The sequence below is a fragment of the Pleurodeles waltl genome, chromosome 4_1 (genome assembly GCF_031143425.1).
Source record: "Pleurodeles waltl isolate 20211129_DDA chromosome 4_1, aPleWal1.hap1.20221129, whole genome shotgun sequence".
NCBI lineage: Eukaryota > Metazoa > Chordata > Amphibia > Caudata > Salamandridae > Pleurodeles > Pleurodeles waltl.
This window is the reverse complement of record NC_090442.1, coordinates 709,165,854-710,319,286: the sequence shown is the minus strand read 5'-3', so window position 1 is coordinate 710,319,286 and position 1,153,433 is coordinate 709,165,854. Positions and strand designations below refer to the sequence as shown.

At 46.2% G+C, this 1,153,433-nt stretch overlaps 1 protein-coding gene across 2 annotated transcripts; it reads left to right on the top strand.

The window, feature by feature from the left end:
- Positions 1–201,590: 201,590 nt before the first annotated feature.
- On the top strand, positions 201,591–1,126,701 carry FBH1 (F-box DNA helicase 1). Of its 2 annotated transcripts, XM_069229275.1 has the most exons (22): positions 201,591–201,681; positions 209,498–209,656; positions 210,734–211,560; positions 231,359–231,489; positions 293,989–294,124; positions 331,614–331,804; positions 386,556–386,663; positions 415,965–416,059; positions 424,863–425,031; positions 449,598–449,820; positions 566,141–566,228; positions 646,519–646,605; positions 683,215–683,351; positions 773,762–773,861; positions 773,951–774,072; positions 815,161–815,236; positions 857,249–857,449; positions 932,189–932,311; positions 937,062–937,168; positions 1,044,866–1,044,997; positions 1,112,836–1,113,032; positions 1,124,884–1,126,701. In XM_069229275.1, exons 1-21 carry the CDS (start codon positions 201,651–201,653, stop codon positions 1,112,998–1,113,000), a joined length of 3,408 nt encoding a protein of 1,135 aa, XP_069085376.1. In that variant the 5' UTR covers positions 201,591–201,650; the 3' UTR covers positions 1,113,001–1,113,032; positions 1,124,884–1,126,701. The 2 variants fall into 2 exon arrangements, with proteins under 2 accessions (XP_069085376.1, XP_069085377.1); XM_069229276.1 differs by lacking the exon at positions 209,498–209,656.
- The last annotated feature ends 26,732 nt before the right edge of the window (positions 1,126,702–1,153,433 follow it).

The window sequence follows — 1,153,433 nt, the reverse complement described above, 5'->3', positions numbered from 1 at the left end:
ATAGGCCATAGTGTCTCCACTGAGCTAAGTCTGCCCTGGTCTGTCACAGTGGGCCCGGTAGTTAATGTCCACCATGTCTTGAGTATTGGGCTATCTACCTCTCCAGGTACAGTATGGAAGAGATAGACCAAGCCAGAGAGTAGAGGGAGGAGAATTCCTCCCTGGTGCTTGGTATTAATGTGAGTTCAAGGCCTTATGACTTCTGGAGGTTGATGCAGAATCCTGAAGCCTTCTCAAAGTGTTTTAGTTCCTCCAGGAAGGCAGGAAGTGAGCTCAAGGGGTCCTCCAGCGCCACCAGGCATAGAGACTTAGGGTGTGCAGTTCTCCCCTTGAACGCCAGTAATACTTGGGTTATCACAAACCCTTTACTTCCTGGGCTCAATAGCGACGGCAGACAGTCCTTCTGCGTCTGCCTGCCGATCGCAAAGCGGACTGAGGGTGTGCCATTTATTCTCACAGCTGCTCCAGGGACATTGTAGCTGCTCGATACCCATTTGCGGAATCAATGTGTCCGAAGGCGAAAGGACTCTGGGTTGCATCAAGGTATGGCCAATGAACCCTATCAAATGCTTTTCCAGCAACAATAGCCAGCAGCTAAACCTTGACAACCATATCTGGGTGATGTAATAGGCTATCTTGCAGCCTCCACGCTCCCTTCTTCACCTGGGAGGGATCAGTTTGTATCATGAGCCTGATGGGGGTATGGTGTGATAGCCCCATTAGCTCAATAGTTATTGTTGGTATTCTAGAGCACTAGGGCTGTAATCCAGAACTAAGAAGTAATCCAGATGGGCATAGGTGTTGTGGGTGTTGGGAGTAGTAGGTATAGTCTGTGTTGTGCGGATGTGCCAACCGACATAGGCCTCCAAAATCATCCTCTCTCAGCCAACCTACACCCCCCTCTGTCAGAGCCCCGGCTTGTCTGTACCTCTGTCTCAATCTATCCCAATTGTTGCACATGATCAGGCTGAGGTCTCCTGCTATTAATAAAACCTGTTTAGGGGGGGGGGGTAGGAAAGTGCCACTGTTGGCATGGTTACCCCCCACTTTTTGCCTGATATTGATTCCAACTTTGATTGAAAGTGTGCTAACCAGGCCCCAGCACCAGCTTTCTTTCCTAAAATCTGTACCTTTGTGTTCACAGTTGGCATACAGTTAAGTCCCTTGTAAAAGGTACCCCTGGTACAAAGGGCCCTGTGGACAGGGAAGGTCCCCAAGGGCAGCAGCTTGTATTATGCCACCCTGGGGGACCCCTCACCAAGCACATGCACAGTGCCTTTGCAGCTTGTGTGTGCTGGTAAGGAGAAAAAGGCAAACTCAAAATAGCACCCTCCTCAGGGTGCCATGCCCACAAACCACTGCCTGTGGCATGGGTAAGACACCCTTCTAGCAGGCCTTACAGCCCTAAGGCAGGGTGCACTATACCACAGGTGAGGGCATAGCTGCATGAGCGATATGCCCCTACAGTGTCTAAGTCCATTCTTTGACATTGTAAGTGCAGTGTAGCCTTATTGAGTATATGATCTGGGAGTTTGTCATTATGAACTCCACAGCACCATAATGGCTTCACTGAATATTGGGAAGTTTTGGTACCAAACTTCTCATCTCAGCATAATAAACTCACACTGATGCCAGTGTGGGATTTATTGAAAAATGCTCTGTATGTTAGCCGAACTGCTGGTGCAAGACTGACCGGTCTCTGCCAACCTGCCACTTTCAGACGAGTTTCTGACCACATGGGGTGAGAGCCTTTGTGCTCTCTGTGGTCAGAAACAAAGCCTGTCCTGGGTGGAGGTGCTTCACACATCCCCCCTGCAGGAACTGTAACACCTGGCGGTGAGCCTCAAAGGCTCAAGCCTCGCGTTACAGTGCCCCAGGGCACTCTAGCTAGTGGAGTTGCCTGCCCCCCTGACAAAGCCCCACTTTTGGTGGCAAATCTGGCGGGAAAATTAGGGAAAACAGGGTGTCCAGAGCTGAGGTGACCCCCTCCCTGCAGGATCCTCCATCTTGGTTTGGAGGACAGGGACCAATAGAGTTAGGTTTGGGTCCCTCTCCCTAGAGGGAGTGGACACAAGAAGGGTGTGGCAACCCTTGGACAGTAGCCATTGGCTACTACCCTCTGACCCTCCTGAAACTCCCCTAAATCTTGTATTTAAGGGCCTCCCTGAACCCAGCTCACCATATTCCTGGCGACCTGACAAGAAAGAAGGACTGCTAAGCTGAACTCCCAGCAGAGAAGGAAGACGACACCTGACTTGGCCCCAGGCCTACCGGCCTGTCTCCTGCCTCAAAGAACCAGCACAAAAACAGTGACACATCCAGAGGGACCAGCGACCTCTGCCAAGCTCCAGAGGACTGTCTTGCACCCAAAAGGAACAAGAACTCCAGTGAACAGCGGCCCTGTCCAAAAAGAAACAACCAAGGACTCCAGCCTCACTCCGAATGTGTTAGTCCTGACTATTCTTCCGACGCCCACGGCCAGTGTCCAGGTTGCCCAACAAACCAGAGAGGATCCCCAGGCGATTCTGAGCAAGTGCCCATCCTGGGTTGACCTCTCCACCCATCCACGACAACGCCTGCAGACGAAATCCTGAGGACCCCCTCTGACCGAGAAAGCTCTGGACGAAGATATCCGACGCCTAAAGACACACTGAACCCACAACCCCCAGGCCTTGGAGCCAGGTGCAGCTACGTTAAGCAGACGGCCCTGCTCCCTGTCCAGCCTGTGGTTTGCCCAAGTTGATCCCCTGGACTTCGCCTGCAGCATCTGAGTGACCCCGGGGTCCCCTTATAAAGAATCATTGGAAACCCGATGCCTTGTTTGCACCCGGCACCTTCCCGCCCCAGTGCCACTGAGGGTGTATGTTTGGTGCCTACATGTGGCCCCCTCTCCAGTGCTCCTCTAAACCTCCCAGGTCTTCCCTCCGAAGTCACAGGTACTTACCTACAGGCAGGCCTGATTCCGAGTGCCAGTACTATTGATACATGTGTGAAATAAAAATCAATTGAAGTGCTTACCTGCAACTTGAATCTTGTAGTTCTAAAAATAAAGGCGAGATATTTTTGCTATATAATAACAATTGGTCTAGAGTTAAGTCATTGAGTGTGTGCTTCTATGGTTTGTGTGTGAACAACAAATGCTTTGCACTACCCTCTGATAAGTGTAACTGCTTGACCACACTACCGCAAAAGAGAGCATTAGTATTATCTACTTTAGCCTCTGTTAAGCCTCTGGGGAACCTCTGGACTCTGTGCACACAATGGCCCTCGTTATGACTTTGGCAGTCAGCTGACCGCCATGCCAGCGATGGCAGTAGTACAGCTGCCAGGCTGACAGTGAAGACCGCCATATTATGACCACAGTGGTGATCCCTCCCATATACAGCCAATGCACCGCTTGAATCGCCAGTGCGGTCCGGCCACGGTCCACGACGGTTGCCATCTGCAGCCCGGTGGAACACCATTCACCGCCCTCCATATTACGACATAGCAGGCCACCAGGCTTTCCGGGGTGAGACCACCGCCACGAAAAGCCTGGTGGAAACTACCCATATAAAAGGAGACACTCAACTCCAGGAACACAGAGGAGTCCGCGGCCACCATGGAAACATGTACTATGTGATAGGAGTCCAGGAGCAGTGATGTCGATGAAGACGACAACCGTGAGTACAGCTGTCTGGCACACAAGGGAGGGAGGGCAGAGTGACACACACACACAACACACACTATACATACCGCACACATGGAGAACAAACCTCTGAAAAATACAACAATTACAGAAGCCAGAAGAAAAGAAAGCCAAGACAAATACCTGTGATTCAACCACTGTATTTACAACACAACAGGAACTATATACAAAAGGCCATTGGCCAGTCCAATTGTCCATGGCAACCCACAGGGCAACAAAATAGGCCCAACTTGACTCCTGACAGCCGAAGTGACTCCACTGGGCAGGGACATTAATGTGGAAGGCAGGCACCTGCGGGGGTGGGGGGGTTTCTTCTTGGAAGGGGGTTCTTTGGACTTTGGTTTGGGAGGGGGTGGGCTCCTGCTCCTCTGTTTAGGGGGAAGGAAGTGGGTCTGGAGCAGGGGGTGGAAGTGGCTGCCTTGTGCCCCGGAGTGCAAGCCTTCTTAGCGGGGAGAGGGACATTGGCCTTCTTAGCAGGGGGAGGGACATTGGAAACACTAGGGGGGCCATAGGAGGACTGGGAGCTGGAGGGACTGGGCTAGGGGAGTGGGACCTTATGTTTAGGGATAACTTGGGGTGGGTCAGGAGTAGGGAAGAGGTCAAGGCGGGTAAGGAAAAGTTTCCTAGGTACAGTGGGGCAGACTGTGGAAGCAGGTTTGGGAGTGGAGGTAGAGGGAGTGGTTGTAGGACATGTAGGTGTGCTGGACTGGGTTGTAGGTGCATGCAGTGTGTGCATGTGTGATATGGATGACTGTTGGGTGTTTGAGTGGGATTGATATGTGTTTTTGGGAGGGGGAGAGAGGAAGGGAGGGGACAAACAGGTCATGTGCATGTATGTTGGGATGGTGTCTGCAAGTGAGGTGGGTGTGCTGCTTGTGGGCATGATGACTGCTGCGCATGTGGTGAATGGGATGCTAGTCTGAGTGTCTGCTGTTGTGGTGACTATGGGTAGGGCTGAACAGGTGACAGGATCTGGAATATAGAATGCAGTGCTAGCAGGTGTGAGTGTTGATGTGACTGTGAGGGTGGAGGGGGAGACAGTAAAGGCCGTGGCTGTTGTGTGTGCTTCTGTGTGTTGGCTGTTTGTGTATGCTTGTGGTGTGATCTGTGGTGCTTGTGCTTGTCTTTGCGAGTCCTGTTTCTTGTCTTGGGTGCATGCTCGTCTGATTGTGTGCTTGGGATGGGTGGGGGGGAGAGGGCTCTGGGACTGGGTACAGGTAATTGGAGGGGGAACGGAATAACTAGGGACACTGGCTGCCGTCAAAGAGGAGGCTAGAGCCTGAAAATATCTCTGTAGGCCAGCTAAGCAAATGTGAATGCCCACCAGGTAGGCACTGCATTGCTGCATTCATAATGGTTGACTGCCCTACAGAGATGGATCTCAGGAGGTAAATAGGCTCCTCAGTGAGAGCAGCAGGGCTGACTGGGGCAGGGGCTAAGGTACCTGCAGCGAAGGAGACACCCACCCTCCTGGGTGAGCGGGCACAGGCAACTGGAGGGGGGGGGGGTACTGGGACGGCAGTGCTGGAACATGGGGTGATGGAAGATGATGCTGCTGGGGTGGTCCCAGAGGGGTCCGCTACCACCAGGGAGCTCCCATTAGAGGAGGAATCAGTCAGTAGTATCAGCTCCTGTCCCCCCACCCCCATGATGCTCTCCTCACCCTCCGACCCACTGGTTCCCTCGGCATCAGTGGACACTGCCTCCTGGGGCCTGTGGGCTGCAGCTCCCCCACTCGCCGGTGCCCCTGCTCCTTCGCCAGATGATTCTAATGCACACAAGGACAGGAGAAAAAAAGGAAGGAGGGTGGGTGAGAAAGAAAGGGAGCACAGGCTCAATATCATCAATAACGGCACATATGGCATACACATCAAAAAGACTCACTGGTAATGTACTCTATGCAGTGACAGCCACAATACCAACAAATTAACTCTGAATTAACTACCATCTGAGACTCTCTAATCCATGTCTGCCTGTTGATAAAGGCAAAGCTACACTTACTCTGTTACAGTGACTGTACAACATACAATTGCCAGGTCACACCACCTAGGAAGTGGACATCAGAGCATCACTCCAACACTGGTGAGTCAGGATGTAGGCCCTTACTGAAGCAGAAATACCAGCAAATGACTAATATCAATTGTACATACCACTCACCATAGCAATGCAGAACTATACAACATTACCTACAAGAGCATACTGAGGTATACACTGTCTAATACCTTGGCATCCAAAGACCATGCCAGGCATTAGGAAACAAATGTACACAGTGAGTACTCACCCTCTTGTGGCTGCTGTGCTGCCATCAAGGGCCATCCAACTCTGGGGGTCTGGGCCCGACGTCACCCCTCCCTCGTTGGGAGGACAACCCCAGCTGGGTCTCTGCAGTCTACCGGGCCCAGCGTCTCAGGTCCTCCCACCTCTTTCTGCAGAGGGTGCTCCTCCGGCTATGTACTCCCAGGGTCCGCACGTCCTTGGCAATGGCACTCCATAACCCTTTCTTCTGATGGGCGCTGTCCTGCAGAGGAAACACAGACAGAAGGACACCATTAACTACACGCTACAGTCAGTTACAGCAATGGACTACATATTACATAGATCCCACAATCATCTTACACATCACTCGCACATATGTGTACATATTACATGCAGCAAACAACACTCCCTGAAGGGCAAACTGCATGCGCACACACATATCAACATACAGCCATGTTGTATCCAAAATACTGAAAAGGTGCTCACCTATTGATCTGGAGGCCCATACAACTGTCCATACAAGGGTAGGACGCCATCCACAAGCTTCTCCAGTTCTTTGGATGTGAAGCTGAGGCCCTATCCCCTGTAGCATGGGCCATTCTGCGTTCCAGACACAGGACACAGCAGCTCACGCAGTGGAGTTCTTGACATGTGAAAGTCAGGGGTCAAGTGAAAATGGCAGACACATTTGCGCTGGTAATCACCGTCACTGCCAGCGGTGATCATCATTGGCACCTGTGCTTCATAGACTTCAATGTTAACCAATGAAGAGTTGCAAGGCGGTTCAGACTGCACTCCGCCATGACGTTAAACACCGGCGGAGTGAGGTCACTTCCACCTGTCCTCTGCATGCAGGACAGGGGGGTGCCATTTTCTGATGATTGTTATCATGGAAGTCAATTAAATGTGCGTAATAGGTACTTATGGTACACACCGAGGCAATTGCTACATGTCTACATTATACATTTGGAGGGAGAATCTGGCTCTTCAATGAGGGCTCATACCAGCGCACGGCTTGCAGAAGAGTATTTGACAATTTTTTTTAAATGTGATGTACAAATCACGTCTCACAACTTAGACTACATCTGTGAAGCAGTATGACAAATTAATGAAAATGTATGGTATCGGAAGTCTGTTTGCATTTACAGTTCACCAGAACAGATTCCAATCATTGGTTGGCTGAAATGTATGAGACAGCTCTATTTACTGTGATGTTGTGTTTTTCTATCCTTCCTGCTATCACACACTTGTGATGTTTTGTCTGTTCAGATACTGCGGGTAGGAGAAATGAACCTGTGTACAGACCCCTAGTTCACTTGGTTACACTAGAGGAATGTCAATATTATACTCACCTATTGTCTGGACAGGGCCACAATCACTGAACTGGTTGAACAATTGGAGGCAGAGCTCATTCCTGCTCTTCGTAGTCCTACTGCAATACCTTCCACAGTACTGGTGCTGTCAGTGCTCCACTTCCTGGCCAGTGGATCATTTCAGGTGACAGTGGGCTTGGCCGCAGGTATGTTACAGCCAATGTTTGCTAAAGTGCTGAGTAGAGTTTTGACGGCCTTGCTGAAACACATGAGCAGCTATATCGCATTCCACCAAAGTGATGATTTGCTCACTGTTAAGGCCGATTTCTGTACAGTGGGACACATGCCACATGTGATTGGGGCAATTGACGGGACCCATATTGCTTTGGTCCCTCCCAGGATAAATAAGCAGGTGTTCTAAAATAGGAAAAATTACCATTCTATAAATGTGCAGATGGTGTGCCTTGCTGATCAGTATATTTCCCACATTACTGCCAAGTTTCCAGGATCTGTACATGATGCCTACGTCATGAGGGGCAGCAGTGTCCCACAGATGATGGCACTACTACAGAGAGAAAGAGAGAGAGAGTCTGGCTCATAGGTGAGCATGATGTTTCACAAAATGTATGTCACAGTATGTTACCTGGAGTTTTCCTCTGTGCTGTTGTACACATGTAATGTGAGTTTCTCACTATTTCCAGGTGACCCCAACTACCCAAACCTATCCTGGCTGCTGACACCAGTGAGGAATCCGAGGACAGGGGCAGAGAATCAGTACACTGAGGCACATGGACGGACCAGAAGAGTCATCAAAAGAACATTTGGGCTACTGAAAGCCAGGTTCAGGTGCTTACATATTACTGGTGGATCCCTACTCCCTGTAAAGGACTGCCAGATAATAGTGGCCTGCTGCATGCTTCACAATTTGGCTCTCAGAAGGCATGTGCCATTCTGGCAGGAGGAGGGGGAAGACAATGCACCTGTGGCAGCAGAGGAAACTGAAGACAGTGATGAAGATGGGGAGGAGGATGTGGACAACAGAACACATCTGATACACCACTACTTTCAATGGCAGTCAGGTAAGACTGTAGTTCTGTTCATACCACCAGTTCAATGAAGAGCTGTGTGGCAGCAATGATGTACCAAGCTCTAATGTGTGCATGATGAAACCTGGCACTGTTCCATCTGTGGTTAGTGTTGCCAGTGGTATGATGATTGGTTAGAAAGCTAATTCTGCTTATGCAATCTATCAGCTGTTTTGCAGTTTCACATACGTGCCCACGTCCAACTGTGTCCTCAGTCCATACAGTACTTGGCATTTGTTGCCGGAAATGTAGTGTGAGTTTGAATGTGCTTACACAACCTCTCTGTCATTTCATTGTCCCTGACAGTTTGGCCTGGACTAGGTGCTATAGAGGAGGGACTGGCTTACTGAGGACATGGTATAGCTGAAAATGTGTTATATTGTCTGAGGCCCTTACTAAAGTTGTGTATTGCTCACTTGTAGTATTTGGATTTCATTGCAGTGCAAAATATTGAGTTGACGTGACCTTTACTGCTAATTTGAAGGTCACTAAAGGTTTCCCTTTTTCAGATGTTGGTGTGGTCATTACTGTGTACTCATGAAATGCCTACAGACTGCTATCACACAGGTGACTTGTGGCAAGCACTTACACTGGGAATGTGTACCCCAAGGTGTCTGTACATTGGATGACACTTCACATGATATTTGCACATGGAATAAAGGTTAAGACATTGGATATACTTGTAAGAAATGTACAAATCCTTCTGTTGTGTTTATGTATGTTTATTACAGTTAGAAAAAGGAAGGTATACTGCAATTGAGTGGGGTGATGGTGGATGAAATCTTCAGTGTAGTGGCCCAGTCATTTTGTACCACAGGTCCAGTATCCAGGGGACCATAGGACAAAGGAGCAGTGGCAGTCCAAAGTGTACAAGGTGTCTCATTGGCACACAAGGGAGACATGTTGGTGAGGCTCACTTCCTGGCAGTGGTTTTGGTCTTGGCTACAGTGTCTGGAGGATGTCTGGCTCGCAGGGATCATTTGTGAGGTGGTTCCTCTGCTAGAGAGGGAGAGGTGCTGGTGGTCTGTGAGTCCTGTGGCAAATCCACCAATCCACTAGCTGCAGCAGATGTGGAAGGCTGGTCAGTACACTGGCTAGTGGAAGGGGCCCGCTGGTGTGTTGTGGACTCACGCATGATGTTGGCAATTCCACTGAGCATCCCTGCAGTGGAGGCCATGTTGGCATTGTTGGTCTGCAACTGCTGCATGACCTCCTGGTGGTGTTCCCTCTGCAGCCTCTGATTCTCCTCCAAGATAGTAAGTACATGGCCCATCCTGACCTGGGATTTCTGATATGCTCCCAGGACATGTGACAGTGCCTCCCGGTCAGTCGGTTCCCTGGGTTGGCCCACCCCTTAGCACACAGATATCTTCCCACTAGCCCTGGCCCCCTATGCCAATGTCCCCTGAACTGTGTGCCCCCTCTCACTGACACCAGGACCTTCTTTGTCTTGCCTGTGAGGTTTTGACTCTGGTCCCTGTACAGGTGGGCACATTGTTGATTGACGTGTCCTGTTAACAGAGGTTTGGGGACGTTGGGTGGCTGTTGTTGTCGTGGAGACCAATGTGGGGTGCTCTGGGGTGGACTGGGTGTTTCTTGTGGTGTCGGACTGACCAGTGGTACCAGATGGGCCAGGGAGATCTTTCTGATCCAGACATCCAGAGTAGCTGTTGTCACTGGGGCCTTCTTCTGGTGGAGGACTGGGTTGACGTGGCATATGCTGCCGGCTTTCATTGGCTGGGGTACCTGAGGACATGTATGATAGTTGTTAATGTCATTCTCAGGTACATGTTCAGCATTTATGAGTTTCCCTATGGGATAGGTGTTGTTTTTCCACCTTTGGTTTGCGTATGGTGATGCATTGTGGGATTAGTAGTGCTTCATGCTGACCATTCATTACTTATGTGTGTGAATGATGACCTTGGAGAGGTGTACTTTACGTGGGTTGGGCATGCAGGGTCAATTGTTGAGGGTGGTTATGGGGGTGGTTCTAAGTTTGGGATGGAGTGGGTTGAAGGGAGATAGGGTGACATGCCATGCAGGTGTATGTGGTGGTAGAGAAGTAATGGTGACTTACCAGTGTCCAGCCCTCCAGTGATTCCCGCGAGCCCCCCGGAATGCAGGATAGCCAAGACCTTCTCCTCATGTTGTCAACTGTAGGGGAGGAGGTGGGGGTCCACCTGCAGTCTTCAGGATGGCAATATGGTGTCTGGATGCCATTGAACTGTCTCTCGTGGGTTGTTCCACCTCTTCCATATGTCGTCCCTTGTGCGTGGATAGGTTCCCACAGAGTTCACCTTGGCCATGATTCTCCACCAGAGCTCCATTTTCCTGGCAATGGATATCTGCTGGACCTCTGCACAGAACAGCTGTGGCTCTACCCCAACGATTTAGTCTACTGTGACGCACAACTCCTCATCAGTAAAACGGGGGTTCTTTTGTAGGGACATGCCGATTGAGTAGTGTGTGTGTTGTGCATAGGGTGGAATGTTTGGTGGGGGTGCAGGTTCTGTGAGTAGGTGGGATGCTGTGAAGTAGTGATTGAGTGAAGTGTTGTGTGTGTTTGGTGTAGAGGTATGGTTTGTGGTGTGTTATACGTGAAGGGTGTAGAGGTGACTGTGGTTTGTGCATGCAGTTCTGGAGATATGTGGGCTGGCAACGTGGAGCAGATTTTTTGATTTTGCGAAGAATTGTGGGTTGTGTTTTATAGTGCTGTTGGTGGGTGTGTGTATGTGTATCAGGTGTGGGTAATTCACGCTGGCCAATGTTGGCTTCTGTTGTTGTGGAGTGGCAAAAGCGACTGCGGTGGTCCATAGCACAAATGGGTTACTGTCGTTGATGGACCGCTGTGGTGATTCGTGGGATCATATTTTGGAGGGCGGTTTGTTGTTGGCGTGGCGGTGAGGGTGGTGGGACCGAGTCTCTCCCGCCTTCATTGGCTCTGGTGGTGTTGCAATTATGGCTGCTTTCGGGCGGGTTTTTTTGTGACTCGTGATACGGCGGGTGGATTGCCGCATCCATGGTGGTCTTTTAGTGGCCGTCACCATGACGCCCTTCAGTATAGACTGCCAAAGTCATTATGAGGGCCTAAATCTCATTTTGATATAGTATATACGGAACCAGCTTCCTACAGGGTGTCAATGGTGTCCCGCAGTACTTTCAGGAGAAATGGTTCCTGTGGTAAAGGAAAGCCCTTTGTTTGGACATGGAGAGCTAGGAGCCTCCCCTGACTCTCTTCCCGTCTACTCCCTATCGGTCCGGTGAAGGAGCTTGCGAATAATCTTGTCTCCTACTTTAGTGTGGTTACAGGAAAAGTGTTGGTGCAGGTAGTGACAAGGCTTGAATCTTTGCCAGTCTCGTGGCAGTAGATGAGTTTGAATGAGGATGCAAGTGTCTGCGTTGCTGTGCTCCAGTAAGGATAGTACTACCTTCCACTTAACCAGGCTATTAAGACCCCAGACATTGAGGGTGATATCCTTTAGTTCAGGAGGGTTAGGCATATGTGTATTTGCGTGTCAATGCTTGCCCATCCGACTGGGGACCGATGCTGCGGTCAGGGGCAGGGTCAGCTGTGGGTCCAGGAACATAGTGGAGCCAGGCCCAGGGAGGCCAATGCACAGAAGTGAGTGTAATTCCCATGAACAACCCCAACAACATGAACAGGTAAATAACCAAATTATCCAGTATGAATCTGTGATATCCAACGCTGTCCTATGGCTCTCTCCAGGACGAAGGGCAGGCTCATCCTTGTCTATCCATGCTTCCTGCCCGCTCCAACTTCTCTGCCGCTCCCATGGCAAGTCCAAGGAGTGGACCTCCCAGGATATGCGGCCTCCCCTGAGGGACACCAGGCACCAGTTCTGAGTCTGCTTGCCCTTTGCCTCGCTAGGCCCCCTGAAAGGCTGTCCAAGACTTCTTGCCTCACCAGGGCGATAGTCTAAGGGTCTGGGCGAAGACCACTAGCTGACTTCCTGGCTCATTGCCACTGAGGCTGATGGCACACACCAGGCATGGGTGATCTACATGGGGGCTGCGTTTCTGTTTTTCCAGGAGGTTCAGCAGATGCCATACTTCCTCCACCTTTTTCACTTGATGTTGGGTCTTATCCAAGAGGAAGATTAAGTGGAATGGATGGCCACAGTCATATGAAATGCCTTTATTCCTCAGAAACTCTGTGATAAGGAGGATGTTTCTGTGCTTCTGGTGGGTCAGGGAGGAAAAGTCCTGGTAGAGCCCAAGCCTATGAGTGCCGAAGTTGACTGGCTGGGCATCTCTCGGTTTGCAAAGGATAAAAAAGTAAATTTTAGTTACAGCCTGAAGATTTCAACCTAAATCTAATTACCTATTCGTTGCATAGGTTGCGGAACATAGTTGTAAATGTTATAGGCCATAGACTATGTAATATCTTTTGAATAAAATTAACCTTTTACATTTGTTTTTAAAAGATGCGAATGCTGTAATAATCGCTTATTCAAGCAAATTTCCAAACAAGTTAAATTGTATTGGATACATATTGCTATAGACAATGTGGAGACAGTGTTATTATAAAATAAAAAGTATCCCTATACATGAGGGCTTTCAGAATATGATCCTCTGCTCTTAACCATACATAATTATGAAATTATGAAGCACCTCCACCCAGTGCAAGCTTTGTTCCTGGCCACAGAGTGACAAAGGCACTTGCCCCATGTGGCCAGCAACTCATCTGGTGTGTGGCAGGCTGGCAGAAACTGGTCAGCCCCACACTAGAAGTCGGATTGGTATTCAGGGGGCATCGCTAAGATACCCTCTGGGTGCATGTTACAATACATTGCACACTGGCATCAGTGTGCATTTATTGTGCTGAGAAGTTTGATACCAATCTTCCCAGATTTCGGTGTAGCCATTATGGAACTGTGGAGTTCGTGCATGACAGACTCCAAGACCATATACTCTTATGGCTACCCTGCACTTACAATGTCTAAGGTTTTGCTTAGACACTGTAGGGGCATAGTGCTCATGCACATATGCCCTCACCTATGGTATAGTGCACCCTGCCTTAGGGCTGTAAGGCCTGCTAGAGGGATGACTTACCCATGCCACAGGCAGTGTGAGGTTGGCATGGCACTCTGAGGGGAGTGCCAAGTCGACTTAGTCATTTTCTCCCCACCAGCACACACAAGCTGTGAGGCAGTGTGCATGTCCTGAGTGAGGGGTCCCCAGGGTGGCAGAAGACATGCTGCAGCCCTTAGAGACCTTCCCTGGCATCAGGGCCCTTGGTACCAGGGGTACCAATTACAAGGGACTTATCTGAGTGCCAGGGCTGTGCCAATTGTGGAAGCAAAGGTACAGTTTAGGGAAAGAACACTGGTGCTGGGGCCTGGTTAGCAGGGTCCCAGTACACTTTCAATCAAAACTTAGCATCAGTAAAGGCAAAAAATCAGGGGGTAACCATGCCAAGGAGGCATTTCCTTACATGACTAATGACTAATCTAAACATTGAAAGAATACACCTTTCAAGGGGAATATGACGAGGGGTTGAGGATCTTAAACATGTTTTCAATGTATATACCTGTTTTAGTAGGAAACACTACTGAATTCAGTATTTTGGGAGTGAGATAAGTATTCACTACTTTAATGGTAGAGCCTATCAAAAGTCACCCCTAAATATTGAAAAACGCTTAACTGCATTACCAACACCTATACACCTCGTGCCTAAATTGCTAACATGTTGATTCCAGCTTCATTTTTTGTAGAGTTGTACCTCACAAATAAGAGTAATTAGAAACATGCTCAATAGGTGAAGAATCAAGAACCATTTAAATGCCAGTTTTGAAAACCCACAAAACGTATTTGACATTTTTTATAAACTAATTTTAAAACTAATACTCTTACATTCCTACAACAATTTAACTCTTTTTGCAAACCTACTGAAGTCATTGAAATGAGCATTCTTAATTACATCAGTGACACCCTGGGCACTCAGCTTTCAGACGGACTCTTCTACAAAGATGCTTACAGCCATTTTGAAGACAGGGCGTTGGATAGCCACAATCAGGGTTTTGTAAAAAAGAGCAAGCTTCGCCACAGGCAGTAGACAGTTTGATCTCCGAGGCCGTTAACATTCGGACCTTTTCTACCAAGATAACCTACTCATCAATTGCATCTATCTTAAGATCAAACTAAACCTCTACAAGAATTTGTTCTGCCTCATCAGTGGGGATGCAAAACAGTATAAACTTGTGTTCGTAAAGAGAGTGAAAGTGTCACCAAGTGTCAGACTGGCTCACGCCAGCTTTCGAACTCCCAGTACGCCATGGAAAGAGTTGCTCTGAAGACATTCAGCATTTCAACCGGTACCAGATTAACCCAGCAGCAAAATGTATTTCTGGGACAGGTACAGAACCTTATCATCATAGGGTTTATGGACAGCTTTTAGCGGCCTGTATACCTCAAACCCTTTCAATTTCAAACACTACAACATCAACTACGTGGCGTTGGTACACTTGGGGACGGTGATTCCTGCAAAGCCGTACACATCGAGTTTTGGAACAGCTAATTTTATCAGGGAATATCTTGGACTGGTGTCTAACAGGAAAACATCTGAGGGACTCGAGAGTCTTGTATCAAGAGAAGGATATGGGGCAGGCTACACAGTGTTGGCTTTCGATCTGACACTTGACATGGAAGGTGGTGATCACTACAACTTTATATAAAATGGAAATCTAAAAGCTGAAATACGTTTTAGTTAACCCCTGGCTAACAATGTTAACATGATTGTATTCTCCGTGTTTGACAGCGTCATACAGGTCAACCACGCCTGCCAGATTATGTTTGGCTATCTATTAAATATTGTAAAATGGACACTGTACAGATACACGAGTTCTTAAGCTGCCATAAATATGCTAAGAAACACTTTTTAGATGTTTTCCCAAGCGACGGGCTACCAATGGAAATAGGTGTAGAAAGACCACGCTTGCTAGTCTTTACCACAGATCTGCATTACAAGGGTGGAACACACTGTGTGGGAATGTTTTTGGATATCGACAAGGTTACAATGTTGGTCAGTTCAGCGGCGTCCCCTGAGCATAGCATCTATACAAAACCTGTACTCAAGTACATGAAAAAGCCGCTGCTAGGGTAGATGATAACACAATCTGGGTGCAGGATTCTCTAGCCATCATATGTGGAAGCACTGTAAATATGTTATTGGTAAAATATCTGAGGGTATGATGTTCAGTAATTTTCTAAATCTATATTAGTAAAAAGACTGTATTGCTGTGAAATATGTAAAAGAAAAGGCCAGGTCTAAGATGAACTCTGTTAAAACAGAATACAAAGTTTCTCAAAAGTGTAAAGCCATGTAATGCATATATGTGTGTGTAACGATAAATGTCTACAATAAAATAATTTAAACTTGAAATCAGGCTATAGATAGTCATTCTGCGGCCAGGACACACATTTAAAAAAAAAAAGCTTTAAATGATAACAGAAGCATGTTGAAACTATTAAAATGTGTTTATTACAAATAGTTTTAGTACAAGTATTAATCAGCCACACATACTAAAGAAAGTAAATGATTAAACGAATCAATCAATACATTGACTGCTGTAAAACCATACACCCAAACAATGTAAAAAGAAAGTCAGAAGTATCACACATTTACCGACCTGTTCCTTTTGGATGCTATCTTTTAAGGTTCCAAAGTCTGAGTTGATGTGCACCAAGGGCAGGGTTGCAGGGAGAGAAGGGGGCTAAACAGGGTTGCGGGCATTCCAGGGGCAGGTTTTAAAACTACAGCTGATGGAGTACTTGGCAGGCTATAAGCCAGATCTTTCATATTTTCAAGCAGCAGCCTGTGTTCAGCATTACCGACAACCGTAGAAGGAACATTGAGTTCTGCAGCATCCTGTAGAAACTGGTCACAACTTCTAGGTACTTTCTAGAGCGATAGTGTTTTGGGGTATGTGAGACCTGTGACAAGGTCGTACATATGAGACCCAACAAACAGCTGCCCTTTGTAGAGAATTCACCCCATTCGTTCCACAAGGTTAGATAGTTTTGAAGCTGCCATTTTAGTGAGTAACATTTGTGCCACCCCCCGTAAAAAGTTCAACAAAGACATCTGAGGACGGTGGTGTAGGTGTCAATTGTTGTGGGGTCTGTTGATCTGGAGGAGCTGTGTGGGCTGGTGGTGATGGTTCAGAGTCAGGGGTATAAAGAGTCAGCTTGCTTTTTTCCAGATTACCACTGCTTGTAATATTGCAAAAAGTTTTTAAGAGCTCTGGAGTAAAGACCTGCTTTGTTGTGAGGTTTTAAATCTGTACAGTTACAAATATCTTTAATCTTGGCATCTAGTTTCATTTTTCTGTATATTCCAGGCATCCCCCGTAGATGGGCCCAACTGTTCCAGCTGCTGACGCAGCACCAGGTACATCTTTTGGGCATAATCCATCACTTCCCGGTTAGGAGGTTTGTAATTAAAGGTATCGCTATGCCCAGTAGCGAACCTATAAAACAACCCAAATGTTCTACAAGTTTCTCCTTTGAACTGAATGAAGCCCTTTTATTACCAAGCTTTTTGATAAGATGGTGCTTCTTCTTCAACACGCGGAACTGGCTCTCTGATATAGAAACGTTGCCTTCTAGGGTGTTTAGAGCGATTTCTAAAAAGGTTGCCACTAAGTCGTCCAAAGCTGAGCACAGGATGGCCTTTCTTTATTGGTGGGTAGCTGTGACCAGCATTTTTAGGAGGGCTAAATTACAACGTAGACTTGCAGACATGGTCAGCACCTAATATTATAAGGCTTAGGGTGTAAATGTTACAAAAGTCTTTTAACAATTTTTTTTCTACGTTCTGGGTCTGGATTTAGGTATGTAAGCGACACAGAGGTCGGGATGGAAAATATTGGCATGTAGTCTGTAGTCTTCTAGAATATTGGATTTCAAGTCTAGCCGTGAGGTTTAGTGGTAACGTCGTTAAAGGCTTCTAAGGGTTACAAGGGTTTTTAAATAAGATAGGGCATGAGGCATTTAGAGCTATTGAACGGCTGCTCTTACCCATGTAAAAGCAGTTCTGCACGATGAAGTGTATGTTTAGATTGTGATGGTTTGAATATTGTGAAAAAGCTTTTTCTAATTCAGGATGATCCCGCCCTCGCGCATAAGATCGTCTACATCACTATGTTACAAGGTGTATAGGTAACAAGGTTTCATCGTTCAGATTACTAGGTATGCCTTCTATAAATTTGATGTAGGGGGACCTTAGGAATAGTTCCATATAAAGGTCTTGTCAGCATGGAGAAAGCCATACGATGTTGTTTGGGATCTGGGATAAAACCCCTGGAGCATTTTCTAACAGCTTCTTTATATAATAGTGTTTACCGCAATTTGAGGGGCCTGCTAAAACGTAGAACAGATGTTGCAATCTTGTGTCCATAGTCGTGGTGATTTGTGACTCTAATGCACCTTTAATAACCGTATGGTAGGGTTTTGTAGTCCTCCGTAAGGACCCTTTTTATCAAACACTACACGTAATGTTTTATGCAGCCGTTGGGTTGTAATTTTTCACCATTTTGTGGACTGCACTATGCTAGGCTGCCGTACAACAATTGTGTTATTTTTGCAACCTTTTGATATAGCATAGTCATTCACCAGATCTTTTAGACTGTCAAAATTGATTTTGACGGTGTTGTTAATATTTAAGGTGATGCCTTTGAATTTCATACACACAGTATTGTTTGATGTTTTGTATGAATAGGCTTTGGGGCCTGATGAAGTGAACTCCACTATGTACTCGTCCTTTTCTAATTCGCTGGCCAAATCTCCTAGATAATCACCTAGTGGAGGGTCTTCATCCCCTTCCTTACTCACAGAAATAACAGAGTCTGTATCACAATACAAACACCTGTCCTGAAGTTTATCCAGTACCCTGTAAAGGTCTAAACGTGCGCGAGCCATTGTGAAACAGGCTATGAAGATTTGTATATTGTTACACATTGTGGAGTACTCTTTTGTGTATTTCCAACACAGAGCCGCGGTCTCATCGATAAACTTGCAACAGGACACATCATAACAAGGGGAGAAAAGGTACTTGAACAACTCATAAGGATCTGTTATTATGATCATGTTTGACAAGTTTGTACGCTGTGCTAATTTTCTCCATAAGGAGTTTAGGCAGAGCTTGGCTAACTGCCGCCTTGCGGGGTTGACCTCTATGAACTTGGGTCTCAATCTTATGCTCTCATGAGTGTAGTAATTGTCGATGTATTTCTGCTTAGAGGCTTTATTAACACACCATTCAGGAAACCTTGAAGCCCCCTGTTCGTCTCTCAGAAATAAGTTGATATAGTCAGAAAAGAGTTGGGTTGTCATCTTTTCAAAGTGCCATATTTCTACTATTTTACCAAGTATGTATCCTTTCTCTAGGGCCGTTTACTGGTCAGCATACTCTGCTCGACACGCTAGTTTCTTTACTTTCAGCGTATGTTCGACATAGTGGGTACATTAGCGTACCATCAACTCTGTACGGTAGGACCTGGAAGTAAAGCTGCTGGGGCGGGTATATTTGGCATTTAATAGCCCAAAGTATTCAACTTTGGGCTTAAAGTCCCTATAAATGATGGTGGGGTGGCCTACGGGGTATAACTTCTGTTTGTTCACAAACAGAATCAGACTTGTGAAGTCATAATAGTGTATTTTCTCACCCACAGCCCTGTACAACTGTATAGCAAATAAGGCATTGCAGGGTTCCATAGGTTCGAGTATCTGCTGACTTAATAAAAGACACGAGTTCCGCATCAGATGTTTGCATATCTAACCACTTATGGTTCCAAAGGGATCTCATTACAAAGCTTCGGTTTTCAACATATTTAGCCTTCACCAGAACACGGTGGTGTAAGTGTTCAACCTTGGCACTCAGCAATCTGTTAAACTCATTGTAACAGCGAGGACACCCATGGTAAAAACAACGGTTGTACTCGAAAGCCATTGTCACCTTGTTAATTACAGTGTAGTGGTCTAGATAATAAGGCCTGAATTGGTGTTCACCACCCTGTAAGGCGTGTTGAAAGAAGAATTTTGCTTTGTCAGAAATGTACATGAGCCATTGGATAGAGGAGGTTGAATAACGCTTCCGTTTGCCGTCATAGAGATCGGGCAGTTCTAGCCCTATGCTTTTGGGCTTTAAAAACATGTTTGTAGATAGACATATAGATGGAAGCAAGAATAATATTTTGGAAAGGGTCTATGTATTCTACAGTCTGTGTCTTCTGGGACGTGTTGGGTTTCAAAACCTTCACCCTTTTGGTCATCTCCACCACTACGTCTCAGCCTGACAGTACGCTTTCATTTCAGTTTGAAAATGAAAGCTACTTTCATGGTTTTCACCATACCATTGTAGAAAGCTATCTTTTTCAGCTGGCATCATATACTCAACACTGTAGCTTGCGGATGGAGGCATGGGGCCCTCATAATTCTGATTCACCCATGTGTTGAAAAAATGGAGGAAATAACCTCTACACCCTGGAAAGCCAAAGGCTTTTGGCAGTTTGCTCAATCTCATGGTCAGAAAACTCAGGGTGTCGATGAATCTTATTTGTAAAGGCATCTCCGTTAACAGCATCAGTTTGAAGCCCTGTGTGATAAGTTCTACAGGCATCTTTTCACGAATCATGCTTTGTAACATAAAGAACGAGTCATACTCTTTTAAGTTATGAGCCATCATAGTATAACCTTTGAATTTTAGCTGAATGAAAGTGCTGAGGAAATTGTTTACGCACAAGCGACCTTCAAATTCCCAGTTGTTATTGGAAGTTAGATGACAAGCATAAAGATAATTAGGTTGGTGTACACCTGTCTCTTGTGTGCACTCTATATCAAACACTGTGTAGTCTTCTGTTTTGGTTTGGGGCCGCCCTTTAACCATGTAACACTTGTGTTCTGTCCCCACCTGAAAAGACACCTTACACCTGTGATATTTCATGCCTTTGAACATATGCTCATAGGCTACATAACACCCACAGCCCCTACAGTCTGTATTAAGGTGGCAGCGCACAAACCTGTTGTTTATGCTCAAGCAGTTTTGAGAGCGACAAAACAGATTACATGTGCGACACCACATCTTCTGCTCAGCTACTACAACGCAACTGTCCCTCTGACATTTTCTACAGTGCATTTCACATTGGTGCATTGCCTGTATGTTGTAGATATGGTCGCAATGAGAGCACACATACTTGGCTCCTAGAAAATCCTTCAGGTTCAAAATGCCATAGAAGTGATTTTCATGATGGGAAAACATAAACGGTCTTGTTTTTGGATGCTCCCTGGATGTGAAGTACTTTAAGGAACCATTGTGGTAAAGAACTTTTACTGTAACTACAAAATAGTTCTCAAAAAGCCCTAGGTCCCAAAAACCGACCATTCTGTTGTGTTGTATTTCAAGCGCCCTATGGGCTTCAGCCGCTCTATACATAATATGAGCATCATGGTGGTGCGATCCATCAGTAACCCCACTATGCTACTTGTTAAAGTTGAGCATCCAGTGCCTTTTCTCACCAATGGTTTTACTTTACAAAATACTCTGTAAAGGTCTGGAAACATTACCCTCACGACTGCAAACAATGAGGGCAATGACTCTGAAGGTCCTATATGCTACTATTTCTGTCTTACTCTAAGGTTAGAGAGGCTTTCTAGAAATTCCACAGTGTCAAACATGGCGCGGGGTGTTTGTCGGGTGAACATGGGACTGTCAGTGCTCTGCCCGTGGAGGCGCAGTTGGAAGAAATCTTTAGGAACCACATTAGGTAACAACCTTTCTATGAGCATTTGTACGGCTTGGTGAATAGCTAAAACAATGTGATCAGAGGAATGTATATTGTCTAGGTTAACAACCTGACTTCCTCGTAGTGCTCTGTAGTGCTAAACCATTCTACAGTACGACTATCTTCTAACACTCTAAAAAAACAGGTTCTGAATCCTCAGCTTGAGGATCGCTGAAGGATGGTGTGCTCCCAAGGGTATCATTTTGGGGCAGCTGACTAAGGTTCTGCGTCGGTGTATTTAAGCCTCCTTTTAAAACATAGCCTGGCTTTATTAATTTCCTTATTAAATGCTTACGCTGCCTAACGCTATTTGCTCACTTCTGTTTCTTACAAACCCACCTGTGTTTAGGCAACTGTCTGCAGCCTATTTGAACAATCGCTGTTGTATTTGGGAGCTGTGTCCACGCAGCTTCACCTACTACAGCCATGGCAGAGGGCCCGTCAGGGTGTTCGGGGCATTCCAATCTCTGAACTCTACCCCTTGAGGTCCTAAAACACCCAATGTTTGTGATGTTCTCTCCTAACTTTGTGTTTTGAGGCCTGGCAGGGGTCGTTTTATATGTCACTTTAGCGTTTTTTGGGGATTTTAAGCAGTTGTTGGGGGTTCCAGCTGCTTTTTGTTTTTGAGCATGCGTAAGAATCGTAGAGCTTTAGTGATTATATCACAGGTTTTCTTTTTATATTTAGACCTCTGGACACCCTTATTAAAAAATGTGGATCCTGCACACCTTAGGGTGTGCCGCAGGCCTAGCCATGCCAGTATAATGCCTATGTCTGTAGTGGTTGATTCACAAGATTGTACCACCTCCCTTGTGCACCTTTCCAACCTCTGAATGATCTCCCTCTGGGCGCCCCTGAAGGACACAGTTTTGCTCCCAGCCTTCCCCAGTTTTAAGGTTGTGGAGTTCAATTTGGATTTTAGCTTTATAACGGCCTGCTGTATTTCTTTCATATATGCCTCTAGTACTGTGTTGTGGTCCAAAACATCATATATTGGTGCATTACTTGAGGGAACAGGTGAGGGGTGGATATTATCACTAGTTGTCCCTACTTCAGTTCCCTGGTTAACATCAATAACCCCTTTCTGAAGGATAGGACCAGGATAGGTCAAACAAACAGGGTCCCGCTGTGAAAACCCCTTTGCTTCAGAGGACTTTTCCTCGCTAGACTGCAACCCAAAACTCTGATTTTGCATCCCACTACCTGCTAAACTACAGTCAGGGTATGTTGGGGATGGCAGGTATACACTTGATGGGGGGCTGTTGGGATAGTACGCTCCCGGTGGCGTTATCTGTGACATTGGATATGGGGAACTTAAATGGTGGTTGTAAAAGCTTAGGGCCGCAGAGGTGGGAACAGGTGAGTCTTGAACAGGGGATTGCTGTGCCTCTGCGTCTACACTAGAAGACCTGTTGTGCTCAGTAGCTGCTGTTGTTTCAGAACTCTCCACCACAGCCGCCAGTGCCCTGAGAAGCCCAATACATCCAGAATAAGGGTCCTCTATGGGGTGATCATTTTCAAACAGAGTTGAAAAGATGACGCAGAATAGTTATAGGCAGTTTTGGGACAGATCCTATGGGAAGCATATCTACATTAGGCACCTCAGATGTTAAACATTGAGGCCTTTGCAGATTATGGGGTCCTGCCTGAGGCATAAATGTGTTTTTAACTGATAGACTGCTTGCTTCTTCTGGTTCTTTAAGGAAAGACAATGTGGTTTTACATGCTCCCTGCTGATGTGTCTGCGGTTGTATGTGCTCCACCACCTGTATGTCCCAGCCCATGCACAAATGGAGCTCCTGTAGAAGTGTTCAGTGTACTGTTCATAGGGTTTATTTGTAAAGTGATGCAGGGGTTAAGGTCAGTACCTGGTCTATGACGGCTATCTGTAGAGCCAGCGTGTGGTTTGTCCTGACGCCCTGCCTTGATCTCACCAGATGTTGACGACTTTGTGTTTTGAAGGGTCCCTGTGATGTCCTTGAATGGCAGCGATGACCGCTTAGCCTTACGGCGGACTCTTGAGATCTTTTGTGACTGATCTGCTATGTAAAGATAAAAAAAATACATTAAGTATTCCTGTAACTGCTATATCCTCGAGGAAAAAGCTGCTTGAGACAGAAAGAGGTTAGGATTCTTTTGGCTCTACATTTTGTTTAACACACCTGATGTGTTCCTTTGTGAGGTTCTTTTCTTTATAGGGGTCCTTCTTTAGGTGCTGTAGACCTCCTTCGTTGGACGGCCTTTTTAACACACCTTTCTACCTTTTGCAACGTCGACATGCAGACCATGTGTGTCCCAGGGGTTCCGTAAGGAAAATAAATACATGTCACATTTACAATATAATACACTGACTGTGAACACTCTCTGATGCTCCCCATCTATAGGGCGTTAATAGGGAGTTGGAATGTTAAGGTTGATGCTTACAGTGAGTTGGCTAATTTTATTTCCTTTTAAGAGTTGTATCCTGTTGCATTGTGGACTTTGCGTCTTGAGCCTCTAGGATTTGCTGTAGGGCATTGACAGCCATCTGTACTTTGGCATCATATCCTGTAAAAAGTAAGTATACAAACATCAGGAAACTTTATTATTATTAGAAATAGGCAAAATAACAAATAAGACAATGTTGTTGAGGCTGGAGGTTGACAAGGTTTCTGAACTATTAAAACAAAACTCTACATAGCTGTACCTTGCTGAAGGCATCCATTTACTCAGGTGTCAGCGTTAGCTCTTGGACATTCTGCATAAAGAAGAGACATAATTGACTTTAGACCATAACTCATTTTGTGCCACATTTTTATAAACATGCTCTTACCACTCACTTTTAAATTAGGTACTAGTCTTTCATAAAACACTGTTAAAATCAGAACACCGGAAACTGAAAAGCAGCGGTTTCAGGAGATATTGCTGCAAAGTAAAACAGATGAAATATAAACCTAAAGATCTCTAGTTACCAGGGTGTATTTTACACTGATTGTTGAATTTTGCACCAGTGTTAGTGTACAGACACCAATCCCCTCTTGAAGTCTCTTCCAGTGGCTGTTTTACATTTATATAATGTATAGTACGGCGCCATACTTTTTCTGTTTAACAGATTCACTGTGTGTGTTACAGATATATTACCAAATATAGCAGATATACAGCATAATACAACTTTAGGTTATGCTCCCTCCCAACCGCAACGCCTGAGATTATTATACATAAACAAACCTCCAACAGTGCACCAAACAAAAACACCCTTCTCATGTTTCTCTAACCAGGCTGCATTTTTCATGCATTTGTTTATTAAAAAGCCACAGGGTGGCGCTGTTGGACAACACAAGGTATGGGACTCCCAATATAGTGCAATATTTATATGGATCCAGCGTCCTGATGGCACGATTTCACCTTGCGAAAAAAAAGTGTCACTCATAATTGCTGCATTGTCACCATAATACAGCATAACACTTTCCAAGCCTTGCAAAGAGGGGGGGGCAAAGCTTTCAGAGTGCTGGACACCCCATGCCCCACCTGTGAAGTAGCAGACTGCTGAGATGGGAGTGTGTGGCTCTGTGCTCCCACCCCACCCATGATCAGGGGCCCTTGGGGTGGTGGGTGCAAGGGGTGTGTGTTGAGCACACTGGACAACACCTACCCCCTTTTATCAAAATACATTTTTTTCACAGAGGTGCATGGCACACATTACACTCTGGGTACATAGGGGAAGGGGCTGGAGACAGCGGCAGGTTGAAATTACATTAGAACATGTACAAACAGGCTATAGTTACTTACCTTAAATAGAAGCTGGATTGCATTACCAGTTTGTGCTCTTCTATTCATATTTTTCCCCTTGATGGTCTGGGGTAGCCCTGCTCGCTGCAAACTTCAATATGCAGCTCACAAAAAGAGCCTTGTAAATGTGGTTGTGTGTGTGATCCCCTTTAGGGACTTATACTTGCTACGACATGCTATTGATGCACTGGCTTTGTGGAGGGGGTGGGATCAAAAATATATTAGCCTTTATGGTTACATTTTCATAACGTAGGAATGCTTCAACCATTCACTGTCACCTGGGGGCTATCACTTTCTACTTTGACATCTGCTAATCAGGTATGGGGTCCTCTGACTTGCAAAACAGAGGTTGAAAGTTCATTGTTTGACGTAAGCAGTAACAAAAGGTCCAGATAAGATAATAGGGGCTGTGGGTTGCAGCTCCTCTAGAAAATACGTATCAGCATGAAGACCCCCTTCATGACCGGTCAGGCCTCACTTATCTGTCCCTTACGCACAGTTTCCCTCCTTAAGACCACTTTGACTTGTGTTTTTTTAAAGGTTATGCTCTACGGCAGCATACACCCTCATTAACCCTTTCTGTATATGTTGGGCTTGAAGATTTTTTTTCTTTTATTTTTTTAATAAAGGTCACCATCGTACAATCCCTCTAGGTTAGGCAACACTCGGGTAGGGTGGGGGCTGTGTAGTTCCTCTGCACTGCTCTTCTCTCAGAGTAGGCACACTACAGCCGCATGGCCTTGAAGTGCTGAACATGCCCAGACTTGTTCTCTTAGGTGCAGAAACATGGTGCTTACCTGCAGAGCCACCATTTTGCACAACACATAGACCTAGACACTATGGCAAGGACCCTGGCATGTGTCTAACACGTGATCACATAGTGTCACAACCCAGGTGACTCACCTACACCTACATCAGTTCCAGGGCGGGCTCTCAGGGGGACCGGAAGTCCCAATAAGGGATGTGATGTCACATTTGTGGTGGGACAACTGTCACTTTTGAGTTTGATGAGTAAAGGTCTCCCCATATTCTACTCAAAAGCTTGAACAGAACCAAGTGAAGGCCTGTGCTGCTGGCCCTTTTCAGGACTGTACTGCAGATACGGGGGCATACCGTACTAGGCATTAGAAGTAAGTGCACGCCCTCCTGTCTAGCACTTGGTTCCTAACAGCTGACAGGAGGCCTCATTAGACCTACTGACCTTCTAGTTTAATTACATGATCTTATCGCTGTGGGAAGACAGTCCATAGACCCGATAGTGGTGCCCTTACAGTAACACTACATTGTTCGTGCAAGCAACCCCCTTGAGATGAAGGGCTGCTTATGTTAGTCCCAATCTACCTGGCGGTCCTCCAGGATCCCTAGCGATAAAAAATAGGACACTTCCTGTAGACCCTGGCCTCCTATTCTATCCTGGGGCCTGGATAGTAGCACTCCCCAACTTGTAAAGACTTTGGGGGTGATTTTAACCTTGGCGGACGGCGGAGGCCGTCCGCCAAGGTACCGCCGTGAAATGACCGCGGCGGCCATTTAAACATTTCCGCTGGGCCGGCGGGCGCTCTCCCAAAGAGCGCCCGCCGGCCCAGCAGAAATGCCCCTGCAACGAGGACGCCGGCTCAGAATTGAGCCGGCGTAGTTGCAGGGGTGCGACGGGTGCAGTTGCACCCGTCGCGTATTTCAGTGTCTGCAAAGCAGACACTGAAATACTTTGCGGGGCCCTCTTACGGGGGCCCCTGCAGTGCCCATGCCATTGGCATGGGCACTGCAGGGGCCCCCAGGGGCCCCGCGGCACCCCCTACCGCCATCCTGTTCATGGTGGGTTTCCCGCCATGAACAGGATGGCGGTAGGGGGTGTCTGAATCCCCACCGCCGCCATGGAGGATTCAGTGGGGTAGCGGTAAACCGGCGGGAGACCGCCGGTTTACCCTTTCTGACCGCGGCTGAACCGCCGCAGTCAGAATGCCCTCGGGAGCACCGCCAGCCTGTTGGCGGTGCTCCCGTGGTCGGTGACCCTGGCGGTCACCAGCCGCCAGGGTCAGAATGACCCCCTTTGTTGACTGCTCGTGCTGCCCAAAGGTGGCCCTGAAGCCGGCAGTGCAACATGACAATGGGACATCTTGTTCCTCATCACAAGGTTACTAATCATTGCCCAAGATAGGAGGAGCGGAAGACAGGTGCCAGGGCACAACACGTGTGTAACCGGGCGTTCCCCGACACCGGTTCCAGAATGGTTACAATGGACGTGGTAACATACCCCCGGGGCACCCGAGAGCCTCGGGGGTATGACGTCAGACACAGAAGGCGTCGCGAGGACAAAAGAAAGAGAAGACGGAACAACAAGAGAGCGAGGAGTGAGACGGAAGAAGAGGCTCGAGGAACGCGACCACAGAGAGAGGAACCAGGAGAACCGAAGACCGCCGGAGCGGAAACTGACGCCAGAGAGGAAACACGAGGAAAGGAGGAAAACCCAAGGGCGCCTCCCGCCCCTTTCAAAGAGAAGCCGGGAGACCACGAAGCAGCCGGCCGCGTCCCCAGAGGGGCGTGGCCCCCTCAGGGGAACCTGGGCTGCTGTCATAAGGGGAAGACCGGACCACTTCCAAAGTTGGACCAGACCACACCGGAACCGCAACAAGAGCCCTGAAAGAGAAAAAAGGGGTTTTGAGGGACTGTAACAGGACAATCCTTGTGAAAATCAAACAAGAGATAAAGAAGTCCACCTTAACGGAACTCAAATAAATCAGTTATCCCCTTCAAATCTTGCGCCTGTCGCGTTATTCCAATATCTCTTTCACTTGGGGATAAAGAACCCATTATAGTGGTGTCAGAAGTGGGATATTGGAACAGGCGACAGGATAGCTTGAGACCATGGAGGGTACTCCCACAATAGCGGACATGATGCAGCAGTTAGCTGAGGGACAGAGACACCTGCAAATTGTGTGGGAGGAGCAGCAGAAAGAAGCCAAAGTGGAAAGGGAGGCTCTACAAAGCGCTCTTAAAAGCCAGGCCACTATCATGGCCAGCAACCAGTTGGTGCATGAGAACGCGATAAAAACCTTGACTGATACCATTGCAGCCACCCGAGTACATCCTAACGTACCCAGCTCAGTATTACAAAGGTATCACGAAGGCGATGATCCGGACGCCTTTTTTACCAACTTTGAGCGCATTGCCACTTCAGCCACCTGGCCGCAAGATAGATGGGGCCAGTATATCGCTCCTTTGTTAACAGGGACCCTCCAAGCAGCGTATCAAGCGGTCAACCCGGGAGGGAGCGGGTGGGCTTCGACACAGAACATTACCGGGTCAGGTTCAGGAAAGCCAAGTGGGGGCCCTCCGAGAATCCTCGGGCATTATACTTTCGGATCAAAGACTTGGGTCTCAAGTGGCTAGGACCCATAGGGACGAATAGGGAAGATATTATTGAGGTTGTCCTCTTGGAACAATATCTAGACGCCCTACCTACCAATACCCGCAACTGGATCAAACAGCACCCGAGCCCGGATACGAATACTACCATTGAGTTAGCCTGCGCCTTCCATCGCTCCCTTGAGTTTAAGACACCCCTCCTCCGCACATTGCCTAACCCCCTCAAACAGAACCTCGGACAATCCTCGTCCCTGGGAAGATGACCGGTAGAAGAACCAGGGAAACCACGAGGGACGGAGAGATCCTATGTACAGCAACCCCAATGTTTTAGTTGTGGGGAATGGGGTCACATTGCCCGGTTTTGTCCCCTGAAATCTGAAAAACCTGAACCTATGGAAATAGGGGTTACTAGGGGCAGGGTATTCTTCACAGGGGGAAAAGAAACCCAATACAAAAAGGAACTTTTCATCAATGGGAGACTAACGGTGGCACTCATCGACTCAGGGTGCAGTCAATCCGTAATTAGGGCAGATTTAATAGACGGCCATACCTTCACTCCGGGACTCACGGTATCCATTTGTTGTATACATGGGGACACCAGAGAATATCCCCTAATATGGGCTACCCTTTCATGGGAAGGGAAAGAGACCCCATAAGGATGGGTGTGGTTGAACGATTGGTTGAAGAAGCCATAATAGGAACGGATTTTAAAGACTTTCCGATACTGTTAGATAGTACACGGAACAAAGAGGACATGAATGGCTGGTGGGGAAGTGCCCCCTTTTCTAAGCTACCAATACAACCCCCTGTTGTTCGATATAAGCCTACAAAAAGAGAAAAACGAGAAGCAAGAAAATCCTACGTGAAAGGAAACGCAAGCAACTATAGGGTAAATACACAGGTCCATACCCTCATTGGTCTTCCCCCCTTCCGAATTAGTCAAAGAGAAGATCCGAGCTTGATCAATGCCTGGAAAACTGCCCAACCCCGAAACCTAGATGATAAGGGCCCCTCCTTTACGATAATTAAAAATCTGTTATACCGAATCACTGGTAGTGGCAGGCAAGAGAAGAAACAGCTAATGGTTCCTGAACCCTATAGGCAGCAGGTACTGCACCTGGCCCACAGTCAACCGGGGGGTGGTCATTATGGGAGGGAGAAGACGAAAGAGTACATATTAAGGAGATTCTACTGGCCTGGGGTCTTTTCACAGATCAGAAAATTCTGCCAGCAATGCCCTAAATGTCAGTTGATCGATCCGGGAACAAAGAAAAGGGCCCCACTACAGCCTCTTCCCATTATTGACGTACCTTTCTCAAGGATAGGAATGGACATTGTAGGTCCTCTTCTACCGTCTTCTAAAGGTTACCGTTATATACTAGTATTGGTAGACTACGCCACCAGATACCCTGAGGCCATACCCATCACCAGTATTAACACCAAGAGTGTTGCCAATGCCATGATAGAGTTCTTTTCCCGGATAGGCTTTTCCCGAGAAATATTAACGGACCAAGGTACCCAGTTCATGTCCAATTTGATGGCTCAGATTTGTCAACTGCTGGGGATCAAACAGTTGAGGACGGCGGTTTATCATCCCCAAACGGATGGGTTGGTGGAGAGATACAACCGTACCCTGAAAACACTCTTAAGGAAATCGATTTCCGAGTCAGGCAAGGACTGGGATAGAAAGCTACCATTAGTATTATATGCCATCAGGACACATGAACAAGCTTCTACGGGACATAGGGGGTCATTCCGACCCTGGCAGTCATGGACCGCCAGGGCCGGGGACGGAGGAAGCACCGCCAACAGGCTGGCGGTGCTTCAGGGGCAATTCTGACCGCGGCGGTAAAGCCGCGGTCAGAAAAGGGAAACCGGCGGTTTCCCGCCGGTTTTCCCCTGCCCCAGGGAATCCTCCACGGCCATGGGGATTCCGACCCCCTTCCCGCCAGCCTGTTCCTGGCGGTTTACACCGCCAGGAAGAGGCTGGCGGGAACGGGTGTCGTGGGGCCCCTGGGGGCCCCTGCAGTGCCCATGCCACTGGCATGGGCATTGCAGGGGCCCCCTAACAAGGCCCCATTAAGATTTTCAGTGTCTGCAAAGCAGACACTGAAAATCGCGACGGGTGCCACTGCACCCGTCGCACACCAGCAACTCCACCGGCTCCATTCAGAGCCGGCTTCATCGTTGCTGGGGCTTTCCCGCTGGGCGGGCGGGGGTCCTTTTGGCGGTCGCCCACCTGCCCAGCGGGAAAGTCAAAATGACCGCTGCGGTCATTTGACCGCGGTACGGTCTTATGGCGGGCGCCGCCCGCCGGGGTCTGAATGACCCCATAGTCCATTTGAGTTGCTGTTCGGACGGCAGCCTAGGACATTACTAGACATGGCAGCAGAATTATGGGAGGAGGAAGAGGATGGAGAAAAATCTCTTTTGGAATACACCAGCGATTTAAAATCCCGGTTACAAACTGTGTGGGAAGATGTAAGGGGACATATGGAAAAAGCTCAGGAGAAGCAAAAGCGATATTACGATAGGAACACTCAATTACGAACCTTTGTAGAGGGAGACAGGGTGTTAGTGCTTCTACCCAGTTCCGACAACAAACTTTTGGCTAAGTGGCAGGGGCCGTATAAGGTGATAGGAGTGGTAACCCCTGTTACATATAACTTACAACTCGCGGTTAATCCCAAAAGATCTCAGATCTTTCACGTTAATCTGCTAAAAAGATGGGAAGAACCGATGGTAGACCAGACCACTGGGTGTTTAGTTAATACGGTTAAAGAACTGGGAATAGGAGGTTGTCCAACAGATCCCCCCTCCAAAGACGAGGTACCCCATCGAAATACAGAAATCACGATTCAGCAGAACAGACAGTTAACCCAATTACTCAACGTTCATAACCATGTGTTTTCCCCGTTACCGGGTAAAACCAAATTAGTACAACATCAAATTATAACTCAACCTGGAAAAATAGTCAGGCTACGGCCCTATCGTATCCCCGAAGCTAGGAAGGTTCTGGTAGAAAATGAAATAGAAAAGATGTTAGACCTGGGTATTATAGAGCCTTCCCAACGCCCCTGGTGTTCCCCGGTGGTGTTAGTGCCAAAACCGGACGGGTCTATACGCTTTTGTATTGATTTCAGACAAGTCAATGCTGTATCTCAATTCGATACATATCCCCTTCCACGGGTAGACGAACTCCTAGAAAAATTAGGCAAAGCTAAATACATGTCTACCCTAGACTTAACAAAAGGGTACTGGCAGATTCCTTTAGCCAAAGAAGATAAAGAAAAAACTGCGTTCTCCACCTCCTCCGGCCTATATCATTTTAATGTTCTCCCTTTTGGATTACATGGGGCACCCGCCACTTTCCAACGTCTCATCGACACAATCCTACGACCTCATACCAGATACGCAGCCGCCTATCTGGATGACATCGTTATCTATAGCGAAACTTGGGAGGACCATTTGACGCATTAAGCAAGATCCTTACAGCACTACGAATGGCTGGGCTCACAGCCAACCCCTCCAAAAGCCGACTAGCATTTAATGAAATCTCCTATCTGGGATATCACATAGGAAGAGGTATAATTAAACCACAAATGAATAAAGTAGAGGCCATCCTACGCATAAAAACACCCACTACGAAAAAAGAGATCCGTTCATTTTTAGGCCTGGTGGGGTATTATCGGATATTTATACCACATTATTCCACCTTGGCCGCTCCTCTGACAGACCTCTTGAAGAAAGGCCAGCCCAAAAGTATTACGAGTCTAAACCCGGCACAGTCCCACAGTTACCATACCTTACAAAGGTGTCTTACTACCCAACCGGTTTTAAAATGCCCTGAGTTTGATCTTCCGTTTCACCTTCAAACAGATGCCTCAGACGTGGGTCTGGGGGCCGTGCTTTTTCAGAAGGATAGAAACAATGTAAGCCATCCGGTGGTCTTTATTAGTCGCAAGCTTTTTCCCAGGGAACAGAAATATCCCATAATAGAACGTGAGTGTCTCGCCATTAAGTGGGCGATTGAAAGCCTTCAATATTACCTCCTAGGAAGGTCCTTCCTGTTGTACATGGATCACGCTCCTCTTACCTGGCTCTCGAGATATAAAGATACCAACGTTCGCATTTCTGAGATGGTTTATGGAGCTTCAACCTTTCTCCTTCCAGGTTTGTCATCTCCCTGGTGATCTTATGGGTTAGGCTGACTATTTGTCCCGGTTCCCGGGCCCTCTGGGTCTCGAACAGCCCCATTCAAGGGAGGGGATGTGTAACCGGGCGTTCCCCGACACCGGTTCCAGAATGGTTACAATGGCCGTGGTAACATACCCCCGTGGCACCTGAAAGAGCCTCGGGGGTATGACGTCAGACGCAGAAGGCGTCGCGAGGACAAAAGAAAGAGAAGACGGAACAACAAGAGAGCGAGGAGTGAGACGGAAGAAGAGGCTCGAGGAACGCGACCACAGAGAGAGGAACCAGGAGAACCGAAGACCGCCGGAGCGGAAACCGACGCCAGAGAGGAAACACGAGGAAAGGAGGAAAACCCAAGGGCGCCTCCCGCCCCTTTCAAATAGAAGCCGGGAGACCACGAAGCAGCCGGCCGCGTCCCCTCAGGGGAACCTGGGCTGCTGTCATAAGGGGAAGACCGGACCACTTCCAAAGTTGGACCAGACCACACCGGAACCGCAACAAGAGCCCTGAAAGAGAAAAAAGGGGGTTTGAGGGACTGTAACAGGACAATCCTTGTGAAAATCAAACAAGAGATAAAGAAGTCCGCCTTAACGGAACTCAAATAAATCAGTTATCCCCCTCAAATCTTGCGCCTGTCGCGTTATTCCAATATCTCTTTCACTTGGGGATAAAGAACCCATTACAACGTGGAAACAGCCACACAAGATTCTCACTGACTAAGGCCAGTCACCTCTTATGGATGGAAAATTGGACAGGGTAAGTCGCAGTTTGGAAGGGATGTTGTGTAGCTACAGCTTACGAAACACATAAATCAAAAGTTCTTTCTCACCACTCGGATGGTGGGCTACACCTGTCACCTGGACGTCTGTGACAATCACAAGGATAAAGCACATACTGCATTCCTTACAAACCTCATACTCCCTGGTGACATCTGCTTCACATGCTGTTCTCTGGAGGCCTGGGACCCAGCATGGTGGGGCCGGGGGTGGGTGAGGAGCGTGGGCAGGGGCACTGAAGCCCCTGGCAGCAATGGCCACAATGTTGTTGTTAATGAATGCATCAACCAGTGAATGAGCTTATAGAATGCACAACTATTCAGCGAGTGACCCGGTGCTAAACAGCAAGTAAACATCACCCGTTACATCTTCAATGTAGTCTAAACAAACATTTTTCGAAAGCACAATACGTTCTGCATATACCTGAACTTAAATGGTAAACCATTGCATGGCTGCACTGCCAAAATCGTAAAAGACATCACACCCCTCATCACCCACTTAAAGCGTGCGACCACCATCAACTGGGCATCAGTAGAATGAAGTTCTCTTGTCGGACAATATTGTTGTAACCTGGCAGAAAGATACTGCAGGCTTGTTCCATAAAATGCCTGATGGGCTACTACCAAAGTCCTGAACAAAATTCTCACTGGCAACCTGTGTAATTCTGCTATATAAAAGGAGATGGCGGCCCATCATGATAGTTTAATTGAAAGGCAAGCATCCATGTTCTACACAACTTGCAAGAGCTTGAGAAGACAGGAAGGCCAAGATTAATGCACATTGGTATAGTCCAGTTAGAAGTAACCAAGGCCTGAACTAGAGATCTGTGAGCCTACCATGAAAACAGAGGCAAGACATTTTTTAAAGCTTGCATAATCCCAAAACATGATCTTGCTACTGAAGAGACCTGAGCCTTAAAAGAGAGCTGACATTCAAATTGAACCCCAAGGTTCCTGGCCGGAGCTGCAGAATGAGGAGATGATAGTGTATCCCTTGGCCTGCTCCCCTCCTAGCCTGGAACCTGGTGTAGATCAAATAACAAAACGAAACTTCTGTTTTGTCTGGTTTGCACTGGATATAATTAATTCTCATACAGTTCCTTTACACCCCCATGCAGACCAATAAGACTTCCTTTGCCGTTGCAGAGCGGAGTATTGTCTGCATATGATTTGATCTTAATACCAAATGATTCCACTAAAACGGCAAAAGGAGACAAATAAATTTTTAAAAAGGTTGGACTCCGGACCCTTGTGGTACTACTTCTTGAAGCATCTTTGTATCAGAGATTCAAGTGTTCATCCACACTGCCTGCTCTCTTCAGCCCAAAAACCAGCTGATCCAATTTCAGGCCAGCCCTCCTACCCAAAAGCCGACAGGCATTGCAGGAGGATTGCATGGGATACTGTGTCAAATACCGTAGAGAGATCGAATAATACCAAAGCAACATTATGGTCATTATCCAAAATCAATATGATAGAGTCTGCTATTTTCAACAGTGTGGTTTCGGTACTTTGTTGCAGGCGGAATCCAGATTGTGAGGGATGTAGCTGTTTATATGGTCTCCAAATACTCCGATAGCGGAGCATTGTAATTTTTTCCCCAAAATTTATGGCGCCACAGGTAGAACTAAAATAGGTTGTTTTTTTTTGTTTTGTTTTTTGTTTAAAAGGGACCACTTCAGCCTGTTTCCATATCTTAGGGACTTTGCCCTTTTGCAGCAAGGTGTTAAGTTTGGCGTATACTGGATTAATGATATCAGCTTACTGCCACAAGATGAAAGGCGGACATGGTTACAGAGGTGAGCCAGATGCATAGCTCAGGATACCTGCTTTTCACAATTCCTTGTCCATCAGCTAAAATTGCAAGAATTCACAGGCAGATGCTGGCTGTTCAAGGCTGCTCCTTTGATGGCGTCAGCACAGCTATAGACAGTAGTGAATTTGTAAATAAAACGTGCCAGTGCCCAATGCCCTCCTCTGAAACATGTGGCTGCTGCAGTTAAATGCTTGAGCACAGAATACTGAGGCAACATAACCCTGAAGCCATCTCAGGCCTCTATCATCTATTTACAGCCACTTCCTGCCCCTTCAGTTCATTCTTGCAGCTTTCTCCCTTTAATCACACTTTACAGTCTTCCTCTTCCGCCATTTTTCCCAAATGTGTCCTTTGCTCACAGTAAATGCCTGATGCAAAAAAGATAAGTGCTGGCCCCCAAAAATAAGTGCTGGTGCTTCCCACTAGCAACCACCTACTCAAGTTAACCACTGGCTGTAGACATTCATTGAGAAAAAAGGTTTCAACTCAATTGTTCAATGTTCTTCTCAAAAGAAAATCTCCCACCTTAATACATTAGTCTAAGTTGGCTTTAATAGGTGGAGCAGACCCTTTAGGGTGCAAAAAATTGGAGACAATCTAAACTATCTTCCTTGACTTATTATTGTCTCCATTCACCTTCATAGTATAATAGTTACTCTGGTCATGTTTTAAGTTCATATGATGTTTTTTTAATGCCTTCTCATAAATCACCTTATCTGCTGCAGAGTAATGTCTCCTCCACATCCTTTCCAACTTTAGTGTTCTCTCCTCTGCAAGTGTGACTGAGAACTATGGGACCAAAGGTGCTCGTCTTTGTGTGGTACTGGTTTTTTCCATAGCCTGCTGATTGGTGGCCGCCAGGAGCCATTGATTAACTACTGTTGCATTATTATTATTTTCTACTGACAGAGTTGGCAAAGTAGGGCCTAAAACTTCCAACAGTTCTGTGATGACTTTATTTCAGACTCTAAGCACTGACACCTCAAGCTTTGTTAGGTGAAGAAAAATGGATCAGACAATGTTATGACCATAAAACCTCAAGCGAACTTTCAATTAACTATAGTGTTGGAAAAAAATCGGATCAGTGCTATGCCCCACAGCACGAGTGGGACCTGTGGCCCTGAAAGACAGATTAAAGGAGACTAGAATTTCGACCAATGATCCTGCTAAGGAGTCACCTGTGTCATCTACGTGCAAATTAATATCTCTCAATACTGTAAGGTTGGCATATTGTATCTTATAGGCCAGTGCCTCATCAAAAGAGCTGATAAACTCGCCTCCATATCTGGGTGGCTAATAGGTTAAGGAATTCGATGAGGAGGACTTGAAAGAAAGAGATACAAAATCCCAGTTCTTCCGCTGCCTTACGATCGTCCAGCTGGAAGGTGGAACATTTAAAGTTCTCTTAAGGCAATAGCCAAGACCCCATCCCGTTTACCTTCCCTGTCCAGATGTATGGAAGCATAATTTTTCTGAAAGGCCAGCTGTGTGTCTGTGGCTGAATCCTCCCCTATCTGCTTTCTATCATATATGAAACATCAAACTAATGATCCTCTAAAAGATTATAAATGTGTGAGGCATGCTTGTGAACTGAGCGAATATTTATTGAAGCTGCATTAAAGTGTTTTTTTTCGACCTACCCCATCAAGGCAGCTATCAACCTCGCTGCTTCTTCTCCATTGCTATATCCTTAAATGGGAGAACTGTACAACACCCACAAGCTACTGATCCCATAAAGGTTTGCAAAGTGGTCACACTCACCACCCATGTACTCCTTGATTCTAAAAATTCAGTGGTAGATTAGGTAAGGTGAGCCTCCCTCTACCCCCCCCACCACACCCCTGCCAATCACAAGAAACCAACAGCACCACTGGTTGCGGAGGGCAAAGATGGGTTTGCCTCTGGTGTGCCAGCGGTGCGCCTTTTGTGTGTGTTTGCACCCCACACCGATTTTTAGGTCGAGCACAAGCGCTTTGACCTGCTTATAAGTATTGTGGGCTTTTAACCACACCCACCTCACGCCCATCACTTTAACTCGTTCATGGGCTTGCCTTTCAAAAATCACTTGATGTCATTGGTATTTGCTTTACGTTTGTCCCTCCGAGACTGTTTTTGTCATGCCTTGATCCAAGCGGTCCTGAATGAGAGGTCGGTATAGGCGCACAGAGAGCGCCCACCTTTGATGCAAGTCTTACTATAAGGGGACGCTCCCTCTCCAGGATACCAGAGGCCAGTAGCCTCAAGTGTGAGGGTCCTCCCCAGATATTTTCTTGGTTAAGGTAGGCCCTCCTTTCCATATGTGATTATTTTCGCAGTGTTTAAGTAGGAATCACTACAGGGATCCAATGCCCTGATGAATGCCCAGAGACTCTCCATAGCTCCACCATAAGGGCAGAAACATGTCGGCTACCCCATTTTAGACAGGTGACCTTGTGAGTCATTGCTCTCACACTGGTTCCCCATCCTTTTTAACCACACCACACAGGACCCCCATTAAAGTTACCCGGGTACCTGAGTAGGTGTTTTTATTTCCCTAGTATAGCTGGATCCCTATTTCCAGGAATAAGATTAATTTACGCACTCCCTCCTTTTCTTTTAACAGTGAGGTTGAGTCCGCCCAGGTGGCACTGTCCTACCTGGGTGGGGCTAGGTGGTCATATGATGAAGCATGACACTATATAGTGTGTGAGACCACCTAGTCCGTAAAGGAAACTTTCCTTTCCTTGTTTATTTCCCCAACTCCTCACCTTCCCCCCTGACCGAACATCACTACACAGCCCACCCAATTTTCACCTCTAGTTGAGGACTACGAGTGGTCTAGCGTCACAATTAGTACACTACTGACCCCCCCACTTCATATACAACCCCGTACTCCCCTTTTTTGTGATTATGCCTTGTATACTGCCCATCTTACATAGATTATTGCACGATTGCTGATATACTTCAGCATGAGAGAGCCATTTCTTTTGTCTATCCCCTTCATGCTACATGGCAGCCATGGCACTCAAACGTGAACAGGCACAACAGCGTAAACTCGTTCGGAGGTATTAGAGCACTGGTCATATTGTTCATAGTTACCTTATCAGAATAATTTCTTGTGGCTCACCCCTTAAAACACTTGAAATTGATGAATCGTTTACTAAAACAGAAATCCTCAAAGTGAAAGCGGCTTTTCCGGCACAGCGAGAGAGCCAATACTACAATATTCATTGGACTCATCCCATAATGCTTTGCAAGCATTCCTTTTCAAAACATTTTTGCTCATGACTCAACCTGTGGTGGTCATGGATGATGGGACAAACCACCAAAACGTTCACAGCAACATGCTCTGTCTACATCATCTTTAGGTCCCTACACAAGGTAGGTGGGGACCCCAAAATAAAAAACCCTCCCACCACTCAGTATCTGTTTAACCTTTTCCATGGCTGTATCATTTGTTTTATAGCTGAGAGTAGGTTATGTTTTAAGGTCTTCTTTGTAATTTCATTGTTATAGGCCTGTTAGCCCTGAATATGTGTAATGTACTATGCCCTACAGGGGTTAAATATATGGTTGCACTGTATTACTTTTTTGTGTAGTTATGCTCTCTAGGTGCTAACTATACAATTATATGCCATGTTTCTTACAAATGCAGTTTTCGTTTGGGGGTCTTCTGGGGAATGTTCTAAGCATTACAGTCATATCAACATATTAAAATATTTATGGCAGGAAACGTGTCCCGTAATGCTTTGCAGGGCATTAGTTTTACAAACCATTGTTGCTCATAACTCATCCTGTGATGGTCCGAGGACAATGGGACCACCTTCAAAACATGACCACAATGTGCTCTGTGTACACTTTATTTGGGTCCCCGTACTATGTTACTAGGGACTTCAAAATAATAACCCCTACCATCATTCATTATCTTTTTTATTTTTCTCATGGCTGGAACTTTGGTTTTACAGCTGAGAGAAGTTGTTTTATGGGCCTTGTTTGAAATATTATTGTAATAGTTCTGCTACCCTTGAAAATGTATAATGCACTATGCCTTCTAGGGACTAAACATATAGTCATATTGCATTATTTTCTCCCACATTGTTGCATGACCATGTTTCTTCCAAATGCCATTTTTATTGTGGTGTTCTCTAGGGGCTGTTCTGAGCATTTCAGTCCGCACACTATAACATTTGTGACACGAAAACTCTGCCCATAATGATTTACAGGGCATTACTTTTACAAAACATTTTTGTTCATAATGTAGCCTGTGGTGGTCCTAGGAAAATGGGACCACCTTCAAAACGCTCTGTGTACATCATCTCTGGGTCCCCACACTAGCTCAGTGGGGGGCCCAAAATAATAACCCCTCCCACCATTCACTGTCTTTTAAGCTTCCTCATGGCTACAACTGTTTTACAGCTGGGAGAAGTTTTGTTTTAAAGGCCTTGTTTGTAATATCATTGCAGTAGGCCTGCTAGCCCTAAAATACCCTCTAGGGGCTAACTATATAGTTACACTGCATTATCTTCTCCTGTATTTTTTCATGGGGTTATCCCCTCCTGGGGCTAACAATATGGTTACATGACCATGTTTCTTACAAATTATATTTTTGCTACGGTGCCATCTAGGGGCTGTTTTGAGCATTACAGTCTAATACCAAAAGTTTATTTCTCATAAAGGTTTATATGCTAATTGTATGTGTTTTAATCATCTCTCTTTATTACAATTATGACCATAATTCGGGGCAACTTAACATCTGTATTACGCTATGACTGTTTGAACACTCTTGATAAGTTTGGGTGACCCTTCTATTTTATTTCTCCAGTTACTCCTCCATGACTGTCTTGTATCTTTTTTGGGGAAATTGTGTTAGCCAGCCAGCAACTCTGATGGTGGGGTGGTGAAAGTGGTATTCTATTGGAATTAGCATGGCAGATTTAAGTTAGGATGCTAAATGGCAACATTTTCACTGAGGTAGGAAACTGTTAGCATACATACTACTCATCATGGTGAAGTTGGGTATAGGTAACTAAGGTATAGTTTCGTTTTAGCTAATTGGTTATAGTGAATTGCACATGTGTAACAACATTGTCAATAACTCATATTATTATAGATAATTTTTACTACAGTAACTAAGGACATTGATGTACCATGAGTCTGGCAAAATGAAAAAATGACTAATTAAACAAAGAGGAAATGAGGAAAGCAAAGACCAGAAAAAGAGGAAAGAGGTTGGTTTGGAGAGAACCTGAATGGAGAGATGGTTGATAGTCCTGGACCTCGAGCCGCAAAGGTATATAAGTGAATTAACTAGGGATTAATATGGTGCTCTGTTCAAGTTATGTAAGCACTATTATCTTTGGGATAATTAAGGAGGTTTTTTAAAAAATAAACAAACATCGAGAGCACTACACAATTTCCCGGAAGGGGAGTGTGATTCCTGGAAATGGGTGTTGTCCGCTCTTGTAACGAAGCAAAACCAAGCCCACCAAGTATGGCAGGAAATATCCAGAGAGCTCTTCCACTCTGAGAGGGCCAATTTAATTGCTATAGCCAACCCTCACCAACTAGTCATGCTATTGGAATGCTTCATCATTGTGTTCCCACCTAGCATACCTTACGTTTCTGGGTGGGTTATATGTTTAAGTAATCGTGGAGCTCTTAGTGTTATCAAGGGACATAATACTGAAAACCATCTGTAGATATCCCTTCTCCTTTGAAGTTTATTAGGGGGAATTCTTGGCAAGATTAAAAACATGAATGTAAATGTAACTGGAGTTATTATGAATTCCTACATCAAAAGGATCTACATGTTTCAACTATATGTGTTGCCTCGTCAGGCCGATGACTTTCTTCAGGACCAGAAGGTTATGAAGATCCCTTATGTAGCTGTGTCCAAATATAAACACTAATTGTGCAGTTGCAACGTGTCAATATGCATAAATTGTGCTATTGTGTGCATGCATTAGGATTACAAACCCATCAGAAGGAACATTCTCATTGGTGTATATATACAAATATCAAAATCAAGACTTCACCAAAATGTATGCTTCTAGTCACTCGTGGTAAGCAATGCACAGCAATCTATATACATGAAATAGTCTTTATCATACACAGTCTTATTTACTCAGGCTGGATCAAGGAGGCATTTGATATATTGGCTCCAGCTAGACCTGTTAAACATCCTATAAGTCGGCCTACAGCACCCTCGTTTTCTTCCAAACTCAGAGCAATGAAACAGCAGTGGGGACGACAGGAAACATTTTGGAGGAGTAATTATTGTTCAGAGAGGAGTAATTATTGTTCAGAGGAAGGAGCTAGGTACAAACTAGTCTTATGGGATTATAAAACTATGATTCTAGGAGACAAAACTAAATATTTCACAAAAAAATTAACTTGGCGAAAAATCCTCTACAAAGCTTTTCAAAATGGTTCAGGTGTTCTCCTGTCCAACTTCTGCTAACATCATGATTCCTAGCCACCTGCTTTGCAACAAGCTACCAGAATTTTCTTTAGACTAGAGACCGTTTATGGGGTTTTTGATGCAAGTCGGACCTCCAGACCTCAACATCAGGGCACAATACCTCTGGACAATGTAACTCAGAGCTCCGTAAGTGTCCATCCTTAAATATCGATTGAGTGATTGAATTTATAGTCTGACAAAATCAGGAGCCCCTTCCAACCCTTGCCCACTAAAAGTTCTCCAAGAGGTAGCAGGAATAGCAGCCATCCCACTCATTACTCTACTGAATTACATCATTGGTGAGGGGATTTTTCTGACAAAATAGAAAAAAAAGCCTCCATTCTGCCCTTGCATATAAAAGCCTCACTCAGTCCAAGTAAAACTACTGTTCCATCTTGCGTCTCTCTCTCTCTCCGAGTATGTACATCATAATGGGATTCTGGATGGAGTTCAGTTTCACTTTAGAAAGGGCCCTAGTACTGAGTCTGTATTGGTCGTGGCCACTGAAGAAATTAGCCACATCATGGACAAAGGAGGGAAGGCTGCATTCATCCTTCGACCTACCTGTAGCCTTTGACACTGAGTCATGCGGTCCTGAAGGAACGCCTTGTTGAGAATGGGACTGGCAATTCTGCCTACGCCCTCCTTTGTTCATTCCTCACAGACAGGGAACTATTGGTCACTTTTGGGGAGTTCATTTCTTGTTCCTTTGCCTTGCCCTGTGGTGTCCTTCAAGGGTCATCGTTGAGCCCTATGCTTTTCAATATTTCAGTGGCTCCCTTAGCCGATCCGGTCTTTCGAGTTTTAACCATCTCTGATGCAGATGACAGAGATGATTGTGTCAATCACAATTAATGTGGAACACGTGTCATCATTTTAAGAACTGCATGAGATCAATGGTGAGTTGGATAAGCACTCACTGCCTGAAGCTGATTTTCTGAGGAAATGGAGGCGCTCCTTTTTGGGAAGGAAACCTCCTTCTGGAACACGCTCCCAATTCCTATTCCCAAGGTAAGGACTCTTGGGGTAATCTTTGATACAGAACTGTCTTTTACAGATCTGATTAACAAACTTACCTCTTCCTGCGTCTTCCTGCTAAGATGCCTGAAGAAAATGTTACCTTTCATACCATTTGTGCTACAGAAGATAGTCATAATCTCTCTAGTTTTGTCAAGACTCGACTATTGTAATGCCATTTTTTGGGGCATTCAACAAGGCCGCTTAAATAAACTGCAGAGGCTAAACAATGCAGCTGCAGGGCTTCTCTAGGAAGTTCTGAAATTCTACTCAGTCTCCAATGCATTGGAGGAGACTCATTGGCTCTCTATAAAAAGGGAGCGGCTTTTAAATCACTATGTACAGTGCATAAAACTCTTCATGATACTGGCCCAGAGTACTTAAAGGTAAAATGTTTATGGTATACCCCAAGCAGAAGTCTGCGTTCCGAAACATCAAAAAAGGTTATTGTCCCCAAAACCAAAAAAAGTTTCTTGGGGTGGGAGGAGTTTTGTCTACTTCTCCTGCCTACTTTGGAATCGGCTGCCTAGGCATCTTAGAGGTCAGACAACTTTGAGATGCTTGCATGCAAATATCTGTACAACCGTACTTCCTTATCGAGACTCGTTTGCTTCAGAGTCTTAGAGGTGTGCGAACCCTATTGTCAGACTCTTAAGAGGAAGAAATGCAAAGAGTCACAGTTACATGGTTGAAAGAGTTCTGTGTCAAAATGGCACGCGCGTGTCCCCATTCCCCTTGCCACTTACTTCGTCAAGGTATCTCACCCTCCAAAGACCTTGGTGTGTCCTCCAAGCTCTGCATCTTCATTGTGTGTTTGAGGGCGCCGCTAATTGAGTGGCTTCTGGGTCACGTGTTGCGGGCGTGCAGTGTGCGAACATCATTGCGAAATCGAAAGTACCTGAGGTTTGATGTGCCTGGAGGTATCCACATTGTTGAGTGACAATGAGGCTAAATGTTTCAGCCACTTATTTTTAAAGAACGACAACTTACAGTGTAGTCAATGTGCAGCACCGTCATCGCGTAATTGTCAGTTCCTAAGGTCTGACATACCTGAAGTCATCCACATCATAGTGTACAAATCGGGCAGACACTTCATTTGAAGGCTCATAACTTATAATGATGTTAATGTGCCCCATATTAACCTTATCAGTGGATCAGGAGCATGTGACAAAATATTTTTGCACCATTTGGTTAAGGATAAAAACATTATGAAAACTACTATATTGTTTAAACATATAAAAACAAATTCACATTGGAAATCGTTTCTGGGTTTTTTAATGTATTCATAGTGTTTGGTTTTATTATGAAGACCCTGCCAGAGGGCCTTAGCCTATAGTACTAAACAAATGGGCTATATAACATAAGATGTGTTATGTGTATCACATTTGTGTCACTGCCAAGGTGTATCTCTTTGTGGTACAACGCACTGCCGGAACGGTCCGAAAAACATTATGGCATGTTACATCGTATGATTAAAAGGGGCTCATCTGTACATCAGCAGCTATTAAGAATGCTCCCTGAATGGAATATCATTTAAGCTTTCCTTATGAGTTGATAACCTGTGAATCCAGTGCTGTCCCTTTTCAAATAGTACTCTCTCAAGAGTATTTGTGTTACTGTCCAGTCGTTCAGTTACTGCTCATTTCAACTGGTTTGTGCCATTTGCGACAAAACGGTCTGCCATTTTTGTGTTTTTTTTTGCATCGTATATTACTATGATGTTCACATATTCAGGTCTCCACCTTCCTTTCCATTATTACGATGTATCGCAAACCAGAAGGGCATGCAATCTTATAAATCACTCACTTGGAGTTACATTTTGTACGCTTGCTAATGGTCCGCCTGGTGGCAGACCTAGGTCCAAAGTCCTTGTAGTGGTTGTCAGATGGCAGGTATCTCAATTAATGTCCTATTCAGTGCTTAATTTGTGCTTGTTGTTTCCGGTGCGGAGCACCGGCACTTATTTTTGAGGGCCGGTGCTTATTTTTATGCCTCAAGCATTTTCTGCGAGCAAAAGACACATGGGAAAGACGGAGGATGAGAAAAGACAAAAAGCGTCACAAAGGGAGAAAGCAGAAAGTTGCCAGAGTGACCTGAAGGGGCAGAAAGTGGCTGTAAATTGATTAAGAACGGCCCGATGTGCTTCAGGTTTACGCTGCCGCAGTATTCCATGTTCGCACATTTAATTGCAGCAGTAGCGTTTTTAAGAAGAGAGCTTTGGGCACTGGCACCTTTTTATTTACAAATTAAGCACTGGTCCTATTACACTTGGCAGGCAACATTTAGAACGGTGTCTCAGTGATATTTCTTCTCGGTCTTGTGTGGACGGATGCATCCTTCAAACACACAGCTTAAAAAAAAAACTGTTCTTGTCCCATTTACGGGATCTTGGGGGTTATTACAACTTTGGAGGAGGTGTTAATCCGTCCCAAAAGTGACGGTAAAGTGACGGATATACCACCAGCCGTATTACGAGTCCATTATATCCATTGGAACTCGTAATACGGCTGGTGGTATAACCGTCACTTTACCGTCACTTTTGGGACGGATTAACACCTCCTCCAAAGTTGTAATAACCCCCCTTGTGTTTAAAATAAACCTGTTCCTGCTAGTGATTTTTTAGACTGCTGGACGCTATTTTAAAGGGTTTGGGACTGCTGGACGCTATTTTATAGGTTTTGGAACACAAATCAACTGATCATCATTGTTATTTTTAAGGGTTGTCTCCAAAAATGCTTCCCTGTTTTGATTTCTTGCTCTTCTTTGTTTTTTTTGTACGGCCCGTTATAGATAATCTCGAGCCCTGAGTTATTTTCTACAGCAGTGGTTCCCAACCTGTGGGCCGGGGACCCCTGGGGGTCCGCGAAGCCTCCTCAGGGGGTCCGCGACTGCTTAGAAAATTTAATAATATTGGGTTCCAACTATCAGTAATGACTCAGTGGGGGTCCCCGATTTGCAATAATGAGTCAGTGGGGGTCCCCGAGCTCCAGTATTGATAAAATGGGGGTTCACAGAAGTCAAAAGGTTGGGAACCACTGTTCTACAGGGATTCCATTTGAAGTCTGAAATCTTACTGCAATCTCACTAAGCAAACATGTCTGTAAGGTAGGTTTTATTTTAACACTTTCGGATGGAAAGTTGAACTAATTTGGCCAATGCACAGCTCATGTGGCAGTCAGCGCATCACTTCCGTTGGAGCCACAACGTTGGACGTTGGAGCGTCACTGTGCTCGTTCCCGTGACACTGGTGAACATGAATTGTATTAAAAAAAACAACTGAGTCCAGTCTGGAGCCCGGGAATCAGGTGCAAGTAAGTAATCTGCAAAGTAATGATATATATGCGAAAGAATATTGATGAATGCTGCATGGCTAGAGAAGGTAGCAAAAAAAAAAAAAAAAAGAGCTTGCCTAAGACAAACCTGCTTTGTTTTGATGTTTACGAATGGCACTCAAAATATTGCCTTTTCTGCTTTTTCACTGTCTTGTTTGCTTGGTACAAGCAAATACTCTTTCACATTAGATGTAATAATTTGAATTGGCAAAATGTCTGGTTTACAAGAACCCTTGCTCACCTTTCAGTCTCCACATTCCAAACATTGCATGATGGAGTGGCACGTACCTTTTGTAAAACCAACATACAGTAATAGATTTTATGCAAGCAGGCTCAATGTCCTGACACTTTCATCCAGACCTGTTGTTTTAGCTTGGAATGATGGCGTGTTTGTGTCCATATTTACAGAGCCCATAAGCAAAACTGGATGATCTTCAAATATGAGAACTCATTGCATTCTCAAATAGTCTGTTATTATAAAAAAAATATTGAGTTGCTAGTAGCCCTGTAATCTAGAAAGTATCTGAAGAGAGTGTCATTTAGCATGTGAGAGAGTGAGAGGTAATGAGCTATATTGGGAGCAAAAGCGTTTGTGAGATAAATCTGCATAGAACAGACAGGCGAGCTTAAATAGCACACAAGAAGGTCAGCCCCACACACTGCCAGTCGGTAGAGCACCATATGGCCTTCAATATTCCTCTATAAGATGATTTCTGCATATTGTACATGCATTGCAATTAAAGAAGCATGCTTTGTAAAAATTGGAAAAACACGGTTTCCGTTTATGGTTTTGGGGTTGGCTGTCTAAACACTGGAAAAACGCCACCAGAAGCAACACAAATATACAATGAATACAATGTATCCTAGCAGACAATTATTCTCCAGTAATGGATCTTTCTTAGATTCCCCTGCTTGAATAATCCCTCTTGAGAGTCCCACAGTCCCACAGAAAGCAGTAGAGAAAAACCTACATAGAAGTCAATGTTAAAGACATTCATGTTAACAGCTTATTATCATAATTTTAAAAGAACCAAACTCCAGCCAATCAGGTGACAGCACCGTTAAGACCCCCCCCCACCACAGGGGCTCCAGTCCCTCAGATTTTCTACTGCACGTTGTGTGATGGGAGACTCCCTGAGCTCTGCTCAGTTTTTTCACAATTTATTCAGCTCTGAGAAAACTTCCCTTCAGGTCAGCATTAATTTCTACTTTTCTAGACTCTACCTACTCTACAGTGACAGAACCAACCAAAAAGCAACAGTTCAGGCTTTGCGGAACCTATGGCAAAAAGAGATTGCACTTGGATGACCCTCAGAAAGAGGGTATCTGTTGTCTTCACTCTGAACATAAACCTATGACTGCAAAGTATGTCACACCTTTTTGTAGAAAACTCTTAAGGACAGAGGAAGATTAGTGATTTGGTTACGGAGAATAAAAGCAAACGAAAAACCCCTGTCTGAGGAAGACAGCAATGACTCTTCCAGGACACAAAAATCCTGCAAAAGGGATAGATATTCTGAGAGCATATATTTAGAGTGATGTAAGAAAGTACCTAAAAAGTCCCATCATGGGTCTTCTGGACATTGCAAGAAAACTGAGGAGCGTAGACATACCTCACAAAAGGAGAAATTCTCCTTAGAAAAGGTCCATACAGAATCTGAAACTCCTTCACTAAAGGAAGACACAACTAAAAGATCATCAAAATCCCTACCGTTGACAAGAAGGCTGTCAAAAACTACATCTCAAGCACTTATTTCTCGTCAGTGACACCCTGGTCGACAGCGTTGGTGGCCACTACCACCACAGCCCAATCCTCGTCTACGGTGTCACCCATGTTAATGTCGTCGCCGCCTCTAGCATCAACCACATTCATTAAAGTTGAAATCCTCTCGACAATAGCTCAATCAGAAAATCTTGATGAAATTTGCCAAGACTTTATTGATGACAATGACACCATTGATGGCAGCACCATCGACAAGAGTGTCAACGACAGCAAAGCCACAGAAGAGTGTCAACACCAGCACAGTCAACATCCCAACAAGAGCACCGTCGACGAGAGAACCGTCAACGTCATCTTTTTTTCAGATCTCAACCACAGAAATGTCCACAACGGCATCATCTGCAACAAAGCCATTGATTTCTACATCTAACATCTCTGGTAAATCAAGATCTCCTACAGAGACAATACTACCATAGCCTAGCTCACCTAGCAAGGTTTTGCCTTTCCCTCCCTCACATTTGTTGGATGATGATGAGCCAGAGGATTAAGGATTTTTCGGGGTAGCACATAGCCCCTCTGAACTTCATGTAAAATGTCAGGAGGAGGATGACGATGACCAACTCTATTTAGACCCATTTTATGCTGATGACCAAGAACGTTATGATGAGGTCTGGTCTACATATGACCCACAAGAACACGGATATTCTGTCCAGATGCCCTTGGAGTTGGTCAGCAGTCTCCAACATATGCTTCAGGACTACTATGAGAGGTTTCCTGATTTGGCATCCACTGCACCTCCACCACCACCACCCCCTCCACCCATCCCGTCTCCACAAATTCGTACGCCCATTGCTAGACCACATACTTTGACATTGTCAGGGACTCCTCAACCCATGCTAGCAAGTACTATAGCGGAGCATCCAGAGAACGACCGCCTTCCTCAGATGAGGACAGAGAAAAGGGAGAAATAAGAGACTCTGCTTCAATACCTAATGAGTGGGAAGATTTAGTTCTGTCACCATCCCCTTCTTTGCCTCCACCAGTAGACTCACCACCTGACAACATTGGTGGTTTCCAGACCACAATGGAGAGAGGAGCAAAAAGATTCCACCTTCCCCTGACCATGAAGCAGTCAGATTGCTTCCTATACATTTTCAAGGAGCCAACTAAGAAATCCATAGGAGCCATTCCCATTGTGGGTTTTATTTGGGAAGAAACATTAAAGGCAATGCAAAATCTAGCTATGGTGTCAGCATTATTGCCGAGACTGGACAAAAAGCATAAATCACCTTAGGACTCCCCAGCATGTTTAGTCTGCCACCCCAAGCTAGATTCGGTCATAATGCAAGCAGTTCATTGGCATTCAAGAAATTCATCAACCCCTATCACCGCACCATTTGATACAGAGGGATGCCGACTGGATAACAGAGGCAAAAGTTGTTCCACCATGGCAGCCACCACTGTCAGATCTCCCAGTTCCCTGGCACTATTACAGTGCTACTGCAGGCAAATGTGGTCTGCTATCGCTCAGTACCTAGACCTACTGCCAGAGGTTACGAAGCTTGAGGCTAAGAATATTCTCCAGGAGGGAGCAAGAACACCATTGGAGATTACTGATTGTGCCATCAATGTCTCCTCACTAGATTTAGGCAACTGGCAGTAGCCACAGTGCTTCGCAGGCAGGGTTGGCTGAAAGTGTCATCTTTCAGGCCTGAGATCCAGAGCAAGATTCTGGATATGCTGGATAATGGCAAACGCCTCTTCAGCAAGCATGTCAATGATGAGCTCCAAATGATTAAGTTAGACACAGACACAGTCAAGTCCTTTGGCACCCTACAGATGCAGAAAGCCCTCTTCGGGGAGGAAAGGGTTCCTACTAGTTTCAAGGAGGAAATCAACCTTATAGACAGCAGCAATCTTTTCTAAGTCAAAATCGCTCACAATACCAACAGCAATATCTGCAGCCGTCTTCAGTGGCATACAAGGAACCAGTAAGAGGAAAATCTTCAACAGGCAGGGGTTTCACCAGAAAACAGTGACTCTTCCACGGTGCCAGTTACTTTCCCTAACTTCAGCACACAATGTGGAGGTCCTATATCAGTTTCTTCAACATTGTCCCACATAACTTCGGACAGATGGGTCCTGGATGTCGTGGCTCAAGGACATACCCTTGAACTTATCACAAAACGCTCCCCTCAAAAGGGGCACCACCTCCTCATCTCAACCAGCTGCTAATTGAGATCTCAATCATGCTGGTGAAGAGTGCAATAGAAGAGGTCTTGAAGACTTCAAGAGCAATAGGTTTTATTCTCCTGTTTGTTCCTGGGTCAGAAAAAGTCAGAAGACTGGTGCCATATCTTAGATCTTTTGAAACTCAAGAAATACCTGAAAAAAGTCATTTTGCATGGACACCCTGCAAAATATATTACATCTTCTGAGTCAAGAATATCATATGCCGTCCTTAGACTTCCCGGACGCATACTTCCATATCCCAATCCACTCAAAACATCAAAAATACACCTACTACCAATTCAGAGTTCTTCTGTTCGTTCTAAAATCTGCTCCCTGCATTTTCACGAAGTGTTTGGCTCCAGTGGCAGCTCATTTGAGGCAGGATGGAGTTCAGGTATTTTCCTACCCTACCCAGAAGACTGGTTAATAAAAGTTGCCTTGTCTCAACAAGCCACAGTAAATACTTCCCTCTTCCTTTCAATCTTCAAAATTCTGGGTTTCACGGTCAACATGAAAAATCTCACTTCAGCAACATTAACCTTCCTGGGAGCTTTTTATTGGACACCATACTGGACAAGACTTTCTCATCACAGGAACGTCAAAACAAACTACAGCAATTAGCTCAATGACTAAGCAAAAGAAAGTCTGTTTCAGTTTGACTCTATAAGTCTTTCCTAGGTATGCGGTTCTCTTGCATTCCTTTGATCCCCAATTGCTAGCTGCAGGAGGAGCTAGATGAGAAGTAGGAGAAAGTACAGGAGCCATTAGACGGCACCGTCCAGATCACCCCCACCATGGTAGCCTCCATAAAATAGTGGGCTCAGAGTGCCAACATCTCCAAGGGTCTCACATTCCTATCCAAAGTCTCAGAGTTTGTTATAACAAGGGACGCATCCTTAGAGGGTTGGGACGCTCACCTTCAGGACCTGACAGTCAGGAGGAGATGGAAAAATGCAGAAAACGAAATGCACATCAACTTGATGGAGCTCAGGGCAATAGCACTGGCCCTACTATATTTCCTCCCCAGGGTAGCACGATTATCAGTGCTCATCCGCATGCATTACATAAACAAGCAGGGAGGAACAAGGTCAACAGCTCTATCAAAGCCAGCACAGCAAATTTGGAAGTGGGCCCTGCACAACCAAATAACATTGAAGGCAGAGCACATGCTGGAGTAACCAATGTATTGGCTTACATACTGAGCAGGACGGCTACCAGCTGCCATGAGTGGGAACTCGATCGGCAAACTTTAGAAAACATCTTTGAACTCTGACCGAACCTGGGTCTGTTTGTGACCACGTTCAGTTGTAAATGCCAATACTACGTATGCTGGAATCACCAAGAAGAGTCATGGGGGAATGCGTTTTCGATTGGATGATCAAAATCTTTGAATATGTTCCCCCTCCCTAATTCCGTTAATCCCCAGGCTACTCAAGAAGCTGAATTAGAACCATGGTGAATGATCCTCATTCTTTCCAGGTGGCCCAGACAGTTCTTGTTCACGGAACTCCTCCTTCTCTCTGAACAGGACCACATACAGCTAACACTTATATCAACCTTTACTTACGATGAATAACGGCCAGGTACGTCATCCCAATTCAACATCTCTGTATTTGTTGGCCTGGCTCCTGAGTTCCATGAATTTGCTCAGTCAGATATACCGGAGGACTGTAGAGAGATCCTCTCTAAGACCGGAGCTGATACCACTAATAAAACATATAAGCTCAAGTGGAAGTGTTTCTGTCTCTGGTGTCAGGAGAAGGGTGTTTATCCCATTTCCTCAGCCCCGGAACAGATATTACCGTATTTCCTTTAACTAAATTGCATTTAGCAGCAATATCGCAATTCCATAGGTCAAGTAGGCTATTACCCTATATATGGACAGCTATGGTAATAAAACAATACCTCAAAGGACTTTTCAGGGTGATTCCTCCTATAAGGAACCACCCCCGCCCCCAACTTGGCACCTCAGTATCCTGCTAAGCCAGTTAATGAAGTCTCTGTTGAGCCAATCCATAGGGCAGATTTGAAGTACCTTATATGGAAGACAGGAATATTACTGGCACTAACTTTAGTGAGACGTGTTAGTGTCGTGCAAGCGTCCACAATCATAGAACCATTCTTGCAATTTACCCAAAGCAGCGTCATTCTACAAACTAATCCAGAAGTCATACCGAAAGTCCTCTCAGACTTCCACCTGAACAAACATATCGTGTTGGTGACATTCTTCCCCGATCAGCAAACTACAGCAGAAAGATCATTACATACGCTAGATGTAAATAGGTGTATTAAATTCTACTTGCATAGAACTAAACAACTTCGTAAGATGAACCAGCTGTTTGTGGCTTATGGAGCACTACGGAAAGGATTCCCAGTGTCAAAACAAACCATAGCCACATAGATCACAACTATCCAATTCTGTCACAGACTAGCAGGAAAGCCTTTGTGACACAAGGTTAAAGCACATTCTACTAGAACTGTTTCCACAGCTATGGCACTCTTCGCCGGTGTGCCTATTCAACAGATTTGCCGGGCGTCAACATGGTCCAGCAGGCACAACTTTACACAACATTACTGCCTGGAATCCTTTGACAAGAGCGATGCGGCTGTGGGACAAGCAGTGTTGCGCAATTTATTTCAATAAGGTGAGCCATTTCTAACTAATTGTTTCCCACCATAACATTGTAATGTTCATATTTGCAGATCTTAACTATTTTGATTCAAGTATGTGAATCTATGAAAGATCCAATACTGGAGAGGAAAATAAGTTACTTACCTGGGACTGCAGTTCTCCCGCATTGGTATCTTTCATAGATTCACATGCAACCCACCCTCCTCCTCAGAGAGACTCCCCTTATTTCTAATCATCTCACTTGTGCTGGAAAATTTGAGGGACTGGAACCTCTGTGTTGAGGGTTCTAAAGGGTGCTGTCACCTGATTGGCTGGACTTTGGTTCTTTTTTAATGATGTTAATAAGCTGTTAAAGTGAATGTTTTTAACATTCAATGCTATGTAGGTTTATCTCTACTGCTTTCTATGATACCAGGGGCCACCCACTTCAAAGACAGAGAATGATTCAAGCATATGAATCTATGAAAGATACCAATACTGGAGAACTACAATTACAGGCGAGTAACTTATTTTCTTATTTATCTGTAGATATGGGAAAGATTTGCCATAGGAAAAAAATGTAGTTGTGTAAATAGTGATTAGTCACTTGCTAAACAATAAACACAAGGAACAGGCATATATTAACAGCAGGTTTTGGAGAGGAGCTATACTAGGAGTACTGGGATAGGGCAACACTGCAAGTAGCCAAAGTTTCTAAGAACTCTTGATTTAGGTTGACCCAGTTCAGTTACTTAAATTACTTTTACATTACCCCATTGAATTTGAAGAGGATACTTTGTGCTAACGTGGGAAGTGCACTTCCTTCATATGGTTTGATAATCCACATTACTGTCTGAATACTGGAGGAAAGTGGTGACAGAAGTAAAAGCAACCACGGCCTCCCTGTGTGATAAATGAACAAAGGACACACTTGCCAACAACCTACAACTACAACCACAAACACAGCACATCTTAGCACCATAAATAAAACAAACTTGACCCACAAAAATCAGGTAAAGTAATCATGGCTTTAGATGTTCGTATATCATTTTATTCTGAACTGACCTGTCTCTGGCAGCGCACAACATTAGCCATATCAAAATGTTTCCTTGCACTAACATTATCCTTGCTGCTACACTCTTATTCACCATGAGTAAGAGCAGTCCTACAAGAAGCACAGTTTGATACACTGGAGCCATCACCTCTTAAAACAGTGTGGGCAACAGATATTGCTTTGTCTACTAATATTTCACCTAGGCTTTCATCTCATAAAAACCTGACAAACCAAGCACAGCAGAACTCTCATCTGAACAAGCATTTCTGGCAGTTCTAAGGCTGTGGGGCCGGTCAGCTTTAAGTAACAACTCCCATCACTCATATGGGCTCTGGGAAACTCTTATTAAAAATATTACTTCATAAAGAAATTCTCCTTTGAACATTTCCACTTTTTAAAAATCCCAATCACCATTTTAACTCCATTTTCCTAGCACACAACTTTAATATAGTACTTTTCATGTATGCCTACTTCAATGCCAACATTTCTTTCACCTGTTCATCACCCACAGGATTTATGTCAACACGAATCACCCTAAAAAGCAAATTGAGCACAAGTCCCACCTTCTCATCTATTCATCTCAATAACCTAATTGGATATGAGGGGTACAGTGGCAGCTCCATATCTTCTCTATACAGAAAACTCACTTTTCTTGCCACACACCAGTGCTGTTTGAACTACCTGCCTTAGACACAGAGTTTTGTTGCCATACTCAACCATACTAGTGGACCTGGGACTGTGTAGAGAGACAGTACAGTGCGTTACACCATAATGCTACCAAAATCTCTGTCAAATCAGAAATCATCTGTATCCCATTACCAGTTACAGACTCACAAGGCAACCTTTGAAAGACAATTATCTCTAACACAGTGATAGCCTCAGAAGTGGCAGCCCTTTAAACACATAATATATTCAATAACTATGAGTAAAAACAGCAAATGTTGTAGTAAAGCAACAATGGGTTCTGAAAAATCAAGTGAAAGGTGCCTTCTTCAAAACTGAAATTAGGTGCAACTTGTGCAAAACTATGGGGGTCATTCCGAGTTTGACGGGCGGCGGTTGCCGCCCGCCAAGCGGGAACCGCCAATTAGCCGCTCCGCGGTCAGAAGACCGCAGGGGCCATTCTGACTTTCCCGCTGGGCCGGCGGGCGCCCGCCAAGGGAGCACCCGCCGGCCCAGCGGGAAAGGGCCTGCAACACTGAAGCCGGCTCCGAATGGAGCCGGCGGTGTTGCAGGTGTGCGACGGGTGCAGTTGCACCCGTCGCGCTTTTCACTGTCTGCTAAGCAGACAGTGAAAAGCATACTGAGGCCCTGTTAGGGGGCCCCTGCACTGCCCATGCCAGTGGCATGGGCAGTGCAGGGGCCCCCAGGGGCCCCAGGACACCCGTTCCCGCCATCCTGTTTCTGGCGGTGAAAACCGCCAGAAACAGGCTGGCGGGAAGGGGGTCGGAAACCCCATGGCGGCGGAGCGCGTTCCGCCGCCATGGAGGATTCAGACGGGCAGCGGAAAGTCGGCAGTAGCCCGCCGGCTTTCCGCTTCTGGCCGCGGCTGTACTGCCGCGGTCAGAATGCCCGGCGGAGCACCGCCAGCCTGTTGGCGGTGCTACCGCCGACCTCCGCCCTGGCGGTAATTACCGCCAGGGTGAGAATGAGGCCCTTTGTGTTTCACCACTGTGCATATCAGTTGTTCAATGTTCCCCAGTTGCAGATTACATTTTGTATTCAGTTTAGCTGCCTATTGGCTTTATCATAGCGTTAGACATTGCAGTTGAGACATTGCAGATGAGCTGTGTTTTTCCACATGGTAAACTAAGCTTACGTTTTTCGTATTTCTCTCATCGAACACAAACAGTTCATAATAAGAGAGCACATATTTTTTTTTTCTCCAGTGCAGGGAACAGGTTGGCCTTGGAAGGGGAGCCTTGAAAGGTTGGCCAATTTTCAACGTTTTTCTTCCAACTCTGACCTACAGTAGCCAGCATGTTTGAATATTTCCATCTGAGAGGGGAGGGCCTTTCAGAACTCTTTTTCCATGATTATATACTATAAAAGAGGTGGCTCTGCTCAGTAGCGAGGGAATTTCCGAGACCTCGGTCAGGAAAGGATGTCAAACGCCTGACACAGACACTTGTCCCGTGAGGGTGGATATCTCTTTCTCGCAGTTGAACAGGGGTCGTCTTCTTGCTGGCATGAGAAAGATGAAGAGCTTGGCAGGCCCTATGGTGATGAATGTGTACTTTATCCTTTACTTTGCAATTCTGCTATAATACAATCACATATATTTGCTGTGTACATTGCATTTGAGAATCACTTTGATATATTTTCCTTTCATTGCTGTGACTATTTTTAAATGTGTGCCTTCGACCTACTAATCTTCTTCATTTTTTTAGGAACCTCGTGGTGAAATAATATTAAATGTCTCCTTTAAACTAAGAAGTGCATTACAGAGATTTTTGTCAGGTTGGTCATTAGTGAAAGCAAAACACTGGGGTTTCTGAGGTATCGGGAACTCCAATCTGCTAATGTATTGAGCTGACCTTGGAGGTATTCCGCTGTCACTGAGATCTGATTCTTAAGGCAGAAGTGCCAAAAAGGCTTTGCTATCTCCGCTAGAATACAATATCTCGTTCCGGCCAAATTGTTGACGTACTAGACTGCTGAAACGCTGTCCAAGCTTAAGGGTACGCAACAGTTGGAATGAGGAGCCAGAGTTTTTAATGGCAAAGGAGCCTGCTAACACGTCTAAGCAGTTTATGTGAAGGTGACACTCTTCACGTGACCAGCGGCCTCCGGTGGAGATGGAGTTGCACCTGGCTCCCCAACCCCATTTGCTAGCATCTTATTCCAGAATGATATCTGGTCAAGAGCCGAAAAATGGCCTTTATGGAAAACGCTAGTAAACCTATTATCCTGGCTAGAACTCTGAGGAATATTTTGTCTTTGCAGAGGGTGGACCTGATCTCCTTCTGGATTGAGTGTAATTTCTTGGCTGGAATGGACAGAAGGGACAAAGAAGAGTCAATCTGGAATCCCAGAAATTCCACTTGCCAAGCTGGCCTAAGAGCAGATTTCATTGCATTGATTAGAAATCCCAGATCCTGTAGCAACTGAATGGTCCATTCTAAATGATGCAAGAGAAGAGGAGTGTCCTGGGCCATAAGTAAAATGTCGTCTAAGTAGACGATCATTCAAACTTCCCTGGCACAGAGATTCTCCACCACTGGTCGCATAACTTTGGTGAAGCACCAAGATGCGGAGAAAAGGCAAAATGGGAGGACTTTGAAGTGGAACCATTGATCTTGCCACCTAAATTGTACATATTTCCTGTGGTGGGGGAAGGGAAATCGGAATTGTGAGTTAGGCATCCTTCAGGTCCAATCGTACCACCCAGTTGTCTTCTATGAGAATGTCCCTGAGAAGATGGATACCTTCCATCTTGCAGTGGCGATATCGTACCCCCGTGTTGAATTCTCTCAGGTTGATTACAAGACTTGGTCCCCCTCCTTTCTTGTCTACTGTAAACCCTGAGGGGTCTGGAGGACACATGGAAATTGCTTCTTTGACCGGCAGTTGCTAATTTTCTTGCTGAATAAAAGCTAGATCTAGTTGGGAAGAATGGATAGGTTGAGTTAAGGATGTCTGGTGAGGACTCCCCAAAAACTCTAGATGGAAACCTGCTACTGTCTGTAGTACCCATGATTTGTCAGTGCTGACCAATTGTGTAGAAAGAATCTGCTTCTGCAGCCTGGTGTCACTAGTGAGGGAGAAATCAAGCTTACTTGAGGGTTGGAACCGGAGTTGTAATTGCTTTGGAAAACGCCTCAGTTAAAACAGGCGCGATCTGCTCGTGCCCTGGCTGGGTAGAATGTGTCTCTGGGTTGAGACGAATACCCTCTGCCTGCAGAGGTGTAGCCTTGACGAGGGCTATGTGTGATGGAGAGACTGGACCGACGCCCTCTGGTTCTGCCAGTCCTGGCAAAAATCCAATTTTGTAAGACTTTATTCAGGGATGATTGGGCTTTATCGAGTGCTGTAAATGTATGGACAAATTTGCCCAAATCCTTAACAAATTTACTGTCAGTTTACAAAAGTCCGTCACCTACGGGGCCCGCTCTTCATTAGTGAGATCTGCCAGTTTGGGGTCTATACGAACAGGATAGATCTTCTCCTTTCCATGGAGATGGTGCAATTTGCATTACCTAGTATGCATAATGCTCACTGAGCCCAACCAGCCAAGGTGTCAGGGTCTATCTTAGAACCAGCTTCCTTTGCCCCAACTGCTAGATCTAAAATTTTGCATAAGGGACCAGTAAGGTTAAAACTTTGTCCTGGCAGGACTTCCAAGATCTGTTGATGCCTTTCTTGGGATCTTTAGTAGAGCGTTTTAGGAAGGGCGCTAGGTTTGAGTCTGATTCAGGGATTAGAGCTACCTTGTTAGTAATGTTGGGCGTGGGCACTCGGATCTGAGACGATTCCATGTGTCTTTGTCTAAGGTTTTCCTTAGCCATGTGTGGGTGTATTTTTTCACTGAGGGGAGAGGAGTCCAGTCGGAAGACCTGGGGTGCACAATCTCGTCTGGGTCAAAAAGTGAGGGAGGAAGTGGGATGTATGCCTTGTGAGGAGGGAGGGGGGGCGTGAAATTCATAAGAGCATCTTTGACATTTTTGGGTAAGAGAATCATCATCTGACTCCGACTGAGGGGAGTGAGATGCATCAGAGGCATTATCTGGAGTGGAATTGGGCAGAGCTTGGGCGCTGGTAGAGGGTTGCGCTGAGTATTGGTGATCAGATGATGCTTGGGACAGGCGGGCCATGGGGGCTGCATGAGGCCATTCTGAGCCTGTGGGCGGTTGGTCGTGACTGGTGGAAGGAAGGGGCACTGGATTGGGATGTCCATAGGGGGTACTGTTAAGGCCTAACATTTCAATTGTCTAGCGATAGGCTGTAGGGTGACCGCTAGGACCCTATTAACTGATTGCGCCACCGATGCGTCTAGGACATGGACTATGTCCTCAGCGAGGAGCAAATCTTCCTGTTCATTAATGTAGGCTCATCGTGAGCAGTATGATTTGAATAACGACAATAATAATATTGGAATGTTCACTGTGAGAAATATATATATATCTCTGGGGGTCCCCAAAAATTATGGGCGTGTAGGGGGTAGAAGTTCTGACTAGAAGCTACTGCTTCAAAGTCCTTATTATTCAATATCATCCCCTCAGGATAACCTGTGATGGTTTGATTATAGCCCTGACACATGGGTGTGAGGGGAACGCTCTGCTCGACCGTCTGCAAATCACGGGAGCCGACTCCAATTTTATGACAAGACCGGAGGCTCCTATTATGCTTTATTTTCCTGCTTTATTTTCAATAGCAGCCAAGAGGAAAACACCAACCCCAGAGGTTTGCGCAACAAGCAACCAATGGGAGATAAGACTATTAACATTAACCAATCAGTATACTGTATCACGTAACATATACCAATGCTGACTGCAGGCAGCCCTCTTTCTTCTTGCTGCTCGCAGTCAAGATAAGTATATCTTTCGTTGCTCCATACATTATTCTAATTTCAATGTATTTTACTATTCTATGTTTACATATTAATAACGTTTTGTGTTTAACTGGTGTTTAACTATATGCGTGTGCCTTTGCTGCCCTAACCGCTCTTTTAACTCTCTTTCCCTTGCGCGTGAAGGGAATTTCCTCCCTCTTCTTTCGAGTCGCATCGCCGCGAACGTTCTATTCTGAATGCCGGCTGACGCGACCTTCAATCGCCCAGTCTTCGCATTACGACTGCATTCCTGGGCGCATTCCGGTCTAGCGCTCGTATTCGAAAAGCTTTTTTCAGCTTTTACTGCATTTTAAACAGCTTCTCCTCTCCAGTAAACCGGCGCTCAGCTTTTAAGACAGCTAGCGAGCCGCTCTTCGACTTACAGACGTTTCTCTTCTCATTTGTCTGGTGAGTCACACGCCTATCAAAATGTAAAGCCTGTCCTCCCTAGTTAACCCCTTTTTTACCAGTTTTTCCTCTTCTTCTCCATTGCAAATGGATTTCTCAGAGTATTTCAAAACGAATGATGATTCTGAAGACGATTTTTCCTATAATTTAAATAATTTCATTCAATCTTCAGTTAAAAAAGCAGTTTCTGCTTCTATGGGGAAAATTTCTAAACAAATTCATTCCACTGTATCGTCCTGTTTATCCCAATCACAAGTGGCCCATTCTGCAGTGGAAAGCCTCGTCTGCGCTTTTGGATGGTGAGTCAAACTCACTCAGGATAGAGGACAAAGCTCCTCAAAGGCCTCCTACTACGGAGGGGAATAAAATTTTGGGTACTAAAAGTAAAAACAAAACAAAAAATGTGTCTAAGACCCAAAAAATTGTGATTGCGGATATTAAAGACACTGATGATGATGGTGATACCAATTTTTCCTCCTCTGACAATGAGGACGATAGCTCCTCTAATTTTTGGATTGGTCCTCCCCCTAAAAAATCTAAACCAACATCAACTAACCAAACCCACGCCCCCCTTTTAGATTCTGATGGCAATCCCATGTTTGACCCTGGCTTAATCCACCATCCCAATTCTACTGAATGGTTACCTTCTGACCATGTTGCAAACTATATTCTAGCAAAATTACGCCTTCCTCTAGATAAACAGGTACGAACAAAACTACGTTCTGAATGTCCCAGACCCTCACTCCCATTACACATTACCGCTACCCCTTCTATAGATCCGTCCCTCCTAACCTTCTTCTCCAAATTTGGTAAAGATCCCCGTAAAGGGGTGGACAGAGCCTGGGCTCTGTGCCAAGATAAAGTCCTTGATTTGGTCGGTCCCTTATCCCGCATTTTTGACCTCGCAGAATCCGCTAGAACCAATGACGAGTCAATTGATCCTGAAAAACTGTCACTCTGGATTCAGAGAGCATTCTGTTTACTGGGTAATGCGAACTCAGCCATGACTCACAAACGTCGTAAAGGACTTCTGCTCAAGCTAGATCCTAAGCTTGCAAATCTGGCAGCCAAGGATCCAGGAGCTAAAGCTGATGGCTTACTCTTTGGAGATAACTTCATTAAAGAACTAAGCAAATACGTCACCACCTTTGCTTCTATTGACAAAGCCCAGCAGTCACTTAAAAAAGTCTTTAACTCACGGGTTTTTGCCAGGGCCGGTAGAGGAAGAAGCCGCTCCACCGGCCGGTCCTTCAGAAACCAAGGCTTCAGAGGCTCCTATAGTTACCAACAGCAACAAGACTTTCGCCCACAATTCTACCCCCAGCGTTCCAGAGGATTCAGAGGGAGGAATCAGCGCAGGTCCTATAACAACTCAGGTAAGCCAACCTTCTGGGCATTTTTCTATAGGGGGTCGTCTAAAAAATTTTCTCCACAAGTGGATGGAGATTACTTCAGACCCCTGGGTTCTCAACACAGTCAAAGACTATTTAATAGAATTTTACAAAACTCCCTTTCAACCCTCCCCCCTTCTTCCCCTCAAATTTTCAGAAGAAATGTCAAATCTCATTTCTACAGAAATACAAGATCTTCTTCAAAAAGATGCTATTCAATCAGCGCGTCCCCTTCCCTCAGGATTCATAAGCCCACTGTTTTTAGTGATAAGAAAAAACAAGAAAATCAGACCAGTCATCAACCTCAGACAATTCAATCAATTCTCCATCTAAGAGATTCGCTCCTTCTCAACGACTGGATGGTCTGTCTAGATCTTTAAGACGCGTACCTAACTGTCCCCATCCATCACTCTCACAGAAAGTTTCTCCAATTTCAATGGAATCACCACACCTATCAGTTTACCTGCCTACCTTCGGTCTTTCATCAGCCCCCTGGTGCTTCACCAAGCTAATGAAACCTATCGTAGCCCTTCTTCGATCTCAAGGCTTCAGAATGATAATCTATCTAGACGATATTCTTCTAATGCATCAAGACATTTCTACCCTTCGGTCCCAACTCTCTTACGCAATCTCTCTTCTTTCGGACCTAGGCTTTCTAGTCAACAAAGAGAAATCGATGTTTTCCCCGTCGCAGACAATGGAATTCCTAGGATTCCCAATCAATTCCTCTCAAGGTCTCCTTCAACTCCCGACCTCAAATCAGAGATAACCCTATCTTTACAGCAGACTTCTCTCTCCCTCAGGTCTCTTGCAAGGATTGTAGGGCTTCTTTCTTCATCGATTCAGGCAATTTTCCCAGGCCCTCTTCACTATCAGGCTCTTCAGAGATTGAAAATTCGTCATCTACGCAAAGGTCTTGCTTATTCAGATTTCATCCCCCTCGACCTCGAATCCCGTACAGAACTCCAATGGTGGCTCGACCATCTCGAAGCCTGGAATGGCAGGACCATCTTTGCCTCAGTCCCAGATCTTGTCTTAGAATCCGACGCAAGCCTAACAGGCTGGGGTGCAAGGTGTGGGCAGATATCGACTGGAGGCACATGGTCTCAACAGGAGTCTTCATCGCACATCAACTATTTAGAGATGCTTGCAGGCTCCTTTGCAATAAAAACTTTCACCAAGAACAAAGTCTCTTGTTCCGTACTTCTTCGTATGGACAACCTCACAGCGGTAAAATACATCAATCACCTTGGCGGTACCAAATCCAAACCGCTAGCAGAACTAGCAAAGAGCTTTTGGGAATTCTGCCTTCACCGAAAAATTTAATTTCAAGCAGAATACTTGCCAGGTTCTCTCAACTCAGTTGCAGACTGGTTTTCTCGTCATCTTTCCGATTACAGCGACTGGAAGCTTCACTCTTCAGTCTTCAATTCTATTCATCGCAAATGGGGTCCTTTCCATACAGACCTATTCGCATCCCGTCTGAACACACAGCTTCCTCGTTTCTTCAGCTGGAGACCAGACCCTCACGCTTTAGCGACCAATGCGTTTCTTCAACAGTGGCATCACGCAATACATTATGCATTCCCTCCTTTCATCATGATAAACAGAGTCCTCACCCATCTCCGCCGTCAAGAAGCCACAGTTGTTTTAGTAGTCCCGTTGTGGCAAGCTCAAGTGTGGTATCCCACTCTCCTGGAATTAGCTGTCGACTTCCCTGTCCTTCTGCCCTCCTTTCCCTCCCTCCTTCTCAGTCCCCAAGGTCTTCCCCACGACCTCATTCTCAACAAAACCCTTCTCCTATCTGCCTGGAAAGTCTCAGGTCTTCCTCATCTTATCCAGGAATTTCACTCGAGGCTTCAACCTACATCAACAATTCCTGGGCTCCAGGCAGTTCCAAGGCTTACAAATCAGCTTGGTCCATCTGGTCTAGCTGGTGTTTGGGAAAAGCATGTGATCCCTTTTCAGCAGATCTAACTTTGATAGCTAATTTTCTTGCCTCTCAAGCTAGCGCCGGCAAATCTTACAGAACCATCAATCTACATAGATCAGCGATATCTCTACATCACCCATTTAGTAACGGGAAACCCGTAGGAGAACATCCTATCATTTGTCGTCTTTTAAAAGGAGTAAAATTCTCCAATCCCCCAATTCCCAAATACTCCACGTTATGGGATGTGAACCTAATCCTACAAATGTTTGTCTCTTGGCAGGATAATGACTCTTTATCTTTGAAAATGCTTTCGGCCAAACTAACAATGTTACTTTGTCTTGTCTCTATCAAACGTCTGTCAGATGTCAAAGCCCTAGATATCTCGGCTCGTCACTTCACTCCTACTGGTGTTCTATTCAATGTGTCTCGTCGTACCAAAACCAACATTACTTCTGTGTTCTTTCCCTTTTTTCCAAACCATCCAAAACTTTGTGTGGGAAACTGTTTAAAGGTTTATGAACAGAAAACGGCCGATCTTAGAACATCTTCTGCTTCCCAACTCTTAATTCCTTTAGGAAACCCTATAAACCTGTATCTTCCCCTACCTTGGATCGTTGGGTCAAATGGGTGATGTCCCTAGGGGGCATTGATACTTCAAAGTTTGGCAAAGTTTGGCGCCCATTCTGCTAGAGGTGCCATGGCGTCAAAAGCCTTTTGAGCCGGTTCACGATTGGAAGATATTTTAAGATCGGCAGATTGGTCAAATGATTCTACTTTTCGCACATTTTATTGTAAACCCGTTCGTTCAGCAACTTCTATTGTAGTTAATATGCTTTAAACAAGCATAATAGGAGCCTCCGGTCTTGTCATAAAATGTAGATTTTCCAAGTATTTTATGATGGAAAGTCTTAATTTTATTAAAGACACGGAGGCGAGTATTATCCCACCGCTTCTTGTACTAACGTTGTTCTCTCCCACCCTCTCTAGTTAATACCAACACTCCAGCAACCTCTTCAACCTAATTCATTGGATGCCGATTCTCGAAGGACTCAGTCACCGCAACCTCCATTGAACTCGGATCCCTGCCTCCATCATCCTGTCAAGCCATCCTATTCACCTAACTTGGACAGAATTCAAGACTTTTTTGCTCTAATCCTGGCAATATGTTTAATTTGTTGTATAGTGCCTTTATTCAAATCTGTTTCTTGACTGTCTCGCAATTGAAAAGAGGGCTGTCTGCAGTCAGGATTGGTATATGTTACGTGATACAGTATACTGATTGGTTAATGTTAATAGTCTTATCTCCCATTGGTTGCTTGTTGCGCAAACCTCTGGGATTGGTGTTTTCCTCTTGGCTGCTATTGAAAATAAAGCAGGAAAAGAAAGCATAATACTCGCCTCCGTGTCTTTAATAAAATTAAGACTTTCCATCATAAAATACTTGGAAAATCTACATTTACTGAGTCTGGTGGCGTGAGCTCGCTGTCCAGATTTGAATCTGGAACTAACCCATGGCGTGAAGAGCGCGTGCGCGGGCAGCAAGCTAAAAAGAGGACTATTGTCCTTGCGTCAGCGTTTTGTTCCTCTTCGCCTCCAAGCACCCCCGCCAGGCGTGGTAACTTGTATACGGCCCCCAGCTTGTTGTCGGAGAGGGACTGAGCAGCACAACACGGCTCGCTTTAGTGTTCCGGACAGCGGCAGTACAACATACGTTTAAACAATACATGTGCAAAACTATGTGAGAAACATTTATAGTACTTATCTCGTTGTCGAAGCAGCAAAGAAAGAGGAACTGTTACGGCTGTTTGCAGTTATATATGTCAGTATGTACTATGATTGGTATTGATGCTATTACGCAATACTTATGGGTATTGTAGTTTTCAAAAAAGTTAATTTTATTGGCTGCTGTGTTTGTGAAGTTATAAACAGCAAAGAAGGAGAAGCATAATCTGAAGCCTCCGGTCCCGACATAGAATACCTTTGTGACTAGAAGTGCATTTTGGAACAGAAAGAGGAGACAGTAATTCTATGGACAACAGTTACCTCTAGCGATATGAAAAGAATGGTAAATAAATATGATTATTACATCACAAACCAATTATAATTTTAGAAATAGTAATCTACTATTCATATATTTTTTTCAGATTAAAAAAAAAACTTATGAGGAGACTCAATATTCAGTATACAGCATCTCATCAAATAAAAGTAAATAATAAGAAAAGAAAAGAAATCCAGTTTCCATATAAACCAGCAAATGGAGGATAAGTTTAATAGTAGTGATGAGTGACTGGGGCCAAATGACTGCTACAAGTCCACTGTTAACTTCCCTCAGTGCAGGTGACCAATATAGAAGATGAATAATCTTAGTCTTTTGGGTACTTACCTCATGGCAGGTTATGTACAGTGACTGGTGGCCAAAAATTAATACTCCCACTCCACCAGGCACTTATCGCACATTAGGTGTTCCACAGTGACTGGGGGTATAATTACAGTTCTCTTTCTGCTGCACATTTATCTCGAAGGTAGGTGCTAGACAGTAACTGATGGTGTAATTTACTAGTCTAACTCTGTCAGATTCTTACCTCAGAGCTAGTGCTGGGGGTGAAACTTTACTATACTCACACCACTGGGTAGTTATCTCAGGTCATGTGCCGGATAGTGACACCCAGGTAAAATTAGTAATCAATCAATCAATCACAGACATTTATAGAGTGCGCTACTTACCCGTTAGGGTTCCAAGGTGCTGTGGGGGGGGGGACTGCTACTGCTCAAAGAGCCAGGTCTTGAGGAGTCTTCTAAAGGCGAGTAGGTCTTAAGTCTGTCGGAGGTAGGTAGGGAGCGTGTTCCAGGTCTTGGCGGCGAGGTAGGTGAAGGCTCTGCCGCCGGAGGAGGCTTGTTGGATGTGGGGAACGGTGGCGAGGGCGAGGCTCGCGGATCGTAGTTGGCGTGTCGGGGTGTAGAAGTTGAGTCTGTCGTTGAGGTAGGAGGGGCCGGCGTTGTGGAGTGCTTTGTGTGCGTGGGTGTGGAGCTTGAAGGTGACCCTTTTGTTGATGGGGAGCCAGTGGAGTCCTTTGAGGTGAGGGGTGATGTGGCTGTGGCGGGGTGCGTTGGTGATGAGTCGGGCTGAGGCGTTTTGGATGCGTTGGAGTCGCTGGAGGTGTTTTGCTGGGATTCCTGCATAGAGTGTGTTGCCGTAGTCCAGTCTGCTGCTGATGAGGGCGTGGGTCACTGTCTTCCTGGTGTCGGTCGGGATCCACTTGTAGATCCTGCGGAGGGTGTGGAGGGTGTTGTAGCAGGAGGAGGTGACGGCGCTGACTTGTCTGTCCATGGAGAGTGCGGAGTCGAGGATGAATCCCAAGTTGCGGGTGTGGTCGGTGGGCGTCGAGGCAGTTCCGAGGGTGGTGGGCCACCACGAGTCGTCCCAGGCGGAGGGAGATGTCCCAAGGATGAGGATTTCTGTCTTGTTGGTGTTGAGTTTCAGTCGGCTATTTCTCATCCAGTCAGCAACTGCTTTCATTCCCTCGTGGAGGTTGGCTTTGGCGGTGGCAGGGTCGTTGGTGAGGGAGAGGATGAGCTGGGTGTCGTCGGCGTAGGTGATGATGTTGAGGTCGAAACGGCGGGCCACTTGTGCGAGGGGGGCCATGTAAATGTTGAACAGCGTTGGGCCCAGGGAGGAGCCCTGGGGGACGCCGCAGATGATGTTGTTGGCTTTTGAGCAGAAGGGTGGGAGGTGGACGGTCTGTGTTCTGCCGGAGAGGAAGGATGAGGTCCAGGCTAGGGCTTTTTCCTGGATGCCGGCTTCTTGGAGGCGTGACAGTAGGGTGCGGTGGCAGACTGTGTCGAAGGTCGCGCAGAGGTCTAGGAGAATGGGAGCCGGAGGTCTCGCCGCGGTCGAGTTGGTGTCTGATGTCATCTGTTGCGGCGATGAGGGCGGTCTCAGTGCTGTGGTTGCGTCTAAATCCGGTTTGTGAGGGGTCGAGGACGTTGTTGTCTTCGATGTGACGTGTCAGTTGAAGGTTGACGATCTTTTCTGCGACTTTAGCTGGGTAGGGGAGGAGGGAGATGGGGCGGAAGTTCTTGAGGTCCTTGGGGTCGGCTTTTGGTTTCTTGAGGAGGGCGTTGATGTCTGCGTGCTTCCAGCTTTCTGGAAAGGTGCCTGTTTCGAAGGAGGCGTTGATGATCTTGCAGAGTTGGGGCGCGATGATAGTCGGCTTTGTTGAAGATGTGGTGGGGGCAGGGGTCAGTCGGTGATCCGGAGTGGATGGAGTTCATGATTTTGCGTTTTGCGTCGACGTTGGACCAGGCGGTGATGGGGTAGGTGAAGTGGACGCAGTGGTGGTCGGTCCAGTAGGGTTTGGTGGTGTTGTTGAAGGTAACGTGGTTCCTGGTGGAGAAGATGGCGTCCAGTGTGTGTCCGGCGGCGTGGGTTGGTGACGTGACGAGTTGTCTGAGGCCGAGGTTCGTGAGGTAGCTGATCAGTGTGGTGGAGTTGTGGTCGTTTTTGTTCTCGAGGTGAAAATTGAGGTCCCCGAGGAGGATGTAGTCAGTGGAGGCGAGTGTGTGGGTGCCTGTGAGGTCAGCGATGGTGTCGCAGAACTGGGCTCGTGGTTCGGGGGGTCTGTAGATGAGCGTTCCTCTGAGGGTGGTGTTGGGGTCGGTGTTGATCCGGAAGTGTAGAAGCTCTGCGGTGTTGAAGTGGTCGTCGGTGTGGGTGGTGATCTTGAGGGAGGATTTGTGGACGATGGCGAGTCCTCCTCCGTGGCCGTTGATGCTGTCCCTGCGGGAGATCTTATATCCGTCTGGGATGGCGCTGATGAGTCGTTCCACCATGTCTCGGTCAGGAAGGCTATGTCCGGGGCGGTGCTGTCGAGCAGGTCCCAGAGTTCTACGGCGTGTTTGCGTGCGGAGCGGGTGTTGAGGAGTATGCAGCGGAGGTGGTTCGGACTGGTGGTCGTTGGCTTGGAGGTTCGGTCGCATGAGAAGTGGCAGTTGCGGCAGGCGAAAGGTCCGTGGGTGTGCTTCGGGCGGCTTGGTAGCAGCGTTGGTTTTGGTCTTGGCCGTAGTTGAGTGCGTGGAGGCAGGCGGCGTCGTAACTGAGCCTGGGCGGTGTGCAGTGCGAGGTCCAGGGGTCCTGGCGCTGGGCGCGGGCCAGGTGCAGACGGGCGCAGACGGGCTTGCCGTAATCTCTCTCTGCTGCACACCTATCTATGAGGTAGGTGCTGGATAGTGACTGAGGTGCTAAATTACTATTCTCACTCCGCCAGGTATTTATTTAAGGGCAGGTGCTGGACAGTGACTGGGGGTAAATTTATTATGCTCACACTACCGTGCAGTTACCTCAGGTCAGATGCTGGTCAGTAACTGGGGGGCAAAATCACTATTCTCAGTCTACTACGTACTTATCTCAGGTTAGGTGTTGGACAGTGAGTGGGGGCAAAATTACTACTCACTCCACAGCTCATCTATCTCTGAGGCAGGTGCTGGATAGTGACTGAGGGGCTACATTACTATTCTTATTGCTTCAGGTACTTACCTTGGGGCTGGTGCTAGACACTGACAGGGTGGCAAAATTACTATCCTCACATTACTGAGTATTTACCTCATGTCAGGTGCAGCACAGTGACCGAGGGACAAAATTACTATTCTCACTCCACTGGGTAATTACCTTAGTGCAGGTGCTGGACAGTGCCTGGGGAGGAGGTAAAAATAGTCATCTTTCTCTGTCGCAAACCTATCTCTGAGGTAGGCGCAGGGTGGTGACTGAGGGGCTAAATTACAATTCTCACTTTGTCAGGAACTTACCTCAGAGCTGATTCTCGACAGTGACTGGAGTGAAAATTTACCATCCTCACACCACTGGGAAGTTATCTCAGGTCAGGTGTTGGACAGTGGCTGGGGGTAAAAATTACTATTCTCATTCCAACGGGTACTTACCTTAGGACAGGTGCTGAACAGTGGCTAGGGGGCAAAATGACTATTGTCACTCCACTGGGTACCTATATGTAACACAGGTTCTGGACAGTGACTGAAGAGTTAGATTACTAATCTCACTCCAGCAGGTACTTACCTCATGGCAGGTGCTGGACAGTGACTGGGGATACATTTAGTATGCTCATACTACTAGGTAGTTACCTCAGGTCAGGTGGTGGACAGTGGCTGTGGTCCAAAATTACTATTCTCAGTCCACTAGGTTCTTACCTCAGGTTAGGTGCTGGACAGTGAGTAGGGGCAAAATTACTATTGTCACTCTACAGCTCATCCATCTTTGATGCAGGTGCTGGATAGTGACTGAGGGGCTAAATTACTGTTCTTACACCGTCAGCTATTTACCTTGGCGATGGTGCTGCACAGTGACAGGGAGGCAAAATTGCTATCCTCACATTACTGGGTAGTTGTCTCATGTCAGGTGCTGGACAGTGACTGGGGGACAATATTACTATTCTCACTCCACTGGGTAATTACCTCAGAGCTGGTGCTGGACAGTGACTCTTGCGCAAATGTATTATCTTCACACCACCAGGTAGTTATCTCAGGTCAGATGTTACTGGTAGTAAAAAATTACTATTCTCACTCAGGTACTTACCTCAGGACAAGGGATGGACAGTGACTGGGGGGCAAACTTACCATTCTAACTCCACCGCTCATCTATCTCTGAGGCAGGTGCTGGATAGTGACTGAGGGGCTAAATTATGATTCTTACTCCACCAGGTACTTATCTCATGGCTGGTGCTAGACTTTGACTGCTGGCAAAATTACTATTCTCACTCCATCAGGTACTTATCTCAGATTAGGTACTGGATAGTAAGTAGGGGAAAAATCACTATTGGAACTCTGCCAGATACCTATATGTAACACAGGTTGTGGACAGAGATTGAGGAGTTAAATTACTAACCTCACTCTGCCAGGTATTTACCTCAGGGCAGTTTCTGGACAGGGACTGGGGGGCAAAATTACTATTCTAACTCCACCATGTACTTACCTCAAGGCAGGTGCTGGACATTTATTGGTATGAAAAATTGGTAATTCTGCTCCACCAGGTACTTACCTCAGGGCAGATTGTGAACTGTGCTTGTGGGACAAAATATATATTCGTAGTCTGCCAAGTAAATAAATCAAAGCCGGTGCTCTAGAGTGACTGATTCTCCAAGTAACAAAGGACGTAGTGAAACAGTACTAATTCTTATTATTTTGAATTAACCATTACAGATCTTTCTATGCCCTATAAAAAAATGACTCCAAAGATGTAATCAAACCTCAGAAGAAAGCTTCTATACTATAGAACAAGCGTATAGAAATAAAAGAATGATTTTGGAAAGAAAATGATCAAAAAACAACTCTGAATCTTGTGCGTTAAAATAGAATTTCTCTCTTTTCAATTAGAAATCTAATATATCCAGCAGTGTGCATTCAGTCATCTTACGAGTTCCAACAACAATAAAGTATTACCGTATACATTAAAGAAACCACAAAGCACATCAATCTCAGGTAGGTGAAACAAAAATTTAAATTTGAGTCATCAAAGCACAGTGAAATCACAAACAAAATTATTATTGTCACTCCACTGGGTAATTACCTCAGGGCAGGTGCTGGACAGTGACTGGGGTGCCAAATTACTATTTTCACTATAATGGGTACTTACCTCAGTGTAGGTGCTTGAAAGTGACCGGGTGACAACGTTACTATTCTTACTTCATTAGTTACTTATCTCAGGGCAGGTGCTGGACAAAAACTGTGGGGGGGGGATTATTATCCTTATATAACCAAGTACTTATCTCAGGGCAAGTGCTGGACAGTGGCTGGGGGTAAAAATTACTATTCTGAGTCTACCGAGTACTTCCGTATGGGCAGTTGCTGGAGATTCACCCGGGGGCAAAATTATTATTGTCATTTCAATGGCTATTTATCTCAAGGCAGGTGCTGAACAAGAACTGTTTGGCAAAATTAATAGCCTAATGCCCTCGAGTACTTACCTCAGGGCAGGTGTTGTACATTGACGGGTGCAAAATTACTATTCTCAATCTACCGGGTACTTACCTCAATGCATGTGCTGGATAGTGACCAGGTGGCTAATTTACTATTCGTATTTCACTTGGTACTTACATGAGGTCAGGTGCTGGACAGTGAATGGGGGGCAAAATGACTATCCTTATGCCACTGCATACTTATATCAGGACAGGTGCTGTAAAGTGACCGTGGGGCAATATTACTATCGTCACGCCACCGGATACTTACCTCATGACAGGTGCTGGACAGTAACTGGGGGCCAGAGTTACTATTCTCAATTCACTGGTTATTTATTTCAGGACAAGTGCAGGACAGTGTCCAGGGACCATAATTACTATTCCTACGCCGGTGTGTACTTACTGAAGGGCAGGTTGTTGACGGTGAATCAATACCAAATTTTCTACCCTTACTCCATTGGGAACTTACGTTAGGGCAGGTGATGGACAGTGACTGGGTGGCGAAATTACTATGTTCACTCCATCGGGTTCTCAACTCTTGACAGGTGCTGGACAGTGACAGGGGGACAAAATTACTACTGTTAAACCGTTGAGTACTTATTTCAGATGCAGGTGCCGGACAGTGAGTGAGAGGCTAGATTACTATTGTCATTCCGCCAGGTATTTACCCAAGGCAGGTGCTGGACAATGAATTTAGTGCAAAATTTCTACTCATACTTTAACACGTAATTACCTCAGGCCAGGTGCTGGACCAAAAATACTATTCTCACTTCACTGTGTACTTACCTCAGCTCATGTGCTGAGAGGGACTGGGGATCAAAATTACCATTCCTACTCTGGCACGCACTTACCTCATGTCAGGTTATGTACAGTGACTCAAGAGGAAAATTACTACTCTAACTCCACTGGGTACATTTTTCAGGGCAGATACTGGACATTGACTGGTTAGCAAAATTTGTATTCTAACTCTACCAGGTACTTACCTGGGAGCAGTTTAGTATAGTGAGTGGGGGAACAAAATTCGTATTGTGACTCCACTGGTTACTTACCTCAGGGCAAGTGTTGGACATTCGCTGATATGCAAAATTACTATTTCTACTCCGCCAGGTACTCACCTCAGGGCAGATTATGAACAGTGATTGTTGGCAAAATAACAATTTGTAGTTTGCCAGGTAAGCACCTCACAGCAGGTGCTGCACAATGGCTAATGCTTTAAGTGACAAAGAATGTACTGAAACCGTACTAATTATTATTATTTTGATTTGACCCTTACAGATTTTTCTATGCCCAAAAAATAAAAATAAATGGAATCTAAACATTTAATGAAATCTCACAACAAATCTTTTATACTATAGAGTAAGTTTATAGAAATAAAATAATGATTTCCGATACAAAATGATCAAGCAACAACTCTGAATCTTGTGCAGCAACATTGCATTGTTCTGTTGCCATTTAGAAGTTTAAGATATCCTGCAGCTTGGGCTCATTCATCTTAGAAGTTCTAACAACAATAAACATCTACCCCATACATCAAGGAAACCACATAGGACATCAATCTCAGGTGACTGAAACAAAAAACATTTTCGATTCCTCAAACCACAGAGCAAAAACACAAACACATAAAATAACATAATTTCAAATTCATCTTTGCAACAGGTTTTTTCCATTGTTCCCTTTCTCCACAGGCTAGAAAATATATAAAAAGTAAATCAGTTTTCTCCACAGGCAACAAAACGCACATGACCACTAGAAAAATTGTATTATGACAAATAAGTAAACATTTCTTTTTTCTCTTTTCATTAACAGAACAACCAAAAATGGAGTCACAACAAGAAGCATCTTATGTAAAACCCTGAACAGGAAACAAGCATTTTAAATATGGTGGCTATGTCTATTGTAAAGAAAGATTGTGTGAACCCTGGAGGAATTGGAGGTGTGTGCAATATTATTCTTCCCATTGCACAGGCAGAGCGGTTACTCTGAAAGATAACAGTGTTAGGGCAACAGAGCATACCCACTCTGCCTCAAACCTCATTCCTGCACATGTTGGTAGTAGCATGCTCTCCATACCCAATCTTCGAGGAATGATCCAAAGAGAAAAACTGGCAAGTAATCCCCAACGAGTAAAACCCCAGACCTATGCAAATATTAACATTCCTCCTCAAATAACTATACCTTTCTCTAATGAACCTTTCCTCTTGTATGATAATGAAAACCCTCAAAAAAGAATATAAATTTTTAGTACTAACCATAACCTAGTTATCCTAGAGAATAGTCAAGTTTGGATGATGGATGGCACTTTTAAATCATTCCCCCACCCATTCACCAAACTTTATACTATTCATACCAACAAACGTAATACAACTGTCCCACTAGTGTATGCCTTACTCCCTGACAAACATTCCTCAACTTACACAGACTTTTTAACCATAATCAAAGAAAAAACAATGAATAAAAGTCAGAGAAAAGTAATACTTGATTTTGAATTGACAATGATTAACACCATAACCAAATTATACCGACACCCAAATAGAAGGATGCTTTTTTCACTTTTCTCAGGCATTTTGGCACAAAATACAGAAGTCATCCTTGGTTGAGGAATATTTGTCAAGCAGTAAACTTTAATATGAATTAAGAAAATTAACTGTGTTATGTTTTGTACCAAGTAGATGAATACAACACTACAATTACAGAATCAGATTTATTTTTTTATCCAACATAAAGATAAATTGGCACAACTAATAAATTACTTTGAAGGCACATAGGTTAGACGCCTAAGCAGGTCGGGACGCAGGAGGAACCAAAGATTTCACATTGAGTCGTGGAATTGCTACACAACATGTTTAGAAGGTGGTGCAAAAACTAACAATGCCATTGAGGGATGGCACAATTCCTTCAACAAATCTATTGGGAAACATCATCCTTACATGTATCATTCCATGGACATTTTGAAAAAGCAACAAAGTTTCCAAGAAATTAGGCTTGTGCAATCTCTCTCAGGAAGTCTAAACAAAAAAGTAACAAAAAATCAAAGATATGTCAGAGAGACTAATGGGAAAAATGCAACAATTTTTGTTAATGTTACCCTTAGACTACTTTGACAGTCTTGCTTACATACTACATTTCTAACACTTTCTAAACAATACCTAAATTACTTGCCAGTTTTAAAATATCATATTAATTTGATTAATATTTTTGCAATTGTTTCTAAAAAAAATGTTTTCTACATTCCTTCCTAGAGCTGTCTTCTTTTCCTTTAAATCAACATATCACCATAAATCTTCATCAGTCCCAAATATCCATTCCTGAAATGGAAATAGAAAGTTGTAACAATGATGTCAGTCAAAAAACCCATAAAACTCCAGGACACATTTTCCAGTAAGCCCATTAAAAGGTTTAGAGGTTACAAAAAAGAAATAAAAATGCAAGTATGATAGCAATATTTTTTTTAAACAAACTTACCTTCAAGCCTCCACTATTTCTTCATTGCATGGAAAAAATACATTTTTCACAAATTTTAGGAAAGTATCCTATCTGGATGAAAAATAGTTATTACGTGTAATTCCGATATAAAACTCCCCTAAAGAAACAGAGTAAACAACAACTCAAACCATATAACAAAAGATATTACTCGTCCAAAAAAGAAGCTATCAAAAAACAATTGGCTGTAATACATTTCCACATTAATATCGATATAGCCATTATAAATAAAAAATATATGGAACGTCATCCAAACAGTAAAAATTTATATCTTTAAATATAAATATAAATTCATACCCACGAAAGACCCCTGTGGTCTCTTTTTAGCATGTAAACAAAAAAAAAGAAAAATGCCACCATCATACAAAGCCCTACGAAAACGTTTCCAAAAAGAGCTTTTTCCAAAAACCACCATTTTAAACTATTCCCCCCCATAACAAGTCCCGTTGTAGGCATGTGAAAACAACATGTAGAGGAACGTAAACATGCTTATAAATCAACAATATATTAATATAAACAAAACTTACCTTAGAACTACATACCACATCTTCTTTTACAATAGAGATAAGCAACTATTTACTGTAAATGTAAAAATAGATCGTGCTTACCTTGAACAAGGTCTCCGATGCTTCCAATCCTCACTGCGACTCTCCACCAACTGTGAAAAGAAACATGCAACCATGTACGTAATAGGAACCTGTAGAAAGAGAAGAAGGACTTTTTTTTACATTCAAACTAATTGAAAACTGTGGGCATTTATACTGTATTTTAAAAAATGTTTCTGAATTTTTATATTTGTTATAATAAATTAGTAAATTTAAAAATGTTTTTTTTTAATAGTTTTGAATATAAATACAATATCTATCTATTTTAAAAATGTTGTTATATTATAATAAAATGTACAAAACATTACAATTGTTACATACATATTAATTTAAATACAAAAGTATTTAAGCATTCCCTCATCAGAACCCTTTATAAACTGTCGTCCCATCTCCAATTAAACATTATACAAATGCAAGAAAATATTTTTATTTAATGAATAAATACAATTTTAAATACATTTTTTAAAAATAATACAAAGATATGACATGTAATACCCATATATTAACATTCTCACACACCCCTAACCCCTTTATCCCTAACATCCCGTCCCTAAAAAAGATATTACAGATTTTTTTTAAAAAATTGACTCAAAGTTTTTTTGAAAAAAAGTGAATATTTTTCTGCTTTTTAAAAATTAATATTGAAGTATGTAAATTATTACCTGCGTATTAAAAAACTTTCCCACCCATAATCTCTTTATCCCTAGCATCTCGTCCCTACAGGTGGTGTTACATGATTTTTTTTAAAGTATAAAAGAAAGTTTTTAATAATAAAAAATAAATACTTTTCTACCTTTCAATAAATAATACTAAGGTATATGAAACAATCCCCACCCATAGCCCCTATATCCCTAGAATCCTGTCTCTAAATGAGTGTTTTACAGATTTTCCTAAATAGTAAATCAAGAAATTTCTAATAGCAAAATATAAATAATTTTCAGAATTTTAACAATTACTACTCAAGGCTTACAAAATATTTAGTCAGTATTAGACTCCACCAACCATAGGTGCTCTATCCATTGCATCACATCCCCAAATGATGGCATTACAGGTTTTATTTTATTTGTTAAATTAAATCAGTAAACTGTAATAATAAAATGCAAATATTTCCATATTATTTAAAAATTACAATCAATGTATTTAAATTGTTTCCTGAGTATTAAGTAAGTCCCCCATTCACAACCCCTGTATCTTTTGTTTCCCATCTTTAAAGGAGGGTGTCACATAATTATTTTTTTTAAACAAATCAGTAAAAACTTTAAAAAATGTTTTTTAATTATTATTCCATCATTTATAAATTACCAATCAATTATTAACATTATCAACTGAATATTAAAACACTTCCCCGCTCATAACTTCTGTATTCCTAACATCCTATCCCTAAATGAGGGTGTTAAAGTTATTTTTTTTCATTAATTATGAATAAGTAAATAAAATAAATATAAATACTTTTTTTACCTTGTAGAAATTCCTACTCAAATATTACAACCAATACTATATAAATATATATATATATACACACATATATATATATATATATATATATATATATATAAATATGCATAAATACACATAAACAGATACATATAACATACAAATACATATTTATATATACATATATCAATATCATACATATAATATCATACATTTATTTATATCTATGCATATATATATGTATATATATTTATATATATCTCTAAAACGATATATGAACCATTTCTCAAACATCGAAACTCATCAAATTAACAAACAAAGGCTCTCATTACAACATTGGCGGTAAAACCCGCTTACCGCCGTGCAGAAGACCGCCAACACACCACCGCGGCCGCGGAAATCCGCCACAGCTATTATGACCCACAGCTCGGAATCCGCCAAAATTCAGACACTGACACAAGTCCGCCACACCAAACGTCAGTGATAAACTGGCGAAAACAAAACCTCCACCGTCACGGCAACAGAAATACGCCCACACTATCACGACACACAAATCCATGTGGCGGTCTTTCAACTGCGGTATTCCATTGGCGGTACACACCGCCGCGCTCAGAATACACACACATTTCCAAAACACAGCCACATTGGACAATTCGAAACACACACACACCTGATACACATAAACACACCACTCCCACACACCCATTACAATATAAAACACACACCCACATCACCCACAAACCCCTACGACCACAATTACCGAGAGAAGGCCAGAGAGAGACACCACAAACAACTACCAAGCATCCACAGGCACACAATGCCATCACCCACAGAGCTTCCACGCACCTCACACAACACACCACCAAATGTCACCCCACTTATTACTACACACCCCACCCCACACATCACCCACACCACCCCATGGCACAGCAAAGACACCCCAGGTTCTCTGAGGAGGAGCTCAGGGTTATGGTGGAGGAAATCGTCTCGGGTAGAGCCACAGCAATTCGGATCACAGGTGCAGCACACCTCCATAGCTAGGAAGATGGAGCTATGGTGCAGAATAGTGGACAGGGTCAATGAAGTGGGACAGCACCCAAGAAATCGGGATGACATCAGGAAGAGGTGGAACGACCTACGGGGGAAGGTGCGTTCCGTGGTCTCAAGACACCACCTTGCGGTTTTGACGACTGGCGGCGGACCCCCACCTCCTCCCCCACAACTAACAACATGGGAGGAGCAGGTCTTGGCGATTCTGCATCCTGAGGGCCTCGCAGGAGTAGATGGTGGAATGGACTCTGGTAAGTCAAATCTTAACTATTACATCCCCCACCCTACCTGCATGCCATCACATACCGCCACCCTCACCCCCATCGCCCCAACTCCTCACAACTGTCCCAACATCACAAACCACCCATCCCAACACCAAGCCCTGCATGCAACAACAAAGCATGGACACCCATCACCAAAGGATGGCCACTGCACATACCCATACACCCCCCTAAACCACCATCACACAAGATCCCACACAGGAATGCAAGCACCCACCTATTGCACACCATGGCACACACAGATGTAATAAACATCCTTTTATACCCTGCAGGACCCTTACCCAACGTCACCGCACAAGAGTGTCCACACATGTCCACACCACCAACAGAAAAGGCCCACAGTGATGACAGCAGCTCTGTCCAACTGGATCTAGATGACCAGCCCGGCCCATCGGGGACCTCAGGACAGTCGGTTCCCCTCACACAGTCACAGGCCACTACAGAGCTTCCCCCCTGTGGAAACACCAGCACAGCACCCACCCAGCGGGCCCATACCTCTATCCCCAGGGCATGTCAATCAGCGGTGTGTCCACCACTACAGGGAACCCAGGCTAACCCACCAACCCCAACAACAACAGGGACCTGGGGGCAGTGGTAGTGGGCACACGGTCCAGGGGACGGAGGCCCAGGAACACAGGGGAACTGGGAGGGCTGCTGTGCGACAGGGGGAGGACAGGCCCAGGGAACCCACTCTCCACGAGGCCCTCTCCAACATGATGGGACCCTACCACCACTCGCAGGAATCGATGGCAACGGTACTGGCCAAGTTTCAGGAGACCCAGCGCCTGCAGGAGGAACAGTATTTGTGCTTCAGGGAGGAACTCAGAGCCATCAATTCCACCATGGGCACCATCGTAGGGGTGCTGAAGGAAGTACTCAACACCAGGAGGGACACTGTGGCACAACAAGGGGCCCCTGACACTAGCCTGGACGATGAACTGCCCACCACCTCAGCCGGTGCTAGTGGACAGGAGGCACCGCCACAGGACCACCACACCAGCACCCCACCCCCTGCAGAGGGAGAACCACCCCACAAGCGGTCCCTGAGATCCAGGACAAAGACAGGGAACGATGCCAAGACCCCCGCCAACTAATGAGACCACCCTGAATGTCATCTGTCCCACTTTGTCACCCTGTCCATCCTAAAACTGCCCCAGCTCCACTTCCTATGCCCATTTGGTCAATGCACCTGTGAGACTAATAGACTGGACTCTGCCATGGACATTCCTCCACCATCACCCCTCACCATTTTGCAACCCCCTCCAATATTGAGCACTTAAATAAACACCCTTGAAGCACAAAACAATCTGGAGTCAGTCGATGATTTCGAAATAGTGTATTAGCAATTACAGTGTTAAAATGCTCTTTCATATGTAATGTCAACATACCTATGTAACACACAGCTCTAGTCCATGAGGAAACAAAGCAGATGTCACACAGTGGGACCCACATCTGTGAAATCGTAAGGGAGAGTGACAACTCAGTGACCATACACTGGGTGAAAACGACAGACAGTAGAGAGGTAGTAGTGTTAAAGTACATGTAGTAGGCAGGTTTGTATTCTTACCGGTGTCTCACTGGAATTATTGCATGATCACTGAGTTCCTGTTGTCTATGTCCTCTTCTTCTGCTTCCTCGTCTTCACTGTCCACAGGCTCCACAGCTGCAACAACACCACCATCTGGACCATCCTCCTGCAGAAAAGGCACCCGTCGTCGCAAAGCTAAGTTGTGAAGCATACAGCAGGCCACAATGATCTGGCACACCTTCTTTGATGAGTAGAATAGGGATCCACCTGTCATATGGAGGCATCTGAACCTGGCCTTCAGGAGACCGAAGGTCCGCTCTATTATCCGCCAAGTTCGCCCATGGGCCTCATTGTAGGGTTCCTCTGCCCTTGTCTTGGGATTCCTCACTGGGGTCAGTAGCCATGACAGGTTGGGGTAACCAGAGTCACCTGCAAATGGCGAGGGACAACTGCTTGACATGCACTAACCTGTAGGGATATCCCCAGACCCAGACAGCCATTCCCATAGACTTGCTTCCAGGTGCTCACCTAATAGCCACACACGGTGCCTCTGGAGTTGACCCATCACATAAGGGATGCTGCTATTCCGCAGGATGTAAACGTCGTGCACTGAGCCAGGGAACTTGGCATTAACATGGGAGATGTACTGGTCTGCCAAACACACCATCTGCACATTCATGGAATGATAACTCTTCTGGTTTCTCTACACCTGTTCAGTCCTGCAGGGGGGTACCAAAGCCATATGGGTCCCATCAGTGGCACCTATGATGTTGGGGATATGTCCCAGGGCATAGAAGTCTCCTTTCACTTTAGGCAAATCCTCCACCTGAGGGAAAACGATGTACCTCCGCATGTGTTTCAGCAGGGCTGACAACACTCTGGACAACACGTTGGAAAGCATAGGCTGGGACATCCTTGGTGCTATGGCCACTGTTGTTTGAAATTACCCACTTGCAAGGAAATGGAGTACTGACAGCACCTGCACTTGAGGGGGGGATTCCTGTGGGATGGCGGATAGCTGACATCAGGTCTGGCTCCAGCTGGGCACACAGTTCGTGGATTGTGGCACGGTCAAGCCTGTAGGTGATGATCACAAGTCTTTCCTTCATTGTCGACAGGTCTGTACACCGGAGGATGCCGCCATCTCCTCACATGTCCCAGCAAACGGTGCCTTTGAAGGACAACAGCGAGCACAGAGTCAACCAACTCAGAGGTACATACCCACAGCTTATACAGAACACAAACCATAATCTGATATTTGGCCTGTATGAGTGTTCAGGCAAGGCCTAAGTATGTGTGATGCAGTTAGAAATTAAGCCATGTGGGCCCCTGAAATGGCAGCTGCCTGACCTGTAAAGTGGGACAATGGGAGGTGAGGTAACTGCGCTGGCGTTGAACACCGTCGCGGTAGGCGGTCGAAGACCGCTGCGCAATGCTGTATGAGTTAACATTAGACCCTATGGGTCCCAGGAGCCAATGACGATGTACGCCGGTGGTGACGGTACGCACCGCTGCGGACGTGACCGCCATTTTTTGTCTGTTCAATCACTCAATACCTGATCTTCAACAGGAGAGGACCTACACTGCAAGTGCTGCTGTGACCTTGGTCTGGAAGAGATAATGGCTCCTGCGTCTGGGGAAAGGGCCCCTGCCTTCACATCGGAGGAGTTGGAGAAACGCGTGGATGGGGTCCTCCCCAGTACACGCTACTCTACGGTCCTCCAGACAAACAGGTAAATACACTGGGAGCATGCTGTATGGGCTATGCCTGTGTGGAGTTGGGTGGATGAAAGATGGGGGGGGGGATTGAGGTGTGCATGAAACAACGGTGAGTGCATGTGCATCATGGCAAGGGTAGGGATGGAGGCCAATGACTGTGAAGGTGTATTTGGTAATAACTTTTCTTTTCCCCCTGTACAATTCATGTAGGTCAGCGCCCACCAGAAAAAAGATATTTGGCGTGTGGGGGTCTACCACAGGCAGAGCACCCACTGCCGTAAGAGATGGGAGGACATTCGCTGCTGGAGCAAGAAGACGGCAGGGGCCCAGCTGGGGATGGCCTCCCAACGTGGGAGGGTTGCCCGTCGCACCATGCCCCCCTGATGTTCAGGCTCCTGGCGGTGGCGTACCCAGAGTTGGATGGGCGCTTGAGGGCATCACAGCAGCCACAAGGGGGTGAGTACACTCTCATTCAGCTGATTTTGCACGCAGTGGAGGTGTCTGGGTGGGGGAGGTGGGCTTTGGGTTTCCCTAGGCCAGGGCGAGTGTGCTAGTTAGGTCCCCTTGTTCTGGCAGACCCTGTGGCACCCCAAACCCACCTGTGTACAGTGCCAAGTACACCTAGTCAGGCTCCTGTGTCATCCATGGGTGCAGATGTCTTCCGTAGCCTTGTAGGCCATGTCCCAGGGATTGAACAGTGGAGGCCAAGTCCACGGCATAGTGCAGGGGGCTTCTGTGTCTGTCATGTCCGCCAATGGTAGCGGTAATGCATCCACTCAACATGTGTTTCTTCTGACGTACCCCCCTTTTTGTGGTCTCCCTGTTCTTGTGTGCATTAGCATCATCAGGCGGAGGAGCAGTGGCACCGGAGCAGCAGGGAACTGCATCCCACATCCCACATGGCCCTGGAGGGAGACACTACGGACTCGGAGTTCACCAGTGGGAGGGAGCTCCACGGCGGGGACAGGAGCTGACACCAGTGACACGGCCTTGTCCTCTGATGGGAGCTCCCTTCTGGTGACGGCAACATCTGTGCCCCCAGCAACCACAGGTACAGCCGCCACCCCCCCTACAAGCACCGCCCTCCCAGCAGCCCCTCAGCCTTTGCCCCATGCCCGCTCACCCAGGAGGGTGGGCATCAGCTTCGCCCCAGGCACCTCAGGCCCTGCCCTAGTCACCCCTGCTGCCCTCAGTGAGGAGGCCATTGACCTCCTCAGGTCCCTCACTGTTGGGCAGTCTACCATTTTGAATGCCATCCAGGGTGTAGAAAGACAGTTGCAATAAACAAATGCATTCCTGGAGGGCATTCATTCTGGTCAGACGGCCCTTCAGCGAGCTTTTCAGAATCTGGCCTCAGCACTGATGGCAGCCATTGTCCCTGTCTCTAGCCTCCCCCCTCCAACTTCCTCCACCCAGACCCAATCCCCTCTACCTCAGCCTATCCCAAGCACACCTTCAGACCAGCATGCAAACAAGTCAACACACAAGGGAAGCTCTGGCAAATATAAGCACCACATATCCCACAGGCACTCACGCAAGCATCACACACACATGCAGACACACCAACATCCACTGCCTCCACTGTGTCCCCCTCCTCTTCGTCTCCCTCATCCCTCCCTGTCTCGTCTACACTCACACCTACATGCACTACATCTACAGCCACTACTTCCATCACCAGCACACCCACCACCACACCCCGCTCATGTGCAGTCACCACCCCCACTGCCATTCACACGTCCCCTGTGTCTTCTCCCAGTGTGTCTGTGACGCCTCCTCCCAAGATGCACAAACGCAGGCACACACCCGCCCAACAGCCATCCACCTCACGACAGCCTCCAGTGCATGCACCTTCACCCAAAGTCACCAAACGAACACCTCCTACAACCACAACCTCTTCCTCCACTCCCAAACCCCCTCCAGCTACCCGTCCCAGTGTTCCCCAAAACCTTTTCCTGTCCAACCTTGACCTCTTTCCTACACCTCCCCCACCCCGTCCGTATCCTAGGGCCCGACTCTCCAGGTCCCAACCTAGCACCTCAGCCACAACATCTCCAGGACCAGTGGTGCCTGTAGTCACCGGAATCTGGAGTGCAACGGCCACCAGGGCAGCCAGTGCGGCACGGAGCCACAGCACGGACAGTCCCCCACCTGTCCAGCATCAAAAGTTGGCCAGTGCCCGGCGGGACAGGGGGAAGACTCCAGCCACCAAAGCCACTCCCAGGGGTACAAATGGGAGTGTTGATTCAGCTGCGACGCCTTCCAAGGTGGGGAAGGGCCACAAGAAAGTCAGCAAGGCTGGGAAGAGCAGCACGGCGGAGAAGACCTCCATCATCCCCGCTGCCCAGGAGGCCAGCACCAGCCCTGCTGCCCAGGAGGCCACCGCCACCAGCCCTGCTGTCCAGGAGGCCACCGCCAGCACCAGTCCTGCTGCCCAGGAGGCCACCGCCACCAGCCCTGCTGCCCAGGAGGCGACCGCCAGTACCAGCCCTGCAGCCCAGGAGGCGACCGCCACCAGCCCAGCTGCCCAGGAGGCGACCGCCACCAGCCCTGCTGCCCAGGAGGCGACCGCCACCAGCCTTGCTGCCCGGGAGTCCACCGCCAGCACCAGCCCTGCTGCCCAGGAGGCGACCGCCACCAGCCCTGCAGCCCAGGAGGCCAGCACCAGCCCTGCAGCCCAGGAGGCCACCGCCACCAGCCCTGCAGCCCAGGAGGCGACCGCCACCAGCCCTGCTGCCCGGGAGGCCACCGCCAGCACCAGCCCGGCTGCCCTGGAGGCGACCGCCACCAGCCCTGCTACCCAGGAGGCCAACGCCACCGGCACAGCTGCCTAGGAGGCCCTCGCCAGCACCAACCCCGCTGGGTCAGACATGACCGCCAGCACCAGCCCCGCTGGGCCAGACAGGACCGCCAGCAGCTGAGTCACTGCAAAGGACCCCGCTGCAACAAGCACCGCTGAACAGGGCACCGCCGCCACTAGCACAGCTGAACAGGGCACCGCCGCCACAAGCACCGCTGAACAGGGCACCGCCGGCCACAAGCACCGCTGAACAGGGCACCGCCGCCACAAGCACCGCTGAACAGGGCACCGCCGCAACAAGCACTGCTGAACAGGGCACGGGCACCGCCGCCACTAGCACCGCTGAACAGGGCAACGCCGCCACAAGCACCGCGGAACAGGTCACCGCCGCCACAAGCACCGCTGAACAGGGCACCGCTGCCACAAGCACCGCTGAACAGGGCCCCGCCGCTACAAGCACTGCTGGCCCATGAGCGCCAAGGGCACTGACGCTACTGAGTCCGTCACGAGCAGGATGAAGCAGTCTGGGAACCAAGCCCCCTCCAGAACCAGTGGATATTGCCATCCACTACCTCTGTCCTTGGCAGAATGAAGCCCTCTGGGCACAAAGCCCCCTCCAGAACCAGTGGAGAAAGGCATCCACTACCTCTGTCCTTGGCAGGATGAAGCACTCTGGGCACAAAGCCCCCTCCAGAACCAGTGGAGTATCACATCCACTACCTCTGTCCTTGGCAGGATGAAGCACTCTGGGCACAAAGCCCCCTCCAGAACCAGTGGAGAAAGGCATCCACTTGAGAGACTGTGGCTTTGCACTCCCCAGGATGGAACAGTGTGCAACCCACCCACTGTAGAGACTTGAGAGACTGTGGCTTTGCACTCCCCAAGATAAAGCAGTGGGCAAACCACCCACTTGTGAGACTTGAGAGAATGTGGCTTTGCACTCCCCAGGATAAAGCAGTGGGCAACCCACCCACTGTAGAGACTTGAGAGACTGTGTCTTTGCAATCCCCAGGATGGAACATTGGGCAACCCACCCACTGTAGAGACTGTGGCTTTGCACTCCCCAGGATGGTACAGTGGGCAAACCACCCACTGTAGAGACTTGAGAGACTGTGGCTTTGCACTCCCCAGGATAAAGCAGTGGGCAAACCACACACTTGTGAGACTTGAGAGACTGTGGCTTTGCACTCCCCAGGATAATGCAGTGGGCAACCCACCCACTTAGAGACTTGAGAGACTGTGGCTTTGCACTCCCCATGATGGAACAGTGGGCATGTGGCCCCCTCGTGGATTTGGCCTCATGCACTCAACCGGCTGAAGTGCCCCCCCTTTCCATTCCCCCTGAGGTGCCTGTTTTATTGCTATCTGATGCCCCTGCAGTGTTCTCTTCGTCAAGTTCGGGGATTGCGTATGGGCCTCGCCCATACCCTGTGGGCCCAGTGTTCCACGGACTTCAATGGAGCACTACCTGGACTACTATTCTTGGGTGGTCATTACAACCTCAGCGGTCTTTTTACAAGACTGCCGAGGGACCGCCGTGCGGAAGACCGCCAGTAGTGGCGGTTTGTCGTTCGGCGTATTATGACTGTTGGCTGCTCCCCGTCCTTTTTCTGAAGGAGAGCCACCAACAGCCATACTGGCGGGCAGCGGGGAAGTGGAGGTTGCTCCACCTCCACCGCCACGCCAACAGAACACCGCCCACCGAATCACATCCTAGGTAAGTCGATCGTCCGTTAGGGGAGGGGGGTGGGGGGGTGTTGTGTGGGTGCATGGGGGTGTGCGTCTGTGTATGTAGAGGGGGTGTGTGAGTGCGTGCATGCATGCGGGGTGTTGCGTGTTAGGGAATGAGTGCATGTATGCCTATGGGTATGTCTGTATGGATGTGTGCCTGTATGTTTGTATGTGGGTGTGTGTGTCTGACTTTGTGTGTGGATGTTGGCATGTATGTCGGTGTGTGTGCGTGTGTGTGTTGGTGGTGCCTGCGTGCGTGTTGTGTGTGTGTGAGTTATATGATGTTTGGGGTCGGGGTGGGGAGGGGGGCCCTGCCACCTTTGGGGGGTGGCAGGGGTGGTGGTGGGTGTAGGGGAGGGAGTCGGGGTGGGGGTGGGGGGTGGGAGAGACCCCTATCAGTGCCAGGGAAGGAATTCCCTGGCACTGATAATGCTTACCGCCATGGATTTCATGGCGGTTTCAAACTGCATGAAATCCATGGTGGTCAGCCGGGTCAAAATACCGCCGGCGGTATAGTGACGGCCGCCGGGCTGGAGACCCAGGTCTCCAGCCCGGCGGTCGTCTCCGCCCTGGCAGGCGGAATGGAGAACCGGCAGATGACCATGGCGGTAACTGCCATGGTCATAGTACCAAAAAAAAGACCGCCAGCCTGTTGGCGGTCTTACCGCCGCTTCTCCGCCTTCCGCCAGGGTCATAATGATCCCCTTGGTGTATATTTTGTTTATAGTGTAAATATATATATTTTTGCTTACTGGATTTTAATATATTACAATGGTTACACCCATTTCCTTTTTTCTCTGCATTTTTCCGGGGGGGATAGGGGGTGTAACTGTAATGTATCAATATGTATTAGTGTGTGTGTTGTCGTGGGTGAGGGTGGGGGTGGGGGTGCTGCGTGTGTGTGTCCCTGTTTTTTCCCTCCCTCCTCCCCTGTGTCGTAGGTGCAGTACTCACTGTGGTATTCGCCGCCGGCGTTCGTGCTCCTGGTAGAGGAGCAAGAAGATAAGGGCTGGCAGGATCTGGAGCTCAGGTTCCATGGCATCCTGAATCCTCGTGGGATGTGCAGAGGTGAGCGTTTTCACTTCGAAGTCCTGTTTCCGGCGTGTTTTTGTTTGCGGGGAATCCGCCCCGGAAAAGATGGCGGATTGGTAGGTTGTGAAACTATGGGCGGTACATTGTCCTCCGCCTGTCTGTTGGAGGTGACTGCCGCGCTGTTTGTTTGTACCGCCATGGCAGTCGGAGTGTTAAAGTGGCTGTCTTTGTTGGCGGTTTCCGCCACGGTTGCGATTCCATTTTCTTTTCCACCCGCCTGTTTGCGGTCTTACTGCCGCTTTAACATCGACCGCCAGGGTTGTAATGACCACCAAAGTGTGGTGTTGTGTTGTACAGGTAATTACGTTATAAAAGCCTGTGTTATGAAAACATGCGTTGTTCAGACTTACCCATTGCTGAGTCTGCTTTGTTCGGGTCTTGCATTTTTGAGTGTGCGTAGAAAATGCTTTTTTCCCATAATATTACATATGAGGTGATGGGATCTGTGTTCTGATTGCAGTACCTCCTCCCCACTTTTTGCCTGGTTTTGGATGCAACTTTGACTGAGGTGCACTAGGTTCCTGCTAACCAGGTCTCCAGTGCCAGTGTTCCTTCCCTAAAAGAAAGACACCTGGTCACTTAATCCCCAAGTGACCCGCCCCTTCAGGCCCCTTCTAAATGCTACCCCCGGTACCCAGGGCATAGGCACTGGAGAGGGCCCCTCAGAGATGCAGCAAAACTTGTGCCACTCTGAGGGACTCAGCACCAATCTTATGCAGACTGCCATTGCAGGCTACGTGACAAGGTGCTCCTAAATTGAAAACACAACTGTGCCATCTTCCCTAAAGTCTGCATGCAATATATGTAAGTCACCCCTCTCGCATGCCTTACAGCCCTAAGGCAGGATGCATTATATTGCATGTGAGGGCATATCTGCTATGTTTCTGTCGATTCTCAGACATAGGCCCTCATTACAACTTCGGTGGACTAGGGGCAAGACCACCATGCAAAATGGCGCCACCATACCGCCAGTGGTGGCGGTATAGCGACCGCCAGAATACGAGTCACAAAACACAAACCGCCCAAAAACAGACACAAAACCAACACCACCAGGCCATCCCATGGCAAATGAGTGCAACCGACGGCCCGCCACACTGACACCATTCCGACCGTCATATTTAGAAGCATCAACCAGCACAGCGGTACATGTACGGCGGTGAACCATTGGCAATTCGCACTGCGGCGGTACAAAAAGGCACTGCCGAAAGTAGCTAAGACCACATTGGCAAGCTCAAATATCCCACTTCTGAATCTCATACACACACCACACACACCTGCACACACCACCTTATAACACCCCCACACACACACCCACAATCCCTAACGACAACTACGAGCAGCCACAGACACACTCGACACGAAGCAAATCCCAAACACAACAAAAACAATCACACAGCACACATTGTACAACATTACCACCACAGCCCACCAGCACCCACAGCCAAACACCACCACATCACCACACACCCCGCCCTGCACCCAACACGCACACCACATACCCAACCTACAACATGTCACGCCAGAAGCACCTACGGTTCATCAACAATGAGTTGCAGGTCCTGGTGGGCGAGATCATCAGAGTAGAGCCACAGCTCATGGGAGTCCAGGTACAGCAAATATTGATAGCCAGGTAAATGGAGTTATGGCAGAGGATCATCGACAGGGTCAACACAGTCGCACTCATGAAGAAATGTGGAATAACCTCAGGGGAAGGTCCATTCCATGGTGTCCAGGCACCAGATAGCCATCAACAGGACTGGTGGTGGGCCCCCACCTCCTCCCCTTGAGTTGATGTCCTGGGAGGAGAAGGTCCTGGACATCATGCAACCTGAGGACCTGACTGGCATCAGCGGAGGGCTCAACTCTGGAAAGTCATCAATACCCCCCAAGCATCAACCAACCCTGCCCAGCACGCCCCACCACCACCCACCACTCTCCAACCTACTACAACCCACCCCACTCCACTGCACCCATCCCAAACACCACACACCCCTCCTCTGCATGCCACACCACCCCACTCCCACCATCTCTACTCACTTCCTCCTTATGCAAGGATGACAACCACAATGTGAGAACCACAGATCCCATGATCCAGCACAACCTGCCACAACCCACACAGCAACACACCACAGACCCACTGAACAGTGGAACATCTGCATGGACAACCATACCACATCCCACACCTACTGGCTGCCACGACTTCATCCCAACACATGGCAATGACAGCACTGGCAATCACCATCCACAACGCCCCATGCCACATGGAATCCATGCCAAAAAACCCTACACCACATCAATGTCTACAGTTGAGCCACTGCATGAATTACAAATGGGACATAAGAACCACAGTCACACAACTAATATCTACCATACCCTGCAGAGGATGCCAGGCTCAGACAGCCCTCCCTAGGATGAAGGACCCACTGGATGTCTGTATCAGGACCACTTGCCTGGGCAATCTGGGACCACCAGACAGTCCACCAATAGCAGACCCACCCTGGACACACCAGACACCCCCGCCCATGTGGCAATAACACCACAGCCAGACCCTGGACCCCAAACCTGTGCCCCAGGGACCTCACAATCAGAGGTGTGCCCCATAGTACAGGGGCCAGAGTCAAGGGCACACACACCAGACAATAAAGGCCCTGCTGCTACTGAGAGTGGGCACACTGTGACAGGGGTAGTGGGAGGGGAACCGTGGTCCAAGGCTTGGAGGTCGATTGTGGAGGAGCCAGTGGTAGGAGATATATGTGAAGGGAGGCAACAGGTCAGGCAGGGACCAGTGTACACCACTATAATGTCCTGAAAGTAGAGCAAGACAGGGACAACAATCACTGTAGGAGTCACAGATGCCAACTCAACACAAATGCACTGTAGGAACAGGTATCCAAGGCATATATGTCAGTCAAGTCTACAACCATATGGCCAGTACCAACACACAAAAACAACACATACTAACCCAATGGTCCCACCCTCACAGCACCCAGTGCCAGACCTGAACCCATACACACTGCCACCATCAACAATGTTGCACTGCCAACCAATGTCGATAGATGCTGCACAGATGCAACAACCCTGTGTGACACACACATAGCAATTAAACTGGCAGCTCAGGGAATATTATACATACACGTTGATGTCACTAGTGCATTAGCACAACAGCTGCCTGACTATAGGCCTGACTTGTACACTGTGACTACCTAAGCCATGGGTACATGTGACACCTCCCCAACCCACCCAGAGTCAGAGCTGTAACTAATACCATCCGTGGTCACAGACAACAGGTGGTAGCAGGGACAAGGCAGACAGTTGTAGAGGACACATACCAGATAGTTGACACATACCTGCATCTCAGTCGAAGTACTGTTGAATCAGCTCTGTTCTGGAGTCAGCTGCATCCTCATCATCCTCCTCTTCATCACTCCCCATGTCCCCTTCATAAGCCACTGGTTCAGCTACCCCCTCCTCTGCATCCAGCAATTGGATGTGACGCCTCTGGCCAGATTGTGCAGTATGCAGCAGGCCACACCGATCTGACACACCTTCTGTGGGTTGTAGAGCAGGGCACCCCCAGAGATATGCAGACACCGGAATCTGGCCTTCAGCAGGCCGAGGCACCTCTCAATGACTCGTCTGATATGACCTGGGCCCCATTGGATGCCCGACGGGTGCCAGGAGCCAGGTCAGGCTGGGATAGCCAACATCACCTGTGTGCACAGAGGTAGGAGGCATGTCAAGACCGGGAGGGCGATAAGGCAGGGACACAAGAGTGCAGAGAGCTGAGGGGCACACATATGCAGGGGTACATACCGATGAGCCAAGCCTGGTCCCTCGTAAGTGGTGCCATCATGTGTGGGACGCTGCTGTTCTGCAGGATAAAGGAAACATGCACAAAGCCTGGGTACCTAGCCGTCACCTGGGAGATGTATTGGTCCGCGAGACACACCACCTGCACATTAACCGAATGAAAGTGTTTGCAGTTCCTATAGACTTGTTCACTTCTCCTGGGTGGCACCAGGGCAAGATGGGTGCCATCAGTGGCCCCCTTTGACATGAGGGACGTGTGCCACTCTGTAGAGCGCAGCCTTGACAGTGGGCAAATTTGCACACTGGGGCAACCGGATGTAGCTGCCCAGATGTTTGAGCAGGGCACATAGTACATCCCTCAGGACATTGCTGAACATAGACTGTGACATCCCTGCTGCCAGGCCCACTGTGATCTAGAAGGAGCCTGAGGCAAGGTAGTGGACGACTGACAACACCTGCACTATGGGAGGGATGGCATTGGGATGGCGAATGGCAGGCAACAAATCCTGCTCCAAATGGGCCACCAGTTCCATGATGGTCTCACGGTTCAGGCAATAGGTCTGGATGATGTGACACTCCTCCAGGATGGCAAGGTCGACTAGGGGCCTGGACACCGGTGCATTCCTCATCCTCAACCTTCCATCGTTCCTGGGAACAGGAGAGAGTTGGTATTATGTTGTGCACCATAAACTGTGCCTACGGTGTTGATGTTGCCATAGGTCACCAAATGTCACCCATGACACACTAACATTTCACCCACAATACACTTTGGACATGTAAAATGGCAGCCGCCTGTCCTGCATGCATAGGACAGGTGGAAGTGAGGTCATCCCACTGGCGTAACACGTCATGGCGGTAGGCGGTCACAACCACCGTGCAACTCACCATTGGTTGACACTATTGCCTATGGGAGGTAGGAGCCAATGGTGATCGCCGCCAGCGGTGACGGTGATGTCCGCGGCGGCGGTGACTGCCTTTTCATGTGCTCCTGCTCACTTGACTCCTGAACCTCGTGCACTGAGGACCTCCACTGCATGTGCTGCTGTGTTCTGACTCTGGTAGCCAAATTGCCACTTTTTCAGGAGACAGGGCCCCAGCCTTCACCCAGGAAGAGTTGGAGCGGCTCGTGGACGGGGTCATGTCGCTGTATGGATGGTTGTAAGGGGCACCAGAGCAGCAGGTGAGCTCAATGTCATTGTCCTGTATCTGAGCGGTGCGCAGGGGGACGGGGGCCTTGGTAGGTGGCAGTGTGTCTGGAGCAGGGACATGAGTGAGGGGCCTAATGCTATGTTGGGTGACTACGTGTGAGTGTGGAAGTGTGATATGTGCTGTCCACTGCTGTCCCAGGGATGCCAATCTACATGACTGTGTCCTTCTGTCTGTGTCACCCATGCAGGTCAGCGCCCATCAGAAGAAGGGGAGCAAGTGCGGACTCTGGGGGGTCCATGCTGATGGAGCACCCACTGCAGAAAGCAGTGGGGGGACCTGAGATGCTGGGCCTGGAAGACCGCGGAGGCCCAGCCTAAGACGTCCTTCCAACGAGGGAGGGGGTGCCCGTCGGGCCCTGACCCCCCTAATGGCCTGTATATTGGCGGTAGCCTTCCCTGATTTGGATGGGCGCTTGAGGGCAGGACAGCAACCACATGGGAATAAGTACACACTCTCACCTGCTATATGTGTGGCCATAGTGGCTCTGGGTGGGCACCATTGGATAGCTGTGGAGTGGGTGCTTGGTACAATGGTGTCCACTATGGGTAGTGTCTATCTTGGCAGGATTGGCATCACAGGTGTGGGTAATGCCATGCAGTCTGTGGTGGGGGGCAGCTTCCTCCAATGTTGTAACTGTGTGGCCACCTACTAGCTATATGTGGTTGCCAGCTCATGGTAACCGGATGATTGGACCTGGGGTGTCAGGCCATTGTGGTTACTCCTTGCCAACCACTGCGCCAGGGGTAGATCCCGGGACCTCAATCAGCTGGCAGACACTGCATGTGTAGTCGGGTAGGGTGCGCCAAGTGGTCACAGTGCTAACTGACAATAGCCAAGTAGGCCTGCCAACTAGCCATGCAGGATTCTGTTGGGTGTGCAGTCCATTACATGCCTGTCTCAACGGCCATGGGTAGTGGGCAGGTACTGGACAGGTGTGGCGGGTATGCCACTCCTCATGTACATGTTTGCATCAGTCAGACCATCAGCAGTGGACATGTGCATTGCTGTGTTTTCCCCCATGGTGTTCCCTAGTTATAGGATGTGCAGGGATGGGCATAGCGTATCATGGCATGGCATCAAATGTTGATGTTCTACCCTGTGTTACTGTTGTGCTGGCATTTACCGATTGCACCCTGTCTCTCTCTCCCTCCCTGTCCTCCTCTGTCTTTGTGTGCATCAGCATCATATGGTGAAGGGGAACGGTAAGTAGGAAGCTGCAGCCCATGGGACCCAGGAGTCTGACACCAGCTGAGCCGAGGGGACCAGTGGGACGGAGGGCAAGGGGAGTGCCACGTGGAGACCGGGTCAGCCACTACATCTTCAGATTCCTCCTCTGATGGCAGCTCCCTGGTGGTGACGGACCCACCTGGGACCATCCTAGCACCATCCTTGTCCACCACCCCCCTTACGAGCACTGCCCTCTTTGTAGCTCCCCAACCTGTTGCCCGTGCCCGCTTACCCAGGAGGGTGGGTGTCTCCATCGTTGCAGGGGCCTCTGCCCCAGTCAGCCCTGCAGCCCTAAATGAGGAGACTATAGACCTCCTGAGGTCCATCTCTTCAGGGCAGACAACTATTGTGAATGCCATCCAGTGACTGGCATCCCAGATGAAACAGACCAATGCGTTTCTGGAAGGCATTCACTGTGCTTTGTCTGGCCTACAGAGATAGTTTCAGGCTCTGGTCTCCTCCTTGATGGCAGCCAGTGTCCCTTCTTCTACCGCCCCCCTCCAACTACCTGTTTTCATACCCACATCCCTCTCCCCTCACCCGTCGAAGGCACACCTACTCACCCACATGCATCCACATCAACAGGCACAGTATTTAAGGACAGGCATAAGCACCACAAACTCTACTACCATCCACACACACACAACAGACACATACAGACATGTCAACATCCACACCCTGCACTGACTCCCCCACCACCTCCCCCTCACAGTCAGTCCACCGCTCACACCTGCAGTCAGCACTACATCAGTCACTGATCCTGCCACATGTGCCCTCACTGTCACCGTCACCACATTATTTGACCCTCATTCATGCACCCCATACACCACTGGTGGAGACACCACAACTGTCAACACACCCACATGCAGCTCATCCACCCTATCTGCAGACACCACCCCAACATACACTCACACGTCACCCCTGCCATCTCCCTGCATCTGCTCCCCACCTCCTCCCAGTACATCTAAACGCCTGCTTTCACCCACCCATCAGTTCCCCAGCACACACATTTCATCCACCCACACACCTGCACCCAAGGCACCTCCACATACACACCTCACAACCATACCTTCTCCCTCAACTCCCAAATGTCCTTACCTTGACCTCCCTTGTATCCCCAAAAAACATTTCCTCCAAGAGTTTTTTTTGTTCCCCAACACTGATCTAGCCCCTGTTCCCCCAAGTGCCCTGATACCCTACCAATGCCCATGCCTTCCGCCTCCCAGTCCACCATTGCCCCTCGCCATGTCCCCCCACCACCTGCCTCTACCGCCCCTGTCACGTCCACTGCTCCTCCTGCCAAACCCAAGCCCATGGCGGCTCCCTCCACTTCCAATGCCAAGCCCACTCCCTCCACTTCTAAAGCCAAGAACACTCCCTCCACTTCCACGGCCAAGCCCACTTCCTCCACTTCCAAGGCCAAGCCCACTCCCTCCACTTCCAAGGCCGAGCCCAAACACTCCCCCAGCTAAACCGACCCTCCAAGGGCAAGCCCAAAGCCACCCTCACCTCTCCCCCCCCACCCCTGAGGTGCCTGCATACCCCCTTGATGCCCCTGCCCTGTGGAGGCCTGCACATTGCAGTCAGGAGTCAGTTTGGGGTGTCACCTTGTGACTAGTGTGCTTGGGGCACTGTGGTACTTTTGGACTGGCCTTTGAGTCTGTGTGTACATAGATTTATTCCTGATTTTACAATCTTATATTTTATCTGCGCCACAACACTGTTGTTGTTGATGGTACCTACCTTGTCCCAGCTTTCCTTCCACATGCATGTGTGGTGGTTGTGTGTATTTTCATGTATGCATGTGTGTATGTGTGTGTGTGTTGGTATGGCTGTTTGTGTGTGTAGGCATGGCTTCCCGTGTCGTAAGTGTGTTATGTGTCTGTACTAATGTCGTTCCCTCCAGTGTGTGCTAGGCTGGTGTGCCTACGGTTGGTGTCTTGGTTGCCATCGCTGGTCCGGGAATTGCATGGCCAGGTAGAATATTGGGAGGAGTTGCAATTAGCGAGCCATGGGGCCTAGGGACGTGCCTGTGTTCTTGAAGGTAGGTGTTCCCTTTTATATTGTTGATTTCCGCCAGGCTCTTGGTGGCGGTGGATCCTCCCCGGAAATCCTGGCGGTGTGCTCCCTCGTAATATGGTCGTGGGATACTGCCTGACTGCCAACCTGGAGATGGCTGCCCCCAGCCACACCGGCCCCTCCGCAGTGGCGGTCCGAATGGTAACTTGGCTGTGTTCTGCAGGTGCCTTCCCAGTATTTGTGATATGGCAGTCTTCACCACCTGGCCCACGGCAGTGTGACCGTCAACTCCACCGTGGCAGTCCGCTGACCGCCATTCTCGTAATAAGGACCATGGTGTTACAGGGAAGCCATTTTAAATGCATGTGCTGTACACTGATCATTACGAGTTCCCCAGCTACATGATGGCTTCTCTGAATCCTGGAATGTTTGGTATCAAACATGTCAGAGTAATGAACCCTCGGTGACTAAAACAATGCACACATAGGGCACCTTAGAGGTGCCCCTTGAAATCTACCAGCTACTAGTGTGTTGACTGACTGGTCCTGACCAGTTCAGCCTCCACAGACACGTTTCTGGACCCCACAGTGAGAGCCAGTTTTTCTCGAGGCCCAGTGACAAAAGCCTGCACTGGGCAGAGGTGTTAGCTCCTCAGCCAAGCAAGATGGACATTCCAAGGCGGGGAGCTTCAAAGGCCTTGCTGCCTTTATAATGCGACCCAGGTCTTTCCGGTTGGTGGAGATGACCAAACCTCCCCCTCCTCAAACACCCTCCCTGTCCTGATCCCATTTTTGGAGGCAGCACAGGTGGAATAAATAGTTAAAGTAGGAGAAGTATCCACTTCATGCCAGTCCCACCCCTAAGATGGATGAGCTGAAGTGAACAATGCTTTTTAAATTCCTCTATCTTGTGTAGCAGGAACTAGGCCAATAGGGTTAGGCCTTTACCCACCTCCCAAAGAAAGTGGTTATAGGCAGAGTGTAGTTACCCTAAAGGTGAGTAGCCCATTGACTACCAGCTGGCACTCTCTATAACGCACCTAAATAATGTATTTACACCCTGCATCCTAGAATCAGATTCCTGTTGACCTAAGAAGAGCCGTACAAAACAGATGTCCCCCAGCAGAGAAGACTGAAGACACCAACTGAATTGGCCCCAGCCCTACCGGCCTGTCTGTGGCCTGCAAAGAAACCTGCGCCCAGAAGATGACTGTCCTGCAGCTCAGCGACCTCCAAAATCTTTGGAGGACTGCCTAGCTTCAATAAAGAACAAGAAGTCCCATTGACAGCAGACCTGTCCAAAATAAAATCTCCAAATAAGAAAGAAACCTGCCTAAGGAACCCGCAATACCGCCACCTGGAACCAACTCTGCACCCGATTCCCAAGGCCCGAGTCCAAGTGGCCCACCAGTCCAGTGAAGGTTTCCCAGCGCTTCTGACCCAGAGTACATCGTGGGCTGACCCCTGCCGGACCCCCAGCAAGGCCTACAGCCTAAATCTGCGGGCTCCCCCTGACCGCGATCTGCCCAGTAAGCTTTTCCAATGCCAAAAGACACCCCTGCACCCAGAGCCCATGAGCCTTGGAGAGCTAGACCGTTGATGTCCTTACGACCCTTAGCATCTTAACTTACCTGTGCAGCTGTGAGTTGACCTCTCCTGGCCCCCTGGCCAGAGTCTGCACCCCGTTTCTGAAAGTGATCTCATGCATTGGCTAACATTGGGAACCCGATGCTGTGTTCACACTCTGCACCCATCTGCACTTGTACCACTGAGGGTGTACGTTTGGTGCTGTCTTGTGGCCTCTCCTTGTCCTTGCTTCAACCCCAGGAGATCCTCTCCTGACCCTGCTCTACTCACCGCAGCCCTACAGTGGATACCTCCTGTCTCTATTGGTTAGCTTTGGGTGCCCGATGCAGCGTTGGCAGTCTGCACCTAGCCACCATTGTGCCGTTGAGGGTGTAAGTTTGGTGCTGTCTTGTGTCCACCCTTCCTCCCCCTGCCCCCGCCGGTGTTCACCTCAACCCCTGAAGACCAACCTCTGCTGGAGCTGGAACTTACCTGGGAGCAGCATGTCTGTCATTCCCACCCCAGTCTCCAGTGACTAACATTGGGCGCTGACTTCCATTTTGAACTCTCCACCCAGCCGCCCCATGCCACTGTGAGTGCACTCTTGGAACCAACCTGAGCCTTGCCTGGTGCCAACCTAAAGCCCTGAAGACTGGGACCGTAAGTTGTGCACTTACCTGTGAAACTGCATCATTGTTTTCCCCCATAGGTTAACAGTGAAGACTGAAAATTACACTGTGTCGATTTTTGAAACAGCAAAATATTTTTTATTTAAAAACTGCTCACCTTATAACAAAGCTCTTTGGTACAAAGCATATATAAAAGCAACTGTTATTTTTCTAAATTGGTCTCAGATTTATTCTTTGCGTATGTGTCTCATTTATTGCCTCTGTGAGTACAACACATGCCTCCTTGATGAGCCTAACTGCTTGCCCACACTACTACAGAGCACTAGACCTATCTATTGCTGCCTCTGCAAACCTTTGGAAATCCACTGGACTCTCTGCACAGTGTACTTCACTTTAGTGCACTATATAGAGAGCCAGCTTCTTACATGAGGGCATTTCTGCAAAAGCAGATATGCCCCTGCTATGTCATCACAGATTCGTAGATATAGTGAGTGAACAAGGAAGCCATTTTGTGTACATGTGCTGGACACTGGTCAATACGAATTCCCCAGCTACATGATCAGTTCACTGAAAATAGGGATGTTTGGTATCAAACATCTCGTATTAATAAACCCTAACTGATGCCAGTGATGGATTTAATTACAACATGTACCCAAAGAGCACCTTAGAGGTGGCCCCTGAAAAAATACCATCTACCAGTGTGCAGACTGACTAGTTTTAGCCAGCCTGCCACGACCAGACATGCTTCTGACCCCCAAGGATGAGGGTATTTGCTCTCGGGCGGTCAGAAACAAAGCCTGCTCTGGGAGAGGTGTTTACCACACCACTCAACTGGGTGACGAGCGACTCTGCATTCCAAGGCAGGGGCCTTCAAAGAAGACCACTGCCCTTGGTTTGCAGATGTGGCTTCACTCAAAGGAGAGATGCCAAACCCCCCCCCTGCCCCAGGGCCCATTTGGCACCCAGACGGATGAGAAATGTAGTATTCAAGAGGGTATGTCCACCCCTCAGGTCAGTCCCACCCATAAGGTGAGCTACCTGATGTGTACACACAATTTTGAAATCTACCATCTTGGTGTTGGCAGAATTAGGAACTCTGGGACAGGGTATACCCACTTCCCACAGGAAGTGGTCATATAGGCGTGTAGTGACCCCCAGGGTAAGTAGCCCATGGGCTACTACCCTACAGTCCCCTAGACAGCCCTAAATTCAGTATATAGGGGAGCCCCTGGAACCAGGAAATCAGATTCCCACTGACCTTTGAATAAGTAGTACACTAAAGAACCACAAAAGCAAAGACTGACGAAGAAGCACCTAACTTGGCCCCAGCTCTGGCGGCCTGTCTTTTGTTCCCACGATTTGCACCAAAGTCGACTCATCCTACAAGTTGCTGTGCCTCCAAAAGCCTGGAAGGACTGTCTGCTTTCAAAAATTACTCAGGAATCCCTGTGGAGCACCAGAGCTCCTTCCTTGCATTTTTCAGTCACCCCAAGAGACCTGAAAGGACTCGGGACTGCAAAAACCTGACACCAGAAAGCACCACTGCACCCATGCTGCTTAGCCCAAGTTGGAGTGGGCCAGTGGGACCAATGTAGTCCCCCAGCCCTCCAGAGACAAAGCCCACCTTGAACCTGCCCACTGTGGACTCCCAGACGCCTCCTGCAGCCTTAGCCCTCAGGCCCCCTCAACCGTGAGTGCTCCTGGTGGAGAAAACCTGATATCTCAGGACACCTCTACACTCTTTGCCCCTGAACAAGCATCTCAAGTCTTTAACCCACCTGATGGTTCTCTTCAAAGGAACTCCCTGTCCAAACCTGCAGCCTCTTTTCAACTGGACTGATCCCAATTGAAAAACATCGGGCACCCGACGCATACTACACCTCTGCACCCGGCAGCCCCACTGACTCTCGGTGTGACCTGTTGGTGTGGTCCTTTCCCTTGCCCAGTATTACCTTAAGTCCAGATTCGTCCTATAAGTCACAATACTATACCTGTTTGCCTTATTTGTTTTTCCTCCATAGTATAATATTGAAGCTTCGAAAAATTGCACTTTTCAAAATTGTGAAGATTTTTCATGCAAAACATACATACATAGGGGTGTGGCATTCCTATAGGCCAATGGGGTCAAGAACAAGTTTTCAGGTTTATATTGTTCTTGTACTATAGGCTCAACCCCCTGCAGCAGGAACCCTTTGGCTACCGATTTACAGTATAATATTATGGAGCAAAGAAAGGAAGTGCCTACAGTTGAGGTGATACTTGTGTTCAAATATAAATGCTGTTCATACTTGTATTTATGCTTAATTATTTCAAAGCCTTTATTATTAGAGTGCACACAAGAAATAGTTGGTGTAAGCTCAGACTGCACTACTTACAGTGGTTCCAGTACAAAAATATGTGTGCACACATTTACGGAGGCTACATATAATGCTCCCAGAATGCTCTTTGATTAGATGCAAATATTTGCAGAAGCTTGAAAGAAAGATTGATAATACTATGCTTTCAAAATAAAATGTTCATAAAAAAATGCAACTAGGAAAAAACGACAAAAAAAACGTTTTGCTTAACTACTGTGAAATTTTAGGTACCATTTCTTTGAAGGATCATTTAGTAAAATGTGTTGATGTATGCTACTATTTCCAAAATGTTTATAATGGGAAATTGATGTAACTAGTTTCAACAAGATTATTAGAAACATGAACATAGACAAGCATTAGCAAACCAATAGTTCAACATCGGTGGTCAGTCTTTTGGTTTTTCCAATTTTGACAGGGCCTTTGTAACACTTTATTGTTGTGGGAGCTTCTGGGCCCTCATCAGTATAACAAACATTGCTAAAAGCTAAAATATTTTTTGGTCTCAAAAAGCTCACATTGCCATAGTTGTTGCAGGTAATGAACACAACTACTATGCATGCTGATATGGCACTTGTGAAAGAGCAGATTGCAATCACTAACAGTGGAAACAGCTGATAGATGGCTAGAGAGGGATAAGAATCTTAATAAAAACAAAATATCTTAGTTAACGCCAGAATTGATTAGGGACCCAATTCTTAGAGAAAGTCACAAAAGGTGCCCATTCTATGTATCTTTACATTAGTGCAGACTGAGTGCAGAAAATATTTGTGAACTGTATTTTAGCACAAGGAAATATGCAAGTGTAGATTTGCTCATGGGAAAATCTGTTGCCTATGAACAAGTTCACTTTCTTTCCAAGCACTTTTTTCCCCAACCCTGGAAGACATTTTACTTCTGATCCTTGACAGAAATATATTTACAACCTTCTCCGTACTGGAAAAGATTAGAGAAGGGCTGGAGCAAACCCTTAAAACATGCACATTAGTTGGTTTGCACAGGCTCAACAGGGCATTCCAACTGTTCCTTACTGCCACCTCCAGCCCCAGTATGTAGATCTGCAGAAGGGTGGCAAAATAAGGAAATTGCTAGTATTCAAGCCCTACTATATCATTAGCTCTTGCATAATCAGTGAGGCAATTATCAGAGCTGTTATATAATGAGACTGTCGCCATAAGGGGGCAGAGCTTGCCGCCAGTGAAGATGGCCGCGAGTTAGATGAGCTTCCGAGCCGCTGGGGCGAATACCCCCCAAAAAATCCAGTAAAATCCTGTCAACGACAGGGCTTGAAGTGAGCCCTTTGCCCTTGGTCCTGGAGGATTAAGAAAAAGCCACCGGGGCTGATGCCAGTGCACCGGGGGCAAAAAAAACAGTGCCTTCCACCTAGCACGGCCTCAAGGCAAAATAGAGGACAGAGGGAAGAGCCGAGATTGCAGTGGAGGAGGCCTGGGGTAGAGTGGCAACGGGGCACCGGAGTCACAGAGGGGGTCCTCCTATGCTCCCCTTCCCGGCAGCTCTGAGGCCAGGAGAGCAGAGCTATCCACGGCACATGGAAAGCGGACACAGCAGGGCGCAGCTGGGCGAGGAAGCGCAAGAGATACGAGGCAGCCCGGCCAAAGCACAGTGGCGAGGAGGTGAGCAGTCCCCGCTGCCTCGGGATACATCGGTCCCTGGAGAAAGGAGGCCCGTGAGACACAGCTGGCCTGGGGCAGTTGGAGGGCACATCGGGTGACCGGGTGACCTCCCCCCCCCACAGAATGGGGCAAAGGCCCACGAGGCCCAGCCCTGCCAAAGCTGGGGGCAGGCAGGAGGTAAAAGGGGAGTCCCCCCATAGAACGGACCCAGGGACAGCAAGGCCCGGCCTAACCAAAGCACAGTGGCGGCAGTGAAGAGGGGAGCGGTTCCCCTGGGCCCCAGGAAACATCGGTCGCGCAGGCCCCTGGAGAAGGATGGAAGGAGGCCTGTGAGGCACATTCGGCCTGGGGCAGGCAGGAGGTAAAGGGGGAGTCCACCCACAGAATGAGATCAAGGACAGCAAGGCCCTGCCCAGCCAAAGCATAACGACCGCAGCGAGGAGGTGAGCGGTGCCCCAGTCCCCGGGAAACATTGGTTGCGCAGGCTCCCAGAGAAGGGAGGAAGGGGGCCTGGGAGACACAGCAGCCTGGGGCAGTCGGGAGATACATCTGGAGCCCTTCCACAGAGCGGGCCAAGGAGAGCCAGGCCCGGCCGAGCCAAAGCGCAGAAGCGGCAGCGTGGATGTGAGCGGTTCCCCGGGTCTCTGGGATACATTGGTCTTGCGGGTCCCAGGAGAAGGGAGGAAGGGGGCCTGTGAGACATAGTTGGCCTGAGGCAGTCAGGAGGTAAAACGGGAGCCCTCCCAGACAGCGGGACCAAGGACATTAGGGCCCAGCCAGGCCAAAGCACAGCGGCGGCAGCGAAGAGGTTACTGGTGCTCCCAGGCCCCGGAGTATATCAGTTCTGTGGGCCCCTGGAGAAGTGCGGGAAGAGGCTAGCGGGATCCACTGGGAGATGGCCCCTGGAGGGCCTGGTAGAACAACAAGTGCACAGATAGCAGGGGGGGGAATTTGGTGGCCCTGGTGAGAACTGGACGGCTGATCGACAGACAGCAGCGCAGCCATTACAAAAGACAGACGACAGTGTGAAGTAGGTGGATGGGACAATAGTGAAAGGCCACACTCCTAAAAACACACAAGTGAACAGTTTTGACAGATACACAGTGTGCATGGAGGCCACAGGGGGCCGGGGTCAGAAGGAGGAGTGGGCTTAGGACCGAGGGACGGAACCCAAGGGGGATCCTCATTAAGTTCCATAATGGCTGCCAGAGAGGACATCTGGGGCTCCCTCTCCCCTCTGGAACTGAAATTAGATGCAGTTCAAATCGATGTCAATCTCCTAAGGGCAGACATGAACAAGATCTCGGAGAAGGTGGCCAGAGCAGAAACACACATAGATGGCCTGATGGCAACCACAAAACGTCTGGAAGAACAGGTCAGATCACTCACCAAGAGGAGTTCAGTAATGGAAGCCAAGTTGAAGGACCAAGAAGGGAGGTCCAGGAGAAACAACGTGAGATTGGTGGGAGTACCGGAGGGCATGGAAGGCCAGAGCATGGACTTATTCGTTGAGGACCTGGTCCTGAATAAACCTAAGACAAAACAACTGTTTCAGTGGATAGGGCACACAGGGTACTGAAACCGGAGGCCCTCACCATGTGGTACAGTAGCCAGGATCCTAAACTACAGGGACTGAGTTGCCATCCTGCAGGCAGCCTGATCATTTGGGAATCTAAAACAGGACAATGCTGTCATCGGCTTCTTCCCGGACTTTACCCTTAACGTGCAGCACTAAAGGAAGAACTTTGAGGAAGTCAAAAAAGCAGACTCTGGACAGTGACCAGGGGCATGACAACCAACAGATGTCTGGGGGGAATCATGTGTCAAATGCCTAGGTGAAATCCGCTCAGAGACACTATTCAGCCGGCGACGCATATCCCCAGCGAGACATGTTACCGTTCGGGTGACAGACGCTCTGCAAGTTGGGGTGGTGGACAACACTGGACTCACAGAGCAGAGTTGCTGTGGTGGGGGGTTGGGGAAACAAAGTTTACTGTTTGCACCTTTAAGTGTAGATATGTTTTTGGAGTCAAGTGGGTGGGCATTTTGGGTTGATAGGAGGATTCAAAGCACTAGACGCATGTCGGGCCCCAACATCAACAGAACACTGACAAATGGGTAGTCCTTCGTGAAATCTGACTGTATGATCATGGAATGTCAATAGTCTGGGTAGCAGGATCAAACACAAACTGGTCATGCAGCATATAAAGTGTCACACGCCAGACATAGTTCTGCTCCAGGAGACACATCACTGGGGGAATCACTTAAAGGCACTTGATAAATTTGGATACATGCTCAGGGCTCACTCCGGGTACACCACTGACTCCAGGGGGGTGGGAATACTAGTTAATAAATCAGTAGCTCTCACTATACACCAGGTGAGGCATGATAGCAATGGCAATGTCGGGAACTAGGGAGGGAACCACATTCAACGTCTCTTCTGTGTATCTTCCCCCACACCTGCAGGAGGTGGCGCTCCTGGTGATAGGGGACCTACTCCTTGAGCTGCTCTTTGGGACCCTGATATTGGGAGGTGACCTAAAATTGACCATGGACGCAGGGATAGATAGGTCAGGGCATCTGGAGTCTGGAAGAGGCAAGGGATTACTTTCTCAGTTTGCCAGGGAAATGGGTCTGGCTGATCTGTGGAGGGAGAGGTGCCCACACACAAGACAATGCACATACTTCTCCGCGACTCGTGGGAGCTTCTCCCGACTAGATTACATCTTCACACTGAGCGCTCAGGCCCACCGGTTCCGGGATGCGGTCATTTATGCAAGGGGGATCTCCGATCACTCACTGGTGGAGGTCACATTGATGGGTCCAGTGCAAGACTTCACGCTACCGGGTCGCCTGGACACCTGGGGGTTGCAGAAGCAGGAGACCAGGGACAAACTGCAAGAAGGGGCAGTTCTCTGTTTTAAAGAAAATCAGGGCTCAGAACCCTCAGGAAGTATGCTGCGGGAAGCCTTTAAGGCGTTCCTCCGAGGACAGGCGCAGGTATTAACTTGGGTGGAAAGGAAAGAAATGCGGCTGCAGCGCGCAGCTATGGAGAGAGAGGTGGTGGAGATGGAGGGACTAGCCCTGGCCTCTGGGGATCCAGAGGACCAGGACAAACTGAAACTGAGGCAGCAGGAGCTGCAGGCCCTGGCAGAAAATTACACCAGGAAATACGCAACTGGAGTCCACCGTCGACTGTACAAGGTCAGGTACAAAGCAGGCAAATTGCTAGCGTGCCTGGAAAGAAGGGATAGAGAGCGAGCGTGGGTGTTAAAGTTGGAAAATGCAGGGGATGTCCTGCAGATATTGGGTGCAGAGATAGCAGAGACCTTTGCAGACTACTATGAGCATTTTAATAACCCACAGATCCACAATGTCCACGGAGGATTGTACTGATCTCCTCCGGGATATACAACTGCAGGTGTTATAGATGGAGACGCTTTGGAGGGAGATATGATGAAGAGGAGGTGGCCTGCGCCTTATGGGACCTTCAGTCAGGAAAGGCCCCAGGCCTGAATGAGATCCCAGTTAAACTGTATAAAGGGATGCCTAATATAATTGCCGGCCCACTGTTAGAGATGTTCAGGGTTGCCAGAGACAGAGGCTGCCTTCCAGCATACCAGAGAGCAGAGACAATCGTAGAAATTCACAAGGAGGGTAAACCCCTGAAAGCATGCAACTCCTATAGGCCCATCTCCTTATTAAATATGGAAGCAAAAGTACTGGCAAAAGTCTTGGCAAACAGACTACACTTGATGCGCATACACATGTGGCTTAACCTCCGGTGTCTGTATGGGTACTACATCTGACAGCCAATGCCCGGTCGGAACAGGCGGCCTTAATGTCGTTGGACTCCAAGATGGTGTTCGATTCATTAGAATGGAACTATAGGTTTGCCTTCCTGGTGCAACTGGGCTTCGGACCACAGTTTTGTGCATGGGCCAAATTACTGTATACTTCTCCCATGGCACATGTGAGGGTCAATGAAGTGGTGTCTAGGGAGTTTAAGCTGGGGAGGGGCACCCGTCAGGGGTGTCCCCGATCTCCTCTACTCTTTGCTCTGGCCCTGGAACCGCTGGCAGCCTGGATCCACCAGGATCCACTGATCAGGGGGATACAGGTCCCAGATGGCTGGGAGGTGCGCATATCCCTTTATGCCAATGACATACACCTATAGGTCTTAAGGCCCTTCCTTACGATTCATCAGCTGATGCAAATCTGTAAGATCTCCGGAGTACATTCTGGCTACACTATAAACTGGTCAAAATAGGTGGTGGTACCCCTCTCTGGGGAGAGTCCCAGCCTCCCGTGGGACTGCGAAGTCACGGCAGTGAGGGAAGGCTTCCGTTATTTAGGCATATATGTGACCAGAGATCCCCTGGACTTCCTGAAAAGAAATTTAGCTCCCCAATTAAAAAGATGCAAAGAAGAGTAAGACATTGGCATGGCCTCTCCTTGACCCTGATGGGCAGGGAGGCCGTCTATAAAATGGTGAGTCTGCCGTAACTGCTATACGTGATGCAGAATACTCCTTATTATATTCTGTGACTAATTTTGAGCACAATAGACTCGGAGGTGCGTAGGCTGCTGTGGGGTAGGGGTGCATCCTGGCCAAATTCCAAAGGGGGGTGTACGATGGGGGACTAGCAATACCAGACATCTGGAAATATTACTGGGCATCCCACCATATCCTGTCTAACGAGTGGGTATTTGCAGACCAACAGGACCCGACGTTCAGGATAGACAGGTGCATGATGGAGAGGGGAGGAATCTGAAGTTCTACTGCATGACACTAGATGAGAAAAAAATCTTCTGCACCATACTAGGGTTGTGATCCGGGCATGGAAAGAAGCAACTAACTATTTGGGGTGGGCTGGGAAGCTCACGGACCTTGCTCCGCTCTGGCTTTCAGAAATTGAAGATGATAGGCATAGAGCGCTTAGGCAATGTGTGGAGGGGACAGGCTTACATCAGCTTTGATACAATCCGAGAGGAATACGCGATGGCAAAAACTGAATATTACCAGTACGTGCAGTTGGGGCATGCCCTGATGAGACATTTCAGGGAACGGGACCAAATACCAGACACCTCACCACTGGAAGATAGGGTCCTAGTGGAACCACTTCTGTCAGAGTCACCAGACCCTCGGGGTCTGTGCACGTTCCCAACACGTCCACCACTGAACAGCTCCAAGACTCTGATAGATAAATCACAGAGACTGAGAGAGTCCAAGAGGGGAAGAGGGGATTAGGAAGGGAACAGCTGGGAAGGAGACCTGTAGTAAGAAAAAGGTTAGAACATACAATATGAAAATTATATCTCCTGAAATCAATACTAGACTATGATTCTAAGCCTAGTCAATCTGAAAACATGAACAATCTAAGAGTTAAGTTTAAAATGACTAAGTTTCAAGATGGCCGGATACCTGTAGGGGAATTAAGATGAATTAAATGAAAACTTTCTTATTCAAGTACTTTCCTTTACATGAGAATCAGAAAAACATTCTGACTAAATTTTAAACCAGTCATATAAACTCTGGCCTTCTGTGTACTCTTAAAATGTTTCAAAACAAATTGCACATATTGCAGATATATATATATATATATAGTAAACACCATAAAAGGATTGTGCACCATGAATAACACAATATGGATTCAGGAAACAAATCACATAACTTGTCAACTCGAATATTACATAATAAATATCTTAGAATAGTGGCATTCAATAAACAACATGAAATAAACTCGAGGATAGAATCGTGCGTCTTGCCGATTCGAGTGTCACCATGTAAAATACCAAGAAATGGTAGCACGCAATGAATATCAAAGTCAAATCATCCTTAATCGAATCGCGCGTCTTGCCAATTCGTAAAACACGATGTAAATGTCAAGAAATACCAGCTCACAATAAATAACAAGATCAAAGTACAATGAAACGAATCATGCTTCTTTTGCCGATTCTTAAGCCACCATGTAAATGTCAAGAAATAGTAGCGCGTAATGAACAACAAAGTTAAATCCCCATGAAACGAGTTGCGCATCTTGCCGATTCTTAAGCCACCATACCAATGTCAAGAAATGGTAGCACGCAATGAATAACAAAGTCAAACCTTCATGAAACAAATTGCGCGTCTTGCCTATTTGTAAACTACAATATAAATGTCAAGAAATGGTAGCGCGCAAGTAATCTGTTACTTATTTAAGAATTAAACCAAGAATATAAAAAATCTCAATAACGGTGTCCGGACAGTCTAACCACCGTCTTACAGCCTGGAACAATGATCACCAATGAAGGATGAAGGGCAGAAGACTGGAAAATCCAAATAGGCTGCCGGGACAGGAGCTCAGGAAGAAGTTGCTGCTCTGCACCGGGACTTCTGAATAGTCAGTACTGGGAGTTGGGCTGGCTCTCTTTTATAGAGTCTTGGTTCAGCCCAGAACCACGCCCAGGCATGTTGCAGGGAAAGTCTCTGGAAGGCCCTGGAAAGGGGCCACACCCTAACAAACTCTGAAAACCTGCAGCAATACATTGCAAAGGAACAGTATTTGTAAGCATTTTAAAAATAAGTTTTCAGGGTTAAACCACAACATATCAGCACAATGCATAAAGTACGTTGTTTTGAGAGTGCTGGGTTTTTGCATTTTTGTCGCCAATAGAGCGCGTACTGCTCTGGTGTTGACAACTTCCCAGAAAAGGAATCTCACTGATTTACAGAAAACATCAACAATTCCCCAGACCGATTGAGCTCGTTGAGGGAGGCATGGGAGACAGACCTGGGGCACCTAGATGAAGATGAGTGGGGGAGGACCTTGGCAGCTCCAGGGACATAGCTGTTAGGGCCGGATTACGTCTTGTCCAGCTGAAAATTCTGCATAGAGCATACTACTCCCGCACATTGCTACACAAAATTGGTAGGGCTGAGAACTCGCAGTGTCTGAGGGGCTGCAATGAAGAAGGCACATTCATACATACACTCTGGGGCTGCCCCCGAGTGCGGGACTACTGGACTAGTATAATCAGTGAAATGTCCCGAACCATAGCGCTGATTGTATCTTTGGACTCTAGGTGGCTAATCCTTGGAATATCAGGAGATCACTCCTCAGATACACATTTGGTTAAGACTGGCTTCTGGGGTAGCTAAATGCAATATCGCAAGAGCGTGGGGGGGCACAGCCATCCCACTAGTATCAGAATGGCACCATGACCTGGACTGGTGGCAGAGGACTGAGGAGGTGATTTACAAAGGCAGGGGCTATCCTAGGAAATGGAGACTTGGGGAGCCTGGGCAATGGTGTGAGGGGGCGGACTTGGGGAGGAACTACAGGAGATCACGGAAGGAGGGGACTGAGGGTGGAGAACAGCTTGACAGGAGAGGCCGTAAAAGCGCTATGTTGGTCCAGAGGACATGTACAGTGGTAATGTGCAATAAGTGATAAACTCCTACGAACAAACCCACAATGCATTTGTGTACCCAACATTGCGAACCCTGTATTGTTTGTTTTTTCTTGTTTGAATCAAAAACAATAAAAATAATTTTAACAAAAGGGATTGCTAACATAATTTGTTGCCGGACTACATGGCACTAAAGACACAAGAAGGTATTTTTTACAGGACAAGTAGATTTATGAAGCAACCAGTCCCATAGGCAAGTAGATAGTTTATTACATTCCACACCCCTGAAAGATACTTGTTATTTTTGTAAATTGTTGTGGACCACCTTCTTGAGTTGTATGTCTCATTTACTGAGTGTGTTTGTATTTGTGGACTTCTAACACTCCTCACTGATAAGCCTAAGAATGCTCCACCACACTACTGCCTAAAAGAGCACCTTGATATTGCTAGAGCAATCCCCTGTCCACTGGTAAGGGAACGCCTGGACTCTTTGCACAGTGTATCTCATTTTGATATATCATATAAAGAGCCAGCTTCCTACAAGCAGCACCTTCCACTATAAACTCTGTGGAGTCGGAATCAGTGGACCGTTTAAGTAGTAGTAGTACTTTGAACAGATGTCCCAGTTCAGGTACTTCCGATCCCATCTGCTGTTCGGTAGTTAGTCTCCCCGCCACCCAATGCATCAGCAATTGATGCTGCACAGCCAGATAAGATCCAGAATCTGGGACAGCTAAGTTTTTGTCCATTACCGGTCTCTGTAGTGTAGTCCATGCCATCCGTCTTTGGTCCGACTCCCACAGAAATGCAATCACTAGCAACTCAGTTTCCTAAACATGGCCCGCGAGATTCATACTGGCAAGACTCCAAAGTAATATAACTGTTAGGGCAATTCCACCATTTTCTCTAATAGATCAATAGGGTCATGAAATACCCATACTCCCAAGTATTGTAGGCATTTGGATTCCCACTGTAATGATGCAGGGCCTTGTGGTGGTTCAGTATTGGACCTCGCTGGTAATAGACTCAAATTTTGCCAGTTAACTCTTAGACCACAAAGCATTCCGAACTGATCCAGGAGCTCTTGGCACCTATTGAGGCCTCAACTCTTTTATGGAGAAACAGCAGGATATCGTTGACGTATAAGGCTATATTGTTGGCCCAACTCTCTATCTCTACACCCCGGCAGCTATTTCCCATCCTTGTGTGGCAGGCCAAGTGCTCCATTGCTAAAGTAAAGAGTAGGGGCGATAAAGGGCACCCCTGGCATGTTCCTTGTCCCACATCATACCTCTCTGAGAGAATCTTACTAGTTCTCACTTTGGCAATATGAGTCGGATATAGCAACTTGGTCCAGTTGAGAAACCCTTGTCCAATTACAGGCTGTCCAAAAGCCTTTTCAATGTCCATGACAAAAATCGTTGCTTCTGACTGATTGTTAGTGTCAGCTTCTGGTATCGTATAAAGTCGGTAAATATTAAGTGTCGTTTTGCTGTCAGGGATGAACACTTTGGTCTGAATAAATAAGCTTGGGCATGTGGAGAAGAAGCCTGATGGCTAGAAGTCTACTAAGGATTTTGTAATCAACATTCAAAATCGACAGAGGACTATATGCTCTTTTTATCATGAGGAGGCTTCCTTGGTTTCAAATGTGGTACTACTAATGCTTCTCGAGTAGAGTCTGAAAGTGTTCCTGCGTCCCTGGCTGCCTTATATAGATCCAGCAGCTTGGGGGCTAAGTCTGCAGCATATGTAGCATAGAGTTCCACCAGGAGTCCATCTGTACCCATTTTCTTTCCCCTTGCCATATTTTTAATAACTGCACGTATTTCTGGCAGCGTAATCTTCCCACTGAAAAAAAAATCTTGGATACTTACATCGCACTCTGTGGTCGCACTCCTATAGAGGCTCGAATAATAAGTGTAAAATGTATGATTGATGTCTGTTGATTAACGAGTTTTGCCCTCGGCTTGTCTGTCTCAGCCCATCTATCACAGACCCCCGTTTGGCAGGGTTCCCCAGCCAGGCCAAGACTTAGCCCTTGTGATCACTTCAGGCAGTAAAGTATGTCTCACACTCACTGACTCAGCTATGCACCTCTCCCAGAGCACCACTTTAAATGCATCCCATTCAACTCAGGGGTTTGGGGAGAACCATACCTGAGTTATCCTTAAAGTATTGGGTATTGGTTGCCAGAATATGGAGTCCTCTAGGGATTCCAGTTTCAATCTCCACATGGTTATACAGGATAGGGACCCTCCCTATCCCAGGTGCAACAATATCGGGTTGTGATCAGATGTGGTCCTAGCAAGGTATTCTATATTACACACTATGAACCTCCCACCCTTGCTGGTGGTGTAGGCGGCAGGAGTCTGCTCAACCCTACTCCGTCTGGCAATTGGAAAAACGTCAGGATGTTCAGATAACCGGAGCATCTCCCAATGGTGGGTAGGATCTGTCCAGTGTTGAGTTAGCTACACAACTGTAGTCCCCTCCCCTAATAACAGAGCCCACTAAGTAGGGGGATAGTTTCCTTGACAGTTCAGCTAGGAACCCTCCCTGATCTGTGTTCAGGGCGTATGTGCTAATTATGATAATATCTCTACCATTGAGGTGACCCGTGACCACTATATATCGACACTCCAGATCAATGAGATCCAGAGCGTGCTGAAAGGGGATCCTCGGGCACACCCATATCAGTGTTCCCCTTGCAAATGCTGAATAAGAAGTACATTAAGCCTTGCTCTCCATCTACGGCGTAGTGCCGCTCCTTCTTTAGCAATGAGATGTGTCTCCTGGTGGAGAGCTCTCTGAGAAGATATGAAAAGGCCTTGTATTGTTTGCCCATTTTGTGCATTCCCCTCACATTCCAGGATAGTATTTTATATGTCCTGGGGGCAGTCATCACAAGAAACAATGGCGAACCCTATTCCCGGATGGGACCTAAACGCATTAGAATTACGCAGAATCCATCTACATTTTAGAACCCACATTGGGTGAACCCATGTAGAAACAAATAGAGGGGCATGAGTCCCCGGGAGCGGCCAGCTTGGGTCTCCTCTTTTATAATCAGTCAAAGCATTAGGTGTGCAAATTCTTCAGGAATAAAGGGGGTTAACGTGCCATGTGTATACTCAGTGAGTAGGTTCCTTACAAATAGTTGAGGTATTTCCATGATTTGTTGTTGCCATACTTTTTCTACTTTGGAGTTTCCTGTATAGCAGGTGTCTCCAACCAGTCAATTGTGAGATACCTGTAACTTCCAGGCCTCTTCAGAGTAGCTCGCAGGCTTGATTTCATTTTTAAACAAGCACAGGATCACACTACCTATGTCCAACTACATAATGGTAACTGCGTGCATAGTCATGTTTGGTATGAAATATGTTGGAATCATACCTCAAAGCGTTTGCAAGCATTGGTTGTATGATTCCATGCACCATGGGGGCTCCTTAGAGGACACCCCAGTATTGCCATTTCAGCCTTCTGAGGTTTTCCAGGCAACCCCCAGCTGCTGCCACCTGACAGACAGGTTTCTGCTCTTCTGTTGCTTGAAAAGCTCGAGCCCAGGAAGGCAGAACAAAGGATTTCCTTTGGGAGAGGGGTTTTAAACCCTCTCCCTTTGGAAATAGGTGTTACAGGCTCAGGAGGGGTGGCCTCCCCAAGCCACTGGAAATGCTTTGAAGGACACATTAGGTGCATCCTTGCATAAACCAGTCTACACCAGTTCAGGGACCCCCAGTCCCTGCTCCGGCTCGAAACTGGACTAAGGAAAAGGGAATGACAACTCTCCTGCCCATCACCACCCCAGGGGTGGTGCTCAGAGCTCCTCCAGAGGGTCCCTGGGTTTCGCCATCTTGGATTCAAGCTTGGCAGGGAACTCTGGGAGCATCTGAGTGGTCAGTGCCAGCAGGTGATGCCAGAGCCCTCCCCTGATAGGTGCTTACCTGGTTAGGTGACCAATCCCCCTTTCAGGGCTATTTAGTGACTCGTTTGGGTGGTTCCTCAGATTCGGATTGCAGGACTCCAGCAGGAATCTTCTGCATCCTCCACTTTGACTTCTTACTGAGGAAACTGCATCTTGACCCTCCAGGAACTCTACAAACTGCAACAACGAAGCAAGACGCTTCTGCAACATTGTATCTCCAGCCCGTGCCAGCAACTGCAACTGTTTCCTGGTCATGCATCCTCTGAAGACAGCTCATCTTCAGCCTGCATTAGAAGTGCTAAGGAATCTCTCTTGGGGTGAAGGAGTCACTCCCCTGCTTCTGCAGGCACCAACTACAATGACGACCGGCTGCGTGGATCCCCGCTCCTGCTGAGTTGCGTGGATACTGCATCACGGGTGGTGGACTGAAGTGGTCCCAACGGTCCTCTCTTCCAACTGTCCAACTTTGGTGGAGGTAAGAGCTTGCCCCTGTGCACCGTGTGTTTTGCAGCTGCCAAGGCTTGTTGGGATCCTTTCTCCAAGTCCTTGGTGCATCTTGTTGCTCCGGCCCCCAGCTCTCTATCCTGAGACGCACAGCTTCCTGAGTGATTCTCCAGCAGCGTGGGAGCCTTTGTCGTAGTGCTGTGTCGGCCTCTTCTGCAACGTTCTTATTCCCCATGATGTGGGACTCCTGGGTGCGCTGCCTGGTCTTCTGAGGGCTATCTGAGTTGCTGACGGCCCCCTGTGACTCCCCTTCCTGGGTAGAGTCCACCTGGTCCTGGGCAGCACAATTTATCGCTAAATGCAAGATTTGCATCTGCAAAGGCTTGTTGGGGGACTCCGATGATGAAAACCCAACTGTAATCCTCTATCCGGCGTGGGACATCACTTGCACCCTCCAGGAACCCACATCCATCTTCTTAGGTGCAGTACTGACTGTTGTTCTTCACCGGTGGTTCTCCTTTTGCAACATCATCCAGGTTAGCAGGGGCTCCTGCTCTTCCTGGACTCTTCTGTGCCTCTTGGACTTGGTCCCCTTCTTCCACAGGTCTTCTTGTCCAGGAATCCACTCTTGGTGTCTTGCAGTTTCTTCTGGGTTTTGCATAATTCTTCTCGTTTCTGTGTGTGTTCTAGGAAAGTTACTGAGATTTACTCCAGCTTTCCTGGTCAATGCGGTTGGTTCTGGTACATACCTTTGGGGTTTACTAGTACTCCCAGCTCCCCTCTACACACTACACCTGCCTAGGTGCGGGACCGACTTTTGCATTCCACTTTCTTAGTATATGGTTTGTGCTCCGCCAGGCCCATTTCTAACTATTGTGATTTTCACTAATCACACTTTTTCTAACTGTTTTAATGCCTATTTCTGCATACTAGTGTATATAATTTGTGTATTACTTACCTCCTAAGGGAGTATAGTCTGTATGGTATTTTTTGGCATTTGTGTCTCCAAAATAAAGTGCCTTTATTTTTGTAACACTGAGTATTTTGTTTCATGTATGTGAGTACTGTGTGACTACAATGGTATTGCATGAGCTTTGCATGTCTCCTAGATAAGCCTTGGCTGCTCATCCACAGCTACCTCTAGAGAGCCTGGCTTCTTGACACCGCCTACACAACACGAATAGGGGATAACTGGACCTGGTATAAGGTGTAAGTACCATACATACCCACTACACACCAGGCCAGCCTCCTACTCTTTTCATTTTTTTTTCTAAGTGTTGCATTTACAAACAGCAGGTCTCTTGTAGAACACTGTGCCATATTTATAACTGAAAAATAAAGTTATTTTTTAAATGAGAGAAATTTAAAGTGCAGAAAAATGCTCCACATTCTGAACATTTTTGCACATGTAACGGTGCCGCATATGGCGAAAGGTATGTCCTGTGTCACAAGGACATACTACACAGGCTCTCAGTTACCCATAAACATATATCCCATTCATATGCACATATGTTCATACATCCCTAAAGACCACGCTCTCACTGACACATATGGCAGCCCTGTCATAGTGCCCTTAGTCAAAGTATTTTCTTCAAATCATAGTATCTTGCTCTGTGGACATTATGCTAAAAGAGAGGAAGGAAGCTGGGTGTAGGGGTTTCGGGTAATAATGAGCAAGTTGTTTAGCCTTTGGTAGCTCACTATGATTTTCACTGATCAAAAGTAGCTCTGGCTACAGAGTAGGTTGGAGACCCCTGCTATACAGAATTTCTTCATGCTTGGTCACATGTCCCTACCCCCGATTAAGTAATTACAGGTATGATCAGTTCTCAAGATAGCATCACAATACACTGTATGGTAGTGAAGAGAATTTCTTAGAAATTATTCTCTTAACTAATGTATCCAAATAGCACAGCAGAGGTAGATGGCATACAGCAGTCGAGTTTGTTCCACAGGTGTATCACAACTGTATAACATGTCTGGTTTTCTGATCCCACATTCCAAGGCTGTGCAATCCCGAAATCACCACTTTACATACAAAGACTTATACTCAAGATACATCTGCCCCTTTCAAAAAAGTACAGCTATTCTTGTTCTTTACACATGATACCATCATCTCCCCAATAAAATATATATAAATTCACACTATGTTCACACACAAAAATAGATCTACAAAAGAATTAGAATACTATACAATTGTCAAACCATCTGGACAAACGCCTCTAGTCAGTCCATCATAATAATCTGATAGAGACTTCTAGCTGCAGATTCCTTACCTTAGAATTATCCCCAGGTGTCGGACTGGATCCATAGGTTTTTCGTAAGCAGAACCCCTGCACACCAATAACTGTTAATTTTTTAACTGACCCTTTTTTCAAATGTTTTTGAGAATCTTCTACTGGTGTGGTAGGATATCCACTAGGAAGGCTAGCTTCAAACCTTGTGGCTCCTGTCATCGACACATGTCAGTGACAGACTTGCTTCTTGCTTTCCTCTGATGCCTGGAGCGCGACCACAATGCAAAGACCTCCACCGACTGCCACGCCATTCACCCCAAGGCCTTGAGGGAGCAGTCCACCAAGTTCCTTGCCACTCAACTATTGATGCCACAACGGTCTCAATACCGGGTCAGAGGAAGGTCCTAGGTTTGGCCGTGGAGCCCAAGATCTTCATCGCACACCAAGTCACCCAGACTTTCAGTAAGTCCTTTAGGAAAAAGAAGAACAAGAAGTTAAAGAGGTCTTTGACTTTGCCCCATCTGTCATTGGAGACTTTTCTCCACAGTTGAGCATGTGTCTAGATCCGGGACCCGGAGGGACCACCTCCCAACTCTGTGAGCTCTATGAAGCCAAGCACCTCATAGTTGGGTGACCCATCCCTGCCGGTGCACCTTCGGGCCCGAGGGGTTTGGGATGAGCCCCTACTGGTTTACCTCTGGCTGGTTTGCTGTCAGCGCCAGTCAGGCCCCATTGATTAGGACCGGCGCAGGTCATACCACTTCGACCTTACCCGGTTCCTGGTGCCACCGTCACTGACTCGGAGCCGGAGGGCAGTAATTTGATGCTGAATCTGGCACCGCCTGGAGCCGTACTCTCCATGTCAGAGCCTGAGCCCTATTTCTATGGGCTAGGACTCAGGGAGGATTGGGAAGGGTCGCTGGACCCTGAAGAGTACCAGCCCCTAGATCCAAATGCAGACTAGTATGAGGACTTCGGGGAGGCCAGTGGACTAGACACGTCCCCCGATACTGGCATGCTTTATCCCCCTACCGTGGCGGCAGAGGAGGGTACATCATTTTTCTATGGAGTTGAGAAGGGTGGCTGTGGTCCTGGACCTTCATTTTCCCTCTGTAGCAGTCTAGATCACCGTCTTGACAGAGGTGCTTCAACTGGTAGCAAACCCCTCTGAACTGCTTCTCCCTTTTCATGAAGCCCTAACAGTTGTGCTGCTTGGGACCTGGTCCAAGCCCAGCTCCTGTGAACAGGAAAATTGCCCACTGCCATCACCCCACTGCAAGGGACCCCCAGTTCCTTACACAACACCACACCCCAAAAAGCTTGTTGGTCCCAGCCTCCTCCTCCCATGTAAATCCTGGCGCTTTCCCTACCGTACCACGTGATAGAGAATCCAAGAGGCCGGCCACATGAGGAATGAAAAAGTTTTCTTCCACCAGCCTGGCACTGCGGTCTGTGAACACTGCGTGCCTTTTGGGCTGTTACTCCCATGTTCTATGGAATTTGGTTGCACAGGTGCTGCCCGTGGTTCCGGAGGAGGCCCAGACCATACTTTCTCAAATGGTTGCTGACTACAGATAAGTTCACGATCAGATGTAGACTGGATACCAGTGACTCGCTGGGGAGAGCGGTTTCATCATTGGTGGCCTTATGGTGCCACACCTAGCTGAGAACAACTGGCCTTTCAGGAGATATCCATGCCTCGCTTACAGACATGCCCTTTGAAGTATTCTGTCTCTTCGTCAAAAAGGCAGACTCGGCGCTGGAACAGTTTGAGGGCATCAGAGCTGCAACCAGGTTCTTGGGCCTTTCTATGGCCTCTCGCCAACCCCAGTCAGCCTTTTACTCCTTTCGTGGCCACAGAGGGTATTTTTAACAGCGTCTTTACCTGCCTAGCCACCAAGTCGCAAAAGCTTCCCAGTCCCTGAGTGGTCACAGATGTGGTACCAACATATCCTGTGGGTCGGGCAGCCAGAAGTTGGGCCAGTCTCCATCCCTCGCCCCAGCAACACAGCCTCCAAACTCCTTTAGCTTGCCTTCATACCATCATGGGCACCCTGTAGGAGGCAGGATACACCATCACCTGTCCTACTGAAGGTCTGTAACATAAGATCAATGGGTTCTCTAGATTGTTTGAAGGGGCTAATCCCTCCCATTTGTGATTACCCCTCCACCCATGCTGCCCACTTGCAACAGGATGATGACAGACCATCTTACATTGCTCCACCAAAAAGCGATGGCTGTCTTGATCAAGGGAGCCATAGAAAGGGTGCCAGCGCCAGACGTAGTTTGTAGTTGCTATTCCTGCTACTTTCTGATGCCCAAGAAATACAGAGGCCTTGTTACTTTCCTAGATCTGCGCCCTATCAATTTCTTCCTCAAGAAGAAGTTCAAAATGCTTAAGTAATGTGTGCTCTGGACCCGGGAGACTAGATGATAATGTTGGACTTGGAGGACGCATACATTCCCGCCCTGACTGTCCACAGGCATTACCTGCCGTTCACAATGAGCCACAAGCACTTTCAGTTCACCGTTCTCCCCTTTGGCCTTACCAGGGTTCTATGACGAAACCACACATGCCATTACCACCCATGCCTTCACAACCCGGTTATTACCAGGCATTGGTCTTTACCACGCATGCCTTTACCATGCAACTTTTTAAAACAAATATGCCTTTACCATTCATGTCTTTACAAGTGCAAACCATGTGTGTGTGTGTGTGTGTGTGTGTGTGTATATATATATATATATATATATAGTTGTCCAAACCCTATATATATATATATATATATATATATATATATATATACACATATATACACATATATATGTATATACACACAACAACACCTATAATCTCCAATTTACATCCACAGACCAGGCGCCGACCATCTTGATGTTTAACAGGATTTATTTCTGCTACAAATCTGCCATTACGCATTTTGGCTGAGACAATGTCCTTTCTCACACATGCGTGGTGTCATTGTTAGTGCTTTTTATACCCTCCGCGTGACCATCCCTGTAAACAAAAGACTAAATCCAATGTGAACCCCCAAAAATCATACATTTTTTACACATTTTTTATAATTTCAAGCTAAATGTGTTTTTTAAAATTTTGAATTACCCATTCAAGATTCATCAATAACAGTGATTGAACTTAACAGGCTTCATATAATTAAATAGTTTGTATTGCCACCACAATTAATTTATGCCAATATTGTCTGCTTGTCAACATTAGTCAACTTTTTTACTTTTTTTAAATGACCAGTTTGTAACCACAATTGCGCTCAAATGAGCACTGTGTCTAAACGGGTCATTCACACATTGTGTCAGTGCATTACAATTTTAGTCATGAACTTGGTTTCATTTGTCTACATCAATCAAGCCCCTGTAAGCAATTTCCTTTGGTGCAATCAATGGCCTTTTAACATTATGCTAGACAATATGTTATGTTCGCAACTCATCACACGTTGTGAAGGGCGAAATAATTACTACAAATGTACGCTGTTGGCATGCAGAATGGAATTACAAGCAGTTGTCTTTCTGAAGGGTATAGACTCTAACTTCCCATTCTACACATACTCTCGAAAGTCTAAGATTTTAACCTGCCTGTCACTAATGTAATCCGTGAAATGCAGATTAAGGTAATTGCAATTGTTTGCCTCCACAAATCTTTCGGCTGCCTGTCTTGTTCCTTCCCACATAACAAATAAATCATCAATGAATCTTAGCCCAAAAATTACTTGTTTACCAAATATCAACACATGGTTATTGATGATTGATCTTCCCATCAGCCCATATTCAAACAAGCATGACAGGGGGAGAAACAAGTGCCCATCGCCATCCCACCTAGTTGCTTATACATTTCCTTGCTAAACAGAAAATAATTGTTTTCACAACACCACCTGATCATTGTGAGCAACATTACTGTGTGCTTGTACAAATTCAGTGGCCTACTCTTAACAAAATGTTCAACTGCCCTAAGGCCATCATCGTGATGTAAACTGGTATACTGTCATTATTAAGGTATAATTATCCCTCCACGGTATGTCATAGACCCTCTTCAGAAAATCGTCAGTATCTTTTATAAATTGTGTACATACACCTGAAATAAATAGTCCACATAGCTCGATGTGTTCTCTTAGAGACTATCCTTCACCAAGATGAAAGGCCTGTCTGGAGGTTGCATCTGATTTTTGTGGATTTTCAGTATTAGGTACAGGATCAGTGTTTTCGGGTAATTGTTTCTTAAAAAGAAATATTCGTTCTGACTCAATAATCCAGTGTTCCTCCAATCACATAGGGTCAGATGTACCATACAACCGATTTGCGATTCTCAAATAGCGATTTTTAAGAAATCGCTATTTCAGAAATGCAAAAAGGTATGTATGATTTTTGTGATTCGGTAATAGCGATATCTTAAAAATCGCAAATGCTATTACTGAATCGCAAATAGAGAATCTGTCCCCATTCGCACCTATGGGCCTATTGGCCCATATCTGAAAAATTTTTGCATTTCCAAAATTGCGATTTCTTAACCAGAAATCGCAATTTTGGAAATGCAAAACCCCAGGGTGCTGGGGGCCTAAGGCCCCCTCTGCTGCACCCCAAAAAAAATGTTGGGGACATGTAAGGTGCACACATGCCAAAAGGACATGTGTGCTTTACATGTACATTTTAAAAATGCATTTAAAATGCATTTTTAAATTTTGCACATGGTTACCACCAGGTTCAACCTGGTGGTAAATAGCGATTCCTAAATGCCCAAATCGCATTTAGGAATGACTTCATACATGTGCTAAGAAATCGCAAATAAGGAGTCCTTATTTGCGATTTCTTATTTAGAGAGTCGCAATTTGCGACTCTCTAAACAGGGTCGCAATTTTAAGGAATCGCTATTTTTGCGATTCCTTAAAATTGCGTTCAGAATGTCTTTGATACATTCTGAACTGGCTTTTTGCATTCGCAAACGAGCATTCACACCGTTTGCGAATGCAAAAAACCTTGATACATCTGGCCCTTAATTCCTTATTATAATGAATTTTCACTTTGCACAAGGTTTCTCTGTCACTTCTGGCGTACAATGGCGGCCGGCAGATTTAGGAGGGAGGGGGGCGGGCAAGAAGCACACACACACACACTCATTCTTTCACACACAGACACGCACGCACATCAATTAACAACACTCATAACATTCAAACATGCAAGCACGCACTAAACATCCATTTTAAAAGTTCACACACACTCATTCTTTCACACACACATGCACGCACGCACATCCATTAACAACACTCATACCATTCAAACATGCATGCACACATCAAACATTCATTTTAAAACATCACACACACACACACCCTTAGCCTCGAGGTCCCAGGAGGGTTGGGACTGCTGCCTTCCCTCATTGGCTGACCTTACGGCAGCAGTCCCAGTCTCAGCCTCGTCAAAGAGTGTGATGGGGTCAGTGAGACTGCTGACCCCAACCCACTCTGTGACGAAGTGTCACTGATTGACACTCGCCCTGGGCGCTTCAGGGCTTAAACCTGAAGCGCCCAGGGCGAGTGTCAATGGGTGATGCTTTCCTCGTCACCCAGGGAGGGCCTCGAGGCAACTTTGCTGCGCCGAGGAGGTCACGCCCATAGGAGCTGTGACCTCCTCAGCCCAGCAAAGTTCAGCTCAGGCAGCCAGGAGTCTGCACAAATCGTGCATGTCTCACTCCTGGCTGTCTGAGCTGAAAATGAAGAGTGTCTGTCAGGCTGACCTTTGTTCAGCCTGACAGGCACTCTTCATGAGGGGAAAAAGGTGGGGGGTGTGGCCCCTCTGCCCGAAAGGACGGGCCGTGCCTGCTGGCGTAGCAGCTTCCATTACTCAACTGGGGATAGTCCTCTGTGGTATGCATCTTTAGGGGCCATAATTCTATGTTGCCGCCCTTCTCAGAATTGCAGATCACCACATCCTTTTCAGATCGCATTTTCTTGATTAACCCCTTCTGTGCCTTGGACGAGATGATCTCGTCCAAGGCTACAGTTCCCCTGTGCCTTGGACGAGATCATCTCGTCCTAGGCACAGGGGAACTTGGGGGCGCGCTAGCGCGCCCCCGTGCTCCCCCCTCCCCCCCCAAGTCGGGGATGGAAGGGGAAGACCTTCCCCTTACACCCCCGACACCCCCCCACCACCCCCCTGTGACGTCAGCGCGCGCGCGCGCTGATGTGTCACAGGGGCCTCGATTGAAAAAGAAATGCAAAAGCATTTCTTTTTCAATCACTGGGAGGCCCGGAGGGGCTTCAAAGGGAAGGAAAAGTATTTCCTTCCCTTTGAAACCCCACTAGACACCAGGGATTTTTTTTTTTTTTATTGAAAGTGACAAAAGGGAGCGACCCCTTGGGCAAGGGTCGCTCCCAGGGGGGGCATTTTTTTGAGAAGGCCTTTTCTGCCCCCCCCTGGGGGCAGAAACCTCTAGGCACCAGGGACCATTTTTTTTTTTTTTTTTCATATTTTTTTTTTTTGGTGGGGAGCGACCCCTTAGGCAAGGGTCGCTCCCCTTGGGGGAAAATTATATTTTGGCCATTTCTGCCCCCCTTGGGGGCAGATTGGCCTATTTTGATGAGGCCAATCTGCCCCAAGGGGGGTAGAAACCACTAGACACCAGGGAGTTTTTTCTTTGCGTGAATTTCACGCAAAGGGAGCGACCCCTTAGGCAACGGTCGCTCCCTGGGGGGGAGGGCAATTTATTTTAGGCCATTTCTGCCCCCCCTGGGGGCAGATCGGCCTATTATTAGGCCGATCTGGCCCCAGGGGGGGAAGAAACCTCTAGGCGCCAATTTTTTTTTTTTTTTTGTGTTTTTTTTTTTTGTTGTTTCTTTTTTTAGAGATGGGGAGCGACCCATCAGCCAAGGGTCGCTTCCCTGGGGGGCAAATTGTATTTAGAACATTTCTGCCCCCCTGGGAGCAGATTGGCCAATTTTAGGTCAATCTGCCCCCAAGGGGGCAGAAACCACTAGGCACCGGGGATTTGTTTTTTGGCGCCAATGTCACGCAGGGGGAGCAACCCCGTAGGCAAGGGTCGCTCCCGGGGGGGTTGGGGGGGCAAATTTATTTCAGGCCATTTCTGCCCCCCCCGGGGGACAGATCGGCCTATTATTAGGCCGAACTGCCCCCAGGGGGGGGCAGAACCCTCTAGGCGCCAGGGCAAGTTTTTTTTTTGTGTTTTTTTTTTTGTTGTTTCTTTTTTTAGAGATGGGGAGCGACCCATCAGGCAAGGGTCGCACCCCTGGGGGGGCAAATTGTATTTAGACCATTTCTGCCCCCATGGGGGCAGATTGGCCAATTTTAGGTCACTCTGCCCCCAAGGGGGCAGAAACCACTAGGCACCGGGGATTTGTTTTTTGGCGCCAATGTCACGCAGGGGGAGCGACCCCGTAGGCAAGGGTCGCTCCGGGGGGGGGGTGGGGGTTGGGGGGGCAAATTTATTTTAGGCCATTTCTGCCCCCCCCGGGGGACAGATCGGCCTATTATTAGGCCGAACTGCCCCCGGGGGGGGCAGAACCCTCTAGGCGCCAGGGCAATTTTTTTTTTTGTGTTTTTTTTTTGTGTTGTTTCTTTTTTTAGAGATGGAGAGCGACCCATCAGGCAAGGGTCGCTCCCCTGGGGGGGCAAATTGTATTTAGACCATTTCTGCCCCCCTGGGGGCAGATTGGCCAATTTTAGATCAATCTGCCCCCAAGGGGGCAAAAAACCACTAGGCACCGGGGATTTGTTTTTTGGCGCCAATGTCACGCAGGGGGAGCGACCCCGTAGGCAAGGGTCGCTCCCGGGGGGGGGTGGGGGTTGGGGGGGCAAATTTATTTTAGGCCATTTCTGCCCCCCCCGGGGGACAGATCGGCCTATCATTAGGCCGAACTGCCCCCAGGGGGGGACAGAACCCTCTAGGCGCCAGGGCAATTTTTTTTTTTGTGTTTTTTTTTTGTGTTGTTTCTTTTTTTAGAGATGGGGAGCGACCCATCAGGCAAGGGTCGCTCCCCTGGGGGGGCAAATTGTATTTAGACCATTTCTGCCCCCCTGGGGGCAGATTGGCCAATTTTAGGTCAATCTGCCCCCAAGGGGGCAGAAACCACTAGGCACCGGGGATTTGTTTTTTGGCGCCAATGTCACGCAGGGGGAGCGACCCCGTAGGCAAGGGTCGCTCCCGGGGGGGGGGGGTGTTGGGGGGGGAAATTTATTTTAGGGCATTTCTGCCCCCCCCCTGGGGCCGGCTGAGCTACAGGCCAAACACCACAGGTAGGCACCTTGCAAAAAACACCTCTGTTTTCTGTGAAAAAATATGTTGTATGCACGTTGTGTTTTGGGCCATTTCCTTTTGTGGGCGCTAGGCCTACCCACAGAAGTGAGGTACCATTTTTATCGAGAGACTTAGGGGAACGCTGGGTGGAAGGAAATTTGTGGCTCCTCTCAGATTCCACAACTTTCTGTCACCGAAATGAGAGGAAAAAGTGTTTTTTGGGCCAAATTTTGATGTTTGCAAAGGATTCTGGGTAACATAACCTGGTCAGAGCCCCGCAAGTCACCCCATCTTGGATTCCCCTGGGTTTCTAGTTTTCAAAAATGCACTGGTTTGCTAAGTTTCCTCAGGTGTCGGCTGAGCTACAGGCCAAAATCCACAGGTAGGCACTGCTTTTTATAAAAAAATGTGATGTGTCCACGTTGTGTTTTGGGCCCTTTCCTTTCGTGGGCGCTAGTCCTACCCACACAAGTGAGGTATCATTTTTATCGGGAGACTTGGGGGAACGCTGGGTAGAAGGAAATTTGTGGCTCCTCTCAGATTCCAGAACTTTCTGCCACAGAAATGTGAGTAACATGTGTATTTTTAGCCAAATTTTGAGGTTTGCAAAGGATTCTGGGTAACAGAACCTGGTCCGAGCCCCGCAAGTCACCCCTCCTTGGATTCCCCTAGGTCTCTAGTTTTCAGAAATGCACAGGTTTGGTAGGTTTCCCTAGGTGCCGGCTGAGCTAGAGGCCAAAATCTACAGGTAGGCACTTCGCAAAAAACACCTCTGTTTTTTTCCAAAATTTAGGATGTGTCCACGTTGCGCTTTGGGGTGTTTTCTGTCGCCGGCGCTAGGCCTACCCACGCAAGTGAGGTATCATTTTTATCGGGAGACTTGGGGGAACGCTGGGTGGAAGGAAATTTGTAGCTCCTCTCAGATTCCAGAACTTTCTGCCACAGAAATGTGAGGGACATGTGTTTTTTTAGCCAAATTTTGAGGTTTGCAAAGGATTCTGGGTAACAGAACCTGGTCCGAGCCCCGCAAGTCACCCCTCCTTGGATTCCCCTAGGTCTCTAGTTTTCAGAAATGCACAGGTTTGGTAGGTTTCCCTAGGTGCCGGCTGAGCTACAGGCCAAAATCTACAGGTAGGCACTTCGCAAAAAACACCTCTGTTTTTTTCCAAAATTTAGGATGTGTCCACGTTGCGCTTTGGGGTGTTTCCTGTCGCCGGCGCTAGGCCTACCCACGCAAGTGAGGTATCATTTTTATCGGGAGACTTGGGGGAACGCTGGGTGGAAGGAAATTTGTAGCTCCTCTCAGATTCCAGAACTTTCTGCCACAGAAATGTGAGGGACATGTGTTTTTTTAGCCAAATTTTGAGGTTTGCAAAGGATTCTGGGTAACAGAACCTGGTCCGAGCCCCGCAAGTCACCCCTCCTTGGATTCCCCTAGGTCTCTAGTTTTCAGAAATGCACAGGTTTGGTAGGTTTCCCTAGGTGCCGGCTGAGCTACAGGCCAAAATCTACAGGTAGGCACTTCGCAAAAAACACCTCTGTTTTTTTCCAAAATTTAGGATGTGTCCACGTTGCGCTTTGGGGTGTTTCCTGTCGCCGGCGCTAGGCCTACCCACACAAGTGAGGTATCATTTTTATCGGGAGACTTGGGGGAACGCTGGGTGGAAGGAAATTTGTAGCTCCTCTCAGATTCCAGAACTTTCTGCCACAGAAATGTGAGGGACATGTGTTTTTTTAGCCAAATTTTGAGGTTTGCAAAGGATTCTGGGTAACAGAACCTGGTCCGAGCCCCGCAAGTCACCCCTCCTTGGATTCCCCTAGGTCTCTAGTTTTCAGAAATGCACAGGTTTGGTAGGTTTCCTTAGGTGCCGGCTGAGCTACAGGCCAAAATCTACAGGTGGGCACTTCGCAAAAAACACCTCTGTTTTTTTCCAAAATTTAGGATGTGTCCACGTTGCGCTTTGGGGTGTTTCCTGTCGCCGGCGCTAGGCCTACCCACGCAAGTGAGGTATCATTTTTATCGGGAGACTTGGGGGAACGCTGGGTGGAAGGAAATTTGTAGCTCCTCTCAGATTCCAGAACTTTCTGCCACAGAAATGTGAGGGACATGTGTTTTTTTAGCCAAATTTTGAGGTTTGCAAAGGATTCTGGGTAACAGAACCTGGTCAGAGCCCCGCAAGTCACCCCTCCTTGGATTCCCCTAGGTCTCTAGTTTTCAGAAATGCACAGGTTTGGTAGGTTTCCCTAGGTGCCGGCTGAGCTACAGGCCAAAATCTACAGGTAGGCACTTCGCAAAAAACACCTCTGTTTTTTTCCAAAATTTAGGATGTGTCCACGTTGCGCTTTGGGGTGTTTCCTGTCGCCGGCGCTAGGCCTACCCACGCAAGTGAGGTATCATTTTTATCGGGAGACTTGGGGGAACGCTGGGTGGAAGGAAATTTGTAGCTCCTCTCAGATTCCAGAACTTTCTGCCACAGAAATGTGAGGGACATGTGTTTTTTTAGCTAAATTTTGAGGTTTGCAAAGGATTCTGGGTAACAGAACCTGGTCCGAGCCCCGCAAGTCACCCCTTCTTGGATTCCCCTAGGTCTCTAGTTTTCAGAAATGCACAGGTTTGGTAGGTTTCCCTAGGTGCCGGCTGAGCTACAGGCCAAAATCTACAGGTAGGCACTTCGCAAAAAACACCTCTGTTTTTTTCCAAAATTTAGGATGTGTCCACGTTGCGCTTTGGGGTGTTTCCTGTCGCCGGCGCTAGGCCTACCCACGCAAGTGAGGTATCATTTTTATCGGGAGACTTGGGGGAACGCTGGGTGGAAGGAAATTTGTAGCTCCTCTCAGATTCCAGAACTTTCTGCCACAGAAATGTGAGGGACATGTGTTTTTTTAGCCAAGTTTTGAGGTTTGCAAAGGATTCTGGGTAACAGAACCTGGTCCGAGCCCCGCAAGTCACCCCTCCTTTGATTCCCCTAGGTCTCTAGTTTTCAGAAATGCACAGGTTTGGTAGGTTTCCCTAGGTGCCGGCTGAGCTAGAGGCCAAAATCTACAGGTAGGCACTTCGCAAAAAACACCTCTGTTTTTTTCCAAAATTTAGGATGTGTCCACGTTGCGCTTTGGGGTGTTTCCTGTCGCCGGCGCTAGGCCTACCCACGCAAGTGAGGTATCATTTTTATCGGGAGACTTGGGGGAACGCTGGGTGGAAGGAAATTTGTAGCTCCTCTCAGATTCCAGAACTTTCTGCCACAGAAATGTGAGGGACATGTGTTTTTTTAGCCAAGTTTTGAGGTTTGCAAAGGATTCTGGGTAACAGAACCTGGTCCGAGCCCCGCAAGTCACCCCTCCTTTGATTCCCCTAGGTCTCTAGTTTTCAGAAATGCACAGGTTTGGTAGGTTTCCCTAGGTGCCGGCTGAGCTAGAGGCCAAAATCTACAGGTAGGCACTTCGCAAAAAACACCTCTGTTTTTTTCCAAAATTTAGGATGTGTCCACGTTGCGCTTTGGGGTGTTTCCTGTCGCCGGCGCTAGGCCTACCCACGCAAGTGAGGTATCATTTTTATCGGGAGACTTGGGGGAACGCTGGGTGGAAGGAAATTTGTAGCTCCTCTCAGATTCCAGAACTTTCTGCCACAGAAATGTGAGGGACATGTGTTTTTTTAGCCAAGTTTTGAGGTTTGCAAAGGATTCTGGGTAACAGAACCTGGTCCGAGCCCCGCAAGTCACCCCTCCTTGGATTCCCCTAGGTCTCTAGTTTTCAGAAATGCACAGGTTTGGTAGGTTTCCCTAGGTGCCGGCTGAGCTAGAGGCCAAAATCTACAGGTAGGCACTTCGCAAAAAACACCTCTGTTTTTTTCCAAAATTTAGGATGTGTCCACGTTGCGCTTTGGGGTGTTTCCTGTCGCCGGCGCTAGGCCTACCCACGCAAGTGAGGTATCATTTTTATCGGGAGACTTGGGGGAACGCTGGGTGGAAGGAAATTTGTAGCTCCTCTCAGATTCCAGAACTTTCTGCCACAGAAATGTGAGGGACATGTGTTTTTTTAGCTAAATTTTGAGGTTTGCAAAGGATTCTGGGTAACAGAACCTGGTCCGAGCCCCGCAAGTCACCCCTTCTTGGATTCCCCTAGATCTCTAGTTTTCAGAAATGCACAGGTTTGGTAGGTTTCCCTAGGTGCCGGCTGAGCTACAGGCCAAAATCTACAGGTAGGCACTTCGCAAAAAACACCTCTGTTTTTTTCCAAAATTTAGGATGTGTCCACGTTGCGCTTTGGGGTGTTTCCTGTCGCCGGCGCTAGGCCTACCCACGCAAGTGAGGTATCATTTTTATCGGGAGACTTGGGGGAACGCTGGGTGGAAGGAAATTTGTAGCTCCTCTCAGATTCCAGAACTTTCTGCCACAGAAATGTGAGGGACATGTGTTTTTTTAGCCAAGTTTTGAGGTTTGCAAAGGATTCTGGGTAACAGAACCTGGTCCGAGCCCCGCAAGTCACCCCTCCTTTGATTCCCCTAGGTCTCTAGTTTTCAGAAATGCACAGGTTGGTAGGTTTCCCTAGGTGCCGGCTGAGCTAGAGGCCAAAATCTACAGGTAGGCACTTCGCAAAAAACACCTCTGTTTTTTTCCAAAATTTAGGATGTGTCCACGTTGCGCTTTGGGGTGTTTCCTGTCGCCGGCGCTAGGCCTACCCACGCAAGTGAGGTATCATTTTTATCGGGAGACTTGGGGGAACGCTGGGTGGAAGGAAATTTGTAGCTCCTCTCAGATTCCAGAACTTTCTGCCACAGAAATGTGAGGGACATGTGTTTTTTTAGCCAAATTTTGAGGTTTGCAAAGGATTCTGGGTAACAGAACCTGGTCAGAGCCCCGCAAGTCACCCCTCCTTGGATTCCCCTAGGTCTCTAGTTTTCAGAAATGCACAGGTTTGGTAGGTTTCCCTAGGTGCCGGCTGAGCTAGAGGCCAAAATCTACAGGTAGGCACTTCGCAAAAAACACCTCTGTTTTTTTCCAAAATTTAGGATGTGTCCACGTTGCGCTTTGGGGTGTTTCCTGTCGCCGGCGCTAGGCCTACCCACGCAAGTGAGGTATCATTTTTATCGGGAGACTTGGGGGAACGCTGGGTGGAAGGAAATTTGTAGCTCCTCTCAGATTCCAGAACTTTCTGCCACAGAAATGTGAGGGACATGTGTTTTTTTAGCCAAGTTTTGAGGTTTGCAAAGGATTCTGGGTAACAGAACCTGGTCCGAGCCCCGCAAGTCACCCCTCCTTTGATTCCCCTAGGTCTCTAGTTTTCAGAAATGCACAGGTTTGGTAGGTTTCCCTAGGTGCCGGCTGAGCTAGAGGCCAAAATCTACAGGTAGGCACTTCGCAAAAAACACCTCTGTTTTTTTCCAAAATTTAGGATGTGTCCACGTTGCGCTTTGGGGTGTTTCCTGTCGCCGGCGCTAGGCCTACCCACGCAAGTGAGGTATCATTTTTATCGGGAGACTTGGGGGAACGCTGGGTGGAAGGAAATTTGTAGCTCCTCTCAGATTCCAGAACTTTCTGCCACAGAAATGTGAGGGACATGTGTTTTTTTAGCCAAATTTTGAGGTTTGCAAAGGATTCTGGGTAACAGAACCTGGTCCGAGCCCCGCAAGTCACCCCTTCTTGGATTCCCCTAGGTCTCTAGTTTTCAGAAATGCACAGGTTTGGTAGGTTTCCCTAGGTGCCGGCTGAGCTACAGGCCAAAATCTACAGGTAGGCACTTCGCAAAAAACACCTCTGTTTTTTTCCAAAATTTAGGATGTGTCCACGTTGCGCTTTGGGGTGTTTCCTGTCGCCGGCGCTAGGCCTACCCACGCAAGTGAGGTATCATTTTTATCGGGAGACTTGGGGGAACGCTGGGTGGAAGGAAATTTGTAGCTCCTCTCAGATTCCAGAACTTTCTGCCACAGAAATGTGAGGGACATGTGTTTTTTTAGCCAAGTTTTGAGGTTTGCAAAGGATTCTGGGTAACAGAACCTGGTCCGAGCCCCGCAAGTCACCCCTCCTTTGATTCCCCTAGGTCTCTAGTTTTCAGAAATGCACAGGTTTGGTAGGTTTCCCTAGGTGCCGGCTGAGCTAGAGGCCAAAATCTACAGGTAGGCACTTCGCAAAAAACACCTCTGTTTTTTTCCAAAATTTAGGATGTGTCCACGTTGCGCTTTGGGGTGTTTCCTGTCGCCGGCGCTAGGCCTACCCACGCAAGTGAGGTATCATTTTTATCGGGAGACTTGGGGGAACGCTGGGTGGAAGGAAATTTGTAGCTCCTCTCAGATTCCAGAACTTTCTGCCACAGAAATGTGAGGGACATGTGTTTTTTTAGCCAAATTTTGAGGTTTGCAAAGGATTCTGGGTAACAGAACCTGGTCCGAGCCCCGCAAGTCACCCCTCCTTGGATTCCCCTAGGTCTCTAGTTTTCAGAAATGCACAGGTTTGGTAGGTTTCCCTAGGTGCCGGCTGAGCTACAGGCCAAAATCTACAGGTAGGCACTTCGCAAAAAACACCTCTGTTTTTTTCCAAAATTTAGGATGTGTCCACGTTGCGCTTTGGGGTGTTTCCTGTCGCCGGCGCTAGGCCTACCCACGCAAGTGAGGTATCATTTTTATCGGGAGACTTGGGGGAACGCTGGGTGGAAGGAAATTTGTAGCTCCTCTCAGATTCCAGAACTTTCTGCCACAGAAATGTGAGGGACATGTGTTTTTTTAGCCAAATTTTGAGGTTTGCAAAGGATTCTGGGTAACAGAACCTGGTCCGAGCCCCGCAAGTCACCCCTCCTTAGATTCCCCTAGGTCTCTAGTTTTCAGAAATGCACAGGTTTGGTAGGTTTCCCTAGGTGCCGACTGAGCTAGAGGCCAAAATCTACAGGTAGGCACTTCGCAAAAAACACCTCTGTTTTTTTCCAAAATTTAGGATGTGTCCACGTTGCGCTTTGGGGTGTTTCCTGTCGCCGGCGCTAGGCCTACCCACGCAAGTGAGGTATCATTTTTATCGGGAGACTTGGGGGAACACTGGGTGGAAGGAAATTTGTAGCTCCTCTCAGATTCCAGAACTTTCTGCCACAGAAATGTGAGGGACATGTGTTTTTTTAGCCAAATTTTGAGGTTTGCAAAGGATTCTGGGTAACAGAACCTGGTCCGAGCCCCGCAAGTCACCCCTCCTTGGATTCCCCTAGGTCTCTAGTTTTCAGAAATGCACAGGTTTGGTAGGTTTCCCTAGGTGCCGGCTGAGCTACAGGCCAAATTCTACAGGTAGGCACTTCGCAAAAAACACCTCTGTTTTTTTCCAAAATTTAGGATGTGTCCACGTTGCGCTTTGGGGTGTTTCCTGTCGCCGGCGCTAGGCCTACCCACGCAAGTGAGGTATCATTTTTATCGGGAGACTTGGGGGAACGCTGGGTGGAAGGAAATTTGTAGCTCCTCTCAGATTCCAGAACTTTCTGCCACAGAAATGTGAGGGACATGTGTTTTTTTAGCCAAATTTTGAGGTTTGCAAAGGATTCTGGGTAACAGAACCTGGTCCGAGCCCCGCAAGTCACCCCTTCTTGGATTCCCCTAGGTCTCTAGTTTTCAGAAATGCACAGGTTTGGTAGGTTTCCCTAGGTGCCGGCTGAGCTAGAGGCCAAAATCTACAGGTAGGCACTTCGCAAAAAACACCTCTGTTTTCTCCCAAAATTTTGGATGTGTCCACGTTGTGCTTTGGGGCGTTTCCTGTCGCGGGCGCTAGGCCTACCCACGCAAGTGAGGTATCATTTTTATCGGGAGACTTGGGGGAACATAGATTAGCAAAACAAGTGCTATTGCCCCTTGTCTTTCTCTACATTTTTTCCTTCCAAATATAGGAGAGTGTGTAAAAAAGACATCTATTTGAGAAATTCCCTATAATTCACATGCTTGTATGGTCACCCCGGAATTCAGAGATGTGCAAATAACCACTGCTCCTCAGCACCTTATCTTGTGCCCTTTTTGGAAATGCAAAGGTTTTCTTGATAGCAATTTTTTACTCTTTATATTTCAGCAAATGAATTGCTGTATACCCGGTATAGAATGAAAACGCACTGCAGGGTGCAGCTCATTTATTGGCTCTGGGTTCCTCGGGTTCTTGATGAACCTACAAGCCCTATATATCCCCGCAACCAGAGGAGTCCAGCAGACGTAACGGTATATTGCTTTCCATAATCTGACATTGCAGGGAAAAGTTACAGAGTAAAACGTAGAGAAAAATTGATGTTTTTTTCTCCTCAATTTCAATATTTTTCTTTTTCAGCTGTTATTTTCTGTAGGAAACCCTTGTAGGATCTACACAAATGACCCCTTGCTGAATTCAGAATTTTGTCTACTTTTCAGAAATGGTTAGGTTTCTGGGATGCAGCATTGGTTTCATGCCCATTCCTGTCACTGACTGGAAGGAGGCTGAAAGCACAAAAAATTGCAAAAATGGGGTATGCCCCAGTAAAATGCCAAAATTGTGTTGAAAAATTGGGTTTTCTGATTCAAGTCTGCCTGTTCCTGAAAGCAAGGAAGCTGCTGAGTTTAGCACTACAAACCCTTTGTTGATGCCATTTTCAGGGGGAAATCCACAAGCCTTCTTCTGCAGCCACTTTTTCCATTTTTTTTTAAAAAAACGAAATTTTCACTGTATTTTGGCCAATTTCTTGGCCTCCTTCAAGGGAACCCACAAAGTCTGGGTACCTCTAGAATCCCTAGGATGTTGGAAAAAAAGGACGCAAATTTGGCTTGGTTAGCTTATGTGGACAAAAAGTTATGAGGGCCTAAGCGCGAACTGCCCCAAATAGGCAAAAAAAGGCCTGGCACAGGAGGGGGAAAAGGCCTGGCAGCGAAGGGGTTAAGTCATAATAACTTCTTTGTTGGTAATTGTGTTTTTTCCTCATGCCCCTTGCCCAAATTATTGCACATTCTCTTGACATCTTCAATTGCACATTAGTTGAATGTGTCTATGGAGTCTTTGGGGGTAATTGGTGTGAAAGTTGAGGCCGGCGTGAATGGCTTATTAGACTCCCTATACACATCCAAATTCACTGTTTCAGTGACTTTCAGCTTTGTCACCAGTTATGATATGCCCATTGTTCAATTGTCCAACTCCTAGAGCTCTCTCATTAGTTGTAAATCTGACACTTCTAAGCCTCTCTAATCTGTTTTTGCCTCCCTACCATGGCGGGTTGGCCATTTTACTTTTTACAGACGGTATTTTACCAGTTTCAATTTCCTAATGTATTTATACATGTCTGTTGTTGTCTGACAATAGTCCATCAAGCTTTCCAGGCAGTATGTCAGACTCAGCGATGGAACTTGTTCTTCAGCTTTGTTTAGTACCATGTCTAAAAGACTGACCTCTTTCATGGATGCTTTACTCTTTACTTTCTCTTGCATTTTTGTTGTTTTTGCATTTTTTAATTTCCTGTGGTGCTACCTTTGCTCTATCCTTCTTTGGTTCCTCCTTTGTCTGGCCTGAATTTCTGACCGTGTGGTCCAAGCATCTGGCGCCTGTCCAATGTTAATAAAATAGAGCTCATGTACGAGCGATGGTTTGTTTGATACCCCAGGGCCACTGAACCCTGTTTTTTTCTTCTTCAGAGTCAGTTTCAATCTCTAAACTCAGCTCGGAACCTGTTTAACTCACCCTGTTGCCTTGCAAACCAATGTTACTCTCAGTTAATCTCTGCCTTTTAGTGTATCAAATTGCTTGGCAAATGTAAATATTGGCCCCTGCTCATCATCCACTTAATCCCCATGGAATCTTTGCTTCTTCCCTGCTTTGATTACATCCTCCTGGGAGAAGTAGGCCACGTAGGAGCTCCCATCATGTTCCGCGGCTGAGTCATTGGACACGCAGAGAGGGAAGCGCGATTCAGGGGAGCAGACGCGCTGTGCGAGCTGAGTGGGGATCGGTGAGGAGGCTGCCTTCAACCCGTCACGGACCTATGGAAAGCCCACGGAAAGGGCCGCGAACGGCCCGAGCACATAGCACGCATACCACTAGACGCAACAGACGAAGGTACCAGGGAGAGGCGGGGGAAGTTGGAGCGGGACACAGCTGAAGTCGAGGAGCAGATCCCTCCCGGCTAGGACGCTAGCACGGTGAGGGCAAGGGCGCGGCAAAACTACACCTCCCCCACCCTCCACTAAATACAAAAAACAAAAAAGGAGAGCTCAGTATAATAATTTAAACAGGCTTGGAATGAGAAGAGAGGACGCTGCATGCCACAGGGGAAGCAGGCTAAACCAGGGGCTAAGCAAGGAGAGAGGTAGAGGCGGGCTTCAGCAGCGGTAGTCTCCCTGGGGGCTACATGAGATAATTGGGAACACCCCCACCTCCAAACAACAAACAATTAATATAATAAAGAGCAGTGAGCACAGCATCCACAGCAAATCGTGTCCCTGAAAACCTCTCCTAGCAGGAATGGCAAATAATGAGCTAAATACAAATATAACTGGGCCTCAATAGATGGCAGACAAGGACTTTGGATCCAGCATGACCCTGGCCCCAAGCTCAATTGGCTCAGCTCAGCCAAACTTCTCCGACAATGCTGCATCTGAAAGGGGGTCTATCGGGAAAGCGGATGAAGAACAACGAATGCAAGGGACACAAGACAATCTAGACAGCCTTGATTTAGGCAATCAGCTAAAATCAGGTGCAAGCCTAGTATTAGACAGTGGTATTCTCCAGGAGGGTGGCGGCAGTGGTCATAAGCAGCTATACCTGCTATTTGGCGGGGCTGGCAGGGGACCAAAGGAGATCTGTATGGGACCCCAGCCCTCCTGCCATACTACACTCCTTGTGGAAGATAACCTCTTTCCCTTTGATTTACACAGCTCGGACATAAGCTCCGTTAGGGAGGCAAGCATCACTAGCACCCCCCCATGAACTTTGAGAACCACGTGGGAACCAGGATCTGCCAGCAGGGTCAGCAGCAGGAAAGACGGCAGGAGAGACAGCAGGCAGGCCCACAGTCGCAGGAGTCCTTGCTTCTCCAAATTTTAAACAAGCTTAAATCTTAAAAAATTTCACAAATGGAAGTGAATCACAAAACAGAGGCACATCTAAACCTGATAAATACTAACATCCAGCAACTTAACCCTCGTATACTGGAGGTAGAACAGCGAGTCTCAGATCTGGAGGACGGCCAAGCACACATTGCGCCTGCAATCTCCAAATGCCAGACGGATCTGCTGGAACTGCAGATCCGGTTGGACAATGCGGAGAACCGCTCACGTAGATCAAATTTAAGATTCACAGGGGTGCCGGGAGGGCACGAGAACAGGCAGACTGCCACAGATCTTATTAAACAATATGTACTCCCGAGTTTAGCGGTCAGTCACTAGGATTTCTCCATTATGCGAGCTCATCGCGTTCCGGCTGTCCAGTTACCTCATGCTAAATACCCTCGAACAATACTGGTGAACTTTGGCGATTATCGTAATAAAGAACATATTTTATCTCAGGCAATTAAGAGCAGAGTACATCAGATCCCTGGTGACTATTCCTTCAAAAAGAATTCTGACATGTCAGCGGCTGCTGTACGAAGGAGAAGGGAACTGAGAGAAATGATTCCGGCATTCCCAAAAAGCAGGCGCTCTGGTTGGGCTTTTTCAGCAATCAAAGCTAAAAGTGTTTTTTGAAGGGCAGTCAAATATAATTCATACACTGGATGTAGCTAAAACTCTGTTGCGCCCTATATGTAATGATGAGGGGGTTGGTTGAGGTCGATAGTATTCAGGGGGATGTGTTCCATTGAAAATTGTTGGTAATTATTGGAATATCGCACTGAGCACAGCGCACTTAGGCCCTGGCGGTAAGTACAGTCTACCGCTGTGCTGACGGCTGCCAACATACCGTGACCGTGGCAGAAATCCGCAACGGATATTATGACCCACACATGAAAAATCCACCACTATACAGACACCCACAGAAGTCCGCCACACCATAGGTTAGTGATAAACTGGCAGTACCAAAACCCACACCGTTACACCAACAGGAACATGTTCACAGTATCACGACCAACGAATCACTGCGGCGGTCTTTCAAACGCGGTAAACCATTGGCGGTACACACTGCAGCGCTCAAAATACACACACATTTACAATACACCACAACATTGGACAATTCCAAATACACACACCTGACACATACATACACCCCACACCCACAGACTCACACCACTATAAAACACACACCCACATTACCCACAACCCTTTCCGACCCCAAGGATTTGACAACTGAGAGAGAGAGACAAGGCAGGAGCACCCACTCAATCAGAGGCACAGAACACCATCACCCATACACCATCCACGCACCTCACACCACACACCACAACACATCACCCCACTCATCACCCCACACATCCTCACACCTACCACTCACACCACATCCATGGTACCCCAAAGACACCCCAGGTTTTCAGAGGAGGAGCTAAGGGTTATGGTGGAGGAAATCATCCGGGTAGAGCCACAGCTATTTGGATCACAGGTGCAGCAAACGTCCATTGCAAGGAAGATGGAGCTATGGTGGAGAATCGTAGACAGGGTCAACACCGTCGGACAGCACCCAAGAACAAGGGATGACATCAGGAAGAGGTGGAACGACATACGGGGGAAGGTGCGTTCCATGGTTGCACGACACGAGGTAGCAGTACCAAGGATTGGCGGTGGACCCCCACCTCCTTCCTTACAACTAACAACATAGGAGGAGCAAGTCTTGGCTATAATGCATCCTGAGGGCCTCGCAGGAGTAGCAGGAGGACTGGACTCTGGTAAGTCAAATCTTTACTACTAAGGCCCTCATTACAACCCTGGCGGACAGGGGAGAAGTGGCGGTAATACCGCCAACAGGCCGGCGGAAAAAAAATGGAATTATGACCATGGCGGTTACTGCCATGGTCATCCGCCACTTCTCCACTCCAACCGCCAGGGCGGTGCCAACCACTGGGCTGAAGACTTCGGTCTCCAGTCCGGTGGCCTTCACCAGACCGCCAGCGGTATCACGACCCTGCATACTGCCATGGATTTCGGGTGATTTGGAACTGCCACGAAATCCATGGCGGTAGGCACTATCAGCGCCAGGGAATTCCTTCCCTGACACTAATAGGGGTCTCCCCCGCCCCCCTCCCCCACCCCTGAGTACTCCCCCTACACCCCCACCTCCCTGACACCCCCCAAAGGTGGCAGGACCCCCCTCCCCACCCCTACCCCCAACATGCACAGATACCCACCCTCCCCACCCCCACCACCAACATGTACAGACAAACACCCCCTTCCCACCCCCAACATGCACAGACACACACCCCCTCCCCACCCCTACCCCCAACTTCACAGACACACACCCCTACATGCACACATACACTGCAACAGCACATAACCGCACACATACAAACAAACATGCACACAGACCGACCCGCATACATTTCCCATACACACAACACCCCCCGCATGCATACACGCACTCACACACCCCTCTACATACTCACACCCCCATGCACGCACACAACACACAACACCCCCCCTCTCCTAACAGATGATCAACTTACCTTGTCCGTTGATCCTCCGGGAGGGGATGGGATCCATGGGGGCGGCTCCACCGCCAGCTCCCCGTCACCAGAACACCGCCACACCGAATCATGGGACGTGATTTGGTTGGCGGTGTTCTGATGACGGGGCGGTGGAGGTGGAGCAACCTCCACTTCCCCGCCGACCGCCAGTATGGCTGCTGGCGGCTCTCCGTCCGAAAAAGGACGGAGGGCTGCCAGCAGTCATAATATGCCGTGCGGAAAACCGCCTGCACTGGCGGTCTTCAGCACGGCGGTTCCTCAGCGGTCTTTGAAAAAGACTGCCGAGGTCGAAATGAGGGCCTAAATCCCCCACCCTACCTGCATGCCATCACAAACTCCTAACCCCAACCCTCACCCCCATCAGTCCACCACCTCACATACACCCCACCATCACAACCCACCCATCCCAATACCAAGCCCTGCATGCAACACCATCACAGACCTACATGGACACCTATCACCACAGCATGCCCAGTAGAGAGACTCACACAGCCCACAAAACCACCACAAACACAAGGTCAAGCTGACAGGGAAATCACAATCATACAGGGAAACACACCCATGCACAAGATGGCACACGCAGATACATTAACACTGCGTTTGCATTCCCACAGGACCCCTACTCAATGTCACCGGAGAGGAGGTGCCAGCTACAACCAGTCCACCCCCGAAAAGGCCCACAGTGATAACAGCAGCTCTGCATGCCTGGGTCAAGATGACCAACTTGGCCCATCAGGGACACCTGGACAGTTGGTTCCCCTGCCACAGTACCAACCCACCACAGAGCCTCCCCCCTCAGAAAACACCAGCACAGCACCCACCCAGCAGGCCCATGCCACTGTCCCCAGGAAACGTCAATCAGCAGTGGGTCCACCACTACAGGGACCCCAGGCAACCCCACAAACACAGGACGATCAGGGACCTGGGGTCAGTGGCAGTGGGCACACGGTTCAGGGGACAGAGGCACAGGACAACAGGGAAGTTGGGTGGACTGCTGTGCGACAGGGGGAGGACAGGCCCAGGGAACCCACTCTCCACGAGGCTCTATCCAACAACCTCGGAGCATACCACCATTCCCAGAAGACCATGGGTCAGATACTGGCCAAGCTGCAGGAGACCCAGCGGCTGTATGAGGGACAGTACCTAGGGATCAGGGATGACCTAACAAACATCTACACCATCCTGGTCACCATTGCAGGGGTGCTGGAGGACATGGTGCTGGAGGACATGGCCAAGACCATGAGGGAGGCAGTGGCACAACAACGGGCCACTGACACTAGCCATGCAGATGAACAGCCCTCCACCTCCGCCTGCGCTAGTGGACAGGAGGCACCACCATAGGACCAACAGGCCACCAGCATCCCACCCCCTGCAGAAGGAGAACCACCCCACAAACGGTCCCAGCGATCAAAGGCAGAACCCAGAGAACATTGCCAAGACCCCTGCCAGGAAATAAGACTCTCCTGATTGTCACCCTTCTGTCCCACTATGTCACCCTGTCCACCTTGAACTGCCATTACTCCTCTTCCTATGCCCCCTTGGACAATGCACCTGTGATACCAAGAGACTGGACTCTAACTGGACCTTCCTCCACCATCACCCCTGCCCATTGCACATCCCCCTGATGATGAGCACTGAAATAAACACCCTTGGACCAAATACAAGTACGGAGTCTGTCAATTGATTGCAAAATGTATTAGGTGAACAAGCTGTAAACATTTCAATCCATATGTCCAGTTATATATACATTGGTATGACCTGTAGTGGGCAGCAGTACACATAGCAGGAACCAGAGTGGGGCACAAGGATCTGAAAATAGATATGGCAAAGGGTAAAGTCAGTGGCCAGAGACATAGGGTAAGAGGCTGTCTCATACAATGTCCAACAGTTAACTGAAATGTAATATGAACGTACAATGTCTTACCTGTGTGTCACTGGAAGTATTGCAGAATAATGTTGCTCCTTTTGTCAACATCTTATTCCTCTGCCTCCTCTTCCTCACTGTCCACAGGCTCCACCGCTGCCACAACACCATCCCCAGGCTCATCCTCCTGCAGAAAAGGCACCTGGCGTTTCAAGGCCAGGTTGTGCAACATGCAACAGGCAACGATGATCTGGCACACCTTCTTGGGTGAGTAGTACAGGGATCCACCAGTCAGATGGAGGCACCGGAATCTGGCCTTCAGGAGGCCGAAGGTCCGTTCTATAATCCTCCTTGTAGGTCCATGTGCTTCATTGTAACGTTCCTCTGTCCTTGTCCTGGCATTCCTCACTGGGGTCAGTAGCCATGAGAGGTTGGGGTAACCAGAGTAACCTGCAAATATCAAAGGATACCTATTAGACACACACTAACCCTTAGGGAGAACCTCATACCCAGACACCTACTCATACTTGCTGGGGACCTTGGGCTCACCTAATAGCCACACCCGGTGCCTCTGGAGTTGGCCCATCACATATGGGATGCTGCTATTCCTCAAGATAAAGGCGTCATGCACAGAGCCAGGATATTTGGCATTCACATGGGCGATGTACTGGTCCGCCAAACACACCATCTGCACATTCGTAGAGTGATAGCTTTTTCCATTCCTGAAAACTTGCTCGTTTCTCAGGGGGGGCAAATTCCACATGTGTACCATCAATGGCACCTATGATGTTGGGGATATGTCCCAGGGCATAAAAGTCAGCTTTCACTCTGGCCAAATCCTCTACCTGGGGAAACACGATGTAGCTGCACATGTGTTTCAGCAGAGATGACAACACTCTGCTCAACATGTTAGAGAACATTGGCTGAGACTTCCCTGATGCCATGGCCACTGTTGTTTGGAAGGTACCACTTGCCAGGAAATGGAGCACTGATAGGACTTGCACTAGAGGGGGATAAAAGTGGGCTGCCAGATAGCTGACACCAGGTCTGGCTCCAATTGGACACACAGTTCCTGGATTGTGGCATGATCAAGTCTGTAGGTAATGATAATGTGTCTGTCCTCCATTGTTGCAAGGTCCAACAGGTCTGTACACCGGTGGATGCTGCCATCTCATATGCAGCCTCAGCGGTTGGAGCCTATGGAAGAGAACGGTGAGCAGAGGGTCACATTCCCACATCTATTGCACTAATGCTGTTTTTTTAACTTTACAGAAACAAAATGTGAATCCTAAAATCATTTGCTGTGCCAATGTCTGCTGTGACAGTTATGTGCCATGCCCTGTGGCCCCCTGAAATGGCGGATACCTGACCTCTGAGGAGGGACAAGTGGAAATGAGGTAATTGAGCCGCACAATTTTGCATTGGTTATCACTGGACCCTATTGGTTCCAGGAGCCAATGGCGATGTACGCGGCGGTGACGGTACACACCACTGCGGATGTCACCGCCATTTTCTATCTATCCACTCACTTGCTACCTGACCTTCAACAGGAGAGGACCTACACTGCAAGTGCTGCTGTGCCCTGTGTCTGGAAGAGACAATGGCTCATGTGTCTGGGGAAAGGCCCCTGTCTTCTCTGCGGAGGAGTTGGGGAAACTGGTGGATGGGGTCCTACCCTAGTACACATTACTCTATGGTCCTCCAGACAAACAGGTGAGTACACTATGACCATGATGCGTGGGCCATGAATGTCTGGAGTGCTGTTTGTGTAAGCCACATGTTGGGGGGGCTGAGGGGTCCTGGTTAGAGTGCAGCATGTAAGGTGGTCAATGTATGTACGTCAGGGGATGGGTGGGCTCTTGTGGGCAATGAGTGTGACGGTCCGGACGGGTGAATAATTCCCTTTTCTGCTGTCTTTTCCCTGCAGGTCAGCACCCACCAGAAAAAGAGTATTTGGCGTGCCATCGACAAGGAGGTGCGGACCCTGGGGGTCTTTGATAGGGGGAGCACCCACTGCCATAAGAGGTGATAGGCAAAGAAGATGGCAGAGGCCCAGCTGGGGCTGGCCTCCCAATGAGGAAGGGGTGCCCATCACACCATGACCCCCCTGATGTTCCGCATCCTGGTGGTGGCCTATCCGGAGTTGGATGGGCGCTTGAAGGCATCACAGCAGCCACAAGGGGGTGAGTACTGAATCTGACTCCTGCTGTGCGCACGTTAAGAGTTACCTGGTTGGGGGGTGGGCGCTATGGGTGCATCTATGCCAGGGGAAGATGGCAGGGTAGGTCCCTTGTTGGGCAGGCACACCTACACCAATAGTGTTAGTGGGCATCTACTACTGGGCAGGGTCCTTTGGGATTCTGGGGTGCAGCTGATGGCGTTAGGCATTGTACCCCATGGTGGCTATCTCAGGAACTGGTTGGGCATGGCCTAGTGCATAGGACTGCTCCCTGTGTGTTGTGTCCGCCAACGGTAGTGGTGTTGCTGGCATTGACCAAGTGTATCCTCTGTCTCTCCTCCCCCTTTTTGTTTTGTCACCCTGTCCTTATGTGCATTAGCATAATCTGGCGGAGGAGCAAAGGCACCAGCGACGGAGGGAGCTGCATCCCACATGCGCCTGGAGGCCGAATCCACAGAGGGTGAGGGCACCAGTGGGACAGAGGGCGAGAGGAGCTCCACGACGGGGACGGGAGGGGACACCACAGACAGCGACTCCTCCTCCGATGGAAGCTCCCTGGCTGTGGCAGACACCTCTCTGCCTACCCCAACAACAGGTAAAGCCGCCACCCTCCCTACTAGCACCGCCCTCCCAGCAGCCCCTCAGCGTGTTTCCCGTGCCCGCTCACCCAGGAGGGTGGGCATCTCCTTCGCCCCAGGCACCTCAGGCCCTGCCCCAGTCAGCCCTGCTGCCCTCAGTGAGGAAGCTATTGACCTCCTGAGATCCCTCGCTGTTGGGCAGTCAACCATTCTGAATGCCATCCAGGGCAACAAACAAATGCATACCTGGAGGGCATTCACTCTGGCGTGGCAGCCCAAAAGAGACATTTCAGGCTCTGGCCTCAGCACTGATGGGAGCCATTGTCCCTGTGTCTAGCCTACCCCCTCCAACTTCCTCTACCCAGTCCCAATCCCCTCAACCCCAGCCTATCCGAAGCACATATCCAGATCAGCATGCACACAAGACAACACACAAAAGTGGCACAGGCAAATACAAACACCACACATCATCCCACAGGCACTCACACAAACACCATCCCAATGCAGACACACCAACATCCACTGCCTCCACTGTGTCCCCCTCCTGCTCATCGTCCAACTCCCTCCCAGTATCGTCTCCACTCACACCTGCATGCTCTATATCCTCATCCACTACCTCCATCACCAGCACGCCCATCACAACACACCACTCACGAGCAGTCACCACCCCCACAACCATACACACGTCCCCTGTGTCCTCTCCCACTGTGTCTGTAACCCTTCCTCCCAAAGTACACAAACGCAAGCACACACCCACCCAACCACCATCCACCTCTCAACAGCATCTAGCACCCAAACTCAGCAGACAGACACCTCCTACGACCACTTCCTCCACTCCCAAACCCTCTCCCTCGTCCCACCCCAGTGTGTCTAAAAAACTTTTCCTAGCTAACATTGACCTATTCCCTACCCCTCCCCCCGTCAGTCCCCTCGGGCCAGTGTGTCCAGAACCCAGCCCAGCACCTCAGCCACCATGTCCCTGTCCAATGTGGACCCTGCAGCTCCCAGAGGCTCAAAGGGGGCACCCGTCAGGAAAGCCAGTGTACCACCAACCACTGCAAGGGACCAAACCATACCGCCACCTGCCAAGGTGAGGAAGGGGCCAGCATGCAGCAGGGACATGGATGACGTCCCACCCAGCAAGGCCACCTCCAAACCTCCAGCTGACAGAGCCAAGGGCAAAACAGCATCAGCCAAGGTGAGGAAGGGACAGAAAACCGAAGGCAAGGCACTTCAGCCAACAGAGGATGCAGGTGATGCCCTGGTACCCACCAGCAGAACCGCCAGCCCCGCCACCTTCATTGCGTGCAGCACCACCAGCAGCCCTGCCGCAAACACCACCACCTGCACCGCCGCTGCCACCACTACTGTCAGCAGCAGCATCCCCAGTGGGCAGCCGTCCAAGGCTGAAGGAGAAGGGCTAGAGCCTCCCTCCATCACTGGCAGCACCAGCACCTGCACCACGGCCACCACCGCCAGCAGCCCCGCCGCAAGCACCGCCACCTGCACCGCTGACCTGCACCGCTGACAGTAGCACCACTACTGGCAGCAGCAGCCCCAGTGGGCGGCCGACCGAGGCTGCAGGGGATGGGCTGGAGCCTCCCACCACCACTGCCAGCACCGACACCAGCACCGCCACTGCCACCACTGAGCAGCCGTCACCATCGGCAGACAGTGTGTAGTCCTGCCTCCATGGCCTGTTGTGCGTCCTGGGCCATGCAAAGCATGTGGCTGTGACACCCAGGTGAGAAACTGTGACCTTGCACTCACCAAGATCTGCATCACAGGGCACAATGCCCCCTCCAGGACCAGTGGAAGAAGCCATCCACTCACCCTATCCTTGGCGGGATGAAGCAGACTGGGCACAAAACCCCTCCAGAACTAGTGGAGAAATGCATCTACTCAGCCCCTCCTTTCCAGGATGAAGCAGACTGGGCACAAAGCCCCCTCCAGAACCAGTGGAGAAATGCATCCACTCACCCTATCCTTGACAGGATGATGCAGACTGGGCACAAAGCCCGCTCCAGAACCAGTGGTGAAATGCATCCACTCACCCTATCCTTAGCAGGATGAAGCGGACTGGCTACAAAGCCGAACCAGTGGAGAAATGCATCCACTCACCCTATCCTTGACAGGATGAAGCACACTGGACACCAAGCCCCCTCCAGAACCAGTGGAGAGATGAATCCACTCACCCTATCCCTGGCAGGATGAAGCACACTGGGCACAAGGCCCCCTCCAGAACCAGTGGAAGAAGGCATCCACTTGAGATACTTGAGAGACTGTGGCTTTGCACTCCCCAGGACCAAGCAGTGGGCAAACCACCCACTAGAGAGACTGTGGCTTTGCACTCCCCAGGACATCGCTGTGGGCATGGAGCCCCCTCGAGGAGCAGTGGCGTAGTACCATCTTCCGGCTGAGGTGCCCCCCTTCCTCGTCCCACTGAGGTGCCTGTGTGTTTTCGAACTGATGTCCCTGCAGTGTTCTCTCCGTATTGAGACAGGAGTCAAGTGTGGGCTTGGCCCATGATTTTTGGCCCACTGGGCCACGGACAATTGCAAAGGACAGTGTACGGCCTTCTGTACATATTGTAAATATTTGTATATGATGTTTTTCTATTCATTACGTACACACCGACCGCCAGCGCGAAACCAACAGGCACCACAGTGGTAACCGCCAACAGTCAGGCGGAAGACAATGTTCCGCGACCATATTAAGACCCTGCAAACCAACACCTTTTCCGGGGTGGTACCAATGACATCAAAAGCCTGGCGGAAACAGAACACAGAAGGGAAACAACTCACCTCTGGAGACTCAGGGAAGAACCATGCCACCATGGAGCCCCAGCTGCATTTGTTCCCCATGCTCTTCTACCTTCTGCTCCATTACGAACACCAACGACAACCACGGTGAGTACTTCCGCCTAGCACACAGGGGAGGGGGGAGAAAAAAGAGAGCGACACACGCAACACACACACACCCACCCACCCCCATACACACAAGCAGATGCAGCAACATAACATACATACCCCGTATCCCTCAGGAATAATGCAAGGACAACACCAATAGATTCAAGTGAGTGTAATAAGATAAAAGAGTAGAAATACGTGCATCAAAATCAAAAAGTATATACATATTTACAAATGTAGGGACACTGCCCAGTCCTCAATGTCCGTCGGTCAAAGGGCCACAACACATAGTCCAAGGCCCTAATTACTCCTGCAACAATACAGAGAGAACACTGCAGGGGCATCAGGTCAAATATAGACAGGCACCTTAGGGGGACGGGGCATGGGGGCACCTCAGCCGGAAGATGGTATAGCGCCACTGGTCCTGGAGGGGGCAACATGCCCTGTGCTTGATCCTGGGGAGTGCAAGGCCACAGTCTCTCAAATGGGTGATTTGCCCACTGCTTGGTCCTGGGGAGTGCAAGGCCACAGTCTCTCAGGTGGGTGATTTGCCCACTGTTTGGTCCTCGGGAGTGCAAGGCCACAGTCTCTTTAGTGGGTGATTTGCCCACGGCTTGGTCCTGGGGAGTGCAAGGCCACAGTCTCTCAAGCAGGTGATTTGCCCACTGGTTCTGGAGGGGGCATTGTGCCCAGTGAGCTTCATCCTGGGAAGGATGGGGTGAGTGGATGGCTTCTCCACTGGTTCTGGAGGGGGCTTTGTGCCCTGTGATGCAGCTCTTGGGAAGTGCAAGGTCACAGTCTCTCACCTGGGTATCAGAACCACAGGATTTCCTGGTGCCTGGCTTCACAACAGCCCATGGACGCAGAACTACACACTGTCCGCCGGCAGTGACGGCTGCTCAGTGGTGGCAGTGGTGGTGCTGCTGGTGGAGCTGGCAGTAGTGGGAGGAGGCTCCAGCCCATCCACTGCAGCCTCGGACAGCTGCCCACTAGGGCTGCTGCTGCTGGCAGTGGTGCTGGTGGCGGTGATGGTGGTTGTGCTAGCAGTGGTGGGGGGAAGCTCCAGCCCATCCCCTGCAGCCTCGGACGGCTGCCCACTGGGGCTGCTGCTGCTGGCAGTGCTGCTGTTGGCGGTGCTGGCAGTGGTGGGGGGAGGCTCCATCCCATCCCCTGCAGCCTCGGACGGCTGCCCACTGGGGTGCTGCTGCCGCTGGCAGAGGTACTGGTGGCGGTGCTGGCAGTGGTGGGGGGAGGCTCCAGCCCATCCCCTGCAGCCGTTCACGGCTGCCCACTGGGGCTGCTGCTGCCGGCAGTGGTGCCGGTGCTGACAGTGGTGGGGGAAGGCTCCAGCCTATCCCCTGCAAGCCTCGGACGGCTGCCCACTGGGGCTGCTGCTGCTGGCAGTGGTACTGGTGGCGGTACTGGCAGTGGTGGGGGGAGGCTCCAGCCCATCCCCTGCAGCCTTGGACGGATGCCCACTGGGGCTGCTGCTGCCGGCAGTGGTGCTGGTGGCGGTGCTGACAGTGGTGGGGGGAGGCTCCAGCCCATCCCCTGCAAGCCTCGGACGGCTGCTGCTGCTGGTGGCTGTGCTGGTGGCAGCGCTGGTGACTGTGCTGGTGGCGGAGTTGGTGGTGGTGCTAGCAGTGGTGGGGGGAGGCTCCAGCCCCTCCCCTGCAGCCTCAGACAGCTGAATCACCATGGTTGGTGGTGGGGCCTCTGACTGAGTCCCAGCACCAGGCCTCTTGTCCTTTTTGCCTGCTGGTGTGGGCCCCTTGCCCTTCCTGCCAGCAGCTGGGGATCGCTCCTTGCTCCTTTTGGCAGCAACTGGGGACTGCTCCTTGCCCTTCCTCTCAGCAGCCAGGGATTGCTCCTTGCCCTTCCATTTAGCAGCTGGGGTGCCTCTTTGCCCTTCCTTTTAGGAGCTGGGGTGCCTCCTTACCCTTCCCTGCAGCAGCTGGGGGTTCCTCCTTGCCCTTCCTTGCAGCACTTGGTGCAGGCACCCTTACAGTGTGGCTGCCTGGTGCCCGGGATCCTCCCCCCCGGTGTAGCTGTGGACACTACTGTGCCTGTGGCCTGGGTGGCTGAGGTGCTTGCCTGGGTTTTGACCACCCTAGCCTGACGTGAAGGACAGGGGTGGTGGGAGGGCTAGGGAAAAGGTCAATGTTGGTGAGGAAAAGCTTCTTAGGGACATTGGGGTGGGAGGAGGGAGATGGTTTGGGAATGGAGGGAGAGGGAGTAGTTGTAGGAGGTGTCAGTCTACTGTGTTTGGGTGCAGGTGCATGGGCTGGATACTGTTGTGAGGTGGATGGCTGTTGGGTGTCTGAGTGCTTGCGTTTGTGAGGAGGGGGCACAGACACAGTGGGAGAGGACACAGGGGACGTGTGCATGGAAGTGGGGGTGGTGACTGCCGGTGAGGGGCGTGTGCTGTTAGGTGTGCTGGTGATGAGGGTAGTAGATGAGTATGTAGTGCATGCAGGTGTGAGTGTAGATGCAACTGGGAGGGAGGTGGAGTAGGAGGAGGAGGGGGACACAGTGGAGGCAGTGGATGTTGCTATGTCTGCATCTGGATGGTGTTTGTGTGAGTGCCTGTGGGATGAAGTGTGGTGCTTGTGTTTGCCATGTCCACTCTTGTGTGTTGTACTGGGTGCATGCTCATCTGCCTGTGTGCTTGAGATAGGTTGGAGTTGAGGGGAATGGGATTGGGTAGAGGAAGCTGGAGGGGGGAGGCTAGAAACAGAGACAATGGCTGCCATCAGAGAGGAGGCCAGAGCCTGGATTTATCTATGTTGGGCCGCCATGCCAGTGTGAATGCCCTCCAGGAATGCATTTTTCTGTTGCATTTGGGCTGCCAGTCCCTGGATGGCATTCACAATGGTTGACTGCCCAACAGAGATGGATCGAAGGAGGTCCATAGCCTCCTCATTCAGGGCAGCAGGGCTAACTGGGGCAGGCCTGAGGTGCTGGGGCAAAGGAGATGCCCACCTTCCTGGGTGAGTGGGCACGGGAAACTCGCTGAGGGGCTGCTGCAAGGGCGGTGCTGGTATGGGGGTGGCGGATGTACCTTGAGCTGGGTGGGCACAGAGTTGTCCGCCACCACCAGGGAGCTTCCATCGGAGGAGGTATCACTGTCAGAACTGTCCACTCCAGTCTCCGCCATGGTGCACCCTTCGCCCTCCGTCCCACTGGTGCCCTCACTGTCTGTGGATTCGGCATCCTGGGTCCTGTGGGATGCAGCTCCATCCGTCACTGGTGCCTCTGCTCCTCCGCCAGATGATGCTAATGCACAGAAGGACAGGGTGACAAAACAAAAATGGTGGGGAGAGACAAAGAATACACTTGGTCAATGGCAGCACCAAGTGGCGTACACCACACACACACACACACACACACACACACAGGGAACAGCCCTACGTACTAAGCAATGCACTACCAGTCACAATGCTAGTCACCAGGCCATAGATAGGGACACCTAACGCCAATTGCAGCATACCTGAGACCCACAGACCCCTGCCCAGTAGTGGATGCCTACTAGCTTGGCTGGAGGAATTTTACATCAGAACCCTGCCCAACTTGGAACCTACTCTGCAATGTCAGGCCTGGCCTAGGGGCACCCAAAGGCCCACATCCCCCACCCGGATACCACCCTACCAGGTGCAAGTTGTATATTGGGGCACTGTACTCCCCCCCTTGTGGCTGCTATGATGCCCCCAAGTGCCAATTCAGCTCCTGATAGGCCACTGCCAGTATGCAGGCCATCAGGGGAGTCAGGGTTTGACGGGCACTCCTTCCTCATTGGGAGGCCACCCCGAGCTGAGCCTCTGCCGTCTTCTGTGCCCAGCGTGTCAGGTCCTCCCACAGTTTGCGACAGTGTGTGCTCCGCCTGCCGTAGACCCCCAAGGTCCGCACGTCCTTGGCGATGGTACGCCATATACTCTTTTTATGATGGGCACTGACCTGCAGGGAAATGGACACAGGGAAAGGTATTAGTCCGACCGCCCTGCCTGTTACACTTTTGGCCCACCATGCCCCTTCCCATCCCCATTAGCACAGACATGGCCCACCATACATGATGCACGCTGCCCAGGGCCCATCCACTACACACCCCCTACATGAGGCCTCCACATACAGCACTCCATGCATTCTCATGGTGTACTCACCTGTTAGACTGGAGGCACATACAACATTCGGTACTGGGGTAGGACTCCATTCACCAGTCTCTCCAACTCCACCGAGGTGAAGGCAGGGGCCCTTTCCCCAGTGACACGAGCCATGGTCAGTTCCATACACAGGTCACAGCAGCACATGCAGTGTAGGTCCTCTCCTGTTGAAGGCCAGGTAGCAAGTGAGTGAACAGATAGAAAATGGCGGTGACATCCACGGAGGTGCATACCGTCACCGCCGGCGTACATCACCATTGGCCACTTAACCCCATAGGGGCCAATGTTAATCAATGAGGAGTTGCACAGCGGTTTTCGACCGCCTCCCGCAATGGCGCACAACGTCAGCGGAATTACCTCATTTCCACCTGTCCCTCCAAACAGGACAGGTGGATGCCATTTCAGGGGGGGTGCAGGCCATGGCTCCTAACTACGTCACAGTACACATATGCATCATTGGACCTCTCCAACAAAATACTGTTACAATCACAACATGCATTGAAGTGTAGTGGTTGGAAATAAGAGATACTTACCAGCTGCTCACTCTTTTGCCCCATAGATTGCAACCGCTGTGGATGAATAGGAGATGGAGACACCCTCCGTGTACAGACCCCTGGTGGACTTGGCAACAATGGAGGACAGGCACATTATCCTCACCTATAGACTGGACAGGGCCACAGTCACAGAGCTGTGTGCCCAATTGGAGCCTGACCTAATCTCTGCTATCCATCACCCCACCGGGATTCCCCTCTCTTGTGCAAGTGCGATTAGTGCTCCATTTCCTGGCAACTGGCTTCTTCCAAGTGACAGTGGGCTTGGTAGCAGGAATGTCTTAGCCAATGTTCTCAATAGTGCAGACGAGAGTGTTGTCTGCCCTGATTAAACACATGCGCAGCTACATTGATTTCCCGCCATACCCGTGAGGCACCGGACGTGAAGCGCTTCCTGACCCGGAAGTCCTCGGGACAGGAACCAATCCTGAGGAACTTCCGGGTGAAGACTGGCAGAAAAGGGCTCTGCGCTCAGGCCCGGGGAAACAGGAGGAGGAGCCAGAGATGAACAGAAAACCATCGGGAACGAAGGAAAAGACGAGGACTGACCCGCGGATGGCGCACGAGCACGAAGACATCGGGGCCACCAGTCGCCATATGAAGGAAGGGAGAACCAGGAGGCAATACTCCAAAACCCCGCCCATGCTCTGGGAAAAGCGGGGCCTCCACAGGTGTGTGGGCAGGGTTAAACAAGATCAAAGGAGAGGGGAGCGGGAAGCAAGGAGAGAAGGAAAAACGCGGAGAGGGATAACTGGGTTTTGTTTGTTTGGTTATCCTTTTTTTGTTTGGTTGCGCGTTCCTTTTGGCTACTATTTTTTTTATTCTTTTTTCATTTGTTGTTTGCTTTATTTTTGTGGTAGTGCTTACACTGTGGGGCCTGGGGTGGGGCTACCAGGCAAGAGAGGGGAAAAGACAAAAACCCTCAGGAGTAGCTTAGAGTACCTATCCCCACTGCAGCTTAAAAACAATACAGGAAGGTCAGGTATAGCCTCGGCCAAGGGGAAAAAGCAGGAAGACAGAAAAGGGACAGAAGAAGAAGAAGACAAGAGAAGTGAGGGACAAAGAACCTCCAGTAGAAGAAAAGAAAGGAAAGAAGAGAGAGAGAGACAGACAGAAGAAAAGTCAGAGCAAATAATAGGAAGAAGGGGGAAAGGAAACAGGGAGAGAGAGAGCAATAGAAAGAAAAACAGAAATGAAGAAAACAAAAGGGAAAACACATTTAGGCCACTTACCGTTTCTTTTCTTTTCACATGTGCCTCCTGGGAGTCGCCCTGGAAAAGAAGAAGACCAGAAATTAACGCTAGAGAAAGAGCGACCAATGAACGCATCCTCAAGAAAAGAAAACAAAACAGAGAACAAACAGTGTCCTGTACTCTGACAATAAAAGACTATACGTATACTATATACCCACGACTTTGTGTCGTCCTTGCGACCCCATTACAGGGACATATCCCCAACAATATTGGGGCAACTGATGGTACACATATTGCATTTGTCCCCCTCCTGGCGAAATGAACAGGTGTTCAGAAATCAAAAGAGCTTTAACTCCATGAATGTACAGATTGGTGTGCCTGGAGGACTAGTACATCTCCCACGTCAATGCAAAATATCCTGGGTCTGTGCATGATGCCTTTATCCTGAGGAATAGCAGCATCCGTATGTGATGGCTCAACTCCAGAGGCACAGGGTGTAGCTAATAGGTGAGCCCTGGTTCCCACCCAGTATATGTTGGTGTATGGGTATGGTGTAGGCCCTAAGGGTTGGTGTGTGGCTAACAGTTGTCCCTCGATATTTGCAGGTGACTCTGGTTACCCCAACCTCTCATGGCTACTGACCCCTGTAAGGAATCCCAGGACAAGGGCAGAGGAATGTTATAATGAGGCACATGGGTGAACAAGAAGAGTTATACAGAGGACCTTTGGCCTCCTGAAGGCCAGGTTTTGTTGCCTCCATCTAACAGGTGGATCCCTGTACTACTCACCCAAGAAGGTCTGCCAGATCATCGTGGCATGCTGTATGCTGCACAGCCTTGCCTTACGTCGCCAGGTGCCTTTTGTGCAGGAGGGTGAGGCTGGAGATGGCCGCGTGGCAGCAGTGGACCCTGTGGACAGTGAAGATGAGGAGGCAGAGGATGAGGACAACAGAAGTGCAATAATCCGACAATACTTCCAATGACACACAGGTAAGACAGTGTAATTCGCATTTACTTGACAGTTTTGTGTTTGACATTGTCACTGGCAGGCTGATTTTCCCACTTCTATGGCCACTCAATGTACCCTTTGGCATCTCTATTTGCAGATATTTCTGCCCCACTATTGATCCTGGCGTGTTGACTGCAGCCAACTACAGGTCATTGCTATGTATACATTACTGTATGTAAACGAATACATACTTAAATCATTTAACATACTGCATACTTGTATTTTTTCAAAGGGTGTTTATTTAAGTGCTAAGAATTAGAGGGGGGTAGGCAATGGGCTGGGGAGATGGTGGAGGAAAGTCCAGGTTAGAGTCCAGTCTATTTGTATCAGTGGTGCATTGTCCAATGGGGCATAGGAAGGGGAACAATGGCAGTTCAAGGTGGATAGGGTGACAGAGTGGGACACAAGGGTGACAATCAGGAGAGTCGTATTTCCTGGCGGGGGTCTTGACAATAGTCTCTGGCTTCTGCCTGGATCGCAGGGAACGTTTGCGGGGTGGTTCTCCTTCTGCAGGGGGAGGGGTGCTGGTGGCCTGTTGGTCCTGTGGTGGGGCCTCCTGTCCACTAGCGGCAGCGTAGGTGGAGGGCTGTTCATCGGTTTGGCTAGTGGCAGGGGCCCTGTGGGGTGCCACCACCTTCCTGATAGTGTTGGCCATGTCTTCCAGCACTCATGCAATGGTGACCAGGATGGCGTTGATGTCCTGCAAGTCCTCCCTGATCCCCAGGTAGTGTCCCTCCTACAGCCGCATGTTCTCCTGCAACTTCCAGTATCTAGGCCAGCGTATCCTGGGAATGTTGGTATGCTCCCAGGATCTCGGCGAGTGCCTCCTGGAGAGTTGGTTCCCTGGGCCTGTCTTCTGTCGCACAGCTTCCCTGTTGTCCTGTGCTTCTGTCCCCTGAACCATGTGTCCACTGACACCAGGTCCCTGACTGTCCTGTGTTTGTGATGTGGTCCGGGGTCCCTGTAGTGGTGGACACACTGCTGATTGACATGTCCTGGGGACAGCGGTATGGGCCCGCTGGGTGGGTGCTGTGGTGCAGTTCCCTGAGGGGGGAGGCTCTCTGGTGGTGTGAGAGTGTGCCTGGGTAACCGACTGTCCGGAGATCCCTGATGGGCCAGGTTGGACATCCAGATCCAGACGAGCAGAGCTGCTACCATCACTGTGGGCCTCTTCTGGGGGTACTGGATGTTGCTGGCACCTCTTCTCCGGTGACATTGGCTGGGGGACCTGTGGGGATGTAAATGCAGTGTTATTGTTTCTGCATGTGACATCATGTGCATGGGTGTGTTGTCCTCTATGGTTGTTGTTACCCTGGCAGATTTGCCTTTGTGTGAGTTGCTATTTGGTGGTCTAGGTGATTCTCTCCAGTGTGCATGCAGTGCTGATAGGTGTCCATGCAGGTCTGTGAGGGGTGTGCAGGGCTTGGTATTGGGATGAGTGGGTTGTGATGGTGGGGTACGTGGGAGGAGGTGATGTGATGGGAGTGAGGGTAAGGGTGTGGGTTTGTGATGGCATGCACTTAGGGGGGTGATAGAAATGGGGGTTTGGCTTACCAGAGTCCAGTCCTCCTGCTACTCCTGCCAGGCCCTCAGGATGCATGATTGCCAAGACGTGCTCCTCCCATGTAGTTGGTTGTGGGGGAGGAAGTGGGGGTCCACCGCTAGTCCTCTGTACAGCCAGTTGGTGTCTTGCTGCTGTAGAATGCACTTTCCCCCGTAGGCTGTTCCACCTCTTCCTGATGTCATCCCTTGTTCTGCGGTGCTGTCCTATGGCGTTGACCCTGTCCACGATTCTCCGCCATAGCTCCATCTTCCTAGCAATGGATGTCTGCTGCACCTGTGATCCAAATAGCTGTGGCTCTACCCGGATGATTTCCTCCACCATGAGCCTTAGTTCCTCATCAGAGACTCTGGGGTGTTGTTGTGGTGCCATGGGTGTAGTGTGAGTGGTGTGGGTGAGGGTGTGTGATGTAAAGTGCCTGGATGGTGTATGGGTGATGGTGGTATGTGGCTCTGGTTGTGTGGGTGCTCCTGCTGTATCTCTCTCTGGTGGCAATTCTTTCTAGTCGTAAAGGGATGTGGGTATTGTGGGTGTGTATTTTATAGTGGCGTGGAGGTGGTGTGTGTATGTGTATCAGGTGTGTGTAGTTTGAATTGACCAATGTAGTGTTGTTTTGTTTGTGTGTGTATTTTGAGCACGGTGGTATGTACCACCAATGGTTTACCGCCATTGAATGCCCGCTGCAGTGATTCGTGGGTCATAATGTTGTGGGCGTAGTTCTGTTGGCGTAACAGTGTGGGTTTCGATACCTCTAGTTTATCACTGACCTTTGGGCTGGCGGGGTTGTGTGTGTGGCTGTATAGTGACGGATTGGTATGTGTGTGTCATAATATGCTTGGTGGTTATCCACGGCGGTATGTTGGCAGCAGTCGGCATGGCGGTAGAGGCAGAACTTACCACCAATGTCATAACGAGGGCCTATATGTTATTAACAACCTGTGTTGGTTTCGGTGACCCAGTGCCATGTCAAGGCACCCAAGTGGTAGAATAAGGGGTAAGATGCAGAGTGGTCCCGGATTGCCCAGATGGGAGGGCCCAGGTGTTGGCCACGTAGGGGGAAGTGGGTAGAATGGGGGATTGAGGGTAAGGATGGGATGGTGGGGGAAGTAAAGGGAACAAGATCCTTTTATACCGCACAAGAATTTAGTAATGTACAACCAGGAGGGGCAAAGTCTATAATGCAGACGATAGTACCCAACCCAGGCTAAGGTCAAACCTCTCTGGCATGTCTAGTTCATCTAATTTTCAGGCAATTTATAAAAAGAATCCAATGGAAGAGCCAAAACATTTACTAAGAATTGTCTCTTGGAATGTCAATGGGTTAAATAATAGGAGGAAGGAGGTTGCAATTGAAGAACCGATAAATGCATTAAACCCCTCTGTAATTCTATTGCAAGAAACCCATATCCTGGCTGAAAAAATCAAGGGCTTTATTATGATAAAAAATTATGTAGAACTGAAGGTGGCTACCGCCGCCCCAACCACTCATAGAGGTGCTGCAGTTTTTTTTGCCAGAGACCTGGGGGCTCGGGTTCTGGATTTACTTAGTGATCCAGATGGATGGTGGTTCTGGGCTCACTGTCAAGTTTTTAAGGAAAGATTTACCTTTGTGAGCTTTTACACCCCTCTGACAGATGATCCCAGTCTGTATGTGGCACTTTTTCAATCTTTTACAGCTCCCAGGCAAACTCATCATGGGTGGGGATTTTAACTTTCTTCAGGATCCATATATGGATACATCAGTAAAGGGTAAAAAACAACATAAACCTAAGGTTGCCAAAATCTTTAAAGATTACGGCAGAGTCTTGCTGCTATGCGACCCCTGGAGAGTTAATGTGCCAAATAAGAGAAAGTATACGTGAGCCAATTTAAAAGCGCCTCCCGAATTAATTTCATTAATTTAATTAATGCAAAGCATTTCTCTTCCGATCATGTGATGAGGCCCTGAGAGTCTTCAAAGGGAAGGAAAGGAATTTCCTTCCCTTTGAAGTCTCTCAGAGCATTTCAAAAGCCGGATCGTAAAGCGATCTGGATTTTGGAATGCTCTCTAGACACCAGGGATTTATTTTTGAATGGAAACTGACATGAGGGGAGCGACCCCTTGGGCAAGGGTCACTCCCCAGGGGAGCAATATTTTTCAAGGCCTTTTCTGCCCCCCATCCACTAGGCGTCAGGGATAATATATATATATTTTTGTGTGTGTTTTGTTAGGCAAGGGTCGCTCCTTGGGGGCAGAGCGGCCTATTTTTATGAGGCCAGTCTGCCCCTAAGGGGAGCTGAAATGCCTAGACACCAGGGAGTTGTTTTTTTTTACGCCAAATTCACAGAAGGGGAGCGACCCCTTAGGCAAGAGTCTCTCCCCGGGGGCAAATCTATTTTAGGCCACTTCTGCCCCTCTGGGGGCAGATCAGCCTATTGGTATTAGGCCGATCTGCCCCCCGGGGGTGGCAGAAACCTCTAGGCGACAGGGCAATATTTTTACATTTGTTTGTGTGTTTTTTTAGAGATGGGGAGCGACCCCTTAGGCAAGGATCACTCCCCTGGGGGGGCACATTGTATTTAGACCATTTCTGCCCCCTTGGGGTCAGATCGGCCAATTTGTGTTAGGCCAATCTCGCCCCAAGGGGGACAGAAACAAATAGGCACCAGGGATCTTTATTTTTTGCACTAAATTTCACGTAAGGGGAGCGACCCCTTAGGCAAGGGTCGCTCCCGGGGGGAGTGGACCAGTTAATTTTAGACCATTTCTGCTATTGTTATCAGGCCGATCTGCCCCCAGGGGTGGCAGAAACCTCTAGGCGCCAGGGATAAAAAAAAAATAATGTTTGTTTTTTAGAGGTGGGGGCAACCCCTTAGGCAAGGGTTGCTCCCCTGGGAGGGGCAAATTGTATTTAGACCATTTTTGCCCCGGCCGATTTTTGTTAGGCCAAACTGTCCCCAAGGGTGTCAGAAACCACTTAGGGCACCAGGGATTGGTGTGTGTGTATGCGTGTGCTTTCTTTAGGGGGCAGCCCCATGGGTAAGGGTCGCTCCCCCTGGGGGCACATTACTGTTGGCCATATCCACCCCCCCTTGGGAGCAGATGGGCCTATTTTTGGAAGGCCCATCTATCCCCTAGGGGGGGCAGAAAGCCCACCAGAGACCAGGAAAGTTTTTTTTTTTCTCCAAAATAAGAGGGTGGGGTATGGCCATACCCCCACCCCAAATAAATGGGGCCAAAGTTGTTCTGCCCACCAGTGAGAAGATGGGGCAATTACCCGTGATCCACTAGATGCCAGGGAATAAAAAAAAAATAAAAAAAATATTGGGTTGGTGGCTACCAACCAGTATGGGCCTGGTTATGCCCCCACCCCAACTGAAGGGGGTAGCAGTCTTTCAGTCTTTCCCCCGCACTCTAAAACATCTTATCCGACAGCAAGCAAGACATTTGATTATTTTGGGTTTTGGTTTTACATTTGGGCTATGAGAGCTTGGCTAACTCTCAAAATCGTCCCACTTGGAATGGTGAGGGCTGCACTTTATGGACTTTGGGACGCTGCCATGTAGAAAAATCCACAAGACCTAGACACATCTGAAAATAAACATCTGGGTGATTCCAGGGTGGTGTTTCACATATACCCCGCACCATTTTTGTGCCCACAATGCCCTGCAAACCTCCAACTCTGCTGGAAATCACACATTTTACCCACGTTTTTGTGATGGAACCTTCTGGACTCTGCAGGAATCCACAAAAATCCTACCATCCAGCATTGTCTCATCTATACCGATAAAAATTCTGCTGCACTTGTCAGCCTAAAAATGTTTTTTTGCAAACTGCCCTTTTGGCCCCCCTTTGGTTCCCCCTTAATATCAACCTGTTTTTGGCTCTTCCCTTTCACAAGCACTTGGCCCACCTACACAAATGAGGTATCATTTTTACCGGGAGACTGAGGGGAACATTGGGTGGTATGAAATTTGGCCCAGTGCGGTGATCCCACACAGAAATGTGGGAAAAATTTGATTTTTTTAAGCTAAATATGAGGTTTGCTGAGGATTCTGGGTAAGAAAACATTGGGGGATCCACGCAAGTCACACCTCACTGGACTCCCTCGGGTGTCTAGTTTTCAGAAATGTTTGGTAGGTTTCCCTAGAAGGCTGGTGAGCCCAGGACCAAAAACGCAGGAGCCCCTGCAAAAACAGGTAGTTTTGATGTGTCCAGATAGTGTTTTGGGGCATTTCCTGTCACGAGCACTAGGCCTACCCCCACAAGTGAGGTACCATTTTTATTGGGAGACTTGTGGGAATGCTGGGTGGAAGGACATTTGTGGTTCTTCTCTGATTCCAGAACTTTCTGTCACCGAAATGAGAGGAAAAAGTGTTTATTTGGCCAAATTTTGAGGTTTGCAAAGGATTCTGGGAAACAGAACCTGGGCGGAGCCCCACAAGTCACCCCATCTTGGATTCCCCTAGGTGTCTAGTTTTCAAAACTGTGCAGGTTTGCTAGGTTTCCCTAGGTGCCGACTGAGCTAGAGGCCATAATCCACAGCTAGCCACTGTGCAAAAAAACAGCTCTGTTTTCTTTGTGAAAATGTGATGTGTCCACGTTTTGTTTTGGGGCAGTTCCTGTCGCAGGCGCTAGGCCTACCCACGCAAGTGAGGTACCAGTTTTATCGGGAGACATAGGGGAACACAGAATAGCAAAACAAGTGTTATTGCCCCTTGTCTTTCTCTACATTTTTTCCTTCCAAATGTAAGACAGTGTGTAAAAAAAGACGTCTATTTGAGAAATGCCCTGTAATTCACATGCTAGCTGGGTACCCCGGAATTCAGAGATGTGCAAATAACCACTGCTTCTCAACACCTTATCTTCAGCTGTAATTTTCTGTAGGAAACACTTGTAGGACCTACACATTACCCCTTGCTGAATTCAGAATTTTGTCTACTATTCAGAAATGTTTAACTTTCTGTGTTCCAGCATTGGTTTCTCACCCATTTCTGTCACTAACTGGCAGGAGGCTGAAAGCACAAAAAATAGTAAAAATGGGGTATGTCCCAGTAAAATGTCAAAATTGTGTTGAAAAATTGGGTTTTCTAATTCAAGTCTGCCTGTTCCTGAAAGCTGGGAAGATGGTGATTTTACCACCGCAAATCCTTTGTTGATGCCATTTTCAGGGAAAAAAACACGAGTCTTTTGCAGCCCTTTTTTCACATTTAAAAAAAAAACTAATTTTTTGATGTATTTTGGCTAATTTCTTGGTCTCCTTCAGGGGAAACTACAAAGTCTGGGTACCTCTAGAATCCCTAGGATGTTGGGAAAAAAGGACGCAAATTTGGCGAGGGTAGCTTATGTGGACAAAAAGTTATGAGGGCCTAAGCGCAAACTGCCCCAAATAGCCAAAAAAAAGGCTCAGCACAGGAGGGGAAAAGGCCTGGCAGCGAAGGGGTTAAGAGCAAATCTGTATTGCATTCAGGACTCTCGGACCACGCTACTCTTCTTTTGGAGTATTTCACCTGAGGGCTACACATTTCAACCTAGCAGGTGGGTCTTCGATCAGCAATTTCTCCAAGAGGACGGTGGGTGCAGGCCTCTAGAGTTGAAATTAAAGAATTCTTTAAAAGTAACTGGGGTTCTTCAAATCTATCTATGGTTTGGGACATGTTTAAGGCCTTTTTTAGGGGTATTGTAATCGCTAAAGGGGTGGCGGACAAACTCTATACAAAACAACAAACACGGGCACTGGAAGAAGCAGTTTAGAGGAGTCTTAACTTTTATCTGCGATCTCCTACGGATAATAATAGAAAATTCTTGGAGCTTGCCAAGCAGGCACTGTCCGATAGTTTTGTGAAGAAGGTCGATATAGGATCCCAGACCCATAGACAGAAGGTATATAAGGAAAGCAATTTCACAGGCAGATTCCTGGCCTGGCAAATCCGGGACCAAGTTGCTAGTAACATGATACATGCACTAAGATGCCTTGTCACGGGGCAAAGATATACAGAGTCTAGCGCAGTGGGTGAAGTCATGCTAGAACAGTACAGGCAAATTTATAGCCAAATGCAGGTTATTGATCTCAAGACTATTAGGGATTTTTTTGGGGAAGTTAGATATCCCCACTCTGTCAAAAGAAGACAGTCTTGCTCTTTCACAGCCATTTATGAAGTCAGAACTTCTCGAGGTGGTAATAAATCTCCCTATTGGGAAAGCTTGCGGCCCTGATGGCTCTCGGCCGAATTTTGCAAAACCTTTATTGATGCATTTGTAGACAATATTTTGTCTCTAATTAATGGTTTGGTAAAGGGTGGGCAGATTCCTAACTCTTGGCATATGGGGAATGTTGTCAGCTTTCCAAAACAAAATAAGGATAATATCGCCCAATTTCACTTCTAAATACGGATTATAAAATCATTATGAAACTCCTGGCCAATCAGCTTCATGGAGTTGTCACTGATTTGGTACATCCCGATCAAAATGGGTTCATTGCTGGCCGACAGCTCACAACTAACACACATTTTCTAGCTGAAGCTTTGGACTATTTTGCTTCTAATAAAATCCCAGCCATCATTCTTTTATTTGATGTAGAAAAAGAGTTTGATCTAGTAGTTTGGGATACACAGTTTGAAATACTATCTAGATTCAGGGTGCCCCCCCAGGTTTCTGCTTTAATTCAAAGGTTGTATCAAAACTCCGGAACCAATATTATAAATAATTCTGTCAGTGTCGGTCAGCTCTATATTCGGCTTGGGACTCATCAAGGGTGCCCCCTCTCCCCAATCTTTCTTGCTCTCATTATTGAACCGTTAGCTATTACAAATAGACAGGACAACTGGATTCATCCCCCCTTGAAGCCAAAGGGGAAGATTAAACTCTGTGCAGATGTGTAGGAAGTTGGCTCTGTATGCACTATTTCAAAGTAAGGAATAGTATGCACAGAGTCCAAGGGTTCCCCTTAGAGGTAAGATAGTGGCAAAAAGAGATAATACTAATGCTCTATTTTGTGGTAGTGTGGTCGAGCAGTAGGCTTATCAAAGGAGTAGTGTTAAGCATTTGTTGTACATACACATAGACAATAAATGAGGTACACACACTCAGAGACAAATCCAGCCAATAGGTTTTGTATAGAAAAATATCTTTTCTTAGTTTATTTTAAGAACCACAGGTTCAAATTTAACATGTAATATCTTGTTTGAAAGGTATTGCAGGTAAGTACATTAGGAACTTTGAATCATTTCAATTGCATGTATACTTTTCAAGTTATTCACAAATAGCTATTTTAAAAGTGGACACAGTGCAATTTTCACAGTTCCTGGGGGAGGTAAGTTTTTGTTAGTTTTACCAGGTAAGTAAGACACTTACAGGGTTCAGTTCTTGGTCCAAGGTAGCCCACCGTTGGGGGTTCAGAGCAACCCCAAAGTTACCACACCAGCAGCTCAGGGCCGGTCAGGTGCAGAGTTCAAAGTGGTGCCCAAAACGCATAGGCTTCAATGGAGAGAAGGGGGTGCCCCGGTTCCAGTCTGCCAGCAGGTAAGTACCCGCGTCTTCGGAGGGCAGACCAGGGGGGTTTTGTAGGGCACCGGGGGGGACACAAGCCCACACAGAAATTTCACCCTCAGCGGCGCGGGGGCGGCCGGGTGCAGTGTTAGAACAAGCGTCGGGTTCGCAATGGAAGTCAATGAGAGATCAAGGGATCTCTTCAGCGCTGCAGGCAGGCAAGGGGGGGCTTCCTCGGGGAAACCTCCACTTGGGCAAGGGAGAGGGACTCCTGGGGGTCACTTCTGCAGTGAAAGTCCGGTCCTTCAGGTCCTGGGGGCTGCGGGTGCAGGGTCTTTTCCAGGCGTCGGGACTTAGGTTTCAGAGAGTCGCGGTCAGGGGAAGCCTCGGGATTCCCTCTGCAGGCGGCGCTGTGGGGGCTCAGGGGGGACAGGTTCTGGTACTCACAGTCGTAGAGTAGTCCGGGGGTCCTCCCTGAGGTGTTGGTTCTCCACCAGCCGAGTCGGGGTCGCCGGGTGCAGTGTTGCAAGTCTCACGCTTCTTGCGGGGAGATTGCAGGGTTCTTTAAAGCTGCTCCTTTGGATAAAGTTGCAGTCTTTTTGGAGCAGGTCCGCTGTCCTCGGGAGTTTCTTGTCGTCGTCGAAGCAGGGCAGTCCTCAGAGGATTCAGAGGTCGCTGGTCCCTTTGGAAGGCGTCGCTGGAGCAGAGTCCTTTGGAAGGCAGGAGACAGGCCGGTGAGTTTCTGGAGCCAAGGCAGTTGTTGTCTTCTGGTCTTCCTCTGCAGGGGTTTTCAGCTAGGCAGTCCTTCTTCTTGTTGTTGCAGGAATCTAATTTCTAGGTTCAGGGAGAGCCCTTAAATACTAAATTTAAGGGCGTGTTTAGGTCTGGGGGGTTAGTAGCCAATGGCTACTAGCCCTGAGGGTGAGTACACCCTCTTTGTGCCTCCTCCCAAGGGGAGGGGGTCACATCCCTAATCCTATTGGGGGAATCCTCCATCTGCAAGATGGAGGATTTCTAAAAGTTAGAGTCACCTCAGCTCAGGACACCTTAGGGGCTGTCCTGACTGGCCAGTGACTCCTCCTTGTTATTCTCATTATTTTCTCCGGCCTTGCCGCCAAAAGTGGGGGCCGGGGCCGGAGGGGGCGGGCAACTCCACTAGCTGGAGTGTCCTGCGGTGCTGTGACAAAGGGGTGAGCCTTTGAGGCTCACCGCCAGGTGTTACAGCTCCTGCCTGGGGGAGGTGTTAGCATCTCCACCCAGTGCAGGCTTTGTTACTGGCCTCAGAGTGACAAAGGCACTCTCCCCATGGGGCCAGCAACATGTCTCTAGTGTGGCAGGCTGCTGGAACCAGTCAGCCTACACAGATAGTCGGTTAAGTTTCAGGGGGCACCTCTAAGGTGCCCTCTGTGGTGTATTTTACAATAAAATGTACACTGGCATCAGTGTGCATTTATTGTGCTGAGAAGTTTGATACCAAACTTCCCAGTTTTCAGTGTAGCCATTATGGTGCTGTGGAGTTCGTGTAAAACAGACTCCCAGACCATATACTCTTATGGCTACCCTGCACTTACAATGTCTAAGGTTTTGCTTAGACACTGTAGGGGCACAGTGCTCATGCACTGGTACCCTCACCTATGGTATAGTGCACCCTGCCTTAGGGCTGTAAGGCCTGCTAGAGCGGTGTCTTACCTATACTGCATAGGCAGTGAGAGGCTGGCATGGCACCCTGAGGGGAGTGCCATGTCGACTTACTCATTTTGTTCTCACTAGCACACACAAGCTGGTAAGCAGTGTGTCTGTGCTGGGTGAGGGGGTCTCTAGGGTGGCATAATACATGCTTCAGCCCTTAGAGACCTTCCCTGGCATCAGGGCCCTTGGTACCAGGGGTACCAGTTACAAGGGACTTATCTGGATGCCAGGGTGTGCCAATTGTGGAATCAAAAGTACAGGTTAGGGAAAGAACACTGGTGCTGGGGCCTGGTTAGCAGACCTCAGCACACTTTCAATTCAAAACATAGCATCAGAAAAGGCAAAAAGTCAGGGGGTAACCATGCCAAGGAGGCATTTCCTTACACAACCCCCCCCCCAAACGAAAGAGGATGAGACTAACCTTTCCCAAGAGAGTCTTCATTTTCTAAGTGGAAGAACCTGGAAAGGCCATCTGCATTGGCATGGGCAGTCCCAGGTCTGTGTTCCACTATAAAGTCCATTCCCTGTAGGGAGATGGACCACCTCAACAGTTTTGGATTTTCACCTTTCATTTGCATCAGCCATCTGAGAGGTCTGTGGTCAGTCTGAACTAGGAAGTGAGTACCAAAGAGGTATGGTCTCAGCTTCTTCAGGGACCAAACCACAGCAAAGGCCTCCCTCTCAATGGCACTCCAACGCTGCTCCCTGGGGAGTAACCTCCTGCTAATGAAAGCAACAGGCTGGTCAAGGCCATCATCATTTGTTTGGGACAAAACTGCCCCTATCCCATGTTCAGAGGCATCTGTTTGCACAATGAACTGCTTGGAGTAATCTGGAGCTTTTAGAACTGGTGCTGTGCACATAGCTTGTTTCAGGGTGTCAAAGGCCTGTTGGCATTCTACAGTCCAGTTTACTTTCTTGGGCATTTTCTTGGAGGTGAGTTCTGTGAGGGCTGTCACAATGGATCCATATCCCTTCACAAACCTCCTGTAGTACCCAGTCAAGCCAAGGAATGCCCTTACTTGAGTCTGGGTTGTTGGAGCTGCCCAGTCCAGAATAGTCTGGATCTTAGGCTGGAGTGGCTGAACTTGGCCTCCACCTACAAGGTGTCCCAAGTAAACCACAGTTCCCTGCCCTATCTGGCATTTGGATGCCTTGATAGAGAGGCCTGCAGATTGCAGAGCCTTCAAAACCTTCTTCAGGTGGACCAGGTGATCCTGCCAGGTGGAGCTGAAGACAGCAATATCATCAAGATAAGCTGCACTACAGGATTCCAGCCCAGCAAGGACTTGATTCACCAACCTTTGGAAGGTGGCAGGGGCATTCTTTAAACCAAAGGGCATAACAGTGAACTGATAATGCCCATCAGGTGTGGAGAATGCTGTCTTTTCTTTTGCTCCAGGGGCCATTTTGATTTGCCAGTACCCTGCTGTTAAGTCAAAGGTACTTAAGAATTTGGCAGCCCCTAATTTGTCTATTAGCTCATCAGCTCTAGGAATGGGATGAGCATCTGTCTTTGTGACAGAGTTGAGACCTCTGTAGTCCACACAAAACCTCATCTCTCTCTTTCCTTCTTTGGTGTGAGGTTTGGGGACTAAGACCACTGGGCTAGCCCAGGGGCTGTCAGAGTACTCAATTACTCCCAATTCCAGCATCTTGTGGACTTCCACCTTGATGCTTTCCTTAACTTGGTCAGACTGTCTAAATATTTTGTTTTTGACAGGCATGCTGTCTCCTGTGTCCACATCATGGGTACACAGGTGTGTCTGACCAGGGGTTAGGGAAAAGAGTTCAGCAAACTGCTGCAGCACCTTCCTGCAGTCAGACTGCTGTTGGCTAGAGAGGGTGTCTGAGTAGATCACTCCATCTACTGAGCCATCTTTAGGGTCTGATGAGAGGAGATCAGGGAGAGGTTCACTCTCAGCTTCCTGGTCCTCATCTGTTACCATCAACAGATTTACATCAGCCCTGTCATGGAAGAGCTTAAGGCGGTTCACATGGATCACCCTCTTGGGGCTCCTGCTTGTGCCCAGGTCCACCAGGTAGGTGACCTGACTCTTCCTTTCTAGTACTGGGTAAGGGCCACTCCATTTGTCCTGGAGTGCCCTGGGAGCCACAGGCTCCAGAACCCAGACTTTCTGCCCTGGTTGAAATTCAACCAGTGCAGCCTTTTGGTCATACCACAACTTCTGGAGTTGTTGGCTGGCCTCAAGGTTTTTGCTTGCCTTTTCCATGTACTCTGCCATCCTTGAGCGAAGGCCAAGTACATAGTCCACTATGTCTTGTTTAGGCTCATGAAGAGGTCTCTCCCAGCCTTCTTTAACAAGAGCAAGTGGTCCCCTTACAGGGTGGCCAAACAGAAGTTCAAAGGGTGAGAATCCTACTCCCTTCTGAGGCACCTCTCTGTAAGCGAAAAGCAGACATGGCAGGAGGACATCCCATCTCCTTTTGAGTTTTTCTGGGAGCCCCATGATCATGCCCTTTAATGTCTTGTTGAATCTCTCAACAAGGCCATTAGTTTGTGGATGATATGGTGTAGTGAATTTATAAGTCACTCCACATTCATTCCACATGTGTTTTAGGTAAGCTGACATGAAGTTGGTACCTCTGTCAGAAACCACCTCCTTAGGGAAACCCACTCTGGTAAAGATACCAATGAGGGCCTTGGCTACTGCAGGGGCAGTAGTCGACCTAAGGGGAATAGCTTCAGGATACCTAGTAGCATGATCCACTACTACTAGGATGTACATATTTCCTGAGGCTGTGGGAGGTTCTAGTGGACCAACTATGTCCACACCCACTCTTTCAAAGGGGACCCCCACCACTTGAAGTGGAATGAGGGGGGCCTTTGGATGCCCACCTGTCTTACCACTGGCTTGACAGGTGGGGCAGGAGAGGCAAAACTCCTTAACCTTCTGGGACATATTGGGCCAGTAGAAGTGGTTGACTAACCTCTCCCACGTCTTGGTTTGTCCCAAATGCCCAGCAAGGGGAATATCATGGGCTAAGGTCAGAATAAACTCTCTGAAACCCTGAGGCACTACCACTCTCCTAGTGGCACCAGGTTTGGGATCTCTTGCCTCAGTGTACAGGAGCCCATCTTCCCAATAGACCCTATGTGTTCCATTTTTCTTGCCTTTGGACTCTTCAGCAGCTTGCTGCCTAAGGCCTTCAAGAGAGGGACAGGTTTCTTGTCCCTTACACAACTCTTCCCTTGAGGGTCCCACTGGGCCCAAGAGCTCAACCTGATAAGGTTCCAGCTCCATAGGCTCAGTTCCCTCAGAGGGCAGAACTTCTTCCTGAGAAGAGAGGTTCTCTTTTTGGTGTTGTGTTGCAGCTGGTTTCCCAGCTGACTTTCCTTTTCTCTTGGTAGGCTGGGCCATTTTTCCAGACTCCAGCTCTACTTTTTTACCCTGTGCCTTGCACTGTGCCCTAGTCTTGACACACACCAGTTCAGGGATACCCAGCATGGCTGCATGGGTTTTCAGTTCTACCTCAGCCCATGCTGAGGACTCCAGGTCATTTCCAAGCAAACAGTCTACTGGGATATTTGAGGAGACCACCACCTGTTTCAGGCCATTGACCCCTCCCCACTCTAAAGTTACCATAGCCATGGGATGTACTTTAGTCTGATTGTCAGCGTTGGTGACTGGATAAGTTTGTACAGCCAGGTATTGGCCAGGGGAAACCAGTTTCTCTGTCACCATAGTGACACTGGCACCTGTATCCCTCAGGCCCTCTACACTTGTCCCATTAATTAAGAGCTGCTGCCTGTATTTTTGCATGTTAGGGGGCCAGGCAGCCAGTGTGGCTAAATCCACCCCACCCTCAGAGACTAATGTAGCTTCAGTGTGACACCTGATTTGCTCTGGGCACACTGTTGATCCCACTTGGAGACTGGCCATTCCAGTTTTAGCTGGATGGGAGTTAGAAGTGGTATCTTTCTTGGGACAGGCCTTGTCTCCAGTTTGGTGTCCAGACTGACTACAGTTTCGACACCAGGCCTTTTTGGGATCAAAGTTTTTACCCTTGTACCCAGGATTGTTTTGTGAAGAGGCTCTGGGCCCACCCTCCTGTGCAGGTTTTTGGGGGCCTGTAGAAGACTCGTTACTATTTTTATTTTTGGCTGTCTCACCACCTTTCCCCTGGGGAGGTTTTGTGACCCCTTTCTTTTGGTCACCCCCTGTGGAAGTTTTGGACACCCTAGTCTTGACCCAATGGTCCGCCTTCTTTCCCAATTCTTGGGGAGAAATTGGTCCTAGGTCCACCAGATGCTGATGCAGTTTATCATCGAAACAATTACTTAATAGGTGTTCTTTCACAAATAAATTGTACAGCCCATCATAATCATTTACACCATTTCCTTGAATCCAACCATCTAGTGTTTTTACTGAGTAGTCTACAAAGTCAACCCAGGTCTGGCTCGAGGATTTTTGAGCCCCCCTGAATCTAATCCTATACTCCTCAGTGGAGAATCCAAAGCCCTCAATCAGGGTACCCTTCATGAGGTCATAAGATTCTGCATCTTTTTTAGAGAGTGTGAGGAGTCTATCCCTACACTTTCCTGTGAACATTTCCCAAAGGAGAGCACCCCAGTGAGATTTGTTCAATTTTCTGGTTTCACAAGCCCTCTCAAAAGCTGTGAACCATTTGGTGATGTCATCACCATCTTCATATTTAGTTACAATCCCTTTGGGGATTTTCAACATGTCAGGAGAATCTCTGACCCTAGTTATGTTGCTGCCACCATTGATGGGTCCTAGGCCCATCTCTTGTCTTTACCTTTCTATGGCTAGGATCTGTCTTTCCAAAGCCAATCTTTTGGCCATCCTGGCTAACTGGATGTCCTCTTCACTGGAGTTATCCTCAGTGATTTCAGAGTTGTTGGTCCATCCTGTGAGGGAACCAGCATCTCTGACTATTATTTGTGGAGTCAGGGCTTGAGAAGCCCTGTTCTCCCTAGATAGGACTGGTGGGGGGGAATCACCCTCCAAGTCACTATCTTCATCCTCTGTGTTGCCATCCTCAGAGGGGTTGGCCTTTTCAAACTCTGCCAACAGCTCCTGGAGCTGTAGTTTGGAAGGTCTGGGGCCCATGGATATTTTCTTTATTTTACAGAGTGACCTTAGCTCCCTCATCTTAAGATGGAGGTAAGGTGTGGTGTCGAGTTCCAACACATTCACATCTGTACTACTGTAGACATTGTGCTTCTAAAAGTTGGAATACTTTTTAAGAAACTAAAACTGGTTCTAGAATCTAATTCAAATTTTTAAACTCTAAAAGCAATGCTAACAGGGACTAACACAAGGCCCTAGCAGGACTTTAAAGAATTTAGAAAACTTTTCAAATTGCAAAAATCAATTTCTAATGACAATTTTGGAATTTGTCGTGTGATCAGGTATTGGCTGAGTAGTCCAGCAAATGCAAAGTCTTGTACCCCACCGCTGATCCACCAATGTAGGAAGTTGGCTCTGTATGCACTATTTCAAAGTAAGGAATAGTATGCACAGAGTCCAAGGGTTCCCCTTAGAGGTAAGATAGTGGCAAAAAGAGATAATACTAATGCTCTATTTTGTGGTAGTGTGGTCGAGCAGTAGGCTTATCAAAGGAGTAGTGTTAAGCATTTGTTGTACATACACATAGACAATAAATGAGGTACACACACTCAGAGACAAATCCAGCCAATAGGTTTTGTATAGAAAAATATCTTTTCTTAGTTTATTTTAAGAACCACAGGTTCAAATTTAACATGTAATATCTTGTTTGAAAGGTATTGCAGGTAAGTACATTAGGAACTTTGAATCATTTCAATTGCATGTATACTTTTCAAGTTATTCACAAATAGCTATTTTAAAAGTGGACACAGTGCAATTTTCACAGTTCCTGGGGGAGGTAAGTTTTTGTTAGTTTTACCAGGTAAGTAAGACACTTACAGGGTTCAGTTCTTGGTCCAAGTTAGCCCACCGTTGGGGGTTCAGAGCAACCCCAAAGTTACCACACCAGCAGCTCAGGGCCGGTCAGGTGCAGAGTTCAAAGTGGTGCCCAAAACGCATAGGCTTCAATGGAGAGAAGGGGGTGCCCCGGTTCCAGTCTGCCAGCAGGTAAGTACCCGCGTCTTCGGAGGGCAGACCAGGGGGGTTTTGTAGGGCACCGGGGGGGACACAAGCCCACACAGAAATTTCACCCTCAGCGGCGCAGGGGCGGCCGGGTGCAGTGTTAGAACAAGCGTTGGGTTCGCAATGGAAGTCAATGAGAGATCAAGGGATCTCTTCAGCGCTGCAGGCAGGCAAGGGGGGGCTTCCTCGGGGAAACCTCCACTTGGGCAAGGGAGAGGGACTCCTGGGGGTCACTTCTGCAGTGAAAGTCCGGTCCTTCAGGTCCTGGGGGCTGCGGGTGCAGGGTCTTTTCCAGGCGTCGGGACTTAGGTTTCAGAGAGTCGCGGTCAGGGGAAGCCTCAGGATTCCCTCTGCAGGCGGCGCTGTGGGGGCTCAGGGGGGACAGGTTCTGGTACTCACAGTCGTAGAGTAGTCCGGGGGTCCTCCCTGAGGTGTTGGTTCTCCCCCAGCCGAGTCGGGTCGCCGGGTGCAGTGTTGCAAGTCTCACGCTTCTTGCGGGGAGATTGCAGGGTTCTTTAAAGCTGCTCCTTTGGATAAAGTTGCAGTCTTTTTGGAGCAGGTCCGCTGTCCTCGGGAGTTTATTGTCATCGTCGAAGCAGGGCAGTCCTCAGAGGATTCAGAGGTCGCTGGTCCCTTTGGAAGGCGTCGCTGGAGCAGAGTCCTTTGGAAGGCAGGAGACAGGCCGGTGAGTTTCTGGAGCCAAGGCAGTTGTTGTCTTCTGGTATTCCTCTGCAGGGGTTTTCAGCTAGGCAGTCCTTCTTCTTGTTGTTGCAGGAATCTAATTTCTAGGTTCAGGGAGAGCCCTTTAAGGGCGTGTTTATGTCTGGGGGGTTAGTAGCCAATGGCTACTAGCCCTGAGGGTGAGTACACCCTCTTTGTGCCTCCTCCCAAGGGGAGGGGGTCACATCCCTAATCCTATTGGGGGAATCCTCCATCTGCAAGATGGAGGATTTCTAAAAGTTAGAGTCACCTCAGCTCAGGACACCTTAGGGGCTGTCCTGACTGGCCAGTGACTCCTCCTTGTTATTCTCATTATTTTCTCCGGCCTTGCCGCCAAAAGTGGGGGCCGGGGCCGGAGGGGGCGGGCAACTCCACTAGCTGGAGTGTCCTGCGGTGCTGTGACAAAGGGGTGAGCCTTTGAGGCTCACCGCCAGGTGTTACAGCTCCTGCCTGGGGGAGGTGTTAGCATCTCCACCCAGTGCAGGCTTTGTTACTGGCCTCAGAGTGACAAAGGCACTCTCCCCATGGGGCCAGCAACATGTCTCTAGTGTGGCAGGCTGCTGGAACCAGTCAGCCTACACAGATAGTCGGTTAAGTTTCAGGGGGCACCTCTAAGGTGCCCTCTGTGGTGTATTTTACAATAAAATGTACACTGGCATCAGTGTGCATTTATTGTGCTGAGAAGTTTGATACCAAACTTCCCAGTTTTCAGTGTAGCCATTATGGTGCTGTGGAGTTCGTGTAAAACAGACTCCCAGACCATATACTCTTATGGCTACCCTGCACTTACAATGTCTAAGGTTTTGCTTAGACACTGTAGGGGCACAGTGCTCATGCACTGGTACCCTCACCTATGGTATAGTGCACCCTGCCTTAGGGCTGTAAGGCCTGCTAGAGGGGTGTTTTACCTATACTGCATAGGCAGTGAGAGGCTGGCATGGCACCCTGAGGGGAGTGCCATGTCGACTTACTCATTTTGTTCTCACTAGCACACACAAGCTGGTAAGCAGTGTGTCTGTGCTGGGTGAGGGGTCTCTAGGGTGGCATAATACATGCTGCAGCCCTTAGAGACCTTCCCTGGCATCAGGGCCCTTGGTACCAGAGGTACCAGTTACAAGGGACTTATCTGGATGCCAGGGTGTGCCAATTGTGGAATCAAAAGTACAGGTTAGGGAAAGAACACTGGTGCTGGGGCCTGGTTAGCAGGCCTCAGCACACTTTCAATTCAAAACATAGCATCAGCAAAGGCAAAAAGTCAGGGGGTAACCATGCCAAGGAGGCATTTCCTTACAAGATGATATTATCATGTTTCTGGATGAGGAGCGGGGGTCCCAGGAGGAGGTCTTTAAGGTTATTTCCGAATTCGAGCAAATCGGTGGCTATAAGGTTAACCAGAGTAAAACTGATATTATTCTCTGTGGCACTACTCCCAATAGATTACTTCCTGAATTCCTAATTCTGTTTGAATACTAGGGCTAAGAGATACCTTGGGATTAATTTTTCATCCAAAATAGGTGATCTGTATGGTCTCAACTACGCTCCCTTGTTTTTGAAAACCCTGGCGCTGCTTGCACATTGGGGATCATTTCCCCTCTCTATTCTTGGTAGAATCCCGTTGATCAAAATGTCTATATTACCACTATTTAATTTTCTGATTTCTGCCACCCCTTGTGTACTAACGTAAAAAAAAAAGTGTCATCATCTAGTCACATTTTTGCACCATAACCTGCTGCTCATGCGCACTGATTTTTGTATTCAGTTGGTCAATCTTTGTCTCTAAATCATTGTGGTCAATTTCAGCATAGTTCATAATTATTTGCATTAAGTACCTTGAGCCTTCAATGTTGCTTTCAGCCTACTCTTTCATCATTAGTGGGTTTGGATTCACATAGCTTGGGGTGTTAGCATTCTCAAGCCACAAGGTATGCGTCCCACTTTCAAATATTTTAGTAACAACCACCTTTCCCACCATTTCACCTGCTCACTCCTCATCAGTTCTTTTAACTGCCTCAGTTTGATTTTTAATGTAATCTGCATTGGGGCGTAATTTTGTTGTGCCCAGCTGGTTACTGTTGCCACTCCCTGATACACTGTTGAATAACTGATCAGCTGCTGCTTCACATACCTGCAGCACCTCAACGGACATAGGGGGTCATTCTGACCCTGGCGGCCGGTGACCGCCAGGGTCACCGACCACGGGAGCACCGCCAACAGGCTGGCGGTGCTCCCAAGGGCATTCTGACCGCGGCGGTTCAGCCGCGGTCAGAAAGGGTAAACCGGTGGTCTCCCGCCGGTTTACCGCTGCCCCATTGAATCCTCCATGGCGGCGGAGCGCGCTCAGCCACCATGGGGATTCAGACACCCCCTACCGCCATCCTGTTCATGGCGGAAAACCCGCCATGAACAGGATGGCGGTAGGGGGTGCCGCGGTGCCCCTGGGGGCCCCTGCAGTGCCCATGCCAATGGCATGGGCACTGCAGGGGCCCCCGTAAGAGGGCCCCACAAAGTATTTCAGTGTCTGCTTTGCAGACACTGAAATACGCGACGGGTGCAACCGCACCCGTCGCACCCCTGCAACTACGCCGGCTCAATTCTGAGCCGGCATCCTCGTTGCAGGGGCATTTCCGCTGGGCCGGCGGGTGCTCTTTTGGAGAGCACCCGCCGGCCCAGCGGAAATGTTTGAATGGCCGCCGCGGTCTTTTGACCGCGGTGCGGTCATTTGTCGGCGGTACCTTGGCGGACGGCCTCCGCCGTCCGCCAAGGTCTGAATGACCCCCATAGTTGCTAACTTGATGTACGATTTGCACCTTCCTCTATACTACGGCACTGGATACTTTCCATCCCACTCAGCCCTCACTCACCGCAGCTTCGGATCAAAGGACCTGATCTTCGTCTGTAGTGAAAATAAGTATGTTTGACCACTGACATGTCATTTTCACACTGATTCTTGGTTCACTGCCAATGGAATTGCTGTTTTTCTTTCCACATGGCTTGGACTTAACTGGTTCATTCGTTCAAAGGCGGTAAGGAGCAAAGAGTTGTGGCAGGAAATTTGAGAAATGTTAAAACAGAATAAAGTCATAGACGCTGATTGTCCCATTGACTCATTAGAACGCTGGTTCAATTCCCTCGCAGATATTAAAGACAAAAGTGCAGAGGCAGAAGTGTCAACCCAGAATTCTGACTTGGTGGGGATGGCTAAATTGGCGCACCAGAAATGTGGACACCTGGGAGGAAAAGCCACCAGAGATTAGAGAGATGACCAGATTTGATCAAAACTGTGATTTTGGAATGTCCTATTTGTCAGCACACACAACAGAGATCTGTCCCACAAACAGTCAAAGATCAGTTGGGGAGACGAAAGTTACCTGGACAGATATGGCAAATTGATTACATTGGACCCCTACTGATTAGCAGCGGGTGTCAATACGTCTGCACCGTAGAGGACACCTATTCTGAATACTTGATTGCTGTCACTTGCAAACGTGCTACTCAGCACAATACTCTCAGAACTCTGGACTTGTTAATGTTATACTATGGAGTACCACTCCAGATCCAGAGTACCAATGGGTCACACTTCAAAGGCAATTTGGTACAGGACTACTGTTCTCATGTTAACTCCAGCTTTCAAATACAACCCACATGTGGCCACCAATACCATCACATACTGGGAAATAAAACCTGGAGCGTTAGCTCCTTACAGAGCCACACCTGAATCTGCAGGTCTTGACTTACATGCTTCACAAGTTTACAGCCTAAAACCCCTAAACATAGCGTTGTGAGAAACAGGTGTTGAAATACAGATTTCCCCAGAGCATTTTGGATGGATTGCTTCCAGATCTGTGTTGGCCCTTAAAGGTATTCAGGTTTTAGGGGGAGTGATTGATGCAGATTACCAAGGAGAAATCAAAGTTATTCTGATAAATAGTGGAGAAGTAGATTTATTCATACAGATTAGAGACAGAATTGCCCAACTTGTCATAAGTGCAGTGAATGGAGGTTTGGTAAGGAAGGAGTCTGCCCCAGCCTTTTTGACAGTGCAAGGAAAGGGAAGCTATGGTGCAGCAGATAAACACCTCAGTGCTAAGGTGTGGGTTGAATCCCTAAATGGCCCTCCAGAACCTGCAGAAATTATAGTAAAGGGCCCCAATAACTTCCTGCTGATTATAAAACAAGGAAAGGAAAAAGGAGGGCACATTTCAGATGACAAATGTTATTTGCAAGAAAAGTCATGCTTGTTTCTTTTGCAGATCCTACTATGACTTACCACTTACCATGAGTGTGCTGTGTGGTCTCCCTTCCTGGGTTTGCGTCGGGGGATCGACCGCACCCCCAACCTGAACCTGATGGCTAACCTTTGTGCAACGCTCCTGCTGCTTTTAAAGTACAAAAACCTATGTATTCATTTTGGGCAACTTGCGCCTCCGATTCAAGTTCTACATGAGATCAATATAGTGTACCATGGATGTTCTGTCAACTTGTTTGATTACATTCTTCCACTGGAACTAACCCATGGCTTGTTCTCATTAAGCACCATTGCCAGTTAGCTGTCTGTTTTTCATGTGGAAACCTGACTTTCACTTACATTCCAGCAAACCTTTCAGGTGGACCGTGTACCTTTTTCATGATTAGAACTCATGATGTTTTCATCTAATTCTAAACCAACTTGCTATTTTAGAGACACTAGTCAATTAGTTATTATCCCAATCAGAATATATAAGCTTCAGTCTTTTCATTGTAGGTGCGTCTGATTTGAAAGTTTATAAGATCAATACGTTAATTCACTTCCATTGCTTTATAGTGATTGCTTTTATCATTACATTATGTTGCTGTATACAATGCAAACCTAATTTGCTTATAATGTTTTTTTTTTCTTTGACATAAGAGAAAAGTAAACAAAAGTCATTGGTCAGAGGGTGGAGATGTAGTGAAAATAAGTATGTTTGACCACTGACTTTGTGTTTCACCACTGTGCATATTAGTTGTTCAATGTTCACCAGTTGCAGATTACATTTTGTATTCAATTTAGCTGCCTATTGGCTTTATCGTGGCGTTAGACATTGCATTTTGTATTCAGTCTAGATTCCATTTTGCAGTCAGCTTAACTTTGCGTCCACGTTAAAGTATTTTTCAGTGCAAGCATGATATGCAATGTGTTTTTTCTACTTCTACATGTTTTTCTTCTCACCGAAGAGCCAGGGCTAGTACACGGCATGTAGGAGGTGAGCAGTTAGTATGACAAGGCTGTAACAAGCTAGTGTTTATCATAGGCAAGAGAACGGTTTGACCTTGAAAGGCGAGTCTCGGAACGATGGCCAGCTTTCAACACATTCCTGTCAAGGTTTACCTAAACAAGCCAGCATGTTTTAATAATTCCCATCTGAGAGGGAAGGGCCTTTCAAAAGGCTTTTTTTCCATGATTATTCAAGATATAAAAGGTGTCCCAGGGCAGCAGCGAGGGGAATTTCCGAGACTTCGGTCAGGATTGGACATTAAATCCCTGACACAGACACTTGTCCCGTGAGGGTGGATATCTCTTTCTCGCAGTTGAACAGGGGTCATCAACTTGCTGGCATGAGAAAGATGAAGAGCATTGGCAGGCCCTACAGTGATGAATGTTGACTTTATTCTTTGCTTTGCAATTATGCTATAATATAATCACATATATTTGCTGTGCACTTTGCAGTTGAGAATCACTTTGATATATTTTCCTTCCATTGCTGTGACTATTTCTAAATGTGTGCCTCTGACCTACTAATCTTCTTTCTCAGGAACCTCGTGGTGAAGTAATAATAAATGTCTTCCTTAAACTAAGAAGTGCATTCCAGAGATTTTTGTCAGCTCAGTCATTAGTGAAAGCAAAACATTGTCACACTGCAAACTCCATCATGGGCAGAGGACACATACTTCTGAATGTTATTTACAGTCATAATATCAACCTAAACCTTCAAATATGCAGTTCATAAGTAGACAAACAATTCCTCGTCCATATTCAGCCAATGCGGTGTCTTTGTACGTAGCTGAATTATGTATTTGCTTTCATGTTTCCATAATTCGAGGGTCCTGTCCCCTCTTCGTTCATTCTTTTTAATTTGTGCTGGACCAAAAAATTGAATCCTTTGTATGGTGTTTCATATAATGCCTAGCAACAACAGACTTTGATCTTGATTTTGTACGGCTCTAGTATGCTCAAATATCCATTTCTTTAAAGGACAAATGGTGCTACTGGTATACCGGAAGCCACATCTACATTCAAGCAGGTACACAACATATTGGCTGTTGCACGTAATTCTCTGTGTTATTTGTACCTCTCACCCTTTAAGGTCTTTGAAGATCTTTACATTTTTTGCTATTTGACACATTTTGCACGTATTGTATTTGTGAAAGCCTATGGCTTCCTTATTCAACCAATTATTCACTACTGGTCCTGACTAATGGCTCTTCACAAGCATGTCCTTTAATGAGCGTGATCTCCTATAGGTCACTTGAGGTCGAGTGCCCACCATGTGTGCAATATCTTGATCACTTCTCAATATTTTCCAATGTTTTTTTAATATATTTTCAATTTATTGACTTTCTTTACCATAGGTAAGGATTAGGCGTGGGTAATTGTTTTTTTCTTCCATAATATTCAGTGTCTTATCTACTAGAGGTTGTTGTCCAGTTCTCGATCTTGCTCTTTTGGCACCCAATTTTATATTTGCTTGTGGATAGCCTCCGCGACTTAATCATTTTTTACATCTACAAACTGAACTTCCATATCCTTATCATTTGAACAGTTATGTCTAGTTCATAAAGATTCACCAAACGGAATGCTCCTGAGTTGGGGTTTGGGATGAAAGCTTGTCCCATACAAGATGCTGTTTGTAGCAGTTGCTTTCCTAAACATGGTTGTGTGTAGTTGATTTTCCTCTACATAGACCTGGATAACCAGAAAGTCGATTTGTTTCACGCATGAAACATAATCCACATTCATTCTGATTCAGTATCTAAAAATATGTAGCAAATTCATCCTTTGTACCATCCCAGATAAAAAATAGATCTTCTACATAGCGCAGCCACAAGACAACTTTCTTGAGGTGTTCCTGATGGTTTTCATGCCATGCAACTTCACTCTCCCACTAGCCCATGGTAAGGCTTGCAAAGCTGGGGGAGAGAGAAATTTCCTTGGCAGTTCTGCACACTTGTTTATAGATTTGATGGTTAAATATGAAGATGTTATTATCAAGACACATTTCCACCATTTCTAAGAGCATTTCAGAATGTCTCACTTCTTTGATGTTTCTTTGTCTCAAAAATATCTCATTGCTTCCAGGCCCACCTCATGTTTAATTGACGTATATAATGACACCACATCAACGGTCACTAAAGTGTAACTTGATTGCCATATTATATATTTTCAATGATTCTCAAAACGTCACCTGTATCTTACATGTACAAACTTAACGATGTCACCATTGGGGCAATGTAAAAGTCCACATATTTAGAAATGTTTTCAAATAGTGATCCACACCCTGAGACAATTGGCCTCACAGGAGGGTTTTAGGAATCTTGGGGAGGAAATATATAGTTGGCATTATCGGATGACTTGGTCTGAGATACTTGAGTTCATCTTCATTAATTAATAACTCCTGATGCCCTCTTTGTAATTTGCTATTCACTAAGTGTAGTATTTCATCTGTAGGGTTATTGATCAACTTTTGATAACTTTCCAAGTCATTTAATTGTCTCATCGCTTCTTTTATATAGTCTTTACGAGTCAGAATCACAACATTTCTCCTCTGTTATCTGCTGGCTTGATGATTATCACATCTCTTTTCACAAGTTGTTTTAAAGCCTTCTTCTCCATCAAGGTTACATTTTCTTGTTTCGGAAATTATTTCTTATATTTTAAAGTCTCCAAATCAGCTGTGACCATATCATAAAACAGGTCAATCTTGTTTCCTGGTGTTAAAATAGGAAAACATTTAGATTTAGGTTTAAAATGAGTATACGAATGTGCCGCCAAAAGTGCAACGGTCCACACTCCAGGATCAAGCTATCTTGGCAAGATTTATTTACAACTGGCTCACGCGTATCGACCAAATTGTCTTCCTCAGAGCCCGGCACACTGTGAAAACAAGCCCTACGTGCTTTAAAAAATACAACAAACATGTGTAAAAAACATATACAAAATACTTTAAAAAAAAGACATGCCCCAGTTGCCTAAGTGTTAAAAAACTCATTCACTATTATATCACAAACCAATTCAAGATCTAACATATTTACATATTAAAAGTGAAGCCTTTTCAAATAAATATATGTAAACATACCTGACTTATAATTAGTAATAAGATTTCAGAACTTATTATGATGTCAACTTAAGCATTGATCAATTGATTATAGCTTTATATCTAGCCACTGGGCATAAGGTATCTTCTTGATGACTAATTATAAGTCAGACACTCACTGAGACACTCATGCACCCACTTACAGATCCACTCAGAGACCCAAGCACCCACTCACAGACTCAATCAGAGACTCATGCACTCACTCATAGACCCACTCAGACACTCACGCTGCATCTCACAGACCCACTCAGACTCACACACTCACTCACAGACCCACTTAGACACTCATACACCCTCTCAGAGACCCACTTAAACCTTCAAGCAGCTACTCATAGACCCACACAGACTCCCACACATACACTCACAGACCCACACACTCACACACCCACTCACAGAGACTCTCACACCTACTGTCACACCCAGAGATACCCTCTTACACGTACTCTCACACCCAGACAGATACTCTCACATCTACATAGACCCTCTCACACCCAGATTTGCACCAACAGAGACACTCTCACACCCATAGACAACCTCTCACACCTATTCTCACACTTAGAGAAACAGGCCCTGTGGCCAACTCCCGCAGCACACGGCTTAAGACCGTGCACAGTGCGGGGCAGGGTGGTTGGCCACAGAGACTGGCTTTCGGCCGTACGCAGCAGTGGTTGGATTAACCTATAGTAATGAAAATTACTTTATGTTAAAAAAACATAAAAATTCACTAAAAAAAGTTTACAGAGATGTTATATTTAGGAAATAGAATTTAAAAAAACATAGAAATTCACTGAAAAAACTGAAGGTTCCAGGGGTGTTATAGTTAGGTTCTGAATTTACTTGCACAAAACCTGAGAAATTCAGCAGTTAGAGTTATTTCAAGTAATTATAACTTGCGCCATAAGGGAACTATAACTCGTGCCCGCTCCATGTACTTCTAATTACCCCAGATATTATAGGACTCATGACAAATTTATAAAGTCAAGAAAAATAGCAATGAAACATTAGAAGTCAAATTATTGAAGAAAAAAATGTGCATAGCAGGGGTGCGAGTTACAGTTATCCTAGGCCACAAGTTATAGTTCCTTGAAATAACTCTAACTATAACTGCTGAATTTCTCTGGTTTTGTGCGAGTAAATTCAGAACCTTTTTAAGTTTATATATATATATATATATATATATATATATATATATAAATAATAAACTCACCTGCAAAATACTTACATTTTCGTTGCAAATACCTTTTGTGAAAGCATATTCATTGTAAAAGCTTGCATGATAAAGATATGAGTGGTAAAGATGCATACGTTGTAATTGATGTGTTGTAATGGTATTGTGTGGTTGCAGCTGTGTTATATATGCTGTTTCCGCCTTACTAGCGCCCCCTCGGGTGTTCACCAAGGTGATGGCGATGGTTGCAGCTCTTCTGCAGAGATCAGGGCCAGTCTTCCCCTATCTTGACAACTGGCTTTTGAAGACGGGCATGCCCGAAGCTGTCGTCTCGCACCTCCAGACTACGATAGCCCTCCTGCATCTGTTGGGGTTCACTAGCAACGTGCCGAAGTCACAGCTGACTCCCTCTCAGAGGCTTTCTTTCATCTGACCTGTTCCTCACATGAGCCCGTCTTCCTTAATGACGAGTCCAAGATATTTAGGCTATGATACCGATGTTACAGCCACTATCCTGGATTTCAGTGATACTGACTCTGAGGTTGCTGGGTCTCATGGCCTGCTTCATCCTGATTGTGAGACATGCCTGATAACATATGCAGGCTCTGCAGTAGGACCTGATATTCCAGTGGGTGCAGCATCAGGGGAATCTCTCCAACATGGTCCAGATCTCGGAGGGAGGTGCAAAAGATCTGCAGTGGTGGCTTATGAACAGTGATTGGGTCAGCGGCAGAACCCTTTCCCTTCCTCAACCAGAAGTGACAGTGGTGACATATGCGTCACTCTAGGGACGGGGCAGCCATCTGGGAGACCTGGAGAACAAAAGGCTCTGGTCTCTGTCAACATTTTATCTCCACATCAACCTACTGGTGCTTCGGGTGATTCGGTGGACATTGACAGCCTTTCTCCCATCCATTAAGGAAAAGCTAGTGCAAATGTCCCCGGACAACACCACTGTCATGTAGTACTGCAATAAACAGGGTGGGGTAGGTTTGTGGACTTTCTGTCAAGAGGCTCTGCATCTCTGGACATGGCTGGAACATCAGCGCATTTCCCTGCTGGTTCAACACCTTGCGGGCTATCTGAATGCCATTGCAGACAAACTCAGCCCCACATGCCTAGCGGATCACGAATGGCATTTCCATCAGGAGGTGGGCAAGGTCTCTTTCAGCAGTGGAGAGAGCCTTGGTTAGCCAACCAATGAGAATGCGCAATGTCAGCAGTTCTCCTCACTGGAGTTTCCCAGGCGGCTCTCACTCAGAGACGCTTTTTGTCTCAAGTGGAGTTCAGGCCTCCAGTACTCCTTTCCTCCCATACCATTCCTGCCCAGAGTTTTCAAAAAGATCAGGAATGACTGGGCCTAAGTCATCTTTGTAGCCCCAGGCTGGGCTCTGAGAGTTGGATATCCTGAGCTGTTGAACATGGCCATCAGTCCTCTGATCAGGCTGCATCTTCAGGAGGATCTTCTGTCAAAGCAGCAGGAGAGGTTCTCCAACTGAACCTGTCAACACTCTGCCTTCATGTGTGGATATTAAGCAGCTACAGTTGACAGCTTTCAAACTTCCAGGCAGCCAGGCATCCCTCACCAAGACTGTGTATACATGCCATTGGAGCAAGTTTGTGGCATTGTATGCATAGAAACAGGTTGACCCTCCTTCTGATCCCCTTTCTCAGGTTCTTCACTTTCTACTTTATCTCGCCCAGCATGGCTCTGCTCTGGGCACCCTAAAGGGCTTTCTTTGTGCTATCTCAGCCTTTTTGTGGTTGCCACATTGTTCAACCCTTTTCAAATCCCCTGTTGTAAATAGGTTCTAGAGAGGTTTTCAACACGTTTCCACCTTCGCCTTTTATCATGCCTCAGTGGGACCTTATTCTGATCTTAACTTTTCTGATGTGCGCTCCCTTTGAGCCACAGCACGTTGTCCTCTCAGGCTCCTTACCATCAAGATGACATTCATGGTGGCAATAAGATCCGCCGGAGGGTCACTGAGTTTTAGGCTTTGTGGTCTAAGCTCCTGTACCTGAACATCTACCCAGACAAGCTGGTTCTTCGCAAAGAGCTTCCTTTTAGCCAAACGTTGTCACTCCCTCTCATGTTAACCAGTCCATCATCCTACTACTTTTTACACTCCGCCACATCCCTCCCAGGAAGAGAAGCGACTTCACCGTCTGGACACAAAAAAGAGCGATGTTGTTCTACCTTGATTGCACAAAAGAGTTCCATGTAGATGATAAACTCTCTGTGGGGTATTTCGGAGCGAAGAAGGGAAAGGCCTTGTAGAAGCCGACCATCTTTGGATGGATCATGCTCCGCATTAAAATCTTGTATGACTTGGCCAAGAAGCAACCCCCAGAGAGCTTGCGTGCTCATTTCCTCAAGGCTGTGACCACTGCCTGCATATATGCCAGGCTGCAACGTGGGCGTCTCTGCACACGCTTACCAAACAATACTGTCTGGACAGTCATGTCTATAAGCTTTGGCATTTTGCCTATTCAGTCCTGCAGGACTTTTTAGAGTGATATTATTTCTAAGACTTACTTTTGGGGAGGTATTGCTTGGGTATTCATGCTAAGATAATGAATCTGTGGCTAGAAATCTTCCTCATATGAACCAGTTACTTACCTTTGGTAACGCCTTATCTGGTGGAGACTCTATTTAGCCGCAGATCGTTACCGACCCACCCATCCTTCCCGCTCTACATCAGATTTTTAGGGATAGTGGTTTTTCCCCTTTCAGGGCCCCAGTTGTCCACACCAGTGGTCAGTGTTCTACGTGGCTCTGCACCTCCTGGTGTGGAAAGTCATGAAAAGACACTTGTGTGTGCTTGTGGGTGCTGTTCTGCGTGTGTGTATGCATGTGTATGCATGTGTGTATGGGTGTGTGTATGCATGGTTGAATGCGTGTGTGAATGTTGAAGTGAGTGTGTGTATGAATGATGAAGTGAGTGCGTGTATGGATGCTTGTGAGTGAATGCGTGTATGTCAGTGTTGGTGAATGAGTGTATGCTGGGTGCGTGAATTAGTGTATGTGGTGTGCGTGTGGGTGTGTGCATGTATGAGGGGGTAGGGGGTACTTTACTAGAGGGGGGTGGGAAGCGGTGTTCTGGTAGGGGGGGTGGGAAGTTCTGGTATGAAGAGGGGGTGGGGGGAATTTACTTGCAGGAGGTGGGGGGATGTGGAGTCGTCTGCCGGTGACAGGAAAGAAATTTCCTGTTACTGGTAGCCTTTCGGCCAGGGTTTTTGTGGCAGGAAACCTAGCCTTTCCGCCGTGGAAAACCTGGTGGGAAGCCGACTCCTAATACCGCCGGCAGTCTTAATTTGACTGATAATGTGGCAGTCTTCACCGCCTGCGGTCATAATGAGGGCCATAGACTGTACCAGAAAAGTTGCTACCTAAGGTAAGTACCTTGTACTTTTCCCTAAATGGGCCATTACAACACATCACCATAAACTAGTGGTGTAGACGAAGGTCCCGGTATCTTTTGAAGCACTGAGATGGGAGGGAAGGGGCAGCTTTATCTTCAAACTATGCACCACAGCTGTGTGCAGTATAGTTGGGAACTACATTTCCCCTCTTTCCGCCTTGCGTACGCTACCCCCACCGTGGGGTGACATCATGCAGTAGCTTGATTTCAAGCGGAAAGGGACCATTTACACTGTGGATAAAAGATGGGGATTTCTGTGGAGATAAGCGAGCAGCTAGGGCAGGATAACAGTTTTACTGTAGGTGTCTACAAGTGACATGGCACCCTTGAGGATATGCATAAGGAATTTTGAGAGAACGCTAAGTGTCTGACCCTACCTGAAAGTAAGTGAAATTTAAATGTTTGTCTTTTTTTCTCCATACTTATACATGACAAATATTGGTATCTACATCATAAAGTGTATGACTGGGATATGGTTGAGCCCATTCTGTTTATTAGGGACCAGCATGCGATCCGATGATGAAGCATGTCAATACTAGAGTGGGTGGGGGTCACTGATAAAAATAACTAGGATTTTTGGGTTATTGTCACAAGGAAGACGTACCATGCATAATCTCCAACACCACCTTCTGGGTCAGAGAATAGTAAGGATACATACAATGTGAATGACTTCGCTAGAGGAGCCTTGTCATACAAGCAGGAAACATTTTTTCTCTTTTTCTTCTCAATCTGAACGATCTGTTTCCTTGGGGCATTTGTTTAAAGTAGGGATTTGGAGGCCTTAAGAATGTAACTGACATTCTCATATATGTCATACCATTCTAGTATAATCTTCACAGCCCTCCTGTGCAAACCCTACTGGGAACTGGCCTTCCATGCAAGGGAATGTGAGTTCATGAAAGACAGCCACCAATTTTTAGGTATTTTTTCAAACAAAATAGTGAGTGTGGATTTCAGAACCGCTAAACGACATGCAAGATTCAGGGCCAATGTGAGAAATTGGAATATTGGTTGAGGGAGGAAGAAACTCAAACAACTGCCACAATCCTTTTCAGGTTGAACCACAAAAGTCACTAAAGTAACCTTTGCTTAACCCTCTGGCAGCACAAAAGCAGTCAGGGTTAGTCAGGGTTAACTAAGAGACAATGTGGAATTATTTAGGGAGCAAACAAACGGTAATAAAGTGAGAAGACAACACAATAAAAATCACACACCAATTTGTAAAAATAGAAGAAATTGTAATAAATTGAAACCAAAACTGCAAAAATCCAATCAGAAGAATATGATATATGCAGTTTTAATAATTTCAGGTAAGCACAGTTCCTAACAGCACAAAGCACCACTCACGAGTTGTGCAAGACCAGGTGAAAGTAACAAGTTCAGATCGACCGCGATGGAGTGTGGACCAAATACAGAGACCATGTTAGTTGTGCTGGAAAAGTTACCTTCTAAATCCAGCGCAAAGAGTTCCATTCGCAGAGGAGGAGGACACAAATAAAAGGGAGGGTGTCACAAGTGCTTAACGCTGTAGTGCGAAGAGCCAGGTGGGTGTCACGAATGTCATTGTTGTAGCAGGAAGATCTTGTTGGGAGTTGTGGAATGCTGGAGACACGCATTGACAGTCGGTACATGTGGCAAGATGGCATGAACGTACCCGTTTGCAGTTGCGAAGAGCCAAAAACTTCACGATTTTTCACTTTTTTTGAGTCAGAGGAGTGCGTTCTGATGCCAGCCAAGGGACTAGGACCTGGGGAAGCACCTTTACAGGATCAGGGCTCAAGCAGTTCTAGTTGCAGCTCCAGGCAGCAAGTCAGCTGGGCAGATGCAGGAAGGCCTCTGGAGCTTGCTTTGTCCATTTAGCTCAGACAGGTCAGTCTGCTGACTCTTGAAGTCACTCAGCTGGGATAAAGGAAGCAGGTTCCGTCTGCTTTCTCAGCAAGCAGGGCAGGCCGCCAGCAACAGTGCGGCAGGGTGTCCTTCTTCGCTAGTATCCACAGGCCGAGGAATGCACTAAAGAGTGGGTCTGAGGGTTCCATTTTTAGGTCACCTCCTACTAGACAGCGCAGCTGTCTGGTTTGCTAAAGTCATTTTGGGGACATTCAGAAAGGTGACCTAAGAATGCATTCTACTCATTGCTTGCCATTGGCTTTGTGGTTTGCAACTCACATTTTCTTGCTTGTCATTTGCTGGCTTATTTGTTTTAGGCAATCCAGCTTGAGTTTGTACCTTCCGCTGCCAAAACCTTAATTACAGTATCCTTCCAAGTCTTCTCTACCTGTAAACAGGCGTGTAAATATTTTTCTTATCTCTTCCCATTTGCTGTGAATTCAAAGAATGAGGATAAATGTTAGATGCTGTTTTCCGAAGGCGTCTGTTTACTTTTCTTTCTCTGACTTCAAATTGAGAAAGTGCCAATCTTGATGGAAGGGGATGGGAAATCATTTTTTTTACCACACACAACGCATATTTTTTAAACATGTCTTTATTGAGTATGGCATAACACAATCTGGACCGGACATCACATCTGTTACATCTGCAAAGGCAATTTAACATGACATAGCATATCATATACCGGCTGATTAGTGGGTAATGTAAATGATGGTGTGGAACTCCATCACTTGTTCGTAACCGAGTGGCACGGTAAGTCCTCCATGATTGACCGAAATTTGCACTCGCCCTATCTCGCTCCTGTGCACACGACAACATTTAAATGAACTGTGTATGTATTTCAGAATATATTCTAATTTTAATTGTATGTATATAGCGCTTACAACCCCTGACGAGGCGTCAAAGTGCTTTTCAGCGAGTAGAATGCTACTCCGGAACCCAAGAGGAATTAGTGGTGGATTAGTATAGGGAAATATGAGTACAGTATTAGTATTATTATGACTTACCTTAAGCGGAGGATATGTGAATTTGTTTGTAGGATTGACTCGAGTAACGGAGGAATAGAGGAGGGAAGAATCCAGAAGTGTTAATTGGGAGTTTATTGTAATAGGATGAGGCTTGGGATGAGTAAAGGAGAGATGGTGGAGGGAAGAGTCTGTGGAAAGGGGTTAAGGAGGTCATAGTACCAGGAGGGGTTTTGGATGAGTCAAAGGTGAGATAAATGGGGGAGAATTCAGTAGGGTTGTTTGGGAGATCATGGTGGTAAACTGAGGTTTGGGGTGAGCAAGATGCAGTAGAGGAAGTAAAGAGAGCCTAGGCAGGGTTATTTTGGAGATGAAAGTAGTAGAATTGGCTTGGGATGAGTCAGAGTGGGGCAGATGATAGATTGATAGAGACATAGGGTGATAGGGAGACAGAGTATAGCTTATGAGAGAGTAAAATGTATATTATTTTATATTTATTCATCATTTTATTTATATATATTTATTTTTTTATTTTTTTATATTTTTCTTAATAGATTTAGGTGGTCATTACAACCCTGGCGGTCGGTGTTAAAGCGGCGGTAAGAGCACCAAAAGGCCGGCAGTAAACAATTTGCAATTACGACCGTGGCGGAAACCGCCAACAAAGACAGCCACTTTAACACTCAGGCCGCCACAGCGGTACAAACAAACAGCGCGGCGGTCACTGCCAACAGACAGGCGGGAGACAATGTACCGCCCACACTATTATGACAGGCCAATCCGCCACCTTTTCCGGGGTGGATTCACCGCGGATAAAAACACAGCGGAAACAGGAATCCCGAAGGGAAAACACTCACCGCTACACACCCCACGAGGAACGAGGACGCCATGGACCCGGAAATCCAAATTCTACCTGCAATAGTCTTCCTGCTCCTCTACCAGCAGCACGAACACCGGTGGCGAAGACCACGGTGAGTACTGCACCTACAACACAGGGGAGGGGGGGAGGCAAAAAAAAGGGACACACACATGCAACACCCCCACCCTCACCCACTACAACACACCCACTAATGCATATCAATACATCACAGTTACACCCCCAAACCTCCTGGAAGAATGCAAAGACAATAGAAAATGAGTGTAACCACTGTAATATATTAAAAGCAAGTAGGCAGAAATATATATATACACCATGTACATAATATATACCAAGCATAGTAGTCCAGGTAGTGCTCTAAGAAAGTCTGTGGAACACTGGGACCACACGGTATGGGGAGGCCCACACAAGATCCCCGACTATGACGGAGAGAACACTGCAGGGGCATCAGACAGCAACTAAACAGGCACCTCAGGGGAGGTAAGGGGGGGCACCTCAGCCCGATGAGTGCACGACCCCAAATCCACGAGGGGGCCACAGGCCCACTGTTCCATCCTTGGGAGTGCAAAGCCACAGTCTCTCAAGTCTCACAAGTGGGTGGTTTGCCCACTGTTCAATCCTGGGGAGTGCAAAGCCACAGTCTCTCAAGTCTATACAGTGGGTGGGTTGCCCACTGCTTCATCCTGGGGAGTGCAAAGCCACAGTTTCTCAAGTCTATACACTGGGTGGGTTGCCCACTGCTTCATCCTGGGGAGTGCAAAGCCACAGTCTCTCAAGTCTCTACAGTGTGTGGGTTGCCCACTGCCATATCCTGGGGAGTGCAAAGCCACAGTCTCACAAGTGGATAACAGTCTCCACTGGTTCTGGAGGGGGCATGGTGCCCAGAGTGCTTCATCCTGCTAAGGACAGAGGTAGTGGATGCTATTCTCCAGTGGTTCTGGAGGGGGCATGGTGCCCAGAGAGCTTCATCCTGCTAAGGACAGAGGTAGTGGATGCTTTTCTCCACTGGTTCTGGAGGGGGCATGGTGCCCAGAGTGCTTTATCCTGCTAAAGAACAGAGGTAGTGGATGCTTTTCTCCACTGGTTCTGGAGGGGGCATGGTGCCCAGAGTGCATCATTCACCCCGTGACGGACTCAGTTGCGTCAGTGCCCTTGCCGCTCATGGGCCAGCGGTGCTTGAGTTGGCGGTGCCCTGTTCAGCGGTGATTGAGATGGTGGTGCCCTGTTCAGCGGTGCTTGAGATGGCGGTGCCCTGTGCAGCGGTGCTTGAGACGGCGGTGCCCTGTTCAGCGGTGCTTCAGTTGGCGGTGCCCTGTGCAGCGGTGCTTGAGAGGGCGGTGCCCTGTTCAGTGGTGCTTGAGTTGGCGGTGCCCTGTGCAGCGGTGCTTGAGTTAGCGGTGCCCTGTGCAGCGGTGCTTGAGACGGCAGTGCCCTGTGCAGCGGTGCTTGAGTTGGCGGTGCCCTGTGCAGCGGTGCTTGAGAGGGCAGTCTCCATTGCAGGGTCTCAGCTGCTGGCGGTCCTTCATGGCAAAGCGGGGCTTGTGCTGGCGGCCCTTCATGGCCTAGCGGGGCTTTTGCTGGCGGATCTTCATGGCCCAGCGGGGCTTGTGCTGGCGGTCATTCATGGCCCAGCAGGGCTTTTGCTGGCGGTCATTCGTGGCCCAGCTGGGCTGGTGCTGGCGGTGGCCTCCTGGGCAGGTGGGCTGGTGCTGGCGGTGGCCTCCTGGGCAGCTGGGCTGGTGCTGGCGGCGGCCTCCTGGGCAGCTGGGCTGGTGTTGGCGGTGGCCTCCTGGGCAGGTGCTGCAGGTGGCCTCCTGGGCAGCTGGGCTGGTGCTGGCGGTGGCCTCCTGGGCAGCTGGGCTGGTGGTGGCGGTGGCCTCCTGGGCAGCTGGGCTGGTGCTGGTGGGCCCCTCCTGGGCAGGTGGGCTAGTGCTGGCGGTCCTGTCCTGGGCAGCTGGGCTTGTGCTGGAGGTGGGCTCTTGGGCATCGGGGATGATGGCGGTCTTCTCCGCCGTGCTGCTCTTCCCAGACTTGCCGGGTTTCTTGTGGCCCTTCCCCACCTTGGAAGGTGTCACAACTGACTCCACACTCCGACCTGTACCCCTGGGAGCGGCTTTGGTGGCTGGAGTCTTCCCCCTCTCCCGCCGGGCACTGGCCAACTTCTGATGCTTCATAGGTGGGGGACTGTCTGTGCTGTGGCTCTGTTCCACACTGGCTGCCCTGGTGGCCGGTGCACTCCAGATTCCGGTGACTACAGGCACCCCTGGTCCCGGAGATGCTGTGGGTGAGGTACTAGTTCGGGACCTAGGAGACAGACGGGGTGGGGGAGGTGTGGGAAAGAGGTCAAGGGTGGACAGGAAAAGTTTTTGGGACACACTGGGACGGGCAGGTGGAGGGGGTTTGGGAGTGGAGGAAGAGGTGGTGGTTGTAGGAGGTGTACGTTTTGTGACTTTGGGTGAATGTGCATGCGCTGGAGGTTGTTGTGAGGTGGATGGCTGTTGGGTGGGTGTGTGCCTGCATTTGTGTATCTTGGGAGGGGGCGTCACAGACACACTGGGAGAGGACACAGGGGACGTGTGAATGGTAGTGGGGGTGGTGACTGCACATGAGCGGGGTGTGGTGGTGGGTGTGCTGGAGAGGGACGTAGTGGCTGTAGAGGTAGTACATGCAGGTGTGAGTGTAGACGAGACTGGGAGGGAGGAGGGAGACGAGGAGGAGGGGGACACAGTGGAGCCAGTGGATGTTGGTGTGTTTGCATGTGTGTGATGCTTGCCTGAGTGCCTGTGGGATGTGTGGTGCTTATGTTTGCCAGAGCTTCCCTTGTGTGTGGAGGTGTGTGCATGCTGGTCTGTAGGTGTGCTTGGGATAGGCTGAGGTAGAGGGGATTGGGTCTGGGTGGAGGAAGTTGGAGGGGGGAGGCTAGAGACGGGGACAATGGCTGCCATCAGTGCTGAGGTCAAAGTCTGAAAAGCTTGCTGAAGGGCCGCCTGACCAGAATGAATGCCCTCCAGGAATGCATTGGTCTGTTGCAACTGCCTCTCTACACCCTGGATGGCATTCAAAATGGTAAACTGCCCAACAGTGAGGAACCTGAGGAGGTCAATGGCCTCCTCACTGAGGGCAGAAGGGGTGACTGGGGCAGGGCCTGAGGTGCCTGGGGCGAAGGTGATGCCCACCCTACTGGGTGAGTGGGCACGGGGCATACGCTGAGGGGCTGCTGGGAGGGCGGTGCTGGTAGGGGGGGTGGCGGCTGTACCTGTAGATGCGGGGGGCACAGATGTTGCCACCACCACAAGGGAGCTCCCATCAGAGGACGAGTCCGTGTCTCTGGTGTCAGCTCCTGTCCCAGCCGTGGAGCTCCCCTCGCCCTCCGTCCCACTGGTGAACTCTGAGTCCGTAGTCTCGCCCTCCAGGGCCATGTGGGATGCAGCTCCCTCGTGCTCCGGTGACACTGCTCCTCCGCCTGATGATGCTAATGCACACAAGAACAGGGAGACCACAAAAAGGGGGGGGGGACGACAGAAGAAAGACATGTTGAGTGCATGCATTACCGCTACCGTTGGCGGACACGACAGACACAGAAGCCCCCTGCACTATGCCGCTCTCTTGGGCTCCACTGTTCAATTCATGGGAAATGTCCTACAAGGCTATGGACGACATCTGCACACATAGATGACACAGGGGCATGAATAGGTGTACTTGGCACTCTACAGAGGTGGGGTGGGGTGCCACATGGCCTGCCTTACGGAGGGGCCTTGCCTACGGAACTTGCCCTAGCCTAGGGAAACCCATAGCCAACCTCCCCCACCCAGACACCTCCACTGCGCGCAAAGTCAGCAGAATGAGAGTGTACTCACCCCCTTGTGTCTGCTGTGATGCCCTCAAGCGCCCATCCAACTCCGGGTAGGACACCGCCAGGATCCTGAACATCAGGGGGGTCAAGGTGCGACGGGCACCCCTCCCACGTTGGGAGGCCATCCCCAGCTGAGCCTCCGCCGTCTTCTTGCTCCAGCGGCGAATGTCCTCCCATCTTTTCCGGCAGTGGGTGTTCCGTCTGTGGTAGACCCCCCAGGGTCCGGACGTCCTTGCCGATGGCACTCCAAATATCTTTTTTCTGGTGGGCGCTGACCTACATGAAATGTACAGGGGAAAAAGAGAAGTTATTACCAACTGCACCGTCAAAGTGATTGGCCCCCATCCCTACCCTTGCCATGTGGCACATGCATTCACCGTCTTTCATGCAAGCAGCACTCTTCCCCCCTTCCTTCTTACATCCAGCCCTCTCCACACAGGCATAGCCTATACAACATGCTCCCTGTGTACTTACCTGTTTGTCTGGAGGACGGTAGAGTAGCGTGTACTGGGGAGGACCCCATCCACGAGCTTCTCCAATTCCTCCGATGTGAAGGCAGGGGCCCTTTCCCCAGACACTCGAGCCATTGTCTCTTCCAGACCGAGGTCACAGCAGCACTTGCAGTGTAGGTCCTCTCCTGTTGAAGATCAGGTATTGAGTGATTGAACAGATAGAAAATGGCGGTCACGTCCGCGGCGGTGCGTACTGTCACCACTGGCGTACATCGTCATTGGCTCCTGGGACCCATAGGGTCCAATGTTAACCAATGCAGCATTGCGCCGCGGTCTTCGACCGCCTACCACGACGGTGTACAACGCCAGCGCAGTTACCTCACATACCATTGTCCCACTTTAGATGTCAGGCAGCTGCCATTTCAAGGGCCCACATGGCTTAATTTTTAACTGCGTCACACATACCTAGGCCTAGCCTCAACACACATACAGGCCAATTTTCAGATTATGATTTGTGTACTGCGTAAGCTGTGTGTACATACCTCTAAGTTGTTTGACTCTGTGCTCGCTGTTGTCCTTCATAGGCACTGTCCGCTGGGACATGTGAGGAGATGGCGGCATCCTCCGGTGTACCGACCATTGGTGGACCTGTCGACAATGAAGGAGCGACATGTGATTATCACATACAGGCTTGACCGTGTAACAATCCAGGAACTGTGTACCCAGTTGGAGCCAGACCTGATGTCAGCAATCCGCCATCCCACAGGAATCCCCCCTCAAGTGCAGGTGCTGTCAGTGCTCCATTTCCTTGCAAGTGGGTCTTTTCAAACTACAGTGGCCATAGCATCAGGGATGTCCCAGCCTATGTTGCCAACGTATTGTCCAGAGTGTTGTCTGCCCTTCTGAAACACATGTGGAGCTACATCGTTTTTCCTCAGGTGGAGGATTTGCCTACAGTGAAAGGTGATTTCTATGCCCTGGGACACATCCCCAACATCATAGGTGCCATTGATGGGATACATGTGGCCTTGGTCCCCCCACGCAGGAGTGAACAGGTGTACAGGAACCGGAAGAGTTATCATTCGATGAATGTACAGATGGTATGTTTGGCAGACCAGTACATCTCCCATGTGAATGCCATGTTCCCTGGCTCAGTGCATGACGCCTACATCCTGCGGAATAGCAGCATCCCTTATGTGATGGGTCAACTCCAGAGGCACCGTGTGTGGCTATTAGGTGAGCACCTGGAAGCAAGACAGTGGGAATGGTTGTCTGGGTCTGGGGATATCCCTCCAGGTTAGTGCGTGTCTAACAGTTGTCCCTCGCCATTTGCAGGTGACTCTGGTTACCCCAACCTGTCATGGCTACTGACCCCAGTGAGGAATCCCAGGACAAGGGCAGAGGAACGCTACAATGAGGCCCATGGGCGAACTAGGAGGGTGATCGAGCGGACCTTCGGCCTCCTGAAGGCCAGGTCCCGGTGCCTCCATATGACAGGTGGATCCCTATTCTACTCACCAAAGAAGGTGTGCCAGATCATCGTGGCCTGCTGTATGCTTCACAACTTGGCTTTGCGAAAACAGGTGCTTTTTCTGCACGAGGATGGTCCAGATGGCGGTGTTGTGGCAGCTGTGGAGCCTGTGGACAGTGAAGAGGAGGAAGCAGAGGAAGAAGACATGAACAACAGGGACTCAGTGATCCAGCAATATTACCAGTGAGACACACGTAAGAGTACAGACCTGCCTACTACATGTACTTTAACACTACTACCTCTTTGTCTATCGTTTTCACACAGTGTATGGTCACTGAGTTGTCACTTTCCCTTACGATTTCACAGCTGTGGGTCCCACTGTGTGACATCTGCTTAGATTCCTCATGGACTAGAGCTGTGTGACATAGGTAGGTTGACATTACAATTGAAAGAGCATTTTGTCACTGTAATTGCTAATACACTATTTCGAAATCACAGACAGACTCCGTATAGTTTTGTGCTTTAAGTGTGTTTATTTAAGTGCTCAATATTGGAGGGGGTAGTGAAATGGTGAGGGGTGATGGCGGAGGAATGTCCATGGCAGAGTCCAGTCTATTAGTCTCACAGGTGCATTGCCCATATTGGCATAGGAAGTGGAGCTGGGGCAGTTTAAGTATGGACATGGTGACAAAGTGGGACAGTAGGATGACAATCAGGGTGGTCTCATTTCTTGGCAGGGGTCTTGGCATCGTGCTCTGTCTTTGTCCTGGATCTCAGGGACCGTTTGCGGGGTGGTTCTCCCTCTGCAGGGGGTGGGGTGCTGGTGTGGTGGACCTGTGGCGGGGCGTCCTGTCCACTAGCGCCGGCGGAGGTGGTGGGCAGTTCATCGTCCATGCTAGTGTCAGGGGCCCCTTGTAGGGCCACAGTGTCCCTCCTGGTGTTGAGTACTTCCTTCAGCACCCCTACGATGGTGCCCAGGGTGGAGCTGATGGTTCTGAGTTCCTCCTTGAAGCCCATATACTGTTCCTCCTGCAGGCGCTGGGTGTCCTGAAACTTGGCCAGTACCGTTGCCATCGTCTCCTGGGAGTGGTGGTAGGCTCCCATGATGGAGGAGAGTGCCTCGTAGAGAGTGGGTTCCCTTGGCCTGTCCGCCCCCTGTCGCACAGCAGCCCTCCCAGTTCCCCTGTGTTCCTGGGCCTCCGTCCCCTGGACCGTGTGCCCACTGCCACTGCCCCCAGGTCCCTGTTGTTGTTGGGTTGGTGGGTTATCCTGGGTTCCCTGTAGTGGTGGACACACAGCTGATTGACGTATCCTGGGGACCGAGGTATGGGCCCGCTGGGTGGGTGCTGTGCTGGTGTTTCCAGAGGGGAAAGGTCTGTGGTGGCCTGTGACTGGGTGAGGGGAACCGACTGTCCCGAGGTCCCCGATGGGCTGGGCTGGTCATCTAGATCCAGTTGGACAGAGGTGCTGTCATCACTGTGGGCCTCTTCTGTTGGTGGTGTGGACATGTGTGGACCCGCCTGTCCGGTGACGTTGGGTAGGGGTCCTGCAGGGGTATAAAGGGATGGTAATTACATCTGTGTGTGCCATGGTGTGCAATGGGTGGGTGACCGTGTACCCTAGTGCTTGCATTCCTGTGTGGGACCTTGTGTGATGATGGTTTAGGGGGTTGTATGGGTATGTGCAATGGGCATGCTTTAGTGATGGGTGTCCATGCTTTGTTGTTGCATGCAGGGCTTGGTGTTGGGATGGGTGGTTTGTGATGTTGGGACATATGTGAGAAGTTGGGGTGCTGGGGGTGAGGGTGGGGGTATGTGCTGGCATGCACGTAGGGTGGGGGACGTAATAATTAAGATTTGTCTTACCAGAGTCCATCCTCCACCTACTCCTGCGAGGCCCTCAGGAAGCAGTATTGCCAATACCTGCTCCTCCCATGTTGTTAGTTGTGGGGGAGGAGGTTGGGGTCCGCCGCCAGTCCGCTGAACCGCCTGGTGGTGTCTTGAGACCACGGAACGCACCTTCCCCCGTAGGTCGTTCCACCTCTTCCTGATGTTCTCCCGATTTCTTGGGTGCTGACCCACTGTGTTGACCCTGTCCACTATTCTTCGCCATAGCTCCATCTTCCTTGCAATGGAGGTGTGCTGCACCTGTTCTCCGAATAGCTGTGGCTCTACCCGGACGATTTCCTCCACCATGACCCTGAGATCCTCCTCCGAGAACCTGGGGTGTCTTTGCCGTGCCATGGGGTGGTGTAGGTGATGTGTGGGGTGGAGTGTGTGTTGATAAGTGTGCTGATATGTAGTGGTGTGTTGTGTGAGGTGCGTGGAAGTTCTGTGGGTGATGGTGTTGTGTGCCTGTGGATGCTGTTGTTCTTGCTGGTGCTGTCTCTCTCTGCCCTTCTTTCTGAATTTTTTGTCGTAGGGGTTTGTGGATGATGTGGGTGTGTGTTTTATATTGTATTGGGTGTATGGGAGTGGTGTGTGTATGTGTATCAGGTGTGTGTTCTTGGAATTGTCCAATGTGGCTGTGTTTTGTAAGAGTGTGTGTATTTTAAGCGCGGCGGTGTGTACCGCCAATGGAATACCGCGGTTGGAAGACCGCCGCGTGGATTCGTGTGTCGTGATAGTGTGGGCGTTTTTCTGTTGGTGTGACGGTGGAGGTTTTGTTTTCGCCATTTTATCACTGACCTTTGGTGTGGCGGACTTGTGTGGGTGTCTGAATTTTGGCGGATTCCGAAATGTGGGTCATAATAGCTGTGGCGGAATTCCGCGGCCGCGGCGGTGTGTTGGCGGTCTTCTGCACGGCGGTAAACGGCTTTTACCGCCAATGTTGTAATGACCGCCTTAATCTTATTTATTTTTATTTATTTGTTCTCTACTATAGTATGACTAGAGTAATAAATAAATAGACATGTAAATACATAGTAAGGGAATATATGTGCAAGGATTCTAATAATTGGAATAATATGAAACGAAAAGTTGTATTGTATAAACACAGACTTTCAAGATTTGCAATATTTGAAGTTAATTAATAAGTGTACTTTTCAAACATTCATTTATCATTCCTCAATTTTTCAATAAATTATACACATACTCTTTAAGCCTGTTTAACATAGTTAAATATATATGTGTGTGTGTACATGTGTGTGTAGATATATATATATATATATATATATATATATATATTTATGTGTGTGTGTGTATATACATATATATGTGTATATTATTCTATGCTTAACATGTTCATAGGTCATTGCATAGCTCTTAGATAAATTGTTATATTAGATAGTTATGAATCCATGCTTTCTTTTTTATAGCACAATGAGCAAGTGTTATCTTAACTATTTGATAGCAAGGATTATGATAAATATTTATCAACACAGGCATATGCAGTCCAATACTGTTTGAATATGATGGTTATCAAGGAAAGAGTCAGCTCTTGAGTAGTCTTCTGAATGCAAGATATTTATCAGTGGATCTTATATTTGGAGGTAATGAATTCCATAGTTTGGCAGCTTGAATAAAGGAGAAGGGTGTATCACATATTGTCTTTTTTTTGTATGGTGGTGTTTTAAGGGGTTGTATGGGTATGCCAATAGTGAGCAGAGGTTTCTTAGTTGAATGTGTTTGGTTATTTTGTTTCTGATGAAAGGTAGTCCTGTTCCATGTATAGCTTTGTGGGTGATACAAAGCAGCTTGAAGGTGGATCTTCTGGCAATGGGTCACCAGTGCAGTGCTCTCAAAGCAGGGGAGATGTAGGCTTGTGGCTTTACATGTAACAGTAGCCTGGCAGCTGAGTTCTGAATATGTTGTATTTTTTCCATAATAGATAGAGAAGATACATGGTAGAGGCCATTGGCATAATCCAGTTTGGAGAGTACAAGAGAGATAGTAGTCTGCACCTCGTGTGGAAATCCGAGGTGGGGGAAGATGCGTTGCAGAGTCCTCAAGGTGATGAAGCTTGATCGTGTTAATTTGTCCACTTGGGCATTCATTTTTAACTTGGAGTCCATGGTAACTCCAAGGTTTTTAACTTTCTTGGATACTAAAGGAAGTGGTCTGAGATCGTCAGGCTAGGCGCACAGTGGCTTATAATTTTTCCAGGCACCCCATGTGAGTATTTCTGTTTTGGAAGCATTCAATTTGAGATGGCTCCAAGTCATCCACTGATCAACGGCTCTGAGGCAACTGAAGACTTGTGAGTTTTTAATGCCTTTGGGGCATTCCGATTTAAGTAGTAGTTGTGAGTCATTTGCCTAGTTGTAGCATGTGAGTTGAAATTAATTGATCAGTTCTGGTAACGTCATCATGTAGATTTTTAAAAGCATAGGTGAGATGATTGTTCCATGGGGTACCCCAATTTCCGGCGGTAGGGTTTGGACAAGAAGGGGGGAGAGTAGATAATATTAGTTCTGTTTTAAAGGTAGGATGCAATCCAGTTGAGAGCAGACCCTTCTATGCCAGCTTCGAGGTGTCTTTGAATTAGGGTGTCATGGTCAACAGTATCAAAGGCAGCTGAGAGGTCCAAGAGAAGTAGATCAGCAACTCCATTGCAGTCAACTGTGTTTTTAAGATCATCCCAGATTACTATGAGTGCTGATTCCGTGCCTCTTCCTGGACGAAATCCAGTTTGGTAGTCTGAAAGTATGGAATTGTCTTCAATTAATTGTGACATCTGGGCAAATGCTGCTCTTTCTATCAGTGTGTCCAGGAAAGGTCCATTTGTGATTGATCTGTAGTTGTTCGGGTCCTGTGGGTCTAGGTTTGTTTTCTTTAATAATGGGCGTATGTATTCCTTTTTCAGGTCTTCAGGAAAAGTCCCTGTAGATAAAGAGTTATTGATGATTGTTCTTACAGTTGTGGCAGAAGAAGTAGATAAAAGAATGTTCTTGAAGATGTGTGGTGGACAAGGGTCAGAAGGGCAACTGGAGGGCCTGCTTGTTTTGACCAAATCCACAAATTCACCTTATGATATTTGTTTGAAGGTGTGCATAGGCGGGGTTGTATTACTCTTGGAGGGGATTTTAGGAAACGGGTTGGTGCTGATGGTTTTCTTTTGTTTTATATAGGAGTCCAATGTGTCTGCCTTGGTTGTATAATGAGTTGACAGTTTGTTTGTGAAATCTTGAGTAGTGGGATGAATTCCTTCCAGGCCTTTAGGTTTTTGAAATTCTTTGAGAATTTTATAACATTCTTTAGTTATAGATTTAGTATTTAGAATTCTGTCTGAGTAGTATCTTTTTTTAGCTTTTTTGATTGATGATTTGTATATTCTGTTACATTTGTGTAGCTGAAGTTTGTCTTGAATGTTTTTTGTTTTGTGCCAGGTCCGTCACAACATTCTGATTTGTTGCTTTATCTGTTTAAGTTCTGAGTTTCTCCAAGGTGTTGGTTTTCTTTTGTCCTTTTTAGTTTTTCTGAGTGAATTAGGATATCAAAAGCTTCCTGTAGCCACTCATAAAGTTTTGGAACAGAATTAATTGTGCCTAGATCTGTGTTGACTGTTAGCTGTGTTTCTAAGTCTTCAAAATTGAGTTTGCTCCATGGTCGATAGATGCATGTATATACGTTGCTATGGGGTGTGTTGATTTATTCTGTTTTATGTCAGAAAGTTATCTAATCGTGGTCTGACCATGTAATTGGCATGATGCCTTGAATGGTAACTAGTTCAGGCTTTGCAAAAATGACATCTAGGATGTGTCCAGCGATGTGTGTGAGTTTGTGTACAATCTGAGTGGGAGTGGGTGTGACGGAAAGTATTATGAAAGTTTGTGTTATTTTGATGTGCTGATGTGTGTAGTTTGTTGGGATTTTATGGAATAGTGAGAGGAGAGATTGATGTATTGGTTTTCTGTGACAAATATGTATGTGAGTTAGTGCTGGTGAGTGGTATTAGATTACAGGGGGTGTGATGTGTTTTGGAGAAGAGTGTCTGAGGTCTGTAAGAGGGGATGGATGTAGGTTAGGGGTGTTTGGGTTGGTTTTGATCACTGGAAGAGGTAATATGTGTGGTGGTGTGGAGTGTAAGGGTTGTATGGTTGTGTGTAATTGGTGACGAGAGGAGAAGCATGTTTGTAGATGGTGTGTTGGAAGGCTGGGTTTAGGTATTGTCAAGATAAAAGGAAGCATGGCAGGAGCAAATAGAGGATAGTGCTGTTGGTTTGTATGAACAGGAAGTGTGTATCTGGATGGCTGAAAGTAATGTATAATGTGGTTTTGTGTTGTGTGGGTGATGGCAGGTTATGTTAGTGGGACTAGACAGAGTAGTGTTTGGTATGAGAATAAAGGTGTCTTACTTTTGTAGGTGTGGTGGATATGTGTATAGGTGTGGTGTGTGGTTTTTGTGTTGGTTGATGAGACATTGCAATCTGTGTGAAGTCGGTTTGTGGTGCAAGAGCTGTCAGTCTTTGCTGATATTGTGTTTGCATTTGTACAGAGTAAGGTCCTTTCTGGTAAATGGTAAATTGGGCAGCATTTCTGGCCCTAGGCCTGACCAGTCCCGAACAGGCTCAAACAGGCAACTGCCATTGTCCTTTCCACCCTTAGCTTCGACGCCTGGGCTGAGACGCCCTGAGCCATAGGCTTAAATAGAATATATCAGATTTAGAAACACAAGGGCAGTACATTTTTTGCTATTTCTGAAGTGTGTTGGAAACAAATACTTTAACATGATCAAACAAATCTTTACACTAGGTGATGCGATTTCCACACATGTTCATCTGTCCACTGTATAGTTGTAATAGTAAAACTGTATGTCTGTCCAAATGTAATGGTTATTTCAATTGAAAATGTGTTGTCTTCAGTGGAAGTGTGCTGCCAGACCATGATACCCCACTCTACACCACTCTACTCTGCACCACTCCACCCCACTGCACTCTACTCTGCACAACTCCACTTTACACCACTCCATGCCACTGCACTCTGTGCTACCTCATGCTGCTCATCTCTATTCTACCCTGTACCACTCTTCTCTATACCGGTGCACTCATCACAGACCACTGCGCTCTTAGCCACTGCACTCTACACCACTCCAGTATAGGCCACACCAATGCACAACTACACTCTATGCCACTGTCCTCTGTGCTGTTATGATATTCCTACTTTGGTAATAGGACTGCGTGTTTAGGATGGCGGAATGATAAAGTGTAGGAGACTGAGTCCATCTACACAGCTAGTGGCTTCCAGCCTAACTCCTGGCTACCTCACAGTGCCTTACCCAAATCACCAAACCCACTGGGGTAAAAGGTGATTACGGCAACCTGAACATGACACTGACTCCCCAGGGAAGCTGTGGAAACAGATCCTACCTCTTTCGCTCAGTTACCCATGCATGCTGAAGCGAGACAAAGAAACTCTGCAACACTGCACTCTGTGCCACCGCACTCTATACCAATACACTCTACGTCAATGCACTTTACTCTGTAACGATCAATTCTATGCCCCTGTACTCTACGCCAATCCACTGTACGCCACTCTAATCTACTCTGCTCCACTGCACTCTACACCACTTTACCCTATGTCATTACACACTATGCAACTGCACTATACCCTGCACCACTGCACTCTATGCCGCTTTACTATACTCTGAAACAGACTACTCTATGTCTATGTCATTCTACTCCACTCCACTCTGCTCCAATCCACTCTTTGTCTCTCTACTCCACACCACTCTACTCTTAACCACTGCACTCTACTCTGCATCACTGTACTCTATGCCACTGTTCAGTATGCCACTCTACTCCACTCTACACCACTGCACTCTGACACTCTACTCTGCAACACTGCACTCTCCGCCATTTACCTCTACACTACTCTACTCTGCACTACTCCACTTTATACTGCTCCACTCTACATAAGTGCACTCTACAGCACTATACTCTACTTTGCACCACTCTGTGTCACTGCAGTCTGCATTCTGCACTCTACTATGCACTTCTTTAATCTATGCTGCTGCATTGTACACTGCTGAATTCAATGCCACTGCACTCTATGCCTCTGTACTCTGCAACACTCTACACAAATGTACTATGCACCAGTCAATTCTACTCTCTGCCACTGCAGTGTGTGTATGCCACTCAATGGGACTCCACACTATATGCTATTCCAGTACACAGCACTCTCTGCCACGCCACTCTACAACACTCAACTCCACTCTTCACCATTCCACTGCACGGTACTCAAACCCACTCTTGTCTACGCCACTAACTTTTAGCAATGCTGAACAGCTGCCACGTGGATGTGTAAACCTGGCTAAAACACATTGGCAAAGCCAATAGCTCTTGCATAGGTGAGACCTGTTGGCTTTGCCAATGCTTGTTGTATCTGGTGCTCACTTTGAAGTGGAAGAAGCTTCTGTAGTTTGCACCTACAGAGGGGTCTAGACTGTCCAGCCTCCCTGCCACGGTTCCAGTCTGTCAAGGGTCACAATAGGCTAGTGTGAAGTTCTTTGTGTGTGAGCTGAGCCAGTGCCTTTGAAGTGTAAGTGTGGTAGGTGACATATCTGCCCCCTGTTGACCCATCCTGCAAAACCCTCTGTTGTGATGCTATCTGGGAGGAATACACAAAGGTGAACTGCCAGCTACACCTAGTCATGTGACCCAGGAACACTCTGTAGGCACCAAATGGTTAGGACTAGAAAAGGCCAACTTTCTAAATATGGCATTTTCAGAATTTTGACTCACCATTAAAGAATGTTTTCAATTACAATTCCTCAGACACCAGACATGAAATTGCTACCTGCTCCAACACAAAGGTTTTCAGTTATTAAATGCAGTAAGGTAACCCAATGTTACTCTATGGGAGAAGTAGGCCTCACAGTAGTGAAAAATGAATTTAGGGATGTTTCACTATCAGGACACGTAAAACTTAAATGTACGTATACAACTTTTTAGATACAGTGCATCCTGCCCTGTGGGCTGTTTAGGACCTATCTTAGGGGTGGCTTATGTGCAATAAAAAGAAACTTTTAGGCCTGGTAAAAGGTTTATTTTGCCAGGTCAAAATGGCAGTTTAAAACTGCACACAAAGGCAGCAATGGCAGGCTTGGAACATATTTTGAAAGGCTAGTTGAGAGGGTGGCACAATAAGTGCTGCAGGCCCACAAGTGCAAAAAAAAACACATAATGGATGGAATGCTGAACAATGTCAAACCTTCACCCCCAGCCACAGATATAGGCCTAAATAAATTGTTTTTTTTGCTTGCCACGCCATTCTAGTTTGGTCCCAGCCATAGGCAAATCATGGGAACAGTCCAACCCAAACTGCCAGGCCAGGTCCTCCCTGGACCGTAAACAAGCGTCATGGGACAGGTTTTGGGGTACCACCCCTCATCAGCCAGGCTATATTGAATCTGGTGACATAGGCCGCATGGGATCCACGACCGGGCATACCCTTCTCATATGGGGGGACAAATGCAAAAAAGAACAGATGATAATGACTCCTAGAGGGCACAGGGCTGTGTTTAAAATTAACTATTGATTTAAAAGTACATGAACTTCCTTGTATGTTCAGCAGTTTTCAGGCAGCAATAAAAATGTCAAGATAAGTCCAGTGATTATTGTTCCTACTGGTGAGAGATGAATTTTGTCTAGTGGCAGTTTTGACTCATCATAAAGTAGCATGGAGGGCTAATGTGCCTGTTGCAAAGAAGGTGCACCACGCAGATCACAGAACTGAGTGTGAGTGAACTTTTGGGAAAATCCATTTGCCCCATTCATTTTTTTTTTCAAAGTCTTGTAAAATGTTGGCATGTATGCGTACTGCACCATTTGACCCTTAACACATGCATTACACGTATGCAGACACAGAGCAGTTGTTTCCTGCAAAGAGGATTGAATGGACGGGAACCAGTCCAGGGCGCACAGCCCCCATTTCCAAGACAATCGATTACTGCCAAGTTTCTCGGCTGGAGCTCCAGTCCCCGCGTTTTTTCCCCATTGAATTCTGGGACTAGTAGTCCTGTTTTATAATAGCCAGTACCCATGTGTAGTTCATGTTTTCTACCCCGAAACCGTATATCAAAAATACTTTCTGGTGCTATTTACGAAAGAGACAGTCCCCCATAGAAAAGATGAAGAACAAGATATGAGTCTTTGAACGAGCCCACGGATGACAGAAATTGGCTTAAAGAGGTTCAACCCTGTCTGCAGGCTATACCTGAAACTTAACTAAATCACAAGTGTTCCCAATAAAATGTCTGTTTAAATATTTTTGTTAAATCGGAATGACAACAAAATTCCAACCCTCCTAGTTTGTAAATAATTGTCTACCACTTAACATTGACAAAAAAGTTCATTTGAATTGACTGCATTGACTTGATACCTCCATCTCGATTGCTAGGTGTACAGCAGTTACTTGGAAATACCGCGTACCAAGATGGCTGCTCCGTTTACACGAGACTTAATGGCGATATAGCTCGCCAAAGTAGTCCTCTTTTTGTGGCCATGGTTTGGAGAGTATGTACAGACAGAGTGAAACTGAAAGTTGTATGGAGGCGTAGACAGTAGCAGCTGATGGAGAGATCTGAGTGGGCACCGGAGCGTGGTAAGAAACGAGAAATAAAACAGTCGAGGTAGAGGTAAACATACAGAAATATCATGGAGGATGTGTTGAGCAACAGTTAGTTAAGGGTTGAGTATACTGAGTTAAAGCACAAGGAAACTGTGTTATAGCTATCAGCCACATGAAAGCCACAGGAAACGAGCTTCGTCTTTATACCTAGGTGGTAGAGGGGTTGTTCGGTAGCAGGCTTTTGCTACAACAGATTCTGGTGGTTTCTCTTTGTTAATTGAAAGGTGATCATGTGATCCATAACCGGAATTGCCCATTAGTATTCTCTGAAGAAGCAGGAACATAGCATATTTCCACTTTATACCTCCATGTATCTAAAATTTAAGATCTCGTTGGTCAAATACAGTGCCAACAGGCCACTTTGATCCATTCAACGAAATTCTCAAAATGGTAAACTTTATATAGTTTGCAGAAACATAAGAATATAAAGAAAATAGTGAAAGGGGCAATTTAGATCAGCGTTACATTTCTGGGTGTCTTTTCACAGTTTCAACTATGCAGTCTGATCGCTGGTTTGGTCATTCGACTAACACACTGATGTATGTATAGTTTACCATCATATAACACCTCATACGTGCTTACCGCTTCAGGCTTTTACATTTACCTTCCTTCTTCTAAGTGATATTTAAGCCCTTCTTGATCCGGTTTCCGACCACACTGCCCTTGTCTTTATCTGTATAGCTAGCTATCTCCTGGGATGTTTAGTTTGTATCTTCTTATGAAGCATTTCACTTTTATGTGATGCTCTCCTTTCCTGCCCCTTACTTTGGATGACCATAGGACTCCTAATGGGGCACACGTTGTTAACGATAGCGGGGATATAAATAATATGCAATTATTGTCTGTAAACACTAAATGGTGAATGTTTCAGGCAATAAACAAGTCCTGCTTTGTAAGCATAATATTTGATATTTGAATGTTTAAACAGTTGACAATTTGCACATTAGTAGATACTGAAAAAATATTTTTAACGTGTAAAAATATAAAATAAATGAATAAATACTTTGAGTAGGAAGTTACTGCTCCTAATACGGTCTTTGATATTTTGAACTACTGAAGCAGGTGTTAATCATAACATCTAGTGTAAGAGGCAGTTATTTGCGCTACATTCAAATATGCGATATAGGACACGCGGTCTTTGATAATGTCTGTTTTATTAGTGCTCAAGGGTTCTCGCGACTGAAAACGCTCCTTATAAAACATCATATTAATATAGTTGCACAGATAAATGAAAATAACATATTAGATTTCAGTTTACTTTTTATAAATCACACATTTATCTTCTGCCTACCAGTTTATTTGTGCTTACAAATGCTTGCAAATTACATTTTAAACCTAAGGTTTGAACTTGTAAATTACGTTTTTTTCACACTGCTTATATAAAATAAATTAAATGTTCCTTTTTTTTAATTGACCCCTTACTTTTGGAGCATTTCTTTCTTGCTGGTGTTATTTAACAGTCTTAAAAGCAAAATCGCTTCTCGTCCCCACCTTATTAAGCTAGGAAAGGGTTTGGTGTGAGCAGGATGAGATCTAAAGATAACCCTATCTTGTGCCGCTTCTACAAATAAAGAGGAGGCGGCTAGGGTGAAGAAGGGTCGAAAACACCCTGAGGCTACATTGCAAGTCTACGTGGTCATGAGCTTGCTCGAGTAGAAACAGCGGTGGAGCACAACAACATATCAGCCCCCTGCATACTATGGCTGAGGGAAGTTTGAGTCCTTTTTCTTAAAATAAAAAAAAGTGGCCTGGATAGTGTGGAGGGGCATTCATTCACTGATTCCATAGGACCACTGCCTGCTCTGATTTTTTTTTTTTTGCATTCACTAAGGGGAAGGGGTCCCATGGGGACCCCTTCCCTTTTGCGAATGAGTTACCATCCACTTCAAGTGGATGTTAACTGCAAGTTGGTTTGCGACCGCTTTCGCGGTCACAAAGCAACTCTACATCGCGATGCGGTCGCAAATAGGAAGGGAACACCCCTTCCTATTTGCGAGTCGGAATCACATTTTGCGAGTCGGTACCGATTCGCAAAATGTGCTTCTGCATCGCGGAAGGCCTTTTGCACCTCGCAAATAGCGTTTTCCGCCGTTTGCGAGTCGCATAAGGCTTACTACATCTGGCCCTTAGTGTTTTATGATAGTGTGGATAGCCGACCTTTTCAAAGGGAGCCCTAAAGTGTGCACCTCTTCCTTTTAATGGAACATCACTTTGCACTTTAACATGCGGATTCCTTCTTTTTAGCACCAATAAGCTGCATGGATTTGACCACTGCTTTTAACTCTACCTCCCCAAAGGCACAATAATTCACCCCCCACCTTTATCCTCTCTGCAAGTTTGGCAGATGGAAAGTGTGAAGGGTGGGTCTGTAGTTTATGTTGCTCAGATTAGGAAGTTTCTTTTCAGGGCTTTACCTGTTATGGATCTCATACTTCATTGTGGCTGTGTTGTAGATGCCTCAGACTAGAGACCCGCCCTTCTAAGTAATACTTAGACACCAATTCACTATAACAGGCTTTTTTTTCTCCTTTATCCAACCCTGATCGTCAGAGGGAAAGGAGAGAAGCATTTCAAGCACAACAATTTAAAATGCAGCATTCCTGTTTTGTGGTTTCCTTTCATTAGTTTTATGGTAAAAATTAACCCATATTTTTTTTAATGAGTTTACTCGATGCACTGTGATGATTTGTGTGAACAATGGGTTCTCATGGCGTTCAGTGTTAATGTAACACATGCCAATAATTTTTCCTTCTACAGTTTTTGTATGTTATCCTAAAAACCCTGCATGAAAAAACAGCCTTGACTTAAAACGTCTGTCGACGCTCCTTTTTCTTTCAAGTTACTCTCTCCTTCCTTTCAGTTCTTTTCATGCCTCCGCTCTGAGTACAGCCTGTTCTGTTGCATGCATGTTTGCCTTAACCCCTATTATTGTATCTCTGCAAATTGCCCACACCTTATTGCAACGATCACAACCTCTCCTGTAAAAGCTATAGCCCCTGCAATCTAACAAAACCTAATCTCGGGTAGCTTGTCTGTTAATACCGACAACCAGTGTATGAAATTCCCATTCACCTATTTCCAACTAAAGGTCACACCTAATTTCCTACTAATGTAAACTTCCACATGAGCACTGGAGTAAAGGCATGGAATGGTTCCTGTAGACTACAAACCGAATCCCAATAGCCATCAATAACAACAAAAACACACTAACCCTGGGACCTGGAGCAGCTTAAAGCACACGGCCTCACCAGGGATGTGTTTTGTTTATTCTTGAATGTGTTACACCGTTACCATGACGGTATGGAACACTGGGGGGAGAGATAACCGGGAACCGCACTAGAGAAGATATGTATGGGTTGGCTCCAGACAAAGCAGTGTATGTCACAATTGTGTGTGTATCATTAACACAACAGGGTGGTAAGTGTTATATAATGCAATCACAGAAAAATATATAATTCATGCTAAAAGTAATGTTGTAACACTCAGAAGTCAGGCAGTCTATTGTAGTTCGTACAGGCTGCCAAATAATTCCCTTTACTTCTTGACACTTTTATACTCCCATAATAAAAAACTGCTAAGGGTCATAGTCCACCGCTGTAAACCATCAATTACCAGCTGATCAGGTGTGAAATAACTGAAGAGATCTGCCACTGGGCAATTGAGGACTCTAATTTAGTCCACCACACCAGGCCCCAAGTACTTCGGACATTTTTGGCATCTCACAATGACAGGCAGATTTGGGTTGATATTAACAAAGTCCATGGCAGCAGATTCCTCCACCATTTGTCGCTTTTAACCTATGCCTGCTCAGGACTGTACACTTTAAACAAAATATGTCAACATGGACAATCAAGTCCAGTAACCAGCTAAGTGGACTATGAACATATGAACTTAAAAAATAACACAGAGGCCTGTAGAGCTGCTGAAAGCTGCCAGCTTACTGAAAACCATAAACTGTCGCCAGCCTCTCACACTTCATCATCATTTTGCTAAGCGCTGGGCCCCATAACACCATAACCGCATCTCCGTAATCCTCACGCACAGCATGGAAACACTCCTACACAGGATCAAGACAAAGGCAGCACACTTCAAACAAACACCATACACGGTGTAGTGTGCTACTAGTGTTGGCAAGCACTTCATTGCTCCACATAGGAGATGTAGGCACTATATAAATGTTGCATTAAAATACAACTGGTTTGAGGCTTTGTGTGGATCATGCCCCATATTTCAGGACTATCCTTTTAAAGACCATTGCTGAGTGTGCATTCAAATGGTTCAACTATTTGCTTTGTGAGCGTGACAGCTAACTCCTATTACCTAGGTCCTCTTTAGACAAAATTGTAACCATATTGCTTTATTTCCTAATGTCTCATTTTTCTTTACCAAAGCAGATAGCACTGAGCACCATTAAGCTCAGACGTTTAGCACTGTATAAAACAAGCACTGGCAAAGCTGTGCAGTGTTTACATTTGTTTTATTTTTTATTTCAACCTTGTGCTACAAAATTAACAAGAAAAAATATGCTGCTCCCTGAAGTTGGCAGGTATGAGCTTGCAATAAAAAATGTAAAATTAAAAGATAAGTTAAGTATTAACCTGTTGGGTTGCAGCATGTGTAATGCTCTTCCAGCTTCCTGTGTGCAAGATCCCCATCACCATGTCTTTCAGCAAATATTGATATTGCATCTTTTCTTATTCATTGAACTTCATTTTTGGAAATCGATGCCCTGACATAACCTGGGCTGTAGACTGTGCTATAAAACTGATAATCCTAATGTGGTAGTTAATTGCTCTCTGAAGTGTATACTCGCTGCTAATCATCCCGGTATGGGCAAATATAAATGTATTGCTGTCTGAGATGTACTGCTGAAGTCCCCTTGCATTTGTAAAAGACACTTGTTCCAGACTTCAGCCTGACTGACAGATCCTTGACGTATATGCTCACACATTTGTGTAGTAATCAAACTAAACTGGAGTTGGAGCCTTGAAATTTACAGCGTACAGCCGACGCCGTTTCTGAATTGTTGAAACCGTCAGCTACAGAGCTAGCATTTGCATATATTTTTTCTGATAAATCTTTTTGTGCACAATGGGTTTTACACCCGTGTGGTCCTTCTTTTAGATAAAGCTGAGATGTGAGAGCACTCCTATGTAGGTTTGATCTAGGCACAGCTTCATCGGTCTTGCCAGCTTCATGTTTTCCAAAAAAAATCATAATAAAAATACATACATACAGGGCTTTTGATCAACCTTCTTCTTCTGTTGGTCTGTTCAAGTGTCTTTCACACGTTTCCCCCCTCCCCCCGCCGCCCCCACCAACCTGCATCATAGGACAGTGGGCCAGCCACTTGATCTAGTGGCTGTCTTCAACTGTGATTGACAGCATTATTCCTGTTCACGTGTGCGCAATGCACAACCACCTGGAAAGGAGTGCACCTAAGGTAAAGGGCTGGTGTGCCTGAGTTGCAGGACTAAATAAAAAAAAAAAAAAAAAAACATTTTTACGCTTTCCATTATTGCATATTACTTCTGTTAGCTATATATATATATATATATATATATATATATATATATATATATATATATATATATACACATACATTTTTTATATATATATATATTACCTACTGGCAATCGCCAGTAGGTAGTTGTAGTTAAGAACTTTTAGGCAGAGTGATTTTTTTTTTTTTTTCTTTTTTTTTTTTTTTAAATAAAACTTTGCCGTTTGACGAATCATCATGAAAGTTGAAAAAAACGTACACTTCAGTCAGTTCAACTGCTGTGGTGAAAGTTTCGGAGTCATCAGTCAGGCGTGGGCTGAGGGAAATGGGGGTCTTTAAAACACTTTTTTTTCCCATTCTACGTCAATGGGATTTTTCAAATACTTGACCACAACTACAGTCCGAACCGCTGAACAGAATTACACAAAATTTGTCAGAAAGCTAGCTCCTGGTCCAGAGAGAGTGTTTTATGTGATATTTGTCGAGATATTAAAGGTAAAAAAATATAGGCATCTAGGAATGTGGCTCCTCCTTGGTCCCTGTGCTGATATCTGATTGGTTGCCAACACTTCAATAAGGAAGTGTTGGCAGCCACCCAGGGCCCTAAGGTAACTATAACCTCGCAGTGCACTGCTAATTACCCCATATATTACAGCACTCATGACAACTATTATAACGTCAATAAATATATCAATGAAATGTTACCAGTCAAATTATTGAAGAAAAAGCTGTGCGTGGCGGGGGCACGAGTTATAGTTACCTTTGGGCGCAAGTTATTGTTACTTGAAATGACCCTAAGTATAACTGCTGAATTTTGAAGGTTTTGTGTGAGTAAATTCAGAACCTAACTATAACGTCCCTGTAACCTTTGTTTTTTAAGTGAATATATATATAATTTAAATTAAGCGCATGCCAAGACCTAGACATAGTGGCTATGCCAGTGCTTGATTGTTAATTGTTTTGAATCTTTTCTAGTACCCCCTTACAGCACATGGTAGCAATCTCTTACCATCGTGTTGCATATTGCCATTGTAATATATAATCACATTCCTTGCTTTTCCAAATACATTTTATAATCACATTTTATAATTTATAACCTGGTATGTTTTTTTTTCTTCTTTTTTTTTTTACTTGTAACCAGCTATACTTTTGGTTCTTCCATACCAGAATGAAGTGTTTAATTCATTTGCAAACTACAAATAATAAAAATAGTTCTAAAAATGGGACAGTCTTACAAGGAACATGGGTCTGCTTTAAAATTGTACACAACACAAAATCTTTAGTTTCCTGATAAATAACAGATTAATTACAGACTTCCACATCAGTGATGTGGAAAAATCTAGCCTTTGTCAGCTAAAAAACCTAAAATAAGTAAAGAGATTTATAACAACTGAGGATGTCCGAGTCGTGGTTCGAGCCTGGTTATCTTTTGGTGGTTATGAGAAGTCTCTTAGACATCTTTTGGAATATCAGCCCAGCAAAATAAAAGTAAAGACATAAATAAAAAAGTAGTGTATCAGTGACTTTTGTTTTGTCTTTGCTAGGACATTTTTGATAACTTCAAATTAATTTCTTAAACCAAACATTTCCCCAGCTCACTTGGGTTTTCTTCATTTGCGATATTGGGCTCATGCTGATATGTGATCTTTGGAAGTGGCTTCAGTGGTTACATACATTTGTGGGTTGTACAATCCTGCTGTTTTTCCTCCTGCGAATGGCGCATGGTTACTAATTTGTTCTCACTATGTCAGCCTTTGAAGTATTTCTGTTAATTAAATGCCTTATTATCTTTTGATCTTTAAAAAAAACTTGGTTTTAAGAGAGAATACAATTCTATATTTACATCCAGTTATGTTAATATGTTTTAACAACATGTCAGGTCTGCTACCTATTGTGGAAAGTTTTGACACATATTGTGAAACTAATAAACCTGATTACTTTGGTTCCAGTCCTCTTTGATCATTCCTCTAATTTGATTATTTATTTCCACTATTCATCTCCACTATTAAAATATAGTCATCTAGCACATATTTATGTTTTGCGGATGTTCCTTAAAATTTTTGTTATTGTCCTAATGTCCATCCTACTAACCTTTTGAAAGACAGCACCTTTAGTTATAAAGGGAAAAAGCCACACAGCAGTGGCATAAAAATAAAATATTTACCTTTAGTTATCTTTGGACCTACTTTCTGCTTCGTTGTCCCTCTAACTATGTTGTCTATGTATATTAAAAAATACTTCAAAGTAAATGATCAGCAAAGTGATCCTTTGTTTTTCCTTTAACAGTGATAAAGCCAATACGGAAACACCTTGTGCTTAGTGACTGCAGAGCATTAGCTGAAAGTCGGGAAGGCTCATACTCTTTAACCCAGCCATTCAGTCAAAGACGAACAAGTTGTGACTTAAACAGAGGTCTCTACCCCTCTCTTAGGTTACAGCAAAGAGGTACAGTGTTGTTATTGTGGAATTAACTCAGTTTTTTAAATTGCTGCAGTATAGCTTTGGAGCATCAAAATGAGAGTAATATGGTTTTACATAGTTTCCAGCTTTTTATTGCTGCAAAAATCTAAGGCACTGTTTACTTCTTTGTCTTAATTACTACAGTGGGTGCTAAAAAGGGGTTGAAACCATAATGCTAGATCGAGGCACGGTGACAGGACAACTGTCTGCTTTCTTTTATTTAGATGCCAACGCTACAAGAGCTTCCTCAGGTTATTTGATGCAGTCCAACTTTAATGAATTTTTTATCTGTGTAAAATAAGTTTATAGCAGGGTGAAAGTCCGAAACTGGCCTGTGAACTGTGGCTTTATCTGGAAGAGCCGTCCTCTGGTAGCATTTATATCCAGGGTACTGCGGTTGTACCACTGATTACATGAGGGACCCACCATTGTAAAACTATTTACCTTAAAGGAAGCAAGTATTAAGTATTTTTTAACCTCCACTAGTAATTTTTCATATTGTGATTTTTGTTTTATATTTTTAATTAAAAAAAAATGTTATTTTTATTTCGTTTTTTATACTTGCTTAAAGAATTATGAATACATTTTGGATACTACTAAATGTCACTTTAATGGCATTTGTATTAAAAATGCGTTTCAAGCTTGTTCTATTGGAGAAGAATACAAATCATTCACTCTCCACCTTTCACTTGTAGCATATAAATACCAAAGCTACTTAAATATAAGGTTCCAATATAAAACAGTGTGCGAAACAACCCATTTTGAGGCATTGAATATTGTTTATTATTTTCTAGGTGGACCGAATGTTTTAATTTCAGTTGAATTGTTTCCCAATTCCTATATTTTCCCCGTTACAAGAAAATGGTTTTCACATACAAAGAGTCCTCTACTTAACAACCTAATCTATGTCCACAAGAAGTGAATATTTATCCATGTCGAACCTTCATTTTTTTGTGGCTACAGCTTTATAAATGGAAAAGTATTGTAGTTGTTGCACACCAGTTTACTTAATGTATGCAAATGTTTAACCTTTATGTTTATTTCCTCCCATAAATTGTATAGATAACGCCTGCCAGAAGAGAATCTCAGATTACTTCAGTATCAAAGCCCACCATTCGCATTGTACTGAAAATGGAGCAGAACTCAAAGCACTAACGACAGAAGCTATGGACTCTTTTGTTGCTAAAGATGAACCGTTTTGCATGGCTTTGAAGGAGTGCTCTGGATCTGTTGGCCAATCTGATCCTGTCTTATCACAAAATAGGCCATTTATTTCAAGTGCGGTTGGCACCCAGAGCATTAGCCTCTCCAAATGGGGTAAAAATTCCAAAAGAAACATGGTATCCAGTAGCCCTTGTCTGCCCTCTGTATGGGGTAAAATAGAAGACGAGCTACATGCCGATCAGGAGAAAGCAAGCACTAGTACTAATGACTCCACTAGTGATTTTGAACTCTCATTTGCAGATGATATGAGATTCTACAGGGCAGGGGATGACAGACCTACTAGTCCTAGTGATGGGGCTTACATGGACAGCTCTAAGCATGGAAAGCGATCATTTTGCTCAAGAGGAAATACCAGTCACATAAGAGGGCAATGTAAGCGTGGCAGAGGTGTGAGACATCAGATGGTTGCTATGGTCCCACACCCTTCATCTGAAAATGAGGAAATTACAGAGCAGCCAGATGATGACATGGCTTTTGAATCTGTTCCTGATGCCTATTTTGGACTTCTAGGGGCATCATTTTCTGAAAGGGAATCTCAAGGACATTGGGCCCAGCTGCCTGATGAAGTCCTGATGATTATCTTTGGATTTTTATCAGTTCCCGATCTCTATGAGAACATTTCTTTGGTTTGTCAAAGATGGAGGAACTTAGTCAATGAGCCATCAGTAAGTACATGGAGAAATAAAATAAGTAAAATGTGTAATTAAGTTTTACTATATGATTTTAGGCACAGTTGCCACAGTTTTCTCATTTCTTTCCCGCACTGAAATTGCTTCTGTGACTGTTCTGTTGCTCAGTTGAAAGACCAGAAAGATTTGGGTGATACATGACTTGAAATTAGAGCTTAGCAAGGAAACCAATAATAGAGGCAGAAAAGTGGTAGAAGAGCGCACTGGTAAAGAATATGAAGAACTACATAGGAAATACTGAGCAAAAACTGGGACTTCAAATCTTCGACTGGAGAAAACAAAATGTGTGTGGTGGGATATCATGGGAGGTAAAGGACTTAGGAGGTTCTTGGGTAAATAGGCTTTCACATTTGCTTTCCTGTCTAGATTGTTAGTCATTGTGCTGCAATATTGTGGGCCTTCTGGCCCTTAGACAATTGTTCATTTACTTTGTATGCGCCTGGACATCGACATATGCAGTTCCCTTAAGGTTCTGGTACCTTGGGGCATAGGTGTCTGCTTAGTCAAGTTCTGCCACCAACCTGTTATGCCATTCTGGCAGGTGGGCTAATTCTCATAATAATGGATTGCATTGGCCACCTCATCACACCATAGTACCTCTTGCAGCTTCTGGATCAGCTAGTTAGACAGAACCAAGAGGAGGCAGTTGCAGTAATCTAGTTCTGAGATGACCAGGGCGTGAACAGCCGACTTGATTGTTGAAAAAAGTAGAAATTCATCAGACTTAAATTTCACATACTAAGTACTTGATACAGCTGGAACCTAATTCATCAAAGTAGCAGAGTACTTTATAGAGAATACCTTTCTGTCAGCAGTAGCATCCCAGCACCAGATGCCGGCTGTCAGGCAAAGTTAAAAAAAAAAAAAAAAAAAAAAAAAAAAAAAGGAAAACAAAATCTAGCATATTGAAATGACCTTAATGGATGGGGTAGCAACAGAGGAGCATGTGGTGGCTGGAGAAGCAATAGGGAGCTTTTAAAAAGACAGATCTGCCCAGCAGTCTTAAGTGTTTATTTTTCGGAAGGATGGGTTTCTTTCTTTTGTTTCAGTGCTGTTATCGCCAAGATGCCTCTTGAGCTAGTTGTTGCACTTTACAAATGTCAACTTCGTTCATTCATTTTGTTCCACCATCTGAGTGTCTCATAGATAGTCACTTTGCTGTCCTCCAGTTATTCTTTGCCATGTGGTATGTTGCAGTAGGGTTTCAGGTTGTGGTCATTCCTGTTCAGGCCAGCGATTAGGCTGTCACGGTTGGTTGAGCCTGAAGTCTATTGCTGCTCACTTGCAGAAAGGTTTGCCCATAGCGGCAGCAGCACACTAGAGACAGCTTGCAAATCAAAACATGTGCCTCATCGAATGCTCACTGTCTAGGCCCGTCCCCTCCTGCCCTTCCTGCCCAGGAGGAGCCATCAGAATGCAGATAGGTGCTCGGGCACATCTACCCTGTCTGTGTTTGTGACTGTCTAGTAGGAATGCACAAAGGGTAGCTCCCCCTCCCCCCCCCAACCCACCCCCATCACATACTGGAGATAGACTGCCGGCACACAGCTGTAAGAGGAGAGAGATATCCACTTTCGAAAAGTGATATTTCTAAAACAGTAATGTTAACTCAGACTTTGCCAGTAAAGAGAATTTATGATTACCACTCCAAAGATATGAAACATGATACAGCACTCCTTTCTGATCAGGAATTACAGCTTAAAAGCGTGTAAAGGAATTCCCAATGCTAACCTATGAGAGAAGTAAACCTCACAATACTGAAAAACAAATTTGGCTGTTTTTCACTACCATGACATGTAAAACTTCAAAGTACATGCCTTACCTTTTGCTTACACAGCAGCTTGTCCTTGGGGCTACCCATGGCCTACCTTAGGGGCGATTTATGTGTAATAAAAGGGGAGTTAAAGGCTTGGCAAACTGTTTTAAATGCCAAGTCGAAGTCGCAGTGAACTGCACACAGACCCTGCAGTGGCAGGCCTGAGACAAGTTTGAAAGTCTACTTGTGTGGGTGGCACAATCAGTGCTGCAGGACCACTAGTAGCATTTAATTTACAGGCCCTAAACACATGTAGTGCACTGTACAAGGGACTTAAAGGTAAATTAAATATGCTAACTTTGGATAAATCAATGTTATGGTGAGAGCGCAAGCACTTTAGCACTGTTTAGCAGTGGTAAAGTACACAGAGTCCGAAAGCAAGCAAAAACAAGGTCAAAATAAGAGGAAGGCAAAACGTTTGGGGTGACCCTTCAGAGAGGGACATTTTCCAGCGCCTGTCCCTAATCCTTTAAAAAATATATTCTGTACTATGGAATGCCTATCAGGAATACTGGCCATACTTGGCTGAGAGACCCATCGATGGGGACACTGATCAGCACAACCTTCCTACATGTGGAAGATGGGGTAATGGCTTCCATTGCTTTGGAGGTGAGCAACTTAGCTTCATATTAGTCAGAGACTTCAGCGTTTGGGCTGATGTCAGGGAGGCACCTAAGTTCTCATGTGAAAAATGTAACTTTGTCACAACTTACATTTAGTAAGATATGCTTAGTTTTATGTAATGTATGTGCTCAGTCTGCAGAGTTTTTTTCAGTAGTTGAAAATGGTATTGAATGATTTCTGTAGATATATACGCAAGTTGCATAAAGAGTTTATATTGTCTTCTATTGTTTCAGCCACTAAAAAAAAACCACAAACTCTTTAGGGTTGTAAACTCTTTTGTCTCCCAATGCTTCACAAAATAACTTGATTCCCATTGGCCAATATGTGTAAGGAGCTTTCTGACTTCTTCTTTTTTTAATAAAAATACAAGTGATATTTGATAAGTTTCCCTCACAAGAGTCATCTATCCTTAACTTGGATGTGAGCCCTTTCCCAGGTCCGTTGTTGACCAATTTAGAGCCTGTCTCTCTAGAGGACTCTTTTATTTTACTGATCATCTGTAAGTCTAGGTTGCCTCTTGACCCGTGTGCTCCAGACATTCTTAAACTTGCCACTCTGCTGGTTGATCCTATCCTTAATAAATCAACTTAGAGGCATCTTTGGAGGCATCTCGTGCTGCAGAGCTGGAAACTGGCCCTACTATTACTATTACTGAAGAAAGCTAATGCGGACCCCAAGGTCCTTAGTAACTTCAGACAAATTTCTCTTTTGTCTGCTGCAGTTAAAATGTTGGATAAGTTTGTCAATTGACAACTCTCCCATTTTTTGGAGTAGAACCACCTGCTACAAGACGTGCAGGCTACAGCACCGAATCAGCCGTCTTGTAGGCTGAATTCATTAAGGACAATCTTGATCAAGAGCCGGCAGCTATGGTTGTCCTTCTTGATCTGTCAGTGGCCTTCGACCTGGTCCCCCAGTGGCAAATTTTGTTGAAGCTTGGGGTGTGAGGGTATTCTCGTATGCTGACGGCACCCAGCTGATGCCTTCCTTCCAGGAGAAGGATGTAGGTGTTTTGAATGCCTTTAAGGTCTGCCTTTGGTGAATGGATGAACGTTAATTGTCTTAAATTGAATTCTGACAAAACAGAAATACTCTTCTTTGGCATTACTGATTATCCAGATGCCTATAACTGGTGACCACCTGAGCTAGGGTACCTATTGTCAGTAGTAAGAAATCTGGGCTTCATATTTGACTCTAACATGTCTTTTGAACCTCAGAATAGAGCTGTCTCAGCAAGCTGTTTCCTTATGCTGAAGTCTCTCAGGAAGATGCTGCATCTGATTCCTGAGGAGAATCATAAGACCATCAGCCATGCCTTGGCTTTCAAGTGAGATTACGCTAATTGCCTGTATCTGGGTCTACCATCTTATTTTTTTCTTTTTCTTTTTTTTTAATACCACCAGCAGATCATTCAAAATGCTGAGCACACTCAATTTTGAAGATCTCGGCCTGTTTCTTCCTCCTTACACACTGTACACTGGCTGCCTGTTGCCAGCTGCGGTAAATTCAAAGCACTAATCTTCGCCTATAGAGCCTGCAAGTGAAGAGACCCTTTATATTTAAGAAGAAAATTGTCTACCTACCAACAGGGTAGATCATTGTTCTCCAGTGTGCCAAAATGTCTATGTTCCCAAGATCCACGAGGCAGGAAGAGGAGGCCGCTCCTTTTTCCTTTTGACCACCAAACTCTGGAATTTCCTGCTGAAAACCCTACCTTTCACTCCTTCCGAACCAGTTTTTTGTAAATTTCTGAAGACTTTTCTTTTAGATGCGTAGACTTTCTGCTCTGGGGTTTGACTAGTCTTTGTCTGTTCCTCAATTAGGCAATTAGCACTGGGTCGTGTCTTCAGAAGCAGCTGTGTGCTTTACATATTCATTTGTATTGTATTATAATGATCAAGAAGATATAGAGTGGAATGTAGGTGAAGGGAGGATATGGTGAGACGTCTCCAACTCTTTACCCCCCTACCCCCGCCCCCACTGCTCCTCTTCTCTTTGCTCTATACATTTCTCTCTTGTTTGTTTCCTGTATTTGTTTATCCTCTCAATCAAGGTAGACTGTTCGTGACACTGGATGGAAAATGGTCTTAAATCACCTGGAATAGGTTTGAATGTTAAAGGACACCTTTCCGCATTTGCAGTTGTGTCTCGTAACCTCAGCTTGCTTGTCTCAGATTACCGTAGGCTTGAAAACCTTCTGTAAAATGAAGTTTCTTCTGGCAAAGGCATGGGTGCAAACGGCACGTTTAAGATCAGCAGCCAGAACTGCAGAATCAGGACATACCAAAAGCACCAAGTGTAAAGAGTCTTGGGGGTCCTGTACCTAAACTCACTGGTTTCATTGTGTTAGACTTGTTATAGTTTGAATGTGGCACAGAACATCATCTGACCAGAAATAGCTACTACTCCTCCTCCGCATCATACAGGACACCTAAGGCTATCTTCCCTATCTTTTATTATTTCATTGACTATTCGTGGCAAGTGACCATTCCATCTAGCTGTGCCAACTAGTCAGAAAAATATGAGACTGTGAACTCGGCCATAATATGTACTTGGGTGCTGCTCATGTAGTGGGGTTTCTCATAGAATAGAAATCTGCTTGTCCCCCAAGAGTATTATCTTGCTGCTGAGAACAAAGAAAACCATGAACATGAGACCAAAGTGGATAGATCTGAATTCATTCAAGAGCGTGCTTGTGGTTGTGGCAGTGAGCATTAAGAAGGTAGTTGCTTCTAGTCCTCTTTTAAGGGAAGTCACAGAAAAAGATTATGTATATAGTTCAGGAGTGTTTATGTGTGTGTGTGTATGTGTGTATATATATATATATATATATATATATATATATGAGAAAACAAACTGGTCCTGCTTCTGGCGCACTCTTTCATGTTGGTGCAGGTGTGAGGAATGGACCATTTCCTCTCATAAATCCCAAAACAAACAGTTGCAAGCAACTTCACCACCGCACTCCAGGAGGAAGTTATTTCTTTTTATTGCAGTCAAGATTAAATCACCATCCTTCACCACTCAGTTAGTTATTTCAAGTAACTATAACTTGCGCCCTAAGGTAACTATAACTCATGCCTTTGCCATGTACAATTTCTTTTTCAGTAATAATTTGAATGCTAATGTTTCACTGATATTTTTATTCACCTTATATAAGTTGCCATGAGTGCTGAAATATCTGGGGTAATTAACAGTTCATGGCGAGGGCGCAAGTTATAGTTACCTTTAGGCTGCAATTTGTAGTTATTTGAAATAACTCTTGTCGTTGGACTCTGGTTGTTAGAATGAGACTGCTGGATTAGGGGCGGCAGCACCACTGCTTGTGGATGACTGAACAAATCCCACACCGTCTTGGCAGCTGTTGTCCCAACCCTTTCGGCTACCTAACAGCAACTCACCCAAACCTGAAAGTGAAGGTGATTTGTGGCAGCTTGAAACATGATGCACTAGACCTTTCAAGAGGAGTCATTGTCAACAAGTGTCACCCCTTTCTCTCATTAGTAAAAGTTCTCATACAAACACACACACAGGCAAAGAATGAGATGTAGGATGGTTTTCAATACGTTAATTGAAAAGACTGCAATCTACGATTAAGATATATGAGCTGCAATTATTAGGGCAATGAGGCAAAACAGTATTAGAATGTGGGGTAGAAAAATATATGAAGGAGGGACCGGGAGATTAGTGGTCCAGTGTACAACCTCCCATTAGAACCAATCAAACAAAACAGTACACTGTTCCAAATGAATAGAAGAATATCAGGAGCGACCCAAATTCTTCAGGAGCGAGAACCCTCCTGCATCACACTGGATGACTAGCTTCATCATTGGGAAAGCTCCTCGTCAGGCTGGTGCTGCAATGCCTTACGGGCTCCCCAAAGGGGTGCTCTTAACCAAAAATGCTCAGATAGTAGCATGTAAAAATAAATGATTTTTAAACAGGTGCCCAATCCTTAGTACCCAAGCAATAATGGAGAGAATAGAACGTTAAAATTGGTTCATCATCAACAAGTATAAATCATAATTTTTAATCAGCAATTAGTATGATGGGGACCAAGATTAAAAACAAGAAAAGAGGAGTAACGGGTGAAAGATAATGTTCACCTACTCTCACTGAAAAAGGAGGATAAAACCAACTATGGTACCTCACTATGACAGGTCTACATGTTTCGCGTCTGAGTGGTCCAGCCGGATCCAATGACGCTTCATCAGGACAAAAAAACTTCTCCAAAAACTGAACTCAAGTAGTCAATAATGATTGAAAATAACTTACTTAGTTCAACTCGTTAAATAAGGTCGCCCATCCCAAATATCAGGATAGGGCTCAAATAGGATCGCTTGTCAGAACAAGGAACTAAAATTTTTAGATTCCTTCGGTTGGACGGGTAGGTTAAACCGCCTACAGGAAGGAATCTAAAAGCAGGCACCAGCCTGACGAGGAGCTTTCCCAATGATGAAACTAGTCATCCAGTGTGATGCATGAGGGTTCTCGCTCCTGAAGAATTTGGGTCGCTCCTGATATTCTTCTATTCATTTGGAACAGTGTACTGTTTTATTTGATTAGAATGGTGGTGACCAGCGAGAAGAAAATAAACAGCCCAATCAAATTGGAATGACATGCATGAATGAATTCTATCAGACCCTTAGCTCCTAAGTGAGAGCATAGTGGTGATAGCCCAATATGTCCGCACTTAGTCCATGAGATGAGCATCCACCCCCATTACCTGAAGGATAGGGATGTGCCCGCCATCTCCGGGGGTTGGATGTAGAGACAGGGCTGAGGTCAGCAATGAAATGGCAAGCAGCAAAGACAGAATTCTGGCTGGCATTACCTCCCTGTTGTCCCAGGGCCTATTCAGTGTTTTTATAGTAAAACATTTTTGTATAGTAAAAAGGCCTGATGTGGGCAAGTGCCTAAGTGTCGGACTGTTTACAAACTCTTGTGAATACAATTGGTATCAGGATTACCTTGTACTCGGACTTGTCAACCTTGGGAAGGGGTACATGATAAAATGTCGTGCACAGAATAATGAAAGCTTTCGCGGAATCACAAAGTTACAGCTGAGTAAGAAATAAAACATCCCAGTGGAAAGCAGGTTAACTGAAAGTAAAATAAAATGGAATAACTGAAATCAGCGCACATATGTAGGTAAAAGGGCACAGGTCGCAGGCCTAAGCTAAAATATGTGTGCCCAAGCAGAGCATATAATAACCCCACGACACTCTAGCTATAACTGCTGATATTCTCTGGTTTTGTGCAGGTAAAGTCAGAACTATAGATTCCCTGTAATCTTTGTTTTTTTTTTAGATGAATGTCTATATCTTTTTTAACGTAAAGTAATTTTTATTACTACACTTTATTCCAACCCTCACCGCTCACAGCCTTTGGTCGTATACGGTGGGGGTTGGCTAAAGGGCCTAGTGCTCAGGCAGCTATGCCCTCACCTGTGATATCCTGCACCCTGCTGTAGGGCCTGCTAGAGGGGTGACTTAACTATGCCACAGGCAGTGTTTTGTGGGCACGGCACCCTGAGGGGGATGCCAGGTCGTCTTTGCCTTTTTCTCCCCACCAACACACACAATCTGCAGTGGCAGTGTGCTTGTGTTTGGTGAGGGTCCCTTAGGGTGGCACAGCACATGCTGCAGCTCTTAGAGACCTTCCCTGGCCACAGGGCCCTTGGTACCACTGGTACCTTTTACAGGGGACTTATCTGTGTGCCAGAGGTGTGCCAATTGTGGAAACAATGGTACATTTTTAGAAAAAGGACATTGGTGCTGGGGCCTGGTTAGCCGGATCCCAGCACACACTCAGTCAAGTCAGGATCAATATCAGGCCTAGGGTGGTTGTCTCCGGGGTCAGGGGTCCGCAATCTTATTTTATTTCAGCCCTGGGAAGGTGGCAGTCTCCGGGCCTGCATGGGGGGAGCTGCACCCGTCCCCCCGCCTTATTTTGAAACGTTTGCCCCAGGAAGGTGGTGACCCCAAGGCTATGGGGGTGAGGAGCATATAATACAACCTTAGCCCCGGGAGGTGATAGTCCCCGGGTTCCAGGGAGGTGGGGTCTGCAGAACCTCCTTTCCCTATAATTAAAGATTTTGCCCCGGGGAGGTGGTGGTCACCGGTGCACGGGGGAGCCACACAGCCCCCCCGCATACTGTTTGATTTATGCCCCGGGATGTGGGGTCCCCTGGTAATAAGTAAGCCCGGGGGGGGCCGTTTGCCCCCTCCTTTTTTGGGCATGCCCCCTGGTGCTGGCCTGCTCAGGGTCTTTAGTAAAACAAGTGTGAGACCCCAAACTTGATTATTTTTTTTTTTTTTTTTATGTAGCCAGATTTGCAGTATAGCCTTTTTTTAAAATGTTTTTTTAAAACAAATGCCTTTTTGCCCTGGCAGGTGTCAGGGTGTCCCTACCCTAGACCCTTTTCTTTTTTGTTAATCTTTTTTTCTAGGACTTGGCTGAAGCCAAGTCATAAGATGGCTGCCAGCACTTCCCTGTTGAAGTGTTGGCAGACAGTCAGATCTCCGCACAAGATCAGGAATATTTGTGAAGCCTTCATGCCTCTAGATATCTAAATTTCTTTCTTTTAATAGCTCAAAAACTACTGAATGGATTTGCACTAAATAACAAAAGACACTTTTTCCGGACCAAGAGCTACCTTCCTGCCAAATTTGGTGTAATTCTGTCCAGCAGATCAGACTGTAGTCATGTCTAAAACCCCTATAGGAATTAAAATGGGAAATGCACTTTTTATTTTTACTCTTCCCCCCTCCCCTTTTTCTCAGTCCCTGCTTGACAGATCACCCCAAAACATCCAGGGCGCACCAAGAATTACCTGCATACTTTTTTGGGAAAATTTTGTGAAGATCCGTGAGACGGCACCAAAGATATAGGCAAGTCTAAAAACACCTTTTCAATGGAAACATGGTCCTAACTATAACTATTTACTGGGGACCGCCAGTAGATTTAAAAAAAAAATATATCCTAGCGCCTCTAGGTAGTTATAGATAGGACCTAGCTTCCATGTACGGAGCTTTCTTTTGTTTCGCTTATAACTTTGGTGCCGCTTGACGAATCTTCATGCAATTTTCAAAACTTATACTTTGGTCAGTGCAGCTGCTGTCTTGAAAAATTAGGGGTGATCTGTCAAGCGGGGCCGAGAAAAAAGTGGGGTCCCAAAGGACGTTTTTCTAATGAATTTTTCCATAGGACTTTTAGACACGCCCACAGCCCAAACCGCTGAGTGGAATTACACTTAAATTGGCGCGAAGCTAGGTCCTGCTTCACAGATCACGTTTTTTGTGGTTTGGTGCAAATCCGTTCACTAGTTTTGTAGTAATTGAAGGGAAAATTGTAGATATATAGGGTCACAGATCCAGACCCGCAAATCCGGGGGAAAAGCAAGGCCCTGATTGGCTGGCCGCAACCTGACAGAAAAGTTGCGGCTTCCATTTTCTTTTGTCGCATTGGCTCAGAGGGTGGAAAACAAACTAACAGTGAAAAAACATAGGGGTCAGGATAAAGGTATCCTGACCGCAAAGGATGCATAGAGGGATCCGAATGGGAACCCTCATGGGCAAAAAATGCCCCCCCCCCCCCTTTTTTTTTTTTTGCTCGATCTGTGGATTCATGGATGCGCAGATCCAGAAAACAAAATGGAAAAAAAAAAAAACACCAAGTGCATCCAAGCTCATGCTGCGCACGGCTGAAGGCAGTGTGCTGCTTGGTTTGGGAAAATTACATTAATTTACGTTTAAAAAGCATAGAAATTCACTGAAAAAAAACTAAAGGTTACAGGGACGTTATAGTTAGGCTCAGTTTTTAAACGTTCAAAACCATTGAAATTCACCTGTTATAGTTATTTCAAGTAACTATAACTCGTGCCCTAAGGTAAGTATAACTCGCACCCTCGCCGTGCACTCCTAATTGCCCCACATATTACAGCCCTGATGACATTTTTGATAGCATAATTGATAATGTCACTGTAACATCTGCAATAAAAAATTTGTTCCCATAACGGTGCTTGATGGGGGCCCACTTCATGCTAGTCCCACTCCTAAAATGCACGAGCTGAAGTGGACACTACTTTTTACATTCCTCCATCTTTGTTTGGAAGGAATTATGCCAGTAGGATTAGGGTGAGGCCCACTTCCCAGGATAAGTGGTCATAGAAAGGATGTAGTCACCCCAATAGTGGTCAGCTCATTGGCTATCAACTGGCACTCCCTGTAACGCCCCTAAATTCAGTACTTAGGTGTCACCCCTGAATCCTAGAACTCAGATCCTGAAAGCCTTAGAAGAAAAGGACAAAGATGAGACAAACCAGATTTAGAGGAGAAGGAGCAGCTGACCTGGTACCAACCCCGCTGACCTGTCTGCCCTCCTAGAACAGACCAAGCACCAAAAGACGCCGTGTCCTGCAGCTCAACCTCCAGAAACCTGGGAGGACTGCCTGCCTTCGAAAAAGACTCAAGTCTCCCATGCGCAGCGGACCTGCTGTCCAACCAGCTGCAAAAAAAGAACTCTGCAACCAAAGGTAAGTACAGCATGTATCCCTAGCAACCGGGTGGAGAGTGGTTACCTACCCTGTCGCCCCATAGACTAACACAGGGAAGTCGCCGTTGTAGTTAGTGAGTTTCAGTACTCTTCCCAGTGGACACAGAGGAAACCCAAAGACAGGAGGAAGGTTGGATAGTGTGGTCGAGCAGTTAGGCTTATCAGAAAGTAGTGCAAATCATTGTTGTACACACACACAGTCAAGAAATGAGGCACAGACTCAATGACTAACTCCCGGCCAATGTTTATATGTAAAAAAAATATATTTAAGGACCCACTACTTCAGGGCACAGACCTGGGGGGCTTAGATGAGCATCGGGGGCCACAGGTCATCACCAAACATACACCCTCAGCGGCACAGCAGCAGCCAGGTGCTGGGTGCAAACACAGCATCCGGCGTCCAGTGCTTTTTACTGGGGGAACACCGGGTGTCACAAAGATGCTGTAGGCTGGTTCCAAGGGGTCGGTTGCAGAAAAACAAAGGCTGGACAAGTAGAAGAGGTGCCCGCTAGCCATTGCTGGACTGTCAGTCAGATTCCCCAGGGCCAGCGGACTGCGGGTGCAGGGGTACCTTTGGGCATCGAGAATCTTCTTTGGATCCGGTGGGTGGGTCCTCCAGATTTAGGCCGGAGGCATAGTTGTGTTGGCCAGGAGGGGGTCAACCCAGGGTGGACTCGAGGTTGGAATCTCCAGGGAACCTTCTCTGAACATGTGGGCCACCTGGACTCGGGCCGTGGGTGTCGGTTGCAGAGTGGGAAGGGCTCACTGCTCCAGGGCGGTTCTGGAGTCCCTTCTTGGATGTTTATTGTCTACAGGGCCACTGTCCTCAGGAGTTCTTGGTCCTCTTGTGGGGAGGCAGTCCTCTGGGGGTTTGTAGAGGTCCATGGTCCTTCAGGATGCATCGCCTTTTTTATAGCAGGAGTCATAAAGCTCCATACAGGCCGGCAGGGCTGTGACCAAGTAGTTTGTCTTCTGGAGTCTTCATGTCTGGGGTTTGTTCTTCAGCCTTCTTCTTGAGGTTGCCAGGAATCTGAGGAGCAAGGTTTAGGGGTGCCCCTAAATACTAAATTTAGCGGTGTTACAGGGGTCAGAGGACAGTAGCCGATGGCTACTGTCCCTGAGGGAGACTACACCCTTCCTGTGTTTCCTCCCTTTGGGCAGGGCCGCACATTCCTATCCTTATTGGCTACTTTTCTCCAAAGCAAGATGGAGGATTCTGCAAGGAGTGGGTCACTTCAGCTCTGTACACCTTAGGGGTAGTCCCAGCAGCATTGGTCATTCCTCCTAGTTTTTCCTAATTTGCCTGCCGGACCTGCTGCCAAAAGTGGGGCCTGGTGCGAGGCACAGGCATCTCCACTAGATGGAGCGCTGTAGGGCACTGTAACAGGAGACCTGGCTTTGAGGCTCACAGCCGAGTGTTGCAGTTCCTCCAGGGGGAGGTGTGAAGCACCTCCACTCAGAGTAGGCTTTGTTCCTGGCCCCAGAGAGCACAATGGCTGTCACCCTATGGGGGTCAGAAACTTGTCAGTTAGTGGCAGGCTGGCACAGACAGGTCAGCCTTACAATAAAGGGATCTCGAAGATGCCCTCTGTGTACATTTTACAATAAATCCAACACTGGCATCAGTGTGGGTTTACTGTGCTGAGAAGTTTGATACCAAACTTCCCATTCTTCAGTGAAGCCACCAAGGAGTTGTGGAGTTCATAATGACAAACTCCCAGCCCATGTACTCCGTATTGCCACACAGCACTTATGATATCTAAGATTAGACTTAGACAGTTTAGGGGCATATTGCTCATGTAGCTGTGCCCTCACCTGTGGTATAGTGCACCCTGCCTTAGGGCTGTAAGGCCTGATAGAGGGGTGACTTACCTCTGCCACAGGCAATGGTTGGTTGGCATGGCACCCAGAGTGGGATGCCATGTCGAGTTGACCTTTTTCTCCCTACCAGCACACAGAAGCTGCAGTGGCAGTGTGCATGTGTTTGGTGAGTGGTCTCTTAGGGTGGCATAATGCATGTTGCAGCCCTTAAGGACCCTCCCTGGCAACAGAGCCCTTGGTACCACTGGTACCTTTTACAAGTGACTCAGCTGTGTCCCTAAACTGTACCATGGTTTCCACAATTGGCAAAGGACACTGGTGTTGGGCCCTGGTTAGCAGTATCCCAGCACACACTCAACGTTAGCATCAACATCAGGCAAACCATGGGGGGGCGGGGGAACCGTGCCAAAAAGGGGCACTTTCCTACAACCAGTGTCCACTACATACCTGAAGGCTGCTTCCTTGCATGTACGCAGGCCAGGAATTGGAGTCTGAGATTCGTAGGGTACCTCTGCTCATGCAGTGGTACCCTCACACTCAGAAACATGCACCCTGCCCTTGGGAAGGGCCTACCAGAGGGGTGACTTACAGTGTCAAAGTGCAATGACTGCGATATAAGGCAAGCCTTCTATCTTAAGTGAAATGTGCATGCTCTATTTCACGCAGACTGCAATGGCAGGCCTGCAGACACAGTTTGCATGGGCTCCCAGGGGTGGCATAATACATGCTTCAGCACATGGGAGACCCCTGGTGTGCCAATTCCCTGGGTACCCAAGTACCATATACTAGTGACTTACATGGGTGCACCAGTATGCCAATTGTGGGGTGCTAGAGATTACCAGCAACCACATTTAGAGGAGAGAGCAGAGACACTGAGGTCCTGGTTAGCAGGATTTCAGTGTACTACAGGCTTAGCACACTGCCACCAGGCAAAAAGTGGGCTAAGTATGTTGGAAAGATGCTACTTTCCTACACCCACCGTCCCTCAGCCAGTACACAGCATGCTGGAGTTGGGAGGCCAAATAATACATTTCCTGGTTAGGGACTGCTATCTTCCCTCCAGCATGGGCATAAATACAAAGTCATGTGCAAACCTACTTTAACCGCCTGCCTACATCAGAATAGTAAGAAGAGAATGTAATCTTCGAAAGACCGCCCAGGGAAGGGTGTCAAACGAATGTTGCATAGTCTAACGGCATTGTGGCAAAAACACCATCTTGCCCACGGCCACTTGACCCATCAGAGACAGATGGGAGGGTATTCCAAAATTGGACCAATGCACATAGTCCCTCGGTATTTCCATCAATATTATACTGCCTAGGGTTTCATGGGATGTGCATCACCATAATTCCCCAAATAACACAACCAGTCAGTTTTGCAACGCAAGGGCAGGCTAAGAGGTCGGTTCCTGAGCAACCAAAGCACCCAACGGGAACACCAACGATTTCCCATGATTAATCTTCAGTCCTGTTAGGTCCGTAAAAGCACCCGAATATTGCAGAAGAGGTGGAATGGACTCCTGGGGGGTGGCAAGATAAAAGAGGGTGTTGTTAGTGTAGGCGGGGGACAGCAGATGATTAACATTCCCCTTTATAATCCCCCAGTCCTGCATGGTCTGTTGAATTTGTATTGCTAGGGGCTCCAGCATTATGGTGAAGAGAAGAGGAAATAAAGGGCAGCCCTGATGCGTACACCTACCTACCACACTCACGTATCTGAACACAAGCAACCAACTTTCACCCTGGCCGTTGGTGCAGTGTATAACACACACACTCATCCCCTAAGATGCACACTAAACCCCATTTCCTCAAACACTCTTGTAAGGTAGTGCCGGTCCACCTTATCAAATGCTTTGGCAATATTGATGGATACCACCAACAATTCCTCTTCCCTACCCTCCACTTCGTGCAAGACCTGCCTCAGCTGTCTCAGATACATGGTAGAATTACGTGCTGAGGTAAAGCCTCACTGATCATCATGGACCAATTGGGAAATCACTGGGTGCAGCCTAAGGGCCAGAGCCTTATAAAGGATCTTTATGTCTGTGTTTATCATTGTGAGCGGACGACAGGCAGACTGGTCTGAGGTGACAGCATCAGGCTTCATTACCATAGAAATACAACCCTTTCGCATAGACTGGGGAAGCATGCCAGTGTCATGGGCCTCTTGGTACACCTTAAGCAACGGCTGCATGAGGACTGGGGTAAAAAGTCTGATCAAATTTGGCAGGGAGGCAATCGCTTCCTGGCTCCACCTTCCCTGGCAGACAAGCAAGGGCCTTTCTGACCTCCTCTGGGGTGAGCTCTGCTTCTAGTTCTTGATACGTGATATCCCAAACCTTGAGCTATTTGACCCTCCCTGAGTTTTGCTTACTACTTTCTAGGTCACATACACATATCCCTTATTGCTGCTCTTTCTTCCCTCCCCCGCCCTCTGCTGTCCCTGTGCACGGTTCTGCCCCTACCATATTGATGTCCTTGGTCTGTTATGCTGTCACATCCCCCCCCCCCCCCCCCCCCACACACACACACCTGTACTATTTGGTCAGCTTGCCCCTTCACCCTGCCCTCTGTTGTCCATGTGTGTACTCCTGCCCACTCCCACTTGCCGTCCATGGTCTTTATGCTGCCACTGTCCTGCCTGCTATATGGGTCTATTGTGCTGCCACTTACCCTGGCATCTGCCCGGTTTGATCAGTTTGCTGCCCCTGCCACCTCCATCCTTCCCATCGTTGGTCAGCATCATCCTACCCTCTGTGGTCTGTTAAGCAGCCAGAGCCTCTTGTCTCTTCTGCATGTTTGGTTTGCTGCACCTGCCCCACTACCCTCCATGATCTGTTGTGCTACTGCCCCTCCTGCCTGCTTTGTGTGGCTGGTTGTGCTACCACTGCCCCTCCCTCCTGCCTGCCTGACATGGTCAGTTTGTTTCCTCTGGCCCTGCTCCCTCCCCTCTGCCTTCAATTGTCAGAGTCCATGCTCCTGTCCACTGCTTCACCACAGTGTTCTAATGACCAATCAGAATGCCAACATTCTATATTTATTAAACTTTAGAAACTTTATTCGGTATGAAATAAATCAACCCTTAGATCACATAGATAACAATAAATAAGCCATAATAACAATAACATAGTAAAATACCAATAATCATGATAGTAAAAACAAATAAAACCTTGTTACCAAAGATAACAGTCTAAAAGTTCCTTAAAAAAACTCTACTTTGCTGCGCCAAGTAATGGCTCCCCTCAGGAACAGTCCCACCCCGCTCCATACCAATGCATCTGAAGCCATTTGCAGCCACAAAAAAGCAGGACGGTATTGCACGAAACCCTTTGGCCTCAGCAGGGGTAATAAATTACGACTTCTAAAAGGTGCATAAAAGACACAAAATAATGTAAAATGGGGCAAGGTCTGCAGGGACACCCCATCACAAGGACAAGGCCTAATAGATTTTTCGCCATTGTGACCTAACGGGAAACAAAGATTACTTCTAATGATCCCCAAGCGAAATCGAGTAATGAGAGTCCTTTCTCTCAAATCATTTATTGCTAAAAGGTAGGGCTCAGAACCCGCCCCCATCTTTAACATAACAAAGTCCCTGACCGATTGTTTCTCTAGTTCCTTCCCCTCTCTTTTAGCCCCCCGGATTCTTAAGAAATTCTCCTTGACCCAATTTTTATCCCGGCTAGTCAGACCCTCAGGAATGTCAAACAGGTCCGGCCGCCCCAATTCCTGTGCTACCTTTCTTATATACGTCAGCCAGGGAATATATTTTACGTTATTGCCGGCCAAACAGTCCCTTAAGATCTCTCTATTAAAAGAGGCATATTCATTACTTCAAATCGAGATCCATAACAAGAGGGGAGCCAGCTGAATAGTGTCTTGCACACACTCAAGATCTAGTTCTAGATGTAGGCAAAAAACAGTTTTTTTTTTTTTACCAACACCCAATAGTCTTCTACAGAAACGATTTTCTTCAACAATGGGGGCTCGGGTGTCCCTATACCCCCAGAGTGCTGTACCATACAATAGGACAGGGAGACATTTTTGCTTGTAGATTTCAAGCAGAGGCTTAATTGGTTTACTTCCCACTCTAATAGCAAAATCAAAAGTGGCACCAACTGAGGCATGGAAGAGCATACTCCTCCTGGCAATACAGGGTTTCCATGAACCTTTATCATCAAAGATCACCCCTAAATATGGGAATTCATGTACCCTGCTAATAATTTGATCATCAACCTTTAACTCCCCCACCCTACTCAAAGGTCTACCACATACCATAAAATGTGATTTCTTATAGTTAATCTCTAGACCCAAGCCTGACATGTAAGAGGCATAAGCACTAACTACTTTATGGAGGCCATTCAGAGTGCGGGCCATAAGGACCGCATCATCCACGTACGTCAGTGCAGGGACATTAGAGCCATTCACCTTCGGGACATCCCTACAGTGTTCCACCAAAAAATCCAACAGTCCATTTGTATATAAAAGGAACAGAGTGGGGTCCAACACACACCCCTGTCGAACGCCCTTAGTAAGCTTAAAGACATCTGAACATTCCCCGTTTATCCCCACCCTCACATTTGCAACCGATCCTGAGTGGAGGTACCGGAGCAGCTCTACAATATTAGTATCTATCCCTAACTGACTTATCCTTTCCCACAGTATGGACCAATTTACCTTGTCAAAAGCACAACTGAGGTCCATAAAGGGTGCCCTTCCTGGCTTGCGTATATTTCCCAATCATTATCAAAAGATTAAGGCACTGTTCACGCGTGCCAAGACCATCCCTAAACCCGTACTGGTCCCGGCTCAAAATTTCCTTTTCTGCCATCCAACCTCAATACGCCTTAAACTAATCCGTCCCAAAATCTTCACAGATGAGTCAAGTAAGGAAATGGGGTGATAAAACTTAGGGTCATTCCGATCCCCCTTTTTATAAACTGGGATAATACAAGCCCTTCTCCAAGAAGCAGGAATTCCCACGGTAACTGCCGCATTAAGAATATTTAGGAGAACAGGTGCCCATAGCTGAGGACAAGATTTGTACAAATCCTGATGGAATCCGGGCCCGGGGCTTTATTATTAGCACAGCCCTGGAGTGCATCAATAACTTCCTGAAGCGAAAACCTGATCGCTAGATTGGGAACCACAGCACACTCTTTATCCCAATTATTTCTTAGGGGGATTCTCTCAAAGATTCTACAGAAATGATTTACCCAGGCCTCCAGGGCAATATTACAGCCCAAACCCTCAGATGTCTCTGTTGCAAAAGAACCTCTATTCACCACCTTCCAGAACAAACCAGGATCCTTCATGGCTGTAGCATGCTCCAACTCTTCCCAGGCTTTTTCTTTAAATTTTTCCTTACTCTCCCTCAAAGCCCTTTAATACTTAATCCTTGCTGCTTTCACCGCGGCCCTGTCTCTGGGGTATTCCTTGAAAGCCATTTTCATATTTGCCCTAGCATCGTAACAGGCCTTATCAAACCACCCACCTCTGTGCTTATATTTATTACAAAACTGTAGCACACCTGAAGGCATCTTGATGGAAGTAGAACAAAACCTAAACCATTTAATTTAGAACAAGCATTTGCAATGCAACGGATCTCGTGTTTGTTCGCGTTAGAGTTATTAGCGTTGCAAACTCGTAACAGGACTTTTCTTGAGACATAAACTAAAAATGAAAAGTAAAATAGTTTCACATATGCGAGCCTTTGGTCACCATGAGCGAAAAGGAGACACAGAAAAGGAAACAGAAGTATGTTTGCAGTGAAACTTATCATCAAAAGTGCAAATATCCATGTTACCGGCAAAAGTGCAAATATCCATGTTACCGGGAAATGTATATGTTACACAGTTGATGGTATATATACAAGACTCAGATGTCGTTTGACAAGTCCTTATGAAGCTTTCCAAAAAAAGCTTTACCCACCTCTGCTCTCTTTCCTGAAATGTTTTGCAAAACAACCTCAATCCCACAATGCAATTTCCACAGGGAAACTTGAACAGAGATACAGAGAAAATGCCTTAACAGAATGACACCATTTTTTTCAGAAAGCTATATGCTTATCCAGAGAGCATTCTTTTTGTGATGTTTCTAAGCTGTCCAGCCTCTTTAAAGAAATTAAAAAATACCAATATCTGTTGCTGTGGGACTCCTGCAGGAGAAAAAAGCATTATGATTGGCTGGTCCCGCAGGAACAAGCAATGTGATTGGCTGGTTGCAACATGAACCAAAATGTTGAATCTGGCATTGCAGGACTCGAGCACTTGTATTCTGAAAAATAAACTTAAAAATAAAATAAGGGGACAGGGTGGGGATACTTTGACCCCCTAGCCATTGTGAGCACAAAATTTAAAATAAATGGTATCATCGTGATCCTGTGGGAGCCACAGTGGCAGCTCAGCCTTCCTCCTTACTTCTGTGTGGTCCCCTGGGAGTCTCAAGGGAACAGAAAAAAAACACGTTTTAAAAAGGTAGCGGGTGGGTATGTGGCAGATCTGTTTTCTTTGACAAATGCTTGTTATAAGCAGCATTCATTACTTCTTCATAGATGTTAAGTTTGTTTTCCCCTTGATGAATATAAAGTTAGGGCAGGTTAGTCAGAATGTGCTCTTGTACAATTTCATTTTCAATGATGATCTTAAGATATCAAACACCTTTTAGTCTTTATAGTATTTTGTCTGCCACTAAATGTGTCATTTAGGTGTACTGCAATAGTTTCTAAGTCTGAGTAAATAATGTTCAAGTTGTGTCTACTTTTAAATTAGAAAACATACTTTGTGATATGGTTTACACAGTACTAATTTACTCCTTTATTATTTATTCAGTATTTTTATCTTTAAAAATATATTGGCATAATTGATACCACACTAGATCATTTGCAAAACATAGGCTGTGCAAAAATACCCCTTCTAGGTGCCACATATGATGCACTTAATATGCTTGCTCTTTCTAGTTTATTCCTTGGAAAAAGCTGTACCACAAGTACCGCAGACAGGAGGAAAAGACTGTAGAGAAGGTGGATGGCATGCTCTTAAATTTCAAAATATGCAAACAGGAAGAACTATGTGTCCTGAACTTTATAAGGTAAGAATAACAATTTGTTTGTATTTGGGACATTGACTACTCAAGTAAAGGTAATTTTGCATGTTTCTGCCCCCGCCCCACCTAAATTAATGCTGATGTTTTCCGTTCAACAACACAGAAAACCTTGAAGTTGAATGTTCGAGTATTCCTTGTTCACTCATGCCTTTCAGGGTTTAATCTATATACATCCACCAGACTAGTGTTAACTGTTGCTGTCTTGAACTGCAGTACTTTATGTGTAAGTATAGTTTGACTACATATGACAGTCTGATTAATTAGAAACTAAGGTTCACGTTTTAATCAAACACACCTGGTCTATTTTAACCTAAAAACATTAATATTCAGTTGTCCTCCCATTTCATTAGCCGCCTTCTTGCATTCAGCTGAAGATAATACGTTTAGAGTTTGTTGCTGAAATGAATACAGGTGCAATATGGTGTATTATGCTTGGGGGTATGGAAGTCTTTAAACTGAGGGTGATAGGGTTCTTCATCAGCCCTAGTCTTTGTACCCTAATTCTGCCTTTTGCCATTTCTGATCATCTAGCATATGACTTCCTCCTGTAAACGTTTAGTATCTATTCAAGAAGAAAGCGCACTTATTATTTGCTTCAGGCACTGACCATTGTGAGTAGGCAAATATTAACACCATGAGGACGTAAACAAACTATCCCCCATACAACTGAAATATTTGGTAAGTTTCTGCAAGTAAAATCGTATTCTGATCTTTGAATATGTATGTATTGTTGTTTTCTTGTGTCATGAGAAACGTATGGTGATTCCATCCTTTTTAGTGATTGACATGGAGCTCTTCGATCCTTGAGTTCATAATGAGGGTTAGTGATTTTTAGCAACTCACAGAACAAAGCGAAAGGTAGCCACATGAGTTTTTCCTCAAAACGTTTTATTACGCTTTCTAATAAGCCATGGGTTTATTGATTGCGTTTACGTTTGTGTAGTAGTTAACACAACACATTTTTTAGGTTGACACACATTCCATAAGCGATCTCTCAGACTGAATTGAGGGAAGGGATATAATAAGCAAAATAATGAAGATAAGAACTCTTCCTCCATCTCAGCAACCTTATTACTAAAGAACAATGAGAATAGAAAAGGAAGTTGGAAGAGTGGAGTGCAGAATTACTTGTCCACAGGATCAGGTGATCAAATCAGTCTCTTATGTGGCAGTAAAGTCCCATAGCAGAGAGCATTTTTAGCGTAGGAACACAATGATCCCATTGTCGCCAGGTCTCCATGTGAAAGTGTGTATATTGTCCCATAATCCATAATGTGGCTTTGTGGAGAGTGGAGTGGGTTTAAGGTTGGTGTTAAAGCTGCATATAATACAAAAAATTGTAACGCTCAATCACTGGGATGCAACACACTAGTGTTCAAATTGGAACATTTACTTGATGAGAGGTTGCCATTTGCTCAGAAACTTCTTTTCATAGTGGGTAAGTTTGTATGTGATTTATTTTAATGGACGTATCTGCCACAACCTGTTGAACCAGAGTGTGCTAGGGTGGGAGTGATATTTTTTTCTTCCAGAAAAAGACAATGAGTTGCTTAGCAAGTCCTGCCATGTGGCGGATGGGTGTTCAATCACTCTATCATACTGTCTGTATTGGATAGTCTCATTCCCAGAATCATTATGCCTGGATTTTCTGCAATTGAATATATTCTATTGTTCCTTTAACGTGGCCAAGATTTTCTCTTCTAAATGTTTAAATAAGAACACAGGACCACCATATATGCATGAATGTGCCTGTTTTAATATTAACTTCTCCAGCAGAATGCAAAGACAGGGGAATATGCAATGTAGTCTCATTGGGGTTAGATACAATTCATACATATTTTGCATACTGATTCTTGTTGAGGGATGTTTCTGAGAATTTAGGGTACGTCCCTCCGTAGCTGCTCTCAGCGCTTAACTGTGAGAACTTCCCATAAGCTCTTCTCACTGAGCTTGGTAAGGGTGCTAGTAGACTGAGAGTCTTTGAGGACTCGGCGGGTTCTAGACACTAGACCTTTTGTGCCTTTGGAACTACAAACCAATTTTTCAAAGTGTGTGCATGATCTTGTGGACCTGTTTTGTTCAGTGGGTGTAGGGCCCGGTGGCTAAATTGACATAATTGAAGCCAAGATGTCTACTTAATGCAGAAGTGATGTTTGCATTGTTCGAAGGATTTAATGGTGTCCCCATAAAAGAGGTCTCTTAAAGTCCGGCATTCATCCTCTGCCCTATCAAGAATGTCACGGGGTTCATACAAAGGCTTGAATTCTGTATTTCATGCTATCGCCATATTCGGTGAGGGGAAAGTTGTAAGGCATTTTCTAGTGGACACTTGGTCCTGTTTCCAGGACCGTTTTGGTTGGCATGCATTTTCAGGCGAGCGTATCATGGAAGCCAGAGTGGGCGGTCCACGTGCAAGCACTACCTATTCCAACATAAATTGGAGGTGTGTCACCAAATAATATAGAGAACCCCTGTCTTGGAGTAGCAAAAGAAAGTTGCTAAATGTATGTGATTTTTTTTTTTTTTTTTTTTTTACCATCACACATGAAGGAGCGTAGTTTAGATTGCAGTTGGGTGATGTCTTGTGTGGAAATGGAGTTAGATATGACCTGAAAGAGATATAAGAGCTTGGGAAGAAATGTTGATTTAATAACATTATTATGGTCTAAGATAAGTAAAGTGGAGACCATTTTCTAAGGTTCTTTAAGATATTTCTACGCTGTTCTTCCCGGCTGGCCCTAATCCGACCCTCCAGACGATTCATATCGTTAAGCCCCAGGTCCCAAATTGTGATGACGGCCTGTTGAAAGCAAACTATAGTTGGGAGACTGGGGATCTCAGCTGGGGGTAGAGTTCGATTTAGAACCTATGAATTTTCTTTAAAATGGATAAAGTTCAACTTTATCAAGGAGGGTAACAATTCCAGTGACTTCATTAGGGAGAGTTATTAATTTTATGTAGATGGTGTCTAAATGGTTGTGTTTGCCTACTCTTTATTTCTAGAAGCCCAACCACCATGGGCAAAGAAGTGGGGAAAGGGGACAGCCTTGTCTTGTTCCTCTGGCTAATGTATTTGTATCCATACTTTGCTGTTAACCTAGACAGTTGCCATTGGGGGTGGGTGGGGGTGTCGGCCTCCATAATTCTACCTGTCATAAAGGAGTCTAATTGAATCTTATTCCCTCTCTCTCTGAAAAACACCCAGCTCAAGCTGTCATATGCTCTCCACCATCTAAAAGACAGCAGTAAAGCTGGAATGTTACACCAACATGCCTTTTCCACCAGATGAGTGACACATCTGATGTTGTTTGCTCCCCTGTTGGTTATGGGTGGTTTGGGAATGAAGGTTGTCTCCGCTTCATACATTGTAGATGTGACACTTGTTATTTGTGAGAAGGAGTGGAACAGGGGTGTTATGTGATCCTGTAAAGGGGTCAGGAATGTTTTCATAAAATTCTAGCGTAAGGCCGGTAGGCCCGTGGGATTTCCCCGCTGACATTGATTTGGGTGCTTGTCTGAGTTCCGCTTGGCCTATTAGAGCTTCGAGTAGGTCTCTGTGCTAGCGAGTAATAGGTGGTGAATTACATTCACTGAGGTATACTTGTTGTTCCACTGGGTTAATTGTAAATAGATTGATAGAAATTAGGAAAGGTGTCTTGATGTTTGAGGGCATGTGTGGCTACGGATACACATGCTCTGCATACTCCTGCCATCTAGTGTTGGTTCTGGAGTGGTGCAAGTTGTTTGTCTTTGAAGAAGTGTTTTGAGTCATGGGATCGAGTGACTCCTCCTCTCGGTGCTTAGAATGTACTGAACACTTACTTCTTACTCTATTTTTTGTTTAAATTTGCTTTTTGTGAAAGTTTTATTTTTTGCAATACTACATGCATACATGTACACAGCATTAAGCACATGCCTTAGCAACCTTACACAATGCTTTACTTTGAGGACATGGGAGTAAATCAGTTGTGTGATCTTCAGTGACTTATATAAGCATGACATTTCATACATATAATCTGTACAGTTCCCATTCAAACAATAAACTATGAAATAGTTTGCTAGTGGTATAAGATCAGAGAGATTTGAGTCCTTGTTGCAGCAGGCATTGAGTGATGACATCTGTCATGTACTGATGCCAACAGTGCGCAATAGTCAGTGTGTGGAACCGGTGGGTCCTTCATGGGCCAACTAGAACTGGGAGGGGAGGTTCTACAACTGTCATGCTAAGTTCAGCGTTGCTTCGTGTTGCTCATTGCTGTCTAGGTGTGGAATGTTCGTGTCAGCACACCACCCCGCAACAAATACTGAGTTAGTTTATAGGGAAATGGTTTTCATTGTGAGCAGGGCATGGTAGACCCAGACAGAGGGGCACACCGTTTAAATTTGCTCTTCAGTATTGTCAGTACAAGGTAGTTGGGAGTCTCTCAGCAGGGTTGTATCAGCTATGTCTGTGTGAAGGTCTGCCTTTACTGTATCCCAACTACTGGCAATTGGATGCCTGAATAATCTCATAGCGTCCTCTCTGTGTAATGCCACGCTCTCAGCCTGCACCAGTTTGTGAATGATTGCCGCAGGGTCTCTAGTAGGACAAACCATTCCTTTACGGAGCAGAGACGATTTATATTTGTTGTATTGGTCATGTAGAGTTGTGAGCGCTGGAGCTGTATGCGTTTGCAGAGATCCAGCGCACCAGGTGATGTCCTCAGCCCATGATGTGGAGGTACTGCACAGTCAAACGCATTGGAGGTTCATTTGTAATGTCTCCCCACTTTTGTCCGAGTGCCCCCACGAGTGATGTGCGCAGTAGGAAATGACCTGGGGGAAGACCAGCCTCCTCCACTAGTGTTTTGTATGGTATGAGTGTTCTGTCTCTATAGAGACCGCCCATCGATTGGACCCCTGCTGTAGCCCATGAGGATAATTCCGAGGCATTGGTGAAGTGGTTTCCTTATGGTGTTCCCAGAAGTGCCAAGGCTGGGACATAGGGTGTAATCGATTTCGTGAGGAAAAGGCTTCGTCTAAAGTATCGATGAGCCACTAGCAGCAGGACTGGTTGGGGTTGTAAGGGTCCAGCACAGGGGGTGGAATAGCCCAAGGACTTAATCCAGGCCAGGTCGGTAAGTGCGTAGCAGTGTCATTGAGTTGCAGGGCTGCGAGCCATTTCGTTACCCACTTAAGTTGTGATGCTAAATAATAGTGTTCAAAGTTTGGGATCTCTAGACCTCCCCCAATCCATAGGTTGGTATAATTTACTAAATACTACGCGGCACCTGGATGAATTCCATATAAAGTTCCTGATGATTCTCTCGAAATAGGTGAAACAATGATGTATGGATATATAGCGGCAGGTTAGCAAAATAATACAGTAACCTGGGGAACGCCACCTATTTTAGTAATGCCACTCTGCCTGCCACAGATAAAGGCAAGCTCTGCCAGAAGGATATCTGGATGCTTAGAGCTGTGACAGCGCATGTCAAGTGGCCCTCTAGGAGTTCAGGAATTATATATTTGGAGTCCCAGGGATCTGAACGTATGAGGTTGCCAGGTTAATAGGGAGTGTAACTAAAGTCGCCCTAGGGTTCAGGTGTGTGGGGGTGGGGGGGAGAGTGGGAAGCGGCAGGATTCGGCCCAGTTGACTTTAAGAGCCGATAGGGAGGCAAATTGTTGGAGAGCGCAAGTGCCCAATAGAGAGGCAAATTGATGGCGAGCACAAGTGATCGATTCAGGGATGTGCGTTATGTCTCTCAGATAGATGAGAAGGTCATCAGCGTAGAGAGAGACCGAGTGTGCGCCGTCCCCAAGAGGTATGCCCCACTCCCGACCCAGTCCATGGAGATGTACTGCCAGAGGCCCCACCCCCAGTAAGAACAGCAGTGGGGATAACAGGCATCCCTGGAGCGTGCCCCTACTTGTAGGGAAGGGATTGGTAATAAGGGATCCTGTCTTCACTCTGGCCGACGGGCGAGTGTATAGCGGGTGAATACTTTTCAAAAACCTGTCACCGAACCCGTAATGAGATAGCACTGAGAACGCTCTCTCTAAATCAAGAACTAGGCAGTCATGGTTTTAGGCCATGCAGCCGGGACGCATTCCAGTATTTGGAAAACAAATGCGCAAATTAAGTGAGGTATTGCTAGCTGGTATAAATCTGATTTGGTCCGTGTGTATTAAGTTTGATACCAATTGTGGCAGATGGTCTGCTAGTATTTTGGCCAAAATGTTATAGTCTGTGTTCAAGCGTGCCAGTGTGCGGTATGAGTTCAGAGCTGTGGGATATTTGTTGGGTTTTTCCAATGATATAAGGATCTCTTCACAAAGGGAGTCGGGACTTCGCCAGCGCCTCCGCTTAAAGGGATTGTTGGTGGGACATGATGAGCATGGCATACGCCTTAACGCATTCTTGCGATAGGCCATCAGGGCCCGGGGTGTTGCTGGCCACCAATGCTCTTTTTGCCGCACAAATTTCAAGGGATATGATAGGGTCCTCTAATTCCATCTTTTGTTTGTGTGTGAGGGAGGGAAAGGGGTTGTAACTAGAAAGAAGTCAGTGACTTCCATTGTGTTTTGGAGGTCGACTGATCTAGTGACATATAATGGTTTGTCAGTTCTTGGTGTATTTCATGTTGATTGTACAGTATGCGTCCTGTGACAGAGCGTAGAGCAGCAATTGGATGGCTTGAGCTGTCCTGCCATATCAGCCATGCTAAAAGCAAGCCGGCTTTGTCCGCCGAGGCATGTGTTTTGGATGAATGGGTAGCGTAGTTGTAGCAGCCGCCCGATGGGTTAGCCATTGACTCAGTCTCTAAGTGGAGCAGTTTCTTCTCTATGCGTAATATGTCAGTGTCTAATTGCTTTAATGTGTTCCAACACCCCCCAAACAGTGTCCTCTCAATGTCGCCTTGAATGCATCACACTCAGTGGACCTTGCCATGCTAGTGTCAGTGTTCTGCTCAAAGAACCCTGCAGTCGCTGTGGTGACTGACTCGAGGATCGCAGTATCTTCCAGAGAGGCTGGTAGGAGGCGCTGTGTTGGTATTGGGGGTGTGCTTGTTTCCCAGGTGAATTGCAGGTATTGGAGATTGTGATCAGAGTGGGTGCATCCTATGTAATCTACATGTGTCATACATGGGAGAATGCTCAATGTGCCAGTACTTGTCAATTCCAAAATGCTGAGAGTGGGGCACCAAATAGAAGGAGTAGACTCTAGTAGACTCATTACGATGAATTCAGATGTCAATTAAGCCCCAATTTTGCAGCCAATTGCTCAGTGCCTGGGTGTTGGAAGTAGCAACAGTGCGAGGTAAAGGGGGGAACGAATGATCTAGTGTTGTCAATTACACTATTGAAGTCGCCCCTGGAAGCCATGGCATTCCACACCAGCGTGACAGGACCTGTGAAATGGAATGCAGGAATCACTCTTGGTTCACATTGGGGGCATATATATACACTACCCAACAGGATGTGTCGGTCATCTAGCCTACCCTTTACCATTGCATACCTACCCTTCGGATTAGTGCCCACCTCGTCTGGCATGAACGGAGTGCCTGGTCTAATCCAGAGCAATTCCCCATGAGAGCATGAGGAGAAATCAGTAGTATAGATTTGTCTGCGCCACCGTCTTTGTAATCTAGCGACTTCTTGGCTAGTCAAGTGGGATTCCTGTAAGTAGGCAATGTTTATGCCATGCCTTCGAAGGTATGAGTATGTGTATATGGCTTATCTGCTATTGGAGGTGTGTATTCCACGGACATCCATGTCATTACCTTAATGGATGTCATAGTGGCAATAGTATGTGTGATAGTACTGACCTATAATTGGAAGGGGTGGCCCTATGTGTTTGCACACGAGGAAGAGTGGTGGTGGTGATGATGATGATGAGGACTGTAGCGAACAGGTTACATAGCATGTGTAACATAACTTGGTAAATCATAACAGAGAAAACAGAAACAATGTAGATTTCATGTGTGGCTGCAGATACACATGCTCTGCATTATTCTGGCATGTAATGTTGGGCTTGGAGTGTTGCAACTTGTCTTTCTTTGAGAGGTGTTTTCGAGTCACAGAATGGAGTGGCTTCTCCTTCTCTGTGATACTGCGCCTGGGCATTGAATACTTGTTTTTTTCTCCGCCGTCTGGTTCGGATGTTGTAGGAAAGTGCCACTGATGGCACCCCTCTAGTAGGCCTTATAGCCCTAAGGCAGAGTGCACTATAGCACAGGTGAGGGCATATCTGCATGACCAATATGCCCCTACAGTGTCTAAGTCCATTCTTAGACATTGTAAGTGCAGTGTAGCCATATTGAGTATATGGTCTGGTAGTTTGTCATTACGAACGCCACAGTACCATAATGGCTTCAGTGAATACTGGGAAGTTTGGTATCAAACTTCACAGCACAATAAGCCCTCACTAATGCCAGTGTGGGATTTATTGAAAATTGCACACAGAGTGAATCTTAGAGATGCCCCTTATATGTTAGCCCAACTGATAGTGTAAGACTGACCTGTCTGTGCCAGCCTGCCACTTTCAGATGAGTTTCTGACCACATGGGATGAGTGCCTTTGTGCACTCTGTGGACAGAAACAAACCTTTCCTGGGTGGAGGTGCTTCACACCTCCCCCTGCAGGAACTGTAACATCTGGCAGTGAGCCTCAAAGGCTCAAGCCTCTGATTACAGTGCCCCCAGGGCACTCCAGCTAGTGGAGATGCCCGCCCCCTGGACACAGCCCCACTTTTGGCGGCAAGTCCGGCTGGGAAAATCGGGAGGAGTGACCACCCCACCCAGAACCAGCCCTAAGGTGTCCAGAGCTGAGGTGACCCCTTCCCTGCAGAGTCCTCCATCTTGGTTTGGAGAACAGGGACCAATAGGGATAGGAATGCGCCCCCCTCCCTGAAGGGAATGGGCACCAGGAAGGTGTAGACACCCTCAGGTTCAGTAGCCATTGGCTACTGCCCCCCAACCCTAATTCTCCCCTAAATTTAGGATTTAAAGGCCTCCCTGAACCCAGCTCCCCAGATTCCTAGCAACCTACAAAGAAGAAGGACTGCTAAGCTGAAACCCCAGCAGAGAAGAAGGAAGACGACAACTTCTTTGGCCCCAGCCCTACCGGCCTGTCTCCTGCTTCAAAGAACCTGCAAAAAGAACAGCAACGCACCCAGCGGGCCCAGCGACCTCTGCCATCTCCAGAGGACTGCCCTGCACCCAAAAGGACTAAGAAGTCCTGAGAACAGCGGCTCTGTCACAGAGAAACTTTCTACCAAGGACTCTCACCTCAATCCAGATGCGTGAGTCCTGACCCCTGTGCACCCAACACCCACTACCCGTGTCCAGGTGGTCCACCCAGCAAGAAAGCGTCCCCAGGCGATTGGGAACAAGAGCCCACCCTGGGTTGACCCCTCCAAACTCCCACGACGACGCCTGCAGAGAGAATCCAGAGGACCCCCCCTTACCGCAACCTACGGACAAAGATATCCGACACCTGAAGGACACACTGCACCTGCAGCCCCAAGGCCTTGGAGAACCTGACCCCCCCCCCCCCGGTGCAGCATCGACCAGCAGGCAACCCTATTCCGCCACCCTGGACCTCGCCTGCAGCATCTGAGAGAACCCCTGGGTCTCCCATTTATCCACATGGAAAACCTGATGTCCTGTCTGCACCCTGCACCCGGCCGCCCCTGTGCTGCTGAGGGTGTGTGTTTGGTGCCTACTTGGAGCTCCTCCAGTGCTCCTTCAATCCCCCTTGGTCTGCCCTCTGAGTCGTGGGTACTTACCTGCTGGATGACCAAGATCTGAGTACCCCCCCTGTCTCCATAGGAGCCAATGTTAACTTGGTGCTTCTTTGACCTCTGCACCTGACTGGCCCCTTGTTGCTGGTGGTGGGTGTTTGGGGTTAACTTGAACCCCCAACGATGAACTACCTAAAACCCAGAGATAGGATCTGTAAGTCGTGTACTTACCTGTTACACTGTTCAATTTTTTCTTCTCCCGGGAACTGTTGAAAATTGCACTGTCTACTTTTAAAATAGCTTTTTGCCATTTTAATGAAAACTGTATACATTGTTGATTCCATTCAAAGTTCTAAGTATTACTATGCAAAGTACCTTATATTTTATGTGCTTATCTGCAAACTTAATCTTGTGGTTCTAGAAATAAATTAACAAAAGATATATTTTTCTATATAAAAACCTATTGGTCTGGAGTTAAGTCATTGAGTGTGTTTCTTCTATTGCTTGTGTGTGTACAACAAATGCTTAACACTACCCTCTGATAAGCCTAACTGCTCAACCATACTACCACAAATAAAGTATTAGTACTATCTATTATTGCCTCTGTCAAACCTCTGGGGAACACCTGGTGTCTGTGCACACTATATCTCATTTTGATATAGTATATACAGAGCCAGCGTCCTACAGATGTGTTCCTGCTCACCCAGTATTCACTCGCTTGGGTTCTAGAATCTCTTTCCGTTTGTTCACCATATCAACGTTATTGTACTTCGATCACATTTCTTTCACCATAATCTCAATCAACTTGGGTCAAACTTCAACCGCATACCCTTCAGGATGGGCCTTGCCCAGCCTCTGGCCTACCTACATGTGGCAATGAAGAACATGATACTCTGATGGAACAGACGCCATTCAGATTCTGTCCTCTGTGCCAGGCCTAATTTCCACACATGGATCACCATCAAGTGTGTAATCTCGGCCTTTTCCTGGAGCCAGCTGCGACGCATGCTGATTGTTCAGCTCAAGAAAACACTGCGGGACCGACAGCCTTGCAGGCTGAAAATGACACACTCAACCTAAGAACACATCGGACATTTTCAGGGACAAACCTGCCCAGGAGGAGCCGGAGCAAGAGGAGCATTTTTCGATTCAAGACTCTTACGCAGACCTGCAATCTAATATCAAGGGCCAGGACATCACTTTGGCACAACCTGTGAGTAATATTGCCACTCCTCCTTCCACAGAGACTTCCAAAAAACCCATAAAAGAGGTCGCCGGACCACCACTGCCCTCGGGCCATGGACGGTTTCGGAAACTTGATTCGGCTGCCCCGCTCTCAGGCCCGCTCCACCACCCCTGTAGGAAGCTGGCTCTGTACACACAATACCTCTTTTTGATATAATTTATACAGAGTCTAGAGGCTTAACGGAGGCTAAAGTAGATAATACTAATGCTCTTTTTTGTGGTAGTGTGGCCGAGCAGTTAGGCGTATTAGTGGGTAGTGCAAATAATTTGTTGTACACACAGTCAAGAAATGAGGCACACTCTCAATGACTAACTCCAGGCCAATGTTTTTATATAGCAAAAATATATTTTGTTATTGTATTACTAGAACCGAAAGGTCTTTGTTGCAGGTAAGTACAGTTGCAAGCAAGTATCAGACATGTGTATCAGAAGTACTTTTGGGGGTTTTGCAGATAAAGCAGTTTACAAGTAACACTTCTCAATGTTAAATGTTGACATGATGCAGTTTTTCATAGGAATCAATAGAGTCCTTGGGGAGGACCCCTGGGAGAGGTGCCTGTCAACTTTACCCTTTTCTCCCCACCAACTCATACAATCAGCAATGGCAGTGTTTCATGTGTTTGGTTAGGGGGTCCCTTAGGGTGGCATATTACATGCTGCCTGCAGCCCTTAGGGACCCTCCTTACCACTTTGGTACCACTGGTACCTTTTTACAAGGGAATTAGCTGTGTGCCAGGGGGGTGTGTGTGTGTGTGTGGGAGGGGGAGGGGTTACCCATGCCAAAAGGGGCACTTTCCTACACCTACCTACTCCATCTCCTCCCTCCCTGCTCCCATTTCAGCTATTTTTCACACTGAAGGTGAACTGCACTCCACAGTGTTCACCTATTTATGGTGGGGGAGACTGATGGGATACTCCAAGGCCCAGACCCCTGGGATTCATATGATCCAGATCCTATTATATATACGGACCCAGATATCTACCCTGGGTGCCCCACCCCTCCAGAGGACACCACAGGCTATCAGCAGGTTATAGCCAGACCTGCTGCCTATCATAATGTACAATTACACAAAGATCCCATAGAATTAGATTTTCTAATGGCCACTGTCACCTCAACACACAGGGACATCCATTGCCTCCCTATGTTGCCAGGAATGCTTCGTCATGTCGAAGAAATTTTCAAAGAACCTGTGCGGTCACATATATTTACTCCAACAGTAGATAATAAATTTAAAGCAGCATCCTCTGACCCACTTTGTCTGTTCGCAAGTCACACCAGATTCCATTGTGGCCACCCCTGCCAGAAAAAGGGCAAATAATTTTGCTACAGGAGATTCACCTCCTCCAGACAAAAAGTTAAAAACTTGATTATAGCAGTGAAAAGGGTAGCTGCAGAAGCGGCGAACCATGGGTGTATTGCCAACTCGCAGGCATTGCTTTCGAGATATGATGGGGCACACTGAGATGAAAGGGAAGACCATATTCAACACCTCCCAGAGGAATACAGTATACGTGCACAGCAATTTGTTTCTGAAGGTCATACAATTGCAAACAACTCAATCAGATGTGTATTAGATGCAAAAGACACAGCCACACGAGGGGTGAACACTAGTGTCCTGCTCAAAAGGCATGCTTGGCTAAAGTGTTTCCGCTTCAACCCAGAGGTGCAGCAAGCTGTACTTAATATGATAAGGAGCACCTATTTGGTCCCAAGTTGACTCCACTCTGGCTAAACTAAAAAACATATGCAGACACTGCTAAAGCGATGGGTGCCCTTCAAGCCCAAGCCAGCAGTTTTTTTTTTTGTTTGCGCCGTCATATATACAGGGGTGGCTACAAGTCAGCCACATCCTCTGACCATTGCACCTCACAACAAAGCCAGGCTTCTTCCTCATACTCCAGAGGTGTTTTTTTCAGAGGAACATATAGAGGAACAATTCCAAAGGGAGAGGAAACACCACCACCACTTGCGGCTCACCCTCCTCAGCCAAACATTGACTACCTTCAAATTCCCCTCCCCATTCCACTCCAGTAGGGGGCTGCCTTCAACCTTACCACAATCAGTGGACTCGCATAACATCGGACCTTTGGGTCCTATCCATTATCCAACATGGTTATTGTCTGGAAATAACATCAACACCTCCAAACATTCCACCTGGAAGTCACAAAATGTAAACAGAACACCTCACTTTTTTAAAAGAAGTTATATCTAGCTATTGAGCTTGTTCCCATATAGTACCAAAGAACAGGAGTATACTCCCTCTACTTTCTCATTCCCCAAAAAGGCAGCACTTGCTGACCTATTTTGGATCTCAGACCGCTAAATAACGATATTCTCTCAGAACATTTTCACATGGCCACCCTTCAAGAAGTAATTCAATTGCTACAAAAAGGTGACTTCATGACTGCTCTAGACCTGAAGGACACCTAATTTCACATTCCTGTTCACCCTGCAGACCGCAAATATCTAAGTTTTGTAGTAGTGGGGCAACACTATCAGTTCAAAGTTCTGCCTTTCGGGGTCACAACTGCTCTTGGTGTATTCACCAAATGCCTAGCCATGGTCGCAGCACATCTCAGAAGACAACAGATACATTTACTCCCTTATTTGGACAACGGGCTGATCAAAGCCAGCACTTTACACTGATGCAAATCTCACATCCATATCACAGTAAACCATCTCCACAAGCTTGGCTTTACAATCAACACCCTCACATCACACCTAGAACCGCTTCAAATTCAGCCATATCTAAGGGCTATTCTGAACACACAATTGGGGTTGGCTTACACGTGTTCACAGCTTTCAGCAAGCAGTCTCTCACTTTCAGAACAATCACACCTATTAATCAGGACATTAATGTGCCTCCTAGGAATGATGGCATCCTGCATTGCTATCGTCCCTCATGCCAGACTTCATATGCTTCCCCTACAGCAATGTCTCTCTTGTCAATGGTTTCAAGCTCAGGGTCATCTTCAAGATCTAATGTTGTTTGACTGTCCAGCTTACCCCTCTCTACTATTGTGTAACTCCACCAGCCTACTGAAAGGGCAACCTTTTCAAGACCCTGTCCCTTAAATAGTCCTGACCTCGGATGTTTCTCTCACAGGATGGGGCACTCACCTGAACAACCTCACAGTGCAAGGATTATGGGATCTCCATTACAAGTCCATGCACATCAATCTTCTGGAACTTCAGGCAGTGTTTTTAGCTCTAAAAGCTTTCCTACCGCACTTAATGCACAAGACTGTCTCTCTCCATAGAGACAAAATAACAGCAATGTATTACCTACAAAAGCAGGGTATGTGGGGAGACATGATCTCTCCAGTTGTCTCAACTTGCACAAGCAATTTGGACGTGCGCTCTTCATCACCACATTCACCTCCTGGAACAGACAATGGCTTTGCAGACCTGCTCAACTGGACGCATCAACAAGTCCATGAATGGGAACGCCATCCAACAGTCCTTCAAAATTATTTTCAAAAGTGGGGAGCTCCTCACATTGACCTGTTCGCCACAGCAGAAAACTAAAAATGTCCAAACTTTGCATCCAGGTACCCACACCATCAATCCAAAGGCAAAGCTTTATGGATCAACTGGTCAGGGATATTTGCTTATGCGTTTCTGCCTCTCCCCCTCATTCCATTTCTAGTGTGCAAACTCAAACAAACTTCTCTCAAAGCTCATCCTTGTAGCCCCGACCTGGGCTCGCCAACCTAGGTTTACAACACTATTAAATCTATCCCTAGTACCTCAAGAGAGACTCCCACACAAGCCAGATCTTCTCACACAGAATCTCGAACAGATCAGACATCCAGATCAAAAATCACTCAACCTTGCGATATGGCTCCTTAGAGCATAGAGTTTGGTTACTCTAAGAATGTATGGACATTTTGAAACTGGCACAATGACCAACAACAAGACCCTGCTATGCGGCAAAGTGGAAATGTTTTGTCTGCTATTCTCAGTCCAAACACATTGATCCGTTAAAACCAATAATACAAGACATTATTTGTTATTTGCTTCACCTGCAAAAAACAAACCTCGCTTACACATCCATTAGACTACACCTAGCTGCCTTTGCAGCATACTTGGAAAACAGACAACATATTTCATTAGCCAAAATACTAGTTACTAAAGCTTTTTCATGGAAGGTATTAAAAGAGTGATCCCTCCCAGACTGCCCCTAGTACCATCCTGGAATCGTAATATTATGCTCACTTAGCACATGGGCCATTCTTTAGAGCCTCTTCACTCTTTTCCCGTACAATTCCTTTCTTACAAAGTGACTTTTTAGGTGCTATTACATCACTTAGAAGTGTTAGTGAGCTATAGACCTTAATACTAGAATAAACTTTCTTTCAGATACATGAGGACAAATTAGTCCTTCATACAAACCCAAACTTCCTACCAAAGGTTATCTCAGAAGTCCACATTAATCAAACCATTGAGTTACTGGTTTCCTTTCCACAACCTGACTCTGTGGCAGAAAGAGCACTCCACACCTTAGATGTTAAAAGGGTGCTCATGTATTACAGGAACAGTGTAGTAAGCTGGTTTCTGGTTGTAGTACCCCCTCTCTTTTTTTTGCATTGTGTTAGTATATTTTGGACTGTAGTGCAGTGGGATCCTGCTAAACAGGACCCCAGTGCCAGTGCGTTCTCCCCTAAATTTGTTTGCTTGGAACCTTTATACCCCCACATTTGTTATAATGGTGCCCCTATGTAAGTCCTTGGTATATAAGTACCCAGGGCATTGCTACATCACAGATCCCCCATGGGCTACAGCACATATTGTGCCACACATGGAAGCCCATGTAAACTGTATCTGCAGGCTTGCCATTGCAGCTTGCGTGAAATGGTGCATACACCCTTTCACCACCAAACCTGGTCATTGCACTTAAACATTAAGTCACCCTTCTAATAGGCCCTTAACCCCAAGAGCAGGGTGCATGTCTCTAAGTGTGAGGGTACCCCTACATGAGTAGGGTGCTCCTACAGGACACAGGCAAATTCCCAGACTCTCTAAGTGCGGGGAAACCATTTTAAGGTATGTAGTGGACACTGGTCAACACGAGTGGGCCAACTACATAACCGCTTCTCCAAACCTGGGCATGTTACAGGGGTATAGCTGCTAGCCTACACTGCTGCTGACCCAGACACTGTTCTGCCCTCCTGCTGGTTTTCCAGGCTCGGGCCAGAGAGGCAGAACAAAGGATTTCCTGCAAGGTAGAGGTGTGACCACATCCCCCTGTGTATTAGGTGTCCAGGGGCTGGGGTAGGGTGGCCTCTGAGCGCCACTAGACTGCTTTGAAGGACTCATTTGGTGCCCTCCTTGCATAGTCAGGTTTGCACCAGTTTAGGAACCCCCGGTTCCCGCTCTGGCACAAAACTGCACCACCCCCCTGTCCATCTCCTTCCCTAGGGAGGTGCACAGAGCTCTCTCAGGTAGCCAGTTGATTCTGCCATCTTGGAAAAAAGATGTACAGAGGCACCTGGGAGCATCTGACTGGTTAGGTGAGGTAGATGATGTCCCTGACCCCCTCTGATAGGTGGGTCACTTCAGAGAGTGGCCAACTCCCTTTTAGGGTTATTGAGGGTTCCCTTACGTGTGGTTCCTTAGATTTGTCAAGCAAGACATCTTCTGCTCCTGGCCACTAGAACTGCTGCTGGTTGGGTTTGGAACCAAAACACCTCTTTTCCTGGTGGGAAGACTCCCATTTCAACATTGTTTCTCCAGATGCTTAAGGAATTTTGCAACATTCAGGGCTGTGCATCCTCCAGGGTCACAAGGACTCTGTTTGCACCTGGAAGCACGAAGGAATCTCCCTTGGAGTGAAGGAGTCACTCCCCTGCATCTGCAGGCACCTCAAGACAACGTTGAGCGGCTGTTGGGGTCTGCTGTCCCGTGGACATCTGAAGATCCTGCTTCAGGGTGGTGAATCTGTGGCCTCCTCTGGGTCCTGCTTGTCTTCTATCCAACTTGGGAGAGTGTGAGCCCCTGCTCCTGCAACTGGACTGGAACCCCTGTGTACCCCGACTGTGGCACTTGCCAAGGCTTGTTGACTCTTACTCCAGGAGATCTTCAGGTACCAAGAAGACCCGGTGTCCAGCAATCTGCAACTCCAAGATCAGCCCTTGTCCTCCAACTCCTGCGACGTGGGTCTTCTTTTTTTTGTCATACTGGTAAGGCCTCCTGGTGACTCCCTCTGTCCTTCGCCTGTGGAGCCCCCACAAGTGATCCATCGATTTCCGCTGGATTTCCTGCGTGCTGAGAGCCAGCCCTGACTCCTCCCTCAAGGGTAGAGCCACTTGGACCTTGCTGGTCTCCAAAACTATGCAAATCCTATTGCAACTCCTGCTTGCAATTGGCAGGGCTTGTTGGTGATCTGGATGGTCACTGACCCTCCTGCAATCTGGCGACCATTGAGGGACAGCTCGTAGGTGACTCCTAGGATCTTCTGGAGCTCCTGGACTCCACAGCTGGACTTCCTCTTCCACCGACTTGCAGGAACTTCACCTTCAGGAGGGTGGGCATCGCCACCTGCACCACCTGGGCACCTCCAAGTGTGCTGGACTCTGTCCCCTTCCTTTGCAGGTCCTCCATGTCCGGAATCGGTCCCCGGGTTCCACTAGCCTGGTCCATGGGTCGTGGCAGCAGCTAGACAATCTGAGGCATCCACTGACTTCAGAGAGAGTCACTTCTCCCCTCAGCATCCAGATTCCTGGTGTAGGTGTACCTGTCTTCTGGGTATCCTGGGGTAGGGGCACTTTCCATCCATCCTCTTGTCTGCTGGTCTGCTTGGGTCCACTGGGAATGGTCCTGAATCCCACAAACCCAAACTACTACTCTTTGTGTTGGCTTTTTGGACAACTGGGTGGTTAACTATCTTGCATCTGGTTGCTGGGGACACTTATTGTACTTACCTCTGGTGTTTCTATCTGCCTCTAGCTAAATACCACACTCACCTTGGTTGGGTTCACTATTTCACATTCCACTTTTTTAGTGTATGGTTTAGCCCTCCCATAGAGCCCTGTGTATTTCTATGCTATTTCAGATGGTTATTTTGTATATATTTTGTGTATATATATCTCCAAAGGGGGCTATACCAATTCTAGTTTAGTAGTAGTGCTGTAATAAAGTATACTTTATTTTTGAAGCACTTGTGTGGTTCTTACTTGTGAGTGAGGTACTGTCTGACTACTGTGGTATTGCAAGTGCTTTACATTCCTCCTTGATCAGCTGCAACTGCTCTCCTCAGCTACCACTAGAGAGCTTTTGCTATCTGGACACCTATTCAGTAACACCAAGGGTATCCTGGACTCAGTATAGGGTGCCACACCATAGGTGTACAACATAAACTGAGCCAACCCCCTACAAGGGAATCCAAAAGGTTGGATTCATTTGGGAAGAAAATGTTTTCTTCCACCAGCCATGCATTGCGGTCACTGAACATTGCATGTCCTTTGGGCTGTTATTCCCACACTCTGTGGGATACAGTTATGTAAGTGCTGCTACAGGAACCTGTACTCTTACAGGCTGTTGCCGATGGGAGGGATGCAGCAAAGTTCACAATTGCGGACTTGACCCGACTGTCTTGCTAGGTGGAGCTCTTTCCATGACAGTGACCCTGAGGCACAATGCCTGGCTGAGGACTTCTGGCTTTTCGGGGGATTTCCAGGCTTATTTGATGGACATGCCATTTGATGGCATTTGTCTCTTCAGAGACAGGGCAGACTCGGTGCTTGAGCGCTTCAAGGTTTTTCGGGCTATGGCCAGGTCCTTGGACCTCGCGCTGACTCCTCATCACCCCAGTCTGCCTTTCTCCCGTTTCTTGGCTATGGAAGGGGTCTCACACCATGCCAATTCTCGGCCAGCTACAGTGCTGCACATGCTGCCCAGCCTCTGCATGGCAGAGAGTGTGAGACCCACTGACCTTGTGAGTCAGGTGGCAAGCGGTCTGGTCAGTCCGCTGTCTCCCCCCACCAGCCGCCCTCTGGAGCAGCCTCTGAATCCTTTGTAGGAAAGCACCCTTTTTGGCATGGTTAGGCCCCACTTTTTGCCTAGTTTCTGATGTGGCTTTGACTGTTAGTGCACTGGGTCCCTGCTAACCACACCCACAGTACCGGAACCCTTTCCCCTAAACTGCTCAATTGACAAACTCTTTAGCTACCACTGTAAGTCCCTAGTAAATGGTACCCCTGGTACCCAGGGCCTGTGATACTAGGGAGGGTCTGTGAGTGACGCAGCACCAATTGTGCCACCTCAGGGACCCCTCACCAAAGCCCACCAGTGCTGCCATTGTAGACTGCATGTGTTGGTGCAGGGTAAATCGAAAACACGACCTGTCACACCCCCTGTGTGCCAGGTTCTCTATCAATGCATGTGCCAGGTGTAAGTCACCCCTAAGGTAAGGTGCATCCAGGCACATGTGAGGGCATATATGCATGAGCAGATACACCCCAGCTATGTCTCTGTCGATTCTGAGACATGGTAAGTGCACAGGGAAGCCATTTTAAAATGCATGTGCTGACCAAAGGTGCACCTATGTCCTGAGCACCCGAAGTCTACTTCTTACCTGCTTGTTGTCCCTGACTGGCTTCCTAGCCAGAGCCTGCAGCCTGCTTGTCACTGGGTCCAATTCCCATAGAGAACCATAGGGCACTCAACACCTTGCTACACCTCTGCACCTGGCCACCTCAGTGCGGTCCGGTGTGACCTATTGGTGTGATTGTGATCAGTGCCTAGTACTTACCTTTGCTCCCTGAGATTGGCTTTGTACGTCATTGTTAACCCTGTGTTTGCTGAACATTGTTTTCCTCCATGCGATAACATTAAGAACTTTGAAAATTGCACTGTGGATTTCTGAAATCTACGAAGTATTTACGCTTAAGTCTTCTTACCTGATTACGAAGTTCTTGGGTTTGAAACCTATATAAAAAGTGTTGTTATTTTTCTAAATTGGTGTCTGATTGTTTCTTGTGTGTCTCATTTAGTGCCTCTGTGAGTACAACAAATGCTTAGCACTACCCTCTGATAAGCCTAACTGCTCGCCCTCACTACCCAAAATAGAGCATTAGTCCTATCTACTTTTGCCTTTGCAGTTCCAATTGGGGTTCCACAGGACTCTCTGTACAGTGTACTTCATTGTAGTGCACTATATGGCAAGCCAGCTACCTACACCCTCCTAGTCTTCCTCCTCTCATCAAGGGCCAGTTGGCAGCAGGATTCACCATCACCTGCCCCACTGATAATCCATCACTTCAGACAGGTGGGTCTTGCAGATAGTCCAAAGGGGCTACTCCCTCCCCTTCAAGACTAGCCCTCCATCCATGCCACCATCTTATGATTAGATGGAGAATCATTTGTCCCTTCTCTGCAAGGAAGTTAGGGCTTTTTTAGCTAGGGGAGCCATAGAGACGGTTCCAGTGCCAGAAGTAGGCTGTGGTTCCTATTTCTGCTAATTTCTGATCCTTAAAATGGAAAAGCACCTGCTCCCTATCCTAGACCTTCGATCCTTCAATCTCTTCCTCAATAAGGAGAAGTTCAAGATGCTCACGTTGGCTCAGGTTTTGTCTGGCCTGGATCCAGAAGGTTGGATGGTAGTGTTGTACTTGCAGGATCCTTACTTTCCTATCCCTGTCCTGCCTGCCCACAGATGTTACTTGCGTTCGAGATAGGCCACGAGTACTCGCTGTTCACCGTGCTCCCCTTTGGCCTTACCAGCACCCCTCGGGTGTTTACCAAGGCGACGTTGGTGGTTGTAGGCCATCAGCGGAGATCAAGGGTTTCAGTCTTCCCCTATCTCGATGTCTGTTTGTTGAAGGCGATCTCGCCCCAAGCCTCCCACTTCCAGATCATGGCGGACCTCCTACACTCGCTGGGGTTCACTATTAACAGGCTAAAGTCACATCTGACTCCTTCTCAGACACTCCTTTCATTGGGTCTGTTTAGGACGTAGTGCAGTTTTGGGATTATCCTCCCAAGCAGCGAGTCCAGGATATTCATGCTATGATACCAATGTTTGTCTCCTGGATTTTGGTGAGAGGGACTCAGTGGTTGCTGGACTTCATGGCCTCCTGCGTCCTGCTTGTTGACACATGCCAGAGGGCATATGCAGGCTCTGCAGTGAGACCTGAAGTTCCAGTGGGTGCAGCATCAGGGTAATCTGCCCAACATGGGGCAGATCTTGGAGGAAAGGGCAAAAGATCTGCAGTGGTGGTTAACTAATTGTGATTGGGCCAGAGGCAGATCCCCCTCACTTCCCCAACCTGATCTGACCATAATGACAGATGCATCACTCCTGGGATGGGATATCCATCTGGGAGAGGTGGAGATCAGAGGCATCTGGTCTCTGGCGGAAACAGGACTCCACATCAACATAATGGATCTCTGTGTGATCCGGCTGGCATTGAAGGCCTTTCTTCCCTCCGTCAAGGGAAAGATGGTACAGGTATTCGTGGATAACACCTCCGCCATGTGGTACTGCAACAAACAAGACACTGTGGGGTTGTGTACCTTTTGTCAGGAGGCTCCTTGCCTCTTGACATGGCTGAAACAGCAGGGCATATCCCTGGTGGTTGAACATCTGGTGAGTTCTCTGAACGCCATAATGGACGAACTCAGATGGAAATGCCTAGTGGATCACAAATGGCATCTCCATTTGGAGGTGGTGCAAGGTCTCTTTCACCAGTGGGTAGAGCCTTGGTTAGATCTGTTAGCCTCTGTTGAGAATGAGTCATGTCAGCAATTTTACACATTGGAGTTTCCAAGGCGGCAATTTGCTCGGAGACACTTTCATCTCGAGTGGAGTTCAGGGCTCCTGTATGCCTTTCTGCTCATACCACTCCTACCCAGAGTTATCAAGAACGAGCCGGGGCCAAATAATCCTTGTCGCTCTGGACTGGCCACGGAGAGTCTGGTATCTGAAGTTTCTGAATTTGAGCATTGATCCTCTGATCAGGCTGCCTCTTCGGGGGGGATTTTCTGTTGCAGCAGTAGGGGAGGTTTCTCCACCCGAACCTGTCAACTCTATGCCTTCCTGTGTGGAGATTGAGTGGTAACAGTTGACAGCTTTCGACCTTCCTCCTGAAGTCTGTAATGTATTTTTCGCAGCCAGGTGTTCCCCACAAAAATAGTATATGCCTGCCTTTGGCAAAGATTTGTACAAAGAAGTCTTTATATTTTCTTTCTACTTCTTTCTCTAGTATTATTCATTTCATTCTGTCTCTTGACCAGCAGGCCTCTGCTCTGGGCACTCTTTAGGGCTTTCTGTCTGCTCTATCTGCTTTTCTGTGCTGCCTGACCAACCTTCTTTATTTAAGTCCCATATTGTAATTGGATTTCTAAAAGGACTGGTACGTATGTTTCCTCCTATGCCCTTTATCATGCCTCAGTGGGATCTTAATCTAGGTCTTAAATATCTCACCTGTGCTCCTTTCGAGCCACTGCACAATTGTCCCCTCAGGCTTCTCATCATAAAAACAGCCTTTCTCGTGGCCATAACTTCAGCCCGGGGGGGTGAGTGAAATACAGGCTTTGTCATTCAGGCCTCCATATCTGACAGTATTTCCTGATAAGGTAGTGCTTTACACCCATGCCTCTTTGCTTCCAAAGGTGGTGACCCCATTTAATTTGGGACAGACTGTCACCCTGCCTACCTTCTGAGCTCCTTAGCATCCCTCTAAGGAAGAGGTGCGACTTCACCGATTGGACCCAAAAAGAGCGTTGTCGTTCTACCTTGACTTCACAAAAGAGTTCCAGGTGGACGACCAACTGTTTGTGGGGTATGTGGGAGCAAAGAAAGGTTGGGCAGTAAAGAAATGGACCATTTTGCGCTGGATTGTTATCTGTATAAAGATCTGCTATGCCCTGGCTAAGAAGCAGCCTCCTGAGGGCTTAGGAGCCCATTCTGCCAGGGGAAAAGCTGTGACCACATCGTTAGCTCGTAGAGTCCCAGTCATAAACAATTGTCAGGCAGCAACGTGGATGTCCTTGCACATTTTTGCCAAACACTACTGGCTAGGCATTCAGGTCCGCAGGGACGGGTATTTCGCTTGTTTGGTCCTGCAGGGCTTTCTAGTTTGATTGAATATGTCCGCAGCCCACCACCAGGAGGATATGGCTTGGGCATCTATTCAGAGGTAAGGAATCTGTAGCTAGAAGTCTCTATCAGGTGAACAAGTGACTTACCTTCAGTAATGCATAATCTGGTAGAGACTCTATCTAGGTGCAGATTCCTTACACCCACCCATGCTTCCCCGCTCTGTGGACTTATTTGCTAAGGTCAGGGTGATTGCTTTCAAGGCCCTAGTTTGGACACACATGTGTGAGTTCTTGTCATGGCTCTGTGCTGCTGGAATGGAAAGTTTTGATCAAAGTAACTGACACCCTCGTGCCTGGATGGCGCCTATATAGTTGACTACGAGGTCACTTCCTGCACCGCCGATGCCACTTGGAGCCATATAGAGCCACCTGACGGTGCACGCAGGGGTATTGCTCAAGGAAAAGTTTCCAGATCCAGTGTGATGTCTGAGGAAATTCAAAGTTAAGGAATTTGCAGCTAGATAGTCTCTACCAGATAATACATTACTGAAAATAAGTAACTTGTTCATTCTGGCCACCATGGGCCTTGGCAGACTGCTAGGTGAGGTCCTCCTGGATGGCACACTGTGGGCCCACTCCATGACAAAGTGTGGGTAAATCACATCTCCCATCACAGTACATGTAGAGAGCCAGATAGTGTGATTATTACTCTCCGCCCCCTCCTGAAAAACCAATGATACAAATATTATTGTGGCCCAGAATGACCTTTCCTCTCATTCAGCTTCCTTTCCATGTACTGTAGTTGTAATGTTCTCAGCCTGGTTGCTGAGAGCTTTGGTCTGGATTTGTAACTTATGGAGAGTAGACTTGGAATGTTTTAACCCTCTGGGAGGTTGCGTTGATCTTCCCTTAGGAGCCCCATCTCAAGTGACACAGTGACAACTCTGCCCCAAGGTCCAACCTGGTTTCTGAGATAGTTTGTCGGATTGTGTCTAACTTGGTGGCTATGGGTTCAGCCCCAGGAGAAGGTGAGACCCTGATCAGCAGGGGGTTAGCAGAGGTGGACGCTATCTCGCTGCGTGACCCCTCCGAGCCCATCGCTGACATCCCACCTCTTTGTTGCACCATTATCATCGCCATGTAGCCGGCCATTAGCAGTACAGAGGGAAGACAATGGATGTTCTTCCGTCACTGAGACCTGCCGTCCCCAGCTTCCTCCTCAGACCCGTGGGAGTTGTGGAGGCATGAGCAGTCTCGTGATGGGGATCAGGCATGTGCTCCTGTTAAAAGGGGTCTCTGCCTCCACTCCTTATGCCACAACTCTTCTCTTGTGGTGGCAGCAGTGATGGCAGATCGTCCAGATGAGTGATCTAGTGGATGGTGTGGTCTGCTGTCCCTCAGTGACGTCTAGTGCATCCCAGCATTCTGGGGAGACAGCAGCCTCTTTCAGGATCACAGGATGTGCCCCTCAAGATGTCTGTTACAGATTGGACCAAAAAGGAGAAAGGAGTGGGGCCCACAGAGGAGAGCTTACAGTGGCCGAGCAGTCAGGAACCCAAATCAGTCACTGCAAAAGCATTCATTCTCCGGGTGTACCCCAATTCTCCTGCACACATTGCACTCTGCCCCCCACATAGGGGAGAAACGGATGTAAAATTGATTAAAGACGTGAGGGAATTCCCCCACCCTGGAGCAGCAGCCTGGCTGCCCTGTCCTCCCTCCTCCCCCCCCATAGGGTCTCTGGGTCTGGTCTGTTCGTGGCAGTAAGCACCGCCGTCTAGCAGGCAGCCTACGTGGTGCCACTGCACCCGACAGAGGCCAGGAAAGTCTTGGCCCAATGTCAATGCTCAAGCTGCAGTTAAACTCCTCCCTCTCACCCTTTCAGTTGTTGCCTTTATCTTTGTGGGAACAGAAGAATATACACCCTTTAGAACTCTATGGCTGCTGAAATTTATTGCCCAAAAGTTCTGGTAGTAGAGTAGAGAGTAAATTGGGGCACTTTCTGCGTCTTCAGTGACTCTGGGATTCCATACAACCAGATGTTGTCTCGGCGACTACAATTTTCAAGATCTACCACTTTTTTTTTCTTTTTTGCAGGTTCCAAATCTCTCAGCTCAAGTTTGGAGTTTCCACTAGTTTTAATTTCAATGGTTCCACTCTTGCGTGCATGGATTTCAGTTCTTTGTTCGTGTCAGCTTTTGAGGATTGTCTTTGTGACACACATTTACATGTCTTTTAGCTCATGCTTTAGAGTTTCAAGCATTATTTCGGTCATGGTGGCTTGTGTTGGTGTCTCAGTGCTCTTTCTTTTTTCCACTTATTAGGGCCTTAGATAATAACTTGCAAGAGGTTTTAGGCTTAGACATGAATTCAGTGAGGTAGTGTCCTGAATCAGGGCGAGGTTAAGAAACCAAAATGGTAGGGGGTAGGCTTCAGAATGAGGTTTGGAAAAGAGGTTCTAATAAAGCCAGAGCTAATTTCCTTGCAATGAGCAATAGTGCCTGCTGGGCACAGGTAGTGACAGAGGAGGCGTAGCTATTTGGGGTGTGTGGGGGAGGGGACCAGCACAACTAACCAGCAGGCACCAATTTGAAACTGCAAAAACAGTAGTGCATACTATTCAGGTTTGTACTTGCCACAGCTTCAAGAAATGTTCTTGGCAGAGGAGATGTAACGTCCTGCTCAGTGGAGCCCATTCTGAGATAGCCTCTAGTAGGAAGATTGGAGTGTTTCCGTTAAACAAGTCAGGTACTCCCTAAGCGTTGCAGGTACTTCCCTTGCATGTGCGTACGGTTGAATACCTTTGTCAGCTTTGCAGATGTTGTTAGTAGTAAGGTACAAGGAGTCAGGAATGGCAGCCCTGTCCAGGCTGGAGTCGATGATGCACCACAGTGCTGTTTTCCTGTTATGCCCTCCAGGGCTCGCAAATTGCAGTCAGGCTCCCGGGCAGACTCGGTCAAATTGAGATCAGTGGCAGGGGTGACCAAGGCCCTGTGAACTGGGTCGGTGGCACAGCGGCGACTTGCCAGTGAGCAGTCTGCAGCACAACCACCTACGCAATGAGTGCTGTTTGCCCGGAGCACCAAACGTGGTTCACAGATAGTAGGCAGGCAGTGTGGTAGAGCCAGTCTTTTCAAGGCCTTTGATGCTGATGAGTCGAGGCGTGGAGCAGGGATGGCTTGCCAGAGAACAGTCAGCTACACCAGCACCCCCACAATGGTCTGCGATTCAGCCAATGTGTGGCTTGTATGTAGATTCCAGCGTACAAACCATGGATGCTCTCCTGGTGTTCTGTGGTGCCAGAGTAGCTGCTGGGTCAGTGGAGTAGAGAGACTGCACCCTTGCACCCATCAGAATGGTGGGTAGGTGGATTCCTCACTCATAGTTATGTTAGCAGCAGCTTTAAGGATCAACAAGGACTGTAATACAGCAGCATAGTTTTCCCAAAATGAGTGATTGGTGTCTGAGTTACTTAGAAGTCGGACATCATTCTCAAGTCCGGGGTTGGGGTGCTATTTCGATTTAAATAGCCGAGTCCGAGAGAAGCTTGAAGTGGTTGCTCTCTCTCCTAAACTCTGCCTGGCCACACCCCTGCCACACACATTTTTGTAGTAAATGTGATTCCTTTATGTTTGAGAATTGTTAACTGCAGCCCATTTGCATCTAATTTCTTCCCCAGCTACATGTTATGTCCCAGCACAGTAACTAGGAGAAGCAAGGGGGTTGAGGGAAGGACTTGTAGAAATAAATACATTGAGAAGTAAGGGGCAAAGATGGACAAACATGCAGGAAGTAGAACATAAAAAATGAGTAAAGAATGGTGCTGTTGTATATAAATTGTGAAGCAAACAAAGTTTAGCACGATAGAATTTAAGTCCTGCTGAGAGAATAAAAAAGGTCCAGAATCCTAGATAAACTGACAGATCCAACATCATCTGTCACATTCATGTGAACATTCAAGCTAGATATGCCATGGTATTTTTTTGCCAATGTGCATTACAGAATGGAAACTCCAGCCATATCCGATTTTCGAGCTGGACTCAGAGGTACTAATATAGTGTGTCATACAACCCTGTTTCTAAGAACTGATTTTCCAAATATAGATGGTGTGGCAGAGCACAAAAGTGATGAGAACCCAGGTTGATTCAATGTAGGCAATTTACATGATGGCAGAGCTGGAAATAACAAATGGAGAAACGGCAGTAAGTAAATTGTCGTCTTGTCTGTGGAAAATGATTGGTGCTACTGCTAAGCCAAGCTGGGAGAACAGACTCCCCCAGTGATTTTACATTATTAATGGAAATATACTGTCCTTCTATTAATTTTCCATAAAAATACATAAACACAGATTTCCAAACGTTTGGAAGACACAGGAAAACACCATCAAAAATAACAAACTTAATCAGTGAAAATAAGAATTCACAAGTATAGTCTTGTGTAGTGTTTCCATCACACTTATCCTTCCGACAGAGGGATGAATTGAACTGGTATTTTTGAAGAGTACTTTAATTTATTTGTAATTTGTGTTTATTAGTTTTATTTGTGCAGCAACATATTTGACATGTTGACCATCTGAACATCATTATAGCTATTTTGCTGCCAAACACTTTGACACAGCTGTTGCATTTTGTAATAATAGCAATTGCTTGGACTACGTTGTACATTTTTTAAAGTATCCGGTTGGCTTAAAGTTGTAGCTAATCTAAAACCTATCTGTTTTTCAAATCTGTGTACTGGATGATTGACAGCTGAGGCCATTCATATTATTCGCAAGAAGTTGATTACAACCATGTTTGTGTCTTCATCTATTTGAAAAGCAGCTGACCTATAAATGTTTGATTTCTCTTACAGTCATTTATTCTATAAAGAGCTGCTGCCTGGGTATTTTAACCTGTTCATGTCAGGTTGTTAAAAAATATTTTCAAGGATATTTATAAATACTTTTTACTAATGTCCCCTTGACCTGATGATGCACTGATTGGCCGTTGGTATTCTTTGTCCTTCCTAGCTTGACTTTGAGTGGATTTGGATTACAGCCACCTCTTTACATGACTGTTGTAGCTGATGATTTAAAAGGTTTGACTGATGAAACTTATCCTAACTGCGGTGCATATTCATAACTGAATTTATCCCTTGGTATTATTCACTATATACTTTGTAAGCTCCAGCAGCTCTCCTAGTGTCTCCTTGTTCAGCTACCATTATTTACTTTTTTTCATTGTCCTGTCTGTAAAGCATGTACATGGAATAACCCACATACATTCACAAAATACTATTGTGTTAATGTCTTAGCTAACCAAAAAGCTAGAGTGGGGTTTAGCCTTCTTATGAACACTTTTTCAAACATCTACTAAGTCATCTACTAGCTAAGCACTGCTTTTGGAGAGCACTATTTTACTTTTGATGCTAAGCATAGGTACCTTCGGCCAACACATGCTATGAAAGGGATATGTTACTTACCCTGTAAGCATCTATTTATAGAGTGTAGTGCCATAGATTCAAATGCACCTATCCTCCTCCCCGAAAGCTACTGGCTGACGTAGACACATCCAAAAACTACAACTGCAACTCGTTCCATCCAGAAGTATATCTTTGGTGCAGGGACAGCAGAACAAATTTTGGCATTGCTTGTCTATTTGTATTCTTAGTCATGTGTTTCCATTTTTCAACTGTAAAATAAAAGTATTAATTGTAATGACTCTTTTTTTCCTTTCCTTTTTTTTAAGCTCTCATGTACAACTTGTTTGTGGAATTTCTGGAAACCAAAATCATTGATCTACAGAAATCACCATGTGTTGCACATGTACGTCAGTGTAGCCAGTGCAGCTTCTTTAGAAAGTTGATTTGTGTCCTTTGGTCACAAAATCCATACAAATAGGCCAGTATTGTAGTAGTATCTCCCACCTCATCAGAACAGAATGAAGATGACCAACTATCAGAACATAAGCTACCAAAATGTCACTCATTGGAAATGGTTTTTGATCGCTGTGGATTTTTGGCTAACTTGAACCGGTTGTGTACAGTGAAACACTTTCAAATCCAGTTAGAAGCCTCTCTATCCCACCTAGTGTGTACTTCTTAAACACACTAGTGTTATTTTCTATGCTGTTGACTGTAGGAAGCTGGCCCGGTGTGTGTTACAACTTACACTGGGTCCAAGCAAACCCCTGTTAGTGAGTGCTACAGTGTCTAGAGCCAGGGCTCTCTTTGATAGCTGTGGTGAGCAGCCAAGACTTATCTAGAAGGCATGTGAAGCACTTAAAGTACCAAAGTAGTCACACAGTCACTTACCACATTTGAAAGGAACCAAACAGTGTTGCAAAAATGAAGGTACTTTATTATAGACACACCACACAACACTTCCATAAGTATACTTCCCTTTGGAAATATGAACACAACAAATGTACACAGGTAAGTAATTAGGATAAGCACAAATTAGCAAGGGCCTTATAGGGGGGCCAAAGCATACACAAAAAAAATGGGATGTGAACGGATGTCCCCTGATGGAGTGTATGTTGTAGTTAGAAAATCACTGGGAGAGAATGGAACCCCAAAGGGAGGTATCTAGAAGATTCCCAGCGCCCAGGTGCAGAGAGGAAAGTTACCCGGTTTTCCTATAGGCTAACATGGGGATGTCACGGTCAGACATTGCAGAAGCAAGACTGGACCAGTGGAACCCAAGGGTGGATTCCAGGTGAGAAGACCTGCAAAAGAAGGGGACAGAGTCCAGTCCACGCAGGAGTATCCAAGTGAGGCAGGAGCCAATGCCCACCCTTCTGTAGCTGAAGATCCGGGTCGATGGTGATGGATGAAGTCCAGCTGGAGGCCAGGAGCTGCAGAGGAGTCCCTGAAGTCACCTACAAGCTGCCCCTTGACAGTCGCTGGATTGCAAATGGGTCAGTGGTCAGGATGGCCACCAACAAGCAAATGCAAGAGGAGCCATCAGACGTTTTGCAGAGCTCTGGAGGACCAGCAAGGTCCTGGGTGCTCGACCCTTGGAGGGGAGTCCGGGCTGACGCTAAGAAGACAGGAGAGCCAGCAGAAGCAGACGAGGCCCCACAAGCAACCCACTGGCAGCAGGCATAGTAAGTTGCAGTGAGGCCTAGTCAGCACACCTGAAAAGGGGTCCCACGTCAATGGAGCAGCAGAGAGGAGACTGTCTTTGTAGAGCTAGAGTGCTGGGGGCCGGGGCTACTTGGAGCCTGAAGATCCCTCGGAGCAGGAGTCCACAAGCCTTGGTTGCTGCAACAGTCGCGGTGCACAGGGATTCTGACCTGTTGTAAGAGTCAAGGGCTCACTGTCTTCCACATTGGACAGAAGGCAGCGAGGACCCTGGGGTCCCTCAGAACCACCACCTGTGTTAGAGAATCTTCGCAGATCTAGAGGACAGAAGATCCCACCAGCCTGACGTTGCCTTAGGTGCCTGTGGATGCAGGGGAGTGACTCCTTCACTTCAAGGTACAGGGAGTGCAGAATTATTAGGCAAATGAGTATTTTGACCACATCATCCTCTTTATGCATGTTGTCTTACTCCAAGCTGTATAGGCTCGAAAGCCTACTACCAATTAAGCATATTAGGTGATGTGCATCTCTGTAATGAGAAGGGGTGTGGTCTAATGACATCAACACCCTATATCAGGTGTGCATAATTATTAGGCAACTTCCTTTCCTTTGGCAAAATGGGTCAAAAGAAGGACTTGACAGGCTCAGAAAAGTCAAAAATAGTGAGATATCTTGCAGAGGGATGCAGCACTCTTAAAATTGCAAAGCTTCTGAAGCGTGATCATCGAACAATCAAGCGTTTCATTCAAAATAGTCAACAGGGTCGCAAGAAGCGTGTGGAAAAACCAAGGCGCAAAATAACTGCCCATGAACTGAGAAAAGTCAAGCGTGCAGCTGCCACGATGCCACTTGCCACCAGTTTGGCCATATTTCAGAGCTGCAACATCACTGGATTGCCCAAAAGCACAAGGTGTGCAATACTCAGAGACATGGCCAAGGTAAGAAAGGCTGAAAGACGACCACCACTGAACAAGACACACAAGCTGAAACGTCAAGACTGGGCCAATAAATATCTCAAGACTGATTTTTCTAAGGTTTTATGGACTGATGAAATGAGAGTGAGTCTTGATGGGCCAGATGGATGGGCCCGTGGCTGGATTGGTAAAGGGCAGAGAGCTCCAGTCCGACTCAGACGCCAGCAAGGTGGAGGTGGAGTACTGGTTTGGGCTGGTATCATCAAAGATGAGCTTGTGGGGCCTTTTCGGGTTGGGGATGGAGTCAAGCTCAACTCCCAGTCCTACTGCCAGTTCCTGGAAGACACCTTCTTCAAGCAGTGGTACAGGAAGAAGTCTGCATCCTTCAAGAAAAACATGATTTTCATGCAGGACAATGCTCCATCACACGTGTCCAAGTACTCCACAGCGTGGCTGGCAAGAAAGGGTATAAAAGAAGGAAATCTAATGACATGGCCTCCTTGTTCACCTGATCTGAACCCCATTGAGAACCTGTGGTCCATCATCAAATGTGAGATTTACAAGGAGGGAAAACAGTACACCTCTCTGAACAGTGTCTGGGAGGCTGTGGTTGCTGCTGCACGCAATGTTGATGGTGAACAGATCAAAACACTGACAGAATCCATGGATGGCAGGCTTTTGAGTGTCCTTGCAAAGAAAGGTGGCTATATTGGTCACTGATTTGTTTTTGTTTTGTTTTTGAATGTCAGAAATGTATATTTGTGAATGTTGAGATGTTATATTGGTTTCACTGGTAATAATAAATAATTGAAATGGGTATATATTTTTTTTTTTGTTAAGTTGCCTAATAATTATGCACAGTAATAGTCACCTGCACGCACAGATATCCCACTAACATAGCTAAAACTAAAAACAAACTACAAACTAAAAACTACTTCCAAAAATATTCAGCTTTGATATTAATGAGTTTTTTGGGTTCATTGAGAACATGGTTGTTGTTCAATAATAAAATTAATCCTCAAAAATACAACTTGCCTAATAATTCTGCACTCCCTGTATGTTCTTTCTTGCTTCTTGGTGCAACTGAAGTCTTTCCGACCCCAGAGGATGCACAGCCGTGGGAATTCTGCAGATTGCTGAATTAAGCCACGGAAACAATGTTGCAAGGAGAAGTCTTCTCAGGCGTTGCAGTCTTGTTCGGTTCTTGTGTTGCCCATCAGCGGTTCTGGAAGCCAAGAGCACAATAAATCTTTGCAGAGGAGTCCTGATGGAATTTTTCACAATGAATCTGGGGCCCCACCCTCGGGGCACCACCCCCAGGGTGGTGCTAGATGGGGCAGTGGACACCCCCCTTTCCTTTGTGTGTTTCATGCCACAGCAGGGGTCAGTGGTCCCTGGACTGGTGCAACCCGATTATGCAAGGAGGGGACCAAATGTGCCCTTCAAAGCAATCTGATGGCTACCCCTCCCCAGCCCAATAAGACCTATTTCCAAAGGAGAGGAGGTTGCACCCCTCTCCTACAGGAACTCCTTCGTTCTGCTGTCCTCTGCTTGAGCTGGTCAAGCAGCAGGATGGCAGAATAATGTCTGTGGGGCTGCAGCAGCGTGGGCTGCCCATAGACCCTGGAAGACTGGCAGGAGCAGAAATGGGGGATCCTCTAAGGAAACCCCAGAGTGCATGGAATCATGCCAGCAATACTGGGATCAGGATACGAAGACTTAGTTCCCCTTTCTTATTGCCTTTGTCACCCTTTCTTTTTGCCTTTGTCACCCTTTCTTTTTGCCTTTGTCCCCCTTTCTTTTTGCCTTTGTCTCCTGTAGGTAGTAAGAGTGCTCTCCGCACATGCAGGGTGTGCAGTGTCCTTTCAGCCTGTGACTTTGGTTCTTGGAAGAAGGCTATTAGTTGGATGCTGTGGCTGACCCACAGTTGTGATATTGCCTTTGGTAGGAACTGCGGGGTTTGTTCTTAGTACAGCCTTGTCCTTGTGAATCTGAAGATATGGTTCTAAGATGGTGAGTGCTTGTACCTTGCTCACCCTGTGAAGTGATCGCTATTAAGAAGGCAGTTTTGTGGTTAAAAATCTCAGTTCTGTCTTACACATGGGCTCAAGTGGTTTGGCAATCAGCTATGTGAGTACTATATTCAAGTTACACATTGGTGTTGGTGTTAATCTTGGTGGTGCCACCTTTTTTGACCCCTTCAGGAATCTTTTCACCATCAGTAGTGAGAAGAAGCTGTTGCTCTAGTGACTATGACTGTGACTGCCAAGTGGACCTTTAGTGACACGTAGGTCAGAGCATTGTCAAGTAGGTGGGTGAGGTATGTTCCTTGCTTCTCGAAGTCCATGCACCAGTGGCTGCATCTTACACCCGTGACAGTTTAGCACTTCTGTGTGTTACGTTTTCTAGCCTCATTAAATATTTCCATTGTCTTGGGGGGAAGCCAAATCCGCAGAATTCTAGGTATTTAGGAGCCATGCTACTGGGTTGAGAGTGGCTGATTCCGGATGGCATACTCTCCTGACTTGCATTGTTAGCTGGCCCTGTGTTGCCCTCATGAATATGAGCAGTCGTTTAGATATCTCTAGCAGGTCTGAGTACCCTGTCTATCTGGCCCACTGAGGGGCGATGAGTACGGTTGACATCCTTGACTGCCTTGTCCAGAATCCTTGCGATGAGGGGAATTAGCGGAATCTCCCTCAGTCTGTTGAACAACAATCCCCTTTGACTGTTGGTGTGGAAATCCGGATGCAAAGTCTTGGGATTTTGCATTTTCTGGACTTGCAAACAGGTCTAGGTTGCCTCAGTTTCTAAACACTGCATCCAGCACCTCTTGTTTTATCTCCCACTCTTGGGTTGTTAGGGGGTGCTTGATTGTCTCCTCAGTCTGCCTACTTCCGTTTTCTGTTCTCCTGGGAGGTATATTGCTACTAGGTTCTTGGTATATTGGATCCCCACTTCCATATTTCTTGTGCTAGTTTTCCCGGTGGGAATGATTTCGTTCTTCCCTCTTTGTTAAGCTAGAACATTGTTGTTGTGCTGTCCATCTGGATCAGAAATGTCTGTCCCCTTACATGTGCCTGAAGGGCTTTCAGTCCTAGCAAGACTGTTTTGAGTTCCAGACCGTTTGTGCTTGACAGTGTCCTGTGGGCTCCAAATTCCTCTGACCTTCAGGTTGTCCATATGCACTCCCCAGCCTTTGAGGATGCATATGTTGTTATGGTCGCTGTGGGAGCTGGAAAGTTTAAGGGTCTCTCTATACCCACATTCACTGTGTTCTTTCATTCTGTCCCCTTTTGAACCTGTCTAGTGACAACCACTAGATCCTTCCAGCACCCAGTTTCTTGTAACTATTTGTTGTAGAGCCATTCCTGAATTAGTTGCATGTTCCTTCTTGCCTTCGAAATGAAGAGGCAGCACAATACCATCATGCATCATAATAATGACTGATGCTTCTGGTAGAGGAGAGCTTGCTCTGTTATTGCTTTCTTTCCTTTTTGGGACTGGGCATGTGTGTGCTGTCCTTGAACTCAATGTCACCCCCAGGAATTCTTTTACTTGCTCCAAATGTGGGATCATTTCTTGTGGTTTATGGTGAAACTGAGCTGTTGTAGTGTGGCAATGACCATTTGTATGTTTTGTTTTTCACCTTTGCCTTGAGCTTGTCTTCAACTGCCAGTTGTTGCAGTACGGATAGACGTCTGTACTCTGTCTTATCAGGTGTGCAGCTACTGTTGCTGGCCATTTTGTAACACCCTTAGTGTTGATTTTATGCCGAAAGGTAGCACTCTCAACTGGTAAAGTACATGAATCGATGGCACCGTTTGTGACTTTGGTTTATTGATATGTGTACGCAGATGTCCTTTAGGTCTATTGTGGCTGTGTAATCTCCCTTACTTAGGAGTGGGATTACTTCTTGTACAGTTGTCTTTTTGAAGTATTGTGTTTGTATGACTTTATTCAGATATCTGAGATCTAGTATTGTTCTCACTGTTGTGGTACTAGAATGTACACCGAGTAGATAGTTCTTCCTGTTTCCCTTTTTTTGGGGGGAGGGAAGAGGGGAATGCCCTCTGTGGCTCATTTTTGATAAGTCATCTGACCTCCTTCTGCAATTGTATAAGTTCTTGTTTCCTTAATGGTCTTTTCTTGACAGGCAACAGTGTCTCAATAAGTTCTGTGCAGTAACTGTGTCTTATTATGTCTAATAACCAGTTGTCTGATGTGATTGACCTCCATTCCTGGAGGAATCCTCCTATTCTTCCCCCGCCACTTGTGTTGTGGTGGGGTAGTGGGCACAGGGTCACTTCTTTGCTTGCCTCCATGTGGGCTGGCCTCTACCTCTGGGTTTCCTAAGAAAAAGCTGTCTTATTGGGTGTTGCCAATGTTGTTGGGAGGTCTGGTGGATGGCTTATTGGCTGATGCTTTGCTATTGTGGGGCCAGTGAGAATTCTCCCCTGCCTGCTGACCTCTTGTTGGTCATTCCTCTTCTCCTGAAAGATCCCCATATTGAAAAGCTCCTATGACATGACCTTGGCAGTCTCATGGCCCTTTATTTGCTACAGCACCTCATCTACAGCAGTTACCAATGCCTGCACCTCTGCCTTGAACCCAGAGACTCTTATGCATGCATGCCTTCTGAAAGTGGCACCTGTGCACATCTATCTGCTGGCAGTGTCTGCAGCATCCAGCACTGACTTGAGGCAGGAGTTGGCAATGTTCTTGCCCTCCAAGATCACTGGCTTCTCCCTCTTTTTGAATTCCTCCAGAAGGTGATGTATGAGGCCTTCCATTTCCTCCCATAGTTAGTGGCCATAGTGGTTGAGGTGTGTGTTTGAATTTGGTTATTGTAGGAGGCTGGACTGGCTTGTAGTGAGTACCAGGGGGTACTTGCACCTTGCACCAGGCCCAGTTATCCCTTATTAGTGTATAGGGTGTCTAGCAGCTTAGGCTGATAGATAATGGTAGCTTAGCAGAGCAGCTTAGGCTGAACTAGGAGACGTGTGAAGCTACTACAGTACCACTTAGTGTCATATGCACAATATCATAAGAAAACACAATACACAGTTATACTAAAAATAAAGGTACTTTATTTTTATGACAATATGCCAAAGTATCTTAGAGTGTACCCTCAGTGAGAGGATAGGAAATATACACAAGATATATATACACAATAGCAAAAATATGCAGTATAGTCTTAGAAAACAGTGCAAACAAGGTATAGTTACAATAGGATGCAATGGGGACACATAGGGATAGGGGCAACACAAACCATATACTCCAAAAGTGGAATGCGAACCACGAATGGACCCCAAACCTATGTGACCCTGTAGAGGGTCGCTGGGACTATTAGAAAATAGTGAGAGTTAGAAAAATAACCCTCCCCAAGACCCTGAAAAGTGAGTGCAAAGTGCACTAAAGTTCCCCTAAGGATACAGAAGTCGTGTTAGAGGAATAATGCAGGAAAGACACAAACCAACAATGCAACAACGCTGGATTTCCAATCTGGGGTACCTGTGGAACAAGGGGACCAAGTCCAAAAGTCACAAGCAAGTCGGAGATGGGCAGATGCCCAGGAAATGCCAGCTGCGGGTGCAAAGAAGCTTCTACTGGACAGAAGAAGCTGCGGTTTCTGCAGGAACGCAAAGGGCTAGAGACTTCCCCTTTGGAGGACGGATCCCTCTCGCCTTGTAGAGTCGTGCAGAAGTGTTTTCCCGCCGAAAGAACGCCAACAAACCTTTCTAGCTGCAAATCGTGCGGTTAGCGTTTTTGGATGCTGCTGTGGCCCAGGAGGGACCAGGAGGTCGCAAATTGGACCAGGAGGTAGAGGGGACGTCGAGCAAGACAAGGAGCCCTCTTAGCAGCGGGTAGCACCCGGAGAAGTGCCAGAAACAGGCACTACGAGGATGCGTGAAACGGTGCTCACCCGAAGTCGCACAAAGAAGTCCCACGTCGCCGGAGAACAACTTAGGAGGTCGTGCAATGCAGGTTAGAGTGCCGTGGACCCAGGCTGGACTGTGCACAAAGGATTTCCGCCAGAAGTGCACAGAGGCCGGAGTAGCTGCAAAAGTCGCGGTTCCCAGCAATGCAGTCTAGCGAGGTGAGGCAAGGACTTACCTCCACCAAACTTGGACTGAAGAGTCACTGGACTGTGGGGGCCACTTGGACAGAGTTGCTGGATTCGAGGGACCTCGCTCGTCGTGCTGAGAGGAGACCCAAGGAACCGGTAATGCAGCTTTTTGGTGCCTGCGGTTGCAGGGGGAAGATTCCGTCGACCCACTGGAGATTTCTTCGGAGCTTCTAGTGCAGAGAGGAGGCAGACTACCCCCACAGCATGCACCACCAGGAAAACAGTCGAGAAGGCGGCAGGATCAGCGTTACAGAGTTGCAGTAGTCGTCTTAGCTACTATGTTGCAGGTTTGCAGGCTTCCAGCGCTGTCAGCAGTCGATTCCTTGGCAGAAGGTGAAGAGAGAGATGCAGAGGAACTCGGATGAGCTCTTGCATTCGTTATCTAAGGAATCCCAAGAGACAGAGACCCTAAATAGCCAGAAAAGAGGGTTTGGCTACCTAGGAGAGAGGATAGGCTAGCAACACCTGAAGGAGCCTATCACAAGGAGTCTCTGACGTCACCTGGTGGCACTGGCCACTCAGAGCAGTCCAGTGTGCCAGCAGCACCTCTGTTTCCAAGATGGCAGAGGTCTGGAGCACACTGGAGGAGCTCTGGACACCTCCCAGGGGAGGTGCAGGTCAGGGGAGTGGTCACTCCCCTTTCCTTTGTCCAGTTTCGCGCCAGAGCAGGGCTAAGGGGTCCCCTGAACCGGTGTAGACTGGCTTATGCAGAATTGGGCACATCTGTGCCCAAGAAAGCATTTCCAGAGGCTGGGGGAGGCTACTCCTCCCCTGCCTTCACACCATTTTCCAAAGGGAGAGGGTGTAACACCCTCTCTCAGAGGAAGTTCTTTGTTCTGCCATCCTGGGCCAGGCCTGGCTGGACCCCAGGAGGGCAGATGCCTGTCTGAGGGGTTGGCAGCAGCAGCAGCTGCAGTGAAACCCCAGGAAAGGTAGTTTGGCAGTACCAGGGTCTGTGCTACAGACCACTGGGATCATGGGATTGTGCCAACTATGCCAGGATGGCATAGAGGGGGCAATTCCATGATCATAGACATGTTACATGGCCATATTCGGAGTTACCATTGTGAAGCTACATATAGGTAGTGACCTATATGTAGTGCACGCGTGTAATGGTGTCCCCGCACTCACAAAGTCCGGGTAATTGGCCCTGAACAATGTGGGGGCACCTTGGCTAGTGCCAGGGTGCCCTCACACTAAGTAACTTTGCACCTAACCTTTACCAGGTAAAGGTTAGACATATAGGTGACTTATAAGTTACTTAAGTGCAGTGTAAAATGGCTGTGAAATAACGTGGACGTTATTTCACTCAGGCTGCAGTGGCAGGCCTGTGTAAGAATTGTCAGAGCTCCCTATGGGTGGCAAAAGAAATGCTGCAGCCCATAGGGATCTCCTGGAACCCCAATACCCTGGGTACCTCAGTACCATATACTAGGGAATTATAAGGGTGTTCCAGTAAGCCAATGTAAATTGGTAAAATTGGTCACTAGCCTGTTAGTGACAATTTGTAAAGAGAGAGCATAACCACTGAGGTTCTGGTTAGCAGAGCCTCAGTGAGACAGTTAGGCATCACACAGGGAACACATACCTATAGGTCACAAACTTATGAGCACTGGGGTCCTGACTAGCAGGGTCCCAGTGACACATAACAAACATACTGAAAACATAGGGTTTTCACTATGAGCACTGGGCCCTGGCAAGCAGGATACCAGTGAGACAGTGAAAACACCCTGACATACAATCACAAACAGGCCAAAAGTGGGGGTGACAAGGCTAGAAAGAGGATACTTTTCACAGTTATCCATTGCGTAGACGCTTCCCTTTCCATCTTCCTTCCCATCAAATCCATTCTCTTGCTCTCCTTTTTAGGTGGTGTTCCAGTTCATGTGAACACATGTTTCCTCTTCCTGACTGTCACCAATCTGCTGTGAGATTTCCCTAAATGTGATCTTGTGTGGGTTGTCTGTATTTTGCTGCACTCTAGGAATAAGAGCCCTCACGGAGGCTGGTTACCTGAATGTTTCCTTACCTTGGTCCAGGATGCTGGGAAATATAGGCAGAAAGAGCTTTTCCTTCTGGAATGGCATCCGCATTTCGAGGAGGAAGTACGGTTCCTCCTTCTCTATCTCATATGCGTCTGCCGCCCTCTTTTATTTATTTATTGAATAACTTGGCATTGATACAAAGTATCAATAAAGGGCAGGACAATTGAATTCTATGGTTGGACTTTCCCTTTGCATTCTGTCCCAACAAGTAACATACTCCTGTCATGAGGACACACATTAAATATGAAATAGACAGTGTAATCGCTAATATTATCAGTTTCTATTTTAGGATCCGGCGATCGTCCAAATCCGCGGCTTGCAGTGTCTCCTTTCTTTGGGATTGTTGCCCATTGGTATGCAATCCATTGCCATTATTGAGTCTCAGATTGCTGATCCTCCAAGACATCATGCGCCATGTTTGATTCCCTTGGTCCCTTTGATACAACATGTTGTATAATATCTGATTTCCGAAGTGCAGGATTCCCCTCATCCCCTTGTACCACCCCACCACTACATGCAGGATGCTTCCCATTCACCCCAAATTTTCTCAAATTTCTGCATGCATTTCCTACTATTGTATATCTTTTTTCCCAACAGCTTGCAGTGCTCCATGCCAGTTTCCCTGTTCCTATATTGGAAAGGGGACCCATTCCACCCCTCTTTCACCCCCCCAATTGTGTGCAATGTCCCGCTTGGTGACCGTGCATCCCATGTTAACCGGTGTTTTCTGACTTCTCATGAAGTCTAAGGGAACCCATATACTTAACAGAGCAAGTCGGAGCTGCAATTTCAGGGGGATCCCGACTGCATACTCCAGTGACTTGCACACCTATTCCAAAAAGGGGCTCAGTTTAGGACAGGTCCACAAGGTATGCAATAGAGTGCCTTCCAATCCACAGCATGTCAAGCACTGCTCATGCTCCGCTCTATCTTGTGGAGTAAAACCCTTATGTAATATGTCCTGTGTACAATTTTAAGTTGCATTGGATGGTAACTTGTCTTTATCGCAGCTGCCGCAGGGAACCTAAATACAGTCAGCCAGTCCTCTTTGTCCATTTCCCCCACATCCTGCTCTGTATTTCTGCATATGGTGGCCCTGTGTGTTTCTCATAAGGGTTCAGTACGTGAGAGAGACTAGTTTTTTCACTATGCTGCCATCTAGCAACCGTCACTCAAGGAGGGACTCTTCCTGCGTTTGCTCTCCTTTGGGAATGCGTTCCTGAAGGGCATGTCTATGCTGCCTATATATCAACCACTGTGTACCTGGCATCTGATCTTCTTTCTGTAGATATTCAAATGGTACTATGCCGTTCGCGTCCCAGACATCCACCAGCATGGAAAGCCCGATAGCATCCCAATCCCGAAACCACCCCCTTATAAACACTGTTGATAACCTAGTGCCTTCATTAGAACATATCCTTAATACATTATGCTGTCCATGGACACGTGGTTATTATTACAATGCTTAAAGGCTGCTCAGTAACAGACATCACAAAACCCCTTTCCATTTGCCCCACACTTTGTTATACTTGTTCGGGCATCCTCGTGTCTCATATACTAGCTTTTCCTGCTCAGCACACCAATCCACTCTCCGCCTCCACCGGGCAAGTGATGGCACTGCCTGCGAGTTCCACTTGACAGCTATGTCACGCTTGGCCACCAGGCATGCTATCCCCAGGGAGGTACGGTCTGGACTGCTGTGCCACCCCACCCAGCCTCACCCTCCTCCCGAGGATTGGTAATGGGGCCATCTCTACCTCCACCGCCAGTACTCTGGAGAGTTCAGCGGTCACCACTCGCCAGTAGGCTGCTATGCCCAGACAAGCCCACACCATGTTGTAAAAGTCTGCATTGGGTCCTGAGCAACGGGGACAATCAGCATTCGGTCAGAGACCCACTTTTTACATTCTGTCAGGGGCAAGGTATGCGGTGTGTAGATGATATGTTTGTACCAGTTGGAGGCGGGTAGTTATGGCCAGGCTCCTTGGGGCCATTAAGGTGTCTCGCCAATCCTTTTCCTCCAGCGGACCCAGCCTGCCTCTCTGACACTCGTGAGCGGCTTCGCTGTGTTGGTAATCAAAGTACGGTATATCGGGGACACCCCACCCTTGCCCAAGCCACCCATTAGGACTTTCACCTCTACTGGACTAAACTCAGGGAGGACCATACCAGTTCAGATGTGGGCACCCAGCACATGCCGAAGCTGCAATTATTTATGAAACTGGGTCTTGGAGAGTGAATACTGCTGCTGGAGTTCCTGGAAGGACAGCATATGGGAACCCATCCAGACGTCCCCTATAAGTGAAATGCCTATGTTATTCCACTTATAGAACCCCTCTAATGTGGAGACCTCATGCAGCTAAGTTCCCCGCCACAGTGGGGTTTGTTGGGTGAGGCTTGCCTACCACCCTGTCTCTCGTTGTGCTGCCCTCCACCCTATAGGTACCATTCTTGTATTTTCAGGAAACTCCTGCGGGAGGGGGGCTCCATACAACAACTCAAGTTGATGGGGAAGCCCATTGTCAAGAGTTCAAGCTGATTCGCTGGGTCCAACCACCCACCTACCAGCCAATCGTTAAGTATCTGCAGTTGTATAGCCAGATAATAGAGATATAAATAGGACATTGCAAGCCCCTCCACACACGTCTCGTTGGCAAGTGCCACTGCATCCATTTCTTTGAACCATCGTTTTAGGGAGCTGGTAGGGAATGTTGTGGAGAAAATAAAGGAAACTGGGTAGGATTATCATTGTATACAGCGCGAATCTTCACAGGGCATTAATATGGTAAGGTCTGCCACCTCTTGAGGTCGTCCCTAATCTTCTGTGTGAGTGGTGCAATGTTAAGTGCCGTGCTAACTCAGGCAAAAGGGCCACAGTGGTACCCAGGTGTCGGAAGCTGTTGCGTTGGATGGGGATGCTATCTATCCAATCATAGCAGTCCGTTGTGGAATGTAATGGAACTAGCACGGACTTGCTTGGGTTAAGCGTCCGGCCCGAGGCTTCAGTGAAAAGCTCCAGCAATTGCAGACACCGGGGCCCACTACTGACTGGGTTGGATAGATAAAGCAGTTACATCATCATTGGCGTACAAGGCGATGCTGTTTTCCCATCCAGTGGGCCAAGCCCATCCACTGATTAACGGGTCCTTCCTTATGATTTTCACCAGAGGTTCAATCGCTAGGGCAAAAAGAAGCTGGGATAGTGGGCATCCCTGACCAGTCTTGCGGCAGATGTGGAAGGGGGTGGAGACTACCCCGCTTACCTGCACACGGGCAGTCGGGTTGGAGTAAAGGAGCTGCACCAGCCTCCGAAACCTAGGGCCAATCCCTGCTTGTATGACCACTTGATACAACCAGTCTACTGTATCAAACTCTTTTTTTAAAGTCTGAGGAGTAGCACCAGGTGTGAGGGTAAAGACTGGCGGTGCTGTATGAAGCTGCCTAGGCAGTGCAAGGTGCTTCTTCCCAGCATGAATCCACATTGGTCTGGGTGGATTAGGGAGGGTAGCACCTTTTTCAACCTAGTAGCTAGTATTGTGGAGAGAAGTTTTATTTCGTTATTGAGCGTGATAGGGTGGTAGGCCGCGCAGAATGTTGAGGGCGGATGGGACTTCCGTATCTTTACAGTGGTGGCCTGATCGAGGTCTGAGGGGAAGTTTCCTATCTGCTCAGCTTCCGCATATAGGTTCAGCAAGTGGGGAGCTAAAAGGTCACTGTTCCTGCAATAAAGCTCTGCCGGAAACCCGTCCGGGCCCGGGGTCTTGCCAGGGCTGAGATAGCCTCTTTAATTTCCTCCACCGATATGGGTTCATCTAGGGCCTCTCTCCCTGCGACCGAGATGCTGGCGAGGGACACATCGCACAACAGACGGGGCGCTCGCTCCGATTGGGGTCGTGGACGTTCTGCATAAAGTCTTGCGTAGTAAGCGGCAAAGCCCTGAGCAATAGACTGGGGCATCATGCAAGAGCTGCCTAAGTCGTCAATGATTTCGGGGACAATTCTACCAATTAGGGGTCCGGATGCCAACCAGTGAAGTAGCTTACCATTTTTGTCACCCCATCCACATACACAAGCTGCAGAGGCACAAAACATGTGCTTTGCAGATTCAAGTGTAAGGTGATGGATTTCCTCTCTAATCCGTCTCAAGTGCCTGGTGGTGATCGTGTGATTGGCAGAGAGAGTTGCACTTCGAGACATAGTGCTTGGGTCTCGAGGTTTGTTATTTGCTGGTTCTTCACACGTTCTTGCACCCGGAGTAGATGCCTGGCATGCGCTCAGAGGGTGGCCTTGCAGGTGGCCCACAGTATACCCGATGATTTACAGAGCCAGTATTGTGCATGAAGTAGTGGGCAAGCTCCTCTCTTAGTGCTCGGACATAGGTGTCATCCTGGAGGTACCAGGCGTTCAGCCGCCACATGGGGCGCGGAGCGTTGCTGGGGTTGTTTATCTGCACAAGATGTGGTATGTGATCTGAGATCCCGTGCAGGAGTATCTCTGCACTTGTGGCCCGAAGGACATCTGGAGCTGACATGAAAAGGAGATCTATTCTCACATGCGTGTGATGAGCCAAAAACCGTGGAGCACTTTATCTTGCCTAGGAGTCCATTGACATTCCAAGAAAGGACCTTTTTAAGGAGCCCCAGAGTGTGCGGGGGAACAGTATGTGATTGCATTTAGGACTTTGTGTGTGTCAGTTTTCCCGATAGGAGGGGTCTGTGGATGGGAAGTCCCCCCAGGAGGGTCATGCACGTGGTTTAGATCTAGGGGTGTGATGAGATCACCTGAAAGAAAAGTGTCAACACATATGAAACACAACCATAACAGGACTTTAAAACATACTCCCTCAAACCCCCCCCCCCCCCAAAACTGCCTCTCACCCCATACTTCCATCCCCGAAACATCTGCTCCCTAACACATCACCCTCTTGTGTTGATTACTTCGCTGGGGATCACCAGGGTCCCAGAACCCCTCCCAGTACTCTGATTTGTTTGTCGGGCAAATAGGCCCACACGGGGCAGGGCATGATCCGCAGATTCATTTCTTGCCGCACCTCACTCTTTGCACATGCCATGACCTCAGCAGGGTGGATTGGCCATGTTGTTTTGCTGGGGTGGTCTCCTCTTGTGCCATCTCTACGGCACGAGTCCCTGGGCCCCAGCTATGCCCAGCAACCTAATTTCAGCCCTCGCACCGCACCCAGTCCTTAGTCCTACCACTCGCCAGGCCCAGCAGGGGAGACCCGGTGGATCCCACTCCTATCAATGTTTCTGCAGCACCAAATTTGCAGTCAGCGTAAGTACCCACCCGGCTCCATCTCCGGCCTCCTTACTCGGATGGGCTTTCTCTCTGGCTGGCACCTCTCCCCTCCGGTCCTGTCCGTTGCTTGGCGTGGCTCCCACCAAGCCTCCTTCCTTGGCTCCAGAGGGGCCCGGTTATCTCCAAGCCCCAGGGGCCCCCGCAGTCACTCCCTCACCCCAGTCCCTGGAGTTCGCCGCAGCCTGGGCCTATTTCACTGTTCTGCCCGGGCCCCAGTCGTGCCTCTGCCCACCTCGCATCAGGCGGAGTTCAGGCTTCTATCCTCCAATCAGGGGGGCCCAGTGATCTCCCAGCCCCAGGATCCCCGGTAGTCGCCTCCTCAAGTCAGACGCCAGCCTCCAGGATCCGCAGCGGTTCAGGCCAGTCTCTCTGTTCCGCTTGGGTCCTAGCTGCGTCCCCGCTCACTGCATGTGTTACACAGAGCACACGGCTTGGGCATCTGTTGTACCAGTCTCCCCACTACGGGAGTCCTCCTCTGTTGGACCACCCCTCTGGTCTGCCGCCTCCTCCAGGCCTGCTTTGCTCCCCATGGTAACTGCTCACAGCTGGGGTTACACATGTAAGGCGCTCTGTGTCTCACACGGGCCCCGCCCAGTCACCCTGGGCCAGCATGATCCCTCAGATGAGCGCCTCTGCGGACCTCCGGGCTCCGCAGACGCCTTGGGCATCGCAACGCCTCCACCATGTCACAGGGGGACTCCGATTGCCTCGGATGTAATTTTGGTCGTGGGATATTGGGGCTTCTGCATGCGGATGACGGAGGGGTCCGGAGCACTCTCGGAGTGCGACCCCCATTTTGACGCCCGAAGCCACGCCCTAGGGATTCCATTTTCACCTCGTTCCGGGCAACTTATTGGTATTCCTCTCTAGTCAGATATAAATCCTTTGTCACCTGGGACATGGGGTTGGTCGCATAGTCCCTTTCAAAATGCATTAGCTGTCCTTCCAGGCCTATCATTCTACTGCAGCGTTTCCTTTTATCTCTGACTTCTTCCGCTGTAATAACTCCCCTTTTCCCGGTTTGTATGCCTCCCACAACATCATATGACTTTGTACAGTCCCTTTGTTTTCTTTATAGTAAAACTTGGTAGCCTTGTCTAATCTCTGGAATTCCTGTTTGTTGGCAAGGTGGCATGTCGCCATCCTCCATTCCCTAGTGCTGTTCAGACCGTCACTGGAGTAGATGACCCTTAGTTGGGAGTGATCGTGTAACCCCGTGCTAAGTATTGTGCCTCAGAGAAGTTATATAATGTGTCTCCTGTGGAAAAGAAATAGATTGCATATCATGTCCAGGTGAATGAAACAAGTATGATTTCTCAATGGCCCCAGAGTTCCCTCCAGAATCACTTAATCCCATTGCCTGTGCAAAGCCCTTTAGCTTTCTTTGTCACCTCTCTCTCATTCCTAGAGCCCATCCTGTCCAGTTGTGTATGAAAAGCAAGATTTAAATCCCCTCCCAAAAAACTTAAGAGCCTGTAGTGTGGTTGTGAGAAGTTGTCCTATCTTGTCCAACATTTCCGTTTGTAGTCCTGGTGGGGCATGCAAATTCAACAGCCCTCCAATGCTCTGTCTCTCAGTGTCGACGAATCCAGTTACAGCCAACACCTATGAGTCCAGCAGATCTAAGTGCATCTTTTGGCTATTTCCGAATTGTCCTTTGGGGTGCCCGGCAACAGGTAGCAGCAAAACGTCTGCAGTGGCTACCAGATATGTGACTTTGGCTCTTTCAGCTTTAATGTCCTCAGTGCTGTTCTGAGAAGTCAGTCAACTGACCCCTAGAGTCTCTGCTTCAGATTGGGACGGGGAATCAGCTTTTCCCCAAGTCAGAAACATAGAACAGGGTCCAAACTCTGCCAGCCCAAAGTGCAGCAGATCCGGCATCGTAGCCTATCTTTGTGCACTTCCAATGGGTCCAAAGTACTGTCTCGTCCTCCTTCCAAGTCCAGCAAGTACTGGGAGTCAACTTGCCAGTAGTGCCATATTTATCTAAGGAAAGTGCTCCTAGGGGACCAAGAAGTCCCTAGCCAATGAGCTACTGGGTTACCTCGTACCTAGTGGCAAGGTTCTGTCATTTGTGGCATCTGGCTGTCCCAGAATGCCACATTCTGGCCCCTTTCAAGATGACACAACCCTTCCTCGGTCGTCAAGAGTCAGGTAGCCCACTCCATAGTTGAGGATGCCTTAGAGCAACAAACCAGTGGTAAAACCAGTTGACGGACAAATTTCCCCTCTCTAACCTTGTCTCCATGCTGTCTACAGGAACAAAAGGCATCCTGCTCAGGGGTGTTGGGCCAGGCGACCCATCAAAGGTGACCTCCCCTTTGAAGGACGCCTCTGGGCTAACTCCCCCAATGGCCATCCTGGCAGATGAGGTGACACCTCGCTGCTGCAGCACTGCCTTTGTTTCTTAGCCTGGGAGTCGTTCTTGTGTCTCCCCAGGTGGTCAAAAAACTGCCTGAGTGTGTATGCCTATGTGAGGTTGCTGGTCGAGCAGAGTACAGAATGGCAACTTCCTAAAAGTTGCCTACCTTTAATAGTGACATTCATTTTGACATGGACATCAGGCCGCATGTAATGCCATGATTAATTTGATACCTCACATGACCCAGTTTGGTAGTCCCAGTCACAAGTTAGCTGGGTTGTGATGCCACCCAATAACTCTGTATGAGCCAATGGGGTTACCACCTTTACCCATAGCAAACAACAATTTGAAAGTGTTGTTGCTAAGACATGGTCTAAAACATGTCTTACTTAACAAAATAACGTTCCCTGCTTTAGGACTTTATCGGCCTTCCTTATAGGCCACATGCATATAAAGTTGAGGAATAGGGTGGCTTTGCCATCGTTTTAAATGACAGAGTCGAACTGGCAGTGTAAACACCACCCTTCCAGGCTGCAGTGGCAGGCTGGGAGCCATGTTTTACCATGTCATATGAAAGGTAGCACAAACAGGGATGCAGCCCTGAGTGTACACCCTCTTACATTCCCTAGGTACCATTGACTAAGGACTTATAAGAAAGCCAGGGTTTGCCAGTTGGGTGTGTTCAATTTGTATAGGGCTAAAACACTGGCACTGACGTCTGGTTAGTAGGCCTCAGTGCACTCTCAGAGCCGAAAAGCCAGCAGCACCAGTCCAAAGATGTGGGGTTGAACATGCAAGGATAAAGACCCTAACTTTCTCACAACATATACATAATATAACAAACAATGTTCTGCAATCAGTCCACATATTTAAAATCATTACTTCTTCCCACACATATTCTTATGCAGAAATATTCAACTAATGGCCAATTGTAAGTCGTTCAGTTGATTTGGTCAGTTAACAAGTTAGTCCATATTGAAGAACTTCTCACCAATTGCCACTCTTTTCTCATATACACTGTAGAATATAGCTGATGTTCCTCTGCTTATTGTTATACCTTGACTTTTTAAATTGAGGTCTCCTTGTATAGAAAATATGTTGATGTGTTTCAGCCTAAGTAGTTGAAGGCGTTCTCAGGACAATATGAGGAGGGTGTATTCCTTTTATTAGAAACAAAACAGCTATATATACAACCAGGTCTACACATGAATCTACAGACCACACTTAAACATATCCGTCTTGTGTGCCAAAGCCACACTGAAATACCTTAGTGGCCAAAAACATAGCAACCAAAGTGAAAACCCTGAATATGAACATGCATTCAAGGAGTGAGAACATCAATGTTTATTATCTATAACCTTAATATTAATGCACAAGGGAAATTAGTCCCTGAGTACTAGTCCAGACCATGATGTGCCTCAGTGTAGAAAGGACGACCCCCATCAGGGGAAGCCTCAAGGGAAACTGGGAGAAAACCAACTGAAAGGTCCTACCTTTAAACTTCAGTCTTCAAAGCACAGAGACAGTCCGTGCCTAGATTCAGGGGTGTGGAATTTATTAAAATATCTACTTGTCCAGTGGACAGGTTGCTTCTCAAATCTACTTGTCCTGTAAAAAGATCTACTTGTCCCTTTGGTGCCATGTAGTGTGGCGACAAATTATGGCAGCAATCTCATTATGTAAGTGGTCTGATAATAGCCTCTCTGATTATGCCAGGGCTACTACCATAGTAGGGCTTAAATACGTGCAGTTTCAATCCCTACTGTAACAATTTCCTTATTTTGCCACCTTTCTGCAGATCTGCATACTGGGGCTGGAGGAAGCAGTAAGCAATAGTTCTAGGGCTGGAATGCCTTTGAGTCTGCAAACCTACTAACCTGCATGTTTTAAAGATTTTTACCAGCTTCTCTCTAATATTTTCCCATAATAAGAAAGGTTGGACATTTACTCCTGACAATGGCAGAATTAGAACTTCTTCCAGTGTTGGGAAGAAAGTGGCTGGAGGGAAAATGAACTTGCAAATGCTCAATAGATTTTTACATGAGCAAATCTACACATCGTATTTACCCATGCTAAAATACAGTTCACAAATATTTTATAGGGTACAACATATACCATGGGTGCACTTTTGTGACTTTCTTTAAGAATTTGGGGCCAGATGTAGGTAGGTTCAGATTTGCGACCTGCAAATTGCGAGTCGCAAATCCGAATGTAGGATGGTGTCCCTGACACCATCTGTGATTCGCAAGGGCTTCGCAAATGCCCACCTCATGAATAATCATGAGGTGGGTCGCAATTTGCGACCCCCTCGTGAATGGCGGCCCTCACAGGGATGGTGGCCTGCTGGAGACAGCAGACCACCATGTCTGTGACTGCTTTTCAATAAAGCAGTTTTTTTTTTTGTAATGCAGCCCAGGACCACTGCCTGCTCTGAAAAAATGTTTACAGTGACATTCACAATGGGGAAGGGGTCCCATGTGGATCCCTTCCCTTTTGCGAAAGTGTTAGCACCCATTTGAAATGGGTGCAAACTGCGATTGGTTTGCACCCGCGTTCGTGGTCACAAAACAATCCTACATTGCACTGCGAGTCGCAATTAGGAAGGGAACACCCCTTACTAATTGCGAGTCGCAAACCCGTTTTGCGATTCGGTAACCAGGTTACCGAATCGCAAAACTGGGTTTGTGCATCGCAGTGTGCTTTTTGCATGTCGCAAACAGCGAAAGTCGCTGTTTGCGACATGCAAAAAGCTACCTACATGTGGGTCTTGGTCCCTAATTAGGTCTGGTGTTAACAAAGACATTTTGTTTTTATTAAACTTCTATTTCTCTCTCTTTCGGCCGGCTTTACTGTGAGTGATCGCATTCTGCTCTTCCACAAGGAGCATATTGCCACACAAAGTAGTTTTGTTCAGTGTCAGGAACTACAGTGGCAATCAGTGACGTAACTAAACTGGAGGGTGCCCCTTTGTAAAGAACATGGAGGAGCCCCCTCTCCAGACTCACTCAGGGCAGGTGCTGTGCTGAAGGGGCCCCCTGGAGGGCGGCTGCGGGGCCTTTGTTATGCCGCTGGTGTGCTTTTAGAGAGTTCAAAAACTTTTTTGGGGGTGTTTGCCAGTGTTTGTTACAATGTTGAGGGCCTGGTAGCTCCCACAACAATAAAGTGTTACAAAAGCCATGTCAAAACAAGACACGCATTGATGAAACTAAAAGACTTATAAAAATATGTCAGATCAGTTGGCTTTGTCAGTGTTTGTTTATTTTCATGCTTCCCATAATCGTGTTGAAAATGGTTACACTGATTTTCCATTAGAAATATTTTTGGGAAATACTAGCATGCATCAACACATTTTACTAAATGACACTTCATTTGCATATAATCAGAGAGCATTCTGGGAGCATTAAACTTAGCCTCATAGCCTAATCTTTTCAAACATGTGTATACACGTTTTTTTTTTTTTGTACTGGAACCAACGTCAGTAGTGAAGTGTGACCTTAAAACATTTATTTACAGCACTCACCCTAATAATGAAGACTTTCAAATAATGAACCATAAATACAAGTTCGAACAGCATTATCTTTTGGAAACACATTAACTCAACTGCAGAGAGTTCCACTCTCTGTAATCAGGCAGCTAAAGGGTTTGTGCTGCAGGGGGTTGGGCCTACTTGTCCCAAGGACAAAGTAAACATAAAAACTTGTAGCCCTTGACCTCAAACAAGATGGCCCCGGCGGCGGGCGATAGGAATTCCACATCCCTGCTAGATAGTTAAAACCTATAATGATCTGGTCCCATTCATTGGTACTTGATGAAAAAAGTATGGTAAGCACCCTGCAAAAAAAAAAAGTATGGTAAGCACCCTGCAAAAACACATTAAAATTGCAAAACTTAGAGATCCAAACTCTAGAGACAAGGTGGAAAGGGAACATTCGTAACAGCCAGTTTGCCCCAAAACTCTTACTTGTGGCATAGCTCAGTCTGCAAGGGAAAAATCTCCGGCAGTAAGATTCAGGTCTCTCCAAGCGTGCTGGTGTCTCCACTTGTAGCCCCTCTGGCAGGCAATGGCCCAGTATACCTACAAAGAAAGTTCAATCTCTACTGCCCTAGCAGAAATCTCAGATCTAAGGACAAAGCTTTGTTAAGTTCCCATTGCATCCGATATGTGGCGGCTGGCCTTTTTTCTACCTTGCCCCTCATCACTGGAATAAAGTTCCTTTTCACATTCGGTCCTGCACTGACTCAGATTTTCAAAAAAACTTGGGAAGACTTGGGTGTGGAAGATTACAGACCAAACACGCCTTTGTATTTTGTACAACTTGCAGTTGGGAATGAAGAGCTTCAATGGCTGGTACCAGCAAGGCATTCCCACAGTCAAGACGACTCATGATCAGGGTTTGAATTAGTGTTCTCCTGGACCTCAATGGAAGCCACTGGAACACTTTTTTAAAGCAGGCGCATGGCAGTGAAACCTGTGCCACAAACAGACAAAACATGTTTTTTGTTAGAGAGTTCTCATCAGCTGTCTGCTGCCCAGAGGACTTATGCCTTCCCAAACAGCAGAATCTCTGTCTTGCCTTCATTGAGCTGTAGACAGTTGAGCATCATCTAAGCCGATATCTTCTTCATAAGTCTGTAAATCTAATTTTAACATTATGCCGATCTTGCCCAAATGAAATTATTAATTGGGTGTCATCTGCATTGGGTGTAATATCAAAGCCACATGATTTGACAATCCGAACAAGGGGTGGCACATAGATGTTAAACAATTTAGGGCTCAGTGAAGAGCCTTGAGGGGCCTGCTGGTTCATGGACATGGCTCGGGATTTAGAGGAGTCAAATGAAATTGTCTGGGTCCTATTTTCCTAGAAATGTATGAATCCGTGCAGGGCCTTTCCATAGATACCTGACTCATAAAGCCTGCGGACCAGAATAGAATGGAAGACCATACCAGATGCAGCTGACAGATTGAGTAATACCAGCATTTCTTGAGTGCCAGCATCCAATGAAAATCTAATAGAGTCAACTACTGCCACTGCCAGTGTGGTTTCCATAATATGCAAAGCTCTGAAGCCAGAATGAGAAGGGTCCAGCAAGCCATGATCCACCAAATAAAAATAATTGTTTCAGAAGGGGAAGGAGCGAAATGACCCTATATTTGTCCTGCTCACCAGGTTGAGTGTTTTTTCTACATCTAAGTATGAAATTGGTAATGGTTTCTTCCTGTTCTTTGATAGGTTTGTTGTTTCCCTTATATTTTGTATATTGGATGCAAGAATTCTTCCAAAAAACATCTGCTTTGGATTTATTGTATGTAATAGAAAACTACAGCCAGCCTTAGTGAGAGGATTTTGCATAGGGTTTTTAGACTTTCAGGTCCTTATGAACCCCCACACCCAGCCTTTTCCCCTTTCACTGTGTTATGAGCAATAATCATATTCCCTGCCTGGTATGTAGCTGGAGGTTCATGACCAAAGAGAGTGGGAGCTGTGGCTCCGGGACCACCATAAACAGCTTATAGATTTTGCTGGCAAAATCATTACGTCCAAGTGTTGTAGCGGATGATGGCGATTCAGTAGCTTGCTCCACTTCCCGAATTTCCACCAGTTTGCAAAGGTTTGGATGATGTTTTTCCCAAATCGAATTTAACTGCACTGTTCATTAAAAAAAACCACACAGATCTGAACCTCTGCAGAACTTAGCGATTCTTTGCATAATTCCTGGTAAGATTTAACAAATATCGCTGGTATTTTTGCTCAGTAATTTACTACCAAACCTAACTCTGGGTCTTTAAAATTATTGGTATCATTTTGCTTCTTCGTGGCATTTATGTTAGATGCAAAGAGCTTGCCTGCCTTATTATCTTTTATATTAGGTGATTCCTAATAACAGATTTTTATATCCGACTTGTTCCAGGGATGGGGCTAGCTAATTTCCTAAAAGGCAGACACTTGGCTCGATGTTGACAGTCACACCTGCAGTGACAAAGCTTAGTGCAAGGAGGAGGCTTTGGTGATAATTATTGAAGAGCTGAGGGCTGAGCGGACTGCTCTGAAATCACAGGTAGCAATTTTGAATGATAGGATCGGAATTTCTACAAACACTTGCCCATCACTAAAAAAAGGACTACTCATTCTTTGGAAATGGGGGTAACCACCAATAAGGTGTCCTTCAAGGAGGAGGTGGTTCCACCTGTGTTGCCTCAACAAGGAATGGGGGTGAACATGGCTAATGGCAATGATCAGTCTCCTGTAGATTGCAATACTAATCCCTCGCAAATGAGTCTAAAACACATTTCAACAGGTAGAAAGTAATCTGACATCCCCTCCCTTTGCCACTCTTGTACTAGTTACAGAAATACGTCTAGTCCCACCTGTCTCGTACACCTTTTTGTCCTAATAACTCCCCTCATTTGAGGTTACTGTCATTGAATATTGTTGGCTTTTTCTCCAAATTACATGACCCCAACTGGGGGGAATGTATTGATATTTGCCTCAGCTGTATCTTTTAAGAGATTTGGGCGGTGGGTCTGGTTTTCAGTTCAGGAATTTTGAATTTTAGCATAGAGGCCCAACCCTCCTAGTGAGGAAGAGCATCTGGTGGTCTTTTATGGATCAAGTTGTTCCTAAAATGCCAGATCAAAAAAAATGATAGCCTTACTTCCGATTTATTGGAGCTTTTATTTTTATTTCAAAAGTGGGCTTTTTGTTTAAATTGATAGCTATCTATAACCATAGTCTGACCTCAAATAAAGAGTCCCTCATTTTGAACTTTGTTGACAACTACTTGGATTATGATATATTTAGTTTTTACTAAAACTGTGCATGCGGGTGACTGTAATATCACCTGCGAATGATTATTATGTGTTAACTCTCTCTGTGAATATGAGGACGAGGCATGAGGTATACTGTCTTTAGATCAATCCGGAGCCTTAAGCCCCTGAATGTCGGCATTTTATATAGATCTGACCCAGTGATAGGGCACCTTACATTAATTTACTTTCTAATGCTATATTGTTAGGAGCTGACATCCCTGAGACTTGGAGGGGTGCAGAAAGTATAGCTATATAGAAGAAGGGTAGGAAAGACAGCACAGGCAATTTATGGCCAAACTGCTTGCTGGATAATCTCCACAAAGTCTTTTGCAAACCGGTGCTAGACAAGATTCGGGATTGGGTTACAGAAAAACTGATTTCAGACATTCAGGGAGGATTTAGAGTACGGGTGAGCACAATAGATCTGGTGTTTTGCTTTTCCATGATACACTGGAAATGTTTTTCAGGCTGTAACATCTTTGCCTCATTGATCGTGTGATGACTTTCGACCTCATCCACGTAGTAAAATCTGGGAAGTGCTGCATTCACTAGGTCTTGATGAAGTGTACTTATTTCTCTTTACTGTAATAATTTTGTGCAAGTATGAGGGAGAAAGAAAAAAGAGCTGACTGACCGCATTAGTGCTGAGAGAAGCCTCAGGCAGTGTTGTGCACTTGCACAGACTTTGTTTACCCTTGTTATTAACGATGTTTTTAAATGTCAATATAACTCCCCTAAATTGGCAAGAGGTGATACTCCTGTGTTAGTGTATGCTGATGACACTCAGCTAATTTCCAGAACCCCAGCGGGCCTTAAAACAATGTTTAATAAATTTGCTATTTTTTTGTAATGAGCATGGTCTTGAAATAAATGATCGTAAAATTAAGTGTATGACTTTTAGCCACAATAGATCTTTTAGAGGTGAATTCTTATTAAATGGAATTGTTTTAGATAACGTGAAAAACTTAGATTATCTAGTGCTGAGGATATCCGATTCCGTCTGCCGGGCCCTGTAGGCTAGCAAATGTCACAAGTCCCTGACATATAGGGGGTCATTATGACCCTGGCGGCCGGCGGTATGTTGGCAGTAACACCGCCAACAGGCTGGCGGTGTTCCGCCAGCAATTATGACCGTGGCGGAATTGCCACGGCCATACTGCCGGCCCCTCCATTTTCCCGCCAGGATTCCGCCTGGCTGTCATAATCCCCCGGGCATCGATGCAAACACCGCTGCCCTGGGGATTATGAGTCCCCGACCGCCGGCCTGTCCATGGCGGTACAGGGACTTGGGGTACCCCTGGTGGCCCCTGCACTGCCCATGCACTTGGCATGGGCAGTGCAGGGGCTCCCAGGCATAGCCCCGTCGCGCATTTTACTGCCCGAATTTCAGGCAGTGAAATGTGCGATGGGTGCTACTGCACCCGCTGCACATCAGCATTGCCGCTGGCTCTATTACGAGCCGGCTGCAATGTTGATGTGACATTTCCGCTGGGCCAGCGGACGGTAACACTGTTACCGTCCGCTGGCCCATCGGAAATGTCATAATAGGGAGACAGAAATACCACCGGCAATGGCGGTATTCTGCCTCCCGTGGCCTCGGTGGTCTTTTGAAAAGACCACCGAGGTTGTAATGACCGCCATAGAGTTTCAGCATTACTCAAGGTGTTTATATCAACTATATCTAGATCTGTTTCACCCATATTACAAATCTGTCTTGCTCTCAGTGCCTACGAGTGGCACTTTACGATGCTGATATTTGTGGATGTGGCAACATGTTAATGCTACATGTCGCTGAAAACAAGGTATTTAGATCAGCTTTTAGCCTTCCCTCTAGTGTCCTTAGGTTACCACCTTTTTAGATGTATGCATAAACCAGGTAAATAATCCAATTGTGTTGAGACCAATCATGTAGTGGGTACACAAATGAGTAACAGATGAGCTTGAATCATGTTGCAGTGCTCAAGGGAAGTTTTGGACTTGAACAGAGCCTGTACTACTTATTAGCACCTTTTTGTGAAATGTTGGCTCAGTTAACTGAACTTGGATGAAATGTGGGTTTGTCCTGAAACCATTACCAAGAGTTCATCAGAATTACGTGGAAGTAAATTTTTGATTTTTGGGAGGACCAGTTGTTTTACACATTCCAGGCCGAGTGGTTTAATTGATCAGTTTCTTGATGATAAACATCTATCCATCTAGGTTATTCATCTATCCCCTTTCTTAGCAGATAACATGGATAAAGTGACACCCTCAAGCACCATAAATCTTTATATTAAGTATAGACTTGGTATCCTTCCCCTGCTCTTACTTGTAGATGGACTTCTGTAACGCTTACAGACTGATTTGCATATGGCTGGGTCCAAACTTGGATGGCGTGGTGGGCAACAAAACAATGGATTAAACCCAGATCCTTGTGACTGAGGGTGAATGTTTGCATTGTTCAACATTCTAACCATCATCTGTTCTGTTTGCTTTTGTCACCCTAAGTCGGAAGGGTATGCCCAGACATGGGTCCCGTGCTCAATGTGCCACTGGATTCAAGTTAGCCTGGCTGATGAAGAGTATTACCCTGAAACCGTTCCCAGGAAGCTTGCTTCCAGTCCAGGGAGGGCCTGGCTTGGCAGTTTTGGGCTCAACTGTTCCCCTGGGGGAACAGGGTCAAGAATGATTTGCATATGGCTGGGTCCAAACTGGGGTGGCGTGGTGGGCAAAAAAATGATGGATTAAACCTAGATCTTGTGATTGTTCAGTATTCTGTCCATCATCTGTTCTTTTTGCATTTCTGGGCTAGGCACACTCCTAGGGTGGCCAGCCCGAAGTGGACAACACTTAGGAAATTCTGCCACCTTTGTGTGTGATTGAATTTATGACCTTTGGACAGGGTGATGCCAACTTCCCACCAGAAGCGGTCATCTAGGTGTTGTAGTGACCCCAAGGGTAGTTAGCCCATTGGCTACTACTCTTCACTCCCTTTAGTGCCACCTAAATTGAGTAGCTAGAAACCCCCCTGATACCAGATCCTTAGTTCTTTGCTGGACACAAAAGGAGTGGCCAAGAAGCCTTCTGAACCTGAGAACTGAGGAGCACAACTGACTTGGCACCAACCATGCCGGCCTGCCTATTGCACCCGACCCTCAGGAGCAGTTGACCTGTCCTTCTGCTGTGTCGCTGCAGCCTCCAAGAAACTGGGAGAGCTGCCAGTGGTTCGCAAATCGCTAAAAAGAAGGAGTATAGGAGCTGCTCCCCTGCATCCGCAGGCACCCAAGAAAAAACTGTGAGGGCCAAGACCACCAAAAACCCGATGTCGGACGTCGCCACTGCACCCAAACCGCCTAACCTGTGCTGAAGTGGGCTAATGGATCAGCATGGTCCCTAGGGCTTCCAGAGACTTAGCCCACCCCAAAGGTCGCCCACTGTGGACTTTGAGACGGTGTCTGCAGCCTGTTTGCAGGCAACCCAATGCCTCAGGGCACCCAGGCATCCATTCACCCGAGGCCAAGGAGAAGAGAACCAAGGGTGTCCTGGCATCTCCCAGCCTCGTGAGATCTGAGCCCACTTGTTGGCTTGGTCGACTGGACCCCAAGTCCACGCCTGCAGACTGTTACTGCAGGCCCTCCTGCAACCACGAGGAACTTCAGCACCGGGCTCAACACCAAAAGAAACCACTTCACCCGAGCATCAAAGCCTGCGGGGAAGTGGACCAACAGTGTCCCCATGTGCCCAAGGACCTCAAAGGTCGAGCCCCCCAGTGGCTTCCCCCAGACTGGCCTTCCAGTCCCAACTTGCTGCAACTTTCCAACTGGACCGTGTCCGATTAAAATGAATAGGACACCTAATGCTGTAACACACCTCTGCACCTGGACGCACCAGAGCCTTCTGAGGTGACCTGTTGGTGCTGCATTGGACCCTGCTCCATACTCACCTTAAGTTCTGGAGAACAGTCCCATAAGACTCTATGAAGTACCTGAATGCAGTACGTGTTTTTTCCCCGTTGGATAACATTATTACCACCCCAAAAAGTGGACAAAGTGTCAACTTAAAAACTGTAAAAAATCCTGTCTTGAAAAGTACTCACCTGACTGGTGATCTTGATGTCTACATTTATATAAAAGTATGTGCTATTTTTCATAAATTGATGTTGGATTTCTTAATTGAGTGTATGTCTCATTTACAGTATGAATGTGTGTCTTACATGCTTAGCACTACCCCCTGATATGCCTATCTGACCACACTACCCAGAAAGAGAGCATTTGGGATGTCACTTGTGCCTCTGTGATACCTCTGGGAATTGCTTGGACTCTTTGCACAGTGCAACTCATTTTAGCCCACTATATAAAGAGCCAGCTTCCTGCACCCACATTACTGTCAGAACTGACTCATCACTCACGGGTTGGGGCGCACATTTGAAGGATCTCACAATGCAGGGTCTCTGCGACACAAAGCACTGGGGTCTCCACATCAACTATCTAGAGCTTCAAGCTGTACAACTAGCGTTAAAAGCAGTCCTACCTCACCTTACCTAATCTGACCAGACAGTGAACCTGATTAGAAACTTGGCGAATGGTTTACTCCTTCACAACAGCGACTGATATCCTGTCCGTCAAAATCTAAATCCCATTATATTCTGTGGGATTTAGATTTTGGTGGAGGGGATATCTGTAACCGTTGTGACTGAGTAACGCATCTGCCGAGTTCTACATCTGATCGAATATGACTGCCATATACTATTTACAAAAGTAGGGGGTGGGACACTGTCTCCACAATTATCTCGTTTATCACAGTCCATATGGAGATGGACTCTACATCACAATAATCATGTGTTAGAGGAATACCTCATTGGCACAGACAATGATTTTGCAGACTTCCTCAACAGGATGCAGCAAAAAAGTCCATGAGGGGGAACTTCACCCACAATTCCTCCTCCCATACTTCCATAGATGGGGGAAGGGGTCCCTCAAATAGACCTTTTCGCAAAATGCTCAAACTTCTCCTCCAGGTTTCCACACCCACTATCCAAGGGCAAAGCACTATGGATGAGTTGGTCAGGGATATTTGCCTACGCTTTTCCTTCTCTCCATTGCCTTCCGTTTCTGGTTGGGAAGCTCAGACACACATCTCTCTCAATGATACTAGCGGCTCCCACTTTGGCCTATCACCGCTAGTTCACAACCTTACTGGACCTCTCTCTGTTTCCCCACAAGAAGCTCCCCACCAGGCTGTCCCCACTCAGAACCATGGAGAAATCAGACACCCAGATCTCAGTTTTCTAAACATGGCAACCTGGCTCATGAGGTTCTAGAGTTTGGTTACCTCAGACTACCACCTGAGTTTATGACCATTCTTAAAGAAGCCTACCATCCGAGCATGCTCGTGGCAAAAGGGGAAAGGTTTGTCTATTATTGTCATTCAAAACATATTGATCCTTTCAAAGCCATAGTAGAAAGAAGACATTGTCTGCTACTTGCTTTATTTACAAAAAAGTGCCTGGCATTCACATCCATAAGATTACATTTTGCTGCAATGACTGCCTAATTATAATATAGACAACACGTCTCTTTATTCAAAATACCAGTCATTAAAGCCTTCATGGAGGAGCTCAAAAGATTTATTCCACCAGAGATTCTACCTGCACCCTCATGGAACTTTAACATTGTTCTTACACGAATTATGGGCCCTCAATTTGAGCCCCTGCATATGTGCTCGCTTCAGTACCTCTTTTGGAAGGTGTCATTTTTTATTGCTGTTGCCTCACTTAAACATGTTAGTGAGCTCCAGGCTTTAACCTTGGAAGAACCTTTCTTCCAACTTTATAGAGACAGTATGGTTCTCTGCACCAATTCCAAATTTCTTCCTGAAATTGTCTCTCATGTTCACCTCAACCAATCAAGTTTTTTTCCCCCAAAACCAGATTCTATTTCGGAGAAGGCTCTCCAAACATTAGGTGTTCTAAAGGGCCCTTATGTTCTCCCCACCCCATAAAGGAAAGCCTATACCCAAATCGGGTATAGCCAGATGAATAGTTAAGTGTATTCAAACATGTTTTGCTGATGCTAAAGGAACTCTATCTACACCTCCTGGAGCACACTCTACTAGGAAGAAAGTAGCGTCCATGGCTTACCTAGGAAACATTCCAATAGCTGACATATATGCACAGTAACTACAAGGCCTATATCACACATCATTCACTAAACATTATTGTGTAGATCTTCTTATGCCAACAAACCGATGTTGGTCAGGCGGTGCTACGTACACTTTTTCAGACAACTTCAACACCCACAGGTTAGCCACCGCTTCTGAGGAGGACTGCTGTGCAGTCTGTGTAAAGCATGTGTATCTACAGCCACACTTACCTCGAATAGAATATGTTACCTACCCTGTAAACATCTGTTCGCAGCACATAAAGAGCTGTAAGTTCAAATTCCCCGGAGACTTGTGCTTGTTGTAGTTTTTCACTTTATATTCCCTGGGCATCTCATTACTTACACTTACTCTAAACTCCATTCTCACCCGCTTGCAGCAAAGCAGTATAACAATGGAGTTGATGCCCATGCGCACTATCACCAAGAGAAGGAGTCACTCTACCTCATTGTAGGAAGCTGGCTCTTTATATAGAGGACCAAAAAGAGGTATGCTGTGCAAACCCCAGAGGAATTACAGAGGCACAAATTACACCTCAATTGCTCTTTTGTGGTAGAGTGGGCGAGGAGGTAGGCACACCAGAGGGTAGTGCTAAGCATGTAATGCACACACATAGGCAATATGTGAGACACACGCTTAATAAAGAAATCCAACACCAATTTTAAAAATAACACATACTTATAAATAAATTTAAATACCAACATCACCGGGATCAGGTGAGTACTTTTTGAGATAATAATTTTTAAAGTTCGCAAACGGAGACAGTTAATTTTTCTGTAGCTGCAGCATTACTTTATGGGAGAGCAACCATACATGGCAACCAGATACGTCAGAGCAACTTACAGGACCAATCTTCTGTACTTAAGGTGAGTACACGGCTGGGCCCTGAGCCACACCAACATGTCACTTCTGGCGGCTCTGGTACAATGGTGCAGTTCAGTGTTGGAGGCCCCATGTAAGTCAACGGGGATCAGTCCAGTCACAAAGATGCTGCAGAGGGGGACTGAGAGTCGGGTCTGGGTGAACCATCAAAGGGACTCAAGTTTAGATGCTCGGGATGTAGGGACACCAGTGATCCTGTTCTCCTCGCTCTGGGGTGTCTGGATGCAGAGGTGCCTTGGACCGTCTGGTTTCCATCACTGGTGGTGGTTGCAGTGGAGGGGGCCTGCAGAGAGAGGCTGCAAGCATGGGCTTGGGAGTCCAGTCTGACTGAACCAACATGTGGACTCAGATCTCACAAGTCTTAGGGATCTTGGGACACCAGTGGTCCTCTTCTCCTCGGTTTGGGATGTCTGGGTCCAGAGTGGACCGTCGGGTTTCTTTCTCTGGAGGTTGTCGCGGTAGAGGGGGAGTCTGCAGAGGGAGGCTGCGGATGGCGTCAGGAAGTCCACAGTGGGCAACCTCAAGGTGTGCTTTGTCTCTGGAGGGCCTGGAAACCCCACTGACACCGTTGGCTCACTTCAGCTCGGGCTAGGATACTTGGGTGCAGTGGCGCTGTACGGCCTTGGGTTTGGCAGTCCTGGGCGGGCCATGACAGTTATTCTTTGTTTGCCTGCAGATGCAGTGAAGCAGCTCTTCTGATCCAAGGGAGTTCTTCTTGGTGATTTGGTGAAGCAATGGCAACTCACCGCTTTGGAAGCTGTACAGTGACAGAACAGGCCACTTGCTCCTCAAGTGTTGGGTGCAGCAGACAGGCTGGCAGAGTTGGCGCCAAGTCTGTTTTGCTCCTCTGTTCTCGGGTAAGTAGGCTTCTTTGTCCACTCTTTCTTTTGTGTCCATCGAAGATCTGATTTCCTGGTAATACTCAATTTGGGGGGCATCAAGGGGAGTGAGGGGTAGTAGCCGATGGGCTACTTACCTCTGGGGTCACTGTGCCCCCTAGATGACTACTTCCTTTAGGGAGTGGGCACCACACTGTCCTAGAATTCCTAATTGCACCACACACACAGGATGGTGTAGTTTCTGAGGCTGTGTTAACTTCTGGCTGGTCAACCCTAGAGGTGTGTCCAGCCTGTGAGTGCAACATGCCTCCTACATAGCTCATTTTCCTGTCTGTCCAGTTGCCAAAGGGCCCTTGGGCAGGAAGTCAGCATCTCTGAGAGAAGCCAGATCTGCATTCCAAAAGCGGTGGGCTCCTTTGAAGCCCACTGCCTTGGAATGCAGATTTACATGCCATCCTGTTGGGATGGGTGTGTAACACCCCTCCCAGAGCATGCTTTGCTCCTGACCGCCCGAGAGCAAAGGCTCTCACCCTTGGGGGTTCAGGAACCTGTCTGTTTGTGGCAGTCTGGCTAGAACTAGTCAGTCATCACACCAACAGTTGGTAAGTTTTCAGGGGGCACCTCTGAGCTGGCTTCTGGGTACATGTATTAATAAATGCATCACTGGAATCAGGGTAGCAGGAACCCAGTCCACTTACGTCAGAGTTGCATCAAAAACCAGCAAAAAGTGGTGGGGGTGGCTACTGCAACCAGAACCCAGCTTCCTACACCCATGACTCAAAAGACTTCTTTAAAGAATCACAACTTGCACACATCCAAACCCAACACTAGATGGCAGGAGTAACTACAGTACTACAAGGCACGACCAAATGCTTACATGGTAAGTAACATATTCCTTAACAGCTCTGCTGTCAACACCCAGACTTAAAATCTGAAAGAAGCTGTAACATATGTTTCTTTGTGTCTTCTATAGATGTATTTCCAGCATTAAGTGCCTCAGAAGAATGAATCCTGAAGCAGTTCTGACCTGTTTGAAGAATCATCATCTGTATTTCAAGGCAGAAGCTTGCATGTCTAAGATGCTTCCTGACATGATCACTCCGTTAGGGGTACGTGAAGTAATAGCACACATTTTCAACTGAAAGTATCTTTGTTGCATCTCAGTTGGCGTTCTGGAAAGCTGGGGTTGAAAGTTAGTCTAGTTTTGTTTTGCTGATAGATCAAGTAACTTAATGTCACTTTCTGTTACATTGGGAGATTGGCTTTAGTCTACATAGATTAGAATATTTTCAAGAGGATTTTTCTGTGTAGTGCTGTGGTCAAGGATTCTCCTTAAAGGCATATGCAGAAAATTAACTTAGTAATTCAGTTTTGTTTCAAGCACAAATTCCTAGCTTTAAATGGAATAATACTTATTTCATTGCTACCCAGAAATCGTACTTATAGATCTGTATACGTGTGTGTTATCTACCTATATGTATTTCACATAAATGTGTTGTATGTGGAATAGCCTGATAATATTGGCTCCTTTTTTTCTTTGTTGGGTCATACTCCAATTACATATTTGACCTGATCAGGTCAGGTCCCATTACATTCATCTGCTATGCAAGGCTCTGAACTTGAATAAACTTGCTTTTCTGGGCGTATCTAATGTTGGTATAATGATGGTTGTTCTGCTGCGACTGATTAGAAGTATGATATGTTGTGGACATGGTTTAATTGATTGCATTCAATCAGTCATAAACCTGACTTGCTCTGAACCACCCTGATCACAAATGTGTGTGTGTATGTATGTGTGTGTGTATATATATATATATATATATATATATATATATATATGTTCGGTGGCATGTGTAGCTGCAGATACACATGCTGTGCATTATCCTGCCATCTAGTGTTGGGCTCAAAGTGTTACAAGTTGTTTTTCTTCGAAGAAGTCTTTTCCAGTCACGGGACCGAGTGACTCCTCCCTTTCGGCTCCATTGCGCATGGGCGTCGACACCATCTTAGATTGTTTTCTTTCCGCCATCAAGTTCGGACGTGTTCCTCTTCGCTCCGTATTTCGAATCGGGAAAGTTAGGTAAAGTATCGAAAATTCGACGGTATTGTTATCGCTTGGTACCGGGTTAGTTTTAGTGTATCAGCACCGACATTAAGACCGCTTCGGCGGCCCTTCGGGGCTTCCACTCTTCACCGAGGCCTGGTCGGCCAGACCACCTCCGTCGTCCCAGACTAATGGACCGGACCCCCTTCCGTTTCTGTCCTAAGTGTCACGCAAAGTATCCTTATACAGACCAGCACCGGGTCTGTAATCTGTGTTTGTCACCCGAACACAGAGAGGATACTTGTGAAGCTTCCCGAGCATTTTGATAGAAAAAGACCTTAAAAGATCGACGCGCAAGAAGACTGCAAATGGCGTCGAAACCGAAAGAACAGCTCGCAGTCGAAGAGGAGGAAAGTATCTCCATCCAAGAGACGGTCTCGGATGAATCTGAAAGTGAACGACCCTCGACGGTGCAACAAATCGTGAGTAAACCTGGCCCGACCCAAACTCGGGGTGATACAAAAACACTTAAGGCCATGGGAATGCCACCGCCAGCAGGCCGTGGCTCAACCCACCGAAAGGAAGGTGACCAAACATCGGCACCGAAAAAGGCCAAGGAGTTGCCGAAGACTTCCAACTCCGGTCGAGAATCCGGCACCGAACGATTTCGACACCGAGTGATCGAATCGACAAAACCCCAAAAATTTAATCGGAACCGAAAAAGACTATAACAGCAGAAACTTCGGTACCGAAAAAAGCGGCCTCGGAGCCGAAAAGAAGCTCTTATACAGAAGAGCAAGGACTTTCCATGCAACTCAAGGAAAGACATCGATTTGAGCAAGAGTTAGGTATGGAAGAACCTGACCATACACAAGAGAGGTTACATATCCAAAAAGAGACTGGCAAGAATCAGATTTTACCTCCACTCAAATCGAAAAGGAAGCTTGCATTTCAGGAAACAGAAATGCAACCAAAGGCCAAAGTGGTCAGAGACAAATCACCACCACCAATGGTCTCACCACAGCCATCCCCACTGCACTCACCACAGTTGTCACCAGTGGGAACACCTATAATGCAGTCACCCACACATACTGGGATGACCCAGGATGATGCTGATGCAAGGGATTTATATGATCCACCAGTATCGGATAACAGCCCAGAATGTTACCCAACCAAGCCGTCACCACCAGAAGACAGTACTGCATACACGCAGGTACTATCCAGGGCAGCTACGTTCCACAACGTAGCAATGCACACTGAGCCAGTGGAGGATGACCTCCTTTTTTAACACTCTGGCATCAACCCACGCATCCTATCAAAATTTGCCAATGCTCCCGGGCATGCTCAAGCATGCTCAACAGGTCTTCCAGGAGCCTGTAAAGGGAAGAGCTATAACGCCTAGAGTTGAAAAAAAGTACAAACCACCCCCAACAGATCCAGTGTTCATAACACAGCAGCTCACACCGGACTCAGTGGTTGTAGGGGCAGCAAGGAAAAGAGCAAACTCTCAATCACCAGGAGATGCTCCACCACCTGACAAAGAAAGTCGGAAATTCGACGCTGCAGGCAAGCGAGTGGCATCACAAGCAGCCAATCAATGGCGAATTGCGAATTCACAAGCCCTACTTGCACGCTACGATAGGGCACACTGGGACGAGATGCAAGACATCATACAGCACTTGGCCAAGGAACACCAAAAACGTGCCCAGCAAGTAGTGGAAGAAAGACAGGCCATATCTAACAACCAGATAAGGTCCGCACTAGACTCGGCAGACACGGCAGCACGGACTGTCAACACTGCTGTAACCATTCGCAGACATGCATGGCTGCGAAGTTCTGGATTCAAACCAGAGATTCAACAAGCGGTGTTAAATATGCCGTTTAATCAACAACAGTTGTTTGGGCAGAAAGTCGATACAGCCATTGAAAAAATTAAAAAAGACACGGACACGGCCAAAGCCATGGGTGCGCTCTATTACCCACAAGTCAGAGGCACATTTAGGAAACCACAATTCAGAGGGGGTTTTGGCAACAAACATCTGAACCTTCCACCTCTCAAACCAGACCCACCTATCAATCACAATACCAAAGGGGAGGGTTTTGTGGTTCGTATAGAGGACAATTCCCAAAAGGAAGGGGAAAATTCCAACCACCCAAACCAAGTCAGACCAAGCAGTGACTTCAATGTCACAACACCCCAACACTTGTCACCAGTAGGGGGAAGGCTAACCACATACTACCAAAACTGGACACATTACCACAGACACATGGGTCCTATCAATTATCCAACATGGTTAGTGCATAGAATTCACAACATTCCCTCCAGATGTGGCACCCAAAACGCACAGACTGTCTCAGCAACACTTAGACCTATTACAAATAGAGGTCCAAGCATTGCTACAAAAATAGGCAATAGAGCTTGTACCCAATCACCAAAAAGGAACAGGTGTCTACTCACTATATTTCCTAATTCCAAAAAAGGACTAAATGTTAAGACCTATCTTAAATCTCTTCATCAAATCAGATCATTTCCACATGGTAACACTTCAAGACGTAGATCCCTTACTAAAAAAGGAGGAATACATGACAACATTGGATCTCAAGGATGCGTATTTCCACATACCCATCCATCCTTCTCACAGAAAATACCTAAGGTTTGTAATGCAAGGCAAACACTATCAATTCAAAGTGCTACCGTTCGGAATAACAACAGCCCCCAGAGTATTCACGAAATACCTAGCAGTAGTAGCCGCTCACATAAGAAGACAGCACATGCACGTATTCCCATATTTGGACGACTGGCTAATAAAAGCAAACGCTTAACAACATTGTCAATTTCATACACAATACGTCATAGAAACAAAGGACATTGTAACCTATTTATTACACTTACAAAAGTCTAATCTAGCATTCTCCTCCATTAAAATCCATCTCACTGCAATATCTGGCTCTCTGCAAATTACACATACAACATCACTTTTTAGAATCCCAGTCATTAAAGCATGTATGGAGGGACTAAAAAGAATCATACCCCCAAGGACACCACCAGTACCTTCGTGGAAACTTAATATTGTATTAACACGACTCATGGGCCCACCATTCAAACCCATGCGTTCTTGTCAAATCCAATATCTGACTTGGAAAGTAGCCTTTCTAATAGCTATCACATCACTTAGAAGAATGAGTGAAATACAAGCATTTACTATTCAAGAACCCTTTATACAAATACATAAACATAAAGTGGTTCTCCGTACAAATCCAAAATGTTTACCAAAGGTCATAGCACCATTCCATCTAAACCAAACTGTGAAACTCCCAGTCTTCTTTCCACAACCAGACTCAGTAGCTGAAAGGGCCTTGCATACATTAGACATAAAAAGAGTACTAATGTATTACATTGAGAGAACGAAACAATTTCGTAAAACAAAACAATTGTAGCTTTCCGAAAACCTCATGCAGGTAACCCTATATCCAAACAAGGCATTGCCAGATGGATAGTTAAATGCATTCACACTTGCTACAATAAAGCAAAAAGAGAATTACCTATTACACCAAGAGCACATTCCACTAGAAAGAAAGGTGCCACAATGGCTTTTCTTGGGAATATACCAATGACAGAAATTTGTGAGGCAGCCACTTGGTCTTCGCCTCATACATTTACTAAGCATTACTGTGTAGACGTGTTAGCAACACAACAAGCCACAGTAGGACAGGCTGTATTAAGAACATTATTTCAGACAACTTCAACTCCTAGAGGCTAAACCACCACTTTTTGGGGAGATTACTGCTTTGTAGTCTATGCACAGCACGTGTATCTGCAGCTACACATGCCACCGAACGGAAAATGTCACTTACCCAGTGTACATCTGTTCGTGGCATGTAGTGCTGCAGATTCACATGCTTCCTACCTCCTCCCTGGAAGCCTGTAGTCGTTGCAGTTCTTATTTGTACATATGTATATATATTTATATTTCCATCAACATCTTATTTACTTATTACATATAGTTGTACATTTACATTCTTTCACTCTATCACTCCTTCCTATACCCTTCTGCGGAAAACAAGCTAACAATTGAGTTGATGCCCATGTGCACTATCACCGAAAGGAGGAGTCACTCGATCCTATGACTCGAAAAAAAGACGTCTTCAAAGAAAAACAACCTGTAACATTCCGAGCTTAACACTAGATGGCGATCTATGTACAGCATGTGAAACTGCAGCACTACATGCCACGAACAGATGTACACTTGGTAAGTGACATTTTCCATATATATATATATATATATATATATATATATATATATATATATATATATTTATATATTCGATGGCATGTGTAGCTGCAGATACACATGCTGTGCATTATCCTGCCATCTAGTGTTGGGCTCGGAGTGTTACAAGTTGTTTTTCTTCGAAGAAGTCTTTTCGAGTCACGAGATCGAGGGACTCCTCCCCTTTCGGCTCCATTGCACATGGGCGTCGACTCCATCTTAGATTGTTTTCTTTCCATTGTTTTCTTTCCGCCATCGGGTTCGGACGTGTTCCTCTTCGCTCCATGTTTCGGTTCGGAAAGTTAGTTAAATCTTGGAAAATTTGACGGTATTGTTAGCGTTCGGTATCGGGTTAGTAATAGCAGATCGACACCGAAGAAAAGAAGAGCTCCGGTAGCCCTTCGGGGCTTCCATTCCCCGGCGGGGCCTGGTCGGCCCGACCGCGTGTATCTTCAGGGCTCATGGAACGGACCCCATTCCGCTTCTGCCCCGAATGCCACAATAAGTATCCTTATACAGACCAGCATTTGGTCTGTAATTTGTGTTTGTCCCCCGAACACAAAGAGGATACCTGCGAGGCCTGTCAGGCATTTCGGTCGAAGAAGACGCTACGGGACCGGAGAACTCGAAGGCTTCAAATGGCGTCGACGCCGGCAAGACACCACAACGTCGAAGAAGAGGGGACTTTCTCCATTCCTGATTCGGACTCGGACGAGGCCGAAAGTGAGCAGCCGGCGAGGCAACAAACCGTGAGTAAAACTGCCCCGGCCAAAACTCGCACCAAAATAACAAAAGCCCAAGGGACGCCACCGCCGGCAGGCCATGGCTTAACCCGTAAGCACGGTGACCAACCATTGGCACCGAAAAAGGGCACACACGTGTCGAAGACATCCGACTCCGGTCGAGATACCGGCACAGAGTATACTCGGCACCGAGATACTGGCTCCGACCAAACTCGACACCGAGATATCGGCACCCCAAAACCGAAAAAGGTGGCTTCGGAGCCGAAAAAGACTGCTGAAAAGGTTTTGGTGCTGAAACACCCAGCCTCGGAGCCGAAACAGAGCTCCTATTCCGAAGAACAAGGCCTTGCATCACAGCTACAAGGCCATAAATTTGGACAAGAAGTAGAGATGGGAGAGCCAGACTATACACAAAGAAGGCTCCATATTCAGAAGGACACAGGGAAAATAAGAACTCTTCCCCCAATTAAAATGAAACGGAAACTCGCTTTCCAAGAAACAGAAAAACAGCCAAAAGCAAAAAGTGGCTAAAGAAAAAACTCCACCACGTTTTTCGCCACAGCCATCGCCACAGCACTCACCGCAACTGTCACCAATTGCAACACCCCCAATGATGCAATCACCAATGCACACAGGGATGAGCCAGGATGACCCAGATGCATGGGATCTATATGATCCACCAGTATCTGACAATAGTCCGGATTGCTACCCGGCAAGACCATCACCACCAGAAGACAGTACTGCTTACATGCAGGTGGTGTCCAGAGCAGCTACTTTTCACAATGTAGCACTGCATGCAGAACCTATAGAGAATGACTTTTTATTCAATACCCTGTCATCAACACATAGCCAATACCAGAGTCTTCTGATGTTACCAGGCATGTTAAAACACGCGAAACAGGTGTTTCAAGACCCCGTCAAAGGCAGAGCCATTACACGTAGGGTGGAGAAGAAGTACAAACCTCCCCCTACGGACCCTGTGTACATCACGCAACAACTAACACCTGACTCGCTGGTAGTAGGGGCAGCCAGGAAAAGGGCAAACTCACAGACTTCTGGAGATGCACCACCACCCGACAAAGAAAGTCTAAAGTCTGATGCAGCAGGGAAAAGGGTTGCAGCACAGGCAGCCAATCAATGGCGCATTGCCAATTCACAGGCTGTATTGGCAAGATATGACAGGGCTCGTTGGGACGAAATGCAGCATTTCATTGAACATCTTCCCAAAGAGTTTCAAAAGCGTGCACAACAAGTGGTGGAGGAGGGCCAAAGTATCTCCCAACAACCAGTTACGATCGGCTATGGACGCAGCGGACACAGCCGCCAGAACAATAAACACTGCGGTCACTATTCGGAGACACGCATGGCTACGCACCTCCGGATTTAAGCCAGAGATCCAGCCGGCTGTGCATAATATGCCTTTTAATGGACAACAGTTGTTTGGGCCGGAGGTGGATACAGCTATAGAAAAGCTAAAGAAAGACACGGACACGGCCAAAGCCATGGGCGCGCTCTACTCCCCACAGAGCAGAGGCACCTTTAGGAAGCCACACTTTAGAGGGGGGTTTCGAGCCCAAAGCATAGAGCATTCAACCTCACAGGCCAGACCCATATACCAGGGTCAATACCAAAGAGGAGGCTTTCGGGGACAATATAGAGGTGGACAGTTCCCTAAAACAAGAGGGAAATTCCAAAACCCAAAAACCCCACAAACTAAACAGTGATTTCAATGTCACAAATCCCCAACACATAACACCAGTGGGGGGGAGACTCCCAGATTATTACAAAAATTGGGAAGACATAACTACGGACTCGTGGGTCCTAGCCATTATCCAACATGGTTATTGCATAGAATTCCTACAATTACCACCAAATGTGCCTCCAATAGCACACAACATGTCCAAACAGCACTTGGATCTATTACAACTAGAAGCCCAAGCGTTATTACAGAAAGAGGCAATAGAACTAGTACCCAACCATCAGAAAGGAACAGGTGTTTATTCCCTGTATTTTCTAATACCAAAAAAGGACAAAACACTGAGACCCATCTTACATCTCAGAACACTAAATCTTTACATCAAATCAGATCACTTTCACATGGTGACACTTCAAGACGTGATTCCCCTGCTCAAACAACAAGACTACATGTCAACATTAAACCTCAAGGATGCTTACTTCCATATACCCATACATCCTTCACACAGGAAATACTTAAGGTTTGTAATCCAAGGAGTACATTACCAATTCAAAGTGTTACCATTCGGGATAACAACAGCACCAAGGGTATTTACAAAATGACTTACAGTAGTAGCCTCACATATCAGAAGACAGCACATACACGTATTCCCATATCTAGACGATTGGTTAATAAAAACCAGCACTCAGAAACAGTGTCTTCAACACACAAAATACGTCATAGAAACCCTTCACAAGCTAGGGTTCTCAATAAACTACCTAAAATCACACTTACAACCGTGTCAAATACAACAATACTTAGGAGCAACAATCAACACAGAAAAAGGGATTGCCACTCCAAATCCACAAAGGGTACAAGCATTCCAAAACGTAATACAAAGCATGCACCCAAACCAAGAGTATCAAGTAAAGTTAGTGATGAAACTTTTAGGCATGATGTCTTCATGCATCGCCATTGTCCCAAACGCAAGATTACACAAGCGACCCTTACAACAGTGCCTAGCAACACCATGGACACAAGCACAGGGTCAACTTCAAGATCTAGTGTTGATAGACCGCCAAACACACTCCTCGCTTCAATGGTGGAATCCTATAAATTTAAACCAAGGGCGGCCTTTCCAGGACCCTGTGCCTCAATACGTGATCACAACAGATGCTTCCATGGTAAGGTGGGGAGCACACCTCAACCAACACAGCATCCAGGGACAATGGGACTCTCAACAAAAACAACTTCATATAAATCAACTAGAACTACTAGCAGTGTTTTTCTAGCATTGAAAGCATTTCAACCGATAATCGCCTACAAACACATTCTTGTCAAAACAGACAACATGACAACAATGTATTACCTAAACAAACAGGGAGGGACACACTCATCACAGCTGTGTCTCTTAGCACAGAAGATTTGACATTGGGCGTTTCACAATCACATTCACCTAATAGCACAGTACATCCCAGGAATTCAAAACCAGTTGGCCGACAATCTCAGTCAAGATCCCCAACAGACCCACAAATGGGAAATTCATCCCCAGATACTGCAAACTTACTTCCAAAACTGGGGAACACCACAAATAGACCTATTCGCAACAAAAGCAAACTCAAAATGCCAAAACTTCACATCCAGGTACCCACACCCTCAATCCAAGAGCAATGCGTTATGGATGAATTGGTCAGGGATATTTGCTTACGCTTTTCCCCCTCTCCCACTCCTTCAGTATCTAGTAAACAAATTGAGTCAAAACAAACTCAAACTAATACTAGTAGCACCGACTTGGGCTCGCCAACCATGGTACACAACACTACTAGACCTGTCAGTAGTACCTCATGTCAAACTACCAAACAGACCAGACCTGTTAACTCAACACAAACAACAGATCAGACACCTGAATCCAGCATCGCTCAATCTAGCAATCTGGCTCCTGAAGTCTTAGAATTTGGACATCTAGACCTTACACAAGAATGTATGGAGGTCATTAAACAAGCTAGGAAACCTACTACAAGACATTGCTACGCAAATAAATGGAAAAGATTTGTTTATTACTGTCATAATAATCAAATTCAACCACTACATGCGTCAACAAAAAACATTGTAAGCTGCTTATTACACTTTACAAAATCTAAGCTAGCTTTTTCATCCATTAAAATACATCTCGCAGCAATTTCTTCCTACCTGCAAATCACACATTCAACATCACTCTATAGAATCCCAGTCATAAAAGCATTTATGGAGGGGCTAAAAAGAATCATTCCCCCAAGGACACCACGAGTACCTTCATGGAATCTCAATATTGTATTAACACGACTCATGTGTCCACCATTTGAACCCATGCACTCTTGTGGGATGCAATACTTAACATGGAAAGTAGCCTTCCTAATAGCTATAACATCTCTTAGAAGAGTAAGTGAAATACAAGCATTTACCAAACAGGAACCATTTATACAAATACACAAACATAAAGTGGTTCTACGCACAAATCCCAAATTTTTACCAAAAGTTATATCACCGTTCCACTTAAATCAAACTGTGGAACTCCCAGTATTTTTTTCCACAACCAGACTCTGTAGCTGAAAGAGCATTACATACATTAGACATCAAAATAGCAAAAAGACCAAGGCACACAGAGATAAGAGAGTCCAATGATGTGAAAGGAGAAGAAAATCTCCGGTAGTACGAATCCAGAAGCAAAAAGAAAGACGTTGATTCCCAGTTGGTGTTGGATAGTGTCTTTATTCCTAGACCAGTTTTGTCGTAGGTAAGTATCGTCTTGCAGAAAACAGCCAACACGTGTTTCGTCACACAAGTGACTTTATCAAGGCTGGGCCTGTAAGGCCTGGGAAGAGGTAGCAGCAAAATGATGTAAAGGAAGGTAGGTAGTAGGCACTGCGTCTAGTTCCTTCAATTGCTTGGTAGTCCAGTGATAGGAAATAAAGAAATAAGGGTAAAGGCCCTGATAAGCCTTCAAAGGTGACCCTGTAGGTAAGGTGGGGAGCGCCTCGTCCGTCCGGTGCAACGCGTCTCACACATTCAACATCACTCTATAGAATCCCAGTCATAAAAGCATTTATGGAGGGGCTAAAAAGAATCATTCCCCCAAGGACACCACGAGTACCTTCATGGAATCTCAATATTGTATTAACACGACTCATGTGTCCACCATTTGAACCCATGCACTCTTGTGGGATGCAATACTTAACATGGAAAGTAGCCTTCCTAATAGCTATAACATCTCTTAGAAGAGTAAGTGAAATACAAGCATTTACCATACAGGAACCATTTATACAAATACACAAACATAAAGTGGTTCTACGCACAAATCCCAAATTTTTACCAAAAGTTATATCACCGTTCCACTTAAATCAACTGTGGAACTCCCAGTATTTTTTTCCACAACCAGACTCTGTAGCTGAAAGAGCATTACATACATTAGACATCAAAAGGGCACTAATGTATTACATTGATAGAACCAAACAATTTCGCAAAACAAAACAATTGTTTGTAGCTTTTCAAAAACCTCATGCAGGAAATCCAATATCCAAACAAGGCATTGCCAGATGGATAGTTAAGTGTATTCAAACCTGCTATGTTAAAGCAAAGAGAGAACTGCCTATTACACCAAAGGCACACTCCACTAGAAAGAAAGGCACCACCATGGCCTTTCTAGGAAATATACCAATGACAGAAATCTGTAAGGCAGCCACATGGTCTACGCCTCATACATTCAAAAAACATTACTGTGTGGATGTGTTAACAACACAACAAGCCACAGTAGGACAGGCAGTATTACGAACATTATTTCAAACAACTTCAACTCCTACAGGCTAAACCACCGCTTTTTGGGGAGATAACTGCTTACTAGTGAATGCACAGCATGTGTATCTGCAGCTACACATGCCATCGAACGGAAAATGTCACTTACCCAGTGTACATCTGTTCGTGGCATGAGACGCTGCAGATTCACATGCGCCCTCCCACCTCCCCGGGAGCCATTAGCCGTTATAAGTTGATAAAAATAAACTTGTACATTTGTAAATTTGTAAAAATATATCACTTTTAGACACATTATGTGCATACATACTTGCTCCATTGCATGGGCACTATTACTATATACACAACTCCTACCTCGCCATCTGCGGGGAAAACAATCTAAGATGGAGTCGACGGCCATGCGTAATGGAGCCGAAAGGGTAGGAGTCCCTCGATCTTGTGACTCGAAAAGACTTCTTCGAAGAAAAACAACTTGTAACACTCCGAGCCCAACACTAGATGGCAGGATAATGCACAGCATGTGAATCTGCAGCGTCTCATGCCACGAACAGATGTACACTGGGTAAGGGACATTTTCTATATATATATGTGTGTGTGTGTGTGTGTGTGTATGTGAGAAACTCTAAGGACTCCTGCCCAAATACACAACCTTCACCTCCAGGTGAATCCAGAAAAACGTCACAATCCGGTACACAAACTTGCTCTTAAAAGGATTTTCTTTATTCCATAATTATAACGTGTGGGGTGCCACATAAAGAGACCTGGCCTGCGCTTTTCGGCAAAAGCCTTCAACTGGGCCATTAACATATATATTAATATTACTTACTGTCGGTCGCCAGGAGGTATAGTTAGGGCCATGTTTCCATATGAAAAGCATTTTTTGACTTGCCTATATCTTTGGCGTTGTTTGACAAATCTTCACAATTTTTTTTTTTTAAAGTGTGCGTGTGATTCTTGTCGTGCATGGGAAACTTCAGGATGATCGGTCAAGCCGGGGCCAAGAAGAAGGGGGGTAAAAATAGTGCGTTTCACAGGTTAATTCGCATAGGAGTTTTGAACACACCTACAGCCCGAACCGCTGGACGGAATTACACCAAATTTGGCAGAATTGTAGCTTCCGGTGCACAGATTACGCCTTTTGTTATTTGATGTAAATCCATTCAGTAGTTTAGGGGAAATTAAAGGAAATCCAAATGCTGGCAGCCGTCTCGGGACAATAAGCTATTGTAAATTGGGAGCTCTGCGGTAAGCAATGACTGGCGGTTTTGGATTTTTTTTTTGCAATTTTTCACCAGTGGATAGTAAGGGAAACATTGTTTGCATTATATTTCTACATTACATATTCATTCACTTAAAAACCAAAGGTTACATGGACGTTATAGTTAGGCTCACGTTTTAAATGTACGAAACCATAGAATTTCACCAGTTATAGTTAGTTGACTCAAGTAACTATAACTTGTGCCCTAAGGTAACTATAATTATAACTTGTGGCCTCGCCATGCACTGATGTTACAGCCCTCACAACATTGTTAGAACTCCATTGATAATGTTACTGTAACATTTTCAGTAAAATTATTGATGAGATAACTGTGCATGGTGGGGCGTGAGTTATAGTTCCTTTAGGGACGAGTTATAGTTACTTGAAATAACTCTTGCTATAAAAGCTGAATTCCTATGGTTTTGTACATTTAAAATGTGAGACTAACCATGTCATCCCTGTTTTTTTAATATATAGATATATTTATCCAGTATTGGATTTTTCATAGATTCACATGCTTGAATCATTCCTCGTCGTCGAAGTGGAAGTCCTGTGTTACCATGGTAAGGCAGTATGTTAATGGCACTAGGCCTTCATTTTAATAACCTATCTATGTCATTTTTTTTTCAGTCACCCTCTAGAGCACTCCCATGAGAGGGCAGAATCCCTCAGATTTTTACTGCACGTTGTGTATGAAGGGAGTCTCTCCGAGCTCTGCTCAGTTTTTCTTCAAGAAGATATTGCATGCTTATTTTTTCTGCACTGTCCGATTCTAAAGGCCTTTTCTGTCCCTGCAAGACCTTTAGTAAGACAACGGTGCATGTGGGTGACCCACATGAAATTGCATTTACTGCCCTTACCCAGAGCACAAGGCAAAAGAGTGGGAAATATGCTGCACTTTCTCCACAATAACCTTGAAAGACAGAGCGGGAGGCTGCTTTTCTGGCTTCAAACAGCTAAAGCCCAGAGAACATCTTCGGAAGAGGACATTGATACCCCACTCTAGATCTCACAAGAGGGACAGGTCTCAGGATGGAACTTCTAGGGAGAGCGGAAAATCCCTTAAAACTTATCACCAGGCGAAGGACTCAAGAAAAAGGAAAAACAAAAACAATTGTCCTCAGAGACACCCGTATCTACACCCCCTACTCCTTCCAACAGCAATAAAAATCTCCTTCATGCACCCTCCTCGGACATGTTCACAGCAAGGCATAAATCTACCTTTAAGGCTCCTTTGACGACACCATCATTGTCGACTGCAAGATCGTCAATGTCTGTCACAGCTATCTTGTCATCAAGACCGTCGAATGCAAAAACAATGACGACAGCTTCCAGTAATGCCCCATCTCATCAATAAAGTTAGTGGAGGCGACGAAGAGTACGCCAAAGCTCCTATTAATGACGACCCCACCTCCTCCATCGATGAAGGCATCAACCCCATTGACGACATCCCTGTCCACCGTGGTTCCGTCGATTCTGTCGCCCGACAACCCTGTTGATGATGTTGACTATGATCCAGACAACGAGGAACTCAACATCAAGTCAGCATACTTATAAAACTCTGATGGCGACATTGTCAATCTCACTGACGACAAAGATCTGGATAACATAGATCACCAAGACATTATTACAACCAGGAACTCTTTCGTCCACCCACATATCACCTCTAATTCCATGTCACTTGTTGGATATTGAAGATTTTGAGGACAACGGCACTTTCGGACCAGCTTACAGCCCCTCTGAGCTTCACATCGAATGCCAGTACGAAGAGGATGACTATTATGAGGAAGGGAAGGATTGTTATCCTCCTCCTTCTGCTAAAAGACATTCTGAACATTGCAGATATTATCCTAACCCTCCACATATGCAGGATGACTTCTTTATGCCTCACTCCTTAGTCTAGGCTCTTCCGGCTATGCTTTCTGACTATAGGATGCATTTTCCACAACCGCCAGAAGAAAGACCAGTGCACCACCACAACCTGATTCTCCCAACTCCAACAGTCATCCCTACACTCCCAGGATGACATCTCCATCCCATATAGCACCACCACCAGGGGACGACCCATCGTCATATGATGACGACAGAGAGGAAGGTGAGATTCCTTAGCCTCAACCCCTACTTGATGATTGGGTTGATTATATCATACCCACACCATCTCTACCTCCACAGCAACCTGTTGATTTGCCTCCTGAGGACATCGGAGGATTTCCCAATTTAATGGAAAGAGCGGCATCCAGGTTCCACCTCCCAGTATCAGTTAAGCAGTCCGACTGGTTTCTTTATGATTTCAAAGACCAAACAAGAAAGTCAGTCCAGTCTATACCCATCATCGATTACATCTGGCAGGAGAGTATGAAGATTATAAAGAAACCTGTTACAATGGTGTGTCTCCTACCTTGTATTAATACAAAATATAGAGCCCTATAGGATTCTCCTGCATGTCTGATAGGACTCTCCAAACCAGATTCCGTTTCTCAAGGGGATTAATGAAGATCAAAAAACCCATCCACGTCGATATCTATACCACCAGAGAGAGACGGGCGCCGCTTAGACAATATTAGTAAAAGGTTCTCTACCATGTCTACCATCACTGATAGGGTGGCCAACTCATTGTCTTTTCTAGGCCGCTATGGCTGACAAATATGGTCAGATATCAGTTGCATTATTGACCTTCATCCTAGAAGACAAAAGACCTGAAGCCAGAAAGAACTTGGAGGAAGGCGAGTGCACCACCTCGGAAATTGACTGCGCTATGGACACTGCCGCCGCAGGATTCCTGCAACTTGCAGGCGCAGCTGTCTTAAGACCCCAGGGATGACTTAAGACAACTTCATTCAGACCTGAAGTGCAATCTAAAATAGTGGCTATGGCTTATGATGGAGACACACTGTTTGGCAAGCACATTGATGAAGCTCTCCTTGCCAGTAAGATGGACACTGACGTTGACACTGCCAAATCCTTTGGAACCCTGCAGAACAGGAAGTTGCCACCTACAGAGGCGGATTCCAGTGATCCCAGCAGTATCAGTCCTATCAGCCCCTGTACAGGTAGACGTACCAACAGCTAATATACCGCCAACCATCTACAGCAGGTTTCTCTAAACAAGGACCACGCCAAAAAACCGTCACATCAGAGCTGAGAGACAGGGAGCAAGCAATGATCTTATCCAGGTACCAGCTGCGCCACTTTATCCTCAACCGTTGATGCAAACATCTCCAATCACCTCCATCATTGGGAGAGCATCACATCAGACAAATGGGAATTGGACTTTGTCAACTATGGCCATACCTTGGAATTTATGGAGAGCCCACTGAACAATCCACCACGGGGATCGCACCCCCCCACGTCTTTTCTTATTAGGAAAAGAAGCCCTAATAATGCATGCCAAGGGAGCAATAGAGAGAGCTCCACTACCTCCGAAGGGAAAAATATTCTATTCTCCTTTTTCCTTATACGCAGGAAATCAGGGGAATGGAGACCTATTCTAAATCTCAGGAAGTTAAACAAGTTCCTCCGCAAGCAGACCTTTTGGATGATTACTATCGCTGGCATCTTTCACCTATTGAACAGCAGGGACTAAAGGACATCTCCACACCTAGAACATGCATATTTCCATATCCCCATCCATCCCAAGCATGCAAATGCCTCTGTTTCACCATACTGGTACCCATTACCAATTCACAGTCCTTCCATGTGGCCTTGAATCATCCCCTACATATATACCAAGTGCTCGACTCCGATGACAGCCGCTTGTAGAAAACAAGGTCATCAGTTATTCTCTTACCTAGATGACTGGCTGCTAAAACTTTCAACTCCAAAGCAAGCTGTCAAAGTTACGAAAGCCTGCCTATCGGTATTTCTCAAACTGGGTCTCACCGTGAACCAGCGAAAGTCCTCAACCACTCCCAATCAAAAGATGGGCTTTCTTGGAGCCTCTCTAGGTACAATTCAGTACAAAGCTTACCTCTCCCAGGAAAGTCAAATAAGGCTAGCAGACTTGGCTCGCAAAATATCAAGAAAAAGTGTGTTTCAGTGAGACTGATCAAGTAGCTCCTGGGGATGATCTTTCACAATCCACCTAGTCCCATTCACACACCTCAAAATGAGACAATTACAAGAAGAACCACAGCTCTAAAGGATCCAATTGCGAGGCTTCTTTGAGGAATGTATATCCATAAGCCCAAAGATGTCAGACATGCTAATGTGGTAGTCTCACAGGCCTCATTTATTACAAGGCCTCATGTTTCTGCCATTGGTTCCCGACTTTATCACAACAGATGCTTCAATGGATGGCAGGGGAGGCCACTTATAGGACCTACAGATGCAAGGAAAGTGGTCAACATATCAAGAGAATATGCACATAAAGAGCCTGGAACAGAAAGCTATTTTTGTCACCCTGCAAGATTTTCTCCTAAGAATATGAGGATCTTCAGTACTGGTCCATACGGACAACACATCAAGCAAGGAGGAACCAAATCTATAACACTCTTTCACGAAGCCCAAGAGCTGTGCCGTTCGCTCACGGCCCACAAGATATTCCTGAAGGTGTGGCGGACTTGTGTGGGTGTCTGACTTTTGGCGGATTCCGAGATGTGGGTCATAATAGCTGTGGCGGAATTCCGTGGCCGTGGCGGTGTGTTGGCGGTCTTCTGCACGGCGGTAAGCTCCTTTTACCGCCAATGTTGTAATGACCACCTAAATTTGTCATCCTCACCCCAGGGGAAAAAACCGCGATGAGAAATATACTTGGGTTTATGTCTTAATGGAAGATTACATAACCCTCAAACTATCTACCTCGTCCAAATCCCATGGCTTTCATTTAGGTGAGAACCTGTATCTGAAAGATTAAATAGAAATAATTGCCAGTTAGGCTAGATTTCAAATACTAGAGGTCAAGATCCTAAAACATATCTTGAATGAGCAATGCCCTAAAAAAGCCGTTGAGATGCTTCTCTGCACTTGTCAAGACTGTGGTTCATCTCTTTTGCAGTGTGAATCTTTTTTGGATTGACATGCTGTGCATTATTCTGCCATATAGTGTCTGGGTCTGGAATTCTCCAACTTTTTAGTCCTTTTTCAGTCCTTCCTTTGTTTTTTGTTGCTGTTGTTCTGTGTTGACGGATCATTTAGTGCTTCCTCTGACGTCATAGCCCCTCCTCTGAATTTTCAGATTCTTTTTTTCTGCTGTTGGGTCTGGATGCTTGGCTGAAGGCTCTCCAACACGGGGAGGGAAAACTTCCAAGGAGTTTGTCAAAGTTTGCCAAAATATCTACAGAATCTGAAGAACACTGGAGGAGAAATACCGTAGGGATCGAGAAAAAAGTGGAATTGTCTGGAAGGAATGTTTTTGAGGAAAAACAACTGGGGAGGGAGGGGCGGATTGCCTCGATGGAGAAGACCCCCATTGCAGTGCTGCCCAAATTGTCATCACAAAATTGCGTAGAAAGATCAACACCTGATATGCAACCTTTGCCTACCCATCAAACATAGGAGCAAGTATTGCAGAGCCTATGCAGTATTTACATCAAAGAGGCTGAGGGTGAGGGAAAGGCAAAGACGAGTGCACTATACAATGCATAGGCAAGGTACTCTCCATTCATGAGAGGCCTGGGATTGTGAAGTGACTAGGAGGAAAATGTCACTGAAGGGGCCAGGGAGAAATATCTGATTCCAAACGCCAGGCAAGCAAGAAAAAAGCAGGAGGTCAGAGACTATTAAAAAAAAAAAAAAAAAAAAAAAAAGGGGACTGAGTCATGAAACCTGAGGGCCGTTTTGCTTGTGGTGTACTGTGGGCCAACCTACTGTGGGGTACTGAGTAACTGGGTAAAATACTACCCTTTCAGCACTTGACTCTCAGTGGTAACATGGGTTAAGCAGTCCAAGGACTTTCAAGTGGGAAGTAGGTGTGAGGCATACACGTAGGTACAAGACTCAAAGTGCAAATAGTAACTGGTGATTGTCCAGCCAAATACTTGTTTTTATGAAAAATGCAATACTTTATTGGAACGCACAAAGCTTAGAGGCAACGCTCCAAATAATAACCTCAGTCTTTTAATGTTGCCGTGCTAGTGTTGTTCTGGCTGGTATCCCAACAGCCCTGTTGTATGGGTGTAGCTGACTGGCACTGCACAAGAGCAATGGCACTTTCTTCATGATGGCCCCCACCTGTCATATAGAGGTCCCCAACTGGTTCTGCACATGGAGAACAGCCCTTGCTCCACAGTGACCCTCACCTGGCCTACCCGGGTGGCGACTGGTTCTACAGGAAGTTTAGCAGCTCTAACCTCACAATGTCCTCCACCTGGCATATAGGGGTTGACGACTGGTTCTGCCCAGTGGCACTTACTTCATGGTGGCCCAGGGGTTGTCAACTTCGTCCATGTAGACGTCCTGACCAGATTGGGCATCTGTAGGAAAGTAGCCTCTTTCTAGCTTGGTTACCCCCACTTTTGGCTTGTTTGTCAGTGTGTTTGACTGTGTTCACTGGGATCCTGCTAACCAGGACCCCTGTGACTGTGCTCTGTCCTCTAAATTTGGGTGTGGTAACGTTTTATCCCCACACTTGGCATAGTGGTTCCCCATGTAAGTCCCTAGTATATGGTACTTAGTTACCAAGGGTATTGGGGCTCCAGGGATCCCTCTGGGCTGCAGCAGTTATTCTGTCACCCATAGGGAGCCCATGGAAAGGGTTCTGCAGGCCTACCATTGTACGCACCCGGTTTCACTACAGTTCACTGTAAGTCACCTCTATGGTAGGCCCTCTCAGCCCAGAGGGCAGAGTGCAGGTACCTGTGTGTGAGGGCACCTCTGCACTAGCAGAGGTGCCCCACGAACTCCAGCCCCGTTTTACTGGACTTCGTGAGTGCGGGGATGCCATTTTATATGTGTACTGAACATAGGTCACTACCTATGTCCAGCTACATAATGGTAACTCCGAATCTGGACATGTTTGGTATCAAAAATGTTCGAATCGTACCCCAATACTGGTGCAAGTATTGGAAGTATGCTCCCATGCACTCTGGGGGCTCCTTAGAGGACCCCCAGCATTGCTACCCCCAGTCTTACAGGGTTTGCCGGGCAGCCCAAGCTGCTGCCACCCCTCAGACAGGTTTCTGCCCTCCTACTGCTTGATCCAATCAAGCCCAAGAAGGCAGAACAAAGGATTTCCTTTGGGAGAGGAGGTAACACCCTCTCCCTTTGAAAATAGGTGTGACTGGCTTGGGAGTGGTAGCCTCCCCAAGCCACTGGTTTTGCTTTGAAGGGCACATTTGGTGCCATCCATGCATAAACCAGTCCACACCGGTTCAGGGACCCCCACTCCTTACTCTGGTGTGAAACTGGACAATGGAAAGGGGAGTGACCACTTCCCTGTCTGTCACCACCCCAGGGATGGTGCCTAGAGCTCCTCCAGAGGGTCCCTGGGTTCTTCTATCTTGATTCCAAGGTTAGCAGAGAACTCTGGGAGCATCTGAGTGGCCGGGTCAGGCAAGTGATGTCAGAGGCACCCTCTGCATAGCTAGTTACTTGTTTAGGTGACCAAGCCCCCCCTTTGGGCTATATAGGGTCTTTTTCTGGGGTGGGTCCTCAGATTCGGCTTGCAAGACTCCAGCAGGACTCCTCTGCAGCCTATGCTTGGACTTCTGGCCTCAGGAACTGCGACTGGACCCTCTGGGAACCTACAAGCTGCAGATCCACGAGGAAGACTCATCTGCAACATTGTTTCCGGAACTCCTGACAGCTTTGCAACATTTCCCCGGCTGTGCATCCTAGGAACACTGCAACTCTTAAGCCTGCACAAGAAGAATAAGGAATCTCCCTTGGGGTGTAGGCATCACTCCCCTGTAACTACAGGTACCTTGCTGCATTGACGACCGGCTACTTGGATCCCCCCCCCCTCATCCTGAGTGGCGTGGTCCTGCATCACGGGTGGTGGTTCAGAGAGTCTCCCTTGGTCCTCTCTACCAACTGTCACACTTTGGTGGTGGCAAGTCCTTTCCACTCAAGACAGTACCACCGTGCACCGCATCCTTTGCAGTTGCCAAGGCTTGTTGCTTCACCTCCAAGGGGAACTTCAGGCGACGTGTAGCTCCTGCCCCCAGCACTCCCTCCTGCAACTTCTGGACCTCTGCTTGGTCCTCCGGCGACGTGGGAGCAGCTTCTGTGGTGCTGCGTGGAGTGCTTCTGTGACTTCTGTGTCCCTGCCCTGTGGGACACCTGTGGGTGTTGCCTCTGCTCCTGTGGGCCTTCTGCAACTCGGAGGGTCCCCTGTGAGTCCCCCTCCTGGGTAAAGTCCTGCTGGACTGGTCCCCAGCAGCACCTCTTTTCCTACAAGTGCAAGTTTGCCTTTGCCAAGGCTTGTTGGTGGAAATCCTTCACCGACACACTTCTGCAATCCAGCTTCCAGCGTGGGACACATTTTGCACGCATCAGGAACTCTTCTCCAGCTTCTGTGCTGCAGTGCTTAACGGTCTTGCTTCTTCGTTGACCAACTCCAAAAGGTACCTCTGTGTGGGTAGTATCTCCTTCTCCCCCGGGACTCCACAGACACTTATGGACTTGGTCCTCTCTCTCTCCACAGGTCTCCATCTTTGGTTCTCCACTGCTGGTTCCTCGCAGGCTGTTCTGGGTGTCTTCTTTTTCTTCTTTTCATCCTTTGGGGTGGTTTTGGGGAAATCCAGTGTTTTACTCCTGCATTCCTGGTTGCTGGGGGGGTGAGGGGGGACTGCATTATTTACCTGTGTGGTTTCTTATTACTCCCAGCTCCCCCTTCATGATTTACTTACCTAGGCCGTGTATTGGCATTCCACTTTCTTAGTATATGGTTTGGGCTCCCCTTGAAGCTACTATTGCATATTGCTATTTTACACTGTTTTCTAACCTTTTTATGCCTCTTACTGTTTATTAGTGTATGTATATGTATATGTTCGATGGCATGTGTAGCTGCAGATACACATGATATGCATACGTCTGCCATCTAGTGTTGGGCTCGGAGTGTTACAAGTTGTTTTTCTTCGAAGAAGCGTTTTCGAGTCACAGGATCCAGTGACTCCTCCTCTTCGGTTCCATTGCGCATGGGCATCAACTCCATGTTAGATTGTTTTCTTTCCGCCATCGGGTTCGGACGTGTTTCCTTTCGCTCCGATAGTTCGATTCGGAAAAGCTTGAAAACTCTTCATTTCTCGTCCGTATTGTTTTGATCGCGTTACACCTTCGATCAACACTTCCGTGCCGTCGAAACAAACATCTTTACTTGCCCTTCGGGGCGTGCGCTTAACTTGGGCCCGGTCGGGCCGACCGCGTTGAAGCCTAATGGATCGGACTCCATTCCGATTCTGTCCTCTGTGCCACGCTAAATTCCCTTATACGGACCAACACCTCGTCTGTAATCTCTGCCTTTCCCCTGACCATCAGGAAGAAAATTTGCTAGGCCTGCAGATCCTTCCGGTCGAAAAAGACACTCTGGGACAGAAGAGCACGAAGACTCGAGATGGCATCAAAAAGCACCGAACATCTCGACATCGAAGAGGAAGAAATCATGCAGACCGCAGTTTCCGTTGGAGGATCTGACTCCGACCAAGAGTCTGAGGAGGACAGACCGGTCACGGCAGGACAGCACGTGAGTACGCCTGCCCCTGTGTCATCTAAGCCCAAACATATGGCCTTAGAAGGCCATGGCTTGACCCGAAAGAAAACGCTTGGTGACCAACCCACCAGCTCAGCACCGAAGAAGGCCACCCATCTGAAGCCATTGGACTCAGCCGAAACTCCGTCTCCGAACTGAGCAAACACCGCTCTTCCGAGTCTAAATCTCAGAAATCATTTTCTGAGCCGAGACCATCCTCAACCCTGTCTTTTTCAATACCGAAGAAGCCAGCTTTGGAGCCGAAAAAAACTAGTTATACTGAGGAGCATGGACTTTCAAAAGCACTTAGAGAAAGCCAAAAATCTACTGAGGAGGACTCACAAATGCAACCAATCTTGGAAGCAATGGATGAAAGGCAAGCCAGGATTCATATCCATAAAGAAACTGGCAGAATTTTAACTGCACCTCCTCCAAAACCAAAGAGGAAATTAGCCTTTCTGGAGGATTTGGACACTGCACAGTCTCCAGCTAAAGTGCCAAAAACAAAGGGGAGACCTCCACCTCCTCAATTTTCTCCTCATCAGTCTCCTCCTCCCTCTCCACATCTACATATCTCTCCTCCTACCAGTCCTACACCTATGCAGTCACCATCACACTCATTTGATTTGCAGCATGTGGATCCATGGGATCTTTATGATCCAGACCCCATTCCAGACAATCACCCAGATTGCTATCCCTCTTAGCCTTCACCAACAGATGATAGTACAGGCTACACTCAAGTGATAGCTAGAGCGGCAACATATCATAATGTCACCATGCATACTGAGCCATTAGAGGATGATTTCTTATTTAATTCACTCTCTTCCACGCATGCAACATATCAGTCGCTCCCTATGCTCCCCGGCATGATAAAACATGCTGACCAGATATTTAGCGAGCCTTTAAAGGCAAGAATAATTACTCCTAGAGTGGAGAAGAAATATAAGCCACCTCCTTCCGATCCTGTCTATATTACCCAACAACTACCTCCAGACTCAGTAGTGGTAAGCGCTGCCAGGAAGAGGGCAAACTCACAGTCGTCAGGTAATGCACCCCCACCAGACAAAGAGAGTAGGAAGTTTGATGCTGCAGGGAAGAGGGTGGCATCTCAGGCAGCCAACCAATGGAGAATAGCCAACTCACAGGGGTTGTTGGCTAGATATGACAGGGCCCACTGGGACGAGATGAAAGATATAATCCAGCATCTCCCCAAAGAACAGCAAAAGAAGGCACAGCAGATAGTGGAGGAAGGGCAAGCCATCACTAACAATCAAATTAGGTCGGCCCTAGACTCTGCAGATACTGCAGCCAGAACCATCAACACTGCTGTAACCATAAGGAGACATGCATGGCTTAGGGCCTCAGGATTCAAACCTGAAATCCAACAGGCAGTGTTGAATATGCCATTCAACCAAAAACAGCTTTTCGGCCCAGAGGTCGACACTGCTATAGAAAAAATGCAGAAGTATTCAGACACTGCAAAAGCCATGGCTGCACTATACACCACACAATACAGCTGATCCTTTTGTAAACCCCAGTTTAGAGGTGGATTTAGAGCCCAAACTGCGGAGGCATCCACATCACAGCCAAAGCCGGCTTACCAACCTCAAAACCCACGAGGTGGTTTCAAAAGCACTTATAGAGGCCAGTACCCCAGAGGCAGGGCAAAATATCAAATACCAAAACAAGCCTCACAACAAAGTAAGCAGTGACTTGTGCCATTCCTTTCGAACCCACACTTCCCCTTTGGGGGGAAGACTGCAAAGGTTCCACAACAATTGGCTAAACATTACCACAGACAACTGGGTATTATCAATTATCCCCAATGGCTATTGCCTTGAATTGATACAAACTCCACTAAACATTCCACCAAAACTACACAGGCTATCCACAGACACTATCATTCTGTTACAGGAAGAAGTAAAATCTCTATTACTCAAACAAGCAATAGAAGCTGTGCCACAAAATCAAGTAGGGACGGGAGTTTACTCACTGTATTTCCTCATTCCCAAAAAGGATGGCACCTTAAGGCCAATATTAGATCTCAGAACCCTCAATTTTTACATCCTGTCAGAACACTTTCAAAAGGATGTTATACCACTACTTCAGCTACACGATTTCATGGCAACATTAGACCTCAAAGATGCATATTTTCATATACCCATCCATCCTGTGCACAGAAAATATCTCAGGTTTGTCATTCAAGGAAAGCACTATCAGTTCAAGGTGTTACTCTTTGGAATAGCAACAGCTCCAAGGGTATTCACAAAGTGCCTAGCGGTAGTCGCAGCCTACCTAAGAAGACAACACATACATGTCTTTCCATATCTAGACGATTGGCTAATAAAATCAAGCAATCATACGCAGTGTCAAAACCATGCGCATTATGTAATACAAACCCTGCACACGCTAGGGTTCTCAAACTACCAAAAGTCACAACTACAACCTGCGCAAATACAACAGTATCTAGGGGCAATACTAAATATTCAAAAAGCGCTTGCAAGTCCAAATACGCAGAGAATACAAGCATTCCAATATATTGGCACAAATACAGACAGGTCAACAGTACACTGTCAAATTTGTCATGAAAGTATTAGGTATGATGGCATCATGTATTGCAATTGTTCCACATGCAAGACTAAACATGCAGCCCTTGCAACAGTGCCTTGCACAACAAAGGTCACAAGCACAGGGTTAACTTCAAGATCTAGTGTTGATAGACCACCAAACATACATGTCCCTTCAGTAGTGGAATTCCACAAATCTAAACAAAGGGCGGCCATTTCAAGACCCTGTGCCTCAGACCATAATTACAACAGATGCATCAATGATTGGCTGGGGAGCTCACCCTCAACAATCACAACCTTCAAGGACAATGGGGTGCCCAACACAAACAGCTACACATAAATCGCTTAGAGCTGTTATCTGTCTCCCTAGCACTCAAAGCTTTTCAGCCTCTCCTTATTCACAAAAATGTCCTGATCAAAACAGACACCATGACCACCATGTATTACCTAAACAAACAAGGAGGGACACATTCGTCCCAACTCTCCCTCCTAACTCAAAAAATTTGGAAATTGTCAATGCACAACCAAATTTACCTGGTAGCACAATACATTCCAGGGATACACATCCAATTAGCGGATGTTCTCAGCAGAAATCATCAACAGACACACGAGTGGGAGATTCACCCTCAAGTACTTCAAAAATACTTTGTACAATGGGGAACACCAGACAAAGATCTGTTCGCCGCCAGCAAAAACGCAAAATGCCAAAACTTTACTTCCAGATACCCACATCCTATACAAGGGCAATGCTCTGTGGATCAATTGGTCAGGGATATTTGCTTACGCTTTTCCCCCCTCTCCCACTCATTCCATTTCTAATCAACAAATTGCATCAAAACACTCTCAATCTGATACTCATAGCGTGAATGTGGGCACGTCAGCCGTGGTACACAACACTACTAGACCTGTCAGTAGTACCACACTCCAAACTCACCAGATCTGTTGACACAAAACAAAGGGCAAATAAGGCACCCAAATCCCAACACACTCAATCTAGCAATTTGGCTCCTGAGGTCATAGAATTTGGGTATTTACAACTATCAACTGAATGTATGGAAGTAATTAAGCAAGCAAGAAAACCCACTACCAGACAGGGCTATGCCAACAAATGGAATCGATTTGTATATTACTGTCAATCTAAACAAATTGCCCCTCTTTTAGCATCAACACAAGATATTGTATGCTATTTACTTCATTTACAAAAATCAAATTTAGCATTCTCTTCCACAAAAACACATCTCTGTGCAATTTCCGCATATTTGCTAAATATACAGCACAGCTCTTTATTTAGAGTACCTGTTATCAAAGCCTTCATGGAAGGCTTAAAACGCATCATTCCACCCAGAACACCTCCAGTTCCTTCGTGGAATTTAAACATAGTGCTTATGCAACCATTGGGCCCACCATTTGAACCTATGCACTCATGTCAAATGCAATTCTTAACATGGGAAGTTGCCTTCCTAGTCGCAATTACATCATTGCGAAGAGTTAGTGAAATTCAAGCTTTCATTATTGAAGAACCGTTCATACAAGTACACAAACATAAAGTCGTACTACGAACTAACCCTAAATTTCTTCCTAAAGTAGTATCACCTTTTCATATCAATCAAACAGTGGAACTACCAGTCTTCTTCCCACAGCCAGATTCTGTGGCAGAAAGAGCTCTACATACATTAGACATTAAAAAAAGCTCTAATGTACTACATAGATAGAACAAAACCATTCAGGAAATCTAAACGGCTATTTGTAGCTTTTCAAAAACCTCATACTGGTTACTCCATTTCAAAACAAGGTTTAGCAAGATGGATAGCAAAATGCCTCCAAACATGTTACCTTAAATACATGTATATATGTATGTGTGTATATATGTGTATATATATATGTATATATATATATATATATATATATATATATGTATGTTCAATGGCATGTGTAGCTGCAGATACACATGCTGTGCACATCCCGCCATCTGGTGTTGGGCTCGGAGTGTTACAAGTTTTTTTTCTTCGAAGAAGTCTTTTCGAGTCACAAGACCGAGGGACTCCTCCCATTTCGACTCCATTGCGCATGGGCGTCGACTCCATCTTAGATTGTTTTTTTTCCGCCATCGGGTTCGGACGTGTTCCTTTTCGCTCCGTGTTTCGGTTCGGAAGGTTAGTTAGAATCTCTGAAAATCGTCGGTATTGTTTGCGTTCGGTATCGCGTTAGTTACAACAGATCGACACTGAATTAAGAAGAGCTCCTTTGGCCCTTCGGGTTTTTTTTCGATCCCCGTCGGGGCCTGGTCGGCCCGGCCACATGTCTCTTCAAGGCTGATGGAACGGACCCCATTCCGCTTCTGTCCAAAATGCCATAACAAGTATCCATATACAGATCAACACCTGGTCTGTAACTTGTGTTTGTCACCAGAACACAAGGAGGATACTTGTGAGGCCTGTCGAGCGTTTCGGTCCAGGAAGACACTCAGGGACCGAAGAGCAAGAAGACTGCAAATGGCGTCGGCGCCGACAGGACAAGGGCGTTTCGAGGAGGAGGAAGAAACATTCTCCATCCAGGATTCGGACTCGGAGGAGATCGATCCCGAAGAAACGCCGAAAACCGTAAGACGTCGAAACAAAGAACTCACGAAAAGACTGCTAAAGCCCAGGGGACGCCACCGCCAACAGGCCATGGCTTAACCCAAAAAATAGGTGACCGTCCATCGGCACCGAAAAAGGGCGAGCTGGTGTCGAAGTCATCCGACTCCGGTCGAGATACAGGCACACAGCAATCTCGGGCCCGAGAGAGTGGCTCCGAAAAGATTCGGCATCGAGACAGCGGCACCGAAATGGGTTGGCACCGAGAGGGCACTACGCCGAAAGTAAAAAAGATTTCGTCGGAGTCAAAAAAAGCAGCCGAAAAGGTTTCGGTACCGAAACATCCGGCCTCCGAACCGAAAAGAAGTTACTATTCAGAGGAACAAGGACTGTCCTCACAAATGAAGACACACAGATTTGAACAAGAATTAGAGACAATAGAGCCAGATCACACGCAAAGGCGGCTCTTTATTCAAAAAGATACAGGGAAGATCAGCACTCTTCCTCCAATCTGAATGAAACAAAAACTTGCCTTCCAAGACAAGGACAAACAGCCACAAGCAAAAGTGGCTAAACAAGTAACACCACCACCATCCCCACATCACTCTCCACAACCATCACCGGTAGCCACTCCACCAATGATGCAATCCCCAACTCATACGGGGATGAGTCAAGATGACCCTGACTATGGGACCTTTACGACGCACCAGTGTCAGATAATAGTCCTCAATGCTATCCAGCGAGATCGTCGCCACCAGAGGATAGTACAGGCTACGTTCAAGTGGTATCAAGAGCAGCAGCATTTCACAATGTCAGCCTTCACTCAGAACCCATTGAAGACGACTTCCTTTTTAATACACTGTCGTCTACGCACAGTCAATATCAAAGTCTGCCGATGTTGCCCGGAATGCTAAAACACTCCAAACAAGTGTTTGAGGACCCTGTCAAAGGGAGAGCCATTACTCCAAGTGTAGCTAAAAAATATAAACCGCCACCAACAGACCCAGTGTACATCACACAACAGCTATCACCAGACTCTGTTGTAGTTGGAGCAGCGCGCAAAAGAGCCAACTCTCATACTTCAGGAGACGCGCCACCTCCAGATAAAGAGAGTAGAAAATTCGACGCAGCAGGCAAAAGGGTGGCGGCACAGGCAGCAAACCAGTGGCGTATTGCAAATTCGCAAGCTTTGTTAGCCAGATATGATAGGGCCCATTGGGAGGAGATCCAACACCTTATTGAACATTTACCAAAGGAGTTCCAAAAAAGAGCGCAGCAAGTGGTAGAAGAGGGACAAAATATCTCCAATAATCAAATTCGATCAGCAATGGATGCTGCAGACACAGCTGCTAGAACTGTCAACACAGCAGTAACAATAAGGAGACATGCATAGCTGCGTACATCAGGATTTAAACCAGAGATACAGCAAGCTGTGCTAAATATGCCATTCAACGGACAGCAGTTGTTTGGGCCGGAGGTGGACACTGCAATAGAAAAACGTAAAAAAGACACTGACACGGCCAAAGCCATGGGCGCACTCTACTCCCCGCAGAGCAGAGGCACATTTCGAAAGACACAATTTCGAGGGGGGTTTCGAGGGCAGACCACAGAAGCCACAACCTCACAAACAAAGCCCACTTACCAGAGCCAGTATCAGCGGGGAGGTTTTCGGGGACAATATAGAGGAGGACAGTTTCAAAGAAACAGAGGAAAGTTCCAAAGTCCCAAAACTCCTCAAAACAAACAGTGACTTCAAGGTCACAAATCCCCAACACTTAACACCTGTGGGGGGGGAGACTAACCAAGTTTTACAAACATTGGGAGGAAATAAGAACAGACACTTGGGTCTTAGCAATTATCCAGCATGGTTATTGCATAGAATTTCTCAAATTCCCTCCAAACGTCCCACCGAAAACACACAGTATGTCAAAACAACATATAGATCTTCTAGGACTAGAAGTTCAGGCATTGTATATATGTAGAATTAGTACCAAAAGAACAATTAAACATAGGAGTTTACTCACTGTACTTCCTGATACCCAAAAAAGACAAGAGCCTGAGACCTATACTAGATCTCAGAACATTAAACACCTACATCAAATCAGACCACTTTCACATGGTTACTCTACAAGACGTAATCCCACTGCTCAAACAACAAGACTACATGACAACACTAGACCTAAAGGATGCATATTTCCATATACCAATACATCCTTCACACAGAAAGTACCTAAGGTTTGTATTCCAAGGGATACATTACCAATTCAAAGTGTTGCCATTCGGAATAACAACTGTGCCAAGAGTTTTTACAAAATGCCTAGCAGTAGTAGCTGCACATATCAGAAGGCAGCAAATACATGTGTTCCCATACCTAGACGATTGGTTAATCAAAACCAATACGCTAAAACGGTGTTCAAAACACACAAAATATGTCATAGAAATCCTACACAAACTAGGTTTCTCAATCAACTACGCAAAGTCACACCTGCAGCCGTGTCAAACACAGCAATACTTAGGAGCAACAATCAACACAGCAAAAGGGATTGCTACTCCAAGTCCACAAAGAGTACAAACATTTCACAATGTAATACAGGCCTTGTATCCAAAACAAAGAGTACAAGTCAAAATGATAATGAAACTACTAGGCATGATGTCCTCATGCATAGCCATTGTCCCAAATGCAAGGTTACACATGCGGCCCTTACAACAGTGCCTAGCATCACAATGGTCACAAGCACAGGGTCAGCTTCTAGATCTGGTGTTGATAGACCGCCAAACATACATCTCGCTTCAATGGTGGAACAGTATAAATTTAAACCAAGGGCGGCCTTTCCAAGACCCAGTGCCACAATATGTGATAACAACAGATGCTTCCATGACAGGGTGGGGAGCACACTTCAATCAACACAGCATCCAAGGACAATGGGACATACAGCAAAAACAGTTTCACATAAATCACCTAGAACTGTTAGCGGTATTTCTAGCGCTGAAAGCATTTCAACCCATGATAACCCACAAATACATTCTTGTCAAAACAGACAACATGGCAACAATGTATTACCTAAACAAACAAGGAGGGACACACTCAACACAGTTGTGTCTCCTAACACAGAAAATATGGCATTGGGCGATTCACAACCACATTCGCCTAATAGCACAATTTATTCCAGGAATTCAGAATCAGTTAGCAGACAATCTCTCTCGGGATCACCAACAAATCCACGAATGGGAAATTCACCCCCAAATACTGAACACTTACTTTCAAATTTGGGGAACACCACAAATAGATCTATTTGCAACAAAGGAAAACTCAAAATGCCAAAACTTCGCATCCAGGTACCCACAACATCAGTCTCAGGGCAATGCGCTATGGATGAACTGGTCAGGGATATTTGCGTACGCTTTTCCCCCTTTCCCACTCCTTCCATATCTAGTAAACAAGTTGAGTCAAAACAAACTCCAACTCATACTAATAGCACCAACATGGGCAAAGGCAACCTTGGTACACAACACTACTAGACCTGTCAGTAGTACCTCATGTCAAACTACCAACAGGACAGGAACAGGGCGTTTCAAGGAGGATGAAGAAGCATTCTCCGTCCACGAATCGGACTCCGATGAGGTCGATCCCGAGGAAACGCCGAAAACCGCGAGTAAGACGTCGAAACAAAAAACTCAAGAAAAAACTACTAAAGCCCAGGGGACGCCACCGCCAACAGGCCATGGCTTAACCCAAAAAATAGGTGACCGATCATCGGCACTGAAAAAGGGCACGCTGGTGACGAAGTCATCCGACTCCGGTCGAGATACTGCCACGCAGCAATCTCGGACCCGAGATAGTGGCTCCGAGCAGATTCGGCACCGAGAAAGCGGCACCGAAATGGGTACGCACCGAGAGACCACGACGCCGAAAGTAAAAAAGGTTTCGTCGGAACCGAAAAGAGCAGCCGAAAAGGTTTAGATACCGAAACATCCGGCCTCGGAACCGAAAACAAGTTCCTACACTGAGGAACAAGGACTGTCCACACAAATGAAGACGCATAGATTTGGACAGGAATTGGAGGCAATAGAGCCGGACTACACACAAAGGAGGCTCCATATCCAAAAAGAAACAGGGAAGATCAGTACTCTCCCTCCAATTAGAATGAAACGCAAACTTGCCTTCCAAGAAAAAGACAAGCAGCCACAAGCAAAGGTGGCTAAACAAGTAACCCCGCCACCATCTCCACAACGCTCTCCGCAACCATCACCAGTAGCCACTCCACCAATGATGCAATCACCAACGCATACAACAATGAGTCAAGATGACACTGACGCATGGGACCTTTATGACGCACCAGTGTCAGATAATAGTCCAGAATGTTATCCAGCTAGACCGTCGCCACCGGAGGATAGTACAGCATACGCACAGGTGGTGTCGAGAGCAGCGGCATTTCATAATGTCAGACTGCATACAGAGCCTATTGAAGACGACTTCCTTTTTAACACACTGTCGTCCACACACAGCCAATATCAGAGTCTCCCCATGCTCCCCGGAATGTTAAAACACTCCAAACAAGTGTTTGAGGAGCCTGTAAAAGGAAGGGCCATTACTCCAAGAGTGGAGAAAAAATATATAACCTCCACCAACAGACCCCGTTTACATCACACAACAACTAACACCGGACTCAGTTGTAGTAGGGGCAGCGCACAAGAGAGCGAACTCACATACTTCAGGAGATGCACCACCTCCAGATAAAGAAAGTCGAAAATTCGACGCAGCAGGCAAAAGGGTAGCAGCGCAGGCAGCAAACCAGTGGCGTATTGCAAATTCACAGGCTTTGCTGGCCAGATACGATAGGGCCCATTGGGACGAAATGCAACACTTTTTATAGAACATTTGCCCTAGGAGTTCCAAAAGCGAGCGCAGCAAGTTGTAGAAGAAGGACAGAGTATCTCCAACAATCAGATACGGTCAGCAATAGATGCTGCAGATACAGCTGCTAGAACTGTCAACACAGCAGTAACAATAAGGAGACATAGAGCAGAGGCACATTTAGAAAGACACAGTTTCGAGGGGGGTTTCAAAGACAAAGCATAAAACCCACAACCTCACAAACAAGACCCACTTACCAGAGCCAGTATCAGCGGGGAGGTTTTCGGGGACAATTTAGAGGGGGACAATTTCAAAAGAATAGAGGAAAGTTCCAAAGTCCCAAAACTCCTCAAACCAAACAGTGACTTCCAAGTCACAAATCCCCAACACACAACACCTGTGGGGGGAGACTAACCAAGTTTTACAAACATTGGGAAGAAATAACAACAGACACTTGGGTCCTAGCAATTATCCAACATGGTTATTGCATAGAATTTCTCAAATTCCCTCCAAACGTCCCACCAAAAACACACAATATGTCGAAACAACATATAGATCTTCTAGGACTAGAAGTTCAGGCTTTGCTACTGAAAGAAGCAATAGAATTAGTACCAAACCAACAAAAGGGGCCAGGAGTTTACTCTCTGTATTTTCTCATACCCCAAAAAGACAAAAGTCTAAGACCTATTCTAGATCTCAGAACATTAAATACTTACATCAAATCAGATCACTTTCACATGGTGACATTACACGACGTAATCCCACTGCTCAAACAACAAGACTACATGACAACACTAGACTTAAAGGATGCATATTTCCATATACCGATACATTCTTCACACAGAAAGTACTTAAGGTTTGTATTCCAAGGGGTACATTACCAATTCAAGGTGTTGCCATTCGGAATATCAACTGTGCCAAGAGTTTTTACAAAATGCCTGGCAGTAGTAGCTGCACATATCAGAAGGCAGCAAATACATGTATTCCCGTACCTAGACGATTGGTTAATCAAGACCAGCACGCTACAGCAGTGTTCACAACACACAAAGTACGTCATAGAAACCCTACACAAGTTAGGTTTCTCAATCAACTACACAAAGTCACACCTTCTGCCGTGTCAAACACAGCAATACTTAGGGGTGACAATCAACACAGCAAAAGGGATTGCCACTCCAAGTCCACAAAGGGTTCAGGCTTTTCACAATGTAATACAGGCCATGTATCCAAAACAAAAGATACAAGTCAAAATGGTGATGAAACTACTAGGCATAATGTCCTCATGCATAGCCATTGTCCCAAACGCAAGGTTACACATGAGGCCCTTACAACAGTGCCTAGCGTCACAATGGTCACAAGCACAGGGTCATCTTCTAGATCTGGTGTTGATAGACCGCCAAACATACACCTCGCTTCAATGGTGGAACAGTATAAATTTAAACCAAGGGCGTCCTTTCCAAGACCCAGTGCCACAATACGTGATGATAACAGATGCCTCCATGATAGGGTGGGGAGAACACCTCAATCAACACAGCATCCAGGGACAATGGGACAATCAGCAAAAACAGTTTCACATAAATCACTTAGAACTATTAGCAGTATTTCTAGCGCTGAAAGCATTTCAACCCATAATAAGCCACAAACACATTCTTGTCAAAACAGACAACATGACAACCATGTATTACCTAAACAAACAGGGAGGGACACACTCAACACAGTTGTGTCTCCTGGCACAGAAAATATGGCATTGGGCGATTCACAACCACATTCGCCTAATAGCACAATTTATTCCAGGAATTCAGAACCAGTTAGCAGACAAACTCTCTCGGGATCACCAACAGATCCACGAATGGGAGATACACCCACAAGTACTAAACACTTACTTTCAGAAGTGGGGAACACCACAAATAGATCTATTTGCAACAAAAGAAAACGCAAAATGCCAAAACCTCGCATCCAGGTTCCCACAAGATCAGTCTCAGGGCAATGCATTATGAATGAGCTGGTCAGGGATATTTGCTTACGCTTTTCCCCCTCTCCCACTCCTTCCATATCTTGTAAACAAATTGAGTCAAAACAAACTCAAACTCATACTAATAGCGCCAACATGGGCAAGACAACCGTGGTACACAACACTACTAGACCTCTCAGTAGTACCTCATGTCAAACTACCAAACAGACCAGATCTGTTAACACAACACAAACAACAAATCACACATCCAAATCCAGCATCGCTGAATCTAGCCATTTGGCTCCTGAAGGCCTAGAATTCGGACACCTAGACCTTACACAAGAATGTATGGAGGTCATAAAACAAGCTAGAAAACCTACCACTAGACATTGCTATCCAAATAAGTGGAAAAGATTTGTTTATTACTGCCATAATAATCAAATTCAACCCTTACACGCATCTGCCAAAGACATCGTAGGATACTTGTTACATTTGCAAAAGTCAAAGCTAGCTTTTTCATCCATAAAAATACATCTTACCCCAATTTCAGCTTACCTGCAAATTACGTACTCAACTTCACTATTTAGGATTCCAGTCATAAAAGCATTTATGGAAGGCCTAAAGAGAATTATACCACCAAGAACACCACCAGTTCCTTCATGGAACCTCAACATTGTCTTAACACGACTCATGGGTCCACCTTTTGAGCCCATGCACTCTTGTGAAATGCAATACTTAACATGGAAAGTTGCATTTTTAATTGCCATCACATCTCTAAGAAGAGTGAGTGAGATTCAAGCGTTTACCATACAAGAACCATTTATTCAAATACACAAGCATAAAGTAGTTCTACGGACAAATCCTAAATTTTTACCAATAGTTATTACACCATTCCACTTGAATCAAACAGTGGAATTACCAGTGTTCTTCCCAAAGCCAGACTCGGTAGCTGAGAGAGCACTACATACATTAGACATCAAAAGAGCGTTAATGTACTACATTGACAGAACAAAACTAATTCGGAAAACAAAACAATTATTTATTGCTTTCCAAAAACCTCATACAGGAAATCCAATTTCTAAACAAGGCATTGCTAGATGGATAGTTAAGTGTATTCAAAGCTGCTATCTTAAAGCAAAAAGAGAACTGCCGATTACACCAAAAGCACACTCAACTAGAAAGAAAGGTGCTACCATGGCCTTTCTAGGTAATATTCCAATGACCGAAATATGTAAGGCAGCTACATGGTCTACGCCTCATACATTTACCAAACACTACTGTGTAGATGTGTTAACGGCACAACAAGCCACAGTAGGTCAAGCAGTACTACGAACATTGTTTCAAACAACTTCAACTCCTACAGGCTGAACCACCGCATTTGGGGAGATAACTGCTTACTAGTCTATGCACAGCATGTGTATCTGCAGCTACACATGCCATCGAACGGAAAATGTCACTTACCCAGTGTACATCTGTTCGTGGCATTAGTCGCTGCAGATTCACATGCGCCCACCCGCCTCCCCGGGAGCCTGTAGCCGTTTAGAATTTGATCTTGAACATTTGTAAATATATTACTTTAAACTACATTATGTACATACGTATTCACTCCATTGCATGGGCACTATTACTAGTATACACAACTCCTACCTCACCCTCTGCGGGGAAAAACAATCTAAGATGGAGTCGACGCCCATGCGCAATGGAGCCGAAATGGGAGGAGTCCCTCGATCTCGTGACTCGAAAAGACTTCTTCGAAGAAAAACAACTTGTAACACTCCGAGCCCAACACCAGATGGCGGGATGTGCACAGCATGTGAATCTGCAGCGACTAATGCCACGAACAGATGTACACTGGGTAAGTGACATTTTCCATATATACACTGTATATATAATGTATTTTCTTACCCCCTATAGGGTTTTGTATAAGTACTGTATGACTGTAGTGGTATTTGCATGTCTCCTTGATAAGCCTTGGCTACTCATCCACAGCTACCTCTAGAGAGCCTGGCTTCTAGACACTGCCTACACTTCACTGAGAGGGGGATACCTGGAATAAGGTGTAAGTACCATAGGTATCCACCACAAACCAGGCCAGCTTCCTGCAGCATTTCATACTTTATCACCGGGATCCTCTGAACATGTCTTTGAAGCCCATTTCGGCAGAGTTTGGGCTTTCTGAAACAAACTACATGAATTAACTATTAGCTTGTATCAGGTATTTTACTAAGATTTTATGTATATATGTATATATAGTCCTCCAAACACCACTTAAACTGCCGAACTCTGTTATGATGGGTGCCTCCTTCGTGCAAGTGGCATGCAAGTAAAATATACAGAGCAAATGCCTCTCCTCAAAGAAACCAAGGGGCACTCTCCGGGTTGGGTTTCATTATTTTATTCCAATCGCCAAGCATGACACGTTTCGGACATTTCCTTTTTCAAATGCTGGTTACAAAGTGACGCTCCTACAAAGTAAAAACACGCATCCATAAATAGTTTACTCCAATTAGTTGTGTAGTCACCAAAGAGAACGGACTTCAGTCTCTCCATATTTCTGTTTGATGCAAGGGCTTGGAATAAAATAATGAAACCAAACATCGGAGAGTGCTCCTTGGATTCTTTGAGGATATATATATGTATATGTATTTGTGTATGTATATATATATATGTATATGTATATATATATATAGAGAGAGAGATACATACCAGTGTGACCATTTGTTATACATTTGTACAGCTTTTTAATCTCCTTTTTCAAGTGTAATCCTCTCCTTCAGGATTGATCCAAGACTGTATACAAATAAGGCATTCCCAAACTGTTGGTATTGATGTTTCATGAGTTAAGTGGGGAATACAGAGTTTAGAAGGTAAGTGGGAACTAACTGGTAGAAAAAACCAAGCTATACCTTTTGGATGAAATGCATTTACATTTTTCCGCCATGAAGAGACTGCCACCTTTGATGCCATTTTGTAACACTGCCGATAACCGGTGTCAGTAGGATCCATCTGAGTGTAGCTGATTTGATTGAGTACTGAGTTGGCCTTGTTAAGTTTTTGTTGTCGGTAATGTTTCGATACATGTTCAGTAACATTGACATTACTTTACTTTCAAGCAGCTTAGCTAACTGAGGAAATTTTTTAGATTATAGGAATATGTGTAACAATCGAACAAAGTGTGAAAATAAATTATCATTTCTGTTATGCTTCATCATTTAATTTACCAGATGCTGCTTGCTTCTTCTTTTCACAGACTATGAATATTTGGGCTGTAATGGCAGTCATTGTTCTCCTTTCCGATGGTGTTGATGATATACAGATGTTTATGTCGTATCTGACTAGGCCAAGCTCCACACTCACTGTTGGGGATGTAACTGAAGCTTTATATCGCATGGCTGTTTTGCTATTTGCAATGAGAGAAAATGGCATTAAGATTTCAAACAGGTAAGAAGAGAACAAATTTTTTTTTTTACTTGTGTCTCTTTATAGTTTTTTTTAGTATCTCTTTCTAATATGACCAGCTCATTTATGTACTCTCTTGGTGCAGTAAAGACATTTCTGGGAAAAAATTGCAAAGATTACATTTATATTTAGGACTTTCTCAACTGTTTTCCATTATATGGTCATTCCAAACATTTGGTTTCTTTTACGTTCAGAATGCCACTGATCTGTTTTTATTGTTGTGAGACTCTGCTGTAGATTCACTGCTCTGCAAAAATGTACCGTCTTGTGCTTAGGCAAGCTCAGGAGCTTTAACTTACATTCTCAGTCCCCTGGGGCACAGCCATAAACATGGGTAGAATTGACTTCCTTTGGATGTTGATAAACAACTCACAAAGCATCAACCCCATCTTCACAGTCATATTTTTAAGTGTGACTGCACACCGTTCTACACAAACAAGTTGATTTGATTCTTAAGAGAAGCCTCCCTTCCTCTCATTGTTTTCACCTCCCCTACAAAGTTTATAGAGAACAAGAGCGTGATATACAAATCTGGAACTTTTAATGCAGTGATTGCGTAGTCAGAGTAATTTGAATAAATTTTAAAAAAGTAACTTTGCACCCCCGTTAATTATCATTTTTACAAAGACGATGGAGGACATGGTTTCCATATTTTGCTCATGTAATTCACTGTATTTATTGATAGATATCCAGTTTGTTATCCCTGCCTGTAAAGAGTCCATGATGACAATAAGACTTCATTACAGGTGGCCACTTAATTCCAAAGGTGTCTGTAACAGAGTTAGGAAATAAATATGTTTTAAAGTACAGAAAATACCAAAAGTGGCTAATTTATGTCAGCGTCCTAAAGGCATTATGAAAAATGGGTGCAGTCGGCCTGAAGAATATACATCCAACTTCTTTGGTGCTGACTTATAACGTATGCACGGATCTTCCATGCCGATGGAGGTTGCTTTGAAAAACAATAGGATTAGAGCATTACACATTAGAACATTACAAAACATTCGGGAGGATGATTTGTTGCCTCATCCAAAGATGTACACAGATGGCTGTACTTTAAAAGCTGTTAATTTTGTTTCTGGCAAAATACCCTACACTGGTGAAAGTTACACATGATAATAGATCCCAGGGCTAAGATCGTTATCATAATAGCTATTGTGATCCTTGCAGTGGTCTGTGGGTCTATTAATTTACTGCATTTTTGGCAGAAAAAATGTACTTCTGCTTCCTTCAACAGCTGAAACCTATTTCTTTCTGCATGTTTTTGTTATTGTGGAGCAGTGCCCTGACGACCGGTGGCTCAGCCCGGAGGTAGATAGTATCCTCTGGGAAATCACTCCTTATCAAGGGGGTTTGAGGTATTTCTCTAACAAGATATGGGTCACATGGTTTGTACTGATGACTGCAGATATTTGATTGTTTCCAATCCTTTGTTCTGAAAATTTGGAACGATTCAGTTGTTTCCATACAAACTAAACTGCATCACTCTATTGGACAATGATAAGTTTCTGTACACAGAGAACTGCAGGATGTTTCAATCGACCCTGAAAAAGTCTTACTTAAGACTAAACACTTGTTGGCTATTTCTGATAGAGACAACTAGCGACAGATTCCTTATCTTAGAATTCTAGAATTCTCCCCCAGGCGTCAGACTGGATCAGGAAATGTTTCCTCTGCAGTACCTCTGCGCGTCAGTAGAGGGTGTTGAGCGACTCCGCAGCGATGTCATCCCTGGACGTGACGTCAACAAAGTACATATATTCCCTCCTCTGACACGCTGATGCCAGTTTCTTCTTTTCTGCTCAGCAACCCAGATCCAGTGTTGTCGTACCTCAGGCCCTTTTGGCCTTTCCCCGATTTTTTTTCTGGTAATTTTTCAAAAAACATGTTGTATATGCTTTCAGAGTTTTGAGTCCCGTGGGTCCTTGCCCGGCAAATGTCGGTCACAGACCCCCATTCGGTGTGCTTGTGGTGTCCCTCCCATCGTCTGAAGCCCAAGTCCTTGAAGGAGCGTCATATGAATCTTCCAGGCGGCGCGGGCGGGTAAATTGTCTTCCCGGCACCGTCGGAGTCCATCTTCTTCCTCGTGATCCCTAGAGCGTTCCAGAAGTCGTTCGTGTATGGTTCCTTCGATGTCCGGTGGTCTATCGGATGTCTCCAGGTATGTCTACCTGAGTGCTGTCACGCCTTTCAGCGTCACTGCCCTCGCGAACTCCTCCAGTGGAGTCCGTGCTCAACTTCACTCCTTCCCTTCAGCTGTATCCCGCGCCGGGGCGACTCTGGACTAAATGTGGGTCTACTACACACACCTGCATTCCGTTTTTGGGTCCTCTCCTCCCTCTCGAGCTCCTTTGGACCCTAAGAAGGTGGCGAGTGCTTTGACGGGGTCCTCGCTGGCAGTCTCCACCTCTGCGCCCGTTCAGCCTCTCGACCCTGACTCCAGAGTAGGATCGGCACTGGTGCGTGGCCTCTTGCGACCGTCGCCTGATCCAATTGTTTCAACGCCCCTCGACTCCGTTCGCCACTCCTATTTTGATTTCCTCGGAGTCGGCAGATGGCGAGAGCGGCGCCGTTCAAATTCGATGTGGCTACTTGGCTGGATCCATCTTCTGAGCCCCCTGCACATCCTCATGCTCCTTTTACGGGTCCTCTCCCGGGTTCCTCCTCTGATTGGATGCTTGACTTAGCCACTGTAAGTGGCCTGGACTTATCGCCAACGTCCAGTCTGCTATTGTTACCTGGATTGGCAACGGAAACCAGTACTGCCTTCGCAGACATGTTGAGACGGGTGGCGGCTGTTTTACACCCCCAACTTCCACTGGTGCAGTTATCTGCAGAACAGGTATTGGATTTTCATCTGGATAAGTTGTCCACTGAATCTCTTCTGCCTTATTGCGAGTCTCTTTAGGACATCTCCTCAGTGTCTTGAACCAGCCTGCCTTTGGTCCTTCTGTGGACCCACAGGCACCGGCTGGCACAGGAGGAGCCACCACCCTACTCCTAGGAGTTTTGTGGTACAGACTGCTTTGGGCATTACTGACGTGGCGCAGATTCCTTCTGCTCTGCTGCACTGAGAAGCCAGACAGCTGGATGCTGCTGGCAGGCGCATTTTCGCTTCCTCTAGTGCTGCCCTTCGCTCCACTAACACCTCCATGTGTTTGCTTGCTTCTCCCATGCTCTGTGGGACTCCGTAGAGAACTTATTGTCATCTCTCCTTGAGGATGCACATACTGCCCTGACGCCTTTGATCAGAGATGGTCAGCAGGCTGCTCGGATCACAGTTTGCACTGGCATGGATACGACCGATACAGTGGGTCGGCTCATGGTTGCGTCTGTTGCCATACATCCTAGGGCTTAATTGTTGCCTTCTAATTTTTCTGCTCCTGTACGGGATAATCTACTTGGCATGCCATATGATGGCAAAACCTTTTTAATGCGCGTGGAGATTCTGCCTTGCACCGTTTGTAATTCTCATTGTGGAGAATGATCTTCTTCCCTACTCTGTTGTGAGTCTTTTTGTTCTTCCAAGTTCCTGCCAGTTGTGGGTTCTGTTTCGTACCCATCCTTTCATGTTACGAGTTGCCGGCACTTCTTGCAGCCGTCTGGTTCGGGTTCACTCCCAGAGTATACTCCTATTCTTAGTTTATCCCTACATCCATGTTTGTTTTTTTGCACTTGTACTTATGGTGCTTTACGCCCTTCTAAGGATGGGTTGACTGTTAGCTCTGACTATGTGCTATGAATGCTTTGGGGTGAGTTCGAACCCCACCCTTTCCATACTGTTTAACTTTCCGCGGTGTCTGTCCGTGTAGAGCAGCAGCTCTCCTTCTGAGGCATAACCATTTGCCTATTTATCATTTGTTATTCCCAAGCAGTGGCTCACTTCCGCCACATTTTGGTGTTTTTCTACCACGTATTGTGGTTCTCGTTTTGGTTGTACTCTACCTTAGTTTGCCCTAGGCAGGTTGCTTCTCGTTCCTGTTAGTTAGAGATGATGTTTGACATTTGCTGTTTTGAGCTTTTTGGTGTAAGCTATTTGCTACTTTTTCCTCCTTGTCCTTACAAAGTAGAGATATGTTCTTGAACTCCTCACAGAGCCATGTTTTTTCCTAACTTGTTTTGTGATTCCTACCATGGACACCCTCTTCCTATTTGTCTTCTACAAAAGGTTTTTTCCCCATCTTTTCCTAAGGTTCTATATTACACCTTGTTTTTCTCTGTTTGCAGGCCCATTTGATGCCTTTGCAAGTTCCCACCTTGTCTTCGGGGATGTCGGTAGGGTATGGTGATGTAGCTCAGAGGCATAAATCAACAGCCTTTGGTGTCTTCTGCCGTCCCAAGGCAGGGTTTGAATCCACCCTTTCAGACTTACAGCGTGTATGTTTTTTTCCTATAAAAAAAAAAAAAATTATACCTTTAGGGGAACAGTGCTGTCCACCGGAAGGTCAACCGTCCATATTTCAATTTGTTCCCTGTTCTCCATAGGCGCCTATGTGTTTTGGGTCGCTGGTCCCTGTTGGATGCGTCGTTGTTGCAGTTTTCTTCGAAGTTGGGAGACAGGCCGGTACGGCTGGGGCCAAGGCAGTTGTCGTCTCCGTCTTCTCTGCAGGGCTTCAGGTCAGCAGTCCTTTTTCTTTGTTAAGGTTGCAGGAATCTAGTTTCCTAGGTTCTGGGGTGCCCCTAAATACTAGATTTAGGGGTGTTTTTAGGCCTGGGAAGGCAGTAGCCAATGGCTACTGTCCTGGAGGGTGGCTACATCCTCTTTGTGCCGCCTCCCTGTGGGGAGGGAGGGGCACATCCCTAATCCTATTGGGGGAATCCTCCACTCTCAAGATGGAGGATTTCTAAAAGCAGGAGTCACCTCAGCTCAGGACACCTTAGGGGCTGTCCTGACTGGTGGGTGGCTCCTCCTTGTTTTTGTAATTATCTCCTCCAGCCTTGCCGCCAAAAGTGGGGGCAGTGGCCGGAGGGGTGGGCATCTCCACTAGCTGGAATGCCCTGTGGTGCTGTAACAAAAGGGGTGAGCCTTTGAGGCTCACCGCCAGGTGTTACAGTTCCTGCAGGGGGAGGTGAGAAACCACCTCCACCCAGTAAAGGCTTTGTTCCTGGCCACAGAGTGACAAAGGCACTCTCCCCATGTGGCCAGCAACATGTCTGGTGTGTGGCAGGCTGGCAGAAACTAGTCAGCCTACACTGGAAGTCGGGTTGGTATTCAGCCCTGGGTGTATGTTACAATAAAGTACACACTGGCATCAGTGTGCATTGATTGTGCTGAGAAGTTTGATACCAAACTTCCCAGTTTTCAGGGTAGCCATTATGGAACTGTGGAGTTTGTGTTTGACAAAGTCCCAGACCATATACTCTTAAGGCTACCCTGCACTTACAATGTCTAAGGTTTTGCTTAGACACTGTAGGGCACAGTGCTCATGCACATATGCTCTCACCTGTGGTATAGTGCATTCTGCCTTAGGGCTGTAAGGGCTGCTAGAGGGGTGACTTACCTATGCCACAGGCAGTGTGAGGTGGGTATGGCACTCTGAGGAGAGTGCCATGTCGACTTAGTCATTTTCTCCCCACCAGCACACACAAGCTGTGAGGCAGTGTGCATGTGCTGAGTGAGGGGTCCCCAGGGTGGCATAAAACATGCTGCGGCTCTTAGGGACCTTCCCTGGCATCAGGGCCCTTGGTACCAGGGGTACCAGTTACAAGGGACTTTCCTGAGTGCCAGGGTTGTGCCAATTGTGGAGACAAAGGTACAGTTTAGGGAAAGAACACTGGTGCTGGGGCCTAGTTAGCAGGGTCCCAGCACACTTTCAAATCATAACTTAGCATCAGCAAAGGCAAAAAGTCAGGGGGTAACCATGCCAAGGAGGCATTTCCTTACATATGTTCTTCACTGTGGTCACTTCCAATGGTACTCAAGTTTGTGTTGGTGGTAAAGGTACAATTGAAAAGGTTTTCCATCTTTTCCCTTTATTATTCACCATAGGAGCTCTGTTGATGAGTGTAATTGAATCACATTGTAACCCTATTCTGAGGTGATGTGTGATGGTAGCACATTGATAGTCCAGGAGTACAGTGCTTTATACCATTACTCCTATAGTGAATCTGCCTGTTGGGACAACCCATTTAAATGTCACCTCTCTGAATTTGAGGCTCCTTCTTTTTATTGTGCGGCGGACTCCTTCCTGATCTGGCTTCCTACCTTGGTTGAACAAGGAAATTAGTAGATAACCTGGATACTGTAGAGGTGTCTACATCTGTACCAGAAAAGGCATCTCGTTATGGGTGGAACCTTTCGTGCCTTGCTCCTCACCCTCCAGACTATGCCTAAGTCTGTGAATCCTGCACAAAGCCTTGCTGCAATGACATTACGCAAGTCAAAGCACTTACCTGTCTGCATGAGAAGCTAAAGTGCACCTATGAAGTGTGTTACACCTCACCTAATCAAGGTCACCTAGAACCCACAATAGACTAGACTCATCGCTCACCATGATCCAGCAAGTCAACACAGTCTCATCTTCTTGCTTCAACACCCTCTGCATGCTTCGTAAGACCTTCAGATGAATCCCCATCGAAACCAGAAGGACGGTCACCCACTCCCTCGTCAGCAGCAGACTGGACTACGGCAACACGCTGTACGCGGGAACCATGGCCAAGCTCCAGAAGAAACTGCAACGTATACAGAACGCCTCCGAACACATCATCCTCAACATCCCATGCCACCACCACATCTCAGCCCACCTCAGAGATCTACACAGGCTTCCCATCAACAAGAGGATAACCTTCAAAATCCTCAAAGCTCTCCACAACGCAAGCCCTGCATACTTCAACGTGCAACTCACCTTCTACGCTCCTATCCGCCAACTCCGCTCCGCCAACCTCGCCCTCGCCACTGTTCCCCGCATCCATCAAACTGCAGCCGGTGGCAGATCCTTTTCCCACCTCGCTGCCAAGACCTGGAACTCCCTCCCCGTCCACCTACAACAGACCCAGGATCTCCTGACCTTCAGGAAACGCCTCAAGACCTGGTTATTCGAGCAGTAGCCTAACTCCTGGCAAGCTCACAGTGCCTCACCCAACCCTATCAGGGGAGAAGTGATTAGTGGCACCCTGAACCAAACACTCTGACTCCCCAGGGAAGTCATGGAAACAGAGCATATCCATTTCATTCAGTTACTCACACGAGATGCAAACTCAATTTCAACGCATTTATTAAAGCAGTTGCATCCTAGTATAAAAAGCATGTGCTATAATGATAAGGCAGATGGGACATAGTACAGTAATCATCATTACAACCAACGTAAAGAAGACAAACAACCCCACCATTTACTGTGAAAGCCTAGGAATTCTAGAGATTCCTACCAAACCCTGTGTCTATATCTGGGAGCATAGTCATTGTAACCCTTCTGCCTGGCCCGACATAAGGGAGTAGCCCCAGAGCCATACCTGAATAGAATATCAGGGTTCTGCCTGTTGTCTAGATGGCAGTCCTCTCAGGAAGCTGAAGAGTTAACACCAGGATCAGAAAAGCTTATTTTGAGTGTGGAACGTATCTCAGATGGTCATGACCAGAGTGCACTCTACCCTCCTTAGGCCTATGTGTTTAAATGATAAACCATACAGAGTTTAGGGAAGGTGCCTGACGTAGTGATGTGTCTCAAGGATACAGCTGGCTATATAAATTGGCATATCATGTCCCATACATGGCAGCCTTGGACACAGGTACAGATTACACGTTGTAGAATGGCTTGCTAAAACATGAAGCTTCCTAGTAGAGGCAGCTGATACTAAAAATTATCCCCACAACACCCTCCCCTTGCCAGATTAGGAGTGCAGATTCTAGACTGCCAATAAAAACAACTTACACTCAAATATAATATAAACCCTGTAATCTATAAAAGTATAAAAATTATAAAAATGTCCAGGTCAATAAGCGGAACAATCCAGAGGACATGGACAAATTTAAACAGTTCCTTTTAGATAAACAGCGCCAATTAAAAGTAATTGGAATCCCACATGAGGTTCTCAAACCCATCCATGGAGATGGAATCCAAGAGAGACCCCACTTCAGCAGGCGCTATAACCACCAGAGTCCCATCCAAAAGGCCAAAGGAGCACACACGATCAGTAGCCTCAGCCGAGGAAGCAGCATTCTGTGTAATGGCAGATGCTGGGGTAGAGGGAGCTGAAGCAACCTGAGCTATTAAGGATGGCTCAAATAAGGCAAAAGCATCACAGAGCAACTACAACCTCAATGAAGCGAACATCATCAGATTCATGTCCATTGAAAGTACATGTTGTCGAACAAGACACACTTCTATAGCATTCTCGAAAGGGCACTAAAAGCAATGGAAGACAGGCCGAGCACAGCAGAGCACTGGTTGAAATGACAATGACCAGTCCTTTTTCCAGTTCTTCCAACAGTAATACTCCAAAGCACTTCATCATGCATTCTCTACACAGTGGGGCTGGTGGGAGCTCCATCACTCTGTTTGGGCAAGATGGGACAGCCATAGCGAATCAAAATTAGCAACAGCAAGATACTGCCAATTAATGCTAGGACAATGGCTGATGGTACTACTTCAAAAACGGTCTGGTATGCGCTTACAAATCCAGATTCAACAGCCTTAAAAAAAGAGTACAATCCCTGCAGTGTTAGATGCGTTAATAAAGTGACTTACCAACTCCCCAAAGTACCTTGGAAAGTTTGTGTTTAAAAGGGTCTGTATCTCAGCTGACACCCTTGCCACTTGCAGGTCACATGCCTCACGGGCAGATGTGAGCACCATGTGTGTTTTTTTTTTTTTTTTTTTTTAAACAATAGCACTTTTAGTCTGCTCAGGTTGTCGAAATTGATATTGGAAGGAGCAATGTGAGACCACAAATTTTCTACTTTAATCTCTTGCATGGGAGGGAAATGTACATGTTCGATGGCATGTGTAGCTGTAGCTACACATGCTTTGCATAAGTCTGGCATCAAGTGTTCGGTCCAGAGTGTTACAAGTTGTTTTTATTCAAAGAATCTTTTCGAGTCACGAGATAGAGTGACTCCTCCTGATACTGCACATGGGCATGGAGTCCTTTGTTAGATTGTTTTCTCTCCACTGTCTGGTTCAGACATGTTTTCCTCTCGCTCCAGTATTCCTTGGCTTGGTCTACTCCAAACTTCTTTTTTCCGTCTTTCTTTCAGCAACAGTATTGTAATTTGATTGCAGTTTCTCTACCTAACGTAGTTGACCAGAATTTCTGCAACTGGACCCTGCTCATCGCCTGTCTCGGGCCTACTCCTCCATGTGGTGTCGAGATATGCTGGGCTGATGGAACAGGCTCAGTTTTCGTTTTACCCTCGATGTCATTAAAAATTCTCACACATCGACCAACACCTGGAGTGTAATTTGTGCCACTCCCTGGACCATAAAGAAGAAATCTGCAATGCCTGCTGGTCTTTTCGATCCAAAAATACCCTCTGGGACCAAAGTGCGGGTCGGTTGGAGATTGCGTCGAAGACACTAGATGGCACTCCAGATATTTTCGGGGAAGAGCACGCCCAAGAGGAAATCGAACATGAGGAGGCCTTCTCCATGGAAGTTTCTGAGTTGGACATCAAAGCCTCTCACCTCAGCAGTACCAGTGAGTACATCAGCCCCAACTCCCACACAAAGACTTCAAAGAAAACCTGCAAACAGGTCGTCGGACCGCCACTGCCTCTGGGCTATGGTCCGATCCGAGAGATACCTTTGGATGCCCCGCCTTCTGGCTCTGCATCGAAAATACGCAAAATTAAGCTATCTTCAGCATCGATCTAAGGCTTGGCAGCATCCCACACAGCCTCTGGATCGACTCGACCCTTCAATCTGAGTGTTTCAGCGCTGACCAAGAAGCCTTCCACTTCAGCTTTGGAGCCAATGGCTTTGGTTCGACACAAGATTTCCACTCCGAGAACTTCGGAACTGAAGATTCTCACCAGTGGAGCCTATCCTAGAAGTAATGAACATTCATCAGCGCCAGCTCTCTATCTAAAAAGGGACAGGAAGAATAATTGCTTCTCTCCCTGTGCCAAGCAAGAGAAAGCCTACATTTCAAGAGGCCTTGGACACTGTTTCTCCACCTAAAAAGGTCTTCAAGGACAGGGCTCCAGTTCTACCTAAGCCTTCTCATCCACACTCTCCTATGCTCCCTTCTACTCCTCCACCACCTCCCCTATCTCCTCCACCTATTACCGAACCACAATTTTCTCTATAAGGTTAATCTACACCTTAAGGAGATGATTTAGGGAACATGGCAGAAGATATGGACTCATGGAATTCATATGAACCAGATCCCATTTTACCAAAAGACCCTGATCTATATCCTGTACGCCCTTTACCTTTTGAAGAGGCAACTTCATATGAGCAGGTCATAGCACGGGGAGCTATATATCACAAAGTACAAATGCACACTGGCCCTATTGAAGAGGATTTACTCTTTGATATGCTCACTAACACTCACAAAGATTGTCAGTTTTTGACTATGCTACCAGGAATGCTTAGACATGCTCCTGACATTTTTAAAGAACCTGTTAGATCAAGAGTTATCACCCCAAGGGTAGATAAAAAATATCAGGCGGCACCGACAGGCCCTATATATATTTGTTCACAAATCCATCCTGACTCAATAGTTTTCAGCACAGCACGGAAACGTGCTAACAGCCAATCAACAGGAGATGAACTTCCCCCTGATAAGGAGAGCAAAAAACTAGATGCTGCAGGGAATAGGATGACTTCACAAGCTGCCAGTCATTGGGGTATTGCCAACTCCCAGGTACTTTTTGGCAAGATACGACGGGGCCCACTGGGATGAAATGGAGGCTCCCAGAGGAACAATAAAAAAGGGGGCAGGAGATAGTTTCTGAGGGTCAAATCATTTCCAACAACTCTATCAGGTATACAACCAATGCATCAGATACTGCAGCATGCGGTATTAATACTCTATTATCTATAATATATTATCAGAAGGCATGCTTGGCTTCGATGCTCAGGCTTCAAACCAGAAATTCAGCAAGCAGTTCTTAATATGCCTTTCGACAGGGAAGACTTGTTTGGTAATGGGGTCGACAATACCATAGATAAACACAAAAAGGACTCTTGAGACAGTAAAGGCTATGCAGGTGCTACTCACTGCACCACGAATGGGTAATTTTTGCCACCCACAATTCAGGGGGACCTCAAACCATCCACTACTGAACCTTCCACCTCTCAAAGCAAGCATGGCACCAGGTTCTATAATAGAGGTTTCTTCAGAGGTTCCTATAGAGGTGCAGACAATAAAGGTAGAGGAAAGGCATCCCTTCCACAGGATCTACCTCCATCACACGCCAATGACTACTTACACACGTTCACACTTCTCCAAAAGGGGAAGACTAGTTAATTTCCTCCTACAATGGTCCAATGTCACCACAGATCAATTATCCAGCATGGTTACTGTCTGGAGCTCACTTCTACTCCATCAAACATCCCCCCTCACACTCACAAAATCTCACAAGACCATCTTACTCTTTTGAAAGAAGATGTACAATCCCTTCTTCTCAAAGGGGCTATAGAGCCAGTTCCCCTCTCACAGCAAGGGTTAGGAGTATACTCCCTATACCTCCTCACATTAAAGAAGGATGGGTCACTGAGACCTATTTGAGATCTCAGGCCACTCAACCTATACATTCTCTCAGAGCATTTCCACATTTCCATGGTCACTCTTCAAAATGTAATTCCACTCTTACAACAAGGCGACTTCATGGCAGCTTTAGATCTAAAGGATGCATACTCTCACATTCCCATTTATCCAGCACACCGCAGGAAACATTATCAATTCAAAGCCTTAACATTCGGGGTCACAACCTCCCCCAGGGACTTCACAAAGTTTAGAAGTAGTCACAGCATACCACAGACGACAACACATCCATGCCTTCCCCTACTTGGAAGGCTGGGTCATCAAAGCCACTACCATCCAACAATGTCAGCGTCCTACTCAGATCATCTTTCTCAAATCCCAACTCCAACCATTACAGATACAGCCTTATCTGGGGCAATTCTGGATACTCACTCAGGGTTGGCATATCCAAGCCCAGCTCAAATTCAAACTTTTCAAACTTTCCTTTCCCAGCTACAGGAAAACTACACTTACACAGTGAGATTAGTGATAAATCTACTAGGGATGATGCCATCCTGCAATGCCATCGTTCCCCATGCTAGACTACACATGTAGCCCTTACAGCAGTGTCTGTCTCACCAGTGGTCTCAATCCCAGGGTCATCTCCAAGATCTAGTGTTGAAGGGCCGCCAGACTCACCGTTCTCTGCAGTGGTGGACCCTGTGCCTCAAATTACTCTCACTACAGACGCTTCAGAGACAGGTTGGGAGCTAACCTTAACAAACTCACAATACAAGGCAAATGGGATTCCATTCAACAAGCTCCTCACAACACCTACCTGGAATTACAGGCAGTCTTCATAGCAATCAAAGCCTTTCTACCACAACTGTCCCACAATGTGATTCTAGTCCGTACAGACAAATGGCAGCCATGTATTACTTGCTGAAACGGTGGGGGAATTCACCATCTCATTCACTTACTGGCAGATTATCTCCTAGGCATGGACATCAAGTTTGCAGACCTCGTCAGCAAGATGCAGCAGCAAGTCCATGAATGGGAACTCCACCCACAGGTCCTTCACCAGTACTTTCAAAGGTGGGGAACACCACAAATAGATCTCATCGCCACTGCAGAAAATTCAAAATGCCAAAACTTTGTGTCCAGATACCCACACCGTCAGACCAAGGACAATGTTATATTGTTAAACTGGTCAGCAATATTCCTTATGCTTTTCCGCATCTCCCACTCATTCCATCTCTAGTTCGCAAACTGAGACAAACTTCACTCAAAATGATGTTTGTAGCTTCCACATGGGCACGTCAGCCTTAGTTCACAACAGTTCTGGATCTGTAAGTAGTTCCTCATGAGAAACTCCCCAACAGGTCAGACCTTCTTATTCAAAGTCAGGGTCAGATCAGACATCCAGATCCCAATATGCTCAGCCTTGCGAGATGGCTCCTGAAGTCATAGAGTTTGGTTACTTAAATCTTCCATCAGAATGCATTGACATGCTTAAAGAGGCACGTAAACCTACAACTAAACAGTGTTATGCTGCAAAATGGAAAAGTTTTGTATGTATGCTACTGTCGACCTAAACACATTGACCCACTCAAAACTTCAGTCCAAGACATTGTTTGTTGCACTTGCAAAACTCAAACTTCGCATACTCATCCATTTGTCTTCATTTAGCAGCCATAGCTGTTTACCCCTAAAACAGACAACACGTCTCTTCATTTAGAATTCCGGTTATGAAAGCCTTCATAGAAGGTCTTAAGAGTCATTCCACCCAGGGTTCCCCCAGCACCATCCAGGAACCTTATTGTTGTACTAACTAGGCTCATTGCTCCACCTTTTGAGCCTACGCATGCATGCCCGTTGCCATTCCTTTCATGGAAGGTAGCCTTTTTAGTAGCTATTACTTCCCTAAGACGTGTAAGTGAACTCCCGGCTCTAAATTTAGAAGAAACATTCTTCCAGTTACACAAGAACAGAGTAGTTCTTCGAGCAAACCCTAAATTCCTTCCAAAAGTAGTTTCACAATTCCACATCAATCAGTCAATTGAGTTACCAGTCTTTCCCACAACTAGACTCCGTTGCAGAGAGAGCTCTTCACACACTAGATGTTAAAAGGGCTCTTACGTATTAATTTGACAGGACAAAACAGTTTATGAAATCCAAACCAATTTTTTACCCCAGAATTCCTTTTTTTTTTTTTCTTAAACTTATTTTTATTGTTTTATTCTAACAAGGTATAAACATTCAGCATACAAAATTGAAAATGTAAATTGTGTCCTCTGTGTATATCATGCAGATTCAAGAGGTAGGTGAGTATTTGCTCCCGCCCATTTAATGATGGTCAGTATCGGTGTAGTAGAGTTGCTGTGTTCAATTCAACGCAAGTGTATTAGATTGTGCGCTGGTGCACGGTGAGCAATGGATGAAGTGTGTGCCTCCAGATTCAAAACTAGGTAGAACTAGGCGAAGATGAGCTTTGCTGCTTTTGAACACATTGGTAATGACCTGCACTTAGACGCAGATATCTACAACATTTTGTAGCTTGTTTCTACAATATTTTGTAGCTTGTTTCTATGCCTCATAAAGGCAACTCAATATCAAAAAATGGTATAACTAGATGGATAGTTAAGTGTGTTCAAATTTGGTACGTCAAACCCAAAAGGCTGTTACCTATTACCCCCAAAGCTCATTCTACCAGAAAGAAGGATGCTTCCAGGGCATTTTTAAGTAACATCCAAATAGCAGATATATATAAAGCTGCTACTTGGTCTACACCACATACATTTACTAAACACTTTTGTGTATATGTTTTAGCACATCATCAAGCCAATGCTGGTCAAGCTGTGCTCAGAACAAATTTCAAGCAACTCCAACTCCTACAGGCTAGCCACCGCTTACTTGGAGGGACTGCTGTACAGTCTATGCAAAGCATGGTTATCTACAGCCACACATGCCATCGAACAGAAAATGTTATTTACCCAGTAGACATCTGCTTGTGCATGTAGTGCTGTAGATTCACATATGCCCTCCCTCTTCCCCGGACGCCTGTGGCCGTTGTAGTTGCATTTGTATAAAAATATTGTAAATATGTAAATACATTACATGGACATCTCTTTTCCTATACTCTCTATACACTCCTTACCTCACCTGCCTGAGGGACAACAATCTAACTCAATGCCCATGCGCAGTTTTACCAAAAAGAGGAGCCATTCGAGCTCGTGTCTCAAAGATTCTTCGAAGAAACTTGTAACACTCCTGACCCAACACTAGATGGCGGACTTATGCAAAGTATGTAAATCTACAGCATTATTTGACATGAACAGATGTCTACTGGGTAAATAACTTTACCCCACACGTGCATTTGAAATTGAAAGGTAACTCCCACACCTCATGAATATAACTCACTCCTAAATGTTCAATCCTGCCAATTGGAAAAAGATTCAAGCACGAGGGGAACTGAAATGTGCATATCAGCAGGGATATCACCCCATGTATTAACCACACCGATAATGGTGTTTCCGCTACTATAAAAGGCAACTTTTCTTGTGTTTTTTTTTTTATGAAGCATGGTGTAACTAGCTTTCTTCTTCAACATTATCTGTTGTTTATGTCAAGCAAAACAAAGAGGGTGGCTGTGTAGTAGGTTTGCACCTCCAGATTATTTTGGTAAAGTAAAATACAGCAACTGGTATTTACCAATAAGTAATGGTACTTTGACGGGTGCCAACACTAGTGAGCAAACAGCCACCAAGAATGCAAATGTGTCAATTGAGAAATCAAAAGACACCTTGTAACATATTAATAACCAACTAGGGCACACCAACGGTAGTTCGTAATCTTCTTGGTCATTTGAAATAACAGTTGGTATTACCTGCCCGCGATGTGGCAGCCCGAAAGCAGATCTTTGTCATATGTTTTTTGAGTGTGTAAAACTGTCAAACTTGATCGCCGCTATATCTGATATTTTGAAGAAAATTATGAAACAGGCAGTTTATTTAACACCTCAACTGGCTTTGCTGGGGGTTGACCATTCAGTGTGTAAAAATCGAGGTATATACCTTTTTGTTTGTAGCAATGTCTGTATTACGCAACTGTGTAGCATCTTACTGGCGGGATACAGATCCCCCACTGTTCAATCAATGGTTTTCACGGTTCTTATCCATTTATCATTTGGAATACAGTCTGTATGAATTAAAAGGTGCTGCAGCAAGGAAAAAAGGTGCCAGAATTTGGGCACCCCTGGACTCATGGCTTCATGATCCTGAGAATGCTCTAGATAAAAAATGAACTAATGAACTATGTACTGGCTTTTAAGCGTTATAGATCACAATAAGTGATTATGGAGATTCTTGTATGAACTATGATCTTGATGTATTCATGTATTTATGCGGCAGTGATGTACCCTGCTGTGTGCCCATAAAATTAAAAATTAAATAAAAAATAATAAAAAATAACAGTTCACAGTAAGTATGAGGAGTCAGTTCTTTATTGTTCCTTCAAATAGTTCATGAAGAAGAATGACATCATAAGTCCAAAGATGCAACAACCAACACGTGTTTCGTCAACAAGACCTTTTCAAGGCCCGAATATATGAGTCTAAAGAGATGCATCATACGGTACTACTGTATGTGTAGGGCTTGAATGTGCCTCTTTGATAAATAATATGCAAATTCTGTCAAAGGTGTCCTTCTCAAATCGCTAAATGTATCAAATGACCATGATAAGCCAGACAGCATGGAAAGTTTTGTTTCTATGATGAGGAAAGCAGCTGCTTTTCTCATCATAGAAACAAAACTGACTCCTCATACTTACTGTGAACTGTTATTTCCAATGACCAAGAAAATTACGAACTACCGTTGGTGTGCCCTAGTTGGATATTAATCTGTTGTCTATGTGTAAGGTTGAAGGCTGCAAATATTCCCTTGGAGTCCATGTGCTTCCAGGTCACGCGATTTGCCTTAAGATCTTGTAAAGTCCAACTCAGCTGCATAACAGACCTAAGCTGACTTTGCCCATGGTATAAAACTGACATATTGTATTGAATAATGTTGATGGCAGGAGACACAATGTTATTTAACGTGTATATGCGAGTGGACAAAGTATTTATACCATTATCGACAACAGCTAATGCTTTCTTTACTTTTTCCCTATCTATTTGCCTAAAATGAGCCTCAGCCTCAGTTTGTAAAGGCTTCCATATTTTTTATATATTGCATATAGAAATCTTTTGGAACGTGGTTTTCGGGGACCTAACAAGAAGTCTTAGAATTCTACATCTTCGGAAAGGAGTGCATGATGTTCTTTTACAGCTGTTAATGTTGAGTGTTGCAACAGTTGCTGACATAATGTACCCACTCTATATGTGGTGACAATAGCCAAGTGGTGTTTGGTGATGTAATGAAAGTCTGGTCGGCTTGCTCTAAAACCCCGAATGGAGGTAAAAACAAACATGCATGACAACCATTTGTATCCACAGGCCACAATAACCACCTGTTAGGACCTGAAAGTGATGAATTAAATGTACCGTTGTGAACCATACCATTGAGCTGGTCTTCTGAAAAATTCCTAGCTTTTGTCAGTCATCAAATTTATCTACTAATGGAATACTGAGCACATTAATTCCTTTTACTTTTGCTAATCCAAGACAAATTCTTTGCCAAACAGTGTTGTTCAAGAAAATAATTTGTAAGGTAATTATAAATGCTTTAAGTAAAGCTTCCATGCCTTGTATTTGACAATCTTCCATTCCCAGGGCATTTTTAACCCCTTCGCTGCCAGACCTGTGCCAAGCCTTTATTTGGCTATTTGGTGCAGTTTGCGCTTAGGCCCTCATAACTTTTTTGTTAGATAAGCTACCCACACCAAATTTGCGTCATTTATTTCCCAATCTCCTAGGGATTCTAGAGGTACCCAGAGTTTGTGGGTTCCCTTGGAGGAGACCAAGAAATTAGCCAAAATACAGCAAAAAGTTTGTTTAAAAAAAATAAAAAATGGGGAAAAAAGGGCTACAGAAGAAGGTTTGTGGGTTTTTTTCCCCCTGAAAATGACATCAGCAAAGGGTTTGCGGTGCTAAAATCGCCATCTTCCCAGCTTCCTGGAACAGGCAGACTTCAATCAGAAAACCATTTTTTTTCAACACAATTTTGGCATTTTACTGGGACATACCCCATTTTCACTAAACTTTGTGCTTTTAGCCTCCTTCCAGTCATTGACAGAAATGGGTGTGAAACCAATGCTGGATCACGGAAATGTAACCTTTTCTGAAAAGTAGACAAAATTCTGAATTCAGCTAGGGGTGATTTGTGTAGATCCCACAAAGTTTTCCTACAGAAAATAACAGCTGAAATAAAAAATTAAATATTGAAATTGAGGTGAAAAAAACCAGCCATTTTTCTCCACGTTTTACTCTAACTTTTTCCTGTGATGTCAGATTTTTTTTAAAGCAATTTACCGATATACTGTACTCTTCTGGTTGCAGGATATATAGGTCTTGTAGGTTCATCAAGAACTCTAGGTACCCAGAGCCAATAAATGAGCTTCACCAATATATTTTCATATACAGTAATTCATTTGCTGGAATATAAAGAGTGAAAAATAGGTATCAAGGGAACATTTGTATTTCCATAATGGGCACAAGATAATGTGTTGAGTAGCAGTGGTTATTTGCACATCTCTGAATTCCGGGGTCCCCATACTAGCATGTGAATTACAGGGCATTTCTCAAATAGTCGTCTTTTTTACACACTGTCTTACATTTGGAAGGAAAAAATATAGAGAAAGACAAGGGGCAATAACACTTGTTCTGCTATTCAGTGTTCCCCCCAAGTCTCCTGATAAAAATGATACCTCACTTCCGTGGGTAGGCCTAATGCACACGACAGGAAACGCAACATGGACACATCACATTTTTACATTGAAATCGGACGTGTTTTTTGGAAAGTGCCTACCTGTGGATTTTGGCCTCCAGCTCAGCCGGCACCTAGGGAAACCTACCAAACCTGTGCATTTTTTAAAACTAGACACCTAAGGGAATCCAAGATGGTGTGACTTGTGGGGCTCTCACCTGGTTCTGTTACCTAGAATCCTGTGCAAACCTCAAAATGTGGGAAAAAAACACTATTTCCTCACATTTTGGTGACAGAAAGTTCTGGAATCTGAGAGGGGCCACAAATTTGCTTCCACCCAGCATTCCCCCAAGTCTCCCAATAAAATTGGTACCTCACTTGTGTGGGTAGCCCTAGTGCCCTCGAAAGGAAATGCCTCAAAACACTATGTGGACATCAAAATTATCAAATACAAAACTGACCTGGTTTTTTTGCGAGGGCACCTCTGTTTTTGGTACTGTGCTCAGCAGCCATATAGGGAAACCTACCAAACCTAAACATTTCTAAAAACTAGGCACCCAAGAGAGTCCATGGAGGTGCGACTTGCATGGATCCCCCAGTGTTTTCTTACCCAGAATCCTCAGCAAACCTCAAATTAAGCTAAAAAATTACATTTTTTCCACATTTCTGTGTGGAATCATCACACTGGGACACATTTCCTACCACCCAACGTTCCCCTCAGTCTCCTGGTAAAAATTATACCTCACTTGTGTAAGTGGGCCAAGTACCTGTGACAGGGAAGAGCCCAAAACATGTTTAAATCGAGGGGGGGAACCAAAGCAGGTCCAAAAGGGCAGTTTGGAAAAAAACAAAAAACATTTATAGGCTGACAAGTGGGGCAGAATTTTTATTGGTATAGATGAGACAATGCTGGGTGGTAGGAATTTTGTGGATTCCTGCAGATTCCAGAAGGTTCCAGAACAAAAATGTGGGGAAAATGTGTGATTTCCAGCAAAGTTGGAGGTTTGCAGGGCATTGTGGGTTAGAAGATGGTGCCAGGTGCATGTGAAGCACACCACCCTGGTCTAGGTCTAGGTCGTGTGGATGTTTCTACATGGCCGCGTCCCAAAGTCCAAAAAGTGCAGCCGTCACCATTCCAGAAATTCCAGAATTGGCCTTAAATAAAATGCCTCCCTCTGGGAGCGGCCCATGCCCAAGGGGCCGCTCCCCTCATGACAATTTCCACACAAAAAAAATCCCTGCTGTCTAGTGGCATTCCTGCAGCTTGATCGCTATGCGATCGTTCTGCAGGAATGCTCAAAGACACACGAAAAGGGAAGGAAAAGCTTTTCCTTCCCTTTTCATGCCTCTCTGTCTCCCCCTGCCCCCCCATATACTGAGGAGAAACTAATCAGTTTCTCCTTGATTGTACTGGATTGCTTCCAGCGCAAAGGGAGGTGACCTCTGATGAGGTCAGTGCGTAATGGCGTGAAAAACAGGAAAAGTTCCACCATACTGTCACTATGCGTATTATATGTGGTTCCTACCTACGCTATGTTCGAGCACAGCATAATAAGCCCTAATCCGCCATTCAGGTTCCTCCCGGGAAGACATCATCCCCCATACCTGAGCAAGGAAGCTTGTTGTCTAGAGAGACACCATCCCCATGTAGGCCAGGGGTCTGGTACATGTATCCCTAGGAGGCTCGTCGTAGACAATCCCATCAAATTGTGTTGCGTTTGTAAATTGCAGACTAACATTTTAGAAGTTTTGTGTGCTTGTACAGATACTGGAATCAACAAAAGTTCATTGTCCAGTCTCGGGAAAGAACTTCAACATTGTTTGCAGCTTGAAGAGGTACCTCCTGTATGGTGATGATAGAGGCAATGGAACTACCCAATAATCCTCGTGGTCTGCTGTGCAGAATCAACCACATAATGCAACTTTATGTGATCAATGGAGACAAAAGTGGTTGTCTCTGGAGCCAGGCAGTGGTGGTAGATTAATAGTGCTTGTATCGTGTATACCAAGAACCGGTACCTGGTAGGATGGGCTAAACTTCACACGTATCTTTTCTTCAACCAAATCCCCAATTTTTAGAATCGATCCTGTGAATATTGTTAAATCCCTCATTTCCAAAGTGGCAGCATGTGCTGCAGAATGTTCATCTCGGAACTGTTGTAATTCCTTCAAGAGAGTGTCACGTTCATTTATGTCAAAAGGTATTTCTGCCGCCACTATGTCGGGATCTGTGACATACATAGAGAGAAGCTGAACAGGACTTCATAGGGAGTATAGCCTTATTCTTCTAGGCAGAAAATTGAATGCTCTCTGGACTCTATACAAGTGGTGGATCCAACTACAACCCAAGCTTAATACCTTAGCTGTTAAGGATTGCTTTAAGTTTTTCATTTCCACAACCAAATTTCTCTTAGGATGGTGTGGTGAAGAAAAATGCACTGTTACTCCCAACATTCCCATGGCGTCCCTGTAAGCCCTAGAGGGAAAAGCAGAGCCTTGGTCCGAATGGAAAGCGGCAACTGTATATATCCTGATAAAGGCATGCAAATCTTTAATATGCGAGCGTCAGACGATCATTGTGGTCACACCCAAAGGAATCTCGAGCAAGAGTCTACTGCTAATAGAATGTATTTGAAGGTACCATCTAAATTTTGGGGGCCGCAGTGGTGCAGGGTACACACTTTGCATAGGCTTGTTTGATATCAGGAGGGTTGTCTGCGGTGGGCACTTGATGGTGGAACCTTTGATTTGTTGACAAATGTCACAACTAAGGATGTATTATTTGCCTGTTTGTATAGACCGTGCCACCAGTAGCGTTTTTGTAAAAGGGAAATGGTAGCTCCCACACAAGCATGGGCAGAAGCCACACCCTCATGAGCTTTGATCAGTTTTAGCCTACGATCTTGGTTAGGGATCATACAATCACCCACCCCTGATATTGTTACAAAAGGAATGTTTTGAGCACTTAAGTGGTAGGAATATTTGGTTGGGTATGCTTTTGCTAAAGGCTTGCCATCAATCAAACCGTTTACAGCAGCCAATATGTCATCATCCAGTTTCATATGGGAGCCTGTTATTGCAGCAACAGTTGCCGTAGCAACTGCAGATTTTGTGGCTTCATCAGCCAGTGAATTCCCTACAACGTGTATTCCAACAAGTTAGTGGCCCAGTGTATGTATTACATGAACCTGTGGCAGTTTGTTTAAGCTTTGCCACTTCCCCACAAAGATTTGTGTTTTTTGGTGTTTCATTTTGAATCTCTAAACCCATTAACGTGCAAGTAGTGTAAGTTTTCTTTGAAAGACTGGACACAATAATATGAATCGCACACAATATGTGGGGAGATTTCAGGATTTGTATGTTCCAGCACCAAGATCAGTGCTTTGAGCACAGCAAGTTATGCTGTGCAATCCCCTAAGGACTGCGTGCAAGTTTGTTGAGGGTGTGAATCACCATCCCTCACAACTCCACAGATGGCTGTGCAAGCTTCGGAGTATTGGTGTTTGGTACTTACAGCTGGTTGAGCTAAACCATCAGTATAGATAATGTATCTGTAATGGTTAAGAGGCATGACATTAGTGGGCATGGGGTACTCAAGTTAATCTTGGATACATTCTTGTGTCTGTAGTTTTGGATTAAAAACATAATCAACATCCATGGTAGTCAAGGAGGTAGCCAATTGCATCCAAAGTGGATGTAATGCTTTTGCATTGGTAACATTGGCCTGGGTAACAGCCTCAAGGGCCAGGACTGGGGTAACAACAATAGTGCGCTTACCCTGGGCTAGTGGTCTCTCCTTCATGACAGCCATCTGAACTGCGGTCATTGTTTTTTCTGTTGGTTCAAAATGCATTTCTGCATTTGGACATAAGTGTGATTTGTATGCAATTGGTACTGTGTCACCTTTATTAAATGTGACATGAATCCGATGGCACCTGGAATGACCACATTTGTTTTGTTTTCAAGTGTGTGTAACTGTTTTGCTTCAAGCATGAGAATTTGTGTATGTTGTCGGGTCCAATGTTTGCTTGAGAAATCTGGACAAATTAACTCATAAAGTGGTTTTATGCGTTGTCCATAATCTGGTGTGGGAAAGTAGCATCTTTCTGACCTTGACACCAGGCAAAAAAGTGGGGGTAACAGTGTGTTTAGACAGTAGTGCACGGGGGATCCTGCTAATCAGGATCTCAGTGTCTGTGCTCTCTCCTCTAAATTTGGTTGCTGGTAAACTTTACACCCCACAGTTGGCATACTGGGCTGCAGCATGTATTATGCCACCCATGGGAGTCCATGAAAACTGTCTGCAGGCCTGCCATTGCAACCTGCATGAAATGGTTCTTGCACCCTTTCACCACCGATATAAGGCTTACTTTACACCCTGGTCACTGTACTTAGACACTGTGGTGCATATTTAGACTCAGCTTGCGCTGTTTTAGCGTCAACATTTTTGACGCTAAAACGGTGCATATCTAACTCCATATTTATATTTTGACGGTAGACCAGTCTAGCATCAAAATATAGGGGTTAGTGTCATATTGTGAATGTGGCAAACTACGTTGCGCTAATTCGATGCAAGGTAGGCGTTCCCGTCCATGATATCACGTTAACTCCCTACTTACTTATTTATACACTGGCGCATAAATGGCGCGTACGGAGTAGGCGGGATAAAATAATGGCGCTAAGCCTATCTGATGCCATTATTTAATGTCTGGGTCTGACCAGGCGTTAGGGGACCTGTGGACCCATTTCCATGGCTAAACACCATGGAATGGGCCTCCAGATGCCCACCCCAATCCCCAGGAACACCCCCACCCACATCAGAGGGACACCATCCTGAGCACCACCAGACTGCTTTGAAGGGCACATTTGTACCTCTGGTTCCCACTCTGGCATGAAACCACACAAAGGACAGGGGAGTGATCACACCCATGTCCATCTCCGTCCCTAGGGAGGTACACAGAGCTCTGCCAGGTGGCCTCTTGATTCTGCCATCTTGAAAATAAGATGTGCGTAAGCCCCTGGGAGCATCTGACTGGTTAGGCCGGTTTGATGGCGTCCCTGACAGCCTCGGATAGTGGGTCACTTCAGGGAGTGAGCAAACCCCTTTTACGGTTACTTAAGGGCTCCCGCCAGTGTGAGTCCTCAGATTTGTCGAGCAAGGCTCTTCAATGAACTCTCTGCAAGACATCTTTTGCTCCTGTCCTCCAGAACCGCTGCTGGTCTGCTTTTGGAACTGAAACAAGACTGTATCCAGTTGGAGGGCTCTTACTGCAACATTGTTTCTCCAGCTCCTGCAAGATTTCTGCAACATCTATGGCTGTGCACCCTCCAGGGTCACAAGGACTCTGCCTGCATCCAAGAAACAAGAAAGAATCCCCCCTGGAGTGAAGAAGTCACTCCCCTGCATCTGCAAGCACCTCAGGACAACGATGACTGGCTACTGGATCCTGCTGTCCCACGGACAACATAAAGACCCTGCTCACAGGTGGTGGTTCTGTGGTCATCTCCATGTCCAACTTGCTTTCTGACCAATTTGGGAGACGATGGATCCTTGCTGCAGCCGCTGGAACGGAACACATGTGCACCAAGACTGTTGCTCTTGCCATGGCTTGTTGCCTGTTCCTCCAAGAAGTTCTTTGAGCTCCTAGAAGCCCCAGGCTCCCGCACACTGCAACTCTAGATTCAGCTTCCACTCTGCAACAAATGCGACGTGATACTCCTGTTTTGTTGTGCTGCCGAGGCCTCCTTGTGCCTGCTGCCAGTGGGTCACTCGTGGGGGCTCCTCCAACTCCGGCTGGCTTTCCTTCCTGCTTAAGGCCTGCGCTGACTCCCACCAAGGGTTGAGTCACTAAGACCTTGCTGGTCCTCCAAAATCTGCAAACCTCCTTGCAACTGTGATTTGCAGTTGCCAAGGCTTGTTGGTGGTCCTGCTGGCCACTGTCCCTCTGTAATCTGACGACCAGCGTGGGACAGCTGGTGGATGACTCCAAGGATCTCCTGCATCTCGCTGGACTCCACAGCTGGACTTCTTCTTTTAGTGCCCTGCAGGAACTTCACCTCTAAGAGTGTGGGCATTGCCTACCTGCACTGCCTGGACATCTTTGAGTGGTCTAGACACTGTCCCTTTCTTTTTCAGGTTCTCATCTGGACTCTATCTTTTGGTTTCACCGGCCTGGTCCACGGGTCACAACAGCAGCTAGACTACTAAGGCTTCCATTGACTCCAACAAGGGTTTCTGACACCACTTCACCCCTATGCACCTGGGCTCCCTGGTATAGGTACTCCGGTCTTGTGGGTATCCACAGGTGGGGGCACTCTCTAACCTTCTTTGTGCCAACTGATTTCCTCAGGGTCCACTGGGTACAGTCCTGAATCCATAAACTGCAATGGTCCTGTGTTAGCCTATGGGACTCCCGGCTCGATAAGAGCTCTGCACGCAGGCGCCTGTGAGATTTCTAGTACTTGGAAGTCATGGTCTTCAGCCCCTGGGATACTAACATATCTACCTTGGTTGCGCACCTCCATTCTTATACCACTTTCTTAGTATAGAACTTGACTCTCTCTCTCCCCACCCCCCAGAAAAAAAAAAATAGGGCTCAATGTCATTTTATGCTTTTCCTGACTGTTACTAAGTGTATATTTAAGTATGTTGATATCTCAGGCAGATATATACTAATGTTAGTTTAGCTATAGTGTTGTAATAAAGAAACCTTTATTTTTGCAACACCTGTTGTGCTTCTTTCTTGTGGTTGGTTACTGACTGACTATTGTGGTATTTCAAGTGCTTTACTCTCCTCCTAGATATGCTTTAGCTGCTCAAAACAGCTGCCCCTAGAGAGCTTTTGCTATCTCGACTCCTATACACTATCACTAAGGGTTGCCTGGACGTGGTATAGGGTGCCACACCATAGGTGTACACCATAAGCAGCCAGCCTTTTACATCCTGTATGTCTGTTCTGCCAAAATTAAAGAATCATAGCCAGGATGGTAGTTTCTTAATGGGATTAGGTGGTTGTAATTTTGCACACTTTTCTAGGAAGTGGTGTGCAAGACTCTTCCCCTCATTTGAAAGCTCGTATCCCAGAAACAGGATACTGACTAAAGCAATCGTAGTTTTCTTAAAGTTGAATTTGTAGCCCTGATCGACAAATCCCAATGTAATGCCCTGGCCAGATGTGTATCGAGGTCGTCTACATAGGACAATATTGATGTCACAGGGGCTGAGAACAATCCCGGACTGTTCTTATACCCTTGGGGGAGTCCACAGAAGTGACCCTGAGAACCTAATGCAAATAAGGTACTTAAATCTCAGCGTTCAGGTGCTAGAATTTGGCAGAAAACCCCATTGGAAATATCGAGGATTGTTTTGTATTTTTTTAGGACAATGTTGTTCATAAGAGCTGTGCTATGTGAATTTTGAATGGCAAATGTGCGTGTGTGAGTGTTTAAATGTCTGTAAGACTATTCTGTAGGAGTGCTCCAGCTTAGCTATGGGAAACAAAGGGTTATTCATGGGTGATACACAGGCTTCAGTTACTCCCTTGTACTCTAATTGTGGGAGAATTTCTCTTACAATGGCTTTTACATTATGTTTTATTGGGTATTGAGGTTATACTTTTGAGCTGGACCGAATTGGTATTGGTATAATGTGATAAGGAGAATCCCTATCCCAACCTACATGTTTGCAGTACAGCGACTGAGCCTGTACCAAAGCCCATTATGTAGCGTAGGCTTCTTTTACGGGAAATAGAACTAGGATTGAAAAAGATGGCAAAATTACATCTTCTCCTTGTGGGAGTGCTCTAACAAACGCCTGTGGCCAGTCTTTTTCTGCCAGAAGAATGTCATAGCTTAGTGTTGATCTTTCCCAATCTTTGATTGTACGCATAATGTCCCCATCAATTTGAATTTTTAATTTATAAATCCTATGGGGTAGGGTGACGTGCCTGTCTGGAGTTTCGACTTCAAGGTAGTTGTTAGGTGCTGTCACATTCAGAAGCTCTTTAAGATTCTGGCAAACTAGTGTTACCTCTGCCGTGCTGTCTAGCAAAGTCACTGCTCAGGTCCTATTCTTCAGTAATGTTCTCAGTATGTGTGGCACACTTAGCCGAAATCCTTGCAACCCTTTTCTTTTTAAATTGAAGTTTATGTTGTGGAGGATTCTCTTCCTTTGTTATTGTGACATCAGATGAGCATTGTGAGTCCTTCTTTGGTTTCACATACTCGTTTCTGCATTCTGACCGCCCATCACTCTTGGTTCATTTAGAGGCATGAAAGGTACTAGAAGGGCGTGTATCAGTGATACCTGTTAGGGGTTTTTACATTTTCATGATTTCTTAGGATATAACATTTCTCTGAGGTCTCTGACTGTGAAGATTTTCCTTGTTGTCTTATTTTGTCTTTATTAGATGTTTGTTTGTGCCAGTGTTTTTTCAGAATTCTCCTGTGCTTCCTTGGTAGTATCCTTCTCAGAATTGCCTTTAAGCTTTGGCTTGTTTGGGCTGGCTCTCAGATTATCCCGACCTATATTAGTATAAGTTTTAGAGAGAGTTTTTAGTAGCTCATGCTCCTGATCTGTTTGTGGAGTGCCTTTGAGCCTGGTGTATTGCCAATGCGGCTGCTTCCCCTTTAATATTCCTTAAATAATTGAGGAGACTGTGGCAAAACTGTCACAGTCTCCTTCTGTCCATTACTTTCATCCCCAAATCCATGACAGGGCATCCCTATGTTCATTTTGTATTTGTTTTAACACCTCTGGAAGGTTTAAGAGTGTTGGTGTACCATGTGTTTGGTATACACTGCAGCAAATACTGTCGCGATCTGAATGCTTCTTACCACGATTGTCAATCTCGAGGCACCACCTGGTCTCTTGCTGGTGCTGGACTGACCAAGGTAAGGGCGACCCTTTCCAGTAGCCATGGTGCTGCTAATAGAGTAACACCAGGCAGACCGTGACCTCAAGAAGAAGTCCCAGAGGAAGAAACACAATCCTGGGAAAAACCTCAGAAGCAAGGAACTCCTGAAAAAGAGGTAAGAAAAAAGAGAAGCGTAATATGAACTGGAAACAGTGAAAAATGCAGACAAGAAAAAACAGGAGAAGTCCAAAAAATCACCGGATACAGGAGCGAGGAGTACCACCAGAACAGAAGTGTTTGCAACGCAAGGAACAGAAGACCAACTGTTCTTATATACTGGCAAACAGGAAGTCACACACAGGAAGTTCCGAAGACACCATCTTGAATTGAGACAAGCCACATTGGAGTGAATGGAAAAATAGCCATGGTGTATAAGAGAAAACAAAGCGTGCAGGGAAGGAAACACAGACTCCTGGGAAGAAGAAAAGATGGCTGTGGACCGAAAAATAGGCAGTGGCCCGAAACGCGGCTCAAAATGTGGCCCGCAACAGTAACGGCCATCCAGGACTTGGACCGCCGATCTGACCGCGGTCCGCAAGTGGGACGCAGCAGGTCCTCGTGGCGTCACAAATACTGTCCCCCAAATGGCACAGTCATCTATGGAGGGAACCATCCCAAATGGCAAAGATATTGGGAGAGTTCTGTTTAACTTGGGTTCCTGTATGGGTAAATACTGGTTCCAGCTGTTTTGTTTTCTGTGCAATCCAAAATGCAATTTCTTCACATTTGGTGGGAACCTTACCCATAATCTCATTCACAGTTACCAGGTTTATCCATGGTGTTGCCAGTTGTTGGGCAGCTGGAGCAGCCCTTGCTAGGGTAGTATTCAGAGTTCGCATTACAAATTTTATGAAAAGTCTATATATTCTAACTAAACTATAGTCTAGTGGGTTCAGATCTCCTTCTATAAATTTAGTATATTTGGAAGTGGTGCGTAGGCTGCTAGAACTGGCCATGAGACCCCCCCACTCCCCATCATTACTGAGGAATCCAATCTGACGTTCTCAATAACGTGTGGGAATGCACCTTGAAACCAATTTTGATTTTCTTGATATGTTAATAAGTTTTCTAAGTATTGATAAGCTCTGTATTGTGCAGATGCATTTGATGCAGTGTATATATGAAAAGTATTTCTGTTAGTATTGACTGCAGGAAAAGTGACCCATGAATAGAAAGTTTCTGTTCTGTACTCATTTCATGCCTCTGCCACATAAGTACAACCTCCACCCCATTAGGAATCCCATTAACAAATAAATATTGTGTGACTGCTAGTATTCAATTTACTGGAATTACTACTGGTTGTGCCGTTTATGTAAGATAGGATTCAGAGATCGAAACACCAAACAGGCTATCCATTTAAGGTTTAAGCTTGAACAACCTATTGACTATCATAGGTACTACTTATATAGGTAAGGGGGATTTTACCCTAGCACCACAGACATCTCAGTATAAAAGGTGAGTAGGGCACCTTTGGGATGCAAGAGGGAATTACTCAGGAGATTTAAGTACCTGAACTAACATTGTTAGCGCCATATCGTGCGGTTCCTATTTTGGAAATATGATTCTGTGTTTGGGGTGGTAGCACCACTGAGTGTGGGAGACTGAGTCAACCCTACACCACTTGGAAGCCTAACTCCTGGATAGCTCGCAGTGCCTCACCCAACCCAACCAGGGGAGAGATGATTTGTGCCAACCTAAATCTGCCACTCTGACTTCTCAGGGAAGTTGTGGAAACAGACTGTAGTCCTTTCACTCACATACTCATGCATGCCAAGGTAGGACATAAGATGCAAACTGGATTTCAATGCATTTAGTGAAGCAATTGCATCTTACTATAAAAAGCATGTGCTGCAATAATAAGACAGATGAAACATAGTACGGTAATCATCATTATAACCAGCGTAAAGAGGATGAACAACCCCATTATTTTGTGTGAGTCTAGAAAGCCTAGGGATTCTGGCGATTCCTACCAAACCTTATGCCTAGATCTAAGAGCATAGTGTTTGTAACTCTTATGCTTGGCCCGACCTAGGGGAGTAGCCCCAGCCCCATACCTGGACAGAATATCAGGTGTCTGCTTGTTGTCTGGATGGCAGTCCTCTTGGGAAGCTGAAGAGTCAGCGCCAGGATCAGCAAAGCTGTCTGCAGTGTGGTACACATCCCAGGATGGTCATGACCAGAATGCCCTCTACACTCCTTAGGCCTAGGTGTTGTTTATATAATAAACCATACAGAGTTCCAAGAAAGGGCCTGATGTAGTGATGTGTTTTGAGGATAGTCTGGCTCCTGAGCTAGCAATACAAATTGGGATATCATGTACCAAACATGGCAGCCATGGATGATGGTACATATTACATGTCGTACAGTGGCTTGATAAAACGTACAGCTTGTACTCTGCCTTTCTAGAAAAGGCTGCCGATAAAATATGTAAAATAATTGCTAAAATCAGGCTTTGCTAAAATGTGAAATAAAACATGTATGTTATAAAAGGCACAAAACCGGGGAACTAATTTAAGCGGAGGGTGCCCTACCCAGCTACAAATGATCCCTACAATACTGCCACATACAACTATTTTCCGAAGTATTTTGACCGTTGTTTTGTAAATTTATATTTTAATGGTTCTGTGTCCCTACCTGCAGTTAAATGCCCTTTTTATCTTTCATCTTCAAGCACTGACTTGATGAAAATATTGAGTGGTTAACTATATTTCTTGATCCCCCTGTGGATTAAGTGGTTTGCCTGGCTACTTATATTGTCTTGTGGCCAAGAGAGGAATTTCATCACCAACTTAGAATTCAGTAATGTTTTGCTTTGGGACACTAGAAGTACACAGTAGTACCCAATCAATATGTGATTGCTCCAAGTCGTAAACAATGGGAACAGGGTAAAATGAGAAAATGTTGTTCATAGGATAAAATGCTGGAACAACATTTTCACTGGTCCATCTAATTTCAGATGGCGATTATAGTTGATACTTATCTTAGTACCCCAAGTTTTGTTTCGTATTCTTGCTGATCCAGGTGCCTAGAACTGATTTTGTAATCTTTGCCATCTAGTGTGCCTGTGAAGATCTTATGAAAGGAGAAAGTTGTTTATAGCTTCATACAGATCTGTAAATCATTTGGGATAAATGCATTTGCAGAAGGCAGCTATTAGGTCTTGAGTGTTGCTAGCAATGTATTTATCTATTATTGGGAATCTGTGGATTACTCTTACATCAGAAAGCCTAATTCACTCTGGATCTACTCTCTCAACCCAGGGTGTCTTGAAGGCCGCCTTCTTTGATAGTATCTCCAAATCGAAAAGCCCAGCAGTGCAAATGAACTAAGCAAAGAGGTGCACATACGACAAAACAAAGTGTTTCACAAACAAAATAAGTACATACTTGAAATATTCAAGTGTTTCAGCCCCAGCAGCCATTTTTCGAGCAGTGTAAGTGAGATCATGAATTATAGTCTGCATAACGTAATGAAAATTATGCCTGAGTACGTACAGTGGGCTAAAATCAATCTATAAACACACAAATGGACTGTGCAGATGGTGAAAATAAGATTTCAGGGTAATTTTTAAAATAAAAAGAACTTAAGTATATCATAATCTTTTGGCATGAGATTCAAACTCGCACAAACTGCCTAATTTTTTACATCAGAGGCAATACTATCCCATCAATTAGTCCTAAAGAATAAGCCATCCTAGTTTCCTGTGTGGCATTGTTATATGATGCTATGTTTGAACCCTAAAATCATTCTGATGCTTTATTCTGAATTGTTTGTACTTGAGGCAATAAATTCCCTGAAATGTTTGGGTAAATTGAAACTAAGTAGAATAACATTACTGCATTGATCTGGGGTTGAAGGAGAGCACACTATTGTAGAGTGTCAGAGTTCTTTGACTTAGCCTATTCTGTCAGTCCTTATGTGGGGGGGGGGCATGTTGGACTAGCAGGACGTTGGCTTTACAACTCTGCACACCTCTGAAAACTCCTTTGGGTTCCTGAGAATCTTGATATTCCACCATTGGAAACACAGCACAGTTTTGGTGTCCTCCACATAAACCCAACCCTGACGACCATGAATTCCAATTTCCTTGAGCCTGAGGATAACATAACTATGAAATGACAAAAAGACAAGCACATCACATGTAATGGGGATAAATGTAGAGAGTGAATTGCCTAGATCGACTTGTTGGGCTTTCCTATAACAAAAGAACATCCATTTGAAAGCAAGATACTTAATTTATCTCACCTCTGTAACTTGAATGACATGGTCAGTAGTGTCAAATAATACCTTCAGATTAACACAAGTCAAGCAATGTCTCACTCACATGCATCACCTTTCCTTCAGCATCCCTTGTTAGAGGGAACCGTGACTGGTGATCAGATAATGTATTTTTCTCTTAACCCCTTGGGTGCCCGGGGCGAGCTGGTCTCGCCCAGGTACACGGTTGCCGGTTGCCTGGGACGAGACCAGCTCGTCCTGCACCCGGCCCACACCCCTCCGTCAGGGATGAAATGGGATTCGCTTCCCCTTTCACCCCCGACCCCCACACCCCCCCAGTGACGTCTGATGACATCATCGCGTACTTGCTTGCAGCGCGATCCCGGAAGAGAAATGCTTTTGCATTTCTCTTCCGACTGGGAGAGACAAGAAAGGAAAGGAAAGGCCGATTGCAGCAGAAATGGCCACTAGACACCAGGGAATTTAGTTTTTCCATATTTCAAATAAAGGGAGTGGCCCCTTGGGCAAATTATTTCTAGGCCATTTCTGCCCCCACCTGGGGGCAGAAAACCACTAGACACCAGGGCAAATTTTTTATTTTTTTTATTTCTTTTTTTATGTTTGGGGAGCGACCCCTTAGGCAAGGGTCGCTCCCAGGGGGCCAAATTATTATTAAGCCATTTCTGCACCCCCTGGGGACAGATCGGCCTTGTGATCCGCCCCCGGGGGGGGGGGGGGAGGCAGAAACCACTAGACACCAGGGATTACCTATTTTATTCATACTTGCGCATAAGGGGAGCGGCCCCTTGGGCAAGGGCCGCTCCCCAGGGGGGGGGGGAAATGATTTTTAGGCCATTTCTGCCCCCAACCCCCCTTCCCCCAGGGGGCAGAACACCACTAGACACAAGGGATAATTTGTTTTTTTGTTTATTTTTATTTTTTTATGTTTGGGGAGCGACCCCTTAGGCAAGGGTCGCTCCCCTGGGGGACAAATCGTATTTAGGCCATTACACCATGGATTGGTGTGTGGGTATGTGTGTGTTTTGTTTGGGGGGCAGCCCCTTAGGCAAGGGTCGCTCCCCATGGGGGCACATTACTGTTGACCATAACTGCCCCCCTTGGGGGCAGATTGGCCTATTTTTGGAAGGCCCATCTGTCCCCAAGGGGGGACAGAAAGCCCACCAGAGACTAGGGAAGATTTTTTTTTCAAAATAAGAGGTTGGGGTATGGCCATACCCCACCCCAAATAAATGGGGCCATAGTTGTTCTGCCCACCAGTGGGCAGATTGGGCAATTACCCTCGATCCACACCCCGGGGGACAGAAAGTCTACTAGATGCCAGTGAATAAAAAAAAAAATAGTGGGGTGGTGGCTACCAACCAGTATGGGCCTGGTTATGCCCCCACCCGAACTGAAGGGGCTAACAGTCGTTCAGCTCTCCCCTACACACTAAAACATCTTATCCCATGGCAAGCAAGAGGACATTTGATTATATTTGGTTTTTGTTTTACATTTGGGCCATGAGAGCTTGGTAACTCTCAAAATCGCCCCACTTGGAATGTTGAGGGCTGCACTTTTTTTTTTACTTTGGGACGCTGCCATGTAGAAAAATCCACAAGACCTAGACACATCTGAAAACTAAACATCTGGTTGATTCCAGGGTGGTGTGCTTCACATGCACCCCACACCATTCCCTTACCCACAATGTCCTGCAAACGTGCAACTTTGCTGGAATGCACACATTTTTCCCACATTTTTGTGATGGAACCTTCCGTAATCTGCAGGAATCCACAAAATTCCTACCACCCAGCATTGTCTCATCTATACGGATAAAAATTCTGCTGCACTTGTCAGCTTAAAACAATTTTTAACTCCCCTTTTGGACCCACTTTGGTTCCCCCTCAATTTCTACATCTTTTTGGCTCTTGCCTGTCACAAGCACTTGGCCCACTTACACAAGTGAGGTATAATTTTTTCCAGGAGACTGAGGGGAACGTTGGGTGGTAGGAAATTTGTCCTGGTGCGGTGCTGCCACACAGAAATGTGGGAAAAATTTGATTTTTTTTAGCTACATTTGAGGTTTGCTGAGGATTCTGGGTAAGAAAACTTTGGGGGATCCTCGCAAGTCACACCTCCCTGGACTCCCTCAGGTGTCTAGTTTTCAGAAATGTCTGGTTTGGTAGGTTTCCCTAAATGACTGCTGATCCCAGGACCAAAAACGCAGGTGCCCTCCTCCCCCCCCAAAACAGGTAGTTTTGATGTGTCCTGATAGTGTTTTGGAGCACAAGGCCTACCCACACAAGTGAGGTACGATTTTTATCAGGAGACTTGGAGGAACACTGGGTGGAAGGAAATTTGTGGCTCCTCTCAGATTCCAGAACTTTCTGTCACCGAAATGTGAGGAAAAAGTGTTTTTTTTGCCAATCTTGAGGTTTGCAAAGGATTCTGGGTAGCAGAACCTAGTGAGAGCCCCACACGTCACCCCATCTTGGATTCCCCTAGGTCTCTAGTTTTTAAGGTAGGTTTACCTAGGTGCTGCTGAGCTATAAGCTAAAATCCACAGGTAGGCACTTTACCAAAAACACCTCTGTTCTCTTTGGGAAAATGTGATGTGTCCATTTTGTGTTTTGGGGCATTTCCTGTCACGGGCGCTAGGCCTACCCACACAAGAGAGGTACCATTTTTATCGGGAGACTTGGGGGAACATAGAACAGCAAAACAAGTGTTATTGCCTCTTGTCTTTCTATACATTTTCCCTTCCAAATATAAGACAGTGTGTAAAAAAAGACTTCTATTTGAGAAATGCCCAGTAATTCACATGCTAGTATGGGCACCCCAGAATTCAGAGATGTGCAAATAACCACTGCTTCTCAACACCTTAACTTGTGCCCATTTGGAAATACTATTATTAAAGAATATTTTTCAATCTTCATATTTCAGCAAATGAATTGCTGCCTACCTGATATGTATTTGCTCTGGGTACCTAGGGTTCTTGCTGAACCTACAAGCCCTATATATCCCGCAACCAGAAGAGTCCAGCAGACGTGACTGTAAATTGCTTTACAAAATCTGACATTGCAGGAAAAAGTTAGAGTAAAACGTAGAGGAAATGGCTGGTTTTTTTCACCTCCATTTCAATATTTTTTTATTTCAGTTGTTATTTTCTGTAGGAATCCCTTGTAGGATCTACACAAATTACCCATTGCTGAATTCAGAATTTTGTCTACTGTTCAGAAATGTTTAGGTTTCTGGGATCCAGCATTGGTTTCACACCCATTTCTGTCACTGACTGGAAGGAGGCTGAAAGCAGAAAAAATCGTAAAAATGGGGTATGCCCTAGTAAAATGCCAACATTGTGTTGAAAAGCTGTGAAGCTGGTGATTTTAGCACCACAAACCCTTTGTTGATGCCATTTCCAGGGAAAAAAACACAAGCCTTCTGCGGCCCTTTTTCCCCATTTCTTTTTAAAGAAAAACACATTTTTCACTGTATTTTGGCTAATTTCTTGGTCTCCTTCAGGGGAACCCTCAAAGTCTGGGTACCTCTAGAATCCCAAGGATGTTAGAAAAAAAGGACGCAATTTTGGCGTGGATAGCTTATGTGGACAAAAAGTTATGAGGGCCTAAGCACTCCCTTCCCCCAAAAAGCCAAAAAAAGGCCTGGCACCCGGGGGGGGGAAAGGCCTGGCAGTGAAGGGGTTAATGTAGTAAGTACCAGGTTCCATGAATTTACTAATAAATAGAATAGTAAATCTTTGGCTAGATATTTGCCTAGCCAAGATTAGTGGTTGTTGTTTCTTATAGCTAGCTTAAGAGCAGAACGGCAATGATTCATGTTTAAATGGATTATTGTTTTATCTCTGTTGTTTGGCACAGCTTTATATAGGGAATCCCCCTACCACTAACTAAATGGGGCCAATTTGTGATCTGTGCCCATTACATCAAGACTTTTTTTGTTCAAGTATTTTGAGTGTTTTAGAAGAATACAGTGCACAAACAAATAATAAAGATATAATCTAGATACAGGTCTCATTGTAGAGATGAGGTTTATAATAGTTGGAAATCTTGAAAGAGCCTAAACATTGGTTCTAAAATCATTTGTAATAAACAGTGTCCAAACACCTCTTGATTACTTATTGACATGGGATAAGTATGTAGACATACATACAGACAAATCAAGATTCTATTTGAAGAAAAGATGAGGTACCAATGTCATTACTACTGGAATAATGGACAACAGTATTAGCAGTAAGAAACAAAGAAAAAGAAAGGATAAGTCATGAGTAATAAGTAATGAATCAAAGATAACAAGGACAAGGTATCAAAGCCATCCTTATAACTTAGAAATTGTAGGTGTATGATAGGTAAGTTCTATAGTAGGCAGCTGGTGATTTGTGTATCCAGGTTGAGCAAAGGGGGAACATTAATACAACAGGTATCAGGACTTCATGGAGGTTTACTTTTTTTCCCATATATTCATCCAATTTACTCCAAATGTGGGAGTCTCCTGATATTCTGGGATATAGTTTCACCAGGATTCAATCAGCTCCTTTGATGTAGCATAACCGTTCCCACCATGCCTGACTGGAAGTCTTTTCCAAATCTTTTCAGTTACTTAAGATCGTTTTGTACACTAAGGTAAACATGAGAACTAGTAATAGTAAATCAAACTTATACAAACATGTATCATGCAGTATACAGCAGGTCCAAATAATGTAATGGTGAATGTCTTTGAAGGTGTTATACTAAACATTTCTTGAATAAGATGTAAGTTCTATCCAAAAACTTGTGCAACAGTAGGTCCTTGAAGAACATATGGTGCCTAAATTGATTTACAACTTCAACATTTAGCATCTATTTTTTTTATTTCAGGTGTTCAAAAAGTCCTATTCTGAATCTGTGTAAAATTGGTTGTCATTTTCAAAGAAAACAAAGAAGCCTAATTCCGTGACCAAATTTTATTTGTGTGGGTGTTTAATTATCTATGACTCAAATTAGCTGACCATTTGTCCGGTTTAATTTTCTTAAGAGGGGAATGTGAGTGTTTTAATGAGGCATGTAGTTCAAAGACACGCGTCCTCTCGGTTTAATTTTGTTTATTAAGGCATCATTGGATGAATCTTTATGAGGGAAATTTAGAAATTTGAAGATAGACACTTTTAATTTGAGAAAATCATAGAAATCCGAATTATCCACTGCTTGAGGTGTTGTAGTTTCTCAAAACACCTGTGCCCTTTTCTCGAACCTAAGTCTCTTAGCTGTAATATACATATCTTGCTCCACTAGTTGTCTAACGTGCAAGCCTGGCCTAGCCTGATTACCCTGTTGTTCCAAATAGATGCTGCTTTGAACTTTGAGATGGTGATTTTGAAAAAATCCAGAATTGATTTTCAAGAGAGGTGATTTTCAAAAACCCAGAACTCATTTTCAAGAGTTTCTCTTGTGCATGCTATAATGTTATGAGAGGATTGTTTTTATCAATAGTAAATGTGGCTGACAACAATAGGTCTTCAATGAGGATTGTCTTTAAGATGACCCAAAGGTGCATGGCTTGGCTGTCCTGCAAAATGGCTATCACGATGTGAGGCTCTGCAGGGCAGGGGCATTAATCCGACATTAATCCTGTCAGATCCGCTGCCCAAATCAACATTCCTCCATTATTGAGGTGCCGTCAGCCTTGAGGAGCCGCGGCAACAGAAAATGGTGCCGGCTCGGCGATGTGGGCTGCGCTGAGTTTGCGCGGCCTACTGGAGAAGTGATAGGCCTGGTGCGCATTCGCACGGGCCGTGACTGTGCTTCTCCCTCCTAGACTGGAGGGCTTTGTGGGCAGTGTGGTGGTTGGGGACTGTTCCCCCCACCCCTCTCCTTCTTTCCGTGCCATCGCTGGATCGGCAGCTGGGGTCGGGCCGCTGTGACTGGTGCGGTGGCGGGCTGTATGGTTGGCCTTGCTGCGGGGCCCCGCCCTGGAGAAGGCTGATACCGGCTGCCGAAGTCGGTTTTCCTTTTTGGGCCTGGTGACGGGTGGGGAATAGATTGTCGCCCCCCCCCCCCCCTCTCCTGGCTCTGCGGAGGATGCTTGCCGGCCCCTGGCGGCTGAGTCAATTGAGCCGCGCAGTGCTCTCCGGCTTTGGTGGCCTGTTTGGCAGCAGTGGTTGGCTGCGTCACCCCCTGAACGGGTTTGTGGCTGTTCTTGGGGCTGCCAGGTCGGTCGTGTGGCGTGGTGCAGCTGTTCGCACGCACGCCATCTGACAGGGGCCCCCGATTCAATATGTTGTGCTCCTCCCCTAATCGTTTAGGGTGAGTGGGCTCGGCGGCTCATGGGGCTGCGGGGTTGCCGTGGTCCCTTGCTGCCTGGAAGTTGTTTTGGGGGGGGGGGGGGGGGGGAGGGAGAGGGTGAAGTACGTGGCAGTTGCCTGGCCCGTTTCTATCTTTTTTGCGGTCCTTCTGGGAATCTCTATGTGATCACTCGCTGAGGGTGCGCATGAGAACTGAGGGCCCACCCTCGGATTTTTTTGCGGCGGGGTGGTGGCTGGGTCCTTGCGGGGTGCTTTTGCAACCCTTTTTTTATTTTTTTATTGTCGCCCTCTCTCCCCGCCTCCTTCCTTTTATTTATTTTATTTCCTCTCTCCCTGAGACGATGGGAAAGATGGACCAGAGGCAATCTACACTTACCTTTGAAGGGAGGAAAAAGTGCAATCAGGCCAGCCGGTCCGTGGAGGATTTGCTACAGGAGGAGGACAATCCGGTGACTTAGATGAAGGCTGTGTTCTTGGATCTTAAGCACAGCTTGGCCAGCATTGATGCCAAGCTAGATCACCTGCCTGAACAAATGGATTGTTTAAAGGAACAGGTGGATGGCCATGATACGCGCCTCGAGTAGGTGGAATCTCGTACTTATGATCTGGAGAACGGTAGGCACAGAGACAAGGTGAAATTACTACAAATGGAATGAGTGTTGGAGGTAATACGGAACAAGAACGAGGACCTTGAACCTCGCTACTGCTGCAGTAATATTCGTATTCTGGGCCTCCCGGAGTCAACGGCTATGGGGCGCATGGAACATTATGTGGAGACTATGTTGTCAGCACTTTTTTCTGGCGAGCTATCTCAGGTGTTGGTGGTGGAGAGAGCCCACAGATCTTTGGGGCCGAGGCCGCTACCTGGGACGCCGGCACGCTCAGTCATTGTGTGCTTGTTGAACTATAGAGATAGAGGCACCATACTGAGATTAGCTACAGAGCGTTGTCCTTTGATATACAATAATAACGAACTGAATATTTTCCCAGACTACACTCCTAGGGCACAGGAGGCCTGCCGGGCGTTCCTACCTGCTAAGCGTACATTGAGCCAGATAGATGCTAAATATTCCCTTATTTATCCTGCCAAACTGCGAGTGTAGCATAAGGGCAAGTTGCATTTTTTTACTGACCCAAAACTGGCCATCAAATATGCTAAATCTTTTCCTAAAAAGGCGACTCCGGATTGTTTGCAAGCTGCTGGTGCTGATACTCTTAGTGATAATGATTGAACTTGTTTTGTTGCTGTGGGCCACCAGCAGCTCTGCACAGTGGTTGGAGGGTAGTTGACTCTAGACTATGTTATCATTTATGGTGCGGCCTGTCTTGCAACATAACCAGTGCTGCGTGTGCTCCTGCCCACCCATCTCTCTGTGGGTGGTTCACAGATGACCATGCCGGCGCCCCACTGGATGAGTTTGTTCCTATGTTGTGGGATATGTGTTTGGGTGGGTTTGTAGGGCGGGCCCGATTGGGGTGGTCAGTGTGGGTGGGGGATGCTCGTTTTTTTTGCTGCTTACTACATTTTCTGCTTTCCTTCTATCTCTACATTGCTGTCTCTCTTTGTCCTCTGCGCAGTTCTGTATGTTCTATAGCCCAATGGTAGGTAAGAAGCAGTTGAGGGACCTACTGTGATGACTCCTAAAGGGGTGGCATATGTAAACTGTACGACCTGGAATGTTCGGGGCTAAATGATTGGCGCAAGATGCGCCTGCTTTCTGCATATTTGCAGCGCCGTGCGGTTGATATTTGTGTGCTTCAGGAGACTCATCTGACTGCTGCCACAAAATATAGGCTGCGAGCCGGCTGGAATGGGGAATGTCATGTGGCTGCGTATTAGTGCTACGCCTGTGGGGGGTTGCCATTGTGATTCGTAAAGGTGTGCAGTGGCATACTGAGAGGGTGATTCTAGACCTGCAGGGTCGCTACGTTCTTCTTCAGGGTACCTTGCACGGCAAACCGTTCCGCCTGCTGTCAGTATACGGTCCTAATGTGGATGACCCACAGTTTTTTGACGAGGTGTGGCGATTGATATGCTCCTTGGGGCTGGGGCCGATCCTATGGGGTGGTGATTTTAATGTGGATGCGGATTGTGAGACGGGTGTGGCCCGACGTGCGGCTGCGGGGGGCTTTCTCGTATCATGATGGAAGTGCTGTGGTTGATCTATGTAGGGAAAAGCATGGCACTCTTAGGGAAGGCACTTGTGGTAATACTGTCCATAGCAGCTGTTTGCGACTGGACAGGTGGCTTGGTACCAGGGATGTGGAGCTCTGAACGGAGGCTGTCGAGCATCTTCCCCAAACATTGTCGGACCATTCCCGGTTTTGTTGCGTTTTGGGATTCCTGGGTGTGTGCGGCAGGACTTTTCTTGGAGGCTGCTGTGCAACACATTGAAGGACTCTGTTTTTAGAGAGGAGGTCCACTTGGCCATAAAGGAGTATTTTGTGACTAATAAGGGCTCGGCCACGTCAGGTACCTTGTGGGAGGCATTTAAAGTGGTGATCTGGGGGATATGCGCATGGCGTGCGCAGAGCAATACGTTGTGAACTAGCCACTCTAGAGGCTCAGTTGACTGTGCTGGAAAAACACCTGTACGTTGATATGTCAAATGCTTTCCTGGCAGAGTTTTGGGAGAAGTTGTCAGATTATGAGGAGGCGGCGCTCTGCAAACTTTGTTTCCTGGACAAAGAGGCTATGGCGTGACGGTATGGAGAGGGCGAGCGAGCTGGTAGGACACTGGCAGGAATGCTGCGTCGCCAATGGGCTGGGAATTATGTTGTGGAGCTGCTGGAGTCTGCGGGCGTCTCTCGAACTGTTGCAGAGGAGGTTGGACGGGTGCTGACAGAGTTCTATGCTTCCTTCTATTACACCTCAGGCGGCTTGGCTACGGAGGCCTATTCCGATTATTTTGACAATATTAGTTTATTGTGGCTGAAGAATAAGCACCGGCAGTATTTAGATGTGCCTTTCTCTATTGAGGACATTGTGTAGGTTATCTGCAGTCTGCCCGGGGACAAGGCCCCTGGCCTTGATGGGCTCACGGTAGCCTTCTACAAGGAATATGCGGATTTGCTGGCACCGCATTTATTAGAAGTGTACGCTGAGGCGCTTGAATGCGGAACTTTGCCGCCGACGGTGAGGGAGGCCCTTATCATTACTATACTGAAGCCTGGCTAGGATCCGCGCTCTTGCGATTCATATTTGTTATTATCACTTATAAATCTGGATAACAGGATTTTAGCGAAGCTACTGGCCATGAGCCTGCAGCCTCTTTTACCGCCATGGTGCTCCTGGACCAGTCCGGCTTTGTGCCAGGTCGCTCGACCTTGTATAATCTGCGTACCTTCTTTGCAATTGCACAGTCTGTGTCCCCTGAGAACCATGCTGCAGTGGTATTTTTGGACACCACTAAAGGCGTTTGATTCTTTAGAATGGTCATATTTGTTTGGTCTATTGGCGCAATTGGGCTTGAGACTCAGATTTTCCAATTGATTTGCCTTCTCTACTCTGCTCCTGTGGTATGATTGAGTGTTAATGAGATGACATCAGATCCTTTCCCGGTATCTAGGGGTACCCGTCAGGGTTGACCCCATTTGCCCTTGCTCTTTGTGGTGGCTATGGAACCACTGGCGGTGCAGCTTCGACAACATCATAACCACAGAGGTTTAGCGTATAGACAACGTCCAGTCTTGGTTTCTATATTCACTGATGAAGTTGCTTTATATGTTCGGGTGTCACATATTCACCTTGATATACTCCTAGATGATATTGCACGCTTTGGTCAGATCTCTGGGATCGTCATCAATTGGTCTAAGTCTGTGGTCTTACCTCTGTTGGCTGTCACAGTGCAGTATTGTTTGCGATATCCTTTGCGCTGGGCTGATGGCCCGGTCCGGTATCTGGGCATCCTGGTGTGCGGGGAACTGGATGAGCTTCGGTCCGCCAATTATGGTAGGGCCATTGGCTGGCTGGAAGATAAGGTTGTGGCTTGGCTTTCCTTGCCGCTGTAGCTGACTGGCCGTATAGCCATTGCAAAGATTGTGGTTCTCCCTAAATATCTCTAATTGTTTGCCAACATCCCCTTTGTGCTCTCTACCAGCTTCCGGAAGAGGCTCCGGTCTTTGCTTATCTCTTTGGTTTGGGCGGGTAAGCAGCCCAAGATATCGTGGGAGACGCTTGTGCTGCTATTCGAGCTGCTGAGACTGGTTGCGGGATGCTGTGTACTGTCAGGAACAGTTGGCGGCCTATTGGGAGTTGAGGCCGCCCAATGCCCGTCCAAGGGATGTGTGGTCCCCTTTGCGGACCTTCCTTGAACGCGGGCAACAGCATGTTGCGTAGTGGACTAGTGTTTGGCGTTGTTTGCCTCGGTGGCCCCCTCACCTCACCTCCCCGCACCCCCTCCTCTCCACCCTCTCCCTCTCCATTGCCGTGTGATTACGCTTGATTGGTTTGGTTTTGCTGTGATAGTTGCGAGGACGTCTTCCCACTTCTTTTCCTTTCCTCCTTTCTTCTCTGACTATTCTCTTCTCTTCCTTTGTTTTCCGACGCGGATGGGGTGTGAACACTTGGGCTAGTTGGCCTTTTTTTGCTTACATTATATTGGTACAGCTAAGGTATTGTTGGCTTTTCCTGTTTTCAGGCAGGCAATGTCTGCTCCTCCGATTTTACTGTTCACATATTCTCCTGCCTTGGCTTTTGGACATTTAACTAGATGCATCAGTGTTGTTACTTGTATTGTCTTATACCATTTTGAAAATGCAATAAAAAAGCAACAAAAGAAATGACTCAAAGGTGGTGAAGGATAATCAACATTCTGCAGCCGTTGTGTTCCCTGATTTAATATGAACCCAGTCTGAATTTTTTTGACATCTGCCAAGTTTACCCCTCCTTGGGTAACCAACTTTTTTTTTTGTTTGTTTTTATGCAAAACTCACGTTTTTTTTCCCATTTTACAGGAATTTATTGAGTATTTCGTCTACGGAAGTGAAAAATAATTCAGACCATCTGAAGGGAAGCACACTTAGTAGATAAATGATTATTGATGTTATGATTATTTTAATTGATTCCGCTCTGCCCAGAACCGCCAGAACTTTGGCAACCATGCTTCAGTAATTTGATTAAACCTCATGATAACTAGGTCCTTGTTGTGAAGTACAAATTCAGTTATCATTAAGTTCTAGTCCTAAGTACTTTAAAGAATCTTGTTGCCAGACTAGCTCAGTTACAAATAATATTTAAAGGATGAGCTTCAGATTTATCTCTATTTAGGGTATTTCCAGCTACTGTGTCGTAATAAGAGATGGATTCAATAGGGCCAGTATGGCAGAGTTTGCATGTTCTGTGATAACTGAGACATCATCAGCATGAGCTGCTGTTTTGAAGCATTTATCTTTGCTTTTTAAACCAGCAATCTGAAAGGTAATATTCATGTAGACCAATAGGGGTTCAATGGCTAATAAAAACAGAGTAGGAATAAGTCCCTTTGTTTTAGCGCGAAAGAGTCTTGTATAGTGTTCCCAACTTTAATTTGAGCACATTGCTATTACCATTTTTATAAAATTTCCTCCTAGGTCAAATTCTTTAAGTACAGAATGGAAAAATGACCACATCACTTTATCAAATTCCTTTACGGCATCAATTGCTATTGTCACCACAGGTGAGATCTTCTTTTCGGCAAGATTATTGCATGTCAGAGGAGTCTAACATTATCACATGCCATTCTTTCCTGTATAAAACCTACTTGATAAGTACCAGCCAATGATGGAAGAATAGTCTCAATGTGCCAAAATCTTTGCATACATTTTGCAATACAGTTTATTAAAGAAATAGGTATGACATTTTTAGAAAGTGTACTCTCTTTACCTTCTTTAAGAATAACGGTTTTGCAGTGTGAATCTTTTCTGGATTCACATGCCTTGCATCATTCCGTCCCTTTTCTGTTTTTGGTGTCTAGTCCAACCTTCTCCTGATGTCCGACGCCTGCCCCGGAAGCCCCTATGCATTGTTGCCATCTTCACAATGTGTTTCTGCTTTTGTTGTTAAAGGAATGCTGAAAGCTCTCTGAATGGAAAAGAAAGAGGTAAGAAAGCAATCGATCATCTGACGTTCCAAGGAAAAGACAAAGTAGCTGAAGGAGGAGGATAATCAGTGAAGGATCCACTGAGAAACACCAATGTAGGTGGAACACGTGGGCAGCTGACAGGAGGAAGCCAGAAAATTAATGGGCAAGGGGTCCCCCTGCCCTGAGGGAGATGCGGAACACACACACACACACACACACACGTTTGATTCTGCCCTGAGCACTAAGAAGGCTCAGGTTATGAAAAGGTCATTGATGTTGAGCAGGAACACAAGAAGCACACAGAAAAAATGGTTGACAGGCAACTCTGAAAAGGCAGGGTTGATCGAGCCAAGAACATCTGACTAAAAAAAGCATAAATCTGGCTGACCAAAGGCAAGTTGAGGTCAAAAGAGCCCCTCGGGGTCCCAAACCAGGGACAGGAGGTCAATTGTGATGACTTTAGTTGAGAGAAGAGGAAGATGTCGGCTGAAACATTATCAGCCAAAATGTCGACAGAAGTAATGATGCCAGCGATCGGACTCGACATCTAAGAACAAGTACGAGATTTAGCAAAAATAAAAAAGACAGCTCGAAGCAGAGATGGCAGAGATCCTCCAAAAAGAAGAAGGACCTCGATGTCTCCCTCTGGTAGTTCCATATTCTATCAAGGCCTTTGGAAAGTGCATAGGAGGAGGATACCTCAGATCCACATGACAAAGAGCAGGAGATTTTTTATGAAGAAGACCAAGAGTTTCAGGGCCTGTTCCAAGATGCCAAGGACATGAAAAAAACACTGGCAGAAGCTCAAGGGCAACTCCCCAGAAGAGGCCTTTGCATCTGGACATGTACATGTCAGCGACATGTACATGATTGTCAATATATGCACACCAGCAGTGGGGGAGATTGGGAGAACTGCTGAAACACCTCCCTGAGCAGTGTCAGGAGAGGACAAGCTCTTGTGGTGAAACGCAAGAATATAGGCAACACCTGCTTAAGATCAGCAGTGGATACCGTTGACACACACAGCAAGTAGACAACTAGTGTTAGAGATGACCTTAAGGAGACACACCTGGTTGCGGGTTTCAGGCTTCAAAACAGAGGTACTGGCTGTATCCTAAATACGCTGTTCAAAGGGAAACTACTCTTTGGCAGTGCAGTGGACACACTGCAACAACTGAAAAAGGACAATGAAACTTCAAATTCAGTAGGAGCCCTACAGTTTAAAGAACAACAGAGAAGGGAAACCACTCCTATAAGGCCAGCAGGAAAAGGGGTTGGACTTCCAACCAAACACCAGCCTTTTCTATAAGCAAACCACGCACAGGTGCTGACGCATCAATGGCACTATCGGACGACATAGGTAGCCCTTTTGTGGACACAAGAGTGGCAGGGGACAACCATCTAGAGGTATGGAACTAGCAAACAAGTGACTCATAAACCCACAGCCTCCAACCAAACATAACATCTGTGTATGGAAGACTGTGGGCCTAATTACAACTTTGGAGGAAAGTGTTAATCCGTCCCAAATATGACGGATATACCACCAGCCGTATTACGAGTACATTATATCCTATGGAACTCGTAATACGGCTAGTGGTATATCTGTCACATTTGGGACGGAGTAACACCTCCTCCAGAGTTGTAATCAGGCCCTAGGGAATGGAGAGATGGCACATCAGACAGATGGATACTCAACATCATCATCAAACATGGCTGTTGCATAGAACTAATAACATACTTGCCAAAGCGGAGACAAAAGAAAACAACTCATATGAAGGTGGAAACCCCATTCCTATACTGGGAGGTAAAATAGCTGTTACAGAAACGGGTGGTAGAGAAACTACCTCTGAACGAGCTCAACCAAGAAAACTACTCAACATGCTTCCTGCTCCCAAAACTAGACAAATCGCTATGACTGATATTAGACCTCCACTTCCTACACAAGTTCAAAGACAAAAATTCAAGATGACTGTTGCAAGAAGTAATCCCACAACTCAGGGAAGTGGATTACATGGCATCCATAGACTTAAAGGACGCCTATCTGCACATCCCAATGAACTGCAGACACAAGAAGTTGCTATTCTTTGTAATAGACAAGACAGAATGCCAATTCAGAATACAACCATTTGGAATAAAATAAGCACCTGGGGATTCACGAAGTCCTTAGCGGCCATAGCAACACATTTAAGAAGAAGAGGAATACACCTGTGCCCCTACCTAGCTGACTGGCTAGTAAAGTTGGCTTCCTTCTCTAAGTACCTAAACAGCATAAGGGAAAACTCCTAGGAGCAAGAAAATAATACAACTCTAGTGAGAGCTTTTCTCAGTGACAAGAGAGTAGTAGCAATAATACAACAAGCTCATCTCTGCCACAAGGGTCACTGTCTGACATTGATGACAGCAGAAAAGTTGCTGGGGATGATGAACATCTCTTGCATTCTGTTAATCCCATATGTGAGACTAAACATGAGGCTGATCCAGGAATGGATCTAGAACCACTGGTCACAGGCGACAGAGTTGGGAGGATATAGTCGTTGTCATGCAGAGAATACAGGAGGAAATGGCATGGCTGAACACAGGTAAGAACATAACACTAGAAAGGCTCTTCATGCTACCAACTCCCACAGTGACCATCCCCATTGTTACCTGTCATACAAGATGGGTTAGCATGCTTTTTGGAAGCTCATCATCAGAAGAGAACGGAAACCAGATGAAGCTGTACAGCACATAAACCCACTCAAACTAAAAACATTTGTCCTAACCTTAAAATCCCTTCAAAAACAGCTATGTAGAACATTGATACAGGTTCAGACAGACAACACAACAAAATTCTTCTTCAACAAGCGGGGAGGCAAAATCCCTCACCCTATTAAAACAAGTGCAAGAGACGTGGAAGTGGGCCATCCAGAGACAGATAACCCTAACTGCAATACATCTAGCATGGATAGAGAATGTGTAATTGGACAAGCTCAGCATACAGGCCTCTGTCTTGCACAAGTGGGAACTGAATCAAACAGTAGTCAAGTAGGTGTTCCAAAAGTGGGGGACGTCAGAGATAGACCTGTTTGCAACACCGGAGAATACAAAATGCCAGTTCTTCGCATCCAGGCACCTATACCACTGCTCTTTGGAGAATGCACTCTCAATAGACTAGACAGGAAATTTCTGTACTACTTTTCCCCCGACCCCACTTGACAGTGGCCTCTACAAGGGGGCACATTCTTCGCTGCACCAGTTGTCAGACGATTCCTAGATAGGGCCTAAAGCTTAGCTCCACCAAGATGTGCACAAACGCCCATGTGGAACCTAAATGTGGTGCTAACACAAATGATGAAATACCCTTTTGAACCACTCCACTGGGCAGCTCTAAAATTTGTCACTTTTGAGACAGCCTTACTGATAGCAGTGATATCGCTACACAGGGTAACTGAGCTGCAAGCACTTACCATCCAAGAACCATACCTGCAAATATACAAGGACAGTGTAGTCATGAGAACCAACCCACATTTCCTGCAACAGGGTATATCACAGTTTCACATAAATCAGGCAGTCTAAATACCTAACTTCTTTCAAGAACCAAAGACACTAGCCGAAAGAGTCCTACATACACTGGACACTTTCAGAGCAATAATGTATTACCTGTAGAGAACAAAACCACACAGGAAAGGTACACAATTTTTTGTATCGTTCACAGACAAGAACAAACGGATGACAGTCACTAAGAAAACAATCACAAGGTGGATAGCTTAAACAATCAAAATGTGTCACAAAAAAGCTGGCATGTAACTGGAAACGAAGCCCAGGTCACACTCAACATGGAAGAAAGAAACAACATTAGCCTTCCTGGCGAACGTTCCTTTAAATGACATTCACATGTCAGCCACATGGTCATCATTCCACACATTCACAAAACATTACTGCATAGTGGAGAGTTCACGGACCCAGCCACTAGATGGCTGAAGAATGCACAGCCTGTGAATCCAAAAAAATCTTAATGCTGCAAAATTACTTCTACCGATAAGTAACCATTTTGTTATTCGTGCTGTGCTGATGTGTCCACAATCACACCAGTCTTTTCAAATTTGTGAAACAAATCCAAAGTTGGTTCTTTAAGTTCATCCCAGATTATTTTATGGAATTGTGCTCTCAGCCCTCGGGCCTGAACCTTTACCTTCTTTTAGATCTTTAATTAAGGGCCTTAATTCCTCTAATGTAATGTATTTATCAAGGGATTCTGATTCTTTTTGTGTTGTGTCAACCCTCTGAAGGTTTAAGTTATTCAGAAACTGAATACCCTCTCCAGGTTTAATTGACTTAATTATTTTCATAAAACTCGAGGAATGTTCTTGAAATTTCTTGAGCATCAGAGTGTAGGTCATCTTTTTTGTCTCAAATTGTAAGGACCTGGTTATTCATTTGCTTGTATTTAAGATATCTCACCAAGGCTTTGCTTGCCTTGTTTCTTTCATAGAGGTTAACAGAGTTATGGTTAGTTACCCGCTGCTCGCCCCATCACTCATAATTTTATAGTATTCGTATATTTTTTGTTTTTATCAGGGAATCTCATTTATTCACCCTTTTCTGATGAATATGGTATATCTAGTTTCTGAATTTCCTTCTGTAATATAGTTAACTTATTGGTCACCACCCTATTTGTTCATGTACGTATGCCAATCAGGGTTCCTTTGATAGTTGCTTTAGGTGCATCCCATCGTAACTGAGGGTGAAACTCTTCTTTGGGATTGTCACAAAAACAATTTGAATGGATTCTTGTAGAGTCTTACGATGTATCGGCTCTTGCAAGATTCAGGATTAAACACCAATGCCTATCTTCTTTTTTAGTTGGGGACCAGTTTTTCAGATAATTCATAGATACCATGATAGGAAGAGGAGCAGCAGAGAATGTTGCACACATAGAGTAATGGCGGGTATGTTATTCCTGCTTCCTGCTTCCACCATCTGCTTCCTGCCACCAATGGACATGCTTTAAAATTAGATAAGTGGTCTAAAATTAAATCTAACACCAGTTTGAAGTCACCATCAATCAGTCGCAGCATCACTATGTTGCTCTGCAAGCAGATTATTAATTGTATTTCAGAATTTTGTATCAGTAATGTTGGGGGCATGTATATTGAGTACATAAAATACCCTTCCATCTTTTTCTACTCTGTTAAGTGTCCATCTTTGTTCAAATGTGTTTCTAGGACCTGGATCCTGTTACCGTATTACCTCCCACATGCAGGACGCTACACAGGTGTTAACCCAAAAAGTGAGAATCAAAGGTGAAGCCGCCTTTGAGGGGCAGATGGCTAACACTTCGGAGAGGGGCTGCTCTATTGTTTAGGTAGACAGGCTGGGACTAGGGGCAGGAAAAGGGAAGCCAGTTATCAATCCAGTTTTCCTGAGGTGTGTAGCTCCTTTGGTAGCCAAAATTCTGGTTTGGGTAGGGAGTGCTGGATGCCGACAGATGGAGTTTGCGGTCTTAGGAGTGTGCAGAATGGTGCATCCTGGGACAGCCATATTACACACTTTTCAGGAAATGGAAATCAGGAGGGAGGGACCCTGGTAGCTCACTGGCTACCAGCTGCATCATATCCTGAGGACATTCTCTGTACATAAATAGGGCATTCAGAACCCACATCATGACTGGAAGAAGGGCTGCCCTGCTTCACCAATGTAGACTGCACCTGCTGCACCTGTGGGCTAGCAAACGAGAGGGACTGTGCCTGCTGTGTCCTGCCCAAGGAGACGACATTCCCAAAATCCAACCAAAAGCAAAGAGATTCCAAGGGTTAGCCGACGTCGCAGCACAGGTACACGACAGCTAAAGAAGCCTGCTGTGAGAGTTAATGGTAACCCAGATCACCGGATCGCTGCTGCCTGCCGTTGTGCAGCACCGGGACCCAGTGCTTAGAAGTTCTAGCTGAGTCTGCTGGACCCTTGAAGTGCAGCTCAATCCACTGCACCCTAGATGCAGCCAACACAGCTGCAAGGAGCATTAATTCCAGCATGCTGCTCAGATGTCATGCCTGGTTCAGGGTCCCAGGCTTCAAACCAGAAGTGTAACAGAAAATATTGGCACTCCCCCTTTATGGAGGAAATTTGTTCAGCCCTCAGGTGGACACCCTGCTTGAAAAAATAATTAAAAAAAAGAAAACGAAACAGCTAAAGAGTTTGTAGCGTTGCCTACATCATCCCAAAGAGGCTTCTTTCACAGTTATCCCTACCATGAGGCAGCTAAACCCACCTCCATGAATACGGCCACATCCTACCAATGTCTCCAGGCACAAACCACCTCATCTATCGGTTACATTAGAGGCTCCTAGAGGGGCTATACATCTAGGGGCAGAGGAAAATCAGGCTTCCCAAAGCCCTCTGCCACCACAACACGGCCTTGCCCACCATTCCCCCCGACCACCCAAGACCTGTCAGGGGATGCTTACAATGTTTTTCCCCGCCTGACGGAACATCACCACCACCTAGTGGGTGTTGGATATTATCCAACAGGGTTATTGTCTACTACTCACTTACACACCTCCAAACGTTCCACCTAGAAAGCGCAAACTCTTGCTGAAACATCAACAGTTGCATAAGGAGGAAGTACAGGCACTTTAAAAAAAGGGGGGGCCCATAGAACAGTGCCAACCCACCATCAAGGCACAGAAGTCTATTAACTCTACTTCCTTATTCCCAAAAAGGATGGGTTGTTGAGACCAGTCTTGGACCTCAGACCCCTAAACCAATACATCCTCTCAGAACAGTTTCACATGGTCACTCTTCAGGATGTCATACCACTACTAGAACAAGGCGACTTCATGGGAGCACTCGACCTGAAAGATGCCTGTTTCCACATTCAGATGCACACAACACATTGCTGATACCTCAGTTTCATAATAAACAACCAACATTTCCAATTTAAGTTGTTACCCTTTGGGTTCACAACCGTCCCCGGGGGCCTTCACCAAATGTCTCACAGTGGTAGCAGCCAACTTGGACAAGCAAAACAAATGTTTTTCCATACTTTGATGATTGGCTCATCAAAAGTATTACTCGTTTGCAGTGATTCCAACACACTCAAGCCACCATAAATTTACTTCATCAACTAGGTTTCACCATCGGTGAAGTCAAACGCAAGCTCCAGCCTCTCCAGATAAAACCTTAGTCAGGAGCAATCCTTGATTCACAATGAGGTATAGCTTACCCCAATGCCACCAGGATTCCATCCTTCCAAACATTTATTCCTGTTTTAACCTCTTCAGCAAATAACAGTAAGGACAGTCCTGCATCTCCTCCGTATGGTGGCTTTATGTATAGACATAGTATCTCAGGCCAGACTGAACATGCGTCCTTTGCAAGAGTGCTTAGCACGCCAGTGGCCTCAGGCTGAGGGTTGATTGGAGTATCTAGTGTTGGTCGGCCATCAAATCTCCTAAAAGGATGGCCTTTCCTGGACCCAGTTCTGCAGAGAATCATAACAGATGCCTCCCTCACGGGCTGGAGAGCGCATTCACAAGACCTCCCTGTCCAGGAACACTGGACGCTCAGCCCGAAACATCTCTATTCCTATCACTTGGAGTTGCAAGCTGTTTATCTAGCCCTACAAGCCTTCCTTCCTCACCTGATTGCAAGGTATTCCTCATCAATACAGACATAACATGTTACAATGCCCTAGAGCACTCCAGCTAGTGGAGATACCCGCCCCCACTTTTGGCGGCAAGTCCGGAGGAGATAATGAGAAAAACAAGGAGGAGTCACCCTCCAGCCAGGACAGCCCCTAAGATGTCCAGAGCTGAGGTGACCCCTTCCTTAGAAAATCCTCCATATTGCGTTGGATGATTTAGCCCAATAGTATTAGGAATGTGCCCCCGTCCCTAAAGGGAGGAGGCACAAGGAGTGTGTAGCCACGCTCAGGGACAGTAGCCATTGGCTACTGCCCACCAGCCCTAAACACACCCTTAAAACTAGTATTTATGGGCGACCCTGAACGCAGAAAATCAGATTCCTGCTGACCTGAAAACCCCGCAGAGAAGAAGGAGACGACAAACGGTTTGAGTCCAGCCCTACCGGCCTGTCTCCTAATTTAAAGAACCTTCAACAGCGATGCATCCTGCAGACCCAGCGACCTCTGCCGACTCGGAGGACTGCCCTGCAACTCCAAAGGACCAGAAACTCCCATGGACAGCGGCTCTGTCCAAACCAACCAAGAAGAAACCATCTTTAAAGGGACTCCCACCTCACTCCTGAAGCGTGAGTCTCCAACACTCTGCACCCGACACCCCCAGCCCTAGTCCAGAGAAACCAACACTGCAGCGAGGACCCCCCAGGTGACTTCCACGGTGTGTCCACCCTGAGATTACCTCCCTGCACCCCCACGGCAACACCTGCAGAGAGAATCCAGAGGATCCCCCTGACTGCGACTGCCCGGTATCAAAGAACCCGATGCCTGGAAGAAGCACTGCACCCGCAGCCCCTAGGCCTGAGAAGAACCAACTACCGGTGCAGGAGTGACCAGCAGGCAGCCCTCATCTTTGCCCAGTCAGGGGCTGGCCCGAGAAGCCCCCTGTGCCCTTCCTGCATCGCCAGAGTGACCCCCAGGTCCCTCCATTGATTTAAATGCAAAACCTGACACCTTCTTTCACACTGAACCTGGCCGCCCCTGTGCCGCTGAGGGTGTATTTTGTGTGCCTGTTTGGGACCCCTGCTGGTCTGCTCCCCAAGGACGCAGCAGACTGGAACCGGAGCACCCCTAGTCTCCATAGGCGTCTATGTTATTTGGGCCCCTCTTTGACCTCTACACCTGACCGGCCCTGTGTTGCTGGTGCTGTGTGTTTGGGGTTAACTTGAACCCCCAACCGTGGGCTGCCTATGCCCCGGAGACTGAACTTGTAAGTGCTTTACTTACCTGACAAACTAAACTTTACGTACCTCCCCCAGGAACTGTTGAATTTTGCACTAAGGGCCAGATGTATCAAACTATTTTGCGATCGCAAAAATGCGTTTTGGTATGTAACAAGTCCAATTTGCGATTCAGTAACGTTTTACCGAATCGCTAATTGGATTTGCAACTACATACCGATTCGGTATTAGGAAGGGGCCTGTCAAGGGCGTCCCTTCCTAATACCGAATCGCAGAGGTATGTATGATTGTTTTGTGACCATGAATGCGGTTGCTAAACAGTTGCAGTTACCACCTACTTTAAATAGGTGGTAACCCATTCACAAAGGGGAAGGATCCCCCTGACTGCGACTGCCCGATATCAAAGAATCCGATGCCTGGAAGAAGCACTGCACCCGCAGCCCCCAGGCCTGAGAAGAACCAACTACCGGTGCAGGAGTGACCAGCAGGCAGCCCTCCTCTTTGCCCAGTCAGGGGCTGGCCTGAGAAGCCCCCTGTGCCCTGCCTGCATCGCCAGAGTGACCCCCAGGTCCCTCAATTGATTTCAGTGCAAAACCCAACACCTTCTTTGCACACTACACATGGCCGCCCCTGTGCCGCTGAGGGTGTATTTTGTGTGCCTGTTTGGGACCCCCGCTGGTCTGCTCCCCAAGGACGCAGCAGACTGGAACCGGAGTACCCCTAGTCTCCATAGGCGTCTGTTATTTGGGCCCCTCTTTGACCTCTACACCTGACCTGCCCTGTGTTGCTGGTACTGTGTGTTTGGGGTTAACTTGAACCCCCAACGGTGGGCTGCCTATGCCCCGGAGACTGAACTTGTAAGTGCTTTACTTACCTGACAAATTAACCTTTACGTACCTCCCCCAGGAACTGTTGAATTTTGCACGAAGGGCCAGATGTATCAAACTATTTTGCGATCGCAAAAATGCGTTTTGGTATGTAACAAGTCCAATTTGTGATTCAGTAACGTGTTACCGAATCGCTAATTGGATTTGCGACTATATACCGATTCGGTATTAGGAAGGGGCCTGTCAAGCGCGTCCCTTCCTTGTACCGAATCGCAGAGGTATGTATGATTGTTTTGTGACCATGAATGCGGTTGCTAAACAGTTGCAGTTACCGCTTTAAATAGGTGGTAACCCATTCACAAAGGGGAAGGGTTCCCCAAGGGGCCCCTTCCCCTTTGTGAATGCATGCAAAAACGTTTTTTAAAGAAAAATGAAAAGAAACTTTTTAATTTTTAAACACATCCCGTTTTGGCCTGCATTTAAAAAATAAATAATAATAATGATAAATAATCCAAAAAAAATAAATTGCTTTATTGAAAAACAATCACAGACATGGTGGTCTGCTGAGCCCAGCAGGCCACCATCCCTGTGATTGTAGCCATTCGCATTGGCTCGCAAATTGCGACCTACCTCATGAATATTGATGAGGTAGATCCATTTGTGAGCCCTTGCGAATCGCAGTACGAAACTCCTGGAGTTTCATACATTCCAATAGCGATTACTTAATTGCCATTCACAACAAATCGCAATTAGGAAATCGCTATTGGATATAATGATACATCTGGCCCCTAATTGTCCACTTTTAAAATAGCTTATTGTCATTTTATGCCAGACTGTGTACATAGTATATAGAGAGCCAACTTCCTACAGAGGGTGATTTTGTTTTAGTGCAAATATAACATATTGTTGATATTGATGTCTCCTAAGCAGGTTAAAACTGTGAATGTATACATGTATGTAGACAGTTATTCCTTTGCAAAACTGTTTTGGTTGCAAATGAAAGAATGCAAAACATTAAATTATAGTATTAAAGATTGTCTCAAGTCGGGATCTGACTCATGTCTGTTTTCTTTAGAATACACTATAGTATTTTCTACTGTTTAAACCAAATGGAGAACTTAAACCCTGTTGATGAACACAAGGAGAAAAACATCCTAAACTATGAAGGTGATGCTTGCCTCAGGTAAAGATTTGTCACTTTAATTATTTAACTTTGATCCACTGCAACACTAATGCTGATGTTCACTCCTTTCAGTAGATGTAACCATCCAAGAAAGAAAATTGTTACTTTTTGGTGAATAGCCAGATGTATGTGATAACTAATGCTTTATCTAATTATGCTTCCGTGCTCATTGTTTATTTCTTGTGTTCCTTATGGATTTGACCAGTATTGCACCTATGTTTGCCTGATGCCAAATCTCAGTTTCCTTACTCATGCCTATATTTTCTGGTCAAATCCTATTCTTCTGAGATAAATTCTGTAACATACACGCATACCTAACCTAGCCCTTCACCTGTTCATACCATTCACCTTATAATCCCTCTAGCTTTTTTTAGTTCATTTGTAAGTTTGCTGCAAGCATTACCTGTTCAGTTCATAGAGGTTAAGTTGTTTGAAAGCTGAAAGTAAATATTTATGGAAACTTAGATTTTAACCTGCATAATGAACGTCTGATTTGTGGTAATTCTTGCATGCAACATAATCTAGAGAATGACACCCATTAATATGTTGAATGGTGCCCCAATAAATGTATCGAGAACATATAAAATCCTCACCACTCACATTGAACATAGACAGGAACAAGCAAAATATAGATGGGATTGTGTGCTATCAGAACCCCTATCACAACACACATGGAGCCAAGCTATGAAAATGGTTTATGAAGTATCACATAACCCTCGTTTCCGCTACACCCAGTTCAATTACATGCACCAAACATACCTATCACCCTACTGCATAACACATATGTTCCCCCAGTCGCTGCAAACGTGCCCCAGATGCGGAACCACAGAGGCCACTTTCTTCCACATGACATGGGACTGCCCCCAATCCGAAACGCATGGAACAACATAATAACCTTGCTAGTCGAGTGGACATACATCACACTATCTCCCAATCCCGAATTATGCCTACTGGGAATAGGTTTGAGTCCCAAAAAACAGAAAGAAACACTCAGATGTATTGCCCTAGCACTGGTGATGTATAGACGCCTCATAGCCATGCACTGGAAAGCCCCGGGTGACCGGGGTATCGATCAATGGCATGCTGAGCTGCTACGATAGGCTAAGGCTGAGGTGCAAACGCTGCAGCTCCTCCTGGACAAAGGGATCCTGGTCAAGGGCCTGGACACTTGGAATTCCTTCGTGATAGCTGTAGAAAGCAAAGATGACGAGCGACCTCCCTGAATATATTGTTTACCAGGCAACAACCGGTGCTTAAAAACACACAAAAAAATAAAAGAAAAAAACCACAGTGGTTCACCAGTGGCGAGCTAATTCAGGGGGATGGAGCACTTGATTACATTGCACGCCCTGGCGGGTCCCGCTGCCATGGCTGCTCCCTCTTCTCGGGGGCTGCCTCACCATCGACCTCTCCCCGAGTGCAGACCTGGCCCCCGGGCTCTCCCTGACTCGCTCCCGGGCGACGGGTGTGGTCGCGAGGCTTTGGTTCGGGGGCGGGCTCGCTGGACCTTGAGTGGTGGGCCATGTTCCCCGTTCCCTCTGTCTCCTCCCCTGCCTTCTCCCCAAACCCCCCCTTCCCCCCAGCACTCGCTCGACCCGTCCCTGATCTTTTCATAATGTCCTTCGTCTGTACTTTCAATCTCTGGATTGCTATCTTACTTAGTGTGCTAACATTGCGCTTCGAATGAACACTACCTCCTCAGCCTTTCGCTTACTTGCGCGGGGGCTCCCGCGTAGCCGTGTATGCATGGGTAGGGAGGCTCCTGCACGGAAATAGTAAATGTGGCAAACCAAGGAAAACTTTATTGTACTATACCCTGGAACATATTGTAATCACCTGTATCTTTCTTTTGTGTTACTTGTTGGTCGCTATAACAATAAAAACATATTTAAAAAAATATATGTGTTGAATGGTGAGATGGTGGCAGCTTTCAAGCTATGTGTTCACCATAGAATTTATTTTTGAGTTCAATAGCAGCCAGAAAAACGTCCTTTATATTATGTTTGTAAAGCTGTAATTATATGATCTGGAAAGAGTCCCCAGACTGATTGGAATGTTAACCAGGAACAGGACACTTCGTTTTGTTCATGTCCATTATCTGGGTGTGCTGTCCTTTGCAGCTGTTCGTACCTTCCCGGCCTAGAGTTTGTGTTTTCCTGCCATGCATTCTGTGTTTTGCTGCCCAGAACCTGTTTCTACCTGTCACATTGTATGTGCATATGTATCTTACTGCCTGCAACTTGGTGGCCTTTTGTCAATGGATCCCACAGTATCCATGTCCCCCTGACCCATTGTTTTTGCTTTCCTCTGCAGTGTGCACATTGTCCTGTCCCAATGCTTATATTTCAGCATGCTATGATTTGGATCCCATTGTTTTTGTTTCGATTGCATTTTCTATTTCTCCGGTCTTGAGTCCAGCTCGCCATAACTTATTTTTGTGCCCCAGTGTCTGAATGTTCTGGTCTCAGTGTTGGTGTTCTATTGTTCTGCTGTACTAGCCATTCCCATCTCTGTGCCTCTCAGTCATGGTGTTCATATATCCCAGTTTGCTTCTCTCTAACCTTATTTTTACTTGGTATTTTTTTGTTTTTGTTTTCTTGTGTTTGTTCTTTTCTGTGCTTATGTTTTCAATTGCTCTTGTTTGCTCATGTTGTATTCCTTCATTAGAGGAATGTGAAGGAAAAAAAAGTAAGACAGATGAAAAAAGAACATTTGAAGTCCGACCCCTAAGCTGACAAATGCTTTAGAATAAAAGTGAATATCAGAAGAACCACCATGGAAGAAGGTGGAGAGGAAAGTTATGCTTATCCTCTGAGCCACCAACCTGTTGGATAGGACCAGTGGTACAATGTTGTTGGACATCATAATAGGTTGTTGGTAGCTGCTTCAAACACTGCTTTGGGATACACTTTTTGTCAGATACCAGCACCACAGTCACCTCTTGCAACACTATCTCCTTTGTGTCTCTTATCTTTCTGATGCCACTTAAAATCCAAATCAAGGCACAAAGAGGGCTTTATTTGATGAGGATCTCTTTAATTAAGGTACTGCATAAAGATGCCTTCTACAGGTTTCAGTCAAGTTATGATTTAAAGTGAGAGGGACGTCTCATTAGTTACCAGTTTGAAGGAAATAATGAGGACTCGTAGGTAGTTATTTATTCTCCCACATAGGCACTGATGATTTCTCAACATTTAGGCCCTCATTACAACCCTGGCGGGCTGTGTTAAAGCGGCGGTAACACTGCCAACAGGCTGATGGTAAAAACAAACAAAAAATGGGCTCATGACCACGGGGAAACCGCCAAAACAGACAGCCACTTTAACACTCCGACTGCCACGGTGGTAGCAACAAACACTGCGGCGGTCACCGCCAAAAGACAAGCGGAAGACAATGTACCGCCCACCACATTACAACCCGCCTATCTGCCAGCTTTTCCGGGGCGGTACCAACACCATCAAAAACACGGCGGAACAATGTTTGGAAGGGAAACCACTCACCTCTCGACACTCAACAAGAACCAGGATGCCATGGAGCCCGAGCTACAGGTCCTGCCCATGCTGGTCTACCTTCTCATCTACCAGGAACATCAAAGATGGCGGCGACGACGACGGTGAGTACTGCACCTAGTACACAGGGGAGGGGGGAGGAAAAAGAGAGTGACACACACACGCAACACCCCCACCCTCACCCACAACACCATACACACAAACACATGCAGCATCATTACATTTACATCCCGTAACCCTCTGGAAGAATGCAAGGACAAAAGGAATTGAGTCAAACCAGTGATATTTTAGAAATAGTCAGATATACTATAGATTTAGAAAGACAGAATTTACAAAAATATACAATATGTACAGAAGTTCGTACATTGTCCTTCACAAATGTTCGTGGCCCACTGGGCCAAATATCATGGGGCAAGCCCACACTTGACTCCTGCCTCAGTACGGAGAGTACACTGCTGGGGCACCAGGTCGAAAACACACAGGAACCTCAGGGGGATGGGGAAGGGGGGGGCACCTCAGCCGGAAGATGGTACTACGGCACTGCTGCCCGTGGGGGCTCCATGGCCACTGCTTGGTCCTGGGGAGTGCAAAGCCACAGTCTCTCAAGTCTCTCAAGTGGGTGGTTTGCCCACTGCTTGGTCCTGGGGAGGGCAAAGCCACAGTCTCTCAAGTGGGTGGTTTGCCCACTGCTCGTTCCTGGGGAGTGCAAAGCCACAGTCTCTCTATTGGGTGGTTTGCCCACTGCTTGGTCCTGGGGAGTGCAATGACACAGTCTCTCAAGTGGATGGCTTCTTCTACTGGTCCTGGAGTGGGCTTGGTGCCCAGAGTGCTTCATCCTGCCAAGGATAGGGAGAGTGGATGCATTCTTCCACTGGTTCTGGAAGGGACTTGGTGCCCAGAGTGCTTCATCCTGCCAACGATAGGGTGAGTGGATGCATATCTCCACTGGTTCTGGAGGGGGCTTTGTGCCCAGAGTGCTTCATCCTGCCAAGGATAGGGTGAGTGGATGCATATCTCCACTGGCTCTGGAGGGGACTTGGTGCCCAGAGTGCTTCATCCTGCCAAGGATAGGGTGAGTGGATGCATATCTCCACTGGTTCTGGAAGGGGCTTTGTACCCAGAGTGCTTCATCCTGCCAAGGATAGGGTGAGTGGATGCACATCTCCACTGGTTCTTAAGGGGGCTTGGTGCTCAGTGATGCAGTACTTGGGGGTGTGCTAGTACACATTCCCTCATCTGGGTGTCTGAGGCACGAGATTTGCAGAGAACAGGCAGCATGATAGTTCATGGAGGCAGGGCTAGACTCCATCCTGCGGCGCCTAAGGCTGCTAAGTGGTGGTAGTGCCGGTGCTGGTGGGGGTGGGGGTGCTGCCAGTGGTAGGCTCCAGCCTGTCTCCTGCAGCCTCCCACTGGTGCTGCTGCTGGTGGTGGTGCTTGCGGCGGGGCTGGCTGTGGTGCAGGTGCCGGTGCTGCCAGTGGTGGAGGGAGGCTCCAGCCCTTCTCCTGCAGCCTCGTACGGCTGCCCACTGGGGATGCTGCTGCTGCTGCCAGTAGTGGTGGCAGCGGTGGTGCAGGTGGCGGTGCTTCCGGCGGGGCTGCTGGCGGTGCTGCACGCGGTGCAGGTGGTGGGGCTGGCGGTTCTGCTGGTGGGCACCAGGGCTGCTCCTGCATCCTCCCTCGGCTGAAGTGCCTTGCCTTCGGTTTTCTGCCCCTTCCTCACCTTGGCAGATGCTGTTGTGCCCTTGGCTCTGTCAGCTGGAGTTTTGGAGGAGGACTTGCTGGGTGGGTCGTGCTCCTTCCTCTTGCTGCATGCTGCATGCTGGCCCTTTCTTCACCTTGGCAGTTGGCGGAATGGTTTGGTCCTTTGCAGAGGTTGGTGGCACACTGGCTTTCCTGACGGGTGCCCCCTTTGAGCCTCTGGAAGTTGCAGGTTCCACATTGGATGGCGACTTGGTGGCCGAGGTGCTGAGCTGGGTTCTGGACACCCTGGCCTGAGGGGAATGACGGGGGAGGGGTAGGGGTAGGGAACAGGCTAATGTTTACCAGGAAAGGTTTTTTGGACACACTGGGGCGGGAAGAGGGAGACGGGTTGGGAGTGGAGGAAGAGGGAATGGTTGTAGGAGGTGTCTGTCTGCTGAGTTTGGGTGAAGGTGCATGGGCTGGATGCTGTTGTGAGGTGGATGGCTGTTGGGTGGGTGGGTGCATGCGTTTGTGTACTTTGGGGGGAGGGGTCACAGGCACACTGGGAGAGGACACAGGGGACATGTGCGTGGTTGGGAGGGTGGTGACTGCTCGTGAGGGGTGAGTAGTGATGGGGGTGCTGGTGATGGGGGTAGTGGATGAGGATGTAGTGCATGCAGGTGTAAGTGGAAAGGATACTGGGAGGGAGGTGGACAACGAGGAGGAGGGGGACATGGTGGAGGCAGTGGATGTTGGTGTGTCTGCATGGGTATGGTGCTTGCGTGAATGCCTGTGGGATGATGTGTGGTGCTTGTGTTTGCCTGAGCCACTTCTGTGTGTTGATTTGGGTGATTGCTCGTCTGAAGGTGTGCTTGGGATAGGCTGGGGTTGAGGGGATTGGATTGAGGAAGTTGGAGGGGGAGGCTAGACATAGAGACAAGGGCTGCCATCAGCGCTGAGGCCAGAGCCTGAAATGCTCTCTGTTGGGCTGCCACGCCAGAGTGAATGCCCTCCAGGTATCCATTTATTTGTTGCAAATGCATCTCGACACCCTGGATGGAATTCAGAATGGTTGACTGCCCAACAGTGAGGGATCTCAGGAGGTCAATAGCCTCCTCAATGAGGGCAGCAGGGCTGACTGAGGTGCCTGGGGCAAAGGAGATGCCCACCCTCCTGGGTGAGTAGGCACGGGAAATACGCTGAGGGGCTGCTGGGAGGGTGGTGCTGGCAGGGGGCGTGGCGGCTGTACCTGTTGATGGGGTGGGCACAGAGGTGTCCGCCACCGCCAGGGAGCTTCCATCAGAGGAGGAGTCGCTGTCTGTGGTCTCCCCTACTCTCCCCGTCGTGGTGCTCCCCTCGCCCTCCGTACCACTGGTGCTTTCACCCTCGGTGAATTCGGCCTCCAGACCCATGTGAGATGCAGCTCCCTCCATTGCCGGTGCCTCCTGCTCCTCCGCCAGATGATGCTAATGCACATAAGGTCAGGGTGACAAAACAAAAATGGGGGGGGAGAGACAGAGGATACACTTGGTCAGTGCCAGCAACACCACTACCGTTGGCGTACACAACACACAGGGAGCAGCCCTATTCACTAGGCCATGCCCAACCAGTTACTAAGATAGTCACCAGCCCATGGGGTACAATGCCTAACGCCATCAGCTGCACCCCAGAAACCCAAATGACCCTGCCCAGTAATAGATGCCCACTAACACTATTGGGGTAGGTGTGCTTCAGAGCCTGCCGAAAAAGGGACCTACCCTGCCATTTTCGCCCTGGCCTAAGGGCACACATAGCCCCTATCCCCCACCCAGGTAACTCTTATCACGCACACAGCAGGAGTCAGAATCTGTACTCACCCCCTTGTGGCTGTTGTGATGTGTTCACGCGCCCATCCAACTCCGGATAGGCCACTGCCACGTTGCGGAACATCAGGGGGGGTTTGGTGCGACGGGCATCCCTTCCTCGTTGGGAGGCCAGTCCCAGCTGGGCCTCCGCCGCCTTCTTTGCCCAGCGGTGCAGGTCCTCCCACTTCTTGCGGCACTGGGTGCTCCGCCTGTCAAAGACCCCCAGGGTCCGCACCTCCTTGGCAAAGGCACGCCAAATACCCTTTTTCTCGTGGGCATTGACCTGCTGGGAAAAGACAGCAGAAAAGGGAATTAGTCACCCATCCGGACCGTCACACTCATGGCCCACCATATCCCTCCCATCCCCTGACGCACATACATTGATCACCTTACATGCAGCACTCTGGCCAGGACGCCATTTCAGGGGGGCACAGGCCATGGCACCTAGCTGCGTCACAGAAGACATTGGCACAGCAATTGATTTTCTGAATCACCTTTTGTTTCTGTAAAGTAAATAAATCAGCCTTAGTGCAAAGGTTGTGGGAATAAGACCCTCTCCTCACCGTTCTCTTCCATAAGCTTCAACCGCTGAGGCAGAATATGAGATGGTGGCATCCTCTGGTGTACAGACCCCTTGTGGATCTTGCCACAATGGAGGACAGACACATTATCATTACCTACAGACTTGATCGTGCCACAATCCAGGAACTGTGTGCCCAATAGGAGCCAGACCTGATGTCAGCTATCCGCCAGCCCACCGGTATCCCCCCCCCTCTAGTGCTAGTCCTGTCAGTGCTCCATTTCCTGGCAAGTGGTTCCTTTCAAACAACAGTGGCCATGGCATCAGGGATGTCTCAGCCAATGTTCTCTAACTTGTTGACAAGAGTGTTATCAGCACTGCTGAAACACATGTGCAGCTACATCGTGTTCCCCCAGGTTGAGGATTTGGCCACAGTGAAAGCTGACTTTTATGCACTTGGGGCATATCCCCAACATCACTCTATGAATGCTCAGATGGTGTGTTTGGCAGACCAGTACATCTCCCATGTGAATGCCAAATACCTTGGCTCTGCGCATGACGCCTTTATCTTGAGGAATAGCAGCATCCCGTATGTGATGGCCCAACTTCACTTTACATTTCAGTCATCTGTTGGACATTGTACAAGGCAGCCTCTTACCCTATGTCTATGGCCACTGACTGTACCCTTTGGCATCTCTATTTTCAGATCCCTGTGCCCCACTGTGGCTCCTGCTATGTGTACTGCTGCCCATCCAGAGGTCATTACAAAGTATATTTCACTGTACATTTGAATTGCAATGCTTTGATTAAGTTTTACTAATACATTTGTGAATCATTTGACATACTTCGGATTTGTATTTGTTCCACGGGTGTTTATTTAAGTGCTCATAAGTATAGGGGGATGTGCAATGGGCTGGGCTGATGGTGGAGGAAAGTCCAGGGTAGAGTCCATTCTCTTGGTATCACAGGTGCATTGTCCAAGTGGGCATGGGAAGGGGAGCAATGGCAGTTCAAGGTGGACAGGGTGACAGAGTGGGACAGAAGGGTGACAATCAGGAGAGTCTTATTTCCTGGCGTGGGTGTTGGCAGTGTTCTCTGGGTTCTACCTGGAGCGCAGGAACCGTTTGCGGGTGGTTCTCTTTCTGCAGGGGGTGGGGTACAGGTGGCCTGTTGTTCCTGTGGCGGTGCCTCCTATTCACTAGCGCCGGCGGAGGTGGAAGGCTGTTCATCGGTTTGGCTAGCATCAGGGGCCCGTTGTTGTGCCACTGCCTCCCTCATGGTCTTGGCCATGTCAGCCAGCACCCCTGCAATGGTGACCTGGATGGTGTAGGTGTTTGTTAGGTCATCCCTTATCCCCAGGTACTGTTGCTCCTGCGGCCACTGGGTCTCCTGCAGCTTGGCCAGTATCTGGCCCATGGTCTCCTGGGAAAGTTGGTATGCTCCCAGGATGTTGGAGAGTGCCTCGTGGAGAGTGGGTTCCTGGGCCTGTCCTCCCCCTGTCGTACAGCCGTCCTCCCAGTTTCCCTGTTGTCCTGTGCCTTTGTCCCCTGAACCGTGTGCCCACTACCACTGACCCCAGGTCCCTGATCATCCTGGGTTTGTGGGGTTACCTGGGGTCCCTGTAGTGGTGGACACACTGCTGATTGATGTGTCCTGGGGAAAGTGGCATGGGCCCACTGGGTGGGTGCTGTGGGGGTGTTTCCTGATGGGGGAGGCTCTGTGGTGGTTTGGGACTGTGGCTGGGGATCCGACTGTCCAGAGGGCCCTAATGGGCCAGGTTGGTCATCCTGATCCAGGCGTGCAGTGCTGCAGTCGTCACTGTGGGCCTCTTCAGGGAGGGGACTGAATGTAGCTGGCACATCCTCTCTGGTGACGTTGAGTATGGGTCCTGTGGGGTTTCAAATGCAGTGTTTATGTATCTGCGTGTGCCATCTTGTGCATGGGTGTGTTTCCCTGTATAGTTGTGATTTCCTGTCAGCTTGGCCTTGTGTGAGTGGTGATTTTGTGGGCTGAATGAGTCTCTGTGATGGGCATTCTGTGGTGATGGGTGTCCATGCAGGTCTGCGTTCGGGGTCAGTGCTTTAGTGTTGCATACAGGACTTGGTATTGGGATGGGTGGGTTGTGATGGTGGGGTATGTGTTAGGTGGTGGAGTGATGGGGGTGGGGGTAGGGGTAGGGGTTTGTGATGACATACTGGTAGAGGGGCGTTATGATAGTAAAGATTTGACTTACCAGAGTCCAGTCCTCCTGCTACACCTGCGAGGCCCTCAGGATGCATGATCGCCAAGACTTGCTAATCCCATTTTGTTAGTTGTGGGGGAGGAGGAGGGGTCCACCGCCAGTCCTCTGTACAGCTAACTGGTGTCTTGCGACCACGGAACGCACCTTCCCCCGTAGGTCGTTCCACCTCTTCCTCACATCATCCCTTGTTCTGGGGTGCTGTCCCATGGCGTTGACCCTGTCCACGATTCTCTGCCATAGCTCCATCTTCCTAGCAATGGACGTCTGCTGCACCTGTGATCCGAATAGGTGTGGCTTTACCCGGATGATTTCCTCCACCATGACCCTTAGCTCCTCCTCTGAAAACCCGGGGTGTCTTTGGGGTGCCATGGTTGTGGTGTGAGTAGATGTGTGAGCGTGTGTGGGGTGATGTGTTGTGGTGTGAGGTGCGTGGATGGTGTATAGATGATGGTGTTCTGTGCTTCTGATTGAGTGGGTGCTCCTGCCTTGTGTCTCTCTCAGTTAGCAAAATCTTTTTTTTGTTGCTGTAAGGGTGTTGTGGGTAATGCAGGTGTGTTGTTTATATTGGATTGGGTGTGTGGGTGTGGTGGGTGTATATGTGTCAGATGTGTGTAGTTTGAATTGCCCAATGTGGTGTAGTTTTGTAAGTGTGTGTGTATTTCAAGCACGGCGGTGTGTACTGCCAATGGTTTACCGCGGTTGAAAGACTGCCTTGGTGATTCGTGTGTCGTGATACTGTGACCGTATTCCTGTTGGCATAACGGTGTGGGTTTTGCTGTCGCCAGTTTATCACTGACCTGTGGTCTGGCGGACTTGTGTGGGTGTCTGAATAGTGGCTGATTTCTATGTGTGGGTCATAATACCCGTAGCAGATTACCGTCACGGTATGTTGGCGGCCTTCAGCATGGCGGTAGACGGCATATACCGCCACGGTTGTAATGAGGGCCTTAGACTTCTGTTAGCCAGTACACTGCCCTAAAAGAGATTGCCTTTCTCTGTCTTTATTTGTTGTTCTCAATTGTATTGAATGTGCTAGCCTGTGGTAAAGGGCCTAAATATTAAACTTCCTGTAGCAGAGGTCAAAAGAATATTTGATATCAGAGCCCTTATCAGACAGGTCTGTTTTTCCCTTTAATGAGACTCTCAGCCTACACTGGCTATTTGTGAGACAACACTTTTTCTTTTGTCTATGGGCAACAAATCTTCAGGAAAACAATTTCTCATTTCAAGGAGGACACAATTTACCTCAAGGTATACCACACACAAGAATATTGTGGTATAGAGACCTTTGGATAATGCAATTTTGAATGCCTTCTCCCCTCTTCTGTCTGACAGAATCGGAAAGGCTGGAAATTCTAGTTTAAAAAATCTTTGTGTTGGTTATCTTGAACTTCAGAGAGTGTAATGGCTCTTATTAGAAAGGTTCAACTTCACTGGTGTGACATAAGCACTGCAGTGTTTTTACTAGATGACATTTGGTCTGCCATGAAGCCCTCCAAGTTCGTCCTTACGATGTATCTAGATGTCCTGTTGATACAACAATGTGCATTGATGTATTCTGAAAGCTGCACTCTGTCACTGTAACCTACATCAGGCCAATCTTAAACTTACCCCTTTAGCCTTTTTTCTGTCTGGTAAAGCTTTTGCTTACCTGTACTGCAGATATAGAGGTGGTAGATTGCAAGTATATGAAAGGCAAACATTCCTGCATCAGCAGTAGAGGTCTATGCGGCTCAAGGACAGACAAAATAATTGTGTTATCAGCAGACCACCAGTGCTCTGATAACAATGGTTGCAACAAAAGATGTTGAGTCGTTTAGGTCCTCAATTAGGAGGGAGCCTCTGGGGGGGCTAGTTTTCAAGCTTCTGAGAGAGTTGAAGGAAGATGACCTTGAACTAGTGGGTCCTTTATATTATTCAATGAGGGTATTTACTCCTATTTTGTAGATAAACTGTATTCCATCCTCCTTGTAGAGATGTTAAGATAGGTCATAGATCGGGTAAATAGAGGCACCAGGCAGGGATGTCCTTTGTCCCCCTTATTATTTGCCCTGACAAAAGAATCCCTGGCCCAACTTTTAAGACAAGACAGCGGAACATGGGGAATAGACATAGAAAATACAAAACATGCAGTCTCATTATAGGCAGATGACATTATATTATATATTAAGGATCTTCGACAACCCCCCAACACAATAGCAATGATCTTCCAGAAATTCACACCATTGTCAGGACTGGCTATTAATTTTGGCAAATCTATAGCATTTACCTTCCATGAATCAAATGATGATAATGCAATACCATTTGGAGAACAACAACTACAAAAGGCTACAAGCACATTCCGCTATCTAGACATCCAGATATATCGCACCTCGACAGACCTACTAGAGGGGAACCTAAAGAAAGCCATGTCCACACTAAGACCACAGATTCAATTCTGGATCACGCTGCCAATATCGATAGCGGGCAGACTAGCCCTGGCGAAAATGGTAATGCTACCCCGCCTCTTATACTACTTTGCAAATTTAGCAGTAAGAGTACCAGAATCCTACTTCAAAACATTCAATGTTATTAGCTCTTATATGGGGAAAAGGTAGACGTCAAATAAGTTTGCTGAAACTGCAGATATCCGTGGACCAAGGGGGCATGGGTGCGCCAGATTTTAAAGCATACTGCATAGCAAACCAGCTTCAATGGCTGGCATGCTGGCTGGCCAGTCGCAACCTCCAAGAAATAGAATATACCCAATTAATGTTTGACAAGGGCAGCATACATGCTAGGCTATGCCCAGGAAACCAGATCCCTGGAAACATACCACTCCTTCTAGGGGTGGCCCTGCAGTATCGGAGATTATCACTTAAATATACCTCTGACGTACTCCCCTACTCTCCCAATATACCACTCCTGGGACTACCAGTTACAGCAGGTACCCTAACCCACAACACACTACTCAGCTGGGCACAAGAGGGAATAAACACAGTTGGCGCTCTATTTAAAGACCGGCGACTGCTTAACCACACAGACTATATCAATGAACACGGTTTGCCCCCCTCAGGCTTTCTACTACACACTAGTATTACACACTACGTCAAGAAACACTGGTACACAGACAATAAGGAGCCTCCTACACATTATCTTGTCCGTGCTATATACACTGTAGGACAGGGTAAACACTTAATAAAATGGCTATATAAGGGAATCAGAACTCACTTGGCATACCCCCTGTTAGCGCTTAAGCTCAAATGGGAGACAGATATTGATAAGTAATTGTCCGAAGAAGACTGGTCCACCATACTAAAGTACCCAAGTCAAATATCCCGTAATACAAGATTTAAATTTATTCAATTTGCCGTACTGCATAGGGCGTACCTCACACCACACAGACTACATATCCTATACCCGGGGACATCCTCGGCGTGCCCCAGGTGCAGAGTAGAAGATGCTGATTTACTGCATATGCTCTGGCGCTGCCCTGATATAACGGCATATTGGAATGGAGTAACTACCATACTAGGCAAAATGACTGGTAATACCATACAATATACAACAGAGACTTGTATGCTCCCACACCTAAAGAAAAATAAAACACTACTCGGACTCATAAACCTAGCACTACTGTTAGCGAAGCGCCTTCTAACAAGGCGCTGGAAAGCAACCACAGCCCCCACAACAACACAATGGAAAGCAGAGGTGATGGAATGGGGGAAAAGCAGAGGGTGCGGCACTTAGGCGAGAAGATAACTCTGGAATGAGAGAATGCCCGGTAGCCCCAGATTGGGATACACTAATGGAAAATTTTGAGACACTGAGTGAAGAAGAAGATGAGTAGAAAAAATACACAAAGGAAGAGACATGTCAGAACCCCCCCAACAGACTAGAAATTACAAAGTTGGGAAAAAAAAAACTAGAACAATAGTACAAACTTGCATGCAGGTAACTAAAAACCCTAGGTATAATTGTAATAAGATGACCAAGCAGTTGATAAAAGTTAAGTAGCGATGTTAAACGGTTAAAAGTTGGAACAGGCAATAAGCGATGCAATGTACTGTAAGAAACTGTTATAAAATTACGTTAAAACACGACTCTGTACTGCATAAAAATGTCATAGAAAAATGTTTAAAAACTACAATGTAAGTACTGCCTGAACAACAATAAAAAAATGTGTTTAAAAAAAATAAAAAGATAGGCCATAGATGCCCTAATAGAAAGAGAAGCAACGGAGAATGTTGCACACATAGCGTAAGGGCGGGTATGTTATTCCCTCATTCCGCCTCCCAGCGCCCCTGTCCCCTCCCATTATCTACTTAATGGGGGCTGCAACACGACCCCATTGAGCAGACCCTCACCAGATGCCCCTTGCTGCTTAACAGTGCCTCCTTCCTCTTTGTGTCTCCTCTCTCTGTACTGCTGCTAGCGCTTCTCCTGCCATGCGATGGTTAGTCTTTGTCAGCTAGCCTTGTCAACCAGTTTTAGTTTTGTTTTCACTGCCATTTTTTTGCCCGCTCGGTGCCGTTCCTGCCACCCGCTTCCTGCCTCCCCAGAGTCCCTACCAGGAGCTTCTTAATGAAGGGTGCAGTGTGGCGGTATAGCGGCGCACCCAATACATGCCAAAGGCAAGCCTATCTGCTCCTGGACTGCCCAGCATCAAGAACCCTGTATCTCCCATCATCCACTGCTACTTTGGGACTGAGCTCACACCCCTGAACTCCAGACTCCACACCTAGAACTTCTGCCGTGCCTCACCACTCTCTACAGCAGGACCCGTTGCCTTCCACCTCTGCCAGTTCTCCTGCAGCTCAGACAAACCTGCTTAAACCACTAGCCCAATTTGACTGCGCCCAAACAATTCCACTGCGTTTTGCTTAATGTCCGATCACTCTGCAAACGTGACCGAGATATGGGACGTCACCCTCAGGCCCAACATTGTCTTCGTCAACAAGACCTGGCTTAACTCTGCCACCACACCCGATATCCCCATGTATCTTGGCTCCAAAATTGTTCACCGGGAGCGCATCAACAAACACGATGGTGGCATTTGCCAGCATCTACAAGGCGTCTATCCACTGCACCACAAAACCACGCTCATGGAAAACCTCAACTTCCAGCTCAGAATAGGCAACAAAACCACCATTAGTGGCACCCTCGCCTACAGACCTCAAGGACCCTGCCCTGTTCTCTGCGTCGCCATCCCCGAATTCATCGATTCCCTCCCCCAAGGCATCATCACTGAACACTACATTATCCTCGGAGACCCCAATTTCCACCTCAACGATCTTAACAATGCCAACACCGTGAACCTCCTGGACAGCATAAACAACATCTGCCTCACTCAGATAGTCACAGACCATACACATATCGCAGGACACACTCCAGATCCTGTCTTCACCGCCAGCAGCAGAGTCAAATAAATCCACACCACCGAGCTCACCTGGGTCGACCACACAATCACCCACTTCACTGCACAGCAGCCCTCAGCCAAACCACCAGACCGCTCAGCAGCTGAAACAGATAAACCAAGAGCCAGTGGATCAACACCATCAACTCCCTCCCCGTCCCCTGACACCTCGAACGTCAAACAAGGCGACAGAAACCTAACCACTTGGATCTCCAACTGCGCCGACAGAGTGATCCCCAGCAAACCCTCCAAATCCAATAGCCCTTCCTAACAAGCCAGCTGGTATTAACCCCTTCGCTGCCAAGCCGTTTACCCTCAGGTGCCGAACCTTTTTTTGGCTATGTGGGGTAGTTTGCGCTTAGGCCCTCATAACTTTTTCTCCACATAAGCTACCCACGCCAAATTTGCATCCTTTTTTGTTAACTTCCTAGGGATTCTGAAGGTACCTAGAGTTTGTGGGTTCCCCTGGAGGAGACCAAGAAATTAGCCAAAATACAGCTAAAATTTCGTTAAAAAAAAAAAAAAGTGGGAAAAAAGGGTTGCAGAAGAAAGCATCTGTTTTTTTTTCCCCCTATAAATGGTATCCACAAAGGGTTTGCGGTGCTAAAATCACTATCTTCCCAGCATTCAGGAACAGGCAGACTTCAATCAGAAAACCACATTTTTCAATACAATTTTGGCATTTTACTGGGACATATGCCATTTTACTACTTTTTGTGCTTTCAGCTTCCTTCCAGTTAGTGACAGAAATGGGTGTGAAACCAATGCTGGATCCCGGACAGCTAAACATTTCTGAAAAGTAGATAACATTCTGAATTTAGCAAGTGGTCATTTGTGTAGATCCTTCAAGGTTTTCCTACAGAAAATAGCAGCTAAAATAAAACAAAATATTGAAATTTAAGTGAAAAAAGAGCCATTTCTGTCCACGATTTCTTCTATAGCTTTTCCAGCTATGGCAGATTTTTGAAAGCAATATACGGTTACGTCTGCTGGACTCTTCTGGTTGCAGGGATATATAGGGCTTGTAGGTTCATCAAGAACCCTAGGTACCCAGAGCCAATAAAGGAGCTGCACCTTGCAACGGGTTTTCATTGTATACTGGGTATACAGCAATTCATTTGGTGAAATATAAAGAGTGAAAAATGGGTATCAAGGAAACGTTTGTATTTCCAAAATGGGCACAAGATAAGCTGTTGAGAAGCAGTGGTTATTTGCACATCTCTGAATTCTGGGGTCCCCATACCAACATGTGAATTACAGGACATTTCTCAAATAGATGTCTTTTTTACACGCTGCGTTACATTTGGAAGGAAAAAATGAGAAACACAAGGGGCAATGACACTTGTTCTTCTATTCTGTGTTCCCCCAAGTCTCTCGATTAAAAATGGTACCTCACTTGTGTGGATAGGCCTAGTGCCCGCGACAGGAAACGCAACATGGACACATCACATTTTACATTAAAATCCTGTTAAAGTGCCTAGCTGTGGATTTTGGCCTCTAGCTCAGCCGGCACCTTGGGAAACCTACCAAACCTGTGCATTTTTATAAACTAGGCACCTATGGGAATCCAAGATGGGGTGACTTGTGGGGCTCTTACCAGGTTCTGTTACCCAGAATTCTTTGAAAACCTCCAAATTTGACCAAAAAAAACACCTTTTCCTCACATTTCGCTGATGGAAAGTTCTGAAATCTGAGGGGAGCCACAAACTTCCTTCCACCCAGCATTTCCCCAAGTCTCCCGATAAAAATGGTACCTCGCTTGTGTGGGTAGGCCTAGTGCCCGTAACAGGAAATGCCCTAAAACGCAACATGGACACATCAAATTTTTCTTATGAAAACTGACCATTTTTTGCAAAGAGCCTTGCTGTGGATTTTGGCCTCTAGCTCATCCGGCACCTAGGAAAACCTGGAAAATCTAGCAAACCTTGACATTCCTGAAAACTAGACACCTAGGGGAACCCAGGTTATGTTACCCAGAATCCTTTGCAAACCTCAATTTTGCAAGAAAACACTTTTTCTCACATTTCGGTGCTGCAAAGTTCTGGAATCTGAGGAAAGCCACAAACTTCCTTCTATCTAGCATTCCCCCATATCTTCCAATAAAATTGGTACCTCACTTGTGTGGGTAGGCCTAGTGCCCGCAACAGGAAATGCCCCAAAACACTATGTGGACACTTCAAAATTATCAATTACAAAACGACCTGTTTTTGCAAGTGGTGGGCACCTGCGTTTTTGGTCCTGGGCTCAGCAGACATCTAGGGAAACCTAGCACATGCAGACATTTCTGAAAAGTAGACACCTGAGGGAGTCCAGGGAGGTGTGATCCCCCAATGTTTTCTTACCCAGAATCCTCAGCAAACTTCAAATTTAGCTTTAAAAAAAACACATTTTCTTCACATTTCTGAGTGGGATCACCACACATGCACAAATTTCCTACTGCCCAACATTCCCCTTAGTTTCGCGATAAAAATGATACCTCACTTTTGTAGGTGGGGGAAGTGCCTGTGGCAGAGAAGAGCCAAAAACGTGTCGAAATTGAGGGGGAACCAAAAGGGCAGTTGGGCAAAAAAAAACATTTTTAGGCTAACAGGTGAAGCACAATTTTTATCGGTATAGATGTGACAATGCTGGGTGGTAGGAATTTTTTGGATTCCTGCAGATTCCCGAAGATTCAATAACAAGCTTGTGGGGAAAATGTGTAATTTCAAGCAAAGTTGGAGGTTTGCAGGGCATTTTGGGTAAGAAAATGGTGCAGGGTGGACGTGAAGCACACCATCCTGGACTCACCCAGATGTTTAGTTTTCAAATGTGTCTAAGTCTTGTGGATTTTTCTACATGGCAACATCCCAAAGTCCAAAAAGTGCAGCCCTCACCATTCCAAATGGACGATTTTGAGAGTTAGAAAAGCTCTCATGGCCTAAGTGTAAAATCAAAACCCAAAATAATCAAATGTCCTCTTGCTTGCCGTTGGGATAAGATCTTTAGAGTGCAGGGGGAGAGCTGAAAGACTGTTACCCTTTCAGGTGGGGTAGGGGCATAATCATACCCATACTGGTTGGTAGCCCCCAACCCACTATTTTTTTTTTTTTTGATTCCCTGGCATCCCGGGGAGTAGATCGGGGATGGGGGAGCTTCCAGTGCAGTGGGGGTGACCTTTGATGAGGTTAGCGCGCAATCGTGCACTGATGTCATCAGACTTCTCTGGTGAGAGTTGGGGATGTGTCTCGAGGGTGCAAGGGGAAGTGATTCCTCTTCCATCCCTGCCCACAGGAGGAGGGGGTGGGAGGCCCACGGGGGATGGGCTAGCGCTCCCTCTGTGGGCCAGGTGCAGGACGAGCTGGTGTCATCTTCACCCCCTCTCAGGAACACTGTGACCCCCAGCTGACTTCTTCCATTGCAAAACATCCACCATCTACAGGAACTTGAAAACCCAACCCTCCACCGACACCGCAGCCTCCTAGACCCTACAGGCGCCCTGCCATCAGGATCACCATCTGGAACCAGCTCACCACACAGAACCGTGCCAGCATTATGCACTCCATCCACTCTGGATCTCCCACTGATCCCTGCTAACACCTCATGTTCAAACTTGCCATCAGCAACATCAGCAGAAAGCTCACAGACATCCTCAACATTCCCAACGCCAAGATCAAACCTCTCCTCAAGAAACCTGCCACTGACCCTGAGCTCAAAAACCGACCTCCCTGCTCCTGTTTCCTGCCAAAGTCATAGAAAAGGCACTTAGCAAGCAACTCACGTAAAACCTGGGGAACAACGATCTTCTGGACGCATCCCAATCCGGATTACACTCCAACCACAGCACCAAGACTGGCCTGATCACTTCCACAGACATCAGAACCCTCCTTGACCAGGGAGACTTGTCTGCCCTGATCGTCCTCGACCTCTCGGCAGCACTTGACATTGTCTCCCACCACACCCTGATCAAGAAGCTTCATCAGATCAGCATCCAAGATGACACCCTCAAATGCATTGCATCCTTCCTCTCCAGAAGAACTCAGGTGGTCCTTCTCCCTCCCTTCACCTCAGAACCCAAGAGCATCATTTGTGGCGTTCCTCAAGGCTTATGCCTCAGCCTCACCCTTTCAACACCAACTTGATTTGTCTAGCTAACATTGTCAGAAACCACAGACTGAACATCATCTCCTATGCGGACGACATCTAGCTCATCCTCTCACTATCAGAAACCCCCTCCACCACCACTGCATGACCAGCTTTCCCAACTGGATGCAAGACAACGACCTCAGACTCAACACAGACAAGACTGAAGTCCTGATCTTCGGGAACATCTCCTCACCGTGGGACCTGGTGGTTTGCCGAACTGGGACCCCTCACCCCCACCCCAACGGACCAAACCCAGAACCTCAGCATCATCTTGGACAGCAATCTTACCATGAAGAGCCAGATCAACACAGTCTCCTCTGCCTGCTTACTCACCCTCTGCATGCTTCCGAAGATCTCCAAATGTCTCCCAGTCTCCACCAGATGAACTGTCACTCAAGCGTTCATCAGCAGCTGCAACCGACTTTATGCTAGAATCACATCACACCTCCTGAAGAGACTTCAGACCATTCAGAACTCGGCGGGCAGACTCATCCTTGATCGCCACAGCTGGACCCACATCACCCCCACCTGAAAAAGCTCCACAGGCACCCCGACCACAAGAAGTTCCAAATCAAGACTGACGCACACCTACAAAGCCCTCCACAACGAAGGATACATCAACCACCTCCTGAACTTCCACCTACCTTCCAGATCCCTGCGCTCTACCTTGCAGTCTCACGCTCACACTGGATCCGCCACGGCATCAGTGGAGGTCATTCCTCCTTCTGCCTTTCCGCAAAGTCCTGGAACAGCCTGCCCATCCACTCTCTGACCTCACCCTCTCTTCTGGAGTTCAGAAGGGTACTCATGACCTGACTTTTCAACTGAAGCCCCCAAACAGCCTAAACCTAGCAGCTGGGTAACCTCACGGGTGATTGGTGCGCTCTACAAATCCTGTTTGATTGATGGATCCCAACATTGTCTGTTCTTTTAAAAGGCTCAAGTTTAGACCTCGGATTTCTCATCAAATTATCCAAGAACAAGAAATTCATGTTAAAATCAATTTAGTCTCGATTCATCACACCCTTGGTTTGGCCAATATGTATATAACTTCCTCATGTTTGCCATTGGAAGAGAGCACTTTCAGTTTTCAGAACTCCTATTTAGCCGAGCATCTGCACTAAGAGTGTTTACCACATTGATGGCAGCACATGTACCCATTTGCACAATTGTGACAATTATCCAATCTTTGAGAAATCTTTTCTGTTACCCTTGTAACACCACCAGTTAATCCAGCAATTTTGTAAACAGTGTATAGGAGATTCTACTGTGTATTAGGTGCTATGCATTATCTTTCAGATGATGGCTGTATGCCCCTATTTGCTATTCTTCAGTCAACAGCTTTTCATACATTAAATCCTAGCAGTGGCTGCACATCAATATACCGGAGCTTTACGCTTGTTCCTGTCTGCGTTTCACTTCGCCAACAGTACACATTCTAATGGGCAATACTACAACTATTAAACTACTTAAATATGAAAAGAAAAGTAGGATCCCTCTGACTTTTTGAAGGAGGCAGTAGATGCATGATTTGGGCAATCGAGCACACATACAACATCTTGCCTACTTATCTACCTCCAGAAGGTTGCCATTGATCACTTACAGGTTCAACCTGGATCTGATGAGCAAGATTTTTGCTCTTTGCGCATTCACCCTCCCAGTTGTTGACCGCCTCATGAACAGTATCTTTGTTGATTACATTGATTACTATTTTGTCAACAACCAATAAGACACTTAAGATGACTGCCTCCTTAACCTTGCTAGTATCTTCAGAATCTGGCCAGTACTCCATAGCATTTAGGGTACCTCTTATGCAACCCATCACACCCAATAAGGTTCTGCAGTGTTTGCAGAGCAGATATTGGAACAAGAGTAAAAATTTGAATAATTTTGGGGGTTTGATCCACAGAGGAATTATGTTTATGGCTATATTGAAATTGGACTCCACAAGTGGAAACTATGCTTTGCTATGTCCACCCTGAAACCGCCCTTACCACGAGCTCTGAGGACATTAAAGTGGAAAGAGCAGAGATAAAGGTTTCAGTTCAGAACTTGCAGGACATTTTGATTGAGGGTTTTGGGAAAAGGAGATCAAATGAATCCCATCTGGACATCAAAATGGCAAGGAGGATGGGGCTCTAGAGATGATGAATGGGAAGATAGGGCGCGTGAAGAAACGAACGGCTATGCCTGCTGAGGATAAAATAACATTTCACACTTTATAGAAACTGCAGCACATTTGTTGAACTGTCAGTAGCTTCATTTTGGACAGGAATGACTGACTGATCTGTAACAGAGTTACTTAATTCCTTTGTTTTTTTTCAGGGAATGTAGGACACAAAGCAAAGGCTTTTCTGTGGAAAGACATGATAGCATCTTTTGCCATCTCATTTGAGTATTGATGCTTTTCTGTGTGGAGTCGATTTGACTTTGCAGTACTTCCTTCAAATTAGTTACACAATAAAGGACCTGAGAGACAGTATTGTTACTGTTGTGAACATGGCACATGCTGGGGATGCAGTCTGGTGTCTGAGTTGTACTCACAGGACATGCCATTACTGGACAATCCTGCCATATCCATTACTATGGAGGGGCACTTACACTGTCATTCAATAAACACAAAATAACGAAATAGGGTACCTGTATGAAGAAGCAAAATGTATTATTTTAAATCTATACAAAATAAGGGGAGACACAAATATGCTTGAATTTTTATTTACTTCAGACTTTGACATGCTGTTAAAGCCCATTACTATGTTTTTGGATGAACCTCTGAATTGATGATGTTAACCAAGGTCATAAAGGTGGAATATTCCAGGGGCTAAATATCTCACGTTCATCTCTGGTCAGTGATGCTACAATGGTGTTACACATTGCAGCCAAGTAGCACTGGGAGTTGGATTTATGACAGGATTGGTCAAATTATGTTTGGGATTATTTCAGTACACAAACCGTTCACTTGACCATAAACTACAGACACAAGTTGCTGCACTTCAGTTTTTACATTGGTGTATGACATACTTTCCCTACTGCATAAAATGGCTAGAAATGTGTTGCATGAATGTAGCATATAGTGCTGCCCTGATGCACGTTTTTTACACTTGGCTTTGGCCTGTCCCCATATCCAAAAACTCTGGGAGAGTCATATCCCAAATTGTTGACTGGGAGAGTTGCTTTCTCCAAAAGTGGCGCTGTTTGGATTTGTAGCTAAAGTGCCAAAGAATATCAGGTGATTAATGGCAATGTGTCTCATGCTGCAAAAAGGGAAATGGCAATCCACTGATTAAATGTTTCAAACCAGTAAAACAAATACACACTGTACAAGTAATAATGCAGTCCATAAAAGTGTCCAACATAGGATTAATTGCATAGGAAGTCAGGGAACCGTAAATTCTTCAACAATGCAGTAGCCGACCCGTGTATCATTCAACTGACTTTATCAAGGCTGCAAACATTCAATACACAACCAGTTGGTATTCAACTCTCTACATACAATATTAAAAATAATTGCAAATATTCACACCCTAAATCCATTGATAAAATACCATGGTGTGCAAGTAAGTCAAACTCTGCACATATATAGTGACACCAGAAATCATCAGAAGGCCAAGGACATATGTGTGCTGCATGCACATATACGGTGACCCAAGAAATCCTCATAAGACCAAGGACATATGTGTACGCATGAAGAGTGAAATATAGGTCCACAATGTCATGTGAAGTGACCATTTGAGAAAAAGAGGTAACCAAATAGAGTGTAAAAAAACATGCGTAGGAACTTAAGTGCAGTGCATCAAAATGGAAATGATGAAGAGACCCGGTGATAAATGTATATATATTAAAATGGAAAATGCAAAATAATTACCAAGAGCTATTCTTACTTAGAGTAACTCGACACATTGCACGAGATGGAATGTAACCATCAATCTCCTGTAACTGTTTAATGAATCCAAAATAATTTGGTAAACACAAAGGCCATGTTATAAAATAGACCTGAGCAGACAAGAGTGGAGTGAACGCTAGTATGCAGCGATGCAAAACAAGGAGGCAGAGAAAGATGCCTAAGAAGTGAAGAGATCTTACTAAGTATATGCTAACATGTTACTGGGTCCATATAATAGGAAAGTAGATCGTTGAGTTTAATATTTATGGTGAACTAAAGCAATTTCAGAAAGAGGCCATGATACTCCTATAAAAGTAGAAACAACTTGTATGAATAGGTTTGAGTAATAAGCGAATAGTGTCATGAAATAAAAACCAGCCGCTCCTTACCTAAAGGTGCCCACTTCAGTGCTGGGCTGCAAATAATAAGACGCTGAGCACGGCGGGTGACGAAAGCCATGATAGAGTATGCATGGAAATAGAAAGAGGACTCGTTTGTATTGGCACGGAAAATTTGACCGTGGCTATTACGAAGTGAGCAAAAAACATACAAAGGGAAACAGAAGAAATTAACCCAATAAAAATTAGTATTGTGAAGTAAGGAATACATTGTAATTGCAATGCATGCATATACCCCAAGTGAAACATACGATAGCCAGAAGTGCGTGAAACAATATCTGCGCACAGTGAAAAGCTCAGTCATGTAGAATAATTGCAAATGCATCAAAGAAGTATAGAACAGTATTCAATTACAAATGAAAAAATCATCAACATCATATTGGGTGATCTATTGATGAAACTAAGCTGCCCAAACATGGAAGCAAAATACTGTAGCCTCATGAGTAATGTGGTCGCATGTTATAAGATGTACATTAATGGAGCCACAGAACATGAAAGCATGCTGAACACTATCAGGGATGTGGAATTCCTATCGCCCAATGCCCAGGACATATTGTTTGGGGTCAAGGGCAACACGTTTTCATGGTTAGTTTGTCCTTGGGACCAGTAGGCCCAATCCCCTGCAGCACAAGCCCTTTGGCTGCCAGTTTACAGAGAAGGGAACTGCCTGCAATTAAGGTAATATGTGTGGCCATATGTTAATGCTGTTCGAATTTGTATTTATGGTTCATTAATGAAAAGCCTTCATTATTAGTGTGAGTGCTGTAAATTAACGTTTTAAGGTCACACTGCACTACTGACAGTGGATCCAGTAAAAAAAAAAAAAAAAAAAAAAAACGTTTACACATGTTTGAAAGGTGTAACAATATGAAGCTAAGTATAATGCTCCCAGAAGGCTCTCTGATTAGATGCAAATGTTTGCAGAAGCTTATAAGCAAGAGTGATGATTATTTGCTTCCTAAAACGAAATGTTCAGAAAAAAAAAGCAAGTTGGAAAAATACGTTTTGCTACTATGAAAGTTTAGGTGCTATTTCTTTGTAGCGTCATTTAATAAAATGTGTTGATGCATGCTAGTATTTTCAATAAAAATATTCCTAACGGAAAATCAGTGTAACCATTTTCAACAAGATTATGGAATGCATGAAAATAAACTAGCACTGGCAAAGCCAAGTGATCTCACATTTTTTGTGAGTCTTTTGGTTTTGTCAATGAGTGTCTTGTTTTGACATGGCTTTTGTAACACTTTATTGTTGTGGGAGTTGCCAGGCCCTCACCATTGTAACAAACATTGCCAAAAAGAAAATAATGTTTTCGGTCTCAAAAAGCAAAAACTTCACCAGTGGCGTAACAAGGGCCCTGCATCTCCCCTCTCCCCTTCAGGGGACCCCCTTAGCACAGCACCTGTCCTGAGTGATTCTGGAGGTGGGGCCCCTCCATGTTCTTTTCAGGGGGGCCCCCTTCAATTTTGTTATGCCACTGATTGCCAGAGTAGTTCCTGGCACTGAACAAAACTACTTTGTGTGCCAATATGCAGTGCAGAATGCGATCACTCACAGTAAAGCCAGCCGATAGAGAGAGAAATAGAAGGTTAATAAAAACAATATGTCCTTTACGCCAGACCTAATTTGGGACCCAATTCTTAAAGAAAGTCACAAGAGTGTACCCATGGTATATGTCCCCATGGTATTTGTCTTTGAATTAGTGGCTTCCATGAATTCACAAGAACTTACATAAGTAGACCAGGAATGCGTTCTCCTAGAAACTATTTGTGAACTGTATTTTAGCACAAGCAAATATGCAGGTGTAGATTTGCTCATGTGAAAATCTATTTAGCGTTTACAAGTTCACTTTCCCTTCAACCACTTTTTTCCCAACCCTAGAAGAACTTCTACTTCTGCCATTTTCAGGAGTACATTTCCAACCTTTCTCATTATGGGAAAAGATGAGAGAAGTGCTGGTGAAAATCCACAAAACATGCAAGTTAGTAGGTTTGCAGACTCAAAGGCATTCCAACCCTGGAACTATTGCTTATTGCTTCCTCCAGCCCCAGTATATAGATCTGCGGAAAGATGGCAAAATAAGAAATTGCTAAAGTTGGGATAGAAATTGCAAGTATTTAAACACCACTATAGTGTAGTCCTGGCATAATCAGAGAGGCTGTTATCATTGCTCTTACATAATGAGATTGCTGCCCTAATTTGTCACCGCACTACATGGCACCAAAGGGAAAAAAAAATATTTTGTTTTCTGGACAAATGGATTTCAAAAGCAACCTGTACCATGGACAAGTAGATATTGTATTAAATTCCACACCCCTGATTCTATATAAAACAAAGTCATAGTGAACAGTGGTGACAGAATAAATGCACCTCCTATGGAATGTGCATGAATCAAACATCAGAAAAAAATAGGAACAGTGATAAATATACTGAAATAAAATCAAATCAAATGTACACTGTATTATGCGCTCCATGCTTAAGCATCATGTTACAAAGACATGATGCTTCATGCTTGTTGGTCTGAAAGTCATTAACTATAGACCAGACTGTGTCAAGAACATATACTCAAATAATGTATTTGGATCATAGAAACACATGTAGCTCCTTATCTACATTCAGACGGTGTTCAACCGCTCTAAGGTGGACAATCCATTTACATTCCAGGTGCCTGAGAGTCATAGTTCTGTCACCCCCTCGAGGTAAAGGTCCCACAGCTCCAATACCATGGAGCTTAATCTTCTCTCACTCACATTGTTGATGCACAGTATTATAATGTACAGCAAGTGGATAAGTCGTATCTTTATTTCTTATAGCACAGAGATGTTCTTGGATACGCTCTTTTAGTGGTCTTATGGTGCTTCCAATGTAGATCATATTACAGCAGCAGATGATACTGTATACAACAAACTTAGTTTTACAATTGATAAACCAGTTGATGGTATATTGTACAGCTGTATTGTATTGAAAAACAAAGGTCTTGTCCTGAGCAAATTGACATGTGTTAAAATAACCACATCGGAAAAAGCCTTTGGGTGAAGAATGTAACCAAGTGTGAGGGGAGGGTCGATGGGGAACATGGCACAAGATATTCTGTAAAGTCCCACCCCTTCTGTGTATGATGGCAGGACTCTTAGTTATATAATTGCTTAATCTACTAGCCATACACAGCAAGTGCTGATGTTTTTTTCAGAATTTTGTATACTACCTGACTCAAAGGACTGTAGGCAGTAATTAATTTTACAGTACCAGATCTTTCTCTATTTTTTTCTTTTTATTGTGAGACAATAAAGAATGTCGCAAAGTCCTCAGTATTTTAATTTGCGCTTTGCAGAGTATTTCATGGCTAAAACCCCTTATTTTGAAGTGGTCCTCCATTTTATCCAGTTCTATTAAAAAGTAATTGTTGTCACTACAATTTTGTCGTAATCTGGTCATCGCCACAAAAGGTATAGCTTGGACCTGGGAGATCGGATGTGCACTAGTGGCATACAAAATGGAATTGCATGCTGTAGTCTTTCTAAACAATTTAGAACATATTTTATTCCCCTCTGTATAAAGAGTAAGATCCGGAATGTCAATCTTATTTTGTTCAAACTGATGAGAAAATAAGTTATTGTAAGTGTTAGTATTAAGATCTTGAATAAATAATGACAGTGTGCATTACCAGACCAAAACATAATGACATTGTCAATGTAACAACCCCAATAGATTATACGTTAGGTAAGATGAGATGGATAGTCAGACAACAAATGGAATTTCTCATACAATTCCATGTATAGATTTGCAAAGACTGGTGAAAATGTAGCCCCTTTAGTTACACTTTGGGTTTGACAATACAAGATGTTCTGAAGAAAATTATTGTTGTCTAGAACTAAAGTAATCATTGCTACTAACATATCTGTGTGCTCCAATAAAGTGGCATCCCTAGTGACTAGAAAGTATTGTACTGATGGAATGCCTTTCTCGTTAGGAATGCTGTTGTATAATGAGTTGACATCTAGTGTTAACAAATAACTACCCTCCGGCCATTCAAAGTCAGATATCTTACTCAATAAGTCCTTTGTGTCCTTTATGTATGAAGGTAGTTTTTGTACAAATTGTTGTAAGAACAAATCAATGTACTCTGAAATCTTCTCCACTGGAGAATCCATACCTGATATAATTGGCCTCTGGATGGGAAATTATACCCCGTTTATGAACCTTGGGAAAAATGTAAATATAAGGTGAACTATGGGTGGGGGTTGTAAAGATTTTGAAATTCCACTTCAGAGATCAAATAGCGTTCCCTCCAAATGTCCAGATTACCTTAATTATACTGTTGGTGTTGGGTGTGGGATTAGTTGTTGATCTCTGGTAAGCTGTATTATCTGCGAGCTATTTAGCTCAGCTGTATAGTCTGAAAAATCCATTACTACAATGTTGCCCCCCTTGTTGGCTTCTTTAATGATAATATTCTGATTGTTGGATAGACTTTTGAGGGTTGCCCTTTCTTGTGTGGAGATGTTGTGGTCTCGTATTCTATTAGAACCGGTGGTAAAAGAGGACTCCACATCATAGAGATCCTGTATTACCACCCGAAAAAAAAGATAAACAGCATTATTGGGAGGTAAAAAGGGAGTGAACCAGGATTGAGTCTTGAGACCAATGTCAATGTCAAGATGGACAGTTATGTCAAGATTTTCCCGAATATGCATTAGAGCTTGTGCATCACACTCTGAGTCATCCAGAGACATTAAAAGTTGTATAGCTTTTAAGTTTGTAATGAACATATTGCATTCCACACTTGCACTCTCTGACTTAGTTTTAATAATATTTTTATCATGAAAGAAGTTCTTCAACTTAAGTTTACGTGTGAATTTAAAACAGTCAATATGACTATCGACAAAGTCTGGATAGATGGTTGGACAGAAGCCCAAACCCTTGCACAACATTTTGTTCTCATACTCACTCAATCCATTGTCATAAGTTGATGACAGAAATTCCATTGGCAGTGTTTGATCCAGCTAGTGGTGACATTAGGGTTATTATTTCCTCTGATTGTGAGAGACCGACCGGGTGGTCACTCCTTCTCTGGCTGGAGTGTTTTTTGAGTTGGGAATTTAGATTGGCCCCTCCTGATCTTTTTGTGTCTGTATCCCATTTTGTGAAGTTTTGTTTTCTTGCCCTTGTGATATCTGCGCATTTCCACTAAAAAAGGATTGGTGGCCATAGAGGCTGAGATGTCCGTATTGTGAGAGACTGCGCTGGTATGGCTAGAAATATTAAATTGATCTGATTCACTAGTAGATTGAACATGTCTGTGTCCATCATCGTTGATTGTGAAAGAACTAATTTGAGTATGGGGTTTGGTGTTATCAGACTTGCATGCATGGGTAAAAACCCTGCCATTTTTGTAGTCATTTTCGTCTCTGCATATCTTGCACGTTTTTTTGTCCTTGATGTTCAATTGGTGTTTATATAAAACTTCTTTCAAACCATACTATTAAAAGATTGCTATGCAGTGTTTGAGACTATATGTTTACCATTTACATTGTGCCCTGAAAATGTCACAGCACTCTTTAACAGTGGAAATTAAGAATATATACACTTATTGGCTGTTCAGCTTATCTAAAAAATTATGTTATTACAAAAAATGTTTGTGAGTAATGATGAAACAAAGGGGAGATGGTTCTTTAGTTAAGGATTTTTACACAATATTTGAATTTTAGGAACAAATCCGCTGTTAAACTGACACATGAGCAGAGACAGATTGTGAATCATGAAATCGCCCCTGGTCACGTTGTGAAAATTATGGCATTTGCAGGTAAAAACAAAATCTTTCTGGTTATCTTTCTACATTGGAAAGGTGGATGACGTTTCATTAAACTGCCTTAATTTTCTCAAGTATAATTTGAGACACCTAAAAAGTTGCCCATGATGGTTTCTGAGATGTTTGCCCAACTGCCTTTGATTACCTAAAGGGTGAGATAAAATATTCCCAAAAGTGATGTTTTCTAAAATGTTCTTAAAAGTTTATGCGTATTTTGATGCTCAAATATATGCTAATGCGTGGTAAGCTTTCTTTAAAAAATGAGCAGTTGAAAGTTAGTTGAGTTTCTTAAATGGTTTTATGTAATTTACTAACACACACTTGAGTGCTGTAATGGTGTCAGTGTGTTGTATCGCTTAGCAACTCTGTTTTATGTAAAGAGTATTGCACACACCTTCACCGCCTTTGTGTAGAGAATATGTATAGAATATCACAGTGACCTTGAGTGCCCGTGACTAGCTGGTGTTTTTGTTTTCTTTACACCCTTTAACTCCAAGCCACGTTTCAAGATAACCACTCACTCTGTAAATAAGTTTCATTTTATGTAAAATTATTTTCCGTAAATATCTGGCATGGATTCTACCATTGTGATTTGCACAAAAGAACAATATCCTATTGCAAAACCTCTTCTGGGTTATTGGTTCCTGTTGGTAGCAGCAGAGAACTTGAAACATCATTGAAAGAGCTTTGGTGGTAGAGTTATCCTTTTATTTACAGATTTATTTCAAGATGGCTGCTGCGCTCAGGGGGCTGCACCGCACAGTATTATGATGGAATGCACACCTATACTAAATCACTTTTATGATGCTTTTAAAAACTCACACAGTGTGAAACATTTAAAAAGTAACATTGGGTAATCGAGAAAGAGCAGGTAGGGTTTTTGATTTTCCCAAGTAGCGTCAATTTTCACTTTCAAGCAATATATTCAGGTCTTCCAAACATGGTTTCTCAATACTCTACTACTGTCTAAATGCACTGTTATTGTACATTTCTGAAAATATATTTCATAATCTACACGGTCTTCTTTATAGTCCATGGTCAATGTGGTTGATCTTTACCTGACTTGAATATTTATGCACCATGCACATTTCATATGGGGCGTGTTCAAGATGACGACCGGAGCGGCAGCCTAGATTGGAGCTCTGCACATGGCCAGCCAGTTATCCTTCTTTGTTGCAGTAAACGGCATCTTTGATCTGTTTCCCTGCTGCCTTGGTGGCTCTGAGACCTGCCAGCCGTCGAGCGATGTGGCGGGGACTGCCGCTGTGGGCTCCCGGGCTGCAGTGGATCGCTTGCGGCCAACCGGGCCCAGAAGGAGGGACATGGTCACATTGTGAGCCTGACGCAGTGGGCCTGCCTGCTTCATGCAGTCCACAGATAATCCCTGCAGAAGATCCGCGGGTGAGCGGAGGAGGGGAGTCAACGCGGCAAGGCTGCCAGAAAGGGAGTCGGTGGCCCGGCTCCTCGGGGTGTGATCCACGCCCCACGTGAAGACTCGGCAGACGCAGAGTAGCGCAGTGGAGGCCCCAGCCTGTGCCACTGCACAACCAAAGGGATCCTGTGAGGTCCCCAGTGCCGGGCCTGCCTTTCCCGCTTTGTGCGGGCATGGCGGGTGCCCGTAGGGGGTCTGATTGCAGACAGAGAGGAGGAGATGATGAGATGGAGCAGCTGAGTTAGTAACCGGTGGCCCGGCCCTACGAGACACCCCGAGCCCTGAGTGGAGACTCTGCCTACTTGGGGAGCACAGCAGACCTGTAGAGACCCTCCTCCTCTACTCCTGTGGAGAGGATGTGATCCCATAAGGTTCCCAACAGCAGCGACCAGGGACCCCCGCGAAGCCAAGCCAGAGAGACAGCGGGTGAGTTGGAACTGCACAACGGGAGCAGAATTGAGCACTGGGAAGGAGGGGAGAACTATCTATTACACATGTGGATGACATCACATGGGGGCCCGCTTGTGAACTGTGAGTTGGGGGGAACAACAGCCTCAAGGGCTATGCCATGACAATAAGGTGACCGCCTGAGGATGTGATGGTCTGTTTACTCTGGGGACACCGCCATTGCCGTGGCCTCGGATCTCTCTACAACTATTAAATAAATGCCCGAGCCAATGGTGTGCCACACTACAGCACGTTGTCTAGCTCCAAAAGTAGTTCTCGCAGTGAGCCGCTCGTGCCCACACTAGGATACCTCACTATCGCTGCTCTGTGTCATATGTGAGAGGCCCACACTTCTACTGCTAATGGAAGATAATTTTACTGGCAGACACCTTGAGGACAAGCGGTTGACATTTTGGGTGCATGTGGCACTGCGTTGCCCTCCAGATAGTGCATTTGGCAGAATTTTAGACCTGGGCCTTTGTCCACCTGCTAGAGCCACAGTAGTGGGTGTCTCTCTTCAAGACTTGCGTGAGTGCCACGCACGTAGGCGGTGAGATGGGGAAGCCTAAAACCATGAGGCCGACTGCACTGGTGGCAGACAATTCAACAACTCCGACATCTACATCAAATGGCACTGCTTACGCCTTGCAAGAACTGGACGCTACCCTTCAAAGCCACTCTTCCCTATTCGAGAAAGTACTGCAGGCCATACTAGACACCAAAATGTCTTTGGAATCCAAGATCGATGCAGTATGTTAATTTACTCTGGGCGGATCATCGTAAATTATATGAAAGAGTTGAGGAAACCGAATCTGACATAGTGGCACTGCGTCCATCTGTCCAAGACCTCCAGTCTCAGATGAAACAGCTAACTACGGAAGTAGCAGCATTGTAACAGAGTGCAGAAGACACAGAAGGGTGCTCGAGGTGCAACAGTGTCCACTTTATGAAGTTTCCAGAGAGAGCAGAAGGCCCTAGTGCGAGCTGTTTCTGGAACAATGGCTAGCCACTACAGTGCTCCAAGATAAATACCCAAAATTATTTTCGATAGAGCGAGCCCATAGAAACCCAACAAAGCCACCACCACCAGGTGCCCATCTCAAACCCCCCCCCGACAAATGATAGCCCACCTTCTCAATTATCATGATAGAGATTTAGTACTTCAGTGGTTTCGCACTCATGGGCCATGGAAATTTGAAGATGTGAACATCACTGCCTATTTAGACTTTACAGCGAAGGTTCAGAAAAAAACGGAACTCCTTTTTCAAGGTCAAACAACATCACAGGGATCACAACATGAAATATGCACTGCTCTTCCCAGCGAGGCTTCACGTGATAGACGATGCGAAAACCCACATCTGTGCTATCCCCCGAAGACATTTGAACATGGCTTTACGCTAAGGGCCTAGCACTGCCCTCTAATGAGGAAGAAACAGCAACACAATGGTGATCTCCTCAGCCCAAACGTAAGCGTCCTATGGGCTCCAGGCCCAGTCCCACCAGGGCTCAAGCCACGGAAGACAAAGCAAAGATACTGCTCGATACCACACAGCTAAGTCAAATCCTTTTGCTGTGCTTCAAATGCCATCAGACTCTAACTTTGAGCTGGGGGGATCACAGTGATTCAGCTGACTCCAGCAATAACCCAGTTATTACCCCCCGTTTGGCTGACAACTTACAGATTTGACCACGTCCAACAGTAACGACTGATAAACTAGGATTGGGATGCAGATATCCAGGGAAGCGTACTACCGATATAATGCACCTCGAATAGTCTGTAATGCGCGGAAATGATGGCAGAATGTGGACTGAGTCGTTGCCCACTTGTCAAGAGAACTACCTACTCAGTTTTAGTTTGCCTCAATAATGAGCCTGCTGCCCAACGACCCGGCCCCCGCTCTGAGTCCTTGTCAGTAACTGGGGGCCAGGATCGCACATATAACACCTTTCATGTTGGTGAAGACTGCCGGAACTATGCTGTATCCTGCAGTCCAGACGTGAGATTCAAGCCGGATCTTGGTGCCCCCACACAAAACTCTCCATGTGGACCTGTTCTACCTCACACGTGTTAATTGTTCGCATCGCAGCTAACGATCGGTGAATGCAGGTTGTCACACTGTGTTCCGTTTAGGCAAGTTGCCACTCTTGTTTGTCTTTGTTACCGTTGATGTATGTACAAGACTGCACAATGCTAGGGGGGGGTGGGATGTACGGGAGATACACAGGGCCAGGGTTCATATTACACAGAACACACACATTCAGCACAGACAGTAGGGCAGAAAATTCAGTTATTTCTCCACTTCAGTGGCACGAATCTCCATGAGTACCCAAACTGCACCATCTCCCCCTAATTATAACATCATCACATGGAATGTATGAGGCATGTCATCCTCATCCAAGAGACATCGCATACAGTCATATCTAAAGCGCCAGAAGGCACATATAGTGATGCTCCAGGAAACACATCTTGCAGAGACTGAACTCACAAAGCTTCACAGCAGTTGGAGAGGGACGGTATACAGCACTACAGTCTCTGCATTAGCTGGGGGAATTCTAATATGGGTGGCACCGGGCGTCCGGAGCTCACTCAAAGTGACTCTGATGGTAGATTTGTGATCACAGAAGGTCTATTGGATGGAATGCCACTGACCTTAGTGGGAATATACGCCTCCAATTCCAACCATCGGGACTTCCTGAATAAGCTCACACCCGGTCTGTTTTGGGATCCATCAGTGGCCGCTCTCTGGGGGGGTGGGGGGGGGGGGGTGTTGGGGGCGGGCCTCAAATGTGTTTCCGTTATAGTTGCGGATAGATCGCACCCACCACTACAGGGGGCACTGTGCAGGAAGATCTCCCAAGAGTTCAAATCTTGGGGATTGGACAGGGGATTCCATGACTTATGGTGTGGTGGGTGGGCCACCCATTGAAACGCGAGTAGGCGGATGGGCCGACCATTGAATCGCGAGTACTCCTTCTATTCCCCGTCCATGACTTACACACTAGAATAGAATTATTCCTAGGACCCATGGATTTGTCGCAGAGAATGGTGGGCTCTGAATATCTAGCTCGCACTATGTCTGATGACTGTCCGTTGAGGGTGACTCTACAATGGGGCAGACAACTTACAAAGGTGCCGACCTGGCGATTGCAGGTGGAGGCACTGATGGATCCCTCTTTTCACCAAGAACTAGCTACATGTATTTCCACATATATTGCACATAATCATAAATCCACACTTCTTCGGGCTTTCGAATGGGACACACATAAAATGGTGGTGCGAGGGCAGTGGATTGCTGCGTCCATGGGGGTTTGCCAGGAGTTACGTCATGAGGTGACTGTACTGGAGGTGAAGCTTCATGAAGCTGAGGTAGCCGTAGCCAAACTAGACCTCCTCCGAGACTTACGTGCGAAGCACAAAGAGGCTGATGCGAGACTGTGTAGGCATGACTAGCGACACTACATGACACAATACACTGAAAGCGACTGTTCGAGCCGCCGTTTTGCGTGGCTAGTTAGGGAGTCTCCTCAGCACAATCCCATCGGGGCAACCTGAATGGATTCTGGTGACATGTTTAAAACACAGGCTGATATTAACTCAGTATTCAAAAATTATTACCAATCACTATATGCAGCGGCCAAACCACCAACACCTTCACAGGTATCCGCTTTCTTCGACACTCTCCTCCGACTCCAACTACACATGCAACAAAAAGAATAGTTGGATGAACCAGTTAGGTTGGAGGAAATTCTCGCTGCGCTAACCCAATTAACCCATAACAAGGGCCCTGGCACCGACGGCTTACCAATTGAATATTACTCGGCATACACATCTCATCTCCTACCACCTTTACTTGAGGTGTTTACTGAAGCTCAATCGACAGGAAAACTGCTGCAGTCACTGCATGAAGCCCTCATAGTAGTCTTCCCAAAACTGGGGCGCGACCCCCTCGATGTGAGGTCTTGCAGACCTCTATCTTTACTAAACTTGAACTGTAAAGTCCTGGGGAAACTTCTGGCAAACAGGCTCCACCCGTTAATGCCTGGCCTGATACATGTGGATCAATCGGGCTTTATTCCTGGACACAGCACTTTCTTAAATATCAGGAGACTGTTAAGACTTCTTCACATCAGTGCCCACAATGGTAGCAAGAGGGGGGTTGTTTCGCTTGACATAGAAAAAGAGTTTGACATGCTTAGTTGGGATTATCTCTTTACGACTCTTAGTCGTATGTGTTTTGGGGCTGGTTTCTTGAGGTGGGTGAGTATTCTGTACTCTAACCCAACAGGGTGCTTCAAAACGGGCAACATTATTTCAAACCGTTTCCCTATCCGCTGTGGCACTCAACAGGGATGCTCACTTTCCCCATTATTGTTCGCCATAGCGTTGAACCACTGGTGGCTCGCTTGAAACAGAAAGCAGGATATTGTGGGATGCAGGCATCACACATTTTTCACATCATATCACTATATGCAGATGACACCTTAATTTACCTACGCGAACACTTAGCGGCTGTCCCCGAACAATGTCCTTATTGGACTCTTTCGGAATTATGTCAGGACTAAGGGCCAGATGTATCAAAGGTTTTTACCCATTCTATGTCTATGGAAAAATGTGTTCATACATATGGCCCCAAAGGTCAATTGGTCGATATCATGCATTTTCCCCATGTCACCTGTTCCCCTGGATGACCAACAGACTCTCCCACACTATCGACTATGGTGGTGCCACACTGCGTTTAAATATCTTGGAGTACAGGCATATCACTCCCTGCAAGACTTGAAAGAGGGCAGTCTTGATTGGGCGGAAAGAAGCATAGGAGACTCGCTCCCCTTCTGGTGCTTGCTCCCACTCTCGCCGATGGGCAGAGTAGCCATAGCCAATATGTTTGTTCTCCCCAGACTGCTATATTAGTTTGCAGCATTACCCATCGTTCACTCGAAACTCCTTTTTTGAACGCTAAATAGCTTACTAACAGAACTACTTTGGGGGAAGGATCGACGCCGTGTAGACCTGACCACAACACAGTGCCCCCTTGACAAGAGAGACCTCAGCATCCCCCACATTGAGCTCTACTACGGCGCGGCAGAACTACAATGGCCTTTATGGTGGCGGAGCGAGTCCCAGAGTTCAGACAAACCAATGTAACTAACTTTCTTAGTGCAACCCCAGTATATACTTGGTTGACTGCTAGGTCATGCCTCCCCACCGTGACTGTCTACACGGGCAGAGCCTGCTGGCATAGATATATGCACAGCACATCTGCAAACATACCATAGTCGCCATTAATACCTGTGGTGCGGCTGCCAGCCATTCGGGTCATGCTACGGCACCATGACATGGCCCCGTGGACGGCTGCTAGGCTCACAATGGTGGGTGACTTTTTTACAGCAAGGTACACTACAGACGTTCGATGAACTTAGAGACTCCAACGGCCTACATGCAGGATTATTTCTATCATACAGTATAATCAGAGACAACTCATACACAACACATGGAGAAATGGGGAAATGGAACCAATAACATCGCAAGTACTTACACTGATGTTATCTGATCCGGGGGTGGTGGCGCCCATGTCCGGTGGGAAGTAGTACTCCCTCATCCCTTGCCCCAAGGCTCATAGTCGTCTGCATTATCTGGAATTAAAGGGGTATCACGCAACCATAAGCTCTGTTTCACACAGTTCAACTACTTTCATCATGCTTATTTACCCCCTTCCCACATTAAACGTATGTTCCCGACAACTGACACTAAATGCCCAAGATGCGGTCTGAGCGAGGCTAGCTTTTATCATATGGTATGGGAATGCTTCCTGCTACTAGCTGCCTGGCATCAGGTGACAGAGATCACTGCCGACATAACAGACCACGCCCTAATATCCACACCTGAATCCTGTTTACTGGGACTGCGCCACAGAAACCAAGGGGACAAACACCTCCATAGATTTATAGACATGGCGTTTACCACCTTTACGCGCCTTATCGCCATGTATTGGAAGGCACCTTGAATCCCAGATACTACCAGATGGCTACACATACTGCTACGGTTGTCACGAGCTGAAGAGGAAGTATTGCGGGCGCTGATGCGCAGGAGTCTAGCACTGGACGTAGCGATATATGGGACATATTCATCATCAAAATAGAAGCTGAAAACGACATTCGACCTTCATGAACAAATCATAATAATACACCCTCATCTGTACACAATAGGTTTCCTGCTGCCCCTAAAGACACATCTAAGCTGCAACCTCTTGCAGGCCCGCAAAGCCGGTCTTCTCGTTCTGCTGCATTACCTCAAGGAACACTATCCTCACAAGGGCGCTCTCTGCAAAATAGCCCAACCCACCTTTTGACTCCTTGGTCACAATACAGATATAACTGTACTCACGCCAATCCACACATGGTCTCTCACATGCATGACAGCTGTTGAACACGTACCTTTCTCCTGACGCACTCTGGCTGTACACACTATCAAAGAGTCTCTGCTTTATAGATCGTATAAGGTGTTTTCATGCTTATTGATGCACTGGTGATATAAAGTATATAACAGTTGAATACTTGCTCTGTGGCCACTATCATTCGGCCGTAATGTCCCCCAAAGACCCATCACCCAACCCCCTGACTTTCTCTCTTACTCAAAACTGCCATAACAGTGATGCGGATGTAATTGTGTGGTTTTTCCTTTTTTTTGGATTTCAATATACTGTAAACTTCAATAAAAAAGATTTTTTAAAAATGTACATTTTATACCTTTTCTCAACTCTATGAAGGTTTACAGATATGAGCATTACACTTGGGAACTGAAACTTTAATAGTTAATACTGAAGCATGCTTAACCACTTGCAAAACAGTTGCAATTAAATGGAGACCTTTAAAATGTTAGATATTGTGAAGATTAGTCTTTTGTCATATTTTCTGTAGGTACTGGCAAGACATCGACTCTGATAAAGTATGCTGAGAGGAGACCGCATTTTAAGTTTCTTTATGTAACCTTTAACAAGTCCATCTCAGTTCAAGCATCACGGACTTTCCCCCGCAATGTAGATTGCAAAACCTTTCATTCCATGGCCTTCAAGCATGTTGGAAAACTGTAAGTGACACAATCTCAGACAAATTTATTTTCATATATTATCTGCTTCATAGTATGAAAATATATATTTCCAATCTGTCTATATTAGGGATGTCTAACATAGGTCGGGGGAGGGCTGGCCCACGCCTCTTTTTCTCAATTACCCCAGAACCCCTAAATCTATTCCATTTAAATTCACTGTAAATAAATGTATTGTATGTGCATGTATTGAAAATCTGGTCTTGGTCTGCCTCCTGGACCTACTTTGGATACCACTGGCCTAAGCATTTGCATTGTGTATTAACATTTCAGGGATGTTTGATGAGGTGCAGGAAGGCTTGTTTCTAAATTAGTTGACATATTCTTATCTACATCCTATGCACCTTGCGACTTGAAGTGAGATGTCAACCTGAAACATGCACTATCCCTCCATGTTTGTTTCTATGAAATAGGAATCTGAGAAGTAGCTTTACTATTGGTATAATAGGAGCCAAATAGGAATGTTATATTGTATCAATCTGATAGAGACTTCTAGTTGCAGATTCCTTACCTTAGAATGTACTACGCTTTGGCCAAGAAGCAACCGTCTGAAGGCTTGCTTGCTCATTCCACCAGAGCAACTGCTGCTTCCACTGCGTTAGCACGCGGAGTTCCTGTCCTGGATATCTGCCAGGTGGCTACGTGGGCGTCCCTGCACACGTTTGCTAAGCACTACTGCCTGGACAGTCAGGTCTGTCTAGATAGCTGTTTTGGTCGTTCAGTCCTACAGGACTTTCTAGTATGATCTTGGTTTGCAGCCCACCACCGAGGATGGTATTGCTTGGGTAGCTATTCTAAGGTCAGGAATCTGCTACTAGAAGTCTCTATCAGATGTACAAGTTACTTACATTTGTTAACGAAATATCTGGTAGAGACATATTCTAGTTTCAGATTCTTTACCGCCCACCCATCCTCCCCCCTTGCAAACTGATTTCTAGGGACAGGGATTCTTCATTTCAGGTCCTTAGCTCTGGCGCACCAATCTCAGTGTTTCTAGCGGCTCTGCGCTTTGGCGTGGAAAGTCGTTGAAAGAAACTGACGTCACTGCACAAGGGCGGCATCTATATACTACTACAGACGTCATCACGGTGACTACGATGCCCGTGGAGTCGACAGACACCATCTGCCGGCGCGCAAGGGTATTGCTTGAAGAAAAATCTCTGGATCCAGTCTGACGCCTGGGGAAAAATTCTAAGGTAAGGAATCTGCAACTAGAATATGTCACTACCAGATATTTCATTACCGAAGGTAAGTAACTTATACTTATTCAAGTGGAACCAAGTAGTTGACATTTTCCTGTGACTGTGCTGGGACGTAGAACATTAATAAACTACAAGAACACGTGTATTCTTTGAGATGTTTCATACATAATATTTTGTGGGGATTTCAAAACGAGAATGGACCTGGACGTGGTCGTAATGTATGAATTTAGAGGTCTTTTTTTATAAAGGTCACACAAATGCAAAGCCATGAAAATAGTATTTTAATTTGATAAGACAGTATTGTTCTCCTAATAATGTTGACCTAATTGTTATTTTTGTTTTAAACCTAACGTATCGAGGTATTTGGATTCACATTACATATTACTTACTTGCAGTACTCCCCCCCCCCCCCCCCATTTTTTTTTATTTTAAACCTAACTGTATTAGATAACAGCCATCTGTGTTTTGTGCAGAAATCAATTAGTTCCACCTGTAGACCAAATATCAGTTTTGCCACCTTATGTACATCCTCTTGACATGAAAGAGTGGCCCTGCACAGAGCCTAAATTTTCTCCCATGTTGCAGTGCAGCTATGTCCCTCGAAACTATTTTTCTGGTGGATACTATTTTTCTGTGGATTCCTCACCTTATGAATTCGTCCTTGCGCCAGCTTCCGATGGAAATTCTTCTTCCCAGCTCTCCACGTCGAAGAGGACGTCACAATTGCACGGCTCCACGCGACTCTGCCTCACGTCACCGCGCCAATAAGAGGTCCTCGCCGGTGTGCTGATGTCAGTTTACTTTTTTCCGTGCCTTCGACGCTAATGTTTTTTTCCTGGCTCATTGGATAGAGTTGTAGCTTTAGTAGTTACAATGTCTCCCCCGAGAAAATCGTGTTTCAAGCCTTGTAATGAATGTGGTGGTCGGATGTTTGTCACTGATCCGCATGGGGACTGCATTTGGTGTCTTAGCTCTGAGCACGATGTCGAGGGGTGTGGATCGTGCCAGAGCATGAACCTTAAGGCACTAAAAGAAAGAGAGGCCAAGCTTTTCTTAGCGAAGGCTAAGAAGAAGGGCCATAAGAGGGCTTCATCTCACGCTTCTTCCAAGAGGCACAAGAAGCGTCGTCGTCATGACTCACAGCGCCGTCATCACTAACGGCGCCGTTCGACACGGAGCCGATCGAGGTCGAGGTTTCCATCTGCTAGACTAGAAGCAATTGGGAGCTGAGCCCTACTGTGACTCCGCAGCCCCAGAGTCCAGAAATATCTCCGACGCCATCAGTCTATGAGGTGGCTCCTGATAGCCCTCAGTTTTCATTGGCGCCGCAAGAGCCTAATGTGCAGCAGCAGGATCAAGGCCAAAGATATCCTGCCTTCCCAGCTCTGGGAGCTGATCTGGCGGCATTTCTAAATGCTATGTATGCTGTTTTCCAGCCTGCTGGTGCACCGGCGGGTCCCCAAGCCATTAGCATTTTCACTGGGCTCCCCGGCTCCATATAAGATGAGGCCGTTTATGCTGTTTTGCCTGGTTGGGGGTGCAGGGTCGACGCCGATGATGTCTCCACGAGGTATGGCGTCACCATCTAGACCTGTGGTGCCGTTGCCATCACCGCGTCAGTCGACACCGATGCTATCACCTGGCCATCCTGCCCCATTACCTGTGTGCCAGCCGACTCCGAAGAAGGCGCCGTTGGAGTCTGTGTTGGTGCCGGATCCGAGTGATTCTCGGATCCATCCATCCATCCACTTCTGTGCCCGGTTGGGATTCGGAAGCTAGAATTCCACTTGAGATCTCAAAGGAAGGCCTTGCGTCTCCTTGAAGAGGAAAAATACCGGCAGTTGTAAGAGGGTGAGCTTGTAGAGCCTTCAGATGAATACAAAGGATTGGGGTCAGCCAGTGGACTGGATACTTCCCCGGAATGGGACATTTTATCTCCAGGGGAGTTTATGGAGGAGGCAGCGACAATTCATTCGGTCATTAGAAAGGCAGCGGACTATTTAGACCTGCCTTTATCTGCAGCAGAGGTGAAGACAAATCTGCTAACTGAGATGCTGCATCCCTCTACGTCCTCGGATGATCCTTTGCTGCCCTTCAACGAGGCATTGTTGGAGCCTATTATGGACTTGTTGAGGAAACCAGTTTTGTCTCCGGCTGTTAATAGAGCTGTAGCAAGGAGGCATAGGGGAGCACCCGGGGATCCTGGGTTCCTTTCACGTCATCCAACCCCGGAGAGTTTAGTGGTTCAAGCTTCTTGCTCCACAAAGTCTGCTCCTGGTTCATTCCCTGTAGTCCCGTCTGATAGAGAGTCCAAACGAATGGAACAGTCTTCCAAAAAGATATTTTCGTCTTGCAGCATGGCGCTCAAGGCTGCAAACGCTACCTGTGTGCTGAGCAGGTATGTCCACGCCCTTATGGACTCAGCCAAGGCTATGGTCGGGGATCTGCCACAGGACGCACAGAGGCCTTTTGGAACACTCTTGTCGGACACACAGGCTGCGGTGCAGCAGATTATACAATCTGGCTTGATACAACTGACACAGTTGCCAGGGCAATGGGGACATCTGTTGCTACAAGGAGGCATGCTTGGCTGAGGTCCTCCGGATTCTCCTCGGATGTACAGACCACCTTACTAGACTTGCCCTTCGATGGTGAAAGGCTGTTTGGGGAGAAAGCAGACTCTGCCCTTGAACGTTATAAGGAGAGCCGGGCTCAAGCAAAGTCCTTAGGCTTACAGGCTACCCCTGCTGCCCCTTATAGGCCTTTTCGCAGGGTCAGAGGGTTTGGTTGTGGGGCAGTTTTTCGGAGGTCCCAGTACTCGGCCCAACAACCTACCAATCCATCCTATCGATCCTTCAGAGGGCGAGGGAGGGCTAGAGCTAGAGGGGCAGCCCAGCAGTACCCTTCATCATCATCCTCTTCCTCTGGTGGACAACAGCAGGGGAAGCAGCTCTAGTTTTCCCCACTTTATTGAACATGCCTCTCCCCTCTAGGGGGAAGGCTTAGTCTTTTTCTCAGCGAGTGGGAGTTGATAACAACAGACTCATGGGTGTTGAATATTGTGGGAAAAGGAAATGCTCTCCCCTTTCAGGAGTTCCCTCCTCCCTACCCCTCCCCCTCCCCCCGTCCCTCATTTTGTTCAGAAGACCATCTCCTGTTGTGGCAACAGGAGGTTCTGGCCATGTTATCAAAGGGTGCGGTAGAGTTGGTTCCAGAGCAGGAAAGGGGTCAGGGTTGTTATTCAAGATATTTCCTGATCCCCAAGAAGGACAGTCGCCTGAGACCGATCCTAGACCTGAGGATTTTGAATTGGTTCCTCAAGCAGGAGAAATTCAAGATGCTGACTCTAGCGCAGGTACTTATGGCGTTGAACAAAGAGGATTGGATGGTGTCTGTCGACTTGAAGGATGCGTACTTGCATATCCCTATACTCAAGTCGCACAGGAAGTATCTCCGGTTTGTGGTGGGGTCTCAACACTACCAGTTTGCGGTCCTTCCGTTTGGGCTTACTTCAGCACCTCGAGTCTTCACAAAGGTGATGGCAGTGGTTGCAGCACATCTCAGGCGGAAGGGAATAGCGGTATTCCCCTACCTGGACGATTGGTTGGTCAAAGCCAAGTATCCAGAGCTGGTGCTGAATCACCTGCAGGTGACAACCCAGTTGTTGTTCGATCTGGGGTTTTCGGTAAACGCGCCCAAGTCTCACCTGGAGCCCTCTCAACGCCTCCTGTTCATAGACGCAGTACTGGACACAACATTGTATCGGGCCTACCCCCCGCCTCAGCGAATTCGGGACCTCCAGGCGCTGATTCCAATGTTTCAAAATGGAGCGGTTATTCCAGTCCTCAAGGTCTTACGCCTGCTAGGTCTGTTTGCTTCTTGCATTCTGTTGGTCACTCATGCGTGCTGGCATATGAGGGCTCTTCACTGGTGCCACGGAAGGCAGTGGTTTCCGCACAAAGGAGATCTCGAGGATTCGATAAGGATCTCCAGGGACACTGCAGCGGATCTCCAGTGGTGGGCAGTGGACGGTAACCTTTACCAAGGAAGGCCATTCTTACTACCACCCCCAGTGGCTACAGTTGTAACGGATGCCTCCACTCTAGGGTGGGGTGCTCATCTGCGGGATCTGGAGAGCAAGGGTCATTGGTCTCCGGTGGAATAGATGTTTCATATAAATCTGTTGGAACTGCGGGCGATACGTCTGGCTCTCAAGGCCTTCCTCCCTTCTCTTCGCGGTCAGTCGGTTCAAGTCCTCATGGACAACACTACTGCCATGTGGTACGTAAACAAGCAGGGAGGAGTAGGATCGTACCTTCTCTGCAGAGAAGCTCTGCGGCTCTGGTCCTGGGCTCAGGATCATCAGATTTACTTGATAGCAAATCATTTGGCCGGGATTCTAAACGTATGTGAGGGCAGTCTCAGTTGGCACTTCTTGGCCGATCACGAGTGGCGTCTCCATCCAGACCTGGTCCGGCACATCTTCGGGATGTGGGGATCTCCGCAGGTAGATCTATTCACCACTCGGGAGAACGCGCTCTGCCCGTCGTTCTGCATTCTCCAGTATCCGATGCAAGGAGCGTTGGGGGACGCGTTTCAAATACCCTGGGACAGCCAGTTGCTTTACGCATTCCCCTCCCCCCCATACCCTTGATTCCTCGGGTCCTGAGGAAGATTCGCCAAGATAGGGCCCAAGTCATCTTGGTGGCACCGGATTGGCCGGGGTTTGGTACACAGACCTTCTGCAACTCTCAAAGTGCCCTCCGCTCCATCTCCCGCTCAGGGCAGACCTCCTCTCGCAGTCGCAGTCGCAGTCGCAGGGGCAGGTTCTACACCCTTACCTCCAGAGCCTGCACCTTCATGCCTGGAGATTGAACGGGGCAACCTGAGTTCCTTTTTCTCTCCAACCGGATGTAGTGGATGTTCATCTATCGTCCAGGCGACACTCCACTAAATTCATTTATGCTGGTAGGATGGCTAAATTTGTTATTTGATGTGGAGAGAACCAGAAAGATCACTTGAATGCCCACCTTTCAGATGTTTTGTTATTTGCTCTTGATTTAGCAAAGAAAGGCTGTGCAGTGGCTACAGTTAAAGGTTATTTGGCTGCTCTATCCGCTTTTCTTTGCCTCCCGGATCAGCCCTCTTTATTTAAATCTCCGATTGTAAATAGATTTATTAAGGGCTTGCTTAAAACGTTTCCTCTCACACCCTTTCATATGCCTCAGTGGGATTTAAATCTTGTTTTAAAATTTCTGATGGGTTCACCGTTCGAGCCAATGCATTCATGTCCATTAAGGTATTTGGGGCCAGATGTATCAAGGTTTTTTGCATTCGCAAACGGTGCGAATGTCCGTTTGCAAATGCAAAAAGCCAGTTCAGAATGTATGAAAGACATTCTGAACGCAATTTTAAGGAATCGCAAAAATAGCGATTCCTTAAAATTGCGACTCTCTACATAAGAAATCGCAAATAAGGATTCCTTATTTGCGATTTCTTAGCACATGTATGAAGCCATTCCTAAATGCAATTTGGGCATTTAGGAATCGCTATTTACCACCAGGTTGACCCTGGTGGTAACCATGTGCAAAATTAAAAAATGCATTTAAAATGAATTTTTTAAATGTACATGTAAAGCACACATGCCCTTTTGGCATGTGTGCACCTTACATGTCCCCCCCCCCCAAAAAAAAAAATTGGGGTGCAGCAGAGGGGGCCTTAGTCCCCTAGCACCCTGGGGTTTTGCATTTCCAAAATTGCGATTTCTGGTTAAGAAATCGCAATTTTTGAAATGCACAAAATTGCAGTTATGGGCCGACAGGCCCATAGGTGCGAATGGGGACAGATTCTCTATTTGCGATTCGGTAATAGCATTTGCGATTTTTAAGAAATCGCAATTACCGAATCGCAAAAATCATACATACCTTTTTGCACTTCTGAAATAACGATTTCTTAAAAATCGATATTTGAGAATCGCAAATCGATTGTATGATACATCTGGCCCTTGGTCCTTAAGACTGTTTTCCTAATCGCTATAACCTCTGCTAGGAGGGTTGGGGAACTTCAAGCCGTTTCCGTAAAGCCCCCCTTTACCTTGTTTTTCCTTGATAAAGTGGTACTGAAAACCAGGGTGGCTTTCCTGCCAAAAGTTGTCACTCCTTTTCATATAGGGCAAACTATTACCCTTCCCTCTTTTTACCCTCCTCCCCACCCCTCCAAAGAGGAAGAGAGACTCCATTGATTGGACCCTAGAAGGGCTCTCAGTTTTTATATTGAGAGGACGAAAGACTTTCGCCTGGAGGACCAGCTGTTTGTGGGGTATGTTGGTCAGCAGAATGGCAGAGCAGCCCATGAAATAACAATCTCCAGGTGGGTCATTCTTTGTATAAAAGTTTGCTACTCACTGACAAAGAAAGTTCCTCCTGAGGGTATCAGGGCCCACTCCACCAGGGCTAAGTCGGCCACTACGGCCCTGGCAAGGGGGGTCCCAGTGGTGGACATTTGCAAGGCGGCAACTTGGGTGTCCCCCCATACTTTTGCAAAGCATTACTGCTTGGATTCTGAGGTTCGGAGGGTCGGCCATTTTGCACGATCTGTCTTACAGGATTTCTTGGTGTAATCAGACGGGCACCCACCTCCGAGTGCGGTACTGCTTTGGGACTCTATTCATTCATAGGGTGAGGAATCCATAGATAGTTTGTATCCATCAGAAGACCAAGTTGCTTACCTTCGGTAACGCTTTTTCTGGTGGATACAATAGCTACCTGTGGATTCCTCACAGTCCCACCCGCCCCCCCGTTGCCTGCCTGATTGGACTATGATATATGGTTGTATAGATGAATGTGTATATTGATATTTTTTCCTGTATATATAAATTATGTTTTTTGATTATGTTGCATCATGAAGGTTTTTTGTATATATGGATTTATTGGAGTTATTGTGGAAGTCGGTTCTCACCTGTTCACCTCAAAGGCACGTGAAAAAATGGGTGAAACTGACGTCAGCATGCCGGCGAGGACCTCTTATTGGCACGGTGACGTCAGACAGAGTCGCGTGGAGCTGTGCAATTGTGACGTCCTCGTGGAGAGCTGGGAAGAAGACTTTCCGTCGGAAGCTGGCGCAAGTACAAATTCATAAGGTGAGGAATCCACAGGTAGCTATTTATATCCACCAGAAAAAGCGTTACCGAAGGTAAGTAACTTGTTCTTCTGTATTTGCACATTAGTTCATTCCAATTAATCAAATACACATCTTTGAATTCAGTGTATTTCCCCAGTACTGGACAACGTCCCTCCTTGCTAGCATCTGTTCCAAAGGGTAACAATTCTTGGCTCACCTGGACTAGCTTATGCACAGCTTGTTCACTATTCAAGTCCAGCTGCAGCTACCACCGCAACTCCTGCTGCTATCATTCCCCCTCACCCCACCTGTCCCCTCTGTTTGAGCAATGTTTCTTAGGCAGGTGGGTTTAACCTGAATTCTGCTGGCTAGGCTGAGAGGGTGCATTAATCCGCTTCAGCAGCCGCCTTGGGTATCTGTTTAAGCGGTCGGCTCTTAGAACGAGGCCAAAGAGCCCAAGGAGCACAACATAAATCAATAAATAAATTAAAAAATTGCCTAACGGGCGTTCTGAGTATCCGTTGTCAGGTGAACGGGAGCCTTCAGGAGGCAGTGCCTTATGGGGCGAGTGGAGCATGGGCCCGGCATACATCTGCGTTGCATTTAGGCACAGTGCTTACCCTTTCCTGTCACCTCTCTACCCACTAGTTCTGGTACTGGGTCTTCCTCTTGATCTTAGAGCCCTGTGCCTCACCCAGAGCCCTGCTCTGCACTACATGTTGTTCACCCTGCTGCTGCAGGCGTTATTCAGGACCAAGTAAACATCCAGCAGCACCCATCATCACCTGAAGTAGACTGGAGCTGCACCAGGGCCCCAAGACGGGAGCAGTCTAAAGGCTAGAGTCTCTCTGAGGGAACGTGCATGTAAATGAACATCGAGAATGAGTAAAGATGTTTACATGAAACCCACAATGACCACACTGAATGAATTTATGAGTAATTAAAATTGATCCTTGTATGAATTAAAGGGACCAATAAGTCGGTTCGTTTCTATGTATATTGATGACATTTCGATCCCTTGTGTAATGTGGGGTCTCATCGGGACCAGGACAATGCAGGGACCCATAAGAGTTAAAAACGCACATTTAGTAACTATATTGTAATCAAAAACTCCAAATATATGGCAATTAGGAGGTGTAACATGTTACCTGGTGGTGCCTGAAAATGCCAAAAAATAAAACGAAACAAACCAGTGTGCACACCAAGTGGTAGTGCCTAAATAAAGTGTGCTCATGTTGGGCACCTGAGTTGGAACTGGGTAACAAAAATAAGGAAAATCATAAAAACAGCAAAACAATATAATTCAAAGATCTTGAGGCAAATTAATAGTAAGGTGCTTACCTCCACGGAAAATTGAAGAAAACACTGCAGTACACGCCCTTAATAAAGGATGTTGTAAAGGTAGGGAGCCGCAATGGGAGCCACATTAGTCTGAGCAGTTGATACACATTTATCTCGCATTGGTTAGAAATGTCCAAGCAGCTGTGCACAACGTAAGGATTGCGTTGCAGAAGCACAGGGAACTGAAGAACAGTAATGGCAGACCGCAAGAGTCAGGCCTCGCTGCTGCCCTACAAAGACAGTGTTGAATGGATGACATGGAAGCGTTCATCCCTAAGACACAGACGGGGGATGAAAATGAGACTTCATCACAAAAGCCTCATTGGCAGTGGCCAAAACGCTGGGTCAAAAAAGAATATAATGTACAAAAAAAAATGATAAAGCCCTGATGTCAGTGAGGAACTGGAGCATCATTTATAGCACAACAATTACACAATGTGTTATAGCGAAAAGATATGACATAAGATAATTGTGACATATTTACAGTACCTCCATAATAAATACTGGAGAATGATATATGCCATAAATATACTTAAGCAGTATAACTATATCATTAGGAAGAAGCAAAATTCAATGTAAACCCAGGTAAAAATATTCAAAGGGGGCAAGATTCAGTGAATTCAACAGGATGAGAAAAAATGATAATTGTGAATTACAGACATAGCAGGCAGAAAGAGATCAGAGGTTAAATGACGAGCCCAGTTCTAGAACACAGTTAGTGTGGAGGCAACCAACAGCCTCCTAGCATCATTGTCAATTAAAGGAAATAACGGAGACCAAGAGAGAGGGTTATCAAAGGTATAGGACAAGACCACATCAACTGCATAATTAAAAAAACAAATGCTTGCCATTGCTCTGATATATTTAGTCCATGGTTGATGGAATCACATTGTTCGATCCATCCACACTCCATTTTCTCAAGAATGCGAGTTAGGTCTCTTCCTTCTGGGATGCAGGCTGTATTGATGACTTCCCATGCAAGATCTGCTGTATGATTTTTCTTCAAATAGTGGGACACCATGCGTGCACTGGCCACTCCGCATGTGATTCTGCAGTGATGTTGACATATACGTGCCTTGATGGTTGAGAAGTTTTACCTATGTATACCAGTTTAGAACAACACCATATACAATAGATAACATTTCTAGAGTTGCGATTTGAAAAAGATTTAAATTCCACTTTAACCAACCTGTATTCAACATTTTTGTGTTGAAAGCGTCACAGTTATCACAACGGTGACGACCCAACACAGGTTTTAAGACCCCAGGCTGATACAAGGGTTTCCTTATTAGGGGATGTTGTATTTCTTGCAGACGAGTGGACTAGATGGTCTTTAATATTCCTAAGGCTGTTCAAAGAAGGAATCTATACTCTGTATAGTGTGCCAATTTTCAGTGATTAAATTGTTAGTTAGTGTTGTTTGTCAGTGTGGGGACAAAACGTTGTTACACACACTAATTTATTAAGAGGTGCTTTTTCTCTGTTAAGCAACAGCTCTTTCCTAGGGCACCACCATGCCCTTTTCTTTGCTGTCTTAACTATCTTCTTTGGGTACGATATTTATAGAAGCCTGTGCTGCAATACTGTAGCCTCTCTGGAAAAAAATCTTCCTTGTATGTGCAATTCCTGCGGAGGCATACATATTGTCCATAAGGTACGCCATCACGCAGTGCCCTAGGGTGATAACTGTCATCTGCAAGGAAAGTGTTTCTTTCAGTAGGTTTTCTAAAGAGGCTTGTGTGTAAATGTCCATTCTCTTGCTTGATGGTCAGGTCTAGGAATGCAATTTCAGTTGTGTGTGTAGCTTGTAAAAGTCAGATGTTTCTGAATGGTATTGAGATATGTAACAGTTATTTTGAAAACAGATTCAGGGCCAGACCAAATGAAAAATAAATTGTCAATATACCGTTTCTAACATGGGATGTTGGAACGATATGGGTTGGAGTCAGTGAGAACAAACCTATGTTCCAGTTCATCCACATGAATAATGGGCAGGTTAGGAGCAAAATCTGCTCCCATGAAGTCCCAGAGCATTGTTAGTAAAAATGATTGTCATACTTAAAAATAGTTATATTGTAAAGAACTCTTCAAAAGGGACACAATGATGTCCATAGGGACTCGTCTAGGATGCTCTTGTGTATCCAGCAAGTGCACTAGGATGTCAATAGTGTTGTATTATGTACTGGGATGCAATATCACGTATCTCCAAAAGACCCGTCTGTTCATCAAAACGCATCCCTTCCACCATCCCTTCCATCCCTTCCACCGAATTAACCGTGTACTATCCCTAACATACATTTCCTGAATAGAGACAAAATCTTTGAAAAATATGTTACTATATACACTAAGGATAGTGTCACACCTTGACAGAATAAGTCTTCCCGGGTGATGGGAAAGGTCTTTATGGATCTTGTACAACAGTGGAAATCCTGGATTCTCTGCATTGAGGAAGTCAAACTTTTTATCCAATAAGAAACCTTGAGCCAGATGTATCAAAGGTTTTTACCCATTCTGTGTCTATGGGAAAATGTGTTCGTACATATGGCCCCTTGTTCCTTGCCATATGTAGTGACTCAATATTTCCTCTAATCATCTCCAAAGGACTGGAAGCCAACTTTTTGTAATGTTTAATGTCTATAATCTGCCTTCTCATTTCAGTGGCATTGTCAAGTCCTGGATGACAATACCACCCCCTTTGTCTGCTGGCTTGATTATGATGGATTGGCCGTTCTTGAGTGTAAAAAGAGCCTTTGTTTCATTGAGAGAGATATTGTAAGATACAAAGGCTCTGGTACACTTTGTAGCTTCTAAACCCCTAAGGACCAGTTTCTCAAACGTGAGATGTTCCGGTGGCATAAGGGTGTTTGAAGGAAAAAATGTAGATTCGGCCTCAATCCTGTAGCAGATTCAGTAACTGGTTCTTACTTATCTGCAAGAATGATCCTTAACCTAATCTTGTGAAAAAATTGCAAAAGCTCAATTTTTAAGGTGAAAAAGTTTTTTTCTCTCTGTAATAGCAGACCTCTACTAAGGAGTGAAATTTCACAGGAAGAGATAATATGGTGTGACAGATAAAAGATGGGATCTTTTCATCGTCATTAAGGCCAGTTACTGGGCCCCACCTGTTTTGGCGCTACCACAGAATTCATGCCATGATCTGCTCCTGCCCCTGCCTCTGTGTCCCCGGGTTAAAAAAAGGTTGTCCTGGATGTGTATCTTTGTTACTTTGGTCTTCCTGGTCGTCTGCATCGTCCGATCCTGCAGAGGAGTCAGGAAAGGTGAGACTGTTTATTCTTAAATCTTTCCCAAGTAAACAGTCTGACTTGAGGGGATGTATTTGTGTAGTAATCCTCCATTAAGTAGGGGTACGCTTTCTCTTTAAGTTTTTGATGTCCTTTGTGACCTTATCAGCCTTCTTTTTTTTTGTTCAAATCTGTTGAACTCCTCAATGTATTTGTTTAAATTATCTAACAGTTGTTTAACCTCTGCTATCCCATCACCTCCTAAAAGTTCCTTCTCTAGAGCCTTTATTTCTTTTAACTCTTCTTTGCCATGCTCAAGTGCTGCCCTCCACCGCAACACCATCCAGTTGAGAGCACAAGTGGTTGAAATGTGGCTGCAACCGCCCCAAAATTTGTCATCCCTAAAGATGCTGGGAACATTTCTAATCACGAGGCCTTGGGCTATTATCCCAGCCTTGAGGTATTCTGTTAAGTTCAGTCCTGACATGCTTTTTCTTTGCTTTCTCAAGCTTTTCTAGAACTTTTTGTCTAGGATTTGTCAATCTAGTGAGCTGTGCAGAGAAAAGAGAGGGGGGCACTGTTTATTGTGGTGACAAATTCATTTGTATAAAGTGGAGCTTCCCTGTCAGACATCCTCCAAGGACAGTTTGTAAAGAACTTGGGTGTCTATAGAAATAAAACAAAATGGCAAGCAATTGACACCCTTGCGATGCCGCCTCAGCTCTAGAAGTAATGCACATCATTTGCTTATTATAGTGTGGTATTCTTAAGGAGAACCGTTGTTTCCTTGTTAGAATTGTAAACAATTAGACAGACATACCTTGCTTTTAAGGAAAGATCACTGGCATTGAGGTCTGTTTACCAGGCCTCTGTGCACTGTCAGAGTTGATAATCAGCATCTGTTCTAAAAGTAGGCAAAAACTGTGGGGGAGACATTTGCAGAGAAACCCAGTTTTCCACACCCCCATAAAACAACAACATACAAATATAAGTGAAATCAACAGTATGAAAGTGTGAACCAAAAAGGGACAGCTCAGACATCTTTCAGACAGTTAAATTTCCCTTCTTGCTAAGTTCTGATCTGTAGCCACAAATACCACTCAAATTGAGCCCGGCTGCACCAGTGGTTAGATTATGCTCTACCCTACCAGATACACTCGAAGCAACAGTGAAAGTGCTAAAAACCAAGTTGACCTTCCCAACCTTCACAGAATTGACAGCAGATATAGGGCCAGATGTAGCAAACTGTTTGCGACTCACAAACGGCGAAAATCACGTTTGCGACTTGCAAATGTGTGTTTGCTATACATTTCAGAGTCACAAATAGGAAGGGGTGTTCCCTTCCTATTTGCGAGTCGCAGTGGTATGCAATTCCATTTGCGACCGCATATGCGGTCGCAAATGGAGTCGCAGTTACCATCCACTTGAAGTGGATGGTAACCCACTCGCAAACGGGAAGGGGTCCCCATGGGACCCCTTCCCCTTTGTGACTGGACTCAAAATTATTTTTTCAGAGCAGGCAGTGGTCCAAGGGACCACTACCTGCCCTGAAAAAATCCGAAACTAAAGGTTTCGTTTTTTATTTTCTAAGTGCAGCTCGTTTTCTTTTAAGGAAAACGGGCTACACTTGAAAAAAAAAAAACTGCTTTATTTAAAAGCAGTCACGGACATGGACGTCTGCTGTTCCCAGCAGGCCTCCATCCCCGTGAGTGCCCGAGAGACACTATGGGGGCGCAAATTGCGACCCACCTCATTAATATTAATGAGGTGGGTCTTTGCGACCCCATAGCGACTCGCAGACGGTGTCTGAGACACCTTTCTGCATAGCAAATTGCGACTTGCAATTTGCGAGTTGCACGGACTTGCAAATTGCAAGTCGCAATTTGCTAGTTTCCTACATCTGGCCCATAGTTTTGAAATTGGAGCAACTCAACAATGTAATTGTGCGGATGTAGTCTGGCCCCAAAGTAAGGTTCAATTTGTGCTCCTGTTCGCCAGTACTGTTTAAACTTGCAATTCTTCCTTCAGTGCTGAACACTATATCAGAGTGTCCTAAACAACGATGCATTAGACAAGGCTCTGAATTTGCAAACAAGGAGAGTAACAAGATATTAATGATAAGCGCACTGAAATCCTCCCTGCTCTCATCCAAGCCAAATCACTCAAATTAAGACACATCCAGTGAAGGAAGCTGGCTTACTCTGTCGTGCACCGCCCACCAGCCGAAGCAGCCTCGTGGTGCCCTCCGCACCACCTGCCACTCCCCCAGCACAGCAGCCTCAGTCCCCGATACTTAGTGTCACAGGCAGCTCTGGTGTCAACGCACTTCATCTAAGCCCGGTCAGCAACCATGCAGCGGTGCAGGAGGAGATAACTGGGAGCGCCCCCAGACCTCTCTGATTGGCAAAATAATTAGATTTATGATCTCCCTGCAATTTCTTTTAGTGTTGCCACCCGCTAATCTATTGCCACAGTGATGGATTGCAGGATTTTAAACGGATTAAAGGCCCTGGCCGGCGGAGCACCACTAAAGTGCAGCCATTTTATTGTGAGCTCTCTAGCGCTCCCGGAATTTACCAGTTCATTCAATGCCCACAACCACGAGACGTGGTAAGCTAGGTGAAATTCTGTTAGCCCAATCCAATGCTAACCGTCTAAAGGTATTTAACGGCTGATTCCTGAATGATAATCCATCTACATGGACTCTAATTTCAGATAGAACCACATTCTATCTACACTACGCATTGTTTAAACATATATCACTGTAGGCAAAGGAACTCCCGATTGGAGAGCGTCCACTGTCTGTAGGAGATCCAGCTTGCTGCAAACATCCCAATATGAACTTGTGAAATTCATGTGGGACAGGACAATCCACAGATAATGTGAAAAAGTTAAAATGGAGTGACACGACCATTACTGAAATATTCTAACACAGCATCTTTTTTTAATTCAGAAATAGGACTTTAAGGTTGTAATATTGAGACCTGGGAATATTTTATGAAAGCACTCCTAAAGTGATACCTAAAGAAACCTGCCTTCAAAGCCTACCCTTTTGATGGTGAAAACTCAAGGCTGGCTTCCAAAGAAGTGAAGTAATTAAAGAAGCTGGTAAACAAAGATGTCGGCCACGCACAGACACTCTAATGATAAAAACAGGGTTAAACAGAACTGGAAGAAACTCAGAATGACATCTGGATAATAATAACATATAAATGACAAATTTTGAGCTACCGTCGTGCATGAGAGACAAGAACTCAAACTTTTTGGCAAACAGTAAATTGGGTTGAAAAAATGAAATAGTGAAGTCAACAATGCCAGTATCCCAGAATCTCAGTGGGTAAAATTTTTGCACACTCATTACGCAAGATTTGAATATCAAAGGGAGACCCCCAAAGAGTTTGCCACCATCCCAGTGAGTACCCGCAAGGTTGGAGTGGGCACAGCAAGCACTGTGCGTCCTGCGCCATCTGACAAACTGGCTGATTCAAGAATGAACTATACAAAGGAGCAGTAAGGAACAATTAACAACAACTCTCACAGTGATGGTGCTACTGGTCCAAATGGGCTTTCACAGTCTCTGTTTAAAACAAACATAAAATATTGGTCTGACACACTACTTTCACTGTACAATCTCATATTGATCACTGAGACAGTCCCACAGTCCTGGTGGGGATGACCACCCACCCCATGTATAAAGGCGGTGAGCAATCGAATACTAGCAACTACCATCTTAGTGCTCTAATAGACAACAAAACTAAATATTTTACCAGCCTTCTACTGAAAGACCTAACAGCTTGGGATACAAGGCCAGGATAGTCTCGCAAAATCAATCTGCTTCAGGAAAATACTGGGAGTACTTCAGATTTGAAGGTCACCTCCCTCTTATTGGAAAAATAAATGTGGGCTTGTTTGCTCCTATTCATTTGCTTTGATGATTTCAAGAACACTCACGATCTGGTCCCCAGAGCAAAACATTGGTCCAAGCTGCAACTCTTGCGTCTGCGATCAAACCTTCTGAGAGCGATTGAATATATACAAACACTTGGATAAAAGTCAAGCCCAGTGATGGAACCCACCTCTCCAGAAATATCCCTATTCCGTCTTGCCTGAAGCAGGGTTGTATGCTAGCACCCTCCTTATTCATCCTGTGCATTTCTGACCTGGCTGAAGAGGCAGACAAAATCGATGTACACTCCCCTAAACTAAAAGTTGTTCAAATATCAAACCTACTTCATGCCAATGATTAAGTACTATTCAGCAAAACTAGGGTGTTACAAAGCCTAATAGATAAATTACATGATTATACTGTGCAAAATAATTTAGCGATGAACCTCAGTAACACCAAAATAGTAATATTTATACCAAAACCAGTAAGTCTGGAATGTGGAGCATAGGTGGCAAAACCATAACCGAGGAACAGAAATATAAATTCCCCAGTGTCAGAATGGATTTAAGAGGCACCTACAAACTGAGGCAATAAAGGTAAAAGGCCTTGCCCCTTTGTCATCTTTCTTAAAGGCAACACAGTTGTTCTGGGAGCCCCAGCTTGGATCCTGTGCTCAAAATAATGAGAGCAAAATTAATCCCATCAATTACCTATGGAAGCGAAATTCTACTGGGCAGACTTTTACTACTGGACAAAGCTGCTTATTGCAATTTATAAAACAACATTTAGGTTACCCAGGACCGAACCGCTGGTCAGGTAAGGGTCTTATCTTAAGAGGTGCCAGAAGTTGCAGACTGCCAAGAATGATAGCCTAGGTGACCTAGCCTAGAGAGATAAACAACGCAGGCGATAACTCAGCTTATGACCTTTACCTAAAGGAGGCCCTAGATGCTTTGTCAGCAAACGAAATCTGGAAACTTCAAGTTCCACAGTACTTATTCAAAAGGTTTATCAACAAATGCCAAAAGCACTTGTCTTGGCTAGAAGGCAAAATCTTACTGGCAGGCGATCACTCTCCTAGATGATAATAAATTCATATGATGATCAAAAACCCAGGGGCTACTTAGCGGGCACCTTTTCATTTAAAAAAAAAATTTGGCACTGGGTGCGGGACTTTACAACATTGGAAAACATCCCTAAGTGGCTGAGAGAGAGCAAAGAAAACATCTGCAAACTTTGCAGGAATCAAAGTGAGTCAGTAGTCCACTTAGTCTGCTCTTGCCCTGCACTACTACAGGAAAGAAAGGCATTCCTTCATAGCCAGTGTAACAACCTAGGAATCTGGTCATGCGGACCCGCTGTTATTGAGGCTCTGAATCCTAAAAACACCGCTCAGGACATCCATTTAGGTAAATTCTTGGGCATAGCATAAAAAAACTAGGGGCTACATAGTGCTTACTCCAGGCCCCCTGACCTCTTTTAGTCACAAACCGCACTGTATCTGGCCCTTCACTACCTACAGGCTACAAAAAAGACTGTAGGTGGTCAACACATATCATTCTGACTTTCAATCAGCAAAAGGATATGTGGACTGAAATACACTTCATAGCTGATCTTGTAATGTGCCTCAGTGACGAAGGAGGGCTAGGCAGTAGTTAGGTCAAAATATGTGACAAGGCTTACCCTGCCCATTTGGTTGCTTGTGATCCTGACAAGATGACACAAATCAATTTGCCCCTAGACCTCCTAACTCACTGTGTGTCTAACTTTTTCATTGATTTCCTCTTCTATGTGTTCAGTATGGTTTTAATGCTGTCTGTGTTTGTCACAGTATTTTAGTCTTGTAGAAGAGAGGCAAGGCAGTGAAGTAATATTTAAACTCACTTGGTCAAGAGTCTTTTTTATTCATGTTTCATGTGTTTAATTTTACATTATTTGTGTACTTTTTTTTAGAAAAATAATAGTGGCTTATGTTCAGGTTGGTTGATATTAACTGAACTGTTTCACTTTTATTCACGTCTGTATGGATTGTTATTACATGTAATGGTTTTGATTAATCACCCATGATAAATATATTCACATAGGGTCTCCTTGTTTCAGTAAATCATTATTGCTATATATCCCAAGAACAGCCTTGCCCGGATCATGGCTTATCTGGATGCTTATGACTGCCACTGACACTAACTTTTCTCTGTTTCTGAGGGTTTGAAATTATATAACAACCGCACAATGGATGAAAAAGGGAGTCTTCATCCCTTTTTACATGAGATACATATTGAGCCATTAGTAAGGCCCACTGCAAACCATTTGGCTATGCGGTACTACACATTCTGAAGGCTATTACTAACTAATACTAAGGTTAGACTTGTTGGTTACCTCTGTAAGAAGAGCCCATCTATTGGGCCTGGATCACTCCCTTGAAACCTTCAGACAGTTAGTGTATTACAAGTTTGGAAATTTGTACTCAGTCCCATGCTCATTATCTTCATACTACAGGATAGAGCACTACCCAAGTCTAATGAGGAGTCACTCTAGTAAATTTGGCTTTTCATCCCACAAATACAATTTGTTGACGCATACCAGGCCCTACCAAACCTGTCAGTTGCCCTCACATGATTATCACATTTCCTTCCTCATAATGGAAATTCCAAGTGGAAGTACACCAGTGTGTTTGCACTAATTAGAAGGCCTTATAATATCCACACAAACCAATCAGGGATCTACTGCCCTCCTATATTGAGAAAGTTAGTTTGAGTAAAGATAGTATGGGAGTATACTGTCCCCACAGTAGATTGTGTAATTCAGTATCAGCGTTCTGGAAGTACTCCTTCGTGATGCGGTGTGGAGCTTAATCGCTAGAGAAACGTAATTTTTTCCAACTATATTTTCTTGGTTTTCAGACAGAAGCATTTTATAGCAACTATATAGCCCAGCGAGCAACATAATTTTATAAAGTGCCATCTTGTTCCATTGGAAACAGGTGTACATCCAAATTTTGTACACCTTCCTTAAACCTATCAAGAAACTGAATCAGATTATGTCCTATACATTTCACCTTGTTATTGCAAATTGCCCCATATCCTCATACCTAAATACTGAGTTGGTGATGCAGACGTTGGGCTGTGCTCATAGGCCCGTGTGGACCACTGTTTAACAGAGAATGTAACTAATTTAGCCCAGTTAGCCCAAATCCAGAATCAGAGGCAAACACTTTGAAGTTGTCTTTGACCCTAGGGATCATGTGCTAAGGAGGGGCTATAAACCAGAAAGTGTTGTCAGTGTTTGGGGAAATACAATCCTCTGTACCATTCTTCCATCTACATTCTTGGAACACAGTGTCCTGTCAGATTGAAGACTTTGGCGATTCAGTAACCAAGGCAAAGAGTATGTGGAAAAGTGGGGACCTCTGTCTTGTTCCTTTTCCCAGACCAAAAGGGCCCTACATTGTCACATTCACTCCAACTGCCTCAGTAGGGTTCATATATAGTAGTGTGATCTAAGATATAAAAAATGCTTCAGACCCAAACTTTTGGAAGAGTCATCAGAAAGCACCACTATTACTTGATCAAGAAAAAATCTGCATTCCAAGACCATATTGCAAGGGGACTTTCTGTTACCTTAGACCCATGCAGACATTACATTAGACCATACATTCTACACAGATTCAGACTTGTGAAACTACATGGCAGGAAGCAAGGCTGACATGTATGCGTCAATGAGACCAAAACTAGCAGAATTTTCTTAGCCATGACTGTCACCAAGATTTTGGTTTCACGTTTCAAATAAAATGTGGTAGTAGGACTAAGTGACAGTGGCAGGCATGCCCTGTTTACTGATTGACATCAAAGTTGAATGTCTCACATGAACTGATAAGACCCCTGCTGACCTTCGATCTTCTTAATAACGAAGTAGTCTAGGGCATAGTACTCCTGGAAGGTTCTTTACCAGTTCTGTTGGTGAACTCATTGGTTGTGGGACCCTGCTTGTCTTTAGATGGCCAATTGCTTTTCATGTTTCTTCTTCAGAAGGACCCTAAACTTGCTGCGAAATTTAATCTTCTAAACTGTTTGGAGAGTGTCCCCTTCCAGAAAAGCTGTTGCTACTTGATGTGTGAGAGTGTTGTAGTCAATAGTAGAAGCATTCAAATGCTCCATCCATGTCCCTACAATCATCTAAACACCTCTGTGAATTTTCTGTTTCTCAAATCCATATATTTGCTTGCTCATGTCTGCTCAGTCAGACAATTAAGCAGCCTTATTCTATACTCTTATATCCTCATTTGCTTCTTAATTTAATGGTGATTTGCAGTACCTGTTGCCACCTTTCAATATTCGTTTTTCAGTCTCTACAAAAGGCAGAGTTTAGGCTTGCGGTGATGCCTCAGGAGACCCCCGGTCGACATTGCGAATGGCCTTTTCCAAATCTCTGACTTTTGCCTATGTTTGTAGGTTATGAAGGGCATTGCGTGTGTCTAAACGCGCTCTCGTAAGCTTACCTAGGAGTTAAAAGAACCCAATTTTTCCTCGAAATACAGAGTTCTTGTTTCTCACCCCTTAAGACCCTTTACTATCTCGCCCTAAAATTCCTATGTGTTCAATTGCCAGACCATTCCCCATTTCACACACTCCTCCAATTTTCAGTAATAGTGTTGAGTTATGTTATGGCTGGTAATGATAGTCTTTAATGGGAGCCTGCCATTAGTAAGTAGAAAGTAGTAATCTATCCTGGGGTATGTATTTTGAGCCCAGGAATAAAAGGAGTTTTGTCTTAGGACAAAAATGTAGAAGTAAACTGCTGCGTGCTTAATTGCTGTAAGAAACACAGTGCATTTCGATTGTCCCTGGTTCATTGAAAACAAGCGTTCCAAAAAGTGGCACTTTGAAATGATATTTGACCCCAAAATGCACAAGAAAGAAAGGTGAGCGGGAGTTGGTAGGGGTTATTCAGCAGGATTTTGGAAGATGAGTGATATAATCTCGCCGTTTGTAGACAGTGAGAAAGTCAGATAGGTAGGTACTTTGATATTCAGGGCTTTATGAACATATGATGAACTTTCACCAGCAAATTCTGTTCCTCTACTTAGCTAATACTGTTTACTAGCATCCAGTGTATATTACATTGAATGGAACCTTACCAAGCCTTCAAATGTCTGTCAGTATAGCTATTGTCTGCCTGGCGTAATTAATATTACCTGCTGATCATAACCCATTATGTGCAGTAATTAAACTAAAGTCTTGCATTTCCCTTCATTGCTTGCATTCTATAAACTTCCCATAGCTCATTTTGGAACATTTCCGTCAATGTGATGAAAAGGCAGTGTTCATAGAGTTGCTAAAAAGCAAATATGATAATTATAATAGTTATCTATGTTTGTTAATTGTGTGCTACCTTGCTGTGAACAACGTAGAATTGTTCAGTAGATCTTTCTTGCTTTGTCAAGAGGACACCAAATTGTAGCAGTTATAGTCCCACACGTCGTCTTTAATTACAGGAGCTTTTTCTTTTTCCATATATTAATGCAGTATACCTGGTGAAAGGAAAACTGGATCTATGTAAAATTTTAACTTTTCTCATTGTATGCTTCTTGTACACATTTGCCTTACTTTCCCTTCCTCCATACGACCAACAATCGTACTCTCAAAGCTATATATTTAATTTTAGAGAGTGAAAACATAGTCTGAACTGGAGGAGCTGACTGATAGGGCCTGCAAACGAATAAGACTGCATGTGCATTTAGATTTCCATTTTGAGCACTATTCAGAGCAAAAGTGCATGTGGGTTTCTCTTAGCTGTGATAATGACCTTCGCACGAGTCTGAAGTAAGCATAATTGCCAAAAGAGTCACTTAGCTGAGCAAGTAGTATTTACACTGGGCAGTTTCTAAATTTTCACAAGCTTCCATATTGCTAAAACTGTTGGTTTTGTTTTTTGTTCTTTTCTAGCTTATATCCTTTCAGATAGTCTACAATGGGGCAAGTGTTTTGTTTCTCACTTCTCTATTAGATGGGAAATCTGAGGGTTGAGTTTGTCATGTGTTGCTGTTTCTGTAGTAGACTGTACAAAATTTCTATACCTGTCACCCTAAGTAGGTCTGCTAGATTGTTTTGTTTCTCTAGTGCAGAATTAGAAAATGCAGTGTCAGTGACTGGGATGTGTTTTTTTTTTTTTAGTCACCTTCCTTCATCGCATTTCCTGTTTGCAATTCCAAAGTAAGATAAGTTAATATCTGCTGTAACTTCCACCCCACACACTTTTTTGTTGACTCCTTTATGTACATGTCAGGTAGCGTCTAATGTCTAATGACCTCCTTACCATCGGTTCTTGGTAATCTTTGTTCCAAGAGGTTGTACCTAGTCTCTTTGATGAATATCACAACATCTAGGTGATGTGCTTATCCCTTTGCTGAATCCCATAACTGCATGGACAAGGACTATTCTGCCTCTGCTCACACATCCCCAGATTTTGTTTACTTTTTCAGTTGTTTGGTATATTTAGCACAGAGCAGGCCAATGACACAAGAGCACTCTACACTGCTCAGAAGTAGAGTTTTGTAATTTCCAATATTAAACTTAATTGACTGTACGAAGATTTAAATCACCCTGAAAACTTAATCTTGTCAAGCAGAGCTGAAAGGCAGTTCCCTTGGAGTGCATCTTAAGCTAAGCAAATGATCTTTAAAAAATGTGTGGTCCAATTGGAAGACAGTTAAGTGAAACCATTGACAAGTGATTGAATGTATTTGCACCCATCATCACTGTGGAGGTATGTGAGCAAATCCAAAATTAAGCCACACGATTTAGGTTTCCGCGCAGACCATGCAGTAATGCCATTTACGGTAAGCATCTTCAGCCAAGGCTGCAAACTTGAGGTATAAAAGATCAAATAATGCATCTTGCTTAGGTTAAACTTGAGGTGATGTGCTTCCATCCAGTGCCTAAAGCACCACTGCAGACACCCAACCTGCAGACCTCAAAGATATTTGGTGATACAATTTGGTGTCATCAATTTACCAGACTGCCCATGAAAATGAGCTGAGGAGTATCTCAAATAACACCCTTTGTAGGTTGATCAGAAGGGATGGGAACATGATAGATAATTGGACAACACCCACTACAACAGTTAGGGTGCCGGAGATAAATACCAGTCTGATAGTTTGTGAACTATGAGCGCCTAGGAGGCAAACTAATGCAACGCCATTCCCCATTATGGCCTCTGAGATGTTAAAAATAAACTGATTTTCAGCTTTATTGAATGTAGCAGAAAGTACAACTGCACCAAGAGAAAGAATTACTGCTCTTTCAAAATGTGGAAGATATTACCCATTGCCTGTAGCATGGCATTAACTCATTTGAACCCCATGTTGGTGTAGCCTAGGTAGAGAGTTGTTGAGCAAAATAATTATCTAAACGTGTTCCCAGACATGGGAGTTAAGTCACTGACTTAAAGCTGGCCAAGACCTCCAGATTGTGGGAGGCTGACTAATTGTACTGGGCAAATAGTTTAACTTTCCAACATGAAATGTATCCTTGTTTTATTGCTGCCATATTTGTATTACATGTGCACAATACCTGAAAGGCAGCTGTTAATGTGCATTAATTATTATTGTTATGCTAAAAATGGTTCGGAACCTTAAATATGCAAATCTTCCTTTTTTGAAGAGGGAGATGTTTTTTCTAAATATAAAAAGGAAAAATATATTTGCCTATTATCTATTTTTGAAAGTCATATTTTCATATTGTTGTTGATGTCTGTTTGCAGCTACCAACAAAAGGGGAAGTTAAACTGTTCCAAGCTGACACCCTTCGCAGTCAACCTCGTTCTACCAGAAGGCCAGGCTGGTTTCATTAGAGCAAAAATGGTTGCTCAGACAATTGAAGCCTTCTTTGCCTCTGCTGATGCATCCATCACTACAGAGCATGTGCCTTTTTGGCGCAAAGATACACATGGGCAAAAGGTCATGGTAGACCATAAGGAAAAACAGGTAAGTGCTTTCATTAACGATGTGACTATATTCTCTATATAAAAACTGATTTACTAACCTCCAGTAATATTGATGAGTTGGTATTAGTACTCTTAAACAAACATAATAAGTCACATGAATTAACCCAACATTTACCCTGACAAGTATGGTGATACTGTGGTTGTTCATCATCCACCATCACAATGAGAGTTTCAGATGACAGAGGCAAAACGTCCCTGGGTGAAAAGATAAAAAAGTTTCAAATTGTTATATGTCATTATTGCTATCTCTTACAGATGTCACTGTACACACTTTCACAGGCAAAAATCTCTCCTTATTAGGCATACGTTTATGCTAACAAAGCATGGCCATGTAGTGAAGGAACTGAATCAGAGTATGCAACATCATCATGATGCTTCTAGGTAGAAACTACAAGCATTTTCTTAAACATTGCTTGAAAGTACTGGTTTTACTAACTTTAGGATAATAAATCATCCTTATGCAGAAGCTTGTTTGTTTTCAATTGTTTATGAAAAAAGATTCAAACTAATCCGTGGTCCTAGCATGGTTCTCCAATGATGAGTCCTGAATCACAGGTCCAATGTTTAGATGAAGTTGCTGGTCTTTTATTTACAGCTTGGATATTATTTGTGCATGTACCTGTTAGCCCATCTCATTTAGTTATAATACTTACACTTGACTATTGCCAGATTATGAATCATTGGATTCATTGAAACGAAATCCAGAAGTTCCAGACCCTGGAGCGCAAGGCAGCAAAATCTCAAAGATATGTGAAAAGTACCTCCTCCTTGGCTTTCAGTTAAGCAAAGAAAATATTAAATATTCTGTTCATCTGACACAAAGGGTTTAGAGGCAGAGGCACAAAGTATCCGGGAAAAAAACATATGTCCTCTAGAAATCTTCACTCCAGCCTTTCTTTCCTGATCTTGACTGGTTCTCAGTATCTCCGTTGAAAGCATGTTGCATGCAGCCACTGATTTAATACCAAGAGCATATGTTGTGAATGTATAATCTGTATGGTAATAGTTCTGTTGAGTTTGTAAAGCCATTCGTTATGGTTATTCTGTAAATATGCCAAAGATGGGCTCCCTTCTGAGGACTGCATTGGACAAGCAAGTACCAGCGGAGTGCACTGGAGTCAAATTCCACAAAACAATAAAGATGCTCTCTCAGAATATTGCAGTCCTAGTGAAAAACTTTACTGCACCTAGTTCATAGCGCATTTTGACTGCCATGTGGTCTTGATCACATGAGCGGCATACATGTACAGAGTGATTTAAACAACATGAACATACCATGAAAATAAACAAGGGACAAGGTGTACTATAATAGAAAGAGTTCTCAGAATGTGGCGGCTATATTGGAATATCGTTTTCACAATTTATAGTGTCTGGTACAGACAGATTACCTATAATACAAAAAACTGAAATAAAGAAGAAAATGCAGCAAAAAAACATTAATATCATGTCAGTGTCGGTATTGCAAGTAGTACCGCATAAAAATGTATGTGTAAATGCTTTCAGACATATTGCACATATCTTTGTGCTCTGTAACTTAAAATATATATTGGCCATTATCCACAAACGCCTTACGTATATGCATAAAACTCTTAATAAATACATTAGGCTCTCAAGTACCAATACAGTGTAGAGGCAGCCTACATATCGGTTTGAAGGCAGTTTGCTATAGTAATATATATAGGTGAAAACACATAATAAAAGGAGCCAACTACCCAAAAGGGGAACAGCAAGGGGAGGGGTATGCCGCATAGTGCTCCATACATACAGCGGACTGAACCTCGGCTGAAGAAAGGGGTCAAGAATCACATGGGCATCCCACCCTGGAGGGCCATTGTTGGGATAGGTAAACACTGGTAATGGCTAACTTCTCCCTCTCAGAAATAATCTACAAAACAGATTCAGGGACAATACCAAGAACTCAGTGCAAAAGAAAACAGTGCAATAAAACAAAGGAAGGCCATTCTTATCTGTGATGTGTGTCACTCAATATGTGGAGGTGAAAAAAAGGGTAGAGGACCAATTCTGCAGACTTTTTCATGCATTCTCGTGGTCCCCTTCTATTGCTCCTAAGATAAAAACATGGCAAACATTTTGTTAAGCAAGTTTAAAAACTGTACGCTATCCAACATGGCATAAGTGAAAATTCCTGAAGAATCACTGTTACAACCACACAGAAAAGGGAGCACATTACATTAATCGTCATGCAAATGTATACTTGATTCTTACTCAGAGTTGAGACCTTCAGACATCTTGGTTTCTAGGTCCAGAATGAATCTGTATTCTCTCTCCAATTCTGAGGGTCCTGTCTCCCCCTCTAGGGTTATGTGGAACCTGTTCAGTAGTGAAGGAAAGCAGCGAGCAATTAATGTATTGTTTCTCCTGGAAAAGCCTGGCTACCACCCAACCCCACGCTTTGCGCGGCCTTTGACCATGCACAGCGGGAGTTGCCCACAGGTCCTGTCTCTCTGTGTGCGAGAATAAGTTTGAGAGGGTCTGTGTGGGTGTGAGAGTGGGTGATTGTGCTCCAATAGAGGAAAGATGCATTTACCTCCACAAAGGATTTCAGCTGTTTTTTCATTATGGAATCGCAGAGTAAACACACTTGCTTTGCCTTCGCCAAGCCCAGGAGTTGGGCTTATTTGTCCTTACTCAAAGTGCAGCTTAAACAGGGGCACCTGCTACGTTTATATTTGTAAGTGCTTCCTGTTGAGGTTTAATTTCTGTGAAATGAGCATCATGGACAGAGGGAAGCTCACCTGCTAGTTTATCCAAAAGGCATCCACAGTTTGCACAAAATATCAATCCAAGTGGAACCTTTTCGAATGCTTAGTTAGTAAGTGCTACCTCGTTAGGTTAATGGCCTGTGTGGGGGAGAGGAGCCGCATGGCCCCTCTCCTCTGGCCGATTTCAGACCTGGGGACCCCATCCCCTGGGGCCCACTACAGTTCCATTGGGGGGGGGTGAGGAGGTGTGCACCCCCCTACCCAGGCCGATCTCTGCCCCCGGGGACCCCACCCCCCAGTGCCTCTGCCAGGGGTGGGAAGGTGTGCGTCCCCCCTCCCCAGGCAGATCTCTGCCCCGGGATCCCCATCCCCCAGGGCCCGGCCTTGAATAAATGGAGGGGGCACGAACAGGCACCCTCCCCTGGAAGATTTCAGCCCGAGGACTGCATCCCCTGGGGCCCACCAGCCTTAATATATTTATATTTTTTTTAAGGAAATAGATCTGTGTGGCCCCCTCCCCCAGCCATCTCTGCCCCAAGAATCCCATCCCCCGGGACCTTGCCATCTGTCTTGGGTTCCCTGCAGGCGACCCCATGTGCAGTGGAACAAGAGGGGGGTAGGTATGTGGGGGGGGGGGGGGGAGCCGGAAGGCCCGCACTCTCAGCCAGCTCCCTACCTCCTGCATGAGCTGGCATTGCTTTTGCACACACGGAGCTGCTAACGATGCAGCTCCCTATCTGCAAAAGCAGTTTTGTTTCCCTGCCTGTATCTCTGTGGGCAGGGAAACCGAGTAAACCTCCGCTCGCAGCAAGTAAGAGCTGTTTGACAGCTCCCACTTGCTGCAAGAGGAATATTTCCTCTGACGTTTTGGGGTGGGAGGACAGGGTGTGCATCCCCCCCTTCCTAATTTAGGTAAGTAGCTGCAGAAAGATGACTGTCCCCTGGGTCTGTTGGGGGGGGCACAGCCCTCCCTTTTATGTCAAATGAATTGCCCGCTGTTACTTAATCGTATGTCTCGTGAGGTGGCAGTCCCTGGGGCTGTGGGAGGTGGAGTGTGGGGGCATGGCTCCCCTGTTTATTTAAAAAATGTGCCCCAGGGAGGTGGTGGTCCGTAGGGCTAATATAAGTCCAAGGAGGGGGAGGGTCCCGTGCGCCCCCTCCTTTCTCAATGCCCACAGGATCTGTCCCACTCCGGGATTCAAGAAAAGGGCAGGACACCACCCTTTTTTTTTTTTTTTTGAATCTTGGAAAAGTCAGCAGATCGGGATCCATTGATTTCTTTCCGAGATTTTTAAAAAAATGCTTTTTAGTCCTGGAGGGGTCGATAGGGGACCCCTAGACCAAGGCTAGGGGCTAAGGGTGACTCTACCATTGCTCCTTTTCTTTTTTTTTTTTACACTTTTTTTTTCTTCTGGCACTCGGCTGAAACAGAGTCCCAAGATGGTTGACAACACTTCCTTGTTGAAGTGTTGGCAACCAATCAGATATCAGCATCGGGACAGTTGGATCGGGGAGGGTCGGCGTCCCTGAATAGCTAATTTTGTTTGGGCTTTAATATCTCCAAAACTACTGAAGGGATTTATACCAAATCACAAAAAGCACTCTTTCTGGACCAAGACCTAGCTTTCTTCCATATTTAGTATAATTCTGTCCAGCAGTTCAGGATGTGGTTGAGTTCAAAAATTTGAAAAATCCCATTGATATCGATTAGGGGAAAAAGTGTTTTGGGACCCCCTTTTTCTCGTTCTTCACTTGACGGGTCACCCTGAAACTTTCAACACAACAGCTGAACTGACTAAAGTATAAGTTTTGAAAATTTCACAAACATTCATCAAGCAGAGCCAAAGTTACTGACAGCGCTCTGGCTATGAAATAAATGGTAATAACTATGTATATATATCTATTAAGATATATAGATATATCCCTTAATGACCAGTCACAAGATGTTCCTGAGGTTCACCGTGGACAAGATACACTACCACTTCAGGGTGCTTCCTTTTGGGATAAAGCCTGTGCCAAGTGGTTTCACCAAGTGCCTGGTGTGTTATACTTGAGGTGACAGGGGATCTGTGGCTGTCCTTACTTCAACACATCTCTAGTAAAGGCATCATTAAGGCAGTGGCAGAGAACATAAAACCATAAACCTTTTACAGGAGGTAGATTTACTATCCCTACTCTAGTCAGTGCAACAATAGGGAAAGCATCTCATGGAGATAGTTCATAGATTATGATTTTCCCTGAACCTGGAGAAATCATCTCCAATACCAGGGAGGGAGAAGACATTTTTGGCAGCAAAGCTAAGTTCCAGCGAGGCAAACACATTCCCAGTTACCAAGAAGACCCTGGCACTGACACCGCAAACTCACCTTTTCCAGAAGGGGCAACTCTGACAGTGAGGACAGTAGGGAAAGTAATTGGGTATTATGGCATCTTAAGTACACTGAATAGTAAGTGCTAGGTTACAAGAGGTCACTTCTTGAGTGTCTACACATCAATTGTCACACACAACCAGGAGTTAGTAGGATCTTGTGAAGGAAAGTCCCCTTTTTGGACATGGTCACTCATGTTTTGCTCACTGCTACTGTTTTTCGACTGAGGTGCACTGGCACCCTGCTGAACAGGTCCTCAGTGCCAGTGCTCTTTCCTTACATGTAGGTAGCAATGTGAACAATTGGCCACAAAGCAGGAATCCGCGACGTAGCCCTGGACTGGATCACCTCCTATCTCACTACAGAACCCAGAGAGTCTGCCTCCCCCATTCCACTCGGAGGCCACCAAAATTAACTGCGGCATACCCTCAGCTCGACCCTCTTCAACATCTACATGGCCCTGCTCTCCAACATCGCCCGATCCCACAACCTCAACATCATCTCATACGCCGACGACACCCAGCTGAGCCTCTCCTTCACCAAGGACTCCGCCAAGACTAACCTCCACGAAGGAAAGAAGGCCATCGCCGAATGGATGAAGAGCAGCTGCCTCAAATTCAATTCCGACAAGACGGAAGTCCTCATCTTCGACTCCACCCCCTCCACATGGGATGACTCCTGGTGGCCTGCCACTCTCGGAGCAACTCCGACTCCCACCGACCACACAACCAACCTAGGATTCATCGTGGACTCCTTGTTATCCATGACCCTGCAAGTCAACACCATCTCCTCCTCCTGCTTCAACACCCCCCGCATGCTCCGAAAGATCTACAAATGGATACCCACCGAAACCAGAACAACAGTCACCCAAGCCCTCGTAAGCAGCAAACTGGCCTACGGCAATGCCCTCTACTCAGGAACCACGGCCAAATTCCAGAATAAGCTGCAACGCATCCAGAACGCCTCCCCACGCCTCATCCTGGACATCCCCTGCCACTGCCACATTACAGGCCACCTGAGAAACCTACACTGGCTCCCAGTCAACAAGAGGATCACCTTCAAACTCCTCACCCATGCTCAGAAAGCACTGCACAACACTGGACCAGAATACCTCAACAGACTGCTCTCCTTCTACACCCCGACCCGGCATCTCCGATCCTCCGACCAAGCCCTCGCAACCGTCCCACTCGTGTGCAGAACTACAACCGGCGGTAGATCATTCTCACACCTCGCCCCCAAAACGTGGAACATTCTTCCCACCCACCTGCGCCAGACCAAAGACCTCCTTACCTTCAGGAAACGTCTCAAGCCCTGGCTGTTCGAGCAGTAGCAGCACCCACCCCACCTTCCCCCTTGCTCAGTGCCTTGATACCCTCACGGGTGAGTAGTGCGCTTTACAAATTCCTGATTGATTGATTGATTGACACTCCTCTACCTATAAGCTCCTAATAGATGGAACCCTTGGTACCAGGGGCCTGGGTAGTGGAAGGGGTCCCAAAGGGCTGCAGCATACACATTGTGCCACCGTCAGGAACCCCTCTAAAGCAAGTTAGATGCAGCTGCCATTGCAACCAGTGCATCCAGGCGCAAGCCCGGCAAAAAACACGACATGACACACCCATTGTATGCCATTTCCCAATCACTGCTTTAAAGTATACGTAGGTCACCCCGACAGCAGTCTTGGAGACCTATGGTGCAGGGTACATTATATTTGATGTGAGGTCATATCTACACAAACTGATATGGCCCTGTGATTCACATCTCCATTGCTGAGCATTGCAGCTGAGCAGAGAAGCCTTATTAAGGTATGTGCTGGACACTCGTCATCACGCGTTCCCCAACTACATAATGGCTTCACTGAAACCTGTGGTGTTTGGTATCAAACACCTTGTCTTAATTAATCCAAGCTGATGCCAGCCTCAAATTTATTATGACATGCATACAGGGAACACCTTAGAGGTGCCACCTGAACCCTACAAGTATCTGAGTGTACTTGGCAGACTGATATCGACTAGACTGCCACCACAGACCGGTTTCTGACCCCCTGGAGGTGAGAGCCTGCACTCTCAGAGGCCAGAAACAAAGCCTGCTCAGGACAGAGGTGTTCTCACCTACTCCAGCAGGATGGCTAAGAAATCTCCATACCAAGGCCAGGGACTTGAAAGGCCCTGCTACCTTTGGTGTGCAACCCCAGCTTCCCCAGATCTGGGTGTTGCCACCCCCTTGCCCTGAGGCCCACTTTGCATCAGGACAGGTGGAAAAATTAGTAAGTCAGTAGGCGTGTACCTTTTTTGAGCTGCCACACCCCTATGGTTGGTACCCTAGGTGGACACTCGAGGAATGATTCCCCCGTCTTCACTAAAGCCCTGCAGTGAAGACGGTGACGACAACTGACTTGGCCCCAGCCCCACCGGCCTGTCTCCTACTTCGAAGAAAACTGCAACAGCGACGCATCCAACAGGGTCCAGCGACCTCTGAAGCCTCGGAGGACTACCCTGCATCTAAAGGACCAAGAAACTCCCGAGAACAGCGGCCCTGTTAAAAAAACTGCAACTCTTTGCAACAAAGAAGCAACTTTTAAAGACCACACGTTTCCCGCCGGAAGCGTAAAACTTTCCACTCTGCACCCGACGCCCCTGGCTCGACCTGCGGAAAACCAACACTACAGGGAGGACTCCCCGGCGACTGCGAGCCCGTGAGTAGCCAGAGTTGACTTCCCTGAGTCCCCACAGTGACGCCTGCAGAGGAACCCGACGCTTGGAACCAGCACTGCACCGCAGCCCCCAGGACCTGAAGGAACTGAACTCCAGTGCAGGAGCGACCCCCAGGCGACCCTTTTATTAGCCCAGGTGTTGGCTACCCTAAGGAGCCCCCCCTGTGCCTGCCTGCATTGCTGAAGGGACCCCCGGGTCTCCCCATTGATTCCTATTAGAAACCCGACGCCTGTTTGCACTCAGCACCCGGCCGTCCCTGTGCCGCTGAGGGTGTACTTTCTGTGCCTGCTTGTTTCCCCGCCGGTGCCCTACAAAACCCCCCTGGTCTGCCCTCCGAAAACGCAGGTACTTACCTGCTGGCAGACTGGAACCGGGGCACCCCTATTTCCATTGAAGCCTATGTGTTTTGGGCACCACTTTGACCTCTGCACCTGACCGGCCCTGAGCTGCTGGTGTGGTAACTTTGGGGTTGCCTTGAACCCCCAACGGTGGGCTACCTTGGACCCAACTTTGAACCCTGTAAGTGTTTTACTTACCTGTGAACTTAACATTTACTTACCTCCCCCAGGAACTGTTGATTTTTGCACTGTGTCCACTTTTAAAATAGCTTATTGCCATTTTGGTCAAAACTGTACATGCTATTGTGATTATTCAAAGTTCCTAGAATACCTGAGTGAAATACCTTTCATTTAAAGTATTGTTTGTAAATCTTGAACCTGTGGTTCTTAAAATAAACTAAGAAAATATATTTTTCTATATAAAAACCTATTGGCCTGGAATTTGTCTTTGAGTGTGTGTTCCTCATTTATTGCCTGTGTGTGTACAACAAATGCTTAACACTACCCTCTGATAAGCCTACTGCTCGACCACACTACCACAAAATAGAGCATTAGAATTCTCTCTTTTTGCCACTATCTTACCTCTAAGGGGAACCCTTGGACTCTGTGCACACTATTTCTTACTTTGAAATAGTATGTACAGAGCCAACTTCCTACACATGTTGATTGAGTGGTTATAGAATTTGTGTACGGTTTTCTTCTAGTCCCCAGGCTATCACGGTTGTTAGATAAGGGCACACAGGCAACCATGGATCTAATCCTGATCACTCCTCAATAGGCAAGGCAGACATGCTTTCCCAATCTTTTGGGAATGGCACAGGGCAGATTGTGGACACTACTACATCAAGACATGTTAACAATGCAGAGAGGCAAGGAGTATCACATAGGACCAACCACCATTATTCAAGAGGCATGGCTTCTGAGGACCTAGAGTTAGACATGGGACTTACACAGAGATCCATGGAAGTCTTAAAAGAAGCCAGAAGGAATACCACATGACAGTGGAACAGGTTCCTACATTGGTGCAACAGTGTGGAACTTTGTGACAATTGGCTAAACAACACTACAGTTATTGACTGTGTCACTTAAAGCACACCTCAGCCATAGTGGGCTAGGGAAGGGGATGTTACCAGAAGTGATTTCTTCAATGTGCTGATTAGCAAGAGATTTCTAGAAGAAGCAAAGAGTGTGGTTCCATCAAGGCCAGTGTTCACATCACTTAAACCTAGTGTTGAGGCAGCGGATTAGGTTGCCTTTCAACCATACGCATAAGATGGGGTTCAAGTGTTTAACATTAAAATCAACCTACCTGATTGCCATCACATCTCATCTTAGTGATGAGTTAGTGAACTGCAAGCTCACAACACAATAACCTTACTTAAAGATAGGTAAGGACTGAGTGGTAAAAAGGACTAATCCACGGTTTCTGCAAGAGGTCATTTCACATTTCCGTGTCAGCCAAGCTATACAGCTACCAAGCTCACAGAAGATAGTCCTTTATACAGTGGACTCAGACGGCAGTTATATGTCATCAGCAGAATTCAAAGCTGAGATCAATGCAACCCAAAGTGCCCCTTTTGGACATGGTCACCCAATTGTTTTTCTCACTGGTAGTGAGGTTTCTTCGACTGAGGTGCACTGGGTCCTTGCTAAGCAGGTACCCAGTGTAGGAAGCTGGCTCTGTGTATCCTATATAAAAGTAAGCTATAGTGTGCCCAGAGTCCAGTGGATCCCCAGAGGCTTTACTGAGGCTAAAGTAGATAATACTAATGCTCTCTTTTGTGAGATTGTGGTCGAGTAGTTAGGTTTATCAGAGGGTAGTGCTAAGCATTTGTTGTACACACAGAGTAAAGAAAAAAGGGACACACTGAGGCCCTCATTCTGACCCTGGCGGTTTGAAACCGCCAGGGCAGAGGGCCGCGGAAGCACGCCAACAGGCTGGCGGTGCTTCATGGGCAATACTGCCGCGGTCAGAAAAGGGCAACCGGCGGTTTCCCGCCGGTTTACCCCTGGCCCAGGGAATCCGCCCCCTTCTCGCCAGCCTGTTCCTGGCGGTTTACACCGCCAGGAAGAGGCTGGCGGGAACGGGTGTCGTGGGGCCCCTGGGGGCCCCTGCACTGCCCATGCCAGTGGCATGGGCAGTGCAGGGGCCCCCTAACAGGGCCCCATAATGATTTTCAGTGTCTGCTTTGCAGACACTGAAAATCGCGACGGGTGCAACTGCACCCGTCGCACCCCTGCATTCGGAGCCGGCTTCCCCTTTGCAGGGGCTTTCCCGCTGGGCCGGCGGGCGATCTTCTTGAGATAGCCCGCCGGCCCAGCTGGAAAGTTAGAATCACCGCGGTGGTCATTTGACCGCGGTGCGGTGTTTGGGCGGTTTCCGCCCGGCGGGCGGTGCCCACCGGGGTCGGAATGACCCCCTGAGTGACTAACTCGAGGCCAATGTTTTATGTATCAAAAAATATACTTTGTTACTTTATTTCTAGAACCAAACTGATTTTTGTTGCAGGTAAGTACAGTTTCAAGAATGTATCACTTTCAAGTATGGTATGCAATTCACAGGTAAAACTATTTATAGGAAAGTAATACTTTTCAATTTCAGAAGTAGGCAGTGCAATTTCCCATAGAAAGAAATGCAGTTCTAGGGGAGGAAAAGTAACAACACAATTTCCAGATAAGTACTTGACTTACGATCCCAGTCTTCGGGGGTTAGGGTGTCCATAGGGCAAAATTTAGGAAGACACCAAGAGTGCACCACCAGCAACATGGGCCAGCTGGGTGCAGAGATTAAAGTTGATGTTGGGCACTCAGTGGAATCCTATGGAGACTGGGGGCACTTAAAAAGAAACAGCTTGCAGGTAAGTACCCGTAATGTCAGGGCAAAAACCTGGGGGGTTTAGATCAGCACTGGGGAGGCCACAGGTCAGCACCAAATACACACCCTCAGCGGCACGGGGATGGCCAGGTGCAGGGTGCAAACATGGTGTCAGGCGCCCAATACTTTTCAGTGGGGGAACCCCAGTGGTCTCAAAGAGGCTGTAGGCTTGGTCCAGGGAGTCGGATGAAGAAGACCAACCGCTGGACAGGTAGGTAGAGAGCCCACTGGACATTGCTGGACCATTGGTTGGGTTCCTCAAGGTCAGGGGGCTGCAGGGGACCTTTAGTCATCAATAAATCACCGGAGCCGGTCATGGTGGGGGAGCAGGCTGTGAGGTGGGGGAGGACAGGATCCTCTGGATTTAGCCTGCAGGTGTTGTTGTGTTGGTCAGGAGGGGTCAACCCAGGGTGGGCTCAAGGTTGTAATCGCCAGGTAACCTTCTCTGGACAGGTAGACCACCTGGACACAGGACATGTGTGTCAGGTGCAGAGTGAGCAGGACTCTCGGATCCTGGTCGGTCCTGGATGTGGACAGGACTATTGGTATTTAACCACTGGCTCCATCTTGACCACTGACTCCATTTTGTGCTTAGCTTAGCTTCAAACACCATCACATTGGTGGTGCAGGTGTTTTTCCCTGCACAGCTTGTTAACCTGTTTTCGCTCTTCTTACTAGGGGACAAAACATGGGGGGCAAAGTAGATACGACTGTACCAGGCTGAGAATGTTTATGGTTGAGCAGGGTACAACTCTGTCTTGGGAAAAAAAAAACCACTGAGATTTGGTTAATCTGATGCATGTTTTCTCAACACTGACCTGATACGGCCAACAAGTGAATTTCACAATTTACTCAAGTGGGGGAGGGAGGCTCTAGAACCTTCAACTTACATTTGTTTAAAGACTATACGGTGGGGAAGATTGACAGCTGGAACATAAGGAGCTTATCTGGGGGTGGACGCACTGGCAAAAGAATAATCCCATTGAGGGTGGTCTCCCTCTTGTTTCGGTTGTCCAGGGTTCCACAACCTGACATTGGCAGACAGGCGATGATGTCGGAATCAAGCCCTATTGTGATGCATTTTTTATGCTTATTTTCAGCTTTGCGGTGTGCATGCATGAATATCTAGTCAATATTTATATGTTTGATGGCATGTGTAGCTGCAGATACACATGCTATGCATAAGTCCTGCCATCTAGTGTTAGGCTCGGAGTGTTACAAGTTGTTTTTCTTCAAAGAAGTGTTTTCGAGCCACGGGATGAAGTGGTGACTCCTCTTCGGCTCCATTGCGCATGGGCATCAACTCCATCTTAGATTGTTTTCTTTCCGCCATAGGGTTCGGACGTGTTTTTTTTCGCTCCGGTAGTTCGAGTCAGAAAAGTATTACAAACTCTCTAATTCGTCGGTATTGTTTTGATCGCGTACCATCTGTCATCGACACTTCGGTACCGGTGGATCCAACTCCTTTACTTGCCCTTCGGGGCACCCTTGGTCAACTCAGGCTTGGTCGGGCCGACCAAAAGCCTAGTTGAAGCCTCATGGACCAGACCCCGTTCCGCTTCTGCCCTCGGTGCCACGCCAAGTTCCCATATACGGACCAACATCTTGTCTGTAACCTGTGTCTATCTCCAGACCACCGAGAGGATACTTGCGAGGCCTGCAGATCCTTCCGCTCGAAGAAGACTCTACGAGACAGGAGAGCGCGAAGGTTGGAAATGGAGTCGAGAAGCACCGAACATCTCGACGTGGAAGAAGAGGAGATTATGCACACTGCAGTCTCCGTTCTGGGGTCTGACTCCGAGCAAGAGTCCAAGGAGGACAGAACAGTCACGGCAGGACAGCACGTGGGTACGCCTGCCCCTGTCCAATCCAAGCCCAAACACAAGACCTCGGGAACGCCACTGCCGGAAGGCCATGGCTCCATCCGTAAAAAGACTTCCGGTGACCAAGCAACGACTTTGGCACCGAGAAAGGCCACACCACCGAAGTCTTTGGGACTCGAGCTGAATCACAGGCTCCAAAATAGCCAAACACCGACCCATCGAGTCAAATCCTCGAAAATCCCTCTCGGAGCTGAGACCAACATCTACTCCAGGCCTTTCGATCCCGAGGAAACCGGCTTCGGAGCCGAAAAGACCCATATACACAGAGGAGCATGGACATTCCAAACAACTTAAAGAAAGCCATAGATTTTCTGAGGAACTCATGCAAATGGAGGAATTTGATGAAAGGCAGGCCAGAATTTAGATTCATAAAGACACTGGCAAGATCCTAACTGCACCTCCTCTAAAAACAAAGAGGAAGCTGACCTTTCAAGGACAATTGGACACTGATCAGCCACCAGCTAAAGTGCCAAAACCCAAACAAAAAGCTCCACCTCCTCAATTCTCACCTCATCAGTCTCCTCACCTGACTGTCTCTCCACCTACTACCTCCACTGCACAGTCTCCAGTACACTCTGCAGATTCACACCAAGATAATGTTGACCCATGGGACCTCTACGATGATCCCATTTCTGATAACAGTCCAGACTGCCATCCTTCAAAACCATCACCCCCAGAGGATAGCACCTCATACACTCAGGTTCTAGCTAGGGCAGCGTCATACCATAACATAGCCATGCACACAGAACCTCTTGAGGATGATTTTCTCTTTAATACGTTATCTTCCACTCACACTACGTAAAAGTCCCTTCCCATGCTTCCTGGCATTTTAAAACATGCACATCAGATTCAAGAACCAGTTAAGGCAAGAGTCATCACTCCTAGGGTAGAAAATAAATATAAGCCACCTCCTTCTGATCCAGCTTTCATTACCCAGCAGCTACCTCCCGATTCCGTAGTTGTCAGTGCAGCAAGGAAAAGGGCTAACTCCCAGTCGTCTGGGGATGCACCGCCACCAGATAAAGAAAGCGGAACATTCGATGCTGCTGGTAAAAGAGTAGCATTGCAAGCGGCTAATCAATGGAGAATAGCCAACTCCCAAGCACTACTGGCTAGGTACGATAGGGCCCACTGGGACGAGATGAAAGATATCATCCAGCATCTCCCCAAGGATCAACAAAAAAGAGCCCAGCAAATAGTCGTGGAAGGGCAGGCTATTACAAATAACCAAATTAGGTCAGCTCTAGACTCCGCAGACACAGCAGCAACAACAATCAATACTGCGGTCACCATTCGAAGACACGCATGGCTTTGGTCATCAGGTTTTAAACCAGAAATCCAACAGGCTGTCCTTAACATGCCATTTAATGAAAAACAGCTTTTTTGGCACTCAGGTTGATACAGCCATTGAAAAAATGAAAAAAGACTCTGACACTGCTAAAGCCATGGGTGCTCTTTATTCTACACAGTACAGAGGCTCGTTTCGAAAGCCTCAATACGGGGGGGGGGGTTTAGAGCTCAAACATCTGAGGCATCCACCGCACAATCAAAACCGTCTTACCAGCCTCAATACCAAAGAGGTGGGTTTCGAGGAACTTACAGGGGCCAATTCCCCAGAGGTAGGGGAAAATATCAGCCATCAAAGCAAGCCTCACACACAAAACAGTCACTTGCTCCACATCTTCCCTCACCACACTTCCCCTGTGGGAGGAAGACTGCAAAAGTTCCACAAACACTGGTTACCCATTACTTCAAACAATTGGGTATTATCCATTATCCAAAATGGTTACTGCATAGAATTTGCACAAATTCATCCAGATATACCTCCAAAACCACACAAACTCTCCTCCCAACATATTTCCATGTTGCAAACAGAGGTACAGTCACTATTACTCAAACAAGCCATAGACCTTGTACCACATCATCAAATAGGAACAGGGGTTTACTCCCTGTATTTCCTTATTCCCCAAATAGATGGAACATTGAGACCAATACTAGATCTCAGAACCCTCAATCTTTACATCCTATGAAAACACTTTCACATGGTAACACTACAGGATGTAGTCCCACTGTTACAACAACAAGATTTTATGATAACATTAGACCTCAAAGATGCGTATTTTCACATACCCATCCATCCAGCACACAGGAAATATCTCAGGTTTCTAATACAAGGAAAACATTACCAGTTCAAAGTGTTACCTTTCGAATAACAATAGCTCCCAGAGTGTTTACAAAATGCCTTGCCGTAGTCGCAGCCTACATAAGAAGGCAACACATCCATGTCTTCCCATATCTCGACGACTGGCTAATAAAATCCAACAGCCAGACACAGTGTCAACACCATACACATTATGTAATACAAACCCTACACACGCTAGGGTTCTCAATAAACTACCAAAAATCTCACTTACAACCAGCGCAAGTTCAACAGTATTTAGGAGCCACATTAAATACGCAAACAGCACTTGCAAGCCCAAGTCCACAAAGGATACAATCATTCCACAGTATATTACCACAAATTCAGTCAAACCAACAGTACACAGTCAAGTTTGTCATGAAACTGTTGGGCATGATGGCATCATGCATCGCCATTGTCCCAAATGCAAGACTAAACATGTGGCCCTTACAACAGTGCCTTGCAAAACAATGGTCACAGGCACGTGGTCAACTTCAAGATCTAGTGTTGATAGACTGCCAAACACACATCTTGCTTCAGTGGTAGAATTCCACAAATTTAAACAAAGGGCGGCCATTTCAAGACCCTGTGCCTCAAGCCACTCTTACCACAAAGTTAACAGGAGGGGGAGGGACCGGGAGGTTAAAGGTCCAGTGTACGATCTCCTATCTTAGTCATAAACACATACAGAGTACACTGTTCCTAAGAAACAAGAAAGGTCTAGGGAACCTGGAAATTCAAAAGCAAAGCCCTCATGCATCACATTGGATAACAGGCATCATCATCGGGAATTGCTCCACGTCAGGCCGGCACTGCAATGCCTGACATGCTCCCAAGAAGGGAGCTGTCAGCCATAATTGTTAGTGTGAAGGCTAGTTGAAAGTCCAAAAACAGGAGAGCAAAAAAGGATAGGTTAAAATTGGTTAATCACTTCCAACCTCCATCATAATTTTAATCAGAAAAAGGAAGTGAAGACCAAGGTTAAAAACACAAGAGGAAAGCAGAAATTGAGTATAATGCTCAACAGCTTTCGAAATAGACATGAAGGGTCCCAAAAAGTGTGGTACCTTTACCAAAGGGTCGACATGTTTCACGTCTGTTGGTCCAGATGGATCCGTTGACACTTCTTCAGGACCAGAATAACGCTTCTCCAATTAGCATTAGAAAAGAAATCACTTACATTTAATCATTTGTTAAGTGACATCTAAAACGGTCGCCCTAGAAACCAAACAAAGACACCAAAAATGAAAACTTAAATGTGCATGTTAATTCAGTTAGGTGATCATAATAACCAAAAGAGCAAAAAAGTGCTTACCAACCCCTATTAGGAGAAATGGCTCCATATGGCTTTCTTAGGAACAGTGTACTCTGTATGTGTCAAGCCACACTTACAACAGATGCATCAATGATTGGATGGGGAGCACACCTCAACAATCACAACATTCAGGGACAATGGGACAACTTCACATAAATCACTTAGAATTGCTAGCCGCATTTCTAGCACGCAAAGCCTTTCAACCTCTTCTCGTTCACAAACACATTCTCATCAAAACAGACAACATGACTACAATGTACTACCTAAACAAATAAGGAGGGACCCACTCATCACAACTGTGCCTACTAGCACAAAAGATTTGGCATTGGGCAATACACAACAACATTCACCCTGTAGCACAATACATTCTAGGGATACACAATCAATTAGCAGATGTTCTCAGCCGAGATCATCAACAAACACACGAGTGGGAAATTCACCCCCAAGTACTTCAAACATACTTTCACCACTGGGGAACACCAGACATAGATCTATTCACCTCCAGGGAAAACGCAAAATGCCAAAACTTCGCATCCAGGTTCCCACACCCTCCATCCAAGGGCAATGCTCTATGGATCAACTGGTCAGGGATATTTGCTTATGCTTTTTCCCCTCACCCGCTCATTCCATTTCTGGTCAACAAACTGCGTCAAAACAAACTCAAACTCATACTTATAGCACCAACGTGGGCACGTCAACCATGGTACACGACATTGTTAGACCTGTCAGTAGTACCACACATCAAACTGCCAAACAGACCGGATCTGTTAACACAAAACAAACTGATCAGGCATCCAAATCCAGCAATATTCAATCTAGCGATTTGGCGTCTGAAGTCTTAGAGGTTAGATATCTACATCTTCCAACAGAATGTATGGAAGTAATTAAACAAGCAAGAAAACCCACTGCCAGGCAGTGCCATGCAATCAAATGGAAAAGGTTTGTTTTTTACTGTCAATCCAAACGAATGACTCCTCTTTCTGCATCACTACAAGACATTGTAGGTTATTTACTTCATCTGCAAAAAAGCAAATTTGGCTTTTTCATCCACCAAAATACATCTCACTGCTATTTCAACGTATTTACAAAATATACAACACACGTCTCTATTTAGAGTCCCTGTTATCAAAGCCTTCAAGGAAGGGCTAAAACGTATCATACCACCAAGAACACTTCCAGTGCCTTCATGGAATATCAATATTGAACTCACACGTCTCCTGGGTCCACCATTTGAACCCATGCATTCGTGTCAGATTCAATACCTAACGTGGAAAGTAGCATTCCTCGTTGAAATCACTTTATTACAAAGAGTTAGTGAAATACAAGCTTTCACTATTCAACAACCCTTCATACAAGTACACAAACATAAAGTAGTACTTTGCACAAACCCAAAATTCCTACCTAAAGTGATCTCACTGTTTCATATCAATCAAACAGTGGAACTTCCAGTCTTCTTCCCACAGCCAGACTCAGTAGCAGAAAGAGCACTGCATACATTGGACATTAAAAGAGCTATAATGTATTACATTGACAGAACAAAATCATTTAGGAAAACTAAACAGTTATTTGTGGCATTCCAAAAACCACATACTAGAAATCCAATCTCAAAACAAGGACTAGCTAGAGGGATAGTAAAATGCATCCAAACGTGTTACCTAAAAGCCAAAAGGCAGCTATTAGTAACACCAAAAGCACATTCCACCAGGAAAAAAGGAGCAACAATGGCCTTTTTAGGAAATATACCAATGACAGAAATTTGTAAAGCAGCCACTTGGTCAACACCCCATACATTTACCAAGCATTACTGTGTAGATGTGTTAGCAGCACAACAAGCAACAGTAGGACAGGCTGTACTAAGAACACTATTTCAAACAACTTCAACTCCTACAGGCTGACCACTGCTTATGGAAGTAAAACTGCTTTGTAGTCTATGCATAGCATGTGTATCTGCAGCAACACATGCCATTGAACCCAGTGTACATCTGTTCGTGGCATGTTCCGCTGCAGATTCACATGCGCCCACCCCACCCGCTCCCCGGGAGCCTGTAGCCGTTTAAGTTACAACAAACATTTGTACATATGTTTATCCGTAAGTTAAAATTGGTCAAGTATTACTCCATGAATTCAAAGAAAACTGAAACAACACAAGAGGAAACATCAACTGACACTCCACATCAATCGAACTTGTGTATTAATCAAATTGGGGATTTGAAAACGCTATTTGATTTATACTTTGATTTACCGGATGAAATATATACTGAATCAGAAGTTTTACGAGAATTGGAAATAAATACCAATAAACATCAGTTTAGTGACTTTAAAGAAAAATCTAAATTCTGTCCGGTGTTATCACCTGGGAATAAGATTGATATTTTTTTGGAACTTGTATTGGAAGACTTGGAGAAGCTACAAAATATTAGACACCATGGTCATCGGGAAAATCTTTCAAAAAATTAACGATTGGCCTTAAAATCACTAACCAACAATGCTAATATTATAATTAAACCCGCAGATAAGGGTGGAAATATTGTGATTCTCGACATACAAAATTACATGGCAGAAGCATACAGGCAACTAAATGATCAATCTAATTATAGAAAATTTAATCATAATCCCATCAATCAAATGATTCATCAATTACATTTGAAATTAGATGACTGGTATCAACAATCACTTCTGAACTTAGATGAGTTAAAAATTTTGAAAAAGGAGAATCCGACTATTCCAACAATATATTTTTTACCTAAAATACATAAATCATTAACATCACCACCTGGTAGACCAATAGTTTCAGCATGTGAATCATTATATGAGAGAATTTCTGATTATGTTGACTTTTATCTGGCACCAATTGTAATGACTTTAGGTTCATACATCAAGGACTCAGGAGATCTACTACGTATCTTATCGGAATTAAACTGGTCTGATGATTATTTATTAGTGACAAAAGATGTTGTATCTTTATACACGTCTATTAATCATGATATTGGATTAAGAGCATGTGAATATTTTTTAAGACAGAAAAGTATTGTGGAATTTGAACATTCTAAGATGTTACTTTCAATGATAGAATTATGCGTCAATAACAACATCCTTTTTAATCATGAGATTTACCAACAAATGTGCGGTACAGCAATGGGCATTTCCCTTTCTCCCAATTATGCCAACTTAACAATGGGTTGGTGGGAAAGGGAAATAGCTTGGAGTAAGGATAATGATATGTTCATGGACAAAATTGTGCTTTGGGTACGCTTTATCGATGATTTATTTATAATTTGGCAAGGAACACAGGATGATTTTCAATTATACTTTGATAAATTGAATCAGAATAATGTGGGTTTGCAGTTTACTTGTGAAATGAGTAAGTCATCAATTAATTTTCTAGATATCAACATCTTTGTAGAGAACAATAAATTAGAAACCACAGTCTTCCGTAAAAAAAATGTCAACGAACAGCATTTTACATGGTCAAAGTTTTCATCCTAATCACTTTTAAAAAGCATTCCCTATGGGGAATTGATCAAAATGCGTAGAAATTGTTCTAATGAGATAGAGGTACAGTTGAAATATAAAGAGACCTTACATAGATTCAAACAGAGAGGCTATAATCATCGACTTTTACAAAGAAATTTAGAAAGAGTACAAAAACTTTCTCGAGATGAGACACTAGTGCCTAAGAAAATAAAGGCTACACAGGATAAAAGAGAGGAAAACAATGTGAGAATGATAATGGAATACACTAAAGAAAGTGGCCTTATCAAAAATATTTTATGCAAACATTGGCATATCATACGGAAAGATCCAGATCTTGGTCCAACAATAGGCTCAGGTCCAATGATTACGTATCGGAAAGATTATATTGTAAGAAGCCACTTCACAATAAAAAATCAATAGAATTGGCTAACTGAACAACAATGTGGCTTCATTAAATGTAACAGTTGTAAAGCTTGCAAAATTGGAAAATCAACTAAAACTGTAAAATTATGGGATAAAACGGTAATGAGCATAAAATATTGAATAACTTGTAACACCAAATTTACAGTTTATGTAATTGAATGTCATTGCGGCTTGAGATATGTAGGCAGCACAATCTGCATGCTAAAGAAAAGAATCTTAGAGCATGTCAGAGCAGTTTTACATAAAGATCTAACATATGCCATAGCCAAACACTTCCAACAACATGAAATAAACAGTTGGAGAATGTTACGATATTATGGGATCGATCACATTCCTGAAAATGAAAGAGGTGGAGATAGAATAAAAACATTGAAACAACTTGAATCTAAATACATTATTTCAATGAGGACTAAGACCCCGTTAGGTCTTAATTATGATGAGGAGCTTTATGTCCATCTCTGAACTAAAAGAACCAGAATTTATTTTATAAAAATCATCAGAGCCACGATTGAATATCAAATTGAAGAATAACACTAATTAATTTACTTTTTCTGCACATAATTTACACACGAGAATAGAATTGCAAGTAAATAATTATGGAGATAAATGTTGGGGTTTATTCAATCATGAATCAAATGAAATGGCTGATTATTGTAGAATTATTATTTATAATTATTTGGTTCTTTCTCTAATTCATGACAATCAGTTTTTTAAGTTATAAAAAATCCTTTTTGTACTATAAATATTATTTCATGGAATTACAAATTTTGATTTGATGAAATTTAGTATAAACTTAGTGAAATCTTGTATTGTATAATTGAACTATCATAACCAGAATGCATTGGATTGGTGTGTAAAATAGATAGTATAAATAGATCTGTTAGAGAAAGGACTGTAGAACTAAGAAGAAGACTGCATAGTCGAAACGCGTTGTTCTCTTTTTTCTGCACCGAATAAACCACTTAAACTCATTTTGTGGCTGAGCGGAGTGCGTGGCAATCATTCTTTTGTTTTTTTATGTATATGTATGTATATATATATATATATATTTCAATTCCATTTGCATGGACATCTCTTTTCTTTATACTCTATCACTTCTACCTTACCCTCTGCAGGAAAACAATCTAAGATGGAGTCGATGCCCATGCGCAGTGGAGCCGAAGAGGAGGAGTCACTCGATCCTGTGACTCGAAAACACTTCTTCGAAGACAAACAACTTGTAACACTCCACGCCCAACACTAGATGGCAGAACCTATGCATAGCATGTGAATCTGCAGTGGAACATGCCACGAACAGATGTACAATGGGTAAGTGACATTTTCCACATAGCTGCAGATAAACATGCTATGCATTATTCCGCCATCTAGTGTTGGGCTCGGAGTGTTACAAGTTGTTTTTCTTTGAAGAAGCCTTTTCGGAGTCACAGGATCGAGTGACTCCTCCTCTCAGTCATACTGCGCATGGGCATCGACTCCGTAGTCAAATTGTTTTCTTTCTGCTGTCTGGTTCGGAGGTGTTTCCTCTCGCTCTGAGATTTTGAATCGGAAACTTTAGAAAACTTCCTTGATCGTCGGTATTGTTTTGATCGCGTTTCCACCTAGCCACGAACTGATAGTGCAGTTGAAAACTAAATTTTGCCCTTCTTTCAGGGCGCATGCGACCGACTTGGGCCTGTTCGGGCCTACCACGTCGACGCCCGATGGATTAGACTCCATTTAAATTTTGTCCCCGATGCCACGTGAATTTTCCATACGCAGACCAACAACTTGTATGTAATCTGTGTCATTCTCCCGATAACAGAGAAGAGGATTGCAAACCCTGTCGATAGTTTCAATCCAAGAAGACCCTGCGTGATCGGAGAGCCAGAAGACTGGAAATGGCATTGAAGAGTACGGAACATCTCTGCACCATGGAGGAAGAACAGGCGTAGACGGAGGTTTCCATCAGAGACACCGACTTCGAAGAAGAATCGGAAGAAGATAGGCCTATCACTGTTGTTCAGCATGTGAGTATTTCGTCCCCTACGCCCACTTATAAACAGTCCTCAAAGCTCTTGTCGACTGACCTTCGGGTTCGGCGTAGAAAAAGGCTACTCATCCGTCTGTATCGGAGTCAAGTAAGTCCATCAAAAGTTCAACTTCCGACTTGAGCAAGCGTCCTCACTCCTCAGAGTCAAAGCCTCGATGCCCTGCTTCGGAGCAGAAAACAACCGGCTGTATTTTCGGGCCTGAAAAAACTACCATCTTCGGAGCTGAAAAAGTCTTCCTATTCGGAAGAGCAAGGACTTTCGAGCCATCTTAAACAGAGCTCAAAATCACAGGATGAACACTCATATAAACCTTCTGATCATGTTTCTGAGGACCCAGAAATCCAACCTATCCTTGAGATCATGGATGAAAGACAATCAAGGATCCATATAAATAAAGAGACTGGCAGAATAATTACTGCACCTCCTCTACAGACCAAGAGAAAGTTGGCCTTTCAAGAGCATTTAGACACTGCTCCACCACCAGCAACGATTTATAAACGAAAGGCGAAGCCATTACCTATCCATACTTATCCCCCTCATTCACCACAACTTTCTTTTTCGCCACCACCCACTAGCCCACCACCTTTGCCTTCACCAACTCATTTGCAATACTCTCATGGTGATACAGTTGGTCCTTGGGATCTCTACGATCCAGATCCTATTCCTGACAATGACCCAGACTTATACCCTTCTAAGCCTTTTCCACCAGAAGACACTACTGCATACACGCAGGTTATTTCTAGGGCAGCAGCGTACCATGGGGTACTTATGCACACTGAACCCTTAGAAGAGGATTTTCTCTTTAACACATTATCCTCCACGCACTCAGAATATCAATGCTTCCCAATCCTACCTGGCATGATTAAACATGCGTCTCAAATATTCAATGATCCAGTCAAAGCTAGGGTTATAACACCACGCATTGCTAAAAAATATAAACCTGCTCCTACAGAACCTGATTATATTACCCACTAAGTTCCTCCTGACTCAGTGGTAGTGAGTGCTGCTAGAAAGAGGGCTAATAGCCAGTCGTCCGGGGATGCTCATCCCCCCTGACAAAGAGAGTAGAAAATTCAATGCTGCTGGCAAGAGAGTAGCGACACAAGCTGCCAACCAATGGCAAATTGCAAACTCACAAGCCTTACCAGCAAGGTATGATAGAGCCCACTGGGAGCTCCTAGAACACCTCCCAAAAGAACAGCAAAAAAGGGCACAACAGATTGTGGAAAAGAGTCGGGCCATAAGCAACAATCAAATACGGTCTGCTCTTGATGCTGCAGATACAGCAGCTAGAAGCGTGAATACTGACATCACTATACATAGACATGCATGGTTTCAAACCAGAAATAGAGCAGGCAGTGCTGAATATGCCTTTTAATAAAAAACACCTGTTTGGCCCTGAAGTTGACACAGCCATAGAAAAACTCAGACACTGCCAAGCAATGGGAGCCTTGTACACAACACCCTACAGAGGCCCCTTTCGCAGGCAACAATTCACAGGAGGATTCAAGCCACAATCCACAGAGGCTTCTACCTCCCAGGCAAAACAAGGGCAACAGCAGTATCAGAGAGAGGGATTTAGAGGGTCTTATAGAGGCCAGTACTTTAGAACAAGAGGCACGTTCCAGCCTTCAAAACAAGCTACTACCCCTTCTAAACAGTGACTTATTTACCATCCCTCAATCCCACAAATCTCTTGTCGGGGGCAGACTGCAGCAATTCCACTCCCATTGGCAAAATATCACCACAGACCAATGGGTTTTGTCAGTGAGCCGCAATGGCTATTGCATAGAATTGATTTCTACCCCTCCAAACATTCCTCCACATTATTATGAGCTGTCCCCAGAACACAATGTTCTATTACAGCAAGAAGTACAATCACTGCTACTAAAACAGGCAATAGAATTGGTCCTACATTCTCAGCAAGGAACAGGAGTATACTCACTATACTTCCTCATCCCCAAAAATGATGGCGCTCTCAGGCCCATCCTAGATCTCAGATCCCTAAATCTATATATCCTGTCAGAACACTTTCACATGGCAACTCTGCAGGACGTCATCCCACTACTACAAAAATAAGATTACATGACTGCACTTCACCTCAAAGATGCGTATTTCCATATACCCATCCATCCAGCTCACAGAAAATACCTAAGGTTTGTTATAGCAATTCAAAGTTCGGCATAACAACCGCTCCAAGAGTATTCATAAAATGTCTAGTGGTAGTAGCAGCCTACCTAAGAAGACAACACATACATGTCTTTCCATATCTAGACGATTGGCTAATAAAATCAAGCAATTTTATACAATGCCAAAAACACGCTCAATACGTAATAAGAGACTCTACATACACTAAGGTTCACTCTCAACCACCAAAACTCCCATCTTCAGCCAGTACAGGTGCAGCCTTACCTAGGTGCTATTCTCAATACGCAAAGAGCCTTAGCTAGCCTATCCAAATACACAAAGGATACAAGCTTTTTAAAATCTCATCCCATAAATGCAGCCAAACCAACAATTTACTTTAAGATTTATCCTGAAACTATTAGGAATGATGGCATCCTGCATAGCAATAGAACCGCATGCAAGACTAAACATGAGGACACTACAACAGTGCCTCTCACAGCAGTGGTCTCAAGCTCAGGGTCAGTTGCAAGATCTAGTGTTGTTAGACTGCAAATGCACAAGTCCCTTCAATGGTGGAATCTCAGCAATTTAATGAAGAGGCGGTCATTTCAAGACCCTGCGCCTCAGACCACAATAACAACAGATGCATCAATGACAGGTTGGGGAGCTCATCTCAACAACCTTACCATGCAAGGGGAATGGGATTCAAAACAGCTAAATTATCACGTAAAACATTTAACAATTATTAGCTGTGTTCCTTGTTCTAAAAGCGTTTCAGCCACATCTCAAACACAAGACTGTCTTGATAAAAACAGACAATATGACGACCATGTATTACCTAAACAAAAAAGTCTGGACACATTAATCTCAACTGTCCCTTCTAGCCCAAACAATATGGAATTGAACAATTCACAATCAGATTAATCTACTAGCAGAATACATCCTGGGAATACACAATCAGCTAGCGGATCTCCTAAGCAGAACACACCAACAGATACATGAATGGGAAATTCACTCTCAAGTGCTTCATCAGTACTTTCAAAAGTGGGGAACACCAGAAATAGACCTATTCGCAACAAGCGAAAACGCAAAATGCCAAAACTTCGCATCCAGTCGCCTACACCCTCTGTCCAAGTGCAATGCTATATGGATCAACTGGTCAGGATATTTGCTTACGCTTTTCCCCCTCTCCCACTACTTCCATTTCTGGTCAACAAACTGCGTCAGACTTCTCTCACCATGATACTCATTGCCACAACGTGGGCAGGACAACATTGATACACAACACACCTAGACCTGTCAGTAGTACCTCACTACAAACTTCCAAACAGACCGGATTTGTTAACACAAAACAAAGGACAAATCAGACATCCAAATCCCAGTGCTCTCAATTTAGCGATTTGGCTCCTGAAGTCATAGAATTTGGATACTTGCAACTTCCATTAGAATGCATGGAAGTTCTCAAACAAGCATGCAAGCCTACAACTAGGCAATGCTATGCTAACAAATGGAAACAATTTGTTTATTACTGTCAATCTAAAAATACTGACCCACTTACTGCATCAATGCAAGATATTGTATGCTACCTACTTAATTTGCAAAAGTCAAATTTAGCTTTCTCATCTACTAAAATTCATCTTGCTGCCATATCAGCATATTTGCGGACTGTACAACATACCTCACTCTTTAGAGTCCCAGTTATAATAGCCTTCATGGAAGGACTTAAACATATTATTCCACCCAGAACACCACCTGTTCCTAATTGGAATCTCAATATTGTACTCACAAGATTAATGGGCCCACCTTTTGAACCCATGCATTCCTGTGAGATTACAAGTCTTAACCTGTAAAGTTGCTTTCCTTGCAGTCATTACTCCATTACAAAGCATTAGTGAAATACAAGCATTCACTCTTAAAGAACCTTTTTTCCAGGTACACAAACATAAAGTTGTACTTAGAACTAATCCAAAATTTCTGCCAAAAGTGGTATCACCTTTTCACATACACCAAACAGTGGAGTTGCCAGTCTTCTTCCCACAGGCAGATTCAATTGCAGAAAGAGTCCTTCACACTCTTGACCTGAAAAGAGCTCTAATGTACTATGTAGATAGAACAAAATTATTCAGAAAAACAAAACAGCTTTTCCTTGCCTATCAACAACCACATAAAGGGAATCCTATCTCTAATCAAGGATTGGCAAGGTGGATTGTTAAGTGTATACAAACTTGTTACATTAAGGCAAAAAGACAACTTTTAATCACACCTAAAGCACATTCCACTAGGAAGAAAGGTGCATCTATGGCATTTTTAGGAAACATACCAATGGCAGACATAGGTAAAGCTGCCACATGGTCTACACCACCTACATTTACAAAGCATTATTGTGTAGATGTATTTTCAAAGCAACAGGCCAATGTAGGTCAAGCTGTCGTAAGAACATTATTTCAAACAACTCCAACAGGCTAGCCACCACATTTTTTGGGGAGAGTTTTCCAACCACCTACCTATGATTAAGACATTTTGTCGAAACGCGTCAGGATTTGGGTGGTGCTGCCGTTTTAAATTGAATTAAACCCTGGGAGTCAACTGGAACCGAGCCTCAGCATCGTGTTTTTATGTTCATGTTACTGGGACACTCCACCCTTTGCGCTGAGTCCGCCCTGCAGGGTTGTGTGCCCCTGATGGAGAATTTTGACTGCCTCGTATATGTTACTACAGGGGCCCAACTCGCTGACCTTTGTACAAGTGAGGCATTTATCCTGATATTTATGATTTTACGGAGGTGAGAAAGGGTTGGGAGGGAGGCATTTGACCTCTCTTTCAAACAGTTTTGGACTTCCTTGTGTTCGTCATTATACTAATGGCAGCAGCTTTGACACAATGGTGCTACAATATACGAACTACATTGTGGAACATGTGGCTTTGTCTCTGCACTGTAAATATGGATATAAACATCACTTGTGGAGTTTTTTCAACGCTATTTCAGCATGATTATGACACAACTCTGCAATAAGATAGGAAGAACTTGAACAGTGCATTATGGTAAATGTATGCTGTGATGTGCAAGTCACGTGCTATGTGATTTAAAAGCACCTGATCTGTGAGCATTTTCCAACCACTGACCTGTGATTAAGACATTTTGTCGAAACGCGTCAGGATTTGGGTGGTGCTGCCATTTTAAATTGAATTAAACCCTGGGAGTCAACTGGAACAGAGTCTCAGCATCGTGTTTTTGTGTGTATATGTATATATGTGTGTGTGTGTATATATATATATATATATATATATATATATATATATATATATTCATTGTTAAAGTATTGCATTTTCTTGGTTTCTTTGATCATTATTTTCCTGCTGCTGTGATTATTTTGAGAATTGCATGTGTTGCTGCATTTGAAATAAAAGCTCAAGTTATTCTTTTCGTTTATGAAACTTGAGTAAATTAATTACTCAGAAGAAAAGTGCTGCATTCTTTGCATTCCTTTCATCGTTTTTCTCAGTCTGAAGCCGAGAAGAACAACGGGGCCACAGTCCTCAGGAGATCTTCGTCCTTGAGTAGGCAGGCAGTCCTCTGGGCGTTAGTAAGGTCGCTGGTCCTGCAGGACGAGTTGTCATCTTGTTGCAGGAGTCTTTAAACTGCAGACAGGCCAGTAGGACTGGGGCCAAGTCAGTTGTTGTCTGGAGTCTTAACTGGTGGTGTGGCTCTTCAGTCCTCCTCCTTCTTTTCAGGTCACCAGGAATCTGAAGAGCAAGGTTCAGGGGTCAGTGGGCAGGACCCATTAGCTGGAGTGCCCTGAGGCAGGAAAACAACAGGCAGGGGCCTTTGAGGTTCACCGCCAAGTGTTGCTGTTTCTGCAGGAGGGAGGTGTGAAGCACTTCCACCCAGAGCAGACTTTGTCCCTGACCCTTGAGAGCACAGAGGTTCTCACCCCATGCGGTCAGAAACTTGTCTGTTATTGGCAGGCTGGTACACACCAGTCAGCCACACACTAGAGAGTTAGGTAAAATACAGGGGGCATCTCTAAGATGCCTCTGGGTGCGTTTTTCAATACATCCAACACTGGCATCGATGTTGGTTTATTGAGCTGAGAAGTTTGATACCAAACTTCCCAGTCTTCAGTGAAGCCATCATGGAGCTGTGGAGTTCGCATATACAAACCCCAAACCCATGTACTCAATATGTCCACACTGCACTTACAATGTCTAAGTCTCGCCTTAGACACTGGAAGGACATATTGTTCATGCAGATATGCCCTTGTCTGTGGTATAGTGCACCCTGCCTTAGGGCTGTAGGACCTGCTAGAGGGGTGTCTTACCTATGCCACAGGCAGTGGTTTGTGGGCATGGCACCCAGAGAGGGATGCCATGTCGACTTTACCTTTTTCTCCCCACCAACACAAACAATCGGCAATGGCAGTGTGCATGTGTTTGGTAAGGGGGTCCCTTAGGGTGGCATAATATATGATGCAGCCCTTAGGGACCCTTGCTGGCCACAGGGCCCTTGGTATCACTGGCACCTTTTACAAGGGACTTATCTGTGTGCCTGAGGCATGCCAGTTGTGGAAACAATGGTACAGTTTTACGGAAAGAACAAGGTGCTCGAGCCTGGTTAGCAGGATCCCAACACACATTCAGTCAAGTTAGCATCAAATATCTGGCAAAAAGTGTAGGGGAGGGTACTGCAACGAGGGGCCAGTTTCTTACACAAGCCCCCCTCCCTCCCTCCCTCCCACAGGCCAGGACACAAACCCGGGAGAGTCTTCCTAGTCTGTCAGGCAAGGAAGAGTTTGGAAACCAGCTGGTTTATTGTAGGGCCTACTCTGCCCTACATCCTCCTGTCCAGGCCATTCCCTTTGGGTAACTGACTTACCTCTGAAGTGATAGGACCCAATCTGAATTGCCGCTAGTCTGTTTTTAATGTCTTCACCCATTCTTTTTATCTTGGGGCCAGAGGCATCCCCCTATGCTAATTCCATTTTAGCCAGGGCCACCCCCAGCTTACCCAAAGAAGTTACCCACAGCTTGAGTAGCCCCACCAAGACCAACATGGTCAGGGTGGCCTATCTTGCTTTTTGATATGGGATCAAACGACCATGCCAAGGACAGTGCAGCCATAAAGGCTAATATCCAACAGAGGCCACTGTGAGCTGTCATTGTCCAGAACCACACCTTTAGCTCTTCCAGAGGGGGCTAAGATACATGCTTCTTTGGGTTCAGGGTGCCTGTCTGCTCTGTTAGAGTGGGGGGTTGCTACATCTTGTAGTAAACCCCCTCCATCCACTCTTCTGTTAGCTGAGGAGCCACCAACTCATATTTAACAGTTGCCTGACTGGTCAGGTGTTCTTGTGGGTCAGGCTAGACTTCACCAGTGCCAAATTTGGATTTCTCCCTTACTGGAGCAGAATCTCCTTGGCTTACTGGAACCTTGGCTAAAGGCTACCCACCTTTTCTGTACTTCTGTTTCCTCTTTTCTTTCTGGGGCCTACCTGCAGACACTGCAGGGGGAGCACCACCAGAATCATTGGACGAGGACTGGTATTGTACCAGCTCCTCTTTTGGGTGTTGACCAACCTCTGGGTAGTCATTTCCAAGGAGACAATCAAGGGGGAGGTCTGTACTCCAGCTAAGGGACCCAGCTATCTCTATGGGGCACGTTGACTACAGGTCTATCAGTGACCGTCCCCTGAGCTAACCATTACCTTGGCAGTCTCACCAGGGATGTACTGGTTTGAGAGCACCATTCTGTCATGCACAATTGTGTGACTGGCACAGGCATCTCTCAGGGCAGTGGCTGGTTTTCCATTCACCAGTAGGTGGTGGAAGTGTCTACTCCCCTCTGGAATCTCCAACTCACCTGTAGGGCCCACCGTCCAGTTAAAGGTAATGAGGACCTCTATAGCTAGTAGCCGTTTCTTCAAAGCTAGTATATTAGCCATCTTCTCTGAGGCTGCCCTTCGCGTTCCCAGAGGAACCTGACTCCCCTGTGGGAGACCCAGGTCATGTGAGTACTATCCTTGGAGTCAGGAGCACAGAGGCCATGTCCTCCCTAGTTATATTAGGAGGGGGAAGGCCATCCTCCTGATCCCTAACTTCTTCCCCATCTGAGGGGAGCTCTTCCTCCTCAGCAGGGATTTCCTTTGCCTACTGTGCCAAGATCTCCTGGAACTGGATCTTGGTAGGGTTGGAACCAGTTTAGATTTTTCTGAGGCTGCAGAGTTTCCTTAGCTCTCTCGGCTTGAGATGGAGGTAAGGGGTCAGGCTGATTTCCACAACCATGTCGTCTGAGCTGCTCATTATGTTGCTAAGGTTGGGTATTTCTTTTAGGAACTTAGGCCCTCATTATGACCCGGGCGGTGAGTGATAAAGTGGCGGTAATACCGCCAACAAGCTGGAGGTAATTACTGCCAAATTATGACCATGGTGGTGATACTCCCATAGACAGCCACTGTACCACACCAACTGCCAGGGTGGAAACAACAATCAACACTATGGTAGCCTTCAATAGCCAGGCGGAAGACAAAGTACCGGCCACTATATTTTGACCCTTCAATCAGACACGTTTTCTGGGGCAGTACCAATGCCATCAAAAGCCTGATGGAAACGCATCACAGAAAAGCAAAGACTCCCCATCGGAGACACAGGGAAAAACACCGCCACCTTGGAACTGGAACTGCAAGTCTTCCCGATGCTCATCTATGTCATGCTCCACCTGGAACACCAACGCAGACAAAGACGATGACGGTGAATGCAGCCACCTAGCACACAAGGGAGGGAGGAAGGAAAACGAGAGTGACACATACACGGACATCACACACCCGACACACACACACACACACACACACGCACACGCACACACACAACCAGCTACACACGAAAAACAATGTCACGCGATACACGGCACAATAATGCAAGGACAACAAGAATGCAGTAATGAGAATGTATTGATATATACAGCTACTAAATAAACCAATTGTACGTGAAACAGAAAAGTTCAAATGTACACAAAGGGCCACTGCCAGTCCAATGTACTAAGGGCCCACATGGCCACAGGGCACAGTCCAAGGCCCAACTCGAATCCTGACTTCATCTGGATAGAACTCTGCAGGGGCATCAGTTTGCTAGTGGGGAGGCACCTCAGCTGAAGTCAGGGACAAGCCCACTGGAGGGGACTCCATGCCCATTACTCTGTGCTGGGGAGTGCAAGGCCACAGTCTCGCAGGTGGGTGTCTTTCCCACTGGTTCTGGAGGAGGCTCCATGCCCATTACTCTGTGCTGGGAAGTGCAAGGCCACAGTCTGTGGAGTGGGTGCCTTTCCCACTGGCTCTGGAGGGGGCTCCATGTCCATTTCTCTGTCCTGGGGAGTGCAAGGCCACAGTCGGTGGAGTGGGTGTCTTTCCCACTGGTTCTGGAGGGGGCTCCATGCCCATTACTCTTTGCTGGAGAGTGCAAAGCCACAGTCTCTCAGGTGAGGAACATGCCCACTGCTCCTGGATGGGGCCCATTGTACAGCAGTCCCTGGAGGGTGGCCAACATGGCTTCCGCTGGTGGTGATGGCTGCACTGTCTTATCTGGAGGTGAGGGCTGCACAGTGTCAGCAGGTGGAGGTGCCGCCTGGGCACCCTACTGCTGGTGGGGAGGGCTGAACTGTGGTGGCAGGTGGAGGTGCCTCTTGAGCAGCCTCTGCTGGTGGTGAGGGATGCATTTCCTCAGCTGACAGTGGGGCCCCGTGACCACTGGTGGTGGTGGAGGTGTCACCCTGACAGCCTCCGATGGATTTGAGGGCTTCTTCCCCTTCATGGTAGGAGGCCTGGGGTCCTTAGTCTTCCAGGCAGGGGTTGAAGGCTTCTCCCACTTCTTGGCAGGTTGTGCCTGTTCCTTAGCCTTCTGGGCTGGAGTCGAGGGCTTCTTCCTCTTCATGGCAGGAGTTGCAGGCTCCTTCCCCTTTATACAGGAGGTGTGGGATCCTTAACCTTCCTGGCTGGTGGAGTGGGATCCTTCACTGACTTGCCACCACTGTCCGCGTGGACTATTTGAATGAGGTGCTGGGCTGAGTTGTTGGGACCCCGCTCTTATAGACAGGATGGGGGGAGGGAAGAGGTCAAGTTGGGCAAGGAAAAGCTTCTTGGGGACGGTGGGGCGGGAGGAGGGAGGAGGGATGGGAGTGGAGCTTGGTTGTAGGAGATGTATGTCATCTGGATTTGGGTGCAGGTGCATGGGCAGTGTGCAGATGGAGGTGGATGGCTGTTGGGTGTGTGAGTGCTTGCAATTGTGTCCTTTAGGAGTGGGGGGGACAGACAGTGTGGGAGAGGACACAGGGGACGCATGTATGAACGTTGTGGAGGTATGTGCTAGTGAGGTGTGGATGTTGATGCAGTGCATTCAGATGTGAGTGTGGATGGGATTGTGAGGGAGGTTGAGGAGAAGGAGGAGGGGGAGACAGTGGAGGCAGTGGATGTGGTTGTGTCTGCAATTGTCTGGTGTTTGCGTGAGTGCTTGTTATATGAAGTGTGGTGCCTGTGTTTGACTGTGCCACTCTTGTGTGTTGTCTTGTGCGCATGCTCGTCTGTATGTGTGCATGGGATGGGGTTGAGGAGACTGGGAAGTGGTAGTTGGAGGGGGGACGGTAGGAACAGGGACAATGGCTGCCATCAGAAAGGAGGCCAGAGCCTGAATTGATCCCTGTTGGGCCCTGAATCCACTGTGGATGCCCTCCAGGAATGCATTGCATTGCTGCATCTGGAATGCCAGCCCCTGGATGGCATTCACAATGGTTGACTGCCCTACAGGGATGGATCTCAGGAGGTCAGTAGCCTCCTCACTCAGGGCAGCAGGGCTCACTGGGGCAGGGCGTGAGGTGCCTAGGGTGAAGGAGATGAAAACCCTCCTGGGTGAGTGGGCACGGGCATTTAGCTGAGGGGTTACTGGGAGGGTGGTACTGGTACAGGGGGTGGCAGATGTACCTGCAGATGGTGTGGTCACAGAGTTGTCCGCCACCACCAGGGAGCTTCCTTCGGAGGAGGTATCTGAGTCTCTGTTGTCACCTCCTGTCTCCGCCGTGGTGCTCCTCTCGCCCTCTGTCCCCTTGGTTCCCTCGGCGTCAATGGACTCTGCTTCCTGGGTCCTGTGCGATGCAGCTCCCACTGTTGCCGGTGCCACTTCTCCTCTGCCAGATGATGTTAATGCACACATGGACAGGATGACAGAAGAAAAAAGGGGGTGGGGAAGAAAAAGGAAACACTGGGTCAGTTACTGCATCAACACCACAGTTGGCATACACCGCACCGTCACACACAGGGGTCAGGCTTGAGCACTATGCATTGCACTGCTAGTGATTTGGCTAGATGCCATGCAAGATGAGGGCCACACGCTGCCAACTGCACCCTTCCTGAGACCCACAAAGTCCGGACTGACATACAATGCTAACAAGCTAGGTTACCTGCATTTGCCATACACACATTACTCTAGAGTTGACTCATGCAGCAATGTCTGGCCTGGCCTGGCCTTAGGGGCACCCAGTAACTCACATCCACCAAGTGGATGCCATGCCCCCTTCCAATTATTTTAAAAATGCCCACTGTACTCACCTCCTTGTGGCTGCTGTGATTCCCTCAAGTGCCCATCCAGTGCCTGGATAGCCCACCGCCAGTATGCGGGCCATCAGGGAGGTCAGGTTCCGACGGGCACCCCTTCCTCGTTGGGAGGCCGTGGTCTTCCGTGTCCAGCATCTCAGGTCCTCCCACCGTTTCCCGACAGTGGGTGCCCCACCTGCCATAGACCCCCAGGGTCCGCATATCTTTGGCGATGGCACACCATAATTTCTTCTTTTCATGGGCGCTGACCTGCAGAGGTAATATAGACAGGAGAACACCATTAACCATACCATCCAGCCTGTTGCACATATGGCCCACCAATCCCGTTTCCGTCACCATTGGCATCCCCCCCGATGAGACGATGCTTGCACACACATCTCCATGCATCCTTCCCACATGCCTCGAGCCCAAAGTGTACAGACCTGTTGGTCTGGTGGCCCATACAGCAGTCTGAACTGGGGTAGGACCCCATTCCACCAATCACTCCAACTCCTCCGAAGTGAAGGCAGGGGCCCTTTCCCCGGTCACACAGGCCATGGTAGGTTCCAGACACAGGTCACAGCAGCACATGCAGTGTAGGTGTTCTCCTGTTGAAGGTCAGGAAACAAGTGAGGAATCAGATAGAAAATGGCAGTCACGTCTGCGGCGGTGTACACTGTCACCACAGATCCCCATTGGCCACTGTACTCCATAGAGCCCCATATCATCCAATAAGAATTGCACGGGGTGCAAGACCGCCTTCCGCCACGAAGCCCAATGTCGGTGGAGTTACCTCTCTTCCACCTGTCCGTACATACAGGAAAGGCAGTCACCATTTCATGGTAGCGGACAACAGTCATATCAACCTTAACTGTGTCACAGCCTAGATTAGCACATACCTCGCCATTCTCACTGTCCCATCACATAAATGCACTATGTACACTGAGGTGGTGGTTCCATTGTTCAAATTGTGACAGCCTACTCACTCTTGTGTCCCTTAGATACTATTGCTGCGGATGAATAGGAGGAGGAGGAGAAGACATACCCCTGTGTACAGACCCCTTGTGGACTTGGCTACACTGGAGGACATGCACATTATACTCACCTATAGACTGGACAGGGCCACAAGAACTGAGCTGTGTGCCCAATTGGAGCCAGACCTGATATCTGCTATCCGTCATCCCACTGGGATCCCCCCTCTTGTGCAAGTGCTATCAGTGCTCCATTTCCTGGCAACGTTTTCTTTCCAAGTGACAGTGTGCTTGGCAGCAGGAATATCACAGCCAATGTTCTCAATCGTGCTGGAAAGAGTTTTGTCTGCCCTGGTGAAACACATGTGCAGCTACATAGCTTTTCTCCCAGGTGGAGGATTTGGCCACAGTGAAGGCCGGATTCTATGCAATGGGACATATCCCCAATATTATTGATGCAATAGATGGAACACATATTGCGTAACTCCCTCCCACCCCCACCTGCCAGAATGTACAGGTGTTCAGGAATCGTAAGAGTTTCCACTGGCTGAATGTGCAAATGGTGTGCCTGGTGGACTAGTACATCTCCCACGTCAGTGCTAAGTATCCTGGATCGGTGCATGATGCCTTTGTTCTGAGGAATAGCAGTATCCCAAATGTGATGGCCCAACTACAGAGGCACAGGGTGTGGCTAATAGGTGAGCCATGGTCCCCACCCACTGTATGTTAGTGTATGCCTTCAGGTGTCATCCCTATAGCATTGTGTGAGGCTAAATGTTGTCCCTCAATACTTGCAGGTGACTCTGGCTACCCAAACCTATTGTGGCTGCTGACCCCTGTGAGGAATGCCAAGACAGGAGCTGAGGAACGTTATAATGAGGCAAATGGGGCAACCAGAAGGATCATCAAGAGGACCTTTGGCCTCCTAAAGGCCAGGTTCAGGTGCCTCCATCTGAGAGGTGGATCCCTATTCTACTCACACGGGAGGGTCTGCCGCATAGTAGTGGCATGCTGCATGTTGCACAACCTGGTCCTCAGATGGCATGTACCTTTTCTGCAGGAGGAGGAGATGACCCTGTGGCAGCAGTAGACCCTGAGGACAGTGAGGATGAAGAGGATGAGGATGAGGACAACAGAACATCAGTTATCCGTCAATACTGCCAGTGACACACAGGTGAGACAGTGCAACTGACCATTCCTCTGACTATTGATGTATTCGGTTTGTCTGTAGCATGATGGCATTAACTTCCTTTGCATCTCAACTTATTGTCACCTATGGCTTGTCACTTTACAGATGTTGGTGACATAACTGTGTACCGATGTGCTGACTACAGACAGCTACAGGTCCTTATTTCTATGCTCTCACAGTGTTCAGATCATTTGCCCTAGATGTGAGTGTTTCCATAAATGCACATTTAAAAAATATAAGTCAAGTTGTGTTTGTGGGTGTTTATTGTAGTGCTATGAAATTGAGGGAAAAGGTCAATGAAATAGGGTGATGATGGAGGAAGGTCCAGGGTATTGTTCCAGTCTGTTTGTAGCACAGGTCCAGTGTCCAAGGGGTCACTGGAAGGGGAGCAAAGGCAGTTCATGGTGGACAAGATGACTGTGTGGGATACAAAGGGAACAATCAGGAGAGTCTAATTTCCTGGCGGTGGTCTTGGCAGGTGTCTCTGGCTTCTGTCGGGTCGCAGGGAACTTTTGCGGGGTGCTTCACCTTCTGCAGGACGAGGGGTGCTGGTGGCCTGTGGGTCCTGTGGCAGGGCCTCCTCCCCACTAGCTGAAGCAGAGGTGGAGGGCTGGTAAATGGACTGTTTAGTGATAGAGGCCTGCTGCTGTGCTGTTATCTCCCTCATGATGTTGGCCATGTCTGCCAGCCCCCTGCTATGGAAATCAGGGAGGTGTTAATGGCTTGTAAGTCCTCCCTAATCCCCTGATACTGTCCCTCCTGCAGCCACCTGTTCTCCTGCACATTGTCAAGGATCTGGCTCATCGTGTCCTAGGAATGTTGGTAGGCTGCCAGGATCTCGGTGAGTGCCTCCTGGAGAGTCGGTTCCCTAGGCCTGTCCTCCCCCTGGCGCACAGCAGTCCTCCCAGTGTCCCTGTTGACCTGTGCCTCTGTCCCCTGAACGGAGTGCTCACTGCTACTGACCCCAGGTCCCTGATTGTCTTGGGTATGAGGTGTGTGGCCTGGGGTCCCTGTACAGCTGTGCACACTATTGATTGACGTGTCCTGGGGACAGAGGTGTTGGGATGCTGGGTGGGTACTGTGGTGTTGGATACTGATGGGGGAGGCTCTGTGGTTGACTGTGAGTGGGCTTGGGTGACCGACTGTCCAGTGGTCCCTGATGGGCCAGATTGTTGGTCCAGATCCTGAAGTCCAGTTACTGTCATCACTGGGGGCATCTTCTGTTGGGGTACTGGATAGTCGTAGCACGTCCTCTCCACTGACATTGGCTGGGGCACCTGTGGGGATGTAAGTGATGTATTATGCTTCATGTCTGTGACATATTGTACTGGCTTCTCCTCTATCGTTGGTGTTGCCCTGCCACCTTTTGCTTGTATATGGTGATGTATTGTGTCATTATTAGTTTCCCTATGCTGTGCATGCTTTGGTGATAGGTGTCCATGCAGGGCTGGGAGGGGTGTCCATGCATTGGTATGGGATGCAGGATTTGGCATTGGGGTTAGTCATGTGCGTTGGTGCAGTGTGTGTGGTGGAGTGGAGTGATGGGAGTGAGGGTGAGGAGGTATGATGCCGTGCAGGTATGGGGGTGATAATTGTTAAATGTAGACTTACCAGTGTCCAGTCCTCCGGCTACTCCAGCGAGTCCCTCAGGATGCAGTATTGCCAAGACTTGCTCCTCCCATGCTATGAGCTGTGGAAGATGAGGTGGGGGTCCACCACCAGGCCTCTGTAAGGCGAGCTGGTGCCTTGCTGCCACGGAACGTACCTTCCCCCATAGGTTGTTCCACCTCTTCCTGTTGGTGTCCCTTGTTCTTGGATGCTGTCCCACAGTGCTCACCCTATCCTCGATTATCCTCCATAGCTCCATCATCCTTGCAATGGATATCTGCTGTACCTGTGCTCCAAACTGTTGTGGCTCTACCCTGACATTTTCCTCTACCATACCCTTATCTCCTCATCAGTGAAACGGTGGTGCCTTTGTAGAGACATGGGTGTTGTGTGGTGTGTTGGTGAGAGTGTGTTGAGTAATGTGGTGGTGTGCGTGAGGGATGTATGGGTGTATGTGGTGTGTGTGTCTAGTTGTCTCTGTGCTGTTTGCGTCAGTCACCTGGCAGTTTTTGTTGTTCATAAAGAGTTGTTGGTAATGTGGGTGTGTGTTTTATAGTGCTGTGGGTGGGTGGGTGTGGTGTGTTTATTAGTGCCAGGTGTGTGTTTTTAGTATTGACCAATGTAGTGTTGTTTTGTATTTGGGTGTCCATTCTGAGAACGGCGGTATGTCCGGCCAATGGTTTACTGCTGTTGAATGTTGTGAGAAAGTAGCCTCTTTCTAGCCTTGTTACCCCCACTTTTGGCCTGTTTGTGAGTGTATGTCAGGGTGTTTTCACTGTCTCACTGGGATCCTGCTAGCCAGGGCCCAGTGCCCATAGTGAAAATCCTATGTTTTCAGTATGTTTGTTATGTGTCACTGGGACCCTGCTAGCCAGGACCCCAGTGCTCATAAGTTTGTGACATATATGTATGTGTTCCCTGTGTGATGCCTAACTGTCTCACTGAGGCTCTGCTATTCAGAACCTCAGTGGTTATGCTCCCTAATTTCTTTCCAAATTGTCACTAACAGGCTAGTGACCAATTTCACCAATTTACATTGGCATACTGGAACACCCTTATAATGCCCTAGTATATGGTACTGAGGTACCCAGGGTATTGGGGTTCCAGGAGATCCCTATGGGCTGCAGCATTTCTTGTGCCACCCATAGGGAGATCTGACAATTCTTACACAGGCCTGCCAGTGCAGCCTGAGTGAAATAACGTACATGTTATTTCACAGACATTTACCACTGCACTTAAGTAACTTATAAGTCACCTATATGTCTAACCTTTACCTGGTAAAGGTTGGGTGCTAAGTTACTTAGTGTGTGGGCACCCTGGCACTAGCCAAGGTGCTCCCACATTGTTCAGGGCAAATTCCCTGGACTTTGTGAGTGCGGGGACACCATTACACACGTGCACGGTCACTACCTATGTGTAGCTTCACAATGGTAACTCCGAACATGGCCATGTAACATGTCTAAGATCATGGAATTGCCCCCCCAATGCCATCCTGGTATTGGGGAGACAATCCCATGATTCCCCGGGTCTCTAGCACAGACCCGGGTACTGCCAAACTGCCTTTCCTGGGGTTCCACTGCAGCTGCTGCTGCTGCCAACCCCTCAGACAGGTTTCTGCCCTCCGGGGGTCCAGCCAGGCTTGGCCCAGGAAGGCAGGACAAAGGACTTCCTCAGAGAGAGGGTGTTACACCCTCTCCCTTTGGAAAAAGGTGTTAAGGCAGGGGAGGAGTGCCTCCCCCAGCCTCTGGAAATGCTTTCATGGGCACAGATGGTGCCCATTTCTGCATAAGCCAGTCTACACCGGTTCAGGGATCCCCCAGCCCTGCTCTGGCGCGAAACTGGACAAAGGAAAGGGGAGTGGCCACTCCCCTGACCTGCACCTCCCCTGGGAGGTGCCCAGAGCTCCTCCAGTGTGCTCCAGACCTCTGCCATCTTGGAAACAGAGGTGCTACTGGCACACTGGACTGCTCTGAGTGGCCAGGGCCAGCAGGTGACGTCAGAGACTCCTTCTGATAGGCTCCTCCAGGTGTTGCTAGCCTATCCTCTCTCTTAGGTAGCCAAACCTCCTTTTCTGGCTATTTAGGGTCTCTGCTTTGGGGAATTCTTTAGATAACGAATGCAAGAGCTCATCAGAGTTCCTCTGCATCTCTCTCTTCACCTTCTGCCAAGGTATCGACTGCTGACCGCGCTGGAAGCCTGCAAAACTGCAACAAAGTAGCAAAGACAACTACTGCGACCTTGTAACGCTGATCCTGCCGCCTTCTCGACTGTTTTCCTGGTGGTGCATGCTGTGGGGGTAGTCTGCCTCCTCCCTGCACTAGAAGCTCCGAAGAAATCTCCCGTGGGTCGACGGAATCTTCCCCCTGCAACCGCAGGCACCAAAGAACTGCATCACCGGTCCTCTGGGCCTCCTCTCAGCACGACGAGCGAGGTCCCTTGAACTCAGCAACTCTGTCCAAGTGACTCCCATAGTCCAGTGACTCTTCAGTCCAAGTTTGGTGGAGGTAAGTCCTTGCCTCCCCATGCTAGACTGCATTGCTGGGAACCGCGTGTTTTGCAGCTACTCCGGCTCCTGTGCACTCTTCCAGGATTTCCTTTGTGCACAGCCAAGCCTGGGTCCCCGGCACTCTAACCTGCATTGCACGACCTCCTGAGTTGTCCTCTGGCTTCGTGGGACCCTCTTGTGCAACTTCAGGTGAGCTCCGGTTCACTCCACTTCGTAGTGCCTGTTCCGGCACTTCTGCGGGTGCTGCTTGCTTCTGAGTGGGCTCTTTGTCTTGCTGGACACCCCCTCTGTCTCCTCACGCAATTGGCGACATCCTGATCCCTCCGGGGCCACAGCAGCATCCAAAAACCCTAACCGCGACCTTTACAGCTAGCAAGGCTTGTTAGCGGTCTTTCTGCACGAAAACACCTCTGCACGACTTCACGACGTGGGACATCCATCCTGCAAAGGGGAAGTTTCTAGCCCTTGTCGTTCTTGCAGAATCCACAGCTTCTACCATCCGGTGGCAGCTTCTTTGCACCCACAGCTGGCATTTCCTGGGCATCTGCCCACTCCCGACTTGATCGTGACTTTTGGACTTGGTCCCCTTGTTCCACAGGTACTCTCGTCTGGAAATCCATCGTTGTTGCATTGCTGGTGTTGGTCTTTCCTGCAGAATTCCCCTATCATAATTCTGTGCTCTTTGGGGAACTTAGGTGCACTTTGCACCCACTTTTCAGGGTCTTAGGGTGGGCTATTTTTCTAACTCTCACTGTTTTCTTACAGTCCCAGCGACCCTCTACACGGTCACATAGGTTTGGGGTCCATTCGTGGTTCGCATTCCACTTCTAGAGTATATGGTTTGTGTTGCCCCTATCCATATGTGCCCCCATTGCATTCTATTGTGACTATACATTGTTTGCACTGTTTTCTATTGCTATTACTGCATATTTTGGTATTGTGTACATATATCTTGTGTATATTTGCTATCCTCATACTGAGGGTACTCACTGAGATACTTTGGCATATTGTCATAAAAATAAAGTACCTTTATTTTTAGTATATCTGTGTATTGTGTTTTTCTTATGATATTGTGCAAGTGACACCAGTGGTACTGTAGAAGCTTCACTCGTCTCCTAGTTCAGCCTAAGCTGCTCTGCTAAGCTACCTTTTCTATCAGCCTAAGCTGCTAGACACCCCTCTACACTAATAAGGGATACCTGGGCCTGGTGCAAGGTGTAAGTACCCCTTGGTACTCACTACAAGCCAGTCCAGCCTCCTACAAATGTCCGTCGTGGTGATTCGTTGGTCATAACGTGGTGGGAGTTGTTTTGTTGGCGTAACGATATGGGTGTTGGTACACCCACTTCAGCACTGACCTTTGGGCTGGCGGATTTGTGTATGTGACCGTATTCTGTCGGATTGGTGTGTGTGTGTGTGTGTGTCATAATATGGCGAACGGATATTTGCCATCGCATCGGTATGTTGGCGGCCGTCACTGCGGCGGTAAGTGGGATTTATCGCCAATATCATGATGAGGGCCTTAATCTGCTTCTAGTTACTTACCTCTAACTATAGTAACTTTTTTATGACGGCTTAAAGGGACTTAACCAAGGCCATAGCAAACTTTAAACAATTTGGAAAAATTGTCAATTCAAAAATCAATTGATTCTAAAAGCAATTTTGAAATTTAGTCGTGTGATCAGATGTTGCTTCAGTAGTCCAGCAAATGCGAAGTCGTAGACCCCACCGCTGATGCACCAATGTAGGAAGCTGGCTCTGTATATACTATACTAAAGTAAGGTATGGTGCACCCAGAGTCCATTGAATCCCCAGAGACTTTACAGAGGCTAAAGTAGATAATACTAATGCTCTCTTTTGTGGTAGTGTGGTCGAGCAGATAGGCTTATCAGAGGGTAGTGCTAAGCATTTGTTGTACACACACTGTTGTGGAATGAGGCCCACTCTCAATGACTAACTCCAAGCCAATGTTTTTCCTATCAAAAAATATACTTTGTTACTTTATTTCTAAAACAAAAGGATCTTTGTTGCAGGTAAGTACAGTTTCAAGAATGATTCACTTTCAAGTATCAAATGCACTTTGTTTAGAATTCATAGGTAAAACAATTTACAGGTAAGAAATACTTTTCAATATCAAAAGTAGACACAGTGCAATTTCACATAGAAAGCAATGCTGTCCTACAGGAGGAAAAGTAACAACACAATTTCCAGGTAAGTACTTGACTTACTATCCTAGTCTTCTAGGGTTAGGGTGTCCACAGGACAATGTTTAGGAAGATACCAAAAGTCCACCACCAGCAACATAGGGCCGGCTGGGTGTAGAGGTCAAAGTTGGTGTTGGTCGCCCAATGGAATCCTATGGAGACTGGTGTCACTTAGAAAGAAACAGCTTGCAGGTAAGTACCCGCGATTTCATGGCACAGACCTAGGGCGTTAAGATCAGCATGGTTTAGTGCGGCACAGGTTATCACCCAACACACACCTTCAGACGCACTGGGACGGCCGGGTGCAAACACAGCACCGGTTGCCCAATACTTTTCAATGAAGGAACCCCAGGTTCACAAAGAGGCTGCAGGCTTGATCCAGGGAGTTGGCTGAAGACCAATGGCTGGACAGGTAAGTAGAGAGCCCACTGGGTGTTGCTGGACCATCATTTGGGTTCGCCAAGGTCAGGGGGCTGTGGGTGCAGGGGGACCTTTAGGCTTCAGGAAACCTTCACCATACCTGGTCTAAGTCAGGGGGGTCCTCTGGATTTAGGCTGCAGGCGTTGTTTTGTTGGTCAGGAGGGGTCAACCCAGGGTAGGCTAGAGGTCAGAATCACTTGAGGACCTTCTCTATACCAGTGGACCACTTGAATATGGGCTGTGAGCATCGGGTGCAAAGTGGGCAGGACTTCCGGATCTGTGGCGGTTCTGGAGTCCTTTTTGGAGATTTCTTTGTGAACTGGGCCTCTGTCCTTTGGAGATCTTGTTCCTTGGATAGGCAGGCAGTCCTCTCGGGGTTTGTAGAGGTCGCTGGTCCTGCAGAACGAGCCGTCTTCTTGTAGCAGGAGTCTTAAAACTGCAGACAGACTGGTAGGACTGGGGCCAAGTCAGTTGTCTTCTGGAGTCTTCTCTGCTGGTGTGACTCTTCAGTCCTTCTTCTTTTCAGGTCGCCAGGAATCTGAAAAGCAAGGTTTAGGGGTGCCCCTAAATACTAGATTTATGCGGTGTTACAGGGGTCAGAGGGCAGTGAACAAGATGGAGAATTCTGCAAGGAGGGGGTCACCTCAGCTCCAGTCACCCTTGGGGTGGACCAAGCTGAGGTGGTCACTCCTCCTTGTGTTTACTAATTTTCCTACCGGAGCTGCCACCATAAGTAGGGTTTGGTCCAGAGTGGGCAGGCATCTCCACAAGCTGGATTGCCCTGATGCAGTAAAACAACAGACACGGGCCTTTGAGGCTCAACAACACTTGCTGTTCCTGCAAGGGGAGGTGTGAAGCACCTCCACCCAGAGCAGACTTTGTCCCCGACCCCCGAGTGCACAAAGGCTCTCACCCCATGGGGTCAGAAACATGTCTGTTAGTGGCAAGCTGGCACAGACCAGTCAACTACACACTGGCATCATGGTGGGTTTATTGAGCTGAGACGTTTGATACCAAACTTCCCAGTCTTTAGTGAAGCCATCATGGAGCTGTGGAGTTTGTAATAACAAACTCCCAGCCCATGTACTCAATATGGCCACACTGCACTTGCAATGTCTAAGAATGGACTTAGACACTGTAGGAGCATATTGCTCATGCAGCTATGCCCTCACCCGTGGTATAGTGCACCCTGCCTTAGGGCTGTAAGACCGGCTAGAGGGGATGACTTTCCTGTGCCACAGGCAGTGTTTTGTGTGCCTGGCACCCTCAGAGGGATGCCATGTTGACTTTACCTTTTTCTCCCCACCAACACACACAATCTGCAATGGCAGTGTGCATGTGTTTGGTGAAGGGCCCCTTAGGGTGGCATAGTATATGCTGCAGCCTTTAGGGACCCTCTCTGGCCACAGGGCCCATGGTACAACTGGTACCTTTCACAAGGGACTTATCTGTGTGCCAGAGGTATTCCAATTGCAGAAACAATGATTTGTTTTAAGGAAATAGCACAGGTGCTGGGGCCTGGTTAGCAGGATCCCAGCATACACTCATTCAAGTTAGCATCAAATATCAGGCAAAAAGTGTGGGAGTGGGGTACTGCAACAAGGGGCCAGTTTCCTACACCCAGTGCCAGAGCTTCTTCCCAAAAACAAGGTAAACTGTGTACAGTTGGCACACACCACTGTACCTCTGTAAGACCCTAGTAAGTGGTACCCACGGGACTTAGGGCCTTGGGACTCTAGAGTGTCCCTAAGGGGCGCAGCATTCATTGTGCCACCCTCAGGGACTCCCCTAAAACGACCTGCACACAGCTCCAATTGCATACTGCTTGTCCTGATACAAGCCAGGCGTAAAAAACGACATGGCACAAACCTTATGTGCCATGCCCCATTCACTGTATCTAAATATAGGTAGATAACCCCCTACAGCAAACCTTAGAGCCATAAGGCAGGGTGCTTTATATTTGATACGAGGCCATAACTGCATAAGCAGCTACGCTCCTGTGATGTCTAGTTAGATTTCTGAATATTGCAAGTGAGCAGGGAAGCCATCTTAAGGTATGCACTGGACACTCATCATCACAAGTTCCCCAGCTACATAATGGCTTCGCTGAAACCTGTGGTGTTTGGTATCAAACATCTTGTCTTAATAAATCCAGGCTGATGCTAATCTGGATTTGTGATGTGCATCCAGAGGGAACATTAGAAGTGCCCACTCAAACCTGCTAATCCCCTAGTGCGCTGGCTGACTGGTTCCAACCAGCCTGCCACCAGAGACATGTTTGTGACCCCTGGAGGTGAGAGCCTACACTCTCAGTGACCAGAAACCATGCCTGCTCCGCGGGAAGGTGTTACCACTTATTCCAACAGGATGGCTAGTGAATCTGCATACCAAGGCCAGAGACTTCAAAGGCCCTACCGTCTTTGTTATGCAACTCGACTTCCCCAGACCTGGGAGTTTCCACACCCTGTCCTCAGGCCCACTTGGCACCAGGGCAGGGTGGAAAATTTGTTATGCAGTTGGCCTGTCCCACCTTTGGACTAACCACACATCTATGGCTGGACACTCGAGGAGGGGTTCCACCATCTTGATTTTGGTGGAACTAGGATTTCTGGGGCAGGATTATATTATGCTCGATTTCCACAGCAAGTGGACATCTAGGGGTTGTAGTCACCCCAAGGTTAAGTAGCCCATTGGCTTTTACCCTACACCTCCCGAAACACCCTAAATTGAGTATTTAGCTGTGCCCCTGACACCAGAAGGACATATTTGTCTGACACAAGAAGAAGGGGACAAAGAAGAGCCGAAGGAGTGAGAGCTGTGGACTTTTGCCATAAACCCCTGCCTACCTGCTTGTGTCCCAACAGTCGTGACATTCGGAATCGTCCTCCAGCTGTTGGGAGTTCAAAAGCCTTAGAGGTTCTTGAGCACTGTGCCAGGCCGTCTGCATCTCCCAGAGAGGAGCCACTTCTCTGCTTCCTGCAGGCACCAACCGCAACATCCGGTTCATCGTTCTGCTGACAGAGTCCAGTGGTGCAGCAGCCACCCAGGAGTGGAGGTCCTGTGCTTTGAGATGCAAGTTCAATCTCCCCACAAAGTGAGAAGACATCAGGACCAACCAGGGTCGTCCTGTGCCAACCTGGGGTACCGGACCCCTTGCCGACGCTAAGGGTTGTTGAAGCCCTTTCAGGATTCCAACATGGCATCAGAAGACCAGCCGTCGAGGGACTGCAGAGGGTATCGTCTAAAGTACTGCAGCTGCCTTGTTTTGTCCCTCTCCTTGAAGGTCCAACAAAGAACACTGGGCACTTTGACGCTGGAACACCAACAACAAAGACCCACTGCACCTGAGCTTCACGGCCCAGATGCATGACATTCGACGTACTCCCTTTGCTCCCAGAAACCCCTTCCGCCCGACACTGTGTTGTGAGCTCCTGGACTCGTCCCTGAGTTCTTCCCCCCTTGCAGTTTCTTCCTAGGTGGCTCCCCTTGTCGCCAACTGTGCAGTATGCAAGACACCCGACTTAACTAGCATCAGTGCACCCAGACGTCCCAGCGCAGGTAAAACTGTATCACTGGTCTTGCTTGTGACCTTGCAACCGTAGTAACGTACAATCTACAGGGAACCCCAAGAACTGTCTGCATGGACCCCTTTGCAGTAAAAAAGACTTTGAAACCTTTACTGCGTAAAAGTGCATTTGAGTAAACGTGTTACTTGCTAAAACATTACAACGGCAACAGTACTTAACTTCTTTGAAGTTTTCTGCTGGTGAAACAACAAAGTAAGTATTCATCTAAACATTGGTCTCGAGTTCCTTCTAGAGTGTGTGTCTCATTGATTAACTGTGGGTTGAACAAATGCTTAGCACTACGCTCTGATTAGCCTAACTGCTCGCCCACACTACCACTAATGAGAGCTTTTGGGATTATTACTTTTACCCCTGTGAACTTATGAGTCACCTGTACTATCTGCATTGTATACACCTACATTTGGTACACTACATAGATAGGTAGCTTCGTACAGAGGAAATACAAGAGGCCATTTTGTACTGAACCATGAAATGTCTGGAGGATGCATAGCTTATGAATGCGGAAATTTTTTCAACCTGGAAGACTACTCCTACTACTGCTTTACAGGTAAGTAACCTGTACTGCTTACAGTAAGTAACCATTTCAATATGTGTAAAGACCTCCAACAGTCACGCCCAAGAGTAGGAGCCTGCAACAAGGAAGAATCAGTCTGCATGCAAAAATATGTCAAAGACGTTCTAAACAAGCAGGCAATAAGGAAGGTACCAAAAAATGAGATGAACCAGGGAGGCTACATTTACTTTTTGGTGCCAAAATCGGACCAGACCCTGAGACCCATTCTATTTCTGAACAGATTAATCAAAGCACAAATGTCTACACTACAAGAAGTCATTACATTCCTGCGAACGGTGTATTACTTTGCGACCCTAAATATTAAAGACGCTTATCTGCATGTTGTTCCTCAGGCTTGTTGTAGACATGCAACATTATCAGTTCAGTGTTCCGCCTTTGGGGATAAAATTAGGTCTGATGGTTTTCACAAAGTATCTTACAGTAGTGGCAGCACACTTGAAGAGGCAGGAGATACATATCTAGCCTTACGTTGGCGATTGGCGTTTAAAGACTATAGTGAATACTAGTTTGTTTTAAGGGGATAACAGGAGTTAGCTTAGCTTTTGGCTTGCAGACTCGTGCCCCCGTCACCTAGTGACTTTTAACCTACTTAGCTTGCTCTGTCTTAGACCATTTATTCAATTAATTCTTCTAAGATGGCTGTCTTGTTTATAGTTAGGCCTTTTTGTTTAGAGTTATATTATCAATGTCACCTCGCTATGGCATGAACTCATGCAAAAAAAATAAAAAAACTGTGGATGGTGGCCACGGGCGTCAAGATGGCGGTTGCACTCTAAGAGTGCTCCGGACCCCTCCGCCATCCGCCCAAATCCACTGCCACATTCGATCCTGCTTCCGTCCCAACCGGGACTCGAGGGGTGCCTCTGTGCCCCCTGATTCCAGGAGCTCGAAAACCGGAGCTCGGGAGTATCTGCAGCCGTCGAGGGGCGGCGCCGATCCGGGGACCGGACTACGCCCGGGGCGGGGGCCGCCCTGTGGCCGATGCCATCAAACGAACAAAACAGAAATCCCGGCCGGCGGGGGCCGGCCGGAGCCACCGGAGCCGCGCCCGGAGGCATCGCGCCATCCAGCGCGCCCAGGAGGAGGCCCGGCAGGCAACAGCACGCGTGGTCGGCTGCGCTGTGAGTGAGCGGCTCCTGAGCTGACGGGCTCCAGAATTGATCGGAGACCCGGGATTCGGCAGACCAGACACTGGGTGCCCGGATGCCTGTGCGCTGACAGGAAGCAGCACGACCTCGGAGGGTAAGAGGCACAGAGGGACGCGCATTGGTGATCCGCGCCCTCTAAAACCCCTGGAGACAGCGTGGCACACTGCTGCGTGGTGGGCGAGCGGGCCTGAAGCCCGGACTCTGGGGCCTGCTGGACCTTAACCGCGAACCGGGGGCGGCCCCCGCCTCGGAAGACCATCCACCATCTCCGCCCTCGGACTGTGAAGCGCCGAACTCGCACCTGCTCCGACGCAGGGAACGAGAGCAGAGGAACGATTAGAAGAAGCAGGGGTGGCAAACAAGTACGACGAGGGCCCTGGCCCGCGTGGACCCACATACCAAAGTCCCGAAACCCGCGTCTGTAGGGGGAAATCAGCCCACTGAGGGGGACACCGAATTGGCACAACAACTCTGTGGGGATCACAGTAGGGGCCAGAGACTCCCCCTCGCCCAGGGTCCGCGGAGACTCACGCCCCTAGAAGAGATTGGCCTTGGAGCGGCCCCGGATCGCCGCTGTCCCGCGCCAGGGGGGCAGCGAATGCCATGGGCACGCCATGGGGACGCCAAGACAATTGATTCGCCCGATGGAGGATCGCCGGCCCGGAGGAATCCGGCAGTTAGACGCTTCCATGGCTCCGGGCCTATAGAGGGGTGAGTCCCTTTCCCTGTTGACCTAATCCTAAGGCGCACGGCGAAGGAGACAGGTGATCCCTCTCACCCCTACGGATCCAGTGAAAGACCTGGTGCCCTCGCCTCTGGGCGTTGCCCGTCCTCCGGTTGGCCCCTGGCTGGAGCCCCCTCCCCGGGGTGGCTACCCCGAATCGGACCCACCCGGACAGGAGACACAGGACCCTTGTCATAGATATGCACTATTCCCACTAGACCATATCTGCGCCTACTTGACCCATCGGACAACATGGGTAAAGACCGAGCCGCCAGACAGGCGCAGCCATCCCAGCAGAGGATTGACCAATTTACCATGCCAACGGCCCCCCGAACCGGAGGTGACGCTCCGCCTAACCAACAGAATGCAGACGGGGTCAGTACTATCCTTCTCGCAATTCAAACCTCGCAACAGGCAGTGGAAACCAAGATTGGAGAGGTGAGAGAGGAGATGGGCCTCGTAAGACAAGATCTCAGAAATGCAGTGGGCTGTGTTACAGAGGTAGAGAACCGTGTCTCGCAGACAGAGGACGACTTGGTCGACCTTAGAACCAAGTTGGCTGAGCTACAAACTCGGACCGGCGAACTCCACCGCACGGCGGAAGACGCAGAGAACCGCTCCAGACGCAACAACCTACACTTCGTGGGCGTCCCGGATGGAGCAGAAGATGGCAAAGCTACCGAGTTTCTAGAGAACTGGATTCAATCCTGGATGCCGGATAACTCTCTTTCACCATGGTTCGCGATAGAAAGAGCGCATAGAGCCCTGGCCCCACGGCCCCCCCGGGCGGCCCCCGAAGACCCATGATAGCGCGCTTTTTCAACTTTAAAGACCGTGATACGATCCTCAGAGAAGCCAGGCGCTCCCCTGACCTCCTCTGGGACAATCCAGAAAATGTTGGTGTTTACAGACTACACTCGAGAAGTCCAAACCAAGCGTCGATCGTATGAACAGGTGAAACAAAAACTGAGAGCGATGCAACTTTCCTACATGCTCCTCTTCCCAGCTCGCCTGAAAGTAATCTTCGCCAACAAGGCGCACTTCTTTGAATCACCCGAAGAGGCGTGGGACTGGCTGGCGGAGGAAGGTATCGGAAACTGAAGGGGTCCAGCTGACTCGGCTGGGGGACCCCGGGACACCCACCCAGGCACGCAAGCGACCACGCGGAGAGGTCAAAAACGCACCAGATCCAGGAAAAGAGGGCTGAAGAACTCCAATGCCCAGACTAGGATGCCCATCCGATCCTGGTCCCCCCGCCGGGGGAGGGACCGGTGGATCACCCCGGAGACCAGACCTCGAAAGAGGAGCAAGGAGTAGACCGTTTGAGGCAGTCTCCCGAACTTGGTTGATACTGGCCTTGCATGTACTGAGCTCCTTCTGCACTGGGCCGCACCGGCGGAGCTAGACGGCATTTCACGTGATTGGTGCAAAAGCACACCCACGACGGCACCACGCCGAGCACCCCAACGACTTTATTATGGGTAGGGGGTTTTCATTAATTAACTGCAACTTATCCGACACACAGGAGGGGTCCACCACTCCACTCGATGGCAGTCTACACGGCTGTGTTGCCCCTGTTGGGCACTAGGGCGACAGATGCTTCAAAGGTAGAAGTATGGGGTGGGGGGAAGTTGGGGAGTTCAAAGCTCACGTTAGGGCTTAGTGAAGTGGTTGTGATAAGTTACCATAGCAATACCTACACCTGCCGCATAAATCCCTTCCAATCAAGATGCCTGTCTCTGGGCCCCTGGTCAGGTCCCCGAATTCCCGCAACGCAATCATGGCACATACAACCCTCGCACTGACACAGATTCTCTCATGGAACGTTAATGGCTTCCTAGATAAAATTAAAAGATCTGCAGTGTTTAATACCCTGCGCAGATATGCCCCCTCAGTGGTCCTCCTACAGGAGACCCACCTACTGGGAACCAATTGCCCTATCCTAGCACGGGGAGGTTTTGACAAAGCTTTCCACGCGTGTTTCTCGATAGGTTCCAGGTGGGTGGCCATCTTATTCCATCGCTCACTACCTATAGTGGTTACAGCCACGCAGTCAGACCCACAGGGTAGATTTGTAGCGGTGACCGGCATACTACACGGGTCACCGATAAATTTTGTATGTGTGTACGCTCCCCCAGCTGGCTTTGGTACCTTCTTATCAACTCCGCCGGATGATTATAGGCCTCCCGCAGGGACTCACACTTATTGGAGGGGGCTTCAACTCGGTCCTAGACCCTAAAATAGATGTATCCGGACCTATTTTATCCACCCGAGTTGGGAGAGCAACCAAATTAAATCGTTTGACAGCAAGCTTAGGCCTGTGTGAGGTATGGAGGACATGGCACCCCAAAACGCAGCAGTACACACACACTTCAGCGGCTCACCAATGCCAGGCAAGAATTGATCTTGTGCTCATGCCCGCCCTAGACATCCCTAGTCACTGGCGCCGAGATATTACCTCGAGGAGTCTCGGACCATTCCCCAGTACACATCCGGGTAGGAGACACCGCTCCAAATCAACGTCCCATGTGGCGCATGAATGCATGGTACCTACAAAATAACGATTTCACTCTTGAAATAAGGGACCACCCCACCCAGTACTTTGATCAAAATCTGGGATCCGTACAAACCCCGGACACAGTTTGGGTGGCATGTAAAGCAACACTTAGAGGCTATGCCAAGTACCGTGTGCGCGCCCGCGAATGGGCACGAGACTTACAGGTGACAACCCTCGAAGCCAGAGCCCTAGCCCTGGAGCAGTCTGAAACTACTGTGACATCAGCATCTGCTTTGAGGCACCTAACAGTGATTAGAGAGGAAATTAGACAGTTGGTGTTTGAGGCCGCAAAGCACACATGGAGGGCGTCGGCGGCTCGCATGTATGGATGGGGTGATAAAAATGGCAAACTCCTGCATTGGTTGGCCTCGTGCCCGCTAGCCGACAGAGTTTTCCCGGAGGTCGCGGACGAGGTAGGCTCAATCGCGAAGACCCCCAGGGAAATTGCTATGAGCTTCGCATCATACTACGCCCAACTATACGCTGTGCGCCCCCGCCCACGAATTGAAAGGGAATCCCCCCTTCTAGATGACATAACCCTTCCTAAAATCCCACAGGCGACCAAGGAGATCCTGGAGGAAGCCATAACCCTGGCCGAAATAACAACGGCCATGTCCGGACTAGCGTCAGGCAAAACACCTGGACCGGATGGCTTCCCATCCGAGCTCTACAGCAGATGCGGGGACATTCTAAGTCCCCATCTGCTCAACATGTTTAACGAAGCAGTGAAGATAGGCCATTTCCCCACCGGAATAGACCAAGCCACAATAGTGGTGATTCCGAAGACCCACCCACCATCGCGTGACCGCTCAGCCTACAGACCCACATCCCTGTTGAACGCTGAGATTAAAGTGCTCTCAACATTACTTGCTACCAGGCTGAGGGTAGTGCTTCCCTCGCTGGTACACCCAGACCAGTGCGGCTTCATGCCCACACGTAGCACCAGACACTGCATTAGGAGATTGCATAATGCTCTGGCCCGCCACGGCTCCCTAACCAGATCCCCTCTTGCCCTCATCCTAATAGACTTTGAAAAAGCCTTTGACACTGTGGATTGGTCGTACTTAGAACACGTTCTAAAGAAAAATGGATTTGGACCCAAATTCTGAAACCTAGTAAAACTGCTTTACTCCAATCCGACAGCACGCATTTAAGTAAACAGTGTGACATCCGATCCATTCCCCATCCGTCGCGGGACCCGCCAGGGATGCCCGCTATCACCGTTACTCTTTGCCCTGGCAATTGAGCCATTGGCAAAATTACTGAGAGAAGACCCACTAGTAACAGGCTGGGCATGGCCCGTGGGACCGGAGGACCGGGTAGCACTGTACGCTGATGACCTCCTCCTTTACCTCTCTAACCCGGCAATGAGTGGCCCACGAGTCCTTGAACTCATGGAGCTCTTCTCACAAGCCTCGGGGCTTACCCTGAACTCTAGCAAATCCCTACTGATCCCACTACACCCCTCGAGAGACTTTGTAAGCTGGCAGAAAAACATCCCAATCCGCCGCAATAGTTTTAAACATCTGGGCGTTCACATAACTCTGCTCCCCGAGCTCGCTTGGTAACTAAATATTACACCGCTCCTTAAGAACTCCAGAAAAGACCTTCAACGCTGGCAGAGCTTACCACTCAACACGCTGGGGAGAATAGCTCTATACAAAATGATGGTGCTCCCCAGATTCCTATACCAACTACAAAACTTCCCACACCTAATCCCTCGGAAATGGTTCAACGAAGTCGAGACTATGGCACGCCAATTTCTGTGGCACGGCTCCCGACCCAAGCTAGCTCTAGTCACATGTCAAAGAAACATCTATGAAGGGGGACTGGGAATGTCCAACATTCACTTTTACTACCTAGCCATGCGCTTACTGGTGATTAACGACTGGCTATCGGGGGTGGACCGACCCCGCGTACAGACTGGAACTTCAGGAGATGGGCTACAACGGGGTTTTCAATGCCCTGTATGGAGGCGTGATTCCGCAATCCACCCCAGAGGTGACCAAACTGTTTTTTACGGGATGGCGTGCAGCACAGAGGGCCATGGGGTGGTGGGCTCGTCTAACTCTTCAGACACCTCTCTGGCAGGGGAAATGGCTAAAGGAAGTCTCCATGCTAGAGAGCTTTCAGAAGTAGGACAATATTGGGATAACTACGCTCGGCGACATCTGGGGCAACTCACACATTCGGCCCTTTGAGGAGCTTCAGAAAACATACTCTTTAAATAACACCTAGTTTCACAAATATCTACAGCTCAGACATGCTCTACTGGTACACGTACGGCCAGGAGACAACATCCCAGAGTATAGCCCGCTGGAAGCAAAGATTATGATCGGACACCTAAATAAAGGGGGAACTTCCCAAATATACCGCTCCATCCTCACTAACACATCCCCTCCCCTCGAGGAACTTCGCCGGAAATGGGAGGGCTGGGTGGGTCCCATGGAAGACTTAGACTGGAGAGAGGCACTAATGGCTCCCCGAACATTGGCCATATCCACACGGTTTCAGTTGCTACAGACCCTCTACCTACAAGCAGCCTACCTTACCCCTAAGAGGCTCCACCAGGTAAATCTTCGGCCCACGGACGAATGCCCCCGGTGCTCTCATCCAGGAGCAGACTTCTTTCACATGGTCTGGCCTGCCCAGTTATAGAGTCATATTGGAGGTCAGTTTTAGGGGAGGTTTCTGAAGTACTGCAGTCTACGGTGGAGATATCCCCAACACCACTTCTACTGGGGGCAATGGGCGAGATAGGACTAAATAGATCGAGTCACACATTCCTGGGAGTGGCCTGCTTGGTGGCAAAAAGGGACATTATGTCGGAATGGAAGGCCGTAAAAGCGCCGACCCTTAACAAATGGAGACGAGGAGTGGATTGGTGCGCAGGATGCGAGAAATTGGTGTACGGGGCGAGAGGTTGCCCTGAAAAATATAATAGAGTATGGGGGAGTTGGGTGGGTCAACTGACTGATTGATTAACCTAAGATAGCAGAAATCTCCATACAGCTCCCCTGAAGCAAAAGTCACCCAGGGTCTATGGGGCAGTAATGGCGGCAATCCTTACTCTGTGTGTGGGAGGGACCGATCCTAGGCCACACGAGGTGGAGAGCAAACCGAGCCCCCTCGGGAGTGGTGTCAACAGGGGTCGGCAGTCTATTCTAATGTTTTAATGACAGGACCAAAATCTCCAAAATCCCTTAAGAACTAAACCTTACTCCAGACTTCATGGAGACCATGGGCCTATCAGGTCCCCGGGACCCACAGGTCGAGTAAGACGGAAGTGACAGATGCTACATTGTGAGGAGGGTGCGATGGTATTGTTATATGTATTTTTTACTTATTGCTATAATGTATTTTTGTTGTGTTTTTCTCTTTTGTTCTTCAAAATAAAAAAATCTTTATAAAAAAAAAAAAAGACAAACTGTAGGTGCTCACATTAGAAATTACAGTCCCAAGCATGCAGCGTTATCTTTTTTTTTTGGAACAACCTAAGTCAGGGGTCCAAGTAGATCTGTATAAATACATCACACTTTAGACAGATAATCAGAGGGATTCCGACCAGATACCATCGCTGCTATCGATGCTGCACGTCGCCTTGACGCTGACCCGGACTTCATGTTCTTCCGAAGTCTGAGCTTGAGACCTCATTCAAGGTAACCTGGGTTGGGGGCTCCTTCCAGGGACATGGTATTGGCAGATTAGATTTAGCATGCTCTAGGTAGAAGGTTAGACCTAGCATGATAGGGTACTAGGACATACTACATACTTTGTCTTTCCATGCTAACGCAAGATGGTTGGGTCTTCATAATTATGACTCTTGTCTTTACAGTTCCATTTCTTGCACTGTTCATTATCTTAATCATCGCAGCCCATGTAATTTTCCGCATTTCCCATGCAAAAGCATTAACACAAGCAACACATCTCGACCAGAAGGGACTAGTTCTGACAGTGGGGATTGTGATGAAACTGATGGGCATGTTGGCATTGTTCAGCCTTTATGCTACAGACCACTAGTTCACATTAGACCAATCCAGGAAATGCTCCAAAACCAATGGTCACAAGCAAGCGGGTGTTGGGAAGAACTAGTGAGTTTCACAGAAAACGTTTAGAAAAAGATAATGTGGTGGAACATGAAGAACTAACGCTTTGGCACTTCAGATGCATTCCACACTGCTAGATAGCACATATTAGAAAGCTTAGCATTTAGGGCCTTTGGAAACCGATAGAAGTAATAAAATGCATAAATGTGTTAGAGACTGGCCCTGAAGAACTTTTCAGACACATCAGGGGGAGGACAGTGCTATCCAAATAGACAATTACAATGTCCTACCTCAAGAAGCAGGGAGGGGCATGGTCACATCCACTGTCCAAATTAGCCAGGGGCATATAGCAATGGGCTCTACAGAGAAACAGAAAACAGTAACCATACACTTACCAGGCATTCAGAACAGAGAAGCAGACAGTTTAAGTAGGCAAACAAATCCTCCACAGCAATGGACACTGGAACAGACAATAGTGGCTAAAAATTTTTGGGAATGGGGTACATCACAAATAGATCTGTTCACAGCAAAAGAAAACTCAAAATGGCCAGTCTTCGCATTGAGGTATCCACACTATGTATCCCAAGTGAATCTCACATCGACAGACTACTCAGGTAAATTTGCATCTGCTTTTCAACCAGTTCCGCTGATTACATTGGTGCTAAATAAGTGCCCAGCAGGCACCAATGACTCTCATTTTGATAGCCCCACAACTGGCCAGGCAAATATGGGTTTCGGACCTTGAAAGTTGACAAAGTGCAAGTCAATAAACTTACCCACTTCTCAGGATATGCTAACAGTGCAAAGGGGACAGGTTACAACCTAGAATGGGTCATTCTTAGGATGGCTTCTGAAGACATAGAATTTGGGGTTCACTGACTCAGTGTTGTGCTAAAAATACATATCGTTGTCAAAAATACTTTGTCAAAAATATGATTTACCACAGTATTGTGCTCCTACACTTATAATGGTAAGTACTAAAATATTTTGTTTTTTAATATAGAGTTTAAAGTAGTAAATGTTAAATATTTTAAAATATATTAAATTTAATATAATGTAAATTAACTAAATTTCACAAACATTTGATACAAAATATAAATATACACTTATAAAAAAGACTCAAGCACATGTAAATGTTTGTGTTTATATAAATGTTCAATGGCATGTGTGGCTGTAGATACATATGCTCTGCATACTCCAGCCACCTAGTGTTGGGTTCAGCGTGTTAAAAGTTGTTTTTCTTCTAAAAGCATTTTTGAGTCACAGGATCGCATGGCTCCTCCTTTTTGGTGATACTGCGAATTGGCTTAAAGAGCCACATGTACGTAGCTTTTTGCACATCGCAAACAGCGAATCTAGCTGTTTGCGACGTGCAAAAAGCGCTTCCCCATGTACAAAGCCAGTTTTGCAATTCGGTAAACTTTTTACCGAATCGCAAAACGGGATTGCGGCTCGCAATTAGGAAGGGGTGATCCCTTCCTAATTGCGACTCGCAGTCCCATGTATGATTGTTTTGTGACCGCGAATGCAGTTGCAAAACAATCGCAGTTAGTACCAGTGTCACACTGGTGCTAACACATTTGCAAACGAATGTGAATGTCACTGAAAACATTTCCACCACTGCCTGATCTAAAAAAATTAAACAAAAACGTTTCATTTTTTGTTTTTGCAATGCATCTCATTTTCCTTTAAGGAAAACAGGCTGCATTACAAAAAAAAACTGCTTTATTTAAAAGCAGTCACAGACATGGTGGTCTGCTGTCTCCAGCAGACCACAATCCCTGTGAGGGCCGCCATTCCCAAGGGGGTCGCAAATTACGACCTACCTCATGAATAATCATGAGGTGGGCATTCACGACTCCCTTGTGATTCGCAAATAGTGTCAAGGACACTATCCTACATACTGTTTTGCGACTCACAAATTGCGAGTCGCAAAAAAAAGATTGATATATGTAGGCAAAAGTCCTTTGTTAGATTGTTTTCTCTCCGCCATCAGGTTCGGACGTGATTTTGTTTGCTCTGTCTTCGATTTGCTTCAGTCAGAAACTTTCTTTCTGTCTGTCCTTTATTCAACTGTACTATTTTGATCCCATTCAGTTAGTTGGGTGCAGTACCAACCGCTTGCCCCCTCGCCACAGGCCTCGTACTAACTTGGGCCTACCTCCACATGGCTCAAAGAAAATGCAGACCTAATGGAGAGGAAACAGTTTTGTTTCTGCCCTCTGTGCCTTTCCAAGTTCCCCCACACCCGCCAGCATCTTGTGTGCAGATTGTGCCTCTCACCAGATCACAAGTAAGCTACCTGCGATGCATGCGATCATTCAGATCGAAGAAGACCCTTCGCGATCTGAAGAGTGCACAGGTTGGAGATGGCACATAAATGCACAGAAGACACCCCGGAAATCTTTGGGGAAGAACATGTACAGGAGGAGGCTGTCTTCATTCAAGTTTCTGACTCCGGCATCCAGTCTGACTTGAAGAGCCACAAGGTGACGTTGGCGCAGTGAGTGAGTACTGTGACTCCACCTGCCCCCCACTAAGACACACAAAAAAGCCCTTACTGAGGTCCCCGGACCACCTCTGCCACCAGGCTGGGGTCAGTCTCGGAAGGATATTTCGGCTGCTGCACCCGTCAGCTGTGCACCAAAAATAACAAAGACTACTGCTGCATCTTTGAAATCGACTTCCTCCATTTCGGTCTGAAAGTCAACCACCAAACATTCGGCACCAACTGTATTGGTTCCGAACCAAAGCAGCTTGGCATCAAAAAAGGTCTACCAACCGAAATCATTGGTACTGAAATCTCAAGACACTACTCCTTCGGAGAAACTGGGTTCCAGTCAGTCCTCCAGTACACCGTTGAGCAGATAGTTGAAACCATGGACGCTGAACAGCGCTGGTTGTATATTCAAGGAGGTACTGGTCGTATTGTGGCTTCTCCTTCTGTTACTTTTAAGAGAAACCTTACTTTCCAGGAGGACTTGGACACTGCACCACCTCCGAAAAAGACCTTAAAGGACAAGGCCATGACTTATTCAGCCAGGCCTTTATCTCCTCTTCCTCATCCACCATCTTAGTCACCCCTACTTCCCCTCCACCGTCATCTCCTCCTCATTCTCCTACCTCTCCTACTGCAGGAGACCTTACCCCTCAGGGTTCACCTTTATTTGTAGGGGAATAAGTAAGGGGTTACACATCAAAACCCAGATTGTTGGGACTCATGATCCAAATCTATCATTAGCATGGATCCAGACTTCTATCCTGCACAGTCCTCTCCTCCAGAGGATACTGTTCGCTACCAAAGGTCATTGCTAGGGCAGCCACTGGGGGGAGATGGAGGAGCTCCTCCAGTATCTCCCAGTTGAGCACCAGCAACGTGGCCATCAGATTGTTTCAGAGGGACAAACAATTGCAAACCATAGAATCTGGTGTCCATTAGGTGCGGCCGATACAGCTGCACATTGGATGAACACCAGCATCTTATTGAGGACACATGCATGGCTTAGATGCTCTGGCTTCAAGCCAGAAATTCATAAAGTGGTGCTTAATATGCCCTTTGACAAGGAGCATCTGTTTGACCCTCAGTTGGCTTCACACTTGAGAAATTAAAGAAAGATAGGGTCACCCCAAATGCCATGGGGTCTATTCAGTCTCAAACACACAGGTTTTTTTTCGTCACCGAATATAGAGGGGGTTATAGAACATCAACAACCTCTCACCCATCCTCCTCCCAACTAAGCAAGCCTCAAACTCTTACTCTCGAGGTTCTTTCAGAGGGACATATAGAGGCAACAATTTCAGAGGCAAGAGCACTACCACCTGTGGCTCACCCTCCTCAGGAAAACACTGACTATATGGCTCTCCCCAAACCCCACTCCACACCTGTAGGGGGCCGTCTTCAGTATTATCACACGCAGTGGACAGACATAACATCAAACCGATGGGTTCTCGTCTTTATCCAACATGGTTATTATCTGGAGCTTACTTCCACACCTCCGAACATTGCCCCTCGCACACACAAATCATCTCATGAACTTCTCGCTGTTCTAAAAGAAGTAGTGCAGATTAACTTCTCAAAGAGGCCATAGAGCGTGCCCCATTATAGTATCACAGTACAGGAGTATACACCCTATACATCCTCATCCCCAAAAAGGACAGGTCACTCCAACCCATACTGGGTCTCGGACCCCTAAACAACTACATTCTTTCAGAACACTTTCACATGGTTGCTCTTCAGGATGTTATTCCACTCCTTCAACAAGTCGACTTCATGATGGCTCTAGATTTGAAGGATGCCTATTTCCACATCCCAGTCCACCTTGCACACCTAAAGGTTTGTGGTTGTAGGGAAACAAAGTTCTCCCTTTTGGAGTCACAACTGCTCCCAGGGTATTTACCAAGTGCCTAGCCGATTGTTACAACACATCTCAGAAGGCAGAAAATACATGTCTTCCCTTACCTAGACAACTGGCTTTTCAAAGCTCACACACTACAGCAGTGTCAATCCCACACTCAAACCACAGTAAACCTTCTTCACAAATTATGGTTCACAATCAGTTTTCTCAAATCCCACTTACAACCTCTTTAAATGAAACCGTATCTAGAAGCCATTCTCACTGTGGAGTTGAAGTTAGCATACCCCAATCCAGCCCTGCATTCACCGTTTCCAGCAACTTCTTCCTCTGTTCAGGAGAATCATTTTTACACAGTCGGGGCTGTCATGCATCGCTTAGAGATGATGGCATCCTGTATTGACATCGTCCCTCATGCTAGGCTCCACATGCGCCCACTACAGCAAAGTCTGCCTCATTGGTGGTCTCAGTAACAGGGTCACCTTTAGGGACTAGTGTTGTTTGAGGGCCAAACTTACCACTCTCTGCAATGGTGGAACTCCACCAACCTATTAAAAGGGTGGCCTTTCGAGACCCTGTGCCTCAGCTCATTCTGACCACAAATGCATCCCTGACTGGTTGGGGCACACATCTTCAGGACTTCACAGTCCAGGGCCTCTGGGATCTCAGTCACCAATCCATACACATAAATTATCTGGTGCCTCAAGAGGTATTTCTAGCCCTGAAAGCTTTTCTGTCTCACCTGTTGTCTTAGTCCAGATGGACAACATGACAGCAATGTATTATCTACAAAAACAGAGGGTCACGGTGGTTACAGTTATCACAAACAATATGGAAGTGGGCTCATCGCCACCACATTCAGCTACTGGCAGAATGTCTCCCAGGAACGGACAACAAGTTTGCAGAACTCCACAAATGGGAACGCCACCCACCAATCCTTCAAAAGTTGGGAAATGTTCAAATAGAACATTTCGCCACAGCAGAAAATGTCCAAGCTTCGCATCCAGGTGCCCCCACCCTCTGTCCAAGAGCAATGCTTTATGGGTGAACTGGTCAGGGATATTTGCCTATGCTTTTCCACCTCTCCCACTCATTCCACTTCTGGTTCAAAAACTCAGACATCTCTCACGATGATTGTGGTAGCTCCCGCTTGGGCATGCAACCATGGTTCACAACACTTCCGGACCTTCCCCACAAAAAACTCCCCAACAGGCCAGACCTTCTCATACAGGACCGAGGACAAATCAGACATCCAGACCCTAAGTCACTCAACCTTGCAGTATGGCTCCTGAAGTCATTGAGTTTGGTTACCTCCAGTTACCTTCTGAGTGGAGGGAGATTCTTAAGGAAGCTCGTATGCCAACAACTAGAGCATGTTAGGCAGCGAAATGGAAACGTCTACTGCTTCCAATCCAAACACACTGACCCCATTAAAGCATCTGTCCAAGACATTGTTTGCTATTTGCTTCACTTGCTAAAAGCAGACTTGCCTTACACTTCAATCCGACTACATCTTGCCGCCACAGCTGCATATTTACAAAACAAGCAACATAATTCTTTGTTCAGAATTCCATTTATTAAAGCCTTCATGGAAGGACGTAAAAGAGTAAACCCACCTAGAATACCCCCAGTCCTATCCTGGAATCTTAATATCGTGCTCACTAGGCTCCTGGGCCTTCCTTTTGAGCCTCTTCGTTCATGTCCTGTTAAGTTCCTTTCTTGAAAAGTGGCTTTTTTAGTAGCTATTACATCACTCAGACGTGTAGGTGAGCTCCAGGCATTTACCTTAGAAAAACCTTTCTTTCAAATACACAAAGACAAGGTGGTCCTCCGTACAAACCCAAGTTCCTATCAACAGTGGTTTCTCTTTCCACATCAACCGTTGCCGTTTTTCTTTCTGCAGCCTGACTCAGTGGCAGAAAGAGCACTCTACACTTTAGATGTCAAAAAGACACTCATGTATTTCATTGACAGGACGAAAGAATTTAGAAACCCTAAACAGCTTTTTCAGTATGTCATTGGGTTAATGCAATCTAAAAAAAATAACATAGCTAGATGGATCGTTAAGTGCATACAATCTTGTTATACTGAAGCAAAAAGACAGTTGTCGCTAACTCCTAGAGCACATTCCACTAAGAAAAAAGGTGTCACTCTGGCGTTCTTGGGAAACCTTCCTTTACTTGACATTTGTAAAGCAGCTACTTGGTCCACACCGCATATTTTTACAAAGCATTACTGTGTAGATGATCTGATAGAAACAACTAGCCACAGATTCATTATCTTAGAATTCCGCTCCAGGTGTCAGACTGGATCTGGAAATTTTTCTTCAGCAGTACCTCTGCGGGTCAGTAGAGGGCATTGAGCGATTCCGCAGCGAGATTGTCCCAGGACATGACGTCAGCGGAGTCTATATATTCCCTTCACTGATGCTAGTTTCTTCCTTTCTGCGCAGCAACGTGGATCCGTTGTATCAAGTACCTTGCGCCTTTTGGCCTTTTTTCTACCTGATCTGCGGGTATTTTTGGAAACTAAAATTCTACTTACTACAAATTAGTGTATATGCCTTCTGGATTTAAATCCTGTGTGTCCTGTTCCCAGCAGATGTTTGTCATGGATCCTCATTTTGTCTGTTTATGGTGTCTGGGGTCTTATCACGATGCCGACGACTGTGACGCCTGCCTGCCGTTGTTTGAAGCTGAAGCCTTTGAGGGAGCGTGAAGCTCCTTGTGGCGTGAAGGGACAAGTCCTCTTCTTGCCGGCATCAGAGTCCGTCTTCTTCTTCCTGGGCCCAGGAACACTCCAGGAGTTGTTCTCACATGATTCTATTGACCTGGGGTGATCTTTTGGTGCCTCAATGTAAGTCTTCCCGAGCACCATCACAACGCATCACTGCCCCGTACTCTCCTCCTGTGGAGTCGGCTACTGAGTCGACCCGTTCCCTTCCTCTGTATCTGGCGCCGGGGCGACTATGGACCAAATGGAGCTTTACTATGCGTGTCTGCATTCCGTCTTTGGTTCTTCCCCTCCCTCTGGAGCACCTTCGCACCCTATGGGGGTGGGGAGTGCTGTGACGGGGTCATCGCCGGCGGTCTACACCTTTGTGCCCATTCACACTCTTGACTCCGGGATCGGTGCCGGTGCTCGGCCTCATACGACCTCCGTCTCCTCCATCAGATCCTGTTGTCCTGACACCCCTCATGGCGCCATTGGGTCAGACGACTCCGCTGGACACCCCTGCACTGATTTCCCCAGAGTCGGATGATGCCGCTTCTGAGAAGGCTTCACCCTCTCGACGTCGACCCTGACGCCAGGGGTGGCGCCATGTGATTTGAATTCGGTTCCAGTGGTGGATCCACTGTCTGTGCCTCCTATTCCGCCTCCTGCACCCTTTCCGAGGCCCCTTCCGGGTTCATCCTCTGATTGGGTGCTTGATTTAGCCACAGCTAGTGGCCTAGACTCCTCGCCGGCATCCAGCCTACACTTGTCCCCTGTATGGGCGACAGAGGCCAGCTCTGCCTTCGCTGATGTCTTGAGGCGGGTGGCAGAGGTTTTGAACTTGCACTTCCTTTGGTGCAATATCCACTGATCTGCTATTAACATTTACTCTGTGTCATTCCAACATTGAACCTGTTCTGCCTTTTTGCGAGGCTCTGTACAACATTCTTCTTGGTGTCTGGAATCAGTATCTCTCTGGTCCGTTCTGTACCGTTCTAGCTCACACAGGCATCTGCCGGCACAGGAAAATCCCTTGTGCCTTCGCCTCCACCCTTCGCCTCGGGGGTTTGTTGTCCAAACTGGTTTGGGCATCCCGGCTTTGGAGCAGATTCTTCTGACTCCGCTGCACAGGGATTCTAGTCAATTGGATGCTGCCGGCAGGTGTATTTTTGCCTCTTCTAGTGCCGCTCTTCGTTCCACCAACACTTCCTGTGTGTTGGCCTGTTTTTCCCATACCCTCTGGGACTCCATGGTACATTAGTTGCCATCTCTGATGCCTTTGAGCAGAGATGGTCTGCAGTCCGCTCAGGTATGGATTCTACTGATGCGATTGGTCGGGTCATGGCTGCCTCTATTGCCATTCATCACAGGGGTTGGTTATCGCTTCAAATATTTCATCTCCGGCGTGGGATGCTCTTCTTGATGTGCCATTTGAAGGCAAGGCTCTTTTTGGGGCGCATGCAGATTCAGCCTTACGCTGTTTTTGGGAGTCCCATGTTGGGGGCTAATGTCCGTCCTCTTCTAATGCACTTATGCTGCTCTGTTGTATCTATCTTTGCACTGCCAGGTTCCTCTCAGATGTGGGTCCTATTACGTACTCACCCTCACCTTTTTCTGTTACATGTTATTGCATTTCGTGGGGCTCTGTGACTTCTGAGTCCATTCAGAGTCTCCTCCTGTTCTTCCCAGTCTATTTTTTTATCCACATTGGATATTGTTACACTTCCTTTGATGGTGCTCTGCGAGCTTTCAATGCTGCTGCTCATCTCAGCAGTGCTGTAGTTCCGTGGCATAGTCTGGTGCTTCTGCGGTACATTTCAGTATACTTTCTGTGTAAGCTCCAGCTCTCCGTTTCCTTTACATTTCGGCGGATTCTAGACATGTTAAGTAGTAGCTCTACTTCTGAGAGGGGTCCAGGTGCCCTCGTATCATTTGGCCATATCTACTGGCGGATTCCTCCGCCTTCTCTTGGCCTTGTCAGTTCACGGTTAGTGGTTCTCTTTTTGTTGTGCGTTCTGACAACATTGCCTCTCCTTTAATTTACTCTAGGCATTTTGCCTATCGTCTCTGTTGATTTGGAGTTTGGGTTGGGCATTTGCTCTTTTGAGCTTTTGGTAGTAAGCTACTTTATGCATTTACCTTGTTTTTCTTACCATGTGGGAATATATTGTACTTCTCCGGGAGCCATTTCTGGCCTACTTTTTGTAGGGTCTTATTATATCTTCTAGGAAAGCTTATTTTCCCATTTTTTTCAACGGATTCTACATTGTCCTTGTTTTTCCCTGCTACAGGCTTATACTGATGCTTGTTAAGATTCCCCTCCATATGTTTCAGGGTGTTCTTGATTGTTTCTACTGTAACCTTCGTTCTTCACATTTCTTCCAGGACCTTTACGCACTAACTCAGTGTTAGCGTCTCTTACCTTTAGTGGCACCGGCTCCCTCATACCATGGGTCTCCGGCTACCTAATACAACAATGCGTTATGTAAAAAAAAAAAACCGGACAGTACACATTTTTTACTTTCCTCTTTTTTGTATTTTACCTCTTGCCCGCTCCTTTTGGGTCCTTCCTGAGTTTGTGCTCTCCCCGTGCTGTTGTTCACTGGGTTCTTTGTTTCCCACAGTATGTTGTGGATTCTTTTGTCGTACTCCCTCTTCTTGAGGCAGTGCCGGTCCTCCTTCTGCCCTATCCAGGGGTAGCCCTTGTTCTTTGATTTTTCATCCTGGCACCACATTCTAGTGTTTCCCCCCACTTCGACTGGAGTGGTAGAGCGCTATTCATGCCATGGCTTGTGCAGGCTTTTTACAGCTTGCTTGGTGCCTTTTTCCTCGCCTTCCTTGTTCATTGTGATGGCTTGGGAAGCGCGCTACCTTTTGCTTCCTGTTGTTGGTCTTCCTTCCATTATTCTTTGTTGATCTGCTGACGGTAGGTCGTTTGGTCCCCTTCTGTGCACACCTACCTGCGTGGATTGTTACCTTCACCGGTGCCTCTTGTCTACCTGTTCATTGTTTTTGAGCACTGATTCTGTCAGTTCCTTCCCATACATTCCATCCTCCTGGCTCAGGGAGGGTTCTGTGTTTTCCCTATACATCTGGTGTTTTTGCCTACTTACTATCTTTCTTCCTTGGTCACGACCACCAGTTGTCTCTCCGTGCTTCCACGTCCTCCTGGACATGGTCATAGACCCTCCCTCTTTTGTGGAGTGGGTCTTTTCAGACTCTGGTCTCTTAACATGTCTCCAGTTTCATGTTCCTTTCCTGACATTGTCTTCCTTCGGGGTGCCATGATTGGTTTGCATATTGATCATGCTCCTTTCGATATGTTCTGTGCTTTTCTGCTGCACAGTTCTATGGGCTCCTTTGTGTGCTGATGTTTATTCTGCCTCCGGTTTGCATGTCAGGCTGCTTCCTTGTTTTCAAGCCCGTTTTCATTGTCTGGGCTATTTTGTTCCCCTTCAATTATTTTCTCACATTCATTTTTGGCTCTGGGTTCACACGGACCTTAAATTTCTTTTATCTTGTCGTCCCAGTTCGGTTTCAGTGTTCTCTCTTTGACTTTCTCTCATACCCTGGCTTGTATATGTCCGTACACTTTGCACTTGTGTGCCAGGCCTTGCTGGTCTTTTCCCCTTTATATTCCATTGGGGCCTGGAGCTGTTTTCCCTGCTCCTTCTGAGGCAGCTATTGCTGGTCTGCCTGTACTGTTTAGGTTTTTCATTTGTTCTTTTCCTGACCCTGTGTACTGTCTTGGCTTGTATGTGTTTGTCACATATCGCCTCTGCTGGGGTACTCTCTCATTCTGATTGTGAGATTGTTTATATTGCACGCTTATGCTTTTCCTGCTACTTTGACTCTTTTACATGTTTTCTATCATGTTTTTTCTTGTTCTATCTCTGACATTTTTTTTTTGCAGTTTTCACTCCCCTATGGGTGTGGTTGCTGACTAGTCTTCTGTGGTCACTTTCCCTTACCACTCCTGACTTAGCATTTCCCCTGTGGATATGCCGGTCATTTTTTCATTTGAGTAACTTATGTTCTTCTCTAGCCCTCTCCATCTCGAGCCTAGTTATTCCTCTGTGTTACCTGGTTGTTCTTTGCAAGACTGGTGTGATCTGTTCAGGGGGGTAGAGTTGGGAGGGAGGGAGGGAGGGGTTGCTTGGGTATCTAATTAGGGAATCTGCGGCTAGTTTTCTCTATCAGATGAACAAGTCGCTTACCTTCGGTAACGCCTTATCTAGTAGAGATACAGACTAGCCACAGATTCCTTATCAACTCTTCCTCCCCGCTTGTGAATTATGTACTCTTCAGTCTTGCTTAGGGTGATATTGGTTATTTTTTTAGTTATTGTACATCTTGTCTTTTCTTTTGTGGTTGGCATATACACTGTTGCTCTTACTATTCACTGCCAATTTCTTTGTGGCTCCGCGTTGTTCTGCGGCTTCAAGTCACTGAAGAAACTGACGTCAGTGCGTTGGAGGAGGGAATATATGGACTCCGTTGACATCATGTCCGGGGACGATGTCGCTGTGGAGTCGCTCGACGCCCTCTACTGCCGCACAGAGGTACTGCTGAGAAAAAGGAAACATTTCCTGATCCAGTCTGACGCCTGGGGGAGAATTCTAAGATAAGGAATCTGTGGCTAGTCTGTGCCTCTACCAGATAAGGTGATACCGAAGATAAGTAACTTGTTCTACTAGTAAGTCAGCAAGCCAATGTAGGACAGACTGTCCTAAGAACTCTTCTCCAGACTACCGCACCTCCCACAAGCTAGCCACCCCTTTTATGGAGGGACTGTTTTTCAGTCTATGGAGAGCATGTATATGTACAACCACACATACCATTGAACGGAAAATGTTACTTATCCAGTAGACATCTGTTCGTGGCATGTGGTGCCGTAGATTCACATGCACTCTCCCTCCTCCCCAGATTCATGTTGTTGTTTCATTTACCATATATATATATATATATATATATATATATATATATATATATATATATATATAGGTTCGATGGCATGTGTAGCTGCAGATACACATGCTGTGCATATCCCGCCATTTAGTGTTGGGCTCGGAGTGTTACAAGTTGTTTTTCTTCGAAGATGTCTTTTCGAGTCACGAGATCGAGGGACTCCTCCCCTTTCGGCTCCATTGCGCATGGCTGTCGACTCCATCTTAGATTGTTTTCTTTCCGCCATCGGGTTTGGACGTGTTCCTCTTCGCTCCGTGTTTCGGTTCGGAAAGTTAGTTAAATCTCGGAACATTCGACGGTATTGTTTGCGTTCGGTATCGGGTTAGTTAACGCAGATCGACACCGAATCAAGAAGAGCTCCGGTAGCCCTTCGGGCTTCGATTCCCCGGCTGGGCCTGGTCGGCCCGACCGCGTGCGTCTTCAAGGTTAATGGAACGGACCCCATTCCGCTTCTGCCCCGAATGCCACAACAAGTATCCTTACACAGATCAACATCTGGTCTGTAATTTGTGTTTGTCCCCCGAACACAAAGAGGATACCTGCGAGGCCTGTCGGGCGTTTCGGTCGAAGAAAACACTACGGGACCGAAGAGCACAATGGCTTCAAATGGCATTGGCGCTGTCAGGACACCGCGACGTCGAGGAAGAAGAAACTTCCTCCATCGCTGACTCGGACGAGCCCGAAACAGAGCAGGCACCGAAAACCGTGAGTAAACCAGCCCCGGCCAAAACTCATGCCAAAATCATGAAGGCCCAGGGGGCGCCACCGCCAACAGGCCATGGCTTAACCCATACAATTAGTGACCAACCATCGGCACCGAAAAAGGGCATGAACGTGTCAAAGTCTTCCGACTCCGGTCGAAATCCCGGCACGCAGCATACTCTTCACCGAGAACCTGGTTCAGACCAGACTCGACACTGGGTGACCGGCACCGAAATAAATCTGCACCGAAATATCGGCAAACCAAAACCTAAAAAAGTGGCTTCAGAGCCGAAAAAACCTGTAGAAAAAGTTTCGGTACCGAAACACCCATCTTCGGAGCCGAAAACAAGCTCCTACTCCGAAGAGCAAGGCCTTTCACAACAACTACAAGGCCATAGATTTGGACAAGAGTTAGAAGCAGGGGAGCCAGATTATACGCAAAGAAGGCTCCATATTCAAAAGGAAACAGAGAAAATAAGAACTCTTCCTCCTATAAGGATGAAAAGGAAACTTGCTTTCCAAAACACAGAAAAACAACCGAAAGCAAAGGTGGCAAAACAAGTAACTCCACCACGGATTTCACCACAACCATCACCACACCACTCACCGCAACCATCACCAATTGCTACCCCACCTATGATGCAGTCTCCAACGCACACAGGGATGAGCCAGGATGACCCAGATGAATGGGATCTCTATGATGCGCCTGTATCAGACAATAGTCCAAACTGCTACCCAGCGAGGCCATCACCACCTGAAGACAGTACTGCTTACACGCAGGTGATGTCCAGAGCAGCTGCTTTTCACAATGTTACACTGCACGCTGAACCGATTGAGGATTACTTTTTATTTAATACTTTGTCGTCAACATACAGTCAGTACCAGAGTCTTCCAATGTTACCAGGAATGTTGAAACACGCAAAGCAAGTATTTCAAGCCCGTCAAAGGCAGGGCCATCACACCTAGGGTGGAGAAAAAGTACAAGCCTCCCCTACAGACCCTGTGTACATCACGCAACAACTGACACCTGACTCAGTAGTAGTAGGCGCTGCACGTAAAAGGGCTAATTCACACACCTCTGGAGATGCACCACCACCGACAAAGAAAGTTGAAAATTTGATGCAGCGGGGAAAAGAGTTGCAGCACAAGCAGCCAATCAATGGTGCATTGCCAATTCCCAGGCTTTGTTGTCAAGATATGACAGAGCTCATTGGGATTAAATGCAGCACTTTATAGAACATCTGCCCAAAGAGTTCCAAGAGCGTGCACAACAAGTGGTGGAAGAGGGCCAAAGTATCTCGAATAACCAGATACGATTGGCAATGAATGCAGCAGACACAGCCGCAAGAACTGTGAATACAGCGGTCACTATTCGGAGACACGCATAGCTATGCACCTCCGGATTTAAGCCCGAAATCCAATAGGCTGTGCTTAATATGCCTTTTAATGGACAGCAGTTGTTTGGGCCGGAGGTGGACACAGCTATAGAGAAGCTGAAAAAGGACATGGATACGGCCAAGGCCATGGGCGCGCTCTACTCCCCACAGAGCAGAGGCACATTTAGGAAGACACAATTTAGAGGGGGGTTTTGGGCCCAAAGCACAGAACCCTCAACCTCACAAACCAGACCCACATACCAGAGCCAGTATCAAAGAGGAGGCTTTCGGGGACAATACAGAGGTGGACAGTTCCCTAAAACTAGAGGAAAGTTCCAAAGCCCAAAGACCCCTCAAAATAAACAGTGACTTCAGTGTCACGAATCCCCAACACATAACACCAGTGGGGGGGAGACTTACAGATTTTTACCAAAACTGGGAAGAAATAAAAACAGACACGTGGATCCTAGCCATTATCCAACATGGTTATTGCATAGAATTCCTACAATTACCACCAAATGTGCCTCCAAGAACACACAACATGTCCAAACAACACATGGATCTATTACAGCTAGAAGTCCAAGCGTTGTTGCAAAAAGACGCTATAGAACTAGTACCCAATCATCAGAAAGGAACAGGTGTTTACTCCCTGTATTTTCTAATACCCAAAAAGGACAAAACTCTAAGACCCATCTTAGATCTCAGAGCACTAAATCTTTACATCAAATCAGATCACTTTCACATGGTGACACTTCAAGACGTAATCCCCTTGCTCAAACAACAAGACTACATGTCAACATTAGATCTCAAGGATGCGTACTTCCATATACCCATACATCCTTCCCACAGGAAATACTTAAGGTTTGTAATCCAAGGGGTACATTACCAAATCAAAGTGTTACCATTCGGGATAACAACAGCACCGAGGGTATTTACAAAATGCCTTGCAGTGGTGGCAGCCCATATCAGAAGACAGCACATACATGTATTCCCGTATCTAGACGATTGGTTAATAAAGACCAATACGCAGGAACGGTGTCTTCAACACACAAAATACGTCATAGAAACCCTTCACAAACTAGGGTTCTCACTGAACTACCAAAAATCACACTTACAGCTGTGTCAAATACAACAATGCTTGTTAGCAACAATCAACACAAAAAAGGGATTGCCACTCCAAGTCCACAAAGGGTACAAGCATTCCAAAACGTAATACAAAGCATGCAACCAAACCAAATGTTCCAGGTAAAATTAGTGATGAAACTACTAGGCATGATGTCCTCATGCATAGCCATTGTCCCAAACGCAAGATTACACATGCGTCCTTACAACAGTGCCTAGCAACACAATGGTCACAAGCACAGGGTCAACTTCAAGATCTAGTGTTGATAGATCGCCAAATATACACCTCGCTTCAATGGTGGAATCCTATAAATTTAAACCAAGGGCGGCCTTTCCAAGACCCAGTGCCTCAATACGTGATCACAACAGATGCTTCCATGTTAGGGTGAGGAGCACACCTCAACCAACACAGCATCCAGGGACAATGGGACACTCAACAGAAACAACTTCATATAAATCAGTTAGAACTACTAGAAGTGTTTCTAGCGTTGAAAGCATTTCAACCACTAATAGCCCACAAACACATTCTTGTCAAAACAGACAACATGACAACAATGTATTACCTAAACAAACAGGGAGGGACACACTCAACACAGTTGCGTCTCTTAGCACAAAAGATTTGTCATTGGGCGATTCACAATCACATATGCCTAATAGCGCGATACATACCAGGAATTCAAAAGCAGTTAGCCGACAATCTCAGTCGGGATCACCAACAGATCCACGAATGGGAAATTCATCCCCAGATACTACAAACTTACTTCCAAAGCTGTAAACTAAGAGGTGAGTCATGGATCATGTGTCCCCTACATGTGGGCTACATTCTTACTATACATGGAGCAAACGTTTAGCCTATTTAATCAAACAAAAGAGTTTTTTTTTTGTACTGCAGAAATGCTGAGCTCACGTATTTGAAGGTGCACTCATATTTAAAAATGAAGAAAAAGGCGACTCTGTAAACTAAAATATTTGCCTATGATCACACAATTTGAGACCCGTTTATGGGTCAAGTACATTACAATTAGGTCGAGTAGATTATTGAAGTTACTCGACCTACAGGTTTTATGATTTTTCAAGGCCTGTGTGGGATACCTATGATACAGATCCTCATACAGACACTGATCCTGATCTGTACACAGACAAGCCCTCTCCGCCTGATGATACTGCTACGTATCATGATATTACACACAGGGTCGCTAGTTGCCACAAAGTTCCACTACATAAAGTACCTTTGGAAGATGACTTCCTTATTGAAACATAATCTTCAGAAAAATCAGCCCAATACTTATCCATGCTAAAGGGCGTGCTTAGACATCCCAGAGTTTATTATTGACCCAGTCAAGGCAAGGGTAATAGCCCCAAGGCTAGATTATAAAAAAAAAATATATTTATAAATATATATATATATGTTCGATGGCATGTGTTGCTGCAAATACACATGCTGTGCACAGTCCGCCGTCTGGTGTTGGGCTCGGAGTGTTACAAGTTGTTTTTCTTCGAAGAAGTCTTTTCGAGTCACGAGACCGAGGGAATCCTCCCCTTTCGATTCCATTGCGCATGGGCGTCGACTCCATCTTAGATTGTTTTTTTTCCGCCATCGGGTTCAGACGTGTTCCTTTTCGCTCCGTGTTTCGGGTTGGAAAGTTAGTTAGAATCTCGGAAAAAAAACGTCGGTATTGTTGCGTTCGGTATCGGGTTAGTTAGAACAAATCGACACCGAATTTTGAAGAGCTCCGGTGGCCCTTCGGGGTAATTTCGATCCCCCGTCGGGGCCTGGTCGGCCCGACCGCGTACGACTTCAAGACTGATGGAACGGACCCCGTTCCGCTTCTGTCCAAAATGCCATAACAAATATCCGTATACGGATCAGCATCTGGTCTGTAACTTGTGCTTGTCCCCCGAGCGCAAGGAGGATACGTGTGAAGCCTGTCAAGCGTTTCGGTCGAGGAAGACGCTGAGAGACCGAAGAGCCAGGAGATTACAAATGGCATCCACGCTGACGGGTCAACAACGGTTCGAGGAGGAAGAAGAAACTTTCTCCATCCACGAGTCGGATTCGGAAGAACTCGACGCCGAAGAAACAACAACCGTGAGTAAGACGTTGAAAATAAGGACTCACGAAAAGTCCACAAAAGCCCAGGGGACGCCACCGCCAACAGGCCATGGCTCAACCCAAAGACTAGGTGAACGACCCAAGGCACCAAAAAAGGGCATGCTGGTGTCGAAGTCATCCGACTCCGGTCGTGATACTGCCACTCAGCAACCTCGGAGCCGAGAGAGCGGCTCCGAGAAAATTCGGCACAGAGACAGCGCCACCGAAGAGATTCGGCACCGAGACACCGCGCCGAAACCTAAGAAAATTTCTTCGGAGCCCAAAAAGAGTTCCGAAAAGATTTCGGTGCCGAAACATCCAGCCTCGGAGCCGAAAACCAGTTCCTATACAGAGGAACAAGGGTTAACCACCCAATTACACAGATTTGGAGAAGAGCTTCAAGCTGGAGAGCCTGACTACACGCAGAGAAGGCTTCATATTCATGAGGATACAGGGAAGATAACCACTCTTCCCCCAATCAAGATTAAAAGGAAGCTTGCTTTTCAACAAGGGGACAAGCAACCACAGGCAAAGGTGGCAAAGAAAACAACCCCGCCACCTTCTCCACCACCATCAACACATGCATCACCAGAGGCAACTCCACCACTAATGCACTCACCAGCTCATACCACAATGAGTCAGGATGATCCCGATGCATGGGACCTCTACGATGCTCCAGTGTCTGACAATAGCCCAGACTCTTATCCTACAAAACCGTCACCACCTGAGGACAGTACATCCTATACACAGGTGGTCGCAAGGGCAGCCGAGTTTCACAATGTCTCCTTACATTCGGAACCAATTGAGGATGACTTTCTCTTTAACACCCTCTCCTCCACCCATAGCCAGTATCAAAGCCTTCCTATGCTCCCAGGAATGCTAAGACATTCAAAGCAAATATTTCAGGATCCAGTTAAAGGCAGAGCCATAACTCCAAGGGTGGAGAAAAAATATAAGCCACCGCCCACGGATCCAATATATATTACAACACAACTAACACCAGACTCAGTAGTTGTGGGGGCAGCTCGTAAGAGAGCCAACTCTCATACCTCAGGCGACGCACCACCTCCAGACAAGGACAGCTGCAAATTTGATGCTGCGGGAAAAAGGGTTGCAGCACAAGCAGCAAATCAGTGGCGTATTGCCAATTCACAAGCACTTTTGGCAAGATACGACAGGGCTCATTGGGATGAAATGCAACATTTCATCGAACACTTACCCAAGGAGTTCCAAAAAAGAGCGCAACAGGTGGTGGAAGAGGGACAAAGTATCTCAAATAATCAGATACGGTCTTCCATGGATGCAGCAGATACAGCTGCAAGGACAATAAACACTGCAGTCACAATACGAAGACACGCATGGCTGCGCACTTCAGGGTTCAAACCGGAAATCCAGCAGGCTGTGCTCAATATGCCGTTTAATGAACAGCAATTGTTTGGGCCGGAGGTAGACACTGCCATCGAAAAACTCAAGAAGGACACCGATACAGCCAAAGCCATGGGCGCACTCTACTCCCCGCAGAGCAGAGGCACATTTCGGAAAACACCTTTTAGGGGAGGGTTTCGAGGTCAACCCACAGAAACCACAACCTCACAAACAAGGCCTACCTACCAAGGTCAATATCAGAGGGGAGGTTTTCGGGGGCAATTTAGAGGGGGCCAATTCCCAAAAAATCGAGGGAAATTCCAAGGCCCCAAAACCCCTCAAAATAAGCAGTGACTCACAAGTCACACACCCCTTCACATAACACCTGTGGGAGGAAGACTAAGCCAATTTTACAAACTTTGGGAGGAAATAACAACAGACACTTGGGTCTTAGCAATTATCCAGCATGGTTATTGCATAGAATTTCGCCAATTCCCTCCAAACATCCCACCGAAAACACACAATATGTCAAAACAACATATAGATCTTCTAGGACTAGAAGTTCAAGCATTGTTACAAAAGGACGCAATAGAATTAGTACCAATTCAACAAAAAAACACAGGAGTTTACTCACTGTACTTTCTAATACCCAAAAAGGACAAAACTCTGAGACCAATACTGGATCTCAGAACACTAAATACCTACATAAAATCAGACCACTTTCACATGGTCATGTTACAAGACGTAATCCCACTGCTCAAACAGCAAGACTACATGACAACATTAGATCTAAAAGATGCGTACTTCCATATACCAATACATTCTTCACACAGGAAATACCTAAGGTTCGTATTCCAAGGAATACATTACCAATTCAAAGTGTTGCCATTCGGAATAACAACTGCGCCAAGAGTTTTTACAAAATGCCTGGCAGTAGTAGCTGCACATATCAGAAGGCAGCAAATACATGTGTTCCCGTACTTAGACGACTGGTTAATCAAAACCAACACGCCAAAACAGTGTTCACAGCACACAAAATATGTCATACAAACCCTCCACAGGCTAGGTTTCTCCATCAACTACGCGAAGTCACACCTTTTGCCGTGTCAAACGCAGCAATACTTAGGAGCGACAATCAACACAGCAAAAGGGATTGCCACTCCAAGTCCACAACGGGTTCAAACATTTCACAAAGTAATACAGGCTATGTATCCAACACAAAAGATACAAGTCAGAATGGTAATGAAACTACTAGGCATGATGTCTTCATGCATAGCCATTGTCCCAAACGCAAGATTGCACATGCGGCCCTTAGAACAGTGCCTAGCATCACAATGGTCACAAGCACAGGGTCAACTTCTAGATCTGGTGTTGATAGACTGCCAAACATACATCTCGCTTCTATGGTGGAACAGTACAAACTTAAACCGAGGGCGGCCTTTCCAAGACCCAGTGCCACAATACGTCATAACAACAGATGCTTCCATGACAGGGTGGGGAGCACACCTCAATCAACACAGCATCCAAGGACAATGGGACATACATCAGAGACAGTTTCACATAAATCACTTGGAAATGTTAGCAGTATTTCTAGCGCTAAAAGCATTTCAACCCATAATAACCAAAAAATACATTCTTGTCAAAACAGACAACATGACAACAATGTATTATCTAAACAAACAAGGAGGGACACACTCGACACAGTTGTGCCTCCTCACACAAAAAATATGGCATTGGGCAATTCACAACCACATTCGCCTAATAGCACAATTTATTCCAGGGATTCAGAACCAGTTGGCAGACAATCTCTCTCGAGATCACCAACAAACCCACGAATGGGAAATTCACCACCAAATACTAAACAATTACTTTCAAATTTGGGGGACACCTCAAATAGATCTATTTGCAACAAAGGAAAACTCAAAATGCCAAAACTTCGCATCCAGGTACCCACAAGATCAATCCCAAGGCAATGCTCTATGGATGAACTGGTCAGGGATCTTTGCATACGCTTTTCCCCCTCTCCCTCTCCTTCCATATGTAGTAAACAGGTTGAGTCAAAACAAACTCAAACTCATACTAATAGCACCAACATGGGCAAGGCAACCTTGGTACACGACACTACTAGACCTGTCAGTAGTACCTCATGTCAAACTACCCAACAAACCAGATCTGTTAACACAACACAAACAACAGATCAGACATCCAAATCCAGCATCTTTGAATCTAGCAATTTGGCTCCTGAAATCCTAGAATTCGGACACTTGCACCTCACACAAGAATGTATGGAGGTCATAAAACAAGCTAGGAAACCTACCACTAGACACTGCTACGCAAACAAGTGGAAAAGATTCGTGTATTACTGCCAGAATAATCAAATTCAGCCGTTACACGCATCTCCGAAGGATATAGTAGGATATTTACTACATTTGCAAAAATCAAATCTAGCTTTCTCTTCCATAAAGATACATCTCACCGCAATATCAGCTTACCTACGAATTACTCATTCAACTTCACTATTTAGAATACCAGTCATTAAAGCGTTTATGGAAGGCTTAAAGAGAATCATACCACCAAGAACAACACCTGTTCCTTCATGGAACCTCAACATTGTCTTAACAAGACTCATGGGTCCACCTTTCGAGCCCATGCATTCTTGTGAAATGCAATACTTAACGTGGAAAGTTGCATTTTTGATTGCCATCACATCTCTAAGAAGAGTGAGCGAGATTCAAGCATTTACCATACAAGAACCATTTATTCAGATACATAAAAATAAAGTAGTTCTAAGAACAAATCCCAAATTTTTACCAAAGGTTATCTCACCGTTCCACTTAAATCAAACGGTAGAATTACCAGTGTTCTTCCCACAATCAGACTCTGTAGCTGAAAGAGTACTACATACATTAGACATCAAAAGAGCGTTAATGTACTACATTGACAGAACAAAACTAATTAGAAAAACAAAACAACTATTTATTGCCTTTCAAAAACCTCATACAGGAAATCCAATTTCAAAACAAGGCATTGCTAGGTGGATAGTTAAGTGTATTCAAACCTGCTATCTTAAAGCAAAGAGAGAGCTGCCTATTACACCAAAGGCACACTCAACCAGAAAGAAAGGGGCTACCATGGCTTTTCTAGGAAATATTCCAATGAACGAAATATGTAAGGCAGCAACATGGTCTACGCCTCATACATTTACCAAGCACTACTGTGTAGATGTGTTAACTGCACAACAAGCCACAGTAGGTCAGGCTGTACTAAGAACATTATTTCAAACTACTTCAACTCCTGCAGGCTGAACCACCGCTTTTGGGGAGATAACTGCTTACTAGTCTATGCACAGCATGTGTATCTGCAGCTACACATGCCATTGAACGGAAAATGTCACTTACCCAGTGTACATCTGTTCGTGGCATGAGTCGCTGCAGATTCACATGCGCCCACCCGCCTCCCCGGGAGCCTGTAGCCGTTTAGAAGTAGATCCTGAACATTTGTACATTTGTAAATATATTACTTTAACCTTTATTATGTACATACGTATTCATTCCATTGCATGGGCACTATTACTAACATACACAACTCCTACCTCACCCTCTGCGGGGAAAACAATCTAAGATGGAGTCGACGCCCATGCGCAATGGAATCGAAAGGGGAGGAGTCCCTCGGTCTCGTGACTCGAAAAGACTTCTTCGAAGAAAAACAACTTGTAACACTCCGAGCCCAACACCAGACGGCGGACTGTGCACAGCATGTGAATCTGCAGCGACTCATACCACGAACAGATGTACACTGGGTAAGTGACACTTTCCATATATATATATATATATATATATATATATATATATATATATATATATATATATATATACACAGGGAGTGCAGAATTATTAGGCAAGTTGTATTTTTGAGGATTAATTTTATTATTGAACAACAACCATGTTCTCAATGAACCCAAAAAACTCATTAATATCAAAGCTGAATATTTTTGGAAGTAGTTTTTAGTTTGTTTTTAGTTTTAGCTATGTTAGGGGGATATCTGTGTGTGCAGGTGACTATTACTGTGCATAATTATTAGGCAACTTAACAAAAAAAAAATATATACCCATTTCAATTATTTATTATTACCAGTGAAACCAATATAACATCTCAACATTCACAAATATACATTTCTGACATTCAAAAACAAAACAAAAACAAATCAGTGACCAATATAGCCACCTTTCTTTGCAAGGACACTCAAAAGCCTGCCATCCATGGATTCTGTCAGTGTTTTGATCTGTTCACCATCAACATTGCGTGCAGCAGCAACCACAGCCTCCCAGACACTGTTCAGAGAGGTGTACTGTTTTCCCTCCTTGTAAATCTCACATTTGATGATGGACCACAGGTTCTCAATGGGGTTCAGATCAGGTGAACAAGGAGGCCATGTCATTAGATTTCCTTCTTTTATACCCTTTCTTGCCAGCCACGCTGTGGAGTACTTGGACGCGTGTGATGGAGCATTGTCCTGCATGAAAATCATGTTTTTCTTGAAGGATGCAGACTTCTTCCTGTACCACTGCTTGAAGAAGGTGTCTTCCAGGAACTGGCAGTAGGACTGGGAGTTGAGCTTGACTCCATCCTCAACCCGAAAAGGCCCCACAAGCTCATCTTTGATGATACCAGCCCAAACCAGTACTCCACCTCCACCTTGCTGGCGTCTGAGTCGGACTGGAGCTCTCTGCCCTTTACCAATCCAGCCACGGGCCCATCCATCTGGCCCATCAAGACTCACTCTCATTTCATCAGTCCATAAAACCTTAGAAAAATCAGTCTTGAGATATTTATTGGCCCAGTCTTGACGTTTCAGCTTGTGTGTCTTGTTCAGTGGTGGTCGTCTTTCAGCCTTTCTTACCTTGGCCATGTCTCTGAGTATTGCACACCTTGTGCTTTTGGGCACTCCAGTGATGTTGCAGCTCTGAAATATGGCCAAACTGGTGGCAAGTGGCATCGTGGCAGCTGCACGCTTGACTTTTCTGAGTTTATGGGCAGTTATTTTGCGCCTTGGTTTTTCCACACGCTTCTTGCGACCCTGTTGACTATTTTGAATGAAACGCTTGATTGTTCGATGATCACGCTTCAGAAGCTTTGCAATTTTAAGAGTGCTGCATCCCTCTGCAAGATATCTCACTATTTTTGACTTTTCTGAGCCTGTCAAGTCCTTCTTTTGACCCATTTTGCCAAAGGAAAGGAAGTTGCCTAATAATTATGCACACCTGATATAGGGTGTTGTTGTCATTAGACCACACCCCTTCTCATTACAGAGATGCACATCACCTAATATGCTTAATTGGTAGTAGGCTTTCGAGCCTATACAGCTTGGAGTAAGACAACATGCATAAAGAGGATGATGTGGTCAAAATACTCATTTGCCTAATAATTCTGCACTCCCTGTATATATAGCTTCTCCTACAAACCCTGCATACATAAAAGGGCAGTTACCACTGGACTCTTTGGTAGAAGCCACTGCAAGAAAGAGAGCAAAATCCCAACAATCTGGGGAGTCACCATCCCCAGACAAGGAAAACAGGAAAATTGATGCAGCAAGAAAGACGGTCACAGCGCAATCTGCAAACCACTGGAGAATTGATACTTTTTTTAGCTCCTCTCATGCTATGACAGGGCACATTGGGAGGAAATGGAGAAGCTCCCCCACCACCTCCCAGAACAGTATAAAAAGAAAGCATTTGAAATTGTCTTAGCAGGCAAATTAATTGCAGACACATCAATCAAATGCTTCCTAGATGAAACTGACACTGCTGCCAGGGGAATTATCATTAGTTAGTTAATAATGCTTAGCTTAAAGTTCCAAGGTTCAAGCCGCAGGTGCAATAGAACATACTTGCACTCCTGTTTGATGGTGAGAACCTTTTTGGCCTCAAGTAGACTTCCTACTTGAAAAGATTTTTAAAAAACAATGAGAAAGCCAAGGCCATGGGAGCATTACAAACCTCAACACAGAGGTATTTTTTGTCGCTCACCATACCATGGAGCAGCGAAACCCTCCTCCACAGATACCTCTTCATCATTCCAACGCCCACAGTCCCACACATCTTCACCTCGTGGATTTTATAGATGATCCTGTATGAGGCTGGCTCATTTTATGGTATACACTTATGGTGTGGCACCCTATACTGAGTCCAGGCCACCCTTAATTATAGTGTTTAGTTGTCCAGGGTTGTCCAGGTAGCAAAAGCTCTCTAGGGATACCTGAGGCGAGCAGCTGAAGCTTATCCAGGAGGAATGTAAAGCACTTGCAATACCACAGTAGTCAGATAGTACTCCTACACGATAAAGAACCACACAAGTGTTGCAAAAAAATAAAGGATTCTTTAGTACAGCACTAACTACTAGACTAACATTGCAAATACCAAACAGAAATAGCATAAGATGTACAGGGCCCTATAGGGGGGAGGTCAAGCTATATACTAAGTAAGTGGAATGAGAAGTAGTGAACCCAACCAAGGTAAGTGTGGTATTTAGCAAGGAGCTGGGTAAGAACAAAAACACAAGAGGTAAGTACAGCAAGTGTCCCAAGTGACTGGGTGCAGAGTGATTACCTACCCGGTTGTCCCATAGATTAACACAGGGAAGTCGCGGTTGGAATTCGTGAGTTTCAGGACCCTTCCCAGTGGACCCTGAGGAAACCCAAAGACAGGAGAAAGGTTGGAGAGTGCCCCACCCCAGGATAACCAGAAGACAGGAGTACCTACACCAGGGGACCTGAATGCATAGGTGTGAAAGGACATCGGAAACCCTTACTGAAGTCAGTGGGGGCCTCGGTTGTCCAGCTGCTTCCACGACCCGTGGACCAGGCCGTTGGAACCCAAGGACGGATTCTGAACGTAGAAGCCCTGAAAAAGAAGGGGACAGAGTCCAGCACCCTTGGAGGAGCCCAGGTGGTGCAGGTGGCAATGCCATCCTCCTAGAAGTGATGTTCCTGCAGATTGGTGAAGGAATAAATCCAGCTGCGGGGTCCAGGAGTTGCAGAAGATCCTAGGAGTAACCTACGAGCTACATAAGAGTCATCAAGCCTTGGCAAGAGCAACTGTTGGAATGCACATGTGTTCCAGTCCAATGGTAGAAGCAGTGGCCCACCATCTAAGTTGGCCAGAAGACAAGCAGGACCCAGAGGAGGCCACAGAACCACCAACAGTGAGCAGAGCTTTTATGTTGTCGGTGAGACAGCAGGATCCACCAGCCGGTCATAGTTGTTTTGAGGTGCCTGCAGATGCAGGTGAGTGACTCATTTGCGCTTCCAGGTGCAAACAGAGTCCTTGTGACCCTGGAGGATGCAGCCTCGAATGTTGCAGAATTCTTGCAGGATCCGGAGAAACAGTGTTGCAATGCTAGCCTGCCCACTAGAAGCAGACTTGTTTTGGTTCCAAAGCTGGCCAGCCGTGGTTCCAGAGGCCAGGAGCCAATGATGTCTGGCAGAGAGTTCCTTGTAGAGCCTTGCCTCACAAATCAAAGGACCCACCCTCCGGGAGCCCTCAAGTAACCCTAAAAGGGGGGTGGTCACTCTACCTATCATAGGGGTTCAGGGATGTTATTAACCTGGCCTAACCTGTCAGATGCTCCCAGGTGGTCCCCTGGCAGAACTCTGTGCACCTCCCCAGGGCAGGAGCTGGACATGGGGGCGGTCACTCCCCTGTCCTTTGTGTGGTTTAGCGCTGCAGCAGGAACTGGGAGTTCCTGAACTAATGCAAACCGGATTATGCAAGGATGGTACCAAATGTGCCCTTCAAAGCAGTCTGTTAGCGCTCAGAGGCCACTCCACCCCAACCCATAGACACCTAATACAAAGGGGGAGGTGGTCACACCTCTCACTTGGAGGACCTCCTTTGTTCTGTTTTCTGCTGCTTGAGTCCAGCTCACCCACAGGAGGGCAGAACAGTGTCTGAGATCGGCAGCAGCCTGGGCTGGCAGCTATATCCCGTAAAGCTGCACAGGCAAAACTGGGGATCCTCTCAGTAACCCACAGAGTACAGGGGATCATTCAGCTATCACTGGAATCAATGTAGTTGCATGATTCCAACATGTTTGATACCAAACATATCTAAGTTCACAGAAGCCATTATGTAGTTGGACCACTCGTGCTCACCAGTGCCCATTACATACCTTAAGATGGCTTATCCGCACTTACAAAGCCCAGTGAAAGGACTCTGGGGTTTGTAGGGATACCCTGCTCATGTAAGAGTACCCTCACACTTAGGGACTTGCTCCCTGCCCTTGGGCTGAAGGGCATACCAGAATCGTGGCTTATAGTGTCTAAGTGCAGTGACCAGAATATAATGTAAGTCTTATATCAGTGGTGAAAGGGTGCATGAACCATTCCACGCAGGCTGCACAGGCAGGCCTGCAGACACAGTTTGCATGAGCTCCCATGGGTTGCACAATACCTAATTAACATATACCGGGGTCTTACATGGGTGCACCAGTATGCCAATTGTGGGGAGTATAGATTACCAGCAACCAAATTTAGAGGAGAGAGCACAGACACTGGGTTTCTGGTTAGCAGGATCCCAGTGCAACACACTGTCACCAGGCAAAAAGTGGGGGTAACTGTGCTAGAAAGTCGGTACTTTCCCACTTATCCTATAGAGGAAACAACCACAGAGATAAAGTACAAGGTGGCTTCCCCAAGCCCCCAGCTACACTACAAAACCATGACCTGCCCACCATTTACCCCAATCACACAACATTTCAAGGGGCGACTTCAACATTTTCTTCCTGCCCGGCAGACCATACCCTCCTACCAATGGGTGTTAAATATTATCCAAAATGGTTATTGCCTGGGGCTTATGTCAACATCTCGATACATTGCACCTCACAATAAAAAATTTCTACAGATCATCATCTGCTCAAATAGGGAAAACAGGCTCTCCTACAAAAAGGAGCAATAGAATCTGCACGTCTACAAAACCAAGGCCCAGGGTGTCTATTCATAGATTTTCTATTACCCAAAAAGGACAATTCTTTGAGGCCAATCCTGGACTTAAGACCCCCTAAACATTTACATCCTGTCAGCATTTCCATATGGTCACTTTGCAAGATGTCAACCCACTCCTTCAACAAGGCAACTTTTTGGCAGCACTTGAACTAAAGGGCACCTATTTTCACATCCCAATTCACCCAACACATTGCAAATACCTCAGGTTTGCATTTCAAGGTCAGTATTTTCAATTCAAAGTGCTTCCATACAGGGTGACTACAGCCTCAAAAGTATTCACAAAATCTCTAGCAGTAGTAGCAGCCCACTTAAGACAAAACATACTTGTTTCCCTGTATGTAAACAACTGGCTGATAAAAAGCATAGATTATCACAGTTATTTTCAACACATTCAAGCAACAAAAAACATTTTCACGACTAGGTTTCACAATCAATGCGGTCAAAGCTCGCCTGCAACCCTTACAAATACAGTCTTACCTAGGAGCTATTCTCAATTGACATACAGGAATAGCTTACCCAAACACAGCAAGAATTCAGTCCTTCAAAATACACATCCAGCAGTTTCAGCCAAACAAGCAGCTACCAGTCAGAACTATTATGCATCTACTAGGAACTATGGCATCATCCATAGCAATAGTACCACGTGCCAGGCCCAAGATGTGACCATTAAAACAATGGTTAGCTAATCAGTGGTCTTAAGTGGAGAGTCAGGTAGAAGATCTAGTGTTGATCAGCCGTCAAACTTGCCACACTCTGCAGTGGTGGAATTCCCACAATCTCCTAAAGGGACGGCCGTTTCTAGACCCGGTTCCGCAGAGGACCATAACAACTAACGCAAAACTGACTGGCTGGGGAGCACACTCACAGGAATTGACTGTTCAGGGACACTGGACACCCAATCAGAGTCTTCTCTACATCATACACCTAGAACTGATAGCTGTCCATCTAGTGCTGAAAGCGTACCTCCTTCACCTCAAGGGCAAAGTCATTCTAATCAAAACAGACAACATGACTACCATGTATTTTCTGAAAAAACAGGATGTGCCAAATCACTCCAACTATCTCAGCTAGCCCAAAACATTTGGACATATGCTCTCCGGCACAACATTCACCTTTTAACGGTGTACATACCTGGAGTGGAAAACCAGCTTGCAGATGTCCTCAGCAGGAGACAACAGCAAGTTCATGAGTGGGAGATCATTCCATGTGTCCTAGTCCCATTCTTCCAGCAATGGAATCACCCGCACATAAAACTGTTTGCAACCATAGAAAACACAAAATGCCTGAACTTTGCCTCCAGGTTCCAACATCCTCAGTCTAAGGATAATGCACTATGGATGAGTTGGGCAGGGGTATTTGCATGCACTTTTTCCACCTCGCCCACTGATTCCGTGTGAGGCTCACAAACTTTGACAGACATCTCTAATCCTCATCCTAGTTGCTCCCACATGGGCCAGACAACTAGGGCTCACCACACTACTAGAGCTATCAGATGTCCCACATAAGGTACTTTCAAACTGGAAGGACCTTTTAACACAAAACTAGGGTGCAGTAAGACATCCAGCTACCTGCTATATTTGCAGTTATCTTACCAAGGTCGGAGCTTGATACCTATTCCTATAGTAGGCCTCGGTGAGGAATGGGAGGGGTCACTGGATCATGAAGAATACCAGCCCTATGAAGACTCTAATATTGACTGGTATGAGAACTGTGTGAAGCCAGTGGACTGGATACTTCCCTAAATACTGGTATGCTTTCTCCCCCTATTGTGGCTATGGAGGAGGGAAGCATCATTCGGTATAGTGGTCCTTCTGTTGCCCTCGGCAGTCAAAACTAATTTCTTGATGGAGGTGCTACAACCAGAAGACTACCACTCTGAACCACTACTCTCATTCAGTGAAGTGCTTACTGACATTCTTCTCTGGACATGGTTTAAATCCAGCACAGGGGCTCCTGTGACTAGGACGATTGCCCGCTGCCACCTCCCGCTCCACTTTAGGCTTTTTTCATGAAAACAATACAGAAAGCAGAGCGGTCTGATTTGAGGCATGATCCGCTAAGGTGGTAATGTTATCCTATGTGAGAAACATGCACTGCATACATATACTTGTGAGCATTTTTTGAGGGTGCCTGTAACGGTGCCCCCGTTACTGAGTTGCAGTTGCCCAAGCATGTTGCCGTAGCAACGCTGGACGCCATCGTCTGAGAGTGCCCCAGGGGCGCTTTGAAGGGAAATGACCTGGCCTGGAGAGACGGCTTCCTGGTGAAGGAGGAGGGGCTGGGAGACGGCGAGAGTGAAAAGCAAGCAGACTGACACGAAGAACGGCAAGGAGGAGAGGAGCAGGAGGATGCCATACCGTGAGCAGAGGACCCCACGAAAACGGAAGAGGAGAAAGGAAGAGAGAACTTAGCAGGAAAAGAGCCGGGACCAAAGGAGAATCCAAATGGGGACACAGAGACCGGAAAGAGCGACGACGAGGAGGAAAGCAGAGGTCCACAAGGATCGTATGGTGTTGGAGGGGAAGAGGAGCCACCCAGAAAGGAGGACACCACCAAAGCACCACGCCACGTTCCTGGAGGAGCGTGGCTGTACAAGGAACAGAGATTAATTAATCACAACTGTGCCAATTGGGGGGGGCTAAGGGGCACAGGAGGGAAGTAAGAGAATTCATAAAGAGGGGTGGCCTCCCAGAAGGAGGATCAGGAGAGTGCCACTTAACTTTCTTTCTACTGCATGCAACTTATCACATGTGCTGCTCTGAGGAGTGACCCCTATCTAAAACATGCCATACTCACTCCCCTCCCTGGTGAAAGCCCAACCTTATTACCCACTAGTACACTTACCTAATATGGTTCTCCTTAACTCCGAGGTATACTGGGAATGACGTGACCTGGGACCAGCAGACCTCAACACCATCCCAAGACAGAGTGTCCAGCCTAAGAGAAGAAAGGAAGCGAAGAACACTAGTTACCTCTACAATACATTGTTTACCTACTTGTTACAGAACGAATAAATAAGTACAATCCTACTAACCTTGACAGCGTGGCCCTCAATAATCTCATAGTAGCCATCACAGTGCCTTTTTGGGACTTAAGATGCTTTGGAGCCAAGGAGCAGTTTGGGTTTACCTGGCCTGGTGAGTCTGGGTGCAGAGTTGCTGTGCGCGTTGGTAGCCTTGAGCGCTACGCGGTAAAGTCAATGGCAGGGTACCTGTAAAAGGAAGGCAGCATAGGGGGACTTGGGGACAACTCTGGGAGAACCCAAAGGGGAAGGTGGGCTCGGCTGTAGAGGGTCTCTGGAGCACAAGGATACAGTCGGTTTCAGTGCAGAGGTGTTTTGTCCGGTGGGGACGCTGCAGTTAAAGGCTTTCGCTTGGCTTTGGCGACCTGGAGAGGGAGAGCAAACAGGGCAGCAGGGCCACTCTCAATGAAAGCCTTGTGGATCTTGATATCCCTCTATAGCAGGTCAGCATCGGTGGTCTCCGGACTGGATACACAATAAGCCTTGGTAGTTGCAAGGACTCGATACCTAGGGTATTTGTGCTGCAAGGCTCCAGGAGGTCAGCCCTGTCGCTTCACCAAGTCTTGAGATGCTGACCTCTTCAGGTCTCAAGACAACCTCTTCCTGATGAGATGCTCTCTTGGTGGGCCCCATGGCCAGCAAAATGAAGAGCCGGGTCGGTGCAGTTGGTGGCTGTAGATGCATGGGAATGACTCCTTGTAGGAGGCTGGCCTGGTGTCTGGTGGACACCTATGGTGTAGGCACATTATAGAAGGTCTAGGCATCCCTTATTAGTAGGTGTATCAGTGTCTAGGAAGGCAGGGCTCTCTTGTGGTAGCTATGGTGAGCAGTCAAGACTTAACTAGAAGAAGTGTAAAGCACTTGCAATACGACAGTAGTCACACAGTCACTTATCACACATGAAAGGAACCACACAGTGTTGTACAAATAAAGGTACTTTATTATAGTAACACTGAACTAGAATAATAGAATCCTCTCTGGAGGTAAGTACATACAAAATATACATCTGTAAGTACTCCGGATTAGCATAAAAACATTAGAAAATAGTAAAAATAGCAAGAGCCCTATGGGGGTCCAAACCACGTACTAAAATAGTTTAATGTGAGAATGAGTCCCCCACCAGAGCAAATGGAGTAGTTAGCCAAGGGCTGGGAGAGTATGAAACCCCAAGAGGTGAGTACCTAGAAGAACTCCAGCGACCAGGAGAGCAGAGGTAAGTTACCTGGTAATCCCATAGACTAACATCAGGATTTAAGATTGCAACAATGCAAGAACAGGACTGGACCAATGGAACCCAATGGTGGATTCTGGATGAAGAGGACCTGTAAAAGAAGGACAGAGTCCAGGCAGGTCAGGAGGCAATGCCCACCCTTCTGTGAGTGAAGATGGACGCTGATGGGTGAAGGCCAGCTGCGGAGTCCAGGAGCTGCAGAGGAGTCCCTTAAGTCACATAGGAGCTGTCCATCGACAGTGACCGGATTGCAGATGGGTCAGTGTTCACGAGGACCACCAACAAGCAAATGCGAGTTGGAGCTGACAATTTGCAGGGCTGGAGAGGACCAGCAAGGTCTTGGGGACTCGAGCTTTGGAGGGGAATCCAGGCTGTCCCTAAGAAGACAGGAGAGCCAGCAGAAGCAGTCGGAGAACCCACTGGCAGCAGGCACAATAAGTCGCAGTGAGGCCCAAGCAGCACACCCAAAGAGGAGTCCCACGTCGCTGTAGCAGCTGTGAGGAAACTGTCCTTGCAGAGGTAGATTGCTGGGGCCGGGGCTACTTGGAACCTGAAGATCCCTGGGAGCAGGAGTCAACAAGCCTTGGTTGCTGCAACAGTCGCTGCTGTGCACAGGGATTCTGTCCTGAAGGAAGAGGCAAGGGTTCACCATCGCCCAAGTTGGACACAAGGCAAAGAGGACCCAGAGGACCCCTCAGAACCACCACCTGTGTTGGCGAATTCTCAAAGATCTAGAGCACATTAGATCTCAGCAGCCAAAGGTTGTTACCTTAGGTGCCTGTAGATGCAGGGGAGTGACTCCTTCACTCCAAGGGAGATTCATTCTTGCTTCTTTGGTGCAGCTGAAGTCTTGCCGATCCCAGAGGATGTACATCTGTGGAAATGTTGCAAAGTGCTGACAGGAGCTGCAGTGGCAAGGTCATCTCTGTGTTGCAGTCTTGTTCAGGTCCTGTGAAGTCCAGCAGCGGTTCTGGTGGCTAGGAGCAGAAGAGGTCATAGCAGAGGAGTCTTGGTGGAGTGTTGCATGCCGAATCTGGGGACCCACCCGCAAGGAAGTCCCTAAATAGCCCACAAAGGGGCTTGGTCCCTTTGCAGGGTGACCACCTATCAGAGAGGGGGGTCACGGACATCATCTGCCTAACTTGACCACTCAGATGCTCCCAGGGACCTCTGCCCATTTTGGTTTCAAGATCAGTGAATCATGTGGCCACCTGGAGGAGCTCTGTGCACCACCCCTGTGGTGGTAATGGACAGGGAAGTGGTCACTTCACTCCCCTTTCCTTTGTGTAGTTTTGCACCAGAGACGGGACCGGGGGTCCCTGGACTGTTACAAACCAGATTATGCAAGGAGGGCACCAAATGTGCTCTCACAAAACAAGCTAGTGGTGTGAGGAGGCTACCTCTCCCATGCCTTGTAACACCTATTTACAAGGCATATGAGGTTCCACCCCTCTCCCACAGGAAATCCTATGTTCTGCCTTCCCCTGCTTGAGCTGGTCAAGCAACAGGATGGCAGAACTCTATCTGGGAGGCTGCAGCAGCGTGGGCTGCTCACAGACCCTGGAAGACTGGTAGCAGCAATACTGGAGGGTCGTCTAAGGAGGCCTGAGAGTGCATGGAATCATGCCACTAAAACTGGCATCAGTATTGGTGTCCGATTCGACATGTTTGATACTAAACTTGCCTGGGTTTGAAGTTACCATTATGTAGCTGGACCATAGGTGCTGACCTTTGGCCAGTACATAGCTAAAATGTGTAGGGAGTTGGCTCTGTATATACTATCTCAAAGTAAGAGATAGTGTGCACAGAGTCCAAGGGTTCCCCTTAGAGGTAAGATAGTGGCAAAATGAGTTAATTCTAATGCTCTATTTTGTGGTAGTGTGGTCGAGCAGTAGGCTTATCAGAGGGTAGTGTTAAGCACTTGTTGTACACACACAGGCAATAAATGAGGAACACACTCAGACTTACTCCAGGCCAATAGATTTTTATATATAAAAATATATTTTCTTAGTTTATTTAAAGAACCACAGGTCCAAGATCTGAAGTAAACACATAAAATGCAAGGTACTTCACATAGGTAAGTTAGGAACTTTGAATAAAAGCAATATCATATACAGTCTTTGTTAAAATGGCAATAAGCTATTTTAAAAGTGGACCCAATGCAAAAATCAACAGTTCCTGGGGGAGGTAAGTAATGGTTAGTTTGTCAGGTAAGTAAAACACTTACAAGTCTCAGTTCCTGGGAGTAGGCAGCCCACCGTTGGGGGTTCAAGGAAACCCCAAAGTTACCACACCAGCAGCTCAGGGCTGGTCAGGTGCAGAGGTCAAAGAGGTGCCCAAAACACATAGGTGCCTATGGAGAACAGGGGTGCTCCGGTTCCAGTCTGCGAGCAGGTAAGTACCCGAGTCCTCGGGGGGGCAGACCAGGGATGTTTAGTAGAGCACTGGGGGGGACACAAGTAGGCACACAAAACACACCCTCAGCGGCACAGGGGCGGCCGGGTGCAGTGTGCAAAGCAGGTGTCGTGTTTCAGATAGGAAACAATGGAGGGACCCGGAGGTTACTCTAGCGGTGCAGGCTGGCACAGGGAGGGCTTCTCCGGACAGCCACCACCTGGGCTAGGCAGAGGGTCACCTGGGGGGTCACTCTTGCACTGAAGTTCGGTTCCTTCAGGCCCTGGGGGCTGCGGGTGCAGTGCTTGGTCCAGGCGTCAGGTCCCTTGTTACAGGCAGTCGCGGTCAGGGGGAGCCTCTGGATTCTCTCTGCAGGTGTCGCTGTGGGTGTCCAGGGGGATTGTCTAAGGCTACTCACGGGGTTGCAGTCGCCAGGGAGTCCTCCCTGTGGTGTTTGTTCTCTGGATCTCGAGCCGGGGGCGTTGGGTGCAGAGTGGGAAGTCTCCCCCTTCTGGCGGGGAAACGTGTTGTTGAAAAGTTTCAAGTTTGTTGCAGATTGTTGAGCAGAGCCACTTCTCACAGGAGTTTCTTGGTCCTGGGGGTCAGGGCAGTCCTCTGAGGCTTCAGAGGTCGCTGGTCCCTGTTGGATGCATTGCTGGTTGCAGGTTTTCGACTCAGGAGACAGGCCGGTAGGGCTGGGGCCAAAGCAGTTGTCGCAGTCGTCTCTGCAGACTTGTAGGTCAGCAGCCCTTCTTCTTTAGTTCAGGTTGCAGGAATCTGATTTCCTGGGTTCTGGGGTGCCCCTAAATACTAGATTTAGGGGTGTGTTTAGGTCTGGGAGGGCACTAGCCAATGGCTACTGTCCTGGAGGATGGCTACACCCTTTTTGTGCCTCCTCCCTGTGGGGAGGGGGGCACATCCCTAATCCTATTGGGGGAATCCTCCAAAACTAAGATGGAGGATTTCTAAAGGCAGGGGTCACCTCAACTCAGGACACCTTAGGGGCTGTTCTGACTGGTGGGTGACTCATCATCTCCTCCAGCCTTGCCTCCAATCGTGGGGGCAGTGGCTGGAGGGGCGGGCATCTCCACTAGCTGGGATGCCCTGGGGCGTTGTAACAAAAGGGGTGAGCCTTTGAGGCTCACTGCCAGGTGTTACAGTTCCTGCAGGGGAAGGTGAGAAGCACTGCCACCCAGTACAGGCTTTGTTCCAGGCCACAGTGACAAAGGCACTCTCCCCATGTGGCCAGCAACTTGTCTGGTTTGTGGCAGGCTGGCAGGAACTGGTCAGCCTACACTAGAAGTCGGATTTGTATTCAGGGGGTCTAAGATGCCCTCTGGGTGCATGTTACAATAAATTGCACACCGGCATCAGTGTGCATTTATTGTGCTGAGAAGCTTGATAAAAAACTTCCCAGATTTCAGTGTAGCCATTATGGAACGGTAGAGTTCGTGTTTGACAAACTCCCAGACCATATACTCTTATGGCTACCCTGCACTTACAGTGTCTAAGGTTTTGCTTAGACACTGTAGGGGCCTAGTTCCCATGCACATATGCCCTCACCTGTGGTATAGTGCACCCTGCCTTAGGGCTGTAAGGCCTGCTAGAGGGGTGACTTACCTCTGCCACAGGCAGTGAGGTTGGCATGGCACTCTGAGGGGACTGCCATGTCGACTTAGTCATTTTCTCCCCACCAGCACACAAAAGCTGAGAGGCAGTGTGCATGTGCTGAGTGAGGGGTTCCCAGGGTGGCATAATGCATGCTGCAGCCCTTGGAGACCTTCCCTGGCATCAGGGGCCTTGGTACCATGGGTACCAGTTACAAGGGACTTATCTGAGTGCCAGGGCTGTGCCAATTGTAGAAGCAAAGGTACAGTTTAGGGAAAGAACACTGGTGCTGGGGCCTGGTTAGCAGGGTCCCAGCACACTTTCAATCAAAACTTAGCATCAGCAAAGGCAAAAAGTTAGGGGGTAACCATGCCATGGAGGCTTTTCCTTACAAAATGGCCTCCACACACTTACAAAGTCCAGGGAATTGGAACTGGTGTTCGTAGGGGCACCTCTGCTCTTGGAGGGTTGTCCACACACACAGGGACCTGCACCCTGCCCTTAGGGCTGGAAGGGCCTATCATAGGGGTGACTTAAGTGACCCGGTGTAGTGGCTTGCAGTGAAAGGGTGCATGCACCTTTTCACGCAAGCTGAAAATGGCAGGTCTGCAGACACTGTTTGAAGGGGCTCCCATGGGTGGCATCATACATGCTGCAGCCCATGGGAAACAACCTGGTGTACCAATGCCCTGGGTACCCAAGTACCATAAACTAGGGACTTACAGGGGTACACCAGTATGCCAATTGTGGGGTGTAAAGGGTACCAAGATAACCAAACCACTGGGGTCCTTGTTAGCCGGATCCCAGTGGAAACAGTCTAAGCACACGACCACAGGCAAAAAGTAGGGGGTAACCATGCCAAAAAGAGTGACTTTGCTACAGTCCTCCACCCCAAAGGAGATGCTGCTTGGTTGTTGAAGGGTAGAATAGTCCTCCGTGGGTTATTGGGAGGCTGTTCAGCTTTAGGATGAGTCTATGATTGTTGCAGTGCAAATTAGTTCTGCAGTAGGTGTGTTCCGCCTCTGGTCAAGCCACACCCCTATGGTGGGCTGCCTGAAGTGGACACTTGAGGAAGGGTTCTACCATCTTGGTTTTGGTGGAAGTAAGAATTCTGGGACAAGGTTATGCCCACTACTCACAGGAAGTGCTCATATAGAGTGTGTAGTCACTCCAAGAGTACGTAAACTCCTGTAAATGGAATATTTAAGTGGCCCTCTGACACCAGAAGAACAAATTGGTCTGACCCAAGATGAAGAGGACAAAGAAGAACCAAAGAAGCGAGAATGGTGGAGGACTGATGGACTTTTGGGGTGAAACCTGCCTGCCTACCTGTAGCCGGGCGCCTCCGGACGCCGCGGCTTGGTCAGAGAAGACGGCCGCCGACGGATACCCCGGGGGCATCCCAGGAACTCCTGACGTGATGACGTCTAACGTCATCCGTCAGGAAGAAATACGAAAGCAGGAAGACGGACAACGAGGGGAACGAAGGAAAGAGAGAGACGCCGACACCACGAGGAGCACCTCCGAACGCAGCAACCCACTGAGTCCGGAGGAAAACCCCGCCGCGAGAGGAGAAGGACGCGCGAAGAGCGGAACACCCAGGGCGCCTCCCGCCCCTGCAGAAGACAAGTCGGCCCAACCAGGTACGAGCGTACCAGGGGTGGAATTGGGGCTACGGGTGGCTGACTGGGCGGAAGGACAGCAAGAAGAGGGAGTTAAGGTCCTGCAAAGAGGGGGAGGTAGTATAGATGGGACCCCGGACCCTGCCTATAACTACAACCACGACCTAACCCAGAAACAGCAAGAAAAGCTAAGAGTAAAGGGGTCACCAAGAGGGCACTATAAGGAATTAAGAGACACAGCTTCACCTACCTCAGCCCCCTCCCCTCCCCACAATACCTCGTCCCTCACTTCCTACTAACTGTGAAGGAAAAAGGAGATAAAGTATATTCCCCACTTACCTGTGCTTTATTTTTCTTTCTTCTTTATTTTGGGGAATCCGGTCCCACTGAGCGTCGGGGGAACAAGGTCTCTCTCCACACCGGACCAGGCCATTCCCGGAACTCTCGGCCCTGAAAGAAAAGGGATTCATATTAGTTTCTGGACTCTGCCAACACCAAAGTTTTGCGACACGGGCTAGTGTCCCATCCGAGCAGATAGAAATAAAAGCACTAACCCTTAAATACCCTGAGTCTGTCGCCTTCTTCCAATATCCTTTCGACTCGGGATAAAGAACCCGCCACAGTGGTGTCAGAAGTGGGATATTGGAATTGGCAACAAGGGCTTCCAGAAAATGGAGGGACAGTGTAGCATGTCTGATATGATGCAACAGTTGGCCTCAGGACAAAGACACCTACAATTAGTGTGGGAAGAGCAACAAAAAGAGGCTAAGTTGGAAAGAGAGGCACTACAAAATGCACTTAAAAGCCAGGCTACTATAATGGCCAACAACCAGTTGGTTCATGAAACCGCCATTAAAAATCTCACTGATACAATAGCCGCTACTCGTGTGCACCCAAATGTGCCTAGTTCAGTCCTACAACGATATCAAGAAGGTGAAGACCCCGATGCCTTTTTCACCAATTTTGAACGAGTTGCTACTTCCGCTACCTGGCCACCGGAGCGCTGGGGCCAATATATCGCCCCCTTATTAACGGGAACACTCCAAGCCGCTTATCAGGCGGTAAACCCCGGGGGAACAACCCCATATAAGGATATTAAAAAGAGCATCTTGGAACGGGTGGGATTTGACTCTGAACATTATCGTGTCCGATTTAGAAAATCTAAATGGGGACCCTCCGAAAATCCCCTGGCTCTATACTTTAGGATTAAAGATCTGGGTCTCAAATGGTTGGGCCCCATAGGGACTAATCGGGAAGACATTATTGAGATTGTGCTCTTAGAACAGTACCTAGACGCTCTACCGCCTTCTACGCGTAACTGGATCAAGCAACATCCAAACCCGGATACCAATACCACCATCGAGCTAGCCTGTGCTTTTCATCGCTCCCTTGAATTCAAAGTCACAACCCCTCGATCCACGCCTAGTCCCCTGCGTCAAGGTTCTGGGATATCTTCCTCAGGGGGCCGAAGAATCAATGAGGAAATAGGGAAACCACAGGGTCTTGAAAGGCCATACATACAACAACCTCAGTGTTTTAGCTGCGGAGAATGGGGTCACATCGCTCGCGGTTGCCCCCTGAAAACAGAGAAACCGGAACCCATGGAAATAGGGGTCACGAGGGGAAGGGTCTTTTACACTGGGAGAAGGGCAACCCCTTATAAAAAGACACTGCTTATCAATGGGAAACCCACGGTGGCCCTTATTGACTCAGGGTGTAGCCAGTCAGTAGTCAGGGCTGATTTATTCAATAAGAATCTCCACACGTCAGGATTTACGGTATCAATCTGCTGTATTCACGGAGAAACCAGAGAATACCCACTGATCTGGACAACCCTCATCTGGGAAGGAAAAGAGAACCCCATAAGGGTGGGGTTAGTAGAACAGCTGGTTGAAGAAGCCATTATAGGGACTGACTTTTCGGAGTTTTCTAAACTCTTGGAGAGTGTTCGCCCGGTCGAAGAACCGAATACCTGGTGGAAAGATGCTCCTTTTTCCACCATTCCTCTGTCCCCTCCGACGGTGCGACCCAAACTCTCCCGGAAGGAGAAAAGAAGGATCAAGAAAACCCACAACTCAGACAACCCCAGTCCCGCGAGGGTAATTACAGAGGTTCTTGCCCTCACTACTCTTCCCCCCCTTCCGGACCTCTCAAAGAGAAGACCCCAGTCTAATTCATGCCTGGGGAAGCGCAAGACCACGGACCCCACAGGACAAGGGTCCCTCGTTCACTGTAATTAAGGATCTATTATATCGAGTCACTAATCAGAACCAAGAAGAAAAAAAGCAGTTGATTAGTTCCCGAACCTTACAGACAACAAGTCCTACACTTAGCGCACAGCCAGCCAGGGGGTGGCCATTATGGAAGGGAGAAAACAGAAGAATATTTGTTGAGGAAGTTTTATTGGCCGGGGTTTTTTTCACAGATTAGGAGGTTCTGTCAACAATGTCCAAAATGCCAATTGATTGATCCAGGCTCACGGAGAAAGGCCCCTTTGCAACCTCTTCCCATCATTGATGTTCCCTTCTCCAGAATAGGGATGGACCTGGTTGGCCCCCTTTTGCCCTCGTCCAGAGGTTATCGTTATATATTGGTATTAGTGGACTACGCCACTAGATATCCTGAGGCTATTCCCCTCTCTAGTATTAACACCAAGAGTGTCGCCCACGCCATGATTGGGTTCTTTTCCCGAATCGGGTTTCCTCGGGAGATCTTAACAGATCAAGGCACCCAATTCATGTCCAACTTGATGAGACAAATATGTCAATTATTAGGGATTAAACAATTGCGGACGTCGGTCTATCATCCTCAAACCGATGGTTTGGTGGAGAGATATAACCGCACCCTAAAGACACTACTAAAAAAATCCATCTCAGAGACAGGTAAGGACTGGGATAGAAAACTTCCCTTAGTCTTATACGCAATCAGGACCCACGAACAAGCATCTACAGGCCATAGTCCTTTTGAGTTGTTATTTGGGCGACAACCCAGGACCCTACTAGACATGGCCGCGGAAATGTGGGAAGAGGAAGAAGGAGAAAAGACCCTTCTAAACTATGCCCGAGACTTAAAAACTCACCTACACACAGTATGGGAAAGCGTTAGGGAACACATGGAGAGGGCCCAGGACAAACAGAAAAGGAATTATGATCGGAATACCCAATTAAGGTCTTTTGCCATAGGAGATAAAGTATTAATACTTCTCCCCAGTTCAGACAACAAATTGTTAGCAAAATGGCAGGGACCATACCTTATAACAGGCATAGTAACACCCGTAACCTACAAAATTCAGCTCAACGATAATCCTAATAGGTCACAGATCTTCCATGTTAATTTGTTAAAACGATGGGAAGAACCTCCGACCGAACCAAGGCCAGGTTGTCTAGTTAACACCGTTAAGGAATTGGAGATAGGATGGTGTCCCACTGATCCACCTGGCGAAAGGGAAATTCCTGTCATAAATACAGACCTCTCTTTTCAACAAAATAGACAGTTAGGCAAACTCCTCTATAACCATATCCGGGTGTTCTCCTCGATGCCCGGTAGGACCCGATTGGTATACCATCAAATCATCACACCCCCAGGGAAAACAGTACGGTTAAGGCCTTATCGTATCCCTGAAGCTAGGAAAATCCTCGTAGAAAACGAAATAGAAAAAATGTTAGACCTAGACATCATAGAGCCTTCCCAAAGCCCCTGGTGTTCACCAGTGGTATTGGTACCCAAGCCTGACGGGTCCGTACGCTTTTGTATTGACTTTAGACAAGTCAATTCCATATCCCAGTTTGACACATATCCTCTCCCAAGGATAGCCGAATTATTGGAAAGGTTAGGAAAAGCAAAATACATGTCCACCCTCGACTTGACAAAAGGGTATTGGCAGATTCCGTTGGCCCCCGGTGATAGGGGAAAAACGGCTTTCGCTACTCCCTCAGGGTTATATCACTTTAAGGTACTTCCTTTTGGGTTACACGGCGCTCCTGCAACCTTCCAACGTCTCATTGATACCATATTACGACCTCATAACAGATACGCGGCAGCCTATCTGGATGACATCGTTATCTTCAGTGAGACCTGGGAAGATCATTTGGTCCACCTTGACAGAATCTTCTCGGCTTTAAGGAAGGCTGGACTAACGGCCAATCCCGCCAAGAGCCGACTAGTTTTTAACGAGATCTCCTACCTGGGATATCACATTGGTAAAGGCATACTACGTCCACAAATGAATAAAATCAAAGCCATCCTACACACCAAGACTCCCACCACGAAGAAGGAGGTTCGTTCCTTTTTAGGACTAGTGGGGTACTATCGAAAGTTTATTCCTCACTACTCCAGTTTGGCGGCCCCCTTGACAGACCTATTAAGGAAAGGGCAACCCAACAAAATCACGATCCTAAACCCGATCCAACTACATAGTTACCGTACTTTACAAAGGTGTCTCACCACTCAACCGATTTTAAGATGCCCTGAGTTTGATAGTCCCTTTCATCTCCAAACGGATGCCTCTGACGTCGGAGTAGGTGCCGTCCTTTTTCAAAAAGACGAAGACGGAATAAGCCACCCCGTTGTCTTCATTAGTCGTAAGTTACTTCCCAGGGAACAAAGGTATCCCATTATAGAGCGGGAGTGTCTTGCCATTAAATGGGCGATCGAAAGCCTCCAATATTACCTCTTGGGCCGACCTTTCCTGTTATATACAGATCATGCACCACTTACCTGGCTCTCAAGGTATAAGGATACCAATAATCGAATATTAAGATGGTTCATAGAACTCCAACCTTTCTCCTTCCAGGTTTGCCATCTCCCTGGTGACCTTATGGGTCAGGCTGACTATTTATCCCGGTTCCCGGGTCTTGCGGGGCTCGAACAGCCCCCTTCGTGTGAGGGGATGTGTAGCCGGGCGCCTCCGGACGCCGCGGCTTGGTCAGAGAAGACGGCCGCCGACGGATACCCCGGGGGCATCCCAGGAACTCCTGACGTGATGACGTCTAACGTCATCCGTCAGGAAGAAATACGAAAGCAGGAAGACGGACAACGAGGGGAACGAAGGAAAGAGAGAGACGCCGACACCACGAGGAGCACCTCCGAACGCAGCAACCCACTGAGTCCGGAGGAAAACCCCGCCGCGAGAGGAGAAGGACGCGCGAAGAGCGGAACACCCAGGGCGCCTCCCGCCCCTGCAGAAGACAAGTCGGGAGACTGTCTACAAGCCGGCCGCGTCCCTGGAGGGGCGTGGCCCAACCAGGTACGAGCGTACCAGGGGTGGAATTGGGGCTACGGGTGGCTGACTGGGCGGAAGGACGGCAAGAAGAGGGAGTTAAGGTCCTGCACAGAGGGGGAGGTAGTATAGATGGGACCCCGGACCCTGCCTATAACTACAACCACGACCTAACCCAGAAACAGCAAGAAAAGCTAAGAGTAAAGGGGTCACCAAGAGGGCACTATAAGGAATTAAGAGACATAGCTTCACCTACCTCAGCCCCCTCCCCTCCCCACAATACCTCGTCCCTCGCTTCCTACTAACTGTGAAGGAAACAGGAGATAAAGTATATTCCCCACTTACCTGTGTCTTATTTTTCTTTCTTCTTTATTTTGGGGAATCCGGTCCCACTGAGCGTCGGGGGAACAAGGTCTCTCTCCACACCGGACCAGGCCATTCCCGGAACTCTCGGCCCTGAAAGAAAAGGGATTCATATTAGTTTCTGGACTCTGCCAACACCAAAGTTTTGCGACACGGGCTAGTGTCCCATCCGAGCAGATAGAAATAAAAGCACTAACCCTTAAATACCCTGAGTCTGTCGCCTTCTTCCAATATCCTTTCGTCTCGGGATAAAGAACCCGCCACACTACCTGCTTCAGTTCTGATAATCGCAACATCCCGACTCGTCCTGCAGCTTTTGGGACTCCAAAAGCCTCAGAGATTCTCCAGCACTTCATCAGCCCATCAGCATCTCCCTTAGAATGGAGAAGCCACTTCCCTGCTTCCTGAAAGTACCAACTGTAAAGTCCGGACAACTGATCTGCTGACCACCAGGTCCACCAATGGAGCAGCTGTCCAGGATGAGGTCACCATGCTCCAAGAGGCCAGTCCCTTCTCACCAAGTGAGAAGACACCAGGACTATTTGTAGCCATCCTGCACCAATACCTGGGGTACTGGACCCCTTGCAGCAACCAAGGCTTGTTGAAGTTCAATGCGGATTCCAACGACACATCTGAAGACCAGCTGTCGAGAGACATTAACACCGCAGAGGACATTGTCCATAGGAGTCCAGCTGCCTTGTTTTGTCCCGCTTCTTGCAGGTCCATCAAAGAGTAGTGGGCACCTTGGCGCAGAAGCACTAACTATAAAGACCCGCTGCTCTAGAGCTTCGTGGCCCAGGTCCACGACAACCGACCATGTTCCCTTGCTCCCAGGACCCACACCAACTGAGCCCCTCTCCCCCGTTGGGAGCTCCCGGACTTGTCCCTAAATTCCCCCTTGCAGTCTCTTTTTAGATGGCCCCCCTCATCACCAACCATGCAGTGCGCAATACACACGACTCGACCAGCACCAACGCACCTGGATGCCCCAGGGCCGGTAAAACTGTATCACTGGTCTTGCTTGTGACCTTGCACCCCTAGGGGTGCAATCAACAGGGATTCCTGAGAACTGTTAGCAAGGACCCTTTTGCAGTAAAAGTACTTTGGAACCTTTACCACATAAAAGCGCATTGGAATAAAAAGTGTTACTTGCTAAACTATACAAATTGCAACAGTGCTTATCTTCTTGAAGGTTTTCTGGTGTTGAAACATTATATGAACAAAGTAACTATTTTTCTAAACATTGATCTCCAGTTCCTTCTTGAGTGTGTGTCTCACTTATTGAATCTGTGTGCTTAACAAATGCTTAGCACTACCCTCTGATAAGCCTAACTCTTTGCTCACACTACCAAAAAATAGATCTTTTGGGATTATTACTTTTATCCTTGTAAACCAAACCAATAAGGGTCACCTGCACCATCTACTTAGTGTACCCCTGCAATTGGTACACTGCATAGATTTCCAGCATCCTACAAGGACTCAAATAACGCTCGAAAGCCTTTCTCGTTGCTAACACTTCTTTACATAGAGTCAGTGTGAGGGAATGGTGTGTATTATATGGTGTGGTTGTTTGACATCACTATGTAATACACTTACCTACTCTTTTAGGTCCAGTAGGTTTCGTCTGTAAAATTCTCGGCTCATCCAGAGCACTGAGCAGCAAGGCTTACAAAGAGGAACAAGTGTAAAGTATTTAAATGGCACCAAAAAAATTGAAGAAGCAATATGCACAAAACTGAAAAAACCAGACACCACTGCATAAAAATATATTGTATTTTTGTACGGAGCTGGCTCTCTATATTGTGCTCTAAAATGAAGTCCACCGTGCCGAGAGTCAAGTGGATCCTCAGTCGGTTTGCAGAGACAAAAGTAGATAGTACTAACTCTCTATTTTGTGGTAGTGTGAGTGGGCAGTTAGGCTTATCAGAGGGTAGTGCTAAGTATTTGTTGTACTCACAGAGGCACTAAACGAGACATCTGAGACCAATTTAGAAATATTTATATATATATATATATATATATTTGGAAACCAAGAACTTTGTTACAAGTTAGTACGTTTTTAGGCATAAATACTTTTCACTTTAAAAAGAATGGACACACTGCAGTTTTTGAGATCTACAATGTTAACCTATGGGAGGAAAACAAAGTCAGCAAACAAGTTGAGAACAGTGACTTACAGGACCAATTTTCTGGGTTTAAGGTGAGTAGGGGGCAATGTCCAGGAAGCACCACCAGATTACACCCTCAGCGGCAGAGGGGTGGCTGGGTGCAGAGTACAAAACAAAATCAAGGTGCCAAAAGCGTTCCTATGGAGATCGGTCACTGTGAAAAGAGGCTGCGGGTTAGGACTGGGCATCCTGTTTGGTTGAGCCACGGAGCGGGCTCAGGTCTTGCAATGCTCAGGGATACCAGTGGTCCTCCTCTCCTTGGTCCGGGGCATCCAGGCGCAGAGGCTTCTTTAATCATCAGAGGTCGGTTACTGGTGGCGGTAGAAGAGGACCTGCAGAACAGGCTGCAGGCATCGACTGGGGACACAGTCCGGGTGTACCAACAAGTTGGCTCAAGTCTTATGAGCCTGGGGGTTGCGGTGATACCAGTGGTCCTCTTCTCGGTCCGGGGCATCTGGGTGCAGAGGTGCAGTGGACCATCTGAGTTACCACCACCAGAGACAGTCACATTTGAGGGGGGCCTCTGCATGCATCAGTGTGGAGATCGCAGTGGGGAAACTTATGATGGACTTGGCTGCTAGAGAGGCTGGGGACCTGGTTGGCACCGACGGTCCACTTCAACACTGGCAGGGAGGCTTGGGTGCAGTGGTGCTGTCCGGCAGCAGTTTTGGTAGTCTGAAGACCTCTTCAGTGGTTCTTCAATGGATGCAAGGGAGCAGCTCCGCTAGTCCACAGGAGTTCCTTGTGCTGGAGGGAAGGCTGACAGTCTTTCCCGGGTTTTTTGAAGGGTTCCAGCAGCTGGGGGATAAGGTGTCTTTCTCGCAATTGTCCAAGTCCACAGGCAGGCTTGCAGGGTTAGCACTGAGTCCGTCACGAATCTTTAGTTCTTGCCTTTTGCGTCTGTGGTTTGTCCTCCTCCTTCAGGTCAGCAGGGTTCTGACTTCTGGGGTTCAGGGGTGCTACTTAAATACTCATTTCAGAGGTGTTACAGGGAGTGCTAGGTGGCAGCCAATGGGTTGCCCACCTTTAGGGATGCTATGCCCTTTTTATGACCACTTCTGTGGGGAAGTGGATATATCCCTGACCCTAGTGGCCTAATTCCTTCCAAACCAAAATGTAGGAATTTAAAATATGGTTTCCACTTCAGCTCGTCCACCTTAGGGGTGGAACTGGCATGAGGTAGACACACCTCCTAATCTGACTAATTTTCCTGCCTGTCTTGCTGCCAAAAGTAGGGTCAGGACAGGGGAGTTGGTCATCTCCGCCATTTGGAGAGACCTGGGTTGCACTACAAAGGTGGCTAGGCCTTTGAAGCTTCTCTCCCTGGAACATCGATCCTGTCTGGAGGAGGTGTCAACACCCCCGCCCAGTGCAGGCTTTTGTCTCTGGACCCCAAGAGCGCTGGCTTTCATCTTGGGGGGGATCAGGAACGTGACTAAGGTGTCTGGACCAGTCAGTTAACACACTAGTAACTGGTCGGTTTTCAGGGGGCCCCTCTAAGGTGCCCTCTGGGTGCATGTATTGGTAAATCCACTGACCAGGTGTCTTGTTTTAGGGTAGGAACCATGGCACTGGGGACCTGGTTAGCAGGAACCCAGTGCTCTTCAGTCGAAGTCGCATCTAAAAACCAGGCAAAAAGTGGGAGGGTACTGCAAGCAGAACCCATCTCCCTACAATTTAAGAATTTAGACACAAGAACTAAAACGTTCCACTGGAGGGTTCCAGAGATATAGGTTTTACAAACAGTAACCTAACTGACAGAGAATTCTAGCTGCAGATTCCTTACTTCAGAATATCCTCATGCGTGGCACTCGATACGGAAATTCTTTCATGAGTAGTAACCCTGCGTGCTGATAGGTGGGGGTCTTCGGCTGCCTGTGGCACCGTCTGCATCAGAAGTGATGTGTGCGGTGCCTATATGAGATCCACCACAGCATGCTGACATGAGTTCTTTTATTTCCTCGCCAGTCAGCACAGATCTGGAGAAGAGCTACCCGCAGTCTCTTTTTGACTGACGTTTTGTTGAAGATGTTTAGAGACAGTGACTCATGGCGTGGCAGGGATGTCCATAAGGAAGACTTGTTTTAAGCCTTGTGGTGGTTGTCACCAGCAAATGTCGAGCACATTCATGCCCCACGGGTTCTGAAGGGGCCCTACTGGTCTTCTGGTGGTGGGTTTGCCCCCAGTGCCAATCCCTTGGACCCATGACAGATCCGGACTGGTGCTGGTTAACCAACCTCTGCCTTACCCTACCTCCGAACCCTTTGCAGACTGATCCGCCCCCTTTCTCATTCCTGATTCCAACACAGAGCAGGATAGGAGTTCCCACTAGAGACATGCCATCCAGACCGTAGCCTATACCCTATTCCTGTGAGCTAGAACTTGGGGAGGGACCCTGAAGAATACCAGCCCCTAGATCTCACAGAGGATACCTGGTGTGAGGATTTGACAGATGACAGTGGACTGGATACCTTGCCAGATACTGGCTTAGTTTCTCATCCTATTGTGGCTATGGAGCAGGGAGTATCATTTGTTATGGTGGCGAGGAGGGCGAATGAGGTCTTGGATGTTCAGCTGTCTTCGGCGGCTGTCAAGATAAATGTCTTGATGGAAATGCTTCAGCCAGGAGTCACCCTTTCTGAATCACTTCTCCCATTTAATGGAGCTCTCACAGATGTCATACTTAGGGCCTGGTCCAAGCCCTGCACAGGGATTCCTATGAATAGGACAATTGCTGGCCGCCATCGCTCCACCCTACCACTCCACTGGACAGGGAATCCAAGAGGCTGGATACCTTGGGAAAGATATTGGCTTCTGCCAGCATCACACTGCAGTCAGTGAACACATCATGCCTTTTGGGCTGATCCTCCCATTCGCTCTGGGACTCTGTTGTGCAGGTGGGGCCTATGGTCTTGGAGGAGGCCTGAGCCATAATCTTTCAAGCTATTGCTGACGTGAGGGACGCTACTAAGTTTGCCTTATAGTGTGGGCTGGATACAAATGATTCACATGGCAGAGCGGTTTGATTGTCGGTGGCCCTTAGGCGTCATGCCTGGTTGAGAATCCCTGTTTTTTCAGGAAATGCCCAGGCTTCGCTCATGGACAGGCCCTTTGATGGCTCCAGTCTCTTGGAAGACAAGATGGACTCCGTACTAGAGTGCTTCAAGGACATCAGAGCTGCAGCCAGGCCCTTGGGCCTTTCCATGGCCCGTTGCCAACCCCAGTCCGCTTTATGCTTCTTTTGTGGCCACGGAAGTGGTCCTAGCCTTGTCTCTATCTTCCTAGCCACCACATTGTGCAAACATTCCAGCCTCTGCGTGGCCAAGGATGTGGTACCGACAGACCTTGTGGTTGAGGTAGCCAAAGATCAGACCAGTCCCCTTCATCCTCCTGTGCCCTTCCTGCCCACCTACACCCTCCCTCCTGTTCATGACTCCACCTATGCCACCCACTTGCGACAGGCTGATGGAAGACCAAATCTCCTTACTCAGCAAGGAAGTGGTGGCTCTCTTAGCCAAGCCATAGAGAGGGTGCTGGCATCAGAAGTGGTCATCGTTGCTATTCCTTATACTTTCTGGTGCCTAAGAAGGAAGGAGGCCTTCGCCCTATCCTAGACCTGTGCGCCCTCTCAATTTCATCTTGAAAATGGAGAAGCTCAAAATGCTTACAGTTGCTCCAATCCTGTCTGTCCTGGACCCGGTAGACTGGATGCCAGATCAACCTTCCCTCTTCAAGTCCCCTATTCTAAATAGGTTCCTGAAAGGTCTGCAACACTTTTTCCCTCCAGCTCCCTTCAATATGGCTCAGTGGGACCTTAAATTGGTTCTGACCTTTATAATGTGAACTCCCTTTGAGCCTCTTCATACCTGCCCTCTTAGGCTTCATACCATCAAGACGGCTTTTCTGGTGGCAACTGCAACTGCTCGGAGCGTCAGTGAACTACAGGTGTTCACATCTCATCCTCCAGAGTCTCCTCCTTCCCAGACAAAATGGTCTTTCAGACACAAGCATCCTTCTTGCCTAAGGTGGTTACCAATTTCATGTGGGCTATTCCATCACCTTGCCTACCCTTAACACTCCGCCTCATCCCTCTAAGCAGGAGGAGAGACTCCACTTGCTGGACCCAAAAAGAGCTTTGTTGTTCTACTTTGACCAGACATAACCTTTCAGAGTGGACGATCGTCTATTTGTTGTATATGTCGCAGCCAAAAAAGGAAGGCCTTGCAGAAACAAACCATCTCCTGAGGGATTGTACTGTGCATTAAGATCTGCTACACATTGTCCTAGAAGCAACCCCCAGAGGGTTTGCATGCACATTCCACCAGAGAAAGAGTGTGACCACTGTGTTAGCATGATGTGTTCTAGTCCCGGAGATCTGCCAGACAACAACGTGGACCTCAGTACTCCCATTCACTAAGCAGTAGTGCACATTCAGCTCTTTCAGGATGGGCACATTGCGCATTGAGCCCTGCAGGACTTCTAGTCTAAATCAAGCTCACAGACCCACTTCTGGAGTGGTATTGCTTGGGTATCTATTTGTTATTCTAAGGTAAGGTAGTTAGCCCATTCCACATAGGTTGTTCCATCACTTTGCCTACCTTTTACACTCCGTCTCATCCCTCTAAGGAAGATGAGAGAGACTACTGTCTGAACCCAAAAAGAGCATCTTTTCAACCTCGACTGCACAAAACCTTTCCCGTTGGACAATCATGGGATATGTCAGAGCCAAAAAAAGGGAAGGTTGTAGAGAAACAAACCATTTCCTGATGGATTGAACTCTGCTTTAAGCTCTGCTCCCAGAGGATGTGTGTGCTTATTCAACATAGCAAAGGCTGCAACCAATGTGTTAGCATGTGAAGTTCCATTCCTGAATAATCTGCCAGGCAGCAGTGCATATGTTCACCAAGCACCACTGCCTGGACAGTTGGGTATGTTGGGACGGGCACTTTGCCCAGTCGGTTCTGCAGAATTCTAAGCCATGTCATCTGCGGCTAGAAGTCTTTATCAGATGAACAAGGTAGTTACCTTCGGTAACGCCTCATCTGGTAGAGTCTCTATATACCCCCAGATTCCTTACTGATACACCCACCCTCCCCACTCCGAGAAAGTATGCTGGCTCTGTATATACTATATCAAAATGATCTATAGTGTGCACAGAGTCCAAGGGTTCCACAGAGGATTAACAGAGGCTAAAGTAGATAATACTATTGCTCTCTTTTGTGGTAGTGTGATCTAGCAGTTAGGCGTATCAGAGGGTAGTGCAAAGCATTTGTTGTACACACACAGATAATAGAAGAAGCACACACTCAATGACTTGACTCCAGACCAATTGTTTTTATATAGCAAGAATATATTTTGTTAATTTATTTTTAAAACCACAAGATTGAAGTTGCAGGTTAGTACATAAATAAATATTTCACAGATGTATCAGTACCACTTTGATTGAAATTGGTACGTTGTTCAGTTTTTGAATAAATGGTAATAATCAGTTTTAAAAGTTGACAGTGCAAGTTTCTGAACAGTTCCTGGGTGAGAAGAAAGGTTAGTATGTTTTGCAGGTAAGTACAACACTTACAATTCCAATCTCCGGGTGTTAGGAAGTCCACTGGTTGAGGTTCAAGTTAACCTCAAACACCCACCACCAGCAACACTGGGCTGGCCGGGTGCAGAGGTCAAAGATGAGGCAAGTTTAACATGGGCTCCTATGGAGACTGGGGGCACTCTATTTCAGATCTGCTTGCAGGTAAGTACTGGCGTCTTCGGAGGGCAAACCTTGGGGGGTTTAGAGGAGCACTGGGGAGGGGACCACAAGAAGGCACTAAACACACACCCTCAGCGGTGCCTGGGTGGGCGGGTGCAGGGGGCAAACAGAGCGTGGGGCTCCCTATGCTTTCCTATGAGGGGACCCTGAGGGTCACTTAGATGCTGCAGGTGGGGTACAGGGGGTTGGTTCCGGAGGACCACAGGCTGGACAAGTAGGAGGGACGCCTGTTGAACGTTGCTACACTAGAGGTCAAGGCCAGAGAGCTGTGGCTGCAGTGTACCTTTTGGCGTTGGAGATCTTCGTCCTGAGCTTTCACGGTCAGGGGTCCTCTATATTCACACTGCAGGCGTCGTGGGGGACAGGAGAGGTCAAACCAGGGTGGGCATTTGCTCAGAATAGCCTGTGGTTCCTCTCTACTCGGTTGGGCCACCTGGACACAGGCGGTGGGTGTCGGGTGCAGAGTGGTCAGGACTCACAGATCCGGGGAGGCTCTGGAATCCTTGGATGGTATTTCTTCTTGGGCAGAGCCGCTGTCCACGGGAGTTCTTGGTCCTCTGTGATGCAGGCAGTCCTCTGAAAGCTTGGCAAAGGTCCCTGAAACCGCAGCACGAGTCTCCTTCTTTTGCAGGGCTTTTGAAGCAGGAGACAAGCAAGTAGGGCTGTGACCAAGTCAGTTTTCCTCTTTCTACTTCTCTGCTGGGGTTTCAGCTTAGCAGTCCTCCTTCTTTCAACTTTCTTCTTGTGAGGTCACCAGGAATCTGACGACTTGGGTTCAGGGGAGCACTTAAATCATGGATTTAGGGGCGTTACAGGGGTCGGAGGGCAGTAGTCAATGGCTCCTGACCCTGAGGGTGGCTACACCCTTCTTGTGTCCACTCCCTCTGGGGAGGGGGAGACAAACCTAACCCTATTGGTCCCTGATCTCCAAACTTAGATGGAGGATTCTGCAGAGAGGGGGCTACCTCAGCACTGGACACCTTAGGGCTGGTCCTATCTGAGGTGGTCACTCCTTCCTGCTTTCCCTAATTTTCCAGCAGGACTCGCAGCCAAAAGTGGGGCTTTTTGCAGGGGTGGGCAGCTCCACTAGCTGGAGTGCCCTAGGGCACTGTAACAAGAGGCCTAAGCCTTTGAGGCTCAATGCCAGGTGTTACAGTTCCTGCACAGGGATTGTTTTTGACCATTGAGAGCACAAAGGCTCTCACCCGTCTTAGTGGCAGGCTGGCACAGACCAGTCAGTCCTGCACTAAAGGATTGGGTAAAATACAGGGGGCATCTCTAAGGTGCCCTCTGGGTACATTGTTCAATAAATCCAACACTGGCATCAGTGCAGGTGTATTATGCTGAGAGGTTTGATACCAAACTTCCCAGTATTCATTGAAGCCATTATGTACCTGTGGAGTTCTTAATGACAAACTCCCAGACCATATACTCAATATGGCTACACTGCACTTACAATGTCTAAGAATGCACTTAGACACTGTAGAGGCATATTGCTCATGGAGCTATGCCCTCACCTATGCTATGCTGCACCCTGCCCTAGAGCTGTAATGCCTGCTAGAGGGGTGACTTACCTATGCCACAGGCAGTGGTTTGTGGCATTGGCACCCTGAGAGGGGTGCCATGTCGACTTTGCCTTTTTCTCCTCACCAGCATACACATGCTGCAAAGGCAGTGTGCATGTGCTTGGTGAGGGGTCCACCAGGGTGGCATAATACATACTTGGGGACATTCCCTGGCCACAGAGCCCTTGGTACCCTGGGTACCTTTTACAAAGGACTTAACTGTGTGCCATGAGGGTGCCAATTGTGTAAACTAAGGTACAGATTTTGGGAAAGAACACTGGTGCTGGGGCCTGGTTAGCAGGGTCCCAGCACTCACTCAATCATAGTTGGCATCAATATCACGCAAAAAGTGGGGTGGTAACCATGCCAACAAGGGCACTTTCCTACAAAGACTTCGGGCTACCTACTTGCCACAGCAGGCTTCTTTAGCTGTTGTGTCCCTGTGCTGCGAACAGGAGGTCAGTCAGCTGGCCATTGGAGTTATTTTGCCTTGACTGGGCTCTGGCGGCAGCTTCTCCCTGAGCAGGAATTGACAGACACAGTCCCTCTCTTCGCTAGCCAGCAGGTGTAGTCTTCTTCGGTACAGACTCTCTTTGCTGGTCACTCAGTGCAACAGTGCAGTCCTTCTTCCAAGTAAGTCGTGATCTGAGGTCAGGGTGCCAGGGGTGCCCCCTTTATGCTTGGAAACTGTCCTCAGGGCAGGATGCAGTTGGTAGTAAATGGGCTACCAGGTTCTGTCCCACCTGGTGACCACTTCCTGTGGAGTGTGACACCTGACTATCCCAGGATACACCATTCTGCACACCTGCAAGATGGTGAGACTCGCTCTGTTTCCAAATCTCAGTAGCCCATCCCTGGCATGTGGCTACCTCGGATCTACACAGCCTTGAGGAAAACAGTTTGGCAACTGGATTCCCCTCTCTACTCCCTGTGCCACCCTGTCTGCCTAAACAATGGGGCAGCCCTCCTCCCTAGAGTGACACACCTGCCCTTCAAAGATGGCTTCCTCTTTGAAGCCTGCCTTTTGGGGCAAACACCTAAGTGGCTTCCTGCAGGAGAGAGGTGACCTGTCCCTAGCCTGCAATTCCTCATTGTTCTCAGTCCTGAGAGTAATAGGCCCATCTCTCCAGAAGGGCAGGAAGCTGTCTTGTGGAGCAGCCTCCATGTGTGCCCGCGAAGGTAGAGAAGTTTTAAAGGCAACAAAGTGGCAGCTATGGTAAAGCTGCGCACTACAACAAGTTACATTCATTTCGACCTGAGAAACAAGTGGAGCTTAATGTAACTAGTTGTTTGATAACTTGAAGTGCCCATTTAGGTTGTTCCGTTCAAGAGTTAGCACAGCTTCGGGGGTGGGGGTCAGCCTGTAATCCCTGTACTTGACAATTTGGTGACCAAGTATTAAAATAGACTTTGCATGTTTACTGTCAGGACATATATAGTCCTGTCTGTGTCATAAGTCACACCCTAGCTTAGGACTCAGTAGGTCTGCCATAGGGGTGACTTTCACACATGTATAGGGGAAGTGGTGGCTGTGCCATTGCTTTCAATGTTAAAGTTAGGCTAACAGTGCTTGACTGCTCTACCAGTCTGCAGTGGTAAACTGAGAGACTCATTTTACTGTGGGACTGTCAAAGTGGCGCAACCAGTCCTGCTAGCCCTGGGATAATGCTGTAACTTACATGCATGTGTAACAGGGTACCCTATGCTATGGACTTGCACGTAATTAGCCATTTCCAATTGGGTACAGCCAATTCCACATACACTTTAGGGTCAGGGCCCTGGCACTGATGTCTGACTAGCAGGCATCAGTGCACTTTCCGTATCCAAAACCCAGCAGCATCAGTTGAAAATATGGTTGTGGCCATATAAAAAGAGGCATTTCCTCTCAGTCATTGAGTTGCAGGCAGTCGCAGCACACCAACTGTAACTATAGATAATAAGACAAGAGGTAATTTTTTATTGCCTTTTTTATTGAAAAGGTCAAAAACATACAGTACAAACAATTCAGCTTTGTTCACATTGGTACAATTTGGCTTTGTTCACATTGGTGTATCAGCGTTTACAGAACATGAGCTGTGCAGTCCGCTGTAGTGATCAAGCACATGCGTACAAGAATGTAATTATTGATGCTCAGTACACAGTGATCCTATAGCGGTACTGGCCGGGAACTGTACCTATCACTGAAATGAAGCATGAACCGGGGAGAACCGGAATAATGGAACGGAAGGGGACAAACTGGTAGGGAGTGGTGTGAATCATGTCCAAGTTCAGTAATGGTTGTGGTGAGTGGGCTGCTGTAGAACATGGGTGCCAGTGTGAATTGGCAATTTTGCTGGAAAACGGGTGGGGGTGGTGTATGGACAGAGGTCCAGGGGAGAGGGATCCAGTGAAAATACTGCGGTGTGCAAAGTGGTGGAAAGGTGTGGCACATGAAACTACTTCTCGGCAGCATTGTATCATCTTGTGTGTAAAGACAAGGAGATTATGAGGATAAATCCCCATATCCTCCCAAAAGACATCTCTCTCTTCCATGTCAACTGGGCTTTCGAAACTACCTGCCTTTTTCCAACAAGCAAAGACTTGGGTAGAAAGGAATCTACAAACATTAGGCATTTGGAGGGTGGGTCATTTATTACCTGCAAGAAACAAGACAATTCCAAAAGATGAGGCAATTCTTTATTTCCATTGCAACATCAAGAAACAGATCACCAGTCTCAAAGGGGGATATTCATGGTGGATAGTACATATAATACAATACAAACATATTATAAAACTGCAGGAGTAGCCTTAGGGCAAAACCCCAGAAGGAAGAAGAGAGCTACATTGGCATTCGTTGTCTGTGGCATGGCAACCCCTTGGACATCATTACATACATTCACAAAACACTGTTGTGTGAACATTCACACTAACAAGGAAGCACAAGTGGGACAAAGGGTGCTAAAAAGAAGCACAAGTGGGACAAAAGGTGCTAAAACACATGTTCGCAAATACACACTCATTTCAACCTCGCCTCCCATAAAGGGAGATTACAGCTACAGAAGATGTGAACAGTATGTGAATCCAGAAAAGATCACACTGCAAAACGAAATGGTTACTTATTTGTACGGGTAGAACCTTCCCTTCTCTCCTGAATTGAAGAGATTTGTAATGGGAAGGTGGAGGCAGTATGTACAAAGGAATTGGAAACCTTACGAATGGTAGTAATCACCAAGGGGAAAAAAGAATTGGAAGATGGCGACCATACTAAGGGACTACAAAGAGGCAATCCTGTATCAAAACCACTAGATGACAGAATAAAGCACAGCCTGTAAATCGAGAAAATTCTGCGAACCTAAAAGCTACCCCTACAAGTAAGTAATCATTTGGTTGTCATTCTGTGTTCTATCCCAAAGTAAGCGCTTGATGTATTTATCTTGGGAACAAACATGTTTTCACCTATCTTCTTAACTTTAGGAGCTCCTGGATGCTTCAGATTCACCAGGTATAGTTATTTCAAGTAACTAACTTTTGCATTAAGGTAACTATAAGTCAGTCCTTTGCCATGCACTGTTAATTACCCCTGATATTACCACAATCATGACACCTTTTATAACATCAGTGATAATATCACTAACATTTGTTGTAAAATTATTCATAAAAAAACTGTGCATGGAGGGGTTGTGAGTAATAGTTCCCTTAGTGCACGAGTTATAGTTATTTGAAATAACTATAACATGTAAATTTCTATGGTTTTGTACGAGTAAACTCGGAACCTAACAATAATGTCCCTGTAACCTTTGGTTTTTCTCTCCAACGTTCGTCAAATCCCACATTACGATGTACAAAGCAGCGCAACGAGCATGATCATGGGTCAGGTTATGTTTCTGTTTTCCCCTATTAAATATCCCACGTGATTCTAAAGTGCACAACATAAAAATAAAAATAGGGCTCTCATGCAATGTTTTAAGGTACCAGAAAATTTGTCCCCCATTTCATAACATTACAGCTTAAATAAACATACATAAACCACTATATCTCTCGTCTTATTTAACTTCTCAATACAGACATAACTTTATATCTATGCCTTACTTATTCACCTTCTCAATTGGATTTGGAGGGTCCGCTACCCTGCTGTGAGTTTGCCACAACAGGTGGCAGGGAATCTGCTATAATTATAATCAGTAATGGTTATCCATCAGCAGAATGGTTATAAGGTGGCTCTAATGGTTCATAAGCTGGCTACAATCACTCATGATGCAGTAAATCAAAGGTGCAAAAGTAATTCTGACACTTGGACTTTCACAAGAGAATGTAGCCTTTCACTCTAGGGTTGTATTGCTGATCGTAATGGTAAGATAATAGTAGATTAACATCTTAGTGCACAGTGTAATCACAATGCAATTAATCAAAGATGCATGAATCAAGAGAAAGCAGTATAGCCAGGCCCTTCAACCCCCTTAGAACTTAACTTTCCACAATGCCAGTAGGCCTGCACAGATATATATCTTTTCCTCCTCCTCCCCCCTTTTGGTAGCTGCAGCAGCTTACAGGTTGACAGCAGATCTGTATGACTCTATCCGTGCGCTTCCCAGAGGTGGCCACCACATCTTTTTAAATCCTAAAAACTGTCTTGCACAACATTCTCACAGGTTCTTCTGCTGTTGTCCGTGTTTAGGACTATTCTTACTAGTACTCATTATTCATTCTTTCAGAGTCTTCAGACTTCTCCCAAGCCCTTTTGGGGCCACCACACCCTCAACGGGATGCCTCTCCTATGAGTCACATGGCTGACTGGTACAGTAACTAAGATAGTGGTGTCCTAGGAACGCGGAAAGCAAGCCTCATACACTCAGTGCAGCCTGGGACGATAAACAGAATATTCTGATTAGTGGTTGCACCGGTGGAATGTCCAAAACAATCACACAAGCTCAGCGCAGTGCACAGGGTTTTAATGCATGCATTTTCACTCATTAACACTGTCCACGCTAATTAACCCTTTTGCACAAGTGTCTTCTGCACACTAGACCTATACTGCACATAGGCATATTGAAGCCTGGCGATCATAAAATTTAGTATAACTTGCACTTTTTATGTGTATCCAAGATGTGGGAAGATGTGTTTCTTTTTGACTGTACACCAATTGATCGTTTTATTTTTTTTGTCACTGTTATTCGTTCAGAGTGTGGACCCTATCTGCATGATGCAGCTCGGTGGATTTATTTGTTATCCAGTAGAGCTACTGGCTGGTACTCTCAGTACTATCATAACCTTCATTTAGCTCCCAATAACTAATTGTGTCAGGTGTTATTGACATTTCGTAACGTGTTTTAGTTCTGTGATCGTGTCACATTGAAATATTTCTGACATTAGTTAGTGTGGAAGAGGATCAATGTATTCGCCTTAGACAGGTGTGCATATTCTCAATTGCTGAAATGTTATGTCAAGTCAAGTCATCAGATAGCAGCGTTTCTGTTTCTTTATTAACGTCAGTGAAAGATTCAGTTTGTTCCAGGATATTTCCTACTTGGCTATGATTTAACAAAATGCAGTCACTTGTAATTATCAATTCACATATTAACAAATGATACTGTAGCGTTTACTGCGACACTGGGTCCCTGTAGTGACATGGTATTTACATATCCTTCTTAAAGATCATGTCACTAAATCTAGCAGAAGAGTTTTTTCTCAGCTTTTTGAGTTTTTTAACACGCCACCAAAAAAAACAAGTGTTCTATACAAATAAACATTTAGCAATAAATATACTCAAACTCCAAAAATCATTTTCAAAACATAATCGAATTAGCTTGCGTGTGCTGGCTCTCAAATCAGAGCAGTTTCACAAAATACAATGCTGAAGAAATGGCTCACTTTCGCCAGACAAACACACACATCCGATCAAGCAACTTCCCCCAACTTGTATATTATTAAGGATACAGGTAAGTACTAAAGTCGCTGTAAATGCTGTTACCTCCCAACACAAGTAGTCTCCCGACAGGCTTTCGATACTCTCCAACTCTGTTTCTGCAGGAGAATTGCCATACTACCACCCTTGGGACTTATGAACAAGGAGCTTCGAAAGAATTGTTTTTTTCAGTCCTCTTGGTACCATTCCGAAGAACTTTCTGTGCCCACCTTCCGGGGTGTGAAAGGCAGACAGTACTGCTGCACACATCTTACCTGCTCTGGCCAGCCACTCCTTTTTAAACATGTATTTGAAATCCAATCCCCTGAACCCATCACACAGAAGAGACGCGCTGCTGTCTGTACTTTAAAGCACACTTCCAACATAGACAGCATGTTTGTCAACAATATATACCACAACATGGAGTTGATAGCACAAAGTATTCTGAAGATCCAACATGCAAATCCAGTGTGCTAATTGTGTAGAGGCACCATTCCACTCAGGCTCCCATCTGTACTTGAGTCCTTCCTCGGCCGTAGTCAAATGGCCATCAGCATCTTGTTGTTTCACTTGTCTCTCAGCCAACGCTAAGCAACAACTCCGAAAAGAGGAAGGAATAAGCATAGACGTCGACTGAGAGCCAGTCTGAGGGTGCAGCAGGTGGTTTCTGGTAATTTAGGGCTTCTTGCTGCTAGAAGGTTATTGCCACCTATACTATGTTGGTAACTTTTTGGTGGCGAGTTTCCTGCCTATGCACTACATACTTTTTAGGGTCGAGCCTGCTTTGCATGCTCTTGCGCATGCGTATCGCAGCGAGACGCTTTAGTATTTAGAAAAAGGGCTCGGAGCCCTGCCAACTTCACGTCAGTGATTTTTATTGGTTCGTGGGCTTGCCTAATAAAATCTGCTTGCTTTCATTAGTCGAAGGCACGCATAAGTCATGCCTTTTCCGGTGGCTAGCCCTCCTCGAGCGCAGCGACCAAGTACAGAAAACATGCGAAGCTCGCTGTTTTCCATCAGGCTCGTGGACTTCTTTTTCTCTAATTTACGAGCGCGATCTCGCTTGGCAGAAGTCGAGCGCTTTACATAGTTAATTTCACTTTTTCGGGTTATGTACATAAATGCACTTTTGCCCGATAGGTGAAAAGTCGGGTTAGGAGTTTACAACGCGATCAGCTCTAACATGAGCAAACGCGAGACCCGTTGCATTGCAAATGCTTGTTTTGTTTGTCGTTCTGCAGCTATTGGTTCATTCTAGTGCTGCAGGCTCCTGTCAAGGGTGTTTGCTGTAGATTACGTAGCTATGGAAGCCTGAGGCCAGTCTTGATGTTGCTACCCTCGTCATTCATTTTTAGGTTGAGCATGTGAGCGCATTGGCCTGTTGTAATTGATCTGTGGGCTTTTCACCACGCCCACTGCACGTCCATCACTATCACTCATTCATATGCTTACCTTTCAAAAATCCTTTGTTATCATTGGGGCAGTTTGTTACCGCCTTATCCATTGACCCTGTTACATGGATAATTGCACTTTTGCCAATAAGTTTGACTGCGAGCGAACTCCTCTTTCCTGTTGTGTCTCTCCTTTGTCTTCATGCTAATGGCAGCCGTGGCGCTTTGAATCAGCTCGCCTATGTTAACTGTCTTACTTTACATTTTCAATTTATGTGGCAAGAACAGTCCAGTTAGGAATTTACAACGCTAATAGCTCTAACTCTAGCAAATGCGAGACCCATTGCTTTGCAAATGCTTGTTATATATTTAACTATTTCTGTTGCTGACCCTTTCTGATGTCTCTGTTCAGCAGTTCTTGTAGGAGTGGTGCACCCCCACCCCCATTCTTTTTTTGCTTCCTGAGGACTCTTGTCGCTGCTAATTTTCCATTAAAAGTAATGTTATCAACCACAAACTCATGCAAACTCATAGCTTATTTAAAAATCTGAAAAATATAGACAGGAGGATGTATTTAGAAATGCTAGGTGATATTTCATGCACCCCATTTTTCGTTACAGGAATAATTAATTTTGTATGTCAAAGGTAATGATTTTGATTAAAAACGTTTTTAAAGGATATGGTATTGAGGATAGCTTAATATAAACATTATTTGAAAAACATGCAAAGAGTATTGCATTCTAGGAGGAGCACTAATGTGTCTGCTTTGTTCCTGTATTTATGTTCTTGTGAATTAAGAACGACCTTATCTATATGCTGTTATTTTTCAGTTTGCTGTATGCGAAGCAACAAAAATCTGGAATCAGATGAAACTTCCATTTGAAACCAGCAAGGAGGCTTACAGAATGACACATGATGGTAGTTATGCATTTTATTTTCTTTAACAAGTGTTGAAACTCATTGCAAAACCCAAAGTAATGCCTGTATGGTTTCACTGTATAAGGATGTGGAGTTTGGGTTTGGGAGACATGTGACTACGGAGTGCGTTATCTAGTTACCATAGAACAGAGTTCAGTGAATCAAACTTCTTTACTATTAGCTAGTGTTTTCACACTATCACTAGGAAGGCCAGGAGTGGAATCCCAGAATAGTGAATTATTCTCCCAATCCTTTGATGTGGTTCTCTCCAAATGGAATTACATATCATTACCTTTGTATCCCATTGATACGTTCACTGTAGCTACCAGTTTTCAGTGGATATTTAAAGCATTTTGGTCTACACCAATCAAACCAAGTTGAGACTTAGTTTGAGTTTTCAGACTAGGGGTATTGCTTTTTTGCTAATATGGCCACCTATGCATTGAATACGCAGCCAAAGTTTCAGATCAGTAAAGGAGTTACTCTCTTCCTTCCACGTTGCCACCTTGCCTAGTAAATAGGCTGACCATTTTGAGGAAATATTTATACCAAGTCTCTATCTAATATGTAATGTAATGTAAGATTTTATTGATCAGTAATTTGAAAACGTTACAATTGAAAGTCGTTCAACAATGCCAGCAGCTCAAAAGTACAACTCAACACATCAATTCATAAAATACTATAATGCAGTACATCAGATATAATTTTATAGTAAAACTAGTTTTTGTCACTGGACAACAGGTAAATCAATCTGTATTTAGCAACTATAAAAAGCTCCCCAAGAGCCGTCATTGTTTTGCCTGTTTTCAAAAGTTAAAAAGTCACTCAGTTTTAGAAAGTACTAGATGAAAACATTATAACCATTTTAATCATTGGATTGCTGCCGTTAATAGAAACCAAAATAATACCACATTTTAAAAACAGTATTCTATAGGAAGTATATAAAGTACTGTCTTTCCAATCTGGAGCCAGTAAAAAACCTGATTCCGCCTCATTCTCTAATTATTTTGACCTCATAAGTTGTACTAAAACATTAAAGGGGATCATTATGACCGCGACAGACGGAGGTAAAATGGAGAAAAGTACTGCCAACAGGCTGGCAGTACTTTTCCCCATATTAAGACATAGGTGGTTTTGCTCAAGCCAAACCGCCAATGTACCACACAGTCTGCCACAGCGGTAACTACCATCGGGCTGGAGAATTGAGTCTCCAGCCCAGCGGCCGTCACTAGCCCGCCGGTGGGATTATGACCCCGCCTACCACCATGTTTTTTGTGACTTCCTTACCGCCATGGAAACCATGGAGATAGGCACTACCCACCCCCCACAACATACACGCACCTTCACTCACCAACAAACACACGCATACACACACACTCATACCCACATTCATCCACGCATGCATGCATACATCCATTCACACATTCATACACACACACTGACATTCTTACATGCACACAACACACACGCACTCACACATTCATACACACACAGACAACACTCATCACACACCCGCATACACACACACACACAACACCCCCCTCCCCTGTCGGAGCACCCAACTTACCTGATGTCAGGGGGTCCTCCAGCAGGAGATGGGACGGGGCGCTGCTGCCAGCAGCAGAGTCCAACAGCAGAACACCGCCAGGCAGTATCATGGGTCGTGATACGACTGCTGCAGTCTACTGGTTTGGCGCTGCTGCTGGCAGCAGCGCCTCCTTACCACCATCCGCCATTATGGCGGAAATCCGGCTGTGGTCATAATCCGGCTGACGGCTGGTAGCCGCGGCGACGGTCTTTTGGCGAGCGTCGCCGCAGCGGTAGGTATATATACCGCCAATATTATAATGAGGGCCTAAGTGCCTCGAGTATACTGCTTCTTTATCATCTCTTAATGCCAGCTGCAGTCCTTTACTCCCCTCCTTACAGTAGGCATTGGTTGTATCTAATATGTTTTCCACAGACAACACTACTCTTGTAGATGCATCAGTGAGGAAGCCATGAATGTTCGACTTTACTGAGGTAACTGAGTCAAAGTGGCAAAGCAACTTTGTCCAGATGGAGTCTCACTGTTTATGCTCAAGTCTAAAATTGATTTGCTGGCGCCTTTGCTGACAAATGTTTTAAGAACAGTGGATAAATGTGGTCCCGCAGTTCGTAGTCTGAATCGATTATTGTCCCAATTTTTAAACAGAGAGCGGAGCAGACCCGATTTTTTTTTTTTTTAAACATATTTTATTGCATTTTATCAATTTGGGGTAGATCGTCACACTTTTCTAAGGATTTGACACTATACAACATGTCGAAGAGCATTGCAAGGTGTTACATGCTTACATCTTCATATAAAGCGCAATAGGAAACGAGGCAAACAACATGACGATTACACTCCCTCCCCTTACTTTTGCAAAATAGTTTCTAGTTGGGCTTTACCGTATTACGGTATAACAGTCAAGGGTGAAAAGACATTACAGTTACATATGTGGTGAACATTAGGTTGGATAACTGGCCGCTGTATAACAATCAGAAACATAGTAGGTGCTCGCCTCGGGTGACCTCTCCACATAGCTCACTTGCAGTGGTATGAGGTCCCTATTGCTGAGCTTATTCCCCATGCATGGTGGTCATCACAAACCTCCCCGCCTCACTGCTCGGAGTGCACCAGGAATAGTGTGAGAATGACGGAGATGAGGGCAGCCTGCGGGGGCTAGGGAGTTCTACGAAAACTAAGGGGCACATAGAAGTGGTTGGGTGTGGTGTGTGGTCAGCTGGTCATAGCCATGGGGCTACATGAGGATAGGAGGTCTATGGGTAGAGAGGCTTGTACCAATGGGTGCACGGGGTGGCCTTGAAGAGAAGTGGGAAAGTGAAACCCGAGAACTAGGGACAGATCAATGAATTAATATTTCTTTCACTCAACCTGCTTGAAGGGAGTTACAAGTTCCAAGATTGTACATTTTAGTTGTTATCTTTCATTATTTCTTTGGTCTTTTGGGTGTGGAAGGAGCATATCCTTCATAAGTAGGTATTACCAAAGACTGATGAGGACCTATGTTTTCAGCACCTAGTGGAATCATTGGAAGTCTTCAGCTTCAAAGTCTGCTTCAAGAGGACATGATTCTTGTGATGATCCTTGTGATGATGAGTGTAGCCCCAAACTATCTTGTGCTAGCAAAGACCAGGTGACCTCTGTCACTTGATTGCCTGCTATGGGGTGTAAATTTTCCTGAGGCACTCACCTTAGCAGACATTTAGTCGGTGGAGTCATTGGTGATGGAATTGTAAGCATCTCTCCCTGCAGAATGAGTGTTGTATTCAGACCAAAAGTAGTGATGTTTCTGTTAGTACAGCAAATTGTGAGTGGGGTGCTTGCTCTCATTTATCCTCGTAATTGGCCGTACTGAACATTACTTAGTGGAGTGCTTGATAGCTTGTAAGGTAGCCCTTTTTACTGGGATGATGGTTTGAATTTTCTGCGTATGCAGGGTCTCTGGCTGCAGATATGCTTTGTGTAAAAGTGTTATCGACCCGCTGAGCAGAAGGCAGTACTTGAAGTTTTCCTGTTCTATAACTTTCTTGTAAAAATAACCTAATCGTGAGTGAACTGCAACAGTGTGCTGCTGCATTCACTGAGACAGATGTTAAGCAGCGTCTGGTCTGTATCTTGAGAAACGCTTGCCAGTTTTCTGCCATTTTCTCAAGTTTCAGCCCTATCATTTTTCTGAAGGTTCGACAAGTGCAAGCCTCAGTGTCCAAAGTTGAGAACCATTGGAAGCTCAATTACTTTGTTCGTTACTTTAGGGCATGGCATGTAGGGAGGGGTCAACAGACTACTACTTTGTGTCCCTCAGAACTGTTCCACATTCCCTAGCAAGTGACACCATAAGGTTGGGAGTGCTACAGGGTAGCCGACAAAAGGTAACCTAGCTTGCCCAATCGGAGAAGAACTTAGTCAGACAGTTTATATACACTTCCTACTACTCCATATCTCAGACATTTTGGGCATTGAGGCATGATGACAGTTTATTTTTCCCTACTTACTTTTTGTGTGATCCTAGGCATATCTCCAGATAGATATGGATGAACTCATCACCTGAAATGGGATCCCACTGCAGTTTCTGACCATTCCTCTCTGCCTTCATTGGGATTGCATTTTGCAGCCACAACATATATTCCCCTAATAAATTAGGACACACAGTGAAGGAACTTTCATTGGCTGGTAGAATATCTGTACCTGATTGTTAGAGACATCCAGCACTGCACATACCCTTGCCAAGGAATGTCATTCCTTTTCTGTTAGTGCAACAAAGGTTGTTGCACTTTGGGGCCTAACTTACTGGGACGGGGATCAAAACCAGCTTGCACCAGTCATAATATTGAAGGGGCCTGGGAAGGTATTATGGTTTCCTGTATTGAAGTAGATTGTGTATTAGGCTAACAGTGATTGAGCTGCCTTCTCTCAGTTCACGCATATGACATGTATACATTGATATATTGCCAGCATGAACAGATTTTCATTCACTGGACACCAGTATGCTGGTGGGTGTGAAATAAATTTTATTGTGAGAAGTGCCCCATTCATATAACCCAGCATAGCATGGAAAATCTACTATTTTTCTCCCACCTTGATGCTTGTGTGTGTTAGGTGTGTTTCTGTCTGGCTTGCTGTGCTGCATTTAGGGCCAAATGTATCATCACGGCCCTTTGCGAGTCGGAAATAGCGATTTTTAAGAAATCGCTATTTTCGACTCGCAAAGTGCCATGTATCACATTTGCGATTCGGTAATAGCTATTTCTTAAAAATCGCAAATGCTATTACCGAACCGCAAATTGCGATACCGGCCCCATTCGCAGGTATGGGCCTGTTGGCCCATAGCTGCAAATTTTTTGCATTTCCAAAATTGCGATTTCTGAACCAGAAATCGCAATTTGGGAAATGCAAAAGCCCAGGGTGCTCTGCTGCACCCCAAAAATGTCTTGGGGGACATGTAAGGTGCACACATGCCAAAAGGGCATGTGTGCTTTACATGTTCAATTTAAAAATGCATTTTAAATTCATTTTTAAATTTTGCACCAGGTTACCACCTGGTTTCTTTTCATGGTATTTTGCATGTGCAAAATGCCATTCTGCGAAAAAACGCAATTTGCGATTTTTTTGCAGCATCTCCTTGCGAGTTGGATTTTGCGAATCGCAAATTGCGACTCGCAAAACCAGGTCGCAACGCAAGATATCGCAATTTTTGTGATTTCTTATTTGTGGTCTGCGAATGCCTTTCATGCATCGCAGACCACTTTTTTGCACTCGCAAACGGACGAATTTTGTGATTCGCACTGTTTGAAATGCAAACAAATTTCATACATCTGGCCCTTAGACCTTGGATTCTTGACAAGACATCTGTTTTGGTGCTTGCTCGTAACACTGTAGACCTTCAGCATAGAATTCATTGGACTGGGTAGTTATTGTGATTAGGTATTGTGGGTTGTTGGAATATGACAACAGTTGAGACACATTTCTGGCTATTTGCAATATGGTTTCCTGTTGTGACAGAAGTGATTCTGTGTTGGGTGCATGGTAACTGAGTTGCCTTCTGTCTGTGATTTAAGCATTTCCCATGCCTTCTTGGAATATCATTCGGGGGAGTATGAGAATGCTGTGGTTTGCAAGGGTTGTATTTGAATGATGCACACTGAGAACTGCCTCATTAAGAAGATCCTGCATGGCACATGATCTACCCTGGCTTTTCGATGATGTTTGATGTTTGTTAGGTGTGTTCTGTCTGGCTATGTGTATTCAGTCTACAGTTTCCTCACAGCTCAGAATCTTGATGAAACCTCAATTCTGGTGAATAATTATGACTTACACTTTTAGCATTGAATTGCCTAACCTGAGTTGTTCTTACAGTTGGGTAATGTGGGTTTTTGGGATGTGGCCTCAGTTCAGGCGCATGGGATATTGAAATTGTGTTAAACCAAGGTTGGGATGGTTCATGCTTATATCTAGCTGGATTAGTAGAATCATTGACCTGACACAGCTGTTTACACATAGTTTCCCATGCACGTTTGTTGGCATCCCTGAAAGTGATTTTACATTATTGGGAAGGCGATGATCCCTGTTATATTATAAGCTATCGGAACTGATGTCCACTTTCCTTTCTTTACCTGCATATTCAGTAATAGAACATTAGGAGGGTATTTTTTTAAACTATGTGTGGATAGTGGGTAGTGATAGAAAGTGCATGAGAGGACGAAGATATCTTTAAGCATTACTTGGTCAGAGGGCCTTGAGATTTTGGCCATTTTCCGAGAAATAGGTTAGGAAGGAAATGCTATAGAAAATGGAAATTACTTTGACACTGCAGTGTGGAAATAGGGGACTGCTTGATAATGGGGACAGCAGTAGACCTCATGAGATGTAACATCTTTCCTAGATTGTAAGGACTTGTAGGGAATGTGGATAATTACTTTGCAGTAACTAGGCTTGGTAAATGAATATTGGCGCTCCAAGCCAATGCTCAATACATCGAATAACAAAATGCAGCGTTAATTATGGGTCAAACCCCAGAAATGTCAATGTATCAGTTTATCTGATGATAGCTAAAATAATTGGCAAACAGGTCAGGAAGGTGCTGAGAAATCAGACATATTTGGACTGTTTAAGAAGGTAAAGTTGGGTATGGTGTAGTTCTGATGAACTGGTGTGTGGTATAGATTTCAGAAATTTAGGCAGTGTCAAAGAGTGCTCTCTCTTTGAGCACAACTTTCGGACATTTGTCAATATGCTGTAATATGTTTTTTGCTGGATCAATATGTTCTCTGTTCTTGCTGGCTGTTTAGGAAAATGTCCCTTACGGGGATGTTTGTTACTTACATCCACCGGACATTAGTTTTGTGGGGATACCCCATATGAACCTTTGAGTTGTTTTGGCAATGTTAGGTACGTTTTCACTGAAGGTGTGACTTTGGTAATAAATATAACTCAAAAGAGGGCATATTCACTAGTTGTGAATGAAATGTGTTGGGCATGCTGGGTTTTATGCTGGTGGAGTCTTTGCCGACCCTGAAGGATTAAATCCATGACTTGATGGTTCAGCTTCCACAGATTGTTGCTTTTCCCTATATTGGACGGGACAAAAATGTTTTCTCCAGCCTGGATCTGACCGGCAGAATAAGGTACGGAAGACCATCAATGGAATCCATGTGCAGGGAGAAAACTCCATCTGTATCAGAAACATTGATATATTTTTTTGCTTTTCAGAAATAAACCCTACTTTAGAAGGCTTGTTTCTGGCTAGGAAACATGAATAGCTAACAACTAAAAAACAAAACCTGGGCTTACTATTTAACAGTGGTACCAGTGCATCCAACGCACCTTTGAATGCAATGCCATCACAGAGAACCTGATCAGCCTGTCGAGCATCTCTACATATGATGAGCAGTCCCCGATCGGTAGTGCAGAGGCCAAGACCCCCACTGAACACTCCGATCCAAAAGACAAATACATTTATGGGTAAACATGCGACTTTGATGTCAAAAACCTCAGCAGTTGAAAAGACCTCTGAAAAGAAAAGTTCCTTAGGGTTGAACTCAGAAGACCTCAGTGAAAACAAATATGTTTAAACATATTAACAATTTTCAAACAAAACATGCTGTGAGCATGACATAAGGATACACATAAGGGCCACAGTTCTCCATCTTGTTCAGAACCTACCATATGAAACCTATTTGTAAGAAACAAAGATGATAACTACATTTCATCTTATCCAGTAGTTCGCTCTCAAAGATGTCATAGATGGCACAAACATTTTTAAGGTACATCGGCTTTAGTTCATGCATTCTCCGTGCTGCATACACTGTAAATAAAAGCTTCCTGTTTTCTCCACCCAGCTATTATTAGTGACAGGGTGAGATCCCCCAATGACTCCTCTTTTTACATCAGTTTGTGGACAATTGTACTTGTACTCACCCAGTTCTTTGTGGGAGGGGTCATCTCTACAATTATAAATGTCTAACTTATCAATTCCCGTTTATTCACATATGTATCTCAAGGTGGTCTAGTTTCAGCCAGTTTCAGAAGGAACTCATCATCCCTTCCCGTTATGTGTAACTGACTGCTACCCTTACTCAGATGCCTCAATAAAACTATGCCTTTTCTTTCTACCCACCTGGAAAGCTCCTTCATCTGTTGTGACTAGCGTGGGGTGTCACTATTCTTCCTCAGCATAGCGAATTGTCTTTTGTCATGGACCAATGCAAGGTTGGCACATTTACATGCCATTTTGTTCTTTCTAGACCTCACCTTTAACCCCGACAAGCAGATTTTACGAGTCCAAACAGTCTTATTTCGTAGTGCTCATCGAGTTTTCCCGTGATGTAGATTATAGTAACATTGTATTGAGAGGTAGGACCAACAAATATGCATCAAGCTGGCTTCTGCAGTCCAATATCTCAGGCACATATCTGATATTGCGGTAAATATTTTGCATAATTCTTTCCCAATAGGGTTATCCGCACTAAAGCATCCGAAATTGTCCCAGGTGAATTTTTTTGCTTTTTTAAAACTCCTGAATGTGTGTAGCTTTTCACAATCTGTTAGATCTCCCAGTGTTAGCACTTCCGTTTGTTGCCAGGTCTCTATTACAGCTTGCTTAGACAGTGTTTCGAAAGTGTGCAAAGACCACAATTTTAAGAAGTAATGGTAAGAAGCTTTGAAATTGTACAAAGACCACAATGGTAAGAAGGGCACCTGTCACCCTCTCCTTAAGAAAACGTCTAAAGACTTAAGTGTTCAGAAAATCGCTAAGTCAGCGTATAAGTGTGAGTGCATTTTAAGAGTCCTAAGCCAAGCACTTTGTGCTGCTTCTGAACAGTGAAAATTCACACCAGGACCATTGTGGCATTAGACATACTTTGCAAATGGCAGCTCCAAAATATAGTTCCAAGTTTGTAACATTTAGTCCACCCTTTGTGGCAGGACGTTACACTTGACAGAATGAGGCCTTCTGCCTAGAAATGTTCCAGAAAAGATCTGATAATGTGCTATTAATTTTGCTAAAAATGAATTTGGGTAAGCATAATGGAAGGACCACAAAGAAATATAAAACAAGGTGTGGGATTATCATTTTGGGCAGGGCACTTCTACCCAGTGCCAACAGTGATAGGCGCTTCCAACCCATGAACGACTCATGTATGTTTGTCATGGCCCTGGTCAGGTTGCCCACTACAAGGTTGGCACCAGAATGGTAAACCTGGTCACCGAAATATCGTTAAGTGTCTCATTCCAAGACAAAGGCAGCACAACTCCATCCATTCCACCATCTGTGGGACTCAAGGGGAGAGGCGAGACCTGGATTTGTTTATCCTTAACCCCTAAGCTCCACAGAACTTTCCAGTACTAGAAACACGTGACCTAAGCCATGCCCCACCCCAAATACCTGAGGTAACGTAGGACACCGTCCCTGCAAAAGGAGATTATATGAGTGCAGCCCCATTCATATTGCCTTATACATCGCCCCATCCCATTGAAATTATACTACAGAAGCTGCATGGCAGGGAGCACGTCAGGGGAGAAACAATAAAACCCTGGTATATGCCCATGTCTCAGATAATATCTGTCCATTTTAATTTAAGCTGTTGATGGAGAGTACAGCAGTCTGATAAATGGCAGCATCAACCATCTCCTTCAACACCACCAATATATACCCCCAAGTCAGGGTATCATAACCTTTCTCCATATCCATTGAGGCTGCCTCTGGTAGTTTTGCATGTGGTAACCATTCCCTCAAAACATAATTTAGGCACAAATATTGAATGCCATATTTTCTTCAATATGAAGCCTAAGTATTCTGTATGTATCAGCTGAAATACAGATGAGCACATTATTTGCACCAGGATTTTGAAATCCTAGTTAAACTTGGAGAGGAGGCGATATGATGAAAAGTTTGTTTGGTCTCAATGTGGTTTGGGTGATGACAAAATTATGACCTCCCTGGTACCTCATTTATAGGCCTTCATGTACATTGACATCAATTTAGAGGCCAGAGAGCCACTGAAAGCAGCATAAAACTCTGTGGCGACCCCATCACAACTAGGAGTTTTACCAGTGACAGTGCTCCCCACAGCCTGAACTTAGCTTCCCCTTCCCTCCCCTACTACCACACCTCCTCCCAGAACGCCATCCAGCACAGAGACTGCAGAATACATTTACCACCTTCTTGGAGCTGGTGGTTCATGGGATAATAATGCGAATACTGTGTTGTATCTTAATATAATGAACACCATGTACCAGTTTAGGTCCAGTGTGGGAACCAGTTTGTGAATGCTGCAAATGCTGTAGCTATGTGTGTTTGGTACTGTAGGAAAGGATCTATTCATCCCGTGTTATATACAGAATTAAGTCACTCACCCAACATCATCAAAGTATAAATGTGCAGGATAAAGAAACCACTCTGCATGATGCTGGGTATTAATAAACTCCCCAAAACAAATGGGAGACTGTCTAACGATCTATTGACTACCACAAATGTGCATCCATGATCAATTTTTGTTATCTACGTTGTAAACATCATATCAACTGTCACCATATAAAAACACCCCTGGCACATGATGAATATGTAGTGTAAAATAGCTACCCTCTCCATTTTCTATGCACTGTAGCTCAATCTAAATTGGGCAAATGGGTTTCCTGTGCCACATCTGTTCAGATATTCCTGCATGTTATACCTCTTTATCATGTTCTCTCTTCTCCTTACATTCCACAGCAATATTTTAGAAGCAGAGAAGAGACCTAGCTAACTAGTCTCAATATGATTTCAGCCTCTGTTGTACTGAGGGATGATTGAATGTTAAGCCTAATCTAGCGGCTACCATATGTCATCTTTAACACACATAAAAGCAGCCATGAAAATACTATATGAAATCAACAACCATATGTATCTGCAACCAACAAGAAGCTCCTCGCCAGTTGGGCATGGTCCATAACTACAGTCATTCAGAAAACAAGGTCTAACATTTGATAATGGGCATTTATGAACGACTCATAGGACATAAGGGCATGTTGCGGGGATGGGGGCTGGGGAGTCGGGGTCATTCAATAGATGTGGAAAACAATTCTCCCATTTCTACCTTCCATGTATGTTAACACTCTTGGAGCATATCGGTCAACCATGTGGCTATGTACGTACATATGTGACTGCAGTAGGTACTGTATCCCATTTCTGGTGACTGCAGTGTGGTGAGGTGTTTCGAAGAAGGAATAGTGAAAGAGGGCTCAGTTGGCAGAAAGTTGCAGCCTGGTATGATGGATATTCAGATAGCCTCAAAGTATATGCTTAGAAGTCGAAGCCTCTATTCCTTTTGCTCTTCTAAAGTCAGTTTATATTGTGCATTCCCAGAATCAAAGCAGGATCAAGGTTCATAACTACGCAGATGATTTGAAAAAGATCTTCACTATTGACCGCTTCCCAGAATGTGCAATCCCCTTCCAAAACACAATGCTGTTTATCCGTGATTGGGTGAATGACAATCAGCTTAAACTTAATTCAGATAAGACGAGATTGTCTTTATCAAAACTAAGCTTTTGTATGGAGACATACACTTTAGCCTGCAACCGTGGGCTCTCTCCCCTCTGTCTAAGAAATCAGTTAAGAGCCTTGGAGTTCTGATTGATGTTAATCTGGCCATGAAACCTTAACTAGAGGCTGTGATTTCCTCGTGTTTTTTACAACTTAGTAAAATTAGAAAGAGGAGTAAACTTCTCTCCTCTGGCTTTTACATAGTTTGTCATTGCACTGGTCCTTTCTAGACTAGATTATGCTAATTCTCTGTATCTGGGATTCCCTAAATCCCTAAACCACAGACTTCAACTGGTCCAAAATCAAGCAGCTAGATTGTTGTTCCATTAACCACTTAATTTTCACATTACCCTCTTATTGAGGATTTTGCACTGGCTGGCCATAGAACAGCGTTTCCTCTTTAGGGCAGGGTGCCTTATTTATTTTTTAAATCACTTCAGACTGGCAGTCCTACTTTTGTTTCTATCCCTATACAAAACCATATCCCTATATGTAAACTGAGGTCTTTGGATGCTAATCGTTTTACCATCCCTACCTTTAAAAAAAAAAAAAAGACAATGGGTGGCCACAGATTTGTGGTACTGGCTCCCTGCATCTGGAATGCTTTTCCTCTGGAAATTAGGTTTACCTCCTGTTATACTGTATTCTAAAAACTCCCAAAGATGTGGCTCTTCAGGTTGCCATATGAGTAATGAGCTATTGCGTGCTATGTCTGTTACCTCAACATGAAACCGATCAGGTGAACGTGCGCTGTAAAAATATTTGTAACATAACTAGACATGGATGTAATCTTCGGTATGTGTGTGGAGATATATGCAGCAGTGTCATCGGTGTTTGTTAGCTCTTCTGGGCACACTGAACGTTTTGCTCCTGACACTAGCAACCTTACCAACTCTCTTGTGATTGCTTCATGGTTCTTCCATCTGTTATATGATCATTGCCTACTAGTTTGTAGAAGTGGGCAAGCCAAGAAATTGACAAGGAGAGCTGAGCCAAGGGCCTGGCTTGGCTCTTAAAGCCCATTTACAAACCGAGCCGTAAGAATGTTTGCCATGTAATTCATACAACAAAAATCACATAAAATGTGATAGTTTCTTCAGAATTCCAAAAAGCATACTACTTTAATAAGAGAAAGCTTTGACATTCATATATCACATTGCAGCATAGAAAAGTACTTCTTAAGAATGTCTCCACATGGTGGCGGTGGCATTAGTGAACTAAAAGACAAGACAGCTGTCATGTGAACCCTTTATATGGCCCTAATTATTATAGAGCAACAATATAGTCTGTTAAATAATACATAATAGGTTTTCATACAGCTGGTATTCTGAACTCACATTTTTGAAAATGTTTTCATATGCCATAATTAGAAAAAGGACGATCGTGATATAAAAGATCACACAATTTAAGTGGGGAAAGCTATGCTTTATCCAAGCTTAGCGGTTTCGCTTTGTTCAGAGAAGCTACCTAATGGGTATTTATTTGTCTCTCCTTTTCATCTCAAATGGTAATCCTTTGTTTTTACCTCTTTGCACATAGGTGTATAACAACAATGGCAGGAAGAAGCCACATGAAGGCTTAGCTCATTAGGGGCTCAAGTTTCCAACTGTACCTTGAACGGTGCTATAGTGAGGCTTCAGGCTTGAGCTTTCAGTGGCACACCCATGTCTACTAGTTAGAGTTGAAAGTCTAGTTATTTGTAGCTAGAGTTCCCTTGCTGAGTATTCCACCCATTACCTTGCAGTTGAATTGCAAACCTCCACCATTGATAATTCTTAGTTTTGCTTGGAAACAATCATGTACTTTTATTTAGAATTTCACATGAATATATTTGACGGAAAGGAATGCGTTTTTTTGCTGTTGGACTGCAGCAATGAAGCAAGAGGACCTTCCTGTTCTCGCTGTTTAGGAGTCTTCCTGCCTTGCCTGCTAGTGCAAGTTGGCCCAGGCTTTATAATTGTTTTTAAAAACTCTTTTTATTCATTTTATGCAACAGAGTAAGCAGTTAACACACAAGCAGAGAATGGCTTCATTCTGGAAAAGGGATAGACTCCAGTCACATGTCACGGCAGTACATTTAGAAACAGTATTACGCACATCTAACATCTCTTTATTGTTTCAGTAGAATCACATAGAATGGAACACGCCTGAAGTCTCAGGCAGGAGTATGGGATTAGGAACGTTCTTTACATCGAATATTCAGAGATATCATCACAACAACAACAATAAACTGTGCCACTAGTCAAGCATTCCGACTCCTCCCTTCGTGTCGGAGGAAGTGCAACTGAAAGGATCTTAGTGAGAGGAGGGGCGTTAGGTGTCTGAGTGCGCCATTTGAGTAATAGAGTGCTGGTATGATAGTAGAGGGGCCACGCGCTATATTAATATGGGCTGAAGAGCAGGTTGGAGTAGGTTATGTTAAGTAGAACGTCAGGGGTGACAAGGACTTTCGCGCATTGCACCATTATTGGGATCGCCGCTCGTGTAAGAGCTGTTGAGTCCCCAGTGAGAAACCACAGAGAAAACACCAACCCGGGTAACTCCAGGACATTCATCTGCAACAATGCCTGCGGGGAGTCTCAGGTGGGCGAGTGTCGTCTCTGCCCTCCATGTTTACAATAAAGACATCCCAAATGTCAGAGCCACCCTGCATCAGTCCTCTACGTTGCAAATTGCGCAGCGTCTGGGCCTCCGTGCGGGACTGCTGCAGCCCCACTCGTAACCAGCTATCGTAATTGGGAGTATGAGGTGCCTTCCAATAGGTGGCAATTTGCCGCTTGAAAATAATGAATGCCAAGTCAGTTAACCTATGGAGATGTTTATCTTTACTGGAGCGGTGCCGCAGTCCCAGTAGACAAGACCCAGGCGTCGGCCGCAGAGCATGGGCAGTGATGTCAGATACTGTAGTAGTGATGCGCTGCCAAGCCATGGATAACGGGGGACAGCTCCACACCATGTGATAAAAGTCTGCAAGAGGGTCTGCGCAGCGGGGGCACACAGGGTCCGACACAGGGAACATGTACTTTATACAGAGGGGGGGGATAGGTAAGAGTGGTATACGTGATTAAATTGGGTGTAACGGAGTCTGGCATTCCGAGAGACATATTTAACAGAAGAGCGCGCAGACGACCATGCTGCCAAAGATAAGGGAGTGGGCAATTTCTCATCCCAGCGCGATTTAGCGCGATCCAGTCCGTGGAGAGCCTCTAGTAGCAACGTGGAGTACAGCCACGACACCGCCCCCCTGGAGCCACCCACTGAGAGGATTAAAGTGAGTATCTGCGACGCTGGGGTTTCACCGTCGGTTGTGCCCCATGTGGTATGAAGTAGGTGACGTATCATGCAATATGCTAAAAAATTGCCAGCCGGGATCTTCGTGTTCTCCGATAACTCGCTGAAGGTCAATAGTGTATTGTCCGAGTAAAAGTCCCCAGAACGAACAAGACCCGCTTCCCTCCAAGGGGACATATTGTGATGCGCTAGCAAGGTCCGTGCCTCAGGCGGCAGCAGCAGAGGATATAGTGGAGAGTATGGTGTGTGAGGGCTCTTGCCACAAACATAACGTAATCAACATGACTTTGCGGTAGTCAATATGATGTTACCGTGTGATGAGGGAGGAGATTTGTCTATCAGCCAAGTCGACAGATCGTTGATTAAGACTGTTTTTTCTGCTGAGCAGTGATCGCCTAGCCAATCAGCCGGCCACTGCAACTGGGCAGCTGCATAGTACATTTCAAAGTTAGGGACACCCAAACCACCCTCAACTTGTGGATATTGAATTGTGGGTGAGGCTGCGCGGCGTCTGTCTTTACCCCATATGAAATCTGTCACTATTCCCTGTAGTATCTTAAAGAATGTGCGTGGCAAAACGATTGGGAACTCAGAGGAGTAATAGAGTAGGCGAGGCAGAATGAGCATCTTAGCAATGGATACTCTGCCCATGGGAGACAGGGGCAGGGCCCTCCAAAAGGACAGAGAGCCCCTATTGGAGCGAAGAACTCTGCCCAGGTTGCCCTCCCTGAGGTCTTCCAGAGAGTGGTATATCTGTATGCCCAGGTATTTAAAGGTGGAATGACACCATGGCATTTGATATCTCGGCAGTGCCATTTGACGGTCCGTGGGCACTGGAGACAGGGGGAAAATACAAGATTTTGACTTGTTTACCCATAAGCCGGTCCACGTAGGAGTCCAAGAGCTCCAAAGCTTGACGCATGGACGCTGTGTGATCGCGCAAATAGATCAGAGCGTCATCTGCATACAAGGAGATTATGTGATGTGTGTGCAATTCTGGAATACCCCATTGCTGTGCATGTGGCAGCCAATGGCTCCATAGCCATGGCGAACAGCAGCGGAGACAGTGGGCATCCCTGTCTGGTGCCCCTGGAGATGGGAAATGGGTCAGAGATAATGTGCCCCATCTTGACGCGAGCCGTTGGGCCCGAGTAAAGTGTTCTAACCCATGTTATGAAGCCCGTGCCGAACCCCATCACGGCAAGCGTCTGAAAAAGAAAGTCCCAGCTCAGCGTGTCAAACGCCTTTTCTATATTCAATGACACGGCAGCTCCACCATTATTAGGGATAGGATCTGCATTATTTATTATGCGGATCAAACGCCTGATGTTCAGAAAAGTATTCCTGCCAGGTATTAAACACGATTGATCCTCGTGGATCCGGTGAGGGATATAGGTAAGGAGCCTATTGGGCAGTATCTTCCCGAGCACCTTACAATCTGTATTCAGCAATGAGAGGGGATGGTACGAGCGAACGTCAAGGGGATCGCGACCAGGCTTCGGGAGCACCACTATGAGGGCCTCTCGCATTGAGGCTGGCAGTTGTCTACGGGTTTGCACTTCATCAAACACCCGAAGCATGGGCTGCAGTAGATGGGGTGCTAGAGATGCAAAATATTCAACTGGGAGACCATCTGAGCCAGGCGCCTTGTTGCGGGACATTTGGGACAGTGCAGTACGAATTTCTCCTATATCGATATGCAGACGCCTGCTCCGGGAGAAGACGGCGCAGCCAAAGAGAATGCAGGAAACCGGCTACTTGTCCCCAGAGGGGGAGAGGGGGGAGTGTATAGTTTCCTATAATAGTTATGAAAAGCTTTGTTAATCGCTGGTTGGGTGTTTACTACCTCACCGGTATCCAGACGGATCGCTCCTATGGGCGAAGAGCGGGGTCTATCACGTGTCAGCCAAGCCAACAAACGTCCAGCCCTGTCCCCCTCTGCATATTGTCGTGTAATATAGTGCCTGTAGTCGTGTTTACATAGTCTATCGTCCACTTCTCTGATATCTGCACGCATGGGCGTAAATGCGCTCGCCGATTTCTCACCGCGAGCCACCACGACTTCTGCTATGCGCAGCTTAGTCTCCAAGACCGATAACTCCCTGACCAGGATGCGGCAAACCCCAACAGAGGCAGCAATGCAGTGGCCCCGTACCACCAATTTGTTAGCATCCCTCTCTGTCTCCCTGTATGAAGGCGTGTTGTGGTTTTGTGTGAAGTAAGTGTCTAGGCATTGAGCTAGTTCCGCACGGAAAGGGGGATCTGTTAAGGCTTCTGTCTGCAAGCGCCATGTGGGTATCCGAGCTCTCGGACGACCCCACTCCAGAATCATACGTCAGGGGCAGTGATCCGACTTAGTGCGTGCAAGATAATCGGAGGCGTGTACCCTGTGTACCACCGAAGGCGAGACAAAGAACAGGTCTATCCCTGTGTGTAGGTCATGGACCGGGGAGTAAAATGAATATTCGCGTTCTGCTGGGTGTCGCATGTGCCAAATGTCACACAAGCCATTCTTCATCTTCCAATCTGCGAACTCGTGCAAGATCTGTCTGCTCCGGGCGGAGGGTGGGGGAGGAGGAGCGATCAACATGGACATCCTGCACACAATTGAAATCACCACCCCAAGGACCCCTAAAAAGGCCAAGACATAGCATGAAGAAAGCTTCTCTGGGTGGTGTTGGGCGCATAGCGCTCCATGAGAGCCAGAGGGGCACTATCCAAGGAGCCCTCCAATAACACATAGCGACCGTCTGGGTCCAACCGTGTGTGGGAGATTGTGTATGCCCGGTGCAATCCAAATTGCAACACCCTCATGAAACAAGCAAGAGCAAGGGATGAAAGTTCATATGAATGTGTCTCTTATGAAGTGGGTGGGCGGCGGTAGAGATCATATAGATCATATGTCATCTGCAGAACGCGGAGCAAGCAGCGGGCCCGAGGGGGGCCACCAGCATCAGAAGAGTCCACCTGGTCGGCCTCGGCATCAGCTAGGTCCGCCAAACCTGAGAAAGGATTGGATGCAAACTGTGTGGCCTCGCGCAGTAGTCGGGAACGCTCCTCCGCCGCCTGCGTCTTGGTAGGTTTGATCTCCGATCGGGCTCGGCGCCCGCTCCTTCCCTTGGGGGTGACCATGTCTCTTCTGTATCTTTTTGTTGCATAGGTTGGGCGAGCCCCTTAGCGTGAAGCCAAGTCCAAACATCCTCCGGCGACGAGAAAACGTGCACCGTTGAGCCATCTTGCACCCGCAGCTTTGCGGGGAAGAGGAGAGCATATTTAATGTTATGTTCACGGAGGTGTTGTTTCGCCGTGTAGAAGGAGCCATGCCGCTTTTGGACATCGGCAGTGAAGTCCGGGTAAGCGGATATTGATGCATTCTGGAACTTTTGTGGACCCTCTCTCCGGAACAGTTAAAGTACCAAGTCTCTGTTGCGGTAGTTAAGGATGCGGGCAATCAAGGGCCGGGGGTGAGCACCTGGTGTTGGAGGTTTGCCTGGTATTCTGTGGGCATGCTCAATCGAAAAAAAAATTGGTGCTTTGTCCAGCAGAATGGTGTCCGTCAGCCAACCTTCCAAAAACAGTTACGCGCTAGGGCCCTTGACCCTCTCCGGGAAGCCCACCAGGCGTATATTATTGCACCTCGATTTCCCCTGCGCATCCTCAGCTCTACGCCGAAGCCCGTCCACCTCCATGGTTAATTGGGTCATCTTCTCCTGAAAGAGTCTTCATCTCGGGGGACAGTTTCGCTATGTCTCTCTCCGATTCCGTTACTCTTTCCACCAAAGCCCGGTGGTTGGTCCGCAAGAGGTTGACGTCTAGTGTAACGGCGTTGATCTTCGTCTCTAGAGTAGACTTGGTATCCAGCATGGCCTGCAATACTCTTTTGAACTGTGATGTGTGATTATGCAAGGTAGTCTCCATTTGGCGCAATGCCTGGGAGGTCGAGTCTAGCTCTCCAGCCGGTGTCCCTGCCATCTCCATGGGCGTCGCAGGGGTCTTGGCAGGCTTTGGTTTACCCATCTGGTAGCTCTGGTCACGGGTAGGATCCAAATAAAAGCCCTCCACAGGGTTCACAACCAACCAGCCCACTTCCGGGATGCACGTCTAGGAGGGTTGGAGTGGGCGCCTTAGCGGACTGCCCAGGGTACCACTGAGATGGAACCCCCAGAACGGCACCAGTTCGTTGGTAGATCTGTTTGGATAGCTCCCCAGCACAGCGGGATGAGAGGTTTGGCGCAGTGCAGGTGCGTTCCACCCCAGTGCGATGCAGAGGCAGCAGAAGGTAATATTTAGAATAGAGATTTGCCCACAGAGTTAATGCCGACTTACTACTCATACTTAGGTAGTGGACAGATTGTCTCATACTACAGGGCACCTGTCAGGTGTCCGCGCAGGCCAGTGGGACCCGGGGTTACGAGTAGGCCGTGCGGGCCGAGGTCCCGCCTTCCACACGGCGAGGGTGCTGCTCGTACAGCTCAGCTCGGCTGCACCTCTGTGCGAGCCCAAGCGGCCGGGCTCATGGCGATTCGCCAATCGTGCGGGGAGAGCCTGGGCACAGGATACTTGGGTGGCCGGGAGCAGAGCTGCAACTTATGCTGCCGCCCCGGTCGCCATCTTGGACACATCCAAAACCAGTATTACACACAGCTGAATTTAGACGTCTGATACATTAAATGACTTGGGAACAAGAGTACATTGAAGCCCGGTCATCAAGCCAAATAAACAGTGATCAGTACAATTATAAAAGTTTGGCTGCCACAGTCATGTTACCTTGAGTATAAGAGTACAAACATCACCCCTCCTCGTCAGAGCCTTCCTCCGAGCTAGTCACATCCTCATCAACAAATTTTTTGAGAAGATGCCCCCACAACATGGTTGCATCTGAGGCACCCTCATCCGTGTGTGCAATACGCACATGTGCATTTCATCCGCTACCCCCCATTCAAGGAGATCCTGCTGCAAAGAAGACACCAGTGGCAAAGAGCTCTGCAAGCTGGGCCAGCCCATAGGGAACCTCTGCCCCTTGAGCTTCACCACCACCCCCAAGAGGCAGGTCAATGGAGACAATGAGATCGCAATGTCTGCTGCTTCCACTATTTTGGGCACCACACCACACCCCTCCAGAATCCCTGAATCACAGCACATGCCCAGGCCAAGTGCAAGAAGGTGGCTCCCAATTCCCCACAACGTGCACACTGTGCCTCCCTCGAGGGTCCCAACCTATTCGATTGCCTAGGAGTAACACAAGTGAAATGTAGATAATTGAAATAAAGCAACTTGAATATATGGTTGCATGGCAACCTCCTCACCAATTCACATGCACATGCCCAGTCAGCATCTTCAGTGGACTCCTCGATTTCCTGTTTTCAGGCCGGGCCTGAAGTATAAGGGGTATTAATCATGTCAGCGCAAATCTCCTTGTAAAATAAAATGAGATGCCTTCCCTCTCCCTATCAGAGTAGGCCACCCAACATCATGGAGAGCTGGGGTGCCACAGGTAAACCAGCCAAGACCTCTTGTGTGATACTCTGCAACTTAGCATAATGGAGGAAAAGGCCTGGTCCTACTTCAAAGGTCTCCTGAGCCGCCTTGAATGTGAGAAAGACCTCCCCGGCCACCTGGCAACCCACCAAGTTCCATCAATTTCACTAAACAGAGCAATGTCCCAGAGACAAAGCTCCCCATCAAAGGGGGCCCAGCGTAGCACCTTCCCCACCACTACCTCCCACATCACCGCTGTCTGCCTCATCAAGTACGGGATCAGACTGACCTCCACACATCGACAGGTGCCAACTTGTGGTCTGCCAGCATATCAAGAAACAAGTGCTTCTCCTAATTATCTGGGTCTGCCAACCGCCTTGCAGTGTGTTGTAAGTTAGCCACATAGTAGTAGTGCTGTATATCTGGTATAGCAAGACCCCCCATCTTCCAATTAGCGCTTGACTGATAGTGCCACTCTACTACACCGCACAGCCCACGCTAAAGAAATAAGTAAACTATCCGATTTGTAGAAGAAGTGCGGTCGAAGCAGAAACATTGCATTTTGGATCAAATAAAGGCAGCACGGTGTGAAATACCATTTTGGCCACTGCAGTCCTACCTATCGCTGAAAAGGGGAGTCTATTCCAAAATGCTAGAGCCTTCAAGTCCAGCTACAACTTTGTCCTCATTCAGTCACTGCTACACGTCCTCGGTGTGGGTGACCCATATATTAGAGTATCTAAAACCCTCAATTTCCCAGCGGAGGCAGATTCCGGGTAACCGGGCAGCGGGCATCCCACTCAAACCACCAATTGGAAACGAGTGATTTTCTGAGATTAACCCGAAGACCTGGACCCTGCCGAAGGCACCGTTAACAATTGCACAACCTGGCGGGTGGAGCATGTTTTTACCAGTGCATCATCCACAGAGAGGGAGATAACATGCGTGGAACGCCCCACTCGAATCCTCCATGGCTCCAACTCTTTACACAGAAGTGCTAAGGGCTCAATAGCAAGAGCAAACAGGAGCGGCGAGAGAGGGGACAACCTTGCCTGGTACCCCTACCAAACACCCACCCCTCAGAAAGGCTGACCCCCATCTTAACGCGGACCGTGGGGCTAGTGTTCAAGAGCTGCACCCAGCTGCAAAAGACAGGGCTGAACTCCATCTGCCGCAGCACTTCCATCAAAAATGCCCACTCCACGGTAACAAATGTTTTTTCCAGATCAAGGAGACCAATGCCAATTTGCAGTCATCATCTGGTCTTGTGTACAACATGTGTGAGCCTGTGGAGACTGAAGCAATACTAGGCTCAGCCTTTATAATTAGGTATGGGAGCTTTACTTTCCAGGTGCACACCCAGCTTGAGCAGCTTCACTGATAATGTAGTTGCCTTTTCCACCGTGATGAAGTTGCGCAGGTCCCCGTCGGCAGCATGAGTCAAAAGGCAAACTGTGTGAACTTGACCTTTGTGTGCCCTTTCAGTAGCTAAAGCAGCACATACCCATATGGTAGGAGCCTGATTGAAAGAGTGCAGTGGGAAGGGGTGGCAGCACACTGCATTGACCATACCTATTTACAGCAGAGGTACGCCGGATGGTGATTTCCGTGTAGAGTAGGGGGTCTCCAACCGGTCGATCGCAAGCTACCAGTAGCGTGCCAGCACCCTGTGAGTAGCTCATGGCCTGAACATCTATTTTAGTGCACTTGGATGCAGTGTATTAAATGTAAATGTAGCCTGTTGTTACTATTTTGTGCTGAGCGCTGTGCAGCCTGAACTGCTGTATGTAGCTTCAAGAATCTCAACCGGATTCCTGGGCCTTACGATGCTCCGTGGCAAGGCTGCTGCTCCAGCTGCAGAGGTTGCCAATTATAGAAACGTAGTGTGGGGGCGCAGCAGGCAGGCTGATTAGTTCCCAGTGACCAGTTTAATAGTTGTCGTGCCGGGTTTTTGACATTGAAGTCACCCGCGACGCCCCGTCTAAGCCAAATCAAGCCAATTGTGAGCAGCCTGTTTGGGAGAGGGCAGGCAAGCACTGCAAGAGTCCTACTATAAACAAAACAATAACAGGCCACATTTACATTTAATACACAGCATCAGAGTGCCCTAAAATAGATGTTTGGGCCATTAGCTACTCTCAGGGTGTCGCGAGCTACCTGTTGCTTGCGATCAACCGGTTGTGGACCCTTGGTTTAAGGGTACTTTTTTGTGTTTGTTTAGCTATACAGTATTTATGCATTCTGTCTGGAACTGGGCCTTTTTCAGAACACACATATTACTGGATTTAAACGATTTCCTTATTTGTCTTTGAAGGCACTATGGTCATAATTTGAATGGTGCAGCAGGTGCAGTGGCATAGAGGCCAAAAGGTCCTGGAAACCCACTGAATACCGCTTATTGCTATATTTTACTACTAAAGAAGGAGTCAAGAGCCGTTACCTTGTAGGCACCAGGGTCATGATTTGAATGGTGCAGCAGGTGCAGTGGCACGGGCCAAAAGCTCTGGGAAAGCCACTGAACACAGATTATTGCTATATTTTACTACTAAATAAGCGGTCACAAGTGCATTTACCTTTCAGGCACCAGGGTCATGATTTGAATGGTACAGCTGATGCAGAAGCACAGTGGCGAAAAAAGGTCCAGGAAACCCACTGGACACAGATTATTGCTATAGTTTACTTTTGCAGAAGCAGTCACAAATGCTGTCACCTTGCAGGCACTAGGGTCATGATTTGAACGATGCAGCAGGTGCAGTGGCACAGGGGCCCAAAAGGTCTAGGAAACCCACTGAACACTGATTATTGCTGTATTTTATTACTAAACAGTCACAAGTGCAATTACCCTGCAGTCAGTAAGGTAAAGATTTAAATGGTGCAGCAGGTACAGTGGCACTGGGCCAAAAGGTCTAGGAAACCCACTAAACACTGATCATTGCTATATTTTACTACTAAATAAACAGTCAGGCGGGGCTTGAGGGGCCAAGATGGTGGACGCTCTCTAATGGAGCTCTGCGTCATGCCCCCCAATCTGCCCTTTATCCAACTCATCGCCCACCATCACCGTGTAAGACATGTTGTGTACACTTGAGCCATAGCGACCCCAGCTGACTTTCTGGATGTCCGGACAGCCCGTGAACCTGCCAGCCCGTGAAAGCTGGGTCCTGGGCGATTGCTCCGCATTGCCTGCCTGAAGGATGCTGCTGCGTCATCTGAGCTACACCGCTGCGTGGGCCTGGCCTAATCTGAACAAGGCAGGGCACTGTGCCTGCTGTCTCCCCCCTGCACAGAGTGCCTAAACACTAGTCCTTGCTGTGGGGTCTACCTGACCCCCCTCATGTGCCCGAGGTTGATATGTTTGCATGCTGGCCATGCTTGGTCCTTAGTGGCCCACCGCACGCTAATCACCTCCCTTCTCTTTCTCCTCACACATGTGTGCGCAGCACCCTACCTGGTGGCTTTGGGCTTTCCAGAACTCAGACAGTCACTGGCTGCTTGCTCCACTCTCAATTGCACTGCTGCGGGGTGACGCTCATATACCGCCCTGCTATGGTAATCGCCATATTAAGGGAGGTGGCCTGGAGCCATTTTTAATGGTGCCCGGAGACCCTCCCCCCCCTCCCCATTTTATCCTCTGTGTTCTCTTCGCACTGACACACTACATGCAGTTGCCTCCATTCTCTCCTGGGGCACACAGCGGCATACTGTACAGCTGCTTGGGGATTACTAGTTCCACAGGGCGGGCCCTCTGATTGATGACCGACACACCATGGCCTAACTGAAGCCACTGTGCAGCGCTTCAAGCCTGGGCACCTTACTTTATCATCTTGGACAGGGGCTGATGCATACAGTGATGCCTAAATGGTTTGCGCTGCCCTCTACATAAAACGTTATCCAAATAGGCATAATGGATTGAAATACCAGACACACTGCCCATTATTTACGTTAAGGATACATATGCCATCACCTTAACCGAGTGTCAAGGGCCGGACATCACCTATACTAACATAGTATAAACAGTCACACGTTTTGGCCGGCTGCATAATCTGTTCAGATTACAAGAGGTGCATATTGAACAAACTTTGCACAGGTATGCCCCAGGATATGGACCTGCCGCTGTCTTCCCACAGGGATTCACTATTTGCCATACTGCTTCACATTGATAATCACATCTTGCTCTTTGATGCTAACCGAATATAGTGAGCTGATAACGGACCAAGGCTCTTTTGCCTGCTCATTATCGACCTATGCTGCCTGCCACTGCTCATTTAAAGGCCTAGCTCGCTCCCCAGGTGTGGTTGTTTGCTGTCCCAAATCCTTATTGAGGAGGAGAACCAGTTCTTAAAACTACCTGCCTGTGTAGGGCTGTACGCGCTGCATGTCCTTTGAACTGCAAGCGTTCCCTGTCCATATCTGACCAACACATAAGTGCTCTCAAAAACTGACATCATTGTCTCCCCTCTCTGATGGCCACTCTACCTCCACAGATCTTAAGGGTTCTCCCCGGCTGCCATTACTTCTGGGACTTACTGGTGAGCTGCTTGTGCTGCCGTGTGGCCTGGTCGTTCCAACACATAGGTCGCCACAGTCACCCCATCACACCAATCTATTGTTTCTGGATCAATGTCTATCCTACCGGACCTTCCGATCTTTTCAGAAGGCACCGCATCATTAGGGGTCAAACTAGACACAGTTGTGGCACCCATCGAAAAATCAAGAATTTCACTTTAAAACAAGATTGATACTGTGACAGCGGACCTTACTTTCCTCCATGGTGATCCCCGGAAGCTAGTTAATGGGGTGCATGAAACAACACATTAATTTGCTACTTTAGATCCACAGACATGCGCAGCGGAAACCCAACTACAATAAATTAAGGTCCGAATATGTGTGCTGAAGGAGAAAGTGGATGATGCGCAGGGCCGCTCGAGATGGAATAGTGTTCCAGTGGTGGGCCTTCCTGAGAACACTGAGGTTCCAGATTTAGTTACTCACATTGAGCAATGGATCTGGGAGCTGGTACTCCCCTTGAGCCTCCTCCCCATTCTTCTCCGTTGACAGTGCACACCGGGTACCTGACCTCTGCCAGGAGCCAACCTTAAAACGCTAGTCTTCAAGGTATTCCACTGTCAAGACCATGACCTTAACCTTAGAGAAGCTTGTAAGATTACAGACCTCTCACTGTGAACAATTCCATAATAATGCTTTTTCCCATATTACACACTGGCAGTGCAGCATTTGAGGAACTTATTCCTGTCAGTTAAGAGTCACTTGTATGACTTTGATGTGCAGTAATCCCTCCAGGCAGAACTGAGGGTCTTGAAGGACGGCAAATCCTACTTTTTTACTGACCCTCTCCGTCTTGAGATGGGGGCGCCCCTGTGTAGATTGTCACTGCAGGAGCCACCAGAGGGAGGCACGCCCCCCAGGCGTCAGGTCTACCCCTGATCTGGCACAAGTAATACAGGAGCAACATCATGCTCTGCAAGTGGCTGTCAATATCCGAGAAAGCTCACCCCAATTGGATGCTGACAATCAGAGGACAGCTCAGTTGCTACCTTGCCCTCTAAGACTGATGCAGCAACAGTACCAGAAGTCACACCGCAAATGGCAGATAAATTATTTTGAACTCTCCAATTAAGATGTGCTATTTCTTACAACATTACAAAAGATCAGCCATGACACTACAGCCCTCTGTTATCGCCCAGATCTGTGGCTAATGTCTTATGATGATATACCTTGTGCTGTAGATACCATACCTACTCCTGTATGCTGTTTAATATATTTTTGTACATTGCGTGCCCCTGTACATTATTCTAACCTAACTGGTTGATCTGTTACATAATCTATGCAATTTAGCTAGTTTGGACTTGGGACCTGTTGCTGTTCTGCCCTGATGGTATTTTATGTTTGGATTTTATAGTTTCTTTTTTACTTTTTCTTTCATTTACTGTTAGGTTTCGTTGTCTGCACCCAGCTGACACAGATAATGCACGCGATATGGCTTCTGCTTCTTTAATCAGGACAACACTACATAGCATCCCTTACTTAGTACCATGCCAGGCACTAACGTATTAACATGGAATGTTAGGGGCATGCATACCTTCACCTGCAGATATGCAGTGTACTCCTTGCTCTACTGACACAATACCCACATTGCTTTTCTGCATTTATATTCGATCACTGCCGAAGCTACAGAAACTCTGGCAAGAACAGGTATACTCCACAAAAGGTTCAACATATGCTAGGGGAGTAGTGGTGTGGATCAGGGCTGGTGTGCCCTTTCAGGTGGAGGATACCAGAACTGATCCAGATGGCAAATATGCCTTAATCAAGGGTAAACTGGATGGCTGGTACTGGGTAGTATTTATGCCCCTAATACGGACCAATTAACATTCTTAAACTGTCAGAAGTATTGTTGGACTGGAGTAGTATGCCCTGACTACTGAGAGGGGATTTCAATATAATTTTGTGGATTGATTTAGACTGCTTGTTTCTTCCTCTCCCAAACACAACCGCTACCACAAATTCCAATCTCCTCAAAACATGGCTCCGGCATTGGCACGTAATTGACATCTGGCGCTCATGTAATGACAACACTAAAGGTTACTCCTTTTACTCTTGTCTGCATGATTTGCATGTCCACATTAGCCGAATTGTTAGCTCATCTGCTGTCTTCCACATGTCACACATACTGACTATTTAGGGTGCACTCACTCGGACCATAACCCCCAGTAACTGCACAATGACCGTGAAATAAAACAGCCAACTGCCCTAGATGACCCCTCCTTCTTTCCCACTTTTCTACGTACCGCCATCACCAAATATTTCGAGACTAACGCGGACACTTCCTCGTTCTGCCTGATTGAGTTGGATGCCTTTAAGGTAACGCTGAGAGAGCAGTGCATTGGGACCACTTGGAATATTCACTGCCAGCTTGACAAATATATCACAAAAATTGAACACAACATGCTGAGACATGAGACACAGGCCATGCAGGACCCACCTGAGATGCTCACAACATAAACACTCTGCCCTGTTGGAGAGACTCCGCTATCTCAATCATGCGGGCCATTCTGCCACAACTCATGCTGGGGCTGATAAAGCAGAGTCATTATTGGTATGACTTATCCAACAAGAACAATCCTGTCATCTGATCTGAGAACTGTGGTCTGCCTGAGGAGATATTCTTCTTACACAGGGCGACATACATGTGGAGCTGACCAGTCACTATTCCATGCTGTACCAGTCGATGAATACATTCATCACAGCAGACATAGTCAGTTTCCTGGCTGCCATTACTATCCCCCAGGTGACGCCTGAATAGAAATTGGAACTAGATGGCCCTCTTATCCTCTTCGAAATCCAGGAGGCCATTCGCTCACTAGCCACTGGCAAGACACCTGGCCCAGATGGCCTACCTGCTGAATTTTACAAGGCATATGCTCCTCTCCCACCCTCCACTACTGACGGTCTATGACGATGCACTGGAAGCTTACTGTTTACCACTTTCACTACACTATGCGTTACTTATCTCTCTCTCCCTAAACCAGAGACCCAAATGCACTAGGTTCTTATAGGCCTTTAGCCCCTTTTAAACACCTACTATAAGTTCCTGGCCAAGTTTCTTGCCAATTGTCTGGCACCTCTAGTGCAGACTTTAGTGCATCCAAACCAAAACAGATTTGTCACAGCCCTAAACACCTCTAAATTTGCAAAGATTCTTCAGGGTGATGGCTTATGCCCTCGATGCAATCCGACTGCATGGTACTAGACCTGGAGAATATATTTGACTCTCTTTCACAGCCATTCTTTTTCGAGGTCATGTAGTGCTACGGCTTAGGGCTTTGCTTTATCCGTTTAGTCAAACTTCTCTATACATTCCCCCGCTAGCTTGTGTAAAAACCGGAGGCCTTATTTCTGAACCTATTTCAATTGCCAGAGGCACTTGTCAGGGCTGTTCCCTTTTTTCCCTTCTCTTCTCCTTAACCATTAAACCATTAGCGCTAGCACTCCCTGCCAGTGGACATACCTGGAAAGAATTTGGAAAACTTGTCAAATGTTCCTGGGAAGCAATGTAACTATGTCTGATTTGCACCGTATTACAACAAGCACTGGCAAAGCCAATAGGTCGCCTCTTAGTGAGAGTTATTGGCTTTGTTGATGTGTTTTAGCCATGTTTTACAGCAGCGTGGCTGCTGTGCATCATGACTAAAAGGAAAGAAAAGAAAGCACTATGACGCAGTCAGTGCTGACAGCATCATATCGCTTTTTTTCTTTACTTTTAGGCATTGTGAACAGCAGCTGCACTGCTGTACAAGATGGCTAAACAAAATATTGAAAAGCCAGTAGTTTGTCTCTAAGCGGGAACTGTTGTATTTACTAGTGCTTGTATTGTACTCTTCCTCCTAGTTTACGGTATTGAGGCCCTTTACTTTGTCTCATAATAACATATATTAAAGGGCACAAATTCATTTTTAGGTCACAGCTCTGTCTGCTTGGCTAAAGACATCTTGGGGACATTCAGAAGGTTGACCTAAGAATGCATTCTGCCTATTGCTTGCTATTGGCTTTGTGGTGTGTAATTCACATCTTCTTGCTTTCCATTTTTTGCCTTCATTTGTTTTAGGCTGACCAGCTTGAGTTTGGTCCTTCCCTTGCCAAAACCTTATTTACAGAGTCCTTTCGAGTGCTCCCTTTCTGTAAACAAGCCTGTAAATCTTGTTCTTATCTTGTCTCATCTGTTGTGCATTCTAAAGCAGAGGACAAATGCCAGGAACTGTCTTCCCAGGGTTTGTGATTACTTTGCTTTCTCTGACTTCAGTGTCAGTGGATTTATGTGACAATCTAGCTGGATAGAGGGGGTACAAAATAGTTTTTTTCTAGCATAGAACAACATTTAAATGAACTTTGTAAGTATTTCAGAATATATCAGAACTATGAACACACACATGAATTACATTTTGCTATTTCTGAAGCGAGTTGGACACAAATACTTGAATATGATCAGAACGAATAATTCAACTAGGTGATGCGATTTGCACACATTTTCATCTGTGCACTGTATAGTTTTAGTAGTAAAACTGTATGTCCTTGCAAATGTAATGGTCATTTCAATTGAAATTGTGTTGTCTCTATTGGCAGTGTGCTACAACACCATGAATACTCTGCTCTATGCCACTCCACTCTACACTGCTGCACTCTACTCTGCACCATTTCCCTCTCAACTACTCCACGCCACTGCACTATATACGCCACTTCACGCTATGCCTCTCTACTCTACTCTGTACTACTGTGCTCTATGACAGTGCACCCTTCGCCACTCTACTTTACACCACTGCACTTTTCAGCACTCCAGTCTAGGCCACACCAATCTACTCTGCACAACTCTACACCCATGTACTCTACGACACTGTACAACACTGCAGTGTATTCCACTGCACTCTATGCCAATACACTCTACGCCAATCCAGAGTATGCCACTCTAATCTACTCTGCACCACTGCACTCTGCACTGCTTTACTCTACACCATTAAACTCTGTTCCACTCTATGCAACAACACCTTACCCTCATCACTTGACTGTCACTTTACACTACTCTGAAATAATCTTCTCTTTGCCACTGTACTCTACATCACTCTACTCCACTCTGTGCCACACTACTCTTAACCACTGCACTCTATGCCAATGCACTATCCATACACTCCACTCTGTCACTGCACTCTACAATACTGTACTCTATGCCACTGCTCTCTACGCTTCACCACTGCACTTTAACACTCTACTCTGCAACACTGCACTTTGCGCCATTGAACTCTATGCCACTCTACTCTACACTACTCCACATTATGCCACTGCACTGTATGCAATTGTACTGTATGGCACCAAACTCTGCACCACTCTGTTAGTCCACACTATGCCCTTCACTCTGCCCCTCAACTCTACTCTGCACTCTATGCCGCTGCCCTCTGCATCACTCATCTCTACACCACACCACTCTGCACCCCCACACTCTGCAATACTCTAATCTGCACAACTGAATTCAGTGCCACTGTACTCTGTTACACACTACGCCAATACACCCTACACCCGTCCACTGTACTGTATGCAACTCTAGTGTATACTACTCTATGCGTCTCCGCACTATGCCACTCCAATATACAACACTCGCTAATACTGCACTATAGAATACCCTACTTCAGTCTTTGCCTTTCCACTCAGACACACCACGCCACTCTTCTCAACGCCACTAATTTTTAACCATGCTCAACAGCAGCCACGTTAGTGTACAACATAGTTCAATCACATTGGAAAAGCCAAAATCTCTTGCTTAGGCAAGACCTATTGGTTTTGCCAATACATATTACATTTTCCTCCGAAAGTCAACCTACTTTGTGTTGGAATGCTAATAAATACATAAAATGAAAAAAAAAAAAAATCTAGACAAGTTACTTACTCTCCCATGCCTAAAAAACATAGGGGTCATTATGTCCCTGAAATTGTGGCGGTATGACCGCCAAGAGGCTTGGCTGTACATACCGCCACATTATGAGATTATGAGATTGGCATGTTGGCTGCAGCCAAGCCGCCACTTCTCCACTCATACCGTCATGGCGGTATGAGCCACCGGGCCGGAGATATCTATCTCCAGCCTGGCGGCCGACATAGTACCGCCCATGGCATTATAAGTTGGCCTACCACCATGGTTTTTATGGCGTTAGAAATGCCATGAAAACCACCCCGTCCCCCCAACACTCACCTGACGCCCCCCATGCAAACTCACTGCCCACCCCGATCCACTCACTCACCCCCCCAATACACGCACACAATCACACTGCCATGGAAATACGCACTCACTTCACCATTCTTGTAAGCATTCACTCACACGCATACACCCACGCAAACACAACACACAGACGCATTCACACACACACACACACTCATACATTGATGCACACACTATGACACACACACACAAAACACTCCCACCCTCCTCCCCTGTCGGAAGCCCAACTTACCTTGGTCACGGAGGTCTTCCTGCAGGGAACGGAAAGGGGTGCTAGCAACGTGCCAGTGGAACACCGCCATGCCGTGTTACTGGTTATAATACGGCTGGTGGCATTCTACTGACATGGCGGTGCTGGTGGTAGCAGCACCGGCTTACCACTGTCCACCACCATGAGCACTGCCGGATGGCCGCCCTTACTGTGGCGGACGTCAGGCAGTTCTCATAATATGGCAGACAGGTGGTGGCCGTGGTGGCGATATGTTGGCAGCCATCACCGCGGCGGTAGGTGGTATATACCGCCAATGTTATAATTTGGGCCATAATGTCAACTTGTGTAATGTAAAACCTTGGGTTGGGTTGTGGTCGCTCTGTCCCTCAATCTTGGCGCGAGGAGTGCACGGACACTAATTAAGTTTAATCAATCCATACTTGGTCCGTGCTCCACCCGAAGACCAGGAAGTGATGCAGAAAGTGACACGTTGGGCATGCACTACTGAATTAAAAGACAGCAAGGAAGAGTAATAATGATGTCAACGAACAGTAAGTTATAGGCGTATTTAAAGGCTCTTTTAAATGTTTTTAGTTTTAAACACAGGAAATCGTCACCATATCGCATGCTGCATGCAAGCAAGACCTAAAAATGCCTTTTGTCCATCTACACTTTTTGTCTGGGGGATTTTGCATGGATAGAAGTTGAAGAGTGACATCAACATGTAAGAATGAAGTAGTAGCTAGTAAAGGAGTTAACAGGTGTCGGGTAATTGTGTGATAGGAGGGGTTGGCGTGAGGATACTTTTGACCCTCTATTGTCACGATAATTAAAAGATACAGCCAGTGCTTAATTTGTAAATAAAAAAACTTGCCGGTGCTCAAAACTTTCCTCTGAAACACACGGCTGCTGCAATTGAATGCACAAGCACTAAATACTGAGGCAGCGTAAGTCATCACGGGCCTCTTTAATCCAATTACAGCCACTCCTTGCCCCTTCAACTCACCCTTGCAGCTTTCTGCATTTGTGACACTTTTTTGTTTTTCTCTTCCTCCGTCTTTTCCGTTAGTGTCTTTTGCTCGCAGGAAATGCTCGAGGCATAAAAAATAAGCGTCGGCTTTTAAAGATAAGTGCTGCTGCCCTGCACCGGAAACTACCTGCTCAAATTTAACCACTGGATACAGCTATTTTTACTGCTTTGAATTTGGGATTTTCAAGGAAACATTTGAGGACAATTCAGTTAAGTGTTTCAAAATAAGAAATACTTCTGCCATTTATATTTTGTTATTGATTGGAAGTATATTAATGATTCAGTTTAAAAACAAAAAATAGAGGGCCTTACTATCCACCTGAAAAATATGGTATGCAGCTTATGAATTGCTCCGAACAAAGGTACAATATAGAGAATGTAAATTTAACAACAGAATATAGTAGCTTCTGAAGTTATGAATGTACACCCCGTCTGATGGTGTGTCCTGTGTATTTATTTCCTGTGTTAAAGGTATATGACTCACTATGGTCTTTAAAATGTTTTAAATGAAAACTGTTGATTTTGACAGGCGCAAACTAAACATAATAGGTAATTAAAGAAATGAGCTTTAAGGTACAATTAAATTGGTAATGTATCTCAACATTGTAAGCATAAGAACATGGTTAACTTGCACAGTTTTTTCATAAGTACTGTATTCACCTATAGTCACAGACCTCACAGTGCTCTGTAAACCTGCCAACACTGCTGCTTGGCAGCGCATTGTGCACCTGTGACTGGGAGGTGTGTTGGTCCACTGGCACCCTTTTACTTCCTCTTCATGACCTCGCAGCACAAGTACTAGCTCTTTTCCCTGTATGATTCCATGTCCCCTTTCTTTCTTTACTCTTTTCCACTCTTGCTGCTTTCTTGCCCTCTCATTATTGTCCCCTGCCTCCCTTCCTGAGTGTCTCTGGGCCCTACTTGTTCCACTCTATCCTTAGTGAGTGTTACAGTGACAGGAGTGATAATTATGTGTTCGATGGCATCTGTCGCTGTAGATACACATGGTCTGCATAGCTCGCCATCTGGTGTTGGGTCGGAGTGTTACAAGTTGTTTTTCTTCGAAGAAGTGTTTTCGAGTCACTGGACCGAGTGACTCCTCCTTCTGTGCTCATTGCGCATGGGCGTCGACTCCATCTTCGATTGTTTTCTTTCCGCCATCGGGTTCGGACGTGTTCCTGTCGCTCCGAGTTTCGGAACGGAAAGATAGCTGAAAACGGAAGATTTTCGACGGTATCGTTGCGATCCGGTTCGAGATAAACACATACGACGACGCATTGAACATCGAAGCGCTTCGGTGCCCTTCGGGGTAGATTTCGGCACACCGTCGGGGCCTAGTCGGCCCGACCACGTGGAGAACAACGCCGATGGAACGGACCCCGTTTCGATTCTGCCCTGAATGCCACAACAAATATCCCTATACGGACCAACACTCGGTCTGTAACCTGTGCCTGTCACCCGAGCACAGCGAAGAATCCTGTGAGGCCTGTCGGGCGTTCCGGTCCCGAAAAACTCTGCGCGACCGTCGAGCGAGAAGACTGCAGATGGCGTCCACGCCAAAGGAGCATCGACAGTTCGAGACAGAAGAGGAACAGGAGGAATCCTTTTCCATCCAGGATTCAGACTCCGACGAACTCGACAATACAAAAACTGTGAGTAAGACGTCGAGATCAGAAATTAAAAAAGGCAAAAAGGCCCAGGGGACGCCACTGCCAACCGGCCATGGCTCAACCCAAATTCACGGTGACCAACAATCGGCACCGAAAAAGGCCCATTCAGTGTCGAGATCGTCCGACTCCGGTCGAGACACCGGCACGCAGCCTCCTCGGGACCGAGAGAGTGCTAAAGAGAAGCATCGACACCGAGAGTTCGGTGTCGTCACGGATCGACGCCGAGACAGTGGCGCCGAAGACCATAGAGGCCAAGATTTTTCGGCACAAAAGAAGAGGAAGGTTACCTCGGAGCCGAAAAAACAAACAACAGGGTTTTCGGAGCCGAAAAAAGCACCAACAGACCCAGTTTCAGGCTCCTATACTGAAGAACATTCTATGTCTTCACAAATGAAAAGACACAGATTCGAACAAGAACTGCAATCCACTGAAGTGGATCACACGCAAAAGCGTATCTTTATTCAGCAGGGGACAGGGAAGATCAGTACCCTTCCACCTGTCAAAAGAAAGAGAACACTTCAGTTTGTAGCACGAGAGGCTCCTCAGCAACAAACAGCAAAGACGGTAACACCTCCTCCCTCGCCTCCAACTGTAACTCCGGCTTCGCCAACTTACACCCCGTCACATTCGCCAGCTCACACCGCCATGAGCCACGACGACCAAGATCAAGACGCGTGGGACTTGTACGATGCACCAGTGTCTGATAACAGCCCAGACACATACCCAACTAGGCCATCACCACCTGAGGACAGCACAGCCTATTCACAAGTGGTGGCCAGAGCAGCTCAGTTCCATAAGGTGGAACTACACTCTGAACAAGTAGAGGATGACTTTTTATTTAACACCCTCTCCTCCACCCACAGCTCCTACCAAAGCCTGCCTATGCTCCCAGGCATGCTACGCCATGCAAAGGAGATCTTCAAGGAGCCAGTTAAAAGTAGGGCAGTAACGCCTAGAGTGGACAAAAAGTATAAGGCGCCTCCTACGGACCCTGTATTCATCACCTCTCAGCTGCCACCAGATTCTGTGGTGGTAGGGGCTGCCAGAAAACGGGCAAATTCACACACTTCTGGGGATGCACCTCCCCCAGATAAAGAAAGCAGAAAGTTCGATGCAGCCGGGAAGAGGGTCGCTGTCCAGGCAGCAAACCAGTGGCGCATCGCAAACTCACAAGCGCTGCTAGCGCGATACAACAGAGCCCACTGGGATGAGATGCAGCATCTCATTGAACATCTCCCAAAAGATCTACAAAAAAGAGCAAAACAGGTTGTTGAGGAGGGTCAAAACATTTCCAACAATCAAATACGCTCCTCTATGGATGCAGCAGACACAGCCGCAAGGACCATTAATACGTTGGTTACCATCCGTAGGCACGCATGGCTCAGAACGTCTGGATTCAAGCCAGAAATTCAGCAGGCAGTACTTAACATGCCAGTAAACGAAAAACTTCTGTTCGGTCCGGAGGTCGACACAGCCATAGAAAAGCTCAAAAAGGACACTGACACTGCCAAGGCCATGGGCGCACTCTACTCCCCGCAGAGCAGAGGATCTTATACCACCTTCCGCAAAACACCTTTTAGAGGAGGGTTTCGGGGTCAGGCCACACAAGCCAGTACCTCACAGTCCGCACCGTCCACCTACCAGGGACAGTACAGGGGAGGCTTTCGGGGCCAGTATAGAGGAGGGCAATTCCCTAGGAATAGAGGAAGATTTCAAAGCCCCAAAACCACTACCAATAAGCAGTGACTCACACGTCACTCACCCCCCCCCCCACACAACACCAGTGGGGGGAAGGATAGGTCAATATTACGAAGCATGGGAGGAAATAACTACAGACACATGGGTCCTAGCAATTATCCAACATGGTTATTGCATAGAATTCCTGCAATTCCCTCCAGACATACCACCAAAATCACAAAATTTATCAAAACACCATTCACAGCTTCTAGAGCTAGAAGTTCAAGCACTACTGCAAAAAAATGCAATAGAATTAGTACCAAGCACACAAATAAACACAGGAGTTTATTCACTGTACTTCTTGATACCAAAAAAGGACAAAACACTGAGACCAATTCTAGACCTCAGAGTAGTAAACACATTCATCAAATCAGACCACTTTCACATGGTCACACTACAAGAAGTGTTACCATTGCTCAAAAAACACAACTACATGACAACCCTAGACCTCAAAGACGCATATTTCCATATACCAATACATCAATCACACAGAAAATATCTAAGGTTTGTATTCAAAGGAATACATTACCAATTCAAAGTATTGCCTTTCGGTTTAACAACCGCTCCAAGGGTATTCACAAAATGCCTAGCAGTAGTCGCTGCACACATCAGAAGGCAGCAAATACATGTATTCCCGTATCTAGACGACTGGCTAATCAAAACCAGTTCGCTCACACAATGCTCAAACCACACAAATCAAGTCATACAAACCCTCTACAAACTAGGGTTCACCGTCAACTTTGCAAAATCCAACATTCAGCCAAGCAAAGTACAGCAATATCTAGGAGCCATAATAGACACGACAAAAGGAGTAGCAACGCCAACTCCACAAAGAATTCACAATTTCAACAGAGTCATTCAACACATGTCTCCAAATCAAACAATACAAGCAAGAACAATACTACAGCTCCTAGGCATGATGTCCTCATGCATAGCCATTGTCCCAAACGCAAGACTGCACATGAGGCCCTTACAACAGTGCCTAGCCTCACAGTGGTCTCAAGCACAGGGTCACCTTCTAGATCTGGTGTTGATAGACCGCCAAACTTACCTCTCGCTTCTATGGTGGAACAGTATAAATTTAAACAAAGGGCGGCCTTTCCAAGACCCAGTGCCACAGTACGTAATAACAACAGATGCTTCCATGACAGGGTGGGGAGCACATCTCAATCAACACAACATAAGAGGACAATGGAACATACATCAAACAAAACTGCATATAAATCATCTAGAATTATTAGCAGTTTTTCAAGCACTAAAAGCTTTCCAACCAATCATAACCCACAAATACATGACAACGATGTATTATCTAAACAAACAAGGAGGAACACATTCAACGCAGTTAAGCTTATTAGCTCAAAACATATGGAAGTGGGCAATCCACCATCAAATTCGCCTAATAGCACAGTTTATTCCAGGGATCCAGAATCAACTGGCAGACAATCTCTCTCGAGATCACCAGCAAGTCCACGAATGGGAAATCCACCCACAAATTCTGAACACCTACTTCACACTCTGGGGAACACCTCAAATAGACTTATTTGCAACAAAAGAGAACGCAAAATGCCAAAACTTCGCGTCCAGATACCCACACAAGCAATCCCAAGGCAATGCCCTATGGATGAACTGGTCAGGAATATTTGCTTACGCTTTTCCTCCTCTCCCTCTCCTCCCTTATCTAGTAAACAAATTGAGTCAAAACAAACTCAAACTCATTTTAATAGCACCAACGTGGGCAAGACAACCCTGGTACACAACACTGCTAGATCTATCTGTAGTACCCCACATCAAACTGCCCAACAAACCAGATCTGTTAACGCAACACAACCAACAGATCAGACACCCAGATCCAGCATCGCTGAATCTAGCAATCTGGCTCCTGAAATCCTAGAATTCGGACACTTCCAACTTAGCCAAGAGTGTATGGAAGTCATAAAGCAGGCCAGAAGGCCATCCACTAGACACTGCTACGCAAGTAAGTGGAAAAGATTTGTTTGTTACTGCCATCATAATCAGATACATCCACTAGACGCAACTCCAAAACATATAGTAAATTACTTGCTCCATTTACAAAAAGCAAAGCTAGCCTTCTCTTCTATTAAAATACACCTTGCAGCAATATCTGCATACCTGCAGACTACCTATTCAACTTCCTTGTATAGGATACCAGTCATCAAAGCATTCATAGAAGGTCTTAAAAGAATTATACCACCAAGAACACCACCTGTTCCTTCATGGAACCTAAACGTGGTCCTAACAAGACTCATGGGCCCACCTTTCGAACCCATGCACTCTTGCGGAATACAATTCCTAACCTGGAAAGTTGCCTTTCTCATCGCCATTACATCTCTGAGAAGAGTAAGTGAAATTCAAGCGTTCACAACACAGGAACCTTTTATACAAATACATAAAAATAAGGTCGTCCTACGACCTAATCCAAAATTTTTACCAAAAGTTATTTCACCGTTCCATCTAAATCAAACGGTAGAACTACCAGTTTTTTTCCCACAGCCAGATTCTGTGGCTGAAAGAGCACTACATACATTAGATGTCAAAAGAGCATTAATGTACTACATTGACAGAACAAAGAACATCAGAAAGACTAAACAGCTATTTATTGCATTCCAAAAACCTCATGCAGGTAACCCAATATCAAAACAAGGTATAGCCAGATGGATTGTTAAATGCATCCAAATCTGCTACCTTAAAGCAAAAAGACAACTGCCCATTACTCCCAGGGCACATTCAACAAGGAAAAAAGGTGCTTCAATGGTCTTTTTAGGAAACATCCCAATGCATGAAATATGTAAGGCAGCCACATGGTCTACGCCTCACACATTCACCAAACACTACTGTATAGATGTGCTATCCGCACAACAAGCTGCAGTAGGTCAAGCTGTATTAAGAACTCTATTTCAGACAACTTCTACTCCTACAGGCTAAACCACCGCTTATGGGGAAATAACTGCTTACTAGTCTATGCAGACCATGTGTATCTACAGCGACAGATGCCATCGAACTGAAAATGTCACTTACCCAGTGTACATCTGTTCGTGGCATCAGTCGCTGAGATTCACATGGGCCCACCCACCTCCCCGGAAGCCTGTAGCAGTTCAGAAGTTACCTTCAATTTTGTACATTTGTATATATATTATTTAAACCTTTAATAGGTACATACTTACACATTTCATTGCGCGGGCACTATTACTATAGTACAACTCCTACCTCACCCTCTGCGGGGAAAACAATCGAAGATGGAGTCGACGCCCATGCGCAATGAGCACAGAAGGAGGAGTCACTCGGTCCAGTGACTCGAAAACACTTCTTCGAAGAAAAACAACTTGTAACACTCCGACCCAACACCAGATGGCGAGCTATGCAGACCATGTGAATCTCAGCGACTGATGCCACGAACAGATGTACACTGGGTAAGTGACATTTTCATTACTCAATGGAGTATGGCAGGGGAGCGAAACCCGCAGCTGAGGTGACCTGCCCATTGAATTTATGCTGCGTGTATGGCCTAACTGGCCTCTATTTTGGAAGAAATGTATAATATATCAAGAAATGTGTGCAGCCGAAGCCCCCCACAACAACCAGTGAGTCCAAAATGATATTCTGGAAACAAGTTAGAAAAACGACAGAAAGGGCATAATATAGATGGCTGTCCAGACTCAGTGTTGATTACCAGATACAGAGCAAAATATTAGGCACTGGACTCCTACCGTTAATGCAGAGTCCTTTACACTTACATCAAAGTGGGTTTATACAGGGGCACAACACAACAATAGCTATTAAACAATGGATTCACATACTTTATCACCCCCTGTCCCACACCCAAATGCAGCTATCCTTTCTACTGATGTTTAGAAAGCATTTGACCCTGTGAAGTGGTGGTATCAGTACTCATTTATTGATAGTTTGAGACTGGGAGTAAGCTTTAGAGAGTGGACATAATTGCTATACACAGATCCCACAGAACGTGCCCTGACGGGGCAAGTAACTTTGTATGTGTATGCCATTACTAAGGGTACTCTCTGTCCCGCTACTTTTTGCTGTAGCACTGAAGCACTTGGCAGACATTGTTTGACAGGTACAATTGTGCATAGGAATCACCACTGAGAGGATGAAGCATCAAACTTAATTGAATGCAGTCTACATTATTCTATGTTTAAAGAATGTATAGGTAGACTTGGAAAGAGCCATGAGAGTTTTTGAAAGGTCTGGGGTGGTCTTGGGCCTTAAACTAAATTGTGTAAGTCCTCTGTATATGCTGGGGGCAACCATCAGGGGAGGAAGACATCACCAATATAGCAACAGTACTTAGATGGGAACAGACTACCATCCGATATTGGAGGGTGAGAACTACAGAGCCAAGGCTGACCTAGTAGATGGCGTTAGCGCACCTAGTCCTTAGTAAGTAAACTTACAAAGGGACGCGTATAGGTCGATGAACCTTTTGGATCGCATGGGGTATCCTAGCCATGTAGTGACCAATGTTATCAATATTCCTTATGACTCATCAATAAGCACTAAGGAAAACATTAACTATTAGACAATTATATCAACATTTCATGAATAACCACAACTCAATATACGTTTTAACAGTTTTTATTTCCCTATTAGTTACAATGCTAATCCATATGGTTAATTCAAACTTTATTCAATCAGCTCAGATTGTAGTTCATTAGTGACCACCAATAACACAATCTAATCGGAACTTGAGAAAACATGTGCTCTAATGCTTCAGCATAAGCCAACAAAGATGAACATGTCAACATCAGTAGCAGAGTTCAGCAATCAGTTTGTCAATCATATGTCACTGTCAACGTCACCCAAGAATCCTACCTAACCCAGATTAGCATCAGCATTTGGGGCTTCATGTGAAAAAATTTAGGAATGTGAATTTGGAAAACGTCTAAGAGAAAAACTATAAAATCAGCGCAGTTGGTACTTAGAAGAAAAGGCACAAAAGTTAATCAGTCACATTGTCATAGCTACCTATCCACGGAATGGATCAGCAACAAAGTCAGTCTTCGTCTTCAGGTCATCAATTGATCAGCAACGCATCAGGCTCTCAAGCTCATAAGCCCAGTAACAGAATCTCGAATCGCATCTCTAGAGGTCATCAATTCTCCCCTCACATCTGAAGTTTTAGCCCCTTGTCATGACTTTTTATTAGAGTTTTTCAGTCCATCCCCCTAATTCCTAATTGGTCAATTAATCACCAGTTATTACTCTCACCAATGAATTTTATTCAACAAATTTATGAATTCTAATATTACGCCTTTCACAGTACATAGTTTGGTTCACTGTACGATGTCCTCATCATCCGGCTCATCAGGTATCGAAGATGTTGCATCTTCTTCTCCAGTCAATGTCTCTAGTGTTTGAGTCCTGGGAAAGTACATAAAGTCTGCCTTACACTACATTTGGTTACATTTCAGTTCCATCATCTCCTGTTGGTCGGTACATTGCAGAAAACTCTAGCAAAGCAGGTTTTATTAACGCAAGTGGTCAAGGTTAGTTTAACATGGTCGCTTTCTTCCAGCATGCTCTAATAATTCAGCTTCTGAATGATGCCTTGTATTGACTCCTTCACCGCCTGCACTGTCCTGGCAATCATCTATCTGTCTGCTAGTACCACTCAACTGGTTTCTCTCTGTTTTGGATAATCATTTGTGAATGAGAGAATATCACTCCTGTGCCATGGGACATGATCAAACTGCCCCCCTGGAATTTCCCTCATCAGTAAAATTTTTACAGGATCCTTTTGTTTCTGAACACCTTCAGTCCCTTCTTGTGAATCACGTTTACTTTCATCCTTCTTCTTTGCCCATCTGCCTTCCCACTTCTCTAATGCTGCCCAGAACTGAGCACTCTGCAATCATTCCTTTAGATTCACTTTCATCCCTGTTGACCTCATGTGTTCAAAATCCTTTGCCTCTAAATCAAACCTGTAACTCCTTTTCAAGTGTTTTGTTCTCTCAATCTCTGTCATGTTTGTCTGTTAGATCTGCCAATTTCTGATGTATCTTGCCCACTTCTCTCTTAATCCTCGGACAGAAGTACCTCAGCTCTTCAGTATAGGATTCTAATCTGTTCACTCCCATCGCTCCCTCAACTAGCTCAGTTAGTTCGGTAGTCAGCCTTACACAATTTATCTGTTCTTCACCCTTCGATGCATTTTGAGGAGTATTCAATCTATCCAACCACTCATTCAATTGCTGTGCTGTCAATCCCTGTAACGAAATGTTACTTGCATACGGCAATGGCACCTGTTGTACCACTGCACCCGATGTTTGCGGTGTCAAAAGCTTCAAGCTTTGACTTACACTCGGACCATTCGCTGCATCTGGAAGCACAACAAGTGGACAAAGATCCAAAGGTCTGACCCATAGATGATATTACCTGCACATGATCTCTCACCCCTCTCCTCACGAGGCTTTGTGACACTTCACCCTGTTCTCCTGCATTCGATTTATTTTGCGCAAACAATGGTACCATTGGACCAACAGTAATCAGCAGCGATATTGCATCTGGTGCTGTAGTGTAGCCATTTTTTATTGTAGCTTTCTGCGCGTTTGCTCAACGTATTAGGCCTCTGTGCACTTTGCCCTAGATGCATTTTTTTTAGCCTCGCACTGTTATTTTACAATAACCAGTTTCACGGTCTTGTTTTTATTTCCTTCTATCACACTGTTTAGCTTACTTCAGCACTGTGTTCTCAAACAATACATTCTTGCTTGCTCTGTGCTTCAGTCAAGGATGCTGTCTGGTACATTGCCGATAGACGTGGTAGAAGTTTAGTCTTTATGGTTCGTAGAAAGTACACATCCGTACGTAGGGACGTTTCTTAGAACACCGGCGTGTTAGTTATAAAAACACTTTCTAGTCCAGGTACACGTAAGAGGGAGATTCCGACCAGGAACCCACAACTAGATGCTGACTGCCCTGTTGCAGATGCTGATCCAGATCACAGGCTTTTGCTCAGGTATGAGAGTTGATGTCCTCCCGGGGGAACCTGAAAGGCAGGCTTAGAGCTTCACATGCTGTGCTCAAAATATAACTTAGAGAGAACATAATTTAGTTGCAATATGATAGCCTTATTCTCATGTTTCACTCTCCTCGTTACTATTTCAATCCTACTGTGTTGTATGGTTCTGGTTATTGCGGCTCACGCCTTGTTATCTAAAATGCAGTTGTTTTATTAAACCAATCTTTAAAACTCAAACTGCCTTTGTCATTTATATATGAGACCGCACTTTGTACGAGAGAACTGGTTGTGACCTGAGTGACCACGACTTCCCTGGGAAACACTAAGATGTCATGCACTCGGCTGCCAAATTGTCTCTTCTTTTTGGGAGAGATGAGGCACTGCTAGTTTGCCGGAGCATAACCCGGATTTGGGGTAACAAGGGTCCTTCACCACGAGTCAGACTTAATCCCCCACACTGCGAACGATCTTGCCGCCCAAAAATCCAGTAGTCTCATTAGGATAATGAGAGCCTACGCGAAAGTGCTGCACTGATACTTGCATTTTGTGGAAGGGCTACTCCCATACTCTGATTCATCACTGGTGTGACATCTGACTGTGTCTCTGTCATTGGCGTGAACTTCGGCAAACCCTGTGGCTGTGCTTGAGGCAACAATATTGGAGTCGGCCCAGACTAGACTAGCATTGGCCTCGGAAGCACTTGCTCCGACAGCACGACTAAGTTCGAAGTTGTCTCAAGAATTGGTACATCTGGATAAATTCTCTGTATCAATAGTGGGTGCATCTGCACTTGGACCACCAAAGTAGTCACTGCATTAGGTGCACTCTGCACTACCCTTTGTACCTGCCCATTACTTGTCTGCCCTGGTCCCACTGTTGCCGTCACTTGAGCTGGAGCAAACAGAACAGAACTAGTACTTGGACCCTCTTCATGTGCCCCATATGTCGGAGGTCGATCCCTCAATATCTGTGTAATAAGATCCTCAACATCTAAATCTTCTTCGTCTACATTAGTCTTTTTCTTCTTTTTATCCCCTGAACTCTTATCACTCTTGCCAGTATCCTCTTTGTTCGATGGCATCTGTCGCTGTAGATACGCATGTTCTGCAATAGCTCGCCATCTGGTGTTGGGCCGGAGTGTTACAAGTTGTTTTTCTTCGAAGAAGTCTTTCGAGTCACGGGACCGAGTGACTCCTCCTCTTGTCTCCATTGCGCATGGGCGTCGACTCCATCCTCGATTGTTTTTTTTCCGCCATCGGGTTCGGACGTGTTCCTGTCGCTCCGAGTTTCGGAACAGAAAAAATAGTTAATTTCGGAAGATTTTCGTCGGTATTGTTGCGTTCGGGATCGGCATACTTAGATTCAACACCGCATCGAAGATCGAAGAGCTCCGGTGCCCTTCGGGGTAGTTTTTCGATCCTCCGTCGGGGCCTGGTCGGCCCGACCGCGTGCTGAAGAACGCCGATGGAACGGACCCCGTTCCGTTTCTGCCCCAAATGCCACAATAAATACCCCTACACAGACCAACACTTGGTCTGCAACCTGTGCCTGTCACCTGAGCACAGCGAAGACACCTGCGAGGCCTGTCGTGCGTTCCGGTCCCGAAAAACACTCCGAGACCGTCGAGCCAGAAGACTTCAAATGGCGTCCGCACCGACAGCCCGACGGGAGTTCGAGGAACAGGAAGAGGAAGGTACCTTCTCGATCCAAGACTCAGACTCCGAAGGATTCGACGATACACAAACCGTGAGTAAGACGTCGAAAACCACACAAAGAAACATTTACAAGGCCCAGGGGACGCCACTGCCACCAGGCCATGGCTCAACCCATAAAATCGGTGACCGACCGTCGGCACCGAAAAAGGCCCAAACAGTGCCGAGATCGTCCGACTCCGGTCGAGACACCGGCACGCAGCCTTCTCGGGACCGAGAAAGTGCTGGAGACAAGCCTCGACACCGAGATGCCGGTGTGGACACGGCTCGACGCCGAGACAGCGGCACCGAAACAGATCGACGCCGAGAGGTTTCGGCCCCGAAAAGGAAAAAAGTCACCTCGGAGCCGAAAAAACACGCAGACAAAGTTTCGATGCCGAAACAAACTGCAAGCGACCCAGCTTCAGGCTCTTATACAGAAGAGCACTCGCTAACCTCCCAAATGCAGAAGCATAGGTTTGAGGAAGAGCTACAAGCAACTGATGCGGACCATACGCAAAAACGTATTTTCATTCAGCAGGGGACAGGAAAAATAAGCACCCTTCCCCCCATTAGGAGAAAGAGAAGGTTGGAGTTCCAGACGGAACAAGCACCACAACCAAAAGTGGTGAAAAGAGTTACACCACCACCCTCTCCTCCGCCCGTGATTAACGTTTCACCAGCACAAACGCCATCACACTCCCCAGCTCACACCACCATGAGCCAGGGTGACCAAGACCAGGACGCATGGGACCTATACGACGCCCCAGTGTCAGATAACAGCCCAGAGGCATACCCTACAAAACCATCTCCACCAGAAGACAGCACCGCGTACTCTCAGGTGGTGGCTAGAGCAGCACAATTTCACAACGTAAGCCTCCACTCAGAACAGGTCGAGGATGATTTCTTGTTCAACACACTCTCCTCCACCCACAGCTCCTACCAAAGCCTGCCTATGCTCCCTGGTATGCTCCGGCACGCAAAAGACATATTTAAGGACCCGGTCAAAAGTAGGGCAATTCACACCAAGGGTGGAAAAAAAGTACAAGGCGCCTCCTACGGACCCAGCTTTCATCACAACACAGCTGCCACCAGACTCTGTTGTTGTAGGAGCAGCTAGGAAAAGGGCCAACTCTCACACATCTGGAGATGCACCACCCCCAGATAAAGAAAGCCGCAAGTTTGATGCAGCTGGTAAGAGAGTCGCAGCACAAGCTGCAAACCAGTGGCGCATCGCGAACTCCCAGGCACTACTTGCGCGCTATGACAGAGCCCACTGGGACGAGATGCAACATCTCATCGAACATCTGCCCAAAGACTTCCAAAATAGGGCAAAACAAGTGGTTGAGGAGGGACAAGCCATCTCCAACAACCAGATCCGCTCCTCCATGGACGCTGCAGATACAGCTGCACGGACAATTAATACATCTGTAACTATCAGAAGGCATGCATGGCTCCGAACGTCTGGATTTAAACCAGAGATTCAACAAGCAGTTCTCAATATGCCTTTTAATGAAAAAGAACTGTTCGGTCCAGAAGTGGACACAGCGATTGAGAAACTCAAAAAAGATACGGACACTGCCAAAGCCATGGGCGCACTCTACTCCCCGCAGAGCAGAGGGAATTACAGCTCATTCCGTAAAACGCCCTTTCGAGGGGGGTTTCGGGGTCAAAGCACACAAGCCAGCACCTCACAAGCCACACCGTCCAGTTACCAAGGACAGTATAGAGGAGGTTTTCGGGGACAATATAGAGGAGGGCAATTCCCTAGAAATAGAGGAAGATTCCAAAGCCCCAAAACCCCTACTACTAAACAGTGACTCACATGTCACTCACCCCCTCCACACAACACCAGTGGGGGGACGAATAGGTCATTATTACACAGCATGGGAGAAAATCACTACAGACACTTGGGTTCTAGCAATTATCCAACATGGTTACTGCATAGAATTTCTACAGTTCCCTCCAAACATACCACCAAAAGCACAAAATTTAACAACACACCATTCCAATCTCCTAGAGATAGAAGTGCAGGCACTATTGCAAAAGAATGCAATCGAATTAGTGCCAAACACACAAATAAACACAGGAGTTTACTCACTGTACTTTCTGATACCAAAGAAGGACAAAACACTGAGACCAATCCTAGACCTCAGAGTAGTCAACACTTTCATCAAATCAGACCACTTCCACATGGTCACACTACAAGAAGTATTGCCATTGCTAAAGCTGCACGACTACATGGCAACTTTAGACCTCAAGGATGCTTATTTCCATATACCAATTCACCCATCGCACAGGAAATACCTAAGGTTTGTATTCAAAGGAATACATTACCAATTCAAGGTACTGCCTTTCGGATTAACAACCGCACCAAGAGTCTTTACCAAATGTCTAGCGGTAGTCGCTGCACACATCAGAAGGCAGCAAATACATGTGTTCCCATATCTAGACGACTGGCTAATCAAGGCCCATTCGTTAATAGAGTGCTCAAATCACACAAATCATATCATACAAACCCTCTTCAAACTAGGGTTCACCGTCAATTTCACAAAATCCAAAATTCGGCCACGCAAGGTACAACAATACCTGGGAGCCATAATAGACACATCAAAAGGAGTAGCCACTCCAAGTCCACAAAGAATTCAAAATTTCAACACCATCATACAACGCATGTATCCAACACAAAAGATACAAGCAAAGATGGTATTACAACTCCTAGGCATGATGTCATCATGCATAGCCATTGTCCCAAACGCAAGACTGCACATGAGGCCCTTACAACAATGCCTAGCATCACAGTGGTCTCAAGCACAGGGTCACCTTCTAGATCTGGTGTTAATAGACCGCCAAACTTACCTCTCGCTTCTGTGGTGGAACAACATAAATTTAAACAAGGGGCGGCCTTTCCAAGACCCAGTGCCACAATACGTAATAACAACAGATGCTTCCATGACAGGGTGGGGAGCACACCTCGATCAACACAGCATACAAGGACAATGGAACGTACATCAAACAAAACTGCATATCAATCACCTAGAACTTCTTGCAGTTTTTCAAGCACTAAAAGCTTTCCAACCAATAATAGTTCACAAATACATTCTCGTCAAAACAGACAACATGACAACAATGTATTATCTAAACAAGCAGGGAGGGACGCACTCCACGCAGTTAAGCCTGTTAGCACAAAAAATTTGGCATTGGGCAATTCACAACCAAATTCGCCTAATTGCACAGTTTATACCAGGGATACAAAATCAACTCGCAGACAATCTCTCTCGAGATCACCAACAGGTCCACGAATGGGAAATTCACCCCCAAATACTGAACACTTATTTCAAACTCTGGGGAACACCTCAGATAGACTTCGCATCCAGATACCCACACAAGCAATCCCAAGGCAATGCCCTATGGATGAACTGGTCAGGGATATTTGCTTACGCTTTTCCTCCTCTCCCTCTCCTTCCTTACCTGGTAAACAAACTCAGTCAAAGCAAACTCAAACTCATATTGATAGCACCAACTTGGGCAAGGCAACCCTGGTACACAACGCTGCTAGACCTATCAGTGGTACCCTGCATCAAATTGCCCAACAGGCCAGATCTGTTGACACAGCACAACCAAAAGATCAGACACCCAGATCCAGCATCGCTGAATCTAGCAATCTGGCTCCTGAAATCCTAGAATTCGGGCACTTACAACTTACCCAAGAATGTATGGAAGTCATAAAACAAGCAAGAAGGCCATCCACCAGGCACTGCTATGCAAGTAAATGGAAGAGGTTTGTTTGCTACTGCCATATTAATCAAATACAACCATTACACACAACTCCAGAACAAGTAGTGGGTTACTTGCTTCACTTACAAAAATCTAACCTAGCTTTCTCTTCCATTAAGATTCACCTTGCAGCAATATCTGCATACCTGCAGACTACCTATTCAACTTCCCTATATAAAATACCAGTCATTAAAGCATTCATGGAGGGCCTTAGAAGAATTATACCACCAAGAACACTACCTGTTCCTTCATGGAACCTAAATGTTGTCCTAACTAGACTTATGGGTCCACCTTTTGAACCCATGCACTCCTGCGACATACAGTTCCTAACCTGGAAGGTGGCATTTCTCATCGCCATTACTTCCCTGAGAAGAGTAAGCGAGATTCAGGCGTTTACTATACAGGAACCTTTTATACAACTACACAAAAATAAAGTCGTCCTAAGGACCAATCCTAAATTTTTGCCAAAGGTTATTTCACCGTTCCATCTAAATCAAACAGTGGAACTTCCGGTGTTCTTTCCACAGCCAGATACCGTAGCTGAAAGGGCACTACATACATTAGATGTCAAAAGAGCATTAATGTATTACATCGACAGAACAAAGAACATCAGAAAGACTAAACAACTCTTTATTGCATTTCAAAAACCTCATGCAGGAAACCCAATTTCAAAACAAGGTATAGCCAGATGGATAGTTAAATGCATCCAAATCTGCTACCTTAAAGCTAAACGACAGCTGCCCATTACACCAAGGGCACACTCAACCAGAAAGAAAGGTGCTACCATGGCCTTTCTAGGAAACATCCCAATGCAAGAAATATGTAAGGCAGCCACATGGTCTACGCCTCACACATTCACCAAGCACTACTGTGTAGACGTGTTATCCGCACAACAAGCCACAGTAGGTCAAGCTGTATTAAGGACATTATTTCAGACTACTTCCACTCCTACAGGCTGATCCACCGCTTTTGGGGAAATAACTGCTTACTAGTCTATTGCAGAACATGCGTATCTACAGCGACAGATGCCATCGAACTGAAAATGTCACTTACCCAGTGTACATCTGTTCGTGGCATCAGTCGCAGTAGATTCGCATGTGCCCACCCGCCTCCCCGGGAGCCTGTAGCAGTTTGGAAGTTACCTTCAATTATTTATATATGTATCATCTCAACCTTAAATAAGTGCATACTTAGTCACTCCATTGCATGGGCACTATTACTACAATTCAACTCCTACCTCACCCTCTGCGGGGAAAAACAATCGAGGATGGAGTCGACGCCCATGCGCAATGGAGACAAGAGGAGGAGTCACTCGGTCCCGTGACTCGAAAGACTTCTTCGAAGAAAAACAACTTGTAACACTCCGGCCCAACACCAGATGGCGAGCTATTGCAGAACATGCGAATCTACTGCGACTGATGCCACGAACAGATGTACACTGGGTAAGTGACATTTTCATTCTTCTGACTCATCTTCCTCTGCAATAGCAGGAAACAACCTAACACACTGTAGCATTGCCATTCTCCGCTTCTTCTGCTCCCAATCCCATCTTGCTTCTGCTAAGGACTTCTCTACCTTCCTTACTCTTCTTTGGAACTTCATCTCTTGCTGCTGTCTGGCTACAAGCTCCCAAACTGCTAAAGCCTCAAACTGTGCTGGTCTCGGAAGTGGCTTCGTCTCATATAGTGTCATTCGCAACTGATCCAAAATTCTCAAATTAAACTTTCCATGCTCTGGAAACCCTAAAGCTCCCTGTTTCTCTGTCAATTTGCATCACTGCTTTAACCAAAGACATGGCGCAACACCTCGCTCCTCCATCACAATGAATGCCGGAGAATTTTCCGGTGTGGTTGGCTCCCCAATGTACCCTTAATGTAACCATCACCCTTCATGGCACTTCTAAACGCTTTCAAAACTTCGTCTTGTTATCTTTTGTGTATTCGATTCAATAAGGAAATTACTTTTACTCCCAAGATTTCTTTCACCCGCTTACTCAACCAATTGCCTCTTATGGACGTTTGCCAATCCGCTCGCAACTCTTCTCACTAACCTTCCTATCCCAGTGCGGCTTAGTCTGACATCACACTCACACACTGCGGCTGACAAAGTTTTGCGGCTTGTCCTCCTAAAACTCCAATTCACACAAAACTAATGAAAATTATTTCGAGCACTAACCAGAACCCAATAATCAAAACAAATCAGCTGGTTTACTACAGGTAGGTACACAATCGCTTCAGAGACCTTGCGGATTTTAACTGATGGCACTTTCGCTCATACAGCTATTCCTCTTTCTCAGTCTCCCACATTTGTAAGCAAAATTCGACTCGCGATTTTTACTCTCAACTGATCAATGGGTCTGTCCTGGTGCACATAGGACTCGCCAAATCTCAGTCGAAAATGTATGTTAATCGCTTAGCTCACACACCGACTTGTTGACCACACCCGATCAACCTACTAAACCAGACAGACTACAAAATATAACCAAGTGTCTCCCACACTTCGGAGTCTTAGACCACGCAGGGTCCATACATCACCAACAACCACGTGGACAATTTTTTAGCACAAAGCGTCACACACATGTGAAGTTCGATGACTTCCCTACTCTCATACTGAGGAGTACGCACACTCCTACTAAACCTCAATTGGAGTACGCAAACTCCCTTCTTTTCCTCTCATACATTACAAATCACCTGTGGTCTGCTTAAGCCTTTACAAGTGCAACCTACCACTTTCATACTATCACAAATACGCAGAGAACATACTCAACTTTACTAGTGGGATCCAGGATCTGGGAAAGTCATTTCTGGGCTTAAGGGGACATCATCTTTGCTACAATTGCCATTATAAAAAACAAAAATCCAAACCCCATAAAATGAACAACTAACCCTAACTTAAACTACCACCATAACCATTAATCACCACATAACTAGTTCTCCAAGAAAACTAACCATCAAGCTGCTACCAAAAACTGTTAGCACGCCTAGTCCTTAGTAAGTAAACTTACAAGGGGACGCGTATAGGTCGATTAATCTTTTGGATCACATGGAGTATCCTAGCCATGTAGTGACCAATGTTATCAATATTCAATATGACTCATCAATAACCACTAAGGAAAACATTAACTATTAGATAGTTATATCAACATTTCATGAATAACCACAACTCAATATACGTTTTAACAATTGTTATTTCCCTATTAGTTACAATACTAATCCATATGGTTAATTCAAACTTTATTCAATCAGCTCAGATTTTAGTTCATTAGTGACCACCAATAACGCAATCTAATCGGAACTTGAGAAAACGTGCTCTAATGCTTCAGCATAAGCTAACAAAGATGAATTTGTCAACATCAATAGCAGAGTTCAGAAATCAGTTTGTCAATCATTTGTCACTGTCCACGTCACCCAACCCAGATTAGCATCAGCATGTGGGCCTTCATGCGAAAACAATTTAGGAACGTCAATTTGGAAAACATCTAACTAAGAGAAAAACTATAAAACCAGTGCAGTTGGTACCTAGAAGAAAAGGCACAAACGTTAATTAGTCACATTGTCATAGCTATATATCCACAGAATGGATCAGCAACAAAGTCAATCTTCGTCTTCAGGTCATCAATGGTTCAGCAACGCATCAGGTTCTCAAGCGCGTAAGCCCAATAACAGAGTATCGAATCGCATCTCTTGATGTCCTCAATTCTCCCCTCACATCTGAAGGTTTAGCCCGTTGTTATGACTTTTTATTAGAGTTTTTCAGTCCATCCCCCTAATTTCTAATTGGTCAATCAATCACCAGTTATCACTCTCACCAATGAATTTTATTTAAAAAAATGATGAATTCTAATATTACGCCTTTCACAGTACATTGAATGGTTCACTGTGCGATGTCTTCATCATCCGGCTCATCAGGTATCGAAAATGTTACATCTTCCTCTCCAGTCAGTGTCTCTATTGTTTGAGTCCTGGGAAAGTACATCAAGTCTACCTTACAACACATTTGGTTACATTTCAGTTCCATCATCTCCTGTGCGTCGGTACATTGCAGAAAACTCTAGCAAAGCAGATTTTATTAACACAGGTGGTCAAGGTTAGTTTAACATGGTCGCTTTCTTCCAGCATGCTCTAATAATTCAGCTTCTGAATGAGGCCTGGCAACTAGGCCTTAACTTCGGCTAAGTTAACTCTACAATATAATGCAAAACATAGGTTATACATCTCATTATGGCTCATTACTACATTATTATTACATTTTACCATTATTTCACGCATTTTTTGTCATTTTAGTACGAATTTGTATAAGTGGCTGCCATTCTCCGATGGCACAATTTCAAACGTGCACATTATTTTCTCTACAATTAATTTCTCTATTAACTTTTTGTTAATCAAAACACATAAACATTCATTAATAATTTCTAATTAGCATATCTGCCTCAACAATGGGAACAAAAAGCCAGCAATCGCGACACTGTGAAGCAGCAGGGCTTCCAGGATAACACTACAGCTTTCTTCAGCTGGGAGAATGGCCCTTTCTGGGATTGTGGCTTTACCTTGTTTGTTGCATTTCTTTGCAGCCCTACCAATCACAGCCCCTAGTAGAAGAACATATCACTCTCACTCTGGTAGCCTTAATGAAGTTATTCCTGAGGCTTAAGTATTGCGCTTACTACAATTACTACCCCTGATGCAGCATTGAAGCGCTGCGTCAATTAAAAAAAACAAAAAACATTTTTTTTACTATATGCCCTCATGGGGGGGGGAGGGTGTGTGTGTTATGTGATTTCCTGCGAACGGTTAGTGAGATAAATAGATTGTCCAGCAGAGGGTAGGTATTGTTTGTTTGCAGGGATAGAATTTTAATGAAGTTGTGATCTTTGAAGTGAGGTGTACGCCATTTCAATAAACCATTAGAATAAAGAGTTGAACGCAGACAGGCATAAAACTGAGAACAGGCTGTACTCCGAAATAGAAGACATGCAAATGATGGACGTAAGGAGAGGGGCATTTTTCATGCAGGGGTTTAGGAGTATAGTGGGAGAAGTTCTTTTTGGGATAGAAAGCATCTGAGAATTCAGAAAGAAACCTCATTCTATACAGTGCTCCATGTCCGGGCCAGACATCTTAAACATGCGACATGTACAGATCATTTAAACATTAAGAGCTCCAGCCTGCTATGAGCCAATCCTAGTGCAGTCCTTTTAAACATAGTCTGTACTGCCACAAGTGTCGTACAAGGTGTGTCCAAGAGGAGATGGAGCTGACACCTTCTTTAGCAAAACTCTAATGTAATGATTTTCCCTCAATCTCCTAATTCTGTAATAAAGGCTTTTTCACCCATTTTACTAAATTTGAGTTGTTTGCCACTGGCTGAGAGCATCTCACAGTGCCGTTCAGATTTATACCTTGTTTGCTTACCTAATCCCTTTCTAGGTTGTTGCCGCGACAAAGCAGAGCAACCGCAGGTACCTAGCACCAACACCCCAAGTGTACGTTGTGATTGTTTATATGTTTTCAGTGTGGTGTATGCAATGTATGTATAAGTGAGAAAAAGTAATTGAGGCCTTTGGGTTCAGTTTTGGAAGCCCGTGACGTGCCGATGTTCACAGGATGAGGGTGAGGTTGGTTTACCAGACAGTGGAAGTATATTGCTGGCCATCCGTGAGTACAGAGTAGTCAGGGCTCCTGTACAAATTCGATTAGGTCCTTTTGCTGAGTGGCACTGCTGATAAATCTTCCTGTTCCACATGGTATATGGTAGGGGGTGAAGAGTGGGACTGTAGTTTCTATTGTTTGGGTTGAGAAGGGTCCTTTAGGTGAAGCCTGCCCTTTGTCTGTTTTTCTGATCTCTGTTTCTGTGGCTTTTGATAACCAGGTGCAGAAAGTTCACTCCTCTTTGTGCCTTTGTTGTGGGTAGTACAGGTTTGAGACTACCCTGCTGTTAGGAATATCCCCCTCCACGAAGGTTGTGTATGCAGAACAGCCAGGAGAGGAGATTGAATGAAAAAGGAACCCACTCCAAATCAGTTCTGTGCAACTAAAATATAATAATGTTTATCCGTGCACCTACTATTTGAAATGCTAAATCATATTTCTGAAATAAAAATTAATGTTAATGAACTCACATACTTAGGCATTGTTGGATTAGGCGCTAACAAAGGACAATTACTTTCTTCTTCATGACTCAATTAGTGCTGCAATGCGAGTCCTGTGGAAGAACGTCAGCACAGAATTTCTGGTGCATAAGGGCCTGAAAAGTTGCTCCACCAATGGCAGATACGAAGCAGTAACATTATTGTATAGACCACTCATAAGTCAAACTAGGTGGGTGATTAATAAAGAGAAGACCATCAGTGAAGAGAAGTAGAGCACAATACTGGGTAGCGCCCCCCAAATATCAAGAAATCTCATATTCAAACTCATTTATTTTTACCATATTTATTGGGCATATTTCACACACAAAAGAATAAACAGATGTTATCCAGGTGCTCAGGCAGTGTGCTCCAGATGAAAAGCAGAGAGTGCAGATTTCCTCCACATGGTTTGAGACTCTCAAGTTATGTGCCAGCAGACTATATAATACCGGCACAACAGATTTACACCCTGGGGCTACATGTGGGGACACATTTTACCAGTTGATTCGTAGACCAGTAGATTTATAGACCTAGCTCGTTTGCTATTAAGGAGACAATTCACATTGAGCTTGAAAGCCAGTGCTTAATTTGTAAATAAAAACGTCCCGTGCTCAAAGTCCTCATCCTAAACACACGGCTGCTGCAATTAAATGTGGGAACAGGAATACTGGGGCAGTGTAATCCTAACGTCATCTCGGGCCTCTTCAATCCATTTAAAGCCACTCCATGCCCCTTCAGCTCACTCTTGCAGCTTTTTGCTTTCTCCCATTTTGACGCTTTTTCGTTTTTCTCTTCCTCCGTCTTTTCCATATGTGTCTTTTGCTCGCAGCAAATGCTTGGGGAAGAAGAATAAGCGCCGGCCCTGAAAAATAAGTGCCGGTGCTCAGCACAGGAAACAACAAGCACAAATTAAGCACTGTTGAAAGCCACAGCAGGAATTAACATACATAACTGGCAAAGGGGGTGGGTCTGAAGTGGGCAGAATGTTGAAGTACTTTGTTAGACTCCGAAGTGAACAGAGGGAAAACGACACTGCTGGAGCTTGAGATGCAATCATGCAGTTAACACCAGAACAAGACCTACACCGGGGTGCCCCCACCCCAACAAGAGAACAGTTTTAGAGACCAACACTTAATATTGAGGGTCAAGAAAGGCGCCCACCTACCTCTGTGTATGACCAGCCCGAACTCTTTGGCGATAGCAGCCATGCCACCTCTGTCAGAGACTGCCATCGTATAAAAGTTAGCGGTTAAATATTTAAGAGAGACAATGTATAGTATACTGGAAAGCAACGAAATAAAAAGGACAAGGCATTCATAGATACTGTTATTTGAGAGTAGTTCAAGAGTGCTCACCTATGCTGCCTGGTAGTTGGACAATATATTGGAGGCCTGCATTGAATACTGTCTCGTGACAGCAACACAACACTTCTGTATAGTTGCATTTGAGAACAAATGCCCTCTGCGCAGTTGCAAATACGGATGTGCAACAAGTAGGATACGTTATTTATTTAAACTTCATAATGTTAAACAATATAGAGTTGCCCTTCGGTTTATACAATTGTTGCCCAGCGAAGATGTCTGTTTCAGACAGCAGTTTTCTTGAGGCAGCTGTGTTCCGTCGAAAAAGTCTTGATTTTTAACCACGTATTTTATCAAAATAAGACTTGATTTTTATATATTTTATTGCTGTTTTCGTCTTTTGTCTTATGTGCTAAGCTTTTATGTATGCCGTTGACATTTGGAATAAAGATTATTTGACTTGACTTGATTCCTCTAGTAATCATCTGGTGCAGATTCTCAAATTTGGTATTCACACCTAAAAACAATGTCATACCGAAACATACAGCCTCTGTATTTTTTCCCCGTTTCTATTGACAGTGGGGCAGGGAAGGACATACCACTCAGAACCTAAGCACATTATGGCTCCTTTCCTAAAGTCCTAGGATTCAAACAAATCGAACTATTGATGTATGTTGTTGCGAAAAGAAGGAAGACAACCTACAACATGTAATGAATGAGTTTTGCTTTTCGGTACAAAAGCAGTGGACCACATTAACTAATGAAATGAATATCGTTCAATACCTTATGTTTACTTCACAGTGAACTTATTAAGGCATCAATAAGAGTACATTTATATACAAAAGAAGCTTACTCGGTGGGTGTCAGTGAACAGCAAATGTTAACCATATCAGTTATTACATTACTCCAGAGGGAGCGGATTTTTTTTTATCTGCTTTCGGTATCAAATGCACCTTGTAACTTGTGTATTATAATGTAAGGTCTCATGAAACCTCCATTTGAAACCATTCTTAAGTCAACTTTGAAACACTGTGAGCCACATACTGGATTTATAATTGCTATCACATGATTTCATATATATTTAATGAAATTCGTAAACTATCAATGCAGGATCCTTATGTACAAATCCATTAGGAAAGGGTGGCTATGAACACAAATCCAAAATTATATAAATTCACATAAAACCTACAGGCATAACTCACACAAGATGCAATCCTCATTGCTTAACCCTTAATGAAACACATGTAATTGCAAATGTTAATTGGTTTGATTATGATGTACTTTAATTGCATGTGACTGTACTTTAAACAATGATTTTATTTTATTTACTTTAGTTACATTTCCTTTTATGTGTTATTTATTATGTAAGTATTGTGAGGTCATACGTTTTTCTTTGTTATTATCCGTTATGGTTTACATGGCTTTTGAATTTCATTGTTTTTTTTTGGTTTTAATTCATAACTGTAACTCAGCATTACTATGTTTTTTAGGTGAGTTTCTGAGGTTTTTAAAGCATACATTAAGTTGTAGTAACATTGCCACCATTAACTTCACTTTAACATTTTTTTTAATTGAATTTTGTTTGATCTAATGCTGCGTCTAAGTGTTCCTAGGTCTCTCACTCAACCAGCATCCAAACCTAGCTATGCACAGCCTGTACAATGGCAGTTGGCTGGAGAGTCTGGTATATGATCAGAACCTCTCCGCTTTTTTTTTTTTTTTTTATTGTTTTTTGGGGATGCGCTAATCCAGGGCAATCTTTCTTGCCCTTGTGCCATGCATCTGGGTAAACTTCCTCGGTTGGTGCCGGTTTTAAGGATTCTCCACGAATCCTCAAGTCTGCAGAGGATTCTCAAATCTAGCTTGAAGTATCCTTCGAACAACAGTGGTTCCCACAGTAAATTATAACTTATTGCCCCTTATGTACCTGTTCACATTTTTTTTATAATGACGTGGGGACCAAGTCTGCCTGTCCTTCAATGGTTGGCACTACATTATCTTTCAGTGTTGTGACAGTCAGTCGCATTGTTTCAGATCTGCGGGCCATTCGCTGGATATTGTATTGTATTGTAATCGTATTTATATAGCGCTTACTACCCCTGACGAGGCGTCGAAGCGCTTTTCGATGAGTAGCACGCTACTCCGGAACCCAACAAGAATTAGTGATGGATTAGTATTGTTAAATAATGAGTACAGTTTTAGTATTATTATGAGTTAATTTGAGCCGCGGATATGAGAGTTTGTTAGTTAGACTGGAGTAATGGAGGGGTGGAGGAGGAAAGAAATCCAGAAGTGTTAATTGGGAGTATATCCTTCATTTACTCTACCCAAAGGCTTGGGATGAGTAAAGGGGGGCGGAGGGGGAAGAGTATGTGGAAGGGTTAGGGAGAGCATAGTAGCAGGGTGAGATGAATGCAGGAGAATTTAGTAGGGTTGTGTGGGAGGTCGCAGAGGTAGAATGAGGTTTGGTGAGTTAGATGTGGAGGTGGAGGGAAGAGCTTAGGCAGAGTTATTTAGGAGATGAAAGTGGTAGAAGGGATTTGGGATGAGTCAGAGTGAGAATGGAGGATAGTTTGATAGAGACATGACATAAGAGTGATGAGTAGATAAGTGTGATAAGATGAGAGCAGGAATTCATAGATATCTAGTATAACAACCCAAAAACCAGGAGCCATGCAATGATCCACAAACATGCCAAGCACATAAACAACATATATATATATATATATATATATATATGTATATACAGGGAGTGCAGAATTATTAGGCAAGTTGTATTTTTGAGGATTAATTTTATTATTGAACAACAACCATGTTCTCAATGAACCCAAAAAACTCATTAATGTCAAAGCTGAATATTTTTGGAAGTAGTTTTTAGTTTGTTTTTAGTTTTAGCTATGTTAGGGGGATATCTGTGTGTGCAGGTGACTATTACTGTGCATAATTATTAGGCAACTTAACAAAACAAAAAAAAAATACCCATTTCAATTATTTATTATTACCAGTGAAACCAATATAACATCTCAACATTCACAAATATACATTTCTGACATTCAAAAACAAAACAAAAACAAATCAGTGACCAATATAGCCACCTTTCTTTGCAAGGACACTCAAAAGCCTGCCATCCATGGATTCTGTCAGTGTTTTGATCTGTTCACCATCAACATTGCGTGCAGCAGCAACCACAGCCTCCCAGACACTGTTCAGAGAGGTGAACTGTTTTCCCTCCTTGTAAATCTCACATTTGATGATGGACCACAGGTTCTCAATGGGGTTCAGATCAGGTGAACAAGGAGGCCATGTCATTAGATTTCCTTCTTTTATACCCTTTCTTGCCAGCCACGCTGTGGAGTACTTGGACGCGTGTGATGGAGCATTGTCCTGCATGAAAATCATGTTTTTCTTGAAGGATGCAGACTTCTTCCTGTACCACTGCTTGAAGAAGGTGTCTTCCAGGAACTGGCAGTAGGACTGGGAGTTGAGCTTGACTCCATCCTCAACCCGAAAAGGCCCCACAAGCTCATCTTTGATGATACCAGCCCAAACCAGTACTCCACCTCCACCTTGCTGGCGTCTGAGTCGGACTGGAGCTCTCTGCCCTTTACCAATCCAGCCACGGGCCCATCCATCTGGCCCATCAAGACTCACTCTCATTTCATCAGTCCATAAAACCTTAGAAAAATCAGTCTTGAGATATTTCTTGGCCCAGTCTTGACGTTTCAGCTTGTGTGTCTTGTTCAGTGGTGGTCGTCTTTCAGCCTTTCTTACCTTGGCCATGTCTCTGAGTATTGCACACCTTGTGCTTTTGGGCACTCCAGTGATGTTGCAGCTCTGAAATATGGCCAAACTGGTGGCAAGTGGCATCGTGGCAGCTGCACGCTTGACTTTTCTCAGTTCATGGGCAGTTATTTTGCGCCTTGGTTTTTCCACACGCTTCTTGCGACCCTGTTGACTATTTTGAATGAAACGCTTGATTGTTCGATGATCACGCTTCAGAAGCTTTGCAATTTTAAGAGTGCTGCATCCCTCTGCAAGATATCTCACTATTTTTGACTTTTCTGAGCCTGTCAAGTCCTTCTTTTGACCCATTTTGCCAAAGGAAAGGAAGTTGCCTAATAATTATGCACACCTGATATAGGGTGTTGATGTCATTAGTTAGGGTGTCATGGTCAACCGTATCAAAGGCAGCTGAGAGGTCCAAGAGAAGTAGTGCAGCAACTCCATTTCGGTCGACTGTGTTTTTAAGATCGTCCCAGATTGCCATGAGTGCCGATTCAGTGCTTCTTCCTGGGCGGAATCCAGTTTGGAAGTCTGAAAGTATAGAATTGTCTTCAATGAATTGTGACATCTGGGCGATATGTGTATCCAAAATGGCTGGCAGGACAAAAAACTGCCTCGGTCAATAGCACCTTGACTTATCTTTGAATTCTTGGATCTGCAGATATTTATGGATCCTTAACGGTCAGAGTATACTCTAACTTTTTCTAAGAATTAACCCCTTCTTGCCTAAACTGGGTCACTCTATAATCGATGTTTTTTTTGCAAACTACTGAATGGATTTACACTAAAGCAAAGAAGACACTGCCTTGCTTAAAGTTCTAACTTTGTGCCAAATTTGTTATAATTCCATTAAACTGTTCTCTCTGTATCGAAGAGCAAAGCCTCATATCAGAATTAAAATGGGACATTATAGTTTTGGGACCGTTCTTTTTCTTGGCCCCCACTTGTGAAATCTGCAGGAAACTTGCCATGAAGGACCCAAGGTTGATAAACTTTTTTGGAAAGTTTTATGCAGATTTGTTGAACAGTGCTCAAGTAATTTGGAACCCCAAAAATGCTCTTCCAATTGAAATCTGACTCAACCATACCTACACTGACACTTTCACCCCATGTAATAGCACAGGGAAGCAAACACACACGCTGAGACTATCTTTTTCTCTCTTTCTCTCTTTTTATCGCCACAACCCCCCTCCCCCGATCATCATTGAGAAGGGGAATGAAACTCAAAATTTGGTGGAAAGCATTAGAGAAGGGCAAGCTTTTAAAAAAAATATATCCTTTGTTCCCTTCTCCTGGTCACAGGGTATGGCCATTTCTCATAACTGTAACCTTGGACGTACTACTGTATCCCTGGTCACAGCCCAGAATCATACCTTTTTCCCCTGATGTCCACTTGGCAAAGCCATTGGCCATGCCCAGTATTATGGACACTGAATATGGTCTTGGGCTACTCTCTGTACCTAGTCCTTTTGCTATGTGCACCCACTGAGCATGTCTTTCCCGGTTGCAGGGTGTGTCCTTTAGTCACACTATGTGCCTGCTTTCCAGACACTTCTACTTGCTGGCCATGCCTGATGTCCCAGAGACACTGAACACAATGCCCATCTGATGATAGGGTGCACCTTTTACCACTAGTCTTTACACCATACCGCTGAGAAAGAGTGATGAGTTTTGGCCATGTCATGAACTCCTGTTTACAATATCCTCTGGACACAACCCGCAGCTGTGTTCATTTGGTCTGATGCGTGCTCGCAGTACTCCTGCATGTAAATTCCCAAGGATATGCTTGCAGCTTTGTTCTGTAGTATCCACATATAATGGACAGTGTTTCTTGCACTCTGTCATAACAACAATTCTCACTGATAATTTAATCTTCTGAGATGATTTGCAACTGCATTTATAATGCTAATAACTTTTCTACTTCACACAGCTGTTATCCTCAGAGACATTTCGACCAGAGGCTTTCCCAGATCATCTTCAGATGTTCTCCCAGAGATTACATATACAAGTTAACTGTGAAAGTCCTTCTGCTAGTGATGTTGATGTCAGTAGACCTAAAAAATGCTTTTGACTTGGTGAGATGGGATTTCCTGCTGGTGGTTATGTGACGGATAGGACTAGGGGAGCGATGAATAACATGAGTCAGGGTATTCTATACTAACCTGACAGCACCATTCAAAATGGGCACCATTATCTATGCATCGTATGGAGTCCATAGGGGTACGAGGCAGGGATGCCCACTCTCACCACTCCTCTTTGTGCCGACCATTGAGCCTTTGTCAGAATTATTCCAAACTGAGGAAGCGGGATCCGGGAGAGTGGCAGGGAACATATAATATCCCTATACACTGATGGCAGACATCTTACTCTATTTGACTAGTGGCTCGGCAGTCGCCGTTAAAGCGCTACAACTATTGGGAAAATTAGAATTGCTCTCTGGCCTCAAGGTAAATAAATCTAAAACATGTCTGTTTCTGGTAGTCCTGATGGTGTGGCAACCATGGACATCCCTGTGGGACAGTCCTGGGCCTCTGCTACTTTCAAGTACCTAGGGTTACAGATATTCTACTCCTTGGATGACCTGAGGGAGGGCTTTTTGGGGAGGGCTCTCAGGTCCGATCCTGTGTCCCATTTTGAAGGTCCTTAAAATTGCCTAATATGGCCAGGATCTCTCTTTCTAAGGTGGTCATCCTCCCTAGACTCATTTACTTCTTCACCAACCTTCAGGTTGGGGTCCCTGTATCGTGGTTTAGGCAGCTAGATACATTCCTCAGGGAATTGATATGGGATGGGGGCCGCCATAGTGTGTCATTGGAGGTACTAATACGACCCACCGATAAGAGGCCTTGGAGCCCCTGACTTTGAATTATACTTTCTGGCGGCCCAACTCCAATGGATAGCCCAGTGGCTAGGGGCCACAAACTGGGAGGGCCTAGGTGAGATTGGGATAATCCCACATCAGAAAGTTTTACTGGCCAAGCTACTGTACTCGGTGATGCCCCTTTCGGGCCTGGGAGTGCTTTTATCCACAGCTTTGAAATGTTGGAGACACTGCGTGTTAATGACATCAGGGACTCCATTGTATGCCACCGCCCTACCTTTGGTGCATCTTCCACACAGTGACTCCCTTACATGTTTCTCGGAAGGGCAGCTATTAACTTGTATGGAGGCCGGCCTAACTATGGTTGGCGATTGTTATCAATCAGGAATTGTACTTCCCACTGAAGACCTGGTCAGACAATTAGACCTCCCTTCTGGCCAGATTTTGATCTGTAAAGCATTAGTACGGGCATTCCAAGACTTATGATATGGGAAGGAGATGCACCACGGACACATATAATGTTGCAACTACTAATGATTCTGGGCGGGACATGGCACTTAATGAAATGATTCCACGGCTCCTTGATTGAGATGATCCGGTGACCCATGCTGACAATACAGGACAGATGGCAAGAGATTTTTGGGGCACGATCTCGCGGAGCGGGAAAGGAGCAGCATCTTGGCATACCATAAGAAAGTCTCAAGAAATATGAGGCTGAAATATATCCAATTAAATTATGTCCACATGACTTACCTGACTTCCCACCAACTCCTAGTAATTTACGAAGTGGGATCAGAGAAACTGCCCTACATGTGCTATATTGGATGCAGATTTCCCTCATATGACGTGGAGCTGTCCAAGTTTACCGCCTTACTGGCACAGAGTGATTGGAACACTTAATGCCACTCTGTACCCCGCTCCCTTCTGTGCTCCATGGAGGTTTGCGTTCTGGGACTGTTTATTAGGCCCCTCAGAAGGAAGGTGGGTCCAGATTTATTGATCTGGCACTAGGATTGTCCCGGAGAAGAGTAGGGATTGCCTGGAAATCTCAAGGGGCCCCAATAGTCGAGACATGGACAAAAGATGTCACTGTTTGGGCCAGGGCAGAAGAGAGCACTGATGAGAGAAGACGCCGAGGGGTATGGAGACAACCGATAGCAGGTCTATTGTCAGAGATATTGGAGGCATGGGAGAACCCAGAGGTGCCCATGTTGAGTAGACCTGATGAGCGCACTGGACGCCGCAAGACGAGGAGGAAGAGGAATCCTCGGGCGGGTCAGAAGATGAAGGGGATGAGACAAGGGACTAGTTGACCTGGTTCCACTGCACCCCGGGGGCTCCTTCAGTCCCCCGGTGGTGAGATTATGGTTGCATGCCCCCCACAACATATTAGAGGATGGGCTTTCCTTTGAAACCATACGCCCCCACCCCCTCTGCCCCACTCACCCCAACTGGCCTGCCAGCCCCTCTCCTTTTCTGTCCTTTTTCTTTTACTCAAGGGCTTGCCTCGGTCAAACCTTTTCTTACTCTCCATATATCTTAGAAGATGTTGCCAAAGTGACGATGTTGGGTAAGGTGACCTGGCAGGACCATGGGAACATGTGGCTGACACACATTCAGAGACACTATACCTTAGTTCAATTATTAGTATATTTCGTTTTTCTTCCTGGTTGGTTGTTAATGTTGGATGTGACAAAATATATTATCCCCATATGACTCTCGAGACCACTTGGACCTCTCTACTGTAATGCGAAATTGGGAAACTGAAATTGCTGCAAATCTTGACTCACACAAGTGGATAGTGGAAAGAGGGTAGAGTGGGGAAAAGGCAGCAGAAGGTCATGGGAATGATAACTGGGAATGTAGGACAATAGCCTCCCTAGGAGCACAAAATACAAATTGACCTGTTGGAAATGGATTACTTGAACATAAGAGGCTGTGCTGTCGCTTGGTGGAATCTTGTCCTCTGTGTGCGACTAGATTATTGAAGTGTACTGTGTTTACCATATTATCAAATGATTATGAACTGATACTTACACTGGTTGTTCAATGCAAAATGCCAATAAATACATTTTTTTTTTTTTTAAAGAAAGAGTCCTGCTGCTTTTTGCAGAGAGTTTTTTCCTAGCCCCTTGTGGGGGAGGGCAGGCTGTGATAGACTGGTTTGTGCATTGGGCAAAACATGTATGCTGATGGGCTAGTTAAAGACCTGTTTTGTTTAGGATTTATCAAAAACTGAAACTTTCTCCCCATGATCTGCCCCAAAAACAGGCAAGCATCTCTCAGTCCCAAGCAGAGTTCCTAAAGCCTCTCCTAGACCAGAAGGCCCCCGTTAATCGCATTTAGCATTTTAATTTTTGCACCATCCTTTTTTGCAAGTAGGTGGCTGCCATCATCTGCAGAGCAAACTAACAAAGCTAAATTCACATTATGTCATGTCAGTGTGTGCTTTACATATTTAAAAGACAGTCTTCGCTCTACTTCAGGGGGGAGCACTGCATTAAACACTGGATATTATTTACAGTTTTGAGGATGAGGGTCACCCGTTACATATGGCATATTCACAATTCACATGCTCTGTTTAAAGGTGGTTGTAGTAGGTGGGCCACGGGATTTCTGACGTCGAAAACTTCTGACCCGACAGCTAATCCACACAAATGGGTGGTCATGTCATGGTTACAGCCCCCCTCAAAATTTAGGGTGAAGTGATCATCACTAGAAACCTCTGCCTTAAATTACCATGCAAGACATGGTGGTCTCGGGCAAGGAAATCAAGCAGTGACCCCAGTGTACAGAAAGAAAACTCCCTGTTCGTGGCTCATTTTTTTCCACAAAAAACAAAGCCCTGTTTTAGAAGCAATGTAGCTAACTCAACAAAGTCTTTAACCTTCATTGCAATCGTTGCAGCAACGGTTGGTTTGAAGTTTTAGATGTATCCACTAAGCAGATAGAACAGGTACTCTGCCAACGTCTAGTCATCTTATTCATCTTATTTCATATTGATGACAAGTAAAGGGTATATTGAAGAGATGGCCATTTCGTATTTATTAAAGCTCCTTAATGCACCACAACAACTGAGACTTTACTGTTTTTAGGTTTTAACTCGAGATCCATTATTAACTTAATTGCTGTTTAGTACTTGTTGTACAGTAAATATATGTTCGATGGCATATGTTGCTGCAGATACACATGTTTGGCACAGTCCGCTGCCTGGTGTTGGGCTCGGAGTATTACAAGTTGTTTTTCTTTGAAGAAGTCTTTTTGGTCACGGGACCGAAGGACTCCTCCCTCTTTGGCTCCATTGCGCATGGGCGTCGACTCCATCTTAGATTGTTTTTTTCCGCTGTCGGGTTCGGACGTATTCCTTTTCGCTCCGTGTTTCGGTTCGGAAAGTTAGTCAGAATCTCGGAAGAAAGCGTCGGTATTGTTCCGTTCGGTATCGGGATAGTTAGGTACATCGACACCGATCATCGGAAGACTTTGGGGCAGTTTCGATCCCCCATCGGGGCCTGGTCGGCCCGACCGCGTGCGACATCGAAGCCGATGGAACGGACCCCGTTTCGTTTCTGCCCAAAATGTCACAGTAAGTATCCTTATACAGATCAGCACTTGGTCTGTAACTTGTGCTTGTCCCCCGAGCACAAGGAGGATACCTGTGAAGCCTGTCGAGCCTTCCGGTCCAGAAAAACACTCCGGGACCGAAGAGCCAGGCGTCACCAAATGGCGTCCACGTCGACAAAACAACGTTTCGACGACGAAGAGGAAACATTCTCGGTTCCGGAATCAGAATCCGGAGACTCCGACGTCGAACAACAGCAACAAACTGTGAGTAAGACGTCGAAAAGTAAATCCATCGACAAACCGAAAGCCCAGGGGACGCCACTGCCAACAGGCCATGGCTCGACCCATAAATCAGGCGACCCGTCGAAGGGGCCGAAAAAGGGCACGCCCATAACGAAGACACCCGACTCCGGTCGAGGGACCGCCATGGAGCAACCTCGGAGCCGAGAAAGCGGCTCCGAGAGACAAAAACAAGATACCGGCACCGAAAAACATCGGCACCGAGAATCCATGCCGAAAGGAACAAAAATTCTGTCGGTGCCGAAACCGAAAAAAGATTCTCTCTCGGCGCCGAAAAATACCACACCTTCATCCTACTCAGAGGAACAAGGACTAAGTGGCCAAATGCACAAATTTGGACAAGAGCTCCAAAGTGTAGAATCGGACTACACACAAAAGAGACTGTGCATCCAGCAAGATACAGGGAAGATATCAACTCTTCCCCCAATCATGAGGAAAAGAAGGATCGGACTTCCAAAGGATGACACACAACCACAAGCCAAAGTGGTTAAAAAAGTCACGCCTCCGCCCTCTCCTCCACAGGCCTCGCCGGCACAAACACCGCCACAAATGCACTCACCAGCGCAAACTACCATAAGTCATGACGATCAGGATCAAGACGCTTGGGACCTGTATGACACCCCAGTGCCGGACAATGATCCCGAGTCATACCCCACAAAGCCGTCACCGCCAGAGGACAGTACCTCATACTCGCAACTGGTGGCTAGGGCTGCAGACTTCCACAATGTCCAACTGCATTCCGATCCTATAGAGGATGACTTCTTGTTTAACACCCTCTCGGCTACACATAGCCAATATCAATGTCTCCCAATGCTACCAGGGATGTTACGACACGCAAAACAAATTTTTGAGGAGCCCGTAAAATCAAGAGCCATCACCCCAAGGGTGGATAAGAAATACAAACCACCACCCACAGACCCAGTGTTTATTACTTCGCAGTTACCACCCGACTCTGTGGTAGTAGGGGCAGCTCGCAAAAGAGCAAATTCACATACATCTGGCGACGCCCCACCTCCGGACAAAGAAAGCCGAAAATGTGACGCGGCAGGGAAAAGAGTGGCGTCACAGGCAGCCAACCAGTGGCGCATCGCAAATTCACAAGCGCTGCTGGCCAGATATGACCGCGCACACTGGGACGAGATGCAACTTCTCGTAGACCATCTTCCCCAGGAATACCAAAAAAGGGCGCAGCAAATAGTGGAAGAGGGACAAACGATCTCAAACAATCAAATCCGCTCTTCACTAGACGCAGCCGATACTGCAGCAAGAACAGTCAACACTGCTGTCACCATAAGGAGACACGCTTGGCTACGCACTTCAGGCTTCAAACCTGAAATCCAGCAGGCTGTCCTTAATATGCCCTTCAACGAGAAACAACTGTTTGGCTCGGAAGTGGATACAGCCATTGAAAAACTTAAAAAGGACACAGACACGGCCAAAGCCATGGGCGCACTCTACTCCCCGCAGAGCAGAGGCTCTTTCAGAAAAACTCCATTTAGAGGGGGGTTTCGTGGCCAACCCACAGACACCACCAGCCAACAATCAAGAACCACATCATATCAGGGTTCCTTCCAAAGGGGAGGTTTCAGGGGATATCGGGTGGGTCAATTCCCAAGGAGTAGGGGAAGATTCCATACTCCAAAAACACCTCCACCTAAACAGTGACTTTCAAGTCACGCAACCCCTTCACTCAACACCAGTGGGGGGAAGACTAAGCCAATTCTACCAATCTTGGCAACAGATTACAACAGACAATTGGGTATTAGCAATAATCCAACATGGCTATTGCATAGAATTCCACAACTTCCCACCGAACATCCCCCCCAAAACACGCAAAATGTCACAACATCATTTAGAACTTTTAGGACTAGAAGTTCAAGCACTACTGCAAAAGGATGCAATAGAATTAGTACCAGTACAACAAAAAAACACAGGAGTTTACTCCCTGTACTTTCTAATTCCAAAAAGAGACGAAACATTGAGACCAATATTAGATCTCAGGACACTAAATACCTACATCATATCGGACCATTTTCACATGGTCACACTACAAGACATCATTCCACTGCTCAAACAGCAAGATTACATGACCACATTAGACCTAAAGGATGCGTACTTTCATATACCAATACACCCTTCTCACAGAAAGTACCTACGGTTTGTATTCAAAGGAATACATTACCAATTCAAGGTGTTGCCATTCGGAATAACAACTGCACCAAGAGTGTTCACAAAATGTCTAGCAGTAGTAGCAGCACACATCAGGAGACAACAGATACATGTGTTCCCTTACCTAGACGACTGGCTAATCAAAACCAACACAGTAAAAAAATGCGCAAACGACACCACCTTTGTCATACAAACCCTTCACAAACTGGCGTTTTCCATCAACTACACAAAATCACACCTAGAACCGTGTCAAACACAACAATATCTAGGAGCAACCATCAACACATCAAAAGGAATTGCCACTCCAAGTCCACAAAGAGTGCAGGCATTCCACAAGCTAATAAGTACTATGTTTCCAAACCAAAAGATACAAGCAAAATTTGCGCTAAAACTTCTAGGCATGATGTCATCATGCATAGCCATTGTCCCAAACGCAAGACTACACATGCGACCCTTACAACAGTGTCTAGCATCACAATGGTCACAGGCACAGGGTCAACTTCAAAATCTGGTGTTGGTAGACCGCCAAACATACCTCTCGCTTCTATGGTGGAACAGCAAAAATTTAAACAAAGGGCGGACATTTCAGGACCCAGTGCCTCAATACGTTATAACAACAGATGCTTCCATGACAGGGTGGGGAGCACACCTCAATCACCACAGCATTCAAGGCCAATGGGATATACACGAAACAAAATTTCATATCAATTACCTAGAACTGTTGGCAGTATTTCTAGCGTTAAAAGCCTTCCAACCCATAATAACACACAAATACATTCTTGTCAAAACAGACAACATGACAACAATGTATTATCTAAACAAACAAGGAGGAACACACTCAACACAATTGTGCCTCCTAACACAAAAAATTTGGCAGTGGGCGATTCACAACAACATTCGCCTAATAGCACAATTTATTCCAGGAATACAAAACCAACTAGCAGACAACCTTTCGCGAGACCACCAACAAGTCCACGAATGGGAAATTCACCCCCAAGTTCTGAACAAGTACTTTCAAATTTGGGGAACACCCCAGATAGATTTGTTCGCAACAAGAGAAAACTCAAAATGCCAAAACTTCGCATCCAGGTACCCACACCGCGAATCACAAGGCAATGCTCTATGGATGAATTGGTCAGGGATATTTGCGTACGCTTTTCCCCCTCTCCCTCTCCTTCCATATCTAGTAAACAAGTTAAGTCAAAACCAACTCAAACTCATACTGATAGCACCCACATGGGCAAGACAACCTTGGTATACAACTCTACTAGACCTTTCACTAGTACCGCATGTCAAACTACCCAACAGGCCAGATCTGTTAACACAACACAAACAACAGATCAGACATCCAAACCCAGCATCATTGAATCTGGCAATTTGGCTCCTAAGATCCTAGAATTCGGACACTTGGACCTCACACAAGAATGCATGGAGGTCATGAAACAAGCTAGAAAAGCTTCCACTAGACACTGCTATGCATCTAAGTGGAAAAGATTTGTTTACTACTGCCATGCCAATCAAATACAACCAGTACATGCCTCTACTAAAGACATAGTAGGATACTTACTACATTTGCAAAAAGCAAATCTCGCTTTTTCATCTATAAAAATACACCTCGCAGCTATATCTGCTTACCTACAAACTACTCATTCATCCTCTCTATTTAGAATACCAGTTATTAAAGCATTCATGGAAGGGCTAAAAAGAATTATACCACCAAGAACACCACCAGTTCCTTCATGGAATCTTAACATCGTCTTAACAAGACTCATGGGTCCCCCTTTCGAACCCATGCATTCCTGTGAAATGCAATATCTAACCTGGAAGGTCGCATTTCTCATTGCAATCACATCCCTCAGAAGAGTAAGTGAAATACAGGCATTTACCATACAAGAACCATTTATTCAAATACACAACAATAAAATAGTTCTACGAACAAATCCAAAATTTCTGCCAAAAGTAATCTCACCATTCCATTTAAATCAAACAGTAGAATTGCCAGTGTTCTTCCCACAACCAAATTCTGTGGCTGAAATGGCACTACATACATTAGACATCAAAAGAGCACTAATGTATTACATTGACAGAACAAAGCTAATCAGGAAAACAAAACAACTGTTCATAGCTTTTCAAAAACCACACATAGGAAATCCAATCTCTAAACAAGGCATTGCTAGATGGATAGTCAGATGCATTCAAACATGCTATCTTAAAGCCAAAAGAGAATTGCCTATTACACCAAAGGCACACTCAACCAGAAAGAAAGGTGCTACAATGGCCTTTCTAGGAAACATTCCTATGAGCGAAATATGTAAGGCTGCAACCTGGTCTACGCCTCATACGTTTACTAAACACTACTGTGTAGACGTACTAAATGCACAACAAGCTACAGTGGGCCAAGCTGTACTAAGAACATTATTCCAAACTACTTCAACTCCTACAGGCTAAACCACCGCTTTTAGGGGAGGTAACTGCTTTATAGTCTATGCCAAACATGTGTATCTGCAGCAACATATGCCATCGAACTGAAAATGTCACTTACCCAGTGTACATCTGTTCGTGGCATTAGTCGCTGCAGATTCACATGTACCCTCCCACCTCCCCGGGAAGCCTGTAGCCGTTTAGAAGTAGATCATAAACCTTAAACATTTGAACATTTGTAAAAAATTATTAGAAACTCTTATCATACATACATATTCACTCCATTGCATGGGCACTATTTATACCAAACAACTCCATCCTCACCCTCTGCGGGGAAAACAATCTAAGATGGAGTCGACGCCCATGCGCAATGGAGCCAAAGAGGGAGGAGTCCTTCGGTCCCGTGACCAAAAAGACTTCTTCGAAGAAAAACAACTTGTAATACTCCGAGCCCAACACCAGGCAGCGGACTGTGCCAAACATGTGAATCTGCAGCGACTAATGCCACGAACAGATGTACACTGGGTAAGTGACATTTTCATTGTGTGCATTCTCTGTTTTCAGATGGACATCAAATCAAGCTTTATTCGGTTTAAACAAACCATAAAAGCACATTATTGCACACAATGCATATATAAAAGCAGGCATATGTTTTTATAAAAAAGCAGAATAGCAAAATAATCTACACACAGAACAACCAAAATCTTCATTAAAAAAAAAAGACACAGCAAAGCCATATCCAGGATTGCAAGCCAATATACAGCATTCAAAATCCAGTATATATAGAAGAGCTTATACATACACTCAAGCTTAACCTCATTGGTGCGTGCGTCGGCCACTGGCCGGCGCACCCACACCCTCCCCACGACCAGTGGCTGATGCCAGCGAGGATTTAAAAAAAAAAATTAAAACTCCCCTGGGTGACACGAAAGAGCTTCCGAATCTCCCCCTGGCCCCCCACCTGCCCCATTGTGACGCAAGCTCACTGTGATGCGTGATGACATCACAATTTGTTTTCCCCATTGAAGCAGGCAGTGGAGGTAAGGCCGGTTTCTGCTCCGATGGGGAAAATGAACTCGAAAGGGCCTCCCCACCTTTCGGGAAGGCCTTGTTTGAAAGGGCAGATTCTCCCCTTTCAAATGAGGCCTTCCTGAAATAGTTTCCTGGTTGTGGATCGCATCCGTGCTGCGATCCACGGCTAGGAAACCCCACTAGACAGCAGGAATTACACTGGGGAGTGGGGGGGTCAGCCCCCCAGGGGTTAAAAATGAATAATTAAAAAAAGAAATCAAAATTAAACTGACAGGAGGTCGTCTGCGAGCAGGGCTTGACGCCCTGTGGAGGCAGTTTTTATTTTATTTAAATAGATGTTATGGTTTCCCTGGGGCCACGATCACCCCCCCCCTCCAGAGAAACCATACAGCTATACAGCTATTAAAAAAAAAAAAAAAAATATATATATATATATATATATATATATATATATATATATATATATATATATATATATATATATATAGAGAGAGAGAGAGAGAGGAGAGAGAGAGAGAGAGATCTATATGTATCTCTATATCTCTATCCCTCCCTCTCTCTCTCTCTCTCTCTCTTTATATATAGATATTTATATATATATATATATATATATATGCATGTGTATATATATATATGCATGTATATGTTCAATGGCATGTGTAGCTTCAGATACACATGCTATGCATACCATTCCACTTTATAGTGTTGGGCCCGGAGTGTTACAAGTTGTTTTTCTTTGAAGAAGTCTTTTTGTTTTTCGAGTCACAGGATCGAGGGACTCCACCTCTCGGTCATAGTGCGCATGGGCATCGACACTACATGCCACAAACAGATGTACACTGGGTAAGTGACATTTTCCATATATATATATATATATATATATATATATATATATATGCATATGCACATGAGTTCTTACTCTCTCTGGTAAAATATGTTGAAAAATAGAGACTTCTGCCCCACTCCGGTTTGAAGGCTTTGAAAACACAGGAAGACTTGCACCGTGAACGCTGTTTGGTGAGATGTGAATACGATACAGACATCTAATGATTCAGAAATATTGGTCACAAAAAAATCTCTGACATATTCTTGAACCTTGAAGGGATAAGGTTGTTTTCACCGTGTAACAGTTAATCTGTTTGATTGGAAAGAAATCGTCAGGAATGGAGTGATACATTGTGGAGGAAAAACATGTGACCTCCTCTGTTTAATTTTTTAATTTAAAAGAACAGGGTGACTCCGCTTTTCGCCCTTGTGAAAGTGAAACAGAGTGCAGGAGCCGAGAAATAAGTCATCTAAGCATTATGAACGCAGTGTGCAAAAAAAAAGATTCCTGTCTCGAGCAAGTGAAAAATTAAACAAATTGCGGATTCTGTGAGACACTCAGTTTTGGAATTCGATCTGTGAATAAAAATGTATTCTGGGAGTTGAAGGACACAAACACTAATTTTGATTCCCTTTACTGATATACATCAAAAAGGAAGTTGTGTGTTTGAAAGAAATGGAAATTAAAAAGCTACATGCTCCGAGCCCGTTTTTCACTCCAGAGTCAACATGAGAAAAGTGCCTTGAAAACGGAATGGCAGATGTGAGTAGCCTCCTACGTTTTCTATCTTTTATGTGCACTTAAGCCTAATAATAAATCACAATCTGTTTTGAAACAACATTCAACGGCGTTTCAAGTAATAATAAAAATAAATGAACCTGGAGAGAAGGTGATTGGAACTGTACACTTAGGAACAAAAAACATTATACAAAAGACAGTGCATCTTAATGTTTAAGCACAAACAAGAGATAAGGAAAACCAAAAGTGATGGTTTTAAATAGACCGTCACCTCATAGACTGGGAGTGTCTTTGAAAATCCATCATCTGAAAGAAATTGATAAGTACAATAACAAGAAATAAATATTGGTGCAATAGGGCATTCGGATTTTGAGTAAATATTTTTTGATATCACCGAAAATGGCTCAGAGAATTGCAAAACTGGAACAAATTATGAAGAATCTATTTGAAGAGGAAGGAGCAACAAATGTGCAAGAACTTAGCATATCAAGGGATCAAGAATTACCCCTCAGTCTACTCATGAAGAAACTGGAACAAGTAAAAATAATGCATATTAATAAGTGGTGGGAGAAGGCCACATTGTAGGAATATATATTGAGAGCGAAACAGTCCTGAAGGTTTAAGAATCTTTGTTATACCAACCTTTAATTATAAGGATACAGACTTATTAAGACAATGGCAAATGGATATAACTGAATGCTCTACGAAATTAATGCAAACCTTGATAATACAGGCTGAGCGAAAATTAGAAAAAACTTTATCAAGAATTAAGGATCTTGAAGAAAAGATGTTATCCATACAAACTACAGAAAATGTGGAAAAAAATGATAGAGGAAATGGAAAAACTATTGGGGAAACATGAAAAGGAAATGCAACTGAAGAAAGCAAAAAAATACAATAGGGATAAGAATTCGACAGGAAGAATTTTTACCTTTGCAAAATGGTTTGATTCCTCTTATACGAAGCAAAACATGGATAGAACAATTGAAAAAGAGAGAGTCTCCTCGAGCATGGAAAGTTCAGATGCAAGTTCGGGGGACGAAATACAAATAGAGGGGAGACCGAAATTAGATTTTTCAGGAGAAATTAGGCTGTATCATATGGAAACCAGGAGACGTGGAAGGAGAGGACAAAACAAAATGGGACAAAGAGACCAAGGAGATCACAGAGGAAGAGGAAAAGGATAGAAATAAAAAAGACATCAGGTACAATAATAAATGAGGATGTGGTAATCAATCTCTCATCTAAAAAAAATGGAGGACAAACATCTTAAATTTCTGAATAAAGGTCTTAATTTTTGTCCAATGACATCAATGGACTTAGCGAGAATTGATCTCTACAAGTTTTCCAGGAAACTGAAACTAAAAAAATATTTTGGTTTAAAAATCAAGAAACAAAGAACTATTAGATCTCAGAAGATCTTGTCACTAACAGTATCAGACTTTCGGTCCCTCAGGACTTTAACATGTTTGGAACAGGAATCAATAGGAGGCTTTGGAGATACAAACTGTGGAGATTTATCGGATCAGGAACTATGTACCACATTGGGGTTGCCAACGGATGCAACAATTTCCAGTCAGTACAAACCTAGATCACAATTTTGCTCTCAGTTGCCGGCTGGAAATAATATAGATGTGTTTCAGGAAGTAATGGCAGATGGGCTGACAAGGATAGCCTTGGGATTATCTAAAAAGACAAAAAAGTATGAGAACCTGAATATGACACAAGAGGATTGGTGTGCACTGAAGGATCTTCAAAATGACAATACAATTGTCATTAAACCATCAGACAAAGGGGGCAATATTGTATTGTTGAACAGCGATGATTATATCAAGGAAGCCAAGATACAATTGGGAAATAAAGAAAACTATAGAGAACTTAAAAGCAATCCCATGAAAATCTATATGATGGAATTCCATTGTATTTAAAAAAAATGGTTAGACAAAGTTTTGCTAGAAGATGAAGAATATAGATATCTCAAAACAGACTATACGATTACTCCTACAGTATATTTCCTGCCAAAGATTCCTAAGAATAAATCAAATCCACGGGGCTCCCCATTGTAAGTCCCATAGGGTCTCTTCTGGAAAATACTTCAAGATTTATTGACATGTTCCTGTTTCCACATGTATCAAACCTTCCATCATATCTGAGAGACTCAATGGATTTCCTAAACAGGATCAAAAACCTACCTTGGAAGCATAATTATATTATGGTCACAATTTATGTTTTTTCCTTATATACATCCATCAGACATAAGGACGGTTTAGAAGCATACAAATATTTCCTTAGATACAGATCTATCAGCTTACTGGAACATTCAGAAATGCTATTAGAAATGCTGCAGTATTGTCTGACTCATAACGTATTTATGTTTGATGGTAAATATAATTTTCAAGAACAAGGAACAGCTATGGGGACTTAATTTGCACCCACGTATGCAAATCTTCTGATGGGGATGTGGGAATCACAGGTGGTCTGGCAAGAGAATAACAAGGAAATGCAAAATCATGTTGTGTTATGGGTACGCCACATAGATGACCTCTTCCTGATATGGGAGGGGGAAAGAGAGCCTTTAAAACAATGTATAATATCGCTGAATAACAGTCACCAATAATCTGCACAAAAATGCACAGAAAACCCACCAGTGCAAATAGTTTATTACATGCAAATAGCGGAGTATCCAAAGGCTTTAAAATGGAGTGTACTCAGGTGAATTCCTGAGGGTCAAACGTAACTGTACAGAAGAAGTAGAATTAAAAACTCAAATGAACAAGATGTATGAAAGATTTTACAAAAGGTGCTACCCGAACTCAGTCTTGGATGATGCATTGAAAAGAGCGATGCAACGAAAAAGAGATGAACTTCTGATCCCAAGAACAAAAATTTGTGATTCAAATATTGATGATACATGATACATTATGCGTTTTGATGCAGGGAGTCAAAAGACGAGAAAACCTCTAAAAGACAATTGGAGATTATTACTGTTGGATGAAACATTATCTAAATCACTACCCAATCATCCACTGATTACATATAGAAGAGCGCCAACACTAGGATATCATCTAACAAGCAGTCATATGACCCTGCAAAAGAAAAATACATCTAATTGGTTGAGTGATAAAAGGCAAGGCTTCTGGAAATGTACAAAGCGTAAAGCATGTACCCATGGTAAAAAATATGACAGATTTCACAACATTTGATGGAAGGATCATAAAAATCATGGAAAGAATAGACTGCGAGACCCCATATGTCATTTATGTATTGGAATGTGTGTGTGGTAAATAATGTTGGAAGTACAGTGAATAAGTTAAAATTACAAATCTTACATTACACAAGGGCGATAAGCAATCAAGACATGGCATATTCAGTAGCAAAGCACATATGGGAAGAGCATCAGGGTGAACAAAAAGACTTGAGATACTACGGCATCCAACATATTAAACAGAATGATAGAGGTGGAGACCGAGAACAAAGATTGAGGAGTATGGAATCCAAATGGATTGTTCTAATTGGAACTGAAATGCCGTGGGGGTTGAACATGGATGCAGAGTTACATAGACACCTATAGGAGATAAAAAACAGAAAAGATCCAAAAGGGGACATTTGATAAGAGACATGTTTTGAACTGGATTGTCCATCTTGAACCTTCATGAAGAGTTAGGCAGACCTTAGAGATTATTACCGAAAGATATCATGGTGTTATGAAATTAATGAAACAAATAAGATCCTCATGGGGAAAAGTATCCCCTTATATAAAGTTGCAGAATTTAGCAGCCTTTTTGTTTTGGTTATGCTTCATATTTAGCTGACTATGTTCTCATTTTTTAGGTACTTTACCGTGAATAAATAACCCAATGTGAGGAGAGATGTAAAAATGATATACAGTGTTTATAGAACAGTTTTTGTTTCAAATGGAATCCTCTAATGTCGATAAGTGTGCATTGTTAAACAACATGGAAATGGTACTTTACCTAAAAAAGAAAATCTTTAAAGGAAGGGAACAAACATATATTTTGATTTAATGAGTTACATTTATGTATAGGGTAAATTTGACCTCCATTTGAGACAAATGAACTAAATTTGGGTTACAAAATCGATGAGAAATGCCTTTTAAGTGATATAAAATAATCATGGATTTTAATTGGTGAATGTTGGGTGATCACATGATTTAAATACACTGACTTCACAATCTACTCTTTGGCCAGTCGACGGCTCAGGCCGAAACGCGTTTCCATTTTGTCTGGAGAGCACTTTGCACTTTGTACTTCACATGAGATAAGAAAATAAATTACCTTTTCGAGTTGGTGGATGGTGCCTGCGTCATTTCTGGAATCTAGACACCCGGGGAGTCCACGGAGGTGTGGCTTGTGTGGATTCCCCAAAGTTTTCTTACCAAGAATACCCTGCAAAGGTGAAATGTTGAATAAAAAACTCTATTTTTTCTTGCATTTCTGTCACACAAACTACAGGAGTATGCTGGTATCCACAAAATTCCTACCTCCTGTCCTGATAAAAACGCTACCCCACTTGAGTGCCTGTACCTAGTGCCTGCATCAGGCATGGATCACTCCAGGGTCAACAGTTATCCTCATGTAAAGACTAACATTGACCGTTGTGTGTTCCATTCCGGTCATGGGCACTAGACCTACCCACACAAGTGAGGTACAGTTTTTATCAGGAGACTTGGGGGAATGCTGGGTGGAAGGAAGTTTGTGGCTTCCCTCAGATGCCATAGCTTTCCATTGCCGAAATGTGCAGTAAACGTGTTTTTTTAGCTAAATGTTGAGGCTTGCTAAGGATTCTGGGTGACAGAACCTGGTAAGAGCCCTCAAGTCACCCTGTTCTGGATTCTCCTAGGTGTCCACTTTCTATAAATGTGTAGGCTTAGTAGGTTTCCCTAGGTGGGTTGGGGCACTTCCTGTCGCAGGCACTAGGCCTACCAACACAAGTGAGGTACCATTTTTATCGGGAGACTCGGGGGAATGCTGGTTGGAAGGAAGTTTATGGCTCCCCTCAAATTCTAGAACTTTGCAGCAACGAAATGTGAGGAAAGAGTGTTTTTTAGCCCAATTTTGAGGTTTGCAAAGGGTTCTGGGTGACAAAACCCAATGAGAGCCCCAAAAGTCACCCAATCCTTGATTCCCCTAGGTGCCTACTTTCCATAATTCTATAGGTTTGGCAGGCTTCCCTATGTGCCGGCTGAGCTACAGCCCAAAATCCTTAGCTAGGCACTTAGCAAAAACCACATCATGTTTTAGTGGAAAAATGTGATGTGTCCATGTTGCGTTTTGGGGCGCTTCCTGTCACGGGCACTAGGCCTATCCACAGGTACCATTTTTATCAGGAGACTTGGGGCTACACAGAATAGAAGCACAAGTGTTTTTGCCAATTGTCTTTTGCTACATTTATGCCTTCCAAATGTAAGGCAGTGTGTAAGAAAGAAGTAATTTTGAGAAATGCCCATTAGATCATATGCTAGGATGGGGACCCCTGAATATAGAGATGTGCAAATAACCACTGTTTCTAAACTTATCTTGTGCCCGTTTTGGAAATACATAGGTTTCCTTGATTCCTATTTTTCACTGTTTATATTTTACCAAATGAATTGCTGTATACCTGGTATACATTGAAAAACCATTTCAAGGTGCAGCTCATTTATTGGCTCTGAGTAGCTTGGGTTCTTGATGACTCTACAAGACCTATATATCCCCGCAGCCAGGACGGTCCAGCAAACATAACGGTATATTGCTTTAAAAAATATATCATAGTTGGAAAAAGTTACAGAAGAAAACATATTCAAAAAGGGCTGTTTTTTCAACTCAATTTCAATATTTTTTTTCTACTGTTACTTTCTGTAGGAAAGCTTGAAGGATCTACGCAAATGACCCCTTGCTGAATTCAGAATTTTGTGTACTTTCCAGAAATGTTTATCTGTCCGCAATCTACTATTGGTTTCGCACCCATTTCTGTCACTAACTGGAAGGAGGCTGGAAGCACAACAAATAGTAAAAAGGGGTATGACCCAGTAAAATGCCAAAACTGTGTTGAAAAATGTGGTTTTCGGATTCAAGTCTACCTGTTCCTAAAAGCTGGGAAGATGGCGATTTTAGCACTGCAAACCCTTTGTTGATGCCATTTCTGAGGGAAAAAACTAGATGCTTTCTTTTGCAGCACTTTTTTTCCCATTTTTTCAAAAAAAACATTTTTTGCTATATTTTGGCTAATTTCCTGGTCTCCTCCAGGGGAACCCACAAACTCTGGGTACCTTTGCAAACCCCAGAATGTTGGAAATAAAGGACACACATTTGGCTTGGATAGCTTATGTGCACCAAAATGTATGGGGGCCTGAGCGCCGAACTATCCCAAATAGCTAAGAAAGGGCTCAGCATGGGGGGTGGGGCAAAGGGGGCAGCAGCTAAGGTGTTAAAAATACACTCAATAGTACCATAATTTAATGCTTGATATTTGGAGAACTTCACAATTCATCACATCAATAATCAGGAACAAAAATTGTAAAATCAGCATAATGACTCCCCATCCTAGTTTTAGCTTATCAAACGAATGCTACCATCATTTACCAACTACTCTGCGCAACTGCAATGTGTAGACTATAAATCTGTATATGGTTATGCAAATCAGCTCAGTCTCGAAGTTGGAGGTAAAATAGAGCTTATTTATACTTTCTAGTAGTAAGGTTTCACAATAGAGGTTTTAAAATGCGTAGCCTCTGCTCTTTGTAAAGATCGCAGAAGAAAAACAAATGTAGTAGCAGTTGAGGTGATAACGAGTCACAGAACCATGTTAGCAGGTCCTGACAAAAGGACATACCTTGCAAAGTAAGCTACAAAGTGCCCTTTAAAAGAATCCTATTATAATCATGTAATTCAACAGCTTTAACTTTTTCTCTCTTGGAGGTGCTGTAGGTTTTGGCACTATTCCATTCACAGTGAGAATAAACATTGATTTTCTGTTTTAGGATACTTGAAGGAATGGCAGCTCAGCAAGCCTCGGCTGGGATCATTTGATGCTATATTTGTTGATGAGGCTCAGGACTGTACACCAGGTGAGCAGCTCAAAAAATATTCATATTGTGCTAAAGTTAATAGTATTAATGTTATTAAAAAGATGCAGCAAAACCTGTTACTTTATAAGTGTGAAGGAAATGTTTTTTCAGACACTAACAGTAGTCCAACACATGCTGTAAATTGGCATTGGCATTGGTATTTTGATGTTTATTAAATGTATTGATTTTATTTTTACAGTAGTATGCACATGCTAAACATGTCATCTGTAACACAAAAGTGGAAACTGAGTTTTTCTTTTTGAGGTTGGTTGATGACTTGTTATGAATAGTGATAAGTACAAAGAAATTGGACATGCCATGCTGAAGGTTTGGTAATAATGACTATTGGATGCGTAGTATAAAATGTAGCGCTTCAACACGACTCCCATAGACTACTTTTCATGCAGTGCATACTCTAACAAAGTGAACATGAGGGCCTGATGTTGGTTTCTCTCCTTTTTTTTGGGGGTCCTCATTCACCTTAGGCTCCAGGTCTTCTCCGAGCCAACTTACTTTATACCCTCTTCCTTTCAGAGTCAGACTTTTACCAGGGGGGACCATTCCTCTCTCTCACCATACCCCATTTGGGAAGCTGCAATACCAGCATGGCTACAAGAGCGCGTGAAGGGTGTAATCATTAGCCAAATAGCGACTTATGTTTTGTGTTTCTTCAGCCATTCCACAAAAAGCAGCCAGAATTTCTTAGCTTTGGTGATCCCTCTCGCCGTATCGATTTTTGAAGCATTATCAAACTCATCCAGCCAATGTGTATTTGAGGGGGTATATTGCCTACCCATTTCCTGCATATCTCTCCCCTAGCCAGCAGTATAGCATAGAAAAGCAGTTTCTGCATATCACTATTCAGTACTTCAACCCTCTCCATGATTCCCAAAACAACTAGAGAGACTTATAGTAATGTCGACCCCCCACAACGTCCGAAATCATTTTCTTCCCAGAAGGAGTCTATTACTGGACATTCCATAAACATATGTATATCTGTAGCCTTTTCTAGGCCACACTTTCCACATTAGGCCACTCCTCTTTTTCTTATTTTTGACAGTTTGTATGGGGACAGATCAGCTCTGAGAATAGAATGCGAATGATTCCTTCTGTAGGTAGCATGTTTAACCACGGTAAATAACGTACGCATAGAGGCTTGCCATATTCCTGTAACTGCACCCCCGTAAACAGCTGCCCCACAGATCTTCTGCCAGCTTAAACTCCCCATCCACCAGATCTAACATTTCCCAATACCAAGTGGCCACTTCTTTTTGGGAGGTAGTCTTCCCATTATCTTCTCCTCCAGACGATTCTTCAGGCCTAAGCTCACTCGGCTCCTCTGTGCCCACCTGTTCAACTGCAAGCAATTTAGTCTTGCCATATCTGTCAGCACTTTTAGTTTTTTTTAGTTTTTTTATTTCAGATCACCAAACTTAAACAGAAAATTATTTTCTGCCCCCTTTGCACCCCCTAGCATAGCCTTAAACATACATCCGAGATCTGTTGCATCCGGAGAGGAGAATAGCATCCTTGCGTTTTTAAGTTGGAAGCCCCAAGCATAATATTGGAGATCTGGCAGTGCAAGCCCCTCTTCTCCCTTCTTCTACGCAACTTCTTCCCAGATGTTCTGGCCCCTTTCTGTGCCCATATAAATTAGTTAATAGCCTGCTGGATTTTTGGTGGATACATCTCGTCCTATTGTATTAAGCAAAAAGCTAACCTTGGGCAGAATCACCATCTTTATCAGGCTTACCCTTCCTGGTATTGACAAGGGCAGGTGAATCTACCTTCACATCAGATTATTGCATTCCATCAGCGCTTTACTTGAGTTGATCACTGGTATCTGCTTAATGTCTTGTACAGTCTTTAAGCCCAAATATCTAATTTCGGTTTTAATTAACAGACTTTCCCTCTTCTGATTCCACACTATTATCTCTATTTTCTCCCGCATTGACATGATAACCGGACACTTTCCCAAAACCAGCAGCAATATCCAAAACTGCCAAAGTATACAACAATAGATCATATGCATACAGTGAGACTTTTTTTCACCCATCCCCAACATAGAAAAGGAGAAATCCTTCTAGCCAAAGGCTGAACGTACAGATTGAATAATATTGGAGAGAACGGGCAACCTTGCCTCGTACCTCTGGTTATTTTAAAAGAAGACATTAGACTCCCATTAACCAGTACCCTAGCTGAAGGGGCTTGGTAGAGCTGACCCACCATCCTACAGAAAGTGTTTCCAAATCCATAATAATTTAAAATTGTAACTAGATAGGCCCAGTTAACTCTATCTATAACCCTTCATGGCATCCACCGTAATTACTGCAAGAGGGGAACCATATGTTGTTGCCAAGTCAAGGGCCCCTATTAAGTTGGACTTTAGTTCATGAAGGTGCCTACATTTAGTGAACCCTTTCTGATCCTTATGCAGGAGTCCTACTACCAACCCATTTGTTCTATCTGTCAGCACTTTAGCAAAATTCTTATAATCACTGCTCAAAAGAGATATCGGTCTGTATGACTCACAGCTTGATGAACTTTTACCTGGCTTCAAAACCAGAGTGATTATGGCTTCATTCCATGGTTCTGGTAATGCCAACCCCTTCTCAAACATTTCTCCAAACAGAGCAGACATAATTGGCACTATAGATTCCCCCAATTCCTTGAACAACTCTACCGGAATACCATCCGGCCCCACAGCTTTACCCTCCTTACCTACTTTAAGTGCTGACCTGATTTCTCCCTGTGAGATTTTTTTGTTCATATGAGTTTGCTCTATAGCCGTAAGTACGCATCCAGTTTCTCACCTCTTCCCTCGTTACCGTCTTATCTTCCTTATAAAGCTCTGAAGAGAAGACTTGAAAGGCCTTCCTTATATTGGCACTTGTCCATCTCTCTCCTGTTTGGCCACAACAGATCTCTCTGATAGTATTTTTGACTTGCTCTGTTCTAGCTTTCCATGTTAGCGATTTTCTTGCACTCTTCTGATATTCAAAATGGGCTAATTTACTTGCTTCCCATCTTTTTCTTAATCTCACCTGCAGTACTTGCTCTAATTTTGTTTTCAGCTGTCTCAACCTTCCCTCTAGCTTGCCTAAAGGATCCACCCCATCTTTTATTAACCGCTTACATTCTACCATTTCTGCTTCTAGAGTGCTTATTTCCATCCTATATTTTTTATTTCTAAAACTAGTAAAACTGGTTATTTTATCTCTTATAAAAGCCTTATACACATCCCACACCACGTTTATGGGGGTTGACCCCAGATTAATTTTAAAGAATTCTTCTCTCACTATACGTAATTGTATTACCACATCATTCTCAAGTAGCAAAGAGCGATCTAATGTCCACCTTCTCACCTCTTTTTTTAAAGGACAAAATTCATTTTTAATACCACTGCCGAATGATCTGACAAGTGTGATGCCGAATAAATTATCTTATCAACCGCCTCCACCAGTACTTGATCGATCCAGGAGGCGTGACCATATTTTTTGTTTCTGAATGAAAAAACCTGCTGCCCCCTACTCTCAATCTCCACAGATCCCACAGTCCAAATTCCTTAATCGTCATGATCTTAACGTATGACTGATTTCGGGATAGCTGTTGACCTAGCCCTCGATTACCTGTCTAGATTGTTGTCCATAATCACATTGAAGTCCCCTGCCATTATAACTGGATCTCGAACTCTAGGAGGTGGGAAAACATCCTTCTCATTGGGTCAGTATCATTGCAATTTGGGCCTTAAAACCCCTCTACTGTAAGTACAGTATCATGTACTTGGAGTTTAGGTATGATCCACTGTCCTGAATTATCAGAAGTTACACCCAGCACTGCTGCTCTAACCTGGTGCTTAATCACAATGGTAACCCCCTTGGTATTAAAATTGTGGTCCGTACAGACAAAAGATTGAACCCACTTTTGTGACCTAAATAATTCTGTACATTCCACTCTAGTCAGATGTGTTTCCTGCAAAATTATTATATGCGCTGGGGAATCCTTCAGATACTGCAGAATTCTACTTCTCCTTCCCTTAGTTCTTAACCTGTTCATATTCCATGCCATAATTTGAATCAAACTGCAGTCTCCCCCCTGGTTTGTATAATCTCTCCCATTTATTTCCCAATAACTACACCATCCATCATACATAAGGTAAATTAGTTTTTTTTCTTTTTCTTTTTCTTCCTAGGGCTCACAACCCTGTGAACCCATCCCAGCCTCCTTGTGGGGTGGATGATATACCCAGATTTTAGAGCGCCTCTGGGGTGTCCGGCCAGAAAAAATATTGTTATACATCACACTCAAGAAGGCTGGGAATTTAAGTTGAGCAGAAATGCCTAGCTTCTTAAAATCCTCTAAGCGCCTTCCTAGTTTCCACTGTTTGTTCAGAGTACTTCTAGAGAGATCCAACCTCACTTCAAAAGAAAACGCTTTCCCGTTTAGCGATTTTAGTTTTAAAGCTTTTAACAAAATCTTTTCTTTCAAAGTATAAGTCTGAAAGTTTACCAAGATTTTACTTGGCTTCTCTTTACTAGGATCTCGGTTAAAAGGGTCTCTATGAATCCTCTGAATATGTGTTGCAGTATCCTCTTCGCTTTCTTTCACTTGCAGTGTACTCTTAATAAGAGAAGCAATACCTTAATATCATCACCTTCCACTCCCTCAGGTATGTTAAGGATTCTCAAGTTGTTTCTCCTTGCAGCATTCTCTAACCATTCCAGCTTATCCTGCATTTCTTGGTCATTAACCTTCAACTGCCGAATCTCCTGGTTATTCTTTCTCAAATCTTCTTTCAGAGCCCCCACCGACTCTTCTACCACCTGAGTTCTTTTAGCCAGCAATCAATTTTTTTCCAATATTTCACAGACCTCTCTAATATTTCCTTGATTTGCTTCGGATACCGCAAAACCTTTCTTAATCTCCTCAGACAGTGCTACTATCATTGCCTTCATGGGGGTTCTTGGATGTGTAAACCCAGTTTAAGCCACCAGCATGGCCTGTATTTGCTCCTGTGGCTCCCGTTCCTTCTGTGCCTCAACCCTCCTTATGGAGTTTCCTTTAAGAGGTGCTGCCTCACCGTTTTTTAATTCGCAATCCGGAAATTTTCTGTTTGTACTTTTAGCTGTAGTCACCATTTCTTGGCTCCTTCCCTTGCTCTCATCCCTTCTCCACCATATTCCTCCATTCCATTCTCTGACTCCATTCCAGTAGGAGGCAAAGCTTCCTTCACCCCTCCCTCCATTGAGTTGCAAGATCCAGAAACTTCACTGAGATACCCCACCGACTGGAGAACTTTAAAGTAAGACCTTAGTGAGGGTGTAACTTTTGGTTTCCCAGAGAGATGGGACTTTTTATTCAATTTTCCTGTTTTCCCCAGCTTAGTTCTTTGTAATTGCTGGCTTGCTTCGCTAGACTCATAAAGATGTAATAGTCAAAACTTTCCTTCCTCCTGCCCTGATAAAGCCCCCCTTCTGTATTTAACACCGGGGAATTTTTGCCACGTCTCCCTCCTGAACACGTCAGGTCGCGGCCATCACCTTTTATATCACCTACCCTTAACACAGAGTTCTTAGGCATTCTTGCACCACAAGTCTTTCTCTCCTCGTCGCCTCTTTCCTCTTCCAGCTGGTGACCGCGAGGCTTCCGCCTTCTGCCGACTTGCAAACAGAGTCTCCTCTCGCCACCAGGACCGCAGCTCCTTCTGTCTCAGACACCACTCTGGTTGTGCTGACACTGCCTCAGCTTCCTCGGAGAGGAAATCACGTGACAGCAAAACGGCTTCTCCTGAGCGCCAGGGCGGCATGAGACCAACCCACGGCACTCCCAGGCCGAATCCCACTCTCCTCCGAATTACAGCAGGTGAACTGGCACATATATGCTCTCAGCTTCTCCGTAAGCACTGACCGGGCCCCTAGACACTTGACTCTCTAGTGACCTGCAGCCACGCTTGCCGCCATCTCCTCTGAGCTCTCTAGGATGCTCTTGTTTCTTGTTAAATGTGAAAGGTAAGTATGGTAAAACTTTTTCTAGGGGATAAAGAATCTATCTGAAGATTCCTCACTTTTTGAATATCCTCATGCACCAGTTTAGATGAGAAACTTTTCAATGGCTTTTCCATGCTGGCAGGGGGCACTGGCTTCCCACATGGCACCACGTGGCATCATTGGAGCTTTGAAGCGCCCTCGTCGGCCTCAGGACATCAGTTTCTACGAGGCGAATGGATGAAACTAACATCAAAAGTGTATGTGTAGTTTTTATTGTGCTCAACAGAAATATATGAAAAGATGAATAAATGAACAGGATTATTTTGGTATTTTCATTGTGCTCAACATAAATATATGAAGAGATGAACAGGGTTATTTTGATATTTTCAGACCTGCAGCGGGGAGGTGGGTCAGTGAGGAATCTGCAGGTAGGTACTGCGAAGGTAAGTGAAGCTAAGTAGCTTGTTCTTCTGATAGATACATCTACCTGCAGATTCCTCATCTTTTGGATAGAGTTCCAATGCAATTCCACATCGGAGGTGGGTGCACGCCTTTTTATTTAAAAACTCCTGTAGAACAGAACATACAAAATGTCAGTCCCTCCTCACTTGAGAATCTAGGTAATTATGTTTTGCAAAGGTATGAAGGGAAGACCAGGTAGCTGCTTTACAGATATCGGCTGCAGTGACACCTCCTCCAAGAGCAGAGGTAGAAGATTTTGCTCTTTAAAATGTACATGAATTCCTTCTGGAAGTTCCTTGTGGGCTATGAGATAGCAGATCTTGATGAATGCCCACCCTCCTAGAGTTAAAGTTCCTGCAGGTTGGTGAAGGATGAAGTCCATCTGCGGTGTCCAGGGGGATGCAGGAAGGTCCTTGGAGTCACCCACGATCTGTCTCACATCGGTCGCTGGATTGCAGGAGGGTCAGTGGTCAGCAGGCCAACAACAAGCTTTGGCAAATGCAAGAAGAAGTTGCAGGATTTTGAGGATCAGCAAGGTCCAGGAGTCTCGACCCTTGGAGGGGAGTCAGGGCTGGTCCTCAGTACACAGGAGAAACCAGCAGAACTAATTGGAACCCCCACGAGTGACCCACTGGCAGCAGACACAAGGAGGCCTCAGCAGCACAAGAAAACAGAAGTCCCACGCCGCAGGAGTTAGAGTGAAAGCTGAACTTGAAGTTGCAGATTGCTGGAGGCTGGGGCTTCCAGGAGCTTGAAGTGCTCCTGGAGGAAGAGTCAAAAAGCCTGTGTCATAGTCGCGGTGCACGGGGGTTCTGTTCCAGTGGCTGCACCAAGGGCCCACTGTCTCCCAAGTTGGTCAGAAGACACGTTGGACCTGGAGAGGACCACAGAACCACTACCTGTGTTGCGGAGCCTCTTGGTATCCGTGGGACAGCAGGATCCACCAGCGGGTCGTTGTCATCTGATGGTGCCTGCGGATGCAGGGGAGTGACTCCTTCACTCCAAGGGAGATTCCTTCTTGCTTCTTGGATGCAAACAGAGACCTTGTGACCCTGGAAGATCCACAGCCACAGATGTTGCAGAAATCTTGCAGGAGCTGGAGGAGCAATGTTGCAGTGAGAGCCCTCCCAACTGGATACAGTCTTGTTTCATTCCCAAAGCAGATTAGCTGTGGTTCCGGAGGTCAGAAGCAAATGATGTCTTGCAGAGAGTTCCTTTTAGAGTCTTGCTCGACGAATCTGAGGACCCATCAGCTGTGGTTTCTCTTTGAGGGAGAGGGAGCGTTGCCCAAAACCCCTGCTGTGATCCACACTAAACGTGAACCATAAAATGGTAATGAAGTGATTTAATTGCCATTTTATTTTTCAGAAGGCGCATTGCAGCAGTATAGCCTGCCCCAGAGCCAGGAGAAATAAAGGGTGTGTCCTCCTTTGAACAGAAGACTAGAGCAGTGCTGGGAGGCACTGCAAAGTACACATGCCAGTTTGGCCAGCAGACTTGCGCCGGCCAAACTGTCATGTACACTTTTAACCTCTCCACCTGGCTGCCTTGGACAGCTGGGTGGAGACCAAGCACAGGCGAAAAGGGGCCTGTAAGAACATCTGGCCAGTACGACCATCCGATCCCGGTGCTGCCCTCACTCTGGTTACCAGCATGAGAGCTGCTCCAGGATTGCTTAGATTGCGAAGGACACAGAGGACGCATCTCGGGTAACTACATTTATTTTATTTTGAATTTTAGTGTAATTCATTCAAGTGTTTTTATTGTACATGCTTTTGTTTTGTTGTGTACTGTTTCACTGTTTCTTGATGCGGTGGGGCACTTCGCTCCCTCCCACCACTTTCAAATATTGCCGACCGCTGCTGGGACCCACCCTTGGGATAGCCCTTAAGTAACCCTAAAAGGGGGTTGGTCACTATCTGCAGTGACCCACTTCTGAGGGGATCAGGGACGTCATTTACCTGGCCTAACCAGTCGGATGTCACAGGGGCCTCTGCACATTTTATTTCCAAGATGGCAGAATCAGCAGGCCACCTGGCAGAGCTCTGTGCACCTCCCTAGGGAAGGATATGGACACGGGGGGTGGTCACTCCCCTGTCCTTTGTTTGTTTCACTCCAGAGCGGGAACAGGGGGTTCCTGCACTGGTGCAAACTGGTTTATGCAAGGAGGGCACCAAATGTGCCCTTCAAAGGAGTCTGGTGGTGCTCAGAGACCACCCCACCCCAGAGACACCAATTTCGAAGGGAGAGGTGGTCACACTTCTACCCTACAGGAAATCCTTTGTTCGGCCTTCCCTCACACAAGTTAGGCTCAGCAGCAGGAGGGCAGAACAATGTCTGAGGTCTGCAACCTGCCCTTGGGCTGGAGGGCCTACGAGAGGGGTGACTTGCAGTGTCCAAGTGTAGTGACTGCAATATAAGGCAAGCTTTTTATCTAAAGTGCAATGTGCATGCACCATTTCACCCAGGCTGCAACGGCAGGCCTGCAGACAAAGTTTGCATGGGCTCCCATGGAACCCCTGGTGCCCCAATGCCCTGGGTACTCAGGTACCATATACCACACAGGTACCATGCACCCTTTCACTACAGGTCGCCGCACCATGTCACTGTAAGTCACCCCTATGAGAGGCCCTCCTAGCCCAGACATCAGGGTGCAAGTACCTGTGTGTGAGGGGACCCCTGCATGAGCAGATGTGCCCCTACAAACTGGAGCTCCATTTTACTGGACTTTGTAAGTGCGGGGAAGCCATTTTACCTGTGAAGTGGGCACAGGTCATTACCTATGTCCAGCTACTTAATGGTAGCTCTGAACCTGGGCATTTTTGGTATCAATCATGTCGGAATCATACCCCAATATTGTTGCCAGTATTGGTTGTATGATTCCATGCACTCTGGGTGCTCTTTATAGGACACCCATCTTTGCTCCTACCAGTTTGCAGGATTTTCCTGGTCAGCCTGCTATGCTGCCATCCTACAGACAGGTTTCTGCCCTCCTGCTGCTTGACCAGCTCAAGCCCAGGAAGGCAGAACAAAGGATTTCCTCTGAGAGTAGGATGCAACACCCTCTCCCTTTGGAAATAGGCCACCGGTATGCTATGAAGGGCACATTGGTGTCCCCCCTTGCATAAACCGGTTTGCACCAGTCCAGGGACCCCGGTCCCTGCTCTGGCACGAACTGGACAACGGAAAGGGGAGTGACCAACTGGTGCAGGCACCAACTGCAGCGATGACCAGCTGTGTGGATCTTCTCTCCTGCAAAACTGCCAAGTGGTGGTCTGGAGTGGTCCCCTTGGTCATCTCTATCAGCTGTCCCACTTGGGAGACGGTAAGTCCTTGCCTCTCCTTGCAGCACAGTACCGCTGTGCACCATGACTCTTGCAGCTACCAAGGCTTGTTGGCTCATCTTCCAAGGTATCTTCAGGCTCTGTGTAGCCCCTGCCTCCAGCACACTTCCCTGCAAAGCACAGTCTCCTGCCTGCTGCTTTTGTGACGTAGGACTCCTCTTCAGGAGTGCTGAGTGGACCTCACTGCGACTCTTGTGCCTGCTGCTTGTGAGTTGTGTGTGGGAGCTGCATCCTCGACTTCTGACTCTCCTCACTGCTTAGGGTCACCTGCGACTGCCCTCCATGGGGTGAGTCCCCCTGGACCTTCCTGGTCCCTGGCAGCTCTGCAACTCTCCATCTGCAACTCTTGCCTTTGCCAAGGCTTGTTGGTGATTTTTTCACACCACTGACTGACTGCAACTCTTCTTCTGACGTGGAACATCGACTGCTTCACTCCTGGAACTCTTCTCCTGTTTCTGTGCTGCATAGCCTACTCCTGGTCTTCACCGTCGACTAGGTCCTGAATCTCCAGAAGGGTGGGTAGTGGCTCCTGGACTTTGTCCCCTTCATTTGCAGTTCCTCTTCTGTCAGGATCCACATTTGGTTTCTTCCAGTCCTGCTTGGGTCTTGCACAGTCCTCTTCCAAAGTTTACCTGTGGGTTTGGGGAAAAACCGACTTACCTCTTCTCTCATGGTCGCTGGGCGGCACACTGGTACTTAACTTTTGGGGTGCCTAGTTTCTCCAGCTCCCCTCTACAGATTCCACTTCCTTGGGTGGGAAACTGACTTTCGCATTCCACTTACTTAGTATATGATTTGGTCTTCCCGTAGGGTCTCCATTATTTTCGGATATTTCACTGTTTTCTATTGCTTTCTATGCCAATTCCTGACTTCTAATGTGTATTTAATAGTGTGTTTACTCACCTACAAGTGGAGTATTGCCTACACAGTATTTTAGTATTTATGTTACCATAATAAAGTACCTTTATTTTTGTAACACTGGGTGGTTCTTTTATGCATGTAAGTGCTGTGTGACTACAGTGGTATTACATAAGCTTTGTATGTCTCCTAGATAACTCTTGGCTGCTCATCCACAGCTACCTCTAAAGAGCCCTGGCTTCCTACACACTGTCTACTTCTCACTAATGGGGGATACCTGGACCTGGTATAAGGTGATAACACCATAGGTGCTCATCACACACCAGGCTAACTTCCTACACCCATGACAAGCAAGGGCCCAAAGCGCAACATGGACACATCAAATTTTTTCACTCAAAACTGCCCCTTTTTTGCATTGTGGGTATATGTGAATTCTGGGCCCTAGCTCAGCCGGCCCCAAAGGCAACCTAGCAAACCTGTACATTTCGAACAACAAGATACCTCCAGGGGAATCCAGGGTGGGGTTAGTTGTGTGGCTCTTAGCAGGTTTTTTTTTTTTTACCCAGAAGCCCTTGCAAACCTCAAACTTTGACTAAAACCCACCCATTTTCCACATGTTTCTGTGAGAAATACTTCTGACTCCTGTAGAAAGCCACATTTCCTCCCACCCAGTATTCCTCCAAGTTTCCCGATACAAATGGTACCTACCTTGTGTGGGTAGGTCTAGTGCCCATGACAGGAAAGGCCCTAAAAGGCAACATGGACACATCACGTTTTCCCCTCAAACCTACTGTGGAAAGCTGGCTCTAAAATGAAGTACACTGTGCAGAGAGTCCATTGGATCCCCAAAGGCTTGCAGAGGCAGAAATAGATAGGTCTAATGCTCTATCTGTGGTAGTGTGGGTGAGCAGTTAGGCTGATCAAGGAGACGTTTTAAGCATAGGTTGTACTCATAGAGACAATAAATAAGAGTCACACTCAAAGAATAAATCTGAGACCAAATTAGAAAAATAACATTTGATTTTATATAGGTTTTGAACCAAAGAACTTTTTAAATTAAAAATACTTTTCAGTTTGAAAAGTCGACACACTGCGATTTTCAGAGTCTTTAATGTTAACCTATGGGAGGAAAACAAGAATGCAGTTTTGCAGGTAAGTACTCTACTTACAAATCCAGTCTCCAGGTTTTTAGGACAACACCAAGCAAGGTTCAAATCAGCAGAAGGGCACCTGCAGTGGCACAGTGGCGGCCAGGTGCAGAGGTGAAATTCGGGATAGGGTGCCCAATGTTAACCAATGGAGACTGGGGGTAAACGAAGATGTGCTGCTCACAGGTGAGTAAAGCGGTGTCAGAGGTCGATCTCCGGAGGTTGAGGTGAGTACAAGGGGGGGCCACAAAGCAGCACCAAACTACACCCTCAGCGGCACTGGGGCAGCCGGGTGCAGAGTAGCAACATGCAGTCAGGCGCCCAATGTTAGTCAATGGAGGAGGTTGGTGTAGGAAAGTGCCACTGTTGGCATGGTTAAACCCCCGCTCCAACTCCTCCTTTTTTGCCTGATATTGATGCAAACTCAAATTGAAAGTGTGCTGGGATCCTGCTAATCAGGCCCCAGCACTGGTGTTCTTTCCCAAAATCTGTACCTTTGTTTTCACAGTTGGCACACCCATGGCCACAGTTAAGTCCCTTGTAAAAGGTGCCTATGGTACCAAGGGCCCTGTGGCCAGGGAAGATTCCCAAGGTCTGCAGCATGTATTATGCCACCCTGGGGGACCCCTCACCAAGCACATGCACACTGCCTTTGCAGCTTGTGTGTACTGGTGGGGAGAAAAATTCAAAGTCAACATGGCACTCTTCTCAGGGTGCCATTCCCACAAACCACTGCTTTTGGCATAGGTAAGTCACCCCTTTAGCAGGCCTTACAGCCCTAAGGTGGGATGCACTATACCACAGATGAGGGCATAGCTGCATGAGCAATATGCCCCTACAGAGTCTAAGTCCATTCTTAGACATTGCAAGTGCAGTGTAGCCATATTGAGTACATGGGCTTGGAGTTTGTCATTACTTCTTGGTATCAAACTGCTCAGCTCAATAAACCCACACTGATGCTGGTGTGGGGTTTATTGAAATATGCACCCAGGGGGCCTCTTAGAGATGCCCCCCTGTAAATTAGCAAAACTGCTAGTGTAAGACTGACCGGTCTGTGCCAGCCTGCCACTTTCAGACAAGTTTCTGACCACATGGGGCTTGAGCCTTTGTGCGCTCTGTTGTCAGAAACAAAGCCTGTCCTGGGTGGAGGTGCTTCACACCTCCCCCCTGCAGGAACTGTAACACCTGGTGGTGAGCGTCAAAGGCTCAAGCCTCTTGTTACAGTGCCCAGGGTACCCCAGCTAGTGGAGTTGCCTGCCCTCGGGACAAAGCCCCACTTTTGGCGGTAAGTCCGGCAGTAAAATTAGGGACAACAGAAAGGAGTGACCACCCCTAAGGTGTCCAGAGCTGAGGTGAACCCCCCCCCCCACCCTGCAGAATCCTCCATCGTAATTTGGAGGACAGGGACTAATAAGGTTAGGTGTGTGCACCCCTCCCCAAAGGGAGAGGACACAAGAAGGGTGTAGCCACCCTCAGGGACAGTAGCCATTAGCTATTGCCCTCTGACCCCTGAAGCCCCATTAAATCCAGGATTTAAGGGCCTCCCTGCACCCAGCTCACCAGATTCCTGGCAACCTGACAAGAAAGAAGGACTGCTAAGCTGAAACCCCAGCGGAGAAGAAGTAAGACAAGAACTGACTGGGCCCCAGCCCTACCGTCCTGTCTCCTGCTTCAAAGAACCTTCACAAGACCAGCGACTCATCCAGCGGCACCAGAGACCCCTGCCAAGCTCCAGAGGACTGCCCTGCACCCAAAAGGACCAAGCACTCCCCTGTCCAAGAAGAAACAACACCCAAAGACTCTAGCACCATTCCAAATGCGTAAGTCCTGACCACTCTGCACCTGATGCCCACGGCCCATGTCTAGCTAGCCCAACTGACTAGAGAGGATCCCCAGGCGATTGCGACTAAGTCACCACCCCGGGTTGACCTCTCCACGATGACGCCTGCAGAGGGAATCCCGAAGACCCCCCTGACCACGAAAGCTCCAGACGAAGATATCAGGTGCCTAAAAGACCACTGCACCCACAGTCCCTATGCTTTAGAGAACCTGACCTCCGGTGCAGCTAAGTTCAGCAGGCAGCCCTTCTCCCTGTCCAGCTGTGGTTTGCCCAAATCGATCCCCTGGACCTTGCCTGCAGCATCTGAGTGACCCCCGGTTCCCCTCATAGAGAATGATTGGCAACCCGATGCCTTGTTTGCACCCTTCACCCGGCTGCCCCAGTGCCTCTGAGGGTGTATGATTGGTTCCTACGTGTGGCCCCACAAGTGCTCCTCTAAACCCCCTCCGAAGTCGCAGGTACTACCTGTAGGCAGGCCTGATTCAAAGTGCCCCCAGTCTCCATAGGAGCCCATGTTACATTTGCCTCAACTTTGACCTCTGCATGTGCCGGCTCCGTGTTGCTGGTGGTGGGTGTTTGGGGGACTGGAACTGTAAGCAGAGTACTTACCTGTCATTCTTACTAACTTTTCTTCCCCCAGAAACTGTTCTCGAAAATTGCAGTGTGTCAACTTTTAAAACCGATAATTGCCAATATTTCAAAAACTGTATAACTCATCGTTTTCAAACAAAGTACTATTGAAATATGTGTGAAATACAAATCTATTAAAGTACTTACCTGCAACTTGAATCTTTTGGTTCTAGAAATAAATTAAGAAAAGGTATTTTTGCTAAAGAAAATCCATTGGTCTGGAGTTAAGTCATTGAGTGTGTGCTTCTTCAATTGTCTGCGTGTACAACAAATGCTTTGCACTACCCTCTGATAAGCCTAACTGCTCGACACACTACCACAAAAGAGAGCAATAGTATTATCTAATTTAGCCTCTGTTAAGCCTCTGGGGAACCCCTGGACTTGGTGCACACGAGCCCAACACTAGATGTCGGAAGAGATATGCATAGCATGTGAATCTGCAGAACTACCTGCAACTAACAGATGTACACTGGGTAAGTGACATTTTCTACATATATATATATATGTTCGATGGCATGTGTAGCTGCAGATACACATGCTGTGCACAGTCCGCCGTCTGGTGTTGGGCTCGGAGTGTTACAAGTTGTTTTTCTTCGAAGAAGTGTTTTCGAGTCACGAGACCGAGGGACTCCTCCTACTTCGGTTCCATTGCGCATGGGCGTCGACTCCATCTTAGATTGTTTTTTTTCCGCCATCGGGTTCGGACGTGTTCCTTTTCGCTCCGTGTTTCGGGTCGGAAAGTTAGTTAGAATCTCGGAAAAAAACGTCGGTATTGTTTGCGTTCGGTATCGGGTTAGTTAGAACAAATCGACACCGAATTTTGAAGAGCTCCGGTGGCCCTTCGGGGTTTTTTCGATCCCCCGTCGGGGCCTGGTCGGCCCGGCCACGTGCGACTTCAAGGCTCATGGAACGGACCCCATTCCGTTTCTGCCCAAAATGCCATCACAAGTATCCGTATACGGATCACCATCTGGTCTGTAACTTGTGCTTGTCCCCCGAGCACAAGGAGGATACTTGTGAAGCCTGTCGAGCGTTTCGGTCGAGGAAGACACTGAGAGACCGAAGAGCCAGGAGACTACAAATGGCGTCCACGCCAACAGGTCAAGATCGTTTCGAGGAGGAAGAAGAAGCTTTCTCCGTCCGCGAGTCGGATTCGGAAGAACTCGACGCCGAAGAAACAACCAAAACCGTGAGTAAGACGTCGAAAATCAAGACTCACGAGAAGTCTACAAAAGCCCAGGGGACGCCACCGCCAACAGGCCATGGCTTAACCCGAAAAATAGGTGACCCATCCAAGGCACCGAAAAAGGGCATGCTGGTGTCGAAGTCATCCGACTCCGGTCGAGATACCGCCACACAGCAACCTCGGAGCCGAGACGGCGGCTCCGAGAAAATTCGGCACAGAGACAGCGGCACCGAGACACGCCGAGAACAAAGAAGGTTTCTTCGGAGCCTAAAAAGACTTCCGAAAAGGTTTCGGTTCCGAAACAGCCAGCCTCGGAGCCGAAAACTAGTTCCTATACAGAGGAACAAGGATTAACCTCCCAATTACATTGATTTGGAGAGGAGCTTCAATCTGCAGAGCCTGACTACACACAAAGAAGGCTTCATATTCATGAGGACACAGGGAAGATAACTACTCTTCCCCCAATCAAAATAAAAAGGAAACTTTCCTTTCAACAAAAAGACAGGCAACCACAGGCAAAGGTGGCAAAGAAAACAACCCCACCACCGTCTCCACCACCATCAATACATGCATCACCGGCAACAACTCCACCACTGATGCACTCACCAGCTCATACCACGATGAGTCAGGATGATCCCGATGCATGGGACCTCTACGATGCTCCAGTGTCTGACAATAGCCCAGACTCTTATCCTACAAAACCGTCACCACCTGAGGACAGTACATCCTATACACAGGTGGTCGCAAGGGCAGCCGAGTTCCACAATGTGTCCTTACATTCAGAACGAATTGAGGATGACTTTCTCTTTAACACCCTATCCTCCACCCATAGCCAATATCAAAGCCTTCCCATGCTCCCAGGAATGTTAAATATTTCAGGATCCAGTTAAAGGCAGAGCCGTAACTCCAAGGGTGGAGAAAAAATATAAGCCACCGCCCACTGATCCAATATATATTACAACACAACTAACGCCAGACTCAGTAGTTGTGGGGGCAGCTCGTAAGAGAGCCAACTCTCATACCTCAGGCGACGCACCACCTCCAGACAAGGAGAGCCGCAAATTTGATGCGGCGGGAAAAAGGGTTGCAGCACAATCGCCAATTCACAAGCACTTTTGGCAAGATACGACAGGGCTCATTGGGATGAAATGCAACATTTCATCGAACACTTACCCAAAGAGTTCCAAAAAAGAGCGCAACAGGTGGTGGAAGAGGGACAAAGTATCTCAAATAATCAGATACGGTCTTCCATGGATGCAGCAGATACAGCTGCAAGAACAATAAACACTGCAGTCACAATACGGAGGCACGCATGGCTGCGCACTTGGGTTCAAACCAGAGATCCAACAGGCTATGCTCAATATGCCGTTTAATGAACATCAATTGTTTGGGCCGGAGGTAGACACTGCCATCGAAAAACTCAAGAAGGACACCGATACAGCCAAAGCCATGGGCGCACTCTACTTCCCGCAGAGCAGAGGCACATTTCGGAAAACACCTTCTAGGGGAGGGTTTTGAGGTCAACCCACAGATACCACAACCTCACAAACAAGACCTACCTACCAGGGCCAATATCAGAGGGGAGGTTTTCGGGGGCAATTTAGAGGGGGCCAATTCCCAAAAAATCGAGGAAAATTCCAAGGCCCCAAAACCCCTCAAAATAAGCAGTGACTCACAAGTCACACACCCCCATCACATAACACCTGTGGGGGGAAGACTAAGCCAATTTTACAAACTTTGGGAGGAAATAACAACAGACACTTGGGTCTTAGCAATTATCCAGCATGGTTATTGCATAGAATTTCGCCAATTCCCTCCAAACGTCCCACCGAAAACACACAAGATGTCAAAACAACATATAGATCTTCTAGGACTAGAAGTTCAAGCGTTGCTACAAAAGGACGCAATAGAATTAGTACCAACTCAACAGAAAAACACAGGAGTTCACTCACTGTACTTTCTAATACCCAAAAAGGCAAAACTCTGAGACCAATACTAGATCTCAGAACACTAAATACCTACATAACATCAGACCACTTTCACATGGTCACGTTACAAGACGTAATACCACTGCTCAAACAGCAAGACTACATGACAACATTAGATCTAAAAGATGCGTATTTCCATATACCAATACATCCTTCACACAGGAAATACCTAAGGTTCGTATTCCAAGGAATACATTACCAATTCAAAGTGTTGCCGTTCGGAATAACAACTGCGCCAAGAGTCTTTACAAAATGCCTGGCAGTAGTAGCTGCACATATCAGAAGGCAGCAAATACATGTGTTCCCGTACTTAGACGACTGGCTAATCAAAACCAATACGCTGGAACAGTGTTCACAGCACACAAAATATGTCATACAAACCCTTCACAGGCTAGGTTTCTCCATCAACTACGCGAAGTCACACCTTCTGCCGTGTCAAACGCAGCAATACTTTGGAGCGACAATCAACACAGCAAAAGGGATTGCCACTCCAAGTCCACAACGGGTTCAAACATTTCACAAAGTAATACAGGCCATGTATCCAACACAAAAGATACAAGTCAGAATGGTAATGAAACTACTAGACATGATGTCTTCATGCATAGCCATTGTCCCAAACGCAAGATTGCACATGCGGCCCTTACAACAGTGCCTAGCATCACAATGGTCACAAGCACAGGGTCAACTTCTGGATCTGGTGTTGATAGACCGCCAAACATACCTCTCGCTTCTATGGTGGAACAGTACAAATTTAAACCGAGGGCGGCCTTTCCAAGACCCAGTGCCACAATACGTCATAACAACAGATGCTTCCATGACAGGGTGGGGAGCACACCTCAATCAACACAGCATCCAAGGACAATGGGACATACATCAGAGACAGTTTCACATAAATCACTTGGAAATGTTAGCAGTATTTCTAGCGCTCAAAGCATTTCAACCCATAATATCCCAAAAATACATTCTTGTCAAAACGGACAACATGACAACAATGTATTATCTAAACAAACAAGGAGGGACACACTCGACACAGTTGTGCCTCCTAACACAGAAAATATGGCATTGGGCGATTCACAACCACATTCGCCTAATAGCACAATTTATTCCAGGCATTCAGAACCAGTTGGCAGACAATCTCTCTCGAGATCACCAACAAACCCACGAATGGGAAATTCACCCCCAAATACTAAACAATTACTTTCAAATTTGGGGGACACCTCAAATAGATCTATTTGCAACAAAGGAAAACTAAAAATGCCAAAACTTCGCATCCAGATACCCACAAGAGCAATCCCAAGGCAATGCTCTATGGATGAACTGGTCAGGGATCTTTGCATACGCTTTTCCCCGTCACCCTCTCCTTCCATATGTAGTAAACAGGTTGAGTCAAAACAAACTCAAACTCATACTAATAGCACCAACATGGGCAAGACAACCTTGGTACACGACACTACTAGACCTGTCAGTAGTACCTCATGTCAAACTACCCAACAAACCAGATCTGTTAACACAACACAAACAACAGATCAGACATCCAAATCCAGCATCTTTGAATCTAGCAATTTGGCTCCTGAAATCCTAGAATTCGGACACTTGCACCTCACACAAGAATGTATGGAGGTCATAAAACAAGCTAGGAAACCTACCACTAGACACTGCTACGCAAACAAGTGGAAAAGATTTGTGTATTACTGCCAGAATAATCAAATTCAGCCATTAACCGCATCTCCAAAAGATATAGTTGGATATTTACTACATTTGCAAAAATCAAATCTAGCTTTCTCTTCCATAAAAATACATCTCACCGCAATATCAGCTTACCTACAAATTACTCATTCAACTTCACTATTTAGTTTATGGAAGGCTTAAAAAGAATCATACCACCAAGGACACCACCTGTTCTTTCATGGAACCTCAACATTGTCTTAACAAGACTCATGGGTCCACCTTTCGAGCCCATGCATTCTTGTGAAATGCAATACTTAACGTGGAAAGTTGCATTTTTGATTGCCATCTCATCTCTAAGAAGAGTGAGCAAGATTCAAGCATTTACCATACAAGAACCATTTATTCAGATACATAAAAATAAAGTAGTTCTAAGAACAAATCCAAAATTTTTACCAAAGGTTATCTCACCGTTCCACTTAAATCAAACAGTAGAATTACCAGTGTTCTTCCCACAACCAGATTCTGTAGCTGAAAGAGCACGACATACATTAGACATCAAAAGAGCACTAATGTACTACATTGACGGAACGAAACTAATTAGAAAAACAAAACAACTATTTATTGCCTTTCAAAAACCTCATACAGGAAATCCAATTTCAAAACAAGGCATTGCTAGGTGGATAGTTAAGTGCATTCAAACCTGCTATCTTAAAGCAAAAAGAGAGCTGCCTATTACACCAAAGGCACACTCAACCAGAAAGAAAGGAGCTACCATGGCCTTTCTAGGGAATATTCCAATGAACGAAATATGTAAGGCAGCAACCTGGTCTACGCCTCATACATTTACCAAGCACTACTGTGTAGATGTGTTAACTGCACAACAAGCCACAGTAGGTCAGGCTGTACTAAGAACATTATTTCAAACTACTTCAACTCCTACAGGCTGAACCACCGCTTTTGGGGAGATAACTGCTTACTGGTCAGTGCACAGCATGTGTATCTGCAGCTACACATGCCATCGAACGGAAAATGTCACTTACCCAGTGTACATCTGTTCGTGGCATGAGTCGCTGCAGATTCACATGCGCCCACCCGCCTCCCCGGGAGCCTGTAGCCGTTTAGAAGTAGATCTTGAACATTTGTACATTTGTAAATATATTACTTTAACCTTTATTATGTACATACGTATTCATTCCATTGCATGGGCGCACTATTACTAATATACACAACTCCTACCTCACCCTCTGCGGGGAAAACAATCTAAGATGGAGTCGACGCCCATGCGCAATGGAACCGAAGTAGGAGGAGTCCCTCGGTCTCGTGACTCGAAAACACTTCTTCGAAGAAAAACAACTTGTAACACTCCGAGCCCAACACCAGACGGCGGACTGTGCACAGCATGTGAATCTGCAGCGACTTATGCCACGAACAGATGTACACTGGGTAAGTGACATTTTCCATATATATATATATATATAATGTGTGTAATTAAAAAAAATCTCCTTACCTTGTAGCCATGCTGCTCCTGTGTCGCTGCCGTCGCACTCCAGACACATGCTCCCAGCCTGCCTTGCGCCAATCATGACACTGCTCAGAGCAGAGTTATGATTGGCTGGAGCGCCCGGCTGGGAGCCTGTGCAGGCTCTCTCCAACACGCCACCATAGTGCCAGGTTGGAGAGAGCCCTTGTGCGCATGTGTGTTTGGCCAGCCCGAGACGGCCGGCCAAACATACAAGTGCACGAAGGGGAGTGCTCTCCCCTCCATGCTCGTCACCCCCATGGCCCGCCCCTTTAGAATCAGCGTTTATTGTTGTTTTGTTTCTAAAGGTTGCAGCTCCTGCTGTTGCTGTCGGGCGACGATTCTCCGCCCTAACGGAGGAGCCACCCCTGACTGTCTCATTTTGATATAGTTTATACAGAGCCATCTTCCTACAGCTGGTTTTGGAAAAAGGCAGCCGGCTTGGGCCAGGAGGCTCAATGAAGAAAACCCACGCTGCCCAGGGAAGTTTTCATGTTGAAGGACTTAGGGACACTGTTGGTCAAGCTCCCCAAGGTCCAGGGGCTCCGGATGCAGGGGTGTCCTTTGATGTCAGAAAACACATTACTGGGCGTTCGCAGTCAGGTGGAGTCTTCAGATCGTGGCTGCAGGCTTGAAAGCACATTGGACTCAAGCTCGGAATCGCTGTGCAACTTTGTCAGGACCCGTGGGCCACTCTGACCATGGCCGTGGGTGTTGGATGCAAGGGGGATTCCGGGTGCGGTTTTGCCGTTCCTCAGGGCAGGGTTCTTTTTCTTTACAGTTTTTTTCCGGACAGGTAATTTCTCCTTTGTCGAAGGCAGTCAGTCCTTCCAGGGTTTGGAAGTCTCTGGGCTGCAGGACGAGTCATTTTTTGATGTAGAATCGTTGAGGGCTGCAGACAGACCAATAAGTCTGGGGCCGAGTCAGTTTGTGCCTGCAGTCTTCTCTGCTGGTGCAACACTGTAGTGTCCGGCTCTTCTTAGGTCTTCAAGAATCTGATTTCCAGGGTTCAGGACTGTCACCTAAATACTCAATTTAGGGGCGGTATAGGGAGTGCCAGGCGGTAGCCAATGGGCTGACCACCTTCAGGGTGACTACACCTTTCATATAACCACTTCTGCAGGGAAGTGGGCACAACCCGAACACTAGTGGCCTAGTTCCTTCCAAACAAGATAGAGGAATTTAAAAAGTCGTATCCACTTCAGCTCATCCACCTTAGCGGTGGGACTGGCATGAAGTGGGCACTCCTAATTTAACTAATTTTCCCGCCTTTGCTGCCGCCAAAAGTGTGATCAGGACAGCGGGATTGGTCATCTCCACCATCTGGAGAGACCTGGGTCACATTACAAAGGCAGCAATGCCTTTGAAGCTTCCCGGCCCTGTGTGTCCATTATGCCTAGGAGAGTAACACCTCTGTCCAGTTCAGGCTTTTGTCTCTGGGCCTTGAGAGCACTGTCGCTCACCGTGGGGGTCCAGAAAAGCTTCTGTGGTGGCTGAACTGGTCAGGACCAGTCAATCAACACACTAGTAGCTGGTAGTTTTTCAGTGGGAACCTCTAGGGGGCCTTTTTTGTGCAGTTCATAATAAATCCATCACTGGAATCGGTGAGGGTTTATTACTCTGAGATGTTTGATATCAAATGTCTTAGAGTTCAGAGAAGCCATCTTGTAACTGGATAACTCGTAATAACCAATGCCTAGCACTTGCATTTAAAATAGCTTCCCTATGCACTTACTATGTCTCAGAATCGACAGAGGCATAGCAGGGGCATATCTGCTCTTGCATATATGCCCTCACATGTAATATAATTCACCCTGCCTTAAGGCTGTAAGGCCTGCTAGAGCGGTGACTTACTTGTATTGCATGCATTGTTTAGAGGACATGGCACACAGGCTTGTGTGGCAGGTTTTGTTTACAATTTTGGAAGCCCCTTGTCACGCGGCCTCCAATGGCAGTCTGCATAAAGTTGATGCTGGGTCCCTCAGAGTGGCAGAAGTTCTGAGCAGCTCTGAGGGGCCCTCCTCAGGACCCATGTCTTAGTTACCAGCGTTACCAATTCCTAGGGAACTATAGGGGTCTGAAGGGCCTGGTCACTTGGGGATCGAGTGACCAGGTGTCTTGTTTTACGGAAGGAACACTGGCACTTGGGACCTGGTTAGCAGGAACCCAGAGCACTTCAGTCGAAGTTGCATCTAAAAACCATGCCAAAAGTGTGTGTGCGTGGGGGGTCTAGGGCACTTCAACTAAAACCCAGCTCCCTACAGCAACATTTATATTGCAGTGTGGGTACATGGGGATTTTGGGCCATAGCTCAGCAGAGACCCAGGAAAACCTAGCAAAGCATTTTTGAAAACTAGACTCCTGGGGGAATACAGGTGGGGTAACTTGTGTGGCTTTCAGCAGGTTTTCTTACCCAGAACCTCCAAACTTTGACCAAAACAACACATTTTCCTCACATTTCTGTGACAGAACATTCTGAAATATGGGGAGAGCCACAGATGTCTTACCATTTAGCATACCCTCAAGTCTACGGATAAAAATGGTACACCAGTTGTTTGGTTTGGCCTAGTACGAGCAACAGGAAAGGCCCCAAAACACAACATGGACACCACATTTTTCCACTCAAAACTGACCTGTTTTTTCCAGTTTGGGTTGCTGTGGATTTTGAGCCTTATCTCAGCAGGGACCTAGGGAAACCTAGCAAACCTTGAACCCTATGAAGTGGTCGTGAGCACCATGGTAACAGAAACAATTACACAATCTCTCTCTCTCTCCCTCTCCCTCTCGCGCGCTCTCTCTCTCTCCCTCGCTCTCTCTCTCTCCCTCTCCCTCTTGCGCGCTCTCTCTCTCGCACTCTCTCACTTTATCTCTCTCTCTCACGCACACACACACTCTCTCTCTCTCGCTCTGCCTCTCCCTCTAAGAATAGACATTTTAAATAAAAGCATTATCTGATAGTCTTCTAGCCACAGATTCCTTACCTTTGAATTTTTCCAGATGTCAGACTGGCTCTGGAAATTTAGATGGCATCAATCAGCTCTGCGTGGCGTCATTGTGACGTCGGTGCTGGATGTGATGTGCTCTGTGCCTATATAGCAGCCATCCTGGCACGCTGACGTCTGTTCTTTTCGCACCAGTTAGCGCAGATCCGGAAAGACCTACCCATTGTCAGTTTTTGAATGAGGTTGTTTTGACTTTAGGTGAAGCTTTTTTTAGAAGGTTTTTCTCCTCGTGTGCAGGAATGTTACCTAGGAACGCCAGCATAAAGTGCTCTGGCGCTTGTCACTGACCGATGTCGGTGACAGACCCAAACCTTGTTTGCCTTTGGTGCCTCAAGCACATCCACGATGTTAAGACCTGCGTTGACTGCTGCACTATAAACCCAAAGCCCCTGAGGGAGTGGTCCCTCAAGCTCCTGGTGTGTGGCTTGATGAGGACGCCTTGATGGTCTCGAGCCTGGTCGAGAGGATTTTCCCGGGATCAGTCGCAGAATCCAAGATCTTTGTTGCACTCAGTCATCAGACCACTCTGGTAAGTCCCACTGCAAGAAGAAAAAGAGTAAGAAGTGGAAGATGTCTTAGACTTCACAATGTCTATCAAAGTCATCCGACAAGACGAGGAAGCGTTGTCCTTCAAGTCCTGGTACCACGGTTGAACCAGTGCCTGTGCCAGCCTTACGCCTCCCAGAGTTTTTGGAATCCAGAGTGCCCCCCTCCAATTCCTAGAGGTTTATGAGATGATGCACTTCATATTTGGGTGGCCCATTCCCTCTGGCGTGCCCTTGGACCCCGCAGCTTCAGGAGGGGCCTCTACTGGTTCCCCATCAGCGGTTCTGATGTCACTCAGGTCCTTTGGATCCACACCCTCCAGTGGCATCATCCCCATTCTAATTCACAACTCGGAGATGGAGCTGGAGAGGCATTGTCCGCCTGTTCCTGCACCGACTTGACTCATGCTGCCCAGGTCAGTTCTGAAGCCCTATTCCCATGGGCTTGGACTCGGGTAGGAGTCAGAAGAGTGTTTGGACCTTGAAGAATGCCTGTCTCTAGACCCCAACTTGACTGGTGTGAAGACCTGGCAGATGCCAATGGACTGGATACTTCTCCAGATATTGGCATGGTCTCATCCTAATGTGGCTACACAAGAGGGACCCCCAATTGCAATGGTGGTGAGAAAAGCTTCTGAGGTCCCTGACCTTCAATTGACTAATGTCTTGATGGAGGTGCTTCGGTCAGGAGTGTCCACTCTGAACTGCTTCTCCCATTTAACAAAGCCCTCACTGACTTACTGCTAGGGTCTTGGTCCAAACCCTGCACAGGGGTTCCTTTGAACAGGTCTATTTCCTGCCACCACCTCCCTGCCACAAGGGATCTCAGTTTCCTCACTGAACACCCTACCCCGGAGAGCTTTGTGGTCCAAGCCTCAACCTCCAGTGTGAATACTGGTGCATACACTACCACCTCACCGGACAGGGAATCCAAGAGACTGGATGCCTTAGGAAAGAAAATGTTTTCTCCCACCAGCCTGGCACTGCCATCTGTGACCACTGCATGCCTTTTGGGCTGTTACTCCCACATACTGTGTGATGTGGTTGTGGAGGTGCTGCCAGTGGTCCCAGAGGAGGCCCGGCCCACACTCTCCCATGCTGTTGCTGACAAGAGGGATGCAGCCAAGTTCACGATCCTATGTTGACTGGACACCACCTACTTGCTGGGCAGAGCAGTTTCATCACTGGTAGCCTTAGGGCACCACACCTGGCTGAGGACAACTGGCATTTCAGGGGATGTCCAAGCATTGCTTATGGACATGCCCTTCTATAGCACCCATGTCTTTAGAGACAATGTGGACTCAGCGCTGGCACGCTTCACGGATAGTATGACTACGGCCAGATCTTGGGCCTATCCATGGCCCCTCACCAACCCCAGTCTGCCTTTTGCTCCTTTTGTGGCCACAGAGGGGGCTTCCAACCACATCTTTACCCACCCAGCCACCACGGCATGCAAGCTTTGCAGCCTTTGCATGCACAAGGATTCAGTACCCACAAACCTTGTAGGTCAGGCAGCCAGAGGTGTAGGGCTAGTCCGCTGTCAGCTGCAGCCTTCAGACCCCCTTAGTTTGCCCTTATTCCATCACTCTGAGGCCAGATATGCCATTACCTGCCCCACAAGTGAATTCTGCCATTAGACCATTTGGTTCTTCAATTTGTCCGACTGTCGGATTATAACATTTGACCATGGGGTTCTTGAAATTGTCCAAATGGGCTTCTCCCTCCCCTTCATGACCACCCCTCCACCCATTCCATCTGCTTGCAAAAACCTGCTAGAAGACCACCTTTCCCTTCTTCCCCAGAAAGTGATTGGTCTCTAAGCCAAGGGAGGTATGCGGGGGTGTTGATATCAGAAAATGGTCCTGGTTGCTAGTCACACTTCTTTCTTGTGCCCAAAAAGGATAAAGGTCTTTGTCCTAAACTTGAACTGCACCCTCTCAACTTTTTTCTCAAGAACAAAAAAATGAGAATGTTCATGCTTGCTCAAGTCCTGTCTGCCCTGGACCCAGAAAACTGGATAGTAGTTTTGGACTTGCAAGACGCTTACTTCTACATTCCCATCAAATGAGGTCTCCTTCTCGGACTGATGTCCATTCGAGGGGCCGTTCGAGGAGTGGGTGACAGCAGTGGTTGTAGCTCATTTGGAGATCTTAGAGGCTATAGTCTTCCCCTATCTCGATGATCGGCTGTTGAAGGCAGGCATGCCCCAGGCTGTGGTCTCCCACCTCGAGACTACATCAGACTGCCTATACTCTCTGGGGTTCGCTATAAATGTACCAAAGTCACAGCTGACTCCCTCTCAGATGCTTCCTTTCATCAGAGCTGTTCTGGACACAGCGCAGATTCTGACTTATCCTCCTGAATGGCGAGTCCTAATATTCAGGCTATGCTACTGATGTTTCAGCTTATGTCCTGGATTTCAGTGCGAATGACAGAGGATGATGCATCCTGCTTGTGACATATCCTTAGTGGCATATGTGGGCCCTGCAGTGTGACCTGAAGTTCCAGTGGGCTCAGCATCAGGGGAATCTCTCTGACTTGGTCCAGATCTCTGAGGGAACTGTAAAAGATCTGTAGTGGTGGCTAAAGAACCATGATTGGGTCAGCAGCAGACCCATCTCCCCTTTCAAACCAGATCTGACAGTGGTGACAGCTGTGTCTCTCCTGGGATGGGGCCGCCATCTGGGAGATGTGGAGATCATTGGCCTCTGGTGTCCGGTGGAATCTAGATTCCACATCAACCTACTGAAGCTCCAGGTGATCTATCTGACATTGAAAGCCTTTCTACCCTCCATCAACGGAAGGCTAGTGCAGGTGCTCATAGACAACACCAAGTGATACTCCAACTGTCAGGGCGGGGTGGAGTTGTGGACCCTTTGTCAAGAGACCCCACTCCTCTGGACATGGCTGGAACATCAGGGCATATCCCTGGTGGCTCAAGACCTAGTGGGGTCTCTGAACGCCAGAGTAAACAAACTCAGCCGTAGATGCCTAGCAGATCACAAATGGCCTCTCAATCTGGAGTTGGTGCAAGGACTCTTTTAGCAGTGGGGAGAGCCTTGATTAGATTGGTTTGCCACCGAAGTTCTGCATGCTGGAGTTTATAAGGCTGCTTAAGTTCGGAGATGCTTTTTGTCTCAAGTGTAGCTGAGGCCTCCTGTGCGCCTTTCAGCTCATACCACTTCTGCCCAGAGTTCTCGAAGATCCAGAACGACCAGGCCCAAGTAATTCTTGTGACTCTGGTCTGGGCTCAGAGAGTTTGGTATCCCAAGATGTTGAGCATGGCAGCGGTCCTTCCGTCAGGCTGCCTCTTGGGGAGGATGTCCTGTCGCAGCAGCAGGGGAGGATTCTCCACACGAACCTGTCAGTGCTTCGCCTTCAGGCGTGGAGATTGAGAGATGACAGGTGACAGCTTTCAACCTTCTGCCTTAAGTCTTGTCAGCCAGGTGTCTTTCTTCCAAAACAGTATATGCTGTGTATGTTGGAGCGGATTTGTGGCATGTGTACAGAAAAACAGATTGACCCCCCCCCCCCCGCCCCATGCCATCTCCCTTCCCCTCTCTCAGGTTCTTCTCTTTATTCTCTCTCTTGCCCAGCAGGGCTCTGCTCTGGGCACTCTCAAGTGGTATCTTTCTTCCATTTCAGCCTTCTTGAATCTGCTTGATCAACCTTCCCTCTTAAAATGCCCTGTTGTCAACAGATTCCTGAAAGGGTTAGGATGCATGTTTCCACCTTCACCCTTCATCATGCCTCAGTAGGACCTTAACCTTGTACTCACTTTCCTCATGTGCGCTCCCTTTGTGCCTCTAGGCTTCCAACAATCAAGACGCCCTTCCTCATGGCCATAACTTTGGCCCAGAGGGTCAGTGAACTTCAGGCCTTATCATGGAAGCCTTCCTATCTGAGTATTTATCCAGTCATGCTGGTTCTGCGAGCTCGGGCCTTTTTTCTACCAAAATTATTTTCTACCAGAAGTCACCCCATTTCATGTAGGGCAATCCATCACCTTGCCTCCTTATTACGCTCCGCCACATCCATCCAAGGAAGAGGAGCGACTTCACCATCTAGACCCAAAAAGAGCATTTTTGTTCTACCTTGATTGCACTAAGGAGTTCTGGGTCAACAACCAACTCTTTGTGGGATATGTCAGAGTGAAGAAGGGAAAGGCAATACAAAAGTGAACCATCTACCATTAGATCGTGTTCTGCATTAAGATCTGGTGTACATTGGCAAAAAAGCAACCCCTGGAGGGTTTGAGTGCTCATTCAACCAGAGCAAAAGCTGCAACCGCTGCGTTAGCACGCAGAGTTCCAGTTCTGGTCATCTGTCAGGCAGCAACATGGGCCCCATTGCATACGTAAACAAAACACTACTGCCTGGTCAATTAGGTCCGTTGCGGTGGGCATTTTGTCCTGCTAGACATTTTAGTGTGAAACCTCCGGGGAGGTATTACTTGGTTATCTATTTAGAGGTAAGGAATCTGTGGCTAGATGTCTCTGTCAGATGAACAGGGTACTTACCTTTGGTAATGCCTTATCTGGTAGTGACTCTGTCTAGCTGCAGATTCCTTACTGACCCACCCATCCTCCCTGCTCTGCAAGCCAGTTCTAGGTTCAGGATTGCTCCCTTTTCAGGGCCCTAGTTTTCCACACCATTGGTCAGCGTTATTCGTGGCTCCACGTGCCTGGCATGTAAAGTCGCGAAAAGAAACTGAAGTCAGAGTGCTAGAGTGGTGCCTATATAGGCATCATGCACGTCACTTCCTGCATGGTCATCGACGCCAGGCGTAGCCAATCAACTCAACCTACCAGCACGCAGGGGTACTGCTCACAAACAAAATTCTGGCTCCAGCCTAAAACCTGGGAAAATTCTAAAGGTAAGAAATCTGCAAGATAGTCTCCATCAGAAAAAGCATTACTGAAGGTAATTAACTTGTTCTATTGTGACAGGAATAACCTGTTTCTTACTACCGCTTTAAAAAAAAAAAGAAAACTACACAGGACAGCATAAAAACAGCAAGAAGACACAATACAAACAATTATAAAATAAACATTTCCCACATGCTTAAAATATAATCTAAAACCTACCACCCTAAAATCCACTTCTATTTGCTACACTGAGAGAGCATGGAAAGCAGATAAAATTCCAGTCTAGAGTTTCGTAAGGAGAAGCGACGCACTGCATACATTGTTGACATCAAAACCTGTTGTCAGCAGAGGTGTGAAGGCAGTGTTCACTGCGAAGGGCACACACATGCTATGGTAGCAGCCTTGCTCTGGGACTTGGCTTCATCAGCCTTGTGTGACAAGCGCAACTTCAAAGTGTGCCAGCAGTAAGTGAGACCGTCTTCTGGCAGAATGCCAGGCGATAATCTGGGTGAAGGACCTCTCTACTAAATGGTCAAAAGGCAGTCCTTATATACTGTATCTTATCAGAGACTGGAATTTATGACGGAACAGAACATCAATTCAGACTACATTATTTTGACTATATGTTAAAACTTTGTTGCTATTTGACCTAGTGATATGTAGATGCATGACCAGACTTAAGTCGCAGCAGGTGTTATAGCTATGTCATCAGTCAAATGACCTGCTGCTTTCACAGTTCTTAGAAGGATAATGTTATACAACAACTACGTCAAATGGCAGACATGACAATGATTCTGCATAAACTGAGAAAGATGGCCACCTAGATGTTCTAAAATGGCGACAGGGCCTATCTAGAATAAAGCCACTTGATTGTGACCTTAGAGGCTTCATGTCCATATAAAAGCCAAACGGACTGACAAATATCCTTTCACTGTTGCATCTGGACTGCTCTGTCAGGCTAGTGAAAGAGCAAAATGAAGATTATCAGTTAGGTGAGTGTTAAGAGGATCTATGGAATTGTCCTCGCACCATTTGAGAACTTTAGCCCATCTCTTAGCATAAATGGATTTGGTTGAGTGTTTTCTGTAAAATATCTGCCACCAATTTAGGATAAAGAGAAAAAGAACTCTGGTTGCCCCGTTCAATGTCCAGGCATGTATGTGCATGCTCTGGAGGTGGGGCTGTAGAACCTGCCACTGCGAGCGGAGGTCTGCCCTGTGAGGGAGACAAAGTGGCGGACCGATGGAGAGGTGTATGAGTTCTGCATACTCCACCTACATAGCCAGTCCGCTGCAATCAATATACCTTGGCCTGGTTGAGGAGAATGCTCCTCAACACCCAAGGAATCAAGGGTATGGGAAGGAGCCCATAAAGAAACTCAGAGTCCAGCTATAATTGAAAGGTATCCTCCAGTTACTCCTGCATGGGATAATGGAGGTTGCAAAATGTTGCAGTGCATGTTTGAGGGAAGTGGAGTGTCCCATAGACAGAAGATATTTAGTAGTTCCAGATGGGACCGCACCTGTGATTGGCTAGATGACGCCTACCAAGGCTGTCCACATGTACATTGAGCTCTCTGGCTAGATGATTTGCTACTACCCACGTTTGGTGGTCCTGAGCCCAGGACTAGATTGCATGTTCCATTTGATTGATGTGTAAAATCTGTTCTTCTGATGACCAAAGGCCTCTGATCTCCAGTTCTTCCAGACGAGCTCCTCACCCTAAAGTGAAAGCATCAGTAATCACGGTTGCCGGAGGAGGAGGTTAAAAAGGTTTTCTCTGAGAAAGGTTGCCGTTTCCATTCACTATTGTAAATTCTTTGCAGTGTTCCTGGAGATCTTGATGGACGCTTGTAAATCTCCTTTGTGCTGGAATATTGCCTTCGGAATCACCACTAGAAAGCCCTTGTATGCCAGCATGCATGTGTGACTAACACAATGCATAAGGCTAGGAGTCTGAGCAGATGTAGGACCTTCAGGACAGGAATGGCCACTCCATTCAGAAACATCCGAATCATAGTCTGAATATCTTGAACCCTTTTAGGAGGAGGGAAGGCTTGAGTCAATGTGGTGTCCAGTACTGCCCCCTATGAACAGGATACCCTGAGAAGGCACTAGGTGAAATTTGGCTTGTTTATTGAAAATCCCATGTCGACCAACAACTGAGTTGTTACTTGCAAGTTGTGAGACACTACCTCCATGTAACTGGCCTTGATAATCCAATCAACCAAGTTAGGGAATATCATGATTCCCGACCTTCTGACGTGCTGCTACCACATCCATCACCTTTGTGAAGACTACAGTTCAGAATCCTAAGGTCTTAAATTGGACGCAAACCACTGTTGCTTTTGGGGCTCATGAAATACCGATCTTGTCCCTGTTCTGGAACCAACTCTGCTGCCCTTTTAAGAGTAGGGATTGGGCCACCTGTTGGAGGATCTGTAGATGTTCCTGAGTCAGTGGGTGTCATTTGAAGGGGCGAGGAGTGGGGGGGGATGGAGGAAATAGTCATAAGGGTAGGGTACATACCTTTTCCATAATTTGTAATACTCAGAGGTCTGATACGCACTGAAATCAATGTAGAAATTGAGATATCATTCCTCCTACTGGTAGAGTGTGGTTCAAGATGGGGGGAAGCTAGGGCTACTGTCCTGTTTTTTACTGAGGAAGAGGAGGTAGAAGGAGGAGTAATCCGAGGGGCAGGGAAGGGAGGGAATCTGTCTTCCTCCAGTATATCCTCTGTAACTTTTGTAAAGGAGATTGGATGTCTGCTGCTGTTGTTGTTCTTGCACTGATTGTTGACACCCCGATATGAAAACCCTCTGGTCTGTGATTGAAGGCCAAGTGATAGAGCTGTGGCTGTACTCTCTTTAAATCATTCTAAAGCAGAACCTGCCTTTGCTCCAAACCGTTTGGAGCCATCAAATGGCAAATCCATAAGAGTATTTTGCACAGGCAGTGAAAAACAGCAGAGTTTCTTAGACAGGCATGGTGGCAGACTGATATTGATATCCCCATAGCTCTTATGACTGATTTAGCAGTATCAAGCTCTGTATGACCTAGCTAGCCGCTGCTTGACCATCAGTAGTTAGTTTTGAAAAATTAGCTTTGTCTTCTGACGAGAGTTTAGGTATTATGTTTGTGCTAAGTCTGGTAATGCATGATATATTTTCCTAAGAGGCATGTTGCCTTTAAAAATGTAAGTGCCATGGTACCTGGCGAGAACATCTTTTTGGCAGGTTGTTCAATTTTCTTGGCTTAACTGTCAGAGGAAGCAGACTGAAAGGAACCAGGAGTAAGCTTTGTTGAGCAAGAGGTTTGAATTGCCAAACTCTCTGGAGACAGATGTGACGATGGGAATACTGGGTCTCCAGGAGCTGGTTTGTAGTGTCTTGCTATCGATCTGGAGACCACTGCAGTAGTCGTAGGTTTCTCCCATAACGCTAGGATAGGTTTGGTCAAAACCTTATTAAAGGGCAGCAAAGGTTCTGAGTTATGTGATTATTGAATGGAAAACCACTGTCAATATATTAGACTTTAATTGTGTGATTGGGAGAAGCAAGTCTTAACAGCTCTGCTGATTTTTGCACCACTGAATCAATCAATCAACCAGTGATTTGTAAAGCTCGACTAATCACCCCTAGAGTCTCAAGGCGTTGTTTGTGGGTGTGCTGCTCAGTCGAAGAGCCAGATCTTGAGGTCCTTCCTAAACTGCTTCAGTGATGCAGTCTGCCTGAGCTTGAGAGGTAGTGTTTTCCGTGTCCAGGCTGCTAGGTAGGAGAAGGATCTTCCTTCTGCTGTGCAGAATAATATGATGCCACCTCTAGAGGTGGAAAACCTGTTGAAGACAAGAGCTCCCACGTTGTCCTTTACACCTTCAAAATCTGAGCCAATACATAATTAGTCATCTTTTTCACTCTCATCTTCTTGATAAAGAAATGTTGTCTCCAAAGAGAAATCGTTCCTCATCCAAAAACCTTTGTGCTTCTCTTCAAGGTCAGTGGAGTAATAATACACCTTGAGGAAACTCTATGGTTTATAAAGTTGCCGGTGGTATCAACATTGGCGTCTATGGAGAAGGTTCTGTCACTGGTGGGACAAATTCCAGCGCTGGTGGTGAATTTCCCTTCAATGACGAAGCAAGAACTAGTTGAGGTGGCGTACTTCGTGCCATCGGAAATGTGGGTGACAGAGTTGGCCACAGATACTGGGCCAGAAAAATAAAGGACAAGAAATGTGTTGGCTGGTACAGTGCAGGAATGCCTCCCAGTGTATAAGCCACTGGACCCATGGGGCCTTACAAGATGTTATCACGGCTCGGTTGAAGATAAAAAAACATAGCATTACGAAGTCGGCTTGGATCTGTACCCAGAGTTGGAAAGGAAGGGTATAAAGTATCTTCTCGTGGTTGAGGAATCAATGCCACAGGACTTATGGATCCGTGGATGAGGATACTGGATGTGGCATCAATTGTATCGGAGCCGTTGGCACCAAGGGCATCGGTTGCGGTATAGAGTTGTCAAAATCGGCCCTGGGGTGACCTCTTCTTGATCTTCAGCAAAGAGTGGCTGAGTGGTCACGACTTCAGAGATTTGTCTTTGGAGGATCTATGACAGGGTTCATTGCGTTGCTTCTTATGTTTCATCTTCAAAGATCTGGAACATGGAGGGAATTATGTTTTTTAATCCAGTGCTCTAGCCATAAGTAGTTTGGATTCTCTTCCCTTCAAGGCGTTTGGATTTATTTGTTGGCAGTCTCTACAGGCATTGCCCCTAGGCACCAAAGATAATTTTTGTGAGGGTCAGTGATGGACATTTGACCCTCACAATTTCGATATGTCTTGAATCCTGACTTTCATCGAAGGTGAAATGGCACAAGAAAACCACCAAAAATCCTAAATTGGCAAGAAAACGTTGAAAAATTAACATATGCGCTGAGGAGAGTTGACAAGCTCTGTGTCGCGTTGAAGGCATAGAAAAAAGGAGCTGGCATTATTATGCTGACAGGGTCAGTTTTTGGCTCTAGTGGCGTCATGCAGCATTGTGTGCGGAGCCGTGTTGGAGTTAGCTACTCAACTGGCATAAGAGATCCATGGAAAAGTTTCTGGGCTAAGCTGGCACATGGGAATATACTAAAGGTGAGGAATCTGCAGGTAGATGTATCCGTCATAAACTTAACGTTTATGAAATTTAATCTCCATATAATATTAAATTCTTAAAGACTATTGTGGCCCCTTAACTGCAGGTTTTTTCAGCACCACCAGTATCCTTATACGTCATTTTGAACATAGATGTATTTCCTGGTCAGTTTAAGATAGAATTGATAGTGACAATGAAGTGGAAGTGAAAGCCCGCTTAAAGTGTCATATTCCTTGTAAACATAATGAACAGTATTTCTTGCTTTGATAAGTATAAGCTTAGATGCATTTTGTGCATACTAGAAAACAACTTTTGTTCTTGTTTGGAGGTAGTATTTTGTGTAAAATGCTCAAAACTGATTGATTTTTATTCGTAGCTCATTTTCCTCTTTCTCTATAGGTTTTCCACCACTTGTTGTTTAAAAAATAGATAATAGATCCCAGGTTGGTATTTTGGAAGCCTGTTTTATTGTGGCTGTTACCTCTGTATAGAGGATTAAAGTGTCTATTTTTTCAAATACGCCTTAAACATTGATTATATGGACAAGGTGCCCCTTGACCCGATCCTTCCTTTTGCATTATGTTTTGTTTGAGTTCCATCTGAAAGTACTGACTGAAGGATCTCTGACAAAAGTTAGTCATTTTGTAATATATGGTGGCAACACCAAAGAAGGCAGGTTTCAAAGATCTCTGCCTACATTATGCAAGGTGTCCTCATTTAGGCATCCATGTGCACAGTTAGGGCCAAGTCAACCTTAGATGCCTTCCAGGTTCCTTTGCTCTCAACTCCTATATATAAAGTAATCTCTGAAATTAATACACATTAACCCCTCCAGCATACACTGAAATGTTTGACGGGAAGATTCTAGCTATTTTCTTGGCTATTTTGTTGACAAAGTAGCCAAGATTACTTCTCTTTTTTATGAGGATGAGAACATTATAAATCACCTTTCATGTTATGGCTAGTCTCAATCAATATCAATTTAGCTTCTGTTTATCAGTTTGTGTTACTGAAGATTTTTCCATCTCTAGTTGCCACCAGTCAGCCTACTGTATTGGTTAACTCAATAATCTCTGCCAAAGCAAAGTTGGTATTGGCCTCAAGTGTAGCTAGGCAAAGGGTGGTAAACCACTGCTGAGAAGGATCTGCATTAGGCCCTGATCTCAGCAGCTGTTATCCTATTTCAATTTGAGGTCAGACAGTGATTTTTCTCTGATGAGTCCAAATCACACTTGATCAGCTGGTTTGTTCCGCGTGTCTACACTTTCAAAACTTTTCAGTAACGACTAAATGATACCCTTGCCCATTCTGCTTCCAGGCTTCATTGCATGATTTTACATGTTTGTTGGTGACCTCCGATTACCATAAATCTTAAAGGCACTAATATGGGATTGTATGGAAGGTACTTAATGTATTCTGTTATGCATGAGCGACACCAGGCTCATTATTGTGCTTTGCATTAAAGCAATGTCATTGAGGCCACAGTCTCTGTCCTTAAGATCTGAGATTCCTTAAATGGACATTGCCATTATACAGCTACCTATCGTGCTGCCAAAGCCACTGCTACAGTAGTGCAAAGTGTGTATTAAAAACACATTATATTGACGAAAATGTTTACATTCAGCATTCCGTGGAGGGCTAGGGTGTTCGAAACAAATTGGCTTTTACAAAAAAATAACTGCTTGTATAGTTTACAGGTAAGAGGTTTCTTCAACCAAAAGCTAAGGGGAAACTGAGCAAAAGAAATTCCATACGAAAATCTAAACAGAATATATGGGAACTTTCACACAGGTTGCAGAAAGAAAAAATGAAATTGCACAGACATACTAACAAGCCCCTACACATTACATTTCCCTACTTGCCCTCCTCTCCCTGTTATTCCCAACCTTCCAGGACCTCAGAGTTTTCAGAATTGTAAGAAGATCCTCGCTCTCTCTTTAAAAGGTCCAGCAGGGCCTTCCACAACCTTAAGTGATGAGGAACACGATTGACTGTATCAGTGAGGCTCATGTGCACATCACACACTTACCTGCGTGCAAGTCTCCATTATACTCACAAAGTCAGGTTGTGTGTGGCACACATCCATTACTAATTATATAAGCCTCTTAGCAGTTGATGACAATGTGCACAACATGACAAACAAGGAGTAGGGTGAATGTGCTCCGATAAGAGGATGTGTTTATATACATCTGGCAAAAGATAATGGGTTTTGTACTGCTACTGAGCCAAAATGTTGTGTCGGCTGAAGGAGTCCTTGTCGGCTGAAGGGAATAGGATTAACTTAAATACAAGGTGTGTGAGAGCTGATGTTGAAGACTATATGGTGGATGTTGGACCATTTTATGTTCTTTTGTCTGTCATGAAAAACTAGACTTAACATTTGTGAATTAGCCCCATTTTTTCATGAAACATTTTTTCTCCTTTTAGCTATCATGGATGTTGTTTTGTCACAAGCATGTGGAACCATCTTAGTAGGAGACCCTCATCAACAGATCTATACATTTCGTGGTGCAGTCAATGCACTGTTTGAAGTGCAGCACACACACATATTCTATCTTACACAGGTAAGAGCTAAATCAAATATTTATCTGGCTAATAAAATTCAATACCAACACAAAAAGATGATGGACGGAATGCTAAACCTGGTCAGATATTCAACTCCAGTCACAGACCTGGGTTAAATCTATTGTTTTTTTTTCACTCTACATGCCACCCCAGTTTGGACCCAGCCATATGCAAATCCATCTTGACCTTTCTCCCCATGGGAACAGTCCAGCCCGAACTGCCAGGCCAGGCCCTCCCTGGATCCAAAACAAGAATTCTGGGACCGGTTTCAAGGTATTACCACTCATCAGCCAGGCTAGCTTGATTCCTGTGGCACAGTGAGCACGGGACCCACGTCTGGATACCCTTCCATCTTATGCAGACAATAGCAAAAGAAAACATTGATGGACGAAATTCTGAACATTGTCAAACATTCACTCCAAGTCACAGATCTGTGTTAAATCCATTGTTTTTTTGCTCACCATGCCACCCCAGTTTGGATCCTGCTGTATAAAAATCAGTCTTGACCCTGGTCGCCAGGGGGAGCAGGATCAAGACTGATTTGTATATGGCTAGGTTCAAACTGGAATGGTGCGGCGAGCAAAAAAAACAAAAAACGATGCATTAAGGCTCAGATCTTACTGGAGGTTAATGTTTGACATTGTTTAGCATTCCGTCCATCATCTCTGTTTTTTGCATTTGGCACTTTAAGTTGAAACAGTATGCCCATACGTGGGTTACATGCTTACTATGCCACCGTATTCAAGCTAGCCTGGCTGATGAGGGGCGATGCACCAAAACCGGTCCCAAAATCCTTGTTTCTGGTCCAGGGAGGACCTGGTCTGGCAGTTCTAGCTGGATTGGTCCCATGGGTGCAGGGTCAAGACTGATTTGCATATGGCTGGTCCGAACTGGCAAGGCGTGGCAAGCACAAAAATAATGGATTTAGGCCCAGATCTGTGACTGGGGGGTGAATGTTTGACATTGTTCAGAAATCCTTTCATCATCTGTGATCACACCATCTGTCAGTTATTGATTGTTAGATAACAGTATATCTTAGCCACTTTAGTGGCATTTTAGTACTTTTCAAATCCCCAAACTGGAGCATCCCATTGGTTATTTTTGTCACAGTCCTGCTCACCCATATCATCTATGCTACTTCTTTAAAATCTTTAGCATTCAGGGGAAAGCTAAGTTTAAACTGTATGTTTTCAGGCTTTATACGGTAGGTTGCTGATCTTTATTATTTATACTCAGGGGCTATGTCTCAGCTCGAAAATGGTGTTTTAATACTGTAGTAGCATTGCTGCCACAAGCATGGTCTTTGTAGCAGCTTTCTAAATGTTTTCAAAAAAGTTCAAAAATGTTTTCTTGGACAATAAAGAGATAATTAGTCACTGTTTTACATAAGTATTAAGGTTGTTTCTCACGTACATGTAGAATTGTAAACACTTTTAAAAGAAAAAACTCTATTACAAAGTTACTATTTGTAATCTAAAAGCGGAGGCACATTCATCAACAATGAAATAAACGTTCACACTTGAGCTGAGTTTCTAATTCATTATTCCCATTTTGTACCTGCTTCCTTCGATCCTGCTATGCAGCTTACAGTAATTTATCTTGCACTATTCAAAACCGAAAAGGATGCAAGAATATACTTAATAAGTATGTTCAAGAAATAATAGAAACAGTAAAGCAAATGCAATATTGTATTTAAATAAAAGTACTGAATGACCAACCGCGCTGGTATGCACACTAACAATGTTCATATAACAACTTAAAGCGGCTTGCTCCTGAGGAATTGCCATGAGACAGAGCTGAGGGTCCATAACGTAGCAGCAATACCTTTATGGGTGAAGTGGATATTCCTGGCAGTTTGAGACTATTAGAAAATTACACCCAATGGAGTGGGGAAAAAAGTCTCTTGGGATTCAAACAGGGTTTAAACTGCCAAGCAGCTCTATCCAGTTCCTCCTCATTTCACAGTTCCTGCTGTCCATGTTTGACAGTTAACTGCTACAGGCACAGCTACAGCAGTAACTGTCAAACTTAGGCAGCAGAAGCTGTGAAAGGGGGGTCAAGCGTCTGTAGCCTATTTGTCTCCACTAGCTTTTTCTTCATTTGGCAAGATAGAGAAGTTGACTATAATTTCCTCCTCACTACTTTTGCTTCTCCAACAATCACTGCATACAGATGGCAATGTGAAACACAAGGGATGGGAGGAAAAATAGTTCTATAGTTTCTGAGTTGTACACCATCTGCCTCTCTCATTTCTTTGTGTAATTCAACAAACCCCTTGGATTGGCAGGGCATCATGAGAGTAAGTTATAGTAGATTATGACATGTTTGCAGTGGCTGATATTGTTAATGGCTTGCTGCTGCACCACTGTCTTGAATAGAACTGTCAAAATTACAGTGCCCTGATTAAAAAAAAAAAAAAAATGTGATTGTCTTTTGTCATCACCAAAATGGTTTTGTAGTTTAGCCATTTTTAATGTAGCTTTATGCGCGTTAGCTTAACGTATTAGGCCTCTGTGCACTTCGCCCTAGATGCATTTTATTCAACCTTGCACTGTTATTTTACAATAACCAGTTTCACGGTCTTGTTTTATTTCATTCTATCATACTGTTTAGCTTACTTCAGCACTGTGTTCTCAAACAATACATTCTTGCTCGCTCTGTGCTTCAGTCAAGGCTACAGTCTGGTACATTGCCGGTAAACGTGGTAGAAAGTTTAGTCTCTAGTGTTCGTAGAAAGTACACATCCTTACGTAGGGACATTTCTTAGAACATCTGCGTGTTAGTTATAAAAACACTTTCTAGTCCTAGTACACGTCAGAGGTAGATTCTGACCAGTAACCTACAACTAGATGCTGACTGCCCGTTGCAGATGCTGATGCAGATTACAGGCCTTTGCTCAGGTATGAGGGTTGATGTCCTCCCTGGGGAACCTGAAAGGCAGGTTTAGAGCTTAACATGCTGTGCTCAGAATATAACTTAGAGAGAACCTAATCTAGTTGCACTATGATAGCCTTATTCTTGTGCTTCACTCTCATCGTCACTATTTTAATCCTACTGTGTTGTGTAGTTCTCCTTATTGCAGCTCGCAGCTATCTAAAATGCAGTCGTTTTATTAAATCAATCTTTAAAACATAAACTGCCTTTGTCATTTCTATATGAGACCGCATTGTGTATGAGAGAACCGGTTGTGACCTGAGTGACCACGACTTCCCTGGGAAGTACTAAGATGTCACGCACTCGGCTGCTTAATTGTCTCTTCCCTTAGGAAGAGATGAGGCACTGCTGGTTAGCTGGAACAAAACCCAGATTTGGGGCGACAAGGGTCCTTCACCGTGGGTCAGAGTTAGTCCCCCACACTGCGAACGATCTTGCCGCCCAAAACTCCAGTAGTCTCATTAGGATAATGAGAACCTATGCAACAGTTTATTCCTTTGGATGCTTTTAACTGTAAATTCCTCACCTTTACAAAGTTCGCCATACTGATTCTAGACATTTTCATAGTAGCGCTCCTGGGTACCACCATGTGACACTGCAATTCCGTATTGAATTAATTCCGCCAGCAAAGTGACAAAGCGGAGCCGAATGTAAGCGCCACTCCTGCACTAAAGTCAGTTCTTTTTTTTTTCCAGTGCCCTTGAATGCAGATCCAGAGTTATGCTCCCTTTTCTGCTACCTTTTTTCATCATTAGAAAAGTTCAAACTGAACTCCAGTGTGGAAGGGAATAATGTTCAAACTATGTTGTGACCGCCGCAAACAGACGTCGATGACAGACCCTCACAAGTTGTGCCTCTAATGTTGGTCTCGGGGCACAACTTGTAAGGTGGACTATACTAAATGGAGACAGTGGAATTAAGCATGCCAGTTTTGGGGGACCACCCCCTCCTCAGCCAGACTAGCCTAAATCCAGTGGCACACTGGGCATGGGCTCCACGTCGGGGCATACCCTTCTCACCTAAGGAGACTACAGCAACACAAAAAGATGATGGATGGAATGCTAAACATTATCAAACGTTCACCCCAGTCACAGAAATCCATAGTTGTTTTGCTTACCATGCCACCCCAGTTTAGACCCAGACATATTCAAATCAGTCATGACCCTGTTTCCCTTGGGAACAGCCCACCCCAAACTGCCAAGCCAGGTCTTCCCTGGACTGGAAACAAGCATACTGGGACTGGTTTCATCCCTCATCATCCAGGCTAGCTTGAATCAAGTGGCACAGTGATTTTTAAGGGGCAGAGCACATACACTGAGTCCTGTTTAGCAGGGTTCGGGGCATTTCAGAGTCATTACATCAGTACCCAGTAGTTAAAATGTGGGCAAAAGGTGGGGGTTTATCTACCAAAAGCCTGTTTCCTTATACATTCCCCCACCACCTCTGGTGGGATAGACTCTCCTTCCATCTTCTTTTCTGTCATATCAGGGGGACCCCCTAAATCTTAGCAGTTGCCTGAATGTCTGTGATTTCTTGGAAGTCAGGAGGGGCTTCCCCAGGGCCAGTCTTGGATCCTCCCCTACATGGGTAAATTGCCCCTGGGTCTCTAACGAGGAGTAGCCTGCCTCTTCCACCTTTACCTTTTCTCTTGGGACTGTGTCACTGAACCTTAGGGACAGGACTCCAGGATTCTTGGGGCTGTCAGTGCCCTGGGCGGTTTCCCCTTCGGGGCTCGGACCACTCTGGAAGATCTTTGCCTACAAGACAATCTAGGGGGAGGTCAGGACTGACTACCACCCTATGCCAGACGAGGGTACCCCCCCCTACCTCTAGGAACACTAAGGCCACAAGGTGGTCTGTGACATCCCCTGGAGTTACTCTAACTCTCCTTAGCTCTTCTGGCAAATACTGGTCTTTGAACAGTAAACTGTTCCCCACTATGTTGTAACTGGCACCTGTGCCTCTCAGGGCAGTGGTTACAATGCCATTCATCTTGCGGTGTTGGAAGTACCTAATCACGCCCTTCAGGTTCACCAGCTTACCACCCTTTTCCCAGATCAAAGCTACTAGGACCTCCTCATCTGAGGTATCCTTTTCAAAGGCTACACTAGTCACCCCAGTGCTAACCTTCTTCCTATTCTGGAGCATGCCGGTGGTGTCCTGCCTGCAGGGAGCCAAAATCAGCCTCTTGTCTAAGAGTTTCTGTAGCATTGGGTCCTCACTACTGTGCTTCCTAGAGGTGGGCTGGGTCCTTAGTCCCTCCTTAGGATTCGTGGGTTCTGAGGGAACCTCTTTGGTAGGTGTACTACTTTCCTTTTTTCCTCTCTGTGGTCTCCCACTTTCTGGGATCATTGTCCTGGATCTTCTTGGGTACTCTTGTCCTAAACCAGTCATCAGCTATCTTGCCCAGCTCTCTCGTTCTAGTTAGCTTTGAGTCTACTAGATGTTGGAGTAACTTCTCTGAAGGGCAATTTGTAAGGATGTGCTCTTTGACCAACAAATTGTAGAGCCCGTTATATGTAATTATCTTGCTACCTTTTATCCAACCATCCTTGGCTTTTACTGATGCATCTATTAAGTCCACCCATGTCTGTGTTTCCCGACCCTTTATGTGATGTCCTAAGCTCATGCCTGCGTTCCTCGGGAGTCAGACCAAACAACTTTAACAAGTGCTGCCTTCAGGTGCGGATAGGATTCTGCTACCTCATCCTCAATTGTAAGCAGCCTATGCCTAACAACTACTGTCATTAACTCCCAGAGTAGTGTCACCCAATGTTGTGTAGCCACCTTCCTCATTTTGAGAGATCTCAGCCAGCCAGCCAGTAATCTAGGTCAGCCCCTGATACATAGCCAGGGACAGTCTCTTTGGGTGATCTCACTTGAACACACCTGTCAGATACTAAAGTGCCTCTATTTTCATCACCGTTCTCTGTGGACCTCATGCCCAGCTTGACCCTTTTTTCTTCAAGGGTTAGCTCCTTGTCTTCCAGGGCAGGGCTCTCTCCTCCAGCTCCCAGGCTAGAAGTTTTTGAAGGGATCCCCTTCTGCTATTTGAGCTCCCCCAAACTGCTGGCTTTAGAGTGCTCTCTTGGCCTAGTGTTGGGTGGAGAGAATCCTCCCCTTTCTCTCTTTCTTCTTGCTCACTACCTTGGGATATCTCCTTTTCCAGCGCTGGTGGGGCTCTGTTGGCTTTCTCCCAAGCCTTGACGTCCTTTACCAAATCCTCACTTTTTTCCGTTTTTCCCACAGTGATCCTTCTGTCCTTATACAGTTTTATCAGATCCTTCCTTTTGAGGGTGGACAGATTGGCCATGTCAAGCTGCAGGTTCCCCTTGCTCACAGTCATATCTAGGAACATTTAAAAAAAAATGTTGAAACTTGTGGAAACTTTGTCACAGCTTTTAAAATGCCTTTAAAAGTTCAGCAATTCATTGGAAACAAGGTCTCTGCAGACTGTGGAACTCAACAACTGCAGGGAAAATACAAGGACTTCTTTTTCAGTGTCACCTTAAGGGTAATCTCAGTGGTCTCAACTTCAACAACTGTAGGGTACTGCTAAACACAAGGTATGGATCCCATTGCTGCCACCAATGTCAGGAAAGGGTGTGTGTTATATGATGTGGTTGCAGAACCTCAATATGCAATACACTTGCCAACCCGTTACGGACCCTTAGGTTTCTATTGCCAAACTTTCAGCTGAACATTGAGTATCTATGGCTCTGAGCAGCAAGGGTTACACAAAGGAGCAAGTGTAACACATTTAAACAGCATCAAAGCGATTAAAGAGTAAATTGACAAGGCACCAAAGAAATCTGACACCAATTTATAAAAATAGACTTTATTTTTATGTATTTTAGACACCACAACTAAAAAGATGGATGAACTTGGGGGTGGGGGTTCCAAAGATACTTCACTTAACCGTGAACAAGCATTGGCAGATTTGACAAATTTGACGCTTAGAAAATTTTCCAAAAAAGTTTAGGCTAGTTGTAATGCTGTCACTTGGAGCCACTTTAGACGACCAACTCCAGTACGGAGCCAGTCAAGGGGACCAGCAAGGTCCTCACAAACAGTTACTTAAACACAAACAAGAGTTTGAGAGCTATCTGATAGAGACTTCTAGCTGCAGATTCCCTACCTTAGAATTATGCCCAGACGTCAGACTGGAACTGGAAGATTTTTGCAAGCAGTACCCGTGCATGCCGGTAGGTGGCAACAATCGGCTCTGCATCCTTCGTCCTCTCCGCCGCCCTCTATGGCGCCCTCTGAAAACCTACCAACTCTTAGTGTGGGCACTGACTGGTCAAACCCAGTACAGCCACATTAGACAGAGTTCTGGCTCCCTGAGGTGCGAGCCAATGCTCTTGAGGGCTCAGAACAAAGGCCTGCTCTGGACAGAGGTGTGACCTCCTCTCACAGGCAGGATAGACATTCCAAGGCAGGGAGATTCAAAGGCCTTGCTGCCTTTGAAATGGGACCAAGGCCTCGCCAAATAGGGGAGGAGGCCGACCCCCAGTTCCTGACCCCACTTTTGGCAGCAGCACTGGCAGGAAAAGTAGGTAAATTAGGAGGAGTGCCCACTTCATACCTGTCCCACCCCCCTAGGGTGGATGAGCTGAAGTGGACACTACTTTTTAAATTCCTCCGTCTTGTATGGAAGGAATTAGGCCACTATAGGGTTAGGGCTATGTAACTTCCCAAAGGAAGTTGTCATAGAAATGGCGTGGTCACCCTAAAAGTGAGTAGCCCTTTGGCTACCACCTGTCACTCCGTGTGATGCTCCTAAATTCAGTATTTAGGTGGGACCCTAGAATCAGATTTCTGTCGACCTAAGAAGAGCCGAACAACACAGAAGTTGCCCCAGCAGAGATGACTGAGGCCACCAATGGATTTGGCCCCAGCCCTACAGGGCTGCCTGCAGCCTTCAAAGAACCTGCACCCCGAAGACTACTTGTCCTGCAGCTGAGGGACCTCCAAAGTCTTGGGAGGACTGCCTGCCTTTGATAAAGACCAACATCTCCCGTGGACAAGTGGACCTGTCCAATAGAAACCATCTCTAAAGAAGTCGTCTGCCTGAGGAACCGCAAGACTGCCGCCTGAAACCACCTCTGCCTACGGCCCGAGTCCAAGTGCCTCACCAGTCCTGTGAAGGTTCCCCAGCACTTCTGAACTAGAGTCCACTGTGGGCTCACCCCTGCCGGACTCCACAGAGACACCTGCAGCCTAAACACGAGGACTCCCCCTGGCCGCAACCTGCCCGGTAAGCTCTTTCCAATGCCAAAAGAGACCTCTGCATCCGGAGCCCCTGGGCCTAGGGGAGCTAGACTGTCATTGTCCCTATGACCCCTGGCATCTCTACTTACCTGGGCAACTGTGGGTAGACCTCCCCCGGCCTACTGGCCAGAGTCTGCAGCCTGTTTCTGAAAGTGATCTCTTCGATTAAATAAATTTGGGTGCCCGATGTTGTGTTGGCACTCTGCACCCTGTGCCACTGAGGGTGCAAGAGTGGTGCTGCATTGTGGCCCCCCTTGTACTTACCTTAACTCCAGGAGATCGACCCCTGACCCCACTTTACTCACCTGTAAACAGTGCTTCAGCGGATACCCCAGGTCTCCATTTGATAGCATTAAACACCCAGTGCTGTGATGGCACCCTGCGCCCGGCCGCTCCTGTACCGCTGAGGGTGTAAGTTTGGTGCTGCCTTGTGGCCCGCCTGGTACTCGCCTCAATCCCTGGAGACCACCCTCTGACACTGCTTGTATTTATCTGGGAGCAGTGCGTCTTTTTCACCCCCCACACACACCCTCCCACCCCACCCCCAAGTCTCCATTGATTGACATTGGGCACTGACCTCTGCACCAAGCTGCCCCGTGCCGCTGTGGGTCCATTCTTGGTACCAATCAGGACTTTGCCCGGTATTAGTCTAAACCCCTGAAGACTGGTATTGTAAATCATGTACTTACCTGTGGAACTGCATTCATGTTTTCCTCGTATAGGTTAACATTGAAGACTGTAAATTTCACTGTCATTTTTGAAACAGCAAAGTAGTTTTAATTTAAAAACTGCTTAACCTATAACAACGTTCTTTGTTTCAAAGCATATATAAAAGCAACTGTCATTTTCCTGAATTGGTCTCAGATTTATTCCACAAGTGTATCTCATTTGTTGCCTCTGTGAGTACAACAAATGCTTAACATGACTCCTTGATAAGCCTAACTGTTCGCCCACAGTTCCACAAATAGAGCACTATAGACATATCTATTTCTGTCTCTGCATGCCTTTGGGAATCTACTGGATTCTGCACAGTGTACTTCATTTTATGAACTATATAGAGAGCCAGCGTTCTACAATGACTAAATTCACTGAAAAATGCAAAAGCCCAAAGAATTTGTTCCTGACTATATTTAGTGCCACACCCTACAGGATTATTAAAAATATTAAGAAAAAATTTCTTACCCGCTAAATGGTGGCATGCCTAATAATAGTTTTTTATTTTCTTGCCCTGGTAGGACAGTACTGCTAGGATGGGTGCAACCGCTTTCGGAAGCTCTTAGATATTAATTTTTTTCTGGACATTTCCAGAGGTCCAATCAAGATTAAAAAGGGTTGTGGATTTACCCCAATAACTTTCTATCTGATGGCATGTGTAGCTGTAGAAACGTGCTTTTCAGACTCCTCCCATCTGGTGTTGGGTCTGGGTGTGCGCAAGTTGCTTTTTTTTCGAAGAACTCTTTTGAGTCATGAGATAATGACTTGATAATGAGCATGGGCATCAACTCCATTGTTAAATTGTTTTCTTTCCGCTTTTGGGCTTGGTTTTGTGTGCTTGCGCTCTGGGTTGAGACAGTTTTGGGCACTTTTTGGTTCGCGCCTCACCGTCGTCTTGTTTTCGAGTGTGTAACCAATCTTGTGGATCTACTTTCTGAACTCTATTGCTTGTCGCATGGATGTGCTTTGTCAGAGGCCCTTTTAGGCCTTGCCCTTCAGGGCCTGCATTTCCGTTCCCTCCGACTTCATCAGATAATGCCCTGCTGATGGAACGGACAGTTTTTTGCTTCTGCCTGAACTACCATCAGACCTGCTATCTGTGTTTATCTCCGTAACATAGGGAGGAGGATTGCGAGGCCTGCCAATCCTTTTGGTCCAAAAAGACTCTTAGAGACTGCCAGGCAGGTTGAAAAGAAATGCAACTGAGAAATATTGTAAGAAACACATAACATCTTCGGCCACTTGATGTTGAGGAAGAGGAACAAGCTCCCTGAGGCCTCTTCTGCAGAGGGAGAGGTGTTCTCCATTCATGGCTCCGAATCAGAGCTTGAAAGCGATCTTGAGATGCAGGATGTTCGCTGGGTCAACGTACTGAGTACAGAAGCTCCTTTTTTTTTAACCCAAAAAACATTTGGTATCCACTGAACAAAAGACTCCCAGGTCACCACTATCAGCAGGCCATGGTCAGTACCAAAAAATGTATTTAGATGCCCCTCCTTCATGCTCGGCACCAAAACATCATCCGAAACCCTCTAAGCTGACTACTTCTGCATTGATGTGCCCTTCCACATCAAGCCGACCTGCTCCATCTTTGGCGCAGACTACTTCAGCACTGATACAAAAATCCTCCTCAACTCAGAAACCGGTTCCAAGATCTGACCCTGGCACTCCAGTGGAACCAATTCTCCGTAAACTGAGGGAAAAACTCAGTGCCCACCAGATGCAAATCCACATACAGCCTCAAACGTGGCGTATGCTGACCAAACCACTGGTTACTACTCCACTGTCATCCAAGCACCAATTTTTCTTTGGTGATGCCATAGATCTACTGGTGCCTTCGAAAAAGAGGAAGTCAGACAAGGCCACCAGCCCTTTACCACTACCTCCTTCTCGCCCACAACCCCACACCGTTCCTACACCACCTTCACCCTCTCCACCACACTCTCAGGGTGATCTGTTAGATATCTTACCTTAAGGGTCCCGCCACTCATTTATAGGTGGGCTTGGGACATGGTTTGATACACATGGTACCACACTTCCACCTCCTGATCCTTGGGTGTCCCCTTAAGGGGCCACTGATCCTGATTTATACCCTGCTAAATGACCACCTACTATCAGGAGCTTATTGGCAGGACTGCAACATATCACAGCGTCTAACTACATAAAAATCCTCTTGATGATTTCCTTTTCAAGTCTTCTTCTACAACACATAGGGCAAACTAATATCTCCCTGTGCTTAAGGGTATGCTACGGCATACAGATTCTATTTTTAAAGACCCTGTATGAGCTAGGTTTATCCCTCCCAGGGTTGCCAAAACGTACAAGGGCTCTCCATATGACCCTATTTACATCAGGGGACAAATTGCACACGCTCGTCAGACGGCTAATTCTTAGACTACCAGTGATGCTCCATCTCCTGACAAGGAGAACAAACCTATTGATGCCTCATGTAAAAGGGTAGCAGCGCAGTCACCAATCATTGGCATATTGCTAATTCTTGCTGGCATGATATGAGTGTGTCCACTGGGACGAAATGGAGGAACTCCTCCAGTACCTCCCATAGGAACATAAAAAAGAGAGGGCAACAGTTAGTCTCACAGGACAAGCTGATTTCTGTAGGAGGCTGGCTCGGTTTATGGTGTACAACTACAGTGAAGCACCTTTTACTGAGTCCAGGCAGCCCTTAGTGGCAGTGTTTAGTTTTCCAGAGAGCAAAAGCTCTTTAAGGGTATCTGTGGTGATCAGCTAAAGCTTATCTGGAAGGAGTGTAAAGCACTTTCAATACCACAACAGTCAGTCAGTAACTGTTCACAAGAAAGAACCACACCAGGTGTTGCAGAAATGACGTTTTCTTGATTATAGCACTAAAGCTACACTAACCTTGGTATATCTACACTTGAAGATATCAACACACAAAAATATATACTTAGCAATGATCAGCAAAAGCATACAAATACATGAGGCCCTATAGTGGGGGGGGTCAAACCATATACTATGAAAGTGGTATATGCATAAAGGTGCCCAACCAAGGTAAGTGTGTTACGAATCCAGAGGGTGGGGAGTAGGAAATCACCAGAGGTAAGTACTAGAAATCCCACAGGCGCCCAGGTGCAGAGCTGTTACTGAGCCAGGTGTCCCATAGGCCAACACAGGACCATTGCAGTTGGATTTTTATGAGATTAGGTCCCTTCCCAATGGACCCGAAGGAAACTAGTTGGCACAAAGAAGGTTGGAAAGTGCCCCCACCCGTAGATACCAAGAAGATCGGAGTACATTCAACAGGGAGCCCAGATGCATAGGGGTGAAGTGGCATCGGAAACCCTGTTGAAGTCAATGGAAGCCTCTGTTGTCCAGCTGCTATTGCGACCTGTGGACAAGGCTGGTGGAACCAGAAGGTGGATTCTGAGTGTGGAGAACCTGAAAAAGAAGGGGACAGTGTCCAGACCACTCGGAGATGTCTAGGGTGTGCAGGTAGGCAATACTCACCCTCTTGGAGGTGAAGTTCCTGCAGGACGGCGCAGAAAGAAGTCCAGCTGTGGAGTCCAGGGTTTTGCAGGAGATCCTTAGAGTTGCCCACGAGCTGTCCCACTTTAGTCGTCGGATTGCAGGAGGGTCAGTGGCCAGCAGAACCACCAGCAAGCCTTGGCAAATGCAGATAGCTGATGCAAGGAATATTGCAGGTTTTGGAGGACCAGCAAGGTCCTAGTGACTTGACCCTTGGAGAGGGGTCAAGGCAGGCCTTCAGCAGCAAGAAAAGCCAGCAGGAGTTAGAGGAGCCCCCACGAGAGACCCACCTGCAGTAGGCACAGGGAGTTGCAGGGAGGCCTCAGCAGCACAACAAAACAGGACTCCCACGTACCAGGAGCTGCAGAGTGGAAGCTGAATCAGGAGTTGCAGAGAGCTGGAGGCTGGGGCTTCTAGGAGCTTGAAGATCTCTTGGAGGAAGAGCCAACAAGCCTTGGCAAGAGAAATAGTTGTGGTGCCCAGGGGTTCTGTTCTAATGGCTGTAGCAAGGGTCCTCTGTCTCCCAAGTTGGTCAGAAGACAAGTTGGACCAGGAGAGGACCACAGAACTACCACCTGTGAGCAGAGCCTTTACATTCTCCATGGGACAACAGGATCCACCAACCGATCGTCGTCTTGAGGTGCCTGTTTTCACTCCAAGAGAGATTCCTTTTTGCTTCTTGGATGCAGGCAAAGTCGTTGTGACCCTGGAGGATGCACAGCCACGGATGTTGCAGAACTATTGCAGGAGCACGAGAAAGAATGTTGCGGTGCGAGTCCTCCCAACTGGATACAGTAAAATTCCAAAAGCAGACAAGCAACGGTTCTGGAGGCCAGAAGCAGAAGATATCTTACCAAGAGTTCCTTGAAGAGTCTTGCTCGACCTGAGGACCCACACTGTGGGGAGCCCTTAAGTAACCCTAAAAGTGGTTTGGTCACTCTCTGAAGTGACCCACCTATCAGAGGGGGTTAGGGACGTCATCTGCCTGGCCTAATCAGTCAGATGCTTCCTGGGGCATCTGCACATCTTGATTTCAAGATGGCCACCTGGCAGAGCTCTGTGCACCTCCCTAGGGGAGGAGCTGGACAGGGGGTGGTCACTCCCCTGTCCTTTGTTTAATATTGCACTAAAGCAGAAACTGGGGGTTTCTGAACTGGTGCAAACCGGATTATGCAAGGAGGGCACCAAATGTGCCCTTCAAAGAAGTCTAGTGGTGCTCAGAGGCCACCCCACCCTAGCCCAGAGACACCTATTTCAAAGGGTTCTGGCTTTCCCTGCCTGAGTTAGGCTCAACAGCAAGAGGGCAGAACAGTGTCTGGAGTCGTCAGTGGTGTGGGCTGGCAGGCAGAACTAGGGGATCCTCTGATGAATTCCCACAGTACATTGGATCATGCAGTTAGCACTGGAATTTGTGTAGCTGCATGATTCCAACATGTTGAATCACAAACATGCCTAGGTTCTGAGAAGCCATTATGTAGTTGGAGCACTCGTGTTGACCAGTGTCCATTACACATAGTAAGATGGCTTCCCCACACTTACAAAGCTAAGGGGATGAAGTCTGAGGGTTTTTAGGTGTACCCTGTTCATGCAGTAGTACCCTGACACCTAGGGACGTGCACCCTGCCCTAGGGCTGAAGGGCCTGCCAGAGGGGTGACTTACAGTGTCCAAGTGCAGTGACCGTGATATAAAGGCAAGCCTTTTATCTGAAGTGAAAGGTGCATGCACGATTTCACGCCGGCTACAATGTCAGGCCTGCAGACAGAGTTTGCATAGGCTCCCATGTGTGACATAATGTGTGTTGCAGCCCATGGGAGACCCCTGGTGTACCAATGCCCTGGGTACCTTCGTACCATATACTAGGGACTTACATGGGTGTACGAGTATGCCAATTGTGGGTGTCAAAATTTACCAGCAAACAAAGTTAGAGGAACTAGCACAGGCACTTGGGGTCCTGATTAGCAGAATCCCAGTGTACTACAGTCTAAACACACTGACACCAGGAAATAAGTAGGGGTAGCTATGTCAGAAAGATGCTACTTTCCTACAGTCTCCAACTTCTCCATCTGATGTGTATTGCATGCATCAGATACCGCTGCCAGGGAGATCAATACAAGTATGTTTCTGCACAATGCTTGGCTCCTAATATCTGCCTTTAAACCAGAAGTCCAACAAACCCTACTAAATGTCCCTTTCTACAAGGAGCATCTTTTTGGTCCCTAGGTTGATTCAGCACTAGAAAAAATGAAAAAAGATATGGAGACGGCAAAGTCTATGGGTGCACTTCAGACACCTAGTCCTAGTGGCTTGTTTTTCCGCTTCACCTACGGAACTGTATCCAGTACCACGTTCTCAGAAGCCTCTGCCTAGTAACAATATGGCTAGGGTCACCACTCCTCTCCCCGAGTGTAGTATAGAGGCTCCTATAGGGTAACAATGCTAAGGTTAAAGGCAGAGGTGCTTCCCCACATGGTGCTACAGCCCTGCAAAACTCCTCAAACATTTAACACCTATTGGGGAACGATTACAGGATTTTCTGCCCACATAGCAATCAGTATCTTCAGACCAAGAGGTTGTTGGACATTATACAACATGGCTAATGTCTGCAGCTCTTTACCACACCTCCAAACATTCCACCTCGCACTCACAGAATCTATGCAACACCAAACACTGTTCAAACAGGAAGTTCAAGTTTTCCTGCTTAAAGGAGCTATAGAGCCAGTCCCTTTACACCATCAAGAGTCAGGAGTATACTCCCTATACTTACTAATACCCAAAAGGGATTGATTCTTAAGGCCAGTCTTCGATCTACGGCCCTTAAATCATTATATCCTGTCAGAGCATTTCCATATGGTCACTCTGCAAAATGTGATCCCTCTTCTCCAAAAAGGCAACTTCCTCTTAGTTCTAGACCAAAAGGACGCCTACTTTCACATTCCTTTACATCCGGCACATCGTAAATACCTCAGGTTTGTGATAGCAGGCAATCATTACTGTAGGAAAGTGCCTCTTTTAACATGGTCACTCCCCCACTTTTTGCCTTGTTTCTGGAGTAATTATGACTGCTAGTACACTGGGTACCTACTAACCAGGTCCACAGGTGCAGATCTCTTTCCCCCAAAACTGCAGTCGTTTTGCACAATTGGCAAAACATTTGGATCCTACTTTAAGGCCCTAGTAAATGGCACCACTGGTACCTGGGGCATGGGGTACTAATGGAAGGCACCTGAGGGCTTCAGCACAAAGTGCACATAATGCTGCCACTGCAGACTGCGTCTTGGTGCATAACTAAAATGAAAAAAACAACATGGCATACAGCGTGTGTCTCATGTCCTTTAACACTGTAGGTGATAAATGGACGTCACCACTCTAGAAGGCCTTATAGCTCTAAGGCAGGGTGCATTATATTGCATATGAGAGCGTAACTGCATGAACAGATATCCCCCTGTTATGTCTTTGTCAATTTTCGGATGTAGCAAGTGACCAGCGTAGCCATTTCAAGTACATGTGCTGTACACTGGTCATTAAGCGTTCCCTAGCTACATGATGGCTTCATTAAAGATAGGGATGTTTGATATCAAACATCTTGTTTAATAAACCTTCATTGAATCCAGTGATGGATTTATTAATACATGCACTCATAGGGCACTTTAGAGGTGTCCCTCGAAAACCTACCAACTCCTAGTGTGTACACTGACTGGTCAAAACCAGTGCAGCCACCTTCGACAGAGTTCTGGCCCCCTGAGATGAGATCCAGCCTTTCAAGGGCTCAGAACAAAGACATACTCTGGGCAGGGGTGCCAACACCTCGTCCAGGCAGGATGGACATTTAGCGGCGGGGAGCTGCACGGTCCTTGCTGCCTTTGTAATGCGACCCCAGCCTCTCTAAATGGCAGAGAAGGCTGACAACCAGTTCCTCACCCTACTTTTGGCAGCAGGACTGGTGGGAAAATTAGGAAAATTAGTAGGTATGTCCACTGCATGCCAGTCCCACCCCTAAGGTGGATGAGCTGAAGTGGACATTACCTTTTAAATTCCTTCTTGTTTGGAAGGCATGTAAACCTCTAGGGTTAGGCCCACCTCCCAACGGAAGTGGTCATACAAAGGGTGTAGTCACCCTAAAGGTGGGTAGTCCATTGGCTACCACCGGGCACTCCTTGTAATGCCCCTATATTCAGTATTTAGGTGGCATCCCTGAAACCTAGAACTCAGATTCCTGACAACCTAAGATGAGCCGGACACTACAGAGTCGCATCAGCAGAGAAGACTGCAGACAACAACTGACTTGGACCCAGCCCTATCGGCCTGTTTGCAGCCCTCGACGATCCTGTGCCAAAAGACGACCTGTCTTGCAGCCCAGCTACTTCTAAAGCTTTGGGAGGACTGGCTGCCTTCGACAAAGATCAAGATCTCCTGAGAAGAACGGACATGGTCAAGAATAAACCAACTTTAAAAGAAAAGAACTCTGCCCTGAGGAACCGTGAAACTGCCTCCAGACCCACCTCTCCACCTGAAGCCCACGGCCCGAGTCCAAGTGGCTCACGCGTCCTGTGAAGGTTCCCCAGCGATTCCGAGTCAGAGTCCACCGTGGGCTGACCCTGGTTAGATTCTGCCTCGAAGCCTGCAGCAGCAAACTGAAGACTCCCCCTGACCGCGACCTGCCCAGTCAGCTGTTCCCCACGCTAAAGGACACCCCTGCACCCGGAGCCCCTGAGCTGTTGGAAGCTGGACCACCGGTGTCCCTACGTCCCCTAGCATCAGAACGTAACTGGGTACTTGTGAGTTTTCTTCATTCTGTCTCCTGGGGGTGCCTGCAACCTTTTTCTAAAACTGATCTCACCTATTAATTTGCACTGGGTGTCCGACATTGTGTTGCCACTCTTCACCCGGCTGCTCCTATGCCTCTGAGGGTGTAAGTTTGGTGCTGCCTTATGACTCTCCCCCACCCCCTTGTGCTTACCTGAACTCCATGAGAATGAGCCCTGAAACTGCTTTACTCACCTTTGAACAGCACATCTTCGGTTACCCTTAGTCTCTGTTGGTTAACATTGGGCACCTGACACTGTGTTGGCACTCTGCACCTGACTGCCCATGTGGTGCTGAGGTTGTAAGCTTATTGCTGCCTTGTGGACCCCTTGTACTTACCTCAACCCTAGGAGATCAACCCCTGACACTGCTTTACTCACCCGTGAGCAGCACGTCTTTGTTCACCCCTAGTCTCCATTGGTTAACAGTTGGCACCCAACTCCGAATTTGACCTCTGCACCTGCCTGCCCCTGTGCTTCTGTGGGTGGTCTAAAACCGCATAGACTGGATTTGTATGTCGTTTACTTTCCAGCAAAATTGCATTCTTGTTTTCCTCCCATAGGTTAACATTGCTGAACTGAATAATTGCACTAAATGTTCATTTTCGAAACTGATAAGAATTTACGGTTGTAGCACTACTTACCTGATTACAAAGTTCTTGGGTTTGAAACCAATATAAAAAGAAATGTTATTTTTCTAAATTTATCTCAAATGTATTCTTTGGGTGTGTCTCTTTTATTGTCTGTGTGATTTCAACAGATGCTGAGCACTACCCTCTCATAAGCATAACTGCTCGCCCACACTACCACAAAATAGAGCATTTGTCCTATCTACCTTTGGCTCTGCAGTACCAGTTGGGGATCCACTGGACTGTCTGCACATTGTACTTCATTTTAGTGAACTATATAGAGAGCCATCTTCCTACAATTACTAATTCAGAGTCCTTCTATTCGGAGTAACTGTTGCGCCTTGGGTATTCACCAAATGTCTAGCAGTGGTACCAGCACATTCACATAGACAAAACATCTGTCTTCCCGTATCACGACTACTTGCTCATCAAAGCCCGCACTCTCTCTTTCGGTCAGGAACACACTCAGACTACAATACTCTTGCTCCTTAAACTAGGCTTGATCATCAGTTTCCAAAAATCGCATCTTCACCCTTTACAGATTCAACGATATCTGGGATCTATTCTAAACACACAGTTGGGCTTAGCCTATCCCAGTACAGCAAGAATACAAAATTTCCAAATGCTACTACCATCTTTGCAAGACCTATCAATGAGTGATAGTCAGAACTGTCATGCACCTACTGGTTATGATGGCCTCATGCATTGCCGTAGTACCACATGCACGACCACACATGCATCTGCTGCATGAATGTCTAGCACAACAGTGGTCTCTTTTACCAACACAAACAGACTCAATTTTTGCCAGTGCTTCCAAGCATTTTATATCAAGGCAGAGAAGCCTTTAAAAAGCTTGCAACATGCAGGGTCATAACACTGCAAGCTGAGGAAAAATATAAACATTCTACTAAAGACCGAGCTTATATTAGGGGCATAATATCCACTGACACATTTATAACAGCAACTGCTAGAAAAAGAGTCAACATCCCAGCAACTTCAGGGCCACCCCCTGACAAAGAAAGTAAAAAAGATGGACTTAGTTGGGAGAAAGTTCAAAAGGGGTGCAGCTAATAGGCGGAGGATATGTAATTCAGATGCCCTCCTTAGCAGATATGACTATCAGCAATGGGAAGAAGTTGTGGAATTAATGAAGTATCTTCCTGAGCAATATAGAAAAATAGCTGCAGCAGTTATAGAGGAAGGTAAAAATATTGCCAATATGTGCTTAAAATCAGCACTAGATGCAGCTGACACAGCAAACGGAGTAGTGATGGCTCGAACTACCCTAAGACACCACACATGGCTAAGAATTTCAGGTTTCAAGCCTTCATAAACTCACCATTCAATGGGGAGCAACTGTTTGGTAGTTAGCCAGATTACACACTTTAACAAATTAAAAAAGATAACGCTACTACAAAATCAGTGGGAGCATTACAATTCAGAGGCAATGTAAGAAGAGAAAATCCTGTCACCAGAAGACCTTCAGGAAGAGGAAGCTTTATTTCTGCTCCATCCCATGAATGATTTCACACCGCTCCACAAACAGTCATCATCGCATCAATAGTAATTCCAATCACAGTCATGGCTTCCCTTTCGAGGTCGAGCGCGAGTAAAAACTCAAACACATGGAGGAACAACCTCTTCTTCAAAGTGATTGTATGATGCAAATAAACCTCTCACACAACAAAACTGTAGTAGAAAGAATAAACAATTTTCTCTACAAATGGAGGAAAATAACATCAGACAAATTGATCCTAAATATAGTAAAATATGGATATTGCATAGAAGTATTAAAGTTGCCTCCAACAAAGAGACCAAGGAAAAAGAAACACCCAAAGGAAGAGACTGCAAGACTAATAAAGGAAATAAGAGTTATTTAAAAAAGATTCAATAGCGAGGGTCTCTCAGAAAGAAATCAACAAAGGGAACCACTCAACTTATTTCCTAATTCCAAAACCAGATGGAAGTCTTTACCCAATTCTGGATCCAAGATTCATAAATAAATTCATCAAAGCTCTAAAATTCAAAATGACAACTCTAAGTGGTCATTCCACAAATCCAAAAGAAGGGGCTACTTGTCAACAATAGATCTAAAAGATGCTTACTTACATATTCCAATGAACCATAATCACAGAAGATATCTACAGTTTGTGGTGAACAAGAGACATTACCAATTCGAGGTCTTAGTGTTTGGCATCAAATCGGCAGCAAAGGGTTTACAAAATGCTTTTCAGTAGTGGCGACATATCTGGGAAGACCGGGCATACATATATACCCACTACTTAGACCACTGGCTTATGAGAGCAAACTCTTTAAAAAAAAATGCAAATAGGATATTCTAAAGGTGGTATCAACTCTATGCAATCTAGGATTTTCAATAACTATAGAAAAATACACAAGGAGGATACGTGCGAAGCCTGTCGCGCGTTTCGGTCGAGAAAAACGCTCAGAGACCGAAGAGCCAGGAGGTTGCAGATGGCGTCCACGGCGAGCTGCTGTCGAAGTCATCCGACTCCGGTCGAGAGACAGGCACGCAGCACTCTCGGGACCGAGAGGGTGACGCAGAAAAAGTTCGGCACCAACACAGCGGCTCCAAAGTTGGTCGGCACCGAGAGGGCACAACGCCAAAAAGACAAAAGATCTTGTCGGAGCCGAAAAAATCAAAGGATACGGTTTCGGTGCCGAAACGCCCGGCAACCGAACCGAAAACTGGTTCCTACTCAGAGGAACAGGGACTGTCCTCTCAACTCAAAAAACACCGATTTGAGGAGGAATTACTAACAATTCAGCCAGATCACACGCAAAAGCGGATCCTTATTCAAAAGGATACAGGGAAGATTGGCACTCTTCCCCCAATCAAAAGGAAAAGAAAACTTGACTTCCACCAGGGAGACAAGCAACCACAAGCGAAGGTGGTAAAGAAGGTAACTCCACTACCCTCTCCACCACCATCAACTCATGCATCACCGGCACAAACTCCACCATTAACACACTCACCAGCCCATACCACAATGAGCCAGGATGATCAGGATGCATGGGACCTCTACGACGCTCCAGTATCGGACAATAGCCCAGAGTCGTACCCAACTAAACCGTCACCACCTGAGGACAGTACATCATATTCACAGGTGGTAGCTAGGGCAGCTGAATTCCATAATGTCTCGCTACATTCGGAGCCTATTGAGGATGACTTCCTCTTTAACACCCTGTCCTCCACCCATAGCCATTATCAAAGCCTTCCCATGCTTCCCGGAATGCTAAGGCACTCAAAACAAATATTTCAAGAGCCAGTTAAAAGCAGAGCCATAACTCCAAGGGTGGAGAAAAAATACAAGGCTCCGCCCACAGACCCTGTCTTTCTTACATCACAACTGACACCAGACTCAGTTGTTGTGGGGGCAGCTCGTAAAAGAGCCAACTCGCATACATCAGGCGACGCACCGCCTCCGGACAAGGAGAGCCGCAAATTTGATGCAGCGGGAAAAGGGGTTGCAGCACAAGCAGCAAATCAGTGGCGCATCGCCAACTCGCAAGCACTCCTGGCGAGATACGACAGGGCTCATTGGGATGAGATGCAACATCTCATCGAACACCTCCCCAAGGAGTTCCAGAAACGAGCGCAACAGGTGGTGGAAGAGGGACAAAGTATCTCGAACAATCAGATACGGGCTTGCATGGATGCAGCGGATACAGCTGCAAGGACAATAAATACTTCAGTCACCATAAGAAGGCATGCATGGCTGCGCACATCTGGGTTCAAACCCGAAATACAACAGGCTGTGCTCAATATGCCGTTTAACGAACAGCAATTGTTTGGGCCGGAGGTCGACACTGCAATTGAAAAATTAAAAAAGGACACCGATACAGCCAAAGCCATGGGCGCACTCTACTCCCCGCAGGGCAGAGGCACATTTGGCACATTTCGTAAAACAACTTTTAGGGGAGGGTTTCGAGGTCAACCCACAGAAACCAGCACCTCACAAACAAGACCACCAACCTACCAGGGACAATATCAAAGGGGAGGTTTTCGGGGACAATACAGAGGGGGCCAATTCCCACGAAACCGGGGAAGATTTCAAGGTCCCAAAACCCCTCAAAATAAACAGTGACTCACAAGTCACACAACCCCTTCACACAACACCAGTGGGGGGAAGACTAAGCCAGTTCTACACATCTTGGGAGGAAATAACAACAGACACTTGGGTCTTAGCAATTATCCAACATGGTTATTGCATAGAATTTCTCCAACTCCCTCCAAACGTCCCACCGAAAACACACAATATGTCAAAACAGCATATAGACCTTCTAGGACTAGAAGTTCAGGCATTGCTGCAAAAGGACGCAATAGAACTGGTACCACGTCATCAAAAGAACACAGGAGTTTACTCACTGTACTTTCTAATACCAAAAAAAGACAAAACTCTAAGACCAATACTGGATCTCAGAACACTAAACACCTACATCAAATCAGACCACTTTCACATGGTCGCATTACAAGACGTAATCCCACTGCTCAAACAGCAAGACTACATGACAACATTAGACCTAAAAGATGCGTATTTCCATATACCGATACATCCTTCGCACAGGAAATACCTAAGGTTCGTATTCAAAGGAATACATTACCAGTTCAAAGTGTTGCCATTCGGAATAACAACTGCGCCAAGAGTCTTTACAAAATGCCTGGCAGTAGTAACTGCACATATCAGAAGGCAGCAAATACATGTGTTCCCATACCTAGACGATTGGTTAATCAAAACCAATACGCTAAAACGGTGTTCACAACACACAAAATATGTCATAGAAATCCTACACAACCTAGGTTTCTCAATCAACTACGCAAAGTCACACCTGCAGCCGTGTCAAACACAGCAATACTTAGGAGCAACAATCAACACAGCAAAAGGGATTGCTACTCCAAGTCCACAAAGAGTACAAACATTTCACAATGTAATACAAACCTTGTATCCAACACAAAGAGTACAAGTCTAAATAATACTGAAACTACTAGGCATGATGTCTTCATGCATAGCCATTGTCCCAAACGCAAGATTGCACATGCGGCCCTTACAACAGTGCCTAGCATCACAGTGGTCACAGGCACAGGGTCAACTTCTAGATCTGGTGTTGATAGACCGCCAAACATACATCTCGCTTCTATGGTGGAACAGTACAAATTTAAACAAAGGGCGGCCTTTCCAAGACCCAGTGCCAACATATGTTATAACAACGGATGCTTCCATGACAGGGTGGGGAGCACACCTCAATCAACACAGCATCCAAGGACAATGGGACATACATCAAAGAAAGTTTCACATAAATCACTTAGAACTGTTAGCAGTATTTCTAGCGTTGAAAGCATTCCAACCCATGATAACCCACAAATACATTCTTGTCAAAACAGACAACATGACGACAATGTATTATTTGAACAAACAGGGGGGGGACACACTCTACACAGTTGTGTCTCCTAACACAAAAAATATGGCATTGGGCAATTCACAACCATATTCGCCTAATAGCACAATTTATTCCAGGGATCCAAAACCAATTAGCAGACAATCTCTCTCGGGATCACCAACAAATCCACGAATGGGAAATTCACCCCCAAATACTGAACACTTACTTTCAAATTTGGGGAACACCTCAAATAGATCTCTTTACAACAAAAGAAAACGCAAAATCCCAAAACTTCGCATCCAGGTACCCACACAGGTACTCCCAAGGCAATGCTCTATGGATGAATTGGTCAGGGATATTTGCGTACGCTTTTCCACCTCTCCCTCTCCTTCCATATCTAGTAAACAGATTGAGTCAAAACAAACTCAAACTCATACTAATAGCACCAACATGGGCAAGACAACCTTGGTATACAACACTACTAGACCTGTCAGTAGTACCTCATGTCAAACTGCCCAACAGACCTGATCTGTTAACACAACACAAACAACAGATCAGGCATCTAAACCCAGCATCGCTGAATCTAGCAATTTGGCTCCTGAAATCCTAGAATTTGGACACTTAGACCTCACACAAGAATGTATGGAGGTCATAAAACAAGCTAGAAAACCTTCCACTAGACACTGCTATGCAAGTAAATGGAAAAGATTTGTTTATTACTGCCATAATCAGCAAATTCATCCATTGCATGCGTCTCCAAAAGATATAGTAGGATATTTACTACATTTGCAAAAATCCAATCTAGCTTTCTCTTCCATAAAGATACATCTCGCCGCAATATCTGCTTACCTGCAGATTACTCATTCAACTTCCCTGTTTAGAATACCTGTCATTAAAGCGTTTATGGAAGGCCTAAAGAGAATTATACCACCAAGAACACCATCTGTTCCTTCATGGAACCTCAACATTGTCTTAACAAGGCTCATGGGTCCACCTTTCGAACCCATGCATTCTTGTGAAATGCAATACTTAATGTGGAAAGTTGCATTTCTCATTGCCATCACATCTCTAAGAAGAGTAAGTGAAATACAGGCGTTTACCATACAAGAACCGTTTATTCAAATACACAAGAATAAAGTAGTTCTAAGAACAAATCCAAAATTCTTACCAAAGGTTATCCCACCATTCCACTTAAATCAAACAGTGGAATTACCAGTGTTCTTCCCACAGCCAGATTCAATAGCTGAAAGAGCACTACATACATTAGACATCAAAAGAGCACTAATGTACTACATTGACAGAACAAAAGTAATTAGAAAGACAAAACAACTATTTATTGCCTTTCAAAAACCTCATACAGGAAATCCAATTTCAAAACAAGGTATTGCCAAATGGATAGTTAAGTGCATCCAAACCTGCTATCTTAAAGCAAAGAGAGAGCTGCCTATTACACCAAAGGCACACTCAACCAGAAAGAAAGGTGCTACTATGGCCTTTCTAGGAAATATTCCAATGAACGAAATATGTAAGGCAGCAACATGGTCTACGCCTCATACATTTACTAAACACTACTGTGTAGATGTGCTATCTGCACAACAAGCCACAGTAGGACAAGCCGTACTAAGAACTTTATTTCAAACTACTTCCACTCCTACAGGCTGAACCACCGCTTTTGGGGAGATAACTGCTTACTAGTCTATGCACAGCATGTGTATCTGCAGCTACACATGCTACCGAATGGAAAATGTCACTTACCCAGTGTACATCTGTTCGTGGCATTAGTCGCTGCAGATTCGCATGCGCCCACCCGCCTCCCCGGAAGCCTGTAGCTGTTTGGAAGTATATCTTCAACATTTGTACATTTGTAACTATATATTACTTTAACCTTCATTTGGTACATACGTATTCATTCCATTGCATGGGCACTATTACTAGCATACACAACTCCTACCTCACCCTCTGCGGGGAAAACAATCTAAGATGGAGTCGAAGCCCATGCGCAATGTAACCGAGGTGGGAGGAGTCCCTCGGTCTCGTGACTCGAAAAGACTTCTTCGAAGAAAAACAACTTGTAACACTCCGAGCCCAACACCAGATGGCGGACTATGCACAGCATGTGAATCTGCAGCGACTAATGCCACGAACAGATGTACACTGGGTAAGTGACATTTTCCTTACACCACAATGGCCAAGACGTACTTGGTACTCTGAGCTAATAAAAATGTCTCAATGAAATGTTCTAAAACTTCCAAAAAGACAAGATCTGCTATCAGTGCAAGAAGGCAGTGTGCTCCATCCTGAACCAGAGTCCTTGAATCTAGCAACCTGGCTTCTGAAGACAGAGAATTTGGACATCTAAACGTACCTGAAAATACAATGGCAGTATTAAGAGAAGCAAGAAAATCAACAATCAGAAGGTGTTACAAAGCAAAATAGCAAAAATACTCAAATTGGTGCAAGAATTCAGGCTCTTTATCACTTCGGAGGTAACAGCGCTTAAATACCTCACACATCTTTTAGATTACAACCTCACATATACCTCAGTAAGGATACATTTAGCTGCAGTTGTAACATGTACAAGGGGTTGTACGGGGAAAGCTCCTTTACATCCCCAGTCATAAAACGTTTTTTGGAAGGAGCAAAGAAAATAGGTCCTGGTCACAGGGCTAACATCCCTCAAAGTCATCTAGGTGCTGTTAGACACCCAGTCGCCACTGGACTACTGAAAATCCCCCAGACAGGTGCCATTGCCAGCATAGAAGCCACATCTAGTGTTAACACAACTCATGACTAAATCAGTTTGAACTTTTACATAAAGTTTGTTTAAAAATGCTCACATATAAAACTTGTTTTTAGTGGCTATGACATCTCTCTGCAGAGTAAGTGAACTACAGGCAATTACAGTTCGAGAACCATTTCAACAAATATATAAAAAACAGGGTGGTCTTAAGAACAGACCCCCGTTTTCTTCCATAAGTAATTTCTCAATTTCATATTAATCAATTCAAATACAATTTTTTTTTCCAAGAACCAAGAAATAAAGCGGAGAAGGCATTACACACACACTTGATGCAAGATGAACAATCATGTATTTTATTCTAAGAACAAAGACAGTTAGAAAAACAAAACAGCTGTTTGTTTATCTTGCGAACAACAACATAGGCAAAGCAGTGATGAAAGGAACTATTGGCAAACGGGTTTCTCAAACTATCCAATTTTGTCTTACAAATGCTGGAGTACAACTAACACACCAAGGGCACATTCTACAAGGAAGAAAGGAGCAACTATTGCCTTTTAGCAAATATTCCAGTTCAGGACATTTGCATGGCTTCTACTTGGTCATCACTTCATACATTCACAAAACATTGTTGTATAAATATTCAGGTGAACAAGGAAGTGCGTTTGGGACAAAAGATTTTAAAATATATATTTACAAATGCAAGCCCATCTTCAACCCAACCACCACAGTGAAGGATAAAACCGCTACAAAATCAATGCACAGCATGTGAATCCAGAAAAGGTTTATGCTGCAAAACAAAATGGTTTCTTACCTGCAATAGTAGTTTTGCAGCTTGAAGAATTTTCTGGATTCACAAGCGATGTACACACATCCCCAAGAAGATTTTGGGGGGGAGGGGTGATGAGAATCTGAAGATGGTGCTCACGAAAACAGTATAAGGAGAGGGTGTATGATATCGCAGCACCAAATGGTAGACCTATTGATGATGCCCAAACAAAACAAAAAAAAGACGAAAGATAAGGACTATGGTGACCAGGGAAATATTCCGGACCCAACCTCTAGTTGGCAGAATAATGCCCAGCATGTGAATCCAGAAAATTCTTCAAGCTGCACAGCTTGAATTTGAGGAGGCATAAGGCTCTCCGACCTGTAAATGCTTGAACCTAAGTAAGATTCTTAAGCAAGCCACATTAACCTTCCTGTAGTCACTCTTACTCCAAGGGTACAGCATCTCGGCTCGGACCTATCTTCCCCGCCTCAGGCTATGGTTCATGCATATACAGCTTAAGGTTTATGCCTCCTCACATTCACTCGTCCTTTAGAATTAGTTGAGGCTAGGCAAGGAGGTCTAGGTGCCCTGAAGAAAGCAGAGTGACTTTTTAGCTATATTTAAATCGGTCAAAACATGTTTGTAAGGAAATGCCTCCTTGGCATCGTTACCCCCTGACGTTTTGCCTTTTGCTGATGACAGTTATGATTGAAAGTGTGCCGGGTTCCTGCTAACCAGGCCCCAGCACCAGTGTTCTTTCCCTAAACTGTACCTTTGCTTCCACATTGGACAGCCCTGGCACTCAGATAAGTCCCTTGTAAATGGTACCCCTGGTACCAAGGGCCCTGAAGGTCTCTAAGGGCTGCAGCATGTCTTATGCCACCCTGGGGACCCCTCACTCAGCCCTGCACACTGCCTCACAGCTTGTGTGTGCTGGTGGGGAGAAAATGACTAAGTCGACGTGGCACTCCCCTCAGAGTGCCATGCCAACCTTACACTACCTGTGGCATAGGTAAGTCACCCCTCTAGCAGGCCTTACAGCCTAACGCAGTGTGCACTATACCACAGGTGAGGGCATATGTGCATGAGCACTATGCCCCTACAGTGTCTAAGCAAAACCTTAGACATTGTAAGTGCAGGGTAGCCATAAAGAGTATATGGTCTGGGAGTTTGTCAAACATGAACTCCACAGTTCCATAATGGCTACACTGAAATCTGGGAAGTTTGGTATCAAACTTCTCAGCACAATAAATGCACACTGATGCCAGTGTGGAATTTATTGTAAAATACACCCAGAGGGCACCTTAGAGATGCCCCTTGAATACCAGTCCGAATCCTAGTGCTAGGCTGACCAGTTCCTGCCAGCCTGCCACAACCAGTCAAGTTGCTGGCCACATGGGGAGAGTGCCTTTGTCACTCTGTGGCCAGGAACAAAGCCTGTACTGGGTGGAGAACTGTAACACCTGGCGGTAAGCCTCAAAGGCTCATGACTTTTGTTACAGCACCCCAGGACATCCCAGCTAGTGGAGATGCCCGCCCTTCCTGCGTCTGCCCCCACTTTTGGCGGCAAGCCTGGAGGACATAATGAGAAAAACAAGGAGGAGTCACCCACCAGTCAGGACAGCCCCTAAGGTGTCCTGAGCTGAGGTGACCTCTGCCTTTAGAAATCCTCCATCTTAAGTCTGGAGGATTCCCCCAATAGGATTAGGGATGTGCCCCCCTCCCCTCAGGGAGGAGGCACAAAAAGGGTGTAGCCACCCTCCAGGACAGTATCCATTGGCTACTGCCCTCCTGACCTAAACACACCCCTAAATGTAGTATTTAGGGGCATCCCAGAACCCAGGAAATCAGATTCCTGCAACCTGAAACAAGAGGAAGGACTGCTGACCTGAAAGCCCTGTCTAGACGACGGAGATGACAACTGCTTTGGCCCCAGCCCTACCGGCCTGTCTCCTGACTCAAAGAAAACTGCAACAGCGACGCATCCGACAGGGACCAGCGACCTCTGAAGTCTCAGAGGACTGCCCTGAACCAAAGGACCAAGAAACTCCCGTGAGCGGCGGCTCTGTTTAACAACAGCAACAACTTTGTAACTTTCTTGCAACTTTTAAAGACTTCACTCTTCCCGCCAGAAGCGTGAGACTTCACCCTCTGCACCCTACGCCCCCGGCTCGAGATCCAGAGAACCAACACTACAGGGAGGACTCCCAGGCGACTGCGACCTCGTGAGTATCCCAAGACGACCCCCCTGGACCTCCACAGCGACGTATGGAGAGAGAATCCAGAGGCTCCCCCTGACCGCGACTGCCAGTAACAAGGAACCCGATGCCTGGATCAAGCACTGCACCCGTAGCCCCCTGGACCAGAAGGAACCAAACCTCAGGTCAGGAATGACACTCAGGTGACCCTCTGCCTAGCCCAGTTGGTGGCTGGCCTCAGAAGCCCCCCTGTGTCCTGCCTGCACCGCTAGAGTGACCCCCGGGTCCCTCCATTGATTCCAATAAAAACCAGACGCCTGCTTTGCACACTGCACCCAGCCGCCCCTGTGCCGCTGAGGGTGTGTTTTGTGTGCCTAATTGTGTCCCCCCCCCCCCCAGTGCTCTACAAAACCCCCCTGGTCCGCCCTCCGAGGACGTGAGTACTTACCTGCTGGCAGACTGGAACCGAAGCACCCCTGTTCTTCATAGGCACCTAGGTGTTTTGGGCACCTCTTTGACCTCTGCACCTGACCAGCCCTGAGCTGCTGGTGTGGTAACTTTGGGGTTGCCTTGAACCCCCAACGGTGGGCTGCCTTTGCCCAGGAACTTAGCTTTGTAAGTGTCTTACTTACCTGACAAACTAACCATTACTTACCTCCCACAGGAACTGTTGATTTTTGCACTGTCAACTTTGAAAATAGCTTATTGCCATTTTTACCAAAACTGTGTATGCTATTGCTCTAATTCAAAGTTCCTAACTGTGTGGAGTACCTTGCATTTTATGTATTTACTTCAAATCTTGAACTTGTGGTTCTAAAAATAAATTAAGAAAATATATTTTTCTATATAAAAACTATTGGCCTGGAGTGTGTTCTTCTTTTATTGCCTGTGTGTGTGAACAACAAGCGCTTAACACTACCCTCTCATGAGCCTACTGCTCGACCACACTACCACAAAATAGAGCATTCGAATTAATTAATTTTGCCACTGTCTTACCTCTAAGGGGAACCCTTGGACTCTGTGCACACTTTCTCTTACTTTGTGATAGTATATGCAGCGCCAACGTCCTACAATGTTGACATGTTATGGATGCCGGAACCATTGGATTCCTAATTGGCATCTGAATCTCAGTTTTTAATCATGACGTGGGTTCCCACTAAGTGAAGTGATTTGGGTAAATCCACAACCATTTTTAATCTTGACTGGACTTCTGGAAATGTCCTAAAAAAAGGAATATCTAAGAGCCTCAAAATGTTACCTTAGCAGGTGAAGCAGCCTTCAGTCAGTTCCAGGCACTTTTATCCTTTGCCAGGCTTTCTTCTGGAACTGGTCCTGATGTAATGGATGAAGGATGCTGAAGATGCTCAAAGGATGCTGTGGCTTGAATGCAGTCGATGGGGGTCCTACTACAACTACTCCTTGGTACACTAAGAAGGTCCTGGTCACAGGGCCAATATCCCTCGAAGTCATCTCAGTGGTGTTAGGCACCCAGTCGCCACTGAACTACCGGTTTCCCAGTATTGTGGTCACAGGCCAGTCCTTTCTTGGTAGGTAACTCGTCCTCTGGGGTTGCCAGCTGCACTTTGACACACTCCTGCGCTCAACGAACTCCGGTGGAACTTTGTGCGATGGGTCCTAGTCACTGGTGCTGTACGGCGGCGGGTTGAAGACTTTGGGCTACCAACTTGATGCAGGAGAGGTCTCTGCTGTTGTGTTACTGTGCTGTAAACAGAAGACCAGCTCACTGACCCTTGGTCTCTTGCCTTTGCCTGGGTTCTGGTGATTACTTCTTCCCGAGCAGGACACAGCAGGCAAGGTTTATCTTCTTTGCTAGTCAATAGGTGCAGCAGGGCAGTCCTTCTTCTGTCCTTCTTCCAGTCCTGTTGAGATATGAGTGGTGCCAGCGGTGCCCTACTTATGCTCTGAGAATACACTCAGGGCAGTATGCGGTTGGTAGCCAATCGGCTACCATGTCCCCTCCCACCTGATGACCACTCCCTGCAAAGCGTGACATCTGATTATCCCAGGATGAACTGTTCTGCCCACTTTCAAGATGGCATGACCCCTCCGGCGGTTTGTGGAGATATCTATCCCTATCCAAAGATGTGGCTGGCAAGTGAGCTACACGCCTCAGGAAAACTGGTTTGACAGTTGGCTTTCCCTTCCCTGTCCCTAGTACCAGCCAGTCTACCTGAACAGTAGAGCAGTCCCTACCCCAAGTGTTCCCCATTTGCCCTTCAAAGACGGCTTCATCTCTGAAGCTTGCCTTTTGGGCTGATACTCTTGTGGACTCCTGACTGGAGAAGGTAGCACCTCTTTCAAAGGCAGGCCTCTGTTGTTTCCTTTCCTGAGAGTCATTAGCATGTCTCCCAAAGAGGGCAGAAGACTGTCTGCAGGACAGACCCTGAGTGCAATAGCAAACGAGCACGGGAAACCATGGGCAACTAAAGTGGCAACTTCTTAAGTTGCACTTTTCCCTTGAATTCGATTTAACCATTAAATTAGTTTTAATGCACTGATTCTTTTGATACCTTACAGTACCAACGTTAGTAGTCCCATTCAGAAGTTAGCAGGGCTGCGGTGTCAGCCTGTAACGCTGTACTTGACAATGGGGCTACTAGCCTTTCCAGAGTAAAACAACAATTTAGGGTTTTTATTGTGAGAACATGTAAAAGTGCGTTCTCTTACTTTTAACATACAACACCTGGCCTTAAAGGGCTCACTATACATACCTCAGGGATGACATACATATATTAAAAAGGGAGGTGTTGGCGTTAGCAGTTTCAGATTGGGAGCCATGCTTGCCTTGTCCCACTCACAACAAATGCTGCAGTCCCTTGGGGGGGGGGGGGCGCAGTCTTAACTTACAGACCCTACTGACCCCTATACCATGTACCAGGGACTTACAAGTAAGTTAAGCTATGTGAACTGGAGACAAGCCAATTAAACAAGCACCATGTTAAGGGTCACAGCACATGCACTGAGTCCTGTTTAGCAGGGCTCAGGGCATTTCGGGATCATTACACCAGTACCTTGTAATCAAGTAATCAAATTGGGGGCAAAAGTGGGGGTAACCCTGTCAATAGCCTTTTCCCTTACAAGAGTTACACATAAAGGTGTTTAACCATAACCAGAGCAAAGGAGGTTAAATCAACGGAGTGAGATAAATTTGCAATAAATATTTTTGGGAGCATTGCAACATTTGCTTTCTCGTAAGGTTTCCTTGTGATTTTGGAACATGTATTTCTCTACTCTCAAATGCTTCATACTTGCCTTCCAAGTTCATGTCTTAAAAAAATCTCAAAGTCAGCATTTGCCATCAGGCCTTTCTCAGGATCATAATGAAGAAATGTGTTAATCTTGTCAGAGTTTGTGGTGTAAATGGACTATTGGTCACCGTCATGATTATAGATTGGCTTACTACGGCTACCATGGTTTCGAACAATACGAAGGCTTCAGGGAGGGTATATTAGGGATAATGGCGGTCATTACAACATTGGCGGTAAAAGGCGCTTAGCGCCGTGCAGAAGACCGGCAACACACCTCCGCGGCTGGTATATTAGGGATAATGGTGGTCATTACAACATTGGCGGTAAAAGGCGCTTACCGCCGTGCAGAAGACCGCCAACACACCGCCGCAGTTGCGGAATTCCGCCACAGCTATTATGACCCACATCTCGGAATCCGCCAAAAGTCAGACACCCACACAAGTCCGCCACACCAAAGGTCAGTGATAAACTGGCGAAAACAAAACCTCCACCGTCACACCAACAAAAATACGCCCACACTATCACGACACACTAATCCACGCAGCGTTCTTTCAACCGCGGTATTCCATTGGCGGTACACACCGCTGCGCTCAAAATACACACACTCTTACAAAACACAGCCACATTGGACAATTCAAAATACACACACCTGATACACATACACACACCACTCTCACACACCCAGTACAATATAAAACACACACCCACATCACCCACAAACCCCCACAACAACAAATTCCGAAAGAAGGCCAGAGAGAGACACCACCAGCAAGAACAACAGCATCCACAGGCACACAACACCATCACCCACACAACTTCCACGCACCTCACACAACATACCACTACATATCACCACACTTATCACCACACACTCCACCCCACACATCACCTACACCACCCCATGGCACGGCAAAGACACCCCAGGTTCTCGGAGGAGGAGCTCAGGGTCATGGTGGAGGAAATCGTCCGGGTAGAGCCACAGCTATTTGGAGCACAGGTGCAGCACACCTCCATAGCTAGGAAGATGGAGCTATGGCGAAGAATAGTGGACTGGGTCAACGCAGTGGGACAACACCAAAGAAATCGGGAGGACATCAGGAAGAGGTGGAACGACCTACGGGGGAAGGTGCGTTCCGTGGTCTCAAGACACCACCTGGCGGTTCAGCGGACTGGCGGCGGACCCCCACCTCCTCCCCACAACTAACAACATGGGAGGAGCAGGTCTTGGCGATTCTGCATCCTGAGAGCCTCGCAGGAGTAGGTGGAGGAATGGACTCTGGTAAGACAAAGCTTTACTATTACTTCCCCCACCCTACCTGCATGCTATAACATACCCCCACCCTCACCCCCAGCACCCCAACTCCTCACATATGTCCCAACATCACAAACCATACATTCCAACACCAAGCCCTGCATGCAACAACAAAGCATGGACACTCATCACCAAAGCATGCCCACTGCACATACCCATACACCCCCCTAAACCATCATCACAGAAGCTCCCACACAGGAATGCTAGCACTGGGGTACACGGTCACCCACCCATTGCACACCATTACACACACAGATTTAATAAACATCCTTTTATACCCCTGCAGGACCCCTACCCAACGTCACCGGACAGGAGGGTCCACACCACCAACAGAAGAGGCCCACAGTGATGACAGCACCTCTGTCCAACTGGATCTAGATGACCAGCCCGGACCATCGGGGACCTGTGGACAGTCGGTTCCCCTCACACAGGCACAGGCCACCACAGACCTTCCCCCCTCTGGAAACACCAGCACAGCACCCACCCAGTGGGCCCATACCTCCGTCCCCAGGACACGTCAATCAGCTGTGTGTCCACCACTACAGGCAACCCAGGCTAACCCACCACCCCAACAACAACAGGGACCTGGGGGCAGTGGTAGTGGGCACACGGTCCAGGGGACGGAGGCCCAGGAACACAGGGGAACTGGGAGGGCTGCTGTGCGACAGGGGGCGGACAGGCCAAGGGAGCCCACTCTCCACAAAGCCCTCTCCTCCATCATGGGAGCCTACCACCACTCCCAGGAGACAATGGCAACGGTACTGGCCAAGTTTCAGGAGACCTAGCGCATGCAGGAGGAAAAGTATATGGGCTTCAGGGAGGAACTCAGAACCATCAGCTCCACCCTGGGCACCATCATAGGGGTGCTGAAGGAACTACTCAACACCAGGAGGGACACTGTGGCACAACAAGGGGCCCCTGACACTAGCATGGACGATGAACTGCCCACCACCTCCGCCGGCGCTAGTGGACAGGACGCCCCGCCACAGGACCACCACACGAGCACCCCACCCCCTGCAGACGGAGAACCACCCCGCAAACGTACCTGAGATCCAGGAACAAGACAGAGAGCGATGCCAAGACCCCTGCCAAGAAATGAGACCACCCTGATTGTCATCCTACTGTCCCACTTTGTCACCCTGTCCATAATTAAACTGCCCCAGCTCCACTTCCTATGCCCATATGGGCAATGCACCTGTGAGACTAATAGACTGGACTCTGCCATGGACACTCCTCCGCCATCACCCCTCACCATTTCACTACCCCCTCCAATTTTGAGCATTTAAATAAACACACCTAAAGCACAAAATTATCTGGAGTCTCTGTGATTTCAAAATAGTGTATTAGCAATTACAGTGCTAAAATGTTTTTTAAATAGTAATGTCAACATACCTATGTCACACAGCTCTAGTCCATGAGGAATCTAAGCAGATGTCACCCAGTGGGACCCACATCTGTGAAATCGTAAGGGAAAGTGACAACTCAGAGACCATACACTGGGTGAAAACGACAGACTGGAGAGAGATAGTGTCAAAGTACATGTAGTAGGCAGGTTTGGATTTCTACCTGTGTCTCACTGGAAATATTGGAGGATCACTGAGTCCCTGTTGTGCATGTCTTCTTCCTCTGCTTCCTCCTCATCACTGTCCACAGGCTCCACAGCTGCAACAACACCGCCATCTGGACCATCCTCCTGCAGAAAAGGCACCTGGCGTCTCAAAGCCAAGTTGTGAAGCATACAGCAGGCCACGATGATCTGGCACACCTTCTTTGGTGAGTAGAATAGGGATCCACCTGTCATATGGAGGCACCTAAACGTGGCCTTCAGGAGGCCGAAGGTCCGCTCGATCACCCTCCTAGTTCACCCATGGGCCTCATTGTAGCGTTCCTCTGCCCTGGTCCTGGGATTCCTCACTGGGGTCAGTAGCCATGACAGTTTGGGGTAACCAGAGTCACCTGCAAATGGCGAGGGACAACTGTTAGACACACACTAACCTGGAGGGATAACCCCAGACCCAGACAACCATTCCCACTGACTTGCTTCCAGGTGCTCACCTAATAGCCACACACGGTGCCTCTGGAGTTGACCCATCACATAAGGGATGCTGCTATTCCGCAGGATGTAGGCGTCATGCACTAAGCCAGGGAACATGGCCTTCACATGGGAGATGTACTGGTCTGCCAAACATACCATCTTTACATTCATAGAATGATAACTCTTCCGGTTTCTGTACACCTGTTCACTCCTGTGGGGGGGGGGGGGGGGACCAAAGCCACATGGGTCCCATCAATGGCACCTATGATGTTGGGGATATGTCCCTGGGCATAGAAATCACCTTTCACTGTAGGCAAATCCTCCACCTGAGGGAAAACGATGTAGCTCCGAATGTGTTTCAGAAGGGCAGCCAACATTCTGGACAATACGTTGGAAAACATAGGCTGGGACATCCCTGATGCCATGGCCACAGTTGATTGAAAAGAGCCACTTGCAAGGAAATGGAGCACTGACAGCACCTGCACTTGAGGGGGGATTCCTGTGGGATGGCGGATTGCTGACATCAGGTCTGGCTCCAACTGGGTACACAGTTCCTGTATTGTGGCACGGTCAAGCCTGTAGGTGATTATCAAATGTCGCTCCTCCATTGTCAACAGGTCCACCAATGGTCGGTACACCGGAGGATGCCGCCATCTCCTCACATGTCCCAGCGGACGGTGCCTATGAAGGACAACAGCGAGCACAGAGTCAAACAACTCAGAGGTACGTACCCACAGTTTACCCAGAACACCAATCATACACAAAAGGCGGCCTGTATGTGTGTTGAGTCTAGGCCTAGGTATGTGTGACGCAGTTGAAAATGAAGCCATGTGGGCCCCTGAAATGGCGGCTGCCTGACCTCTTAAGTGGGACAATGGGATGTGAGGTAACTGCGCTGGCGTTGTACACCGTCGCGGTAGGCGGTCGAAGACCGCGGCGCAATGCTGCATTGGTTAACATTGACCCTATGGGTCCCAGGAGCCAATGAAGATGTACGTCAGCGGTGACGGTACGCACCGCCGCGGACGTGACCACCATTTTCTATCTGTTCAATCACTCGATACCTGATCTTCGACAGGAGAGGACCTACACTGCAAGTGCTGCTGTGACCTCGGTCTGGAAGAGACAATGGCTCGTGCGTCTGGGGAAAGGGCCCCTGCCTTCACATCGGAGGAGTTGGAGAAACTCGTGGACGGGGTCCTCCCCCAGTACAACCTACTCTACGGTCCTCCAGACAAACAGGTAAGTACACAGGGAGCATGTTGTATGGGCTATGCCTGTGTGGAGAGGGCTGGATGTAAGAAGGAAGGGGGCAGAGTGCTTCGTGCATGAAAGACGGTGAATGCATGTGCCACATGGCAAGGGTAGGGATGGGGGCCAATCACTGTGACGGTGCAGTTGGTAATGACTTCTTTTTTTCCCCTGTACATTTCATGTAGGTCAGCGCCCACCAGAAGAAAGATATTTGGCGTGCCATCGCCAAGGACGTCCGGACCCTGGGGGGTCTACCACAGACGGAGCACCCACTGCCGGAAAAGATGGGAGGACATTCGCCACTGGAGCAAGAAGACAGCGGAGGCTCAGCTGGGGATGGCCTTCCAAAGTGGGAGGGGTGCCCGTCGCACCATGACCCCCCTGATGTTTAGGATCCTGGCGGTGGCCTACCCGGAGTTGGATGGGCGCTTGAGGGCATCACAGCAGACACGAGGGGGTGAGTACACTCTCATTCTGCTGACTTTGCACGCAGTGGAGTTGTCTGGGTGGGGGAGGAGGGCTGTGGCTTTCCCTAGGCCAGGGCGAGTTCCGTAGGCAAGGCCCCTCCGTAAGGCAGGCCATGTGGCACCCCAGCCCACCTCTGTAGAGTGCCAAGTACAGCTATTCATGCCCCTGTGTCATCTATGTGTGCAGATGTCGTCCATAGCCTTGTAGGCCATTTCCCAGGAATTGAACAGTGGAGCCCAAGAGCGCGGTGTAGTGCAGGAGGCTTCTGTGTCTGTCTTGTCCGCCAACAGTAGCGGTAATCCATGCACTCAACATGTCTTTCTTCTGTCGTCCCCCCCTTTTTTGTGGTCTCCTTGTTCTTGTGTGCATTAGCATGAGCAGGCGGAGGAGCAGTGGCAGTGGAGCAGGAGGGAGCTGCATCCCACATGGCCCTGGAGGGCGAGACTACGGACTCAGAATTCACCAGTGGGACGGAGGGCGAGGGGAGCTCCACGGCAGGGACAGGAGCTGACACCAGCGACACGGACTCGTCCTCTGATGGGAGTGCCCTTGTGGTGGCGGCAACATCTGTGCCCCCCGCATCTACAGGTACAGCCGCCACCCCCGTACCAGCACTGCCCTCCCAGCAGCCCCTCAGAGAGGAGGCCATTGACCTCCTCAGGTCCCTCACTGTTGGGCAGTCTACCATTTTGAATGCCATCCAGGGTGTAGAAAGGCAGTTGCAACAAACAAATGCATTCTTGGAGGGCATTCATTATGGTCTGGCGGCCCTTCACCGAGCTTTTCAAACTCTGGCCTCAGCACTGATGGCAGCCATTGTCCCCGTCTCTAGCGTCCCCCGTCCCTTCCTCCACCCAGACCCAATCCCCTGTACCTCTGCCTATCCCAAGCACACCATCAGACCAGCCTGCACACACATCAACACACAAGGGAAGCTCAGGCAAACATAAGCACCACACATCCCACAGGCACTCACGCAAGCAACACACACATGCAGACACACCAACATCCACTGCCTCCACTGTGTCCCCCTCCTCGTCATCTCCCTCCTCCCTCCCAGTCTCGTCTACACTCACACCTGCATGCACTATCTCTACAGCCACTACGTCCCTCACCAGCACGCCCACCAGCACGCCCCGCTCACGTGCAGTCACCACCCCCACTACCATTCACACGTCCCCTGTGTCCTCTCCCAGTGTGTCTGTGACGCCACCTCCCAAGATACACAAACGCAGACACATACCCACCCAACAGCCATCCACCTCACGACAGCCTCCAGCGCATGCACCTTCACCCAAAGTCACCAAACGTACACCTCCTACTACCACCACCTCTTCCTCCACTCCCAAACCCCCTCCAGCTACCCGTCCCAGTGTGTCCAAAAAACCTTTCCTGTCCACCATTGACCTTTTTCCCACACCTCCCCCACCCCGTCCATCTCATAGGTCCTGAAGTTGCACCTCAGCCACAACATCTCCGGGACCAGTGGTGCCTGTAGTCACCGGCATGTGGACTGCACCGGCCACCAGGACAGCCAGTGTGGCACGGAGCCACAGCACAGACAGTCCCCCACCTGTGAAGCATCAGAAGTTGGCCAGTGCCCGACGGGAGAGGGGGAAGACTCCAGCCACCAAAGCCGCTCCCAGGGGTCCCGGTGGGAGTGTGGACTCAGCTGTGACACCCTCCAAGGTGGGGAAGGGCCACAAGAAACCCGGCAAGTCTGGGAAGAGCTGCACGGCGGAGAAGACCGCCATCATCCCCGCTGCCCAGGAGGCCACCGCCAGCCCCAGCCCAGCTGCGCAGGAGGCCACCGCCAGCCCCAGCCCAGCTGTTCAGGAGGCCACCGCCAGCCCCAGCCCAGCTGCGCAGGAGGCCACCGCCAGCCCCAGCCCAGCCGCCCAGGAGGACACCACCAGCCCCAGCCGCCCAGGAGGCCACCGCCAGCCCCAGCCCAGCTGCCCAGGAGGCCAGCCCCAGCCCAGCTGCCCAGGAGGCCACCGCCAGCACAAGCCCCGCTGGGCCATGAAGGACCGCCAGCACAAGCCCCGCTGAACAGGGCACCGCCAGCACAAGCACCGCTGAACAGGGCACCGCCAGCACAAGCACCCCTGAACAGGGCACCGCCAGCACAAGCACCGCTGAACAGGGCACTGCCAACTCAAGCACTGCTGAACAGGGCACCGCCAACTCAAGCACCATCAGCCCATGAGTGGCAAGGGCACTAACGCAACTGGGTCCGTCACGGGTGAGTGATGCACTCTGGGCACCAGTCCCCCTCCAGAACCAGTGGAGAGATCCACGCACTACCTCTGTCCTTCACAGGATGAAGCACTCTGGGCACCAGTCCCCCTCCAGAACCAGTGGAGAGATCCATCCACTACCTCTGTCCTTCACAGGATGAAGCACTCTGGGCACCAGTCCCCCTCCAGAACCAGTGGAGACTGTCATCCACTACCTCTGTCCTAAACAGGATGAAGCAATCTGGGCACCAGTCCCCCTCCAGAACCAGTGGAGAGATCCATCCACTACCTCTGTCCTTCACAGGATGAAGCACTCTGGGCACCAGTCCCCCTCCAGAACCAGTGGAGAGATCCATCCACTACCTCTGTCCTTCACAGGATGAAGCACTCTGGGCACCATGCCCCCTCCAGAACCAGTGGAAACTGTTATCCACTTGAGAGACTGTGGCTTTGCACCCCCCAGGATTGAACAGTGGGCATGTGGCCCCCTCGTGGATTTGGCATTGTGCACTCAAGCGGCTGAGGTGCCCCCCCTTTCCCTCCCCCTGAGGTGCCTGTTTTCTTGCTGTCTGATGCCCCTGTAGTGTTCTCTCCGTCATGGTCGGGGATCTTGTGTGGGCCTCGCCCATACCGTGTGGTCCCAGTGTTCCACAGACTTTCTTTGTGCAGTACCTGGACTACTATGCCTGGTATATATTTTGTACATGGTGTATATATACGTTCGATGGCATGTGTAGCTGCAGATACACATGCTGTGCACATCCCGCCATCTGGTGTTGGGCTCGGAGTGTTACAAGTTGTTTTTCTTCGAAGAAGTCTTTTCGAGTCACGAGATCGAGGGACTCCTCCCATTTCGGCTCCATTGCGCATGGGCGTCGACTCCATCTTAGATTGTTTTTTTTCCGCCATCGGGTTCGGACGTGTTCCTTTTCGCTCCGTGTTTCGGGTCGGAAAGTTAGTTAGAATCTCGGAAAAATCGTCGGTATTGTTTGCGTTCGGTATCGGGTTAGTTACAACAGATCGACACCGACTTTTGAAGAGCTCCGGTGGCCCTTCGGGGTTTTTTCGATCCCCCGTCGGGGCCTGGTCGGCCCGGCCACGTGTCTCCAAGGCTGATGGAACGGACCCCATTCCGCTTCTGCCCAAAATGCCATAACAAGTATCCATATACAGATCAGCATCTGGTCTGTAACTTGTGTTTGTCGCCGGAACACAAGGAAGATACTTGTGAAGCCTGTTGAGCGTTTCGGTCCAGGAAGACACCAAGAGACCGAAGAGCAAGAAGACTGCAAATGGCGTCGGCGCCGACAGGACAAGGGCGTTTCGAGGAGGAAGAAACCTTCTCCATCCAGGAATCGGACTCGGATCAGATTGATCCCGAAGAAACGCCGAAAACCGTGAGTAAGACGTTGAAACATAAAACTCACGAAAAGAGCACAAAAGCCCAGGGGACGCCACCGCCACCAGGCCATGGCTTAACCTGGAAAATAGGTGACCGAACATCGGCACCGAAAAAGGGCACGCTGGTGTCGAAGTCATCCGACTCCGGTCGAGATACCGCCACACAGCAATCTTGGGCCCGAGATAGCCGCTCCGAGCAAGTTCGGCATCGAGACAGCGGCACCGAAATGAGTCGGCACCGAGAGACAACGATGCCGAAAACAAAAAAGGTTTTGTCGGAACCGAAAAAGGTAGCGAAACATCCGGCTTCGGAACCAAAATCAAGTTCCTACACAGAGGAACAAGGACTGTCCTCACAAATGAAAATACATAGATTTGGACAGGAATTAGAGGCAATGGAGCCAGACTACACCCAAAGACGGCTCCACATCCAAAAAGATACGGGAAAGATCAGCACTCTCCCTCCTATTAGGATGAAACGCAAACTTGCCTTCCAGGAGAAAGACAAGCAGCCACAGGCAAAGGTGGCTAAACAAGTAACCCTGCCACCATCTCCACAACGCTCTCCGCAACCATCACCGGTAGCCACTCCACCTATGATGCAATCCCCGACCCACACAGGGATGAGTCAAGATGACCCTGACCCATGGGACCTTTATGATGCACCAGTGTCAGATAATAGTCCTGACTGTTATCCAGCTAGACCGTCGCCACCAGAAGATAGTACAGCCTACGCACAAGTGGTGTCGAGTGCAGCGGCATTTCATAATGTCAGCCTACATGCAGAGCCCATTGAAGACGACTTTCTATTTAATACACTGTCGCCACACACAGCCAGTACCAGAGTCTTCCTATGCTACCTGGGATGCTAAAACACTCCAAACAAGTGTTTGAGGAGCCTGTAAAAGGAAGGGCCATTACTCCAAGAGTGGAGAAAAAATATAAACCGCCACCAACAGACCCTGTGTACATCACACAACAGCTAACACCGGACTCAGTTGTAGTAGGGGCAGCTCGCAAAAGAGCAAACTCACATACTTCAGGAGATGCACCACCTCCAGATAAGGAAAGTCGCAAATTCGACGCAGCAGGCAAAAGGGTGGCGGCACAGGCAGCAAACCAGTGGCGTATAGCAAATTCACAGGCTTTGTTGGCCAGATACGATAGGGCTCATTAGGACGAAATGCAACATTTTATAGAACATTTGCCCAAGGAGTTCCAGAAAAGCGCACAGCAAGTAGTAGAAGAAGGACAGAGTATCTCCAACAATCAGATATGGTCAGCTATGGATGCTGCAGACACAGCTGCTAGAACTGTCAGCACAGCAGTAACAATAAGGAGAAATGCATGGCTGCGTACATCAGGATTTAAACCAGAAATACAGCAAGCTGTGCTGAATATGCCATTTAACGGACATCAGTTGTTTGGGCCGGAGGTGGACACTGCTATCGAAAAACTTAAGAAGGACACTGACACGGCCAAAGCCATGGGCGCACTCTACTATCCACAGAGCAGAGGCACATTTCGAAAAACACAGTTTCGAGGGGGGTTTCGAGGGCAAAGCACAGAACCCACAACCTCACAAACAAGGCCCACTTATCAGAGCCAATATCTGCGTGGAAGTTTTCGGGGACAATATAGAGGGGGACAGTTCCAAAAAAATAGAGGAAAGTTCCAAAGTCCCAAAACTCCTCAAAATAAGCAGTGACTTACAAGTCACACATCCCCAACACATAACACCTGTGGGGGGGGGGGGAGACTAAGCAATTTTTACAAACATTGGGAGGAAATAACAACAGATACTTGGGTACTGGCAATTATCCAGCATGGTTATTGCATAGAATTTCTCAAATTCCCTCCAAACGTCCCACCGAAAACACACAATGTCAAAACAACATATAGATCTTTTAGGACTAGATGTTCAGGCGTTGCTACAGAAAGAGGCAATAGAATTAGTACCAAACCAACAGAAAGGAACAGGAGTTTACTCTCTGTACTTTCTCATACCCAAAAAAGACAAAAGTCTGAGACCTATATTAGATCTCAGAACATTAAATACCTACATCAAATCAGATCACTTTCACATGGTGACATTACAGGACGTAATCCCACTGCTCAAACAACAAGACTACATGACAACACTAGACCTAAAGGATGCATATTTCCATATACCGATGCATCCTTCACACAGAAAGTACTTAAGGTTTGTATTCCAAGGGGTACACTACCAATTCAAGGTGTTGCCATTCGGAATAACAACTGCGCCAAGAGTTTTTACAAAATGCCTAGCAGTCGTAGCTGCACATATCAGAAGGCAGCAAATACATGTGTTCCCGTACCTAGACGATTGGTTAATCAAAACAAACACGCTAGAACGGTGTTCACAACACACAAAGTATGTCATAGAAACCCTCCACAAACTAGGTTTCTCAATCATCTACACAAAGTCACACCTTCTGCCGTGTCAAACACAGCAATACTTAGGGGCGACAATCAACACAGCAAAAGGGATTGCCACGCCAAGCCCACAAAGGGTTCAGGCATTTCACCATTTAATACAGACCATGTATCCAAAACAAAAAATACAAGTCAAGACGGTGATGAAACTCCTAGGCATGATGTCCTCATGCATAGCCATTGTCCCAAACGCAAGGTTACACATGCGGCCCTTACAGCAGTGCCTAACATCACAATGGTCACAGGCACAGGGTCAACTTCTAGACCTGGTGTTGGTAGACCGCCAAACATACATCTCGCTTCAATGGTGGAACAGTATAAATTTAAACCAAGGGCGGCCTTTCCAAGACCCAGTGCCACAATATGTAATAACCACAGATGCCTCCATGATAGGGTGGGGAGCACACCTCAATCAACACAGCATCCAAGGACAATGGAACACTCAGCAAAAACAGTTTCACATAAATCACTTAGAACGATTGGCAGTATTGCTAGCGCTAAAAGCTTTTCAACCCATAATAAGCCACAAACACATTCTTGTCAAAACAGACAACATGACAACAATGTATTACCTAAACAAACAGGGAGGGACACACTCAACACAGTTGTGTCTCCTGACACAGAAAATATGGCATTGGGCGATTCACAACCACATTCGCCTAATAGCACAATTTATTCCAGGAATTCAGAATCAGTTAGCAGACAATCTCTCTCGGGATCACCAACAGATCCACGAATGGGAGATTCACCCCCAAATACTGAACATTTACTTCCAGAGTTGGGGAACACCACAAATAGATCTATTTGCAACTAAGGAAAACGCAAAATGCCAAAACTTCGCATCCAGGTACCCACAAGATCAGTCTCAGGGCAATGCGTTATGGATGAGTTTGTCAGGGATATTTGCTTACGCTTTTCCCCCTCTCCCACTCATTCCATATCTGGTAAACAAGTTGAGTCAAAACAAACTCAAACTCATACTAATAGCGCCAACATGGGCAAGACAACCCTGGTACACAACACTACTAGACCTCTCAGTAGTGCCTCATGTCAAACTACCAAACAGACCAGATCTGTTAACGCAACACAAACAGCAGATCAGACACCCAAATCCAGCATCGCTGAATCTAGCAATTTGGCTCCTGAAGTCCTAGAGTTCGGACACTTAGACCTCACACAGGAATGTATGGAGGTCATAAAACAAGCTAGGAAACCTACCACTAGACATTGCTATGCAAATAAGTGGAAAAGATTTGTTTATTACTGCCATAATAATCAAATTCAACCCTTACACGCATCTGCCAAAGACATTGTAAAATACTTACTGCATTTGCAAAAGTCAAAGCTAGCTTTTTCTTCCATTAAAATACATCTTACCGCAATTTCAGCTTACCTGCAAATTACGCACTCAACTTCACTATTTAGGATACCAGTCATAAAAGCGTTTATGGAGGGCCTAAAGAGAATTATACCACCAAGAACACCACCAGTTCCTTCATGGAACCTCAACATTGTCTTAACACGACTCATGGGTCCACCTTTTGAGCCCATGCACTCTTGTGAAATACAATACTTAACATGGAAAGTTGCATTTTTAATTGCCATTACATCTCTAAGAAGAGTAAGTGACATTCAAGCATTTACCATACAGGAACCATTTATTCAAATACACAAGCATAAAGTAGTTCTACGGACAAATCCTAAATTTCTACCAAAAGTCATATCACCGTTCCACTTGAATCAAACAGTAGAATTACCAGTGTTCTTTCCACAGCCAGATTCTGTAGCTGAAAGAGCACTACATACATTAGACATCAAAAGAGCGTTAATGTACTACATTGACAGAACAAAACTTATTCGAAAAACAAAACAATTATTTATTGCTTTTCAAAAACCTCATACAGGAAATCCAATTTCTAAACAAGGCATTGCTAGATGGATAGTTAAGTGCATTCAAATCTGTTATCTTAAAGCAAAAAGAGAACTGCCTATTACACCAAAGGCACACTCAACCAGAAAGAAAGGTGCTACCATGGCCTTTCTAGGAAATATTCCAATGACCGAAATATGTAAGGCAGCTACATGGTCTACGCCTCATACATTTACCAAACACTACTGTGTAGATGTGTTAACGGCACAACAAGCCACAGTAGGTCAAGCAGTACTATGAAAATTTTTTCAAACAACTTCAACTCCTACAGGCTGAGCCACCGCTTTTGGGGAGATAACTGCTTACTAGTCTATGCACAGCATGTGTATCTGCAGCTACACATGCCATCGAACGGAAAATGTCACTTACCCAGTGTACATCTGTTCGTGGCATTAGTCGCTGCAGATTCACATGCGCCCACCCGCCTCCCCGGGAGCCTGTAGCCGTTTAGAAGTTGATCTTGAACACTTGTAAATTTGTAAATACATAACTTTAAACTACATTAGGTACATACCTATTCACTCCATTGCATGGGCACTATTACTAGTATACACAACTCCTACCTCACCCTCTGCGGGGAAAACAATCTAAGATGGAGTCGACGCCCATGTGCAATGGAGCCGAAATGGGAGGAGTCCCTCGATCTCGTGACTCGAAAAGACTTCTTCGAAGAAAAACAACTTGTAACACTCCGAGCCCAACACCAGATGGCGGGATGTGCACAGCATGTGAATCGGCAGCGACTAATGCCACGAACAGATGTACACTGGGTAAGTGACATTTTCCATTCCTGCCTACTTGTTTGTAATATATTCCGATGGTTACACTCATTTTCTTTGGTCTTTGCATTCTTCCAGGGGGGTTGGGGGGTGTAACTGGGATGTATTGATATACATTAGTGTGTGTGTTGTAGTGGGTGAGGGTGGGGGTGTTGCGTGTGTGTGTCCCTGTTTTTCCCTCCCCCTCCCCGGTGTCGTAGGTGCAGTACTCACCGTGGTCTTCGCCTCCGACGTTTGTGCTCCTGGTAGAGGAGCAGGAAGACTATCGCAGGTAGGATTTGGAGTTCCGGTTCCATGGTGTCCTCGTTCCTCGTGGAGTGTGTAGAGGTGAGCGTTTTCCCTTCGAAATTCCTGTTTCCGCCGTGTTTTTATCCGCGGTGAATCCGCCCCGGAAAAGGTGGCGGATTGGCCTGTCATAATAGTGTGGGCGTTACATTGTCTCCTGTCTGTCTGTTGGCGGTGAGCGCCGCGCTGTTTGTTTGTACCGCTGTGGCGGTCGGAGTGTTAAAGTGGCTGTCTTTGTTGGCGGTTTCCGCCACAGTCATAATTGCTATTTTTTTACCGCTGGCCTGTTGACGGTATTACCGCCACTTTAACACCGTCCGCCAGGGTTGTAATGACCATCTTAGTGTAAAGGGACAGAGCATGCCTACTGTAGTCTTGACATCTGTCACCTGAGGGTTTGTAAAAAGCCTGCCTTGAGCCACAAGGATGTTTCGCCTGGAAAAGTACCTTTGTCATCGAAGGAGGATCATACTCAAAAGACAATGGGGGTCATTACGACCATGGCGGGCGGCTACCGGCGCCCGCCAGGCGGTAACCGCCGTGCAGCCGGCAATGCGGCCGCACTTCCGCAGCCCCCATAATGACATTCCCGCTGGGCCGGCGGGGATGAGGCCGCAACATAGGAGCCGGCTCCTAATATAGCCGGCGGTGTTGCGGCCATGTGACGGGTGCAGTTGCACCCGTCGCGCTTTTCACTGTCAGCTATGCAGACAGTGAAAAGCTGGCCGGGGCCCTGTTAGGGGGCCCCTGCACTGCCCATGCCAGTGGCATGGGCAGTGCAGGGGGGCCCCAGGACACCCCTTACCGCCAGCCTTTTCCTGCCGGTGCAAACCGCCAGAAACAGGCTGGCGGTAGGGGTGTCATAATCCCCAGGGCAGCGCTGCTTACAGCGCTGCCCTGGTGGATTATCACCGCCGGGGCTAAAACGGTGGGAAACCGCCGGCCCCGGCCTCCGTACCGCCAGCCTGTTGGCGGTACAGATGCTACATTACCCCTGGCGGTCGGAGACCACCAGGGTCATAATGACCACCAATATGTGAAAGCACGCACTGTTCACGAACTGCTTTGGAACTGACTAATTCTTGACACAGAAAATATCTCTCCCCTGAAAATAGTGTAAGACATAATTGATAATGTCTTAATATCCTCACATAATGTGACAGAATTCAAAGCAAAATGTCTTTATATCGACCCTGACACAGTACATTATTTAGCAGTGCCAGCAGACGTGGCCAGATCAACCAGTCCTTCATCATAGAGTCTGCTACGTTCTTGCAAGACTGGTGGAGAGCAAACAATTACATTTTAGTATGCTGTGTAAACCAATATAGATCGTTATTATAATCCTGAAAATACCTAGGCCACTGAATCAAACAAGCAGTTACACCTATGTGCTTAAAAATATATTCACCATCTGTACCACATACAGACACAGATGAAGAACAGCACCATGACCAAACACTTGAAGGCCTTGACCTATGTTCTGAATATACATGGAACAACTACTTAATAGTTAGATAATGAGGACCCCAGAGAGCAGTGTCCCATAAAGGCAGTACCTCCAGACAGAACTTTACTTGGTAATTTAATATGTGTTTCAGCATGTAGTCATCATGGCTCTAAAACCCAAGGAAGATTATTTTGTTATGGACAGATTGTCCAACAGAATAAGGCAGAACATTGTAATAATTCAGTAGAACATAAATATAAAGCAGCTTCTCACTATCATCATGTCCTTCCATACCTTGATTGTTGGCACAGTTCGAAAGAGATTCATCTATCAAGGTGCTGTTCAAGGGTCACCTCCATATGAGGTAAGCAATGCATTTGACCCAGTAGGTAAGAGAGTGCTATTTGACACAGAAATCTCATTGTGCATGCTACCTTCAGGTATTCCTCACCCAATATGATAATTTCCGTTGGCAGTGAAAAGATGTTCCTCAACACTTTCCAGCAAAATATTGAGTAAAGTTTTCAGTAAGATATAATGATGCCTTGGTTAGACCTCCTTGGCGACGATAGTTCCACTGCACGAAATTGGAAGCACTGCAGAGAAATTAATCATTTAAAACGTGGGCATACATTACTCTCAGGATGCTGCAGATATGGCATGCTGAATGCAACATTAGACTCATTTTAACTTGACATACATATTGCCGGGTTTTACACTGAAAAGCAACAATACCTCTTACATTTGATTTTCCATAATGTCCATTTATATGATGTAGGAAGCTGGCTTTGTATATACCATATCAAAATGAGACAGTGTGCACAGAGTCCAGGGGTTCCACAGAGGCTTAGCAGAGGCGAAAGTAGATAATACTAACACACACTTTTGTGGTAGTGTAGTCGAGCAGTTATGCTTTAAGAGGGTAGTGCAAAACATTTGTTGTACACACACAGTCAAGAAATGAGGCACACACTCAATGAGTAGCTCCAAGCCAGTGTATTTATACTGGAAAAATATATTTTTTTACTTTATTTCTAGAACAAAAAGGATCTTGTTGCGAGTAAGTACATTTGCAAGTAAGTATCAAGCATAAGAAGACACTTTGTTTAGATTTCACAAATAAAACGGTTTAGAGGCAGGTAACACTTATCACTTTTAAAAGTTGACAGTGCAGTTCTCAGAACAGTCCTTAGAGGGGGGGTGGAGTGTTAGTGCAGTTTTGAGGTAAGTACTCAGTTTACAGTTCCAATCTCCGGGGCTTAGGCTGTCCACTGCTCGGGGTTCAGGATGACCCACTTAAACTACCAGCACCACAGGGCTGGCTGGGTGCAGAGGTTAAAGTTGAAGTTAGATTTAGAATGGGAGTCTATGGAGACTGGGGGCACTCGGAAACAGATCTTCTGGCAGGTAAGTACCCGTGACTTTGGAGGGTAGCCCCGGGGGGGGGGGGGTTAGGTGAGCACCAAGGGTCCACAGGTTAGGACTAAAATCACACCCTTAGTGGCACTGGGGCTGTTCGGTGCAGGGTGCAAACAGTGTCGGGCTCCCAGTGCATTTCAGTCTTGGGACCCTGGGGATCACATGCAGGCTGGGTCCAGGGGGTCAGTTCCAGGAAACCACAGGCTGGACAAGGAGGAGGGCTGACTGCTGAACGTTGCTGGACCCGTGGTTGGATTCCCCAAAGCCAGAGGGCTGTGGATGCAGGGGTACCTCTATGCAACCGAAACCTTCGTCCAGTTCTCTCGCAGGCACGCGGTTCCTCCGGATTTAGGCTGCAGGCCAGGAGGGGTCAACCCAGGTTGAATATATGGTCAGAATCGCCTGGGGACCTGCTCTTGTCCAGTGGGCCGCCTAGACTCCGGCTGTGGGCATCGGGTTCAGAATGAACAGTGCTCGCTGATCCAGGGCGGTTCTGGACTCTTTATTGGCGTTTCTTGTGGACAGGGCCGCTGTCCTTGGGAGTTGTTCGTCCTCTGGTGGGCAGGCAGTCCTCTGGGGGTTTAGAGAGGTCGCTGGTAATGCAGGATGCATCGCCTTTTTGAAGCAAGGCTCCTGAAGCTGCAGCAGGCCGTTAGGCCTGGGGCCAAGTCAGTTGTCATCTGGCGTCTTCACTGGTGGGGTCGGCTTAGTAGTCCTTCTCCTTGCTTCTTGTTTTCTTCTTGAGGCCGCCAGGAATCTGGTGAGCTAGGTTCAGGGGTGTCCTTAAATCCTAGAATTACGGGCGTTATAGAGGTCAGAGGGCAGTAGCCAATGGCTACGGTCCCGGAGGGTGGCTACACCGTTTCTGTGCCCACTCCCTTTGGGGAGCGGAGAACATTCCTAACCCTATTGGTCCCTATCCTCCAAACTAAGATGGGATATTCTGCAGAGAGAGGGGCTCACTTCAGCTCTGGACACTTTAGGGGTGGTCCTAGATGGGGTGGTCACTCCTCCCTGACTTACCTAATTATCCCACGGCCTTCCCGACAAAAATGGGGCTTCGTCCAGGAGGTGGGCATTTCCACTAGCTGGAGTGCAACAGGAGGCCTGAGCCTTTGAGGCTCACCACCAAGTTTCCAAATTTCCTGCAGGGGGAGGTGTGAGGCACTTGCACCCAGAGCAGGCTTTGTTTCTGAATCCAGAGAGCACAAAGGTCCTCACCACAGGGGGTCAGAAACTCGTCTGTTAGTGGCAGGCTGACACAGACTGGCCAGCCTAACACTAAAGGGTTGGTTAGGGTACAGGGAGCATCTCTAAGAGGCCCTCTGGGTGCATTGTTCAATAAATCCAACACTGGCATTAGTCTAGGTTTATTGCGCTGAGAAGTTTGAAACCAAACTTCCCAGTCTTCATTGAAGCCATTATGATGCTTTGAATTCGCAATGACAAACTCCCAGACATATACTCAATATGGCTACACTGCACTTGCAATCTCTAAGAATGAACTTAGACACTGTAGGGGCATATTGCTCATGCAGCTATGCCCAAACCTGTGGTATAGTGCACCCTGCCTTCGGGCTGTAAGGCCTGCTAGAGTGGTGACTTGCCTATGCCACAGGCAGTGGTTGGTGGACATGGCACCCTGAGAGGGATACTATGTCGATTTTCCCTTGTTCTTCCCACCAGCACACACAATCTGCAATGACAGTGTGCATATGTTTAGTGAGTGGTCCCTTAGGGTGACAATACATGCTGCAACGATTAGGGACCCTCCCTGGTCACAGGGCCCTTGGTACCACTGGTACCTTTTACAAGGGACTTAGCTATGTGCCAGGGGTGTGCCAGTTGAGGGAACAATGGAACAGTTTAGGGAAAGAATACTGGTGCAGGGGCCTGGTTAGCAGGATCCCAACACACACTCAGTGAAGTCAGCATCAATCACAGGCAAAAAGAGTGGGGGTGGGGGTTTAACCATGCCAAAAGGGGCACTTTCCTACATATGGCTTGCATGTTGATGAGGCTGTTGAAAAGCTGCCTCTTCCATGGGTGTCTTTCAACAGAAATGACCATTCCGGTGCCATCAACAAACACAGTGGTTCACAACTCCAAATAGGCAAGCCTTTTTGAAGGGCCACATCCTTTTCAATAACAGGCACAACACTAGCATACTCTGGAAATCCACTCCTTTCCGAGGGGAATGATTCAATACATCTATTCTATTGAGTTGCATACCTACCTCCAAATATACTTTCACAAAAATACACAATTAAACTAGAACAGAGGGGGCAAATGAGGAACTTGCATCCTATCTTGGACCCTGCAAAAAATATGTATCTGATAGAGACTTCTAGTTGCAGATTCCTTACCTTAGGATTTCCCCCAGGAATCAAACTGGATCCAGAGACTTTTCTTTTAACAGTACCCATGCGCGCCGTTAGGTGGCGTCAGTCGACTCCACAGTCCGTCATTAACGTCGTGGTCGACGTGATCACGTTGGGGTCGAATGAGGCCATGCATCTCATGTTTGGGCAGTCTGACCCACCTGTGGCACCTTCAGGGTCTAGGGAGCCGGAGGGGGACTACTTTGGTTGTTCGGTCCTGCAGGACTTTCTAGTATGATTTTGGTTCACAGCCCTCCTCCAAGGATGATATTGCTTGGGTGTCTATTCTAAGGAAAGGAATCTGTAAGAAGAAGTCTCTATCAGATGAACAAGTTACTTACCTTTGATAACAATTTATCTGGTAGAGACATATTCTAGTTGCAGATTCCTTACTGACCCACCCAACCTCCCCGCTTGCAAACTGATGTCTAGGGACAGGAATTCCCCTTTTTAGGGCCTTAGCTCTGGCGCACCACTTCAGTGTTCTTCCTGGCTCTGCATTTTGGCCTGGAAAGTCGTGAAAAGAAACTGACATCACCGTGCTGAGGCAGGGCCTATACTTGTCACAGACGTCATGAATTTTGAAGAAGCACTTGGCAATTGCCATGCAGAAGGTGGTTCTTTTGCTCTCAAGGGTGTCATTGAACGATTCCTGGATTTCTAGAAAGGAGAAGGGTGCTATTTGTGTTACTTCCTCATTCTGAAGAAGGCTGATGGCAATAGACCTATTTTGGACCTTCATGTGTTGAATGCCTTTCAGTGGAATGGTGATTAAAAATGCTCCCTCTGGCTCAGATCCTATCTACTGTAGGACCAGGAGCTGGTTGATATTTTTGGAGATGCTGGACATGTTTCAAATATTTCGGATTGATACTTCTAACTGCAGATTCCCCACCTTTTTAATGTTCCCTAGGCTTCAGACTGGATCTGGAAAATATTTAGCTGTACCCCTGTGTGCCGGTAGGCGGCAGTGTCCATCTGTGCGCCTATGTCCTCTGCTCTGGAAGTGATGTGCGGAGCTGCATGTAGTTGCCACCCCTGAGCACCGGGGTCCGTTCCTTTCTTCACACACCACCAGATACAGATCCAGTGCAACCTCTTGTCTCTTAACAAGACTGTTTCCTACAAAAAATACACTTAAACTATCAGTGTGCCATTGAAATCTCACCTTTTAAAACCACAAGGTTCAAGTCTTATAGGGACTGTCACAACTAAATGTCTCTGAGAGATCCCAATCAGATTTGTTTTTAGTGCTTGTAGTCGGAAAATGACTCCAAAATGGTGGCAACTACGCTTTGATAAATCCAAAGGCATTCTGGACCTTGAAGCAAAGCTATATATTGCCAAATACAAGAAGACACTACGTATGAGAGGTCGAAGGGAAGGTCCTGTTCTAACTCCAGAAGTCGTTCCGACATTTCAGGCCCTTTGGCAATGACGCAGCAAATACATGAGTTCCAAGAAGCTATGCTGCTTTTCTTCAGCATGCCGTCGGCTCCCTCTGGCTCCCCACCAGGAACTCCTCTACCAGGTCCACACTTTGTGCCAGCAAGAACTGCTGGACCTGTTAAGGTCCTCACACCAGCTTAATTGTTGATGTTGGTCTTAGTGCCACAAGCTAAACGGGTAGATGGCTGGTAGCCGTCGCCGTTGCGGTAGGCAGTAGTTACGGCCAATGTTGTAATGAGGGCCATAATCTTTTTGGTTCTGTTTCCAATTACGACCGTTAAGAATAAGGGGGCAAATTTTTCTCACCCCTATACTGATAGAACCTGGTATGGTAAGCTGCACAGTGTCGATGGCATACAGATGACAGCTTGTATGATGAGCTGCAAGATACAAGGGGCCTGGAGACGTGTCCAGACACTGGGGTTATTTTTTCACATTGGCTGGCTAACTGAAGAAAGGCGCCTTCATTGCAGCAATGGTGGAGCGAGTGGCTGAGATTCTTGAACAGCTATGGCCCACTAGGAAGGTGAAAATCAAAGACCTCATTTAAGTCTGCCAACAAAGAACTAACACCGAGCCCCTTCTATCTTTCAATGAGGCTCTCCGAGACACGCTTTTAGGGACATTGGCAAAGCCATATTCTGGATCGCTGGTAAACAGGCAGATAACACTGCACCACTTCCCTGCCTGGACAGTCAGGCCTTCCTAACACAACATCATACTCCTGAAGCTTTAGTGGTGCAGAGAGCCACAAGCAAGATCAACCCCAATGCCTTTCCTACCACTTCACCTGAAAGAGAACCCAAATACCTTGAAATCTTTTGGGTGTGTACAGTACACTCTTTGGGCATGTCTGTCCTGGTACGTCAGGTCCATCTGCAGTTCCACCCACCTCAGTGGCTATGATAGAGGCTTTCATTACTGCCAGCAGCCACCCATGCAACCAGCCCAGAAGACCCTACTTAATTTTTGCGGCCTAGGCAGCAGTACCCACAGACAACACAAACAACAGGGATGGCGTGCAGCTGAAGACCGGCCCCTCCTTTTGTCAAAGCCGAGAAACCCCATTAGTGTGTCCTTCAAGGAACATGGCCTCCCTTTGGGAGAGAGAGTCTGACATTTTTCATCGGGCGGCAAGCCATCACTTAGAGCAAGTAGACCCCCCAGTTTTGGCCTGTTTATCAGCGTGTTTGACTGTGTTCACTGAGATCCTGCTAACCAGGACCCCAGTGACTGTGTTCGCTCCTCTAAATTTGGTTGCTGGTAAACATTTATCCCCACAATTGGCATACTGGTGCTCCATGTACGTCCCTAGTATATGGTATTTAGGTACCCAGGACATTGGGGTTCCATGGGATCCCTGTGGGCTGCATCAGTTATTCTGCCCCCCATAGAGGGCCCATGCAAAGGGTTCTGCAGGCCTGCCATTGCAGTCTGCGTGAACCGGATGCACACACCCGGTTTCACCACAGGTCACTGCACCAGGTCACTGTAAGTCACCCCTATGGTAGACCCTCTCAGCCCAGAGGGCAGGGTGCAGGTACCTGTGTGTGAGGGCACCCCTGCACTAGCAGAGGTACCCCCACGAACTCCAGCCCCATTTTATTGGACTTCGTGAGTGTGGGGGCGCCATTTTATATGTGTAATGAACATAGGTCATTACCTATGTCCAGCTACATAATGGTGACTCCGAACCTGGGCATGTTTGGTATCAAACATGTCAGAATCATACCCCAATACTGTTAAAAGTATTGAAAGTATGATTCCATGCACTCTGTGGGCTCCATAGAGGACCCCCAACATTGCTACCACCAGTCTTACAGGGTTTTCCGGGCAGCCCAGCTGCTGCCGCCCCTCAGACAAGTTTCTGCCCTCCTGCTGCTTGATCTTATCAAGCCCAGGAAGGCAGAATTAAGGATTTCCTTTGGGAGAGGGAGGTAACATCATCTCGCTTTGGAAATAGGTGTGACTGGCTTGGGAGGGGTCACATCCTCAAGCCACTGGTTTGCTTTGAAGGGCACATTTGGTGCCCTCCATTCATAAACCAGTCCACACCGGTTCAGGGACCCCAGCCCCTATTCTGGCATGAAACTGGGCAATGGAAAGGGGAGTGACTACTCCCCTGTCCATCACTACCCATGGGGTGGTGCCCAGAGCTCCTCCAGATGGTCCCTGGGATCTGCCATTTTGATTCCAAGGTTGGCAGGGAACTCTGGGAGCATGTGAGTGGCCAGGCCAGGCAGGTGATGTCAGAGGCACACTCTGATAGGCAGTTACCTGTTTAAGTGATCAAGCCCTCTCTTTGGGCTATATAGGGTCTTCCTCTGGGGTGGTTCCTCTGATTCGGCTTGCAGGATTCCATCAGGACTCTTCTGCATCCTCTGCTTTGACTTCTGTTCTCCGGAACCGCGACTGGTCCCTCCAGGAACCTACAAGCTGCAGATCCACGAGGAAGGCTCTTCTGCAACATTGTATCCAGAATTCCTGCCAGCGTTGCAGCACTCCCGGGCGTTCATCCTCAGAGGACTGCAATTCTTCAGCTTTCACAAGAAGAAGAAATCTCCCTTGGGGTGAAGGCATTACTCCCATGCATCCGCAGGTACCTGGCTGTATCGACGACCAGCTGCGTGGATCTCCCCTCCTCCTGAGTGGTGTGGGTCCTTCATCTTGGGAGGTGGTCCGGAGTAGTCCCTGTGGTCCTTCCTACCAGTTGTCGCACTTTGGTGGTGGTAAGTCCTTTCCACTCCACACAAGACAGTACCCCCGTGCACTGCGTCCTTTGCAGCTGCCAAGGCTTGTTTGCTTCACCGCCAAGGGGAACTTCAGGCAAAGTGTAGCTCCAGCCCCCAGCACTCCCTCCTGCAACTCCTGAGCCTCTGCGTGGTCCTCCAGCGATGTGGGAGCAACTTCTGTGGTGCTGTGTGGGCTTCTTCAGCGACGTATGTGTTCCTGTCCTGTGGGACACCTGTGGGTGCGGTCTCTGCTCCTGTGGGCCTTCTGTGACGTGGAGGGTCCCCTGTGACTCCCCCTCCTGGGTAGAGTCCTCCTGGACCTTGCTAGTCCCCGGCAGCACCTCTTTTCCTCCAAACGCAAATTTGCCTTTACCAAGGTTTGCTGGTGTAAATCTTTCACCAACACCCATCTGCATTCCTGCGTGGGACACCTTTTGCACGCATCAGGAACTCTTCTTTAGCTTCTGTGCTGCAGTGCTGACCTGTGTTCCTTCTTCGTCGACCAACTCCAAAAGGTACCTCTGCGTGGGTAGTATCTCCTACTCCCCCTGGACTCCACAGACCCTTCTGGACTTGGTCTCCATCTTCGGTAATCCACTGCTGATTTTTTGCAGGCTCTTCTGGGTGTCTACATTTTCTTCTTTTCATCCTTTGGGGGTGGTGTTGGGGAAATCCAGTGTTTTACTCTTGCATACCTGGTCGCTGGGGGGTACTGCATTACTTTCCTTTGTGGTTTCCTAGTACTCCCAGCTCCTGTCTAGACTATTTACTTACCTAGGTGGGGGCCTGTGTTCGCATTCCACGTTCTTAATATATGGTTTGGGTCCCCCCTACGGCTTCTATTGCTTATTGCTGTTTTACACTGTTTTCTAACCTTTTAGTATGTATATATACACATATATATATGTTCGATGGCATGTGTAGCTGCAGATACACAAGCTCTTCCTGCATCTAGTGTTGAGCTTGGTGTGTTACAAGATGTGTTTCTTCGAAGAAGTCTTTTCGGAGTCACAGGATCGAGTGACTCCTCCTCTCGGTTTCCGTGCGCATGGGCATCGACTCCATTGTTAGATTGTTTTCTTTCCGTGGTTGGGTTCGGACGTGTTTCCTCTTGCTCTGATATTACGATTCGGAAAATACCATATCTATATATATATATATATATATATATATATATATATATATATAAGCCACACAACTCTGTGTCACATCCGGCCTCATTCGAGAGGAAGGTCAGGAGACCGGTCGCAGAGTCATCACCACTCCTCCTCATCCAAGTCATCTGGACAATCGGGGTCACATGAAGAAGAAGTTGAAGAAGACCAAACATTCGTCGACTTCGCCCCGTCACTCAGGCATCTGGACACAGGAAGAGCGTCAAAGCTCTATGCCTCCGTCTTTGGAGCCGCCGTCTGGGGCTGCTCCACGCCTTCTTGACTTTCCAGGAGCCGGTTCCACCCCTGCCCAACTCAAAGAATTTTATGAGGCCATGCGCCTCATCTTTGGGCAGATCGACCAACCTTCAGCGCCTTCGGGCCCAGGGGAGTCTATGAGGGCCCCTTGGGTTCCAAGTTGGCGTCTTCAGCCCCAACTCCAGAGGGCACTTCCAGATCCGTTCCCGGATCTGTCCTGGCACCGGTCGTGTCAACACGACCTTCACCGGCATCGGGACAGACATTGATGCTCCCGACGTTGGTTGGGCCTACAGTCGATGTCGATCCTAAACTGATCCCCGACGACCCAGACCCGGAACGGCATTGCTCAATGCCGATTCTGTTCTCCATGGGCTCTCCTGGACCCAGGGCGGATTCTGACCCCTATTGCTATGGGAAGGGATATGAGGAATGTTGTAGAGGGTTTGAGGACCCTTTAGAATACCAGCTTGACCCTGCCAAGGACCGGGTTCCAGATTTGGGTGACGCCATCGGGTTAGATATCTCCCCTGACGCTGGCATGCTTTTTCCCCGTACCGTTGCTACGGAGGAGGGAGTATCATACTCTATGGTGGTGAGAAGGGTTGCTGAGGTTTTGTACCTCGAGCTTTCTTCTGTGGAGGCCAGCACTAACCTTCTGACCAAGGTGCTTCAACCTGAGGCCTCCAATTTGGAACCCCTCCATCCTTTCAGTGAAGCCTTTATGGACATCCTTCTAGGTACCTGGTCCAAACCCAGCACAGGGGTTCCTATGAATATGACCTTTGCCCGCTGGCAGCGGCCTGCACCGACCAAGCCAAAATTCCTGATCTAACACCCTACGCCTCAGAGGCATGTCATCCAGGCTTCGTCATCCTCTGGCGCATTCTCTACCGCTCCCCCGGACACGGAATCAAAAAGGCTGGATAACGTGGGAAAGAAAATGTTTTCTTCCACCAGTCTAGTGCTCCGGTCCGTGAACACTGCATGCGCTTTGGGTCGATACTCTGATACTGTAGGAAGCTGGCTCTGTACATACTATATCAAAATGAGATATAGTGTGCACAGAGTCCAGGAGTTCCCCAGAGGCTTAACAGAGACTAAAGTAGATAATACTAATGCTCTCTTTTGTAATTGTGTGGTCGAGCAGTTAGGCTTAGTAGTAGTGCAAAGCATTTGTTGTACACACACAGACAATAGAAGAAGCACACGCAATGATTTAACTCCAGATCAATGGTTGTTATGTAGCAAAAATTTATTTTGTTAATTTATTTCTAGAACAACAAGATTCAGGTAAGTACATTAAAAAAAACGTATTTTGCATATGAATCAATACTACTTTGATTGGAATCGGTAAGTTATACAGTCTTTGAATAAATGGCAATAATCTTTTTTTTTAAGTTGCAATTTTCAGACAGTTCCTAGGGGGATGAAAATGTAATACGTTTTTGATGGTAAATACACCACTTACAGTTCCAATCTCCTGGGGTTATGATGTCCACAGGTTGCGGTTCAAGTTCACACCAAACACCCACCACGAGCAACACGGGCCGGATGGGTGCATAGGTCAAAGCTGAGGCAATTTTAACCTGGGCTCCTAAGAAGACTGGGGGCACTCGGTTTTAGATCTGCTGGCAGGTAAGTACCCGTGTCTTCAGAGGGCAGACCTGGGGCGCTTAGAGGAGCACCAGGGGGGGGCACAAGTAGGCACCAAACTTACACCCTCAGCGGCACAGGGGCGGCCGGGTGCAGAGTGCAAACAGAGCGTCAGGCTCCCAATGCTTTCCTATGCGGGGACCTCGGGGTTCACTTAGATGCTGCAGGCTGCGACCTGGGGGGCGGTTCAGGAAAACCACAGGCTGGATAAGTGGGAGGGCTGCCTGCTGAATGTTACTGCAACAGTGGTCGGCTTCTCCAAGGCCTGGGGCTGAGGGTGCAGTATACCTTTAGGTGTCAGATATCTTCGTCCGGAGCTTTCGCGATCGGGGGGTCCTCTGGATTCATACTGCAGGCATTGTCGTGGGGGACAGGAGAGGGCAACCCAGGGTGGGCACTTGCTTGGAATCACCTGGGGATCCTCTCTAGATGGTTGGGCCAAATGGACATGGGTCGTAGGCGTCGGTTGCAGAGTGGTCAGGACTCGCGGATCCGACGAGGCTCTGGAGTTCTTTGGTGTAGTTTATTTTTGGACAGGGCCACTGTCCTCAGGAGCCCCTTGGTCCTTTGCGATGCAGGACAGTCCTCTGGAGCTTGGCAGAGGTCACTGGACCCACAGGATGCGTCACTTTCTTGTTGCAGGTTCTCTGAAGCAGGAGACAGGCCGGTAAGGCTTGGGGCAAGTCAGTTTGCATCTTTCATCTCTACTGGGGGTTCAGCATAGCAGACCTTCTTCTTTCTTGTGAGGTCGCCAGGAATCTGTTGACTTGGGTTCAGGGGAGCCCTTTAATCCTGGATTTAGGGGCATTACAGACCATAAACTCAATATGGCTACACCACACTTACAATGTCTATGAATGGACTTAGACACTGTAGGGGCATATTGCTCACGCAGCTATGCCCTCACCTGTGGTATAGTGCACCCTGCCTTATGGCTGTAAGGCCTGCTAGAGGGGTGACTTACCTGTGCCACAGGCAGTGGTTTATGGGTATGACACCCTGAGAGGTGTGCTATGTCGACTTTGCCTTTTTCTCCCCACCAGCACACACAAGCTGCAAAGGCAGTGTGCATGGGCTTGGTGAGGGGTCTCCCAGGGTGCATAATACATGCTGCAGCTCTTGCGGACCTTCCCTGGCCACAGAGCGCTTGGTACCATGGGTACCTTCTGCAAGGGACTTACCTGGGTGCCAGGGGTGTGCCAATTGGATAAACCAAGGTACAGGTTTTGGGAAAGAATTCTGGTGCTGGGGCCTGGTTAACAGGATCCCAGCACACTCTCAATCAAAGTTGGCATCAATATCAGACACACAGTGTGGGGGGGGGGGGGGGGCTAACCATGCCAACAAGGGCACTTTCCTACACTGCTTTCTGGGATACAGTTGCTGCCTCAAGTCTCGGAGGAGGCCCGGATTATTCTCTCCCAAGCTGTTAAGGACCGGAGAGATGCAGCAAAGTCAACGATTCACTGTGGACTGGATATGGCCGACTCATTGAGCAGATCGGTTGCATCAACAGTGGCCTTGAGGCGCCACACCTGGTTGAGGATGTCTGGCTTTTCAGGGGCTGTTCAGCAATCCTTGATGGACATGCCCTTTGATGGCACCTATCTCTTTGGACAAAAAGCGGATTCAGCGCTTGACCTGCCCCACTGGGAATCCATCAAAACAGACTGATGGGTGTTACAAATTGTCCGAAGGGGCTACTCCCTCCCCTTCGAGACTTCTCCTCCGGCCATGCCACCATCGTACGATAATCTATTGGCAGATCATTTGACACTTCTCCGCGAGGGGGTCAAGGCTCTCTTGGCCAAGGGAGCCATAGAGAGGGTCCCTGCGCCAGAAGTAGTTTGTGGTTGTTATTCCCGCCACTTTCTGGTGCCCAACACGGGCCTTCGCCCTATCCTAGATCTCTGGTCCCTCAGTCTCTTCCCCAAGAAGGAGAAGTTCATAATGCTAACCCTAGCTCGGGTCCTTTCTGCCCTGGACCCTGGAGACTGGATGGTAGCATTGGACTTGCAGGATGCATATTTTCACATTCCCGTCCTGCCGTCCCACAGACATTACTTGCAATTTGTGGTAGGTCACAAGTACTTTCAGTTCACTGTGCTCCCCTTTAGCCTTACCAGCGCCCCTGGGGTGTTCTCGAAACTGATAGTGGTTGCAGCTCATCTGCGCGTGTTAGTTTTAGGTCTTCCCCTACCTCGACGACTGGCTTTTGAAGGCGGACACGCCCCAGAAAGCTGTTTTCCACCTCCAGACTATGGCAAACCTCCTGCATTCGCTGGGGTTCACTATAAACGTACCGAAGTCACACCTGACTCCCTCTCAGACGGTCCCTTTCATCGGAGCTGTTCTGGACACAATGCGGTTTTGGGCTTATCCTCCCGAAGAGCAAGTCCAGGATGTTTGGGCTATGATACTGATGTTTCATCCTCTAGCCTGGATTTCGGTGAGAATGACTCAAAGGCTGCTGGGCCTCATGGCCTCCTGCATCCTGCTGGTCCAACATGCCAGATGGCATATGCGGGCTCTGCAGTGGGACCTGAAGTTCCAGTGGGCACAGCATCAGGGGATTCTCTCCGACATGGTCCAGATCTCAGAGTGAACTGCGAAAGAACCACAGTGGTAGTTGTCAAATCAAGATTGGGTCAATGGCAGATCCCTCTCCCTTTCCCAACTAGATCTCACAGTAGTGACAGATGCGTCACTCCTGGGATGGGGCGGCCACATGGGAGAGGCGGAGATTAGAGGCCTCTGGTCTCTGACAGAGTCTGGGCTCCACATCAACCATTTGGAGCTCCGGGCGATCCGACTTGCATTGAAAGCATTCCTTCCCACTCTCAAATGGAAAATGGTGCAGGTGTTCACCGACAACACCACCGCCATGTGGTACTGCAACAAGCAAGGCGGACTGGGGTCATTGACCCTTTGTCAAGATGCTCTTCGCCTCTGGACATGGCTGGAGTGCCAGGGCATTTCATTGGTGGTTCAGCATCTGGTGGGCTCTCTGAAAGTCAGAGCAGACCAACTCAGCCATCGATGCATAGTCGATCACAAATGGCATCTCCATCTGGAAGTGGCACAGGTCTTTTTCAGCAGTGGGGAGAGCCTTGGTTAGATCTGTTTGCCTCCACAGAGAACGTGCAATGTCAGCTGTTTTGCGTGTTGGAGTTTCCAAAGCCGCATTCGCTTGGCAACGCTTAGTTAGCAATATCTAAGTTTGTTCTTAATAATGTAAGTGCCAATGAAGCCATGGAGAGTACATGGGCTGAGAACTCGTCAACTGTAGTGCCCCTAGCACCATGATGGCTTCACTGAACCCAGGAGTGCTTGGTACCAAACAACTCCTCTCAGTAAACCCACACTGATGGCAGTGTTGGATTTATTGCAATACGCACTCAGAGAGCACCTTAGAGGTGCCCCCTGAAAACCTGCTAACCGTGGTGTGGACCCTGACTAGTTGTAGCCAGTATGCCACAACAAGACATGTTTCTGGACCTATGGGGGGAGAGCTCTTGCTCTCTGTGGCCAGAAACAAAACCAATCCGGGCGGAGGTGTCACATCTCCACCCCCCAGGAAGGCACAGTGCTTGAAGGGGAAGCTTCAAAAGGCCTGCCGCCTTTGTAATGCAACCCCAGGCTCAACTCCTAGCAGCAGATGCGTTCCCCCGGTTCACCCCCCCACTTTTGGCGAAAGAACCAGCTGGAAAACCAAGTGAGAATATGAGGTGTGCTCACCTTCGCCAGCTACACCACCTCAGATGCTGGAGGCGAAGTGAAGCACATTTTTCAGCTACACCATCTTGAAGATGGTAAGACTTAACCAATCAGAGCTAGGAATATGCCCCCCTCCCACAGGAGAGTGGCCTGTTAGTGAGCATAGACAACCCAGGTGAGGTACTCATTGGTTTCTACCTGTTATTCCCCTGTAACACCCCCTAAATCTAGTATTTATTTGGCTCCACAGACCCTGAAACGAGATTCACACTGAAATGAGATTCCTGGCAACCTAAAAATGGCTAGATAGTACCCCTGCACCCGAAGCCCCTGGGCCTTGTGAGCATGACCACCGGTGCTCCTACGTCCCCCAGCATCTCTACTTACCTGGGCAGCTGTGGGTTGTCTTTGCCCGGCCTCCTGGTCAGAGCCGGTGCCTGTTTCTGAAACTGATCTCCCTCCATTGGATAACATTGGGCGCCCGACGCTACATTGGCACTCTGCACCTGGCCGACCTGTGCCACTTAGAGTGTTAGATTGTTGCTGCCTTGTGGCCTGCTGTACTTACCGTAACCCTTGGAGACTGGGTTACCAGACCGCTTTACTCACCTGTGAGCAGCATCTCTTCGATTACCCCCTTTCTTCATTGGGTAACATTGGTGCCAGATTCCAAGTATGAGCCCTGCACCCAGATGCCCCTGTGCCTCTGGAAGTGCAGATTTGCTACTTACCTGAACCTTGCCTGGTGATGATTCTTCACCCTGAAAACCAAGACTATAAATTTTATACTTACCTGCAAAACCACATTCTTGTTTCCTCCCCTATGTTAACATCGCTGAACTAAAAATTGCACTGTGTCCACCTTTTAAGGTGAAAAGTATTTTTCTTGAAAAACGTACTTATCTTTTTACGTATTTCTTGGTCTTAAAATAAATCTTGAAAGAAGCTTATTCTTCTAAAATTGGTGTGGATCTCCTTTTTGAGTTGTCATTTATTAATCACTGTGTGCATAACAATGATCTTACACTCCTCTGTGTTAGGCCGGAGGCTGCTCGACCACGCTACCACAAATAGAGCCCTTTGGGTTTACATTGAGCCCTATGTACTTCTGGGTGAATCTTTGGTCTCTTGGAACAATATAACCACTTAGTGGAATATCATATAAGGAGCCAGCTTCCTACACACAGCTGTTCTGTAAAGCTCTTAACGCAGAATACAGTTTTTTTGTGTCATTTGTGGACCCATTGCATTGAAAATTTAAATGCTTGCCCATAATTTAGGGCCTTGCAGATCATGTTTTTTTGTTCTCATGGAGGTGGAAGTTAAGTTGTTGAGCATGAGCCGATGAACATTAGCCCATGATTTCAAGTTTTTTTTTTCTCTGAAACTGAAATAACAAAAGTAACCTCACACTCAAGTTTGTGCAATCTGGAGTGCAACATGCTATACTCTAGTGCTGCTAGTCTTCAGACATTGTATGATGCTATAGGTTATTGCCTTCCATCCTCTTAGCCTCCCGAATCAACTTGACTGAGGCTTTGACTGTGCTTTTCTGTCTAGGCAGTGTGCCACACTGAAATGAGTTGCTTGCCTCATGGCAGAGGGCAGGCTGAAAATCTGAGTCAGCTGAGAGCACATTGTCTTCCTCAGAGGCTGCATGACAGTGATGTGTTTGGCTTATACAGACACAGAAGTCATAACAGCTACTACGGCATACTGACTGATAATACTACAATTTCTTTCTCTTTCTTTCCGCCTTGTCCAGCCTATCCCCTCTTCAATAAAATATGGGAGGCTGGTCACAAATAGCCAAGTTGGAGGCCTGTTGACATGTTTGATGTAGATTTATGGTCAACAACAGACTATGGCCAGACTGGGAACCAAAAGCAGCCCTGGTAAAAAAAAGAAATTCAAACCTTTCCATCCCTTCTTTTTCACTCTCTTCCCCCGCCTCTCTCTTTTCATTTCTCACCTCTCGTGCCTCCTGTATGTGTGTACCTGTAGTAGGTGGCAGAGGCGCTAGCAACAGCCCTCTGGCTTAAAAAACCAGCCTCTGATGGCTTCAGCCCTCCGGGAAAATGCCCAGTGGAATAAACAAGCACCCTTCTACTAACTGAAGTCCATCCGTCTTCGGCTTCCTGTGCCTCTCTTGACACTGTTTATTACTCATTATTAACAGTTGATAAAATTTGCCAAAATGCAGGACCAGATCTGAATTGGGGCTATGGCCCAGCAGAGAAGATGGCAGTAAATTCCACATGGATCACTGCCTCCAGGTGGCTGCTTAAGCCATGTTTTACAGTGCCCACTTAACTGTTCACAAGATGCACAGTGACAGATCTCTGATGTATTTTAGCGAGGGCTAAATAGGCGTGAATTTAGCGAGAGTTATGACCAGGCAGGCATTGCCCATTGATGCAATCAGCCTGCTAATCTAACTCTTTTTTTAATTTACAGTTAATGTTAGTCAGGTTGGAGCAGGAGAAAACCCAAGCTCCAGGCATTCTGCACCTTAATTGGAGGCATCCACTATTTTCCCATTCTTTGCCAGAAGGTCTTACAGTACTCTTATTGAGCTTCTTGAGAGCACGTCTAGGTGGAGAGGTTAGAAGATGAGAGATGTGCAAGCTGGAAGGGAAACCTAGAGCCAAGAAGATTGGAAGACTGGGCCAATAGTCCTATGACTTTACTTTTTGGAACGCAGCTATTGTTGAACAGAGAACACACTTATAGGGGTTATACCTTATAAAGACACTGAATTAAACCATAAAATCCCACAGTAATAAATGAGTATAAGGGTGATCTTAGAGGCCTGAGTATTTTCCAATTTCCACAACACAGTCCTGAGATTGAAAGAGACTAACAGCTGATGAGGGTAGCAGCCCACACTCTAGCTCCCACCAGAATGGGTTAAATGCATCTGTCAGATCTGAGGATCAACAACATTCAGTGTGTTAGAGAAATGTGACAGAGTCCCCAGTGTCCAAGTAGTAATAAACCAAATTACTCTCATTTTTAGTGTCTCAAAGACAGGTGATTGCAGATATGGTGGAGCTCAAGGACTTAAAGGAGTCTGTTACAACAATAAATATCCAAAAGAGACTGATGAAAGCAAGAGCAATGCAGACAAAGCTCACTCACTCAACCTCAGCAAAATACAAAGTTCACACCTTCTGTACACTTCCATAAGGCCTACTCGAAAAGTGTGCTGTTGGAAAGAATGCATTGCTTCCTTCATCTGATGTAGTAGTCAACACAAACAAAGGTTTCTGCCCCAACTTCACCTATACCCACTGAGCTTACAACAAGACACTGTTAGTAAGAGGTCTGCCATAAAGGAAATTGATTGGTAACTACTAGGGAATTGTAGAGGAAATCATTGCAAGTTTGATTAGCTATTTGCTGAGGCTAAATCCATTTATGCTGCCGATAAGGGATAAGAAAATCTGGATCTGGCCAGCAACACGAAAAACCTTGTGTGCTTAAAAAGATTCCTAGAAAAACATGAAAACTCTTAAATGGCTTAAAGAGAAGATTCAGCTATGTAAGGTTGCAACTCAAAAGATGTTCCTGCAGGACAGTTCAAGAAGACCAATAAAGAGTCTATCATAGTCTTGTGTGGGCACAGTCACCCACCAGTCTTTCAGAGCAGAAGCCAGTCTTTGGAACCTCATCTCAATCAAGAATATACTTGAGTGGAAATGCACTACATCCACAGGTAGTGATTTCTTTGCAACTGTGTTACACCTCCCCGAAAGGCAACATCCATGACTTGCTAAATGTACCAGATAAACGGGAAATAACTGTCATTGTTTTATTGATTTTTATTTTATTTTAGCCCGTTTATTATCTTTCATTCTATATTTCTTGCATACTGTGCCCAACCATAAATTTATTTGTAAGCTTGAATTTCTTTTTATTAATCAGTTGCAGTACATCAATTAAAAGGAAGTATTCAGTGTATAATGATTGAGTTCAAGAGGCATTTCATATGACAAATGCAAGAATAGTGCCATTCCCAGAGGTAGCTATATTCTGACATTGTGCATGTCGTTCCCCCTATAGGAAATATACAGACAAGTGGAATTCAGTCACAATGTTCAAAACATTCCCTCCTACTTCACATGCCCTGGTAGCTATGCCACCCACCCCACACCTTTTCCTACTTATTGGGACAGCCTCTGCTAAGGTATACTATATATTCTACTTGCTGGCACCAGTCCAGATCTGCTCCCCAGTCATCTATTGTGGGGGAAGCACCCCAGGTCCGTGTCTTATGTTTGGCGATTTACGTTGCAAGCACCAGCCAAATCCTATAGTATCTAGGCCAGGCTACCTCCCCTGCAATATTGAGGTGCCATGTGGGCTCCAAGGGGACCCTACGGACCCGTAGCCTGTGCAGTTTTCCTTGTCACCTCCTCCCAATAACCTTGGATCACAGGGCATCCCCACAGCACATGAGACAATGTCCCCTTCTGGCTGCGCCCCTTCAAGCAATATCTTCAGCTGAACCAATCTGAATCGTGCGCATATGGCTATTTCTGTGGGACTCTGTATGGCCTCCAGCCAGTCCTCGTCTTCAAGGGTTCCCAAGTCTTTTTCCCGACAGGGCCACAAGGGGGTCTGGAGAATTGAACATGATTTTCTTATATATAATGGAGATAGCTTTATCTGTCAGGGGATCAGTCAGCAGCCGATCCTCCAGTGGGGCCGTTGTGGGTAATACTGCTCTCCTTCTAGTATGTGGCGTTGCAGAGCATGGCCTAGTTGCAAGTAACGAAATCGCCCGGAGTCTCTCATTTCATACTCTTGCTGTGGAGTAGCAAAGAACACAAATGCTTGCTCCCACCATACGTCGACCAGATAGTCAATCCCAATCAATGCCCATTTCTTGAATCCTTGGAGGCCACCCATCTCACCCAGGAGGTCACTTTTCCCAAAGCCAGGTAATTTCCATCACCTTACCTTCCCAGCCCAAGTACCTAGTAGCCGTCCTCCACTCCCCAACTGTCACCTGAGTATGTGTCGGATGATCTCGCTCCAACTACCTTCTTTAGAGAAGGGGAGGGGGTTAACATCTGGCACCCATGGAAATTCTGTCTACACAGTAGGCCGGTTCCGCACAATCAAAAAATGCCCAGTCGTTAACCTCCACCAATTGGGTGGCCCAGTAATATCTGAGTATGTCTGGAACTGTCAGACCCCCCTTCATAGACTCTCTTTTGCAGCTTTTGCTAACCCAATCGTGAGGTGCCGCAATAGTTGGTGTATCTCATGCTCAATTTCTTTTTTTTCTTTTTTTTTAAACCTGGCGGGACCTTATATAGTGTATTTTGCAGGATATATAGCAACCTTGGTACAGTCATTTTAAAGAGGGCTGCTCGGCCCATCAGGGACAGTGGGAGTGTCCACTAGCGTGGAGTGTTGGGTCAAAACCGTTCCAGTTGTGGAAGCAGATTCAAATCCTAGAGCACTTGGGGTTCCCTCATTATGTAAACGCCCAGATATTTAAAGCTTGGGAGTGCCACAGGGATGTACATCTTGAAGTCAAACGTGGGATTCCCCCTGTTAATGGATACATTTGAGGTTTCTCCCAATGAATGCAATACCCAGAGTGATCGTTTAATATTTGAAAAATTTGCAGGATCCTATTAGTGGAGAACTCAGGGCATGTTACTTATAGTAATACGTCATCTGCATATAAGGAGATCCTTTCATCCCACTCCTGATCTACTGGGATACCCCAAATTAGGGAGTCTTTGCAACCCCAGACTGCCTAGGGCTCAAGCACCAAGGTAAAAATCCTGGGGGAGAGTGGACAGCCTTGCCTTGTGCCGTTCTGAATGGCAAAAACCTGAGAGAGTGTGTTATTAACTCTTACTCTTGCCAATGGGTCCACATAGAGGAGACAAACCCAACCGATAAACTTGGGTCCAAAACCAAACCGTTCCAGTTTCACAAACAGGTAGTTCCATTCAATGTTGTCAAATGCCATCTTGGCATCTAGTGACAACAGTGCAGCTGGGTCCTTAAAGGGAGTTTTGCTGACATATAATACCCCATAGAGATGCCGGAAGTTCAGATGTGTCCCTCTATGGTGCACAAAACCGTATTGGTCTGGGTGGACTAGTTTCATAATAATCATCTGCAATCTGGTTGCAAGGCCTGTGACAAAACCTTAGCTTCGAAGTTGAGCAGCGAGATGGATCTTTTAAACCCACACTCAGCCAGTGGTTTGTCCTTCTTAGGAATGAAGCCCACTGTGGTGATTTGCTGATCTTCGGGCAAATTCCCCTCTTTCCTAGCTGCCTGGAATATATTCAGTAGGATTTGCCAAAGTTTGTCAGCCCTTGTTTAGTTCAGTTCTACCGGCAGACCATTTGGCCCAGGCGCTTCACCATACTGGTGCTCCTGCATTGCCTTTGTTATTTCTTCCACTTCCGGTCCTGATCTAATGTGGCCCTGTCTTCTTCAGTCAGCGACGGGCAGGCAATATCTCTCAAGAAATCTACACAGTCAGCATCCGACTTGGAAGTCGTGGAGGTATACAGCTCCTCATAGTATGAGGCAAATGCCTCAACAATGGCCACGCCTGTTGGGTGCCTAACCCCATTCTTATCAAGGATTTCTAGTACCCAGGTCCGATCTTTATTGCGTTTCCCTAGCCAGGCTAGTAGTTTGCTGGCTTTGTCTCCATCTTCGTTTAGGTTATGCCAGGTGGCCAGCGCATGAGCTTGCGCACTGTCTGCCAGTAGCTCCCTCTGTTCATGCTGCTTCAAATACAACTGATGACCTAGGGGTGGAGAGGCTGACTCGCCAGGCGGGATTCCAGCGCCCCAGAGCCTCAGTTTTCAATTGTCATTTTTATTTCCTGCCCCTAATCAAGGCTTGTGCATGACCCCAGATTACTGCCTTAAAGGCCTCCATAGCAGGCAGATTGGCTCGACTGAATCTAAGTTTTCACGAAAATATTGGTATGCGCGATAACAGACACTGGCTTTAAACTCTTTGTCCTTTAGGTGCCAGGGATCGATCCTAGGGGCAGCACGTAGCTCTGGGGGGGCCTGAGAGTGTCGCCTCTATGGCAAGTGTCCAGAAATTCCTCGTGCTATGTGTGTGTGGCAGCTCGAAAGTCCACTACTCGTGTCATTTGGGTAAAAAGATAGTCAAGGCGCACCAGACTACCATGCTCCACAGACAGGTGTGTGAAGTGACATTCCCCCAATGGTGTTCGCACCAAATGTCCGTGAATCCCAGGGCAGTGATAAAGTTTCACAGGAGGCCCACGCCCACAGGGGTCTGGTGAACCTGTCTGTGTCTGGGTCCATCGCGTCCTTCATGTCTACTCCCAATACCAGCGATCCTTGTGGCAATTCCAGGAGAAAAGTTCTAATGGAGGCAAGTGTTGGTGTGTGGAGTCAGTTCGTCCACACCCTGCCAGGAAGAAAGGGCACTGATTTCTTGCAGAGGATACCAATTCCCCTGGAGTCCGTCATGTAGCCAGAATGTGCTAAGAAGGTGTAGCCAAACCTTATAATGGTTTCCTTTAGTATGGGTCTCTTGCAAAAGGATCCGATCCGGGGCATGCCACCGTATAAATTGGAGTAATGTTGTGCGCTTAATCGTACTGTCCAGATCATTGACGTTGCACTACCAAGTAGCGTGTTCTGGCGTTGCGTTCCCATACTGTGGCTGAAGTAGTATCAGTGCCTCTCCTGAGCACCCCATAGGGGACCATACCCCTCCTACCCAATGAAGTCCCTCCAGATTTTCCCCTCTCCTTGACCGCAGTGCAGTTGTGCATAGTAAAAACAATCAGTTAGAATTTTTCCAGTTTTATTTATGCAAGTATAACAACATATTCATGTTTGCACCGTATGATAATCTCACTTATTGAACCATACATCTTATCTCGTTCAATCGAATAGAACATTATTCCATGACGGTTCAGTTATGCACGGTCGTGTCTGGTATGTTACAATACAAAACATGTGGTTGAGCAATACAGTAATACCTATACAATGTTTCGTCACGATTACGTAGCATTTGCATGCAGTAGTGATGCGCAACCCTGCCCATATCAAATACAGTGCATAGTATATTAACTTTTAACAATTAAACTGTGATACTCTAGTACATATTACCAGATACAAAACGGGAAGAGAGAACAGCTGCCGCATACCACTGGACGAGGCAGAAATATCTAGCCAGCTTAGATCCTTAGTTGGGTCAGCTGAACCCAATCTACGGCTGTATAAGGGGAACGAACGAGGAGGGGAGAGAGCTGAAGCAAAGCAGGTCAGAGCCGACAGGAGAGGGGGCGTATCATCATTCAGACACACTCAACCACATATCTGATGCCGCCACCTTACCACCCAAAAGGGGCACAACTGTACTTGCACTTCGTTATTGGTGTTTATCAGCCGAATTGTCCCCATCCTGCTCCAAAGCCTCCCCATGCAGTCCTTCGATCATACCATGCCAGACTTCCAGATCTTGTTCTGCGTGTTGATCCATACGTATCTTACAGAGGCGACCTTCCTTCGCAGTTGTTCACTCTATGAGCTCAGTTAGCCACGCCTCCCGTGTAGGAGGGCTCAGATTTGCTCATCGGATCTCAATGCGCCTCTTAGCCAAAACAAGCCCCAGCTGCGCAAATCTGAACTCCATTTTGCGTCCTTTTTTTTTTTTTTTTAGGAATCAGGAGGAGGCCCAGCAAGCAATGACTTATAGTTACCTGCAATTTCACAGCAGTCACATCAATCAATGTTCGCACTATTTGGCACCAAAAAGGTAGAATAGAGTTACATCTCCATGTGATGTGTTTGAAATTGGCAGGGGTCGTGCCATAGCGACACATCCATCCAAACGGAATGGGAATAGTCTGTGAAGGCGCTGTGGTGTCAGATATACTCTGTGCAAATAGTAAAAATGTATCAATTTAAATCTGCCATTGCTAGTCCCTTCCCGCACTAGTGAGCAGGCCTACTCCACTCCCCATCTGTAAGCGGAGATCCCAGATCTGCCTACCACATAGCTCTTGTCCTGTTTATATTAATCTGTCTATCTCTTTTTAGGGCCTTGCAGGTGCAGGAAAGAAGCCCACGCTTGCATCCTCGGTCTATAATAGCCATTGTGAGGTGGGATTCAGTGGGTTCTGAAGTAAAGGCGGTCCAAATCTCCCTAGCTGTCCGTGATAGGCTAGCATATTGTAGGATTTGGCCCTGGTCAATGCCAAAGTTGGTCTCTGCCTCCTCTCGCTTGACAAAAATGCCATTCTGTTATAGATCACCAGCATTATTACATCCGCCTGCTTGCCATTTTGAAAAATCTAGTATTCCGGTGATTCTAGCAAAAGGACGAATCCAGCAGAGTGGAAGTAGGTGCGCATGCGGCACCTTCCACAACACCCGCGTAACAGCCGTCTCCCACATCCGCGCCATCTGCGACATTAGGAAAGGGATATCCTGCTGTAGTCTAGGTCCGCACATAAGCAGGCCTGGTAATCGAGATATACATATAGAACCTTAGAGTAATTATTTTTCCCAGTTGGGAGTATCACTGCACCACATGGTCGCATATTGCAGCAAGCCCGCCATGTAGCATAGGTGGAGGTAACTCCAATCCAAGATATCTCTCCAAAGTCGCCATCATCTGTAACAAAAGCAGAATCAATCGTTCCGGGCATCGTCTGCACACAGTGATACAATGTACGTTCTGGTCGCCACCTTTATGCCCCACCTCTTCAAGCCTATCCTCAATTGTATGGCCAGAGGCTCCATAGCCAACGCGAACAGCAGTGGCGACAGTGTGTGCCCCGTTCAATATCAAAGGAGTCCGATAGTATCATTCCCGTTCCCACCCGTGGCGCCGTATACAGCAGACACACCCATGACAGGAAGTTTAGTCCAATGCCTATTCTGCGTAGCACTTCCCACAGGCAGTCCCAGGACAAGGTACCAAACGTCTTTTCTATGTCAAGGGCCACTAGCGCGGCGTGGGTTGCAGAGTCACATGTCTCATGTATTACATGCAATAACATCTGCAAATTTATGAGTTTCCCTCCCCGGAATGAATCCGCATTGACCATCCCATAGTAGATGGGTTACAACTCGCCGTAGGTATTTTTACATCAATATTGAGCATAGATAGTGGCCTGTAGGAGCCAGGGTCCACCGGATCTTTCCCTGGTTTCAGTATCATAACTATCAGTGGTTCCCTTATGTGTGTTGGCAGCAAGGCTTCTCCGTGGGTTTCGCAGAATGTTTCCAGTAATCGGGGGAGAACTGTTGCAAATATGCACAGTAAAACTCAGTTGGTATACCATGAGGGCCTGGCGTTTTACCGTGCGTCATAGCCCCCAAAGCTTCCAGTAGCTCCTCTAGTGTTATTTCCCCTCTAGCTCCTCAGTCTGTGCCTCAATAAGCCGGGGAATTGGGAGCCCATCAAGATACCTGCACATCTGGCCGCCATCTTTGCTCTTCGGCAAAGTGTTTATGTGTTTCTGGTGATACCATAAAAGTAGATTCAAACGTACTTGTCCCAAGTACCTCTCCCCGGATTGTCCTTGAAGTGACAGCATTATCGGTAGAAGCAGTTTGCGCTTAAGGAGCCAAGCCAGCATGCGCCTGAGCAGTCTCCCTCACAATACAACTCATGTCTGTAGTCCCTACTTATATAACTATCCAGCCTATTCCAAATGGTTCCTATTTTTGCATGCACCACGCGGCAATCTGTGTTGGATTCATCTCAGTGGGCCACTCGGCACTGGAGAGCAGTTAGCTCGTCCTTTCGCTGTGTTAGCTCCTGCTCCAGTTTTTTCCGGATATCATAGGATTTAGGAATGTTCTCGCCTCTAATAACGACCTTTAGGGCCTCCCATTCCATGCCGCGTGTCCGGGTTGTAGACCAGTTCACGCTAAAATAACCATCTAGCGCCGCCTGTATATTTACTTTATATTCAGGGTCCCCGAGTAGCTCAGGCCGCATTCTCCACAGAGGGATAGTCGGCCTAGGTGTATGGGTCTTGCATTGTAATAAGAAAGGGGCATGATCTGATAGAAATCTCACCAGATGGTCAACACGATGAACATCCAGTGTTCCGATGTTTGCCAGCAAAAATCAGTCCAGTCTGCTATGCGCCCCATGTGTGGGCTTGTAGCAGGGAAATACTGTGGCGGCGGGGTGTAGTTACCTCTATATCTACGAATTGCAGACCACTCATGACCTCTCTAGGTTTGGCTGTCATATGTGGCTTAGTGCCCAGTTTTGGTGGGCTCCAATCTAATGTGCCATCAGAACACAATTAAAGTCTCCTGCGCAGATGACGGGCATTCCCATGTATGGTACTAATTCTTGTTGCAGTGTTTTAAAGAACAACTGCATCATCCAAGTTGGGGGCGTATAAATTTAGGATGCAGAGTTCGTGCCCGTCTAATTCTCCGTGCAAGTATATTTAGCGGCCTTGCACGTCTGCTGCTAGCCTTTTGAAGCGGAAAGGCACCCCAGGCGCAACCCAGACAGAGACCCCCTAGCATAGAAGGAATATGTCGCTGAATATAACTGTCCCCGCCACTTTGTCTGTAGCCTTTGTGCTTCACTATCCATCAAGTGTATCTCCTGTAGGAGGGCAGTTTGGGCGCCTATTCGTCTAAGGTAGGTGTGCTTTCTATAACACTTTACAAAAGAGTTCAGCCCCCTTACATTCCATGTAACAATGCGCATTAAGGTACTCATCCTGAGCTATGTCGTCCAACAGTCCCAGCTCCACCTCCCGCGGCAGAAAATAGGGGAGCGTGCTTGTTAAATCACACCCACCCCTCGCATTGTGGCCATCCTGAGTCCCCGCCTCACCTAGCGCCGTCGTGTGAGTGCCAAATGCGTCCAGCACAGCCCACTCCTAGGGACGGTCTCCGTCACCTCCCTAGGCACCTTCCTGTCCAGGTGGCCAACACGATATTCAAATACCCATTTTCTGGTTTTGGGGAAATCGGGGGCAGTAAAATGGAGGCGACCACGTCCAATGCGCCCGGCCTGATTACAGGACCTTGGCCACCTCCAGAGCTCCTCGGCCCCCTCCCCCAGCTCAGCACGACGTCTCACCAGAGTCTGGTGCACTCCACAGGTCCAAACACCAAACCGTGTGCCGTACGCTGCTATAACTGCGCAGTTCTCGGCACCACTGTCTCTTTGCTAGCCCCCTTGCCTTCATCGCACTTCTCACTGTAGTCCACTAGGCCGCACCAGGTGGTCTTTCAGGCCCAGGCCCTTGTAGCATGCGCTGGTGCCATCGGCCAGGGGGAGACAGGAAGCAACAGACAAAACGGGTTGCTTCCCTCAAATCAGGTTTCCCCTGCCAGGCTCTTCCAAATCAGCGCATCCGTTCCGGGTCCGGGCCTCAAACATTGTCGGCCCAGCCCGCATCCACCATCGCTGGTGGCTGGTTGGAGTCAGACACTCATCGCGAGTGCGGCTCCGCAGCTTATTTTCTGTGTTTTTTTTCCCTTCACTCTGCCATCACCACAGTCCCCCTCCTCTCATCCACCGGACCGATGGGTCTGCTGAGCCTTGGGGTGGCAGGATGGTGCAGGATTTAGACACCAGTGCCAGGAGCACTCGCCTAGTGCGTCCGGTCGGCCATCTTGTTGGCCATGCCCCCCACAATCAGTTAGAATAACTTCACAGAACTGAAAAACCAAACTGAGTAACTCCTCCCACCCTGCTTCCCTGCCACGAAGGCTCCTAACTGCCCAGCTCCCCAACTGGCAGAGTGCCGGTTGCCCACACTTAAACGGTAAATACTAACAATAGTGGGGTGGCTGGCTCCGACATAATTAACCTACAGATTCTAAATAGACATTACATATAAATCCCCATTCAGTATGGTTGACAAAATTTATCATGAGGTATTTTCATAGTTAATCAGTCACAGTTCCATTGACCATGGACACTTACAGTGCCCAAGGCTTTGCAGCTTATACATTCGCGGTTAGGCCCACCTTATGAATCCCTCATCTACCCTGAAAAAGACAGTCACTTACAACCCCCATCAATGTCAGTATAAGGGCAAGGAGGCAATACGCAGCACACATTTGTCACTCTGGGGTCCCTTGAAACTTACTCAGCTACTTTGTTGACTGTTGCATCTTTAACTTCTTTTTCTGTATGACTGCCCTTTCGGTCACCTCTGTCACCTTGACCAGTCTGTCCTCTAACCAGTCCCAAATCTCCCCAGGTGATGCCAAGTGCTAGGTCTTCCCTTCAGCAGTCACCCTTAGTCTGGCTGGGTATAACATCATGTATTTGAGGTTGCGTGCCCCGAGTTCCTTCTTCATCTCCCCGAAGCTGTGTCTAATTTTTTCCACTTGTTGGGTGAAGTCAGGGAAGAAACGAAAGATGGTATTTTCATATTTCAGATGTGTGAAGTCGCCGCCTGTAAGATTCTGAAAATTTAATATCCAGGCGATAATTGGTCACAGGGGGGCACCAGGCTTAGGCGGGGGACCAGTGCCCGATGGGCCCTCTCCATGGAATAAAATGTGGTCATGGGCTCTAGCCCTCAGTCCCTTCTGGGACCCCCACCACCCATATGTTGTTCCTCCTTGCTCTGTCCTTCTGATCATCAAGCTTCGCTGCCATGGTGTTAGTTTGTTGTGTAAGGAGCTGCACTTGGGATTCCAACCTCTTGGTGGTCGACTGCAGAAGATTGACGTGCAATTCGTCAGTAGTTACTTTTTTGCTAGCCATTTTTAGGTCCACCCGCAACAAGGCAGCATCAACCGTTGCTGCATTGAGCTTGGGTTCCAGCGTGCCTTTTACATCTTGAATCGCTGCCATGATGGCCTTGTCGCCTCCATCCGCCTGCACCCTGGGGACTGTGTAGTTGTCCATTTTGTTGGTTTGGGGCCCCTCAGGCCCCTTAGTTTTCACCATAGTGTTACAGTTCAACAGGGCCAGGCTGCAGTATCAAACAAATATGATATTCTGTCTGCCCTTTCTGTAGGTATCACCAGCTGAGCAAGTACACAAAGGAACATTGTGCATCAGACCCCTGCAAATAGGACCCTGCCTCCCAGGGTGCAAGTGTCTGCCCGAAGGCTAGCTGCCAGTTGGTGCAGTCCGGAAGATGTAATGGGACCCCCTTCAAGCCCACACTACTGTGGCTAAGGCATAGGCGCTCCCCCAGGTCCAGTCCAGCACAAACGACCAGCAGTGGATGTGCATGTGCCATGGACTTTGGCCTGTGTGCCTCCAAATATTCTGAGGGACAATCAGGGAAAGAAGATAGACCCAAGCCCCAAAATAAACATGCCCGCCTTAGTGACAGATAGCTAAAGAACTGGCCCACATTTGCAAATTGGGCAGTTTTGAACTTGTAAATATGCTCGGCATCGGTGTTCTGTTGGTGTTCTGTCACTTGTAGGACACTGCATACATTAGTACTTGATGCAGGCATTGTTTGTAGTAATATCAGGGAAATCAACAGTAAAAACTGACCCAGCAGACAGTAAAAGAGGCCCACAACACAGACCTGTCAGACCAGCCCTTCTGCCACTACCAGATTGTCCTAGAAGCCAACCCAACCGAGGAGTCAACATATTAGGTATTACAATGAATGTTTGGCGATTTTAGGTGTAAATCGTAACTGAGGTTGCCGGTCCGCCTCCGCAGTCAGGCCATGGTTGGTACCGAAAGACTGTTTTGGATGCCCCGCCTTCCGGCTCAGCACCAAAACAATCCCTTAAATCCAAGGCCGTGTCCTCAACATCGACCTCCATTACCTTGAACTGAGAAATAGTTTCTGTTTCAACCCAAGCCTCGGGATCGCGCTAGCAGCCTTCAGACTCTACTTCAATGCCAACTAAACACTGATCGACTAAGGCCAGACTCAAAAGTCCCCACCCCCTCAACTCCCCTTCTCCCTCCGTCTCCAGTTAATCCAACTTTGGAAACTATGGACACTGGTCAGTGTTAACTCCAAATACAGGAGGCTATAGGTCGAATTATTGCCACTTCTTTCCTCTCCTGTGCTCCCCAAAAGAAATCTCTCTTTCCAGGATTCTTTGTACGTTCCTGTCCCTGCAGAAAACACAGGACCAAGGACAAAGCTAACAGTCCTCCACGTGGGCCTTGTACACCTCCTCCTCTTCCTCCTCTACCACCTTCTCTGCGTCCACCCTCACCCCCCCTTCCACTTACCACTCCTGCACTTCACCCTTACCATGGTATTACATACCTCAGGGTTCTACTTGGTGTCCCACTAGGGACTTAGGGTCCATCAAGATGACACAACTCCATGGGACGCATATGACCCTGACCCTATTCCATCTAATGACCCTGACCTTTACCCCACACGACCCTCACCACCTGAGGATTCTACCTCTTTCTGACAAGTGGTAGCTACGGCAGCTGCCTTCCACAACGTGAAGCTGCATAAGACCCCCGTCAAACAGGACTTTCTGTTCGACACACTAACACCCACTGATTGGGACCTACAATATTTCCCTATATTCCCTGGCACGCTTTGCCATGCAGAGGATATTTTTCAAGAGCCTGTCCACTCTAGGGTTATCACACTAAGTGTGGATAAAAAGTACAAGGCAGCAGCCTCTGACCTGCTCTACTTCAGGTCACAGGTTCCACCCAACTCTGTTGAGGCAAAAACAGCTCATAAGTGGGCAAACAGTGAGGCCACTGGGGATTTTCTCCCCCTGAGAATGAGAGTAAGAAAATAGATGCTGCAGGCAAGAGAGTGGCAGGACAGGCTGTGAACCACTGGCGTACAGCCACTCCCAAGCCTTACTAGCCTGGTACAACCAGGCACATTGGGACGAAATGGAGGAGTTCCTCCAGTTCTTACCTGATAAGCATTGTAAAAGGGGGCAGCAGATAGTCGCAGAGGGGCAGGCAATTTCTAATAATTCCATCAAGTGCGCCCTGGATGCCGCAGACACAGCAGTTTGCGACATTAACATCATTGTTATTCTTGGAAAGGCATGCTTGGTTGCGTTGCTTTGGTTTTAAACCTTAAGTGTAGCAGGCAGTCCTCAATTTCCCTTTGATATGGAGCACTTATTTGGGCGCCAGATGGAAACCAAATTAAAAGAAAACTCAAGAAAGACACAGACACTGCTAAAGCCATATGCAGGCAAGTGCCTTTTTTCTTGGCATGGTTACCCCCATTTTTCTGCCAGTTGTCAGTATGTTTGACTGTGTCTACTGGGTTCCTGCTAACCAGGACCCCAGTAGTTTTGCTCTCTCCTCTTAATTGTACCCTTTTCTCCCCACAATTGGCATACTAGTCCCCCCATGGAAGTCCCTAGGATGTGGTACCTAGGTACCCAGGGCACTGGGGTTCCAGGGGATCCCTAGGGGCTGCAGCAGATATTCTGCCACCCATAGGGAGCCTATGCAAAGGGTTCAGTAGGCCTGCCGTTGTAGTCTGTCAGAACCGGGTGCAGGCACCCGGTTTCACTACAGGTCACTGCACCAGGTCACTGTAAGTCACCCCTATGGCAGGCCCTCTCAGCCCAGATGGCAGGGTGCAGGTACCTGTGTTAGGGCACCCCTGCACTAGCAGAGGTACCCTTACAAACTCCACCACCATTTTACTGGACTTCGTGAGTGCGGGGACGCCATTTTATATGTACTGGACATAGGGCATGTTTGGTTTCAAACATGTCGGAATCATACCCCACTGCTATTGCAAGTATTGGAAGTATGATTCTCCTTAGAGGACCCCCAGCATTGCTACCACCAGTCTTACAGGGTTTCTCAGGCAGCCCAGCTGCTGCCACCCCTCAGACAGGTTTCTGACCTCCTGTTGCTTGATCTGATCAAGCCCAGGAAGGCAGAACAAATGATTTCCTTCGGGAGAGGGAGGTAACATCCTCTCCCTTTGGAAATAGGTGTGACTGGCTTGGGAGGGGTAGCCTACCCAAGCCACTTGTTTGCTTTGAAGGGCACATTTGGTGCCCTCTGTGCATAAACCAGTCCACACCGGTTCAGGGACCCCCAGTCCCTGCTCTGGCTCAAAACTGGACAATGGAAAGGGGAGTCACCACTCCCCTGTCCATCACAACCCCAGGGGTGGTGCCCAAAGCTGCTCCAGAGGGTCCCTGGGTTCTGCCATCTTGACTCCAAGGTTGGCAGAGAACTCTGGGAGCATCTGAGAGGCCAGGCAGGTGACATCAGAGCCCCCTCCTGATAGGTGCTTACCTGGTTAGGTGACCATTCCCCCTTTCAGGGCTATTTGGGGTCTCTCTCTTGGATGGATCCTCAGTTTCGGCTTACAAGATTCCTGCAGAACACATTTGCAACCATTACTTCAACTTCTGGCCTCCGGAACTGGGACTGGACCCTCCAGGAACCCACAAGCTGCAGGTCCACAAGGAAGCCTCTTCAGCAACATTGTATCCAGAGTTCCTGCCAGCTTTGCAACAGTTTCCTCGCCGTGCATCCTCAGAAGACTGCAACTCTTCATCCTGCAAAAGAAGAAGAAGGAATCTCCCTTGGAGTGAAGGAGTCACTTCCCTGCAACCGCAGGCACCTACAACAAGCGACGACCGGCTGCGTGGATCCCCTCTGTTGCTGAGCTGCGTGGATCCTGCATCACAGGTGGTGGTACAGAATAGTCATCTAGGTCCTCTCTGCCACCTGTCCAACTTTGTTGGAGGTAAGCCTTTGCCTTCCCACTCACAAGAGTACCCTCGTACACCTCATCACTTGCAGCTACCAAGGCTTGATTGAGTCTCATCCAAGGGATTTTCAGGCGATGTGCAGCTCCAGCCCCCAGCACTCCTTCCTGCAAATACTAGCCTCCTTCGTGGTTCTCCTGTTGCGAGGGATCCCCTTTTGTAGTGCTGCGTGGGATCCTTCTGTGGCTTCTGTGACCCGTCCTGTGGGACTCCTGGTGATGCTTTTCCTGCTCCTGTGGATTCTCTGCGACGCGAAAGGTGTGATTCCCTCTCCTGGGCCTTGCTGGTCCCCAGCAGCACCTCTTTTCCACTAACTGCTAGTTTGCCTTTGAAAGGCTTGTTGGTGGAAATCCTGCACCGACACCAGTCTACAATTTTCCTTCCGGCGTTGGACATCTTCTGCATCCATCTGGAACTCTTCTACGGCTCCTGGGCTGCAGTGCTGCCCTGGTCTTCAGACCCATCGACCAACTCCTGCACCCACAGCTGGGTGGGTAGTACCCCCTGCTCCTCCTGGACTCCACTGTGACTCTTGGACTTGGTCCCCTCTCTCCACAGGTCTTCTTTCTTCAGGAATCCACCGCTGGTTTTCTTGCAGTCTTCTCTGAGTGTTTTCCTTTTCTTCTTTTCCTCCTTCTGGGTGGTTTGGGGAAAATCCAGTGTTTTACTCCTGCATTCCTGGTTGCTGGGGGGGGGGTACTGTGTTACTTACCTTTGTGGTTTTCTAATACCCCATCTCCTCTCTACACAGTTTACTTACCTAGTTGGGGGTACCTTATTCGCATTCCATTTTTTTTAGTATGTGGTTTGTGCTCCCCATAGGGTCACTATTGGTTTCTACTGTTTGCACTGTTTTCTAACCTTTTCTGTGCCTTTTTCTGGTTGCTAGGGTATATATTTAGTGTATTACTACCTCCTAGGGGTCGAGTGATTTGTGATAATCTGTGCCAAAAATAAAGTACCATCATTTTTGTACAACTGAGTGTTTTCTTTCATGTGTGTAAGTGCTGTGACTACAGTGGTATTGCATGAGCTTTGCATGTCTCCTAGATCAGCCTTTGGGTGCTCATCCACAGCTCCCTCTAGAGAGCCTGGCTTCTAGACACTGCCCCCACTTTTCACTAAGAAGGGATACCTGGACCTGGTATAAGGTGTAAGTACCTCAGGTACCCTCCACACACCAGGCCAGCTTTCTACACCATAGGTGCCATTAAGTCCCCTACACAAGGAGGCACTTTTCATCACCCTGGGTTCAGAGGTTCATATAAATCCTCCATCTCTGAGGCATCTACCTCCCACCCCAGACAGGCTCAATCCACCTTTACTAGAGGATTCTAAAGAGGCTCTTATCGAGGTACCATTAAGAAAGAGAGGGGAAAGAGGACCCCCTCTCGCAGATCCTCCACCACTGCCAAGCAGTGACTACCTTCACCTTCCTCCATCCCCTTGATCACCCAACACCTGTCGGGGGAAGACTTCAACATTTCTATTCAACATGGGACACCATTAACATGGAACAATGGGCTCTCACCATTATCCAACATAGTTATTGTCTGGAGCTCACCACCATTCCTCCCATTATTCCTCCTCGCACTCACAGGCTATCTCAGGAACACTTAACCCTTCTCAAACATGAGGTCCAAGCCGTTTATATCATGGGGACCATAGAGCCTGTTCTGCCACAGCATCAAGAGACAGGAGTGTACTCCCTAAGCTTCCACATTCCCAAAAAAGGACGGCTCAATACTCGACCGAAGACCTCTCAACAAATGCATCCTTTCGGAGCACTTTCATGTGGTCACCCTTCTGGACGTTATCCTGCTCCTACAGCAAGGGGACTTTAACAGCTCCAGATTTAAAAGACACTTACTTTCACATTCCCATTCATCCTGCACCTCGGAAATACCTAAGATTTGTTATTGCAGGCAAACACTATCAGTTCTAGGTCCTTCCATTCAGAGTCTCTCCTGCTCACAAAATACTTAACAGTAGTCGCTGCACAACTGAGGAGACAAAAAATTAATTTGTTCCCCTACCTCAGCGACTGGCTCTTCAAGACCAGCACATTACGCCTGTGTCAACAACACACTCAATTAGCAGTCTACCTTCACAACCTGGACTTCACTCTCAACATTCCCAAATCTCATCTCCAGCCCCTACAGGTACAACCTTACTTAGGGGCCATCTTGAATATGGAGCTAGAGTTGGCACATCCCAATCAGGCTTGTGTCCAGAATTTATAGAGCCTACACCCATAGTTTCAGGAGAACCATACTTACACATGCAGGACCATTATGCGTCTGTTATGGATGATGGCCTCCTGCATCGCCATCATTCCTCATGCCAGATTACACATGCGTCCCCCTCCAACAGTGTTTGCCTTGCCAATGGTCTCGGTCACAGGGTCACCCCACAGATTTAGTGTTGTTAGACCACCAGACTCACAGTTCTCTGCAGTGGTGGAACACCAACAACCTCTTGAAGGGGCGGCCCTTTCTAGACCCTGTGCCTCAAGTCGCACTGAACACAAATGCATCACTCATAGGTTGGGGTGCTCACCTTCAAGACCTGACACTACAGAGCCTATGGGATGCGGATCTCCGGTCTCTCCGCATCAGTTACCTGGAGCTTCAAGCAGTGTTCCTGGCCCTGAGAGCATTTCTTCCTTACTTTTCAAAGCTGTCTTAGTCCGCACAGACAACATGACCTCCATGTATTACTTATGGAAAGGAGGGGGGGCTTGGTCTTCTCAGCTCTCACAACTCTGACCATATAGAAAAGGGCCTTCACCACCATATTCACTTGGTGGTGGAGTATCTGTCTGGATCATGACAGCTATTTTGCACACCTGCTCAGCAGGATGCAACAACAAGTCCATGAGAGGGAACTCCACCCACAAGTCCTTCAGTTGAACTTCAGAAAGTGGTGAACTCCTCACATAGACCTTTCTGCCACAGCAGAAAATGCAAAATGCCAAAGCTTCGCCTCCAGGTACCTGTACCCACTATCCAAGGCAATGCTCTATGGATGACTTGGTCATGGACATTTGCCTACGCTTTTGAACCTCTCCCTTTCATTCCATGTCTGATTCAGAGGATCAGGCAAACATCCCCAACTGTGATCCTTATGGCTCCTGCTTGGCCATGCCACCTTTGATAACTACATTCCTTGGTCTATCAATAGTCTTACACAAGAACTACCCCCAACAGGGCAGACCTAAATCAGACATCCAGACCCCAAGTCACTCAACCTTGTGATATGGCTCTTGAGGTCTTTGAGTTTGTCTACCTAGGCTTATCTGCGGAGTGTATGGACATTCTCAAGAAAGCCCATAGACCTACTACTAGAGCCTGTTATGCTGCAAAATGAAAACATTTTGTTTGCTACTGCCAACCCATACGCATTGACCCCTCAAAAACTACAGTACCAGAAATCTTCTATTTGCTCCACTTACTGAAAGCAAATCTAGCCTATACTTACATTTGACTGCATCTTGCAGCTGTTGCTGCATATCACTAAAACAAACAACATATGTCCTTGTTCAGAATCCCAGTCATTAAGACTTTCATGGAAGGTCTTAATTGCGTAATTCCACCTAGGGTACCTCCTGCACCATTGTGGAATCTTAACATTGTGCTCACCAGACTCATGGGTCCCCCATTTGAACAACTCCATTCCTGTCCACTTCAGTTCCTCTACTGGAAGTTGGCTTTCTTAGTTGCCATCACATCACTCAGGCATGTTGGTGCGCTCTAGGTACTAACATTGGAAAAGTCCTTCTTCTAAATTCATAGGGATAAAGTAGTCTTACGTACTAACCCTAGATTTCTCCCTAAAGTGGTTTCACAGTTTCCCATTGACCAGTCCATTGAACTACCAGTCTTCTTCCCACAACCAGACTGCTGTGGAAAGAGCCCTTCACACACTAGATGTCAAAAGAGCACTCCTGTTCTATACTGACAGAACCAAAGAGTTAAGTAAAAACGGGCAACCCTTTGTGTTTTTCTTCTCCACCTCATAAAGGTGACCCAATTTCCAAGTCTGGCATAGCCAGATGGATGGTAAAATGTATACTGACCTGTTAGGCTAAAGCCAAAAGACCTTTGCCTGTTTCCCCCAGAGCTTACTCTAAGAGGAAAAAAAGCTGACATTTGTAAGGCAGCTTCATGGTCCACACATTCACAAAACACTACTGTGTGGATGTTCTAGCATGCCAATAAGCCATTGTAGGTCTTGCAGTGGTACATACACTTTTCCATTCAACTGCAACTCCTACAGACTAGCCACCTTCTTTTATAGAGGAACTGCTTTACAGTCTGTACAGAGCATGTCTTCAGCCACACATGCTATTGAACGGATTATGTTACTTACCATGTAAGCATCTGTTCGTGGAATATAGTGGTGTAGATTCACATGCACCATCCCTCCTCCCTAGGCGCCTGTGGCTGTTGCAGTTTAATTACATTTGTATATGTGTATTTACTTTTTTGCATGGACATTTCTTTCTCTATTCTTTACTTCCTTACACTGCTTTCTCACCCGCCTGCTGGGAAACAGTCTATCAAAGGAGTCGATGCCCATGCGCAATATTACTGTGTGGAGGAGTCACTCCATCTCTTGACTCGGAACATTTCTTCAAAGGAAAACAACTTGCACCACTCTGGACCCAACCCTAGGTGGCAGGAGTATGGACAGCATGTGAATCTACAGCACTACATGCCACAAACAGATTATTATAGGGTGAGTAACATAATCTGTTTTGGGTCTGGTGTAAGGACAGTTTTACCTGCCTTGCTAGTCTGTTTTCTTAAAAAAAAAAAATCTTCCAAATATACATATATAAATAGGAGCTCCAAGTAAAAAATCTTTCGCCGTTGGACTGTTGACATGTCACCCAAATTATGTTCCCTCCCACACCAGCAGAAAGTGCAGCTCATCAGACCAGCCCACTCTAGCCATTGGAGAATGCAGTGTTGTACATTGGAATAGAGTATAGTGGAGTGATGTAGGGTGGAGTGTGATATAGTACAGTGGCATTCAGTGGAATACCATAGAATGGGGTGGTGTACAGTGGAGTGCCGTAGAGTGGAATGGCGTAGAGCGAATTGACGTAGAGTGGAGTAAGGTAAAGTGTAGGGGTGTACATTGAAATAGCATACAGTATAGTTGAGTACACTTCAGTGGAATGATGTGCAGTGGAATAGGATACAGTGGAGTTGTGTACAGTGATGGTTTTGAGTGAAGTGAGATATACTGGAGTTCTTTACAGTGGAATAGCGTACATTGGAGTAGCATAGCTTGTAGTGGCGTACAATGGAGTGACGTAGAACAAAATAGCTTAAAAACTAATGGTGTCAAGTGGAGTGGCACAAGTAGAGTGGCATATAGTGAGGTGACGTACACTGGAATGGCGTAAATTGGAGTAACGTATAGTGGAATAGCGTACAGTAGAGTTGGGTACAGCGGAATTGTGGAGAGTGGAATAGGGTAGTGTGTAGTGTCGCATAGTGGAGTGACATAGATGAGAGTGGAGAAGATTAAAATGGAGTGCCGTGGCATAGAGAGTAATAGATTAGAGTGGTGTGTTGTAGAGTTGGTTACGGTGGAGTGGGGTATGGTGTAGTTGCATACAGTCTAATAGTGTAGAGTGGTGTGGCATATAGTGTAATGGCGTAAAATGGAGTACCATATGTATTGAAAATAGGTATGTTTGACCACTGACTTTGTCTTGCACCACTTTGCATATTATTTGTTCAGTGTTCACCAATTGCAGATTACATTTTGTATTCCGTTTAGCTGCCTATTGGCTTTATCTTGGCGTTAGACATTGCAGTTTGAGACATTGCAGTTGAGCTGTGTTGTTCCACATGGTAAACTGAGCTTGTGTTTTTCGTATATCTTTCTCACCGAACACGAACAGTTAGTCAGTCAACATGATAAGAAGGACAGTGCAGGGAAAGGTTGGCCAGTTTTCAACGTTTTTCTTCCAACTCTGACCTACAGTAGCCAGCATGTTTGAATGTTTCCCTCACAGAGGAATCTTTTTTTCAAGAAAGCCCTTTCGGTTCTTTAAAGATATATAAAGGTGGCCCTGCACAGTAGCGAGCGAATTTCCATGACCCCAATCAGGATTAGACGTCGGATGCCTGACACACACACTTGTCCCGTGAGGGTGGATATCTCTTTCTCGCAGTTGAACGGGGCCATCTTCTTGCTGGCATGAGAAAGATGAAGGGCTTGGCAGGCCCTAGGGTGATGAATTTTTATTTTATGCTTGGCTTTGCATTTATGCTATAATATAATCACTTATATTTGCTGTGTACATTGCAGTTGAGAATCATTTTGATATATTTTCCTTTCATTGCTGTGACTATTTTTAAACGTGTGCTTTCGACCTACTAATCTCCTTCATTTTTTAGGAACCTCGTGGTTAAATAATAATAAATGTCTTCTTTAAACTGAGAAGTGCATTCCAGAGATTTTTGTCAGCTCGGTCATTAGTTAAAGCAAAACACCATAGAGTGAAGCAACATACAGTGGAATAGCTTTTAGTGTCTTGACGTACAATAGAGTGGCGTAGAGCAGAGTGGCATATATTGGAGTAAGGTAGAGCGAAAGTGAAATAGACTGGACAGGAGTACAGTGCAATAGCGTAGAGTTTTGTGTTGGAGAGTAGTGACGTGCACTGGAATAACCTATAGTGGATTGACATACACTGGAGTGGTATAAAGTGAAGTGGTGTACATTGGAATAGCTTAATCTAGTTGCGTAAGGTGGAGTGGGGTACAATACAATGGTGTAGAGTGGAGTATTGCATACTGGAGTGGCATGCAGGGTAGTAGCCCACAGTGGAGTGCCATACAGACAAATAGCATAGAGTGGATTGGCGTAAAGTGGAGTGGCATGCAGTGGAATAGGGTAGAGGGTAATGTAGTAGAGTGGAATAGTGTGGAGTGTTGTAAATTCGACTGGCGTAGTATGTACAGTGGAGTGCCATACAATGAAATAGTGTAGAGTGGATTGGCATAGTTGAGTGACATACAGTGGAGTTGTGAACAGTGGCATGGCATACAGCTTAATGGTGTAGAGTGGAGTGGAATAACAGAATGGCGTATAGTAGGTTGGAATAGAGTGGAATGCCATACACTGCAGTAGCGTACAGTGTAGTGGCATAGAGTGAAGCGATGCACTGTAGAATAACGTAACGTTTAGTGGAGTAGAGTGTAATTTTATACAGTGGAAGAGTGTATAGTGGTTTGGCATAGAGTGGAGTGGCCTACAGTGGAATTACATGGAGTGGCATAAAGTGTAGAGTGGCATAGACTTGAGTGCAGTAGGGTGAAATAGAGTACAGTGGAGTGGCATAGAGTTAAGTGTGGAAGAGTGTAGTGGCGTACAGAGGTAGGGAGGAGTTGCGTACTATGGAATAGAGCACAGGAGATTTGTATGTAATGGAATGGTGTACAATAGAGTGGAGTGGTGTAGACTGTGTACCGTACAGTGAAGCGTCATTGAGTGGGATACACTAAAGTGGCATAGAGTATGATGTGGAGTAAAGTGGAATAGCTTAAAGTGCAGTGTTGTACACTCGAGTAGTGTGGCAAGCCTAGACTGGAATACCATAGAATGTAGTGTCGTAGAGTGGAGCTGCGTTCAGTGGAACAGCGTAGAGTAGCCTCTAGTGGAAAGCCATTAAGTGTAGTGGCATACACTGCAATGTTGTAGAATGGATTAGCATCTAGTGTAATAGCATGCAGTGGAGTGTGGTAGAGTGGAGTGGTTTATTGGATTTGTATAGAGTGCAGTGACGTACAGTAGATTCGTGTAGAGTGCTGTGGTGTATAGTTTAGTGATATAGAGTGGAATGGCGTAGAGTAGTAGGGTAAAGTGGCGTCTCAGAGTGAAGTGACGTGAAAGTGGGTGAACGGATGTAGATCTAATGTGCTCAGAATAAAATCTGACATGCAAGTGCTATTTAGTGTAAATATAAATAAATAGTAAGTGTAAATAGTGTAAGTATTGTTAAAGTTATAATTGTTAAAATGCTTAGTAATATATTGTGCCATGGTGTACCACAGTAAATATCGATAGGGGGTATCTAATTGGCTAAAGGCTTGTTTTTACAAAGCGTAAAAGGCAGCCATGTAGTTTTGAGCAAACTTTCGCTAAATTCTGTATTGTGACCTTATCTATAGGTATTAGGTTTTATATTTGTTCCCTACCTATTACTAGTGATAATAGAGGAATGTATTGATAATGTTCCATCTACTTGTATAAATAGGTATAACGCCCCTTGAAAAAAACTGTTTGATAACTGGCTTCTCCTCTCCTGTCTCCAATGCCTGCCTTTCTGCCTAAACAGTAGTGTCTCTCTCCTACGTTTTGCCCATTTTCCCTTCAAAGGTGACTTCTCCTTTGAAGCTCTCCTTTTGAGCTAATCCTATATGGCTTTCCGCTGGAGGGAGGTAATTCCTGTTTCCCATGCAGGCCCCTGTTGTGTCATTTGCTGGGAGTCGTTAGCACGTCTCCCCAGGTGGGTAGAAAGCTGTCTACACGACAAGCCCTGTGTAAATCAGTAAATGGACACTAGAAACCTCGGGCAACTGAAGTGGCAACTTAAATTAAATGTGGTCTAACCATTGAATCGGATCTCATTCATTGAGAGCGTGATTCAGCGTTTGGCGGAGGGGTTATCTGATGGATATCCTGTCTGCCGTATTAGGATCCTATTAAGCCTATGGAGATTGTAATACGGCAGACAGGATATCCCTCATGTTTGTGACGAAGTAACCTGACTGCCAAACTCTAAACCAGGTCCTTAGTCTTTTGGTACCAAGCAGTAGCACCCTTAGTAGTCGCATCCAAAGGTTACCAGTGTTAGGGTGCCAGCTTGTAACTCCGTATCTTAGCCCTTCTGCAGTAAAAACGACAATTTAAGGATTTTACTGTGCGAACATGTAAAAGTACATGTTCCACTTCCTAATATACCGCACACTGCCTTGGGGCTTGTTAGGCCTGGCACAGAGGTGACTTACATACATTAAAAGGGGAGTTTGGGCTTTGTAATTGCTTTAAATATCAAAGTGGAGATACAGTTTAAAACTACCCTTCCAGTGTTCTGTGGCAAATTGGGAGCCTTGATTTACCTTGTCCCACTATGGGTTGCAGGCACGGATTGGGGAGTGCACTCTTACAAGCTCTGGGTACCCCTGGTACCATAAAACTGGGAACATACAATTAAGTTAGGCTATAGAATTGGGGACAAGCCATTTAGCCATGCACTATTATAAGGGTCACAGCACCTGCACTGAGTCCTGTTTAGTAGGGCTCAGGGCATTTCAGAGCCATTACACCAGTATCTAGTAGTCAAAATATCGGCAAAATGTGGTGATAAACCTGTAAAAAAATCTGTTTCCCTACATTATCCTATTGAACTCGAGCACAATTTATTAGAGTTGCAAAAAGTGGGCTTGTACATTTTTATGTTGAAGCTACACCCTCTCGACTTTGTGAAGAACATTTTAAGCAGTTGCATCTTAACTAAGAAAGACATTTAGTAAGAACCTGAGGTATTTGGACTTTGTGATAGACTTGTTAAGCAGTTGCCTCCGATTTGAGAGGGAGATCTAATACAGTTCTCAAGGGCTGCAGTCTTGTTAAAGACTTCATGCTGTTTTTTTCTGACGTGAAATGGACATCTATTAATTACTTGAGGTTACAACAAATATGTGCATGGCCAGGCCAATTGACTTTGCCAGTGCTTGTTCTGTTTGCAAATATCAGTATTTGTATTATTTTCAGTCTTGACAAGGTGCAGTCATTGCATTGATTTAAAGGTAGAAAACATGATTTGTCTCTTCATAATTATTGCACAACCATGTAAGAGTTTTAGATGAAGCAGAAATTATTTGGGATAACTTAAGAAACTAAATCAGCATTTGTGAATGTGCATTTCAACACTGACAGGCATGTCTTTTTGTTTGCGATTAGTAGTATAAGTGTTGGATGGTGCAATATTCTTACCACAGCGTTTCTCCTCTTATGCTTTTGTAATGTTGAAGTTTTGACTCAATGTCCGTTACTCTTTTGTGTTGATTTAAAGAGTTTCAGATTTGGTGCTGAGATTGCCTACGTGGGTGCTACAATTCTGGATGTCACGAAGAACCTCCGGAATAAAACATTGGTCGGAGGACGTCAAAAAGGTGAACTGAAAGTAAATTCAAAATATTTTGTGAGTTTAAAAGGTAAAGTTACTTTGGTTTTAATTTTTGTCATGGGTTGTTTCTTCCAGGAACAATCAATGGGTTCTCAGGAGGCCAGACTGCCATTTTGTCCCGAACCAACAGCTGTGTATTTTCAGAAGCTGTGAGAGTTACTGAAGGAGAGAGGCCTGCCAGGATACACTTGATTGGAGTAAGAGGATTAATATCTCTTATATTTGGAAAGCACTTGAGAAAATGTACAAAGAGATGGATACCCTGTGCTCTCTATTACAAGTACATTATATGTGGTGGCACTTGTGATAATGAGGACAGAATATCTGTCAAATTTGTGATGGATATCTGTCCACCAAAGTCTAAATCAGACTCTGTTTCGTTTTCACATGGTTTTATATATCACCATCAATCTTGAAGGTATTTTATCTTTTTATTTGTAAAGGAGGATACAAAACTTCACTGTTTAGCTACGAAAGGGAAGGAGCGGTGCTTGTAGGAGGAAAGCCAATAGATGCTCCCTCTCATTCATCCCCCTCACCCTAGCTGCAGTGTAGCTGTAGAAAGCTTACTGGAGAGACACTTGAGAGATACCTCAGTTCAGAAGAGTTGTAAAATTACTTGGATCGGTATATCTTTTTTTCTTTTTGTTTAAATTTTATTTATTCATCAAAAAATAAACATAACACTCAAAACAAAACCATATACAATAAAGTAAACAGACAAAAAGGGAGATAAAACCTACGCTTCCCTGGAAGGGTGCCGCCTCTGTGTCAATGATGCCAAACCGTGCTCTCCATCAAGGGTACAGAAAGATCAACACACAAGTTCTAACTGAGCATGGGCATTTCCATAACAAAGCAAGGAACTCAGAAGTGCGAGCACTGGTGGGGTTAAATCACATCACAGTACGAGCAACCATCTTGCATCAATACATCGCCCCACAACGGTATTCATTCGTTGTCCATTCTGCCCAGATGTAAGTGGGTACTCCAGGCTCCCCAAAGTAATACAGAGCGATCGGATGATCCATTGGCAGACGAGAAACAAAGGTAACTTCTAGGCGGTCAACCTCTGGGTGTTGAAAGGCTTCCAGCATAGTGGAAGTTAATTAGACAGAGCAGTGCAAATCACAATATATGGTACATTGAACAACAACAACTAGACAGTGGTTCTGCAGTGCATGGTTACTTGGTTCAGTAAGGGAGAGAGAGCAGATAATGTGCTCCAACGGCCTAGGTAATAAAGGGGCACAAGGCCATTGGGGGGGGGGGGAGCAGACACCCAGCAGACAGGCATGCAACCAAATCAGGCGATAGGGCCGTGAAGGGATGGGTCAAGATGCAGAGCGACTGACCTGCCCCGGCCCATAACCCACCAACTCACATTCCTGGGGGTGTCCCAGGACACCACTGGTGAGGGGAAGCCCCAGGGTCTGTAGGCACTGTTGGTCTCAGCATGTCCATGGGTGCTTCACCTCGGGGTGGGGGACTCATCTGCCGAGGTATCCCCATCTCCCACCTTGCCTCCCCCATGCAACTGCTCAATCATACTATTCCAGGACTTCAGGTCTCGCTCTGTGTGCTCATCTGTACGGATCCTGCGGAGTCGATATCCCTCAGCCGTCGCCCATTCAAGAAGATCAGTCAGCCATCTATTGCATGTCAGGGGGTACGGGTTAGCCCACTGGATGGCAATGCGCCTCTTAGCCAGTGCAAGCCCCAGCTGCGCGAGTCTGTGTGCCATTTCTTGCCCTTTTTTTGTGGATGGGCAGCAATCCCAGCAAGCAGTGCCACATTGTTAACTTCACTTTCACTGGCGTTGCTGCCTTTTAGTGTTCCTACTGTCTGACATCAGAAGGGTTGTAGGAAACTGCATTGCCATGTGACGTGACCGAAAGTGGCAGGAGATATGCTGCATAGTGCGCATGCATCAGGTCATGTTGGGAATATTCTATGAAGGCACTGTGGCATCAGGTACGCTCTGTGCAAATAGTAAAATTGCCTCAGTTTAAATCTAGCGTTACTATACCCTTCCTTCACTCGTGTATGGGCCCCATTCCATTCCCCATCTGTAAGTGGCATCTCCAGGTCCACATCCCACATTGCTCGCATCACATGTATATCTATCTATCTGTCTGTCATTTCTTTAGGGCTGCGTATATTCGGGAGAGGAGACCGCAGTCACTGCTTGGGTATATTTGCTCCCTCGCGAGGTGGAACTTGGTGGGCTCCTCCAGAAAGGAGGTCCAAATCTCCCGGGCCATTCGTGATAAGCTAGTAAATTGCAGGAATTGTCCTTGGTTGGTCCCAAACAGGATCTCAGCCCCCCCTAAGGTTACAAATGAGCCGTTTTGATATAAATCCCCACATTATTGCATAAGCTTCCTCGCCATCTTACAGTGTGTTAGCGACGCATGCAAAAGGGCGGTGACACCAGATCTGGAGCAGGTTTGCATAGGGTGCCCTCTGCAATACCCGAGTCACCACCCACTCCCATACTCTCGACACCTGCAATGTTACAAAGGGAGTAGCCTCCGATAGTCTAGAACCACCCTTGAGAAGGCTTGGAAGCCTAGATAAGCATGTGAACCCTTCCAGTGGTTTTTTTCCAAGTTGGGGGCATCATCACACTACATATCCGCGTACTGCAGCAAACCTGCCATGTAATATAGGTGGAGATCTGGTAGCCCCAATCCACTGTCAGCCAGGTCCAGCTTCAGCACCTCAAGGTGTATTCTACATCTCTTAACCGCTCACATTAGGGACAGCAGCAGCTTATCCAGCTGGCGAAACAATGCGGGAGGCAGCTCGCAGAACGTGTTTTACCTGATGTACAGGCAGCGTGGAAGCAAGACCATTTCACTCAGCGCTACCCTGCCTATAACTGACAATGGGAGTGTGGTTCAAAATTGGACAGAGGCCCGAAGTCTGTCCATCACCCTACCCATGTTTAGCTCATATTTTAGTTGAGGGGAGTGGGTCACACGAATACCCAAGAACTGAAATGCCTCAGTTTCCCATGTTAGGCCTGCCTGCAGGAGTTCTGGCATCTCATGAGTCGCTTGAGACGCCATGGGGTATAAGACCGCCTTCTGTCAGTTAACATGGAGCCCAGAGATCCCCCCAAAGTCATCTGTCATACGCAAAAGGAGTGGGATCGACTGTTCCGGGTCGGTGACATACACAAGGGCGTCATCTGCATACAGTGATAAGATGTGTGTTCTGGTCCCCACCCTTATGCACCACTCCTGGAGTCCTGCACTGAGCTGCACAGCCAGCAGCTCCATTGCTAGCGCAGACAGGAGCAGCAACAGTGGGCCACTCTGCTGCGTGCCGTGTTCGATAACCAATGGATTGGACACTATTGCCCCTGTGCTACCCTTACCCGCGGTGCCGTATACAGCAGGCGCACCCATGACAGAAAGTTCAGTCCAATCCCCATTCGGTTCAGCACCTCCCATAGGTAATCTCAAGAAAGAGTGTCAAATGCCTTTTCTATGTTCAAGGCAACCAGTGTGGTGCGCGCTGCAGAGTCCCAGGTTTCATGTATTACATGAGAGAGCCTCCGCAGGTTCATATGAGTTCCCCTCCCCGGCATGAATCTGCACTGATTTTCATGTCCCATATGAGTAACCAAACGGCTTAAGCGCATTGCCAGTACTTTAGCAAGTAATTTTACATCTACATTGAGCATGGACAATGGCTGATAGGAGCTGGGGTTGGCGTTGTCCTTCCTCGGTTTCGGTATCATTACTACCAAGGCATCCTTCATATGCGTTGGCAACGCACCGTCCTTATGGGCCTCACAGAGTGTTTCCAGTGGTCCAGGAAGGACAGATGCAGAGTATGTACCGTAAAACTTAACCGGTAGGCCATCAGGTCCCGGTGCTTTTCTGTAGGGCATAGCCCCTAGGGCCTCCTGCAGCTCCTCCAGTGTTACATCCCCTTTAAGCTTCTGTGCCTGTGCTTCTGCTAACCTAGAGAGCCGGAGGCCGTCCAGGTCCTCGCCCACTTGGTGACAATCCTTGTGCCCAGACGAGGTGTATATGCCCTTCACATGATCCCTCAGGAGTAAGTTAACCCACATTTGTCCTAATAACATTTCCCCGGTCGGCCCATGGAGCGACAGGATTATTGGCGGGGGTCTCTCGCGCTTGAGTAGCCAAACCAGCATGTGTCCAGAGCGGTCTCCCTTTCGTTAGAGTCGCTGTCTATAGTCCTTGCGTACATAGCTATCCAGCCTATTCTAAATAGCCCCTATTCTCCTATTTACCTCTTGACGGCTTGCTTCATCCACATTACTATTTCCTTCTCTGCTTTGGAGCGTAGTCAGGATACCCTCCTGCTGTGTGAGCTCCATTTTCTTTCTGATACCATAGGATTTGCCAAGGCTTTCACCTCGTATGACGACCTTTAAGGCCTCCCATTCTGCTCTGCTTACCTGGGCTGTGTTCCAGTTCTCCCTGAAATATCTATTTAATGCTGTCATTTGTATATATATATTCGGGGTCCCCAAGCAGCTCAGGCTGCATTCACCACAGGGGCATCGCTGGCCTGGGGGGATGAGTCTCACACTGTCCAGCACGCCCCAGGGGGGCGTGGTCCGATAGGAATCTGACCTGGTAGGCCACCTGTTGGACATCTAGAGTGCCGTCATTTGCTAACAGAAATCGATCCAACCTGCTGTATGTACGTTTTGGACATGGGGTGTCCATGGGATGTCGACAAATTGCAGTCTGGTCATGACCTGCTGGAGTCTATGGGTCATGTGGGGCTTTGTGACCAGTTTCAGTGGGCATTTGTCTAAAGCACCGTCTAAGACGCAATTATAGTCCCCTGCCCAGATAATGGGCATCCCAATGTAGGGTAATAGTTCTTGCTCCAGATTCTTAAAAAGCTCAGCATCATCAGAGTTGGGGGCATATATATTCAGGATGCCGGATTCAGGCCCATCATAGTTCCCATGCAGGAGTACATAGTGGCCCGCCATGTCTGCCATTAGCCCCCTTAGCTGGAATGGTACCCCAGAGCCAACCTGTATTGGCACCCCCTTAGAATAGGGTGAATAGAGCCATCCCCTTTTGTATTTTTTGTGTTTCAGCTTCCATCAAGTGCATCCCCTGCTGTAGGGCAATGTGTGCATCAATTTGTCTGAGGTATGTATGTATTCTGTTGCGTTTTACAAAGGAGTTCAACCCCCTCACGTTCCAGGTGATAACGTGCATTAGTTCACCCACCTCAGCCTACCCCAGTCAGCAATCGCCGGCCCGAGCCCGTGTACCAGCCTTGCGCACACATAGTAGTACATCTCTCTCTCCGCGCTTTGCTGCAGTATCTCCAATTACAAAGCACACAGCTCACCAATTTTATAAACGCATAACTCCAAAACCAAAAAATAACCCCACCCAATCGCTCACATCCCTCTCCGGGTAAACGCCTCCAAACAACTAGTGTCTGACCAAACTGTGTGTGATTGCTGATATCCCTTCCAGGAGCACCCAGAAGGGGGGGGAGCGTGATGGCTACCTCCACTCTACAGCAAGGGGCAACTCAAGATGTTTTGGGTTGTTGTGCAAGCAGTTCTCCAGCACCCCACTCGCAGCCATCCACTTTGCACACACACACTGTTCCCAATTGTCAGAACTATAACAATACAGTGAAGAATATAGAAGAAATAAGAGGTAGTAGCCTCGTAGAAGGTTAGAAGGGAGAAAGAGGTAGAAAAGAGGGTAGTCACAGCTAAAGTAGGGAGGTTAGCCTGTCATAGCACCCCACCGAAGTTCGTTATTTCTGCCTGAAGCCCCATCGCCCCCAGAGCTGGCTGGAGCAGAAAGAAAGAAGGAAGTGGGGGGGGGAGGGGAGGAAGGGAGAAGGGAAGGAATCGATCTTCCTACAGCACAGCAATGGGCTGGGGCCGCAGTAGTAGTAGTAGTAGTAGTAGTAGTAGTAGTAGTAATAGTAGTAAGATATCTATATATAGATATATATATGTTCGATGGCATGTGTAGCTGCAGATACACATGCTGTGCACATCCCGCCATCTGGTGTTGGGCTCGGAGTGTTACAAGTTGTTTTTCTTCGAAGAAGTCTTTTCGAGTCACGAGATCGAGGGACTCCTCCCATTTCGGCTCCATTGCGCATGGGCGTCGACTCCATCTTAGATTGGTTTTTTTCCGCCATCGGGTTCGGACGTGTTCCTTTTCGCTCCGTGTTTCGGGTCGGAAAGTTAGTTAGAATCTCGGAAAAATCGTCGGTATTGTTTGCGTTCGGTATCGGGTTAGTTACAACAGATCGACACCGACTTTTGAAGCGCTCCGGTGGCCCTTCGGGGTTTTTTCGATTCCCCGTCGGGGCCTGGTCGGCCCGGCCACGTGTATCTTCAAGGCTGATGGAACGGACCCCATTCCGCTTCTGCCCAAAATGTCATAACAAGTATCTGTATACAGATCAGCATCTGGTCTGTAACTTGTGTCTGTCTCCAGAGCACAAGGAGGATACCTGTGAAGCCTGTCGAGCGTTTCGGTCGAGGAAGACATTAAGAGACCGAAGAGCGAGAAGACTGCAGATGGCGTCGGCGCCGACAGGACAAGAGCGTTTCGAGGAGGAAGAAGAAACCTTCTCCATCCAGGAATCGGACTCGGACGAGCTCGATCCCGAAGAAATGCCAAAAACCGTGAGTAAGACGTCGAAACATAAAACTCACGAGAAGACAACAAAAGCCCAGGGGACGCCACCGCCAACAGGCCATGGCTTAACCCGAAAAATAGGTGACCGATCATCGGCACCGAAAAAGGGCACGCTTGTGGCGAAGTCATCCGACTCCGGTCGAGATACCGCCACACAGCAATCTCGGGCCCGAGACAGCGGCTCCGAGCAAATTCGGCACCGAGATAGTGGCACCGAAATGGGTCGGCACCGAGACACCACAACGCCGAAAACAAAGAAGGTTTCCTCGGAGCCCAAAAAGGCGACCGAAAAGGTTTCGATTCCGAAACATCCAGCCTCGGAACCGAAAGCAGGTTCCTACACAGAGGAACAGGGATTGTCCTCTCAGATGCAAGGACATAAGTTTGGAAAAGAACTTGAATCAGTAGAGCCAGGCTACACTCAAAGAAGGCTCCACATTCAAAAAGACACAGGGAAGATAAGCACTCTTCCCCCAATTAAGATGAAAAGAAGACTTGCCTTTCAAGAAAAGGACAAGCAGCCACAGGCAAAGGTGGCAAGACAAACAACTCCACCACCATCTTCACCACCATCAATGCACACATCACCGGTAGCCACTCCACCACTGATGCAATCCCCGACTCATACTGCAATGAGTCAAGATGATCCCGACGCATGGGACCTTTATGATGCTCCTGTATCAGATAACAGCCCAGACTGTTACCCTGTGAGGCCGTCGCCACCTGAAGACAGTACATCCTACACGCAGGTGGTCTCAATGGCAGCTGCTTTTCATAACGTCACCTTGCATGCAGAACCAATTGAGGATGACTTTTTGTTTAATACACTATCCTCCACTCATAGCCAATACCAATTACCTATGCTCACGGTAATGCTAAAACATTCCAAACAAATATTTCAGGATCCTGTAAAAGGCAGAGCCATAACTCCAAGGGTGGAGAAGAAGTACAAGCCACCGCCAACAGACCCTGTTTATATTACGCAGCAATTAACACCAGACTCTGTGGTTGTTGGGGCAGCTCGCAAGAGAGCAAAACTCTCATACCTCGGGAGACGCACCACCTCCAGACAAGGAGAGTCGCAAATTCGATGCTGCGGGTAAAAGGGTTGCAGCACAAGCAGCAAACCAATGGCGCATTGCCAACTCACAAGCATTTTTGGCAAGATACGATAGAGCTCATTGGGACGAAATGCAGCATTTCATAGAACACTTACCCAAAGAGTCCCAGAAAAGGGCACAACAAGTGGTAGAAGGACAAAGTATCTCCAATAATCAGATACGGTCAGCAATGGATGCAGCAGATACGGCTGCAAGGACAGTAAATACTGCAATAACGATAAGGAGACACGCATGGTTGCGTACGTCAGGATTCAAGCCGGAAATTCAACAAGCTGTGCTGAATATGCCCTTTAATGAACAGCAGTTGTTTGGGCCGGAAGTCGACACTGCTATTGAGAAACTCAAAAAAGATACTGATACAGCAAAAGCCATGGGCGCACTCTACTCCCCACAGAGCAGAGGCACATTTCGCAAAACACAATTTAGGGGAGGGTTTCGAGGTCAACCTACAGAAGCCACAACCTCACAAACAAGGCCCACTTATCAAAGCCAATATCTGCGTGGAAGTTTTCGGGGACAATATAGAGGGGGACAGTTCCAAAAAAATAGAGGAAAGTTCCAAAGCCCCAAAACTCCTCAAAACAAGCAGTGCCTTCCAAGTCACACATCCCCAACACATAACACCTGTGGGGGGAGACTAAGCAAATTTTACAAACATTGGGAGGAGATAACAACAGACACTTGGGTTCTGGCAATTATCTAGCATGGTTATTGCATAGAATTTCTCAAATTCCCTCCAAACGTCCCACTGAAAACACACAATATGTCAAAACAACATATAGATCTTCTAGGACTAGAGGTTTAGGCATTGCTACAGAAAGAAGCAATAGAATTAATACCAAACCAACAGATAGGAACAGGAGTTTACTCTCTGTACTTTCTCATACCCAAAAAAAGACAAGAGTCTGAGACCTATATTAGATCTCAGAACATTAAATACCTACATCAAATCAGATCACTTTCACATGGTGACATGACAGGACGTAATCCCACTGCTCAAACACCAAGACTACATGACAACACTAGACCTAAAGGATGCATATTTCCATATACCAATACATCCTTCACACAGAAAGTACTTAAGGTTTGTATTCCAAGGGGTACACTACCAATTCAAGGTGTTGCCATTCGGAATAACAACAGCGCCAAGAGTTCTTACAAAATGCCTGGCAGTCGTAGCTGCACATATCAGAAGGCAGCAAATACATGTGTTCCCGTACCTAGACGATTGGTTAATCAAAACCAACACGCTAGAACGGTGTTCACAACACACAAAGTATGTCATAGAAACACTCCACAAACTAGGTTTCTCAATCAACTACACAAAGTCACACCTTCTGCCGTGTCAAACACAGCAATACTTAGGGGCGACAATCAACACAGCAAAAGTGATTGCCACTCCAAGCCCACAAAGGGTTCAGGCATTTCACAATGTAATACAGGCCATGCATCCAAAACAAAAAATACAAGTCAAATTGGTGATGAAACTACTAGGCATGATGTCCTCATGCATAGCCATTGTCCCAAACGCAAGGTTGCACATGCGGCCCTTACAACAGTGCCTAGCATCACAATGGTCACAGGCACAGGGTCAACTTCTAGATCTGGTGTTGGTAGACCGCCAAACATACACCTCGCTTCAATGGTGGAACAATATAAATTTAAACCAAGGGCGGCCTTTCCAAGACCCAGTGCCACAATATTTAATAACGACAGATGCCTCCATGATAGGGTGGGGAGCACACCTTAATCAACTCAGCATCCAAGGACAATGGGACACTCAGCAAAAACAGTTTCACATAAATCACTTAGAACTATTGGCAGTATTTCTAGCGCTAAAAGCTTTTCAACCCATAATAAGCCACAAACACATTCTTGTCAAAACAGACAACATGACAACGATGTATTACCTAAACAAACAGGGAGGCACACACTCAACACAGTTGTGTCTCCTGGTACAGAGAATATGCCATTGGGCGATTCACAACCACATTCGCCTAATAGCACAATTTATTCCAGGAATTCAGAATCAGTTAGCAGACAATCTCTCTCGGGATCACCAACAGATCCACGAATGAGAGATTCACCCCCAAATACTGAACACTTACTTCCAGAGCTGGGGAACACCACAAATAGATCTATTTGCAACAAAGGAAAACTCAAAATGCCGAAACTTCGCATCCAGGTACCCAAAAGATCAGTCTCAGGGCAATGCGTTATGGATGAGTTGGTCAGGGATATTTGCTTACGCTTTTCCCCCTCTCCCACTCCTTCCATATCTGGTAAACAAGTTGAGTCAAAACAAACTCAGACTCATACTAATAGCGCCAACATGGGCAAGACAACCTTGGTACACAACACTACTAGACCTCTCAGTAGTGCCTCATGTCAAACTACCAAACAGACCAGATCTGTTAACGCAACACAAACAACAGATCAGACACCCAAATCCAGCATCGCTGGATCTAGCAATTTGGCTCCTGAAGTCCAAGAGTTCGGACACTTAGACCTTACACAGGAATGTATGGAGGTCATAAAACAAGCTAGGAAACCTACCACTAGACATTGCTATGCAAATAAGTGGAAAAGATTTGTTTATTACTGCCATAATAATCAAATTCAGCCCTTACACGCATCTGCCAAAGACATCGTAAGATACTTACTACATTTGCAAAAGTCAAAGCTAGCTTTTTCTTCCATTAAAATACATCTTACCGCAATTTCAGCTTACCTGCAAATTACGCACTCAACTTCAATTTAGGATACCAGTCAAAAAAGCGTTTATGGAAGGCCTAAAGAGAATTATACCACCAAGAACACCACCAGTTCCTTCATGGAACCTCAACATTGTCTTAACACGACTCATGGGTCCACCTTTTGAGCCCATGCACTCTTGTGAAATGCAATACTTAACATGGAAAGTTGCATTTTTAATTGCCATCACATCTCTAAGAAGAGTAAGTGAGATTCAAGCATTTACCATACAAGAACCATTTATTCAAATACACAAGCATAAACTAGTTCTACGGACAAATCCTAAATTTTTACCAAAAGTCATATCACCGTTCCACTTGAATCAAACAGTAGAATTACCAGTGTTCTTCCCACAGCCAGATTCTGTAGCTGAAAGAGCACTACATACATTAGACATCAAAAGAGCGTTAATGTACTACAATGACAGAACAAAACTAATTTGAAAAACAAAACAATTATTTATTGCTTTCCAAAAATCTCATACAGGAAATCCAATTTCTAAACAAGGCATTGCTAGATGGATAGTTAAGTGCATTCATACCTGTTATCTTAAAGCAAAAAGAGAACTGCCTATTACACCAAAGGCAGACTCAACTAGAAAGAAAGGTGCTACCATGGCCTTTCTAGGAAATATTCCAATGGCCGAAATATGTAAGGCAGCTACATGGTCTACGCCTCATACATTTACCAAACACTACTGTGTAGATGTGTTAACTGCACAACAAGCCACAGTAGGTCAAGTAGTACTACAAACATTGTTTCAAACAACTTCAACTCCTACAGGCTGAACCACCGCTTTTGGGGAGATAACTGCTTACTAGTCTATGCACAGCATGTGTATCTGCAGCTACACATGCCATCGAACGGAAAATGTCACTTACCCAGTGTACATCTGTTCGTGGCATTAGTCGCTGCAGATTCACATGCGCCCACCCGCCTCCCCGGGAGCCTGTAGCCGTTTAGAAGTTGATCTTGAACATTTGTAAATTTGTAAATATATTACTTTAAACTACATTATATACATACGTATTCACTCCATTGCATGGGCACTATTACTAGCATACACAACTCCTACCTCACCCTCTGCGGGGAAAACAATCTAAGATGGAGTCGACGCCCATGCGCAATGGAGCCGAAATGGGAGGAGTCCCTCGATCTCGTGACTCGAAAAGACTTCTTCGAAGAAAAACTACTTGTAACACTCCGAGCCCAACACCAGATGGCGGGATGTGCACAGCATGTGAATCTGCAGCGACTAATGCCACGAACAGATGTACACTGGGTAAGTGACATTTTCCATATATATATGTGTTTGTGTGTGTGTATATATATATGTGTGTATACAGTGCTTAATTTGTGCTTATTGTTTCTGGCACTTATTTTTGAGGGCCGGTGCTTATTCTTCTGCCTCAAGCATTTGCTGCGAGCAAAAGACACATTTGGGAAAGACTGAGGAAGAAATAAATGAAAGAGCGCCACAAAGGTAGAAAGCGGAAAGCTGCCAGAGTGAGCTGAAGGGGCAGGGAGTGGCTTCAAATGGATTGAATAGGCCCGAGATGGCTTCAGGGTTACGCTGCCTCAGTTTTCCGTGCTCGCACATTTAACTGCAGCAGCCGCATGTTTAAGAGGAGGGCTTTGGGCACCGGCTTGTTTTTATTTACAAATTAAGCACTAGATATATGTGCGGTGGCATGTGTAGCTGCAGACACACATGCTGTGCATTACTTCTCCCATCTAGTGTTACAAGTTGTTTTTCTTCGAAGAAGTGTTTTCGAGTAAGAAGATCGAGTGACTCCTCCTCTTCCGTTCCATTGCGCATGGACATCGACTCCATTGTTAGATTGTTTTATTTCCGCTGCCGGGTTCGGACGTGTTTCCTCTAGCTCCGAGATTTCGATTCGGAAAACTTTTAAAACACTTCGGTATTGTATCGATCGGATTCACATCTTCCATCGACACATCAGTACCGTCGGAGAAGTCAACTCTACTAGCCCTTTCGGGGCGCACGCGCCCAACTCGGGCCTATTCGGGCCGTCCGCGTGGAAGCATCATGATTCGGACTCTTTTCCGGTTCTGTCCTCGCTGCCACGTGAAATATCCTTATACAGACCAGCATTTCGTCTGTAATCTTTGCCTTTCACCACATCATCGGGAAGAAAATTGTGAGGCCTGTCGATCCTTCCGCTCCAAAAAGACTCTTCAAGACAGGCGGGCACAAAGAGCTCGAAATAGCGTCGAGAGGCTCCAAACATCTCGACGTGGAGGAGGAAGAAATCATGCAAACAGCAGTCTCCGTTCGAGGTTCCGACTCTGAACAGGAATCAGAGGAAGACAGACCGGTCACAGGGGGCCATCATGTGAGTACGCCTGCCCCTGTACCCTCACAAAAAAAAAAACAGAAGGCCTTGGGTACGCCACTGCCAGAAGGCCATGGCTCGGCCGGTGTCCAAACTACCAGTTCGGAACCGAAAAAGGCCACTCCTCCCAAAACATCGGAAGCAACAAAAGGCTCTGCGCCGCTTTCGGAGCCGAGAACATCGACCGCATCATCTTTTTCGATCCCGAAAAAGCCTGCTTCGGAGCCAAAAAGGCCAGCATACACAGAGGAGCTTGGTCTTTCGAAGAGACTTAAAGAAAGCCACAAAACCTCTGAAGAGGAGTATCAAGTACAACCAATATTTGAAGTTATGGATGAATGACGATCCAGGATTCACATCCATAGAGAAACAGGCAGGACCTAACAGCACCTCCTCTAAAACCAAAGAGAAAGCTAGCCTTTCAGGAGGAATTGGACACTATGCAGCCTCCAGCAAAAGTGCCAAAGCAGAAGGAGAAACTCCCACCTCCTCAATTTTCTCCTCATTCTTCTCCTCACTCTCCACACCTGCATACCTCTCCTCCTACTAGTCCTACACCTGTGCAGTCATCCACTCACTCTTTCGACTCACAACAGGACATTGTAGATCCATGGGACCTTTATGATCCAGATCCCATTCCTAGCAATGACCCAGACAGCTATCCCTCTCAACCTTCACCACCTGAGGATAGCACTGTGTACAATCAAGTTCTAGCTAGGGCTGCAGCATGCATGGGGTCACCATGCATACCGAACCACTGGAGGAGGATTTTTCGTTTAGTACCCTATCCTCAACACACTCAAAATACCAATGACTTCCCATGCTCCTATGCATGTTAAAACATGCCAATCATATATTGAGTGTGCCTGTTAAGGCACGTATAATAACGCCCAGGATAGAGAAAAAGTATAAACCTCCACCCTCTGATCCCGATTACATAACACACCAAGTACCTCCAGATTCGGTAGTAGTTAGTGCTGCCAGAAAAAGAGCAAACAGCCAGTCATCAGGAGATGCTCCCCCACCTGACAAAGAGAGCAGAAAATTTGATGCTGCAGGGAAGGGAGTTGCATCCCAGGCAGCGAATCAGTGGAGGATAGCTAACTCACAAGCACTGTTACCTCGATATGGCAGGGCCCATTGGGACAAGATGCTAGACATAATCCAGCATCTCCCCAAAGAACATCAGAAGAGGGCACAACAAGTAGTTGATGAAGGGCAAGCCATTACTAATAATCAAATCGGTCTTCCCTAGATGCAGCAGACACCGCTGCTAGAAGTGTCAATACTGCAGTGACAAATACGTAGGCATGCATGGCTCAGGTCTTCTGGTTTTAAACCCGAAATACAGCAGGCTGTGTTAAATATGCCATTCAGTAAAAAACAACTTTTTGGCCCAGAGGTTGACACAGCCATATAAAAATTACGCAAAGATTCAGACACGGCAAAGGCAATGGGTGCACTATACTCAACACCATATAGGGGATCCTTTCGGAAACCTCAGTTTCGAGGTAGGTTCGGGCTACAGACAACAGAAGCATCCACATCTGAGGCAAAACCAACCTACCAACCACAATACCAACAAGGTGGTTTTAGGGGCACTTTTAGAGGACAGTACCCCAAAAGTAGAGGGAAATTTCAAAACTCTAAGCACCCTCCACAGCACCCTAAGCAGTGACTTGTCTCATCCCCTTCCACTCCACACCTCTCCTGTGGGGGGAAGACTACAACAGTTCCACACAAATTGGCAAAACATTACCACAGACAATTGGGAACTATCAATTATCCGCAATGGCTATTGCCTAGAATTGATATACACTCCTCCAAATATACCACCAAGGTCACACAAACTATCCACAGAACACACACAATCTGAAGAAGAAGTCCAATCTCTATTACTCAAACAAGCAATAGAATAGGTACCACAATCTCAAATAGGGACAGGAGTTTACTCACTATATTTCCTAATTCCCAAAAAAGATGGCACCCTCAGACCAATATTAGATCTCAGGACCCTCAATCTTTACATCCTGTCAGAAAATGTTCACATGGTAACTCAACAGGATGTTATCCCACTACTCCAAAAACACGATTTCATGGCAACATTAGACCTCAAAGGTGCGTATTTTCATATACCCATCCATCCTGTGCACAGAAAATATCTCATGGTTTGTCATTCAAGGAAAGCACTAGCAGTTCAAAGTGTTACCCTTTGGAATAAGAACAGCTCCAAGGGTATTCACAAAGTGCCTAGCAGTAGCTGCAGCCTACCTAAGAAGACAACATATACATGATTTTCCATATCTAGACGATTGGCTAATAAAATCAAACAGTCATACGCAGTGCCAAAACCATATGGATTACGTAATACAAACCTTACACACACTAGGATTCTCAATAAACCACCAAAAGTCACATCTACAACCAGCACAAATACAACAGTATTTGGGTGCAATACTAAATACTCAAAAGGCGCTAGCATGTCCAAATACGCAAAGAATACAAGCATTCCAAATTTTAGTCACACAAATAAAACCAAATCAACGGTACACTGTCAGATTTGTCATGAAGATTTTATGGACGCATCATGTATTGCAATTGTTCCACACGCAAGACTAAACATGCGGCCCTTACAACAGTGCTTTGGTCAACTTCAAGATCTAGTGTTGATAGACCGCCAAACATGCATGTCCCTTCAGTGGTGCAGTTCCACAAATCTAAGCACAGGGCGGCCATTTCAAGACCCTGTGCCTCAGACCATAATTACAACAGATGGATCAATGATTGGTTGGGGAGCTCATCTAAACAATCACAATATTCAAAGACATTAGGATGCCAAACACAAACAGCCACACATAAATCCCTTGGAGTTATTAGCTGTTTTCCTAGCACTCAAAGAATGTTCTTATCAAAACAGACAACATGACAACCATGTATTACCTAAACAAACAAGGAGGGGCTCACTCGTCCCAACTCTCCCTTCTAGCCCAAAAAATTTGGAACTGGGCAATACACAACCAAATTCACCTGTTAGCACAATATATTCCAGGGCTACACAATCAATTGGCCGATATCCTCAGCAGAAATCCCCAACAAACACACGAATGGGAGATTCATCCTCAAGTACTTCAAAAATACTTTCAACAATGGGGAACACCAAACATAGATTTGTTTGCCACAAGCGAAAACGCAAAATGCCAAAACTTTGCATCCAGACACCCATATCCCGTATCCAAGGGCAATGCTACATGGATCAATTGGTCTGGGATATTTGCTTATGCTTTCCCCCTCTCCCACTCATTACGTTTCTAGTCAATAAGTTGCGTCAAACTTCACTCAACATGATAATTATAACTCCAACATGGGCACGTCAACCATGGTACACAACATTGTTAGACCTGTCAGTAGTACCACACTCCAAACTCCCAGACCGCCCAGATCTGTTGACACAACAAAGGTCAAATCAGGCACCCAAATCCCAAAACACTCAATCTAGCAATTTGGCTCCTTAGGTCATAGAATTTGGATATTTACAATTCCCATCCGAATGTATGGAAGTTATTAAACAAGCAAGAAAACCCACAATGAGACAGTGTTATGCAAACAAATGGAAAAGATGTGTATATTATTGTCAATCTAAACATATTGACCCTCTTAAAGCATCAATACAATACATTGTATGCTATTTACTTCATTTGCAAAAATCTAATTTAGCATTTTCTTCCATACAAATTAATCTTACTGCAATTTCAGCGTATTTACAGAACATACAACACAGCTCCTTGTTTAGAGTTCTTGTAATTAAAGCTTTCATGGAAGGGTTAAAATGCATCATTCCACCCAGGTCACCTCCAGTCCCCTCTTGGAATTTAAACATAGTACTTACTCGACTCATGGGCCCACCATTTGAACCCATGCACTCCTGTCAAATGCAATTTCTAACATGGAAGGTTGCCTTCCTAGTAGCAATTACGTCTTTAAGAAGAGTAAGTGAAATTCAAGCCTTTACTATTGAAGAACCGTCTTTCGAGTACACAATAATAAAGTTGTTCTAAGAACAAACCCACAATTTATTCCAAAAGTGGTATCACCATTTCATATAAATCAAACAGTGGAACTACCACTCTTCTTTCCACAGCCAGACTCTGTGGCAGAAAGAGCTCTACATATGTTAGATGTCAAAAGAGCTTTAATGTACTATATAGAGAGAATGATCCAGTCCTCCAAGAAGGCCTCCGGGGCAGTCTCCTCTGCTCCCTCCGGGAATCCCACGGCTCGCAAGTTGCATCGCCGCAACCGCACCTCCACATCATCAGCCCACGCCTCCAGTCTGCGCGTTTTAGCCTCAAAGGCGGCCACAGTGGCCTTCAGGGCATCCATATCGGACTGTATGCCATTCACCTGCAGCTCAGTGGCCACCGATCTCTCGCCACCACTCTCAGATCAACTCTCAATAAGTTAACATCCACTGCCAAAGCAGCAATCTGCACCTGCACCGCCTGCCAGGAGGCCTCAATGGCTGCCAGCATCAGGGCCCCGGTGGGTTCACACACCTTTTCCGTGGGTCCATTAGACTCTTTCTGCGACCCTCCCCCCCACGCTCTGGGCCATGAATTGATCCATCCTCATCTGCTGCACACCTTTGGCCTTACCAATGTCCTTACCAATGTTGCGGGAAGCCCACCACCGCACTGGCCGCTGACTAGGCCCCTAGTTTTCCGTTTACCGTGTTGTGGGCGGCAGGCCGTGTGTGCGCCTCCTCACGCACTCTCAGCCTCGTGGCACTGAATCTATCAGATGGGCTCGGTGTCTGCTGTGGCCCCAGGTGGCGCGACCAGGGGAGCATGAGCAAGTTCAGTCTATGATCATGGTCTGGCGTCCAAGTCCTCCCGTAGTGCCCCGCACCTCTGCTAGTCAGCGCAGCAGTCTGTTCATCTGTGGGGCAATGTTCAGGCAGGGGGGGAATGAGAGGAGGAGCAGACTACACCCAGGTATGGTGGCCCAGTAACATCGCTCTGGTTGTGCCACAGTGCGCCTCAGAACTTCTCCGCACCCCAGTCTCTGGGTCTCTCTGGTCAGTGCAGCCTGATTCTCAGTCCAGGCAGGCCACGCCCCTCGTAGGCCAGTCGCTGGTCCAGGCGTCCCCCACTTGCCCACAGGTGTCAATCGTTGCATCCCTGGCTCCCCGCCACATTTTCCTGTCCCCTGTCGCACAGTCTCTCTACCCCCAGCCGGCTTACTCCATGGGACCATCTGTGCCTCCTCCTGTCGCCTCACCCTGACCCCATAGCCCCCGTCACTGGGTCCTCGGGCTGCAGGATTCTGTCGGATTCTGCAGCCGGGGTCAGGAGCACTCGTTTTGGTGCGACACGCCAGCCATCTTGTTGGCCACGCCCCCCTTGGATGGGTATATCTTAATAAGCAACTAGAACTTGATGAGATGTGCTTATGAGGGAAGCTCACTTCTTATTGTGAGTGCAGCAAGAGAGTTTTTTTCAGTGTGGATCTCTTCTGGATTCACATGCTGTGGATTCCACGGTCTACTAGTTGGGCCTGGAAACTACCCCATTTTCTTTTTTCTTTTGGGTGTTGGGCAGATGACGATTCATGCAGACAGCCTGGAACATTGACCATAAGTCCACAGTGTGACAGTGTGCTGTAGCCCTCTTCATATTCCTTTTTCTGACATTGGGTTCTGAAGCAGTGTCAGAAGTTCCAGGTTAATGGTCATCAAAAGAAGCAGTGGAGCACAATGCTGAGATTCAGAGAACAGACAAATAGTAAACCTCAACAAAGAATTGAATTAATACTGAGAGGAACACAGAATTGAAAAGACTAATGCATGAAAAACTGAGGGAGACCATTTTTGTCTTGTGGGTCTTGAGGGCTGAATGGGTAGGACAATGCATGCTTGGGTGTGACACTCAGCCCCTGGTTTCTTCTGAGTTTATTGGTCAGAAGTGAAGGGCAATACTCTTTTAGATGTTACTCAAATTATCACCATAAATTGGCACAGATCGCCACCCAGACCATAAGTGTGAGGCGTGTGCAGCCTTTCTACCAAGAGCTATGAATGTCAAAGAAAATAGTGATCATTAAATGATGGCACAAACAAAGCAGGTAACCCTAAAAAACTTGCCTTTATCAGACAAATAGGATTATAAGATGCTGGAAGAAACAGAAGAGGCCTTGGAGAACAAAAAGGATCTGATATCAAAAATTCTGTGTTAGGGAATTTAGAGATTCCATAGCGGAAAATGTTTTACCAATGCCATAAAAGTGTACATCCACACGGCCGCATAGTTGTAATGTATCTGAGCTGGGAAAATCAGACTCCGAGACAAACAGACTTACTAGAATGTCAAAGTATTTGAGAGCTGAATTGGTGTAGAAAGCCAAAAAGCCCCTGGGTTGAAAACTAAAGACCACAGTGGGTACAAAACTTCACACTATGCCTTTGCTCCAATAAATGATCATGACTGGAGAAAGGATGAGGTATGTGAAAAAAGTAGGGTGAGTCGAGTGATGTTAAATAATATTCTCTTGATGACCAGAGGAAAATGTGTCACCTTCAAGACCAAAATGGCAGCATATAGAGAAGACAGACTCCTACTCATCTGACTTTTCATCTATAAATGATATAGCTTTGTGTCACAAAATAGTAATGTGTGCAGCAAATGCCTACAGACTACAGCTGAAAGGAGGAACAAGTTGAGGTTTGCTTCTTACTAAAGTCCTGTCTCCATCACCAAAGTAAATTGAATTGCTGCCCATGCTCTCTAGCAGCATAGGTCAGGGAGTAAGGATGTTTTTATGCTAAGAGTAGGAAACAAATACAAAGTTTAGGATCCTGAATAATTAAAAAACAAAGTACCAGATGACTCGTTAATAGTGTCTACAGCTTGAAAGTGATTCAGCGCACCTTGATCCAGGGGTGAACTAACAGATGGCCAAAGGTTGGAAGCAGTGGGTTATAAGATGGAAATAGTAAAGGCCACATAATGGTGTATTTACAAATCGCGCAACCTGCTCAGCTGACATGGCTACCAAAGGCAGGATGAGCTCATGAACGTCATGCAACACTGAAACAATTCAGGAATAGGGAAAACATGGCCATTCAGGCGTAAAAGGCGACTGGTAATACATGTCTAAAAATCCACCATGCTTTCTCGTGACATGGCTAGCTGACAGCTGTGCTCTTGCACCATCCTAAAGAGACATGCTTGGCCCAGTTTCTCATGTGTTTGGTAGAGACTTCTAGCTGCAGATTCCTTACCTTAGAATTACCCCAGTAGTCTGACTGGATCTGGAACTTTTTCATTAGCAGTACCTTGGTGCACCAGTAGGTGGCATTGTTTTGCTCCGCATGGCATCATCTGCTTTGTTTGCACCAGCAATAATGTGCGCTGTGCCTATACAGGCGCCAACCCAGCATGCTTCTTCTAGTGCAGATCTGATGAGAGCCACCCCCAGTCATTTTTTTTTTTTTTGCAGGCCTTTTTTCGACTTTTTTGTCAAAGTTTTCTTTGAGCTCTTCGCCTGGTGTGGCAGGATGTCAACTAAGAAGGCTGGCTTCAGGTCTTGCTGTGCCTGTCACCTACCCGCACCTTGCTTGCCTCTGGTGCCTTGAGCGTGACCACGATGTGAAACCCTGTGTCGATTGATGCTCCATGCACTCCAGGGCCTGGAGGAGAGTGCTTCCTCAAGCTCCTTGCTACTCGGTGTGTGTCACCACAAGGGGCTTGAACCCGGTCGAGAAGAAGGTCCCGGGATCGGTTGTGGAGCCCAAGATCTTCATCGCACTCAGTCATCTTTGTAAGTCCCACAAGAAAAAGAAAAGTAAGAAGTCAAAGAGGTCTTTGACTTCTCCACATACGGCGAAGTCATCTGACAAGGCGAGCAAGAGTTATCATTTGAGGCCTGGTGCTGCGGTTAAGCTTGCACTTGGACCGGCTCTGCACATCCCCGAGTTTCTGGGACCCAGAAAGACGCCTGCCAAAATTTGTGAGTTCTAGGAGGCCACGCACCTTAAATGCGTGACCCGTTCCCACTTGTGCACCTTTGAGCCCCGTAGGTTCAGGATGGGCCCCACTGGTTCTCTGCTGTCAGCTCTGACTCCAGTTGGGACCCTTGGATCCACGGATGGATATGGAACTGTGCCGGTCATACCACTGCTCCTGGTGCCCTCCGGCGCTGCCCTGACCCTCTTGTCTCCGACTTCGACACAGAGCAGGTGGGGCATTGTCCAGTGCCACCTCCAGCGCCAAACGGATCAGTGCCTTCACGACCACTGCCCATGCCCTATTCTTATGGGCTGGGACTTGGGGAGGCTTGGGATGGGTTGCTGGACCCTGAAGAATACCAACCACTAGACCCTAACATGGACTGTTGTGACGACTTGGCAGATGCCAGTGGACTGGCACCTTTCCAGATACTGGCTTGGTCTCTCCTCCTACCGTGGCTTTGGAGGAAGGGACCTCTTTTGCTATGGTGGTGAGGAGGGTGCCGAGGTCCTGGACCTTAGCCTACCTTCAGTGACTGTTAAAACAAACTTCTTGACAGAGGTGCTTCAGCCAAGTGTGATCCCCTCAGAACTGCTTCTCCCATTTAATGAAGCCCTTACTTATGTCCAGCTTTGGACTTGGTCCAAAACCTGCACAGGGCTCCTATGAACAGGAATGGTTACCCGCCACCACCGCCCTTCCCCAAGGGACCCCAGTTTCCCCACGCCAAACCCTACCCTGGAGAGCTTGGTGGTCCTAGCCTCCCTCCCATGTAAATCCTGATGCATTGCCAACAACAACACCAGATAGGGAATCGAAGAGGTTGGATACTTTAGGAAAAAAATGTTTTTCTTCTACAAGCTTGGCACTGCGGTCCATGAACACTTTGTGCCTTTTGGGCTCTTACTCCCATACACTAGGGGATTCGATTGTGTAGGTTTGTATAGCCCATGGTCCCAGGGGAGGCATGGGCCATACTTTCCCAAGCTATTACAGTTGGGAGAGATGCAGGCAAGTTGACGATCCGATGTGGGCTGGACATGACTAACTCACTGCGGAGGGTGGTTTCTTTGTCTGTGGCCTTACTGTGCCACACCAGGTTGAGAACAACTGGCTTTTCCGGGGGTGTCCAAGCATCGCTTATTGACATGCCCTTTGATGACCCCCATCTCTTTTGAGATAAGGTGAGCTCAGTGCTGGAGCGCTTTAAGGATAGCAGGGCTACAGCCAGGGGCTTGGGTCTTTCCATGGCTTCTCGCCAATGCCAGTTCACCTTTCTTTCCTTGCGTGGCCACGGAAGGGGCTTCCAGCTGCATCTTTTCGTGCCCAGCCACCATGGAGTGTAAGCTTCCCAGCCTCTCCATGGCCGAGGACTGTCCGAAGAGGCTACTCCCTTCCCTCCACTCATGCCATTCACTTGTGGCAGGCTGATGGAGGACCATTTCTCTTTTCTCCACCAGGAAGGAAGCCATAGAGAGGGTGCTGAAGCCAGACGTAGAACGTGGTTGTTACTCCTGCCACTTTCTGGTGCCCAAGAAGGATGGAGGTCCTTGTCCTATCCGAGAACAGGCTTCTGGAAGAGATGGAGTTCAGAGGCCTCTGATATCTGGTAGAATTTGGACTATCAACCTTCCTAGAGCTCTGAGTGATCCGCCTGGCATTAAAAGACTTTCTACCCTCTATCAAGGGAAGGATGGTGCAGGTGTTCCATGGACAACACCACCGTCATGTGGTACTGCAATAGAGGATGGTTGGGTTGTGGACCCTTTGTCTAGGGGACAGGCGTCTCTGGACATGCCTGGAACATCAGGGCATATCCCTGGTTGTTCAACATCTGGCGGGCTCTCTGAACGCCAGGGTGGATGAATTTAGCTGAAGGTGACTAGTGGATGATGAATGTCATCTCCATCTGCAGGTGTAGTGCAAGGTCTCTTTCAGCAGTGGAGAGGCTCAGCTAGTTCTGATAGCCACTGCCAAGAACACGCAATGTCAGCAGTTCTATGCTGTAAGGAAATGCCTCCTTGGCATGGTTACCACCTGACTTTTTGCCTTTGCTGATGCTAAGTTTTGATTGAAAGTGTGCTGGGACCCTGCTAACCAGGTCCCAGCACCAGTGTTCTTTCCATAAATTGTACCTTTGCTTCCACAATTGGCACAGCCCTGGCACTCAAATAAGTCCCTTGTAACTCGTACCCCTGGTACCAAGGGCCCTGATGCCAGGTGAGGTCTCGAAGGGCTGCAGCATGTCTTATGCCACCCTGGGGACCCCTCACTCAGCACAGGCACACTGCCTCACAGCTTGTGTGTGCTGGTGGGGAGAAAATGACTAAGTTGACATGGCACTCCCCTCAGGAGCTCTTGGCAGCGTTTGCTAGAGACAACCCCTCTGAAGATACCCTTACAGAGGGGGAAGCTAGTGATGTGGAGGAAAATGTCCCCCCTCCACTCCTAGTTAGGGAGACCAGGGTTCCTCCAACCCTGACTCCACAAGTGATAGTCAGAGATGTTGCTTCTCCCACAGGGGAGTCCAACAGCTCTGGAAGCATTGAGGGCAGCCTCAATGAAGATGATCTCCTGTTAGCCAGGATGGCCAAAAGATTGGCTTTGGAGAGACAGCTCCTAGCCATAGAAAGGGAAAGACAAGAGATGGGTTTAGCTCCCATCAATGGTGGCAGCAACTTAAATAGGGTCAGAGATACTACTGACATGCTAAAAATCCCCAAAGGGATTGTAACAAAATATGAAGATGGTGATGACATCACCAAATGGTTCACAGCTTTTGAGAGGGCTTGTGCAACCAGAAAAGTAAACAGATCTCACTGGGGAGCTCTCCTTTGGGAAATGTTCACTGGAACATGTAGGGATAGACTCCTCACACTCTCTGGTAAAGATGAAGAATCTTATGACCTCATGAAGGCTACCCTGATTGAGGGCTTTGGATTCTCAACTGAGGAGTACAGGATTAGGTTCAGGGGGGCTCAAAAATCCTCGAGCCAGACCTGGGTTGATTTTGTTGACTTCTCAGTCAAAACACTGGATGGTTGGATTAATGACAGTTGTGTAAATGATTATGATGGGCTTTACAATCTGTTTATGAAAGAACACCTTTTAAGTAATTGTTTCAATGATAAACTGCATCAGCATCTGGTAGACCTAGGTCCAAGTTCTCCCCAAGAATTGGGAAAGAAGGCAGACCACTGGGTCAAGACTAGGGTGACCAAGACTTCCACAGGGGGTGACCAAAAGAAAGGGGTCACAAAGACTCCCCAGGGGAAGAGTGTTGAGACATCCAAGGGTAAAAGTAAAGAGTCTTCTACAGGGCCCCAAAAACCTGCTCAGGAGGGAGGGTCCAAAGCCTCTTCACAATCCTCATTTGGGTACAAGGGTAAAATCTTTGATCCCAAAAAGGCCTGGTGTCGTAGCTGTAATCAGCAGGGACACCAAACTGGAGACAAGGCCTGTCCCAAGAAAGGTTCCACTTCTACTACTACTCCAGTTAGCACTGGAAGAGCCAGTCTCCAGGTGGGATCAGCAGTGTGCCCAGAGCAAATCAGGGTCCACACTGAAGCTACATTAGTTTCTGAGGGTGGGGTGGACTTAGCCACACTAGCTGCCTGGCACCCTAATATGCAAAAATACAGGCAGCAACTCTTGATTAATGGGACTAGTGTAGAAGCCCTGAGGGATACAGGTGCCAGTGTCACAACGGTGACAGAGAAACTGGTTTCCCCTGGACAATACCTGACTGGACAAACTTATCCAGTCACCAATGCTGACAATCAGACTAAAATACATCCAAGGGCTATGGTAACTTTAGAATGGGGAGGTATCACTGGCCTGAAACAGGTGGTAGTCTCCTCTGCTAACCCAGTGGACTGTTTGCTTGGAAACGACCTGGAGTCCTCAGCATGGGCTGAGGTATAACTCAAAACCCATGCAGCCATGCTGGGTATCCCTGAACTGGTGGGTCTCAAGACAAGGGCACAGTGCAAGGCTCAGGGTGAAAAAGAGCTGTTGGAGCCTGGAATAATGGCCCAACCCTCCAAGAGAAAGGGAAAGAAGACTGGGGAACCAGCTTCAACACAGCAAAAGAAAAAGAACCTCTCTTCCCAGGAAGAATTTCTGCCCTTTGAGGGAACTGAGCCCATGGAGTTGGAACCTTAGCAGGTGGAACTCTTAGGCCCAGGGGGACCCACAAGGGAACAGCTGTGTAAGGGGCAAGAAACCTGTCCCTCTCTTGAAGGCCTTAGGCAGCAAGCTGCTGAGGAAACAAAAGGAAAAGTCAGTGGATCACTGACCTGTCCTATTGGGACAATGGACTCCTTTACACTGAGGCAAGAGATCCCAAACCTGATGCTGGAATTGGGAGTCATTGAGCACCCTGACAGTACCTTAGCCCATGATATTCCACTTGCTGGGCCTTTGGGACAAACCAAGACTTGGGAGAGGTTAGTCAACCATTTCTATTGGCCCAACATGTCCCAGAAAGAAAAGGAGTTTTGTGCCTCCTGTGCCACCTGTCAAGCCATTGGTAAGACAGGTGGCCATCCAAAGCCCCCCCTCATTCCACTTCCAGTGGTGGGTGTCCCCTTTGAAAGAGTGGGAGTGGACATAGTGGGTCCACTTGAACCTCCCACAGCCTCAGGGAATCAGTATATCCTAGTAGTAGTGGATCATGCTACTAGGTACCCTGAAGCAATACCCCTTAGGTCCACTACTGCCCCTGCAGTAGCCAAAGCACTCATTGGTATCTTTACCAGAGTGGGATTTCCTAAGGAGGTGGTTTCTGACAGAGGTATCAACTTCATGTTAGCATACCTTAAACACATGTGGAATGAGTGTGGGGTGACTTACAAATTCACCACACCATACCATCCACAAACCAATGGTCTTGTGGAAAGATTCAACAAGACATTGAAGGGCATGATCATGGGGCTCCCTGAAAAGCTCAAAAGGAGATGGGATGTCCTCTTGCCATGTCTGCTTTTCACCTACAGAGAGGTGCCTCAGAAGGGAGTAGGGTTTTCCCCCTTTGAACTTCTGTTTGGCCATCCTATAAGAGGACCACTAGCTCTTGTGAAATAAGGCTGGGAGAGACCTCTTCATGACCTCTTCATGAGCCTGAACAAGATATAGTGGACTATGTACCAGGCCTACGTTCCAGGATGGCAGAGTACATGGAAAAGGCAAGTAAAAACCTTGAGGCCAGCCAACAACTCCAGAAGATGTGGTATGACCAAAAGGCTGCTATGGTTGAGTTTCAGCCACAGCAGAAAGTCTGGGTTCTGGAGCCTTTGGCTCCCAAGGCACTTCAGGACAGATGGAGTGGCCCTTACCCAGTGCTAGAGAGAAAGAGTCAGGTCACCTACCTGGTAGACCTAGGCACTAGCAGGACCCCAAAAAGGTGATCCATGTGAACCGCCTCGAACTCTTTCATAACAGGGCAGATGCAAACATGTTAATGGTTACAGATGAGGACCAGGAAGCTGACAGTGAACCGCTCCCTGATCTCCTCTCCACTGACCCTAAAGATGGCTCAGTAGATGGAGTGGCCTACTCAGACACCCTCTCTGGCCAGCAGCAAGCTGACTGTAGGAAAGTCCTACAACAGTTTGCTGAGCTCTTTTCCCTAACCCCTGGTCAGACACACCTGTGTACCCATGATGTGGACACAGGAGACAGCATGCCTGTCAAAAACAAACTCTTTAGACAGTCTGACCAAGTTAAGGAAAGCATCAAAGTGGAAGTCCTCAAGATGCTGGAATTGGAAGTCATTGAGCACCCTGACAGTCCCTGGGCTAGCCCAGTGGTCTTAGTCTCCAAACCTCACACCAAAAATGGCAAGAAAGAGATGAGTTTTTTTGTGGACTACAGAGGACTTAATTCTGTTACAAAGACAGATGCCCATCCCATTCCAAGGGCATATGAGTTAATTGATTAATTGGGTGCTGCCAAATACTTGAGTATCTTTGACTTGACAGCAGGGTACTGGTAAATAAACATGGCACCAGGAGCAAATGAAAAAAACGCATTCTCTGTACCTGATGGGCACTATCAGTATATTGTGATGCCCTTTGGCTTATATAATGCCCCTGCCACCTTCCAAAGGTTGGTGAATCAAGTCCTTGCTGGCTTGGAGTTCTTTAGTGCAGCTTATCTTGATGATATTGCTGTCTTTAGCTCCAGCTGGCAGGATCACCTGGTCCACCTGAAGAAGGTTTTGCAGGCCCTGCAAGCAGCAGGCCCCTCTATCAAGGCACCCAAATGTCAGATAGGGCAGGGTACTGTGGTTTACTTCAGACACCTTGTAGATGGAGGCCAAGTTCAGCCACTCCAACCCAAGATCCAGACTATTCTGGACTGGGTAGCTCCAAAAACCCAGACTTGATTGGGTACTAAAGGAGGTTTGTGAAGGGATATGTATCCATAGTGACACCCCCTCACAGAACCTACCTCTAAGAAAATGCCCAAGAAGGTAAACTGGACTGTAGAATGCCAACAGGCCTTTGACACCCTGAAGCAAGCTATGTGCACAGCACCAGTTCTCAAAGCTCCAGATTACTCCAAGCAGTTCATTGTGCAGACTGATGCCTCTGAACATGGGATAGGGGTGGTTCTGTCCCAAACAAATGATGATGGCCTTGACCAGCCTGTTGCTTTCATTAGCAGGAGGTTACTCCCCAGGGAGCAGCGTTGGAGTGCCATTGAGAGGGAGGCCTTTGCTGTGGTCTGGTCCCTGAAGAAGCTGAGACGATACCTCTTTGGTACTCACTTTGTAGTTCAGACTGACCACAGACCTCTCAGATGGCTAATGCAAATGAAAGGTGAAAATCCTAAACTGTTGAGGTGGTTCATATCCCTACAGGGAATGGACTTTATAGTGGAACACAGACCTGGGACTGCCCATGCCAATGCAGATGGCATTTCCAGGTTCTTCCACTTAGAAAATGAAGACTCTCTTGGGAAAGGTTAGTCTCCTCCTCTTTGGTTTGGGAGGGGTTGGGGGGGGGGGTGTAAGGAAATGCCTCCTTGGCATGGTTACCCCCTGACTTTTTGCCTTTGCTGATGCCAAGTTATGATTTTAAAGTATGCTGGGACCCTGCTAACCAGGCCCCAGCCCCAGTGTTCTTTGCCTAAACTGTACCTTTGTCTCCACAATTGGCACAACCCTGGCACCCAGGTAAGTCCCTTGTAACTGGTACCCCTGGTACCAAGGGCCCTGATGCCAGGGAAGGTCTCTAAGGGCTGCAGCATGTCTTATACTACCCTAGGGACCCCTCACTCAGCACATACACACTTCTTGTCAGCTTGTCTGTGCTGGTGGGGAGAAAATGACTAAGTTGACATGGCACTCCCCTCAGAGTGCCATGCCAACCTCACACTGCCTGTGGCATAGGTAAGTCACCCCTCTAGCAGGCCTTACAGCCCTAAGGCAGGGTGCACTATACCACAAGTGAGGGCATAAGTGCATGAGCACTATGCCCCTACAGTATCTAAGCAAAACCTTAGATATTGTAAGTGCAGGGTAGCCATAAGAGTATATGGTCTGGCAGTCTGTCAAACACGAACTCCACAGCACCATAATGGCTACACTGAAAACTGGGAAGTTTGGTATCAAACTTGTCAGCACAATAAATGCACACTGATGCCAGTGTGCACTTTATTGTAAAATACACCCAGAGGGCATCTTAGAGATGCCCCCTAAAAACATACCCGACTTCCAGTGTGGGCTGACAAGTTTTGCCAGCCTGTCACACTCCAGACATGTTGCTAGCCACATGGGGAGAGTGCCTTTGTCACTCTGTGGCCAGGAACAAAGCCTGTACCAGGTGGAGGTGCTTCTCACCTCCCCCTGCAGGAACTGTAACACCTGGCAGTGAGCATCAAAGGCTCACCCCCTTTGTTATAGTGCCACAGGGCATCCCAGCTAGTGGAGATACCCGCCCCTCCGGCCACTGCCCCCACTTTTGGCGGCAAGCCTGGAGGAGATAATGAGGAAAACAAGGAGGAGTCACTCCCCAGTCAGGACAGCCCCTAAGGTGTCCCGAGCTGAGGTGACTCTTACTTTTAGAAATCCTCCATCTTGCAGATGGAAGATTCCCCCAATAGGATTAGGGATGTGCCCCCCTCCCCACAGGGAGGAGGCACAAAGAGGGTGTAGCCACCCTCAGGGCCAGTAGCCACTGGCTACTGCCCTCTCAGACCTAAACACCCCCCTAAATTCAGTATTTAGGGGCTCCGAGAACCGCGGAAGATAGATTCCTGCAACCTAAAGAAGAAGAAGGACTGCTGACCTGAAGCCCCGCAGTGAAGACGGAGACGACAACTGATTTGGCCCCAGCCCCACCGGCCTGTCTCCCTACTTCGAAGAAAACTGCAACAGCGACGCATCCAACAGGGTCCAGCGACCTCTGAATCCTCAGAGGACTACCCTGCATCTAAAGGACCAAGAAGCTCCCGAGAACAGCGGCCCTGTTCAAGAAACTGCAACTTTCTGCAACAAAGAAGCAACTTTTAAAGACCACACGTTTCCCGCCGGAAGCGTGAGGCTTTGCACTCTGCACCCGACGCCCCTAGCTCGACCTGTGGAAAACTAACACTACAGGGAGGACTCCCCGGCGACTGCGAGCTTGTGAGTAGCCAGAGTTGACCCCCCTGAACCCCCACAGTGACGCCTGCAGAGGAAATCCAGAGGCTTCCCCTGACCACGACTTACCTGTGAACTTACCATTTACTTACCTCCCCAGGAACTGTTGATTATTGCACTGTGTCCACTTTTAAAATAGCTTATTGCCATTTTTGTGAAAACTGTACATGCTATTGTGATTATTCAAAGTTCCTAGAATACCTGAGTGAAATACCTTTCATTTGAAGTATTACTTGTAAATCTTGAACCTGTGGTTCTTAAAATAAAGAAAGAAAGATATTTTTCAATATAAAAACCTATTGGCCTGGAGTAAGTCTTTGAGTGTGTGTTCCTCATTTATTGCCTGGGTGTGTACAACAAATGCTTAACACTACCCTCTGATAAGCCTACTGCTCGACCACACTACCACTAAATAGAGCATTAGAATTATCTCTTTTTGCCACTATACCTCTAAGGGAAACCCTTGGACTCTCTGCACACTATTTCTTACTTTGAAATAGTATATAGAGAGCCAACTTCCTACACTTGTGGTTCCGGACTAGGCTCAGAGAGTTTGGTATCCCAAGCTGTTGAGCATGGCCATTGATCCTCCGATCAGGCTTTCCCTTCGGACGGATCTTCTATCGCAGAAGCCAAGGAGGGTTCTCCACCTGAACCTTTCAATGCTTAGCCTTCATGCATGGATTTTGAGTTTGGCAGTTGACAGCTTTCGACCTTCCGTCTGAAGTCTGCAGTAGTATCTTGGCAGCCAGGCGTTCCTCCACCGAGTCGGTATATGCCTGCTGCAAGTTTGTGGCATGGTGTGCAGCGAAGCAGGTTCACCTGCTTTCTGCTCCCCTCTCTCATATTCTTCTCTTTATCCTATCTCTTGCCCATGAGAGTTCTGCTTTCTGCACATCAACTGGTTATCTTCGTTCCATCTCAGCCTTTCTATGATTGCCAGAGCAACCATCAATCTTCAAATCCCCCCTTTGTAAATCGGTTCTTGAAAAGGATGCAAGACGTTTCCACCTTCCCTCTTCATTATGCCTCATTGGGTCTTTAATCTTGTCCTAAGATTTCTGTTGTGCTCTCCCTTTGAGCCATTGCACAACTGTCAGGCTCCTTACAATGAAGGCTGCCTTCCTGGTGGCAATAAGATCTGCCCGGAAGGTCAGTGAACTTCATGCATTGACATCCAATCCTCCATACCTGAACATCTACTCAGACAAGCTGGTTCTTCGCCTTAGAGCTTCTTTTCTGATGAAAGTGGTCACTCCCTTTCATGTAGGTCTGTCCATCACCATGCCTGCTTTTTACGCTCCACCACATCCCTCCAAGGAAGAGGAGCAACTTTACCATCTGGACCCAAAAAGAGCTTTGTCTTTCTACCTTGAGCGCACAAGAGAGTGTCCGAGTGGATAACCATTTTTCCGTGGGGCATGTCGGAATAGGGAAAGGCTGTGCAGATACAGATCATCTCCTGATGAATTGTGCTCTGCATTAAGATCTGCTATGCATTGGCCATGAAGCAACCCTGAGGGTTCATGTGCTCATTCCACCAGAGCCAAACAGTGACCACTGCGTTAGGACATTGAGTTACGGGCCTGGACATCTGCCAGGAAGCAACGTGAGCCTCTTTGCACATGTTCACAAAACACTATTGCCTGGACAGTCAGATCCGTTGGGGTGGGCACTTTGCCTCTTTGGTCCCGTGCTCCCCCTTGGCCTTACCAGCGCCCCTCGGGTGTTCACAAAAGTGATTGCGGTGGTTGCAGCTCATCTGCGCAGGATAGGGGTATCAGTCTTCCCCTACCTCGACGAGTGGAGTTGAAAGGGGACTTGCCCCAGAAAGTCGTCTCCCACCTTCAGACTACGGGGAACCTCCTGCACACGCTGGGGTTCACTATAAACATGCCGAAGTCACACCTTACTCCTCTCAGACGCTCCCCTTCATCGGAGCTGTTCTGGACACAGTGCAGATTCAGGCTTATCCTCCTGACAAGCGAGTCCAAGATATTCAGGCTATGATTACGATCTTTCGGCCTCGGTCTTGGGTTTTGGTGAGACTGACTCTGAGGCTGCTGGGCCTCATGGCCTCCTTCATCCTGCTAGTGACACATGCCAGGTGGCATATGCGGTCTCTGTAGTGGGACTTGAAGTTCCAGTGGGCGCAGCATCGGGAATCTCTCCAACATGGTCTAGATCTCGGAGGGGACTGCGAAAGACCTGCAGTGGTGGCTTTCGAATCCGCATTGGGTCCACGGCAGATCCCTCTACCTTCCCCAACTAGATCTATCTATATTGACAGATGCGTCACTTCTGGGGTGGGGTGGCCACATGGGAGAGGTGGAGATCAGAGGCCTCTGGTCTCAGGCGGAGTCAATCTTCTCGAGCTCCGGGCAATCAGGCTTGCGTTGAAAGTAAGTCTTCCCTCTCTCAAAGGGAAAGTAGTGCAAGTGTTCACAGACAAAACTACCGCCATGTGGTACTGCAACAAACATGGTGGAGTAGGGTCCTGGACCCTTTGTCAGGAGGCACTACGCCTTTGGACATGGCTGGAACATCATGGCATTATCCTGGTGGTTCAATATCTGGCGGGTTCTCTCAATGCCAGAGCGGATGAACTCAGCCGTCGATGCACAGCCAATCACAAATGGAGTCTCCATCTGGAGGTGGTGTAAGGTCTCTTCCAGCAGTGGGGAGAGCCTTGGTTAGATGGAGAACGCACATTGTCAGCTGTGTTGCGTGTTGGAGTTTCCAAGGCAGCACTCACTCTGAGACGCTTTTCGTCTTGAGTGGAACTCTGTCCTCCTTTAGGCCTATAGCACTTCTGCCCAGAGTCCTCAAGAAGATCAGGAACAACCGGGCCCAAGTCATCTTGGTGGCTCCGGACTGGGCACGGAGAGTCTGGTATCAAGAGCTATTGAGCATGTCCATTGATCCTCCACTCAGACTGCCTCTTCGGGCGGATCTTCTGTCGCTGCACCAGGGGACGATTCTTCACCCAAACCTGTCCAACCTCCGCCTTCATGCGTGGAGGTTGAGCAGCGATAGTTGATGACTTTTGATCTTCCACCCGAAGTCTGCGATGTTATTTTGGCAGCCAGACGTCCCTCCACCAAAACTTTATATGCCTGTTGTTGGATTAAATTTGTGGCATGGTGCACCAACAAATCTGTTGATCCCCTCTCTGCCCCTCTGTCTGAGGTTCTTTTGTTCCTTCTTTCTTTGGCCCAACAGGGCTGTGCTTTAGGCACCCTTAAAGGGTATCCATCTGCCATTTCGGCCTTCCTTAGGTTAACTGATCACCCCTCACTTTTTAAATCTCCTATTGTGAGTAGATTCCTAAAAGGCCTCACCCATTTATTTCTCCCCACTCCATTTATCATGCCTCAGTGGGACCTCAACCTTGTCCTTACTTATTTAATGTGTACTCCTTTTGAGCCGATGCACAGTTGTGCCTTGCGGCTCCTCACCTTCAAAACTGTCTTTCTTGTTGCCATCACCTCTGCTCCCAGGGTGAGTGAGCTTCAAGCCCTTTCGTCCAAGCCTCCATACTTGTCTGTGTACCTGACAAAGTGGTGTTGCGCGCTAAGGCTTTCTTCCTTCCAAAGGTGGTTATGCCTTTTCATGTAGGCCAGTCCATCACCCTGCCTTCTTTCTACGCACCCCCACATCCTTCTCGTGAGGAAGAGAGACTCCACTGTCTGGGCCCAAAAAGAGGATTGGCGTTCTATCTAAATCGTACTAAAGATTTCCAGGTGGACGATCAACTCTTTGTCGGGTATGTGGGTGCGAAAAAAGGGAAGGTGGTGCAAAAACATACCATCTCTCGATGGGTACTTCTTTGCATCAAAATGTGCTACGCTTTGGCCAAGAAGCAACCCCCTGAGGGCTTGCGTGCTCATTCCACCAGAGCAACTGCTGCTTCTACTGCATTAGCACGCTGAGTTCCTGTCCTGGATATCTGCCGGGCAGCTACGTTGCCGTCCCTGCACACGTTTGCTAAACACTACTGCCTGGACAGTCAGGTCCGTCGGGAAGGCTACTTTGGTTGTTCGGTCCTGCAGGACTTCCTGGTATGACCTTAGTTCACAGCCCATGACCAAGGATGGCATTGCTTGGGTATCTATTCTAAGGTAAGGAATCCGCAACTTGAAGTCTCTATCAGATGTACAAGTTACATACCTTTGGTAATGAAGTATCTGGTAGAGACATATTATAGTTGCAGACTCCTTACCGACCAACCCATCCTCCCCACTTGGGAACTGATTTCTAGGGACAGGGATTCCCCCCTTCAGGTCCTTAGCTCTGGCGCACCAATCTCAGTGTTCTTAGCGGCTCTGCGCTTTGGCGTGGAAAGTCGTTAAAAGAAACTTACGTCACTGCGCGAAGGCTGCGTCTATGTACTAATCCCGACGTCATCACGGCGACTATGACGCCAACGACACCTGCGGAGTCGACCAACACCACCTACCGACGCGCAAGGGTATTGCTCGAAGAAAAATCTCCGGATCAAGTCTGACGCCTGGGAGAAATTCTAAGGCAAGGAATCTGCAAGTAGAATATGTCCCTACCAGATATTTTGTTACCAAAGGTAAGTAACTTGTACGTAAGTCAACAAAATCGTGAGGCTGTGTGTAGGAAGTTGGCTCTGTATATACTATCTCAAAGTAAGGGATAGTGTGCACAGAGTCCAAGGGTTCCCCTTAGAGGTAAGATAGTGGAAAAATTAGATAATTCTAATGCTCTACTTTGTGGTAGTGTGGTAGAGCAGTAGGCTTATCAGAGGGTAGTGTTAAGCATTTGTTGTACACACACAGGCAATAAATGAGAAACACACACTCAAAGACTCCAGGCCAATAGTTTTAATATAGAAAAATATATTTTCTTAATTTATTTTAGAACCACAAGATTGATGATTTGAAGTAAATACATGAAAGGCAAGGTACTCCACCCAGGTAAGTAAGGCACTTTGAATTAGAGCAGTAACATACACAGTTTTAGTTAAAATGGCAATAAGCTATTTTAAAAGTGGACACTGTGCAAAAATCAACAGTTCCTGGGGGAGGTAAGTATTGGTTAGTTTTTCAGGTAAGTAAGGCACTTACAAGTTCAGTTTCCTGGGCATAGGCAGTCCACCATTGGGGGTTCAATGCAACCCCAAAGTCACCACACCAGCAACAAAGGGAGGGTCAGGTGCAGAGGTCAAAGGAGGGCCCAAAACACATAGGCGCCTATGGAGAACAGGGGTGCTCTGGTTCCAGTCTGCCAACAGATATGTACCTGCTTCTTCGGAGGGCAGACCAGGGGGGTTTTGTAGAGCACTGGGGGGGGGACAACTAGGCACACAAAACACACCCTCAGCGGCACAGGGGTGGCCGGGAGCACTGTGCTTAGCAGGAGTCAGGTTTTTCTGTAGAAGTCAATGGAGGGACCCAGGGGTCACTCTTAGCGGTGCAGGCAGGGCACAGGGGGGCTTCTCGGGCCAGCCACCGACTGGGCTAGGCAGAGGGTCACCTGATGGTCACTCCTGCACTGGAGTTCGGTTCCTTTTGATCCTGGGGGCTGCGGGTGCAGTGCTTGGTCCAGGCGTCAGGTTCTCAGGTTCTTTGTTCCAGGCAGTTGCTGTCAGGGGGAGTCTTTGGATCCTCTCTGCCTGCGTCGCTGTGGGGACGCAGAGGGGTCGTCTCAGGTTACTCACGGAGTTGCAGTCGCCTGGGAGTCCTCTCTGCAGTGTTAGTTCTTTGGAGCTCAAGCGGGGGCGTCGGGTGCAGAGGGTGAAGTCTCACGCTTCCGGCGGGAAGAGTGAAGTCTTTAAAAGTTGTTTCAAAGTTGCATAAATGTTGCTGTTGTTGAACAGAGCCGCCGCTCACAGGAGTTTCTTGGTCCTTTGGTTCAGGGTAGTCCTCTGAGGCTTCATAGGTCGCTGGTCCCTGTCAGATGCGTCGCTGTGCAGGTTCTTTGAATCTGGAGACAAGCCGGTAGGACTCGGGCCAAGTCAATTGTCATCTCTGCAGGGCTTTCAGGTCAGCAGTCCTTCTTCTTCGTGTAGGTTGCCGGAATCTGATTTCCTGGGTTCTGGGTTGCCCCTAAATACTATATTTAGGGGTGTGTTTAGGTCAGGAGGGCAGTAGCCAAGTGGATACTGTCCTGGAGGGTGGCTACACCTTCTTTGTGCCTCCTCCCTGAGGGGAGGAGGGAACATCCCTAATCCTATTGGGGGAATCCCCCAATCTCAAGATGGAGGATTTCTAAAGGCAGGGGTCACCTCAGATCAGGATACCTTAGGGGCTGTCCTGACTGGGGGGTGACTCCTCCTTGTTTTTCTCATTATCTCCTCCAGCCTTGCCGCCAAAAGTGGGGGCAGTGGCCGGAGGGGCAGGCATCTCCACTAGCTGGGATGCCCTGGGGTACTGTAACAAAAGGCATGAGCCTGCAGGGGGAGGTGAGAAGCACCTCTACCCAGTACAGGCTTTGTTCCTGGCCACAGAGTGACACAAAGGCACTCTCCTCATGTGGCCAGAAACTCGTCTGGTTGGGCAGGCTGGCATAAACTGGTCAGCCTAGCACTAGGAGTCAGACTGGTATTCAGGGGCATCTCTAAGATGCCCTCTGGGTGCATTTTACAATAAATCCCACACTGGCATTTATTGTGCTGAGAAGTTTGATACCAAACTTCCCAGATTTCAATGTAGGCATTATGGAACTGTGAAGTTCGTGTTTGACAAACTCCCAGACCATATACTCTTTATGGCTACTCTGCACTTACAATGTCTAAGCTTTTGCTTAGACACTGTAGGGGCATAGTGCTCATGCACGTATGCCCTCATCTGTGGTATAGTGCATCCTGCCTTAGGGCTGTAAGGCCTGCTAGAGGGGTGACTTACCTATTCCACAGCCAGTATGAGGTGGGCATGGCACTCTGAGGGGAGTGCCATGTCGACTTAGTCATTTTCTCCCCACCAGCACACACAAGCTGTGAGGCAATGTGCCTGTGCTGGGTAAGGGATCCCCAGGGTGGCATAAGACATGCTGCAGCCCTTAGAGATCCTCCCTGGCATCAGGGCCCTTGTTACCAGGGGTACCATTTACAAGGGACTTACCTGTGTGCCAGGGCTGTGACTATTGTGGGAACAAAGGTACAGTTTAGGGAAAGAACACTGGTGCTGGGGCCTGGTTAGAAGGGTCCCAGCACACTTTCAATTATAACTGGCATCAACAAAAGTTGAATCAAAAGGCATCAAGTCAGGGGGTAACTATGCCATGGAGACATTTTCTTGCACTGTGTTAAACCACAAGTAGAATAATTAATGGAGGGGAGAGAGAAAAACAAAAAATTGAATGATAGATTGATGCAAGACAATAAAAGAATCACTGTGCAAGTCGGAGAATAGTGGAGACAATCCTATATTAGGAATTGATAGCAAACAGAACTAATACTACCTGAAGTGGATTGAAGAAGAACAAGAAAATGTTTAGAATAAATTGGACATGATTATTTTCTAGTATATTATAAGTGCAGATTTTCAAATTTAGGAGCAAATAGGTCAAACCAAGCCTCATGTTTTTAATGTGAAAACAACAGCAACGGTTTACCTGTTTTGTTAATATTCAAAAATGTGTATTAGGTGAGATTTGATGACAATAGAAGAACATTTGCACCAAAATCATGAACATTTGAGCAAGTAATTAAATATTTAACCTCCTATTTAAACTACACCATACTCCCATTGTGACAACTATTGAACTAATTAATATTTGAATAACCTCCAAATTTCTTGGGAGACTTAACATGCTAAAGGGTATTTAACAGAAAATATTAAATTTCCTAGCTAACGTAACAGAAAGTTTCTGTTCTATTAAGGACACAGAGACGAGGATTATGCTAATTTTTCCTTCCTTTATTACTTCTAGCAGTTTAAGGAATAAAGACGACCTTTCCTGTAGGAAAGTACCCTCTTTCTTGGCATGGTTACCCCCATTTTCTGCCTGTTGTCAGTGTGTTTGACTGTTTTCACTGGGATCTTGCTAAACAGGACCCCAGTGATTATGCTGTCTCCCTTCAAACTTGGTAACTAAGTTACTTACACCCCACATTTGGTATACTGGTGCCCCCATGTGAGTCCCTAGTATATGGTACCCACGGCATTGGTGTACCAGGGGATCCACATGGGCTGCAACATGTATTATGCCACTCATGGGGAGCCCTTTCAAAGTGTATCTGCAGGTCTGCCATTGCAGCCTGCATGAAAGGGTGCAGAGGCACCCTTTTCACCACAAGTCGCACTAAGTCACCCCTATGGCACACCCCTCCTAGCCCAGAGGGCAGGGTGCACGTACCTGTGTGTAAGGGTACCCCTGCACTAGCAGAGGTGCCCCATGAACGCCAGTTCCATTTTTCAGCACTTCGTGAGTGCGGGGACAACATTTTATGTGTGTACTGGATATGGATCACAACCTATGTCCATCTACATAATGGTAACTCCGAACCTAGGCACATTTGGTTTCAAACATGTCGGAATCATATCCCAATATTATTGCAGATATTGGAAATATGATTTCATGCACTCTGGGGGCTCCTTGGAGTACCCCCAGCATTGCTTCTACCAGCCTTCAGGGGTATTCCGGACAGGCCAAGCAGCTACCATCCCTCAGACAGGTTTCTGCCCTCTTGCTGCTCGAACAGCTCAATCCCAGGAAGGCAGAACAAAGGATTTCCTTTGCTTGGGGAGGGGTTGGGTAAACATCCTCTCCCCTTTTAAATAGGAGTTAATGGCTTGGGAGGGGTAGCCTCCCCAAGACACTGGTATGCTTTGAAGGGCACATTTGGTACCCTCTGTGCATAAAACAGTCTACTCCGATTCAGAGACCTCCAGTCCCTGCTCTGGCACCAAACTGGACAAGGAAAAGGGCAGTGACTACTCCCCTGTCCATGACCACTGCAGGGGTGGTGCCCAGAGCTCCTCTAGATGGTCCCTGGTTTCTGCCATCTTGAATCCCAGGTTGACAGGGACCTCTGGGAGCATCTGAGGGGCCAGCTCAGGCAGGTGACGTCAAAGCCCCCTGCTGATAGGTGGTCACCTGACTAGGTAACCAATTCTCCTTTGAGGGCTATTTAGGGTCTCTCTCTTGGGTGAGTCCTCAGATTCAGCTTGCAAGATTCCAGCAGGACCTTTCAGTCTCACATGTCGCTAGTCCAAGAGACCATCCTCAGGGCAATAATAGTCAATGGGAATTTTGGAGATGAACCCTCATGCATTTGAATACAGTTACAAAAGGTCTTTGACATAAATAAGATGAGAGGTACTGCCTGTACCTATGCATTAATCAAGTAACAGCTTTGGAAATGGACCAGTGTTAAGTACACAAAATTTAGAAAGGGGCAAACTGTTATTGGACTTGGTCTGACCACGAGTATCGTATTTAAGATGGTCCACGGTCTGCTTGATTGATTCAAGTTTTGCCCCTTATTAAGTAAACTGCAATATGGTCCTGTTTTTCCATCTCAAGGTTCAGGTGCAATTTGTAAACCACTCGGCCTATGCTTATAAGCTCAGGTAGAAAACAGATATGAGTAGACTTGAAGTGGTGTTAGTGTTAAGAATGCCATATGAAGGAGCTGTTCTCCTAAAACTCATATCTATCTATCTATCTATCTATCTATCTATCTATCTATCTATCTATCTATCTATCTATCTATCTATGCCATGCACAGTTCTTTCAGCAAAACTTTTACTGCAAATATTACATTGATATTATCAATGATGTTATCAAAGATGTCATGAGTGGCATAATTTGTGGGGTAATTAGTGCATGGCGAGCACACGAGTTATAGTTACCTTAGGGCATGAGCTATAGTTCCCTGAGGTAACTATAACTGGTGAATTTCTGTGGTTTCGTACATATAAAATGTGAGCTTAACTATAATGTCCCTGTAATCTTTGTTTTTTTTAAGTGAATTTCTATGTTTTAAAAAAAAAAATCTATTTCGTAACTATAACGTCCCTGTAACAATTGTTTTTTGTCAGTGAATTTCTATTTTTTTTTAAAAGTATTGTTATTTTAATTACTATACTTTACTCTAACCACCACCGTGCACGGCCTTTGGCTGTGCGTGAAGGTGGTTGGCCACAGAGCCTGACCTCCAGCAAGGCCCTGAGGCCAACCTCATATAAGCACCCAACCTTGCACAGCCTTCACCCATGCACAGGGGAGGTTGCCCGCAAGACCTGGCCTGCAGCAAGACCCTGCGGCCAACACCCCCTACCACCCCAGGCCATGCTGTGCACAGACCTTGGCTGTGCGCTGCAGGAGTTGGCCGCGGCTTCTCTGGGTGTGAGAATAGGTGTGAGAGGGTGTATCTGGGGGTGACTGTCAGATTGTCTGTCTCGGTGTGAAAGTACATACATTAGTGTTTTAGTGGGTGCGTGAGAGGGTGCGCGAGTCTGTTAGTGGGTGCATGAGGGTGTCAGTGGGTCTGTGAGTGGGTGCGTGAGTGTCAGTGGGACTTTGAGTGGGTGGGTCAGTGCCTGAGTGGGTGTGTAAGTGGGAGAAATTGATTAAAAAAGAGAAAGACAGTGAGAGGGAGAAAGAGAGTTTTTTAGGCTTTATTATCTCATATACTTAGAATGAGATATTTGGGTTTGATTTAAAATAAACCTTCACACTGAGCTATGGGGGTTCTTTTTTTTTACCATTGAGACCCCCTTCCTTTTTTTAAAGAATTTCCCCATGGGGTGGTGGTCCCCGGGGAAGCGGGGGACTGTGCACCCGCCCCCCCCCACCGCCTTTGCTCCACATACAGTGTTATCCTGGGGACTGGTGGTCCCCGGGGCAATGAGGGGTTGCACGGCCCCTGAAAATAAATTACATTTTGCCTTGGGGTGGTGATCCCTGGGGTGTTGGGTGACCACAGGCCCCCTCGCATTATATCATGTGAATGCCCCAGGGCGGCAGTGGGAGGAGGCACATCCCCCCCATACATCTTATAAAGGGTGTCCGTACCCTGGCACTTTTTCTTCGTTTTTACTTTTTTGGTGGGGTCTCGGCTTCAGATGAATCCCAAGATGGCTGACAACACTTCAATGGCTTCTGTTGTTGAATTGTTTTCCGCCAATCAGATCTCCGCACAAGATTGGGAGAGGTCGTGAATCCTTTGCTTCCCTAGATATACAAATGTGGACTTTCTTTAATTTGTCTAAAACTACTGAGCGGAATTACACCATAACAAAAAAAGGGGGCTTTCTGAACCAGGATCTACCTCCCTGACAAATTCGTGTAATTCCGTCCAGTAGTTTTTGTGCTATTGCTGTTCAAAATCCCAATGGAAAAATGAATGGGGACCCCCTTTTCTCAAACGTTCCAGGCAGCAGCTGACAGGACTGGCACATTTTTTTGGAAAGTTTTGTGAAGATTCGTCAAACAGTGGCAAAGATATAGGCAAGTAAAAAAATGCTTTTTATATAGAAACTAGGTCCTAACTTAAACTACCTAGTGGTGACCGCCACCCACTGGGTAATATGGATTTAGTACTCTCTCTCTATATCTATCTATCAATCTATCTATCTCTCTCTCTCTATATATATATATATATATACATATATATATATGTATATATATATATATGTATATATATATATATATATATACACACACACACAAATATGTGTGTATTCAAAGGTAATCAGGTAATACAAATTTGACTTAATCTCTTGAAAATGTTTATATTCTAGGGACCAAGATGCTTTGGACTCGATAGAATCCGCGACATTTGGATTCTTCTTCAACCTGAAGTAGAACGTATAAAAAGTGAGTAAGTGCCTCATTGATGTAAAGTTCTAAGCTGAGACGGCCAAAAACATTCTTTCCATGCTTGTAGTCATTAAAAACAGTCTGAATAAGATTAAGAGGATGTTAAGACACTGGGAAAACGTTGGATCAACCTAGGTTGTGCTGTGTAAAACCCTGACTCTCTGAGCACCAGTCTGATATCTGTGCACTTGAATGATGTTTTAAAACTTGATCTGGTTGATACTCACAGGGATGCTTGATTTAATCTCAGTCACTGGGAATCACTTAGGTCGCGTCCCAGTCCATCATTTTTTGCCCACTAGCCACCCCAGGTTAGACCCAGCTATATGCAAATCATTTTGGCCCTGCTCCTCATGGGAACAGTCCAGCCCGAACTCTCAGGCCAGGTCCTCCCTGAACCAGAACACAAGCAACCTAGGACCTGCTTCAGCCTAGTTAGGACTCTTTCGCCAGATATACCTTGGTTCCATTGGCAGTTCTGCAGGAGTGCTAAAGTAGTGTGTGCCTTGGTATAAAAGGCTGAGGTAGAGCACTGATCATTTCCTGCATGACACCTTTGTCCCGTTCTCATCTGGGGAGTGGAGGGCGAAGGGGAGGGGTACTCTACACTGTTTGCCCTGCCATAGGAGCTCCAACAGTAGTGTGTCCAGCTCCTGGAACACATCTCAGGGTAGTTCACCCTGCATGACATGTAAGCATCGTGGCAACACCACCATTTTTGTAAGTGCTATTTTTCCCATCAGTGATAGTTGTTAAGAATCCCAGAACCGGATGGAGGGTCTCAGGTCACCTGGTACCCACACCATATTATATTAATTGAACTGGTTCGCATGATGCATAATATGAATACCCATGTACTTTACCATATACACTATCCATGGTAAACCCAACTCGGGTAGGTGCTCCAGGGAGCAGTCCCACAGGCCAACCTAGCAGAAACAGGAGAGATTTTACCTAATTCATCCCGAGTTCTGGAACCTCCTAGAATTCATTCATTACCTTTAGCAATAGAGGGACTGATATGTCAGGTTGACCATGGTGTCACCCACATATAATGAAACTATATGCTCAGTATTACCTGCTTTATGCCCCAGCGACTGAGAATCTGTCAGAGTCTACAGGCTAATGGTTCTATCGCGGTGGTGAAAATCAAGAGGGATAATGGGCATCCCTGCCGGGTGCCGCACTGCAATGTTACAGATGCAAGATAAGTTATTATCTCCAGGGGTGGCGAAGCATTATATCAGACAGATGGGTGCTTAAGGTTTTCAAGGACTGCTTCACCCTCCCTTTCCTCTTAAGTCCTCTTCATCAAACAGCTGCACTGTGGTGACTGCCAGTGATGACACGTCCATCCACCAAATGAAGTTCAAAGCTTCTTGGATAAAGGTGGTATCAAGAGGTCACCAGGGCAAAGGACTGGATGTTACTTATTTTAGTTCCAGATGCTGTGGAAGGAGAGAGAACTTCGTCCTGTTGTAGTTTTTCGTCCTCTGAACAAGAAGGACTAGTTCAAAAAGATGCTTACCCTAGCTCAAGTTCTGTTTACCCTGGATTCAGGACACTGGAAAGGTGCAGTTGGATTTACAGGATTCATAGTTCCGCATCCCAATCCTGCAATTCCAGAGACGCTACCTGCAGTTCCAAGCGGAGCACTAGCACTTTCAGTTCTCTGTGCTCCAGTGGTGGTTGCAGCACATCTTCAGAGAATGGAAATATCAAGCTTTCCATACCTTGATCACTGGCTGCTCAAGGCAAGTTTGCCTGTCTGGACCACTTCCAGAAGACTATGACCCTCCTAGCATCTTTGGGGTTCACAACCAATGTGCTGAAGTCACACCTTACTTCTCTGCAGTGGCTCCCTTTCATCTGAGCCATTCTGTATACAATACAGTTTCGACCCTTCCCTCCACTTCAATGACCCCAGGACATGTGGGCTATGATCCTGATGTTTCAACATTTGACCCTGATCTCGGTGAGGACGGCTCTCAGATGTCTTTGTCTCCTGCATCCTGCTTGTGGACCACGCCAGGTGACACATGCATACTCTGCAGTGGGCAATTTGTTTGGCACAAACAGTCTTTCTCCTGTCGATTAAGAGGGAATGTGTGCAGGTCATCATGGACCACACCATCTCCATGTGGTACTGCAACAAGCAGGGTGGGTTGGGGTTGAAGATGCATTAAACTGAGAGAAGGTGAGGGGCATTTTCCACCAATGTGGAGAACCATGGCTCGATTGATTCAGACGCCACCAAAAACGTGCAGTGTCCAGACTTATACGTGCTAGAGTTTCTAAGGCAAATCTCCTTTGGAGATGCCTTTCACCTGGACTTGAACTTGTTACTCCTGTATGCCTTCCTGCCACTACCTCTCCTGCTCATAGTTTTGAAGATCAAGCTAACCGGCCCAAGTCATTTTAGCGGTCCTGAATTAAGCCAGGAGAGTGTGGTGCCCAGAACTTCTAGCTATGAGCGTCTTTTCTATGACCTGACTGCCACTTCAGAAGGAGCTTCTGTCATAGCAGCAGGCCAGAGTTCAGCATCTGACCCTGCACAACTTACACCTCCATGTGTGGAGATTGAACGGCTGCAGTTAACTGATTTTGACTTTCCTCCTGAAGTAGTGAATGTAAAAGTATCAGCAAGGCATCCATCCAGCAAAACAATCTATGCTGGGAAAGGTTTGTTTCTTTGCAGTTAAAACCTTCAAATGCCCAGGTGTCTGATGTGTTAATGTTTGCTCTTTCTAGCCCAGCAAGGATTTTCTGTATTTACTGTTAAAGGTTACTTGTTAACATTATCGGCTTTCCTATGTTTGTCTGATCAGCCATTGTTGTTTAAACACCTGTTGTGATTTGCTTCTATAAAAGTGATGATCCATTGTATGCTCAACAAAGAGTTCTTAATGGATAATCTGGTAGTTATATTTTTCTATTTCACTGTGTAAACCAGTTGTCCGTTGTTATGTTTCTATTTGTTATTTGGCAACCTAAGTGTGAAAAAAAACATTCACTATATGCTCAGGATATGCATGGTTTACATGGTACTAAATGTTTCTTGCTACTATATTTGTCTTATACTCTTTGTGCAAATATGCACTTGGCTTACATGCATTTAATGTTCTTCAAAATCTAATAAAAAAATCTTTAAAAAAGTAAATGAAAGGGCTGAGTCAAATGTACCCATCAAAACCATTTGTGATCTCACAGAGTCCTTAATTTGGTACTCACATTCTTGATGTGCCCTCAGTTTGAACCAGTGCAGTCCTGCTCTCTACGTTTCCAACCCCTTCCGATAGTGTTTCTCCTAGAAATAACATCAGCTTGTCCTATGAGTGAGCTAAAGGCACTATCTGTCCTTCAACTGTATATCACCTTCTTCCTGGACAAACTAGTACTCAGGACTAAGGTAATGTTTCTGCCCAAAGTTGTCATACCTTTCCACTTCTGCCAGTCTGTCATCCTTCTGGTGTGCTATGTTCCACCTCTCCCATCGAAAGGGGAACAGAAAGTCTTTCCTTTGAACCCAGAGATAGCCCTGAAACTATATTTGGCTTTAACCAAAGAATATCAGGTGGACAATCAACTAGGGGATTCGCAGGAGCACAGAAGGTTAAGGCTGTGCAAAAGAGAATAATTTCAAATTGGGTAGTCCTCTCCATAAAGATGTGCTCCGTACAGGCTAATAAGCAACCCCCTGAGCCAAGGCTGCCAACACCGCTGCCACGTAGAGTGCCTGTCTTGAGCATCTGCCAGATTTCGACATAGGCGTCAGTTCACACATTTACAAAGTACTACTGCCTTAATAGCCAGGTCTAAAGAGAAGGGCACTTAGCCGCCTTGATCCTGCAGGATCTTTGGGTGTGAACCATCTCAGAGACCCACCACCTGGGCCTGGGGGCGAACTGCTTTGGTATACATTCACAAGGTGAGGAATATGTGGTTAGAAGTATCCATTAGAAGAATACATTATTTACCTTCATTAAAGCTGTCACAGGTGCATTCTCTCTCTAATCACTGATTCCTCACCAATCCTCTGTGCCCCCCATTCAGTGGAATGTATTATTTTCTCAATCTACAAAAGGTCCCCAGTATCCCCCAGAAAGAGCGTTACCAAAGGTAAGTAATGGGGAATATTTGATGTGTTTTACCTTCTTATGATCCATTATTTTCCTACTAACCTTGTTTACATAACTAGGACTCTTTTTTAGAACCAGTGAAAGGACAGCTTTTTCTTTAATCTCACTGCATGTGTTGCGATAATGCAGCAAGGACGTGTTGTCATTCCTCAAGATTACTCAGCTGCTCACATTTCCTAACTCAGAGGCCTGAATTCCTCTATTGTACTATGTGTAGGAAGTTTCATGTCTCATGTCCAGAATGAAAGTGTAGCACCATAGAACCCTACAAAATGTTACTTTTGTTATGTATACTTCAGGCTGTAGATCGCCTGGCTTCATGCGTCTTTCTCTACTCAAATTCCATTTGACACATGCAGGGAGCTGCGGTGGGACTCCAAATCCCAAGGGGCCCAGCATCTCAGCTGCTCCTTGCAGATGTTGAAGGATCTGTAGTGCTGACTGGTTAATGCCAACTTGACAAGGACCCTTCCTCAGGACTTGAGAGTCTCATGTTATTGCTGCTGGGTTGGGGAGATCACCAGGACTAGATGGAGATCGGAGGCACCTGGTCTCCAACAAACTGCCAGCTTAATATCAACCTGTTGGAGCTTAGGGCAGAAAGATTTTCAGGTCCAGCTGGTAGCACAGCTATCATTCATCGAGAGAGAGAGGATCATTGAGGTCCTCAAGGACAGTGCAACTGCTATGTGGTACTGCAACATGTAGGGTGGAATGGGGTTCTGGATCCTGTCTGAGGAAACACCAGGCCTCTCAGAGTGCCTGGTCCAGCAGAATGTTTCCTTTTTGTCAGCCACCTAGTAGGATCCCTGACCACAAGAGAAGACGAGCTGAGCAGGTGTCATATGGTGGACCATGAGTGACATTTCTAGCCTGAGATTGCATGTGGCATCCATCAATAGGGTTTGTCTAGCTAGATCTGTTTGCCACTGCAATGTTTGATGCAAACATTTATCCCCAGGCAACCTATGATGCCTCAGTGGGTCATCTGGCTTTGACATTTCTCATGTTCACTCTTTTTGATGTGATGAACAGCTTTTACTTGAGGCTCTTGACTCTGAAAATTGTCCTCCTTATTGTATTCAAACGTGCACATCGTACTGCAGGAGCACTCAAGACAGCTGACCTACACCACCTTTTTCATGGACAAATTGGTGGTGAAAGCATGAGCAGCATTCGTCCTGAAAATCATGGCACCCTTTCAGATTAATCAATTGAGCATTCTGCCAGTGCTCTTCACTACTACTAACTCCTTGAAGGAGGAAGAGAGGCTCCAACACCTTCACTCCTAGAAAACACTTAGCTTTTACATTGACCGCACAAAGGAATATCAGGCAGACTGTAGGAAGCTGGCTATCTATGTAGTGCAGAAAATGTAGGGGTACACTATGCAGTTAATACAGGCAACCCTTATCGTTTTACAGGGGTTGAAGTAACAATCCCAGAAGCTCTGTTTTGTGGTAGGGTGGGCAAGCAGTTAGACTTATCAGAGGGTGGTGCTAAGCATCTGTTGTACACAGTCAATAAATGAGACATACACTCAAGAATAAACTCAAAACCAATGTTTCAAAAAATGTTGATACTTCTATAATGTTTTCAACATCAGAAAAACTTCAAAGGAGATCAGTAGTGTGCAGTGTATCTACTTTAGCAAGTAAGTAACACTTTTACTCAAATGCGCCTTTACACGGTAAAGACTTGAAAGTACTTTTACTGCAAGGGGGTCCTTGAGGACAGTTCTTGGGGGTTTCCTGAAGATTGTAAGGTGCTAGATAAGCAAGGTCACTAAAAGCACCAGCAGTACAGTTTTCTTGCTCTGGGGCGCCCGGGTGCAGTAGTGTTGGTTGAGTTGGGTGCCTTGCGCACTGCACGGTTGGTGATGAGCAGGGAGGACCACCTAGGAAAAGAATGCAAAGAGGGACCTGGGGACAAATCCGGGAGCTCCTAACGGAGGCCTCGTCTGTGGGGATCCTGGGATCAAGGTAACACCGATGTTTATCATGGACACAGGTCTTGGAGCTCTGGTGCAGCAGTTCTTTGTCGTTGGTGCTCCTGCGTCAAGGCTCCCACAGTTCTGCAAGTAGAGGGACAACACAGGGCAGTTGTTGGAGTCCATGTTGGACTTTGAAAAAGCCTTGGTTGCTGCAAGGGGTCTGGTACACCAGGTATCTTGCCAGGGCAGCTCTGGTGAGTCATGATGTCTTCACACTTGGTGGGGAGACAGAGCTGGTGTGCTGGAGCACGATGACCTTCTCCTAGATGGCTGCTGTGTTGGTGGACCCAGTGGTCAACAGAATGGTGTGCTGGACGTTGCAGTCGGTGCATGCAGGATGCAGGGAAGTGGCTCCTCCACTCCATGGAAGACGGCTTGGTGAAGTGCTGAAGATCCTCTGAGGCTTTTGGAATCCCCACAGCTGCAGGACATGTCAGATTGTTGCGATTGTCAGGATAGGAACAGGTATGTTGGCAAGGCTTAACGCCAAGGTCCACCAGCAGTCCACATTCTTGCTTCTTTGTTCTCTTCTTTCTTCAGTGAGACAAAAACTGTTCTTCTGGTGTCAGGGGGACACCTAAGTACTCAATTTAGGGGTGCTTAGGGGAGTGTAGAGTAGTAGCCAAAAGGCTTTTTACTGTTGGGTGACTACACTCTTTATGACCACTTCCTGTAGGGAGTGGGCATAACCCTGTCCCAGAATTCCTTGTTCCACCAAAACCAAGATTGTGGAAACCTTCCTTGAGTGTCCATAGAGGTGTGATTAGCCCAAAGGTGGAACATGCCTACTGAACAACAAATTCCACACCTGTCCTGGTGCCAAATGGGCCTCCGGGCAGGGGGTGACAACTCCCAGGTCTGGGGGAAGCCGAGTCACATGTCAAAGGCAGGTCTCTGATATGCTAATTTGCTAGCCATACTGCTGGAGGAGGTGTGATCACCTTCCTCCAGAGCAGGCATTGTTTCTGGCCTCTGAGAGCATGGGCTCTCACGTCTGGGGGTCAGAAACACGTCTGTGATGGTAGCCTGGTAGAGACCAGTCTTCCAGCACACAAGAGGACTAGTAGGCTTCAGAGGGCACCTCTAAGGTGCCCTCTGGGTGCACGTTAGAATAAATCCAATACTGGTATCAGCATGGGTTTATTAAAATGTGGTGTTTGACACCAAACACAATAGGTTTCCGGGAAGTCATTTTGTAGCTGGGAAATTCGCAATGACGAGTCCCCAGTACATACCTTAAGATGGCTTCCCTATTCACTGGCAACATCTGATAATCTAAGTAGACATTACTGGGACATATCTTCTAGTGCATAAATGTCCACCCATTAAGTATAATGCTTCATACACTTAGATGCAGTGAATGGGGTATGGCACATACTTTGTGTGCCATGTCGTGTTTTCTCTCATCACTTTCACCATGACATGCAGGCTGTGGGCAGTGTTTAGGGGGGTCTCTGATGGTGGCACAATATATACTGCAGCCCTTGTGGACCCTCTCTAGTACTCAGGCCCTAGGTATCAACTGTACCATTTACTAGAGACTTACAGTGGTACTGGAGTGTAACTGTAGACAATTAGACATTTTACTCATTTTAGGGAAAGAACTCTGGCACTATGGACTTAATTAGCAGGGACCCAGTGCCCCTTAGTTGAAAAACCTCAGTGCTATGTGCAAAAAGTGGGAGTGACCTTGTCCAAAAGAGGCACTTTCCTACACAAGCAATCAGGTCTGTGTATGTTTTTTCAGGTGAGATAGTTTGCTGCATCAAAACCTGCTATAGACTGGGCAAGAAGCAGCCCTTTTGAGGCCTGCAATCCAATTCCACCTAGACCATGGCTGCTACAAGGGTGTTGGCAAAGGAGGCGGGGTGCCGGTTCTAAATATCTGCCAGTCTTGAACCCGGACATCGGTGCATACATTCAGAAAACACTAGTGCTTTGACACCCAGGTCCGGTGGGAAGGTCACCTCACCTGCTCAATTCAGCAGGACGTTTTAGTCTTAGTCCATTTCCCAGAACCTACATCTCCTGGAGGTACTGCTAGGGTGTCTGTATTCAAGGCGAGAAATCTGCAGTTAAGAGTATCCAGTAGAGGAACAAGTACCACTCCTTCTGGGGGGTTGCTTTCTGTTTTATTCTATTTATGAAGTATTCTTAGTACCCCTCGGATACTTGATACCAAGAGGATGGTACTAAAATAGGAACAATAATGAAAAGTTTGGCATGAGCCCTGTGCAATCATGACATGCAATTTTGAGCATGCCTCCACTTCTTGGCTAAATTACAATTACTGTTTCTTTCATAGAATGGCAGGCCCGCCTAGCCCAGAGGGCAGGGTGCAAGTAACTGTGTGTGAGGGCACCCCTGCACTAGCAGATGTGCCCCCACAAACTCCAGTGCCATTTTCATGGACTTCGTGAGTGCAGGGACGCCGTTTTATGCGTGTACTGGACATCTACATAATGGTAACTCCGAACCTAGGCATACCCCAGTACAGTTGCTAGTATTGGAATTATGATTCCATGCACTCTTGGGGCTCCTTAGAGGACCCCCAGCATTGTTCCTACCAGCCTTCTAGGGTTTTCCTGGCAGCCCATGCTGCTGCCCCCGCACCCCCAGACAGGTTTCCGGCCTCCTGCTGCTTGAAAAGCTCAAGCCCAAGAAGGCAGAACAAAGGATTTACTTTGGAAGAAGGGGGTAACACCGACTCCCTTTACAAACAGGTGTTAAATGGCTTGGGAGGGGTGGCCTCTCCAAGCCACTGGTATTCTTTGAAGGGCACATTTGGTGCCCTCTGTGCATAAACCAGTGTACACCGGTTCAGGGACCTCCAGTCCCTACTCGGGCCGAAACTGGACAATTGAAAGGGGAGTGACCACTCCCTTGTCCCTCGCCACCCCAGAGTTGGTGCCCAGAGCTCCTCCAGAGGGTCATTGGATTCTGCCATCTTGAATCCAAGGTTGGCAGCGACCTCAGGGAGCATCTGAATGGCCAGGCCAGGCAGGTGACGTCAGAGCCCCCTCCTGATGGGTGGTCACCTTGCTAGGTGACCAATCCCCCTTTCAGGGCTATTTATGCTCTCTCTCTTGGGTGGATCCTCAGATTCGGCTTGCAAGATTCCAGCAGGACTCCTCTGCAACCTTACTTCAACTTATAGCCACTGGAATGGCAACTAGACCCTCCAGGAACCAATAGTCTGCATCCATGACGAAGACTCTGCTTGCAGCATTGTTTCCATGGCTCCATCCAGCTTCTGCAACATTTACCCGTCTGTGCATCCTCTGAGGGCGGTAAGTCTGCAGCCTGCATGAGAAGGAAGAAGGAATCCCCCCTGGAGGGAAGAAGCCACTCACCTGCATCCGCAGGCACCAACTGCAATGATGACCTGCTGCGTGGATCTCCTCTCATCCTGAGCTGTTTCGATCCTGCATCACGGGTGGTGGTATGGAGTAGTCCTCTCTTCCAGCTGTCCAACTTTGGTGGAGGTAAGCCCTTGCCTGCCCACGCAGGACAGTGCCCCCATGCACCATGTCTCTTGCAGCTGCCAAGGCTCATTTGCATCACCTCCAAGGGACCTGCAGGCTGAGGGTAAGACTAGCACTCCTTCCTGTGATGCACAGCCCTCTACATGGTTCTCCTGAGGCGTGGTACCCTTCTCCAGTTGTGCTGCGTGGGCTCTTCTGCAGCTCCTGTGTCCCCATCCTGCGGGACTCCTGTGGGTTGAGTCCTCCTGGGCCTTGCTGGTCTCCAGCAGCTCCACTTACCGCCAACTGCGACTTTTGCCAAGGCTTGTTGGTGGAATCCTTGCACCAGACTGCAATTCTTCTTCCAGCGTGTGACATCGTCTGCATCCCTCAGGAACTCTTCACCGACTCCAGGGCTGCAGTGATGACCTTCTTCACATCACTGACAACCAACTCCTGCAATTCTAGACTGTTGGGTAGGGGCTCCTGCCCCTGCTGGAGAATTCTGTGACTTCTGGACTTGGTCCACTTCTTCCACGGCTCTTCCTCTTTAGGACTAAACGTCTGCTCATCCTCCAGTTCCTATGCAGGTAGTGGGAAACGAACTGGGGTTTCCAATTCAGGCTCTTTGAGACAATCCACTAAGTGGTTCCACGCCCCAGCTTTATCAATCAAATCGCATACCTCCTCACTTCTTAGAATAATACTGCACTGTAGTATCCCGCCTACTGGATGAGGCCATCACCCCATATCCCCAACCTATGTCCCCTAGTGGCCTTCCAGTGCATGGTAATTTCCAGCTTCGTAAGGATCAGGGCCAGTACTACAAATCTAGTAGTGACATTACGTTTATTGGGATGTGGGAACCCCTCCCCCTCCACCACCAACAGCAAACAGGCCATAGGAGGACAGGGGATCATGCATTGCGTGGCCTTATAAATACATTCTACTACCTCTCTTCAAAAGTCAACCAAAGTGGGGCAGGACCACATCATGTGGAACATTTCAACTCCTTGTTCTCCGCATCTGGAGCAGTATGTCTCAGCTGCTCAGAAAATCCTAATAATTTTGCCAGGTGGGAGGTATGTCCTATTCAAAAAGTAAAAATTAATTTCAATCTAGTGTTTCAAGACACTGTATACGTGTTGATGCCTCCTTGATATGGAGTGTAATGTCCCCTCCCCATTCCTTACCCAGCTCTACTAATGGCGTAAGACTATCGGTCCACAAGGCTTGATGCAGACATGTAACTGCCTTGAGATGGCCTGTTGTGGTGCATAGAACATGGCAACATTTGTGAGGAGGGGATTCAGCCTCACCAGCCCTCTAGTAGGTGCGCAGCATTGCAACTACTGCCCAGTGTTACAGGAGCTGACCCCTCAGCATTTCAAAGGTGGTTGGTAAGTCCTTGAATGCTAGAAGCACCCCATTCCTGTAGAGGTTACCTACTCAGGTCTCCCTGTGTGCAGACCATTGCAACACTCCCCTCAGTACTCCACCAAAAGCTATCTGTTCCAACCCCTGTAGCGGAAGATCCAGTGAGTAAGGTATGTTGTCATGGGTGCACTGAAGGCAACGCTGAATAACCTTCAAATCCTTTGGACCCTCTCGAAATGGCCCCTTGGAATTCAGAAGGACCTGAAATAGAATACGGATGCTGCGCCACCAAATAGTTGGCTTAGAGTTCTGGTGCCGCTAGTCCCCCCTCCAGTGTCGGGCGCCTCAACTTTAACAAGCCCACTCTGTGTCTATGAGATAAGTTCAATTATCAGTGAATCTGGGTGCCGGACTATCCAACAGGGAATAATGATAGACAGCGTGGAAAATAAATATAGTAGCTGGGGGAGTGCCACCATTTCTGCCACCACGATTCATCCCCCAACTGATAGCAATAAGGACTTCCAGAAGTCTGCACCAGTGTTACTCTCCAGAAGATCCTGATGGTCATGGTAAATCCTAACACCTAGGTATTTCAGGCAAGTTCCTTCCCAGGAAAGTCCGCACAGATCTCAATTTTGAAGTGCATCACCACAGAGAGAGAATTAATTTAATTTCAGCCAGTTAATGCATATCCAAAGAGCTCAAGGAGTGCTATCGCTCCTGTTAAGTCCTTGTCCACATCGTGCAGAAACAAGAACATATAGGGGGTTATTCCAACTTTGGAGGAAGTGGTAATCCGTCCCAAAAGTGACGGTAAAGTGACGGATATACCACCAGCCGTATTACGAGTCCATTATATCCTATGGAACTCGTAATACGGCTGGTGGTAAATCCGTCTCATTTGGGACGCATTACCACCTCCTCCAAAGTTGGAATAACCCCCATAGTCTGCATATAAGGCGGTGTATTGTGAAATGCCCTTTAGTTCTATTCCCCGATACGATGTGCTAGTGTGTGTGCTGCTAGCAAATGGTTCGACTGTGTTGGCAAACAGTGACAGGGAAAGCTGGCATCCCAGACTAGTCCCCCACCCTACAACATGGAATTGGGAAATGCATTTACTGGTTCGAACTCGTGCAGTAGGCGCCAAATAAAGGAGCCTAGTCCAACGGACTAACCCAGGCATCAAACCCATTTGAAATCACCCGAAATAGAAAATCCCAATGTAGGCTATCAAAGGCTTTTTCAATATCATTTGCCACGACTGCCGACCTGTTTGTCTAGGACCTCCACATTAAGGATTGAAAGGAGCCTGCGAACATTAATTGCTTTGTTATGCCCTGGAATGATCCCAGCTTGGTCGGCATGAATCAGCTTGGGCATGAGAGAGAGGAGGCGAGTCACCAATATCCGGCTATGAATTTTATAGTCTACGTTAAGCATGGATAAGCGGCGGTACTCCCTAACATCATGAGGGGGGGGCGGCCTGGCTTTAGTAATGGAACCACTTAATCTTCACCACTGGAGTTGGGCAAGCGCTTCCTGGGCCGCAGCATAGAAGGCGTCCAACTTCGGCGCCAGTTCCTGAGCACACAATCCATACAATTCTACTGGCAGGCCATCTGTCCCAGGAACTTTGCTTCGTGCCATGGTCTTGATTGCAGCCCGCACCTCCTGAAGTGTGATGGCACCTCATACGTCATCTGCCTCATCCCACGTAAGCACCGGAACTACTACTGGGTCTAAACATTTGGTGGCTGGGGGTGCAATATCAGAGGGAGGGCATACAGTGTTGTATAGTAGTCCTCAAATGTACCATTTATGGTGTCCTCAGTGTAGAGACACTCACCTACCTCAGATTCTACCTTTAGGATCAAGGAACTCCGAGATGTTGAATTGGCATGCCAAGCCAGTAGGGTCCCTGCTTTATTACATTAAGCATGGGCACAAATCATGTATTCACGGCAGTCGAAGCAGAGGAGCAACTTTTTCGCATCTAAGAGCTGGTTGCTTTAAACCTGGGTTCCTGCGTCTCTTAACGCTCTCTCACAGGTTTCAATTTCCCCTACTAGTGTGCGCCATACGCACAGTATCTTAGCTATGCATTGCCTCCTAATGACTGCTTTAAAAGTGTCTCACTTGATCGAGGGGAAGTGGTGGTAGCCACATTGTCTACAAAGTAGTTCTGTACAGCTTCACCAATAGTATGCTGGAACACGGGGTCCTCTAAGGTTTCGAACCGCAGGTGCCAGTCCAGTATTCTCTGTTGCTCCCTGTGCCAGTCTAGGGAGAGTAACACCTGGTTGTAGTCTGAGAGCACCCAAAAGAGAGCTTCTATATTTCAGGCAGCCATGCGCACTCCCAGGGAACACAGGAAAGCATTGAGATGCACATGTAGTTCATGCATTCCCAACTAGAATGAGTAATCCCTGGCCCCATAGTGGAGGCACCTCCAAGAGTCCACCAACCACCATCCCTGCTGCCAATTAGCAAAAACCTGTGGCAATCGGAGAATGGGGGAATCACCCAGTGGTGGGTGGGATCGGTCAAGAATTGGGTCAGCAAAGCTGTTATAATCTCCACCGAGTCATATGCAGGGGTAGGATTCTGGCCAACTCGGCAAAGAACCCACCTTGATCTATGTTAGGGGCAAAGATCCCAACAATGGTCAAGTCTCTATCCGCTAAGTAACTCGCCATCCCACACCGTGTGACAGCTGTCGGCCTACCCCTTTCAGCTAGCTAGCAGCGCCTCACCAGTACCAAAGAGTAAAGGTGATTTGTGGTAGCCTGTCGCATGACACTATGAGACTCCTCAGGGAAGTCGTGGTGGAACAGATCTTAACCCTCTCTGTTAGACATGTCTTATTAATGCAAAGACAAACAGAAGCAGGGTTTGGTTCAATACGTTTTATTGAAGCAACTGCATTCTATGGTAAAAGGCATGAATTGCGATTATCAGAATAATGAAACACAACACTATTATTGCGATGACTAGAAAAGTGAAACAGAGGAAAAGTCCCACCGTACTGTCACAATAGTGAATCTAAAAGCCCTTCCTGCACTACTAAGATTCTACATGAGAGCAATAGCAGTGCTAGCCCTAATCTGCCCATCTAGTCCCTGGAAGGAAACCCAATCCCCAAACCTGTGCTGTAGATATAAAAGAGGTCTGTTGGTCTGCTGGATGTCCTCCCACATGGATAAAGAGAAGAAGCAGAGTTTCATCAGAAACTGTGACGGCAAGATGCAGCATAAAATGGCTGGCTGTCTTGAATGCACCCTCTGATGTGGTGGGTGCAGTGTAGTGTAGTGTTTTATAATAAAACATCTGTTGTTCTAAGAACTGTCCTGATGTCACAACACCTATTTTTCAGTATAGGGTAGGGAATGCACTCTCTGGACCTGCAGTACCCCGTAAGGCCCTCCCTCCCTTCACCTGTCATGCTGTCCCCCAGCATGAACTGTCAACACTTCAGTAGTGTATGGGGCTACCCAGTGCAATTCCCCGCACAGGCCAACTGTGATCATCCACCGGCTCTCAGCAGTCCTTTACTGTGGGCCACTGCAGAAGGACACCCACAGGCGCTCACAACACCACAGACTCGGACTGCGAGTGGCAGCGGCAGCCGGGCACGTCCTCTGACACTGTGGCCTAGTGCCGCTGTTCTCTCCTATCACTGTCATGTGGGCATGGGGCCTCTCTTCTGGTCTGGTACCCGTAGCCCCCCCTGCGGCTTGCTGTAGGCTGTATGTGCCCCCGTGATGCTATCTTCAGTGGGTTGGGGCCTTCTAAGTCGCAACCACCAGTCCCAGACAGTCCCGGTCCCCAATTAAGACCAAACATCGGCCCAGATAAATTCAGGAGGTGGGGAAGGGGTATGGCAACTGCAGCTCTTGGGGCAGTGCGGTGAGCCAGAAAGCACAGTGCAGGTGTTATGTACCTGGTCTTGCCACATCTCATGCGTATCACGCCAGCTTACTCTTGATACTGATGCAGTGGCCCAATGCGCGATCCAGGGTCGCAGTCTATAGCATTTCCTTTGGCACAATGGACTGCATGGGTCCTGGTAGCTCCATTCACAGCCGGGGTAGCTGCCGTGCCAGAAGTCTGCTGCTCTGGTGCCACCATCCCCACTCAGATTCTCGTCGCGGCCTGGAGCAGTCTGGGAAGTCAGCAACGCGGTTGCCTTGGAGCTGCTCCACCATCTTGGAAATCCGCTGGACGGATCTCCTCTGCAGGTCAGCTGATTAAACGGATCAAATAAACTCTGTGGGCACAGCACTAGGTTGAAACTAGGCAGGATGCCTTGGCCACCTGAGAAAGTGAGTCAGTTTGGGCAATTAATGTGCAGGATGATCTTGGATGGTGGAGTTCGGGCGGGAGCACTGCAGCACGCATTGTAGTTCATCAACGCCTAGCTACCAGAGGTCCTTGAGGCACTTAATTTCAAAACAGCAGAGTTAGGGAGAAAAAAAGACTTTGAAGAAGCTGTAGCTTATCTTAAAACTCTAAACCATTAGGTACTAAAAGGCTGAAGGAGACACTGAAGACTTAAAAACATCACATGTGACATCCCAGTTTCAAGAGGATGAATACGCATGAGGGAGAAACTTAGAGTGTAGGAAGCTGGCCTGGTTTGTAGTGGGTACCTATGATACTTACACCTCATGCCAGGTCCAGTTATCACTTATTAGTGAAATGTAGGCAGTGTCTGGAAACCAGGCTCTCTAGGAGTAGCTGTAGCTGAGCAGCAATGGCTTATCTAGGAGACATGCAAAGCTCATGCACTATAGTCACACAGTACTCACACACATAAAAAAATACTCAGTGTTACAACAATAAAGGTAATTTATTTTGGTGACACAAATGCCAAAAATACCATAGACACTATACTCCCTTAGGTGGTAAGTAATACACAAATTATATACACTAGTATGCAAAAACAGGTGCATAAATGGTTAGAAAACAGTGCAAATAGTGAAAATCACAACAGTTAGAAATGGGCCTGGGGGAACACAAAACATATAATAAAAAAGTGGAATGCGAATGTTGGTTTCCCACCTAGGCAAGTATAGTGTGTAGAGGGGCTTTGGGAATATTAGAAAACACCAAAGGTAAGTAATAGAACCCACCTTAGAGCCCAGGAAAGCAGGAATAAATCACAGTAACATTCCTAGAACACACAAGAACACGAGAAAGAAGATTATGCAAGAACCAGAAGAGACTGCAAGACACCAACAGTGGATTCCTAGACCTGAATCCCTGTGGAAGCAGGGGACCAAGTCCAAGAAGCACATAAGAGTCCAGGGAGAAAAGGAGCTCCTGCTAAACCGGATGAAGGTGGAAAAGAAGAACCACCAGTGAAGAACAACAGTCAGTACTGCACCAAAGAAGACGGATGATGGTCCCTGGTTGGTGCAGATGATGTCCCACGATTGCAGTCTGGTTTGCGTCGCTGGATTCCGCCAACAAGCCTTGGCACTCACAAAGCTTGCGGTTAACCGAATATGACGCTGCACGGGACCAGGAGGGACCGAGTGGACTCTACCCAGGAGGGGGAGTCAGATGGGCTCTCAGCAACTCAGAGTCCCCACAGAAGACCAGGCAGCGCGCACAGGTGTCCCACAGCACGATGACAAAGAAGGTGCAAAAGGAGGCGCATGCAGCACTACAACAAAGTATCCCACGCTGTCGGAGAACCATTCAGGAAACTGTGCGTCGCAGGATAGAGTGCTGTGGGCCGGAGCTGCACGGTTCGGGAATAACTTTGTGGAAGGATGCCAACAAGCCTTGGAAACTGCAAAACACGCAGTGCACGGGAGTACTGTCTTGCGTGGGGAGGACAAGCTCTTACCTCCACCAAAGTTGGACAGTAGGTCATCAGGACATCACCACCCGTGATGCAGGATCCACGCAACTTGTCAGGAGAGGGGATCCATGCTGCCAGTCGTTGATGCAGAGAGGTGTCTGCTGAAGCAGGGTAGTTACTCCTTCACTCCAAGGGAGATTCCTTCATTCTTCTCGTGCAGGCTGAAGACAGGCTGTCCTCTGAGGATGCACGACCAGGAAATAGCTGCAGTTGCTGGCAGGAGCTGAAGATACAATGTTGCAGAAGTCGTCTTTGCTTCTTTATTGCAGTTTGTAGAGTTCCTGGAGGGTCCAGAAGCGGTTTCTTCGGTGAGAAGTGAAGTAAAGGATGCAAAGGATTCCTGCTGGAGTGTTGCAAACCGAATCTAAAGAAACACCCAAGAGAGAGACCCTAAATAGCCCTGAAAGTGGGATTGGTCAGCTACACAGGTAAGCACCTATCAGGGAAGGGCAATGACGACACCTGCTGGCACTGGCCACTCAGATGCTCCCACAGTTCCCTGCCAACTTGGAGTCCAAGATAGCAAAACCCAGGGACCTTCTGAAGGAACTCTGAGCACCACCCCTGGGGTGGTGATGGACAGTGGAGTGGTCACTCCCCTTTCCTTTGTCCAGTTTCGCACAAGAGCAGGGACTGGGAGGGTCCCAGTGTAGAATGGATTATGCAAGTATGGCACCAAATGTGCCCTTCAAAGCGTTTCCAGTGGGGAGGCTACCCCTCCTAAGCCTGTAACACCTATTTCCAAAAGGAGAGGGTGTAACACTTCTCTCCCAAAGGAAATCCTTTGTTCTACCTTCCTGGGCTTGAGCTGCTCAAGCAACAGAAGCGCAAAAACCTCTCTGAGAGGTGACAGCAGCCGGGGCTGCCTGGAAAACCTCAGAAGGCTGGAATGGCAATACTGGGGGTCCTCTATGGAGCCCCCAGAGTGAATGGAATCATACAACCAATGCTTGCAAAAGCATTGGGTTATGATTCCAACATGTCTGATACCTAACATGCCTATGTTCGGAGTTAATTATGTAGCTGGGCATAGGTAGTGACCTATGTCCAGTACACACATAAAATGGCGTCCCGCACTCACAAGGAGGTTGTCAGCCTCACAGCTTATGTGTGCTGGTGGGGAGAAAATGACTACGTCGACATGGCGCTCACCTCCCCTCAGAGAGCAATGCCAAACTCACACTGCCTGTGGCATATGTAAGTCACCCCTCTAGCAGGCCTTACAGCCCTAAAGGCAGGGTGCACTATGCCACAGGTGAGGGCATATGTGCATGAGCACTATGCCCCTACAGTGTCTAAGCAAAACCTTAGACATTGTATGTGCAGGGTAGCCATAAGAGTATATGATCTGGGAGTTTGTCAAACACAAACTCCACAGTTCCATAATGGCTACACTGAAAACTGGGACGTTTGGTATCAAACTTCTCAGCACAATAAATGCACACTGATGCCAGTGTGCAATTTATTGTAACATACACCCAGAGGGCACCTTAGAGGTGCCCCCTGAATACCAACCCGACTTCCAGTGTAGGCTAGTTTCTGCCAGCCTGCCACACACCAGACATGTTGCTGGCCACATGGGGAGAGTGCCTTTGTCACTCTGGGGTCAGGAACAAAGCCTGTACTGGGTGGAGGTGCTTCTCACCGCCCCCTGGAGGAACTGTAACACCTGGCAGTGAGCCTCAAAGGCTCACACCCTTTGTTACAGCGCCACAGGGCATCTCAGCTAGTGGAGATACCCGTCCCTCCGGCCACTGCCCCCACTTTTGGCGGCAAGGCTGGAAGAGATAATGAGAAAAACAAGGAGGAGTCACCCACCAGTCAGAACAGCCCCTAAGGTGACCTGAGCTGAGGTGACCCCTGCCTTGAGAAATCCTCCATCTTGAGTTTGGAGGATTCCCCCGATAGGATTAGGGATGTGCCCCCCTCCCCACAGGGAGGAGGCACAAAGAGGGTGTAGTCACACTCAAGGGCAGTAGCCATTGGCTACAGAGAAGGAGGAAGACGACAATTGATTTGCCCCCAGCCCTACCGGCCTGTCTCCAACTTCGAAAACCTGCTCCAGCGACGCATCTGACAGGGACCAGCGACCTCTGAAGCCTCAGAGGACTGCCCTGGACTACAGGACCAAGAAACTCCTGTGAACAGCGGCCCTGTTCAAAACCAGCTACTTCTTTGCAACAAAGAAGCAACTTCCAAAGACTTCATTTTTCCCGCCGGAAGCGTGAGACTCTACACTCTGCACCCGACACCCCTGGCTCGACCTGCAGAAAACCAACACCTCAGGGAGGACTCCCCAGCAACTGCGAGCCCTCGAGTAACCAGAGACAACCCCCCTGAGCCCCCACAGCGACGCCTGCAGAGAGAATCCAGAGGCTCCCCCTGACCGCGACTGCCTGTAACAAGGGACCTGACGCTTGGAACCAACACTGCACCTGCAGCCCCTAGGACCTGAGGGAACCGAACTTTGACGCAAAAGTGACCCCCAGGCGACCCTTGGCCTTGCCCCAGGAACTGTTGATTTTTGCAGTGTCCACTTTGAAAATAGATTATTGCCATTTTTACAAAGACTGTACATGATATTGTTTTCATTCAAAGTGTTTTATGTAAATCTTGAACCTGTGGTTCTTTAAAATAAACTAAGAAAATATATTTTTCAATATAAAAACCTATTGGCCTGGAGTAAGTCTTTGAGTGTGTGTTCCTCATTTATTGCCTGTGTGTGTACAACAAATCCTTAACACTACCCTCTGATAAGCCTACTGCTCGACCACACTACCACAAAATAGAGCATTAGAATTATCTACTTTTGCCACTATCTTACCTCTAAGGGGAACCCTTGGACTCTGTACACACTATTTCTCACTTTGAAATAGTATATACAGAGCCAACTTCCTACACCCCCCACCCATCCTCCCTGCTTGCGAACTGATTTCTAGGGACAGGGATTCACCCTTTCTGGTCCTTAGCAGTGCCACACCAATCTCAGTGTTCTTAGCGGCTCTGTGCTCTGGTGTGGAAAGTTGTTAAAAGAAACTGACGTCACTGCGCGAGGGCGGCATCTATGTACTACTCCTGACGTCATCACTGCGACAACGACGCCTGCGGAGTCGACCGACGCCACCTACCGACGGGCAAGGGTATTTCTTGTAGAAAAATCTCTGGATCCAGTCTGATGCCTGGGGTACATTTCTAAGGTAAGGAATCTGCAACTATATGTCTCTACCAGATATTTCATTACCGAAGGTAAGTAACTTGTACCTAAGTGAAAAACACAACAGTTAGAAATGGGCCTAGGGGAAACACAAACCAGTTACTAAGAAAGTAGAATGCGAATGTCAGTTTCCCACCTAGGCAAGGATAGTGTGTAGAAGGGCTCTGGGAGTATTAGAAAACAACAAAGGTAAATAGTAGAAGCCACCCCAGAGCCCAGGAAAGCAGGAGTAAATCACATTAACTTTCTTAGAACACACGAGAAAGAAGATATTGCAAGAACCAGAAGAAACTGCTAGACACCAACAGTGGATTCTTGGACTTGAAGACTTAATGAAGAAGGGGACCAAGTTCAAGAAGCACAGAAGAGTCCAGGGAGAACAGGAGCCCCTGCTAACCAAGATGAAGATGCAAAAGAAGAACCATCGGTGAAGAACAACAGTACTGGACTCAAGAAGACGATGCAGGTTCCTGGTTGGTGCAGATGATGTCCCACACGAGATGGACAATTGCAGTCTAGTTTGCGTCGCTGGATTCCGCCAACAAGCCTTGGCACACTCAAAGCCCGAGGTAAGCGGAAAATGGCGCTGCCTTGGACAAGGAGGGACCTGGTGGACTCTACCCAGGAGGAGAAGTCAGAGGGGGCTCTCAGCAACTCAGAGAGCGCAGAGAAGTCCCACTGCATGGCGACAAAAAAGGTGCAAAAGGAGGCCCCTGCAGCACTACACCAAAGGATTCCACGCTGCCAGAGAACCACTCAGGAAGCTGTGTTTTTCAGGATAGAGTGCTGGGAGCCAGACTTGCAAGGTGCACAAATAACTTAGTGGAAGGATGCCAACAAGCCTTGACAACTGCAAAACACGCAGTGCACGGGAGTACTGTCATGCGTGGGGAGGTAAGCTCTTACCGCCACCAAAGTAGGACATCAGGACCGTCGGAACCACTTTAGTCCACCACCCATGATGCAGACTCGTCATTAGAGAGGACACACGCAGCCAGTCTTCATTGCAGGGAGGTGCCTTCTGAAGCAGGGGAGTGACTCCTTTTAGGAAGTTGGCTCTGTATATACTATCTCAAAGTGAGAGATTGTGTGCACAGAGTCCAAGAGTTCCCCTTAGAGGTAAAATAGTGGCAAAATTAGATAATTCTAATGCTCTATTTTGTGGTAGTGTGGTCGAGCAGTAGGCTTATCAGAGGGTAGTGTTACGCATTTCTTGTACACACCCAGGCAATAAATGAGGAACACACACTCAAAGACTTAACTCCAAGCCAATAGGTTTTATATAGAAAAATATATTTTCTTAATTTATTTTTAGAACCACAAGTTCAAGATTTTAAGTAAATACATACAAATGCATGTTACTCCACACAGATAAGTTAGGAACTTTGAATTAAAGCAATATCAGGTACAGTTTTTGTTAAAATGGCAATAAGCTATTTTAAAAGTAGACAGCGCAAAAATCAACAGTTCCTGGTGTCGGTAATTATTGGTTAGATTGTGAGGTAAGTAAGACACTTACAAGTCTCAGTTCCTGGGCATAGGCAGCCCACTGTTGTGGGTTCAAGGCAACCCCAAAGTTACCACACCAGCAGCTCAGGGCCGGTCAGGTGCAGAGGTCAAAGTGGTGCCAAAACACATAGGCGCCTATGAGAACAGGGGTGCTCCGGTACCGGTCTGCCAGCAGCTAAGTACCTGCATCCTTGGGGGGCATACCAGGGGAGTTTTGTAGAGCACTGGGGGGGGACACAAGTAGGCACACAAAACACACCCTCAGCGGCACAGGGGTGGCCGGGTGCATTGTGCAAAGCAGGTGTCGGGTTTTGTATAGGAAACAATGGAGAGACCCGGCGGTGCAGACAGGGCACAGGATGGCTTCTTGGGCCAGCCACCAACTGGGCTAGGCAGAGGGTCGCCTGCGGTCACTCCTGCACTGAGGTTCGGTTCCTTCTGATCCTGGGGCTGCGGGTGCAGTGCTTAATCCAGGCGTCGGGTCCCTTGCTACAGGCATTTCGAGGTTGGGGGGAGCCTCTGGATTCTCTCTGCAGGTGTTACAGTTCCTGCAGGGGGGAGGTGTGAATCACCTCCACCCAGAGCAGGCTTTGTTTCTGGCCTCAGAGGGGACAAAGGCCCTCACCCCAGGGGGTCAGAAACTCATCTATTAGCAGCAGGCTGGCACAGACCAGTCAGTCCTGCACCGAAGGATTGGGTAAAATACAGGGGGCATCTCTAAGATGCCCTCTATGTGCATTTTTTAATAAATCCAACACTGGTATCATTGTGGGTTTATTATTCTGAGAAGTTTGATACCAAACTTCTAGTATTCAGTGTAGCTATTACGGAGCTCTGGAGTTCGTTTTGACAAACTCCTAGACCATATACTTAATATGGCCACACTGTACTTACAATGTCTAAGAATCGATTTAGACACTGTAGGAGCATATTGCTTATGCAGTTATGCCCTCACCTGTGGTATAGTGCACCCTGCTTTGGGGCTGTAAGGCCTGCTAGAGGGGTGACTTACCTATGCCACAGGCAGGATTTTGTGTGCATGGCATCCTGAGGGGGGATGCCATGTCGACTTTGCCTTTTTCTCCCCACCAATACCCACAGTCTACAATGGCAGTGTGCATGTGTTAGGTGAGGGGTCCCTTAGGGCGGCACAACATGTGCTGCAGCCCTTAGGGACCTTCCTTGGTCACAGGGCCCTTGGTACCACTGGTACCTTTTACAAGGTACTTACCTGTGTGCCAGGGATGTGCCAATTGTGGAACAATGGTACATTTTTAAGTGAAAGAACACTGGTGCTGGGGCCTGGTTAGCAGGGTCCCAGCACACTTCTCATTCAAGTCAGCATCAATATCAGGCAAAAAGTGGAGGGTAACTGCAACAGGGAGCCATTTTCCTACACTCCTTCTCTTTTAGGGAGATTCTTTTGTTCTTCTGTGCAGGCTGAAGACAGGCAGTCGTCTGAGGATGCTTGACCGGGACACAGTTACAGTTGCTGGCAGGAGCTGAAGATGCAATGTTGCAAAAGTAATCTTTGCTTCTTTTTTGTAGTTTGTAGAGTTCCTGGAGGGTCCAGATGCAGTTTCGGCGGTAAGAAGGTGAAGTAAAGGATGCAGAGGATTCCTGCTGGAGTCTTGCAATCCAAATCTGAAGAACCACCCAAGAGAGAGACCCTAAATAGCCCTGAAATGGGGATTGGTCAGCTAAACTGGTGAGCACCTATCAGGGGAGGGCTGTGACGTCACCTGCTGTCACTGGCCACTCAGATGCTCCCAGAGTTCCCTGCCAACTTGGAATCCAAGACGGCAAAACCCAGGGATCTTCTGGAGGAGCTCTGAGCACCACCCTAGGGGTGGTGATGGACAGGGGAGTGGTTACTCCCCTTTCCTTTGTCCAGTTTTGCGCCACATTAGGCACTGGGGGGTCCCTGAACCAGTGTAGACTGGATTATGCAAGGAGGGCACCATATTCCCAAAGGGAGAGGGTATAACACCCCTCTCCCGAAGGAAATCCTTTGTTCTGCCTTCCTGGGCTTGAGCTGCTCAAGCAACAGGAGGGCAGAAACCTGTCTAAGAGTTGACAGCAGCTAGGGTTGCCTGGAAAAGCTCAGAAGGCGGGAATGGCAATACTCTGGGTCCTCTAAGGAGCCCCCAGGGTGCATGGAATCATACAACCAATGCTTGCAAAAGCATTGGGGTACGATTCCAACATGTTTGATACCAAACATGCCTATGTTCGAAGTTACCATTATATAGCTGGACATAGGTAGTGAACTATGTCCAGTACACGCGTAAAATGGCGTCCCTGCACTCACGAAATCTGGGAAAAGGGTCCTGGAGGTCATGGGGAAACCTCTGCTAGTGCAGGGGTGCCCTCTCACACAGGTACTCTGCACCCTGCCCTCAGGGCTGGAGGGCCTCTTATAGGGATCACTTATAAGTGACCTAGTGGAGTGTAAATGGCAGTGAAAGGGCGCATGCACCTTTTCACGCAGGCTGCAATGGCAGTCCTGCAGAAGCCTTTGCATGTGCTCCCTGTGGGTGGCAAAAGAAATGCTCCAGCCCATACCAGTATGCAACAACAAAATTTAGAAGAGAGCGAGCATAATCACTGGGGTCCGTCCTCGTTAGCTGGATCCCAGTAAACACAGTCAAGCACACGGACATCAGGCAGAAAATGGGGGTAATCATGGCAAAAAGTGGCTCCTTTCCTACACTGGTTAGTACTGCCATGATCAAGAGTTGTCTTGGAAAGACAAATAGGAAGGCACCACCAAACTTTGCTGCTGGCACCACTATGAAATTTGAACCTACTGTAAAACAACTAATGAAATCTCCTTTTGAGCCAAAGCATAAATCAGGGCTCAGACGCATGACACTCAAAACTGTCTTCCTGATTGCCATCATGTCCTTGCGGAGAGTTAATAAGTTGCAGGCACTCACAACACAAGAACCCTACTTATCTGTACACACGAACAAAGTAATAATGAAAAAAAACAATATGCCAGTCATCTTGCACTTCGCTGTCAATTTAGTCATACAGTTACCAACTTTTTTCCAAGATCCAAAATTGCAAACAAAAAGTGCCATACACAGGCTGGACATCAGAAGAGCAGTCACATAATATTTACCAGAAATAAGACAAATCAGGAAAGCAAACTGATTCATCATTTATTTTGCACCGGTGAACACAGGGCTACCAGTCAGCAAGAGGACCATTGCAAGATGGATAGTAGGGATGCGCCAGACATAATACAAAACAGCATGCGTAGTGGTAGAACAGACACCAAGAGTGTACTCACTAAGGATAAAGGGGGGGCCACACTAGCATTCAAAGTGAATGTCTATATAAACTACATCTGTAAGGCATCCTCCTGGTGTAGGAAAGTGCCACTGTTGGCATGGTTACCCCACCACTTTTTGCCGATTGAAAGTGTGCTAGGACCCTGCTAACCAGGCCCCAGCACCAGCGTTCTTTCCCTAAGACTGTATGATGGACGGAGTGCTGAACAATGCACTCACTCACCCCAGACACAGATCTGGGTTTAATCCATTGTTCCTTTGCTCACCATGCCACCTCAGTTTGGACCCAGCCATATGCAAATCAGTCTTGACCCTGTTCCTCATGGGAACAGTCCAGCCCGAACTGCCAAGCCAGGTCCTCCCTGGACCGTAAACAAGCATCCTGGGACCGGTTTCAGGGTATCACCCTTCATCAGCCAGGCTAATTTGAATCCAGTGGCACTGTGAGCAACTGGATTCATACCCTGGGCATACCCTTCCCATTTAGGGCAAATTTAGCAACACAAAAGGATGATGGACGGACGGCTTGAATCTAGCGGCACTGTGAGCAAGGGACCCACGTCTGGGCATAACTTTCCCATTTAGGGCAACTTTAGCAACACAGAAGGATGATGGACGGAGTGCTGAACAATGCAAACACTCACCCCCAGTCACAGATCTGGGTTTAATCCATTGTTTTTTTGCTCACCGTGCCACCCCAGTTTGGACCCAGCCATATGCAAATCAGTGTTGACCCTGTTCCTCCTGGGAACAGTCCAGCCCGAACTGCCAAGCCAGGGCCTCCCTGGACCGTAAACAAGCATCCTGGTACCGGTTTCAGGGTATCACCCTTCATCAGCCAGGCTAGTTTGAATCCTGTGGCACAGTGAGCAAGGGACCCACGTCTGGGCATACACCTGCCACATCAGGGCGCTAAAGCAACATCACAAAACAAAATAAAATGATGACGAAGTGTTGAAACTTTTCAAACACTCACCCCCAGTCACAGATCTGGGTTCAATCCATCGTTATTTTGCTCGCCACGTCATCCCAGTTTGAACCCAGCCATATGCAAATCAGTCTTGACCCTGTTCCCCATGGGAACAGTCCAGCCCAAACTGCTAGGGGAGGTCCTCCCTGGACAGGAAACAAGCATCCTGGGACCCTAAAATGGCCCTAAATCTAGGATTTAAGGGCCTCCCTAAACCCAGGTCACCAAATTCCTGGTGACCTACAAGAAGGACTGCTAAGCTGAAAACCCCAGCAGAGAAGAAGGAAGACAACTGCTAAGAAGGAAGGCAACTACTTTGGCCCCAGCCTTACCGGCCTGTCTCCTGCTTCAAAGAACCTGCAAGAAGACCAGCAACAAGTGCAGCGGGCCCAGCAACCTCTGACAACTCCAGAGGACTGCCCTGCACCAGAAAGGACCAAGAACTCCCAAGGACAGCGGCTCTGTCTCAAAGAAACCTACAGCTAAGGATTCCCACCTCACTCCAGATCGGTGAGTCGTGACCTCTGTGCACCCGACGCCCACAGCCCGTGTCCATGTGGTCCACCCAGCAAGAAAGGGTCCCCAGGCACTTGGGAGCAAGAGCCCACCCTGGGTTGACCCCTCCAAACCACCACAACAACGCCTGCAGAGGGAATCCAGAGGACCACTCTGACGTGAGCTCTGGACGCAGTCCCCATGCCTTGAAGGACCTGATCCCCGGTGCAGCACCGACCAGCAGGCGGCCCTCTTCCCTGTCCAGTCAGTGGTTTGCCCGAGAAGCCCCCCTGGACCTCGACTGCAGCCTCAGAGTGACCCCCGGGGTTCCCTTCTAGAGTTGCATTGAAAACCCGACGCCCTGTTTGCACCCTGCACCCAGCCGCCCTACTGCCGCTGAGGGTGTGTGTTTGGTGCCTACTTGGGGTCCCTCCAGTGCTCTCTTGAACCCCCCTGGTCTGCCCTCTGAGTTGCGGGTACTTACCTACTGGCTGACCGGATTCTGAGTACCCCCTTATCTCCATAGGAGCCCACGTTAATTTGGCTCCTCTCTGACCTCTGCACCCGACCGGCCCTGTGTTGCTGGTGGTGGGCTTTTGGGGTTAACTTGAACCCCCAGCGATGGACTCCGCTTAAATCTGGGGATAGGAACTGTAAGTTGAATACTTACCTGTAAAACTGTACTATCTTTAGCCTCCTCCAGGAACTGTTGAAAATTATACTGTGTCCCACTTTTAAAATAGCTTTTTACCATTTTAAGAAAACTGTATACACTGTTGATTCCATTCAAAGTTCTGATTATATATATATATATATATATATATATATATATATATATATATATATATTCAATAGCATGTGTAGCTGCAGATACACGTGCTAAGCATATCCCTTCCAACATCTAGTGATGGGCTCGGAGTGTTAAAAGTTGTTTTTCTTCTAAGAAGTCTTTTCAGAGTCACGGGATCGAGTGATTCCTCCTCTCGTTTCCATTGCGCATGTGCATCGACTCCATTGTTAGATTGTTTTCTTTCCGCCGTCGGGTTCAGGCATGTTTCCTCTCGCTCTGAGATTTCGATTCGGAAAACCTTTTTATTTGTCTGTATTGTTTCGATCGCGTTTTCTATCTAGCATCGAACCGGTAGTGCCATCGGAACCTTTGTTTTCACCCTTCGGCGCGCGTGCGCCCAACTCGGGCCTATTGCATGAAAGCCTGATGGATCGGACTCCATTCCGATTCTGCCCTCGGGCCACGCAAAGTACCCCTATACAGACCCGCACTTGCTTTGTTATTTGTGGCTTTCTCCAGACCATCGGGAGGAAAGTTGTGAGGCTTGTCAATCATTTCGTTCAAAGAAGACTCAGAGATCGCAAAGCTGGAAGACTTGAAATGGTGCGAAAAGCAGTGAACATCTTGATGTCGCTGAGGAAGAGCAGGCGCAGACAGTAGTCTCCATCCGAGACACATACTCCGAACAGGAATCTGAGGACGACAGCCCCATCATAGCTGGACAGTATGTGAGTACGTCTGCACCTACACCCCTGCACAAAAGAAATTTAGCCTTGGGTACACCACTGCTGGAAGGCCATGGTTCGGCCCGAAAAAAAGACTGTCGGTGACCGTCCTGCAGGGTCGGCGCCGAAAAAGGCCACTCCTCCATTTACTTTGAAGTCAAGTAAATCTGTCAAAGGCTCCACGGCAGTCTGCTTCGGAGCCGATACCTTCCACTACCTTTTCGGACCGAAAAAACAACAAACTCCGGAGCTGAAAAAATCCTCATAGACAGAGGAACAAGGACTTTCAAACAAAATCGAGAGAAACCCATAAAACCACTGAGGAAGAGCCTGACATTGAGCTCATTTTACAAATTATGGATGAGAGACAATCCAGAATACACATCCATAAAGAGACAGGAAGAATTGTCACTGCAACTCCTTTAAAAACAAAAAGAAAGCTGGCTTTTCAAGAGGAACTGGACTCTGTACAGCCACCAGGAATGGTGCAAAAACAAAAGGAGAAGCCAGTACCTCTTCATGCTTCTCCTCCTCATTCTCCACAATTATCTGTCTCACCTCACACCAGCCCACCACCAATGCCTTCTCCAACACATTCATTATAGTCACAGTGACATACGGCAGACCCATGGGATCTTTATGACCCTAATCCCATCCCAGATAATGACCCAGATACCTACCCATCAAAAAAATCTCCACCAGAAGATACCACTGCGTACAACCAGGTCATTTCCAGGGCAGCAATTTATCATGGGGTAACCATGCATTCAGAGCCATTGGAAGAAGATTTATTATTTAATTCACTATCTTCTACACATTCCAAGTACCAGTGTCTCCCAATGTTACCAGGCATGTTAAAACACGCAGACCAAATTTTTAGCGAGCCTGTAAACTCTAGGATTACCACACCTAGAATCGATAAAAAGTATAAGCCTGCACACTCTGACCCAGATTATATTACTCACCAGGTCCCTACATATTCAATGGTAGTCAGTGCAGCAAGAAAGAGGGCAAATAGCCAGTCTTCACGAGATGCACCTCCTCCTGATAAGGAGAGGATAAAATTTGACGCAGCAGGAAAAAGAGTTGCTACACAGGGAGCAAATCAGTAGAGAATTGCAAATTCTCAGGCACTTCTAGCCCTCTATGATAGGGCCCGTTTGGATGAAATGCAGGATATTATACAGCATCTCCCAAAAGAGCACCAGAAGAGGGCACAGCAAGTAATAGAAGAGTGGCAAGCGATTAGTAATAATCAAACAAGATCTGCCCTTGATGCTTCTGATACAGCTGCAAGGAGCGGAAACACTGCCATCACAATCAGAAGACATGCATGGCTGCGCTCTTCTGGTTTTAAACCAGAAATTCAACAGGCTGTACTTAACATGCCTTTGGATGAAAAAGCACCTCTTTGGCCCAGAAGCGGACACCACTATTGAACAAGCATTTTCAATATAACGGGGCTCGCATTTGCTCGAGTTAGAGCTATTTGCATTGTAAACTCCTAACCGGACTTTTCTTGTCACAAATTAAAAGAAAGAAAAACACAGCGCGATCGCTCTATTTAAAATGCTGCGCAATCGCGCTGAAATTGAAAACATAAAAACGGAGCACGATCGCGGTATGTAAACCCCAGTGCGATCGCCCTGTGGGGAAAATGAACAGATAAAGTAGTCCGGAAACCTGGGCTGAAAACATCGAGCCTCGAATGGTTTCAGTACTTTATCGATGCTGTGTACGTGGGCTAAACACCGGAAAAGGCATGACCTATGCATGCCTTTAACAAATGAAAGCAAGCGGATTTTAAGGAGCAAGCCGAGGAACCAATGAAAGTGACTGACGTGACCTGGGAGTGGTTTCAAGCCCAAAGAGAGATTACATCATGGACGGAGCGTTTTCTCTACTGTTCTAACAAGCAATAGAATTAGTTCCACAGTCCCAACAAGGAACAGGAGTATACTCACTATACTTCCTAATTCCCCAAAAAGATGGCACCCTCAGACCCATATTACACCTCAGGCCCCTCAATCTATAAATCTTGTCAGAGCATTTTTTTTCACATGGTAACTCTGCAAGATGTTATTCCACTACAGCAAAAACAAGAATTGATGACTGCTCTAGACCTCAAGGATGCGTATTTCGACATACCCATCCACCCAGCTCACAGAAAATACCTCTGATTTGTCATAGCAGGAAAACACTACCAGTTCAAAGTGTTGCCATTTGGCATAACAACAGCTCCAAGGGTGTTCACAAAGTGTCTAGCAGTAGTCGCAGCATACTTAAGAAGACAACACATCCATGTCTTTCCATCTAGACGAATGGCTAATAAAACCAAGCAATCTTACACAATGCCAAAAACATACTCGTTATGTGATAGAAACTCTGCACACACTAGGGTTTTCTATAAACTACCAAAAGTCACACTTTCAGCAAGCACAAGTACAACCGTATCTAGGTGCTATCCTAAATACTCAACTAGCTCTAGCGTATCCAAATATACAAAGGATACAAGGTTTCCAAAATGTAATACCACTCATACAGCCAATCAACAATGCACTGTAAGATTTATCATGAAGATTCTAGGAATTATGGCATCTTGCATAGCAATAGTCCCACATGCAAGATTAAACATGAGGCAACTTATAACAGTGCCTTGCACAACAATGGTCACAAGCACACAGTCAACTTCAAGATCTACTTTTGATGGACCGTCAAACACATATGTCCCTTCAATGGTGGAATCGCAGCAATTTAATGAAGGGGCGGTTGTTTCAAGACCCTGTGCCTCAGACCATAATTACAACAGATGAATCAATGATCGGTTGGGGAGCTCACCTAAAAAGTCAAACCATTCAAGGTCAATGGGATGTCAAACAGAAGCAGCTACCCATAAACCACTTAGAATTATTAGCTGTGTTCCTTGCCCTAAAAGCATTTCAACCTCTTCTCAAACAGAAGAATGTTCTCATAAAAACAGACAACATGACAACCATGTATTAGCTCATCAAACAGGGAGGAACACATTCATCTCAGCTGTCCCTTCTAGCCCAAACAATTTGGAAATGGGCAATTCACAATCAAATTAATCTACTAGCACAATACATTCCAGGAATAGACAATCAGTTAGCAGATCTCGTCAGCAGAAATCACCAACAAACACACGAATGGGAGACTCATTCCCAAGTATTTCAAAAGTACGTTCAAAGGTGGGGAACACCAGACATAGATCTATTTGCAACAAGCGAAAACGCAAAACGTCAAATCTTTGCATCCAGACACTCACATCCCCTATCCAAGGGCAATGCTCTATGGATCAATTGGTTAGGGATATTTGCTTACGCTTTCCCCCCTCTCCCACTCCTTCCATGTCTAGTCAACAAATTACATCAAACGTCACTCAACATGATACTCATAGCACCAACCTGGGCAACGACAGCCTTGGTACACAACACTATTAGACCTATCTGTAGTACCTCGCTCCAAACTCCATAACAGACTAGATTTGTTAACACAAAACAAAGGTCAAATCAGGCATCCAAACCCCAATGCTCTCATTCTAGCGATTTGGCTCTTAAAGTCATAGAACTTGGTTATTTAAATCTTACATCAGAATGTATGGAAGTGATTAAACAAGCAAGAAAACCTACTTCTAGACAGTGCTACGCCAACAAGTGGAAAAGATTTGTCTACTATTGTCAATCTAAAACCATAGATCCACTTACAGCATCTATGCAAGATATTTTATGCTATTTACTTCATTTACAGAAATCTAATTTGGCTTTTTCATCCATTAAAGTGCACCTTACTGCAATAGGTGCATACTTACAAACTATTCAACATACTTCTCTATTCAGAGTTCCTGTTATCAAAGCCTTCATGGAAGGATTAAAATACATCATTCCACCCAGAACACCACCTGTTCGATCATGGAATTTAAATATTGTACTTACCACACTCTTTGGACCACCATGCACTCTTGCCAAATAAAAATTTTAACAAGGAGGGTCACCTTCCTTGTGGCTATTACTTCTTTAAGAAGAGTTAGTGAAATACAAGCATTCACTGTGAAGAACCTTTTTTCCAAGTGCACAAACATAAGGTTGTACTAAGAACAAATCCAAAATCTCTACCAAAAGTAGTATCTCCTTTTCACATCAATCAAACAGTGGAATTGCTAGTCTTCTTTCCACAGCCAGATTCTGTGACAGAAAGAGCTCTTCCTACATTAGATCTCAAAAGAGCTCTTATTTATTTACTACATAGACAGAACTAAAGATTTTAGGAAAACAAAGCAACTTTTTGTTTCTTTCCAACAACCAAAAACAGGCAATCCTACATCAAAACAAGTTTTAGCAAGATGGATATTAAGATATATATAAACATATTATATCAAAGCAAAGAGGCAACTTTTGATCACTCCTAAAGCACATTCTACAAGAAAGAAAGGTGCAACAATGGCTTTTTTTAGGAAATATACCAATGGTTGATATATGCAAAGCAGCTACATGGTCAACCCCTCATATATTTTCAAAACACTACTGTGTTGATGTGTTCTCACAGCCACAAGCGACTGTAGGTCAAGTTGTCTTAAGGACTTTATTCCAAACAACTTCAACTCCTACAGGCTAGCCACCGCTTTTTAAGAGGACTAACTGCTTTGTAGTCTATGCATAGCATGTGTATCTGCAGCTACACATGCCATCGTTTGGAAAATGTCACTTATCCAGTGTACTTCTGTTTGCGGCATGTAGTGCTGCAGATTAACATGCACCCTCCCTCCTCCCCTGAAGCCTGTAGTCGTTTAAGTTTCAAACATTTGTACATACATTTACATTTGCAAGGACATCTCTTTATATTTCTATACTCTATCACTCCTTTCTTCACCCTCTGCGGGAAAACAATCTAACAATGGAGTCGATGCCCATGCACAATGGAACCGAGAGGAGGAGTCACTCGATCCTGTGATTCTGAAAAGACTTCTTCGAAGAAAAACAACTTGTAACACTCCGAGCCCAACACTAGATGTCGGAAGAGATATGCATAGCATGTGAATCTGCAGCACTACATGCCACAAACAAATGTACACTGGGCAAGTGACATTTTCCATATATATATATATATATATATATATACATATGCAAAGTACATTTCATTTTATGTACTTACCTGCAAACTGCATCTTGTGTTTCTAGAAATCAATTACCAAAACGTATTTTTCTTTATAAAATCCTATTGATGTGGAGTTAAGTCATTGAGTGTGTGTTTCTTTTATTGCTTGTGTGTGTACAGCAAATGCTTAACACTACCCTCTGATACGCCTAACTACTCGACCACACTACCCAAATAGAGCATTAGTATTATCTATTTTTGCCTCTGTCAAGCCTCTGGGGAACCCCTGGACTCTGTGCACACTGTATCTCACTTTGATATATTGTTTACAGAGCCAGCTTCCTACTCATGGTCTTTCATGCAAACCTTTACAAAACGGGGTTGTGTGGATATCCAGGCAAAGCAGCACAAGTGAGACAGAGAATACTAAAGCTCCTGTTTGCATCCACAAGTTCAAGTCCACCCAGCGTGCCAAGAGGGGATAATACGGTTAGATAATCAATGCACAGTGTGTAAATCCACACTGTAAAACAAAAGTTACTTACCTGTTAAAAACGTTTTGCAGCTTGAAGACATTTTTGGATTCACATGCAACTCTCCCACCTACGCAGAAATGAGAAGGTCTGAGGAACACAAAATATAGCAAAACTGGGAAGTTACAACAAAAAGAAGAATCGTCAAGAGGAAAAAAAGAGTTAAGAGGGAAAAAGAATCTGAAGTTGACAATCACACAAAGGGAACTTCCTCAATTGGCATCTGACTTCACAGAGGGATGGGCAGGACACCAAATGGTGAACACCACCCAGGTGTTAAAAATAAGACTACAATGATAGTGTCTGGCTTAACCACTAAATGGCAGAATAATGCACAGCATGTGCATGTAGAGAATTCTCAAACCTGCAAAACTACTTCCAAAGGTAAGTAACCATTAGTTGAGAAAACATATGCAATTGTTTACATGGACAAATTACCACAGGTGGCACCACCTTTTATGTCCATCAAACAACATAACTGCCTCCATTTTTTCAAAATCCACTAACCCTTCAGACAGGGTTTTATATACATTAGATGGTATAAGAGCTATCATCTAATACATTGAGAAAACTCAGTCCATTGGAAATGGAAAATATTTCAGTGGCACATGCTTCTGAAGTATTAAAGACACCTGTAACAAAACGTACCATTCTGTTATACTAAAGTAGCATTCTATTATGCTATCAGTCTGCAGACAACAAGTTATGCAGTAAATTAAAGGCACATGCTACAAGCAAAAAAGGGTTATATTGGCCTTTCTGGACATTGTCTCATTACAAGATTATTGTATGGCTGTAACGGTCTAACAAATAAACATGTACAAAATAGTACAGCCTAGACATTCAAACGCAAAAAGAAATTATAGTAGGTCAAATGATTTTAAAACCGTTATTAAGCACTACTCCCTTTTCAAACCCTTCTCCACAATGGGAAAGTACCACTACATAATCTGTATGTGCATGTGCATGTAGAAGAGATTCCAGGCTGCAAAAGATTCCAGTTACATCCAAATGTACTTGAAAGTATTCAAGATACATATGTAACAACCTTATTAATGCCGTGGAGAAGAAAATACTGCTAAAAGACTTCAGGACTCAATGTCTAGGTGTTGGAGTTATTCGCACCATGTACATCCTAGGAGTGTTTCACTCTAAAAAAAACAATATTTACAAAAAAGTAAGGGTTGTTATACTGAGCATTATGACGTTGGATAGAGAGTTACTTTTCCTAAAAAAATATTTTTTACACATTCTTAATGTCGAGGAGAAAACCCTGTTCTTAAGTTCTTTTATTGCGTGTTTCATATGATTATCTTACAGTTGTAATTTATGAAGGTTTTTCTTTTTTTCTACTTTCTGAAACAAATGGTAAATTGACAAGGGATTCTAGAACAAACTGTATTATTTACCTCTCTTCCTAATAGCTACGAAATTTTCCCAGATCAGACTGTAACCTTCTGAATGTATGTCCGCTGTATGTGCTTCACTACCATAAGAATGTATCTCTTTTGGTCCCATTACTTACGGTCTCACCAGTTAAAGGCAGGGATCAGCTTGCCATTCTTTTCTGTGTTTATGAATAATAATGATTATCTCTTGACAGGGAACGGTAGGTATCTGCCCCACCAGTCCTCTGCCAAGATATCTTCATTAAATTCATTAAAAGTTCACCCTCCTCCAAGGTGGAATAGCGAGAAGTTTTAGGCCATAAAATCTTGTAGTTTTGTTTTCAACCAGGCCATCAAGGACTAGCTATTATTGTCCTACATGCTGAGAATGTGGAGGGCAAACAGCCACCTTAACCCCTTCACTGCCAGGCCTTTTCCCCCTCAGGTGCCAGGCATTTCTGTGGCTATCTAGGGCAGATCGCGCTTAGGCCTTCATAACTTTGTGTCCACATAAGCTATCCACGCCAAATGTTCGTCCTTTTTTCCAACATCCTATGGATTCTAGAGGTACCCAGAGTTTGAAGGTTCCGCTGAAGGAGACCAAGAAATTAACCAAAATACAGCAAACATTTTGTTTCTAAAAAAAAAAAAAGGGGGGAAAAAGCAGAAGAAGGCTTGTGGTTTTTTCCCTGAAAATGGCATCAACAAAGAGTTTGTGGTGCTAAAATCATCATCTTTCAGGAACAGGCAGATTTCAACCAGAAAACCCAATTTTCCAACACAATTTTGGCATTTTACTGGGACAGAACCAATTTTTTACTATTTTTTGTGCTTTCAGCCTCCTTCCGGTTAGTGACAGAAATGGGTGTGAAACCAATGCTGGATCCCGGAAAGCTAAACATTTCTGAAAGGCAGACAAAATTCTGAATTCAGCAAGGGGTAATTTGTGTTGATCTTACAAGGGTTTCCTACAGAAAATAACAGCTGAAATAAAAAAAAAATTGAAATTGAGGTGAAAAAAACAGCCATTTTTATCCACGTTTTACTCTGTAACTTTTTGCGATGTCACATTTTTGAAAGCAATATAACGTTACGTCTGCTGGACTCTTCTGGTTACGGAGATATACAGGGCTTGTAGGTTCATCAAGATCCCTAGGTACCCAGAGCCAGTAAGTGGGCTGCACCTTGCAATGGATTTTCATTCTATACCGGGTATACAGCAATTCATTTGCTCAAATATAAAGAGTGAAAAATAGGTATCAAGAAAACTTTTGTTTTTCCAAAAGGGGCACAAGATAAGTTGTTGAGAAGCAGTGGTTATGTGCACATCTCTGAATTCCGGGGTGCCCATAATAGCATGTGAATTACAGGGCATTTCTCAAATAGACGTCTTTTTTACACACAGTCTTACATTTGGAAGGAAAAAATTTAGAAAAAGACAAGGGGCAATAACACTTGTTTTGCTATTCTGTGTTCCCCCAAGTCTCCCAATATAAATGGTACCACACTTGCGTGGGTAGCCCTAATGCAACAGTAAATGCAACATGGACACATCACATTTTTACATTGAAATCTGATGTGTTTTTTGCAAAGTGCCTAGCTGTAGATTTAGGCATCTAGCTCAGCCGGCACCTAGTGAAACCTACCAAACCTGTGCATTTTTTAAAACTAGACACCTAGTGGAGTCCAAGATGGGGTGACTTGTGGTGCTCTAACCAGGTTCTGCTACCCAGAATCCTTTGCAAACCTCATAATTTGGCCAGACAAACACTTTTTCCTCACATTTCGGTGACAGAAGGTTCAGGAATCTGAGAGGAGCCACAAATTTCCTTCCACCCAGCGTTCCCCCAAGTTTCCCGATACAAATAATAGCTCTGTTGTGTGGGTAGGCCTGGCACCTGCGACAGGAAATGCCCCAAAACACAATGTGGACACATCACATTTTTCGAAAGAAAATAGACCTGTTTTTTGCGACAGTAAATGCCCCAAAACACTATCTGGACAGATCAAAATTATCAAATACAAAACTACCTGTTTTTGCCAGGGAGTGGGGGGAGGGGGGATGTATGGGGCACCTGCGATTTTGGTCCTGGGCTCAGCAGCCTTCTAGGGAAACCTACCAAACCCAGACATTTCTCAACACTAGACACCCAAGGGAGTCCAAGGAGGTGTGACTTGCGTAGATCCCTCAATGTTTTCTTATCCAGAATCCTCAGCAAACCTCAAATTTAGCTAAAAAATCACATTTTTCCCACATTTCTGTTTGGGGTCACCACACCGAGACAAATGTCCTACCACCCAACGTTCCCCTCAGTCTCCCGGTAAAAATGATACCTCACTTATGTAGGTGGACCCAAGTGCCTGTGACAGGGAAGAGCCGAAAACATGTTGAAATTGAGGGGGAACCAAAGCGGGTCCAAAAGGGCAGTTTGACAAAAAACATTTTTAGACTGACAAGTGCAGCAGAATTTTTATTGGTATAGATGAGACAATGTTGGTTGGTAGGAATTTTGTGGATTCCTGCAGATTCCGGAAGGCTCCATCACAAAAATGTGGGAAAAATGTGTGATTTCCAGCAAACTTGGAGGTTTGCAAGGCATTGTGGGTAAGAAAATGGTGCAGGGTGCATGTGAAGCACACCACCCTGGATTCAACCAGATGTTTAGTTTTCAGATGTGTCTAGATCTTGTGGATTTTTCTACATGGCAGCGTCCCAAAGTCGAAAAAGTGCAGCCCTCACCATTGCAAGTGGGACGATTTTGAGAGTTGCCAAGCTCTCATGGCCCAAATGTAAAACCAAAACCCAAAATAATCAATTGTCCTCTTGCTTGCCGTGGGATAAGATGTTTTAGTGTGCAGGGGAAATTGAAAGACTGTTACCCCCTTCATTTGGGGTGAGGGCATAACCAGGCCCATACTGGTTGGTAGCCACCACACCACAATTCTTATTTTTGTAATTCCCTGGCATCTAATAGACTTTCGGCCCCCACCCCCCCCCCGGGGGGTGGATCGGGGGTAATTGCCCAATCAACAGAACAACTTTGGCCCCATTTATTTGGGGTGGGGGTATGGCCATACCCACTCCCTCTTATTTTGAAAAAAAAATCTTCACTTGTCTCTGGTGGGCTTTCTGTCCCCCTTGGGGGCAAATGGGCCTTCCAAAAATAGGCCAATCTGCAGAAATGGCCTAAATACAATTTGCCCCCAGGGGAGTGACCCTTGTCTAAGGGATCGCTCCCCATACATAAAAACATAAAGTAAATAAAAATATATATATCCCTGGTGTCTAGAGGTTTCTGCCTAATTATATTGGGCAGATCTGCCTCCGGGGGGGTTGGGCAGAAAAGGCCTAAAAATATTCCCCCCCGGGAGTGGCCTTTGCCCGAGGGGCCACTTCCCTTATGCGTAAGTATAAACAAAAATATATATATATATATATATCCCTGGTGTCTAGTGGATTCTGCCCCCCCCCCCCGGGGGCAGATCGGCCTAATTATATCAGGCTGATCCGCCCACAGGGGGCAAAAATGGCCTAAAAATAATTTGGACCCCCGGGAGCGACTCTTGCCTAAGGGGTCGCTCCCCACACATAAAAAAATAAAAATAAACAAAAAAAAATTATCCCGGGTGTCTAGGAGTTTAAATGGCCTAAACATAATTTGACCCCCGATTTGCACGCTGTCATCATATGTCACTTGGGGGGGGGTGAGGGGTTGAAGGGGAAGCGATTCCCCTTCCATCCCCAACTGGCGGTGTGGGAGGGAGGGCGGATGCAGGACGAGCTGGTCTCATCCCAGGCACACGGGAACCGTGTGCCAGAACGAGACCAGCTCGCCCTAGGCACCCAGGGGGGTTAGAATGGCAGTCCATTTTTTTTCTTTGCTAGTCTATATATACTTAACAATTTACTTTTATGTTCCCCACTTTTGAAAAGGGGAAAGGAAGAAATATTTTGTGCAACATAGGTGGTGTATGTTCTTTGAATCCATTATAATTTCACTCTGCATTTTATTTTGAAAGTTAAAAAATGTAAGATAAGTGTTTGCTCATAGGCACCGTTCTTTTGCTTCTTAGTTAAAGTATTCAGGGACACCGCACATGGTTTAGACTATTCAGTGGTTATGAATTTAACAGGTAAATAGGGTTTTATTCTTATTCTGCTAGCTGAGAGGCAGAATGGAATATTTTGACAAGTGACACACGTGGTACTGCTCATGCTTCTCTACTAACTTTCACTCTCCTGGCTTGAAGTAGACTTTATGAACAGCCACTATGCCTAAGTAAGGAAATGCCTCCTTGGCATGGTTACCCACTGACTTTTTGCCTTTGCTGATGCCAAGTTATGATTTGAAAGTGTGCTGGGACCCTGCTAACCAGGTCCCATGACCAGTGTTCTTTCCCTAAACTGTACCTTTGTCTCCACAATTGGCACAACCCTGGCACCCAGGTAAGTCCCTTGTAACTGGTACCCCTGGTACCAAGGGCCCTGATGCCAGGTAAGGTCTCTAAGGGCTGCAGCATGTCTTATGCCACCCTATGGACCCCTCACTCAGCACATACACACTGCTTGACAGCTTGTGTGTGCTGGTGGGGAGAAAATGACTAAGTCGACTAGGCACTCCCCTCAGGGTGCCATGCCAACCTCACACTGCCTGTGGCATAGGTAAGTCACCCCTCTAGCAGGCCTTACAGCCCTAAGGCAGGGTGCACTATACCACAGGTGAGGGCATATGTGCCTGAGTACTATGCCCCTACAGTGTCTAAGCAAAACCTTAGACATTGTAAGTGCAGGGTAGACATAAGAGTATATGGTCTGGGAGTCTGTCAAACACGAACCCCACAGCACCATAATGGCTGCACTGAAAACTGGGAAGTTTGGTATCAAACTTCTCAGCACAATAAATGCACACTGATGCCAGTGTGCACTTTACTGTAAAAATACACCCAGATGGCATCTTAGAGATGCCCCCTGAAAACATACCCGACTTCCAGTGTGGGCTGACTAGTTTTTGCCAGCCTGCCACACACCAGACATGTTGCTGGCCACATGGGGAGAGTGCCTTTGTCACTCTGTGGCCAGGAACAAAGCCTGTACTGGGTGGAGGTGCTTCTCACCTCTCCCTGCAGGAACTGGAACACCTGGCGGTGAGCCTCAAAGGCTCACCCCCTTTGTTACAGCGCCACAGAGCATCCCCGCTAGTGGAGATGCCCGCCCCTCCGGCCACTGCCCCCACTTCTGGCGGTAAGGCTGGAGGAGATAATGAGAAAAACAAGGAGGAGTCACCCCCCAGTCAGGACAGCCCCTAAGGTGTCCTGAGCTGAGGTGACTCTTACTTTCAGAAATCCTCCGTCTTGTAGAAGGAGGATTCCCCCAATCGGATTAGGGATGTGCCCCCCTCCCCACAGGGAGAAGGCACAAAGAGGGTGTAGCCACCCTCAAGGACAGTAGCCAGTGGCTACTGCCCTACCAGACCTAAACACACCCCTAAATTGAGTATTTAGGGGCTCCCAGAACCGAGGAAGATAGATTCCTGCAACCTAAAGAAGAAGAAGGACTGCTGACCTGAAGCCCTGCAGTGAAGACGGAGACGACAACTCATTTGGCCCCAGCCCCACCGCCCTGTCTCCCTACTTCGAAGAAAACTGCAACAGCGACGCATCCAACAGGGTCCAGCGACCTTTGAAGCCTCAGAGGACTACCCTGCATCTAACGGACCAAGAAACTCCAGAGAACAGCGGCCCTGTTCAAGAAACTGCAACTCTGCAACAAAGAAGCAGCTTTTAAAGACCACACGTTTCCCGCCGAAGCGTGAGACTTTCCACTCTGCACCCAATGCCCCCAGCTCGACCTGTGGAAAACTAACACTACAGGGAGGACTCTCCGGAGACTGCGAGCCCGTGATTAGCCAGAGTTGACCCCTCCCTGAATCCCCACAGCGACGCATGCAGAGGAAATACAGAGGCTTCCCCTGACCGCGACTACCTGCTTCAAGGAACATAACGCCTGGAAACCACACTGCACCCGCAGTCCCCAGGACCTGAAAGAACCGAACTCCAGTGCAGGAGTGACCCCCAGGTAACCCTCTGCCTAGCCCAGGTGGTGGCTACCCCGAGGAGTCCCCCCCCACCCCTTTGCCTGCCTTAATCGCTGAAGAGACCTCCGGGTCTCCCCATTGATTCCTATTAGAAACCCGACGCCTGTTTGCACTCTGCACCCAACCGACCCTGTGCCGCTGAGGGTGTACTTTCTGTGCCTGCTTGTGTTCCCCCCCGGTGCCCTACAAAACCCCCCTGGTCTGCCCTCCGAAGACGCGGGTACTTACCTGCTGGCAGACTGGAACCGGGGCACCCCTATTTCCATTGAAGCCTATGTGTTTGAAGCCTATGTGTTTTGGGCACCACTTTGACCTCTGCACCTGAGTGGCCCTGAGCTGCTGGTGTGGTAACTTTGGGATTGCCTTAAACCCCCAACGGTGGGCTACCTTGGACCCAACTTTGAACCCTGTAAGTGTTTTACTTACCTGTGAACTTACCATTTACTTACCTCTCCCAGGAACTGTTGATTTTTGCACTGTGTCCACTTTTAAAATAGCTTATTGCCATTTTTGTCAAAACTATACATGCTATTGTGATTATTCAAAGCTCCTAGAATACCTGAGTGAAATACCTTTCATTTAAAGTATTGTTTGTAAATCTTGAACCTGTGGTTCTTAAAATAAACTAAGAAAATATATTTTTCTATATAAAAACCTATTGGCCTGGAATTTGTCTTTGAGTGTGTGTTCCTCATTTTTTGCCTGTGTGTGTACAACAAGTGCTTAACACTACCCTCTGATAAGCCTACTGCTCGACCACACTACCACAAAATAGAGCATTAGAATTATCTCTTTTTGCCACTATCTTACCTCTAAGGGGAACCCTTGGACTCTGTGCACGCTATTTCTTACTTTGAAATAGTACATACAGAGCCAACTTCCTACAGCCTACCTCAATGCAGGAAGGCTATACTTGTAGCTAAAGAGCTGGCACCTCAATGTTGCAAGTAAACAAATGAGTTGTAATGTGTACACAGTAAGCATTGTCCTAATTGCTTCTTATAACTGATGTTATATTTTTTTCTGCACAGAACGTCTCTTGATCAAGGACAATTTTATCAAAATGTGGTCCAGAAAAGAGAATGGATTTGCTGCTTTAAGACAATATGCATCCGCTTCAGAAGATAAAGAGCTTGAGAGCAAAATTGCCATTGTTGAAAAATTCAATGTCCGAATTCCAGAGCTGGTGACTCGACTCTACCAGTTTCACAGTGATGACCCAACATTTGCCGGTGAGAAGCAGACTGTCCCTGTGCCACATTCCCAGTGTTATCAAAGATGTTTGAGTTCCAGGCCCATCTTGTTTCAACCTTCATTAAGGTTTGCAGAATACTGCATAAGGGGGCCCTACTGAGTATTCTGGAGGGCCATTTAAGAATCTTAGAGACCTTCAGTTGATAACAGATTTCTTCTTGTTCTCCAGCATTGCATTTTTCATAAATACACATACTGACATAAAGTCCTAAGTTTTGACTCTCTTTTTAAGTAGGCCTGACTCCAGCCTAGGTAATGGAAGTCACCAGCTTCTCAATTATAGTTTCTGGGAATCACCATTTTCCTCAATTTTCATGTAGAATTACTGTCATGTCTGCCATTGACGCAGATATTGTCTGCCCTTATCTTTCTTAGAACTGTGAAATTGTCAAGCAATTCGGCTAATGACCTAGATATAGCACCTGATGCAACATTAGTCTGGTACAAGTTTCTACATTGTCAATGTCAAATAAGAACAAATACAGACATATAGCCAAAATGGTGTAGTCTGAATTGGTGTCCTTTCACCTTATATGTAAAAATTACAACAAAGCTGGCTACCTGCAATAACAAGAATAACTTTACTGCAATTAATGCATTAAATAAAAATGATAAATAGGCAACCCAGTGTGGCAAAACAAGTTCTTTTAGATATAAATTTTATTAACTCAGATCGATACAATCTTCATCATTCATTGTATAGTGCACTCAGTAATGAAGTCTTAGAGAAAATACATTCTATTCCTTCAACACGTATTTACCTATTACATTATAGCTTAAATTACCTAAATGAAATACTGGGACACAGATGTCACATGTAATTAGAAACCTTCATACAAACAAACAGTCACCATTCACAACACACACACGCTATCATACCATTCATAAATTATCTACAATAACCAACAAGAGTGAGAAAAAAGCTAACTTCTGTCACATCCAATCTATATAGCTTTGCTCCCAATGTCATACAGGTTTCAATGTAAAACTTTAAACCTGAATTTCTTGGGAATAATTAAACGAAATTAGTAATGAAAGAATAACAATATACTCTAACATGGCATTTAGAATACAACTAGCAGCTTTATAATCTGCATTGCTTAGGGATGCTAAATCGTTAATAATAATTGAAATTCACTCCCAAACAAATCTCAGGTGGCATTTCATTGGGTACTTCAATTCAGCATAGCAGTTGTGAATTATACGAAAGCATAAGTGTGATCCTTTTATCCCTTTGAAAATGCAGCGTGCCAATGCGCATTTGGGTGGGACTGCACAGCGGGATTCACCTTCTTCAGGGCATCAGGATAAGATGTCTATAAGATGCTGTTACTCAGGAAGAATCTGCTTCCAAACGGACTACTACCAACCATAAATCCAATACCAGTATACCACCAGGGACATGTGGACAAAGATTCCTGACACATGGACCAGTCTGTACAATGGATATGAAGCAGACTCCATAAATGATATAGTTATTTCAGGGGTTATTTCCAGAGTTGTCCTGATAGTCTGAGGGGAGAAAACCCTCCTAAAGAACAAGCCTGATAGATATAGGAGTGATGGAGCCAAAAGAACGGACTTCCTCCATCCCGATCAAAAACAGGAAAGCAACCTTATATGTTCATAGGGAAGCATATGGGATGCACACCTTGATACACATAATCACCCAGTCAGTCGATTTGTATAGCACAGCTAATCACCTGAGAGGATATCCATGAGATTGCAGGATGCGATTCAGTGCAAGAGCCAAGTCTTGAGTACTTTTTGGAATTCAGGTAGAGATGGGGCGGTATAGAGGTGCAGGGGGAGTCTGTTTCATGTTTCTGCTCTTGAAGTAGGAGAAGGAGCATCCTTTGCTGCTCGTGCTTCTGTTGATGCGGGGAGTGTGAGCAATCGAGAAGGAGGCGCAGCGTAGTTGTCTGGCTAGGTGATGGACGTTCAGGCTGTGGTTGATGTAGGCCTGTCCTTGGTTGTGAAAGCCTTGTATGCGTGGGTCAGTAGCTTGAATTGCCATCTCTTTTGTATTGGGAGCCAGTGAAGTTCCTTGAGGTGAGGGGAGATGTGAGTCCATCAGGGGAGGTCAAGGACAAGTCTGACGGTGGCATTCTAAATGGACTGTAGTCTCTGGAGGAGGTGTGTAGTGATCCCCAAGGAAAGAGCGTAGTCCAGTTTGCTAATGATGAGGGTTTGTCTGATGGTGATGGTGTGTCTAGTGTTGATGAGGAGCCACTTGAAGATCTTTCGTAGCATGCCCAGATTGAAGAAGCATTTCAAAATTAAGGAACCCCCTGTGTCTAAATAATGTTTCAGAGGACAGGGAAAATATAAACTATATAACAAACCAACTCCGGCAACCTGATCCAATTTACTTGTGAAGACACAAAAACTAATTCATTTATCTGCTTTAGACAAATTATTTATTCTTGCCAACATAATCTTTATTATCCATTAAAAATTATACCATTGCAACATTTCATTTCTTTTTAGGAATGTAATCAAACTTCACGTAAAAATCAAGCACATAGAGGAGACTGTGTTAATCTGGGATTTAATGGTCAGCTTGCTGTCAAAGAAGATGCTCAGGTTTCTGACGTGGTCAGATGGGGCTGGTGCTGGTCCTATTTCCGGGGGCTACCAGAAACGTTTTCAGGGTGTGGAGTTGTTGCTGACGATCAGTACTTCTGTTTTGTCAGTGTTGAGCCCCAGGCAGATGTCTTTCATGCAGTTGGCGACGTTCGTCATGCATCTTTGAAATCTAGTTCTAGTTGAAGAGTTGTGTTGTCGTCTTACAATTTGATGTTGAGACTATGGGATCTGATTATGTTGGCCAAGTGTGTCATTAGATGTTGAACAGGGTGGGGCTGAGGGATGAGCCTTGGGTGGCACTGCAAATGATTTTCCTGGGTTCGGAGATGAACTGAGGTAGACTGACTTGCTGAGTTTTTCTGATGAGGAAAGAGGTGATCTATCTCAAAGCATTCCTTTCAATGCTGATGCTGTGCTGTGTAGCCTGGTGATCAGCATGTGGTGGGATACTGTGTTGAATGCTGCTTGAGGCTGTGATCAGGGAGGGCTGGGTGCTGTGATTGCTGCTGAATCCAGACTGGGAGGAGTCAAGAAGATGGTTTTGCCCAAGATGCGTGGCGAGTTGGTTGATGGCTGTCCCCTGTACCTTACCTGGGAAAGGGAGCAAATCTATGTCAGACGTTCCTGAACCTGTGTCAGAAATTCCAATATATGATAACATTTATTATATAAGGGCTGCCACTTGTTAGAAGTCCTTCACCGAGATTATTGGACGTGACTCCACCAAAGATGGTCCTGCCTACTGCCAAAGGATTTTGAAGATGTTATATCTCTCCTGTTGCTGATGAAGCCAAATCCCAGTGGAAGGCCGCTACCGCAGCACGTTTGCCCTTCTCTCGGATCACTGCTTTCAAGCCTCTGCTGAGAACGACATAGCTTGCTGTCAACAAGATATGCAGTGCATCTCTTCTCCCTGTGACATTATAGATTGCAATTTGCCCTACTTTCCATGCTCTGTCGGTGTAGCACACAGAAGTAGGTTTTAGGGTGGCAGATTGTCAATGACATTTTGACCATGTAAGAAATGTTCATTTTATTCTTGTTACTCACAATATGCCTTCTTGCTGTTACTATGATATAATTTGTAGTGATTTTAGCTGTACTGAGAAACAGATTCATCCTGTTGTAATAAATGCCTTTAGTTACGTGTCACAGTGACCCTGATCCCATTGCATCAATTGCAAAAGCAATAACTTCAACAGTGTATTGGGTGGTGTTCTTTGGGGCTACAATAACCTATGTTTCACGTTCAGTAGTGGTGCATTGAAGCAAGTTCAACTGTGTTACCCGTGAGTGGGAAAGCAAAACTTGTAGAACTGTGTCAGAGTTGTAGTTTATGCAGTCACTGTTGTCAGGCTGGAGATGCTCAGTATATCGGTAAGATTGCATGTATAAAGATAGTAGTAAAACAGTATTTAAAACTATAGCCCATGTACTTCATCCGGGCTCTCTATGTGTCTTAACAAATGAGTGAATGGTCTAAACAGGCCCATGTCAATTTCTTTCACTGCATGTCAAATGAGGAAGCTAGCACTTGACCTGTTGCAAAAAATGTATGTGCTTCAGTTACAAACTGAAATTTAGAGGTAAAAGGTGTTTTTTTAATTTTTTTTTATTACTGTTAAAGTTATCAACGAAGACAGTCAGATAAATCAGAATCCCACCCTCACTAATCAGAGTGACCTTTTCCCCATTGAAACCAGCAGACATGCTGACTGTTACTCTCTCAGAAGATGAGATAGAGATTGCAGGTAGACACTGCAGAAATCTCTAATAAACATAGTGACCCTCAGCCTTGACAGGACAGCTAGAGATCAAGAGAAGGACCTATTAACCGTTAAATGATTTCAGCATTATGTTAGAGGTCTTTCCCATCTCACCCTTTTCATCTGCTACCTACAAAACCCTGAAATTGCCAAAGCCTTGTTCACGTCTCTTGAGCCAAAGCCTATCTCACGTACACATCTTTTGCCTCTTCCAAGACATACGAAGAGACCTTTTCACCATTTACCATTTCGCCCGCCTCATTCGCAGCTCCTCAAGATCCTTAAAAGCCAAGGTCTAGGAGTACCTCACTCTAGTCCATGTCATCTTCTATACCACCACGTCCGTAGACTGTATATCAATCCCTATCTAGGATACTGCCTAAGCAATCATCAAATTGCTTAAATCCCTAACTCCTTTTATCTTATTCTGAGAGGAAGAATAGCAGTAACACAATGAAGATTCCATCCAAATCGTTAGAGAGATGATATAGGGGAGAATGGAGTGTAACCTGTACTAGAGACCCATGCATTCACCCTCAATAAAATCTGAAACTATAATGCCAACATGAGAGATAGGGGCAGACACCTAGGAGACCTCTTTCTCTTCATGAGCCTTTGTGGGTATACAGGTGGAAAAATAAAATGTACTAAACACCACCTCGTTTATTATAAATATAATCAACACCTGGTTCAGCAGTGGTAGGGCAGCCAGATGAAGATCTACCAGCCTGGAGATTTCTTTGCGTTTCCTCTGTATAGAAAGGGAAACACAATTTGAATATAAATCCTCAATATTAGCATTTACTACTATCCATATAGCTCATTTAACCATTTTAAACAGCTATAATAGGGAGAGGATGCTAAACAATTACTGAGTGCCTTGTCGTATAACCACAAGACAAATAAGAAGAGGCCAAGAACATTACTACTGAGAGCTATCTGATAGAACATGAACTGGTAAAAATCTATTCTGACTGCATATTCAATGTTCCTACATTAGGCCAATAAGGCTGTGCTATCAATATTTACCTTAAAATACAAGCATGAAATTACATTTAATAGCTGTAATTGTTAAGAAAAACAATAGGTATAACATTTCATTATAGAATAACCTGCAAAGAGTCAGCAAAGACTATGCGATTTCCCATTCAAAAAGACCATCAATGCTCTGAATGCTGCTGACAGAGCTCGAGTAATATGCAGTATTTTGGTCTTTGCACTGCAACAACAAATACTCCAGTTCTTCATCCAACTGTTTGAACTAGTGCGGATAAAGCCTTGCAGATTAATAGTACGAGTCAAAACAGTTTATGGTGGCTCCCTTGTCTAATGTCAAACTCAGGCTCCTTAGTTCTGCATTGATTTTGGTATCAGGATCAATTGCTCAGACAATTGTTTTACCCGGAACTTCACAAAGCCATTTTCAACTGTCTTTCAAACAGAAGTTACACCAATGGTTACTTACTAGTAGTAATGGCCACATGCTTCAGCAGCATCTAGTTTCTCATAACTTTTCAGCCTAACTCTTGAGATTCAATTGTATAGGTATGTAAACGTCTGTCATGGCTGTAGGAAGGTGATAAACAATCTGTTCTACAAGGCAGACCTGTAAAAAAAAAAAAAATGGAAGAGGTTTTTCTCATGGTGCTCTTTTAACCTTTGCATCCACTGCAAGTTTTAACTCCCCAATTGTTGCTGTACTTACTCCATCCGCCTAAAATGTAATTCAATTAGCTTGTATAAAAGCTCATATGTCAGCTATTTCCAGGAACTGAAGGAAACCTAGGGTTCACCCCTATTTTGGTTTTCTTCTGTAGTATACTTCTATAAGTTGTGCTGTGCCAACGAGAGAGAAAATTTCAAAAGGGTCTGCAAAATAGTCTTGTCTGTGAGCCATTCATGCAAAGGTTGAACACAAAGGTGGTACTATGAACTTGTAAAAATCTCATTCCCACTAGGCTTTCCTATTTGTCAATCGTTATCTTTACTTTTCATTCTGATTCTGTCTACTCCAGCAGAAAAAAAGAGCACTGCACATCTTAAAGAAAGTTTTAAATCTTTATTTAGCCATTATCAAATGGTTCAGGGTGAGACGTCACTTGTGACTTATGGTACATCGTATGGAGGACAATCCCTGCCCAAACAGGCATTAGAATATGAATTTTACTTTATAATTTACTTTAGTGTTGCCTTTGTATTTAGAGGCTGAAGTGACAGTAGAACACTTCTGATGTGAAAACAGCACACATCCCATCTTTATCAGATCCCATCTCCTGCCAATGCGGTTGCAAATTACTGTTAATAATGCAAGAAGGAACAACATTAGGTTGATGAATGTTCCGGAAGGGAAAGAAGTTGAAAACATTAAGGCTCTAGTGGTCCAGTAATTGATACAAAGTCGTGCCTGGGAGATCCTGGATGCAGCGTTAGTTAACGACATTCAGAGGGTGCACCAAGACCCGTTTCTGAAGCTTGCAAATAAGAACAAACCTAGGAGGATTCTGGTGAATTTTACCTACACCATCAAAGAAAAAGGGCTAATGCCTTTAAGCTAGGAACATTAAACAGGAAGGACTGTTCCTTCGAAGTGGGATCAGACATCTCACGTACGACCTCAAATAAAAAATGGGAGTTAGGTAAAAGGCTGGATGACTTCAAAAGATTGGGGGCCAAAGCACAGTTAAAATTTCCTGCTACTTTAAGGGTCATGATGAACAATAAAATGTATAATCTGAAGGGCTGGGAAGAGGCGGACAATTTACTACAGATACTTAGAAACAAGCTTTGAGAGATCTCTAGGAAAGGCAGTATGTTTTCTCTCCTTTTTTTCCTTGCCCTTTCCTCTTTGTGGCTCTTCTCCTAATTGTGTGAAATACAATTTCCGCTCTTTTTTTCTCTTTGTCTTGTATACCTAGTTAGGCCCGACAGCACCCAATGGCTTTCATAGCCAATCTGGAGCAGGGTTGAGTTCTCCAGGGAGGGGGTGTTTTCAGAGTAAGGGGGAATGAAGGGTAGCACGTTGTGGGGAGCATTGGGAGAAAAGGCAAAAAAGGCAAAGGGGTGTTCCTCTGAACTCAGCAGGTTCTCAGAGAAATTTTAACATGCACAAAGTTATAAGAATCAGGGGAAATAAACGAGATGGGGGATAAAGAATTTAAACTTCTATCTTGGAATGTGTACGGTCTCCGAGTGAGGCCCAGGAGAGACTATATTCTTCAATATGTAAGGGATGCCCCGGTCCAGATAGTAATACTTTAGGAGTCACACTTCACAAGCAAAGAATCTCACGCAATTTTCAAATCTCAGAGGTGGGTAAAACAGATGGTGTGCACAGATAATGTCTCTCTCAAGGGGGGGGGGTCCTAATCTTGATTAAGAAATAGCTAAATGCCTCAATTTGGAGTTAGAAATCAGATGGAAAGGGCAGGTGGGTTATAATAAATATTAACATTTTTGAAAACGATTACACATTAGCAGGCTATTATGGCCCTAACACAAATGATATAGAGCCCCTGCAAGAACTGTGCCGAGAACTGCTAGACGCGCCATACCCAATCATAATGTCAGATTTTTTACTGCAATCTTTGATAATTCACTGGACAAATCAAGTAAAAATAGATCCTTAGGAGGCCCAAAATCGCAGACATATATAGATCAATAATGAAACAATTGCGCTGTTAGACATTTGGAGAGAGAATCATGGTCGGTCTCGAGGTTACACATACCACAATAAGAAATATAAACATCATTCTAGGATAGATTACTTTTTGATAGATAGGTTACTCAAAGGGGAAATTTAGACATCCAGCATATAGTGGCACACTTGTCCGACCACGCAGCTGTGGTCTTGAGGATGAAGTGTAAAACCGGTGCTCACATAAGGAGGTGGACTTTAAACGATCAGGAGGTGATAGAAACCTTGAAGGTTAAGACCAGTGAGTTCTGTGAATTCAAAATGAAGTCGGCGGCACTTCATGCGGTCTGATATTCCTATAAAGCTTTCATAAGGGGCACCTTAATCAGCATTCAGCCCAAAAATATATGGAGTATAGGAAGACAATACAGGAACTGGAGCAAGCCATTGCCCTCCTAGAGTGGAAAATAGTAGAATCACAGATACAGGGGAGGTGAGAGAGACCTTGTGGAATGCAATTCTATTGAAAAGGGCCTCTTTAGCTATTGTCACAGAGTGAAAGACTAATGGGAAGCAAATAAATTAGCGCACTTCGAATAGAGTAAAGGTTCAGGAAAACTAAAGCGGACTTAATAAGAAATTAAGTAAGAGAGATAAGATGCAATACCACTGGGAAAAGTGTTGCAGGAGACCTCATAGGTACAGAAGGTCTTCGTGAACTTCTTTGGGTCATTATACACTGAAGACCCAACAACAATAACACCATTTGGACCTTAGTGGCTTGAAGATCTGCAGATGGAAAAAACTAACAGAGGGGGAGAAGGTAGAGTCAGGTGTTGCAGGGTGTCAGCAAGGGCAAAAAGGGATAGGCGGCAGGACCGGATGGGTTGCCTATTGAATTTTATCAAGGGATGAAGGAGATAATTAACCCGGTCTCAACTAAGTTATTCAATGGCATTCTTAGCGGAGATACCCCTCTTCCAAAATCATGGGATGAAGCAGTGAATACCCTCATACTAAAACCAAGGAAGGACCCTCTTACATGAATCATATAGATCAGTCTCATTATTTAATAATGATTATAAGTTATTTTCCAACATCTTGGCAAAAAGCTTGGGTAAGGTGGTGGGGAAACTGATTCATGAAGACCAGAAGGTTTTTTTAAAGGGAATATAGATTCATGAGCTATCTCACAAATTAATTGGAGCTATAGACCTGGCAACGGCAAACTGTCCCTCTGGCCGTAATAACCCTGGATGCTATTAAGGCCTTCGATAGGGTGAACTGGGGATATCTAAAGACTCTTTTAGTACATCTCAATTTTGGGGAGAACTTATGCAGGGTATTGAGAGACATTTATAACACCCCGACAGCTAGATTACTGCTAAATGGGAATCTAACCACGGCCATCAAAATCTTGAGGGTCACTAGACAGGGCTGCCTCACTATTATTTAATCTCTATATTGAGATATTAGCTTTGAAGATCAGGAAGGATCACTTAATTACGCCATTTGTGTACGCCATTTTGTGTACGCCAACTGTGAAAAGAAAATATAATTATATGCGGACGACAATATGATTTATACTAGCAATCTGCGATCCACGCTGGACAGGTTAGAGTGTCTGATGTCAGACTTTGGGAAGGTGTCTGGGTACCCAGTTAATATGTCTAAAACCGAAATCATGACTTGGAAAATAGAAGAGGAGCATAGCTTGGAAAAAAAGAAATAAAATACTTGGGCATTAAGATTTGTAATGACCTGGAAGCAATTGCAGAGGTAAATCTTAACTGAGTTACAAGAGAGGTTAAAAAGCTCCTGCTAAGCTGGTCCCACCTCCTGTTATCTTTATATGGAAGAGAAAATTTGATAAAAATGTCCATTCTCCCAAAACTCACCTTCCTTTTTAATATGATACCTCTACATTTCAAGAAGACACGGATTCAAAAAGTACAAACCAAAATTGACTCCTTCATTTAGGCATCCAAGAGAATTAGAATTGCAAGGAGGAAGCTGAGAAGGAAGTATGACAGAGGAGGAATAGCTTTGCCAGACATCCAATTATACTGTACGTCTGGGCTTTCCAGTTAAAGAACGCAAAAGATCTACTATCTGGGAAAGGGGTTAATCGGCTAAAGATGGTTATGTTAAAAGGAGTGGGAGGAGATGTGTCAAAATTCATGTATAAATTTGGTCACTTCAAATTTTACAAAAAAGTAAGATTGAAAGTTTTGCAGACTGCCACTTAGCTATGGGCCTAGATAAGGAAAATAACAAATTTGTCATATTATAGCACCTATGCTCCTGTGTGGGACTCCCCTGGTACACCAGAGTGCCTCAAGGATTCCCTATCTCTCCCTCTAAAGGAGACAGGCATTGTAGAATGGGGCCAGATACTCCAAAATGGAAAACTCAACTCCTGGGAGGAACTTGCGGCAAAGATGTGGGGGTCACTATCAAAACTTAAGTATTATCAACTACAAAGTTGGGCCCAATCTTTGCAAAGACGTGGGAACTGACCCAAATGAGTTGGAGGAGCTGTTGCTTAACGGCCCAGCTCATAAGAAATCAATGGAGGCCTATTACAGTTTACTTTTGGAGAGTCTGGATCAAGATCAGGATCTCCCAACCTCCATGTGGGGCAAACTTTTCCTGAACAAAGATGTCACTGGTCTATGGCTGGTCTCATGGCATCTTCTCTACCAAGTGGTTAAAACAGCACATCTAAGAAGAAACCATCTCTTTCTCCTACTTAGGTCTTATTACACTCTTAAGAAGATGGCCAGACTAAGAGATGTAGGGAATATGGATTGTTGTAGAAAATGTGGTTTCTCTGTGGCAGACGAACTCCATATGTTTGTTTTTTTGTCCCCACATTCAGAACTTCTGGACAGAGGTCCGTGAGGTGCTAAACAAGGTATTACACCTACAGTTTGATATGTCACCAGAACTGGTCCTCTTTGAGTGGTCACCCAAGATAGGAAACTTATATGGACATAAAAGAAGCCTGCAGTTTTTCTATACTGTTGGGTAGAAGGGAGATTTGTATGCAAAGGACATCTTCGAAAGCCCCCTCCAAGACTGAATGGCTGAGTGCCGTGGTCAATATATGTAGGATGGACTCAAACCAACCTTGTGCGAAGAAAGCTGCAATGCTGTGGAGACCCTGGATAAGGTGGCTGGAGTGGTGGAGGGTATTATGCTAAAACATCCTGCCTGTAACCGTCCTATGATTAAAGCCATATGGGATCAAGACACGGCAACAAGTGGTTACACCCGTAAGCTCGGTCTTTACCTGCTGAACTTCCCACCTTGCGCACTTGGATCTTCCCGGGGGGAGTCGATCAGAATACAGATCTTGGAGCTCAGTATGGAAGCATATAAGGCAAATGAGGACACCCAAAAAAAAAAAAAAATTATAAAATAAAATTGGGAACACAAACGAAGCGGATTTTTTGTTGGAAACATAGTTTAATTTAATAAAAACAAATCATTACACTAGGTGATGCAATTTCCACACATTTTCGTCTGTGCACTGTATAGTTTTATTAGTAAAACTGTATGTGTGCCCAAATGAAATGGTTATTTGAATTGAAAAAGTATTGTCTGTAATGGCAGTGTGCTACCCTACCATGAATACTCCAATTTATGCCAATGTACTCTACACCACTCCATGCCACTCCACTTTACACCACTCCATGCCACTGCACTCTGCACCACTACACTTTATGCCACTTCACGCTACCCCTCTCTAGTCTACCCTGTACCATTCTACTCTTTGCCACTACACTCTTCGCCACTCTACACTACACCACTGCACTCTTGGCCGCTGCATTCTACACCACTCCATTATAGGCCGCACTTGTCTACTCTGCACAACTCCAGTCTATTCCACTGTACTCTACACCACTCAGCAACACTGCCAGACCAGCGAGTGAGTTCTGTTACTTTAAGGGTATCCTCCTTGTGACAAGGGCAGGGCATGGGAGCAGAGCACACAGCAATTCTGAGTCAGTGTCCACTTCACTCTGGTGCTGTCGAGTCTAGTTGCACTCATGGAGGTTGGCAGGACTGCGCGATCAGGAAGGATATCTGCAATGTCTGCTTTGTGGTTCTGGAGCAGTGAAGATTAAGAGATCCATCAATCTCACTGCTCTGGTAGAACGTGAACCGAGGTACTTATAGGCCACACTTGTGTTGTCAGATTCTGCCAGCACTCCCTGTGGCTTGGGTGCAGTATTAATGTGTCAGACAAGAGTGTAAGGGTCCTTCCGGCAGTTGTGCAGTGTATTGATAAGGGCTTATTCTCCAGCCCGATTTGACTCCGAGATGTGAGGTCGGGCAAGAGGGCCTCCATCATGTGGGTAGAGCACAGGGTGCTGTGGAGCTTTAACAGAGAGTGGACATTGTGGTCGGCTCTAAGATTCACCTCTGCCTGGGTAATCTAAAGGTGAGGATTCCGCGGTTAGAGTGTCCACTAGAAAGCGCGTTAATGAAGGTACGTTTTTGTCTTATAGGCAGGATGCTACATTGAAATACTTAACTCTCTCCTCGAAAAAAAAACCATTCAATATGCAACCACATCTTGTGCAATCCTTTTAGAATTGGACTTCCAGTGAATTGTACAGCCGAATACCATTAAGACCGCAATCAACATCCTGCATCGCAGGTGGAGGAAATTAATGGAGGCTAAATATGGTATAATCCACTCCACTCATTAAAAAAAAAAAAAAAAACTACAAAGCAGCTACCTGAAGAACAAAAAGGCATCTCACTTATAATGGATGCAGATTGCACATCAAAGGAATTCAGCAAAATACTAGCTGACTTTTGCGACCCAGAATGCAAAAAACATCAGAGACTCGGAAATTCTGTGACAAAATATTAACGAAACTCCTGTCTAAAATTGAAAAGAAAGAAAACTATGTTAATAAAGCCAAACACCTACCACGCCTCCTATATGCAAGATTAACCTACCTTTGATTTGCACAGTTAATCCGCCCTCCCTCGCCATCTTCTCCCCTATCTTGGTGACATCTGCATGCAGTTAGACCATCTAGATCCCAGGCAGATACCTCTGCCGCAGTAATCTGCAAAAAGGTATTTGAATAGCATGTGCAGGTGTCGTAGCCAGAAACCTAGTGAACAAGTCTATAGAATTATGATCTTTACCATTGAATTAAAATCTCATACATCTCCTTAAGAAGAACCTCGACCCATCCAACCCAGCAGAATACAGGCCTATATCTAATGAGCCATTTTTAGATAAACTATTCGAAAGTGCAATATTTAATCAGACCTCAAATTTTACTAAAGAAAACAACCTAATTTAGCGTTGTGTTATGTTAAGTAGATTTGTAGAGCGCCCTATCACCGGGAGGTTATCCTGGCACTAAGCAGATGCGAGTCTGGACCTAGTGGAAATACTCAAAGAGCCAGGTCTTCAGGTTCTTGCAGAATTCAAGGTGTGAGTCAGAGGCTTTTGTGTTCAGTGGCAGGATGTTCCACGCTTTAGGGGCGATGTAAGAGAAGGCTTGACAGATGGATCTGGTTTTCAGCATGCATGGGATCTGCACAAGTTGGAGTTCGGACGAGCAGAGGTGTCTCAAAGGTTTCTAAAAGTAGATGTGATTGTTGAGGTATGCTGGGCCAATGCTTTATAGTGCCTTGAGTTAAAATGTTGCTCATTTGTGTATGGGGAGGCACTGGAGCTCCATTAGGTGTGTTGTGATGTGGGTGTGGCATGGGAGGTTGAGAGTGATTCTGGCTGTGGAGTTCTGAATGGTCTGCAACCTTCGGGTGAGCTTTATGTAGATTGTAGGAAAGTGCCTCTATTGACATGGTCACCCCCACTTTTTGACCTCGTATTGAATGCTCTTTGACTGAAGTTGCGCTGGGTTCCTGCTAACCAGGCCCCCAGTGCCAGTGCTCTTTCTCTAAAACAAGGTAATGCTCAATTGTAACCCAGTTGGCAAGGACTTAAGTCCCTGATAGATGGTACCCCTTGGTACCCAGGGCAGGGGTACCAAAGAGGCTCCTGAAGGGCTGCAGCACGTATTATGCCACCCTAAGGTACCCACACCCAAATTGCATGCAGACTGCCATCGCAGAATGCGCAAAATGGTGCAAACCATTTAAAAAACACAACATTGCACACACCCCGTGTGCAATGCCCATGACCACTGCATATAATGTATGTAAGTCACCCCCTACAGCAGGCCTTAGAGCCCTAAGGCAGGGTCCATTATATTACGTGAGCAGGTCGGCATGAGCAGATGTATTCCTGTAATGCCTAATTACATTACTAGGCATTGCAAGTCTTAGGCAGCCATAGTGAGGGTTGTAATGATCTGAATGGACGGAGCCCAAAACGTTGTTAAACGTGCTTTCATTGTATCAGAAACCACCCTGACAAACAGCTGCTGCGAATAAAACACTTCAGTCGAAGCGTTGTTTCTTTCCTCGTCCGTCTTCTCACAAACGTTCTGACATGAATGTTTTTCCAAACACGCCGGTCGTCAAGACGAGCGCACAGCAAACACTGCCATCACGCGCCCGTGTCGTGAGCCGGCGAACAGAGAATATTACATGAGTTTTTCTTTTGAACACAAAACATTTGGAAGGAGAACGAAAAACTAAAATATCACTCAGATTATAAGTGCAAACTAAAATTCCCACCTAAACATATGTGCATTCATAAATATACTTGCACACATCTATTCTAAGACCTTAAAGAGGTAAAAGTAAATACTAATATCTAAATACATAAACATTGCTATTCTTTAAGTCTACTCGCTAGAAATGCGAGCTAACAAATAAAAAAAAAAAAAAAAAAAACACAATACCAAATATCACCAGAAACATGAACTCAACATTAAGGGCTGTAAAGTTACAATAATTAAAAAAATAAATAGATAGAAATGTTTCTAAATCTGTAGAGTTTGCATCGTACATGTGAACTTTTGCGTATTAAAGTGAACTTGTTGTTACTGGCACTGGAGGCATTTTTCTTGCGATTACCAACTACTTCTTCCTCTCTGAAATGGCCGTTACCAGGAACCCCGCTAGTAGATGGAGTGTCTTCAGATGGGGACTGAAACTTCACAACTTTAGACCCATTCCACTAAGGTTCACCACCCACCCTGACAGCATTCCCACATACTTTATTGACCACCCGGGGTGGAAAATTTGGGGTCACCTTTCTTAACATAACCACCAAGTTTGATCTTAACATGATCCCCCACTTTTACCGATATCTTGAACACTTTCATCCTTTTGTCATAATAACGCTTCTGAGAAGCTTGGACATTGGTGACATTTTTTCTAACAAGACAACCTAGACCTTGAACATCTACCTTTTGGTTAAAAAATCTGGACATCCATACAGGCCTAAATTCAGTGGATAGCTCCCTGCCCCGGAGTAGTTTGAAAGGTGAAACAAGAGTAGACTGTGGTGTAGTCCTTTAGAACTAAAGCACAGACTGAACTGCAGAAACAATTTCAACCTTGTTCTCCAGGGACCACATTATACAATCTCCTAGGATCCAGTTAAAGCGTTCAACAAGACCATTTGTTTGGGGGTGATATAAAGAACTTTTTAAGTGTTTGGTACCACTGTGCTTAAGAAAATCTTCAACTTAATTAGAAACAAACTATCACAGATGATAAATTCAGGGAAACCTTCTCTCATGCAAATATCTCTGATAAATTTTACAACTGCCTTGGAATTGGGTTCACCAATGAACCTAACTTCGCATATCTTGAGCTTGCAGGAAGCGTATTAAAAGGACCTACCAAATGAATCCCAACTTTAACCCAAGGTCCCATGGGGTGTTCGGTGGGGTTTAAATGTGGTACGGAAGTCCTAAGGACTTTATCGCTAGTTGCACAAGTAACGCACCCTTTAACCACATCATCTACTTCACTGTTCATCCGCAGCCACCAGAACGTGGTTTGCACCCTGCATTTGGTGAATGTCGAACCTAAGTGCCCCTCATGAGCCTTCTTTATTATTAGAGGTTTGATGACCTCAGGAGGTATCAGTTTATCTGCCCTCATGACCAAACCCTTCTCTAGAGACAATTCTTCATTTCTCTTAAAGAAAGGTTGAACACTAGGCTCTAGTAACTTCTCCTTGGGCCAACCCTCACAGATATACCTGGAGAATGTCCTTAAAACAGGATCACAACCCGTGGCGGAAATTCATTCTACCTCAGAGAATGGACCACCATCATCTAGTTCAATAGAAGCAACTAGAAAACTTTCATCTTCAAACTCCTCCAACTGAGCATGAGGCGATGTGTTTGTAGGGAACCTAGGCAAATAATCAGCCTGCCCATTCTTGCCACCAGAAATGTGTACAATTTCACACTGAAATTGTTGTGCTTTGCACGCGTGGGTTCGGATCCCATCCGCGTCGCCACATTAATGATGTAATGAGATGAATGGACTGAGCCCAAATTGTACTTAAATGTGCTTTAATTTTGTCAGAAACCACACTGACAAACAGCTGCTGCAAATAAAACACTTCCGTCGAAGCGTTGTTTCCTTCTTCATCCCTCTTCTCATAAACGTTCTGACACAAAAGTTTTTCCAAACAGGCCGGTCGTCGAGACGAGCACGTGGCAAACACTGCCATTGTATGTCCGTGTTGCGAGCTGGCAAACAAAGAATATAACTGGGTGTATACTGGGCACTGGTCATTATGAGTTACCCAGCTACATGATGGCTGTACTGAAAATACTGATGTTTTTTTTCAAACATCTCGTCTTAATAAATCAATACTGATACCAGTATTGGATTTAAGACTTGCACTCAGAGGGCACTTTAGCGGTGTCCCCTGAAAACCTACTAGTCTCTTAGTGTGTTGGCTGACTGGTGTCAATGCATGCTCTGAAGGAAGGTGTTATCCCCTCCTCCAGCAGGATGGCTAGCAATTTAGCATGCCAGAGGCTTCAAATCTCCTGCTGCCTTTGATGTGCAACCCTGGCTTCCCCCAGTTCTGGGGAACTATACCCCCTGCCCTGAGGCCCACTTGGCACCAGAGTAGGGGGGGAAATACACAATCCTAAAGTAGGCTGCCTTAACTGAACACGCGAGGAAGGGTACCTCCATCTTGGTTTCAGTCTAAGTAGGAATTCTGGGTCAGGAAAATGCCCAGTCTCCCCATGAAGTGGTCATCTAGGTGGTGTAGTCACCCAAGGAGTAAATAGCCCATTGGCTGATACCCTACACTCCCCTAAATGCCCCTAAATTCAGTATTTAGGTGTCCCCCTGACACCAGGACTTCAGATTTGACTACTGGGAACCAAAGAAGGACACAAAAAGAGCAGTCACCACAATAACTGAGGAATTAATCAACACCCAGCGCCAGATCCTGCTGTGCTACTGGAACCTTGACGATTGCACCGCTCCAAAAGCAGTGCATCCTCCCTAAGCTGTCCAATTCTTCAACAACCAAGTGGCATCTCCTTTGGGGTGGAGGAGCCACCCCCCTGCATCTGCAGGCACCGACTGCATCTGACCGACTGAGGCCCACTGAGGGAGCAGAACATCAGCAAGAGTTTTTTGAGGCTCAAGTAGGCCAGCCAAATCTCTGCTGAGTTTTGAGATACTAGACCCTCAAGGAGCCCCCTGCACCAGTACCCTGACTATCAGAGCATTTGTGCTCACCAAGGCTTGTGTGTATCCGGTCTGGACACACACAACCGTCAAGACTTACCTTCATGTCGAGGACTTCACAACAGACCAGCTCCTTGTCCTGAGTGGCCCGGCTGTGTTGTTCTCTCCTCTGCAGGTTGACCGAGAACTGTGGGAGCCTCCAATGCTAAGTGGTCAGCCAGTCAGCACCTTCGCACTCAAACCCTCCATGGGTACACAGCTTCTGCCTGTCCCCCTAGGAGCCCTCACGAGCCAAGTCCCTTGTTGGGTTTCACTGGACTTGTCGCCCAGTCCCCTCTTACAGCCTCTGTTGTTTCACAGGTCCCTTTAAAGTTCCCTGCTGTTGCTTGCAAGGCTACCAACGCCACCAGCACCTCTGCACCTGGACACACCACAGCAGGTAAAGCTGAACTGCTGGTCGTTTTTGGGACCTTGGCCCCCTGCACCTTAAGTCTTAAAGGAGACTCCCGACAGTCGCTTGCAAATAACCCTATGCACAGTATTTTTCTTCCATAGGATAACATAACCTTGTCCAAGGCTCATGCCTCAACTCTGTTTCTTGTTATTTCCTAGAAAATAACGATCAAAGTACTTACCTTATAAGGTTGATCTTGGTGTCAAACTATATATAAACATCCGTGCTATTTTTCTAAATTGGTCTTAGATCTTCCATTGAGTGTGACTCTCATTTATTGACTCTGTGTGTAGAACAAGTACTTAACATTGCCGTCTGATAAGCCTAAACTGCTCGACCACACTACCAGAAATAGAGCCCTTGGGATTATTTAAGTAAGCCCATGCAAACCAATAAGGGTCGTTGGGACATTTTGCATGTCGTATCCCTACATTTGGTACAATACTTAGATAACCAGCTTCCTATATTAACGTTCAGAGATTATTCTCATAGTGAAGCTGCCTTGTTACCAGGGCGTGTGTGACAATTTTCCATTTTCTGATTGGGAGCCAATTGAAAATCTTCTTCAGTATCTTTAGGGTATGGATACATGAGGCGATGATGGTATTGACTTGGGCGATAGTGTTAAGTTTGCTTTTGATAATGATCCCGAGGATGTTGGCTTGGGTGATAGGGATGAGTATTGGTCCTAGCTCTGTTGGCCACCAGGTGGAGTTCGACAGTGAAGAACTCTTACCGAAGATAAATGTAGGAAAGTACCCTCTTTCTTGGCATGGTTACCCCCATTTTCTGCCTGTTGTCAGTGTGTTTCACTGTGTTCACTGGGATCCTTCTAACCAGGACCCCACTGAGTATGCTCTCTCCCTTCTAACTTGGTAACATGTACCATTTTCACCCCAAACTTGGCATACTGGTACCCCAATGTAAGTCCCTTGTATATGGTACCTAGGTACCCAGGGCATTGGGGTACCAGAGGATGCCTCTGGGCTGCAGCATGTATTATGCCACCCATAGGGAGCCCACAAAGTGTTTTGCAGGCCTGCCATTGCAGCCTGCATGAAAGGCTGCAAGCACTCTTTCACTACCAGGTCACTGTAAGTCACCCCTATGGCAGGCCCTCCTAGCCTATATGGCAGGGTGCAAGTACCTGTGTATGAGGGCACCCCTGCACTAGCAGAGGTGCCCCCATGAACTCCGGCTCCATTTTCCCAGACTTGAGTGCCGGGATGCCATTTTATGCGTATACTAGAAATCGGTCACTACCTGTGTCCAGCTACATAATTTTAACTCCGAACCTAGGTATGTTTGGTATCAACCATGTCGGAATCATACCCCAATACTGTTGCAAGTATTTTAAGTGTGATTCAATGAACTCTGGGGGCTCCTTAGAGGACCCCCAGCATTGATACCACCAGTCTTCCAGGGTTTTCCGGGCAGCCAAAGCTGCTGCCACCCCTCCAACAGGTTACTGCCCTCCTTCTGCTTGATCTGATCAAGCCCAGGAAGGCAGAACAAAGGATTTCGAAGAGGGAGGTAACACCCTCTCCCTTTGGAAATAGGTGTAACTGGATTGGGAGGGGTAGCCTCCCAAGCCACTGGTATGCTTTGATTGCCACATTTGGTGCCCTCCGTGCATAAACCAGTCAACACCAGTTCAGGGATCCCCCATCCCCTGCTTTGACGTGAAACTGGACAATGGGAAGGGGGGTGACCACTGCCCTGCCGGAGCTCCTCCAGAAGGTCCCTGGGTTCTGCCATCTTGAATCCAAGGTTGGCAGGCACCTCTGGGAGTATCTTAGAAGCCAGGCCATACAGTTGACGTCAGATCCCCCTCCTGATAGGTGGTCAGCTAGCTAGGTGACCAATTCCCCTTTCAGGGCTATTTGGGGTCTCTCTTGGGTGGGTCTTCAGATTCAGCTTGCAAGATTCCAGCAGGATTCCTCTGCAACCTTCACTTGGACTTCTAGCCCCCGGAACTGCGACTGGAACCTCCAGGACCCAACAATCTGCCTTCAAAAAGAAGAACTCTTCTGCAACATTGTTTCCCGGGCTCCTTCCAGCAACTGCAACATTTCCACTGGCTGTGCATCAACTGAGGGCGGCGTGTCTTCAGTCTGCACTAGAAGAAAGAAGGAATCTCCCTTGGAGTGAAGGAGTCACTCCCCTGCATCCGCAGGCACCTGCTGCAATGACGACTGGCTGCGTGGATATCCTCTCATCTTGAGCTGTGTGGATCCTGAATCATGGGTGGTGGTCCGGAGTAGTCCTCTTGGTCCTCTCTGCCAGCTGTCCAACTTTGGTAGAGGTAAGCCCTTGCCTTCCCATGCAGGACAGTACCCCTGTGCCCCGTGTCTGCAGCTGCCAAGGCTTGTTGGCATCACCTCCAAGGGATCTTCAGGCTACGTGCAGATCCAGCCCCCAGCACTTCTTCCTGTGATGCACAGCCCTCTGCTTGGTTGTCCTGCGGCGTAGGATTCCTTCCTGTAGTGCTGCCTGGGCTCCTTCTGTAACTTCTATGTCCCTGTCCTGTGGGACTCCTGTGAGTGCTGTCTCTGCTCCTGTGGGCTCTCTGTGACACTGAGAGCCCCATCTGACTCCCCCTCCTGGGCCTTGCTGGTCCCCGGCAGCACCACTTTTCCACTAACCGCAATATTTGCCCTTGCCAAGACTTGTTGGTGGAATTCCTGCACCAACACCCATCTGCAATCTTCCTTCCAGCGTGGGACATCTTCTGCATCCCTCAAAGTCTTCTCCAGATCCAGGACTGCAGTGCTGACCTCATCCTCATCACTGTCTACCAACTCCTGCAAGTACAGCTGGGTGGGTAGTAGCTCCTACTCCTCCTGGACTCCACTATGACTTTTGGACTTGGTCCCCTCTCTCCACAGGTCTTTCTCTCCAGGAATCCACTCCTGGTTTCTTGCAGTCTTGTCTGGGTGTTTTCTTTTCTTCTTTTCCTTCCTTTTGGGTTATTTGGAGAAATTCCACTGATTTACTCCTGATTTCCTGGTGGCTGGGGGGGTACTGTGGTACTAACCTTTGTGGTTTTCCAGTACTCCCAGCTCCCCTCTACACATTCCAGTTACCTAGGTAGGGGTCCTATGTTCGCATTTCATTTCATGTTTTTTAGTATATGGTTTGAGCTCCCCCTAGGACCACCATTGATTATTTACATTTGCACTGTTTTCTAACCTTTTCTATGCCATTGCTGTTTACTAGTGTATATAATTAGTGTATTACTTACCTACTATTGGAGGGTGGTTGTTCTAGTATTTTGTGGTGTTATTCGACCAAAATAAAGTACCTTTATTTTTGTACAACTGAGTGTTTTCTTTCATGTGTGTAAGTGCTGTGTGACTACAATGGCTTTGCATGAGCTTTGCATGTCTCCTAGATAAGCCTTGGCTGCTCATCCACAACTACCTCTAGACAGTCTGGCTTCTAGACACTGCCTATACTTCACTAGGAGAGGATACATGGACCTGGTATGAGGTGTAAGTTCCTAAGGTACCCACCACACACCAGGCCAGCTTCCTACTTTGGTGCTGCAGCAGTGGGGTAAGCACTTGCAATTGCCTTACCACTTTGTCACGTGATGCTTTCTACAGGAAAGACCACTAAACAACTAGGGGTCTGCACTATACCTAGGAACAGGGAAACAGTCTCTTGGGTTTGGGTTAGAGAAGGTTCTAGGCATAGCCCTTACTTCAAGCTTCTTTATGCTGACTTAAAGTAGTTAGGGATCCTACACCACTCTAGCTAGTTGATATATCTTCAGCAGAGCACACAACTCAGGTCATGGAGTCTCCTTATGAAGAAATGACCTTCCAATAGCTTTGGGAGTTGTGTGCTGAAAGAGAGCTGAAGGCTGGGAGGAATCCCAACAAGACTCTGCTTCTAGGCCTGCTCCTCCAGGATGACCAGGAACATGCTGATGGCCAGGAGGAGAAGGAGGGGAAGTAGACTCTGACCCCTCCACCCCCAGTGCTAGAGAAAGACAATTTAGCTGCTGAGGTGGGTCAGGACATACCCAGGGAGGATCAGGCAAAGCCTAGGTGCACCCAAAATCCTGTTAGGAGCACTGTCAGTAGTGTAAAGGGGGGCCATAACAGGAGGTCCACCTTTGTGCCTGGAGGGCTGGTTCAGAGGGTGCCTCAGAATAGGAATAGATCCTCCTCTGCCCACTCTCACATCTTCTCAGTATCTGAGGGGACCCACTGCACAACTCCAGGGGAAAATTCTCAGGATAGGGAACTCAGGCAATTGAGACTGGAGGAGTCCAAGCGGAGTCTGCAACAGCTACCCCTAGACAGGGAGGCGTTGGTAGTGGAGAGAAAGAGGCAGGGGTTTGGGTTAACACCCCATGGTGGCAGCAGCAACTTCGGTATCAGGGACCCTAGGTCAGAGAGGACTGTTTTGATTCCAGAAATGTAGGTAAAGTTGTTCCCCCCCCTACAAGGTTGGGAATGACATTCACAAGTGGTTCTCTGCTCTGGGGATGGCCTGTAAAGTACAGAGGGTTCCCCAGAGACAGTGGGCTTCTATCCTTTCCTTCTCTGACAAAGGTAGGGATAGGCTCCTCACTGTCAGGGAGGTTGATGCTGATAATTGCAGTTTTGAAGTCTGCTCTTTTAGATGGTTTTGGTCTCACCACTGAACAATACAGGACAATGTTCAGGTAGACCAGGAAAGAGTCCTAACAGGATTGGGTTGATTTTGTGGATTGCTCTGTGAATGCTTTGGAAGGCTGGTTACATGGAAGCAAAGTCAGTGACTATGAAGGCTTATACAATATTATTCTGAGAGATCATATACTTAATAATTGTGTCTCTAATTTGTTGCACCAGTACTTGGTTTACTCAGATCTGTCCTCTCCCCAAGAATTGGGAAAGAAGGCAGACAAATGGGTCAGAACTAGGGTGAGCAGGAAAGCTCAGACAGGGGGTGGCAAAGACGAGAAAAAGGAAGCAGGTAAGTCTCAGGACAAGTGTGGGGACAAAAACGAACATAAAGAGTCTTCACCAGGCCCACAACATTCCTCTGACGGTGGGTCCAAAACCCCTTCCTCTTCCACAACAAAAAGCGTTGGTGCTATGTTTGCAAAAACAAAGGCCATAGGCCAGGAGACCGCTCCTGCCCTAAGAAAGCCCCCAAGCCACCCACCACTACAACCCCCACCTCTACTACTAGTGCCCCTAGTAATAGCAGTAGTGGTGGGTCTGGTAGCAATAGCCAGTCCAAGGGTGTAGCTCGGCTCACTTTAGGAAGTGTAGTGGGGGCTTGCTTAGTCAGAGAGACTACAGAGGCTGTTTTAGTCTCAGATGGGGCATTGGTCTTGTCACCCTTGCTGCCTGTCCCCTTAACATGGGAAAGTACAGGCAGCTTCACTTAATAAATGGTGTTTAGGCAGAGGTCTAGAGGGACACAGGTGCCAGTGTCACTATGGTGACTGAAAAACTTGTCCCCAGAGCAACACCTACTTGGTCACCAGTACCAAGAGACTGACACCCATAATTACACTGTGTGCCACCACATGGCAGTTGTTGATTTCAGCTGGGGGGATGGAGGTGGAGGGTTACTGGTTCTAAGAAAGGTGTTGTGTCCACAGACCTACCTGTAGAGTGTCTACTAGGGAATGACTTGGCGACTTCAGCTTGTGCTGAAGTAGAGTTGGAGGCCCATGCAGCAATGCAGGGCATCACAGGGCATATTTTTGCTTTAACTAGGACACATGCCACAAAGCAAAAAGATAAAGTAAACTTGGAGCCTGAAATAATGGCCCAAGAGGCTCCTAAATCCAAGGGTAGAAAGGGCAAAAAGTTGTCCCCTACCCCACCATCCAGTGAGGATTCCCCCTTTTGAGGAGGAGGAATCCACTCCCTTGGCAGAACCTTCACCTGAAGAGTTGAAAGCTGACACAGCTGAGCTCTTAGTGCAGAGGGGCCTGCCAGGCAGGAATTCAGTATGGCTCAGCAAACCTGTCCCACACTCAAAGGGTTAAGACAGGGGGATGTTAGTGGCACCCACAGGGTATATTGGGAAGACAACCTCTTATACTCGGAGCTGAGGGAATCCAAACCTGGTACCACCAGGAGGTTGGTAGTGCCACTGCAGTATAGAGAATTTTTGTTGACCCTTGCCCATGACATACCCCTGGCAGATCACTTGGGGCAAAGCAAACTTGCGACAAACTTGTCCCACACTTTCACTGGCCCCATATGTCTCTAGATACAAAGGAGTTTTGCCGCTCCTGTGTCACCTGATAAGCCAGTGGCAAGACAGTTGGCACTCCAAGGGCCCCCTTAATCCTACTACCAGTGGTTGGGGTTCCCTTTGAGAGGGTTGGGGTGAACATTGTTGGCCTCCTAGACTCACCCACTGCCTCTGGAAAGGGATTTATACTAATGGTGGTGGACCATGCCACCAGGTATCCAGAGGCTATACCTCTAAGGAGCACTACAGCTCCTGCAGTGGCAAATGCCCTCCTGGGAATTTTCTCCAGGGTGGGCTTCCCAAAAGAGGCTGTATCGGACAGAGGTACAAACTTTGTCTGCTTACCTTAAAGCCATGTGGAAGGAGTGTGGTGTAACTTACAAGTCACGGGGTAGAGCTTGCCCGGCTGCAAAATGGCCGCACACTAGAGGAGCTCCACCAGCCGCCTGTCAATCCGTCTTGTAGTCCGACGTTCGCAAAATGAAATGACTCTGCGCTTTTGGGGATGCCGCCAGGAACCGCACCCCGGGGGCTGGGACCCCTGTAATTCTCTGTAGAAGGGTGCCTTGGGTGGTGGGGCCCGAGGTGAGGCTGCGGAGGCCCGGCCACTGAGTAGCCGTAAGTGGCGGCCCGCACTGGAATAATCCTGCCCCGGACAGCGTGCTGCCTGCCGGCGGAGAATCGGGCGAGATCTGGCCAGACGGGAGGAGCGGTGACGAGATAGGAGTCGAGAGGGCCTGTGGCGGCGCTGCCCCCTGTGGAGGGCGATGAGAGCTCTGATCTGCTGTGCTGAGACTACGGAGACCTAGATAAGAATAGGGGACGGTGGAGGCGGCTTGGACGTGGCGCTGCCCAGTGTGAGGAGAATCGGTGGTGTGACGGTGCAGAGGCAAGAGAGTGTTAGGTGCCACTCCTGAGGACTGCATTGGGCACTGGAGACTGCACCCAGCGAGACAGGTGCTTGGAGGTGAGCGCGATGGCCCATTGGAGGTCGTATGGGGCCGGCGCGGGCAGAACATTGTGGGTTCAGCGCTGCAGAGAGAGATATTTCCCTGGTGACCTGAGAACTTAGTGAAACGCCTGGACAAAGTGAGAGTACGAATTAACCAGCATATGCCACTGGAATACGTTGCGTGGTGATTGGAGGTGCCCAGACAGACAACTATAGATAGTCACGTTAGAACAAGGAAGCAGAGACGGAGAGGACTGATAGCACGAAGACCTGGTGGCAACAGACGCCATTTTCCTGTGGTGTACTACAAAGAATTTGAGAGGTAACTGGCCATAAATAGGTGTGGAGTGGCTATTTTAAAAGTGATGCTTCTTTGAGGTGCACTATTTGCATGTCGACAAAGTCACCCAACATGGGCAAAACAGGCTAAGGTTGAGGACTTAGAGACCCGCTCCCGCCGAAACAATCTACGCATAGTGGGAATCGCTGAATCCACAGCCATAAATAACACAGAAAGTTACGTTGAGCGCCTGCTCGTTCAGCTACTGGGCGGGAGACGTTTTCCAGACAGTTTGTGATGGAGAGGGCGCACCGCGTCCTGCTGGCTCGGCTGCCACCGGGTGCTCCACTGCGCCCCATAATAGCTAAATTATTGAACTACAGGGATCGGAAAGACCCTGCAGCACGAGGGAACGGTGATCTCACTCTATCTGGATTTTGTACAAGTAGTACAAAAGGCCAGGTGTCAATTCATAGCTGGGAAACGACAACTGTGTGACCTGCTCTTGCAATACTACATGCTCTACCCAGCAAGGTTGCACGTTATGGTGGATGGCAAGCCACTCCTCTTCACGGATCACAAAAACCTATCCCAATTCCTGAGGCACAGAATGGCTGAGGGGAAAGGGCAGGACACAATGGACACCAACTCGAGGGACAGCAGTGACTGACGTGTGCGCACTAGCTACTGCCTGGAAAAGAGGTTCTGGTGCGCTGTAGATGATGACACGAGGCTGGTGACAAGGCATCGCCCACACGTACGAGTGGGGAATGGCACTCCTTAATGGAGGACTATTGAGTGGCGGGGGGGTTGAAAAGTGTTATCTATACAGATGATAAGTTTGGGTACAGGCTTTATATATCATGCTATTTGAATGTTAAAATTTGATGTTTGGCTGGCACTACAGTGTTGACAAGGGCGGTTGGGCAACATCCACCCTAGAGTGTGTACAACTTGTTTGTTCAAAAACAGGTCTAATTGACCTCTGGAAGGGGGTGGGAGGTGGGTGTAAAGTAACTGACAGGCCGGTTGGGGCAGTGCCTGCTGTTGGGGGGGAAACGTAGGGCGTTATATGTTTTGGAAGTTTATATTGCAGTACAACGATTGCAGACACTGAGGCGCAGTATGGCGGACATATATATATATATATGCATTTCATAGTTAATGGCAGGTAGTGGTTCCGCACCAGACACAAGCCAGGGCACGAATGCATTGCGTATGATAACATGGAATGTTAGACGCTTAAATGATGGTAGGAAAACACGTAACGTGGTAGCCGTTTTACAGCGACACGGGGTAGACCTAGCGCTCCTACAGGAGACACATTTAGCTCTGGGTAGCTCTATGCTTACCCCTATGAAAATGCAAGGGAACATACTGGCCTCGGGGTTTACATCCCACTCTCGAGGGGTGCTGATTTGGGTGTCCAGGTTCTCGGGGCTTCACCTCCAGGAGGTCGAAATGGACTCTAATGGCAGATATGTTGTTGCACGCTGCAGCAGTGGCGCGGTCACGTTTCTCCTGATAGGGATCTGCGACCTAACTTTGATAACCCTCAATTTTATTATGATCTAGCAGCTAAAGCCGGCAACTGGGGAGGGTTCCCACTGGTTTGGGGAGGAGATTTTAACTGCATATTGGCCCTCTGCTTGACAGATCGGGAGGTGCACACAGAAAACCGGCGTCAGACACTAAGGCGCTGATAGAGATAGCGGAGGAACTAGGATTAGTAGACATATGGAGATGCAGACACCCAGCTGATGGGGGGGTACACTCACTACTCGGCAGCACATAACCTAGATACACGAATCGACCTCTGGTTGGTCTCTAGAAGCATGCTGGGTAGAGGCCCCCTGGCCTCGAACATATTCAGACCATTCCCCGATCTCGCTGGTGATGACTTTGAGCCCCAGACAGACCCCACCATTCACATGGTGATTTTCCCCCGTACTCGCTCTTGGACTCGGTGTTTTGGGAGGAGCTGGCTACCGCCATACAAGATTTCTTCTGTCAGTGGACAGCCTATGTACCTTGTGGGAGGCATTCAAAGTGTACATACAAAGCATAACTATAGCAAAGCATGCGGGGGTCCTGCGATCGGTCCATGGAAGGTTGGACATATTGGAACGAGAACTCGACGAATTAGAACAGACAGACTTACATACGGCCGATAACCAGATCTTAGGTGACATGGGCACTAAGCTGGAGGAATTTCAGGACACGGCGCTCACTGAGATCCAACATATGAGGAAATATGCAACAGCTCACGTTTATGAGGAGGGGGAGAGCCGGGGACGGTGTTGGCAAATATGATACGTCCCAGTAGAGAGAGAGACATGATCACAGCGGTGCAGGCTGAGGATGGCAGTGAACTCACAGACCCAGAGCAAATAGTGACCACGTTTCGCGAATATTATGAGGCCCTGTATACCTCCAAAATTGCCCGGACCCTGAAGCACTGACAGACTATCTGTTACATATAGAATTGCCATGGCTGGAGGCGGAAGATAGAGAGACACTCATAGACCTCTGGTTTTGAAGGAGATGGGCTGGGCTCTGGGAGGTATGGCGGAGGGGAGGGCTCGGGGACAGGATGGGCTGACAGTAAAGTTCTGTAAGGCTTTTAAAGATATACTGTTACCCATCTAAGTGCAGTTTATTCAAAGATGGTGTAACGCTCCCCCTCGATGCGGGAGGAATGGTAATTACGCTGCTGAAGCTGGGTAATTCTCCTGAGCAATGCTCGTCCTATCGTCCGTTGTCTTTAATAAATGTAGATTCCAAAATTTATGCTAAGATCCTGGCGGACCGTCTGGCTATATTTTTACCGAAACTGGTCAAACCAGAGCAGTCGGGTTTGTTCTGGGCCGCAGTCTTACTGCTAACCTCCGCAAGTTGTTCGGGGCTATGCAGAATGTTAACCGGAAGGTAAAAGCTGTGGTGTTTTTTTGGGATGTGGAGAAGGCGTTTGACTCAGTCGAGTGGCACTTTATCTAAGCAGTATTAAAGCGAATGGGGTTGGGGGATGTCTTTTTGAGACTGGTGACAACACTATATGGGGAGCCACTGGCCAGGCTGCGGGTCAATGGTACGGTCTTGGACGCCTTCCGTGTGACAAGGGGCACCAGATAGAGGTCCCCATTGTCGCCTCTGCAGGATGCTATAGTTGCAGAACCCCTGGCGTGCGCGCTGAGGGAGTATCACAGTCATCGTGGCCATAATTTTCAGAACTATAATCTAGTGATCTCCACCTATGCGGATTACACTTTGTTATATATCCGGGATCCCCACCGCAATGTAGTACAGATTTTGAGAGCGAGAATGAAATACGTGCCCTTTCAGGACTACGGATCAACTGTGGCAAGTCCATTATGTTCCACGATGCCAGTGGCGACGGAGTTCCCACTTCAATAGGAAACAGGATTGGTTAGATACCTAGGCATTCGTGTTCACACAGATCCTAAGATAGTACAGGCAGATAATTATGAGGTCGCGATCCAAACATTGACGAGAAATGTTGAAAGATGGATCAGGCTGCCACTGTCGCTGGTGGGTGGAATAGACCTCATGAAGATGGTAGTGTTACCACTTCCAGAATATACCTATATTGCTGTCAAAAAGTTTTTTGCTACCCTGACGGCGATGTGTTTTCGATTGGCCTGCGCTGGGAAACAGCTGAGAGACAAATGGAGGACTCTGACCTTGCCGTAGAAGATGGGTGGGCTTACTGCACCAGATTTGGAGTTATATTACAGACTTGCACTTGCTGTGTTTGCCCACACATGGTGGATAAATAGTTCCCAAGATCTGCCATTCTTAAAAATAGAATGGAGCTGGCGGCCCCAGATCCGCTGCCGAGTATAATTTTTTGCCCCCAGGTTAGGAGACTTGGGGTATTTGCATCCTTGAATACCACCACACAGGCCTGGCATGACCTAATAAATTGGGAGGGGCTTGCTCGCCTATATTTCCCGCTATTGCCACTGAAGTGGTGTGCGTGGTACGTGCTATGGTGGGATAGAGGGTTGGTGGAGGCCATGCATAAGTTTAAAATCACGACTATGGGAGACTTTGTTCGTGAAGGGAGCATGGATGTGTGGGAGGGGGTGGCAGAGCGAGTAGACGGGACGACTCCTCTCCTTCAATATCAGTATTACCAAGCTCGGCATGTAATGGAAACACTTCTGGGAGAGGACCTGAGAGAACCCCCGGATGTACAACCCATGTCTGCGATACTCATAGAAGTGCAGCCTCTGCGTCTGATATCCCAGCTCTATGCATACAAAAGTAACGCACACATGAACTGGCAAAAGCTAGACTTGAATGGCCGAGGGATCTGGGGAAGCAACTAACTGGCGAACAGTGGCAGTACTGCCGCTCGAGGACTCTGGAGGTGTCCCTAAATGGTAGAATGGTAAATGTATCAATAGAGTATATTACACCCCCATGAGGCTACACAGATATGGGCTGCGCTCAGGCACTAAATGTCCTAGGTGTGTGGAGGACCAAGCGGACTTCTCCATATGTCAGTCATGCCCAGGCGTTTATCGCTTTTGGGAACACATACTCACTGAGCTGGAAAATATAGGGGGACACCGGCGAGAAGGCAAGCCGCTTTTGGCATTGCTTGTTTGGGACAGGGGAGTACCAAAATCGAGCCGCCGAGTGACAACAATTGGGCTGCTGCTAGCTAAACGATGCATAGCAATGCGCTGGGATCGGGGTCCGGTACTGTTGATAGATGGGTGCATAGAGATATGATGTACTGTAATACGCAGATGGACCCATACAATGAGTTGCTGCCCCCAACTAATAGACCTGCACCGTACTGGGAAATATGCAAAAAGTACCTGATTGGCAAAGAAACGGGAGAGCCGGAGGGTGGGGGACCGAGGGAGGGGAGGACTGATGTCTCCTGAGAACATACCATTTCTGTTAATACTTAGCAGAGGCCTGCCCAGGGGCACCAGTTATGGGTGGATGAGCGGGGAAGATGGAAGGGAACACCAGGGACCCACGTCACCTGACACAGACAAACTGTTGGATTAACTGCTTAACGAAATGCAACTCCAAGAATTAAACGTATACTGGGATGTGCCATATAAAGATGCAATATGTGTTGATGTAATTGCTTACTGTGTGTATTCATATGGAAAGGCATAAATAAAATAATTAAAACATTTTTTTTTACAAGTTCACTACACCTTACCACCCCCAAACCAATGGTTTGGTAGAGAGGTTTAATAAAACTCCAAAGGGCATGATCATGGGAGTCTCTGGAAAAACTCAGAAGGAGATGGGATGTCCTACTGCCATGCCTCCTTTTTGCCTACAGGGAGGTTACCTCAGAAGGGAGTGGGCTACAACCCCCTTGAACTTCTGTTTGGACACCTTGTTAAGGGTCCACTTCCTCTTGAAAGGGAGGGCTGTGAGCAACCTCTCGAGCCCCCTAAACAAGACATTTTAGATTCTGTACTTGGCCTCAGATGCAGGATTGCTGAGTACATGAGAAAGGACACTAAAAGCCTTCAGGCCAGCCGGGAACTGCAGAAGTAGTGGAATGACCAGAAGGCTGTCCTAACTGTTTACCAGCTAGGGCAGAAAGTGTGGGTCTTGGAGCATGTGGCTCCCAGGTCACTCCAAGACAATTGGAGTGGGTCCCGCACCATACTGGAAAAGAAAGGTGAGGTCACCTACTTGGTGGACCTTGGCACTCCCAGAAGCCCTCTCGGGTGCTTCATGTGAACCGCCTTAAGTCCTACTATGACAGGGCTGACATTACCCTGCTTATGGTCAATGATGAGGGACAGGAAGAAGAGTCAACCTCTTCCTGACCACTTCTCCAACACTGCAGCTGATGGCTCAGTGGATGGGGTTGCCCTAGGAGACTGTCTTTCTGAATCACAGAAAGAAACCTACAGGAATCTCCTGGGGCAGTTCTCAGAAATGTTTTCTCTGACACCTGGTCAGACAACATGGTGTGAACACACCTTTGATACAGGGGACAGTCTGTCTATCAAATGTAAAATTTAAAGGCAACCTGACCATGTTAGAGACTACATCAAAGGTGAGGTGCAAAATATGCTGGACCTAGGAATCATTGAGCACTCTGACAGCCCCTTGACTAGCCCAGTGGTGCTAGTCCCAAAACCTCTCTCTCAAAATGGGAAAAGAGAGATGAGGTTCTGTGTTGATTACAGAGGGCTCACCACTGTCTCAAAAATGTTTACTCATCCTATCCCTAGGGCAGATGCACGCGTTGATGCACTGGGATCTACCAAGTATCTTAGCAAACTTCATCTGACTGATTGACAGATCAAGTTATCAGATGATGCTAAAGCAAAAACTGCACTTTGAACCATTGGCGGGCATTATCACTTTACAGTGTTGCCCTTTGATTTGAAAAATGGACCTGCCACTTTTCAGACGCTGGGGGATACAGTCTTCCAAGTTTTGGAAGCCTATAGTACAGCTTATCTAGATGATATAGCTATCTTTAGCTCCACCTGGGATGACCACCTGGTCCACCTCTTGAATGTTTTGGAGGCTCTGCAAAAAGCAGGCCTCACTATCAAGGCCTCTAAGTGCCAAATAGGGCAGGGGAAGGTTGTGTATCTGGGCCACCTGGTAGGTGGAGGCCAGGTTCAACCACTGCAGGGGAAAATCCAAACTATTTTATATTGGACTTCCCATATTACACAAACCCAGGTGAGACCCTTCTTAGACCTTGTTGTGTAGCCATTTTAGCTATAGCTCCATGCACATTATTTTAACACACTAGGACATGCCTCTGTGCACTCTAACCTAGATATATTTTATTCAGCTTTATTTTATTATTGTTACAAAAGCCACTTTTGCGGTCTTGTTTTATTTTCTGTTTATCCAACTGTTTTGCCTAGGCCAGCGCTCTGTTCTCAAACAAGACATTCTTGCTCACTCTGTGCTACAGCAAGATAGGTTGCCGATGAACATGGTATAAGTGTAGTCTCCAATATTTGTAGAAAACACGTATTCCCGCAGGGACATTTTCTTAGAACATCAGCTGTTTTATTATAAAAACACTTCTTTGTCCCTTACATGTTAGAGGGAGATTCCATTCCAGCCAGTGAACCACAACTGTATGCTGATTGCCGAATGCTTCACTACAGCTGTTTTGCAGACTTCAGGCCTTTGCTCAGGTATGGGGGATGATGTCTTCCCAGGGGAACCTGAAGGGCAGAATTAGAGCTTAACACGCTGTGCTCTATCATAGCCTAGGTTACCGCCATGGTCATCTGCCGGTTCTCCGTTCTGCCCGCCGGGCTGGAGACCTAGGTCTCCAGCCCGGCGGCCGTCATTATACCCCCGGCGGTATTTGGACCCGGCTTACTGCCGTGGATTTCCAGCGGTTTGAACCGCCATGAAATCCATGGCGGTAAGCACTATCAGTGACAGGGAATTCCTTCCCTGGCACTGAGAGGGGTCTCCCCCACCCTGAATCCCTCCCCTACCCCCCCCCCCCCATCACCCCTGCCACCCACCAAAGGTGGCAGGGCCCCCCTCCCCACCCCGACCCCCAACATCACTTCACCCATACCCACACAACACGCACGCAGGCACCACCTACATACTTACACACACACACACCAACATACATGCCTACATCCACACAGACATACACGCACTCACACACCCCCTTTACATACACACACACCCCCATGCACCCACACAACACACAACACCCCCCCACTCTCCTCCCCTCACGGACGATCGACTTACCTGGTCCAACGATCCACCGGGAGGGGAAGGGAGCCATGGGGGCAGCTCCGCCGACACCACACCGCCAACAGAACACCGCCACGGCGAATCACAGGATGTGATTCACTGGGCGGTGTTCTGTTGGTGTGGCGTGGAGGTGGAGCAACCTCCACTTCCCCGCCTCCCGCCAGTATGGCTGTTGGCGGCTCTCCGTCCGTAAAAGGACGGAGAGCTGCCAACGGTCATAATAGGCAGAGCGGCAAACCGCCACCACTGGCGGTCTTCCGCACGGCGGTCCCTCCCCGCCGAGGGCAAAATGACCCCCTTAGTCTCTGACACCGTGGGCGATTCAGCTGCTAAAAATCCAGTAGTCTCATTAGAATAATGAGAGCCTACGTGACAGCCTCACTGGGTACTACAGGAGGTTCATTAAGAACTATGGCTCCGTTGTAGCCCCTCTTAATGACCTCACCTCTAAAAGAATGCCAAAAAATGTTTTATGGACAGTTAGCTGTAAAAAAGCTTTTGAGGACCACAAACAGACCATGGTCTCTGCACCGGTGTTAAAAAGCCCTGACTACTCCATGAAGTTCATAGTACAAACAGATGCTTCTGAGGTAGGGGTTGGGGCAGTTCTTTCTCAACTTAACACTGAGGGCCAGGACCAACCAGTTGCTTTCATAAGCAGAAGGTTAACTCCTAGAGAAAGGCACTGGCTCAGCCATAGAAAGGGAGGCCTTTGCTGTGGTCTGGGCCTTGAAGAAGCTGAGGCCATATCTCTGTGGCACTCACGTAATTGTTCAGACAGACCACAAGCTCCTTTTACGGTTAAAACAGATGAAAGGAGATAATTCCAAAATGTTGAGGTGATCCATATCCCTACAGGGAATGGACTATACAGTGGAACATAGACCGGGGAGTAACCACTCTTATGCTGATTTACTCTTGAGATATTTCCACTTAGATAATGAAGACTCATCTGTGCAAAGTTAGCCTTCTTGTCTTTCGTTTGGGCGGGCGGGGGTTGTGTAGAAAAGTACCTTTTTTCTTGGCATGGTTACCCCTATGTTCTGCCTGTTGTCAGTGTGTTTGACTGTGTTCACTGGGATCCTGCTAACCAGGACCCCAGTGACTATGCTTTCTCGCTTCTAACTTGGTAACATGTACCATTTTCACCCCACGTTTGGCATACTGGTACCCCCATGTGAGTCCCTGGTATATAGATACCCAGGGCATTGGGGTACCAGGGGATCCATATGGGCTGCAGCATATATTATGCCACCCATAGGGAGCCCATACAAAGTGTTCTGAAGGCCTGCTATTGCAGCCTGCATGAAAGGGTGCATGCACCGTTTCACTACCAGGTCACTGTAAGTCACCCCTATGGTAGGCCCTCCTAGCCCAGAGGACAGGGTGCAAGTACCTGTGTGTGAGGGACCCCTGCACTAGCCCCCACAAACTCCAGCTTCATTTTTCTGGACCTCGTGAGTGTGGAGACGCCATTTTACGCGTGTACTGGACATAGGTCACTACCTATGTCCAACTACATAATGTTAACTCCGAACCTCGGCATGTTTGGTAATCAAACATGTCGGAATCATACCCCAATACTGTTGCAAGTATTTGAATTATGATTCCATGCACTTTGGGGGCTCTTTTAAGGACCATCAGCATTGCCACCACCAGTCTTACAGGGTTTTCTGGGCAGCCCAAGCTGCTGTCACCCCTCAGACAGGTTTCTGCCCTCCTGCTGCTTGATCTGGTCAAGCCCAGGAAGGCAGAACAATGGATTTCTTTTGGGAGAAGGAGGTAACACCCTCTCCCTTTGGAAATAGGTGTGACTGGCTTGGGAGGGGTAGCCTTCCCAAGCCACTGGTATGCTTTTAAGGGCACATTTGGTGCCCCTTGCGCATAAACCAGTCCACACCAGTTCACAAACACCCAGCCTCTGCTCTGGCATGAAACTGGACAATGGGAAGGGGAGTGACCACTCCTCTGTCCATCTCCACCCTAGGGGTGGTGCCCAGAGCTCCTCCAGAGAGTCTCTGGGTTCTGCCATCTTGAATCCAAGGTCGGCAGGGACCTCTAGGAGTATCTGAGTGGCCAGGCCAGGCAAGTGACATCAGAGCCCTCTCCTGATAGGTGGACACCTGGCTAGGTGACCAGTCCCCCTTTCAGGGCAATTTGGGGTGTTTCTCTTGGGGATTCAGCTTGCAAGATTCCAGCAGGATTCCTCTGCAATCTTCACTTGGACTTCTGGCCTCCGGAACTATGACTGGACCCTCCAAGAAGAAGAACTCTTCTGCAATATTGTTTCCCGGGCTCCTACTAGCAACTGCAACATTTCCACCGGCTGTGCATCCACTGAGGGTGGCGTGTCTTCAATCTGCACTAGTAGAAAGAAGGAATCTCATTTGGAGTGAAGAAGTCACTCCCGTGCATCCGCAGGCACCTGCTGCAGTGACGACTGGCTGCGTGGTTCTCCTCTCATCCTGAGCTGCGTGGATCCTGCATCACGGGTGGTGGTCTGGAGTAGTCCTCTTGGTCCTCTCTGCCAGCTGTCCAACTTTGGTGGAGGTAAGACCTTTCCTTCTCTTGCAGGACAGTACCCTTGTGCACCGTGTCTGTTGCAGCTGTCAAGGCTTGTTGGCATCTCCTCCAAAGGAACTTCAGGCTGTGTGCAACTCCAGCCCCCATCACTCCTTCCTGCGACCCACACACCCTCTGCATGGTTCTTCTGCAGCATGGGATCCTTTCCTGTAGTGCTGTGTGGGCTCCTTCTGCGACTTCTGTGTCCCCGTCCTGTGGGACTTCTGTGAGTGCTGCCTCTGCTCCTGCAGGCTTTCTGTGATGCGAGAGACCCCTCTGACTCCTCCTCCTGGGTTGAGTCCTCCTGGGTCTTACTGGTCCCCAGCAGCACCACTTTCCGACAACCCCAGTATTTGCCTTTGCTAAGGCTTGTTGGTGGAATCCCTGCACGGACATCCATCTGCAATCTTCCTTCCAGTGTGGGACATTTTCTCCATCCCTCAGGAACTCTTCTCCGGCTCCAGAGGTGCATCCCTGACCTGATCTTCATCACCGTCGACCAACTCCTGCAAGTACTGCTGGGAGGGTAGTAGCTCCTACTCCTCTTGGACTCCACTGTGACTTTTGGACTTGGTCCCCTCTCTCCACAGGTCTTCCTCTTCAGGAATCCACTGCTGGTTTCTTGCAGTCTTGTCTGGGTGTCTTCTTTTTTTCTTTTCCTTCCTTTTGGGTAGTTTGGGGAAATTCCAGTGATTTACTCCTGCTTTCCTGGTCGCTGGAGTACTGTGTTACTTACCTTTGTGGTTTTCTAGTACTCCCATCTCCCCTCTACACATTCCACTTATGTAGGTGTGGGTCCTGTGTTTGAATTAATTTTTTTTAGTATATGGTTTGGGCTCCCCCTAGGGTGACTATTGATTATTTACATTTGCACTGTTTTCTAATCTTTTCTATGCCATTGCAGTTTACTAGTGTATATAATTAGTGTATTACTTACCTCCTATTGGAGGGTTGCCCTTCTAGTATTTTGTGGTATTGTGTGACGAAAAATAAAGTACCTTTATTTTTGTACAGCGGAGGTTTTTTTTTCTTGTGTGTAAGAGCGGTGTGACTACAGTGGTTTTGCATGAGCTTTGCATGTCTCCTAGGTAAGCCTTGGCTGCTCTTCCACAGCTACCTCTAGAGAGCCTGCTTCTAGACGCTGCCTACACTTCACTAAGATGGGGTAACTGGACCTGGTAAAAAGTGTAAGTACCTAGGTTACGCACCACACACCAGCTTCTTACAATTATGATTTCAGCCCTGTGGGCCTTCAGCCAGTGGGCGATTTCAGTCATTGAACTTGGTCCAGGTATTGGGTGTCTTGTCCATGAGGGAGAGAATGAGCTGCATTTTTATCTGTGTAGGTGAGAATGCTGAAGAGAGGTCCAGGAGGATGAAGACTGTCATGTCTCCTCCATTTAAATTCATGTGGATGTCATCCGTAATTGCGAAGAGGGCAGTTTCTGTGTTGTGGTTGGGTCTGAAACCAGACTCAGTTATGTTGAGGTATTCAGTGAGGTGTCTGTTATTTATATTATCTAAGACTTTGCCTGGGAATGGTTGCAAGTGGCTTGGTTTGTAGTTGGTGAGCGTTGAATGTTCTGCAAGGAATTCGTCAACAGTGGGAGGACAATTGTGTTTCTAAGCATTTGGGAAGACAGATAAAGAGTTGGAGGCATTCATATTAGGTATGAGCATGGCACTGATGTGTTTCAGGCTCTGGCGTGGGCATAGTAGGAGTCCAATGGAGACCCTTGAAGGATGGACTTCATGGTGGTGACAGTTTGTTCTGGGGTGAGGACAGGCCATATGTTTAGCATTGGTTCTAGCATTGGATAAAATCAGGAGGCATTTGACAAGGTCTGTCCTGTCTGGTTGCAGGTTTAAGTTGCTGTAAACAGTGGTGATTTTGTTGCTGAAGAATTAAAAAGAGATTGTTGCAGAGATCTCACAAGAGGGTGATTGAGGTAGAACTGGCTGCTGGTGCATTGAAATCCTTCACAATTGATAAGATGTCTTTGATTTTGTTGGTGCTGGCATCGATGTGAGTCACCAGAGTGGCACGTTTAGTGTTCCAGATAGTTAGGGTGTAGCATCTCAGTGGGCATTGCCCTGGCTCAATCCCAGTTTGTGGTCCAGTTTGCAGTGGCTTCTCATCAGTCTGAGTTCCTGTGTGTACCATTTGGCCTGTGGTTTTAGATCTTGCTGTATTGCTGTGTTTGATGAGGCGCAGAGTGCCTTTCAGGAGGTGATCCAGTTGTTGAAATTCTTAATGGCTTTGGGGAGGCTATTGCTGAGTTTGGGCCAGTGGGTATTGAGAGCAGTTTTCCAGTCCTTCTCAGAGATACTTCTCCAGTTTTGATAGGCTGGTTTGGTGGTGGTGCTTGTGCATTGGACCGATATGGGGATGCTGGAACTTGATAAGGGAGTGTTCTCTCTAGGAGGCTAGTATGGGCTCATCAACTTGGTGGTTGTTAAAGGTAGTGAAAATATGGGCCAGGAGGAGTCTGGCGATGTGGTAGGTCCATTACTCGAGGAGTGAGGCCCAAATGTTCAGGGTCTTCAATGACTGCTTTTCATTTGGCGTCAGCATGGTCTTCCAAGTGAGAGTTCAGGTCTCCTATCGGGGTATAATTGCTAGCATTGAGGGTGAGCTGTGCGACTAAGTCTATGATGGTATCAGTAAAGTCGGTTTACAGTCCAAATGGTCTGTAGATGAGAGTGCCACTTTGAGTGAAGTTGGCTGTGACGTAAAGCTTGAATGACAGGTGTTCACAGTTGGAGGATGATGTCTGTGGAGGTGGTGCAGCTGGATGGCATTTTATGTGGATAATGGCAATTCCACCTTTGGTGTTATGACATTTGTCCTGCCTGGCAATCTTGTAGCTGGGGGTGAAGGGGAGTGGCTGTAAAGATGACAAGTGCGGGGTTGAACCAGGTTTCCAAGAGGAAAAGTACATTTAGGGTGTTGTCATTCAACAGGTCCCATATCTCAGTGGTGTGTTTGCAGAGTGTGCAGGTGTTGAACATGGATATGAATGCAAGTGTTGTGTGGTTGGTTGCAGGACTATGTAAGTATGTGAGAGTGGGGTCTTGGGTGCTGTCAATATGGGTGTAGTGAGAGCTGGTTATGGATAAGTTCTCTTGGGTTCATTGGGCTCAGGAGATGACTTCTCCTTGAGTACGTCACAGTAGGCACAGTCCCTCTCTGTGGTAGCCAAATCACAAAATAAAATGATGGGCAGAGTGTTGAAACTTTTCAAACACTATAGTAAGCTGGCTCTGTTTATATTATATCAAAATTAGATATAGTGTGCACAGAGTCCAGGGGTTCCCCAGAGGCTTAACAGAGGCCAACGTAGATAATACTAATGCTCTCTTTTGGGGTAGTGTGGTCCAGCAGTTAGGTTTATCAGAGGGTAGTGCAAAGCATTTATTGTACACACACAGACAATAGAAGAAGCACACACTCAATGACTTAACTCCAGACCGATTGTTTTTATATAGCAAAAATATCTTTCCTTAGTTTATTTCTAGAACCACAAGATTCAAGTTGCAAGTAAGTACATAAATTAATCAGTGTTTCATATATGTATCAATACTACTTTGATTGGAATTAATATGTTGTACGATTTTTGAATAAATGGCAATCTGTTTTAAAAGTTAACACTGCAATTTTCAGAACAGTTCCTGGGGGAAGAAAAGTTAGTACATTTTGCAGTTAAGTACAACACTTACAGTTCCAGTTTCCGGGGGTTAGGAAGTCCATTGGTCCAGCCGGGTGCAGAGGTCAAAGTTGAGGCAAGTTTAACATGGGCTTCCATAGAGACTGGGGGCACTCGGTTTCAGATCTGCTGGTAGGTAAGTACCTGCACCTTCAGAGGGCAAACCTGGGAGGTTTAGGGGACCATCGGGGGTAGGGGGGCGAGAGCACACGTAGGCACCATACTCATACCCTCAGCGACCCCAGGGCAGCCGGGTGCAGGGTGCAATGAGAGCGTCAGGCTCCCTATACTTTCCTATGATGGGACCCCGGGGGTCACTTAGATGCTGCAGGCTGGGTCCAGGGGGTCGGTTCAGGAAAACCACAGGCTGGACAAGTAGGAGGGCCACCTGCTGAATGTTACTGCACCGGAGGTTGGGTTCTCCAAGGCCTAGGGGCTGCGGGTGCAGTGTACCTTTAGGCATTGGATGTCTTTGTCCGGAGCTTTCGCGGTCGGGGGGTCCTGTGGATTCACACTTCACACGTTGTCATGGGGGGCAGGAGAGGTCAACCCAGGGTGGGCAATTGATTGGAATCGCCTGGGGATCCTCTTCAGCCGGTTGGGCCACCTGGACACAGTCCGTGGGCATCAGGTGAAGAGTGGTCAGGACTTGTGGACCCGGGGAGGCTCTGGAGTCCTTAGGTGTAATTTCTTCTTGGACAAGGCTGCTCTCCACAGGAGTTCATGGTCCTCTGTGATGCAGGGCAGTCCTCTGGAGCTTGGCAGAGGTCGCTGACCCACAGGATGTGTCACTTTCTTTTCCAGGTTCTTTGAAGCAGAGGACAGGCCGGTAGGGCTGGGGCCAAGTCAGTTTTCATCTTCCCTCTTCTCTGCTGGGGTTTAAGCTTAGCGGTCCTTCTTTCTTCTTGTGAGGTCGCCAGGAATCTGACGACTTGGATTTAGGGAGCCCTTATTGGATTTATGGGTGTTACAGGGGTCAGAGGGCAGTAGCCAGTGGCTACTGACCCTGAGGGTGGCTACACCCTTCTTGTGTCCACTCCCTTTGAAGAGGGGGACACAAACCTAACCCTATTGGAACCTGTTCTCTAAAGTAAGATGGAAGATTTTGCAAGGCTGGGTCATTTCAACTCTGGACACCTTAGGGGTGGTCCCAGCTGAAGTGGTCACTCCTCCTTGTTTTTCCTAAATTTCCCGACGAGCTTGCAGCCAAACGTGGGGCTTTGTCCAGGGGGCGGCATCTCCACTAGCTGGGGTGCCCTGGGGCACTGTGACAGAAGGCCTGTGCCTTTGAGTCTCATCACCAGGTGTTACAGTTCCTGCAGAGAGGAGGTGTGAAGCACCTCCACCCAGAGCCAGCTTTGTTTCTAGTCTCAGAGAGCACAAAGGCCCTCACCCCATGAGGTCAGAAACTTGTCTGCAAGTGGTAGGCTTGCACAGACCAATCGGCCCTACACTAGAGGAGTGTGTAAAATACAGTGGGCATTTCTAAGATGCCCTCTGTGTGCTTTTTAGAATAAATCCAATACTGGCATCAGTGTGGGTTTATTGTGGTCAGAAGTTTGATACCAAACTACCCAGTATTCAGTGAAGCAGTTATGGAGCTGCAGAGTTCGAAATGACAAACTCCCAGACCATATACTGAATATGGGCCACACTGCACTTACAGAGTCTAAGAATGGACTTAGACACTGTAGGGGCATATTGCTCATGCAGCTATGCCCTCACCTGTGGTATAATGCACCCTGCCTTAGGCTGTAAGACCTGCTAGAGGGGGGACTTACCTATGCCACAGGCAGTGTTTTGTTGGCATGGCACCCTGAGAGGGATGCCATGTCGACTTTGCCTTTTTCTCCCCACCAACATACACAGTCTGCAATGGCAGTGTGCATGTTTTTGGTGAGGTGGCCCTTAGGGTGGCACAACCCATGTTGCAGCCCTTAGGGACTCTCCCTGGCCACGGGGCCCTTGGTATCACTGGTACCTTTTACAAGGGACTTATCTGTGTGCCAGAGGTGTGCCAATTGTCGAAACAATGGTACAAGGGGATGGGGGCCTGGTTATCAGGATCCCAGCACACTCTGTCAAGTCAACATCAATATCAGGCAAAAAGTGGGAGGGTAACTGCAACAAGGGCCAGTTTCCTACAAACACTGTTCCCCCAATCACAGATCTAGGTTTAATCTATTGTTATTTTGCTCGCCACATCACCCCAGTTTTGACCCACTCCCATACAATTAGTCTTGACCCTGTTCCTCATGGGAACAGTCCAGCCTGAACTGGAAAGCCAGGGGTCATACCTGGACCAGAAACAAGCATCCAGGGACCGGTTTCGGGGTATCACCCTTCATCAGCCAGGCTCGCTTGAATCCAGTGGGGCAGCGAGCAAGGGTCCCATGTCTGGGCATACCCTAGACACTTGGGGTGCACGTAGCAAAAACACAAAATAAGATGCAGAAGGGGCAGTCCTTGTGGGTGCTGCCTCTTTGCTGGTCCCTCTGTGCAGTAGGGTAATCCTCCTTCAGTCCTTTTTTCAAGTTGGTCGAGATATTAGGTCAGGGTGCAAGGGTTGCCTCTCTTGTGCTTGGAAAATGCCATTAGAATAGGATGTAGTTGATAGCCAATAGGCTGCCAGCCCTCCTGCGTAGTGACCACTTCCTGTGGAGTGTGGCATCTGGTTATCCCAGGATTCACCATTCTTCCTACTCCCAAGATGGCAAGACCCCTCTCTTGACACTCAGAGCTCCTTAGTCCATCCCCAAAGATGTGGCTACCAAGGGGCTTACACGCGCCTGGAAACACAGTTTGACATCTGGCTTCTCCTCTCCTGTCCCCAGTGCCAGCCTGTCTACCTAAGTAATAGAGCAGCCCGGCTCCTACATGTTAGCCATTTGTCCTTCAAAGGCAGCTTTTTCTTTGAAGCTCGTCTTTTGGGCTATCACCTTTGTGGCTTCCTGCAGGAGTGAGGTAACACCTCTCCTCCAAGAAGGCCCCTGTTGCGTTCTTTACTGGGAGTCACTAGCACATCTCCCCTGGAGGGTAGAAAGCTGTCTGCAGGACAGTCCTCATGTAAATCAGTAAATGAGCACTGGAAACCTTTGGCAACTAAAGTGGCAACTTTGAAAGTTGCACTTTACCCACCAGTTTATCCTTTAAATTGGATTTAATTCACTGATTCTTTGCGATCAAACAGTACCAACCTTAGTAGTCTGATTCCGATGTTAGCAGGGCCGAGGTTCCAGCACTTAACTCTGTACTTGCCATTGGGGCTAATAGCCTTTCCACAGTAAAAATTACAATTTAGGGGTTTTACTGCTAGAACATGTAAGAGTACATGTTCCACTTTTTAATATACAGCACTGTGCCTTAGGGCTCTTTAGGCCTGCAATAGTGGTGAGTTACATACACTAAATAGGGAAGTTTGGGCTTTGCCATTACTTTAAATGACAAAGTCGAGTTATCAGTTTAAAATTGCTCTTCCAGTCTGGAGTGGCGGATAAGGAACCATGTTTTACCTTGTCGTACTCAGGGTGGCAAAACAAGTGCTGCAGTCCCCGGAAGGTCACACTTGTCGCGTAAGCTCTCATTATTCTAATGAGACTACTAGATTTGAGCAGCAGAATCGCCTGCGGTGTGGGAGACTGAGTCCTAACCCACCACAGGTGACACCTGTCACCCAAATCCGGGTATTGCTCCGGCTAACTAGAAGTGCCTCATCGCTACCCAAGAGCAGGGATGATTGGGCAGCTGAGCCCCTTACACATTTGATTTCTCAGGGAGATCGTGGTCACTCAGGTCTCATCCGTTTCTCTCAGTTACATTAGTCTCACATACACAATGACAAACAGAGGCATTTTCAAATACACAAGGACAGAGTTGTGTTAAGAATTGATTCTCAATTCTTACCTAAGGTAATCTCACAATTCCACATAAATCAAACTATACAAATTGCAAGTTTTTTTCAAAACCCAAAGAATCAAGCAGAAAAAGCATTGCACACACTGGATGCAAGACTAGCAATCATGTTCTATATGGAAAAGGCAAAATCTTTTAGGAAAACAAAAAAGCTCTTTGTTTCTTTTGCAGATAGTTTTTTTAGGAAGACCAGTGACCAAGAGTTCAATTGCAAGATGGATAGCACAAACTATTCAATTATGTCACAAAGAAGCATGGAAACCATTGCAATCAGCTCTAGGAGCGCACTCAACAAGGAAGAAAGGAGCAAGTGTGGGCTTCCTGGCTAATACACTGTTACAAAACATCTGTATGGCTGCAACTTTGTCTTCAGTTCACACATTCACTTGACATTTCTGCATAGATGTAAAAATGACTAAAGAAGCTCAAGTGGGGCAAAAAGGCTTGCAACATCTGTTTAGTAATTCATTTTCATCTTCAACCCATCCCAAGAAGAACAAACAACTAAAAAGTCAGTGCACAGCATGTGAATCCAGAAAAGATTCACACTGCAAAACATAAGGTTTCTTACCTGTCAGTGTAGTTTTGCAGCTTGAAGAATTTTCTGGATTCACAAGCGACCCACCCACCTCTGCCAGGAAGATGAGTGAAAGAAAACAATTCAGAAAATGACGACAAAAGGTGGGAGCCTCCAGAGGAAGTGCAAAAATGTGACAAGGGAAACCAAATGGAGGTACGTCCATGCCCAACAACAAACACAAAAACAAAGAAAGAACAAACGTTTTTTAAGACAATTCCGGACCCAACCACTAGATGGTGGAATATTGCACAGCATGTGAATCCTGAAAATCCTTCAAGCTGCATAACTACACAAACAGGTAAGAAAATGTGCATTCCTGAACAAGCATGCCCCAAAACCATTTACATCAGAGACCACTCTGCAAAGTACACCCCGCAATAACAGTACCCCACAACACCACACCAACCTTTTTGAGGCAGATGAAGAGGTCAGACTCTAAAGCTGTTAGGGATCACAACAAAGTGACTTTTCTCTAAGGGGCACCCTAACATGCAACACTAGTTGGGGAAAGTATAAGGGATTGTATCAAGATTTGAGAGCAATCATCTCAGACAAACGGACACTCAACATCTTGGAATACAGATACTGTATATAACCTTTACAATGGTCTCTGAAGAGATGTCTAAAAATGAGAAGTCACTCCAAAGATGAGCTAACCAACTCGAATGAAGTGAAGAACTGTTAGAAAAGCAAAGAATAGAAACTGTGCCAAACAAAGAAATCAACCAAGGGATATTATTTTATTTCCTGGTACCAAAACTGGACTTAAGATTTTTTAACAAGTTCTTCAAAACTTGGAAGTTCAAAATGTCACCATGAAAACAAGTCATCCAACCCCTGAGGAAAGTAGACTACTTTACAAACATAGACTTAAAGGGCTCTTATCTGCATGTGCTGATGAGCAACAGGCACAAGAAATTCCTCATATTTGTTGTATACAATTTACATTATCAGTTCAGGGTACTGGCTTTTGGGATAAAGGCATTTAAAAAGGCAAGGGACATACATGTGCTCCTGTGTCAATGATTTACTAGTTTCCAAAATACCACGATTCCAATCAATGATGCAAAATCCCCACAAAGTGGGTTTCTCCTTCAACCTAGTGAAGCAGTCCCCAGCGCTAGAAAGAGAAAATACATTCCCGTCAGTAAGGCTAAGTTCAAGAGAGGCCAGAGCATTTCCCATACTAAAGAGGGTTCTGCACTGAGCAAATTCATCTATACCAGAAGGGACAATCTCTGGCAATGAGGACTATAGTGAAATTAATGGACATCGCTGTATCTTTCATACCCTTAATTCCCCATGCCAGGCTCCAAATGAGGCTATTCCAGGAGAGGCTCCAACCACAATGGTCACGAGCAGCTGGGAGTTGGGGGAATCAAGTGGTTGTCGGAGAGAGCGTGGAAAAGAATTACAGTGATGTAGTACGAAGAACAAGACAGTACAAATCGTGACAGACAATACAACCATGATTTTTTAGCTCAACAAACAGGACGGAACACGCTCACATGCATTGTCAAACCTAGCCAGGTCATTTGGAAATGGGCTGTTCAGAGATGTAAGTCTAATAGCTATGCTCCCGTTAGGCATCCAGAACACAGGAGCAGACAGGCACTTCACATGATAAGGACCTAAAACAACACCTAGTTAAAAGGGTCTTTCAACGGGGCACTTCACAAATAAATCTCTTCACAACACAAGTAAACGCAAAATGCCAAAGTTTTCTCTACTTGTCAAAGGGAAATTCTCTAGCGATAGGTTGCTCAGGGTTTTGCATATGCATTTCCGTTAATTTCATTAATATCAGTAGTGCTCAGAGTATACAGACATGAGTGATACTAGTATTAATAGAACCACAATGGGTCAGGTGTAGACAGCTTTCTTAACAGGGGGAGATGGCACAGGACAGGGGTGATGAGGTTACCAGCTCATCTGGATTTGCTGTCAATGCAGAGGGGGTGTGTGTGCTACCTGGAATCAGCAATCCTTAGCTTAGCAACCCGGCTCTGGAGGACTTAAAATTCAGGCACCAGGGACCTCCTCCAGGATGCATGGATGTCCTGACACATGCTAGAAAATACACCACAAAGTGGAATACTTTAATCCACTGGTGTAACAGGGAAGGACTTAAGCACAGCAGGTCAAAGCAGCAATACCACTATTGGGGCGTCACAGAGAGAAGCTTCTTCAGAACATAAGCCTACAAAGATTCTTAGAGGGGGAAAAAAAGGTTAGCGCCACCAATGTCAGCACCCATGCCCATGTGGAATCTGAACATAGTAATAGCACAATTAATAAAAGCGCTCTTTGAACCTATACATAAGGCGGGACTCAGACTCCTAATACTGAAGACAGTCTCCTTGATTGATTGCCATCATATCATTATGTGGGGTTAGCCAATTACAGGTAGGGTTGGTCATGAGGACAAATCCACTGTTCCGCCCAAAGGTTATCTTGCACCTTCACAACAATCAAGCCTTACAATTACCAGCATTTTTCCAAGAACCAAAAATACAGACAGAAAGGACCCTGCACACAGAGAATGCCAAGAAAGCAACCATGTGTTACCTATGGGAATAAAAGAAATTAGGAATGGGAACCAATTGTTCATTTCTTTTGCAACAGCAAATAAAATGTTGCCAGTCAGTACGGGGAGCATTGCAAGAGGCAAGAAAAAAGGGGCATCATTTGCCACCAATCTTTACACGAAGAACATTATTGTATGGTTACTCAGGTGAACAAGTCCCAGGTGGGAAAGAAGGTACTTAAACTCGTTTGCAAATCTTTTCTTCCCAGCCTTCCAAAGAGGTAGACTACTGCTACAAAATCAATGCACAGCTTGTGAATCCAGAAAAGTATTTATGCTGCAAAACGTACCTGTACTTACCTGTAGGAATAGTTTAGCAGCTTGACTTTAGGTGGTATGGAACTAAGAAGTGGACTGAGTAGATGTAAATCCAAAGGACATTGGAAGTTGCCAAAGAGGTAAAAAAGAATCTGAAGATGACCACACCCAGGGGTGTCTGTCTTGTATGTCTGATATCACACCCAAAGGGACTTACCATCATACAGTCAACAAAGCCTGAGGGAGAAAAAAAGGCTAGAAAGCAGACCTTTCCAAACCCAACCACTAGATGCCCTAATAATGCAGAGTGAAACTAGAAAAATCTTTAATCCTGGAGGTAAGGTAAGTAACCATTGCATGTAAGTAACAATTTAATTTCAAAACTCCATCAGCCACCTTCATCCTCCTCTACAATTGAAGCCAAGAAACTTCAGCTAAAAGTTAGAAAGACTCCTCCTCCAAAGAACCATTGATCTGATAGAGACTTCTAGCCGCAGATTCCCTACCTTAGAATTATCCCCAGGTGTTAGACTGGATCTGTACATTTTTTCGTAGCTAATACCCCTGTGCGCTCGTCTGCGATGGAAGTGACGTTGTCAGTGTTTTGCAGCATGTATTCTCCACCCCCCCAAATCTGGTGTCCCTTGTGACGTGCTGCTTCCTCTGGACGCTGCCACCTTTGTTCGCCATCTTCAGATTCTTTTTTTCCTCCGTTGGGTCTGGATGCTTCACTGAAGGCTCTCCAACCACAATAAAGATTTGAGAAAAGTTTGGGAGAAGTTCACCGAAGGTTTGCCGAATTCAGAGAAGAACACCGACAAAGAGATGCTAGAGGAGAATTCAAGAGAGGAGAAGAATTTCCTCAATGGTTCTTTGAAAGTGTCCGTGCAGGGGCTCCCTGTGCGGACTAATGGAGAAGACTCCATTCCTGTTCTGCCTGAATTGCAATACCAAATTCTTTCAGTAGGACAAACACCTGGTCTGCAACCTCTGTCTGCCTGTATACCATCAAAGCGATGACTGCAACACCTGCTCTGTGTTCACGCCGAAGACGCTGAGGGAAAGAGAAAGGCAGAGGCGAGTCCATCATACAATGTAAGGCAGCAGACAACTCCATCCCTAAGAGACATGGGTCTCCGAGTGACGAGGATGAAAATGTGAAAGAATGTGCTGAGGGTTATCCTTGGGATGCCAACTTGCAGATCGCCAAAGCTCAGGAAACTAACAAGAGACCTAGACACAAGGTAAGAGTCATCCACCTCGAAGAAAATGCCTGAGCCTTAAAAAATCAGATTCAAGGGAGCCTCAGTGTCGAAACACCTGCTGGCCCCAGGCATACCCTGAGACAAGGAGCCCCTTGGATCCCTCAAAAGGGACACCGCAGGAGGAAGATCTCCAGAAGAAACCCAGTCGTTAAAGGACAGACGAGGGAAAGACATTTCGATGCCAGGAAAGAGAGATTGCAAGAAGAACATCGAAGCTCATCGAACAAGGCATCTTTGAAGGACTCTTTGATGTCAAAGAGAAAGACAACAGAGAACCACGATGCTGAAAAACGGGCAGCAGAAATCGAGAAGAGGTGTTGAAGTCAAAATGGCAGCCCTTCTACAAAAGAAGAACTACTTCAACATTTTCACCGCAGACTTTGATACCGAAGGAACAGGGTGAAAAAGAAGTTAGGGAGATCAGGCCTCAAACTCCAGAGCAAGTGGAACAACAAACAGGATTGTACCAAGGCTCTGAGGTATCAGAGTACACGGAATCTCAGTGGCAAAACCTGGAGACCAACTCCCTGGAGGAGGGGGTTGACAGTTATCCATTGAGGCCATCACCTCCAGGTGACATTGACGTCTGTAACTAGGTGATTACGAAGTCTGCAGACAAATATGGGGGAGCAGGAGGAAGAAAGGGCAACACCTCTACCCACATAAGCCAAGAGCCAGTTCCTGCCAATGCTTCCTAGTATGTTAGACCAAGGAAGAGAAACCTTCAAAGAACGCGCCACTTGTCGAGCTTTGACTCCAAGGGTGGAGAAAAAATACAAGTACTTGTCCAAGGACCCAGGCTAAATAATGGGTACGGTACTGGCTGATATGATTATCACCTCAATAGGATGGAAGAGGACCAACATCCCATCTACATCGTCCCTCCACCAGACAAGGAGAGCAAGAGGAGGGACCTCATGGGTCAAACATTTGAGCGCAGTGCAGCAAACCAGTGGTGCATCACAAATTCAAATGCTCTCCTAAATCGTTATGCCTATCAGCACTGGGAGGAGATGGGTGAATTAATGAAGCACCTGCCTGAACAATACAGAGAGAGCTGCACACCTGGCAGATAAAGGAAAAAACATTACCAACAAAAGTCTCAAATCACAGTAGACGCATCCAGCCACCAAATGATAATGGGCATCACCCTACGTGGCCAGTCACGGCTGAGAATTTTGGGGTTCAAGCCTAAAGAACAGGTGAATGGCGGATGAATCCTTGAACAAGCTCAAGATGATACTGAAACCGCAAAATCAATAGGAACATTGCAGTTTTGAGGAGGTATGTGACGGGGGGCAGTATCACTGCACAGGCCCACAGGAATAGGCAGCTTCCAGTCAGAAACATGACACCAAATGTTCCAGGGAAGCAATCATTCATCCACAGCCCAGCAGAGTTGGCAGTAACTGGAAACACCCAGAAGAACGAGTCCAGAACCACAAGGTTGTGAAAAACGAAAGCGAAACAACGCTTTCGTTTTCCACGACTTCCTGGTTTTGGTACCTTAACCATGCATGTCTGAACAACGTACATGCGTGGTTAAGGTACAGAAGAAGGGAGTCGGAGTGGACGCGGTGAAGGAGGAGTTAAGTTGGGCTGGGACTGGGGCTGTTTTTGGGGGGGGGGGCAGGGTTTAGGTTTAAGGGTTGGGTTGGGGTGTTTAGGTTTTAGGGGCGGGGTGGGGACTCTGGGTATTTTTAGTTTTTGGGGTGGGGTGGGGGGCTTGGGGTGATTAGGGTTTAGGGGGCGGTAGGGGGGGTCAGGGTTTAGGATTAAGGGGTGTGGTGGGGTGCTGGGGAGGAAGCATGCTGGGTCGTGCATGCTGATTGCTAATGCCTTTACCAGGAATGTGTTTACAATAGTAAAATCGTTGTAAAAGCATTTGTGTTAAAGGCATTAGTGGTTAGAACAAGGTCGTTGTTCCTACCTAGTTGTTGAGCCACGGCGGTTTAGGCACCCGTGGTTCCGAGATATAACCAGCAGTAACAGCATCAAGGACGATAGTCCTTTTGTGGGACAACATGGGGCAGAGGCTCAAACCCCACCAATAAGTGGCTTCACATCTGTCCACTACCTCTCACAAACAATATCAGTGAGAGGCAGACACAAAGATCTCAAACTCCTACACACAACACCTGTGGGAGGCAGAATATAAAAACTTCTTTCAGGAGTGGATGAAGATGACATCAGACAAATGGATCCTAAATGTAATACAATATGGACATTGCATAGAATTAGTCAGGAGACCTCCAAAAAGGGGACAAAAGAAGAAGGTTCATTCAAAATTAGAATCATCTCGCCTGCCCAAGACAGTAGAGGAAGTGCTGGAGAAAAAAGCAATTCAGACCGTGCCAAACGAAACACCCAATAAGGGAAATTACTCAACATTCTTTCTAATTCCGAAGGTCGTTGGATCTCTACGACCAAATCTAGACTTCAGATTTATATACATAGACTGAAAGATTCACAATGACAACATTGCTGGAGGTCATACCACAATAGCAAAAAGGTGATTACTTGACAACTGTAGACTTAATAGACAACAACTGCACATCCCAGTGTGTCCAAAGCACAAAAAATATCTCACGTTTGTGGTTAACACAATGTCTCACAGCAGTAACAACACACCTAATAACAAAAAGCATCCATGTCTATCCTTACCTAGACAACTGGCTAGTAAGAGCAATCTCCCACAAAAAGACAGGACATATTTTCAACAAGTAATGAGAACTTTGGGATTCTCAATAAACATAGAGAATTCATCACCAATACCAGAGCAATACAAAAAACAAAACAAATTCTTGGAGCAAGGATTAACTCAGTCCAAGGGAAGATGTACCCCAGTGACCAGAAAATACAGTCATTACTGTGGGAAACTACCCTGTACCAGAAGGGGCAAGCTTTGACTCCTTGTCTCCCTCTGGTGTCTTGAGTGAAACCACGATGCCTGTGTTGATTGTTGTGCCATGCAGCCCAGGCTCCTTGCCCCTTGACGTTAGATGCCGTAACAGTCTTAAGCCCAGTCGAGAAGAAGGTCCCAGGATTGGTTGCGGAGCCATTGATCATCGCCGCAGTCACAGTTGTCTGGACGCTTCCACAAAAAGAACGTTGGCATTCAAGGCCTGGCTTCGCAGTTGATCCTGGGCTGTCTTCGTGCCTCACAGAGTTTTCTGGAGCCGGTACGACCCCCATCCAACTCCATGAGTTTTATGAGACCATGCACCTCATATTTGTGCAGCCCGCCCCTGCTGGTTTGCCCTTGGGCTCCGCAGGCTCAGGGGTTGTGGGGGGGGCTACTTGTTTTCTGCCTGAGGGTTCACTCACTGCACCAGTCGGGCCCCTTGGATCCATGGATGGACCTGGACTGATGCTGGTGCTGGTTGAGCCACCTTGACCTTCTTATGTGCCAGTCCCACTGCCGATGTCCCCAGTGGCTGTACCGCCCCCATTCTTATCCCTGACTTCAACACGGAGGCATTCCATCTAGGTCAGAGCCTGAGCCCTATTCCTATGGGCTGAAAGTTTGGAAAGATTGGAAGGGGCCTCTCGACCCTTATAAATACCAGTCCCAAGATCCCAATGAGGACAACTGGTGTGACTGTTTGGCAGATGCCAGTGAGCTGCAGACCTCCGCAGATACTGACTTGGAGACTCCCCCCACCTACAACACCCTCCCCTCCCCCCCCCAAAAAAGGAGAAGGGGAGCCTGTAGGAAAGTACCCTCTTTCTTGCCATGGTTACCCCCATTTTCTTCCTGTTGCCAGTGTGTTTGTGTTCACGGGGATCCTGCTAACCAGGACCCCAGTGATTATGCTCTCTCTTCTAACTTGGTTTTTACATCCCACAATTGGCATAGTAGTCCCCCATGTACATCCATAGTATATGGTACATAGGTACCCAGGGTATTGGGGTCCCAGGGAATCCCTATGGGCTGCAGCAGTTATTCTGCCAACCATAGGGAGCCCATGTTAAAGGTTCTATAGGCCTGCCATTGCAGTCTGCGTGAAACGGGTGCATGCACCCGTTTTCACTACAGGTCACTGCACCAGGTCACTGTAAGTCACCCCGTTGGTAGGCCCTCTCAGCCCAGAGGGCAGGGTGCAGGTACCTGTGTGTGAAGGCACCCCTGCACTACCAGAGGTGCCCCCACAAACTCCAGGCCCATTTTCCTGGACTTTGTCAGTGCGGGATGCCATTTTACGAGTGTACTGGACATAGGTCACTACCTATGCCCAGATACATAATTGCAACTCTGAACCTGGGCATGTTTGGTATCACACATGTCGGAATCACCCCCCAATACTGTGCAAGTATTAGAAGTATGATTTCATGCACTCTGTGGGCTCCTTAGAGGACCCCCAGCATTGCTACCACCAGTTTTACAGGGTTTTCCAGGCAACCCAAGCTGCTGCCACCCCTCAGACAGGTTTCTGCCCTCCTGCTGCTTGATCTGATCAAGCCCAGGATGGCAGAACAAAGGATTTCCTTTGGGAGAGGGAGGTAACACCCTCTTCCGTTCGAAATAGGTGTGACTGGCTTGGGAGAGGTAGCCTCCCCCATCTGCAACATTTTCACCAGCTGTGCATCCATTGAGGACGGCGTGTCTTTAGTCTGCACTAGAAGAAGGAAGGAATCTCCCTTGGAGTGAAGTAGTCAGTCCAGTGCATCAGCAGGCATCTGCTGCAACGACGACCAACAGGGTGGATCTCCCCTCATCTTGAGCTACTTGTATCCTGCATCACGGGTGGTGGTCCGGGGTAGTCCTCTTGGTCCTCTCTGCCAGGTTAATGTTGGTGGAGGTAAACCCTTGCCTTTCCATGCGGAACAGTACCCCCGTGCACCGCCTCTCTTGCAGCTGCCAAGGCTTGTTTGCATCATCTCCAAGGGATCTTCAGGTGACGTGTAGCTCCAGTCCTTTGCACTCCGTCCTGTAACGCACAGCCCCCTGCGTGGTTTTCCTGCAGCGTGGGATCCCTTTCTATAGTGCTGCGTGGGCTTCTTCTGCAACTTCTGTGTCCCCGTCCTGTGGGACTCCTGTGGGTGCTGCCTCTGCTCCTGTGGGTCCTCTGTGTTGCCTAGGGTCCCATGTGACTTGTCCTCCTGGGCCTTGCTGGCCCCTGGCAGCGCCACTTTTCCACTAACCGTAATTTTGTGTTTGCCAAGGCTTGTTGGTGGAATTCCTGCACCGACACCCGCCTGCAATCTTCACTCCAGCGTGGGACATCTTCTGCATCCAACAGGAACTCTTCTCCGGCTCCAGGGCTGTGGTGCTGACCTATTCTGCCTCACCGTTGACAAACTCCTGCAAGTACAGCTGGGTGGGTAGTAGCTCCTACTCCTCCTGGACTCCACTGACACTTTTGGACTTGGTCCCCTCTCTCAAAAGGTCTTCTTCTCTAGGAATCCACCGCTGGTTTCTTGCAGTCTTGTCTGGGTGTCTACTTTTCTTCTTTTTCTTCCTTTAGGATGGTTTGGGGAAATTCCAGTGATTTACTCCCGCTTTCCTGGTCACCGGGGGGTACTGTGTTACTTACTTCTGTGGTTTTCTAGTACTCCCAGCTCCCCCCTACACATTCCACTTACCTAGGTGGGGGTCCTGTGTTTGCATTCAATTTTTTTAGTATATAATTTGGGCTCCCCTAGGGTCACTATTGGTTATTGCTATTTCACTGTTTTCTAACCTTTTCTATGACTATTACTGTTTACTAGGGTATATATTTAGGGGGTTATTCTAACTTTGGAGGAGTGTTAATCCGTCCCAAAAGTGACGGTAAAGTGACGGATATACCACCAGCCGTATTACGAGTTCCATAGGATATAATGGACTCGTAATACGGCTGGTGGTAAATCCGTCACTTTTCCGTCACTTTTGGGACGGATTAACACCTCCTCCAAAGTTAGAATAACCCCCTTAGTGTATTACTTACCTCCTATTAGAGGGTTGCCCTTCTAGTATTTTGTGGTATGGTGTTCCAAAAATAAAGTACCTTTATTTTTGTACAACTGAGTGTTTTCCTTCATGTGTGTAAGTGCTGTGTGACTACAGTGGGATTGCAGGAGCTTTGCATGTCTCCTAGATAAGCCTTGGCTGCTCATCCACAGCTACCTCTTGAGAGCCTGGCTTCTAGACACTGCCTACACTTCACTAAGAGGGGATACCGGAACCTGGTGTAAGGTGTAAGTACCTTAGGTACCGACCACACACCAGGCCAACTTCCTACAGAGCCTCATCTGCAATGGTGATGAGGAGGGCGGCTGAGGTCCTGGACCTTCAGTTTCCCTCTGTAGCTGTCACGACAAACGTCTTGATGGAGGTGCTTCAGCTGTGAGTTGCCACTTCCTAACTGCTTCTTCCTTTCTATGAAGCCCTCACAGACTTCTTACTCAGGCCTGGTCGAATCCCTGCACCGGGGGCTCCTGTGACTAGGACAGTTGCCCACCACTATCGCCCCTCCCTAGGGGACCCAAGCTCCCTCCCCCTACACCCCAACCCAGACAGCTTGGTGATCCAAGCTTCCAAACTAAGGTGGTCATTACGAACTTGGCGGGTCGGCGCTGGTGGTCTAGAAAACACTGCCAGCGCGTTGAAGACCCCGCTGGCCACATTACTCACATTCTACTTGGCCAGCGTGCGGAAACAGTGTTTTCGCCCGCCGGCCCAGTGGAATGCAGTGCCTGTACATTGACGCTGGCTCCGCATGGAGCTGGCGGCAATGTAGCAGTGCGGCGGGTGCAGCAGTCGTGCATATCGGGCAGTGACATGCGCAACGGGGCTGAGCTCGGGGCTCCTGCACTGCCCATGCCAAGTGCCGGGGGGGCCCTGAGGCATCCATTTTGCCAGCCTTTCCCTGGCGGGGTAAACTGCCAGGGAAAGGCTGGTGGAAAACAGGTACATTGTCCGGCAGGCAGCGCTGCTTGCAGCGCTACCCTGTCGGATATGTAGCTCCGCCATCGCCAGACCGCCATGTTCATAATGAGGCCCTAAATCCTGGTGCATTCTCTACCACTCCATCAGGCAGGGAATCCAAGAGGCTGTATACTTTAGTCAAGATGTTTTCTTCTGCCAACCTGGCACTGCAACCAGTGAACACTGTGTGCCTTTTAAGCTGATACTCCCATTTGCTATGGGACTTTGTTGCACAGGTGCTTCCTGTGGTATTAGGGCTGTGGTCTGAATATGACTGACTCACTGAGCAGAGAAGTTTCTTCGTCAGTGGCCCTTAGGTGCCACTCCTGGTTGAGAACCTTTTGGCTTTTCAGGGAATGTTTAGGCATCGCTTATGGACATTCCCTTTGATGGCTCCCATCTCTTCAGAGACGAGGCGCACACTGTTCTGGAGTACTTAAAGGATTGTAGAGCTACAGTCAAGTCCTTGGGCCTTTTCATGGCCCTCTCTCCAATCCCAGTCTGCCTTTCGCTCCTTTTGCGGCCACAGAAGAGGCTTCCAGTCACGCCTTTGCCCTCTCAGCCACCATGGTGTGCTGAAGCTTCCCTGCCCCTGCATAGCCGAGAACGCAGTAGCCACAGATCCAATGGGTCAGGTAGCCGGAGGTTGGGCATGTCCACCACCACTCCTGCATCCTGCTTGTGACACATGCCTGCTGGCATATGCAGGCTCTGCAGTGGGAACCGAAGTGCTAGTGGGGGCAGCATCAGGTGAATTTCTCCAACATGGTCCAGATCTCGGAAGTTCTGCAGTGGTGGTTAACAAACTGCAGTTAGGTCAACCGCAAACCCTTCTCCCTTCCCCAACCAGATCTCACAGTAGTGACAAATGTGCCACCCCTGAGCTGTGGTGGCCATCTGGGAGAGGTGGAGATCAGAGGCCTCTGGACTCCACATAAACCTTTTGGAGCTTCGAGCAATATGAATGGGGTTGATAGCCTTTCTTCTCTCCATCAAGGGAAGGCTAGTGCAGGTGTTCATGGACAACACCATCGTCTTAATACTACAACAAACAGGGTAGGGCCGTAGACCCCCTGTTAAGAGGCCTGGGTCTCTGGACATGGCTGGAACGTTAGGGCATTTCCCTGGTGGTTCAACACGTGGTGGGATCTCTGAATGTCAGAGTGGACTAACTCAGCAGAAGATGCCTCACAGATCACAAATGGCACCCCCTGTAGGAAGCTGGCTCTCTATGTAGTGCACTCAAATGACATACACTGTGTAGAGAGTCAAGTGGATCCCAAAAGGCTTGCAGAGGCAGAAACAGGTAGGTCTAGAACTCTATTTATGGTAGTGTGGGCGAGCAGTTAGGCTTATCAAGGAGTCGTGTTAAGCATTTGTTGTAGTCAGAGAGGCAATGAATGAGACATGCTCTCTGGTCGACCTATGTCCCGCTAAGCTGTTTCACAAACTAGCTACTCATATCGCCCATCCTCTGGCCACTCTTTTTAACAGCATTATGGCCACATGCTCTTTTCCTTTGGGTTGGAAAAAGGCATCTATTTTACCACTTTTGAAAAAATCCACCTTAAACCCTTGGGCTGAAATAAATGACTGGCTTATCTCCTGACTACCTTTTCTAACAAAAGTTTTTGAAAGACATTTCAGTCTTGTCCTACTGAATTTTTGGAGCAAAATAACATCTTAAATGAAGTGCAATTTAGCTTCCACAAAACTCATAGTACAGCAACCGAGCTCCTCTCAGTGCCGAAAGAAGTCAGAGGCATCGTGGACAAGGGTTGGAAGACATCAGTGGTCCTTTTGAACCTGTCTGCTGATTTCGATACAGTTAATCAATTGATCTTAAAGCAATGGCTGAGAGAAATTGGGCTTGCAGGCCTAGCCCTGAGATTATTAAACTTCTTTTTAGATGATAGGGAGCAGACTGTTGCCATGGGAACTTCTTCCAAGCCTTTTTCTCTCCCTTCTGGAGTTCCACAGGGGTCTTCATTGAGCCCCACTTTATTTAATATCTGCATAGCTCTGCTTTTGAATCTCATTAGGCACATCAGCTTTGTGGCCATTTCATATGCCGATGATGCTAAAATTATTGTACCAATTATGAGTAACATGTAGGAGACTGATTCCCGTTTCAAAAGATGCATGTCAGCTATTGTTAGGTGGATGAGCTAGCACTATCAAAAATTTAATCCGGACAAAATGGAGATCTTTGGCCTTGTTGAAAAGCTAGGGGGAGCAAATTGACAGCCCCACTCTTTAGGACCCACTACCCACTCCAGTTAGCTAGGTTAGGAATCTGGGTGTTATGTTTGACTCCAGGCTCACCTTCATTGAGCACACTAACCAGCTGAAATCCTCATGCTTCCTTACCCTGAAATGTATTTAAAAAAATACCCTTCCTTTTCTTTCTGGTGACATACACAGAGGTGGGGTCAATGCACTTCTGCACGCTAAATTGGACTTTTGTAATGCCTTATATGCCGGGGCCCAGAGTGGAATCCTCAATAAACTCCAGAGGATTCAAAATGCAGCAGTTCGCCTGTTAAATTAATAAAAAACATGAGTCAGTCTCCAAAGCCTGGGAAGATCTCCACTGGCCTCCACTCTGTTAAAGAATTGCTTTTAAAACCCTGTGTATCGCCCACAAACTTCTCTGTTCAGATAGTCCAATTCCGTTGAAAAATGAAATTTTTGGTATGTTCCCATACAGTATCTTGGATCTTCAATGACCAATTTTTTAGCTACTCCCAGAATTTTCTGAACTTCATGGCATGGCAGAAGTTTCACCTATGTTATGGCTCATCTTTGGAACTCCATGCCTGGTCACTTTAGATGTAAGCCTAATTTGACAACCTTCAGAAAAATGATAAAAATCTGTCTGTTTAGTCAAACTTAGTTGCTTCTTTTGGATTTATGTTAGGCATTTTGTTTTTCTCCTTTCTTTTTGCGCAGTTTATGGGTTACTCTCTATTTTCTACTTCTGTCTTTCTCCCCCTTTTCTTAACTGTTTGCTTTGTGGCAGCACCTAGACGCCTTTGTTTCCACTTTATGAATAAATAAACTCAAAATAGTTCAAAGAATAAATCTGAGGCCAATTTAGAAACATAGCAGTTTCCTTTATAAATGCTTTAAACCACTGAACTTCATTACAAGGTAACCTAGTTAAAATAAATTAAAAATAATTTCAGTTTAAATAATGGACACAGTGCACTTTTCAGAGTCTTGAATGCTAACCTATGGGAGGAAAACAAGAATGCAGTTTTGCAGGTAAGTTACACGACTTACAAATCCAGACTTCGGGTTTTAGGTCAACAGCAGGCAAGGTTTAAATCAGTACCAAGAGTGCACTCACAACAGCAAGAGGGCTGGGTGCAGAGGTCAAATTTGGAGTCAGGTGCCCAGTGTTAACCAACGGAGACTGGGGGTGAATGAAGATGCACTGCTCACAAGTAAGCAAAAGCGGTATCAGAAGTTGGTCTCCTGGGGTTGAGGGGAGCACCTGGTGGCCACAAGGCAGCAATAAACTTACAGCCCCAGGGGCGGGCGGGTCCCGACTGCCAACACAGTCTGAGACTTAATGCATGGAGACAGGGAGTAACTGATGAAACGCTACTCACACATGAGTAAAGCTTGGTCAGGGGTTGATCTCCTGAAATTGAGGTCATTACAAGGGGGGCTCAAGGCAGCCCTAAACTGTAGGAAAGTACCATCTTGCCTGGCATGTTATCCCCATTTTTACTTGTGTGTCAGTTTGTTTTTGCCTGTCTACCTGGGATCCTGCTAGCCAGGACCCCAGTGCTCATAGTTGTGGCCTGAATGTGTTCCCTGTGTGGTGCCTAACTGTGTCACTGAGGCTCTGGTAACCAGAACCTCAGTGCTTATGCTCTCTCTGCCTTTAAAATTCTCACTGCAGGCTAGTGACCATTTTTACCAATTCTAATTGGCACACTGGAACACCCTTATAATTCCCTAGTATATGGTACCTAGGTACCCAGGGTATTGGGGTTCCAGGAGAACCCTATGGGCTGCAGCATTTCGTTTGCCACTCATAGGGAGCTCAGACAATTCTTACACAGGACTGCCACTGCAGCCTGAGTGAAATAATGTCCACGTTATTTCACAGCCATTTTACACTGCACTTAAGTAACTTATAAGTCACCTATATGTCTAACCCTCACTTAGTGAAGGTTAGGTGCAAACTTACTAAGTGTGAGGGAACCCTGGCACTAGCCAAGGTGCCCCCACATAGTTCAGGGCTATTTCCCCAGACTTTGTGAGTGCGGGGACACCATTACATGCGTGCACTACATATAGGTCAATACCTATATGTAGCTTCACAATGGTAACTCCGAATATGGCCATGTAACATGTCTAAGATCATGGAAATGTCCCCCCATGCCAAATCTGGTATTGGGGTGCCAATCCCATGCATACCCAGGGCTCCAGCATGGACCCCGGGTACTGCCAAACCAGCTCTCTGGGGTTTTCACTGCAGCTACCGCAGCTGCCAACCCACAGACAGGCTTCTGCCCTCCTGGGGTCTGGGCAGCCCAGTCCCAGATAGGCAGAACAAAGGATTTCCTCTGGGAGAGGGTGTTACACCCTCTCCCTTTGGAAATAGATGTTAAGGGCCTGAGAGGAGTAGCCTCTCCTGGCCTCTGGGAATGCTTTGAAGAGCACAGATGGTGCACACCGGTTCAGGGATCCCCCTCCCCTGCTCTGGTGCGAAACTGGACAAAGGAAATGGGAGTGACTACTCCCCTGTCCATCACCACGCCAGGGGTGATTCCAAGAGCTCCTCCAGTGTGTCCCAGACCTCTGCCATCTTGAATGCAGAGGTATGAGGGCACAATGGAGGCCTCTGAGTGGCTAGTGCCAGCAGGTGACGTCAGAGACCCCTCTTGATAGGTGCTTACCTGACTAGGTGGCCAATCCTCCTCTGAGGACTATTTAGGGTCTCTCCTATGGGCTTCTCTTCAGATAACGAATGCAAGAGCTCACCAGAGTTCCTCTGCATCTCCCTCTTCGACTTCTCCCAAGGATCGACCGCTGACTGCTCCAGGACGCCTGCAAAACTGCAACAAAGTAGCAAGAAGACTACCAGCAACATTGTAGCACCTAATCCTGCCTGCTTTCTCGACTGTTTCCTGGTGGTGCATGCTCTGGGGGCTGTCTGCCTTCACCCTGCACTGGAAGCCAAGAAGAAATCTCCTGTGGGTCGACGGAATCTTCCCGCTGCTAACGTATGCACCAAACTTCTGCTTCACCGGTCCTCTGGGTCCCCCTCTCATCGTGACGAGCGTGGTCCCTGGAACACAGGAGCTGGATCCAAGTGACCCCGACAGTCCAGTGGTCCATCTGTCCAAATTTGGTGGAGGTAAGTCCTTGCCTCCCCACGCCAGACAGTAATCCTGTGTATTGCGTGAACTGCAGCTGCCAGACACTTCCATGACTCTTGGACTTGGTCCCCTTCCTTTGCAAGTCCTCAGGTCCAGGAATCTGTCTTCAGTGCTTTGCAGTCTGTTGTGGTCTTTGCAGAACAGAATCTCCTTTAGTGTGGTTCTAGGCAAGTAGGGTAACTTTACTCCTACTTTTCAGGGTCTTGGGGTGGGGTATCTTGGACAACCTTAGTGTTTTCTTACACTCCCAGCGACCCTCTACACACTACAAGAGGCCTGGGGTTCCTAAGTGGTTCGCATTCCACTTTCTTAGTATATGGTTTATGTTGCCCCTAGGCCTATTGCATCCTATTGTATTCTGCAGTTTGCACTACTTTTCTAACTGCTTACTTACCTGATTTTGGTTTGTATGTATATTTTGTGTATTTTACTTACCTCCTAAAGGGAGTATATCCTCTGAGATATTTTTGGCACATTGTCACTAAAATAAAGTACCTTTATTTTTAGTAACTCTGAGTATTGTGATTCTTGTGCTATAGTGCTATATGATATAAGTGGTGTAGTAGTAGCTTTGCATGTCTCCTAGTTCAGCCTAAGCTTCTCTGCTATAGCTACCTCTATCAGCCTAAGCTGCTAGAACACTACTAATCTACTAATAAGGGATAACTGGACATGGCACAAGATGTAAGTACCATCAGCTACCCACTATAAGCCAGGCCAGCCTCCTACACAAACATACACCCTTAGCGGCACAGGGGCGGACGGGTTCAGAGTGCCAACACAGCATCAGATGCCCAATGTTATCCAGTGGAGGAGATCAGTTTCAGAAACAGGTTGCAGGCTCTGGCCAGGAGGCTGGGGAAGGACAACCCACAGTTGCCCAGGTAAGTAGAGATGCCAGGGGTTGTAGGGACACCGAAGGTCCAGCTCCCAAGACCCAGGGGCTCTGTGTGTAGATGTCTTTTTGGCACTTGAAACAGTTAACCAGGCAGGTCGCAGTCAGGAGTAATCCTCGGATTGAGGCTGGAGGCGTCACTGTGGAGTCAGTCAGGGGTCAGCCCAAGGTGGAGTCTTGCGCAGTAGTTCTTGGGAACCTTCACAGGACTGGTGGACCACTTGGACTCGGGCCATGGGCGTCGGGTGCAGAGGTGGGTCCAGAGGCAGGTTTGCCATTCCTCAGGCAGACTTCTTTTTCTTTTAAGTTGGTTTCTTTTGGCAGGTCCGCTGTCCACAGGAGGCCTTGGTCTTTATCGAAGGCAAGCTATCCTCCCAGGGCTTTGGAGGTAGCTGGGCTGCTGGAGAAGTCGATTTTTGGGTGCAGGTTCTTTGAGTCCTGCAGACAGGCCTGTAGGGCTGGGGCCAAATCAGTTGGTGTGTTCAGTCTTCTCTGCTGGTGCTACATCTGTGGTGTATGGCTCTTCTTTGGACATCAGGAATCTGAGATCATGGGTGCCACCTAAATACTGAATTTAGGGGTGTTAAAGGGAGTACCAGGTGGTAGCCAATGGGCTACTTACCTTTAGGGTCACTACACCCTTCTTATGACCGCTTCCTTTGGGAAATAGGCATAGCCCTAACTCTATTGGTCTAATTCCTTCCAAACTAGATGGAGGAATTTAAAAAGTAGCGTCCACTTCAGCTCGTCCACCTAAGTGGTGTGGCTGGCATGAAGTGGGCACTCCTCCAAATTTAGCTAGTTTTCCTGCGGTTGTGCCTCCAAAATCGGGGTCAGGACAGGCGGTTGGTCATCACCATCTGGAGAAACCTTGGTTGCATTACAAACGTGGTAAGGCCATTGAAGCGCCCTGCCCTGGAATGTCCTGCCTGGGAGTGGGGGCTTTTGTATCTGGGCTTCCAGAGCACTGGCTCTCACTGTGGGGGTCCGGAACGTGTCAGTGGTGGCCGAACTGGTCAGGACCAGTCAGTCGACACCATAGTAGCTGGAAGGTTTTCAAGGGGCACCTCTAATGTGCCCTTTGTTTGCGTTTTTAAATAAATCCATCACTTGGGTCAGTGAGGATGTATTATTCTGAGATGTTTGATACCAAACATCGCAGGATCCAGAGAAGTCATCATGTAGCTGGGGAACTCGTAGTGACCGGTGTCCAGCACATGCATTTAAAATGGCTTCCCTGTACCATTACTATGTCTGAGAATCGACAAAGCTATAGTAGGGGCATATCTTCTCAGGCAGATATGCCCTCACATGTAATATAATGCACCCTGCCCGAGGGCTTTAAGGCCTACTAGAGGGGTGACATATATATTGCACGCTGTGTTTAGGGGACATGGCACACAGGTGGTGTGCCATGTAGTGTTTTCAATTTTTGAAGCATCTTGCAATGCCAGTCTGCCTAAGGTTGGTACTCGGTCCCTCAGAGTGGCATAAGCTGTGCTACATTTCTGAGGGGCCCTCTTCAGTGGCCATGCCCTAGGTACCAGGGGCACCATTTACTGGGGTCTTATAAGGGGCTGAAGGGCTTGTTCACTTGGGGTCAGGTGACCAGGTGTCTTGTTTTAGGGAAGGAACACTGGGACTAAGTCCTAGTTAGCAGGAACCCAGTGCACTTCAGTCAAAGTAGCATCCAAAAACCATGCATAAAGTTGGGGGGGACTGCAACCAGTCTTTTAGCAGTGGGGAGAACTCCGCCACCGCTGAGAATGTGTAGTGTCAGCAGATCTGCATGCTGGAGTTTCCAAGGTGGCTCTCGCTTGGAGGCGCTTTTAATCTTGAGCGGAGCTCATGTCTCCTGTAGGCCAATACACCGTACCACTCCTGCTGAAAGAAGATCAGGAACAACACTTGTGCCATGTCATCCCTGTGGCTCTTGACTGAGCTTGGAGAGTCTGGTATTCCATGCTGTTGAGCATTGCCATGAGTCCTCCAATTTGGCTGCCCTTTCAGGAAGAACTTCTGTTGCAGCAGCAGGGGGAGGGTTCTCCACCTGAACCTGTCAAAGCTCCGCCTTCATGCGTGGAGATTGAGTGGCAACAGTTGACAGCTTACAACCTTTGGCCGGAAGCCTGTAATGTCATCTTGGCAGCCAGATGCCCCTCTACCAAGGCAGGATACATCTGCCACTGGGGCAAGTTTGTGACATGGTGGGCAGAATAACGGGTTTTCTTGCCCTCTTTTTCAGGCCCTTCTGTTTATTTTTTCGCTTGCCCAGCAGGGCTCTGCCTTGGACACCATAAAAGGCTATCTTTCTGCCATCTCAGAATTTCTATGGTTGGCAGATCAGTCGTCCTTTTCAAGTCCCCTATTGTACATAGGTTTCTGAATGGTCTGCAACACTTTCTCCCACCTTCACCCTTCATCATGCCTCAGTGGGACCTAAATTTGTTTCTGACTTTCCTGATATGCCCTCCTTTTGAGCCGAAACATAACTGTTCTGTCAGGCTCCTTACTATCAAGATGCATTGCTAGTGGCAGTAACATCTGCCCGGAGGGTCAGAGTTCCAGACTCTGTCATCTAAGCCTCTCTACTGTAGCATCTTCTCAGACAAGCTGCTCCCTCGTACTAAAGCTTCCTTCTTACCAAAAGCGTCCACTCCCTTTCATGTAGGCCAGGCCATCACCTTGCCTTCCTGTTATGCTCTGCCTCATCCCTCCACCAGCGAGACCCAAAAAGAGCATTGTTACCCTACTTTGACAGCACAACAGAGTTCTGAGTGGATGAACAACTCTTCGTGGAGTGTGTTGGCACCCAGAAAGGGAAGGCAATACAAAAAAAAAGACCATCTTGCAATAGATCATGCTCCGTATCATAATTTGCTTTGCATTTGCCAGGAAGCAACCCCCGAGGGATTTGAGTGCTCATTTCATCAAAGCCAAGGCTACAACCACTGCGTTAACAAGTGGAGTGCCGGTTCGGGGCATCTGCCAGGCAGCAATGTGGATATCTCTACACACGTTTACTAAGCACTACTGCATGGGTCTGAAGTGATGTGCACTTTGCCCACTTGGTCCTGCAGGACCTTCTAGTGTGAAATTGTTCCGCAGACCCTCCCCAGGGGAGGTATTGCTTGGCTATCTATCCTAAGGTAAGAAATCCACGGCTAGAAGACTCTATCAGGTGAACATGTTACTAACCTTCTGTAACACGTTATCTGGTAGAAACTCTATCTAGATGCAGATTCCTTACCCAACCATTTTCCCCACTCTTTGAATAGATTTATAGACATGGTGCTTTTTTTCATTTCATGTCTCTAGTTTTCACATACTAGTGGTCAGTACTCCTTGTGAATCCACGCTTCATGGTATGGAAAGTCGCAAAATGAAACTGACGTCAGTGCGCTGGGTGGCACCTATATAGGCACTGTGCAAGCCACGCAGAGCCTAACAACACCACCCACCGGCGCACAGTGGTACTGCTCACTAAAAAAAGAGTTCTGGATGCAGTCTGATGCCTGGGTATAATTCTAAGGTAAGGAATCTGCGGCTGGATAGTCTTTACCAGTTAAGGTGTTACTGAAGGTTACTGACTTGTTTATTAGATCCTCGCTGTCGAAAAGAGGTAATACTTCTCAATTTATTTTGCTATGGGTAAACAAGAAGGAGAGCACAACCCCATGTCGCAGGATAGAGTGCTGGTGGCCGGAGCTCCAAGATGGACGAAGGACTTGGAGGAAGGATGCCAACAAGCCATGGCAGCTGCAAAAGACGCAGTGCATGGGGGTACTGTCCTGCGTGGGTGTGGGGTGGCTAGATCTTACCTCCACCAAAGTGGGACAGCTGGAAGAGAGGACTGTCTGGACCACTTAAGTCCACCACCTGTGATGCAGGAGCCAAGCAGCTTTGCGGTAGAGGGGAACCACGTTGCCAGTCGTCATTGCAGTTGGTGCCTGCTGAAGCAGGGTAGTGACTCCTTCACCCCAAGGGAGATTCCTTCGCTCTTCTGGTGCAGGCTGAAGACGGACGGTGTTCAGAGGATGCACGACCATGAAACAGTTGCAGTTGCTGGCAGTAGCCAGAGATACAATGTTGCAGAAGGCTTCTTGCTTCTTTTTTGCAGCTTGTAGAGTTCCTGGAGGGTCCAGATGCAGTTTCTTTAGTAAGAAATAGAAGTGGAGGATGCAGAGGATTCCTGCTGGAGTCTTGCAATCCGAACCTGAAGAACCACCCAAAGGAGAGACCCTAAATAGCACTGAAAGGGGGATTGGTCACCTGACCAGGTAAGCACTTATCAGGGGAGGGCTGTGATGTCACCTGCTGGCCCTGGCAACTCCGATGCTCCCAGAGTTCCCTGCCAACCATGAATCCAAGATGGCAAAACCCAGGGACCCTGCAGAGGAGCTCTGAGCACCACCTCTGGAGTGGTGATGGACAGGGGAGTGGTCACTCCCCTCTCCTTTGTCCAGTTTCGCGCCAGAGCAGGGACTGAAGGTCCCTGAACCGGTGTAGGCTGGTTTATCCAAGGAGTGCACCAAATGTGCCCTTCAAAGCATTTCCAGTGGCTTGGGGAGGCTACCCCTCCCAAGCCTGTAGCACCTATTTCCAAAGGGAGAGGGTGTAACACCCCTCTTCCAAAGGAAATCCTTTGTTCTGCCTTCCCGGGCTCGAGCTTTTTAAGCGACAGGAGGGCAGAAACCTGTCTGGGAGGTGGCAGCAGCTGGGGCTGCCTGGGAAACCTCAGAAGGCTTAAATGACATTGCTGGGGGTCCTCTAAGGAGCCCCGAGAGTTAATGGAATCATACTGTCATAGTTTGGACTCTTGCTCTGGGCAAGACTGCTGGTTTAAGGATGACAGTACTTTTGTTTGTAGGTGACTGCGTCTTTCCTACAACAAGTCGCAACTGTTATCCCAACCTTACCGGCTCACTAGCAGCACCTCACCAGAAACGCAATAGTAAAAGGTGATTTATGGCAGCCATTTACGCATGGACTTGAAAATAAGACATCTCAGGGATTGTCGTGGTTAAACGGAGATTACCCTTTTCTCACAGATATATTATGTCTCATACAAACACAGGCAATGACACAGATGCAGTAAAGTTATAATAGCTTTTTATTCAACATAACTGCAATTTGCGATAAGTTGCATGGACTGCAATGATTAGGATAATGAATATAGCAAGTAACAGTATTGTGAAGACAAGAGTCATTGTTACGAAGACCCCCACCATTTCGCAATACATAGAAAAGATATATGAGATGTAAGATACCCTACTGTCCTAAGAAAAAGGCCTAACCTCCTACCTAAAGGAGAGCTGGGTTCGTTAAATCTAATCTGCCAATGCCGTGTCCATGAGAGGAGCCCCCAACCCTCGTTAACTTGGAATGAGGTCTCTATCTCAGACTCCGCAGGGACACGAAGACTGGGTCAGCGTCAAGATGACTGCAGCATCGGTATCAGCGATGGTGGCGATGCCCTCTGGTCGGAATCCCTCTGATTACCTGTCTAAAGTGTGATGTATTTATAAAGATCTACAAGGTCCCCTGACGTAGGTGTATTCCTAAACAATAGATAACAGGCACGCTTGGGACGGCAATTAATATCAACAATCCCTCGTAAGTAGAGAGAGGGAAAATCCCTAAGTGTGAACACCTACTGTTTGTTTGTCTTTGGTGCTTGATCTTGACGCCTTAGCACAGTGACACTGATAATGTAACTCATAACAAGTGGCCTAACTATAAACAAGGCAGCCATCTTAGAAGAAATAAATAATTAAATGGGCTAAGACAGAGCAAGCTTAGTAGGTTAAAAGTCACTAGGTGACGGGGGCACAAGTCTACAAGCCAGAGGCTAAGCTATCACATTAAAACAAACTAGGATTCACTACAATACAACCAATACTTGCAAAAGCCTTGGTGTGTGATTCCAACATGTTTGATAGCAAACATGCCTATATTCGGAGTTACCATTATGTAACTGGACATAGATAGTGACCTAAGCCCAGTACACAAGTAAAATGGTGTCCCCACACTCACAAACTCTGGGGAAATGGTTCTGGAAGTCGTGGGGGCACCTCTGCTAGTGCAGCGGTGCCCTCACATACAGGTGCTTGGCATCGTGCACTGAGGGCTGGAGAGCCTTCTATAAGGGTGATTTATAAGTGACCTGGTGCAGTGAAAGGGTACTTGCAACTTTTCACGCAGGCTGCAATGGCAGCCCTGCAGAAGCCTTTTCATGGGCTCCCTATTTGTGGCAAAATATATGCTGCAGTACATAGGGATCCCCTGGAACCTCAATGCCCTGGGTACCTAGGTACCATATAGTAGGGACTTACAAGGGGACACCAGTATGCAAATTGTGGGTGAAATACAGAGTTTCAGGAGAGAAAGTATAATCACTGGGTTCCTGGTTAGCAGGATCCCAGTGAACACAGTCAAGCACACTGACATCAGGTAGAAAAGGGGCTTAGCATGCCAAGGAAGAGGGTACTTTCCTACAGGAATGTAGGCCAGTTTAACTTTCCTACAAGAGACACATTTACTGTTAAACATGGGTTTATAGGCAAGAGAAAATGAAAGTTGGTTTCACGTGCAGGGTTCTTCACAGGTTTATATATTGGTGGCAATAGTAATAAATAGATCCATACCTTTTGTAAATGAGAAGACATGGGAAGAGACACGTGGCTGTTATGTGGCGAAGTCCGGTAAAAGGAAAGAGAACCAACTAATGATTATATCAATGTGTTCGATGGCATGTGTAGCTGCAGATACACATGCTGTGCACATCCCGCCATCTGGTGTTGGGCTCGGAGTGTTACAAGTTGTTTTTCTTCGAAGAAGTCTTTTCGAGTCACGAGACCGAGGGACTCCTCCCATTTCGACTCCATTGCGCATGGGCGTCGACTCCATCTTAGATTGTTTTTTTTCCGCCATCGGGTTCGGACGTGTTCCTTTTCGCTCCGTGTTTCGGTTCGGAAAGTTAGTTAGAATCTCGGAAAAAACATCGGTATTGTTTGCGTTCGGTATCGGGTTAGTTACAACAGATCGACACCGAATTTTGAAGAGCTCCGGTGGCCCTTTGGGTTTTTTTCGATCCCCTGTCGGGGCCTGGTCGGCCCGGCCACGTGTGACTTCAAGGCTGATGGAACTGACCCCATTCCGCTTCTGTCCAAAATGCCATAATAAGTATCCGTATACGGATCTGCATCTGGTCTGTAACTTGTGCTTGTCCCCAGAGCACAAGGAAGATACTTGTGAGGCCTGTCGAGCGTTTCGGTCCAGAAAGACGTTAAGAGACCGAAGAGCCAGAAGACTGCAGATGGCGTCGACGCCGACAGGACAAGAGCGTTTCGAGGAGGAAGCTTTCTCTATCCAGGAGTCGGACTCGGAAGAGCTCGAGGCCGAAGAAATGCCGAAAACCGTGAGTAAGACGTCGAAACATAAGACTCACGAGAAGTCAACAAAAGCCCAGGGGACGCCACCGCCAACAGGCCATGGCTTAACCCAAAAAATAGGTGACCGATCCAAGGCACCGAAAAAGGGCACGCTGGTGTCGAAGTCATCCGACTCCGGTCGAGATACCGCCACACAGCAATCTCGGACCCGAGACATCGGCTCAGAGAAATTTCGGCACCGTGACAGCGGCACCGAACAAATTCGGCACCGAAACACCACCACGCCGAAAATTACAAAGGTTTCTTTGGAGCCTAAAAAGACGTCCTAAAAAGTTTCGGTTCCGAAACATCCAGCCTCGGAGCCGAAAACAGGTTCCTATACAGAGGAACAAGGATTGTCCTCCCAAATGCAAAAACATAGATTCGGAGAGGAACTTCAAGCAGTAGAGCCAGACCATACTCAAAGGAGGCTCCACATTCAACAAGACACAGGGAAGATAACCACTCTTCCCCCAATTAAAATAAAAAGAAAACTTGCCTTTCAAGAAAAGGACAAGGAGCCACAGGCAAAGGTGGCAAGGAAAACAACTCCACCACCATCTCCACCACCATCAGTGCACACATCACCAGTAGCAACTCCTCCACTGATGCACTCCCTGACTCATACTACCATGAGTCAAGATGATCCCGATGCATGGGACCTTTACGATGCTCCAGTATCGGACAACAGCCCAGACTCGTACCCTGCCAGGCCGTCCCCACCTGAGGACAGTACATCTTACACACAGGTGATCGCAAGGGCAGCTGCTTTCCATAACGTCACCTTGCATTCCGAACCAATTGAGGATGACTTTTTGTTTAACACGCTATCCTCCACTTATAGCCAATACCAAAGACTACCTATGCTCCCAGGAATGCTAAAACATTCAAAACAAATCTTTCAGGATCCTGTTAAAGGCCGAGCCATAACTCCAAGGGTGGAGAAAAAGTACAAGCCACCGCCAACAGATCCAGTTTATATTACAACGCAGTTAACACCAGACTCAGTAGTTGTTGGGGCAGCTCGTAAGAGAGCAAACTCTCATACCTCGGGGGACGCACCACCTCCAGACAAAGAGAGTCGCAAATTTGATGCTGCGGGCAAAAGGGTTGCAGCACAAACAGCAAACCAATGGCGCATTGCCAATTCACAAGCACTTTTGGCAAGATATGATAGAGCTCACTGGGATGAGATGCAACATTTGATAGAACACTTACCCAAGGAGTTCCAAAAAAGAGCACAACAAGTGGTGGAAGAAGGACAAAGTATCTCTAATAATCAGATACGGTCTTCAATGGATGCAGCAGATACGGCTGCAAGGACAGTAAATACTGCAATAACAATAAGAAGGCACGCATGGCTGCGCACGTCAGGGTTCAAGCCGGAAATTCAACAAGCCGTGCTAAATATGCCATTTAATGAACAGCAGTTGTTTGGGCCGGAAGTCGACACTGCTATTGATAAACTCAAGAAAGACACTGATACAGCAAAAGCCATGGGCGCACTCTACTCCCCGCAGAGCAGAGGCACATTTCGCAAAACACCTTTTAGGGGAGGGTTTCGAGGACAACCTACAGAAACCACAACATCACAAACAAGGCCCACTTACCAAAGCCAATATCAGTGGGGAAGTTTTCGGGGGCAATATAGAGGGGGACAGTTCCAAACAAATAGAGGAAAATTCCAAAGCCCCAAAAGTCCTCAAAATAAGCAGTGACTTACAAGTCACACATCCCCATCACATAACACCTGTGGGGGGAAGACTAAGCCAATTTTACAAACATTGGGAGGAGATAACAACAGATACTTGGGTACTAGCAATTATCCAGCATGGTTATTGCATAGAATTTCTCGAATTCCCTCCAACAGTCCCACCGAAAACACACAGTATGTCAAAACAACATATAAATCTTCTAGGATTAGAAGTTCAAGCATTGCTCCAAAAAGAGGCAATAGAATTAGTACCAAAACAAGAACTAAACACAGGAGTTTACTCACTGTACTTTCTGATACCCAAAAAAGACAAAAGTCTAAGACCTATACTAGATCTCAGAATATTAAATACATACATCAAATCAGACCACTTTCACATGGTTACATTACAAGAAGTAATCCCACTGCTCAAACAACAAGACTACATGACAACACTGGATCTAAAGGATGCATATTTCCATATACCAATACATCCTTCACACAGAAAGTACCTAAGGTTTGTATTCCAAGGGATACATTACCAATTCAAAGTGTTGCCATTCGGAATAACAACTGCGCCAAGAGTTTTTACAAAATGTCTAGCAGTAGTAGCTGCACATATCAGAAGGCAGCAAATACATGTGTTCCCGTACCTAGACGATTGGTTAATCAAAACCAACACGCAAATACAGTGTTCACAACACACAAATTATGTCATAGAAACCCTACACAAACTAGGTTTCTCAATCAATTACTCAAAGTCACACCTTCTGCCGTGTCAAACACAGCAATACCTAGGAGCAACAATCAACACAGTAAAAGGAATTGCCACTCCAAGTCCACAAAGAGTCCAAACATTCCAAAATGTCATACAAGCCATGTATCCAAACCAAAAGATACAGGTCAAATTAGTAATGAAACTCCTAGGCATGATGTCCTCATGCATAGCCATTGTCCCAAACGCAAGGTTGCACATGCGGCCCTTACAACAGTGCCTAGCATCACAGTGGTCACAGGCACAGGGTCAACTTCTAGATCTGGTGTTGATAGACCGCCAAACATACATCTCGCCTCAATGGTGGAACAGTATAAATTTAAACCAAGGGCGGCCTTTTCAAGACCCAGTGCCACAATACGTAATAACGACAGATGCATCCATGACAGGGTGGGGAGCACACCTCAATCAGCACAGCATCCAAGGACAATGTGACATTCAGCAAAGACAGTTTCATATAAATCACTTAGAACTGTTAGCGGTGTTTCTAGCGCTGAAAGCATTTCAACCCATAATAATCCACAAATACACTCTTGTCAAAACAGACAACATGACAACAATGTATTACCTAAACAAACAGGGAGGAACACACTCGACACAGTTGTGTCTCCTGACACAAAAAATATGGCATTGGGCGATTCACAACCACATTCGCCTAATAGCACAATTTATTCCAGGGATTCAGAATCAGTTAGCACACAATCTCTCTCGGGATCACCAACAGATCCACGAATGGGAAATTCACCCCCAAATACTGAACACTTACTTCAGAATGTGGGGAACGCCACAAATAGATCTATTTGCAACAAAAGAAAACTCAAAATGCCAAAACTTCGCATCCAGGTACCCACAACATCAGTCTCAGGGCAATGCACTATGGATGAACTGGTCAGGGATATTTGCGTACGCTTTTCCCCCTCTCCCACTTCTTCCATATCTAGTAAACAAGTTGGGTCAAAACAAACTCAAACTCATACTAATAGCACCAACATGGGCAAAGCAACCTTGGTACACAACACTACTAGACCTTTCAGTAGTACCTCATGTCAAACTACCAAACAGACCAGATCTGTTAACACAACACAAACAACAGATCAGACATCCAAATCCAGCATCGCTGAATCTAGCAATTTGGCTCCTGAAATCCTAGAATTCGGGCACTTAGACCTCACACAGGAATGTATGGAGGTCATAAAACAAGCTAGAAAACCTACCACTAGACACTGCTATGCAAATAAGTGGAAAAGATTTGTGTATTACTGCCATAATAATCAAATTCAACCTTTACACGCATCTGCAAAAGATATAGTAGGATACTTACTACATTTGCAAAAATCAAAACTAGCTTTCTCTTCCATTAAAATACATCTTACGGCAATTTCAGCTTACCTGCAAATTACGCACTCAACTTCATTATTTAGGATACCAGTCATAAAAGCGTTTATGGAAGGCCTAAAGAGAATTATACCACCAAGAACACCACCAGTTCCTTCATGGAACCTCAACATTGTCTTAACACGACTCATGGGTCCACCTTTTGAGCCCATGCACTCTTGTGAAATGCAATACTTAACGTGGAAAGTTGCATTCTTAATTGCCATCACATCTCTAAGAAGAGTGAGTGAAATTCAAGCATTTAACATTCAAGAACCATTTATTCAAATACACAAAAATAAAGTTGTTCTACAGACAAATCCTAAATTTTTACCAAAAGTAATCTCACCGTTCCACTTGAATCAAACGGTAGAATTACTAGTGTTCTTCCCACAGCCAGATTCTGTAGCTGAAAGAGCTCTACATACATTAGACATCAAAAGAGCACTAATGTACTACATTGACAGAACAAAACTAATTCGAAAGACAAAACAACTATTTATTGCCTTTCAAAAACCTCATACAGGAAATCCAATTTCAAAACAAGGCATTGCTAGATGGATAGTTAAGTGCATTCAAACCTGCTATCTTAAAGCTAAAAGAGAACTGCCTATTACACCAAAGGCACACTCAACCAGAAAGAAAGATGCTACCATGGCCTTTCTAGGAAATATTCCAATGAACGAAATATGTAAGGCAGCAACATGGTCTACGCCTCATACATTTACCAAGCACTACTGTGTAGATGTGTTAACTGCACAACAGGCAACAGTAGGTCAAGCTGTACTAAGAACATTATTTCAAACTACTTCAACTCCTACAGGCTGAACCACCGCTTTTGGGGAGATAACTGCTTACTAGTCTATGCACAGCATGTGTATCTGCAGCTACACATGCCATCGAACGGAAAATGTCACTTACCCAGTGTACATCTGTTCGTGGCTTTAGTCGCTGCAGATTCACATGCGCCCACCCGCCTCCCCGGGAGCCTGTAGCCGTTTAGAAGTAGATCTTAAACATTTGTACATTTGTAAATATATTACTTTAAACTTCATTATGTACATACGCATTCACTCCATTGCATGGGCACTATTACTAGCATACACAACTCCTACCTCACCCTCTGCGGGGAAAACAATCTAAGATGGAGTCGATGCCCATGCGCAATGGAGTCGAAATGGGAGGAGTCCCTCGGTCTCGTGACTCGGAAAGACTTCTTCGAAGAAAAACAACTTGTAACACTCCGAGCCCAACACCAGATGGCGGGATGTGCACAGCATGTGAATCTGCAGCGACTAATGCCACGAACAGATGTACACTGGGTAAGTGACATTTTCCATCTGCCACCCAGGGTCCAACAAGTAGTCCTTAGCAGTGTTGGAGCACTGATGATGGAGGCATAGTTATTCTTGGTGTAAACATTAATCTGGTAATGTATGAAGTTTGGGAGCTCCCTATCAGTCCCTGTTAGTTCAAAGAAAAGCCCCTATGTTGAGAGACTTTGTGGATCATTTTGGTTTGATGGGCATCTGGAGAATTGGGAACCATGGCGGCTGGTATTATTCATATTACTTAGTAGAACACTGGTCAAATTCTCATCCTGACTCTTTTCTGTCTACCAGGTATGATGGTTTATATGTGCTTAGATATAAATTATTTAACCACAGGTACTTGTGATCTGTCCCATTGATAATGAAAACTGGTGCATATTCAGTGCTGCATAGGGACGAGTGGCCCTTGCATGCATCACAACTTCAGAACTCCACAGCAGTAAAGTGATTAACTGACACTTGTGCACCTGTAGGTTGTGGTGTGCAGCTCCACATTAACTTTGTTCTGCCCTGGGAAAAGGGAACTGCATATAAGAACACACCTGTATACCAACATCAGGTCCTTTTTTTTCTGCAACTTCATACGCAGACCCGAAGCTCCACTACCATCTTTTGTCAGCAGTGTTCTGTTAACTCGCTGAGCAGTCGTACTAGCCATGAACAATATAGACTTAAAAGATCGGAGTTTATTGGCAGATTATTTTAAATTGATGCAAATGATTGTGGATTTTATTATTAACTACCTTTTGCTTATTTTGTATAGACTATATTCTTGGTACTGTGCACAAGGCAAAAGGAATGGAATTTGACACTGTGTGGATTACAGATGACTTTGTAAAAATATGCAATGCCAAGCACATCATGGACAGAATTTCATTTAAACTTGGTAAGGGAGAGAAATGTAATTTTCATTGTTTAACTGTTCCTCCTCCTATTTTTCTTCACTAACTTATGCCTTTGTCTTTCACATATCCTCATTCCATTCTGTATTTTTAAGAGCTTTATGTCTTACTAGTCTCAGTTTTTATTTATGATTTGGAAAGGTTTTGTCTTGCTCTGTATATCCCTGATTGCTCAGATATAATTTATGCTGTTGCTCCTCTCCAACTGTAAAACAATGCTGTTACAACAAGCTATGCCAAACAGAGTTTTACCCCACCCCCGAATCCCTCTACTCGCGTAGGGGGATCAACATTTTTCCAACCCCTTAACTGGAAATTCTGCCACATTTGTGACAAGTCAGACCTCTTAAGTAGTGTCATAGACATGCCTTGTCCCAGTACCAGCACTTAGTGCAATTTGCATTGATTACAAACTATTAATTTTCCAACTTTGGATTTCTGATGGATGCTTCTAACCACAGAGTCCGCGCCTAGACAACATCCCAAAATGCAAGACTGGGTTCAAAAGCTTTAAACACCTCTTGTGCGCCTGTAGGTGGCAACGTGCAGCTCTGCATTACCTTTGTTCTGCTCTGGGCAAAAGGAATTGCATATAAACGCCACACCTGCGTGCCAATGTCTGTTCCTTTCTTTCAGCCCCTTTGTACATGGATCCGGAGTGCCACCCCCACCTTTTTCTTGTCTGTTGATGAGGGATTTCTCCTCAAGAAAATGTTCGAACTAAAACTGAACAGTTTGCAAGGAAACTATGTACTCCCCAAATACTACAGGGTTTAAACCTCATAGGGACTGTTGTAAACAATTGTCTGTGGCAGACCCATATAAGGTGTGTCTGTGGTGTTTAGGTTCAGGTCACGAGTCTTAAGTCATAAGAGGATTGAACCCTCAGGAACCTAAAGGCGATACAGGAACACTAAGCGAAGCTGAACGTCACCAAATATTGGAACATCAAACTTTGCAAGTCCATCTCGAAGTTGAGGGCACAGACCTGGTCCCACTCTTGAGGTCGTTTCTGTAACAGCTGCTCTTCATGGGTGAAGCCTTCAGGTAAATCCTTAGTCTCACTCCTGTATTTGTTCCACGGAGCCAATTCAGCAATTACTCCTAATGCACTTTTTGTTCCCCCGGTTATTGGCTATGTCACAAAAGATTTGGGCCATTAGAGTGACTATGTTGTGAATCTTTGGCACTCTTCCCGCTCCCTCTGTTTTGCCTTGATGCCCCAAGGATCCGCAGGAGCCTCCATTCGGTTTACCTACTGCAGTTACATCCTCAGCACTGTCTTAACCAGCTTTGGAGACAACTTCCTCATTTGCACAAAAATTCAAACTGGTTCCTTCAACATTGACACTGGTCTGAATGCCACCAGTGCCAGAGGAGGACTTATTTTAATTCCCGAATCCGCCTTCATCTGAGCTCATCTCAGCCTCGACCGAGTTTACTGTATGCTCAGCTTTGGACAAGATACTACCTGTACCATGGCGTTGCCATCCAGTGCTCAAAGTCAGCCACCCAACCTTGTTCAAGCCCATCTGTAAACAGGGAGGTGGCACATCGCCACAGACCCACACTGAGTGACCCAGCCTTCCTGATGCAACACCCTGTTTCTGGGAGCTGGTATAACAGGCTTCTACTAGCAGGGTTAACCTGGATTTCTCTGGTTGCAACTATGCACCTCTGGGCAGAGAGCTGTCAAGAGTTGAGGCATTTGGGCAGAAGATGTTTTCTTCTACTCGCTCCGCCCTCAGGCCAGTCAACACCAATTGTTTGCTGAGAAGGTACATCTTACCAGCAGTCCTAGAAGAATTTTGTGGCAATTTGGCACATACCAATCAAGATGACCAGGATGCAGCCAAGTAGGTCATCCAGTCAGGCCTGGATACGACCAATTCTTTAGGTAGAGAGATTGGCACTAGAGCAGTGCTTTGGTGCCATTTGTGGATGAGATCATTGGGCTTCTCCGGTGACTTTCAGATGTCACTCATGGATGTGCCTTTTCCCAGATTTCACCTATTTGGCAAGAAGACTGTCTCTGCCCTCGAGTGCTTCAAAGAGAGTAGAGATGCTATGAACTCCCGTGGTCTTTCCACATGTGCAAGCCAGTGTCCCCAGACATTTCTCCCCTTTTTAATGTGTTGCTAGGGGGGTTTTGACTCCAGACCGTGGCAAGACCCACCACCCCGACAAACGGCACCCCAGTCCATTTGGGGTCATGTTAGGGAATCCTGCAGCCAACGTCCAGGCCTGCAGGGACAGTGAACCTCCTAATGACAGACACTGTACTTTGCCCTTAGCAGTACATTGCGAGGTAGGATCTCCAAGGGTAGCAAGCAATACATTCCAACAGGTGTGTCCTGCAGATAGTCCAACAAGGCTTCCCCCTGCCATTCTTTTTTGTCCAACCTACATCAGAGCAGCTTTCAGAGGACCTTTTGTCAATTTTACTTCAGGGCTTTCTGCCGGTTTTGTAGAAAGGAGCCATAGAGAGGTTCCTGGCCTTGGAGAGTGGTGGTAAGTGTTACTCCTATTGTTTCTTTGTTCCGAAAAAACAGTGGAGGCCTTAGTCCTATTTTAGATCTTCAACCTCCCAATTCCTTCCTGTGAAAGGACAAATTCAAGACAAGGGGCATGATTTAGATGTCGGTGGAGGGAATACTCTGCCACAAACGTGACGGATATCCCATCCGCATTTCACGATCTCCATAGAATACAATGGATCGAAATAAGGCCGACAGGATATCCGTTTGTGACGGAGTAACCCCTCCACCAGGATCTAAATCAGGCCCTAGGTTCTATCTGCTCTGGACCCATGAGACTGGATGGTGGTGATGAATCTTAGGGATGCCTGTGTCCACATTTCCATCCCGTATGCCCACAGGTGTAACCTGCGGTTCAAGGTGGCCATCGAGCTTTTCCAATTTGCTGACCTCCCCTTTGGCTTCAGGGCCCAAGTCATCCTATTGGTTTCAGATTGGGTCAGGAGAGTGAACTACCCAGAACTTCCGGTCTTGAGCATCTGTCCTCCAATTAGGTTGCCGCTTTGGGAGGGAGTTTCTGTCACAACAGGTATGCATGGTTCTGCACCCTAACCTCCACCTTCATGCTTGAAGATTGAGCAACAGCAGTTGATTGATTTGCTGCCAAAAGTTGTAGCCAGCATCCCTCTGCAAAGTCTATCTACATATGGCACTGGGACAAATAATATCCTGGTGTGGAGTCCACAACATGGACCTGTTACAAGCCAAACTGTTGAATGTCCGACTAGTTGTGTTTTCTCTGGCCCATCAAGGACTTGCAGTGTGCATCATTAAAGGTTATTTGTCAACCCTTTTGACCCTTTTGCGTTTATCTGACCAACCTTCCTTGTTCAAATCACTTATTGTGATGTGATTTCTATAAAGTTTGACGCATGTTTCCTCCTAAACCCTTTGTGATGCCTTAGTGGGATCTCAACTTGGTTCTGACTTTTCTCATGTGTATTCCCTTTGAGCCAATACACAAATACTTGTTGCGCCTTCTGAATCTGAAAACTGTTTTCCTCATTGTGATTACTTAAGTTGGTCACAAACAGGTTTCAGACCCTGTTTGCACAACTGCCTTACACCACCTTTTTTCAAGACAAACTGGTGTTGAGGACTAGGATTTACAATCACATTTTTGTCAGCCTCTCTGGGCCAAAGAAAAATAAAGCGTGTAGAAAAGGACTTTGTCAAGGGGGATAGTCCTCTGCATTAAGATTCGCAATTCATTGGCCAAGAAACAGCCTCCAGAAGGACTGAGAGCTCCTTCCGCTAGAGCCAAGGCTTCTGGACATCTTTCAGGCTGTGACATGGGTATAAGTGTTCATGAAGCACAATTGCCTTGATACCCCAGTTTAACTGTAGTTTATTTCGCCTGCTCTGTCCTATAGGTCTTTTTGGTTCAAGTCATCCCACAGACTCTCCTACATAGGAGGTCCTACTATGGTATCTATTCTAAAGGTGAGGAATCAGTGGTTAGAAATATTAATCAGGATAAAAAGTTCCTTACCTTTGATAACACTCTTTCTGGTGGATACTTTATCTAAATGCAAATTCCGCAGAGCCCTCCCACCTCCCCATTCTGTGGAATGGTCTCTATTCCCATCTAAAAAGTCACAAACTAGAGGCCTGCATTCTATCTCCATGTCTGAGTGCGTGGACAGGATGATGATAGAATCTGACAGGCAGAACGAAGTCAACGCAGAGCTGCACGATGCCACCTACGCCTGGAAGCAGTGCTCTTTAAAACTACTGGAAATAATCTTGCACTTGGGGATATTCTAAAGATGAGAAGTCTACGGTTTAGAGTATCCACCGGAGAGGGTGTTACTGAAGTTAAGTAACTTGTTCTCCTCAAAGGGTTTGGATGACCAGTGGTTGTAACAGGTTATAATGATAGCATATGTTGTCATGCTTGTTGTCCCTCTTTTAGCTGTTCAGTTCATATTTGTTTTATCTGAAAGAAACAAATTAGTAATAAATAAAATAATTGTGAATGTTCCATCAGTGTTTGTGTGTACCAATTGCTGCCATATTCACAGTCACAACCAGCTTTTTTACTGTTAGAAGAGGACTTGATACATCTGGGCTTTTTTAGCAAATGCACATTTGCTGGAGGGTTGTCTCTGTGTATGTTGCAAAGTTTTATTTTGGACAAGATCAGTACCTATATAGTGATTGTTCACTTTCTTTTCTTTTTAATGCATTTTTTTAGATTCTATGCCAGAAGATGAATGGAATTTACTCTATGTAGCAGTAACACGTGCAAAAAAGCACCTAGTGATGACTAAGTCCTTAGAAAACCTTCTGAGTTTTGCAGGGGTAAGATAAAAAAAAAAACTGTTGCACTTTTATTGTATTATGCTTTTCAAATTTTTGGAGACATCACCAAATTGACATGGACTTGCTACTGACAAACCAAAACTTTTTTAATTCCATAGTTGGGCTTTTCATTTTAATGTTGGGGCTGCATGCCACATATATTTCAAGTGGATGCCTTTAATGTTCAAATGTTTCAATTAGTTCATCAGACTTATATTTAAGGAATTTTCACATTATCACCTCTTCTGTGTATTCGTCCTAGCACTTAAACCTGTGAGGCCTCATGTCCTCAGGCAAACAGTCTGATAGGCTTTAAATGACAACACCCTTCAATTGTAGCCCAGTAAGCTTTACCATTCAATGATTCATATTGTATGGCCTTGTGGAGACTGGTGATTTTAGCTTTAAATTTTTTATTTTCCACAGTAACAGTCCAGCCATCTCCGCAAAGAATTCACTATGAGCTGAGATAGTATTTAATGGGACAGTGACTACCTCTAGGGAAGATTGGGATGTGGGTGAATAACAAATAACAAAAGGAAAATTGTGTCTGATCCAGTCCCCCGTGACTTAGGAGGTTGTGACACTTTTTGTTCTGTTGACAAAAAAGGTGGTAGGGCAGGTATTTCTTAAGTCTAAGCCTCTCAAACTTTAGTGAATTGATCTCCAGTCCCTCTGTGTGGTCTTAGTGGTGGCTGCGGATAGGTTTGAGGCTCTAGATAAACTGCAAATCTCAGCCTGGTTCCCAGCTGATACACTTGAGGTCATAAGGGCAGGGGCAACTCTGGTGACTAGGATTCGTTGGCAGTCTGGCACTATTAGGGAGTGTAAGGAAAATTATGCTCATAAATGTAGTCTGTTGAAGATATCCTTTCTAAAAAAAAAAAAAAAAAAAAGAATTATTGGTTGCCCAATACTGACTCATAGTGCTTTTAGCAACTGGCTTCAGTGAATCTCTGAATTACATTGTATTGTTTTTACTTGTAAAGGGCACGTACACAAAAGCTTCATGGCCTAAAAACCTGAAATGTAACAGAATTAAAAAGAATATTGTAAATTAGACAGATAAGTCTTGAAGGATTTACAGAAATGTAACAGGTCTGAGAAGCTACGTAAGGTGTCATGAATATTATTCCATTCTCTTACTGCCATCACTGAGAAGAACTAGTACCCGATTGTGATTGTTTTCATTTTTGGAGCAAGGAGCACGTTTGTGCCCATGGTCTTAACAATCTTGAGTGTATATAAGGTTGTACCTTGATTTCCAAGGATCTTATTGCCGTACCTTGTATCAACCAGTAAATCAAAGTTAGAGCTTTAAACAACTCTTTGTTTGATAGGCAGCAAGTGTAGCCTGTGAATTACTTGTAGAATATGTTCTGTACGTGATGTTCCTTTGAGTAGACGGGCAGTACCATTCTGAACCAGCATAAGACTACTAAACAAGTTGGCAGGAAGACCCAGATAACATGAAATTCCATAGTCCAACAGTGGAAACTAATTCACAACAGGTGTACGGAAGTCCTTAAGAATAAAAGGCAGCAGTTTATTTTTTTTAATTTAGGTTTTGCGACTTCCTTTGCTACTTGGAAATTCTTCTCAAGTTCCACATGGATTGTTATTCCCTGGTTACAAACTGCATCTGCTGGAGATGGACATGGACCCATCATATCTGGCCACATCAGATGGAACATGAAAGTGTTGTTGCTGGATCTTTGATAATTGGATATTTTGTCTTGGAGTCATTAAGCTTTAAAGGTGCGTTTTCCCAAACGCTTTTGAATAGTAAGGAGAAATGGGATCCACATCAGCACATATGTAAAACTATTAACTTAAATGCCTAGACTGATGCAGGTCAAAAATGACCTGCATACTTATGATATTTTTGTAAATGTTTGTATTGAGTTTTAGAACAATAAGTGAACATAGTACAGCAAGCTACAATGTCATCCCACAGCAAGTAGTGTTTTGCAGTAGGTGTCATCAGTGCCCTTTTCTAACTTTCATGTCAGTTACCTCCCAGCAGCAATGATACCTATGATAGTTAACTCCATTGTCCTTAAGCAGTTTAGCTAATGGTGACACAACAGTATTTAACAGCAGTGGCTGTAAAGTGAAGCCTTGCAGTGTTTCTTGATTACAGATTCTGATTAAAAGGGGACAGTATGACTATTGATTGTTGATTTGTTAAGAAGGATGTAAACCACTTTAGTTATTGGTGATCACAGCCCATTTCCTCCACACAGGATACCAATAAAGCATTATAAATGGTATCAAAGCCAGATCTAAAAGGGAGAGGATATCTGCCTCTCACCACTGTCTGCTTTCTGTCTACGATCATCCAACATAGAGCCAGTTACCATCCCTATGTAGTGCCTGGCTTTAAAACCCCCCTGCTGTGAATGAAAAATGGCATGCGTTTCTACAAATGGCTGAAACTGGGGAAAGACTGTTTTCCAAACTTTTTTTGCAGAAAAGATAACAGCAAAATTGCACCTGCAATTTTCAAATTAGTGTTTGTTCCAGTCTGGATACTTCAGTGTATACATAGGGGCTCAAAAAGGTTCTCTCCAGCTCCCACCTTTTAACACTCTACACACTAAGGAACTCTAAATACTACATTTCCTACCTGTCCAAGTGCCACATGAGCCCTGGGGAAGGAGGAGTCAGCATCTGTCCTTTGAGTGAGACCAGATCTCCTTACCAAGGGTGGTGGGCTTCTTTGGGTAGGATGTGTAAACACCTCTTCTAGATCAGGCTTTGTTTCTGACCGCCAGAGAGCAAAAGCTCTCACCCTTATGTGTCTGGTGGTGGCAGGCTGGCTAAAACTAGTCAGTCCGCACACTGGTAGCTGGTTGGTTTTTAGGGGGCACCCTGTGGAAGTTCCTTTAGACTGGGCCTTTTTGTATAATTACATAGGTTCTAAGGAGGACAGACCCAGCCCTATAAAAAAAAACTCATTCTCCCTCTTTGTTAGTATGTGTCATACAAAATAAACAGTACACATTTTGCTGCATGCATTGTGCAGTTAGAAATAGAAACAGCATGACACAGTAGCTATTTAACAGAGATGGAGTCAAGGCTTTACAAAGACCTAGTTAAATCAAAGCCAGAAAAACATCTATATATACCATAATGATTTTGTTTCAGTTGGAATAACTGTCATTTCACATGTGTGAATTCAAATGTAGAACAACTAATATTAATATATATACATACATCTGTTGTGAAAAGCTACCACACATATAACACCTGTTGAAAAACATTTGTGTCCCTCAATGTAGATAAAGTGTGAAAATCACAAGAGTACTCTGATATTCTATTTTTATTTGGTATCCTGCACCATCGTTTTAGGTATTTCAGATTTCCAGCGCAGGAGCAACATTTTGGACCTTTCATTTGCCCCTATATAATAGGGAATCTGAAATCAGTCAGTTATAAGGTCTTTTTTCTGGTATACTTAACATCTTTATCCAGCAATATCACGTGCATTCTTGATAGATACTCCAAAGGGTAGAGTTCACTTTTGCTTAAGGTAAAATGAAGTTTTTAAAATGTGGTTCCCAGCAGTATAGCGGTAGCCAGTCACACTGTGAGTTGTAGCCTAGTGGTAAATTCATAGGCTTGATTGATTGGTATGTGTTGCCCAGGTAACCCTTGTTGAGGACACCTGTTCCTTTCCCAGATGTTCAGTGAAAGTCAGAGGTTACTCCATATAAGAAACAAAAGCTTTCTGCACTTTAATTGATGATTCACGCTATAATACAACAACTTGATCTCATCATATCAACTTAAACTTCTCTTCACTAAACAGCAGTATCTTGCCCTAGCAAGAGATCCATGTCAGCAGTCATCCTAAGTACTCTCTTATGTCCTTACCTTGGGGTATTCTTCCTGTTGCTAGGGTCACAACAGAAGGTTTTTATAAAGCTGCAAACATCCCATAGGGAGAAGGTGCCTTTCCCTCTTTATAATATTCTTATTTTTTATCACAGTTTCTCTTCTACAAGAAAGCTTCAACGTGTAAGGCGTTTGGGAGGTTGCACCAGGGCCATGCTAGTAGATGGACCAAGGCAGGAGGGCTCTTTGTTGCAGGCTCATGATCATTTCATCAGCAACAGAAGTCTCGTTAGTCTAAATGAAGCATTTGCTGTTAGTAGGGCCCCTAGATTCTGTGCTTCCCTTGTTTGTGTTTTAGGGAAGCCTATAGTCAGAGACCAGTTGAGTGGGATAAGGGTGCAGTTTCCTGGACTGTGGAGCAAGTCATGGCCTTGGTGGCACTGAGGCAGCGCCAGTTACAGTGCATTCAGTTCTGAACTGGTGCAAGATATTCTGCAAATCTGTGGTAGCCGTAGGTGCCTTTGATAGTCAAAAGATAACTAGTTATTCTTTGAGCACATGTCTAATCCAGTTGGATGAATGAGGGAGCAGGGCAGGCAGTAATAGTTGTAACACGTTGGCATTACAAATGTTTGTTGTAGAGAAGAAAAGCTTTTAGGAATGTAGGATCTTGATATCTTATGTTTCTAATACAACGGGGGAAGGTGAACACAGATGAAGCATTTTTAGCCTTCAGTGTGTGAATCCTTTTTGTGGCGTCACACAAGTGGTCGTCAAACATGCACTGTGAGTAGTGTATAATGGAGGCGACAAGTTGTCGTCAAACATGCACTGCGAGTAGTGTATAATGGAGGCCTCCAATGGTGTCAGACTCCGGTTATCTGGAAGCTTAAGATTTCTGTTAAGGAATTGTTTGACCATGCGATTATAGGTTGTGTTTTCTGTTTTTCCTGGTGAGGACTTGCTCAAAAGGGGTGACTTAATTAAGTGCTTTTCTTATTCCCTTTTCAGTAGAGTACCAGAGTGGACTGTGGGGCAATCTTGGGAGGCTTGTTTACAGGGAGTGCCTGGAGGATGTGCATTTAGGTTTTTCCTACAATTGATTTGTTGCCTTTTACTGCTCACACCTAGGGAACTACTTTTACTTTTAGTTTCAGCACTACATGAGAGTGCATGTGTTTTATTTGTTCACTCCCTTGTGTGCTGCTTCCTCCCCTCAAGCACCCACTCCCTCACCTGCTCAGCGTTGCTCTCTCGCCCCTACATCATTGTTGCTTCCCTACACAGAATTTTTACTTTTGATTTCCTTGTGCTTTTACCTCAAACTCCTCTTTTGCTCCCCTGCTAACTTTACTATTGCTTCATGCCTTGCATTGACTTCTCTCCCCCTTTGCTTCCCTAAACTCTGCAAAACTATGTTTTATTTCCAGTTTCCTTGGAGGGTCCAGGAGCTACCATTTGCTGTTAGGCTGTTCCATTTTCAATAAGTTATTTTGGGTGCAAATACATTCATTTTTTTTATTTTACTGCTCCAAGTGGCATCCTTCATCTTGAAACTGTAAATAACATTAAATTAGATAAAATGGCAGCCTAATCATGCAGTATAAGTGCGTATGTGTACTGTAGGATGCATGCAGATATGTTGACTCATGCACACATATATGTCATCATGTTTGAGTACCGCCACAGCTTCGTTAAGTATACGTGCACACATACGCATCATGGCACCTTTTTGTTCTTTTCTTTTCTTTCAGTGATGCAGCACAGCATTGGCAAAAAGCCTTTATTTTTGCAGGCAGTGTACAGATTTGGCAAACATTGGCAAATCCAGCAAGTAGAAAGGGTGAGACCTATTGGCGTTGCCTCTGTTTGTTGATGGATATTAACTGGACTTCTGTAGCATGAAGTGACACACCACCTAGTGTTTCAATTGGATACCCAGTTCATTAGTTCATTTGTTGTCTGTCAAACGGGGTGGTTCTCAGTGACAAATGGATGGAAAAAAAACTATGTCCAGCATAGTGGGGATGTTCCTCAATAAAAACTTGTGCACTCTTGATTACTCAGTTATCCTTTCGGCATAAAGGTTTGCCTCATCTTCTCAAATGCGCCCTTCTCCAAATAAGGTGTTTCTGTTGGATAGTCTAAGCATGTATTGAGCCCAATCAAGGATATCAGATGGAAATCAGGTAGACTTTTGTTTTTAGTGGGGTTGTATTTTACTCCACATGCCTTGGGGCTGATGACTGCAGTAGCAACATCCCATGACATCACAATTTGTCCTGAGCAGAGCAAGGAAGCAGACAAAGGCTGCAGATTATAGATACCTTCTACTCTTAAAAATAATAACAAATAAATGAAACAGAGACAATAGTTTGCGCACCATAGGCTATTAAAAAACCCATACACCAGAAATGAATACCCCCCATCTACATGGGAAAAATAAGTACACATAAACCATGTCAGGTTCCATCCAGACAAATCTTCAATGCTCACACTACCTTCTGCTCTACTATGGGCCAAGGGATCGCCACAGTAACCTTGTTGTGCACACAAAACCAAGTTTCTAGCACATTCACTCTCTACTAACCATAATTCAGAGAAGGACTCTTATCCATTCAACTCTGGGGCAAACCCTTTATTCTCTTCTGCACACAGCACCAGAGCACACACACCTTAGATTATGGCATGCTGTCTTATTGCTCGCGTTCCTGCTTAGCCTAGGCTATGATGATGTACAATGTTGGTATGACTGGTTTGGCAGTTAGTCAGAATAGGGTGAGCAGGATGGATGCTGCTACCGGTGGGGTGTTTCACAAGGAAGCATGTGATCTGTCTTCTTTATTAAACCTGCTGCCTATTTTTACATGCTTTGGACTCTGGATCTGTGCTTAACATTGGCACCATCTTGTAAACCTAACTGGTGTTACAGAAAAGGGGCAGTCAGGGCCTAATTAGAGCTGGTGGTCCCAGGTGGGGCCCATTGGCACTCTCTTTTGAGTACCAGCAATTTTTCTTCCTTACCAAATTTTGAGACAGAAGAAAGAAAGAGTAAAAGATGGAAAACGGTGACAAAGGGATGAAAAGAATCTGTAAGAATGTGATAAGTGGTAGGGAGTGTCTTGTAGTGGATGAAACTGCCAAGCCCACATATAATAGCACCGGCCTCAGGCTTCTGAGCAAAAGTGTTTACCTTGGCATTGTCTTTTACAAATTCAGCACTAGAGCAGCCATTAGTTTGTGAAGGATACATCTGAAGAATCTAAGAAGATCTTATGTATTATTATATACGTAAAGATAAGTTCAACCGAGTAGGACAGGTGAACCTTCAGTAACTGCCAGCAGAAGAACCAAGTTCTGTTTGATGGAGATGTAGTCCATGGTATCTCACCAGCTTCATATAAAAGGAATTTCACAACATGCAAAGAACAGCATATCCTCCCTCCAACAAGAACTGCTACCAATTATTAACAAACTAAAATGTAGATAACTCTTCTACTCACAAATGTAATCTGAATCTATGACAAATTCTTGCAAATTACTTTCTTCTGTTTCTTTTCTGTGTGATCAGAACTAACCGCATAATCACCTGTTTCAATCCCACTTTCTGCATTCTAGGATCCTCACTGATAGTCATAAACAAAGAATATTCCTGTGCTTTCGCATTGTTCCCGGAACACTTTTAAATACAGGGTTCCAGGAACACTTGTTTTTCAATTATTAGAACATTGGAATGTTGGTAGCTCCATTGAAAACAATGGAGTGCTGCGGGCTTTTACTGGCCGGTAAAAGCCCGCAGCGCTAACATTCCAATGTTCGCTTTGTTCACAGCAACAGCTGTGAACAAAGCCTCACGGAGCCCGAGGGGGTTTTAATCCCCTCGGGCTCTGTGAATTTTTTTTTTTTTAATAGAACATTCTGCCCTGAGTGGCAGAATGTTCTAATAGCCTTAGAACCCGCCGTAGCGGGCTCTACCGGCTATTAAAGTCCCTCTCCCTTGTTAAATGCCCTCGCCTTCGGCTCGGGCATTTAACGCGGGGAGCGGGCCTTTAATAGCCGGTAGAGCCCGCTACGGCGGGTTCTAAGGCTATATTGAAAGTCAGCCTTTAGATGGAGGTTAACCACCTCAATGACCATTAAAATTAGAGTTATCTCCATAAAAAATATGACAGGTCTGGTTTTTATAGAATTCTTCTAGACCATTAAAAGAATCTAATGAATATAATGTGACCACCTTGCAGCATCTGGCAAGAGGCAACCCTGTGTTTAGTTCTAAAACACCTGTTGAGAAAGACAGAAAAAGAAAAATGAAAGCAAATAGGAGCTTGTAAAAGCAAGAGTTCAAGCATTGCAAGGAAAATATACTGTCACTTCAAGGAACCGTCAGCTTCCCTTACCAGCATGCACTCTACTGGCAGTTTGCCTCACAGCCTCACTTCTTTTTTCCAATTCATGCTGAGATGATCTATGAACACTCTCTGGGTTACTTTACCTAGCTTTTTCTTAACATTTTGCTACAAATGTTAGGCGCTTTTTTTGCTTCATTTTACATGTTTGAGGCCATATCACTCAATATTTCATCAAAAGTGGTGATTTTCTTAAACTGCCTTCACTTTTCGTGAAATGCTCTTCATGTGGGCAAAAAAGACGCACATTTTGTGTGTGTTATCTGTCTTTCTGCCTCTCACCCATTTAAACAGTGTGAGTTTTGTCAGAAAATGTCAGAGAGCTCTGAAAGACCTTGAAGGCATTTCCCTGAGAGGAAAACTTGAGAACCTGTGCCAAGAAGAAGAGAGGAAAAAACAGAAAAAAGGACAGAGAAGGGGCTCCTTCTTCTGAACCCAGAACCTCTTGCACTCTTGACTCCTTAGAAGAAGGTCTAGAGAGAAGAAACATAAAAATAATTCTTCACCATCACTCTGGACACTCTCACCGCCCACAAGAACACCAGTCGACGTTGAGGCCGGTGTCAGCACCGACTTGCTTGCCATTGAGGAGCATGACAACAGCACCGCCAATGTCCATGACAGCACCTCAGGTACTGTTAAATCCACTATCCGTGTTGATTCCAGCCCAACACTGCACCCGTTGATTTTCAGCAGTGGAGTACTCAACACTGATACATCATCAGTCGAGGAGATAGAGTTCATTGATGTTCACTCAACATTGACAATTCAGAAATCTTTATTTTCTCAGTTTCTGAAACTCATCAACCAGAAGTAGAAAATCAGAATAGACTAACATTAATAATTCCACACGAGGATCCTGTTCAAGAACACCTTACTCGTCTAAACTTCATCTACAAACCTATTACTCCAGTAAGTCCTAGTACGCAACCATTAGAACCAGGCTCAGTGTCAAGACCCAACGTTTCACCAGACACTGGGGGTCCTCCACAGTCATCTCTTCCAAGTACTCTACCCCAAGAAGACGGAATAGAAGATCATCTTCTCATTACCCGCCACCAACTATGTCTTATTCCACTGAGTCTTATTCTACATATACTCCCAGCTATCCAGATGTATCACCTCTTAGTTCATCTCCTGTAGATGATATTCTTACCTTTCAAGATGTCAACGGTGCCAATAAACCAAACACACAATTACAAGCACCACAGGCAGACGTCTTGGTGATAATGTAGACTGCAACCAAGGGCTTCACCAGGATCTACTTTACCTTTGGTACCAGGATTTGTGGAACTTGCAGAGGAAAAGTTCCTTACACCAGCTCCTTTTAAAGTTGCAAATTCTCAGCTGCTCAAAAAATATAAAGCTACAGAACAAGACCATGTCTGTCTAAGACAAGGTCCCAAACAAGACTCTGTAATAGTCTCTGCAGTTAGAAAGAAACATATTTTGTCTCCAGAGACTTTAGTCCCTCATGAAATGGAAAGTAAGAGACTGGATGTAGTAGGAAGAAAAATATGTAACTCTGAAGCTATGATTTTTAAGGAACTCTAGTGCATCTTCTCCATTAGCCAGAAGTGGACGAGCGCAATGGGAATCTCTTGCTGCCTTTGCAGATGATCATCTAAAAGACAGAAGGCAAGGTTTCATGGAGATTGTTCAAGAGGGTTAAACTGTCTCAAACCAGTCCATCAGTGCATTCATAGATGAAGCAGGTATAGCCATAACACAATTCTGCAATGGCATAACTCTTTGCAGGTGGCCTTGGCTTAGACTAACTTCCCTAAAACCAAATGCTCAATTGAAAATCACAAACTTTCCTTTCACTGGGCCAGTCCTTTTTGGTCTCCACACTGACAAAGAAATTGAGAGAATTAAGAAATAGGCAGAAACCCTCAAAGCTGTGGCTTTAGATGAAAGGAAGTTGTTCTGTCATTCTCAGTACCATTGCAGGGACTGTAGATTTCATTCCAGCTGCAGAGGCTTCGATCTCCTTAATGGTCCTTCTATTCTCAGTACTAGGAAGAATCCAGGAAGAGGTCAACAGCAACAATAACAGATACAATGGCAATACTTCAGACCCCAACCATCATCAAAGCAATGAGAATCACATTCCCGTCCTGTTTCGTGCTCCGAGTGGAGGGTGTGTTCCACAACACTTAAGTGATTGGGGATTGATACTCACCAACAAATAGGTCCTGCAGATCATCTAGAACGGCTATACCATCCAGTTCAAATATCCTCCACCTCCGTTACCTCCAAAATAAGCACCAAAACTCCAACAGCTGCAATTAAAAAAAGGAGATAGTCTGTAGTTTAAAAACAAGCAATAGAACCAGTTCCTTCATATAAAAATAGAAATGGTATCTATTCATTCATCTAAAAAAGGAAATGGTATCTGTTCAAGACTTTTGTAAGTACCCAAGAAAAGCAAACAAGTGGAATTCAGTCCTATGCTCGACCTAAGACATGCAAGCGAATATATCAAGAGACGCAAATTCTGGAAGCTAGTCCTGCATCAGATATATCCACTATTAATGAAAGGAGCCTGGAAGTGCTCTCCTGACCTACAAAATACATATTTTCATATGTCCATAGTGAAGAAACACAGGACATTTTTAAGATTGGTAATGAGGGAAGCCTGTTATCAGTTCACAGTCCTTACATTTGACCTAAAGTCTGCATCCAGAAGATTCTCCAAATTTATGGCGGTAGTTGCAGCTCACCTTCAGAGAAAGAAGATTTATATTTAGCCCATATCTAGACCATTGGCTAATAAAGGTACCTTCTTATCGTCAAGCACAGTTGGATTTCAACATAACAACCAAACTCTTGACAAAGCTGAGCTTGCATATCAATCATGGGAAATCAACCGCAACAACTTTTAAATTACCTTTGAGCCACTCTGTATATTGTAAAATGAGAATTGTCTCCTACATCAGAGGATAGAGTGTCTACCATTTTTCGGAAATATCACCAACTGCTTTAAATGTTGCATCCAACAGCTCGACAGATTTCATCTCTCCTAGGGTCCATAGCGTCCTGCATTTATCTAGTTCCAAATGCGTGTTTCGCAATGAAACCTTTACACCAGTGCCTCAAAGGCCAATGGAAAGACAATTGTGAAGACAAACTCACTCGCTTCACACAAGCCAAACAGTCCCTAATGTGGTGGTGCAAGAAAATAAACCTACTAAAGGGAATCCCTTTTTCTAGGCTCTTTCAAAACAGACAGTTGTCACAGATGCTTCCTTGACAGGATAGGGAGCTCATTTACAAAATCTCACAGTATAAGGTCAGTGATCACACAGAGAGCAACTGCACCACATAAATGTTCTGGAATTGAAGGCTTTCCATCTAGGCTGAACGCCTTTGCACCATCCCTAATGTCCAGGAAGATACTTACTCAAACGGACAATACCTCTGCGATGCACTTCCTAAACAAACAAAGCACCACCAGATCAATGATTCTTTCTCTAGAAGCTATAACAATCTGCCATTGATTACAGGCAAGAAATCTAACGCTTCAAGCAATTAATTTACCAGGCATCCAAAATTGTCAAGCATATTTAGTAGGCAGATACTTCATAGACAATCACAAATGGAAATTAAACAAAGCAGTCGTATTAAGTATTTTCCAGGACTGGAGGTTTCCTGCCTTAGACTTATTTGCCACAAGAAAAAATGGAAATTGCCCAAACTTTGCATCAAGAATGTAAGATCCAAACTCGTACGGCAATGCTCTTTTGATCGATTGATCAAAATTTTTCTCTATGCCTTTCCTCTCATCCCATTAATTCCGACAGTACTAATCAAGCTCATAGCATCGGATGCCTTAATGATTCTAATAGCACCAGAGTGGCCTAGACAATGGTGGTATGGAGAGCTACTTCACTCTCCATCAGACCCCACAGAGGTTGCAGTGGAAACACAAGCTCCTGTCGAGGATCCAAGGGAAGATTTTTCACCCCAACATACACTCCTTAAATTTTAGGGTACAGCTCTCTAAATCATTCAATATGGACACTTAAATCTTCCTCCAGGCTGTATGGCCATTCTAAAGGAAGCTAAACATCCGAACACAAGAGCATCTTACGCTTTTAAGTGGAAAAGATTTGTCACCTGGTGTCTTTAAAATAATCCAATTAAATGCCAAGAAGACTTCATTTTTACATATCTACGTCATTTGTCTCAATTAACATTGTAATTCAACTCAATAAAAGTACGTTTAGCTGCCAATATATTTGCTATATTGTTTCTTTTAATCCAATACTATAATTGAAAAAGAACTGAGGCAAACTGCTAGTGCAGTGCATGTTGGGAAGGGAAGCTGCTGACTCCTTAAAGTAACAGTGTATTTTCCTTGTAGTGCTTGAACTCTTGACCTGACAGACTCGTTTTTTCTTTCATTTTCCATTCTCTGTATGTGCTTAGTATGCTTTTTAGAATTAAACCCAGGGTTGCCTCTTGTCAGGTGCCGCAGTGTGGTCATATTATATTGATTAGATTCTTGTTTAAGGTCCAGAACAATTAAGTAAAAAGCATGATTTTTAGGTACCTCTAATTCTGTAGACAATGTGGCGGTTACATCCATCCATAGCCACCAAGTTTCCAGGTTCATGGCGTGATGTGCAGCTCCAGTCCAAGTTTTTTTATTTGAATTATGGGACCTGTAGTTCTTTTTTTTTTTTTTTTTTTTTTAAATGGAACAAATAAAACTGCAAGTACCACAATTCAAAGAAAGTACCTGTATTGTAGCAGCACACCACACATGGACCCGGGAAACTTGGCAGGTCTGCCTATCTAAAGGCTGCCTTCCAATAATTGAAGAAAAAGTGTTTAGGGTTCCCTGCAAACACACAGGAATATTCTTTATGACTTCAGTGAGGATCCCCACTATGCAGAACTAGGAATACAAGTAGGTAACTTTTCCTTCTCTTTCGTTCCCTTATTGTCTCCTTCAAAAACAAAACTCACTCACATGCAACTGTGCCCCTTTTAAACACTCCAAAAATTACCACAATCTCTTTTACACAACTCTCACACACTTTCTGACTTCAAAGCTTGTCTCTTCTGAGTTTGCAAACAACTCGTACCACCCATATCAATCAAGGTATCTCTTTTCACTGTCATTTCATCCTTAAATCATACATCCTTTAATAATGATCAAGCCTTTCTACCTGTCCTCTACTGATACGGAAACTTACTCCCAGATCTACAAGGGGCAAAACTGTACGTCCATGATAGATTCCTCATTAACGCATTCCTCTCTGTACTCTCACATAACGCCAAATGCATCCCCTATTTGAGCACTTGGTTCTTTCTTTTGCCAAGTCTGCTACTCTGTGGAGTTATGTATGAAAATGCAAACAAGTATTATACGTCTGCTTTTCATACGATTTCTTTGCTCTCTTGCAAAAACTAGTTGAACACCAAACTCTGTACTCCCAGGATATGACTACATTGAATTATATGTGGCTCTGTCCAGCACACAGTCATCTGATTTTTCATGTCTTCCCAACACGGGTCCTGAGCTCTTCTTATGTGAATAATGAATACATTCCTCCGTGATTTATTTCAAAAGTGACTGGGTCTAATGTCACCTTATAAGGTCTTGAGGCTTAAGCACTGTTGATGGTCTAGAAAAAAGATATGTCTGTCGAATCCCCACAACGTCTAAATGTAATAACTGGGGCTCAGCCATAAAACCTTACCCTATCACTTCTGCACATCCAAGAACCAGAAGGCCATTGGTGAGTATGAGGTCAGGTTGTTCTTAGCAAGAGCCTGTAACAACACCGGAAAACCATCCTATTCCCCTTTAGTAAGTTATCTGACAAGGATGAATCCCCCTGAAGTATCTTCCCTTAAAAAAACACAATCATGTCTGCATGGTAAGAATTCTTCTCTTGTAGTTCTGAGATTTGGTGCCAGGGTCCAAAATTCCCCAGTAGCAATACCCCTTAAATGCTCATCTTCTGCAGTTAAAATACCAGGGGCTCGGACTGGCCAATTGAAGGATTGAGAACTAGGGATGGTATTGCTGGGAGGGAGTCTTGGTACGAGAGGTACCTGGAATCATTCATTTGTAGGGACAGTTGCATGCATTGGTACATATGACAAAAATTCTAAACAGTTGATCATCTGTGGTAGGAAAGTGTAAAGCTTCAGGATAGATGCCTCTGTTATCTAACAATCTTTTTTCCTTATACCATCTCAGGTAATTTCTTTTCTTTTCATCATACAAGTCTTTTATTCCAAAGATCTTTTTAGTATGATAATATTCTAAAGGGATGAAAAGTAATCATCAATTTCAAGATTATCTTATGTATTTGTCATTCCCAACAAAGATTATCTCTCTTCAGTTGTTTTCAATCTAGTTTTCTAACATCACTTTTTAGATACACAACCACAATGGAAATTACCCAGTTTCTACATTCATATTCAGTTTTTTCTTACCGGGATTCAGATGTCAGAAGGGGCTTCCCTTATCAAGGACTCAATGTGTGAGCTTACCCTTACCTTTGTTCAGAGGACTTTGGAATCACCAGAGTTCAACACTTTCAGCAAACAGGGAATGGGTCCATTCACCACAATCTAAACTGGGTGAATAACAAGTATTGCAGTCCGTTGTATAGATTCCGAGTTTCCAAGATGGCGGACAGGATTTCTGCAACTCTTGTAAGATGTCGATCTCCCTCTTATTCTCACAAAGTTTTGCCCTTCTTACATGCTGTGCATACACTGATTCTGGTTTGCTCTGAAAAATAAAATACTTAAAAAACAATGCAAATTATGATGCCGATAACAATACAATGGTGAAAATAACTAGATTCTATAAATAGTGCATTATGGCTAATGTTTCTTTGCTCTAATTTACTGAGCATTATAGGGAATATTTATTTGCCCTTAAACAATTATAACCTTCCCACCCTGTCTATAAGGTGTATGAACCCAGTGAGTTTTTCCATAATACTATTTCTTAGAATGTCATCCTTTAGCTCCTCTAAAATGCACATTGCAGCATATCCTTTGCCTTATGTGAGGTGTGCAAGATGAACTTTGACAAAAGGTCAGGGCTGCTCCTGACATTTGGTAGTGCCCTTCAGTGCCTGTCACTTCCTTGCCATTTTGCAAGACAACCAGGGTTTCACTCAATCTGCCCACCCCTCTTAGATTGAGGCCTTCCAACAGGCCATTCTGGATATCTAATAAGATTGCCTTTCATGACTCTGGGGTGGTCCCAAATGGTGGACCAGATTTTGAGAGATTCTATTCTATTCTTGCAGTCTTATATAGCGCATAGCTACCTGGAGCCTCCCAGCACTCCCCAAAACAATGAGAGAATGTTGGAGAAAGTAGAGTTAGATGTCAGAGAGCCAGGTCTTCAAGGCTTTGCAAAAAGAAAGTTCATGCTCTAAAAGATGCAGTTCCAGAGGTAAGGAATTTCAGAGTCTAGGGGCCAGAAAAGACGTGGAACGCCCACCCCATCGTGCCCTGTAGACTCTGGGGACCTCCAGTAGGTGGGCTGATGATGAACAAAGGGATCTCTCTGGCCGATAAGGACAAGCAAGAGAATGTAGCAGAACAGGGCCTTTGTTGTTAACTGCCCTGTACTTAATGTAGAGGGTTTTATACTGTATGCGGTGTTACACCTGGAGCCAATGTAAGTCCTTACTGCCTTGGAAACTGGCATATGTTTGGGAATATTCATCAGCAAGCGTGCAGCAGCGTTTTGTACCGTCTGCAGCTTCCTAGTTACATAGCTTGGGGAGCCTAAGAGCAAGGCTTTCCCATAATTGAGCCTGGCTAACACCAGAGCCTGTAGAGCTACTCGTCTGGCCGTATTCAGAAGGAGATGAAGAACCTTCTAAAGGACTTTCAGGTTTCCATAGCAGCTGGCAGCAAGCTTCATGTATGCTGACCCATGGTCAGGCTTGATTCAAACCAAATGTCCAGGCTCTTTATTGACTCTTTGGAACAGGGCAGGTCTCTGATGTAGTCCAGAAGAGGGCTTGAGATAGGATAGCTGAAATTGTTAGCCATCAACATAATCATAATGAAGGAATGAAGTTAAGAAGGAATAACCTGGCTATGCATCAGAGAAGACTGACATGATTAGGTGTGTGTCATCAGCATTTGACACAAGTGAAAGGCCATGAGCCTGGCAGATCTCGTCCAGGGGCACAAGTAGATATTAAATAAGGTAGGGCTCAAAAGAAGAGCCCTGTGCACCCCACAGCATGATGGAAAACTGAGGATGAGAAAAGACTGACCCTGGACCTCAAAACAGCAGCCCTGCAAGAAAGAAGCAAGACAATTAAAAGCTCTGTCCGTCACACCCACGTTAGAGATCTTCTGCAGAAGAATGGAGTGATCTACAGTGTCAAAAGCCGCACTTGGTCTAACAAAATGATAGCTGATGCGTGTCCTTGATCTAGGATATTACTGAGCTTCTCAACCACAGTCAATAATGCAGTTTCTGTGCTATGTAAAGAGCGGAAGCCCATCTGAGTAGGATGAAACAGCAAATGGGATAATTTATATAGGCATCTTTGATGCCATCTGACTATGCACTCGACAGAACTTGGAGCTTCTTTTCAGAGAAAGTCTTTGTCCACAAAGACTCAGTTGTCTTCAGTGCTGTTCACAGTTCCGTCTCTGGGGCTGCCATATGAGGCAGTTTTGATGCTGCCTCAGGCCTCTGAGCTGGCAGACAGAGTGGGAAGAGGAAAGGTTGAGTCTTCTTTGAGGGTCAGCCCCTTGCAGATCCTCCTAGAGTTTCACTTCAGTGGTGGACCTGTTCTGCTCAGATGTATTTGCTTTACGCCAACTTTATACAGATTATGGGTCAACTGGGAAAACGATTTGAAGGCTGAAACTAGCCCCCTTTTTTAAATCAGATAGATGCTGTCTATTACCAAGAAAGTATGCAAAAAAGTGATGGGTAAGATTCCTGAATCAATTTCAGCCACTGATAATTGCTCGGGCTGCACCCCAGTCTATCGTTTTTTTGTTCACAATGCCACCTCAGATTAGAACTAGCCGTTACAAATCAGTCTTGTGCATGCTCCAACAGAAACAGTCCAGGTAGAACTGCCAAGCCATACCCTCTCTGAACAGCAACACAAGCAACCCAAGACCATTTTTGCCCTGATTAGGGCTCCTTATTCCTTGTTCCACTAGCAAAATGAGCATGAACCCACATCTGGCATGCCTGTCACACCTAGGTTGTCTAACTGAAGTGTACAAAAAAGTGATGAGTAGGATGCTTGAATTAATCTTAGTCCATGTTTTTTTTTGCTCACAATGCCACCTCAGATCAGACCCAGCCGTATGCATATATAGTCTTCATTGCTCCGATAGGAACAGTCCAGCACGAGCTGCCAAGCCACGGCCTGTCTGGACCTGAAAGCAAGCAAGCCAAGACTGTTCTCGCCCTTATTAGGACTTATCAGTCGAGTGCAACTTGGTTCTAGTGGCAAAGTGAGCACAGGCTTCATATTTGGGCATACCCACCGAAGTGAGGGCATCACACAGAAATATACAATAAATGATGGATAGGATGCTTGAATTAATCTCAGCTACCCAGGCCATCATTTTTTCTACATTGTCACCTCAAATTAGACCCTTTACAAAGCCCTCAAAGGTGATGGTGGTATTGATACATCTCTGGAAGGCAAAATGCTTTATCCTTCCAACTCATTTGGAGGAAGTCTGTTCAGTTATATCTATCATACGGAAGGCAGTGGATGGGTTTGAATTTCCTTTGCTTACAGCTGAACTTAAATCCTATAGCCACCTTCAGTTGCCCGGAGTCCTCTTTTGATATTTTACAAATCAAAATTGGTGCTGATATTGGATGCCTCAGAGAAAACCTTCCCTGGCCTCCCAATTTAGAGGCATATTGCCCGGCCTCATATGAGCGTGCCATTTCATGCAAAATGCCTGTACACAAACATCCTTCCCCGGAGAACTTAGTGGTTCAGGCTTCTTCAGCAAAACTGACACTTAGGGCCATATGTACGAACACTTTTTCCCACAGACACAGAATGGGTAAAAACCTTTTCTACATCTGGCCCCTAATGTCTTACCTATTGCTCCATTAGTCCAAACATCTTTACTCCATAGGTCAATAATGTTCTCTTTGGACAGTTCTGTCCTAGACACTGCCATTGCCAAGTGTTTTATTGAACGTTATGTCCTTATTTTGTTTCAGTTGCCAAGGACAGCCAAAGTAGACCTTGCTGACCACATGGAAAAACCCTTTCCCGATTTGGTGAGCAATGGTTTGGATGCTTCTACACAGATCTTTAAATAGCTCTGCGATTCAGCTGACATGCTAGTTCGATCCATGACTACCCCTCTCAGCACACATTTTTGGATGCATTAATTTCAATTTCCAGGAGATGCCTGAGGCAGCCTTAATGAAAATGTCATTTAGTGGTGATTCACTATCAGTGAGAAAAAGGACTCTTCCCTTCAACGGTTTAAAAACAGCCACATTTTGACTTATTCACTGTGCCTTGCCTCCTTGGCTAGACAGTTCCACCAACAATACAGTTATTTGTGGTACTTCTTCAAAGGCCAACTCTCACAGCAACAGCAACGTTCCAGGGCAGTCCAGACCCCTCAGCAGTTCTGCTAGTCCTTCCATGACAGCAGGATCTGCAGTTTCCCCAGATTTTTGTTTGAATCTGCATCCTTAAAATTGATTTAATTTCTCCTTCTTCTATCACCACCTTTACATTAGGATCTCCCGTTCTAGCACCAGGCAGGAGCAAGTCACGATTGATCGCTGGGTGTTCCAAATTGTCAGCAAGTACTATGTCCTTCACATTCTGCTGCCCATCCCCCACTGGCCTGCCATCTGCACATTGAGGTTCTCCAGCACATTATTCGATCTAGGAGGTGGAGGTTCTTACCCTCTTACAAAAAGGGGTCCTTGAAATGTGCCCTTGTTGGAGAGGATTTTGTTCCTTTTTTATTCTAGGTCCCCAGCATGGCCAAGAGCCCAAGATCTCTTTTGAATCTGAAATTGCTTAACCTCTTTATTTAGCAGGCCCAAGTGCAAGACGACATACTTGAGTCAGATCTCTCTAGCATTCATTGCGTAGGGTTGGGATGGTGCCCATGGATCTTTAAGATTTCCTTTTCAATCTACCATTTACCAATACATCCCTCTCTCCATTTATTAATACATCCCTCTATCGGGTGTCACCTCTGCTTTGTGGTGAGATCTCAGCACTTTCAATTCATGGCATTACTTTTCAGTCTCAAGATGGTTGTGTGAAGCTTTAGCAAAGTGGTGGTCATGATAATGATTGCACTCAAGGGTCAGAAGTCAAGTGTACTTCTATAGTTGAACAATTTGCTGGGGAATGCTAGATCCCAAACCACAGGTCATTGACCATCTAGAGCACATCATGAACCTTCACAATTTGGATTTCTCCATCAACCTTCAGAAGTCTTACATTGTCCAGATTCAGAGGCCGAGGTTCAGTGTTGAAGTGTTGGACATCATCTGCAGAAGAGTGTATCCCATTTCTCATTGGATCTCCGATATGTAGGTTGTGAGTCTGATGTTTCTGAATCAGTTAATAAATACTGTTATTCAATAAGAAACAGATACATATGCTTGGCAGAAATGATGAGCAGATATGAACAACAATCTTGTCTAGGTATTAAAAAACTGCAAAAGGTGGCCAGACCAACCCTATGATGGCCCTGCAATTGGCCAACCCTATCTGCTGAAGTGACAGACACTACGAAAACAGTTTTAAGAGTAAGCAGACTAACTGAGCAACTGTGCATTGAGCCAAAAGACACAACCATAAGAAAGGTTAACTCCAGACTTACGACCCATTGTGGATGTAGTGGTGGGGGAAGAAACAAGTACAACAGCTATGCGGGGGAAGAAACAAGTACAACAACTATTTCAAAACTGACCTTTCTTTAGAGCAACCTAAATAAAGGGTGCTAATCGGGAAGCCAAATAAATATGGAACGATCAGCCAAATACCCCTTCACGGTGGCAACTGCCAAGTCCTGTTGAGGAAGGAAAAACAAACCACAGAAAGTTGAGCATAGAAGGGGTTCAAGACTTCTGACACTCACAAGCAAAAAGATTTGGACCACTGGCCCACGTAGAGCAGCTTTGAGCACATTTTCATGCAGCCAGGCTGACACCCACTACCTCCGGAGGCAAATAAAAGGCATCTAGTTGACATTTCTCTATCCCTATGTGTGTCAACAAAGAGTCTGAGGATTAAGGTGAATGACCCAACCAACCCACTGCTTAAGTAGATTTATTATGTGTGGAAGTTTAATGTAGAATTCCAGAATATTGGCGTATCAAATTCTCCTCACATATTCTGGGATAATAAGGCTCAACTGTAATTGATACATTTGTACCTTTTGCAGGACCTTCAAAAACAGATGAACTGGAGGGAATACTGGGCATACGCTGTGACAAACTGAACATGACAGCCCCCCGGCAATCATTAGGGAAGTACAGGGAAAAGAACAAGAATCACATATCCTGGTTTATCCATTGTAACGAGGTCCACGTATTGGCTATTCAGTTCTGGAGAACATCAAATCCGTAGCTTAGGGGTGAAGTTGATCCTCTAGTAAATGACAATACAAGGCATCTACCTCTCACATTCAGGTTGAACTACAGGTGGGCTGCCAACAGGAAAATGCTCTGCTACTGGGCCCATCACCAAAGATTAATGACCTCTCGATATAACACCTAAGATCTCACACTGCCCTGTCTGTTAATGCAATCAACTGAGGTGGTGTGAAATGGATGGAAGAAAAGCCTTCAAGGCACGATGGACTCCCTGCAACTCTGGCACACTGATGTGCAGCTATTGCTCTGGCACGGAACAAAGTCCTTCCTCCATCACATTTCTCTGATGTCTGCCATCTCCCAATGAGGTGGCATTGGTAACAATAGTGGCCTGTTTCTTATTGAATAGACCATGCAAGAGAACACTGAGCCTATGAACAACAGTTGTGAGCTTCACTTCAGCCAAAGGAGGCAAATCAGTGACAAAGCAGATTATTTCACATTAGATTGCTCTTTGTGCTAACATATGTTAGCGTTTGCAGTAAGATATTGTAGGGTTCTGGGTTCTGGTTGCAGTACCCCGCACACACTTTTTGCCTGGTCTTTTGATGCAACTTCAACTGAAGCGCACCTGGTTCCTGCTTACCAAGTCCCCAGTGCCAGAGTTCCTTCCCTAAAACAAGACACCTGGTCACTTGATCCCCCAGTGACCAGGCCCTTCAGCCCCCTAGAAGTCGCTATTAAATGGTACCCCTGGTACATAGGGCATGGGCACGGAAGATGGCTCCTCAGAGCTGCAGCACAACTTGTGCCACTCTGAGATACCCAGCACCAAATTGTGGAGACTGCCATTGCAGGCTGCGTGACATGGTGTCTCTTAAATTGAAAACACAACCTGGCACACAGCCTGTGTGCCATGTCCGCTAAACACTGCATACAATATATGCAAGTCACCCCTGTAGCAGGCCTTTCAGCCCTAAGGCAGGGTGCGTTCTGTTACATGTGAGGGCATATCTGCATGAGCATATATGCCCCTACTGTGTCTTTGTTGATTCTCACTCATAATAAGTGTACAGGGAAGCCATTTTAAATGCAGGTGCCGGACCCTCTTCACTATGGGATCCCCAGCTGCCTGATGGTGTCTCTGAATCCTGGGAGGTTTGGTATCAAACCTCAGAATAATAAACCCTCACTGACCCGAGTGATGGATTTATTTAAAAATGCCCCCAGAGGGCACCTTAGAGGTGCCTCTCGAAAACCTACACAGCTATTGGTGTGTTCACTGACTGATCAAAACACCCTAGATGGAGTTCTAGGTCCCTTAAGTGAGAGTCAGTGCTCAGAACAAAGGCCTGGTCTGGGCAGAAGTGTGACCTCCTCTCCCAGGCAGGATGGACATTCAATGGCGGGGCGCTTCAAAGGCCAGCTGGTCGAGATGACCAACCCCCCTGTCCTGACCCCACCTTTGGCAGCAAATGCAGCGCAGGCAGGAAAATTAGTTAATTTAAGAGGCGTGCCCACTTAAATTACTCCATCTTGTTTGAAAGTAATTAGGCCACACCCTTCTTATGACCCAGCGGAAGTGGTCATAAGAAGGGTGTAGTCACCCTCAACGAGGATAGCTCATTGGCTACCGCCTGGCACTCCCTGTAACTAAATTGAGTATTTGAGTGGCACCCCTAACCCTGAGAACTCAGGTCCTGAGTCCCAACAAAGAAGGACAAAGAAGAGTCGCCCCTTGAGAAGAAGAGAAAGAAGAAGCAGCTGATTCAGTACCAGCCCTTCCGGCCAGACTGCTAACCTCACTGGACACTGCACAAAAATACTTGTCCTGCAGCTTTAAGAAACCCAATAAGCCTGCCTGCCTGCCTTCTAAAAAGACTGACTCTCATGAGCAGCGGACCTGCTTAGCAACCAAGTATCCAGCAAGAGCTCTGCAGCCCGGAAGCCCGGCACCTGAAGTGAGCTCTGCACCTGATGACCTCGACCCAGTGAGAAGCCCACCATCGGTGCTAGCAGGGCTCCCCAGTAGTCTTGAGCCTGAGTCTACCCCTCCTGGACTCATCCAAGTCACCTGCAGCCCCTGCATGCAGGCCCCCTCTCCCCCAGCCTGGTGATGAGAGAAAACCCGACACCTACAGCAACCACTGCACCTGTGACCCCTGACTCCAGCTGAGGTGAGTCATCGGTGCCAACGATGTTCCCTGGCTCATGAGACCTTGAGTCTACCCTGAGTCCACCCCTGCCAGACTCCCCTACGACGCCTGCAGCCTCAACTCACAGGACCTCTTGAACGCAGGTGCTCCAGGACAAGAAAACCTGACAGTCTTCTACGACAGGATTCTTGCCGTTAGAAAATTCTCCACAATACTGTCAATCAGTGGCGGATTTTTTTAATATTAAAATTACCAATTTGCTGACGGACTTCAGCCCCCTCCTACCCCCCCACCCCCCTTGACTTAGAGGGTGAACCTCCTTCGTGTTATGCAGAGCCAGTGAATTTGCTGGACTGCTTTCGATCCCTTTCTGCTAACAAAATCTTTGACTTTCTCATGGCAGTGAAATCAGGCTCACCTACAGATCTCTGACCGCCTCGCATCTTAAAGTTAGCCCCTTTGCCGGTGGCTGCTGCTTTGGAGCCAGTGTTTGCAGAAATTCTTCAGGAAGGGAATTTCCCGGTGGTCTGGAAACAGGCCACAGTGATTCCTCTCACTAAAAAAACGGGAAAAGATGCTGCTGACCTTACAAATCTTCGCCCAATTTCGTTATTGCCGTGCTTGGCCAAAATGTTAGAAAAACATCTAAACTATGAGTTATCTGCTTTCCTTCCAGAGAATGGCAAACTGGATCCGTCAGAGCACGGCTTTCGTGGTGCTCACAGCAAGGAAACGGCACTAATTTCTACTTCTGATATTATTCGCTGAAGAGGCGATTTGGGAGAAGGTACGATTTTGGTTCTTTTGGACTTGTCAGCAGCTTTTGACACTATTTCTCCTACCATTCTGCTTAATCGTTTGTCCCAGGTCGGAGTGAGAGGGAAGGCTTGGAAGTTACTTTGCTCCTTTCTCAGGGATAGAACAATCACGGTGGCCTGTGGAGACCATCGGGCCTCCCCTTTTCTTCTTCCGTGTGGAGTTCCGCAGGGGTCCTCCCTCAGTCCGACGCTTTTTAATTTATATATGGTGCCCCTGGCGAACCTGGTACGCTCTTTCGGCTTCCAGATTGTCTCTTACCCAGATGACACGCAGGTGATTGTGCCCGTTACTCGTAATTGGGAGGACACAAAGGAGAAACTCCAATGCGGCATGACAGCAATTAACAATTGGATGGCCAGTAATTGGCTTAAACTTAACGGGGACAAGACAGTGATTATGTGTTTTGGGCGCAATAACTCCCCTTGGGACAACAGTTGGTGGCCCCCGGCTTGTGGGGGTTGTCCGTCACCCGTGCCCTCCGCTAAAAACGTAGGCATAATTTTTGACAACACCCTCTCTTTTAAGCTACAGATTAATCATATAGTCAAGATCTGTTTTGGGATTTTAAAAACACTTTAAAAAAAAATCTACATCTTAAAGGATGACTTAAGACGTCCGGTTGTGCTGGCGTTAGTCACCTCAAGACTTGACTACTTTAATGCGTTGCTGCTCAATGCGCATAAATCATCTCTAGACAAACTACAGTCTATTCAGAACACGGCAGCACACTTAACTTTGAATCTCCGTCAGTCTATATCAGCCAGCAGATGTTTGACATCCCTACATTGGTTACCGATTAAGAAGAGGATTATTTTTAAAACACTCTCTTACTCACAAAGCATTACAGTCGGAGGGTTGTGACTATTTGAAGTCCACTCTGCAATTTTATCAACCGACGAGATATCTGAGATCTTCTTCCATATATATGATCACGGTGCCTCGTTGCAACAAGGCTAGGTGGGGAGACCGTGCTCGTACGGTGGAAGCGGCTAGGCTCTGGAATGCCCTGCCTCTTACGCTCCGTCAAATGGCGACTCATTTTTCCTTTAGGAAAAGCCTTAAAACCTGGCTTTTTGCAAATTAGATTTTCTTGTGGGTAGCTTGTGCTCTTTCCCTTTGTCTTTGGTTTGATTAGCGCTTCGATGCACTCGCCGGAATGCGCTCTATAAATGAACCAATACAATACAATACAATACACCCCTGCATCCGTCGCCCCTGGGCACAGGAGAAGAGGACCAAAAGTGCAACTACATTTCTGAAAACCCAAAGTCTACTACCTACTTGTTTGTTGTCCCCGACTGGCTTTCCAGCTAGAACCTTCAGCCTGTTTGCCATGCGTCAGTCTCCCAAAGGAAACCATTGGGCACACAATGTTTTACTGCACCTCTGCACCTGGCTGTTCCAATGCCGACCAGTGTGACCTGTTGGTGTGGTTCAGATCAGTGCCCAGTACTTACCTTAACTCCCTGAGATTGGCTTTGTAAGTCCTTGTTAACCCTGTGCTTGCTGAACATTGTTTTTTCCTCCATAGGATAACATTGAGAGAACTCTGATAATTCGTCTGTGTCTATTTTTGAAACTGCAACATATTTATACTTAAAAGTCTACTTACCTGATTACAAAGTTCTTGGGTTTTAAACATATTGTAGGAAGCTGGCTCTGTATATACTATATCAAAATGAGACATAGTGTGCACAGAGTACAGGGTTTCCCCAGAGGCTTAACAGAGGCTAAAGTAGATAATACTAATGCTCTCTTTTGTGGTAGTGTGGTCGAGCAGTTAGGCTTATCAGAAGGTAGTGCAAAGCATTTGTTGTACACACACAGTCAAGAAATGAAGCACACACTCAATGACTTAACTCCAAACCAATGTTTTTTTAAAGCAAGAATATATTTTCTTAATTTATTTCTAGACCCACAAGATTCAAGTTGCAAGTAAGTACTTCAATAGATTGGTATTTCACACATATATCAATAGTACTTTTTTTTAAATCAATAAGTTATACAGTTTTTGGAATATTGGCAATTATTTATTTTAAAAGTTGACACTGCAATTTTCAGAAACAGTTCCTGGGGGAAAGAAAAATTAGTACGATTTGCAGATAAACACTTGACTTATAGTTCTAGTCTCCGGGGGTTAGGAAGTCCACAGTTTGGGGTTCAAGTTAACCCCAAACACCCACCACCTGCAACACGGGGCCGACCGGGTGCAGAGGTCAGAGTTGCGGCAAATTTAACATGGACTCCCATGGAGATTGGGGGTACTCGGAATCAGGCCTGCCCGCAGGTAAGTATCCTCGGATTCGAAGGGCAGGCCTGGGGGGGTTTAGAGGAGTACTGGGGGTGCCACAAGCAGCCATCCAACATGCACCCTCACAGCACTGGGATGGCCAGGTTCAGGGTGCAACCAAGACATCGGGTTTCCAATGATGGTCTATGAGGGGACTCCGGGGGTCACTCAGATGCTGCAGATGAGGTCCAAGGGTTCTGCATGTACAAACCACAGGCTGGACAGGGAGGAGGGCCGCCTGCTGAACGTAGCTGCACCAAAGGTCGGGTTCTCCAAGGCATGCGGGCTGCAGGGGCAGTGGTCTTGTAGGCATCAGGTATCTTCATCTGGAGCTTTCGCGGTCAGGGGGGTTCTCGGGAATCTCTGCAGGCATCATCGTGGAGGGGTGGAGAGGTCATCCCCCAGGTGGTCACTTGCTCACAATCGCCTGGGGACTCTCTCTAGCTGGTTGGGCGCCCTGGTCACCAGCCAAAGGTGTTGGTGTGTGGTGGTCAAGACTCACGGATCTGGGGAGGCTCTGGAGTCCCTTGGTTGTTGTTTCTTCTTGGACAGGGCCGGTGTCCACAGGAGTTCTTACTCCTTGGAGATTCAGGGCAGTCCTCTGGGGCTTGGCAGAGGTGGCTGGTCCCGCAGGATGCGTCGCATTTTTGTTGCAGGTTTTTTGAAGCAGGAGACAGGCGGGTAGGACTGGGGCCAAGTCACTTTGCTTCTTCCTTCTTCTCTGCTGGGGTTCAGCTTAGCAGTCCTTCTTCTTTCTTGTCAGGTCGCCAGGAAACTGGTGAGCTGGGTTCAGAGAGGCCCTTAAATCCTGGATTTAGGGTGTGTTTCAGGGGTCAGAGGGTCCCTGAGGGTGGCTACACCCTTCTTGTGTCCACTCCCTTTGGGGAGGGGGACACAAACCTAATCCTATCGGTCCCTGTCCTTCAAACAAATATGGAGGATTCTGCAGGGAGGGGAGGGGGTCCCCTCAGCTCTGGACATCTTGGGGGTGGTCCTAGCTGGGGTGGTCACTCCTCCCTGTTTTCCCTAATTTTCCAGCTGGACTTGCCACCAAAAGTAGGGCTTTGTCTCGGGGGGGGCGAGTAACTCCACTAGCTGGGGTGCCCTGGGGGACTGTAACACGAGGCTTGAGCCTTTGAGGCTCACCGCCAGGTGTTTCAGTTCCTGCAGGGGGGAGGTGTGAAACACCTCCACCCAGGAAAGGCTTTGTTTCTGACCACAGAGAGCACAAAGGCTTTCACTCCATCTGGTCAGAAACTCATCTGAAAGTGGCAGGCTGGCAGACACCGGTCAGCCCTGCACTAGCAGTTTGGCTAGCATACAGGTGGCATCTCTACAATGCCCCCTGGGTGCATTTCTAAACAAATCCCACATTGTGGGTTTCTTGTTCTGAGAAGTTTGATAACAAACTTTCCAGTATTCAGTGAATCCATTATGGAGCTGTGGAGTTCGTAATGACAAACTCCCAGACCATGGGGGTCATTCCAACCGCCGGGGCCGGGGTCGGCGGTAGCACCGCCAACAGGCTGGCGGTGCACCGCCGGGCATTCTGACCGCAGCGGTTCAGCCGCGGCCAGAAACGGAAAGTCGTCGGTGTACCGCCGACTTTCTGCTGCCCATGGGAATCCGCCATCAGACACTGAAATTTGCGACGGGTGCAACTGCACCCGTCGCACCTTCCCACTCCGCCGGCTCCATTCGGAGCCGGCTTCCTCGTGGGAAGGGGTTTCCCGCTGGGCTGGCGGGCGGCTTTCTGGCGGTCGCCCGCCAGCCCAGCGGGAAACACAGAATCACTGCGGAGGTCTTCAGACCGCGGAGCGGTGTTCTGTCGGGGGAACTCTGGCGGGCGGCCTCCGCCGCCCGCCAGAGTTAGAATGACCCCCCATATCCTCAATATGGTTACACTGCAGTTACAGTGTCTAAGAATGGACATAGACACTGTAGGGTCATATTGTTCATGCAGCTATGCCCTCACCTGTGGTATAGTGCACCCTGCCTTAGGGCTGTAAGGCCTGCTAGAGGGGTGACTTACCTATGCCACAGGCAGTGGTTTGTGGGCAAGGCACCCTGAGAGGACTGCCATTTCGACTTTGCCTTTTCTCCCCACCAGCACACACAGGCTGCAAAGGAAGAGTGCATGTGCTTGATGAGGGGTCCCTCAGGGTGGCATAATACATGCTTCAGCCCTTGGGGATTTTCCCTGGTCACAGGGCCCTTGGTACCATGGGTACCTTTGGCAAGGGATTTAAGTGTGTGCCATGGGTGTGCCCATTGTGGAAACAAAGGTACAGATTGTGGTAAAGAACACTGGTGCTGGGGCCTGGTTAGCAGGATCCCAGCACAATTTCAATCAAAGTTGGTATCGATATCAGGCAAAAAGTGGGGGGTAACCATGCCAGCAGTGGCACTTTCCTACACATATATAAAAAAGACTTGTTATTTTTTTAAATTTGTCTCATATTTATTCTTTGAGTGTGTCTCTCATGTTATTGCCTCTGTGAGTTCAACAAATGCTTAGCACTACCCTCTGTTTATCCTAACTGCTGGCCCACACTACCACAAATAGGTCATTAGTCCTATCTACTTTTTCCTCTGCAATACCAGTTGGAGATCCACTGGCCTCTCTGCACAGTGTACATCATTTTAGTGCACTATATGGAGAGCCAGCTTCCTAAACGCCCTGCAGTAGACATTCATCTGCACTTCAGGAGGTAAGTGGCAGCTTCTACTGCTCTTATCAGGGCATCACAACAACTGATATTTTCCAGCCAGCCACTATCTTTCCTGCATGCCTTTTGCCAACCACTACTTTCTGGTCATGCAGTGATTAATATTTTTCCAGAGCTGTATTGCATCATTTCCTCCCAGGTGGCATTGATTTGGGACTCATTCATGAGGTGAAGAACGTACATTTTTCTAACTAACCTGAAGGAAAGTTTCCATTCTGTTAAGGACACAGAAGTGAGGATTATGCTTTTCTCTTTCTATTTATTTCACTCAACAGCCCAATAAACACATAAACATTAACATGAAATGGTTACGTCCCAAGACTCTTTAAAAACATAACATTGTCAATTTATAGTAATACCTCCAGACCTCCAAACCCATCCACAAAGGATAAGTGTTTTCTCTTTCTTCGTGTGATTCTATAGAGCATAATCTTGGCTTAAAATTCTGGCTTCTGTGCTGACCCTATTAAACAGCCAGAGGCTGTAGGCTTTATTGCCCACATCTTCTTTTCAAGTCATTATCACGGATAATGATAAAAAAGTTCACCATTCATACTATATCCACCCCTGAAAGGAGGAAAACTCCGACACAGAAACCAGCATGACGACCAGCGCCATGCTGAGCTGTAACACTTGACAATAGAGCCAGCCGAAGCTGTCTTGATGAGGTTGGCAGCTTTTTGCTGTCAGTGTGAGACTTTCCAACGTCTCCTGTAATCTTCCATATCATTGGTAGGAGAGTGATCTCTTTTACCAACTGGTGTAAGTTGCCATGGTATCCCGCAACCGATTCAGAGTCTTGGGAAATGGGACTGGAGAATCCATTGAAAGTTCCAGAACTGGAAACCAAGCTTCCGATCTCAAAAGTATGTCAACAAAACTTTCTCTGCCTTCTGTCTCTTGACCTGCTCTATCAGTCTTCTTATAACCGAGAAAGGGAAAAAGGCATACCCCAGTCTGTGACTCCAGTTCTGCAGGAATGTGCTTGTTGTTTCCTTCAGGGGATCCCGTCTCCAGCTGAAAAAGTGTGGCAGTTGACCCGCACAGGAGAGAAATAGGTCAGTCTGTCATGGGCCCTATGTGTGCATCAGCTTCTGGGCCAGAACTGGATCCAGCTTCCAGGTGCTGGAGTCCCTTGGATGGCCTGGAATTCCAATATAAAAATCAGATTAAATTTTCCTGTAAGTATTCCTCCATCACAGACATTCTGTGCTGTAGACAGTGGTGGCAGAATGCTTTGACAATTCTAGGGTCTTAATACATTGCTTCTTTCGTAAGAGACCTCGTATTTCCTGATCCAGACACTGCATCCACTGAAGAAAATGAGAGGCCTGGGACGGGTTCTCTGGTCTTGAGTCCCTTAACACTTTATGTAAAAACTCATAATGGTTTGAAGTACCCACACATCCTCAGTCATTTCTTTTCACTTGTGCACAAACCATCTTAACTTGCCCTCCAGTCCTTGTAACGAAGAAACAGTATTCCTACACTTGGTGCTTTGCTGGTAGCCCGGAAGGCACCTCTGCCGGTACCACCAGAGGGGAAAAATCCCTGAACTTCCATTGGTCTTGCTATTGCATGGAGCATCTCATCTGGAATTTGTGCCTGGTTGGGGTATCGGGTCAGCCGGACGAGCCCGCTGTCTCTACCGGTCCTCCAAAAATCTTCTGGCCAAAGACTGCACTCATAGATGTTGTGCTTTGTTGAGGGAGGAAAAGGTTGCCCTGTGGAGGGTAGTTATCTTCCTCTGGGGGTTTCCCAGGGTATTCTTTGCCCAATGACTTTCCAGGGAATCTGCACACCTTTTTAAGAAGGATTTACCCAACCATTCAAAGGCCCCTGATTGCAGAGATGTTGCCTCACCTTGGCCTTGGCTCTTGCCATACCTTTGCCTATTCGTGCCCCGTGAGTGTCACTGAGGGACGGAGGGCCCCAACCCTCTCTCCCAGGGAGCTGTATGCTACACTTTGCCGCAGGCAGGGCAATTTGTCTAATCACCCTCCAAGAGTGAGGATACAATTCTCTGTAATGATGTGTCAATAACAACCACTAGATCCTCATTAATGGGCAGGAACATTTGTTCTTCCTCAAGCATCGCCATTGATTCCTCTTTATATGCTCCTGCCTTGTTTATTCAGTTGATAAGCCATCGTAGACTGACTCAGTCTGATATTTGAGAGTTAACAATTCCTACCTACAGTTACCAATTCTTCTTTATAGAGAGTGCTACTTTAGGTATCAATGCTTGATGTTTTGCTAATTTCACTGGTTGCAACTGCTCTCTCCAATAAATTGCGCTGTGGCGTAATTTAGGGAAATCTCCACCGTCTGCAACACCACCTTGGCACTGATACGTGAAATTGACCAAGGCCGATGCACATTTGTGAACTTCGTGTCCGCCTTCCCTACCAAAAGGAGAGTGCAACAAGAAATGCGCAGGCCAACTCCCACTGTCTTCCCCCCTCCACCTTTATGGGTGCCAAAGCAACACCATGGTCCGTTTGGCATTGCCATTGTATCAAAGCCTTCTCCGCACCTGTGGTCCGACACTGAGCTGTATACTCTCCTATGTCTAATATGGAGCCCCTGGTGATCTGTAATATCCTCCTGAGTGCTTCCAGAGTGACCACAGAACTTGAGGAAACTAACATTAGCAAAGCCAATACATCTTGCCTGTGAGAGTTATTGGCTTTGTCAATGTTTTGTAGCTATGCTGTACAGCAGCACAGGTGCTTTGCAGTGTGGCTAAAACTCATTCAAAAAAGCACTGACGCAACCAGGACTAATCGGCTTTTTGTATTATTATTATTATTAAAAAGTGCCATTATCACTGGATGCATCATAGTCCTTTTTTCATTATTTCTAGTCGTGATGAGCAGCAGGTATGCTACTACACAGCATGGCTACAGGTCATTGCTAAAGTTGACAATGCCCGTGCTGTACACCAGGAACAAAAGGCAATTGAAAAGCCAAGGTGAGACCTATTGGCTGTGCCAATGCTTGTTAGATTTTGGAACAACACTCCTGTGATTCTGAGCAAATTAAGTAATCCCTGTATGTGTGAAAAAGAAAAAATGGTGTTGTTTTACAAGACATCCTATCATAGAAAGAAAGCAATTGTGCCCGTGTCGTAGTGAAAATACATTTGGGAGCAGATTACATCTGTTGTCAGAATGAACATCAATTTCAAAGGAGAATAGGGCTCTTTGAAGTGTGTGGCATAGTAAGACATGGCTACAATTGGCAAGAAAATCACCACGACAATAGGACAGAGAGAAAAAAATAAAAATAATACCTCAGTAACAGCACGATCAGCAGAAGGGCAGCAATCATACCGAAGCAACCAGTACTTGTTCCATGCTCCAGCCAAAAGAAGTGAAACCAGCATGTGCTGGTCCATTAGAAGACAGCAAATAAGAGAGACAATGAAGTCAAAAAATGTTAAGCAATGAGTGGTCTGCAAGCCCTTGTATACTATATTCCTCCCAAGCGAAAGCACACGCAGGTGAGACCTAACAAAATGCCTGTTCCATTAGTAGTGCACTATTGCCATGTACATTAAGAGCAACAGCCCAGTAAACAGGATATGATTAGCCCATGTAAGTGCTTTACTGAATATACAACAAAAACTATTTTGCAGAAAACCAGCAGTTCACTAATGTGTCAACAGTAATGGAAGGCATCAACAAAGGAAAAGCACTTAACTGCTATCTGAGCAGCAGAAGTTTTGTTTTGTTTGTGGATGACTTTTGGACTGTAAGCATTGCTGTTAGTTGATAATGCTGGAGTTCTTAAAGGCCCATAGGACATTTAGGGCCTGATTTAGATCTTGGCAGTGTTACCGCCAAACATCCTCGCTAGCGGACCCGAGAAGACTGTTCAGTCGACACTGTTCCACCTGCCGTATTTAGATGTACAGTCCTGCAGGGGGTGTTTTGGCAGCGGTTTGCTGAAGGAGGGAGGACATTGTGGGACACAGTGGACATCAGACAGTGGCAGTGGCTATAGAAGACAGGTAAGTCTCACACACACACACACACACACACACACACACTGTACCTTTGCCATATGTGTCCAACTGCATCACACACAACACTACACACTATTATATACTGCCCCCCACACCCCTTCAACACACAACATAGGAGGTTTGTTGTGTTCTCTCCCTGGTCCAGTGGCAGCTGGGACAGAGGGTGTTGTCCAGTTGGAAACATAAGTGGAATTAGGAAATGAAGGTGACTTTTCACACTTTTCCCTGTCCCAGTCCGCCAAGTCAGATTTGGAGATCGGACCGCCACATTTTGCTTGGCGGTAAGGCGCATCTAAAGCTGCACGGTGGTAAGTTTGGCTGGAGTTCCGCCACCAGCCACTCTTTCCTGTTGTGCCGTGGCGATAGATGGGAATCCTTGGCATAGTTTCCGGGACTTGGCAGAATTTCCGGGACTCGGGCAGGTTATCATCTATGGGGCCACCTACATCTAAATCAGATGGACTACGTTTCTGTTGAAAAAGTGTTGGCGGACCCGTTGCCACCAACATCTAAATCCGTCCCTTAGTCTTTCCATGTTGGTGGTTATATGAGTTTATAGGGCTGCTGGGTGAAATAAATAGAAAGAGAAATGTATAACCTGAGCCTCTGGTCCTGACATAGAATCTGTGGGGAAAATGCATCCTGATGAAGAAAAAGTTACTTTGATAATAATACTTCTGATAGATACTATATATTTCTGGAGCTACATCGCCACCTTCCCCACAACCCTCATGAATTAGTGTTAGTGGTTAATAAGAGCCCAAGAAATGCAATCATATCTTACTGTTAGTTTCACTGTTGATACATTCTCTTGGGTCCTCTCTGTATGCCTCAGCTAGGTATTGAAAAAATGCAAGTGACGGATGTCTGAACTGCAGATGGTTCCAGTTATAATAATCCTGTTATGTAAAAATTCTATCCTATCAAACATCCAGGAACCAGTATGTCAAAAACAAGGTGGTATAGGGACATGGCACGCTTAATGACTGTGTGACTACTGGGGCATGTCCCTGCGGGTTCCCGATAAGTGTGATAATATGGGAAAAGGGCACTAATAGGGGCTGCAGTTCCTCAGGATTAAGTAAGCCTGTATTGTTTATATCTGTATCCCCACTGAACTTACCAGATGGGGTAGGGATAAGAATTGACTTGTACAATAGGACCTTTAGCCCTGATCAAAGCTAAGTACCCAGAGAGGCCAGGAGTAAGGCTGAATAATACTGACTATTATTGGAATGCTTGGTCAATAGTATTTAGAAACCTTCCAATACGTTTCTTTTAACCTGTGATTACCCAAAATAAAGTGATACTGGGGTTTGCCCATGGATACTTTTATCTTTGGCCCATACCCCAAGAATAAATATTCAAAGTGCTCAGTCCACCAAGGTTAAGTCCATCCTGGTTTGTAGGGACCAGGATGAGACCCAGTGTGAGCATGCCACTAATAGAGTTGGTGGGGTGCTTTGAAAAACAAAGATTTTACATGGTTTGCATTTTTCCGATTTGTAGTTTTTCTGTTTTCCAGGATACCTGTTGTGGGTTGTATTTTTTGTGGAAGGGAGGAAGTGTCCTAGCGTCTGTCAACAATCCTCTCATCCTTCTCCTAGTAATAATCCAATGCTGTCATATCCTTTTGAGTCACATGGTGCAATCTGGTAGCAGTGGAGATCAATTGCTTTGGAAAAAATGTTCCAGATCCAGTCTGTTACCCAGTCTTTTACCTGGGAAATATTCATAAAGTGAGGAATCTGCAGGAGAATATTGTATTAACATACATAGATCAGCAACAGTAAATTACAACTTTTCCACAAGTACAGATAAGCGTTACTGAGAAGGAGGTGAAGCTGCAAACCATAAGCGCTTCAGTTTGCATGAATCTCACTAGAACACAAAATACAAGAGTATGCCAGGGGAAGAGTGGGATTCCAGTGGCTACAAAAGATGATTCACCTGTAAAAATGAGAGGCTAGCACCATCTTTAGGACCATTACGTTTCTTTTTTTTTTATTCTAAGAAGAAAACTCAAGATAGTTGTAAAGAAATGCCTAATTTTGTATGATTATACCAAATTTTTCGACTAAGGCTGGTGGTTTTTCAACTCAGAGTGCACTGAGGACTGCTACCCAGAACTCAGTGCCCTGACCCAATATATCAAATTGTCTGTACCTAATTGGAAAGAGCTAACTCACCTGTAAGTCCATAGAATATGGTATCCTGGTATGCAAAGCATGTAAATTAGAGGGGTACCCCAGGGCTTGCAGCGCTGCTTGTACCACACTGGAGGTCCCCCAAGTAAAAAGAGCCCCCACTAGTTCACCACTGCAGACTGGTAGAGCAGGCTGTACTGCTAGTCCAACTTTGCCATTGAAAGAAATGGCAAAGCCGCTACTTCACCTGTACTTCAGGGTAAGTTGCCCCTCTGGCAGACCTACAGAGTCCTAAGGCATAATGCAACATATGACATGGGCTTGATGTGTAGTTTACATGTCCTGACATTAAGCACTCAAAAACTCAGTTTTTATTGTGTAAAGACTTGATCGCCCATGTGGCAAGTTCAGGGTTACGCTCTGGCTGCGCTAGCTCTTGAAAGGTGTGACCAAATTGGGCACTAGAATATATGAAACAACTTGTTACATTAAACCCTACTTCTGTCAAGTCAAAATCAATGTAGCTTGTTGCAGTGTGCAGCTTTTACAAAGCTGCCAGATTATTGCCTTTAAAACTCCTGTGCCTTCCCGGGCACACCTGGAGCCAGTCCCTCTAGACAGCTTTCTGCCCTCCTGGAGAGACGCACCAACACCTCTCAAGAAGGAGAAAAATGACGGATTGCTGGCTAGGGAAGTGTTACTTCCTTCCTGCAGGAAGCCACTTAAGTATTATCCCCAAAGGAAGGCTTCAAAGGGGGTAGTTGCCTTTGAAGGACAGATGCGTCACACCAGGGAGGAGGGCTGACCTATTGTTTAGGCAGACAGGCTGGCACAGGGAGCAGAGAGGAGATGCTAATTACAAAACTGGTTTCCACAGGGTCGTGTAGCCCTCAGGTAGCCACACCAAGGGTTGTGTTAGGGAGGTTTGGATACTGAAAGAGGGGTCTCTCCATCTTGGGTGTGGGCGGAAGGGTGCATCCTGGTATAGCCAGATGTTACACTCTGGTCACCAGGTGGGAGGGAACCTGGTAGCCCGTTGGCTACCAACTGCACCCTGCCCTGAGTGAATTTTCTGAGCATGAAGCAGGTGCATCTGGAACCCAGACCTCAGATCTCAACCGACTTGGCGAAAGGACAAAAGAAAACTGCCCGGCTGCACTGTGGGACCAGCGACAAAGAGGCTGCACCATTAGAATCTGCACCTGCTGTACCTGGTGGCTAGCAAAGAGAGGGACTATGCCTGCCTTGTCCTGCTCAAGGGGAAGCTGTCTCCAGAGCTCGGTCAACTGAAAAGACCTCCAAGGGCCAACCGATTATCCTCCTGTTCGCAGCACAGGGACACAACAGCTAAAGAAGCCTGCTGAGGCAAGCTGGTAGCCCAAAGTCTTAAAGCTGCTACCACCGCTGCTGTGCTGCACCAGGGACCAAGACCCAATGCACAGAGTTGCACCTGAGTTCGCTGAACCCGGGATTGCTGTTGGAGAGTTGCTGGGACCCTCAGAAGGCGAGTTATCAACCCAGGAACGATTGGCAACTGGACTTCAGCCAGACGGAAGAGGACTTTGCTGGACATCAGCTCTGCAGCCAAGACCACCTCACCACCTTCGTGGACAGAGGAATCCCTGCAGGAAGACCCACATGGAATATGTTGCTTCCACATCATTTTTGGAGCATCTTCGGCATCCTTCATTCCTTGCGTCAGGACCACTCCATAGGAATCCATTACAACGCGGATAAGGTACCTGGATCTGCTGACGGGCTGCTTCTTCAGTGAAAGTAACTGTTCTGGAGGACGGTTCTGGTTGCCCTGACTATATCCCTGCTGGGATTGGTTGCTTCAAGTACTTCTAATCGACGCAGGAAAGGAAAACTTTCTAAGTGTTCAATTTGTTGACTTTGCAAAGGCTTGTTTACGGTTGAGTGTAATTGCTTTGATTTATTATTGCTTGTAAAATCCATACCTCCAGAACTCTCCCATTCATCTTCTTCGTTCTAGTGTCTAAATTCTTAGAAAAATACAGTCCTTTTTTTTAAATAAATTGGAATCAAATTTCTTGAGTGTCATGTCATTTTCTTCTTCAGTTGGTTTGGTGCTGCTTAAATGCTTTAAACGTGTTCTCAATGTAAGCCTTGCTGCTCAGTGCCACAGCTACCCAGAGTTAAGCGGAGGGTTTTACAGGATGAATGAAACCTACTGTACCTATAGGGGTTGGTAAATGTATTACACAGTCATTTCGCACAACCACACTATATAATACATCCCATATCCTCACAACAGTTAACGAGGTTACACATTCCTCAGTTCTATCATAACCATTGAGGGGTCTCTTTATATGGTTTGGAAAACTGTATTCATAATGGAGATTTGAGTAGCAATACCCAGTGCCTTTTATACATTATATGAGAGGAGAACATTTCAACAGTCATCCATTCAGATCGATCTTCACCTTAAGGCCTTTTATTGAGGCTTTAGCTTTTGAAACACACACAGAAAGTCAACTTCATTATTCTGATGAATGGTGCACAAATTATGAATTCTTCTTTGAGGAAATGATTTGAGAAATGTGGCCCAAACTCTGTAAACCAGTCTTTAAACCATACTTTGGTACACTTCAGAGGAATATATTTTGCTAGTGATGATTTGTGAATCTTGGAATAATATTTTCAATTCGATTGAGTATTGATTTGCTTGTATGCCACCAATTGCTTTTATCAAGAACTAACATTTTACAATTTGTATTTACAATTTTTCTTCACCATACCATCTCCAATAAGCAGAGTAACAATCCCTAATGGCGGCATCACATAACTAAACCTTTAAACAGATCTTATGATAATACATAGCCAGTCCATACATCCACCATGTCCTAAACCATATACAGTTATGATTTGTCATGCGTTGTCTTTATTCAAACAGTTATTACCAGAGCCACAAGGTCACAGGATCACGCAGTAACTATGAATTTGCCAAATGCATGGATCTTCTAGAACACAAGATTCAGACTTCCAAGCCAGCTGTTGTTTGGTAATCCAAACTTTGTTTTCTGTCCTAATAATGGAAATGCCTGCGCTTTGCCAAGCCATGCCTATGTGCGAGTCTTCCAAACAATGCATCATGCCCTTTCCAGGTAAATGCAGGCCATTTTAGAGAAGCTTTAGCCAGGTCTTATTTAAATATTTAAAACTATTAATTTGTGCCTACCATTACTTAACTTAGTTAACCACAAGTAACCCATTGGAAGTTGCTGAAAAATACAAAACCACTGGCTTTTTATACAAAGGAGTACCATGGTAACCATTATTTGCTGTATCCGACATTGTATCCTCTACCTCATATTTGGCTAGTCCCTAAAGCAAATCAGTGTCAGATACCCTCCAAATGCAAGTATTGAAATGCATATAATTTATTGAATTTGGCATTCACTGCAAGATAATTTTGCATTCCCAAACCTAAAATGGTCTTGGTTGCAGTCACAGGGTCGTTTCAAGCTTACAAATTTACAACAACTAAATACTTCATATGACCACATAAGAGGTCTTGAATCTTTCTGTTCCAGAGGGGTAAAGCAGTTTAAATTACAATCCAAAATGTGTAGCTCTGTCTCCAAATAATAAACCTGGACATTAGGAACAGCTGTACCTATATTTTCTTAAGTGTGCTGAAATGTTTTGCACTTGACTTGTATTATTTCCTCCCAGACTACGGAGCTCATTGCCTTTCCAACTTCAGAAATGCAGCATATCCAGCGTACTGTTGTATATTTGTAAAAACAAAATATACAGCACATCTGGTTGAAAGCAGAAAAAGTATCCCAACCATGGTTTTTGCAACCTATTAATGAAATATGCTGCATTTTGGGTTTCGTTTCCGCTAAAGATGTTACTGTAAATTTATTATACAAGTGAAATGCAACCTCATTTGATGCAAAGTACGCTCTTAGGTAGGCAAACCATTCATGCTATGAATCTTCAGGAGCCTGTGCCACTTTGAACAAAGGGGAAAAATTCCAACTTAACAATATATTTTCTGCTTGAATCAACAATATTTATTCTGCTTGCGAGGTAGCCAAGCATTTCTGATGGATGCAACTACCTGTGGATTCCTCACCTTATGAATTCGTCCTTGCGCCATCATCCGACGGAAAGTGTTCTTCTTAGCTGTCCACGTCGACGACGACGTCTTAATAGCACGGCTCCACGTGACTCCGTCTGACGTCACTGTGCCAATAAGAGGTCCTCGTTGGCGTGCTGACGTCAGTTTCCTTTTTTCCGTGCCTTCGACGCTAACGGTTTTTCTTTCCTGGCTCGTTGATTACTGTTGCGTTTTGGTGGTTACAATGTCTCCCCCAAAGAAATCGGGTTTTAAGCCCTGTAAAGAATGTGGAGGTCGGATGTCGGTAACCGATCCACATTTGGATTGTATCTGGTGTCTTAGCTCTGAGCAGGACATCAAGGGGTGTAGGTTGTGCCAGAGCATGAAACCTAAGGCTCTAAAAGAACGAGAGGCTAAGCTTTTCATGGCGAAAGCCAAGAAGAAGGGCCATAAGAGGGTTTCGTCGCATGCTTCGCCAAAAAAGCATAAGAAGCAGCATCACCATGATTCACAACGCCGTCATGACTCTCGGCGCCGGTCTGAGCGCAGCCGATCGAGGTCAAGGTCTCCTTCTACTCGACACCAAAGTACATGGGAGGTGAGCCCTACTGTGACGCCTCAGCCCAGGAGTCCGGATGTACAGCAGGCTCAAGAACAGCAGTATCCTGCTTTCCCGGCTCCAGGAGCGGATCCGGCAGCAATTTTAAATGCAATGTATGCCGTTTTCCAGTCCATGGCTCCTGCTGGTGCACCTCCCGGTCCCACGGGGCCATTGGCGTTTGACTTGGGCTCCCCGGCCCCGTTTAAGGCAGCTCCGTTTATGCCATTTTGCCCTGCTGAAGGTGTTGGATCAGCGCCGAGGATGTCTCCTCGTGGAAGATCTTCACCAGCTGGGTCTGTGGCTCCATCATCGCATCAGCCGACGCCATCGCCACGTCATTCAACGTCTATGTTGTCTCCTTCCCGGCCGGCCCCATCGCCTTCATGCCAGCCGACTCCGCAGAAGACGTCATTGGAGTCCGTGTCGACGCCGGTGCCGGGTGATGCTAGGAGTCATCCATCTCTTCCTGTGCCCTACCGGGATTCGAAGTCTTCGGCATCGGTAAATTCATTATCGACGCCGACTTTGGAATCACGCCTTAGGTCCCGGAGAAAGGCATTACGACTCCTGGAGGAGGAAGAGTACAGGCAGTTAGAAGAGGGTGAGATTGGGCTTTTGGATGAGTATCAAGGCTTGGGGTCTGCAAGCGTCCTGGATACTTCCCCGGAATGGGACATTGCATCTCCGGGGGAGTTTACAGAGGAGGCAGCAGCTTTTCATACAGTGATCAAAAAAGCAGCAGAGTTTTTAGATTTGCCTTTGTCTGTGGTGGAGGTGAAAACCAACCTGTTGACTGAGGTGTTGCATCCCTCTACGTCCACTGCCGATCCTTTACTGCCCTTCAACGAGGCATTGACGGAGACCATTCTGGACCTGTGGAGGAAGCCGGTTACGACTCCAGCGGTGAACAGGGCAATAGCGAGGAGACATAGGGGCGCACCTGGGGATCCGGGTTTCCTGTCTCGCCATCCAGCTCCTGAAATCTTGGTAGTTCAGGCGTCTTGCTCCGCGAAGTCTGCTCCTGGAACATTCCCTGTGGTCCCAACTGATAGGGAGTCCAAAAGGATGGAGCAGTCTTCAAAGAAGATCTTTTCATCGTGCAGCATGGCGCTCAAGGCTGCAAATGCTACCTGTGTGCTGGGCAGGTATGTCCACGCCCTTATGGACTCTGCTAGGGAGATGGTCAGAGATCTACCGCAGGATGTACAGAGGCCCTTTGGATCTCTTTTTTCGGATGTGCAGGCGGCTGCGCAGCAGATTATACAGTCTGGCCTGGACACAACGGATTCGGTAGCCAGGGCCATGTGGACATCTGTGGCTACTAGAAGGCACGCCTGGTTGAGGTCCTCCGGGTTTTCCTCGGACGTTCAAACCACCTTGTTGGATCTACCATTCGATGGTGAGAAGTTGTTTGGAGAAAAGGCAGCTTCTGCCCTTGAGAGGTTTAAAGACAGTCGGGCAACCGCTAAGTCTTTAGGCTTACAGATTACCACTGCTACTCCTTATAGACCTTTTCGTAAGTTCAGGGGGTTTGCACGTGGTTCTGCCTGTCGGAGGCCCCAGTACTCGGCCCAACAACCTGCCAATCCACCCTATCGTTCCTTTAGAGGGCGGGGTAGGGGTAGAGCTAGAGGGGCAGTCCAGCAGCCTTCATCATCATCCTCTTCCTCTGGTGGACAGCAGCAGAAGCAGCCCTAGTTTTCCCCACTTTATCGTTCATACCTCTCCTGTAGGGGGAAGGCTGAGTCTTTTTCTCCGCAAGTGGGAGTCGATAACAACGGACTCTTGGGTGTTAAAGATTGTGGAAAAAGGATATGCTCTCCCCTTTCAGGGGTCCCCTCCTCCCTTTCCCCCCGTTCTTCGTTTTGTTCAGAAGACCATCTTCTGTTGCTACAACAGGAAGTTCTGGCCATGTTATCAAAGGGTGCAATAGAGTTGGTGCCGGTGCAGGAAAGGGGTCAGGGTTGTTATTCAAGATATTTCCTGATCCCCAAAAAGGACGGTCGTCTAAGACCGATCCTGGACTTGAGGATTTTGAATTTGTTCCTCAAACAGGAGAAATTCGAAATGCTGACCATAGCGCAGGTGCTATTGGCGTTGAACGAAGGAGACTGGATGGTGTCTGTCGACTTGCAGGATGCGTACTTTCATATTCCGATACTCAAGTCACACAGGAAGTATCTCCGGTTTGTGGTGGGGTCGCAACACTACCAGTTTGCGGTCCTTCCGTTTGGGCTTACTTCAGCACCTCAAGTTTTTACGAAGGTGATGGCAGTGGTTGCAGCACATCTCAGAAGGAAGGGAATAGCGGCATTCCCCCACCTGGACGATTGCTTAATCAAAGCCAAGTCTCCAGAGCTTGTGCTGTCTCATCTGCGGATGACAACCCAGTTGTTGTTCGATCTGGGTTTTTCGGTAAACGTACCCAAATCTCACCTGGAGCCCTCTCAAAGCCTCCTGTTCATATGGGCAGTACTGGACACAACATTGTTTCGGGCCTACCTCCGCCTCAGTGGATTCGGGACATTCAGGCGCTGATTCCAGTGTTTCAGAATGGAGCGCCTGTTCCAGTCCTCAAAGTCTTACGCCTGCTCGGTCTGTTTGCTTCTTCCATTCTGTTGGTCACTCATGCACGCTGGCATATGAGGGCTCTTCAGTGGTGCCTCCGCAGGCAGTGGTTCCAGCACAAAGGAGATCTCGGCATGCATTGCATTCAGCGGCAGCCATTGGACTTCAGATCTGGCAGAGGTAACTGGAGAGGTTGGCACTGAAAACGAGCCCCTGAACGGTGATCGTTCGGAGGCTGGGACTGTAACCCTGTTGGACCTGATACCGCAGATGAAATTGTATGAGATATAAAGTCATATTAATACTACTTCCGCCTACCGCTGCATTTCCCTACGCTGTCATAAATAGCAGTTACATATAATCACATACCTGAAGCTCACTTGACTGCATTGGGTCCCTGGAAGATGCCTTACTAGCTCCGTTCTTGATCCTACTCCTTCTTGTCAGGCTCCTCTCCCCTGGCGCCTGCTTTCCCCCAACACCCCATGATTTTCTTTGTGATGCTTGCATAACAGTGATAGTCGACTAGGACCTCCACCGTGGCACTCCTCTTGTCGAACTCCCTTTTAGGCAATTTCTTCCTTATTCCTTAGTTGAACCGAACCAAGAAGTTTAGAGGTTTGGGCAGGAGCCTTTTGTCTTTTTGCCTTTATGGTATTCATGCTATATGTTCTAGCAGCACTTGTTCTTGCTTTGCCGCATTGGTTTGTTGGTGAATGGAGCCTCAACCTTTCCCTTTCCCCTGTGACCCACCAGCCGTCCGTGAAGTACTCCGGTGACTGCTCCCTCTCTGGTCCCGCCACTGCTCCCCTACTGCCCAACAATGACCCCGACTAACATTCTCACATGGAATGTGAGAGGTATACACACACCAGCACGCAGATACGCTATTTACTCATACCTCAAAAGACATTCCTTACACATTGGATTTTTGCAGGAAATGTACCTCACAATGGCAGAGGCTACTAGGTTACAGAGGCGCTGGCTGGACAGCTATTCGCAACACATTTTTCCTCTTATGCTAGGGGTGCCCTTATTCGGGTTAAATCAGGTACCCCTTCCTGGCTAAGGAGAAGATAATTGACATTGAAGGCTGATTTCTATTTGTACGCGGTCGTTTAGATGGATGGGCATCAATTTTAGGATCCATATATGCGCCGAACACAGAACAAGCTTTATTTTTGCACAAACTGTCTGACATCCTGTCCCACTGGAGTGATATCTCGTGGCTTCTGGTGGGAGCCTTTAACAGCGTCATTGACCCGGATGTGGAACGCCTCTTCCCGCCTCTATGGCGCCTGCAGTATATGCTGCAAGCTCACTGCATAGCTGGCTCCAGCATTGGCGCTTGATAGACATTTGGTGCCATAGACCCGGCCAGGACACAACCTACATGTGCGGTTAGACAGAATCCTCTGCACTGACAACCTAATACCCACGGTAACGCACACAGACTATCTGGGCCGCACCTACTACGACCATAATCCACAATACGTACAGCTTAGAGAAGACAATTTAGCTCCGGCCAAACCAACTTGGCGCCTGATGCCTGAGGCGCTGAAGGACCCCGCCACCCCTCTTTCATGAGTCTTTCGGTAGAACCATCATGGAATACCAGCAATGACCAGACGGCCTCATCAAGGTGCCTGGAATGGGACGTATTCAAAGTCACACTGCGGGGCCACTGTTTGGGTGTACAGTGGAACATGCGCAGGACAATTGAAGTGAACCTAACACGGGTGGAGGAAACACTCTTAAATCGAGAAACATATGCGCTACAAGATCCGGAGGGAGCGACACACCCTGGCAGACAGCCATAGGGAACTAATATCCCTGTTGGAGCACCTTCGCTGCCTTAATTATGCTGTACACTCAGTCCGTACGCACGACGCAGCGGATGAGTCAGGTCGATGGTTGGCATGGCTGATAAGTCAGGAGCGCGCGCCGCCGCCCCAATAATGGCGTTATGCTCTGTGGCGGGTACCTTGCTGCACACCCAACGAGAAATACACGATGAGTTTACACATCACTGTACACACTTGTATCAATCTACTGTGTCGGTGAGTCCTGCGGACTATAATGCATTCCTCACTCCACTTCCTTTGCCTCACCTTACAGATGAATAGCGAGAGGAATTGGAGGAACCACTAATACTGACCGAGCTACAGGAGAGTATACATGCTCTCACCACCGGCCTCCCAACTGAATTTTCCAAATTTACACCCCTATGATCGCCCCTCACCTACTGAAAGTGTATGAGGAGGCACTCTCTGTGGCACACTCTCCGGTTCTCAGCGTGAGGCGCTGCTGATCTCCCTTTCAAAACCTGCCTGTGACCCAACCATGCTGGGCTCCTATAGACCACTGGCCATGCTCAACACGCATTAAAAAATACTGGCTAAAATGCTTTCTACGTGTTTAGCGCCTTTGGTACCTATATTGGTTCACCCGGACCAGAACAGATTTCTGCCAGCATGCAGCACATCATTAAACATCCGACGCTTCTTTCATTTCATGAAATACTCCACGCAGGCCTCTCCTTCTGCTGGATGCCTGGTATTCGACCTCGAAAAGGCCTTTGTCTCACTGGAATGGCCCTTTTTATTTCGAGTTCTGAGTAAATATGGTTTTGGTCCCTGTATTATGCGACTAGTGTGGCTGTTATATATGCAACCCCTGTTCAGAGTAAAAACTGTGTCTGCCATCTCTGACCTGATTCCTATGGGCAGGGCCTCCTCCTCTCCACCCCCCTACTCTTTTCATTAGCCATTAAACCCCTGGCGACAGAGCTCCGCCGCCGTGGGGCGAACTGGGGAATCCCACTGGGAGACAGGCTTCCCTACATGGTGTCCCTATATGCGGACTACCTACTTCTTTCTTTCAGAGCTATCTCAGATATCCCCGCTGAGGTTGCGGTGAGGAAATGCTGCAACACTTCGCCTCTCTGTCTGGCCTACATGTCAACTGGTGCAAATCATGTTTGTTCCCCTTTCATCAAGAGATGAGAGACCTGGCCCTGCTGCTTTCCGGTACGCCAGTCCTCTGGCAACCCAGAATATGTAGCTATCTCAGGATCCGAATATATCATTTAGAGTCTGATCTTGAACAATGGAAACCTTAAACATGCAGTCACCTCCATTCGCACTCAAATGTCTTTTTGGGCCGAGTGGCCCTCCTGAAGATGGTAGTGCTTCCCCGCCTTTTATATTATTTTTCTAACCTACCGGTTTATATTCTGGCAAAGCTTTTCAGGGAGTTAGAACCCAGAATCAGGGAGTTTGTCTGGAATAAAGGCCTCTGCAGTGTGGCACATTATTTGGCCTCCCAACTACAGTGGGTATCTGGTTGGCTCTTGGGCCAACACTTATCAAATACAGCTGCAGCAATGCCACAGTGGACTTTGGCCAGCGTATCCAACCTATTCCACCCAAACACGCGTTCTAGGCCACCAGATTCCTTTTTTTCTGGGTGTGGCGTATAGGTGCTATCGCAGAAGCATCAACCTCACACGTTCGCTGAATTACTGTGCGCCAGCCCTAGCCTTACTAGGTACTCCCAGGAGCACCACTTCTACATCAGCAGTGGAGCTGGAAACCTGGCATGCAGTAGGACTACATTCTTTGGGTGACCTATACAAGGATGGCACACTGACTCCCTTTGACACTCTGGCAGCAGAGACTGGCTTACCACTGGAACAATTCCTTCTTTATAACTCTTTGAACGAATCTCTGTCACATCATTGGGGGACATATCGATGGAACTGCCAACTCATTTGACGATATAATACATAAAGGTCACGGGTCGGGGAACGCATTTAGTGCATTGGTTAGCTAGTTCTCTGCAAATACATACCACATCTGCGCATGCTGGTTTGCGCGCCAAGTGGGAGAGCGACCTCACCGATCCTTTACGGACAGGTAATGGGAAATGGCTCAGGAGAGCCCCACCCATGTCCCGCGGAATGCACGATTTCGCCTGATTCAGTTTTACATACTGCAAAGGGCATATCTCACTCCTGAGAAGATTAACAGATATTTCCACTGCACTGATGCGTCCCATCCCAGATGTGCTGAATATTTTGCATATGATGTGGTTGTGTCCCTTATTGCATGCTTACTGGCAGAGAATGACCTCCCACCTTTCCGCCTGCACGCCGTGCCCAGCATTAACTAACTGGGAGGCATGCATGTTGGGATTATTCCCCAGATCTAGGAAACACAAGGCGACCTCCCAATTCTGACAGCAAAGCGCCTTATTACAAAAAAGTGGAATGCTTCCAAACATTCCTCTTTAGTGGCGTGGCTGCGCTCGTTTTCGATGTGGGCTCAGGCGGAGGGGACGGCGCTATGCAGGAAGGATAGCTTGGGGCTGCGCAAATATCCACTGTCTTCTAGTTGGGCGAAAGTGCTCACTGAAATGACAACACTGCCGGGTGAATCTGAGGGCGAACGGAGGGCCTAGAAGGGGCATGGTGAACAGATAAGCGGGGTGAGGGAGGCGGTAGGTAATCCTGTTGAAGGGAATTGCAGAGTACCAGAAGTCTGAACTTCTGCATGGATTTGCCCCCAGGGAGCAGGGGTATCTGAGTGGATGAGGGGGGATGGGAAGCAGGGAAACGTAACGTGAGTGAGATTATAGTCATAGGCTCTGGTTATATTTGTTGATCCTACTGTTGTTACCAATTGTTATTCCGAGTTCCGTCAAAAAAAGTAAACAATGGAACAGATAAATCTTCTTGATATGCCACAGTTGCCTTGACACGCATGGTCCAGGAGAAAGGGGCGTTCTTCTTATTCTAAAATTATAAGGGTATTGCCATATGTCAAAAAAGGGCATAATCATAATTACAATTTTGTTTTGTACATAATGGTTGCTTATCACATGTGCATGTTGGTTGTGATGCTCCCCCTACTAGATCCAACGCAATTATGTAATTTCTTCTAAATGATGGCTGTTTTATGCGCCCTTTTTTTAAATACGGTAATATCCTTACAGTTTTAGAATAATAAAAATGACCCTTCTCCTCGATCACGTGCGGACCATTGGAGGAGATCAATAAGGAATATTTTTGGTAAACCAATATTGGTCCTTTTGAGTGTTTATTTAGAACAATTTTAGGCTTTATACTTGGTATCCTTCGGTTTCAAAGTGTCGCCACTCAATGTTATTGTCCTGATGATGACCCTGCACTGATTAATCTTGATATAGGGTCGAAACGTTAACAGAATACATAACTGTGTGCTGGCTTTCAAATTGATGATATGTGGATGTGGATATCTAAAAGATAGATATTCCAGGACAACATTATTATTATTTTTTCCAGCCACATGTATATATGTATATAACACCGATGCACTTTTTCACTTCTTTGTAGGTAGTCAGGATCTTAGTTCTAGGGTTCAGGGGTGGCATCTAAATACTAAATGGTGCCAGGCTTGACCACCTCTAGGGTGACTATACCCTTTCTATGACAACTTCTGCTGGGACGTGGGCATAACCCTAACCCTAGTGGCCTAATTCAAATCCAAACAAGATGGAGGAATTTAAAAAGTAGTGTCCACTTCAGCTCGTTCACCTCAGGGGTGGGACTGGCATGAAGTGGGCACTCCTCCTAATTTAACTCATTTTCCAGCCTGTGAGGCCACCAAAAGTGGGGTTAGGACAGAGGGGTTGATCATCTCTGGCATTTGGAGAGACCTGGGTTGTATTTCAAAGGCTGCAAGGCCTTTGAAGCTCCCTACCCTGGAATGTCCATCCTGCTTGTGACGAGATATTATCACTTCCACCCAGAGCAGTCCTTTGTTCTAGGCCTCCAAGAGTGTTGGCTCTCACCTCAAGGGGTCAGAACTCAGTCTAGGGTGGCTGCACTGGTGTCCTCTGTGGGCATTTTTTAATAAATCCATCACTGGGGTCAGTTAGGATTTATTGTCCTGAGATGTTTGATACCAAACATCTCGAGATTCAGAGAAGCCATTATGTAGCTGACGGACTCGTAATGACCAGTGTCCAGCACATGCATTTAAAATGGCTTCCCTGTGCTCTTACAATGTCTCGGAATTGACAGAGACATAGTAGGGGCATATTTGCTGTTGCATATATGACCTCACATGTGCCTGGCTGTACCCTGCCTTAGGGGTGACTTAAACCTGGCACATGCTGTGTTAGGGGACCTGGCACACAGGGGTATGCAACAGGTCTGGTTTACATTTTGGGTGGGTGAGGGTCCCTGAGGGTGGCAGAATTGGTGCTGCAGCCCCAAGAGACTTTCCTTAGTACCCCAGGACCTAGGTACCAGGGGTACAATTTTTTAGGGACTTAAACTGGTAGCTAAAGAGTTTGCAAACTGTGCAAAACAACTGGTCGGTTTTGGGGAAAGAGATCTGGCACTGGAGACCAGGTTGGCAACGACTCAATGCATTAACAGTCAAAATCACACCAGAAACTAGGCAAAAATTGGAGGGGTGATCATGTGAAAAGAGGCATAATTCCTACAACTGCTATCAAATCAGTGGACAGCATGTGAATCCAGAAAAGAGTCACTCTGCAAAATGTAAAGTTTCTTACGTGTAGGTGTAGTTTTGCAGCTTGAAGAATATTCTGGATTCACAAGCGACCCTCCCACCAAGAAGATGGGAGAAAAAGAAAAGAAAAAAAATGAAAAAAAAAAATCCGAAGATGGGGATCTAAGGTAGGAACATGTGGAAGAAGTACAACGATGTCATAGAAAGACACCAAAGGTAGAAAAAGGAGATGGACTAAACATTTGGTGAAATAGTACAAAGTTCCGGACCCAACAACTAGGTGGCGGAATAATGCACAGCATGTAAATCCAGAAAATTCTTCAAGCTGCATAACTACACCTACAGGTAAGAACCTTTACGTTTCCATAATATGGACAGAGATTCGGTCGCAGAGCGAAAAATGTTGAAAGAACACAGATCTCTACTTGGAACTCCTCTGTAAACAAAACCTGGTTGACATAGTTTCTTTAGAATGTACCACTGAGTGAACTATTTAGAGATAAACACAGTATTTCAGATTATCCCAGAAGGCATTCTCTGTAGTGGTCTATAAAAGCCAAGCCCAGGAGAGAAGCCAAATGCCATTTTGGCATCCAGGACATCCAGGTCTCTTAACGTCATCTGCACCCAGCATGCAGCTCTTGATGAAGCTTTCTAAGGCTTCCCAAGATTGCCTTATGTTTTTTTTAATTGGGTAATATGAGCTACATTTAGGATTGCTGTGTAAAGCTCATTGACCAGTTCTCCTAGACCTTTAGTGTGAGACGTGCATCACTTGTACGGGGGAGAAGAGGTGGAAAGCAGTATCACTTTCCTAAAATAAGAATTCAAATATCAAAATAGTGTGTCAGAATACTCCTGAAAGAATTAATTTCCTATCCCATCTAAACCTAGTGTCTTGCCTCACACCCTTCTGATCATCACCATCTTTATTTCTTGTTCCATATTACCTTTGATCAAAAACTGCCTTTCTCAGATGATAGTTCTGTAAGTATCTGGTTTGTAAGGAAATGGCTCCTTGGCATGGTTACCCCCTGACTTTTTGCCTTTGCTGATGCCAAGTTATGATTTGAAAGTGTGCTGAGGCCTGCTAACCAGGCCCCAGCACCAGTGTTCTTTCCCTAAACTGTACCTTTGTTTCCACAATTGGCACACCCTGGCATCCAGGTAAGTCCCTTGTAACTGGTACCCTTGGTACCAAGGGCCCTGATGCCAGGGAAGGTCTCTAAGGGATGCAGCATGTCTTATGCCACCCTGGAGACCCCTCACTCAGCACAGACACACTGCTTGCCAGCCTGTGTGTGCTGGTGGGGAGAAAATGACTAAGTCGACATGGCACTCCCCTCAGGGTGCCATGCCAACCTCACACTGCCTATGGCATAGATAAGTCACCCCTCTAGCATCTAGCAGGCCTTACAGCCCTAAGGCAGGGTGCACTATACCATAGGTGAGGGCATAGGTGCATGAGCACTATGCCCCTACAGTGTCTAAGCAAAACCTTAGACATTGTAAGTGCAGGGTAGCCATAAGAGTATATGGTCTGGGAGTCTGTCATACACGAACTCCACAGCACCATAATGGCTACACTGAAAACTGGGAAGTTTGGTATCAAACTTCTCAGCACAATAAATGCACACTGATACCAGTGTACATTTTATTGTGAAATACACCCAGAGGGCGTCTTAGAGATGCCCCAGAAAACATACCTGACTTCAAGTGTGGGCTGACTAGTTTTACCAGCCTGCCACACACCAGACATGTTGCTGGCCACATGGGGAGAGTGCCTTTGTCACTCTGTGGCTAGTAACAAAGCCTGTACTGGGTGGAGGTGCTTCTCACCTCCCTTTGCAGGAACTGTATCACCTGGCGGTGAGCCTCAAAGGCTCACCCCTTTGTTACAGCACCCCAGGGCACTCCAGCTAGTGGAGATGACAGCCCCCTCCGGCCACGGCCCCACTTTTGGCAGCATGGCCGGAGGAGATAATGAGAAAAACAAGGAGGAGTCACTGGCCAGTCAGGACAGCCCCTAAGGTGTCCTGAGTTGAGGTGACTCTGACTTTTAGAAATCCTCCATCTTGCAGATGGAGGATTCCCCCAATAGGATTAGGGATGTGCCCCCCTCCCCTCAGGGAGGAGGCACAAAGAGGGTGTAGCCACTCTCAGGGCTAGTAGCCATTGGCTACTAACCCCCCAGACCTAAACACACCCCTAAATTGAGTATTTAGGGGCTCCCAGAACCTAGCAAGATAGATTCCTGCAACCTAAGACAAAGAAGGACTGCTGACCTGAAAGCCCTGCAGAGAAGATGGAGACACCAACTGCTTTGGTCCCAGCTCTACTGGCCTGTCTCCCCACTTCAGAAAAACTGCAACAGCGACGCATTCCACAGGGTCCAGCGACCTCTGAAGCCTCAGAGGACTACCCTGCATCTAAAAGGACCAAGAACTCCCGAGGACAGCGGCTCTGCTCCAAAGAAGAAACATCTTTGCAACAAAGAAGCAACTTTTAAAGACAACATGTTTCCCGCCAGAAGCGTGAGACTTTGCACTCTGCACCCGACGCCCCCGGCTCGACCTGCGGAGAAACAACACTACAGGGAGGAATCCCCGGCGACTGCGACCCTGTGAGTAGCCAGAGTTGACCCCCCTGAGCCCTCCCAGCGACGCCTGCAAAGGGAATCCAGAGGCTCCCCCTGACCGCGACTGCCTGCTTCAAAGAACCCGACGCCTGGTAAAGACACTGCACCCGCAGCCCCCAGGACCTGAAGGATCCGACCTCCAGTGCAGAAGGGACCCCCAGGTGGCCCTCTCCCTTGCTCAGGTGGTGGCTTCCCCGAGGAGCCCCCCCCCCCCCCTTGCCTGCCTGCTTCGCTGAAGGGACCCCTGGGTCTCCCATTGAAACCTATTGCAAACCCGACACCTGTTTGCACTCTGCACCCGGCCGCCTGCGTGCCACTGAGGGTGTACTTTTTGTGCTGACTTGTGTCCCCCCCCCGGTGCCCTACAAACCCCCCCTGGTCTGCCCTCCGAAGACACGGGTACTTACCTGCTGGAAGACTGGAACCGGGCCACCCCCTTCTCCATTGAAGCCTATGTGTTTTGGGCATCACTTTGACCTCTGCACCTGACCGGCCCTGAGCTGCTGGTGTGGTAACTTTGGGGTTGCCCTGAACCCCCAACGGTGGGCTACCTTAGACCCAACTTTGAACCCTGTAGGTGGTTAACTTACCTGCAAAACTAACAAACACTTACCTCCCCAGGGACTGTTAAAAATTGCACTATGTCTAGTTTTAAAATAGCTTATTGCCATTTTTGTGAAAACTGTACATGCTATTTTGCTGAATCAAAGTTCCTAAAGTACCCAAGTGAAATACCTTTTATTTGAAGTATTACTTGTAAATCTTGAGCCTGTGGTTCTTAAACTAAGAAAAGATATTTTTCTATTCAAAAACCTATTGGCCTGGAATTGTCTTTGAGTGTGTGTTCCTCATTTATTGCCTGTGTGTGTACAACAAATGCTTAACACTACCCTCTGATAAGCCTACTGCTCGACCACACTACCACAAAATAGAGCTTTAGAATTATCTCTTTTTGCCACTATCGTACCCCTAAGGTGAACCCTTGGACTCTGTGCATGCTATTTCTTGCTTTGAAATAGTGCATACAGAGCCAACTTCCTACATGGTTATTCTGGTTTCAGTCGACAGGGTGGTTCCTCTCATAGGTAATTGGAAGTCTAGCAAAGAGATATAAGCTAGTAGTGGATCACCCAGTTTTCCCAGTACATGCTTCCTCATCACACCGTTTAACCCTCTGTCATATAGAGTTTCTAAAAAGAATGCAAGATTGATAAGGGACTGACACTTTGGTTCTATACCACATATCTTGTTTGGTAGGTGGTCTGCCTTATTCAATCAGTTGTTTTAATATGATTAGTAGAAGTACTAGGCTTCTGCCACATGATTTTCTGGGCAAAACTACATGAGAAAGAGAGTGGCTCTAATATAATTCTACCCACCGGAAAGGATCAGTGAAAGGAATCTGAGTTGAATTAAGCATGGAGTTGAATTATCCATCCACATCCCTGTCCTATGGAGGTTAATAAACCTTTTCCTTTGTTATTTTAAAAATGTCAGGTGCATCATAATTCAGATAATACACTGTTATTGGTAGAATGTTTCTGCCAAACATCATCTTGTTACATAATATCAGTTTACCGAAATAATGCGCAGTTGGTCTCAACTTGCAGTTGTCTCTTGGACCTCAATGCAGACATATGCAACTTTTTGAGGAAAGCTGTATTTATTTTGATTTGGTTCATTTATTGAAAAGTTATCTAAACTTTATGAGGTTTGGGAATGCTCCTCATATTTAGAGTCAAGGGACAAATATCCTCCCTTTGTCCTCTCCAAGCCATCCAAGAGACTGAATGTTAATCCTGATTGCCTCAGGCAAGTCTGTTTCTTGCAGCTTAGACTTTGTAACTGGTGCATGCAGATTAAAATGGGCCAGAGCAAATTACAAGAGAACACTTTTTATGCCACGCAGAGAAAACTATTTTACCAAGTGCCTTGTTTTTCTGCTCAGTAGAGATTAGTATATCTCCCCTTCCTGCACAGCCAAGGGTGCTGATGCACTAAAACTAAACATGGCAAAGCAAAATACAAAATAGAACATGCTTAATCTCCCAGCAGAGGCAACGTTTTTACTCTGTGCTTGTTTTGCTTCTCAGGAGTTCAAAGTCAGGGTGGGCTGTTGTAAATAGAGTATAAAGTTACTAGATAGCAGGGCTCAGTGGGTACTCCGCCTAAAAATGGAGATAGAAACAGGTTGTGGGTGGTCTCTTTGCATGCTTAGGGTCAGCAGGGCATGATCAAGTGCCCCGGCACAATGGAGGCTAGCCTGAGACATTGCAACCAGCCTTGAAATTCAGAGGCTAAGCTGATTTTGGCCTAAAATGCTCCCACCGAATGAGAGAGTTGTGGGAGAAACATAGTTGGGCAGAACTCCTCTCTCCCAGGATATGCGTGAATTGCAGTGCCCAGCAGACTCAGTCAACAAACTTTGCTTACTGGTGTCTGCTTCACAGAGGCTGATTCTGAAATTATCTAGAATTAGGAATGACACCTATCTTGGTTGCTATTATCTGCATCAAAAGGCTCTTGCTGTAGTTGATCGTAGAGATAATTGGGGGAGTGGGTTAAGGAAGGAGTTGGAAGGGACCAGGCAGAGCAGATGGGAATGAAAGTTAACATGTAGAGACATAAAAAGTGTGCTTTTGAAAGACTCATGGATCAGTGAAAAGTGTGGCAAGGACTGGATAAGTTAATACCTAACATATGTCTGGCATGCAGGTGTTGTTGTTGAAGCTTTGGAAGCGGGAAGTGTACTTACATAACATGTATTTGTAAACTGCACGTTCACCACAACAGAGGGGTATCTTAGGGCTGACTGAAATAATGTGTGTTTATTGTTGTCCAACATTAATGGTTATCATTTTATAAACCTCAGAAAGATGAAAGGCTGAGCTGACTCACCCAGGTTATAATCTGTGACCACTCCGTCAAACACATATTCTTGCAGAGGATGCATTAGTCCACGGAGCCACCAGACTCAACTTTTCATAACATCTGTTCTTTTTTTTACCTTAAAAGTTCATTTCCCTGTTAGTTCAAGTGGAAACTTAGAGGATATCCTAAGTGGTAGGATGCAAACTAAGGAGGGAGAGCAAGGGAATCAGTTATTTCAAAAGAAAGAATTAGGCTCATGTGACGGTGTGACAATAGAAGGGTAACTTGGGCAGGGCCCTTTCATTCTTGTTCATTTGGGAAAGCACCGTACCAAGCACTTGCAATTTGTGTCTCACCCCACAGTCTGGCTAGGGCTTGAGCTACGACTGCACTAGGACGTGCTCAGCTTTGGAAGCTTTCTTAAGCTTGAGAGGGTCTTGAGGCGTGAACCACTGCTGTAAATGTTTGCTTGTTTTTGCTTAGCTGGAGTAGTTTAAGTTGGTACCTTCAGTGATTGTGCTGTTTCTGCTCATGTTTCCAACTCTGATTGCTGTTTCACCCCTTAACACACTCCGGTGTATTTTTAACACAATAGAAGGTATCCCTGTCTTAAAAGCTGCATGGCTACTGATCTCTTCACCAGCTTCATTTGCTACTCAACTCTTATTTGGCTCATTTGGCTTTATTTTTCTCATTTACATTAATCTTGCCTTGGTGGTGTTGCTATTTGGATTAAGCAGCCCTGGTGTAAATGTGCCCAGCAACCTGCTGTCCCTCTATTTAGGATGGTGCACTGCAGCTGCCTAAATGTCTTAGTCCCCATAATAATTCCCCAAACTAGATAACCTACATCCTGGTCGCATAGCAATGCCCCATTGGTTATTTGCTTCTGGATGGACCCTGCACTTTGTATTTACCTGAGGAATCAAGTCAACATACACTGTGCGCTCTGTCGCTTACACTTGTTCTCCAATAATCCCTATTAAACAAGGTATGATAGTAAAATTTCAAAATAATTTTTATCTTCATCTTGCCGGTGATACTATGTAAAGGTAAATTACTTATGCTATGTTTATGTTACATAATTATATATTTAAAAATAAGTTTATTGAAGAGACAAAAACAGATCTTTCAATAAAAGTTGTGAATAGTACATTCCAAATCCTCAGATGCGCAAAATACCTACACATGTTTTGTGACTTTACAGATAGTTGCTTCTTCAGGGCATAAAATCATTAATTCCTATTAGACAAGGCATGATAGTAAAATTTCAGTTTCATACGAATCTTCATGATTAGTTTGCTATTGATACTATGTATATGTAGTTCCTTAATTTATGTTTACATTCAGATGCCTGATAGGTCATGATAATACCCTGTAAACAAAAAGAATCTTGACAGCAACCAACTAGTTTGGAGATTCATCCACTTGATGGTGGTAAACACCTTTATCTAATAAGTATTGATGCTAATTTCTTTACCAATTCCCTTAGCTGCCTGACCGGTGACAAGTTAAAGAAGAGCCATTGGTTACCTGATCTGTATTTGTTACACCTGCTGCCTCTTTCACCGTCACCGGAGTCAGGAGGCACAGGTACTCAGAGAAGCGTTTATCTTATCCATTGTGTGAAACGGTTGCCTTTGTTTAATTTATTTTTGCTTCCCAATATGCTTTTGGGGGTTGAATCTTTGGATTATGAACTGATTTCATATTCTCTGCTAAAATCCAATAAAACATCTTCCTAAAATTATACAACCATCTGGGTTTGCCTTAAAAAGTAACAACAAATGCTTGTGGTCTGACCAGCACAGTATTTGCAACTTTTGTCTCTCCGTGATCATGACAACATCTTTTGCAACTCTGGTGCAAGAAAACACCCAGGTATTGTAAAGAAGGGTCACTGGGCGCATCATAACATGCAACTACACCCTTCTCCCACAACCTTGTACATTTTGAAGGAACAATACCTCCTTGTTGCTGAGGAAGAAGAAGCAGCCTCCTCTGGCCTTCTGGTAAATCAGGGCATGCTCTGCCCGAGACCATCTCCTCTAGTGCCTCTGACGAAGAGCATGATGAAGGTCTAGATCTTCAACTCCAACACCCAGAGGACAGGTAGGGAAGCCTCGACCGTAGAATCATACCCAGCACGTCCGAACCAAACAATGCAGTTTCTTCCCCAGCTAAAGGACATGTTCAAGACTGCCCCAGACAAGATTGTCACACCTAGGTGGGATAAAAAAAAGAACGCCTCATCCTAGTTCTCTTAGACTCCCTAGTTGTGTATACAGAAACACTCTTCAGCACAGGTAACAGATGCCCCCCTTCCTCCAAGCAATAAAGAGGGCAATCATTTTGACATGGCTGGCAAGAGTGTGGTGCTGGGCCACCACCCATTGGCACATGGCCTGTTCTCTGGGTCTTCTATCCTCATATGATAGATATGATTGGAAGGAGATGGAGGAAGCTGGTAAAGCACCCCTCAGAAACCCATACGAAAAGGGGACAAGAGCTCATGGCTGAGGGAAGGGCCATCTCAAATCTGCCATACTCTGTGCCTTAGTTGCAGCTGATACCTCTTCAACTCGAGTAGTCTCCTTCTGTGATGCAATACTTGGCTATGCCTCTTGGGGTCTAGACCAGAGGTGCAGAAGAACCTACTCAACCTTACGTTTGATGGGGGCATCTCTTTGGCCCTCAGGTCATCAAGTTGGTAGAGAATGTTTTTAAAAAAAGACACCAATGAGGCTAAGTATATGAGTGCTCTTCAGGCTACTACCCTAAGCTAAAACCACTCCCTCCAGTCTGAGCCAAGGTTACCAGTACCAACAGCAGTCATTTCTAGACTCCCAAACAGGCAAGGGCTACATTACTAATGTAAAACCTACCCCGCCTTCGCCTAAAAACTACCCCGACTTACCCACCCTCGACCTGAACCCTAAAACCTATCCTGTCTTAAAAACTATCTTGACTCCCCTGCCCTGAACTCTAACATCTATGCCACCCTGTCTTAAGAACTACCCGACCCCCCGCCCCAACCCTAAAACCTACAACGCCCTGTCCTAAAAACTACGCCGACCCCTACTCCAACCCTAAAACCAACCCCACATTGTCCCAATAACTACCCGACCCCCCCCAAACCCTACAACCTACACTGTCCTAAAACTACTCTGACCTTCTGCCCCGAATCCTAAAACCTACCCTGCCCTCTCCTAAAAATGACCCCTGTCCTAAAAACTATACCAACACCCCTGCCCTACACCCTAAAACCTACCCCTCCCTGCCCTAAAAATTACACCGCCCTGACCCCTACTACCTACCTATGCACCTGCCCTAAAAACTACACCGACTCACCCCCACCCTCAACCATAGGAGATAGCCACACCCACCCCCGCCCTCAACCCCCCCCCCAACCCGCAGCAGTCCCACTTACCTGGCTGCCGCATTCCTCTCCCGGCTGTTCCTGCTGTGTGCCTGAACCACGCATATCCATGGTGCCTTAACCATGCATTTGCATGGTTCAAGTGTGGTAAGGTTTGCGTGGTTACGGCCGCGTAGTAAAGGCTGTTTCCTTGTGTGTTTGAAGTGGTACGGTAAGGCTACTGACTTGAATTTGACAGCCCACCTGACCTCCATGACCCCAGCGGAGCCCAACTCTGTCTTCTGGAAAAATTAGTACAGGCACTCCTTGCAAAGGGCACCATAGAACCAGTGCCTCCACAACAACCAGGCCAAGGAGTGTAGTCTATCTACTTGTAAGTTCTCATAAAGGGCTGTTCCCTTTGGCCGATGCAAGACCTGAGGCTCCACAATCACTACATACTGTTGAAGCACTTCTACATTATCATCCAGCTGTTCCGACAACAGGAATTTATGATAATGCTGCACCTAAATGACGTATCCTTTTTTTTTTTGTAAATAGTTTAACATCTAAATTTAGTAATGCTTAGGGTATATATATTTTACAGTCTTTAGTGTCCTTTCTCAGCTTCAGTAGCCGAGTGATATCTACATCCCTTATCAAAAATGGTATCCATGTGCTTTCATTAAATGTGAAAAGGTTTGTAAATAGGAAATAAGATTTTTTTTAACAGTCGATATAATGCAGCAGAGTACCTATAAGTGCCAGGGACCTTTCCAAGTGCCAGAGCCTGAATAGGTACTCTGGCTTCACTCTGTTCTGTGTGTCTACATATTCTCTTTGAGTTCCAATAAGTGATGGCAGTGAGCAGGTCTTCTGATATTTCCCCCCCCCCCCTCCACACACACACACATCACACCATGTTCCTTGTCTCAGTTATAAAGTATCTGATAGAAGCTAATAAATTCCTCTACTTTTTGCCCCTTTACCTCTCCCCACCTCACCCATGGTGTCAAATACCTCCAGTATTTATGTTTTTTTGTCTAGCTTTTAGCTAGGGTGCAAGAAGTCAGTCGCCTTATTTCTTAAGATATAGTGTTTTTGTTGCAACTTTGGTAATGTGACTAATCACCATTAGGTAACCTTTTAACTTGCTATGTTTCTTAGGCCTTCCGTCTGGTGTTTGGGATCTCTTCCCTTTTTCACGCTCTTTTAAGTGTTGAAGAATTTCCTCTGTCATCATTTTGCATTCTCAGTTACCTCTAACATCTTCTAATCCAGTGTTCCCCAAACCCCGGGCCGCGGACCGGTGCCGGTCCGTGGATCAATCGGCACCGGGCCGCCCGGGGAACTTCAAATCATTTCACTGTGGCGGGCGGCCGAGGCGCAGAGCATTGCGCCCTCCCAAGCCCGCCCATTGTGTGATAATAGCAAATGAAAATTCGCTATTGTTACACTGATGCTCCTCCTGGCCAATCAGGGAGCGGGTCCTCCCGCTTCCTGATTGGCCGAAAGGCAAACCTCACGCCATTGGCCGAGGAGGAGGCGCCACAGGAGGACTGAGGAATCGAGGTCAGAGACGCGGGGACTGAAGAGAAGCTGCCGTGAGGTAAGTGCACGGAGGGGGGGACTCAGCACTATCAAACGGAAAGAGGAGCAGCAGTGGTTTTATTAGAATGCCCTCTCATTCACCCAGGCCTATTGTACTTATTTAGGTCAACAACTCCTGGGTCGAATGTGTTTGTGCGGGTTCAGGCATAAGTGCATGGAGGTGGGGGCGGGGGTTCTCTGCTATTGAGGAGACTCAGCACTATGGCGCGATGATCTCTGTATTGAAAGGGGGAATGCTGGCATCTCTGCATTGAAAGGGGGAACGCTGGCATCTCTGTATTGAAAGGGGCACACTGGCATCTCTGCATTGAAAGGGTAACGCTGGCATCTCTGTATTGAAAGGGGCACGCTGGCATCTCTGTATTGAAAGGGGCATGCTGGCATCTCTGTATTGAAAGGGGAACGCTGGCATCTCTGTATTGAAAGGGGGCACAGTCATCTTTTGTGATTTATATATATATTTCACAGTTATTTTGATACACTGGTCATATATTTAAAACACTGATCACATTTTTGCGTTGATAGTTTTTTGATTTACATTCGGATTTAGGTGACATCTGGAGCTGAGCGGTTGCAAGCAGCAGTGGAGTGAAGAGAAAGAGAAGGTATCACTCTTCTTGCTCTTCTATCTGTTCACCGGTACTCGTGTGTACTGACGTGTTATTGTGTCTGCTTTAACCCACAAATTAGCAAAAATGAGTATGAAACAGACATCGTTAGAAAGTTTCCTTGGGAAGAAAAAAAGGCCCAGTGAACAGACAGAAGAAGAGCCTTCAACATCAAAGAAACATGCAACTTTTAACAGACAATACCATGAGTCCTATTTGAAATATGGATTTATCGGCACAGGTGATTCCCACGCACCAAAACCGCTCTGCATAGTTTGCGGCGAGAAGCTCTCTAATGAGGCAATGAAACCTTCAAAACTGCTTCGCCACTTGACCGCCAAGCACCCTGGCATAAAAGACAAGCCCCTGGAGTATTATGAAAGAAAAAAACGGGAGCACGAAGCACAGAAGATATTTATGAGGGCCACCACATCAATAAAGGAGAATGCACTGAGAGCATCATATTTGGTGGCTAACCGCATTGCTAAGGCTAAAAAGCCATTTACTATTGGTGAAGAATTGATCTTGCCCTCCACTAAAGACATTTGCCGTGAACTTCTAGGAGAGGCTGTTGTGGAAAAGATAGCACATGTGCCTTTGTCAGCTAGCACTGTGACTAGGCGCTTTGAAGAAATAGCCGAAGACATTGAGGCACAATTGTTGGAGAGGATTAATACATCACCGTGGTATGCACTCCAGGTTGACGAATCTACAGATATCGACAACAAGGCACTACTACTTGTTTATGTGCAATATCTATATCAGGAGGATGTGCATGAGGATTTGTTATGTGCACTATCTTTGCCAACCAACACCACAGGAGCAGAACTGTTCAAGTCACTGGATGGTTATATATCAGAAAAACTGAAATGGTCCTTTTGTGTCAGCATATGCACAGACGGAGCTGCTGCCATGACCGGACGACTGTCTGGTTTAACTGCTCGGATTAAGGAGGTTGCACCTGAGAGTGAATCTGCGCTTTGTCTCATTCACAGGGAAATGCTGGCAAGCCGAAAAATGTCACCGGAATTTAACAGCGTATTGATGGATGTCGTTAAAGTTATTAACCACATCAAAGCACATGCACTTAACTCGCGCCTGTTTGAGCAGCTTTGTGAGGAGATGGACGCAGAGTACAGATGCCTTCTCTTATACACAGAAATAGGATGGTTATCCAGAGGAAAATCGCTAACCAGAGTATTTGAATTACGAGAGCCATTGCAAAGATTTCTCTCAGAAAAGAAGTCACCGCTGGCAGCACATTTCAGTGACAAGGTATGGGTCGCAAAACTGGCTTACCTGTGTGACATATTCAGCCTGCTCAATGAACTCAATCTGGGCCTTCAGGGGAAAATGACAACTGTTTTCAAGTTGTCAGACAAAGTAGCTGCATTTAAAGCCAAACTGGAGTTGTGGGGACGGCGCGTGAACAGAGGCATTTTGGACATGTTTCAGACATTAGCAGGGATTGTAGGCGAGACTGAGCTTGAACATTCATTCTGCCAGTTGGTGCACGATCACCTGTCTTTGCTTTTAAATGAGTTTGAGCGCTACTTCCCAACCACAAAAGACCCACGAACTGGTAAGGAATGGATCCGCGACCCATTTGCCAACAAATCAGGCGAATCTAGCATGTCTATGCAAGAAGAACAACTGCTGGAGATTGCAAATGACGGTGGCCTTAAAACTACGTTCGAGACAACAACTCTGCCGGTGTTCTGGATTAAAGTCATGGCGGAATACCCTGAGATTGCCACCACAGCACTTAAATCCCTATTGCCATTTCCAACAACCTATCTGTGTGAAGCGGGGTTTTCTGCAGTGACAGCAACCAAAACAAAACAACGGAATAAACTGGACATAAGCAACACACTTCGGGTGTCATTGTCTCCTATTACCCCCAGATGGAACCGTCTCGTTGCAAAGAAACAAGCTCAGGGTTCTCATTGATTTGGCATTCTAGTGAGTTAAATAAAATAAATCACTTTATATTCATTTTTTGGTGTAGCTGTATTTTATTTTGAAGGCATGTTTAAATACAATTAAATTAAAATTATTAAATCAAAACAAGCGGGCCACGGAAAAATGATCAAACATTTACCGGTCCGCGGCGATAAAAAGGTTGGGGAGCACTGTTCTAATCTATTCCAATGTATGCTCTATGTGATGTAGAAAAGAAAGAGAAGTACCTGTCCGGTGTTGCGTTATATTATGTAATAGTGGTTTGTACTATATGCTAGTCACCCGGGAGGGTATCCCGGCGCTTAGGAGGGAACTGCACTGTTCATATGGAATAGTTGAATAGCCATGTGTTCAGTTTTCTACTGATTTCAAAGGGTGATTTTGTTACTCTGATAGTGAAAGGGAGCGTGTTCCAGATCCTGGGGATAATGTACGACCTCCCATCTTCATGCACAGGATGTGGATGAGGAGACTTACATGTGACCTGATGTGCCTGGTAGGGGTTTGAAAGTGGCTGCAGTTGTTGAGTCTGAGTTGTGAAGCCTTGTAGTTGAGGGTGAGGTGTTTGAAGGTAGTGTGTTTATGGCTGAAGAGTCAGTGGAGGTTTCTGAGGTGTGTGGAGATGTAAACTCGAGGAGGGAGATTGTGTATGAGTGTGGCGGCAGCATATTGAACCACCTAGTCTGTTGGTGAGTTTGACAAGATGTCTATGTAGAGGGTGTTGATGTAGCCTAGTCTGTTGGTGATGAGTTCTTGTATTACTATCCTGTGGGTGTTTAATGTGAGCCATCCAAAGTATTTTATGAACGTTTTGAAGGTGTGGAAGTACGCTGCAGCTACTGTGTTGACTTTCCTGGCTGTGGAAGTTTGGATATCAATTATGATACCGAAGTGTGAGTATACATCTATATCTATGAAGCACAAGTTATTTAATGTGCTTTAAAGCTTTTTGCTATATTCAACTGTCTGTACGGCTTAGACTGATCATAATCTCCATCTCACACTAGTCACCCACTGTAGGTAAGTGCCACTGTTGGCATGGTTACCCCCCCACACACACACTTTTTGCCTAGTGTTGATGCCAACTTTGATTGAAAGTGTTCTTTCCCTAAAACTGTACCTTTGTTTCCACAATTGGCACAGCCCTGGCACACAGTTAAGTCCCTTGTAAAAGGTACCCATGGTACCAAGGGCCCTGTGGCCACAGAAGGTCTCTATGGGCTGCAGCATGTATTATAACACCCTAGGGGACCCCTTACTCAGGACATGCACACTGCCTTGCAGCTTGTGTGTGCTGGTGTGGAGAAAAAGACAGTCGATGTGGCACCCCTCTCAGGGTGCCACGCCCACAAACCATGGCCACACCCCCATGGCCTCACAAACCATCACCCCTCTAGCAGGCCTTACAGCCCTAAGGCAGGGTGCATTATAACACAGGTGAGGGCATAGCTCCAAGAGCAATATACCCCAGTGTCTAAGTCCATTCTTAGAAATTGTAAGTACAGTGTAGCCATATTGAGTATATGGTCTGGGAGTTTGTCATTACTAACTCCACAGCACCATAATGGCGTCACTGAATACTGGGAAGTTTTGTATCAAACTTCTCAGCACAATAACCCCCTCCCCCCGATGCCAGTGTGGGATTTATTGAAGATGCCCCTGTATGTTAGCCCAACTGCAAGTGTAGGACTGACCAGTTTGTGACAGCCTACCACTTTCAGACAAGTTTCTGTCCTCCTGGGGTGTGTGCCTTTGTGCAATCTGTGGTCAGAAACAAAGCCTGTCCTGAGTGGAGGGGCTTCATACCTCCACCTGCAGGAACTGTAACACTTGGCGGTGAGCCTCAAATGCTCAGGCCTTGGGTTACAGTGCCCCAGGGCACTCCAGCTGTGGAGATACCCGCCGCCTCTCCATCAGGCAAAGCCCCACTTTTGGCTGCTAGTCCTGCTGGAAAAATATGGGAAAACAGGAAGGAGTGATCACCCCAGCCAGGACCACTCCTAAGGTGTCCAGAACTGAGGTGACCCCCTCCCTGCAGAATCCTCCATCTTGGTTTGGGGGACAGGGAACAATAGGAATAGGAATGTGACCCTCTGCCTCGAGGGAGTGGGGAGAAGGGTGTAGCCACCCTCAGGGACAGTAGCCATTGGCTACTGCCCTCTGACCCCTAAAACGCCCCTAAATCTAGGATTTAAGGGCCTCCCTGAAACCCAGCTCGCCAGATTTCTGGCACCCTACAAGAAGAAGAAGCACTGCTAAGCTGAAAACCCCAGCAGAGAAGAAGGAAGACAACTGCTTTGGCCCCAATCCTACCGGCCTGTCTCCTGCTTCAAAGAACCTGCTAAAGGACTAGTGATGTGTGCAGCAGGCCCAGCGACCTCTCACAACTCCAGAGGACTGCCCTGCACCCAAAAGGACCAAGAACTCCAGAGAACAGCGACTCTGTCTGAAGAAACCTACAACCAAGGACTCCCACCTCACACTGGATGCGTGAGTCTTGACACCTGTGCACCCGACGTCCACGGCCCGTGTCCAGGTGGTCCACCCAGCTAGAGAGGGTCCATAGGCGATTTCGAGCAAGTGCCCATTCTGGGTTGACCTCTCCACCCCTCCACGACGCCGCCTGCAGAGGGAATCTCGAGGAACCCGTGACCGCAAGATCTGGAGGCAGATATCCATTGCCTAAAGGACACACTGCACTCGCAGCCCCCAGGCCTTGGAGAAACCAACCCCGATGCCTCATCGTTCAGCAGGCGGCCCTCCTCCCTGTCCGACCGATGATGTGCCCAAGACACCCCCCTGGACCCCCACATACAGCCTCAGTCTCCCCATAGACCAGCATTGAAAACCCTACGTCCTGTTTGCACCCCGCACCCGGCCCCCTGTGCCGCGGAGGGTGTGTGTTTGGTGCCTACTTGTGGCCCCTTCAGTGATCTTCTAACCCCCCTGATCTGCCCTCTTGAGTCGCGGATATTTATATGCTGGCTGACCGGATTCCGAGTACCCCCTGTCTCCATAGAAGCTCATGTTAAAATTGCTCAACTTTGATCTCTGCACCCGGCCGGCCCCGTGTTGCTGGTGGTGGGTGTTTAGGGTTAACTTGAACCCCAACCGGTGGACTTCCTAAAACCTGGAGACTGAGACTGTAAGTGTTGTACTTACCTGTAAACAACTCTAACTTTTCTTCCACCCAGGAACTGTTTGAAAAATGCACTGTCCATTTTTAAAATTGCTATTTGCCATTAATTCAAAACTGTGTTACTTAACTATTTCAAACAAAGTACTGTTGATACCTGTGTGAAATACGAAACTTTAAGGTACTTACCTGCAACTTGAATCTTGTGGTTCTAAAAATAAACTAAGAAAATATATTTCTGCAATATAAAAACCATTGGTCTGGAGTTGAGTCATTGAGTGTGTGCTTCTTCTATTGCCTGTGTGTGTACAACAAATGCTTTGCACTACCCTCTGATAATCCTAACTGCTCGACCACACTACCACAAAGAGAGCATTAGTATGATCTACTTTGGCCTATGTTAAGCCTCTGGGAACCCCTGGATTTTGTGCACACTATATCTCACTTTGATATAGTAAATGCAGAGCCAGCTTCCTACACCCACTATAACAAGTTCCCCCTGAAGCATGTGTCCAAAGCTGTGTGTAGTTTCTATGATAAAAGATGTGTCTGACATTGGGTGCGTATATGTGTAGGGTAGTTATCTTAGGGCTTGATTTAGATTTTGGCGGTAATGGTCCTACCATCAGTTTTACAATGGAAAACCTGTCCGCTGGCTTGGCGATCCGCCCGCCCGATTTAGATGTTGGCGACCCCATAGGCAATAGACCGCCTGCGTCCTCTGCTAAGAATCCTCATCTGGGCTGACAGTGACATTGGAAATAGTAGCTGGTGGCAAGACTTCATCGACTCTGAGCACCTTTGGACGTGCCTTACCGCCATGCCAACTGTGGTGGTCCGACCTCCACATCTGAGTTGGCCAATTGGTGGGGGGAATGAGGTAAAATGTACCTTTTTTTACCAATTCCACTTCAGTTTTCGACAGGACAAGACCTTCTGTCGCTGCTACCACTAGCCCACAGAGAAAACATGTTCTTGATGTGGGTCTGCAGTTGTGTATGTTTGGTTATGTTGCTGTGTGTTACATCGAGGTGAGTGTCAATATTGTGATGTGTGTAGTTGTGATATTGTGTGAGTGTGTGTAGATGGGTGTGAAGTTGTGTTGGTTGTCGTGGTTGTCATGTGTGGGTGTAGTGTTGATAGTGTATGTATGTTGTCATGGATGTATGGCATTGTGTGTTTTCGGCATGTACATGTTGTGGTGTAATGGCAATGGATAGTGTGTTTGTGGTGTGGTGTGTTGTGTAGTGTATTATGCAGGGGGCACATATGGCTAAAGTACTGTGTGTGTGACTTACCTCTGTTCCACAGCCACTACCATTGTACGTTGGCCATTGGGTCCCGCAACGTCCTTCCTCCGTCAGAAAATCCACAGCCAGTACACCGCCTGTAGAACTTGTAACATCTAAATATGGGTGTCAGGAACCTGCCAGCCTCATGGCTGGTTAGAGCACTCCGTCGTGGCGGGCGGTGGCTCAGTCGCAATACATCTAAATACAGAGGTCAGAACACTGTCTGCTTGATGGAGTACTCTGGCTCACGACTGCAGTGGATTGGCGGTAATACAGTCAAAGATCTAAATCAGGCCCTTAGTGTTTTGGAACTCTAGCTGGACCAGGACGTACCTCCCCTTCTTATCTTTCTTTGTGAGACTAATTTGCATTGGGATATTTTGGAATTATGATTGCAGCCACATCTGTTTTGGTTTTGTGTTATGCCTTTTCTCTGTATAGGGTTTATCTAAACCTTCAATAGTCTTTTTCTAGTAGGTGCATTTCCTGAATAAACCTTACCCCTGTTTAAGGTCCAGAAAGTGGTTCCACAGCCTCTCTTTTCGGTGGGTGATTTTAATCCCCTCATATTGAAAGATGAGAGTTTGAACATGCTTATATAATGTAAGTGTGATGGCAGTGACTGTTCTCATGTTAGTTCTCTATTGTTTGGGGGTTATGTATTTTTTCCACTTCACCTTGATTCCCCTACCTGAAACACAAAAACTCCTAATAAAAGCAACTTACTAAGAGTACTCATTTGCTTGTATGAGTAGTGTTACAAACTCTGCCCCTTGGGTATAATGGATCCCTCAATGGGTCAGTCTTGTTCAGAGCCTTGGCAGCCTTTTCTGTAGAAGGAGGAAGCCTACTGTTAGACATTATCTCCTCCTGCCTGGTTGTGTATGTACACCCTTTCCTTGCTGTTAACACAAACCCCTCATATTTATAACCCCAAATATCGAAGCTGACATAATAGGTATTTTAGTATGTTGTTTATGTTCTCCTGAGATTTGCAAAGTACCATGACCAGCAGCTTGCACATTCTTTCATTCCTCCCAAGATTCTCATGTTTTCTTGTTCTTTGCTTGTCCCTTTTCTTTGGTTCCCACTTTACTGTTCCTGTGTCGGCTCCTTTTCCTCTGGCATATCGAGGATTCTCCTGGCCTCCCGCGCTATCTTTGCCACTACTTATTTATCATTCTGTTTATATTGGAGGCCCACTGCAACCATCTAGCAGCATCTCACCTTCTTAATGTCAGGAACTTCCAAAGGACTATAAAGCCAAAGTAGAGACTGCTAGGTCCTTATAGATCTACGCCCAGCTATCTGTTTGGGAGGTGAGGATGAGTTCTGCATTCTAAAAAAAAAAAGAAAATTCGTTCCATGTGTATGAAGAGTCTGTTGCAACAGTGCCTCTTGGGCGGGCGTTTGGACCCACAAGCTTTCTTCCCATTCTGAGTATTCTTTCTTTGAAGATGTGTTGGGAACCCTCCACTTGTAGTATCTGTTGGAAGAGTTTTTGTGCAAAGCTTCCATATTGGTCCTCTCTGACCCTTTGCTCAGATTCTACATTCTTGGTTTGTTTTCTGTCTCTCCACATTTGTCTGTTAGTTGCTTGACTTGGGATTCCATGGAGACAATGGAGGTAGTCACCAACTGACTGGTGTCTGCCACGGACTGCATTTTTTACTTGCCAGACTGCACCCTGGCACCCAAGCACAAGGTATCTTTTTTGAGTTGGAGTTATTTTCATCCAGGTTTGAAAGAAGTTTAGCCGGGTCATCAGATAATAATTTCTCAAAGTGCTTTGTGAAGTCAGCCAGGCAGGCTTGCAATTTCTATTCTGAGAGGATGGAAGCACCTTTAGCTACAATTTCAGTGTGAAGTTGCTTCTTTTCTTTCTTCTTTATGGACCCCAGTGTGTTACCTTAGAGGCAAAGGTGTGGATTTTCGTTTGCTTGATAGCTCTACCCTTCCTCGACACATGCTGAAAGAACCCCAAAATCATTGGAGCCGGTGCCATGACATCCACTGGCTGTATCCAATGCATCATTATACCTTTTTTGGAGCTATTACTATGTTTTCTGTATTTTCTTCCTTTGGTGTCATTCCCCCATCACCACAGTTGCTGCACACAGTTGAAGTCTACCAATGTGGGCCCTTGCCTCCTGTGATTTTCTGCCTTCTTTTGCGCTCTAGCATAATAACTTCTGTTCATGGGTGGGCTAAGGACCAGTCTTCCACCCAGGAACGTTTGTTAGTTGAGATAGTCTTCACCTTCTTTTCTACATGTGTTTGTGCTGTGAATGGCATCCCTTTCTGCCTCTTCCACTCTTTGTACTAGTTGTCCATCTTGCTTTGATGCCAAGTATATTAGTACCAGTCTGCTGTGATGTTCGGCATCAGTCTTGTTGAGAGAGTATCTATGCATTTGTAGCCTCTAGATCTGATCAGGGTCAATGTTCACGTAATGTCATTTGAGCAGAAAGGGACCAGCCACATTTACACTCACCCGCCAGGTTTTTCCTTTTTTAGACAGGATCCCGGTCTACTGAGCTACTACATCACTGGTCACAAATAGGCTTCATTATCATCCCCCCAATGCACCATTTTCATGCTGGCTATCGCAGATCCTTCGCTACAGTAAGGGACATGGATCGATTGAGGCCACAATTTTATCTTGCCCCCCAATGCATCCATCGAGCTTCTTCACTATTGTTGAGTTAGACTTTGAATCTCCATTATACTCTTGGCCATCCTACTGCAAGCCCTTTACCATCTAGGTAGTCCCACTTCATGAGGTTGCTGATTGCATTTTCGGTCTGGTAGTGATGGGGTGGTAGGTGGTTGTAAAAAGATGCAGTGTTCCTGAACTCAAAGATTCGTCTTCTACTTCCAGTACCATCTTGGCTCCTCCCTCGTACCGATTTTCTTTTCGACAATTTCTCAATAGCCACCAAAGTGCCTTCCTTTGAAGTACTGGTATATAATGATTCCACATCAAATGTGAGTACTGATTATTTGGTCTGATGGAAATCCAAGTCAGTATTAAGATTTAGGGTTTAGTTGTTATCCTGCGAAAAAGATGGCATTGTTACTCACTAATCGATGTAAAAAGAAATCAATACATTTTGCTGTAGCTAATAGTATCAATCCAATACCCTCTACAATAGGTCTCCCTTGTGGCGGATCTCTGTTTCTGGGCATTTTCTAAAGTGTAAAAAATTATTGGATCTTAGGGTCTTTAGCTATCAGAAATTGACTTTCTTGTTTGGTGTTCCATCCAGCACGTTATTTCTCCTTGTACCAAAGACTTTAATTCTATTTCTTTTTGGTTCAGTCCTCCTGGAATGTTATATATTTGTTATTATTAGTGGTGTGCAAATTCATATAATTAGCTTTCGTGTAATTATGTGACATTTAAGTAAAATTATGCGAAATTACGCACAGCTCAAGTCCAACATTTAGCGCTGCATTTTACGCTAAAAACATAGCATGAAAACACAAGTGCTGCAAACAACAGCCATTCTCATTCTGGTTGTTTGCGATGAACACAACGCAATTACAAGGTGTTGCATAATTTCAGGAATTTAACGTAATAAGCATAATGCAAATTCCCCAAAGTATGCAGATTATGCCAGAGTAATTTATATATCACCCCGATCTAGTTATTTTTTGCAAATAATCACATATCACATGCATTCACTTCTCTTTGCTCCACGGTCTTGTTGAACTGTAGCGCCTCCCTTACCTGCTTGTTTCATGTTATTGTAGATAAATAAATCTGATATGGATTTTCCTTCTATCCTTGATCAATTATTATCGATGTGGTTCAGTTTTCTTTCTTCTGCTTCGAAATCCTTAACTTCTTACTCAGATACTTGGAGGGATACGATTAGTTTGTGGCCAGAATTTGATTATTTCCCATTTTTCATTATCTGAGGGCACACTTTCTTCCCTTCAAAGAAAAGCTCTAGTCTTCTCTTTCTCAGGAATTGATACAAATCTGTTCTTGGCTTGAAATAGTTATGTTTGTTTGTATGCACAAATCCTAGTTCTTTATTTAGGATATTGTTCTGTACGTTTGTAGAGTTCATGCTTAAAAGGTTATTACCAACTCTGGATCTGATTTTCTTGTGTTCTCCTCTCCCTTCTTCTTGTTATAGGAGAGGAGCTCTGTTAGTTTGCCTGCTCAAATTCTTTTAGCTTCAACCTCTCCCCAATAAACACCTCTATGTGAAAATAATAAGACCAATTTTGATGCGTGTATAAACATACCTATGGTAGGGCCCTCGCTTTCACTGAAATCCTCAAGGTCCAACGTACTCCTTTTTTCCGTAGTTATTGCTGGTTTTAGTTTCTGGCTTCTACAGTATTTGTATTTAGTGTATGGATGTTTTTTCTCATGGTTGAACTTTTGTAGGTCTTTCTTAAATTTTTTAGTTATCTTAGTGTTCATCAGCTATTGCTGTGATCTCAATTAGCATAGAGTCTGATGTTCTTTTGGTTGTGTTAGTAATTAAACCTAACCAGTCTTGGAACTCCTTGTGATTTGTGGTCATGCATAACTGCAGAAATAGTGATGCAGCTCAATATACTTTTACATTTTAACTATTTTCAAATATGCTATAACACTTCCATGTCGTTTTTAGAGGCTATTCGGGTCAGCAGAGGGCGTGCACCTGACTAGTGAACCAATATGCTTCTGCGCTGTTTACAGAAGAGCGCCTGTGCGCACCCTGATGATTGGGTGTAAAAATGTCAGAAATGCTTATGCTCCCAGACCTGCGCAAATCAAGATTGCAAACAGTTTTTTTCTCTTTCTTTTTTTTCTCGAGTTCATTTTGATCATGATATGGCCTGCGATGAGGTACTGGTTGCTAAGAATTAAGAGGGGGAGAGTAATTAAGAGGGGGAGCACATGGATATATGAATTACATTTTGTTAAATGTAAAGATATGATTGTGCCCTATAATTGATCGATCTTGTCATGTCTTATGCGCAGGTGCCACAACAACAGAACAAGATAAAAGATCATTTTTTTCCTCACCAAGAACATACATTAAAGCCAGAGGAGTCTAGATTTTCTTACTGAATGTTCGCCACCACGTAGGTGCTAGGACAGAGGTAGAAACATGTTGGCCAACTAATCAGAGTAAGCAAGGAGAGCAGAATTACCCCTGCCCACCTACATTGTTTTTAATCTTGTGATAGTGAAGGAATCAAATAAAATGTCAGTATCCCTCACGTACACAATTTTAACAGTATTAGACCATCATTATCGTTCACAAAGGTAAACTGTTCACTATAATACATCTACAGAAACAGCACTCGAGAGCCTTTCAAGCATAATACGTTGCTTGCGCGGATTCCCCCTTGGAGTTTGCATGCCACAACGTGTGGGTTAGGGGATTGCGTCGCTTTTATAGAAAGGCCTCATGGAAGGAAAAAGGTAGAATTTAAGGGAAATTATACTTTGCAGACGTAGGTACGATGTGTTATGTATACTGCCAAACATTTCCTGTGTTATTATCCGTTGACCATTCACTGTTGTCAATTTGTTTATGAAAGTAGCAACCCCTTATGCATAGGTAGAGTGTGAAGCAAAGAACCAGTGCATGCTCTAACGTTTTGCAAAATGCACCTCTGAGGCTTTAGTCAGAATGGCCTCTTGCCTGGGAGCCATGACTAGTTTTTTATTCTATTCAGAGAAGCTTTAACCTGTTTAGCTCTCCGGCATTCCATGCCAGAAGGTGGAGTGACCAACAGCCCTTCCTGTTGTATCCTGTAGCCTTGCTGTAGCAGTTTCAGGAAGCCTGCTGTCCTCGTTGCCTCCTATCTGTATGTTCCACACCATTACTATTGCTCCTTATGCAGGCTCAACCGACAGCAACTCCCTAACACACACTCATCCTCCAGTTAGTCAGTGAATAGGGAATACCCTCCATACCCTAGACAATCACCCGTTGAGGTCAGACTGTCGAGTTTGCTAACCTGACATTGCCAACACAGTTAAGGCTTGCGTGCAGGGGCAAAATCAGAAGCCCCTACACCCTATCTGATAGCTGGGTACACGGGAAGTTCACAAAAAATGGCAACCTCATCTGTGTTCGTATATATTCTTTTTTTAGTACAGTCTATCTACATGAGGGTACAACATGCTACAAATGCAGGTTATGTAGATATCAACATAGAACGTGCACATTACAAGAGTATTCTTTTCCGAACTGCAACCATGTAATCTACTATAACAAAGACTGATGCAGACAGGGACGGCCCAGCCAATATAGGTTATTGTTCTGAACTCTTTGGTGGTAAATATAAGTGCAAATGAACCCAGCAAACAAGATAATAGGACAAGTGCAGTGTTAAGTCGTTGTCAATGAGAGGAGTGGTGTTGGCAGCATTGCGATGAGGGGGTCAGACTCACATTTTCTTCAGGAGGGCAGAGGACAGCTGTGAATCGGAGAAGATATCCACCTTACCTGCTTTTCACTCCACGGTCATATGGCCATAGTGAACACCAGAAAACATAGACATGCAGCCAGAGGCTACCCATGTTAACAAGGGAAAACTGGCACCCAGTGGATCTCCACACCCTCACCTCAGACCCCAGATGTGCTGTGAGTTCCAATGGCAGCATTCAGTCAACTGTGTAGGGGGAAAGCCCACCTAAGCAACAGGCCTCTGACATACCAAGCCAGGTCGGATAATTAGCAGATCATCCCCACCAGGAGACTAGAGATAGGTAGTGTGAAGTGTACTATGGGAAGCCCTTTTCTTGTTTCTGGGGCTTAGATCATGTCCAATTGTCCCTTAGGCTATTCCACCACCCACCAAGTCATGCCCCGGTGCAAGCACAGGCAGAGACCATACACTAATTGCTTAACCTGAGCACTGAACTCACTCCCCAAGCAGCAATCTTTGAGAAAAATATTGCACTGCTCAGCACCTTTGGCAGTAAAAGGCTGTAGATTATTTATGTAAATATTGCCTGCTTGCAGGCAGTCATCACTCAAGCCAAATCAATCGAGTCAGCGCCTTTGGGTCATATATCAAGCAAACACACTTACTATAACCATGAATCGCTCATTGATATTACAATGCAGGCATCATAACTGTAGTCATAAATAATTAGTCATCAGCCTTGGGTTGACAGCTATCTCATGCAGTCTTTAGAAGTTTTTTAGTTTTAATCTTTGACACGGGGGCAACCTTCTCTAGCGTTAGGCTTAACTCGCTACCTTGAATGTTCTATGAGACCCGCCTTCCAGCAGGCCTGGGCTGCGAGTGCCATATATGATGTACCCCTGCTGGCTTGCCTTAAGGCATCTCAAGGCAAGTCCATTAAATCTGCCACTCCTCGTTACTGCTGTGGCCATCCTTGCTCACTTGAACAACCAGCTGGGGGAGGCCTGTCTGGTCAACTGATCCCTCACTATAGCGCACCGTCCAGTTCTTGCTGGTGCTCCATTATTGGCCTCCTTCGCTCTGCCTTTTTTAAACTTGATTTTAAATTATGTTAAGGCCGTGGGTCGGTTGCCGCACACACCTCACTGCTCCGTGATGTGGGGGAAGGGGGCTGTTTATATTCAGGCCATCTCCTGCCCCATTGATCATTTTAAAAGTTGCCCCCGCCATGGTCATTGGTTGGAAGGTTGTGCCGTTGTGGCATTGGTCACAAGTTTGCACCCTTTGGTTGGTAATTGGCAGCCTCTTCTCCCTCTTGGCCTTTGTGATGGAGGGGGCACCTGCCATTTTGTGCTTGTGCAATCCTTTTCAGTTTGTCCCGACCCTTGGCCGCATTAACTCTCAACTCCCCCTCCTGCCCCCCCCCAACTCCCCCACCGTACCCTTCTCCCCCCCAACCCCCACATGCCCACATTGTGGGCACGCCTCTGCCAAAATGGATCTCAAGCTGCCTCCCCATGCCCTCCCCACGCCCTGCAACTCCACACTGCCAATTTCTCAGTTGCCACTCTACAGTACAATGCCCACTACAGCCAATCACAGAACTCCAAGAAGGTCCAGCTCCTCCCGACCCACCCCCCGCCCCCACATTTGATTTCCAGTTCCATGCCTGCCCTATTTGATGGCCATGCCCAGGCATTCTGCAGCAATGGGTCTCCTGCCCCCACCTCAATCACCTGCCAACGCCTAAGCCTGTCACAGCTAACAAACTGCAGACTTGTCTTGTTCCACAGCCATTCCACCATGTGACAAGCAACTGACATGGCTAGGTCAATTGTGCCTCAGGCACCAGCACTCAGGCCATCTATTACTGCTCTGAAGACAACCTGTACACCCAGGAGACCAAGGCACCAGTATGCACCCCTGGGGTGGCAGAGTGATAAAAGACATAGCTCAGATGATGCAGGCTGCTCTGCCATTCTTTTCCTCGAATCTGTGTCTCTTGATCCTTTGGTGGTGTAAAGTGTAGCAGGAGATGCAGCGAGGACTGGAATGATTGGACCCCTTTTCCTGTTGCACATTCTGGCCGTGTAGGAAAGTACCCTTTTGGGCATGGTCACCCCCACTTTTTATTCATTGTTACTGAGTTTTTTTTACTGCAGTGCACTGGTTCCCTGCCAAACAGGTCCCCAGTAGCAGTGCTCTTTCCTTTAAACAAGATAAAATGTGTATGAGTGGCACACACTCCACTTTGCTAGAGACTTCTGTATGTCCCTAGTAAATGGTAACCTTGGTACCTAGGGCCTGAGTACTGGAGGGGGTCCCTAAGGGCTGCAGCATGTATTGTACCACTCTCAGCGACCCCCTTAAAATGTTGTACACAGCTGCCAATGCAGACTATGTGTTCTGGTGTAAGTGGGGTGAAAACACGACCTGGCACACACATTGTGTGCCATGCCGCACTAACGGCTTCTAAATATCTGTATGTCACCCCTACAGCAGGCCTTGGAGCCATAAGGCAGGGTGTTTTATATTTGATGTGAGGACATATCTGCATCAGCAGATATTCCCCTGTGATGTCTAGTTCAATTACTAGATATTGTAAGTGTACAGGGAGGCCATCTTAAGGTATGTACTGAGCACTCGTCATTATGAGTTCTGGAGCTACATAATGGCTTCACTGAAACCTATGGTGTTTGGTATCAAACACCTAGTTTTAATAAATCCAGACTGATGCCGCCTTGGATTTATTATAACGTGCACCCTGAGGGCACCTTAGAGGTACCCCCTGAAACCTACTAGACTCTTATGGTGCTGGTCTCGACCAGCCGGCCACCACAGATGTTTCTGACCCCCTGGAGATGAGAGCCCATGCTCTCTGAAGCCATCTTGAGGTTTATGGCCATCTGTTCTATAAACTATGCCTGCTTTGGAGGAAGGTGTTATCACCTACTCCAGCAGGATGTCTAGTGAATCTGCATACCAAGGCCATGGACTTCATAGACCCTGCCGCCTTTAGTGTGCAACCCTGGCTGCCCCCAGACCTGAGAGTTGCCACCCCCAGTCCTAAGGCCCACTTGGCACCCGTACAGGCAGGAAAATTAGTTATGCAGTAGGCATGTCCTCCCTTTGGGCTAGTCACATCCCTAAGGTGGGTTACCCAAAGTGGAAACTCAAAGAAATGTACCACCATCTTGTTTTTGGTGGAACTAGGACTTCTGACACAGGGTTATGCCCTCTCCTAACAGGAAGTGGTCATATATGGGGTTTAGACACCAGAGGGGTAAGTAGCTCATTGGTCACCACCCGCACTTCCCTAAAATGCCCCTAAATTGAGTGTTTAGGTGCCTCCCTGACATCAGAAACTTAGACTCATCTGACCCAAGAAGAAGAGGACCAAGAAGACCCGGAGGAGTGAGAACTGTGGATGACTGGTGGATTGTTGGTGCAAAACCCTGCCTACCTGCTTCTGTCCTGCCTGTCATGACATCCCTGCAGCTGTGGGGACTCCAAAAGCCTCGCAGGTCTTCCAGCACTTTGCCAAACTGGTCAGCATCTCCCTTGGAGTGGAGGAGCCACTTGTCTGCATTCAGCAGATGCCACCTGCAACACCTGGTTGGCCATTCTTCTGACCACTGGGAACACTGATGCAGCAGCCGCCGCCGGTAAGAGGTCACCAAGCTCCAACAGGACCAATCCATCTCCCCACCAAGTGAGGAGAGCCCAGGATCTTCCGGAGCCAAACTGCACCACTGCCCTGGAAACCAGACCCCTTGCAGCTCCCAACGATTGTTTGAGTTCGGAACGAACTCAAACACCACAGTCAGAGACCAGCCGTCAAGGGACATCCACATTGCAGAGGCCAACCCTGATGGTAAGCCCCTTGCCTTACTCTGCCCCTCTTTTTGCAGGTCAGTCTTTTTCTAGGTGGCCCCCCTCGTCGCCAACTGTGCAGTACACAAGGCACCCGACTCGACCAGCACTACTGCACCCGGGTGTCCCGGGCCAGGTAATACTGTACTGCTGGTGTTCCTATTGACCACACCCTCCAGCACCCATCAGCCTACAGGGTACCCCTCAGAACAGACTGTAATTCCACCCTTGCAGTAAAAGTACTTCCAAGTCTTTACCATGTAAAAGCACATTTGAGTGAGTGTTACTTGCTAAAACGATGCAACTGCAACAGTACTTACCTTATTTGGAGTTTTCTCTAAACAAAGTAACTATTTTTCTAAACATTGATCTCGAGTACCTTCTTGAGTGTGTCTTTTATTGACTCTGTGTGTACAAGAAATGCTTAGCATTACCCTCTGATAAGCCTAACTTCTCGCCAACACTATCACAAAAGAGAGCTTTTAGGATTACTACTTTTTTTCCTGAAAACCAATGAGGGATGCCTGTACTATCTGAATAGTGTGAAACAAAAGAAAGCACTCTTGTTCGTAATGTATATATACACTATATCATGTAAATAACAAGTTCCAGCACGAGTATCCAAAGAATTCTTCTTTATTATTTCTTCATCAGCAGCTACAGCCAAGCCAACACGTGTTTCATCAGGGTTGTATTTCCCGCATTGACTTCCTCAGGGCCTCTTATGGCTGAAAATAACACATAATAGTAACTATACTTCATGTAAAAAGACATATAATGGACACCCAAAACCATAAAGTGCATTAACTACTCCATGCACCCATAAACACTTAATTGTAACTCGGTGGAAATCACCATAAATTTTAAACATTCCATATCAATGTTGAAATAGATATCACAACAATTTTTCATCACCACAGTGCCAAATTTCTTTGAGATGTGTCACAAACATGCACACACAAGTAAAGATTCTAGTGTTTGTAAGTAAAACTCCTGATTCCATTAGTGTAAAAGATACCTGTAATAGGAGCTATACAAAATCCTATCTTTCAAAGTGTCCCAAAGGGTCCAAAAAGCAAAGTACCTGTATAGTAAATGATCAGTCATAAGTATGTCTGCAACCAAATACCCATATTGCCAGACCTATTCTTAATTATTGCCCAGTCAGCTTACCTCTTCTGAGGTGTTAGCGCTTCATTTGCGTCCTATAAAACTCGAGTGTTGTCAAACAGTCTATCTGTTAAAAATATTTGTTTCATAAGACCTCAGTGAATCTAAAGTCAACACCTCATAGCTTCAAGCGCTCATTGTTCACAGTTCGACTCACCTCCGATCCAGTACGACACTGCTGCCGTTTGAAACGTGAGTACGCGTAATCAATATCAAAACAGACAGGGTGTCTGAGCACCCGTTAATATAGCTCCTCCTTGTCTCAATTAGCGATCAAAGAGGGACTTACTGAAAATCAAAAACTGACTTCTTAATGTCACTTGTGATCTACTTTCAGTTCATTTTCTTAGACTATCCGCATAGAAATAAAAAGGGGACTCCCCTTTTCATTAACCTCGGAATACACCTGATCTGGAGCCGATACTAAAAACGGACTACAGATTCTAACCCTACCTCAACATAATAATTCTAAGCCATAGTAGTTCTAGTTATTTGCGAGTATCTAGAGGAATAAGCCTCTATAATGTATAGTACAACTGAGGAATCCAACATAGTCTATACATTAATATAAAAGTATATTGAACACGGCTAGAACTTATTAGTAGAAATGTCTCATCTTTATCTGTTTGGATAAGTACATCCACATATTATTACTATTATATGAAAGTATCCTACAACATAAAGGATTCAAAATACTTAAAAAAGCGCTGTCTGTATTTTGTCGAAAATGTCATACCGATTAAATAGATAAAGGAAACTGTCCATATCCTAAAGTAAACCTCAATCACATGTCCCAAAGTTGCAATTATATCATAAACACCTGGCTTGTGTGTGCATAGTAGGTTACACATATTCAAATATTATACATTGTATACATTTTTCAATCTCCTAAAAAATACTCCAATTCATAATCTGCATTTAAACCAAGTTCCACTGCCTGTAGTCTCATAATCCACATGGATTGTTTTCTCCTTAATGCAAGTTCCCTATTACCTCCCCTAGGATTTATTTTGATGTGTTCAAAACCAAAGAATCTAAATTCTTTATTCATATTTTGTGCAATACAATCTTTTATGTGCATAGCAATAGGGTATCTCTCATCGCCTTATTTGAAGGCTCTCCTATGTTCCACAATTCTCACTTTGAGTGGACGAATAGTACTGCCAATATATATCGGTTCACATTTACAGATCAACATATATATCACATACGTAGTGTTACAGTTAATGTATGTTTGGATTGAATATCTCTTATCTCCCATTCCCACAAAATCTTTTTGTGCTTGACACGCCCATCAACACATACCACAGCTACCACATTTAAAAAACACTCTATTATGTAAATCCAACCAATTTGTACCCAGTTGTTTATTATGGTAACTAGGACATAGAGTTACTCAAGGATCTTCCTTTACGGCAAGTCGCTATAGGTTTTTTGCCCAAAAATGTCTTCGGTATATGATCTTGTATCAAAATATGCCAGTATTTCCTCATACTTTTTAGTAATAGGACTTAATTATCTGTATAGTCTAAAATTATTCTTATTTGATCATTACTCTGTTTCTTCTTTTTTGTATTGTTTTTCTAAGTATATTCCAAGACACCCTTATTACTTTCCTTAGGGATTTGTTGACAATCTCCTCCTTATATCCTCTCGCCAAAAAACGTTTCCTCATGTCATGTATACACTCCTGAAAATCATTTTCGCTACTACAGTTTCTTCGTGCACGAACCATCTCTCCATAAGGTATTGCTTCAATTTGACCAACTGGATGCACACTTGTAGCGTATAATAGTGAATTGCAAGATGTAGGTTTCCTATACAGTTTACATTCAATCTTATTATTAGCCACATATAATTCCACATCCAAAAATTCTATACTTGTAGTACTATAATGGTAAGTAAATTTCATATTTACATCATTATTGTTCAGATATTCACAGAACAATTTAAAATTGTCCATAGTTCCTGTCGATATCAAAAAACAATTGTCTATATATCGCCTCCAATAGAGGATATGTGTATGCCATTCTGCTGCTCCATGACCCCATAACCAAGTTTCCTCAAACCAACCCATAAACAGATTCACATATTTGGGAGAGAACCTCAACCTCATCGCAACTCTGTTTTTGTCTGAGCCATTCTCCATTAAATAGAAAATAGTTATGTTTATATTTATGTTATGTTTAGGAATAAGCTCCATCATTTCTATTAGCATATCCGTATGATCTATCAGACTGGCTGATCTTTTATTGAGCATGTATCTTATAGCTTGAATACCTGAATCATGTCTAATACTTGTATATAGGGCTTCTATATCCAAAGTCACCATATACATATTAGGTTCCCAATTCATATCCATCAGCATACTCAGCAGATGTTTAGTGTCCTTGATGTATGAAGGAAGATTTGCCACCAGTGGTTGTAAAAATATATCTACAAATTCCGATATTTTTTCAGTAGGACCACCTATACCTGATACAATAGGTCTCCCAGGGGGAAACAGGAGATTCTTGTGTATTTTGGGCAAAGTATAAAAACAAGGGAATTCAGGATGATCCACTTGTAAGTACTTATACTCATCCACGTCTAAATTGTGTTTCTCAAACCACAATTTTAATTTTATGTTAATATAACTAGTCAGCTGTTTAATGGGAATAAACTCTAGTCTCTCATAACATGCAACATTATCCAACTGTTTATAAATCTCCTTGTCATAGACACTTTTGTTCATAATGACCACATTGCCTCCTTTGTCTGTTCTTCTAATCACTATAGTATCTTCATTCCTAAGAGATTTCAATGCATTATATTCTGTGAACTCTAAATTATATTTACTCCTAGTCTTCGTAGTTGTACTGCATTTCTTATTAAACTCTTCATTGACCAGTTTGTAGAAAACATCTATACTATTGTCTGAGGACAATTTTGGTATCCATGTAGACTTCTGCCTAAGAGTCTGTCTAAGACCACTACTTATATGAACATCTGACGCAATGTCAAGATCTTGTAAAACCATAAAAGTAGTAGCTGGAGACTCTTCATGATCTGTAATAGACAGTAATGCCACTGTGTCCCTAATGTCCTGTATTGACAATGCACTCAAAGATTTCATAAACGATGAAGTATTACCACTTTCATCATGTATAGGGTCTAGTTCAAAATATTTCTTAAGTTTAAGTTTTCTCACAAACTTAAAAAGATCTATTTTGGATTTACACATGTCTCCCTTACTCAATGGACAGCAACCTAATCCCTTGTTCAAAAGAGTTAGTTCCTCTGGTGCTAAAGTCCTATCTGAAAGGTTGATTACAATATTCGCTTGTGCTGAATCTGTACTTAAGCTTTCCTATCCCAGGATCTTGTTTTCATTCCTGTACGTTAATCTTGTGTTTTTCCCCTCTTTCCTCTCCTTGTTTTTCTTCTCGATCTGTTCTTATATTCTGGTCTCGATTGCCTTCTTGTATTCTCCACATCTCTTGTAAAAAAAGAATTCCTCTCCACATGTGAAGATGATCCTAATCCCTCAATGCTCTCTCTATCACTATCACTTGTTTATGGAATACTTTTGGATGTGGCTACTGAGCTGACAGAAGTATTCGATGATATCCTAGATAGGGTACCTTTGACCAAATGGTCATATTTCCTAGAGAATGTAAATACTCTACCATTCACATAATCTTGTTCATCTCATTTAAGTTTCCTCGCTTTTCTTTCTTTGATATTTTCTTGAAATTTCATTATTATATCATTAAGAATATCGTAATTCTTCTCAGTCACTGTCTTCAGATGTAACTCCTCAATTTCTTTCTTCAGCGTAAGGATTTCTGATTGTAATTTAAGAATTTTCCTCCCTGCATTTTCTATGAGTAAACCCAATAACCCAAAGGAGCTGGAATTCAGTTCTTCTTCCCATTTAATCAATAAATCTGTATCTAGATTGTCATAAGTGGGGAATATATTTGACCAATGGTCTCTAGGTATCCTGTTCAGTGGGGAATATATCCAAATGTCAGTCTGGATCTGGAGATTTTTCAAGCGCAGTACCCCTTTACGCTGTTAGCTGACATCAATTGGCTCTGTGTCCATTTTCAGCGTTGTCCCCGCTGGATATGATGTTTTGCGGGCCTATATAGCTATATAGTTGTCCCCGCTGGCTTGCTGACGTTGGTTATTTTCATTTTGCTCCACCCTAGCGCTGATCCGAAGAAGAGTTACTCCTCAGTAATTTTTTGTCTAGTCTTTTTTGACTGTTTGTCGAAGAATTTTGAGTGTCTACACTTCTGGTGCGTCGAGTATGTTTTCGCATAAAACCAGTTTCAAGCCCTGTGGACGATGTCCGTAACTGGTCCGCACCTTGTGTCCCTGTGATTTCTGGACTGCAACCACAACCCGAAGTCGTGCTCTGGGTGCTTTAAGGGAGTGGTCCCTAAACTTTCTTGCGTCCTGGCGGTCGGCTCCACGCAGATCCAATCTCGGTCGAGAGAAAGGTCCTGGGATCAGTCGCAGAGCCCCCACTCTTTTCTGTCCCACTCCAAGTCCTCAGTTCGGTTGGGTAAGTCAAGGCATAAGAAGTACAAAGAAGAACAAATGTTCTTCAACTTCACCCCATCCGGTGACCGATGAGATGGAGGCAAATGAGCATCGTTGTTCTACGCCTCTGTCCTCTGAGCCTGTATTTGGGTAAGCTCCACTCCTCCCCAAGTTTCTGGGAGCCAGAGCCACCCCTTCCCAACTCAGAGAGTTTTATGAAGCCATTTTCCTAATTTGTGGGCAGTATGGCCCTGCAAAAGTGCCCGTGTCGGAAGGGGCCTGTCTTGGTTTCCACATAGGTCATACCACCTCAACCTTCCCCGACACCGGTTTCGATGTCGATGCTCCTGATGCCGTCCATGCCCCCGGCGGCATTGGCCCCATTCTTATAGCCTATTCCGACACAGAATGGTATTGGTGTCACGTGACACCGATACAAACTTCAACAGGGGCCTTGCCCCCTATGTTGGATCCTGACCCTTATGGGTTGGGGTAGGTGAGGGAATGGGAGGGGTTGCTAGACCCTGTAGAATACCCAGCTACAAGACCCTTTGGACAAGACCCTTTCAACAGGGGCCTTGCCCCCTATGTTGGATAATGACCCTTATGGGTTGGGGTAGGTGAAGGAATGGGACGGGTTGCTAGACCCTGTAGAATACCCAGCTACAAGACCCTTTGGACTGGCGTACGGACCTGGGTGAAGCCAGTGGTCTGGATACTTCCCCTGACTCCGGCATGCTTTCACCCCCTACTGTGGGTATGGAGGAAGGAGCGCCCTATTACATGGTAGTTCGAAGAGTGGCTGGGGTCCTGGGCCTCGAACTGCCTTCGGTGGCAGTCAGGAGTAACCTCCTGATGTAGGAAGCTGGCCTGGTGTGTGGTGAGCACCAATAGTGTTATCACCTTAAACCAGCTCCAGTTATCCCCTATTAGTGTTCTGTATGCAGTATCTAGGAAGCCACGGCTCTCTAGTGGTAGCTGTGGATGAGCAGCCAAGACGTATCTAGTCACACAGCATTTATACACATGAAAGAACCACACTTTATTATAGTAACACAAATACTAGAATTCTGGATAGGAAATCTCCCAACTGAAGGCAAGTAAACACACTATTGTATACACATTAGCAATCAGTAAATAGCATAGAAAGCAATAAGCATTGGTAAAAGCAATAGCAAATAGTGAGGGCCCTAGGGGAGGGCCTAACCATTTACAACAAAAAAAGTGGAATGTGAAATGCAGTTCTCCACCCAAGGAAGTTGAATTGGCAGAAGGGAGCTGGAGGAGCTAGGAACCCCAAGAGGTGAGTACCAGGATGACCCCCAGCAACCAATGGAGCAGAGGTTAGTATCTAGTTTTCCCCAAAACCAACAGAATGACTTGGGAAAAGGATTGTGGAAGACCCAACCAAGACTGGAAGAAGGTAGAGCCTGACAGAAGAGGACCTGCAAAGGACGGGGACCAAGTCCAGTTCGAGATGCAGTGTCCGGTTTTGGCTGGAGCCACTACCCACCGTTCTGTGGATGCAGGACCAGGTCGACAGTGGACGAAGCAGGTCAGCAGTGCAGCACAGGAGATTAAGTGGAGTCTCAGAAGTGATGCAAGTGATGTCCCACTTCAGCGGTCGAGATCCTGTCAGTTAGTGGTGCTGGAAAGCCACCAACAAGCCTTGGCAAATGCAAGAGATGGAGAAGAAGGTTTGCAAGGCTGAAGAGAACCAACAAGGTCCAGGAGACTCGACCCACGGAGGTGAGTCTGGGATGACACTCAGCAGCTGGGAGAGTCAAAAGAAGTGGAGGCAGCCCCCACAGGAAACCCACTGGCAACAGGCACAGGAGTCGCAGTGAGGCCCACTCAGCACACCTGAAGAGGAGTCGCTGGAGCAGCAGGCAGGAGACTGTGCTTTGCAGGAAGGTGTGCTGGAGGCCGGGGCTACATGGATCCTGAAGATCCCTTGGAGGAGGAGCAGACAAGCGTCGGTAACTGCAAGAGTTACTGTGCACAGGGGTACAGTCCTACAAGGAGAGGCAATGTGTAGGAAGCATTTTCCCATAGACACAGAATGGGTAAAACCCTTTGATACATCTGACCCATAGTGTGCACAGAGTCCACGGGTTCCCCTGAGGCTTAACAGAGGCTAAAGTAGATAATACTAATGCTCTCTTGCTATCAGAAGGTAGTGGAAGGCATTTGTTGTACACCCACAGACAATAGAAGGAGCACACAATCAATGACTGAACTCCAGACCAATGTTTTTTATATAACAAAAATATATTTTGTTAGTTTATTTCTAGAACCACAAGATTCAGGTTGCAGGTAAGCACATCAATAAATATGTATTTCACATATGAATTAATATTACTTTGATTGGAATCGGTAAGTTATATAGTTTTTGAATAAATGACAATAATCTGTTTTAAAGGTTGGTAGTGCAATTTTTGGAACAGTTCCTGGGGGGACGAAAAGTTAGTACGTTTTGCAGGTAAGTACAACACTTAAAGTTTCAATCTTCAGGGATTAGGTTGTCTACTGGTTGGGGTTCAAGGTAACTTTAAACACCCACTACCAGCAACATGGGGCTGGCCGGGAACAAAGGTCAAAGTTGAGGCAAGTTTAACAGGGACTCCTATGAAGACTGGGGGCACTCGTTTTCCGATCTGCAAGCAGGCAAGTACCCGCTTCTTCGGGGGGTAGACCTGGGGTGTTTAGAGGATCACTGGGGGGGGGTGGCCACAAGTAGGCATCAAACTCACACCCTCAGCAGCGCAGGGGCGGCCGGGAGCTGGGTGCAAACAGTGCGTCGGGCTCCCAATGCGTTCCTATGAGGAGACCCCGGGGGTCACTTAGATGCTGCAGGCTGGGTCCAGGGTTTTTTTTTCTGGAAAACCACAGGCTGTACAAGTAGGAGGGCCGCCTGCTGAATGTTGCTGTACCGGAGGTCGGGTTCTCCAAGGCCTGGGGGCTGCGCATGCAGTGTACTTTTAGGCATCAGATAACTTTGTGCAAAGCTTTCGCAGTCAGGGGTATTCTCTGGATTCACACTGCAGGCGTTGTGTGGGGCAGGAGAAGTCAACCCAGGGTGGGCACTTGCTCTTAATCAGCTGGGGATCCTCTCTGGTTGGTTGGGCCACCTGGACATGGGCCATGGGTGTCGGGTACAGAGCGGTCAGGATTTGCGAATCCGGGGAAACTCTGGAGTCCTTAGATGAAGTTTCTTCCTGGACAGGGCCAGTGTCCACAGGGGTTCTTGGTCCTCTGTAATGCAGGGCAGTCCCCTGGAGCTTGGCAGAGGTCGCTGGTCCTGCTGGATGCGTCACTTTCTTTTGCAGGTTCTTTGAAGCAGGAGCCAGGCCGGTAGGGCTGGGGCCATGTCGGTTTGCGTCTTCCTTCTTCTTCGCTGGGGCTTCACCTTAGCAGTCCTTCTTCTTTGTTCTTGTGAGCTCGTCAAGGAATCGAACGATCTGGGTTCAGGGGAGCCCTTAAATCCTGGATTACAGGCATTACAGGGGTCATGGGGCAGTAGCCAAAGGCTACTGTCCCTGAGGGTGGCTACACCATTCTTGTGTCCACTCCCTTTGGGGAGGGGGAAACAAACCTAACCTTATTGGTCCCTGTCCTCCAAACTAAGATGGAGGATTCTGCAGGGAGGGATCACCTCAACTCTGGACACCTTAGGGGTGGTCCTAACTTAGACGGTCACTCCTTCCTGCTTTCCCTAATTTTCAGTCACTCCTAGGTCTAGCATCTTGTGCACTTCTGCTTTGATGCAGTCCCTAACATGTTCAGGTTGCATGTAAAGTTTACTCTTAACAGGCAAACTGTTCCCTGTGTCATTGATGTGTTCACACCATGTAGTCTGACCAGGTGTCAGAGAAAACAGTTCAGAGAACTGGACTAGGAGATTCCTGCAGTCCTCTTTCTGTGACTCAGATAGGCAGTCTGCTAGGATAACTCCATCCACTGAGCCATCAGCTGCCAGGGTGTAGAAGAGATCAGGGAGAGGTTCACTCTTTTCTTCCTGTCCCTCATCAGTTGCCATGAGCAGGGCCCTGTTAGCCCTGTCATAGTAGGGCTTAAGGCGGTTCACATGGGGGGCTTCTAGGAGTGCCAAAGTCCACTAAGTAGGTGACCTCACTCTTCTTCTCCACTATAGTATGGGGACTACTCCATTTGTCTTGGAGTGCCCTGGGAGCCACAGACTCCAGGAGCCACTTTCTGTCCTGGCTGGTACACAGTTAGCACAGCCTTCTGGTCATTCCACTGCTTCTGCAGTTCTTGGCTGGCCTGAAGGTTTCTAGTGGTCTTTTTCATATACTCAGCCATCCTAAATCTGAGGCCAAGTACATAATCCACAATGTCTTGTTTAAGGGGCTTGAGGGGATGCTCTCAGCCCTCCCTTACAAGTGCACATTGACCCTTAACAGGGTGTCGCAACAGAAGTTCAAAGGTGCTGTGGTCCACTCCCTTCTGAGGAACCTCCCTGTAGGCAAACAGGAGGTTTGGCAGTAGGACGTCCCATCTCCTTCTAAGTTTTTCAGAGAGTCCCATAATCATGCCTTTGAGAGTTTCATTAAAACTCTCAACCAAATCATTGGTTTGGGGATGGTAAAACTCTCAACCAAACCATTGGTTTGTGAATTTATAATTTACACCACATTCCTTCCACATGGTCTTAAGGTTTGCAGGCATGAAGTTTGTACCTCTGTCTGATACCACCTCTTTTGGGAAGCCCACTTGGAGAAGATTCTAAAGAGGGCCTTTGCGCCTGAAGGAGCTGTAGTGGTCCTTAGAGGTATAGCCTCTGGATACCTGGTGGCATGGTCCACCACTACCAGTATAAATCTGTTTCCAGAAGCAGTGGGCGGGTCTAGGGGGGCTTACAATATCCATCAAACCCTCTCATAGGGAACCCTAACCACTGGTAGTGGAATTAGGGGGGCTTTGGGGTGCCACCTGTCTTGCCACTGGCTTGACAGGTGGCACAGGAGCGATAAAGCAAGTCTGTCCCAAGTCTTGCTTTGTGCCAGGTGTCCTGCCAGGAGTTTGTCATGTGCAAGGGTTAACAAAAATTCTCTATACTGCAGAGGTACTACCAACCTCCTGGTGGCACCTGGTTTGGGTTCCCTTGGCTCTGAGTATAAGAGGTTGTCTTCCTAATATACCTCGTGGGTGCCACTGACATCCCCCGTTTCCTGAAGGACAGCTTGCTGTCTCAACCCTTCCAGTGTGGGACAGGTTTTCTGTGCCATACTGAATTCCTCACTGGCAGGCCCCCCTGCAACTAAGAGTTGAGCTGTGTCAGCATTCAACTCTTCAGGTGTAGGTTCTACCAAGGGAGTGGACTCCTCCTCCTCAAAGGGGGAATCCTAACTGGAGGGAGGGGTAGGGGGCAACTTTTTGCCTTTTCTACCCTTGGCTTTGGGAGCCTCTTGGGCCATTAATTCAGGCTCCATGATTCTTTTTGCTTTTTGGTCTGAGCCCTGGTCAAAGCAAAAATATGCCTGGGATGCCCAGCTTTGCTGCATGAGCCTCCAACTCCACTTCAGCCCAAGCTGGAGTCTCCAAGTCATTCCCCAAGATACACTCTACAGGTAGATCTGTGGACACAACAACCTTCTTTGGGCCAGTAAATCACCCCCCTATCAGCCAGAAGCCCCCCCTGCGAGCTGAAATCAGCAACTGTCATGGGGTGGCACACAGTGTTGTGGGTGTCAGTCATTTGGTACTGATGACCAAATAGGTGTTACTCAAGGGACACCAGTTTTTCAGTCACCATGGTGACACAGACACCTTTGTCCTTGTAAGCCTCTGCCTGACCACCATTTATCAAGGGCAGCTGCCTTTACTTACCCATGTTACGGGGACAGGTAGCAAGGGTGGCAAAATCAGTGTCTCCATCTGAGTCTAAAAGAGCCTCAGTAGTCTCCCTATCTAAGTCAGCCCCCCCATACTTCCTAAAGTGACCCCATCTACACCCTTGGAATTACTATTGCTGCCTGACCCACCACTACTGCTGTTACTAGGGGCACTAGTGGTAGAGATGGGGTTGTAGTGGTGGTTGGTTTGATGCTTTTCTTACGGCAGGGGCTGTCTCCTGGCCTATGGTCCTTTTTCCTACAGACATAGCACCAAGGCTTCTTGTTATGGGAGGAGGAAGAGGTTTTGGGCCCACCCCGGAGGAATGTTGTGGGCCTGATGAAGACTCTTTTGGTTTGGTTTTGTCCCCACTATTGTCCTGAGACTTACCTGCTTCATTTTTCTTGTCTGTGTCATCCCCTGTGTGAGCTTTTCTGCTCACCCTTGTTCTGACCCATTTGTCTGCCTTTTTTCCCAGTTGAGGGGGAGAGGTTAGATCTGAGTCTACCAAGTACTGGTGGAACAAATCAGACACACAACTATTAAGTATATGAGGGTTTATTAAATCTGATTTTGAGAGAGCATAATCAGTAATATTGCTACCTACCACATAACCAGCCTTCTAAAGCCTTCACAGAGCAGTCCACAAAATCAACCCAATCTTGGGAGGACTCTTTCCTGGTCTCCTTGAACTTAATTCTGTACTGTTCAGTGGTAAGACCAAACCCATCCAAAAGAGCAGGCTTTAAAACTGTGTAATTGTCAGCATCCTCCTCTCTAATAGTAAGAAGCATATCCCTACCCTTGTCAGAGAAGGAGAGGCAAAGGATAGCAGCCCACTGTCTCTGGTGGACCCTCTGAACTTTGCCGCCCTTTCCAGAGCAGAGAACTACTTGTGAATGGCATCCCTCACCTGGTAGGGGGGGACAACCTTATTAAGGGTCCTTGAATCAAGAGTCCTCCCTGACCCTAGGTTCTCTGTATCCAAAGTTGCTGCCACCATGGGATGCTAACTCCAATCCCTGCCTCTCTTTCTCTACTTCTAAGGCCTCCCTATCTAGGGGTAGCTGTTGCGGCCTCAGCTTGGCCTCTTCCAGCCTCTGTTTCCTGAGCTCCATGTCTAGAGAATCTTCTGCTAGAGTTGAGCAGTCTGTCCCCTCAGATACTAAGGTGACATGAGCGGCAGGATGAGGATCTGTCCCTAGGCTTACTAACCCTCTGAACTAGCAGTCTGGGTACAAAGGGGGCTCTACTAACATGGCCACCTTTGGTACAACCTGTAGTGCTCCCTGCTACACTAGGGGGTGTACTAGAGACCCTGTGATCCTCTGAGGGACCCTCTTGATCCTCTCTTTCTAACACTGGAGGCCTCCTCCCTCTCCTCCCGGCTACCAGCTTGATCCTGGTCATCCTGAAGGAGAAGTCCTGGGGGCAGACTCTTTATAGGGTTCCTCCCTGTCTTCAGTTTTCTAATCTTACACACTTCCCTCAGTTCCTGAAAGGTGAGAACCCATGGTCTGAGATGTGCTAGGAACTGAAGACATATTAGAGTGGTGTTAGGGTGTGCATAATCTCCAAAACTTCTAGTCTCTCTTAAAGAAGTTTGGAGCAAGGGCTGTGCCTAGACCCCTCTCTGACTATGTCCTAACACAAGGTATAGGTGTAGATCCCTAGCTAGTAAGTGGTCTTTCCTGTGGAAAGTACCAAGTGACAGAGTGGTAAGGCAATTGCATGTGCTTATCCCACTGCTGCACCACCAATGTAGGAAACTGGCCTGGTGTGTGGTGGGTACCTAAGGTACCTAAACCTTATACCAGGTCCAGGTATCCCCTATTAGTGTTGTGTAGGCAGTGTCTGGAAGCCAGGCTCTCTAGAGGCAGCTGTGGATGAGCAGCCAAGGCTTATCTAGGAGACATGCAAAGCTCATGCAATACCACTGTAGTCACACAGCACTTACACACATGAAAGAAAACACTCAGTTGTACAAAAATAAAGGTACTTTATTTTTGGAACAAATCACCACAAAATACTAGCGGGGCAACCCAGCAATAGTAGGTAAGTAATACACTAAATATATACACTAGTAATCAGAAACATCGAAGAAAACCAGCAATGTATTCCTGAAGAAAGAAGACCTGTGGAGAGAGGGGACCAAGTCCAAGAGTCACAGTGGAGTCCAGGAGGAGTAGGAGCTACTACCCACCCAGCTTTAGTTGCAAGAGTTGGTCGACGGTGATGAAGAACTGGTCAGCACTGCAGCCCTGGAGCCGGAGAAGAGTTCCAAATGGATGCAGGTGATGTGCCACGCTGGAAGAAAGGTTGCAGACTGGTGTTGGTGCAGGAATTCCACCAACAAGCCTTGGCAAAGGCAAACTTGTGGTTAGTGGAAAAGTGGTGCTGCCAGGGACCAGCAAGGCCCAGCAGGACTCAACCCAGGAGGGGGAGTCACAGGGGACCCTCAGCATCACAGAGTCCACAGGAGCAGAGACAACACCCACAGGAGTCTCACAGGACGGGGACACAGGAGACGCAGAAGAAGCCCACACAGTACTACGAAAGAGGATCCCACACAGCTGGAGAACCACACAGGAGGCTGTGTTTTTCAGGATAGAGTGCTGGGGCTAGAGGTACACGTCGCCTGAAGATCCATTGGAGGAGATGCAAACCAGCCTTGGCAGCTGCAAGAGACACGGTGCACGTGGGTACTGTCCTATGTGGGAAGGCAAAGGCTTACCTCTACCAAAGTTGGACAGCTGGCAGAGAGGACTACTCTGGGCCACCGTGATGCAGGATCCACACAGCTCACGATGAAGGGAGATCCAGGGGAGTGATTCCTTCTCTCCGAGGGAGATTCCTTCTTCTTCTTGTGCAGGCTTAAGTGTTGCAGTCTTCTGAGGATGCACAGCTGGGGAAATGTTGCAAAGCTAGCAGGAGCTGTGGAAAAAAAGTTGCAGAAGAGTCTTCTTTGTTGCAGCAGCGTTTGTAGGTTCCTGGAGGTTCCAGTGGCCAGAAGTCGAAGGGGAGGTTGCAGAGGAGTCCTGCTGGAATCTTGCAGGCAAACTCTGAGGACCCACCCAAGAGAGAGACCCTAAATAGCTCTGAAAGGGGGATTGGTCACTTACCCAGGTAAGCACCTATCCGGAGGGGGCTCTGACGTCACATGCCTGGCCCGGCCACTCAGATGCTCCCAGAGTTTCCTGACAACCTTGGAATCCAAGATGGCAAAACCCAGAGACCCTCTGGAGGAGCTCTGAGCACCACCCCTGGGGCGGTGGTGCACAGGGGAGTGGTCACTCCCCTTTTCATTGTCCAGATTCGCACCAGAACAGGAACTCGGGGTCCTTGAACCTGTGTGGACTGGTTTATGCACAGAGTGCACCAAATGTGACCTTCAGAGCAAACCAGTGGCTTAGGGAGGCGCTAGAGGGTGTTACCTCCCTCTCCCAAAGGAAATTCTTTGTTCTGCCTTCCTGGTCTTGATCAGATCAAGCAGCAGGAGGGCAGAAACGTATCTGAGGGGTGGCAGCAGCTGGGCTGCCCGGAATATCCTGTAAGACTGGTGGTAGCAATGCTGAAGGTCCTCTAAGGAGCCCCCAGAGTGCATGGAATCATACCTCCAATACTTGAAACAGTATTGGGGTACAATTCTGACATGTTTGATACCAAACATGCCCAGGTTTGCAGTTACCATTATGTAGCTGGACATAGGTAGTATAAAATGGTGTCCCCGCACTCTCAAAGTCCAGGAAAATGGATCTGGAGGTCGTCGGGGGACCTCTGCTAGTGCAGGGGTGCCGTCACTCACACACAGGTACCTGGACCCTGCCCTCTGGGCTGAGAGGGCCTTCTATAGGGGTGACTTACAGTGACCTGGTGTAGTTACCTGTAGTGAAAACTGGTGCATGCACCAGTTCCTCGCAGGCTGCAATGGCAGAACTCTCTGCATGGGCCCCCGATGGGTGGCATAATAACTGCTGCAGCCCATAGGGATCCCCTGGAACCCCAGTGCCCTGGGTACCTAGGTACCATATACTAGGGACTTACATGGGGGGCCAGTATGCCAATTGTGAGTAGAAAAAGATACAATTTAGAGGAGAGAGCAAAACTACTGGGGACCTGGTTAGCAGGATCCCAGTAGACAGTCAAACACACTGACAACAGGCAGAAAATGGGAGTAACCATGCCAAGAAAGAGGGTAATTTCCTACACCCAGGCATGGATTCCCAGCAAAGAGGATGTAAGTAGATAGAAAACATAGTCCAGATGACCCGGAGGTGCCCAAGGTTGGAAGAGTGCAATGCCCACCCTCCTTGTAGATGCTTTCTTGAGGGACGGTTGTTGGAGACGTGCAGCTGTGGAGTCTAGGCGATGTAGGAAGATCCCAGGGGTCATCCAAAAGCTGTCCGGTCGTCGAATTGCAGAGGGGTCGTTAGTCAGCAGGACCACCAACAAGCCTTGTTAAATGCAAGAAAGCATTGCACAAGTGTTGCAGGATTTGGAAACCAGTAAGGTCCAGGAGACTCAAACTTTGTAGGTAAGTCCGGGCCAGCCCTTTGCAAGCAGGAGAGCCCACAGAAATTGATGGAGACCCCAGAAGGACCCTCTGGTAGCAGGCACAAGGAGTTGCTGGGAGGCCTCAGCATCACAACGAAGATGGATGCCCACGTCTCAGGGGGTGCAGCGAGGATGTCGTTCTTGTTGCTGGTGATACTGGAAGCTGGGGCCTCTTGGAGTCAGGAGGTCTTCAGACTGAAGAGCCAACAAGCCCTGGCAGTGACAAACAGACGCGGTGAACAGGGACCCCAGACTTCTCAGATGCAAAGAAGACAGGTTAGATCTCTGAAAATCCACAGAACCACCTCCTGTGTTTTACAACCTTGAAGAGTCCATGGGACAGCAGGATCCAAAAACCCGTCAACACTGAGGTGCCTGGGGATTCATAGGAGTGACTCCTTCACTCCAAGGGAGTTTCCTTACTGCTGTGCTAAGTGCAGGCAGAGTCCTTGCAATGCACGTGGGCAATTTTGCAGTAGGAGCTCCTATTATGTGCATCGTGTCTTGGTTCCAGTGTCCAGGTCGCAGACATGTCTTGCATAAGTGTCTTGCGAACCAGTCTTGGAGACAAATTTCATAGAAGAATCTTGCGGACTAATCAAGGGACCCACCCTCAGGGGAGCCCTCAAGCAAACCACCAAGAGGGTTGGACAGCATCCACAGTGACTCACCTATCAGCAGGGGTCAGGGACGCTACTGGACCAGACTGATAAGTCACATGCACCCAGGGATCTCTGCTCATCTTGTTTCCAAGATGGCAGAATGAAGTGGCCACCTGGCCGAGCTTTGGGCACCTCCCTAAAGGAGGAGCTGGACAGGAGTTTGGTCACTCCCCTGTCCTTTGTGCGGTTTTGTGCCAGAGCGAGACCTGGGTGTTCCCGCACTGGAGGAAACCGGTTTATGCAGGGAGGGCACCAAAAGTGCCCTTCAAAGCAGTCTGGTGGAGCTCAGGAGCACCCCCATGCTAGCTCAGAGACACCTATTTCTAAAGGAGAAGTGGTAACACCTCTCCTCTACGGGAAATTCTTTGTTCTGCCCTCCCCTGTCCGAGTTAAGGTGAGCAGCAGGAGGGCAGAACAGTGTCTGGGGTTGGCTGCAGCACCGGCGTGCGTGCCGACCCTCCAAGACCGCACAGACAGACATAGGGGGATCCACTTTTGATGGCACCTGTCTCTTCAGAAAAAAAGCAGCCTTGACGCTTGAGTGCTTTGAGGATTCTTGTGCTACGGCAGGTCCTTTGGCCTCGCGGCTTCCCCTCTTCCTACTCAGTCTGCTTTTTGTCCCTTTCATGGCTATTGAAGGGGTATCCCTCCACATCTGTTCCTGGCCAACCACTGCGCCACGCATGCGGCTCAGCCTCTGTGTGGCTGGTGACAGTGGATCCACCATCCTCGTGGATTAGGGAGCCAGCAGTCTGGCTGGTTAACCCCCTGCCCCCACCGGAAGCTCGTCGGACAGGTTGGTTTTGCAGATAGTCCTAAGGGGCTACTCCCTCCCCTTCAAGACTACCCCTCCCCTTCAAGACTACCCCTCAATCCATGCCACCATGATAGAGGATCACTTGGCATGCCTCTTCAGAGAGGTTAAGGCTCTCTTGGCCAAGGGAGCCATAGAGAGAGTTCCTGTGCCAGACTTAGGTAGTGGTTGTTATTCCTGCTGCTTTCTGGTGCAGACAAGGGCCTCCACCCTATCCTAGACCTTCAGATCCTCAAGTCCTTCCTCAAAAAGGAGAAGTTTAAAATGTCGCAGCTCATTTTCGCAGGTCGGGGGCTTCAGTCTTTCCCTACTTCGATGACTGGCTATTGAATGTGGGCTCGCCCCAGGCTGTTATCTTCCAACTCCATACTACGGCAGACCTCCTTCATTCGCTGGGGCTCACTATAAAAATGCTGAAGTCACACCCGAGACAGACGGTCGCATTTATCGGAGCTGTTCTGAACAGTGTAGTTTTGGGCTTATCCTACTGAGCAGCAAGTCTAGGATATTCAGGCAATGATACCGATGTTTTAGCCTGTATCCTGGATATCTGAAAGAGACTTCTAGTTGCAGATTCCTTACCTAAGAATTTCTAGCAGGCGTCAGACTGGGTCTGGAGATTTTTCTTCGAGCATTACCCCTGTGCGCTGTTAGGTGCCGTTGGTTCACTCGGCGGGTGTCGTGGTCACCCAGATGATGCCACGATCTTATATAGGCAGCGGACTGACGTCAATTCTTTTCTTTCCGCACCAGCCAATGCGCAGATCCGGAGTAGAGCTACCCCAGTCATTTTTTTACAAACTGCTACACATTTGTTGATTAGTTTTTTACGAGTTTTGGATGCGTTGTGGGATGTCCCGTAAGACCGGATTCAAGCCCTGTGACTCCTGTCACCGAATGATGTCGGTGACAGATCCGCACCTCACGTGCCTCTGGTGTCTGGAGCGTGACCATGACCCGAAGCTGTGCTCCCGAGTGTCGGGTAATGTACCTGAAGGCTTTGAGGGAGCGGTCCCTAAATCTCTTAATGGCCTAACACTCGACTCTGCGTCATTTCCGGTCTCATTCGAGAGGAAGGTCAGGAGACCCGTTGCAGAGTCATCATCACTCGTCGTCGTCCAAGTCATCTTGACATTCTGATCACAAGAAGTCGTTGAAGAAGGCCAAACATTCTTCGACTTCACCCCGTCACTCGGACAACGCGACACAGGACACTCTAGGCCTCCGTCTACAGAGCCTCTGCCTGGGGCCGCTCTGCGCCTCCCTGACTTTCCAGGAGTGGTGCCACCCATGCCAGCTCAAGGAGTTTTATGAGGCCATGCGCCTCATATTTAGGCACACTGACCCACCCTCTGCGCCCTTAGGCCCAGGGAAGTCGGTGAGGGCCCGACTAGCAGGGCACCTCTGGATCTGCTTCCGGATTCATCCCTTCCCCAGCATTGGGCCCGATGCCAACACTTTCCATGTCAGTTGGGCCCACAATCAACCTCAACCCTATACTAATTCTCGATGACTCCGAGCTGGAACGGTGTCACTAGACACCAATTCCGTTTTACATGGACTCTCCTGGGCCCAGGGTTGATTCTGACCCCTATTGCTATGTGTATGTATATGGGGGGTAGTGTAGAGGGGTTGCTGGACCCCTTTGAATACCAGGTTGATCCTGAAATGGACTGAGTTCAGGATTTGGGTGATTCTAGTGGATTGGACAACTCCCCTGACCCTGGCATGCTTTCTCCCCCTACTGTGTCTATGGTGGATGGAACATCATAGTCAATGGTGGTGAGAAAGGCTGCTGAGGTTTTGGACCTTGAGCTTCCTTCTGTGGAGGTCAGGACTAACCTCCTGACCGAAGTGCTTCAACCTGGGGCTTCCAATTCTGAACCCCTCCTCCTCCTCAATGAAGCACTTACGGACAATCTTCTGGGTACCTGGTCCAGACCCAGCACAGGGGCTCCTGTGAATAGGATGGTTGCCTGCCGCCAGCAAAAAGACTGGACAACTTGGGTAAGAAGATGTTTTGTTCCTCCAGTCTAGCGCTGCAGTCCGTGAACACGGCATGCCTTTTGGGCAGCTATTCCTATGCTCTCTGGGATTCGGTCGTGCAAGTGCTGCCTTGAGTTCCGGAGGAGGCAAAGACTGTTCTCTCCCAAGCCGATACAAATAGGAGACATGCAGCGAAGTTCATGATTCTTTATGGACTGGATACGACCGACTCTCTGGGCAGATCGGTTGCATCGACGGTGACATTGAGATGCCACACCTTTTTGAGGATGTCTGGCTTCTCTGGGAATGGCCAGCAGTCTTTAATTGACATGCCCTTTAATGGCACCCGTCTCTTCGGAGATAAGGTGTACTCCGCGCCCTTGTGATGCAAAGATTCCCTGGCTACAGATCGGTCCCTTGGCCTCACAGCTGCTCCTCACCCCTAAAAGTACACCTTTCGCCCCTTTCATAGCTACAGAAGGGGCATCTAACCGCGTTCCTTTCCACTTGGCCACCAACCCGAGCATACTGTACAGCCCCTGCTTAGCCGCGAGCGCAGGATCCTACAAGCTCGTGGATCAGGGAGTCCCACCCCTCCCCTCTCCTCTGCCTCTAAATCTTCGTAGTCCGTAGGAATATCCGGGACCAGTAGGCGGCAGGATTCGCCAACCCCTGCCCCACTGGGAATCCATTACCACGGACATGTGGGTGTTACAAATCGTCCAAAGGGGCTACTCCCTCCCATTTGAGACTTCTCTCCAGCCATGCCATCATCATTCGATCATCTATTGGAGCATCATATGGCACTTCTCCACGAGGAAGTCAAAGCTCTCTTGGCCAAGGGAGCCATAGAGAGGGTCCCTGTGCCAGAAGTAGGTTGTGGTTGTTATTCCTGCTACTTTCTGGAGTCCACAAAGGACAACGGCCTTCGCCCTATCCTAGCACTCAGGTCCCTCAATCTCTTCCTCAAGAAGGAGACATTCAAGATGCTAACCCTAGCTCAGATCCTTTCTACTCTGGAGACTGGATGGTAGCGTTGGACTTGCAGGACGCCTATTTTCACATTCCCGCCCTGCCGGCCCACAGGCGTTATTTGCGATTGTGCTAGGTCACGAGCACTTTCAGTTCACTGTGCTCCCCTTTGGCCTTACCAGTGCCCCTCGGGTGTTCACGAAAGCAATGGTAGTGGTTGCAGCTCATATGCGCAGGTCAGGGGTTCCAGTCTTCCCTACCTCGACGACTGGCTGTTGAAGGTGGACACACCCCAGAAAGTCACTATAATTGGGCCGAAGTGACACCTGACTCCCTCTCAGATGCTTCCTTTTATCAAAGCTGTTCTGGACACAGTGCAGTTTTGGTCTTATCCTCCTGAAAAGCGAGTTCAGGATATTTGGGCAATGATAGTGATGTTTCAGCCTCTATCCTGGATTTTGGTGAGAATGACTCTGAGGCTGCTGGGCCTCATGGCCTCCTGCATCCTGCTGGTTCAACATGCCAGATGGCATATGCAGGCTCTGCAGTGGGACCTGAAGTTCCGGTGGGCGCAGCATCAGGGGAATCTCTCCAACATGGTTCAGATTCGGAGGGAACTGCAAAAGACTGGCAGTGGTGGTTGTCAACAGCAGATCCCTGTCCCTTCTCCAACCAGATCTCACAGTAGTGACAGATGCGTCATTCCTGGGATGGGGCGGCCACATAGGAGAGGCAGAGATCAGAGGCCTCTGATCTCCAGTGGAGTCCAGGCTCCACATCAAGCTTATGGAGCTCTGGGCAATCCAACTTGTATTGAAAGCATTCCTTCCCTCTCTCAAAGGGAAAGTGGTGCAGGTGTTCACTGTGAACACCACGGCCATGTGATACTGCAACAAGCAGGATGAAGTGGGGTCGTGGATCCTTTGTCAAGAGGCTCTTCGCCTCTGGAGATTGCTGGAACGCCAGGGCATTTCCCTGGTGGTTCAACATCTGGAGGGCTCTCTGAACGTCAGAGCAGACAAACTCATCGGCCGATGCATAGTCGATCACGAATGGCGTCTTCATCCAGAGCTGGCAAAAAGTCTCTTTCAGCAGTGGGAAGAGCCTTGGTTAGATCTGTTCACCTCTGCAGAAAACGAGCAATGTCAGCTGCTAGGCGACACTTTTGGTCACGAGTGGAACTCAGACCTCCTGTACGCCTTCCCGTCAGTACAGCCTCTGCCCAGAGTTCTCAAGAAGATCAGGCAACACCAGGCCCAAGTAATCCTGGTGGCTCTGGACTGGGCACGAAGAGTCTGGTATCCCGAGCTATTGAGCATGGCCATTGATCCTCCGATCAGACTGCCTCTTTGAGAGGATCTCTTCTGTTGCAGCAGCAGGGGACGGTTACTCACCCGAACTTGTCTAGTTTCTGCTTCCTTGCGTAGAAATTGAGCGGTGGCAGCTGACAGCTTTTGACCTGCCGCCCGAAGTCTCTAACGTTATCTTGGTAGCCAGGCGTCCCTCCAGAAAAATGGTATACGCCTGTCATTGGAAGAAATTTGTGGCATGGTGCACAGACACGCCTGTTGACACCCCTCTCTGCCACTTTGTCTAAGGGTCTATTGTTTATACTTTTGTTGGCACAGCAGGGCTCTGCTTTGGGCACTCTCAAAGGTTATTTGTCTGCAATCGCTCGATTCTTACAGCTGCCTGATCAGCCTTCTTTGATTAAATCCCCTATTTTAAATAGGTTTCTTCAAGGTCATATGTTTTTTCCATCCTCTTTTATTATGCCCCAATGGGACTTAAATTTCTTTTTGACCTTTATGATGTGCGCTACTATTGAGCCGCTCCACAGTTGTCCTCTTAGGCTTCTCACTTTGAAGACAGCCTTCCTTGTGGCCATCGCATCTGCCCTCAGAGTGAGTGAACTGCAGCCATTGTCATTTAAGCCTCTCTGCCTTTCCATCTATCCTGACAAAGTGGTGCTTCACATATGGGCCCCCTTTTTTTTTTTTTTTTTTTTGACAAAAGTGGTTACGCCCTTCCATGTAGGCCAATTCATCACCTTGCCTACTTTTTATGCACCCCCACATCCTTCTAAAGAAGAGGAGAAACTTCACTGACTGGACCCAAAAAGAGCGTTAGCATTCTACCTTGATCATTCAAAGGAATTCTGGGTGGATGATCAACTCTGTTGGTTATGTGAGCGTGAAGAAAGGTCAGGTAGTGCAGAAGAAAACCATCTACAGATGGATCGTTCTCTGCATTAAAATGTGCTACGCATTGGCTAAAATGCAACCTCCTGAAGGTTTGCATGCTCATTCTACCAGAGCTAAATCTGCAGCCACTGCATAAAAATGCTTAGTTCCAGTCAGGGGCATCTATCAGGCATCAACATGAGTATCTCTGCACACGTTTACCAAACACTACTGCCTGGACAGTCAGGCCGGTAGGGGCAGGCACTTTGCCTGTTCGGTCCTGCAGGACTTTCTAGTACGATCTTAGTTCGCAGACCCACCTCTGGGGATGGTATTGCTTTGGTATCTATTATAAGGTGAGGAATCTGCAGCTAGATGTCTCTATCATATGGACATATATGGAAGAGACAATATCTAGTTGCAGATTCCATATTGGCCCACCCATCCTCCCCACTCTGCAAACTGATTTCTAGGGACAAGGTCTCCCTTTCAGAACCCTAGTTTTGACAACTTCATGGCTCTGTACTTCTGCCGTGGAAAGTCGTGAAATGAAACTGACATGTGGAGCCGATCGACGCTACCTACGGCACACAGGGGTATTGCTCGAGAAAAATCTCCGAATCCAGACTGGCCCCTAGGCGAAATTCTAAAGCAAGGAATCTGCAACTATATATTGTCTCTACCAGATAAGGCATCACCGAAGGTAAGTAACTTGTCCATTATCCTCTTTTCGACTATTTATTCATTCTTTTTGAGTCACAAACTAGCTGTTAGTAAACCTCCAAACTTCTTACTTCAGCCAGACATTTTTAGACTCCTGTCGTTATGCCCACCATGCAGTTTTATTCAGCCCTCCGATGTGCTTCAGCCCATTCGAATTTGAATTTTAAAGGACATTGAATGGGTCTTTTCATTCTTGCTAAAGAATGCAACATGTTGACACTGTTGAAGAATTGTTTTTTCACTACATCATTTTTGCAATAAACTAGTGTCTTTCCTAAAGATTAAAGTCTATGGGCCCAGTGTACAAAATTGCAGGCTTTGACACCAGAAAAAAATAAGTTGCAGTGTCAGAAATATCTGCCTGACTTGCAAATTGTCATTTGAGATGCAACGAATTGCAAAGGGAGCTTTTAACAAATGACTCTTCCCCTTTCTCATTCACTGTGCAGTGCTTTGCAGCTGCAGTTATGGCTTCAAACAATTTTTCTGTTACCAACCACCAAAAGGGGGTTGTAAGGCATTCGCAAAATGGTAGTTATCAAGGGACAGCTTCTATCTCATGAATGGATGCAGACTAACTAAATTGGGGGTAGAAGATTGCAAGAACCCCATTCCCCAATGCCATTCAATCATTGTCATCTTTTAGTTTGGAACAAATCTCCTCTCCCTTTGAGGGACAAAGGTTGCTTTAAAAAATAAATGTTGGCATTCAGTAAATGCAAATGCAGGAACAGAGGTCTGCTATTGCTCATTGGCCTCCATCCCTGAATTTGCAACCAATTATAGGAGACGCAAACATACTCCTGTCTCATAAATATGAATAGGCAGGAGTTTTTGCTACTCCCTCAAATAAGCGTCTGACAGAGACTTCTAGCTGCAGGTTCCTTGCCTTTGAATTTCCCCAGGCATCAGACTGGATCCAAAAGATTTTTGTGAGGAGTACCCTTGTGCGCCAGTAAGTGACTTCGAGCGGCTCTACGCAGCGTCTTTCCCAGCCGAAGTAATGTCTGTTAAGTATATAGGCACCACCTCGGCGCTCTGGATTCAGTTCTTTTCTTTCTGCACAAGTCAGCGCAGATCTAGAGAGAGCTATCCTCTGTCACTTTTTGACAGGCTTTTTTCATGTTTTGTCAACCCCTTTTGTGAGATTTTGTCCTCCTGGTGTGTCGAGGAAATTTCTTCGAGGAAGACAGGTTTTAAACCAAAGACTGTAACTGTAAGTCATGTACTTACCTTTAAAATTTTCTTCCCCCAGGAACTGTTCTAAAAAATGCATTGTGTCCCCTTTTGGAATAGATATTCTCTGTTTACTATTGATATCTGTGTTGAGTACTTACCTGCAACAGTAGTTATTTCTGAACTGAATCATGTGGTTCTAGTAATAAAGTAACAAAATAATATTTTTTTCTATATAAAAACCTATTGGTCTGGAGTTAAATCATTGAGTGTGTGTTTCTCTTATTGTTTGTGTGTGTTCAACAAATGCTTAACATTACCCTTTGATAAGCCTAACTGCTCGACCACACTACCACAAATAGAGCATTAGTATTATCTATTATTGCCTCTGTCAAGCCTCTTGGGGAACCCCTGGACTCTGTGTACACTATATCTCATTGTGATATAGTATATACAGAGCCAGCTTCATTCACTACCCATATTGGGAAATTCTGAATTTTATAGATAACTGTTTTATCCATCTAGGTTGATGGAAGGAAAGTGCTGCACTTAATGCACAAAACATGCAGTTGCTGTACCACTCCTGCCATGTGAGACTTCACTGACCTTTCTTCCAGAATCTGGGTGGAATGGGGAGATAAAGCTACCGTTTGCACAAGGAACACAGGACCGGTTTCTGAGATGAGTACTCCAGCAAATCTGAAACTTCTAGCAACACCAGGTTGATGACCCACTCTAGAAAGTGTTCTTTGTAAGGCTTGACCATTGTGTACCGCTCTAGCATCTGCAACAATTTTAAGTGGCCACACCACCAATCGACCCTACTAAAGCCCCACGTCTGTCAGCTGTTGACAAAACTAGGGATTTAATATGTTTTTGAAGGGACACAGTGTAGGAAGCTGGGCTCTGGTACCCCCTTAACTCACCAATCCCCCATCTCTCTCTCTCCCTCTCTCTCCTTCTCTCCCTCTCTCTCTCTCACTCACTCACTCACTCTCTCACTCACTCTCTTTTTGCCTAGGTCAACTTTGACTGAAGTTCACTAGGTTCCTGCTAACCAGTGCCACTGTTCCTTCCCCAAAACAAGACACCTGATTACTTAATCCCCAAGTGACCATGCCCCTTACCACCTCCGTAAGTCCCTAGTAAATGGTACCACTTGTATCTAGGGCATGGGTACTGAAGAGGGCCCCTAAGAGCTGCAGCACAACTTGTGCCACTCTAAGGTACCCAGCACCAAACTTATGCAGACTGCCATTGCAGGATGCTTGACAAGGTGCTCCCAAAAGTGAAAACATTACATGGTTTACACTTGTATGCCATGTCACCTAAAACACGGCTTGTAATATCTGTAAGTTAGCCCAACAGCAAGCCTTTCAGCCCTACAGCAGGGTGCATTATATTACAAGTGAGGCCATATATGCATGAGCAAAAAGCATCTACTGTGCCTTTGTCGATTCTTAGACATAGTAAGTGTGCAGGGAAGCCATTTTAAACATATGTGCTGGACCCACTGGTCAGTACGAGTTCCCCCGCTACATGGTGGCTTCACTGAAACTAGGTATGTTTGGTATTAAACATTTTGCATTGATAAACCCACACTTATTCCAGTGATGGATTTATTAATACATGCACCCGGAGAGTACCTTAGAGGTGCCCCCTGAAAAACCTACCAACTGCTGATGAGTTCAGTGACCATTTCTGGCCAGTCTGCCACCAACAGACAAGAATCTGAACCCTCCAGGTTGAGAGTCCTTGCTCTCTGGAGGTCAGAAACAAAAGCCTGTCTGGGCTGGAGTGTCGCACTCCCTTCCCCACAGGATGATCTGCATTTCAAGTAGCGGGAGCTTCAAAGAAGCCCACCACCTATGGTATTTAGATCTGGCCTCTCTCTGAGGGAGGTGCTGACCCCCCTGCTCCAGGGCCCATTTGACTCCTGGACAAGTGGGAAAATTAGCTATGCAGGAGGCATGTCGCTCTTCTAGGCTGGACACACCCCTAGGGTGACCAGCCTGAAATGGACATGACTTAAGAAATTCTGCCATCTTGTGTGTGGTGGAATTTAGGAAATCTGGACAGGATGATGTCCACTCCCCACAGGAAGTTCTCATCTAGGGGGTGTGGAGACCCCAAAGGAAAGTAGCCCATTGGCTACTACCTTTTACTACCCCTTAACGCCCCCTAAATTAAGTATTTAGGGGACCCCATCATGCCAGATCCTCCGATCTTGTCTGGACATAAAAAGAAGTGGACAAGAAGCCTGCTGAACCCGAGAACCAAGGAGCATGACTGACTTGGCACCAACCTTACCGACCCTCGAGGACCAACTTACCTGCCGCTTCAGCCTCCAGGAACCCGGCACAGCTGCTAGTGTTTCATAAATCGCCAAGAAGAACTCCCTTGAAGTAGAGAAGCTTCTCCCCTGTATCTGCAGGCAGGCCAAGAAAGAACTGTGAGGACTGCGACCACCAAAACCCCGATGCCGGACATCACCACTGCAGCTGAGCTGCCTTGCCTAAGCTGAAGTGGGCCAAAGGTGTCAGCCTGGTCCCCAGATCCTCCAGAGATGAAGGCCACCTTGAGTCACCCACTGTGGATTTCACAACGGCCTCAGCAGCTTGTTTCTGCAGACCCCCCAACAACCGTGCGTGATCTGAAGACAAAGAGCGATGCCTCAGTACACCTCTGTCACATCCGCCCAAGATCGAGGAGAAGAGGACCGAGGGTGTCGCCAAGCCTCCCAGCCTTTTGACACCTGATCCCACTTGTTGGCTTGGTCGGACTGAACCTCCAGTCCATGCCTGCAGACTGTTCTTGTGGGCCCCCCTGCAACCTCGACGAACTCCAGCACCTGAATCAATGCTAGAAGACACCACTGCACCCACGCCCCACAGCCTAAGGAGAAGTGGACCAATAGTGTCCCCACATGCCCGAGGACCCCAAGGGTCAAGCCCTCTTGTAGCTTCCCTTGGACAGATCTTCTAGTCCATCCCTGCAGCAACTCTGTAACTGGACCAATCCCCATAGACTTGCACGGGGCACCCGACGCTGAACTGCACCCCTTCACCCGGCCACCCCAGTGTGAACTGAGGTGACCTGCTGGTATGGCCTAGGACCTTTTTCATACTTTCCCTGAGTCTAGAACACTGATCCTATAAATTGCAGTACCATACCTTTATGCAGTGTTTGTTCTTCCTCCATAGGGCAACATTACCGCATCTGAAAAATACACTGGCAACTTTTAAAAACTCTAAAAATTCTTAACTTGAAAATGACTTGCCTGATTCAGATGATCAGTCTGACCTGACACAATAGGGCCCTTATATTAATAAGGTCTCAAATGCTATCTTGGAGACCAACATCCTTCCCCATTTGTGGAAGGGTGCAATAATTGTCCCCATTTATAAAAAAAGGGGACAAAGCGGCCTCGGGGAATTATAGATCAATTAGCCTTCTGGATAACCTCCAAATAATCTTTTCCTTTCGGGTGTTGGGAAGGCTTAGATCCTGGATCGAAGAAAATGGGGCCTTGAGTAATTTCCAGGCGGGTTTCAGGCAGGGGACGGCCACGATGGACCAGGTCTTTCACTTTCTCACAATAAAATGGAAGGTGGAGGACCTGGATGGTGGCAGGCTCTTTGTTGATTTTAGATCTGTTTGTGATCTGGTCTCCCGTCCTAAGTTATGGGAGACTTTGGCCAAAATTGGATTCCCGGGCCCATTGCTTCATTTGATCAGGGAACTGTATGCAGATAGCTTTGCTAGAGTAGGGTGGGGTAGGGATGGAGAGCTATCTGATGAGTTTCCACTGCAGAGAGGTGTTAGACAGGGATGTGTGTTAGCTCTTACCCTTTTCTTGGTTTTTATAAATGCTTGCATTCCATACTTGATTGATACCCAAAATGAAGCACCGAAATTGACACCATGCCTGCTGTTTGCTGATGACACCTTGCTCTTATCCCAAACCGCCTCTGGATTATTGAGGCTTTTGGAAAAAAAATCGGATTTTTGCAAGGATTTCGGCCTACAAATAAACTGCACCAAAACCAAATGTATGGTATTTGTTGACCCAAAATTTAGGCTAAAGAAAAAAATAGTCCTCAGTGGTGAGGTGCTTGAACTTGTCAGTGATTTTGATTATTTGGGAATCAGGTTAGACAACTCCCATAACTGGACATCACACCTGTCAAAGTCCTTTATGTCTCTGAAACAAAAGACAGGAGGCATTTTGAGATTTGCTGCTAAAACGCCCTCCTTTTCCATTACACCCGTAATGGATATTTACAAAGTGCAAGCTAGAGCAGGAATTTTATATGGCTCAGAGCTTTGGGGGCTTGTCAAGCCCTATGATATAGGATGAGCAGAAAATCTCTTTATCAAAGCCCTGCTAAAAGTTCCATCTACTTCTGCCACCTTGCCCATCCGAATGGACCTTAACTTGTACTCAATTATGGATCTTGCAGCTTTGCGACCGCTCCAATATTGGATTCGGATTTGGTCCACAGTAGCATTAGATCCATATAGGACATGGCTAATAGCGCTTTTACGAGATCCTCAGGTTGATAAAATTCCACGGTGCAAGTATGTAAAAAGGGGCTTCTTAAAACTTGGGTTGGGGTCTTACTGGGCGGAGCCCTTGCACCTGCCAAAAAATGATCCCCAAATGTTACAGGATGCATATTGGGAAAATGTACGTAGGTCAACTCTAGCAGCTGTCCCGTCGGGTAGTATGAGAGACAGCTTCTTATCTTTTAAGTGTCACTATGAGTTCAAGCACTTTTTAGACACTATTACACACCCAGTGGCGCATGCACTTTATTTAAGATTTAGACTGGGATCTCTACCAGTGCGCGATCTTACCGCTAGATGGAAGCAATCCATTAGTTTGTCAAATTCTTGCCCGATGGGATGTAATACTAGAGAAACTATAATTCACCTTCTATTTCACTGTCCAGCATTTAAAACGCAAAGGGCCCGTTGGATAAGGCCCCTTTGTAACTCAATGGGCATTAGAGACCGTCATTTGGCCCTTAGGATTTGTAGCACAAATACCCATGGGCTGGTGGCGTGTGCTGTGGCAAAGTATTTAGCAGCTATTTGGCGGCATAGAGCAGGTTTTATAAATTGATATAATAGCACTCTTTAAGGGTAGTGAATGACTTTTGATTGCTTATTACTTTAATTTTTAGATTTAGAATACATGTTTTTATTATATTAAACTTTTAACATTGGGAGGAGACCCTTTAGGTTTTGAGAATTTTTAGATGTATTTGCTCAAGTTTTATCTTGTGTCATTTGTTTGAAAATCTAATTTTGGTTAATCACCTAGCATGGACTTTCAAAATGATAAGTGATTAAGCCATATTTATTTTCAATAGAGTTTCTTGGCTTGGGATTTCTACACTCTGGATGCTGAAAACGTGAAATATTTTTTAGCTTGAAGTTCCCACCATTCTCCTGTAATTATCTATTATCCTGTTTTTACATACGTTCTTGTGAACTTGGTCTTATTCTTGTACTTCTTGCTTTTATGATACTTGTGCCGAAATAAAGTTTGTATGATGACGATGATGATATTAAAGTATGTGTTATTTTTTATAAATTGGTGTCTGATTTCTTTATTGAGTATGTCTCACTTACTGTATGTGTGTGTACTTTACATGCGTAGCACTAGGATCTGATAGGTCTAACTGCTCGGCCACACTTCCACAAAAAGAAACCATATGGGGTGTCATTTGCGCCTCTGTGATACCTCTGGGGTTTGTCTGTACTCTTTGCATGGTGTACCTCTTTTTGGTCCACCATATAAAGAGCCAGCTTCCTGCAACACAGTAAGTGAGTCAGGAATTAGTATAACGGGTAACAATTTTAGTCAGACAAGGCTGAAATCACACTAGAAGAAGATCAATCACACAAGCCTGTCTTGAAAATTGCTCTGTGCAACACAGTAAATGCACAATTCTTGAATCTCGGTTACCTTGACTGGCTCTGCAGCCAATCAGCTCCTTATATTCTCACTCCACTCAGTTGTTGACGAATTCATGTGGCGGAGGGGACGGGGAATGCAAGAAGGAGTTCATGGATGAGCACATCTTCAGTTCACATCAGACCACACTAGGAACGACCACCATTCAAATAGCACTACTCAAACGTGTCATAATAATAATATTTTGAGTAGTACCACGGCAGGAAATGCAAGGCGTAGTGAATATGTGTATTATTTTGTTTTCCTGCCTTTGTCTCTTGTTTTAATGCTTACACCTTTCTTTATATTAGTATTGTCAGCTGTCGGTAAATTGCTTCAGTTTATAAGTGTTGCTTTTAAAAAAAAAAAATCCTTTCTTGTACATGCATTAACTTAGTACATTGCATGTGTTATTAAATCACAAAAGATGTAAGCAATTTCTGAATCAGGCACGTGCCAAATTGTCATTTAATTATCACTTTGGCAAAAAAAATTGCAGTATATGTTGGCAAAGGTACTGGAGAGATATTGGTGGTTGTTGCATGCTCCTCTTCTCTTCCATTAATTTTATATCTTGTTCTATTCAGGAATACTTCCTACGAGCAGAGCTGACTACAGATGTAGTGAAAGAAGGAACACCAAAGTGTTCTGTGTCGAAATGTACAAACACTGTACCAGACAACACAGTTTTAACTCTTAGGAAATTACCTATGACCACTGTAAGTTTTTTTTAAATTTATACTTTAGTCTGATCAGCTGAGAGTAAAATGCAATGTAGTTTTATGTAACCCTGAAAATAAATAATTTCTGATCAACTTCTCTTGAGCATCCTGACTTTCCATTTGACCTGTCTGTGCTTCCCTGTTCATTTATTCCTCCTGTGCCATGATTTGCCATGATTAGTATTACCTTTCTTCTTGGGATATTTTCTAGTCTTGTGCATTTTTGTCAGGAGCTGTAAACGATATATTGTGTTCAGTAGAAGTGTTTTAGCTTGTATTGCAATGTGTTTTAGAAAGATATAAGAGAGAATGCTTTGGCAACGTCAGATTGGGGAGTTGGGTTATGTAAGAGGAAACGCAATGGTTCATCGAATAATTCCAAACTTTCAACCTACGATCAACATTGTAAAGCAAGGAGAAAGAGGGTAACCGATATCAGCCCAGGTATCCACTGAGAAAATACTGAAGAAGTAGGTGGGGAATGTGGGCAACCGACAGAGAGGTCATAATGTGCAACCAATGGGCTGCCTTCACTGAGGAATATTGAGAATATGCCCTTTAGTTTTTGCCCAGAGCACCACTGCAAGTTTATCCATAAAGACAACCACCAAGTTTGCAACCTTTGTTTGCCGAAGAACCACAACACCAAAGGCTGCGAAGAATGCGCCTAATTCAAACCGAAGATAAAAAGGATTATGTCACCTAAGGAGCCAAAAGAACAGGCTCCTGCACCAACGTGGAAACCATTGATGTCATCCAAGAACAGGTGCAGTCAAAACCCAAACTCACAAAGAAAAACGCAGACAGGTAACACATAGAAAACGTGAGTTAATCGAGCTGAGGCCTTTAGACTCGAAACCCTTGAAGATGGTCTCAGTGTCGAAACTCTCATCGACCAAAGGTAAGGCAAAAACAAAAACCTTGTGTCCCACACCAAGAACACCACACCATAGGTGGACACGCCTCTGAAAAATTATTGGCATGGGCAGACGACTGAGAACATGAGAGGACAAAACAGCCAGTAGCCGAAACATGGGCATAGAAGAAAAGTCTGTCCAGTGAGCTTGACTCTGAATAACAAGCGTTCAAGGCCGAGCAGAAAGAGGTGGCTCAAGGTAGAGATGGTGATGATCATCCATAAGAAGAAAGATTTAAGTGCCTTCCTTTGGAAATTCCATATTTCATAGAAATCCTTGATGGAAAAGAACGCGGAGGACCTGGAGACGTTTGACCTGGAGCCACCAGTAACACCTGAGCCCCAGGAGGAAGAACAACGTGAAATATTCTATGGGGAAGAGGAGCCTGAGTCTCAGGGACTGTTCAATAATTCTGAGGACATGGAAGTTCAGTGGCAGGATGTGAACACCAACTCTCCGAAAGAGGGATTTTCCACATATCCACCGAGGCCCTCACCTCCCGATGGTATTGCCATGTATAACACATGGTGAAGAGAGCAGCATACAAATATGGGGCGCAGCTAGTGGAGGAAAAGACACAAACATGCTTCCTGCTCAAAAATCTTCCCTCACAAGGCAAGTACCAATACCTGCCACTGTTACCCAGTATTTTGGACAAGCGAAGAAATTCGTTTGAGGAACTGATGACCTGCAAACCAGTAACACTGAGTGCAGAACAAATATAAATTTTCTTCAAGGGGCCCTGCCTACATATGAGGCAACACAACAACTGACTCTATCATTGTTTCCATTGAAAGGAAAGGAGCAGATGCACCAGCATCATCAGGGCCACCTTCTGAGAAGAAGACGAAAAGGATTGAGATGGGTGAAAGTGGAGCCGTGAATAAATAGTGCATCACCAGCTCTAGGCTCTACTGGATAGGTACATCCACTAACACTGGGAAGAATTGGGAGAGCTGCTAAAACACCTGCCAGAAAAGGGCAAGCTTGCTCGTAGAAGAGGGCAAGACTATAACCAATGCCTGCTTAAAATCCGCACTGGGCGCCACGGAAATAGCAGTCAGGCAGCTGGTGATGAAACGAACACTAAGGAGGCATGCCTTACTGCGAATGTCATGTTTTCAAAGTGAGGTCTAGGTGAACATAATTAGCACCCCGTTCCACGGGGAGCAGCTATTTGGCATTGCAGTGGACAACACACTGCAGCAACTAAAAAAAGGACTGTGAGACAGCTAAGTCCATATTGAGGCTTTTCATTTTAGGTGCCACCAGAGGAGAGGGGGCTACTGCCCCTCCCCATCATAGAAGACCAACTGGAAGAGGAATCTTTCAGTTCATCAATTCACACCAGCCTTTCCAAAAAAGCAAGAAAACTGCTGGGAGCAATACAGCAGTGGTAATACCAAGCACCTCAAAGACAGTCATTTCACAGGCGAGTGAGAGGTAGGGGACAACCGTCCAGAGGAATGGGCTCCGCAAACAAGTAGCTCCCCAAAACTGAGCCCCCTCCTTATAACACCTGTGGGGGGAAGAATTAGGGACCTTTCTCCAGGAGTGGGGATAGGTCACGTCCGACAAATTCATTCTCAGCATCACACAACATGAATATTGCACAGAACACCTAAGACACCCCCAAGATGGGGACGAAAGGAAAGACCACATATGGAAGAGTAAAGATCATACCTACGATGGGAGGTGAAAGATGTTGCAGTAACAGTTCATGCCAAAAGTACTACACAAAAGGTCACTCAGGGAAACTATTCAACATTCTTCCTGGTTAGAGACTGGGCACCTCGTTGCAGTCAGTACTAGATCTTCACTTCGTAAACAAATTCATAAAGACACAAAAATTAAAAATGGCAATGTTGTAAGAGGTCATCCCTCAACTCAAAGAGGTAGATTACATGGCAACTATAAACCGAAAAGAGACTTCCTACCACGTCCACATGAACCGCACACAGAGGAAGTTCCTACGCTTTGTAGTAGACAGAATACACTACCAATTTAGAGTACTCCCATTTGAAATAAAATAAAACACCCAGGGTGTTCACAAGATGCTTAGCCACCTTAGCGGCACACTTGAGAAGAAAGGGAATACATTTGTACCCCTACGTAGACTGGTTGGTAAAGGCAAGCTGATTCTCCTGGTGTGCAAGCAGCATCAAAACAGTGATAGAAACACTCCACAGCCTAGGTTTGACAATAAACATAGGAAAATCATCACCTACAACAGATAAGAAGAAAACCTTCCTAGGAGCTAGAATCAATGCAGTGGAAGCCAAAGCATTCCCCTGCGATCGGAAAATCTAAGCAATAACACTCACTGCTACCACAATGGTCAGTCTCTGACAGTGAGGAAGATGCTTGCCATAATGGCTTCCTGCATCACACTCATTCCATATGCAAGGCTACACATGGTACCAGTCCAGGAATGGATTCAGAGCCAGTGATCACAAGCAATGGGTGTTGGGAGGATCTAGTGGTTATGGAGAAAGTGCAAGAAGAAATAGCATGGTGGCACAAAGAGAACTTAACAGTGTCAGACCTTTTACACTACCAACTTCGATAGTGATCATCAATACAGACGCCTTGCACATGGGATGGGGATCACACATGAAGAGTATGAACATCAGAGGGGTCTAGAAACCAGTGGAAGCCACTCAACACATAAATATACTGGAACTAAAGACAGTCTGTCTAGCCCTAAAAGTGTTCCATGCGCAAGTATGGGTGAAATCGATACAAATTTAGATGGCCAACACAACGTTTTATCTCATCAAACAGGGTGGCATGAAGTACAAAGTCCTTCACCCTACCAAAACAGGCTCAGGAAACCTTGAGAGGAGCCATCCAGAGAAAGATAACATTAACAGCAATTCACCTACTAGGAGCAGACAACTTGGAAACAAGACACTCAGCAGACAAGCAGCTATCTCCCACTAAGGGGAACTAAATCAGAGAGTGGTTAAAAGAATGTTCTGGATGTGGGGGACACCAGATGTGGACGTTTGTAACACTGCAGAACACAAAATGCCAAAGATTTGCATCCAAGCACCCACACAGCACTCCCTGTGAAATGCCCTGTCAATAGACTAGTTAGGGAAATTTGCATATGATTTTCCTCCAATCCTGCCAATACCACTAGTGATAAACAAGTGTAAACGGTTGCATTTGCGCTAATCCTGAGTGCCACCAATGGGCAAGACAAACATGGTTTTCCAAACTAGTAGAGATGGCACAGAGCAGCTTTGAGAGACTGCCAGCGTCGCATGACCTGTCATCCATTCAGGAGCTGAAAGTTCTTCACCCAGAACCCAAAGGCCTGACCTTAGTCACATGGCTCCTGAGGACATAGAAATGAGGCACTTTGGCCTTCCGGAGAGAGCAGTGGAAGTCCTAAGGGAAGTGAGAAGGCCATCTACAAACAAATGCTACACAACCAAATGGGAGAGATACATGAGGTGGCGCCAAAGGTCTGGCCTGTTCAAAAACAGGATGCATGATACCGCAGTCATCAGATACCTAACTCACATGCAAGTCACATAGGCAGAGGTTTCTTCACTAAACAGGTGGTCAAAAGGTTCCTAAAAGGTGCTAAGTGAATAGCCCCAACAAGATGCTCACTAGCACCTACATGAAACCTAAATGTGATTGTAGGGTGCTGGGTTTGAGTTGCAGTACCCCTCCCACCCCCACTTTTTGCCTCATTTTTAGATGCAAATTTGGCTGAAGTGTACTGGGTTCCTGCTAACCAGGTCCCCAGGGCCAGTGTTCCTTCCCTAAAACAAGACACCTGTCACTTGATCCCCAAGTGACCCAGCCTTCAGCCCAATACAAGTCCCTATTAAATGGCATCCCTGGTACCAAGGGCATGGGTACTGAAGCGGGCCCCTCAGAGCTGCAGCACAACTTATGCCACTCTGAGGGACCCAGCACCAACCTTATGCAGACTGCCATTGCAGACTGTGTGACAATGTGCTCCCAAAATTGAAAACATGACATGATGGCACACAGCCTGTGTGCCATCTCCCCTAACACTTATGAATGACGGGGCAACCCAATATTCCCCCACAGAACTGGGTATTCTAATTCATTAAGCACAAAATGATCCTGGAGAAATTATTCCCATATGCAATCCTTCAACAATATGTAACACAATGTCATGATCATCAATGAACCAAATTACATTCATGAATAAATCAGCATATAGCATGTTTTTTAAGAAAATTGAGTACTTTTAAATAGTCACATATATTGACATACACCAGTATTTTCTGGTTATCCAAGCCACATATATCGTAACATAAATCTGAGGATATTTTAATGTAGGCGCACTGGTAGTTGGATGGTTTTAAGTATTGAAACTGTACTTAAACACATTGAGCAAATTAAAAAAGAGATTGCTGAATTTGAAAAGAAATTATTAGAGGATCAAACAATAACAGATGCTAGGGAGTTCTTTAAAAAACCTGGAAGCCTCAGCAGCAGAAATCCATAGAACAAATATATTGAAAAAGGACAAGCTGCAACAAGATATTACAAAATATAATAAAGAACGTAGAAATCCATACTTAAGAAAACATTTTTACCAACAAGGCTCAAATACTGAAGGCCTTCCACAAAAAATGCTTACGTTCTCCGAGAGGAGTTGTTAAGTTTCTGGCAAGTGATAGTGCTTCTGGAGAAGCAGTTACTTTAGGATTTGGCCCTGGTCCTTCCACATCTAATCAGACTTATTTGCCCCAGGGCCAGAGGCCGCAATGGGGCAAAGTAAGGAATATCAGACAAGGGTGATACAGGAATCAGTACACCCCTGGATTCTGCCAAACACTGAATCAGTATTACGAATGGTAGATGCTTAGTTACCTGTAACAAACTCTGAGGCAGTACCTATTTTTAATTTATCATCATATAAACTTAGTTGTGTGGCAATTGAAATCTTAAGTTTAGGTTTGTCTTTTGTTCCTACCAGTAGAAATGATCCGTTTAATACTCAAATTAAACTTTATAAATTCTTTAGATCATTGAGATTGCAATATTTTTTCCATACTACACCTGTGAATGAAAAGCACAACATCCTTTGGCTTTTTCCCCCCTACTAATCTTATGCCTAAGGAACTTACAACTTTTGAAAATGTGGTCCTAGCAGGTTTTGAAACAAAATAGATATGTCAAATATAATTTTATGAAAACACAGCAAGCAGCTTTGAATTTTTTGGCTTCTCGTTAAGACATCCTAGTGACGCCAGCGGATAAAGGGGGCCGTATTGTTGTGCAAGGTAAAGAGGATTATGATTCTGAAATACTGAGACAACTACATAACCCTTTTCCTTACCAGAGACTATCTAGGAATCCCACTGCATCAATCAGGAAAGAAATATCAACATTGACCCTAACGGAGTTACATGGTCGGTGGTTAAGTCAGAAGAATTTGACTACTTGTACAGAGATGATTACACAGCACCGGCTTTTTACACCCTCCCCAAGATTCATAAAAATGATTTTTTTAAAACACCTGGAAACCTATTGAGACGGGTTCTCAATCTGTTTTACAACCTCTTGCTGAATACGTGGCTTTTTTCATCAAACCTTTTGTTGCAGTAACAAGATCGTACACACAAGATAGTTTAGCAGTCATTTCTAAAATTGAGGGGTTAGAATTTGATCCCCCAATATGATAACTTGGTCACAATGGATGTTTAGATTCTATATACTAACATCCTACATTTAGAAGCCTTAGAAGTTATTACATAAGCTTTAGATTTGAGACCACGACCTCATAATGTATCAACTGACTTTAATAAAAATTGTGCTAAGATTGCAGTAGAAAATAATTTATTCATGTTTAATGGGGAGTTTTTTGTTCAGATCAATGGTGAAGCTATAGGGGCAATTTGTGCCCCAGGTATTGCAAACCTCTATATAGCTGAATTTGAAGAAATGGTCATATACAATTAAACAAATCTTTTTTCTAACGCATGAGTCATGCCTAAGATAAATTGATGATGTTTTATTGATATGGCATGGATCGAGTAGCCATCTTTTGGAATTTCATGATTGGCCTAATACACAGGACATCAATTTGCATTTCAGTGTAGAATATGACAACCATTCTATCATATCTGATAGAGACTTCTAGTTGCAGATTCCTTACCTTAGAATTTTCCCCCAGGCGTCAGATTGGATCCGGAGTTTTTTTCTTCGAGCAATACCCTTGGGCGTCGGTAGGTGGCGTTGGTCGACTTCGTAGGCGTTGTGGTCGCCATGATGACGTCGGGAGTAGTACATAGACGCCGCCCTCGCGCAGTGACGTCAGTTCTTTTCTTTCCGCGCCACGCGCTAATCCGACAGAGAGCTACCCTTGGCTATTTTTGGGGCGAATTAGACCGTTTTGTCAACTTTTTTGGTGCGAACTTGGTGCATCGAGGATGTCCCCGAAGACCTGGTTCAAGCCCTGTGAGGACTGTCACCACATGATGTCGGTGATGGACCCCCATTGTGTCTGTTTGTGGTGCCTCAAGCGCGACCACAACCCGAAGTTGTGCTCCGAGTGCCGGGCGATGCATCCAAAGGCCTTGAGGGAGCAGTCCCTAAAGCTGATGGCGGCCCAGCACTCGACTTTGCGTAAGTCCCGATCTCGTTCGAGAGGAAGGTCTCGGGATCGGTTGCGGAGCCACCACCACTTGTCGTCATCAAAATCGTCGGGTCACGGTAATAAAAAGAAGAATTCGAAGAAGTCCCATCGCTCTCCGACTTCACCCCATCGCTCGGCCAACGCGATGCAGGACGAGGGTCATCGAAGTAGGCTTCTGTCTTCGAAGCCTACGCCTGGGTTGGCTCCGCGCTTCCCCGAGTTTCCCGGAGCCGGAGCGACCCCCGCCCAACTCAGAGTTTTATGAGGCCATGCGCCTCATCTTTGGGCTTGCCAACCCGGATACGGCGCCTTCGGGCCCAAGGGGCTTGGCCGAGGGGCCTTCGGGTTCCGCGCTGACGGCTTCGGCCCCGGCCACCGAGGTCGCCTACGGATCCGTGCGCGGATCCGCCCCAACTCCAGTCGCACAGTCGAGACCTTCCCCGGCACCGGGTCGTTCAGCGACGCTCTCGACGTCGGTGGTGCCCACTATCGAAGTCGACCCCATTCTCATCCCCGACGACTCGGAGTCAGGCCGGCCGCCGCCGCCTTCGGCTTCGGTGGGTCCTATTCGCCCGAGGTCGGATTCTGACCCATTTTCCTATGGGTACGAATTTGGGGAGGAATTGGAAGGGTCCCTGGACCCTTATGAATACCAGGAAGACCCTACTATGGACTGGGCACAGGACTTGGGCGAAGCCAGTGGTCTTGATACCTCTCCTGACTCTGGCATGCTGTCTCCTCCTACCGTGGCTACAGCGGAGGGAGCTACCTATGGTATGGTGGTTAGTAGGGCGGCAGAGGTCCTTGTCATTGAGCTACCTACTGTCGAAGTCAGGTCTAACCTCCTGACGGAGGTGCTTCAGCCTGGGGCTTCTACTTCTGAACCCCTTCTTCCATTTAATGAAGCCTTCACTGACGTCCTTTTGGGTACGTGGTCCAAACCCAACACATCGCTCGCCGCCATCGGCCTGCGCCGAATGACCCGAAGTTCCTGTCTCAACATCCTACGCCTGAGAGTCTTGTTATCCAGGCGTCCTCTTCTTCTGGCGCGTTCCTTTCCGCACCCCCAGATAGGGAATCCAAAAGGCTGGAACAGTTTGGTAAGAAGTTGTTTTCTTCCTCCAGCCTCGCGCTGCGGTCCGTGAACACCGCATGCCTTTTGGGCCATTATTCCCACTTCCTGTGGGATATGGTTGCGCAAGTCCTGCCTCAGATACCGGAGGAGGCCTGTGCTATTGTCTCCCAAGTAGTCAAAGACTGGAGAGACGCAGCAAAGTTCATCATCCGTTGTGGGCTGGATACGACCGACTCTCTAGGCAGATTGGTTGCTACGACAGTGGCCTTGAGGCGCCAGGCCTGGTTACGTACTTCTGGTTTTTCGGGGGATGTCCAACAGTCACTCATGGACATGCCCTTTGATGGCACCCGTCTCTTCGGAGACAAAGCGGACTCGGCCTTAGAGAGGTTCATGGAGTCCTGGGCTAAGGCTCGGTCCCTTGGCCTTTCTGCCGCCACACGCCCCCCAACAGTCTGCTTTTTCGTCCCTTTCGTGGCCATGGAAGGGGCACCCTGTTGCATCCTCAACCCAGCCACCGGGCCATGCACGCTGGACAGCCTATGCGTGGCCGGGGGCGCGGAATCCCACTAGGTCGTGGGACAGGGAACCAGAGGTCTGTCCAGTCCACCCCTGCCCCCGCAGCAGCCTCCAAACCTTCCTAGTCCATCCCCTCACTCCCACCCAGTGGGAGGCAGAATCCGCCATCATCTGCCCCACTGGGAACATATCACCACCGACGGGTGGGTTTTGCAAATAATTCGGAAGGGCTACTCCCTCCCTTTCGAATCTGCACCACTGCACATGCCACCATCCTTCCATCCCCTTTCGGAGGATCATTTGGGGCTTCTCCGCCAGGAAGTCGCTGCTCTCTTGGCCAAGGGAGCTATAGAAAAGGTCCCTGTGCCAGAAGTAGGTCGTGGTTGTTATTCCCACTACTTTCTGATACCAAAGAAGGACAAAGGTTTGCGCCCTATCCTAGATCTTTGGGACCTGAACTACTTCCTCAAGAAGGAGAAGTTCAAAATGCTCACCCTGGCTCAGGTTCTGTCTGCCTTGGACCCGGAAGACTGGATGGTAGCGTTGGACTTGCAGGACGCTTATTTCCGTATCCCCATCCGGCCTGCCCACAGACGTTACCTACGATTCGTGGTAGGTCACGAGCACTTTCAGTTTACCGTGTTCCCTTTCGGCCTTACCAGTGCCCCTCGGGTGTTCACGAAAGTGATGGCGGTGGTTGCAGCTCATCTGCGCAGGTTAGGGGTCTCAGTCTTCCCCTACATCGACGACTGGCTGTTGAAGGTGCCTTCGCACCAGACAGTGGTCTCACACCTCCAGACTACGGCGAATCTCCTGCACCAGCTGGGGTTCACTATCAACGTGCTGAAGTCACACCTGACTCCCTCTCAGACGCTCCCTTTCATCGGAGCAGTTCTGGACATGGGCTTATCCTCCCCAAAAGCAAGTCCAAGACATTCAGGCTATGATTCCGATCTTTCAGCCTTGGTCTTGGGTTTCGGTGAGACAGACTCTGAGGCTGCTGGGCCTCTTGGCCTCCTGCATCCTCTAGTAACACATGCCAGGTGGCATATGCGGGCTCTGCAGTGGAACTTGAAGTTCCAATGGGCGCAGCATCAGGAGAATCTCTCCAACATGGTCCAGATCTCAGAGGTGACCGAGAAAGACCTGCAGTGGTGGCTTTCGAATCCCAATTGGGTCAATGGCAGATCCCTCTCCCTTCCCCAACCGGATCTCTCAATAGTGACAGATGCGTCGCTTCTGGGTTGGGGTGGCCACATGGGAGAGGCGGAGATCAGAGGCCTCTGGTCTCCGGCGGAGTCGGGACTCCACATAAACATGCTGGAGCTCCGAGCGATCAGACTTGCGTATAAAGCATTCCTTCCCTCTCTCAAAGGGAAAGTGGTGCAGGTGCTCACGGACAACACTATCGCCATGTGGTACTCCAACAAACAAGGCGGGGTAGGGTCCTGGACCCTATGTCAAGAGGCACTACACCTCTGGTCATGGCTGGAACATCAGGGCATTACCCTGATGGTTCAACATCTGGCGGGCTCTCTCAACGCCACAGCAGACGAACTGAGCCACCGGCGCACTGTCGATCACGAATGGCTTCTCCATCCGGAGGTGGTGCGTGGTCTCTTTCTCATGTGGGGAGAGCCTTGGTTAGATCAGTTCGCCTCCGCAGAGAATGCGCAATGTCAGCTATTTTGCACATTGGAGTTTCCAAGGCGGCACTCGCTCGGAGACGCTTTTTGTCTCGAGTGGAACTCCGGTCTCCTTTACGCCTTCCCGCCTATCCCTCTTCTGCCCAGAGTTCTCAAGAAGATCAAGAGCGACCGGGCCCAAGTTATCTTGGTGGCTCCGAACTGGGCTCGAAGAGTGTGGTATCCCGAACTACTGAGCATGTCCATCGATCCTCCACGCAGACTGCCTCTTTGGGACGATCTTCTGTCGCAGCAGCAGGGGACGGTCCTCCACCCGAACCTGTCCAACCTCCGCCTTCATGCGTGGAGATTGAGCGGCAACAGTTGACGGCATTTGCCCTTCCACCCGAAGTCTGCAATGTTATCTTGGCAGCCAGGCGTCCCTCGACTAAAACTGTATACGCCTGTCGTTGGAATACATTTGTGGCATGGTGCACCAACAAATCTGTTGACCCCCTATCTGCCTCTCTTTCAGAGGTTCTTCTGTTCATTCTTTCTTTAGCCCTGCAGGGCTCTGCATTGGCCACCCTTAAGGGGTATCTGTCTGCCATTTCTGCCTTTCTTAGACTTCCTGATCTGCCCTCACTCTTTAAATCTCCTCTTGTGAGTAAGTTCTTAAAGGGGCTCACCCACTTATTTTATCCCACTCCCTTCATCATGCCTTAGTGGGATCTTAATCTTGTGCTTACTTTCTTGATGTGTACTCCCTTTGAGCCTATGCATAATTGTCCCTTACGGCTCCTCATGTTCAAAACTGTCTTTCTTATCGCCATCACCTCTGCTCGCAGGGTGAGTGAGCTTCAGGCCCTTTCTTCAAAGCCTCCGTACTTGTCCGTACACCCTGACAAAGTGGTGTTACGCACTAGAGCTTCCTTCCTTCCTAAGGTGGTTACACCGTTTCATGTAGGCCAGTCCATCACTTTGCCTACCTTCTACGCACCCCCACATCCTTCCCATGAGGAGGAGAGACTTCACCGTCTGGACCCAAAAAGAGCGTTGGCGTTCTACCTCAATTGTACTAAAAACTTCCGGGTGGACGATAAACTCTTTGAAAGGGAAGGCGGTGCAGAAACGTACCATCTCTCGATGGGTGCTTCTTTGCATCAAAATATGCTACGCTTGGCGAAAAAGCAACCTCCTGAAGGCTTGCGGGCTCATTCTACCAGGGCCACTGCTGCATCCACTGCGTTACCACGCAGAGTTCCTGTCCTGGACATCTGTCAGGCAGCTACGTGGGCATCCCTGCACACGTTTGCTAAATATTACTGCCTGGACAGTCAGGTCCGTTGGGACGGCTACTTTGGTTGTTCGGTCCTGCAGGACTTTCTAGTATGATCTTAGTTCGCAGCTCACCACCGAGGATGGCATTGCTTGAGTATCTATTCTAAGGTAAGGAATCTGCAACTGTACAAGTTACTTACCTTCGGTAACAAAATATCTGGTAGAGACATATTCTAGTTGCAGATTCCTTACCGCCCACCCATCCTCCCCACTTGCGAACTGATTTCTAGGGACAAGGATTCCCCCTTTCAGGTCCTTAGCTCTGGCGCACCAATATCAGTGTTCTTAGCGGCTCTGCGCTCTGGCGTGGAAAGTCGTTAAAAGAAACTGACGTCACTGACCAAGGGCTGCGTATATGTACTACTCCCGACGTCATCACAGTGACCACGACGCCTATGATGCCTGCGGAGTCGACCAACGCCACCTACGGACGCGCAAGGGTATTGCTTGAAGAAAAATTCTCCGGATCCAGTCTGACGCCTGGGGGAAAATACTAAGGTAAGGAATCTGCAACTAGAATATGTCTCTACCAGATATTTCATTACCGAAGGTAAGTAACTTGTACTTTTAGACCTAAACGTTTTCCAAGAGAATGGTCATTTATTGGTGCCTTTCTTTACAAAACCTACTTCAGGGAACACTTTCCTTAAATACATCAGCCATTAGCTCCGTAATTTGAGAGATAATCTTCCTTTAAGACAATTCTTACGCATTAAGCACAATTATATCAAAAAAGAGGATTACTTTAATGAACCCAATTTTTTCAGCTCTAAGCTTGTTAATAGAGGTTATCCTCATCAACTTGTGAAGTGACCATTGAAAAGGGCATGTTACTTTGAGCGTGATGCTTTATTACAAGTGTAGGAAGCTGGCCTGGTGTGTGGTAAGTACCTATGGGATTATCACCTTATACCAGGTCCAGGTATCCTCTAATAGTGAGGTGTAGTCAGTGTCTAGGAAGCCAGGCTCTCTTGAGGGTAGCGGTGGATGCGGAGGCAAGACTTATCTAGGAGACATGCAAAGCTTGTGCAATACCACTGTAGTCACATAGCCCTTAGACACATGAAATAAATACACAGTTTTACAAAAATTAAAAGTACTTTATTTTAGTGACACAAATACTAATTAACTATATAGGCAATATCCTACTTGGAGGTAAGACAACACACTATTTTATGTACAGTAGCAGTCTCAAATTAGCATAGGATGCAATAGCAAAAAGTGAAAGCAATAGACAATACTAAAGGCCTGGGAGGGGGGACCGAACCATATGCTAAGAAAGTGGAATATGAAAGTTGGGTCCTCTCCCAAGGAATTGGAATTGGTAAAGGGGAGCTGGAGGAACTACGAAACCCCAAAGGTAAGTACCAGAGTGCCCCCAGCAACCAGGAGAAAAGAGGTAAGTTACTGTTTTTTCCCCAACCCACCAAAAGGATTTCAGAGAAGGGTATTGCAAGACCCATACAGGACTGCAGAAAACCAGAGGTGGATCCTGGAAGAAAAAGACCTGAAAAAGAAGGGGGACCAAGTCCAGTTCATGTTGGAATGTCCGGTCGTGGAAGAAGCCACTACCCACCAGTCTGTGAATTCAGGATCTGGTCGACTGTGAAACAAAGACGGTCAGCAATGCAGCTCCTGAGCAGCTGAAGAGTTCCTGAGGGATGCAGTTGACATCCCATGCCGTTTGAAGAATTGCAGTTGGTTTGTGGTGTGGAAGTACCAACAAGCCTTGGTAAATGAAGAAAAAGTGGAGCTGCCGGGGACCAGCAAGGTCCAGTGGGGCTCAACCCATGGAGGGGAGACCTGGGTGACCCTTAGAGGCAAGGAGAGTCAGAAGAAGATGAGGCAGCCCCCACAGGCGACCCACAGGCAGCAAGCACAGGAGTCGCGGTGAGGCCCACGCAGCACACCTTGTAAGATGGTCCACATCTCAGGAGAAGCACGCAGAGGGCTGTGCGTCACAGGAAAGAGTGCTGGGGCTACAGGGAGCCTGAAGATCTCTTGGAAGAGATGCCAACAAGGCTTGGTAGCTGCAGGAGACGTGATGCATGGGAGTACTGTCCTGCATAGAGAGGCAAGGGTTTACCATTTCCCAAGTTGGATAGCTGGTAGACAAGACCGAGGGTACCACTCCAGACCACCACCCATGATGCAGGATCCACGCATCTCAGAATGAGAGGGGTTCTACGCAGCCGGTCGTCGTTGCAGTTGGTGCCTGAAGATGCATGGGAGTGACTCCTTCACTCCAAGGGAGATTCCTTCTTGCTTCTTGTGAAGGCTGAAGACTTGTCGCCCTCAGAGGATGCACACCTGGCAAAATGTTGCAGTTGCTGAAAGAAGCTGGAGAAACAATGTTTGCAGAGCACAATCGTCACTATAGCTGCAGATTGTTGGTTCCGGTGGAGTCCAGTTGCGGTTCCAGTAGCCAGAAGTCAAAGTAAACATTGCAGAGGAGTCCTGCTGGAATCTTGCACGTCGAATCTGAGGACCCACCCAAAAGGGAGACTCTAAATAGCCCTGGAAGGGGGATTGGAGGGGACTTTGACGTCACCTGCCAGACCTGGCCACTCAGATGCTCCCAGAGGCCTCAGCCCACCTTGGTTTCAAGATGGTAGAACCAAGTGGCCACCTGGAGGAGCTCTGGGCACCACCACTAGGGTGGTGATGAACAGGGGAGTGGTTACTTCCCTTTCCATTGTCCAGTTTCGCATGAGAGCAGGGACTGGAGGTCCCTGAACTGGTGCAGACTGGTTTATGCAAGGAGTGCCCTTCAAAGCATACCAGTGGATTGAAACAATCTAACAATGGAGTCGATGCACATGCACACTGTAACCAAGAGGAGGAGTAACTCGATCCTGTGACTCTGAAAAGACTTCTTCGAAGAAAAACAACTTGTAACACTCCAAGCCCAACACTAGATGTCGGAGGAGCCATGCATAGCATGTGAATCTTCAGCACTACATGCCATGAACAGATGTACACTGGGTAAGTGACATTTTCCGTTCTGCCTTCCTGGGCTTGAGTAGGTCAAGCAGCAGGAGGGCAGAAACCTGTCTGAGGGGTGGCAGCAGGGTGGGCTGCCTGGAAAACCCCAGAAAGTTGGTAGGACCAATGCTGGGGGTCCTCTAAGGAGCCCCCAGGGTGCATTGAACTATACAACCAGTACTGGCAACAGTATTGGGGTATGATTCCGACATGTTTGATTCCAAACGTGCCCATGTTTGGAGTTACCATTATGTAGCTGGACATAGGTAGTTACCTATGTCCTGTACACGCGTATAATGGCGTCCCTGCACTCACGAAGTTCAGGGAAATGGAGTTGGAGTTCGTGGGGGCACTTCTGCCCATGCAGGGGTGCCCTCACACACAGGTACCTGCACCCTGCCCTCTGGCCTAGAAGGGCCTATCATAGGGGTGACTTACATTGACCTGTAGTGAAAGGGTGCATGCACCTTTTGATGCAGGCTGCAATGGCAGGCCTGCAGACACATTTTACATGGGCTCCCATGGGTGACATAATACATGCTGTAGCCCATAGGGAACCCCTGGTGCCCCAGTGTCCTGGGTAAAATATACAAGGGACTTACAAGGGGGCACCACTGTGTCAAATGTGGGGTGTTTGTGGTCCAAGCAACCAAATTTAAAGGGAGAGAGCACAGTCACTGTGGTCCTGGTTAGTAGGATCCCAGTGCACAAAGTCAAAACATACTGACAACAGGCAAAAAGTGGAAGTAGCCATGCCAAATACACCAGTTATCATCCCCGTAATTTGAGAGATAATCTTCCTTTTGGACAATTCTTATGCATTAAGTGCAATTGTAACAAAAAGAGGATTACTTTTAATGAAGCCAATTTTTTTCAGCTCTGAGCTTGTTAATAGGGGTTATCCTTATCGACTTGTGAAGTGATCATTGAAAAGGGCGTGATACTTTGAGCGTGTTGCTTTATTACAAGTGAAGGTGAAAAAAGGTCATACAAAACTAACCTGTATCGACTTTTGGCACAGAACCTAATAGGATCAAACATATTATCCTTAAGAATTGGCACTTGTTAAGTGAAGCTCAGCTCTTTCAAGACAAACCCATATTTGCTTTTGTTTGGTCCGAGCCTACAATGACCCTGAACCAGTTTCTTTACAGCAATTATGGGGCCTTGAACCAGTTACTGGACATTACCCCCTGTGGGAATTGTAATGCATGTGCCACGACTTATGTGGTAAGAGTGTGTATGATTAATAAGATTAGTTGGACTTTGAAACATCATTCTAACTGTTGCTCGAAAATGTTATATACTGCATTCAGTGTCCATGTTCTCTGATTTATATTGGAAAAACTATGTAGGAGGTACAGAAACGGATTACACAACATCATTCTTGTATCCGATGTGAAGTACAAAATGCTCCTTTGTTTGAACATTATTTGAAAATGTCACATGCACAGAGTGCCATGAAATGGTTTGTGTTAGAAGTTGTGAAATGCCCTAAACGTAGATATGATGTAGATCGCCTGCTAACAATGAGTGTAAACAAATGGACTTGGATGGCCAATACAGTTAAGAAAGGATTAAATCAACAGGTAGAATGGCAGGTATGTGCTACTTTGTAAAGGTTAGCCAAAAAGGTGGGCATTTCCTTACGGGGAAGATTTGAGGGAGCTGTGAGATGGTTGGATGTTTTACCTAGAATTGATTTATTACAGATATTTTGTTGAGGACTAATTTTCACGTATCCTTCTCTGACTAGTGGTCTATAAGATAGGTGTTTTGAATTAGTTCTCAGATTTAATGACTTTCAGTTTCTTTGTGGTGGGTGATATTTTTACAGATTGCTTTTACTTGCCAAGATGACCGCCATATTCATGGCAAACTGCTGTACGATATCTAAGTATTTTACACTGCTACATTGAAGAAGGGATACGGCTTTAATAGGAGCATGTGGTTATTTCTGTGAATAAGTTGATTGCAGGATACTTCTTGGTTGAATAGGTATGTGAACCTAGACTTGTTGGTTATTAGTATATAAATCTTTTAGAGTTTCACACTATTCCAAGATGGCCACCACATTTTCATTGGTCTTTTCACATGACGTGGTGGTTGGGTTTTTGAGTCAGCATGGTGGTTAAATATCACCTTGTGATGGCGGATCGTGGCACTGAGACGGCTGTTAGATTAATTCCAGGCAACTGATTGATTTGTTTGTGCAGTAGCGATGTAAGTTTCAGGCGATGTTTCATTGATTTATGCTATGCAATGATTACATGTGGAAAGTTACGGTTTAAGATTTATCTAATTTCTGTGTGACTTATCTACATAGATTATACCGCCACACCATTTTGTCGCGTGGGCTCTCATTATCCTAAATGAGACTACTGGATTTCTAAGTAGCAGAGTCGTTCCTGTTGTGGGGAACTCAGTCTGACCCACTTGGAAGGACCTCTGTGACTCTAAATCCGGTTTTGTTCCGGCTAAATAGCAGTGCCTCATCTCTCCCATGAGGAAGGGATGATTGGGCAGCCGAGCGCATGACATCTAGGGAACTTCTCAGGGAAGTCGTGGTCACTCAGGTCCAAAACAGCTCTCTCGTTTACAGTATGATCTCATATACAAACGACAAAGGCAGTTTAAGTTTTATGGATTGTTTTTAATAAAACGACTGCATTTTAGATAATAAGGCGTGAGCCGCAATGACCAGAACCATACAACACAGAAGGATTGAAATAGTCACTATGAGAGTGAAACATAAAAACAAAGCTATCATGGTGTTAGTAGATTCTATTATCTCTCAGTAGGTTATATTTCGAGGACAGCATGTTAAGTTATTAGCTTGCCTTTCAAATTCCCCTGGAAGCCATCAACCCTCATACCTGAGCAAAGGCCTGTGATCTGGTTCAGAATCTGCAACGAGGCAGTCAGCGTCTAGTTGTGGTTCCCTGGTCGGAATCTCCCTCTTGCATGTATTAGCACAAGGAAGTGTTTTTATAACTAACATGTCAGTGTGATCACAAAATGTCCCTACGCAAGAATGTATTCAAAGACTAAACTCCTACCACTTCTATCGGCAATGTACCAGACTGTATCCTTGACTGGAGCCCAGAGTGAGCAAGAATGTGTTATCGAGAACTCCAGCGCAGGAATAGGCTAAACAGTGTGATACCAAAAATAAAACAAGACCGTAGAACTGGCTATTTGAAAAATAACAGTACGAAGCTGAATAAAATGCATTTAGAGCAAAGTGCACAAGAGCTCAATGCTGCAAGCAAAGGAATAAAATACACCCAGGGCAAAGTGCACAAAGGCCTAACGCCTGAAGCAAACGCGCAGAGGATACATATACCCAACCACACTACACCCTCCCCTTGTCAGTAGAAAGTGGTTCTAATCAAACATTAATAATATGCCCCAGATATAAAAATACACATAATATATATTTCGACAAGTCCAGAAGACAGAATTTTTAAGCATGTGACGGTAAAGCCGAATCACTATAATGTCAATTTAGAAGAAAACCCAATTTCAAAAAGAAGCCACGGAAAGCAGGATATCCTCCACTTCGGCAGATGTCAACATCAGAAAATCCACACCAAATACTATCATGGAGCAGGTGTGTTCCGAAGCCCCAGAACCATCCAAGGCGGCATCCCGTGTAGGGCCTATGAACGAGACAATACCATCTTCCTCTAGGAAGGGAATCTCGTAAACTGCCTCACGAAGCAAACGCAACCGTAGTTTACATGTCTGGGAATGAGCCCTAATCGGGAACATCAACAGATTAGCATCAACCACTGGGGGGCGCTGCAGTGAGAGACAGAGAGCCATTGCATGTTCAAACGAGCACCAGAGGCATCGAAACACGGGTTTCACACAATCCAAAACCGGTCGGAATGACAGAGACCAGTCACACTCCAAATGTCCCAGGAGTGTTGCTCCAAAATGCTGCATCATGCGCTTACGACACAGCTGCGCTGACGGGAGCGCCCATATTGGATCTTGTCGCGGCGGGACAGCCATTGCGGAAGAACAGCAACAGCAAAACACCAGCCAATAAAGCCAAAGTGATCGGAAATCTCCCAAAGATGCTTCCGAAAATAGAATGAATAGCCGAAGGTATTAAACCGAATATGGAAGAGAAGGCATGTGCAAACCCAACACCAACGGCTTTGAAAAAATGTGCAATTCAAGCAGTGCTGGACGCATTAAATATACGTCCCACGAGTTCACCAAAGTGGCTCGGAAAGTTAGAATCTAAAAGGGACTGTATTTCCGCCGATGACCTCGCCACCTGAAGTGCGTAGGTCTCGCGTGCAGATGTAAGGGCCACATGCTTTTGAAACAATAGAGCCTTTAGTCGACTCAACTTGTCGAAATTCACCTTGGGAGTAGCAATGTGAGGCCAGATGTCTGCTACCTCCTTAAATTGAGTGGGGGGAAACAACACATTCCCGCAGCACGTAACGGCCTTGGTGACAACGACTACGTAAACTATTCCGGCACGCATGCCACAACAGACTTCACTGTTGAGAAGGACGTAGCTTCCGTTTGAAAGCACCTGGAACGTGTTTTTAATCACGGGGACTGGAACTCCCTTTAGATAGCAAGCTAAATTCGCAACCGAGGCATTATACGCCCCATGCAAGGACAGCTGCTTACAAACCATCGAATGGCTGACAGAAGTTTCACACTCGCTACCGCTAAGAAAAACCTCCCTCATCCCATTAAGACATCTGTATAAAAAGGGAAGCTCCCACACCTCATGTATATAACTGTCTCCCAATTTCTCATATCTGCCCACCGGAATATGCTTCAAACAAGAAGTGAATTGCAGAGTAGAAATAGGCAAATTGATAACCCTGTGTATTAACCATTCAGCCGACGGAATCTCAGCCACAGTAAAAGGCAACTTCTCCAACTTTTCAATATTCAACATGACATATATCGCCTCCTTTTTAGCCATCAGCTGCTGCTGACGTGTCAAATTAAAGGAAAAAAATATCTCCCTTGCTCTGATGTGCTGCCACGGAACGCGACCCGCCTTCAATGTCTGTAGAATCCAACCCAACTGCATAATGGACCGCGTTTGACTCTGCCCAGGATATAAAGAAGACATATCTGATCTAATAATGTCTATAGCAGAGGAAACAATATTATCAATCGTATATACACGGTCGGACAGGGTATGCATTCCATTATCCACAACAGACAATGCCTGTTTCAAATTGTCTTGATCTATCTGCCTCAATCGGGCCGCTGCCTCCTGTTGTGAAAGTTTCCATATCTCATTGTACACTTCATACAAAAAACGTTTCTTCCGGGGCACTCTCGGACCTGACAAAAAATCTTGCAAGTCAGTATAATTAGACAGTAAAGTGAGATGTGTCTTAACCGCATCTAGCGTGGATGACTTTAACCATTGTTGACAAAGTTTCCCCACGCGATATGTAGTAATGATATCAGCATGTTCTGGTGATATGTAGCGAGGGTCTGCCCTACTAGTCCTGAAACCCCCCGAAGAGGAGACAAAACGTTGATGACACCCATTAGTGTCTATGGGCCACAATAACCACCTTCCTGGACGTGTCAATGAAGTGTTAAGCGTACCATTCTGGACCCAGTCTGTAAGCTGACTAAACGTGGCATATATATTATGTTGCCAATCTTTCAATTTGGAAGGGACAGGTATGCCAGGCATATTTAACTCCCTAATCGTCGCTAAGCCTAAACAGCTAGTCTGTTGTACAGTGTAATTTAAGAAAATCATCTGGACAGGAATAATACATGCCCTAAACAATGTGTCCCTACCCCGCATTTGCCAATTTTTTGTTCCCCAAACACTTTTCAAATCAATGGTTTTGGACCAATATTCATACCCTTCAACCGATAGCTTGGATACAAACAAATTTGAATACAGCAATTTAGTATCAGTCAACAACATCTGCTTATTAACATGTGGAGTTACTCTAAAATAATATGACTTAGCATTTTGTTGATGATGCCCAGAAAAATATGTAAACTTGTCAGAATAAGTTTTAGAACTCCCCTGTGGAGGAATCGGGCAATGTTCCCATTGCATATACTCAAAATTTGATTTAAGACTACTGGCTTTATGAATAAAGTGGTGTCCATAATAATTGTAACAAAACATGTCACCATAATTATCTCTAAACTGGTAAGCATCTTCATTTTCATAGACAGTATAATACTGCAATTCTGTCAACATCGAATCAACTGTCTTCACATCCCAATCATCAGATACAATGCCTGGTATAACTATATCATTCATTGATAATTTGAGAACATACGGTATTTGAATTATTTCAGTGGGACCATATATATCAAACATTACTCTATCCCACACAATCCCATCCGGAATCGGTGTGGCAGAAATGTTCACAAAGGACAAGTCTCTTCGAACCATGTGTGATGAAAAATGTGGTTTCAACACCTTCTCCACTTGCTCAGTCTCAGATCGTTCAGGAAGAAAATGACCATGTATTACCAGAAAAAAGGTAACAACAAACCCCAGCCATAGGAAAAAAGCCATCACAGTCATGAAAAGCCACAGATAGTTCCAAGGAAAAACAAAATAGGTATTTTTGAGCCAATACATCAGCTTACGTGGACCCAGGGCTGGTGTTGAAGAGGACGAAGAATCCGACACGGTATCATCATTGTTATGAAAGCAACCAGAGGCAGTTCTCGCAAAAGGTGCAACCGTAAACAAAGGAGCAGGTTGTGTCTCTCGCCGTGGTACACTGTAGATAACACCATCAGCAACATCAGTAGTCACAGCAACTTGATCAAAAGAATCCAAATTATTCGCCGTTAGTGGAACAATCGCAAGATCATCTTCCATCCTCCCCAAGCTCGGAGAGGAAACAGTGTCGGTGCAAATCACCTGCAGCGGAACATCTTCCCCAGTAGTGAGAGGGATTCGGGAACTACTGGGCGTTCCTCTTGGTCTGCTGTGCAGAATCGGCCACATGTTGTAACTTGACATTGTCGATGGAAACAAAGCTATTACCTTTGGCCCCTTGCAACTGTGGCAAAATCACAGTTCTTGTGCCGTGGATCCCTAGTACAGGGACTGGCGCTCGATACGAAGGGCCAAATTCTTTCTTCACTGCGACCTTTTCACGCACAAGATCCCCAACTCTGGGAATCCAACCAGTAGGCGTTACTGGTTCATCCTTAATTCCTGTGGAGGCAGCACTGGCAGAAGAGTTATCTTCACGGAATTGTTGTAAATCCTGTAAACTCTGGGAATCCAACCAGTAGGCGTTACTGGTTCATCCTTAATTCCTGTGGAGGCAGCACTGGCAGAAGAGTTATCTTCACGGAATTGTTGTAAATCCTGTAAAACAGTGACACAATCATTTATGTCAAAGGGCGTTTCCGCCGCCTCCACACCAGGACCATCTAGATCTGGAACAAACATTTGTGTTCCAAACAGGCACTCATATGAAGTACGACCCCCCAGGGACCTTCTAGGCAAGTTATTCAGTGCTCTCTGTACTCCATACAGGTGGGCTAGCCAGCTACGACCCGTACCTATAAATCTGGCCATTAAAGAATTGCTTTAAATCGCGATTTAAATGCTCCACAACAGAATTTCCCTCGGGATGAAATGGAGACGAGAACTGGAGCTGGACCCCCAACGAAGCCATGGTTTCCCTGAACGCCTTAGAGACAAAAGCAGGGCCCTGGTCCGAATGAAAAGCCGCAACTGCATATGTATCGACATAGATACGCAAACCTTTAATAACAATCCGAGCGTCAGCCGAGCGCTGTGGCCAGACCCACACAAATCTAGAGCACAAATCTACAGCTACCAATATATATTTGTATGCACTATCTGGTGTCAGCGGACCACAGTGATCCAAGTACACACACTGTAAAGGTTTATTCGATATCAGAAGGGGCGTCTGCTGCGGGCGTCTAGCCGTGGAAACTTTAATTTGTTGACAGATGTCACAACAAAGGACATACTGCTTTGTCTCTTTATAGAGACCAGGCCACCAATAACGGGCCTGTAAGAGTGAAATCGTGGCAGCCACGCCTGCATGTGCAGATGCCGCCCCCTCATGTGCTGCAGCAATTAATCGAGATTGCTCAACTTTATTGGGCATCTCACGTACACCAACGCCTGGGATTTTAACTACAGCGTTCAGCATACCACCCATGCAGTAATCATATTTAGAAGGGAATCCTTTAGGATATGGCGTGCCATCAGCCGTAGCCTTAATGGCAGCCAAAATCTCTGTGTCTGGTTTGGAACTCGAACAAGTTACTGCGGCTACAGTGACAACTGCCACTGCGGACTTCGCGGCTTCATCAGCCAAAGTATTCCCAGCAACGTGTATTCCAATGCGCTGGTGTCCAAGTGTATGTACAACGTGGACTTTAGGAAGCGTTTCCTTCAGATCCTCAACCTTCCCCCACAGCAATTTGTGTTTATGGTGTTACCCTTAGAATCTCTGAACCCATTCAACCTCCAGTAATGTAAATATTCATTGAAAGACTGAACACAGTAAAAGCAATCACAAACCAGCAAAGTAAGTACTGCTGGATCCGCATGTTCCAAGGCTAACAACAGAGCTTTCAGCTCAGCCAACTGTGCTGTACAGTCTCCCAACGTTTGTGTATAAGTATGTTGGGGGCAGAACTTCTCCCCCTCCATATGTCCGCTCACCACCGCACATGCAGCAGAATACTGTTGTTTAGTCCCAACCACTGGTTGTGCAGAGCCATCGGTGTACATGACCACCTGATATTGATCAATAGGCAATGTGCCAGCGGGAACTGGGTACTCCATTTCATATTGAAGAAATTCCTGAGTCTGCAGTTTAGGGTCAAATATGTAATCTACATCAGTGGCTGTCAAAGACGTTGCCCATTGTATCCATTGTGGATGTAAAGGTTTTGAATTAGGAACACTCGCTTTTGTAACAGCCTCTAAGGCTGGAATCGGGGAAACGACAATGATGCGTTGGCCCTGGGCAAGAGGTCGTTCTTTAATCACAGCCATCTGTACAGCAGTGAGAATTTTCTCAGTCTGTGCAAAACGTTGTTCTGCAGCAGAATACAAGTGGGACTTGTATGCTATCGGGACTGACTCACCCTCATTGAAGGTGATATATGTAAAACCAATGGCCCCAGCTATAACCCTGATGACCAGATGTGTCTTATTGTCCAGTGTGTGTAAATGCTTTACTGCTAAGAGATCAGTTTGTAAATCTCGAAGAATATGTGTATGCTGAATCGTCCATAATCTACTCGAAAAATTTGGGCAAATCAACTCGTATAATGGTTTTATACGTGTAGCATAATCAGGAATGTAAGTTCTGCCAAAATTTAGAAATCCCAATAACGACTGGATTTTTCGAATCGTATTAGGAGTTTGCAACTGTGCAAATTTTTCCAAAAAGTGTGGCGCTAAGCTCTTGCCCTCATTCGACAGCTCATATCCCAGGAAAATGACGCTGAGGAAGGCAATTTTTGATTTTTTAAAATTTAATTTGTATCCAATTTCGGCAAATCCCACAACAATGCGGGCTACCCGTCTTAAATGTTGTAGTAACTCGTCATCTGTCAGATATATATCATCGACATATGAAAAAGCTTCAGGGTCCAACCCGTGCAAAATTTCAGTCACACGAGCCGAGAACAGTCCTGGGCTATTCTTATACCCCTGACGCAAACGGAAAAAAAAATTCTGACAGCCAAACGCACTAAAGCTTGTAAAATCCCTACTTTCGGGCGCTATATTTTGGCAGAAGAAACCATTTGAGATATCTAAAGTTGTTTTGTATTTCTTACGCACAATATTATTCATGAGCGCTTCGCTGTGTGAATTTTGTATTGCATATGTGGTGTATGTCCATTTAAATGTCTGTAATCCACCACTATCCTATAAGAATGGTCCTATTTAGCTACAGGAAATAAGGGATTATTCATCGGCGAGACACAGGGCGCAACAACTCCCTGGTACTCCAATTGTGTAAGTATTTTCCTTACCGATGCCCTCATATTTTATAGGATATTGCGGTTGCGGCTGAGGTTCGCCCTTTATCGGAATTATATGATAAGGTGAATCCCTATCCCACCGCACATGATTTCTATATAAGGCGGGTGCTTGTGCTAGAGCCCATTCGACACTATAGGACTCTGCGAGTTCTCCCGGAACAAGTGGTGAGAATGAAGGCGTAATAACGTCCTCCCCAACTGGACAGTCGCGAACAAAGTCTGGGGGCCAATCCTGTTCACCCAGCAGAATGTCATATAATTTGACCACACAATCCCAAAAGATGGCGTGTATTCTGCGCTCAATGTCCCCTTCTAATTGCAAAGTTACTGTATAAACTCTATCGGGATCAGAGACACGCATATCTGCTGTTTCGACTTGTATGAAGTCATCAGTTGCTTTCACCTCCAGATGCTCTAGAAGATTCCGGCGAACTATTGTGACCTCTGCCGCGATGTCTAACTCTAACTCTTCTTGTGTGGCATGTCTAATTGAGACTGCCACCACCTTTTTCTTTTTAAACTGCTGTTTTTGTTGGGTCGGTTTCTCTTCTTTCTTGATAGAAACCTCTGTTGAGCGTTGTGATTCCTGTCTCGGTTTCACGTACTCTGTTCTCCACTCTGACCGCCCACCTCTCTCATTTCTCTTTTCCGATGAGCCTGAAAGGAACGAGATTGGCGTGTATCAGTATATTGATATCTATCAGGCGTCTTCAAATTATCCCTATTTCTGAGATTATACCTTGCCTGCGGGGTCTCCGGTCGCGGAGATTCTCCCCTTTCTTTTTTAGGTGTTTGTTGTTTTTTCTCCCAGTGCTTTTTAGTATCCTCAAGTTGCTGTACTTTAGTAGAATCCTTACTACTCTTACTCTGCAACTGTTGTTTTTGCGGTCGAGCCCCTAGGCTATCACGACCGATACTCGAATATGTTTCCGATATTATTCTCGGCAGCTCCCGCTCTTGATTAAGTTGCAGGACGTCTCGAAGACGCATACGCACCGCTGGTGCCACTGCCTCCCCTTTGAGATTACTCAATATAATAGAAGAAACCGCGGCAAAATTGCCCATCAGTTGCATTCCTAAATCTAAGGCCGAGGCAGCCCATATTCATCTTGAATTTGTTTAAGCACTTCTGGTAAATTTGCCAATGTCGGTGTACCGTGTGCTGTAGTGTAGAGCGCGGCAAACACCGTGCCCCAAGTATTACAATGGTCCACAGTAGGAACCATACCAAACGGCAAACACATCGTCAATATCCTATGTTTATCCTGAGGTCCCGTATGGGGAAATACTGCTTCCAGCGTATACATTTTTTGTGCCAGCCAAAACTGAGTTTCCTCTCATTTTGCCGGTACTTTACCCATAACTGAGTGTACAGTGGCCGGATTGATACCCGGAACCACTGCATGTGGTGGTTCCGGAGCAGCACGCGCTGCGTTTGTATTTAGTGTCTGCATTACATATTGAACTAATCGTCTATATATAGCCGTTAAGTCTGTATATAAACGACGAACTTCAGCCACTGCCAATTGAGCAACCGCAGGATGTGGTGTATATATAGCCAATAAAGTCCAGGTAGGACCATCATTACTTAGTGGACCTAACCTAACTTGTCCTATGGTATGTGGGAGGGCGCCATCAAGCCAATTATGGTGTTCTTGATAAGATAAAGGTATCTCTAAGTATGCATACGCCCTGTATTGTCCAGGGGCATTTGCAACAGTGTATTCATGAAAAGTGTGTGATGCCCCATCAACTGCCGGAAATACGACCCAAGAATAAAAAAGCTCTGTTCTATAGGCTGCATGGGCGTCCACCACAAACGTGACCGGACCCCCCTGGTTCGTCAGACCATGTGCTATCAGATGTCCTGTGAGCGGGTGTCGCATATTAAGTGCAATGTTCACTACCTGGGGATTCGCCATTATAAAAACAGCACTAGGTCAGAGAAGGCACACCAATATCGGGGTTTTTCCTTTCAGAGTTCAAGCTTGAACAACCGACCACAAAATAATAGGATGTACCTATATTGTGGTGGCGGAAATCCTCAGCGCCACGGACGTCTCCATTAACGGAACCGAGGAGTCAAAATATATATGAGACCGAGAGAGTCAGCCGGACCCGAAAATTAGAGCCAGACCAATCGTTGGCGGCGCCATGTCGCGTGGGCTCTCATTATCCTAAATGAGACTACTGGATTTCTAAGTAGCAGAGTCGTTCCTGTTGTGGAGGACTGAGTCTGACTCACTTGGAAGGACCTTTGTCACTTTAAATCCGGTTTTGCTCCGGCTAACTAGCAGTGGCTCATCTCTCCCATGAGGATGATTGGGCAGCCGAGCGCATGACATCTAGGGAACTTCTCAGGGAAGTCGTGGTCACTCAGGTCCAAAACAGCTCTCTCATTTACAGTATGATCTCATATACAAATGACAAAGGTAGTTTAAGTTTTATAGATTGTTTTTAATAAAACGACTGCATTTTAGATAATAAGGCGTGAGCCGCAATAACCAGAACCATACAACACAGTAGGATTGAAATAGTCACTATGAGAGTGAAACATAAAAACAAAGCTATCATGGTGTTAGTAGATTCTATTCTCTCTCGGTAGGTTATATTTCGAGCACAGCATGTTAAGCTATTAGCTTGCCTTTCAGATTCTCCTGGAAGCCATCAACCCTCATACCTGAGCAAAGGCCTGTGATCTGGTTCAGAATCTGCAACGAGGCAGTCAGCGTCTAGTTGTGGTTCCCTGGTCGGAATCTCCCTCTTGCGTGTATTAGGACAAGGAAGTGTTTTTATAACTAACATATCAGTGTGATCACAAAATGTCCCTACGCAAGAATGTATTCAAAGACTAAACTCCTACCACTTCTTTAGGCAATGTACCAGACTGTATCCTTGACTGGAGCCCAGAGTGAGCAAGAATGTGTTATCGAGAACTCCAGTGCAGGAATAGGCTAAACAGTGTGATACCAAAAATAAAACAAGACCGTAGAACTGGCTACTTGAAAAATAACAGTACGAAGCTGAATAAAATGCATTTAGAGCAAAGTGCACAAGAGCTCAATGCTGCAAGCAAAGGAATAAAATACACCCAGGGCAAAGTGCACAAAGGCCTAACGCCTGAAGCAAACACGCAGAGGATACATATACCCGACCACACTACAATTTGATTGTGCTAGGTTGTCGAAACAGTGGTAAGACTGTCTCTATTTTGGCTTTTGGCAGGAGTATATTGGGTGATTAGTTCTTATTGACTAATGGGATCTCTTTTGTTTTATGGCATGGGGTGCTTATTGAATAGAATGCTGGATTTTTGGATTTTTAGAGCAAGTATTTTTTCTTTATATGGTTATATTGGGCTTGTTCTAAATATTATGATTCATTTCACATGGTGACATTACTGTGTCCCTTTTAGTTTGTAAGGGAGCACTTTGGAGTTCATCGGTGATGCACGTGACTTTGTTGTGCATCACACGTTCTTCTAGGTGGATTCTTTGGTGCCTTGTGAGTGGGCGACACACTTGCTTGTCTCGTGTTTGGGGTCGTTTATTTGTGAAGGAGTTTTTAGTAAATTGTGTTATTTATTGTGTTACACAGCAACATTTCCTTGATTTACTCCATCTCAACACTTGGTCCTGAGGATGGGCTCATGGACTGATTTACCCATGGGAGACTGAATTGTCTAATGTACACCCACAATGTCTGAACTGCTTTGGTCTGATCTGAATTATTTGGAAAAGCATCACAAAGTATGGTCAACTAAATAACTTTCAGATATATCTGTGAGTCTGGTGAGAGGTGCCCTTGTATTGTCTCCCAGTTGTAGAGGAAGTGGGGACCAAAAGGGTTACAAATGCATCTACATTCAAATATCTTTCGATTTATGTTACAATATATGTTGCTTGGATAATCAGAAAATATTGGTGCATGTCAATATGTGACTACATAAAAGTACTCAATTTTCCTAACAAACATGCTATATGTTGATACATTCATGAATGTAATTTGGTTCATTGATGATCAACATTAATTGGTTTACATATTGTTGAAGTACTGTATATGGGAATAATTCCTTCAGGAACATTTTGTCCCCTAACATTCATGCAAAATATGTAAGTCACCCCTCTAGCAGGCTCTCCAGCTCTAAAGCAGTGTGCATTATATTACATGTGAGGGTATATATGCTCTTGCAAATATGCCCCTACTATGTCTTTGTCGATTCCTAGAAATAGTAAGTGTACAGGGAAGCCATTTTAAATGCATGTACCGAACACTGGTCACTACGTGTTCCCCTTCTACATGATGGCTTCTCTGAAGCCTGGGATGGTTGGTATCAAACATCTCGGAATAATAAATCCACACTGATTCCAGTGATGGATTTATTAACAAATGAACACAGTGGGCACCTTAAAGGAGTCCCCTGAAAATCTACCTGCTACTAGTGTGTTGACTGACTGGTCCTGATCAGTTCAGCCACCACAGACGCATTTGTGGAACCCCCCCCTGTGAAAGCTAGTCGAGGCCTAGAGACAAAGGCCTGAACTGAGCAGAAGTGTTACCTCCTCTCCCCGGGAGGATGGACATTCCAGGACGGGGAAATTCAAAGGCCTTGCCTCCTTTCTAATGCAACCCAGGTATCTCCAGATGCTGGAGATAACCAACCTCCTGTCCTGACCTCACTTTTGGTGGCAGCACAGGCAGGAAAAATAGTTAAATTAGGAGAAGTGCCCAGTTAATGCCAGTGAAGGTTTTTTAAATTCCACCATCTTGTTTGGAAGGAATTAGGCCACTAGGGTTAGGGTTGTACCCATTTCCTAGCAAAAGTGGTCATAAAATGGGTGAAGTCACCCTAAAGGTGAGTAGCCCATTGGCTACCACCTGGCACTCCTTGCAACACCCCTAAATTCAGTATTTAGGTGGCACCCCTGAACCCTAGAACTCAGATTCCTGATGACCTAAAAAGAGCCAGACACTATAGTGTTGGATCAGCAGAGATGTTTGCAGACACCAACTGACTTGGCCCCAGCCCTACTGGCCTGACTGCAGCCTTTGATGTTTCTGCGCCAAAAGACGACCTGTCCTGCAGCCCAGCAACCTCCAAAGCTTTGGGAGGGCTGCTTGTCTTCAACAAAGATCAAGATATCTCGAGAACAGCGGACCTGTTAAAAAAGAAACCAAGTTGAAAGGAAAAATAACTTTGCCCTGAGGAACTGCAAAACCACCTCCGGACCAACCTCTGCACCCGACGCCCAAGGCCTGAGTCAAAGTGGCCCACCAGTCCTGGAAAGATTCCCCAGCGATTCTGAGTCAGAGTCCACCATGGGCTGACCTCTGCTGAACTCTCCCTCAAAGCCTGCAGTCTCAAACTGAACTGCCCGGTAAGCTGTTCCCGGCGCCAAAGGACACCCCTGCACCCGGAGCCCCTGGGCCTTGGGGAGCTGGACTGTCAGTGTGCCTATGTCCCCTAGCATCAGCACTTAACTGGGCAGCTGTGGGTTTTCTACATTCAGCCTCCTGGCCTGAGCCTGCAGCCTTTTTCCAAAGCTGATCTCCCCCATTGATTTGCATTGGGCACCCGACACTGTGTTGGCACTCTGCACCCGGCCGCCACTGAGGGTGTAAGTTTGATGGTACCTTGTATCCCCTCACCCCAATGCTTACCTCAACCCCAGAAGATCAACCCCCTGATACCGCTTTACACACCTGTGAGCAGCGCATCTTCGGTTACCCCCAGTCCCATTGGTTAACATTGGGTGCCCAATGCTGTGTTGCCACTCTGCACCCGGTCGCCCCTGTGTCACAGAGGGTATACGTTTGGTGCTGCTTTGTGGCCTCCCCCTCCCCTTGTGCTTACCTCAACCCCAGGAGATCGAACCCTGACACCACTTTGCTCACCGGTGAGCAGCACATCTTCGTTCGCCCCCAGCCTTCATTGGTTAACACTGGGCACCTGACTCCGAATTTGACCTTTGCACCCGGACGCCCCTGTACCTATGGGGTACACGCTAAGTACTGATTTGAACTTTGCCTGGTGTTGACCTAAAACCACGAAGACTGGATTTGTAAGTCGTGCTCTAACCTGCAAAACCGCATTCTTACTTTCTTCCCATAGGTTAACATTGCTGAACTGAAAATTGCCCTGTTGATTTTTGAAACCGCAAAGTATTTATGTGTGGAAGTCTATTTATTTGATTACGAAGTTCTTCGGTTTGAAACATATATAAAAAGAAATGTTATTTTTCTGAATTGGTCTCAAATTTATTCTTCGATTGTCTCTCTCATTTATTGCCTCTGTGAGTACAACATATGTTTAACACTACCCTCTGATAAGACCAACTGCTCACCCACGCTATGACAAATAGAGCATTAGTCATACCTACTTTTGCCTCTGCAATACCAATTGGGGATCCACTGGACTCTCTGCACAGGGTACTTCATTTTAGTGCACTATATAGAGAGCCAGCTTCCTACATTGGTGTTAAAGCAACTGATGAGACACTTTTGAACCATTCCAAAGGGCAACATTTTGTTATGCTAACAAGAGCCTTTCTAATTGCAACGATCAATAAGCAGGGTAAGCGAGTTCCAAGAACTTCCCACATAGGACCCATACTGGCAAATAAATAAGGATAAGGCAGTCATGAGAACCAGCCCGAGTGTTCTACCAAAGGCCACATCATAGTTACACATAAACCAAGCTATCCAAATATCAAGTTTCTTCCAGGAGCCAAAGACTCGAGCTGAAAGTGCCTTGCATATTCTGGATATGTGTAGATCGATAAAGTGCTATATTAATCAGAAAAGGGAAACATTTATTTTATCCATTGCAGACCAAATCATGGCAGTACTAGTAGCCAATAGGACTATTGCTAGATGGATTGCCCAAACAATACAAATGTGTCACAAACATGCTGGCAAACATCTGGAAACAAAGCTCAGAGTGCACACCACAAGGAAGAAGGGAGCAACCTTTGCTTTCCTAGTAAACGTCCCATTAAATGTCATAGCATTAAATGTCATATGCATGGCAGGTACCTGGTCATCAGTCCAAACACTCACAAAACACTACTATCTAGTTATCCAGGTAAATAGAGAATCACAAGTGTGATAAAGAATGCTGAAGCATTTGTTTGTAAGTTTTTAAGCTCATTTTTTCTAACCCAACCCCACAGTGAACAAATATATTGCTACAAAGTCAATGCACAGCAGGTGAATCCAGAAATGATTCACGCTGCAAAACAAAATAGTGACCTATTTGTAGTCTGTAGGAGTAGTTTGACTGCTTGAAGAATTTTCTGGATTCACATGCAACTTCCCTGCCTTCTCAGGAAATGAGGATAAACAAAGAAAACAAGGATAAGGGACAGATGTAAGCCAACAATTTTTGGCCATTTTGAGGTACAATGAAAAGCTAAGTTGCTGGGGAAAAAAGAATCTGAAGATGGCGACCAAGCACTGGTGATTCCGGGGCAGGTTTCTGGCGTCAGGAGAGCGATAAACGAGGCACTAAATACTAACAACAGACAATGCCTAACCAAAAAAAAAAGAGGACCACAAGATGAGAATTTTATACTCAACCACTAGATAGCGGAAAAATGCACAGCATGTGAATCCAGAAAAATATTCAGGCTGCAAAACTTACCCATACCAGTAGGTAACCATTTCGTTGTTAAATAGGTCAAGTTCCTTGTCCCAATCCAGGAGGTAGATTGGCTTTGCGCACTAGTTACAGGATGTTTTTTATCAACCCTTGCCGTGGAAATCATTGCCAATGTAATGGCCTTCCAGCATAAATATTTTCACATATATTTCATTCTACAGGGAGTGCAGAATTATTAGGCAAATGAGTATTTTGACCACATCATCCTCTTTGTGCATGTTGTCTTACTCCAAGCTGTATAGGCTCGAAAGCCTACTACCAATTAAGCATATTAGGTGATGTGCATCTCTGTAATGAGAAGGGGTGTGGTCTAATGACATCAACACCCTATATCAGGTGTGCATAATTATTAGGCAACTTCCTTTCCTTTGGCAAAATGGGTCAAAAGAAGGACTTGACAGGCTCAGAAAAGTCAAAAATAGTGAGATATCTTGCAGAGGGATGCAGCACTCTTAAAATTGCAAAGCTTCTGAAGCGTGATCATCGAACAATCAAGCGTTTCATTCAAAATAGTCAACAGGGTCGCAAGAAGCGTGTGGAAAAACCAAGGCGAAAAATAACTGCCCATGAACTGAGAAAAGTCAAGCGTGCAGCTGCCACGATGCCACTTGCCACCAGTTTGGCCATATTTCAGAGCTGCAACATCACTGGAGTGCCCAAAAGCACAAGGTGTGCAATACTCAGAGACATGGCCAAGGTAAGAAAGGCTGAAAGACGACCACCACTGAACAAGACACACAAGCTGAAACGTCAAGACTGGGCCAAGAAATATCTCAAGACTGATTATTCTAAGGTTTTATGGACTGATGAAATGAGAGTGAGTCTTGATGGGCCAGATGGATGGGCCCGTGGCTGGATTGGTAAAGGGCAGAGAGCTCCAGTCCGACTCAGACGCCAGCAAGGTGGAGGTGGAGTACTGGTTTGGGCTGGTATCATCAAAGATGAGCTTGTGGGGCCTTTTCGGGTTGAGGATGGAGTCAAGCTCAACTCCCAGTCCTACTGCCAGTTCCTGGAAGACACCTTCTTCAAGCAGTGGTACAGGAAGAAGTCTGCATCCTTCAAGAAAAACATGATTTTCATGCAGGACAATGCTCCATCACACGCGTCCAAGTACTCCACAGCGTGGCTGGCAAGAAAGGGTATAAAAGAAGGAAATCTAATGACATGGCCTCCTTGTTCACCTGATCTGAACCCCATTGAGAACCTGTGGTCCATCATCAAATGTGAGATTTACAAGGAGGGAAAACAGTACACCTCTCTGAACAGTGTCTGGGAGGCTGTGGTTGCTGCTGCACGCAATGTTGATGGTGAACAGATCAAAACACTGACAGAATCCATGGATGGCAGGCTTTTGAGTGTCCTTGCAAAGAAAGGTGGCTATATTGGTCACTGATTTTTTTTTGTTTTGTTTTTGAATGTCAGAAATGAATATTTGTGAATGTTGAGATGTTATATTGGTTTCACTGGTAATAATAAATAATTGAAATGGGTATATATTTTTTTTTGTTGAGTTGCCTAATAATTATGCACAGTAATAGTCACCTGCACACACAGATATCCCCCTAACATAGCTAAAACTAAAAACAAACTAAAAACTGCTTCCAAAAATATTCAGCTTTGATATTAATGAGTTTTTTGGGTTCATTGAGAACATGGTTGTTGTTCAATAATAAAATTAATCCTCAAAAATACAACTTGCCTAATAATTCTGCACTCCCTGTATAGCTAGCCTTTCAGGTTTTCTCTTTCAGGAGCTGGTGCTGTAACCCAGTGCATGCAAAGCTTCACCTGTCCTGGTCTTCGAGTTGTTTGGCACTGGATCGGTCAGATTCATATGCTTGAATTATTTCCCTTCTTTAGACTAGAACCTAGGCTTAATTTGGGGAATTAATCTGAGCATTTAAATCCAGGAAAGATACAAATGCTTCAGTTTACAGTTAGATAACATTTTGTTTTTGGATCTAAACCAAATTATGCTTCTATCTTTTATAAAAAGCACAAATCTGCAGGTCACAAATCCTAAAAAAAAAAAAATGAAATGGTGGGACTAACCCAGTTAGGCAGTATACAAGTGACATCGTGGTGTATGACATCACAGCGTGAAATTACAGCATCACGGGAAGTGACATCACAACGCAAGACCTCTTGGGAACTGACATCACAAGAAGTGACATCACATTTTAACACTTCACACATGTTTTGCAGGTCTGTCATGGGTACATTTGAGCGAATTATGAGATTTAACAAATTAGATTTTTAGTCTGGGTTGTGCAAAAATGTGACACGTGGGCCTCAATTTATATATTTATTTTTTTACAAACTCTGTCACAGAGAAGTTGGTAGCAAGGTGAAGCATAGCACTAAATCTATGTTGCAAAATTGGTTGCAAAGTCTACATTTTAAAATAAGGCATAGGGGTTAAGGCACCTGCTGCATGGATTTTGTGTGTCCTGTAAATCCCGGGGAACAACAATAATAATAGTAAGATAACTTTGGAGGGTAACACATTTGCTGGAGAAACCTGTTCTTTACCTTGTCTCAGTTTTGAATCAAAGTAGTGTAGAGGGTTAATGTTTCTCCTGTAAAGCACATCATGCAGATGACAGATTTTTTATTTTATGTAGCTACGTAAGTGGGTTACTGCTTTTAACACAGTGATCCTTTTATAACTTGCGGTTCATAAATTGTAATCCTTCTAATGTAGCACAGTGAGCTATGAAAGATGTGACTTGTACACCTTGTAACTCTCACTGCCTTATGTAACACGTTTTGTACATTGATTTACACATTTATTTATAGTATTTAATGTCAATGTATTTTATGTGCGTGTGATGTAAAGCACTTTGACACCCTGCATTGGGATGAGTAGTTCTGTAAAAGAAATAAAACAGAGTAGTAGTATTCAAATTAATTGTGTAAAGACTGGACTAAACCAACATATCTGACATTCTAACAGTGCACGCCAATCTCATAAACAGGGATTGAACAACCTAAAAAGCAGCCTCTCAAGTATTTGTGAAATTATAGCAACAAGCTGTGTGCCTTCCTTTGCCTCTAGGTGTGAGACTCAGATAGCTCCCAGCTAGGATAGTGAAACAAAAGTAGGCCTGATGGCCAATTTACTTTGACCTTTGTTATGTGTTGCTTGCCATGTCCATCTGTATTGTGTTATTTGTCTTTCCCCTCCCGCCAGACAGAAAAGCGTTATAGCCTGGCCAGCAGTAATAATGCTTGTCCCACAGAAAGTGTGGTATGCAGTCTCTATAATTGCCAGAGGTGTGCTACGTTTTACACCCAAAGCAACTTGTTTCAATTTCTCATAGTATCCTGTTGTTAGGCTGGGAATTACATTTTGACAACAAGAAGTAATTCAAAGAATGTGAAATGGTAAGACATGGCTGTGGTGGCATTCATTGTCTTTTTGATGGGCTGCAAATCCTACTCCATACATGAGATCTGCATTGCATTTGGCCAGCCAGGCCAGGCAGACACGCAACTGCAGTTGTTTTTTTTGGCTTCTTCTCATTTACATAATCTGCATTGTACTCTAATCGTATACCCTTCAAGCTTTCTGTAAGGCGTGTCTGTGATTTTGAAGAAATGTTTCTCCAAGATCTTCTTTACTAAGATTTTTTACCAAAGCGAATGACATCCCCAGGATGCGGAATCCATTCTAAAGAATGCATGTGCTTGTGGAAAATAATCTTTACTATTATTTTTTCCAAGATAAGTGTGGCATATTAGGAAGAGCATGTCACTTGTAAATTGATAAGTGAACTTAAGTTTGATCGGTATCTCAAGGTATCGCAACGTTTTCCCTGAGAATCTCTACTCTGCATGCCCTCATTGTATATGGACCTCATTGTCCTCTGATATGGTTGTTGGCTCGCCCTTGGAGTAGTGTGTCTTCATTCCTGAGTAAAAAAATATGAGGCACGTGTTATTAGTAAGAGACTAAGGCAACATAGTGTTATGGTTGTGTAACTTGACATGGCAAATCTTACTCCCAAGTTCCCAACTTTCACCTGTGTTACTCTCTTGCCATGCAGTTAGAGTAGAGTAATACAAAAGAATTCTAGACTTACGCCAGGTCTCCATTTCTATATAAACTATATACATTTGATTACACCTTGTTCATCTGTAACTTACACAATAAGTGCTACCCTATTAGTTTCCCTCACCAGGCTCGGTGAGTTCTCAAATATGGCCACATCCTCGCACATAAATAGTGGAGAATGGAAACTCCGCACACTGCTTCTAGTTTCAGTTGGGATTTGACTAACAACTAGTGGCTCTTCTATTTTTTACAGAACAGTATTGGGCTGTCTGCATACCCCTTTTGGGTCTCCCTACTTACCCAATTTGTTATAAAGTAGCCTTTCAAAATGGTGACTGGCACAGATCTTTTTGTGTTAAACTAGGACTTTTGCTCTACACTGATGAAATCCAGGATGCCTAATTCCGCATCATTAATTTGGCTCCTCACAGAACATGATGGAGGATTGTGATGTTTGAACCATACTCTAGTGATGAGATCTCTCTGTCTGATAGAGACTTCTAGTTTCAGATTACTTACCATAGAATTTCCCCAAGGTGTCAGTCTGGATCTGTAGACGTTTCATGAGCAGTACCCCTGTGCGCCACTAGGTGTGTTGGTCGGCTTTGCGTCCGTCGTCAGCATCATGTGGAGCGGATATGATGTTGTGGGACCTATATAGGCATCACTGTGGCACGCTGATGTCAGTTCTTTTCTTTCCGCACCAGCCAAGCGCAGATCTGATCCCTGGTCACTTTTTGATTGATCTTTTTCGACCTTTTATCAAATATTTGTGGGTGTTTTTACTCCTGGTGTGTCAAGATTTTGTCACGCAAGACTGGGTTCAAGCCTTGCAAATCCTGCCATCAGATGATGTCCATGATTAATACGCATCTCATGTAATTGTGGTGTTTGGAGCGTGATCACGACCCGAAGTTGTGTTCTGAGTGCTGGGCCATGAATCCAAAAGCTTTAAGGGAGTGGTCCCTAAAGCTACTTGTGGCCCGGTGCTCTGCTCTGCATTGCTCCCTATCTCGGCCAAGAGGAAGGTCCCAAGAATGGTTGCGGAGCCCACATTCTTCGTCGTCCCACTCCAAGACCTCAAGACAATCGGGTAAGTCGAGGCACGAGAAGAAGTCAAAGAAGAGCAAACGTTCTTCGACTTCACCCCATCCGTAGGCCAATGCGATGAAGGAAAAGGAGCTACAAGGGAGCGTCGTCGTTTCAGGCCTCCATCCTCTGAGCCTGCGTCTGGGTCGACTCCGCCTACCTGAGTTTCCTGGAATTGGAGCAACCCCTCCCTAACTCCGCAAGTTCTATGAGGCCATGCACCTAATATCTGGGCTGGCCAACTCCACAGGAGCGCCTTCGGGGCCAACAGAGTCGGCAGAGGCCCCCTCGAGTTGGTGCCGGCAGCTGTGGCCTCAGCGTCGGAGGGCACTAATGGATGGTCGGTCGTTTCATCTCAACCTTCCCCGACGACGGTTCCTACATCAGTGCTCCTGATGCTGCCCATGGTCGGTGTCGACTCTATCCTCATTGCTGACACAGAGCCAGACCAGCGTCACGAAACGATGTTTCCAACTTCTCCAGGGGCTTGCTCCTTAGGTCAGATCCTGACCCTTATTCCCTTGGGTTGGGTTATGGTGAGGATTGAGAAGGGTCATTGGACCCTTTGGAATACCTGCATGAAGAGCCTATGGACTGGCAGATGGACCTGGGTGAGGCTAGTGGTCTGGACACTTCTCCTAACACTGGCATGCTTTCTCCCCCTACCATAGCTACGGAGGAGAGAGAGTTCTACTCCATGGTAGTAAGGAGAGAGAGGCCAAGGTGTTGGGCCTCAAACTGCCTTCCGTGGCAGTCAGGACTAACCTTCTGACAGATGTGCTTCAGCCTGGGGCTGCTTCTTCTTCTGAACCCCTTTTGCCCTTTATTAAAGCCCTCACTGATGTCCTGCTGGGGACTTGGTCCAAACTCAGCACACAGGCTCCTGTGAACAGGACAATCACCCGCTGCCATAGACCAGCTCCAAATGACACAGTGTTCCTGATGCAACACCTGACCACTGAGAGTTTGGTTGTTCAAGCCTCCACGTCCCCAGGCGAATTCCCTCCCGCACCCCTGGATAGGGATTCCAAGAGGCTGGATCAGCTTGGGAAGATGTTTACTTCCTCCAACCTGGCATGCGGTCAGTGAACACCACAGTATATGCCTTTTTGGACGTTAGTGCCATACCTTATGGGACAAGGTTGCGCAAGTGCTCCCACAGGTCCCGGAGGAGGCCCGGGCCATTCTCTCCCAAGCTGTTGCTGATGGGAGAGAGGCAACTAAGTTCCCAATATGATGTGGGCTGGATTCAACCAACTCACTAGGCAGATTGGTTACATTGACAGTGGCCTTAAGACGCCAAGCTGGGTTGAGGACATCTGGCTTTTTCGGGGGATGTTCAATCCACTTTTAAAGACATGCCCTTTGATGGCACCCATCTCTTCGGAGACAAAGCAGACTCTGCACTCGAGCGCATTATGGCGTCCCGGGCTATGGCCAGGTTCTTGGGCCTCGCAGCTGCATCTCAACCCCCTTTCTTGGCTACGGAAGGGGCATCCTGTCACATCCGTTCCCCTCCAGCCACCGTGCTGCCCATGCTGCCCAGCCTGTGCATGGCCAGGGATGTGGGATCCAACGTTCTCGTGGATCAGGAAGCTAGTGGTCTAAAAAGTCCACAACACTCCCTACGCCCCCACAACCCTCCCCCATCCCCCACAGCCACACACCCACACACACATCCGCCGAACCATCCTAGTCTAATGCTTTCCCACTAGGGACCAGTCGGGCTGGATTCGCCTTCATGTGCCCCGCTGGCAGTCTATCAGGTCTGACAGGTGAGTTTGCACCTGTCCAAAGGGCCTACTCTTCCATACATGCCACCATCCTACAGTCGGATGATGGAGGATCCCTTCTCAATTCTCCGCAAGGAGGTTACAGCTATCTTGGCCAAGGGAGCCATAGAGAGGAACCCTATGCCAGAAGTAGGTCATTCCTGCTACTTTCTGGTGCCCAAAAAGGACAAGGGATTCTGCTGTATCCTAGACCTCTGGTCCCGCCATCTCTTCTGCAGGAAGGAGAAGTTCAAAATGCTCACTTTGGCTCAGGTTCTATCTGCTCTGGACCCAGGAGAGTGGATGGTAGAGTTGGACTTGCAGGACGCCTATTTCCCTATTGCTGTCCTGCCTGCCCACAGACATTACTTGCGGTTCACGATAGGCCAGGAGCAGTTTGTTTATTGTGCTCCCCTTTGGCCTTACCAGTGCCCCTTTGGTGTTCATCAAAGTGATGGCTGTGGTCGCAGCTCATCTGCACAGGTCAGGGTTTCAGTATTCCCTTACCTCGATGACTGACTGTTGAAGGCAGGCTTGCCCCAGGCTGTTGTTTCCCACCTCCAAACTACAGCAGACCTCCTGCAACCACTGGGGTTTACTATAAACATGCCAAAGTCACACCTGACTCCCCCCAGAGACGCTCCCCTTAATTGGAGCTGTTCTGGACACTGTGCACCTTCGGGCTTATCCTCCAGAGCAGCGAGTCCAGCATAATCAGGCTATATTATCGACGTTTCTGGATTTCTGTGAGAATGACTCTGAGGCTTCTGGACCTCATGGCCTCCTGCATCCTGCTGGCTGCACATGCCAGATGGCATATGCGGGCTCTGCAGTGAGACCTGAAGTTCCAGTGGGCGCAGCATCAGGGAAGTCTCTCCGAGATGGTCCAGATCTTGGACAGAATTGCACAAGATCTGCAGTAGTGGCTTTTGAACCGCTGGGTCAGAGGCAGATCCCTCTCCCTTCCTCAACCAGATCTGACTGTAGATGCATCACTCCTGGGATGGAGCGGCCACATGGGAGAGGTGGAGGCGTCTGGTCTCCGGTGGAGTCCGGGCTCCACACCAACCTGTTGGAGCTCCAGGCAATCTGACTGGCATTGAAAGCATTTCTACACTCCATCAAAGGAAAGCTAGTGCAGGTGTTCACTGACAGCACCACCGCCATGTGGTTCTGCAACAAACAGGTCGGGGTAGGGTTGTGGACCCTTTGTCAAGAGGCTTTGCGTCTCTGGACATGTCTGGAACAGCAGGGCATATCCCTGGTGGTTCAACACCTGGCGGGCTCTCTGAACACCAGAGAAGACAAACTCAGCCGCACATGCCTAGCCGATCACGAATGGCATCTCCATCCAGAGGTGGCACAAGGTCTCTTTCAGTAGTGGGGAGAGGCTTGGTTAGTTCTGCCTGCCAAGAATGCGCAATGTCAGCAGTTTTGTGCTATGGAGTTTCCAAGGTGGTTCTCACTCGGAGACTCTTTTTGTCTGAAGTGGAACTCAGGCCTCCTGTAAGCCTTTCCACCCATACCACTTCTGCCTAGAGTTCGCTAGAAGTTCAGGAATTACCGGGGCCAAGTCATCCTTGTGGCCCCGGACTGGGTAGGAAAGTCTGGTATTGAGTTATTGGGCATTTCCGTTGATCAGGCTGCCCTCTTGGGAGGATCTTCTGGCTCAGAAGCAGGGGAGGGTTCTTTATCCAAACCTGTACACTCTCTGCCTTCTTGCGTGGAGATTGAATGCCGGCATTTGACAGCTTTTTACTTTCCTTCTGAAGTCTGTAACATTATCTTGGCAGCCAGGTGTCAATTTGTGCCATGGCGTGCAAAAAAATCAGTTGATCCCCTTTCTGCTTCTCTCCTTGATGTTTTACTTTTCATTCTTTCCCTTCTCCAACAGGGCTCTGCCTTGGGCACTGTTGAGGGCTATTTATCTGCTATTTCTGCTTTCCTGAGGTTGCCTTATGAACCATCATTGTTAAAGTCTCTTATTGTACATAGGTTCCTCAACGGCCTTACTCATATGTTCCCTCCTGCTTCATTCATTATACCCCAGTGCGCTCCTTTCGAACCCCTCCACAAATGTCCCCTAGGGCTTCTCACCTTGAAATCAGCCTTCCTTGTGGAACTTTCTTCTGTCCGCAGAGTGTGTGAGTGCAGACCTTCTCATCTAAGCTGCCATACCTCTCTATCTATCCTGATGAAATGGTGCTTCATACAAGAGCTTGTTTTCTGCCAAAAGTGGTCACACCCTCTCAGCTAGGCCAAGCCATCACCCTGCCTCTTTTACACATCCCCACATCCTTTTAAGGAAGAGGAGAGACTCCGTCTGGACCCAAAAAGAGCGTTGGCATTCAACCTTTTTTTTCCTGTGAGTTCCGGGTGGATGATCAACTCTTCGTGGGTTATGTGGGTGCAAGAAAGGTTGGGTGGTGCAGAAGTGAACCATCTCTCTTTGTGTTGTGCTCTGCATCAAGATCTGCTACTCACTTGCCAAAAAAGCCACCACATGAAGGTTTGCATGCTCATTCCATCAGAGCAAAAGCTGTGACCACTGCGTTAGCACGTGGCGTTCCAGTCCTGGACATCTGCCAGGCAGCAACATGAGCATCTCTCCGCACGTTTGCCAAGCATTACTGCATGGATGGTGAGGTTATAGGGATAGGCCCTTTGGGCCTTTGGTCCTGCATGACTTTCTTGTTTGAAATTCGTTTGCAGACCCTCCATTGGGGATGGTATTGCATGGATATCTATTCACAGGTAAGGAATCTGCAGCTAGAAGTCTCTCAGATGGACAAGTTACTTACCTTGGGTAACGCCTTATATGGTAGAGACAATACGTAGATGGAGATTCCTTACTACCCCCCACCCCCATCCTACCTGCTCTACAAATGGATTTTTAGTGGCAGGGACTTCCCTTCAGGGCCCTAGTTTTGACACACCTGTGGTCAGTGATCTTCATGGCTCTGCGCTTCTGGCATGGAAAGTTGTGAAAAGAAACTGATGTTGGCATGCCTGGGTGGCGCCTATATAGCAACCGCAATATCATTTCCAGCGCACATGACAATGGGTGCAGAGCTGATCATCTCTACCTACCAGTGCTCAGGGCTGCTGCACACAGAAAATCTTCCAATCCAGTGTGACGCCTGATGACAGTTCACAAATAAGGAATCTGCAGCTAGATATAGGCCCTTATTTGGACATCGGTGGCCTTTTACGAAGCTGCGGTCGCCGACCGCCATATTATGACTAATGAAGGATTTCTGCCACAATCTGGGCGTAAATCTGTCCACGGCCGTGCTAGCGGTCGGTGGCGCAGAGGCAGTTCCACAGCCGTCACCGCCACACCAAAAGGACTCTGCCCGGCCCGCCGTGTTACGAGCAGTAATACGTGGTGGTGGTATCCTGATGGCATGGCTCTGCCAGCGGTGGAAGCGCTGGGTCCTGTTCCCTGGCGGACGACCTCCTCGGTGGACAAGGTAAGTCGATGGTCCAACAGGGGCAGGGAGTGTGAGGGTGGGGGGTGTTGTGTGTGAGTGGATGTATGTCTGCTTGTGTGAATGTAAATGATGTGTATGCGTGTATGAATGCATGTGTGATTGTTGAAGTGAGTGCGTGTTGGTATGTGTGGGAAAGTACCCTCTTCCTTGATATGGTTACCCCCATTTTCTGCCTGTTGTCAGTATGTTTGACTTTGTCTACTGGGTTCCTGCTAACCAGGACCCCAGTAGTTTTGCTCTCTCCTCTAAATTGTACCTTTTTCTTCCTACAATTGGTTTACTGGTCCCCCCATGTAAGTCCCTAGTATATGGTACCTAAGTACCAAGGGCATTGGGGTCCCAGTGGATACCTATGGGCTGCAGCAGTTATTCTGCCACCCATAGGGGAGCCCATGCAAAGGGTTCTGCAGGCCTGCCATTGCAGCCTGCGTGAAACGGGTTCATGCACCCGTTTTCACTACAGGTCACTACACTGAGTCACTATAAGTCACCCCTATGGTTGGTCCTCTCAGCCCAGAGGGCAGGGTGCAGGTACCTGTGTGTGAGGGCATCCCTGCACAAGCAGAGGTGCCCCCACAAGCTCCAGATCCATTTTCCTGAACTTTGTGAGTGCGGGGACGCCATTTAGGCTTGTACTAGACATAGGGCACTACTTATGTCCAGCTATATACTGGTAACTCGGAACCTGGGCATGTTTGGTATCAAAAAAAGCCAAAGGTACACAGGTCCAGACAATGGGTTCTGTACAGATGCATACAGTGAACAATAGAGCCTGTGAGTGTGCTCTTTTTAGAACAAGAGCCCTCACTCACCAGTTGGTGACATGCTTCATCATCGAGCTTTTTGCTCCTCGTCAGGCTGGCACTGCAATGCCTGACGGGCCGCTCGTGGGGGCTCTTTGCCGGAGATCTTTTGAGTGTAGAAATGCCGGTTGTTGAGTGCTAGAATATGGGACTGGTATGTGACTGTGTGAGGATAAAAATGGCTAGAGGTCTGAAAACATCATATTTAATCAAACACAGACCCCTGTCATGATTAAAAACAAAATATGGGTAAGGATTAGAAGTAATGTATAGTCCACCCCCAAAGAACAAAAATTGACAGTCCCTGGATTGGGGGAATGTGAAAAGAGAGAGTACAGAAATTACTATACTTCTGTTATAAAGGTCAACATGTTTCTCGCAAACGGCGAGCATCAGTAGTCCAAGCTGGTATAATTAACTAAGTGTAAACGTAGATGGCATGTCAAACATAATAGTTGTATATATAAATGTAGAAAAATTCATACTGTCAGAACAAGCTCAAAATATGGGTCAAATGTGTCCAATTATAATAAAAAATATATACATAGTATGAGGACACAAACAGTTGGTCGTTACAGTCTGTAGCCAGCACAATAATGTTATGTACTCAATTTGTCTTAACAACAAGAAGACAGGAACATAATAATGCCTAGTGTATCAATGATTCTTGGATTAATGTCAGCTCCCTCCAAGTGTCGATATGGTGGAGAATTAGTGGTATTTGGCGTTAGTATGCCCATGATATCACATAGATAAAAGATTATGAATGGCCGACAAAATGACAGGTCCCACAAAGCGTTTTTACAAAAAATTAGCACAACTATGTTATACCGCGTCAAGCAAATGCGAGGGAAAGTGATGAATACAGATCGCCCGAAAACGGGCGATCGGCTAGTTGGTTTTGGAATCCTTGGCTTAAAAAATGACAGCTCCCACCAAGTATCGATATGGTGGAGAGTTAGTGGTATTGGCATTAGTATGCCCATAATATCACAAAGGTAGAAGATTGTCAATGGCCCCCAAAAAATGACAGCTCCCACCAAGCATTTTTACACAAAACTAGCACAGCTCTATTTATCGTGTCAAGCAGTGCGTGAGATAAAGTAGTAAATATGGATCGCTCAGATTCGGGCGATCTGCTAGTTTAAGTTAGAGTAGCATGAAGGAAGGCTAAACGTACCCCGCTCTCCTGAACCACCGGGTGGATAATCACCTAACCCTGCTCCCCGTTCCCGGAAGGAATGAAACAGGACCGGAGAGGGGCGAATAAATGGTGGTTGAGCATGGTAATAAAAAGAGTGCTAAGGTATGAAAATGGTGGCTGCCATATTGTAACGGTGTTTTGGCAGCAAAAAAGTGGCGGCCATCTTATAAAGGAACTGTGTCAACAAAAAGAAAACAGAGAAGGGACCAGAGGTCAGTCCCAGGGTGGCGGCCATTTACCGTACCACCAGTATGATAATCAAAAAATATTAAAGAATTACTAAGCAAAAAGATAAGTCGTAGGGTGCATCAAAGGTCATTCTAAAAATGAAAGTAGCCAAAATTAGAGTTTAAAGGAATGTAGGCAGCAAGGAAACATGGACTCCAAAACAGTCTCAAAAAAAGGGAAAAAGGAGGGGATCATTATTGGTTAAGTTACAGTGATACAATCATAGGATTATTTTGGTGAACGTATGTCAAAATCAAGAATACAAAGATGATTCTATTCTCGTAGACCCAAACATAATGAGGGCTGCAGTTAGAAATTCTGTATACTGATTGCTATAACTCCATAATAAAAAAAAGTGTTACAACCTGATAACTATCGATAAGTAAATTCCAACCAGGGTATGTCATTATTTAATCCAGTCTGATGTGTTTCTAACCTGAATACCCAACACAGTTCTCTCTCAAAGATTCTCTTGGTACAATCTTTAGTGTTCATTATGCATTCCAGTACAACCCATCTCAGGTCATCAGGTGTGTGCTGAAATTCAATGAAATGTTTGGTCAACATCGTTGCTGCTCGCTGACATCTTATGGTGCTCTGATGTTCATTAATGCGTGTTTTAACCATTCTAGTGGTCATCCCAATGTATCGAAAATTGCATGGACAGATGATCATGTAGATGCAGTTCTTGGTACGACAATTTGTTTGTGTAACTAGTCGCAATGGTGTCCTCTCACCCAGGTCCACATCCTGTGTATGCATCGAGAGAGAACACACATGTTGCCACAAGGATAATGTCCTATGACCCCTAGCCAGGATCTAGACTGTGTATTATCTCGGTTTCGTTGTGGTGGTGGTCTGGTGTGTACTACTAGGTCTCAAATGTTTTGTGTGTGTTTAAATGCAAACAGAGAGTGTGCTAAAGCCTCACCTGAGATGGTCAAAATGGACCAGTGTTTTCTAATAGTCTTCCTAACTTGGTTACTCAAAGGGGTGAAGGTGGTCACACAGGTCAATCTTGAATGTGGTTCATGTGAATTTACGTTAAGAAGAACATCTCTCTGTATATTTTGGGCTCTTTTTCTGGCCTGATTAATGATCTGTAGTGGATATTTACGGTTTACTAGCTTATGGCTCAGAATTTCAGCTTGGTCATTATAATCGGAAACCTCTGTACAATTACGTCTTAATCTCAGGAATTGACCAAAAGGTAAATTCTATCGCAGATATTTGGGATGGTGACTGTAAAATAGCAGTAGACTATTTCTGTCTGTGGGTTTGTGAAAAATGGAAGAGTGTAAAATTCCATTCGTTAGGATGATCCGTAGGTCAAGAAAAGAGACTTAATCTGAAGAAAAATTAGCACTGAAACGTAAATTACGGTCCAGAGTATTGATCCACTCAATGAATGCTGTCGCTTGGTCACTGTTACCCTTCCAAACTACTAGTATATCATCTATGTATCGACGCCATAGTCAGATATTGGAAGAGAAAAGTTGGGTGGACGGTAGAATGTATCTTGATTCAAAAGTGTACATATACAAACAGGCCAGACTGGGAGCATATGTGCTGCCCATTGAGGTCCCTTGAATTTGGTGGTATAGTTGGTTCTCAAACTGAAAGAAATGTTCTTTTAGGGCTAGATTTGCACATTGTAAAATAAATGAAACTGGAGGCGTTTTGTAAGGCTAATCCATTGAGCCAAGGATGTCTTCAACTGCTTCCAGAGTGGCATCTTGTGGTATGTTGGTGTACAATGCCTCTACGTCCAAGCATATTAACATATCCGTGGTCCCACTCTTATTGATGTTGTCTAACAAGATCAAAGTGTCCTTGGTATCTTTCAAAAAGGTAGATGTATTCTGAACAATAGGTTGTAGATTGAAATCACAAAATTTAGATAGAGGTTCTAACAGAGATCCTATGCCAGATACAATTGGACGTCCCGGTGGTGTTATTTATTTTAGGAAGGCATTAGGTTCTTTGGCCTCTGCATGAGATATCCAGTCTGAACCTTCAGCTTCAATGATCAATCCTCAAATTATCTTTTGCAAACGTGGAGTAGGGTCAGAGGATGTAGGTTCATAGTATGTAATGTCACTTAACATGTCAGAATTATACCCCAATACTTCTGCAGGTTTAGAAGAATGATTGCATGCACTCTGGGGGCTCCTTAGAGGGCACCAGCATTGCTACCACCAGTCTTACAGCATTTTCCTGGCAGCCCAGCTTCTGACCATCCTCAAAAAGGTTTTTGCCCTCCTGCTGCTTGATCGGATCAGGCCCTGGAAGGGAGAACAAAGGATTTCCTTTGGGAGATGGAAGTAACACCCTCTCCCTTTGGAACTAGATGTGACTGGCTTGGGAGGGGTAGCCTCCCCAAGCCCACTGGTTTGCTTTGATGGGCATATTTGGTGCCCTCTGCGCATAAACCAGTCCACACTGGTTCAGGGACCCCCAGTCCCTTCTCTGGCACGAAACTGGACAATGGAAAGGGGAGTGGCCACTCCCCTGTCCATCACCACCCAAGGGGTGGTGCCCAAAGCTCCTCCAGCGGGTCCCTGGGTTCTGCCATCTTGTTTCCAAGGTTGGCAGGGAACTCTGGGAGCATCTGAGTGGTGTGGCCAGGCAGGTGATGTTAGAGCCCCCTCCTGATAGGTGCTTACCTGGTTAGGTGAGCACAGTCCTCGCACGGCTTGAAACCGGTCTTCGGGGACATCCTCGATGCACCAAATAACTCACAAAAACTCGACAAAACGGATGAAGTCGGTCAAAAAGAGACTAGGGTAGCTCTTCTCCGGATCAGCGTGTGGCGTGGAAAGAAAGTAACTGATGTTACTGCATAAAGGTGGCGTCTATATACTACTCCTGATGTCATCACGGCGACTACGATGCCAACGACGCCCGCGGAGTCGACCGACGCTATCTACTGATCTGCAAGGGTATTGCTCGAAGAAAAATCTCCGGATCCAGTCTGACGCCTGGGGGAAATTCTAAGGTAAGGAATCTGCAACTAGAATATGTCTCTAGCAGATATTTTGTTACCAAAGCCAAGTAACTTGTACTTCAGGGCTATTTAGGGTCTCTCTCAGGTGTGGGTCCTCAGATTTGGTTTGCAAGTTTCCAGCAGGACTCCTCTGCAACCTCTGTTTTGACTTCTGGCCACTGGAACTGCGACTGGACCCTCCAGGAACTGACAAACGCTGCTACAATGAAGAAGAGTCTTCTGCTACTTTGTTCCACATTTCCTGCAAGCTTTGTAACATTCCTTCGGCCGTGCATCCTCAGAAGACTGCATCTCTTCAGCCTGCACAGGAAGAAGAAAGAATCTCCCTTGGACTGAAGGAGTCACTTCCCTGCAACCTCAGGCACCTACAACAAGCGACGACCGGCGGTGTGGATCCCCTCTCCTGCTGAGCTGCCTGGATCCTGCATCACGAGTGGTGGTCGGGAGTAGTCCTCTTGGTCCTCTCTACCAACTCTCCAACTTTGGTGGAGGTAAGCCTTTGCCTTCCCACCAGGACGGTATCCCCGCGCACTGCATCTCTTGCAGCTGCCAAGGCTTGTTTACATCTCTTCCAAGGTATCTTCAGGCAATGTGTAGCTCCAGCCCCCAGCACTCCATCCTGCAAAGCACAACCTCTTGCGTGGTTCTCCTGCAGCGTGGGATCCTCTTTTGTAGTGCTGCACGGGCTTCTTCTGCAACTCTCGTGTTCCCGTCCTGTGGGACTCATGTGGGTGCTGCCTTAGTTCTTGTGGACTCTCTGCGATGCTGAGGGCTCCCTGTGACTACTCCTCCTGGATTGAGTCCTCCTGGGCCTTGCTGGTCCCCGGCAGCACCTCTTTTTCCCTAACCCTGAGTTTGCCTTTGCCAAGGCCTGTTGGTGGAATTTCTGCACCGACACCCCTCTGCAATCTTCCTTCCAGCTTGGGGCTTCATCTGCATCCATCAGGAACTCTTCTCCGGCTCCAGGGCTGCAGTGCTGACCTGTTCTTCATCACCATCAACCAACTCCTGCTTGGGTAGGTAGCAGCCTCTACTCCTCCTGGACTACATTGTGATTCTTGGACTTGAACAGGTCTTCTTTCTTCAGGAATCCACCACTGTTTTTTTTTTTTGCAGTCTTGTCGGTGTGTCATCTGTTTATTCTTTTTCTCCTTTTGGGTGGTTTGGGGAAAAAACTAAGTGTTTTACTCCTGCATTCCTGGTCGCTAGGGTATACTGTGTCACTTACCTCTGTGGTTTTCTAGTACTCCCAGCTCCCCTCTACACATTTTACTTACCTAGGTGGGGGTTCCTTGTTCGCATTCCATTTTTGTAGCATATGGTTTGTGCTCCCCCTAGGGTCACTATTGGTTATTGCTATTTGCACAGTTTCTTAGCCTTTTCTATGCGGAAACCTGTCAGAAAGGCGACTTGTACTACTGCCGGCGGTCTTCAGAGGACCACTGGCCCAGAGGTGCTGTCCTCCGGCCTGGCAGTCCTACCGCCTTGGCGGTACCAGCGAAGATGTGGAGGTTTGGCAGAGACCAAACTGCCACACTCTTAATGTGGCGATCTTCACCGCCGACCCATCGGCAGTGAGACTGCTACTACAGCCCTGCCGGTCTTCAGACTGCGAGAGTCATAATGAGGTCCATAGTCTCTAACAGATAAGGCATTACCGAAGGTAAGTAACGTGTCCGTCAAGGCAGAGGCAGAGAAAGGGTCAGGCCCACAACAAAATGATTTGCAAATAAAAGGCCCCTGACACAAAGGAATTTTCCCAACAAGGGAAGGAGACTGCATAGGAGGCTTCCTCCAGGGCTGTAGAGAAATCACCTTCAACAAATGGGTACTCAACATCATTAGACATTGTTATTTCATGGAACTAGAATGTAAACCACGGACTGTAAATAACAAAAGGGAACTTCCAAACAAGAGGCACTAATTTGTTTGGAACAAGAGGTGAAAAATCCGACAAATGTCGTCACCAGCATGTAAGCATTCAAGGCTACTGCTTTGAGTATAAGCTTTCCATCAAGGCAAAAAGTCTAATAAAAGCACAGTTTTTCAGTGGAAACATACAAAGGGTGCTCAATTAAATGTTTTAGTTAACGGAAGCAACATTTGGGAAGAGCCAAAGCTCCTATCTAGTAGTGTTTCTTAGAGGTCTTTGTTTATCACCATATTTTCTTTAATACAATAGAAAAATCAATACAAGCATTAATCAAACATTTGGCGTCAGCGGTAGGAGAGTGTAAGCTCTGAAATATCTCAATTGGGTTTAAGGGACTGCAGCAAATTCCTCTAACCCTACAGTCAAGGACATAATAGTTTTTTGACTACCCACTGCTAGCTGCAGTGATTTGCGACTGTGGTAAGTTTGAGGTTGTGGAGAATATAATTCCTTCAACCAAATGCTTGTGCTCTTTCTCAATCCTTTTATCTTTGTGGCGATGTGTATTGTCCAGAATAGTTTTCATCTGCTCACCTTGTCAATGCTGTACTAGAGGTGGAGGCTTGGTTCAGGGAATCCTGTCAGATGGAATTGAGAACCCTTGAAAACTCCTCTAATGATGACCAGAAGCCAGAGGCCAACCAACAAAAAGCCAAGTGCCTCTAACTTTACCTTAAAGTGTGGGTGACAGGGAGAAGTCACGTTTTATTTAGGGCAGTTTTGCCTAGCTTTGTTTATTTTGTTGTTATCGTTACATTTGTGAGCATTGTTAGAAATGATGTCAGTAGGTGGCAGTCAGTTTTCACCCTGTCCAAGTAGGGATCTTCACTTTGGTGAGGTTAAGGGAGTCAAACTCCTAAAATAACTGCTGCCCACCCCCATGGTAGCTTGGCACGGGCAGTCAGGCTTATGTCAGAGGCAATGCGTTATGTATTTGTACCTACACACAGTAACACAATGAAAACACTACAAAAGGACACCACACCAGTTTAGAAAAATAGCCAATATTTATTTAAGTCCAAAATGACAAAAAACAACATACACAATCAAAGATATGAAACATTAAATACCAATAAAGCGCTTAGAAACACAATAGCTCCAACTGGTGCTATCACGGCGTTGTGACTGAGTTGCTCCCAAACGTCTGATGCCACTCGTGAGGGAGTGCAGCACTGGTCACGGAGTTGCACGGACCCCAGGTACAGTACCTTAGAAACTAGGCAAAGTCAAAGACGTGGCACGGAGTCAGGGAGGTGAGGTGTCGTGGGAGCCGGTGCACCTTCAGTTCTGTACTGCTACGCAGGCTGTGAGGCGTTGGTTCCTGACTGCTACGCAGGGGAGGCGTTGGTTCCTTACGATCCAGCAGTCAATGAATCCAGTGGGTCAAGACACGATGAGGGGACTTCGTGGTGTTGCGGTCACATAATGGGTTCACAAGCGGAGTCAGGAGTCACGTACGTTAGTGCAGGTAGCGGTGCGGACTCTGGCATCGGCACTGGTTCTGGAGTCGTCCGGAGAGGGTGTGCCTGGTTCTTCTTGTTTCATGCCATACTTCAACCCAAGGGCCCAGGAATTGGAGTGGACACCTCTTGGCAAGTCATGGTCCTCAGGAAGAGAACGCAGGGGCTGACAGGTGAAGTGTTTGATATCCTTGAGACATCTTAACAGGAGGCAAGCTCAGTCCAAGCCCTTAGAGAAACTTCACAAGCAAGATACACAACAAAGTCCAGCTTTTGTCCTCTCCAAAGCACATGCAGCAAAGGGGAAGTACTCCTCCTCGCAGCTGTTCACCTCTTCTCCGTGACAGATTCTCCTTTTGATCCAGAAGTGTTCTCAAAGTCTGGGGGTTTGGGTCCAATACTTATACTCATTCCTGCTTTTGAAGTAGGCAAACTTCAAAGGAAAGGCTTTGTAGTGCACATGACCCTGTCTTACCTGCCCTGGTCTCAGACACACTCTAGGGGGTTGGAGACTGCATTGAGTAAGAACAAGCACAGCCCTATTTAGGTGCAAGAGTCAGCTCCTGCCACCACTTTAGCCCAGGGGACCCATCAGGATACGCAGGGCACACCTCAGCTCCCTTTGTGTGACTGTCTAGAGTGAATTCACAACCATCCAAACTGTCATCCTGACCCAGACGTGTTTTCCACAGTCAGGCAGAAGCACAGAATGGTTAAGCAAGAAAATGGCCACTTTCTAAAAGTGGCATTTTCAAACACGCAATTTAAAAACCACCTTTACTAAAATATGTATTTTCCTATCTGCTCCCTATGGGAAACTAAGAGAGATTCCTAGGCAATCCTCATGTTAACCTATGGGAGAGATAGGACTTGCAATAGTGAAAAACGAATTTGCTAGTATTTCACTGTAAGGACATGTCCTACCTTTTAAATACTCTGTACCCTGCCCATGGGGCTACCTTGGGCCTACCTTAGGGTTGTCTTACATGTACTAAAAGGGAAGGTTTGGGCCTGGCAAGTGGGTGCACTTGCCAGGTCATCAAGGCAGTTTAAAACTGCACTCACAGACACCGCAGTGGCAGGTCTGATATATGTTTACAGGGCTACTCATGTGGGTGGTACAATCAGTGCTGCATGCCCTCTAGAAGCATTTGATTTACAAGCCTTTGAAACACATGATGCACTTACTAGTAAATCAAATATGCCAGTCATGGATAACCAACCATAATCACCATTTACACAGGGAGCACTTGCACTTTAGCACTAATCAGCAGTGGTAAAGTGCCCAGAGTACCAAAACCGGCAAAAGCAAAATCCAGCACACAGTCAAACATACAGGTGGCAGTGGCACAGACAGGGGAACCACTCCAAGGATGCCAGGTCTAACAAGCATATTGGTGTATATTATGATATTTTCTGTTTTTAATATTCTCACTTGACTTGCATCATAATATTCTTTATTAATTTTCGAGTTTTATGAGTACAGACAGAAACACATTGACAAATAAAAAAAGAATAACTGTCACAGGTCAGAGTACATTGTTTATAGTCGAGCAAGGCATCCGCAAGGCAGTGTTCTATCAATGCATCTGCATACATTTGCTCATCTTTCTCATCTTTAACAATGTTATAGGGAAATACATTGAGTGCAGTATATGCCCATAGGAGTGAGTGCAAAAGGCCCTAGTTGGACCATCATAGTGGTTAGATTGCATATTGTAGTGTGAAGTCTGTCAGATCTCTGTGCACTGGCACCATATAGATATATCACAGGCATATAATGCTTACTCAAATATGTGGGTTGGGATATGGGAGGTCGATGGTTCAACATCGTCATCTTCAGCAGCACAGAAGAAAAAGGGTACATAGTGGGGCCCAGATACCTTTGGGTCTTGAAGAAACGGGTTGTAATTCCTCATATATTCTACTTCTTGTGTTACAGAGGTCAAATCTCTCAGCCAGTCTTCTGACTTGTTTCATAATTGATTCATCATGAACAGGAAATAAATGAATATTCCATTTCACACAGCGCCCCTCCATGTGATGTAGGGTGTGAGACGGTGCACAGGCATGGGAAATTGGGTATGGAATTTCAGTGTGCAGGACCAGACAGCCTTACACGGAGTTACATTTTCAGTACACAGTTCTTAAAATAGACCGTAACACCAAGAGCCAGTGTAAATGCTTCAAGTTTTAACTAATGTGGAGCTGAGTTGCCCAAGATCACACACAGGAGTAGTGCTGCAGTCTCAGAGCATAGTTTCCAATTGCTGCGCCTGATCGCTTTTGCAATTTTAATTTGATTGAGGAGATGGGTGTTATCATTGCGGGACTGAGAGTCTGAGGAGAGGTGAATGATGCGTCCTGGACACAGTGGGTTTGCAGAGAGGACGATGACCTGTGCTGGGTACGTAGGGTCTGAGGAGAGGGGTATTATCTTCCATGAGCACCGAGGGGCTGAGGGGACGCAGATAGTCTATTAAATCAAACACAAGAAGTAACTGTACACCACACATACTGAATTCACAATTTTGAAGGTGCAGGGTAAAATTGAGGAAAAAGAAGGCACAGTGAAATTAAATCTGCTTGGGATCAGACAGGTTGATCAAGCAGGAAAGCCGGAATTGACTTCAGGTTTTGTAGTTTTACATTGTGCAATTCAGCCTCTAAATGGTTACCTCTCTTCGGTTATACACCAGAGGTTACTGGTTTGTCCTGTAATTCTTGGTGCCTGAGACAAGAGCCATAATAAGGATCAACTCACTTTGGGCTTGAGGGTCCTAGAAGAGCTCGAGCTTAGCAAGAGCCAGTCTATAAAGTTTTGCCATATTGCTAAAAGGCTATGGGGTGAAGTTCACTCTTATTTCAAGTACTTGTTTATTCTTACAGCCGACAAGGTCTCACATCTGAGCGAGCTAATCCAGTCCTACTCCTTCTTAGCGCACAGGGAAAGAAAGCAACACAAACACACTGTATGGTACAAAATGTGACTTTCATATGCTTCCCTGAAGTGTTCATAGCCCGGCTCAAGACTGCAAACAATGAGAGACAGGATACACCTGGTTCCCCAGATATCATTCAACTAATTGGCACTTGGTCAGCAACGATGGGACCCCTCACAACAGAATCTAGGTGAGCTTTAAATGTGTCCAGCATTCTTATCCAATCCAAAATTTCTTATTTATTTTTGGAACGTGTTCTGAGAAATTTTGCAATGCAAAATTCCAACTTCTAGTCTTCTGATGTAATTCTTTGAGCTATCTTTTACACAAAGAAAACTGGAAGTGATTCAATAGACATAATCTGGTCAGTATAAGTAACTTTTACCCAAATGCGTTTTTAATATGTTTAGATCGAACCACCATACTCAGTTGATTTTGGTAGAGCTTCTTTGAAAGCTGGGTCATTCACTCGGGGAGCTAATGTAATCAAAAGCGGGTGGCCTTGGACAAACTGTTTTCAAAGGATCTGAGCACAGCTGGTAAAGCAATCCTGCAGGTGAAATTGAATGGGTGAGAGTCTTGTAACACAGATGTAAAAGGCAGGAAAACTTTCAGAGGGGTATTTTAAGCACAGGATAGTTTCCTCCCATATGATGTAGCACCAAAAAGGCTGGAGTGTGCGACTTCAGTGTTAGAAACACCTGTCCTCTAATCCCCTCCACCCCATCACACAGCAGCCCATTGATAAATATTCAGTTGTCTTAGTACCTGCAATATAGACTTTATATCGCAAATAGACCACATTAGTAGAGAGATAAGACTTGTAGTTCATTGATCTTACACCACCGTGTGACCCCCATCACAGCAGCTTTCTGCACCCATCACATAGTTCCCATTTGGAAATGCAAAAGCAGAGACGAAGGCCTACTGTCCTTTGCAGGACCCCACTTGTTCATTCATAGCCAATCTCAGAGGGTCCTTAATATTCATTAGGCAATTCATTTTATGATCCTGTGTGACTGAATAAGTTATGATATGACCTATTAATACATACGTCACTTTGCAAAGAGCACGCCCATTCTAAAAAGTCGGTGTGCAAACTGCACATTCTGGGAATGATTGTAAGTGCTCATTCTGTGGTTATCTGGCTGGTGTTTAGGTTACCAACTAAAGCAAAACGCTCTTCCTTGCCCATAGGTTACAGACCAAGATTTCAAATGAAGCCTATCACTTGATTGGAGCTGCATTTGACTTCAAACATGACCTTCAAGACTTATTCTGTTCCGAGTATAAGATACTGCATTTAGCCCATTTCCCTTCATCTGAATGACATTTTTGTGTTTTAATCGCTCTGCTTCTCATGCTTATAATAGTTTAATCCTGCAGTATAGTCTTGGCTTTGGCATTTTAAAGTAGCCAGACGTCCTGCTCAAAATTATACAATTTGTTTCTGATTTTTAACCAATTCTAACTGTCTGGAAAACAGCAATAACATAACTAAATGCAAATTTGGTTTCACAGAACAGTGCTTCACATTTATATAGAAGTGATGCTCGCCACCCTATAACTGTGCCACTCAATTCTTCATAGTCTTTTTCTCACATTTGTTTTTATAGAGCTGTTCATCCTAGTATACTGTGATACTGTGTCAGAGTTATTTACATTACAGACAATGAATCGTACAAGTGTGTAAATCAATATATAGGAAACGCTACAGAAGACAAGTTTAAAGTTTCCTTATTTTTGCATGATTATCAAAATAATTGCAAATGTTTAAAAGAACACACAAGATCGTTAGAAATTTTAAAAAAGTGCAGATAAAATAAGATGTGAAAAGAAGCATACTTTTGCATGCTTAAGCAAAAGCATTGCACATTTTCAAAAGAACATGCAAGATCATTACAAATTAGAAACAAAGGAGGTACAATAAGAACTAAAACGAAGTACCGGAAATGCTACAGAAGACAATGCGGGCTACAAAGTATACGAGACACATATAATCCACAGTGGCAAGTAATTAGTGTGGGGAAACATAAACTCTGGATTTAAAATGTAACAAACTAGGTAGGGTTATCTGCACTAATAGGAATGTATTTCTGCTCAAATAAAGCCTTTTAAACAGCTTTAATGAAATAAAAAATGGTTTCAAAACTGTAATGTTCTGAACTTGCGCATTGCAGTTTGCATGCAGCTCTTTGTAGCTGGGGCACAGGGATCACTGACAGCGTATCGGAAAAAAATATATAGTGTAGACAGAATATAATGCGATCCCGAAGATAATCGCGTGACCGCGATCCACATCCGTCTCGGGGCCCGTACCGCCTGGGTGAGCAGAGCTGGGTGATTGGTGACCCTGAGCCGACGCTCGAGCCCCGGCAGGACTGAGGGAGGCAAGAAGTCGGTGCCACGGCCCCGACGCGCGCGCCGGTGCCGGCCGCGGCCCCCATAGGAAACTAGCCTGCGGGTGCAGTGCCGGCCGGGACCTCCTGATTTGCGGCGCTGCTCAGCCTAGAGCGGGTTACGCCGGTGCGTGCCCGCTCAGACCATTCCCGTCTCCGAGGGGACGGCTGAAGACCTGGCTTGCATCCGCGACCTCCGGAGCCAAAAGTAAGTGCCTCTGCCGGCCCGAAGACCGGGCCGTGTATACAATCCTGTTGGACGGCCGCACAAGTGGAGGCCGCCATCTTGGAGCTACAAATCCCCGACGGGCCGCGGTTCTGCAGTCCCGGAGAGCCGACTCCACCTGTAAGGAGGCCCAGACTGCATGGATGCCCTCCACAAGAGCGCATTTGAGCAACAGCATCACCCCAAGTCCCCTGTGGCCCCCAGGAAGATAGAGTCTGCAAAGATTGGACTGCCTGCACAGATATCCTGGGTCTACATCAATCTGTCACACGCCACTCCTCAGGAGAAGAGAGGCAGCAGAAGAATAAATTGCGGAGGATCCCAAGCGCAAAACGGGTGCAGACAGTAACATAAGGTGAGCCTCTTGGCGACACTCTTCGGTTCGCAACTTACTACTACGCTAAGAATCTCCTTAAAACCCAAGACATCTAGAACAATCACTGCTTCTACCTAGTCTGGAAGCGTCAAATCCACACCTCCCTAGCATCATGAATCCCTGCTGACACTACAAATTGCAGGCCTCATAAGTAAACGGTTAACGCTTTTCGCTGCTCCTCCCCAAGTTATTCACCAGGCAGTCTCAAATTTAGAATGCATTGACAGGAAGTTTTGACAGTGGTTCCTTCAGTGCTAGAGGTGTATGCCGGGCTGTATGAGGTGGTGCTACCACTTGGACTGCTGAAAGCGATCCGACCGCACGGAGTATAATATCGCTGATTGCTGCTGGTTTGCCTTTGGACTCTCCTCTACTTCGCGGGTCCCGCTTGTGCAAAACCTCTGAGCTTCACTCCTCTGGGATACCGTCGGACTTGCTGTTTGCTGCTGGTTTGCCTTTGGGCTCTCCTCTTCGCGGGTCCCGCTGTGGCGTGAGAGCCGCTTGTGCAAAACCTACGGACAGTTTCAGTGAGGGACTGGGCGAGTGCAGGGCTGCGAGCGTCGGGACAGGACTACGTTTCCCAGTAGTCCTGTTAACCCGCGCCTCCTGTCACCTGGCCGCTCTCCCTGTAAAGCCACGCCCCACTCATAGCTTAACTTTTCTCTTATAAATTCAGTCAGCTACTTCCGCGTCGCGGGAGCGCGCGGGAGCGCCCGGAGATAAGCCCGGGACAAGGGCGGGACCGTCTGTGGCCGTCAGGGCACGCAGGAGGCTGGGCTGGGCCCACTCTCTTTCACCTGCATTTCCTTGATCCTACTTGGTATACGAAAAAGGTTCTGGGTATGCCATCATCAGCCCTAGGTGGAACAGCAGCGAAGGAGGGGGGAGCCAACATTGGGACTCTGGACAATTACTTTAAATCGGCAAAGGGTGATGGGGGATTCGAAACCTCTTTGGAGATGCGTAGGACAGAGCGTCGTCGCTCGATTGAACATATGAAAAATAGGCCCCTCAGTGACATAACTCCCTATCCTATCTCCCAAGAGGAAGGTTCCCTCAATGGCAGCCCGGATCTTTCATCCCAAGAAGACGTTCCCCTATTACTCCGGGATAGTTCTCCCATTTCTGGCCCACCTCCTAAACAAACTACGGACATCACTCCACTATTAGTTGCCAGTAGTTCGGCAGTTGACTTATTCACCCAAACACACACCAGAGCCAAAATCAAGATTAATAAGCTAAAGCAAACTGTGGTGGCAGAGGTGTATGACCTACCACCAAATAAACGCAGAAGGAAGATGAGGGGTGGTCAGGGGAAGAAAAAGATCCCCCACTCTGATTTTGGAAAGTCACTCAAGTCCGTACCTATGTTAGACAGGCCTTTAGTTAATGTGCAGAGGGCTACTCCCCTCAAGGGTACTAATATTATTACCACTGCTTCCATTAGCGACAAAGGGAAGAGCCCACTTAACACATTACTTCCCGGTAGCTCTTTGGGGAGCATTGAATCTTTAATTAGATCACTCTTGTTGCCCATTAGCGAGAGCTTGCAGAAAATAGAATTCAGGCTGACCACTCTGGAGGCAACTTTAACCACCCTGAAAATTTTGGACAACAAACAGAGTAGAACCACTGAGTCCATTCTACCAATAGGAACCTTCCCCAATATACAAAACCCACCGATCCACACGGTGCCTCCCTTGGGCACTACTGCCGCCCCTCTTTTACAGCCACTTATGGCTATCCCAGTTCCAATTTTACCTACTAACTCTAACATCCTACCATCAGAAACAGATGGCCCAGCACTCCAACGTATACTCCCTGGTAAGCCTGCCCCTAGACCACGAGGACCCGACCTACCACCAGAGGCTAACAGCCTCATGGTGGTGTTGGCTGGTGTTCCTTCTCTAGAATTGGGTGAAAATGAGAACTATCACTCACTCAAGAGGAAAACCATTAAATGGTTGAATTGGAACAGACCTCTTCCAGCTCACCTCAACAATGAGATCATTATGGTAAGAAGGGTACCATGGTTGGGGAAGTCGGGGAAATCAATAGCAGGGGACTGTATCATTGTGTCTTTTCGAGACCCTGGAACAGTACTATACATTTGTGCTGGGTCAAATAGATCACTGGATTCTACCATACAGACTTTGCCAGTTTCTTTCTTTTTCCCTCCCATTTGCTTGCACCATGACTTGTCACAAGGTAACTGGACAAGGGTGGAACGAAGATCCAGATACAGGGGATATGCTCCACGTCCAGTTTATCGACCTTCGGAGACTCCCTTTTTGGACCTCAATCGTTTTAATTGTCTGAATGGTCTGGATGGTGTGGACTGACTGCCCCCAAACTCGAACTTTAATCCCGTGACCTTGGATAATGGTCCCAGTAAACTGCCTGATCTGGCTGAATCCACTTCTGAAAATGACCCTGTTAGAGTAATTGGTGTAGTTTCTGGCTTTGGTACTGGCTCTTCCCCCCACTCCATCCCTGCAATCTGTTCTGTGGCTTCTCCAGCGCACATGAGACTAATTTGGTGGAATGTGGCTGGTTTAGCCAGCAAACTGGGCACCCAAGATTGGATAACTTACATTGAGTCCGGGGATGTTTGCATGTTCCAAGAGACTTGGGCAAGGGAAGATTATAACCATCAAGGTTACGAGTCATTTTCCATCTCGGCTAGGTGGGAGGGTAAGGGCCGCCCCTCTGGTGGACTCACAACTTGGGTGGCTTCCCACTTAGGATGTCAGGCTTCACGCCTACCGGTGCCATCAGATGATATCCTAGTGGTTTTATTAGCCTGGCCGAACTTAGCGAAACTTGCCCTGATAAATATTTACTCCAGGCCAGTGGGAGCTTCGCGTGAATCCCCCACTATAGAGGAGCTTTCAGTATATTTAGCGGAAATGCCAAGAGATATCCCTTACATAGTGGGAGGGGATTTAAATTCCCATTTCGAGCCGTTGGTCGGTCTCGTAGAGGGATTTCCCATGGAAGAAGTGTTCAGGTGGTCAGTACCCTCTGTTGTAGCACCTTCCCCAAAGGCATGGACGCCTGTGGCTTTGCAGATTACTGCTCTCACCCTAAAGCATGGAATTAGAGCCTGCAATGGACGTATTAAGTCTGATGTACCAAGCAAAACCACGTACAACAGAGTGGGAAGAGAGTCCCGCTTGGACTATGCTCTTGTACAGATAGTGAACTGGTCTTCTATCCTGGACTTTAGGGTGGTGGAGAGACTGGATAGTGACCATAACGCCCTTGAACTCGATCTTAGCCATCCTGGGCCAAAGGCCTCCATAACAACCATGGGGAAGTCCAAACCTGAACTACTATTAGACAATAACAGGAGAAGAATCAGGTGGGATAAACTAGCTATGAGCCAAGTGAAACTTTCGAAGCTCTACGCAGGTTTAATCCCCATTTTGGAAAAAGTGGGAGAGCTAGCCAACGATGTGGGGAATATAGTCCACCATGAGAAATTATATCAGGCTCATGAGGACCTTATAAAGGGAGCGGCCTCTGAGCTTTTTACCAGGGTCCAGAATCAGAAGAGGATCCAACAACATAACTCCTTATGGTACAATGCAGTCTGCAGGAAGGCAAAGGGAGAACTCCTCAGATGCATCAAGGAGGGAACAGATAGAGAGAAGCTGCGAGAAAGTAGACGGGCTTACAAAAAACTGGTCATCCATGCTAAAACCGAATGGGAGGAGAACCAGTGGGAGGAGCTTACCTCTTCCCTCGCAACAAGAGACCACCGAATGTTTTGGAGAGTAGTAAACGGGGGGTCGGGGAACCTCCATTCGGCAATAGAACCAAATATTGCAGCAGGGGTGTGGCAGGCACACTTCCAGTCTCTCTACAGCTCCGAGCAGGGAGAAACTAAGATTGATTTCGGTACTGGACTGGTAGAGTATGGCGGGGATTTGATAACAGTGGGGGAGGTGAAGGTAGCACTAATGGGACTTAAAGCTGGAAAGGCGCCAGGATTGGACGGCCTGCCCGGGGACCTGTTCAAGCAGGAGCCCGGTGTTTGGGCCCCCTATCTGGCTGCAGTGTTTAATGGAGTTTTGTGTGGCATGGAAATTCCGAGTACTTGGCTGGGGGCAGAGGTGGTTCCTATATTTAAAAAGGGCTCGCCCCTGCTCCCTGCCAACTACAGACCAATCAGTCTAATTGACGTGTCACAGAAGCTGTTTGGCAGGATACTGCTGAATCGGCTTCAGGACTGGGTGGAAGAAACGGGTGCCCTCAGTCCGTATCAGGCGGGATTTAGAAAGGGAGTTTCTACAGTGGACCAGGTTTTTCGTCTGAACGTTATCTATTGGAGGGCAGCAATATTGGAAGGGGGTAGTTTATACACTATATTTGTGGACCTGAGGGCTGCGTTCGACCTCGTGCCCAGAGGGAAACTCTGGAGTGTTCTGGCTGAGATGGGGGTCCCCCCAGACATCCTGATAATTTTAAAGAGATTGCACCATAATAACTATGCCCGGGTCAGGTGCGGGAAACACGGGGAATTAACGGACAGATTCCCCGTTGACAGGGGGGTTAGACAGGGCTGTGTATTGGCACCGACCCTGTTCTGCCTCTTCGTCAACGGGGTAATCGCCCATCTCAATGGAACTGAATACACTGATGCCCCAAAATTGAATGGCAGCAGGGTGCCTGCAATCATGTTTGCAGATGACACCCTGCTGCTGTCCAAAACCCCATGGGGATACAGAGGATCCTTGATTCTCTTGTGGCTTTTTGCACAGATAGGGGGTTAGAAATCAATGCTAACAAAACCAAGTTTATGGTTATGAACCCAACCCCAAGATCACGCCCGAACCCCTTACTGGGAGCTTCACGTTTAGAGAGAGTCTCCACCTTTGAATATCTAGGTGTAACGTTGAATGAAACCATGTCCTGGGGAACTCACCAGACTAGGGTTAATCTTAAATTAGTGCAGACCACTGGCGGCATTGCTCGGTTGATGAGAAGCTCCACATATCGACCGCTGGGGCCGCTTATCCAGATATACAAGGCACAGGCTAGAGGAGCTCTGATGTACGGGGCGGAACTGTGGGGTCACACAGCTTCCTGCAGTTTGTCTATAACTGAGAACAACTTCATTAGACAGATAGTAGCACTCCCGTCCAGTACTCCGCTCCTCCCCCTGAGGATGGATCTGGGTCTGAGACCAATAGCAGATGAATTAGGTCTCAGACCCATAGTCTTCTGGCGAAGGCTATGGAGCACCGGAGAACTCTCTTCTTATAGGGCGGAACTGAGGGAGTTTTTAACCCACCCTAAAGCTCTACAGATCCCGTGGATAAAATATATAAAAAAGTCCTGTATGGGATTGGGCCTCCCTGACCTGTGGTCGGATCCAGCTAACGCCTCACTTAGGATCCCACGAAGAGCTTTGGTCAGTGCTTACCACGAGCAGAAATTAGCTATGGCCCTAGACTGCAAGAATGAGGGGTCATTAACATCTGTATTCGCGCAAAGCAAGGACTCATACCGCCTGGAGAGGGTTCTGGATGCTATGTCTCCTGTGCTGGCCAGGAAGCTATTTCTCCAATGGAGATATGGCACATTGCCTCTGCGATCTTACACCTGCTCCTGGTCAACACTGCCATCTACCAAGCTATGTCCGACATGTATGGGAGCAGAGGAAAGCGATCTGCATGTGGTCTTGTTTTGTCCAACTTACAAGGCCGCCAGGAAATATTGGCTCCTACCACTTATTAGAAACCTTGGTTTTAGGGAGTACCTCCCGGTGTACAGAATTTTAAAAACTGATGTTTCAGGTCCAATTGTGTTTGCACTAGCCAAATTCCTTACCAATGTCTGGCATATTCGTACCCGTATTTTAAAGTTGCAGGCTCCTATCTAACTTTAAGTTTTTATTTTAATTGTATGGTCTTTTATCTGATGTGCTTCCTGTTTACTCTTCCTTGATGGTTTTACATGTTCATATGTGTGTTTTTTGTGTACATCTTTTATGGCCAAATTGGCCGAAATAAAGATTAATTGATTGATAATGTCACATATATTGCTTACCAAAAAATCGAGAGTGTAAGCAAAAATAGGTTAGTATAGATTTACTATCCTTAATGTCATGTCTATGTATCTTAAAGACATATATATATGTCGTCAAGGAACATACATGTGAAGTTATTTGTAGGAAAAGTTTGATTACCTATAGAAACTTACCTTCATGATATTTTTGGCTTCGAAATTCTTGACACAATATTTCGTCCCCTGATAATATTATTTCCAATATTCTGTCTAACCACTAGTGCATAACTGACCCTGCTGTATAAGAATGAGTGTAACTTGAACTGCAAAGAACAAAAGGACATCTGTGCAAAAGCAGAAACCCACTTGGCTGTCTACATAAAATACAAATCTATGATCTGCATGTTACATGTTGTGCTTTGTAGTAGGCACATTAACTCTCTATGCTACTATCATGTGTCAGAACTGACACTAGGCAAATTCAGAGCTCTCCAGCAAGTACATTAATCGCCAGAGTTATCTTGGCATCATTATTGTGTCAAAAGTGCTGGTCACAGAAAGAACTCTGCTGCAGGCGCTTTTAACCCCATAAGATATTTTGAACTGATGTTAGTGCCTGTTGCCACAGTGCCAGTCGTACCACCCTAAAACTGGCTCCAAGCAAATGCCTTTTGCTCTTTTTGATACACAACTCACAAAATAGCAGATAGGGAAGCTTGCTTCAAGCAAAAGCCTCTTGCTCTGTATGATTAACATCTCACAAAATAGCTGACAAGGAAGAGGGTGGGATCTGATCTACTTGCCTGTCTTGAAAATCTCACATCGGAGTTTTTTGTGTTTTTGTGCATCCCACACAGTACTCATTTGTGACCTTCCACCTGCTGTATTCACTTGTAAGCATCACATATGGACACTATTTTCTAGTGTTTAGAAGTATCAGAATCAGCCCCTTATATTTGTGTTCATCACGAACACTCACTTCTGAACTATACCCACACTCATCTTTTGTTGCATATCTCACTATATCTATCTTCAGTGCAAGTATATAACTTACTAAACTTCTTGCGTATTTCACATTTTAAGCATTTCTCTTCCACCCAAACACTGTTGATATCATTTTTACAAACATCTAAAAAATGATGCTTATTCTTATTGCAAAATTGTCTCATAGGATTCTCATATTTGTGTGAAAGATATGCAGTTTTAGTGGACTCTACACTCATCTCATCCATCTGCAAACACTCTTCCCATGAATGAGGCCACACAAGTTTGAAGTTTTTGTACACTGAAGGCCCTGTAAATGTGTTGAAAATAAAGCCATTGTGTCCAGTGTGCTCGACGATCTGTGTAAAAGCTGTACAAAAAGTACTGGATAACTACAAACTTATTCTGGAAACTCTAGCACAAATACCAAATTCCAAGATAAGTGGCAATGATTCTGCGTGTGCTTGCTGTTTGCTGGCACAAGTTTAGAAAGGAACAACTTTCATAGATGTTCAGATTGGTCTCCAAGTACTGCAGCTTCGTGAATGTTTGAAGATTGCCACGCAAGGATGCTGGGCAACCTATATAAGGACTACTACTAGCTGCTGTGAATGTAGCAAAAAGTGCAATACTAAAGCTTTGTAGTGATGGCTCTTTTGACAGTCTGTACAACTCCAATAACCAGTTTAGTGTTTATACTACGAAGTACCATCTTAATGCCACTGAACTGCTATGACTGTGGTGACAAATGATGGAGCAGCAGACATGTTTTATCCTGTAACTGTCAGGGATTACTAGCACCCTCAGTATTTAGAAAAAACTTAAATAGCTGCTTTAAACAAGCAATAGCAGTGACATTATTGCTCAGTACGAACAAATTGACCCCTCACTGCATTATGGAGTATATTAAAGTACTCTTCAGTCTTGCAACTGGTAGACATACTCCAATAAATACTTTCAACAGAGAGAGATTTATTTACATAGCTTGATAACCCCCTAAAGATCCTTTTAAATATTTCAGTATCTTCTTGGAGGCTGAAAAGAAGCTTCAGTGATCATCGCTGACTGAAAACTTGGCTAAGATCAGCTTTGCCCCAGAAAAGACTGAATCGTGCTGCCATGTGCAACATACATAAAGAGATGGTGGATTGATTTAATACAAAAACAATAGCAAAATAATTTGTTTCCTGTTTCGAATAGGGCAAGAAAATATTAGATTTTTCAACTTAAAGTTCATTATTTTATTATAGATGCCTGCAACAAGTAAGAATGGTTTCTAACTACCCAGTTGCATTTTGAGGTTTAGGAATGTCTCTGAGAACATTTAGTTTGATCTTATTTTTTTTTCCTCACTCCTTTATTTGCTTGAACAAGGTTCATCAACATGTATTTTCACATTTGGCTTAATTATTTTGCAAATATAAATAGCAATAAAACATACCTTCAAACAGTAACAACATCCTACCTTTCTCCCTATTTCACTTCAAAACTTTAGGATTGTGTATGTTATCGGAGCCTGCAGTTCGCAAGCAACCGGCGATTTGTATAGGGTCATTGGAAAGTCCCTAAAGCTGTCTCTGTCCCTCCCTAGAAATGTATTGTCTCCTACGCCTCTGTGAGGACGCCACATTCTTTTTTAGAAGGTGATGTCAGAATTCAGTGTTAAAGTTTAGGCGTTGACCTATTTTTTCTAGACGCCCTTTTCAATTAATGAGAGTGTTCTTTATGATTTATAATCAATGATAGTACCGAAATTCGGTTTATAGCTAGGCCTGGGCGGAATTTGCGGAACTCCGTGAAGTGACCAAAAAACTCTGTCATGCCACGCGGAGTTCTGCAAGCAGGAGAGTGCGTTCAGTCGCAACGTTCGCGCTGATTTTTAGCACCGGGAATTTGTCCTGCACTGAAAAAATCTGCGCAAACAGCACCACCACGGTGCAAGAGGTTGCTGCTTCTTTTCTGCTACTCGAGTAGATTTTCTACTCAAGCAGCAGCTTCTTCTACGCAAATGGAATGTTTCTCAACGCGAGCAGTAGCGACTATCCACTTTGAGAAATCTCACCCGGAGGTGGTTCGGAGTAAGATTTTACTGGCTCGCCAGCTTAACATTTGCGAGCGTGGACGAGGAAAAAACTCAGCTGTGCGGAGTTTTTCAGAACTCCACGCTCTAAGCAGAGCGTGAAGTGAGACAAACTCTGCAAGCGGAGCAGAGTTCACCGCCCACCCCTATTTATAGCATACAACATGCTTGGGAAAAATGTTATCCCATCTACCGGCAGCCAGACCTTTATGGCCCAGATAGGTTGCGGCCTCTATTCTGGAGAGCAGACTTGTGCAATAAGGTACAAAGCGACTTAAGTGATCGTCCATCACCCTGTGTTTCTGACGAGCTTCTGCGAAGCTACACTAACGCTTTTTTGCAAACACTTTGCCTTTGATTGACTAGATTTATGTGCACATCGGTTACGTTTTCCGTAATATTTTTTGGGTTATTGGAACTTTCTATAAAGTTACCATCCTAGATGTTATCTTCTATAACCTATTTGATTGCTAGGAATTTTGTTTCGACCCATCTGGAGCTGTCTAGGAGTGGATGTACCGCCGTGTCAACTTGTATATTAGTAGTCCTGTATATTCCTTCTTCCAAACAATATAAAGACAAGCTCTGCTGTCCGGATCTGTTTTCACCGAAGCAAGGGGAACGCGGACTGATGGGGGTGCTGAGAGCCAGGTGAGGTGAAGAGGACTGACTGACTGACTGTCTTTACACAGGTGGGGGCATGCTTGTGACTGGCCTTCAGTTGTAAGCTGTTTTTATCCGGGGCGTAATGCACTCATGTCCTCTGACCTCTCGGCCCAGGTTCCTCACAAAGCTCGAGATAGGGGAGTTAACAGCGGAAGGGTGGCTGTATTCAGAAAGTTTTATTCATCATTAAAAACAGTCAAAAAGAAATCCAAGGAAAAACAGTTAATACAACTGGTTTATGATGCGTGACTCAGAATTTCTTTACACAGCCTACTCAAGCATCTTACCTACTTATGTATTGCTGTTTTTCAGATCGGCATCCAGAATGACGCCTATCTCTGCCCTTCCTGTGTTGAGCAACGACTTGGTCCATATACCTTCCTAACCGCAGAATCATCGCTAGTAAAATCCATGCCGTACACCATCGAAGATGTGGTGATGTCAAGCCACCAACTTTTGCTGTTGCAGGTTATATGATGGCTGCGGGAAAAATTCAGCTTCTGAACTGGGTATATATATATGTTTTTTGTATACCTTTCACAACTCTTTCTAAGGATTTTGTATTGCTATCTCAGTTCGTATTTCAATTATACAACGAATACATGAAGTTGCAGTGTAAAGGGTGGCCTCTAGTGAATACATCCATGTCTGCTGAGGACCTCAACACCCCCTCCTTCAGTCTGCAGAATAGTATTCCTTGCGGCCAACCTCAGTCTACACTTGTTGCCCACATTTCACATTCATAAAACATACTGAGAATAGGTAATTGTGAATGACGTTTATATCAATGCAATTTAAGTTATCCGAACATAAAAAAAACACACATTTATAGATTAATACTAAGACACTGCTGTGGGTAAACATCAAAAGTAGATTGTTTTTACCAAATGTAAACATACGTGATACAATCAAGGTGAAACAGGTCATGGGTTTCTTGTGTTCCAGCTTAGGAGCTGGCTTGGCAGTTCAAGCTGGACTGTTCCTGTTGGAGCAGGGTAAGAACAGATTGGCATATGGCTGGAGCAAAACAACGAGATAGAAGACCCACCCCGAGTGATTGCAAGTGGGTAGACTTATTGCAGGCATTTCTCCCATCACTTATTGTGTGATTGATACATATCACACATCACCCACACCAAAGCATTGCTTTTGAGCTATTTTCTGCTGCAATAGAATATATAGTATATGTTGACATAGGACAGTTGGAAGTTTTGGAACATAATGTTCTTCAACACTGGATCATTCACAAAAGCTCATGCTTTTTGTTGTTACTTCCATTTTTTATACCAGCTGGACTTTTGGGTGCTGCTTTGTAGGTTCTCTTTTTTTTATTGCCAATAACAAAGGCACATGGTACACCTCATCACCACCACATACAATGAACATAGACTTAACGAGAACAGTTTCGTACTCACCTAAAATAGGTCATGCTTTTTGCCCTAATTGCAATAAAAACCTACTTATTCCATTCTCATATAGCAGGTTTTACGAACCCTTGTTCCATGGAGGCTCTGAATGAGGAGAAAGGAAAGGAGATACATTGTTTACAAGGGAGCTCAACAGGGTATCAGATCGAGGAGGAGGTGCCTCCTCAAATGATTCTCAGTGAAGATACGTCAAATGACATCCTTCATACCTTCCTCCCTTATTAGTCATCGATTCTCCAAGAAACTCAGATTGGAAGACCTAGCATTGTTTATCAAGAATGTAGAATTTTAGAGGAGAATACTATTAGAGTTGTAAATTCCTAACTGGACTTTTCTTGCCATGGGGAGGAGGGGCAGGAAAGAAAAGGTGACGGGTGGAAAGGAGAACAAGTTTTTTACAGCAGGCAGTCCCGCTGTGTAAAACTTGAAAGCCCCATAGAGGCAGGAAACAAAAACATAGTTTGTCCAAAACAACGGAAAAACTATCTAGGCGTAATTAAATTGTACTTGGCTGGTGCTCCTCACCCAAGAACAGGAAGTGACATGTCGCTACCAAACCCTTTACAAGGCAGCAAAACAAGAGCAACACTCCCATCAACCTATGGTAAGGGTCAGGCAGGCAGAAGCAAAGTCCTTTACTCCATTCCAACAGATCTTGCAGACAGTGCATGCACGCTGCCTAGGCTCGACCTAAAAATATGTTCTTGTTGAAGATCCTCTTTTCGCAATGCAGCTAACAAAGGTGTAGGAAAGTAGTCTTTTTCTAGCTTAGTTACCCCCACTTTTGGCCTGTTTGTCAGCGTGTATGACTGTTTCACTGGGATCCTGTTAACCAGGACCCCAGTGACTGTACTCTCTCCTCTAAATTTGGTTGCTGGTAACTCTTTATCCACACAACTGACATATTGGTGCCCCCATGTAAGTCCCTAGTATATGGTATGTAGGTACCCAAGGCATTGGGGTTCCAGCGGATCCCTGTAACAGCAGTTAAACTGCCCCTCCATAGGGAGCCCATGCAGAGGGGATTCTGCAGGCCTGCCATTGCAGTCTTCATGACCCAGGTTCATGCACCCGGTTTCACTACAGGTCACTGTAAGTCACATCTATGGTAGGCCCTCTCAGCCCAGAGGGCAGGGTGCAGGTACTTGTGTGTGAGGGCACCCCTGCACTAGCAGAGGTGCCCCTACGAACTCAAGCCCCATTTTACTGGACTTTGTGAGTGCAGGAACAATATTTTATATGTGTACCCGATCTAGGTCACTACCTATGTCCAGCTACTCCGAACCTGGGCATGTTTGCTATCAAACATGTTGGAATCATACCCCAATACTGTTGCAGGTATTGGAAGTAGGATTACATGCGGTCTGAGGGCTCCTTAGAGGACCCCCAGCATTGCTACCACCAGTCTTATAGGGTTTTCCAGCCAACCCAGCTGCTGCCACCCCTCAGACAGGTTTCTGCCCTCCTGCTGCTTCATCTGATCAAGCCCAGGAAGGCAGAACAAAGGATTTCCTTTGGGAGAGGGAGGTAACACTTTCTCCCTTTGGAAATAGATGTGACCGGCTTGGGAGGGGTAGCCTCCCCAAGCTACTGGTTTGCTTTGAAGGGCACATTTGGTGCCCTCTATGTATAAACCGGTCCACATCAGTTCAGGGAACCCCAGTCCCTGCTCTGGTGCGAAACTGGACAATGGAAATGGGAGTGACCACTCCAGTGGTGGTGCCCAGTGCTCCTCCAGAGGGTCCCTGGGTTCTGCCATCTTGATTCCAAGGTTGGTAGGGAACTCTGGGAGCATCTGAGTGGCCAAGCCAGGCAGGTGATGTCTGAGGCACCCCTTGATGTGTAGTTACCTGGTTAGGTGACCCAGCCCCCTCTTTGGGCTATATACGGTCTTCCTCTGGCGTGGGTCCTCAGATTAGGCTTGCAAGATTCCAGCAGGACTCCTCTGCAACCTCTGCTTCCTGCCAGCTTTGCAACATTTTCCCGGCCGTGGATCCTCAGAAGACTGTAGCTCTTCAGCCTGCACAAGAAGAAGGAATCTCCCTTGGGGGGAAGGCATCACTTCCCTGTAACTACAGGTACCTGGCTGCAACAACGACCAGCTGTGTGGATCTCCCCTCATCCTGAGTGGCGTGGGTCCTGCATCACTGGTGGGGGTCCAGAGAGTTTCCCTTGGTCCTCTCTACCAGCTGTTGCACTTTGGTGGTTGTAAGTCCATTCCACTCCGCGCAAGACAGTACCCCAGTGCACCACATCTTTTGTAGCTGCCAAGGCTTGTTTGCTTCAACTTCAAGGGGAACTTCAAGCAACACGCAGCTCCAGCCCCCAGCACTCCCTCCTGCAACTCCTGGGCCTCTGCGTGGTCCTCTGACGACGTGGGAGCCACTCCTGAGGTGCTGCGTGGGCTGCTTCAGCGACTTCTGTGTCCCTGTCCTGCGGGACACCTGTGGGTGCTGCCTCTGCTCCTATGGGCCTTCTGCGACACGGAGGGTCTCATGTGACTCCCCCTCATGGGTAGAGTCCTCCTGGACCTTACTGGTCCCCGGCAGCACCTCTTTTCCTCCAACCACGAATTTGCCTTTGCCAAGGCTTGTTGGTGGAAATCCTTCACCGACACCCATCTGCAATCCAGCTTCCAGCTTGGGACACCTTTTGCACGCCTCAGGAACTCTTCTCCAGCTTCTGTACTGCAGTGCAGACGTGTCTTGCTTCTTCGTCTGCCAACTCCAAAAGGTACCCCTAGGTCGGTAGTACCTCCTACTCCCCCTGGACTGCAGACACTTCTAGACTTGGTTACCGCCATGGTCATCCGCCGCTTCTCCGTACTGCCCGCCAGGGCGGAGACGACCGCTGGGCTGGAGACCTGGGTCTCCAGCCCGGCGGCCGTGACAATACCGCCGCCGGTATTTTGACCCGGCTTACCGCCGTGGATTTCCAGTAGTAGGAACCGCCATGAAATCCATGGCGGTAAGCACTATCAGTGCCAGGGAATTCCTTCTCAGAAGTCATGCCCAGCACCAACTGGCATGCAACCTCTTGTTAATCCTTCTGACTTTTATACTTTTGTCTCCCTTATGGTAGAGCCCAGACTTTACACTACCTATTTAGCGCGGATTCTGATAACATCAGCAATGAGGAAGGTGACAAATATGTTTCCCAGTATGATGATGACAACTGGTACAAGGAGTTACAGGATACCAGTGGGCTTAACTCTTCACCTTGTATCTCCCCCAAGTCCTGCTATGGAGGAAAGAGATTATTTTGCTGTTGTTATGCGAAGGGTAGCTGAAGCTTTAGTCTTACTATTGCCTACCATGGAGGTTAAAACAAATTGTTAGAACCCCTTTCAGATGGTCAATGGGTAAGCAGGAGTGACAGAGCCCAACTGTGGTTGTTTAGGAAATCCATGGCGGTAAGCACTATCAGTGCCAGGGAATTCCTTCCCTGGCACTGACAGGGGTCTCCTCCACACCCCACCCCCACCCCGACTCCCTCTCCTACACCCCCCACCACCCCTGCCACCCCCAAAGGGTGGCAGGACCCCTCTCCCCACCCCGACCCCCGACATTACCTGACACACACACACTCGACATGCACGCAGGCACCACCAACACACATACACGCACACACCGACATACATGCCAACATCCACACACACAGTCACACGCACACCCACATTCAAACATAACACGTGCACATCCATACAGACATACCTAGAGACATACACGCACTCATTCCCAAAACACGCACCACCCCCGCAAGCATACACACACTCACACACCCCCTCTACATACACCCACGCACACCCCCATGCACGCACACAACACACAACACACAACACCCTCTCCACCCCCCTCCCCTAACGGACGATCGACTTACCTGTTCTGTCGATCCTCCGGGAGGGGACGGGAGCCATGGGGCAGCTCCGCCGACACCACACCCCCAACAGAACACCGCAGCGCAGAATCACAGGACGTGATTCGCTGGGCGGTGTTCTGTTGGCGTGGCGGTGGAGGTGGAGCAACCTCCACTTCCCCGACGCCCGTCACTGTGGCTGTTGGCAGCTCTCTGTCTGAAAAATGACGTAGAGCTCCCAACAGTCATAATACGCCGAGCGGAAAACCGCCACCACTGGCGGAATTCAGCACGGCGGTCCCTCGGCGGTCTTGTGAAAAGACCGCCGAGGTTGTAATGACCCCCATTATGTACATACATTACTACTCCATTGCATGGGCACCTCTAGTATACTCACAACTCCTACCTCACCCTCTGCGGGGAAAACAATCTAAGATGGAGTTGACGCCCATGCGCAGTGGAGCCGAAAGGGACGAGTCACTTGGTCTCGTGACTCGAAAAGACTTCTTCGAAGAAAAACAACTTGTAACACTCCGAGCCCAACACTAGATGGCAGGATAATGCACAGCATGTGAATCTGCAGCGTCTCATGCCACAAACAGATGTACACTGGGTAAGTGACATTTTCCATATGTATATATATCTTGCTATATATATATATATGTGTGTGTAGTATTTACTTACCTCCTATTTGAGGGTTGCCTCGCTAGTATTTTCTAATACAGTGTTTCAGAATAAAGTACCTTTATTTTTGTACAACCAAGTGTTTTCTTTCTTGTGTGTAAGTACTGTGTGACGGTAGTGGTATTGCAGGAGCTTTGTATGTCTCCTAGATAAGCCTTGGCTGCTCATCCACACACCAGGCCAGCTTTCTGCAAAAGGCCACTGACTGAAATTGGAATGTTTAGACTTTCTTTACTTTTCGTGAATAGATTGTTTATAAAACAATGAACAATGCTCCTGGGTAGTGGAATTATGCTGTTCTATGCCTGCGGAACTGTCACATAGATTTACAGCACTTGTCTCAAAATATACTACTTAATTTGCAGATTTTAGCCAAAAAAGTTTTTTGTAGCTCAACTGTATCAAAACGAAAATGTCAGAGAATGTAGTGCATATTATTTCTTCTTTGCAGCACAGTGTAGATAACCGAGGCTCTTAATTTGGTGTTCTTTTGCTTTTAAATAGTAAAGTGTTTGGGGACTACCATTATGATGGAAAAACCCATATTTCACAGGAACATGTGAAATGTTTCCGCTATTTCATGGGTCAATGTGAATTATGAGTTTTTATACGACTATATTTTGTGCAATAAAAGCACATAAACGTGATTATCGGTCTTATTTAACGGTTTCTTGTGAAAAATTAGTTTCATCTTCATAAGGACAGTTCCCAAACCACTCTGCAGAGTTTATAATTGTCAGGGCTACTCGGAATATGCAACATGGTTATCTAAATTATGCAGCAAAATAGGCAAATTGTCGTGGTGCGTTTTCTGGCAGTATTATGTTCATTCGAGCTAGAAACAATTTTTTTTTGTGAACTCTGCAAATTATGTGGGAAATCCATAATTATGTAGTGTATATACTGTAGGCATAGAGTTGCATTAATTCACGAGCCATCACTGTTCTCCAATGGTTTATCAACAATTTGTTAACAAAAGACAACACACATTCTAATCTTAATAAGTTCCCATTGTTAGATGCACTTAAAGATAATTTTTGTAAGGTAGCTCCCACAAAACAAAATATTTAACAAGTAGCATACTATTATGATCCTTTATTGTCACCTTGGGGTTCTGGTGATTTTTTATTACACCGGAATCCCTCAATTGCAATATTGGATCATAGAAATTGGATACTTCTAACCATATATTTCTCACCTTGTGAATACTCCCAGCATTAGGCTGGATCTGGAAACTTTTCAGCAGTACCTCTGCACCTATTAGATGGCATCATGCTGGTGTTACCCTGCTCTGGAAGTCCCTCACAGAGCAGCATATCAACGCCACCCATGCATGCTGATGTCCGTTTCTGATACCCTGCACCTCCTGTGCGTTTCTGGAGCTTCTCCTGGTCCTTTTACCCGAGTTTTCCTCACAGTTATCCAGTATGCAAGGGAAATGTTACCCCTAAAACAACAGGTTTCAAACCATGCAGGGGACTGTTGCAAATAAAGATGTGTTACAGACCTGCATTGTCTGTTTGTGGAGTCCGAGGCCCGACCCCGGTTCAAGGTCTTGTGGCAGCTGTACACAGAAGAACACAAAAACAGTTCGGGAATGCAAAGCCAACTTTAGATCGTCAAACACAAGAAGACTCCATGCCGTAGCTGGTCAAAGTCTAAAGGAAGACAGTTCCCACTGCAGGTTCTTGTCACTGGTTTTTATCACGGTCAGTCATTGGGTAAGTGAAAGAAGAAACATAAAAGATCTATGCGGGAAACAGCACCTTCCTTTCACTCTTGAACTTCAGTCAGGGGGCCTCCTTCTTGCTCCCGATCTCCATTGTAACCGATTCTGTCCCTGGTCTGACACACTCTAACCTTCCAGGTCCTTTGACCACATTGCAACAAGTCTGTGCTTGGGAGTACATAGGGAGGCTAGACTGACAATATTCAGCACTTCACTGGCTCCCACTGGCACACCCGGGCTCCTGCTGGTACGCGTTTGGGCCCCAAGCATCCATAGGGGCCTCCAGTCAGACTTCCGTCAGCAGGACTGCCCTCAGCATCATCTGTGCCCATGGATCCATATTGGTTCCAGCACCAACGCCGGTGCCCGCTTCGACCTGGGGCCACCAACTTTTCTAGTCCTGTTTGTCACCGCCAACGCAGACGCTGTAGGAGTATTTGCAGCTTATTGAGTTACCTGACTTTGAAATGAATCCACCACAACCTTGCCAGAAGTCATGCCCAGCACCAACTGGCATGCAACCTCTTGTTAATCCTTCTGACTTTTATACTTTTGTCTCCCTTATGGTAGAGCCCAGACTTTACACTACCTATTTAGCACGGATTCTGATAACATCAGCAATGAGGAAGGTGACAAATATGTTTCCCAGTATGATGATGACAACTGGTACAAGGAGTTACAGGATGCCAGTGGGCTTAACTCTTCACCTTGTATCTCCCCCAAGTCCTGCTATGGAGGAAAGAGATTATTTTGCTGTTGTTATGCGAAGGGTAGCTGAAGCTTTAGTCTTACTATTGCCTACCATGGAGGTTAAAACAAATTGTTAGAACCCCTTTCAGATGGTCAATGGGTAAGCAGGAGTGACAGAGCCCAACTGTGGTTGTTTAGGCATTTTACTCCTGATGTACTGTGGCCCAACCGTCCATGGGTCCTGAGCAACCAGGGCAACTACTCCTTCAGCACTTGACTATCAGTATTCGGGTAAGTCAAGCAAACCAAAGCATCTCAGGGAAGGGGGTTGAGCTAGGTGCAAGGTGAACACAGGCTCAAGACTCAAAATACATTCAGCAACTCCAATAAATGAACATCCAGTCAGATACTCGCTTTATTGACAAAAGTAGTATTTATATACAAACACAAAATGAAATACGACATACACAAACAATATACACAGTCTTCCTAAAGCAGACACTTCAGCATTGTCCGGGCAGGATTCTGAGTCCCACTTCCCTGTCTACAGGCAGTAGTGAATCCCTATTTATAATTGTTAGCATTCAGGGGAGAATTTGAGGAAGACCCACTGTCGCTTTCTAGAATTCAAAGTCATCCAATGCTGTAGCGCTATTATGCAGAGCAAGCCCCCCCTGGGCTCTGGTCAAGCGATCAGTCTTACTTGCTCCTGCTGGTTTTGCAATACAAAACACCCTGGAGCGTTCAGCACTCCGGCATGACAGTGGACTGCAGAGGATGCTGGTGATGAATGATTGTCTTGTTGCTGCAGACAAGATGGCTGATTATTTGCAGCACCCCTTAGATGATGCTGTAAATGTCTGTGACCCCACTGACAACTCATGGGCATTAATGCTTCTAATGCTTTAGTCAGGCCTCTGAGTGCACTGATCAGCACTCACCATTCTTTATGGTCAGATGCTGTACACCACAACAGTTCTCCCTCTTGGTATACTGGGTCGTCGACTTTGGCCATCATGTGGGCAGTCCGCCCAATTGTTGCATTAGCAGTTATAACTTTGTGGCGGGTGACTCTGGTGTATATTGGGTCATTGACTTCAGCCAGCAAATGGGCGGACATCTTGATCACTGCTGCAGCCATTATATTTTCATGGCAACCCCTCTTGACTTGCGTCAGCAAATCAGAGAGCAGGCTGATTGATGCAGCAGTTATCTCATACTTTGCTTCAGGGATCCACTTGCCAGGATCCATCACTGGACCTTAATCCCTACAGGCACTCTCCTCCTGACAGGGTCCTCTAGTCTAGGCAGGTGCTGGTGCTCCAGGGAAGATGCTCTTGTTGTTACTGGTGATGTCGCCTTACCCAGCTGGGAGACTGGCAGATGATTCCCCAGCCCTGGTCACACATGTTGGAAATCTTGCTGATCTTCTCAAAGACGCAAGCTCCCCTTTTCATAATCTATTTCCAGACACAGACGTGATTTAGTTTCTTGAGCTTTGGAGTTTGTGTTTGTTCCTTCCTGAGATGTGCCCACGCTCCACTGATGGGTGACCTTTTTGAAATCAAAGATCCCTTTTGACGTGCACTGGGGTGCCTTGCTCTCCTTTCCTCCAGTGTGTGACCCCCAGCGCCCAGGAATGTGTCAGTCCACAAATCTGTCTGGGCCTCTCCTTCACCTCCACATGCCTTCTCAAGACCTTGGTTTCCAATACACAAATATCACAGGACACAGACGAAAACACACTTGGCTGCTCAGCGCTGAATGCTAACATAATGTAGGCCAAGGGTAAGTTAAGCAGACAGCAGTGGAACTTTACATGTGTGGGCCAGTACGCCTCGCTCCAGTAACATAGGTAAAAAGGACTGTGCAAACTACTGATCCCCATTACTAATGCAAGTGTGCTGCCACCACCAGACTCTTAATATTTAACATCTGTTAAGGCCCTTTACCAAAGCAAGAGTACATTTTGGGTGCTCCTCTCAGCCTTAACAAGCACACAGTCCGTGAGACAGGCCTAGGTCAAGGTGCACACACCTGATCCATGTTTACCCATGACCAAAAATCAGCACCAGGGATCTAAATTTTGTTACATGTGGGGCACTCGGGGCAGGGGTGCACGTCCATCACAATTCAATGACTTTTCCATCCCAACAGACTCCCCTTCTAGTATCTGTACATCTGCCTTCCTGTGGCTCAATCCAGCTCTGTGCTTAACTACAAAATGTAACCTTTGCAGAGATATAGACCATCTTAGCCACATGAGATTCTCTCCCTTTACAGCCATCAATCACTTCAATGGCTTATGATTTATTTGCTCTACCACCCTCGGGATAAACACGAAAGGGCATAGCTTACACAAGGTTCACATTATGGCAAAGCACTCTTTCTCAATAGCTATCCTGTTCAGTTCTCTGGGTGTCATACATACTCCTACCCGCTTTGCGAAAACAATCTAACATGTTGTAAGTGCTATGCACAATATACACTAAGTAAAATAACTTGTAAATGTCTAAGCCCAACACTAGATGGCAGGGGTATGCTAAATGTGAAAATACAGCGCTTCACACCATGATAAGATTGTTAATGGGTAAGTAATGTTTTGCTTACTTTTTTATTTCTATATATCTAGATCTATTGCACAATGGTGGTTACCACAGTGTAGTTACAGTTTAGCCAGAGCTTCCATAATAGAGGTATTTTTGTGTTGTGCTAATAACTTTGGTGCCATTTGGCAAATCTGCATGAAACTTTAAAAAACAAGTTATTTCCAGTAGATTTCACACCAATCTATCAAATTAGGGTGGGGGGGGGTGAGTTCCGAAAACATTGATTTCCCATTTTAACTCCCATAGGAATCTTTGCTCTCCAATACAGAAATTGCAACCTAACAGAATTACACAATTACCATGAGGGTGACTCTTGTGCGTGGGTAACTTATAACAATATTGAAAGAAACCACAATGTTGGTCAGGTGTCATGGGAGATGTCATCAGTGAGGTCTTTGCCATGTCATGAGTAAAGTAATATGTTTGTTCATAAGCAGTTTTATGAGGGGCACAAGTCTTACAAGTTCTAGTTAGCTCAGTAATCTATAAATGATCAATTTAAGTGGTTTTAATTTTGAAACTTTGGGGGTTATTACAACTTTGGAGGAGGTGTTAATCCGTCCCAAAAGTGACGGTAAAGTGACAGATATACCACCAGCCGTATTACGAGTCCATTATATCCTATGGAACTCGTAATACGGCTGGTGGTATATCCGTCACTTTACCGTCACTTTTGGGACGGATTAACACCTCCTCCAAAGTTGTAATAACCCCCTTTGTTTTTTATCATTTGAAGACCCAACCATAACATCACTTTAAATTTTGTGATTTTTAGTGTGTGTGTGTTTTCGTGTTGTTTTGTTTTTATGCCATGCTGTGCTTTTTACTGATTTCTCCGGGGGGGGGGGAGATTAATATGGGAGGGGCCAAACTGAGGGCTTTCAAAAAAAATTTGCATTCGTAAACAGCAGAATATAGTATGGAGTACTTGGAATATCTGTTCTTGGGGTTTTTATAGTTTTGCGAAAGGACTACAACTTCAAAGGAATGTTTGTACATTTTGAAAATTCTTACAAGGTCCAGGCTATGGATTAGTCACTTTATAATGTGGTCACTGCATTTTGTCACTGAATGATCCCATGATGTGTTCTGCTGTTGTAATTATATTTTTAATATCTTGCCATGCATCCACTCTTCAAAACTTTTAATATTCCATGCTGTGAATGTCCTCATCCCTGCTTCAGTTCTTAGTGTTCTCAGATTGGCCTTTCCACACATTTATTACAGATAAAACTACAAAAAATATTCCCACCATCCATCGTCTTTATAGTTCAACCTGGCACTTGCTTACTTATTGTTTCCTATTATATGCATGAAGAATACAGAAATATGCTCTACATTTGGCTTTTCTATAATATTTTATCAGGTTTTACGATGTACAACAGACACTTTGCAGTATGGCAGAGAAGAAGCAGATCCAGTATGTTTGGATGAAGTTGCACAATCTATTTCTTAATTTCCCAAATTATGGTAGCCTGCTGTTACCAGTGAAAACTGCATCGATGGAATGATAGCAAATGAAGAGTTATCATGCACACATGTAAAAGAAAATGTGGATTTATTATTGTACAGAAAAATGCTTCTCTGTTAATATGCCATTGTAAGCAATATTTTATAATATTTTTAAGTTAAATGGGCGATCACTAATAAGTTGTTCCTACTCCTTTGCATTGGAAGAAGCACCAATGTGTTTCCTCTAGTGATTTGTGTGGTGCCACCTACTTTTAAAAAATTTGGGAGGATTCAGTGTAATGTGCATGCAATTCTGGACTGTCCTCTAAAACCTCTTTCAACCTATCATCTTCAGTAAAATTCATATGCTGTTGGTCAGTGCCTGGGCCATTATGATGAACAAGACACTGATCTGCAGCTGTACCCAGGGGTACACTTTATCAAGTGTCAGCAGGAGAGAGTGCTAAAATAGCTGCCATGGACAACACCAGCAAGAAAGAGTTGGTTAACAAGCCTGTATTGACCATATACTGTGTCAAGAGTTTATGAAAAGATCATATCATAATGTTGCATTCTGCAGTTGTTAAGAGTTCTGCCTTTTTCTACATTTTCATATCTATATCATTCTACTGATGAACTGGGGAAACACAAGCATATTTTGTAAATTCTATTAAAAGCTCTCCTGCATGGAGAAAAGACTGAAGATAAAGTGGGAGCATGCAGGATGGCAAAGTAATTCTACACTTCAACATAAGGTGCCACCAGCGAGGAAGGTTGACATTGCCTCTAAAAATGTAATATTTAGCCCATTGCTGTGGTGTGTGATGGCAAAATGCCTCTTTGCCAAGGACTACAAATCCCTAGTACCAACCCTCTATTCTCGTGAAATAGTGGCCACAGACAGTCAATGGATTAACCAATCAGCATGGCAGAGACCAAACCAGACCCTCAAGAAGAGTTAAACAAGACATACATTTCCAGCATGATGATCACTTATTCAGTAGAAAAGGATAGCACATGACAATAGCGAAGCTTCCTGTCCCCTGCAGAGGAACTTATGTTTTAACAAGAAATAGTAGACCTTTTGAAAATCATGTTCTCTGATCTGACTTTCTTTTAAAAAAAGAAACAATGTTTTCTTTGTCAATCACAGTATCCTTAATGTTTCTATTGAATGTCATTGTAATTTTTTGATGACCTAGATTGTGTATTTTTTTTCTTTAGAACAAGTTTGTTTCTAGTTCTATTTTTTTCTTCTAATTATCATTCCAGTTGCATACCAGTCAAATTATATAAGCATTGTAGATAAAAAAAGCTGTGTTTTGGATTTACTGCTTTTGTGCCTCAATAATGTTTCCAAACATTCTAACATTTCTACTTCTTCTGAAACACATAGTAGAAAACATAGCAGCTCCTGTAAGTCTGAGTTATCTTTGAATATATCTCTGGTGATTCAGGTTTACATTTGAATGATATTAAGATATGTATGCTTAGAACTAGCCTGAGAGTAAATAACATATTTTTGTCCTTAGATTTTATTGTTTGTACCCCGGTATTACAACATGTATGATCAGTACCAAAATGCAATTAATTGTTATGTTCTGGTTTATACATTTTCTTAAAAGACAAAGCTAGATCGAATAAGATCTAAGATGTGGCATCACCTATGTTCCCATATGCAAAATAATCAAAACATCTGATTGACAATAAATTGTTTCTTATGTAACTGTAATGGGGTTTATGTGTTTGTGACTTCGTGCATCATTAGACACTCACAAATGTCTTCCTATGTGTATTTAAATCAAAGCATTTAAAAAACTGCAAATAACATTATTCCCTAATAACATTTTAAACTACAAAGAATGCTGTCTGTTTTATAAAAGGGGCAATACATGTGGCAGTGATTTCTTGTCTCCTAGCACCCTAGATCATGCAGTGTTACTTTATAGTATTCAACTGCAATATTTGCTTGTTCTATCATGTCCCTTCATAGACTGAAATCGGACCAGGGTTTCTAGACATTTTGAAGTTCATTCAGGTCTTTCTTCACTGTTTTCCTTTTTTCTTATTAAATAAAAGTAATACCTCTTATATTCAGGAGCTTAAATCAAACTCTGCCTCCCCTGGGTTTCTGTTTAAGTGTGTAATTAATTGTTCATTTTTGATATTTATTATGTTAATTTTTCAAAATATAATTAACCAATGGGGGAGTTATGTTATATCTTATCTTGGACTTGTGTTTTTCATTTCTTTTTCATCACTTGGTTGGTTTACCACATATACATCTAGTGGTAGGGAGTGTTGCTTAAATGTTTCGTAGATAGAGGCATCCTTGTGTTTAATGTATCTTGTTGTATGAAATATCTTGCTTTTTCACATACCGCACAGTACCACATCTAGTATGACCTCGAAATGCGTGAAGATTCAATATGGTGTGGCTGGTTTAGGAGAGCTAATTTTCTGGAGGATGTAGGCTTCAACCAGTTTGTCTCTCAGATTGTGCTTCTTAAAGGTGAATATTTACCTGAGGCATTTCTCCATTGCTAAGATGTACGATTTGTCATTTGCTTCAGATCTGAATTTAGGCAACAAAAAAGGAACTGGAATTCTTGAAATATTTTTGATCCAAGGAAAATTCCCAGAAACCAATGCAAAAGTGAAAAGCTGCACATCCCCTGCAGCTGACTCTTCTTTACATCTAGTGGTGAAGGAAGTGATCTTTCTTGTGACAATATCTAAAAGTGTTCTTTTGACACTTCAGCTAATTCATGACATGGCCTCAACCTGGCTCACAACACAGATTATCATAGCATCAGCTACATGAGAGTCTAAAAATGCAAAATATTTCCAGGTCAAATGGACAAACTGATAAAATAAGAACACACAAGACAAATCTCAGAGTCCCGCTCCTCCCTCCCACTGGAGCATCTGATACAAATGACAATATGGAGCCTTTTACAAAGACAAATATAGCATACTCCTAGAGATCTTTCAAAGTCTAGCCCTGAACACATGATATAGATACAATAGCTGTCAAGCTATCCTGCGGCCCAAAGTTAAATGCAATGACTCAGCGTAGAATTAAGTTGTTAGTTTGTTGTAGGAGTAGTTTTGCAGCTTGGAGAATCTTCCACATTTACATGCAGCCCTACCAAGATGAGGTGAATTTGAAAATGAGGTAAACTAAGTAAAGTACATGAAAAGGAAACCTTACAAGGAATTTGCCCAAAAAGGAAAAAGTAATCTGAGGATGGAGACCACTTCGAGGGGTTCCTGTGGCATGTATCTGACATCATTCATGGAGTGACAAAGGACCAAGGGCCTGATTACAACTTTGGAGGAGGGTGTTAATCCGTCCCAAATGTGACGGATATCCTGCCCACCATATTAAGAGTTCTATAGGATATAATGGACTCATAATACGGCAGGTGGTATATCCGTCACATTTGGGACGGATTAACACCTCCTCCAAAGTTGTAATCAGGCCCCAAGTGATCAAAGACTTGACAACATCAACAAATAAGACTAAAGGAAGCTATTTTGTACCCAGTCACTAGACTTTAGAATAATGTGCTGAGCATGAGTCTCCAGAAAAGTATTGAAGCTGCAAAACTACTTCTCCAGTTAGGTAACCACCAGAGATGCTCATTACACTAATTAGAATTGAACCCACATTAAAAAGAAAGCCACTTGAAAATAAACTGAGGTTGTGATACAACCTTATAACCTTGCTCAGAGATTTTCAAGAAAATAATGTCCAGAGGGACATCCCTTATGAATGTACTTGGCATGTTTGTTTTTGGTGTGTTTAGAGTACATGTACTTTTTTTGTTCTCCGAATCCAATAGTGGGGTTTGTCAAATGTCTTCCAGAAACCATGTGTTTGAGTGAAGAGTGAATCTTCTGGAACTCTGTGTCATAAAGTGTGAATTGTAACATCATGTTTTAGGCACAGCTCTAATTAGCCATTCTATGGAACATGGCGGTCATCAGTACAAGTAGTTACAGGTGTCTAACAACATTCCTGATGAGGATTGAGTTCTCCTCAGTGGAAGACCGAAGGTTCATAGTGTTCCTTTCTTGATTTAGGCAGGCCTTGAGACTTCTCTGGATGGGTTACAAGTGACCTTGTTTGTGCAAGCTAATTAGTGCAAAAGCCCATGTAATTAATAGCAGATACAAAATGTAGCTTGAAAGCTGATGACAAAAAGAGTAACAGTAGTTTGCAGCCTCATGTTTTTTTTTTCTCTACAGACATAAATACCTACCTGTCTCGTTACATTTATTTTGTTAGCTAGGCTTCTCTTTGGGGTAATCAGTTAGTTACTCTTAACTCTAATTCAAGGACTGCCAGGTTTCGTCAGGGTATTGTAAGGTGCATGCTGCCTTTGCGATTAAAGCAGAGAGAAGAATGTATTCCAACGCAATAGATCTTAAAATAGGAGGGCCATCTGGTCAGTCAGCACAATAACTGATGGTAAGTCAAAAATCATTAGCAATAAATCCATCCTTCTAATTGCCTGTTATTACGCAAAAGGACTATGTTGCTTCACAGTTCATTATCAATAAATCCACCCTCCTAATTGCTTGGTATTCAACAAAAGGACTATGTTGCTCCACTGTGAAACTAAAATGACCATTTTAGATAGACTTGCGTGTTTCACATTTGATTTCCCTCTGCCTGCTCTAGCAAAGCTTGTGCACAGTGTATCTGAGCAAACAAGAATATTTTGTCCCAGTGAACTATTTTAACTTTAGCCATGTATGGTACAAGTCTCTGGATATTCACGTCTACCATCTCTTTCTAGATGATCAATAGGCATTTACCCTCTGTTGTATTTTCCTTGTGGTGTTTTTTATTGCCATTGATATTTTACATCGGGGTCCTATAACTTATAGGGTGCATGTTCCCTGTTTGCTCCATTGTGCACCTTAAAACAGATACGCTGGATGAAAACAGGGAAAGTGCGCCCTATTAGGCAGAATGAGTGGCCCTCTGGGCAGCCACAACCTAATGCTGCCCCAAGGGCAGCGCACTCAAGTGAGATACGGCGCTGCTGTTAACAAGCTGCTCTGTGTTTCTCTCTGCAGGCTGCAACCTTCATGTACTTTTCATAGGGATCAGAGATCGCCTAGCAGACAGGTGCAGTAAGTCACTGCACCTGCCTGCAAGAGTATGTCTGGGGGTCCATGGAACCCCTTTTCGTCCCTCCAGAGGACTGCCTTTAGAAGGCTGTTGTATCCAAAAGAAGGGAAAAACAGAGAAGGAATATTCCTGAACACGAAGTTTATTTCCACATCAACACCAACGTCCTCACAGCTCCAAGTACAGCAACTGACTCAGGAGCCGATGAAGTCATCAGAACTCCACGCACCCAGCATTCCATAAAGGTACACTGCCCACCCCCAACGACAATTACAATTGCACATTTTAAAACACAACACATCTTCCCCCTTAACAAACAGAACAAATACTAACACATATGCTACACATTCCCTTCTGTGCTACAATAAAATATACAAAAGATACATTGGAAATGAAAAATCCCAATAAACATTCTAAACCTTCCATACATAGACTAAGAAATGAAAAACAAGTTATACTTAGGCAATAACGGCAAGTTGTACATAAGCAATAAAGGCAATATCCCACTGCCTCCCGAAATACCTAGTACGTCACAAACTGATTTAAATATTTGGGTCTAACAGCATTTCTTTTGGGCCTACCCATCACACCCTCCAGATTAGCACCTTCCTCCAACCTTTCAACTTCACCCTCACCCATCACCCCCACAGTATTTCCTATGCCAAAATTTCCACGACCGTCATGCATGTTATTTTCTCGTCTGTCTTCTCCTGACCCTCTTCCTAGATCACTAAATTGCCCAGAAAACACACATCCTCTTTCATGTGGAGAACTACCACACCCCACATTCTCACCTGATCCTCTACCTAAAGCACCGCCATCATAACCACTATCTTTCAACTCAACATCAGCCCAAACACCTGAATGTTTTACCCCAGGGGCTACATCTGTCACTTTCGCCACATTCCTCTTATTCCACCATTTGCCACCCTCAACCATAACAGAATGTTTGGATACTCTGACCACCCTGGCAGTGGGAAAAAAACTTGACAATCCCTTTCCCTTCCCCTGAGGTTTTTTTACTCTAACTACATCACCTATACCAAATTGAACCTCCTTAACTCTTTTCAGATCGTCATATCTCAATTTGCTCTTGACCTGTTGCTTAATCACCTTGTCTTTCACCTGATTGATATCAGAAGCAACAACACCTCCTAAAGTTTCCTGTACAACTCACTCTGGAGACAGTTCATTGCAAGAATGTCTACCCTTCAAAAGTACAAAAGGAGCAACACCAGTAGAAGAATGTGGCGTGTTGTGATAACACCATATCCTTTCTGACACCATCTCCTGTATACTCTTCCCTGACCTGATGGCCAATTGAATAGTTTCCTTGAGTAATCTATTTACTCTCTCCACAAGCCCATTACCCTGCGGACTATACAATGCAGTTGTAAGATGCTTAATATTAAGTCTTCTCAGAAATTCAACCATCTGGTGCGATACAAATTGCACCCCGTTATCTGTGACCAAAAACCTGGGAATACCTTCCCAATGAAAGATCTCTTTTAAAAATCCAATCACATTGGTGGTGTTAGGTTCTCTTAAAAACTTGTACGAAACCCATTTGGAATGATAATCTACTGCAACCAACACATATTTCTTCCCGTCATTATAACCCCCAACTGGACCAATGAAATCCAATCCCAATTTCTGCCAAGGTTTATCAGGAAACGGTACAGGACACAAAGGCACTTCTCTAGTATGCAAACCTTTATCCGCCCCCTTGCAAATGCTACAATTCTTAACTGCAAATTCCACCTCTGTGTCCATACCCGGCCACCAATAATATAAACGCAACCTCTTCCTTGTGCCAGTGATTCCAACATGCCCATCATGACCCAGCTGTATCAACTTGTGCCTTAATTCATTAGGAGGTACCAAACGTTCCCCCCTCATGACAAGGTCGTCCTCCACATTCAATTCCTCTCTAACCTTACAAAAAGGTTTTATTACCTCTAAAACACCATTCCCTGCCGGCCAACCCTCACAAATATATTTTTTAAGAAGCAATAGAGAATTGTCCTTGTTCATAGCTTCCGCCCAAACCTGCCTGGAAATAACTTCCCCAGAAACAAACACTCCGTCTATCATTCCCACCATGACATCCTCATCCTCCATTTGCTTCCCCTCAATTGGATTGTGAACCGGACACCTGGAAAGAAAATCTGCTCTACCATTGTTCTCCCCAGGAATATGTTTCATTTTCATATTAAACTCATAAAGTTTAGCCAACAACCTGGTCAATCTAGGACTAGTCTTATTGAAAATGTTGTCATTCCATAGATAAACCAATGGCTTGTGATCTGTTACCAAAGTAAATTCTCTCCCCCAAACATACATTGAAAAATGGTTGACACCCCAAACACAAGCTAGTGCCTCCCTCTCGATTGTGCTATAATTCACTTCGGCCTCAGAAAGTCGTCTGGACGCAAAAGCAATGGTAAATTCCTTGCCTCCTATCATTTGACTTAAAACAGCTCCTAGGCCAATCCCACTCGCATCCACAGTAATGACAGAAGGTACGTCTTCATTGAAAGGATGAAGAGCAGGAGCCTCAATTATGAGAGTCTTAAGAGTTAAGAAGGCTTGAGCCTGCTCATCCTGCCACAGAAATTTCTCACCCTTCCTCAACAACTTCCTTAATGGCTCTGTCAGATACGCAAAATTGTGAACAAATCGCGAGTAGTACTCACAAAGACCCAAAAAGGATCTCAACTGGTCTTTATCATTAGGAGATGGAGCATTTCCAATAGCCCCTAATAAGTCCTTCTTGGGTAGGATTCCCTGTGCACAAATTGTGTGACCTAAATATTCAACCGTCTCAACCATGAATTTACATTTCTCTTTTCTCACCGTAATCCCGTGCTCTTCCAGAATTTCAAGGACTTTATCAAGTTTGTGTATGTGTTCCTGAATAGACTCTGAGCCTATCAGAATATCGTCCTGATATGCCAACACTCCGTGTACTTCCCCAAACAATTGATACATTAGCTTCTGAAACACAGATGCTGCGGAAGCTAAACCGAAAGGCATCCGCAAAAATCTGTAAGCCCCAAATGGAGTGACAAATGTTGTAAGAGAACGAGACTCCCTACTCAACTCAACTTGATGATAGGCGGACTTGAGGTCAATCGTGGAGAACACTTTCATACCCCCCAATCGTGCCAATAACTCCTGTATTTTGGGCAGCGGGAAACAATCAACTAGACTATTTTTGTTCAAAGACCTCAAGTCCACACATAATCGCAAATCCCCCGTTTTCTTAACTGCAACCACAATCGGAGAAACCCATTGAGACGAATTAGTCGATTCAATGATTCCATCAGCACATAGCTCACGTAGGTGCTCCTTTAACTTCCCTCTGATGCTCAAGGGCACATTACGCACCTTGTGTACCACAGGTATCGCATCAGGTTTGAGAATTATTTTATGCTCATAACCTTTTACAGAGCCTAGTTTATCCCTGAAAATCACAGTATGCTTGTCTAGGACATCTTTAAGAGTATCAAGTTTTATGTCCACTTTCTCAATCAGGGTGATAGGTCGTTCAGTACCCGGTCTCAGAACCATCCCAAATTGTCCTTGATCATTCCACCCCAGAATATTGTACCCTCTCTTGGCTACATATATTTTTGTACTAATAGCCTTCTGCTGATAACAAATCCTTTCTAAGAAATACCCCATCATATCAATTTCTTGACCATCAAAAGCTACTGTTTTTATGTCAGGAGCTGACAAGGGAAGGTTACTCCAATGTGAATGATAATTTGTATCAGATACAATTGATATAGGTGAGCCTGAATCCACAGTGACTCTTAGCTTGACTTCCCCAATTTTAACCTCACATACTGGATCCTTAGAAAATTTGCAATCAGAATTAATATCATCGACAATCAAAACACATCTTTTTGAAAAGTCCACCTCCCCTCCATCTGTCAGCTTGTCAATGGCTTGCTGATGCTCAACTAACATTACTTTTTGCGATTGCTTGCATACACGAGCAAAATGACCAGACTTCCTGCATTTTATGCACACTTTCCCCAGTGCAGGACAATTTGAGGAATTGGCACCATGTGACTTAGAACCACATCTGAAGCATGGTGAACTTTTAACATTATTTTTTTTTAAATCTGGAGTGCCCGACATAACTGTCTTAGACTTCTGTAAAACTATGTTCACATTTTCTGCCTGACTTACTTTCATTTTGCTTAACTCTCTGGAAGCTGTTACTGAACGCTCGATGCCTCTAGCAATTTCTAGTGTTTCACACAAAGATGGATTTCTACAACATAAAAAATTTTCTTGGATTCTAGAATCATAACAATTCACCACTAACTGATCTCTTAGGTACTGATCGAGGGGTCCTAACAATTCACAAGTGGCTGCTAATACCCTAAGCTCAGCTACAAAATTATCAATCGATTCGTGTTGGAATTGTGCTCGAGTAAAAAATTTGTGTCTTTCAACTATTATACTAAGGTCATCCTTAAAATGATTTTCTAACCTCTTTACAACTTCAGTAAAAACATCCCAACCATCACTGGATGAAGGTTGCACTTGGGGTTGATGATCAAAAATTCTCTGACCTTCTGTACCAAGGCAATTATACAAAATCGCCCTCTTTCGAACCGCAGAAAAATTTACCCCATCTATCGCCACTAAGTAACTTTCAAAGGACTTGAACCAGTGTTGCCATTTTATCATGGGAATACCGGGTTCAGGCAAAAATGCCAGTGGCAAATTTGCTGTTTGCATACCGAGGAATAGACACTGTATGAACGTGTATATGACTTATAAGACACCACTAAAGATAAAAATTGAATAAGTGTGCGAATCAATGTACAAATCTGCAACCGCCTTCAATGTAGAGTAGTCGTGATACGTGCGTGAAATATTGCAAACAGATTCACAGGTCTGCAGATCCAGAAAAGCAGATGAATGTGCGAATCACTGTGCGCATAACATTTTAAGTCCACATGTCCATACAATTTGTACTTTCACTGTAAATTCACAGTCAGAATAGAAGTGTGCGAATCACTGAAAAGATCCGCAATTGCGTAGAAATATCTTCCATTCAATAGCACCAGTGAAATAAATACCAGAATATGTACAAATCCGCAAGGTGCAATTAAAATGAAGAGTGCGCCAATTACTGTGCCCCTGTCCGCGTGATAGTGGATTCTTATTTTCTCGCAGTCAGAATAGAAGTGTGCGAATCACTGAAAAGATCCGCAATTGCGTAGAAATATCCTCCATCCAATAGCAACAGTGAAATAAATACCAGAATATGTACGAATCCACAAGGTGCACTTAAAATGAAGAGTGCGCGAATTACTGTGCACCTGTCCGCATGATAGTGGATTCTTATTTTCTGGTGCAGAAAGTCCAGCACAGGTTTTCTTTGTTTATGTGAATAAACACAGTAGAGGCACACAGAATTCCTCTGACGATTTGCGGATTTATATATCACTATTTGTAAACCAAAACATACACTACAGTAACCAGAATTTGCTCCACGTTGTTTAAAAATATGTAGATTTCAATCTCTGTAAAGAAAATATTCTTGATGTCTTAACCCAATGTCGCTTTAACTACAGCAACAAAGAAGAGTTAAACCGGTTCCTCTGAGTAAAATGTTTGTTGATCAGGCGTAACTAGGCAACAGGAACTGAAACCAGAGGACTTCGCCGGGCGCAAGCAGGCAAAGGCCCTTAACAAAATACCTGAACGAGATTGTAATCTGCTTTAAAATAGATTTAAAAACACCAGCATACTCTGTCAGCTGAAAGATTTCCGCTTAATATAACCATGAAGTAAACGAGTGTGAGGACAAGAAATAAATATCATAACAGTTACGTGGGTCCGGATGGTGTTGATAGAAGCTCGTCGCCAATTTATGTTGTATCCAAAAGAAGGGAAAAACAGAGAAGGAATATTCCTGAACACAAAGTTTATTTCCACATCAACACCAACGTCCTCACAGCTCCAAGTACAGCAACTGACTCAGGAGCCGATGAAGTCATCAGAACTCTACGCTCCCAGCATTCCATAAAGGTACACTGCCCACCCCCAACGACAAATTACAATTGCACATTTTAAAACACAACAAAGGCATACTGAAAGTGAGCCACCTTATTGTGGCGCACTTTCAGTGCGCCTTCTAAAGGCATGTTTGCCCTTGCGTCCACGTCCGAAATACAGTGCAGGGCACAGAGGCAAAGAGATTACCTCATTTGCATGGGGCCACGACCCCCTGCAAATGAGGGAATGCCCTCTAATGATAGCGCTGGTGCTGAATGTGCGCCAGCGCTGGTGCTGAATGTGCGCCAGCGCTATCTGTATTACAGAAGGAGCACCACAAGCATCTGCGGCTCAATCTGTAATACCAAAGTGCCTCAGGGTTGTGTAAAGTGGGCACAAATGCCCGTTGTGCCCCCAAGGCATTTTGTGTAATTCAGCCCCAGATATTTTAAATAGATTATAATACTACAAGGAGCATTAAATAACATAAAATGCATCTGCATCAGAGTGTTCAATAACTAAATGAGTATGGGTGAATACCAAGCAATCATACTAAGACCTAGAGAAATAAAAGAAAGAAGGATTAGGGAAAAAGGAGCTGAACAAAAACTACTAATGAACAACTCAAGGCCTTCCTGTAGGAAGCTGGCCTAGTGTGTGGTAGGTACCTAAGGTACTTACACCTGTTACCAGGTATCCCCTATTAGTGTAGTGTAGGCAGTGTCTAGAAGCTAGGCTCTCTAGAGGTAGTTGTGGATAAGTAGCCAAGGTGTATCTAGGTGACATGCAAAGCTCATGCAAGACCACTGTAGTCACACAGCACTCGCACCCATGAAAGAAAACACTCCGTGTTACAAAAATAAAGGTACTTTTTTAGTGACACAATTTCCAAAAAAGTACTAGAGAGGCAACCCTCCAATAGGAGGGAAGTAACACACTAGATATGTACACTAGTAATCAGCAATAGGCATAGACAGTGACAGAAAACAATGCAAATAGACAATAGTGACCATTGACAAGCCCAAACCATATACTAAAAAAAATGGAATGCGAATGCAGGACCCTCACCTAGGTAAGTTGGATGTGCAGAGGGGAGCTGGAGGAGCTAGGAAACCCCAAAGGTAAGTACCACAGTGCCCCCCAGCGACCAGGAAGAAAGGAAAAAGTTTATGGATTTTCCCCCAACCACCTAAAAGGACGATAAAGAAGATAATACAACACCCAGACAAGACTGCAAGAAACCAGAGGTGGATTCCTGAAGAGGAAGACCTGTGGAAGAAGGGGACTCTGGGGGCAGGAGTCACTAACCACCCAGCTGTGGTTGCAGGAGATGGTCAGGAATGCTGCGCTGGAGCAGGTGAAGAGCTCCTGGAGGATGCAGTCAAAGTTCCATGCCGGATGGATGATTGCAGTCGTTCAGTGGTCAGGGGACCAGCAAGGTCCATGAATGCTCAACCCACTGAGGGAGTCATGGTGGGGGGGGGGGGACCCTCAGCAAGGCAGAGAGTCCACAGAAGAAAAGGCAGCCCCCACAGGAGACCCCACGGGAAGAGGAATCAGGAGTCGCAGAGGAGCCCATGAAGCACAACTGGAGAAGGGTCCCACACTGCAGGAGAAGCATGCATAGGGCTGTGCGTCGCAGGAAGGAGTGCTGGGGGCCTGGGCTACATGGAGCTTGAAGATCCCCTGGAGGAGATGCCAGCAAGCCATGGTAGCTGCAAGAGACGCGGTGCACAAGGGCACTGCCCTGCTTGGGAAGACAAGGGCTTACCTCCACCAAAGGTGGACAGCTGGTAGAGAGGACCAAGAGGACTACTCTGGACCACCACCCATGATGCAGGATCCACGCAGCTCAGGATGAGAGGAGATCCACGAAGCTGGTCTTCGTTGCAGTTGGTGTCTGTGGATGCAGGGGAGTGACTCCTTCACTCCAAGGGAGATTAGTTCTTCCTTTTCATGCAACTGAAGACTTGCCACCCTGGAGGGTCCAGTCGCACTTCCAGTGGCTAGAAGTCGAAGTAGAGTTTGCAGAGGAGTCTTGCTGGAATCTTGCAAGCCAAATCAGAGAACCCACCCAAGAGGTAGACCCTAAATAGCCTTGAGAGCGGGATTGGTCACCTAGCCAGGTGACCGTCTATCAGTCAGGGGCTCTGACCTCACCTTCCTGACCTGGCCACTCAGATGCTCCCAGAGGCCATTTCCCATCTTGGATTCAAGATGGCAGAACCCATGGACCCTCTGGAGGAGCTCTGGGCATCACCCATGGAGTGGTGATGGACAGTGGAGTGATCACTCCCCTTTCTGTTCTCCATTTTCGCACCAGATCAGGGACTGGGAGGGACCCTGAATCGGTATAGACTGGTTTGTGCACGGAGGGCGCCAGTGTGCCCTTAAAAGCATACCAGTGGCTTGGGGAGGCTAACCCTCCCAAGCCATGTCACATCTAGTTCCAAAAGTAGAGAGTGTTAACCCCCTCTCCCAAAGGAAATCCTTTGTTCTGCCTTCCTGGGCTTGAGCTGTTTAAGCAGCAGGAGGGCAGAAACCTGTCTGAGCGGTGGCAGCAACTTGGGCTGCCCAGAAAACCCCAGAAGGCTGGTAGGAGCAATGCCGGGAGTCCTCTAAGGAGCCCCCCAGAGTGCATGGAATCATACTTCCAATACTTGCAACAGTATTGGGGTATGATTCCGACATGTTTGATACCAAACATACCCAGGTTTGGATTTACCATTACTGACCTATGTCCAGTACATGCATAAAATGGCATCTCCGCACTCACAAAGTCGAGGAAAATATAACTGGAGCACGTCGGGGAACCTCAACTAGTGCAGGGGTGCCCTCACACACAGGTACTTGCACCCTGCTCTCTGGGCTAGGAGGGTCCACCATAGGGGTGACTTGGTGTGAAAAGGGTGCATGCACCCTTTCATGCAGGCTGCAATGGCAGGCCTGCAGATACACTTTGCATGGGCTCCCCTTGGGTGGCATAATACATGCTGCAGCCCATGAGGATCCCTTGGTACCCAATGCCCTGGGTACCATATACTAGGGACTTACATGGGGGCACCAGTATGCCAAACGTGGGGTGTATGTGGTTCTAGTAACCAAGTTTAAAGGGAGAGAGCATGATCACGGGGTCCTGGTTAGCTAGCTCCCAGTGAACATAATTAAACACACTGACAAGAGGCAGAAAATGAAGGTAGCCATGCCAAGAAAGAGGGTACTTTTTTGACACTCCTTTAGACTATGCAGTGATAGCGTGTATCACAATGTAACATGACATTTCTGTAAAAGGCTTCTAGTTTTGAAGAATGTTATCCAAGGTAACCTGGTCCTTTTCGGAGGCCATCTTAATATATTCTATGTAGGTTTACTTTTCCACTTACAGTGAAGCAAATTAGTCCCAGTCTTCTAAACTTTAAGAATCCATACTCTCATGTCAGGAATTCTGACCTTAGGGTAAAGAACCTAGTTCAAGATTATCCTTTCACTGCTTAAACCCATCTTTAAAACACATTTATCTTCTGAACTATATTCTCCCGGAATGGTTTAATAGTGAGGCAGGAGGTAAATAGATTAAATTGATTCAACAGTTATCCAAGTCCAATAGATTTGGTTTCCTACTTTTTACAGGAGACTAGTATGGATGCCAACAAATTTTTGCTGCACCAACTTCAGTTTAAGACTAGTACCATTTCTTTCTATAGCTGAACAGTAAATGGGGTCAGGAGTCAATTAAACTCCTAAATGCGATTGACCCTTTTTAGAAATAATACTTCAAAACTTCAAACATCAAACAACAGTGTATAATTATTGGAGGCTCTCTTTTTGTTTCCTTTTATAGAACACTTAAGTCAACAATGGATCATGGTTGCTTCTACGAGTCTCATGAAATGTCTCTTGCAAGCCCCTCTACAGCAAATTATATCTTCGGAATTCCATCAGTTACTTAAAATGTGTTTAATAGTTTTAGAGCAGTGGTTCTTAAACATTTGACTTCTGTGGTCACCCACCTAATGAGTATTGGAAGCCAGGGACACCTGCCTAAGCAGTGTTTTCAATTTTAGCGTTATAAAAATACACAAAAATACAGAAACAAATAAAAATAAAAAAAATACATGTTATGAAATATTTCATATAATTCAGAAACAAAAAAAGTCACAAAATGTAAATTTGTATTGTAATGGAAAGGTTGAAGCTTTTCAACATTTGGTTTTATATCTGAATAACCAATTGATATGCTAGGCTCTAGCACATCACGTAATACATTTTAATCCTCATGCATGCTCTCTTTATGTCAATGCATACAAGTGTTTCAACTGAGGCCTCAAAATATCTGTACTAGATTCTGTTTGCTGTACTTCCACTATTCTCACAAATGAAGCTACGGATACCAGATTGTTTTAGCCTTACATTCTTTCACATTTACAGAGAGTTCAAAAAATCTAAATGTTTACCCTTTGTATTTTTTTATGTATATATTCTTTATCAATCTGTAAATGTTATTTAATTTTCTAAACAGTCACTGCCTATGTAGGCATTGCAGACCTTCAACTGTGTTTGAGCCACAGGTTAAGAACCACTGGTTTAGCACATGACAATGTTGTCACCCTCCTACACATTTTGAGATGTAAATGTATTGAAATACAACCTATCCAATTTCAAATGTGTTTGTGTGCATACTTGGCGTTTATCCTGGATTTAACAGTGGCACCCCAAGCAAATAAAGTGAAAAGTTGTAAAACTTAAATTCTTTGTGGATGGACTCCGAACCAGCAGTTTACAAAAATAAAGAAACCTAAGAAGTGCAATCATGTTAGAGTTAACTTGTCTCAAAGTCCCCTGGTTCAGGTTCTCTTGTCTATGAAAATCACTCCTAGTCTGTGCTGCAAGAAAAAAAATCTAATTCTGAGTCAGAATGTGTCTTTTAAATCCATTGGAGGCCAAATCCTCAAGCATTTAATGTGCGCCCCCTCTTTACAAATTGAGTTAAACTGACTGGAAATATATTTTAATAAGCATATAGATACTTGTTTTTTTTCCAGTTCAGCATGTATCCTGAACCCTCTCCAAAGTTTGTAAGTAAAAATATAGATTGGGTCGACACAGCTAAATCAGAAAGAGTCAGTGAAAATTGATGATGCCTTAAGTCTCACATTGGGATTTCCACCTGTGTTATACTTTTGGCGCAGTTTTCCCTTCTCCCTAACGTGACCCAGAAGCAGCTCTAGGTGGAACTCACGGTGTTAGCCCAAACTAGGAAAGGCATTTGTGGTGCGCAGATCTATTGAACCTCAGCCCGAGCCCTCCTTGACCACTTCTACTCGGGACAATCTACGCAAACGTGAAATGTCATTCCTGCATCCAACAGCCCCTGATGGTCGTGCTTGGAGAAGGAGAGAGAGGTTTTGGAGGCTCACACTCTTTGTATTGACACTGCAGACCTGGTGCTGACTGTCATTTGTCCTTTCTGGATATCAATGTTTGTAAGTCAATGGAGCAGGTCTGTGTACTGCTGGTGCTGAAAAATGGTGGACATCGCTTCGGTCTTTCAAATTGCTTTTTCTTTGGCTGAATGGATTAAATGTAGGAACACTTACTTGGGAGCTATTTCTGTTTCTATTTGAACGGGGCAGCATGGCACACTTTTCCGTTAATAGTATCTTCATTTCCATTTATACAGGCTTTGTGGGATCATAACTTGGAGGTTATAGGTCTACTTTCAAGCATGTGAATTCCTACTATTTATGGGGCTCATTCACAAAGATAAACTTACCAGTAAATCTGCATATTATGTTTATTATTTAACTTTTTAGTAATTTTACTGATTTAGGTTATTCACCATTTGAGTGGAAAGATATTCAAATGTGTGAATTGCATATCTCCACCCCAAATTTATGAGTGCGAAGTTACTACAGCCAAAGAGAGTAAGTCCAGTCCCACACATGACTAACAACTGAACCTTCCATAGAAAATAAAAGGAGCAGGGACTTAAAATACAGCTCTGGTGGTGGTGATCTCCCTTTGGTAAAGTATAGGGAAAATAAATAAAATAATATATATAAATATATATATTCAACTTAAAAAAGTAGTAAAAATGATTTTAGGTTAAATGTCTGATAGAGACTTCTAGATGCAGATTCCTTACCTTTGAATTTCCCAAGTGTCAAACTGGATCCGGAAACTTTTGCTAAGCAATACCGCTTGCACACGCCCTCGGGTGGCTGTGTTCGGCTCCATGTGGCATCATAGGTGCCAGATGTGACGTTGCGGCCACCTATATAGGCAGCGCGCAGGCATCAGTTATTTTCTTTCTTTGTCAGCGCAGATCGGAAAGAGCTACCCTGCTATCACTTTTTGACAGTCCTTTTTTCAACATTTTGTCTAAATTTTTTGGTGTGTGTTGAGAATGTCTTAGAAGAAGGCTGGGTTCAAACCGTGTAGCGCCTGTCACTGCGCCATGTTGGTCTGGCCCCTCCCCACCCCACAATCTCGTCTGCCTGTGGTGTCTCAGGCGCAACCACGACTCCTAGTCGTGCTCAGATTGGCGGGCCTTGGTGCTGAAGGCTTTGAGGGAGTTGTCCCTGAATCTGCAGTCAGCAACACTAAAACAAGTGACATCGAGAAGGTGTTGGTCCCGGTCGAGGAGGAGGTTGCGGGACCGATCTCGAAGCCCCAAGTCCTCTTCTTCCCATTCGAGGTACTCGGGACCCTCGCAAAGAGGCACAAGAAGAAGAAGTCCAAGAGGATTTCAACTTCGCCTCGTCTGTCGGGCATACAGGACGAATGGGGAACATCGGCTTTCCCGGCACAGCTCTACAGAGCCGTTGGCGAGTTTCCCTTCGGGTCTTCCCCCTTTTCCGGGGACCAGGTCAATACCCACTCAAATTAGAGAGTTTTACAAGGCCATGTGCTACATATTTGAGAGGCCAACTCTGGTGCGTCTTCGGGCCCCGCGGGGTCAGAAGAGACTGCTACCGGAGCCATGGTGGTGGCTTCGGGCTCGGCACTGGCACAGTTTAAGGGATCCGAATCCGTCAGTCTTACCCATGCAACCTTCCCTGATGCCGCTCCTGATGCTCCCGGCGGCCGTCGCCAGCCCTATTCTTATCCCCGATACCCAGAAGTTTCAACTCTCTTGACCAAAAGAGCAGTAGAAAGGGTCCTGATATCAGAAGTAGACAGTGGTTGTTATTCCCTCTACTTCCTGATACCCAAAAAGAACAAGGGTCGTCACCCTACTCTATATTTACGGACTGTCAATCTCTTCCTCGAGAATGAAAATTTCAAGATGCTCACATTGGCTCAGGTCTTGTCTGCTCTAGATCCAGAGGAATAGTTGGTAGTGCTAGACTTGCAGGATGCGTACTTCCTTATCTCAATCCTGCCGGCCCACAGGTACTACTTGCGATTCAAACACTTTCAGTTCACCGTGCTGCCATTCGGTCTTACCAGTGGCCCGCAGGTGTTCAGCAAGGTGCTAACTGTGGTTGTGGCTCATCTGAGCAGGTTAGGGGTTTCAGTTTCCCCTACCTCGATGACAGGCTGTCTTCTCCCACCTCCAGACTGCGGTAAACCTACTTTATTTGCTGGGGTTCACTATAAACGTGCCAAAGTCACACCTGAATCCTTCTCAGATGCTCACTTTCATTGGAGGCATTCCGGACACAGTAAAGTTTCGGCATTATCCTTCCGGATAGCGAGTCCAGGATATTCACGCTATGTTACCAATGTTTCAGCCTCTATCCTGGATTTCGGTTAGAATGACTCTGAGGCTGCTGGGCCTCATGGCTCCCTGCATCCTGTTGGTAAAACATACTAGATGGCCTATGCAGGCTCTGCAGTGGGACGTGAAGTTCCAGTGGATTCAGCATCAGGGTAATCTCTCTGACATGGTCCAGATCTCGGAGGGAACTGGAAAAAAGACCTGCAGTGGTGGTTAATGAACCACAATTGGTTCAGAGGCAGACTCCTTTCCCTTCCCCAACCAGATCTCACGATAGTGTGACAGGGGTGGCCATCTGGGAGAGGTGGAGATCAGAGGGTTCTGATCTCCGGTGGAATCCAGGCTTCACATCAACATGCTGGAGCTCAGGGCAATCCGACTAGAATCAAAGGCATTACTTCCCTCTATCAAGGGGACGTTGGTGCAGTCGATCACGGACAGCACCACCGTCATGTGGTACTGCAACAAGCAAGGCAGGGTTGGGTCGTGGACCCTTCACTAAAAGGCCCTGCATCTGTGGACATTCCTGGAACAGCAGGGTATAACCCTGGTGGTATAACACCATGCAGGTTCCCTGGAAGCCAGGACAGTCAAACTTAGCCACCTATGCCTAGCTGATCACGAGTGGTGTCTACACTCGGAGGTGGTACAAGGACTCTTTCGGCTGTGGGGAGAGCTTTGGTTAGATCTATACACCTCAGAAAAGAACGTACAGCCAGCAGTATTGTGCTTTAGAGTTTCCAAAGCGGCACTTGCTCCGTGATGCCTTTCATCGCAAGTGGAGCTCAGGTCTCCTGTACGCTTTTCCACCCATACCACTCCTGTCCAGAGTTCTCAAGAAGATCAGGAACTAACGGACTCAAGGTAATCCTCGTGGCCCTGGATTGGGCACGGAGAGTCTGGTATCCCAACCTTCTGAAAATGAGCATCGATCCTCAGCTCAGGCTGCCCCTTCGGGAGGATCTTCTGTTGCAGCAACAGGGGAGGGTTCTCCACTCGAACCTCTCAACTCTGCGCCTTCTTTTGTGGAGTTTGAGCGGCAGCATTTAACATCTTTTAACCTTCCTCCCGAAGTCTATAACGTTCTCTTGGCAGCCAGGCCAAGACAGTATACACCTGTCGTTGACATAAATTTGTAAAATATTGTACAGAGAAGTCTATAGATCCTCTCTCTGCTTCTCTATCTGATATTCTTCTCTTCATTCTTTCTCTTGCACAACAAGGTTTCTCTCTGTGGACACTGAAGGGTTATCTTTATGATCTATCAGCCATTTTGTGGCTGCCTGATCAACCCTATCTTTTCTAATTCCCTATTGTAAATAGGTCTCTTAGAGTGCTTATAAATATGTTACCTCCGACACCCTTTGTAAGGCCTCAGTAGGATCGTAATTTGGTCCTAACGTACCGCACGTGCGCTTCCTTTGAGACGTTACACAATTGTCCCCTCTGGCTGCTCACCCTCAAGACAGACCTTTTAATAGCAATAACATCTGCCCAGAGGGTGAGTGAGATACAGGCCTTACCATAAAAACCGCCATAGCTCTTTGTATTCCAGAAAAAGTGGTGTTTCGCACCCGTGTCTCTTTACTTCCCAAGGTGGTGACCCCTTTCCATCTGGGCCAAACTATCACCTTGCCCACCTTTGCTCCCCTTTATCCCTCTGGGGAAGAGGAACGACTACACCGGCTGGACCGAAAAAGAGCGTTGTCGTTCTATCTTGATCACACAAAAGAGTTCTGGGTGGACAACCTACTCTTTGTTGGGTAAGTGGGATCAAAGAAGGAATGAGCAGTACAGAAGCGGACCATTTTGCGCTGGGTCGGTCTCTGTATCAAGATCTGCTACGCCCTGACTAAGAAGCACCCTCTGAGGGCTTAAGGGTCCATTCCACTAAGTCAGTGGTTCCCAACCTGTGGTCTGGGAACCCCTGGGGGTCCGCAAAGCCTTCTCAGGGGGACCGCGACTGCTTCGAAAATGAAAAAATATTAACGGATTTGGTCCCTGATTCCAATAATAATTCAGTGGGGGGCCCCGGGTTCCAGTAATGATAAAGTGAGGGTCCACAGAAGTTAAAAGGTTGGGAACCACTGCACTAGGGGAAAGGTTGTGACTACAGCACTAGCGTGTGGAGTCCCAGTTCTGGACATCTGCCAGGCAGCAATGTGGGTGTCACTGCACATGTTTGCAAGCACTACTGCCTGGACAGTTATGTCCGCAGAGACGGACACACTGGAGCTACCCCAGTAATTTTTTGACTAACTGCGACACTTGTCGATTTGTTTTGGATGTGTTTATGGATGTCGCGTAAGACCGGATTCAAACCCTGTGACTCCTGTCACCGAATGATATCGGTGACAGTTCCGCACCTCGTGTGCCTCTGGTGTCTGGAGCACGACCATGACACTACCTTCTAGGCCTTCCAATGAAACCCGTCTATCCGTTGCCAACACCTCTGCCTCATAAAGAGTCTGGGGAATCAATTTGCCCTGTATAACTCAGCGGATTAAAACTGTAACTGCCATATTTACCATTGAACCTTTTTAGGCCAGTCGCCTCCGCTGACAGTGCTAGTCTCAGAGAGGCCATATGTTTATCCCACCTCAGATCCTCTTCCCAAAAACCAAGCAAAACGCTTTTTCTTGCTATCAAAGAACAGAGTTTTTGTCTTGTCAAAGTTTATCATTAGTTTGTTTTCTAGACAGTAGGAAATTAGGGCATTTAATTTCTGTTTTAGTACTATAAGCATAAGATACATCACCACCAGATTGTCTGCATAGATGAGACAGCTAATATGCCTTCCCCCAACCTTTGGAGAGTACTTATACCACTTAATGTCTGGGGAAGGTCCGCAATTGTAGAAAGCTGGTCTGGTGTGTGGTGGGTATCTAAGGTACTTACACCTTATACCAGGTACAGGTATCCCCTCTTAGTGAAGTGTAGGCAGTGTCTAGAAGCCAGGCTCTCTAGAGGTAGCTTTGGATAAGCAGCCAAAGCTTATCTAGGAGACATGCAAAGCTCATGCAATACCACTGTAGTCACACAGCACTTCCACACATGAAAGAACCCACACAGGTACTTTATTTTAGTGACACAAACCCAAATTACTAAAATGGCAATACTTCCTTAGGAGGTAAGTAGACACAATACATATGTACACTAGTATTCAGAAGTAGGCATATAAAAGGTTAGAAAACAGTGCAAATAGCAATAACCAATAGTGACCCTAGAGGGAGCCCAAACAATATACTAAAAAAATGGAATGTGAACACAGGACCCCCACATAGGTAAGTGGAATGTGTAGAGGGGAGCTGGGGATACTAGAAAACCACAAAGGTAAGTAACACAATATCCCCCCAGCGACCAGGAAAGCAGGAGTAAATCACTAGAATTTCCCCAAACCGCCCAGAAGAAAGCAAAAGAAGAAAAGAAGACACCCAGACAAGACTGCAAGAAACCAGTGGTGTATTCCTGGAGAAGAAGACCTTTGGAGAGAGAAGACCAAATCAAAAAGTCACAGTGGAGTCCAGGAGGAGTAGGAGCTACTACCCACCCAGCTGTACTTGCAGGAGTTGGTCGATGGTGAGGAAGAACAGGTCAGTACTGCAGCCCTGGAGCCGGAGACGAGTTCCTGATGGATGCAGAAGATGATCCATGCTAGAGCGAAGATTGCAGATGGGTGTCGTGCAGGAAATCCACCAACAAGCCTTGGCAAAGGCAGACTCGCGGTTATTCGAAAAGTTGTGCTGCCGAGGAGGACTTATCCCAGGAGGGGGAGTCACAGGGGACCCTCAGCATTGCAGAGAATTCAGAGGAGCAGAAGCAGCACCCACAGGAGTCCCACAGGACGTGGACACGAAAGTTGAAGAGGGAGCCCACGCAGAACTACAGAAAGGGATCTCACGCTGCAGGAGAACCAAACAGAGGGCTGAGCATCGCAGGAAGGACTGCAGGGGACTGGAGTTACATGTTCCCTGACGATCCCTTGGAGGAGATGCAAACAATCCTTGGCAACTGCCAGGGATGTGGTGCATGGGGGCTACTGTCCTGCGTTGGAGGGCAAAGGCTTACCTCCACCAAAGTTGGACAGCTGGCAGAGAGGATGAGGAGGACTACTCCGAACCACCACCCATGATGCAGGATCCATGCAGCTCAGGATGAGAGGAGATCCACGCAGCCGGTCGTTGTTGCAGCAGGTGCCTGCAGATGCAGGGGAGTGACTCCTTCACTCCAAGGGAGATTCCTTCTTCTTCTTGTGCAGGCTGAAGAGTTGCTGTCTTCTGAGGATGCACAGCCAGGGAAATGTTGCAAATCTGGCAGGAGCCATGGAAATGAAGTTGTAGAAGAGTCTTCTTCGTGAATTGCAGCTTTGTCAGTTCCTGGAGGGTCCAGTCGCAGTTCTAGTGACCAAAAGTCGAAGTAGAGGTTGCAGAGGAATCCTGCTGAAGTCTTGCGAGCTGAATCTGAGGACCCACTCAAGAGAAGACCCTAAATAGGCCTGAAAGGGGTGATTGGTCACCTAGCCAGGTAAGCACCTATCACGAGGAGGTTCTGATGTCACCTGCCTGGCCTAGCCACTGAGATGCTCCCAGAGTTCCCTGCCAAACTTGGAAACAAGATAGCAGACCCCAGGGACCCTCTGGAGGAGCTCTTATCACCACCCTTGGGGTGGTGATGGACAGGGGAGTGGTCACTCCCCTTTCCATTGTCCAGTTTTGTGCCAGAGAAGGGACTGTGGGGTCCCTGAACCGGTGTGGACTGGTTAATGCACGGAGGGCACCAAATGTGCCCTTCAAAGCATACCAGTGGCTTGGGGAGGCTATTTCCAAAGACAGAGGGTGTTACCTCCCTCTCCCAAAGGAAATCCTTTGTTTTGTCTTCCTGGGCTTGATAAGATCAAGCAGCAGGAGGGCAGAAACCTGTCTGAGAGGTGGCAGCAACTTGGGCTGCCTGGAACATCCTGTAAGACTGGTGATAGCAATGTTGGAAGTCCTCTAAGGAGCTCCCCAGAGTGCATGGAATCATACTTCCAATACTTGCAACAGTGTTGGGGGTCTGATTCCAACATGTTTGATACCAAACATGCCCAGGTTCGGAGTTACCATTATTTAGCTGGACATAGGTAGTGACCTATATCCAGTACACACGTATAATTGTGTCCCTGCACACACAAAGTCCAGGGAAATGGGCCTGGAGTTTGTGGGGGCACATCTGCTAGTACAGAGATGCCCTCACACACAGGTACCTGCACCCTGCCTTCAGGGCTGAGAGGGCCTACCATTGGGGTGACTTATAGTGACCTGATGCAGTGACCTGTAGTGAAAACGAGTGCATGCAATGGCAGGCCTGCAGAACCCTTTCCATGGGCTCCCTATGGGTGGCAGAATAACTTCTGCAGCCCATAGGAATCCCCTTGAACCCCAGTCCCCTGGGTACCTAGGAACCATATACTAGGGACTTGCATGGGGGGGACCAGTATGTCAGTTGTGGAAAGAAAAAGGTACAGTTACCAAGTTAGAAGGGAGAGAACATAACCACTGGGGTCCTGGTTAGAAGGATCCCAGTGGACACAGTCAAACACACTGACAACAGGCAGAAAATTGGGGTCACCATGCCAAGAAAGAGGGCACTTTCCTACAGCAATGAACAGACAAAACAGCAGAGGGGCTAAGACACACCCCTGCCGTAAGCCATTCTCTACTGGGATTTTCCTTGATAGATTGTCCAGCCCATCCAGGTCAACCTGAACCCAATTTTTACCAAGAAGCTTCATCACAATGCCTAGGAGGGCTCCAGATGTATTCAGTTGCTGGAGATTTTGCCAAAATTCACATCTGTCCACCCTGTTGAATGCCACTCGGAAGTCAACGAAGCAGCCACCTACTGACTCCATTGACTTCCTTGCAACACTCCACAGAGTGAGACAATGGTCCATTGTTGAATTCCCTGGTCTGAAAACTCCTTGCTTGGTAGGGATAAGTCTAGTATCAAAAGCCCAGGCAGCTAGGTGTTTTAGTAAAATTGAACATAGAGTTTAGAGGGAATATTGAGAAGGGAAATCAAACAATAATTGGCAGGCTGATCCATTTTACCTTTTTTGTGGATTGGCTTCGCTATGGCTCCTTTCCATGAATCCGGGAAAGTGCCTGCAAGTGTTAACTATTGAAAGAACCCACTCAATAGATAATGGCAGCTAGCATTAACTCCCAATTTACCATATAGAAATCTCTCTTCTTCTGGGTGCATAAATTACGATAGGCAATTTTCAAAGCCACAATGGCTGATTTTAGACAAACATCACTTGGGTTTAGTTTAGAGCGATAGCGGGCCCTATTTACCGCTCTTCTGCCCTTCCGGCATTCTTTGTCAAACCAGCTATTCCCCTTACCTCTTATGCAGCTAGTTGGACAAGGGCCCCTCTTTGCCAGCCTGAAATGAGCTAATAATTCGTAGCTTATAGTACCAGCCCAGCTTATCTTGACCAGCTTCCAGGTCTAGATGCTCAAGTTCAATTGAGGAGAGTGCCTGGAGTAAATCTTCAGTAATCAGCACTTAGGGCCAGATGTATCAACTGATTTTGCACTCGCAAACTGCGAAATCGGCGTTTGTGAGTGCAAAATCGGGGTCTGCAATGCATCAAATGCATTCGCAGAGCAAAAAATTTTAATCGCAAAAATTGCGATTTTCTGCGTTGCGACCTGGATTTTGCAAATCGCAATTTCTGATTCGCAAAATCCAGGTCGCAAAGCAATTCTGCAAAAAATCGCAAATTGCGATTTTTCGCAGAATGGTATTTTGCACTTGCAAAATACCATGACCTGCAACCAGGTGGTAACCTGGTGCAAAATTAAAAAATGCAGTACAACTGCATTTTCAAATTAGATATGTAAAGCACACATGCCCTTTTGGCATATGTGTACTTTACATGTAAAAAAAAAAAATAAATGGGGTGCAGGAGAGGGGGCCTTAGGCCCCCAGCACCCTGGCCCTTTGCTTTTCCCAAATTGCGATTTCTGTTTCAGAAATCTCAATTTGCGAAATGCAAAAAAATTTGCAGCTATGGGCCAACAGGCCCATAGCTGCGAATGGGGCCAGTATCGCAATTTGCGATTCGGTAATTGCATTTGCGATTTTTAAGAAATCGCAATTCCCGACTCGCAAATTTGATACATGGCCCTTTGCGAGTCGGTAATTGCGATTTCTTAAAAATCGCAATTACCGAATCGCAATGGGCCAGATTCATACATCTGGCCCTAAGATTCTCTTATAATGAACTACCTCAAGAGGTCATTCCTTGGTTAAAATGTTCTGTATAAGAATTTCAAGATCTCTGCTGATTCGGGAGCCTGCCCCTTTCCATTGCTTTCATTTCTTCAAGTGTCTTACAGACTTACAGTGTCTATGCAAGAGAAACATGTCATCCACACTGCGTGGGAATAAAAAAGGGGACCATCATCTACAGTGTCTTGTGGTGGGAGCCTCCTTTTCCTCTATCCCCTACAGTGTGCTCTTAGTTGTCCCCACAAGACAATTAATTATGAACTCAGTCCCATTGCAAGGCCAGGAGACTTGTGTAGATATGGCTGAGTGAGACTCCACTGAGCTCAGCGTCGCAAGCAAGCTGCAGGCAAATACGTCGCCTGATAGTAGAGGTACCATCAGCAGTTAAATCCAGAGACTCAAGATTAGTATTCTTGTCCTTGGTGCTGGGACAGGCTGTGATGTGGGACAAATCCAACTGCAATGGGAAACTCAAACAAGCATTTACAATGCAACAGGTCTCGCGTTTGCTCATGTTAGAGCTGATCGCATTGTAAACTCCTAACCCGACTTTTCACCTATCGGGCAAAAATGCATTTATGTACATAACCCGAAAAAATGAAATTAACTATGTAAAGCGCTCGACTTCTGCCAAGCGAGATCGCGCTCGTAAATTAGAGAAAAAGAAGTCCACGAGCCCGATGGAAAACAGCGAGCCTCGCATGTTTTCTGTACTTGGTCGCTGCGCTCGAGGAGGGCTAGCTACCGGAAAAGGCATGACGTATGTGTGCCTTCGACTAATGAAAGCAAGCAGATTTTATTAGGCAAGCCCACGTACCAATAAAAAACACTGACGTGAAGTTGACAGGGCTCCGAGCCCTTTTCTAAATACTAAAGTGTCTCGCTGCGATACGCATGCGCGAGCGCATGCAACACAGGCTCGACCCTAAAAAGGTACTGTAATCTTTATTTAAAATCACTCTTGGCATGGCGAACCTCAGACTATGTCGCTCGTTACTAAAATATATATATATTTTTTTTGTTTTTTTGTTTTTACTGGTGCAAGCATAGCGACAGAGGCATCCTGGTGTAGGGCACCGATACCACCTTAATCCTCCCGGGGCCACCTGTAATCATCCCGGGTCCAACTGTAATCCTCCCGGGACCAACTTTAATGCCCCCAGCACTTAAGACTCCCATCTGTGTGCTGTCTAAGGCACCGGACTAAACGTTGCCCCCCTTTCGCAACTATTTTTTGCTAAGAGAATATTGCACGGTCTTTCTGTTTAGGTCTGAGGGTTTTTGTTCGGATCTGAACAATGTATGGACGCAGAAACATAACTCCTATAACAAAGTGCAGCCCCCTTACACCCTCCTGTTCAGTTACACATACTGTTTTAAAGCAACCACAGATGTTGTGTGTGGCAACTGGCTAGCATCTAAGAACCGAGTCCAAAGCTGTGTTTATGATTTTCCGGGTTCACAGGTCCATGTTCGTATTTGCACCATGAAAAATAAACTGCTATTGAGTTAACATTGATTAGCGTAGAGCCCTTAGTGTTACAAAGTCATTTACACTCAGATCTCTGGCTAGGAAGGGACTAGAGAGGTCTGGTTCTCTGTGCTCATCTTCATATTATTTGCAGTGTTTGTTTTTTGTGTATTTTTTAGAATAAAATTATAGAACCAACTAAACATTGTTTTATGTAAGAGGCGTTTGGTTGTTTTATCTTGTCCTGAGCTTCTAGCAACACAATCTCCATGAGCTTTTCTGCAACACTTCTCCGAGGGTCAAGTGCTAAAGACTAGCAGCTGGTAATCCAGCTTTGGCACACCGGTACTTTGGCTACAGGACGCCAGTGGTATTGGGGAAAATAACTCTAATCAAAACGTTCAGAGGCACTAGATCATCCTCGTTAGTGCAATAAAAGGAAATAATGGCATCTACAAATAAGATAATTTTACGCTGCCTGCTGAATGTGTCAGTTCTACGTTTGTGTTACTAAAATCTTTTTTCCCGAGCCAGCAGTCACCGAGCGCAATCCTCTTAATATTAGACAACTGTGCAGAATAAAATATCAATTTCCAGTATCTTGTCTGCTAAATTATTCTCGAACAAGAAATATTTCAAATGTAGATACTCTAGCACATCTTGACGTTTTTCATCAATTCACACGTTTACAAAGTACGTACCACTTTCCTGTTAGCCAGTTCGCACAACTAACTTCTAAATCTAAGTATAAATAAACATCAAAACTTAACATTTTTCTATAAGATATTTTTAAAAACAAAATCCATCCCTATTTTTGCATTT

What these genes read in the sequence shown, in the direction of transcription:
- FBH1 (XM_069229275.1), top strand. Translation starts at nt 201,651, where the DNA reads ATGGAGAGATCTGAGTGGGCACCGGAGCGTG. An exon ending in TGAGTGGGCACCGGAGCGTG is followed by an intron (nt 201,682 to 209,497) that starts GTAAGAAACGAG and finishes TTCCTTTAACAG; the next exon opens with TGATAAAGCCAATACGGAAA. An exon ending in TGTGTCCTGAACTTTATAAG is followed by an intron (nt 231,490 to 293,988) that starts GTAAGAATAACA and finishes TGTCTTCTATAG; the next exon opens with ATGTATTTCCAGCATTAAGT.